Below are 1,128,969 nucleotides of genomic sequence, written 5' to 3' on the forward strand. Positions count from 1 at the left end.
TTACCCCCACTACTATTCTTCTATATAGCTAGCCTTAAAACCCCTATAAACATTTTTCGTTAACGCTCAGAATATGTGAATAGGGATAGATTTGTATATAGGCCAATAGGGGGTGGCAAATTTTGGGCGAAAGAAATTGAAAAGGGTTGAAGCACAGAGGCTTGAGACAACTTTAAAAACAATTCACTTTTTTATTCATCTAGAAAATTAGCAATAACTCATACGCGAGTTGCCATATTGAATGAATTTTAAAATTGTCTCGATTCGTTTAAATTAAAATATTTGATAGTATTTTACGGAAAGGGTGGCACACGCTTGTTAACCTAGGGGCGCCAAATCTCCAAATCCCCCCCTGATTAGGAAGAACAGACAACAATATTGGAGCAAGTGTGTTTTAACCACAGTGTTTATTTATTAATTAATTAAAATGTTTTTCCAGTAAAGGGGATGTGGTTTCTGGTGGAGATGTCGATCTTCTTACTCCCTTCTGTTTTACCAATTTTCCAATAAATGAACGACAGTTCCCGTCAGAATCGAAGCTCGCGAATATCTGTCCAGCAGATTGCAAAGAAGACTTCCACTCGAACCGGAGATCCCGCGCTCTCAGAGGCAGCGGGGGTGTCTCAGAACGCAATTTAGCAAAGAATTCTAAGTAACTTAAAGATAAGAATTCCCCTTCAACTAATATTATTCCAGATCTTCGCACTCCGCGGTGGAGCGTTTCCGCAACTCGGCAAACTTTTCACAAATATTAAGCGAGCCCCGACTGCCTGCGGAAGTCAGCATCTTCGTTAGGCTGTTAGCAAGTTTTCGCGCGCTAGTCTCGGTTATCGCTTCTGGAAATTAAAAATCTCAAATAGTCCTTACTATACAGAGTGCTTTTAAAATAGGATTCAGGGTTTAGAGGGTAGATACCGCGTAATAAAAGGGAATCAAAAAGGCTTAATCAAGATGGGTTGAAAAATCAACCCCTGTCAGAGCTTGATTCTTGGTTTTGGTAATGCAAGTGATTTGCTGACATCTATATTAATATTAGTACGGACGTATTTCTGTATTAACAATTGTATTTCATTCCTATCATAATTATGATTAGGTACTGTTGCAATTAATTTTTTTTATTCTTGGAAGGACCAATGCTGAGAACTTATTTTCAGTAAGTAGAAAATGCTTCTGAAGGACTAGGAATTGGTAAAGGATTTAGAGAGATGGTTATTCGAAAACATATTTTCTGGCATGTTAATTTTTAGTATATTGTTTAAACAAATGATTTTTTCTGGAAGCTATTAACGGGGATAAATTCCTCTTCAAAAAACCCACAATTAAAATTTTTTTTTTTCCTAAGTCTAATAGTTCCCGAGATATACCGAAAAATATGTTTCCGTGCCCCAACTTTGTTGGCTGTTTTCACCCCTTCAACATGGACGATTGCGGATAAAGAAAATTTATGCGTGGAATATTTTTTGCTACTCTACAAACCTGGAGATTTACATAAAAATCGGCGTGTACCTACATTCAAAATATATTTACTTGTAAGTCAAGAGGCGCCACGTAAAATCCAAGATTTCACTGAATGAAATGAATATCTCCAAATAGAATTTCTCTTTAAAAAACGATAAGCAGAAGGAAATAGTAAAGCAGTCCTCACGTTGACATTTCCATTCAAAGATTGGAGCCCTGCAACGTTAAATCATAATTCCTATGCAAGGATTCTGTTACACTTTAAACATTTCGATCTCTTGGGTGCTTAAATTCCCTTCACACTCCGTCGCGTTTATTTCAGTCTGGACACCTCGGGTTCTCGAATAAACGCGAGAAATTTACGACGTCGACCCATCGAGCGCCCAGGATTCCATCCATCGTCGCGATTTCGATGGTAGGAAGGGAAAAAACCTTCGCGCGGAATCTCTATAAATCTAGCGACTCGCGACCTCCAGTGTTTTCCTTTCGTCGATCCTAGTGCTTATCAAAAGAGTGGCAGGGATCCACGTTTCGAAAGGAGCCACTCTCATCGGGCAGTTATCCATTCAAAAATCCCTCTAACGATGCCGATAATCTCGTTAGCAGTTCCCATGAATTTCGAAGCCCGCGATTTTCTGGCTTTTAAGGTCCACGCATATCAGTTCCGTCACGGTTTCCCTGTTTTTAAATGGAGCAGATTATACTCGTCTGTGACAGTTGCTCCCCCTGAAACTAAGGGGTCATCCACACTGACGGCGCTGAACCGTCACGGAAATGATACGTGGGGGTTGACCTATAATGCGTAAATGTTCGAACGTGTGGTTGAAAACGTGAAGATTTTAAGGCAGGCGTTTCCCAATTGGTGGTCCGTGATATGAAGTAGAGGTTTCCGCGAAAAGTTATCTTATAATAAAATTTAAATATTGAAAAAATTTGTAAATTATTCAGCGAGAGACATACAGATAACTGCAAATTTGTAAACGGCGCGGCTTCCTCGGCGCGCTGTGTACAAAAAAAGCTGTTGAGTTTAGAGGTTTCGCCAAATTTTAGTGATTTTTGAAGGGTTCCGTCTAATTTTAGTAATCTTAGGAGGGTTCCGCTAAATTTTAGTAATTTTAGGAGGGTTCCGCTAAATTTTAGTAATTTTAGGAGGGTTCCGCTAAATTTTAGTAATTTTAGGAGGGTGCTGCTAAATTTTAGTAATTTTTGGAGGGTTCCGCTAAATTTTAGTAATTTTTGGAGGGTTCCGCCAAATTTTTAGTAATTTTAGGAGGGTTCCGCTAAATTTTAGTAATTTTAGGAGGGTTCCGCTAAATTTTAGTAATTTTAGGAGGGTGCTGCTAAATTTTAGTAATTTTTGGAGGGTTCCGCTAAATTTTTAGTAATTTTCGGAGGGTTCCGCTAAATTTTAGTAATTTTAGGAGGGTTCCGCTAAATTTTAGTAATTTTTGGAGGGTTCCGCTAAATTTTTAGTAATTTTCGGAGGGTTCCGCTAAATTTTAATAATTTCAGGAGGGTTCCGCTAAATTTTAGTGAGTTTGGATATGCTGCTCCGCTAAATTTTAGTAATTGTGGAAAGGCTGCACCAAATTGTAGTGATTCGGAAGGGTTCCGTGGTGAAATTTAATTCGGAAACGTTTCGGAGTGTACACTCTACTCTGATTTTTGGACGAAAAATCAACTCTCACGATTCGCGTCATGCGATAGGTTCGATCGTGTCGCCAAGCTGCAGAATTCGGTTCTGCCACCCGATACTGGAGATACAACCACTAGGCCATACCGGCGCAAATGCTGATCGATTGTTTATAATTAATGGGGCGGTTGACTAATCCCTGTAATCGAGCATTACGCCGATTATTAATGCACTATGTGAGCAGCTACAATCGGCATCTCGATTTGCTAACGGGGCGGATATTACGGTAATAAATCTGTCGTATATCTGTTTTATAATGGTTTGCGTGCGGCGGTGGCCTTGTATAGCTTCGGTAAGATATCTTGTCGATAAACAATCGATGCCGCTGGTTATTTTGCACTCCATTCCGGCGGTCCCTTTGCTCATCGCGTTTATGGTAATTTATCGGATCCTCTATGAGCACGTTTGCGAGGACAATATTGGTCCGGGCATTTCGACTGGCTTCACTGAAAATCAGGCTTAAAGTCTGGCCTAACCTAATTACTTTACCCCTGGCAACTGAAATCAAATGTAAACACTGTGCAAATGGGGAGTGCGACGAAATGGTAATTTCCATTCTCTTGAAGAACTGTTTCCAACCATTCTCGTTCCACCATTTTCTCTCAAAATGATGTTTAAAGGTATTAATAAACATAGGACACTCTACATTGTAGCTGTAAATCAATAGAAAATAAATACGTCTCGATAATCGGTAGCAGCCTGAACCTAACCTAAAACCTAGAATTTGTATTGAGCAGAACTCGAACTGCTCGAGTATTCACACGAACTTAGATGGGAAATCACATTAAAAAAACAAAAACCTATAGGTAGATCTATTCTTCATCAGAATACCACCTCGAATTAGTAAACAATCGGATTAACCAGTTTTACTCCAAAATTTAATTCATGCACACCTCGGGATAATTTTCCACTACGGATTCTGATTTGAAATTGTTATCTTGGAGAAATAATTTTATTAATGAGTGGCACTTATAGCTTAATATTTAAGATGGGTAAAATGGCACCGGTGTTACGTCACGCGAGGGTTAATCCCGCGCGAGAGGATCGAAGTTGGTTTTTAAGCCGCCAGGTTGGGCGCGTTCGCGCGTGGATTTCGTGCATTTGCGTGGACGGGCACGCTAAAGCGCATCGCTAAATCTCTGTTCCAGTCTATGACCCTTGGCCGGCTGCCTCAATGGTGTTGATTGCTTATCTGAATATGCATAATCGCGGCGATAATGACAGCGCTCGGGCAAACTTCGGATGCGTCGCGCATATGTAACTAGAGAGCAATTCCCTTATGCCGTATCCACCGGATCTGATCGCGGACAATGAAACGTTTCCGGCACCGTTGCCGCTGTTACGGGCCGTTTAATCGTTTCGAATAAGGCAGCCGCTCCATATCGTCCCGTTTCGTCCTGAATTTCGCGCAGCCAGGAATCACGAGCCCCGCTTCCATACGTTCCGGCTCTAGTTCATTTGAATAATTTACATGCTACGCTAATGGGCTTCGATGATATTTTGAATTTCGCGCTGTTCAAAGTCGGCGCAGTGTTCAAACTGATAGAGATACATAAGTGTTCGGATAAAGGTATTTTCGGATAATAGTATTATTTACAAGATGGAGGTGTAAAGTTTGTCAAAAATTAATAGTCTGGGAATTTTAATGAAATTGGCAGTGAGAGTGCAGGCAGATTCACAGATGTCACTGTCAGTGGCCTTCTTGATATTTTTTACCACTCACATTGGTATCACTGAACCCCATGGGCGTCCGCAGGGGGGAGGGGGCAAAAGGGGCAGTTGTCCCCCTCCCTGGCTTTTGAGAAAAAATCGCTTATTTTTCAAAACTGATCTTTATTAAGTTTATACTAAAAAGGGGAATATTTTAAAATTTAGGTTTTAAATTTTTAATTAAATTAGCACTATAAAATGGGTTAAAAAGCAAGAGGGGTATATTTTCCTTTACCATCATCCCAAAGTTGCCCCCCCCCCCCGGAAAAAAGTCTCCGAACGCCCCTGCTGAACCCTCATGGATTTGGCGATTGTAGTGCCAATTTGTAATATTTGTTTAGTTGAAATAAACTCGATTATTATATTTTAAATTAATATTATTTATTAAATACAGAACCCCTAGGAAATCGTGTGCAAACTTAAATCACACTTCTTCGAATAAACTACTTCTTGACAACTAATTACTAATTTATAAAAAGGGTAACGTTGATTAACAACAATCTAGTCTAGGGGAAAAATTCTGGAAAGTACTAACACTTAAAAACGAGTTTATTTTTTATTTTGTTATATTACTCACATATAAGTTCCTACAGATAGCGTTTTAAGAAATTTCTTATATTGCCCAACGAACTCTAGTCAATCTGAGACGCTGCATGGATCTGATATGTGTGATTCCGCCTTAAGTTCCTCTAAAATGTACCTATCGTATATATGGTGTTAACAGTGTTAGGGTTTCGAGGGTTTAACTAGGGTGGAGTGAGACTGTGGTGTTCGATAGTCACTGAAAATAAACAATGACAGAACTCAATTTATTGGGTTTGCTTAATAAATTATTGTTGTGCAATGTGATATTATTAGGAATCCACTATATATATATTGAAATGTTCTATTTTATGGTAAAAGCATGGAATGTCCGCTTCCTGGTTTTGAAGTGAAAGTATGGCAGAAATCCACGGGAAATTATGAGGTTGAATGGCGCTTCCGTCGTCGTTATTATTAAATTTAAAAGATTTATTGTATTTGTTCCAATCCCTTTATTTCGCGTGATTCTCTGCCGCACTTCCGGTTCAGATACACACGGGACGTTGCACGCTCGACGCACCGTGTTGTTACCGTAAAATAAGAGCACTAAGAGCGGGCAATATCCGCTGGTACATTGTCAATTTAAACGTGACAGTGCACTAAATTGTAAGCGTAACGAACCTGGCACTCTAAAAATGTTTCAGTATTTTGTTTTGCACTAACTTCCATAAAATTCGCGCTTGTGGACCGTCTGAAACAATTATTAATCGATTGCCAGCGGAATAATCAATTCAAATAGAATTTCGCGTTATTCGAGTGTTTAAACACGTTAGCAAATTGCTAGGGAAAATTTCACCCTGTTTACCAACAGTAAAGTAACACTTGCTACCATGGGGGATTTTGGACGACGCTGTTGCGACTTTTATTCCAAATTTCTATGTACATAATTTGAATTTCATCAGGTTTTGAATATTCTACTTCTATAATTTTCTGTACTTTCTCACCTTACAATTATACATATACATGTTAGAAGGTGGATTAGCCACCAGCATTTTTTGTTCGATTTTGGGTTGCGAGTTAAATCTTTGTTCGATAGCTTGGTGCAATATTTAAGGAGTGTGATGTTGAAGTGGATATATCATCGGTGAAGTGTGGAGAGGATATATTATGATTTATGATGTTGGGTCCTCGGTTGATGCGGTATATTATGTGGGTGTGTTGTTGTTTGTTAGGTATCCTTCAACTGTCTAGATATGTAAATTATTTCAGGTGGGGTGTATCCCGACATTTTGGCTTTATCAAAATATAGTGGTTGAGGGTAGAAGGGGCTGGGAGAGATTAGACCCATTGCTGGTGTTTTTTTATTCGTTTGAGAAGTTCTCCTGCATAGTTATTATTATTTGGGATTCTTATTCTGGAGATTTTTGCTGTATTTAGGATTATTTCGCTTCTGTAAGGTTCTTTGTAGTTGGATTGTCTGGACGGAGCTTACCCCAGACGCGTGGGGACCGAGAGGAATGAACTTGGAACTTGTATATATACGAACGAGCCTGGTAGCTGCCACTTGCGAGAAAGTGATTGCAATATTAGACCTCTAGTGGCGCTTTCAAGCACTAAAAGTCGCGTAGACACTACGAACCGCTATAAAATCAGCAGCAACTTGCCATCACATTATCAACGTCTACTTAATCAATTCTTACAAATCTTTTCTCAAAAATTCCAAACGCTCCTCTCCAAAGGAAATAAAACCAGATCATAATTCCGCTGAGAAAAGAGTTAGATATTTCAAGGACGAAAAAAATCGCATCTCAGAAACTCTCCAAGATCGAAGGGGTAATTCTCGTTCAGCCCTCGAGCAGGAATCTACGACGCCGGAATTCTCGATTTCTAGCACCGTTGCCACTCCACGATTTTAGGAGAATGGAATCTATAAGGTCCTCGTTTTAAGTGGGATTCTCATACAGCCCGAGATTTAACGTTCGCGAGTCAAGGGAAAGAGTATTACCAGTTACAACCTAGCCACCCCCGTTGCAGGCTTCAAGTAGAATTCTTATCACCTAACTTGCTACACGGTGATTTAATATGATAGTTTACCTCGGACAAGGGTCTGGAAATTTGCGAAGCGCGAATTGCTACTCTACGCCGAGGGTCGCACGTTGTCGCGTTAGCATTTAACGTTACATCGTTCTACCATCGAAGTTTAGAAAACATCGTCGGTAGACTGGCTGCTGCTTGAAATTTAAATTGCTCCATTGGCCACCGAGTTCCGCTTCCGGTTCGACGTTCGCAGGATGGAGAAACCGTGTGGTTGCCGGCTACACAGTCAAGTTTTCCAATTTTTATGAAAATATTGTGCACCGAGCGACCCCTCCAATTTAAATTTGCTTTATTCCCGCCATTTTGACGCGATGTGTCCGCCGCGACGGAATTAAAAGTTTGCACAGCAATTTCGTTGAAATCTCGATGGGGCAAGCGACATCAAATGTCTCGAGCACGGGTGGAAATCAATTTTGGGAAATAATTGGCGTACCGTTGTTGTGTAAATAACGCTACTGTGGTAAGAAGAATAAGCGTTATTTAAATACTCGGATTACATATCAGGTAAGCGGTTTTTTTTTAATTTTTTCCTTTAAGTTTACATCAAGACTTTTGTAATATTGCACGGTTTGGTAACACCATTTAAAGTAATTAGTCAGTAAATGGGCCAAAGCTTATAGGGGTGGCTCACAGAGGGCGCAAATTAGCCCCCCCCCTCCACTCACAAGGGAATATCTCCAAACCCAGAAATTCAAAAAATTCTGAAACTATGTGAATATGTAGGGGATTTCCTTCTGATTACAACGCAATTTTTGTTTGCTGCCCTAAGTGGGGGAAATTAACCCTTGAAAAAAAATATATATATATATATATATGGTCTTGATTACTACATGTATATATATATATTGTAATTTACACCTCAAATTTAAGTCTCAATTGATTACTATATGTGTGTGTGTGTATGTATATATATATATATATATATATAGACTTAAATTTGAGGTGTAAATTACAATATATATATATACATGTAGTAATCAATTGAGACTTAAATTTGAGGTGTAAATTACAATTTATAGATTAGAGCACCATATTTACTTACTTTTCCAAGATCACATTTTAATGATCCAAATTGAAAATTTTGCTCGAAATTTCGGTTCATTATGATGATTGGGTCATACCGAAATTCAGCCCTTCCTTTCACATCCAACGCCAGGTATAACTCAATTGCAGCAAATTACGGCGCTGCCTGATTTTTGCAGCAGAGCCTTCAGTTATTAATCCGGATGAATACAGGGCGATTGGAATCGACAATTAACCGATTTAGCATTCGTCAATAGCCAGCATTGTTCGTTCACAGCTCGCGCAAATGTCGCTGAATGCCCAAACACCGTGATTAAAGGGGAATTGCTGTTTAACCAAGGAGTTTGATGGATCGCGGGCAGGGACAGACAATAGGGTCGAACCGAATGGCTGATGCCTTATCGCCCGGGTACTTTTGCAATCGTAAGAGGATAACGAATTGGATTTCAGTTAGTTGGAGGCTGGTAGACGTCGCCGCGTCATTCGGACCGGCATCCTTGCGGACGAACTTATAATAAATTCAAAGCGAACGAGGACACGAGACGCCGAGCACCTCCGCGATTTTGCATGGAATATTCCACGTACAAATTCAGAGCAGTGCATTCAGCGAACCTTAATACGCGTGTACGCCGTACACTGTACGGGGCGAAACGTAAAAACCAACCGTTACGAGACGGATTGCATCGTAGGTACTTACATTGCTATAGTTCCTCTTTGAGATATCTGTAGTGACTTTGTAAAGGCAGGAGGGGTCGTGTAGGTTCTTAAAATGCCTCTGGTTGCGAGTGTTTGGTGGCAAGTCAAACGCCCAGGGACGTGTTTCATGTTTCAATGTAGTGAAAACATGTAAGGTCATGGCTCTCAGGGATGAGGTACCTGGAAGAGGTATAGCGAGGTCCTAAAAGCTGTGGGAGTCTCAAAGTTTACACTTTACAACGTTGAGGTTTTGAAATAAGAGACTTGGCATTTTCGGGGGGGAGGTAAGGTATCCCAAAGTTCCAAAGTTGACAGCTTTGAGGTTTTGGAATAAAAGGTTTGATATTTTTAGGGGAGGTAAGGTTTCCAGACCTCCTATTCTAAAACTCAACGTTATCAATTTTAGGACTCTAGTAGCTTTTTTCATCTCGACGTTACTCAACTCTAGCTGCTATAAACAGAATTAGTTCTTGAGGAATCGGCCTCGCAGGGGTTCAAGATCATATGTAACAAAAAGTTTTCAAAAACTGGTCAACAGGAACTTTAGGAAGGACATGCTTCGTATATGTATTCATCCCTGAACAAGGTTTCCGTCACTTCTTCCCAGATTTTCAGTTTCAACCACTTACCTCAATAATAGAACACTGCTTCCATTTATGGCCCTTTCAGCTTTACGACCCCGTCGACTATACCTTTTGGGTATTACTTGCTTGAGGTTCCAGAGAAAGCAAAGCTGACACTTTTTATCTTCTTAAATATTTTTACATTACATATAAAAAAAAATTCAAATACATATGAAGAGTATAAAAGAAAGTGCATGTGACCAAATAAGCACAGCCCTGTACAAGTAGATATACATATAACAGAGGGCACATTTGGTGGCTAGCACTCTCACTGGTATACATTGCAAACCACTTGAGTGGGTCTCGGTTTAGTCACTCTTTCTCATCGAGCTACTGTAACTAAAAATGATGTGGGGTATTCCAATTGCCGGATAGGACGTTTTAATAAGTACACAAGGAAGATACGTCTTGTTTGACTTGAGTCAGAACTGGTAATAACAAAAATCAATGTACTTACAATTGGAGGGCTCAGAAGCCAATCAGTGTAAGTCCATTAGCATTAAAACCGAGATTTCTACTGTGTGCCCTACAAATAATTTTGCCTAGTGATTCTGTGGTCAATATTAGTACCATCATTTATTGTTTGCATATGAAAGTAGTGACAATTGATTTATAAACAGAAAGTTTTAACAATAAAGAGGTTTTTCAACTACGTAACTGATTTTCAGGGAGTGATGGACTTACATTAAGCCCCCCAATTAATGAGCATAAAATTATGGTAACATATAAATATTTATACCTAATAAAGGAACGTTCAAATCAAATTGAGGAATTGAGAGCAAAAACTGACTGACCCACATTTCTTGCGAAATTGAGTTAGTAGCAATAATGTACTCCAATAGTCTATACTAATCATATAAAATAGGAAAAATTATTTGTTTTTCAATATGGGTTACTCCGTGTTTGCTCTCAATGCCTCAATTACTCTCACAACCAAATGCACACATTCCTTAATTCAAATAAGCGCTCACAACTCAAACCACGCAGGGCTATTACCATAATACTACAACCACTACAAGTCCTGCCCCCTAAACGAAGAGGATAGATGGCCTTTTTTCCTCGCACCAGGGTATGTACCAACGCAGAGGAGCAGAGCTCTTAAGCTACCACACGTTGGTCGTCCAGAGAACGACCTTCTCCTCATCGTCACCTCGCGAATTGGAATCGCCTGTGTTTCGTTCCGCTGACTATATTTTCGACCTTTGGACGAGTGACAGTAAATTTGCATATTCACGAGGCGCTCTTTGCCGAAACCGTGCGTCTTACGTCTAAGACGTGGCCGTCCATCTTGGGGGCCGTGCGACAGTAAATAAAGAGGCCGGACGGGTACAGGTGGCAAACGTTCAGACGATAAAGCATATTTCCAGCGACGATATTTGGCCGCTCGCGAGGCAGAATCCGCGATTAATTATCCGCCGAAACGGCAGAGATAATTTTCCAAAGTAATTGCTGGAAAAGTAAGAAGATGGATCGCTATCTTCGCGGGGATAATTAATTACGCCCCGAGACGTCAAGAATATTTAAAGATTTAAAGGGTCGATTTTAATTTACTGCGATCTTTACGGGTGGAATCCTGTTTTTTGGTCTAAAAACAGCGAAATTTGGAATTTTTTTTTAAAGAAACTACCGATTCGATTCGTCTGAAATTTGGACCATATTTGAATACATCTTTGAAGAAGTTGCAATTTTTATTTTATTCATTTTTAATAATAAAGATAGGAGTTATGCACGATCCACTAATACCCCGCCAGCCGGAGAAGATTATGGATGTGAATGATACATCGATATGTGAAATTGATCTATAAAATGAAGAAATATATCGAAATTTCTGTATCGATATTTCGAAAAGCATCTCGAATAGATATATCGATATATTCTAAAAATATCGAATAAATTTCCTTTTGTATACCAACCTTATAAACGTAGTTTCTTATTCTGCCAATCAAACATAGTTGAAAACATGACCATATATTTATGTCTTCGCATTCGTTGTGTTGAAGGAATTCTTTTTTTAATAAAATTTACTTACTTTTTGTGGAAATTTCAATTAATTTATTTGAAATAAGTGCAAAATAAAGTGGAGATATATGAAAATTAATAAATCCAGACAGTAAACAATCTAATTTTTTATTATAGAAGTTAATAAACAATATTACAGAATTAATATTATCTTTTTTTTTAGTCAAACGAAAAATATGGACATTCTCGATATATCGATACCACTATGCATCAACATGTACGTATCGATATATCGTATGATCAATATATCGTATGATCGATATATCGTATAATCGATATATCGTATAATCGATATATCGTATAATCGATATATCGTATAATCGATATATCGTATAATCGATATATCGATATATAGGCAAATTTTGGCAATCCTAGGGAAGATTAGTTTGCCCGTCATTTCCGTTACAAAAACGGGTGCACGAATCGGTATTGATTCAGACACCGTGGCTCGGGGTCAGTGTGCATTAACGACAACTAATTAGCTTAATTAGGTTGCTCGTGTGTCAGAAAGTCTGCCTTGTTAATGGTAAGCAGCCTCCACTCCAACAGTGTTGCTGGAATCGCGACGGGTCTTGTAAACTTAATTGCCCCGGGAGATCGGGCGTATGAAAATTATTCAGTGTTTCCCGTAATACGCTCGAGAAACGCGCAGAATGTGGACTTTGATCGGGCGACTTGCTTCTAATCGTGCGCTAAAGCAAACGAATTGCATCGGCAAATAATCCGCTGAAAAATAATCGCCTGCTGTAAATCTAAGAGCTTCATCTCTCCTCTAACATCGCAAAACAACTATCGCTTCTTAGAACTGTATTGAGAGAATGTGCTGCCAAGCTTATGAGAATCGTTTAAACTTTTTTAGCAGCGCACCGTCAGCCTTTATGCGGTCCTTAAAACCGTTATGTAATGAATTAGTATTTAATTCCACTCGCCTTGCTCTTTTATTTTAAATAAAAGAATAGGAATAAAAGAGACCTTTTTTCTTTACCTTACTACTTACACACTATTGTAAACCGAGGGTTATATCGAGTCATTAATAAATGAATAATGTTTTCGTCGGAGAATGTCGTTCTTCACTGAATCTACCGATTCTGAAGTACAGGTCGTTTCAAAATATGAACGCGATGTAACTAGGGGAGTGATTCTTTCAGACAAAGTAATTCGAAAGTGGAGAACTATATTTACTTATGCGATTTTGGGCTCCACCATATTTGTTTTGGAGAAAATCTTTGTACTTTAAAAATGTGACTTCGAAATTTCACTTTCAAATTTCAAAGACAACAAGTGTTTCATTGGGTTCCTTATGCCCATTTAATTAAGTGCGTGTGCAGTTTTCTTACCCACGAAGTGCTGGTAGGAATATAATTTATTATGCATTTTCAATTTCTTGAAACGTCCTGTACAGCTTTGCATCGCAATTGCGGTATCTTCGACCTGTTTGCCAGTAACGCGATAGTATCAAGCTTCGCGGTGGTGATTACCCGGGAGGAGACAACGAACTACCAAGTGCCATTTATATATTACCTTCGCGTTCTCAAAATTCTAATCCAATGCAAATTCAGGTCTCTTTGTGCGTCCACGTTGCCAGGCCTCTTCAAAAACTCGTTCCAAATCGTAGTAACCTTTCGCTCCACTTACCGGTATCTTGTATCCTCCGTGTGGACGCGAAACATTGTCCTTTTTTGTTGATACAGCATAATGACACGTTTGGGAGTGCCTTTTTTTCTGGGGATCTTTAAAATGTATGCGTTTCGCGTGCGTGTCTCATGCGCGCAGACATTTTATAAATATTCCACTCACGAAAGGCCTTCGTACGTCTGTTTTTGAACGCTTAATAAAACAAGGAGTCCTGCTCAGCGACAAACTATTTTTGTCTTCCCCCGCCCCTTGCCGCGCGATTGTTTAGAAAAAGCAGTATTTTAGTTTTAACGCCCTTTTGCAAAGCAACGTCCCGCGTGTGCCATTTCTTTTTAGCTTCAAATATTAATGCCACTATTATGCAAACAAGAATGTAACATTGGTATCACTTTACAGCCTACCCGCATAATTATTTCGGTCGATTAATTAGCGAACCTGACGCGGGGATCTCTTTTGTATCGCTAATGTTTTCATCAGGAACTATTGCGCGTGATACCATATAATAGTAATTGTTATTGTGCGAAAGTACGTGTTTATTATGGTAACGTCGATACTGCAACCACGAGCACGGTTGAGTCTCTGTTTTCACACGTAGCAATAGCCAGTATAACACTCTGCGTTTTGATTTGAAGAAGCATCGACATCTCGATGTCTCCAATCGCGGAACATTGAAGAATTAATTTATTCTCCCAGTCCTAAACCCCTCGGCCGCCTGTTTTCGTCATAAGTTCCGTCCGTTTCGTAACATAACCTCCGGAGAAATCCATAATTCCCTCCTCAAAGAATTGCCGACCTACCTGTATACATATGTACAAACGATTGACGACATTCGTCGATCTTCCGCGGCGATTATTAGCACCGGCACAATATTTACTTGTCCAGTGCTGCCACTCATCCGTTGCATCATGCAACAGAGGCAGGGTAGCCTGCCACACGGAATATCCTATCAACTCAATTGTTGCTCCGCGTGTTTTCTTACCCACAGTAACTGCATACAACCGTTCGATTCATCGCGACTAACCTAGAACCCTCTCCAACGCAATAAAGCACACTAAAATTTATCGACACTCCACGTCCAAACCCTGAACAACTCAAAACGGAATACCCTCCCATTGACCGCGGAGGTATCACAATGCACGCGCGTGCTAAATATCAGCAGGAAAAATAGAAAGACAAGGGGTGATGGACGAATCGAAGCATAAACCAAACCACTGCATTTCCCCATATCCTTCTATCACGGCGGCCAACTTTACGAGCGCTCGCTGAATGGGGCGCGCGCGCGCGCGCGCGCACACGCGCGATCGCCGAGAGCATTAATTTCCCTAGAAAAAAAAGGCACTCGACGCACCCGGATTGTCTCTTAACGGGCACGTGTCATCGTAATTCTTAGAAGGTGTGGACTGCGTTTACCTTTCGTGGTAACCCCCTCTCGTTCTCCACCATCGTGGTGCCCCGACGCGGGGCGGGGCGCGAGGAAGAGGAACGGAGTCGGGAGCCGACGAATTCGGAGGCTGGGCAAACGGTCGGGTATAAAACAGTTGATCGGGGCCGAAGCCAGCATCAGTCACGCTTAACTTCGCTTTCCTGCTCGACACAAGCTGCCAACATGAAGGTAAGCGCCACTTTTTCCCCGTCCTTTCTCTTCCCCTTCCGTCCCCTCTTCGCCGATCCGATATCTTTTCCCCACCCCTGCTTTTTTCCTCGTCCATTTTTTTTACCCGCCGTCGTCAACTACCTTCTACACCTTTTCTGCCCCGTGGACCGACTTTTGCGACGATATTTACTGCGTTGTTTCGGACTCCGGTGTACAGGGCGTTTCAAATCTGCGTGGTCGGCGAGAGTCGTGAGAAGGGACGAGGGGGTTTTGATGATAATTGGTCTTTGGAATATGAGGTTCTTTAGTAAACAGAGCAAGGGAGGCGAGGAAGTTTCTGTTTCATGTGTGCTGTGGGTGCAGAATGAAAAATACTTCTCTTCTTGATCGTTTAGACTGTTCAGAGTCCCTTACAACTTACGTCACTGTTGATGCATGTACCTTCTGGCTGCGAGCGATTTCGAGTCGCTTCTGTTCCGCCCGGTTCGTTAGGCGCGTGCAAAAATCTAATGGGATATTCAGGGACGCGTGATATTGTAATTCGGGCGTCGTCGGGGATGGTCGGAACCGATTAACGCCGCGCAACGCCGTTTAACACTATAACTGGAAGGAGGCTGCAACGTCTTTCGCGGCTCATTAAATTTCCACGCGTGCGTCTATTCGAGTTATCGCGCCCGGTAGGGAAGATTACCCGTGCATGCTGCGCGCGCCACCGTCGAACGTCCTTCCGTAAAATACGCCACAGGTACATCTAATTCGAGAAAACACGCTCGCTTACATTCACGACACGTTCCAGCATCCGGCGAACCTTTCCACCGTTTCGTCCCGCGCCGAAAACCACCGACGTGTCCCACCACACGTAAAGAGAAGGCGAGCCGGGTGGTAGCCCCGTTCTTGCGTCCAAGACCGCTGGAATTATCGTTGAAGCCAGGGGGAACCTTTTTAACAGTCTCACTGTCGGTGCGCCATCTGCGAGTCACGCTTGGGTCACGCGACACGCTTAAATGACCACATGTGGTACACTCTGTGATACCTTCAAGAGAAATCGGTATTTTTTGCCACTTTCGACATTACTGTCTTCTGGCTCTCCACCCTCTTTTTGGACATTTTGATGTCGTGAAGTTAATAATAAATATTATAGCAGTATTTGGTACAAGAAAGTTCCAACTGTGATGGGAAGAAGATAGTTTTGTTAGAAGGAATTGTATCTTACATATTTTTATCCCATAAATTCTTTCAACCACTACTGTACGTAGAAAACTTTTTTTAAGGTTATAGTTAACTTATAGAATAACGTATATCTTTAATAAGGCGGCAGTGACATTAATTTTCCGTTGGAGAAGACTTATTATTTAGAATTTTTAATGCTTGAAGCGGGACGTGCGAGTGTCACTCTAAATAAAATCGCCCAGACAGTGAAACGATTAAGGCGGATTCACACATATCAGTTTTGTGACGGTTTTATGTCAGGGACTGTTTGCATCAGTGTCACACGGGCAAGTGTGAACTGCTTCATGCCCAAACAGGGAACGATATTGTTTAACACTCGCACTACCGAAGCCTCGCGGAAACGGGTGTGTGCGAATTCGCCTTTAAACTGGCATTACCAAACTTGTTCGCTTATGAGAGAGCTTTAAGGCGCACTTAGAGGTACACTTGCTAGCAGCCTCTTCGCAGGAAGATTGGCGAATTCGAATCCAAGGGACTTGAGGAACAGCGAGAATTAAGCGAAGAACGGCCCAGTACGTAAATTCTCGTGGGAAATTGTTTATTAAATAGAATTTTACTACTTATTCTTCAAAACGTCGCCACATGGAAACGTGGACTTTATTTATCCACCCGATTACGAAATACAGTAGGTACTGGAAATATTTATTACATGACTCTAAAATTTACGTAGCAATGTGATCGTTGACATGATTCCTATCCAACTTATTTTGGCCAAGTGAGCTACACATTTTTGTAATAATATTTTCCTATTACTGATAATAAGAGATGTGTAACTAACAACGTGTTTACTCGAGTGATGCAACAAATATACCCAGTATGTAATCCGACGTCAGGATTTAGAAATTCATCGCAAGCTGGCGTCGTTTAAAATCCAATGCACACAGTTCGTGTACTGCTTCGTCACTGTGTAGGAATGTCCGAGTAGTTGGGGTTTAAAAAGTGTACTTTTAGTAAAGATTGTCTTTCGTAGCTCGCTACCTTTCAAGTATACCTGTGGTGTGTTTGAGGGGAATTAACCGGGGTCACAGATAGCCATATACCGGGTAAGATTTAATTTACGTTAACAAGTGCGTTCTACCTTTATTCTCAAACTCCTTTATTCTCAAACTCCCCCCTGTTTACTTTGCTCTCCGTGAAGTTTGTCTAGGCGTTAACACATCAGGTTCTCGATCCCATAGCTCTGATTTGCATGGTGAAAAACGTTCTCTGTTGACGTTCATCGAGGTCGAGTTATCGTGCCACTTAAAATTTTTTCGTCTCACGTAAAATTGGCCCGTTCCACTTACGTTTCGTGATCGATAGTGGAGCTCCATTTTGAAGTTAATATCGTGGAATGGGCACGAATTGAAGCAGAAGTGAAATTTTGAAAAATATCTTCCACGGAGGTTATTGGTAAAACATTTTAGTCACCGCTAGTGCTACCCGCTTAAGAGCCCTTGGAAATTTTGAATACTCGTATAAACCGTATCAAAATCGTTTGTTTTTTTGTGGATTGTATGTATCGGTGGTTTCAAGTCTGATGGACTTTAAATAATTTCCAAGAAACGTCGCGCTGCCGCGGATACCAAAGTTCGGCTTCGTATGCGAGGACATGGCAACGCTGTATGTTTCGAGCCGAAAGTTTTGCTGGACGGGAGTTGACGACACGATCAGCGTGGATAAGGAACTGAATTCGAGCCGAACCCGCGGGTTCACGCGGCATTTTCGTCACATACTGTTTGCTCGGATTCTGATAGCCGCTGCGCGCAATTAGAGGCTTTACACGTGACTCGTTAATCGTTTGGAATTAGTATCGATCATCGCGATAAGTACATGGTTGCGGCATTGGCTGTTTTTCGACAAGATGGCGTCTGTGTTGACGCATTAATAAAGGAAAGGATTAATTAATAGAAGATCGGTTAGGAAAATTAGATTGGGTATTTCTGAGTCATCGATCAAATGGAACAGAGTAAAAATGGAAAAGGTACTTGACTAATTGTAGGAACCAGTAGGCGCTGGGATTTCCAAAATCTTAAAAACTTAAATCATATTTTCAAACTCTATTTTATCATAAAAGAACACTTGTAGGGAAAAACTTTATCCCACATTTTCGATTGAATTTTTTATAACAAAATCACCCCTTACAAAGTACATATTTATTTATTTATTTATATATTCTATTTTCTCAGGTTTGTGCAGCGAATCAATCCTATTCAACACTACAGTAGCGTGCAAAAGTTTCCGGCCAGATGATTTTTTCAATTTTTCTTTTAAAGGTTTTTTCCTAAAGACTTTACTTTTGGAGGAAAAATTGGAAACACCATCTAGCCGGAAACGTTTGCACGCCACTGTATATAGTTTATTTGTAGTTGTCCATATATCGAATTAAGTTTTGAGATTCATATTTTTTTGAGTACCTACAGTGTCTTCGAATGTATCGATAACAATCCCGACAGCCTCATTCCCCCACCCTCATTTCAGCCACCCAATTATAGAGCGCGTCTGCGACGCCGGAACGTTCCCGCAACGGGACATTGTCCGCCGCTTGCGAAAAATGAGGAAAAAAGCCGAGGTGAAATTTGTTTGCGAGAGTGAAAGGCGTCGGGGAGCATTCCCCGATGGCAACGGTCGCTATTGCGTCACAAGATTTACGTACGTGTACACCGCATACGCCGGCGTTGACACCGATTCTGTAATTATCGACGTGTTACGGTCTTTAAAAGTGACTCGTGCGCGCGCGCAGTCGATGAGCATTCGCAATCAGACGACTATTAATCGCGCGGGAATTATCGTGGAAAGGGCTGGCAGTTCGATGACTCGTTACCCTTTGCCTTCCACGATGGCGGTTCCAAAATCCATGGAATTGTAAAACGGTCGATGGAACTGGAAGGGGTAGATTTCAATAATAATTGCAGTCCCATTTTTGACAGTTTTCGAGTTGTGACGTTTAATATACGTAACATAAATTCTACATCGGTTGGAGCATGTTTGTTAAAATCCGATAACAAATGACCGATTTCTTGCAAATAAATAAATAAATATTAGTATTAATATTTTTATTAATAAAAATTTATTTAAATATTTTTTTGGCCAGAAATATAAATAAAAACATGTCAACCTAATAACTACTACTTATTGTGTGAAAATATATATTTTTCAATTAGTACTCTCTTTTTAATGAAGTTGGTAAAGATGGAGCTGTCCCCTCTTGCTGCAAGGTCCTCACTTAGAGTATTGTTTTTGTGACATCGTGGTCACCTGTCCTTAATCAGGGTAATATAAAATGTAAAAAATCGAGAATCTGGGATAATGATGCTGTGCTAGATTGTTAACTCCATATTTGTAATTCTGGGACACCTTTTGTGTGACTGGATCATTTATCAAGGTGACTATAGGAAGTGCCATTTTGTTGTCTAGTAATTAGAGTAGGCCTAAAAGAATGGGTAAAATTAAAATTTGATTTCTCAGGTAATTTTTCAGTGGTATATAGGTACCTTTTTAGGAGATGTTAGGTGACATTTTAACTTTGTTTTTATACATTATTTATTGCTTAAAGTTTTAAAATAGCGGAGTTATACATCATTGTTTATCTCGTGTTTGGCAGGACCTTGCTAGTACCCAGCACCCAAAGCGACTGGAACATAAAAAATAAGAAATTCTTATGTCAATTTAAAGAAAAATGGATTTTCTTCAGCGTAACTTAAGGGGTTATGCCTAGTCAGGCGGTCGAAAAGAGGCGAATATTTGTGAATTTTTTTTGAAGAAGCGAAAGCGTATAATTTTACAAAACTTTTTGCGTTTAAAAGAGCAACATTTAAAGAACATTTGGTAATTTTTTCGTAGAAAAATATTTACGTTTATAATAAAATAAGTAGCGACATCCAAGAAGCATTTTTAAAAATTTGGTTTTGCGGTGAGCATTGCCATTCGGAACCAGATTATCTAAAATAAAAAAACAAAAAAGATTTCGTTAGTATATTAATGTATCCTCAGGTTGACGGAGAGAATTTTCCGAAATATTAAGTTGAAACAAAATGGCAGCTATTTAAAGTTGAAATCCTGATTTTTTTCTGTAAAAATCACGCGAGAAAATCAGGATTTCAACTTCAAATAGCCGCCATTTTGTTTTAACTTAATATTTCGGAAAATTCCCTCCGTCAACCTGAGGATACATTAATATACCAACGAAATCTTTTTTGTTTTTTGATTTTAGATAATCTGGTTCCGAATGGCAATGCTCACCGCAAAACCAAATTTTTAAAAATGCTTCTTGGATGTCGCTTGTTATTTTATTATAAACTTAAATATTTTTCTACGAAAAAATTACCAAATGTTCTTTAAATGTTGCTCTTTGAAACGGAAAAAGTTTTGTAAAATTATACGCTTCCGCTTCTTCAAAAAAAATTCACAAATATTCGCCTCTTTTCGACCGCCTGACTAGGTATAACCCCTTACGAAAGTCTCATTTCTTCTGAGAAACTTCCATAAATCAAGCATTAGGGGCGTCATCCAACGCACCTTCAATTTTCGAAATTTGAGAATCTCGTATACGACTGCAAAGTAGCAGAAAAATAAATGTCCCCTTTGTAGCAATGAGTAAGGAACTGTCCAAGGCGAGATAAGTTCAGAACTAACATAGGGGACAAAAGTCGCTAGGGGTCGTTTATCATCTTTGTGCCATTGAAAACGTGGCATTGTCGTGCTTCGAGGTCGCGCAGTTTGCAAATCTCTGAGCCAGGGACGAATCATAATGGACGCTCGAGTGTTCGGGTACACATAATCGCTCCTGCGCGATTAAAGCGCTCTCTCATCCCTTTGGCCTTGGACCACTGCAAAGAAGACGGGGGGCCATTTACCGGTGGGAAGTCGGTAAACCGGTCAAATCGATGCAATCGCGTTGCGTGTAGTCACTTTTATGGGATAGGCGAAAGTGTGAAAGATGGGCGTTTCGTGAGGAACCAGTTTCTCCCGCGTCGATGGGACTTTCATCTTCTCTTGTTGGGATTCTGGTCGCAACGAACTTATCCGCTGCTGCGCGGCAACTTTGCAACTCCGGGAGGGGCAAAATACTTAGCCTAATTGAAACTAAAAGTGGGAAGCATGTCAAGAAATTTTTGTGCATTTTTTTTCTAATTGAAGAGCGGGGGTTTTTTAGGGAAAAGAAAGATGTTGTAATTTAAATATTTGTAGTAACTATTTCTGGGTTAATTTAGACCCATAGTAGCTATCCCCATTGTACTTTAGATTACGTTTTTTTTGTTGTTGTAATTTCTCTATTACTGTTGCGCTATTTAATATTATGCTTGGGTCCAAAAAGACTGAGCCACAGTTGAAGACATCGCTGTAAAATCGAGGCAGCCCCAAATTTGGAAATTAGTTAGTAATAACTTAGTAATAATGCTAAATGCTGTGTTAACATATACATACATTTGAAGAGGGTAAAATATATTGAACATACATATTTCCACAAATATTTTGTTAACACAATTTCCAGTAGTTTTTCAAAAATTAATACATTTGGAGCCATGGTCGTCCGCAGACCTTTTTCCAGGGCGGGGGGCAACTTTGAAGAACAGTGACAGCAAAGGAAACTGTCGGTTGCTTGCTTGTTTGAGCCTATATTGTAGCGTCAATTTAATTCAAAATTTAAAATTGAAATTTAACAATAGTAATTGTTTTAGTATAAACTTAACCCTTTAGCGTCGGACGTGCCCTATGTGATACATTCCCTTTGAAACTGTTTGAAAATGAAACAAATACGCCGTTTGCACCAGATTGGAAGAAAGATGGACCTAACTGAACTCTGCATTCATTTGTTTCATGCATTTTTACCTCTGAAAAAATAAAAAATAAAAATATCAAAATATCAAAATATCAAAATTCAGACCATTGTTAACGACGAAAAAAATGGGATATTTTTCCTTCAACGGGATATAGTTGCCGGGGTTGCTAAAGGATTAATAAGGATTAGTTTTTAAAAATAAACGATTTCTTTTTCATACCAGCAGTGCCGCCTCTCTGCGGGTGCTCATGTTTGGAGCTGTCCCCTTGCGGCGAAGTCTTCAATTATTCGTGCATCCACTTGCTATGTTCCAACAATTCTAAGTGATAGATCAAAGTCTAGCCTGCCCTTTGTTAGACCAAAATTAGGTTAGGTTGGAAAAGAGCTTAGGTGAGGTTAGAAAACAGTCTTTAGACTGCACCTCACCTTTGCGATAGTCTTGTTCATCTTTTCTCCTCCCGCTTATTTTGTTCGCGTAATAAAGGCGCTTAAGCCGCAGAGTCATGGGCCATGAACAGTTACGCTAAGACATGGGCATTTTTTTCGTAATTTTAGAAGGCCACAATAGGCATTTAATGTATCTTTTGAATGAATAATTTTCTATTCGTAAGGGTATATAGTCAGACTGAAATTTTTTTTTCAAGTAAACAAAATAATAATAATAAAAAAATAAAATTCTATTCTGTCAGTATCAATTGGCAGAGAATCGGGACATAAGGTAAATGACCATTACGTAAAGAAAGATCATCAAGATGGAAAGTATCCGAGTTTTTCGACGCAGTGGCGTATGGAGTACGCCGCCCGTGTCCCTGCGAGGTACTAATAATAGTATTCCAATTAGCTTTTCTAAATAATAGAACCATTCTAAGCAAAACATGATAACTACTGTTGCGTCTGTGGTACACGACCACTTCCCTACATCTTTCGCAAAATACGAGTCGAAGCAAGTTCGAACGAGGACAACATCTTCCCCCACCACTCTCTGGCGTCCCTCATCTGTACCTCATTATCCCCTCTCCGAGACCGCTGAAAGCGACCAGCTTGCTCGCACAAGTACGATTTAACATCGAGTCGTCGTCCTCTAATCCGTTTACGCGTCGATTAAGTGTGTAGAACAGGATCAGTTAAACAGAGGCTGCCACCTAAGTCCAGCTCTGCCTTCCTCCTTACGCGCGAGCACCGCGGCCATTGTTGAAGTTTACATTAAATTGAGGTTAAAGCTAAACCAGATACTGGTTGAATCAGTGCGATATTAAATTTCGATATGAACTCGGGGACCCGAGAAGCGGAAGCAGACTCTGGGTCGGGTCTATCAGTTCCGAGGGCCACTTAACTCGCATCGCGTTGCTAATTGCGTGCTATTAACTGTCCACAATCAGGCCTGTTGCACCATAAACTGCTCGACTTATCCAACGAACGATGATGTAATCCATTCCACCGTTTGAGCAGGTTGTGATCCCATACGATTGATACGAGCCAGTGACTTTCTATTTTTTCCCATTTTTTCCGCCCGTCAACGCTCGGTCGCGCGGGCAGCATATTTTCGAAACTCCGCGCCAGGTACCCCGCTCGACCCTGTTTCAATAAACGCGAATCCATCGCTCGTATCTTTCCCGCGCCCGCTCCCTACCGCTCGAATAATTTCTCCGCGGAATAAAGGACGTTTCTGCTCTGCAAGTGACAAGCTCGCAAAATTATTCTTTCTGGGTTACCGGCGATTCATCGGTATTCGTATTTCTTAGCACTAACGCAAACGGAGGGATCGATACATGGACTATTGACTCGCTACAAGCAAAACCTTGGTTTACAATGCTTCATGTGTGGATCTGAAGATCCGATGGAACTTGGGAGCCGATTCGAGGCTCGGTTGCCTCATAGCTGCGTGATAGGTATTTCTATTTATTAAGGGGACTTTTCACTGCAACGTCCTAAAAAATTACCATTCTGTCGAACTTTTTTTGTCACAAAAGGAATGTGTTTACTAAATTGATTTTTTTTCTATTTGTTAATACGTTTTGTGAGAATGCAATTTTTTTTTAATAATAAATATTATTGTTTGTATTATTATTGGAATAATAAATATTTAACAAAAAACATTAAAATCCGTACAATAGTTCCAGAAAAAATTCATAAAAAAATCTTTGTTCGACCGGTAAAGTAGAATGGTCCCTTAAACCTTGAAACTAGTCAACGCCATCCCTGTAAAATCGTCGCTGTGGAGTGGAGGGGATCGCAGACTCCACCCACTTTGGAGCATGCGCAGCGAACGCTTCTATATTGCTGGAAATGACTATACAGTGTTTGGACGATGCAAAAATCGAGAAGTATAAGAAAAACTTTGTGAAATATCACACTTTGTCTACCCAGCACAAAATTTCGAGACAGTGTAACAGAATTCATAGATCTCTAGAATTTCAAAATACCACAGCAAGCAAAGATCACTAGAATTTCAAAATACCTCAGAAGGCACTGATCTCTAGAATTTCAAAATACCTCAGGAAGCATAGACCTCTAGAATTTCAAAATACCTCAGAAAGCAAAGATCACTAGAATTTCAAAATACCTCAGAAAGCAAAGATCACTAGAATTTCAAAATACCTCAGAAAGCATAGACCTCTGAAATTTCAAAATACCTCAGAAAGCAAAGATCTCTAGAATTTCAAAATACCTCAGAGAGCAAAGATCTCTAGAATTTCAAAATACCTCAGAAAGCATAGATCTCTAGAATTTCAAAATACCTCAGAAAGCAAAGATCACTAGAATTTCAAAACACCTTAGAAAGCATAGATTTCTAAAATTTTAAAATACCTCAGGAAGCATAGATTTTTAGGATTGCGAAATACCCCAGAAAGCATAAATCTCTAGAATTTTAAAATACCTGAGAAATCATAGATCTCTAGAATTTTAAAATACCCCAGAAAGCATAGATCTCTAAATCACCCGCCGATCAGTTTGCAAACCTCTGTCATCAGTTTACAACTCGTTACTTTTTCTTTTAATGGCTCTAATCAGCCCCTGAAATCTGCACTTTTGAAGCACGTAGTACATTATTACCGAGAGTAAATGCAAATTCGGTAAACGCCATCGATTTAAGAGCTCGTGTGTGCAGCATTCGGATAGCGATCGCGAAACAGTCTCAAAGCCTTTCAGCTCGAAATTTTGAGGAGTATCGGGGAATTACCTCCCAAGCGGGAAGCTTGGAGCTTTATTATGCAGAAGCCGTTTGATCTCTGGGGTAAAGATAACGCTGTGGCTCTCGGGTCGCGTGACTTTTCGGATATCCTGTTGCACACCGCACACAACAGTCACGCGAGCGGCGAGGAAAAGTGTTGCTTTGCGTCGAGCAAACTTCCAACCGTCGCACCTGCCGTTGCTCCTTTCTTGCTGTTGTGTTTCAGTACCTTGTTTATCGCTCCTTACATAGTGAGGGTGTAAGACTGTTTTTTTTTTTGAACATTTGTATGCCACATTTGCTTGGCTCTGTCTGTGAGGACTTTCAAATTTGCTCCATGGGTCCTGAGCATATCAGAGGCTCAGTGGAAAAGGGGCACATGCTACATATATATAGATCTTCTGTTTTTGTAACAGTAAGATTTCTGAGAAATTTATTTTCCTTAAAATTTGCTTTTATAGTATTATGACATGAGCCTGTTTTCCATTGGGCCCCTCATATTTGACCCTTTGCCTCTTCACGAAATGAGTAACATATTCTTTTTCCTCAGTTTTTATAAATTCACTGTATATATAGAAATAGTAGGAAATAGTCAAAATTATTTTCTATTTGAAGCTACTGAGCAAGACTAGCCCCACCACTTCTTTTGTTGATATGAATCCTGTTCTTATAACGGACACTACGTCTCACATAAATATCATACAGATTATTATACATACAATAAGGGACAAAAAATTACCACTTTTTTCCATCCACTGTACTTCGATTATTTTTTTAACATCAACTCAAAATTGCAGCATGTGCCTGATATAGGGATCCTGACAGAGAGGTAAAAGCTGTATAAAACTCAGTTAAAGTTGAATGTATTTAACTAAAAAACAAAAACCCTACATAACAAACAAGACAATAGACGTTTAAAGCCGACAAAAAGTTGTCACTTTTGAAAAGTAATAAAAAATCAAATTTTTTGTCAAGGGACCTGTTGCGTTTAGGACGACTTAAAAAGTTACCAGAAGTGGTAACTCCGTTGTCGGCACCAAAAATGCATGGTCCCGTTCAACGGCGTATAAAACTTTTGTTCGTTAGTTAAATAAATTCAACTTTAACTAGGTTTCATACAGCTTTAAATTTTCTATCAGAATATGTATATTAAACACACAACACAGTTCCAAGTTGACGCTAAAAAATGACAGAAATAAAACAAATTGAAAAAATTGTAAATTTTTTGTTCCCTACTGTATATGTAGTGTGGACCCCAATGTAGCTCCTATGTTGGCGAAATATCGCAAACCTTTAGTAACACAGAGGGCTCCACCTCCGAGTGGCTCTTTGCACACCTCTGCCCTAATACTTCAAGAAACGGTAGTGGTGGGGATAGCCCCGCCCACTGTCCTTCAGCAATCAAAGCTTCCAGTACCTCTACTTCTCACGATATCAAACTACCGCGAGATAATTCTTGAGAAAATGCTACTGCCCTTAACACACGGGGCAAGAATAACGTAATCCCCCGTCCTTTGCCATCCCCTCCCCTAACAACACATCACGATAACGTTTTCCCAAAGATCCTCGGTCTTCGTTATTAGTTTCCCCCCATCGTGGGAGGGAGAAGATTTGTTCGGTATTACCGCGTCGCGCCGCTTTATGTCGATGGGTTACACTTTATAAAGGACTTCCGTTTTTCTACCCCTGATTAATCTAGGTCGCGGTTGTTTTCCTCGCCGTGGTGGTCTGCGCCCTGGCAAACGAGAAGTACACGACCAGGTACGACAACATCGACCTGGATCAGATTCTCAGGAGCGAACGTCTGCTCAACAACTACGTAAACTGCCTGCTGGAGAAGGGTAGCTGCACCCCCGACGGCAAGGAGCTTAAAAGTAAGTCGACCTTCTCCACTGCGAGGTTAATGCGAACACGTATCTTCCCCGCCCCTTTTTCCCACCAATTACCCGACAGATCACGGGAAACGCTCCCGGCGACCTTCTTCTACTTTTGCTTCTCGGTGTCGTTCCCTGGTCCTGTTGGTCCTTTTCCGTGCGCTGAAACTTTCCCTGTAAAACCACCGGGCATGCCTCGCGGTGGGCAGCCACCATTTTTCTTCCTCGGACGCGGGATACTGTTTTATGAGCGAAGTTCGCAGCAGCGAAGGTTCACTACTCTTACTGCTGGCTCTTGATTGCCCGTCTGTCAGTCGTCGTCAGCTGCTGGGAGGCTGTTCTCGATGAGTTCTGGACGGTGATGCTTAGGGCCGGCGTGCGTGAGTTTGTGTGTAATGTGGGTAGATGATTTTGTTCTTGAACGAGAAGCGATTCTTGTTGTGCCTACTATGCAAGGACAGGTGCATTGGCGTTTTAGGGATCAAGGGGAAAAGGAAGAGGTGCTGCTTTTGTCCATCTTGGGATGCGTCAAAGACCTCATCATCAGTATAGGGCTTACAGCTGATGGATGGACCTCTACCTTAGACCAGCGATGCCCCGATGGGCGATCCGAGGACGCGAGACTCCATAGTGTTTTCTATAAGTCAACGAAGCGACGGACATGCAACGGATAGGGGAAAACTAACTACTACTCTACTACTCTTCTCTAGAAGTGGTGTGCGGCGTGTAGGCTCGTACGATGATTGGTGGTAGTAGTAAACCGACAGGGAAAGTGTTGCGACCGACCCAATCGCGTGTGTAAGATCCGTGGAAGCTGCGCAGATCGGTCACAAAAATCGGTAGGTGGGCGTTGGTACGCTCTTATATGGAACGCAGTGTAGAGGGAGTTTTTCCCTATCGGTTGCATGCCCGCGCGGCTTCATTGGCTTCGAGAGAGCAACAACACACCCCCTTCCGCGCGGCTCGTAGAACACGCTATGGATGCTCCCGTCCTCGGACCGCCCATCGGGACATCGCTGCCTTAGACGCATGGGGACCGAGAGGAATAAACTTGGAACTTGTACATACAGTCCAGTGAAATTAGGATCTGTCGTCGGAATAAATCCCAGCAAGCTGAATTTTGGTATGGGACATTATTTGGTCGTTTTAAACAATATGTTAAAAGTCCCCATCGATCAGACTGTTGCTAAAAATTTTACAAAGGATTGAAAAAAAAACAGTTTTTCGCGAATATCTCGTTATCTATCAGTTTTGCGACAAAAATAGTTATTATACAAATTATAGCCCAGGAAATTCTGTACAAAAAAGGTTCTACGAGTTTTTTTCGTAGGAGTAACCATTTTCATGTACGTCAGGTTACTAAGTTTCAACCCCCATACTTGTGACAAGGGAAGAAGATCTCGAACCCGGAAATTAAAAAAATTATGAAACTCTGTAAATATGTAGGGGAAGTCCTCCTGCGTATAACGCAATTTCGTTTGCTGCCCAAATTTACTCCAAGAGGGTGCAATTGACCCTTGAAAATTTTTTTATTTTGTATTATTACTCGCGAACTGTAAGAGATAGAAAAAAAGTGTTTAGGAAAAAGTTACTTCTTTTAATTAGAACTATCATGTGGTGAGTTATAGTTCTTACAGTTCTTACGGTTCGCGAGTTATAACACAAAATCGAGAAAAACGGATTTTCAGGGGTCAATTTCACCTCCTTAGAGTGAATTTGGGCAGCAAACCAAAAAATTATGTAATAAGGGTGTATAAGGTCTGTGACAAGGGAAGATCTCGAACCCGGAAATTCAAAAAATTATGAAACCTGCCAGAATATACAAAAAAGGAGAAGTTTCGAAACTGGTGTAAAGTTGCAATGAAAAGCGGGATACAAAAGTTCTGCCGTATCAATTACGCTTTGTTTCCAATTTAATTATTCGTATACCCACTATTTCTGCATAAAATTCGTGCAATATTTCCACGCACCACGATGGCGCGTCGCATTAAACAAATTATCTAGCCGTTCACCGTACCCCAAAATAAAACTAAGAAGGGCCATCCCTTACCAAAGTCACGGTGGAAAAAGGCAGCGTGCAAAGCAGCTATAACTCAGAGTTCCGTTCGAACGGCGGGAACGATCGGTGTACGAGCGGAATGGAGGATTGCCGGGGCATCAGCTGCGCGTAAATCGCAGCCGGAACTAGCAGGCAAATTTGCTCGCTTGTATTTTTCTATTCCGCAGATCTCGGCTTTAATCTGCCCACCCTTTCCCCGGGCCGAGGGGGCTTGCTTTATTGTGCAGACTCCTAACGCTCCCAGTTGCTCGGTCTTGAGGGACCTCCAGATCCAATAAGCAATGGGTCTTTCTCTTTCCTATACTGACTTTCTCCTTTTCCTCTGTTTCTCTGTTACCTCGTGGACGTGCAGAGGAAGGGCGCAGGTGGTGGTTAGAAACACTTGTCTATATGTATACTGGATATGGGCTTAACCCTTTAGCTTATTTTGAAATGGAAAATATCGACTTTTTTAATTTAAGAAAAACCTTGGTGCCACTGACCCCATCCCGATGGCGAATGTGGTTTGTTCTCAAAGATGGCGTAGTTCAAATCGTCACAGAGACACCCTACGCTCAGAATCCGCTTACTCTATCCAGTATACTGCAGAGATAAGTGGCTAGAGCACATGCTTCCCGCTTCTCAGGCTTCCTTGGAGGAACGTTGATTGTCATTGATGAAAAGTTTGCGGGTTCGGCCGCGGTGTAACGCTGTCAAATATTGGACGAGGGTCGCGGTCAAAGTCGTGGAAGTGGGCCGAAGAAAGAGGCGGATCGCGAGACCGCAAGCTTCCCTTCCCCCGACCAGAACATCCGCGCCACCCTTGTCCGACCTCGTTCGACCTTCATCCCCTTGGGATCTCTGCGTCTCGCGTCTTCGCGTGTTTCATTTATTTATTTATGCAGGGTGAACCGCATATTGCCACCTCAAATTATTCTATTCTTAGTGGACCCGTGGAAATTTTTTATCTGCCGCATAATACTTTTTATCAGTTGCTTTTTTCTCTAAATTTTCAAGGTCACCTGTACTTTTTTTTGTGCATAACTCTACAGTTTATTTGTCTATGAATTAGCGGGCATTGAGACAAATTGAACGACCACAGAGATATTTTTTCTATCTCAATAAATGATGCAGCGACTCAGTGGCGGATTTAACCTTTAGAGGGCCTGGATTTTTTCATTGAAATTGTAAATTTTATTTACTTAAAATTTATTAATATATATATACCAAAATGACCGGCAAAGTATCCAAATTCTTAGGTAGCCACTGTAGCGGCCAGTCCGGCCCTCTAAATGTTAAGGAGAAAGGCACAGGTGGCGAACATTCTGAGCGGCCCATTTGTTTCGAGAAAATGAAGAGGTAGTTCACTACAAACGGGCTCAGTGTAGTAGTACAGAAAATGAATATAGTTTAGATAAAATCATAATTGTTCTTTTTAAAGGTAGGGCCCCAGGCGGTAACTGTCCGTTAATTCCGCCACTGCAGCGACTTCAAGTAGGATTTGAACGTTGCTGTACTCAATCAGAGAGTTAACAGCAATCAATTGCCACCTGAATTCGCGTTCCTCGCTGAATATACCGTCGTTCACGCATCCTCCTCGTCGATTTGCAAGACAAACACTAAAGTGATCGATACCGCGAGCATCCCCGCGGACGAGATCGGTGAAACCGAGGGGAAGAGCTTACCGTTCCACGGAATCAATTTTACGAATCGCCGTGCGCGTCTTTAATCCCGCGTCTTAATCCGATCTCGATCGACTGGGGGAGCCCGGCGGACGCGGCTCGAAAATTATATTCGAATTAGTCCCGTATTAGAGAGTCGGGGAATCGAATAGTCCCGCGGTCATCCCCCGGGCGAAATTTCGCTACGGGGGATTAAATTCGACCGCGGTTCGACGTTCACCCGTCGCCTCTCCCTCGAAATAACATCCGTCGCCTGGGCGTCGGACTCGGTCGCCGTGATCGCTCGTTGAATATTTCCATCGCGAATCGAGTTTAAAGCCCTCCTCGAGAGCTTAATCCCCCGCGGGGCGGCGAGAGGCGTCGTCGCGCTCCGCCGCGGGAACGCTCCGTCGGATAATCCGAAAGAATAATCGCGGCCGCGATAAATATTCCGTATAGACACGCGAGCCGTTCCCGCGGCAATTCGTTAGCGTTCACCAGCGGTGAAATAATTCTCGATTGGATTAAGATACCCAGCGGACGAGCTACCGCGATAATCGCCACATCTAAGGAAAACGGAACCGCTGGCCATCTTCTTAACGGGTCAGCGTTGGGGGATTGACGTGGGTGGGTTGAAAGGGTGACGGTGAAGGGTTAAGAGCTGCTTTTTAGTGGAGGCACGTAAGAGCTGTTCCACGTCAAAACGGATAGGTGAAAAATTTAGTTTCACCGATTCTCTTCAAAATTACAGCATTTGTCGATAACCTTGCAAAAACAAAGTATACCAAATTTCAACGGCCTATGTCAAGTAGTTTCCGAAATATTTGATCTTAAAGTTTCGAAAATTCAAACAAAATATGCTGACGCGATATCACTTAAACTGTCATATCTCGGTCATTTTTAAAGATAATGCCACCGTCTTGGGTTCGTTTTAAAGCTGAAGGAACGCTTTCTCAAAACGTATATAGAATATTTTGTTTATTGTTAATAATCTTAACAGTAATCGATGTCAAAGTTTCAAATCGTGATTTGACGTCGTTATCGAATAGCTCGTAAGGGTGCAGAGGTGTGGGAAACTGGGAGCGTTTTTTTCATTATTATTATTAACCCTTAACCGGTGACGTCCCACTTTGTGACAAAAACGGTGACGTGGAGTCTCACAGACTCATCTTAAAAATTTGACAGTGTCAAGCCTGAATTCATTTTTACCAAATACTGGAGTTATTAGTGACATTATTACCGCCAGTCATCTTGACTGTTTCTTCAAGTTGCTTCCTCTCCCCCCGGAAAAAAGTCCGCGTACCCCCTTGCCTTGTGGCGAACGTGTGAAAACTTCACGAGAACCTCTACGAACCAGGTTAAAACTGTAGAACTGTTAAAACCAGATTGAAACTGTCTTTATATTTTTTAAATAAATGTACTAGAAGTAGTGATCACAGATTCCACAGTTGAACATTGCAAGTATTCGAAAAGAACCATCTGCGGCGAATGAATCGCTTTGCTATAAAGGACAATCAAAGTTTTGACTAATCGGATGGCGCAGAGACGCCCCCGAAGGCGGAGTCTTCCCCCACTCCGTCTCTCGTCCGGTAGAGGGACGCTAAGCCGCGCGACTATTGGCCAAAACTTCAACAGTCTTTTATAAAGAAAGTATTCGTTTGCGAGGTGTGATTCCTCTTGACAATTTTATCTTTTCATAACATAGAGTACATAGAACACAAAATAAAATATGTCCTCACCACCTGCATACGAACCAAAGAAACGCTGCCTCTACTTCCACTGCCTTCGCCTCCAATTTCTACATCAGCAACAAATGGCACTATTGACGCTCGTTAAATTCGCCATCGGGGGTTCAGCCAGCGACAGAGCAGGGAAGAGTCGCAGTCGCGGGGCAGCCCGTCGATGGACTGAACAGAACGTTGGAGAATGAAGTGGAACGCAGAGAAAAGGGGGCTGGGGGCCATTATAATTTTTTCCATATGGCGTCCTCGATGGATACGCGGATCGTGCCAGATCTCCCACGGGAGGGTGAGCTTCATAACGTACAGTTATGCCTGCGAATATAAAGCTGGGAGGGAGGAGACGAGAGCCCCCGAAGTCTTTTCATGTCCCCATGTCTGCCGGACGTTTTTTGGCCCGTGTCATTTGCACCAGCTGCTCTGGCCAGCGTAGCCAGAGCACATCGTCCACGGATCCACCGTGGCAAGAACTGTATTTCCCTGATAAAGTATCCGCCGTCCGTCACACGTTTCGCCACGGTCAACAGAAGGATAGGTGAAAGAGAAGCAGCCAAGGAAATCTGCCCCCGCCCCCCGTGGGGTGACGTTTACAAGAGGATCGCAGTCGATACGAAAGTCCAATGGGGGAGTCCGTGAAATATGCTCGGCACTGATCTTGTAACCGTCGCGGGGACACCTGACAGCAGAACTGTCAAGGCATGGTCCCTTCTGCAATCACAAATTTTTTTAATTTTTTTCAGGAAAGAATTATTATCATTTATCTATTTATTATCCTTGCCTTTGGCTTTGGATGGCTCCCGCTTAAATTTTCACTTACATCTACATACACTTACGGTGACGGTACCTAATATCGCGTAGCGAAAGTTAAATAGCTGTTAATTGAATAATAATTGATATTTTTGTATGCAATTTGTTTCATAGTAAAGAGAAATTATTCATGTTTCATGTAGCATAAATTAGAATCGTTGAAACCTACAAAATTTTAATTAGGCTAAAAGAATGTAAGATATACAAAAATCGAGTGCTGAAAAAAGGGTACCTAATACCGGCTACGCAAGAAATATTGATTAATTCATGTATATGTGAGTTTTTAAAGTTATTTTCGCATGTGTTTTAATTATTTCTTGCTATATAAATGCTTTTTGAGGAATTTTTTGTATTAGGATTAGGTTTAAGAAAACCTAACATAACCTAACTTTGTTACCACCAAGCGACGTGACTCGGCGGTATTGAGAACACTCGCATATTGTTGCAAGTAAAACGCTATTTAATTACGAAAAATATTTTAATCCATTACATTCCTTAAGTACATCTTAATTAGGTATTTCTAGTAGATATCCTTGCAATCACAGAATTATTAGATTCACCTTCTCCGAATGTGACGTAAAACTTTTCCAGTCCAATAAATTTTTACACTATTAAAATTCACTAAAATACTTCCCATTCTGTAATTGAAGAGTCATTGTAGAAAAAACTATAAGTGCCAAAAATTAAATTCTATACTATAGTATTACCACTGGCACGTAGAACATTTTCCGATAAAAAAAATTTTTAATTTTGGGCCTGCAATATTTTCTACATGAACTCTTCAATTGATCACATGGCGCAGCAATTGCAGTATGTCTTCATACATATGTTTTGGTACTAATTCAGTTCAGGACAAATTTTAGTGCTTGCTTTGGGAGATATAACGTGTGGCGATATTAGGAACATGGGTGGTAATTAGGTACATTCACCCTACATTTACATTTACATTTCCACTTACATGTTACCTTTACATTTACATTACCCTTTTGCCTTTCCACACACCTGTCTTTGATTATTCTATCAGTCCTGCATAACCTATATCTACTGAACTGTAATGGTATCGGCGCACTGGATCGGTCAGATTATTAAGTAAGAATATTTTTCTATTACTTATCTTGACGAGGTTGGATCTACTGGTTGATAAATCTTTGGGTATTCTTAAGGCTTCAGGTCCGTACAATCTTGTTATAGACGAGAAAAAACTTTCCTTAATTGTAGATGTATTTGTTTCGCCATTCATTTTAAAGAATTATAAATAAATCCAGTGCGCCGATACCATTGTAGTTAAGTTTTACGGTCGAAATTTATTTTATTTATAATTCTCTATATCTACTGTCTTTGCACTCTTTATTTGGCATTTGTTTTCCTATTAGCCCCCGCAAGCAGAGATGGTCAAAACTTTTAACTAAATAAACATTTTGAATAACGAATAAAAGTTAAGAAAATTATTCGTTATTTAAATATTTTTTTATTTAGTTAACGTCCAACCCTCTCTACAATCCCCTACTCGCCCTTTCCCGAATTACCTTCTTCACCCCCTCCAGCCCTTCACCCGTATCGTCCACGAAGTCCTTGATTCTTCTCACCCCCTTCCTCCCTTCGCATCCTCTTCTCAAGTGCTCTATCGCTTCTTCTCCTGTTTCACATATTCCGCACACCTAAAATGAATAAAATCCGCTGCTGATCACCCCGGATTTTATTCCCAAACGCAATGTTCCGCAGGGTCGCTAATTTATTTAGAAATTTCGCTGCTGTCCCGTCTTTCGATTCAAGAGAGTTGCTGGTTGAGTAAGTTTTAACAGGAGCCGTGTTACTCTTGATCCCATTACGCCGACTGTTTGGACGCGATTAAAGCGCCCGCTCGTAATTAGCACAGTTTCCCCGTAATTCACTCAAAGTTCGCATCGCGGCCGTAGTCACTTTGGAAAATTCTTTATCTCGTTTTCAAGACGTTTTCTTCGCCCACCCTCACCTCTCTCCGAGCGTCGAGTCCCTGAGGTACTGTTGATTACGCGGAGGAGAGGGCTCGCTGGAGAGGATAGCTCCAGCTGGAATAAACAAGAAGACTTACGACCGCTCGAGTAACCTATTTAAAAGCGCTTCGTCATATTTCCGTGTCTTCTCGCTGCTATGATTAACGACGAAGCGGCGACGACTGTTTTAAAGTGCTCCGGGCGGGCAACTTAAGGGATGCTTCAAAATTTTCAGAGAGTGAAACTTCTTTTCAGATACCACATTGCTGCTTGCTTCCAGATTCAATTTTTGAATCCTCTCAGAAATTAGATCTTTGCTACTATTTCACCCTTCTGGCTCTAAGATTTTTGTTTATTGTTTTCATTAACTTCCCAGGTGAAATTAATCTGGTAAATTTAGCGAATATTTCAAAATTTTGAGACAGTCAAATTTCTTTACTTCTTTTTAGATTCTACGTTTCTAGCACTGCCTGGTTTCAGATTCAATTTTGCAACCCTCTTAGAAATTAGATCTTTGCTAAGTGTTCGACCTTTCTGGTTCTCATTCATAATTTTTTTTTTTTTGAAGTGATACATATTTGTAATGTTTTGACCCTGTTTGTAGTTTCTTTAGTTCCTTTTTCGTCATACATAAGAATTTTTTAGGCCGTTGTAATTAATTGCTTCTTGGTTTTATCACCCTGCAATAGACGCATGTTTAAAAATCACGTCTCGCTGGCCCAGATGATTGGAGCTCCCAGGGTGGACAAAAACAAAAAAATCAAGAAGATTCTTAATCAGTATGTTTATCGTTATCGTCTGAACTAAAATAAACAATTTCTGTTGAAAATTGTCGAAATTCCGAAATTTCATTCTTCTTACAGTCATTCTTCAATAAAAAAAGTATGATAAATTCGATATAAAAATATAATTTTGATTCTCAAATATATATATATCTTAGAAAAATGACAAAAATCGTGATTTTCAAGGTGCCACAGAGGAATGCCACCATTAATTTTCCAGGTGAAATTGAAATGGTAAATCCAGCGAATTCTTCAAAATTTTGAAACAGCAACGCTTCTATTTAGTTTCACATTCCGGTCACTGCCTGTTGCTGAATTCAGTCCTGTAATTCCCTCAGAAATAAGAATGGCCATTAGTCATTGACTCCACCCCATTCCAAATAAAACTAAAACAGTGCATTAAATATATTCTTCAAAATTTTTCCAGAACAACGTCCCCGATTCGGATGGTCACGTTTCTACCACAGCTTCTCTTCAATGCCCAATTCTATAATCTCCACAGGCCCTCGAAATTTTCTATATATTTTCTGCATCCCTTTCTCTCTCAGCTTATCGATCACGATCTCGCTCAACGCCTCACGCGAAACTAAATCAACAAATTGAATAAAAACTTCCCCCAAAATACCCCAGAAAAATCCCAACAAAGTAGCCATCCCCTTTAGATTCCCCATTTCTGACCCTCCTGCGTTGGACACGACTGCGCAGGCCTCCCCGGACCAAGCTAGCAAAAAGATCATATAATTCTGCGATGCTTTGCGACTCTCCCTAGTCTTGCTCGTTGCGCCCATTAGCGAGAAATTGAATTTCACGTGAAATGAATGGACAGCCCCAGCCCGAGCCGCGGACCTGCTGTTTGCCCGTGCAGCGATCGGAACGTGACTCTCCACGTCGAATAAATACGTAATTGCGCGACGATAAATCATTAAAAGAGCGATGGTGTATCGGTACGGTCAGCGAAACATTTTCCAATCGGGAATTTTACGTAGCATTAAACAAATACGGACATAATTGCGTGCCGTGGCGAAGTCGTTAGGGATTCACGGCGCGCAATCCGGACGTTTCGCCGTTGAAATTTCACTGGGCGTAGAAGGCGCGAGACTATACGTTACCGCGGGTTTACGCGCGATTATCCGTCGCCCGGTAGAGTGCGCTGCCCTTCATTTTAATTCGACCTCGAGCGCACGTGACACTGCGCGAGAACGCCATTCGTAGGTACCTTAAGGTGGGATCCCACTGAGGCAACTTTTTGGCAACCGACCACCTCGTTGTATCTTTTTCTTTTAGCTAGCAACGCGTGCAATCATTCTCGCACGCATCGCGCGCGACATGTTGCCTTGTGTTGCCTCAGAGGAACCCCACGTAACTGTTTTAGTTTTAAGCATGCAGAAAATAAAACTTTCTGCTTTTTCGTTCTACATCAAAGGGTATAGCGGTGAGGTTAAACACAGTGGAAAACGTTGTTAGGTAAATGTTGCGTATCACGGTTCTACAAATAGAAAAAAATACTACTTTTTTCGTCGAGAGTTGTACAGTAGCAGGCTCCAAATTGAATTTTCTATTTATTTCATTTTCTCTCTCAAAGAAAATCGCTGAAAATTACTATAACTCTGCTTCGTCCAAGGTGGCTTAAGTTCTTAAATAAAAAAAAGCCACTACATTTTATACCTATTCTTTATGAAATTACACGTACGTCGCACAGTGGGGACATATTGCGATTTTATGGTCGAAACTACAGAAATGAAATTTTTTAATTTTACAAATTTAAAACAAATGTCAATTGAAGAACTATATCCATTTTCGTGGTCAAAACCTTAAAATTTATTTTTAATATATAAAATTCGGCACTTTTACGTTCTAATATATGAGAAACGAAATTATCCGAAAAACAGCACTTACAAAAATTACGAAGGATAAAGATTTTTTTATTAACTTACTCCCATCACTTCAGACTCCTATAAATCCATTACTGGACCTCGAGCGACAAAATAGCGCTAAACAAAAAGTGTTTATTTTAACGTCCTCTACGAACCCCCGAGCTCGCAACACGGAATTCTAAACCACCCCGCATTCAGAGCCTCTTTTCGCGCTGAATTCTCTCCTTGCGCCTCTGTTGCCGGGATCACGTGCCCCCAGCATACAGTGTGTATCTATACGATCGATCTGATTCCAGAATCCCTGCCAGACGCGCTGGAGAACAAATGCGGCAAATGCAGCGAGAAGCAGAAGGCAGGCAGCGAGAAGGTGATCCGGTATCTGATCGACGAGGTACGTTCATTGACGGTCACCGTCACTTTTCAGCGGGTTATTAGACGCGACGCGGTAGCCACGAGTCGTTACACGCAGGGTTGCCGGATCTAGGGGCAACGGGGACGGGTTATGACGTAATAGGGAGTAGTAGTGGGGAAACAACTATTGTTGGGAGTGTTGGAACTCGGTGACGTAGTAGGGAGTGGTAGAGGGGATGCAGCGATCCTTGCATGGTGTGCACAAGTAGGGTTGCCACCTTTTGGGCGGAGGGAAGGGAAATATAGTATTTTTGTGGAATCGTAAAAGAATATAGTATTTGCAGGGAAATTTAGGAAAATAAAAAGTACAGATTTATTTTTTACTTTACTTATTTTTCCAAGTATATTTGTTGTGATTTTGAGCTTTTACTATGAAGGAATTATTTTTTACAAAACAACTATAAGAGCTCCGGTATTCTATGTTTATATTAATATAAATTAATAGCTCATTTTTTTATTAATTCAATTTTAGTTTTATTTCGTTCTTCTCGTCATTTAGTATTCAGAATTGAAAAGATTCTTTCAGTAACGGCTATGGTAGCTGGTATTGATAGGAAAAAAGAAACAATTTTAAGGATGTGATATGCAAAAATCTTTGTTTGCTCTTATTTTTTCAAGAATTTCGTTCGGCAATATAAGTTCAGAAAATAAGTTGTTAACATTAATTTTTAATTTATCTACTAGATTTAAAGATTTTTGTGTTCAAATTTAGGAACTGAATTTGGGGAAGAAAATTTTTTGAGTCAAAGTCAATCCAGTTATTCAGAGAAGTTATACAATTATCTATAAATAATGCATAGTGTCGCGTGAAGTTAATAACTAAGGGTGCGTTCTGAGTACTGAGACTCCTTGCAATTAGGTTTGTTTAATTAGGTTGATAATTTTTTTTTTAATTAACTCTGAAGTGAAAATGTAGTATTTTGCGAACTATATTTTGTTTCAACAGTATATACTACAATTTACCGAAATATAGTACAATACTATATAATATTGTAAGGGTGGCAACCCTATATACAAATCACATAATTGTATACATATATATATATATATATATATATATATTGTTGCTAGAAATAGAGATCAACATGGACGACTTATAATGTGACGCGTCCCTGTTTGCGTTCCTACTTCTGGCAACCCTGCGTACACGTCGTGGGACCGTTTCGAATATCATTGGACGTGACCAGTTTCAGACTTTCACGAGCGTGGATCTGACCCTCGCGCACGGGCAAACTTTCCTCCAAATAATTCCACACGGATCATCCTTGCCGAGTAATTTCTCTCCCACGTTGTAGCGGCCTCGCTCCTCTCTACGGGCATCCCCGAGTTCCTCCTCGCTTAATAATCGTTAACCTATGCCCTGGGAGGGCTGCTTAATCCCTCCAGCGGCCAACTCGCACGCCTCCCGTTCAGCAAACTTCTCTGGCGTTATCTGCCGCTGTTCTTTGGTCCCTCCTTCGTTCTTTTCTAGCTGCTTCGGCTCTACGCTGCGCCCAAGTTGTCCGTGCGAACAGGGGCGTTTTGGGGTGTTTGGTAGGGATGAAAGGGTATTTGAGTTGCTTGTGAATTTGGAAGAATTTGAATGTGGTAGTTGATGGGTACTGATGGATTGTCTTTGTGTACTTTTTTTGGCAGTATTTCGTTGATTTGTACGGAATTGTACGGAAATTTGGCCATTTTTACCCAAAAGCGAGTTAGAAATCGTCATACCTCCTTTATCAATGTGTTATTTGGACTGAAACTCCTTCGTATCTTTAAATATCTACAAAACCGTCAATAATAAATAATAATTATATTTTTAATTTAATTTTTTTAGTTTTTTTTTAGTTTTTTTTTTCATTGTAGAAGTTTAATAAATAATAATTAAATGAACCGAGTTTTATGTTTTAGTAAATATTTGATATTGGGTCAATTTGATCAAAATTTTCTTATCCCGGTAACTTTACAAATTCCTTATAAGGATTAAACTTAAAATGGGAAAGTAAATAATAGTTCTTGATCTAAAGGCCATCAGTGTACGATAATAGTAATAATTCTTTTAGTAACCCATTAGCATTGAAAAATTCCAAGTAAACACTCACCACTGTTTTAGACTGCTCACTTTCGCTGACCAAAGAAGTTTTATCTAGTGACATCAAAATAGAGATATAGAAATACCATAATGAATTCATGGCAGAAGTGGAACGAACGAACTGTGGCAAAGTATCCATCAAAGTGTGAAAATAATCCGATTACCTGTTGGTCGCCATTTTCACAGGGTAATGCAGCTTCGGCGTGACGAAGTTCACAGGTGCATTCTACACACGAAAATCGAGAAAAGTGTCCCAACAAACGTGCCCAGCCCCCAAACACTCTCGAGGCACTGCCACTTTGTAGCACCGTGGTTACCGCAGTAATTTTCAACAGCTGTTATGAAGTGGCGCTGTAACTACCGCTGGCCCGGCACTACTTCATGGTAGCTACTCAAAACGGCCCCCATTACTGGTCCTATACGCGCCAATGGGCTGCAACATTGAGAAGGTTGATTTACAATTACGCGCTCGTTGATCCAGAAGATTTCGCGCCGGAATCGATTACGATAGCCATAAACCTGCTCTCAAAATTCCCCAATTTTCGGGTTTGCGAAGTGGCTGCGCCTCGAAAAAATGAAGACTTTCCTCATAATACTGGGTTGCTTGGAAAATTTGCAATGAAATTGCAGGAAAATTCGTGTCGACAGAAGTTTATGGAAAGCTTACAGAGCGTTTGGCAGAAGTTTATAACAAACAATCCTCTTCATATTCCAGCGAATGCAGAGTAGAACCTTGTTCGGATGCAATCCCACATCTGTCGAAAACGCTACGAACTTTCCGAACAACCTAACAATTATGTATACGTCACAGTCAAAACGTTAATTCAGCGAATGTATGCATTCACTAGCCAATGTGTGATAGGGTGATCTGCATACACTGATTTAATTAGGCAAAGTATTCACAAGAAATGAAATTTATACTTTTACTAGTGGAAGTATTCATTTTCATCTAGAATTGAAAATATTCGAATAATTTTAATAATTTCGAATAATTCGAACAATTTCGAACAATTCCGAATCATCGATCAATTTTGAATAATTCGAATATCAATAGCTTCTTCGAATAATTCGAATATCAATAGCTTCTTCGAATAATTCGAATATCAATAGCTTCTTCGAATAATTCGAATATTCAAATAATTAGGAGTATTCGAATATTCGAATCTCGAATTTAAATCCTCTAGTATTTTCACCCTAACTTCGGGAAAGTATTTGAATGAATACTATTTCCAACTAATACTGTAGAGATTTGGAGGCCTCCTTCCTCCATGGTCCGTAGGTATATTCACAAAGTGCACAGAGCATTTTGACAAAAATTCATGACAGTTTCAAATCCCAAAGTTCACAGACTAAACCACACTTCCTCATTACCACGATTACTCACTTGTCTTCAAGACCAACACGGTGGAAATTCAAAATCCCGAGGGCCTGGTATCTAAGCACCATTAATACCTACACGGTGTATATAAATCCCTAATGAAAGGAGCGCCAAGTTGTGCGACGTTTCCCTTCTAACCGAAACATCGTCAGGGTTGAAACGGAGCCGTCGCCGAGGCCTTTGCCGAGGGAAATCAGTTTTTCCTGTTAAACGTCTCTATTTGAAGTTTCAAAGGCTGGCCCAGGGCGCGGCATTTAATTTGCCGGCGAAATGATGTTCCCATCTGCGTTTCAGCGGCCGCAAGTCTGGGAGAGGCTGTCCAAGAAATACGACCCGACCGGAGAGTACACCACCAAGTTCCAGGCTGAGGCGAAGGCGCGCGGCATCCAGATCTAAACAGGCGAAGCGAGCCGAGGAGTCTCCCAGGTGGCGCCCGAGTCGCCGCGCCTAGCCGGCCTTAATCGACGAAGCAGTCCATTTCTTAAAATTTTGTACACACTCGAGATATCTGGAAATAAACGTTGAATCCTGTAGACCCTAGAAAGCGGAGAGCAAGAAACCGATTTCCTTCGTCGCGAGAAAATAACTGAGGGGGTCTATATAATTCCCCGCTTTCGACGGCGGCCGAAGTGCCGGCGAGGTGAGGCGGAGGGGAATCCTCCGACGGTTCGTTCGTTTCGTCGCGCTGAGAGGACGGCCGTCTGGGAAACAAAGGGGAATCCAGCCGTCGCGTTACATCACGTAGTACTCCTTTGGCTCCGCCCCGCCCCCTTTTGTCCCGGTAGTTCTATTACCAGCGATTGTTTCGCTTTCGAAGTAATCGAGCGCCGTTTTCACGGTCGGCGGTGGAGCGAACGCTCGATCCTGGGTAGATTTAATATGAAATTGGAAAAATCCCTGCACCGAGCAAATCTGGGGATTTGTATGCGCTCTGCACGGTTCTCCCCTTTCCTCTTCCTGGTTCGGAGAAAATTTAAGGCGGACTGTCGCCGCGTGGTCGTCTTGTTACCGCGTCATTGTTCGCGAGCATCTGCAGTGCCACGATCGGTATTGCCTTCGGTCATGAACTGGCGAGAAATCTTCGCGGCTGGCTGTAAGTCGATGAGACGATGTCGGGTACGCAAAATATGGGGCACTCCGGGCTCGATCGTGGAATTTGAAGCATGGTGTACGTGAGACGAGGGTTAGAGATGCTACCGCATTGCTATAGTCTCGTTGCTGTTGCGTTGTATACGTTTCTAGTGGAGTGATTTTATTGAGGTTAGGGTCGGTGGCGGATTTAAGAAAAAAACGCCAGGTGGCGCTGGGACAGCCTATATATAACAGAATTATAAATCAATTTACACGCGTTTGGGGTGAAAATTGTGGGAAACAAAAGAAATATATTTTTTGGGTAGAGTCATAATTTTTTCGGAAAATGGGGCCCTGTCTGGGCAGGCAAATGGTCATCAGCTGAGTGAGGAGATAGGTTTCAGTGGATAATCTTTAATAATATTGATTAGCTGCGCTTTATTTCACAATTTTTAAAGTCTCGGACTCCTCTTTCTTATAATCAACTGTTCAATGACTTCAGACCCGGCTCGAGCCTTTTTTGGGCCCTACGCGAACTTGCCAAATTTCGAGCTTTTCTGATGACCTTACTCTGAATTTTTCTTCGTAGCTTCAAACACTTACACTACCTACAACTTGTAATATTTCATTAAAAACTTTATTTTAAAAAATGACTACCATGAAAAGACCATTTTACGCTTTACGCAGCTGCCTAATTTTGCCTACAGGGACCAGCCGGGCCTGAACGGCTTCAACAACAATACTTAGTTGATTATTTACAAACAACTCTGTGGCTTCACGAGGAAATCTTGACCCCATGACCACTTTAATACTGAGCAAATGTAGCGTGCGGATATCCTTCAGTCGCATTTGGTAACCGTACTCGCTGAACGCCTATGGGCGGTTGCCGCACAGGTTAGGCATTACCCGAAGGCATCATCGCGTCCATAGTACTTACAATTAGATTCTGACTTCTGGCGTTCCTACGTCAAAATTGTGTTACTCGCGGAGCCATCTCGCGTCTTCTCCTCCCAAGTCCAAAAGCTCGTTTGATATTTAAAATAAAGTTTTTTATTTAATTAAAGCACGATTGTTTTACCCACATCGCAATAACGGAGCGCAGTCGGACAGAAGGAATCGGTCGACAGGGTTTATCGAGCTATCGAGATCCGAGTTGAGATTGTTCCAGGCTGATGGAGGTGGATAATTATAATATTCACTGTTTTTGTTCCCCCGTCGAGGCTTCAAAGAGAATAATACTTTACTTATTAGCATCTGGTTCCGTTTCGGGATCGAACTTTCCCTTTGAACTCACACCTCCACCCGGACCGGTCTATCTATTTCGTTATTTGATTACAGCTGTGTTTACGGGACGCTTCTGCTTGCTTCTGGGTGCCTTCGTTTTAATTTTAATTAGACACTTGTCAAGCGTCGCGTTTCCTTCTGTTGCGTTGTCTGTTGAAATTCGAATGTTTGACAAATTTGCGACCATCTTGGGAAACCGCCAAACATACTGTGCCACCGTACAACATGCTGCATTTTAAGCATAAGGGTAGTTATATTCGATACAGTTCACTGTGCCTTACAGAGATAGGTATTGTGACTAAATTGACAAGGAAAAATTCCCAACCCGCAAATTCGAAAAATTATGAAACTTTGGGGATACCTAGATGATATATAGGTATGTATTGCGCAATTCTTTTTGCTGTCTAAATTCACTCTAAGGAGGTGAAATTGACCCCTGAAAAACAAAAGTTAGATCTTTTAATACTATTATGAAGCGCATGGTTATTCTTAATATTATTAAGAAGTGTTTATTCTTAATACTATTACAATTCTCCTACTACTGAGCAGAAGATAAGCTTAGCCTACAAGGCGAGGCCAGCGAAGGCGACAAGGACGTGTCGCCACAACCGGGAATCTCACCTGTAGGTAGTGGTAGGTATCCCAACGCCGTCGCCCATTGAAAATCGCGCATCGGTCTGCAGTTGGCGGCGCGAAGGCCGTCAGAGCGAGGACACGTGACCATTCCAGTAAAAGGGATGGTAATCCTTCAACGGAGCAACGGGGATGAATGTTTAACGGAATTCCAGCTGATATCCAACGGGAGCGGAGGAGAAACAAAGACTGCTGGTACGAGTAATCGCGAGGGACGCTCGGGCAATAATTCCTGCGCGCGCGATTTATCAAACGGTGCTCGTAAAAAATTCAGTGCCTCCGGCTGGGGGTTGGGACGCGAATTCTTTGAAACAACCGGGGAAGAACGCCGAGGGAGAGGGCTTGTTGCGAGCGGGAAATTGTTTTTGAAGTCCCGCAAGAATTATGGGCCCGCGCATATATTCGCGGATAGACAGCGCGAGGAAATTAAGCGAGCGGTCTCAAGGGCGGCGTTCCGACTTCGAACTTGGTCCGTTCAACTTTTCCCCGACGCTCCATACGGATTTATCACTCGCCAAGTATCCAACCGCCCCGTCCCGTTCGGCGGGCTGCGGCTACAAATAAATTATTGCCCGCCGTGACTGTCGTACAAACGTCGCTCGGGCACATACGCGCGTGCACGCCATCCGCGAACAATCCCCTCGGCGACCCACGCGCTTTTCTTTAAATATTCACCGGGCGCCGTGTCGCGGACCGGTTCGATCGGCCCCCAAGCTCCCCGGATCGACCGGCTCCGACTACTTCGCTAAGTAGCCGGAGCACTTACGCCAACTTGGGGAAAAATTCAGCTGGATAGCGGGACCTCTGTCTTCCCGGGTAACTCGATTCCAGAAGCAGAGGGACGGGCGAGGTTTATGACTACCAAGCTGGTCGAACGTTCTTTCTAAATGGCGGCAGGGGAAGAAAGTTTTGCCCTGTTGCTCCTTAATTTCCGCTAACGCGAGTTTCAACGAAGAGTTCGGTGGGAATTAAATGCCCGATTGTCTGCTCTGCTGCTGGGGAAAGATGGTCGAAGGTATATACAGTGTACAGGTTTAATCTGAGAGAGGGGTGCTTCTTCAAGATTCCGTCAAACTACACACTTCGACAGCTATCTAGACTTGTAACATGCAATAGCCGTTTCTCATAGGTTTTCGTGCCTTGAAAATGAATCCGCAAACCGTTTGTCGCCATCACTCTCAGTTTTTGAGAAATTCGATTTTGAAGAAAAAACTGCAAATTTTCAACTTTGAACATCTTTTGTGTCGAAACGGTAATACTTATTCGGTTGCTCGTTGCACGAAATTATTCTATGAACCCTCCCGAATACAACGATATAAGTTATTATTGCATTCTGAACATTTAAATATGTTTAAACATCGATCAAAGGGAAAAGGACACCCGAAATGCAACCATTTTTGAAGATATCTTTCAATTTATTTCCAAAACTAAGGGTCTATGGATACGAGGTTCCTATAAGCCGGCCGTATAGCGGTTGAAGCGAATTGAAGGTGATTTTAGATGCTAGCGCCTCCACCGTTCGACCGATGTATTAAAGGAAATAGCGGGAAGTTTGAAAAATGTGGCTTATAACAGACTAAAAGAATAATGTAATATAATGTAGGTATTATTATATTATGTACATAATGTAGTATATGATTATAATACGAATTGCTTGTATGATGGTTGAAATTCAAAAAAGTTAATCAGAGCAAATGAAATTCATGAAAATAGTGAAATAAATATATAAATGTAATATAAAACCAACTGAAGTAATGATTAATGAAGTTCGCAAAACGTGAATTTAATATATTTGTAAACAGTTTTGTCGTTTGCTTTATTGTTATGAATAAAGGAGATGTAGGTATGCATTTCTCATTAAATGAAATTGAATTCATAATAATACTAAAATAAATTTATTAATATTACAATACATATAAATATATCTCACTCTTAGAGACGTTACCTTGGGAATCCACCTAAGTCCAAGTCAGTTGTATTTACCCAAAATTCATGAATATTAGGTCACACTCGCATCATCATTAGTAAGAGATTGTAGGAAAGAAATCTATCAAATAAGAAATCTTAATTTTTGTTGAATCTTTAATAAATCTATATAAACCATGTTTCATTGCATTTGCCCATTTTGAAAATTTACTTGCATAACCACTATACACTGCACAATTTAGTTACTTTTGCCAATAAACACTTTTTATATACTCGCGTCAGCGGCAGTTGGCGTCGGTTGGTATCCAGTTGGCGTCGGTTGGCGTGGCAAAGTGAGGCAAAGTGTGGAGCACCGCGGGTGATCGCGGGGCGAAGGGAAGTATAGTACATCGGTCGAACGATAGTGGCGCATCATGTCAAAAATCCTTCAAATCGCTTCAAGCATCTCCAATCCATAGTATATACTGATATATATATATATATATATATATATATATATATATATATATATTAGTGGGCTCAGGGAATTCGGTGTACACCCTCACCCTGAGTCCAACGCCTCCATTACCCTCACATCACACGACCATTGCCAGGTGGCAGCACTAGTCCTTCTCGAGCCTTCCCGCGACGAAAGCTCCCGTCACGAAGACCTGCTACCCCACAGCAGATAAACACAAGGGACGGAACGAATTGTCAGTAGTAATAGATACTAATGCCAATTACGTCAAGAAAAGTGATAGCACTAATAAATAATACTACGCACGAAGCGTTACAAACAGTTGAAAAATGGGAAAGAGAGGAGAAGCATAATCCAAGTCAGTTCCTTTTCTACCAAGAGAATTAAGGTCTGGGCACACTTATCAGTTTCGTGACGGGTCAGTGCCCGCGCCAGTGGTAAGAGAAAGGTGTGGACTGTAGAAGTGTAGAGGATCTCTTCTTACCATTGGCACGCCGATACTGAACCGTCACGAAACTGATATGCTTGGCCAGGCCATTGAGGACACCATTCCATGTGAAAAACCCCGACATCCCGTTTTCGAATCCAAACATCGACGTCACAGATCGAGACTGTGTCACACGACGCTAGCCAAGCGTTCCAGCCAATTGCTGGAGTGTTTAGCCGGGTGGGCTCGTTGTTTATGACAAACACCGGCACGTTAACGTCTAAATATAGCGGGCGTTCCGATATGGTGGGCAGGGCCGTGGTACGGCGATCGATTCCCGGGGCGTATTGTCGCGAGTTAACGCAGGGTAATAGCCGGAAGATAAAATGTTTGACGGCCACGGGAATGGGATTCCCGTGTCGGGGCGGCCTCCGACTATTACGGCGCGAATAAATCCTGTAAATAGACTTACCTCTCCGTCTTGTCCGACCGGGGGAGGGACACGACTTTTATTTTGGCCGCGGACCCGCTCGAATTTTCTTATCCCTCCTCGGTGAAACATCGCTCCAAGGGGCAAACTTTACTTGCGGCCGCCTTTGTTAGTACGCCGAAACTTTGGGAGTTTCGTGATAAATTAACCACTCTCCTTTTCTGCACGCCTCCATATCGTCCTCCCTCTTACGCGCTCGTCCCTTGCGCTCTTCCACGGCCGGCTCTAATACAGGCCACCCCTTGCCAAAATGGCAACGCTGTCATCAGTCCTATTTGAATTTTTCTGAAGCTTTTCCCGCTGTATGTCACTGTCAGTCACTGCCGTCGTGGTTATGTGTTCCTAATATGAACAATGTTTCGTTTTTCCAAATTTCGAAGATTTAGAAGCTGCACCTTTAAAAGCATCATTCAACGATATTAGAAATTTTTATACAGCAAAATGTGAAAATTGTATACTGAACACTGGTTTTAAACTTAATTATAAAATAATATACCCTGATAATATCGAAAGACAAAAAGTTAGTCTAGTATGCAATCTTTTTCATGAGTCAACTTGTAGTGCTATACAATGTGAATATGAAAGTGAATGAGAAATCGTTAATTACTGTGGTACACACAAATTTTTGCAAATTATTTGGCGTTGGTGGTCGATTGTACATACGAAATCTAAATATAAAAGTGTTATAAAGAGAAATGATTTCTCAAAGCCATTTTACTCACTAGATAACTAAAGATTTATCTTTCTACACCGATTTTTAAAATGTTTTTTTAAAAAAAAATTAATTTCAGATAAGTTTGAAACACTTTTTATATCTATAACAAACCAAAGAAACGTATTAATAAGTTTAGGATATAGTAGCATTTTGCAAGATTGTGATATAACATATGTTATTAAAGAACAATGTGGCTGTGGAATGCTAACTGAGAAAACAATAAAACGTATTTTGCAGCATTTCTCTAATATATTACTTAATAATTATGTTAAATTAAAAAATAATATAAATTGTAGTTCCTCGATGAAGCAAAGAAAACTTCAGACGTTAAAAAACTAATTAGATTGTTTGTTTAAATATATGTATACCTATGTGTATGTCAAATTTATGAAACTGTTATATTTTAAACTACTAAATACAGTGCATAGTTACAAAATATGTCTACTCAATGAATGTTGAATAGGTAAATATTGATCGGTTTGTAAAACTGGCTCGGTTCATCCAATAACATATGCAGTATGTCTCATGCACTAGTTTGATCGGACCACGGCACGGCCACGGCCGTCTGTGTACGGCCGTCTGGTACCGGTCTGAACGTAGTCATCGGACTGATGGCTGTTCGAAATGCGGTGTTGCAACATCGTAGGTGGTGGCCTGTATTAGAGCCGGCCGTGGCTCTTCCCATACTTTGTCCCCTTGTCCATCTATCCCCGCCCCCCTCACATTTCATAGTTTCTTTCCTTCTACCATCCTCCCTCTGTCGCGCTTTCTACTTTCTCCCCGTATCATCTACTCCTCTCTCCTTTCCCTCTGTCGCGACTGTCCATGGCGACCCGTTTGCATGGGGATGGAGCTTGGATGCTTCGAATCATTTTAAGGCAAGCAGGTAAAGTTGCTCGTCAGTTGGAACGTTTTTCGAGGATTAGGAGTATAATGGCTGGAAGAAGTGCAGGGTGGGATAGGGTCTTTAAGGCGACCCATTTGAGAATGTAGGTCGCCAAATGGGGCTTCCGTTAGTTGATGCGTGGTGGATGGGTGTTATTAAAATGTTGCCAACAAAGATGGGTCTGCGAAGAAGACTTTAAGGTCTTAAGGTGAGTGTAGAGGGTAATGGTGAGGTGTCCATTGCGTATGTGCAAGCAAGAGATGTACAGGTGTGTGGAGCTTAGACATTTTATAGAAATAGCGATTAGGTGTAACCCTAGGCGTCATCCTAGGAATAACCCTACCCCCTGCCGATTTTACCAATCAACAGTATAGTCGTAGGCAGTTAAGTGGGGAGTCGGACGTTGCAACGCCTCCTCAGAGTCATCTCTGCGCGGAACGAGGTTACTCTTAGGATGAAGGAAGTACAGATTAGAGGTTAGGTAGGTGGTAGGGTTGCCAGGCGAAGGCTTCAAAGTAAACGCCATGTGACGTCAGATACGTCATACATTACGTAAATAAAGTACACGGCTATACTAATGCGACTTGTGCATACCATACTATGCTGCTATGGTGTGTTCCCCTCCGCTACTCCCTACTACGTCACTGAGTTCCAGCTTCCAATAGCTGTGGATAGCTGTTCCACTTCTACTACTCTAGTGGTCTAGTGGTCTAGTGTCGAGGCATTACTATTCCTTCGTGTTCCACAAACCTCACTATCGCTGGATACCTACACCTATATAACTAACTTAAGTTGACAGAGTTTGATCTTATGCAGAGTTGGGGCTGAATTAGTATCCTCCACCTTATGTTCCTGTAACGTCAATCGAGCGAGACGTTCCACAGGAGTGCGATTAACCGTCTCCACGTGAGCACTCTTCGCTTCCACGTTAATAACGGAATTCGACTGGAACTTACAGGGACGAGGAACGTCCCGCTCTGAAACGCCTTATCGCTGATGAACTCGGGGAGTGTTATTAAATATCGCATAGTCACGAGCAAGTTTCCCCTCCGTTCAGTACTTTATAATGGTACTTATACTTCATCGCTAGCAAACTTCTATCACCGCGTGCAGCGATTTCCTTATTGTTCCTCCGTGGTCGCATGGCCATCTTGTTGCATCTGGGTAGCGAAGAAATCATACCTTGCGAATTGTAGTTGCTCGAATCTTACCTTTCCTACATTTTGCAGCGGTAAATTTATTGCTGGCACTATCTATTATTTATTTATAGCTGCTGCTATAGTAAATCGCTGCACAAGTAATGGGGTTTCTTTGAGAAATGTTCGCGGTGGAAGCAAAGAACTAATTGTTTTGGTCGACATTTAATCAAGTGTGCAGCTTTCTTCTTCTAAAACTTTCGATCACATTATATAGATTTCTGTATATTTAACATTTTTAGTTGCTTGTTCTTTAGGGATTACACTACCTTTAAAGAAACATTAATCCAAATTCCAAAGCAAAGCATCTCCTCGTGGTAAGCTAACCTCAAATCTAGCGTCACGTCCCAGCCCCACCGTGGGATCGCGACTGTTAGTGCCGACCAGCGCCACCAGAGGTCTAATCTTCTAACTCTTTTCCGCAAGTATTAAGTCTCAGTCTCGTTCGTATATATGCAAGTTCCAAGTTTATTCCTCTCAGTCCCTATGCGTCTAGGGCAGAGTCCGTCGGTTATAGCCGTACTGATGAATCCACAGAAAAGGAGAGAACTAAAGGGGGTGCTCAGTGGGGAGGATAATAATTCATCCGTAAACGCCCATTACCTAGCCAGACCCTGCCTTAGACACGGGAATATTAGAAGGCAAAGTCGAAACAAGTATAATATATATAGGAATCCCCCGGTAGTTGAGGGGGAAAAGCACTTGCGCGAGGATCCTGGGGGGGGGGGGGTGTATATCATATTTACAATGCCATCTCGCGGCGAGTAGAAGGGAGAGGTACCCGCTACAAAGTGGAAGAATGGTATAAACTCTTCCTACTTTTTTCATACACCTTTCACTCCACCAATAATGAATTTCACTGCGTAAACAAACCAGGTAACGAGCCCAGCTGCAATTCTCGCAAACCGTAGGATTTATAGTCCATCAGGACATGTATAGCTCACGTCTAAAAGCATCTCGATGTGCCTGAAATCAACCCACACAATAACAACTTCCCCTTACCAATAATCAACCCTCTCACAGACGAAGGTCGAGCAACTGCTCGAATCGTCTTCGATACGACCCCGCATATTCTCCTCGCACCTGGGGGGGACTAGGCGAAGCTGAATCCTACCCAAGAAAATTATGCCCGCGGTGCGTCTAATCGGCTTCGGATCGGCCTGTAATTCACGCAGATAATACAGGTGTCTCGCGGAAGTTAGCGGAACTCGGGGAAATGAAAGGACAGGTACCACGCAGGGAGACGCAGCTCACCCTCCCGTTCGAGAAACCACCCCCTCCGATTCAAGTTCCACGCGAAAATGAAGTAGCAATTACCGCGTATAACTAGTTGTTTTACAAACTTCGTTAATCCGCGAAAGTTTTGAAACTAATTCCCCTGACGCGCTTTGACTCGCTTATTCGATTACGAGAAACGACCGTGCTTCGGCAACTGAAATCCTTGTTCGAATTGCTTTCGCCTGCTATTCGAATAAACAAAATAACGAACCACCGACTTCTCGTGCATAGACGCGGCTTCCTCTTCCGCTCGCCCATTTCCGCTCCTTCCCTCGTGCTTTATTCCTTCCAGCCCTTCCCCCCCTCAATATATATACGCGCGATATTAAAACTTTTCAATTCGACTGACCGCCGGGTCTCGCTTTATTGTAATTCGTTTTCCCCGCTGTCTCTGTTCTGGGGTATCGACCAAAGAATTGCGTTTTTCGTTATCCGCGCGTTGGTTTTTCCTGCCCCAAAAAGTTGCGAGTTCCAGCGCGCATGTTTCCGTTTGAAAGGCCGCCCGGTGACCGAAATTTTTCCCATCATTCGTTTACGGGCCCGTTCACAGAAGCGAAACGCATGAACCGTCGCGGCGGAAAACTCGAAAATTGCTCGATTTCGGGATTTCTCGCGGTTTTCCGCTGTAACATAGGATCCTCTTTGACCTGGGACACTCTTCTCTCATTAAATAATATTCAATTGATTTTGGTTTTTATTCCTGATTTTGTTTAAATTCTGGGGAGAATTTTTTGCGAAGAAATGATTCAATAGATCCTTCTGAAATTTTTGGGATATTTAATTGGAAATCATAGGAAGTCGACAAAATTTTGTTTTCTGCAAAATAATTCGTTTATTGTGAACTGTGGAATTCGGCGCCGAATTAGTGAATCGGCGTGCAGTATACCGTCGGTTGAACTCGTCTACAACAAAAAATCCAGTACATTTAATGTTACTGAATAAATTGATATTGATATTGAACATATTTAATGACATCTTTAATTTTTATAGATAAAAGTTGAATTATCATTTAAAATACTTTGATGTGGCTTTTTTTTGCAACATACTTTTTTATTGATAACATTAAAATTTATATGCTTAGATAAGGATAAATGTATTTTTTTATACAAATGCATGATTTGTTCAACCCAAAAGATGCCATCATTCAAGGTGCAAAATAAATACCTTTTTTGAAAACTCCAATATAGATCTTTGTTTATATTAAAGTAGCATATCTCCACAGTATAACCATACATTTTTAGCTAAAAGCATTAAAAATTAAGAAAGTTATGATTTTTTAAGCAAAAACAACTTTCTCGGAACTTTTTTGCGGTCATAATTTTTTTTAAACATGATGATGCTTTAAATCTTCACTTCCATCGATGGGCATATATTCTACAATGTTCAAGTTTCATTTCACAATTTTCGCGACTTAATTTAACAAATAGTTTTTAAACAGCAACTGATTAAATATTGACTTCGTCAAAAGTGTGACAACCGAGGTTTATATAAATAAATAAAAAAAGTAAAAAAAAAGCTTATTGGAGCATTGAGCTTAAAAAGTTCTAATACGTCACGGAAGTGATTGAAATTATTTTAGATTTAAAAGCGAAAATTTTTCGGTCCTCAAAGTTGTTCCTACTATTATTACACCCGGTAGCTTTACGCGTGGGTCCAAAAAGACCCGGCACAAGTTGAGGGTGGAGGACAGAGCTGGTAACAGAGTGATAAGTAAGAAGGTGGCTGGGAATGGTGTTTGAAACTCGAATGACGTCGATTAAACGAATTTGACTGTGAAAGGGGCTGCAAGTGGAACAAGTGCGGTTCGAGTCAGACGTCGAGCTCGTTTCAGCTTTATGTAGGCGGAGATCGACCAGTGTTTGGCTGAGCGGATTGTTTAGTGTCGAATTTAGACGTAAAAGGGACTAGACGCTTATGAATAGCCTGCTTGAGTCTATAGACATAGGTATATGCACGCGTTTTTTACTTGCGTTGCGAGTAATTGGCGCGTTCCTCGCATGAACTGATTTACTTCTGTCTGCTATTTCGTTTATATTATTAGTCAATACAAATACAATTATCAATGCTGATTTATATCGACAACTTGAAAGAGTGCAGCGACGACTGCGAATTAGCAGACCACCCCTTGTGAATCGAAAGGGTGTACCTCCTCGGCAAGGTGAGACCACACGTTGCGACAGCAACGCAAAAAAAGAAATATCAAAAGTGCTACGGGAATGTATTCCGTATCTACAATATTTCCAGAACCGGACACCAACACATTCTCACTTTTCTCGATCACTATAGAATAGTTCTGAAGAGACAATCAATAATAATAATTTCGAGGCCACGAAAAGTGTGACAAGTTTCTTTTTTAACGAGAAATCAGAAAAAATTTATGAAAGAAGCATAACATAATTTTCGTGTACATGGGAAAGCGTCAGATATAATTGATGAATCCTCGTAGAAAACATTGTATGTGGCAAAAATGAAATTTGTCAGGAGAGAGAAAAAGCTTCCCCGATTTTGAATCATTTACGAGATTTGATTTGTTTTGATGCATCAATGTGTATCATTTGGCTTGGATTGAAATTTTTTGTACGAACTTCCATTTTCGAGAAAATGGATTTTTTAAATGTGTGAGGTACATGCAAAATCACTAGAATTTGTCCTCACTAAAAATATATCCTCGTGCAGAAATATAGTCGAAATTATAGAAAAATTTTTGCTCAAATTTTCTAGAAAAATGTGCATACACTTGGCTAAAAATGAAGCTCCACTGTTTAATCAATTTTCCTCGGGAACAAAACTTCATGCGATGAAAGTTATTGCACCATTTCTCTCGAAACTTCATTTCACTCATAGTGGTACCATAATTACCGATAAATTCAGCTGATTCTTGGCCGGGCACCTCGCGAATTCACAAACTCGGAATTTCTCGAAAACAGAAATCTACATTTCGATTTATTTTCGTCCAAGGGATTACCATATGCCCGATTGTGTCTCCCATCCTGACCCACCCTGTGTAAAACAGAAAGAACATGCAGAAGGGCTTGCAGGTGGCGTGGGAAATAAATTGGACTGAGATTAAATAATAACTAATCATTGATCGGTTTGCATTTTTGAACTCGTACTAGTGATAATAATAAGGGAAAAATAATTAAAAAAAAAGTTTTTACCATTACGATTACAATTATTCAAAAACCACGGAATTTCAACGTTCAACCGGATCTATGTAAATTTTTAGACCCCAGGATATGTATCATTCATGATAAATTACTTACATCACCCTACATGCTAGTTATAACAAACAAATTAAAAAGAAAAAATATGTTGCATATTTGTAACAGTAAGCAACGAAGAGTTAATAAACAAGTGCTTCTAAAGTGACGCTCTGGGACAGACAGAATGTTCTGAAAAAACATCTCTGTCCTTCTACACAAAAGCGTGTGTGTCCTCAAAGGATACGTGCATAAAGCACGTATCGGCAATTAATTAAGGTCGGCCTTGTTCACCGGAAAATATACAAATACCAGACGTCCAGGTCATGTCGTAAAAAGGGCAAACGTCCAAGGGCCATAAAGCCTTAAAACTAACTCTGTTACCTACAAACATAAAGAGTGACAGGGCAGAACAAGGAATTATTCTCCGGCGCCTAAATCCAGCGATAAATTGAAAAGTAGCCAAACAGCTAGGGCAACATAGTGCTCCTCCCAACTCCTATTTAAACAAAATTAGATAAGCCCGCATGGATTGGAAATATTTAGCCAGAGGAAGGGTATTGGTAGCTCGCGCTCCGCCATCCAGGGACACTGCAGTAGAGCCGCAAACGGGAAAACAAAAGGCCTCCCCCCCGTAACGAAGAAACATCATTTCCCGATGGTGGAGGAGCAACAGACGACAAAGAACCGTGGGGACACTAATTTTCCGGGATTTACTTCTCCCGCCCCTGGTAAATCCGTCTACGCCCGTCGTTCCAGCCCCATTTCCGATACTCTCTCTCTGCGGAGAGTCCCTCTGTTCTCGCCGGGACAAAAAGAGCCCCACCGCGGTCGTCGTCGCCCTCCAACGTCGCCTCCTCGATCGCCCTGCTTCCGCGGACAAGCGCGCGGCACGAACAGAGGAAGGGACCGTCCAAGGACGTGTCCATCGACAAACCTCGAGGAATCGGTATCCAGGTCACACCTTGGCTTCGAGCTCCGAAGAGAAGGGGAGCACAAGGATTTCGCGACGGTGACAGCAGAAGGAATCAGACGAGACAGTCGACTGTCCTGATGTCTAATTTCCAGAGAGGATCCTCCGCCAGGCGACACGACTAACGATAAGCCTTCAATCTAGCGACCTGGCCATAGGCGATCCGACGCTCAGCTCCCAGGGACATCGGCGCATGGAGGATCCAGCTCCATCGATTCCACGCGACCAGCACGGACACTTTCCATCGTTATCGCTGATGAAAGGGATCCCGCCGATCCTGGCCAAGCCAGCTGTTTGCCATTCTCACGATCCGTATCGCTGCATTCCAAGGAGATGCTCGGTGGCGTTCGGGGAGCTTGGACGGGATAAACGTTTGGGGGAAAGTTGGGGAATTTGGTCAACTTTCCTGTTTGGCTATCCTTTCTGCGGCTTCGATCTTGGTTTGAGTTTTTGGAGCGGTGTTGCGTTGAAGGCAAGAAACATTGAGAAGGAACTGGAACGCGCGTCTTGGAAAGTTCTAAGCGGAGCGGAAGGTGGACAGTACGGCAAAGCGCTGTAAAATGGCAATCGAATTTGGTAAACATGTTTCCAAAAGTGACATTTTTAAAAATCACAAATTTACTTAAACTTGACCCCACAATTTAAAATAAACCTTAACTGTCACTCATTATTTAAACTACTAATCTCTAATAATTTTTAATAACTACTTTTAATAGGAATTATATACTATATATGTTCATTTTTGGGGAATTATGAGATTTCCACAGATTGTACTGCGTGTAATAGAATATCATATAAATTTCTCGTCAGATTAATCGAAACGGAAATATCATAATAAACTTTTAAAAAAAGTGAAAAATTATTAATTTTTAGTTATCTTTGTTTGAAGTCGATTAAAAAACATTTATTATGGTACCAATTGGGGAACATACTCCATATGATAACGAAAGAATCATCCAAATTGGTCCACGCGTTACAAAGTTATGCGCGAACATATGTACATACATAATGAAATATAGTTGACGAATTGAGTACCTCCTAATTTTGGAGTCTGTTAAAAACTATCGATAGTCATAATAAATATCCATAGTTTTCGATAATAGAAACTATCGATAATTCTCCACCTCTAAAGGTACATTTTTTTATATGCGACTGGACGCAACGTGAAGAATTTTAAAGTCGATTTTCTCGACAAGGAAGCGCAATATAAAGAAAAGTTACTTTTCTTTTCCACGAATACAATTTTTTGATATTGCGCTTCATTTTCGAGAAAATCGACTTTGAAATTCTTCATGTTGCGTCCAGTCACGTATAGGAAAATCTACCTTAAGTCCCAGATCAATTCGCGTGATACATTGTGAATTAAACTTTCTGGTTGAGTTCATTCGTAAATCGATGTCGTTATCATCCTCGCGTCTCCCACCCCAGACCTATATGCTGCTGATTAACCGTTTTCTTGTAAGACATGGTGTTTCGAGTGCCTACCTTCGTTGTGCTCAGCATAATTGCCTATATAGCTATTCTGACGCAGAGGGGTGCGTGGCGACGCGTATTTGTTTGCCGTGGTCCCCGGGGTGAATACTCCATGACTATGAAAGACACCCCTGACGCGCTGTCGCTCGCCTGACTTTGTGACAGCGTGCTGTGACACGGAATCCGGCGCAGGGGATGGCAACTCGCTTTGCATTTCCATTTAACAGGTGCCACTTATCCAGTGACTGTTCGATAATCAAGTTACCCTATTTTTACACTTCCTGCATAAGCTTGAAATTTACATACGTACCTAGCTAAATGAGATCAGCATCTTCCCAATTTCCACTTCAAGTAGCTTTCTTTCCTCTAACCAGGTCTGCGCGGGGTGGAGCTTCACGCACCGGCGGCGTCGAATCTGGAGGAAATAGCTGCGGTGTTTATTTCCACGGAATCCGAGACTCTCTTCCAAGGCCAAGTATCGCTGACGCCTGGGGAGCAGCGTTTCTGCCAGAACAAGCACGCTAAGGGCGGACCTACACGTACCAGTTCCGTGGCGTCAGTGTTAGTGTCTGCGATTTTGCTCAAAGTAGTTTACGCGAAATTAGGGGGGGAGGTAGCTTTAATTAATCATTTTGCTGATTTCGAAATTGTTTAAAAAATACAGGTCATTGAATGTTGCGATTTTCCCTAAAATAGGTTGTATTCATGAATTTTTATCTCGGAAATATAGGGGATTTATCCTATTGATTTAATCCTTTTTATTTCAGTCCTGAAGAAACGGCCTTCCCAAATATATTTTTTCAAGTTGGAACATTATTTTTGTATCTATCAAAGGTCTCTTTGTTTCACTCGGCACTCCCAGTCAACTCGCGGTCACGTGTGAACCCGCCTTAAATCTCCGCGTGGCTTGCCGCTGGAGCGAGGCCGGCTGGAATCAATCGGCTCAATGCGCGACGTTAAATATCCAATTAGCGAAATTAGGGTGGCGGTGATCGTGCCCACGAGGAGCGTTCCTCTAAGTACTCAGTTATGCGCAGGGAGCGGCTGGCTCCAGCTACGCTGATGGAGGGGGAATTATTTACAGGAGCGGTGGTAATGTGTGCGTGAACTGACGCCAGCGCGAAGCCAACCAAGTGGCGACAACGCGAAGCGAATGTGACGTCACATGCTTTTACGTCACTAAGCAGGGTCAGCTCGCAGCCAGCGTAGCTGCGACGGGCTTGAGCTACGTAGCAGGAGCCCACGGTGAGCCACCGAAGTTATTGGAGGGGGAAACACCTACAGGGAACGGTGGTAATATGTGCGTGAACCGCCACGATAGGAGACGAACCGACACTACGGCCAACCAGCATCACCGGGAAATATGTTGTCGACGCTGGTTGGCCGCGGCGTCACTCGCTTGGCGCTGGCGTCGGTTCGTCTCCAATCGTGGCGTCTCACGCACACATTACCACCGCTTCTCTAGGTGTTCCCCCTCCATCACTGTGGCTGGACTGCGATGAATTATGGCGGTAATATTCAAGAATATAAGGTCCTTTACGTCCCTGTTTCTAATAAAATGAATTGAAATATACGTAAGACTGGTGGCAGGTAACAGAAAACACAAAATCATAATGAAAACCTTATGTATTTATGCACTAATAACGGTAAATTGAAGGAATGTATCCTGTTATAATGTACTATACGTGTAAGGTGATAAAACGTATTTTTGTATTTCGTATATAGAAAATATATATAAGTAAAGTATACATAAATTATGTTACAAAATATATACATATAATATAAAACTTAAAGTGCCAATTGCGTCATTTGGCTTGACCTGGCGCTGGCGTCGGTACACCCGTGACGTCACATTCGCTTCGCGTTGTCGCCACTTGGCTGGCTACGCGCTGGCTTCAGTTCACGCACACATTGCCACCGCTCCTGTAGGTGTTTCCCCCTCCATCAGCGTAGCTGCAGCCCGCCGCTCCCTGGTTATGCGTCCGTAACGAGGACACGTCAGGACACGTGCGAGCAAACGCGTTAGGCCGCCGCCTCTGTGTACCTACGTACTTAAGCATGCATATGTAGGTACGACTGGCGGAATAGATATGGCGGCGTACAGCCGGCGTAATAAAGTCACGTAGGGTTTCGAAAGTGAGGGGCACAGGGGAACGGGAACTCGAATTTTATTTATCACGCGAGTAAACTCTGAGTCAGCTGGATATAGGATCGTGACGCGTAAATTGTTATAGGGACACGGGAGGGAATTCCAAATAGTGTAAACAATTATTAGAATTTGCTGTCTTGCACTAGTAAGTGAACTTCCCACATTTCAACTACAGTGAGGTACCCTATAACGAATTGATTAGTACATATGTGCATTCTTAATACGAAATATGTTAGGTTAGGTTTTTATTTTCTCTTAGTACACAATTTATCGTAAACCTAAAAGATGGCACATCAAGATATTGTCGTATATAGGCCAACAAACACCACTCTACGAAATATGTAAAATAAGAACATACAAATGCGACTAACCCACATTTTTGCGAAATTGCGTTAGTTGTAGAGTAAAGGACCCAATTACTATCACCCTAAGCTGTTTTACTTAAAATAACCAATAAACCTTGTGAAATGATACATAAAAAAATTAGCATTCAATTGAAACTGCTATTTACACGATAAAAAAGCAGCATTTAATTTTTCCTTCGTTAATTTGGATAAGACGACCAAAAATTTTAAGCGGATATTAGAAGAGTGAAAACGATGACTTCTTTACTACTGAAAGAGAAAACAAGGCGTTAAAAAATGCTGTAATTGTATTATTTAAGCTATTAACATAACAAAATATAATGTTTTAGATAATATAAGCATCACAGAAAATAATAACGATCGGAATTTAACGATTCATTAAGTTTTTTTATTTAATAATTAGGTGACAGTGATTGTTACAAGCGTTTCAAGCATTTTGGTATTACTGTCATAGCAGTAGTTCATGTACATGAAACGACATAACCTTAAAATAAGATAAACAGTATTTGGTTAGGTGGCAATAATTGAGGTGTCAGTAATTCCATCGACTGCGTTTTAAGAGTGACAGTTAATAGTTCCTGACATATATTTTTTAAATCGATAAATTTATAAATAAAAATAGAGTGTTTGAGAGTCGCAAACATTTTTTTCTTCAACTAAACATATTAAATAATAATAAATAAATAGAAAAACTTATACTTTTGGCCAATAAATACAAAAACTATGCAATAATAATGTCAGAGTGAATAATAATTCTTAAGGTGACAGTAATTGGGTGCTTTACTCTAAGCGTTTCGATCTAATGAGAAAAACTGTTCGTTATAGCATTTATTCGTTATAAGGTCGTTCATTATAGTAAACCCCACAGTACAATAATTCTTTTTGTGATTCCAATCACAGCAAAATAGAAGCCCTCCACTACCAATCGAACCTGCACCCCTTTAACGGTGCGCACCTCCTCCACCCCTTTTTCGAAAAGCACAATAATGTCGACGTAATTCGAGCTGGTAATTCCAAGCATCTCGCCCCTCGCAGCGCCAACCCCGTAGCAACACGAGCCGCCTCTCGCAGCCCGTGGTTTTTGTTCCTTTCCGCGCGTTAAAGGGTAGGAAAGACAATACCGTAATTTTCGCGGAGTAGTTCTGTGCTCGACACGCGAACCACGCATCCGTCAACAGCCCGTAGACGTGCCCGTAAACCTTGCCCTCGTTTAGGGACCATAAATCTTCCTCGAAGAGACACGCCGCCTCTCCGCTCTCCCAATTTCCTACACATTATCGACGAGGCATCATAGATTTATTGAAACGGTATCGATGGCCCAGCCGGCGGCTTAATAGAAATCCTTGGGAGGCGCTGGCCGCCAGCTTTGACGCGAGTTAAGCCCGCCTCGATCGGTTTGGCTGGCGGAGGAACAGCTTCCCTCTCGCGACACCTCTTCGCTTCTGCTTCCACTGTGTTGGACTGTTGGTCGTGCACACGCATACCGAGGCTGTGTTATAGCGAGGGAAATGCATAGCTACGCGGAGAGAAATGGAAACGTGGCCGACGTAAGCCGGGAGGAACGAGGGGTGAACGAACGAGACGGGGCTGGAGGGAGAACACGGAGTTCAGGCCGATCGAAGGGAAGGAAATGGATCAGACACGAAAGTGTACGGCGGAGGGGACTTATTCGGTGGAATTCTTCGATCTCCTCTATCACCGCGTCGGGGCTATCGAGATGGATTCATCGGTGCTCTTTGTGCGCTATGATAGAAGATTAACTGCCTTCCCCTACCGCTCCGCTTCACTGCTCGGGGTCTGTGATTGTGTGTTAGTTAAGGGTGGCTGATCGATTGACGCGCTTGTAATGCTTTTAATCAGATCGGTCATTTTTCTCTGTTTCGATCGCTTGGAATGTTGTTGGTGAATCCTTTTTTGAATATTACTGAAAGTCTTTCATGAGATGATATTTTTAGGCACACAACGAGTTAACAAAAAATATCATCTCATGAAAGACTTTCAGTAATATTAAAAAAATTAACGATACCACTCCTAATTAGGCGTGGTATCGTTAATTTTTTTACATAGGCGAAAAAGAAACCGCGTACTTTTGGCCATAAAATCGCAAAATTTCCCCACTGTGCGACGTACGATTTAGGAGACCAGTTGCCTAAATCGTACCTTTTCCAGTATGTCGCAAAAATATTAATAACAAATTAATTAGTTCCGAACAAAAGTTTAAATACCTAATAGTAGGTGCCAAAAAGATCAAGCTACAATATTCAATATTAACTTTCCTTCAAATTAGTACCAACTACAAAATATAACGTAAATTATCTTAAGCGGTGCGATATAGGCAACCCTCTCCTACATCTTTTTCTAACAGTACATAGTACACTAGACAAAAATATAGTACAATACTATATATTATAGCTTGCTTAGCAACCCTAGTGCCAATAGCACCATAGGCCGTTCCCAAGCGCCAAATATCTGCAGTCTACAGCCACCAACCCCAGCCCCGGAGCCCTAAAGTATAATACAAATAATATTTAATCACCAAGCCTCCTCATATTCCAATCGAATAATCGCGTCACACGGGCCGGGTATCACAGAAACGTCTTCCTCCAATCGCAGGACGTTAAAGCGCGCACCTGTTATCCGCCATTACGGTCCCGGGTTCCCATTCCCCGTTGGTGGTTTTAAAGGCCGCCGTTAAAGGGGTCGCTTAAATCCGAATTAGATAGGAGAACTCGGTCTGGTTCGAGTCGCGAAATCCACTCTCTAATTTCGTTAGAGAGTACCATTCCTTCAGCACCACCCTCTGGAATCGACGCGCCTCTAATGCCGCCCGCGATCCTCCGGCGTATTCGTTTACGTTCGTCGTCGTGGCGTCGTCAAAGGGACGCCTGCAGCAGAAGACGGTCGCGCCGACGAATTCGCAACCTGTTGAAAACGAGCGGGCTAAATAATCGCAGGACGCACTGCTAAAGACTCCTGAGGGAGGAGATCCAGGAGTAATCCATTTTCTATGAACAAACGAACGAACGGAATCGCCGTTTCACTCCTTCCTGCTTGGCCCCATCCTCTGGAGACGCTCCGCGCAAACCCTAGGAAAAGTAGACGGATCGAATGGGAGAAAAGGTGGTGGATGGGAGGAAGGAAGCTGGATTGAATTCGACTTCTGCTCGATTCAAGTTTCCTCGCTTTATTTGCCTTCGCCGGTCCCGAATGGACGGACGCCTATGAGGAGGCCGCGATTACCTGGACGGGGGCTGGAAAGTTGGGGGGAGGATAGGGAGTAGGTGGGAGAGACAAGCAGAAAGGGAAGGACGTGTGCGTTTCGCCCTGAGGCTTGCAAGTGGATTCGTTAAGTAAAGCTTTACGTACAATGCGAACAGGGTTGCCTTAGATGCAGGGATGTTATGAGGCAGGATGAAATATATGTATATGTTATCGTGAAAGTTCGAAGATGGGGAAATCTTCGAATTTACCGGTAAATCCTAGGAAATGTCCCAGGAAACTTTGTTCAACGTGAGATTATAAATGTCCTAAGAAGGATCAACCTATTATTATTATTATGCGAGCGGGTGAGGTGGTGTGGCCGGTGTCAGGGACCGCAAAGGCCGACACAGGGCCTGTCGGCCCCGCTTGAAACAAAGTTATCCACATTACTCGTTTGGAATCATCCCTGCTTTCGGAAAGTTCTTCAACTATTTTAGGCCCTTACTCATCAGGGTTGCAGGTTCACTGAGATCGTGCCATTTCTAATTCTAACTTCGAATGTGGTATTAGCGTTGGGCACGTCTCTGGGGTGCTACAGTCTCTCATTGTGAGCTAGTTTTTCTTTAGCTTCAAAGTAAACAATCTCAATGGTGACTGGCGCGGCGGTTACTAGGGACCGAAATATCCGTCGACTTTAATCTAAAATGTCAACCTAACCTAGATTTAAGCCCGAAGAGTTCAATTATTTTATAAGTCATTTCGAACTTTCACTGTCCCGCAGCGTTAAGTGCTAGGATTTACCGGTAAATTCTAAGATTCATCTTCGTACTGTGACCATAACCTATAAACAGGAATCGGTAGTTTAGTGAAAACTTGTGAGAACGCCATCTTCTGGCGAGTACAGAAGTATAGCCACAGTAGCTACTAACTGAGTCAAATGAATCCAAGGTCGACCACCGCTTCACGCCCCCGCTAGTCGACGAATTAATCCGACTGCTCGAGTCTACGCCACGCTAAATAATTTTGTGATTCATTTCCTGGGTGAACGCGGGCGACTGAGTGACGGTGAATAGAAGAAGAAAGAAGAGAGCAACAGGGACTGGGAGGGTTTTCTTTGGGAGAGTGGCAGGAAACGCGACAGTGTATGTGCAGACTGAAATCCTAGTCCAGCCAGGGTATATCCAGTGGAGGCGACTATAAATAAATTAAGCGATCTCGCGAGCTTATGGAAACAATTCTTGCGGATCGGGGCCGAGCTCCTTGGTGTACGCGCGATACTGTAATGTTTATGGACGACGTATAGCGCGGGGCGACGTGATTCACGGGTCCAAACGGGTCTACAATTTAAAGGATAGAAGGAGTCGTAGCATAGATATCAACCAATTTTCAGAGTTGCGATAAACAGGACGCATAGAACAATAGTTCTGGCTTTCAGAAATGATTTAGCGGGAATTTATAATAAGTCTTCCAAATCAGGTTGAAATATTTTAATAGAAAGCCAAAGTTTCAGCCAATTGTATCGCGCAAGACTCTCTCTATGGGCGAAGCGATCCCCCCACCCGCCGCTCATTACGCAAGAAGTTAATACTCGTGGTGGGGCGAAGGCACGCTCGTTATTGGCCAAAGCATCGCCAGTCTTTTACGAGAGAACGGTTCGTTTGCGATGCGCAGTTCTCTTTAAACTTTTTCTCCTCTCCTCAAGCAGAACACATTTCTCGCTTCAAGGTCCACTTGCCGAACAATCATCAAGGGTGGCACAAAAAAGCGAGCAACGTTTGCTTTAAAATTTTCGCCCACACTCGCGGCCCGAAGAGGGAAACTGCATGGAAAACACGCAGGAAAATATGATATCCCGCGGCGCGAGACGGCTTTTCGGAAGGGACAAAGACGATGGAGAGGAGAAAGGGTTAAAAAAAGGGGTCGACGTTCGCTAGGGGGCGGCGGAGGCTGGTGACGAGTGTGGCGCGGTCGCTTAATTTAACGACAATGAAAGTTCGTTGTCTCGCCGCGAATTTCTCCGCGTGCGAGAGAACACGCGGAAGGGGATGAAGTCGAGTTTCGTTCCGGCTCCGTAAACCGCCGCCGTCCCGCGGACTTTTCCTTCATAATCGCATCGCTCGCCAGAGGAGGGACGTTCGCATGCACCACTCACACCAAAAGTAAACCGCGACGCGCATGGAAACGCTGCCCAAAACACGCGTCTCATCGCCAAGAGACTGAAGCGTAGGCATATCTATCGGAGCATTAGCTCGGGGTTAAGATTCGCGGTAAGGGGGGTGTACGGGTAAATCAGGTAAATCTGTTGTCTCGGTGCTATTCGGATGTATACCTAATTTTTTTATATGTCTATGAGAGATAATCAAAAAAGATATACATTAAAAATTCCATATATCATGTAGTTTATACGAGGTGTTTATAAAAATGTGGGACATTTCTTCAGGATCGGTTCTACTCGCCAAAATAATAAAAAAAACGTTGGTGAACCCATATGTCCAATAATGCTTAATTTTGCAGGTATAAGCATTTCTATATTTCGTAAAACACGGGCCCAAAGCGCCTACAAAGTGGTATTTAACAAATACAGCCCACAAAGTTGGTTTATAATGACCTATTTTTGAAGTGATTTGATGGGAGGATACCCTTAAAAGGCATTCCGAGCAGGTGTTTCACGGAATATAAAGATGGTTATAACTACAAAAATGAATCGAACCGGTCCTGCAAAAACGTCCCATATTTTTATAAACACCCTGCTTATATTTAACAAAATTAGTAAATAGTAATAACCTTTTTTTAAAATTAAAATCGTACATGTAGATATTACGTTCGATTATGCACAAAGCAGCAACAGTGGTTATGTCTGAACACAGCCATTAGCCGATACGAGCCGAATGCGTCCGAAGCTAACCGACGTGCCTCTATTGAACCTCTGCCTTTCCCCCTCCAATCCTACAGTCCCCACGCCTAAATTGGCAGCTTCCCAAAGCTAATTAGAGAATAACGAGGACTTATTCTACTTTTTCAGTGGGGATTTAACAAAAGTCACCATTTTTTTTATTGAATCTGGCTTCTTTTAAAAAACCATGCCGATATTCTTTTGTTTCTCTTGCAGTTAAGTTCATTTGTAGGTTATGTTACAATAAAAATCGTATTTCGCATCTTCACTAGCATTGCCATTTCTTTGCAACTAATTAGTTGCTACGTATTTGTAAAAACATCATTTATCTCGGTTTTAATGCTAACAGACTTACGCTGATTGGCTTCCGAACCCGCTATACGGCTATAAGCTCAAGTAATCCAGCTGCTGGGGGCCATTTTTATTACTCGGCCGCCTCGACCCTACCGCCCGTCAATTTGCATCCTCGATTATATAGTCTGTACCCGCTTTTCAACTGGCTACCGTAAACATTGTCAGCGTAGCTGAGCTAGTCAGTTTCTCGATATCTTCCCGTTGATACTGTGAATCACTGTGCGGGGGGACGGTGTTTCGGGGCAGTCGAGGAAAGGCACCCTCCCAGGGAAAGGAATAACGAAATTTGAGAAAAGCACTCTCGGTAATTGACGTCCTGACCGTGCGCGCGTGGTAGTGGGTGACTTGTGGTTCGTCGTTGATCGATGAAAGGCGGCCCAAATGCACCCGTGGACTCGTGTAATTAAGGATAGACGAGGGGTAAATAGCTTCCCGTTACCTCTGCACAATGTTCCGGAGCTGGTGATCGATAATTCTGCACGTTTGTTGCACTTCTCCTATTTTTTTTTTTTTGCAATTTATGCCGAGCCCCGGGCGGTTCGGTAAATGCGAATTAGGAAGGCTGTCTATGAGGTTTTTCCCCATACTACATCGTGCCCGAGCATCCTTCGACCCTCGTCAACTCTTGCTACTGGACCTCCTTTTCAGGACGGGAGCCTTTCATGTCCACGTCAACGAGCGCGATATTTGTCAGGCTTGCCGCGTTTCGCGGGCACTGGTATGTGTATGCGCATGCACGCTGTTCCGGGGGCACCGGTATGCGTATGTGCATGCACGTTGCTCGCGAGTGTATCTTCATAAAAATCTGCGAGCAATTTTTTTCGAGTACGAATTCTTTTTGCGGCGCGCGGAGGGGGGCCATTTTGCATCGCGCTTCGAATGGAAATTTCTGCGGCAGGAATTGTGCATGTTTTTTCACCCGGATGGCACGGAGCGGCACGACATCGTTGCTGAAGCGCATTCGCGGAGGAAGACCGTGTGTTGACGTGTCACAAACATGGAACTTCATTTTGCCGATGAGCAAACTGTTGGCTGGAGTAATAATCTGCTCTTAATTAGAATTGCAACCTCATTAATATTATTGCTGGAATCAATTGCAGTTATAGACAGATCAGTGTGTGAATAATTATCTGCGCTGCTTTCGGCGGGTGGCACCGAGAGAACGATAAACTTCAGATTTTGGCTTTGTTGTTGGCTATTGAGGTTAAGGAGGCAGGGAGTAGCAGATGTGAGTTGAAAGTAGGAGGGAAAAGGAGAGTAGAAGCAAAGGAAATAAGCGTGCGTTTCGTCCTGGACTTACTGGTGGAATCATCAATAAGACTTTACCTATTAGCAAATGAAAACTAACCTCAAAGTCAATTAAGTACTCCCACTTTTTCGCGTATAACTCCTAAAGTACAAGACACAGAAAAAAAGGTTTCAAACAAAAGTTTAATGGTGCACCAAGCACTACAAATTTGCGTTGACAAAATTTTGAAAACAGTTTTCGTTCGTCAGGGTATTTTTATTTTAAACTCTCTTCAAAATTTTGTCAACGTAAGTTTGCCGAACCCATTGTACTATTAAACTTTTGTTTGATATATTTTTTTGTCTCTTGTTCTTTAGGAGTTATATGCGAAAAAGTGGAAGTGCCTGTTTGATTTTGAGGTTAGTTGTTACAGCCTTAAAGTGGCGATCTCACTCACAAAGTTACGTTCCAATCGGTGAGTAAGTGTTCGCGGGGATGTTAGAAGGTATTTTTTTTAATTTCTTGAGCTTCATGTTTTGTCTGTACACGAAGACACACTCCCCAGGAATCTATGTGTTTTATTGGTTTCACCTCAGGAGGTAGCGTTATGTAAATTCTTGAAGTTTACTGTTCGAAGATAAAATTTGCAAAAAGTCCATACCCGATGGCAGTTGCCATGCATGAGTTTAGAGTTGAGATAGCAGAGGTACCTAGAAAGATTTGTAGAGGCTGGATTATTAGGGGATAGAACAAACAGGCGCATATTTAGGAATCGGTAGTTGAGGGAGAACTTGCCATTGGAGTGCCATCTTGTGGTGGAGTCAGAGGTATCGCTATAAGCTCATCAATTTTTCTTAAATACTAGGAAAATAGGGAAAATGGGACGGAATTGCACAGAATCCAAAGTCTTATAGACAAATCCGATCTAATCTTCACGATAAAAAAAAGGTGTCATCTCCACATTACACAAAAGCATTGCTGTTACAATTAAAGTAGGAAGCCTCAGTGGTGACTCACACACATGGAAGCTAATGAAGAGCTTCGTACCCCACCACAGTTCACAAGATCTCATTTCTAAACACATCCAATCCAACTGCGTTTCCCAAGCAACGGTGCCTTCAAAACACAATTTTTGTTAAACCAGCCACAGCACTGGGTCGCTCCAGAAACGCCCTTCCACAAATCGGAGCAGAAACGGGAGAGGTTGGGTCGAGACGGTAGCGAGGAAGCAGGCGACGAGTGTCAGCGGTGAATTAGAAACCGAATCCTCGTACCGTGGACGTGAAACGGGAAGAAAGGTACCGACCAACCCGATACAGGGGAAATTATCCCAGGGCCCAGCTCATCTTCCCGGAATATTTCTCGTTCAGACGCGACCAGAATTTCCAGCTCGCGGCATCAGCCAGAATTTCCTGCGTACGTACTTAGCGTATGGGGGCGAGGGTTGGGGCATGTAAGTGGTGTGCGCCCGAAGGGATTAATATTAAAGGCACATTTCGACGTGCCTTAGCTGCTGGTCCAACCCCATCGACGCTGCCGCCCGGCTCTGACCTGATTTCACCCCCCGATAACAGCTCCTCTGCACCGACGCCTCTACATAATTCACGCGTCGAATGAAGCCGCCCCGTCGTTTTCGGCCAATACAATCCGGCTTGACACTTTAATCCACCGCGATCCTACGAATGCACTTCGTATATATTTGACTTGGTAATTCGCGAGCCAACCTTCCTGAGCCCAGGGAGCGACTCGTGTCCCCTCCTAAAATGCAGTACAGGCTGTTTTTTGATACGCGGCCAGCTAGGGCAACTACCAGATCTGCGAGTGAAGACAAATTTGGGAAAGCTTGTGGTCGAAGTAGTAGTGTTTGATGGTACACGTTTGGTTGGAATTGTTGATGTGTAGAGTTCAGGGATATTATTTTATTTATTATATTTGTAACGTCCGGATCCGTCCATTTTCCAGACCAGAAAAGGGATCTCCCCCCATTTTCTTCTTTCTTGTCTCATCGCTCCTGGGGTGTAACCATTATCCCTATAAAGGATGGTTACGCGCAATGGAATACCATGTAGGACATGGTGGATTGGCGCGTTTTAAGGATCGAGCGGGTGCTTGTCATCTTGGGACTGTCAGCGAGGCTCATCAATAGGACTACAGCCAACGGATCTTGCCCGAGAGGAATGAACTAGGAGCTTGTATATATATGCGCGAGGCTGGTGTTTAGGACTTGCGAGATAGAGCTGGAAACATTAGACCTCTGGTGGCGTTGGCCAGCACTAACAGTCTCGATCTCATGGTAGAGTGATATATTATTATTCTGAAGTTTTTCACGAGTTTCAGCTTGGTGTTTTGAAGATATAGAGCAGACTTATTGACCAAATTGTAATCTTGGAATATTATCCATCGTTGGGGGTGGAGTCGCTGAGAAATTTTCTTATTAGTGAGAAAGTGTCTATGATAACTGATTTTTGCAATGGTATGCGTGTGTTATGTGGGTCTAATAGTTTTATGCTCATGTGGTATGACTCCAATGGTTGAGAGTATGATTATTATTATTATTATTATTATTATTATTATTATTATTATTATTATTATTATTATTATTATTATTATTATTATTATTATTATTATTATTATTATTATTATTATTATTATTATTATCATCATCATCATCATCATCATTATTATTATTATTGTTATTAAACAGGTGGTCACCTTTTGATTACATACAGGGTGTACCACCTAAGACTGGACAGCGCGATATCTCCTAAAGTATTGGAGATAAAAAATTTAAAAAAATATGTAATTTAATGGTTCGAGAGGGCCAATTTATTAGCCGAGACGATTTTTTTTATTATTATTATTTTAAAAGATACGATGGTCAAGTTCGGTTTTTCAAATGGAACTATTTTTTTTGAACACCTGAGTTGATAGTGCGTTCCAAGACAAATTGAATAAGCTTTAATGTATACACTTTATTTTCACTAGTTTTTAAAATATTGCGCTTGCAAAATTACTGATTTTCACTGGAAGAAAACCCTCTGGAATAGCAAGGAGCGGGGTCGGTCTTACTGGCGCCACGGGTGGCATTGTCTGTTGAAACTGATACCTACCTGCCAAAGGTCTGCGACAGGGTTCGCAGGCCCAAAAGCTGGACAATTCTTTTCCGTCAGAAATGCTACTTAGGTAGGTACATCTGCGGTATCGAGAAGCGCACCGTTACTTTTATTTCGCACTTGCATCTACGCTCGGATGGCCGGTTCTTTTTCATTTTTAGGCGACAGACAAACCCAGAAACATAAACTTTCTGCTTGATGATAGAATTAGATACAAACTATACAATATTGTTGAGTTGTAGTTGGACTGTAGTGTTTATTCCTCTGCCTTACTGCAGTAATTCCCACTCAAATCGAACCTAACAACGCTAACCACTCCTTAATCTTCCACCTACCTCTTCTAAAGACTTTGCTAAATCCAGAGGTAGATGGAATTTCGGAGAGTGATCAGTGTTGTTTAATAGGTCTGCTTTAGGTGGGAATTATTGCAGTATCTCTGATGCATCGGGCAATGATATTATGATTGATATTAATTTAATTGCTATTTTGTTTGTACTTGATCGTGTTTTGATGAGGGAAGTGGTGGAACAACGTTGCATTGTTTCCTGTTGGGAAGTCATGCGAGATATTGGCTTAAGCCACATAATCCCGCGCTGCGGGTTTATGAGTGATGTCGTTTAAAATCCATCATTTACGCATTATACGCTGAGTATACAGAATTATTATATGATTGGGTGGGGTACAGTGGATACGAATAAAATCTGGGTTACCGTATTGACAGGTGGGCAGGGTGTGGTTCCCTAGTGATGTTTAACATCCTATGACAATCTTACTGTAACTAATTTGAAATTAAAAAAAATAGAAAAGGTAAGGCTGCTAGTGTGTTGACTTAGACTGTATACACTCGTAATGAAGGCGTTTTATTATTATTATTCGTTTGACGTTACACGCTAACTCTGACGAGGTGTGCTCAAGCTCCTGCCGACGTTACAAACGAAGCAAACAGTTTCACCAATTTGCTTCGTTTTCGCAACGAACAGCGAACGTCACCTGCGAAACGGATTTAAGTGAAATATATTTGGTTGTCAGCTGGATTTAATGCTTTTTAAAAACCAACACGCCAACAATTATTTAGAATAGTTCAGTCGAACGCGAGTGACGAACATGTAAGTCTATAATCCATCCAAAAACAAGAATGTATATGAAATATGTATTACATGAGAATATTGACCTCTTTAGTCTTCAAAAATTAAGTGGCTTCATAAGTATTAAATAAGATAAGTTCCTATGGGTATGCCAAGCAGTGTGGAATTTGTAGGAAAAATTAATAAGAGGCAGACCCGACGTGAACGTTTGCGGGGTGGTTTACAAAATGGTGAGGGGCTCTCCAAAAAACGCATTTATTTTTTACTTTAAATTTTATAGTGATAAATATCTATGCATAGGGCCCCTCAAAATTTGCGACTAGCTTTTCGTGGACCGCGGGGTATTTTAAAGAAATTTTATAATAATAAATATCTATACATAGGGCCTCGCAAAATTTACGATGAGCTTTCCGTGGACCGCAGGCCTTCTAAACCGCAGGCCGAGTTCCGGGGAAGGCGCTGAACCCGCCTCGCAGCGAGTCTAATACGGGGTGGTAGGAAAGAAAGGATTTCTCATGGTAATGCTACGCCACTAGATTAGCTGTCACATCTCCACTCTAGTCACAGTTAGAGGTGGGCAGTATCCGAATAAATTTTTATTCGAATATATTTGTATTCAAATAATTTCGAATAAGAGTTGCGAATAAAACAAAGTTATTCGAAAATACCGAAAAAAATTAATTTCGAATAATTTTTCACTCGTTATTCAAAGGACTAAAAAATTATTTGTTATTCTCGAATACTTCATTTAAGGCACACAGTTTTATTCGAAGATTATCCGAATAAAAATTTATTCGAAGATTATCCGAATAAACATTTATTCGAAGATTATTCGAATAAAAATTTATTTGGGTAGGGTGGATGCACCATTTGTGGCCACTTTAAGATATTGTACCAGTTTTGGCCATTTCTCAAAAAATATAATATTTTTCCGTGTAAGCAATAAATGTAACCTTATATTTCTGGTGGTATACTAAACAAAATATTTACGATGTGAAATTCTCCACACAATAATGATCTGTAAGCAATTTAAAAATGAGATAATTAAGCACAATGCCAAAAACAGTGCAATGGCCACAAAGGTTACATTTACTCTAGTACCCAACTCTGGTCACAGCCACCACCACGGAATTGGCGCTGCGTACTGAAGGGGGTCGACGGCTACGCCCTCTGTGCAGTCTTCTACCTGCGCATGCGCATTAGGGACCTCACTATTCCAACTCTTAATTCCAACTCATAGGTACCCTTTCTGTTTAATTCTATCCCTTATTCGCCACCCATTCATTTTTAATGGAAAGATGATGGCAAATGTTACCTAAAAGGGACATTCACCTTATTAGGCGTGCGAAATTGAACCTCGAGCCTCGTCTTTCGTCTTAATCCGCGTGGATCTAGCGTTCAAGAGAAGGACGATGATCCAGCGTGCACGTAGCGCCCGCCACGAGCGGAGGATAAATATAAAAACGATCGAGAAAGCCTGTATCCACAGGATATTCACCTAAACCGTACCCTTACTTCGTTGTCGTGGTCGTCTGCTTATTTGTAATCCACTCGCACGCTGGCCGCACCTTCGTGGAATTAATATTTTTTTATTTTAAGCGGATCCCCATTGTTAAAGCCGTTCTGCGCCCGTGATCGCGCTTTTTATTGGGTCGTTAGAAAAGTTTTCCTAGATCGGGGACCGTAGCGTCGCGAGCCTGCATATTTCTTGGCGAGCAATATTTTTTATACGGAATTAGTCCCCCGTCGTTTCAATCTTGGCTTTTGCCTACGAATTACGACTGCACCTGGGCCATTTTTTGTCCTTTTCTTATTCGTTTCTATTTCTCTTTTTTTTTGGGGGTGGGAGAAACTTCTTTGCGAGCGAGACTTTATTTGAGTTCTAAAGCACTTGCAGCCACGGAATGATTCCACGCGTTTGGAGAAGCGATAATCGATCGGAGCTGCTGGTGAGTTGGGCCTGCAAGGGAATCGAGTTCTATTTAATTTTAAGTACCGTTGCCTCGTGCGCACCTTAGCTGTAATTTTCAATCGAAATGAAGGCGACAGAGGGCACTCCGAGAGACGTATCAACGTCGAGAGTCATGGGATAAATAGGTTCGAAAATTAGACTGGCGAAAACGGCACCGGAACTTCTGTAATGCTCCAAGAGTTCTCCTGACCCAGCGGCAACGGAAGCGGGTCTCATTAACTCTAATGAAACGAGCTTCTTTTCTATGTGCATGCGCAACGATTATCGAACACCATTCCTACCCGCGTAACGCTAAACGTTAAAGACGCGGTTAATGGGTTTTTGTAAACTTGAGAAACATTTCGGATCCCCCTTTAATCCCGCCGCCATTCGAAACGATTTCTGTGCCAATAAATGGTGAACTACTGTGCATGGTACGAGTTCCTTATAAATGTGGGGGAAGAGTCCTCAATTTTAGCGCGACACTTGCTTTTCGAAAATAAACAATCTTACGTGGAAGAATTATTTTTGTAACTTTTTGGCATATAGAAGAATGTTATAGTTAAAAGGACATACACAGTTTTGGGTCCAAATTAAGCTGTATTCTTTTAAACAAGACATCTGATATCTTAAGAAATGTCCTCTATCCCATTTTGAAATTTGAATCGGGGTTCATTATCCGCGTAATTTCCCACGAAACAAATCGTTTCGATTTTTGCACAGCAACTTTCGAAACGGCCAGCCTGAAAATTCTATAAATATTTCTGATAATTAATATTTCTGTTTGCTAACTAACGGTTTCTTCTTTTGTTCATAAGTATAAAAAGATACCTTCAAATTTTGAAATAGCTCCTCTGCTTAGTTTCCAAAAAAACGCTTACCAATTTTCATACGAGTTTGCGTTAGTTGATTGGGGTTGTCCCCTTAAGGGGTGTTGCCTATTTGGCAGGCGAAGAAGAACGTGATTTGCGGGAATTTTTTGCGGAAAATCTAATGTATATTTTTTACAACTATTTCCTTATTTTAAAAGTTCATACATTCAATAACTCTCGGTAATTTTGTTATAGAAAAATATTAAACTCTCCCGGATGCTATTTTTTAGGCAGAAAATCCATAACTTTTTCTTTACAAGGCCGCCATTTTGTAACCGTTGTGGATAAATCAATAATTCCAGTCCACTTTATAAAAAATATTTTCCATACAAGAAATCACTAAAATCGTATTTTTCAACATAAAAATTGTATTATTTTTTTTCTCGAAAATCTACTTCCAACACATCTTAGGGGATGGTTTTCTGCATGTCTAATTAAATTTTTATCCAAATCATTGGAGCGGTTTTCGAGATTTTATGTACACCATCAAACGGTGCACCGCGTACATGCCATTACGTTTTTACTCACAACTTTTATGTACATAGAGATATTTAGACTTTTCTTTTTTTGTGTTAAAGCTCATAGAACAACGAATAAAACTAGAAAAAGAACGTTGTCTCTATTGCTCTTTATCACCTTACAATTTGTGTTTGAAAAAAGGCCTGTTTTAAGGCTAGCGAGGGTGACCTACCCCCTTAAAGCAAACGTGTTTTCTTCAGTCCAAAAGTTTCCCCTGCTTTTCCTTCCGTCATCCGGCGCCCCTTGACAAGAAGGCGCACCCTTTTAACTCAACTAAAACAATGTGTCCAATTTCAATCTCTCATTGCTCCCCAGAGAAGGCATCACGCATTCTAATACAAATAGAGCACGTAAGTTCACCGCTTTGCTTTTTCCCCTCACTTCGAAGTTCGAGGTCGACCGCCTCAGGGTCGATATTACGTTCGACCGAAAGTTCGAAGTTCTTCGGCGCAGCTTTTCAATCTCGACCCGTTCCTACTACTGAAATGCAATTTCACGTGCATGCGCGCAATAATTCATTTGAACGCAAAGGGCCAATAAGACCGTGCGCCTTGGGTTTTCCTTTCTCCCCGAGGTCGAACACGTAAATACCCTTCCGCCGGTGTGCCCTGCTTCTTTTTTCGTGGCTAGCCATAATGAGATCCCGAATTACTTCCGTGATCAGTCAGAATTTTCGTGGGCAATTTTTCTGCCTCGTTAAGAATTTAATTACGTGGCGGGGCGAGCTGCACTTTCTCCGCGGCGAAATATGCGGGAGGATGTAAGAAGGGGGCTTGTTTTCCCCTCTTTGGAAGATCACGCGACCGAGCACAACAAACACGCGAGCAGGCAGGTTAATTAAGCGACTTATCACCGCTTCCGTCTCGCTTAAACCCTTTTTCATCCGGTGAACACCGAGTGGATTCTTCTTTGATCGTTTTGGGGAAAAGTTTGATACCTTTTGGTTTAATGGGGCGCGTAAATCCCCCTGGGTAATATTATCAGGAGGGTGGAAGGAAATACAGTAAATGAAAGAATCAGTTATACGTTTCTCCAAATTCCTGCTATCAGATTACTATTATTATTAAGCCTCTCTATTGCACAGAAATACAAAACTAAGGGATGAAGATGGAGAACGAAGAAAAAAATGAAGTAAAGGCCCTTTATTACTCCCAGTGTAATCATGGTCATTTGAAACACTTAATCAGAATTCTTAAATTATCCAGAATGGTATACCTCAACGTAAGCTTGCTAAATCTGAAAGTCGATAAATTAATAAACAAAATCTGAAAAGGAAATTCACACGTGCCGAGGTAAATGCATCTCTCAAGGGTGGCTGAAAGTGACCAATGCACGGAGATCAAAGTGTCAATTCTCTAAATGGCCCTGTTTAGTCATGCAGGCAGAAGGAAACGCGCATTTTCTTCTGACATCGAGGGATGGCTATGTAAAGCGGCAATCTTTTATGAAACGCGGTTTCGCAGGTGCCATTGGCGTTTAGCATTCCGCCCCAAACACCGTTTCCTTGAGGACTGGTTTCAGAGAGAAGTCTGTCCACCCTTTTTTTCCGTGCTTTATACCACAATGACGATAGAGAGGGAAGAGAAGGGCCAGGGGTCGAAGCCAGTCCGTGCGATGGGGTTGAAATATGGTCGGCAAAGGCTCGCCACGTGGCGCGTTTTCCGCCGGCGAGGAATCTTATCGGGACTTTCAGGGCAGATAGAAGTTGCCATTAAAGCCTTACCAGCCGCCCTTAACGAACTTTATCGCGATCAAGTTGTTCCTTCTTCCTAACGCGATGTAATTTATGTTACAGAGTTTCGTCTTAATTAATAGTTCTGGTACGGGGCGCTCTATAATGCATCACGAAGCACCGTGTCCCTGGCTTCTGCTGGCTGAACAGAAACATCTCTAATCAGATTCAAAACTTTCCCTGGGCCATTCGAACTCTGCGCGTTGTTACATTTTCTTCGAGCTTTCTCTGCCCTGTCACCAGCGCCAGTGGATCCAATGGATCCTTTAAAATATTCTGGCTACGCTCCGTAGCGAGAGTTCGGTTCACTCTAGCCTTCGCAGTGTGTTTTGCTGTGTAGTAGGGGAAGGTGGGGCAAGACTAGGGGTAGTTAAGGTTTGATGATTAATAAGACACAGATTTTCATAATCAACTAATCAATTTTATGTCTGAACCTTTCTTTGGTAATAAGTCTTTCAGTTTAACTGTGAATCAACCTAAGTTTTACAGGTTTAAATGGAATAAATGCAAAAATTCAGAAAAAGTCGTTTCTCCACATCTTGTCCCACGGGTGGGGTAAGATGGGGTACCAATTAAAAAACAATATAAATAAAGTGTGCGTGTGTATATATATATACAGTAATTATTTATTGGGTTGACAAAGGAGGCACACATGTATGACTTCGTCGTCCTCATCTCCTACATCAACACAGGAGAAATGAGCCCATTTGTCACATATTTGGCAGCTTATCCACCTTTCCACAAGGGAATCAGTTCATTTGGACTAATTAATAGAAAAGAAGTATTTTACAATTTTACCATTTTACCATTTTACCATTTTACCATTTTACCATTTTACCATTTTACCATATTGCCATATTACCATTTTACCATTTTATCATTTTATCATTTTATCATTTTACCATTTTACCATTTTACCATTTTACCATTTTACCATTTTACCATTTTACCATTTTACCATTTTACCATTTTACCATATTACCATTTTACCATTTTATCATTTTACCATTTTACCATTTTACCATTTTACCATTTTATCATTTTATCATTTTATAATTTTACCATTTTACCATTTTACCATTTGACAATCACTTCATGATCGCAGACCAGTGTCGGAGCACCGGCGTGGACAATTATAACAAAAACAGATCGAAGGGGTGCAGGAGGAAAGAACGAGCATGTGCAGCTCGCGATGCGCGCTGGGAGGTGTGTGAGCTCAGCGACTCGCCAAGACAAACGTTTTTATTACGAAAAATCAGAAGGCAAGACGAAATCTAGGACCGCACGCAGGCGCGCGCCCACTCTGCGAAGGCGCTGGCTACCGTGCGACGTGCTCGCGAAGAGGGAGCGAGCCCTACGTGAGCGCAGGGGAGTCTGGGAAGGGAGAACGCATTTACCACGGTCTGAAAGGCGGAATTTCGTTAAATCGACACGAAAGTAACTGTGTAACTGCGTCGGTTACGCATCCACCGTCAATTTGCCGCACTGTGTAAAATTCTGCGCAAATCATACAGAAATTCATTTACCCCTCAGTTTCATTATAACCTACGACATGCTCGTAACAGCGCACCTCCTTAGCAGTTCTGAGTTTCTACTGTGGTACAAAGAAGATGCGCGTCATTGTTTCATGCCGAGGCAACAGTTCCACGCAACAAGACAGAAAAGAAAAGCAGAAACTACAACAGACACTCAAGAGTTCGTTAAATCAAGAACACTAATTTTTATTTCACTATTCGATCGTACACGCGAAAAATAAAAAGCCTTCGATTTCCATCGTATTGCTCTCTCGTTACAGTTATCCGCACCGTTATTATTTTTTCATCCTGGTGACTATACATAACGTCGTTCCGCGTTGCCAATAAAAACACGTCAAACATCAATCAGCCGCGGGAATAAAAGAAAACAAAGCACCCGACGAGGAGTACGCGTTTCGTTAAATCGACGCGCTCCTAATTACGTAACGCCATTGTCACCGCCCTACCGGTTCCTGTTAAATTCAATTTCCATCGATTCTCTTACGCTAATAAAGAAAACCAGAGAAAAAGGTAAGAAACAAAGCAGTCGCCAGCGAGCTCGCGCGTCTGAAACAGAATGTAGAGAGAGAAAGAGAGAGAGGGGGAGAGGAGCGCACACGGGGGTGACTATGCTAAGGGGGTGAGACTGTGGCGGTTTCCCTCCCTTCGCCCTCTAGATCTCTCCTACAGCCTAGTCACAGTAGGGTGGCTCTCCTGCCAACCAGCCAGCCAATCCCCACCCTCTGCCGCGTCCCGCCGCTAGCGCCGCCAGTGGCAGCTCTCTCAATCGCTCCGCGCGGCGCGGTCAGTCCGTCTCTCTCTGTCGCGCGCGCTCGCTGGTGGTCGGGGTGTTGTCGGAAGGGTGGAGGTGTCGGGCGCCAGTCGCTACGCGGACGTTGAGCTCGGGATTTCCGTCGTCCGATCGGGGACTTCTTTTCGCCGCCGCGAGCTCCTTTACCTCGCGTACGATCGCACTTCTGTTCGCGTGACCCGTGCGGTTTTTCCCGTCTACGCTCCTCACCACCCTATTTTAATTCTTCGTCCCTCGTGATCCTGGTCTCCGGTCGAAGAGTTCGCGCGAGATCCAGCGACGAACTCGCCCGCCCTTGGATCGCCCCGCGTCCGTGTGCCCGAGGCTCGCGCCTCCCTGTGACGGTTCAAACCAGTGTCGTTACGTGAAACACCGAGGATCCAGAGTTTTCATCGTGACCACCGCTCCTGTGTGCTTCCCTTACCGGGACGGATGCTTACGTCACTGCGTGCACCCTGAAAAGGGGACACCCTCGCAAGGATACCGCTGCACCCCGATCTGGACCTAGCCATGAGGGAGCCGCGGTGATCTCCGAGGTAAGTGGATCAACTTAGGGGTCGCTGGCCCCCTGGATCCTCACCTTGGACCCTATTGCTTCCTTCTACGCGACGCTAGCTGTTATGTAGTCTAACTCTCGTGTCGGATCGTTCTCCAGTCTTCGCGCGAGTTACGTGGGGTTGGCAAGTGAGTTCGGTGTAGACACTCCAGTGGTGAATTGTACTCCGAAGGACCTCGGACGTCGCTTTAGCGATATAAGTGAGACGGAACGTGGATAGGAATGTTCGGATGATAGGGAGGCTAGGTGAAGTGGTCCCTGTTTGATGGTTAATCGCCGAGCGCTTCTGGTGAGTAATTTTAATCAATTCTGGGGTCCGTGGCGGATGATTTGTAGGTTTCGTTGGTTGTTCCGGGGTTGGTTTGCTTGTACCAGGCATTACTCGCGGGGAAACCTTGCGCTAGGGAAGGGAAAAGTTTGGCACTGTGAATGATGGATAACTAGTGGGACTGAATGCAGGGAATATGTTTTGATATTGAAAGCTGTTGATTATAGTAGCGGGTTTTAAAACGAAATTCCCTGTTTCGCTAACCCGCAATCTATTTTACTGATTAATTATATCAGTAAAATTGCATTATTTGCATTACTCGTGATTTCTGTTTTATCGAATACCAGAAACAGTTACATTTCACTGAATTTACGCGAACTGCCAAGCGAGTCGAATTCTCAACAACTCGACAGCTCTTCAATCGGGAAATACTCCAATTCTTCATTTAACTTTTGCATCGCAACTTCAGTGAACAGCAAATGGAAAATTCGATTGATTCGTCGCATTGCAATCGCGCATTTCCTGTCAAGATTCCCCGCGTCCATTTAATTTGGCCATTTATACACGATTTCACATGGGATCATCGAACTTAACCCAAGCTTGGTCTCAGCCGCATCGCGACCCTCGTTTCACCCTTCCGTCCTGCCGTCGGGTGCTCGAACATTCTTCTTCCGCCGAATTAGAACAGAATCAAGGGACTAGGGTACATTACATTTGACTTCTCTAGCGTCAGATCTCAAGCTAGACCAATTCCCAGCGTAGAGATTCTAGACTTCTCTCAAATAATCCTCCACATCCAACTGAATCCAAATTCTCGTGGAAACCTAATTATTTACCAGCTTAATGTTCCCGGGGTTTCCCGGATCATATATCTTTTTTTCGGTTGAGTGGGAGTTTTTAGAAAGATTTCTTAGCGAGCATCTAAGAGCTAAGAGGAAACTACCCACCAAATGTCCTGGTTCTCTAGGATCAGTGGTTCCAGAGAAATCGTGATGCGACAGTGAATCAGTCAGTCAGTGGAATTTGGATTTTATATAGGTATATAGATTAGTATTTCGAAAGCCTGTCGAGGTCGCGTGCTCGACCAAGCACTGCTCGACTCTCAATTTTTGAATAGTGATTCTCACTAGTTCCATTTTGCACAAATACGAAAAGTGTTGCGAAACGTGAACTGTAAGTAGATTTTCGCGGAATCTGTCTCCGTGGACTCCAGGGTATTTCGTTGGTTCGGGAATCATCGACGAGCCGCAAACGAAGGGCTCGAACCCTCCCGGCGCAGAACCAGGAGGGTAGTCGATTAAACGAAATTAATGGCCCAGCTACGTCGAAGGCTGGATCCTTACCGAGCGATCAGGCGAAGGGGAAGAGAATCCCGATGGTCGGGCGCGTAAACGTGGCGAACCCTGGCCTCACCACCGACGCTCTCGATTACGCCGCTTCGCTCGGCCAAACACACGTTCTCCAGGCGACGTCCTCTTTTTTCTCCCCCGGCCCTGTCCACGCACGGGAGTCTCCACTCTCCCGGTGCGGGAACGTGACATTTACCTCGGGGTCGGGTCTGTTTTTCTTTCACCCTTTTTTTCTTCCACGATCCGTGGAAGAAGGTGTGCTTCTGAAACTAGATTGAACGTTCAACTTAGGGCCCCTTCGCGGGGGACACCTTTGCCCGTACACACGCTTTGTGTTCACACGATTTTGGTCTGCTTTTGCCTTCTTTTAAAGCAGTGTAGGTATCCAAAGCGCTAGTCGCGAATTGCTGAAGGGTTGTGCGGGGAAAGGTGGTTGAGCTTGTTGAGAGAAGTCTTGGTGCTTGGAGACACTTGGATGGGAATGACACGATTGCGGAAGGAATGTGAGTCTTGCAGTGACGTTTGGATCAAAGGAGTGGGCAGGTTGTGGTGTGATAGGGAAAGGTAGGTTGTTTGGGAAAATAAGGCGAAAGGGTGGGATATAGTTTTTGGGATATTGTTGTTGTTGTAAGTGGACTAAGTGACAAATCTAAAAAATGGAATTTATTTCTAATTCTGTATTACAACGATTATATAAACAATGTAGTCTAAATATCGCGAAATGAAAAAAGTGACTTACAAGGGAATATATCGAACCCGCACACGTCGATTTTGATGAGACTCTGCAGATTTGCAGAATAGTGAAAAATATTTAACATGTATTTTTTGTTGTCGGCAATCATACACGTTGTAGAGGTGAAAAGAGCCCCTAAAGTTGGGGGTGGAAAATATATTTTCTGGAATATCTCGAGAACTATTAAGCCGGGAATCCACCGGGAAGCTAAGCCAAACTAAGCTAAGCTATGCTATGCGATGTTATGTTTTAATGTAGCTTTTGGTGGAAACGGTTCCATAAGAATGTATTCAAGCTAATTTTTTTAAAACGTAGCATGGCATAGCATACCACAGCTTAGCTTCCCGGTGGATTCCCGGCTTTAGGGGTGAAACAAATTTATTGTTTTTTTTTAAGTGTGAGCTTTTTAATAACAAATCCAGCCACTGCACAGTTTTTAGAAAATTTCATAAAATATGTTTTCGACCTCAACTTTGAGAGCTCTTTTCACCCCTTCAACATGGACGATTGCCGGTAACAAAAAATAAGTGCCAAATTTTGTCATAATTCTGTAAATCTTCAAAGACGGTTTGATTTGTTCTCTTGTAAGTGAAAAATCTAAAAAAAAATAAAAATTTATCTGTTATTTTGTAGTCTAAATATCGCAAAATGAAAAAAATGACAGACCACTTTCATAATCACCAACGTAATTGAATCTGGCAGGCGTGGGAGTTTTTAAGAACGTCAATGCTTTTCGTTCACTAGTGTTTAGTCAAGTATGTGTTATTAAAATTGAGAATATTTTTGCATAAAAATGAGAATATTTTTCGTGGATTAATTATATATATATTTAATACATTGTATAATAAAAAAGTACCATGTGATGATTTTATACCTGGTTCATCTCTGAACTTTGCTTTTTTCTTGGTCTTTCTCTGGTCTGCTGTTAGTTCAACAGACCAAGCACTCCTCGACTGTTTTTACAGATTCTCCATCCCGGAACAACTCACTTCATAAAAGTATCTCCTATCGCAATTCGAGTGAGATTTTCTCCACTACCCCATTTACGCGGAATATCCTGAACAAACTGAGAATCATTCTCGAAACCTAATGCACACGTGCTGCGAGAAGCTATTTCTTCTATAACAACGTGCAATTAAAGATTCCCATGCAGAATATTACATATCTACTTTGAACACAAACTGTAAACCCCTTTCCCTACGATTTTTCTAAAGATTCCAAGCTTTGGAACGAACTTTAATGAAATGATATAAATAAATACCGATTGCTTGAGAGTGTTGTTTTTTAATAGTGTCTTTATTTGTTTAATTGAAGAAAGTATCGACGTCCATCCCAGTGTAGGGAATTTATTATAACTGGGGCCGCAAGTGTCACTAGCGCACTTTAACTGCGACTAGTTGTCAGTTAAGGAGTTGAGCTTGTGTCATCCCTGAAATCGAATATACAGAGTGTTTCACCTACCCTTGCCACCTGAAATATTTCCGCTACATTTAAAATTGCATAAAAATATTGAGCCTAATAAGATTAAAAAGCATGAACGAGATACGAAGGTCAACTTTGTTTTTATTTAAATAAACATGCTATATTTTATTTGTCACCTAATAGCCACTTTAAAGACGATTTCAACGACCTACAATAATAAGTCCTTCAACATTACTAAAGGTTCTCTAAAAAGCTTAAAAAAAAGCAGAGTTTTATTTCATAAAGCCTTCCAACAGAATAAATCTATTACTACTATACGCCAGTCCCCACAAAACTATGCAACTTTATACAAAACATTTTTACTAAATTTTAGGTGAAACACCCTGGAATGCTACAAGGTGAAAGTTAGGTGAAACACCCTGTACAGTTACACCCCACTCTCGTAGCCATACGACAAAAACCCTGAATATCGTTTACTCCACAACACCATACCGCGAAATTCAAATCTCCAACTTCCCAAGCCCCCAAGATTCCACCTTGGGATCTTCTTTTTCTTATAATCCACATTCTCCAAGGCTCTTGCTCTGAAAATCGTTTAAAAGGACTTCGGTTTGAGTTGGTAATGGGCGAGGGCTCCTTGCTCGAATAAAATGAAAAGGTTACCCAGAGGAGAATGCCCCTCCTCCCCCCGCCCCTCTGTCTGATGAACATCGATAATCGGGAATCGGATAAACCGTCCAACCCTGTTTGCGTGCCTTTCGAAACGTATCCGTTCCGCGTCTGCGAAGTTTCAGCGTCTCGAAAGTTGGAAAAAAACGAGGGATGACAAGGCGACGCCGGGGGATGGGTAAATAAACGAGGACGACAACGGGCGGATTTGTCATAAAAGTCGAAACGGGTTATCGACCGCGTCCTATGGCTCTGACTTTTCGGGGACGATGCTTATGGGTACCCACGCGCGCGCACGTACAGGCTCTTTCACATAACTTTGTCACTTGACATATTTCCTGCGCTCCGGTGGTTTCAGAAAAGTTTCTCCGCGAAAGCAGTGTGATTTCGCGAGGGAAATTGCTTCGGGAAGAGTAGGTATTTCTAGGTGGGGGCATTAGGGAGAAATTAGTCCTCTGACGATATTCATGCTGGCCACCTTAAATGAAACTCGTTATATTAATTTTTTCAACACTGGCAAAGATGCAATATTGTCATGTTTACTGTAAGGGGATGCAAAAAGTAATGGCTACTTCTTTGAGGGGTTAAATAACTTGCCGCATAATAAATTGAAAATTAGTGTTAGATTTTTTTATATTAATGTGTCCTGCTAAATTTGAAGAAAAAAAAGTTTAAAAGAAACTTTGTGTCGCAAACGCACCGTTTCCACGCAAGAAGTGGTTAAAGTTTATTAAAAATTTAGAGTGACCATTTCTTTTTGTGCATCCTGTATACAGTTATTGTGCTCGGCGGAAGGAATACAGGTTGATTGAAGAATTAAGCTACCGGAGGGAGCTTGACCATTTCGCGGAGGAATAGGAGAAATATCGTCTTCCTAGAATGTCCATCTGGAAACCACGCAACTTTTCCAGAAAATATTTCATCCTTCAAGTCTGTTGAAAGTAGAGGAAGTGCTACGCGTTGCAGAGATATAGAGATGTCGTAAAAGCAGCAGGAAGCAAAGCCTGCCCGTTCTGAGTGTCTTCCCCCGAGTCTGTACCCCAGAGAATTTATTCGGTATACTATGTAGACATTAGTGCTTTCGCATAATACGTCCCTCGGGTCATTTTTGACCCAATCGAGTTTCCATTTCTTTAACCCCGAGGTGGCCCTCGAGTCATTCTTAGCTTAATTGTGTTTTCTTTTCTCTGGAAACTCTTGGCGACTGAGCGTCAGGTATGCCTGGGCCATCTTAAACCCAGTGGTCACCTTTATTTCTTTTTCAATCGTTTAGAAACGTGATTCCTTTCTTATAATGATTGCTATTTCGAGTTTTGCAGATCGATTTATAAAACTGAATGTGTTAGGTCAGTGTAAAAAAGAAGAAAACATTGCTTCGAGGCAACCCGATCGCTTATCGCCTCTAAGTCTCGTTCTCATTAGACAAGTTTGTGTTCAGTAGTGTCAGTGGCCTTCAAGTTACTTTTAAGAATGCTTGAAGCAAGTAGATATATAAAATGGCCTCAAGAGAAGTGGTCTCCTTCGTTTTCCCATAAAATATCATATTTCTCATAGATTTCTAAGAATTTAGAAATCTTTGGCATTACTCCAGCTATGCTTAGTCATTGTTTTATGATCATAACCTCACTTTTCTAAAATAATAGGCAGTCAACTTCACACTTGTACGCACGTTCACACTATTCATGCTGTACATAATTCAGGGCAAGTAAAAATTGAAAGACTCTACTTCGCTTGGAACTTGAAAGAAACTTGAAAGGATATTTCAAGTCAAGTGTCACCATAGTGTCAATTCTTAACATTTATTTAGTTACTATAAACTCAATTACCATACTTAAAGTTAACATTATTTATTAAATAAAGAATTGATATGAAACCGTGTACAAACTATTAAATACACTTCCTTTTTAATTAATCCTTCCTTGCTTACCAATTATTATTTTATAAAAAGTGTAACGCTGCTTAGCAACATATAGTATAGGGGAAAGACTTTAGGAAACTATATTAACGATTAACACCAGACGCTACAATTTACTGTCACGTGAAAACGGACCTTTAATCCGAGCAACTGCCGACTTAATTCAGTGAATATAACCTCAAAAGTTCCGTGAGTCTTTCAAGAGCGTGGGTCAAAATGGACCCAGACATATTCATCTCGGGTTTAAGGCTCTGTGTACAAGTCCGACCAAATAGCTGCACCACTAATTACACCCTATTAAGATGACGAAGAACACATTTGCTGGCTCGCAGCCTCAAGTGTATCACTTTGCGCAGCACTCGAGTGGATCTCAGGTTACTGTATCCCCGCGCGGCGTAATAACTGGCTTACTTGTAAAGGAAAAACTCGAGGCGATAAACTTAACCGGCGCACCCCCTTACGCCCCTCACAAACTAACCCTTCCAGCTTTCCCTTTCGTTTCTCCGTTTGCACGCCGCCGCGCCACGGGACTCCCGCGATCGACGCGATAGCGCGGCGGGTCGAAGAGGTTCGTTGCCGATTTAATTCCGTGTAAAGTCGCGCTTAACGCGAGCGTCGTCGCGCTTTTATCGGCCCATATATTTTTACGATACGTTCCACTCGCGTTCAAGCGATACCACCGATTACCCGCGACGCTGGGAACAACACAGCAACCAAAAAAAAAAAAAAGAAAAAAGAAAAAGAAAGTAGAAAAGTGGAAACGAGAGGAGTAAAAAAGGAGGGAAGCCGTATCGCGTGTTTCCGCTTTGTCGAGTCGTTGGCGGGTATCTCTAGCGGAACGCGCGGATTCTGGCGTCGCGCTCAAGAGGAGTGGCGAAAACGGGGCGAGAATCGAACGGGAACGCGTGCCTCGTCGATAACTTGATACCTCCACGGCTCGTCGTGATCGCATCGATTCCTGCCTTCTAATAACGCTTGCTTACCCCCGATTTCGCTCTGGTTTGAAAATTTTTCTCACGCGGTTGGCACACCTGCGGGACATAAGGCCGATCGGCTCGTTGACCTCCTTTGTTGTAGTCTGCCGCTTACAGCGCCCTCTATGTTTATTGTCAACTACGCTACTGCAGAACCTCGATAACCTGCGCGGGAACCTCGTCTGTTGCATTCCAGACACATGGTAGGGACGGTCGCTGAGTTGCGAATAACAAAATGGAAAGTGATAGTGGAAGACAGGTCCGCGTTTACCACAAGGCAGTGTTTCCCAACCTTTTTTTGAGCCGCGATCCCTTTTTATGATATTGAAATAACCTAAATAGATTTAATAAGGTAAAGAAAACACATTAAAAATAGGTATTTCCGAATATAATTCTAACTCAATGACAATAAAAAAAAAAGAGATCCGTGACGACCCCCTAGAAAACACACGCGATTCATAGGTTGGGAATCACTGCTCTGTGGGGTCACATCTTAAGGGGTTATACTTGTGAGGTCTCTGAACACATGTATTTTCAGAATTTTTTTTGGAAAAATTTGAAGACTTTTAAATAAACGGTTGTGTATTCGAAAGTATATTTTAAAGTTCTTTGAGTATTTTTTGCAATGCAATATATAAATAAATAAAGGAATTATGTGCGATCTCCCGGCAACGCTTTTTTTAAGCACCTTGCGGTGACTACTGTAGCTTCGACCTGTTTCATCTAAAAAAAATTCTACATTTTCAAGTCGTGAAAGTGTGCGTGTCAGGGCTGTCACTGTTTTGGGCGATACATTTTCCTTTCTTCTTTCAACAGCAATCTGTAATAAGAATGTATCCTTGACGAGTCCAATGCCAGCGATTTTGAAGTAAAAGAATAAAAAGCTCGAGTGCTTTTGTGTAAGAAGGTAGAATAACTCTGATACAAGTCTAAAAAAGTGGGAGTAGTAAATTTGGAATTTATATCAAGCTACGATCCAGCAGTCGGTTTCAATTCATACTACGCATATTCCACTCCAAGTCCATGTCATTCGAGTGCTTCTGCATGCTGTTCCCAAAATACAGCTTCCTGTTAATTACGTCCACCGAGTCTAACACACGCGCCTCCAGTTTGTAGCCCACAGCGTAGCCTTCGACTCCTTATTAGATAAACATTTCGCCCAGCCGGAATATTGGAAAACAACTGCCGCCGCTTCGAATGAAGTCGTCTCGGGGACATTAATCTGGAACGGTGGACGCGATATTTCATCCACAGTGCGGCAAAAAAACGCGACGCGTTTCGGTGTAAATATCTATTGTCGTCAGACAGCGTCGCCCGTGCCCCTTTTCATGTAAATGCGCTAGGCCGCATATAAATTGAGTTGCTAAGCGCGTGCCCGGATTACCTTCGGCCAGAGCGATCCTCTACTGTACCTTCAGCGCAAAGAAATAATTCTTTCCTGCGCGACCTTTGTTGGTGTCGTTATTGCTCGTTCTGGGGAAATATTTCCGCGACGATAAAGGGCAAGTCACTGGCACAAAACGTGACGTTACACCTGGAGATCGTATCGTTCGTTTTAAGGGGTTATACCTAGTCAGGCGGTCGAAAAGAGGCGAATAATTGTGAATTTTTTTTTGAAGAAGCGGAAGCGTATATTTTTACAGAACTTTTTGCGTTTCAAAGAGCAACATTTGAAGAACATTTGGTAATTTTTTCGTAGAAAAATATTTAGGTTTATAATAAAATAACAGGCGACATCCAAGAAGCATTTTTAAAAATTTGGTTTTGCGGTGAGCATTGCCATTCGGAACCAGATTATCTAAAATCAAAAAATAAAAAAGATTTCGTTAGTATATTAATGTATCCTCAGGTTGACGGAGAGAATTTTCCGAAATATTAAGTTAAAACAAAATGGCAGCTATTTAAAGTTGAAATCCCGATTTTCTCGCGTGATTTTTGCAGGAAAAAATCAAGATTTCAACTTTAAATAGCCGCCATTTTGTTTTAACTTAATATTTTGGAAAATTCTCTCCGTGAACCTGAGGATACATTAATATACTAACGAAATCTGTTTTGTTTTTTGATTTTAGATAATCTAATTCCGAATGGCAATGCTCATCGCAAAACCAAATTTTTAAAAATGCTTTTTGGATGTCGCTTGTTATTTTATTATAAACGTAAATATTTTTCTACGAAAAAATTACCAAATGTTCTTTAAATGTTGCTCTTTGAAACGCAAAAAGTTCTGTAAAAATATACGCTTCCGCTTCTTCAAAAAAAATTCACAAATATTCGCTTCTTTTCGACCGCCTGACTAGGCATAACCCCTTAAACTCGCCTCTCGGTGTAAAGTGTATTTAGGTATACGGTATTTCTGTTGTTCCTTCCAAAGCAAGGTTAGATGGCGGCAAGGGTAGCGCGGGAGTTTCGTGGTTTCGATGTGGAGCGATTATACTGGACCGATGCAATACGCAGAGTGAACTGTGATGCTCAGGGACGATAATTATTTCCGGAACTGTGGGGAGCAGAGTGAATTTCAATGGCAGAAGGTGCACGTGATGATATTTTATATATCTTGGTGATTTCTTTAAAGTGAAAGGTGTGAAGTACCTTGTACTTGATGTGATATATTCACGTCTAGCCTGAAAGTGGGTTCATAGAGGTTGCTGAATTGCGTTTCCAATGGAAATATACAAAAATGATAGGAACACGACAAGACTTACAGTGGATAAAGGAAGTATTTGCACATCTCGTTTTTTGTCATAACTGTTTATAAAATAGAAGAATATTGTTAACATACATTTTCTTTGATAGCTTATTAAGAACAAAACAATGTATGTGAATATAAATCTAGAAAACAAAATATAAACAGAAAATTAAATTTCATACTCAAATAAGTATTTGCGCACGAATGATCTCATCAGCAGTTTATATTAGTAGCTTCGCAAGTATATTTAATAAATTCCAGTGGTCGACTAGCTCGACAGAATTTGTAATCGGAGCAGAATTGACATCCAATGGAGATAGAACTCGAATAGAACATTCCAGTGAGTTTTCATGTTCTCCCAGAAAGTTGCAATTTGGGGTTCAGAACACCGTAAACACACCAAAACACTTGTCACTTTCGTTCACACGTCATTTCCATCATCCCCACCCCAAAAAGCTCGATAAATTCCAGAATCCCCCGAAACTCAAGTAGACCCCCTCCCCAAATCGTCCATATCTGTAATTATTTCCTTCAGCTCGTCGTTTGAACTTCCCCCAGGTCCCTCACGCGGTTGGAGTGTTTCCCCAACGAACATGCGCCGATTGTTTGACGGGCTCCAGTACGTGTGATCACGCGATGCGTAAAAAAGATCAGAAAATTGGCCGGAAAGCCGGTTGGCGTTGAAGGGAGCTGGTCGGGGGGGAGTAGAGGGCGAGAAGGAGGGTTAGGGCAGTGGCAGGGAACGGCAGGTGACGGGGTAACGCAGTTTGTTTCCTGTATCGAACAATCGAAGCGACGCGCAACGCGCGTGACGACTGCTACAAAGGCAGATGCAATTTGATGCATTGTGAGCGGCGCGGCGCGCGCGCTCGGGCCACGGATACGGCCGTGCATTTGGAGCTGTCCCCGTGCAGGATGCGCCGCGTAGCCTGGGACGTGACAAAGCGTGCTCGCGTGACCGCGAGCGCACGCTTCCATTTCCTTTCCCGTATCGCGGGTAGAAGGGCCCTCGTCTCGATGCTCATGATCGGTGAAATCAGTCGGCGGGGTTACGCTCGCGATTTTCCCGTCTAGTCGGCGCCCTCCAGCCGCCGCACCGGTTCGTTTCCGCGCGCGCTAACGAATGCTAACGAACGGGCCAGGAACCTGGGACCTCGTCGTTGTCCGTGCTCGGTCGACTCGAAATGCACGCTTCCTCGACGAGGGCGGCTCGTGCGCGCGATGAACTTCCTGGCGAGGCTGCGTCAACAAGCACGGCTCGATGGTGACCTTTTTTTCCCTCGCTGATAACGCGGAGGGTCGCCGGCGAGATCGATCGCAGGTTGGAATAGTGTGGATGTATCGGCGTTCGGGATTATGTGATATTCCCTTCCTATATTGTTGGTGAAAAGGAGAACCTCGGGCGATGGGATTCGAACCCAAGATCTTCGGGGATCTTCTGCGTCACTGACCAGCCGCGTTACCGATTTCCTCAACGCCGACTCTCCGATGTTACCAGAGCTGCCAAACAATTCCCTACGCGCAGAGAAGGCATGATGTCACATAGACATGGTAGAAACGACTAAGGGCGGTAAAAGAAGCTCGCTCTAGGACAGTTCTGGGGTAAGTGCCGTGTGGTTCATCACAGTCCTCTTACCGAAAGGCGTAGCCTTTCCCACTCCGTGGTCGGATGCGCCAGGAACAGAGTCCCTATTCTTTAGCAATACGGCCTCGGGCCGCTTGCCATTATATATGTTCTCTATCTCACTGTAAACAATCAAACCGTCAACACAGTTTCTTGACGCGTTTTTCTTAGGTTTAATGTTATTATAATTAAGCTTCTTTATTGCATAAGGATGCAAAAATGAGGAATAAAGAAAGGAAAAGAAAAGAAAAAATAGCGCAAAGGCGAGGTTCAGTAGTAAAACCTAACCTCACATACTTAAAACTAAGACTAAACCTAGGCCTAAATTTAATACTAACGCTAGAATGTACAGCCCAGTCGCGCACTCAGGATTTAATCTTGAGGGGAGCCGAGTTGAATGGATGAAAATATTTTTAACCCAAATTCAATCAAATTCATTAGGTGATTATAAAAATTTATTTAAAGGATAAAATCTAGTTTGCTTTTCTTTTTACAAAGCTCTTGAATTGCTTAAATCGCGGTTACATTGGTCTCCTTTTTCCTTCTTCTTGGGGGAATGCCAGGGCCCCTTGGCGCCCATCCTCCTAGGTGGCGCCACTGGTACAGACCTATCATATGACAAAAAGGAGAAGAGAAACAAAAAAATTGAAAACTAAACTGGAAGGAATGTGTCTAACAAGGAGAGTATTTTAGGTGTCCACCTCCGATCATTTTGATTTTTGAATATGTTATAGAGGACCGAAAAATAAGAAATACGTGTTTTTTTAATTTTCCCCCGTTTTCATATTTGGGGGGTGAAAACTGCGTTCAAAGTTAGGGATGAAAAATCATTTTTGTGGAATATCTCGAGAACTATTAGAGATAGGGGAATAGTGTCAATGGACGAATTTTGTGTCTTTGAATGCGAAATACGACTGACTCACCAGATTTTCAAAAATCCACAAAAATGATTTTTCAACCCTAACTTTGAACGCAGTTTTCACCCCCCAAATATGAAAACGGGGAAAAATAAAAAAACACGTATTTCTTATTTTTCGGTCCTCTATAACATATCCAAAACTCAAAATGATCGGAGGCGGACACCTAAAATACTCTCCTTGTAAGTAATAAAAGAACAATACTTGTTCGTCACAGTTCGTGCAATAGAACTGCACCTAGCGCTCGCTAATTCATATTTCTGATACTTCCCCTAGGAATATTTCCCTTCTGCCCATGAATCGCGTTCGTCTAACTTAAATTCAAATCCATTAACGTCCTTGTTTCCATCAACGCTCCATATCAGCATCCACTCCGCCGTTTGTTGTTACTCCATCGCGGAATTGCGTTCTGCGAACCTGAAATTATTTCCACTGTCCATCCGCTGGGTCCTTAGCACTCGGAACGGCAGATTGAACGTAGGTACTCGGGAGCACCGAGCGCGGAGACAAGCAGGATTTCCGTGTAACGAGATATCAGAAGGCTGCCGCGTAAACGACGCATCCAGCCTTATTCAGAGGCGTCTGGGGCGAGAACGCGCTAAGGGAAGTTTTCGGGGTAATGGAAAAGCGAGTCCCGGGGAACGGATTCTCCCCTTTCAACGACTTAATTCCCTCAAAATTAACCGGAGTAATGAGGTATCCGGCGCGGCGAGAACAGCGAGAGCCGTGCTGCACCGTGGAAACACGGGTTCCGAGCCCGTGAAAGAGCCGGCCCCGGTGCTCGCGGCACGTGCAGCGTTCGTCATTATCGATTCCCCGCGGAGGGTTAGGTTTTACGGCGGCAAATATCGACTGCACCGGCGCCTGCCTCTTATTACATTCCTACCTGGCACGGCTCGTTGTGCCTGCGCGAACCAGATAGCACGACAAACGATCTTCTTCACTCCTGTAACGCGATATCACTGCCGATGCATTCTGATGTATCCACGTTGCCACGATGTAGGGAAACACGAGTGTCTTAACTGAGTGATGAACTTTATTTTAAGGGGTTATGCCTACCTGCAAGGTCTGAAAACGCAAGTATTTTCGAGATTTTTTTTTTAAATATTTGAAGACTTTTTTCAAATAAACGCTTGTATATTCCAAAGTGTATATTTTAAAGTCATTGTAGTTTTTTTTTGCAATGCGATATGAAAATAAATAAAGGAATTATAAGCGATCTTCCGACAGCATTTTTTTTTATTATGGTGACCACTGTAGATTTGACCTGGTTCATCAGAAATAAAAAATTCGACTAAATTTAGTTAGTATATTTGATTATCTTGTCCTTAATCGTGGTTGTTTCATTTCCGTTGCGTAGTTTTTATTTTACAAATGAAAAAATGATGAAACATGAGCGCGATTCTGTGGTGAAAATCGATACTTTTGCTATGAGAAGCCGACATTTTGTAGCAAATTAATATTTTAGGATAATGAACGATTAGGAGTTATACGCGAAAAAGTGGGAGTGTCTATGAGTGTCTATCGACTTTGAGGTTAGTTTTCACACTCTTAAAGGGCAATTGAGCACCAATGAAATATAACGTTGTTCTTGTCTTGAGTCACTTTACAAACCCACGAAGTCGCGTTCCAATCAATGAGTGCGAGTTTGTGGTGTTCCCTTGTTAGTCAAGGAGGCACCGCTCGGGGGTTCTCAACCCTTTTTGAGGTAACGCCAGTGAAGAAGACACATCCTTGTTAGCACAAGTGAGGTTCCTGCCGACAGGTAGTGGTGGGCTTCCTAACAAACACGTAGGTGAATCGAGGCTCGAAAATTCTATAGAAGTTCATCCCTAAATCCTTGATAACGAATTTAACACGTTGACAGCCACTGTCTCCTCCCTGGGACCATGGTGGTCATCTATATTCCACACCTAGCGTTACTACATATCATCGAATAATTATTATAAGATAAATATCATCCATCAAACAATTTTAAACCACCTAAATAACTAGAAAATATTATGAAATAAAAAATTCTATACCGACCCCCCAGGCACAACACACAAAACATTAGTGTTCTTTTCCAAGGAATCTTCCCATTTCATTTTGCTTCGTTTCACTATTAACTTGCAAGCTGCAGCAGAGGTACACAGTAGCTCCTAACAAATGCAAAGTGTATATACCGAATAACACCGAGACTCGGTTTAATTCCAGCGAATATGGTTGAGAAGGTGTCCACCCGCCCTGCTCTTAGAAATTTAGCTGAAATACCGCCGCGCTGCTAGTCATGCTCCGCTGAAAGTCGGTGCCAGCGACTTCTGGGACAATGAATCAGCCTAAAGGACGTTCGACTTTCCAGCGCGTATCGACCGTCCTGAGTCGACAGATACTCGATACATCCTCGGTATTAGTCATTACCATTGCGCCCAGACCCACCGAGGAGGGGAGCGAAAGGGTTGATCGAACTGTACAGCCGGACGGATGTATCAAATATCGAGAGAGGGGGGCAACAAAAGCGTGGCGAGGCCGGTTCATTTTGCCGGGTTGCTCGTGAAAGAGTTAAATCCACATTTATTCCCGCCCCGTTATCGCCCCGCTGGATGCTCGCTGCGAAAGGTCCCTATATCGTTTGATTTATGTACCGACACGCTCCGCCACCTGACACCTCGTCTATGACGCGCTGATGCACCAAGGTGCACCGATAATGGCTGACTGTAATGGGGAAAGGATCGCCGGGTGCATTATCCGTCTCCAAGCCCACTATTCGCGCGACTATCGGAACGCAATAATCGCCGGGGGTAGCAGCTATCGACCTGGCTTGACGAACGCGATCGAAGAACCGTGAATTCAATCGGGATCCCGCCCGTGATCTCCTTCGTCGATTCTGCGATTCTATGGTGTTGTTAGCCTGTACCGTGCGCGAGGTTTATCGCTTTACGATGCACGTGTGTTGATGGGGGGTTTTATTTGAGACATTGCGAGGCTTCTATTGGTATTGAGCTTTTGTGGGAGATCGTATTGTCATTTCTGTGTAAAGCGAATGTGGCGCAGAGTTGTTATTATTAATCGTGTTTATTATTCTGCACTGTATCCAGATTACATATCATACAGATAATTGTTTGTAATGAGGTATGTTGATAATTGATTTATCGGGAAGAAGGTTTCTGTTGTACAAAACTGAATGTTAATTAGACTTCATTTAAATGATTTTCTTCTTTCTGTTAATGCTCTCTATGGGGTAAATTAATTGTCAGTTTCGTCATGCATGGGGCATCCTTAAGGAGTTACGTAGACCCAGAATGGTCGAAAAAATCAATTTTTCCAATAACGAATTCGCAGAAGCTATATCAGAGGATGGTCAATTCTATGGCTTAGGGATCGACGATTTTCTGTAAGTTCAAAAAAAAAATTATCTCACTTTAATCTGTACGTTAAACGCTGTTTTCTCGAAAGTATGCTTTTCAAATCGGGGCCAATGATATTTCAAAAACTACTGAACCTATTAAAAAACTTGGCACGATTATTCCTCACATCAATATCTAGTTTCTATCATAGCGATTTTTTCTTAAAAGCCACAGTTTGTTTTTAATCATTAAAAACTAATCATTGAAAAATAATCATTAAATTATTCATTAAAAAAGTAAATGGGGCTCCTTTGTGCCTCCTATGGCTGTACAGTATCGCTAATATAAAAACCTAATATAAAAATCTGAACGACTATTAAAATACCAAAAGCCAAATAAAATCGCTACCTTTCACACCCTCTCCGAGAAAACCTTGTTAACATCCCAATAACAAATTCTTGAACCAATCGTGGAGTCCCCATACGTTAGAACGCTGAGTGTTACGGAACCTGGGGAACAGAATAGGAACCCAAGGATAGTAGACGTCACACATATCAGGAATATTCGATCTCAGACCCGTTAAATTCAAACATTCGTTCGTAAGACGCTTCCACCTCGAATCAAGCACGTCCCTCCAAGTGGTCGCAGATTTATTCATTGTCGGACGGGGCCGAAGTTCGTAAAAGTCACGGTCGAATTTACCGCTGGATCTCCTTTCGCGCGATCCTCGATATGTAGCCTGTGTCGCACGTCGCTGGGGATACATTTTAAACGCGGGCGGAGGGATCGAAGGGTCGATAGAGCGGAGGGCGGTAGAGGGTGGCGTGTGAGGATCCTGGAAGAAGAATGGCACTCTCGTAGCGCGATTATCGACTCGCCACTTGAAATTCGCGCGAGAAGCCGTCGCCGAGCCTTCTTACTTAAAATTTAAGTAGGATTTAACTTCGAAATCCTGGCGCTTGATTGGGTGATTGACGGCCTAAGTAGAGCTTAAAGTTTCGCCGAAGTGCTGGCAACGGGGCGCTCTTCAACTCTCCATCCATCCCTTGGATATGCATACATCTACGCTCGACTTTAATCACGTCGCTGGATTGCTCGATTTTTCTCTGCTTCCATCGCCAGGTCGAAATTAAGATCGCTTGGCACTGAAATATGGGCTGCTTCTGCCGTCTGAAGTGCAGTCTGGTTTACAATGCAACCGAGCACATCGAGCAACAGTGAGGTTAGGTCTTCAGTGCGCATGCGCGAAGCGAAGATGGAAAAGTGGGCGGAGTCTTGGGCTCGCTCCGCCCCAGCAGTCACTGCTCGGTACCTGGGAGTGAAATTCATATCATACATACGTATTCTGCAGTTACAAAGAATTTACGTTCACGTATCTCTCGTCTACATTAAAAAAAAAGAGAAGAACAAAGTCACTGCTTGATCACCCATAGCCACTGTTACACGTTCCGTGTTAATATTGCAATTGCCCCGAATACGATGAAAAACGTGTGGCAAAATTTTGCAGCGGGACGTTTGCCGCGGAAAAAGATATAACTGTCGCATGGCAATGTCCGCGATAAAACGGCAATGTCCCGCGTCGCCTCGCTTCCCGCCGGAAATTGGGGCGCGACGGGACATCCGGGAGATCCGATTAATTTCATAAATACCGTTCTCTGCACGTCGTGTGGCTGGTGGCCACCAACACCGAGCCACCTCGCGATTCCACGCCGTCGCGAATGCTTTCATAGGCAACGGTATCCAAAAAGGGTTAGCGGCGGTTGAATGCCGAAGAAAAGGGGAAGCTTTTCCCCTGGCAGTAATCCCTTTCCCTTTTCGAACCACTCTCGTCGCGCATAACCTCTACTTCAACGATGTCTCCGCGCCGCGAGGACGCCAGCGCACCCTGGCGACTTTTTCTCGCGGCGCACTGAAAATAATTAACGAAAATTAATGTCTCGTAAATGGAGGCGCGATGGTGAATAAATATGGGAATGGCGGGGGAACGGGCAGCCGATATTGTCAGGAAAATCCACGAGTGTATCGCTTTCCATTTGTAGACGGAAATTTATCCGTTTTAAGGGGAGGGCTAATCCTGTCGCGGTTAATTCTTTAAACGCAATCGTTAGTGGTTGCTCGGGCATATTATCCACTTCTGATAATAATAAATGGGGAAGCTTAATAATTGAGAAATATTGGGATGGATGTGGTGAAAGTTGGGTAGAAATGATGGGGGATATGTAGATCGAGTTATCTTGATTTTCGAACATCAGCTTCACTCACACATTGAATGCACTAGCCTTAAGCGCCATCTACATGTCCCCTGGGAATCAAGGAAACAGGATGTCCCTAAGGCCGGTATTTATTGTCGCTACTTATTCTTAAGCAAAAGCTTAAGCATTCGGCATCCTTTACTAGCTGTTAGGTTAGTAGAGGATGCCGCATGCTTAAGCATTTGCTTAAGAATAAGTAGCGACTATGAGTACCGGCCCAAGTGTGCAAATATGCAAGGAAGAAGGAAGAAGGTGGACAGATGGCAACTTAAGTGTTTCAAACAATAAGTGCCATCGATAGAGAGTGAGTTTCCAGTAACTATTAACGGTATTAAACCTTGCAGCGGTCCTCATTAATACCCTATATAAAAGTGGCAGGTATAGCCGCTTGGCCGCTGCGAGTACCGCACGGCCCGAGCGACCAGTCGAGCCGGTGTGATTTGACGCAGCGTTACATTCAATTAATTTTCATTTGGCCAATTTTAAAACGTCCACGTTTTTCAAAACATGTCCATAAAGAGGAAAAACAGGACTTTATCCTCCTATTTTTTTCAAAATTTTTAAAAAGTTGCCTTCAACTATAAAATTGCATTTGTTTAGAAGAATTACTAAATAAATGGTCAAATATTCGTTTTTATTAAGTGAAATAATTTTTATTAGGTACTCTTATATCTGCACTGTAAGCACCCAAGAGGTCATTTTTATCAGTTTATTAGTTCAACAGTTATAATTTTTGGAAAAATAGCAAACACTATATTTCAAACAGCTGTAACATCCACAATTTTTGACATTTCGAAAAATCCTTCGAGATATGTTTATATGCCCCTAAAGACTACAACATATCCAAGTTGCGCCAAAATCCGAAATCTTACTCCGAAAAGTGTCCGACTTCGCGTGGAATGACCCAGAGGTCCCACAGATCTCGGGTTCGAGTCCCGTCGCCCGAGATTCTATTTTTCTCCCACAATTTTATTCACACGAAACTGTTACAAGCATCTATCTACAAACTCCAATGAGCAATTCAGAATTTTCAAAAAGATCAGATTCATAAATTTCTGAAACGCCGCCATTCATATCGTTAACTGCAATTCTTCCAACTGCAACGCTTGGGGAGAAGAACTCTTCCACCCTCCTAATATATGCTCGATTCTCCCTCTACCACCTACAGCAAGTAAAAAGCCTGAGTGCCCAACAAAAGGGGAACTAAGCTTTCGCAATCTTGTCACCTCGTATCGCGATCCATCTCCAAATTCCTTAGCAGTAGATTTGCATGAGAAACGCGAGCCTGACCCAGGTCCGCGATTCATCCCCCGTGAAAGGACGCCTTGACAAAGAAAAAGGGGTGTTTCACAGTTCGACGGGGAGAAGCGTCGATGCTGACGCGCCAGTATCGTTAAGAACCGAGGACACCGCGCCCCCGTTGCTGCGCGCGAGTTTCTTTGAGAGGATTTCGGCTTGAGCGACGTCCATCGCCGCGGACCTGCTTTGCAATTTAGAGGAGGTTCGAGCGTGGCGATTTTCATACCGCTGCATGCAGTCATTTGGCGAGAAGCTTTGAGATGGCCGGCCGTTAGGGAGCTTCAGAGGACTAGGGCGAAGATGCAGAAAGACACGCTCGCGTTAGGGGTGGCTGCACCCTTGCGCGACGACAGGGGAGTGAAGGGACGGTGGACGGGTCGTCGAGTACGGAATATGCATATGCAAATTATTTTTCATCTACGATCCCCGAAGTCGATCCTCCACTTGAGTGTTTTCAGCAAACACTCGCCAAAGTAAAACCGGCCGGGGGGAGAGCGGTCTTTGGATTAACTTCTTTGTCATTCTCGGCGCGTTAATCTGGAGTGGAGGTTAATTCGGGAAATAATTCTAGAGGGTGTGGGAAAGGTAGTGGTTCAGAGTTTTGAAAAAAATATTGCCTGGGGTGCGATGCATACCGTGCGACGGCGCAGGGTTAACGAAAGAGTAAGCTATTTGTCGAGAGACAGAAATAAGTGGATGCATAACAAAATTAATACTTGTTACTTAAGTGCCTATATAACTTTTGTATCTTTACTACGAACTGCAGGGAAATTACTAGACTCGCACGATATGTGGTTACGACAGTTTATTGCGAGCAGTTGCGAGTGTGTTTTCAGGAGCGCACACAAGATGAAAAACTGCGTGCTCAGTAGGCGACTCCTACCGGCACACCGCGGAACCTCAAAAACAGTGTTGCCACCAGTACGTTAAGAACATACCCAACAATAACACTGGTACCTAGTGCTATATTCTAGCAGCTGTCCTTTTATTTGTTTACCCCTTTTTAAGGCCTCTCGAGGCGTTCGCAGTTTCCTCTCGAAACTCCAAACGTGTAATTGTACACAGTGACACGTTTCCCAAAATTCTATCCCAATACCGGAACAAAATTCGAGCAGCTGGCCATTTCGCGCAGGGCCGAATTAATTTCGGCCAGGAACGGTGTCAGCGAACGTTCCTCTCGTTTCGAAGTTGCCGGGTAGGCTCTCGCTTATTTACGCGCGTCCGTTTTACGCGAGGCAGCTATCGCTTCGTGAAACGTAATTTAATCCGGCACAGCTGTTGGATTAAATTAAGTGGGCCCTCTGAGGAGCGTGGCCGGTCGCCCTGTTTACAGGGGGGCGGCGGAAAAAATATGATATTTATAAAATCCTACTTCACCCAGTTGCCCGCGCGCTGCCACCTTAGCCGAGTTTCCTTTAATAACACTTAGAGCGATAAACACGGGGATTAAGCGGTTCGCGGTGTAAATAGCCGACAGAAATAAGAGACAGACGCTCGACAATCCAGGAATTAATAGTTAGCGCGTTTCTGTCGGTTCGCGAAAATACGATATCGGATTTTCTCTCGCGGAATAAGCATCCGTGAGTACACTTTCGCGTCAATGCGCGAACGAGCCTCGGCGCCTGGCAACCTCCGCCTCCCTCCTGCGCTCTTGCCCCGCGAGTTTCCCTTTATTTATTATTTCCAGCATTTTGTCCTGCCACCGCGGCGAAAGCAATCCTCTTTTCTCGCCCGTCGTTCCCTGCAAACGGCCGTCACAGTAAATTGTGGCGGTGCCTAAAACCCCCGGGGCCACCTCTGTCCGTAGGTGTTAACTAAAGTGGACTTGCTACCCCGCGATAACGCCCCCTCGTAGTGTCTGGCGACTTTTTACCCTCGTTCTCGCGTCAGCCCAGGCTGGTCTGATTCTTACGGGCGCCGTATATCTTCCGCTTTGTTTTGACTGAGATTCTTTCGGCGGGAAAGGATCTTGGTTTGTGTGAGGGATCAGTGAGTTGACTTTGGCTGGGGAATATTTAGTGTGTTTTAGATTTAACGGATAGCGCGCTGATTTAATTTTTATTGGGGACTTGGGGCCATTTTTTTTTTAATTTTGATAATAATGTTTATTAACGGGAATAAAGTGTAGAAATAAGAAATACTTAATATAGAATTATATTATAATTGGGAGTTCATATGATGGATCTAACAAGGGAAGATATCGAACTCGGACATTCAACAAAAATAATGAAACTTTGTGAACATGTAGGAGATTATTTTGCTGCCCAAATTCACTCTATGGAGTGAAATTTACCCTTGAAAATTTTGCCATTTTTCCATTTTATTTTATAACTCGCAATCTGTAAAATACAGAGAAAAGTTTCAAGACAGAAGTTATTTCTTTTAATTAGATCTATCAAATGGTAAAATTTTTACCGTCGCGTTGTTAGTTTTATGAATTAAAACAAAAAGGAAAAATGGCCAAATTTTCAAGGGTTAATTTCACCCTTTTAGAGTGAATTTGGGTAGCAAACAAAAGTTGCATTGTAATCAGGAGGAAATCCCCTACATATTCACAAAGTTTCAGAATTTATTGAAATTCCGAGTTCGAGATCTTCCCTTGTTAGATCTATCATATGAACTTCCCATCTTAATATAATTCTATATTAAGCATTTCTTACTTCTACACTTTATACCGTTCATTATATATATCCGTACCAAAGAGTGGTTCCTGTTAATAAACACTATTATTAAATTATATATACTGTGACATAAGTCTTAAAACAATTACGGCTACAATAATGTTAATACTTCCTTAAAAAAAATCCTAAAAAATGTCAGTGTTTAAGCTTCTCTAGGTGTATGTCCTCCGTTAAGTTAAAGTATTTACCAATTGGATTGTAGGACGATGCTTCCTACCCCTATTTATTGTGAGTGTTTATTTAAGAAGACAGTAATTTAATATTAATAAAATTTGATATTGGCGAGAGTGACCTCCTGAACCCAGGGTTTTGCAAGTACTGTTACTCTAGGAAACCACAGTAGAAACGGCCCCCTTTGGCGGAGTATTCTATGTACACCTTTCCCAATCGATACCGTATCAGTATCAGTTCCAAATTACCGACGAAGCCAATTGTAGTTCTAGCTGAACACTGAAATTCAATCCCAAAATAGTAGAAATCCACTCTGGGCAATCCCCAACTGTGGCCCCATATCAAATAACTTTCACAAATCTGATGCATGCTTACCATTTAATTTAATCTATACACATAAAAAAAGAAGAATTTCCCACCTACCTCCACTAATCTACCTCGCACAAATACCATTCATCCCCATTGCTCGATCAATTCTTCTCTCTGTACCTCAAGAAGAAATGCTTTTGTGCCCTCAATTCACTTGCGAATGTTCTTCCTGCATAATTTTTAGGGGCGAGGGTGTATTAGTCCTTAATTGCATGGCGTTCGAACGTGTCTATCGACGAGGCTAAAATTACTGCTAGTGTCTCTGGGGGAACTCGAATCGCACCTCTAATTTCCCCTCGAGCGAGACGAAATAATTGGGCACCGTCATCGGGCGGCTTGTTTACGCAGGCCCCGATTTATTTACCGATTCGTTGACCTTTGCTCGAATCAATTCGCGACAGCGACGTCCACGGGGGGTCGCGGAAGCACGAGGGCGACAACTGCGTGGCCCGACCCCTAACGAACCTGCACCGCGCTCCAGTTATTCCTCGCGGTGTTGTCCTCCTGTTTTGTTCCATTTAAATTTATTTGCCACTCGTTTCCTGTCGTTCCAAGCGTTTTAATGATGGGTAGATGTTAAGGGTAGCGTGTCTCTTGTTGGACAGGCGTTCAGGTTGCTGGTTGCAATCTTGCTTAGGGGGATGGAAATGGAAAAGGGTGGATGTTAGGTTATGGGTCTCTGTGAGTTTTAGAATTAATTCATAACATGCACTAAATAATTAAAAAATGACGTATAAATTTGTGACAATTATTTCAATTTTAAATCAATTTTTAAGAATTATTTGAGGTAGGAATTAAACAAATAGAAAAATCTTCATTAATATTCATTACCATTTAATAATAACGGCTTAATATAAATACTGGGGAAAGTACAGTAGAATGGGACACGGGAGAAAGTACAGTAGACCGGGTGACCAGGGATAGTTTGGACAATATTAATTAACAATATTATTACTATTATTTCTCCTTCCATTTTAAGTAAGTTCGTTACTTGTAAATAAAAAGTTTTGAAGTAAATAGGTTTTGAGATTTTTTATAAAATAGTAATACTTACTTATAGTGTTTACTTACTTATTTATAAAAATAATTACTATTTTTTAAATAAAATTCTATTCAAATTCGTAAACTGAGTAAAATTATTAATTCTACAACTTTTAAGCCATCCTATAATCTATTACACGTGCTATATAAAGATTTAAATTAAAAAAACAATTAAAAATAAATCGTCGATTCCTATCGGTATTAACTCGGCCGCTAGCCAAATTTCACGGAGCTGGCGACGTGTTTAATATTATAATTTCTTTTTAATATTTTACATGAAAGAATGATATTTACTCTTATTTATCTACAAAATTAAATATTCGTATGTATTGAACAAATTTTTGCAATTCCTAATAATCCGTAAAACTACATTAAAGTTACATTGTTGATGAAACTGTTCCATAAAATGGACAATGTTTCATAATAGGTACTTTTACCTCAGCTTTGTCTCGAAAAATGGTGAAGATCAGCTTCACTTAAATTTATGTTAAAAAAATGTCACAACTTTGGGAGTTTATTTATTTCACTCCGAATACAGCAAATTCTCGTTATAGGCTGCGCGCTCGGGCCCAGCGGCGAGCTTACAACGCATAGTGGATATGAGCTTACAACGAAAATTTACTGTACGTTCTACATCCACACGAAGTTGCCCTAAGATCAGTACTTTTCGATTGGCAACGTTGCCTTGTGACCATTTTAAGACACTCAACGAAAACTTGAGGAAAACAGCGTGCCCTTGATACATGATTTACTCCACGATCACTACCACGACTATGGCAAACATGTCCATTTATCAGTTCTCGTACCACGAGTCTAGAACGATGACTGCGCCTGATATTTGTCGACCATATTCAATTCCACCGTAATGGGGAACATTTCACTCGTCGTTCATGCCGATCGAGTATCGCTCGATACGTAGCAGCCCTGCGGACTGTCCAATCCTTCGGGTCTCGGGGTCCATTCGTCGAACTCGTCGCTTCCTTTCGAGAACGGGAAACCAATTCCCGTCGTTTATCGACTGTGAGCCGATCTGTGTATTAATATCGCCGGGGATTTCGGGATTTCGGTGGAGGGAGAGGGGTTGGAGGAAGAGGGGGGCTTTCGAACGTCACGGAGAGAGCGGCGAACCGCGGCCATTTCATTCTTCTTTGGAAAGCCGATAATCGGCTACTGTCCGAATTGACGCTGGCAAAAAGTAGATGCGGTCGGCTTTGTTCCGCCCTGCGGCAACCGTTGGAGCTTTTCCCTCCTACTACCCCCGCGCTGATCGTGATTGGTAGTTTAGAAAACTCGAGGCGATGCACGACGGGGTATTTTTCAAACGTCCGAGCTTTGGGAAGCCCCCCTCGCGCCCCCCCCCCCCGCGCTGATGGAGTGACTTTCTGCGATCAGGCAGCTTAATTTTTTTGCGCCAGCTCATGGCTCGCATGCGCGCGATTTTATGGCGCCGTACCTTTTGGTACGAGGTGGACGCAGGAATGATGGTGTAGATATTGCGCATAACGGGGTTTGGAATTTTGTTGGATTCTTTTCTTCAGGTGATCTTGAAGTTGCTTCGGAATTGCCTTGCAGCGATCTTGAAGCTATTTTAAAGCTACCATGAAGCTACTTTAATATACCTCGAAGGTACTGCGATGCTTTCTTGATATTTTCCTGAAGCTGCCTTGCAGCTACCTCAAGAAGCTATGCTGAAACTACCTTCAAGCTACTTTCAAGCTACCTGGAATCTACCTTAAACCTACCTCGACTTATTTCAGATTTACCTTATATTTACCTTGGCATTACCTTGAATTCACCTGAAAATTACCTTCAATTCACCACGTAATTACGTTGACCTGCTCTTCAAATGAACCCGAAATACTCCTGAAGTTAGGTACAGGGCTTGAAAACTGTTATAATATCGATTTCGGTTCTCCAAACGGTTATGAAGAACGTTTATTCTGAATAACAGTTATGAAGAACCGAAATTTCCAACTGTTATTTGTTTCAGTTACGGTTCCTATTTCCCTCTTCATATCAATTCCATAGCCGTTATTTTTTCGGTTCTATATCGCTTCCGAAACGGTTCCAGAATCAATTCTTGTAACGACCTTTCCCTAATTGATATCATTAATTATTTTAGCTGCGGATTAATGTATATGTGCATACTCTGTACAAAATCCTTATAGAAAAAGAAGAAACATTTATACATATCATATATAATAAAGCGTTGAAATAAATAAATCAGCTACATATTTTTTACACTCACACACACTATATCGTTCAGAATAGGAAGTTAAAAGTTTCTCCTGATTCTATAAGGATTTTGTAATAAAGATGAACGTCTACAGCAATCTACAGCTACGATAATGAGTGATATCAATTAGGGAAAAGTCGATATAAGAATTGATTCTGGAACCGTTTCGGAACCGATATAGAACCGAAAAAATAACCGAAACAGATAATAGTTGGAAATTTCGGTTCTTCATAACTGTTATTCAGAATAAAGGTTCTTCATAACCGTATGGAGAACCGAAATCGATACTGTAACAGTTTCCAAGCCCTGCACCTAACTTTAGGAGTATTTCGGGTTCATTTGAAAAGCAGGTCAAGGTAATTGCATGGTGAATTGAAGGCAATTTTCAGGTGAATTCAAGGTAATTCCAAGGTAAATATAAGGTAAATCTGAAATAAGTCAAGGTAGGTTTAAGGTAGATTCCAGGTAGCTTCAAAGTAGCTTGAAGGTAGTTCCAGGATAGCTTCTTGAGGTAGCTTCATTTCGGTTCTTCATAACAGTTATTTGGAATAAAATTTATCCATGACTGTTTTAATCAGAACCTTTATACAACAGTTTTAAACAGTTATTTTTAGAACCGTTTCAAGCCCTGGTTAGGTACCTCCAAACATTCTAAAAGTTCCCATGAAATAACCTTGCAATACCTCCGTAACATTCTTAATTGGTTAACGCCCTCAAAAGTCCTCCTCAAATTTCCAACAAGAATCTACCAAAGGCATACTCGAATGTAATTACAAGAACCTGTCCAGCAGCAGTAACCACATTCGATCACCTCCATCCCACGCCACACGATAACGCATTGCAAACGAGAAAAAGCTGCGTGACACTAGTCACTATGCTCGCAGCCCTGTTTGACCTTTACTCGAATTCCATCAATTCCCTGATTACACCAGATACATCCTTATCGGGCTCCAGCGCAGCCAATAAGTCGATCGGATCGACGGCCCGTGTAAAATAGACCAGCGCCAATACGAGAGCAGGACAGGACTGTAGCTGCGCGGTTGTTTGTTCCACACACCATATTTCCCTGGCTCTTTTATACGGTTACGAGCCCATTTTGACTGCTCCCCGCTTGTCGATATGAGAAACTTCGTCCCTCTGTCGTAAACAGGCCGAAAGTTTACTTCGAATATACGACTGCTTTATTTTAGCGGAAAGTAATCACACGTCGAGAGTGCGATGCACCTTTTTTTGTATAAAAAGTTTATTTAGAAAATAATTTTGAGAAAGGCTCCTAGACATTCAGGATACATAGTATATAGCCTAGTGTAGTAGGCTAAACAATTGACCAATGAGTTGTGCGGAATAAAGGGTGTAGCCATTTTTTTGTTCTACGGGCTATTAAGGGGTTACGCCACCCTGAGGCGCTCGAAACAGCACTAAACTAGACTAATTTTTTTACCGATACTATGAGGTTGAAAATTATTTATTTTCTTCTTATGGGTAGAGCATGTATTAGCGCATATATTGTATAAATACTGTACAAAAATATTAAAAAATGACCGAGTTATTTGTTGTCCCGCGAAGCTCGTCCGCCGTTACACGCGTGACTAACCTAACAAATTATAACGAACATGTTCGTCTGAAATAAAAAACCCGATGATTTTCGTGTTCCTTAATAAAATACCTACGATGTAGCATAGGGATTTGAGAAAAAAAAATTTATTGCACAAATGAGAGCAAAGTGAAAAATTATTAAATTATTATTAATTATAAAATTATATATAAATTTCACATGAAAAAACGAATTTAAACCGTTAATTGTATACGAATGGGGTATAGGATGAAAAAACTGATATGCTACATCGTAGATAATACCATTAAGAATATGCGTGCCAAGTTCAAATATTAACGAGTTTGCAAAGTACTTTTATAGGAGGCCAATAAACATGCTTCCTATTAATGGATTAATGTGCTTGTCTTTTAAAAATACCACCTCTCCGCTACTCAGTAACAAGCTCATTGTTAGTGAAAAGTAAAAAATGCTTACTTCAGGTGTGTTAAAAAATCATCCCCATCAATATTTATTGCACCTGAAGATTAAGGAAAATAACAATACTACCCCAGCAATTCTATGTCATTCACATCATAACTAATAGTTACTCAGGTGTACAATTTTGTAATATTATACTACACACAGTGCTAAAAGTTCCCCTCGTTAAGTAGAAAATAGTCAGACCAGGAGTGCTCGAAAGAGTTCGTCGTTCCCCCTTTGCTTTCAGTCGTTTTCACACCGAAATTTGCTTTCAACTCTGACCACGTTGACTTTTTGACCCACGTTAATTACTCGGTTTTTTACTCGATTTAGCGACTACTGTGTACCCTGTCCGTCCCAGATCCTATTTTAAAAAAATACCCGTCACATGTGGTCCAGGAGCATGTCCCTTTGAAATAGGTTTTTTTAATCCGAAAAGAGCTCGAGGAGCATTTATCGGCTGCCGGTACTCGCAAAGCGGCGCGCACGGTTATGGAATATCGGTATCCCGATTTTTATTGGTAGCCAATGAAATCCGCGGCGAGTATTAACGCGTTGCGCCAGGTTATCTCTGTTTTGTCGTTACGCCTCGCAGATTACGGCAATTGCTGCGTTTTTTTTTATTTCGCGTCCGCTGATTGTTTCGCCGGCGCCGGTAATTAATCTCGCGCGGCTGCGTAGCTATCGCTGATGTAAACAAAAGGGGTAACAGCTTTCAGCCCTAGGCGCTGTTTCTGCTCGATGGGGGATGCTCGATCGTCTCCGCGCCCTCCCGCCTCGCGATTATTAATTGGCGGAAGCTGGACTTTATTTCCGGTCAAAAGGTGCGCATCAGATCGTGAATTAGCATGGATATTGAAATCTGCCGGGGACAGGAGAATTTTCGGGCAAATTGCCGTTCATCCTTGGAGCGTGAGCAACGTGACTCCGTTGGAAGTCAAAATGGCGTTAAATAACGGAATTTTCATTTCGATTGGTATCTGAAAATAAATTCACACGTTTCAACTTTGTGTATCCTCTTCTATTTCCCGCGGATGCTGGGTCAATTTGGAGTTTGGACCCGTTCAACCCTAGCTACTTTATAATAATAGAATTTTTACATTATAATAAGTTCAATATTTACTGTAAAAATTGATTCCAAGAATTCTGTGAAGCAAACCTATTACGGATCAAAACTTTCGCTTCTTCTAGTTCCCGCGGACGCTGGGTCAACTTGGACCCACTCGACACTAGCCACTTTAGAAAAATAGAATTTTTACAGTATTTCGGTTAACTCATTCCAAATTTTTTTGTACAGACAATTAGACTGTCATCTCTGTACATAGTACTATTATAATTATTACTGTAGTGTGCTATTTAATTTAATTTTAACCACAATGTGTTCTGTGTACTAAAGGGTTTCATCCGGTGATTTTAATAATAATAATTATAATAATAATGTGGCATCAAGAACCTCTATAAGAGGGAGCCCGGAATAAGAGGACCCGGGGGTTCGAATCCCATCACCTGAGGTCCTTTTTTCCGTGGCTCCCGAACACATAGAAATTTGAAACCTATTTCCTACAGTAATAATTATAATAATAGTAAAAATATACTAAACTGTACCGATGCCGAGTAATAATTACCGACAAAACAATACCACACAATGGCCCAGATATCACAATTATACACCAGTGGCAAAATACACAAAATTCATCGAGATATATCCACACCAAACAGCACAAATGTACAAAAGAAGTACAGTGAAAAAATACAGAAATATATCCCACTAGCAGAGGAAATAAAGAAACAGTTGCAAGCAACAAAAAAAAGGTAACAATAGTACCTATCATTCTCTCAGCCACTGGAACTATACCACATTCACTACATAAAAGCCTAAAATTAATATACCTACATAACATATACATACCACTGCGAAAATCAGTCATCATAGACATTTGCTCACTGACCAGAAAATATCTTGTTGACACCACTCCTAATGATGGGTAATAGTCGAAGATCGCAGCTTGATCAATAAGTCCAGTGTATATCTTCAAAACACCGAGCTGAGCTCGTGAAATATTACTACTAATAATAATAATAATATCTACTGTAAAATCTGATTCTGAGGATTCTGTTATCTAAGCAAAGTCGATCATGGGTCAAAATGGACCCGATGTACAGGGCTTGAACTAGCATTATCTCCGCCAAGTGACCATACCCGACGTGTCAGTCTCACACCGCGCAAGTTTCTCGCGCGAGAGCGCCTTCGCGATCACCCCTACGTTCCCGTCGTGTCTCGCGGAACGAAAACGCCCACTTTCGCCCCGAAACTCAGCGACGATGAAAATTCTTGGCATAATCGAGGGGCGAAATCGAATCACGCGGTCTGATTAGTTTACGAATTAAACGAAACCGAGGGTAGCTTGCCAGGGGATGGAAGGGGGGTGTGGCGGAGTTGCTGCAGGAAGGGGCTTTTAATTACGTAATACCGCGGGGATCGCGTAATTTCGATCTAAACGGGTAATGCGTTTTCTTTGGCAACTCGCTGGCACTAATTGTCCAATCAGATTCGTGCGTGGCGCCGGTCGTAGGGATCCGGATCAAACTGTTTAGGCATCGAGTCGTTACAGCGCGCGGGAATTCCATTTCGACAGATAAGAGAGAAAGGCGATGGATGAGTAATTAGCACGGGGAATCCGAGATAATTGCGAGGCGAGATCCAATCACGGGGTGTTCTTGAACATCCGACGAGTAATCCCGACGGTTATCAATAAAATAATTGCAGGGGCACCATCGTAGTCACGAATTTCGTCCTGTTTTCGGGTGCGATGAGTGCCGATTCGTGTCTCGTGGATGACTATGCAGGTACGGAGGGATCAGAGGTTTTTGGGGAGCGATGTTGTTGCGTGGATTGACAGCTGGGGGGTGGTGGAAAAAAATTGGGGTTGGTTGGAGGAGGGCAAACTTAGCTGAACTATCAAGGAGAGGTTCTCAGCTGTCCGCCTCCAATGGCTTTGGTTTTCGGATATGTTTTAGAGGAACAAAAAATAACAATTACGTGCTCTTTATTTTGGTCTGTTTGCAAATTTAGGGTGTAATCGGGAGGAAATTCCCTACATATCCACAAAGTTTCAGAATTTTTTGAATTTTCGGGTTCGGGATCTTCCCTTGTGAGTTAAAGTCTACACACATATCAGTTCCGTGACGGTTAGATGCCGTTGCCGTTAATGGTTCACGCGAAAAAATCAGGATTTCAACTTTAAATAGCTGCCATGTTGTTTTAACTTAATATTTCGGAAAATTCTCTCCGTCAACCTGAGGATACATTAATATACTAACGAAATCTTTTTTGTTCTTTGATTTTAAATAATCTGGTTCCGAATGGCAATGCTCACCGCGAAAGCAAATTTTTAAAAATGCTTCTTGGATGTCGCTTGTTATTTTATTATAAACGTAAATATTTTTCTACGAAAAAATTACCAAATGTTCTTTAAATGTTGCTCTTTGAAACGCAAAAAGTTTTGTAAAAATATATGCTTGTGCTTCTTCAGAAAAAATTCACAAACATTCGCCTCTTTTTTGTCGCCTGACTAGGTATAACCCCTTAACTCGACTTGGAATCTCTTACCCAAGCCATCACCACAAATACAATCATCGTTCACCTTTAATCGACCTATCCAAAAAATCATTACAAACTGGACCAAGTCGTCCCCAACTCGTAACCACCGCTACACGATCCCACCTCAATACCATTTTCATAAACATACTCAGGAATCCCAATGAATGAAGTGGCGGTGCAAAGGTAGCCAACGATCAAGTTACGCTCCCGAACCAATCCTCAGCAGCGGTACCTCCGATTCCACTAGGCACTCGAGCAGCGAAACAATCGTCCTTGCTGGGGATCGTCGATTAAAAGCGATTCGGTCGGAATTCCGTGGCGCCCGACGCAGTTGGATCGATAGCCAGCGCCGGGGATTCTCGTCGGATTCCTCTGCAGATTCTGTATAAATTGCGCCGAAGGGCGCTAGGGTAATAATTATTCAATCAGATTCCTAATAAACCGCTCCGGGGGGCCGCGGGTGCGCGGATACGCGGAAGAACATCGAAACATCTCCTGGCACGATGCAATCGGGGATTCCATTTGGTGTACCAGCCGGGATAGTTGGGAGCGTCGAGCGGCCCCCTTCCTCGAGATAAGGGCCAAACGGAGAAGCGAAGCGAACACAGCTGCCCGGCTATCCGATAGACGAACGGAACTCCGTGGCCGTTTATCAATTCGATATACATATCTTGACCCGTTCGTTGTCTCGCGGCGGCATAACGCGCGCGGATACCTTCGCTGAGGATCGATCGCTGGGAGGCTTCCTAACGCATCCTCCGACTTTTACCTCGGCCATTTTCTTTTACGACGTATGGCGCGCGTCGCGTCGCTGCCTGTCGGGGAACTAAATACCTGGGAGCACCGCGGAATAGTTTCCCCTAACTCGCGAAAACAGTTGGCCAGGCAACTTCGTGTTGGGGTACCCCAGATCTCCTGACTGGGTAGGAATGTTCATCTAACTTCGTCCAAACGGCCAGGCGATCCGCGTTGCTGTTGACTAATTTTCGGATGGGCGTCCGGGGAGTGAAAAATAGAGGTTGCTTCGTTGGGGATAATGGGGGTGGACGCGTAGTGGAGTTTGGGGAGTTGGTGGGTTTGCTGATGGGTGATTTGATTTGCTTTGTGGATCGGGGAGGGCAGTTTTGGATTTTGACGAGGTATTAGGGAATGAACTGACGTGAGTTTGGATTTTGGGGTGGGTATTTGTAAGCGGTGTTTCTTTTGCGGCGGTGCTCAACTATGATTGAAAATGAAGGGTAAGGGGAAAATCCGGGAAAGTCCACTTTTCGTGATTTTGCGATTTATAGTATATTTTGTTGGTAGCACCTGGGACTACAGAACTGTCGAATCACAAGGGGTTATAAAGTTCAAATACCCCTGTAAGATAACGTTCAAGATTTGGTACACTGGTTAAAAACAGAATATGTCCACTCTGCACTGGAACAAAATACGGAATGTCAAAAATTACGCGAAAAAATCAGGATTTCAACTTTAAATAGCTGCCATGTTGTTTTAACTTAATATTTCGGAAAATTCTCTCCGTCAACCTGAGGATACATTAATATACTAACGAAATCTTTTTTGTTTTTTGATTTTAGATAATCAGGTTACGAATGGCAGTGCTCACCGCGAAAGCAAATTTTTAAAAATGCTTCTTGGATGTCGCTTGTTATTTTATTATAAACTTAAATATTTTTCTACGAAAAAATTACCAAATGTTCTTTAAATGTTGCTCTTTTAAACGCAAAAAGTTTTGTAAAATTATACGCTTTCGCTTCTTCAAAAAAAAATCACAAATATTCGCCTCTTTTCGACCGCCTGACTAGGTATAACCCTTTAAACCGTTATTACTGAATAAACTTTTGTTATTGAATTATTTAAAACAATCACCATACCTATGCGTCTCGCCCAGACACATCATAAATCAATTTGTAAGCCCATCCCCCATTAACAAGTCGAGGCTCGCCATTTTATTGCTGAATATTAAAAGAACAGTATGTGCCGCGAGGAATAGCCGCGCAAAGCTTATTCCTAATGGTTCGCACCGCAGCATTTATGTCCCGAGCAAATAAAGGCAGTTGGGTCAGAGCGCTTAAAATCGCCGGTGAATTTCGATGGTTTGGAGGGCGATTGTTTCGGAGTAACTACAAACAATGGTAACGCACGCGTTCCGAAGTGATCCGCGGCGTGTTGCGTCGTATTGAGATTGCAACTGCATAGACGCTGGCATTTATTATTGATCGGCTATCGGGTGTCAACGTTTCACCAATATTTACACGGCATCTAGTAAACATTGATTAATCACTGCTGCATCTGACCAGTAATTGAGCAGCCAGGTCCAGGAGCGAAGGGGTGGAGAATTCACGGTCGCTCCGCTCGGATAAATTTTATATTTGCAACATCAGTGATCACTATAGCGTCGGTCGTTGCGTCGATGAAATATCGCTAGCAAATCGGGGACGTCTGTCTTCTTTATTGAAGCTTTAAGCATCATTAACTCGAATATCGATGCTACACGCTGATCGTTTTTAGTTTGAAGGGCGGGGCTTATCTGTGACGGGGGTGTTCGATGAAGATGAGACCTGGAAATTGCCTAATAAATAATTGAACGGTGAACAGACGCAGGCGACCATCGAGAGTGGTAATAAAAAGATTAAAAACAATTTGAGATTAAAAAAGCTATCAAAAAGAATTGGGTACCAGCTATTGTTAGTGCATACTACCGATATCGATATCGTTAAATTAAAAACATATTGCTGAACTTCTTCTTACGACGAATCTGTGCAAAAACAAAAAGTTCTGACACTTACAATTAGTAGCTTCAGAATTAATGTAAGGGATGTGAATCAACGCTTTCGCTGACAAAAATTGGTCATTCTCAGTTGGGGATACATAGTGACCGAGGCACCTAAGGATACGAGGAAGGAAGCTGGTGTTCGGTTAAACACAGGACAGTGCACGTCGTAGAGCTCACATAGGAGAACTAATGGTTGACAGGAGCTTCTTAAAGGAGCCCCGAATGGGCCGCAAAGCGGATTATTCGCGTCATCTATAACGGCCTTAGAGGGCAGTGAGGGGACGCGCGTGAATAGGGCGCGATAGACGCGTATAATCCGCGTCCGCTGTGTGCTATTTAATTGTCTCGGTTTATTTACTTGCCCAGGCCCTGTGTTGCGTCAATATCGCCGTGCAATCGAGTTCGATCGAACTGGCTCGCCGCAACGTTGTTCCCCGGTGTCTGGGGACGTTTGCGCTTTGGCAACTGTGAGCGTCAATCCTTTACGCTCGGGGAGCGCTATTCAGAGTGGCGGTTGTCCTGAAAGGGCGGAGGTTTTGTGCTTCGAGGTGGGAGTTTCCTTGGGAAATGAAAAGAAATGCCATCGCACTGTTGGGAATGGTTGCTGGAGTCCATGGAGATGGAGTACCAGACTACAGAGGCTTTGGAGTCCTAAACCTTTGGGCTTATGGAGCTCTATCTCGGGGTTACTGCAGTTCTAGATCTCTGGGATCCCATGGCTCCATATCTCTGAGCTTATAGAGCTCTAGATCTCTGCGATCCTAAAGGCCCATGTGTCTGAGCTCCTAGTGTACCATATCTCTGAGTTGTTGGGAGCCTAGATTTTTGGGGGTCTAGAGTTTCATATTTCTGATCTCCTACGGTTCCATTTTGTGAGCTTCTAGGATCTCATACCTCTGAGTTCCTATAACCCTAGATTTCTGGGCACCTACAGTTCTCTATCTCTGTGCTCCCAGCGCTCTATATTTTTAGGCTCTACACCTGCTATATCTCCGGGTTTCCGGAGTTCTAAACCCCTGACCTCCTAGTTTCCTAAACCCTCCGCGTTTAGAGTCCGAGATCTCTAAACCTCTACCCTCATCGAGCCTCAGAGCCCCCGAAAGTGTCAATGAAAAAGTACAGCGATAAACAGCACACCCATACCTACAATTCCAAACTACACTCGTGCTCCTCCTTATCGCCTGCCTGTTCCACAGAACCTACACTCCATGTGTCTCAAAAGATAGAAAGTTATTTGGTCCCAGTACCCAGCAGAGGGTTTCCCACTCGCAGAGTAGCCGGAACTACATTTAATATCCCACCCAGTCGCGTTCCCATTCATGAACGAGTGTGTACCCCGGCGAACAGTGGGCGAAAAGAACGAGGATGCGCTACAAATAGCGCAAGTTCGCAACTGCGATGTATGTTCGACTGTCTCGTTACGGTAGGAGCACGAGCGAACTTACTACACGTGTTACTGGCTGAACCAAGTTTCCACTTTTATTATGAGTAATCGCGGTGAAGTTCTGTCCGCGCTGGGTCACCAGATACCCCGCAACCTCCTTCTATCTCCTTCACTTGCCGAGCGACCGCCTTCGCCGACAATTTCTTTACGAATCGATTATTAACACTCCCTTTCTTCCGCGAGGAATGCTCAACGTCTACTAAGGCTGCTCGGCCACTGTAACCGCACCCATTCTTCTCCAGAGCCACGAAACGAATCTTTATCAGGCAAGCTAGTATCCCTCCAAGTCTCTCAGCTGGGTGCTCGACGGTTCTTTCCTTGCTCGAGCTGCGGCCTCGAAATAATGGAGTCGCAGCCATGACTGATGGAACGCAGCTCAGTTCACTGCTCTTTCCTAGAATTCCCAGAACTCCTCGAATTTTTTATTCGTCCAGGGGCAGAAGATTTCCACATAAGTCACTCGTCGCGTTAAAGGGACCGTTAACGCACTCCTCGCTATTAATGCTAGGGAATTGAGTAATTTTATCGGGGGATGAGTTACGTGGTTGTTAACAGTACTGTAGCTACTCCTCCGGGGAGAAGAGCTGTTCTGGGTGGAACACAGTGTATAAATATTGGAGGACGTTGGCCTAATATTGACAATCGCTGGCTGCTGCACAAAATTGTAAATGTTTAACCAAGTGGGTGTGACAATAACCCCTACAGAAGCGCGATGGTGTTTTTTGAATTTTAGACGAAGGATGTAGTATCGAAGGTTTAAAGGGGGAAATATTGCGAATGGTAATATTTGTTATGGCTCTACTTAAAAGAATCTGTAGAGAATTCATTTAATGTACGGGCCTTTCCACGATTTTCATGATATTGAAATATATTGCAGTTCATATGAAATTAGGGGGGGTTTAAGTAATCACTTTTCTATTTTCGAAATTGTTTAAAAGATACAAGCCCTCAAAGTTTACAGTTTCTGCCGATTTCTACGGAAACTGCCTTCGCAAATGAATTTTTATCTCCGAAACTATTGATCATACGGATTGCATTTTTCATTTGTTTTAATTGGAAAGGACTGCCCCTCCTCGCTGAATTTTTGTTTCGTTCCGAAAATCATTTTTACAACACAAAAAAAATAAAATAGTTGTATTTTCAATATTACTCTTACAATCATGCTTTTAAATGTTTGACAGAATTCGGGAAAAACTGAGTAAAACTGAGTGGAAAATATTCAGTGAATACAGGTCGAGGGACGAACAGTGTCGAAGTTTGCAGCTGCAGAAGGTTTTGGTGACGCAGAAGTTTGCTTTCTCTTCTTTATCGTATGTAGCGTGTAAACGAATGAATACCTTCCGATATTCTTACTTTGATGTGTGGAAAAAGTATTCTAAGTATGCCCCTTGAATTTCCATACGCGGTTCACACCTTCGTACCACAGGCTCTGAAGTCTTTCAGATGCTCCGGGTCTGTGTTCGATAGGCATATTCTCCTTGCTGCAGTGAAAAACTATTATTTCGTACATGAGGATTATTCGGTGTAATATTATTAAATACGATTGTTGATTATATTTCTTTGATGCAGAATATTGAAATATTTCTGTCATTGGTAAAAAAAAGTAAGTCACTGACGTTTCTAGAAATAGAAATAGCTTCCAATTCTGACAATTTTAATTTTTCTATCAATTTTCAGAGAGGTTGACTTACGTTCATATAGTTTAGGTTTAGAGATTGCTGTCTACCTTGTGAGCTCTGTAACAAATTTCTTTAACACCACCTGTATTGAATACAAAGTGATGATAGTAAAAGTTAAAACGTCTAATGTTACTATAAGAGAAATGTTTAAAAATTCGCTGTGGAATAGTTAAACTCTAATTAAAGATTAACTAAATAAATGGAAGACCAATAGAGTCATCCTCATCTGAAGCCTCTTACTAAACAATTTACTCACTCAAATTCTTCTAGCCTCAGAATACACTAATGCATGGATCATTTTTCTTATAGCCACAATTTTTGAATACCCAAGGTCGCCAATTTTCTTTTGCATGTCGTAAATCTCTATTAATGTGAATCTAAAGTAATGAATCCTTGCATAATATTTAGTTTCCAAGCAACCTTTCACCCTTAATTTCCGACTTGGAAACCTCCCTTCCTTACTCGTCGGACTTTCCTTTCCCCGATCGGAGTCAGTGGACCCACTCGCTGGGAAATCCTAAACTGCACGTTGCCTCGCGCGCCTCTGCTTCCCGGGACCATTAGCAGCTTCTTAAATTGGAAATCTCTTTGTGTTTGTGAAGCGCTAACCATCGTAGGAGGCCAAATATTTGCGAACGACTTGACGCTTAGCCCCCGTGCGGAATATCGCGAGTAAAGTGACGAAACAGGGAATTATCGATCAAAGTGGGCGTTTTTCATCCCTACGTAAATATTAGGGGAGCGTTATCGGCAAACTTGCAGTTCTGCTTTGGCGTTGTAGATGGGTCCGCCATTGTTGTAATTATCGGGAAAAGTTGCGTGCCCCCGCTTCCGCTTCTCTCCCGATTTTCATCAAATAACCCGGTTAATCATCCGGGGGCTTTACAGCTCCCGCGAACAAACTCGAAATGTTTCGCAACAATTTTTTAAATCGAATTCGCGAGAATAACTGCGCCAATCCACTGCCATAATCGCATTCCCCTGGCGTTGATGGGTCTAAATGTTATTCAACTTGTCGCTTTCTAATCCACGTTACCCAACACATGTTCGTAACGTTGTTTCCGGGAACGTTATTCGGTACGCATAATCTCGGCAATACCTCTGTAACCGAAGCTACAAGGGTTTGGATATGACTCGAAACATTCCACTCGTATTCCATGTAGATGGAAACAGCTATTTACTGCAAACCCATATCACTTCTCGATAGGGGCTATTCCCAATTCATGAAGATTGCATTTGAGGTGGAAGCGGTGTAGGAGATGTGGAATTGAAGGAGAGACTGAAAAGGGGAAAAGCAGAAAAGGAAAGAAGTGTGCGTCTCGTTTTGGGGGTGCTACTGGACTCAGTAGGCTTTACATAGCAGACTCTGCCTTAGACAGGGGGATGTATAAAAGTTTGAAGACCGGTGAATCTTGGAATTTACCGGTACTTAAACCTTAGCTTCTACCGCTAGGCGGCGGTAAAATTCCGAAATACCCCAAAAAATGTCCCAAGACCTAACTCAAATCTATTATTATTATAAATATTATTATTAATCAGTGCAACGTGTTTCGGACTTTCCCCGCTTCGTAGAGGTAAATACGAGGATTTAATGGTCTTCGATCTTTCACCGTAACTTAGATACAGAAATCGGTAGGTGAGGGAGCACTTGCGAGAGAGCGCTACGTTTGAAAAGCCCTCTTGCGGCGATTAGGGTAAAGGACCCAATTACTGCCACGTTTTACTTAAAATAACGAATAAATCTTGTGAAATGATACTTAAAAAAAAATGTAGCATAGAATTGAAACTGTTATTGATACGATACAAAAAACAGCACTTAATTTTTTCTTCGTAATTTGAATAAAACGATCCAAAATTTGAAGCGGATATTAGGAGAGTGGAAACGGTGCCTTCCTTACTAGCGAAAGAGAAAACAAGGCGTTAAAGAACATGCTGTAATTGTAATAATTAAGTTATTAATATAACAAAATATAATGTTTTAGATAATATAAGCATCGTAGAAAGTAATAACGATCGGAATTCAAGATTCATTAAGTCTTCTTATTTATTAATTGGGTGACAGTGATTGATACAAGCGTTTCAAGCATTTTGGTATAACTGTCATAGCAGTAGTTGCTCATGTACACGAGACGACATAACCTTAAAATGAGATAAACAGTATTAGGTTAGCTGGCAGTAATTGGGGTGTCTGTAATTCAGTCAAATACATTTTAAGGGTGTCAGTAATAGATCTCGAAATATATTTTTGAAATTGATGAATTTATAAATAAAAATAGAGTGTTTGAGAGTCGCAAACAGTTTTTTCTTCAACTAAATATATTAAACAATAATAAATAACAAGAACAACATATCCTTTTAGTCTATAAGTACAAAACTATAAAATAATGTCAGTAATATGGTCCTTTACCCTACAGAGGTACCGCTCCCCACTCAACAGTCCACCAAAGCTGCAGAACCTACCTCAAAATCATCCCCGTAAAGCACACTAACACGACCAGCACGCGGCACCCCTAACACGTCATCCCTTACAACCAAAAGCCACAATCAACCCGCCAACTAATCCAAAATCAGAACCTTTCTCTCGCGACTGGACACTTCCCCTGAGGCACGGTGTCCCAGGACCACCCGCGGTTAAACGCGCGGTGGAAATCGAAGGTGGTCGGGAAGCGAGAAGGAGCCACGAGTGTAAGCTATCTGCGATCGTTCACAGGCGGACGTAAATTCCCCCGCGAAGTATTCCCGACGAGGTGGCTCGGAAAGAGTTACTTCAGCGTGTCCCGTCGGATGTCCCGGCGTCATTGTTGAGATAAGCCGAGCAACGCCGGCCCCCAGGGGATGTCGGGCGCGCAGGAAGCGCGGCCTTAGCCGATCGCGTCCCGCGGGGATCGCGGCAGAAGGGATACGGTTTCCTGGAGCCAGCAGCCGCGATGAAGGTGGCTGAAAATGGACCAGTTTCTTCCTCGAGGTCGCTTGAACTTGGCCCCGCGTGAGCTTCCATCAGGAGGACGGCCCTCCCCAGCGACCCACCCCTATCGGCCTTCTTACCGGGATTCCCTGCTATTTGTAACGGCGGGCATTCACCCCCAACTCCTTTCTTCTTATTCTCTGCTTGCACACTCGCCGGATCTCGCTCGCACGCGACTCTCAGCTCTCCGGCGATTTAAGGCACGAACCCTGGGACGGGCGGGAATATTATTCGGATCGGGAGTGCTCGAGGAAAAATCGTGGCAGGACTTAACGGCCGCTCGGAGTTCCAGGGCATCGCGGAAGTTTCGAAGGAGGAATGGGTTCGAAGGGGTAGCTTGGCAGCTTGGTTGGACGATTTGTACGAGGGATCAGGGGGTGCATCGATTTTGGGTAGGGGGTGGGAGGAATTCAATTTTCGGGTTTGTTAACGGGAATGTTTTATGGTTGCTTGGGGGTGGAGAGGGTTAATGGTGGGGAGATAGAGGGGAAAATGGGAAGTGCGTTTCGATCTGGGCCTGCTGGTGGAGTCGGCAATATGGCGTACCAGGGAGAGCCTGATTTAGATGTTGGGGACGTTTGAGGAAGGGCGGAAGTGGTATAAAAATCAACAGGGAAGAGAGAACTTACGACAATGATACCAAACACTGTTGTTTAATTCACGGATTTTCAAGCTTTCTTTACCGGATCCCTTTTGAGTTTAATATTCTTTTGTGACCTCTATCTATAATAGTTGCTTGGGAAGAGAGTAATGCAAAAATAAACATTAAAACAAACAGTGCAATTTTTAATGTTTATTTTATAATTTTATTTTCATTTTATATTTTCCATCTTATAATTTTAAAATAAACAGTGCAATTTTTAAAATTATGAAATGGATTTTTAATAAAAATAATTATAACATTTCTTATGGACTACATACGTACTTATATATATATATATGTCTAAGTACAGTAAACGTCGATTTATTACATATTTTGTTTTTAAAAGCGAATCTATATATATATTCGACGTCACAAAATTGAACATTTCCTTATCAAATTTAATTTGTATTTTATTTAAATATAATATTTTTATGAATTTATATTTCTGTAATTAAATTAAATTTTAATCGTAAATTTTAATTTCATTGAACTTTGTTCAGCAAGTTATCCGATCAGGTATCGTTGCACGCTCGAACCCATCGCTAACCACTTAGCAGCACGCTCGCTCTAATGCATCGCTTAGTTTTCCGGTCGCGTACCGTCGATACGAAGAAATATGGATGGGCGCATAATTGCGCGTGATTTATGAACGCAATTTCCCGGCCGTATCGCTCGGGACCGTTTTTAAATACGCGTTTCGCTGCGTCTTTAGCGTGTTTCGTTTAATTGCTTCCGGGCGGCGGATGTCCTGCCTCTCGTTCCCCATTTTGGGAACATGAACGAAATTAATGAAATTAATAAACGTTATTCGGATAAATTTGCCTGTCGACTCGAAAGTTTCGGGATCTACCAGAGGGTGAGCACGATGAAGGATACTTTAAAGTTTAAAATATCAGCTTTTTATTAAAGGTCCAACTGAGCCCACAAATGAGAGGTGGGAATGGGTTAAAGCGAGAGTACATACCTAGGAGGGTAGACAAATGTGGGGGCGAGGTTGAGGGAAAGGGGTAAAGAAAGCATGAGGAATAGAATAAAGGGAAAATAAGTGGAGGGGCTATAACGAAGGGCAGGTTCTAAGAAAGAGGACATGAAGATGAAGAACTTAGGCCACAAGGATTAGGAAACTAGCTAGGGGATGCGTTGAAACAAAAATGGAGAAGGGAGAAGAGAACCATAATGGGCAATGAGATAATATGGTGAAAATGAACAATAGTGAGAGAGAGATAGTGAGGTTGTTAGACAAACGGAAGACATTTTTGGGGGTACGCTGTGAGAGCTCAGAAGTCGCTAGATCTAGTAACTAGAATTTTCTACAACACCGAGGTTCCTATATACATAGCAGTGTTTCTCAACCTTTTATGCATACGGTACCCCCTGAAAATGTATATGTAGATGGATAAAACTATAGTTGTAGTAAAATAATGAGAATATATATATACACATAGGGTAAACTAACCAGTGAATGACCGAATTTTTGAATCTATGGACCTTTGAGATTAATACTTGAATATATTTATGTATAACAACAAAACAACTGTTGAAATTACATTTAAATTTATTTTTCTTAAAATTTCTATAAAAATAATTACTTATTCTTATCGTAATTTATAAAAAAAAAATTATAAAATGCAAAACCTATAGAAGCCCAGTAAATGACCGCATACTATTAATAAGAATTGTACTTATTAATGTTTGCTTAATATGCGTAACTAAAAATATAGAATATTAAAAGTGCAACTACACTCCATTTATAAACATATAGTAATGTTTAAATTTATAATTGGCATTTCTTTGCCTAATAGTCATTCACTGGTATGCGGTCAATTACTGGTTGATTTACCCTATATAACTATCTGCATTTCCAGGGGGTACATGAAGCATAAAAGGTTGAGAAACACTGCTATATAGGAACCTCGGTGCTGTAGAAAATTCAGGAAGAACATGAATGTAGGAAAATTGATTCCTGGGTCTGCAGAGATCCGCCATTAAAGTTATTAGTAGACCAATTACCATTATCAGCCCACTACATTCACCGTCGTCAAACACCTACGTGATATCAAAAGCTGACTTTCACAGACATGGAAACGCATCACCCCGTGCATCGTCCAGAAACGTTTATACGAGTCGCCAATGGCGGTGATCGTGGAATTTCCATAGCGCACTGAAATGGATGGCAAGTTGTTAGGTGAAATGTTGGTCTAATTCGTCGAAACGACGCGTGTTCCGCGCACGTGGCGCGACGACATATCCGGTTATCGTCGGCGCGCTAATCAATTAGGAGAACGTTATCCAGCGACGGCCACAGAGAGGCAAGTGTTCGTGTTTCTGGACAAGTGCTCGAACGCTGTTCCGGATACAGCAAGAATGGACAATTTCTACTGACGATAGTTGTTATACAGTCAGACCCCAGTTCCAGGAATAGCGTCCTTCATCATTGGCTAGGCGACCTTTTGTTTGGTACATAATTCGATCGAAAAGGACCTCGTCCTTCTTGAGTTTCTGGGATTCTGGTTCGTGGTTTTCAGGAGGCAGGATAGTGAAGGAGAAAATGAAGAAAGTGTGCGATTAGTCTCGACGAAAAACTTTAGCTAGACCCTGCATTAGACGTGGGAATGCTAAGGGTTCTAGTGTGACGCGTTGACAGCAAATTTTCGGGAATTTTTTAAAAGAAGAGTATCGATTATTATAATTCCAAACTTTGTACGTTTATTAATTAATATTCGAAGAATGTCCTCAATTTTTTTTATGCAATAATACTAATTTACGTTAAAGTTACAGTGGTAGTAGTAATAGGGGTTTGAAAAACAAGTTTCTAGCTGGCGGACATGATTCTGGCTGTCGCAGTTATCCGAAACAAAAACGCAAAATTTTTCTTAATCTATTCGAGCGTGGTTATCATATCAACTAGCTTAGGCACCCTGCATTTTGGAATCGGTGGGTGAGTGAGAACTTGGGACAGAGCAGGATCGGTTGAAAGGCCACCTTGTGGTGAGTGCATACAGGACCGCATTTAGCACAAAGCGCAAGTTGGGGCCTGACTGTCTGTGAAGCCATATTTTAAAAATATGTATGAATTTGATTAACTGGAAGAGACTTGTACGTTTTAGGCCTCACAATGATGTTACGCCAAGGGCCTCCAACACTATAAAGCCGGCCCTGAGTGCCCGGGTGTCGCTACAATTTAATGAAATCTGTGCTAGAAATACTAGAGAATACTTTCTCCACCCGAAGACTCCTCCAATTTAGAATCCGACCAAACCTCCCTCGTGCCCCAGAAAATTGCAAAGCGTTTGCCCAATTATAAAAACGAAACAAGTTCCTTTCCACGGTCCCTGATCCGTTACTTTCATTCCCCAACTGAATCACTCCCTCTCGCGGTTCAATTTAACGACTGTGGCACTTTGTGTGTAGCCCGGAGTCAGGATTCTGCGAGAGCAAGCGTGCACGTAAACGATCGCCCCCCTCCCCTCGCTGTTCCAGTTGCTCCCTTTCCGCGGAACGAGTCGGTTATAGGGCCGAGTCAACAATCTTTCCCCGGCCCGGGCGATGTTTTACTTCTGGGTCAAGGGGAATTCTCCGTTTAAAGCGCGGAATCAAAACGTTGAGGGTCGGGAGCACAGCTCCTTCAGCTTTGGTAATACCTAATAAAACGAGAGCCCGCTGGGCCCTCTCCCTCCCCTCCTTCAACTTCCAGTCGGTGGATAGTAAATTTCGAAAGTTTTTTAACACTTTAAATACCGCCCGTGGACGGTAATACCGGCGTGTCGTTGGGGGAAACGGGAAACTCGAAACGCGAATAACGGCCATTACCATTGCGAAGTTCGGGGATCGTGGTAATAAAAGGGACCAACTGCATTTATCGGCGTCGATTTTTCATTGTTCGACGGAACGGAGAGTTGCCCGCCTGGTTCTCCAGCGATATTCACCGTTCCACTATTCCCGGCTGAAAAGGGATGAACGGAGGCGCAGAAGCTTGTTGGCGGTTCCATCCCAGCCACGAGCAGTGTAATTTCCTCAGGGTCAGAGATCGAACGCATCCTCCGCCGTGAGAGGTATCCTCGGGGTGGGTGGATGTCTCGATGAGTAGTCGTTCGAGGAGCAAAGTGTTCCTGGCTCCTATTTCCGCTCCCGCTGGCAACTCGAGCTGTCTTTCCGAGTGCTTCTCCTTCGAGTCCCCGGGCGCGTGACGAATTTATCTGGAAAATGCCACTGCATCGTGTAAGGCGATGGGATTTGCGAGGATTTAATGTGTGGGAGATACCCAGCTGATATTTTCCTATTGAACGGTATCACTTGTTCGGAATGCACTTTGCAGTTTGCGGCTTGATTTCATGGAGCTGAATCTTTTGTGTTGGATCACTCCCCTGTTCTTCTATTTTTCCTACTGAATCACCTGCAAATAGTATTTCTCTTAGTGTGATCGCCAGAATAGAAGGCGATATTGGGGATTATTTTTAAGAGAAAATAATAAATTATATTAATCAAAAACTTTGTGCTTATATTTGTACGTATTTAGACAACATTTAAAATAAACTTTTTTTTAAAAAATAAAAAACCGACTTCAAAGGTGCGCTAAAAAGGATTTTTTGTTTTAAATTTTTACGCGCTCTAATTCCCGGGCGCTAGTGCTAATAGACTATAATTGATAAAGCTTTAGAAATTTATTTAATTCTGTTTCTATTTTGGCACCGATTTAAAAAAATATATTTTATGCTTTTTAGCGCACCGTTGAAGACGGTTTTTTACTTCTTTTTTTATAAAAAGTATATTATTTTATTATTTTTTTGTGACCTTTGTTTGAAGTCGGTTAAAAAACATACATTAAAACTGGAATTCTTGATAATTCTAGCGTCTCCAGATAATAATAAAAAAGCATGGTATCACCGGCTCTTCATACTCTTTCAAATAAAAGAAGAATCATCAAAATCGGTGCACCTATACGGAAGTTATGAGTGAACATACAGGGTCATCCCTTAAAACTGCAACCTACGCGCGCGAACAGACGAAATGGCAACACCGCCTCAAGGATGCATTCCACTGCAACCATTCGCTGGCCCGGCGTTGGGAGGGCTGCCAGCGACCGCTGGACAGCAGTGACGCCCGAACTTCGAAAATTTTAGGATGGTCTCTTTCAAATTAACGTCGCAAACGGCTATTCGGAATTTCCCGGCCCGCGTTGAAGAATTTGGGGCCTTTTTCGTATAACTTTTGAACTATAAAAGATATCGGAATGCAATTTGCGCCGAAAAATGAGGAAAAATTATCCCCTCTTAATGATGGATAATTTAAAATATTTTATATAATTTAAGTTTTTATTTTTTAATAATAATTTATAATTTATTAATAATTTAAGTTTTTATTTTAGATAATTTAAAATATTTTAAATTATCTGCTCGCGTAGGTTGCAGTTTTAACAGAGGACCCTGTATACGTGACGAATTGAGTAACCTCCTTCTTGAAGTCGGTTAAAAACAGTACTTAAAACTTTAAACGCGTTTTTCTCAAACCTGTATATTTAAAACTGGCGACCATGATTTCTAAAAAACGCACGGACCAATTCACTTGAGATTGGGAGATCATGTTTGTGGGATATCTTATTTTCGTTTGATCCACAAACAAGTCAATATCTGCAAAAATAAACTTTTGTCACCAGGAGATGGTAGTTTATTTCCAATGAAGGAACAAGCTTAAACCACCGCGCAATTGAGAAATAGAATTTAACCTGTAAACCAAACAAGAGAACTTACCTCGTGGCGAATATTTAGTAATTCTACTCGAACGTACAAAGGTGTCGCAGTGGGACACGGTTTATAGCATACCGAACATAAAGGAATTAGCTTGTAGTAATTGAGGATTAAGCGCGGAAACATTCCTCCAGCTTCTACGAATTAACAACCGGATAATTGTTTAATTAGTTTACAACGCGTATGGGATAAAGTAATTTTGGAAGTGTCCCCGCAATAAACTCCGGCTGGCGAACAAGTTGCGAGGGCCCCACGTAGTCGGCGAAGCCGCGGAACTCGCGTTTACGGAAGCCCTTGAAAATATACATTTCCAAGGCGCGTTTCCACTTCTCTACCAAAGAAGTACGGAGTTCATCGCGACCAATAACGTTTTAGGTAGAAATCCAGCACTCCACCTCTGGAAGGTAACACCCTTCAAAAAAATATATAAAATCCGCATGTAGGGCATCTCAGGTAGCAGTCTAAAGGAACACAATACCAGCTTCCTCCTAACCTGTACACTCTTTGAAAATAAATTCCTTCCACTCTAGTAAGTTTCACATAAAAAGCAAAGCAGGTGTGTAAAGCATAGAATCTCTGTACCCTTAACCCTCGGTTGTTACATCTATTCCTTCGAAAGTACTTAGATGTCACACTACGTCGATTCGATTCAAGCCAATTTTCATTCAGCAGCTAAACAACGTTTTTTAAACAAAAAGGTTTTAAACGAAAACTGACTGTTTAAGTGAGTCACAAAAATTCTGAGATAAAGTTCCAACATTGTAGAATAGGTTAGGTTAGGTTTACTTTTCTTTGGTATACATTTCTCACATATATGTTCCCATAGATGGCGTTGCATGAAACTTCTTACAGTGCCCAACTCTAGTCAATCCTTTCTTACTCTTTGTATGCCTTCCATTGTAGAATATATGCTCATCGTTGAAAATTAACATTTAACGTATCATCATGTTTGAACAGTAGTAACATTTAAACTGATGCCTCGAAGATATTTTACCACAAAGGGAATTGTGGGTGATTTTGGTGTTTGGAAGCGGCCTATAGGTAGCGCTCCGTTACTTTGGGTATTTGTAGAGTTCGGAGAATAGTCACGTTGGAAACTCGGCGTTGGGGGAGCGGTAACGCGGCTGGCCAGTAAGCAGAGGATCTGGAGTTTGAGTCCCACCACCCCGAGGATCCGTTTTTCACCCACAAATATAAATATTAAAAACACCTGGGTTACTTCCTGACCTAATTCAATACTCAAACCCAAATTCCACCGCATCTTCCCCGAAATAAAAAAATCAACAACTTCTCCACTACCCCTAAAAGACAAAGCAAGCCAAAAACGAAAAACCCAAAGCCAAAGCAAACCCGATCGATCACCCTCGAAAATTCCCCGTATTTACGCGGCAGGAAGTCGCAGTGGGGGAAAAAATGGGTCATACTCCCGCTCGTTCGCTTGGCCGGGGGGTTGGAAACGGTGCAAGTAAATGTAGGAAAAAGAATACCGGTCGACAAATCATCCGGGCTGATAAATTTATAGCGGTCGGCCACGCTGGAGGGGGCGAAATTGTCCGTATCAAGTGAATGAGGTGGAAGTTTCTGCGAATAAGGGCGGAAAGGGGGGGGGTGGACGTTGCCCCCCGGCGCCAGCCTCCGTTGACTCCAGCGCGAAATCCATTACGCAATTGGACGCATGAGAAATTATGAGATAAGTAGAACGTATTAGGTCGCACGAGGAAAAAAAGGTTCGGAGAATAGATAAGGTGGCCGGGGTGGGGGGAGATGTGAAGAAGAAAGCGAGGGAATAATCGGAGTCGATTTGCTGGTCGCTGCTCTTACGGTTCTTTCGCCGATGTAATCCGATTACCGGTTGATTTATTGCGATTGAGCTGCCGCTCGTTAAATTTTATGCCAGCCCCCCCCCCCTCCGTGCCCCGTCGCACGGCTGTTGTTAACGAAAGGACCTCGGCGATCGATGCGCATACATACGCGTGCCCCCCCTCTTCGTCCCGTTATTTATAATTATTTATCGCCAGGCCGAATTATTGCAAATAACTCGAGGTACCTATATGCCTGTCGCTGCAGTTGCACGCACAGAGGGGCCATCCTTTGTGCGGCGATAATTATGGCGCGCGTTGTTTGTCTTATTTAACGGGAGGGGAGGGACGGAGCTGGAGCTAACTCGAACGTATCGGAAAACTGCTTTGCGCAGGGATACCGAGGCCGGATCGCTGGATAGGACGTATTAATCACGCGAACCGCGCACCACGGGCCATTTTTCTTCTAAATTCAATGGGAGAGAAGGAAACACATAAATTGGGAGCCCGTACAGGCTGGCTCGGCCCCGGGATAAAAGGAGGGACGTTTACTTTCGGACGAGCACCGAGCGACCGAGTTCGGGGTTAACGAACTCTCATGGAATGTGGAAGAGGGGTTACGTAAGAAACGGTCCGACTCTCGGTGATGGGTTCGGTGCAATTTTGGGGAAGTGATTGAGCATGGGTGCTGTGGATGCGGGAGCTGTTGCTTTCAATTTTGAAAGGAGGGGAGAGGAGGTGTTCTGCACTGATACGTACAGTGCGAGTGGCTTGGAACATTGGATCTTCCAGTCCTAGATTCATATAAGTTCGTATTTGGAAAAGTGTTCGATTCGGTACGGACAAGTTACAGTTTTATTAGATCCCATATGGTTCGTATGCTGGTGAAAGGTACTAACAAGGAGACGTTTTCAGGAGTCCGCCTCAGATTGCTTTGGTTTTCTAATATGTTTTAGAGGACCGAAAAATAACAAGTACGTGTTTTTTTTTTATTTTGGCCCGTTTGCATATTTAGGGGTTGAAAGTTCATAAGAACAGGTACAAAAGTTCCTGTTGTTAGTTTAAAGAATATTACAATATTATGTGGCATAAATCTTGATATAAATTTTGATATACATAATGTTGGGGTCGTTTGCCTTATTTTAAACATAAATTGTTGGATTGAACAAGCTGGCTTCCAAAAAACAGCAACAAACGGAATGGCTATTTAAGATCAGTGAGTCAGCGAGGATACTAACGGTACCTAGGTATTAATTATTTCCGTGAAAACTTCGCTATGTGGACGAAACAGCTGGTTCCTGGATAAACAACAGAGTCGATTTAAGTTCAGGCTGGGCGAGAGCCGAGAAGGGATGAAACTATCAAAGACGCGGTCGCGACTTCTCGACCCGTGACTGCTGACTCCAGTCCCTTGCAGAATTTCGAGGTACGATTTGCTGTCGCGGCAGCTTCCGTAGTGGCGGCCGCGATATCGATTATTACGTGGGACCATAGGCTGCAGATTTCGCAGCTCGACGTCTTTTTCTTCGTCGAATATACCCTCGAAGCTTTGGCGCCAAGTAGAAGCAATTAAAAATTTTAGAAACAATAGAGAATTAGGTATAAGCCTACTGAGCAATAGTGGTGTTTATTAGAGTTAAGGGGGAAAACACAGTGACGATTTGAAAAGGGTATTTTCGGGAATTTTTTTCGACCAAACAACGCAAGTATATCAATGTATTGCTTAGTATAGTTAATAGTACATATTGAAGGGTAAAAAAAAAAAATTAAAAAATAAATGTTTAGGCACAGACGAGGTATAGAATAGACCTATCAAGCAATGTATTTTTGTGTCGCCGGTTTAGGGGTTCCTAGGACCCCCTTGCCATTTTAGTGTCGCATGCAACGTTACCGGTGAAGTCTCAAAACAGATTGTAACGCTACGCGTGGTAGGAACTAGAATTAAGCACGAGTAAAACTAGTTTATGTTTTGAGAGTCAATGCCCGCGATTTACAAATGTTTCTGTTAGAGTAACAATTTAAAAATCGTCTTGTGAACATATTTCGTTCAACGGAAAAGAACGGAGGAAGAAAATAAAACGATATCACATTCGTCTTTTAACCTTGCTGTCTTATTCCGGTTTATTTAACGCAAAACAAATTTATTTAACATACAAATTTATATAAACAACAACATTATTTGTGGAAGACATGCTTTCACGATGTAACGTGGAATACCTCGCAAAGGAATTGTAACTTTGTATATTTCAATAAAATGCTGAAGCAGAGAGGGCTTTAAAAATTGTGAAAAACTCAACAGTTCCAGTATCTCGCTGAAATATTCCAACTTGCGCTTATTCTTCCATCTTAACACTATATTCGTGTCCTGGGGTTCGGTAGGAACAATCGAGCAACATTTTAAGTTACATAGTATTGCAAGTTAAAGAAATTCTTATATACGACTAGAATATTTGACAATCGCAGCCATCGGCTCGGTTCTCACCGATTACCAGGTCTCACCGCGAGGAGGTTGCTGCGCTTGGAGACCCGTAGAGAGATAGATGGAATCAAAGTTCCATCGATCTCCCTGTACATGAAGCTTACTAAACCAAAGAGATGGATGGAAACAAAGTTCCATCGATCCCTTCGGTTTAGATATAGAATCTAGGGAACTGCCAAGCAATCACTCGATTAAAAGAAATTCAGGAAAGAAGGAAAGGCGAAGGGTAAGCATGAAACAAGTATTGGACGGCGCAGTTTCTACCACCCTGCTGTCCAAGTCGAAAGGGAAAAGCGCTCGGCGCCTCCCAGACGATTCCTGTTGCTCCGATGCGACTCGTCAGGAGCAAACACTTGACCTGACTCAAGCCGTCTAACACGGAGATTGGGTAATCGAACCGGGTGACTTACGCAGGCAGTGTACCAAAAGGTGCACCCCCTACGCCCGAAACTTTTCCCTTTGGACAAGAACACCAAGGGATGAAACTGATCCACCCATACCGATTCCATGCTCAGTCACTTGCTTCCGCAAACGGAAGCAGCGGTAACCTCCTCATCACAGATGAGGAGCCAATAAACGAACAACAAAGTTAATGATTTAGTGACTGCTTGGCAATTTTACATGGGACCTTAAATACTTCATACTATAATAAATTAGCCTAGGCTTCCTTAGATGTCTTCTTTCACTGTCACTTTGCACGATCACTTTTCACTATCACTTTTCACTATCACTTTTCACTATCACTTTTCACTATCACTTTTGTGTTATTAACTCCATTCCCCGAGTAACGGTGAACCTGAAAAGCTGAAACAATCAACTACTATATGTTAGTAACGGTGTGGTCGGCCTGGAAAGAAATTAAGGAAAAGCTTATTGAGTTGGAGACGATCGAGATAATTTCGACCAACAGCAGAGCACGCACGAGCATGCAAAACCACCGCAGAGATAAGTACTTGAAGGAAAGAGCAGAGAATGTAGACCCATCGATGAGATGCATGACAGAGTGACAGAAGTCACAAAAAACCATCGAAGACATCGACGAGATGATATGAATCAGGGAAAACCATCGAAGGCATGAAATGAATCAGGGAAAACCATCGAAGACATCGAAGAGATGAAATGAATCAGAGAAAACCATCGAAGAAATTCACGAAAATGAAATAAATCATTTAAACCCATCGAATAAATGCATCAAATAAAATAAATCATGCAAACCCATCGAAGAAATACACAAAATAGAACGACTCGCGCAAAATTCTCGAAAGTATGCATGGAAATAGAACAGATGATGGAAAACGACCGAAGAAATCAGATTTGACATTCGCAAAACAATAAAATTTTAAATGACTTACCGAACCCCAAAATTTCATCGGCACCAAGCGAATAAACGAACCCAGGCCAGAGGGGCGAGAGGCTGGCGGAAGAACCAGGGTTGAAATCCTGACCAGGTCCTCAGCAAGTTCAGCAGCTCCGGGGGGAGGGGGAGGAAGAACCAGGTCCCCAGGAAGTCCAGTGGATCCAGGTAGCTCGGCAGCTCCAGGGGGGAGGGGGAGGAAGAACCAGGTCCCCAGGAAGTCCAGTGGATCCAGGTAGCTCGGCAGCTCCAGGGGGGAGGAGGAGGAAGAACCAGGTCCCCAGGAAGTCCAGTGGATCCACGTGGCTCGGCAGCTCCAGGGTTCCCGGAGGTCCTTCAAGTCCGGAGGACCGACGACGACTGAGTACATGAAGATCTGTGAGCTCCTTATGTAGTCTTCGAGGAATGATGTCCCCCGATCAAAACAAGGTCGACGGTTAGTTACAATTGCGAAATCCAGCGAATTCTTCGGCAAAAATGGATTTTCGGCTAAAATATCCATTCCAGTGGCTATTGCTGTGACAAATAATGTTAACAACATTTACACTAACCGCCCAGTATAAATTATTATTAACTATAATCGATAGAACTCGAGATATCAAGCAATTTGTAACATTTGGCCTTGGATTTGCAAATGATTTTCTGCGCCGACTGAATTCTCTTTTATTCTCAATGTTTAATCGTTCGATACATTAATGTTAATGCTTATACATATCACGTAGTATTATTTGCAGGAATATTTGGAGAAATATGAGTGAGATACTTGTTAACATCGGCGAAGTATAGTCTAAAACGATAGACCTATCACCTTATGGGAATTCGCGTTCACATCACGAACACGTAGAGGCACGGTACTCTATGAAACACTTTTTGGCAGGCACAGGCACTGACTCTACAATCGCGTTGCACACGATTACAAAATCATTTTCTGTTTTTAAACATCTTTCAGTTTCTGAAAAAGTCTTCTAAGTAACGGGTATATCTAAATGGAATCCTGTTAAATTAAAAGGCCTCCCACATGGTCCAGTAATCGATGAAATTGATGCGCGAATTGAGAAATCACGAGATAATATGCACTATGCCATGCACACACTTCACTGAACCGATGAATTTCTCAGGGCTAGACAAACTTTTATTTCACAATGCGGGTTTCAAAAGTAACTCGATTTGCAGTTGCATCCATGCACCACAAGACACTCATGCATCATGCAACTTTCTGCGAGACTTTTAAAATTAGATTTTAGGTCGCTAAATTCAGTCCTGAAATTATGGGTCGGTAACACAGATTGGGTGGCGACACGAAGTCCCATAAGGTGATGGGTCTATTCTATACCTCGTCTGTGGTTTAGGCGTTGGTTTGGGAAACGGTCTATGGTGCGATTTGATCCATAGGTGGCGCTCCGTTAAGTAGGGTTAGGAAGAAAGCAATCTTGGTAGTCGGAGTTGGGTGAGGTGGCCAGCGTGCAACGAATCTGAGGATCGTGGGTTCGAGTCCGATCGCCCGAGGCTACTTTTTCTTGGCCTACAATAAAAATGGCCTTACTCATGTCAATTGGATGTATAGTTTATATACTGTCAACGCGGTTGAAAAATGTCAATCTGAGAAAAACGTGTTCAAAGAGCTATGTTGCTCGCTTCACAGAAAGTGTGTCTCCGTCAATTTTACGAATTTCTTCATAAAATTTGGCGAGAGCATTGAAACGCATGTCTTCCAGAAAATATAAAAATTTGATTTTTCCGATTACTTATACTGTTTTGCCCTCTTAAGAGACGAAGAGTTACTCAACAGTAGTGCCTCGATACTAGATCACTAGCGAAGCCTCGATTCTAGTCCCACCATCTCAACGGCTTGACACTGCAGAGTAGAGGGGGTCGAAGGCTCCTACCACTTTCCCATCGTCTGCGATTTACTCGCTATAACTATAGCTACCGAAGACTGACAATAACTGGAAGCTTGAACTTCTCAATTTATCCCCCCACTGCACAAATGTTTCTCAACTGTGATGAATCAAGGAAGACGTCTGCTTTCTATTCACAGTGAAGGAATTGCGTCTGAAAACAGGACAAACGTGTACAGCCAATTCCATCACGCTGTTGCGATTCGTTAACGATGAAATTCGTCTTGGAAATCGTAACGAGGGAAAAGCAAGAACGTCGGAATCCTTCGTGAAAATTCTCCATGCGAAATCCTCGAAGAAGAGCTATTAATTTTGAATTACCCGCGCGACCTCCCCCCACTCCCATGTGGGAACATTATTTAAAGGGATGTTCCGGTCTAAAACTAGATATTTTTATTACATTTTGCGATATTTCTATAATTTAAGACATCCTTAACACAACGCAGTAAGTCCCATTAAATTATATGTAGTAGTTTTCCTTTAATTAATTCCTAAAGATTAATTATTTTTATGAGCTCTAGACCGGAACATCACCTTCACGCCTTCTTATTGGTGGATCAAGGTGGGTAGGGAAGTAGTAGGAGAGGGGGAAAGGAAGTGAGAGCCAAAGGGAAGAGAAAATGGAAAATCTTATTTCCCTCGTCTTTATTGCGCTGCATTATTTCCACATTATACAGAACATTTATATTGTTTTGTTAAAAGGCGAGGTGCAGGCATACCCGGCCATAATAATAACTTTCTTCCACGGGAGAAGAAAGAGAGGGAATAGTGGAGGTGGATTAAAATCTCCCTCGATCTAATTGCGTGGATAATGAGCGAGGACAATTAAAGCTGTTAAACAAATAGGCATCGTCGTCGCGTTGTTCGCTCCGCGATCACGGCGTGGTGGAACGGCGAACGAGCCTCCAGCAAATGAAATTCCGTCACGGCGTGTTAGTCCTGAAAGGTGTTAGTCGCGAGGGGGCAGCCGTTGAATTTATTGTTAAAACTTTACGCTTTACGAGGTGCATGCGCGCCGGGGCTTTGAAATTTTAACGTTGCCGCGCGAGAAGTTTTTCCGTAGCGTCGCCTGCCCCGAATTCCCTGTAATAAAAGCGAAATCGACGAAACGGCCGCGCTGGGAACGTTATCGAGCCGGATTGAGAAACTGGTGCGAGTTATTGGTACGTACAGTTGATAAAACGGTGGAACTTGAAGTGGAGGAACAACAGGGCGGAATGCGATACATAAAGTGAGGTTATGAAACGTGTGATGTAATTGCTGGCACATGCGAGTCTAACCTCAAAGTCAAATTGGCACTTCCACTTTTTCGCGTATAACTCTCAAAGTACAACAGACAGAAAAAAATGTTTCAAACAAAAGTTTTATGGTGCAATAAGCGCTACAAATTTCCGTTAACAAAATGTTGAAAAGAGTTAAAAAAAAATGTATAACTGACGAAAAAAACTGTTTTCAAAATTTTGTTAACGCAAGTTTGTAGCGCTTATTGCACCATTAAACTTTTGTTTGAAACATTTTTTTCTGTCTGTTGTGCTTTGAGAGTTATTCGCGAAAAAGTGGAAGTGCCAATTTGACTTTGAGGTTAGTTTTTACCCCCTTAAAGGGCGATAGGGCCCAAATGAAAGACACTGTTGTTCTTGTTTTGAATCACTCTAAAAACCCACAAAGTTGCGTTCCAATCGGTGAGTCCGGGTTCGCGGTGTTCCCTTGTAAGTCGAGAAGCGGGGTCTCTAGCTTACAGGGTCATCATTTAATCTTACAACCCACGCTCGCGCGAACAGGTAAAATGGCAACAGCGAAATGGAAACTTTCGCCATCTATGAGCTGATGATGACAGTGTACTGTCTCTTAGATGCCAGTAGAGAGCGCAGGGTGCTTTTGGCTTTCGCCAGAGGATTTGACGTAGCAGACGGGAAAGAAAGCGGTTGCCATTTTAAGAGTGCGATCGCACCGCTACCGTTCCGCGTGGAAATATCTACCTTCGCGACGGTCCAGCTGCGGTATTAGACCACGCTGACGCGTTAATGGCCCGGATTGAAGAATTTGGGGTCTTTTTCGTATAACATTTGATCTATAAAAAATATCGGAATGCAATTTGCACCGAAAAATGGGGAAAAATTAGCCCCTCTTAATGATGGATAATTTAACATATTTTTCGTTTACTTAATTTTTCTTTTATTAATATTTTAACCATATTGCTGTGAAAAGCATTTGCAAACTGTTTATTTGATACTTTATTTAATGCTGTTTATAAAATGCAAGGTGTTGATAAACAATAGGCTGGTTATTTCTGTATCATTTCTTTCATAAATTGAGAAATTAAATTTTTATTCAATTACATATTAGTTCTGCAGGACTCAGAATCTAATGTTCTGTTTTTTTTTTTATGATTTTATCTTTAAGGAGAGATTTTCGTCTAACAGCCTGAAAAGTAACTTATATTTAAGAATTTTGTTTGAAAAACTGTTCGTCATATTGGATTAAACTCGTTTCGGATATAAGAAGGCATCTTTAAACTTGCAGAAAATATTTTTTTTATGTCGATCCTTCTTATTCAAGGTATCTACTTCAAGGTATGTACAGTAAAGCCCTTCAAACAGAATGTGTATTCCATTCACTATATTCGCATAAATAAATTCTCAAAACCAGGCTGTCTTTCCGAGCTCTACTGTGCCATTACCCCTTAAAATTAAATGGAAAATTAATCATGTCTTCGTTAGGAGGCATTTCGAATAGTATCAGGAGCTAAAAGTTATGACTGCACTGGCAACAACGCCTGCAAAACAAAATGCTGTTAAAACCGCATTTTTTAGATCGCCTGTTTGAAAAATCTCATGGTTCCACTTAAAAAACTCAAAACGACCTTAATTTTGCCATGAAAAAGGGTAGGCGCTGTCATTTTACATTGCCCATGCAACACAGATAAATTTCACTTAACAACACTTGTTACCATTATGTTAAACGCCTAACAAATTATGTAGCCCGTTAAAGTGAACACCTTGTATACCAAGCCCCACCGAGGATCTTCCCCGAAGAACAATGCCCGTAACGTTCAAGTTGAACTCGAAGTTCGAAGCCACATGTTTCCATGATTCCCATTGCAACCCTCCTCACTGCTCTCCTCGAATCCGCGAACAAGGTCGGCCGGATTCCCTCGCAGGCAATTCGGCGTCGTATTTCGCGGTGTTTGTGGATCGTTCGATCGACATCAGTGCAAAGAATACAACAGGACAATATCCCCAGCAACGTGGAGCCGGCTGGCGAAAGAAGTGGCCAGATTACTTTGCTCCATCATGCAAATGACGCAGCCAGAGGTTAGTTAGGCACGCGCGCGCGCCTTCTGCGAGCCGACTCGCTTATGATCAGTGGGATTGCAACGGTCGATGCGCGTAGTCCTCATTACCGTGATCTATCGGGTTCACGGTGATCTTCTAATAGCCCGTTGCTCCGCCGGCGACTCGACAAAGGGCCGCTTTTCATTAGTCGGAGCGACGAGTCTCGGTTACACGGGCCCGGTCCATCCCATTCGCCTGTCGCCAGGGCTCGGATCATTTCTGTAATTGGCAGGCGTGGGAATGCTACGCGAAAATAATCGAAAGTTGATTTATTCGCCAGTGGATGATGCATTCTGCCTAGGCTGCTCTGCCCAGGGCTTCTGGGGCGGGTGATTTCGACGTGGAGATGGGTATTAAACAATGGGGGTGATTAATGCGATGGGAAGCTAAAGGGTAGCTAGTGTTTTAACTAAGGGGACCATTCATCCCCGATTCTGAACTTTTTCTATAAAGTTACAAAGCCTAATCGATATGAAAGCGAAGCCGCGAGTTTCCTATTAAAATTCTACTGATTTGGCAACAGTTATTATTATTAATTTATTATTATTATTATTATTATTATTAACAGTCTATCCAAGTCCACGAGGAGTAGAGGTGGTCCCTAAAAAAAATATTTCATGTCCCCAGAAACTCCAAGAAAAAAATGGTCACCTTAGTACTATACATATATTTACTTTTGGAAGCCTCTCAGAGAATGACTGAATTTGAGGTTAGGAGGAAGTGGTGCAACAGCAGCGGAAGACTAGGGAGGTTTTAGTAGAAAAAAGAGACTTTTACTTTGACTGCAAATACAAAGCCATCTGCCCGAATAATCGAATTGAAATATAATTCGAAATAGGAGCGAAGCCCTCTAGAAACAGAGCAAACGAAAAATGCACGTATTTCGCAGGCGAGGTTTCAGCTTCTGCTTCCCAGAAGAATATTCTATACGTTTACCTTTTATTCCACTGCAAACTCTAGATGTTCGCAGCGCGGAGCGCCGGTACGCCGGAATCACTCGGTCAGAATCGATAACCGAGCATACAAGAATATCGACGGGATAAGTAAATATCCCAGATCAAACTGTACAACCCGCTATCTTCATCGAATAATGTAGATTGCCAGCATTCCCAGCGAGACTGACTTTTCATCCATCACTCCTCTGTTCTCCCTTTCGAGCCGCCAATTGACCAACGGGGCCATCTCTATTTACGGCTGCTTGTCCCGAAACTCCTCGATCGCATTCCTAGGCGACCCTGCACATTGCAGCGTTGTAGCATAAAATAATCTCAGTGAGGGGAATATTCGAGTTCCTAGGATATCGGTATCCCACAGGACGGTCGAGTCCATTGGGAACGGGATACGCTTGGGTACACGGTCGCGCTCGCTGCAAGACAGATATCCAATTAAAGGTTACCTTATCAAATCCATACGTTTCCTCCCGCTTTGATACAGCATCGATATTCTATTAGCGTGCTCGTAACGCGGGCCGTGCTGCATCGAGATCGGACCGTCCAATGGATGAAACTTCTTCGAGGAAAATGGGGTGGTGCAAGGGAGTGGTCAGGGGGGAAGTAGGGGTGATTTCTGTTGGAAAGATATATGGAAATTTTGGAGTATATTTTTTCTTTACCGCCTTCGCTTTATTTTCTCCAGAAAAATGATCTTCGAGTTTTATAGGTTATGCGTTCTGTTAGATCTACCGACAATAGTACGCGAGCCTCGTGTGTGGCGGCGCTGCGCACGGTGATGTGTCAGATTCTAACCAGTCAGCGTTAAGGGGTTAGGCTACCATGGACGGAGCAAAATTGCAGTCATTTTCGGCATTTTTTTTTAGGAAGATAATGAAATAAGCAGAAAATTTAATATGAAGCCTGTTATTGTACAACTCTCGCCGGAAAAAATCGTATTTTTTCCCTACAAAATGGCGGCGGTAGAGCCGTGATACGCAAGATCTTGAAGAGCGACGTTTTTTACAATGTTCAATCTCACGGCTATACCGTTTGACCTAGAACAAAAAATCAAAAAGTTTTATTTTCTGAATGCCTAAAACTAGAGAAGTACGTAGGGAAATCCAGAAACATTAATCCGTCTCGAAATGGTGACCATGGGGAGAAAAAGTGCATATTTTTTTTTATAAAAGTGTCAATAGCAAAGAATATATTCAAGATATCGCAAAACCGCTACGTACTTCTCTAGATTTAGTTTGGGGAAAAAAATTATATTTCCAGGCGAGAGTTGTACAATAACAGGCTTCATCTTAAATTTTCTGTTTATTTCATTATCTTCCTAAAAAAAAATTCCGAAAATGACTACACTTTTGCTCCGTCCAAGTTGGCCTAACCCCTTAAGGGGCGGTGTCACCTTGGACGCATGAAAATTATAGGTTTATTTAGTAATTATTTTCTTTTAACGAATTACCTCAATAGAAAAACTGATTAATGGCATTTATGTTACATCTCTTGAAGATTAAGAAAAAACTCCAACTTGGAAGGATAATTTCACCCCCTACACACGAATTTCCGTTACTAAAAAAAATATGTGCCTAATATTTTATATAGCTACTGTAGTTTCATAAAAATTGACGTGCAATAGGTGGTTGATGTTCCTCGCACTTAAGTGCACACTGGATAAAATATCACATTATTTCTCGAATTATTCCAACAGAGGAAACCCTCGCAAAATTTTCAGCAGTTGTTCCACATGTCCTCGCGGCACAAATTCCACCTCGCCCTGTACAAATTTTCGACAACTAGGGCCGTCGGCGAAGCGTAATGACGGGCGAAGGATGAATTTAACTGTTGCTCCCGTTTCGAGTGACCCCTCGAAACGAAAGCCATTTTCCCAATGGAACGGAGTCGCGGCGAAAGAGGCCGACCGCGGGCTGAAATGGCCCCGCGGGACGTCGATTCATCATACTCTGCGATTTAGTTCAACCCGATCGTTGAAACAATAATCTTGTCGACCCAACTTCCAGGACAGTGGAAGCTGGGAAACGCGGAACGCGTGTAACCGTAGGGGGTGACACGCGGTGGTTGGTCGCGCAAACGAACGAACAACAGTTTCCATGGTCGTTTTTGCAGGAAAGCTGCCACGTTTCTATTTTCTTTAAGGGGGTTTTCTACTTTAGACGGCACAAAAAATCCTTTTTTGCTTTACTTTATCCTTATGATCCTAGAAATGTCTCACCGAAGTCTTTTTGGTGGAAACCTGAAATTACCTGAGTTACAGATCAGTGGTAGGTACAGGGTTATCTAATCGGCTCAAGCAAACTTTGAACCCGTTTTTCTTAAAACGTTGTTTTCGTAAACTGCTGCCACAGTTTAGAAAGAAGTAACTACGCGATTGCCTAGAAACTGGGGACATATAGGTAAAAGACATAGTTTTCGTCTGAACTACGACTACTCACCTTCAATGACATTTTCTATTTTTCTTGAGGAGTTGAGAGGGTAAAAATTTGGCAAAATTCGCATTACTTTGCTTTAAACCACCGCCATTTTGAAATTTATTCTTCAAACTCAATATTCGTAGTTTAGGCGGTTTATTACAAACCAAAAAAGTTCAATAAATGTACTTTAATATCGTACACGTTTGAATGGCAAACAATATATCTTTTCTAGAAAAGCATTATTAAAAAACCCCCTTAACCTTTAACCATCAGTGCTGGATCTTTCTGGACCCAAGTTACCAAGTACAATAAAAGCAGAAAAAACCTGAGAAATTAAAAAAAAATACTACTGCTCTAAGAAAAACAACGTCGTTTAAATCCCTTATAGTAGTATAGTAAATCCGAACTCATCACCTAACCTTCCCCCATCCTAGGGTTAATGGAGAGTGGGGGAGTAATCTTAAGGAAGCGATTGAGGGCCCAAAGCTCCATCATTAACCCCCTCGAACTTCCTTCATTTCAACCCCCAAATCCGAACACTCTCGTCTTCGTCATCGCCCCTTCAAATGCCCCACAGTTCCTATATAATCCAGCTATTCATTCTCTAAAGATCCCAGCACATTCTTAGGGGAGAGATGGCGCTTCTATCGCGGCAGATAAAGCCAGTCACCGCTGAAGAGCGATGATCTAGAGTCGGACGCCTCTTGTCGCGTCGTGAGAAACATGGTCCCCGAGATAAACGAGCCCGGGCAGTGGGAAAATAATTTTTCCATCGCGAGTTGCGGCGCGTATCACGATTTTTGGCAAGTCGGTTGGTCTCGCTGGAACTTGCCACGCATCGGGGCGGAGGCTCTTGGACTGCTTTCGATGGCCTGGCTTCCGGCCAGCCAAGTTGATGCCAGTCTCCCGAGGCGGGCCCGAGATTACGCAGTCTAATTCAATTGTTCGGATATTATTCGTTTGTTATGCGTTCGTTGCCTTGTCTCTGCGTTAGGGTCAATATTCCGGGATACTAGTGCCGGGATAACGCTGGTACTTGGAGTTTCGATCACCTAACTGCTATCTGCAGAGGGTCTTCCATAGTTTGGAATGTTATCCTGGGATTTAATAGGAAATGGAATTCTGGGGAAAGGGTTCCGAGGAAAGTGAGCTTGAAAGTAAATAGTGCTTTCAAGGGAGGATTTCTGTTCAATTATCTCCCTACCTGTTTTTAAAATTTCTCAAAATGATCCGTGTTTGGCGAATCGTCACGTTAGTTGCAAATAGTCACTGGGTGTATAGCTGCTCAGATTGAAGTCGTTAGAGCGTAGCGGTAAATGGCGTTCTGTGTGAAAAAGTATGTTTGAAAGTAGATAAAGTAAGTAGCTTTACCAAGGGAGGATTTTTCTTTAATTATAATCTTCCCTGAACTGAATTTTTTTCAAAATCCTCTGCGTTTGACGATTGGTGTTGTGAGTTGCAAATGGCCACTGAGTACGTAGCTGCTCAGATTGAGGTGGCCACAGTCTTACGATAAATCTTTTCCCGAACTTATTAGACCACGAGCAGCCGTGCTCGAGGCATTAAAGAATCGTCCGTCCTCATTTCCGGCTGTCCCTGGCTCTGCTGAGATTGCTCGGTGATGTATTCCCCCGGGTGCCTAGCTTGCTCTTTCGTCGCGTACCCCGCTGGCGTTTTTTTCCTGATCGCCCCGTCGAACCGCTATCATCCGACTACTTTGTCCCCCGACTTCGCTCCCGCCTCTTTCATCGCCTCTTTTCTTCGGCGCGACTCGCGCGTCTCTTCGCCTCTCATTCTTTGGCCCCTCCACTCGAACACGAACAGTCTGCGTCAGGGGGAGCGCTGGGACTGATTGGTAGCGTATTCGTGGATTTTCGGGGTGATTATTGGAGAAATAGCGGCGGGATGTTCTTGGGTTTTGGGGGGTGGCTACTTTGAAAATAATGGTAGGGAGTTCTTAGAGTTTGAGGGTGACGGTTTCACCCCTAGAAATGGTGGTAGGAAGTTCATAGATTTTGCGAAGCGACTGTTTTAAAAATAGGGGTACGATGTTTTTGGATTTTGGGGGTGACTATCTGAGAAATAGTGGTGGGATGTTGCTGGATTTTGGGGGTGACTATTTCAGAAATATGTGGTGACAGAATGTTTCTGGATTGTGAGGATGACTGTTCCACAAATTTCGAGACACCCCGCTATCAATACAGAGCAACGACACGGCACCCCAGCGCACGGCACGAAGGGTGGTGAAATGGGGTTAAAAAAGATAATGAGGACAAATGAAAGGATTACTGGGCCAAATTCATCTCCCCGAGATTACCTGAATACTCGAAATGAGGTGGAACGACGTTGGAAGCGAGGAAGCTTTGGTTACTGTCCTCAGGCTACTACTGAACTAGTCGCTGTGTCTATATGGGGCGCTAGAAATATAGCCCTAGCAAAGAAACTTGTCCCTCGCAATCTTCTCACCAAAAGACATTGTCCTCTTCCCCATTTTTTGGTCAGGTATATACCACATCCTCGTTTCAAGGTTTAGGTCGAGTCTTTAGATCAGCACAAATTACACCTCTTACTTCAACTACTACTCACTTCTAACAAAACAAGCTTCAAAATTATTACCCTGAACTGCACTTTCAACTGGATTGGTCGACATTAAACTCACCGCTTCGCAAACCCAGAGCGCCCTGAAACCGCCTTAAAAGTTTTCTAAAGGTGCGATCCCACGGCGCGTGGCTCTGCAAGTTTCAGGCCGTACTCCCCGAGCCACGCGGCGCACAGTGGTTCATTTCAGTATTCCAGGTGGAATTAATTATAAAGACTTGAAGAATTTTTATTCACGTGTATGTATTATATTAATAATTATTTCATACAAGTGGATACCCACCTTTAGGCGTCGCCAAAACGTCCATGGCGTTGGTGTCGGTTGGCATGACGTCACCACCACAAATATACCGTTGTTGCTGTAGGTGTCCCCTTCTCCTACTGTAGGCCTGCCCTTTAGGGTGCAAATACCTTCTCAAGTCCTGGTTCCCGTTGTCCAATCACTTTGAAACTTTACACTTATCATTTCCCCACCAAACCTCATATTTTAGGCGGGTAAGATAAAAAAACTCTCAAAATTTTTTTTACCCTAATAGCTAAGGACCACCCTAACGCACACACAGTCTTGCAGTTCTCCCGCAGCCGATGCTGTGGTTAGCAACGTAACGGTCCCACGCTCGGCTGTTGCCCGGGTCCCATAACTTGAGGAGGTATTTGCACCCTAAAGAGCAGGCCTGTCCTACTGCTTATTAAGTCATGTAGCTCTACGCCGCCATTAAACCTCTACTTATGGCAACCCTGCCTACGAACCTCGTCGAGCCATGCAATCGCGCCTTAACGCTAACAGACAGACCTATGCCTCAAACTTACTGCCCTTCGGGCCTGCAGAAGCACTTTGCTCGATGGGGTCGAGGGTCAGCATCAGAATACTGCGGTTGTCAGGAATTCTTCGGTGGCGGCTGCGGTAGTCGTTCGGTTTAACGTAGTATTCCATGGCAGGAGATTCTTAGTGGCACGGTGTATGTACGTATCGCGCATACCGCATCGATGCACGGTCCAAAAGGTTCGCAGCGATCAAAGAGCGCTCGGAACTGAATCGAGTTTCTTTCCGCGAAGGCAACCTCCGTCGCGGCTATTAAGAGAAGTTACAGATAGCCGCGGGAATCGCGAGGCTCGAGTTATTACGGTCGAGGGGATCGCGTCCGGTCGAAGACGAGCTTCCTGCGGCGGTTCGGGGCCCGCAAAAGTATCGAGCCATGGGGGGATCCCTTGCAGCAGAGGTGCGGTACTTGGAAAGGTTTATTGCGTTACTCGAATAAACACGATATCACTTGTAGCTCTCTTATCATTAGTAACAGGGAAATATGCAAAAGTTTGTAGCTCGGTATCTTGGCTAAAGAAGTTAATACGAATCATTTTATCAAGCATATTGCTATGGAAGTTGTGGGTACTACGTGTATTTGAGAGTGATGCAGTAAATATTTCCAGTGCTGTATTAAAGCCGAAAACGCGAACTTCCGTCCGCAGGGTCGCGTGACTGGCGTAGCTCCGCGGTCTTGGATATAATTGTCTGGCGGTCACGTAATTATTTAGCGCGATTAGTCTAGTTGCGGACGTTATCGCGCGGTCTTCGAAGACTTGCGTTAATTTCCTGCCTGGCTTTCGTCTGCGCACCAATTACCGAGTGAATTTACTGGCAAACTTGATCTTTGGGTAATAGTTAAGGGATGGTTTTGATGAAAAGGGTTAAATGTTAACGCGCGGTTTTTCATGAAAAGGTTTGAACGTTAAAGGGTGGTTTAATATCAATAGGTGGTTTTCACGAAAGGATTAAATGTTGAAAGGTGGTTTTACGAAAAGGATTAAATGTTGAATGGTGGTTTTCATGAAAAGGATTAAACATTGAATGGTGTTTTTCACGAGACGGATTAAGTATTCAAGGGGCGGTTTTCATGAAAAGGATTAAATGTTGAATGAATGGTTTTCATGAGAAGGATTAAATGTTGATTGGTGGTTTTCATGAAAAAGATACATATATTAAGGGGTTATGCCTAGTCAGGCGGTCGAAAAGAGGCGAATACTTGTGAATTTTTTTTGAAGAAGCGGAAGCGTATATTTTTACAGAACTTTTTGCGCTTAAAAGAGCAACATTTAAAGAATATTTGGTAATTTTTTCGTAGAAAAATATTTAAGTTTATAATAAAATAACAAGCGACATCCGAGAAGCATTTTTAAAAAATTGGTTTTGCGGTGAGCATTGCCATTCGGAACCAGATTATCTAAAATCAAAGAACAAAAAAGATTTCGTTAGTATATTAATGTATCCTCAGGTTGACGGAGAGAATTTCCCGAAATATTAAGTTAAAACAACATGGCAGCTATTTAAATTTGAAATCCTGATTTTTTCGCGTGTTTTTTTCGTGCAAAAATCAGGATTTCAACTTTAGGCATAACCTCTTAACTACCCAATAGTAACTTTAGAATATTACTTATACAGACTCTGGAAACTAGGTGTACCATTCTTCGTTCAACACTCTTTAACAATTAACTGAAAATATAATATTACCACATATTAGGCATTTCTAATTACCCCCACACACTGACAATTGCCTCTCAACCATCCAAACTCCTCAATGACGCTCATTTTCTCGAAGCTTCCACAGCCATGACACAAGTAGCAGAGTAGATCTTGGAAATATTATAAATCTTTCAGCTTTGCATGTCGGTTTCCAAGCGCCATCTTGTCACAGCTATGTAAGAACATAGTGAGCAGCTTCGTTCGTTATCCACATTCTTAAATACTGTACAATTTCTCGTGCATCGCTGGGTGTATTCCTCAAATAAGTAAATAGACGAGTTTTGAAGCGCGATAGGCGCAACCGGAAACCTATTCACGTCGATACTCATTCGCGATTTCATTCATTCTCGCCAGACGTAATCGATGAAGTATCCCCCCCGGAGGTCTGCTTCATTATTTCTAAATTCACGAGGTAAGCTAAAGTGAGACTAACGATGGCCGATGAAGTAAACTGATTGATCCAACGCGAAGATAAATGCAACGATGTCTCGATCGTCTGACCTGAATTATCGTGGCGGATTGCCTGATAAATGAAAGTGTTCCGCGATATGAAGGAGTGGAAGAGAATGAACGAAACAGATAGCAGAAATGGTGACAGTCTAATGGGAACATGAAAACTGAATTATTAACGCGTTAAATAGCGCCACGGAATATCTCAGTTCCGGCAGAAGTTTAAAAACCAACTCAAAAGTTAATTCCCAGCATTTAATTACGGAGGCACATTAGCTTTATTAAATTACTCGTATCACTTTTATTCCCCCTCCACGAAACCTTCTCACGAACTCGAAAGAAATCTCCCTAAAAACTCACGAGTTGAAATGGTAAACACTGGGAGTGCCAGAATAATTCATTTCAGTTTCAAGAGCCGCCGCAAGATAGAGCTGAGGTCGCCAATACCAACGTTACTATGGTCGAAAATAAAAATACTAGAAAATTTCACTTTTGGCACTCACATCGTTTATCATTTAACTCCCCAATTAATGTCACGTCTATCGGCTGTCAATCAACCCCTTCACTTCACCCAATTCTTACCTAAGACCTTAAAGACTGCCTAAAAGGAAGATCGCAGCATGTTTCAACCATCCAAGGCAATAAACCTCAACAGAGCCTGAAAATAGCAGAAGTTACCTAGCTATACTGCACTATTTTGCATATCAAAAACACACTTCACCCATCGCGCCATTATGGCCCTCAACGAGCGCCCTCTGTTTCTACTGTGGCGTCCCATAAGAGCGCAACGGTGCTCGATAAGACTGCGCGTACCCATTTCCGTCGTTGCAAAAAAAAAAAAAAAAGAAGAAGGAAGGTGGAGGAGCAGCTAAAGAGGAAAGTTTGTAATAAAAATGGCGCTAACGACGCGCAGCGGGTATCCCGGGGATGCGGAAAAAATTCCGCTGTGCTTTCTTTCGAAGATACAGCGGCCGCAAACGTGCTTTCCGATGCCGCGCTGCTTCGAATTGCGTTGCCGCTTATCGCTTCGCAAGCTGCGGCTCCCGGAAGAAAAAGGGCCGATTAAGGGCGCCAGGGGTGTAAGCGTGGCCGTAAACCTTTGGCAATGTTGCATCGCGTGGTTTTTTAACGGCGAGGGGCAACGGTGGCAGCTCTGAATTAAGCTCGATAAGAGATTCGAATTAGCCTCTGGGGCCTGCGATTCTCGTCACAAGCTTGCGACAGCTTATCGCCGAACGGGGGAGAAAAATGTCCGCGAAAGCTCATTTCGGATTCCACGGGCGTGTAAAACGTGCATCTGCTTTTCGAGTTCCTTTCCCTTCGTCCTCGGTCTTCCCTATTTCTGGTAGAGGTGGGTAAATGGGATCGAGTAGGGGTGCCATTTGATGATGCTGGGTGGAAGGGACGAGAATTGATTGCTGATTGAAGGAATGTAATTGGGTATGCCACCTTTTTGGGGGGATATATAGTATTTTTGTGAAACCTTGAGAAAAATATAAGATTTTCAGAGAAATTTAGAAAAATAAAAAGTTCAGATTTATTTTTTTATTTTACTTAGTTTTCCAAGTATATTTGTTGTTAGTTTGTGCTTTTAGTAGCGAGGAATTATATTTACAAGGTAACTATATAGGGCCTGGGATTCTATGCTCATATTAATTTAAATTTATAGCTCATTTCTTAGTAATTTAATTGCAGCTGCATTTCTTTCTTCTCGCCATTTAATATTCATGTAAGATTAACTTAGACATTGAGCTTTCATAGTAAGTCAAAACACTTGTTATTATCACGAAACGTCCCTTTACCCTGGCAGAATTGCCCTCCTCTTTCGTCACCAGGTTCAGTTATCAAAAATATCGTAGATTAGAGAGTTCCTGACTGTTCGAAATAATTATAAGTGAATTTGATACACCGAAAATAGTTAAGAGACAGAACTGAGGATCAATTCAACCATTCTCCTATTCGCATCACGGAAATTACAAGTCAAAATGGCACCCTGGATATTGCGTCCAAACCCCTTTAATACTGGCAAACCAAGGAACAATTCATTGGTTCCTAACCTAAGCAGCGATTTGGGGGACCAAGAAACTTTGGTTATATCTGACGTTAGCCTTTAATGCAAACAAACTGTGAATGGGGCCAGGTCAACGCAAAATCACGCGGAAAAGCTCGCACCGTTAATTACTCGAAGCTAAGAGGAAAAGTTGCACGATAGTCAAATTGGTCGTGGGTTAGCGTGATAACTCGTGATAGCAACTATCGACCGGAGGGAATTTCTGGCAAGTAGAAGTTTCAGACACAGTCGGAATTCATAAACATTTGTATGCTCATAATTGGGGAATTATTAACGGAAATTTTGCACTGTTTGCTCATTATAGTGGTCTATCTACTTTCGTATATAATATTTCCAACAATATTCTGTTTACTAGAACGCAGGAACCCTTTGCTGAAAAAGATATAACGCAAGTGGCAGATGGGAAGATGAATATACCAGGGCAGAATGCAAGTCAGCATTTGTTTAATTGTGTAGGCAGTTTGGGAATAGCTTATGGTGCGATTGGCAAATAGGTGGCGTCCCGGTAAGCAGAGTTCGGGAAAGAGTTAGCTCGGGAGTTGGCGTTGGGGGAATCGGTAACGCGGCTGGCCAGTAATGCGGAGGATCCCCGAAGATCTTGGGTTCGAATCCCATCGCCCAAGAAAAGATCTTTTTTCGCCTACAAATTTAATATAAAGCAGTATTTCGTGCGTTCCGATGCATGAAGTTTAGATACTGCTAAAGCTTCCACGTGTTTACTACACTCTGGTAAACCTGAGATATCGAACCTCCCTTTTCTGCAACGTCAAAGACCCTTTGAGGTTAATATAACACAGAAGATATGTTTAGTAGTATTACAACCAAAGGGTCTTGCATAAGGGCTGTAGAAGCATAAGCTGCCTGCAAAATAAGACAGTAACAATTCTACACACTGCTCTATTACCACACACGTTCGCCAAATTCTCTAAAACTTCACAATCCTTCATCCATACATTATCTCCCTCCTAAACGATTCAACCTTACCACCCTTATCCAACCCACCACCCTTTTACAATCCCGAAACCCCCATTCTCCTCAACAGAAAATTACAGGTGATGTTAAACCAACAAAAGCTTCATTTCTTCCCCTCGTTCATGTAACGTATCTCACCCAGGTATCCTCAGTACACTTGCCCCCAGATCCGGGGTGATATAGAAATCGCCCCAGCCGCCCCTTTCGAAGAGTTTACGACCGGGGGACACGAGGAAACGAGAGGTTCGTTAATTTTATCAGCTGTCGTGGATTCGAGGCTCTTTACCTCAACGTTGCTCGCGTTTCATTCGTGCCGAGGTCTCGCAACGGGGCGTTCCGACGGTATCGATATACCTGCCACACTCGACGAGGAGATTATTTCTAACCCGGTTTACCGTAAATAACGGGCTTTTAATATGGCGACTCGGCTGGCTCGCAGCCCCGTTTTTCTTGTCGGTCGTTCCGCGGCGCTAGTCGTCGCTGGATACACGGTATGAAATACGCGAGACGCCACCTAGGAACTTTCTTTTACGAGGCCATGTCAGGGAAAAGTTGCGGATAGGGGGGAACGTACTCGGGAGGGTGGTAATAATTACACGGGCTTCTCGATTACCGTCGAACGAGATTAATGCCTTGCGATCGTTCAACGTGTAATTGCCCAACAGTAGGAATTTTTATCAAATGCTCGGTGAATTATTGCGTTGCAGTTTGGAGGTTAGGTTCGCCAAGCAGCGCTGTGATTTGTGGGAGGAGTTAATAGGTTAGGGCGGGGAGGACGGGAGTCCCTGATTGGTCATTGGTTGCTTGCTATTCAGTAATACCGCCTTGATAGTAGATCGCCTGCCAAACTTCGAATCTAGTCATCGTTAAACGCGGGGCTAAGGTGATGCAGTGCTTAGATAATTCGGGGAGTCAGGACGTAACCTAATCTTGCGATATAGGAGACTAGGAAATTGTATACAGTGTGTGGACTATGCGGGATTAGAATGATGCAGTCTTCTTTTCATTTCTTACACTGCTCGTTGAAGAACCAGTCCCTTAAAAGTTACTGAAAGTTTACAAATAAACAGCGCAGATATTCCTCCAAAACCAAGAAGAATTATAAAAATCAATTTGCACGTAACACCTCGACGTTATATTAACCCCAAACGCCTTTACGATTCAAATAAGAATTTTCTCCGACTCAGAACCCATCCACGGTCATCCACTGCCCCACAGAGACCATGTTCCACATCCCGGATACAATTCCCTGCCCCCTGCACACGTAGAAAGGAAACGAGTGGACCGTGGCGGATTATTGGATCGAGGACAGCGACCAGCCACCTCCTGCTCGCCAGATAACTACCCCACGAATCGAGGTACGGTAGATCGTATGCGGATACCCTGGATCGAAAGCCTAACATGAGCACGGCCACGAGCGTCCAAATACCTTGTGCTCGTCGTTAACGATGTTTCGAAAGGACCAGAGGGAGAGAGGACGCTGGGTCGAGGCCTCTCTCTCTCCCCTGAAATCGCTCTCGTAAAGTTGGTCACCTACCACGCGGGAATCCAGCAGGCGTTTTGGTCGGTTCTCCCGGGCCAGCACAGCCTAGTATGCCAACACACAAATCTTCCTCTGGCCTGGGGGCAACTATTTGAACGAATCGGTTCGTTTCCGGGGTCAACGGTGCGCCTCGTAAATCCCCCGAGTTCGGACACCCACCTGAGGAGGGAAAGAGGACAGAGGGGCGTGGCCCGAGGAATATCCGTAACAGCATCCCCTGTCCTCGATGGTAGCCGTGAGCATCACTCGCCAAGGTGTCTGGAGCATCGATCGGCTATTCCTGGTGAATAGTCATTTTTGCTGTCTTTTTCGACTTGATAGCCTTAAGTTACTAGTACTGCAGTGTCTTGAAAGGAGGAAGGAGTTTCTGTTTCGAAATAAGCTGAGCGCTATCCCCTCCACTGCCTCTTTTTGCCGCCTCTGACACATTGAGCTTGTGACCTTGCTTTTTAGGTTGGGTTGTATAGTTGCTGGAATAGATATAGCCAAGTTTTGAAGGGCTCTTTTAAGGTGTAAAATTCGCAACTCACTACAGAGTCACCCATATCATTCATCTACGTAGGCATAGCTGGAGTCGTCACTAGGCTAGGATACACTCAGCTGACAATGAGTATTCGCTTCGTTATTACAAGATCGCAGAATCAACGCCGCTATCAACCCTCAGAAGCGATTTTCCCAGCGCTAAAACCACTTTCATCCTACATTGAATCACATTTATTGCCACGAGAATAGCTTATACTCGTCGACATGAAACGAAATATCCCGAATTCTCGATGGAATATTGCGCGACATGTAAATTTCCGCTTCTTCCCCCTCGATGACCCACGATGACGCGCGGCCCGATCATCTGCAATCTCATCAACCGCGCGGCAAAAAAGCGTCGCGCGGCAGTCGCCAGCGAAATTCCAGCTTTGTTAACCAGCCGTCATTTAATCGATATATCGCGACCATTCGACCAACTGTTGTCGGCTTTTACAGTGAAATCTCCGAATGCCCATGCCCCCGTCCTTTAACGCGATTGCGACTCGCGTTCCGGGTCCCCTGTCGCGACCACGTGCTTTTTGAGCTTCGGCACTCGGAATCCAGCACGGATACGCGATCGCGTTGCAACCCCCTGACTGGATGAGCGGCACGCTCCCCGTGCCGCGACAAGATCAGTTTTGATCCATTGTTTACGCTGAATAACTTTACACGTTCACAGCTCGGTGAATCCGCCGTGGGAGGGGGAGCAGGTTGTTTTCGATTGGGGAACCTGCAGGAAGCACCAGGAATGTCACCTATAACACATTCTATTGAAGTTATGATTGATTGGTGAACCTAGGGAATCGTATAAAATAAAGCGAACAGGGTGGGGTACAGGTGTCATGAGTGAAGGGAAATGGGAAGATCCTGGAGTTCAGTGGACACCTTGTAGCTCAAAGGCTTATAACTCAGTGACGTAGTAGGCAGTAGTAGAGCGAGAATCCTCATATAGACCTTGCACAAGTCGCATTAGTGTATATAGGTCTTGTGGCGTCACCTTATCCCGCTATGGCAACCATGGACAAGAGCGATAGCCGTAAAAAAGTGGGGATAATGGCGTAGTGTGAGTGACTACGGTTGGAAGGGATTGTTCCAGTCTCTACACAAAGCACGACTACATTCACGATATTTCCCCACCATTTTTGCTCTTCGGGCCGTTTGTAGCCTGGCTCGGTGACTTCAAGAACGAAGAGCAAGTCGCGGCTGCTCATGGGAGCAAATGCTTGGACAGGTCTCCTCTGAACCTTCAGCAACGAAGACCTTCACATGGCACCGATATTCGTACAGACTTCAGTAGCCTGGGTTGAAGATTGGGAGGGAACCGAGCTGACACCTGGATGTCAGGTGTTGTGACCAGGGGTGTAAAACAGTTATGATATCGGTTTCGGTTCTTGAGACAGTTATGAATAACCGATATTCTGGATAACTGTTATAAGGAACCGAAATTTCTGAGTATATCGATTTCGATGGACGACCTAGGAACACCGCGAGATTCTCAGGGAGAATCTCGATCCAGGCACCTTCCACAACACAGGGTATCGTTATGAGTTCGCGGTTTTGATAAGAAGGGTTTCTACAACGCGCCTAACGAAAGGGAAGCTTAGCGTCTAATAGCACGCTACTTTAGGCCTTGCATTACTATTTAATATGGGCACGAATTTAGTTAGGCACAGGTTTGCTTGACCAACTGGACAAACGAGAATTTGGCGATACGCTTAATCTTTCTTTACCGATGATCTAGGATCTAAAAACAATCTTACATTACAGTTCTCGTTGCTTTATTATTAATTCAAATACAGAAATTTAAAAATGACACTATACCTATGCTGAAAAGGCTATCCTTCGTAGACCATAATTAACACACCACGAGTCAGACACGTCTTTCTTATGTTTGCTCCGTAATCTGTACCACCAGTCACGCTCGATATTATAAGGGAACGGGTTAATAGTATGCATCCTCGTTTCAACTCGAAGTAATGCCACCTCGCGGTTTCATTGTTCCCTACCGCGGCGTTACTCGATGCGCATTTCCATGCGTTTCGCCCCTTTCTTTCCATTCTTCAACGTGGAAAGCTGGTCGACGCAACGCGCGAGCTAATTCCGAAAGCTGCACTCCCTGGCGACGCGTCTCAAATACACGCTTCCTCCTCCCTCGTATTTAGTTTTTATTTCCCCGCCTGTTTCCTTTCGTTAGCTTTCCTTTGCCGTCTTCCACCGCCTGGCTCCGCGTTCAATTAAAAGTTTATGCCACTATTTGCCACCACGGTTGCATTCCACCTTTAACGACGCGTTATGCAATCGTTCGGATCGCAGCGCCAACCGAGGGGGAAAGTATGGCACGGGTTCAACGAACCCGGAGTGCGTTGGGCGCGGAACTGGAGTGTTTAGCAAGGGACATTGAGTGCGTCCAGGGCCGACCACAGGGAGGTAGGTGCAGTGGGTGCAAGGTTTTCGGGCTCCGGGGTATACAGGAGCCCCAGAAAAAGGAAAATGAAGAAAAGAGAAAATAAAAAATGAGAACGAAATTTTGTTATTTGGTTAAAATTAAGAAAATAAGAAATTAGAACATAATTTCTAATCTAATATTATTAATGATATGACAATAAAAAAGTCATATATTTAAATATGTTAATGTTTATTTGTTTATTTATTTTCTTTATTAATTTATTATTATCCGTTTTTTAGTGATTTCCTTTTGTAGAAAGATGTTATGCTTTTTTACCGTTGGGAAATTATTTGGGGGCCCAATATATTTCCTTCACCCGGGCCCCATTGCAGGGAAGGCCGGCCCTGTAATGGGTCTCAGCTTTTGCTGCATTCTGGGATTGTGGCTGCGGATGGCAACGCGTTGGAGGGTCTGGGTTTCGGGATTTTTATTCAGGAAAGTGTGAACTGGGGTTCTTGGAAGAAGGGTAGTGGAAAATTTGGAAAGTCGAGGTAATGTGTTGTTCATGGAAGGATGTTTTTGGGAAGTCCAAGGAGACCAGGGGAAATAGCTTTGGGAAAGGTAACTCTCAATCATGTTTTGATGTTTATATAAAAGATGAGCAAGTTAAAGATTAATGAGTTACATTTCTATTCGTTTAAGTATGGAATTATTTAAGATGAAATTCAGGGCGATTATAAAGGGTTCTCCTTTACCCCAACGAGGCTTTGCAGCATTTTTTTTCAATAATTTACTTAGGGGAGAAGTTGTAAATGTGGATCGGAGTTGTAATACGGACTAGGTACTTATTTCTCTGGTAAGTGCTGCGATATGTCAAGACCTGAAATAAACGCAACAATTACTGTCCTCTGGCACCACCAGGCGAAACTGGTGTAGGTGGCACCTTTGTTTTAGCTAAAAATTGAAAATGTCTGTTATTGTTCGGGAAAAAGTTTTTCACTTTTAATATGTATTTTCCTTGACAAAAAAAAAGCGTAGTCCATATTTACAGCTTCTCCTCTACATTCAGTTTCCAACCAGAATCCTGTAATACGAGAGACCTATATAGAATACAACTCAACATCGTCTATTTACGAAACAACGAAACTACAATTTTGAGCTTTCCATTAGAGTTCTCTGTCGCAGTTCTGTAATATCGTGCAACAAGAGAACTACTGCTTTTGACAATCTCGTGAGTTTCAATACAACTGAAATGTACCCTCACCCTACCCCGAAAAGTCGTAAATTCTCCGCACAACAAAGCAATAGTCTTGAGCAGCAATTAGCCCGCTTCTAACTTCCGAATTTGCCTGAGCCGCGACTGGAAAAATTCTCAATTAGTTTGCACTAGGCAGTGAGTTTCGATCGCGCAGTGGCAAGTAGGTTAACGTGTTGCAGCACGCGGTACAGTGCCCCGAGTCGATCCTCCAGCAAGCCGATTCCTCTCCGGCGTGCGCGCAGCCCCCGAGCGAAATTGCCGCCGCCGTTCTCCCGAAAAATGCTGCGAGGAATGTCTATTGGAACGATCGCGTTTGGTTTACCATCCCTCTCCCCCAATGGGGTGTATATCACCCTTTTTTCGCCTGTTACCGTTTCATATTTCTTTTTCCCTCGACGAAGATTTTTTCTCTCATTCTCGTGCGGGGAACTCGATATTCCAGGCCAGCTCAATTTTTGGATGGGAAGCAGTTACCTTATGATTTAGGACCCGTAACTGATATTTCGTTGAGAATGCGCGTGAATTTAACGAGGTTTAATTGCTTGCGTAGGAATGAAGTTTTTGATACTGGTTTCATTCCAGCTGAATTGTACTTCTGAATGTTTTTCTTGATGAAGAGGGATGCTCTGATAGGAGAATATGGGTGTGAATTGATTAGAGGTTAAAGTTTATTTCTGTATATAAATGGAAGCGGTATAATTAATACATAAGGACCTCTTTATATGGGATACTTTTGTAGCTCGAGATATAATCAGGGGTTTTGAACCTTTTTTCTTCACCTTGTGACTCTTTGGGTATTATGCAAACAGAGGTTAGGTGCCCGTATAGGTGTTCCGTAAGTACAGTTACCAAACGCGGCTGATTTACTTCCCCACAGTGTTGAGCCACACTCGACTTTTATAACTCGCGTTTAATATACTGAAACATTAACAAATTTCTTACCTTTCTGCATATAATACCAATCTATTACTATACTTTCACTACCGCTATATCTGCCAACCGAATACTTTCCGAAACCCAATTCACATCACCACAGAAGAGACCTTTCATCTGAACAACAACCGACCGAACCTAGCGCCATCTATTGCGAGAGAACATATATTATCTAAAATACCAATCAGGAGTTACAGAAGTGGTACTCGAGCCAGGAGTGGTATGTACAAAAGGCAACAGAGGAGCCACCACACCCTCGACTCGTTCCGCGACAATCAGCTCGATCTGATGTCGCGTACGCGCAGCTCCGTGAAACGGAGAGATCGCTCGAGCGTTTAATAGCGCGCTACCGCGGATCCTTGTTCCGGTTACGGCGGTTTCCATTGTTTTGCTTCGCCACTCTGCGCCGCCCCCGCGTTGATACGCACGGGCACAGGTGCACGTGCAAGTTCCCCAACCGATCCGTCGTCGGAGCACGCGCGCGATACTTCAAACCGCGCACTGTGCGGCCAGCCAGTCAGCCAGCCAGCGTAAACCCTATGAAAACCGGCTTAAGCTAATTTGCAATTTACGCGGTGTATACAGGCCCGGCTGACCGACACCGTTAGAGTTTCATCCGGTTATCGGGTGCACTCGCCCTCCTTCGGCCAGCTCCTGGGAAAATTGAAATAGCTGCGGAGGCCATCGCCGCGGGCCCTAAGAAGATTCCGCCAATTAGAACGGGCGAGTAATCTTGTAATTGAGTCGGGGGGCGAACTGCTCCTCCACAGCACTTTTTCCTCTAACGGGATTTAGCGGACCTCCTTCAGGTCACCCGTGTGGAATTTTGATTTCGATCTCGAAGCTCTGTTGCGGATGTTGTGTCATTAACAAATATGGTGGGTGTGAGTGTTATGGGAAGATAGGTGTGGGAGGGATTTTGTAAAGTAGACTGTTGATGCCCCTCTACCGGAGGAAAGTGTTCTTTTAGGTTAGGAGTCGTTAGATTGAAGCTGTGGAGGGACGTAGAGAAAGGGAAGTGGAAAATGAGGTATGTGTCGTATCAGTGGCTGCTGTAGACTTTAAACACAGGGATATTGGAAGTATGTGGGAATGAGTTGATAGGTTAGAATCTTTGTGATCGGATTAAAACGCCCTCTAGTGGCGACTACGAAAACTACTGCCACACTGTGTTCGAAAGTGCATGAGATGAATAGTGACTTTACATTTCAGTGACAAACTGCAGCTTATTATTACTAGTACACCTCTATTTTGGAACATAACGTGGTTATTAATGTAAATACCTTGATGTGGATATTTTATAATATAAAATAACAGAAGAGAATACGATATTCGCAATGTGGACGCGCACGAGACGACCAGGAACAACGCGGAATCAAGAAGGCACACATGTGACCGCTCGTGATGTTCCGATGTTTGATTAACGCGCAGTGAGGAAAGCGCGCCAACCTTGAAACCTAACCTCTAACTACCATAACACATAACACTGAGCTCCAAATGATGATACAAAGTAGCAAGGAGTTGATCACTGTTTCTCGCATAAAATCAGTAAACGAGTTTTCCATTTCGGAATGACACACTCTATCATGCACGATGCGTGGATCGCGGTGGAATGTTTAATAAATCATGGCGAACAGATGAGGACCGGCTCAGAGCTTTTACCCTGCACTTTACGATGTGTACCGGTTGGCCGGTAATCAGCTCAAGCTAACCGATAAGAGGATGAAATTCATCATTTTACAGTGTCCACCCATTGGACACGGCTGCTAGGAAATTGAAAGCGTAGACTGCGTCGAATAAGGGGATTTACGCCGCTCGTAATGACTGTGTAATTTATTAAGGTATGCCCATGGATCTTGAAGCCAAATACTGGTATCGAATAGTCGCTAATGCGGTGGGAGCTGTAACTCGCGTGGAATCAAGAGAGATTTCCATGGCAAGATAGCAAGAGCAACGCACAGGATGTATAAGATTGGGTTGGAAGTAAAGTTTGTAGCGTTTTTCAATAGATGGCGCTGGGACATATAGCGCCACCTATTGAAAATGAAATTAATGTCATATGTACATATTCAGAAAGGTGGAACAAAAACGCGCATATGTGGGTGAATAAATCTATAGGGTAAATCCGGGATAGTTGGACCACTGGGAGAGACCAGCCTGTTGCAATGTCAATGTTTTTCTTTGAAAATGAAAATAAATATTTTATTTTGTCGCAAAGTATAATTTATATATACTCTAAATTACTTGGGCATTGCTTTAATTTGCCCAAAACAACTAACAGCTGAAAAACAACAATCCTACGATTTCTTCTCCAAAAAGTGGTCGAACTATCCCGGACTTACCCTATACAAATATCTAAACATTGGCTTTGAATTTCACTTAGAAAATGCTATGAATATTTTTTACGCCATCGCGTCAAGAAGCATGCGATGAATTTTGAAATATTATTTAAGTTGCAATGCACGCGAAATTGATTTGGTAGGCCATGACATTAAGGTTGGATTTATTCCTCTGTTTCTCTGAATACACATATTTTTTTATCTCTCGTTTGATTCTCCCCTGTACAGCCGCGGAAGTTTCGAGCACGCGCGCACGGACGGGAAGCCCACAAAGTTTTTATTCGGTCTGGCTGTTTGCCGCCGTGTCCTCATCGTTACAAACACGGTTGGATTTGAACGTTTACGCGCGCACCTCTGACGATCCAAATTAAATACGATGCGAAAATATTATTGGACGCCGCTCGCCCTCGCGATTTGTCGAACGCGTGTTTTATGCGTCGCTTTGGCAAGCGTTGTGCTCGTTACGCGTGAAAACTTCGCCGACGAAAAACATTGAATACTGAACAGGCTTTATGGGGACATTTCTGCCATTTTGACCCCTCGAATGAAGCTGTATTTCATATATAGGGTGTTTCAGATGTATGCATGCGAGTAGTGGCAATGATAGTAATAATATTAAAGTTTTCAATATTCGAGCCATGCAAAAAAATGAAGATATTGCAAATGAATCTAGGTGTGTGCCTCAATTATTATGAATCTATGTGTGTGCCTCGATTATTTATTGTTTGTACACTACTAGTAGGACCTAGTGCAGTACTTTAAAAGGACTTGTATTAACGTTTCAGTGAATACTAAAGATAGTAGTAATAGAGTATGTAGGAGACTTCAACGACATTTCTGTCATGTGCCTTCTGAGTTCGCAAGATGTACTATTTTCGGTACATACTTGCTGTACAGGTTATTTTTCTTATATTAAGGTGCCCATATTGCGCGTTCCCAGCGCCTCTGTTGGCGCTACCGAAGAAACGAAAGATAACGCCGCGCCGGTGGATGTCTTAAGCACTGTATTTCGCGCATTAAACGGATAAAGAAAAGAATAAAAAAAGAAAATTAAAATTAAAAGAATAAAGAACCCATTTTATGACTTATGAAGGTCAAAGTGTGTTTATTCGAGAAACCATACTAACTCAAGTTGCGCCAGAAAAGGGGGTTATTCACGGTTATTCCGATAGTGGAGCCCGCCTCTCCCTCCCTTTTTCTGAATACTTGCACTTGAGAGAAACTTGGGCATCGTAATACAAACTTTATTATACCTTTCAATCTTCTTCCTTCCTAGTTCCTTCAATCTCCAACGAACCAGGTGTACTCAGTAGTAGTTAGATTTCCTAACCGCATGCTCAAGCAGAAGATGGAAAAGTGGGTGGGCATATCGGCCCATCCATTGCACTATTGCACAGCCAACATCCTACGAGGATAGCTGTAACTAGATTCGGTGTTTGACAAGTGATCTAGTATCGAAGCATTACTATTGGGTGCTTTCTTTCCCACTCCTTCCTCTTAATTCCTCTTACAAATTTCACTGTTACTCAGTAAAGTATTTATTCGCTAAGAGCTTCCGGCTTCGGACCAGCAGTGAGCATTTAACGTAGAGGGGGCACGATTTCGAGCGATCGTTCCTCGCTCGCTTCTAGTCCCTCTGACTCGGTCTCGTTCCATCTCGCTCTCGCCTTCCCAGCTCATGAATGAACTAGAAATGGTGGAGATAGCGCCGAGCTCTTAACGTGTAGGCCAAACCGAGCTCTTAGCGAATAAATCCTGACACCTATTTCTCCTTTCTTTCTCTTTTGCTTCCACACTTAACATTCCCAACAACTTTTCCATATCTACTCAATTACGTTCAACAACATTACCCAAATACTTGACGCTCAGGAGAATTTAGCGAGGAATCGGTAGCGTAGGCATTTCTAGTGGGCGTGGATCCGTTGCCGCGATTCCGGCGCGCGTACGAAGCCAGGAAATTCCGTCGATTCGACTCGGAGGCCACTATTTCATTCGGCCTCTCGTACGTGTTAACGGTGAGGCCGAGGCAGCCGTCGTTAATTCTCGGCCGGGCGCGGCGGTCCACGTATCGCGGGATATTTCAGCGTTTCGCTTTGCGGTCGCTCGTCGAAATACTCGGGTCGGGCTGCTTTTTACCCGCGGGATCGTTAATTAACTCCTATCGTTCTGACTGGAACAGATGCTACCGTGTAAAATGCGATCTCCTGCCGGATGTATATCTCCTCGCCTCTGCAACTCACGAAAACACTTTTACGGCCCCGTGGCTTGAATGGCTAATCAAGCGGCATCTATCCTCTTCATTTTTATGCCCCGCTTATACCACGCGCCACTGTATCTCAATTCCTGCTCCCGAAACTGATCTACCTGTCACTTACTGTCGCAATTGAATGGATAATTTCGAAAGGGTTTGTCAAAAACTAATTTTACAGGAAGTGAAATACATGTTTAACCTCCAAACAATAAATGTTAGAACAATCAAACTCAGCTGTATTATTCATCGATTGAGTAGCTTGTGTTCAGTGGAATTTCATTGATTTTAAAAATTGTTAAGGTCGTGAAATTCTTGTTTTTATTTCGACTTGTCCCCTTTTCAAAATTATCGATTCAATTGGGGGTGGCTTCCTAGATTGTAGAGTTTCGCTGTGTCTGGGGTTGGATATCTTTAAGAAAACACAAAAATTGATTAACTGAGAAAATAATCTATTCAAGAGTTGGTTAAGAGAGTTCCCTGACTCTTTCCTCCCGAGGAAGCTGATGCAAAGCTCAACGCAGAGGGCGCCACTAGCGCATGTATCTATGTTGACTGCTGATTTAAAAATTAAAATGTCCAACAAATAGAGAAAATTATAAAATATAAAATATTTGAAAATTTTTACCGCTAAAGTTGACTTCGAATATCATTTTTTTTCTTTTACCAGATTTGACGGCTTTATAACCTAAAAGATGCAAATTTATTTTTAATATCTACATAATTAATAATAGCTAATAACAATAATAATTACAGATACATGCGCTTATGATAGAAATAGAAATTACGAAGTAAAATAAGATAATTTAACTACATCTAAAACACCGATGACAGGTGGTACATGCACTGGTGGCGCCATGGGTGGGAAAAAGTTGAATCAACTTCCCCATTGAATCACCATTATAAGTCAAATGGTTGAAATTTACTTGATCATAACTGTCACTGAAGACATCTGCCTATAAATATGATAAAAGAACTTTTATCATAATTCTTAATCCTTAATAATTCTTATGAATAACTCTTAACCGATCTTTAATCTTAAACAATCTCTCGACCTTTTCCACGTTACGCACCTTCAAAAGCTTCTTTATCCCTACGCTACTCTCGGAAACACTTATTCCTTGATCATACAGATGCTCTGTGTTGGTAAACGCATGCGATGGGTACATGATATTCCTTTAACCTGACTCTTTTGCGCGCTGCGAATGGGGATGCAGTAAGGGAAACTTGAAAAGCTGCCGCTGCACAAATGTACAGTGAATCCGAAGTTATCGGCGCAGCCAGAAACTTGATCACCGAGTTTCAGGCACAAAGAACTGCGTGCCAAAACCCATCTGACACCCGGTGCAATATTATACTTTACAATCGTGCCAATTATTTTCCACCTGTTAGCCATCAATTGAACGTATCTGGAAAACGGGTGTTCATTCCTACCATCGTTGAATTTCAAAAGGACAAGCAATAGAGTCGGAAATTAAGGGGTATTCCGGTTTGCGCGCCGAGAAATTAAGCGATTTTCGGGAATTTAATGGGAAGAAATGAAATATAGTAATGTTATAAAACTTTTTGCTATTTATTAAACTACATTTCAACAATGAGTAGAAAATCTGAAAGTAATAAAATTAATGTTTTTAAAATGCTTTCAAAAGCGATCTTCAAGACATATTTGAAAAGTGATGCGTCGCTGGCGTAGGTGATCCCAGGTGTTAGACTTATCAGAATCAAAAATCGAAACGGATTCTTGATCTATATGACGTCTTGATCGTCCGGACTACAATTAATGATTTATCTTCAAAATTAACAAGATGGCGGATGAAAATGTTGCCCGGTTTGTTTGTTTTTGCTATTTTTGTCTGCCATCTTGTTAATTAAAATGTTTATTCATTAAAATTTATAAAAAATTCCGTTACTTCATCCAGCGTTGTTCCCAGTCGCCCTGAGTAATGATCGTTGCTAAAACAATCGTGAGATATTTTATGCATCCCGCAGCGAGTCGCCTCTGTGGAAACTATCGTCGAACTTGTAGCCCTGTATGACACAAACGAAGTGAATTCGAACGCTCGTCGTTGCGCCAACAGATCCCTGTCTATTTGCCGAGGTAGCGGCCGGCGAGGATATTGAGCGTTCCAGGCTGACAAGATTAAACGTTATAATTCAAATGCGCAGTTCAGCTATAGTCGATTGTCTTCCGCCGTGCTTCATCTTCCACACCCCACGCATTGTCTTCGTCATTTTTTCCCACTTCGTGCTGTCGCGAGGAGCTCCCTTCGGTCTTTAAAGAACATATCCAGCTCCGCAGGCCCGTGCGTCACTCGCGCGCATTGTGCTCAGAGCCCTCTGGAAGGTTAACGTACGTCCGTCGTTTGTCCCGAGCCTTTGGCGCACTATTTCACAGACGAGCTGCCGCAGACATTGTAGACATCGTAGACGTTCCAACGACGCGCAATTATTATCCTCAAAGTCGACGACGGGGCTGTATATGTTCGGTGGACGGCGTGAAAGTAAGTTGTTGTTAGTCGCGGTTGTTTGATGTCGTTGTTTCGTTTGGAAAAGCTTGGTGTCATGTTCCAGCCCCACCATGGCATCGGGAGACTGTTTGTTAGTGCTCGGCGGCGCGACTAGAGGGATTTAATCTTCCAAACTCCTTCTCGCAAAGTCCTATGTCCAGTCTCGTTCGTGTATATACAAAAAGTTCCAAAGTTTACTCATCTCCCTCTCGGTGTCCATGCGTCAAGGACAGGATTCGTCGGCTGTAGCCCTACTGATGAGTCTGGTTGACGCTTCCAAGACTAAGCGCACGGGGACCGAGAGGAATAAACTTGGCACTTGTATATATATACGAACGAGACTGGAACTGATGACTTGCGAGAAGGATTTTGGAAGATTAGACCTCTGGTGGCGCTAGCGGACACTAACAAGGAGAGTATTTTAGGTGTCCGCCTCCGATCATTTTGATTTTTGGATATGTTATAGAGGACCGAAAAATAAGAAATACGTGTTTTTTTATTTTTCCCCGTTTTCATATTTGGGGGTGAAAACTGCGTTCAAAGTTAGGGTTGAAAAATCATTTTTGTGGATTTTTGAAAATCTGGTGAGTCAGTCATATTTCGCATTCAAAGACACAAAATTCGTCCATTGACACTATTCCCCTATCTCTAATAGTTCTCGAGATATTTCACAAAAATGATTTTTCAACCCTAACTTTGAACGCAGTTTTCACCCCCCAAATATGAAAACGGGGAAAAATAAAAAACACGTATTTCTTACTTTTCGGTCCTCTATAACATATCCAAAAATCAAAATGATCGGAGGCGGACACCTACAATATTCTCCTTGTAAGAGTCGCGATCCCATGGTGGAACTGGGACACATAACCCTAAGAAATATTTGGTATTGGTACCTAGCAGTGATATTCTGAATCGAATAAAGATTTTTGCAGAGATAAGGGACACTAGGATAACGAAGATAAGCAAGAATGAAAGATTACTGAAGTTTTTGCGCGAAGTAGTGTACCGAGTGGTACTGGTGTCTCTGGTGCGCATGCCCAAGCGCGGGGCGGTATATTTGACTAAAGATATCCCTGTCTGTGAAGCAATGAAGCGATGTTTAAGGCTGGGTGTGCTTTGAAATCGTGAGTTTGTCATGCGGGGATCGGATTTCAGGCAAAATTTGCGCAATGTCGTGTTTTAGTTTCGAACGATGGAAGATAGAAAGCGTGCGAACCGGAGTGGTATAAAGTGAAAACAGTTCAACCTGGTGGCGATGAAATGTTCTTCGACTATGTAAGCGCGAGGAGGAAGCGTCTGGCGTGGAAAAATACTCGGGAAAATTGAAAGGAGGTCGGAGGTGGCTAGGCGGTGCTTCGAATTCTGATATGTTCCAAGTATTTCTGGATAAGTTATTTTTTATAACGTTATGTCACTAGATCCCCTGGTACCCTAGATTCTAACAGCTTCGAATATTAATCTTGTCATTTCTACTTTGCCGGTCCGAAAAGAGGCCTATTTTCATGAATTTTTTTCAGAAACTATTGTACGGATTTTAATATATTTTTTTTTGATAAATATTTATTATTCCTAGCTGTGTAGAATAGTATTTTTGATATTTCCAAAATATAATTACAAATGGGTGGATTTAAATCACAATGTTTGTGTCTCAGTGAGAACTATCGTTTCCTATCCTTTCCAAATAGCATCCACAATTTCATTTTCATTTTGAAGCCCATCCACCCATCGCATGCAAGAGGCCATGTCTTCACATATTCCAAACTTGTGTTCGAGCCGTTTCTGATGCCAAGGGACAAGTCTGCTTCCCGTCTTAATGAACTACTTTCCCTAGTCTAATCAAGCACAGTCCTTACCCCGAACGAGTCTAGTTCGTAGTCGACTCCATCATACTTCGAATCCAGCCAAACCTTAGGACTCCGACAGAAGTCACTTCAGACTCTTGGAGACGCTCCAGTCTCCAAGTCTTGGAAGTTCAGTGGTCGAGACAAAGATACAGAATAATACAAACTCTTCTGCGAAGTATAACAGTAACAGATTTTGCCACAAAAATAATAGATTCGCTGACACTACATTAGACGCATTGTGCTATTTAAAAATAAATTTTAAAACCAAAAAGTAATGTTTCGCTTTGTACAAATGTTGTATTAAATAAATAAATTTACCAATTATATTTAATATCTATTTTTTCATTTACACAAGTTTTGTATAAATTAGACAAGAATAATCATTTAGTTAAAGTTTTCTTGTGTTTTTGATCAATATTATTAACAATATTCCAAAAATATAATTTTTGCAAATTTTTTTTTCAATTTCGCAAGAATTCTCGAGATTTCTCAAGAAATATGATCTCATTTCTGATTTCACGAGAAACAAAAAATATCGAGAAATCAGGAACACTAGTTGCAAAATGATTAAAAAATTTAGCTAATTTCGATATTTCAACTTTTGACGTGGGCCATTTTGTTAATTCTTCATCAATCCAATTAAATCTAGTTCGGAATATAGCGACAGCCATACTGGTTACAAATCTTTTTGGTTTCTCTGTTTCGGATACATGGTTCCTCCAAAATCGAACGCGTGGTGTCCTTTTTTTGCAGCGCATATTACACCCAGCTATTTCTGTGAAAGCAGGCATTAGAAAAATATGTATTTTTTTTTTAATAAATAAAAAAAACTTCAATTTAGTAAACACATTTTTTTTGTGATCAAAAAAGGTCCAAACAACGGTAATTTTTTTTTAGGGCATTACAATAGAAAGGCCCCTTCAAATAAACTTGATTATATTGGAAGAATAAATAGCAAGGAAGCTTACTTGCTGACTTCCCTTCGTATATCGTGCGGTTGGATATTCGCAAATTTCGTAAACTGCGACTGGGTTTCTTCGTCTCCATTCATTGCCACCGTGGAAGCATCCACTCGTTGTTCAGACTCCAGGGGATTAAGTAATCAGAGTGAGTTGACGCCTGACTACTGGCTGCAAGTAGTAGCGGCTAAGTTTAGTCAGACCACGCGACGCAGTGGAGCCAAGTAGTACGAGCTCGCTATTCTCCGCCCCCATCAGTGGTACTAGCCACTTTTCGTCAGCCAGTAGTACAAACCTGAGCTGGTACCACAAAGAATCAACCATCCTCGTCTAATTGTAGTTGTGCAAGGTTTTTAAATGTTTCTTTACAGAACTCTAATGCCCATCTCGTTCGAAATTTTTACTTCGTGACGTATTTGCAAACAGATTAATTTTATTAAGAACATGCCCTCCACAATTCCCTGCCTTCGTTAAATCTCTCTATATGTAGATTAACCTAAAGCAATCAAAGTCCACAGTAATCTGCCATGCAAGTATGAAACGACAAAAAGTGTTTCGAATATCCTCAAATTCTTCGATGAAATTGTACTTCTAAATCAACTGGAGCTAATAATGGTTCATTCCAAATGGTGTTTCCAGCACGCGGTCCCGGCCTTATTTTGAGGATCAGCAGTTTGGGGGAAGAGTGAAAAGCCCAGTTTATCCGGGAGTCCGAGTTTTATTCCCGGCCGTTTAGTTGTTTGCGCCTACGAGGAGCGCCGTGCCCCCTAAAAAATTCATCGGCAAACATCATGAATTGTTGAAAAAGCAAGTGCAACCGTGGACGCTGCCACTCCGCCACGCATATAGATATTTTTCAAAGGGATAGACGCGGGAGGTAGCGCTAGTAAATCAGCCGGAGTTTGAAAACAAAAGCTGCTTCGCCAGCTTTTCCCCTCTCGCGAACGGAATATCAAACAGCTGGATACTCGTCGGCAAATATTTCACATCGTTTCCTCCGGAGTTATAGCATCCTAGCGTGCAGTAAAGCGCTATTTCCCAAGAAGGGTCGCACGCATGCTTGCTACAAAAAAGGATATGTTTAATCCCAAGCTTTCTGTGCTCTGAAGCTGCTGTGCCCCCGGGCGGAATAATCGTTGACGGTTTATGTTGCCAGGCATCTGTCCAAGGGAATTAAAATTTGTATTTTGTTGGTGTAAAGTTTATTTACGAAGTAATGAGTGGGTTTTGGGGAGTGTTGATGGAATTTTGGGGGATTTTTTAAAAGAAAAGTCGAATTCGAATTTTGCAAATAATGGCTCCATTCTAGTTCATAGGAGAATCACGTTCGTATAGATTATGAAGAATTTTGCGGATTTTGTTTCGGATAACTACGACAGCCAGAATCATGTCCGTCAGCAAGGAACGTTTTCTCAAACCTCTATTACTACTATCACTGTAACTTTGAGCAGAATTATTATTATTATTATTATTAATGCATAAAAAGTTTGAGCACGTTCGTCGAATGTTAATTAATAAACGTACAAAGTTTGAAATTATAGTACTGAACACTTTTCATTTAAAAAAATTCCCCCAAATTTGCCTTATTTTCAGAGCGTCAAACTGGGGAGGCTCCTTAAGGGGTTATACCTAGTCAGGCGGCCGAAAAGAGGCGAATATTTGTGAATTTTTTTTGAAGAAGCGGAGGCGTATATTTTTACAGAACTTTTTGCGTTTAACAGAGCAACATTTAAAGAACATTTGGTAATTTTCTCGTAGAAAAATATTTACGTTTATAATAAAATAACAGGCGACATCCAAGAAGCATTTTTAAAAATTTGCTTTCGCGGTGAGCACTGCCATTCGTAACCAGATTATCTAAAATCAAAGAACAAAAAAGATTTCGTTGGTATATTAATGTATCCTCAGGTTGACGGAGCGGATTTTCCGAAATATTAATTTAAAACAAAATGGCGGCTATTTAAAGTTGAAATCCTGATTTTTTCCTGCAAAAATTACGCGAAAAAATCAGGATTTCAACTTTAAATAGCTGCCATGTTGTTTTAACTTAATATTTCGGAAAATTCTCTCCGTCAACCTGAGGATACATTGATATACTAACGAAATCTTTTTTGTTTTTTGATTTTAGATAATCTGGTTACGAATGGCAGTGCTCACCGCGAAAGCAAATTTTTAAAAATGCTTCTTGGATGTCGCTTGTTATTTTATTATAAACTTAAATATTTTTCTACGAAAAAATTACCAAATGTTCTTTAAATGTTGCTCTTTTAAACGCAAAAAGTTCTGTAAAAATATACGCTTCCGCTTCTTCAAAAAAAATTCACAAATATTCGCCTCTTTTCGACCGCCTGACTAGGCATAACCCCTTAAATCAGTGTTAACTTTCAAGCTCTTTCGTATTTACCAAAAGAGCATATGCGTATCAATTGCCAATAAGATGTGTAACTTTGTCGACATTATTTATTACACACTAGATATATTTAAAAAATTAGTTATGGAAACTTTGTAATCTCGCGATAGGTAATGTGAACTATTTCGGACTATCGCGTTAATCATCCCCTTGCCATTTGTATAAATTTGTTTCTTCGCTAAAGGGTATTGCCAGTTACTAAACTAAAAGTAATAATAATGATAGAAGTTTCCCTATCTGTGATTACGGTCCCACAAAATTTCCACAATAATAAAAAACTCAACCACGCCATTATGCTGCACCTAAGAGCATCATCCAAAACTGCAACAGAACTACAAACTACTTAACAGAGCAAAATAGTGCCCATAGCCTTAGCCAGGCTTAAAAGGATGCCTCCACCCTTACAGAATAGCTTCAAAGCTGCAACGAAGCTCGCGGCAACTTTGCAGTTCGAAAGTTTCATTTTCTCCCCCACCCGCCGCGCCCCTTTCAACCAGACAAACACCATACAAGAAAATTCCACAGCTGGAGCGATATTTTTCTGAGCGAACATCCGCAGAACAACAACGGCCATCATTCAAAGGGGGATCATCTCCAGCAAGAGTCGTCCGCCGTAAGAAGCACTTATTAGCGGCCGCTAATGGCAAAGAAAAAGCAGGCGGAGGAGGCTCACGAGTCAAGGAACAAGTGTGCCGGGGGAATGAAACGTCCCCTTGCCGGAGAAACGGGGATCTCATGCGTGGATGCATGAGAACGCTTGCGAGCAACTAATCCCCCGGTGGTCGTGGCTTCTTCGGCTGTTAGTTCCCCGGAAGAAGGAACACGGGAGTCAGCAACGCGCGTTAACCCCCGTCGACGCGGTGGGATCGATTGCGTCGCGCACGAACAGACTGTGCGGACGAAGTAAAGACCGCGTGCAGGCTCTGCGAGCTGGGTTGCGTTCATAAGGCGTACGCACCGTTACTGGTCCAGGCATCTGCTTCGTTAGATGTACATTTCTATCCCCACTGCCCCTTTTGTAGTCGTTGCGGCGAGTCAGAGGGACTGAGAATGAGCGACGGATGATAAATTAGTGAAAGAAGACAGCGAAGAACAAAGGCGAGCTGAATATTAAATCGTGTAAAAATATCACTTTTTCGGAGAATTAATTACAAGGAAATGAATAGAAATTGTAACTTTGGGGAGAATTAATTACAAGCGAATGAATACAAATTGTGACTAGTACTTTTGGGTAATGTTTAAATAATATAAACTGTATCTTTTTTTTATTTTTATAATATATACATATATGTAACGGCGCTATAGTCGTCTGATGTGTGGGCGTTTTTTTTGTGGTTATGCAGCGATTGCAAAAAAAAAACGGAGTTTCGGATCGACTTGAAATTTTTACAGCATGTTCAGAATATATTCCTTTCTGTATTGAATCTCGTCATTAAAGTGTAAAAATTCTAGTTTCTGAGATAAAAAATGAAACAGCCATATGTGTACCCCGAAAATCGACATTTATTGTAATAACCCTGTTCTAGTCGTTATTTTAATAATTTCAGTTCAACTTCATTTTTCCAAGTTCAGACCGAAATTATATATTCTAAGAGAAACACATCCGAAGGAAACCGTTGTATCTTTATTTTTAAGCTCAATATCAGGTCAAAATCAGACACTTTTTTCTAAAATACTGCATAATCCGCCTCGTGTGGCGCCATTTGTAAAATAGCTATGTTTGACAAAAAAATATTTATTAACTCTACATGATAGTAATAAACATTTTATAAAAGGAGAAGTCTCTGCTTGCACTCGTCTCCTTGTAATTAATTCGAAAAAAATACTTGATTTTTGAGCGATCCGACTGCTTGGTTCTCTTAATGAATAATTTCCCTTTCCAGAAGCAACGATGTCATTCAATTATCGTTGCAATTCGAACAAATCGAAATGGTCGAAAGCTGTCATTAGTAGGTCGCATCTGTTTTGAATGCCCGCGGTCGCGCGGTGGCCGCGAAAGTTTCCATTTAGAGGCACGCGCGCGTGCGGCACGCTCGGTAAATATCACGGATTGTTTGTAAATCGGGGCATATTGGAGCGTTTCCCTCGAATCCAATGGCACTTAATTGAAGCTGGGCAAACGGAAATATTAAACTACGTTCGCCAGATATTACATCCAGCGAATTCATCGCGGTTTTGTCCTCCGCAGAGACCTCCTTTCTTCGTTCTCCATGCTTCAACGAACGCATTTTCATTTGTTGCAGATGATTCGGCGAGCAGGAGGAGCATAGGGATCCTGAGTCACGTGGAGTTATGCCAAGATTTCAGCTTAGGGACCACTTGGCGCAACCCATCGGTGAGTAAACATTCCTCTGATCGTTGCAATGTTATATAATATTTCTTAAAAATTAGTCCTCTTTGGGGCGGGATATTACCCTCTTAGCAATTTTCTCAACTCCCTTTCATTTGGCCATTTTTATGTCCCGAGTTGCCGAACCCTGGCCTATAGATAGCCATCGTGTTTGCAATACATTAGTCCAGAGGTGACTAACTGGTGGCTCCCGGAGCCACCGGGGGCTCTCAGCTTTGCTGCTACGCTGAACGGCTCCCCTCCATACCTACCAGACTCTGACCATCGCAGTAGATTCCTCCTTCTTTCCTTCTCTTTCGACTGCGATCGTCAGAGTCTGGTAGGTATGGAGGGGGCCGTTCAGCGTGGCAACAAGGCGGAGGTGCCTCCGGTGGCCCACGAGTCAACCCTGCATTAGTCCACTAACTCTTAAGTACCTTACGAGTCAGTACACAATGTCCTTCTTTATCGCAAGGTTCGTCACCTTCCATAGAGCTTACCTTGAACAGTTTTCTCTCAAATCGTCTGGGCTTCTTCAGTTATTGATATCTAGTAACTCACAATTAATTGTCTCAAGTGAGCCAAGTGAAAATATCATTTCATGCTTGAAGCAATATTACGAGAAAATGTCCTTTGTCCTGTAAATGTAAAAATTAAAAATCCCACTGAAACTCAACAGTTTGGCAGCCAAGGATCTCCCACAAACTTCACACCCGCGCACTTTTACGTGGCGTAGTTAACAGCTCTGAAAGCAAGGTCAATAAAGTCGGTTTTATGTTGATTGCGAAGCAGCAGAAACGTACCTCGTTCACCGTGGCAATAAAGCGCGAGCGAGACTGCCTTGGCGATAAATTAATCGCCGGCTGGGTATCTGCGTTTCGACCTTTGACCGTAAATCGCGAAGAAATCAAAGCCACCCAAGCCAGTGCACGCGTGTTGCATCGGTTTACACGTTTCCTCGCTTTTTAATCGCCACTGCGAATTACCAGCTTGACAGGTGTCTTCCACCGCGGAGGGCAAAGAGGAACGCGCTCGTATTGAAATTAATTGCGTCCCCACGGCGAATTATTTATTGTGCGTCGATGAAATTGCTCGGGGAGGCCGCTTTCCCTCAGACACGTTGCTTTTTAACGAAAAAATAACTCAGCTTTCAAAACTTTTTCTTAATCCCTTATAATAACGCACTATAATCGATTCATATAGCAGCTTATCCTTCAAACACTAATTATTATGTCGTTAAATTTAACGAAGAGGAAGTTGAGAAGGGAAAGAGATTTTTTTATTTGCCAATTAGCGCACCATTGGCTTATTAAGAGATTTGAGGAATTCTCCAAGACTGATGTCAGCATCATTTCGTTTCCACGATTTCCGCGATTTTTTTATTAAAATTCACCGAGTTATTAAATTTTAATATTAAGGTCTAAAAATTTACAGAAATATTGAACAGGAAAAAATTGCCTGTCGTGTGATACACCTCGTGTGACCACGAAGGGTTAAAGGTACTCGTGTTTTTATCACAGAGCTGTAGCTTTTTATTCAAGACTAGCTGTACCCGGCCACGCGTTGCGGTGGCTCTGTTTTTCAAAAAATCATGTTTTTACCTGTCACAGGTGTGACATCCATATAATAGTAGGTATATAAAAACACGCGCGTGTTCGAATGCAACGTTGTGTAAAAATTTCAAAGCAATCGGTGAAGAACTTGCGGAGATTTAAGATTTTGAACAAACATTTGAACATTTACATTTTTATTTGTATAGATTACATCTAAAAAAACAATAAATTTATTTATCATCTTAAAATATGTACAAATCCATACCAAAAAGACTATTTACCCTATTACAGTGTTACAGTTTTCTTTAAAAAAAATCTTAAATTTTTTAAGCGATTAATTAGTACTTTCTTACCTCGTTTCTCCTTTCCGTAATAATTTAAAATCGAATCATCATCGGGCGTTTACTTTTGGCGAATGGAAAGAAAAAGCAGCGTCACGTTCGCCCAAGTAATTAACACGAAAGAACTATGTTCTGAAAAAGTCACGCCGATTATGACCGAGGAAGAAGTGATACGCGTAGATCCCCATCGCGCAGGAATTATAAAAACGAAATGTAGTTATTCATGAGGATTCTAGTGATTTGCATATAAATTCGCGGTTTAAATTTAAGATCAGCTGCGCGGCGAATTACTGCGCGCGCACACGTGTCGCGGAGATTATCAGCAATCAAGGGGCACGGCGAGGAAAGGAGAAAAACGTTCGTCACTGGTACTAACGCCATCATGATCGCGAGGAAGTGAGGAAGAGTAATTGGAGTAGATTTCTCAGGTGAGAGGGGGATTACACCCTCCCGTATATCGAGTTATACCTTCCACGCGATAAGACACTTTACGCCACCCTTATTATGACGCCATTCAATGAATTTAAATAACACTTCTTACTTAGATGCATTTACCTTCTTACTTACAATCTCAACGAGGATTAATCTGCAGAAAGAAAGTGTTCACTTGTTAAAGACAGCTTGGTTCATCCGTAAAACTATAGGCAGGTACCGAAAGTTGCTAGACTCGTCGAGTTTAATAATTTATTATGGATCGGCGGGTGAACTTATGTCTTAAAGAAAACGGTGGACACTTTCCACTGTCTTCCATTCCACCACAACAAATTATTATTAAACTCCGAGTCCGGGAACTTCTGATATACGCTGTAGATCCCCATAGCGACACTAGCAACAGCACTATTTATTTTCTGCCGCAGCTCCCTTTCATCCCGATGCTTTCTGCACGGAACAGCGGCCATGCGTCTCGGGCCAGGGGTTCGTTCGGAATTTGATCCGCGTGGACGGTTAAAGTATTCGCGATGGCGCCGGTCGGCCGTAATCGCGCAAATGAACGAAACGACCGCGCGAATTCAATCATGAAATCGTAAATGTTTGAATAGAGGAGCGGAGGATCGATCCTGGCGGCGGTGTGACTCCGATGCCGCCGTATCGCATGATTATCGCGGCACCAAAACCCTCCGATGTCGGGGATCGATCGAATAAATTATTTCGTTCTGTTTGCTCCGTCCCTTCGCCCGCTCCCCCCTGCCGCCCGTCATACCGCCATTCGGAGCAATAAATTCCGGCGCTAATTACCCCGATCGGGCGTCGTTCTTCTGCCCGTTCTGAACGTCGATGCCGCGTCCCATAAAACTGAACACCCTAATTTATCGTTTCGACGCTCGTTAGTCCCTCTCGCGTTTTTATTCCTCCGCGTCGCGATGATTAGTGTCCCGGGATGCGCAGGATCTGACCTGGTTATAGCTGTGCCGAGCGCTAGTGAGCCTTGTGGGAGGAGTCAAGAGGAGAGGTGGAAAGAAGGGAGTGGCTTTTTTCGTTAGGTCAATGGTAATGAATCGGTAATTCCTCGAATTAGGAATTTACGCTGTGGAGTGGAGGGGACAGCGTCTCCCTCACTTTTGTGTCTCGCGCTGGGGCATGCGCAGTGGAGCCCTCGCTGTTACTTGGGGTCCAGTGTTGCCAGTAGTAGGGACCTCATGCCGTAGTAGGTAATAGTGGTGGAGGAATCCTCGAATGTACAGAGCTGTATATACCAATACAACTTGTGCACACTGTGCGAGGATTCCCCCTCTACTACTCCCTACTACGTCACTGAGTCGTATTAGTATACAGGGTGAGGTCACCTAGCACTTAAACCTAAAATATTTCCATTGTTTTTAACGATACGAGATGCTTCAGAGGGGCAATTTTTACGATGGGGAAGATTTTTTTCTCAAGGTCATACTTCTAAAATTTCAAGTACATCGACGTTTTTCTTAAATGGAAGGGCGTATTTTCATTAGTGTACCGTTATAGGCAATAGAATGACAAATTCAACCATGTGCCTATAATATGTTGAGTTTCAAATGACCATGAGATGCGAGGATTCCCCCTCCACTACTTCCTACGACGTCATGTGATCCTTACTCCTGGCAACTCTGTTTGGTAAACCTACTGAATACCACCTTGTAGCTTGCACCTTTGTATTACAGCTGCAGTGTGCTTCCGATCGCCTAAAGCATCTCCAATCCTTTCTCAGAGAGACTAGCTATCATCTTCTAACATCTTCTCTGTATCGCAACTCCCATTGACGATTAGGGCTTCAGTAGTGGCTCAGGAGATCCATCCGAGTTGGCCTTTGACGCGCGACACGCCATCATTGAGTCGGCATAATTAATTTAAGGCGGAAAACAGCCGTATTGACAGGAGAAGCATATGGGGTAGGTGGTAACGCGCACCGACAACCCGCTTACACTGAATTAATTACGGTCGTGCATAATTTCAGATCTTCGCACCCTCGGCTCTCCCTCTCCTTCGGCGTGCGTGTTCGCATCAGCAATTGCAATTGCAGGGCTGTCCAGCGGTTTGCAATTGCGTTCTGATCGGGACGGTCTAACCTAACCTAATTCAGCATCTCGAATTAAATAATCCAACAAACATAACCTCACATAACCTTAAAGAATCGAAATGAATTAAGCACAAGTTACATATTACCTTCACGCATTTCCTTGGTATTTTCGACTCCTTCCGCAGGAGACAGTCTACCCTAACCTCACTATCTCCGATTAAATAATCCAGCAACATAATCTCACATAACCTTAAAAACAAAATAAATCTAACGCAAGTTATACATTCACGCATTCCCTTGGTATTTTCGACGCCTCCCGCGAGGGACAATCTAACCTAACCTCGCCATAATCCCCTCACCATCCGGCAACATAACCACACATTACTTTAAAGAAACAAAATAACTTAAACACAAGTTACACATTATCCTCGCGCATTCCCTCGTTATTTTTGACGCCTCCAGCGTCGAAAACTCGATACCCGATCCCCTTTACCTCGAAGCACGAGCTCCAGAGGCGAAGGCGATTTTCGTATTCCACGACGGTCTCCAGTTCCCAGAAAGTTACACCACCGCCGATAAATTCTTACCAGACGTTCCAGGAAGCTTTCAAATGTATCGATTACACACAAACCGTGCCGATATCGACGTAGTCGTCCCATTCACCGGGGGCTTCCTGGTGGTACCGTGAATTCGTTAGCGCGACAGAACGACGGACGCGATGGATGTGCTGCTGCGAGGTCGGGGGCTCCCGGAATTTACGAAACCCCCTCCCGTTAAATTGCACTTGCCTAGGTGTCGTTCACATCTCCGGCGGTGGGGGAGAGGCGCTAAATTCTGGTCGTTGGCGTTACAAATGGAGCATAGTCGCGCCCGAGCGTTGCACGAGATTTCGCTAAATACGTGTGCCTATTATACGAAATACAGGCTGGCAGCATATGGCACCGGTATGGTAGGCCTCCGCACAGTTAACCCGTCTGGGCATCGTTCATTCTGCCAGCCGGCCTGGCGTTTGCTATGCCGCACTATCTGCAAATATTTAAATCTTCGATCAATCATGGCGGCGAGATGCGCGCCAGGCTACCCGAAAAGCGTACCGCTTGTGATAGGTACATCTGCATGGTTGAAAAAGGGAGTAAAGGTACTTAGAATTTCTTGGTTTGTTGGTAAATTAGCTCCTCTGGTTGGTGATAGAAGATACTGTTGATGCGGTGTAGTTTGGTGCTGAGGGTGTTTGGTGAATTGTCAGGCTTGATATGGAGATGGTATTGATACAGTGTATTTAGTATAATTGTTTGTGTTAAGGAAAGTTTTTTTACTTAAGTACTATGGAGCTGTTTTACTTAACTATGGAACATAAAAAACTATTAAATTTGTATTGAAACAAGTTTTTAACATCTACAGGAAAATGGGACAGCACGTGGTAACATAAAAGTGGTGTTTACACCCTGAAGAACAGAAAAGTAGCAGAAAATGATAATAACCTCAATATTTGTATTGAGGTTTCTTACAGATCTGCAAAGTTCCAAGAAAATCAGAATTTTTCAATTACCGAAATTCCCCAGTTAATGACAAGAATACATGCAGTCATGCACACGCACTAGTTTACATTACAGCAATCTGGAATTCTCAAAATTTCGAATAACGAATAAAAATTAAAAAAATTATTCGTCATTCGTTCGTTAACCCGAGTTAACTTTATTCAAAGCATGGCGAATAATTTATTGAATTTTTATTCGTTATTTGAAATTTCATTTAAATAAAAATTTTGCCCATCTCTGCTGCAGAATCTGGTGCTGAATAGGTTGCAACGATTGCAGAGCCTCCTAATTAAACTACGCTACTTGTTACAAATATAAGTTTTTTTTTATATACGAAACGTGTAAAAAGGTAATCCAGTTTCTCCCAACACAGATTATATACAGTGGATACATTCCCAGTGAGAAAAATGGAGAGGTGGAGGAAAAGAAAGCGATAGAAAGAACTTCTCAATGAGGTCTACAAACAGTGTGACGACAGAGACCGGAGATGTTCGATTTATTTTCTTAACCGTAACCACAAGGGGATACAAAGTAACTTCCTCTATGCTTTCTTTACTCCAGTTACCGCTGTTTTGTTTCGAGCCGGGTAATTCAACGTGGAGCTTCAGCGGCAGAAAATCCCAGTAATGGAATATGAAGCTGTTATGGTAGCACGAATCCTTACGAGGACGAGAAATCGCAGAAGCTCGTCCCATCCCCCGTATCGGGTTCCATTTCTCTGCTCGATTTTACGGGGGTGCAATGGGACTCCGCTTAACCCACTCGGGGCTCTTTTTCACAGAGAGAAAAATGAATTTCGTTAATCCTCCAGAGGTGTACAAAGGAGTTTCATTACGGCAGTCTCTGGAACAATTAGATAGCCAGAGATTCGTTTCCTGTTCCACGGATTTAGGTTTCGTTGTTTATCCATCCAGGTGGCTTTCGACCCTGGGCTTTGTTTGCGTGACGCTTCGTAAATCGCACGATAAAATTGCGAGTGTTAAATATTTTGGGTGATGGAATTTCAGCGATTTTTCCTTCCTAGAATAAAAAGTTGTAATATTTTCTATAAACAGTCAAGGAGACGAAATAACATATCGAAAATCATCAAGATCGCTTAAACTCCTAAAACTTCTTTATACGCTATACTAAATTCGAGAATTGCAATCACAATGAGTGAGCAAGAAGGATCCGCCTACTGCGCATGGTCAGCCAGGAGCCGGAGAAGTGGGCGGAGCCACCGACCGCTCCGCCCCATCAACAATTCAATAGCTATATACATCCATAACTTACTCCACTTTCATCTGTCTTCCGTAGGACACCTCCATCACTCAACCACCACTCCATTGACGGAACAAGAAGATTCCTCCCCTAAAAACTTTTTCTCCTAGCCCTCGCCCTCTACTAGTCAACTGAAACAAAAGGGAAACGTGCCCGTTCCCCGCTTTCCAACTTAAACACTCTCCTACGTCACTGTTCAGTGTTCACGCGCCATAGACCTAATCCACCAGAGATTTCCGCGAGCTGGTGGGACAATTTCCCTGACACTGGCGAAAGCCAGCAGCGACGAACAACGTCGCGCACGCTGATAGCAGGCGTAGGCGGTTTTTTTGCCGCATTAGCCGTTGCACACTCCAAAGGAGGGACTAAACGGCGTGGCCCTCTCCCCCAAATTACAATGCGGCCACGTCGTATCGCCGTGAGGGTTTAACGGGGCGTAACGACGTCGACTGCACGATTCAGCCGCGAAAACCGCACGAACACTCGGCACGCGCCGCCAATGATTACGGTGGAGGGACCGTTGGACGAGCAGAAAACGGACAGCGGAAAATATAAGGCTGTAAGTGACGGGCGTTTAACCAGTGGCCCTCTGAGTCCACGCCCCCCCTCCATGTACCGCGCACTTCCCGACGAACGTAAGAAACAACGTTCCGCTTTGTGGAGCGACATGATCAACTTTGCAACGAACCACCCGTCCACTGGAACTAACGCTTTTGTGACGCTGTTCTTTTTAGATATTGCGTCTGTCACTTGCGCTATTCGGTCGGTGGTAAGGTGGCAACGATTCACTGGACAGGTAGATTTCGTGGAAAGAGAACGTTTGAGATGGAGGTCTCTGAGCTCGAGTACTGGGTGGTTTTTCGCAGTGGGTTTAGCAGGAGCTATCTTCGACTTTCTTTTGGGAATAAAGCTACCACCCTTCAGAAGTCTTATTGTTCTAAATAGTATGATATGGCGACCGATGTGTATAGGTGTACCGAGCGATAGGGAGCTTTGTGGGTGGAGCTACGTAAAGTGGGCGGAGCTATCGTCGCCTTTCTCTTGGGAACAAAGTTACCACCCTTCTGGAGTCTTGTGGATCTAAATAACATGATATAACAACCGTTTTTTAGGGGGAGCTAACAGGTCTTTAAAGAGAAGTGGGCGGAGTTATCGACTCCCTGTACTCCGCAGTAAGAATCTTGTGGTGATCGGGATGGGTGTTCAGTTGGTAGAGAGCAGAAACCTTCTACCCTTTCTACATCCTTCTTTTAACTCTTACAAACTGCACTATTGCTTGGTAAACCTACAATCCTATAATATGTATAATATAAAGAAGATTTTTCTTAGGACTTAAAAACTGTATACCTCAAAGAGCGACTAGAATAGTTTCTATGAGCTTTATTAACCAGTTGAGTTTACGCGCGACCTATACTTTTGAAACATCCTGTACAATAACTTCCCACCAAGTATGTACACGCGGCGTGTCTGGTAATCGAAATGAAGGAATAGCACACTAGTAAGGACGTATACAGCGGATGTTTGATAATCAATATCGCCCGGTATAATTGTTGTAGCGGCGAGGGTTGGAAATTAGGCACTAAATGGCAAGGTACACGAGCGTGATGTTCGACGAGATAACAAGACCCTCGATCACAGCACGCATTTGACAACAACGATAACGCCCCGCGCGTAAATTCATAGCGCGTTAACGACGTTCGGACACCCCTCGAAACAACATCCGAGCGATTTCCAAGCTCTATCGGTGTCGAAGGCGTTGTTGTTCTACGCACACCCGTTGCTAGAACCAACACCTATATAGAACTAATCGAACTGTGCCGTACATTAACCTCCAAAGAGTTTCACGAGCCAATTACTTTGAAAACGCAAACTTCCTTTTACTCCCACTGAGATAGTTGTAACACATACAGTCACCGAGTAGCCACTGAGAAACAGAAGAAAAAGAGTATAGCTAACCGCCGATTAGCGGGAGATCCGACGGTGAGACGAGGGCGGAACACTGCAATGAATAAATTATTCCCAACACTACATAGAAGGTTGAAAAATATCAAACTAGTCCCATGAAAACCCTCGTCACGAGCAACACCTGCCCACGACCACCACCAACATCACCTTCAGCGCGCATAATTACTCCCGAATTAAAAGAGGAACAGAATCCAGTTACCAATTAGTCGGCAGAAGCTGGTCGGCGCGGTTGGAATTCTATCGGCCACCACGAATCGCTGCCTCTCAACCAGCCAGCTCGTCCAGATCCGCGATTGAGCGCGGATCCTGGCTTGTTCCGCGCGTTCGATTGCAGGTTGAAACGCGGCGTGCTCGCTCCACAATTGCTTGGAAGGTACACGCGGACGCAACGAACCCAGCCAGGGAACTTCGCTGGGGAAACCGCAAACACGGGACGCGGATTCTGTTAACGTTGCGGATCCACGGACACCCGGGCACGGACAGGGTAAAATATACAGAGCCTGTCAGTGGCAACGGTTTAAGCCGTCTCGCGCGAGCAGAACGTGATCTTGCTACTACGGAGACGCGTTAACCGCGCGAAATTTTCGCTAATATCGCGTAACTCATTCCGAGCAGTGGTTTTCGCGGCGCGAATTTATGCCCGGGTACTGTCACTTATTTGGAAATACACCTCGCCACTCTGCGTCGCTGGGACCGCGGTTGTAGCGGGCAGAAACGCGGGTACGACCTGTGCTGGTGGATCGCGCAAAATCACGTTACCACTGGGGCGTTGGCTCGTTAAGACTTTATTTCGCAGACGTGTCTCGCGTGGAATTGACGGGCGGTTGGTGTTGCGTAAAATTTGCACCTCGAAGCGTGGAAGGGGCACGGAGATGTGGGTTTTTAGGGGATTTTGTTGTTTGTTTTTATTGTTTTCCTGTGTTTTAAGCAGGATGGCGTTTCAAGCTTATTTTTGCTTATATTGCCCAACGAACTATAGTCCCATTTTTTTATCCCTCCTCTCTCCTTCGGGTCCCAGCAGCAGCAGCGCACCGAGAGAAAGGTGGTCTCCCATCTTTCCCCAGTACACCGCCCCATGATGCTTAACTTCGGTGATCTAACGAGAACCGGTGTTTTCCGTCACGGCTACAGCCGCTGTTTTTTTTAGGAGATTTTACCCGCAAAGTATGGATACCCACCTTAACGATATGCATAACAATCGTCGTCGCCGGCAGGGGCGCATGGGACGTAGTCCCGTACACATTTGACCGAATATCGGCCGGTGGTGTCGATTTGTATGTACCAACACTTAGAATGCCTTTTGAAAATGCAACTAGATACTGGAAGTTTTTAAACTGCAGTTGCTTTTAATTCAATTACAATTGTTCTCAAGCTTCAGCCACCTTGGCTACCTCACGCTTCTAACCTAAAAATTCTGTAACTGACCGTTGATAGGTATATTTAAAATCCGTCAATGTCTACGTCGATTATTCTGCAACTTGCAATAGAAGCTTGCACCCCATCACCCCCTAACAGTAATCTGGATCAAAATTGCAGGAAAGTACTTAAGAACTTCACTTTTGAGGGATTCGATAAATATCTGACGAATCCGAAAATTCCATCAAAGACTCGTCATTTTCCACCACTTCAGCGAAACCCCAGAGGATGCTTAATTCTGAAACTGCTCTAGTAGAACACGATGCAGAACGGACCGTTTTTCACCGAGCGCCAGACGAGCGCGCAAACGCGTCCCCTCTGCTCAATTTTTGCTCGCTTAATCCGACTGAAATAGATGAAGGTAATATTCCCCGGGGTGAGCATAACTCTGAAACGCGCGTCCTCCCCCCCGCGTGGTAGATTATCTTATAATTAGAAATAAATCCCCGTGTTCGAGTTGTGTGGGGCGTTTCAAAAAATTCACAGCCTGAATAAAAGTGCTTCGCTTAATGCACATCATTTTCATTTTATTCCCTGCTACGTGGATCGTTTCGCTATATTCGGAGGTCCTTTCGATAGAAGCAGCCTTGTTGCACACGGAGAAATACGCGCGCTTTCGACTCCTGCGTGCAGTAATTTTATGTAAATCTTTTAATTAATATTTATTGTAGCCGAAGTCCGCGACGAACTTATTTAATTTAATTCGGGAGTGGACCGGCGGCACGTACGCGCGGAAATAATTTGAATCGCTGCGAGAACGCAGCTCGTTAGGTTCGAGCACCTGGCGATGTACACTTGCTTTATGCAACTTTCAAGTGGCACGTGATTTTAAATTGCACCGGTTCGCAGAAATTCAAAAAAAAAAAAAAATGAAATACTCTGACGCGCGTCTGCGACTTTTTTATTCGCGATGATGAGAGTTTTGGTGCTTTATGTGCTCCTAGGAAAAGCGTTTCTTCTTCTGATTGGGATTAAATTGTTTTTAAAATTTTTTAGTGGTGGGTTTAACTCGTGGAAGTAGGAGCTTCTTATTTGTATATGCTTGTGACTGGTTTATCAAGGTGTTAAATATAAATTCGAATATAGGTGGCCTGTGATTTATTTGAGAGACCAAAGAAAAATTGATTGCGCTGAAGTCGACGCTGATGATTTCACATGGAAATGCAATTCGAGATAATCTCGCGATTCTTTCGGCTCATTCGATTGTGGTCGCATGGCTTCGATTAGTAGTCGACTTTACATGAGTGGCCTTTTCCTTCACAAATGTTTCGATTGAGGTTATGGATCGAAAGAGATTGCGGCTTATGAATATAACGGAAAGACAACAAAGTTTAGTATAATGTATGATGTATGTATAATAATAAAGTTACACAGCTTAACACAAGGTCTTGTTTATCAAACTGAATTTTAAAAGGAAATAAACCTATTCTGTATCTCGAAAGTCGTACGTGGAGATTCCACCATTAGCCTTCTTAACCTAGAAGCGGTCAGTCGAATACTCCAGGTGTTTTTGCCCGCCAAGTAAACAACATCGAACGCTCTCGACTCGATCCTTCTGGAGTATCTAGCAAACAAAATATCGATACGTCCAGAAAGACAGTCGACCATTCGCGAACACTATTCGCGAACCAGCTAACGAGCCTACCGCTTCTTACAAGTAAGGTACAATATTAAGCATAGTTCTAAGTTAGTGTAGGGACTAAGTTACATTTAATCAATAGATTTAATTGGCTGTAGAATCAGTGCATCATTATTTCTGTGGTGCACTATTCTGCCAAGGAAGTTAATTTATTTAAATCTTAATATATCTTAAAAAAATAATTCATAAATTAAGTCCTTTCGTACAAAGATTTATTAAATAAATATAGATAGAAACCAATCTGGCTCACGCCGATTTGAACTCAAATCATGTAAGATTTTAAAAGTCGAACAGACTTAAAATTTAAACTCCTCGACGTTCCTTAGAACCTTTTAGAGAGAGAACAAAAGAACATGGGCGCGATAGATCTAACCTCCGTCAATTATTCACCGAATGTTGTTAAAGGAAAAAGAATATAAATTTGGTAATTCAGTTTAACAATTTCTACAGTATTTCGTGAACTGTAGATATATTTCCAACCATGTGAAGCCATCCACTATCGACCGTCAGCGGCCACAATTGTTTGACTTATTTACACTGTCACGGTGTTACGCGGGAACACGTGAACATAGCTTTAGGTTAGATGATTTCCCATAACAAAGGTTCAGACGCGCCAGATTCGAATTGTCAAGTGAAGTATCGAAAGAACGAGCAACATATTTCCAATGACTACTACTTACAATTAGAGACGCTCATTAAATAAATATTGATTCTGTTTGCTTCGCTATTAAAACAGCGCTACCATGTAAAACGCTCGTTCTTAATGAGGAACCAATTAAATGATTTATTACATTATAAGTGGAGAAGCTGTTTATATAATCGGATAATTTTAATAACAAAAACATGCTGCATTAAATCGTGAATAACGGCGTCGTTGTACATCGTCCCTCGTTCATTAGCATCCAAAGTAATCAGTCGTGTTATCTGTAAAATTCTAATTAGTAAAAGAACAGTAAACCCAATTATATAACAGGAATTAAGTTTCCATTTACTCATTCAACTTTCCTTCAAATTATAACACAAGGGAGTTTAAAACAGATATGTATCTTGATCGAACTTCGAGCAGAGCGGATCAGCATCCTTCTTCGTAAAATCCCTGCTACATCAAGTAGCAGTACATAGATATTTTTTATACCAATTACAAATAACAAACTTCAATGCACATAACCCAAACCTGCCCCATTCACCTTCTACCCCTCCAAAGCCGCAGCCTACCCTAACCCTACAAATCAAGCCCCCCAAAAGAATGAAATTGCCGGAACTATAAATTAGCAAACGCAACGGTACCCGAGCATCAGGTCTCCGGAACGTGAAACACTGTTAAACCGTCGTTGAACGATCGACGCACCCCAGACGCTTAACAAAATAATGGACCCGTCCCGCGGTCGGCTATATCATTTCGCAATAAAGCAATATAATTGGAACGCGATTCGTCATCATAAAATTAGTTCGGTCCGGCGAGAAAGCCGCGCGAGCATGAAATCAATGATACCGGGGGAGGATCGTTGATGTGACGTGAACGCCCGGAATTATCGTCATCGTCATCGTCGCGAATAATACGGGGATCGATCCACTCCCGTGGCAAGGATGACCTAGCCGTGGGGGTCGCCCTTTGACACGATGCTTATCGCGTCCCGCACGTGATTGACGCGTCAGGTCAACCGATTCTACTTCGATTTCGTGTTACCACTCTATCACTCCTGGCCAATACGCTTTGTCACCGACACACCTGCCTCCGCGCCGCGATGTTAACGCCCCCTGCGCGCCGCGCGGCGCCACCGTCGCTGAGCCTTTTAATTCCCCTCGTGGCGACATTTTTATGGCACACCTGTATCTCCCGCTGCGCGTGACGTTTTACTTCGCGAGGGAATGCTTCGTTGGAACGTTATGTGTGAATTTTGTGGTGCGAAATTCATTATTTTGTTTTAGCTGAATTATGTTATCCTTGTACTCAGTCGGGGAGTATATGGGTGCTTGGAAAATAGTGGAGTATTGCGTTCAAATTTCAAGTGACAAGTTCTGCTTTTGTAGTTTGTCCTAAAGTTTGTCCAGGACTTGGAGTATTGGTTGGTGGTCATTTAGGGCAGCGTTTTCTAATTAAATTTTGCTACGAAACGCTTCGAAGGTCACTAAAATTTGGAGGAACCCCCGAACTTTTTTCTTGAAGGGGGTACTCTAATGTAACTGCTCGTTTTTCAACGGCATTTTCGGAAACTTATTTAACAAAAATTATAAGCTTATACTATCTGGCGTTTTGCCTGCATATTAAAGTACGTTTGAAGTAATACTCAGAATTTTTTGACATTTTTCTTCTGACAAAGGATGTTCGGTTACCCGAACCCTCAGATTTTTTTGAAACTCTGCAGGTTTGTAGAGGACCTCAATAGAAGTATCAGGAAATATTTCGTTTGTGGCCATTTTCGGTTCTTCGGAGTGAACCCCCCCGCACAGGATATTGAGTGTTTTCCTATTTTCAAATATATCTTGAAAACTATAGTAGATATAAAAAAATTGTTGTAAAGAAATTTTAATGCTTTTTTATGCTGTATAAGACTACGTAACGGAATTGTTTAAAATTTATGGTGGGGGAACATTTTTCTGTTTAAGTTACAAATTTTAAATAATTTGATTACCCAGTTTTATAGAGTTCAGAAATCCGTTAAGCTTTCATTGCAATAATTTTTTTACATCTACTACAGTTTTCAAGATACAGGCATCCCTTATCAGAAGAAAAGATCTTCAGGTCAGCTAAACTCGTTCAAAGCCACTTTAAACGCATCCAAGATTACCCAAGCTCATTCAAAGTTATGCAAAATGAGTGAACCTCTTTTAGTCAACTAACATTCAAAGAATTTCATTTATTTATTACCTCCCAACCTTCAAACTTACACCACCACAAAAATGGCAATTAGATTATCTTAATTGCAACCCCAAAAACGACTACCGCAAAAAGTCCCGTCACCCAAAACAACGATGGCTGACTGGAAAGCGTCGAGCACTTCGCCCAAATCTAATTCCTGACCCACGAACGCTATAAAAGCAGTGTGTGCCTCGACAACAATTTCAGCAAACTCCGACATGTGTAAACAAGAATCGCTGGCGACGTGTGTTTCCATCTAAAATCGCACGAGTTACTGGCGCCTGGCTTTTCTTGAAATAAATTCAGGTCTGCGCGTAGCGGTGTATTGAACGCCAGTCAGGAATCGGATGATGTTTACAGCGGTGCCCAGGTTTCCCTCGGCACTGGAGACGCAGAATGTCGGAGAAACGGCTCACAAACGAAAGAATTTAGGTTAAACGGGAAAAGTCGGACTGGGACTGTGCCGGGATCGGACATCGAATTTTGGTCCGCGCGAACCAGTTTCGCTGTAAGATACGACGCGAAATCGACCTGGCCAGAACGAATCCTTGGGAGGTTTACTGCCGCTGGATAGAGAAAGAGGACGGGAGAGCGGAAGGGCAGTCGTGGAAAGTCCAACGGCAAAAATTTCGAGAGAATTTAGGGAAGCGAAGAGGTTAGGGACAGGTGCGTCGTATCTCTTTTTCTGTTTCCATGACAGCGACGAACGCTGGGATCACGGCTACGGTCGACATCCTCTTCAGCAACGAGTGCATTTGTATATTTTCATTATAAATTGGAGTATGTGTACTGGTCTACGCTATTTTTTTGCCGGATATATAATTAAAGAGGCCTTGAAGAAAACACTGTACCTAAGTGCCAAAGATTAAGTTTTTTAGGAAAGAGAAAAAACGTCCGTGACTTTAAATTAGTTACGAAACTAGAAATTTTTTTTTTTTTTAATTTTGGTACTTAATATATTTTGTAATTAATATTGAAAAATAAGTGCCTAAGAAAAGGCATATGCAATCTACTTAAAAATCATGCAGGAAATAAATAAGACAAAGGAAACAATTTGAATACACAACATTTTTCATACAACTTTTAACGACGGCTAATTTACAGTGATATATTTTATTCACAATAAAGTTTATCGCTCCGATTAGTCACTTGTTGACTGATTCTTTAATTTCAAACAATACGCCATCTTCTTGTAACTAATAACTGATGATTTACAAGAGTGCCACCTATGTATCAGATGACACACTATATACTTTACACGAATTTCGTTTATCTACTAATTTACTCGCGATTTGGTGTACTGGTAATACACTTTTTTTAAGGTTTCATTAACCCATTTGGGTGATTAGCAACCACGTTAATTTACCTAAAAATGAAGGTACGCAACACATTAGCTGTGCAAAGTTGTGAGATTATTCATTGCCACGATTGATTTGCAGCCTTTTAGATTTCTGATATATAACTGCGTCAGAAGTGTAATAGGTTATGTGGTCGTCTACTGAGATTAATAAAATCAAAGATATCAAACAATCTGTAATAACTCCACTTGTCGGATGCATGCACTTTTGCACCCAATTCCATTGCGCATAATTTTATTGAGAATTAATATTTTCAAACTCCTGTTACTGTGTCAACATTTTATACACTAATGGAATCTCTGTTAACAATAATAAAATTAATTAAGTTCGGAGACCAAAAGGACCAAATCCCTTTAAAAAAAAAACAGTTCCCACACAGCTACATACATATGCATATTCTTCCACGCCCAGCATCCCCCCACAATGCACCATTTCAAAAACCAACACGCAGATGGAAGTATCATTAGCGAGGGGGTTGCGAACGATTCACCGATATCCGAAAAGCGTCGACGAGGTCGGACTACCGTCCGCGCGGTTGCTTCTGATCGAAAAATTTATCATTCACCGATATTATTTTCGAAAGGGTAAAGGGGAGGAGGGAAATGTTTGGTTCTCGACGAAGCCGGAGATAAATGGTGCTCGCCGCTTGATGCAGCTACACCAATTGGTAGATACGCGTTTTATACACATACGCATTTTTTTTTTTAACGCGCCAATCTGTTGGAAACCTCTGGAGCTTTTATTCGCGACATTGCAGATCGAAAAGATTAATGCAGCCGGCCGGATTTAAATATTTTATACGTATAACTCATAGGGCCGCGACAAACTGTCGCGATCCACGCGCGCGCGCAAAAAAAAAAAAAAAATAAAAACATCCTCAACGAGCCGGCAACCCCCTAAATCGTATCGGCCTCGAATAGCTATCTCGGAACTGTGTTCAGACCCCTTTGAGACCTAAGCCCTTGATCGGCGCACGGTTTTTAGACACGCGAGAATACTCGACGCATCGGAATATCGACTTTTATAGCCGCGCTTAATCGCCTCTGCCATGGAATATCGGTTACACGCCGCGCGGTGGATATTGTTTCGCATTGGGGGGATGTTTTGGATACCGTTGTGCTTGCTTATCTGCCCATGTCTCTTTCTGTTCCTGGACTTCGATGCTCGCCTGATTTTCTAGATAGAACGTTACATGGCTGTTTACAGCAGTGTATTTATTGCGTAGAACGGATAGGGTTGCGAAGAGTCGATTACAAAGTGCCTTTGTGTACTTGAAAACTGGGGATTGTAATCGTAACTCGAACTAGATTCGGTTTCTAATCCTCTGGAGACGATGAACCCTGTGCGTTTAGTTAGAGGAGGCAGCCGGTGCGGGTGACGCCGATAGGCGTTCAATGTGTAGTGCGAGTAAATGCGGGTGAAGGTTTTCCGCATGTGGTAGATGGTTACGTGTTTCGATCTCCCTATTGGAAGGGTTACAGGTGGATAGTAATCTAACATTTTTGTGTTTAAATTACAAATTTTAAACAATCCTCTAAACAAATTCTCATCGTATAAAAAATTAACTTTATTCGTCGAATAATCTAAAGTTAAAGTAACCTCCATTCAATCTGTTTATTTAAATAATTCTTTATGTAGTTAATGCCCAACTCTGTCGAGCCCCTCTAAGATAGTTCTATCGGTAACCATAAGTCGAAAATTAAAAACTTTTTCTATTCTTCTAAAATTAACACGTTTGAAGTATCGTCCAAAAATTTAAATACGCAGGGAGAGGGTTAAACATACATGTGGATGGCAGAGGTAATCGGCTTATCTAGTCTATCTCCAGAACCATCTCCCGCGCCTCTAATATCTCACTGCCCCATTACCACCTATTATTCCATTTATCATCCCCGATTTCCAAAGCCCCCAGCAACACGTGCCGCGGGGGCGCGCGCCCCAAGCGGGGTGGAGAGTGGTACAATCAAGCGCGGAGGCGGCAAGGAAAGCAGCACGAAAAATGGCGAAATCTTATTGCCGGCCGGTAATTCGCGGCACGCGCGTCCCATTTGTCCGTCACGGGAAGAGGGGGAGAAGCTGTGCGAGGATCGGAGGGGATCTCGCGGAAATAAACGCGTACCCGGGGGGCAGGAAGTCATTAGAGCGGTACGTGATGCAGTTGGCTCGCGGCAGGGGGATGGTCCAACGAATTAAGATGGCATTTCTTTCTTTTTGCTTCCTTTTTCTCCCCGAACGCTTCCCGAAAACCCAAATTGTCCTTTCGGCGGGGACGATTGGGGGATGGGGTCCACGAAGATTCGTGGGATTCGCGAGAAGTAATTGGGAGCCGCCTGGGCACACATAGCCCGTTTTCCCTCTAATGGCCAAGGAACGAGGCATGACTTGTCTGGGACACGGACCGTTTCGCGCCGAGTTAATGTTTGCAGAGCAAGACGGAAGGAATGACGACCGCAGGGGCACGTAATGAGACGAGGGAATGTATGGGCAGTGTGGGAAAGAGGGGCATAGGGGGATGTACTTAGATGGGGATGGTTGCATGGCGGTGTACGCACTCTTGCGTCTAGAAAAGATGGGGAAAGGAGATTTGTGGAGGAAGAGATTTCGGAAGGCAAGGGTTAGGGTAATTAGGGGCTTGGGGAAGGGGGATTTATGAAAGGACGTTGGTGAAATTGGAGAATTAAAGGGGAAGTGGCTTGCAGGGGCGTAGCGACGAATCTGATTGTGGCAGTTCTTTAGACACGTGTTGTTACACAGTTTCTGCGCAATTGGAAATATCTACTCAAGAATTTCATCCCCAGATAGCACACGACGTCTTAAAGACGTCCATTTTACGTCTGGTTTCGGTCTAAACAACTGAATGTCCTGATTGGTAACAAAGACGTCGTGTTCTATCGACGTCCCGTTTATTCACAAATGGACGTCTTTAAGATGTCTGTGTGCTATCTGGGCCAGCACCTGCTTTCAAACAAGTCACTTACATCCACAGAAGACTGGTATTCATTGGGCTGTATAAGAAATAATCTTGAAGTGCCATCTGTTGGGTTTATGTTTACTGTATACCAAGAGAAAATAAAAACCTTAACCTTAGCATCCACAGAATAACCCACGGGTGACCTGTTCAATGAATCAACACAGGGTGACCTGTCCAGTGGATGAAATTTGCCCATATCAGTCAAAAATTAATTCCTATCACGCTCTCTTCACGTTGAAATTTACACAGTAGTTCTTTATTCAACAGTTGTCCTTATGACGTCCCGCAAATCTAAGGTTAGTCTTGTTGTGGAAGCCACGTTTATGTTCATGTCATATGCCTATAGTCTTACTAGACGGTGTCGCCGTCGAGTCTTAAGTTTTTAGTTTCGTGGCGTAACACGTGCGTGGCGCTGTTGCTTGCCGGTGACCAGTAGTTGGTAATTAGTGTAACAACAGTCATAGTATTTTGTAAGAACAAGTCTAACCTATATGTGGTGTAAACGCGTTATAATCATTTGTGCAGTTAAGCTCAGTCAATCAAATGATATTTTTGTTTGTTACCTTTTTCTTGGTACTAAATAAACTATTGTGTTTAAAAATACAATCGTTCTTCCTACGAAACACTTGCTGATTTTGATAGGTGTTCATTCATTGGTAATGCAACTTAAGTGTTCGTTCACTAAACAGGCCACGCTATCGTTAATACAACTGAATCGAGTAAAACCTTTGTATCTCCACCGAGCACGAAACATCCGAATTAGTCAGAGCACCCTCGAAACGCTCGTATTTACCCAGGAGCCAGAAAAGAGGCTCGGCAGAAGCATGCGCGTGTACAAATTCAATCGAGTCCCCATCCCATGCACTTCGTCCCGCACAGTTTCTCGCCCATAGGCTTTATTGAATTTCCCCAGCAGCCCTTGGCGCGCCACGGAACTCCGACAATTAAATATTCGAGGGACCGCGCGGGGGAAGGTGCGGGAATATAAATTCCGCGAGGCGGTGGAGCTCGTCGGAGAGCTGGCCCCCCCCCCCCCCGTTTCTAAGCGCGAGTAACGCGATTACGCGAATCGGTGATAAGTATCCATGACCCGCGGGCGTCATCCATCGCGGAATCGCTCGCGCAAACCTCCGAAGTCTTCTTCCCGGGTCTCTCCTGGAAGCTCCTAGGCCGTGATTAATTCGTCAAAGACGTGGGCGTGACGGAGAACCCCAGACACCTCAGACACCAGGAACAGCTTTATAAACGAGTTCCCTCCGAGTTCAACGTTCACGGTTCCGCGCTGTCGCGATGCTTCTTCTTCCTTGTTCGTTCTCCAATTACACGGCGGCGCGTGAGCTCGGTTGTTGCGCCAATTAAGCAATAGGGGCAAATGTCGCTGGCAAAAACAATGCTACCTGCGCGACACTGCGTCCTACATTCCACCAACCGACTTCTTCATTCTTGCTTGCCTCCCCTTTGCCTGTGCCGCGCTTTCTCCACTTTTTGCGGGCACCTCGCCGTCGATGTGAAGTGTACATTGCGCATACTGGGTTTGTAACTCCTTCTGCGCGCAGGGTGCCTTTTGATATTTTGGAAGGGCGAGATTCGCTTTGGAACATACCGTTGGGCGTATGCTAGTGACGAAATGAGTAATGTGAGGTTGAGTATACAGGGTGTCTCATTTGAAGTGAACCACGCAATTATTTACTAACCTATTCCTTATTGAAAAAATGTTCAAAGCAAAACTCACTTCGTCTTCAGGCATCATGGGGTGGTCAGAAATCTTATCTAGGTGGGCGGACCTTCGAAATTTCAAGGTCATTCCAAGAATTCGAGTGAGCGATTGAGAAACATTAGCCGGCTTTAGACGGACAGTTTTTCTCACAGTTTTGGAGCGTACACTCCAGGCGTGCGCTTCGAAACTGTACGTGTAAAGTCTCCAACGTGATAAAGGACGATCGCGCGCTTCTGGAGTGCAGATCTGAACTTGTCCTTTACAAGTTCCGATGTGATTGACGTGCCACACGCCAGATCGCGCTTTCGGTTAAAGTGTGATCCAAAGACAGTTTGGAACAATTTGTCGCAATTTACAGAAGTTTCCCCTGCCTGTGGAAACTAAATCCGTGGCGATCTCTGTCTCCACGCCACCTCTTGACCCATATTCTTGTTTTATGTTGTTGCCCTTTCGCTTCAAAATAAACATGCAATACAATGCAAGCGATCGCGCGAGTTTTTTTTCTCGCTTTTTTAGCAACGACATTTTACTTGCACGATGTCGGCGATTCCGTTGGCGTAACGTGGCGCGTCTCACTGAACTGTCGTAGTAGAACTGAAGTAGGGGATAGCAACGATCAGCTCACGAGGCACTAAAGTAGTATTTGCCTACAACCAACCACCTCCTTTCCAGAAAAATGTCCTTACACCACCAACAAATCAAACTCGGAGTTTGTCAAACGAGCAAGCTCCAAAATGCATCCTCCTCCTCCACAGACGTTTCCTTACTTCCTGCTCCCCACACCCACAATGTCACCCTTATCGGACGACCCCGTCTACCCTTCCCGATTATCCAGTGCCAGGGAAATCAGGAATCGACGCAGACACCGATGGAGCCCGATAAAAGTAATAACGCGGTGGTTGAAGCGGTTTTCAAGGTCCTCCTCTGCGGGGGATCGATCGGTTGTCGTCGTTGATCGACGGAAGAGGGGGTGGTCTGAAATTCGTGGAACAAGTCGAGCAGCTCGTTTAACGACCCCCTGCCATACCCCTCGGTGCTGGTTGGCATGCGGCGCTTATTATCTCCCTGGCGAAGAGGCTCCGCGAGAGATGCTCTCTCCAGCGTGAAAGTGGATGAAGAAGACGTCTCGCCGGCAGCCCCTCGCCCGAGGATTGGACCATTCGTTTTTATCGCCCAATCGAGTACACCTGTCGACCTTCGCGGGCGGGGCTATTACGCCGCCTCTATTGTTATTGCCGGGCCGTCGGGACGTTAACCTTTTTATCGGGTCGCGATGCATAAATGCGTCGTTAGCCGCGGCAACACGGCGGGCAAGTCGCCTCGATAAGTAGGAGCGGACCGGGGGAGGGGACGTTCTTTCGCGTCACGCGAGAAAGATCGACGATAAATTGCCGTTGTCGTTTCCACACTCCCCTTTCTTCGCCCCCTTGTCGCGTTTCGACGTGTTAATTGAGTTGTTAATGACTAAGAGTGGCCGATTTGCGTGGCACGTGGAAAGGGAGGAGTGAATTGAGGGCAATGAGGAGTGGAACTTTGATCGGGGAAGGGAAGAGTATGGTATGAGAGAAGCGGAGTATCTAAGTGGATGATCCGCAAACGGTTTATGAATTTCTAAGGTGGGTAGGAGATATCTACTGTGCGTTCCTGAGAAGATGTCCATCGGGATGACATACGGAGAAGCGCTGAATCAGCTGACTCGGCTTTAAACCGCGCGTCCCGGAACGTGGACCGCTAATATTCAACTGATGATATCTCGAGAACGAAGCCTCGGATCGCAAAACGATAAAGGACTTTTCGATGTCTTTTTGCACCAGGATATTGCCTGTGCCGGGAAGACCCGCAATTTTGGGACTCCTTGGCGGAATGAATAGTCTTTGGTCGATTCAGATGAAGAATTGCTCGATGCTTTGTTCCACAATATTTATAATTGTAATATTAATAATTGTAAGTGACCTAAATACATTCTAGCGCACTAGCAGAAGAAGTAGATTTTGCATAGTAATATTTCTATGAATCCTGAGCCTGGATTCCAACCACCTGACTTGGGATCCACTGCAAATGAACGGGAGCAAAGTAGTTAAACGCGTTTCATAGCATCGCAATGCATGCGGGCTCGTTTCTTGTCGTTCTCCTGCTCGTTAGCGCTGTTCAGAAAGGGGATAATGAAAAATCTTGATGAAGTGGAAACGCACGTCGCAGTTACAGTGCGGTGGATGGGTCATTCGCGGTGTCAGGCGGCCAGGAAACTTGGCGTATCGCGATCGACTTTGGTGACAGCATATCTGGAGAGTAGTTATTGTTCCTGGCAACTCGAGCGTGCCGGTCGAAGGGAACTGCGAAATGAACTTTACAGTGCCCAGTAGTGCGCCATTATTCCATCCTGCAATTTGGAATCGATTTGAGGTGAATTGGATTGGACTCGGAGCAATTCCACGGGAAGACTGCTTCCACATGTATTTTTAACTCACGTCTTCGCGATATTATTCACGATGCTTGGAATATTAGAATTTTAGGTAAATAATCATAGAAAAAAAGCCTCCGCTGCTCACAGAAGACAATATCCGCTTATGCTGAAATTTTTCCCTCGTTTTATTAGCCTCAGTACGCAACTTTTCCACACTATTAAAATCCAATCCTCGAAAAATTTATTTTTTTCGTTCCACTCTAATATAAAATTATTTAATTAGATTTCTTAGGGGGAACATTTTTATTCTATTAGTCACTCAAGTAATTGAAAGTAAATAAAATATTTGCTTAGGTTTAAAGTGTTAGATTTCACACGATCTACAAAATTTTCAAGCGCGAAACGCTACTTGCGCTTAGAAGAATCCAAACGAGTCGAATGAATTCTAGTTACGAACCAATTAAGTCGCCTCGTTGAAATCAGGCTACTACACGTAGACAAACTCAGCACCAAATAACCAGCCCTCCCACCCCAAAGCGAGCACCGTAATCCATTTCTTTCATCCCACCTCCAGCTGAAACTTTAAACCAACCCGAAATTACCAGTTGCATAACAATGTACTTCCCCTTGCGCGGGCAAAGATGGAAATATCCCCTCTGTGTCTCATAATCCTCGCATTACCATATTAAATACATCGTATTCCTTTCGTCCCTCGCGGAGCGGATTACTCCTCGAGGCGGGTTTACTCTACCAGCGGGCCAAGCCCGTTCGACCGGATCTCGGATGTGATCTCGAGGAAAAACGTTTTCGGTAACGCTGTGCAAATTGTAGCGGCGATTGCTTAGCGCCCGGATGATACTTAAAACACGGGCCAAGGGCCGGTGTTTGCGCCTGCGAAATACGCCGTACGGTATTCGCGTTGCCGGAATGAAATTTTTAATGAATACGGCGCGGGGGCGGCGCGAAGTTGCACGGCCGCGACGTACGAGGGATCGATAAGGCTCTGCTTCGCTTATTTATACATTATTTAGCCGGGCGAAGCGCAAAGTTGCTCGCCGCGCCACGCCGAACTTTTTAATCATCTCCAACCGAGCGCTCCAGATACCCTCTGAATAGTTTATTAATTCCCGTCGAACTGCTCCGAGAGCATCAATATTATTATAAAGCATTCTCCATAAAGAATTCACGTGAACTCCCCCTCGAACCAATCACCCAATCGCTTTACATCAATCACTCCCCCTCCACCGTGGGGGGGATTAATTTTTATGAAACGAGGAGAACGTTTCCTACGGTCTGCCACTTTTCAACCAGCTTCTCTCTGACCGTTTCGTATTTCATCGTGATCGGTTATTTGGATGCGCTTTCCTGCGGATGCTGCTTTCACGTTCATTCCCTGAATGCCAGATATTTCCGATCGCCGATCGTTGGCCGGGATGCGCTTAACTCTTTGCATATTGAATTAATGCTTTGAGGATGGGGTTTGTGGAGGGTATTGTTTGAATGCAGTGTGGGGGCTTCTTGGCCAGTTGCTTTGAATGTTTATCGAATGGCACGGAGTTGGAGATGCTTTAAGCGGGTATTCTACTTTAAAAATCGATTTCTTTTTTTTTTACACGTTCTTAAAGAATATTGTTCCAAAAATGTATATGTATAGCCCTGATACTATATCTGAACTCTTATAAAGTATGTCAATACTTATAAAGTATGTCAATAGCTGTCGTCCAACGGGGCCGATTTTGAAAATTTTGAAAATTAAAGAAATGGTGAAAGATCAAAGGTAAAGTTGCATTTTTCTAAGAGAAAAGACCACCTTTTTTCTTTCTAAATAATAAACGGGGAATTGGAATAAAAAAAATACTAGTTGGACGATGTGGAATCTTATTACGATCCTGCATGCAAAATTGGAAGTGAATTGGTTGAACGTAGCGCGACTTTTTAGGCCCACCGTTTAGCCGCCTAAAATCGCGAGACTTTCGGATATGTATGCATATCTTCCGAAAAACAATAGTTTTTTAACTGAAACTTTTTTTTTAAGTAGTTCATAATACTATGTAAAGATAGTTTTAAAAACGTGAAATCTTCATCAAGCCGTTGTCTTGTAAAAAAATCCACAAAATGTACACATTTTCCAATGTTCAAACGGGTATACCCCCTTAATGGTGAAAGGATGACAGTGTGTTTAATGTGGGTTCATGATAAAGAAGATAGAATACCATAAGGGCTGACTTTTTGAACATCACAAATTCGAATTATGTTTCTGCAAATATAATAATAATAATAATAATAATACCGTAGCGAAACTATAATCCCGAACTAATACACTAGTTTAGAACAAATCAATTATTACATTTATAGTTAAGAGAGAAGTATTCTCTCTTAGGCACCAGCTGTCCCCACTTGCCCTCTCCCCCGGCTTGTGAAGAAATCGGTTATTTTTAAAAACCAATTTTTATTAAGTTAATACCAAAAAAGTGAATATTTTAAAATTTCAATTTTAAAAGTTTTAATTAAATTGGCGCTACAATCGTCGCTTGTTGTCAACTTGACTGTTTATATCTTTACCGTACGAATAACACAGGGAAGTAAATAAGTACAGAGTAACCCCATTACGCTACGAAAGTGGAGAGTGAACGGTGAAAGCTTTATGCCGCTGTTAAAGTTAAGAATGATTTTCATGTGCAATATATCAGTGACTGGCCCATTCGTTAAAAAGTGAGGTGGATCGAGGCAGCAGGGTTTACATTTCAAGTAGGGGTGAATAATTCAATCGCGACTGGCTGGGTGGCGAAGGGGTGGCTGGTGGCAGTAACTCGCAGAGGGTGTAATTTTAATTCGACAGCGATTATGGCCGACAAAAGCTCGGAGACCATTCTCGTAACTATTACACGGTGACGGAGGCCGCCTGTACCCTTTCCACGCAAATAAGGGTTGCTAAGAGCAACGGCGGGGCGGAAAAGTGCGCCAACGGTAATAAACGCCTTAAACTCGATGCCGTTCGTCCTTTAGACACGAACCAAACCCAGACCACCCTTTCTCCTGTTTCTTAGCAATATGTCCATGGGGTAACTTCCATTAGAGGAAGGATGATTGTAACATTTTGATACCAATCATCTCATTATTTATGTGGAGAAGCGACATTGATAACATCTTCTGGTCACATCTTTGCTCACGCTTCTACTTGATTACGGCATTCAAAGGCTCTGCCGTTAAGACCTTTTTTGCGGTGTTGCCAGATGTAAAATGTGTAGTTCAACTACTGGAATTTGCAATGTTGTAGTGAAAGAAGAATAAGAAATTGTAAAAAAGTAAGCTTCCTAAGCTCGTATTTATTAATATTTGGCTTTTTTTATCAGGAATGCCAAGGATTATTGCAATTTACCCTACTTTAAAAAAAAATACAGTTGCTGAATGGTTTGAGCACCAACGGAACTAATAGTTGGAGCACTGAACGTTAACGTTACCTCGAACTTTGATTACTTTAGAATTGATTAAAATTTAAAAAAAAAAATAAAAAACAACTTTCGTTGTTGGGTGTCTCCTGCCAATTTCCTTAATTAAACAGAGATGGCAATAAAAGTAAAGACGGATAGGACTTTCCCGTCTCCCATCCCCAAGTAGCCAGACCCTATACCAATTATAATAATAGTTCACTAGAAATTCAAGCAACAGTCGCGTCACAGAAGCCCTCGCGGTTCCTGCTCGCTATTTATTCCCCCGTGGAAGCGGAGGAGGAAGAAGAAGATTGAAGAATCTTGTCGATACTCCGCTAGGCGGAAATGGAGACTGTTTGCTAACGATTCGAGTTAACGGGATTGGACAGGGTGTCCTCCTGTAGGACGTCGTACGATCGTCTCCCCATTAAATACAAGCTCGACGAGTGGAGGATCGAGCTGTTGATCCTCGAGGGCCATCAGCTCGCGGGAAAATAAGGAGATCCACGCGCTCCTCCATTCACCGAGGACTGAGGAATCCCAGAAAACGGAGATTATCCCTGCTGGCTGGCCATCGTCAGGGTTTTACTTATCGTTAACCCTGCGGAGTCTCCAAGACGATGATCAAAGAAACGACGACTTCCCGCCACTCTTTCCAGCGGTCACCCCTTGTATATTACTTCCGTTCTCACCCTCTTCACCCTCGCCAAGAGCCACGGCGGGGAATACGAATTACTTCTGATTCTGGGATGTATATCTGTGCAATTCTTTGTTTAGCGAATGATTTGGAGATGGCCCAAAGGGTATAGCCGGGTAAACATAGGGGGAACGGCCTAAGCACCAACTTTAGTGTTTATATGTTTGTAATTCCTTTATTTCCACCCTTAATGATTGATCTGCAATTTCTGAAAAAATATATGTAGCAGAGCTAAAAAGTACCTACTACGTGCATTTCGATACATTCAAATATTTTAAGGAGTTTTTGAGAAAACAAAATGGTAAAGTTTAGGGTTGTCATCCCTCTAAAGAGAGGGGATAGAGATCTGAAATTTCGTTCAGTGTATATACAATGTACGTAAAAACTAAAATTTATGCTGGGGCCTTTTTCCCTATGCTTACACGGCTATACCCTTTCAGGGCATCATTCCTCCTTCCAACAACGCTTAGCAGTCGTAGCAGGATTTTTGTTCGAATAATGCATCCAGAGATCCGGAGGCTTGACATTGTTCATTGGACACTGAAATGCGAAGTGGGCTCGATGACGAATAACGTGTTTCCAGAGTAGCCACTAGATCCCATAGCGACTCAAGGCTGGCACAAGGCTGGCCATCCAGCGCTGCAAGTGCCAGCACGTAGCTCGAGTAAGGGAAGGCTCTCTGGATGTGGGTCAAGTCCCTTTGATCACTGAATCGTATTTATCGCGAAACTTCGCAGCAATCGTCGTCCTCTGGTTCGCCTGCGCGTGATTTCCAGACGAGTATCAGCCAGGAGCCTGCTGGTTATTAATCGCGAAGAGAGAATTAAATGTAGAACAAAGGGAAGGAAGTCGATGTGTTCGGTCACCGAATCGAGTCCTGTTGTGAGCTGATGCGCCGCCTGTTTTTGGAGGGCGTAAATTTCTGACGGCGCAGCGTCACGTTCTCTGTGGTGTTTTACCACCACAAGAATTCAGATGAATTTATAGAATGGATACTTAGGTTGTAATGAACTAATAGTCACACAACTTATAACAACAATAACGTGAAATGTATTTTGCTGATTGATAATGCGTGTACGAGGTGTAGAATGAGTCTTTCTGTTACCCGTATGAGGCTTGGTTTTTGACTGACTGGTCTTTTCCTGGTCGCGTCTATTCCGGAATATTTCCTATAGGGGTGGAGTTACATTAAGGTAGTGGTAATCGGGTCTCTTATTGGTTACAAACAGTTAGGGAGTGGGTGAAGGAACTCTATGAGAAAGGGAAAATCCTGGTCAGGGTGTTGGTGTGTGGGTGAGCTGGCGGTCGCGAAGCTATCTGTTTATTTGCCTGACGATTTTCAGACCCGGAGTCTTCACTTGGGCTAATCGACTGCGTTTACGGTTTTACAACTAAATTTATGGGACTCAATTTATGGGCCTCCAACAGTCCCAGGTCAAGAGCGGCGCGGATTGACAAACTGCGTATCCGCTAGAAGAAAGTTTGAGGCACCCTGGTGCGTCCTTGATGGTGTCAAGTCCGCTGCTTCAAGGAATCCTCTGACCATTGAAATCTTTATCAATCATTAAATTAATAAGGGAAGTACACGAGTGATACTCACGTATCACATTTACCAAATGATGGTCCTGATTAGAAGAAGTAACTTTTACCCAAAAACTTTTTTTTATCTCGAACAGTTTGGGAGTTATAACAGAAAATCGGAAAATAGCCGGATTTTCGGAGGTCAATTTCATCCCCTGAAAGTAAATTTTGGGAGCAAAAAAGATTGCGTGACAGGTACCTATATATCCTCTACATATCCCCAAAGTTTCATAATTTTTTGAATTTCCGGGCTGCGCATCTTCCCTTGTTAGTGCTCACCATGTATAAGTTTATATCAATATCATAAGCTTGACTGTTTAAAATTCCGCGGGAAGATGAAGTTTAATATTTCATCCTTCCCAGTTACTGTGTCACCAAGTAATCACGAGTTTCGTTTAAATAACTAATGATAGATACGTTAATGAAGTCAGGTGGACACCTATCTAGTGATTCAGAGCTAGTAGGAGGTTGTCCATTGAAAACCACCCATTCTTCGTCTACGGCCAGCGTCGCGTTAAACATCCGCTTCGATTTACCCTGGAATCGTGTTGGAGCGCGACGCAGCGCCACTATAAAGGGGGATTTTACGAGAACAGCGTATGCTCGAGGTAGAAGTCGTTACCCCTGGGCTACATTATCGCTAGCCGCGGTTTCTGGATACTCTCCCGGGCCGCGTTAATTCGGATTTATCCATCCCCTTCGAAAGCCAGCCCCGAGGTTAACCTCTTTCGCATTCCCTCGCTATAATTCCATGCCTCGAATCATTCGCTGGACCCGTAAATCGACGGATTAGTGGCACGGCTTCTTATTCTTGCCCTGGGGTCATTTTGCTCGCTGGAGTGTTCCGTCATTATTGTGCGTGATTTCTTGGTGTACAACCAGCAGTTACTTTGGTACATATTCTACTTGTATGTCGAGCAACTGCGAGGTGACCAATGCGCATGCGTAAACAAGGTAGGCAACCCAATCACGCACAGGCTTTCTTTGAACTCCGCCTACCTAACCTCACTATTGCTCGGTATATTACAGGTTAGGTGTCTTCTCGAAAAATTACCATTCTGTGTACTTCTGCTCTCCTATGTACTATATAGGACAGAAAAAGGAACTTCGTCATTTCAGAAACTAGCTCTATAAATAGTACTAACCTCCAAATTGATCTGCCAGATATTAATTTGCTTCGAATTAAAACGCTCCCGTGATAAGCACCTCTGATTGGATAACAGTAACAGATTCTCACTGTCTACTTATAAAATTCTTCTTCAATCACTAAACCAAAGCAGTAGTCACTTATCTCTCAAACAGTTGACTCGTTACTTCCGCAAGCAAAGGCTGGGACCGCTAAAGGACGCCGCGTGTGATGGCACGCGATCGCTTTCGAGCAGATTTTAAATGGACGTGGCGCGACTGGCAGAGCTTCCTCGCTGCTTGACGCCCGGCCGTTGCATCTATATTGACAATCCGTCAGGGAAGAACATCGGGGATCCTCGATCGCGCTCTCGCGGCCCATCCACTCGAATCCACTTTGATCGGCCGCTTCCAGCGAAGAGCTTTCCATCGTGGACGCACGCCCACCCACGCGCTTTACCGATCTACTCTTTCATTCGCTCCGTCAGCGGGGAGCATGGCCGCGCGGCGACGTCCCGGAAGACGAATCGATCCTTCAGCAACTGCCAAATGACTTTACGATCGCCCTGCTAGTTTGATCGATCGCCCTGCCATCTCGCGAGACGACGAGGTAGATCGAACTTCGTTGCATGCTGTTGGCTTCTTGCTGGATCCGAGCGCGGCACGCCTCGCTTTATTGCAGTATTATCGGGGCCGGGAAGGGTTCTTCTGTGCCACATTGATTCTTAATGAATCAATCGTTTGATGCCTTTGTTATCGCGAACTTTGTGTTTCAGAGTTGCTAGGATGTGATGTTTGAGCATTGAGCTCAAAAGACACCTGGAGAGTGAACAGCAGTGAGAAGAAGTAGAGGCGACAGCGGTCCGAGGGAAATAGAAGATAAGCGGTGAACCCATCCTTCTTCCTATTATCCCTCTCACTCTGTACTATCTGTGTTACGTATTTATGTTGTGCGCGGGTAACTTCACTCACATGCACTATACATCCATAGCCTGTTGTAAGACAGGTTCACTCGTTATTATCCCTCTTTCTTGGACCGGCCGCCATTGCTCTGTTCACTCTCCAAGTATGTTTAGAGCTCAATGTGTTTGAGTTTCCAAGTGGGGGGAAATGGCAATTGTTGGCTTGCGCGTGGATGGGGTTTTTAGTATGAAAGGAAAGTCTTCGTTTGAGGTTAGTGGTTAGTAATGCGATTTTATGCGGCGTTATAATACTACAATGAAGAAACGAGGCATAAAGGGTTTACTAGGAATGTACAAGTGCAGTGACACGCTGTGGTTTCCGTCGCTGTGTTTAAAACAGATTGCAGAGAGTGGGGATATTTTGTGGAGGTGTTCTCTCCAATAGATCAGATGTTTGTTTGCCATTTTCGCGTTGGAACAGTGAACAGTGTACTGCTTTCGTTATATGTTGTTAGTTTACTAACAAGATTACGCCATATAGATTGGCAATATTAAACGTGCAAGGTAGAAGTTTAGTCTACCCACGCCATTTTCTAGTTTCTAAATCAGTAATGTGGGATCAAGAATCTCCATGGCCATAAGAGGAGTCCGGAAAATAGAGGTAACAGAAGTGTGACGGTGGTCAAGGTGGTTAAAGCGCGGCCAGGTGCACCGGGGGATTCTGAAGATCCCGAGATCGAGTCCCTCCTCCCTCCATTACTCCGAGGTCTTTTTTTCGCGTTTACTACAATTAATATCCACAGATGAGGCTCCCCTGAATATACTACTTACTACTATATCCATATGCATGACAGCGAGTACATAGTGGGGAAAATATACCAAAAACCCTAGAAAATTAAATTTGGTCATTCCTGTTCTACACGATTGGTAGTCCCAAAACAAAACGAATTAACTAATCATCTTCTGCCTTCATTCGTGAGTATTATGGGCCCAAAATTCTTCAACCACTCTTCCGCACTCTCTGTACCTAAAATCGGATGAATCTACAAACAAGAAGCAATCCCACTACAAAACCAAAAAGCATATAAAAACACCTCCAGTACCCTCTTCAGCTCCTTCCAAGACACCGATTAATTCGCCCCCTAACGTCACCTGCTCTGACCCCAAATCTAGGCGATCTCGAACGCGCATCTCCACTTCACAAGCGACACCCGTAATCCCGTTCCATCGAGAACATCGGACGCTCACGTGAACTCGGAGTGGGGTGACGGGCTCTAGGCCGACGGGAGTGCCCTTACGGACGGTATGCAGGCTTTATTTGCCCCTGATAGAGGAGTTCCATAAGGCGAAGACGAGCACGGGCCGAGGGTGGAAGATGGGGAAGGAGAAGCTTTCCAAGCCGAGGAACGAGGAGGGTTAGGTCGAGTCGGTCGTTGACGGTTGGGGGATGATGCCGTGGTCCCTGGATCGATCTCAGCCCACCATCCTCTGCAACCACCAAGCACCAGCTAACTACCCTCGCAGACACGCGCGCTCATGTGCACACACGGGCCCGCTCCAACGGCTCTCCCTAACCATACCCTCTTGCGTCCCTCGTTCTGGCATACGGTACCGTAGGCCTCCGCCCTCGCCATCCCGCCGGCCAACATGCTCGTCCAAGGAGCAGATTAAGCACGAGCTGTCATCTTGTCTACAGGAACACGGTGGAGGCGCAGGATCCACCAGCCAACATGATTTTCTTCGGATAGTGGCGCACCGTGCCACGTACGATATTGTTTCTTATAAATTAGTATTAAATTAAATTCCATTGAGCACTGCAGTCGAGTATGTTGAAGGGTGGATCACTCGCTCTGTGGTGCGCTTTAAAGCGTCGATACTCTGATATACTCGAGGTACCTACAAGTGCTTCGAGCATTAACTGTGCACCGTGCAGATGGCGCATGTATGGTAGGAGTGTGAAGTCGTAGCGATGTATTCAAAGCAGTAGAGGGACTGTAAGGATAGCACGCACGCGATGAGCATCTTGTTTCCAATCTTCTTGGATCATGCACGTATATTAGAATCCGGAAGGGATCGAAGGAGCCGCGTCGAAGGGTCGAGAGGGAAAAATTAGCTCACTCTTCCTCTCGAGCACGGATCTAATTTACACGGGAGCAGAAGGGGATGGAGAAAGGCCTGCTCACCCTGCCTCGCTCAGGAATTCACGCACTTTGACGCACGGTTTGTGCCTCGCACTCGTGAATAATCACAGTGTCGGTGCTACGAGGCAGCCTTCCTCCGTTGCTGCTCGGCCTCGCAATTTTCCGCAGTCCGTGGACCGTGCTCTCGAAGCCCTGCTGCTGCTCGATCGTCAGGAAACGTATCTTTCCTTTCGAGCGAGCGCCGATCCTTGAAGCTCGTCCCACTTCCGCGTCGTCTGCCTTTCGTAATTCTTCGAACTCGTTCTCGCGCGAGAATTAACCGGCTGCGAACGACGAGCGAGCTAATAGCGCGTCGTCTCGGCTCAGCCTGAACAGGATCCTCCATTTTGTTCACGCTGGGATCCTGTATTTTCCTCTCCACTACTTATTTCGGAGTAATCCCGCACTTTGGTCGACGCGGCGTAAAGTATCGCTGTTATATTTTGAATTAACTGGCGCAACCGCTCTTACGCGGACACTTTTATGGTGGGAATCTAATTTTAGTTCGTATATACAGATAAATTGGTAAATCATTGTAGAAATAAAACAATTCACAACTATGCTATATACCTAACTTATTTCTGGACCTAGAAGCACCCACGCTGGTAAAGCGAGAAAGATACATAACCTAAAAGCTTCTGCCTAACCGCATAACCTAAAAGTTACTTAACCTATTAGTTTCTGTATTATAAGATAACTGATGGACAAATGGTCACTCTATCTTTACTAATATATTATTGTAAAGACAGTACCTAAGATTGTTTGTTTTTATTGTCGCGGTAATCTCGAAATCTACTTCACCGATTTTGTTCAGGATTTTTATAGATGTGTTCCCTATAATCTAGCGAGGAACACAGGCTTTGTTTTAGTACTCTATCACTTCAGGAAGCTCATTGAAGAAAAAAATGTCAATTAATTCCGTTGTCTCCGTTGTCAGAGCGTGGAGCAGGTACATCGCGGTAGTTGTAATAGTTCAGCACTGTAGTAGTGGGGGTGGTAGCCATGGTATAAGTATTATTAAGTACCTGCACTATAGAAAAGTATAAAAAGATACGAAACGGGATCATTTATATATATAGAAGGGAAGATGCAAATCGTGATTCTTTTTGTATTTGGGTCAGAACCATTTCTCGATAGAAGGGAGCTTATATTTGGAATCCTTTCGGTAATAGTTTTTACTATGGGAACTTGGATAATTGGAAACGAAGGTCCCTTTTTTAAGGAGGATTTGACTTTTATTGAAATTACAATTATGGTATTAAAAGAGTTGCCGCGATTTCCTTCTCCAGCCGTCGACTTTCTTGTAATTCAGTTGAATGGAAGTAGTCCTGAATTCTGAAGTCACATTCAAGTGGTACGTAGATACCTTCCTCAATATAGAGAGCCAAATGAGTTTCTTTTCGTATATCTAGACCCTTAGTATATCCTAGACCGAATAGAATCAATTTGCTATCAAGAGTGAGTTTCTTAAGAATCTCTACTTTTCCTGAACGTTAGCTTGGTTCTCATTTTGCGAGTTAAAGAACAAGTGATGGTAATTTCTGGCCAAGGAATTCTAACTAGAATAGAATAATAGCCAGATGGTAGTGGTGAGGACAGTTACTGACAAGGGAAGATCCCGAACCCGAAAATTAAAAAAATTCTGAAACTTTGTGGATATGTAGGGAATTTCCTTCTGATTACAAAGCACTTTTTTTTGCTGCCCAAAATCACACTAAGGGGGTGAAATTAACCACTGAAGATTCGGCTATTTTTCGATTTCATTTTCTAACTCGCAATCTGTAAGATATAGAAAAGAAATTTCAAGACAAAAGTTACTTCTTTTAATTAGATCTATCAAATGGTAAAAGTTTTAAAATTGTTTAAAAAATTAGAAAAAAGTTTTAAACAAAAATATTAATAATGTTTTCTAAAATTCGTTGTTTCACGTGAAATCTGAACTGGATGTTTAAATAATTATGAAACAGCATAATTCATATTTTTTCCCATACAATTTCAACTTTCGTTGTATTGGGGAAATATGCTCCTCGACAATCTTCCCTTGTGAGTGGCTTTGAGCAGCCATTTAACTTAGTTCCTACTATAGTAGAGTTTCCCAACCTTTTTTGCGTCGCGATTAGCGTCGCCTGGAGAAATTCCCTCCGGGGGAAATACTATGACGTAACATTACCCCCACTACCAATCTACACCAATCACTTACCTCACTTGCATCTCGTGACTTGAGTAGCGTCCCCCTGTACCATCCGTTTTTTCTAATATTCAAATAACCTGCGATCCCCCCTCCCGCATATAAGGTTAAGTAAATATTTCCTTCCATTAATTTCTGAAAAATCAGTGTTACATTATTAACAAACAATGGCAATGTAACCATATTAAAATAAATAAGTGCCAAAAATCGTCAAGTAAAAATAACAGTGACTGCCCCCCAGAAAACACTTCGCGGCCCACAGCTTGGACATCGCTGTACTATAGATTGAAAAGCCTGGGCCCTTAAAGGTCCACGCACACATATCAGTTCCGCGATGTTTCAGTGCCGTCAGTGTAAATGACAAAAAATATCCTTTCCCTATATCTGAGTGGAGCAGCTCACGGTTCTCTGTGCCAGTTACTCACACCGATACAAACGGACCGTTCACACAGACGGCGCTCAACCGTCACGGAACTGATGTGCGCGCGTGGACCTTTAAAGGGGCATTTTTCAATGCTTGCACCACTCAAGTGTGTTAAGCCCCGAGAAACGATCGCCGTAAGACTGACCAGCCCCAATGGTCCATAAACGCCGGTGAAGAAACGCTCCTCTCCTGGAGAACAGGTGCACGCGAATGCCCGTTCGCTCTGCTCGTAAATAACCGAACGTAAGAGAGCAGGGCGAAAATCGGGCCGGATATTATGCTTCCTCCAGCCGCTGTACGCGCTAGGAAAAATTTATTTACGGACGGTACCGGCAGAGATACGTTCCCTTGAATCTCGACCGGCGCTAACGGGCGGTTTCAATCTCCGCGATGCCGCCGGAAGCGAGGAGCACCGCTCCCGGTGCGTTTGCCAATCTCGCGGCGGAGACTCGTCTCTGTGGGAGCTGACACTTTAAAAATTCACGTCTCTGGGATAGGGCCGGGGAGACGCGACCGAGGAACCGGCGAGCAAACGGAAGAACGTGGTGGGGAGCAGCCGGCAGGGTGGGGCGGAGATGTATCGAGCAGAGCGGAAGGGAAGTGAATGGAGGGGGGTTCGAAGTCGAAGTAATGTTTCAATAGGCCTGGAAAGTGTGGGGTTTTCGAAGAAGGTAGACGAATTTAATGATAAATAAGGGATATCTTAGGGTATGTGGGACTTATACTTGAAGAGTGGATGGGTGCACTTGAGAATAATGAAGGATATTTTCGGTAAAATTATGTCCATTTGATTTTCATTAGGGGTTGTATCGAATCTTCTGTTCGGACTACCTGCAGGTATTTGATTACTTTTGCAACTAATGGTCCAAATCAGCTCCTTGATATTTCTAGGTGTCACTTGGGTTTGCTAGAAAGCTTGTTCAATTTTCTAGCAAAGGGTTTCAACATTTTTAATTGATATTTTGTGAATACTGAATTTTAAGTGACCCTGGCAGTGAAAATTGACTGGATTTTGGCAATAGTTAGTTTGTACATTTAAAAGCGAGGATTACTTCGTGACAATATTTGAAACTGCCGTAGACAGATCCGTAGGCCCCAACACTTTCAATCTGTAATGTTGCTCCAAGAGCTGCTTTAACCAAGCTCGCGTCTATCGCGTAATCTTGAAGCATCCTTTGCGCGGAGCACTTCGCAAACAGCGACAACGCTCGGCGGAAAAATCTCCATCGACAGAATTTCCATAATTTTCATTCCGTCGTCGCGGACTCGTCTGGCGCGAACAAGAGGGCTGCAATTTTCAAGCAGCCCGTCGCGAGCCGCGTCTCGGAATAAAGCGAGCGAAAGAAACGCCAAGGGGCTGGGGGTGTTCCGGTGGATGCACGAGAGGAGAACGAAAGGGACGAGGTCACAACGTATCTCTTTCTTTTTTCCACCAAACGACGTTTGTCCACTTCAGTTACTTTCACTCGGGCCCTTGGAACGATGCAATGCGTTTGAAAAATCGAGGGGCATGTCGACGTAAAGGTGTAAGAAGAATGGCGTCCTGTCAGCATTCTGTTAGTTAATGTTGGATCCTGCAGATGGCTTTGCCGCAAAAAGCAGGCAGCTGAAAATTTTAAAAATTCACCCTGCTACAGAGAAAATATATTTTTGCTTAGTAATAGTGACAAATGCTTGAATTCAGTGAATTTCGAAACTAAAATTTAATATTTAAAATATACAGAACGTATATATACGTCGCCCGGATTCATGCAAAATATACAGAACGTATATATACGTCATCCGGATTCATTAAAAATATACAAAACGTATATATACGTCGCTCAGATTCAAAGGGTGAAGTGGGTAAAATACTTTGAGCATGTGTCTAAGAATGTTTCGCTAACACTGTTTTTATTAGTTTTCCAAAGGTGTCGTTCAAAATCGTAACTTTTCCATTCCAGTGTTCAAATTCGTGTACATTTATTCACCAAACACTTCTGCATATACGAGGCATTGAGAGCAACAACGGACTAACCCACATTGCAAAAAAAGGTTGTTTCCTATTTTATATGATTAGTAGAGCCGATTGAAGTACATTATTGCTACTAACTCAATATCGAAACAACTTGAGTTAGTCCGTTGTTGCTCCCAATGCCTCATATGTACATTGCAATACTAGAAGTCATGAATCAGAGGAGTCACAGTCACTGGACGCACAGTCAATCCAGAGTAAAAGCTGAAATCAAGCTAAAGTTATCGACTATAACAGTGCAAATTTTCAATACAAACGCTCAAAAGAATTTTGAATTTCACTTCAAACATACCTTAATATGAAGGCAAAACGTTATACAATATAAACTTATAGTTTTCGTTAAATAAATTCCCGAAAATAGCGTTGAAAACGGGCTGTCAAATTAGAGTACCCAAGTTGTACAGGTACATAAGCCGAACAACGGTGAGATTCGTAAACTTTAAAGAAAGAAAAAGTCCTCGGGCGGTCCTTTGTTCCCAGCCTCCCCACAGTAATGCTTCGATACTAGATCGTCCATCAAACGTCAAATCTCGAATCTAGCATCGATCTGCCCCCAGGACGTCCACTACAGAATGGAGGACGCCAACATCTTGACGTGCATATACAAATGTCCATATTTTCCACAATTATTGAGTTCACGTTCCGTCATTTCAATTTAGCCACAAAATTATCATCTGCACCCCGTGATGCACATGAAAATTCTTACTGACACTGAAGCATATCGCAGCATTAAGTAGAACGGGTGTGCACGTCTCTCAGCCAGGGTTCCGAAGTCTCGGCCTCTTTAGGAAGCCCCTAATTCCCCGTACGGACAATAACAGTTTTTCTTCGGGAACGGGCACAAAGTCCTTGACCGTCTGGAGATTTCGGTGGGCCAGGAGCTGCTTATTTATGGGAGCGATCGGGGCGGGTACGTGGTCCAGGGCTCGTTAACACTCTCGGCATGGGAGTTGCGCGGGCAACACACGCTCCCTGGGAACTTCTTACGCGACTCGAATCCCGATTCCACGGGCGTCCTCCCGGGAGAGGATCCTGTTGACTTTTATCGCGGAGGGTCCGACAGTTTTGCGGCTCGATGTATTTTCTCTGCCGCGTGTTGGGCAAATATTGCTCTTCTTCCCTGCCACCCTTTGTTTCCACGGGCGCGCAGCCGGGGATGTTACACGTTAATGCCTTTAAAAGATCTACAAGGGATAGATGTGCTTATTCGGATTAGGTACAGAAGGGCGGGTTTAACATGAAGATTTTTTAGTAAGCGAGTTTATAAGGCGCTGTAACCTTATTAGCTTTGTAACATTCAAGGGTTACTATTTTAATTAACGTGAAACTTATCAAGGTGGAAGGAATTTATTTTCAAAGAGTATATAGGGTAGGAGTTTGAAGTTAGGACTTCATTTTTCTGAAGAGCGTTAATCTGTTAGAAGGGGAGTGTTGGATTTTAACTTAAGCGTTACTGGTCGCGATGAACTCCCCACTTCTTTGGCAAAGAGGTGGAAATGCGCTTTAGAAATTTATGTTTTCAAGGGCTTCCGCAGGCGTGAGTACCGCGGCTTCACTTCTAAAATTACTTCTTCCATACGCGTTGTAAACAAATTAAACCATCGTCCGGTTGTTAACTTTTAGAAACTGCAGGGAAGATTTTACGCTTTATCCTCAATTACTACAAGCTACTTTCTTTATGGATTGACTAGAGTTCGTTGAGCAATATAAGAAGTTTTTTGAAACGCCATCTTTGGGAACTTATATGTAAGAATGTAAACTGAAGAAAAAAAAGTAAACCTAACCTAACCTCCTTTCTTTATGTTCGGTTGCTATTGTAGCGATACCTCCGAATCCGCCGCAAGAGGGCCTTTGGGCTGATCCGGGTTTCTCGCAAGTGCTCCCTCATCTACAGATATATGTATATATCAGTTTCGTCCTACAAACCATTAAACAATTCTCCTAAAATTGCATTTGGTTCTTCGAAGGATCCTTCTCCTTCTATTATAACCACAAGTTTCCAATCTCATTCGACATTGCTAAATCACAGAAACCAAAATCATCGACCACAGATTTCACATCTCACCCCACATCATCGCATCTACGCCACCCATCGGTACAAACCCTCTTGTATAAATATAAAGCACAGCAGCATCCCGAAATTAAAAAAACAACTGCTATTAAACGTCGTTGCCGTGAGAACCTCGGAGCAAACCCACGGATAAACGAAGCGAAGCGAGCATACGAGTATATCGAGTATCGGAGGGATGCAATCAGCAGTGCAGGCGAGCCTGTTAAGGCAGATGGGAGGAAAGCAAAGTGGAGAACGAAAGAAAGATGGTGGAGCGGAAGCGGTAGTAGGATTCATGGGAAAAGGCCGAAGTCAAAGGTCTCGATTGATACTTTGGGCTGGCGCGGATAAACGGCCGGGCCGCTGGCTCATCGAAGATGAAAGGGCACGTTCGTTAAATTGTTTAGTGGCTCCCGCGAGGGCACTTGTGGCGCATCCGCGAGCCCACTCGATTCTTTATCGCTCGAGCGCCCCGAAGAGGAGGGTAATTTGAATCATATCTGATAAAGAGAACAACCACCAGCCATATAGATCCACTTCTGTGTCGGCGAAGACGAACCCCCCCGCGTTTGGATAATGATCGTCGATGCGGATAAAAAGACGAGGCGTATAATTAACTTCTTTCTACTTTTGCTTACGTTTGCATGAACAGCTTGCGGCTTTGCCGTTGAGGGTTGGGTTAGAAGTAGTGTTACTCAAACTTTCTAGGCCACTGCTCCCTTAGTTTTATCACATTCTTCCAACCGCCCCCTGCTATGCACCGGGTGTCCCATTTTAATCTTTCCACGCGATTAACTCGTAAAATTTGGGATCCTATCGCCCGCAATGCAATATTGCGTGTCACGACAAGCAAATCGGACTAACGCAAATTGCAAAAAAAATAATTTCTTCTATTTTATATGATTAATATATTATTGCTGCTGACTCAATTTCGCAAAAAAAAAAAATGTGGTTTAGTCCGTTTTCGCTCTCAATACCTCAAATATGCTATAAACCACAAAATTGCGAAAAATGAACGTTCCTCGGTTTCGCCTTTCGCAATTTCCTTCTACTGTTTAGAACACCACAGATGTTTGAAACAACAGAGCCAGCGGCAAGGTGTTTACTAATTCGCAGTGAAAATCCTCGGTGGATTCGGTGGAGTGATCATTAAAGGTGATAGGAAGGTCTACTCGATGACGCGACCTGGGTCGAGGCAGGGAGGAAATTGCGAGGCAATTTCGCCTCAGATATATTGGGGAATGATTTTCACGGCGATGCGTCGATTCGACGTTCCAGGGCGCCTGTTTTGGTACGAACGTTATCATTACACGAGACGAAGCTTGTACAGTTGATAACGTGGTTGATATTGCTCGGGGACCCTTATCACCGGCCACCTGCCACGTGCAGCTCGACGTAAGCAGTCTGCATCAGCGATAGGGGATGCTATTATGCGTTACACGTTTGCGCGTACGGGTCACTCGACGACGTAATCACCACCGGCCGACAGGTTTCTTTTAGGGAGCTGCCAATCAAGGCTGCACTGTCACGTGCTCACCCATTACAAGCGACAAGTTCTATGTGAAGCCTCCATTATGGAAAAAGTGTAATAGTGTCGGGAAAAGAGGGATCAGAGATGATGAATGCTTGAGGAATAGTGTTTCACTTCTTTTTTGTCTTCGAGTTGATCAGTGGTGTGACTAGATGTCCTCAGCTTTTAGAGTTAATTTATTTGTATGCCCCTACTAAATCCCCTAGGGTACGGCAGCCTCTTTACTTTTTATCCATCTCTGTAGACATCTACTCTTGGGTTCTCTGACCCCGTAAATGGCACTTGCAACACTGAGAATGTTTATCTCGATCCGAAAAATAACCTCAAAGTCAAATAGGCACTCCCACTTTTTCGCGCATAGCTTCTAAAAGCCAAGAAACAATTTTTCGAACAAAAGCTTGGCACAATAAACGCTACAAACTTGCGTTAATAAAATTTTTAAAAGGATTTGAAAAAAAAATAAATGTCCTATTCGGCTACTTTATCCTACCCAATGGAAAAGTCACAAAGGAGACCTCGAGAAATATGTTGAAAATGAGACTTCAAACCGAACTTGAACGAATCTACTTTCTACCGTCCCCTAGTTGGATTGCAAGCTTCAAAGATTACCACGAAGCTGCACTTTTAATTAATGAAGGATGAAGGACCTGGAAATCCGAGCCGGGTCTCGAAGTACGACTGGGCTTTACGAAGAGCGCTAATGAAGTCGAAAATTGAATTACCTACTTCCTCGGGCTCACTTCGAGGGCCTTTTGTAGATCGTGTCTGAAAAGTGTCAGGATTTCTGAAAAGTTGATCGGTTCCTTTCAAGACCATTTCCCGAGCAACCAGATAATTTCTATGCATTTCTATCCCAATGCGCCATAATAATAATTTTCTTCTCTCTTAATTTTTCTCTTAATTTTTCTGTTCTTACTTTTCTTTTGTTGTTTTATTTTTATTCTTAGTCATTTATTACGGTTAGGCGTCTAACAGTATTGTACTACAGCCTCGCCTTTTACTTCGCTATTCTTTGTACCTATGTTCCAAATAATAAAAACGAATAATAATAATAATAATAACCCGAAGGCCCCCTCCAAAGCCTGTAGCAATAGAACAGCGTCCAGTATTTTTTCTGAACACGTACAAAATGTATGTAATTACTAATTGTAAGTATTTGAGAATAGTTGAAGTTGAATTTGAGGTTGAAGTTGAAGTTGAAGTTGAAGTTGGAGTTGGAGTTGGAGGTGAAGTTGAAGTTGAAGTTGAAGTTGAAAATTTATTCGCAGCTGAAGTTGAAACGCTCGACAAATAAAATAATAAACTTTATACGCCAAATAATCTAAAGTTAAAAGAAACTTCACTGGATCCGTTATTTAAATATTTTTTTATTTAGTTAATGCCCAACTCTGCTCCCCACATCCCTTATCATTTAAATTTCAGCATCCGGTCTGTTTTCCAATTTAATTCATTATTTTCACCTTTAATGGCGTTGATTATACGCCCCAAGTGCTTCGTGTGAAGCCCGATGATCCTCTCGCGCTAATTCCACGCCACGAGCGCTTTTCGCGCGCACGCTTCTTTCTCCGCGATGGCAGGCGTAAAAGAAAGAGGAGAGATGCTTGAGGGGTGACTGGATAGAGCAGGCAGCCATCGCAGCGTCTGTTAAAGGATCTTCTTATCGACGGGCCCTGTATACTGGCGCTCGTAAACGCTCGGCATAATACACACGCTCGACACACGAGTAAAAAGGAGCTATCGCGATATTGGCGGGGCGAAATAAAAGAACGGGAGGCTGCAGGGATGACTATGAAGTTTCAGATGTTTATCGGGGCATACCGGCCAGAATGAAGGGGAACGAAAGGCGGGAAAAAGGACTAGTAAAATTTTGTTGCCTTTGAACCTGCATCGCTCCTCCTTCGACATCATATGTCAGCCATTTTAATACTCCTTTACGGTATACTCGAACCGTGAGTCCTTTAGCGTTCTAAGGTCGATGATCGCGATATTCTCCAAGAAGCAGTGACTTCGGTGTGGCTGCTTGATCTTAGTTGGCGACCTTTTCCATAATAATAACAGTATAGAGTATAGAGTAATTGAGAGAAGATGAAATTGGCGTTTCGCGGATGCTGTATTACATATATAGTGTTATCTGTATAAAGAATAGTTGAAGAGGTGAGCTGTGAGGAAAATAGAGACGTTTGATGAGATAAAACCTTCTCGTTTTGGGCTACATGGGGAAGAGTGAATTCTCTAGGAAAGGCAGTAATGCGGAGCATTAGGAGTAAGGTGAAGCTGAGAAGTTAAAAATTAAATATTTTTTTATAAGTCGTACCACCCTGATTTATTCCTTTAGATATAAAAACTTTGGACAGACATTCTTATGTTTAGGGGTAGCCTAAGTGAGTCAAAGATTATAGAAATTACGAAAATTCAACATATCATGGCCATATTTTAATTTATACATTTATATTACATTACATTTACATTTATATTTGATAATTTGTTAATTTTATTGTTCACAGAGGCTTAGACATCGGACAGTGTCTGTTTCTTACTGTCAGGGTACAATCTACTAATTGTTTTACTTAATTACACGTCAGATGGAACACAATGATACCTTTTCTCAATTTTCTTAACGAACAAATGAATGCATTTGAAAAATGTTCTAGTGTTCCACGCCCTTCCATATTATTACCCTGTATATTAGAAATTTTGCCATCACTGAGCTACCCCTAAATATAGGTCAATTGTATCTACTCATATTCTGCTCGATTTTATTTTTTATAAAAAGGAACAAATTGATACGGTAAGAAGGTCATAGTTTCATAGCTAAGAAAGAAGTTTCACTCTAATATAATAGATAGATGATGCAACAAAAAGGTCCAAAAGAAATATACCTTCTACAGAGTAGTAGATGGAAAGGGTCCCCTTCTTTCGACTACTCATGTAATTTATCAATCAGGACAGCAATTAACAGTAACAGATACACCCCAAATTAAATTGTTCCCGTTATACGGTTACCAACGTGTGCCAACCACTCACCTGGAAGATCAGCAAAAATAAGTAAAAAAAATCCAAGAAAACACAAATTATTTTATTCATATTAAGTTGTACGTACCTATACTATTCCTTACAATACATACCATACATACATTATTTATCAGAAAATAAAATGTTTATTTTCTAAAATTGTATTTTTATCTGTTTTTGCTGTGTCCAATATTTGTTTCTATTCAGGTAGCTAAATAAACACGCCAGCTAAATGAAAATAAAAACTTTCGCAATCCATATAAAAATTAATTCGAATGGCTAACTCTGCTTTAAGGAGTTCCACTGGCATTCTATTTCTATCCTTCCTCCAAGTTGATTCCATTATAGAAAAAAGCTTTATTACGCATGATTTCATGCTGCAGAATAAATAACAGCCCTTAAAGATCAAAGGGTAATATTTACGACATTCCTGGAGAAATTTCACCAAACCCGGAGTCTCAAGGCAAAAATAGTATTATTAGCAACCCTGTGCCTTTACTATATACCCAACAGTTTCTCGTTTAAACAACGCAGCGTTCCCCGTGGACATCGATGATTCGTCAGAGGGCAGAAGGAACGGAGGAAGACGGTAGAATAATCAAGTAATCAACCGAGTGAAACGGAATCTACCTTGCTCGCGGGTATGCAACGAATTCCGTCCTCCCGGCGAATTTTCCAAGAAATTCTTCTAGGGAGAATGCCCGGGCGTTTGTGAGCAAGGATGCGTCGAGAATATTTCAGTTATTTCCAAACAGCCTCGGACGAGGACTTGGGGGCTCTATTACATGTCAGCCTGATGGACTGGAATATCTCGATAGCTGCCATTGCCGGATGCAATCTCGTCGCAATTAGCTTCGAGGAAAATTGCAACCCCTAGAATAAATTGAATAAATTGCTAAAAGAACTTGTATACCTACTGTGCTGCCACCTAGCTCTGTGCCCTTTGCTGTGACGCTATGGAATTCGATGCTAGCCTTTGGAAATCACGGAGGACGCGATGGGAGCACGAAAATTCGGGGAAAAGTGCGCGGAGTTTGTTAAATAAAAAGGATATTGGAGGTCAGGGAGAAAGGTAGTCAGGTATCATTAGACGCACGTCCGTGTATCGATTGCAAGCGAGACTTCCGCTGGCAACACAAGCATCAACGCGTCCTCAGAGTCAGGGTGAAGTTAACTCAGACAGCAGACAGGGTGCTGGCGCACGCATCCACGATAAAACGAACAAAAATATAGAGAGCGACGGTGGCTCGATTGAAAAATGGCACGAGCGATGCTCCTGCTGAATATTTACTCCCGATCGCCGGTCACGTACACAGAATTCGTGAAAAGTGCTCCCTACTGTGCGTGGAAAGGGACGGAGAATTGAAACAACTTCACTTGGTTCCGGGTGAATCGTGCTTTTAATTGAATACCGTCCAAAAATCCTGTCTATTGATTTCGTTGGATACACAGGCTGCTTGTTAGCTTTCGGATACATTCTCAAGTTCTGGTGTTATATTCGACGTTAGGTCAGCGATTAAAATTCTAGTTGTTTGGATACTAATTAACTTCGTTTCATCTGCGATTAAAATATCTCCTCTGGTATCCATTTCGAGGAATTTTAATTTCTGCATACCATCCCTGTACCTACTGGTTAAAGAATTCGAAGTGGGTACTTTCAATTATCAAAATCTAAAAGAATAAAGTTTCAAGAAATATTGAGCACAGGGTATTCCCTGTCAATATATCGAAGTGAAATATCTCAGTTTTATCAGCGATTAGAATATCTTTTCTCGTATCGAATTCGAGTGAATTTAATTTCTTCATGCCATCACTAATAGGTATATTGCTCGGAGAATTCGAAATCTGGAAAATAGAGTTTCAAGAAATATTGAGCACAGAGTATCGATATATCGTAGCGGAAGCAGGGGTGGATTTGGGTATAGGCTAAGTAGGCTGCAGCCTAGGTTAGCAAATTTTTGGAAGCGGCAAAGAGTGACCCAAAAATAACCCCTTTTTGCCCCCACGATTTTGGAACTGAATTTTATGCGAAACGATACCTCGTGAAACATCAATCACGCGAAATTTTCAAGTTGAAGTGACAATTAGTTTCTGAGATATGGGAGGTCAAAGAAGTGAAAATTCGTTAACGCATCAGCCTAGCCTGTATCATTTGGCACAAAATTCAGTTCCTAAATCGTGGGACTAAAAAGAGGCTAAAAAAGGCCTTATTTTTGGGTCACTCTTTGGGCGAGCGGCAAATTTTGGGGATCAACAAATTTTGGGACCGATAAATTGTGGGTAGCGGCAAATTTTGGGGAGCGATAAATTTCGGGAAGCGGCAAATTTTGGGGGAAAGAAATTGGAAAAGGTTTACCTACACACAGAAGCTTGAGACAACTATAAAAACCATACTGTTGTCATACTGAATTAATTTTGAAATTGTCTCGACTCTTTTTAAACGATTTTTAAATTAAAATATTTGATGACATTTTCTGCGAAATGGGCGGCAGACGCTTGCCAGCCTAAAGGCGCCAAATCTTCAAATCCACCCCTAATTGTAAGTGAAAGCATGAATATCTGCTGTAATATTCTCCATGAGATTATAATTTCTGGATATCATCGCTTAATAACCCAAACAATTCCAAATCTAGAAGAATAAAGTTCCAAGAAATATCGAGTACCTACCGTCAATATATCAACATGAAAGCATCAATGCCTGCATGTATCGGCTTTCGTAGACCCGAGCTTCTAACGAAGCGAACCCGTGTCACTTCCCCCACTCGAAGAGCGAAGAGCAAGCCCACTTTCACGCGGAAAATTGACTGACAGGCGAGGAAGGCTCGTATAAACGGTGTTCCAACCCTTTCGCTGGGAACAGGGCGCATATACGCGGTATGTACACCGAGAAGATGACGTCTCCCATTTACGAGGAGCATGTACGTGTATACAGGGCCAAGGAAGCATAAGCAAGCGTTGTCATGCAACGACGCCGACGAGTTTTGCATTTGACGCGCGACCCCGGCGAGCAAGTTAATTCTGGGCGCTCCGGTGTACGCGCGAGTCCCTGGATTACGAGAAAACGTATCCGGCTCTCAACTATTCGTCGAGTTTCAGACGTCTGCGAGAGACCGAGGACACCTCGCGCTGTTTTCGCCGTCTTCGATTCTCTGGCTGGATTAGTAGTCGCAGCGGAGGACGAAAACACGGGCGCACCCCTCGCAAAATTCTCGCCCGAGTTTCTGTTTTCGAGTTGCCTGAGTGAATTAAGGTCGTTAGACGCTCTCGTTTAGATTTATTCCGGGACTTACTCGAATTCAGAGCGGGCAACGCAGCTGGTAATTGCAAATTCGAGCTTCAGATTTTAGGCACAGCTTGGATGGTCTCTGTTAGCTAGCAGTGAAGAGCTAAGCTGTTGTGAGCACAGCGTCGATTTTTAGGAGGTCATAAATCTTCGTCACACAATGTCACTCTCTATCTGTGGTGTTTTAAAATCATAAGAGTTCACTGAATTGGAAGATAATGGGATACGGAGGTTGCTGTGATGTACCTAGCGAACTGAGGCATCGCACGTATAACAGTAACACTTGTATTTAACTATTCACATGAGCAACTGATATGCAACCATGTACAAGCTGATAAAATACATTGTCTTCTTAGTCAATTCTCCCTTGCCAACCAACTATTATTTTATAAAAAGGGTAATGCTTCTTAATAACCTATGGATCAGGGGGAATACTCTAGGAAGCTCTAGTAACTATTTAGGCGCTACATTGCCTTGGGTTATCGAGTCCCAGGATTTTAGGCAAGGATCGGCGGACAGGTGTTTGCCAGGTGTGAGGAGACGAAACACAGGACACTTCTAGGGGTTCTGGAGTTAGGTTAGGTTAGGTTGAGGGAACTATCTCTGCTCAACGCAACGAACGTTTCATTATCTTACGATCCCTGCCTAAAATTCTATAAGATTTAAGGGGAACACAATTCCTCCTGCTGAACATCACCCCCAATTTATTGACACAACACAAACACCGGTAGATACCGGCTGAAGGTACCACGTCGTTATTCCTTCTTCCCTACATTCTTCCCGCACATCCTCAGGACCTACCTGGGGGTACGCTGGGGCGACGAGCCAATCAGAATTCAGGAAATAAAGTTAGCCACAAACCCTCGCCCGCGCCCCCACATCGACAAATTCCATATCCACAACATTCTGTGCGAGGCTCATTTCACCGTTGACGCTCGATTCAACGCCCGCTCGTTAGCATAACGAGCGACGCACAAAATGGCGTGTGTGCACACTGTCGCTTGGCCAGTTGCACCGAAACAGCAAAATATTATCCAATTCCGGAGGAAGCTGGCACTTTATTCCTCCCGCGGCCGCAGGCCCTGTTTTCTCTCTCCCGATCCGCCGATATGGCATCGAGGTTTTAATAGCAACGTCCCCGAGTGGGCGACGCATCGACAACCCACCGCGTTCGAGGGAGCGAGAGGCGGGTGTGGAGTTTGAAAAATGGCGCGCGAAATAACCCCCCGGCGGGAATCGAGAGTGGGTATTTACTTGGACGGCGGCCGCTCTTTTTTACGCACCCTCGTCAGTGGCCTCGCATCAATCACTCGATAATGGCGGACTACGTTTTTACTCCGACTGCATCTAGAGGGAAACACGCAGCTTCGGACGCCATATTGGTTCCCGGAGACCGAGGACGGAAATGACTTCTCCTTGACGCGTATCTTGCTAGGGATGCGCTTTCGGGAGCGAGTTAATTTAGTCCAGCAGGGGAAGAGAAGTTTTTCCGCGCTTTAGTTCAAATTGAAAAGAGTTTTATCGGTCTAAGTGATCTTCTGAGTGTGTAGGGGTTGCTGGAGCTTCTAGGAATATTCGAGTAGCTTAAATTAGATGGGGAAGTGTAAAGTATTTGGATAAAGGAATGTTGTCTTCCATGGAGCGAGTGGAATGGTAGCAACTATTTGCTGCTTTGGAGATTTTAATGTTATTATTATTATTATTGCGTCTTTATTACTCGGAGAAAATGAATGATTTGCTTTGGTTTGGTTTGGTTTTTAACCGACTTCAAAAGGAGGAGGTTCTCAATTACGTATATTTCATTATGTACGTATGTTCGCGCATAACTTTGTAACGCGTGGACCGATTTGGATGATTCTTTCGTTGTTATATGGAGTATGTTCCCCAATTTGTACCACGATGAATGTTTTTTAACGGAAAGGTAACTAAAAATTAAAAAATAATAAACTTTCTAAAAAAAAAGTAAAAAACCGACTTCAAAGGTGCGTGAAAAAGTATAAAATATAGTAAAATATAGTTCAAATTCAAGCAAAAAAGAATTGTATTTATAGAAAACACTGTATGGTTGTAGATTAGTATTAGCATTGGCACGTAGAACATTTTCCAATAAAAAGAAATGTAATTTTGGCACGTACAGTGTTTTCTGCAACGACTACTTAGTTACCTATCGAGTTCGTATAAGTTTTCAATCCCCCGAAATCGCGTTCCAACGCGCAAATTCGATTTTCCTATTTTTCTAACGCCCGCAACCTTGCAAGGTTCATTGAACGAGGAAACACGCCTCGGTTCTTCGGTAGTTCAACGTTTCCCCCGACTTTTCACCGCGCAGCGGAGGGAACAATTGGAGCTTGAGCGGTTTTAACGTTCCCTTTCACGGACGATGTACCACGAATTAATAGCTTCTTTCGGCCGCGTAAATTACCTTCTCAAGAGTTTCTCAACGCAGAAACCAACGTCGCGCTCCGTGAATGTATCGTTTCGGTTCATTTTGATAGCGTGCTCGCGATAATTAAGTCGCGCGGCCCGAAGAGTCGACGATTTTGAATGAGTCTGCCGCGACCAGCCTCGGAAGCGCGGCTAATTGGAACGCAAACGCGATTATGAGAAAATTACCGAGCTAGTTCCCCCCCCCCCCCACCTTTTTTCTACCCCTCTCTCGACGTCGCGGCGCGAAAGAACCCTTGAATTCCGTCGCGACGCCATCTAGTGCGATGCCGTCCACCCTTTACCGTTTTTAACACCGATTTGTCCTTTTTTCGCAACGCTCCATACACTTTTCGGAGCGCTGTTTTTAAGTGTCGCTTGCCAGTAAATTCCTGAAGCGTGAAATATATGTTTCCCTTTGGTCTCGAGTTTCCATGAAAATAATTAAAAAATGCGAAACATCTATCGGAATTAATTTCCAATATAATTCCCCAAACCTTCGACTCACTTGTCAATGTACATACACTGCACGCTGACGAAATTCATTTAACGAGCTAACGAAATTCATTTACCACAACCTGACAACATAGGTACTCTTGTCTCGCTGCAACGCATGCGCGGAATTTACTATGGAATTCTCTATTGCGAAGGGTTGTTCAAACGTTCCCGATAGATTGATGATTTTGGGGAGAGGTGGAGAATGGTATTTGACGAGGAATATTCGTGTTGCACCTTTTTGGAGCTGGAATACGTGGCGAGCGTTGCCACTCGTCGGTGTAAATTTCTCGTCGATTTCGATCGCGATCGAGAGCGGCGCTCGTCGAGGCGCGTTGCTATTTTTTTTTTTTCATTTTATACCCTGCACTTCCCGCGTTAATACTTTCGCCGCATCGAACGTTTATAAGGGCGTTAAACATGCAGACCGACGGGAACTTTCACTGATGGTTTTTTCCAAATTCTGTACCCGGCTCGGGAACAGGGTCCAAAATCCAGCGCTCGGTTTTCATCGTCGGATCGCCTCTGACGCGTTCAGTATTCCCCGCCGGGCGTCCAGGAATTTATTTCGCACGTCGATTTCGAATTCTCTGATCCTCCACTGTATTTCCTTTCGCTTACAAAGCGCCGTTCCCGCGCGTGTAACGTAATCTGAACTGGAATTTTTAATTTGACTGGTTCGAGGGGGTGGAGGAGTTTCGTCGGCGAATATTTCATACAAATGTAATATTGTATAATAGTCGATGGGATTTATAGATACTGTTTCCTTAATACACTCGAATGAAGGACAGGAGTTGGAGAATTTGATATCACATTGCCTGGGCGAAGGTAATAATATGTATTAACGGATAATACCCTTTGATACAGATATGGATAATTAATGGTACAAAGTGCAGGTATGTACAATTAAGAAATACAGTATTCGAAATATTTATTGCGTCACTCGAATAAACACTTTATTAATTATGCCTCCATTAGGTATTATTCGTATTGGGAAAATATTATTGCAAAAATGTGTACTGTGTAGCTTTCTATCTTGGCTAAAATAAGTTACATAGGGATAAAAGTTCTGCGTACTACGGAAATTTGAGAGTGATGTAATGAATATTTCTAGTACTGTAGAATTAAAATTGAGGGTTCATAGAATAAGTATAAAGCCACCTATAAAGTTTTCTGTTGAGTGCTGGAACGTGAATGAGGACCATTGAAAGAAGCCAACAAGTTCACTTTGTTACCAGACTTACATAATCTATTATTATTATTGATAATAATAACAACAATAATAACAACAACAACAATAATAATAATAATAATAATAATAATAAAATAATAATAATGATAATAATAATAATTCTTTATTGTAACAAGTAGAGATTAAGAATGAGAACAAAATGCTGTATTATAGGAATTTAAATGGAAGACATGTATTCTTCTCAGTGTTCTAGGTTGTACGTCCAATTTAAGTAGTTTTAAGATCTCGGTATACAGTAAATTCTCGTTATAGGCACCATGCCCGGGGCTGGCGGCGAGCTTACAACGCATATCGTCGACTGTTTCGAGCCGCCAATGAGAGTGTTGACGAAAGAGTCTCCTTTCGTTCACTCTTGACTGAACGTTTCCAAGAAATGGTAGGGATGACGACCCAGCAAACAACGCATAATCGAAATGAGCTTAAAACGACAATTTACTGTAATTTACCTACATATTTGTTTAAAACCTAATAAATGAATATTGCAACAAGCTTCAAAATGAGTTCATAGCCATGACCAGATATTTAATACAGTGTTGTTCCGTTATAAGTTCAGCCCCCTGTTTCGTTAGAAGTACATGTTTATCTCCACTACTTATTTCGTAGTCGCCGCGGTGAGTGCTAGAGACTGATAATGAGCGGTGGGGCACGCGACAGCGACAAGCCATACATTTCATTCGAGATAGCAGTAACATTGTCTTATTAAAAGAAGATGGTAGGAAAGAGAAATGTGCCGCATAGCTTACCGTTTCGTTAAAGGTTCGACCTGTCCCCCGAGGGTCATCCCTAGAACGAGATAAAACTGTACTACCTAATTTCCAAAAGCATGGATAGCACTGAGTAATCTTCTACGCATATAAAAAATTACTTCCTGTTCAGGTGTAATTGCCTTGCATACTACCGCGCAGGGATCATTTCTAAAAGAACAGCTACAGTGGCGCACTATTTTCACGTTGCTGGGGCCAGTAAAAATTACCTTGTCCCATCCCCGCTTATCAGCACTTGGTACGGAAGCTTGCGCTGCGTGGAGTGTGCACAATCGATCGGTTGTCCCGTTTGTTGAGGGAAAAAACGGCTGTGGGCTCGTTAGAATATTCCCCGAGGATGCTCCTCGTCGCCCGGAGCGGGTCGTCCGTATTTACGACAGACGAAAGTTGCCGGGCGGGCGCTTAAAATTCCAGGATCGATCCTAGCCGCAACGAGCGCGCCGTCGAAACGTCGCCGCATCCTGGATTCCAGCGTTAATAAGCCAAGCGATACGGGGCGGACTTATTAGGCGATGTTTATTCACCATCGCCCGTTGCATTATTCAGGGGCCCCGGCTCTATCCCCTCGCTGCTTTTCTTTCGCTGCTTTTCCGCCTTTCCATTCACTTTACGACGAACTAGCTGGAGAAACACTTGGCCCGTTCCTTCGTACGGATTATGGCTCCTCCTTTGCTTTTTACGCTGCTTCTTCTGCGCACTGGAGCTGCTGCAGGGTTACTATGCTGTGAGGAATATGCACGGGAATAGTAGTCTGTACTGGGTGATATAGAAGCTGGTAGACAGGAACAGAAGGGATTCTGGCCTCCTCCCGAGCGTTTGATTAAGAATTGGAGATTAGTTTCCACGACGAGTAAGTGATTTGATTATTCTTTGATTGCTTAGAGAGTTAATGTGTGATGTGTTTGTTGGTTAGGTGAGAGTGATTGTAATCTCATGCATAGCGCTTATTGTTAGTAAGAATTGATACTGGTGTAGGCATTCAGCGTTTGAGAACGGCTTATAGTGCGATCAGCACATAGGTGGCACCCCATTAGTAACCACCTCATAAACGAGGTGGTTACTTGTTAATTATGGTACGTGGAAGTGTGTGTTGAGGGTGTTTGACAATGCCCTTTACCTTCCATGTGATGGCCGATTGCAAAATGACCATTTCTGATATACTATCTCAAGATTTCCACACACTAAAGTCCGTTCGAGTCACCAGTTAGAAACAAATATGTATGCGAGAGAGGCAGTTTTTGTTAATATCTGGTGACTGGACTTGTTGAACGGGCTATAGATTGTAACTCAGATGACCTGATTGATTGGAAGCTATCATGTGGTATCTCTCGTGGTGTGCAAACCGATATCCTTGAGCGAAGAAACCACCAATTGACTTCCTCGCCACTTAATACATGCCTGCCTATGTTGGCCACACTTCAACACACCCCAGGACCGTAAGATCCTAATATCCAATCATTATTCCGAATGCATCTGTGTGCACTGGGCTCACCGAAACACTAGAATACGCTACCAACTGTACGCACCTAACCCAGTTCCGCCATCCCGGCAGGGCACTACACCACTGTCCAAAAATTCGAGGCAAACTATATCAAAGTACATACAACTGTTCGCGCCGTAAGGGCCTTGCCTCTTTAGCTACACGCAAAACTCTTCAGAAAAGTCAGAGCATCCGCGCCAGAAGCAGTAATTAAAAGACCACAGAGTGCCCTGCGCCCACGGTGACACCGAAAGACAACTTTCCGTCGGGGTAGCGTCAGCCAACTTGTTCTCCGCCGGTCCGCCGCAGAGAGCCCACGGAGGAATTTCAGCAGGAGACCCGCGGTCGAGGAATTACGGGCATAATAACTGCGTCGCGAACCGGAAACGTGCCACGCCAGCAGGAATTCGCGAGCACGCAACGGGATAAAGGAAACCCCCCTTTGGCTACGGTTTGACAGTCGACCCGTGAAACCCGCGATATGCGGCCCGTATTACGGGGCTCCGTCCATTGGCGCGCACCCCCCGCGTCGTCGTCGGAGGCTCCGGCAAATCCTGACACTGAACGCATCGCAACTCCGCTCGTAATCCGATGTACCTACACGGGCAAACGACGTCCGCGCCCGCCCGGGGCCAGCTACACGCGGCTTTGCGACCTAACGTCCCTATGTCGGGTGCAATCGAGAGAGGGGGTTCTGGCAACGGTGTCACCCTTTCCTCGGGGTCAGCCGTGGGATTACGATCTGTCTTGTTCGAATTAAGTCCCTCTGTGGCTGGGTTAGTTCTGGGTAACCTGATTAATTCCTTTTAATTTCTCATCAAATCTTTACAAAAACGACGCCAATTGATTCCTTACGTTTCTCCGATGAAAATACCGATTTCGAAAAATTTCGGAAACAAGAAATATGAAAAATTCTTTCCTTCACTGCTCAAGTCTTTGTCACTTGGCGATGGAAGCAAATGCATGGTTCCCATGAAAGCTCTCGGGAGGATATTGGAAGGTGGTCGCAGCGGCAGGACGGGCTGCGTGTTCCACGGTTGCAGCGCTCGCTTATGTTCATACGCGGAACAGGTGTATAAACTGAAATCCCGCGTAAAACGAAAATCTTTTTCCCTAGTCCGTTGATGTTTGTCCCAGTAACGCTGACAGCGATCGCGACGAAATTGAATTCGACTCATTCTACTATCCACCTAAAACGTGTTGCAAAGCTTTGCAGTGTACCAACGACAGTGGCGGATTTAAAGGGCACCCGATGAGCAGTGGCCACTTGGGCCCCTACCCACAACTTCTGGGTCAGAAGGTCCTCCCCGGGGCCTCATCTTCTAAAACAATGGATTTTATCCAAGCATTAGGTGTTTTTTTATCTAAATATTATATTTATTTCTAATTCTCTTATGTATGCAGGGTGCCCCAGAGAGTTTGACACCTGGGTCATTTTCCTTAAATCCGCCACATGGGACAACCTAATACTTGCAGTCTAACCAACACGTCTGAGCCTCCACCTGAATCTTCAAACGAATCAATCCTACTTTACGATCCATTCCCTGTTTCGCGACCATAAAGGCGTGCAAAAGGAAATCTCGAGCAGCACAGGTACCTGTATCTAAGAGCGGGCGCCTCCACGGGACTATCGTTCCCGTGGCCGATAAAACAAGGCGAATTATCGCGCGGAGGGGTCACGGGGGCTTGGAAAACAGTGCGATGCTTTCGTGGCCGATTCCCGTTTCGCGTCACGTACCGTTATCCCCTCGTAAAGTTCCGTGAACGGAGCCGGGCGCCCCTCGCGACGGCGGATTTAAATTGCGCGCCGGACGAACGTATCGGTGAAATTACGAGCGCCCCGTGTCGACGTGCCCACGGCGGCTCTTCGACCCTGCAACAAGCCCCGGAGCCCACGGCTGCCGAGGGACCCAACAGATTTACTGGCTGCGACATGGCGGGTTATGGAAACTCCGAAACTGGCTAAAATCGACTGGTAACTTAATTGGCGGCCGCCCACCCCGTTCCCTTTACTTCGTCAACGGCCATTGCCACCCCGAAACCGCTGACTTCAGATCGCCCTGACGTAAATTCGTCTGAAAGTCTGTGAGTGTGAAACCCTCGTGAACCCCTCGTCCTCTTCGGCTTTTATCCGTGCCCCGAAGAAAATAGCTTTGCGATCAAAAACCTCGAGCCGCTTTTAGACGCGAACGCTTCACCATGCGCCGTTTGTGTCCGAGGGTCGGCTGACTTTTCAGCCTTGCTGTTGGCTCGACCGCCTGCTCGGCGCTTGTAGCACGAGATAGACACGCGGACGAGCTTATCGAGTGGCTGTTGATGAGATGGAGCTTCTTTTGCATCTTTATAGGGATTCTTGTGATCTCTATATCGAGATTTGTGTTGTAGCTTGTATTTTATCAAGGACTTGTTTATTTATCTTTACTATTATTAAGTGTCTTTATTGCACAAGCAAAATAGGGAAGAGAAAAGAAAAGAGGAACAGGACTATCCGCAAAGGTTCAGTCGATAGACTGTTCCGCAACGTAGCCTATCCTTACATTGTAAGAAGACTTAACCTAGGATTAAAAATACTAACACTAGCGCCCGAGTGTACATAGCACTTGGCGAAACTAAACTGAAACGGCAAAATTCTTTACTGTATAAGTACGAGCGAGTTGGACTCTTCTATTCCTTATCCTCCCCAGGGAGCTCCTATAAACCATCATTGTTATTACCAAACTCACACTCTGTGCCGGATTAGGACCTTTGAAGGCCCTAAGCACTTAAAAGATGTTGAGGCCCCCTTATACAGGGTGGTCTCTCTCTCTCTCTCTCTCTCTCTCTCTCTCTCTCTCTCTCTCTCTCTCTCTCTCTCTCTCTCTCTCTCTCTCTCGTTCTTATCCACTCGCCACATATTCTCATCTTTCCACTGCTTTCTTTCTTTCCTTTGGCACACACATGCACATAAACACTCAGCAATATTATTATTATGTAAACGATTTTAAAATTGTAAGCATTTGGCGTTTGGGAAACGGCCTATGGTGTGATATTGGCACATAGGTGGCGCCCCGCTAAGTTTGGTCCCCTTGAAGAGTCGGCGTTGGGGGAATCTGTTAAGGCGGCTGACCAGCGCGCAGCGGATCCGTAGATCGGGGTCTCGAATCCCATCACCCGAGGTTCTTTCTTTCCGCCTACAAAATTCAGAAAATTTCTATGGTTTTCTTTCTCCTGGTGCCCTAAGCACGTGCTTATTGTGTTTATAGGTTAATCCAGCACTGACCAAACTATAAATCCTCTTAAATCCTCCAATGCCAAAATACCCGACAGTGAGGGTCACATTCACTATTATTCACGATCGAAACAGTGGCCTTACTAGCTGCTCTTCACGCAACTAAACTCTCAATCCTTCGATACAGCCGGCTCCGCGTTGAAATTAGGAGCAGATCGAACGAGTTCGCAATGAGATCCCAGATCTCCTTTGTACAGCCGTGTATCATTCCCAGTTCACAGTTTCCACAGGACGAGACACTGTACACGGGCAGAGATTATGCGGGCAATTTAAATTCCGCTCGCTCAATCGACGCGGCTGATGGGACGGCGATGAGCTCGGCGGAGCGAAGATGAAAGGATGAATTAGTGACGGAGCGGTGAAGTAGAAGCCAGCCGGCGCGTAGGGAAGTTAAATATGGACCATTTTAAACCGATTAGTCGGAAACCACGAATTAGGCACAAAACACTGTGCATTAACGCGCGACTCGGTCCTGTCCACGTCCGCGCGGAAAAGGGAGCAGCGAACAGGGAAATTCAGCCGCGATCGTCCAATTCCGCGGCCGGCTTTACAGTTTTACATTACAGATCCGTCGGCCGACACGCTGCTGAATGTTCCGCACCGCGTTACGCAAACACCCTTGTATTTACAGTCGCTATTATTTGTCGTCACTTAAACGGCACAGTCGCGATTCTCGACAGTCCTACATTGGCAGCAAACAGCCCCAGGGCCGCATTCACCACAAGGCGCATTAGGAACAAGCTGGGGCCCCATTTTAAAACCTTACTCCTCAAGAACAACAATATAAAAAACAGCCTAGTTACAGTTGTAAAAGAAAATACCGCAAACTGGGAGAATATTTTTATGTATAATATAAAAATGGACATTTTTACATTTTTACATTCAATTTTTATCCTTTTCCTTCTTTAATATGTTATGTAGCTGCCAATGTTCCCCTAGTTTACGGTAGTGCCTTTTTAATATTAAATTCATAATATAATAACCAGCGGCAGCTAAAAAAATTGTGCGGTCCCATAATGATGTTGTGCTTAGAGCCTCCAAAAGCATAAACGCGGCCCTGAGCATCTAATTACAGACACTGTATTCGGATTTTGCAAAATAAATATTCTGCCGTGCGACTTAACCGCAGAGCAGCTCTGTCGTTTCCACATCGTCCGAGACGAGATACGACAAATTGGATTGGTTTTAATTTCCAATATTTCCCAGCATTCTTTATTGTCGTCTCCGCGTTGCTTCTGGCCAATGATATCCGCGCGGTCCCAAAGCATCCGTGTCACGAGCTATCGACAGCTTCAAAGGGGACGTTGAAAAATATTCCGCGTAATCGGTATGAAGGGAACTCATCAGCGGGGAAAGGGACCGGGAAAATAAGCAGGCCGAGTTAACTGAAATTCAACTGATTAACATCGGCCGGGGTAAATAACGGCGCCGAACGATCTTAATGAAGATTGAATGGCTGCCGGCGAAGCGTACGCCACTGGCTCAAAGGGGATCCCCTGAAAGGGCCGATCGGGATCGGGGCTGCGAGAACACGGGACATTAATGAAATTAAAACGGCTCTGGGAATCGCGCTTGCCCCGATGCGGATGGAAATTTACGGATTCTAATGTCGGCCGATGCATCTCCGCCAGCGAAAGAAGATTAAAGGGCTGGGATGGGGTGCACGCGACCGTTTCGAAAAGGGTCGTTTAGCCCAAACTCCGAGTATTTGGGAGCTGTGTTACAAAGTCTGCCTCGATGCTCCTGTTTCTCGAATAGTGTTTGCCAATTTTTAAAACGCTTTTGCTCTGATTTTGGACGATACTATAGGGAATGAGATATACTTCCGGGAATTTCGGGGGGGGGGGGGTCATGTCTTTGAACAGATGAAGATTATCCATGCATCAGCTTATAGAGGCTGGTGAATTATTATTATATTTTTTTTGTATTTGTATTATATTTTAATTTGTAATTATTAGTATTACATTTTTTTGTATATGTATTGTATTTATTTTTGTAATTATTAGTATTTATATTCTTTTTCTATTGAAATTAGTATTTCGGTATTATTCTCTGAGTTAGATTTAAGACCAACAAATTGCTGAATCTCGCCCATTACTTCTCTTCGTGCAAATAGGCTCATATTAGTTTAGCGTGGTTTATTTTTTCTTAATTGAATGCAAATAGGGAAATGCTTCGGGTAATCAATTTGCCACGAATTGTTATATTTATTCTCTTACAGAGAGAGTAACGAAGAATTCAAGTATGAATTTGAATTTCGCGGGTGAGGATCAAGCGAGTGAATCGAGGGACTGCACTAGCGGCAAGTGGGGGGGAACGCTCCGCCTCCCGAAGCACTTTCACCCGCTCTAATTGGTCGAAACTTGAATGACCTTTTATGACAGAACGATTCGTTTCCGAGCCATGGTTCTTTTTCAACTTTTCATCGTCCAGTCGAGTAGAATACGTAGAAATAGGCGATTTTTATTTTAAATTTCAGCATCAAAGTAAGTTACCTTTTCACAAACCTCTGTCACCAATTTCAAAACTACTGTAGCTCCACTGCATACACCCAAATCAAAATTGGCAGCCATAGGAGCTTGTTTATTGTAGCAAATCTCGATGAAACAGTTCGTCAAGGTTTGCAAAGGTAAACGTGGTATTTCGAGGAGGTTGTTTTCGCGTTCGTAATTTCCTGTTCGGCGACCGTTTGCGAAAAATTAATCAAGCCTGTCCGAGCGTACACGCAAAAAACGACGTTCCAGGAAAAAAGTAATGCCGGTTGTTAAACGAATGTAATAAACGGGCAAATACGCGTTTGTTTACGAATACCTCGCGCGGAGAAAACAAGGTTTTTGCGCGTGCCCCATTCTCCGCCCGCCTGGAAAATTCAGCGAAAATTCGCCCTCGTTTCCACACAAGGAAAATCAAAATTTGACGTCGAAAACGACGCAGTCACGTTAACGTTAACTAACTTCCTCCGGAACCGCTGTTTTCGCGATCTGTCTTTTCTAAATAAATCTTTAACCCTTTAACAGTCTGGGTGTGAGCCCCACCCATAAGCTGATTTTGACGCTCTGTACCTTCTATATGCAAAATAAATACCTTTTCTCCAAAGCCGACTTACAAACTATTTTTTTTCTCAAAATATTATCTCTGAACAACGACTCGCTAGATTTTTACCTTCTAATATCGAAATTTGTAGAAATTACAATTTTTTAAAGCTTTTCTTCGTTTTTTCTTGACGATATTACCTTGATATGGTAATATACAATTTTTTTTACAAAAACTGTGATAAAATTCCAATAAAAAAACTATTGGAATATATTCTAGAGATCTTGAAACTGACCCATGATTTTTTTATGGCGATTGGATTCTTTAGACGAGAATGGGAACCGTTCCAAAATTGCTCTGGGTATGAGCCACCATGTCAAAGTTGATCGAAAAAAGAGGTTTGTCAGCGAAGGGTTAAAACGCTTTCCACTTTTCATAAAACGCATGCGCGGAAAATTGTCTCTCGCTAGACGAGCCGTCTCTGATTTCTTCTCTGTCGTGGATATTTATGGAAAAGAACGCGGCCACGTCGCGGTAAATTGAAACGGAGTTCGAAATAATGCAATTTCTTGGGCGAGGCTAACAAATTTCTTGCACTCCGCGCTCAGACGCGATGCTCGAGCTCGCCTCGCGCTTTTCGCTGTATTTCAAAGTACTTTTTGTTGTAGATCTCCTTATTATCGTGCCTCTGTGGGGATTCAGCAGTTTGTTGATAGATTTCCGTGGCGCTCGTTACTCATCGTTTAGCGATGGAGTCTATTATACTCGCGGATAAACAGCCACCCAGCTTTTCAACTGTGGCGCGTTCAGTCTCAAGTACCTCACGCTTTATTTTTAACCCTTTCGCTACTACGGGTGACTATAGTCGCCCTCCACAAAACGCCATGTACATACGGCGGGCGGCTATAGTCGCTCGCTACAAGACCCATGTACGTATACCGGGCGACTGTAGTCGCTCGCTACAAGACCCATGTACGTATACCGGGCGACTATAGTCGCTCTCGACAAAACTCTTTTATTTTCTCAATATCTTCAACACTCAATGACGTTCCGCGATCCTTTTATAAAAACAGAAATGCACTTTTTCTCCGCATGTTCACTATTTCGACAGAAACGAATGTTCATGGTTATCCATATGTACTTCTTCAATTTTAGACATGTAGAAAATAAAACTTCTTAGTTTTTGCTATCCGTTGTGAGTTGTATAATAATAGGCTTCACATTGAATTTCCCATTTATATCTTTATCTCTCTAAAAAAATTGCCGAAAATGACTATAACTTTGCTTCGTTCAAGGTGCAAGGTGCCTAATCCCTAAGGGTTAACGACAAGTAAATCGATGGAATCCAATTTACTACAATTCAGTTTACACTTCATTGCATTCTCCCCACAGTGCTCAGCATCCTCTTTCTCCCCGTTTGCATCGCGGAACTCTTCGCTGATCGTGCAGAACGTTGGAATTCTAATTTGCTTAAGAGTGGCGAGTGCAAGCGAGCACCTACGGCCAGAGGATCGCGTAAATAGTAATTGCTATTCCGAAGCCAAGTGGCCTGGCCTCTTATGGCTGGAGCACAGCAGCCGTTTCCACTATCGTTTTCCGTCCACCCTACCCATCGTGTCGATATATCATCCACCATCGCTGAACCAGCGTTGACCCGCTGATGGCAGAGGGCCAGCGATAAGGGCCGTTGCCTATCGGCCATAAGAGCGCATCCTTTTGTATTAATGACGCTGTCCCCGAGTGTAATGGACACCTTTCCCCACTAGGATTATTAAATCCCACGATACATAAAGTTGCTTAATATTCTCCGCGCTTTGCTAGCCAGCTTTCTTTGTTTGGACGAAAATGGAACTCCACATGGAGCAAAGTGAATTTTATCAAAAAACGAAGCGCGATATCGAGAACTTTTATTCTACATCTTGACTTATTTTTTCATATAGAATCACCACCGCAGCCAAGCCTTGGACCACCAATTATGGGACACTCTGTATAAATCTCGAGTTTTCATTGGTTTATTAACGTTACTAACAATAGCTGATGTCATAGCTTCAGTCATTACGTGATTCTGAGGAATAGTGAAATGTCCATTTTTGCACGACCTAGTAAAAAGTGGACAAAGTGGGCGGAGCATGAAGTAATTACTATTGAGCTGGCAACTTCGTTTCCTGGACTAGTCTCTTTCCTACCTTGATGTTGTTGTTAATATAAGCTCAGTTTGTCTTATCTGCGAAACTATGACCATGGCACCAGAATGAAAGTGTACATACCCAACAGCTTGAACTTTGGTCACATCCCTGTTTCACTGTGTTTAACGAATTTACGTCCGAATTCTTCGCAGTTAAATGTCGTTTAAAAGCACAGCGAGGTCGGGCTGCCCCGAATGAAATTCAAATTTGCTGGGAAATCTTATTTAAAGACACGAACGAACAGGACGGGAACAATGCCTTGGCTACGCTTTGAGAGCTCCCAACCGGCGGCTGCTGGCCTATTTATCGAGCGTAATGACCGTCCGGCGGACGTCACCAGCAAAGACAAAGTTCACCGTTGCAAACAGTTATCCGTGGACAGAAAAACACGGCCGAACTTCCCGGAAAAGTTGGCCTATTTTTTGCCAGCCCGCCGAGGAGAAGTCGTTAAGCCGTCAGATGCACTTTTCCGATCCGCCTCGCTAGCCGGGATACTGTTTCCGAGCAAACTTCAGCGGCTGTTTGAGGCGCGCTCATATGTCTGGGCGACGTTGCATCAGCTCTCAAGTGGACGGGCGAAATAAAAAGGAACAAATACAAATTGCCGCGTACTGGGTCAGCGCCATAAGTGACGCGGTTATTCTGAGAGGTCTGTTGATGAGAATGTAACTCGACGTTGGTGTTATTTACCTGTTGGGTGTGAATTTTGTGTAAAAATTTGACGGGATTAAGTAAAATATTCCAAGAATGCTTTTTCAAGTGAAATCAAAATAATTTTATAGAAAGAAAATGTGAACCTTATTATTAGTAAAAGAATGTGGAAGAATTGGAGAGTCCTTGTAGAAAACACTGTAAATGCCAATAATCAAATTCTATACATAGTTATCAGTGGCACGTAGAACATTTTGTATTAATTTTTTTTTTTCATTTCGGCACTTACAGTGTTTTCTACAAGGAGTCTTCAAATATAGAAAATTGGAGAAAGTGGAATACAGATATGTGGGATCAGGAACAAGAGAACTCGCAGTGCGGCTTTGGTGGAGTTCGTTAGGCGGCTGCCTATTACGCAGAGGGCCCCGCGCGGATCACGGGTTCGAGTCCCGTTGCTCCGAGATCCTTTTTTTCCGTGACTGAATTGCAAAACCTATTTCTACATATATATTGATTATTAATTGATGAAAATCGCATTCCTCAATAATCATCCCAATATTTATAAAACCCAAATCAAGGTATCAGGATTCTCACAAAGAATACACCGCCCAGGGAGCCCAAATGAGATCTCTCGAGCTCCCCCCAAGACCCGAGTTATCCCGACTAAAGCTATTCGAATACTTGTAGTAGAATCTCCACCCTTTACGCGACGCCCCAACTATTCCTCAGAGGTTTAAGATCACACTGCTACTAATTCCCCAGTGCGACAACAAGTACCAGAACACAGATTCACCTTCACAGCACAAAGCAAGCGGCAAGATACAATTGCGTTACCTTCGACAAGCAAATAAACGTTCCCAAACACCCGGCAAGAAACCAGGTTACGATACAAGGCAGCGTTCGTTTCGAGGATAACGACGGCGATAACGACGCCCCAGCAACGAATCTGGGGCTTGGAGGTTTCGTTTTTCCGAGGGCAACACCGGCCACGGTCGAAAACCATTCACTTTTTCCAGGACAGCTGTCCAGGACTCGGTATCGGACTCGTAATCGTTCGTAATCTTTTTATTTTCTCTGGCAACTGGCTACGGGAGAAATAATAGCGATCGGGATTGTGTGCTCGTAACTCTGCTGGCGACGCAAGCAGACGTTTCATTAAGCTTTTGTTGTTAGGATTTTCACGAATCTGGAAAATAAAGTGTATCATCGCGAATCCCCTACGAAAGTGTTTTATGCTTCTCGATGCACAGGCGTATTTTCGGGCGACGGAGCGCAAACACTCCGATAACTAATTGGTCTCCTTTGTCGATTCTATGCCGTTGTGTCAGGCTTTCGTTATAGCTCGCTGGTGTTTCGATGGACGAGTCTGTTTTCGGTAGCCTGCTGGAATTTTCCTCGTAATGCTTTTTAACAGGCTTTTTTTCAGACTTCTTATAATCACTGGTATTCTCGTATTTTCTTGTCTCTGCTTGTATTGTTTTTTTTTTTTTGCAAGTCCTTCAGTTATCAGGTTTCTCTACGCTTTATAGTTGTGGTTTACTGTTGAGTGTTCGGAACAATCTGTTTTAATGTTTGATGAGGATTTGCGAGCCGCATTATTCTACGAGTTCAGCCCCAATAAGTGCCTTTAAGTTAGGCGCGGTTTAAAAGCGCTAACTTTATACATGTTGGTTTATGTGCTATTTATTTAATCTAACGTAATTTTTCTCTGAATTCGGTAAAAATTGCTCGCGGCCAACCGTGAATGTACGCGCGAAACGTGGCGAAAATACTGATAAAATGCTTCATTAATGTTTGGGATCTGCAACGTGGAATCAGAGAGGAGAATTTTTAACTTTCTGCTTTAAAAGGGTGCAATCATTTCTGCATTGCCTTTGGCTCTGAGCATACGTAGCAGTGATTTCTGTCTGAATTTCCGCGTTGAATAATAATACAAATTCTTCCTCCCTAAGTTTAGGGGAAATTCTGTTCGACCAATCTGCACATCCAAACTACCGCCACTTACCTGAAGCTTCAATTTATATATCACCTGAGACTATGTACACTCCGTGCTTCAATCTGTACAGTAGTGCCTTGACCTAAGCTCGGGGTTTCTGTCTCTACCTGGGGTGAGCGCTGTCCCCTCAACTTTTGTTGGAGCGAAAGATGAGAGAATGAAGACAATCCTAAAGAACTCTCTGTACTAAAAAAAACACACAACTTGGTCGAAGCATGCGCACAGAAAGCGTTACCAAGAATCAGTCGAAAATAAAAACAAAACTATTTGAAAGTTGATAAAGGGCCTGGAGTAGCAAAAACCAAAGGAAGGGACAGGGCAAACTACACAACGCTAAATCAGTCTAGAGAAAGCAATCTCCCTGAAATACTGCATTAACTCCAGTTTCACGATGCCTCTTTCGGCCCAACAATTCACTTAATATTGGAGCAGTGTCAATTAAAAGCCACTTCTCGTAATTCACTGTTAATCCGTCTGGCTGCCACGGCACGTTTAATTATCGCGAGACTAAAGGGAGCTGGTGATCTTGCCCCGAAAGTATCACGGAAAAGGACGGAAGAGGGTCGACTGGGAGGGGTAGGCAGGGAAGAAGAACGGTCGTTCCCAGGGCGACATTAATTAATTGTTTATTGCGAGAATGAATCACTGACTGAGACGGGAGTCTGGGACTTTCAGACCCTTAACGATCGCACTGGCGAATTCATCGATGCAATTAAGGGTGGATTTCCGTCCTCTGTTTTACTCTGGCGATTATGCACAGTCTTCTTCTTTTTCTGACGCTCTTCTTCGCGTAGCTTTCTGTGTGTTCCTCTTTTTTATCCCGTCTTCTCCTTTCGCTTCTTCATATTTAGTATCCTTTTTGTGTTTTTTCCTTTTCTATGTTAATTGCAAGAGTTCCCTTTGCCTTCTTGGTTACTCTACTTTGCTTCTCCATCATGTATGTTTGTTTCCGTAACTCTCGTTGTTACCGGTTTCAGTCTGGCTTTCTTATTCGTCGTAGGGTACCTCACTCTTGGAATATGCAGTGCTCTTCCTCCTTCTCTTTCTGCATTCTCCCGCGTTACTTTCTCTTACTATTTCTTGCTCCTGCAGTCTTTCCCCTGTAACGTCTAGCTAGAATTGTCGTTGCTGGATGAGTAAAGGATGGATCATCATATCTTTACCCCTTCGTCTTCGTAATCCCTAATTGGCATTTTAATTACCGACTAGACTCATCAGTAGGGCTACAGTCAGTGGACCCTGCCTTACACGCATGGAGACCGAGAGGAATAAACTTGGAACTTGCATATATATGGACGACACTGGGACCTGGCACTTGCGGGAAAGAGTTTGAACGATTAGACCTCTGGTGGCGCTGCTGAGTACTAACAGTCGCGATTCCATGGTGGGACTACGATGTGACATACCCTTGACTTCTTTCTTATTTGATGGTCGGAATACTCTACTTTTAAGCTATCACGCGACAAATTAATCGTCCGTAACTAGTAAGTTACGAGGTTGCTTCACGTGGTGCAGTGTTCTCCTTTTAAGAGGCAACATACACCTAGGAGACGAAAAAGTAGGATGGATTTGAAGAATCTTTTTTCGTTGGAGAAATGCTTTTATCAAAGAAACATTACAAACATTAGAAAAGGTCTTGAAAATCTGAAATTTTCTTTAAAATAATCGGCGAACAAGCTACGTGGTAGCTGCATCCATACAACAGTTTTTTCAGAAAATACGTCTGCGGTAACCATCATATCCCCGCTATTGTTCATCTGAATCAAAAAAGGGAAAATTATTCTTAAAGTAGACAAAGAAAACTAGTACTCGTGGTAGCAGAGTTGTGTCTTTTCCATCTTTCGCGAAAGGGCAGGCATTTGAACATAGAAGTCGACTTTATGACCTTTCGCATTTTCAGTCATAATATTTTATAGACAAAAGTATGACTTTTCTAATGAATATAATGTTTCTTTATCTAAATCCATCCTACTTTTTCGCCTCCTAGGTGTATGCTGACTCTTAACCCTTCTACCAAAACTACCACAGACTCCATAGTAATAAAATTCTGTACGAGACAGTCGTTGTGCTTTCTCATATTTGATCGAGTAATTTGTTACGCCCCCCCCTCCTTCCTTCGACATCGTCTGGGGGATGACGAACGCGGCCGAGTTCAGGGGACATTTGCTTGGCCGCGAAGTTTCGACAGATAAAGTCCGACACTTTGGCCGAAGTTTCACGACGAAAGGAGGGCTGCTCGTGACACGGAGAGCTGTCGCTTTCGCTCTCGCGCTGGCTCTGCCCCTTCACTTTTTCCCAACCGCGCGCGATGTTTGCAGGAGCTCGACAAGGGGAAAATTCGTGCGAGCCCCGAGATCCTTAATTAACATTTGGTTTTAATTAAATTTTTACGCGCAACGCAAACTCCACTCCCGCAACTATGTTTTGAATACCGAAGTACACTGTACCAGTCGCATTCTTTATTTCCAAGTTGTCCACCCACCGACAAAATATTAGCATTCTGATTTTCCTCGACTCTTGCAATTCCATTTCGAGATTAAAGACGCAGAAGTATGGAATTACAGAATGGAACACGTGATGCCAATACCATTTACAATTATTCTAAAGGGTCCTTCAATAGGGGCGCTTGATCTTTAAAATTAAATAAAAAGTGGTGTATGTGAGGTATGCCGGAAATCTTTATTGCGGATTAAAGTACACTCAATGCCATTATGTTTTAAAAATAACGACGTTCAAACGGCCTCCATAGTTTCGATTGCAGGAGGCGATCCGAGAGACCCAATTTTGATGATTCTTTCATCGAGCCTAAATCGAACTGGATATCAGCAATGGCTTGAATGACGTTGTTCTCCAGGTTCTGAATTTTTGCTGGATTATTGTCATAAGCCAGAGACTTAACGTAGCCACAAAGAAAAAAGTATTGGGTTTTAAATCGCCATTCAAGGCATTTCTGAAATCCATCCCGATTTATGTGAGAGTCATCAAAATTGGGTCCCTCGAATCGCCTCCTGCAATCGGTGTTATTTTTAAAACATAATGGCATTGAATGTACATTAATCAGCAATAAATATTTCCGGCTTACCTCACCCACACCTCATTTTATTTAAGTTTAAATATCGAGGGCCCTTATCAAAACACCCTTTATAAAAACTAATTTTTCTACCCCTACATGCTTCTTATCCTACGTGGTTCATTAAATACCCGCGTTCGTCGAGCAATGATTCCCATTTTATACAATATGCAGCGTCCAATTCCCCAGCGAGCGCTAACAAAGTACCACGAGAATCTCGTACTCTGTCTCCATCCCCTTCCTCGCCCTATCGCGATCTCTATCTCGCTGCTTTTCTTATCGCGACTGCGATCTTCTCTCCGGAGTCCCCTCTCCTTTCCCTCCCGCCTTTCAAGCCTCTCCTTTTCACCGCGCCCGTTTTCCGCGGCGTCTCATCTTCTTTTTCAAAACGCCTTCCCCGGCGGTCTGTTGTCTCGCAGTAGTTAAGTCGCGCTGTGGTCCGAAGTCGCGGCGCGAGAACGAGACTCCGCCATTCATCGAACCGCGTCGCTCGCCCTTCTCCCTCCGTGCCCTTTTCTTCGTGGTTCCATGGTGGGTTCTCCTTTAAACGTCGCCACGAGGCCCTTGCAAGTCCAGGACCTTCTCTTTTTTTTTTTTGTTCTTTCGGCGCGGGGAAGAAACACGTAGAAATAATCGCGGCTGGCACGATTCTCCGGCGATCGCGGCGAAACGAGCGGGCCATTGTCTCGGAACGGAGTCGCTGATCAAGCTGGAGGAAACGGTCGAACAAAAATCCTGATTAATGTCGCTGCTGCAGCCAGCCGCCAATGAATATCAATCGTGCTTTGGGCACGGTTCGCTTGCAAGTGGGACGTGGCCGTCTTTTGTGCGAAATTTTCGCCTGCTGGTATCGACGGTTCTTATTTGGGGATCCTAGGTGCACGTAACTGCCAGGCGTTGGTGGAGATAGGCGGGAGGGAAGAGGAGATTGACAAATTGACAAATTGACACATTGAAAAATTGACAAATTGAAACATTGACACTTGGAGGAGTAATAATTGAGTTAGATGTGACAATTAGTGAGGTTTGATGCAATCTTCTATGGCATCTGTGAGTGGGATATAAGTGATGAAGAATTGTTTTTAACTCGCCACGAGGAATCACGAGGTAAGGTAAATGTCCCAGTACCTGGACATTTAAGTTACGGCGTACACACATTTGAGAATTTTTCAGTTATACATATCGATTTATATAAAAACGATTTTGCAATTACATGGGGCATCGTGTGTACTTTATCATTTAAAAAAAAAAACATATATTGTAGGAGTGAATAATTTTGTGAAATATTGAAAATTCATAGACCTTACAATGGCCCAATACTTGGACAGCTTAACTAGTATGTCCCGGCGTCCCGATTTTACTGTCCCATTACATGGACAAAGTGTGCCGGCAGACGGCAAACAAACGTGTTTCTCTCTCTTTCTCGTCTCCGCGTTTTCGTTTTCTTTCGTGCTTGTTCTCTAGGTGTAGATGCGCCTTAATGAAACGTAAGTAGTTCGGATAGTTTTAGGTGAATTAAATAAAACAACATACAATAGTTATTTGAGAAATTATAAATAAATTACATTCATATATGTATTATATTTATATATACTTAATATATGTATATTATATCTGTATATTTATATCCGTAAAATACTGTATTTATATATAATAAATATAACATGAGTATAAAAGCTATAATTTTCAAGTATCACAAAACTTATCAAACTTATAATTAAACATAAGTAATAATATAAAATAACTGCTTCAATTTAATTGGAATTATTATTTCTTCGAAAGTCATTTTTTAGATGTTAACACCTTTTTTTCTTCTGCTATAGCTTTTTTTAATTCTTTTTCTTTAGCTTTTTTTAATTGAGCTTGTTTTTGTTTTTTTTTTTCGGTTTTGCACTTCTTCTTATTTTAAACGTCTACTTACTTGTGCTATAAAATTCTTTAATTCCTTCTCTTCAGCTTTTTTTAATTGAGCTTCTTTTCGTTTCTTTTTCCGATCTTCGATTTGTTCTCGTTTTAAGCGTTTACATAATTCCTTCTGTAAGTGGTACCTTTCCCATTCTTAGGAGGTTCCCACAGATGGAATATTTTCTTTTGATTTTTTATTTTTTATGTCGCGTACCTTATCAGGGAACACAAAATGCTTTTCGAATGGGGATTTAAATATTTCTAACTGATTCTCATTACTGCTCTCTATAATTTACAATTAAAAAGGTCTTATGTAAACACCATTGAACATTTTATTTTAATGTACACTTACGTTAGATCCTTGAGTTTCATCAACTGGAAGTTTATCAATTTTTTTAAGAACAAAACAGTTTTGTATAGTGAATACAAACCTTGTAGAATGTTGTTTGTTTGTATTTCTGTTACATGCAATTCATTAGAAGTATCATGCACGTTACAACATTCTATTTGTACATTTCCTAATTCTAAAGCATTTAATTTCTCTGTGGTATGAACTTCATGCACATTTACAATGCCTAATAAGGGATCTTCAACGACATGCATCTCTAAGTCCCTTGTCAAATTTTGATTTTGTGTTGTTCCTGTACAATTTCCAGAAACTGGAGCATTATAACGTTACAAAATTATTACATATTTATAGTATTAATTTAATTAATTAAATCCCACATGTTGCCTTTAATTTCATCCTGAATTGAAAAACACCATCATATTGTTCTTCAATATCTTTTGAGTTACCGCTTGTTTCAGCATTTTTAAAATGATCCAACACATTAACAGGTAACGAACTTTCAAAATCGAGTAACAGATTTGCATTAATATTATCGTTGGTATTGGTAATATTCAGTGGGTTATCTTGTTGCTTTTCCTTTTTTCTATATATGTGATTCAAAATGGTGTAATTAATTGCATCACGATCAAACGGCATTAATCTTGCAGCTCTGAATCCTCCTTGTACAATACTAAGAAAATTGACATTTTGCATTGCCTTCTCTAATATTGAACAAAAATTTTCGTTCTTCACCCTCTGTAAATGGTTTGCCAGTCTCCATTCTTCAAGTGCTTTTTTGTAAGCACACTTTAGTGGGTGAAACACGGTTATGTCCAATGGTTGGAGAATATGGGTTGAATTTGGATGTAGAGCTATCAGCTCAATTTTGTGTGCTTTACAAAATTGGCATAATGGATATGTAATATGAGATACATGGCCGTCAACATACAAAATCACTGGAAATTCAATATTGTGATTCTTTAACCATGGATAAAAGCAATTGGTGATGTACTCGTAGAATGCCTCTGACGTCAACCATCCCTTTCCAAATATACCGGTAAACCAATGTTTAAGTACAGATTGACTAACAGTATATGGCATTCTCTCATATTGATACATAACCATTTTAGGAATCACAATGCCATCTCCTCTTACCATGAATAACACAGTTACATTTTGTCTTTCATTTCCATTCACCACTGTATAAACTGATCAGAGGCCTCGCTTCACAATTATCTGATTTGCTTTAGGGCAAAAAAAGAAAGCGGTCTCATGACACTTAAAAATATGTGATGCATCAATTGTGAGAAGATCTTGTTTTTCCAAATGATTTTTAACTTCTTGAAACCATTGGCGTAAAACTGCCTCAGTAACGGATGCTCGCTTCAATGTTAAATTTTGTGCTAATCTTATTGATAGTTCTGTGTGTCTGCGTTTAAAGCCTTCGAACCAGTGCCTTCCTGGCCTCCCATCTCTAAATGTAACGTCTCTGTTACTATCTGTAATAAATTTCTGTACGGTATCAAATAATTGTTCCTTCAACACAGGAAACCCTCTTGCACTGCACTTGAATATCCAGTTACAAATACATTTTTCTTCATTTTCACTTTGGATAGTCGAAGGACCTTTTACAGATTTTATTGAACATTTATTACTTCTTATTGCATGCAGTGTACTCTTTGGAATACCAAACCTGTTTGCTGCCCTGCGTAATGGCATTCCATCTTCTACTGCATTCAATGCTTTGATAATAGATTCTTCATTGTACTGTTTCTTTTTGCGAATCTTCTGTTTTCTTCCTTTTGGCACATTTCCACTTTAATAATATTTTTAAGGTTATGCTCACATGTAGTTTTATAACACACGAATTTTAGACATAAATTGAAAGTTAACATTAAAACAAGATCAAAGAATGAAGTATACATAGAGATGCGCATGCACAATATAAAATAATAATTATTAATGAGTGTGAGTCGATTCACGTGATGGATACGTGGACACGTTGTCGGAGCGAGCGAACGTGGTCAACTTTTCGGCCGTACTGAGATTTCACTGTACCAATAGATGGACATGTAAATAAAAAATATTTGCTTAAGAAGAAGTCGAAACTACTTAGCAAATCAGATAAATATACCAAATATATATATTTGGTATATTTGTAATAGTTTCGTAAAAAACAATTTATTCTCTTGAACTGTCCGGTTTACACCATTTTAGTATTGGATTTATCTGATTTGCTAATCAGTCTCGACTTCTTCTTAAGCAAATATTATTAATAATCTTTAGTATTTTGATACAATTAATACATTTTTAGAAACGTAATACGTTGTAATATTATTTTTTAAGTGAACAATATATATAATATATTTTACTAAATATTTGAATAATTAAATAAAATAGTTCTTTTTTGGATAAAGCGAATATTAAATGTACTAATCAGTATTATTTGCACCAGTGTCTAGCTACTAGGACGTGTTCACATATTGGGTTTTTACCTTATGCAGTTGAAGTAAATTTGATGGGCATTTAAAGTCAGCGAAGATAATCTTCATTGCTTATGTGTTAAGATTTAATTGAAGGTTTAAAAATTAATTAATTTAACGTTAAAAATTGAAAAATAAAGACTAAGTAATTCTTATGATACAAATTATATTAAAATTTAATTGTAGATTAAAAAGTTAAATAATTTTATGTAAAATCTAATTGAAGATTAAAGACTAAACAGGTAATTTAATTTAGTTAAGATCGAATTGGGGGTTTAAAAATTACACACACATAAAACAGTCCAATTCCGTAAAACGACCTTAGTATCCACCCTGCAGCTAGAAACGTCCTCGAATCGTCGCCACCTCAAAAACTGCGTTCACCACGTCGCCATTCCAGCCGAGGAGAAATTTTTAAGCGCTACCGTAACCGTGCGCAGTTCCCGACGATCACAGAGATCGCGCCATCCCCTAACCCGATCAAAGACAAAGGAGGGGGAGCGCGGAGGGTCGGTCCGCCGGGTCGAGGAGCAGGGCCATAAATCCCGGCCCGCTTTCGGCTCGCAATTATTTTCAACCGGTGTAGTATAAATGGAGGTCGCGACCGAACGAAAGGGTAGGGTGGAATCGTTGAAATCCGCGGCGGTACGGGGGTGGACGGCAGAGGAACAAAAGGATCGCCGCGGTGCTCTTTATTTCCGGCGACGGAGCCGCGCGGGGGTTGTTATCAGGTGGCGAGCAGCGGGCCTGCTGGATTGACGCTGGTCGAACCGACCGGAGGGAACGTCGGCGGAGGGTTTAACCGGGCGAGAAGTGAATCGGGGGCAGCGACGGGGGAGAGGACCGAGGGTGGGGCGGAAAAAGTAGAGGGTAGCGGACGGAGGCCAAAGAACAGAGGAGGCCCGATTAAATAACAGAGCGTGACAAGCGAGGAATAAAAGGAAGAATCAGGAAGTTGAAATAGAGGTAGAGGGTGGCCGGAATGGGTGGGATGAAGGAACAAATAGGGTGCGGAAGAATGGGTCGTGGGCGGCGGAGGTTACCGGGAGGGTTGTTGGAGGAAAAGTACGAAAAAGGGCGCGCGCGATACAATGAATACTACGTCGGCAATGAGCGACTGAATCGGGCGTGGGGGATGGAATTATAGAATTGCACCGCGGCGGTGGGGAGGCGGAAGCTTCCTTATCGCGTGTGTGCGCGGACTTTATTCAAACGACCGATTCACTTTTAATTGTTCCCCCATATGACCGACGTTATTTGCATAGTTGCTTTTGTTCCGCGCGAGAGCTAGGGGTTGGAGGGTGGAACGTTCGCCGGGGTCGATATGCACGCGGTTTAACGCGTTATAACGTAATCTTCTGGCAGTCTGAAGGCGACCGAAATATTAGCGGTTAGCTAATCGTTAATTCTGTTAGTAGGTCTCCGAAAGAGGAAGGACTGCCGTCGAAGGGGATGGAGAACGACCGCGGCAAAAATTGGCGAAATTTTCATACGCCCCGTTAAAGTCTACGCGAAGTTTCGCGGATACTGTAACTAGGGGAATAGGTAGGTTAAGGGGGAAACCGTTAGTCACTGGCGAATATTGTTAACTGGGGGAAGGGTTGAACCTACCCGCAAGTTACAATGGAACTTTGGTTACCCGAAAATTTAGATTACTTTTTATTCTTGCAGGTTTGTTGGATAAAAGTATGCAATTGAATTGTTTAAAACTTGTGCTGAATAACGGTTTTTGGTTTAAAGGATTGTTGAAGAATTTCATTGCATAATTGAGGAACCCAGTGAAAAACAGGCATATGCCATCGTTTTATGATATTTTTCCACTCCATTGCAGGAACGAATTAATGGTACAAAGAAATGAAATGAAATTGTTAAATGAAATTTTTAACAAAAGGAAAAGTATACTTCGAAACTTGCTACAGTGAAAGTGCCAAAGCGTGGTTTGCATATGAATATCTAAATCGGCGTCAAATAGTAACAATCAACCGTTGCAGATGCAATCACTACAATCTGTCGGCATCATTGGCAAGGGTAGGGATCGTCAAAGATCCAAAATGTTCCTGTGGCAATTACGATCAGGACTTAAATCACGTGATATGGCAATGCCCGTTATATGAGCTGAGAGAGTGGAACTGATTGCTAACCTACGACGAATCCGATTGCAATTACCTCTTAACACAGAAATGATAATTGCTAAACCGAACATACGAGCTTGTACATACTTATGTAACTATTTGGAAAAATGTAAATTACGTGTATGAATCCGCTGTTCATTATGTATAAATCTCTGTACAGCTTCAATAAAAAAAAAAATTTAAGTCAGCGAAATTTCTTATTAAAAACTTATATTTACCTTAATCATAAATAAACTTAATCCAACATTGGGAGAGAAATACAAAAATAGAATATCCCGTTTAAAAAGGACATAAAATTGACTTTGCTATCTATCCAACTAACTACACACTCAAACTGATCACCGCCAGTATACCCCCAACCCTCTGCCACAACTTGCGACATAGTTTCCTCAAACTGCAACAGTTTCAGCGATAACTAAAGCGTTAACAACTTCGAAGCACCCTGTACCCTACAGAATAACAAAGCACCCTAATCACCTTTTTCCCCAGTGCCAATAATTTCGCAACCCCACAAGCACTCAGCCCTCGCACCCGCACCCAACTTCCCCTAAAGCAAGTAAAACCTTTCCACCCCAATTAAATTCTCTCTGATATTCCCAATTTTTCCAGCTGCTCTCTTAAATCCCACCGTTGCCCCTTTTTAATCACGAGGACCCGCTGGAACGTGCGCTCAACCTCTAAAGCCCCGCGTTTCGAAGCATCGCGAGCGATTTCCCTCGGCGGGCAGTGCCAGCCGCGGATCGCCGCGTCGATGGCCGATAGTGCCGATGCTATAGGCGTTTGCAGGTATCGATTCTCGAATTTCCATGCGGGAATAAGACGGGCAGGCGGGAGGCGAGGGACGAAACGGGGGATGAAAGGGAGAGAAGAACGATTCTGTCTCGCATGGACGCATCGGTTGGTTCCAATTGGACGCAGCCGTACCGGCTTCATTAAAGGCTTCTCGCTGGCGCGTGCAACTTTTTTCCCGTAGTTTTTCAGCGGCGCCGCGCGCGGGGACATTGTTAATTAGGGGCGGAGAGCGGTCGGCGAAAACGCAGGCGGCTAAGGGGTCGTGAGCTTTTTAAAAAGGCCACGCTCGAGCGCACGCACCGCGAGCCGGCGATAAACCTCGGATCGCGGTAAATCATTTCGAGCGCGAAGGTGCGGGGCGGGGGTGAGATCGGGCGGCACTATCCGCGAGTTCCATTCTACGACCGATGGAAAACGTTTCCAAGTGGAGAGTAGCTCGCAGTCGACATGCATTCGCGATTACCCCCGGAGTGGGAACGCGGGTGAAACGCGACCCGACCGAGCCAACCCTTCCTTCCTTTCGCCCCAACCCCCACCCCTTCGTCGCCTGGCAGCTTCGCGTCAAATCCTTGGTTCGATTCATCGTCGAAACGCCTCGATTACTCCTAACTACCCCGGTCCGGTCGTAATCTACGGAGATAACTAGCCCGACTCTAATTGGGCGCCAGTAATATTCCGCGTCGACGACAACTTATCCCCAGCATCGATCTGCTTTCCAGTGTCCTCGTCCCGCCGAACTTACCTCCTGCCACCGTGATTTTCTATGGCACGATATCCGAGATATTGAATGGGGCAGCGCGAGCTCGCGACGCGGCAGTAGGGCTCATTCGCCGCTTTTGGGATGACATGAATATCCTGCGATCGAAACGATCGATTTATAGCCCTGCTCGAGTCCGGACATTGCTTGGGAGACTTTGGGTGATGATTGGTACTATTTAACAACCGTTTTAGTGCCCTTACAGGGGAGGATTACGTCGTTTCAGGAAACAGTGTTTCCCAACCTTTTTTGTGTCATGATCCCCTTTTATAATACTCAAATAACGTACGACCCTCCGTGTATCGTATGGTAAATTTAATAAGGTAAAGAAAACATTAAAAATAGGTTTTTTGGGATATATTTCTAACTCAATAATTAAAATACATATATACACAGTTTTGAATCACTGGCCTGATAGTTCGGACTTCAATCGAGTGCTTTTCATCATTCCTTTTAAGCGAAAGATCTATCCTTACGATATTAAACATATTAATTACTGCGGTATCTTTGATCTTAATGCTTGCCTTTGGTTTATTGAGAACGATAGTAGGGTTGGTCAATTTTTAAAAACCGTTTTGTGGAATAAATTTGTAAAATTCGAAAACCGGTGTTAGATAGGTACTAGAATTAACATGTAAAATTTAATTAATTATTTAATATTAATACTAACGTTTTAACTTGAAATCGCCTGGGCCACAAACACATTGTCGTAAACTTTACTGCAAAACTAATTTTCCTGAGTTCGTATTTGCTTAAGAAAAATACTAAATGAAATAAAGATTTATAACCGATTTTGTACGGATTTTAGTTACTTTAATTTTTAATTATTTGGTTTTGTATAGATAGACTATATTTTACTTTGTTATATTTTTGTAATTCCATAAATATTAATAACAAGGAAAGATTTTGAAATAAATATAAATATATTTTTACTGTTTTAATTATATATTTTTTTGTAAAAATTCGAAAACCGGCTAAACCGATTTTTCCAGAATACTGGAATTCGCAAACCGGTTAAACCGGTTTTTGGGGGAATACTGGAATTCGAAAACCGGTTAAACGGGTTTTTCTGAGGGAATACTGGAATTCGAAAACCAGTCAAATCGGTTTTTTGGAATATAGAAATTGGAAAACCGGTCAAATCGGTTTTTTGGAATATTGAAATTCGAAATCCGTTTTTTTTTTTTCAAAAATCGTTTTTTTTACATAAACCCTAAACTATAGTGTTTACTTTTGCTACCTTCATTTCACGCGTTACTCCCTATTTTTGTCTGCGTTTACAGAATATTGATTGCTGACGAGGGCTGATTTACGAGGAGGGAAGTGGTTCCTTTCCCCTTCGTTTCCCTTCCTCTCCCTTTTCAACCCCCGTGCTCGTGACTTTTGAATACCCCTGATATCATGCAACGACGAAGTCGTATCAGCTAAGACAGTTTCCACGAATGGACTGAATGAATTCAGGGGTTGGAGGGTACTCATGAAATTAAGGCATCATTCCCCCTCTTTACAAGAGCTTGAATTATGCTCTGATAGCAATGATTATTACAAATAATTTGGCCAGCGTGGAGGAGAAGGTGCACCCGAAAATACAAAGCATTCCATCTTTGGGTCTTCAGTTTCAGTTCTAATTGGAAAACTTTCGAGAATTCTGCAGCAGGTGTATTCGCAAGGAACGCCGGCGTATACATTTATTTATGAACTTTACCTGAGGGAGCATCGCTCACCCGCGGAAATGCATCAGTCTCCCTATCGCTGCACTCGGGGAGGGAACTTTTGTCTCGCCGCGCTCCGCCGCATCCGTTGACGCGTATAGATTGCACTGGATTTGAAAAATCGCGTCGCGTAAGCTGACTGTATAATCGGGGGGAGTCAATTGCTGCGCGTCGGATCGATCTCGAAAACAGAGAAATAAAGGGCGGCTGATTTATGGCGTGCACTGCAAATCCGCGCCCTCCGACATCCTAATTCTGATGAAACCTTCATGGAACCGTGCACCCTCGGCCGAAAATAAATTTCTCACTGTTTCTCAAAATCAGAATTCGCGAACCGAACTGCACCCCCCATTTTCCAGAACAAAATCGCAGGTAGAACCTCCGTTGTGCCGATAAATGCGACGCGGTGGAAACGTCACGTCTACCCCTATTAATCTTCCAAATTCTGGAAAAATATTCTGAATATATTTGGTAATAATGCAGTACTTTTTTTTACTACAGTTAACTCTTCGTGGTCACACTTTTTTCTAATCACAAATTGGTCACATGGGGTTCACTGCACCCCACCACCACTTTCGAGTTACCATCTTTGTATTGAATCTTTCTCATACAATCAGGCACTAATAGTCTTTTTCTGAATTTGTAGTTGACAAAATAGTTGTGAGAAAAAGTGATCTTTTGTTAAAATTCACGAAATTTTTAAATTCTAATATTAAAGTCTAAAAATTGGCAGAAATATTGGCAATGACAAAGAGCTGTAACATCCACAATTTTTGACATTTCGAAAAATTCCCCGAGATATGTTTATATACCCCTAAAGACTACAACATATCCAAGTTGCACCAAAATCCGAAATGTTACTCCGAAAAGTGTCCGTCTTCGCGTGGAATGACCCTTAAATGTTACACCTTCATCCACCCTGTACCATCTAAACACAATGCCCACCATAATACGCGGCACCATTCGATCCCTAAAAGCAACCACCCTTCGAACAGTATCGACCGGGCCCCGTCATCGCGAAAGAACATTCTGCGCCAGCGTTCTCTCACCCCGCGGTTCTCGACGAATGTACCTACATAGGTACCATGCGAATTGGAAAACGACGATGCACAACAAGTCGTGACAAACGAGGTCTCGTCTCTGCCCTCTGCCTGGTTAGAGGGATGAGCCCCATACTGTGTGCCTGTGCAGGGAACGGGGGTGCAAGGGAGAACGAAGGGTCGGGAATAGATTCCTCAGGGGAGGGGGTGCGCAAATGAGGGTAGACCGCGATATAATATTACGGATCTCTCGTGAGATATCCCCGGCTAAATTCAATAGGAAATCCGACTTGAGGTGGCGGAACCTTACCCTCCTCCTCTATGCCCGTGCTTTCTGTCGCGACTTCCGTTTCGGCCTCAGCGCACGTACACAAACACGCGGCAACCACGACAGACATGATCGTATCGCGTCTAATTGCATCCGTTGCCGTTTTTGTTCCAGGACCTCTCGACGGATGAGTAACGAAGCGTGGCCAGCTCTCAAGGTACGACGGATCCTCCACTTTTTCTTCCCTCTAACGAACCGTTGCAGAATTTGTATTCCAGTTTAACGGGCCCGCCCCTCGTTTCCGCCCGCGGAAAATCTTCCCCTTGCGACCGAGTTCGACGTAATCGAATCCACCTGCAAAGTGGGTTAGGATCCTCGCCGCGCGGGGGAGCACTGGCTGTGCCGCGCACGGGTGTCTATGGTTCGACATTTTTGGGCATTTTGTGGGATTAATTGTGCGATGGACGTGGAGAGTTTACCGAGCTTGTGATTTCATAAGGCGCGGGGTGGGACGCACTTAAAGAATTTCGCAAATTTCCTTACCGCATTTAGAATTACTTTTTAATACATTATTTGCATTAATTACTAATAGAATATTATTTTTAGCGTAAAAGACTAGTTTTTAATTTGAAAAAAACGATGTTTGGCTACTTTCCTTTACTATTCGACTTTTCCTTATAACTTCGAAACGAAAAGTTTCCTCAACATGCTTAAACCACTGAAAAGGGCATTAAATAAAGTACCAAATGAACAGTTTTCAATTGTTTTTTTTTTAGGTAAAAAAGTTGAAAAATAAATAACTAAATAAATGTGAAAAATATGAAATTATAGATCATTAGATTAAATGGTAAAGGAGTTCAAATCTTCTGTGGGGGATGATGTCGTTTGCACCCTGCATATAACGTTAGCTTAAATATTACAATTTTCAATTCAATATTCTAATAGAAAAGGAATCTGATTCGGAAGTTGACAGAACAGTATCTTTCCTTCCGCTTCACGCGAAATTACTCAAAATTCTCAAGAGTCCTAATAATAAATGTCACTGTCTGAAAAACATAAAATCCAACGAAACTCATCAGGTGACCAGGGAATTTAATATTCCAAGCCCTTTTTAAAACAAAATATCCCCGCACTCCTCGGGGCTCATCCTCTTCTACATTTTAATCTCGATTCCACGAAAGAAATTCATCCCCGTCGCAGTTTGCCCTCTAAAACGCAAGTTCTCGCGTAATTCCTCCGCCTCGCGGCCCCCCTCGATTTTTTACACCCCTTAATTATCCGTCGAATGTTCATTACCACCGTCTGGAATATCCCCCGTGTAAGGGAGCGCCTCGCCGAGGAGCACTGCGCCTCCGGTTGTTTCTTCATCGACTCGCGCGATCGTAATTACTTTCATTCCCGTCTGTCGCGTCTGCAATTACTACAGATAGGATAATTACTCTGAAACTTAACGTTGCATCACATTTACGTGACGTTTCCCGTCTGCCGGATTATCCGGCGAAGGGTGCTCGCGCGGCTGCCGCGAAATTAAATAAATCATCGCTCTAGCAGCCCCGAACGCGTTAGACACATACAGTACTCTGCGCTAGTTCGCTTATCCTGGTGATATTTCTTGAGGCACACCAGACATCCCCGCGAAAGAAAAATCTCTGCAAATTAAGGGGGGATTGTCCCTTCGTGGGCCGAAAAATAGGTATCTCTTCGTGAATTTTTTGTACAGAAATGGCACGAGAAATTAATTTGAGGTTTGGCAGGCTGTTTTACTGTATCTTGAGCTATTGTTCTGAATTTTTGTGACTTGAGCTTCCTTTGTTCGCCCGCGGCACCGCCGTTTCGTTCTAAAGAAAAATTTAAAAAAAATTGTGATCATACTTCAAAGTATGTACAATAAAGGCCTTGAAACAGATTTTGAATTCCATTCACGATACTCGTATAAAAAAGTCTCAAAATCAGACTGTTTTGGTATTCCCCCTTAAGTCATGCTCAGTCAGGAGGCCGAAAAAAGGGTGGTCTTTGGAAATTTTTTACTCAGAAGCTGTAACACATTTCTGAAAAAATCTTTTTTCCTTTTAAGGATTGCATCTGGTACCGTGCATCGTAATTTTTTTATTTAAAAATATTTAGCAATAACTAAGTTATAGTCCATCTCACTCGAAGGTTCTCTAAAAGAAATTACGATGCACGGTACTAGATGCAATCCTTAAAAGGAAAAATGATTTTCTGAGAAATGTGTTATAGCTTTTGACTAAAAAATTTCCAAAGACCACCCTTTTTTCGGCCTCCTGACTGAGCATGACCCCTTAAGCTCCTACGCCACTGCAACTTCCCTTTCCCCTTCACTTTGATTTATCTGTTTTCCACCATAGAAATTCTATGTTCTATGGACGCGTTGAATTTCGGATTTTGGCGCCCGCGGAATTTGAATTGGAATATTTACGAAGCGCGTCAGGCGTTGCTGGGTAATCGTTGCGCAGCGTTCGGTCCAGTATCGCGATCGGTGGAGATCGCGGGGTCGGTGAATTTTATTTCGAACGGTGCGCGGTCACCGTGGAAATGTAATCGACGCTAAACAATTACGGCGGACGGGCGCGCTCGAATTAAATTCTTCGACACCGCTCATTAATCGGCGGCTGCAGATTTCCATTTAATTTGCCGTGATTCCAGCGGGCACCGCACTCATTCAGACGCGCGACGGGAAATTGGAAGAATGTGTCGAGTGCGACGGGGGATGTTTCGCTCGAATTAACGTTTTACCGACCCCACCTCTCCGCAGAGTGCGTTCCCAATGTAATAAATACCTTCAGTTCGTTTCGGTAAAATTGTTCCCTTCGCGCCTGTGGATCGGCGTGTCTGTCGGCAGATTAATTCGAAATGGCACGCGAGGATTCACATATGAAATACGCTGGAACGGAACTAAAGTGTCTAACCACAGAAATCTGCGATGATTGCATTCAGAGCGATGGTTATTTGAATTCTACTGCAGGCAAGCGGTGTGCTTTTGTTTAAAATAGCAGAGGTGATCCTCAGACACAATGGCACATTCAGGAGTTAATCTTGGGAGAAACCAAGTTGAAGGGATAATAATATTTTTGCTGCAAATTCAATAAAGTTGATTAGGCGATTATACAAATTTATTTAAAGAATAAAATACATTTATTTTTTTTTACAAAGCACCTACTTTGGGGGTGCGGAGCCCCTTGGGTGCGCCACTGTCCAGATTTCCAAAATGAAAGTTTCATCCAACTATCCACTTCAATTCACTTTTTCTTTTCGGAATGTAACGATATTGGTATAAACCCGGGTGGTATATACTTTTCAGTGCCCCAGCTTGTGCTAAGGGTGATATATAACACGATTCTTCGCTTAGCTTGGAGCTGAATTAATAAACGCAAGTGTACTTGAAACGGTTGGAAGTGATTTACGATCATAAGTTTGAGTACCCTGAGAGCTTCCATGTTCCTCCACCGCGCAGCAAGTTTCCCACTAAACCACCGCGAGTTTATCTTCGATATAAGTGCCACGACAGGAGTATCGGCGAATTTTTCAAGCAGTAGGTACTGATTGCTTGGATAAGTATGAACAAGAGCTGGGAAATAGATATAGTGGAAGATTTCCCTTAGACTCCGAGGACTGGCCCCCTCTCACTGGAGTTACAGTGATAGATGTCTCTAGTGTAGCTACGCTGCTCAGCAGGGTTGCCAGAGAGCGATAAGGTGACGTAGCAGAGAGTAGTAGAGGGGGAATCCCTGCATGGACTGTGCACCACACGTCATAACTGCTATAACACAAATTTTAAAAATTATGGTGTAAGAGTTAATATCTTTAATTAAATGATTTTGCTTACGAATAACCACTATATATGTTTACAAAAATTGGATTACCCAATATCGACGTCAATTTTTGAGGGGTGTACATTCGATGATTGTCAATTATTGTTATTAACAGTACTCTTACTTAGTGTTCACTGACATCATGAAAAAAATATTTATAACACTTATATATTTTATTAAGCAAAAAAAAAACGGTATGGAAATATATGTAATAAAGGATGGGATAAAAGATATTATAGTACAATTTATCGTTTTTTGCTAATAAAATATATAAGTATTATAATTCATTTTTGTCCATATTGTCAGTGAATACTAATTACCAATAATGTTAATAATAATAATTGACAATCATCGAATATAACCAGAAGAATATTTTGCCGACGATATTGGTTATCGGTAACCAAAATAAAATTTCCGTCATTGAGAATGGTTACTGGTAGCCAATTTTTTTTTAATCATTCATAATGGTTAATCGTAATCAGAACAATTAAAAATTAATATTTTTTAATCATTTTATTTTTTCAGAAATTTCTTTGAGATTTAATGATAACCGGCTTCCATTTAAATAAAAATCAATTTTTACTTAGTGACTTTTTTCCAAATAATTTTTCTTTTGGATCTCTACTGTGCACAAGTCGTATTAGTGTATATAGGTCTATGTGCGTCACCTTATCCTGCTCTAGCAACCCTGCTAAATCAGTATTGCTATACGCAACCGAATAGTGACCGAAGTCGAGTGACCGGAAAACTTCTTATTACACAATCTTCTCGTTACACGAAAACCCACAGACCGCGATTTTATTAAGTGTGTATTAAGTTCCAGTCCCAGTAATATTTCCCCCATCAATACCGAAATTTCAGTAATCGAAAATCAATGGCTCGGCATCCTTAACGCCCTTTTAACGTGCCCCGTTTTTGTTCGTTAACGGGGGAACACGATTGACCCTATCCGGGCGGCTCGTCCGCGCGATAATTAACGAAGTTTAATCTGAGATCGTAACGATCGCAATCAGTAGATGAGTGTGTTCCCGGTCGAACAATCGAGTGAAACACTCGCCGGGGCCATTCCACGTCCAAACCCGGGCGACTTTAGTTTTCAATTCCCATCGAAGTTCACGATATTTATTGGCCGTTCCGCGGAACTATCGCGATTCCCGCAGAATACACGGCGTTCCAGCTCCAACGCTCGCCGAATATATTCGCGCGGCCGTTTCTGTCCGCGGGAATCCGACCGCGCAATTACGGAGATCTCGTTGAGCGCGCTTCGAGGAAATTTCACCCGCGGAAGGGGAACTCGTTTGTCGTTCATCCGTTAGGAGGATGATTCATCTTCTCGTTGCAGTGGATGTCCAAGGTGTGCTCCCGGATTACGTTCCGTGCACTTTTACGGTCGCCATGCTAATTTTTAATCGTTCGGGGCTATCGGCCATGTTTGAACCTCGTATATATTGAGGCATGGAAGCTCTGTAAATAAAAGGAGCGTTGAAAACGTGTTGGCAGATGGAAACGGGGTAGACGATTCAGATGACGATGTTATTTTTGTAAAAGAGTGAAATTTGAAAGCGTATATGGAAACTGAGATAAAAAATTTACAAGACTATAATAATAATTCTTCATTGCACCAGTTGGCATTAAGAATAAGAAGATAACAAAACATAAATGCAAATAACAAAATAGGAAAGAGAAAAATAGTAGAGCTAGAAATTATATAATATATGTAATAATAATGTATAATAATAACAAGAAGATAAAAGATAACACAAATACAAATAAGAAGACAAGAAAGAGAAAATTAGTAGAGTTATAAATTACATAATATATGGAAAAGTAGAAGTAGAGTGCAAAAGGCGACTTCCGAGGGGATACTGAAGTGTAGCGGTACCTCACCTCCGCCGCTAGATGGCATTCCGACCGATGCCGCTCTCTCGCAAGTGCTCCCTCAACTACCGGTGTATATATATACCAGGTCTATCCTCTCTTTCCGTCCTACCTTTCAAACGTTCAACAACCCGCGCCACCGAAGTAAATGTCAAAGTTGGACAGTGATTTAGCAAAAATCGCGAGTGTATAGGGTGACTCTAGAAAGTAGGAGGAGGTCGAACTTGCAAGCAATATTCCACACGGAGGTACAAAAAAACAGAAGACATGTCGCGTTTCATCAAGTTCCCCTACCTCCTCCCAGTGACCACACTTCTTTCCAAAGGCTCATCGATGCAAACGCAAGACCGCGCGCGCGAGACTCGGGTGAGATACTGGACGGGCTCGAGCGCGGTAGGCCACGAAAATGGAGACGCGGATTAGCGATCGAGCACGCGAGAGGGAGCCTGAATCGATGACGACTCGGCTAAAGAAGTTCCCACATAGTTGTGGTGGCCTCGATACGAATCGTAGCGATGAAAACTGGGACGCGAGTCGTTGAGTGTCTGATCGAATAAATACAGCGAGCTTCCTCTAACGAAGAGGAGGACGCGGGGATGGGTTTTTCTGGATTCTTGCGAGAGCATCGTCGAGGAAAGTCTGGGGTGGATGCATGTTTCAAAACGACGCGAATTTGGCGCACCGATGAGCGAGTCTTTTAAGAAATTGAGTTCTAAGGGGGATCTCCTCTAGTAGAATCTAGAATCTACTTGCTACTTGTGCTCGAACGCAAAATTATTCCAAATAAGGTACATAGATGAAAATTGTGAGAGTGATAGCTTCTGCAGTCGCAATTATTTATTTATTAGGTCTGTAGGAAAGTTCTGCCTCGCGGTTAGCCAAGTTCTTTTTGCTCAGGATCTGCGGTACCCATCTTCTATACTTTGAAACAAGGTTAAGCTTATGGATGTAGTTTAATACAGTTGGACGTGAAACATTGAACTTTTTAGCAATGTCAGGTGATCTTCAACAGGGATTGTCTTGCAGTAATGCCTGCAGATGTTGTTATCAATCTTCGGCGGCCTTCCAGAACGAGGTTCATCTTGAAAGTTCAGTCTCCCAGCTTTAAACTTTGCAAACCGGCTCTGTACTGTTCTAAGGCTTACAATAATGTCTCCAAAACGGTACACAAGTACAATACTGTCTCCAAAAACAGTACAAAAATACAATACTGTCTCCAAAAATGGTACACAAGTACAATACTGTTTCCAAAAACGGTACCACACCCATACCCGGATTAGTTTAATATGGATTTCAGTCCATGGTAATAAAAGTCAGGTCAATTGGGGATTATAAAAAAAGATTTCAAACAGTTTTAACGGACAGGATAAAACTAATAATTCTCAAAGCATTAATGACACAGACGGATTGGAAGGATTGTCCAAGCTAACACGTTTCATCCTACGTGGGTGACCAGTAGCCTGCGAGATTCTGCAACTGAAATCTTCATTTAAAGAAAAATGGCAATTCTCAATTCAGTGTTCAAATCAAAATAGATAAAAAAAGAAGTTGTTGTTATGAAGAATACATAGAACTACTATTTTTCTGTAACTGATTATTTCAATCCACTGTTCTCATCACTTATATATATACGTATATGAATTTCCATCGTTACACGGAACATGAATAAGAAATCTTTTACCATTTTTAAGCAAAGAATTTCCTTCGTAGGGCAACTATTTACTTCGAGAAGTCTTGTGCCGTTGAAGATTTATTTTTCACAGAAACTGTTGGCAGTGTCAATGAATGAGGCGCGACGGGGCAGGAATTTTGGAAACGCCGCAGCAGTTGGTTCCTCTTAAACATAATCGGGGAACGTTAACGTCGCTAATTACTTTAATTCCCTCTCGTCTGTTTAACTGTCGACTAAGTAGCTCAGGGATGCAGACGCCGCATTCAAAATTCAAAACACCCGCTTATATTCGTTAATCTTTTAAATCTCATTGCGCCGACGCCGCCACGTTTTTCCGAGCTACTCTGTAATTACGCTCGGCGAGAACGTTATTCTGCAATAAGAGGAATTAACACGCGATGCTGAGCGTTTGACGAATTAGCGTGTGCATTATGTCTGCGCATAAATACTCGGCCATCCTCTGCACGCGTCATTTACCTGTTTGCTCTGACTCTGCGTGAAATAATAGGTCACAACATTGGGAGCGGGAGTAAAAGTCACTAAACTTGTCACAGCGATGACCAGGTACGACCATTTCAGTCCAGGAAACTTTTCACTAACCTGGGTGTGTGGGGACCGCAAGAAAACGTTCGAATTCCGAAGCGTTCGGTATCAGTCAAATTCAGAAGCACCCGATTCGGTAACGATTGAATTCGGAAGCGTTCAATTCGGTAACTATTGAATTCGGAAGCGTTCAATTCGGTAACTATTGAATTCGGAAGCATTCGATTTGGTAATTGTCGAATTTTGAAGCACCTGATTCGGTAACAATTGAATTCGGAAGCGTTCGATTCGGTAACGATCGAATTCGGAAGCATTCCGCTTAATAATTGTCGAATTTTGGAGCACTCGATTCGGTAACGATTGAATTCGGAAGCGTTCGATTCGGTAACGATCGAATTCGAAAGCATTCGATTTGGTAATTGTCAAATTTTTAAGCACTCGATTTGGTAACACTCAAATACGGGAGCTTTGAATACAATACCGTTCAAATTCGGAAGCATCCGAGTTGAAAGCATCCGATTCATTAGCGATCGAATTCAGAAGCGTTTGATTCGGTAACGATCAAATTCCGAAAGTTCGATTCGATAACGTTCAAATTCTAATGCACTCGACTCGGTAACGCTCGAATACGAAGCCATTCAATTCAGTACCGTTCAATTGTGAATGCTCCATTTCAGAACACGGAAACGATTTTTTTTCCACTCACACTGACGGCCCCAAACTCTCACGAAACTGACGTGCATGCGTAGCCCTTTAACGAATACCGAATTCACGCCGGAAGGCAGAGCAAGCGCAGGATAGCGTCCGCCTCGGACAGAGGTGGCGTTATCAGTATCTGGCGAGCGGGTTTGTTGGAAACGGGGATAGCATTATCAGACTTTCTGCGAACTCCACTAATTTTAACTAACGGTAGAAATATCGCGAAACTTTTGAGCGGCGGGTCCCGCGCCAGCCAATTTATCTTACCATCTCTTGCTAGGGGGACAGTGGGGGAGGTGGAAGACGGGGAACATCGAGGGAAAGAGGGAAATGGCAATGATGGTAGGGAGAAAAGTGGAAGGAGGGGGAAGGAAAACAGAAGTGGGCTGAGGGCTTTTACCGTCTTACTTATCTACTTGCTTCGCGGTTGGGGAGGCTTTAGTACCCTCCAAGCCATCGTACCGCCTTAAAAATTGTAGAACGATCCTCGCGCAGCGTGCAGCTTGCTCGATGAAGGCAACCTAATAAACTGATTGCATCACACCCGTGCAGATATCAAACTTGGGGTTTGTGTACCGAGCGTTTTAGCGATGTTTGATCAGCGATAGACTGATTATTCGTTGTCGAATGAGTGGGTGCTGCTCGTCCTGAGTATTATTTCTTGAATCGAACGCTTCCAAATTGTAACGTTACCGAATCGAGTGCTGTCGAATTTGCACGTTACCGAATTGAATGCTTCAGAATTCGAACGTCACCGAATTCAACGCTTCTAAATTCGATCCTTACCGAATCGGACGCTTTCAAATTGGAGGCGTCACCAAATCGTCCGATAAGTCCCCAACACGAACGTTTTACGAATATTCATCCTCGCGTATTCAAAGCTCTGTACCTCGTTTAATCGAGATTTCGCGTAACAATAGATTAGGCCACAATTATTGCGTAATTTCCAGGAGATTTGACGTTTGTTAATTACTCAGCGGCACATCGATTTCCACCATCACTCCTCAGGCTGTTCGACCCGTTTATCGAATCGATTTCAGATCGGTCATCGGTACCTATCGGTCAGCTGTGCGCTAACCACGCTAACGCCGAGTTTCAATTAACGCGACAACGCGGTTCAAAGCTGTGTAAACGTCGCAATTATTAATTAACCGCACGCGCGTATATTGGCGGTTAATTACATCACCGTCAGTTAACCGAACGATCGGCCGACGATTCGTTAGCCGGAACTTTCTGCTGTCCCAAAATCGATTTACTAATTAACAGTTTTTAACGCGATTTATCCAGTAAAAGTGCGTCTCCTAAAGCGATTCATCCATTAAAACTTTCAATAGCCTCTAAACGAAGTTTGAAAGCGATGATGCTCGTCATCTGATGCTACCTCCACTCGTTGCGCGTGAATATTTCCCCACACCGAGATACTCCGTCTGAATCCCACGCGTCCAAAATCGTCACAAGCCAATTTACATACAGTGGTGGTGAAACAAATTTGAAACCCATCTTTTAAATTTTACAAGTTAATACTAGGCTTTGCGTATTATCCCGGTATCACCAGTCTATTTTACAAACCCTCAATAATTTATTGAATACAAATCTTAGATATGCTCCTACTGTTCGCAGTTGAAAACTTCCTTTTCGACATTAGTGCAAAATACAATAAACGAAATCGACATAAATAATAATAATAATTTACGTCTTTACCACACCATTTCAATTATAAATTGCAATGGAGAATTGTAACTCTATACTACCTAAGCCAATGAGATATTTGAGACAATAGAGAAGGTAGAAAGGCAGGAAAAAGGAGAAGTATTGGAAAGATTAAGAAAGCTTAAGGAAACCGTGAGAGGATAAAAGACTGAGCACTATGATTAAAGGAAGTAAACGCCGACAGAGACGTACTTGTATTAGAAGGAACAGAGTTGTAATAATAGAAGGATACATAGGAAAAGGCCGCAGTGAATTTACCATCATGGATTGCAGTGATTTACTGAGATCTATCAATTTATGTGCGTTGTCACGTAACACGCGTCATACGTCCTACTTTCGGATCAGCTGCCCCAAGCCTTATTACGGTGCTCGTGAGCCCACATAGACGCTGCAAAACGGCACACTCTTCTTTTCTCTGTTCAGACCTTTTTAATGGGTGGCTCAACGACTCAAGACACAAGTTATTATTAAGCTGGAGGATAATACACCATAGCGTTACTTTTGTTTTTATTTTTGCTGTTATTTCTCCTTCCTCTTTTCTGAATTCTTTTAATACGAACACATGCCACATGTGTATATCTCTTTTAGGTGTATATTTTTCTCCTCCGTCACATAGGTTAATTATTACAGACTGTCTCTTACTTAGCTCCATGTTTCGTTCTAACTAAATGGTACTTCCCATTAAATGAAACAAAATAAAATAAATAAATCACGAGGTGGAGGCCCGCATAAATCTACACAGCATCTCGTACTCGCAGACCTGTTAGAATGCACAGACAGGTTACTGTGAAGTAGATCACACACTTACCTCAGCGTTCCAAAATCCTCGACGATTCTCGAATAAACCAGCTGAAAAGTTACACCCTTGGCAAAATTTCCGTAGCAACGATTCCGTCTCCTCGCGTGCTTCAGAAGGCGAGGAACAATGATAATTAGGAACGCTGGCTGTTAATCCCCAGGCAGTCCTCTTTGTGAAAGCGATCAGACGTGTAATCGTGCGTCGCTGGACCGAGCAACAGCCCCGTGTTACGGTATAAATGAGACATAAATTTATAAGGAGATAGGAATCGTTAGTCCCGCGAAATGCATGTGTGTGGGGGTCGCGCGCATAATAGAGAGCCTTGGAGGAGTTTGCTGCTCCAGCGCGCGTGCATATCGCACGGCATAACTACTTAGTAGATAAGGCAGCGCTATGACCTGCCCACTCGTGTTACCTATGCACCGTAAGAAGGATGTTACACGCGCATAAACCCCGCTGCGGCGAAACTTTTTCAGAATCTCCACCGCCGAGGGGGTGTATCCTCGTGCTACCCTTCTCGAGCTTTCATACAACTCCTCCCGGGAATGTAGAACGCGCAGGTATCGCGTGCTTCCGTCGAACATAAGGGACAGCTTTAATAAGTTAACCGCGTTGCGCATGCGCGTTGAATGGGATATGCCTGTATTAATGGGATTGAGGGGTAACGTTTTTGGATGGACTGACGGATAAAATGTCTTCTTGGGGGTTTAATATAATGTACCATAGCAAATTGTCACTTTTCTGATGATGGAACTGGTGATGATTTTTTGCTCTACTTGCTTCGAGCTTCTGTGAATTTAGGGTGTTGTCATTGCTGGTTTGGTGGAGTAGAATCTTTGATATTCTATGTTAATACATTCTCTGTTTCCTTGATCACTTATTTCTCTATTCGAAGATCAATGATGACTGAAAGGAAGCTTGAAGTGTGACACGGTCTGACGAGAATTGGCAATGTCCCAGTGCCTACATATGTACCACAAAACGAGCTGATTACACAGATTGCACCTCGACCTCCTACCACTTTCGTTCAAATCAATTCAAGAAATTTTCAACTCCGTTCCTCTTCAGACCACACCTTCAAAAGAGAGGCACTAAAAGTCACCAAATTAAACATACCTACACTGCCCGAAATTTCCATAAAGCCACCACGCTTGTTGGTAGAATCTTATATTTTTGAAAATTAAAAAAAAGCATATAGATCGATTGCAATAATAGAGCTAACATTCATTTAAAAATCACCGTAAGAATAGAATTCAACAAGAAACAAACTGTGACGTTTCTATAAAATCACACCCTTATTAGATAAATAAAATCAAAATTAACAACAGTTTCTTCTCTATTTCTATATTAACAATTAGTGTACTTAATTGCCATTTTTTCTAATAACACAAAAAATCCGATTCGGCATTGCCAAAATCAAAGCTTGAAGTGTTTCTTTTTCTGTAGAGTAAAATAATAATTGAATAATTAACTCCACGTGAAACCCAAGTACCTAATCCACTTTTTCACGGCGAAGCGAAAGGTTCCCTGGACGAGTGAAGCATCAGCGACAGCGTTTCCTCCCAAGACCCGTTCCACCCAGGGAAGGCTAAATCGGGCGAGGATCGTAATTGCGCCGACCCGTGTTGCGTGTCCATTGTGCAGGAAGTAAAGGCGTAGGTAGCTGTTCCGGCACGTGCGTGTCGCTAGGTGTATACCCGCAGTTAGATAAGCCCCGTATCTCGACAGGCCAATAACATTAGCCATGCACCGAACCCAGGACGCCTCTAACACGGAAATATTTCAACGCGAGCCATTAACCGTCTTGCCCCCGGGGCTGACCCACCGACCCACCCTCCCCCCTCTGCTCCCTATCCGCCGTTCTTTTTCAAGCATTTAAACCATCGACTCGTTCGACCTCCTCGATTTCGCGAATAATTCCCGGGACAATCGTCCTTTGATTATCTACTCCGCTACTGGGTCGCTTTATTGCCTCCAGCCGGAATGGTATATATCAGGCTTCGGGCATTGATAACGGTGGCCCGGGACAGCGCGGAATTTATGCAGCTGCGCCATTTTTTAAGGGAATTCTTGCTGCAAAGCTGTTCCTGGTTCTTTGTAGGATCAAAGTGGCGGAGCAGCTTCCTTGCATAGGTGTTCATTGGTCCGCGGCGCTGGGACGTGTCTTAAAATGACTGGTGCGGGGTGTTTCGGTGCTAGATCGGGTGTCTGACTGGGATTTTGTAATAGATTTAATAGCAAGGAGGTTATATTTCGGAGGAATTTATTTTATATGCGAGACGAGGATACTTTTTCTTCGTGATACTACGATGTTAGAGATCGTCGACAGGAATACAGGTTAGGGTGGTCCATTTTTTCAAATATAAAAAATGTAGGTTTTCCACAGGGTTGCTTTTGTTCGAAACGTGTTAACTAACACCTGTGCAAAAATTGAGCCTAGTCGGACGATATTTGGAGGTCGCTAGGATTAATCGTTTTCAGGGGCGTGGGAAAGGGATTCTGTCTGCTTTCCAATTAACGACTCTCCAGCTGACGTTCTTGGAGATTTGGGGGTGCCAGTGGAAGTCATTTTTAATATTCCGGGCTGTGGGCACAATTGTCACAATCAAAGGTTGAGACATCTAATATCCAACACAGAGCTTCAGAAGAGAGTGAAATCAATCTCACTAATCCCAAATACACTAATCTGTGGCCACCTACTTTTCTAGATGAGCTGAATTCGTAAGCGATTGTCACACTTAAAGGTTGAGACATCTAATATCCAACGCAGAGCTCCAGAACAAAAAGAAACATAGATCTCTCTCTAATTCCAAATACACTGGTCTGTGGGCAACGAATTTTCTAGATCATCCGAGTTCGTAATATATTAATATATTATGTATCCAACATGGAGCTTCAGCGCAAATTGAAACATATCTCTAATCCCAAACACACTTGCCTGGAAAAGGGGGGTTCCTCCGTCCTCTCCATCGACGAAACGACCCCGTTACCCTCTATCTGATAATTGAGTCAATTACCGCAGTAGAGGCTCTAATAGGAGCCACTGGTGGCGTTCGAGCCACGCAAGAACTTCTTTCGCGGGGCACGAGGCGGATTGCCGCGCTCCAAATTGAATTTTGCCCAGTCACGGAACTGGCCGCCCGTTTAATACCTCGCTGGGCCGAGTGTCCAGCTTAATCGATACCGTAAAGGCTTGAACAGCGACATGCAGAATGCATGCACCGTTTATGCGCCCGCATAAACGTCGAATAGATACGCCTGCTGGCATTAATCGCGCCCTGGTAAGGAGGTGACTGCTACCGGCACGTTTTAACACGAGCTTATCTCGGCAACCAACGTAACTGGACCAGGTTTACACCGATGATAAGTCCAGCTTCGTCACTCTTCGTGGTTATCTTCATGCGAACGCGGATTACGAGTGGCCCAGCTGGGTCGTTCATCTTGTGGGCTGTTGACGAATCAGAAATCACTTGTTTATTCTGCGGGAATATGAGAGCGGTGAAGCGGGAACGTAGCCACTTGGCTTTGGCTTGGTTTGGAGCTGAGTTTGAGTTAAATTCAATTGAATCAACGAAGAGAATTGTGGACTTAATTGGAAATAGCAATTATATTGGGGAGGGGCAATGTGATGGGCTTATGGATATTTGAGGCATTGGGAACAAAAACGGACTAACGCACATTTTTTCGAAATTAAATAATTGGTAGGAATAGTGTATGCCAATTAGCTGTGCTATTCATTTTCGCTTTTGTTCTTACTGCATCAATTTTGAAGTAGGAATGTGGGGTGATGTTAGCAAACTTTCGCGGGAATTCCACGCGCGGAATTTCATTTCTTGAGTAAATAGTTCTTGAAAAAGTTTATTGCAATCAGAAAACAGGAATTGGTGTCGACCAGGCCATAAAGTTTAGAATTCATCAATGGTTTGGATTTACAGAATTTCTAAAAAAAATGGTAAGCACTATCGAAATTTTGTTCAAATAACATTAAAAGAGCATTTAATTTTCTACAATTGCTGTATATGTAATTTTGTCGTGCTTCCAACAATTTTTTTTCGATAATAGCGTTTGAATATAAAGAAGTCCGCACTACGCGCGCATAGGCAATATGCCACGCCGTAAAGGTGGCGCATATGAACTTCAGGGACTATTTTTTTAGGAAATGGAAGCATAATAGGGGTTGAGACCAAAGATAATCGCATACTGAATTAGGGCCACGGTAATGCTACATTAACAATTACACTGTATCCATAATACCTATTATTCCATCACTACCATAGGAATCTCCGTCTCAATAATTAAAATCTCGTTATAAGCTCATTTCGACTATGCGTTGTATGCTCAGGCGCTATCCCCACCATTTCTTGGAATTCTTCGGCCGAGAGTGAGAGAACCCGAGCTTTGCTTCTCTCACTGGCGCAACACTCTTATTGGCGGCTCAGAATAGTCGGAATAGACGCTACGCGTCGTAAGCTCATCGTCAGCCCCGAGCCTATAACGAGAATTTACTGTAATTCGACGGGGACAAGAAGCGAAACTCCGAAAGACCTTTCGAGAACTCGCAAGCATCGATAGGGCGATGGATTTAATTACACCCGTTTGGACGTAGTGTTGATTTCAAAAGACACGATCTCCCGCGTCCCTTTTCGCTGCTCGTTAAAGTTTCAACTTTTTCAATCGCGCTAAAATGTTTACCTCCCTCCGTCGCTCTCCCTCCCCTACCCCTGTCGAATCTAACCTCCGCGCACGGAACTTTGTTCGCGGAAGCGAACGCGCTCATTTGCGCGTCGCCGCGCGACAAGAAAAAAGGAGAAGAGGAAGCCTGCCGTGTTGACTCGTCCCGGTTGTTTTAATGACGTCGAACGCCCGCCCCAGGGGTCGTTACGGCGAGCACAACGACGCGGGGTTATCGAACAGCCGAAAAACGAGCCGCGCGCTTTGAATCCACGGTTTATTTGCAGCATCTGGGTAATCCGTTTCTAGCTTCTGACCAGTGGCGGGTGTTTCGGGGAGGTGGAGAGGGTACGAGCACGAACTTCCTTTATAGAACGTGGAAGAGGTGTTCGCCAGAAGGATGAACCTTAATTTCCTTCATTAAGCGGTTTTAAATTAATTGGAGGACGGCGTTTGTCAATAGTCTTACTGCTAGGCTTTGAGTATGAAAGCAAAAGTGTAGGTCGTCTAGATAAACCTAGAAGTAGTGATTCCTGTAACTGCGCATGTCCGAACACAAGAGAGCACCAGTGCCATCTAGCGGCAAGGTATTACTATTAGCTGGCTGAGGGCCAAAAGCACTTTACGAATCTCGATATTTCCAAATCCTTTTCATCACTTTTAACAGAACCTTTTTAATGGAAAATGCACGATTTATTTTAATCACTTTTAGTAGATTGCATGCTCTGAGTAAACCCGCGTACGTACCGAAGTATGCAAGTTAAACTTTCAAGCCGGGTTCAGTTTGTTCGAACTTACACCGAACCAACTGTTATAATTGCCCCGATTTTTGAAACTATTTTTTCTTTGTAATTTATCCAGCAACGCAGGAATATGTAACGTAATGTACTGGCTTAATCCGTACCGAACAAGAAAGCTTTAATGACCGCGTTAATATACCAAAGAAGTCAGGCAGAGGTACTTTATAGCAGGGGTTTTAATTACTGGATCTTCATTACGGGATAACTCGAAGGGGTCGGATAGCGAAAGAGCTGTAAAACCGTTATTAGCAGTTATCGCTTTAATAATTACTCTCCGTTAGATGGGGTAGCTAATTTATCTGTGTACGGAATCTTTAATGCAATTAACTCGCTGCCCTGTGCCGACACTTTTATCCTCCACTCCGTTCTCATCCTCGGCGCGTAATTCTAAGAGACACGACCACTTTGCTTCGAAAACTTCGATGCCCGACGCTTGTACGCGCGATAAAACTTCTAACGAGAACGAAGAAAGTTGATTTCTATCGCTGCGAGTGGAGGGAAAAATTCTAGTTCCTCTGAATCCGACCTGCGCCGGCTTAAGTAGAGCCCCGCCTCAGCCTCCGTGAAATTTATATAAATCCATTCATTTTAATCCCACTGCACATCCGCCAGGCAAAGAGGGCTCGCACTAAAATTGTCAATCCCATTTTAGAGCAGAAGTTTTCTCGTTACTTAGACATAATTCTGACTTTATTTCCGCGGGGGAGTGGGACACAATTTTAAAACTAAGCCTGGGGTCTATGTTGCGAGTTTTTCTTGCGGAACTTCTGCATTTAACTTGGGCGAGTTCAATTATAGCTCTATGAAGGTAATGCTAGTTACAGCTTGCATATTTTGGGAAGAATGTTATTTCGATACCACTTCCGAGTCGATGGTTTTTAATTTGAATGCTTTTTAACCGACTTCAAATAGAGGAGGTTACTCAATTCGTCAGGTATATTTCATTATTTTTGTATGTTCGCGCATAACTTCCGCATAGGTGCACCGATTTCGATGATTTTTTTTTATTTGAAGGAATCTGAATAGCCGGTGAAACCATGATAAATGTTTTTTTATTTATTATTATCTAGATAGTCTAGAATTGTCTAAAATTCCAGTTTTAATGTATGTTCGCGCATAACTTTGTAACGCGTGGACCGATTTGGATGATTCTTTCGTTGTTACATGGAGTATGTTCTCCAATTGGTACAATGATAAATGTTTTTTAACCTACTTCAAAGAAATGTCACTACAAATTATAAAATAATAAACTTTTTTAAAAAAAAGTAAAAAACCGACTTCACAGGCGCGCTAAAAAGGATAAAATAATTTTTTCTTTAAATCGGTGCCAAAATAAAAACGAAATTAAATCGGCTCGACGCGTGATGTCCCATTAAATTTTTGCGCGCTCTAATTCCCGAGCGTTAGTGTGCTAATGGACTATAATTGATAAAGGTTTAAAAATTGATTTAATTTTGTTTCTATTTTGGCACCGATTTAAAAAATTTATGTTATCCTTTTTAGCGCACCTTTGAAGTCGTTTTTTAAACTTTTTTTACAAAAGTTTATTATTAGTTCAAATTTTCTTGAATCGAATACTTTCTAATTGGAATTTCTTTCAGTCGAATGATTGTTAATTTACGTGAATCCGAACTTGAGCGTTATCGAATTGAACGCTTTTTAATTGCAGCGTTACCAAATTGCATGTTTCCGGGTTTGAACCTTGCTGAATTGAATGCCCTTGTATTCGAGCGTTAACGAATCAAATGCTTCCGAATTTGAACGTTACCGATTCAAACGCTTCCAAATCTGATCGTTACCGGATCGAACGCTTTCGAATTGTAGCGTTACCGAATCGAAAGCTGTCGAATTTGAATGTTACCGAATCGAACGCTTTCAAATTTCAGTGTTACAGAATCGAACGCTTCCGAATTCGAACGTTACCGAACCGAACGCTTCGGTATTCGAACGTTACCGAATCGAACGCTTCGGTATTCGAACGTTACCGAATCGAACGCTTCGGTATTCGAACGTTACCGAGTCGAACATTTTGAAATTGGAGCGTTACCGATACGAATTGATTGAAATTGGAGTGTTACGAATTCGAATCCTTCCAAATTTGAATATCACCAAATCGAACACCCTCAAATTCTAACATTACCGAATCGAACACAGCCTTTACTACTGTGCTTTACCCGGAATTTAGATTCTGCTTTACACATTTTTTTTAAATAATCACATTCATCTGGATTAGACAGGCATAATGAGCTGAGGTACATTTCATGACCTCAAAGTTTACCGTTTGAAAGTTTTTAGGCGACAGACAAACACACAAACATATAAACTTTCTGCTTTATAGTATAAGACCACCGAATCAAGCGCTGTTGAATTCGAACCACCCCGATTCCGCTGCCCCGAAAACCAATCCCTATTAAAAAAAATGGCTACATACCCCAAAAAGACTGAATCCTTCTTCATTGAACTACTGATTCGACCGCCGGAAATCTGTTTGAAGCGTCGATCAAACGAAATTGATTTGCCGGCATGGGAGCCTCAGCCTTCTCCGTTCGCCGCTATATTAATCTCCATTAGAAGAGGGTTCGTGTTTTGTTCCGAGTAAGCCTGGGGCTTTGCTTACGTGAGAGGAAGTAGGTTACACGGTTGCTCTCCACGGAAATGGAATTTCGCGTTTGTTGCGGCGCCGCTGGTGACTTTACCGGATAAAGCTATCGATTTGCCTGCACCCGGAGAAAAATGAGAGGCAGCCACTGTCAGATCTCCGGAGATTGATTCGGAATTGCTTGTTCCGCTGTCAGTGCCCCGATAGGTGATTAGTTCTACGACTAATATGATCGATTCACCGTGGTCTAGTTACCCTATATCCCCGCCTATCGGGTGCCCTAACCTATACTCGTATCATGCCATTTATTAACATCGCGTCTTGAAAAAGATAAGGAAGTTAGATCATAACATGATTAAAATTTAATATAAAAGCTTAAACTAGAATATGTGTAAGTAAAATTATTTTATAGGTTAGAATGGATTCTGTATCCACCATGTTGGTAACTTGTTAGCCATTCGTCATTTAAGGGTTAACTACTGTTACGATATTCACAGTACGACATCTTTAAACTAGTCTACTAGCTTTAAAATTGGATTTTCTAGTTTTCTAGTTTGTCGATTCTGTCTTGGATAGTTGTGCCTCTAAGATTTACCATTATCCTACCTTTTCCTTCTTATTACGTATTTGATGTACTTTCTAGTAACACATACGTTGCATGTCGACACGATCTGAAGTGACTGTAGAAGATACACAGTGTTCGAATATTCATAGAACACATTTTGATGGATGTTAATAGATAGCATCACCTTCTTGTAATATTCTATATTCATTTTTAGGTACGTGGTCATTCTGACATCTTTCTGCAATCATAATTACGTACTACGGTTTTTTTCTTAAATCCTCCACTGCCTCTTGTATCAACGAACTATGCTAAACTACAACAAATGTGTAAAATGAGGATACAAAACTGTTCTTGTCTACGTTATTTGCAGTAGGATATAACCAATTACGTATTGTTTCCTACAAAAGGAAAATTCGGAGCTTTTCGAACCGGCCCACGCGCATAAGATCAAACCAAACAAATAAGCCATTGTGCGATTTAATTTCACTACGGAACCTTGTATGCAATTCCTCCAAACTCCATTACAATTGCAACAGTACTTTGCAGTATAAAATACAATACTATAACAATATTTCACCCATCAGAACCAAAAGGTTAATCCACATAATTAATTAGCTAATTAACTTTCCATTCAACCGACTCTGGGTAACACAATATCTCGGAGTAAAATATGAAAACACATCCACCCGTGCCTACCCCTAACTCCACCCGCATGCACATACGTACACTCACAAAATAAACAACGACGACTCAACAACACCGATTCCGCAAAAACGGATAATGTTCTCTGTCGAAAGAGGAGCAACGTAGGAACAGAAGGAAAGAAGATGGTGCAAAAAAGAATGTAGAGGTTGGGGGTGCAGGTTCGCGTGGCATTCTCCTTATTACCCTATCGGGTAATCCTCTTATCGGCGAGCAGGCGGCTGCTTTCGCTCAGCGGGGCTGACTCGAAACTAATCTAAAATGCAGAGAACCGTGAGGGCTGTCGGGCAAGGTGTACGAACCCGGGGAGGGGGTGTGAGAAGCGGCGGTTGCCAGAGGTCAGCGCACCGCTCCGCCACAGTAATTGCCCCTATAACGAACCTTTTCATCCGGATGAATGGACACGTGTATATTTTATCTCTGGCCACCCTTCCCGCCTCCTTCACCCCCCCGGCCAGTGTTTTTCCATTCACGCGCGTTAAAAACACGAGGCGTGCTTCTCCTTTGACTTCTGCGCTGCTTTCGATAGCCGGGGCAGCGAGGCAGTTGGCAGGCCTGCCTGCGATCGCTGCACCCTTTGCTCTAAGTTTCTGCTCCCTGGCGCGGTGAAGGAGTAAAGGAAGTCAGAGATATTCAGGTGGAACTTTCTCAAGTCTGGCGACTCAAGCTGGCGCGAAACGAGCGCCGGGTATTTTTACGGCCCTCGAAGATGGAAGCTTTTGATTAAATCTCTAGAGAGTAATTTATTAGGGGTTGCATCGCAGGGAGTTGGAAATTTTATAGTCAAAGGGTCTAGTTACGGGTTAGGGAAAATAACCCCAGCACCAATTTCAGTATTTATGTATACCAAATAGTGCTCTTTGCCTAAAAAATCAGTGAGATATGGGGATAACAACCCTAAACTTTACCATTTTTTCCCTCAAAAACTACTTAAGATATTTGAATGCTTCAAAGTGCACGTGATAGGTAGTCTCTTAGCTGACCTAAATATATTTTTTGGAAATTGTAGATCAATCATTAAGGATGGAAATAAAGGAATTCATTTTTTTGGGGTTGTTTTTGCAAATAATCCTATGAGTGACACGTACGAAAAAAAAGCAGGAGTAAAGTTTTCCGCGGAAGTTCTGCTTGTTATGCGGGGTAGGAAGGGTGGTGCAACTGCAGAGGATGTGTCTACGTGTAAAATTAAACAGAAAATATAGAATAAAAGTTTTTCATAAGAAACTTAGTTTTCGGGGAAATTGAATTTAAAGATTCGTCGGGTATTTCTGACCTATGACGTTCCTCCTCTCCTTGTGCTCTGTCACTGGTCTCTGTAGCACTGCAACGAAAGAGATCAATCATACTTGTAACAGTCTATTGCATCTGGCTTTTAATAAATGCACTGTTTCGAAATTTCTTCGCAGTAGATTTTGTTTAGACTAATAAAACATTGCAGGGGTGGACAAAAGTGTGTATAATTTTGTGATTAATAAGCACCGTTAAAAATAGTTTGAAATTTTATTTTTCATGTAAAACATTTATGAAACATCTATCAAAAGCGCAGAACCATTCTGTTCGTCATATTAACCCTTTGACAGTTTAATAAAATTTCAAGTTCCGGTTCAAAAAGTGTATATCCTTTTATGTTCTAAAATATTTTCGTTTCTAAAAAAAAAGGGTAAAAAGCATGTTTTACAATTACCTTTTTAATAACTGCGCTGCGTGTGATAGGTTTTGAAGCACGGGTTACACAAACCTCCTGGATATTCCTAACAATAGTATCTCATTTATTTATTTACTTTTTTCATATTTTCTTTTTCATTTCATTTTCTAAACTATCAAAGGGTTAACTTAGTCTTCTTCAACACGTAAAATCATAAGTGCATAAAATTAATAGAATAATCCTACAATAAATTGTCATTAATTGTTGATACGAGATTGTCACGCGGGCGAATTCATATACCGCGCCCAAGTATGCGCTGGACGACCACGGCGTCTGTACCGTCTTTTGTGTGCTTTATTCCTATATCGCTACGCTGACTTCAAGTGAGTTCTTTTCTTCTCCCGTTCACGAGACATGTAAGCTGTGTAAGCTACGACTGAATAAATATTAATTTTATACATTTCAACCAACAATTGTGCTCTATTGTTCTGTGCAAAAATGTTCAAACTTCAAAGTTATCAACTGCCCACTTTGAATTTTTCATTTTCACGTGAATCATTTATCAAACATCTGTCACACGTTCAGAACCATTCTCTTCGCCAAATTAATTATCTTCTTCGACACGTGAGATCATATTAATTTTTTCCTTTCCTTCTTTGCAAAAATTTGTATGCTTCAAAGTTACTGTTCACTTGCCACGAGATTCGCCCAGCACTTCAGCGACAATATCGAATATATTTTGCACATCCACTATCCCGAAAGCAAATCCCGATATTAGCCCTCGGGACGAGGCGTTTAAGAATACCTTTGATTATCAAGCCGCGTTTCTTCTTCCTTCTGCTCGACCGTGTCCGCGAGGCGGCTTTGCGAGGAGTTCGACCCCGCGGAAGATTCCACGGTTGCCGGCGCCACGAAATAATAATTATTCATCTCGGTCGCCGAGGAAAAAAAGCTACTGCGAGATATTCCCTGGGGATCATTTTAATCGCGGAAAGTAAGCGACGCCCGTCGTCGCTTGCCCCCTCCTTCGTCCAGGGAACTTCTTCGCGCGATCGATCGCCCGAAGGAAGGAAAAGTATCCGGTAAAGTTTCCCCGCCAGGACCCCCGGTACCTTGAGCGTTTCAATTATCGTGGAGGCAAGAGTAACGGGCTTCAACGAATTCGCGGCGTGGCAGACACGAAGCCAGGAATTTCTTGCTGCTACGTTAATAAAATTCATCCATTTCCCGTCCTCGAGATTTGCAATAACTACGCTGCGCTTTCGCCACCTTTGGCGGCTGCATCGATGAAACTTCCATCGCGGAATTCCTTTCTAGCAATTACCTCCTGCATTGAAGAAATGGAATCGAAGAAATTAATAATAATTAATTAATTGTCGCTGCGCATCGGTCATCAATTGTTTCTAAACTTTTCTCTTCGTATCGCCACGCGTCGCAAAAATGCGCGACGGCCTTTAGGTGTCACGTCACCATGGGGTCGCGACCGTTAGTGCTCGAAAGCGCCACCAGAGGTCTAACCTTTCAAACTCTTTCTCGCAGGTGACAGGTGCCGGTCTCGTTCGTATATATACAAGTTCCAAGTTTATTCGTTGGGTCCCCATGAATGTAGGGCAGGGTCCGTCGGCTGTAACCTGCCGTTTTAGGGACTACGGGATATCCGGATCGACGGACCGGGCCAAAGATCCTCCTTTCTCGTCCAGGAACGGCGATTCCAGACGGTTACCATCCATCGGTGGTGGTGTGCTGTGATATATCTCTCGCCGATACACACTCGTCGTCCGTTCATCTTAAGAGTATCCCTACGCCCCTACCGATTTTCGATCGATCTGCACGGCACCCACTACTATTAATACGGACCCAGGGATGTATGCCTTGAAGTAGGGGGGACTAACAGCGCCGACGGGTTATATTTACAGTAGAAAGTAGAGTAGTAGAGGGAGAGAGGAATAAATCCCCTTACAAAGTTTGCGCACAAGTGATATAGTATATGTTACCTACAGCTGCCAGAAGTCCGGGACCAACAGGGTTATTATGAGATGAATCGCGTCCCCCTACTTCTGCCAACCCTGTGTACGGACCTGATGTATGTGATTGCTCGTAGCGCTAATCTCCCCTGTATGCCGGTTTCCTACCAAAATCTTCTGGGTTATAACCGTACGTTGTTAAATTGGGGAGTCCAACGATGCAACACGTCCTCAGAGAGAGAGAGTCCATCATTCCTGCGTGGAACGAGGATGAATTCAGTATAATTTGAAGATTCTGTTGCTGTGTCCAACTTTTTCCTGCTCCTATTTCGTTCCTACACTGGGCAAGATTTCTCAGAGTAGACTTAATCTGTGCCAGTGTGCTTTTATTCTTAACAGCCAACTACTGTTTACCGATGTTCTTCGAGGTTCAGAGCTGAATTTCTTCGAAGTCCAGCCACCACTGAATGTCTGCCCAAGAGGAGCCCACTTGTGTGACCTAACAAAGTACACCTGACCAAAATATTTAGACCCCCAAACTGCTTTGAGCACTGTTACCTTCCACGATCATCGCGGGAAGGAAGCATAATGGCGGCCGGACAAACAAACACGGAGTACCGGGGCGAAGGAATTCCTTTTTTTGTTCCCGCTTAATAAACTAAGGCAGGAAAAGAGGACAGCTTCTCGTACATTACCCCATGGTAACTCCGGTTGCACGATGATGCTTGAAATAGCTGAATGCGAATTACCAAGAAAAGAGGCGCGCATAAAGCGGAAACGCACTTCTAATTTCCGACGACTCGTTCTTCCTTCGTATCATTACGCGGCTGATCCTTTTGAGGATGGAATCTGAAGCGATAAAGCGGCCTGGGTCGTTCCACGTGCCCGGGGATATTGTTGCCAGCGCGATTACGCGAGCGTTCCGCGAAGGATTAATAATGCACGAGGGGCTGACCTATCCCGTGGCACGCAAGCGATCCTGCAATCTGGCGGGGTTTCGCCTGCACGCGTTTCCATGGATATCCGTAGCCGGCTTCTTTGGGGGGAGCGGCGCTAAAAGAGGAAGAATCGGGAAACTGGCTGGGGATTCCTTTATCAACGCGATAGAGGGATCGAGGGTGGTGTCCGGATCCAGGAGCGCACCGGATGCTACTCGACGGTGTCGCGACTGATGATGACGCGGTATTATGCGCTTTACTTGGCGAAAGTTCGGAGCTATTGACTTAATACGGTGTCTCGTTAGGGGCTAAAGCTGGGAGAAGTCGAGGAACGACGCCGGGACTCTTGATAACGTAAAGCCAGGCTGAGTTTAATGGAGTATTTTGCCCTTTGTTGCAGCTTAGCTCGCAAAGGAACTTCGGTCACCCGAAAGTTACCATTTTTCGGGAAACTTGTGGACCTGTAGGAATTTAGTGAAAGTATCGTTTTTTTGGGCTGAAAGTGCGGATTAAAGGGTTATGTGTTTTGTATTTGTCTGTATATTTTGAGAACTGTAAAGGATATAGGAGAATTGAGACGTTTCATTAGGATATGAAATTTTTTAAGTTTTACTTGTTTTATCAGCTTACTGAAATATTCAAAGTGCTAATGTCTTAGTGAGTTATTGCAATTTCTATCTGATGTGAAATTGAGATAGAATAAGTAAAAATGAGAATATTTCTTGGGTATATATGAATACATGGAACTTTGAATATTTTAAGGTGTGGGGACGTGTGGAAGGTAGAACGTTTAAGTAAGATGCTGGAATAGATGGAACTACTTAGGACAGTTTTTTTAGGACTACTTGTTCTATAATGTTAATGAAATATTCTATGTTCTATCTATACTCATATATTGAAGAAACGTTTCAAGAATCATCCATGCTCTTTTGATACAATCTATGTTCCTTATATTCTATGCTGTAAAAACCAAATGGAACGTGGAACACCTCAATAAGAGAGAAATCATTAAATCATAAGAATTAAACATTAAAACAGATGTATCGAATGAAAGGTTTTGAATATGTCTCTAGAGTATTAGCAGCAATTATTCATTTGTTTGATTACAAGTCCTCGTCGATTTGGATAAACTTTTCTTATAACAATTCTTAAAATAACTCTGCTCTACAACGATACAGGGAAATATAGCTGCAGTCAGATTGGTCCATGTAGCGCGTCTGACCAATGACGCTCCTCTTCTCCTTACACCGCTTCTCTGTTCGCTGTAGCACTGCAGTGATACAGGTCAATCACACTTGCAACATCTTTAATACATGCACTATTTCGAAACTTATTCATAGTGGATATTATTTAAACATCAAACCTTTGAAGGGGGAAAAAATCTGTCAGCAATTTTGTGATTAATAAGCACCCTTAAAAATAGTTCGAACTTTTCTCGTTCACGTGAAAAATTTATCAAGCCTCTGTCCCACCTTCAATGCCACTCTGTTCGTTACCAAGATCATCAGTGGATAAAACTGATAAAATTATCTTCATATTTTATTCATTCATATCTTTCATATCTTTATATCATAATTATGTACATCTGAAAATTAGCTTCATTTTTCCGAGCGATCGAGTTACCTCGCGTTCCAACGTTAGAACTTGTAATTTGAAAAATTTCCCTGGGATTAACTTTATTTGCTGTTAATCGACGTAATTAACGAGCGACCCAATTTTCTTTCGCCAGAGAAATCTTGTAAAGGGTGATCACCCGTAGAATTTTCCCTTCGTTACTTCCACAGGCTGCTGTCTATATCTGTCTACGCTGATATCGGTAGACGCGATATTATTTATAGCTGACGGGGCAAGCTCTCGAACCCTTTCTAAGAATATTTTAGTAGGCCAAGAAGTATCCCCGGTAAATGGATTAATTCTTGACCGTCTGGTCCGAGTCGAGCGCACTTCTTCCTCGGAATTTTCATTACAGATGAAAGCAAAAGACGCGGGTACGCGACGACCCAGTTTGGGCGGAACGTTTAGCTAGAAATTTAGTTACAGCATTGCAATTAGTATAGTGCCTCTTTCATCCAATCGTCGATAATTTCTGCTAAATCGGTTTAATTAAACTCGACCGCTTCAATTCCCAAGAGCTAGGCAGTTCAGAGGTCCACAATAAATTGTAACTACTCTATAAGTGATGGTATTTTAAATATTTAAAAGTAACAAGAACCTCACTCACAATTCCTATTAAAACAAAAAGAAAAGAAGGATAATCTTGAGGTATTCAAAAATTCATTCTTCAACTATTATATCCTACTTCAAATTTCCATTTTCACCTACTGGGATCAAAATAAATCACAGTCGCGACGATTCAAAAGTCAAACTCGAGATCTGAATTTTTTGTCATTACCCGGATTCTCACGAAAAACAAAACACTTTGTACATCTTCACATTGTCCCACTCGGTCCCTGAAAAATTTCAAAAACCAGTTGCAGTGTAAGACAACAATACACCCTCCACTCAGCTTATTCTCCCTCAGCACAATGCGTAACGGAGTTGCCCGCTCGCGAGTACGAAAGACAACGGTTGCTCGCGCCGCGAACTCAACGACAGTGGCGCACAAAACGGTCCGAGGTTGAGTGGAAGAGGAGCCACCCGTTTGATGGGCGACAATGGAAACGTGATTGTACACCATCACCATGAATTAGTAATGCGAGAGTGCGACCGCACCGACACAGCGGATCGCGTACCGCATTAGTCATGCTCGTTGAAGTTTGAATGAAAGCGCGACTCGCCTACCCAGAAGCCCGAGCGCGCATGCGCGCGCCGAGAGTAGGTCCGTTAATGCGACCAAGACGTGACGCGACGCGTTTCCGACCAGCCGCAACTTCGACAATGTTGTTCGAATCTGACAGGTGTCCATTTTTTGGACGCGGTCCAAGTTGGTCTGTGTTCCACGGACCGGGTGTGCGAGAGAGGGGAAACCACGGGGAAAAAATGGACCGTTGGTCCGTTGAGTTGATGGTCGAATCGAGTGGCTCGAGATTGTCGCTGGGTTTTTAGTTCTGTGGTGTGGAGATGAGTGCGTCAGTGGTGAAGGAAGTGGACGGGTATTGTAGGTTATGTTAGGTGTGACAGTGTATGTAGTTTTGTTGGAATTCAACGATATTTACGCAGGTAGCAGTTCGGAGAGCGATGCGCCTTTTAACCCGTGGTGTTCTTCCACGACTCTTTGTCTTGTTTTAGGGACAGAGGGAACTCAGGGAAGGATGCGGAAGTGATTGTTTTCCTTTAGGGTGCGCAGAACCTCCATGGGGCAGAGACATGCCACGCAAAAGTTTATAGCCTACAGAGTTGTTTTCCTCCCGCTGTATTCAATATCACTTATTGTTAATAAACGTTATTCTATAGGTACTATACTAAGAATCTAACAATTTCCTTTTAATTTCTCGTGTAGTACCTATTTTACTCTTTCGCTAAAGATTTCGGGATTATAGATTGAGTCAAGACAAGAACAACGGTGTTTCTTTTCTGCCCAGTTGTCCTTCAAGGTTGTGGAAACTAACCTCAAAGTCAAATAGGCACTCCCACTTTTTTGCGTATAACTTTTAAAGTACAGGAGATAGGAAAAAATATTTCAAACAAAAGTTTAATGGTGCACTAAATGCTGCAAACTTGCGTTAACAAAATTTTCAAAAAAAGTTTTTTTCCGTCAGGTATTTATTTTTTAAACACTTTTCAAAGTTTTGTTAACGCAAGTTTGTAGCGCTTATTGCACAATTCGACTTTTATTTGAAACATTTTCTCTGTCTCTTGTACTTTAGCAGTTATACGCGAAAAAGTGGGAGTATCTACACTTTGAGGTTAGTTTTCACAACTTTAAGGGTGGTTTGTAACGTGAGTGGACCTAAGTACTCTAGGTTAGTGTTGAAGGAGTGATGAAACTGGTAATATTACGTAAATTCATAGATTAATATCCTCGGTAGAAGAAACCTCCAACGGGTATTTGAAATCCAAGAGCGTACGTGCCACGTATTTCGTTCAGTGCGTTCCAGCAGATCGAGAATTAATCAAGGAGCGTTTCCACTTTCAACTTCAACGGAAGGGTCATCGAATGGTCGCGGACGTGCTCGGAGAGTTAGTCCGCGGCGGAAGAAGAGTAAAGGCGAGTTCACACGCCTCAGTTCCTTTGCAGCGATCGCTACATGAGAAGGCCCCTAGAAGATTAATGGCAGCGAGATGAGAGATTAGAATAGAAGGCTTGGTGGACAGCGGACGTTACGTGTTTGATTTAAGAAACGCGAACCTTTGTGCCGTTGTTGATTATTATAATATACATTTTGTTTACTAACCTGCTGAGTTGTTTCTTTGTGCGCTTAGGTTTTCCTGGAAGGAGGAACCAAACGCACTAACTACCCCCACACCTTCAAGGTCCAGTAAATAATTCAATCAAGATCAAGAATTACGATCACAGTAAACAATTCACTCAAGTTAAAAAAATCACAATCACGACCGTGATGGTGATTATGCGATCACTGTCATAAATCACTGTTAGTGATTTTGCACTCAATCCCTAGTCTTGTGCTAATAGTTCCTAGAGTTTCCTAGAGTTTTTCCCCTACACTATATCTTGTTAAGCAGCGTTACTCTTTTTATAAAATAATAATTGGTTGGCAAGGAAATATTATTAAAAAGGAAGTGTATTTATCAGTTTGTATTTATTTAATAAATAATTAATTAAATAATTGGAAGCATGGTAATTGAGTTTATTGTAACTAAATAAATATTGAAAATTGGCACTATAACGGCCAAGCACAACTGACACGTGTGAATCTGCCTTAAGTGGGCGCACCGAAGCTGGCGCCACAGTTGTGCATCCAAGTGGCAACGTTGTTGCGAATTATGATGTAACCGCAATAACAACGGGGCCACGGTATCTCTGGAGGATTAATAATGCAAGGAGCCGCATTTACAACAGCGGCTGGGCTGCTCGCGTCGCCTTACACGGACGGATGGCCACGGCGTACTCGTGTGCGAGGGGGGAAACTTGAAAAGTACTTTAGCATGCATCTTGCGCCGTGAATGCAACCGTGCGCTAAGCTGTGGGTACGTGCACGCGCGCGCCCTACTGGCGAAAAGTTTCACCCCCGGATCAACCGTCGCTCCCAGTAACTTGCAACGATGCACGGGGTTGTATTAACGACCTGATTACCCGCCAGCGCTACCCCCCTCCGCCGTGACCTGCGAATCCAGATCACTGGAGGAAATCAGACTCTAACAGTGCGAGAATGGCGATTAGAAATGGGTTGCTTTAGAAGCATGGGATGTAGTAAAATATTGGGTTTGGTTCTCGCAGAAGAATTTATGTAAGCAGATTGGTGGAGGTTCTTTGCGGGATTACATTGGAGTCGGTGCGTGGGTCCCGTAGTATTATTGTTAGAAAGATTTTGTCCAATAAATCACTCCCTTCGTCTTTTTCAATTCTAGTCTATAAACGGTTAGAGATTTGCGACGTTTACACCACAGCGCTCAAGCCACGACTGCTCGCGATCGGTTACGTTACCGATTAGGGACAATACCTTGGAGCACCTTAATAAAAAAAATCCAGCTACGCAGTGGACTAAATATATTTTTGCAATAATTATATAGTCCCACTATACGCATTTTAGATGTCCTTTTTTGGCAAAAGCAATTTATATTATCTATAATTGAAATTTTCTGTATTACTATTCTTAGTAACTATTTATTACTCGCACTTGGGTCAACAGAGACCCAGATGCTCCTGTCTGAGGGTTAAAAGGGGTAGCATAAGTTCGTTCTATTATTTACATATTTGCGTAACTGGAGGATAAGGGATTGAAGGAGAACCATTTTTCTGGATGAACTGTTTCGTTATAAGGAACTGTTGTAGTTTTAGCTAATTAGGCTGCGCGTTGAATTTACTTGAAAATTAGAGATTAGGTAATTATTTTTATATAAATTATATTAACATTTAATTGGAGGTTAAACAAATGATTTTGTGTTAAATTTAATTACAGCGTGTGGAGGGGAACTAATTTAGTCCTCTCCTTTTGGAATCCTTTGAACTCTTCGCCGAATTCACTTTGGCAGATGTGATGCACAGATAGGAAAAGGGTTTATTGAAAAGAAACACAAAACTGAAAATAGTACGTTCAATGTCAATAGAGAAGTAGGTTATTCGAGGTCCACAGTAATTAGTAACGAAATAACTTCTTCAAGGCAATCAGGTTTCGTGGTTCACCCCGTATACGAATTACCGACTAAATATCGGTCAATCGATAGGGGTTAACAGTGGCACGAAATTGTTCTCGCAGTGGCGCGACAGTTGCTGGAGGTAGTTAAATTTTTGAGCATGCGCCCGCGCCATTTGTATCGGTTATTAGCTTCCGTTCGCGTCAAGTGGAATATCAATTTGCCCCCTAACGGCGCAACAATTGCACGTAGGACGAATAGAGAGCGTTCCAAGAGGAATACAAATTTTAATTCCTCACGATATTACCGGCAATAAATTCAACGGTGCTTAATGCGACTTCTACGACACTTTAATTTATTGAAGGGACATTTGCCACTAGTTTAAACTACAACGCCATTAAGGGGTTAAAATCAGCGCGAATTTTGAAAAAAAGTATTTTTTTGGAAAGTAGTAGGTACTCAAACTTTAAAAACAAAATGAGGTACTAATCGAAAAATCGTTTCGACAGGTACTAGATTATAATCTGAAGAATATTCCTGCAAAATTTTATTCAAATCGGTCCACTAATCACTTTTGGCACCGCAAATGCTGCAACTATGAACAGGCCTTGAGGGAAGGGCCTGCTATGGCACCATTTCTGAAGATACCAAATTTATTTTTGAAGAGAATACAGTTTAATTCTTACACAGCAAGGTATATAGCTTGATTTTGAAATATGAGGTTTCTTTATATGAAAACAAATCACAAAAATAACCTTATTTTCCAACCTATCAAGGGTATATAACCCTATAAGTACTTCAAGTATACACCAAAACGACAATTCTTCTCCCACAACAAATCAAAGTAGAAACTACATGCCAACAACTGTAGTGAAACAAATTAGAATTAAACGAAAAAACATGCTTCGATTATGTTGGGTTTTGTTCTTTTTGGACGGAAATAAATGATGGAAACTGTACTGGCAGACACGTGTCTTTACTCTTTAATATTAAACATAACCTGACTGTGATTACTCGCTTCTGCGTTCATACTGTTACTGCCCAAACGCACCACGAATCACTATTACGATATTTCCACAGATTACTCACAATGAGAATAACTCTCCGTTCCTCAAACTGGAGTTCTAAAGAGGTGAGTACACGCATGCGCCATATTTGGTCTTCTGGAGAGAGGAGTATTGAGTATCCGCCTTTTTAAGTATGACGCCGGTCGCCGCATGCTGTAGAGTTAGAGGTTAGTCTACTAGCCTAAGAGGTTAGTGCTGTAGCCACGATAGAGTAGTAAAATCCGTGTGAAAAATATTCATTAATGCGTCATAATCAAAAAGGTGGATACTCAACACTCCTCTCTCATAACCCAGACCAAATATGGCGGATGCGTGTACTCCATGGACCTAAGAATTAAATGAACGGAGCACAAAGCTGAGGGGCCTAAGCTCGTATAAGTAAGGGGGGTGCATGATACTGGGCATGCGGTGGTGGACGATTGGTGATTGGTTAATGAAAGTGACATATCATTGATAAGAGGCATTGCATCTTTTATATTATTTTACGGTTAAGTTTTAAATGTTATACGTAATTGCAACATTATACTTTGATGTCTTAAGACTTGGTAAAACTTATGCCACTCGTCAATTGAGGGGCTCATATGTAAATACATATATATATAAGTAATATATAAATATACATATATAAGTAATATATAAATATACATATATAAGTAATATATAAATATACATATATATGTATAGTTTTATACATATAAGAATTATTTTAATATACCCCATATAAGCATTCCGTTTCAAATAAAGCGCGACGCATGCGCACTACTCCGCCAATCACAAGTCGTCCACCACTTCTCTCCTCCCGATCGACTGGCTTGACCCCCTCGTCCATGTTGGGACTTTGTGCTCCGTCCATTTAATTCTTAGGTCCATGTTATACCCACCTCTTTACTGCTCTACACACACCTGATTTACAGCGCTCTCTTTATCGCTACAAAACCCAAAGCCCAGTCGTCCAGCTCGCTTTTCCGTTGCTAAGAAAATGCTCGCGGGACCGCACGAGCTGCATACGTGGCAGGGAGGGCCAGCGTGCTGTCGTTTCATCGGCGCGATACCATCGGAGGAATAAAGCCACCGTCACTGGGACACCGTAACGATCCACTTGACCGAGAACGGAATGACTTGGACCTTCTGTCGGGGACAGGGATCTTTTACGACCGGGCCGGCGGGTGCCGAGGCGGCAGCCCTAAAAATAAATTTTGGAGGACTGTGCCGCGACGCGTGGCGGGGATGGCGCGAAGGCGGGGGTATGCGGAGAGCGGCTCAACTGGAAGGGGAAAAAAGAAGTCACCGAAGCGCCGGGGCCGGGGTAAATGTCGATGCAACTCGAGACACGGCGGGAACAAAAGAGTGGAGGGGGAAATCAGAGCTCTACCGTCTCTGGGAGCGATTGCAGGCATCAAACGGTACGGAAAATAAAAACCGTGGGACCGCAGCCGAGCGAGGGAGAATGGTCCGCCAGTCGTTCGAGTAAAACGAAAACAATCCACGGCTCGCTAGAAAAACTCGATCGACACACGGTGAATTCGCGAGGTTGGAGGGTGGAGAAGCCCGTGGCGACTCTGGGAGCGTGGAAAAATGAAACTGCGCGGAATAAAATGTATAAGGACCGGTGGAACGGTCGGTTACATAAAAATCAAATCGTACCGGGTGGGCTGTAAAAATCGAGGGAAACCGGGTCTAACGTTCTGGTGGCCTCGCGACGGGACTGCTTAAGCGGGGGACTATAAAAGCGGGGAATCACTTTGCTCCTGGCGAGTCGTGACTGGTGGCGTTGATGGCGCTGCCTGGGACACTTGGTGCGAGAAATAGAGTCTATCCGCTCGTTCTGGATACTTCGCACTATAGTCCAGTCAAATTAGGATTTGTCTGGTAATAATTCCTAGCAAGGGTCTTTATTTCGTCGATTTAAACGATATGTCAAAAGTTCCTATCGATCTGACATCTGCTAAATATTTTAGAGGGTTGAAGGTCAAGAAATGGCTTTTCGCGAATATCTCGTTGTCTATCAGCTTTAGGACAAAAATAGTTATTACAATATTTGTAGCTTAGGAAATTCTCCACGAAAAAGTTGTATGTACTTTTTTCGTAGGATTAACCATTTTCATGTATGACGACTTACAATGCTTCAACCCTCATTCTTTTGATAAGGGTAGATCTCGAATCCGGAATTTCAAAAAATTATGAAACTTTATGGATATGTGGGGGACGTCCTCCTGAATACAACGCAATTTTGTTTGCTGCCTAAATTCACTCCAAGAGGGTGAAATTGAAGCCAGAAAATATTTCGATTTTGTGTTATTACTCGCGAACTGTAGCAGATAGAAAAAAAGTTTTCAGGAAAAAGTTACGTCTTTTAATTAGAGCTATCATTTGGTAACTTACAGATTCCACAGTTCTTATAGTTCGCGAGGTATAACACAAAATCAGAAAATTTGAAGGTTGCAGCTTTGTAAGCCGGCATACATGAAAATGGTTACTCCTACGAAGAAAACACATAGAACGTTTTTTGTACACGAGTTCCTAAGCTACAAATTTGATAATAACTATTTTTGCCCAAGAACTGATAGATAACGAGATACTCGCGAAAAGCCGTTTTTTATGTTCAACCCTCTAAAATTTTTAGCAGATGTCGGATCGATGGGGACTTTTATTATTTAAAGCGACGAAATAAAGGCCCATGGCAAAATGTAACTTGCTGGGGAGTACTCATCGTTACTCGCCAGCCGGCTGGTTTCCACCGAAAAGGCACGCGCAGGTGGAATTGTTTTTTCGGTGGGCACGGGGTGCTTCTGAATTATCGACACGGTGGTAGCTGGGTGACGAGACTCGTAAAGGGGACTGAATGGTCTTGATAAATGTAGGTCCGCGTGGCGCGGAATCGTTTCCCAGGTATCCAGGTCGCTTCAAGCTTCCGCGCGTGAAATTGGTGTCAGGTTTGAAGAAGCGTGATGAGTTAGTTTAAAAGTTTAAAGTGATACGGTATTCAGTCTTTTAGGAACGGCGTTAAAGTAATTGATATAAAAGGGGCAGGGTACAGGTCCATTCGGTGGAATAATGTTTTCTGAGTATTGAAACGGCAGCGTTGAACGTGTTTTCTAGTTTCACTGTGGATTCACTTCTTTGTTAGACCGATTTATCATTCTTTTTAAAAATTTCGACATTTCTTCGGGAATTGTATGCAAAGGGAAATACGTATAAATTGTTCGTTAAAAATATCGACAGTTTAGTAGAAAGTGATATTATTACTTTTTTTCGTTGGAAAGACTATACCCCCATCAGATATATTCGTTTACTAATGATCACTCGATACTTTTTGATGATACACAATTTTTTTTTGTAATACCTTTAAATGGGTCACCCTGTATATTTCCAGCATTTCCTCCGCGTCCATAAATGTTTCACCTCTACTTAAATAAGTACCAGCGACCTTTTGGCGCCCTTGGCGCTTAAGCCACCTTCAACACCACCCATTCAATTTCTCCAACTCCGAATATTTCATAACTACACGATCATGCACACACTGGAATCTGACACCCCGTGCGTTTATAGTGGAAAACGCTTCCCTGAAATCAGGAATTCTCACTGCCTTCTCGGAATGATAGAGCGTGTAATTCACCTTCAATCCGAATGAGAAAGAGGACCAGCATGCCGACGCAATGTGTTAAAACTATCTGGGAAGATGTGCGAAGAAATGAGCCACCCTTTCCCCATTTATTTACAGGGGCATTTTACACCCCCGGACAAGTGTCGTTATTCACGTCAGCGGAGCACTCCGCCTTCGAAAGAAAAGGACTCACCGTGAAAAAAGCTCGGCAGAAGAGTTCGGTGTTTATCCTCGTAAACTGGTCGCGAGGGTTGATGAGGGTTCCTAGAATTTTTTGTTCGAATCTACCCCTCCTTACAGGGAAAATTGCCTGGCTGCGAAGGCACCTGAAACTCACTTAAAGCTACATCTCTGTAGATCTAGGATTTCCCAAATTTTCTGCAACATTCCATTGATTATTACAGGGTGACCTAAAATAAATGATCTTTATAATGAAGAAATCATCTCTGAAATACGTTGTCACATTTTTCTTTTAGGACAATTTAAATTTTAATGCATTTATTTTTCGCGACCCTGTAGAAGTAAAATGCAACTACCAGTTTGTTATAATACAGCGTGAATTTCTGCTATTAATAAGTAGGGAGGATAGTGTGTTTACGCTGGTGGCTGCTATGAAAATTAATTTAACACTAGGGAAAAATGGTAATAATGGCCACAAACGCAGTAGGTCCATATACTTCGGAAATCTGCCGCTCATGCGCTGCAGCTGGAACGCTTTATAACGGAAGCACAATTTTCTGCCCCAGAAGTTTTCCCTGGAGCCACCCTCCGACCGTGAATATTCCAATATATCGCAGGTATAGCAGCAGCTACATTCCAGACCTAGCATACTTTAAAATTTCTTCACCTAGGCGGCCAGGGGTTCTTCCTTGCTCAGCATCGGTTATACGCGCGACACCTAACCTCACTAAGGAGCTGGTATAAGCTGGAAATTATCTAAAATGGTGCATAAGAATTCTGCAAGAGCAGGCTTCCAGTTAATATACATTTAGATAAACTTTCTTCTTCAAGACTGGTCAAGTTTTACTTTAGTATTGGTAAAATAACAAACGAGGATCAGGTGTGTTCCGCAATTCAGTTAGGGGCCACGTGGTTTTCTAACCTTTTTATAAAAATATATTTTGAATAATATGAATACACACTACAACAAAGAATTTGCAAAACGTGAAAGTAAACAATGAATTTTTCTGAACACGATTGAACAACGAAAAGAAAATAATATTCGAGTTCAATCTCAATTTGTTATTCTGTTATTCCAGAAGAAGAAGGAAACGGGGGAATCGTGCGCGCTTGCTTCCACCTTCAAAAATACAATTGAGCGCGCAATTTAACTCGGCGGGAGGCGCTACTGGGTAAAATTTACCACAGAGGCGCTAGTTGAAAAAATATGAAGGCTGTTTGAGTTTTTGTTACAATTTTTTAAAGAACTTTAATAAAGATTCTAAGATATTTCATAAATTTTATTTGATTCTTAAAACACTGTACTTTAATATAAAAATTACAAAGTTAAAAAAAAAATATTCTGAAACCGTGGTTTTTTAGGTTTCAATTTGGACTATTTTTGACCCGGTAGCGACAACCTGTGTTACAATATGGGGTGCGCCTCCCGCCGGGTTAAACAATATAGAAAACCTATCAGGTAGAACTGACCAGAATCAGAATTCCTTTTCTTTTATTTTCTTAACAAATATCACATTAATCACTGGAGCTTGTTCTTCAAGAGCACACGCACCCGGTGCAAATTGAAGTAGACAGGATCTTCAGAGGAAAATCTTTTGACTATGCATTCAGGAATTGTGCAAACGAGGACTCAGAAAAATGTACAGGAGGGCGAAGGATAGCAGAACCAAAGGGCGATTTATAGAAAGTTATAATTCGTCCGCGGCATGGAAAGCGTATATTGCGCGCGAGCGTGGCGTCGCGCAGTTGGACAGGTGTCGTTACTCTCAACGGTCAGAACTTTCGTAGAGGAAGATATTCGCGTTCGAGTGGAAAAGACAGATAGCGACCAGTAGAGCCGAGGGTGGAACGGCGCGGCGGTTGAAGAGCAGGAGGACGGAAATAAAAATGAGAATTCCCGTTTGACTTATAAGGAAACATCGCGAAACCGTACTCACTGATTGGTACGCAACTTTGTGGGTTTATAGGGTGTCCAAAGACAAGAACAGCGGTATGTTTCATTCGTGCTCAATCGCCCTTTAAGGATGTGAAAACTAACCTCAAAGTCAAATAGGCACCCCCACTTTTTCGCGTATAACATCTAAAGTACATGAGACTGAACATTTTTTTTTAAACAAAAGTTTGATGGCATAATAAGCGCTACAAACTTGCGTTAACAAAATTTTGAAAAAAGGTTTTTTTCCGTCAAGTATTTTTTTTTAAAAATCTTTTCAAAGTTTTGTTAACGCAAGTTTGCAGCACTTAGTGCATCATTAAACTTTTGTTTGAACCATTTTTTCCTGTCTCTTGTACCTCAGGAGTTATACACGAAAATGTGGGAGTGCCTATTTGACTTTGAGGTTAGTTTTCATAACCTTAAAGGGCGATTGGGCACGAATGAAACATACCGTTGTTTTTGTCTCGAGTCACTCTACAAACCCGCAAAGTTGGGTTCCAATCGGGGAGTAAGGGTTCGCGGTGTTGTATGTACAAATATGGAAGTTAGGAACGCAGGGAGAGAAAAGAATAGAAGAAGAACACGATGGCAGAGACGTAGCTGCCACGAGCATCCCCTTTTCTAAATAGAATAAATGGCCGGTAAACACAAGAATTTCACGTGGGAAAAATTCATAATTGAATTAGTTCTCCTTCTAAAACTTACCACTCCTCTTACTTCCCACTGTCCCACTCTTATTGAACTCGCCCCAAGCACGAATCCTCAGAAACACCTTGTAATGTTGAACCTGATATGCTTTATTAATAAATAACTACAGCAAGTCCACATAATCTTTGGGTCCGGGTAGTCGTTCTAAGCCCAGCACTCCTAGTAACGACTAGCGAAAGCACATTCAGCGACTCATATCCACTCGGGCATCTTAGAGACCACTCGGGCTTGCCGAAACGCATTGAAATTGAAATTCCAAACGGCCGGGTTAAAACGTTAACCGTGAATTATCGTTTTTGTTTGTCAAGGCGACTAGAAACGCCGCAGAACCTCGAGCTTCCTCGGAACGCTCCCCAGAGGATTAAACTGTCGTTCCTGAAGTCTTTGTCGCGGGCTCTGGCTTATGTTAATTCGACGCGGGGGGAGGGGAAGTTTGCCGTGACGGTCGGGCCAAGTTCCGTCGGCTCTTTCATATCCAAAACCCGGATAAAACCAGCTGGATGTCTTCGAACGTCGATACCCAGTCGCAGAAGGCCGGCGGTTCCGCGAGCGGCAATCGCCACTTTGCGGGCGGGTCGCTTAAAAACTGATATCGCCCGGCCATTTTACCCGGCCCGGGCGTTATCGAACCCTTGCAGCGGCGCACAGAGAAAGGATATTGGAATTTTTATGTAATACACGCGGCGGAATTGGAGTACGCCTCGCAATGAAGGACAAACAGAAGCTTTCGAATGAGAAACACTTCTTCCCGTATCGCTTCGGTGATTCGGGCGATGGAGATGTTCCGAGTTAAGACACTGAGCGCCCTAAGTAACTTCTGTACCCATGGCTTTAGGGAAACAGTTTTAGAGAAAGTGGCAAAAGAGCTAGTAGCTCGGTTGGTTAGACTTTTGGCCATTTTTCTCTCAAAACGTGTTGGAATAATTGTATCTATATAGTCCGTGTGTGATGTGTTTCTTTTTGTTTTTTATTTCTCGCGCTCCTGCGTTTAGTTGATTATTCCGCGCGTGGCGCTGTTGCTAGTGTCCTGTTCGTTCTTATGCTCGCAAGTACTGTGCCTCACTTCACTTCATAGCCTTCGCGTTGTGTGTTGCGATCGTCATTGCTTGCGAAGTCGTGTTCGCCACGTGCAGCTTTCGATTTATATCATAGTCTTAGTTTGGCTTTTCGTCCTTTTCTTTATATGTACCTTTATGAACAATTACATCGCGTAAAGTATATGTATACTCTGCAGTGGTAGTGGTTCCCAATAAAAGCTCTACAGATTAGATCCTAGAACATTGTTTTCTAACCTTTTTTGAGTCGCGATCCCCTTTTATAATATTCAAATAATTTGCTACCCCCCTATAAGGTAAGGTATATATGGTAAAGAAAACATATTAAACGTAGGTATTGCGGAATATAATTCTAACTTAATAATATTAAAAAAAATAAAAAAAACTGTGGCGACCTCCCAGAAAACACTTCGCGACCCACAGGTTGGGAATCACTGTCTTAGAAGTTCCTTTCAAGCTCAATACACCAGTGCCTAGATTAATCTGACGAAGACTCGATACCATAACCTAGAATTATTTATCAGTGCACCCATACTTCGGTACTTTAACCCTTTTTCGTAACACAGTGCATAGTATTTTTCCCATTTTTTGGCGCCCATTGAATTTGCTACCACACTATAAGGTAAGGTATATAAGGTAAAGAAAACATATTAAAAGTAAGTAATGCAGAATATAATTCTAACTTAATAATATTAAAAAAAATAAAAAAAACTGTGGCGACCTCCCAGAAAACACTTTGCGACCCACAGGTTGGGAATCACTGTCTCAGAAGTTTCTTTCAAGCTCAATACACCAGTGCGTAGATTAATCTGACGAAGACTCGATACCATAACCTAGAATTATATATCAGTGCACCCATACTTCGGTACTTTAACCCTTTTTCGTAACACAGTACATAGTATTTTTCCCATTTTTTGGCGCCCATTGAATTTGCTACCACACTATAAGGTAAGGTAAATAAGGTAAAGAAAACATATTAAAAGTAAGTATTGCAGAATATAATTCTAACTTAATAATATTTAAAAAAAAAATTGTGGCGACCCCCCAGAAAACACTTTGCGACCCACAGGTTGGGAATCACTGTCTCAGAAGTTCCTTTCAAGCTCAATGCACCAGTGCCTAGATTAATCTGACGAAGACTCGATACCATAACCTAGAATTATTTATCAGTGCACCCATACTTCGGTACTTTAACCCTTTTTCGTAATACAGTACTTAGTATTTTTCCCCATTTTTTTGGCGCCCATTGACAAGCAACGTCCGCCAATCCACCTTTCCGAAATTATGGAGCTGTTTTCCCTCGCGCTTCGTTAAACGCGCGACTTTACCGCCGGAATTCCTTCCATGTGCCCAATAACCGACCGCTATCCGCGAAGCGTTGTCGAACATCGCCAGGCGCGTCACGTACGCAGGGATTAAGAAACGTTTTCCCGGCGAGTTTGTTACGGTAAAGTTTAGGGTGGCGTGGAACCGGGGACACGCGCGGCACCCTGCGTTTCGCAATCGGAGCAACTCGGTATCCTCGGAGTATAATGTTGTAAAAATACAGCGACAAGTGGCGACGAACTGGTCATGAATTATTCAAACGAATGCTGGAGAAATGAGTAACACCGAGGGACTTTGGGTGCGCTACGAGGGGTTGCTTGACTGCTAAGGGCCCGGGATACGATCCTCGGAATATCGAGGAAGAAGGGATTCCTATTTTTGTCGCCTGCTTGAAGGGAGCGACAGGGACTAGCGATAATGTACCGCTTATGGCACATGGGTGGAAGAATAATAGCTAACGTTAGTGTGGTTGTCACTGTGGTATTTCGTAGGGGTGGTAGAAGAGTCTGGTGGATGGCAAGAGTGACCCAAGAAATTGTCCGTTTTTGATTCCACGATTCTGGAACTGATTTTTGTGCTATATGATATGGTATGACGAGACATCAATTACAAGAAAGAGTCGACAATTAGTTTCAGACATAGGGGAGGTCAAAGAAGTCAAAATTCATTAACGCTTCGATGAACGGACTTCTATGTCAGTCCGATAATTTAAGAATAGTTCCCAAAAGTTTCCAAATTCATAATGGCTCATTCAATATAGCAGACGATATATTTAAAAAGCACATACTACATCGAATTTTTTTTCTTTTTATTTCGATTTTTGGATATGGTGATGGATATCTTAATATATATATGGCAGAAAGTGTTTGTGTGTTTGCCTGTTGCCTAAAAACTTTCGAACGGTAAACTCTGGGGTCCCGAAATGTGTCCCAGCTCATTATGCCTAGCTAATCCAGATGAATGTGATTATTTTCACAAAAAAAAAATAAAAGTTTTTTTTAAATCAGAATTTAAATTTCTGTTTCAAAATCGTGGCACCAACGGGCAAAAAATCCCCCTAATTATGGGGTCACTCTTTAAATACACTTTTAAAATAAACTTCTCAGTCGTAGTACTCGCTAAAACTCTAACAATGCTCTCAGCCGGAACACTTCCGTTCTAAAAACTCTCTAGGAACTTGCTATAAACTCGCTGTGCTCCCTATAGCTCCGCAACTACTCTTGAAAAACTCTGTTGAAATTCCCCAAACACTTATTTTCACCAGTAAGCCGTAAAAATATTCAAAATAGGGTAGCGGATCTATAGCACTGCTCCCTTTCGGAACATTCATTGGACAAGACCTGGAAGGCAATCTGTGTTGGCCTTTGCACATGGGGTGAGGCTGGAGAGACAGGAACTTTGAACAGTGAGGAGTTTGAACTCAAGGGAAGACATGGTGGAGCAGTTGATGGAATGTGAATGGAAACACCCATATTCTATCAGCACGTTCCTAAAGGGACCAAAGATTACAAAACAAGGCTTGCGCTAGGCCTGACATGTTTAAAAGGAAAAAGCGAACAGTGAGGAAGTAAAGTCATGTTCGGGTAAAGGCGAACTTAAACTTTTCACTTTGGATGTGCAGCCCGGATGCTTCATCCACAGTGAAAGGTGTAAAGATTGTTCTCCTCTGCAGTTCATCCAAAGTGACTAGGGAGCAAAGTAGCGTCAGCCTCTACTTTCGACGAATGGAATGGATGATTCGTCCGTAGTTAAGCGGCAGTGAGAGCCTCAACATCTCAAGAAGGTGTCGGTCTTTTGTATCAAAGACTAACTTTCTGTAAGAGAAAATCAAACTGAGCTTCACTCGTTCTTAAGGGGGTACAGAACTATTCAAATCTTGCAAAATCATTTTTTTTTATTATTATTAATTCTGAAAGTGCCATGCTTTGTGAACATTTACAACAATGTTTCGCGAAGAAATTCGAATAATTACGGAAATTATAGCACTGAACGTAATTCAGTGCACCGTCGAGTAACGGCTTCGCAGAGCGGTATTGGCGTAAGGGACTATACTTTCAATAACTTTTGAAAAAATGAATATTTTCACTTCAAATTTTAACTGAAGCTGTAGAATTCCTTTCTCTATCGTGTGGAATTTCCGCATCCACATTGAATGCTTGTAAAACATTTTATAACTGATTAAAGACAACTTTTTCCCCTAAAAATGTGGCGGGAAAATTGACTCGCGTGTAACTTTGCAATTTTTGTTTAAATTCTCCCAGCAAAATTTCACACGATAACTATTAGTGTAGAAACTACTCACCCCCAAAGCATTCTGCTTTTAGATGATTGGTTCTTTAGCTTCAAATAACTTGAATAATTTTCAACATTCTGACAATTTTTTATTTTGCATTACCTGTAAAAGCGTACATAAAAAACTGTGATAAATGTCCTACACCCCCTTAAACGATTCCTGTATCTATCGGGATCTTCTACAGCAAGTTCCACTAATAGTGGCATTGATGCTCCATTTTTTCTCTCCGTCGAATCCAAGGTTTTATCCACCACGGACAGGATCGGTCTTTTCTCGTTTCCAATATTTTACGACATTCTTCTGCTAGGACTAGACTTACTAACTCGATCCCCACACTAACTATTTCACTCGCTGAGAGTTTGAGAACTAGTGAATTGAATTCAAACACTGAACGAGTATAAATACTCCAGCCTTCGTCTTCCACATTCACTGTGAGAAAGTGTAAATTCGCCTTAATTCTGTCCTTTTCTGAAGCCCTGAAATGTGCTGGTTACTTCTTCCTGCAGCACTCGCGTGTATTTACATCTGTTTCGCCGTGCGAATTTATTGCGACAATGAATGCTTCACCTTCGCTAAAATAATATCGCCATCGCGGCACTCTTATTCTACCGAGGACACTCGCAGAGAGGAACTCCCCTTTCCATACATTTTTCCGACACCCCCTGCCTTTCAGCCACCCGTCCTTTTTCCCTTCCGCAGCTTCCACTCTCCGCGCCCCCGTCGGTCGGGACTTTCCACCAGCGTTCCTTTCATCGAGTGACGGACAGAGTTGTCCGCGCTCATTGTGCCTGGCCCTTTCAGAAGCGCTGTCGCGTTGACAAAAAAACAGGACGTCGCCCGGAGAAAGGGGGGCGAGCGAAAATTCTGAGACAAGAGACGGTTCTCCCTTCACCCACACCGTCGAAAATAAGCAGCGCGTTCAACGAAACCGACGACGAGCCGTTAACGCGGTTATCGACGTGCCTGCTGGCGATTCGTCTTTGTTCCAGGGCGAGGCTGTCGCCATGTTGATATTTCCGACACTTCCTACCCCCTTCCTCGAACCCGGCGCGACGTCCAGCGGAACGTAATCTTTTCCATGTGCGCGCTACAGAGTGTATCGAGACGCTTTTGGATGCTTCATCGCCCAACGGCTTCTTTATTTATGCTTCCACCTCGTCCGAACCAGAGACATATACTATAGACCAGGGCTGAGCAACTTGTTCGCCGCCGCGGGCCGCACGGTCCCCGCTACCAGTCAGCCGGTTCCCCCACCATCAGCAGATTAGTCGCCACTCCATGTCCCTTCCTTTTACTCCGACGAGTGCGGTCATATATAGGTACGGCCAAAGAGGATAAGATAGAGTAGAAGCAGAAATATGCGATGCTAGCGACACCTGTCTGTTCAGGCTCAATATTATTCAGTTTGCGGGTAGCAGAGTGGGAGGTAAAGAAGCCAAGCCAAGCCAAACTTTGACACCTGTTTGTAGCCATTGGTAGCCATTTGTAGCTGTTTGTAGTGGGCTTGGGATGTTCGTTGATTTAAAGGTGAAGAAAGTGTAAAAAATGGTTCGTTAAAGGAGGCCATAGATCACAAGCCAAAGACAAAAATCACCATTTTATCTCAGAACCTGTAAATTTAATGATGTACGTGTAATGATTTCAAGCAATAACCTAACTTTCAATGTTATTAGATAATGAAGTTTATGAAATTAGTATCAATAAAGAAATCTTTTTTCACCTTCAATTATTTCCTTATAATTATGCTTTATGTATAATTTTAAAAATTAATTAACTTTATTGTGTTTCATTTATATATGTATATGTAATGTAATGTATGTACTATGTCTGTAATATTCATAATATAATTCATCATTAATAAATTTTAACATAATATCAAATTTACAGTTTTTTTCGTTATTTCTCCTTTAATTAATATTTTAATTCATTCATTTCTAACCTTAAAATTTTTAATTTTTAATTTTCGCCTGAAGCACCAGAGGGCGCTGAATCTCGTATATTACTTTTTAACACGGGCTCTTATGGGATGCTTCCACTCTATCTTATCCTCTTTGGGTACGGCGTACACTGTAGCAGTTAAAACAGTATGGTGGGGGTCGTTCTCCTGCGGCCCAGCAGAGTAGGCAAATCGGGGAACGGGCCGCATGCGGCCCATGTGCCGCGGGTTGCTCAGCCTTGCTATAGACGCAGCGTAAGCTGAGGACGGTGGTAAGGTTCGCGGTAAGCGAGCGATGCAGGAGAATCGGGTAACTCCGTTCCTCTTTGGTATTATTCGGATATACAATCGCGTATATCATCGATTAATTGTTTCTCAACACTGACAGAGCTTAGCGCGATAATCAAACATGTGTAATTAAGGAATTTCTTTGGCTTTTTGATTTTTGACGATTCTGCCTGGAGTTATAATGGCGATAGTCCAGGCCTTTTCTTTTTACAAGGATGCAACATGCGACGCGTATCAGAGGCAGGAATGGGCAGAAATTAAGTAATTTTATTTTATGCTTTACACAGATTCTGCTACATTTGTAGCAGAATAAAGTGCGGAAACTTTTAGACCCTTGCATTGTATACTTTTTTGTAGAAAAATCATAAAATTCACCTACGCTTTCGCGAGATTTAACCGGGAAGTCCCCTTAACATCTCGGGGTCAATTCTCATTGAGTTCGTGTCTCACTTTAATAGTGTTTAGTATTGGATTTAGTTATAGATATAACGGTTAAGCTTATTAACAGCTTGTACATTGCGGCCTAGCCTTTTACTCTAATTCAGTGACTCTCAACCTGGGGCGCAAAGTGATTTCTGGGCAGTCCTCACGGGTATTTTTTGTTGACAATTTTTAGTACTTATTTATTTGCATATGGTTAGATTGCCATATTCTATTAATTATGTAACGCTGATTTTTTATAAATAGAAATAAGGTAACATTTACCCTACCTTATATGGTAGGGAGAGGGACGGGTTAGGTTATTCGAATATTCTAATAGGCGATCGCGATTCAAAAGGTTGGGAAAGACTGCTCTAATTGTTATACCACGCTGCTAGAAATTATTTATTGCACCACTCGAATATTTAGCGCGCACTCTTCTCCACCTCATTTAGTATTAGTATCCAGGAAGTAGGTATATATTTCTGCGCCATTGTTGGCTAGGCATATAGTGCTTGAAATGTTGGTTAAAATAAGTTGAATACGCGCTAATTTAGCAATCATGGAGTTATGAAGATTGTTTCATAGGACGTGGATTTGGAGGTGATGCAATAAATATTTCCAGTACTGTAAATTATTGAATTCACATTAATTTTCCTGTAATGAATAATGCAGGCGAATACTACTACCACTAATATTAATAATGCTGGCCTGTTTTAATGACTGGAGGCATGGAAGCGTGGAGACCTTCTTAAGGCTCTCTTTAGCTTTTATAATATTAGCGGGAAATTTGAATTATTTAGGGAGTAATTGATCGGTACGGCGGATATTTGATATTCTTGCTGATAGCTCCAGTGGATAAATTTCTCTGGTGTTGAAGGAAGCGGAGTGACATTTTGGTGTCACATTTTGCTACGGAGCTTTCAAATTTTTGACAGAATGGTCCTTAAAGCGATACCTTCTGATGATCGGTATTGACTAGAATTTTGCCACGGTTCTGCTAAACTAATAATACTGATCGCTATAAAAGGCGTTCTTTATGATCTTGAACGTTTTCAGCGATTAAATTTTGCACCTAAGTGTTTAACGGATCGAAATAAAGAGGACGCGGACCTCCGCGATATTTCATTAAAGCGCGAGCGACGTGATTAAAAAAATTCGTGTTAATTTCACGCGGGGTGAATTGAAGCTGCTCCACCGCGCTTCCAGGGAACTCGATTTGAATTTTACACCGAAAACTCCACCCCCCCCCCCCCCGCCACGGCCACGTTTCCAGAGGAATTAACAATTTCGTTTTTCGCGCCCTCCTTGGAATATTGCGTACGCACCGCCCCGATATTAAACCGCTCGAACGCAAGCCCGCGTTATTAGCATCAGAATAGCATTACTTTAATTTCCTCCGCGGAGCTAATTAACAAAATCGAGTCGCATTAATTCCAAACGGGATTAAAATTTCGACTGTGTCGACCGAATTGAATAATAAATTCGCTGCATCGCGGTGTACTTAACTGGTCCACTTAAAATTCTCGAGGAATACTCACGTTTCGAGGCATTCTGTTCAGACCAGTTTCCTCCAAATATTACAGTCCTTCGGAATAAAAAAAGTTCTTCAGAACAGAGAAGCTGAAGTTTAAGCGATCGCTATCTTGTAGCCTCCATTTAGGAGAACGCTATAGTCGGAACGAAAGCAAATGACTGCCCGGGGCCATTGAGGGACAACCCCTACCGCTACATTTCCTGTTTCTTCGCGCAGATCTGCGGGCACGTGTCCTCTATCCCTCGAGTAGAGGTGAAGTGCCCCGAGGGTAGACGAAATTGTCGCAGTGAGGAAGTGGTCTTGGGTGGCCACTTAATTCTCCTGTGATCATAATCAACGTCCCTCTAGAAAAGTGATAGAAAGAGCCCCTTAATTAGATAAGTATACAAACTACGTTCCACGAACTTCCGTGAATATTGCGTTGGGGAACAACGAGGAGTTTCATTGTCCCACTTCCTATGCTTTTAGGGGGGCCGAAGCTCCCGAAGTATGTAATAATATATAAATTTCCGCTTCCCGAGGGCAAAGTAGTTAGCGATGCCCTGGTGTTGTAATTAAATTGTGTCGTTTAAATGCAAGACGTCGGAGGACGTTGGTTAACCAGGGTAATAGAGGGATACAGTTAGATAAATCGGTTACTACCGATGCCTGTTCGATAGTCCAGGCAAACTGGCTCGTAAATCTCGAAGTAAGAAGCTCTGATTGTAACGTTCGTGTAATCAGAACTACTGCAGTGTATTACTTCTTCCTTCGAAGTGGATAATAGCACGGAACGCTGCCAAACTTGGTATCTGTATAGTCGTGTAAGAAACTATTGCGTGCAGTTAACCGGGGTTCAAATATTTGTGCTTATTCAGGCGGGAGAGCCTTCTCGCTTGCAGGGATAACAAGTAACCAAACGACCCGCCTAGTTAATCCTATTGTTAGCTGAATATTTTAAGTGTGTACTGTGTGTATTAGTGGCTTGTTGGCAGCAAACTGAATTCTTTGCAGAAGCTCTACTCTACTGTATCCTACGCTACACTACTCTACTCTACTCTAATTGTCCTTACTCTAAGGTACGCTACGCTACACTACTCTATCCTACTCTATCCTACTCTATTCTACTCTATTCTACTCTACCCTACTCTACGCTACACTACTCTAATCTACTCTAATTGTCCTTACTCTAAGCTACGCTACGCTACACTACTCTATCCTACTCTATTCTACTCTATCCTACTCTATCCTACTCTATCCTACTCTACGCTACACTACTCAACTCTACTCTAATTGTCCTTACTCTAAGCTACGCTACGCTACACTACTCTATCCTACTCTACTTTACTCTATCCTACACTACTCCATCCTACTCTACCCTACTCTACTCCACTCATCTCTACTCTAATTTTCTCTACCCGACCCTCTGCTACTCTACTCTCATTTACTCTACTCAACTCTACACTAATTTTCTTTACTCTACCCTACGCTATGCTATACTACTCTACCCTAATCTACGCTACTCTATCGTACACTATTCTACTCTACTCTACCCTATCCTACACTCCTCTTATTACTCCCCTCGGAGAGAACTATAAGTCCCTAAACTCTTAAACCTCTTTTCTAACATCCTGCATACAGACATCTTCAGGGTCGCGAGAAGTTGCGAGAACGGAATCAATTACGATTCCCTCCAGTGGCGTGTCTGGAGGGACCCTACAATCCCATCGCAAACGAATCCATTAAACCAAACCGTGCATCCCCGTGAGCTGACGAATTCATTGAAAGACTGATCGATTAACACTCCTCGTGACGAGCGGCGATAAGTATTCCAAAGGTGTTTCGCCGTAGCATCCGTCGAATTTTCCAGCAGGGGGATCTCGCGAGGGGTGGCTGGCGGAAGTGTCGCGGGCGTCGTCGACGTTTCCCCTCCGGATGAAATTTTCTGGATCGGCTTTCATTGTCTGGGAGGGAACAAATACGTCGGCAGCGTAACGCGAACTCGCTGGGAACTTTCGAGATTGCACTGGCTGAACTTGCTGGCCGGATCAAAGGACGACGCCCCGCCCGAAGAAATTGAATTAAATCGCTGATTCCTTGATTCTCCACGCACGCACGCTCTAATTTAATTAGTCCGGGGCACGAGGAGCCTGATGCGTTTAACGAACACCCAGTATGTGTCGTCACGTCTGCGTTGTTCAGTCCTCAGCATATTTTCCTTCAATTTTTCTTCTCACCTCTGTCTTTGGTGCCTCTGGATTATTCTGTGCTTTCAATTGCCATGAATGTACTTAAAGAAGTTCATTTTACCAGTGAAACATCGTTAGTACGCAAATGATGAATGAAGGGAGAAAGAGGAATTGGATTCTGCTCTCCCAAGTTCTCATACCGTCTCCAATTTTTAAAAAACACCTATTTCATCCCACCTACATATGTCCCTTCAATCTAAGGTAGGGTCAAGCCTAGGGCAAGACTCCTTCATTTCCTTCCTTTCTGTCCCACAATTTACCTACCAGCTTCCACCTCCAACTCCCTAGAACCAGTGCTACTAGACTCCTCACGAATCTTCGAATCAAATCAAAGAGCAGACCAGTTCCCGAAAACTCCCTCCTACCCGAACCTATTCACAAGCACAATACCCCGCCATCCCGAGCAAACTTGCCGCGACGTGGCAAACAGAAACTGCATCAATCGCTGCCTGACAAAGGACCTCCGACAAGTCGAGTGTCCTTTGTCTGAAGCTCGTCTTCAGGACACGCGACAAAAGCGAACGAGCGGCGTGTCAAAGATTTTCAGGCTTCCGGTTATGAAGAGACGCCGCACTGAGCTGACGATCCGCGATCTATTCGGGCCTAGACTCTCGCGACGTCAGCGATCGCGAGGGGGGTAGCGAAGAAAATGGGTTGACAATTAATTCCAGCCGGGGTCGGATCGACGAGCTGCATTGTCGAGCGGGAACAAATACGCCGTGGAAGTGTCGTGGCGCAAACTTTCTGAGAGATCCTGGGCGTCGAAGGGGAAGGAATTGAATTAAAGGAGCGCCCCTCGATCCCCCTTTAGTCCCCCGGTCGACGGTCGTCTTATTCGACGCCACCTCACGATCTCGGCGTGTTTAGTTAATGTAGAAAACGTGCTTCATTTACTCTGTCTTTAGAGCCGACAATTCCGCCTTGTTTAATATGCAAACCGATCCATGCCTCGAACTCGGGGACGATTCGATGAGATTATTCGGCTCGTTTCGCCGGCCCACGTCCCCTTTAGCTTCGCCTCATTTTCACACTTCCTTACTCCCTCCTGCTCCTTTTCGCTGGATGCTTTCTTTCTGATCTCCGGCTCTCTTTCGAGAGGAAGGTATCTCTCTGTTTACGAGCGCCCGTATTACCTTCCTTTATCGAGTGTTCCACGAGCCTCCTCTGGTTCTGGGTAATATAGGGTGTTTTGAAATTCGCGATGTGCTAGGCAGGAGGGTGGTTTATAACGTTGCAAAGAACTTGGCATGGCAAGATCCTGTTTTAGTATTGTTGGTGAGGGATGATGATTAAGTGAGTGTAGGCAACGGCAACGAGAACTATATTTTTGTGAGATACAAGCATTTCTAGTTATATTTTACGTTCCTGTGGAAAAAACCTTAGAGATCTGTTTATGCTACGTGACAAATCAGTTGCTGTCTTTTATTAAATACTTTGAGCGGCTCACATTGCCATTAACATTTACAAAATTCATCCTTGCCAACCTATTAAATATCCTAAAATTTTCAAAAAGATCCATTGAACCATTTCCTTGAAAAAATCCTCCTCCCTTAAGGGCTGTTTTCAACGTTTAAAAAAAAATCGAAGTTTCCTTGTTAGTTAAAATTTGTAAAATACTTCTGCCAATTTTGTGACCCCCTCCCTTAATTCTGTATATAGGCAAACACGTTACTGGCTATAGCTAATGCACGTATCTCACCGCCGAATTCTCCCTCAGCGTCGATCGATCCTGCCCTAAGATCGAGTGTCTCGATTACTCTGCCGTCCCGCCCCGCAACGTCGACGGCCGCACCCTGTTTTTCACCGCTAATTGATTCGGAAGTTATCTCGGCGAGTCGAGGGTTTTGTATCGGCGAAAGGTGAAGGGTATCGCCGTTTGGAAACTGTAGTGGCGGGATTAAAGGTTTCGATCGGCGCAATCGGGAATAATGAAACGACCGTATGGCTTCTAATGGAAAAAAGAGTCACCTCCCACCCCTGGACCCATTGAGACTCGAGGGGGGGACAAGGAATCGATACAGATTTCCATGCCGGGACGTCGGGCTCGCGTGTGTGGATTTAATTAAGAAAGGCCGCTTCTATCCAGCCCTTTATCGAGGCCCTAACGTATTCGAATAGAGCGAAAGTGCGCCGAGGATATGCAAAAATTTTAATATTCCTTTAATAAGTCTATTACCTTCATTTGCCACGCAATTTGCATTGGAAATTCTTTTAATTCGCCTCCGCCGTCGCCGCTGCATTCCATTATATAATCCGCCCTTTTTGCAGCGAAAAATTCGGGCGGCCGTGGAGGTACGCTGGCCGTCATTGTGCGGCAATTTAATAACAAATGAAACAGACTTCGCCAAATGAAATATGCAATATATTCAATTTCAACGCGATGCCCAAAATGCGCAATATGTACAGTGAAAATTCATTTGCAGTGTTAGCGAGTTGTAAGGGAGGACTTTCAGCTTTGCGAGCTCGACCTTTCTACTGTTTTTCCATCAAATGAAATATCTGGTATAAACACCTGCTTTAATTTATAACCTTAGGGATGTTCTTGCCTTCTTTCATTGCGATAATTCGTGTTCAGATGCGCCGTACTCGTAAATACTCTGGACCTCGCTTTGTCTGACCACTGCTGTCTGAATCTCCTTTAAAGCTTTAACTCATTATCAGCAGACTCAATCAAGCGTATGTATCCACATTCTTCGTGAACTTTTGTTCTCTCGAAGCATTCCTTCACTTTTAAACAGGTGTGCACTGATGAAAGGAAGTATTTGGATTGTATATAATTAAGAATCACTTATCTGCTGGAGGTAATCGTTTCGAAGCTATTGGGCAATTTTTTCTCCCATCGGGACGCGAATTATTATAAACTTTTTGCTTGGTATTAGCGGGATTTGAATCGATTATGCCCACCTAGAGGAAACCGCATTCCACGGGAGGCTGCGACAGCAGGTTCTTATAACACACGAGGCAGGCACGCGAAGGAATAGCAATTTCAAAGGCCCAGGCGCCTGCTATATTTAATTACAGCGCGGGCATTCTTTGCGAATTTAATCAGCGCGAAGATGCGCGCGTCGAATACACGCGGGCATTCCCGACGCGTTTCAGAAGAAACCCACTCGACGAATATCTGGTGCCCCCCATCTAAATCGCCGCGATCAGCTTTGCTGCGTGCAGGCTGACGAACGACAGAAGGTCAGGCGATAACTTTTATGCGTCGACGATCGCTGCAGCCCTGGAGCGACCTCGATTGCGTTGAATTAAACTCATTAAGCGGGATATCGCGCGACATACCCCGTCCGCCTGGTATTTCATCCCGTGTCCGTACTTCTGGATATATTACCATGTCACGTGAATTATGCGCGGGTCCCTTCTGTAAACCTGCTCGATATCGCTGCTGAATGAGCCTGGCAACGCCAACCCGTTGCGATCTTTCTACTTTGTTCAAGTTGTTAAAGACTTGGTTGAATGTGGATATGTTAGAGATTCAGATGTGAGGTTTGTGATGTGAGTCACAGAGAGTTTTTTCACAGAGAAGACATTTTTTTTTTTAGGGGTTTTGTCTATAGGGTTTATCGAATTTTATGGGGTTATGGAGATCTCTGGAGGTTAGGAAAGATAATGTAGAAGAAAAAGGGTGGGCCGATCGAATGCCCGGGCCGGGAATCGAACCCGCGATCTTCCGCATGTCGGGCGAGTGATTTAACCACTACGCTACTGAGAGTCAGCGGCGATGATTCTTCTGCAAGTGAACATACTTTAAACACAACTAACGGAGCGCCACCTATCTGTCCAAACCCTGCACGTTAGGACGTTTCCCAACTAAACGCCGATCGCCTGCAAATAAATTATAGTTTAATAAAGGTTTTGGTCAAAGCGAAAGAACTTTTGCACCGACCTAGTATTTATGGTTAACCTGGAATTGACGCAGCTGAATATTAATATAATCGAGACTTAACTGAGAACTATTTAATTTAAACCTAACTCATACCAAAGTTGTTGTATATATGAGGAGACGTGCTTGCTGTTATAAAAGTAGTCTTTTTAATACGAAAGTTTTTAATACTAAAACTCTATCGCTAGAGCAACACAACGCTTCTCATTTATATAGAGCACTAGAGAGGTGAGTATGCCCATCCGCCATATTGGGTCCTCTGGAGAGAGAAGAATATTGAGTACCCGCCTTTTTAGTATTGTCAAATTCGCTTCATAAACCAAATATAAACTTAAATGTAATAAAATATTCTAATAATGTGTCGCACTACCAAGCATCAATATCAACAACACATATTCTGTTTATAAAGTGAATTTGATAATACTCAAAAAGGCGGATACTCAATACTCACCTCTTTAGTGCTTTAGCTCCTACATGTAATAGCACCATCTAGCGTTACTAGCCATAAATTAACATCTTGAATTTTTACTAGAGCACTAAAGTTAAGGCGTTTATTTTCTTTCAGGTTACATTCCCTACTAGATGGCACTTCAAGTTGTACATGCACTTATATAGCCCAAGGAACAATAATCTCTTTACTAGAGCACTAAAGATGTGAGTATACGCATCCGCCATATTGGGTTCTCTGGAGAGAGAAGATTATTGAGTACCCGCCTTTTTGAGTATTGTCAGATTCACTTTATGAACAAAATATGTGTTGTTGATATTGATGCATGGTACCACGACACATTATTAGAATATTTTATTACATTTAAGTATACATTTGGTTTATACAGCGAATTTGACAATACTAAAAAGGCGGGTACTCAATAATCTTCTCTCTCCAGAGGACCCAATATGGCGGATGCGCACACTAACCTCTTTAGTGCTCTATCTTTACCTAAAAAAAGTGAAACCTAACCTCTAATTCATGCCTAACTGACACGTAAATACCTCGAATCGTGGTCAACGGAAGTGCAAGCCAGAGGTATTCACACGGCTACTCCCCAATTCCGAGGACTCATCCTCTTCCCACAATCAAATCTCACGGCTCGAGTCACTCTAATCCTTGCCCCGAGGGGCGAGAAGCATTCGACAGAAGTAGGACGCGACTCGAGGCCCCCGAAACAGCGGCGGCAGTCGCTAAATCGGCGAGAGCCAAGCGGCCGACATTTTTTTCTCTCTCCTCCTTAAAACAACGAACGCGCCGGGGAGAGCGGGAAGCTGCTGACGCCGCGCTGCTCCAGGAAATTCAGCGGGGAACTGGTCGGTTATTAGATTTGCGACTTCGGGACCCGGGTCGTATGCTTATGAGCCCCCGAGGGGATCCCGGGAAATCCAATTTTGGGCGAGGGGATCATGGGGATTTCTTAGATAGCTGATCGATCGGCCTTAATTGCGGATACAACGTCCCGTGAAAATTGACCGCGTAGATTAATAGAGCCTTCGGCCAGAATGCCCGGACGTTACGCTCTGCCAATGAACGTAATTCGTTTAACAATGCAGCGACTGTGAATTAGGTTAAATTTGGCGTTTCGGGGCTGGTCGCCATGGCGACCACGCTGATCCTCTGCGCCTCGAGACGTGGGACTTAGCGGTAGGCGATATTGGCTAATGGAAATTGTACTTTACATCAGTATGTTAAGATTTGTAACCGCTTATTTTAAATCTATAAATAAATATAACAGCTATAGAGGGAGTAGTGAAGATTTGAAAAGTGTATTGTGAGTAGTAGTGACACATAACCTCAAAGTTAACTGCGACACTCCAGAAATCAGTTTCCAAGCACTTTATTAACGTAATATGCCTGTGTGTGTCGCAGTCTTTTTTCAATACCCTTCGTCTTTCTTGTTGGTTACGCTGTTTTATTGTTTTCCGTCGAGAGGCGATCGCCACCGCAGGCAGTGGAGAAATAACAGTCGATATTGGACCCACAGTGTGCGGTTATATTGATCCTCTTAAGTCGATGTTCTCGAAAATCCTCTCCTTCGTGGATGAGTTAAGCAAGTTTGAAACCTGTTCAAGTGTCCACTTCTAATATTCTTTCTCCTTCTCTTCTCAGACTCCTTCCGTTGACCAATATGTTACTGCCACTTGCAATGCTCAGCGTTACGTGGCAGTAAGTCCTCTGAAATGGAAACTGAAGTGATTGAAATTGAATCTCGTCCGAGTGATGTAATCATCGTAAACTGTGACTGACTATAATTGTACATATGTATCATCTATTCAAGGAACCTACTGGGTGGAGCAAGTGTCACACTACCATTTTGATTGCTATTAACTTTCTATAGAAATAAAATATAATTGATATGCATAATATATTTATTTCGTCGTTTAAATTTGTAATTTTCATTGGCGCCAAAATAAAATGCTAGCTTTGAATGCGATTGGCAATTGACAAAAGAAATATTCATCTCGGAATCGTTGTTCATTTAAGGACCAAAATAGTGTTCGCGTTGAGCCTCGTAAAAGTGTTCCTATTGATCACTTGAATATTTAAAGTTTCCAAGAAATATTATTATTATTGCATCTTTATTATTCATAGAAAATAAATGATATAATACATATAAGATAAGTAGTAGTAAAATTAGATAACTAGAGTAAACCGAGACTGGAGTAGCAATACTGTTGATAAGTAATCAAATATCCATATAAAGACAAAAAGGTGATCGCGATGTTAGCCGCGTGGTGTCCATGGTTAACGGTTTATGTACATGCGTAGATATATCAGATATTTGCTGATGGTTCTCCAATATTTCCCACCTCGGCGTTAGCCAATTGCAGAACTGAAACACCAATATCCGAAACAGTAGACACCACCCGACATAGCGACTCTTCCGTCCTCTAGAAGCAAAGCAAACACCACTCGGATAGAAGATTACATCATTCGAAACGTGAACGCTTACGCTTCATAATTCCAGCCCAGAGAAGCGGAGAAAAAACGAAGGCCGCGCAGACGCTAGGGTAACGTTTCCATCAACGCGATTCAGGGTCCTCAAAGAAATCCGACCGCCCGGCGACGCCGCGCCCTCGAGCGGTCGCCCGAAACGCGACTCGCCGCGGCAACAACCGGAAGCTAAAAGAGAAAATGCTGGAAAAAGAAATGCGCCTGCTCTAGTGTACGTATGCGCGCGCGCATACATACACACACACACACACACAAGTACCGTAAGATCCCCACGCAAGGAAGAAGCACATCGTCGAGTGGCGCTCGAGCCGCACTAGAGCCGTTCATTTTTTGATGCCCATTATTTCCGTAATTAGTCTCGAGCGCGAGACTCTCCTTAAAACTGCCGACGGAACGAGATCCCGGCGCAGCCGGATGGAAAACCTGAAGCGGGCCGTAGCCGCGTACGAATGTGCGACTGTGGGGGCCGCGAGGGTCGACGGGGCGACGGGAGGAACGGCGGAATGGCGGCCAGAAAAATCTCTCGCAATCATGTATTTAAATGGAACGAAGCGGCCGCTGGTTACCGCGTGCTCGGTCAAATAATCATATAAAACTTGTGCTGCAGCTACACGTTTTCGTGGCTCGGCTTTGTGCCAGCTTCCAACCCCACCTCTCTGCATAGGAGGACGCGGAGCGCCACGCTCGATCCCACCTATGCCGCTTCCGCCCGCGACGGTGGCGCTGCCAATGGTCCCTTGGTACCTTCAATGATAGAGAAGCGAATCGTTGTCCGTACTTTGCGGCTCTCCGTGTCATGAGGGTTCAAATAATTGTTATTGCTGCTGTCATTTGGTTGGATGGTTTCAGGTGTATGGGACTCGTTAACTGGTATATACTGTAGATGTGGCTGCCTCTAGGAATTAAGAAGAATTGATCTAGGATATAATTTGGGTAGTTGCAAGGGAGCTATGTGGGGAATGCAATATTTTAGTATTTTGTTTTGCAAGTCTCCAACCTGTGGTAGGCGAACCCTATACCGATCTTTGGCCAGGTCAGTATAGCCTCGAGATTTTAATCGAAGCTTTCTTCGAAGCATATTCTTGCAGGTTAGGTTAGGTTTATTTTTTCTTTCGTTTACATTTCTCACATATAAGTTCCCAAACATGGCATTTCAAAAAACTTCTTTGTTAGCGTCACCGAATTTAAGGGTGAGGTCGAGACCGGGTGGCCTCATGCTGTCCCGCCTTCGAGGATTTCATGGCAGGGACTTATCCTGTGCGCGGTCCTGATAGAGAGTGCATGAGACTTAACAGTCCTGGCGACGGACGATGGCTGGTGACCACGTTGGGTCTCCCAGGTATCGAGTGTTGATTGTTTAGACTGAGATAGAGAATATGGGAACTGCAAGCGGCCCGACGTCGTATTGCTAGAAAATAGGGACTCTGTTCCTTGAGGATCTGGCGTGGGGAAGGCCAAGCCTTTTGGTAAGAGAACTGTGAAGAACTACACGGCACTTACCCGAGAACTGTCCTGGAGCGAGCTTCTTACAACCCTTTATAAAGTCGTTTATAACTTCTAACTACGAACTCTAGTCAACCGCAGATTCTTGTAGGCATTTGGCGTTTGGGAACGGTGTATGTTGCGATAGGCACATAGGTGGCGCCCCTTTACGTTCAGTATATGTCAGTATGCGCGTCAGTTTCCATTTGTATAATCTTTGTATTTATGCTCCATTTTCGACGATATGTGTGATCAGGAGATCCCAGGCACGGCCACAACCACCAGATGCAGTTTATGAAAACAGATACACGTGAAACTTCAGCGCGGAATAGCTCTACTAATATTTGCAACTCTGTTTGGTCGACCCTCTAGCAATATCAATATGAAGACGCTAATATCGGTATCGATTATAACGACTGTAGTAAACAAACTCGTACCATAAAGCGCTCACAACGCTTCCATGGCTTTGCTGGCAGGAATTTCGAATCGAATGCACTCGGAAGCGGATCATTGATCCAGCCACTCGCAAGGAAACGAGCATTGTCCCCATCGCTGACGAAGTTTGCATTTTTACCAGTTCCGTCTGCATCTGTCCCTTGATCCCGGCAGCTTTTTCGAAGCAGATTTCATCCCTACAGGGGTGGATGGACGAAAATCCTGCTGATTGCCCGCTGCAATCCCCCCTGTCGAAATTACTCGATTATCCAGCGGCTTATTAACCTCGGGAGAAAGTATCGCTCCTCGCAGTTCCCACGCTTTCCGCCCAGCTCGTCCCTTTCCCAGACCCCTTCGCCGCGGCGGTGGCGTTTAATTGAAAAAGTTGCTGGAAAAGGCCGACGAGGAATCGACGCTCGCGATTAATCGCCCGTGGATCCTGGTCAGACAACCATTTACTCGTCGAAGAACGAAACGGAACGAAATTATCGAGCAATCTCGAGTAACCCTGAAATTCATGCAACACTGTGGCGCTGGCGAGAACTGATTGCCTTTGAATATTCAAGATGGAGGCCGAATCGTGACATAGTTTTGGAGGTTATATTTGTGATGTATCGTAAGGTAGATTTGGAGGTTATGTTTGTGATGTATTCTAAGCTAGTTTTTGAGGTTATGTTTGTGATGTATCGTAAAATAGTTTTGGGTGTTATGTTTATAATGTATCTTAAGATAGTTTTGGAGGTTATATTTGTGGTGTATTGATTACGGAGAACTATTATACTTTGTTGAGCATCAACTTGATTAAAGTGAAACTTGAATCTGTTAGGTTCGAATTATCTATATTTGGCGCAACGACAGATTATACAGAAATAATACCCACTTCGCTTTATTGGTCTGGCAATGCTCGTAGTTATCTACAGTAACGTGCATACCTGGAAGTAGGAAGCAACGTATGTAGAAACGCATGTTCTTATAACGGAAACTTATACACTAGCGCCAGAACCCGATAGCAGAGGCAAATTCAAAATGAAGAAATAACAGTAAATACACACATAACCTATAAACATAAAAGAACAATCGCGGACAAAATGAACCAAAGCTAAATATATCGCGACACAGATTTTTACTGGAGTCAATTTATTTAGAGCGAAAATAAATATTCCTTTTTTATTACAATTTTCTGTTCCTGCACTTCAGCAAATGGAATTCTTCTGCGCTCGTTCTTTATTCCTCTCTTCTTCCTTGGCCTGGAAATTTTTGTTCTGCTCGTCTTCTTTAAATTTATGGTATATTTACTAGTCCTCAGAGGATAAACCTTTTCTTAATAATAACAGGGAACGTGTCAGATGATTACATTCAGAATAAATGCGGCACCCTCAAACCATCAACTTGCACAGCCCACTCCCCTCCAATTGTCAAGCCGACCCTTTCCTTAGAGAACTTGTTTCCTTACCCCCCTGGGGAAGCAGAAGAAGGAGCTGAGCTTCCTTCGAATTTTCAATCTCGTTTTCGAGTAATAAACCCGGGGTGAATCGGTCGAATCGCGATTGTTCCGTGAGACAATGGGCCCGGCTAAATGAGTTACAAATCGCCCTAGGGGCACATCGCAAATTCGTGATTCCACGAATCGAGCATTCGCTCCCTGGTAAAGTATTTCAGAATCTATTGAGAGGCCGCTGTCGACGGGGTTCAAATAATATTGAAATTATAAACTATCGCGCCACTGACCCCGTTCATTCTATCAATACCCGATGTACACCGTTAAGCAATGAACAATCGATTGCATTGCCAACGGACTCGCATTATTACTCCGCTGTTTGTTTCGGCGAGCATTTCGCCCGGGTATTATGAAACGCGGTGGGCACATTAGCGTATTAATACCTGCAACCACTGTAACTGGTTAATTCATCGCGTTACACGTGTTTCCTCACGGAAAATCCAATTATTAGAAACAAGCATATTTTACCTTCAACTCAGTTTCCAAACCCAAATTCCTCAAAAATCAGACTGTTCACGAGAATTTCGTGCTTCACAGTTTCTACATATTTTCAGGCGAAAGGTCATCCACTATTAACCTTCCGGTGCTCGCGCGTGTGCACGGGGTGCACGGACGCCAGTTTTTGGCTTAAAAAACCGTTTTACCTTGATCTATTCTACCCAGCATCCTTATGTATTCTTCCAGCGGACAATTTTGCATAATGCTGCGTACTTGTCAGGTTCAAACTCAGTTTGGAAGTGTCTCTGATTGAATGAAAATGAAAGTATGCCGCGTATACTGTCATCAAGCGCGCCCGTGTACTTACAAGATTCCCAGGTGTCCGCCTCCGATTGCATTGGTTTTGATATGTTTTAGAGGACAGAAAAATAAGAAACAGGTGTCTTTTATTTTGGCCTGTTTGCATGTTTAGGGGGTGAAACCACCCCTCAAATGTCATAAGAATTTGATCATCTTTCTTAATAATACGTCACCGTGCACTCAGTGCACGACGCGAGTGTTCGCGAGACCGAAATAGACGCGAGTACCGAAAGGTTAAATTCTACCCCCAATTGCGTCCCTCACTTTGTGGTTTTTGTTTATTTCTAAATGCAAGGAAGACAACTCCCTGCAGCGATAAATTAACGTTTAGTTTCGATGCGGAGGGATGCGGGACACGAAGCAGTTTATCGCCAAGTGCTTCCAGTTCAATTCAAGTTCCTCGTCGCCTCTGAATCGCGTTCTGTGGGGAGCTGCGGCTAGACCGGGGCTATACGCAAACGCAAACGTCACCGTAACTCCGTAAGAGTGGCCGAGACGGAGTGAACCGGATGTCGAACGTAATCCCGTGCTTCAGCCGGTTACGATCAGCCGGTCCCCTCGCGGAATTGTTTTTTCTTCGGTTTACATCACGGTTTATTGCGCAATAAAGGCAGCCCTGGGCACTCCGACAGGGAAGAGAAGGGAAGATCTGGTCCCGTGGGTAACCGAGTTCCATCGGCCAGGTGCAAATGGACGATATCGCGTGCCTGCAGCTTTATGGCGTTCCTCTCGAGGAAGGTATCCCTCTTCCTACCAGTGGAGGAGCGATTCCCAAACTTTTCCACGCCCCGACCTAGGGCCACGCTCGTATTTTCCGTGGCGAAGAATTTTATCTTCCCAGGGATGAGCTAGCTTGTAAAAGATTACTCTCTCAGTGTTCACTGCGAAGAAAATGGAATAAAATGGAAGAAGATGTACCTCGAATAATTTTCATGGAATTTCGAGGACTATGTTAGACAGCAGATCAAATCTATATCGATGAAGAAGGAACCCTAATCGATGAAGAAGGACAATCTTATTCCTGTTCTGGCAGAAGATACCGTGATGGCTGATTTACAATGGAATAGTTAGCGAAGTTTTAATTGCTACAGCGCTGGTTAGTCGAAGCAGGTATCGCAAGCTAGCTTGTTCCAGCTGGTATATGGAAGTTGGTAACTGAAATGTTTCGCCAGCACGCGTACTAGCCGCGTGCAAACCGACCATTACATTGTTCGGTTCGAACAGTTACTTCGGAACTCTCTTCCTAACGCCGTGCAGCGTTTGAGGATCACTCTTCCGCCGGAACACATGACTCATCCCGTTAATGCATGTAACGCTCAGTAGATGGCGCAGGCTTCGACGTGACTTGCAGCTTTCCCGGAGGGAGAGTTACAAGTTGGGGCTTGTAGTTCACTGCTGGAGGGCCTGACTAGTTTGGAAAGCCAAAAACATTAGATATATGTCTGTTAAACTGTATAGCGCGTTTCTTTCTCCGCTTTGAGCAACGTAGAACGCGGGATATTGACAAAACGAAATTAAATAAGGACCTTCCAGACATGTAATTGTCGAGGCACAGATTCTTTATGTTGAACAAACTTTCCTAAATCTCTGTTTCATAGGAAGAACGAGTGTATTTTTACACACAATAGTTTATTTAGAACAAATAAAAAATAAAAAAAATAGAATGAAATATCATTCGGTAACTTTCATTCCATCAAAATTCATTCCACCAAACTTTGGACGCATGCTTTACACCTTGTTATTGTTGAAGCAATAGTGTTTCATTTCATTAAAAACAAACCACACAAGGTAAAGTCGTCGCGTGAGTACGCCCGAGTTTCCGCCAGCAATGTTTCAAGAGTATCCGTACGCGATCTTCCTATACTGAGACCTGCCTACACCCAACTACCGTCACCTACAACACTCCGCTGCCGCAAAGTCACAAGGAACAGTGCAGTAAACACCGCTAAGCTCTCCGGCGAACGCAGCGAGGCTTGCCAACGCGCCTCGAACATCCTCCTTACCACTCGTGACGCGTTCGACGGATGTCGCATCCATTCGTGGATGTCGCCGCATCCCCGCGACGAGGTTAGAAGCCAGCGCTCGGCGGCGCGGGGGGAGGTGGGTGCCGCGAACGAACGCGAGCTAACGAATCGTTAAAGAGGGTAGCATCCGGCTCGTCAAAGGAATTAGCCGAAAGCAATTAGCGTTTAGAGGGGGCCCCGTGGCGGGTAAGCAGAGGCCGGGGTGATCCTTTCAACCGCGCCGCAGAGGCGAGGATTCTCGAGAGTTTCCGCGAGTTCTGCGGCGAGAAGCGGGAGCCGTTGGCGTCTTAACAAGCGCTGCCAGCTACTCAGCGAAATTAGAATCCCAGCGATCGCTCGAACTTGCCTCTGTTCGGTCTCGTTTACGAGGAGCGCGCGCGGGGGTTTGCGGGGGCGCGGACGCCCACGACCTCCGCGGGATTCGTTAGCTCGAAAACGAATGCGAGGCGGAGCGCGTTTGAATGCGGCTCGTTTCCATGGCGGGCCCCCCCGCGAGCCGGCTTTCCACCGTTGCCTGCCTGCTCCTCGTCAGCCCTCACAAACAGCCTGCGATACGAAGAAGCTGCCTCTCCCAGAGGAAAGACGCCGTCCGTCGGCAGCGAGAGAGGGATCATTGGGTAGGTAGGTATATACCAAGTGGGGCTTTGAAATGGGAAGCTGGGCGCTACAAGGGGGTCGAGGAGCGGCGGAGTGTAATGGGAGGAACTGCTGCTAGACCTAGTGTGTCGACGCAGAGAACCTCTGTTCATTAAGGAAGATGTTGCGTGGCGGCGCTAGTGTCTTGGTTTTCGTGTTTGCGCGGGGGCTTAAGGGCCGTGGTAGAGGTGTAGCGGAGTCATGGAATTAGAGGTGCAAGTAAACATGTTTTTGGTTCCAAGCTAAGTGCGTGGACTCTGATTGAAAGTCTTGCGGGGCCTTTTTTAGTCGGTGATATCATTTTACTCTTTTGAGAATTAATGCGGATGTGTTCCCTATGGTGCGGAGAATTATAATTGCAGAGATATAGATATATGAAGGAAGCAGGAAGTCTATGGCACCCTTCAAGTGTTCTGACAATTGTAACGTTCGAAACTTGTATATATAGGAACGAGACTAAGTTCCAACTTAGGACTTGTGAGAAAGAGCTCGACAGATTAGACCTCTGGTGGCGCTGACCAGCACTAACAGTTGCGATTCCATAGTCGAGCTGTAACGTAACACAGTTCAAGGTATTAGGGATATTAGTGTAACATGTGACACCCAGTCAACGCTGGACGCTGGATACAAAAAAGGTTATATAAACGCGTGTTCTATTTGACCTTGCTATTCCAAAGTTATAACCATTTTTATACTTCAATAATTCTTAATGGCAAACAGAAATAGTATAACTGATTCTACTAAACGTTTGTATAACTCTTTGCAATTTACCTTGTTTTTCAAAATGGGAAATTAACAGGTTAATTTTATGTAAATTTTTTAAACAATTAATTCAACATGTAGTTTATGAAAATTTGCAATGCGTCGACTGCAAGCTTGCACTCAGGTCGAAGGTGGCCATTTCGAACACTTCTTATAAAACTAGGAGTTGCACAGTTCTGGAGTACAAAAGTAGTTAGAACTCAAGAAAAAGGTCCAATAGGACACATGTTTATACGAAATTTTTCCATTGTTTTTGTGTACCTCGTCCACCGTTGAAGAGGATCCCACGTGTTAAGATACACCGCAGGGTATACAAATACAATACAGGGTCAGCGTTTTATCCTGCATCCCGCGCTCGCGCGAACAGGTAAAATGGCAACAGCGCCTCACGGACGCATTCCACTTCAACCATGCACCGTCCCGGCGTTCGGAGAGCTGCCAGCGACCGCTGGACAGCAATGATGCCCGAGCTTCGAGAATTTTGGGATGGTCTCTTTCAAATTAACATCGCAAATAGCTATTCAGACTTTCCCGGCCCGGATTGAAAAATTTGGGGCCTTTTTCGTATAACTTTTGTAATCTAAAAGATATTGGAATGCGAATGGTAAACCGATCATAAAAGCGGAGCGCGCGGCTTGATTACCTGGGCCGGGAAATTCCCAATAGCTCTTTGCGACGTTAATTTGAAAGAGACCATCCTAAAATTTTCGGAGCTCGGGCACCACTGCTGTTCAGCGGTCGTTGGCAGCTCTCCGCTGGGCCGGTGCATGGTGGGGGTACTGGAATGCGTCCGTGAGGCGCTGTTGCCATTTTACTAGTTCGCGCGAACTCGGGTTGCGGTCTAAAACGCTGACCCTGTACTTAAGAGGTTGGAATATATGGAACCATGAGCAAAATAAGAGCATCTTCTGTAAACACTCCACCATTTTTAAATTAGCGTATTGCCATATTGTTGTACTATTATACTACCATTATATGTTACGATATGGAAGATGAATATGCAGCCCCTTGCTTCGAATGGATTGTGTTCAAACACTGGAAAAATAGCTACTACAGAAAGGGCTGGGAAAGGCCGAGGACCAGTCTCTTTTGTAGACAAAATACCACACGCTTCAGAGACCGTAAAAGAAACAGTTCCTTTCATTCTCGAACGCGCTTTCGATCAGAACACGGGCAAAGAAACTCTGTACACCCTCTCTAACAAGTGTGCATTGTAATATTTTAACATAAGCTGGGATACGATCTCGACGAGGTGCGTCAGCCTTGCAGAAGTCAGAACTATCTCCTCTGGCAAGGCTATTCACCCTTATGGCGCGTCCACACTTGTAAAAACACCTTTCAATAAAGGAGATAATTTATTCGTTGGGCGATTGACTAGAGTTCATTAGGCAATATAAGAAGTTTCTTAAAACGCCATCTTTGGGAATTTATATGTGAAAAATGTAAACCAAAGAAAAAGATAAACCTAACCTAACCTGACTCGTTGGGCAATATAAGATTTTTCTTGAAGCTCCTTCTTTTGGAAATAACATGAACTGTAAATTCTGAAAGAAAAGAAGAAACTTATACCTACTTTTCAATGAAATATCGAGGCACTAATCACTAATCACCAAAATATTCTCACTACTCACTTCTCAATAAAGAGTATAAAGCATTACTTTACGATTTTACTTCTTTATCTTAAAATAACAACCATGTTTCACGGTTTAATAGCGCACTTGTTACTTTTCATTACCCCTAGTGATTGCAATTACAGTCCAGAAGTTTGCAAATCTGAGGGAGTATTTATTGTAAACATTCCATACAAAAAATTACAACTTCTAGGCAGTCAGCGCGTTAAACTTTACGAACTTAGAGTTTGCAACGCGACATGGTTAAATCTCGATGAAATTCTCCTACTCGTTCGATACGCTCCAAAGTAATTTTTCTCTCAATATTGTTTCAAGTGCACACCCGGCTTAATATTCCAGCCGTGGCGCGCGTTTCAAACCGCGCGAACGAAACGGAGCCCCGCTCCGAGCGGTGCTAACGCACGCTTACGCGACGGGGGCATCCCCGCGCACGTATTCATTTGCATAGTAGTTATTCATTTGCATAATGCACGCGTAGGTACGTAGACGCGTGCGCGTGCCGCTCCTTTATTCGTTCACGCGCGCCGCGCACCGCCCCCGCGATGCTGAAAGGATTCGGGAAATAAACGGGCTAATGCACGCGAGCGTGGGCACGAGTAACGCTGCAAATAATTACCGATGTTAATAATAAACCAGCGATATTACAAAGCGTTGAGTGCGCGCTATCCCTTAGGGTGCCCGCGCAATATTGAAATAAATTAGACGGCAAATTGTTTACTGGGCCAAAAAGGTTAATTGTTCTATTTTCGTCTATGAATAATTGCTCCCAGCGATTCGGGAAGTACGCTTCAGGCAGCGTCCAATCGTGGCGCAGCTATGTTTACTTATACAGTACCGAGGTGTGCCATGTTGTGAATAAAGATTGGGGGAAATGCAAATGGGTTGTTTCTGTTTATGGATAGGTGGCTGTGGGAGTGGAGAAACTGGGAGCAGGAAGGAAATTTGTGCACCGAATTGGTGGGAATTCTTAGCTAGGAGAACACATTGAGATTTAAATGTTCCTCAAAATAATTTTACAAGATTGTGGCTAAATAAGGTAAAAGTACCTATTATGGAACGAAATTTCGGAAAGATTAGAATTTTCATCAAATTCGAGTTAATAAATTTACAAAATGTTAAAAAGTCTTTTAACTATATAAAAGGCCAGTGATTTTAGATATAAAAATGACTTTTTATAACTTAATCTAATGTATAAAATTAATTTTATTAACAAAATACTAATAGGACTCGTATGTACCTATTATGAAACAGTATTTCCGCACCTGTACCGCTGTTCCATAAATTATGTCTCCGTTATGAAACAGGGGAAAAGGAGGAAATCAGGAAAAACAGGAAATATACAGTTTTTAAATTTACTTTGTTATTCGATTCTAGTTTCTAAGGATTTTAATTATATAAAGACGGAAAGAACAAAGGGAAATTAATTCATAACATGCACCAAATAATTGCATCGAACCCCATAATATTACGCAGGTGGAATTTTGAGACTATTCGCAAGAAACGTAATGCTACAGGGTTAATATTCTTCAGAATGATTTTCTTTAATTTCTATAATTCGGGATAGGTGTTATTCAGAAGCCCCTGCTGTCTGAACATAAACGGGTTACCTGTTTACTCGAAAATAAATTCCTCCACGACTGTGTAAACTTCAGCTTTGCACACAATTAGTAGTTTCCGGTAATCCAGTTTATTCCGTTAATCTTCCCAACATGCTTAAACCCCTGCTCATTCTGATTTGTACAGAAACTCATAAGTAGTCCTTCCTCCAGTGCCCATTTCCATCCCAAATAAAACTAGCACGCTCGAAAGCCCTCTACCCGGAGCCGACGCCCGAAACCACTGCAAAGATCTGCCGCGCAGGCCACGAGCGTCGCTGCGAATGCGCTGACTCCCTAAATAATTTCGTACTACGCGTTGGAATTTTCGGCGACGCGGCAACGTCGCATCAGAGTGCTCGGGGTCCACGCGAAAACGAGGAGGCACGGTCGAGTGGGCAAAGATATCGCCCCGGCGCGGCGTCGCGGAGCCGAAACGAGCAGCGGGCCGTGGACATCTCTGTCAGAGGCCAGGGGGCTCTGTGAGTTACCGCGGCCGCTTATTGGCCCGAAACTGTGTCGTCGCTCCAATTTTTTCTCCACCGAGCCACGTTTTTATCAGCCGCGATATATCTTGCGGGCCGCGGGTCCCGGCAATCCGCGGACCGTTGTCCTTCCTCGGGCACAATTGCCTTCCCGTGGCGGTAAATAAATGGCCGCGGGACAAACGACGCTGCTTCCAGCTACTGCTAATACCCGCGCCTCCCGTAGCTTTTCTTAATTCGCGGAGGACAGGCCAGTAACGAGCGCTTGATTTTCTGCGGAGTCGTTCGTTATAATCAAAGGGCCGTTTCAGTGCGTACACCGAGAGGCCGCTTACGCGAGAGCACGGGTAAAGGCGGGTTCACACGCATCAGTTTCGAGAGGGTTCAGTGGAGTCAGCGATGCCATACGTACTTATTAAATGGCGGTGTACTGACGCTTATGACGTTAATGGGTACTGGTGGAATTAAGAAAAAAGGCCCAGGTGGCAAACGTTGTGAAGGGCCGATTTTTTCGGGGAAATGAAAGGGTAGTTTGCTAAAAATGGGCTAACAATAAGTGTAGTAATACAGGAAAATATAGTGTTTGGATACGATCATAATTTTTTTTGGAAATGGGCCCCTAGGGGCCTTCTGGCTTGGGGCCCAGACGGCAACTGCTCATCGACCGCCAGTTAAATCCGCCACTGTCTACGGAGCAATGACGGTATATTTGTGGTGGTGACGTTGTGATGTCATGGTAAAGATGATAACGCCAGTGTGAACTGCTCCATTCCAGAACAGGGAAACCATATTTTTTTACCACTTTACAGTGATGCCACTGAACCCTCGCGGAACTGACATGTGTGAATCCGCCTTAATCATGCAAATGCTGCTGCAAGTAATGGGTGTTCCTGGTGAATGGACGACGTGTAAGGCGTTTCTGGTACATGGGTTGAATCAGGTGGGCTAGCGTGTTGTGCTGATGGTAGTCTCAGCTTCCAGAGGTAGCTTGTTGCGTGGTCACCTGGGATTTAACGGTTAAACCCAAGGGCGTCGAAGCGGTTGCTCCTACGAGTAGCCGCGAGCTGATCTTGCTCTGGGACAGCATTGCCAGAAGAAGAGAGAACATGACTGCGTAGGGAGCTCAGTGACGACGTAGTAGAGAGTAGTAAAGGGGGAACAACTATCGGAAGCTGGCAGAGTTGCAACTCAGTGACGTAGTAAGGTGTAGTACAGGGGGAATCCTCGCATGGTGTCTACAAGTGGTATCAATGTATAGGTCTGTGTGACGTCAGCTTGTCCCTACGCTAGGGAATTCTCCCGACAATCCTACTCTTGGAGCAACCAAGTAAGGCGACCCGCCTTGCCAAGAACAAGAGGCTGATGATGGAGGAATCTGTGAATATAGAGACCAGGTATCCATTCTAGCCCAAGTCACTCACACTGGGCTACTATTCCCACTCTTCTACGGCTGCTGCTCTTGCCGTTGCTCTCACCTTTGTTCGCAAGCACCAACGGCTATTCTTCCTTGCTAGAGCTGAGGTTTGCCGTGCATGGATTAACCCTCCAATGGCGGAGCACTTCTATGAACGCACAGTGTCCGGAAGGAGCTTTAGGCTTGAAATTATTTTAAAATTTCCCGTCGTAGATTTCGAACAGGGAAGACTTAAGTGAAATGAGAACCGTTCCTGTAGAAAGCTTGCTGTCTCTATGTAGTTTAAGGGGTCCCCCTAAGTACTTTGACGCTCTGAAAGTAAGGCAAATTTAGAGGAATTTTTTAAAAGAAAAGTATTGAATATTATAATTCCAAACTTTGTATGTTTATTAGTGGATATTTGAAGAATGTACTCAAATTTTTGTATGCAATAATATTAATTTTCTTCAAATTTACAGTGATAGTAGTAAAAGGGGTTTGAAAAAAAATGTTTGTTACTGGCGAACATGATTCTGGCTGCCATAGTTATCTGTACCAAAAAACGGAAAATTCTTTATAATCTATACGAACGTGGTTCTCGTGTGAACTAGAATGAATAAAAAATATTGAAAAACCTAAAAAAAATGTTAGCATTTCATATGAAAGTTTTCATTTTTCGGAGAACAATTTGTTAGGTTTCGTTGTTGCAAAACTTTTCATTCGTATTATGTTACAGTAAAAATTCGAAGACCGGTGAATCCTAAAATTTTTACGGCGTGGTAAAGGTCCGAAATATCCCTCAAAACATTGAAATTTCCAGCTTCCACCAACAGATCCTGGTATGTGTCAGGATTTACCTATCAGCCCTGTTGACGAAACCTCGAAGTTCAAATATTTTATAAGATATTTCGAACTTGCGCCGTCCCAGAACGGCAAACGCTAGGATTCACCGATAAATCCTCAGACTCACCGATTTCCAAACTTTTACAGTAACTCCCTTCCCTATCATCTTCACTGAGCTGAACCAATGTTCCAGTGATACCCAACGTTCCACTGTCGCGCAAAATTCAACACTGCCCTTTAATATCCTGAAATCAGGTCCCTCCCATTTGAAATTGCACAGAAATTCACAGCATCCAATATCAAGCACAGAACCGTCTGCTTCTCCGTTCGAAACGCTTCATCCCGCGGACGATCGTACTTGGGCGCCGACCTGGAACAAAGCTGAAATAGTTACAAAAGTTGCGTGGAGCCCCGCGTCGCTGGTCGAAGATACCCCGACGAAGAAAAACTTGTTCCCTGATAGGGGCGATCCCTTTTAAATAGCTAGACGGCAGTCGTTCCCATCTCGCGGTGCATCGAGCGCCACTCCCTCGTCTTTATGTTGCCCCCAGCTAGTAAATCGTGTCTCGAAACGCTCTTTGTGCGCATCCACGAATCAATTTTGCAACGACGGAAGTCCTGGCGCTGGCAAAAGCCAGCACTCGAGGAAACGAGACCCGTCGTTCAAGGGATTCCCTTCGTATTCGCTTTGACGGCAACTACCATTCTGCTCCGTTCCGCGTTAAACGGAACACGGTATTATGGTAATTTTAAATTAGCCCCGAGTTCGTGGATCCAGGCGGCGATTAACCCGTCCTTCGCTCAGCTCAAGAGGTCCTCGAGGATTGTTTCAATGCCGTCGAGAACACCAATTTGATTTCTTTTAATCATGGCTAGGTGGAAGATGACTCGAGCTACCGATATATTGCAATTCAGTTTTCCAAGGGACAAGTGTTAAGGGTTGGCAAAGATATTGGGTTTGTTATAGGGACGTTTCTTTTCCCCCAGTTCTGAGATCGTATTAGAATTCCTGTACAGAAGAGTGTAAGATTCTAAGTAACCGGTAATGTTCCGATTTGGGACATAAACGGTGTCGTGGGGTTCACAGACTTCTCTTTAATAATTTCAACATCGTCCAGCGAGGGCTTTTTTTATTCAGATTCCCTATTTATTATTTGTGAAGAAAAAAGGTGGTATTTTCTCTTAGAAAAATGTAACTTTACCTTTAATCTCTCACCATTTCTTTATTTTTCAAATTTTTCAAAATCAGCCCCGTTGGACGATAGCTATTGACATACTTTATAAGAAGATTTTATTGTTTTTGATTTCAGACACGACATGCAGCTGTTTTCAGGCCCGCCGTTTAGCCGTCTAAAATCGAGAGACTTTCGGATATGTATGCATAACTTCCAAAAAACAATAGTTTTTTAACTGAAACTTTTTTTTTAAGTAGTTCATAATACTATGTAAAGATAGTAAAAAAACGGGAAATCTTCATCCAGCCGTTGATATGTAAAAAAATCTACAAAATGTACACATTTTATGAGGGTTCAAACGGGGATACCCCTTTAAGGGTCCATTTTACTTTGTGGGTCGAAGAAGAAGCCTATTTTCATGATATTTTTTTCAGGAACTATTGTACCGATTTTAATGTGCTTTTTAACCAAAAAAACATTCAAATCCGTACATTAGTTGTTGAAAAAAAAAATCTTGAAAATAGGCACCTTCTTCCACCGGCAAAGTAGAATGGACCCTTAAGGGTTAAGTTTGAATTGGATTTCTTCTATGTCTCTCAAAAGTGGTTGACGTGTAATACCAGAAGAAGACCCCACAAAGTGTCCTTATACTGGAAAACCAACTCTTAAAGCTAAGCTTTCTATTTGCTGCATGTAGTCTTGCGGTGCATCGGTTGCTGCTGAGATTGGTTGAAAGTTTAAGTTTCCCTCGCGAGGTTGGTGACAGCCACCCGAAATACCCTAGTCACCGAGAAATGTCTACAAACTGTGGATGTTCTCCTGGCTTTCTTGAAAACGATATTGTCCCCTTTCAACCGCAGGGTAAATATAGTCACGTGCACTTGGCAACCTCAATTTCGCTGTAGATAGTCACTATCGGTCTTCCAGATCCACGACGACCTGAAAAACTTGATCGAAATCTAACCTCAAATCACCACTATGGTATCAACGTAAAAAAAACCGAACATGAACCCACACAGCTAACAAAGAAGATTTTGCTTCACTGAGAAATGCTAGAGCAGTGATTCCCAACCTGTGGGTCTCGCTGTGCTTTCGGGGGGATCACAAGGGTTATTTTTAGTTGACGATTTTTGGCACTTATTTATTTTAATATGGTCACATTGCTGTATTCTATCAATGTGAAACAGATTATTGGAAAATGAAAGGAAGGAAACATTTAACTTACCTTATATAGGGGCAGGGGGGTAGCAGGTTATTCGAATATTATAAAAGGGGATTGCGAGTAAAAAAAAATTGGGGAACACAGCTAGGGTTCAGCGAAAAGGATAAGAACTCTTTATACAACAGCGCTGTGGGATTCACCTGCCTGCAAACGTGCCAGAAAATCCTTCCTATTCAACCGTCCCGCTGTACTTTAACCTCTATGATAGACATAACAACCGATTCTCAAATCTTCAGAATGCTTACTATACTTGCACTATCTCCTCTCACTTCGTTGTCGCTTTTCCTTTTCGTCTTTGTCAAGGCACACCTGGGCACTTTTTAAATGACATTATTTGAAATAATATTTCAAATAATAGGTTATGTCTTTTATTTCAATTTTTTATTTTAATAGGATATTTCAAACGATATTTCAAATGATAGATTATTTTATTTCATAATTATTTCGTTTCTGAAATACAATTGTGTTATTTTATTTTAAAAAAATAATTTTGTAATAATTATCTTGTATCTGAAATAATAAAATAATTCAATATTTCAATCGTATCGTGATTACTTTTCTGAGTATCCGATAATAAGAGACGTTTCTCTGAAGAATAATATACCTCACGATCTTCCCCACAAGTAAAACGATTATTTTCTTTCGCAACTGCGTTACGTAGATGATCAAAAACAAAATTAGTATAGTAGCACTGCGAAAGTGGCAGACTTTATAACAGCCCTTTACATAAGCTAGCGTTCTGGGATCAGTAGTATAAGTCAGTTCTCAGTCAGCCATCCCCAAATCAGTTACATCGTACATATCTGCTTCAGCCAGCGCCTGAAATCCACCACCGTGCTATCGACACAAAAAAACAAAACAGTCCTCGAAGCAGCCCGATCGGGGGCGTCGCGACGCCGCTTTTGTCCCCCGGCCGCAATGTCGAAAACTCTCAGACACTCTGGCCGGATGGCTGTGCACAAAGGGCGCGCGGAACATCCCCCCGTTTGAAGGAAAGGGCCGGCAGAATGGCGGGGCTGCGGCGTTTGTCGCGCGCGCTAGCAATACGTCGCTGACGTTGTAAGCAGTCGCCGGCGGGGGAGAGAGCGAGGGAGGCCAAGTGGAGGCGTCGCGTCGCTGGAACGGCAGCTGGAAAAAAACGCCGGGGAATCTCGTCGAAGGGGTTTCGCGGAGCGGTGGAAAAGCATCGAACTACCGCGGCAAATGTACCGTGCACTCTGGAAAGAAACGGAATCCGCTGTTCCTTAAATTTATATTATCCGCGATAAAAACCAGGCAGTAATTGTTATTCCCTCCCTCGCCACCTTTTGCCAGGGATTATTGATCTCCAGGAGGCGAACGGCGTGCACGCGTTTTTCCACGCCAATTTCCTACGACGCGCAACACCGCCGCGGATTTATTTGCGGCAACGGCCCCGAGTTCTTACAGCGTCTAAACAAAACGTGGCGGCGCTGTGAAAGCCGCGCTCGCCCGGGCTTGAATAAGTGATTTGCTGGAATTTCCAGCGGACGTCGCGCTAACGGGAAATATGGGTCGACTGGCCGATGAAAAAGTAATCCGTTCGCGGTGTATGGGACGCGTGCTCGTTGAATTTACCGAGCGTTATTCTCCAGTCTTTCGAAATTTATGGAGAGCGCAGGAGCTTGTCACGCGCGCTCCAACGGTGCGAGAGTAGTATAGCAAGACGATTTTTAAATCATAATCGAGTTTTGGGGAGGGGGAAATCCATATTTGAGTTTGGTTCGAAGTGGATTGATAGACGTTCGGAACGATTCGATAGACGTTCAGAGTGGCTCGATAGACGTTCAGAGTGGTTCGATAGACGTTCAGAGTGGTTCGATACACGTTCACAGTGGTACGATACACGTTCACAGTGGTACGTCTGTCGAATCACTCTGAACTAGAGCTGTAAGTATTCGAATAATTGGAATAATTTCGAATACGAATAATTTTTTCGAATATTCGAATAATTAGGCGGATTCGAATGATTAGGAATATTCGAATATTCTAATAATTAGGAGTATTTGAATTTTCGAATAATTAGGTGTATTTGAATATTAAAATAATTAGGAATGGTCCTAGAGGAGCAGGACCCTGGCCGACTCAGTGGGGGTAGTCCACTCATTATTATTAGTATAGTAATATTAACTGATGGTTATTTTCGTTTCAAAACGTATAAATTTACCAAAGATTAATAAGGTTCCAAATTTACCGTTTGAAAAATAAATAATTCTAAAGACCAATATGAAAAGAATTTCACCATTATGCGTGAAAAAGTATTTCATGTTCAGAGTCCTATTCAGTGCCTACAACACGAAATTTGATCACTCCGAATCTTCGAATCTCAAATTTCATTTCCCCTTCCCCGAAACTCAAATTCGATGTGGAAATCGTCTTGCTATACTATGATACTAAAGCCAGGAAAGTCACCTCGCGGGGAAAGCTTTGGTGTTTGCTGGGCAGAAAGGCGGCCGAGGCTATTTGCATTGGAAAAATAGAAAATCCTGGAGATTAGGTCCGACTTGCACGCAAATTTTACGCCGTATTTAAAGCCGAATTATCATCCAGAGCGGCTGGCTGCAAGGAGTGCCGACCGTTTGGTCAGCAATGCGTTAATTACGCAAACACCGCGAACTAATTAGCGGCCCCCAGAATCCCGTACTGCTAACAAATAAATTAATAAATTCTGTGCACCAGAACAGAGTCGGTTAATACCCTTGCCTAGGCAGTTGCTTTAATGGCGATTCTCTGCTTACTGCAAATAATAGACCTGCAATGGTGGATAGTAGTGCAGTGTGTTCTATTTTAACATACTGTGTGCAGCAGAACTATTATGTATTAAAATACACAGAGACTCAGCTGTTTAATCTTCCTCCTTTTCTTCTGCGATAAACTTTGAATTCCTAAAATACACAATGCCAAGCAAGAACGATCTATCAACCAGATAGCTCTATTCGAAATAGTAATTAACTCTCACAGTGTTGCAATAAATATTTCTTTAAAAAACCTTACACTTCTCATCTTCCGAAATTTGAAATTTTCACGCGATATAATCAAGGGGGTTGATTGGTAATTTACGAATATTAGATTTTCTATAAAACAGAACGCTTTTATTATTCAACAAATAGCTACAAAAAATTCATTCACTGCCAAAAATTATATTTTTTAAAATAGTTATTTATAATTAAATATAAAGGCTAAATCGGGCCCTAATAATCGATCTATTTGCCAATAATTTCTTCAGCTGCACAGTGAAGTTATTCGCCGGAAACGTTTTTATCTCCCTCGAATTAATCGGAACAAATGTAATCTCACGAGACAAGATTCGCTCGGACAACGGAAACAGAGCCCCCTTTTTCCTCCGCGGGGATTAAACTCGCGCAGCGGCGAGGTGAATAAAATTTCATCGTTTGCAAAACTTCGCCGTGCAACTTTCTTAATCCGGGGCTTTAACAAAGGGCGAGCCCGCTTTCCCGCGGAACAAGGAATCGCGCTATCTGATAAGAAGTTTGCCCGCCGCGACAGTTTCACTGGGCTGGAAGTTCCGTTCTGTGAAGTCCAGGCGACGCCCTCCGTCGAAGATAGTTACGCCGTATCAAGCAGATAAACATTTATGACGGACTTGAGGGATCTGTAACAGTTTTCCCTAATCGTCATATCATTCTGCTATATTAAAAGAGAACGCGGATAGATTTGTGAAAGAATCCTTCTGCAGGTGTTAACCCTTATTTTACAAAACTTGTAGAATAAGATAATAAAAGTTATTAACTAAAATTTTATTAATATTTGTGGTTATCTCTGATATTAAAGCACGCATTGAGTTAACAGTGGGTATATATTTGGTTTCCGATAGTGGAAACATAATTGGCGCCAAAATTCGAGTAATTCCAACAAATTTATCTGTGTTGAATGGACAAGAAACATTTCTGAAATACTTCTCTTCATTGCAAAATCAAGATCACCCTGAGTTTTTTTTTTAAATTTAATATGATTTTCCATTCGTAATAGTTGTAATTAAAGTAGCTTTTACGGGAACGCTGATTAAGAACTATTTTAGTAGTTCGGCAAGTAGTTAGTTTAGTAGTGTGGGAAGTAAAATAATTCAAGCTGCCTGCATACCGGCAAACACTGCGCTTAAAATAGATTTTTGGAATAGATAAATGGAAATAAATATTTTTATTTCTTCGAGTGATACAGGATTTGCCGAATAAACTTTCCTCTGAAATAGTAGTTACACAAAGAAATATTATTTCAAATATATACTTTAATACTAATTCATACAAATACCTACAATTGTGAAATGAGTACTTCATTGAAATATAAGAGAATAGTATTTCCAATAGTACTTGGTTTAAACATTAAATGAAATAGTATTTTCAAATACTGTTCCATTTAGGCATTAAATTAATGAAATAGTATTTCCAAACAGTATTTTATTTAAGCATTAAATTGATGACATAGTATTTGCTTAGGGAAATATATCAGTTTTTAATTTCGTCTCAAACTATTTCAAATATTCCCTAGCCCCTCCACCCTCTACATTAAAATATACCAAATAATGTCCTCCACCATTACCTCTTCTTCTACTTCCATGCAGCCCTGAAGCTCTCGCGAACCAGCCCCTTATGCTTCACCTCCAATTCGATAAAAGTTGACTTCCTCGCTTCCTCAACTCAATCGACCACTGTTCGGGAACTTTTTTCCAACGAAGCACCTGTTTAATGAGACAGTTGCGTTACGCAATGCCCCCCTCGGCGTATCCCTCAAACTTGCGACATTCCCGCAGAAGGGCCCCCTTAGCCCTCGCCGGATTGTTAAAAAGTCTCCTGACCCAGAAACGCTGGAGAACCCCTGGCTCGGATAATGGGAGGAATACATTACGAAGACAAATGCGCCTACCGACGCGACGCAATTTAAGACGCATTTAACGTTTCTGGGCCGTGTAATTTGCGTGGAGCCCGAGAAAACGTCGTTCCTTTCGTTATTACCCTCCTCCAGCGCGGGGGAATCCCGCCGCGGAGATAAGTCTGCGAAACCTGCTCGAAATGACTCGCACGGAGATAAGCAACGGGGGAACCTGCGACGGATGATTCCCGACTACCCCCCCCCCTCCTCCACGCTCCTGAAACTTGAAAAAATAACAAGGAAACTTCTGCGCCCCGACTTTGCCCGAAGTCACGTCGTAAATTGTGCCGTTTCCTTTTCTGCCCGGGTACAACGCGCCACTTCGATTTCGTGCACGCCCCCGAGGCTCCAGTCGAAAGGACTTTCTGTCTTCTCGAACATCCGTGGAAGTTTAGAGGCTCCTGGTGGTTCCGGTTGAATGATAGATAAATGTGTGCCTCGATCGGGAAGTTTCTTTGTAAGAATGAAATCTGGGGAATAATAGGTTTGTGGAAATATAGAATTTTAAGCGAGATTTAGTGTTTGGAAATGAGAAACGATTGGGTCGGTCACAGTGTTTGCCAACGTGGGCGCTGGGGAGATCTGAGGGGCGCCTAAATAGCTTTTAGATAAATACTTACAATTTAATAAACAGCTTTGAAATTTCAGTTTTTACTTATTTTATTTTTTTTTATTTTCAATTGAGCTTTTTAAGATTCAAAAATTACGTGCACAGCTATATTTATAAATTGTAATAACAGAGATGGCTTCTCCGAAGGGGGCGCTGAGGAAAGAAAACTTTGAAAAGGAGGCGGTGAGCTAAAATAGATTGACAAACTCTGGTAGTGGATAATATCTTCGCTAAAAATACATTTAACCAGGAAAATTTCGAAGCCCTGCGGCCGAATTTCCTTACTTGAGAAGTGGGAAAGGTGAACGAAAGGGATAAGAACAGTTTATAAGCTGGCGTTCTGGGATCAGTAGTACAGGTCAGTGGTGACACAGACACCTCAATTCGGATTCATAGAATCACTTACGTTGGGTATAGGTAGGGTTATCATATTTCTTCACCAGCAAACCGGGACAGGAGTAAAAAGAAAAAATGGGATAGAAGGAAATTTTTTTGAGAAAGAGTACTTTCATTGTAGTGGTTAAAAGATGAAAAACACGATAGTAATTACAAGTACGGCAAGAATCTATTTAGGAGCCAAATCATATTTTTCTGTATATAAAACTTTTTTCAGAAATGTTTCATTACTCTTACTTTCTTCGTAGAATTCCGTGGAAAATCGAGAAATAAGAAAACCGGGACGGAGTTGCAAACCGACCTCGACAAGGGTTGAAAACCGAGACTGTCCCGGTCAAATCGGGACGTATGGTCGTATCACTTCAAATTTACCAGCACCGTGATATCAGCATGAGAAACTAGCACTAATATACCCAGTAGCACCCTCAGGATTTATTTTTATGATTTTTTTTCAACAACTAATGTACGAATTTTAATGTTCTTTTATGTTAAGTATTTATTATTCCTTGCTGTATAGAATTGTACTTTACACATTTCCAAAATATAAATACAGTTTGAGGCACGAACATTGTAACTTAAATCCACACATTTCTAATTATATTTTGGAAATATGAAAAATACATTTCTATACAGCGAGGAAAACGAAATATTTAACAAATATGGAAAAAAACATTAAAATCCGTACAACAGTTGATAAAATTTTTTTCATGAAAATAAGCCTCTTGTTAGACAGGCAAAATAGAATGAACCCATGGGGGGGGGGTAGCTCAGTTGAACAGATAAAAATATTTTTAATACGAATTCAACAAAATTCCTTAGGTATTTATAAAAAGTTATTTAAAGAATAAACTCCAGTTTCCTTTTCTTTTTACAAAGCTCTCGAATTACTTCAGTCGTAGATTAATTAATCCCCTATTTCCTTTTTCTATAGGAGTTGCTAGGACCCCTTGCTTCCCCCTTTGGGTGCACCACTTAATCTACCACCTCGCGAAACCCTAAACGTAACAAAAACCCTTTGTGGTGACAAAGTCATCGACGAACCTCCCACTTCGATATTTTTTTCAACGTCATTGGACCAATCTGGTTTCCTTAAGAACTAGTAAAACCCAAGAAAACAACCCCTTGGTTGAATCAGCCAGCGCCAATTCAGCTTCAAAGAACCAGTTACACCACCTACACCCCAGCTACCCCCATTTGTATCACCATTCTCACATTCCTTTCCTCTATACCCTTAACAACGAAGCTCTTCATCTACCCCCAAGCTTCCCCTCCCCCGCTACGCATCGCGTCAATTGAGCACAGAGAATCGCCCAATTTTCCCCGCAAAAAAATGCAAGCGCCAGAGGATCGAAAGTTCGACGAAGCCCGTGGATGGGAACATGTCACCGGGGTGAAGTATATTCGCGCGCCCTCGTGCGTCCCAGTAATTTCGTTGGACGGCGTTGAAGGGGGGGGGGTGGCGTGCGGACAAGCAATCGCGCGGCTACGAAATCAAGATCGAAAATAACCGTCGTAGAACCGGCACGGCCGTCGATACCGTCCGAACAATTCAATCCGAAGATTAAACAGTCGATTACAGTTCGGAGCGGGGGCTCGTTGGAAATTAATTTGGCAGCGGCCCAAAATCCTTCCTCTGGTAAACATATTAGGTCGCGTCTGGTGAGTAACGGTGCCGCGCGACGCTCTCCTCGGGAATAAAAGAACGATGCGCCGGCAATTTCCATTATGAGTTCCACGTGCCGTCGACGGAAGTTCATTAAAGCGGAGGTTACGGCCGCGCGACCGAAACCGTGGCCAGCTTCCTGCAGATTATGAAACGGAGTAATCAAAATATTCCGCTTCGGGATGCTCCGCCGCACTCGTGCGTCCTCTGTTAATTAATCTTGCCATGCGGGGCAAGTCACTTTGGGGATTAGCGTGTTTCGTTCGATTTATCAAACGGGGGCAGGTTTTGTGGCACGTTTCAGGTCTGGATTAGGTTTCTAGAAGAAGTAGAAGGCACCACGGTCAGAGGACGCTTGAGGGTGGTCAGGGAAAGGAGGTAAGTAGTGCGATTCGTCGTGGTCCTGCTAGGGAATTAAACCTATTTAATGACATCAACCCTGCAATGGATGCGTTAGCTTTGCGATCATAAATGCATAGGTACATGGGGTTGTTACTAGTGTTAACTGATTTCTCGATATTTTTTGTTTCTCGAGAAATCAGAAATGAGATCATATTTTTTGAGAATTCTCGAGAAATTGAGAAAAATATTGCAAAAATTGTATTTTTGGAATAATGTTGATAATATTTATCAAAAAAAAAAGAAAACTTTAACTAAATGATTATTCCTCTCTAATTTATACAAAACTTGTGTAAATGAAAAAATAGATATTAAATATAATTGGTAAATTTTTGTTTAAATGAAAAAATTGTGTAAATAAAAAAATAGATATTAAATATAATTGGTAAATTTTTGTTTAAATGAAAAAATTGTGTAAATGAAAAAATAGATATTAAATATAATTGGTAGGTCTTTTGACCCTTTTGGAAGAAATTCTGGATCATGCAAAAATTTCATACGGGATACAATAGTCTTATCTCCTCTTTTCTATATTTCTTCTATAACAGCCACAAGAAACTCATTAGGTACTTTATTCAGTATACAATTTTTCTAAATTTTAAAGGACATCGACACAGTACCTACCATTATTTTCTTCGTTCCATGCCTTTAATCTTAACACATTCACCGCCACCCCATCTTTCTTTGCATCTTACACATACTACCCCCTGCTTCCCGCGGTGCAGCGTAGCTTTCGCCCCCAGTAATACCAAGAACCAAGTTCATCACGGCACCCACCCTGTCGCCCAAAATTCTTCCACAAACTACATCCCACAAAGCTTTCCCAGCGGACACTTGTCCCGGAATTCCACGCGCGTCAAAACAGCCCTCCACCTCACGCGCAATTAATAACGCAAGCAGACACCAAGTATCCCCACCCAAGATTCCTGCACCCTTCATGCTACAATCAACCCCCTCAGCAGGGAGCACCGCAATCGAGCCGCAATCGCTCGGTCGATCGCATTACACGGAATTAAGACGTCGAAGGGTGGCCACCCCGTCGGGCCGCTTTGCCGCGCCGACTTCAGCCCCGTGTCACGGCCGATAGCCGGTCAACGCGATTATCTCGGGGCACAGATCGCGCGGAACGCGCCCTTAACACCCCTCCGGCCGCCGAGCCTGTCGAACGTCGAGCCGCAGGGTCTGCAGCGAACCGATAACACGCGGCCGACTGCATTCGAGCGGACGCCGGCCCCGCCTTTATCGGGACGTTGCTCAGACATTTTTCCTTGTTTTCTTTGTGAGCTGGAATCGAAACCGCGTCGATACCCCGGCCACTGCCTTTGTCTCCGCCGTCCTCTATCCCCCCAACAACCCCAGGCTGCTCCGCGGCAACCTTCCGACCACCGAGCGTTCCATTTAAATTCACTTTGCTGTAACGTGTATTTACGCGGGGGATTAGTTGCTCCGATATTGAAAGGACCGGGAGGGCGTGGCGATTACACGGCGTAACGAATGCCCGAGCTTCCGGACCTCGAAACTATTGCGCTGCTTCGACAAACGCCGCACGAAAGGCATCCTAGGATGGGAAATTGATTAGCGGGGCTTGAGGGGAAATAGAGGAAATCTGTTTGCACCCGCGGGAATGTCGGAGGAATACCCCCTTGTGATGCTAACGCAATCTAGGGGCCCGGCAAGGATCCGTGCCGGAACGACGGACCAATGTGACTGAGTTCGCCGGAGCAATGTGACCTGGTCGTTGTTTCGAACGTTTTGTGGGAATTGGGTGGTGATTTGTTGTTTCACTGCTGCACGTGTGGTTTCCGTAGAGTGTTTAATGTGGTTAAGTGGACATTTTGAGGGAATGCTATTTTTGAACGTAGATATAGCTTCTCAGGTTTTCAGTTTTTCAATTTTTCAGGTTATCAGGTTTTCAGATTTTCAGCTTCTCCGTTTTTTAGTTTTCCTGGTTTTCAGATTTTCAGCTTCTCCGTTTTTTAGTTTTCCTGGTTTTCAGTTTCTCAGCTATGCAGTCTTTCAGGTTTTCAGCTTTTCAATTTTTCAGCTTTTCAGTCTTTCCGTTTTCCAGTTTTTTACTTTTTCACTTTTTCAGTTATTTGTTATTCTTCTTCTTTTTGTCAGCTTTTGAGTTATTCAATTTCCAGTTCCTTGTCTCTCTTCTTCTATTTGTCCGCTTTCCAATTATTCCCGTTTCCAGTTTTTGGTTTCTCTTCTTCTACTTGACAGCTCTTCAATTTTTAGTTTATCATCATGAGATGATGTCTGTACATTCGAGCGCTAGAGGTAGTATTCAATTTATCACCACATTGTAGGATATTGAAAGCCATAAAACTTTGAATTTAACTTCTTTTTGATATCTTATACAGTTTCGCAGATATTCACGACAATCTGAAAACTACCCACTTTTTCGAAGGGTGTTTCCATCCTTAGGAGCGCTTTATTACCGACTCAAAAAGTATCGATACAATTACGTCACTCGGCTACGTTTCTGCAAAGTTTTAGATTTTCTCGAATTTCAGAGTTGCCGAGCTTCCCTTGTTACTTTCAAAAATGTACGATTATATTGCAAAACAATTTTACGACTGAACTGCGCCATTTTTTCCCCCGTTCTTTATTCCGTACTTTTGTATCTTTGTGCAATAAATACGCTTAATAAAATTGATAATAATATTACCGAATAGGATTCTCGTTTAATGTTGTATTATTATCTGCGGGTAATGTGATATTTCGACTCCCAATTAATTATCAAGCTAACGGCACATACTCTTGCAAAATATCTGAACAAAAGCGTACAACGAGCCCCCATATCGATAACAGGATACTACCCAGAAGTCAAATTTCCCTACGTGAAAGTAGAAATTTAATCACGCTAATTCCAAATTCAACATACTCTTTCCTCCAGCGTCGTAACTATTTGTTAGCGGCCAACGGAACGCCAGAAAGTTACACGATCCCCGGAGTTTCCGTGTCGTTGATGGACGCTACACGCGCGGACATGCCCTTCCGCTGTTTTTTCAGCTTTTCTTCTCGCAGAGACCTTGTTAGCGCCTGTCCCACATCAAATTTTTCAAAAACCCATTCTCGTAGCGCACATACGAAAAACTTTAACCAAAAGTCGACACTCCATCCAATCCGGTTAATTCGGTGGTATATTTGCGTTTAAAAACGTCTCAGAGTGTTCAGAGTGCTCAGAGTGTTCAGAGCGCGAATTTACCGCCTCTCTACTGGTTGGTGTCTAAACAGATGGGAATTTTTAGTTTATTTTTTGCTTATTTTCTTTGTTAATAGGTATGCCTTATGAGATTTATACAGTTTACACGTGCAAATTGCATACATTGCGAATGGTACATCGTTTTGAGAATTTCATCCATATTCCAGCCGCTGGATTACTTAACATACTATCGGGGAAGTTTTATAAAAGAAATAGGAATTGCACAGTGTAATTTGTGTATATATAGTTAATCACTGAGAGTGCTAGTCCAGGATTTATTGGAGACGTAGGTGGGGATTGACACATGCCTTCTTCCTCTTCCATGCAATAAATAGAACGAAACGAAAACGCGTTGATTAATGCAAATAAATAAAAATATTTCAATATTCTATAATAATAATAAAAATATTCTATAACAAAAATATTAATATTTTGATATTTTGATATTTTGATATTTTGATATTTTGATATTTTGATATTTTGATATTTTGATATTTTGATATTTTGATATTTTGATATTTTGATATTTTGATATTTTGATATTTTGATATTTTGATATTTTGATATTTTGATATTTTGATATTTTGATATTTTGATATTTTGATATTTTGATATTTTGATATTTTGATATTTTGATATTTTGATATTTTGATATTTTGATATTTTGATATTTTGATATTTTGATATTTTGATATTTTGGTATTTTGGTATTTTGATATTTAGATATTTTGATATTTTGATATTTTGATATTTTGATATTTTGATATTTTGATATTTTGATATTTTGATATTTTGATATTTTGATATTTTGATATTTTGATATTTTGATATTTTGCTATTTTGATATTTTGATATCTTGATATCTTGATATTTTGATATCTTGATATCTTGATATTTTGATATTTTGACATTTTGATATTTTTATTATAGAATTTTTTGCCAAAAATAGAAATAAAAACTTATCTACTCAATACCTACTCACTTAACTACTATTGTATGGAAATATATATTTTTCAATTAGTGTTATCTCTTCAATGCAACAATTTTATAAACAGTTTTTTCTAATTCACTCGAAGGTAGTAAAGATGAAGCTACACCTCTATTCCTACATACCCTCAATTTAAGGACGACCCCCAGTGAGGCACTTTTCCGCGTTTCGCGTGGACCGAAAACCGTCGAAACCCCTCTGAACGGAGGAACACTTTTGAATTTTCGAGCGACTGTATAGGAGGACGTGCCCGAGAAAGTAGGTATATATCGAGGAACGACGCCGTTTCCGGGCACGGCATGATTCATAACCCTCCGCGAGAGTAAAGAGCCAAAATAAAAGCCATTGTTCTTGGCTTCCTTCGGAGTCACGTCGTAAATCCCGGCTTTCGCAGAGTTCACCCATTAGACGCAGGCCGTGTCTTGAGCTCGGCGGGCCCCGTTTTCGCGGCAGTCTCGTGCAATCCCGATACGTATCGCGGCTAGCTGAAGCAATAATTTCATTCGCCTCGAACCGAGCGACTCTACAGATATACATATGTAGGTACCTATGTGTGTATACGAGCGGAAGGCCTCGATATTCCGAGTGCAGTAATTCCATGGTGCTGGGGGTCGATCGCGAGCTTGGTTCTAGCAATTTTCGATCTGGGAGCTACGGAGGTTCCCGAACGCTATTTCAAAGCGATTCCTTTCTTCCCTTTAGGTTCAGAGTCAATTTCGACGCGTTCACGGATGGTTGCAGAACTTACGCGCTTAATATTGCTCGGGGGAACCTGTCAACAATTTCTTCGATGAATTACCGAGAAGACGAGGAATACCTTTACTGTTCCGGTAGGGGTCAGATTAAAATTTAAACTGTGAACGATGATAAAAGTAAGATAGTTTTATTAAAAGAATTATACCTGAGAATTTATATCCCATAGATTGGGGGTTATGACAAAATTAAAATTCTGTGACTCTTTTCTAATCGTGAAAACAACTTGCATTTAATGATTCAGATTGAACCCGCAGAAGCTAGATTCTGTCGAAAAAAAATTGAGGTGCCGCAAGGAACATTGAAGCATTAGGAAAATTTTTATTTTTTCAAACATGTGTTTAAAGTTTTGTACATGCTAATTTTTTTTATAGTCTTAACACCTTCACTGCCCAGACCTCTGGCTTACCTAATCCTCTCTCATACGTCCAACAAAGCAAAATAATGTTTCCATTAGTTTAAACATTTGCGTTTTCATTTGTATATACTATATATAATATATCGTTACTCCTTCATCGTAGCAGCTTTATTCAGTTGGATACACGGTTAGGAAATGTAACGAGTACCTAAGTTTCTTTTAACAAGAATTGCCATCGTATGATGAAATAAAATTCATAAGATCAAAAAAAAATTTTTAAATGACTTTCAGTACCTTAAAACATTTATTGATGAAGCTCAGATTTCGATAGCTTAAATACATATTATAAAAGGCAACTTTTGCCAACTGTTAGACGTCATGAATAATAAGAAAAATTGTTGTCCAGTGGTCGCTTGCAGCTCTCCGCTGGGCCGGTGCGTGGTTGTAGTGGAATGCGTCCGTGAGGCGCTGTTGCCATTTTACAAGTTCGCGCGAGCGCGGGTTGCAGGATAAAACGCTGACCCTGTATTTCGTTCCACCTTATTGGGGCATGCTAGAATATAGTAAAACCTAGTATTAAGTTAGTTACGCAGACATCTAAGAATAGTTGTGCTTAAACTTTCTATTGGTCACCCTTTATACCACCATATTGCTACAAGTAATTTGTTAAATTTTCCCTCAGATGTGTATCCCTCCAGTGTTCTCGGTAAGAGCACCGTGCTTGTTGTTTTAAAATTAATTAAGTTAACAACAGCTGGTAGCTGGACCTCTACTTTTGCAGTCTACTTCAACTTTTAAATATACTATACAATTTCTAATTCTACTATTTTTCTCTTCCTTATTTTCTTATATAAATTCCTTATTTCTTTATCTCCTTCTTATTTTTATAACATCTACTAGTGCATTAAAAAGTTATTATTATATTGAAGCTTACAGGATCATTCCAAATATTTCTCCATAAAATCCTATTCTTTAATTCCTCCCTTAACTTCGATAATCATTTCTACACCTTCCAAAAAAAAAACCCTCACTAATTTACCACCCGCCTTTTGAAAAACATCACATCGCTCTCTCGATATCTATAACAACAATCTGGAAACCGAGCATTCCTTCAGACTCGTTAACACGAAACAAGGTACACAGGAATTACCCTGCAGCTCGTCCTTATTAATCAAAGTTCACCGCTCGGTGGTTGCAGGATATAGGGGCGCGATATCGAGGTCGTAAAGCAGCGGGGGCGGGATCGCCCACTTCGTCTTAATTCCAGGCCAGGCGATCGACGCCACGATCGCGAGATAATTGTCCCATTTAACCGTCGTAATTCTGGCGACGTCGCTGAAGGGGTGGGCGGAGGGACGAGGTTCCCGCACGGAACGCCTCCGACGTCGAACGCGTCCAGAATTTCTCTTTCAGGGTTATCGGGGTTATCGCGACAGGCCTGATATAGCCGCTCGTGCATGTTTGAAGGCTCTAATCCCGCACGGCCGGACCGAACCGTTCGGTTCGCCGTCCGTGCACGCGACCGGCCCGACGCCATCACGGTTTCGATTATCGGGGGAGGCTGGCTCGCTCGCGGGGAGGCATCTCGCGCGGAATGCTCGCGATTTTCCGCTACGGATGTCGAATAAATAAAATTCCGCGGATACGTGTGCCGTCGAACGTGCGCGGAATACTCGTCCGCGGCGGTCGAGCTGCAGACTTTCTTAAAAATTGAACGCGGCGCGCAGGATTAGGTTGCCCGCCGGGCACGTCGCGGGACTCGAACCTTGTGTCTTGGTTGACAGATTAATATGAAGCGGGGGCGTTGGAGTTAATGGGCAACGGAGCTGTGAAGCATTTCTCTTTCTTTTCTGGGATTGTATGTGACGACTTCGGGTCGACTTTGGAAGACTTCCCGGGCATATTTATTTTATGAAATGTTTGTTTAGCTTAGTTGCAATTGGGCCGGTGATTATGAAATTGGCGTAAGTCTTATATTTTTTGCTTCGAGATTTTTAGACTGTTACGTTCGGGCGTATTAAAATATATCTTGCAATTTTTCGACGAAATGTTTCTCAATATGTATTTTCAAATGTTGCTCTTCTAATGTCAAACTTATCTGTCGTTGTAAAATTTTATGAGTGACTTGCACGAAAATGTGTTTTTTTAGACCTTGCATTGTCTCCGAAATGCAAAAACTGCTGAAACGTAGTTTATTGGTCTTGAGAAATTTATAAAGTCAAACGTTTTTTCGAACAACAGGAATTTTTATTTTCAAATACTTTGCGGGTAATAACTGCACCGTTTTTGGGAATGTATTTTTTACTACTATTTCTCCTAATTTTTCTCATTTTTTCAGAGTAATTTATCACAGTTTTCTTTTTCTTTTCTTTTCTGTTCCCACATCTGGGCTAATAGGTATATAATAAATTATTTATATTCAAATAAGTTACACCACTATCGAAATGAACGTGAAACTGTCGCTGGTCATTATGAAAGTGACAGTATCATGTCATTGCTTACTTGATGGCTATTTTGCAACAATTCCTTCATAACATTGAAATATAAATCAATATAGCATAAAATAAGAGAAATCTCGATTTTTTGGGTTGATCGACTTACACCACTTTCATAATCACCGGCACAATAATTATAATCATAATACAAAGGAGCAGTGCGTACAAAAAAAAAGAAAAATAAAGGAAATCGGTTAACAAATCCGCAAAATAAACGAAGTACACTTCCGTTGAAAAGTATTGGAACACCTACATTGTGTGAAATAATAATTGAAGGGTCCTTGTACAGAACACTGTGCCAAAATTTAAAATAAAATTATCAGAAAATATTCGACGTGCAAATGGGGATGCTATAGAACAGAAATTGATTTATAGCACACAATGTTTTGTACAAGAGCCCTTCAATTACTGTGAAAACGTTGCAAATTTATTGAAGAACTCTAACAAATTTTACTGTATTTACTATTTCGAATAAAAACTAGAAAATAAAAGCAGTGAAAAGTATTGAATCCCTAAATCTTGGGGGGAGCCGAGTTGAACGGAGAAAAATATTTTTAACGCAAATTTAATAAAATCCATTAGGTGATTATTAAAATTTATTTAAAAAAGAAAATTGGCTTTTATTTTTTAAATAAATTTTAATAATCAGTAATTGATTACTTCACTCGTGGTTATATTAATCTCCTCTTTTCTTGTTTTTTGGGGGTGCCTTGCCCCCCCTCTGGGTGCGCTACTGATTGGAGCTATGAGCTACCAAATTTTAATAAATTCATACTTAATTTACGTTCTAAGCCCTGGGAGGGATACACTAAACATTTTTTTTTAATCCAGAAGTGCGCAGCATCTCTGTATAAAGTTCTCGAATGTCAAAGTACAACTTCATACGTCCACTTCTAAAATAGTGGATTATTATTGTTATTATTATTAGCCATTATTAATTATGTATATATAAAAAATAAATTTGCATCGTTTAGGTTATAACCGTCGTTATATAACGACGTGAAACCTGGTAAAAAAAAATAGAAGTCAGCTTTAGCATAAAACATTTTTAAACATTTTATAATATTATATAATTTTCTCCTTTTGATGTCATTTTAATTCTCAAATTAACAGTCAGGAAAGGTACATGCGCTAGTGGCGCCCTCTGCGCTGTGCTTTGTGCCAGCTTCTCCATTACGCTTACAGAAGTACCTCCTACAGATATTTTGATTGTTTATAATACTCTACAGCTTTGAAATCATTTCACCTCGGTGCTTAAAGTCTGCGACACATATTATAAACGCGAAATCCTCTATAATACAGCAACGTCCCCCATGCCGGGGCAATTGGTTTAATCGTTTAAAATGCTAATTTTTGGCCGCAATATGCTCCGGGGGCGACTGTGTTTTTCCAATGAATTTGATATCGCGACGTTTCGTATCTAACCGAATCGAACGGCATGGCAGCCGGGGGTATAAACTGGTTATCCGAAGCGCGTGAGCCGGCGTTAGCCGGTTTAATTCGGGCTTCATATTTTTCAGAGCGGATATATTATTCCGAGCACTCGTGAACACGTTTTAATGCGCTGGAAATCGGGCGCGTTTCGGCGCGGCGGCGCGTACTCGCAGTTATTAAACGCAAAAATCCAGTAACGCCCAGTGACAAGCCGGAGCAGTTTTTATCGCCAGCTTTTGACGCGTTCGAAGCGATTCGTTTCGAAACTTTTCTGTGTGGCTGGCTGCAGCGAGCGTGGCTCACAAACGGGACAGGAGTCTGAAACAGGGCGCAGTCAACGTTCCGCGTTCGCTTTCCATTCGAACCCAGAGAACTACCGAAGTGCGATTACAGTTTTAGAATATCGTGTTCGACGATGGTGTCGAGTAGGCGGTGATTAAAAGGGGTCCACCCTCAAGTCTCCTGCGTGCGTTTCAAATGCATTAAGGGGTTAGGTTGGACGAAGCAAAGTTACAGTCATTTTCGGCAATTTTTTTAGGGAGATAATGAAATAAATGGAAAATTCAATATTAAGCCTGTTATTGTACAACTTTTCACGGAAAAAGTTGTATTTTTTTTTCATAAAAAATAGCGGCGGTAGAGCGGTTTCCCACGGTGTTTAACCTCAAAGCTATACCCTTTGACCTAGAACAAACAACCTACAGTTTTATTTTCTACATGCCTAAAACTAAAGAACTTTGCTTCATCCGACGTGGCCTAACCTAACCTCTCAAGGGGTCACGCCTACCTATGAGATCCGAGGTTTTTTCCAGATTTTTTTTTTGGAAAATCTTGAAGACTTTTTTTAAATAAATGGTTGTGTATTCGAAAATGTATATTTTAATTTTCTTGTAGTATTTTTTGCAATGAAATATGTATGTAAATAAATGAATTGTGGGCGATGTCCCGGTGACGTTTTTTTAAGCCCCTGCGCGATCACTTCGACATGGTTCGCCTGAAATAAAAAATTTGGCCAAATTTAGTTAGTATATTAGATTATCTGGTGTCCGATCCTTCATTATCCCGAAAAATTAATTTGCTACGAAATGGCGGCTGTTCATAGCAAAAGTATTGATTTTGGCCATAGAATCGCACACATTTTCATCATTTTTCATCTGTAAAATAAAAAATACGCAACGAAAATAAAATCCAGGATCGGGCAGTAGATAATCTAATATAGGTACTAACTAAATTTGGTTGAATTTTGTATTGCTTATGAACCAGGTTGAAGCTACAGTGGTCACCGAAAAGTGTTTAAATAAAAAAACGCCCCCGGGAGATCGCCCGTAATTTCTTTATTTATTTATATATTGCATTGCAAAAAAACTACAAGAATATTAAAATATATACTTTCGAATACACAGACGCTTGTTTAAAAAAGTCCAAGTTTTTCAACAAAAAATCCCGAAAATACATGTGTTTTCAGGCCTCACAGGTAGGCATGGCTCTTTAAAACCTTGGCCAAACGGACCGCCCAGTAGCGTCCCTGTGGGCGGAGCGTTTCCCCCACTCTGTCTCCCATTACCGCCCATAAAGGCCTATACTTATAAACAGAATCTGTTACTGCTCAGAACTTTAATAATTTATGGCAAAGAGACTATTTGTTTACGATTGGAAACAGAGATTAATCAAATAATCAAAAGAATATTTATTTGTTTACTTATTCTTTTATTTAGTTAAACGGAAACCCTTTGATAAATACAGGGAAAAAATAAGGTATGCACTGAGCAATGAAGCGCAGATTAGTGAAAGAATTATAATACTACGTAAATAAAATAGAGCAAAAAACACACAAAGGTACAGACACAAAATCAAAATAAAGACAAAGAAAAATATGACTCTGTATATTTTTTTCTTCTCTTCCGTTATACAGGTGAATTATTATAGACTTACTTCTTACTTACAATTAGCTATATGCTTCGTTGCAACTAAAGGTTAGTTCCCGTTAAATAAATAAATAAATAAAATATCAGTTAGTTACAAATATGATTGCCAATTTTAGATCTAAATATTCTTTCACAGAACTCTAATTAAATCTTCAGAACATAGCTCCCCAAAAATGGTCCTGGAAAAGGAATTTTCATTAAATAGCATTCGATGACCACGCGTGGACCACGAACCAGTATCTCAAAGGCGTAGCAGCAGTATAGAAGAGCTGGTTTCTCCTGTATTGCCGCGAAGTTATACTTCCCACGTCCGTAGTGTTCTAGCTTATTATCAGAAAGGCTCCAGTCAACACGGCTAAGCTCTCTTTTATCGAGCACGCTGGGGTCAAAATAACCGGTCTCGGGCCAAATGGAACGTTAACGTGTTCGATGGAATCACAACCAGCGCGGAAGCGTTTCTTTTTGCCAGACGGAACGTTCTCGAGGTTTTTCCCCGCCTCCCTCGCGAAGACCCTGTGGAATTTGGATCTCGGATCTCCGCCCAGAAAGGCGACCGCACCCATCGCGCTTGCGCGCGGCCCTGTCGCGATCCTTTGGTCCCTCGGATATTTCAGAATTTTCTTAAACGAAATATTAGAGGTGAATGTTGGGAACGATTCGGAAGAATGCCACAGCGCAAGGTGCACAGTGGGAGAAACTGCTCTCCTTTGTGTAAAAATCGCAGAACTTTTGGTCGAAGGAAGATAGCGGTATGAATCCTTTTGGAAGTTAAAGCTAAGATATTGCAGAATAAGGGAAAAATATTGAAAAAGTATGACGAAAAAGTATTGACCTGGAAAATCTATGTCAAATTTTACATTTTCGAGAAAAAAAATTGTGAATTCAAATCTTGCCGCAAAATTTGCCTTACATTTCAGGATACTTTGACATAGATTTTGAATATCAAAACCTGTTTGTCATTCTTTTTCAATATTTCCCCCTTATTCTGCAACATGTTAGCTTTAACCTCCAAAAAGATTCATCCTTCTATCACATTTTTCTCAGCAGTTCCAGAAATTTGTCACTGTGCGGCGCAGCACGCCCTCTGCTTTTCTCATCGGGGCAACATTTCTGTGGAAACGGAACGGAGGGGCCTGTTAGGGGAGGGGCAATCCCCTTACACTTCACATTCGAGAAATTCAAGCGGTCCGCGTGCGCCACGATTGATTCGACGGAGCGCGTAGTTGTCTTATGGACTGTGGAGTTCGTATGAAGGATCAAGAATCATCTCGAGCTGGAGCTTCTTTCCTTTTTACTGCCGCGGGCACGAGGAACCGAATAATTCCTGCGTTTCCACGTAGACTGGCTGGGAGGGATCTCGGTTTTTTACAGCGCTTGGAAATCCTTGTGTAAACCTCGTGAAAGGGGATGGAAGCCTTTCGGGAGTGGAGCCCCTATCATTTTTGTGAAAAGGAAGAACGGTTTCCGGTGCGCCGTCGATGCCTGTCGATGTCAGCAACTTTTCCCGGCTACATCTTTTGCCCGGTCCCGCTGGATCCCGGGAGTTTCTTGCCAGACCCATGTTTCCTCGATTTATTAGACTCGAGGGATTATCAAATGTCGCGGACGTATTCTGTAAATATCGTGGAGAAAGGGAAGAGGAATATTTGCGAGCATGCCCCAATATGTCAGTATGTAAATAGTAGTTGAATTTACTTATGTAAATAGACCTTGCTTTGCCGTCCTGAAGTAAAATAAAATAATAATAGTAATAAATAATAAATCGTCTTTATTCCACACAAGATGCAGAAGCAATAACAATTAGTATAGCATATAATTAATGGAATTTGCGAGGCTCAGCGTAGTTGCTATTATGCCTGACCCGAAATAGAATATAAAAAAGAAAAGAACAAGAATGAGAGGGGGGTAGAGTATAAAAATAAGTCCTAGGTTATGTGTGGGTGATTGAGAAGAAATAATTTGGTGGGGTTTTTGAAAGAGTGTAGGGTGGGAAGTGAACAGATAGCATCGGGAAGAAGATTATAGAAATGAGATGCAACATAGGAAAATGTAGCATAAAGTAAGTAACTTTACACCAGATGTAAAGTTTAGTAGAAAACATATTTGGGATCATGTCATCTCGGTCTTATAGTCCACAACGTCTGTTAAATCTTTTCAAATTCAATTTCGATAACAACTTTTATTAATGACCAGTTCGTTCCTTCCTCCCGGCCACCATAAATGGTACGACCTGTACACGCCGAAACGCGGGGGATGGCATCCCGCCATGTGCCAGCCCATGAACCGTGGAATTTCACTGGACACCGCAATATCATCCCCCAAAAGCGTCCAATTGCTGTTTACCGCGCGGTAACGATGTTACGCGCTTCTCCTTTGCCGCGTTCCGCGGACCTAAACAATAATTATTAGGTCAATAGCCGGGATAATTGCCGGGTATTAATGGCGACGATTAAAGTAGCGGCAACGCGTGCTCCCAATGCCAATAACGACTGCGGTCGGTTATGCTTTCAGCCTGGATTAAGACCCTAATTTCGTTAATGTCCCCTGCCTTGGGCAACTGAAGTATTTTCGCTGAACCGCGATGCCACGCAAAGCGCTTCGAATTTCCGCGATATGCCCGCGAGGAAGATGAATCGGAGGCAGTTCATGCGTTCTTAGGTGTAGCGAGCAATAGTGGGGTTTGTGGAAGGAGTCAAAAAAAGGGGCGGGGCATATGTCGTTACCGCCCATTCAATTGTTATGCTTTTATAGTAGATGGTCTAGTAATTTTCGAAAGTATATATACTACTTGACAATAATTTTTACCGATCGGTCACCCGAAAAGCTAAACGGAATTTATGTAAAGTGTATCATCTGCTACATAAATGGTAGTGTTTTAAATTATCCATACTACTTAGAAGAAGATGGTGTATTGTTTCAAAATTAAGATTTAGTAAATAAGTGACAAACTTTATCGTCAAAAAACATCGGGAACACTGCGTTAGCTCATTGCACTGTAAATATCGTCATTTTACAATATCTGTAGGACTACATACAACACCACTGTTTGAATCTCTCCGCGCGTACACGGAAATGTGCCTCCAATCTCGTGATGTTATTACCAAACGTGTTACAGAAGGGTTTTGTCTCGGCAAGGAAGCGTGTCTCGACAATATTCCAGGAATGACTTACTCAATTATAACTTTGCTCAACGAAATACGGATTGCAGACTGTGGAGATACGCATTAGTACCTTACAGGGAGGAGCGTATCCCAGAAATTCACATGAATAAGAAAAGGCTCTGCGCAAATTGCGTGGAAACAGTGATGACTATATTCAAGTATTGGCAGTCGACATGGTTTCTTAGCACTACGCTTCCGTGGTTGACAATTAAGGACCGCCCACTGACACTTGTGCGCCACGCCCACTTCTCTTAGCTCCTCCCACAACGCCCACCATTGCTCGGTGTACCTCTAACGCGACACTTCTTTCCCCGCGAATGAATCGTGGAATTACAATCCCATCGTAGGGGAATCTATATCTCACGAATATAGATGACCTCGCGTCGTTTATTCGGCTCGACTCGACGAACGTTAGCGCACACGCTTCTCAGAGGGAAAGATAAGAAGAAGGAGGCGGTATCCTCCCCAAAATGCAGATCTCCTTTCACCGCGCACTTACGTCCCCGTGCAAAGGAGAGCTTACCTCGTCGATAAGGGAAGAAAAATGTTTATCGGCGAATAAGTGGTCACGAGAATAAATGCTGAAGATTGTAACGCTACCGAAGAAAGGAAAGACGTACGTTTGCGCATAAATGTGTTTCACAGGCCTGGGTGGGCTAAGTGTTACGAATCTAGTTTTATGGCTGCAATATCCCTTGAAGTCTCAGAGCAATGGATCTCTTCTTTGCTGCTAGATAAAAGAATGGGGTCGATCCCTGCTTCTCCTCAACACCTAAAAGGTTAAGCAATTAAGAACTCAATCAACAGCATGCTTGTACAAGGGACATCTGTATTATTTCTGATGAAGTAAGTGAATCCAGGTCCAAAGAAAGCTCTCCATCACCCTTGCTGTTATTTATAATACCTTGGCTACCCCTGTAGACAAAGAGCTCCATCAACAAATGCTCCGCACAAAAGTGCCCGAGAAAAAAAGCGTCTCGACGGTAGCGAGTGAATACTTCGCCTCTAACAACGATCGTCCCAGAAAAAGCTAATCCAGTACAAGTGTAATTTTGTTTTTACTGGCGCTGAAGCTTCTTGATGAGGGCCACGTGTTTTTGCGGCGCAGTTCCAGCATTCTAACGATATCGAGTTTCGGTGTCGTCCAAATCCGGAGAAAGCTCGCTGTAACTCTCCACAAAAAGGCACCCCTCACTTTTAATACCTTCAACCCTCTCGCAATCAGACCCCAGTGGTGAAAGATTTAACCACGCGAAATTTACATTCAATAACAAAGACCACCTCTTTTGAACGGCGGCTAGATTGCGACGGGGTAGCGTGCAATTCGTTGCGCGCCCCTTTTTGCCTAGCACAGCGGACTCGCCGGAGATTCGTGCTGGTGTAAGCATAAACGAGCGCGAACATTAAAAGTAATATCCCCGGGCAGGTATGCGTAATTGCGGCCGCGATGAGAATCACTGTGGCACGTCGAACGATAGCGAAGCCAGCGCGATAGCGAGACTTAATGCACTGGAGATAACCGTAATAGCGAGAGGTTTACTGCGCGGGGAGGGCCGGTGGCCGAAAATAATGGGGGTGGCTTACCGCGACAACGCGTTTTGCAGTTCATCCATTTTTGCCGCGTCTCGACGCCTCCTGCCGTTCCCGCTGAAATTGGATGCTTGAATATTAATCGTTAGGGCATTCTGATAAACGGGCCTGCGATGAGATTTCCTTGGGATACAGGTATTTTTTAGTGCTATCTGCTGGAGGATTACATGGACGCTTTAGGGAGTAACAGATGTGGTTGAAGGGAAGGAAGGTTTGGTTAAAATATTCTAGATTTGAGAGTTAGTATTAGCGACGGCTTTTTGGATTTTACTTACAAGGGAAGATCCCGAACCCGAAAATTCAAAAAATTCTGAAACTTTGTGGATATGTAGTGAATTTTCTCCTGATTACAATGCATTTTTTGCTGCCCAAAATCACACTAAGGGGGTGAAATTAACCCCTCAAGATTCGCCTATTTTTCGATTTTATTTTCTAACTCGCAATCTGTAGGAGACAGAAAAGAAATTTGAAGACAAAAGTTACTTCTTTTAAGTAGATCTATTAAATGGTAAATGTTTTATCAATTGTTTAAACAATTAGAAAAAAGTTATAAACAAAAATATTAACAATGTTTTCCAAAATTCGTGGTTTCACGTGAAATCTGAACTGGATGTTTTAATAATTATGAAACAGCATAATCCATATTTTTTCCATACAATTTCCCCTAGAGTCAGGGTTTTTCAAAAGACCCGTCAAAACGTGAAAAAAATTCTGCGTTTGTGCCCGGTGACTGGGGTGCCATACACATAAGCACCCAACACTACTGATATGACTCATGTTGGTTATAAAAAATATATCTCGATTTCTCCAATAAAAACCACTTAATCAAAATTTAAAAAAAATTGCCTTTTGCATTCCAGGTGCCATTGGTGTCCTTTGCATTAAGTGCCCCTATGCTTCGCATAGGTTGCTTAGTGCGTTCAGCCGGCCCTGAGCCGAACCGTTCCCTTTTTCTGCCGCGATCCATGCTTTTCACTCATGCGGAGTGAAAATCCTCTACCTCCTTCGCAACTCGTCTCGCATCAACCCTCCTCTGATCGCCAGCGAATGCCAGAAGGGGGCATCGAAGTAGGGTCAGAATACGGAACTAGGGATTTCGGCCGCGCAAATCCTTTCTGCACTTCGCTACCATCTCATAATCATTCATAAATCGTCAAGTATATCGTAAATCGGTTCTAAAATCACCTTCTTCCCACCCAAAATTGAACCTCCCAAACTGACTCCACTGTCAAAGCTCGGAGAGCCGCGTAGTACATGACGCCACCGAGTGGGGGCGCGTCGTTAGCGCCGCAGCATTGTCGCGACGTTCCGCGACGCACGGAAGCGAGTCGTTAAAACGGCGGACGGTTTATCGCGGGCCAGTTAACGAGGGACCAAAGTTGCCGTTAGTCGTTGGCCGCAACACCGAAACGGGGATGAGACGCCCCCGGGGGATTATGGGACGCGGTCGTAAAGCGACGACGATGGCCGCTCAGTCCGCCAGACGATGCTCCGCGCCGCCTCCCCGTATCGCGGGAGGGCGGACGCGGAGAGAAAAAAATGGGGGGGGAATGGTATACAAAGGAGCCGTTTCCGCGTCGCGACGCTTCTGCCAGAAACTGCCGTGGGTCGGGGCCTCGGAGCAAGGGGGCAGAACGTCGTAACGATACGCGCCAAGTGTCAAGCGTCCGTTCCAGGACAATCGGGAGGGCGTCGCCTGAGGAATTCCTGCTGGGTCGATTCTCTTGCGTCGCGACGCCGCTGGACCCGGTTCTCAGCGTCTGGCCATTCTGACACGCCGGGGTTGATTGTCTTTTGGGAAGGTACAGTGGTACGTGCGCATACTATTGTGGTGCTGATGAGTTTTACGTATTTTCTTCCTCGCTGGGCATGCAATTAGATTGTATGGGTTAAGAGTGAAATGTGGCGTAAAGGAGAGACAAAGGCTTTGTTGGGAAGTCCGCGAGGGAGTATACACTTGGATAGCACTGATGGGGATGAGTGGTGGGAGTTTCCATCTATGGAGGAGACCATTTATGGGGGTCTATGCTTGAAGATTCAAGTGTTTGTGGAAGTATCTTATCAGTCTTCAATTGGGAATAACTAGACAGTTCTAGGTAGTCGATGATGATGGTGTTTTTATATCGGTTCCTAGGAACCACATTTGCAGTATATGGGCTTAGACCAGGGGTCGGCAACATGTGGTTCTTTGGGTATCTAAATATAGCCGTTTTGATACTTACAGAAATGGAAGACTTTGCAAAGTTACCCCCAACTAAATTTGAATTAATATACTCTAAATTTGTAGTCACAAGAGTCTTGGCATACGGCTTGGTGCGTGTTTGGTTAACCTACGCCTGAAGACAGCCAAGTCTTTATCCCCACCAAAGAGTTTGTATTGTTGTGTTACTAAATATCTACGGCTCTTCTAAAAGTAAAGAATGTGTATCTTACGACCTTTTGTCCCGGGTTCCCGGCCTCTGGATTCGATTTTAGGCATAAAACCTTCTCAATTATGTAACGTATTTGTGGTTAGAAGTGTACTATCTAGAAACAGTAACCACCATGAACAGCACAGTTTCCAAAAAGTGCCCATTGTATTTAGAGTAAGCATGTGCTGTTAATTAGTACCTAGGCTCTATTTATCCATTGAAATCGCTCTGTTCTATCAGAATTGCAAAATAATGGAATCTATTCTTACCATAAAATATCTGAAACTCCCATCAATGCACAGAATCTCTAACAATGAATCAATCTTCATACGATCAGCGCACAGCGCCTTTCCTTAGGCATCTTTTTGCAGCTAAAATATGCAAACGACATTCGTTTTCACCATGAAATTCCCTCCGATTTCCTCTCCGCTTCTAATGAATTGCAGATGTTATGCAATCCCTTCAGACAACCTGATATTCGGCTCGCACTCGACTGGATGCTCGCGGAAACTAGTGGAAGCTTCTGGTCACCTTGGGTAACACGTATACTGGACAGGAAGCAAATTAATCTCGTCCCAGTCGGGGACGTTGGCGGCAGCTGGAGGATGTTCGACGTTTCGACAGCTACACGATCGTAATAAAATTACTGTAACGAGGGGATCGAGGAGCTGCCCGCGATCTTTTCGACAATCGTCGCGTCTTTGGAGATTTCGCTGACGCTCCGCAAACATCGCAGCGTGCTTCCACGGAATTCGAAATCTCGGGATCCTTTCGAGAATAAAAGAAGAGCCACCTTCTATCTCCTGCTGGTCGTTAAAAAAGATTGTTTGATTTCCTTCAACTATCGGGCAACACTCGGAATCGTGCTTATCTTTTTCCTTCCTGCTCCTAATAACTTTGGATGACCCGCTATTACACGGGTCGCCCTGTTTATCTCGGGAGCAGCCATCATGGCTGGTCGAGAAAAAGTATAGCGATCCATTGAAGGGACACTGAGGAGACCTTCAGGTCTCTTAACAGTATCTTCCCCTATAAAAACGCCATTATTTTCACATAACGCTCCCCTCTGCGCCTCTTGTTAGGCAAATGTCTACTCGGATGATAGAGAAAATGGGGATGCTTGCCACAAATTCTTCGAGCAAAGTGCAAAACTTTAATCAGAGCATTTTCTTCCGCAAATATTTTATTGTAATGCTTATAAAATTTACTAGGGCACGAGGTGATATATCCACTTTCTAAGTTCTGCTCAATACCTACCCCAACAGTGTTTCCCGCCGAGGGAATGGCAACCTGTGCATGGTATTGCCCTGTTTTCACGTTCTTATATTCTTGTAAGTATAGTTAAGGGGCTACATACATTTAGGACTAAAAAAGCCATGTTTTCAACAAAATTTACACCAGTGTTGCCAACTGAATTTTCAGTTTTTCATCCAAAAAAGACATAGAAAAAATCTAAAAGCTCTAGATTTTCCAGACATACATCTAAATAATATATTACTAATCCTCCAGCACAGTTTATTGAAATATAAATAATAACACTTTAATTAAATGAAACAAGCATGAAACAAGCATTTTTAAATATGCTTCTTGGATGTCGCTTGTTATTTTATTATAAACTTAAATATTTTTCTACGAAAAAATTACCAAATGTTCTATAAATGTTGCTCTTTTAAGCGCAAAATGTTCTGTGAAAATATACGCTTCCGCTTCTTCAAAAAAAATTCACAAATATTCGCCTCTTTTCGACCGCCTGACTAGGCATAACCCCTTAAGCTTCCTCCCACTTTCATCTACAAAAATCCTATAAGAATCTAAAGAAGGGCCGTCAATGTGACCGCGTGGACGCAAAGTCTCCACGTTTTTTCCCAATTACTGAGCCGAAGCTGAGCAAACAGTGTCCCAGCGTGAAGCATCGACTCGAAGCGACGCCATCAGAGCTGCTTGGTAATTCAGCAAGCAAAAGGGTCGCGCTCGTGACAGGGCGATGCCTCACCGAGGCTTCCAGGCCCTTTCCGCGGTCGAGCAGGACGAGTACTTGGTCCTGCGAGGATGGCAATCGATCGGCGCCGGTATTCGGTAATTTTATGGTTCGACGGAGCGAGGGTTATGTTAAAAGATTGCAGGGCCACGAAGCCCGCGTGAGACACGAGCCTCCATACTGCTGGCGTCCGCCCTTAGCTCCGGCAGAGTTACTTCCTCCCTATTTGTCTTATCTGGCGGGACGATCATCGCGTTTTTCTCATTTAAACGGCGGCGAGGCTGAGTCGGCGGCCCGCTATCTCAGTCGGGATTAGCGTTCGTTCCTCGTGGAAACGGCCTGATGTAATTGAAGCCTCCCTTCCGAACCGTGAAATTGACTTCACGCTAAACGGCGAGCCGTTATTTGCTATATGCGACTGGTAGCCCCAGTGAGAAGTCAGGGGAAGGGTTCTGTCGAATTCTGAGGGCGGAAGGGAAGCTGGAGAGAAATTATTTGAAAAGGCTTTTAAGTGGAATCATTCTGTCAAGTGTGCTTTAAACTTAGTATTTGAGTATTTCGCTTATCCACTTGGAGATGTCGAATTTGATAATTTTGTGGTAACTATAATGGTTCCCATACTACTTCTCCATCTAAATTTCAACTTGGCAGTGTTCAGTTTTAGAAAAGGGGCTTAGTTTTTGTTCACGAGGTACTTGGGTCGTGATAACTGCTCCAAAGGCGGTGTACATGCTGGATCTTCTAGTCTGCTCTTCCCTTCTCTTTTCTACATAAATAGAATAGAGCGTCTGTCATTGTATCTGTTACCTTGTAACAGATATAACTAATAAATCAATTTCCAATGCAGATATGGCTTTCTTATTTAATATACATATACATAAACTATTTTTGTGCTACTTAGCAGCAATAACTTGATTTAAGCGAAAGTTGCAGATAGGCCTTTTCGAATTAAGGGTACTCTTCCATCAAATCACTCCAAAAATAGGCCATTTTTAGGATTTTATTTAAAACCAGTAAACGTCATAAACAGCAGTATCAGACAAAATATGCAAAAAAAAATAATTATCTGCAATGATGTCCAAATACAGCCCAAAAAGTTTTTTAACACTATGACGTTTACCTTTTTTAAAATAAAATCCTAAAAATGGCCTATTTTTTAAGTGATTCGATGGGAGATTAGCCTCAATACAGCAGAATTCGCGGGGAAGGTTTCAGGCTATTTAACTTTCTCACTTTTCTAACGGGGGTGCTCGTTGTGCCAAAATCAAAGGATCGAAAATGATCCTTGACTGTGTGTATAACTGTCAACTGTTTTACTTCTACAACCAGTGCTGGATTAACCAATAAGCAAAATAAGCACGTGCTTAGAGCTTCCGGAGAAAGGGGGACACCATGGAAATTTTCTGAATTTTAAAATCTAATTTTTGTTAGAAACACTGCTTACTCAAATTATCGAATGTGCCCAAGAAATCGTACATTGTGCTGAAGTGATCACCGTGTATAAGGAGGGCTCAAAATCTTGTAACTGCTTAGGGCCTCTAAAGGTCTTAATCCAGCCCTGTCTACAACTGTACTCGAGTTACAGCTTTGTCTCTCTATACTTGTTACCCAACCCACAACCCTAAGCTGCTTACTAATCCACGATACACCATAACCTCCATTTATGTACCAACTAAAATTAAAGTAATTATTAAAGTAAAAATTAAAAAAGGAAAACGTTACCTCCGAGAGCGCGCGCCTGAGCTAGCAATTCATAAAGCAGTTTAGCCAGGAATACAGGGTCATCCGTTAAAACTGCAACCTACGCGCGCGCGAACAGACGAAGTGGCAACGCTGCATCACGGACGCCTTCCACTACAACCATTCACGGCCCGGCGTTCGGAGGGCTGCCAGCGACCGCTGGACAGCAGTGATGCCCGAGCTTCGAAAATTTTAGGATGGTCTCTTTCAAATTAACGTCGCAAAGAGCTATTTGAAATTTCCCGGCCTGGGCTGAAAAATTTGGGCCCTTTTTCGTATAACTTTTGAACTATAAAAGATACTGGAATGCAATTTGCGCCGAAAAATGAGAAACAATTATTCCCTCTTAATGGTGGATAATTTAAAATATTTTACGTTTACTTAATTTTTCTTTTATCAATTTTTTAACCATAATTATTGTGAAAAGCTTTTGCAACCCGTTTATTTGATACTGTATTTAATGCTCTTTTAAAATCCATGGTGTTAATAAACAATAGGCTAGTTGCTTCTGTATCATTACTTTCAGAAATTGAGAAATTAAATTTTTATTCAATTATTCAATTCTGCAAACCTCAGAATCTACTGTTCTGCTTTTCTTTTTTTATAATTTTATCCTTAATGCAGTGCATACCTCGATCAGACGTAAGGGGTAACTAATAGCACATGTCTTTGATTGTAGCGGTGTTTGAATTTTTTACAATTTTTGAGTCTGACTGTTTTAACCTCTAAGCTACTCATCGCCACGCCTATACCGGCTTCGGTTAATGTCATTTTTTGAAGCGACGTGCCATTATTGTGGGTTTTACACGCAGGTGGCGAAAAATCTCTCCGTACAGGGGTATAGCGCCGCGGTCAACCCTGTCGTAGTTAAAAAAATTTTAAATTAAGACGGGTACGAAACCAGTCGACAGACATTGTTTTCAAACCTCATTACTGTGATCTGGGGTGCGAGTGGTAAACCGATCATAAAAGCGGAGCGCGCGGCTCGCTTACCTGGGCCGGGAAATTCCGCACAGCTCTTTGCGACGTTAATTTGAAAAAGACCATCCAAAAATTTTCGAAGCTCGGGCATTACCGCTGTCCAATGGTCGCTGGCAGCCCTCCGAACGTCTGACCGGTGAATGGTTGTAGTGGAATGCGTCCGTGAGGCAGCGTTGCCACTTCGTCTGTTCGCGCGCGCGCGCGTAGGTTGCAGTTTTAACGGATAACCCTGTACAGTGTTCCACGAAGACGCCGATAGGACGCTAAATAACGTCACAAAGGAACTAAACTATACAACGAATTCAATAACCCCGCCCAACTAAATGACAAAGGGTCACGTCGGTAACAAGGCACCGAAGGGTCGCGATATTAAACGTTCCAAGGAATTAAAGCGATACTAACAGTTTACAAAGAAGCATTAAACGTAACAATCTCAAAGTAGCCAAGCCGGGCGGATCGGCGTAGCGGGACGGCGAATTCCGTAAGTTACTTGACGGGGGGCTGAGTCATCCGAAAGAAACGAACGGGTTCCGGAAGTTATTCTCGCGAAATCGGATTTGCCGGGGTCACAGGGGGCGGGGGTCTCGAAACTTCATCGAAAAATCGAGAGCCAAACGATCGTCAAAGGAGCGAGGTCGTCGAAGGGATTAAATTTTTACCGGCGATCAGTTTGTCGTTCACTGTTCCAACTTCCTCTCCGTTCATCCCCTCCCTCCTCCCTTCCCCTTTCTCCCTTTCTTCTTTTGCGAAAAAATGAATCGTCATTATCGCTGTTCCTTTCGCAGAATCGACAATCCCGCATCAGTGTCCGATAAGAAAAAAAGCCCGGTCCCCCGGTCCCTTCTTTTTTTTTTTAAATACAATCCGCTCCATCGGAGCGCAAAATTGCCGAATTCCCCGGATCGATCCGTCATGAGTCGAACGAGGACTTTGATCTTTAACTCTATCCCGCTGGCCCCTTTCTGCCCTGCCCCGCACCCCACCCCGCCGATTCCCATTCTATCCTGTTATCCCATTTTCCTACTTTTCACGGACCCTCGCCGCTCGACTAGAAATTCTGCGCGGGTGGAGGGGCGGACGCGCGCGGACCGACGCGATGGGAAAAAATTGATCACGTTAGGTAAACTCACCCTCCTCGACCCCTTTTTCGTATGAAAAGCGGGAATCCGAGGTTTACGAGGCTCGCCACGAGCACCCGTTGAAATTTACTTTTTACCGGGGATTCGTAACCTGCTTATCCATCGACCGCTTCCCTTCTATATTTATAACCTAAAAACTCCGTATACTGTTTTCCTACCCGTAGACGCTGCGCTCCCGGTGCCTTGGAAAGAGGAACGTTGTCACAATTTCTCTATAAATTCTTAAATAATGGCGCTCGAGACGAAGCTTCCTAGTTGGACCTAGTTATGCAAGGGTATATTTGGATATTGGCTCTTGGGTATACTTTATTTCTTTTTACTGTTTTACAGTGTTTTTTTAATGGGTCATTTTTGCCGGTGATAATGAAAGTGATGTAAGAAAAAAATTTAAAGAAATTGAATTTGTCACTAATTCTGTAATGTAAGGTGGTCGAACACAAAGTAAGTGAAGAATTGAATTTTTTTTAGATCTTTGACATATGTACACCACTTTCATCATCACCGGCACATTTAATGATGAGTACTATGGTTAATATTATTTCAAATTTTCTGTAGCTTTGGTCAGTTAAACCTAAAATGGAACTATGGCTTGGTAGCTTTAATAATTGGATAATGTAAGAGCTGTTCTGTGACTTGGTAATTTTTGCAAAATAAATATCAAATTATGAAATCCATACTACGTTTAACTAATTTTTTTGCCATTTTTAGGGTTGACAGCTTTCTGCACAACTAGGCTCGATTTCATTTACTTATTTATTTATTTAAACGGAAGCCCTTTGATCGATCAATTTTACAGCAGTGTATACACTGAGAGACTTTATGGCACGGTACCAGTCAGTGGGAACGGAAGGGATGTCAGTTTCCTGGTCGAGATTAGTAGCCCAGGCTTTGGGCATCAGCGTCGAAGTGATTTCAGCCCGCCATCATCGCTGTTTACGCTTCTGGGCTCGACGGACAAAACGAATCCGAACAAACCCGTGGAGGAACGTAGAGGGAGGAAGAGATTGAAAAGGTGGAAGATTTGGACGGAAGGGCGGAAAGGCTGATAGGACGGGGGTCAAAGACTGGGGAGGGTTCTCAAACTATCTGCCACGGAAGGCCCCAATTTCCTCTACCCTTGACCGCAGTAAAAATTCCAAAATCCTGCTTCGAAATTATACAAGGGATGCTTCGATTTAATACCAATTAACTTTTATTCCACTAATTACCCTTGGAATATTTAATTCCCTGCCTCGTCTGGGATTCACGTGGAAGAAGGCGCGGACAGAGGGGCGAAGGTACGGCTGAAAAATCGGGGGAACGGGCATTCGGGGGGTGCTTGGGAACCGCTGTCGCTGGAATGGAGTGGGAATAGGGGGTGGATCTGGTCCACTCCGTCGGATCGATGAGAGGCCTCGTAGGTTGTCCTCTTGTTCCTCTAGGGCATTGTAAGTCGAGGACGAAGACTTCGATGGCCTTTATCTCGGTAGAAGGGCCACGAACAACAGCTTCGTTCGGATTCAAGCGACTTTAACGAAGATCCCGGCCGTTTCTCTCGAACCTTTGTCGCCGATCCCCTTTTGTTCCACGACGCACAACGTGGCCAATGGCAAGGCGATGTTAATTGCGTTCGTTCGCTACCGTGTTTATTGGCTCGTTTCTCGTCCGAACGGCTGACTTCCCGCCCCCGACTGCCTTCAAATGCATTCCACCGGCGACGCTGGAAATAATTGAGGCGTTCCTTGTAATTATTATCGGAGACCCCTGGACGGCGCTTTGTTCCCTCCTTGTAGACTCTGAGGCGCAAATCGGGTGCCGATTGCGTTGTGCTGGCGCTCGAGTAGGGGTTTCGACGATATTCATTGGTAATGGACATAAACAGTGTCTGGGAAAGTGGTGGTCATGAATAATAGCGGGAGGGTTCGGAGGCCAGGGGTGTGGGCCCGTCACTGCGCAGACAAATCAGGTTTCTTCCTGTAATGGTACTTTCAAGTATGTAAGACGATGTTTAAGATTTGGTGTATTGGTTTAAAAAAAGGGGGGAATGTCCTACAATGGAACAAAACAAGGAATGTCCCCAGTCTTCCTACTCGCACTATGCATTTCTGGACATTTGTGGGCATTTATTTTGTTACAGTATTCTGCAGGGTTCCTGTTGAAGTATTATAGTATATTTAGTATGTGTATAGTTTTCGTGTGATTTGTATTGAAGTTTCTTGTATTGTTTTCAGTTTTCCCGCGATTGTTATGTTGAGGAGCTTGCGCGCTCTCACGCGGCGGTTGGGAGCATTACTTTTGGTAGCGCTGTGCGTCGAGCGAGTTTGTGTTTTCGTTTCTGTTACACCGTACTTCGTGGTCTTCTACGTTCCGTTTGGTTGCTCCACCATGTTAGTTTTCTGGAGACGCACGTGCGAGTGTGTTCGCCACGTGAAATCAGTTGTCGCACTTTAGCCGACCGGTACAGAAACAAGGTTCCATGAACTTAACTGTATTATTCATAGTACTAATTAGGCATCAGAAATGAACTGACCTAAAAGATAATTGTTTTACATTAGTTTTATATCTTTCAAGTGGAACTGTTGAGATTTAATGAAAAACACTGATTTTCAAATGTTTCAATTTAAGAATGTATATATATATATATATATATATATATATATATATATATATATATATATATGTATACATTCTTTAAGTATTATTAAAGACTTTTATTGAAACATTTGAAAAGCAGTGTTTTTCATTAAATCTCAACAGTTCCACTAGAAAGATATAAAACTATTTTAAAACAATTATCTTTTTGGTGAGTTCATTTCTGATGCCTAATTAGTACTATGAATAATACAGTTAAGTTCATGGAACCTTGTTTCTGTACCGATCGGCTAAAGTATTAAAACTTACAGTAAGAAAATAAAACACTGTATGTCAAACATGGCAGACCTCAGAGTTCCATACCACTGGATAAAAATTCTTCCTAAAATAGTGAATCACTGAAACTATTATATTAGCATCACAAAAATTCTAGGTATATTTTTTTAAAATTCACAGAACACTGTACCTACAAGAAAATTCCCAACATCCAGCATAAACCCTTGTCGCCCTTGCAACCCTCTCTTCAGTACCAAAAAGAATCCCCCAAGAAACGCGATTCGCAGCTGGAAAGTCAAAAGCAGTACAAAATTCATCCAAAATCGTTATCCTCCAAATTGTTAATATTTTCTGTCGCTCGTTTGATAATCCCGGGGCCTGCCGTGGCCATTATGCTCCGCGAGGGGCAGGGTGCTCTCGGTGCCCGGATTCCTCGAGACACGGCTGTTGGGAGTTTATCATCGACGCTATCGAAAATACATCGAATTCCCATTTTTAGTTCCCCACCCCTTTCATTTTCGCGCTACATTCTCGTCGGTCGCAACTGGGTGCGGCGACAGAGAGGGTCGCGGGGGTGGCGCAGAAGGGAAAGAGTAGTCGCTTCACGTTTTATATTTGCCGTGGCGCGCGGCCCCGCAATTTCTTCCACGTTTTTTAAGAGTAGTCATTTAACCGAGGAAATCGCGGCGTAGCGGCGAAAGTAATTTACAGGATGCGCCGCGGCCGCCATTTGAAAAGCGGGAATTCCAAGGCGGAGCGCCGGGGATCTCCTGCTTTTAATGAAAACGCCGAGTAAAAGTCCACGGAATTTCAGCTCGCGTGCTCGTAAATCGCTGAATGGGGCGATCCCAACGCCGCGATGGACAGTCACGAGGTCGATTCCGGCGTTCCCCTTTGCCTCGTTTAATTCGCGGGCGTCTTTTCTGCCTCGTCGTTCAATTTTTCCGCGGTGAGGGTGTCCGAGTTGCGAAAACTCAAGCCTACGCAAGTCTAGGCAGAGGCTATTCAGAGCGACGTTCCCTGACGTTCTTCGAAGGCTAGGATTTATTTATGGCGGTCGCTGCCTCACGACTCCGTGAAATGGAGAAAGGGTGCCGGATTTGTTTGAATGGGGGGAAGGGGAGATAGTGGAGGGTAAGATGGAACTCGAGGAAATCGGGGATACAGGCGGAGATCTCTGTGCCCAGAACACTTGTGTCTGAAGGAGGAGACTAGGTTCGAATCACAGCGGAAGTAGGCCTCTTCGTTCCCACAAATCTTGCAATGCCGAGGTGTCTCTCTAGCGCACCCCATTTGTTTATTCAATCTCAGATATGCGTGGGGTAGAGTTAGTCCTGCCAGGAATTTATTGCTCGACAGGTCTCTAATTCCTTATCAGGCAACTCTGGGATAGGTCTGCGTGTGTTTATTCCTTTGGCTACACCCCCAGACCATGCCAATATTAATTAGGGGCCATTCTAATTTGCCGGTCGAAAAAGAAGCCTATTTTCATGATTTTTTTTCAAAAACTAGTGTAGGGATTTTAATGTTTTTATTAAATGTTTATTATTCCATGTAACAAATGTGTGGATTAAAATCGCAATATGTGTGACACAACGAGGACCCTTAAGAAGTCGTTCTTCTGTGAACGCTGCAAAATTTATCAATTTTAATAATTCTTTTTGTAGTTTATTTAGTTACTTTTTCGTCGTGGATAAATATTTTTTGTTCAATTGTAAATCAATTATTTGTTGTATTTATTTCGCCCGCAATAAACGTATGTTTAAGCATCATGTCCCGCTGGCGGAGATGATTGGAGCTTTCAGTGTGGACTAAACCGAGACAATCGAGAAGATTCTTAAGGGGTTATACCTAGTCAGGCGGCCGAAAAGAGGCGAATATTTGTGAATTTTTTTTGAAGAAGCGGAAGCGTATATTTTTACAGAACTTTTTGCGCTTAAAAGAGCAACATTTAAAGAACATTTGGTAATTTTTTCGTAGAAAAATATTTACGTTTATAATAAAATAACAAGCGACATCCAAGAAGCATTTTTAAAAATTTGGTTTTGCGGTGAGCACTGCCATTTGGAACCAGATTATCTAAAATCAAAAAACAAAAAAGATTTCGTTAGTATATTAATGTATCCTCTGATTAACGGAGGGAATTTCAGAAAGATTAATTTAAAATAAAATGGCGGCTATTTAAAGTTGAAATCCTAATTTTTTCGCGTGATTCTTACATCATCTAAAGAATGCTGATTTAAAATTTGACGTCAAAATTCTTAGAGATATTAGAATTTTTGTTCATTATCTTTAAAAATGTAGAAATACAGCGTAGAAAGTTTTTTGACCCCGCGACGTTTACTCTTTTTTAAATAAAATCCTAAAAATGACCAATTTCTGGAGTGATATGATGAGAAGGTACCCTTAAAAAGACTCGTACCCCCAATTCGTCGCAATCTAGGGAAATCGCAGTAACGTAACCCATCGCGTAGCTCTCGATTCCCTAAAGGCAGGTTTAAGTTGGACCTGCGATAAACGATCAGAGCGGCCATGAGAGCGAAGCGTAGAAATACATTCTATAGTTTTATCACGGAAGTGTTTACGTTGAAGCAGCAAGCAGAGCTACGTCTACTAAGAGCTGACCAACGACACAAGTGTCCAAGCGACGCTCTTATAGTTTCTACCGCAGCTCCAACATACTCTAAGTCAGACGCAGCTTTAGCGCGTTAAAAGGAGCACGGGCGGAGACGCCGGCGGGAGGGAAAAAGTGGCCGATAGTAGATATTGGATTCGAAATGTCGAGCAGGCAATATCCTCGAGGCCTCCCTTTGCGCTGCCGCCGCTGGGAAACCTCGTTGAACGGGCATGCTGGAATAAAGCCATGAAAAACCGTGGGGTTTGCATGCCGAACCGCATGCGCTCGATATTCCGATATCCTGATATCGGCTGATGCTATGCCGCGAGGAGTGTTTCTTCTCGAGCCGACGTCTTCGCCTTCGGGATGCACACACCCCTGTCTCTCCACGGAATTTATTATCCCCTTTCGATCTCTTTCTGCCACACCCCCTCAGCCGCCTTCAACTTCTTCCCGGGGATAGCGCTGCTCCTCGTCAGCTTCTCCACACTTTCGTCCAGGCTCCCCATTCCGGTGTTTCCACGCGTTTCCTCCCGTTATCCAATATCTTCCAGAGCCTCTTTTTTTACCGGATCGCTGAATCGCCGAGGTTTCTGCCGGGCCTCTCTTCCCAGCCAGCCACCCCCTCTTCAAACTTGCACGCGAATCTTTCTGCTGTCTGCCCGCGATTAGCCACCAACGCAGTAGCCTCGCGACTTGAGAGACCAGTCGTCAGGATATTGGCGAATTCTCTTCTTCGCGAGGCTTCTCTCGCGTGCTTCTGGGTTACGAATAGGGACTGGGGGAGGATGAGGCCTTGGCGGAGGGGTGTAACGAATATTCGAATACCAGAGAATCCGAATTTGAGATTCGAATACTCCTGATTATTTGAATATTCGAATATTTGAAGAAATTATTCGTATTCGAAATTATTCGAAGAAAATATTCGTATTCGAAATTATTCGAAGAAATTATTCGTATTCGAAATTATTCGAAGAAATTATTCGTATTCGAAATTATTCGAAGAAATTATTCGTACTCGAAATTATTCGAAAAATTATTCGTATTTGAAATTATGCGAAGAAATTATTCGTATTCGAAATTATTCGAAGAAATTATTCGTATTCGAAATTATTCGAAGAAATTATTCGTATTTGAAATTATTCGAAGAAATTATTCGTATTCGAAATTATTCGAAGAAGTTATTCGTATTCGAAATTATTCGAAGAAATTATTCGTATTCGAAATTATTCGAAGAAATTATTCGTATTCGAAATTATTCGAAGAAATTATTCGTATTCGAATAATTACAGCTCTACCTCGGAGACTTTTTAAAAGTTTCATATCAATATTTTACAAAGCTGATAATTGTTAGAAACATGGAGATCTTTGATAGATGCGAGGGCCATATTGTGATACAGATTTTACTCGCCTTCTCGAGCCAAGGAACAACGCAGAGATTACTGGCGATTCAGGAAGAAGGATGTACAGTACTCGCGGGGAACTGTCAAAGATCGAGAGCATTTCCTGAAAGGATTAACTTCACGGTTACGCCAGCAACTTTTCCCGCAACGATACAGATTCACTCCACCCCTTTCTGCTTCCTCTCTGCGTCCCCGCCGCGACTACCACTTCCAAAGTCCCCTGGCTACACACTTTCCTACTTTCGCCGACCGAGCCTCTCCACCCCTGAACCATCTCGCCAAGATTTCCAAAGTTTTCCGCCGGCAATGCGGGTCAGATTTTTCCATAAAATGCGCCGGGAGTAAAGCTGCTATTCGGTCCTGCTCGTAGATTCTTGATTTCGTTCTAGCGGCAAAAAAGGAGGAGCAGAGTCGCGGGGGAGTTGTGCAGTCGTCCTCGTCAGGTACTCGTGTTTTTACTTGGTCACCCTTTGGCGTTAATGGGAGGGAGGGAAGCAGATGCGTTTTGGGAGTAATAACGCAGGAAGTGGTAGAGGAACGTAGGCCGAGGAAAATGGGGTAAGAGTAGGGAACTTCCTGTTTAAGGACCTAAAGCACAATTGAGCAGTTGAAATGGTAAATGATATAAGTTCCAGAAGGGAAAGTTTTTAGTATTTTCTTTTCAAACACAGCAACGCTGGTACTTGCGATCTTAGTCCTATCTTATGAAAAGGATTTCCACTAACAAACTCATTTTTTAGTTTCTTGCCATTTACACCGTTCACCATTTCAACTCCTCAATTTTCTTACACATCTCAGAAGCTATGCCAAGAAAATCCACCAGGTATATAAATGTCATTCCAAGTTAATTCTGACTCCAAGACTTTCACGTATTTGAACTAATCACCCCCCTGAAATTTTCCTCTGGTAAAGAAAAAAATTACATTAAAATTCACCTGTATCTTTAAAAGGGGCATTCCTTTGTGACATCTTTAAAAAATCAATTCAACCTTTTCATTTTTCAAAAATATTTGTGAGTCAGAAGCGACCAAAAAATCCCCATGTATGTCAAAAAAGTAACTAACAAGGAAACATCCCGAACCCGGAAATTCGAAAAATTCTGAAACTTTGTGAATATGTAGGGAATTTCCACCTGATTACAACGCAATTTTTGTTTGTTGCCCAAGTTCACTCTAAGGGGGTGTAATTGTCCGCTGAAAATCCGGTTACTTTCCGATTTTGTGTTATAACTCGTGAACTGTAAAATAATTTTTGCTCCAAATGATAGATCTAATTAAAAGAAGTAACTTTTGTCTGGAAACTTTTTCCCTATCTCTTACAGTTTGCGAGTTACAAAATAAAATCGGAAAATAGCGGAATATTCAGGGGTTAATTCCACCCGCTTAGATTGAATTTGGGCAGCAAACAAAAATTGCGTTGCAATCAGGAGGAAGTCCCCTACATATTCACAAAGTTTCAGAATTTTTTGAATTTACGGGTTCCGGATCTTCCCTTGTAAGTAAATTACAAAAATAGTCATAACGTTAGACATACCTATCACTTGAAAAAATTTCATAAAAATTGATAAATTTTGCAGTGTTAAAAAAAAAAATATCCCAACCCACAGTGCAATGTCCATTATCACTGACGATTATCTCGACTGAAAGTAAGAAAGGCTACGGGCGCAGGCTACTGCAAGTGGCAAACTATGGTGACGTGGGTGAAAGCCACCCCAATGAGCACTCACGATGCACCGATTACAACGTTCGTCCCCTGTAAAGTTTATACGACGCTCCTTTACGATCGACGGGGCTTCCTTCGGAGGATCCTACTTGCCTCGTCGTCTCAGAATTAATGACGCAGCCGCGGAGTAATTTAGCAGTTGTGTGTGTCGCGATATGAACCGCGATGCGGGGCGCTGGATCCACTCGCGGCGACGTGTCCCTCGGTTTAACCGTGGCTCAGCGATTAATATGCGGTTCGATGGATCGCTTAAAATGTATCGCGCGATCGGGACGATTAATTATTAATCCGCAGTACGTCAATTCAGGAACAGTATCAACGCCGCGGCGCGCACGGAAACGTCAACGGCCCCCTGTTTTACGACCGTCGCGAGCCGGGAATTCGTAACTAGCCGTGGCTGCCCCAGCTGAATTCAATGTTTCGCGCTCTTTGCCCTGATTCATGACCCTGGGCCACTATTTCAGCGATTATCAAGCGAAAGCATTGGATTGATTCTCGGGTTTCTCTTAAATCGTGGTAGGGTGGTGGGTTGGGCTGAGCGTGGTTTAATTTCGTTTCTGTAGAGTAGATTGCAAGTTACAGCGCAGTTGAAGGAACACATGTAGTGTTTGTATACCGATGGCTTTAGCGAGCAGAAAAATGGCCGTTTGAAAACTTTTGGAAGAAATAGGTACCTACGTATATCTCAACATTCAGAAATTACAATTAATTTTTAACAAACGATACCAATTTTTTACTTTTATTTTTAAGAAATTACAATTTATTTTCAACAAATAATTGATTTTTATTTTTAACAAATTACAATTCACTTTTAACAAACAATTCATTTTTATTCTTAACAAATTACAATTCATTTTTATCAAGTTTCAAGTCGATTGCTTTGGTGGAAATGAGTTAAAATTGTAGGGGATGCAATTTTTTCCAGAAATTATTTGCTCTTGTGTATCCATTTTCTGTGTGATAAAGACGTAAAAAGAAAAATTCAAGGGTGCGAAAAACTTGAATAATTTCAATGCCAAAAAAGTGCAATAAGTTCCTTTTTTAATGCTAAATCCGAAGATTATTCTGAAAGAGGCATAACGCAACTTCCACATACACGGAAAATGATCATAGATACTAGTAAAAAACGCATACTTCGAAATAAATACTTATAAGTAGTTTTCAAAAGTCAAATTTATAGAAGATGTTCTTTAGCGAACAACTCTCGTGCAACAACCTAACATTTTAATTGTCACTTAAACGGAACTATGGAGCAATATATGGAGCAGCGTTAATTATACAGAGTGTCAGGACACTCGTGCACTTATAATCGCTATACGAAACAACGATCCGAGGGCTGATGGCTGTTCCGCACACGCGAAGCAAATAGCGAGGAGAGTTTCGGAAGACAGGCGAACCCCCTGCAATTTACTGGCTCGATAAACTTATAATGCGATCCTTTGACCTGTTTTTGAGGCTTTCGTCGAGGCCCCATGAATTTTGCACGGTGATGAACGTGCTAACTCCATCGTTCTGCAGAGGACGCGTATATACATGCGCGCCTCAAGAATATGAACGTTCATTTGCGAGGAGCATGTGCATACAGAGCGAGCTGCCTAAAAGGGAACGCCTCCGGCGTTATGAGGACATGAAAATTTTGTCATGAACAAAGTCGCGCGGCTCAAAGGATCCCCGACGATGCGATGGCAAAAAAAGGGTTGCAGTTTCCCAGCCAGTGTCTTCAGATCTCTCCAAATTGCACGGATATCTCTTTTTTCGGCATCGGGAGAGGCTGGCCGGATATTGTGTTTAATGGCGTCACTAATGAATTATGCTGTATACGCAGCATAATTCTCAGGAATTTTGTTCATTTCGCATGTTTCTACGGGCAATGTGCTTAATTAAAAAAATAAGGGATGCAGCAAATGAGGAAACTGGAAACAATTATAATTATACTTAATTGGGAATATACATATACCACGATAATGACCCACGTGTAACTGTGATTTTTTATTGAAAAGCAACTTGAATGCGATTTCAAATTGGGGACATTAAATGGTAAACGATGTAAGTGCCAAAGAAATCAGGAATTATTTTTTCAATGGAGAAGGATATAAATTCCATACTGAATATGGTGGTAAACGCTATATGTAAATGCTAGAATAATTTATTTTAATTCCTAGGACCGTCGCAAGATAGAACTGAGATCAGAAGTAGGTAGATATTATTTCCAACGTCGCTATGGTTGAAAATAAAATACCGAAAGTATTCACTTGTGGCATTTGCAACATTTACCATTTCAAATATTATTAATATGTAGTTTTTTCTGGTCAAACTGGAACTACACTTCCATTAGAGACAAGCTAAACACTTCATAGCGTGCGTGCGAGGTTAGGTATTCCCAGAAACGTGCAGCCTCTCACTCGCCCCATTAGCGCCATTCGATTCGATATCCCAAAGCAGCTCCCTACTTACCCCTCTTCGCTTCTCCAAAAACAAGAATCGAATAACAGGAAAGGCCACCATTAACAGCATTCTTCCGACGGTTGTTGTTTCAGGGTGTGAGCTGTAGCTCGGTGGCCCCGGCTTGATGACCTCACGAGAACCCATCTCCCGTGCGAACCTCGGCATGTCCACGGAGGAAGGTGGACCAGGGGGAGCGTAGAGACAAAAAGAAACGGCAGCAGGGGTGACCGGGTAAAATGAGATAGAAGGAAGGAAGGGAGCAGATCGACGGGAAACGAGACACCATGTGCTCGAGCGTGCGAGCCTGGTGGTGGAGGGGTGCGCTTCTCGGCACGATGATGCTGTTATCGTGGACGTCCACGGTGGAGGGCTGCCCTAGCATGTGCACGTGCAAATGGAAGAGCGGCAAGGAGTGGGTGGAGTGCGCAAATCGGGACCTCAAGGGTCTCCCTCAGGGCGCCCGCGAGGAGACCCAGGTGCTGGATCTGTCCAACAATCACCTGGTCAGCCTTCCGCCGGAGTGCTTCCATGCGCTGGGCCTGATGAACCTTCAGCGCCTGTACCTGGGCAGGTCGCACATCAGCCGCATAGCCTCGAGGGCGTTCGTGGGCCTGGTGGGCCTGGTGGAGCTGGATCTGTCCGAGAACCTGATCGAGGAGGTGCCCACAGAGACGTTTCCCTTCTACTCGAACCTGATGAAGCTGTTGCTGAACGGGAACCCGATCCGGGAGGTGCGTCGCGGGGCGTTCCAGCATCTGCCCCACCTGACGAATCTGGAGCTCAGCCAGTGTCGGCTGGAGAACGTGGAACAGGGTTCATTCGAAGGCCTCCACCAGCTCGAGTGGCTCCGGCTAGACGGCAATCGGCTGACCCGCGTGCCAGACCTCACGCTGCCACTCGGTGGCAATCTCCGGGGCCTGACCCTCCACAACAATCCCTGGCTCTGCGACTGCCGCCTGCGCGCCACCCAGGCCTGGCTCAAGGAGTCCGCTCCCGCTGCTCCCCAGGAATCCGAACCCGTCTGCGACGCTCCCCCCAGGCTCCGCGACAAGCAGATCAAGGCTGTGAAGCAGAACGAGCTAGCCTGCCTGCCGCAGATCGAGCTGCAGGAGAGGATAGAGGCCTTCGAGGGCGAGAACGTCACGCTCAAGTGCGACGTCTACGCTGTGCCCGCCGCTAAGCTCACCTGGTGGTTCAACGGGGAACCCTGCGAACTGCAGAACGAGAACGACTCAGTGTCGGCCATCTCTGCCACCTTCCCTCGGTGAGTGTGAGCGTTACATGGACTTCCTCTTGCATCAGGGCATCGTAAACATCTCCTCCATTGCTGATGAGTTCAGAAAGTGTTTTCTAAACTTATTCTTCTACTCGGGGTAAAATTCAGGGAGGGGTGAATTCGATCAAACAAATGCGCGCACAAATCGACGCGTTCTCATCGCGAGGGGAGAAATTTGATCGTTTTATTACCCCAGGACAGGCGACAGCCGTCGAATCGTCGAGAAATACGAAAATACTCCGAGGAAAACAATTCCCACCGCTGTTCGCGGGCTATCGGCAAAGTGGGCCGATAGGATCGTCGCGGAACACGGTCGTTCCCAATCGAAATAAAGTTCCTATAACATTTAAATATTTGCCGCGCGCAGAGCTGCCAGCCGCTCGCGATAACGCGATATTTCTTGGCGCGTGTTTCGCGTAATTTGAAAGGAAAACGAAGCCCTCCTGCTCCACCGTTATCGCTCCGTCGCCATTCGCGGAAATTGCGTGTCGAACGGTCTCGCGATCCATAGAACCGACGCGCTCCCTCTCGCTCTGCGCCGATGTGTCGCTCTGACAGCGCGCGCTTTTTTTTTTTTCGAAAGGCTCTCGTCACGGTCGTTAATCACGAAAGTAATTAACGACGCCTGGGCAGCGCGGCCGTTTCGCGATTTTTAACACCGTCTCCGTGAAATTCTAAAGGTTTCCCCGAGTGAATTGTTCAGCAGCCATTACACCCGTCCGTCCCGCTGTACCGAACGGCCAGCGATTCTCCGAAGACCGTTAACGGAACTTCTGCCTCGTTAATAATCCAGATTCCCCGGGCTTCTCGATCAAATATGCAGTCGAGCCGTTGTTAGACTGTTATTCTCGTTAAAGTGTCGACGCTTCGATGGCGTGGGAGCCTCGACTCGGTGTCGTCGCCGCGTTTTGATAGCGGATATTTAAAACGGATTCGCTTTGATCCGGAGTTTCTAAGCCCGGGCTTTGCGGGACCTCAAGGGTGCGTCAACGCGGTGAATTGTGGCGTTGAAGGCGAACAGAAATTCTGGTTGACAGTGCTCGCTGATTACTTCTTTGTGCGGCGATAGCGACGACGCACAGTGGTCCGAAATCGCCAAAACGCCAACTAAATTAATAGCACTTTTATTTCTACGCTTTTCATTATAAAAATAACGGTTTTGGGGGGGGGGGGTTGGCTTGTAGATTCAGATTCTGATAAAGATTTCGATGTAAAAAGTTCATTTTTAATTATAATTTCTTTCGAAATGGTCATGCTCCTCAAATATCATGAAATAAAGTTTATTATTGTAAGTGTACAAATGTGTACAATACTGATCTTATCATTGGGGCTCTTAAAGTGACACGTAAAAATGATCGATCATTCAAATATTATTCGTGCATTCTTAATACTAACAAAGTAATTATAAACTGCATTACATCACCCCACACTTCAGCATCTGATGATACGCCAATTTCAGAGTCGGTTTCACTGTCTGCCTCACTCATATCTGCTGGTAAAATTATCAGGCTTACTAAATCTTTATCCATTTCCTTCTTTTTGTGCGTTTTATGCGTGTATGAACTTAGACATGGATCCGAACTTAAAATTAATCGTTGCAATAAATCTTTGTTAGCCTTCACTGGTGATATCTTTTGTGTACGATGCTCTCTGTAGTATTTAATGTTTTTTATTGTTTGCTTCTTCGGCTTCTTCGGAAAGTTCTCCAATGGGTATAATAGAATCTTGGATAACATTCTGTCCATGAATAAGAACTTTATGGATAGAAACAGGCATGTGATACCAATTATACAAGTGTACATATTTTTCTGCAGCTGGTAAGCAGTATCTTCCAAATTCTTTTGTGTTTATCTCATATTTACTATTGATCGCACGTAGAATGACACTGAATCTTTTAATGAGATCCTCGTCTATATCTGTTATTTTTTATGACAGCTCTGAATTTGCGAAAAATTTCCTGCCAGTGTTACCGTCATTTGTTGTCCCGTACCCCAGCTTTGGAATATCGACTAATAGACCCATGTGTGGTCGAAATCTTTCCTGAATAACCTTCTTCCTTTCTTCCAAAATTGATTTTTTATTTTTTGGTACTTTCCGCGTTTTTATGTTTAACCTATAAGAAATATGGAGTAGACATTCGAAAAACGATATATATGCATGAAGGCCTGATAATCCGAATTGGTACATATCCAACTGAACGGGCTTCTCCTGAGCGGTCTGAACTAAATTCATTTGTGAAACCGTGGCTTCGCAGATATAGCACCGCATACCAGATGCCCCAGCTAATGAATTACAAACTTTCCCACCAATCATTGTTAAATGTAAGGAAAACTGTATTTTTCCCACTTTCGAGGAATAAGGCTGTAACTTTTGAATTTGATCGGTAATGTGTACCTGTTCTTTTCTTGATATTTCGTCTGTTTCGTGTAACCACTGGATTCGAATCGGTCTACAGAAACGTGTGGAGGAGGGTGCACAATTCTTCCATGTAATTTCATTCGTGTTGTTATCTACCATCCGAAGTGGAGCAAGAGAGGCAACAAAAACACTTGCATCATTAAATTCATTTGCTTCTACTTTTTGCTTATAATTGGAAAAGCCGGAGCTGCCATCAAAACCCCATTTGCAAACTAGAGTTAAAACCATTTCATTTTCGTTATTCGGTAATGATCATATTCGCTATACTTTCACAAGTTTTATTTAATAAATTTTGCAAGGGCACTTCACACTTTTGCTCAGTTATTGCAATTCCTTCTGGATAAAATCGCGCTTTCTCGTTTAGTATTTTATAATATGATGGATATAGTCGATGACTGTGAATATTGGCCGATGAACGTAGAGTTTTGTATACATTTTTGGATAAATTTAGGCTTATTATTAGACAGTGCCTCCTCGGGTGACATTTCCGATTGAGAAGCTTCAGATTTTTTTCCATTTCTGAAGAATTTTCGAAGATGTATTGGGCGAAGACGCAGACGTACTTTTTATTAATAATTTTGCTGTAGATTTGCCACCTTTTTCTCGCAGTTTAAGTGTCTCTGCGTACATGATCTCTGTTGAAGAGTGAAGTCCTCTCAGTTCTTCGGTTTTTCTGCGTTTCACAGTTTCGCAGCAGCCCTCGAAGCTTTTCGATGGACGTCCTATTCTTGACGAAGTCCCAGGGAAATATTGCACCACTTCCCCAGGCATAGGTTCTAACGAATACATTCATACAACATTTGTCGTAACCTCGCGTGACCTCCGTTTTGTAAGCGTCACTGAACAAAAAAGACCGAGCAAAAACAGGCCTTCACGGAACAGTATTTTTGAAAAGATTAAAATGTGCATGACCCGTTTAATGTACATATTCTTATAGCTGGAAGAATATTTTTTAGCACTATGTAGATAGATTTATCTCTATTCTTATCCATACAGAAATATGATGAGACAAAGTGTAGCAATTTCAGCGCAAAGTATGATCGTCCTAAAACATGCATCTCCAAAGCTTTCTTATAAAATTTTGGGTGGCCTATAGCAATTAGTTTTTATACCAAAGTATAGACCATAGATATAAGAATATATGGCTACAATTTCATTGATTTTTGACGAGGTTGAAAATTTGAGTTTAGTTCGCGTTTTGGCGACTTCGGACCACTGTGCGACGGTAAAAAGAAATGAAACGTGCACACGCTGTACACTGCTCGCGCTTGCTTGAAGGCTATTAATTCATGGGTCGCTATTTACATGATAGTCTGTTATGGGATTGATTAATGGTCCTTAAAGCGCGACTTTGCGACGAGCACCAAACATGTAGGCTTTAATAACTTTATACTGATATAACTTTGATTAATTTCAACATAGGTATATCTGTGTCCCAGAGTACTCGAATTACCACAAATACCCCTCAGCTCGATCACAATTTGGACGTGGCCACGCACTCTGTTCCAGATACGTCTACAGACAGCGTGGGGGTACCAACATGAGCAGCACCCTGCTGCTCTACACCCTGGAGTCCCTAAACGAGGGGACGTACACCTGCATAGCTGAGAACGGGGCGGGTTCCGCGGAAGCCAACCTCTCCCTGCGCGTGCTCTTCCAAGAGAAAGTGACTGTGGAGCCTCCCAACGACCACTCCAGATCAGGCTACATCATGGCGATAGCCGCTGGCGCTCTAGTTGGCACACTATTCGCCCTAGGCTCTCTGATAGGCAGCATAGTGTTCTGCGTGAGAAAGCGCCGCCGCGACCGCAAAAGGAACTCCAAGGCGCTGGTCTCGCAGAACAAGTCGGTGATGCCCATCACCAAGGACACCACGACTAGCCTGCCCTGCAGAAAGGGCAACGGGAGTCTAATAGGCCTGGAACACCAACAGGTCATCTCCTACACCGAGAGGGAGCTGAACAGAGCGGCAACGCTGGAGCGCAGAGAGCACAGGAACATGAACGAGCCCTACTGCAGTCCCGTCTCCAAGTACTTGACAGAGCCAGACTTGATAAACGAAGTGCCGGAGACCACGGACGTCGGCTACGGTCAGCTCTACCGCCATCAGGTCGGTGAGAGGCAAATCCTCGAGTACGACTCGGGATATCCGCTGCAGCCAGACCTGCGCCCGTCTAATATCCCACAGCTCAGCTACCTGGACCAAGATGGCTACCCACTTAACTTCGGCCTGCCCAAGATACCGTTCAGCGCCGCCAGTACCCTGCCCCGCCTGCGGCACAGGATGACAGAGGGCACCGCCGCAGCACCGCCCGCCAGGTACTCGAGGGAGGCCGAGTTCCTCGCCAGATCGCCAGGATACGACCCAATCCTGCCCAGGACCGCCGCCAGGTACACCGCTGAGGGCTACCCTTATCCTGTCCAGCAACAGCAGCCGCAGATCCAGCCCGTGGAGCAGCCCCTTCAGCAGCAGCTGCCCCTTTCCCCTGTCTCACCTGCCGCCGTGTTCCCAGAGGTGCCCTTCATTCCCTCACCGCCAGCCGCCTATAGAGGCGAGACTACACCACTGTCGCCCAGGTCGTTGCTCAGCAAAACGGCCCGCGAGGCTGCTGCAGCGGCCGCCGCCAGAGCTGAGGACCTGCAGCCTCCTCATCACCCCGAGAGCCCCGACGAGGGGTACGTGGGAGACGCTATGGACGTCTAAAACGCGGCCTAGGACCCCACGCGAGCGTTTCCGAGTCCCTGGTGCACGGTACCGTGACGACTAGGTACCTGGCGCGTGAACCAGTTCGACGAGCGACCCAGTCGAGTTTCTTGATACCCGGAGTGTTTCGGTTTCGCGGTTATTCGTAGTCTCTACCTGGGAGAAAGAGGCGGACCGGTATGTGCTACGAGTTACGGGGCCGGAAAGGAGACGATCGAACGCGCGTGCACCGAAACGAGAGGCTGTCGGACAAATTAATCCAAGGGAAACAAGTCCGGGGGACGCGATCCGCCGAACAAGAAGCCACGGCGGGGCAGATGGAAGTTGTCGTCGTGGATGGCATCCGGCAGAATGGATATCAGACGTCGTACGACTAGAGTGCACGGTTGGGCAGGGACAAAAGGAGTGGACGCGCTGTTACGGAGGGACGTAATGGATTAATCCAGGTGCAAGGCTCCACCGGAAGTCCCGAACCGCGTGTCTAAGGATAATAATTTCCTGTCAGAGCCAGGCCAGCGTGTTCGAAGGACGGTCGGCAGGGCCACTAATCAAATCCCGGACCTGGATAAGGGAAAGGAGGAACGCGAAGACGCTCTGCTCTCCTCCTGTTTCGATCGTCCTCTTGATCCGAGGATTGCGCAGCAATCGGGGGTAGGTCGTTCGAGGAGCGAGGTTAATGTCCCCATCAGCGGTCTCGTGGCAGCGATCTCTCAATCGACCATGCACGCTTTTGATTTCAATTAAAAGCGGGGAACGCAAGAGTTTGTCGGGATAAAGGGGCAGATCGAAGTTTGGGATGCTTTGACTGTTTGATCAATTGATTGAGTTCTGATTTGCGGTGCTCTTCGGTTCGTTAGCTGACTAATGGATTTGAAGGTAATAAAGAAAATGGGAACTTGATAGAAATTGTTTTAAAAAGAGGGCAAAATATTTAACACTTGAGTAGATTATTTCTTAATTACGATATACAAATAACAGGAGTTTCATTTTACCATTTCACTTCATGAAAGACGGATGGAGGTAGGATGCATGCATTTCGATACATTTTCATTGCGATCATTCCAATACACTTTTACGATCAATTCAATCAGAAGGCTGCCAACTCCAATATTCTACGCAAACAAAAGAAAAAATGCTGTTCTTCAACAAGTACATGCTTGCACCAAATGATGGGGCCATTTGCCTCAAAATTCGCGGTACTCGAAGTGACTCGCGAGTCGCAGAGTTTCACAAACACGAAGTAGCACAGGCAGTCGCGCAACAAATTCAGAAAGCTGCGCGAAATCAGCAAACTGCAAGCACAGCGGCCTGTTTTTCCACGCTGTCGAGGTTGAAACGAGCTTGGGGTAGGGACGACCGAGGGACCCCACCGTTCGATCGCAACCGGAGGAGAATTTTCAAATGCCCGTTGCTCCGCTATGTTCCTCCAAGGGCGTTCTGGCTCGGAATGGAATTTCCCCGAGCGTGGAATACGTTAACGGCCACGAGAATCGAAGTTTCAGAGAGCTTACGAAACGCAAACAACTCGGCCCGCGGATGGAGGAGGAATTTCGAAATGTGTCCCAGGAGCTGAAGTCGCTGCGGCACCGATCGAAAGCAATTCGCTGATCTTGGGAAAGATGTTCGTCCTTTGCGCTCGTAGAATCTTAATTCGGCAACCTGGTCCATTCAGAGTCAATCTTGTGAATTCTTGCAACCACGTGGTACGTCCAAATCCTCCAAAATCATCTTCAGTGGAACGTTTGAACAAAAAATGTTGAGTACTATCTTAATTACTAGGTCGGTGTAAAACCTCGTTCGCTTTATTAAACCAAAGTCTTCATTAAAAGCAAAACTATATTAAATGTTTTTCTTATCAAACTATTTTCCTTGACTATATTACCTATTACCATTTTTCCTAGTAAAAGTGCAAATATGTGTAGCCAGGTCCTGCTCGTGGTGTTTTTCTTGACTTCGTGATAAATTTAGCACTTCAAAATTTTTTTTCTCGAATTAATTGCGAATAAAAAGAACACGAAATGAAAATCAAATGAGAACTTCTGTACACTATCATCTTATGCCCTAGCTCTGGTTATGCAATTTTGGGTTGCTTAAAAATTTATCTCATATTTTTGGGTGTACTAAACACAGATATTTCCGTACACCTTACATAACCTAAAAGTGAACTAGCGAATTTTTGCACTGGCCTAATATTTGAGAGACCTAATCCCTCTTGTACAATTTCCTTTCCTAGCCAACCCCAATGGATATCAGAAGAAATTTTTCTGCATTATCAAAACCAATAAACTTCCACTTAAAAACGTACACCCATCCAACTGATGTCCCCACAGCGAGCAAGAGCAACCGTACGAGCGCAAAGGGTCGAAGTATAAACAGAAGTGTGGACGAAACAGAAAAAGGAACAAGGATACACACCGTTTACCGTTTACGAGTCGCCAAAGGACTCGCTCGAATATCTGCTCAAGCTCATAAGCATCCCTCGACCCACCCTTCACGCCCAACCCCACCTCTCCCATCCTCTCAAACCCCACCCTTCCACACACGGTCCTCATGATCACGTACTTTTTAGGCTAACTAATTACATTGTTATTAAAGTTTACTGGTCGTCGGTTGCAGGAGAAACGGACTCTGTGCCCGCGTCTGGAAAGTTCCGACGGGATGTCGTAGCAATTCTGCCGTAGCGATAATAACGTTAACTCGGTGTTTAAGACTGGTGAACTGTGCGAGATTACGAGCCAGCCGAGGGTGGTACTTAACCTGATGTACAGAGAACTGTTGAATATACATACTATACATATATATTATATACATAATATATAATATGCGATACACGAATTGGTAAACAGAGGCACGAGGATGGTATAGCGTGCACGCACGCGCATGGATAAACGAGGACCGATCGAAACACGTGGAAACGGTGAAAGTAGATATTTTTTAAGAGTGTCTTCGAGGCTGGGTCGCGCTCCGATAGGATATCGAGCCGCCCGGTCGCTGTAATCCGTTATCGAGTGTGCGAAATCGTCGCGTAATTGAGTTTTAAGCGTTCAACGGTGCCAGCTGCCTCGCGAGACTGGATCCAGGACTCGGTGGATCATTGGAGACTGTACATGCGCGGGATGATCCCGACGAGATTAACGGTGTCCCTCAGGTTTAAGAGGATCTTAATGCAGAAAGGTTTTTAACTCACGTGTGTGAATACAAATGTGCGTCTCCGTGGCAGCGACTGTTTGAAGCTTTCCGAATTCAGTCCCAAAAGTCTCCTCTTTGGTCAGAGTCTCGCGAGGTAACATGCACGCTGAGTGGCCAACCATGGAGGCCGATTCAAGTACGTAAGTACTAATATTCAGGGTCAAAGGAGGAATCAGCTTGGCATTAATGCCCGCTAGTTACACCTAACTATATACTTTGAGAGAGGTTTTGGAAGCACTTCGCGGTCAAAAACATTCTTCTGCGCATAATGAACACCTGGGAAAACGTTCCCTCACCTCCATAAGCTTCCGAAGTTTAGACCCTCATTTCAAGGGTACCCTGGACATCTTCATCTCTCCAAAGATTACCCTCCTATTCTACTTACCAACACCAGGGCCGGCCTTCTTCTGTAAAGGGGCCCCGAGGCAAGAAATATTTTGGGACTCCAAAGAATTTCTCAGCAATAAAAAATCGTAACATCTGATCACGGAAAAACAGATATTAATAACAATAATAGAGAAAAGAAAATAAACAATTAAAGAACGAGACAAATAAATTTTAACATATTTCAATATATATTTTCATTGCCATATCATTAATGATATTAGATCATTATATTATTATATTGGAGATTATATTTTAATTTCTTTTTTTACAGTTTTCACATACCTCGTGAAATTCAAGTGGGTTTTTAAAATTAAATTATTTTTAATCAAACAGTCGCATTTTTGCTTCTTTATTATTTTATTTCTTCATTTTTTCTTTTAGGTGTTACAAAAATGATGATCACTGCTTTCTGGGGTGAATCCACACCTCTGCATCAGTGCAGATTTGCAAAAAAATCTGGCTGCAAAATAGTTTATAACATTCAAAATTAATGTTAATTTTGTTTGCATCAACATATTCTGCTCGCTGAAAGAAGAACAATTCTAAAAGGAACCATATCGTGCAAACCCACCGTTTCCTAAAAAAAAAAATTGATGAAGTTTTGGCATTTTTGAAGTGATCTATGACAGAGTTCCAGTTTTTGAGAAAACATTACGTTTGCAACATATAGTTCCTTTTAAACTTTTTCCCCCTTCAGCGAGCAGAAAATATTGATATAAAAGAAATAACATTAATTTTCAATATTATAAACAATTTTGCAGCAACTTTTACATACAGATGTCCCCTGAATGACCCCTGAAAGCAGTAACCATCACTTTTTAAACACCCTGCTCAGTCCGGGGCCCGGGTGCCTTGCACCTCCCTGTGGCCGGCCCTGAACAACACTTCCTCCAGTGCTGTCCCACTTAAACCCCGCATAAACACATTTATCACCTTCATATAACAGCTGAACGCTCCCCAACATAAAAAGGTACTTCCTCCCACTCGATCCTCGAGCCATACATCATAAAGCAGAGATCTACCTCGCCCTGAGAGGATTGAAATCCAGCAGTACGCGTAAAAACAGGAACACTATCCATAGCATCAATACAATAGCTACGACCCTCTGCATCCAAAGCTTCGACCAAAGCAATGAATAAAGGGCAGAAACGTTAGTCTTCATCTTTGGAGGTGTTCCAAGCTGATTCTTCCATCGATCCCGGGGATGCATAGATCGATCGTGTCCCGTGGACGCAGGAGGACATCCTCCTCCACCCCGCGACGGAGGTTCCGCGCGCGCGCAATAACTTAACGTTAATAAAGGAGCCGTTAATCTAGCGTTAGGATAACGAGTTACGGTAAGTGGATGGAAGTACCGGATGCGGCGGAAGGGTGCAGCTAGGCGGCGTCACTGCTAGGGGGCGTTTCAGAGGAGATCGCGGACGGCTGGGGGCACCCTTTCTGACGTCGCAATCACCAGCCGATTGATGAGCGGGCAGTGTTTGCCTTACGGTCTGCTGGGGATGGAAGCCTCGACCGTGTCCATTAGAGGTTATCCGAGATCGCCCGAAGCGCGAGCTTCGACGCTTCGATTCACCGCTGTGAAAATTGACCGGCTTCCGCCGGCGGTTCCCGGGTTATTAAACCGACCGACATTAAGGGAACCCGGCCGTCGTCGTTCGCGAGAGAGTGCTCCCGGCGCAGTTATCGTGGGAAAGAAATTCAGTGATATTCGCTGAACGTGTGGTCTGCAATTTGCCACTCGGTGAAGAGCAAAATGGCTGACGCGTGGGCGGCGATTCCGCTTCGTTGGTACTGTTGTGTCAAGTGTGGCGAGGGTGCGGGTGATCCGAGGCGGGCTTCCCGCGCGACTGTGTACACGTGTGTAATTTGAGTGTCGCGGAGGGAATTAGGGCAGTTGCTGGGTTTATCTGTTTTTACACGCTGCGGTAGAGTGGGAATTAACTTTGGCCACTTTAAGTTCATTTCCGTGGGATGTGAGTGGCAAATTGTTGCAAGTATTTTCGGTAAATATCACGTAATTTCTATCGTCAACTGTTTGGGGAGCTAGCGAGGAGCGCGAGTGTAGGGGTATGGTTAGTTCTGCACCCTTCCGAGTTCGGAACGGCAAATCGTGTGGTCCTTCATGTTTCCCCCATGCCCGATTCGCGGGACACCATAAATCGTCCATGAATCCACACGTACACATGTACACGACACATAGGTACATCATAGAGGTACACGTAGGCTCGAATCGGTCGTTTTGACTGGTGTTTTACAGGGTATCTGGCTGATTCGCGATGCTCGGCGAGGTGAGGTGGTTTTTTTTTTATCAAATCCGATAGAATAACAGAAACTCTAGCATGGTCACTTCCATTCAAATCGTTATATTTAAATGTCCCCAGTCTCTAACTCGCAGAGAAGCATCCCCAATAGGGGTGGGCATATCAAATAAATATTTGTATTGTTTAAAACCGTAGATAATGGCACAATTATATATAGATTATTAGCTGCTAATGGATTATGCAACGCGAGAAAGTAGGATGCAAAGATAGCGTGTTGTTATTAATAATAAAGGAATCATGTCATCACTCAATATCACAACGCATTTTTAATAATTGTATAGAAAGAACACGTGATCTTTCTAGCCTATTTTCTGGCATTGTATAATCTAATATATAATTTAATAATCTATATATAATTGGAAACATTTATTGCACCACCCCCAAATCCACGTCCTATGAAACAATCTTCATAACCCCATGATTGATAAAGTAGTTGGTATCCAACTTATTTTAACCAAGATATAGGGCACTGTATGCCTCGTCAACAGTCGCGCAAAAGTACTTTCCGAATACTAAGACTAAACGAGGTGGAAGTGAGTACACACTAAATGTCCAAGTAGTGCAATAAATATTTCCAGTACAGCATTAAAAATTCTAAAGCTTCGAACAGTATCAATATTTACTTGACATAGCGACTATCTATTCCTTAAAACCTACTTTGATTATCAGACCGACTATTCCCCTATCATCGAAGCTAAATAATATCGATCATAACCTAAAACCCACCTCGACGCCCAACGTGAGTCAGTCGACGAAAAATGCAGCATTGAGAATCACGCGTGACATTCTCATTGACTTCCTCCTCGCGCGGATCCGCATCTTCCCCGTTCCCTTCCCAAACGCACAGCGCCCGATTCAGAGGACGAGAAATCTTGGTTCCGTTCGACGTGATTGCTCCAGTGAGCGAAGCGACAGTGGCGCCATCTACGAAAGTCCCGACACCGAATCGCTGGTACGCATCATAACTCGCAAACGTGTAATCCAGTGCCGAGCAGCTGCCCATCCATAGGCGATACACGCACGACTGCGATACAATTTTCAGGGGGGAAAAACGCGCCACACCCTCATCCGGGGCGGCAGCGTAACTCAAAGCGAGGAACGCGGGGCTTTGAGTTACGACGCGGTCCAGATTATTTGGCACGCCTCGCGTGGAATTAGTTTTGCGATCTTCCCTCGATTTCCTCTCGCTCTGCACGCATCGCGGTTCTTCCCCCCACCCCCCGCCTGCGCCCCTCTACGCCAGCGTCGATATTCGAACTGGAGATGTTCCGTCGGAGAGCGATTTTTAGTACACGCGTGGGCCCTCGCCAAAGCGTCGCACGACGAATTTGTTGTACTTTCCCTGGATTAATTTGGCACTCCGGCTGCGAGCAACGACGCGTGACTGATTGACGCTTCGACAATTTTTCCCGTTTCAATCTCGCCCGTCGAGGCCGCTGTCCCGTTAACCTGAATCCGCGTCCGAATATTGTCGCTCGTTGTTATCCCCCGATAATGGATAATAAATATATCGCGCGGGACGTGCACCGTGGGAGAAGGTAGAATCGGGCGGAAATAGAACGGTTTAATTTTGAGTGGCGTGGGATTTCGTTTGTTGGAGATTGATCGGCAATGGAGGCTCGCTGGGAAGTACCTTCATTCTTTCGAAATTTATATCTCATCAGGATTATATTCAGGTTTATACTTGTTTATACTTGTCCCGTAAAATTGTAAGTCCGACACTTTACTAACGCAATTACGCAGGTATCGGAGATGGAAAAGTGGGTAAGAGTGGCACTTCCTCCACTCGATAGATATTCATGAATTTCCACGAAATCCCTTTGCTTCCTACGCCCTTCCCATGACTCCTGAAAATCTCACTATTGCTCAGTACACTTATACACAATTTGAGAATAACAACGCCAACGAGAAAAATACAGAGAACGATGCGTCGAGCATCACAGGTATTTATTTCTTCATGAAGCATAAACACTCGCAATCAGTATAACCTCACTATGTACCTAATTAGTTATTATGGAACGGATTCCGTTCTTTCAGGTAGCAAGCTTGAATATTGACAAACTGTATTCGCCAAATCTCTCTCATTTACTATTCTAACCTCGAAAAGTAGCTGCGTTCACCCCATTTCGCCCGCGGCTCGGGTTTACCGATTTACGAGCCCGAACTGTGCCATTTTTTTCGTCACGTAGCGGCCCTCGGAGCGGGTTAATTTGCTTGGCGGCGCACAGTTACCCCTAATTAAGCCCTCAGTTGGCAACGCGTTCTGGATTGAGCGTTCAAACAAAGTTTCTCGAGCATAAAGTAACATGTCCCTTAATTACCCCGAACAAGAAACTTGCTTCGAGAATAATCCTATTTTCCTGACGCATTCCTTCAGCTTTCCGAGTCCCGTTCAATTCACTGGCTCCGCTATTTCACAGACAGTCGGTCGTTCGAGTCGAAGAGCACACGTATTTACCCAGGGATCCGTTCCTCGCGGTTTCACAGCGCCGGCTGTCGAACTTCGTCGAGAGAAGGTTAGGGCAGTGTTGCGCGCGCAGCAGAGGCGTGCTCCCGTGCAATTATGCGAACGCATCTGTTCTTTGGTGACAACACTTTCGATCATTCTTCCTCTTTTTTTCCTCAGCCGCAAGGTTACTTCTTTCCCGTCAAATGGTCCCTCGCACACCTGTTGATACCGGCGGGATCAGTGTCTACTGCAACGGAATTACCCAACCGACTATGCAGACACGTTCATCCGAAACGTTCGGCCGCAGGAACGCCCGCGACAGCGCGCTTACTCATTCCCACGATTCGCGATCACGCTCGCGTGCACTCCGCTGCGCGATCCTGCGTAAACACATTTAAAGAAGCGGTCATGCGTGCACTATTGTGTGTCGCAGATTCGTTTCGTTCTGTCGGAAAAATGTGACTGGGAATTTTATAAAATTCAATCATAGCTTCATGGAGCTTTCATCTTCTCCCAACCGTGGCATGGAGGCAATTGTTGTAGGCATTTGGCGTTTGGGCAGTATTTGTAGAGTTCGGAAAGGAGTAACATCGCAGAGTCGGCGTTGGAGGAATTGGTAACGCGGCAGGCCAGTACGCAGAGGACCCGCAGATCTTGGGATCGAGTCCCATCGCTCGAGGCATTTTTCGGCTACAGTATTGCCTTGGGATATTGAGAACTGATAGCTCTTATTGGTGAATTAGGAAAAACACGGTCTATGGTGTTAGAAAAATCTGTTGAATACACTTACGAGGTAAGTCTGAGAAGGGTGAAGGTGAGGTAGAGAAGTATAAAGAACAGTGTTATTTGAAACCTCGATAATTGTACCAAAAAGACCTGAATCTTCATATATATACTCATCATTTATTTCAATTGTCAACAAAATGCAATGAACAATATTCCCACTTAATTTTTATTCCACAATATTAACTCAACTATACCTCCACATTGCTACGCGCTCTCCCCATGTTCAGCAATTTAAGCTCTCGTCACTACTTTGATCGGAGTCGCTAGAGCAGGCAGTCCAAGTGACAGAACACCGTCATTGGACGGAATGATGTTCGATGACGGGAAAGCATCCCCTCGAATTCCCCGAATCCCGTGAATCCTCGCAGCAATTGGTTCACGAGCCGTCCATGTCCCGATTCGAGCGCGTGTGCCACGAAATCGCATCAACCGCTGGAAGCTTTCTTCCCGGCTATCGGCTGGTAACGAGCCGCGGCGAACGCTTCGGTGAACGCGTCGACACGCTGAAAGAGCTCGTTGTCGCGGCTACAACAGGGATGATCACTATTCGTAGGACACAATCGAGCCGTCTCTCCTCGACAGCGACTCGACAACGCCCAGCGCTGGTGAAACAGCGATTGTCGCTGTAAAAACGGCCGTCGTGATCGTCAGTCGAGCCCTTTTTCCCCGCCGTTTGTTCAGGACACTTTGGGCAGTGTTCGACATGGCTGGGCGCTTTGGGGTGTCGCTGTTGTTTTTACATCCATTTTCCACGCAGTGTGTAATGGAGTCTGTGTTGTGTGCTGTCGCCTTGTAACCTGTAGGCTTGGAGGTAGTTGCGTAATGCTGAGGGTGAAGCTTCATCACCTTGATTATCTTCAGTATTAGTCTGCTGATTTGGATTAGTTTTGCCTTGGGTAACTGGGTTAACTAGGGCCCACGAGATGGTAAATTAAAATTTGTTTACTCCACCTTCAGTTTTGACACACTATATTGCTTAATTATAAAACCACTCTGAATTTTCTGTGTTCTACATATTACAATCAATATGCCTGTGCAATGCTTCCTCTAATTTATGTTTTTTCGCTACGCTCTGGGCCCCTGGCGGCGCCCTACTCAATTACAGCTCTGTTTCCGCTATGTGCCGCTAGGCGACACTTGTGCGCCACTTCAGTTCAGTTCGGTATACTTGTCAGTTGCTTTCACGCTGTATTGTAACATAACTTCTTTTTCCTGCTATGAAATAAAGTTTGTATAAACTATACCGCTCTGCTCATTAATCATCCTTCGATATGCACTCACGCATGTTATAATTGGAAATTTTCTGACCGCTTTTATAATCATATAACGCAGTGTAGTGGAAGCATATTGTAACCCAAATTCCCATTAACATTGCGCATAGCCAAACCTATAAATTTACCATCTCCTCACACTAAAATCAATCACTCTTCTTCATTCCAAGCCCCCAATCAAGATCCCCATGCATTCCCCAGCCATCGATTTCCGCGTCCCTGGTTCTCCGCATATAATCAGCCAATTAGGAGGGCAAATACTCGGAGGCCGCGGGGAATAGTGGAGGCCTAGCTCCCGAAGCCTCGAAAAATCCACTTGTTTATTAACGAGTACCGCTGATTACCACCCCGCTTAATGCAGCGGATAACGAACGACGTGGCACAGGAAGTGCACTTTCATACATTATCGCCCGGCCAGCCTTCGAATTCGTGAACGGATGATTCATGATTTTTTTAACAATGCACTCTTCAGCGGCCCAGTTAAAAGTTATAACGCGGGCCAGCCGACGACAAAGGGACTCGGGGCAACGATTAACGATAAGTTATGTACGCGGCAACGGACCGTGATAATTATTGGCCCGGTATAAGCGATGGTTATTGGCGCGCGACGATTAAATTATTTGAAGCTAATGTGGCTTGGCCGTTTCAGCAGCGCACACCGCTCCTCCGATTGTTCGCCTTTGTTTGCCCAAAATCATTAATCGAAGTCGCTGGCCCATCACGCAGTCGCGTCTGCCTCGTTGAACCAACTCCGATTCGTTCATCGTCAATTTCTTTTCCAGGAGTAGTTGCGTCCGTTTGCCGTTCAATTAGAATTGGTACGCTTCTCCAGCTCCTATTTCGTACATGGGGCGTGCGACACGGATGAGATAGGGAATTGTTGCCGATGGAAATGGAATTAGTGGAAGAGCACGCGGTGAGTGACAGAGGATATGAAGATCTGGCGAGGCAGGCGTTGGGAAGAGAAGTGTATAGTGTTCCGGAGTTGCTCGTGGAGTCGTTAGAGCAGGTACTTAGCGAACTCGGGCTTGCAATGTGGGCTTTGTGGAGGAATCGATGATTATGGTGGAAGCAATTGATTTTGAGTGCTATGCCATTGCTGATGGATTTCCTCCAATACACTTTGTGTGTCCTGTCGATTTTTCCTTCATCTGTTGGTTATGGAAGCTAAGGTGTATACACAGTAAAATCTGAAAAGTGGAGATGACGCATTAGGTTCATTATAACATGGGAAACAGGGACTTTGAATGGCCACGTGCGGATGGAAACTAAAAGGGAACATAATCTTCTCAATTTTTTCCTAGATCATCTTTTACACCAATTTCTTCAAATTCTCATCTTTGATCTTCAAGTCAAATACCCTTAAAGTAAATCTACTTTGAGGATCCAAATTTTCTTCAAGAGCACCGCATAGTTGTACCTTGAGAAAGTATAATTTCACCGATTCAGCCTCTTATCAGCCAGGTTTGCACAAATTGAAAGAACCTTTCATCTTACATATTCATACCTCCCTTCGTCCCTTTTACCTTCCCTTCTATAAAGTGTTATGATTCCGAGATAGACTGCGAACCCCCGACTTCAAAGGGAAAAAAGGACTGTCGGAATTAAAAGGGGCGAGCATTCGCGATAAAAATGGCAAAGTGACCGCGGCGAATTACGTTCGGACGCTGCTGGCTGGCCTCGTTGCGCGGGCAAATCTATTTCCTCGCCTTTACTTTCTTCCATCTCGACTGGCCACCACCTCCTATCTACCGTCCAGCCGCTAATTACCATCTGGCCACCGCACCTGAGCACCCGAGAGCGTCAGATTTACGTTTCTTCCGCGGGACCGCCACCGCGCCGCCATTTTGACAAAGAATCGCCGGCCATGTTGATGGAGCCTTAGCTTAACTCGCATCGAACGGCGCGAGCTAATTGAAAGGTAGTTTCAATTAAAGCGCCGGCCTGACAACTTTGAATTACGTCTACGGATATAGAAATCGAATTAACAGGAACTTTGTAACGTGTTCAAAGAGAGGCTCCCGCGGTCGACTCTTCCAACTCTTTTCATTCGCTCAGGGGCTGGCTGGTCCGGACAGTTTCATTGAAGAACATAATTACAATAATTGGAATTTAATCGACGGTTCGTGTCGCTGACGTCTTTCGAGGCGGTAGATCTTGATGACCCAGCGTTTACCTATTCGCCTTGGAATATCGAGTTTTCAGGGTTGGATAGTGTGGATGGAATCTTTGTAGAAGCCTGGGCCATGCAGAGGCTACCGGTAGATCCCTCTGATCGACCCTGGCCATTTAAATAGACCGCATCGGGGGGCCCATCGCGATAGTAATGAGAACGTAGAATCCACAGTAGCAGATCTTGTTTCAAGCTTGTTGGGGTAGCAGTATCCACCCTGGCTTTCAGTAATTTTGGTCGCGCTCGGTATCAGAATTGGTTAACAGTTTAGGACGTTACAGACCCCGGTATTACTGCTCTCGTTTTTGGAGTCACTAACGTGAGCTTCGCTACCCCCAACGAATCTCTGCCACAGGGAATACTGTTGCAGTTTTCTGCGGCATTACGGTTAATACTGTTCTACCATATAGCTATCCTCATTACAAGTTTACCTATTTTACGAAATGATCACTGGGCTGGCGATCGCAGCCCCGCCGCGTAGACTCCCGCAATTACCACAAACAACTCTGCTGCGCCACTGTCCCCGTGGCAGGCACTTGAGTTTCGTTACGGCTCGTCACTTCGGTATTTATTGGCGAATTCGAGGCCCGGCAAAAATTCATTTCCAGCCGCGAATGTCCCAGCGATATTGTCCTGGTCGTTTGATCACCGTCACAGCGGGCTCGAGTGCAATCCCGAGGCTCGATCATCGCGGCGAAATATCATCCCGTTCGATCGCAGCCATCCGCGATACGACCCACCGAAACATTCGGCATAATTCTTTCGAAAAACACGAATTCCCCTCGGCGGAGTGGATTTCTCGGGCGCATCGAAAGAATGAAGGAAGAAATTGATAAGGGGAGCTCGTCTGGAGCGTGTAACAGGAAACTCGAGAATCCCCAGGCTGACGCGCCGGTATGAATATATGTATGAAATACAACCCAATGCTTTTTTCACCCATCGATCGTTCCCGCCGATCAACACCGTCAAAAGGGAATTTATATCGAAATTTCCGCGGCGGGCGACGACTGCCGCGGCGACGGAACGCGATCTTCCGCGACGAAATCTTTCTCGCCGATTGTTGCCGCATACTATTTCAGCGGAGCTGGGATACTCCGTTCATCCTTGGAAACCGAATTTCCACCAGCGGATAATTAATTATTTACGTTTACGTGCTCCAAAGCAACATCGAAACTGTAGCCTTCGGCGGTTGAGACCGGCCTACGGTGCGATGGCCACGTAGGTGGCGCCCTGTTAAGGGGTTATGCCTAGTCAGGCGGTCAAAAAGAGGCGAATATTTGTGAATTTTTTTTGAAGAAGCGGAAGCGTATATTTTTACAGAACTTTTTGCGCTTAAAAGAGCAACATTTAAAGATCATTTGGTAATTTTTTCGTAGAAAAATATTTAAGTTTATAATAAAATAACAAGCGACATCCAAGAAGCATTTTTAAACATTTGCTCTCGCGGTGAGCACTGCCATTCGTAACCAGATTATCTAAAATCAAAAAACAAAAAAGATTTCGTTAGTATATTAATGTATCCTCAGGTTGACGGAGAGAATTTTCCGAAATATTAAGTTAAAACAACATGGCAGCTATTTAAAGTTGAAATCCTGATTTTTTCGCGTAATTTTTGCATTATTTTATTATAAACTTAAATATTATTTTATTATAAACTTAAATATAAAAAATTACCAAATGTTCCTTAAATGTTGCTCTTTTAAGCGCAAAAAGTTCTGTAAAAATATACACTTCCGCTTCTTCAAAACAAATTCACAAATATTCGCTTCTTTTCGACCGTCTGACCAGGCATAATCCCTTAAGTAGAGTTCGGAATAGAGTAACCTCGGGAGTCGGCATTGGGAGAATCGGTAACGCGGCAGGCCAGTACGCGGCGGAACCGTAGATCTTGGGTTCGAGTCCCACCACATGAGATTCTCTTTTTCATCTACAAAATCATCGAAGTCGGGCGTAAAGGAGATTTTGGGGGAACTACCATTACGAACTTATATTTTAAAACACTTGGAAAAAACAAGACAAATTTTCAATCATTTCGAATACTATTCTCGGTCAGTTTTTTATTTGGGTCAAGACGAAGCCACTGCAAGCCAAAGCTGAACCGTCATCGGCGTCCGCGAGTAAATTACTCGAGAACCCGAGGTCTCTCGACGTCTTCGAGCTTCTCCGAATATTATGGATTTCGGTGGAAAGTCGAAACAGAATTCCAGCGGATTGCGGCAGGCGAGGGTTGAGGAATGGGAAGGGTGGGAAAAAGGGGATATCGACGGAACCGCGACAGGCGCGTTAGTTTCTCCACCCGAGGCCACCCGCGGCTCATAATCGGCCAAAAAAGAGGGAAAACAGCGGGGAGAGGGCGGGAAAAAAACTGAAAGTGGGAGGGTGAAGGAGAGGTGGGGAATCGAGGGCAGACGTATCGATCTCGTTCGACCCTCCCTACATGATTGTGTAAAACTCGTTGCAGAGAGAGAGTTACGAATCCAACCCAACACTCGCACGCACGTCTATATCATTTATACGCGCGCACACACACACACACACACGGACGTACGTTCGCATTTCGACATCCCTCGACTCACACACACGAACACAGGCAGCCCCGTGAGAACCACCTCTATATAAATATATAAATATATAAATATATGAATATACGTACATGTAATACGTACACAGGCGCTCATGTACACACGATGTTCCGAACGATTGAGCAATACGATTGGTATTACCGTGTATAACGTAATGTATTCGATTCTGCACATGTCGTACGTACTTTGGATGTAGCGAAGGATTTTTCACGACTGATATGAGATTAAAGAATAAAAATAGCTTTTGTATTAACCGAGGTCTTTGTTTTACTCCCTGCACTCCTGCTCCTAAAGGGGACGACTGGTCGTTGAGATATGAAATTTCCCTCGCAAGTGGAGCACAATCACTCGTCGCACCTCTCACGACTCGCTGGGGAATCTTCGAGGGAATGCTGCAAAGTTCCTAACAGTTCTCGATTTTCATATCGTGCGTTTGACTTCCGAGGTAAGTAGATAGTAAGTATTAGTGGCGGACCGGCCAGGGTAAAGTCAGGGCAAGGGGCCCCTGATGAAGTGGGACATCAGACAATATGGTAAAAATTTGAATGTAGCTTGAAAATATAATAGAAGTTCCAATATTATTACTGTGACATCTAAGAACTAAAATTTACGTTGCATAACTATTTTAAAATATCTAAAGTTATTTAAAAACATGTACCATTTAAGTATTAAAAATTAAAAAAAGTTTAAAAATTCAAATATAACAATCTGTATTTACATTTACTATCTACTAACTACTGTATACTGCCAGTAATATGTACAATATATTTACACTGTAGTTACTAAAAAATATACATTTATTTGTTAAAAAATTTAATTCTACTTTTTTGCCACTTATGTAGATATTTTTTGAAAATTTGACCTAACCCTATCTGTAATAATAATAGTAATAATAGCAATAATAGCAATAATAGCAATAATAGCAATAATAGCAATAATAGCAATAATAGCAATAATAGCAATGATAGCAATGATAGCAATGATAGCAATGATAGCAATGATAGTAATGATAGCAGTGACAGCAATGATAGGAATGATAGCAATGATAGCAATGATAGCAATGACAGTAATAACATTAATAACAACAATAACAATAATAAAAATAATAACAATAATTTTTTTTAATTCATTTCTTATCAAAAATATATGATAACCTTATAGTTGTGAATGCGCCCCCTTTGTCTCTCGGCACCCAATATTTTTAGACCGAACCCGCCACTTAAGTATGCAGTATTCATTTAAGGACGCTGGTCCTCCAAACTCGCTCTGGTTCCGTTCAAATAATTTCGCCTACAGTTTCTTTAATTCCGTAACTCTTTCACTCCGCTGAAACCCCGACGAAAACAACCCGCAACTGCAACTGCATTTCTCCGTTTCCTCCGCTGCAACGCGCTAGTAACTCGACCCTCGAAACAAAGAATCGCCGATGCCCTTCCGTCGCGTTACTTCTAGTTTAGCAGCGAAAGCACGTCCGTAATTCGCGAGATAGCAGTCGGTTGTTACGTTAATCCAGCGATTAGCATCTGCCCGACCGTGAACCGTGTTTAAGGACGCTTTGCATTCGACCGACATCTTGGATCCTTCCATTCGATTGCCCCGTTAGCGTTCCCCCGGCGCGAACGTTCGCGATGGAAACTCGCCTTCATCGCGCATTTTGGCGAAGCGCGACTATACGAAGAGGAAGATTTATAAAAAATTGCGCAGCGACAGTTAATTAATTATCACGGGCGAATTCCACTTACGCCCAAATCGCCCGCGATTTCCATTAAGGTGTGTTCTCATACACGCGACTGGATGCAACGCCAACAATTTCAAAACCGATTTTCTCTGAAACGAAGCTCGATACAGAAAAAAGTTACTCTTTCTTTTCGACTTACAACAAGTAAATAAGTCGAGAAAAAGGAACAAAATTTTTCGATATTGCGCTTCATTTTCGAGAAAATCGACTTTGAAGTTCCTATGAAAACCTGCCTTAATGAAAATCACGGGCGTTGCGGGTGATTTGGGCATAAGTGGAATTCTCCCTATTAATTTCTTCGATTCCTCAAAATACGCCCTTTATTCGCTTCCCAGCGTCTTCCATTTACCATCTCCCATCATCCTCAATTTCCCCCAGAATTATAACGTCTCACAAAACAACAGCCCAACAGCTCACCGAGCCAGAATAAAATCCCGGGAAAGTTCAGCTTTTAAGGTTGGATTGCTCGCAGCATGAATGTCCAACGGGAAATACTATCGCCGGCGCAGCGGTGGGCAATTTTTCGGAAAATTGCAAAGCAGCTTTACTTCCCGCTCGTTAGCTTTACGCGGGCTGAAATACGCGGCGGTAAACTGACGGGACACGCTAGCGTTTGACACGCGACTCACGTAGTCGCGCGCGCGCGCTTATTCAAACACTGACTCCGACGTCCCTCGTACAATGTCCCCTCGCTTTTGGCTGGACATCCGTGGAGCTATTTCGAGGCTGAAGGAAACAATTCCGAGGTACGAGCGCGGATCCGAAGACGCCTGGCTGCGTCGCGGGTGCATCGAGCTGCACGGGACTCGTGTACGTTGCTTTAAATGCACCGTGAAAATAATTGGCCCCGCGCACCGACCTTCGAGCGCGCGCGATACAGAGGGACTTCTATCGGGGACGACGCTCGGCGGGGAGTTTTACATGCGACTCGAGAGGAGGATTGATAAAATCGCGACGATAAAAGTCCCGGCCCGAGGAAGAGGGTTCTCGATATCCCGTAGCAAGATGACGTACACGTATTCCACGAGGGGCGAACAATCCGGGGGAAGTAGCTCGCTCTTGGCAAATGTAGAAATCTTTCGGAAAGGATGAAAGCAATAATCTTGAAAAGTGGCATGCCGTCGGTGCTCCCCCTTCAATTTCCATTCTTCCAGGGACTTCCTTTGGGGGAACGACCCGCGAGAGGGATCCTGGCGAAGCTGCTGGTGCTTGGGACGTTGAAACGACTTTCTGTAAATAAATCAAAGGACTTTCTTATTAATAATAATAGTAATAATAAGCTCAGTGAGAAGATTTCTCAGTAACACCACCCCTAACGTTGGATAATAACTGAAGATCACAGCTTGACCTAATAAGTCTGCTTTACATTCTCAAAACACCGAGCTGAAGCTCGTGAAACTCTTCAATAATAATAATAATAATAATAATTATTATTATTATTATAATTATAATTATTATTATTATTATTATTATTATTATTATTATTATTATTATTATTATTATTATTATTATTATTATTATTATTATTATTATTATTATTATTATTATTATTATTATTAACGGGAAACCCTTTAGTGTACAGAGATACAAAATTATTACCATTACTACATAGAAAGATAAAAATAAGAGAAAGAAATAAAATATATATATATATAACATAATAACATAAAATAAAATAATATAATATAAAATAAAATAAAATAAAATAAATGTAGGGCTTGCGGAAATGGTCGGAGGATAGTTTAACGCGTGAACTGCAACAAAGTCAAGATATTAGATCTTATTGCACACGCGAGTACTTCGAAACCGTATTCGGGAAAAGTTAGGCATACCTCACACGTCGACTGAAGGGGTTATACCGAAGTAGTCAGGAGGCCGAAAAAGGGCGAATGTTTGTAAATATTTGTTTGACGAAGCGGAAGCATATATTTTTACAGAATTTTTTGCACTTAAAAGAGCAACATTTAAAGAACATTCAGTAATTTTTTGTAGAAAAATATTGTGTTTATAATAATATTACAACTGACATCCGAGAAACGTTTTTAAAAAGTTGTTTGAGCTGAGCACTGCCATTCGATTATCTAAAATCAAAGAAAAAAAAAACAATTCGTTGGTACATTAATGTATCCTCTGATTCACAGAGGGAATATATCCATATTTTCTCATTTCTATAAAAAATGTTTAGACCAGGAATTTTTTCGTACAGGTCAACGTAACACTTAAAGTCCAATATTAAGTTAATTATGCAGCCAGAGCCACACGGCCGTGGGAATGTAAATTTTCGGTCTATCGACTCGTTTTGCGTTCACGACCATGCGATCGGATGATCGATGTAAATACGCGGAATAACATTCGCTAATTGTAATTGGATCTAGTCGCATTTGCCGCGACTATAACGAGGAAATTAGCGAGTACTATGTAACACAACGGTTGGCCTGCATGCGCTCGAATTGACTCCGGTAATATTAAATCCCGTATAACCGGTCGTGCGTAATTTATCAGCTGCCCAGGCGGTCTAAATCTTCAGAATGCTAGTCAAGGGGAAAGCTAAATGTTTCGTGAAACTAAGTGCCCGGCAGAAAAATTTATCGACCGCGTTTGCGCGGATTCTGTGCCTGCCATGGGAAGCAAAGTGTATTAAACGGACGGTCGACTGATAATTAATGAGAACCGCTTCCGAGGAAGCTCGCGTGCCCGGGGATGAAATAAATAAATGGGAAGCTCGCCGTTAATTTCCTGTTTATAATTCCGCCCGCCGACTTAATATCTCCCCCGCGTAGAAGCACCCCGATCGCGGCAAAGGAATCGAATCAACGCGGAGGAACTCGACCACCCTTTTTCGTCCGCCTGGTAAACTCCGCGAAGCGGTCCCGTTTCCTGCTTCGCTTCGTAATCTCGAGTATTTTACTTCGCCGCGGGATCGTCTTTCAATCGTGGCGCGAGGCGCACAACGGGATGGTGCCGCGTGGGTAATACAATCACCTGTAACTTTAAAGGTAGGATTCCCTAGACGCGATTCGCCGCGGCAGCCAAATCCTAAGCACCGCTCTTACGGAGAAGCATGCATCTGTTTTCCTAGACGCGTTTTCCGACCGCTCAGAACACAATGCGACGAGTGTCTGTTTTCCGCGGCGGTCAAAAGCTTCACTCCTCCAAACTGTGGGACAGAGTCCCAAGAAATAGAGTCAATTCGTCAATAATTCCAATAAAACTAAAAGAATTTCATAAATATACAATGGAAATAAACCCTACTTTTTCGCTATTTTTATTAATAATTCGATTCTGGAGGGTGGACAAACGAAAACTTTGGGTGAACAAATGTGAACTAATCGTGGACAATAATGAACCATTTAAAAAGAGGTGGAAAATGTTCATAGTTCGTGGGTGTGCTGATGACGAATTTTCTTAATTTGGTCGGAACTTTTTTTTGAAGGGTGGATAAACGGGAACTTTGGATGGACAAACGTGGACAGATCGTGGGCAATCATTTCCCACTGATAAATCATTAAAAAGTTTTCATGGGGGGTGCTGGTGATTTTTTTTTATTTCTTTTTTTTGAAGAGTGGACGAACCAAAAATTTTGTTGAACAAACGATGGACAAACGAATGCCATCGATTTTTTCCAAAAATTCGCATTTGAGGGGTGCCAACTGCACAAACCTGATGCCGCCTGGTACCCCGTGGCGAAGGTAGAACCCCGCGGAACCTCACCGAGTGTTTATGGCTTTCGACCCTCGAAGCGGTTGGACATCATTATAATTCCTAGGAAGAAGTGAGAAATGCTCAAGTTCCACATTTCTCATCAGATCTTTGCAAAAACGGCGACAATCAATTCCTTGTGTTTCTCTGATAAAGAAAATACCAAGAATGACGCAATTCGGACCATAATAAAGAAAATTAAATAAAAAAATGATTTACATGATTTCAAACTAACTTTGTTAAAAATAGTCCGATTTACATGATATTTGGTATGATTTTCATTGGAAAAACGTAAGGAAGCCATCTGTGTTACTTCCATATCGTTACGATAATGAATAAACAATCTGCTTTTTCTGAAACAGGTATTAGACCTTCCGGTCTAGAGCCCCAAAAAATAGCTGATATTTAGGAATTTATTAAAGGAAAACTACTAAATATAATTTAATGGAACTTATTGCATTGTATTAAGGATATATTAAGTTACAGAAATATATATTTTTGTTTTATAATCCATCATTGCAGACGGCACTGGGAAGTCGTTAAAGTCAAGGCGTCAAAAAATTGATCCAAATCGGTGGGACCTGTATCTCCAAAAGTTATTATCCGATTCGACTGAAACTTTTTTTATTTTGAAGAATATACTTCTGGCTAGGGAGACAACCAGAAAAAAATAAAAAATGACACTTTTTTAGAAAATAACGACACCTGAAGTTTGAAATCACTTTTTCCCTATAGTTTTCATCCTTTCAACGCCTTTGAAAATTATAAATGTTCAATTTTTTGTATTTTCTTCTGGTATCCCCTAACCAGAAGTATATTCTTCAAAATAAAAAAAGTTTCAGTTGAATCGGATAATAACTTTTGGAAATACAGGTCCCACCGTTTTGCCGGGTGTTTCCCATGCATTGTCGATACCCAAATGCCTATAACTTCGGGAATTTTACGAATTTCAAAAAATCCTTTTAAATACGTATTCCTAAAAAGTTAAATATTCGAAATATGAAATAAAAAAATCGACTTTTAGACCGGAAGGTCCCCTTAACGCGGTACTTGAAGTCTGCTCGCCTCAGCGGCTGGCCACGATTCAACGCCGAGATGCGCCGCCGCGGCGGATCGCGTCTAGGAAGTCCTGCCTTAACTTTCGTCGCGCAGCGAACAGCTCTGAAGTTCGCGGTGACAGCAATTAGTTGAATACAAGGTTTCACATAAACATTAAAATAGTCGCTCCCTTTTGCATTCTCGTGACACGGGGCTACCAGAGAACACATTTGTACTTTGCCTGAAGTATTTGGCTGAAGTTATTCCACACCGAGAAATCTGTTCGAATGCTCGCATTCTTCGCATTACTTCGAACCAGAAATTATCAGGAAGCTGGGGTTCCATTCTGCTGCGCGCACGTGGGGATTAACCCTTGCGACTCGACTTTTTTCTATTCGGATTTTATTATATTTTCTTGTAGCAATCGATTGTACTAAGTTGGCTAAGATAGGCACAGATCAAATTCGAATGCTGTATACCAACTTTCAAAATTGCTTAAATTTTTTTCATAGGTTAAACTGTACGTAAAATAGAATATTTCTAATGAGTGCAATATATGTACGTTTATATTATAACATTAGTTCCTACGTCCTCTCATGTCACTTTTATTAAAAAAAAAATTCCCCAACTTTTGGCAAGCTTTTGAAATCCGGTGTTCCATATTATATTCGTTTACCCTACATAGGTGTGTCCCAACTGTGTTTGGGGTGGGACATATGTGTCCCGAACACGCATAGACACTTCTCTATGTTCACTAAGATAAATAAAAACAATAATTAAAAAAAAATTAAGCAAAACAGTTATAGGTGTCATGCTATAAGGTGAAAGGCTATGACAAAAAATGTCAGAGAGTTGTTCACGTTGTTCAAGTTCGTTTCCTGATTTTAAATGTAAAGCTCGGCGATATATAAGGTTACATTATGCGTCACAATAACTTTCTAGTTTCTTAATGTTAGTTAGTTTTTAGTCATTTAGTTAGTTACTTAGTTATGGTTAGGCTTCTAACAGTATTGTACTGCAGCCTCGCCATTTACTTCGCTTGTCTTTATGCATTATTTTCTTCTCTGGATGTGTCAAGTAATAAAGACGAATAATAATAATAATAATAATAATAATAATAATAATCTAAAAAACTAAAAAAGAATAAAGGCAAACGCACATATGTGGCACGTATCGTTCCACAGATGATCACCACAATTCACTGGACATTATCTCCGAACAGGGTCGAAAGGATTAAGGGAGCCGTGTACCCGAGTGTCGTGGAAGATCCAAGGATCAGCGTTTAATTTCCCGCTATTGAATCCTGGCAGAACAGCCCCCAGACACGGCAGATTAAACGGCATTGTCGCGATCGCCCGAGAACCTAACCCTTTTCTTGCTTCCTTTCCTCCTCGACGGAGTTCTCCGCGGAAGCGACTTGCGAGCTCAGGCATGCAGCCCTGTCGAATCGAACGATTAAATGCGCGTCGGGGATTCGAACGCGGATAGATTTTTAACCGAACCTCTGCCTGGTCAGAGCGGTTAGGTGGATGAATATCGGTGTGTAATTCCCTGTTGCTCGACAACGCGGGACTCGTTGGTCGACGAATGGTGGACAGCTGAAAAAACACGCCGGTGTTTCGTATCGATTCTTCGGTTTACGGGACACCGAGCGTTGCGCGTGCTCGATTTCCGAGTCGGGGATAAAACGCTGGAGGAAATTAGGCGCAAAATGGCCACGGTCGGGCATAATCGGGCCTCCCCCTGCCGCCCCACCGTTTGGAAACAAAGTTTCCCGACGAAACGAGATTCATGGGCGAACGTTGCCCGATTCCCGCAACTACGGCGGTCCGGATTATGGCAATTTTCTGCGTAAAAGTCCGATGGGATGCCAAGTTCGATGTGTGCTCGCGAGTGTTGGGTTTGGAATCCCCTGGCAGTGCAGATAGGTTTTGGTTATTTAAACACTGAATGGCAGGAGGGTTGATGGTGAGACGAGGGAAGGGACTGACCCACAATGAAATTAGTTTATCTGGATATTAGAAAATTAAATTTCTCAGATTTTTAACTTAATGTAGCATAGTGCCTACAAGTATTTATGAAGTAAATATTCTTCACAATCAGTTAGTCTTCCATGTACGAACCGGTGAATAATGCAATCTACTTAGTAATGTTTCTCGTTTTCTACGTCGGTTCTAATCTTATTAGTGTAATTCGTATTTTATTAATATTGTTTGTCCACTTTTTGTGACATTTTCGTTTTCACATGCAACAAATAGTTGTTGAGTGTTTCTTTATGCTGTATAAAAACCAAATTTATACGTACTTCATAGATTCGTCAATAATAATATTTTTCTTCATTGATGTCCCTGAATCTTATGTATGTACCATTGCACGTTCAAATCTGTTTTTCTCGAATACACTAAAAATGGTCATGCAATATTTGTGCACTAAGCCATCGATATTTTTGTGTATTTGTCTGCCGCCTAAAAACTTTCGAACGGTAAACTCTGCGATCACGAAATGTGCCTCAGCTCGTTATGCCTGGCTAATCCAGATGAATGTGACTATTTTCACAAAAAATAAAAAAATAAAAATAAAATGTGAAAAAATATTTTTTATAAAATCAGAATCTAAATTCCGGGCGAAGCCGGGTAGTAAAGTTACTTTCTTCTCGTCCTCCTCTCTTATACTTGTATTCATACGGTAAATATTACCTATACTATACAAACACAGCTCCTTCAAACCAGGCAAAACTTAAGTTCACAGAAGCCATCCTAGTACTAGCAGACTATTTTTCCCACACTAAGTAATTCTAATTAAAAGCTTAATAAATAATTTCAATCTCCTAGTTGCCTTCTATCCCTCTCCCTATAACAATCCCCCACCCCCGAATCAACAACAAATCTCCATCAAAGTATTCCCTTCAAACCCCAGCAGCTGTCATAGAAGACCCTTTCGAGGAGCTTAAGAAGCGCGGGGCAGTTTACTACGAAGAACTATCCCGCGACTGGAACTCGATCCAAAGGGGACAATAACTTTTTACCCGGGCCGTTTCTCCTACTCGCGCTACACCCAACTCCCCACCCCCAATCCACGTCGATTCGCCGCGAAAATAATTCGAGAATTTTTGGTCGTTATACGGGCGATTCGAGGGGCAAACTTCTCCGCGAAAATACCGTATTCAGGGAATCTTTTTATTCGCTCCTCCGTACCGGCCATCACGATATCGTCCGACGGTTTCCACAAAGTGACTTCCCTCCCGCTTCTTTCACCCTTCGGTTTGCTGCCCTCGCCATGTCCCGCGACTCGCGGCGCTCGTCGGAATTTTTCCTTCGCCTTCGCCGCTCCGCGATCCACTCCCGACATTGCCCTTTTCATACACTCGACGCTCGATTCGTACAGGATTTTACGAGTCGGCGTGCCTCGCAGCCGTAAAGAAACTTTTCAGATTCAGCCCCGCCCGACCCACCTTATCGCCGCTGTGTTTCCCACCCTCCTCGAGCACCTCGGGTCCCCCGAGGGGATTCCCCTTTTCTCTTTGGCCGCAGCTTTCTCGGTCCTTTCTTATCGCTCGTTCCGCGCCGCTATTTCGACCAGCTACATCCACCACCACCCCCTGCGACTCCCTTCCATTCGCGCGCTGAATCCCGCCGAAGTATTTCCCGCAGTCGCGACGTTCTTCTTTAATTTCCGTGCCATTATCGGGCTTAATGGTCCTCTTGCTTTTTTAACGCTCCACCTTGCTCCTTTTACGGGTTTTTGCTGTTCGGGCTGCGCTCGTGGTGTCGCGCTGTTTCTGTTGCTCGCAGCATCGATCCTGGCTGAGAAAAGGTCATGCATCGGGGACTCCTCTCGGCCCTTTTGCGCCCTTAATCGCTCACAATTGTCTTGCCACTGTTGGAGAGAAGAGGGTGTTTGCGGACTTAAGGGGGAGCATGGTGTAGTGGGTCGAAAATTTGTTTTTTTTTTGCATAAATCAATAGTTGGATATCACCGAGATATGCTCCTAAATCCGCAGAAAGAAATTCGGAAAATTGAAGCGGCTATAGCTGGTTTTCATACGGAGCACCAGATGGCGCAGGTTTACCAGAAAACTTTAAACGTGTTTTTTTCTAAGCGATAGTTTCACAATTGGCGGGCAATGTAACTCAAAAAATATTATAGCGATCATCTTGGCTTTGTGCATAGATATTTGGGAACATTTTCTTCATAAAAGCCAGCTGCTTATATAATAATAATAAAAAATAAAAATTATATAATAAAAAACAAATATATATATATAAGACAACAATAAAGAGAAGAATGGTATATTATTGTTATTGTTATTATTGGACGGGTATAGTATTATTTAGTTTACAATGATAAAAGAAAATGAAAGATTACGCATAAACTACAACTAAAACTAAAATTAAAATTAAAATTAACTACTTAGGAGTAACGTATAACACGCTTGAAAGAATAAATACTTATTTAGAGGCCATGCAAGTCAGCATTTCCACGCATCAGACCGCGCAGGTGATTTTTAAATGTAGCTAGTGTGCCGCAGGAGGAATGAACCAACTAACATATACATACATGTCACACAAACTTTAACACTGATTTTTACTTTCCTCTGTAAAAATGTGAACCCTTTAACTCCCAGTATTGCATCGGCGCAACACTCATTTTAAAAGCGCGTAAAATTCTATCGCCTGTAAAGAAGATTTTAATGTTATCTGTTTAAAAGATCAAATATTCTGTTTAAAAATTTATTGTGGATTATTATGGAAAAAAAATCTTAAACTTTCCATTTCAAAATACGAGAAGCGGTGTTCCCAAAACTCCCGATGCACTCCAACTACCCCCGGTCTCCCCTACGAACGCAAACCACCCCTCACCGTCAATTCGAAGGGCAGACGTGCCATCACGCTGGTGGTCAAGCCCTCCCCGTATTCGACAGAGCACCGTCAGACCTGCTTCCTACCCACAATTAACCCACTCCTGCTCGCTACACACAGGCAGGAACGGCCAAATGAGCCAGCATCGCGATCCCAGAGCTCGGAGCGTTTTGACACTCGTGCGCGCGATCAAAGCGGAATCGTGCATCGGAGAGCTCAGCTGGAGTGCTGACCGGTTCCTCGGCGGCGACCTGCTTGTCTATCCAACCCCGGAGTAATTTTTCCCAGGGACGCTCCGCCGCGAAGTACGCATTCGGCGACGGGCAGGCGATCCGAGGACGTAGCGACAGGAAAGGGCGGGCGATCACAGGCGAACAGTCATTTATGTGTGGACGAGGCCCTTGAAAAATGTAACGGGGCACTCATTGACTTTACGATGGCCAATGACTACCGTTGCAGGCAGCCTGGTAGCGTGGCGGTCGGGAGACACAGGAAGGAAACGCGATTCAATGCGCCCGGCCACCCGCTACCGAGCACTTTCTTAAATTAGTTACAACCCGGCGCGCTTCTTCTCTATCTTTGTTACGGCACCCCGTGCACGCTCGATTCGCCACGGACCCACTCCCGGAAGACATCTATCGAGATGCCATTTTCTAGCTGGGCTATTCTAGGCAACCTTTCGGAGAGCCATCCAGAACGCGCGCTCCAATCGGCTCTCCTAGGCAACCTTTCGGAGAGCCATCTCAGAACGCGCGCTCGAATCCTTGTGTTTCTGACGTTCTTCAGGTTGGGCGCGGAGTCCCGGGCTCAGTGTAGCCTTCCGACCGGTTACCCTGGTTAAATAGGTGTTTTGAATGGGAATCTTTGGACTATGGGACCCGGGAACCCTGGGGCGAGGTATGTCTGAAGCACCGATGCTGATTTGTTTACGGTTCAACGCAGATTTTTTACTGTTTATCGGTGATAATGGGATATAATTTTAAGATAACCCCATCATTAAATGTCTGTCCTATGTCGATTCTGAATACTTCCACTTCTACCAAACAATTTTCTACATTGTTCAGCGTTAATTGAGTGTACCCGGCTATCAAGGAGTATTGATTATTGTTATTCAAATTAGAAATACACGGTTGGGACCGGTCAGCCAGACACACATCAGTAGGAAACTACACAGCCGATGGATCCTGCCCTAGGACCAGTGATGAGCAACCTTTGGCCCGTAGTGAGCCAGAAATGGAAATCTAATACTCTGTGCAAGCAGCAATATTTTTTTTTATAAAACTTAGAACTTGTATATATATGAACGAGACCGGGACTTAGGACTTGCGAGAAAGGGTTTGAAAGAGTAGACCTCTGGTGGCGCGGGCGAGTACTAACAGTCGCGATCCCACGGTGGGGCCGAGACGTGACAACACCAAGCGGTAGTAAAGCCTCCACTGCACGTGCGTGAGCAGAAGCTGAATTTGAAGGGGGATGTCGATGAACTAGTTTCGGGGTTTAGCAAGCCAAAATCCTCGCACATTTGCTATTTACCACCTCTCTACACTTATCTCATAAACATCATTTAGTGATACACCAGTAAAGCTTCTCGCCACTCATTATGAAAACCTCACGTGCAAAGTTCCTGTGCAGAATGAGATTATCAAGCCTCCACCACCAACACTTAACCCCCATTTTCTTGTCAGATTAAGTCTCCTTTTACCAAAACCCAGCTGCCACGCAGCTTAGAATAAACAGTTACCTCTGGAAGTGATTAAAAACCACTATTATGGATGTTGTGGCGCCTGACGGGTCGATTACCCCAAGGGGGCGCAGAGGCGGTGGTTTGTCGCGATGAATCCGACCACGGGGGGCGGAAATTGCAAGTTAATAAGCACCTTCGTGATTGACCATTTGTACTCAGAGTGACAATTTGCTTGGGTTCGCCGGTTCTTACTTGCGAGGAGCTGGCCACCATAATGGACCAGCTCCAATTAACCTACTTCTTCGGTCGCCGAATTCGTGTCGTTGAATTGCGAGACTATACCAGGGGATTGGAAAGTGATTGGATTCCCTGGCCAAATTCTTCTTGGTAAAAGCAAGCGTGTTGAAACTTGAAACTAATATTGGGACAGCACCCATTGTGTCCCAGCGACTCAACTACCGCTATTCGAAGGTTCTGGGGCTATTTATGTTAGATCACAGTTGAAGAATGCTTGATGAGCTCTTGATTTCATGGAAATGTAGCAGAAATAGAAATTTTCATTGTCATTATTCCTAGGGTCCTTTGAGGTAAAGGAAGTAAATCTTGGATCAAGGAATATTCAAATTGGAGCTTTTTATATCCCAAGTATTTCGAGGAAAACCTCTCTATTTATATATCTAATTGTGAATCTCAAAGTAGACTCGGTTTAATAGAGACGTCAATTCAATGAAAACGTCGCATTTTCAAGAGTTTGAATATTTTTACGCTTCTATTTGGAATCCACTCAGAGTATTACTCCGAATTTGGATTTTGGCCTGGATACGTTGCGATAAATTTGGGATATTATTGGAACAGTACGTGTGACGTAGGGTGGCAAGCTTCGATAGACTATAGCGGGGACGTTAGCCCTAGAAGCTTTAGGACTTTAGCTCCTTTCTTTGGATGCGCCATGAATGAAACATTTATGTACCTTCTTGTTGCACTTTGAACACGACACCCTTAGAGCACAGGTGGAATTTCTTTCTTCTGCGTACTCGATATTACTTGCATATAAGGGCTTAACACATGCCTTGCTCGAGACACTTGCCGCGTCTCGTTCTTACGTTCCCTGCGAAATTTGCAATTCTATGCGCGAAACAAACGAGGACGTATAAATGAAGAAAAAGCTGGGCTCTTTGTTACAACCGCTCGAGATTTAATCGACGAACGTTATACTCTTTGTGCTCCCAAACGAAGGCCACTCTTCTCAAAATATTCTTGCCTTTCAAATTATTCTTCAAAGGGAACAGGTCGAATCCGCACACGCCGATCTTGACGAGACTCTGCAGATTTGCAGAATAGTGAAAAATACTTTTTTAAGATGAAAACACCCCTTGTTTAGTTTTTAGAAAGTTTCAGAAAATATGTTTTCGACCGTCAACTTTAAGGGTTCTTTTCACCCCTTCAACATGGAAGATCGCTGATAACAAAAAATAAGTGTCAAATATTTTTTAATATTTTCCAAAACTTCAGTCCCACAAAAATCGGCGTGTGAGGGTTCGATATGTTCCCTTGGTAGTTCAGAAATTTCTCGGAGACAAGTTTCCAATTGCTGTAATAAGTAGAAGAGGCAGCAATTTATTATCATTAACCCTTTTACTATTACAGTAATACTACTACTACTAAACCCTATTCCTATTAAGCTTCCTACTGCAATCAGTTAACAACCAAACGCTGTCAATTAATATATAAATGCACCAAACAGTGGTGAGATCCGCAGAAGGAGTTAAGAGAATAGGACTCGGGCTGTGATTGGCGGGCATCGATGGCTCCACCCACTTCCCCCACCTTTCGCTCGGTCATGCGCACTGTGCGCCTCAGCACTGCGCGGCGCACCTGCAGCAAGCATAATAAACATCTTCTCACACACCATCAACTGAGACCAGAAGTTTGTTAACACGTCGAGTGGATGCTGCCACAGTTACCGGACACAGACGTGACTCGTGTTTCCCACTACCCTATGCAAATTCACACTCGTAAGAGTACCAACAGAGTAATAGTAACCTTTTTCCATGCGCAGGCAGCTCCGTTGGTCGCGAACCAAGGTCGAAATGTACCGGTGGCGGGCGACGAAGAGGGTCGGTGCAATTCCCTGGGGCGTAAGTGGACGGCGGGATGTTGAGAGGGGCTGGGACTCGTAGGAACAAGGGTTCAGGGCGTCTGGAAAACGCTGAACGCGACCAACGGCGAATGGGAATTTCTGCTTCGCGCAGCACAGGGGCTTTGAATGTAAATGGCGTTTCAAACAACGTTACTTACGTTTCACCCCCCACCCCCCACCCCCTCCCCCTTCTGGCGAGTCGATACCCGTTAAATGCGTAACGAGTTCACCGCGGAATATTTTCGCGGCCTAGCGACAGTTCGCCTCTGGAATTCCAATGGGATTCGAACCCTCCGTTAGTCTTTCGCGTCTGTGTTATCGGGAGGTTCAAACGGTGCGCTAAATCTACTCACAAGGAACATAACCTAGAGCATGTGAAAATATTCGACCAGTACACTTTCGTAGCAAATAAGCTGCAGCGCGCCGTCTTTGATTTTTTTAGATTCTGTTTGCGCCATATGGTGAGAATGTAGAAAAAATATGGGACTCCATTTTAAAAAATACGGATGACCTTGAAATCTCTTAAAAATTACCGCGAGAGGAATTTCTTTTATATCATTTTCATTTTTTTTGTCAACAGAGATGCAGCAGGTGCAACGTGAAAAGATAAAAAATATAAAAAATGAGAACGAATTTTTTTTATTTGAACAAAATTAATTTCATTTCATAAACCGATTTGAATCTCACGCTCTAAGCACCGAGCTGGCAACATTGCGGACACACCACAATTGTAGTTATAGCGACCATACCGTGGTATGCCAGGACTGTCAAAGAAGAAATTAGAATTGAATTTCTGATATAATAAAGTAATATTTTAATGTTATTAATGATATGGTAATAAAGAAATCATATGTTGAAATATGTTAGTAAGTTTAATAAACTTAAATAAGTTTATTTGTTTCCATCTTTAATTTTTTTTATTACATTTTCTTTATAAGTGTAATTATTATCCGTTTTTCTGCGAATAGATATGACTTTTTACCGCTGAGAAATTCTTTGGGGCCCCAAAATGTTTCTTGGCTCCGAGCTCCTTTACAGAAGAAGGCCGGTCCTGATGTTGGTAAGTATAATAGGAGGGTGATCTTTAATTTACTTAAAAAAATTCTAATTTTCTTAATGTTATTTTTTTTCCCCGGAAAATATTTCTTACCCCCGGGTGCCTTTGTAAGGAAGTTTTTAAAACTTTATAAACAGTTTAATATGCTCTAAACAGTTTTCTTATATACCTACCTAGAGAAGCCGAAGTTGTTTAAATGGTCCCATTTAATTGCGTTGTTCCGTATTTTCAATCTTCAGACTTGGATCTCACGTGTAGATAGAATGTTTTGCCTCTCCAAATTGATCTAAAGCCCCCACTCAAGAACCCCCCAATTCCGTCCCAAGAGATGCATCCTAATCAGCGTGCTGGAAGCTCAGAAATCGAAGCGCACCGAAACGTCCGTAGAAAATCGAGGCTACGAGTCCACGGGCTGACTGGAAACAGGCTTGAAGGGGTCGGAGCGGGACGCGCGAGCAGGGAAGCGAGAAAGGGTAAGAGGACGTGAGCTAGGGACTTGCCAGGAAGGGGAGAGGACGGAGGAAATGCGTATTGCCGTGGCCGTATTGCGAGGGGGGCGAAATGAACGAGCGCGACGGTGACGGCCGAGGGAGAAGAGCGAAGGAAGGAAGAAACAGCGTACAAGCGGACACAATGCGACTCGCTCCAGACTGTACGTGCCTAATGGACCAAGCATGGAACCGTCGTCGCGCGATTTCTTCGTGTATCCTTCTTTTTTTCGCTCCGCTGCCGCCGTGCCTCCGCGCTGGCCCGTTTCCTCCTTCCTCGTCCCAGGGGCGACATCCGTGCGAGGATTCCTCCGAGCCGGCACCAAGCAGTTCGCGGAACGAGGGAGGCAGGACGGTCGCGCTGGGTGGCTAGAAGCCCCCCACGCCGCAGGCAAGGCTTCCCTCGAATACCGCTCATAAATACAGGCGCGAGTAAATACAGAGGCGGATGTCAAAGTTTATTTCCCGAGCAGCTCGCTTCACCAGCGCTGTGCCGAGTTTCGAAGCACCCCGGGAAAGGGACATTCGCGTTCTTTTTATCTGCCAGGGTGCTTCGCGGTCCTGGGAACTCCGAGGGACAGCCGCGCGCTCCCGATGTCGGTAGTTTCGGGGCGGACGTTTCACTTGGAAATCGCCGAGAATCGAGGCGGGTTTCCCCTGCCCGGCGCTCACTCCTCGGAATGGGAGCACTAGCCTGTGCTTGCTGAGAAACTTGTTTCGAACGTCCGAACGCATCAACCGAATTTATCTTCGAAAAGGCGAACTTCAACTTTTTATCGCCACCTCGTTGCCGACTTCATGCCGATATTACGCGCGCTGTAACAACCGCTGCGTTCCGCGGGGCTTGCTTGAAGTGGAGGGCAGGGATGCCAGGCATGACGTCACTTGGCTTCGATTGGCTTGGTGTCGGCATGACGTCACTTGGCTTCGATTGGCTTGGTGTCCGCATGACGTCACGGCGCACAGTGGTTCCAAAGTGCCTTTTTGTGGACAAAATTCCGTATCTCCGTCAATTCTCAACCGATTTTTGATTTTTTTTTGCTCGTTTTGCCGGGGATTAAATTTGCTACAATATCAAATACCTGAATTGCGGCCAAAACATGTTTTTTTTTCTATCTTTTTTCTGACAAAGTTGGATGAAAACTTAGTAGAACAATCTTTGGGGCTAATTTGATAAGATTTTGCTTATCTAAGTAGTTTTTTTTACGTAAAATCTTTTTTTAATTGGTACTTGGCAATAGCGGAAACGTAAAACAGGCGATTTGTTGACACGTCAGAATGTTTGAAATACAACTTTACAATGGCTGAAAATTTGGAATGTCTACCGAGTTTACTACAACCAGAACCGTCTAAAATATCAATTTAATGTATGATTATAGAACCTAATAGCGTTCAGAAATATTGCAGATTGTCAAAATCGTGATTTATTTTTTTACGTTTTTATTATTGTTTATTAGTAAAACAAAGTTTTCGTAAGAAAACTAAAAAAAGAATTCAGTTAATGTTTAAACGAAAGAAACGTAAGAAAAATTTAATTTCGATTTTGAGGTCCCAATGGCCAACTCCCTCTGTTGCACTTGAAAAAGACGCAAAATATCTTTTGTCTAATTATAAAGAAGATGTAGAACATATGGAAGAAGACTAACTAAATGAAAAAAACTGGTTAATAAACTCGTTTCGGAACCAAGAGTTCAGAATTTTTTTTATTTAATCCCTAAAGAAAATTTAGAAAAACTACTGTTTAACAATTTAGCAAATTTAATCCCCGACAAAACGAGCAAAAAAAATCAAAAATCGGTTGAGAATTGACGGAGATACGGAATTTTATCCACAAAAAGGCACTTTGGAACCACTGTGCGGCGCACGAACACAAATATACCGTTATTGCTGTAGGTGTTCCCCTTCTCCTACACCGTACGACGTCATATGGGCCAGTACTCCGCCATTTATCCAGCACGGGAACCCTGGTGGTGGGAGAGTCCGTTCCCCTGGGCGCCTGTCGATGTCTGGTGATCCCTCGCCGACAGGTTTAACTCGATGGCTCGTGGAAAATCTTGGGCCGCTCGATCGCCGGTTGCCCTTGTCGACGGATTGAAAAGTCGACGGCTATCGGTCTCGGTCGTGCTCACAGCGCAGGCTGATCCCTGTCACAGAAGCCTCGGCGCCCTGCTCCACGGTATAGAGACGGAAACGGTGTTCTGGGGGATTAGAGCCGCGGTTTCGCGAGCCAGGCCCTCGAGCGAGCTTCTCACTTACTCGCTCCACCCCCAGCTGGCGCTGTCTCTCGCGTGTTACACTCGGTGAACCGTAACTTACAGGATTTCTGCTCGTGGCGTTTCCATGCGTGTCTTCCGTGCAACCTTCCGCGTGCTCGTTGCTGCTACCCTCCACGTTACTCTAAGCGGTTTTCTAGCCTGGCCGTCGAAGTGGGGAAAGTGTTGTAAAGTGGAGCGATTTTGTTTGTTTCTTGCAAAGGGGTGGTTGTTTCTATTCGATGTGGCATGGATGGATGGTGTGGGATTGTTTGGTATGGGTTGACAGGTATGAATCGAACTTATGTTTATTATTACTATTGTTTATTTAAACGGGAGTGGCCCTTGGTATACAAATTGTACAGTTATAATTATTATATGAGGCATTATTTATATACCTACAAAGTTTCACCGATATAATAGCTCTCGGTTAATCATTAAGAGCAATTTTATGTATCACAGTTTGAAAGCACGCTAGTTTGAAGTGACTTATTAATGGAACAACCTGGTTCAGGACCCTGAAAAAAGAGGATTTACGAGAATTTCCTTAACACAGAAAAATAAAGTCGATCTTCCCCAAAACTTTAGGGGTATTTTAATATATATTTATACAATCAAATGAAAAGTTAATGGACAAATTTAAAGTTCATCGCTGGCGAAAATGATTAATCATTGATGCGCCTCGCCACTGAAATTGTGAAATGGTGGGAAAAATGGAGCCTTTAATTGCTGCCCAAATTAATATGCTTGTCGATGAACTACAAAAATAAGAAGAAAGTCTAATTATTGGCAAAATTGTGAGACTCTAAAGAAAAAGTTACGATTTTAAGGGGAAAAAATATGGTTTAATATACTTTCTTCGTAATTGTTTTTAGTTCATCCACGATGGTTGATCATTATTGAACTAAAAAGTCCCGGGAAAAGTCTATCGGTCAAATAGTTTTTCCGTTCTGGCTCATTTGCGCAAATTTTGCTGAGGCTATCAGGACAACAGATATAGCCGTTTAAAAATTCGATTATTACAAAATTTAGCGGACAAGTTTCATATATGTCATTACTATATGAAAATTCTGGGGTCCAACTTCTTAAAAATTTCCTTTTGATACGTAATTCATGCATTTTCCATTCACACTCTGCCTCAAAAAACGTCCCCCTGTAAAATTGATTTAGCGAACGCGTTTCAAAGCACCCGATACGGATGATCTGCGAACACTTGTGCAAACAGATAAAAAAAGGATAAAATGAAATTCTAGTTGGCCGTCGGGCGGTGTTCAAATTGCATTATTTATGTGGCGTATTTGCTTTGTAAATTCCACTGCGGCGACATATGCACGGGCGTATGGTGCGTTTTATGAAAACTCGCCGCGTTTATCTGGTAAAATTACCGTAATTTGTCATTAAATGCTTGCGCGATAACCGTTGATGAGTAGCCACTCGTCGCTCATAAATCATTCCCGATAAACCGGCGATTCTTGAAAGATATAAACGTCAACGATCAAAATTCCCCGCTACGCGCTCGCTTCCCGATTCCGCCCGTTTGCTCAAATTCTTTCGTCCCCCCTTTCCGAGCAACATTTCGCGTGCCACGTATTCGGATGCTTGCGCAAACACCCGCGGGCCAGCATCGTCCCACGTCGTACGCACTGTGCATTGTAAATATATTTCAGGATGAACAGTTAGGAATCTACATTTATAAATAATGGCTCGAATTCGTAACGATATTGCGATTCTGAAAACATAATTCTCCCGTGGAATATAGGAACAAATATAAAAATGGTATATTCCACCGGCCCTGTACCGATTAAAATTGTGTTTTAAAATATTCATCGCGAACAGGCGTTTTTAAATAATAACGCCATGGCAAAGCGCATCGCGACCCTGTTAATATTTGAAAACACGCTGTCGGCACGGTTTCGAGTTGCCATTTTTATGGATCGATCGTGTTGATGTTGTTTGAAAAATTTTTCAAGCAAAATCTAATCATTTCCGATGAAATAAAGTGCCGTGTAGCTAGAATATCTCTTGGTAATGATTTTCGACTTCATATCGAGCACTTGAGAATTAGGTTAGGTTGGAAAACAGTTAGGTTAGGTTGGAAAACAGTTAGGTTAGGTTAGAAAACAGTCTTTAGACTGAATCTCGTCTTTACGTTTATCTAGTTCTTCTTTTCCTTCATCCTGCTCATTTTGTTTGTGCAATAAAGACGCTTAATAATAATAATAATAATAATAAGAAGAAGAAGAAGAAGAAGAAGAAGAAGAAGAATTTTTTAAATGTAACCTCCAGACCTCCACCACTTATCAAAATTTCGGTGTTCATTTAAATACACGACCACACATGATTACAACTTATTGCCAGAGCAATTCGCTGCGTCCTACATAATGAATGTCAACCTATAGTTTATAGTTTAATTTAGGGTAAGATTTTAAGAAATACTGAATCTCGTCCATTATGCCACAAAAAAAGAAAAATAACTAAGTAAAGTAACAGAAACTGATGGTATAATAAAGACGTATTATTATTATTATTATTATTATTATTATTAATGTTGCAACCTTCACTTTCTTTCAATTTCTTCTTCAACCACCATCCTTCTATTTCTTCCTACTTCTTTATCTCCATTATTCTTCTTTTTGGGTTTACACCCTCCGCCATCGATCTTCACTGCTCCTCTGTTCTCTAGACCGAACATGAAAAACACAGGATTAAATCACTTTCTTACCCCCAATCCCGAAAATACAAGCTTAATCCAAGAATTCTTCTAATTCCTCCCTCCACTGACCGCTACCAGCACTTCCCCCACCACAGCTCCAAGTGGCACGAAAGTTTGAACCCCCTCGCAGCGTGTTCTCAAAGTAAACTTAGTAAACAGTGAACCCTGGACCCTTTGGTCTCTAGCGTCGCGAGACTGACAAATAAAAAAGGGAAAACCGGTCCTGGAGCGATTCTAGATACAGGGAATGCAGGAAAGAAGAAAAGAATGGCGTGCAAAGTTTCGTTCCGAAAAGGGATACTAGGGGGCGCTTGATCCAGAAGGAAGGTGGCCAGCGATCGCGCGAATTAAGCGACGAGGTTAAAAGGTGGAAACGATCGTGGAAAGGGGAAAAGAAGCGGGTGAAAGCATTAAGCGGGGGGCCGGCCGCGTTCTCGTACCGGCGAGCAGAGCGGCCGAGCGGCCGAGAAACTTTTCACAAAGCGTTTTCGAGGTAGTTCCGCGATACTTTGGCTGAAGGAGCAACGGGCGGAGGAGAAAGAAGCTCGTGGGAAATACACGGGCACGGGCTACCGACGTGTCCTTATGCTTTTGCTCGAGGCCGTTCCTTCTTATCATTGTTCCCAGCCAAGTTCCCGGAGCGGAATCTTTCAACTTCTTACGATGCTCGACCTTCTCTCTCTGCATGAATGGGCGCGCGCGCGCGCCGCTGCCTTCTTCTCTCAACTGGGTCAACCTCGCCCCCGCCCCCGGTGGGATCCTTCTGTTGTAGTCGCCAACTACTCTTTTTTCCTTCCACGGGTCTGCGATCCTCTTGAACGGGCCATCGGGCGGAAATGGAAGTCGAGAGGGCGCCGATGTGCGTGCCGCTGGCATCACCTTCGAAACCCTTTCGGATCGTTCTTCCACACGTGAAAAAAAAAACTGAGAACGGGGCGATTCCACGGGCTGAAATAAATCAAAGTCTACTCGTGTCATAATGGTTTGTAAAGATCAGGTAACGAGGAGAATAGACTTGGAACTTGTATTTGTATATACGAACGAGACTGGGACCTGGCACTTGCGAGAAAGATGTTAAGAGATTAGACCTCTGGTGGCGCTGACGCGCACTAACTGTCGCGATCCCATGGTGGGGCTGGGACGTGACAATCGACATGAGTAAAACGGAACAGAATAAGGCGTGTATTTAGAGCTACTGGATATACTCGGTTTGTTTGCATAAAAATGGCTCAAGATGTGACACCGAAAGGCAATAATATTCTTATATGAGGCTTTACTTTTAAGCAAATCGAGTTTGAAGACTTCTCAGGTATGCCGAGAGGCTCTGCCAGTCTTTGGTGTGTAATAGGACCTCCCGATAAGAAATTCAATAACCACGAGGCCCGTGAAACTTCGGCTCCATAAACGTCCACATAAGAGATTTCGAAATGTTAATCGTGAGTGTTGCAGGAAGCAGCGGCGCGAGCCGATAATTGCCGGCAGAGGTTTTCTCAGCGCGGCGCGCCTGGCCGCGACATAAATCACCGGTGATCCATGCGTTGCACGCTTGAAAAATATATCGCGGGCGCACGCGTTTATCGCGAAAACGTCAGCCGGTAGTATTACATTTTCAAAAGTTATAACACGCCTCCGCTATTTATCGTCGCCACCGGGACCGCCTTGCCTGCTTTTTCCCACACACCTTTCTCTCCCGCCGCTAACCCGCCGTGGTTTTCCCAGCTTTCGTAATCCTTTTCCTAGCGTCTGACGTCCGTCGATAGTGAGACGATGTCGTCGACACTAGTCCCCCCTGCGTCGGCCTCAAGTTCCTGTCACCTCAAATATTTCGCTTTAATGCACCGAGGGCGTCGTTCCTCGAGACCGCTAACTTTCTCGTGTACTTTAGCGATTTTCCTCGGTGGACCACGATGAAGAGCGGGGCTCGCGCAACGACGATCCCCGCGCCGAGAATCCCCATTGGCTTCCCGCTTCAGCCGGGAGACCGCTGAGCAAACACACCGCGGATAGGAGGCGCTGGCGTCGTCTCCTGCTCCAAACTACACTCCTAAATTTCGAATTCTCATTTTTCGATTAGCAGATTTAAAATTCTTAAAATTTCAAATTTCAAATCTTGGATTTTAATTTCCTAAATTTTTAATTTTGAATTCTCAGATTTTCAAAGCGTAAATTCGAAATTTATAAATTTTAAGTTCGCAGATTTTAAATTCCTTAATTACGAAATTTAAATTTTCAAATCCTCAAATATCAGAATCCGAAATTTCGAATTCTCAGGTATCAAATTCGTAAATTTCAAATTCTCGGATTTCAAATTCCTAAATCTTGATTTCTCAGATTTCAAATTCGTAAATTTCGAATTCTCAAATTTCAAATTCTTTAATTTCGAATTCTCAGATTTCAAATTCCTAAAATTCGAATTCTCAGATTTCAAATTCCTAAAATTCGAATTCTCAGATTTCAAATTCCTATAATTCGAATTCTCAGATTTCAAATTCCTAAAATTCGAATTCTCAGGTTACAAAATTCCTAAAATTCGAATTCTCAGATTTCAAATTCCTACATTTCGAATTCTAGAAAGTACTCGTGCAACGCTGGGTCTAAGGTCGTTCTGGAGAGACTTACGACCCCTTTACGCGGAGAAGACTGGGTCCTGAAAGAAGGAAGGCGTAATTATCGGGTACAGAGGCAACCGGCTAGATAAATGATATTCTGGATTAGTCGCAGAGGCTGAGTCGCCTATGGCTGCTCTGGAAGAGTCGAAAGCAGAGGAATAAAAGATTGGGGCGTTCTCGAGTGATGCATAGAGCGATATTTCCGAGGGTACGGAGTACTTTCTACATACTCCAGAGCTTTAACGTACTAGTGTTTAAAAGGATGCTGAATACAACCCTCGGCTCTTGTTGGCAATGAGGAGAAGGAGTGGGTGCGGAGAGGTGAAGGGAGGATGGAAAAGGAGGAAGTGAAGGGCTGTGCGTTTGGTCATGTGCCTGCTAGTGAACGCTAGGTACGCAGGCCCGGCTCGTCCCTATGTCAAAAGTAGGCAGCTGCCTAGGGTGTAATGTGGACCAGGGGCGCAAAATGGTCTATTCTTAGCATTTTTTAAAATAACGGTTTAAACGAAATATTACAAGTTATACTATAAATGTTCTAAGCTACGAATAAAAAGTCATCAAAAAGCTCAAATAAATGTATACTAACTAAAGCGCACATTTTGGCAAGTTCGCCTAGGACGCAAATGAGTAACAACTTGCGCGAGATCAAGATCGGTTGAAATGCGCTTTTATAGCGAGTGTAGAGGTATCGCTAAAATACTTGTGAAGGGTGTAAAGATCAGGAAAGTGGTTGGCAGATAAGGGTACATTATTAACTAAGGCATTGAGAGTAAAAACAGACCAGTCCTCATTGAAAAAAAATTAATTTTTTCTATTTTATATGATTAGTGCAGCCTTTTAGAATACATTATTGCTATAACTCAATTTCGCAAAAAAATATGGGTTAGTTCCTTTTTGCTCGTAATGCCTCAGTTGTGATACGAGACAGGAGTCAGTAGCAATGGATATTAGAAAGGAATAAAAATAAGTAGGTTGTCGACCAGACTGACGGATATCTTTGACGAGGTCTTTAGGAGCACAGGTTACTAAACTACGCGAAGACATTAATTAAGCAAGGACACAACACTTCATCGAGAGAGATTTTAGTGGGGATGAGAACAATGGCGTTAGGCTCAGCCCTAGAGACGTGAAGGACTCAGAAGTACGACAACCACGCGTCAGAAGGCGTACTGAGAACAAGATGGTGCTCTTCAAGATCCTATACTCAAAGCTCTGATAGTCTTTTCGAAGTTTTCCACATTCGAGTTTGGAAATATAAAATCCTTGCCTTCTAATGGACCTAAGAAAAAGAACCTCTACCAGTCCGATAGCAAAACGTTTACTCAGAATTTCAATGAATAGCAGCGTGACCCATAATCCTGAGCTTGTCGGTGAATTTGGAACTGAACTAGAATCTGGCTGAGATTGAAGTGACCTGGTACTGAAGTTGCCTGAAAATCGGAACTGCGTTTGCTAGGAAATTTCAGAGAGTTTCGCAGGGTTTTGGAGTGGGAAGGCAGATAATAAACCAAGCAAGCAAGGTATGCAGAATACCTTGAATTGGTACACTTCGTCGTACGAGTGAAGAACTCTTGGAGTAGAAATAATTGCTTCGAAGGAAATATTTACTACAGTACACCCCGGAATAACTGACCTGATCAAGAATCGTGTAGAGTGTTGTTACACAGTTACTCCCCCAAAGTTACCAAAGTCTTAGTGCCTGCAATCCCTTTCGCTCCACAAGAGTTTACCTGAACCGATATAATATGCCAATTTTCCCTTCCTAGCAAGCTATCGATTTCTGGTCCAAGTCCTTTTAAACGTTTCACGAGTGGCAGAGGCCTTCGCAAAGTACCTATAACTGACAAACCGGTGACGTTTTCAAACCGTCGATGAGAAAGTCCAGAGAAGGCCCACCGTCGATCGACACATTTCGAAAACCCCTCTTAACCCTATTTTTTCTCCACATTTTGATCTCTCCGCCGAACAGCTTAAACTACCTGGACCTTTCAATTCTCTCCCCCTCCCTCCAACGGAGGATCGAGAAGTTTGACAGTGACGAAGGTCAACGGGACACTCGAGGGTTGCAGGGGCCCGATTAAAGTCGACTATCTTCCGCGATTATCCGGTGCTCGGGCTCCGCGCCTCCCTGCCCGGCCCCGCTCTAGATGGATCGCCGAAATGGTAGTCAAAAGAGTCGTTTAGATAAAAAATGTTGCCCGCTATTCAGCAAATTTATCGGACGATTCCATCTCGCCTGGGTTTCTCGAATTTCAGCCCGCGCGTCATAAATTCTCCGCCCCGCAAAAACTGCAATTTACCACGGGGGATTCAGGGGACGTCAATGTGACGTTCATTGCCCGAGAAAGGGCAGCGAAATGACTGATAATTCCTCGCCGCAGTGTAAAAAGGCTTCCCGGCAACTTCGGCTTGCTGGGAGCCGGGCCGGCGAGTAATTCTGCGTGCAAATTAATTTGCACTGATGCCACGCGCGAGGCCTTTGCGAAGTGCCACATTTGCAACGGCGTGCCAATCGTGCCGAGTAATTGGAGATGCAGAAAGGTGGAGACGTTCGTTGTCAATTGCCGAAACCAGTTGCGAGCTGGTAATGAGAACTGAGAGCAAGTAAACGTGTGCCTCACGAGTAAATAATATAATTAGATTCGCTTGCAGTTAATTACCCTCATTATTCTCCATTTCCACGTAAACGCAACACTTTCTACTCCGTTTTCTTGGACATCAAAGTTCAGGCAACTCCGCGAAGAGAAGCACCACCAAATAGTATGTTTCCCGTAGGTTCTTGTTGTAAAATAAAAATTGTGGCTGCTATTTTAACCACCAGGTCCAGATTAATTGTTGAGGAGCCCCTGGATCAGCCGAGACAACATCTCCCGTGCGCAGGACGTCCCAGTAGGGAGGAAATCGCAGGGATCGGGTGTCGCTGTACCGCGGCCAGCTGAAACTCGGATGACTTGAAAATTCGAGGCAGGTAATGCCTGGCGTTCTGATGGAGTGGCCCGATAAATCGTTCCAGGATTGGTGGAGTTGCAGCGTCTATGACGAGGAGTCTGAGATGTCTTGTTTCCCTGCCGAGACGGGTATCAGGCCGCGTCAGGACAGACAATGATAAGGAAGAATGGCCCCGGGTAAGCGCGAGGACACAACGCGACCGTAAATTCCCTAGACGGATCGCTTGCTTCTCTATCTTTCCTCCCTGTTTCTCCTCCCCCTCAAGGTGAATCGGTTTCCGTCATTCCCTTCCTGTCTGTCCTTTGAACTCCCCTTCCTAAGCGTAGATCGCTCAAATGTGTGGACGTCAACTTAATGAAGCGTACCCAGATTTTTCTAAAATTGAGATCTGTCCCTTGAACTCTTGTTGGCGTCGGGAAGGATATGGTTCTCTTCACGACGCTCCTATTCCGCTATAAATGCATATTTTTACTTGCAATTTTTTTTATTGGCTTAAAAGGTGATGGAATAAAGGTACAAACATGCAAAATGATACGTGTAATACTTGCTTCTTTTTTTAATTCGTGGAAAATAAAGTTTTTTTCAGCAGTCACAGTAGGCAGACCCCTTAAGTATTGCTCGCTCAAATGTCTTGACGTCAACTTAACGATACCCAGATTTGTTAAAGTAAAGATATGCCTCGCAGGCATACTCGGATAACAAAGCGTGGTTTCGTGGCATTTGTGTATTCTAGAATGTAATTCTAAGTTAATAATTATAAATAAAATCCCAAAAACCGTGGCGACCACCCAGAAAACACTTCGCGACCCACAGGTTGGGAATCACTGATAAGGGAAGATCCCGAACCCGAAAATTCAAAAAATTCTGAAACTTTGTGGATATGTAGAGAATTTTCTCCTGATTACAACGCAATTTTTTTTGCTGCCCAAAATCACACTAAGGGGGTGAAATTAACCCCTGAAGATTCGGCTGTTTTTCGATTTTATTTTCTAACTCGCAATCTGTAAGACTAATAACTTCAAGACAAAAGTTAGTTCTTTTAATTAGATCTATCAAATGATAAAATTTTTATCAATTGTTTAAACAATTAGAAAAAAGTTATAAACAAAAATATTAACAATGTTTTCTAAAATTCGTTGTTTCACGTGAAATCTGAACTGGATGTTTAAATAATTATGAAACAGCGTAATCCATATTTTTTTCCAAACAATTTCAACTTTTGTTGTATTGCGGAAATATGCTCTTTGAAATTTTTTGAATTTTCGGGTTCGGGATCTTCCCTTGTGAGCTACAATCTTTCTCACTTGGGCCTGATGGCAGTGGCTTCTTACATTAACTGATTCAAAATCTAGAATCCATAAGTACCAGCTGACCTACATGATACATATGTCTCCTGAACATAACCTCAACTTAACCTCTAAAAAAGCCCACAAAGCAAAGGCGAATACACGTTCCTTCTGCATCGATGAAGCTTCATTGCATCCCAGGTCTCCTGTAACGCAAAGTTAATTCGTTAATTCGGAGGGAGATGCGCATTTCGGCCCTTAACAAGTGTTTCGAGACGCCGAGGGCGGTTGGTTTTCTATTTACGGGGAAATGTGGGGCTGGGAACGCGTCTCGCGACGTATCGCGGGAGATTTATCGAAGTCGATGTATCACGGGCCCCGTGCTCGTCGCTGCGATGCACGCGTTGTTTCGAACGCAGTGGAATGGCCGCATTCGTCAACGGGGTGACTCGCTCATGGTGTTCGGGCAGCTGGAGTGGCAGTTTAAACGCCGGACTCGCGGGGCTTCCGATACGCGTTTTGCTTCGTATACAGGGCGAGTAATTTGATGCTGGCTTTGCTTGGGTAGACCCCACATTTTTCCAGCTGGAGAACGTGTCGATGTCCATTACTATTTGCTGTCGAAGAGGATGTGCGGTGACGAGTGTGAGCGAATAGAGCGAAGTATGGTGGGTTTCGTAACAACAGCACTTCATCACTTTCTCAACTTTTTTATTATTATTATTAAGCGCCGTTATTGCATACAGAAACAAAAGAAAAAGAAAGAACAAAACTATCGCAAAGGGAAGGTTCAGTCGTAAGACTACTTTATAACCTAACCTTATGTTTAATTTGGATTTTCTATTTTCCGCGAGTTTACGGAATCAATTTTATTTCATACTAGCTTAAAGTACCCGGCGGTGCCCGGGTTATATATCTTTTTTTCGGTGAAAGGGAGGGAGTTTTTAAAAAGATTTCTTAGCGAGCACCTAGCGAGGGGCTAAGATGAACCTACATATATATATATACCTATAAAAGATTTGTAACCAAGAAAAATATAGCATTCCAAGATTATATCTAATTTACGATATGCTGTTTTGATGGTTTCAGAAAATCAATGAATGTTTGAGAAATTTTAAAATATATAGGGTTAATATTGTATTTGTGATGTAATAAAGTTGTTATTATTATAAGCGCAGTATTTCAACGGCACGATCATTTTCTAATTGTAAGAGAAATTCACATGACTCGTGGTCACTTGAGGTGACATGTAAGAATGTTCGAACTGGTATAAGTTTATTCAACGGCAATGACAATTAAGGTCGACCAAGGTTATTAAGGTTTTCTCTTCTCGAAGAATGGTCAAAGTGGGTGAATAGTTGAATAAGAACAGACGTATAAATGCCTTAATGATCGTAATTGTCCCCGTGTATCTACTTCAGGGTAAATACATCCTTGAGACGCCCCTTCCTCCATCCCCTCTTCCAACCCCTTTTCATCCTCGCGCCCCATTCGTCGCAAATATTCTGCCGAACAAATAATCCTACCCTTTCTTCCCTCCCTTATTTCACTTCCTGCTCGCCACCCCCCTTTTCCTCTTCCTCCATTTCCTTCCTGATAAACGCCTGCCACCCCGCCGCCACTCCTCCTTCTTCCGGGTCCCCTTCGACGTTTGACAAATGTTCGTCGCCGACGGGACATCGAGTTCGCGCGAGGAAACTGTGCACCAGCGCGTGCTCGATCCTAGCTTCGGATCGATATCGATCTGCGGTCCCACGATCTTGACCGACCACCTTCAGAGGATTCCAAACCCGCGCGGGTTTGCACGCGCGAGCGCCGCTGACGGCTGTAAACGCGCCCGATGAATCGGTGGCCGCGTTATGGAACGTGGCGCTCTGCTTCGATTCATCGAGCTTCCTCGGTGCCCCGCCAAGCAGAGATGGTCATTATTTAAGTAACAAATTATTTAAATAACAAATTATTTGAATAACAAATTATTTGAATAACAAATTATTTGAATAACAAATTATTTGAATAAAAAATTATTCGAATAACAAATTATTTGAATAACAAATTATTCGAATAACAAATTATTTGAATAACAAATTATTTAAATAACAAATTATTTAAGTAACAAATTATTTAAGTAACAATTTATTTAAGTAACAAATTATTTAAGTAACAAATTATTGAAGTAACAAATTATTTAAGTAACAAATTATTTAAGTAATAAATTATTTAAGTAACAAATTATTTAAGTAACAAATTATTTAAGTAACAAATTATCTAAGTAACAAATTATCTAAGTAACAAATTATTTAAATAACAAATTATTTAAATAACGTATCAAATAAAAGAGACTATTTTTCTCCGTCTTCGAATAAAAATCACCCGAGTTATACTATTATTGTTTAGTCTTGTTTCGTCCACTGCTGCTTACACATGAATTAAGTTGTCTAAATATCCGACAGCTTATTTCTAAGCTCCCTGTTACCAGTATTTTTAAAATACTTGTATATTTAAGAGCATGATCACATATTCTTGAATCTCAGCTTGTATCAGCTCTCCCGGACATTAAGGGAGAGAACGACACTTTTTTTTTCATTTGCGAAATTTGTGTATTAAATAATAATTTTTCGTTTATTGATATTAACCGATATGTAGACAAACGATTGAAGTTTTGTTCTACATCATTTTCGTTGCTTTATTTCAAACAGGTTGGCTGTAGGAGGCTCCAAACGAAAATATGACCATCTCACCCGGACTTACCCTACAACGGTGCGCTGACGACACCACGCCATTTCCAATATTGCCGTTAATCTTACAAATTCTATTAATATTTACATTTTATTACTGGATAACATTTCCCGGAACACCAATTGGGAAACGCTGATCTAAGGAAGGAACTTGAGGGACTACTGGAACAAGACGCTATCATCAAATACAGCATGGATACCTGCCACGCGGAACAATTTGATTTATCGGCCACCTGCGATTGTTCTCCGTGTAAGTTAGTCGAGCGCGTACCATTCTATTTTGTGAGAAAATATATACATATCGAGTGACGTGGAACGCAGCATAATACCCAGTGTTTGCAAAATTACCAAGCAAACGAAAGGTATATTGTTGCAACGACCTGGTCACGTTGTACTCTTGAGTATATATACTGGCTAGTCGACTGTCCTCGGCATGTTTTTGAAGAAGCTTGCATCGACGAAACATAATCATCCCGAAGATGAAGTTCGTGCTCTCAATGGTACTCGTTGCCTGCGTGGCGACTGCAGTAGAATCCACCTTTTTGAAGGTAAGTCTGACTTTGCCGTACAAACTCTCTCTGCATAATCGATCGTACTGACTTTGAGTCAGATATTACAGTCGTCGTTACGATTTGGATGAAGGGAAGGTAACTCCAGGTCGGTTTCTTATTTACTGCAACAAGATCAATCACAAGATAGACACTATTTGATTTAAAAGATATCGGAATGAATTTTGCGTAAAAAAATAGGATAAAATTATTCCTTTCTAATGTTGTATAATTTTATATTTTTTTTACGTTTATTTATTTTTTTTTCACTTCTGTTAACTTAATTTGATTCATCCTGTGCTTATATTTCGGCTCATTACTATAATTCCCTCCCACCTGATATTCGAGGTTTAAATTCGTTTCCTGATTATAAATGTAAAGCTCGGCGATATATATGGTTACATTATGCGTCACAATAACTTTCTAGTTTCTTAATGTTAGTTAGATTTTAGTCATTTAGTTAGTTATTTAGTTATGGTTAGGCTTCTAACAGTATTGTACTGCAGCCTCGTCATTTACTTCGCTTGTCTTTATGTATTATTTTCTTCTCTGGATGTGTCGAGTAATAAAGACGAATAATAATAATAATAATAATAATAATAATAATAATGATAATAATAATAATAATAATTATGATAAAAAAATTTGAAAACTGTTTATTTGGTACCTTATTTAATGCCCTTTTAAGTGGTTTCTAAACAATTGTTTAATCGTTCATCATAGAGTCAATTACGACGATCATTTTTTAAAATTATCATATATATACCTGTTTATATTATAACATGTAGGTATATATTACTGTGTATACATTACTAATAAACAGAACATCAAAATTAAAAAAAAAATGTTTTATTGTAAATCAATGTCAGGAATAACAAATTCAGCCCATAAATTAAAATTCTTGGATTAGTTATATTTATGTATTTAATATTGCGGCCCGCGTAGTGCAGTAGGTTTCCACTTGCGGCCCACTTCGGACAATAGGTTGCTCAGCACTGGCTTAGAGCTTGTTGAGTCGCTGCTTAATTTGATTAAACATTTTTCCCGACGTAAAATCGGTAACAACTACTAGGTCCACCAATCCGTTTGGATAAGATGACTGCGGCAGATGAAGTGTTAAGAAGTACACAGTAACAGACCGTGACAACAGGTCTGCTAGGAAGTTGGTCGTTACGTTACCTCCTCGTTCTGTTTACAGGAAGCTATGGATTCGGTGAAGAAACTTTCGTCGTCAGATTCGTACTCTTCACCTTCGTACTCTGCACCTTCGTACTCTGCACCTTCGTACTCGGCTCCAAGCTCGTACAATGCACCTGTATACCAGGAAGTGCGACCTGTTTACGTAGTCGAACCTGAACGCAGGGAATATGTAACCGAAGTCCATGAGGTTCAACATGTAACACACAATTCGTGCTAGCTGAAGCGTCGCGTCTGAAAGAAACTGTTGAAACATTTTGTTTCTTGCATTTCCAGGTGCCAGTGTACCCGGTTAAGAAGTATAAGACAAAACACGTTTACTCCACGGTAAGACACATTTTTTTTCTTAAGTCCAATATCACGCTACAAAGAATAAGAGACTTACGGGTTTTGTTGCATTCGCAGGGATACGGCTCCGGTGAATCCTACTCACGCGAGTCAAACGAATATGGCACGTACAACAGCGGCGGAAATGTAAAACACATTTTATATCAGTCGAGGCGTGGTGTGTAAAAGAACCTGCCTTCTCACGTTGGTTTTTGCATTTTGCAGGTGATTTACCGTCGTTAAGCATCGGGACCTTCGCCAGCTGAAGAGTTAATGCAGGTTCGACACATTTCCTTTGAATACCAATGCCGACGGTGAGCTGGCAAGGAACAATCGTTTCACGTTGCTTGTTTCCATTGCAGAAGCTGAGTGAGATACAGTACCAAGTAGGCCTGGGCGTGTAAAACACGAGTTATCTTAGTGTAAACGCTACGTTTAGGAGGAACAACCAGTTCATATTGGCTATTACATTTAGAGCAGAGATGGGTATTAATTAGATAAAAAATTATTTAAATAATATATCAAATAAAAGAGACTTTATCTTTCTCCGTCGTGGAATAAATTTAACCCGAGTTATCTTCATTTGAAGCGCCACGATTGAAGCAGTTTATTCGACGGGAATTCATCCGACGCGACGGCCAAAGATACTTCGTTTATTCGAAGGCCTTTCATCTTGGACTTCGCATCATTTTTCATCTTTTATTGTATCTTTATTCTAGAACCACTTGATGCTCAAATAACAGCGAGAACCTTTGTGGTCCGAGCCGTTGCTTGACGATGTTTCATCGATTATACACTATAGAAAAAAATTGAATTTGTTTATTTTTCATCGTATGAACATGAATGTGACACCAACGGATTCCTGGCATTCTCCCGATTAAATTGACAGAAAATAATTTAAATTGGACTATTTTTAAGAAACCTAATTTTACATTATGCAAATCAATTTTTCATTTAATTTCCTTAATTATGGTCCGAATTATATCAATTTTCGGGGCAATCTGATCGAGAAAACGCGAGGAATCGCTTGACGTCACTTTCCCAAAGATCTGATTAAAAATGCAAAACTTCAAATTCGTCAATATCGCTATCGCCCGTAACTGAATTAACAATATTCTTAAAAAAATAACAAAATGGCCCCGGTTTGAAAAAACTTTGAATACACCCCCCTTCTCTGTTATTTTTCTGTTATTATTGAACTGTAAAAAGTCTTTAAAAATAGCAAATATCAAAGTAGAATGGTCCCTTAAACAACAGCACCCACTTGTTCCTGCATATTATCACTGAAACCGAATTGAAACGCATGGGTTACAATCCCGTTCATGCGAGAGTTCTTTTGTGTCGTGGAAATTACATCCAAAATGGTCCCTCCTCGCTAAAATGAACATCAAATACTGTTGAGTCCATGAAAACAAATTGCGCAGATTTCTCCAGCGTTATTCAGAAATACCGCGTTGTTATGTTGCTCTGGTTCGATGCTGCACACGCTGCAGCAACAACGTGGCAGGGAAACAGATTCTTATTCGAGGGAAGGTTGACGCGGTACCACATACTGGTTAAGCGATCACCCGCACGGAAAATCCATCGAAACGCAGCGTCCGCGGGGCGTGATTGATTTCCTCGGGACTCGATACTTTTCCCGGGAATCCAGTTATTTCGTTCCCTTCGACCAGTGACCGGGATCAGAGACAGAGAAGGATTCGAAATTGATTTCGTTCGAGTCCCTCGACGAACTTGTCCCCGGGATACTTTCATCCCGTTAGGACTGGAAATCACGCAATAAAGAACGCTTCTTGGCGCGGCGGGGATGCGGCGAGGATCAAAGGGCAAGATTCTGATGACGGGATGAAAATTACGACTGGGTTGGGAATATTAAGTTATCAGACTCTAGTCGATGGTGATGAGCTTGGAACGGTCTGCGAGCTGACACGATACTGAAACGAAAGAAATGGTGAAGTGTCTTTTGCAGCAGACTTTGTATATTTAAAGTGGGATTCAGTGGAGGAAAGAGGAAAGTTTTTCTTTACTGTTTAAGATAATAGTGATGTGAAGATCGTCGAGACTCCAGTTATAAATTTATTTTTAGTTAGATTCTTATTGTATAGATCAGCAGTTCTTAACCTGTGGTCCGCGATGTATGTAATATTATTACTTTAAATTCGTATGATACCATTTCAATAAAAATATTATCTATACTATTATATAAAGAGAGAGAGCCGTTTTTTATGTTCGCGTAAAACTCAAGACCTACTGAACCGATCTTCCTCAAATTTTAACACGTTATTCATGCATACTCTAGGATGGATATAGGTTATGTAGCATGTCTCAGAAACGCGTTATTAACGTGTAATTTATGTGTAAACATTTCATGTGTATGGCTGTTTTGCAGACCACGTGACCCGTGTATACGACAGTCTACTCCGATACCTCGCCCGCAACAGTACCGTGATGTCACCACCAGATGGCAAAGCTTGCGCGCGCTTTCTCGCTGGAGAAGTGGATTACCGCGGACATATATGTTAGAATGGTCGCATAGTTACAAATTGCTGTCACAGATTTATGTGTATTCCGCGTGGATGTTACTTATTATGCTCCGGGTGCGATCAAATTTGTCAAGATCATCCACCCACTCCTGCTCGACGACGTATGCAATACGAGCTTTGCTACTCAGTTTCACCCGAAATTTAGATTCGGATTTTATAAAAAAAATTTTTATTTATTTATCTTTTTGTGAAAATAGCCGCGTTCATCTGGATTAGGTAAGTATAATGAGCGAGCTGGGACAAATTTCGTGACACCTCCATGAGTTTACCGTTCGAATGTTTTAGGCGACAGACAAACACACAAACACTTTCTGCTTTATATATTAAGATACACTGGTAAATCCTGGACTTATAAGAGTGAATGTTACCGGAAGGTTTGCATTGAAGAATTTTGATCTAGGAATTAACTAGGTATGTTGACTTAGGAGAAGTTCAAACAGGAGCGATGGATAAAAAATTGATTGATGTCTTATCATCAGGTATCGTTTCACGTAAAATTCAGTTCCAAAATCGTGGGACCAAAAAGAGGCTATTTTTTGGGTCACTCTTAATAAAACAAATGACCATTTTCTATACATTTTCTAAAATTTTATTAGACTGCGACGTGGTTAATCCCGCCCCATCGTATTCCTGTTCCTAAAGCATAACCTACTAAAGCACAACCCCCCATTATCATTGTCCCGATATCATTCCAGGCCAATAAATCAACCCACTTCTCCATCGCCTAGCGAAACTCGAGCTGCACCACAATCAAGCTTGCGAGAGAAACCTTAGCGAAGCCAAAAGTTCCCGACCAGTCATCCCCTTCCCAATCCCTTATCCCGCAGGAAACATCGGTATCGCGGGGATTCGGAATGCCGAGGGGATCGCCAGTGCTCGATAATATCGGCAGCGCATAGCCCTCGCTGTTCCCGCGAAGGCACGCCGCTGAGAAATGCGCGCGGGATGCAAACGTGCCACGAGGGAAGGGCGAGCAGAGGCGGAGGGGATGAGAAAAAGAGGAAAATCGAACGAAGCAAGGGGGTGGAAGTACGTTGCAACGCGCTTTCCCAATTTCCGAAGCTTTCAAAACCGACGTGGATTTATGGGTGTTCGGAAGTAACGAGATTCCTCTTGGACGAGTTCCGCGGGGGCTGCCGGAGGGCCGTGCGTTGCAAGAGAATGCCCGCGGAGTAAGTTTAATAACCGAAGGCCAGACGCCGGGTATCCAGGGCGGCCCCCACGGCCATCGTTCGAGGGCGTTAAGTATCTTTTAAGTAGGTCGAAGCTCGTTTCCGCAACAGAGTCTACCGGTGGCGTGGCCCCGAGCAACTGCCGTGCGGTCTGGCTGATTTTATGCGTTATTAACCCTCCAGCCTGTCTTCTGTCCCGTTTATTAGGGGGCGCGCGGCCGCCTCAGCGACCAGCTTTAAGCCGCAAGGGGAAGGGACGCCGACTGGAGTGCATTCCGTGCCCCAATCTCGTTAATTCTCGCGAAATGCTCGCGCGTCCCTGCAGCCACTGCGACGCTGGGTGCGAAACGGCCCCTCGGTGGTATTATTCCCTTCATCCGTCGGGGGGAGAGGGACGCGGAATACGGATAGAGGAGCGAGGATTCCTTTTCTGATGGAAGCGTGAAGTCGTTGATCTGTTGTAGGTCCCATGTAATGTCATGGGTAGTTGAATTCCACAACGGCAAGGAGGAGAGTAGAGAATCACAGTTAGTATGGCTCGAGTTACCGTTTTTTGATGAAAGTTTTTGGGACAGGGGCAAGAATCTCATCTCTTCTGTGGAACAGTAGGGGTGGTAGGCCAGTTTTCCAGTGTTTGTTTTTTAATAAATTATGTGGACGAAATAGCATTACACCGGTTAGTATATGTCAGGATTGACTAACTGGTGGCTCGCGAGCCACCGGAGGCTCCTCCGCTTTGCTGCTACGCTGAACAGCCCCCCTCCATACCTACCAGACTCTGACGATCACAGTGGATTTCTCCTTCTTTCCTTCTCTTTTCGACTGCGATCGTCAGAGTCTGGTAGGTATGGAGGGGGCCGTTCAGGGTAGCAGCAAGGCGGAGGTGCTCCCGGTGGCCCGCGAGCCACCAGTTAGTCAACCCTGATATATGTGGTAAGCCATACATTTGGCTATCTGATTATATTATTATAGTTGACTTAATGTGAAAACAATTAAGGTATTTTAATGTTTTTCTAACGCCTCCCATGATGGTCAACCAGCCCCATGATCGAGGTTGGTAGACTTACAGTATGAGGTAGTTTGACTATTGGTACTATTAGTCAATTTTTCGATAAACGCTGGTAACTATCGAAAAATGTGCGATCGCTGGGTCGGACATAAATGCATGGCATAATAGAAGTGACTTCTTTTACAGTAAATATTTCCACATTAGAGCATATGTCGGTGCAAAGTTATTAACAATTAGTCAACCTACTCATTGCGACAACCAGCCCCGGCTTCTCCTACCTAAGCGCTGGACCGTTAAAGTACGAACAGTTTAAAATTTATCCGCTTTAAGTTGACGGCGTGTAATAGCTTACAATGATTAGCGATCAAGCCCGATAGCAACTAATAATTAACAAAGTTTTAACAAACTTCCGTTAATCGCGCGGCGACCGCGATGGAAACGAGCGTGGTAACTGGCAGTGTAATCGACGCGTTCCTGCGGAAGCGGAATGGAACGCTGGATCGTATCGCCGAATCCATCAAACTCGAACTAGAGGACCGTTGGGGATACCAAGGATCCCGAATGTTATTCAGGAGATGGAGTACCGTAAGCTGGGGCAGTATTGGCAGGTTTCTCGAACATTTTGTTATGGAATATAAAAGTTACCATTTTTACATTTGCTTTAAGTATCCTATTATAACATTGCATCTTTTGTCATTCTGCTACAAGTGTGAAAATGCATACAATTTTTGTCCTTTTCCTTCTTTAAGAGGGTAGTCTGGTTTAACGCGCTAGTTTCATTGCAATATTTCAAAATCTGTCATGGGCAAATCAAAGTAAGTGTAGTACACACCGTTTTTCCTAAAATCTTAATCGTCCTTTTAACTATATTTACAAATTCTTTGTCGCGAAAATATTAGTATTTATGAAGACACGAAGATTATGCTTTTTTTGCGGGGACGTCCAAATGGCTACCACGCTTCTGTTCATCGTAGAGATCTAAAACAAATGATTAATGAAAAATTGTATTCAGTTTAAATATTGCTATCATCCGGATCGGGATTATTTATTAAAATTAATTTTCACAAAATTGCACCATATTAATCAGAAAGGGAAGGAAAAGAGGTAAACGATGTGTACTACACCTACTTTGATTGTACATAAAAAATTCTGAAAAATGGTAATGAAACTCACGCGTTTGACCAGAGTACTCCCTTAAGGGGAGGTTCCGGTATAAAAAACGATTTTTTTTATTTGATTTTTCGAATGTTCAACCTTTTAGGAATACGCGTTTAAAAGGATTTGTTGGAATTCGTAAAATTCCGGAAGCCATGGGTATTTGAGTAGCGACAAACTTTAAACGCGTTTTTTTCGAAACAGTGTTCCCAAAATCGGCGGAACCTGTATCTCCAAAAGTTATGCGATTCGACTGAAATTTTTTTATTTTGAAGAATATACTTCTGGCTCGTAGATAGACCATAAAAATTAAAACAAAAAATAAAAAAATTTAATTTTTAAAGGCGTTGTAAGGACGAACAATATGGGGAAAAAGTGATTTCAAACTTCAGGTGTCGTTATTTTCTCAAAAAATATCATTTTTGTATTTTTTTCTGGCCTATACTCCCTGTTATTTAAGAAGGAACCTGCCGACCGACGAGTTTAGACCGGTTCTGCGCAGGTTGACGCTCATTGGTGCCGGGAGCAGCCACTATTGGCTGTACCCCCACCAACGCTTCTTTGGAGCCAATGAGCTCATTCTACATGCGCGAAACGGGTTCCTTCTTAAATGACTGGGAGTATAGTCGACGAGCGAGTTTCATATGCTTTAATAATCTGGCATTTTTTTTTATTTCAGATCAATGGTTTAGGTGCTACAGGTTCCACCGATTTGGGTGAATGTTTTGACGCCTCGAATTTAACGACTCCCCAGTGCCGTAGGCAATGATGAATTATAAAACAAAAAATATATTTCCATAGTTTAAGACATCCTTAATACAATCCATAAACTCCCATTAAATTATATTTAGTAGTTTCCCTTTAATTAATTCCCAAAATCACTTATTTTTATGAGCTTTAGACCGGAACAGCCGCTTAAAGAAGAAAAAGGACAAAAAGGGAAGGGAAGAAAACAGACTTTTGTACGCTGCATATCGTTGACGCACAGGATGACGAGTTAACTAACATGTATGCAGTATCAAAATCCAATATTAACAAATACTCACAAATTTGACATATTCTTGGAATATTAAAGACAAAGGTGGCTACGCAAAAATATACCAAGTAGCATTGAAGTCCCCAACGGGCATGCTAAAGGAACAATCACAAAATTTACTGAGGCCATTGCTCCCCCGATTGGTAGTTAGATTCAAGATTTGGCAGACGATTTAGTATCAAAGCATTACCATAAGCTAGTTACCAACCAGCCACCCCTTCGCTCCTCTCTTTCCCATCTCCCTATTCTTACCTCCGGCCAAGAAACCTCACTACGAGGTTTCGCAGCCGAGGAGGCCTGCAGGGGCTCAAGTTCTTCCGGCCGAACATCCAAGTCCTCCAAGTACTAATTAGAATTCCGCAGTTGCTGCGGGCCTGCAAACGGAATTAATACAGAAAAGAAGCGCCACCTACAAAACGTCCCGAAGAAAGGGTATTCAAATGATAAACTCAGCCACTGTGGCCTGCCTGACACAGGACCAAAAAAAAAGGCACCGGTGAGTGAAAAAGAAATCCCCGCGCCCCTGGTTAGCCCGGTGGAAATATTTGCTCGTCCCTCGCCGCGCTGAATGCGTAATAAATCCATCGGGCGCGTTCGCTTCTTCGCCGCCTCCGTGCAGTGAAAACGGTCCACGAGGTTCCGAGGGCTCTGAAAATCTCTGTCGCGCTTGTCCATCCGCTGTGTCGCACCCCCCCGCCCCTCCCGGCGGGGGTGGGGACGAAAGGGAACGGGTCGGAATGGAATCATTTTATTGCCGGCCGAGGATCAAAGATTCCGAGAAACAACGAAACAATACAGTCGTTTCTGGCCGAATTGAAATTCCAGAGGGCACGGGCAGGGGGAGGAGAGGGTGAGAGTGGGAGGGAATCCTGTTACTGGTGCTGGGTTGCGAGTAGAATGAAAAAAAAAATGGGGACGAAAGAGGGACGCACGGAGGACGGACTGGGGTGTATGGAGCATAAAGTTGAAAGCGATAAAGTCATATCGTTCAGGCTTTAATCAAGATCTTGGCAAGCCACTGGGGTAGTGGGATGATACGTAATTCGGGCGTAATCCGGGGAAAGGAAGTTTCGAGGGGAGTGGACGCATTTATTGTGCGGGCATGCATATATGAATCCTTAAAGGTGCCTCTGCTAGCTGTACGGTAATATTGCTGGTTGCTTGGAAGGACTCGCTCGTGGGCACCAGAATGAATGGGGCACCAGAGGGACCGCTTAAAGATCGCAGAATAAAATCGCGAAATTCCCGAAATCGCTGATTTTCGACCTTATTCTGCGATCTTTACGCGTTTATAGCTCAGAGCAACGTTGATCGATTTCGATGAAATTTTAGGCATGAATACAGCTTACTTGAATCTACAAACGGTTTTTTTGAATTTTCATTAAAGGCTCACAACAGAAAAGTTTAAAAAACGACATTTACTATTTTTTATGCAATTCCGATCAATCGCATTTTTTCAAAACGACTAAACACGTCAGTTAGCAAACTAATCCTTCTAGCTTCTCAAAAAAATTCATGTCGTTTGGACCAATTCTAAAAAAGTTATGCGATTTTAAAAATTGTAAACTTTCTTTCGTCCGCCACTCTGCGTATTTTATTTTGTTTCGTTATCGTTTTTTTATGAATCTTAAATTTCTTAGAAAACAGTGGCTTTCCTTATTCAAGAAATATCTATACAAAATTTCACTCACTGTCAAAAATCATATTTTAAAATAATCATTTATAATTAAATATAAACGGCAGCAACATTCGTTTTTGCCCAGAGGCGGAAGAGCTAGATGGGGCCCTGAATATTGGACAGCGCTATAGGGGGCTCCTTAACATATGGGCATAAGTGTAAGGGTGAACTTGGCACGCAGAAATAAAGAACTTTTATTCTACTTAATCTTTTCTCCAGTCACTAGTGTCTTTGCGGTATAATCATTCGCATCTGAAGCAAGGTTAGGTTTGCCTCCTCGTAGAGGGCGCTGGACGTCGCCAGCGGTTGCAACGCAGGCCCAATCAGTGAGCAGGTAATCAGTTATTGGTTCTCAGTATATGTAACCACTTACGCCGAGCAAATGTTTAATTTGTACCTTCCTAAATATTGATTGCCCTGTCAAAATTCGGCGCACTGTAAATTTGTATAATAACGTAACATTTACAAACCCTACATACTAATCGTTCTCTTGCAATATTTGATTGGAAGAAACAGCCGAACTATATTTCAGAAATTTTCTCTCAAAGCTGCACGGCTATTTAATCCATTAAGGAATAAAAGTGGAATCATACGAGCAATATGACTGACCCCGCTCGCCGTTTTACCCCGGCGAGTGCAGAAACGCATGACGCGGTAATTAAAAAGCGTACTAGCTAACTCCTGGAGAGCGTGGCGCGAGTGTATCTGGACCGTGCCCGCCGACAAAAATACGCGATGCAAATATCCGATTATCGTGGCGCGATCCGCGCGAAACTTGAAATTGACGAGTGAAGAATGGTTGATCGATGCGCGAGCTGCATCGGCCGGGAATCCGGTTACGTTTAATCGAAGGTGATGGCGAGCGGTCCGCGCAACATGGAAAAACACGCGTACTTGGAGGGAAATAAAGTTGTGCTGCCGAAGACCTCCGGCGACCTCGCTGTGTGCACGGTAATCTCATTACACGTTTGTACGCCGTGTTTGTCCGCCTCGAATGTGTGACCTCGATAGGACAATGTTGATGAGTTTACGCGCGATCCGGTTTATTTGAGTTGAACAAGTCGGCGGAGGCTAAACACGGCGGAAAAGCTGATTCAACGGGAAATATGGCAGCAGCAGCACGGGAATCAACAGTTACATTCGAGATATTTAATTGACACTGTTTTTTAAATATCACATTATGTGAAATGGCACTTTTGTTTTACAGTGGATCAGTGATGGTAAACGGAAAGATTGGGACTCATATTTTTAGGGATTTTGTTAAAGAAGTAACAGAAAATTCTTATTATAGATGAGTTATTAGTCCATGAAGTGCAAGAAAAAAATTATTTACAATAATAATAGCAAAATTATTTTACAAAAATCTCATTTTATTTTTTAGATCCATTCATGTTTAAAGGAGATATTATGGCGACTGTGAAGTGACAAATTTTATGCACTTGTCTAAAGAACCTTGAAATTCATAAATAATTTAATACAGAAATTATTGTAAATACATTTTTTCTTGCACTTTATGGTGAAATTCATAAATAATTTAATACAGAAATTATTGTAAATACATTTTTTCTTGCACTTTATGGGCTAATAAATTACGTGTAATAAGTATTTTGGTTTATTTATCTTAATAAAACCCCTAAAAAAATCCAAATTCATTATTTTTTTTTTAATACTAGGCTTTAAGTATTGTTAGTCTCACAGGCCTATTTTGAGAACCCCAACTCTATGAAATATAATTTTAAACCTCCTATTACCTAGAATGAATGTGGAGAAGAGAATTGAGTTACCCTTAATGGCGTGAAAAAGAAAGAATAGTTTTGGAACGTTAGTTTAAAAAGATTGGTTGATCTCAGCATAGATTCCTGGACAATATTTAGAAATAGTTTGCGTAGTAAGATATCAGGAGGCACGATCGATCTGAAAGGCTGCAGCGTGAGGATGGGACGAAGCTTAAGAAAGCAAGTGGAAGAGGTCCGCCTGTGGTCAGACTCGACTCGCCAACTGATGCAACTGAAACTGTACGTCTCTGTAACTTTCGACACGTGCGCTCTGTTGAAAGTTGTTTCAGGTAAAAGTTATCCACATTGATGGGAACTTTCAAAATATGCAAAAAGAATACCCCTGTTCCCTCTTTTTATGAGAAGTGTAGAGTCTACTCTTCTATGTAATGTAAAAGGCCTCTTCATACTATGACACTCAATAAAAAATTGTATCAAATTCAGGACTGATCTCAGGAACAGCTGGCAACCATTGACCTCGCAAAGTCAGCTGCACCTACAATCAGCCCACGTGCATTCGAGTAATAATCTAATTCACATTTGGGCCAAGTTGAAGAGTCCTTGTAGAAAACACTATACGTGCCAAAAACCAAATTGTATACTATAGCATTACCGTTGGCATGTAGAATATTTTCTGTTTAATTCTGGTACTTACAAAGCTTTCTACAAGGACCTTTCAGTTATGCAGGAATTTACCAACCCTCAAAATGACAAAAAATTAGTTAAACACAGACGGATCCCATAATTCTGTGATCTTTATTTGGCCAAAAATTTCCAGCCCATAGAACAACCCTTATAGTATACAATTATTAAAACTATCCAGCCATAGTTTCATTTTAGGCTTAAAAAACAAAAAATACAGAAAATTTAAAATAATAAAATAATAAAATTATATTATTCTCTATCAAGATAATTATATTAAGTACTCACTAATCATATTAATAACCTGTTAAAAAACATGATAAAACAATAACAAGAAATAAAATATACCCAATAGAAACAAAGCTACTTTCCTTTAACGATAAAACACTCCAAAATAAATTTACTCAATTTCAGATCATTGAGGGTTAATAACTTTCTGCCTAACTTGGCCTAGTTAGCGATTTCTTCCGTTCCAGAACACTTCAATTTCAATGATTTATTTACACAGCATATTTCATCATTTACCACTCACCACTTTCATTTTCCATTTAACGAGGCCACCAACCAGATACACTTAGCCACAAGCAACTATGCTGCTAGTACAATGCCTCCAAATACAGTTCCCAGTCGTTAACGATATTTTAAACTAGCAAGCCATTAGAGCAACAAAGTGAGGTTCACGCTTCTCGAATATTTCATCCCCATCCCGCGGAAGCGCCAATAAGATACCACCAAAGTAACACAGCGAAACGCCCCTCCATTCCCTTAACAGGAACAACGCGAATGTCCCGCAAAGGCCGCGGCACCCCAGGGGTCACAGCATATCAGGAAATTCTGTTTCCCGTCCCCGGGATTTCTCAAACAAATCGCCGCCGAGTGTCCACTCCGTTCCAAATTCAATCCGAGCCCCGTCGAAGGGGTCGATTCCTTTCAGCGGCTGGCTGCGCGATCCTCGCATCCCCCGGGGTGGCTTTGAGATCGCCAAACCGGGCTCCAAAAACATTTAATTGCGACGAGTTGAGGAACAGTTAATTGCCGTGTATGCGAATACCTTCCGGTCAGATTTCGAGAGAGACGACGTTCGTTTGGCATTCTCCCGTTTGCCTTTCGCCCCGGCGAGCCTGGCGCTGCTTCAAACCGGCCGAAACCGAAGGAAGAGGGCGACAAACGAGGGCGCCACGCTGTGCGCCATACCGGGCCGCCGAAGGGAAGACGCGGTCGGTCGCATCCGGTCGCCCAGCCAGCATTTTCCTCGATATTTCAATGCGCCGCGGCGAAACGATTTATATACACTTGTTAATCGTCAGAAACATTTTTCCCATTTATCTGTTGTGTATTTTTCCATTCAATCCCGCGCAAGTTCGTGCGTTTCGATTGCCGGGGATCGTTTAATCCAGCACGAGTGATTGGCAGGTAATTTGGAATTTAATCGGTACGATGCAGGGCTTCGTGTAAACTGTTGTCGCTTTGAGAAGGATTGTAATTTACGGGGGGCATTTGCGTATTGCTTTTAACCTGCTAACCGGGGTGGACGAGTTAACTCGTCGTTAGAAAATTGCTGCGCACTGGATGAGAGATCAATTGAATCGTCACATAAATTTCGAAGCGTCACTTGTACAGAGAGGGTAGTAATATTATGTTCGAGGTTGTGCGTCACATTTACTGCGGCCGAAATGAGTTAATTAGCTCGTAACGAGTATTCAATATATCTACAATTTTTAATACACCAGAGATGTTTCTGATCGGGAAATAACCTAATTAATGGGTCACTTCTGGTTTGCGTGCTGATGATGTTCAGGAATTCATTGCGAAGAACAGAAATGGTAGTTATTTACAAAAGGGCAGTCCTCACCGATTTCGATGACAAACATTTCGATATGTTGTCGAAGGCATGATTCGGAATAACTTCTTCCTAAAGAGGTTGCCCTCGCACGACTTCAGTTTTCGAGATATCTGTTCGAGGAAAACTAGGATCGGTAGTTGGTGTGGGCCAGATGGTGGACACCAACTTTTGGGAGATTTACACATGTTTTTATCTTAAGGGGAGGTTCTGGTCTAGAGCCCAAAAAAATAGGTGATATTTAGGAATTAATTAAAGGGAAACTAGTATATATAATTTAATGGGACTTGTTTTGAATTTTTTATTTTAGATGATCGACTTTCGAGCAGCAGTGGTCACCGCAGTAGCCCCTTTTTTTAGAGAACCTTCGAGTGATGGACAATAACTTAGTTAATGATAAATATTTTTAAATAAAAAAAATACGATGCACGATACTAGATGCAATCCTTCAAAGGAAAAAAGATTTTTTGAGAAATGTGTTATAGCTTTTGAGTAAAAAATTTCCAAAGACCATCCTTTTTTCGGCCTCCTGACTGAGCAGGACCCCTTAAGTAACTGTGCACGATTTCTTGCACACAGTTGTCTAACGTATCGCCCATGACATTCACTACACCTCTGCGTTCTTTCACAACATCCTTTCGCCTTTCAAGCGTGCTGAAACCTTTATTTTTTACCACCTTCACACCTCTTAGTCTCCATCTGCTAATCTGCTTTTCTGTTTTATGTAAATATTTTAGTACCTTGGCTTTAGCTCTAGCTCCTCAGCTAGCCTTAGTTTTAGTATTAGTTTTTAAGGTTAGGTATAAAGCAGCGCTTTCGCTGGACCCCGCCATTTGCACATATTACGCAATTACACCCTCCTTTACCTCCGTTAAACTTATATTTAAGCCACTCCCTTAGTGCAATAAAGACGTTAATAATAATAATCCTCTGTCGCACCAGTGGACATTAAGAATATTAACGAAAAGATAAAAGAAACATTTAATACATAGGTATAAGAAAGCAAGAAAGAAAAGATTGCGGAGATAGAAATAAAATTGCATCAGATATGTAAAAGTAGAGTGGAAAAGGCGAGATCCAGCTGTCAGCTATTATTAACCTAATCACTCTAATTACAGGGATGAAGGCATAGAATCTTAAAATCCGAAAATGACTTTGCAATCATTCCACATATAAATTGGCATATATTGAAATTTCAAGTCGCATGCACACGCAGGATTTGGCTAGCTGTTGTTGGGATGCGCGTTGCTCGAAGGACGCCCTCGGTGGATCGAGCGCTCACGGGTCGCGGAAAGTGTGGCAGTTAGCGCTTCACCAAGCACGAAACCAATTTTCGAAAAGGGGGTTATTTAATTAAAGCAATTTATTCGAGTTTCACCGGGTACACCGGACAGCGCACCTTCCGTTACCTTGCCCCTCCAGCTTTTCAACCCACCGGCCAACACCCTCGCCCGCGCCACGGGCCAGATCTGCAATATCCACGACCGCTGGCGGCCGGCCAATTTTCGCGATAAGCTTTTAATTATTATCTCGGAACTAGGTAAGCTCCTACGCTGACCGAATACACGCCGCAGCCCGTGCAAGCGCCGAAAGGCTTTTCATTCACCCCGACTGTCGCCCTTTCATCGAAATTGTTCGACCCTTTGTCGCTGGCGGCAGGCTGATCCCCCCGCCACGAATGAGCCGGAACATTTCGCGCTGGCGCCCCCGACGTCGCGGATAATTTCACGCGAATTCATCCACAGCTTAGAGGATGAAGTGGAGACAGAAAGTTTCGAAAATTCAAACAAAATCGGCTGACGCGTCATCACTTAAACTGTAATATCTCGGTCATTTTGAAAGATAATGCCACCGTCTTGGGTTCATTTTAAAGCCGAAGGAATGCTTTCTCATAACGTGTATAGATTATTTTGTTTATTGTTAATAAACTTAACAGTAATCGATGTCAAAAATAGTAGGAATATCTGCTACCTACTATTGTTAATCTTTTATATGGTGAGCAGATATTCCTACTATTTTTCTCGAGAATACCGAAAACACTGAAAGAAAAATTTGTTTTAGCCCATCGTATATAAATACTTTCCTACGCTAGGCTACTGTTTTGAAAACGCGTGCGTGCGGACTGACCATGGGAACCGTGCAGTTCCAAACGGTGTGCACTATCGTAAGTTATATTTTTTTATTAACTGTTCCCAAAATTTCTCCACTTTTTTGAAAAAGGCATATATTAGTTGAAGACATAACGAATCGAATGATATTTTTTTTCAAGCCGGACTGTGGGTGGGAACGACGTCACATCACGATTTAAAACTTTGACATCGATTACTGTTAAGTTTATTAACAATAAACAAAATAATCTATATACGTTGTGAGAAAGCATTCCTTCAGCTTTAAAATGAACCCAAGACGGTGGCATTATCTTTAAAAATGATCGAGATATTACAGTTTAAGTGATGACGCGTCAGTCGATTTTGTTTGAATTTTCGAAACTTTGATATTAAATATTTCGGAAACTATTTGACATAGGCCGTTGAAATTTAGTATACTTTGTTTTTGCAAGGTTATCGACAAATGCTGTAATTTTGAACAGAATCGGTGAACTCAATTTTTCACCTATCCGTTTTGACGTGGAATAGCTCTTAAGGGACAACGTTCGCTAAACGAGTGAAATGTGACACGTCGAATAAGCGACATATTTTAATGCAGCGTGGCAGTAGAGCAGAAATCCTGCGCTCCCCCGCAGTTTCTTTTCCTCCGAGGGTTGTTCGCTGGCTCGCAAATATACCGCGCCCTCGTTCTTGACAGGCTGCCCGAAACTTTCGGATACGACGACGACGTATTCCTGTTCGCGGCGAGAAACACCGCCGCAGGCAACGAAGGGGTTCGCGAGCCCATCTTCCAACTTCCCACTCGGCCTTGCTCGCGTGCTCGCTCAGGGGCTGCCACCCCCGATTGACGGCCGCCTCGTGATTCGAAAGTAAGACGAACTAATCAAATCCCCCCGGCCAACTAATTATGAACCAATCCCGCGAATTAAATCTGAGTCATCGCGAGGAATCTTCATGGTAATTAATCTCTCGCGGCTCGAGGGCTGATAAAGCCGAACAACCAGTCGTACACCGTCATCACAATCTCAAAGATTATTTTAAAATATCGTACAATTTCCGGGGTGGCTCCCTTTGCTGAAGGAACTCGATTAAAGAACGCCTTTTAGCGAGCAACTTCCGCGGAATACAACTCACTGCTGGGCTCCGTGCTCGTTCATCCCAGCGCTGCTTCTTCAAATTAAAAATACAGACCCGAGAAATGGGAATGTTTCGATTTAAAACTATTCGCCCGGGGTGGTTTCAAGCTCCTCCTCTGTCTGCGGCTGCTTATGGCGCGGAAACTTTTTTAGATGCCCAAGCAGAAGGGAACGCTGGAGCGCGCGGCTACGGAGGCGGCTACTGCTCGTGTTGCTGAAGGTACAGAGTCTTCACGGTTGAAAATGGGTGCTTCTTTCAACGCGGATCACGTTATGCAAACTCAGACGCGGATTATATTTTTGGGAGTGTGTTTAACAGTACTAAATTGCGGTTCTCTGTAATTGAGAGACCAGTGGAAAAAGAGGCACATGCCACAGTTTTATGATTTTAATGCGGTACGAAATTGTAATTATTTTAAACAGTAGGTATTTGAATTAGATGGTGAATGACAGCAGTAATCGAATTTTAACTGAAAAATGACCCATTTTGTACCTATTTTCACTGGGCCCTCTAGATTCAAATATATTCTTGATTTCAACAGAAATTCAACAGCTCCCAGTGGATTTTGAGCGAAGCTTGGCACGGTTTTCGGTAATTTATAGTACGACTTCGTGACTGTGAGCTCGCAATTCAAAACGCGACTGCAAGTCCACCAACAGTCTTATCCTATCGCTTTTCTCATTAATACAGTGTCGAGAAGGGGGTCCTGTTATCTGATTCACGGAGGCAAGTACAAATTGCCGGCTTGCTCGATAGCCGTGGCCATCCAATGCAAAAGATCGCATCGCGACGCCAGTCGCGAAAAATACTAGGAAACACTGTCCGACATCTGATACCCAGCAATCAATCCAGACAATGGGGAAACAAGATGTTGGAGGATTTCCATCTGTGACAATCGATGTGCCTGTACTCCCTGCAACTGCTGATGCATGGGGTGCATCACGCTTTAAATGAGAAACTTGCGATCGTTCGCACCGGGACCTATACAATTTTCGAGGTTAGAATGGGTTAGGAAGTTCACGCGATGGAGATACAGTACATTAACCTCACTAATACTAATTTTAATCTAAGTACACTGACTTATGAAACTACTATACAACTTGTACGTGCGTGAGCGGTCTCGTGGAAAAAGCCACGCTTCCCGAAGCCTCTTTTTCTCGGGCGCGAAGAAGGTTGCTGATTCGCGCCGCGAGGTGTCGCGCGATGCGGATCCTCCTAGAGCACTCACCTCATTATGCAGCAGTAATTTCTTGAACGCTCCTTCAAATTGTCCTGCTGTTGGGTTATTATTTGTCCTACCAAAGCTCAAACTGGGCTATAGAGTGCGCTACTAGTATATCATAACAAGATGGCTGACACAGGCGATGACCCTTCCGTCTTTCGAGTAAACCCCCCGCAACTATGCACTGTCCTTCAGGTTCATGGCGTGCTGTAGCGTTAGTAAACCTAACCTAAAACACATAAATTCATTATCGCATTTATTTTGACTAGAATAACAAATAATTAGTGAATATTTTTCACGCGAATTTTACTACCAGATCTACCGTAACTACAGTATTTCAATATGTTTTAGCGGACTCTTCATATTGTTTTCTCTTCAGTGCTCTAATCCGCCCAGCGCTGCTTGCGCCTCTAGCGGCTAAAGCTACTCTTCGTGCGGTGAGCCGCCACAAAATAAAGAGGGCACTCTGTGGGAACGCAGACATAGCATGGCTTAATTTTTATAATAGCCAGATGTAGTTATTTTTAACATTACTTCAATAAATCAAAGAGCAGTAAATTATTTGATTTGAAGAGTGAAAATTTTAGCATTCGTTAACTGAAGAAATATATTTCACTTTGAAATTACGCCACAAGGATAATATGTGTTTCCCCTGTCAGAGTTCGCAAACGGTCTTCACTTTTAAGAATAACTCGAATGAATATCCACCTAATTTGCCAGAACTTATACCTTGCATACGGCAGTCACCCCCCTAGCCTGGAAATCAGCGACTGCCGGCCTCTTCATCAAAAGTCTATCGATCGAACCTTTCAATAGCAACGACGCTATCAACACCGCGTCGAGGGAACAACGCGAGAACTTTATCCTCGGAACGGGTCTCGTTATTCCGCCGCGGCAAGAAAGAGCCGCCGCGTGATGGCAAGGGGAAACCATCCAACTTAAGACTTAATGAACTCGCAAAAAGAAGTACGCGAATGGGACCGCGCATCACTGGCTATATAGCCGACTTAAATAAGCAAGAAAATTTTAACGAGCTGCTCCAGAGGTGGGGAACGAAGATTCCGCGATTCTTCGAAGCACCTAGAAGTTCTCCGTTCAATTACCGATGAAAACACCTTTTCCCCGGGAATTTTCCAGCTCGCCTTTGGCCATTCTTGAAGGGAACGCCGTCTCTGTCGGCGCTCGCCGCCATTTTCACAAAGCGCCTGGCATGTTTGCCTCGCGACATCGACGGTCCTAGACGTCTGCCTTTCATAAAGATCGCCCACCTTCCCCTCCCCCGTGGAGGTCTAGCCGTGAAAGGCTGGACGGGAAGAAAAACGTTTCCTCGTGCAAACAGTCTTGACTCGCGACACCACGCAATTACGCCCCGTGGTGGGGCCACCCGACGGCGGCGGGTTAATTATGCGGCTGCGCCTTTATGTTTTTTTCGACGGCGATCGAACCAGCCGGATTTTTTCGTGTGGCCGCTTTATACCCTGAAACGTCTAGGAGCCAGCCGGATAAAGACCGTCTCGGGCTCCTTCCAGCTGCATTCAAGTGTTCCTCGAAGCGCGCGAGACGCATTCTTGAGGTCAAAGATGCAGGAGAACCGCTTAGCCAACAAACGCGGCCGCTTCTGTGGCTACTCCGGTTCACGTTCGACTTCTTCTCGCTTATTCTATTGCGTTCGCTCTGTGTTGTTGTTGGGATTCCTCGCTGGGGAATGTTTGACACTTTTGGGGCGGGCAGGGTTTCGATACTGGTGGGACGATGGAATCGGGTTCTGAAACTTTGCGGGATGGGTTGGGTGGAATTGAATAGTTGCAAGGGATAGACACAGTGTGGGGACAGATTAGAAATAAGAAATTTGATTTAGGTGTAAGTGGTTAATGAAGCTTGTACAGGGATGAAAAAGGTGTCTTGTTCTTTCGTAGTGCCTTGGTAGATAACTTGACATGATCTTCAGGAGCTTGTTTCAATACAGATATGGTGGACATTAATCTTCACATCTGATATCGATTTCAGTTGCTATTTAGTTCACCACAGTGAACAAATGCCTTTTTAGTTCAGTTTCAGTTCAGTACTAAGTCAGTACCAAATTACACACGATTCAGTACTAGGGGAGTACATGATCAAATTCTTTGTAACTTGTTGGGTTGTTAGTATTAAGGTAGCCTGTTTATTATTTGAATTAAGGAATGTGCGAATTTGCTTGTGAGAGTTATTTGATTTGTTCTTTTATTATGAATATTGTTGTTACCATAGTTTTGTGTCTATTAATTGAGGCATTGAGAACAAAAACGGACTAACCCACATTGAAAAAAAATTAATCTTTCCTATTTTACACGATTAGTACAGCCTACTTGAATACATTACTGCTACTAACTCAAGTTCGCAAACAATGTGGGTTAGTCCGTTTTTGTTCTCAATGCCTTAATTGTACATTGACTTTTGTTGTTACAAATTCTCACTGTTATAAAAAAACATGCTTTTCCTTGTGTAATTATTAAAACAACTTATTCAGCAATTAAAGGTAAAAGTATTCAGAGTCAGAATATGAAACAAAAAGTTTCCAGATCGCATCTTATTTTGTGAGTGCTACATACATTTAAAGGAATCAGGTAAGTACGATTACTGTAACTTTTGACTAGTTTATTTTAGCTGATAATCCTCTAACAAATATAACAAAATATACCTAACTTAAAATATCTTAAGTGGACATTAGCAACTCTCCCCTGCTTCCAACCCTTCCAACTTTTTACTGCACTGTTCAATCCACCCGAAACTGGCGATCCCAACCTCGCACGTGCTTCCCTCAATTTGTCCATCAAACGTATTGATATATTTGTCACACGAATGGGTAGTTCCATCATCCTCCATCTCCGCTATAGAGTCGACGAACAAAAAGCTACCGCTTCACGGGTGCTCCGCGGCAACGTTCCGACGCGGACTCCGGAACCCGAGAATTCAAAGCAGCGAAATTTCGAAGCTACGTTTCCATGTAAAGCGTCAAATGTCGATCCCGCTTCCAGCGGGTTACTGCAGCTACCGTAAACCGATTAGCACGACATTCGCGGCGGCGGGCGGTCAGAATGCTCGTTACGCTCGCGGCGTTATCGTTTACGTTCGAGGTGGGGGGCGTGCAAAGCGGCGTCTGAAGCTTGATCTCGCGAGCGCGTGCGTGCACCGACAGGAGCGCCAGGGCACGCAAAGACGGTCGACGGGATTGCAGAACGTCGAATCTACGCGCGGCTAATCGAATTAGCCGCAATTAACCGATCGTCGAGTGCCGAACCGTGTTCCGTCCTCCAACTTCCGGCAAATGGCTTGAAAATTAAACACGCGTCCGGCTTCTCCAACTCCTCCTCTTGCCCCTGTCAACGTGCTTTCTCTTCTGCAGCTAGGACGAAGCGCGCCGCGAATAAATCGCGCCGGACGCGCGGTAACCGTGCGAGCTGCGCTGATTTACGACACTACTCCCTATAATTTCGACTGCTCAAACATCCTGCCGCCGCTCCACTGGCTAGTTTCGCGTCCACGGACATCTCTGCTCGCGTGATGTCCCCCTCTTGCTTTGGAAGCTTCCACGATTGTTTCGCGGTGGGAGCTGATGCGTTAGTAAAGTGATCGGACGTCTTTGGGTCTACACCTTTGGTGTCCTTAACCCAGTGGAGTAATGCAAAGAGGTTGGGCTGTGGAGATCAATGCGAGGTAGGGGGTGGTTTGATGAGGGGGATTTAGGTAGAGGAAGTTTGGAGAGTGTCTCTGCAGCTTGGTCGAAGAAGAGTTAGTAACATCCATGTGCAGAAAGACAGCTTGGACAGGTGAAGGCGTGGTTGATTTGTGGGAGAGGGTTAGTCAGGTGTCTACTTGGGGTACACTTGAGTGGTGTGTGAAGGTTTGAAGGCTTTCTTGAGGATATTAGTTGCTAGGTATGTTTTCTGTCATTTACCGTAGTGTACTATAGATGTACCCAGCAATTGTGGGGTCCCCAATGCACATGTCCAAACTAAAAGCACATCCACTTTTGTGTCTAGATCAAGTGTATACGACACTAACAAAAAATGTCCGGAAGATTGGACACTGCCTAGAGCAGTCCGCGACACTGAATTCGACCTATCCTCGCGGGAGTTGCAGCTAGAGCTACACTGAGGACACCGTAACTAGCTCTAGCTAGACACAAAAGACGCTTGATATAGACACAAAGTGTCGTCATGTAAACGTTTGGACATGTGCATTGGGGACCTGCGTTGCAGAACCTAAGTTCTGTGACAATAACTATCACTGGACTCTGTTCCACGAGAGAACAGACTCGTTTTGGGCTTTGCGCCCGCTTTCATTAGTCATTGGCTCTGTCTCCACTCATACGCTTGGCACTTGACCTAGTCACCAATCGCGGTTGGACCAATGGGGAAAAGCTGTGCGGAAGAGGCCCATTTTCTTGTGGAACTGAGTATAGATTCGAAGTAAGTACACAGGTGGCCTAGTATCGAGGTGTTTCTGTTGTGGAGATTGTCCACCAAAGACCTTACATAAATCTTTTTACTTCCCACTCCCTTAACTTCCTCTAAAAATGTCCTTACTGCTCGGTATACCTATACACATCTGTCCCTCTTGTATCTGGAACCTTCGCGTGCTTATGCCAAAAAGTTATAGACACAAACCCTGCGCGACAAAAGTAAAGAGGGAAGTAAAATATGGAATTTTACCAACCACGCATATTTCTGGATACTACTCGCGTTATGGGAGTCAGCACGTTGTCATCAGAATCTTTATGCTGCACTTTACGAGAGTATTTCCTAAAAAAAATTTCCTCAGAAATTCTTCAAATTACGGCCACTCGCCTCGAAACTTTACGTTCGGCATTCACGTTAGGTATATCGAGTTCTAAGTTTTACGCGTGTGGAGTTATGTTTGTTAAGGTAGCTAAGCTTTAGCCTAACCCAGCAGGGATCTGTCGATGGGTTACGTAGTCAAAATCCGGAGTACCTATAACTTCCAAATTACACATTGATCCCTTCGAATAGATCGTTCCTTCTAACATTGTACCCCCTGCCTCTAACGTTCTAACCTGTTAGATAGTCTTACTGACGAGTCCATTAACGGAATCTGAATGGCTCAATTACAAACATACATCCATGGTCGTTCAAACTGAATATTGAAGACCCATCGTTTATCACTTCTCAAATTATCTTGATACGTATAAATTTATGCCTTGAAGTTTCCATCGTTTGATCCTACGTTTCCCTGTTAACAGTCATTAGAATTAGGGAGTCATAAACTAAATAGTCTAATCATCAGATTATGTATCCCATCGCGGGTAGAAGACCACGCATAACCTTGATAATCCAAAAGAAGCTGATCCTGGTAGAAAAAGTTATATTCCCTACGTCCCTCGAAATCACCTGAGTTCTCTACCACGCCTTCTTCCCTACCCTGCAATCCACCAGAGACATTCAGGTGTTCGTCTCGCGCCAGCGATACGTGAATGCTTAACGAGACACATTATCATCGTTCCACCATTCGCGGTCCAATTTAGTTCTTCCACTCCGCGCCCGATTAAATTAATTCCCGAGATTAATCCCCATTAAATTTAATCCCCGCCTCGTTCACAGCGCGACGCGATAAATGTTGAGAAGCACTGCTGGGGTCAGGTGGAATAACTCTTTAGTCGTTGCCCGCGCAATCGAATTCCTGGAATAAATTGTCGCTGCGGGGGAAGCATTGTTCCAGCGACGTCCGATCGAGCCCTTACAATTTCCCCGAGATCCCGCTTAAATTCCCTAGGAGCGGGCCGCGTCCCGCAGCGCCCCATTGTTTCGCCAACAGAGGATCGAAAGTTAATGCGAAAGGGGCTTCGGTCGGGGCGAGAATTCCGCCGAATATTCCCCTGTTGCGAGGATTTTTGAAAGCGACCGGGCAAAGTCCCAGCGACACGGGGAACTCCCGAATTACCGGCTCCGTCCAGCTTTATTTCGCTCCGCCGGGAAGCTCGCGCGCGTGGCCGACAGGTGGTGCGCTCGAGCGCTGTGTTTTTCGCGCTATGAGGACGCACCGAAAACGGATCCAAGCGGAATAATTCCCCGCCCCGTGGCCCCGCTCGTCCCGCCCATAAATAATTCGGAGCTGCGGCGAACCGAACGCGAATAAACTCGTCCCGGTCGCAGCCGAGGGACGAGGACTGTTGTGTTGCGCCGCGAATCGGGGATCGCGAAGCCAAAACGACTGCAGCGGTTTACTTTCTGGGAATTAGTTCCTTTGACAATTTGCGGCCCCTCTGCTGTTCGGGGAATCCTCCGGCTGGTAGCGTTCAAGCTCTGATTACGTTTAGAATCTCTTGGACGTAGAATTGAAAATGTGATTGTACGCTTTCTTTCTTGAATCTCCATAAACTTCGATTTAATGGGCGGACGCGGAGACACGAGAACTCTGAATATTTCTTTCGCGCGACTTTCTTCCTTCCTTCCGCCCTTTTTTCACTCCCACCGCAGCATTGTTCTCGCGCGACAGTAACTACCGCCCGCGACTTCCTCTTTTTTAATGAAAACGGGCATATTTCGCTCGCAAAGCACCTGTGAACTGTAGAGGTCCGCGAGGCGTCTGGGAATTTCGACCAGTAGGTATATTGAGGTTAGAAATCGAAGCTGCGAGACGACACGCGTAAACAATACCGGCACCTGTGACTAGGGGTGTTCGATCCCGATTCGATTTTGGTTAAAAGATCGATTTTTTTAATCGACTCTTTGGTGTCCGATTTTTCCCACAATTGATTCTTTGATTTACGAATCGAAAATCCTTTTTTTGCTCTTTGGGGGAATTAATTGTCACCAGTGAAAGGACCAATCAAACTCGGTATGAAAAATAATTATTGAACTTTATTATACGTTGTAATTTGAAAATTATTTGCTTGAATTGTCTTGAACGAAAATAGGTGACGAGAAAACAAAGAAGAATTGATCTCCAAGCGGCGGATGTTGTTGTTTTCAGTAAGTTCATGTGGGACCCATTTGTCCAGCTTTTTTACTTTCCCCATGGCCTGTAGATGTCGAGAAACAGTTGAATAGTGAATATTTGTTCTCCCTGCGATTTCCCGAACAGTTAGGCGTGAATCCCTTTCAACCATGTCTTTCAAAAATAATATTTCCGATAACTGTTGGCTTATGGCCGCGAGGCATATTTTCGCGGTCTGTATCACCAGAACGAAATTTTCTCGAACCAACGCCTAGTGGTGCGATTACTTGCAGCTCCATTGCCGAAAGCAGTCTTTATATTCCGCGTTGCCTCAGCCACACTGTGCCCAAGTTTGAACTCATACAAATAAATTATTCGAATTTCCTTCTTTTCCATGATCAGTTAAAGCGGTTCTTAATTACGTATACTGCACAATATAACAGAAATTATACACGCCAAATCACGTCTGAGATATGTACTTTTCAAGTGATACAAATACAACGCCATCTGCACGGAGAAGAGCTAAACTACAAAACCGAGAAGATTAAACTGTAGGAAACGGCCAGTTCATTTGCGACAACCTAATACTTCCCGATTCAATATTCGTCACAGATTACCATATTTATTAAGCGTAGCCATTAAGCGTTAATTTAAGCTAGTGCGTAACTGTGGCGTGTAAGTTAGCGCGGCAAATAGTTTGTAAGATCCACAGCAGTGGTCTCGCCTAACCTACAAAACGAAGTAAAAACTTCCGCGTCGTGATTATGCTCCTTCCTACCCACAAGTCGCTTAGTTGGCCGGCGAAACGAATTAGCTCGATACCCGGCACTCGTTCACGCGATTGATTCTAGTGTCAGGCCCGGGAAGAGCGCGGAGCGGGCGGAATTGTTTCAACGTAGCACAGAGATCGTGAAATAGAACTGAATTCGGAACTAACTTGGTCGCCCATCAATTTAACTGAACTGAACCGAAATGCCTCCAAAATTGGTCCCAGGCCCGACTCGGTATTAATATTGAACTACTCGGAGAATCGCTGCTAAATTGCCCGATCCTTTTCAGGGATCCCAGCGCTCGGGACAATAAAACGAAAGCGGTGCAACGGCAAGGATAACGCCTGGCTTGAAATGACGTACTGCTCAGCTGACGAAGGATCCGCGCAATGTACCGCTCCGAGTTTAACGGGAAATATTTGCCTCCAGCCAGCAGACATCGGTACAATGCAACAGCCAATCCTTGGCGAAGGTAAGCAACTCGAACGGCAGCGGTCTGACGGTCGCGTGGGGGGGGATTTTCTAGCTCATTCGTTCGCCATCTACTCGAAAATATAGCCGGATACGTTCGTTTATTCCGCAGACAAAAATCAATGAGCCGAGCGGAGGGGCGCGGGGTAGGGAGGGGGAAGAGGGACGAAGCGACGGCCACTGAGGAAAAGACAAAGAGGGGCGGGAGATTTTCAGAGCGCGCGGACCGTGTCACAGATTTACGATCCTGTGCTTTCGACACGGGTAATGAATAGATATGTCCAAATTAGGCAAGCGGGGGAGGCGGGTTCCGCCTAGAAAATAATTTGCGCCGAATTGGAACAGGAATTTCCAAGGATGTTACCGAGCAGCGCGGTTAATCGGGCAAATTACTCGCGGATGCTTTACGGCGCCGTTCTGTTGGCCAATAGGAAGACAGGGAGCTCGTCCCGGTCCCATTTTCACGCGATTACCTCGAACGCTCCGCGAATCGACCGAAATCGCGCCGCTCAGCCGCGCGGAACTGCGAGCGTATCGACGGTGACGTTTTTCACGTCGCGTGGGAAAAGGCTGCAGACAGAATGGCGTCGTTTGCGTGAGAGAACCGAGAGGAGGCGCTGGGAATTGAATAAGGACGATATTTCGCGACGCGTTTAACGCCGCTTCAAGTGGATCGTGACTTCGCAAGGGCGCGGGAATCCCGTTGCACCGCGTTGTCGGCGATTGCGATTGGGAGACGGCTCGGGATAATCGATTTCATGTGTTTTTGAACGGCGAACAACGTTGCTGGAACGACGTTGCATTTTAAAAGGGCGGCGAAAAATGACGCGGAACACTCGCCGAAATCGGTTAACACATGTTTTATAAAATGTTGCGATGTTTGCGCGGGGATAACAGTTGGTTCTGCGTTGCACTTTTACCCGCGTTGGTGGGATTTGGGGAATATACAAATATTTGCGTTTAGAATGTTTGTTCTAAGTTTCGACTACCAAACACATCACATAGCTTTATACATATTCTCATCGAACACACTCACCCATCTAGGTTTAAATTTTTTCTATGACCAAATGGTCGCTTTTAAACTTTTCAGCCCCTTGTTACTGCGTAGAGTTTATTGTGGGCCATTGTGGCTAAGGTAAGTGGGGACAGCAGGCTGACCTGACATAACATGGCTATTAAAACTAATACTGATATTACTTATTTTATCAGAATGAAGCTAATATGTTCAGAGTTTTATGCTGATTCAGATAGTCTGGTCGATATTTGCTGAAAATCGGGTTTGGAATCTGAGGTTGTGGCATCTGATCATCTCTCCGGAGGTGCTAGCAGAGATTAAAGCAAAATTATTCACAACTACAGATTTATTGAAATTTTATTTGTTTACGTTAAACAAGTGAAGAATACATCAAACAAAAACTGAACTACCTACCGGCGATTAGCAAAGTAAATGAATACAAAAGTGACCGAATAAAATAAATAAGCGAAAACTTTATTTTAATATTTGTAAAGAATAAACAGTCAAACACTTACTTTTTTAAGGTTGTGAAAACTCACCTCAAAGTCAAATAGGCAGCAGAAAAAAAGGGAGCAGAAAAAAATCAGACCAAAGTTTAATGGTAGATACAATAAGCGCTGCAAGCTTGCGTCGACAAAATTTTGAAGAGCTTAAAAAAGAAAATCTGACGAAAAAAACGTTTTTCAAATTTTTGCTAACGCAGGTTTGCAGCAAATGCGCAATTAAACTTGCTCATAAATTCCAAGTTTAAACAAATACAACCCCAAGGCTTTCCAAATATATTTACCAAACTTCCCAACCCTGTGCACCTCCCCCAAAAAAGAAATTTAATTCTGGCCCACTGGCAAAATTTAAAAATCAATACCAGTGTGAATAGTTCAGCAATGTGAGCTGCTCCAATTCCAAAACAGGGAGACGATATTTTTTACCACTGAGCCCTCAAAGCACTGACTCGTGTACGTAGACTTTTCGCGGGCGCAATTCAATGCCGCGAACAGAGGGGTCAGAAGATCCGGACCGCGATCACGGCCCCTGAAGAGCGTTTCAGGCCGATGTAATCCATTTTGCGCCGGTCTGCGGCTCTTTGTCGCGTCAGTCGCGTCACGCGTTCCACGTCCCTTTGGAAAAATATCGGGACGCTGGTTCCCGCTCCAGCAGCCGTGGCGAACGAGCTCGTTGATGGCCTCAAACGATTAATCGTCCCCCGGAAAGCTAATGAACGACATATATACGTCCCGACTGAAAGTGGTTGCACCCAATCATGCGGCTGGTTGCTCGGCCGACCGAGCCGTCGATCACCCATGTGTTTTCATTATATGTATTTTATCGGCTGCAATTCTTCTTCCCGCGACACCCAACGGCGACGGCGACTCGGGTCCCTCCCCGGTCGCGGGCGAATTCGATCGGCGGGCAGCGATGACGCGTCTCCGTGCCGGTGCTGTCCACCCGTTTCACGAGTGATCATTCGCCCCGCGGGAGGGAAACTGGGTCGAGATTTCAAGGGATATGATGGTCGACGGGGAAATTGATTTCTGCGATCGTGATCGAGCGGACTCGGTGTAGTTTGCAACGAGGTCCGCGATTCGTGCAATGGAATGTGACTGATGTTTGGTTACTGACAGTGTTTTGCAGAGGCTGGAACGCTAGAGGGTACTCTGGGTGCTTATGTCGACAGCTTCTTGCAGTGGTATTTTTTATGTACAGGTAATTTTAAATAGAGCTTGGGCTAGGAGCTTGAGAAGCTTCGAGATGGATTGGCTTAGTGTTTGATGGCTCCTAAATGTGGGATTTTGCTATTTCGATGAGTTAGTTTTTCGTGAGTCTAAGAATTTAAGTTTATTTTATGTTTAAGCAATTTGTATTGCTTATGTAAAAGTAGTCCGATTTGCATGACATTTGGTACGATTTTAATCGGGAGAACGCCAGGAAGCCATTGGTGTCACTTCCATATCGATACGATAAAGAATAAAGAATTTCTTAATACGCTGCAATGAATATTTCACATTTTCAACCTGGACTGCGGGCCGCCGACCTCAATTTGCTGCGGTCGGCCGAGGATTCATACCTGTTTCAGAAATAAAATAATTCTTTATTCTTTATCGTATCGATATGGAAGTGACACCAATGGCTTCCTGGCGTTCTCCCGATTAAAATCATACCAAATGTGATGTAAATCGGACTATTTTCAACGAAGTTAGCTTGAAATTATGCAAATCAATTTTTCATGTAATTTCCTTCATTATGCTCCGAATTGCGTCGTTCTTGGTGTTAGTTTCATCGGCGGAACATAAGGAATCGATTGGCACCGGTTTCGCAGAGATCTGATGAGAAATGCGGAAACGGGACATTTCACACTTCTTAATAGGTACTCCAACCCCTTCGAGGATCAAAATCCATAAATTAGGAGAGGCACTAGGGGGGGTTGACCTCGTTACGGTTGACCAGGCGGCATCTCTTTGATCAGGCGCACCGAGAGAATCACCCTGTATAAGTACTGTTTTGATGATTTTCAAAAATCAATGAATAGGTATTTGAAAAAGTTGAAATAGATAGGCAGTAAGTTGCTTTGAAAATGTGCGGACGTCAAAGTGTTTAGTAAATCCACATAATCTCCTTTACAGGAAATTTCATTTTCCCCGCAACTGTTTCAAGTATTTGAGGCACTGACAACAAAAGCGGACTAACCCACAATGAAGCAAAATTATTTCTCCCTATTATATATGATTAGTGGAATATATGACTATTGGAATACATTATTGCTACTAACTCAATTTCGTATGAAATGCAGACCTAAAATGCCTCATGCTAAATGCTAACATTTACCTCCAAAAATCGTACTCAGCATCAGGTAGAGAATTGCCGTAATAATTGTCCACAGACAATTTGGCATCCGTTGAAATATAAATCCCCGTTCGAGCAAAAACGAACAATTTCCACCTGCGGTTACACTGCTTCCGCCCTGCCCGCCACCCCCCACCTTCCGCAACCCCCCCGGCTCATGCTTTTCACGGGCTGCTCGCCGATCGAATCACATTTATTTGCGCCTTCCGCGATCCCATCCGACACCAGCGTAATTCGGACGGATGTTTGATTTCGGTATAAATCGCCCGTGAATTGTCCACACGCTGAAACCACCCCCAGTTGGATTTCGTTCCTCCGTTTCCCCACACGTTCGATCCACCTCGTTCCTTCATTGGCGAGCCGATTTTCCGCGAGCCCACGTTGATACACGGAATTGAATTTCGAAAGAACCGCCCTTTCCCTCGAGGGGATGTTCCCGCGAGGTCGCGGAGCGATTCCTTAAATTCGTAGAGCCTGTACGAATCGAAGAGGCGTTTCGCGTGTCACGTGGGAAGGAGGGATCCTTTCCTGAATTCCGTTCGCTTCTTCGTGGCCAGTGGATTTTTTCCGCAATCAGCGGTCGACGGGGAGATTAATCGACAGGTGGAACGTTAAATGAACAATGCCTCTCGGGCAAAAGTAGCCATCTCGATGGAGACCGATGGCGTCCATTTATTTCGTCCAACCCTTTTCTCGCTCTTTCCCCTTTCTTTCCCGTTTTTTTCCCCGCCTGCCGACTGCTTCATTGTTCGACCATCTTACCCTCGATTCCTCGTTAGTCTTCATCTTCTGCTTGCGTGCCCACCCCACTATCGTAGCTGCACGCTTTTCCCTCATGCGAGCATTTCCATTCGACCTAAATCTCTGAACCCTGCGACGCTGCCTCTGATTCGTACACCGAAAACAACTTCGTAAACCTCGCTCTGTCTTATCATCCTCGTTTCTGCTGCGAGGCTCGTAAACAACAACTGCGACGCTTTTTTCCAGGTCAGATGCAAAGCAGTAGTGGTGCATTCCTTTGCTAATTTAGTCTGAACAGTCTGAGGAATTTTAAGCAAATTTTATTAAGGGGTTACGTACTTTCGGGAGGGCGAAGAATAGGGTTATATTTAGGAATTTTTATTTCATATAAGAAAACGTTATGTTTGAAGATCTAGATATAAACCTTTTCGGGTATAAATTAAGCTGTACGATCTTCAAAAATAAATTTGTTATCTTTAGAAATGACGCCACAGCAGCTGTTCATAGTTACAGCATTTCGGTGCCCAGAATATCTCAGAGATTACTGGATCGATTGAGTAAAAATGTTCACGAATATTCTAAAGACTATACTCTAGTATTTGTCGAAGCCGATATTGGAAGAATCCATTTTTTAAAAAAATGGCAGCTACTCGAAGTCAAACATGTGATTTTCGACCTAGGTTTTTACCTTCTTTTGTTAATAGAAAAAAAAACAAGGGACGAATCGAAAAATTGGCTGGGACAAGTACTAGATTATAGTCTTAAGAATATTCGTACAAAATTTTATTCAAATCGGTTCAGTAATCTCTGAGATATTTTTTTTTATACCGCGAATATGAACATCACTTCTTGAGATATCAAATTTCTTTTTAATTTAAGCACAACAAGGTATACATCTCGATTTTTAAATATAACTTTTTTATATGAAAAATAAATTCTTAAAAGTAACCCTGTCAGAGGTATGTAACCCCTCAAAAGATTGATCGTTCTTCTTTTACTTGCATCCATCACTACCTAGTTTCCCCCACTACCCGTTTCTTCACTCTCATTTGAGGGATTGTGGTGTTTGCGAGCATTATGAACATTTGTCGCGTTCGCCGATCCCATATCAGCCGACCGTTGTCACGTCAAAACGTTTGCCTGGCACCGACCAGCTTGCGCTATCGATTTTCGATGCTTGCTCAGCGACTGGCTCTGTTGCGGTTGATTGACTCAAGTAGCTCGCCAGCCGTCCATCGCTGACTTTTAATGCCGACGCTTTTCAGCGATACCTTGATTGGCTCTTTCACGGCCTTTCTGTTTCTTCCATCGCCATTACGGCTCGCAGTTATCCCATCTGCCCAGGCGGAACTTTTCAGTCAAGGACTTGACGCTTCAACGGAGACTTGAGAAGATGAACATCCGTAAAAATAGTAGGAACACTTGGGTTATTTTCACGCGAACACTTCTATGCTTTAAGATCGAAAGCTCATCTGTTAGGTTAAACGTTCATTACTGTCTATTTGTTCTACCAAACCGGAGTCGAAACTCGATTTTTTGTGTTGGAAATTTGAAGCTACTGTTCTTATCAATCACCAACTTCTGAGCTATTGTAGTGCCAGTCTCAATTAATTCCACGTGACAACTGGGGTTTTCTTATGTTTTAGTACAGTGTTGTAAAGAAAGAAGGACGGGGTTTCTGCCTCGAACTAACTGGAAGGTTAGCGCTATCCCCTCCACTTTTCCTGTTGTTGGAGCGAGACACAGGGCCGAATGAAGATTTTCGAGGGCCCGATTGGTTGAAAAGCGGAGATGGAGGGGATGTAAAATTGTTTGTAATAAATCATAATAAAATATGTAAATCTTGAAAAATTGACAATACAATTTTTGTATACCAGCGGCCGTAGCCGTGATGGAAAACACCGGTTCTCGTTAGATCACCGAAGTTAAGCATTATGGGGCGGTGTACTGGGGAAAGATGGGAGACCACCTTTCTCCCGGTGCGCTGCTGCTGCTGGGACCCGAAGGAGAGAGGAGGGATAAAAAAATGGGACTATAGTTCGCTGGGCAATATAAGCAAAAATAAGCTTGAAACGCCATTCTGCTTAAAACTCAGGAAAACAATAGAAACGAACAACAAACAAACAATTTTTGTATGAAAATTGTAAAATAATTCCTGAAAAATTCTTAAAAATGGCTTATTTTTCCGGCCAGCATAGTGGTGGCCCCCCTTAAGGTACGTTACAATAGCATCCAAAATTTATTCCATTGTCGAGGAGCATATTTCCGCAACACAACAAAAGTTGAAATTGTATGGAAAAAAGTATGAATTATGCTGTTTCATAATTATTTAAACATCCAGTTCAGATTTCACGTGAAACAATGAATTTTAGAAAACATTATTAATATTTTTGTTTATAACTTCATTCTAATTGTTTAAACAATTGATAAAACTTTTACCATTTGATAGATCTAATTAAAAGAAGTAACTTTTGTCGTGAAATTTCTTTTCTATATCTTACAGATTGCGAGGTAGAAAATAAAAACGAAAAATAGCCGAATCTGCAGGGGTTAATTTCACCCCGTTATTGTGATTTTGGGCAGTAGAAAATTTCATTGTATTCAGGAGGAAATTCCCTACATATCCACAAAGTTTCAGAATTTTTTTAATTTCCTGGTTCGGGATCTTCCTTGTCAGTTGCCGCTGGTCGCCGCTCGGATGCAAGGTTATATTGCGCGATCTGGAAGTGAAATTAAGTATAGAAAGAGTGTCAACCATTCGCAAATACCAGTGGCGAACCAGCCAACGAGCGCCACCGCTTCCTACCGCGAAAACCGATATGAGTTTCCGAACACGTTCTCGCGTTTAGGTTAAGTAACTGCAGCATACAATATTAAGCGCAATTCTCAGTATTACTCTAAGTTACTGCATGGACTGAGTTCGTATTTAATAAACATATTAATTATCAGTAAAATCATTGCATCATCATTTCCGTGATATCACCATGACGTCCCTTACACAACAAACACTAGAATACTCGAAGACTACAGTCCCAGTGAAACTCAGCAACTGTTTAGCACGAGCTCCCGTGGCACGCAAACCGTCCATAAGGCGACGTTCCGTTCAGAAGTGTGCAATCTATTCTCCGAGCAGACTTTCCGCATCAGTCTAACGTAAACTGCGATTTTTCAAAGCCGTTATGAATTTCACTCGGCCGCGGTTCGTCAGAGTAATTTCAGCGATAAATATTCGCGGGCGGGCGATGGAGGTTGCGGAAGCGTTGAACGAAAGCGTGCGTGTAGTAAGAGCGTGCCATAACCTCCAAGAACGCGCTGCTCCTTGAGAAGAATTATTACCGACCGAGTCGAAGGGGCGTGGGGGACTTTCAATCGCAGGCTCGTTTCGTAGATAGTCGCGTAACGAGTGACGCGCGCTTAACGAGAGGGGGCCAAGTGAATTTTCCGCCGACCATAATCCGGCTTAATTTGATCCACGATCAGGCGACGCGACGGGCCCGCGGACGTCGGGAAGAAAAATTATTTCGTTGACAAAGGCGCTCCGAGCGAAAACAGATTAAGCGGCTTAGCGCGGCGGCGGGTAGTTTTTCAGCAACTTAAATTACGAAGTTCCTCGTGCCTTCTCTCGCCCACCTCCAGAGTTACTCCAGTTACTCGCCTTCCTTTCGAATTACTTTGATAATTGCTTATTGTCGTCCCATTAATTCTGCCTCGTTGATTGTATTCTCCCTTTGAGATTGTCCTCGCCTCCTTCGTCCACGGTCTTCGTATTCTTTGTCACTTATTTCCTCGTTTTACCTGCCCGCTGTGTATTATGCAGCCTTCCTCGCGGAAGGATGAATCTACAATAGGTGGTTAAACTTTCAGGGACTGTTCTACCACTTGTCTCGGAGATCGGATAGAAGCTTCCCTTCTTCGACTCGAACAGACTTTTTGCTTGTAAGGGAGCTTCAGCGCGGTGCCTAAAGGCCGGGTGGATAGGAGCACCTCTCGTGGAGAATTGTCTGACATTTGCCAGGCATATCCGAGTCGGCGAGAACGAAGGTATGTGACTCGGGATGTGAGATCTGGAATCTCAAAGTAGCGGGGCACTTTGACGTCCACGCTGCGTGAACGCGGGTAGTGTTGCGAGCTGACAAAATTGAATCCGAGGTAAATGGGACGTTTCTAGACTCTGCCTGTAGAATGTAGTATGGAACTACAGAACACATCCTTATTAATTAATAATAATCTTAGGTTTAAAAAGATGTGCCGTGTTTAGGTTATGTAAGCTGGCAAATTCGATTAATCACCGCGTACATCTCTTCTATGGATCACTTAACAGTTTTAACAGATCCTTTACAAAGTAAACCCCTGTCACTAAATTCTGCGATCATGATTGCACTCTAGCTCTCGCGAATAAAATTGGAGCATTGCCCGTTAATTATAAATAAATACAAATAAATTAATCAGTCAACTATTAATTCAACCGTTCCAAATAAATTCTTCTTTAAATCCGCAATCTAGTCGAATTCAGAGGGTCTAGTCGGGGAAGCAAAGGGGAGACGGCTCCAGCATCAATTTTAGTATTTATGGGGGTATTTATTTAGGTTTCATATTCCTTTTATTCTTTTTAATATGTTCCACTAATCCTACTTTCCGCAATTTATATAGATAATAGCTAAGTAGTGAGGCTTAACTCCTGATTTTTTCCGTAGATATCACTCTAAGGGTTTTTTGCAAAAACAACCCTCAAAAAGTTAATTCCTCGTTTTCCACCATTAATGATTGACCTGTAATTTAGAAAAAATATATGTATTAAACCTAAAAAGTACCTACTACGTACATTTCGAAGCATTCAAATATCTTAAGTAGTTGTTGAGAAAAGAACCTCCAAAGTTTAGGGTTGTTACCCCCATTTCACCCTAACGAGAGGGAGTAGAGATCCGAAATTTCTCTCAGTAGTTTTTTAGGCAAAGAGTACTATTTGATATACATAAATACTGAAATTGGTGCTGGAGCCGTTTTCCCTACTCGTAACTAGACATATTCGCTATAAAAGTTCCTATAAAATTTCCTATTCCCCGCGATGCAACCCCTAATAAATTACTCCTTAGAGATTTAATCAGAAGCTGCCATCTTCGGGGGCCGTAGAAATACCCGGCGCTCGTTTCGCGCCAGTTTTGACCGATCGCCAGCTTGGCCGCGGAGGGGTAGAAAAAATAGGGGGTTGGTCGAGGCCGCTCGTCCTTTAAAAACAGCAGAACCGTGCTCGATGCCGCGATAACCGGATAATACGTATGGCCAACTGTTACTCGCCGACAGGCGTATCGCTCGCGCGTTCCCGCGCCGCTGAATAAATCGGTGTCCATTAGTTTGCCACCGTTGAAAAATACGCGGCGCCGCGACGGAACGAGGACGGCTGCCTTCCGAAAAAATGAATATCGCGCGGATTTATGCGCCGGGTTGGGCGAGCAGAGAGCGGGAGGGGGGTTGTGGAGCGGCGAAATAAAGGAGAAACAGGTCTGGAGAGGGAGGGGGAAAAGCGCCCTCGCGCGATCGTGTCGACTGAACTAAGGCTAGGGGAGGGTCGGGGGTGGAAGCGTACCCCACCGTGCCAGGTGTTAATGTTCCCTTTTTTTTCGCCCTCCTACCTCCGACAGACATTTCCATTTCACGGAAATCGAACAGGCGTGAAACTCGTGGCCATCGGCCTGTGAAATCTCGAAATTTCCTGACGGCCACGCGATCCCGAAACGCCTGGCGTCGTTACGTTGGACCTTTCTGGACGTAAAACGACCAGAGGATAGCGGGTTACGAGCGTGATTCGGCCAACGGCCGGATATGTTGGTATTTAACCCAGTCGTTCACGAATTCGAGCAGCCCTTGGTCGGCTCGCGGTGTGTATGCTTTAGTTTGGTGCTATGGACCACCACCTCTGTGTTTGATAACAAGAGAACTGTTGAGGGAGGCAGATTTTGTTGGTAGATGCTGGTGTGTTGTCTTGTTGGACTTTTTCTTGTGGAAATTTTGGCATTCAGGGGTGTGTGTTTTGAGTGTGTAGAGCTGCAAGGCTTTAAAGTTCATCCCTGGATGGGCACGATCAATATCGAGGAGTATTTTTTTTTAGTTTGGCATCCCATAGATATTCTTCCCAAGTTCTCTTGAAAAGCAGCCTTTTCTGACTACTTTTCTTCCTATTCTGAGGTTTATCTTATGTATTTCAGCTATTGGGACGCAAATACACAATTTTGGATAATCTAACACAGAGGAGTAAAAGTCGGCGAGAAGGAAAGGTAGATGGAGTTCAGGTTTATTTTTCTGTGGATTACGTTTCTCACATATAAGTTCCCAAAGTGCCCCAGACGCGGGTGTATTATGTGGTGGGACAAACCAGGTATATATAGGAGTCGGTAGTTGAGGGAGCGCTTGCGAGAAAGCGGCATCGGTTAAAATGCCATCTGGCGGCGAGCAGCGGAGGTGTCGCTGCAGCGGTTTAATATATTTCAGTGCCGTCACTGTCAGTAGTGAAAAATATCGTTTCCCTGCTATGCAATGAAATAGTTCACACATGTCCGTGTCAGTTATTGGTACTGAAACAAACGGACCACTGACATCGACGTCATAGAATTGATATGTGCAAGCGCGCCTTAAGTCTGCCACCCAAGTTTCCGTGGCCACTTTCCGTTTCATCTCTCGCTCCACATTTACCTCGAATTGTACCTAAACTTCTCGTCGCAAACAAGAACCACCTCTACCAGCGAAACTGTATGACTTTTCACATTTTCAGCTACAAAGTCAACTTCTATCCTCAAATGCCCGCCCTTTTGCGAAGAAGTGAAAAAAAGACAATATCGGCCACGACAATTACTAGTTTCTTTAATCTTCTTTAAGAATAATTTTTTCTTTCAAATGAAAAACAGTGAGGATGTGATGGCTACCGCAGACGCCTTGTCTAAAAAAAAACATTTTGCGGAAACAGCTACCACGCAGCTTCATCTCCGAATTTTTTAATGAAAATTTCACATTTTATAGGCGAAAGTATGATCTTTCTAATGTATATAATGTTTCCTTGATGAAAACATTTCTTCACCAAAAAAGAAATCTTCAAATATGTACACCCTACTTTTTCGCCTACCTACATGTATGTTGTCCCTTAAGCGTCGCAGAATATCATGACAGCTCGGATGTTACACCCCCAAAACGATTCGATTTTCCCTGTAACCAGAGCCTTGCTAAAATCAATGTTTACAAAATTACCGCGTCCCATCCACGCGAATCCGGGCCGCTAGTAAATCTCATCGAAAGATTGCACGGCCATATCAAATGCGATCAGGTTAACGGGATACACGCGAGGCGAGTCGAGCGAATTTATTAGAATCCGTTAAATCGGGAATTGCTTTATTCCGACCCCCTTTCCCCTCCGTTCTCCTTGCCCACACCCTCCCCCCCCTCCCTTTCTACCAACAGCCCGGTCGCGAGAACGCAACCATGGCTCACTGATTATCTATTCCATTTCCTCGTGTAGCCGGCCAAATTTCAATTACCGAATCGAACCGCCGGTTTTTGTAAACAGACCCAGCCGGAAGGGGGGCTAACCGGGGGAGTGGTCAGGCTTTTGTCCACTGCACGTTTACGACGAGTTGCCAGCGTCCTCGTCCTGCCTCGCTGCGACTCGTTTCTGTTTAACTTTTACGCTAATCTACTTACAATTACAGGGGGCAGAGTTCGCGGTGCAACGATGTCGTCCCTATGACGGCGGCGCGTGCACGGTTGATAGGAGCGTGTGTATTTTGCGATCGACCAGAGAGAAATTTTGGATACTTGTGTCAGGGGGCTGGCAGAGCTTGTAACAGGGTTGTGGGTCTTTGCTGTTTTCGAACAAATGGTTTTAAATTTTATTAACATCGAGTGGTAGGGGAATTACACTGAAGGGGTAGTTATTAATAATATTAACGACTTTGCTGTAGGGGGAGTTTCCCTAGTGCCGGACGCTAGAGGGTTACACCACTTTGAAAATGGGAAAAAGAAGTTCTTGATAGTTTATAGTCGCAAAAATATTTTAAACGCGTTTTTCTCGAAATGATTTCATAATCGGAGTTTAATCGGATTTCATGATTCTACAATTTTTATTTTATTCGCTTGAAAATTTGAGAGGATCTTTTCAATTTAACGATCTAAAGGAGTATGTAGCAGTTTTGCGGTATAGTAAAAAGTGACCTTGCTACGGACATTTTTATACTCAATTCTTAGGTAAAAAGCGACATCTATTTTTCAAATGTTCCCCATTTTCACAAAAACCATACTTAAAAAAAATTTCCTCATATTTCTTTAGTAAATATGATGCAGAAAATTTTTTTGCAGGAAGTTTTTATACCTAACCTTATGTACAAACAGAAAAAAATATTCAAATAGTAATAAAAAAAGGAAAAATGGTAAAAACTCGTAGTCTGTAATATGGCACGTTATATTAAACTGTCATCGTTCTGAGACTGATGCTTTCGCCTCTCTAGTCTCCAAGGACGAGTATGTCTCATAAACTCCAGGTAACCGAAGCGCAGGGTCGAAATTAGTCGTAACGTTTCTGGTGGATCTAGGTGCCAGACGAAGTCGGGGCTGGTGGGAAATTCCGTCTGGGGAACATGTGTCAGTATTCTCGCACCACGTCTTCAAGCAGAGTGTACAAAGGACGCGAAGGAAGAGAAGTGGCGATGTAGTACATAGCAATAAACTAGCACAAATCAGTCGTCAGATAAAGGAAAGAGAATTTGTGAAGTCGAGTTGAAGTTGAGTTTGTATATGCAACAAATAGTTCTTCACCGTTTCTTTATGCTGTATAAAAATCACATTTATATCTATTTCATAAATTTGTCAGAAATAATATTTTTGTTCATTGAATGTCCCTGAAGCTTAGGTACGATTGCATATTTAAACCTATTTTTCTTGAAAACACTAAAAATGGACATAGAATATTTCTACACTAAGCCATCGAAGTTAACTGTTCGTCAATCCACAAATTATTTAATTTCGACATTATTCCACATTTATAGAGAATTTTCGATGCGATTCACTTTCTCTTAGTAAAGAGTAGTCATTGTCAGTGGCGGGCTAGCCAGGGTGTTAGCTTACTCGATGGCAAGTGGGCCTTACGGGCTCCGTTAAACACTGTAGTTACTAAAAAATACACATTTATTTCATAAAAAGTTTAATGGCTTTTTTGTCACTTATATATTTTTTGAAAGTTTTATTTATTTTTTATAAATATTAAATGATATCCTTATAGTTGTGGCTGGGCCCCCTGTATCTCCTGGCAACAAATATTTTTAGACCAGACTAGTCAACGCACAATCAACGCATCGCACTCAGTACCATTTTGTAGTCGTATAGAATTACTCGGACTGATTCTTCGGAGGTGGAAATTACGCGATCGCAGTGTTTAGAGAACGCGCATATATATCTTCTCACAGGCTGAAGCCCCCTCGTGTCACAGGCGTGGGCTCGAGAGTAAATGATCCGTTATTATTGCAATTTGTCGGCTGTTTCCTCAATACACGCAATTTCCGCGATCCGAGTCTGTCGTTATTAGTGAAAACATTTGCACGGACTCGCGAGAAAGCTACAGCCACCGGGTTGCTTTATAAACAGCCCTACCGAGGCCGCGCTCCGATCGCTATTTAAATGTTGCCCTTCGGATCGCTTCGTTTTTCCACTCAACCCTTCCTCCTCTTTGTAACTTTGCAGACAGCCGGGTAATTAATTCATTTTCAGCGAACCAACTAAGAATACACAGTCGCTTTTTCTGCAGGCTCCTTCGAGTTACGAGTCGTGGAAGAGCTCTGATTTTTAGAGTGCCAGCAAAAGCTGGAGTTATCACAGTTTCGTTGTTGACTAATAATAATAATAATAATAATAATAATAATAATAACAATAATAATAATAATAAAAATAATAATAATAATAATAATAATAATAATAATAATAATAATAATAATAATAATAATAATAATAAATAAGAAAGAGAAAACTAGCAGTGTTAGAAATTATGTAGAAATTAAATACCTATAGATTTATACAGAAATTATATGTTATAAAGGTGAATATTTGAGTTTTGTACAGGGTGCCCCAAGAAATTCGAGAATACCGTGCTAGGGAAACGATAGGAATCAAGAGAAGGCACAAATATACTGGGAGTATTTATTCACCACTCAAATAAACACATTATCATTTATAGGTACCTCTTTATTATTTATTGCAAAAATGTATAGCTCACTATCTTGTCAAAAATAAGTTAAATACGAATCATTTTAATTTTGTAGAGCGAATCTATGAGCGAGGCAATAAATATTTCCTGCACCTACTGTAGAAATTCAAATTAAAATACTTCCACTCTGAGAATAAAAAGCTGCACGAAACAGTATAGTAAACACGTTATTCCATTTGCCCCAAAAATGGCAAATTTGCCACCAACACGTGTACAAATGCGAAACAACAAAAGCCTATTGTGTTTGAAATGATATAACTTTGCTTCACACATTCTTTAATCCCTCAAGTGTCATCAACAATGCCGTTACTTTCCGCTTCACCCGTATAAACTATTTAACCCCCCTCGCTAATTGTAAATTTACCCCAAGTTCGCCAGTATTTAACGTCACCGCCGGTCGCCCATAGCATCGCCCGAGGAAACGGGAAGTCGACGATTCCGTATTCCGGTTGCGCGCAACAGTGTTCTTTAGTCAATTTCGCTCGCTGTCATACTTAAGTTCCCGAAGCCGAAAGGATAACAGAAGTTCTCCTCATATCTCTTAATTCGATTCAACGTACGAGCTCCGCGGCGCGACTACGTGGCGAGGATACCAGAACCTCCCCCCTGCACCCTCCCCACAATACCGCGTCCCAGTAGCCAACCCGGAGGATCCTAAACTTTTGCTCCGCGCAACAAACACCCTCGCCCCCGAGGAAGCCCGTTTCCGTTTCCCATTACCGCCATTTCCGTTCACCATTACCCTCGAAAATATTCTGCAACGAGGGGGGAGGACCAAGGGTAGGTACGCGTAGGAATAAGGCGGCGAGGTCTCGAGTTGAAAAATTTGAGAAACAAAGTTTCACGACTCGATGCCTTCCGCTCGTTGCTCCCCCAGCCTGTCTGGCGTAGAAAAAATGAAGTAGAGGCTTCCTCGAGGCCCCCTCTGCTCCCCAGCATGCCAAGATTAATCGTCGGGGCAGAATCAAGCGGAAATTGCCTTCGTTGCTTCGCAGGAAAGTAGCGGGAGATTTCCAAAGCAAATCGTGAAACGGGGAAGCCGTCGCTCGCGTTTCGACAGGGCCGTTCTCCGTAGATGTCGCGAGGGACGTCGTCGAGGGGTCATTCCACGCGAAGTCGCACACTTTTCAGAGTAAGATTTCGGATTTCGGTGCAACTTGGATATGTTGTAGTCTTTAGGGGTATATAAACATATCTCGAAGGATTTTTCGAAATGTAAAAAATTGTGGATGTTACAGCTCTTTGAAATACAGTGTTTACTATTTTTCCAAAAATTATAACTGTTGAACCAATAAACTGATAAAAATGACCTTTTGGATGCTTACAGTGCAGATATAAGAGTGCCTAATAAAAATTATTTCACTTAATAGAAATGAATATTTGACCATTTATTTAATAATTCTTCTAAACAAATGCAATTTTATAGTTTATCCTCCTATTCTTTCCAAATTTTTAAAAAGGTCTAACATCCACAATTGACATTTCGAAAAATCCTTCGAGATATGTTTATATACCCCTAAAGACTACAACATATCCAAGTTGCACCAAAATCCGAAATGTTACTCCGAAAAGTGTCCGACTTCGCGTGGAATGACCCCGTGGCAAGTGGAATTACGTTAACGTCCGAGACAGCACGCGTCGAAACCCGTTTGGGCATGTTGCTCGCGGTTGCTCATCCTGATTAATCGACGCGGAGGAAGCTTCGGCGAGTGGATTAAATAGAACAGTGGGGGGCCATTCTTCTTCATCTGTTACAGGAGGCTGATTGGGAGGGAACCTGCGGGGAGAAATCTTCAAACTTACCTGCTTAACCAGCGTCCAGGACATGGTCTTTGTAAAACTTTGCCAAGAAACGGAATAGACGATGGAGCTTCTAAGTTACTTTTCTGAGTACTTATCTGGGCACTATCTTATTCATTCAAACGATTAACCGTTTTGATATGTGAAGGTAGGGTCCCTAGAAAGCTTCAGACATCAGTCCTTTGCAACTGGGAGTAGCTAAAGATAGCAAATGCAAGTACTTAACTTCACAGTTGCTCTCAGGCAATTGGTGTCCAAGCTCACGAAGCTAATCAACCCAGTTTACCGTGTGGCATTCTCCCCAAAATACCCACGAAATAATGGTGTTCGATTGGCTACGGGATGGAGAATCGTCCCCGCGGAAATTTCGCAATGCATTTCTTACCAGTCAGCCGCGGGTAGAATTTTTCGTCTATCTGGAGGGTGGCGGCCTAGGGGCCGAGGCGGGGGTGTGTGCAGAAAGGGGGAGTGCTGGATCAATAGTCCCGTTGCCGCCTCACTCAATTTGCTCTCCCTTCCTTCTCCCGAATTTGTGCGAGTTCACTCGGCAATGTTCATTAACCGTGAGACCCTCGCGATGTCGTTGCTTCACTCTTTCCTCGTAGCCAGCTGACTTTTCACTCCCTTCGCTCGACTCCCTGGCCCACCGTTCTGGTCACCCTGCCTCCCCCTGGTCGATTCCTTGGTGAATGTTGCGCTGAGAATTCCACGCTGTTGCTAGCACTGCTACTGGGGAGGTTATGTATGTGTTTTCGAGTTATCTGGTTCTTAAGTTATGGGACAGGGGATGAAGGAGAATTGTTTACTGTGGGCTGCAGCTGGATCCTCGGACTTCATCTCTAGGAGAATGGTAAGCTGAGAGTTTTCACTTGTGACTGAGTTGGGACAGTGATAAGCTTGTGTTGTAAAAATTTTCTCAGTTGTGACTTCTATCGAGGTTAACCTGAATTCAGTGGCTGCAGTATACATATAGGTATACACCTAAGCTTTTGCCTTTTATTTAAGAGTTTAGTTTAGCAGAGAATCATTCAATTGAATTTGGTGGATCAGTTCAGACCCATCTTATATTTCAAGCTAAATCTCTTAATTATTACTTAGGGTACTTATGCGCCACCACTCCCGGAAGTGAGACGTCTCTCCCCCCAAAATGGTGTTTTTAGATCCAATTTTTTAAAGGTGGAAAATGTTAAAATTTTATTTATTTTAATGCAAGTAGTAACACAAGATGATCAACTAATAATATCTATCCTTAGAAAAAATTTCATTGCAAAATTCTGACACCGTAACAATTTTGCCTAAAGTGAAGCATCTATCCTTTAATTACTCCACTGGTGGCACCTCTAATGAAAGTAGAAATTTTAGAATCAAATTGTATTATAAAAGTAAATTACGTTACGGGTCAAAATGGACCCCGTGCTCGCCACGCAGTAGACTGGTATCCGGGATATAAGGGTTAAAACGGTGAGTGCAATTGCAGACATCCGGACGCATCGGTGGAGTGAAACGAGAGGTGACAAGCGACGTCGTGTCTGTCACAGCGCATAACTTTCAGCTCGAGTAATTCGTTTCTTCCGTAGAAAAGTGAGACGGTGTTGCCGCGCCTTTTTCCCCTTATCTCGTGATATCGCGTGCCACTACGTGCCAAGAGTTTTTGCGCTGTTACTACCGAGGAGCACTTTGTTTCCGAGTCCGAATGAAACGAGGGTCTGGGATCTTGAACGTTGCTGTGCTCACTACGTGTCTACGCAGAAATAGTCAAACACTTGTGCAGATGACACACAGAACAAAATGGTATGGGTGTGGTAAATCCGACATAAGACTTGATGCTTCCTTCAGTTTTTTGTATATTGAAGAAATTTTCTAATGACTACTGTAGGTCCTAAAGCCTAAAGCGTATCTACAATACTTCTTTCACTACTACTAATTTCACTTTCGAGCTCTGTGATCGTGCCTGGAATCAAGACAGCAGGTGAGAGAAACGTCGTAACCGCGGAGTACAATAAACTCTCGCTATGGGCTCATCTCAACTATGCGTTAAGCGCTCGTTGCAATCCCCACCACTCCTTGGAATTCTTCGGTTCAGAGTGGGGGAACCCGAGAGCGAGCGAGAGTGGACGAATGAGTTGACGACGTTACTGTCAAGCGTTCGCCTATAGCGAGAGTACACTGTACAGTAGTGCCTGGCTAACTCGCTGGGGTCTGGGACCTTTTGTGACAATTTATCCGGGCAGGTAGAGTTCCAAGGATTCGAGTGAGCGATTGAGAAGCTTTCAGTGCCAGTGTAATACCGATACCTGCCACGAGATAGTGAGGTCTTAAGTCGGTAAATTGTTAAAATAAACATGATTGGGTGTAGAGACAAGCTAACTCCGTGAAGCTGGTTCCAAGACCTGGTGTGGATAGCGTGGGTCAACTAACGAGGCAGAAATGTGGCCAGCTGATGAGGCACGACTGTAATTATTCCAGTGATCTGTTCAAGCTGAGACGTAGACAGTGTAGGTTAAGATTCTTCAGGCTGCAGTACCTGATGGTCTTCAGTCCTTCAGAAATTGTGTACTTGGTTCAGTTCTACTAGCACTTCCCCCATTTATAATACTTATTAAATACTCGCAGCAAGTTAACTCTTGAGCATTACCCATAACGGAGACATTCCGAAACGACGAATTAACTCTCCAGACCCCGCGGACAGGTTCAACAAATCACCGTTCCTCCACTTCCAATCAACGCGACAAAATGCTGACGACTTTTCCGCACTCGATCGTGGTAGCTGCGCCAACACGAGAACGAGCGTCCCATCTCCGCCTGGAACGGAGGAATGATTCCCCGGATCCGGAAGTAATAAGGCGGTCAACAGCTGGGAGTGCCCTTATTATCAGGAAAGGGCGTCGCCATTTTTCTCCCGAAAGACAAATACCCTGCAATTTCACTCTTCCTGTCCCCCGTTCAACCTGCCCCGTTGCAGAATTCGCGCGGCATTACAAGTAAAATGTTCGATCGACTCTGTTAATTGCGAGATTAAGCGGGGAGCGTGGAACTGCAGGTTGCAAGTTGAGCGGCGGAACCGTGTGGCGCGAGTTCGAAAGCTGCGTATACGAGATTAAGCGAGAGAAGGTTAAACTGCGCGCTGCGAGTTACGTGTTGATCGTCGGGCAAACTAGTTTTCGCTCTGTAATTCCGTGCCGCGGCTGTTGGGGCATGTGCTCGCCATGGAATTAAAAAGTTTCGCCGTCGAGGACGATAATCGGTCGGATCTTCGGTTTAAAAAAGCCTCTGAACGAAACGGCGTGTGCTATTACGTTCGTTAAATCGACCGCGCTATAAGCTGACGCGGCGTGTCGCTCCTGGCGACCAAAGTAATTCCGATTAGGGGCCATTTAATTCGGTGTCGCTGTTTATGTAGAATTTTATCTACGCTATTAGAGGCGTTCGAGTTGGCTGAGAATGCTAACAGTTTGCAACGGATGGTGGCGAGATATTTGAACTTGGATGTGACCGAAACTGTTTCATTTATTCTAAATGCGACCTCAGCGTTATTTTTGAGTTAGCATTTTCTTATTTTTGAATTTTTTAATTTCTGAGTGGTAAATGTACATTCGTAAGGCTTTAATAGCGTTTTCTTGAAATGTTAATTTTGATATGTTGAAATTTGTATTTAAAAAAATAGTTGAAAACAATTTTTTTTGTTAAAATTCACCAAATTTCTAAATTAAATTATTAAGATCTAAAAATTTACCGTTTATTTTATTAGAGTACAGAATTCTGCGGGCATCATACAATAGAGACACGGATATCCCATTTCGTATTACGCGCCGCGGGAATGCCATGAGGGCGCTCAGAGCGATCGATATGCGGATCGATCGTCAACTACAGTCTCGTTGCATTTCCCTTCCTTCTTCTTTACCGGCACGTCGAAGAGCAAGTATCGATTCGTGACAGAGCGAGTATTGTGCCAAGTATTTGCTTTCCGTATGGTCTCTTTTAGTTTAATGAGTCCGCATTGTGTATAAATAAACAGTGTATTCGTGTGTTTACATTAACCACACTTTCCTTCGCGTGTTCTGTTCCGCGCGTGAGAACGAAGAAGATCCTAACCTCAACAGTGACTTGCAGGAGAAGAATTCGCACGAGGGAGAACAGGATTTAATTGTGAATGGGAAGAAAACTAATTGTGTTTTACAGTGTTCATTGTTTCATTCTAAACGCGATTGGTTCAATCTCAATTTAGTGGTTATGTCACGTTATGTCTATAGCAGTGATTCCCAAACTGTGGATCGCGAAGTGTTTTCTGGGGGGTCGCCACAATTATCTTTAGTTGGTGATTTTTCGCACTTATTTATTTTAATTATTAAGTTAGAATTATATTCAGTTACCTATTTTTAATGTGCTTTCTTTACCTTATTAAATTCACCTTACCTTATGTGGGGAGGTTTCAGGTTATTTGAGTATTATAAAAGGGGATCGGGACTCAAAAAAGGTTGGGAAAGCCTGATATATAGAATTAGCTTTCAAAACAGCAGGAATACTGAACGTCCATTCATCACTTAATTGCTTGTCAATTTGTGCTGTAATAAAGTCGTTATTATTATATACTCAAAGCACGCGATTCCATCGATTAAAACTCAAGATTAATAATACCGATGATTGCGAAAAAACGGAACCCTCTGTTTCGTACCTCCAAATTCAAGGAATGCGCTGACTTGCTGTGCCCCACACATCGTTCAACTACGTAATCTCACCACACAGCTATCAACATCGCTAGGAAGAAACTATCGCGTAAGCAGGAAGCTGAACCAAAGGCAGGCAGCGTCGCGACGTGGGAGATCGTCTACGGGAAGCAGGAAAATCGACGACGAAGGCAATAAGTAGCGATTGTATACAAAGCATTATCGTTACCGGGCAGATAGAACTTTGGTCCTTTCACGGCGAAAGATAAAACGTCCGTCCTTTTAGGGGACCTTCCACCAGGCCGTCTCTGATAATTCCCCGAGACTGGTCCCCGTCATTGTCCTCGATAATGGTCGCCGCGTTCGACGTCGCCCGCCGGCTTTACGATCGATCGAAATAACACAGAACCTGGAATTGTTTCGGCACAGCGAGGTGTTCCTCGAGTTATTGCCGTTCCATCGTTCGCGCCAACCATCGAACACGTTCCCCGTGTCCCTGCAACGAGATTTTTATCAGGCAGCCGGGGCTTTCATGGCCGATAAACATATTGGCTGCCCCCACAGCCCTCCGCGTAGCTGAATACATCCGATTCGAGGGCTGTATTATCGACCGACACTGCCTGTAAAACTGTGCTCCCGAATCGACCTATCGCTGCCGACGCGAAGCGATAGCCGAGCGTCGAGTAGCCTTCGAGTCGATTCTCTTCTGATCGGATCAAGGCTACGCTACTTGACGAGGCTCATCGTAAGGCTCAACCGTAGTAATGTTTCCTCACAAAATGGAAGTGTTCTGTACAGGAACCTATGGCGTGGCAATGCCCTAAGCCATGTCCACGAAATATGTTATGAATCATCGCGAAGAAAAAGGCCAACCAACTGAAGGCGGCTACTAATCGAAGGCACCATGCCACAGCCGAATGAGCCAATTGTACAACTCACTCGTAAGTTGTAAGAGCATTCTGATTGTGAGGGACATTTCAGGCCACCAAATGTGTGGGATTTGTCTAGAGGGTATTTGAGCAGTAAAGAAGAACTCAGTCGAACTTGAATGAATATATTAAAAACATGGACGCTACTTTGCAATTCGCATGGCAAGAAGAACGCATCGCTGCCGGGCGCAGTTTATAGTGTTGGAGGCACTAGGCGCATCATAAGTATGAGACCTCAAAAGAACCAGTCTATTTCAGTTAATCAAATTCATACACATTTTTAAAATGTCACTCCATAGAGAATGAGGCCCCTAGTGGTAAATGCGGTCCTCCCTCTGCTGCTTTTACGGAATCAGTATCACTCTGCTATACACAGTACAGTTTCCCACGTCCCACAGTGGAGTATTTGGCCTGAAAAGCTGGCCAAAATTCTAGATGCTTTAGAATTTGTTCAAACTTGGTATATAGGGGTTTTGGGGGTCGCTTTTTTTTTTAATCTGATGTCACAACATCAAAATTCAAAATGACAGCTCCAATATGGCGTCAATAATTTCAGAAATATGCCAAAATTATTTTTCGTTGTTTAATGAAAAACAGAAATACTTTATTGATCTCAAAAAATTTTCAGTTTGGACAACATTTTTCGAATCGACTTTTGGCCAGCTTTTAGGGCCAAATACTCCACTGTGCGTCCTTCATGAACCCAATCCTCAAACGTCACGAAGGTCACCTAAGCACTCTGAGAAACGACAAAAGTCCACGCAAACAGTTAGAAGTCGTCGACCAGCAAACTTCTCCGCGAGGCGATCGATGCGGGGCAATCCAGACGAAGCCGCGTCAATACGTCTCGCCCGCGAAAGTGACTGAACAAACCACGTCCCGGAAATTATCGTGGCTAATTACCAGCGCGCTGTCACCGACGGCTGCCGTCCGCTAATTGCAAAGTGATCACCGCTGGAAAGGTGACGAGCGTGGGTAGATAAAGAATTCACGAGCGACGTTCCAGCCGAAGATGGATTTCGCGTCGGAGGACAGGTATCGATCGACTGGCGGGCGACGAGGGGGCGTTCGTCCGGAGGGTAAAGAAGCGATCGGAGGGGAATCAAACTCGAGTAACCGCAAATTACAGGTGGCAAGTAAAGAACGACGACGGATACGGTCGACGACGTGGAAAAGGCTCATCGAAAGAGCCGTGGAGCGAGCGACGGTAGGCGTCGCGGGGGCGGTAAAACTGATCGAGAGAAAAAGCACCCCACCTTCCTCAGCCAAGGTCGAGAGGAGGGCGGCTGGAGAAGGAGCCGCCGCCCTTGCACGCTTCATCAATCTTCCCTGCGCTCGCGAGAGGACTAACGACGTCGCGGCCGCGAGATAAACGGACTAGCTGCCAGGGTAATCTCGGTATTCTAGACTGGCTTCGGTTATTGTCGCGGAAACGGCAGAAAGAAAGCCATCTGTTTGGGCCGCGCTGTCGCCGGGATGTTGATCGATCTTTTATTGCTAACAAGAGTGAACGGGGCCCGAGTCTCTGATACGGCTGAAATTATTATGGGTATAGTATTAGGCGAGATTTATGGCAGAAATTAAGAAGAGGGAAGAAAGTCACTGAGAGGCTTTTGATTGCCTACCACCTAATACTAATCTCTCGATGGTAGATCGTTTGTCGAACCTCTAATCTGGATCGTCGCCATCCCACCTTTGTGCTTAGCGTTTGCTTATCTCGTAACTGCGCGGTATACTTGTGGTTGCCTATTTGGTGTGCACAGTTCCAAAGTTTTGAAGAAAATCGAGTTGAATTTTTATGATTTTAATGATATTTGTTCTTCTGAAAGAGAAGTTCTGGAAGCTAGAGGAATGTTTCCAGGAGCCTGACTGGAGTTTCAGGTTTCATAGTAAGGTAAACTTGGGCAGTGGAGTGTGGACGGAACTATACACACGAACTTTTGCAGTTAAGTTTCATTAGGTCACTCTTCGGATGAAGTTGATGAGTAGTTAACAGTCGCTGAGAGGTGAAACCTCTGAATGGACACTTGAAGGGCACACAACGCTGTAAATCCTAGTATCGGTCATACCACTTGAGGACCAAAGTTCTGGGGTTTGTTGAGTTAGACACCTTATAGCCGAACTTTCTTACTCGTTACCCCAGTACACGTGTGATAAACCACCTTACGGCGCTAAAGTTAATTACATCTATTGCTGCATCCTCAAATGAGCTCACCCTATCGCAATGAACGTCTATGGTAAACAAAGGTGGTTGCTATAATAGCTTATAGAGGTTACTGTAATAACCTTAAAAGTCCTATCAGATATTTCACAAACTAGAGCATGTTCAGAATTTCTTACTACAGTAATATCTCAAAAGAAGGATGAGATTTCTGTTCCGAAATAAGGTGATCCATATCCCCTCAACTTGATCTCTTCTTGTCCCGATGAGTGAGCGCGAGCCAGCTTTAAACGTGCCCGAGCCAACTTTAAACGTGCATAACATTGTTATTTCAATGCTGCAAATTTTGTTTTTTCGTATAACTGAGTTTATGGCCGGGATTCATAGTCGCTACTTATTCTTAAGCAAATGCTTAAGCATGCGGCACTATCTACTAACCTAGTAGCTAGTAAAGGGTGCTGAATGCTTAAGCATTTGCTTAAGAATAAGTAGCGACTATGAGTACCGGCCTATGTGTGCATTCTAGTGGAATAAAATTAAAAATAAAAATAAGGATAATATAGATTACAGGTGTTTTTCATATAGGGTCTGAAAAACCCCACGTGACCGACCATGCGATTCTAAGACACGTGACCAGTGAAAGGTTAAAGACAAGCCGAAAAGACTCAAATCTTTACCTGCAAAGGGTGTTGAAGCCGGGAATCTACCTGGAAGCTAAGCTATGCTTTAAAGTTTTTAACTAAGTTATAAAAAATTAGCTTTAATACATCCAAATGTACCCGGTTGCATCAAAAGCTAAGCTAAGCTGTGCTGTCGAGGTAACTTAGCATCCGACAAAAACATAACACAGCTTAGCTTAGTACGTATTGAAGCTAATTTTTTCAAACTTAGCATAGCATAGCTTAGCTTAGCTTAGGTGGATTCGCGGCTTTAACCTGCAAACAATTAAAGCTCAACAAGAACCTCCGCAACCCCCAGAAACTACACTGTTTATCCAACTTCTCCCCGTTTCCGTGTTCCTCGGACTCGTGGAAACCCCGCGGTAATCTTCCTTCGCCGAAGCAAGACGGGGTTCCCCGGCGCGCGGCGGCATACCGAATGCAAGCCGCGGAGAGAGATTGCGTTGCGTCGATCCGTCGGTCCGTTATCTAGCCCCGGTGACGGCATATAAAATATCCCATTTCCCCGAAAGCGGTGAGCGCGTCCGCGATACCGCGGGGAAAATATTCAAAACGGCCCCGTAATCGAATTCGGATAAAGAGGGGGGCCGCCGTTACACGGGCTAACGCCGACAATAGACGGCTCTGAGGGGCACTCCGCGTTCCGGGTAATCGAATTCCGTGTTATAACCGGGAGAGGCCAACTGTGCCCGCCGATGGAGGAGGCGGTCGAGGGAAAGTATCGGGCGGTGGTCCATGTATCGGCAATAAATCGGTCGACAGGAGCGTCTATCGCGCGTCGTAATGGCACATGTAACGCACGTACCATAATAAATTCCGGGCCACCTGATTATACGTGACTACGTCAAGCTAGCGCGTGCGCGCGCGCACACGTGCCACCGGGTATACCAGTGCCAGCCGTCGTCGCACCGGCAGCGCCAAGTAAATTTGAAATCTGTCACGTGGCTGAATAAGCGTAATCAGGCCGACCGAAAATCACTCACCACGTGACCGTATTATACGATTCGATTTTGCCCGCGTTTACGTTCACATGCACAGCACACGCGCAGACGTCGGGGCTGTGGTGGCTGCGGTCGGGTGTGTACACGAGCCAGAAGGGCCGAGATAGATGGGCAAACGAGAAGCTTGTCGGTGTAAAAGCGTTATCCGTACGAGTGCCAGGGATTGGCAACGCGATATTCCTGCTCGAGCCCTTAAGGCGTATACCGTTTCCTCTCTATCTCTCGCAATTCGGGGCCTCTGACCTAATTCGGCTGCGAGACGAACCACGATTAGTGATGGACGTTCTATCCGTGCTCTTGGAAATGCTATATTCAATTCAACGTTACTCTGCTTCATACCGCCATGGATACTGATTGGACGTAGAATGAATCATTATAAGAAATGGCTGGTGATTCGTTATACAGTTATGGCTCGTTATAAGTTCAACGCTTGGGGGACAGGCTGGACTTCTAAACCAGTGGTTCTTAACACGTGTTTCACGAAGCACTAGTCTTCCGCGGAATTATGAAAAGAAAAATGGTAATTATTTACAATAGGGCTGTCCTCACCGATTTCGATGGCCTTGGAATATGCTGTCGGGGCCATGATTCTAAACTACTTTCTCTTACACATGTTACCATCGCGCGACTTTAGTTTTCGAGATATTCGACAAAAAAAACTGTGATCCACAGTTGGTGTGGGTTAGATGATTTTTCTAAATCAGTCTTTCTATTGAGTTGATTATTGAAAATAAAAAAATTGTTAAGCAAATCCTATGATATCCACGCGTCCAAGGTTGCAGCTCCCCTTAACATCGCCCTTTTAAAAGTCTTGCTGCGTCTGCACAGTCTCGACTAGACTTTCGTTTCTCACTCAGTCTACCACAACAAAAAATATTCATATCATTGAGCAAGAAAGAAGAGGCTCTGTAAATCAAAACCGAGAGCCCACCGAGGCTTTCAAAATCTTTGAAATTCTAGTAACGTTTGAAGTGATTCAAGTTTTTTGTCACACGTTCGAAGCGACTCGGGACGTCTCAAAGCCCGTCACAATCCACAATCCATTCGACCGAGCTTTCGAATAGAAGGGTCGACGGCAGACCTCTTCTGAACCACCCCTCGAGGACGCGTACTTTGCGATCTCCTCGCCCCTGAACGCCACCGCGTCTTCGCCCATTGTTAATTCGAAATGGCGGGAAAGAAAGCGGCTTTCGCGCGCGACGAGTCCGCACAACTGTGTCAAAAGCTCGAACCCGCTACTCCGCGCGTAATTTTACGATGGAGGGGCTTTTTCCGCGCCACCGAATCCGCGACGCGGCGATCTTCTGCTTCGAATTGCCTAAACGATCTCTCGACCGTCGACGCTTATTCGCACGCTAACGACGCGATAGAAATGCTTTTCAGAAATCTGCTACTCTTTGGCGATGAACGTTACAATTTAATCAGATTTTCAGAGAAATTGTACAGCAGCTTTAAATAAGGACAGAAGAATAAATTTTAGCGCAAATCGACCCAAATGCGTTACAACAAAGGACACACAGAACGAGCGAATTCAATTATAAAATTCTATTTGCGCCAAAAGATTTTTGTAAAACGATTTTTTGATGTATAAAAATTCCCAGATGCAGCCTTTGGCGCAGTTTTTCGTCCCGTGAATATTTAATTTCCACGAAACTGCAGTAGTAAAACCGTTTTGTCATTTGGGAAAGATATAAAGAATCACAGACGAATTATTCTGATTCGATACAGGAGGCTGTAGAGCGCGCCTTTCAAGTTTGATTGAAAAATAATACAATGGTTTATGCGCATCAACCTAATAGTGTTCAGGGAACAACGAAAATCACCAGAGTTTGGTAACTGTTACACTAGAGGGACGTCCTGCATAAAGTCATTTAAACTTGCACGAGATGTCTCTTGGCATAGCCTCATCCAGCTTCTTCCTGAATAATTTCCATCGTCTTTGATGCGCGAGGCAGGGAGGCGTAACGCGTTAAGCCTGAAAGCTGCGGAAAGAGTGGAGTCACTGGGTAGGTCGTTCAATCTGTAAACATTCGGGAGGAAATTATTCTTTGAACCAAGCTAACTCGTTAACCGGAGAAGACGAGTTTACATTTCACTTGAAAATGTCTTCCTGTTAGAGAAGGCGAGTTCATCCATGCGTGAAGTTTAATAATTACACTAGGGTGGAACATATTACATCATATGTATGCAGAATCTCCTGCGAGCAGACCGAGCCAACGTGCTTTTAATGATTTTTAAGCACACAGAGGCCATTTCCTGGAAACATCACCTAGTTAAGATATTCAAGAATAATTTGCCACAGCCAGAATTTTCACTTTTTAATTCTCTTTTCCTCTCCACTACTACTCACTACCAACTAACTTAACGATCCACTTTCCTCGCAAGAAAAGCTGTCGCGCAAGGGTCCTCTAAACGAAGAAATCATTCCGCTCACTTGGTCTCGCGGCCCGCAAGACGCAGCGCGCATGCGCGCCCGCGAGCGCGGCGTCCTCCGCCAGGTGGCGCAGCGGCGCCAGCCCGAACGAAATGTACGGTGCGGAAGGAATTATCATCGTTCGAATTGCGACCCACTCGCGGCGGGCTGCATCCGTCCCGAGCGTATTACCCGACCACGAGACTCCGGGCGAGTGTTCCTGGCGAGCTTCGCGAAGAACAAAGTTCTCGGGGAAACTTAGCGAGTCCCCGTGGGCGATACCGCGCGCCTCTGAGCTGTCACCGTCGGAGAGGTTCGTCGCGAAACTGCTGGTTACATTCTGTCTGTCTCGCGCGACGCCTCGCATTGTCCCGAGCTCCGTGTGCGTCGGGTTTCACGGGCAGAGTTTCGAAGCCGCGCTCAGGAATTCCGGATCCCTCCCACCACCGTGTATATTAATTACTCTCGACATCAACTCTATCCCCATCTCCGCGAACCTCCATTAGGGTCGCGTTTGAACGAGTGCCTTGGTCTTTTCACCCTCTGCCATCGATCCACGTATCACTGCACTCGCTTGCTTTTCCATACTTTTGCGTTTCGCGTCGGGCTAATACAGTTTGTGCGTGAAGCGTTTGAGGACTTCATGGCGTGAGATGTTACTGGCTGTCATTGGTGTCCTAGTATAGAATTTGATTTTTGATTATATCAACCATTAAAGGAATTTTAATAAATGAAAAAATGCAATGTAAAAAATATTACGTTAGGAAGGAGGGGGTGGAATATAAAATCTTACGAATTCTTATACTAGGGGTGGGACTGTCCGCCACTTTGTTTATATTATGAGCTCGTCAATACACATACATACAACTGTCAATGCTGATTTATATTGTCAAAAACTTGAAAGAATGCAGCAAGAACTGCATATTAAAAGAACATCCCTTGTGAATCCAAAGCAAAAAGAAAATATCAGAACTGCAGTGGGAACTTTTCACCCTTTTCAATCACTACAAAATAGTTTAGGCGGGAAAATTTAAAAAAGAGCAAAGAGTTCTTTTTTTAATGATAAATCTGAAGATTTTTATAAAAGGGACGTGATGTCACTTCCACATAAATGGGAAAATGTCATAAATAATGACGAAAAAGAAAATAAAAAATCGAATTTGTAAAAGTCGTACTCTTGCGGGCAGAACTTATGCAGTAACTTAATACGCTCAGCTTTACAAATACAGAAACAAAATTGTACAATCGTAATTGAATATCCTAACCTAAAAAATTCCAAATTTTTATCGGAGCACTTTTACCTCGATTTCGAGTCACTCGTATATTTCCCAAGTGCCAGCAGCACAGGCCACAATCATTTTCCTCCTGACTTACCGAAAATACCATCTGCGGTACATATTACGAAATAAATCTCTCTTTGCCTCGCAGAAAATGTGCCCTCAAAAGCAACGTAGGTACCCGCGTTTCCAAGATTCCTGTTTACCATTCCCAGAATTTTGAATCATATGTCACGGAGCTCGCGTCTCGACGCGTGCTTGGAGGCACGCCAGGAAATTCGTAAGTCAGAAAATTATGCTGCTCCGATGCGCCGCGCAATCTCCCGCGCTCTTTAAGCGCGCGGTATCAATATCGAGAACAGATCGATTCCCCGATTCCCGCCGGTATATTCTCCACTCGAAGGATGCATCAGCCACTCTGAGGTACGGAGATCCTCGTGGCGACGCGCACGGCCTTGATCCAAAAAAGATCTTATTTCAGATGGGGCCACAGTGGATGGTTGCCGTCGCGCGGGTTCGCGCTCGGCTCGGTCTGATGGATCGTCGTGGCTGCGTATCGCGGCAAAAGGACGAGATAAACCTGCGATACGGTCGCGTGGTTTCTTCGATAGATGAACCGGCTCCTTGCTAGTCGACTTCGGATTGCGGGAATGGCGCAGGGAACAGGGGGGGACGAGGAGGCTGCCTTTGCAGTCGTTTATCGCGTCGTCAGAAACTCGTTTAGCAGCTACCTGACGATTTCTGACAGTTTCCGCGCTCCTGGCGGCTACATTTATCTGACATTAGCGCGATGATTCAGTTTCGCGAGTTCCATCCAAGTTTCATGCACTCCGAGCATTGAATTCTGTGTTGGAATTGTCCACTTTGGTTGCGTTCGGCAGACTCAACCGTGGAGCAATTGTTCTCAATACGTTTAGTGATAGGTCGCCCTGTTTTGTAGCGGAAATACATAACGGTACTTTTGCTCAACACGCTGGGATCAGGTGGGGTACAAAATGTCGGAACCGACTACACCAAATGTCGTTCAGCAGAACAGGAGATTGAACACAGTTGACTTCACAACGGTTATCTCCACGGTTCAGTCTGCTGAACGCAGCCAAACAGGGTTGCCATACGTATTGGATAAATGGCGGCGTGCTGGCCCATATGACGTCGTACAGTGTAGGAGAAGGGGAACACTTATGTTTGGTTAGTGACGCCACGACGTCATGCCAACACCAAGCCAAGCCAATCCAAGCCAAGTGACGTCATATGTGCCACTACGCGTACTGGATTACCTGGCAGCACTGCAACCAATGTCGGGCCACCACTAGTGTTGCCAGAAGAAATTACCTCCGAGGGAAATACTATAACGTCACATTACCTCCAACTACCACCCTACCCCCATCACCTACCTCACTTGCATCACGTGACTTGAGTGTCATTTACTGTCTCCCACTCTCTCACTCTCTCCGCAGTCTCCATCTCTCCACCTCCACTTCTCTACAGTACCTATGTGCCATTACGTCACTAGTTTGCTAACAAGGGAACATCCCGAACCCGGAAATTCAAAAAATTCTGAAATTTTGTGAGTATGTAGAAAATTTTCTCTTAATTACAACGCAATTTTTGTTCGATGCCCAAATTGACTCTAAGGGAGTGTAATTGACCCCCGAAAATTCGGTTATTTTCCAATTTTGTGATATAACATGTGAATTGTCAAATATTTGTTTACCAAATGATAGATCTAATTAAAAGAAGTAACTTTTGTCTTGAAACTTTTTTTCTATGTCCTACTGTTGGCGAGTTATAACACAAAATCGGAAAACACCTGAATCTTCAGGGGTTAATTTCACCCGCTTCGAACGAATTTGGGCAGCAAAAAAAATTGCATGTTAATCAGAAGGAAATCCCCTACGCATACACAAAGTTTTAGAATTTTTTTAAATTTGGGCTTCGGGATCATCCCTTGTAAGTATACTACTTTTCCCTTTTTCCCTCAAACCTGGCAACGTCGCTCCTCGACGACAGTTCAATGAATACTTGGCAACACATCCAGAGGCAGTCGAAGTTCCATATTCCTTACACCTATTTAAATAGCCACTCAATAGTGATATCTCCGTACTAACTCGCTCTCCAAACATCCAATCTACATCATCCCTCTATGCTCGGAGAATTCGCGCTACGAAGTAGATAATAAGACCAGCACGCGCCAGTCGATTCACAAGCATTCGTCGCAATCAGCTAGCAGTACAAATGAAACTCTTCAGTCCCGAACATAACCTCAAAACTCGACGATCTTGCGTATCATAACGGGCGCTGGAATGATTGCAGAGTAACTACAATTGTAAAACCCCTTACAAAGCAGCCCTCGAATCGCAATCTGCATCCCCCCCCCCCCTCCCGAAGCGATTCTATGGCTCTTCGGGGACGACGCGGCATTATCCCTGTTGTTATCTCTCGCTCGCCCCAGTAATAACGGGAGAAGATTGAAAGTGGACGAAATTACGGCCCGGCCGGCGAGAAGTTGGCCGCATTGAAATTCTTTTCGCTTGCAACGGGGGCGTTATCCCCGATCGAGCGGATTATGTTGCCCCGCGTCCGATGCTGGGACAAAAACTGCAGCTGGGCGCGCGGGCAGAGGCGGGCGAAACGGTCGGATAACTGTTGAACCGAGGACTGAGATCGCCGATAGATAAATCAGAGTAGTTTTTCGCCGAGGCAATTTCTCAATTCCCCGCAAGACTCGATATAACCGTATCTCGCTTGATTTTCGGTGCCACTGCCGCGCCGCCACCGACGGAGGAAAAACGAACAGGAGCTGGAATTTCGTGGCGGAACCATCTCGAGATTACAGAGGACCGTCGAGTCGATACGTATATCCGATAATACACGAGAAAGAAAGTTTTTTTTTACGCTCGTCTTTCCCCACACTTCAAATGTCAGAATTGCGGACGTCGATCCGTGCTTCGAGGACACTTTGATAATTTTGCGATTGTTAATTTACACACCACTGTGTCAGGCAGCACGTGCGCAACGTAAATACTGTAGGACAGACTATAGACAATGGTATAACAGTGACTGAGAAATAAAGTTCGGCAACTGGAAAATTAAAAAAAAATCTGAAACTTTGCAGAAGTGTAGCTCAAGTGATGCTAATGATATAACTATTTTTCGATTCGGCAGTAAAGCGGCCCTAGGGCTGAATACACGCCCTCGAAACAATGGAAAGTTTTCAAATTATCGCGAATGTCTACGAAACTGTAAAAGCTAGCAAGAAGAAGTTAAATTCAAAGTTCTATGGTTTTGTACACCCTATAAAGCGGCTGTAGAGAATTTGCGAAAAATATTATTTTTTTCAAAATTTATCCCCACCACCCTCTTCTTCGTCAATTATTTATCACCATATTCTAGGATATTAAAATCCATGAAACTTTGAATAAAACTTCTCTTTTTATATCTTTAACAGTTTCGTAGATATTTGCGATAATATGAAAATTCGCAACTTTTTCGAGGGAGGTGTTTTCACCTTTAGGACCGTTTTATTGCCCAACCAAAATAGTTACGTTATTAGCATCCTTTGGGCTAAATTTTTGCAAAGTTTCAGAGTTTTTTAAGTTTTCGAGTTGCCGAACTTCTCTTGTGAGTGGCAATTTCGTGGAAATAAGGAAATTTAATTATCCTCTTGGACTACGAAAAGAACTTGGAGAAGCTTTGTTCACATATACATACGCTCCTGATTTCACAAGCTTCTCTTAACCAACAATTTCCCGCCTCCGCTTCGCGAAAGCGCCCGGCTGTTTGCTGGCGGACTGAGAGGTCAGACGTCTCCACGCCGCGAACAGTCAGCAGAGAATGAAAATTCAAGAGAGAGAATCGGGTTTGTTTTTTTGTGCCAGACCGTGCTTTCTTCGGACGGGGGCAACATGTTCTCGTCAGGGAGCGGTGTTTAGTAGGTTCCCGAGTAGAAGCTCGCCGCAAACCAAGGCCCAGGTGTGAGGGAACGGGGGTTGAGTCTTTGGAGGACCGTCGGAAATTATTCATTCACCGCTTCTACCGTGCGAGCTTCCCCGTCGAGCAATTTATAGAAGATGGAAGACAACAGGGCAGCCTGATCCCCCTGCAACCGCGATGCATCTCGCTTGGGATGTGGATCTGCACGGTTCCCTATGGTTTAGGAGAGTGGAACAGGAAGAAAGGCTAGGCAGATCAGCGAGGTAACATCGAGTGAACGGAGACTTGTTAATTAATGAGATATAATTTCATTCGTTCACGTAAAGGGAACATTGAAGGTGAGAAGAAACTGTTGCTAGAGCTCCTGGTGTCAAGTTCTGATTGCACTGATCTTGATGACTTCATAAGTAGGAAGAATAATTGGCAACCCCACAGGCAGAGGATGAAGAAGGTTTAATTTGTTTAAGTATTTTCGTCAAGTTCTAATTGACTACTACTACTTGATGCATGTTTTTCTTTTTGAAGGGGGAATCCTATTTTTGGGCTAAAAACATAGTAAAATTTGGGGATTTCTTTGAAGAAGTTGTAGGTTCTTTTCATTCATTTTTAATAGGAACTATAGGAGTTTAAATATAGGATTATGGGAGGAAATACAGAAATTGGCGCAAAATTGGATAGCAAAAATTAAAGGTTCAGACCTTTCAGATTGAAAACTTACCGCTCATCAATAAATTTTTTTATTTTATTCTGGTTCACTAAACTTGAGCTACATACGTGTAAAGTAAAACGCCGTTACATTTTTCTGTTTTAGATTACCTGGAAGATAAATATCATGCACACCAGCGGATATATTTCCTCATATAATCCTATATTTATTATTAAAAATTAATAAAAAATAACTGCAACTTCTTTAAAAATGCACAAAAACATCGTCCAAATTTCAGATGAATCGAATCGTTAGTTTCTTAATAAAATTTCAAACTTTGCTGTGTTTTTAGCCCAAAAAAATAGGATTCCCTCTTAAACCAAAAACACTTGTTTTTAAGGTTGGCGAAGGATCTGCTTGAGAGATTATTAGCCGATGCTCCGGTAGGTACTCTCATTTCTATAATAAAATAAAGTTTTGTGTAACAGTACACCACAGAGTTCCACCCTCCCGAGTCCACAAATCCCTTAAAATCTAACCGCAGACACCTCGGGGTGCATCTGCCCCAGGTCGAAGACCCCTGCGCTACTCTTTCCTGAAACTAAAGGAATTTTGTATCGAGGCACTCCTCGAAACACACTTCCCTTCAACCAGGGATGCACGCCTCGGGATTCCACACAAATCGATTTAAGAATCTCTAAAGACGCTTTCACGTCTCACATCCGAAAGTTTCCTCCTTCTCGTGCCCGAGCACGGCAGGTAACGCCGACGATCCAAAACGTGGTCTCTGAAATGCTTTTCAGAAAAGAAGATTGGCCGCTTCTGCTATTACGACGTTAAAATGTCTCGCGCAACGACGAGTTTGACGTCGCGCCGCTTCTTCCGTGGCAATATCCTCTTCCCGGTGTTCCAGCGACGTCAAAGTCCGCGGCCGAAACGCGCCCCGCGCATTCTCCTTCGCTATAAGCCATCTTGGTTATTCACTGACGAACGGTTAACGAACAGCTGAACTTTCGAAACGCTGCGGATCTATTGAGCAGATGAATGAGAATTCCTGCTGTATCAGAAGACAATTCAGAAGCTTTCCTCTGGTCAAACCTAAACTATATACTTCCTCTTTTGATCACACCAATCCGGTTACTAGTGTCTGCAATTTAGCCAATACATGCTGACAGACCCAACTTTTTTGGAATTCTACTAAGTTCCTTCAAAGTACAAGCGCGTCGAGTCATGACTACCAACACAGCGTCTGAATAACTTCCCATTAATTTCCTGACAATAATTTGGAAACCTTTGCACATAAAAGGAGTATAATAAAGTAAAGTAAAATAATTGAAGAGTCCTTGTAGAAAATATACTATAGTAGGTACCTACCTATTACCGTTTGCACGCAGAACATTTTCGGATAAAATTCTGTTTTCGATTTTGGCAGGTGGCAGTGTTTTCGACATGGACTTTTCATTTAGCAGAATTAATATGGGGGCAATCATTGTACTTGTAAACAATATACGGAGGTATTAAAATCACGCCAGTTAATTAATTTTGAAGCTATTTCAGCTGCCTCTGTGTGAACAAGGTTTAATTAAAGTGAATATAAAATCCACTGAAACGCATGTGTAATAAAAGGATAAAAACCAAACAAAACGTTGATGAAGTTTAACATTCGCGTAAAGTATGCCAATATTTCCAGCATTGTCGATTCTTTCACAACACTAATTAATATCCCATGATCCTCCCCCTGCCGCTCAGTACCGCTGGAATTTTTAATAATTAATTTACGAGTCGTTTCACAAAAGAACCGTCGATTCGAGCTGGTTCTGTGCAGCTGCAGCACCACAGGCAGCCTTTAAACGAGCCAGAGCTCTGTTCGTTGCGGTGTTATACGGAAAGCTGGCTTCCTTTCCTATAACCAGGTTGGCGTTCGGCTGGAGAAAACGCGGCACGATGCGTTAGTCTTTTTTGAATATCGAAAACTCTCCCAGCGGGATTCCATCGATATCTAGCTACCGCGAACGTTTCCCTTTGTCCCTTTCTATGTCCTCGAGTCAACAATCAGAATTTTCAATCGGCCACGAAAAACCAAGCCCTCCCCTCGGCGATCTTTGTTCATTTATAATGCGGTGATCCTCCCTCGCAAAACTGGCTTCGCGATTCGCGATTCGATTTACATTACCGCGGAAACAGTGTTATAGGGTTCCTGTTCGAAGTTCGTATAAAATTGATAAGCGTTCCTAAAATTGCCTCCTGATTTAATCGTTTAAACTTCGAACTGACGGCTAGACATGTAGAATCAGCAATTTGTTATTCATCGGTTTGCGGAGGATTCAGAGACGTCTAGAGATTCATTGGGACGAGAATAACTAATTGATCGATTTTCTGACTGCCATTTCGCAAGCAGTTCTAGGGTAGGTTCGTTTGAAAGATGCAGAATGAAGATCTTTAAGTATTTACATTTTTAGTTAAATTTAATTAATAGTTACATATTTTAGGGGTTTTAATAAAATAAAGTGAAATAAAGTAGTTTTTACAAATGATTTATTAGTCCATAAAGTGCATGAAAAAATTGATTTAGTTTTATAGTGCCATAAATTGTTTATTTCTTTGAAATTGGAAAAATTGGCCTGTTAACCCATAATGGAAACATTATTTTACAAGAATATCATTTTATTTTTCAGATCCATCGATGTTTACAGGAGATATCAGGCTGACCATTTTTTCTGAAATAATCTCAAGAACCTAAAAAATCACGAATAATTTAATAAAAAAATTATTGTAAATCAATTTTTTCGTGCACTCTATGGATTAATAAATCATGCGTAATAAGTATTTTTTTTTATTTTTTTTTAAATAAAATCGCTTAAAAAGAAATCTAAAATCACTCATTTTCGTCGGAGCTAAACGTATGTAGTCCCCTTAACGAGGAATGAGACATTTTATAAAAGAGCGAGCCAAGAAAGCGTTTCTCGAGACACTGGACACTATTTCTATTTTCTTGCACAGCCAATAATATGAATAAACTGCTTGCCTTTACCTTGCTCGTTAATTTCCCTCTCTGCCTAAGTTTATATTTATGTCCCCTGGGGCGTTAAAGGGACAATGCTGCGTAAATGAATTTTTCAGTAGCTTGATCCAGAAAAAGCATTTCGCTTCACCCTGGGACGGGAATACGAAATAAAAGGGACTTGAACGTCGAAGGATTCGCGGATCGCGGCGATTCGGAAGCCCTGGGCGGCTTAATGTTTCCGGGACGACGCTCTAAAATTCTGATTTTACCGTAAACAAAACTCCGGTGCGCATACTCCCGCGGAAGCCCCACGCGGAAACTTTCGTTCGCGTGCGTTTTCCAGAGTATAAAACGAAACATATTCCCAGCTTGTCCGTAATACGATGGCAAACTCGCTGGTGACGAAGCTGGCTATGTTCGCCCTAACGTTAAATGTTCAACCCTGTAAAAGTAGCTGAAACCTGTAGCAGCTGTTCCGTCATTTAAATAGGTACGTCGCCGACTTTAGTTTCCGACGAACGCGGGTCATTTTTTAGTTTGAAAACACGTAAGGGAGGAGGCTTACCTAGAACGGTTAAAACAACATGCTTCTTTGGGAATATTTTCTAGAAAAACCGATAAATTTTTATTATTAAATATTAGTCTAATGGAAAGAGTACATCTTACGGATATTTCACTTTCAGGGAATATTATCAAGATGTTGTACTTTAAGAAAATATAAAAATCGAGAAATCGATTTTTCGAAAATTTCTAGGTAGGCCTCCTTTCTTAATGAGTTACTACAGGGTGATTTTTTCGGTGCGCCTGATCAAAGAAATGCCGCCTGGTCAATCGTGACGAGGTCTACCCCCCGTGGTGTCTCTCATAATTTGTTTGGAGTACCTATTCAGAAGTGCGAAATGTCCCGTTTCCGCATTTCTCATCAGATCTCTGCGAAAACGGTGCCAATCGATTCCTTATGTTTCACCGATGAAACTAACATCAAGAACGACGCAATTCGGAGTATAATGAAGGAAATTACAGGAAAAATTGATTTGCATAATTTCAAGCTGACTTCGTTGAAAATAGTCCGATTTACATGACATTTCGTATGCTTTTCATCGGAAAAATACAAGGAATCCATCGCTGTCACTTTGATATCGATACGATAAAGAATAAAAAATTATTTTATTTCTGAGGGTGAAAATGTGAAATATTCATTTCAGCGTATTAAGAAATTCTTTATTCTTTATCGTATCGATATGGAAGTGACACCAATGGCTTCCTGGAGTTCTCCCGATTAAAATCATACCAAATGTCACGTAAATCGGACTTTTCGTCGAAAACGAATTTTCAATGAAATTAGTTTGAAATTACGCAAATCAATTTTTCATGTAATTTCCTTCATTATGCTCCGAATTACGTCATTCTTGGCGTTAATTTCATCGGCGGAACATAAGGAATCGATTGGCACCGGTTTCGCAGAGATCTGATGAGAAATGCGGAAACGGGACATTTCGCACTTCTTAATAGGTACTCTAACCCCATCGAGGGTCGAAATCCATAAATTAGGAGAGGCACCACGAGGGTTGACCTCGCCACGGTTGACCAGGCGGCATCTCTTTGATCAAGCGCACCGAGAGAATTACCCTGTAAATGCTCAAGGTACTAATCAAAATTGTTGGCAAAGTTTTCAGTGGCGTAAGGTTTTAAAAGTGCAATTTGAAGTCATGAAAGGTCTTTTTGAGCGATTGCTTTTGCTGGAAAAATTGATAGGGACAATAGTTTCAGTGCTTTCCAAAAAGTATCGGTCGTGAAAACAAGCCAAAGCCGTCAAAATGTTAAAAGGGGATATTACCGTCTAGAGAGACGAGATCCTCCATCCTCTTTAGGGATGACACACAAAAAACAGACACTTTTAACCGTCTGAGCGACAGAATTTGGGTATCGCATATCAAAGAAAAACCCGAAGAAGCCGAACTTTTGATTATTTTGTATGAATCTGCTACGAACTATAGCTGTGCTCTTATTGATTAAGAATCATTTTGGTTTTTTGTTTGAAATCAACGGAACAGCCGGAATCGTGCACACCTTGAGGCAACTTTTTTTGCACACGTTTTACGAGATGGACCACATCTCCATTAATTATTATTCTATACGGCTGAAATTTTTTGCAACTTACTGAAATGTTAATAAATACGTGCGGGTAATGCTTATTGATAAAAACGGTGTAGTTTCTTTGTGCGTCGTCCCTAAAAAAAATGCAAAAATTGGCCTTCTAGACCTGAACACCCCCTTTATTTCCGCTGTTCATTGGGGTGGATTAAAATGAAATATCTCCATATATTACACAGGGTGCTGTATCACAGAAATTCTTCAACGCGGTACCTACAAATGGTAGTGACCCACTGTATAAAAAATTGTAGCATCGCTTCCGAAATACCAGAGATTAAAATGGGGGTTGCAACTTCCAACGCCAGCTATTTAAATCTGAGCACATGCTGGCGAATAAAAAGCACGCGCTGTTGAAACTCTGTTTTTCCATCCCCCATTGTCATTAATACACAGTCGCACGGATACGCGAAGCCCTTTAATTAAAACTTGCATCGCTTCCGTTGCCGGACTTGAATCCCCTTAGCAAGCCACCCCGCATTACGATATATTAATCCTGCGGCTTCGAATAACGTGTGATGTGCAAATCCAATTAACAAAATCGCATCGTTTTCATTCGCGCGTCTAAGCTCTCGCTTTGAGTCCACGACACAAATCTCATTAGCCGTACACGAAAGTTCGCGCCACTTACTCGCGATAATAAAAACCCAATTACACGGGATGTGCGCCGCGCGCGCGCGTTAGAGGATCCTCGAATCTCATCGCTGCGACTCTACGGCCGCGTATTGGATCATTCCATTGGATCTCATTATTTGCATTCCCGTAAAATTTCCGGGGACATAATGAGCGTCAAATTAGATTCGCCGCGGTTATTCTTCGGTAGGTACAAAGGGCCCGAGGACTATTTCTGGGATACGGGTTTTCAATGAAACAGTTGTGCTACAAGGGTCCTAGAGGCATTGTTAACGAGACGCATTTTCGTCTCTGTGCGTTATGGGAATTGCACAGAGTTAGGTCGAATATAAGAATTTCTACGAGATTCTTATGAGCATATAAATTATGATTCACGAATGAAATCCTGTATCCTTATTTGAAGAGAGTTGTATCCACATGACAAATTCGAACAAGTTTATATCAGACCTGCTGATGTTCCCTGTTGGAGGAAGTGTATATATACAGTGGGGTATCCTATAATAAACAACCTTATAACGTTAACCTTATAACGTTATGGACGACCTTATAACGAACACTATACCAAATCACAATAGACCACAATTGCTGACGTTACAAGGAATGACCTTCTAACGAACACTATACCAGATCATAACAGACCACAATTGCTGACGTTACAAGGAATGACCTTCTAACGAACACTATACCAGATCATAATAGACCACAATTGCTGACGTTACAAGGAATGACCTTCTAACGAACACTATACCAGATTGCAATATACCCAGAACTGCTGACGTTCCCTTTTCGAGGAAGCAGGTATACAGTGGGGTATCCCATAACGAACAACCTTATGACGAACACTATACCAGATCACAATAGACCACAATTGCTGACGTTATAAGGAATGACCTTCTAACGAACACTATACCAGATTACAATATACCCAGAACTGCTGACGTTCCCTGTTCGAGGACGCATGTATACAGTGGGGCATCCTATAAAAAACAACCTTATAACGAACACTTTTTTCTCATGAAATCAAAACGCTTACAAGGAACGAATATGTCAGAACGAATGTGAAAAATATAATGATTCACATACAATACACGCATGTGCAATGTGTACAATTTAAATATAATAAATTAAATTTTAATACGTATATTTGTCTGTTCTTATCCGGGTATTTAATTAGGGTAAGATTTTAAATCAGCATTTTGCTGAATCTCGCTCATTACACCATAGAAAACTACCAGTATCTGTGTATTATTATTATTATTATTATTATTATTATTATTATTATTATTATTATTATTATTTTACCTGTATTGTATTAAAGATGTATACAAAGATCTACTATCCTTAAATACGTATAGGTACGTATATGCATATGTATCCTATAACGAACAAGAACAGAACGAATCATTTCGTTATAGGTTACTTTCCCATTCGCGCATATGCACTAAGCATTTCGCTCTTGCTCGTTATACCTGCACTTCTGTATCGATCGCCATCTATATTAATATTCGTTCAGTGAATTATTTCCTTCGAGGACCACGCTTCATTCGTGCGAAACCTTCGTGAAACGGCCAGTACTCGGTCCGTTTACGGAACCACGCTGATAATTACACTGCACAGAGGCGGACGGAGGGACAGCCGCACTCTGACGATCCGTCGGGCGCGAACTATGCGCGACAGCCTTCTATCTCGCGAAAAGGGCACGTGGGCGTAGACGCGATCGTGTTTGTTTCTCGGTCTAGTGCCGGCCGGGTGAAATACTTGTCCCACAGGGGACGCAATGCACCGTGGTGGCTGGCTGGTGGTCGAGGAAGAGTGTATTTACCCGGTTTTCGGTCGATATTGGCGACCAGGCGGGGAAGCACTCACGGCCGTCGTGTCGCACCGTTGGAATTACTCCGTCGGAGGACACCAGAAAGAATCGAGCTCGTTCATCTCCTCTCGTCTCACTGACGGACGGGGGAAGATTCGAGGGCGGAGGAGGACGCCCCGAGGGGTCGAAAGGAACCACCGACGACGGGGCGCGGGAAATCAGATGCCGCGAGACACCGGGACGCTGCGATTGGAAACCTTTATTGGTCCCTTCGTCGGCTAGTCGGGACTTTGTGGGGGCGAAATGGTACCGTGTGAATTCCGGGCCTCTGGTGAATACCAAATCGAGAGAGGTGGTGAAGAATTTAAGGATCGAGGAGAAACTTAATGTTGGGAATTAAAACAGGGACAATGGTAACCCTAGAAAATTTTAATATTTTAGAATATCAAGCTCTCACCCCCAAATTTCGATTTTCTTACTGTAAACGAAAACTATATGTTATGTTGCAAATGTCTTCTCTAAAGATACCTAAAGAGATATGCAAAAGATTTTTTGGAAACATTTCATCTGCAAGTTTGTTTTCTCCAGTGTCTTCCCGAATTTGCTACCTGTTTCTTATATTCGAAAACTCAAAATCACAAACTTCAAATCATCTTCTAAGCTAAGGTAATCTAATTTTGAAACTAAAAATAATAGGAGAGAGGTGGGATGAAAGGAACATTTTTATTTAGAAACAAATAGTAAAAAAACTAAATACTAAATACTATTAATTGGTAACATTAGGAAGGTCAGTTATCTGACTATAACATCACATGATCATATTAACCTCTCTCTATATTTACCTGTCTTATTTTTCGTTTTTAAAAAGTGTATTTTGCCCCTTTCATAAATTGAAAGCTATATTCAATGGGACATGAGCAAAAATACCAAAAATTTTACTTTGAACCGCGAAAAAATTCAACCGCTTATCACCGCTATCTTTGAAATGGCAGCGACTTGCAGTTAGACGTGGTTGGGCCTGCATTAGTGTTGCTACAAAACAAAAATACTTTCGTCGTGGGAAGATCCTTTATCTTTCAGATATTTGCAATGTCCCTTTCATCCCAGCTCTCCCCTACCACTCGATTCATCTTGGCAAGCTCTTTCCAACCGCATACATAAATACACAAGTACACAAACCTAGCATTTTAATACGACTTCAACTTCGCTACCCCGGTACAGGGTACTGCAGACCTCGAAACCATGGCGCTAGAACCAAATAGATTCAAACACCGAGCTAGGAAACGCCCGCGCCCCAACAGTTTTCAATAAAATATCCACGCGCGGGCCGCGGTGAAACTGAGGCCTCCCAGAAAGATTGCAGTACACGACCCAGCGTTGTTGATTAAATCAGGAGGATGCGGCAATAATTATTGCCCAGCGATCGACGCGGTCGCGCGAGGTTGCTTAATGAGATTAATCACTACTCAGCTTGCCGCGTCCACTCGAAAGATTCATTAAGAACGAATAAAATTACCGGTCGGCCCTCTCGTCCGCGTTAATTAAGGTCCCGGGGACGCGGCAATAATTATCGCGCCCGCCGATAAAGCTAATCGGACCGCCTGCGCCGCCCGGGGAAAAAGTGGACGCCGGATGCCAATTAGAACGAAAGGGAACGCCGGTCGAACGCGACACGCTTTCGACGAAGACAAATCGATCCTAGCGAGACATTCAATTTGCCGAAAGGTGGCGAGAGGCGCGCGAACGATGGCATTCGACACGCCTGGCCACATTCTCGCCTCCGAGCGGACTTCCACCGGCGAGGAATAAGCAGGGAAATGAACGAGCCGGTATATTAGACATGTCTGGGACGGGTGCTTCAAGAGGCGACGAGGGAAGTAAATGGGGGAGCTTGGGAAAGGGAATTTTTAACGTGCAGGATGGGGATGTGGGAATTGTTTGGAGTTTAGTGGTTAGGCTGTGAAGATCGGTATCATAATAGGGGAGATAGTATTGCGTTTTTATATTTAATAATAATAATAATAATAAAACGTCTTTATTACACCATAAATATAAATGGCGGAATAGGCGGGGCTCAGCGTGGCTGCTATTATGCCCCTCCTGATCTATTTAATCGTTCAGAGGATTTTAAAGTTATGGGGAACTGTATTTAGTTGACATGCGTACCTGATGTTTGCGGGACATGGGAATAGTGTTGTGACCCACGCAAGACGGTTGTACTAAATGCAGGTACAGAATTTATTCTGGCAGCGTTCTATCTACAACTTTCGGTTACAAACAATGGTAGGTCGGTAGATATTCGTACTCAGGCTCGGATCGTCGCTATAAGCAAAATTAAGGAGTGGCCTAAGTAGGGCGTAAATCTCAAAGGGCCGCAAAATGGTTTCATTGTTGGTATTTTTTAAAATAAAGTTTTAAATGAATTATTACAAGTGGTACCATAAATGTTTTAGGCTACGGCAGTTGGAGTTGCCGGGCCCCCATAGATGGTGGGGTAACGGGAACGCTGCTCGGCTCCGCCTGAATGAAACCGTATGGCTGTTGTTTATTCTTATCGAGAAAGATTTATTCTATCGAGAAAGAATCAATGTTCTGAGCAATAAAGCGCCTGAATTTTTTCGGAGCTAACCCAGACCTGTTCTGATGTATGTACTTCTACGCTAAGAACTCGGTTTGGTCTACACGTCAGGAGCTTGGCGCTATCCCCACCACTTCGGACTCGCTCTTGTTCTGCGAAGACGAGAACGAGATGGAACGAGAGCAAGAAAGAAACGAAAAAGTGGTGGGGATGCTTCGCTGCGTGCTACGTACCTCACGGGCACCGAATCCCCACCGCGCGACGAGTAGGCCTAGCCAGCGAGAGAGTGAGAACGTAGAGAAAAGGAGCACCGAGGCAGGCAAGCGGTGCACAGTGGTTCCAAAGTGCCTTTTTATGGACAAAATTCCGTATCTCCGTCAATTCTCAACCGATTTTTGATTTTTTTTGCTCGTTTTGTCGGGGATTATATTTGCTACAATATCAAATGCCTGAATTGCGACCAGAACATGTTTTTTCTATCTTTTTTCTGACAAAGTTGGATGAACACTTTAGTAGAACAATCTTTGGGGCTAATTTGATAAGATTTTGCTTATCTAAGTAGTTTTTTTTACGTCTTGTGGGCCCTACTCCTGCAGTCCTGGTCATCACTATCCCCACGGAACACGCATTACGCATTGTGAACTTGTGCGGAGTGAAGGCCTACTTTCCTACCTTCTGCTTGGGCATGCGCACGAGAGACTTCGCTGTAACTCTGTATACGACTCCACACCGTCACATCATCATTGCTACCTCACTATTTAACCTAATTTCTTTTCAGTAAATCCAGCTTTTGCTACCCTGACTCAAGAATTTCCTGTTTCCGTTTCCACAAGCGCAGACTATTCCACTTATACCCCATCAAGGCTACCTTTCGCACAAGCTACAACCCAACAGCTGAAGCTGACCCAGTCCAGAGTCCACAGCCCACGCCGCGTTCCCTCGAATTTTCATAATCCTTGGAGGCGCCGGGAGGAAGCGCGGTGGTGGGATTAAAGAAAATAATCTGCATGCTACAGTCGAAACACCGAGGCGTAATTCCCGTCAAAGGCAGCCCCGCCTGTCCCAGATGAGACTCGTCGTCTACCCCTGTCATCGACACCTCCCGAGGACGAAGGGGGCTGGCGAAGCCGCGGACGCGTTACACCGTTGGAATATTACGACGGCCGCCGCGTCGCGGAGGAGCAAATAGAATCGATACGGGGGATGGGAAGAGGGGAGTATCGGGAAACCAAATACCCGCTGAAACCTCGCGAATAATCGTCGTTTCGTAACCGTTGTTGAAAGGAAAATATCGAGCGCCTAACGAGCGGCTTTCTGAGGTTTTCCCGCTGCTCGTTCGCGCTTTCAACGAGGAACGTATTCAAGCTGTGCTAAAATTCTCATGTTTCTTTGGTTCAGACGGAATTCAACGGGCGACGAATCAGTGGCGGGCGATTCCTATACTGGTGTCAGATTCGGACACCTCAAATCGTTAAAAACGATACTATTGTTGGATGACTAGCTTTCCGTTAGCACTTTATATTCGGATGTCTATTCCACAAGGAGTTCCTACTTAAATACTTGTCCAAAATCTGTTATTCGCAGTGATGCTTATTATTTCAAGGAGTTTGAAGCTCTACGCAATTCGACTTATTGTTACTGTAATCAATCATATTACTAACTGGGAGAGGTTTTCAGGTATCCGCCTCCGATTGCTATGGTTTTTGGATATGTTTTAGAGAATAGAAAAATAATAAATCCGTGTTTTTTTATTTTGACCAATTTACAAATTTAGGGGGTTAAATCACCCCTCAAGGTTACTCAATTTTCTGGTGCTGCCTCAGATTGCTTTGGTTTTTTTTATATGCTTTAGTGAAGCGAAAAATAACAAATAAGTGCATTTTTATTTTGGCTCGTTTGCATATTTAAGGGGTGAAACTACCCCTCAAAATTTATAAAAAGAAGTGGTGACCGCCTCCGATTGCTATGGTTTTTGGATATGTTTTAGAGAATCGAAAAATAACAAATCCCTGTTTTTTTTATTTTGACCAATTTGCATGTTTAGGGGGTTAAATCACCCCTCAAGGTTATTCAATTTTCTGGTGCTGCCTCAGATTGCTTTGTTTTTTTTATATGCTTTAGTGAAACGAAAAATAACATATAAGTGCTATTTTATTTTGGCTCGTTTCCATATTTAAGGGGTGAAACTACCCCTCAAAATTTATAAAAAAAGTTGTGTCCGCCTCCGATTGCTTTGGTTCTTGGATATGTTTTAGGGAACCGCAAAATAAGAAATACGTGTCCTTTTATTTTGCCCAATTTCATATTTGGGGGTAAAACCACCCCTCAACGTTAAGTTGCTATGCTCACCCTCTCCACGAAAACCCCTACTCCATATAATTTCTGAGTCAGATCTCCACCGATCCACCCTGTACAGTTAGCGTGCGAATGACGAGAATTAGATTGTTCCGACGACTCGTGAGCCGAGCACTGGCGTGTCTCTCGACAGGAATCTCGCAGACGAGGCGCGTCCGAGGGAATAACAAAGAGTTCGCGGGCCGCGTAACGAACCGACGAGAAACGGAAGCAGTTATCCCCGATCGATAGTGAAATTCAAGCTCGACGGGCTCGCTGGATCTTAATCGTGACCAGCTCCGCGCTATTAATCGTATCCGGTTCCCCCTTCTCGAAAGCCGTTTAAGTGAGGACGAGATTGCCGTCTCTACGAGCGGCCATTCGCTCTAAGGACGACGATGATTTCGTGAAACACTCCACGTTCCTTTACGTTCCCCTTTTTTTTCTTACGATCGACTCGATCGGGGACGGAATTAAATCGAGGGCAGCTCCACGCTCATGGGAAACACGGTTTTTTTTCTTTCAGATCTTTGTGTTTAATGTACGTCCTTAGTTTTGAATTGAAAGCTGCAGCGGTGTAAATGGCAGTTTAACGTCGTTTCAGTTTATTGAATTTCTAGCGAGTTCTAATATTCGAGGTTAGAGAAATTGAACGAGATTCAACAGAATAGGTCGCAAAAATATGTGGGGAGATTCTGATCCACTGTTGAAAATTTTAAATTTCTAATTTATTTATAATAATACGAGTTATTAAATACAGTACAACACTATCTAGTTTGGAAATAAATAAACACACATCGCTGTACACAGTGGCACATCCAGAGCGCGGAGGGGGTGGTTAAGGACCCAGTCACACCTCATAGAAAAAGGAAAGGGGAGAGGATTAGATAAATAGAAAAGAAAACTAAATTTTATTCTTTAAATAAATTTTTATAGTCACCTAATGAATTTTATTGAATTTGCATTAAAATCAATTTGGCTCCCCCTAAGATTAAATCCTGAGTGCGCTACTGGTTGTACATTTTCAACAGTTCAACATTGAACAAGTTAAATATTCCGATTTTGTTTAGATTTCGGAGGAAATAATGGATTTCATACGTTCACAATAAAATTAGATAACTCCGTTCTGGAAATTTACTCTCGTCGCAAGCAGAATCGAAGAGACGCCTGTCGTCTTGGGCAAGTACGTGACATTGTCTCTTTCCGTTGCTCGCGACATTCGTCAGAGATGAACGTCGAAGTTGACATAGAATACGTAGCGGACCATCCCTCTAGCAACGCAGCACTTTTTTCCACTTTTGTGTTCCTCCAAAATTTAGGCTTTATTCAGGCTTTGCCCATTTAGAATAGATCCACAGGTTTCCCAGACCAATCCATCTTTTCTTAAACTACCCTTTTATTAAGCGAGTGACCTTCATACTAAAAATGAAACATATCGAAACCGCACACACCGATTTTGATAAGACTCCGCAGATTTGCAGAATAGTGAAAAATATTTTACACGTATTTTTTTATATCGGCAATCGTCCATTTTAAAGGGGTGAAAAGAGCCCCTAAAGTTGGGGCTGAAAACATATTTTCTGGAATATCTTCAGAACTATTAGTGGTGGGATAATTTTTTTTCAGTATGAGCTTTTTAAGAACGAATCCCGCCCCCTGCTCAGTTTTTAGACAATTTCAGAAAATATATTTTGAATTTGGGGACTTTTTTCATCCCATGAACACGGATGATTGCCGATAGCAAAAAATACGTGTCAAATAATTTTCACTATTCTGCAATTCTGCAGAGTCTCATAAAAATCCGAGAACATCTGGGAATGCTTTTCCCCGGTATTTTATTTAGGTCACATCAACCACTTATGTGGATTAATAGTGGAAGAAGAATAACTGAATTCATAACTTATTATACAATTTGATAGACTTTAGAAATTCCAAGAGTTGTTCCATTGAATTGATATCCTTCGTGGGGATGAGAATGTTTTTCCACTTTAAATCCTTAAATTAAATAAAACCCTCGACTTTCGCCGATCGAGCCCGGATGCAAAACTGAAAGGAAATCTCCATCGCCTAGTAGCTCCGAGTAGATAGGTGTACATTCCGTTCCGTTTTATTGTTCTGTTGCGCAATCCCGGGAAAAACTGCATTATCCGTGGGATAAAGTGACGCGTTCTCCGCGCGAAGCAGACGCGATCGCGACGATTGAATTTTCCAGGTCGTTGCCTGGGATATTTCTCAAAGTTCTGAAATCCGTCGAGGAAGGAGGCTTGCAATGGAACAAAGGCTGGAACAAAGGCGACTTCCGCGGCTTCTGGAACTTAAAACTCCGAGAGTTTCGACGAGCAGCCACGTCGAATATGATTGTTAGCCGAACGTCTTACATTTTAAGTACCGAATCTCGCGTCGAGTACCCTGCGAACCACAAAGACGCGTGTTCAGACCCTCCGCGCCGAGAGTGTGCAAGGCTGCCTGCACATGGGGAGTCTGTAGCATCTTCTTTCGAAGCGAATACTTCGTTCCAACGAATCAGTTTTGATTATAGTCAGGTAGTGGTGGTATTATTACAAAAAGCCGAGTGGTAAGTGTCCCTAGGGTACACGAGGCATCAATCTAAGAGAACGTGATAAGATAAATCCTTGATCCCTTCTTCCATTCATCTCCACAACCGACTAGAGCCTCTAAATATTCATCGATAGGGGAGAAGCTGTCTCGTACAACGAAGGAATTCATATTCAGCGAGAAAATACTCCCAAGTAATAAAAATTCAAACAAGTACATCGTTCCGAGGAACCTCGCACCTCCATTGTTAAATCAGCGCTGCCCTCTAGGCGCTGTGGCCCTTCACGAACTACCTAGAAGAGAATTAATCTTCTTCCAAGCGAAAACTGGTGGATAATTAGAAGCCTAACTTCAAGAACCCCAAGATTTTACAACAAAAAAATCCTACCAATCACCTGCAAAATAGAAAAGCAACCACCAGTTAACCAAAGCGCAATAAGAAAGCAGTCCTACTCCCTACGATCCCCAAATAAAAATTCATGGCGCTGATACTGCTTCTTCGATGCCTCTGCTCACCGGCTACCGCGCGCGCAAACCTACCGACGATTTCCTCGAGGCCTGTATTCCGTATCAATACGTCGAGAAACGAGAGGACGCGCGAATCGGTTCGCCCGAAGAAGCACGTGAAGCATAGCCCGCTTTGGTACGTGCAGCATTTTATATTTAAGGCGGTTCTGGCGTCTCGTATCGATAGCCGGGACGTAATATCGGTACGCGCTCGTCGGCGACGTGCAAATTGAGAGTTATGCGCTCCCCCGAGCGTGCGCGCATGCGCCAGCGTAGGTTACTAGGCCGGTGCGCGCGCGCGCGCGCGTGCAATACACGTCGCCTGATCCGGAAAGTCGTACGTCTTGCAAACAACGAGCAAGATATTGCGTTTCAAGGAGATTTACCTGCAACAAATCGCGACCCACGCCTTTTAAACTGCCAATGCCTTTAGTAAAACCTTTTTCAGCAATTTCTGCTCCACAGATGGGGCTAGGAAATTTTTTGCCATTCCTAGGGAAACCCAAGACGGGTGGCTGGCTGGCTCTGCTTGAATGTAAAGGCTGTAAACTGTTAATTTTTGTTAAATGGTACCTTGGAGCGCAGTTTGTGGTTGTTTTCTTGTGGACTGTGGCCAGTGGTATGGTTAGTTACATAACCTACACCTAAGTAAAATGTTCTCGAGATTGAAGTAGACTTAGTATAGACTTGATGGAGGATTAATACAGACCTTCGTTCAAGTTATTTTCACAAGAGTGAAAATATGGAAAAGTTTATTTCAAAATGGAAATATTTCACATGTGCTACGGCCATTATCGACTTTCGATAGACTATTCCCAGAAAATTCAGACTAACCAGAGTGAATTTCGCGTTAATATTTACTCGGGGAGCCGGAAACATTGTCTGGTCCGTAGTTATTGGATGAACGTTACCAGAAAAGTGTTCCGCTGGAACTTGGAGCCGCGCAAATGTAGAAACTGTGTTACAATGGCCCTCCGACTTTTATCCCGCGTAACGAAATATAAAAAGTAGAGGATGTTTGACGACTGGAAATCGAGGCAGCGTTGCAGGCAAACGGAGTGGCAAAGAAACTTCGCGGAGCCGGAAAAGGAGAGGCTGTCTGCTCGAATCGGCGCTCGTTCCGTTCTGACAGGCCCGCGGAAGAAACTCCGGGATGATAAAGAAACCATACGCTGCCGGTTGCTACCGCGGTCCCGCAATTTTCAAATCGAACCGAGAGTTTATCGACGTCGGGACGGAGGGCCGTTGAATGCGGTGACATTCGTAGTAAGGCGTTTCCTGGCTCGGAGTCAAGAGCCCCGGATCCTCGGAAGGACAACACCGGAGCGCAAACGTATAAGATTCGTTTCATTTGGCGCCTGCTCCGTCTGCATTTCAAACTCCAACGGCATAAGAATCGAGGGGAACGGATCTCGATCTTCCAACACAGTTGGCCTTCAAGGTCGAAGAGTCGGGATATTGGAAAACGTAGCTAGGATGTAGGAAGACACGTGTTCTAACTAACAAGGGACGTTCGGCGACTCGAAAATTCAAAAGAATTTGAAACTTTCAGAGATTCTGAGATTTCAGTTCGTGGGGATGATTAAGGTAGGGGAGACCGGGGTAAAGTGAACCTCGGGGTAAAATGAGCTTCCTTAATTTAACAATAGAATATATTTACAAATTTTGGTGGCGTAATAAATGTATGTAATATAAGAATGATAATTATACACATTCAGATATCGGAAAATGTAAATTCATTTAAAAAATTAGAAATTAATTTTTGGAGACTTCCGATTGGTTTTCTTTGCCATTTAGATTTTCGGATAAATGAGTCATAAATGTGTTATTTTAACTCCAATTTTTTTCTGCGTGTTTAAAACAAGCTTATAAACATACACGTACACGCGTTTGCAAAACATTAATCCTAACATTATTAAATAATTAATTTTCCACTGAGTACATATTCGGGGTAAAGTGACCGCGGTAAATTGAGCTGCAAATGGCTGCTAAGAACCGATGCGCAAGTGATGTGCGCAATATCCTAACCTGTCAGCTGGCTAGAAAACCACACGGCGTGGTGAAACAGAAACTAACCTCAAAAAAATGAAAAATCTGTCACAGTTTTTGACAACCACGATGCAAAAAAGCCAGAAGCTGCCGTGCTAAATATGTCATTCCAGCGCAAGTGGTTAATATTTACCTATATCCTTAATTAAAGTTCTTATTTGCATCATTTCTTTCAAGTTGAATTTTAAACTACTCTAAGTTTTTTTTAAGTATTGCTATTCGTCATTTATCAACAGTAATGCTGAAATTATATTATAAATCTATTTCCACGCATTTTTATTGAAAGGGAATAATTTTATTCGACTTCAAACTTTTTCGGGCTGAGTTTACCCCGGTCTCCCCTACGTAAAAGGTAAATATGTCTCTAACCTAATAGAGATCATCTTGCGAGCTGACAACTTCAGAGGTGGGAGTAATAAATAATAAATAGCAAGAAAAATTATTTCAATGGCGCTATCTTCCCCACATCTGGAAGCATATAGTTTTAATTTTCCAGCGTTGTCCATACTGAGCGAACGACCGTCTCGCATTCGGGAAGTTTAAATCTGTTTGGCGAAGAAATCCGCATAAAGCGCGCCGCGCTGGTGAATGCGGTTTTGATTGTTAGAGAAAGGTGACCTGAGGGGAACGGAAGCTGCTGTGCGTCGTACGTCAATGCGGCCGCCTCCAATTTTCTGACGAGATCGAACTTCAAGGGCCGCGCTTCGAGCAGATATCCGCCGTGCTCCGCGCCGCCCCTGGATGTTTCCAATTTTTCCAGAGAAAAGAACTTTAAAGTCACTTGGAAGAGATCCAATACGAGTACCACCCTGCCCCATTTCGGCATTACCGACAAAGCGGCGGGGCAAACGATACTTCTTCCCCATCATGGCTCCCCAGCACGCCCCGCCGCCGTCCTTCCTCTCTATAAAATAAACAGACGAAGAACAATCGCGCTGCCAGCGAAAGAACAGATTAAATTTATCGCGAAGGAAGGTGGGAGCTACTGTTGAGTATCGACTTCCTAACCTCCTCAAGGAAAGGGTATTGTTAGTAGTAAACAATGGCAGGGGTATGAATTAAAAGTCACCTTACAATTAGCAAGAAATTGTCTGAGGAAGAATACCAATTCTAAGTTTAAAGGATATTGAAAGACACATGTTTGTACGCTAAGCCTAGGGACTTATAACATAACCTATGCATGCGCGTAGCGTAATCTGACGATTGAGAAACTGAAGCTTTCTATGAAGGTTTGGGTTAGGTAATAGTCGTATTTTGGACGTGAGCATTGCCGAATTCATGAATTGCGATATCGAAAGGAACATGAGCTCGATGAAGGAAAAAGAAATGGGTTTGGATGACCAGTGAGGGAGGAGAGGGAACATCCATTCGCGTGATATTGGACCGATACCGAGGAATAACTTCCTCCAGACGACCCGGATAATCGTGTTGTCGTGGAGAACGAGAAGCAAAGATACCATCGCGAGGACCCTTATCGGGAGTAATACGAACGATGCTCCCCTTCGCTCCGCGACCGAGGAGGAGCAGGCTTTTACCGTCTTCCCTGAATTGCCGTGGAAGAGCAGGATTTAGATAATCGCGCAGTCGGAAGTCACCGCTCTCGTAATACTCCTTACATGAATATTGAAAGGTGCGAATAATCCGATGGGGTGACCTTGCAGCGCCGTCAACCTTGAAAGCAACCTTCCCTCGGCCTATAACGTCCTAAAGATGGGCAACTCCGTTAAATTTCTTTTCCACCAAGAAGGAGCGACCCAACTCGATCAGTACACAATTAACCTCACGAGGAGCAATCATACTCCTTCGAGTCCCACTCCTCTACCTAAAACAGATTCGATGTCAAGCCCAATACAGCATGCCCAACTCTGTAAAAACAGGGAACATGGAACACCTAATACAGAAAGGTAGAAAAGAACTCCGCCTCGAAGTACATAGTAGCAGTCAGCGATAACGCAGAAGAGCTTCAGGATGGTCTACGAGTTGAATCCCAGTTGATGCGAGCTCCTCGGTCAAGATAAAAGTGTCAGTCACGCGGACAGGCTGATCCACGCGGCGTTGGAACGCACTATCGCGGGTGTACGCGCCGGTGCCAGCCGGCGGAAGCTGTTTGCAACTGCAACGAGGTGGTGAAGAGACCCAATGGGCCGTATTCTCAATCTCTACTTATTCTTAAGCAAATGCTTAAGCATGCGGCACCCTCTACTAACCTAGTAGCTATTAAAGGATGCCGAATGCTTAAGCATTTGCTTAAGAACAAGTGGCGACTGAGAATACCGCCCAAAGTCGACTGCGAGAAGCCTTTTCCCGGCGTGCATCCTGCCCGCGCTACGCGGACGGAAATAAGGAGAAGCTTAAGCATGCACGTCGCGCGTGAAACGCGGGGTCACGGCGAGAGGAGGGTGGAGAGGGGTTGGGAGTAAGCAGAAAAACCGATCGTTGTCAGGGAAACGAAGGAAATCTGCATTTTGTCAAACTGTCGCTGGAAAGTTGGCGGCTGCGTCTGGAAAGGCGGCTGACGAGGGTGAAAGGTGAGGACGGGGCGAGGCCAGAGGGGCGAGAAGAGCAGGGGATTGTCGAGATGAGGATGGAAAAGGGTAGGAGAAAGAGCCACGGAGGCCGACTCTGGAAGGAGGTGGGAAAGTTTGGAGTAACTCTCGGGCGTGCTGTTATCTAAACCCTTCACGTACCTCTTGAGTAGTTCGGGGATGAAGGGGGATGCTTTCTTCCCCGCGCTGCGACGGGAATATCCGTCGAATTACTTTCGATAACGATCCCTGTGACGGTATTTTTGCTCCCCCTCCGCCTCGCGGCGAGAACTCTTAAGGTGCGATCCCACGGCGCGTGGCAGGGCGAGTATTCGCGTCGTGGGAACGCGCCTTTAAAGGTCTATGCACATGTATCAATTCCGCGACGGGTTAGTGCGAATGGTCTCTTTGTTTCAGCGTGAGTAACTGACACGTACAAGTGTAAACTGCTCCATTGCAAAATAGGGGAATCGTCGCGGAACTGATATGTGTGCGTAGATCTTAAATAATCCGCTGACTCGGGGTCACGTGTCGCGAATTATCGTGGGATTGGACCACGCGGTAATAGGCAGGTGTTTCGCGTGTGCTAGCACGCGAGCGGCACGCTGCGCGACACGCAGCGGCGTGTTGAGACGATTACTTGGTAGTTCCTCTGGCCGCCGCGAGAGGCGTTGTTGTCACATAGGCATTAGGGATCCTCTAGAGCGGCATTCTCAGTCACTACTTATTCTTAAGCAAATGCTTAAGCATGCGGCATCCTCTACTAACGTAGTAGCTAGTAAAGGATGCCGAATGCTTAAGCATTTGCTTAAGAATAAGTAGCGACTGAGAATACCGGGCCTAGTAAGGGATCGGACAATGGCCGCCATGTTTGGGAATATAGGAAACCGATTTTTAGAAGGCGGGATGATTCGAATTCAACTATGTTCATCCACTTGGCCGGATTAATTCCTTTAGATAAGATTATCCACAATTAAACAGAAGTTTTAAACAGAGTGTTTTATAACGATACATGAATAAAGGCAGGAGCGATTCTTTATCAAAATTCATACCGATTTAGTCTAACTTGCTCGAATAAAATGTTTACTATTTTCAAGATATAAGCTTTTACAGCCGAAAAATTTGAATTTCATTTTCTATATTTCTAAGAAATTATTAACGTTGTAGGATTGGAAATTTCCGAATGCATGACATAAATGTGAAGTATAAAGATCTGTATTTATAGTTACAATTTTGTCATTGATGCCACTGCATCAAGATATATACAACTGTAAAAAATTGAATGAGATATATTATTTACAGTTGAAATAAATTTATAAATAATTCCTGCCAAATTAAATTTTGGTATGGGCCTTTATTTGGTCGTTTTAAACAATATGTAAAAAGTCCTCATCGATCCGACTGTAGCTAAAAATTTTACAGAGGTTTGAAAAAAAACAACTGTTTTTCGCGAATATCTCGTTATCTAGCAGTTAAGGAAGTGTTACTTTATGTTAAGCAGGGGAAAATCGAGCCGATGCAGAAGGAATTAGTTGCCTTTTACTTTATGTTCATTTAAACTTTGCCTAACCTTCTGGTGTTAATATCTGGAAGCATTACCTCGTGTTCCAGCCAACTTTTGCAAGCTTATTGTTAGCTGATTTTCCTTTGAAATGATAATGAAGGGAACGTGAAAAATTGAAGCTGACAGAGAAAAAGTGGATTATCTCTGAAATTCCCTTACTGCGTACTTATTCTACGTATCTGCGATTTACTTAAAAACTATCTCCCATATTCAAAGCGAATGCCACGCGACGCACCAACATTCAAAAGAAACCTTTCACAAGCCCCCTTTTGCCTCGGGTAAGCTTAAAGCCTCCCAAAAAGAAATCAGCACCGATTCGAAAGCTAGACTCGAGGCTCAAGTAAAAGTAAGTCAGTATCGGTGGAGGAATAAATTAGAGAGGAAGCAGGATTGATCGTGCCTGAAAGATCAAGCACGAAACATTACGATGCTTCCGCTGATGTCACAGAAGCTTCTCCTGGGAGGGACGCCTGAATGGAAGTTTAGGTTAAGCCCCAGCTGATGGTTTTAAAGCCAGCTGAAAAAAGATGCCTCTGCGGAGTATCTCCCTTTCACGTTGGATAAATCTCGCACGCGCGACAACCCGCCTGAAGAGATAAGCGTTCGCGGGAAGGGGCTTTTTTCTTTCTTTCGATCACAGCCCCTTCTTTACCCGTGCTTAACCCTTCTTCACAGTCGCGGTTCATAAATAGTAAACGGCTAAACGTTTATCTGTCAGACAGAAGCGCAATATTCCTACAATATGTATATACGAATAAAATTTTTGAGGTTAGGGTAGCATGTTGTCAATCACCAAGCCTCTAGTAATCTTGTAATAAAAAATAAGGTACATTTCATTCCAAGGGTCAAGTTTGTGGAATTCAACTTACTTCTGTTACTCGTTCTATATTCAGGGCCGGAATTAGCATATTGGCATCCCGGGCCAGATTATCGTGGCTCCCCTCCAAGGGCACGGGAATCAATTAGCAGCTTTCTGCTTAACGAATCCAAACGGATATAAATGAATGAACGCATGTAACGGCGTCCCTACAGATTTGGCGCCCCGGGCGGTCGTCCTACCTTAAAACCGGCCCTGCCTGTATTCACCTTTCCTTTATTCTTTCCTGTATAACTACTGTAGTGACATCTGCCAGGCAAAGACATTATCATGAGGGAAGCACTAAGTTCCCCATCGTGGTAAGGAGTGATAGAACAACGTTATACAGTATGCATAAAAAATCCCCGGACTCTGAGTTTAATAATTTATTGCGGGGTAATGGAACATGAAAGACAGTAAAAAGGAAACTATGATACCTACCTAAGTATACCTGATAATCTTGGCTCCTGGGCTCTTTCCCAGTAGATGCCGAAAGTGTCCACTATTTTCTTGAATGCATTAATTCAACCGCCGAATCACAATAAATTATAAAACTCAGAGTTCAAGGACTTCTGATACCTACTGTATATATTATCAATATTCTTATATGTATAAAACTTTATTCATTAGAACAGTGTAGGTGGTTAAAAAGAGTAGGACAAAAATCACACAGCCTTAGATTTATCCAGCACGTTATGACAATTGACAATTCTTAATCCAGTGCACTACTACCTAAGTGCAAAAAAAATCTACGAACAATTTCAATGAGAATAACCATGGTTATCTTCAGTGACAAACATGTCTTTGACGCATTAAGTTTTCTACACCCATTCACATGCATACACTCGTGCCTACAAACATTTGTCAGTGACGATTGAAGCGAATGGAGTTTACATGGATAAACGGTGCTTCCGCGCGTTTACATATTCTAGTAGGCGTCGCTGTACAACGATTACCGATAACTATCGACGACGGTGTTTCGCGGCGCGATTACCGTCTATCCGGTAGGGAGCTCCTATTTGCAGTAAAAAAAAGCGTGATTGTTACGCGAAATCGATGCGGCTCCCCCCATCTTCTTTCCCTCTTTCGACTCCGCCGATAAATTGTGGATAACGGTAATCGCGATTCCGCGGAGTGGCCGTTAAAAATCCGGCACTGCGCGTCGGTTAGCTCAGTATCTGTTGAAATTCGATTTCACGGGAGTGTAATTCACTAAAATCGGGCTCCTCCTCGATCTCGGTTTTACAGGGCCGTAATCCTGAATGGCCGCCGCGCGGAACGTCGGTGGCACCGCCAGGCGGCTTCCGGTACGCGCCGCCGTCACGGTGGACGCGCAGCGCGCGCGAACGTAGGAAAACAGGACCACCATCAGGTAATAAATCAGCTCGAACATGCTGAGTAACGAGCCCCCGAGAAATAAGCCGATTATGCCGCCGAAAGACACTGCAAAAGAGATTCCCCGTGCTCAGCCGTGTTCGCTGCCCAACTTCCTACGCTCGTTAATACGTTAATCCAATAAAAATATGCGCGGACCCGTGTGCGAATTCACTAGACGGGGATAACGGGAAAACGATGGAATTCCCCGATTAGCCGATCTTAAGTGGAGCTGGACTCCTCGTGGTGTCGATTAAGATTTAGTTGCGAGTTTCAAGGATGCTCGATTTACTTTCTTTCTTCTCCTTCTTCTACTGGAACTCGCTATATAGGTTAGGGTATCTTTCTGGTACTGTTGGGATGTGGGAGTTACCTAGAAGCTAGGGTGGATCAAAGATAGGGGATCCTCCCTTCTAAGCCTGCCATTAATGTAAAAAAATAATTGAATGAAATTTTATTTACTGCTTCCGTTTTGAAATAAATAGAATTCGCACTACAAATTTATTTCAAAATATCTTTTGGATGTTTGTCCTTTAAAATTATTTATTTGTAAATGAATTGTAAATTATTTATTTGTAAATGAATTGTAAATTATTTATTTGTAAATGAATTGTAAATTATTTTTTTAAATTATTTGTAAATTATTTATTTTAAATTATTTGTAAATTATTTATTTTAAATTATTTGTAAAATATTTATTTGTAATAATAATAATAATAATAAAAATATTATAATTCGTTATAATATTATTTAATTTTATTCAGAATAAGTTTCAATTTTTGAAGATTTACATATTTTATTGTATATTTTAGTACAAAAAACTTTTACATCCCTCCCTCCCCTCTTTTCAACCAATGCGGTCCCCGAAGGATAGATAGCCCCGGGCCCCAAAATATCTTAATTCGGCCCTGCTTAAGAGTGAAATAGGCAAACTAATTATATGTATAGTATGTGTTACGCGCATTATTCCACATTGTAAAGAGTTAAGTTCGCGTTTAATTTGACAGATGATAGTGAAAGTAAAGGTATACCGAGCAATAGTGAGAATTGTGGCAGGAGTCAAGAGGAAGGGATGAGGAGAAAGGCCCAGCAGCCAACTAGATGTCCCGCTAAATTTATAATCTACTCGTTCCTAATCCCACAGAATTCACACTGTGGAACTTTTTCCGTGCACTAATGCCATTTATTTGCTTCAATTCAATTATTTACCTAGATAATTCAGGTGCGTGAAGACCAGATCCGTTTTGAAGCGGAAGTTGGTCCGGCTGGAAAAATGTACGTCCAACGTGATGTCCTGAGATTGGTAAGTCCGTACCGCGGCCAAGTGCGGCATATAGAAGTGGTAGTCGCATTCTGGCGGGCAGTCGCATATCATGGCGTCCTTGTCGATCGGTTCTTTCTCACCAGTGATCACGTTCTCCTTATACAGATCTGACATTTGTCGCGAGGTTATTAAAGCTTCATAATAATTGTCACAAGATTCGCAAACACGATGAAGCTTCAGCATTCATACCGTTGTGATCAATGAGGCAGAGGAAATCGCTGAGGTTGCAGTTACGATGGGAATCTGAACAAAAGAACCAAATTATTACTCATCATCTGTTTCCATGTCAGGAATAGATGTAGAAGTAAACATGCATTAAGAATCTTAGAAGCCACGTCTACTACGGAATAGCTAGTTAATTTATGTAACTACAGAATGCAGGCATGTCAAAGAAAAAGCCAAACTTGTTCTGAATAAGGGATCCCAAGACTAATTGAATCTCCGAGTATACGTTAAAATCGTTGTCGCTGAATGTACCACCCACCCTCATGACGTAATACACCCGACATGTTGCGATTTCACTGAATAGACAATGAGCTCTCTTCAGTCCCATACGATTAACCTCAAAGGTTTCAAGCTGCCTTAACAATATGCCCGCAGATATCGTACTCGAAGGGAATAGGAACGAAGGATTGCAGCCGCAGTGTTTGATGACATATTCCCTTTTGCAGAGTGATATGCATGTCTCTTGAGTATACGTCCTGCCGGCGCTGTGCCTGCAAGGCGCTCTCTCCGCATCCAGATCGAGAATGGATTGCGTGGCGAATCCGGAGATGCACTCAAAGGACACCGTGGTCAGCGAATTCGTCGGTATCACGCGCCCGTTCTTCGGCCAGACCCGTGGATCCTCCACCATGAACAGGACACCGTCTGTTTCTTCTGAAAAATCTCAGAGAAAAACAACGTAATGTGCCTCCCACAGCCAAATCTCTTAAATAAATAATTTACTTCTCTGTAGTACAGTTAGAGAAGAGTTATGGGCCTTCTAGAGAACCTATTATATTACGCGAACACTTGTTAAATCGCTAGTTCCGAGGAATCCAATATAATGAGACGCATAAGGTAGCTATTCCTTTAAAAACTAACCTCAAAGTCAAATAGGCACTCCCACTTTTTCGCGTATAACTCCTAAAGTACAAGAGACAAAGAAACAAATTTTAATCAAAAGTTTAACGGTACAATAAGTGCGGCAACCTTGCGTTGAGAAATTTTTTTGAAAAAAAATAAAAAAAATAAATAACGAAAAAAACTTTTCCCAAAATGTTGTTAACGCAAGTTTGCAGCACATGGTGCATCATTAAACTTTTGTTTGAAATTTTTTTTCTGTCTCTTACACTTTAGGAGTTACACGCGAAAAAGTGGGAGTGCCTATTTGACTTTGAGGTTAGCTTTTACACCCTTAATGGACGATTGGGGACTAATGGATACGGTTCTTCTTGTCTTGAGTCACTCTATAAACCCACAAAGTTGCGTTCCAATCAGTGAATACAGGTTCGCGGTGTTCCCTTGTTGGACAAAGAAACTAAATTCGAAAATTCCATGTTTTGGTTCTCATCGCCCAGAAATGATCTGTTTATAATTTTACTGGGATAGGAAGTGTTCACTGCAAATTGGAAAATCGATTGACCCCGATTTGCAGGTACACGCATATTGCCCCATAAGCTGGAGCAACGAAAGCTGTTACCGAAACATGCTCGAAAGGACTCGCGTCCCGTGGATCCTGCGACGGTAGCAGGAGTTCCGAGACGGTCGCTCGAATTTCCCGGCGAGCAGGCAGTTAAATTGCTCGGAATTTGCTGCGGCGGGTCACGTGACCCCGAAGTTACCGCTTTGATGACTGAATGGTTATCGACTCGGCCAAGTATAGCCATCGTTTCCGCTCAACTCCCGTAAAACTACCTTCGAATCCCGACAATTTCCTTCGCACGGGGGATCGTCGTGTTCTCTCGCGATTCCTTCCCCCGAACTTACGATCCCCGCTAAAAAGCCGGGCTCCCTTATCGATCTATCAGTTGAGAGGCTGATGTCCTCCTCCGCGGAGTCGCGATAACGTCGATTGGATTCGTGATTTTACGATCTGACGACCGTTTTGGGGTCGTTTATGCCGTTCAGCTCTGTTGTGGAATCTGATTACCACGATCGGCAGCCAAAACATCGATCACTGAGTCACTGTGCAATTTATTCGGAGTCTCTTTAGCACTTTCCCAAAGATTATTCTCACAATCCGAATTTCAAATGATCTGCCAAATGGTAAATTTGTGCCTTCGCGGGTGGTAAAAATGGTAATGCCCACGATTTCAAGAGGCCCCCTTTTTGTCTACGTGTTACACTTAAGGAGGGGGAAGGCACCTTGGACGCATGAAAATCATAGCGATTTGATTCTGTTAAATAATGAACTCAATTGAAAATCTGATTATTGTCATTTATTTTAGGAATGAGTGTGTTCTAAGAGAGTTCAAAAGTCGCGCGCTCAGGCTGGCAACCGGCACGTACGCCGAACTGGCCCAAACCGACGCAAACCGGTGCGAACCGTGGCAGTTCTGCGAGAACAACCGTTGAAGACAGTCGTTAAGAATCCTAGTGAAAATCGTGCATATTGTGAAAAGAGTGAATTGGATAGAGCGTGGCTTACGACTTAAAGTTCTGTACATCAAACCAATATTCCTTATATACCTATATTTTTTGCAATTATAATTTAATAAATTCTCTTTAAATGAGATGATTAAAATCTTACATTATTATACACGTCTTGAAGATTATAAAAAAATTTCTTTATTTTTTTTAAAAAAAATGGAGGTGCTAGAACCGCTGCACGGTGCTCCGTAACTGGAGTATGAAAATGCAAAAGGAACTATGTATCGACGACAACTAGTCTTCGAGTAATTAAAGATTGGAGTCTAGCCCAATACTAAGCGCTGCTTAGTCCCCCCTACGTAACCAGAGTCATAGTGGGGGCAGCGCTACGCCCACAGGAGCCTCTCCGCGCGACCTAACTGGCCAGAACTTTAACACGCTTCTACAGGAAAACGGTTCACTTCCAACATCTACTTCCTTTTCAACTTTTCATCTGCTAATTGAACAGAATCCTCTCCGAGCCACTCCCACTGCAGACTCGTGGATTCATCCACGAAACCCGTAACCATTACTGTTTTTATACCCCGCACACGCTCCGCCGCCGGACATCCCCCGATTACCGGAGCCCCGATCGAGCCGTGGACAATTCCCCGGCTAATTTTAATCGCGCTAGAACGACAGGAAGAGGGCACCGGGCGTTTTCCACTTTTCTATCGGCCCCGGCCGCCCCGATTCACGTGGCTTTAATGCCTTGATCAATTCCATTCGCGCGTTATGACGCGCGCGCGGCGAACGCATCCGCCGGATTAAATTCTGCCCTGTATTCGAGAATTGTTTTTCGGCTTACTTGCTTAATTGGATTTCCGTATTTTCCATGCTTCGTATCTTCCGGCGGGGAGGGCGCCGGTGGGGGAGGAGCGTCGGCGGGAGGGGCAGCTGCAGCGATGCAACAAAATCGCAATTTTTATCACGTTCGTGCACAATTTGGATATTGTTTCCGGGAGGGGCGGGGGAAGGGTCGCGCGTTATCGCCGAAAAATGGAATTTTGTCGGAGGAATTGGGAGCAACCGGCGCGATATCGCGCGACGGTTACGGGCGCGGTGTTTACAGCGGGCGTACCATTTTTCGAAATTATTTCTCGCCCCGTGTTATCGCGTTTCATTTCGCGCATTCCCGCCTCCGCAGGCTTCTGCTCTCGATTTGAAATTTAATTAGGACGTTTCTGGCATTAGAGGTAACGAGATACGCGGAATTGTGTACGTGGGGTAGACGGCGCGTGAAACGCGAGTAGAAGGTAAAGCGGGAAGGAGGAGGACAGGTTATTTACAGGCGGGTAAATCTGCGTTAAACAACGTCGCTTCCGCGGGACGCTATTCGTCCAGAGAACACGGTTCGTTTGTCAGCGTTGTTCCCCCCGGTGCGCGCGGTCCCGCGTCGCCGGGAATTTTTCAAGGGCCTCAAATAACCGCCAAGATGCGAGGCGGAGAGTCACTTCGCAGGCCCGTGGACATAAAATTAAATGGCCCCGCGCGGCTATATTATCGCGGCTTCCCTCGCGCTGCTCCCCAAGCCTTCACCGACATTTCTTTTGGCCGGGGAGATATGTATTTTGATGAACTTCTTCTCAACCAATAATAGACGGGCTCTGCACCTGGGCAAATGGAACTCTGTAGTCTTATGGTTATTGTTGTAATTTAACTTTGAACATTGACGTGCCAGTGGTATTTATGTTAACGACATGGTAGTTTACAGTGTCCGGAAACCGTATGCACTGCGTTCCACATTAGAGCGTACTCGTTTCGCGCAGGGATGCACTGTTGATTGGTGGTAAACCGGTAGGGAAAGTGCTACGACCAATCGCGAAAGTGCTACGACCAATCGCGTGTGTCAGATCCGTGGGAGCTGCGCAGACGGGTCGCAAATCGGTAGGGCCGTTGGTACGCTCTTATATGGAACGCAGTGTAGTTTCAAACATCGCCAAATAAGAATAACAAAGTAAGAATAATTGCAGACTCTGCTGCAAAAAGGTGGCAGCTCTATGCTTTGCTCGAATTGGGTTATGGGTAGCATTGAATGTAACAAAAAAAAGTAACTGAATGTGAAAAATCAATGCCTTGAGACTATTTCATGATTTAGTATACATATTTCACTATAATTCTTCTAAAATTGCGTCGATTGATGTTTTCTCATATGCCTCCATGTACTAATACCGAGATAAGTGCATTTTTATACAATTTCGCGCAAAAAGGAGGCAGCTCCAAATTCTAAAAATTTACCCTGCCATAGAGAAAGTATATTTTTGCTTAATAACACAGTACAACAGCCATCTGGACTTGTAACATTCAATAGATGTTTCTTATAAGTTTTCGGGCCCTAAAAACGAATCCGCAACCCATTTGTCGCCATCACCCTCAGTTTTTGAGAAAATCGATTTTGAAAAAAAAAACTAAATTTTCAACTTTGAGCATCTTTGGTGTCGAAACGGTAATAGTTATTCGATTGTTAGTTACGTTCAAATTATTCTATGAACCCTCCGAATACAACGGTATAAGTTATTATTGCATTATAAACATTTAAATATGTTTAAACAACGATTAAAGGGAAAATGACACCCGAAATGCAGCAATTTTTGCAGATGTCTTTCAATTTATTTCCAAAACTAAGAGTCTGGAACAAAATCTGACCATCCCGCACGATGCAGCAGACATTTTTCCTCCGGAAAGCATCAACAGAAGTGGTAAGTTACGCTTTGTTTTCAATACAGAAACGAAACAGTTTGGCAAAACGTGCGGCGCCGATTGTTACGCTGAGCGCCAGTGGATCGCGCGCCGCCGTTGACTATCCCTGTCGCCGCCGTTGACTATCCCTGTCGCCGCCGCACGTTTTACCAAACTCTTTCGCTTCTGTATTGAAAACAAAATGTGATTTACCACTTCCGTTGATGCTTTCCGAAGGAAAAATGTCTGCTGCATCGCATGGAGTAGTCAGATTTTCTCCTAGACCCTTAATTTTATAAATAATTTTAAAGATATCTGCAAAAATGTGTGCATTTCGGGTGTTCTTTTCCCTTTGATCGTTGTTTAAACATATTTAAATGTTGATAATGCACTAATAACTTATATCGTTGTATTCAAGAGGGTTCATAGAATAATATGACGTAACAAGCAACCGAATAACTATTATTTTTTCGACACAAAAGATGCTCAAAGTTGAAAATTTGCAGTTTTTTTTTCAAAATTGATTTTCTCAATAACTGAGGGTGATTTTTCAGGGCCCGAAAACTTCTAAGAAACGGCTATTGAATGTTACAAGTCCGGAAAAAAGTCCAAATTTGTTGCACGGTGTAATAGGGCTAAATGCTGTATTAATACCTAGATTTTAAGTGGTTAAAATACTTTAAATATATATCCAAAAAAAATTAAATATGTCATCACTATTTTTATTAATTTCCCAAAAGTTAATACCCCCGTCTTGCAAAGTCTTCGACTATAAAACAAAGAAAAATCATAGGTAGGTACACACCTTTCAAAAGCTGACTTAAGAGCCTAACACCACAACCACCACGAATCAAGATTACCGACCAGATACCACTCCACTCACCGGAATATGGCGGCTTAGTGACATTCGACAGTCTCGCGGTGACCCTGACGCCGCTCCAGGCGCCATAGCTGGTGGCTCTGCGGGGTCGTTTCTCGCTGTGCCTGCGATACTTCCGGCGGGCGGCCGCCTCCGCCATCTGAGAGTTGAAGGAGTAACAGAAGCCGTACTCCGTCTTGTGCAGCTCGAATATCTCGCAGCAATCGCGCCTCATGCTCCGCCACCAGCAATCGGATAGCAGTTGCTCGCAGCTGGGCGTGACGCGCAGCAGCGCGTCCGTCACGTTCAAGTCTGCCAGCAGCGAGAGACAGGATGAGATCCCGCGGGAGCTCCTCGAACGATACGCCGCGGAAAGACGCGCCGGAATCTGGTTATGGAAATGGGGGAGCAGCCGACGTTCGACGAGGATTTTTATTATTCCCGCGGTGGAGCGACGCGATCGCGGCCACCCCGTCTCGCTTTTCAATCGCTGCAGCCCCCACAATTCGTCGAACGAACGTGAAATTTTAATTCTCCCGCGCACGGAGGGGAGGGGACACGGCAGTTTCAGCAACGATTACGCGTCGACGGCTGAAAAACGTTTAATAAGGGCTCCAGGGTTGGCTGGCTGGGCGCGTTTTATGCAAATGCGCGGGGCGCAAATAAAAACCCTCGAGGAACCGTCCCTTGCCTCTCGGAGCAGTAATGCTTAGAGCGGGACCTTTTAATTTCGCTGAATTACGGGGTCACCGCGCGAAATCGTTAAGCCCGCTTTAAAGTTCGCAACAAGTTTAAACGCGAGCGACCTCTATAGCCGTCCATCGCGCCGGGTCGAGGATCGCGAGAGGATCCTGGCCTTCTCCTTAAGCTTCTAACAGTTGGTGGACTGTTCGGTGACTTCTGGTGAGAAGAATCGCTATTTGGGATCGGCTGTTGGATCGATGGTCAGGGAAGGAGAGTGGTGTTTTCCTAGGAACGATGTATCCAGGCGGTAAAATATGAATTGGTACCTAGACATTAGAATATAAGAATTGAGAGTGTTCTTGGGGCCTTCTTGGGGTGTTCTATATGAATTATATTACATTACATTGCAATACATTACGTTACATTATATAAATCACTACATAAAAAATAATTCATGTTTAACTCTTTTAATTTCGAGATTAATATAATCTGTATTATTTATTTAATAAACTCTGATACAAAAGGTTAAAGAATAATTTACTTGATGATATCAAAAATGAATTTTTCACAGTACCATTAATATAAAAATATAAATTTATTCTAAATAAATACTAAAACAAATTTAATTTAAATTATTTTTAATACAATAATTGAAATCCAAACATTTGCAATATAAGTATTAAATTAAAATTTTCGAAATTAATTTAATTATTTTAGTGTCAAAGAAAAGTTATATGTAGGTAATGCTTTGTGTAGTTCCATGAGGAAACAGGAGGTCTAAAGACAAAGTAGCTACATGTATAATAATAATAATAATAATAATAATAATAATAATAATAATATTGTTTTCGACAGATGAGGGATTGCAACTGAAGAAGGTTCTACAACGTATTTGCTGGGATCCGAAGTCGACTGTTTACTATGAACTTCTGACAAACAGTGACTCATTAAATAAAGTGCTACTTCTGTACGAAAATATGACCTTTGAAGTTTCCTCCAATTTCGTTACGAACTTTCCACATAAAGTGGTAATAATAACAATATAATTACATCACAAATTAACGAGTAATTAAATAAGGGATGAATGGACGAGGTTTAACATTTCGGCAGGTTTGAAACATAACCCTATAGAGGATAGACTGAAAACTAAAGGGTATACGGAAGAATCTACGACAAAATGAATAAAAAAAAGTATAAAAAGTATAAAACCTATAAAAAGTATAAGAAGTCTAAGAAGTATAAAAAGTGTAAGGGGTATAAAAAGTTAAGGAAAGTGACCCAGAATGAAGGAGCAGGCAGCACGTTTGACAGTCGAGGTAGGGTGACCAGAGGAGGGTAGAGAGTGAACGAATTTCCAGGGGAATAGAATTATAATAGGAAGACACACAAATAAGAAAAACCCTCTGTAAATCAAATCACGACAACGCCTAGTGGACGTTCCTTCACTAGCACTTAGAGAAGTGTTTCTACAAGGACAGTTCCCTCAGACAATATACTCACCCATCAGGCCATCCAGTCGACGGTGCTTCAAGAAATCCAGCCGATGGAACTCGCCGAAGCTGAGAACCGAGAGTTTCGTAAGGACATCGCGAAAGGTGTCGAGCGTCCGCTGATCGGTGGAATTGGGAAAAATCCGCTTCTCTAATTCGACAGCCTTGTCCCAGTCGACCCGATCGTTCGGGCAGATGGTGACGCTCGGGAAGGGTACGCCGGAAATTCGGTAATTCATCGAGTCGATGCCGATGGACGTCGGAGCTTCCTGAAAGCGAATCAACGAGCGCGTATCGAGCATTAGTTAACCGGATTTCGATCCCTGAATATTCAAATCTTCCATTATTCCGCGCTCCCCGTCGCCTCCCCCAGCAAATGAATATTCTAAATAAATAATCCACCGCTGGAACCTGTAATTGAATAACAAATCGTGTTTGCGCGCGGAAATGGCCACCCGCGCACGCTCAACCCGCGCGGCGCGGCTTTTTATTCTTTAATGGTCCATTCGGCGATTCGTCAATTAACGCTATGTCGAGACACCAGATTGCCCGGTGGCTAACGAATCACCGCGATCGATCTGCCGTGCTCGATTTTTCTGCCGGTGCTCCCTAATTTTCGTGCCGCGAACCTCGAGCGACAGGCGACGCTCCGCGAATTTCTTCGAGTGCGGTAAGTAGTAACGTATTTAGCCACCTACATTTCAGTAGAGAAAAGGGGATTATCCGGAGAACATAATAGAATTCAACATCCCGCGGGGACTATTGTCTATCCACCCATGCAACAAAGGAGTGTCGCGCACTGTCTGCTTGAAATTCCATAATTTCACCGACTATGTAGATTTCAGCGTAATACTCTGCGAACATGTTCTCGAGCTCCTAACAGCGGAAACCCTTGCTCATTAGGAGAGAAGTAATTCTTCGATTCCTACAGCTTTCCTCGCTATTATTACACTCGGCGAGGCTACGGTTGGGTTCAAAAAGACCCGGCAGCTCCGGCTGAGGGTTAAGCAAAGCTTTCGCACGGTGCACGTGAGGAGGAGCAAATAGGTTACCTGCAGGTTGATGGTGAGGTAGACGATGACACGGACCGCGACGACGAAATGGACGACGAAGACCAGCAACCAGAGGCACCTCTCGATCGGGTGCAAGCGCGGGTCCGCGGCGTATCTGAGCCCGTGCAAAGTGGCGTCGGTGCAGTAGCGTTGGACGATTGCGACCAGCGTCTCGAATCGCTGGATCTTCCGGTTCCTCGAGGGATTCCGCTTGATTCCCGCGAGCATCTTCCCGCTGAGCGGTCTCTTCGCAAGCATCCTCGTGAACTTTGGTAAAGACGGCACGCCCGCGGTCCTCTATCTTCCCCTTTTATCATTCAAATTTCCAGCCCGCTTCGGCGAACTTCAGGGATTCCTCTGCCGCGTCCGTGGCTCGAACCGGCGGCGGCAGCTTTGTTCACCGGACGCGCAGAGCGGATAGGTGCCTCGGCTTTTTTTCTGAGAACTCGGTGGATAATTATTATCGAACTTGCGCTCGGAGCCCTTGACTTCTGAAGCGAAGAGGATGTCTCTCTTTTCCGCTGTCCACCGACGACTTTTGCTGGAACACGCAGGGTAGCGCTCGAGTGGAGTTCAAGCCGCCATTGTGGCAGCGGATACGGCTTTTCGGGACCAGCTCGTGATTGTGCTGCGCGGAAAGGAGCTTTCGGCTGATGTCCGCGAGCGTTGGTGTGACTGGTAAAGAGAGATCAGCAAATGGAATTCTTGTATTTTAAAGGGAAAGAGTATAGTCATAGGGTTTGAGATAATATAAAGGTGGTATTCTGTTTTGAGCAGTGTGAAAGTTTGTGGAGTTGCGGGAGCTAATGTAGAATTCAAATTATAGGCATTCATCTTCGGTATTCCAAGTAGATACATGTGGGTATACCAAGCAATAGGCAGGTCTCCAATGCGCATGCCCAAAGAGAAACAATGATACAAATGAAGGGGATGATAATGAACTAGACTGGAGGTATAACAGAACACGTAGCATCAAAGCATTAAGCCTCGTTCTCATTAGTCAAGTTGCTCGACTTCAAGTTTGTGTTCAGTAGTGTTAGTTGCATTCATGTTACTTTTAAGACTACTTGAAGCAAGCAGATATCCAAAATGGCGTCAAAGTGACTTCAGTTTCACACTTGTACATACGTTCACACTATTCAAGCTGTATTTCAAGGCAAGTAAAAGTTGAAGGACTCTTTACTTCACTTGGAACTTAAAAAAAATACTTAAAAGGATATTTCAAGTCAAATGAATTACAGGTTCGCATCGGTAAAGTAGTTTCAAGTTACTTAATGGTCCAGTAACTTGACATCTGAACGAGGCTTAAAGGTTCAAGGTAGAAACAAAGCTAGGAGGTTTAAATCGCGGTGTAGCAGACTATTCAGCTGACTGACAATGACAGAACAAAGCAAGTACAACAAGTGCGACATCACACAGAGAAGCAGCTGACTAATCAGGCTATTATAGTCAGCTACAGCGCGATCTAACCCCGCTGGCTATGTTTTTACCCTTACAATTTGGTACGTGCTACTATTATTCCGTCCCTCCATTTACTTTCCACTCCCCAGAAACAAACAGTCCGTAACCGACAGAGAGCAGAAATAATCCCGCATTCGCCACCCGCGCAAGCATCACCTTCCTTCCAAACAATTCCATCACTGCCACCACCTCCGCTCCCACGCAATGTCCTCCAATCAAACACCATCGGCCATCTACAAACAAAACAGTTCCTCGTTTTATGAAACGCGAGACGCGGTCTGGCCGAGGATCACGATTGTTATTCGACGCCTCTTGGAGCGGTGATCGAAACAGGAGCCGACAGTAAACACAGGCATTCGTCGGCGCAGCACCCATCGTGTCCGAGTGAAAAATCGTGCCGCCGGTGTCTCCGGATTCATCGATCCTCCGCGGGCTCTCGAATTTGCCAGCGTCCGGGCGATTAATCCGTCGCCGCCGCGCGTTAATTCGTTCCCGGTGGAAGATCGATGTCGACCTCGTCGGAGCAGCCCGCGGCGGGCTTTGTCGCCCCGCGAAGAAGCTCTAGCCGTTTCGCTCGCGGGTCGAAATCAAAGCGGAGACGATGACGTCCCGTCGCGGTTACGGGCATTAGTATGCGGGAACGGGTCGGCTCACTTGCCCCGGGCTTGTTATTGATGATGAACGTGCCAGCCCGTTAACGCACCGGCCCAGGCGGAGACGCCCGGCTAGGATGCGTTTATTCCGCGCCACGGGCTACCTATCACCGGCCGGCGCGATTGTTTTCCGAAACTCGAGATCGGAGGTCACTGCAACGCTGTCTGCTCCCCGGTGTGCGCTCACTCTTTGAACGATCGCGCGGAGGATCAGTTACAAATGGTGAAATGCTGAATAGGTACGGGGAGAAGCTACTTTTTAAGCATTATGCAAGAATCATGAGGCAGTGGAAGAGAGATTTAAATTGTAAAATATGTAAGGGATAGGGAGAAACTGAGAGTTAAGGGAGGCACTTGAGGTACAGACATTTATTTCTCTATTGTAGAGTAGATCACACAAATGATATGTATTTTAGTGTGCCAATTGTGACTTGTGAATGTGTTATTTATAATTATTCCTATATGTTGGATATTTTCGTTTGATTTGTGAGATATGAATTATAGTAATGTAATGTATTCTTTATTATTATGTACGGGGTGTTTATTTAGGGGAGACAGGGGCTGGTTGTCGCAAGGGGTAGGTTGACTAATTGTTAATAACTTTTCCACCGACATATGCTTTACTGCGGAACGATTTACTGTAGAAAAAAATCACTTCTACTGTGCCATGCATTTATGTCCGACACAGCGATCGCACATTTTTTAAGAGTTATCAGCGTTTGTCGAAATTTGACTACGTAAGTAAATATTTTTTCTTAAAGATGTTATGTTTTCAAGCTCTATATAGTTACAGTAGAACAAATGTTAAGTGACTATTTTAAAGTTTGTTTAGTAGGCGATCTATTGACATAGTATTTTTATTTATACATAAATAATTGAAGGTTATATAGATTATTGAAGTCAAAATGATCGGCCGGGGCTGGTTGACTAATAACGTTAATAAGGTTTAAATTGTTATTTTGTTATTCAGAAAGCGATTTTTATTTTTTGTTTAAATTTCACTATGTTATAAATGCATTAAAATTAATGTTTAAGTTGACAAAATTTTCAGTTTATTATTAAAATATGAAGGAAGGATAATTAATATTTTATAATGAAACAACTCTTGTGTATTGGCAAAGGAATCTACCGTCGCGGGAACGGTGGCGCTAGTGTAGCATAACAAATATGAACGACGCAAGTATACCTTTTACTATATGTTTATATGGATCCAGTAGTATAAAAGTTTATTTCAAAGTTATTTTTTACAGTAAATATGTTGACAATACATTTAGACACAATTTTGGAATATGTAAGAGTATGTAATGTGAACAATCTTAGTTGCTCCACTTTTTGGCACTTTTATTAAAACTTAAATCGAGATCATTGTTCATTGTAGCGTTACAATTTATTACACAACATTTATTTCTGCATACAGTTCGTCGATACTGTGAAAATTGGTAGACCGCAATAAATTGTATACTTGCGTCGGCCATTACTACTAGTTCGCGTACCGACCGCTAGTGTCGCATACTAATGCTCTACTCCCAATAGTCACCTACCCCATACTGTAAGTCTACAAATCCCGATCATGGGGCTGTTTGGCCAACATGGAAGGTATTAGAAAAACAGTACAATACCTTAATTGTTATCACATTGAGTCAACCTTAATAATTGAATCACATAGCCAAATGTATGCCCTATCAAATATACTAACCGGTTTAATGATATTTCGTCCACATAATTTATTAAAAACCAAACACTGAAAAACTGGCCAACCAGCCCTGGTCTCCCCTATTTATTGTGACTATGCATAAATGTATATTAGTAAATCAACCCTTTATTTATTATTTCCATCCGCGAATTTGCAAATGTTAAAAGTGGTACGATTTTGGGTAGTGATAGGTACGATTTAGACAAAGCGGTTTTCAGCATCCAACTAAAAACTAAAAAATAATTATTTTCTTGTACCACAATAATTACAATGGTGTCTCTTCGCATTAAATAAAATCGTGAGATAGGATACTTCACAACAATTCATTTCGACAAACGGTCAGAGGTGTGAAGCTACACAAAACCTTTTAAAAAACATAAAACCTTCTACTCTCTTAAACCAGAACATGTAACTTAAACCAGAGAAAGTACTGTAATAAATGCAAGGAATCAAAATTAACTGCAGTACTAAATGAAATTAACTGCAATACTAATCAATACCGCAACGAAGCACGGGAATTTTCCAAGTATCCCATAAAATATTTTAAGTGATAGAATTTAAGCTACTCATCCAGGTGCGTGTGTCGAGGCAACGATGCGCGCGCGCCCTGTATTGTCGCGGCGATCCGGCCCGCGGTGTTTATTCGCGATAATGCCGCGATAGCGTATAATTAGCGGCCGCTTGAAGCGATTATTGTTATCGCTGGACGAGGGAAAAAAGCGACGGGGGCCCCGTAATTTATGGCGATATTAATTCCCGCCCGCGCACGGGCAACGCTGTTATTTAAGCGGATTAAATTGTCTTCCGCAGAGATTCGAAATTGCCCGCGCTAGCTGACTTCGCGGTGGCAGCCAATCCGCGATCGCCGATGAAACTCGATTCGGAGACAATTAACTGGCGACAGAGCCGCGATTTACGGGTGTCCGCGGGAAGGCGCGGCGCGGCGCGACCGTCGCGAAATGAAAACGTCCAACCAGGACGGCCACGGCGGAGCAATGATTTATTTAGAACTAACGCGCGCCGAGAAGTATCGAAAATTGTTCCGCGCATCACGCTGCTGAAACGAATGGGAATTTTCCTCCCTTATCGAGTCTATCGCGGCGTTATCGACTACGCGTTATTACCATAAGTTTGGCCCGCGGCATTTATTAACGTTGCGGAATAACGAGCTCCGCTGGAATCGATTTCGCGCTTCGGTGGACTCGGAATGGACGTGGCGATTTTTTAGCCTGCTTCGGGAGGAGCTGCTGGGCATCCGTCTTCTTTGAAATTCAGCGGCTCGGTGGAAAAAAGGCACATGCCACGAATGCTTAAGATTTTGTTTCTTCGTAAGGTAAGTGTGGGTAACAAGGTCGACTTTGAGGAGTTTTTATTTCATAGAAATTTATGGACGTTAGAGTGTAAACTGTGATATTTTGAGTAATACATGAACCCAAGAAACACGAAAATTTTTAGGGGGATTATTTAAGAAATGGCCCCACCGATTTCGATGACCTTGAATTATGCTGTCAAAGTTAACATTCTGAACCGATTTTTCCTATACATGTTACCGTCGCTCGGCTTTAGTTTTCGAGGTACTTGGAAAAATCGGTAATTGGTTTGGGGTAGATGATTTAACTGCCAACTCTTAGGAAATTTACACATTTCTTTTTATCTTAAATCTCCCCAATGTTAGCGGCTAAGTCGTCTAATCCAAACCAACTACCGATCACAGTTTTTTGCGAATATCTGGGAAACTAAAGCCGAACGGCGGTAACGTGTATAAGAGAAAGTTGTTCAGAATCTTGCCCCCGACAACATATTTCAAGGTCATCGAAATCGGCGAGGATTGCCTTTTTGGAAATAATTACCATTTTTAGGTAAAAGAATCATGAAACGGTGGCATGTGCCTCTTTTTCAGTGGGTTCCTCAATTCTCGGTGGTGGGGTAGGGAAGTTGTAGTAAAAGTGTTACTAAAAGTACCATATACGATTTTTACCTTAAATTTTTCAGAAGTAAGGATTTTCACTATTTTCAAGAATAGACGAGTTACTTGCATTCAGACGTATTTGGTTAATTCGTTGTTCACTGTTTTTCTCGTTTTATGCCTCTGGTTAGTTTTCCGCAATGTTTCGATTCAAGAGTTTCGTAATTTTCGTGCGTATATCTGTGCTTGCATTAAATGCATTCGGAATGGTGCCATTTTCCCTTGACTTTCTTCCATAAACCACCAAAATGCAACAGAATTTAAATTAAATTCAGAATGGGACGGGCATAAATCTCGAGCGTGGGAAGGAGGACGCCTCAGTTCCTCGTCACGAGGTGAAATTTTCCATCGAACAGCGTCGTTCCAATAGGATCGGGGTACCAGCGGCTGGATAGGATTGGCCATAACTGTGAACGCTCTCGTTTTCCGTCCGCGGTAACTTTTACGCCTCCTCCACCGTTTTCGAGTCTCTTTCCAGCACTCTACTTCCTTCTGTTTAAACTAGAACACGCTATTGGGAGCAATGAATGTTCATGGCAGAGTGAAACTGCCAAATTACTTGAAAATCATTTGTCAAACATCTCGGTGCCTTTCCTAGATTTGAATGTAGGGTAAGCTGTAGCCATTGACCTGAGTTATATTTTCCCCCAATTCTTAAGGGCGGAATGCTATTTTGGGGGGCTAAAAACATAGCAAAATTTGGGCACTTTACAGAAAGTCAAGAAAGAAAGTGCCAGAAACCAGAAAAAATAAAAAAAAAAAATGGTTGTGGAGAGTGGTGTGTTTGAAACTGAAAGTTCCAAACCTTTATTTTTTTGCTATCGAATTTTGCGCCAATTTTCTTATGTAACAAAAGGAATATATAACTTGTATCGGTATTCTGGCCCATCAAACTGAAGCAACGTATGTATAAAGTAAAACGTCATTTCATTTTTCTGTTTCAGATTACCTGGAAGATAAATATCACGCACGCCTCCTATATTTATTACTAAAAATTACTAGAAAAAACCTGCAACTTTATCAAAGATGCTTAAAAACATGATCCAAATTTCAGCTGAATCGAATCGCTAGTTTCTTCGAAAAAAATTCCCAACTTCTGCCACGTTTTTAGCCCCAAAAATAGCATGCCCTCTAAATCGCAGGGGATGATAAATCCTCTTGCATATAACTCTACTCCACCACGTTAGCAATGAACTTGTGTAATAAGTGTTATTCAAAGTTTCGCGATCATATATTACAGACGCTACGTGTAAACCACATATCGCTATGTTTACGGCAATCAAGATAATGCGAAACTATCATCTGAAAATATGGGGCTCGTGGGAGGCATGAAAGTCGACAAGTGGATACTGTACTCACATATGCCGCGTTGTCCCGAGTGGTGCTGCCGCTACAAGTGTGCTTCGACAGCTAAAGCGTTGAAAAATAATATCGTGAAAACGTTCGTACATAATGAGGCTCGAAGCAGAGGAGCAAATAGTTCTACTCAGCATAAACAGTTTTCCGGGAGTTTTTAAACTCGACGCGGCGGGAAGATCGGTTCAACGTCCCGTCGCTGTCGGCATAGTGCTCCATTACTGACGGGCATGATTACACGAATAAGTGATTCGCGTCGATCAAACGTCGCATACGTTCCAACGGATTACACCCTTTAATTATTTGAACTCCACGAGGGGATGTTTCCGTGACTGTCGATGGTGGAACTTACGCGAGCAGTACTTACACGATGTAGGTACACGGGGTGTAAAGAAGACATGGCCAGGTTCTACCAAATAAGTTTACGAGAAATTCAAGGATAACACAGTTCGACAACCATCTGGACTTGTAACATTTAATAGCCGTTTCTTATAGGTTTTCGTGCGCTAAAAATGAAACCACAAACCGTTTGTCGCCATCACCCTCACTTTTTGAGAAATTTGATTTTGAAGAAAACTGCAAATTTTCAACTTTGAACATCTTTTGTGTCGAAACAGTAATAGTTATTCGGTTGCTTTTCCCGTCAAATTATTCTATGAACCCTCCTGAATACAACGATATAAGTTATTAGTGCATTATGAACATTTAAATATGTTTAAACAACGATCAAAGGGAAAAGAACACCCGAAATGCACACATTTTTGCAGATATCTTTTAAATTATTTACAAAACTAAGGGTCTAGGAGAAAATCTGACTACTCCATGCGATGCAGCAGACATTTTTCCTTCGGAAAGCATCAACGGAAGTGGTAAATCACATTTTGTTTTCAATACAGAAGCGAAATAGTTTGGTAAAACGTGCGGCGGCGACAGGGATAGTCAACGGCGGCGCGCGATCCACTGGCTCAATCTTTACCCGTATGAAATTTTAGAATAAGATAATTTTCATATTCATATGCTTGTATATTTTTATTACATACTATGAAACATCCAGAAAATATTATTAATAATGCATTAAACTTCTTTTTTTTAATATCGCAATACTTAATACATGTTTAAAAACGCATATTTTCCGGATGTTTCATAGTATTTAATAAAAATATACAAGCATATGGATATGAAAATCATCTTATTCTAAAGTTTCATATAGGTAAAGATTTTGTACATGCTTTTCGAGTACTCGGTTGTTTAAAAAAGCTGAATACGTATATGAACTTATCAAGCACCGCATTACCCGAAATAATCGGCTACCCGATACAATCGCGCTACCCGAAGTAATCGGGCTACACGACACAGTCGAAATACCCGTAGGCCCGTCTGTCCCGGGCCCCCGTCCGAGCCCGCCGACTTTACCCGACCCGACCCGACCGCTCGGGTACCCGACACATTCGATTACCCGCACATCCCTACTCCTTTGGCGCTGGGACTCGAACCCAAGCTGTCCGCGTGCTGATCAGTTGCGTTATCCACCACAGCTGGCGCCGACTCTCCGAGGTCTCTTAGTCCAGGCTCCCTCGTATTCTTATGGTATGGGGATTCCTGATCTTACAGTATGTACCTTCTATAATAGATTATCTACAGAAGTACACACGGATTTTTACAATTCATTAAAAACTTTTTTTGCTACAGGCAATTTTAGACTTAAAATTTGTATAACTTAATAACCGTAAAACAGTTCATCTCCCATTCAGACCGCCTAGTGAACAATAGCCAGCGGTAGTGGTCAACGCGAGAAGAGGATTAAGCGACAATGGACCAGCCGTTCCCAAATCAACTGGATCAACTAGCGCTTGGAAAAAATTACAATACTATCTCGCCCCATCACAAATCGACACGATCGCTATTATCCGGCATAGATACGTCGCCATTATCCTGCAATGCCACAAAGGACATCGATTCAGCAAATTGATCTCCCATTATCTCGCAACTCTGTTGAATACGACCGGCGACGCGTAACGTGCCACCAATTACCGCAACAATTACATTTCGATCGGATCGCGGATTTTAAGCTGGCCCAACGACGGATCGCTAATGGATCAAGAACGTCAATAACGCCACAGAGCGCTCGTCGACTCTGCCCGGCCCCTCCTGCACGCTTGCAATCGTAACGTTCCGCGCAGCTCGCTGGCGCGCTCACGGGAATCAATTACTTTAATGAAAATATTTGAACTGGCGCGACCGTGAACGGGGTCGACGAAATGGGGGATGGGGGGTGGGGGGGTTGATATTTAAAGCGACCCGTTCTTCTCGATGACTCTGCACTTTGGGTCGGGAGGATCGCTAATGGAACGGGAATATTAATAACACAGCGTCGCTGTAATTCTTACGGTGCGAGCCAATTAATTCATTGCCAACAACCGAATCGACTACCGCTCGGCTCGTTTGCTCCCCCCCTACCCAACGATATCTCGCGCGGCGCCCCACTGATTAAACTGCGATCGATGCGCTAAGCGGCGCTGCTACACCTCCGTTCTGACTTAAATTTAGCTACGTGCTATGTTTAATCGAGCCAGCGCGACGTATTCGCCGAGACGGTTCGGCGACCCATGACCCGGCGGGCTTGGAGGGACCAATGGAGATGCGGCGGCCGCGCAAAAAGAAAATCCCTAGGCAACGTAACGCTTCGTTTCGTGTACCAACGCGTATCAACGGTGGGACAGCAGCTCTGCCCGCTGGGGGCCATTCTTTTTTCTTGGATTTTTTTGCCGGCAAATTCCTCTCGCTACCGGCAGCATACCACCCAGTTCATGGTAATTCGCGGTCCAATATTTGTCCGGCTGGTATTCAAAATGGCGCGCCACCGGAAAGATTCCCCGCTGGCCGCGGACCACCACGTACAACAAGGCAAATTGACGGATTGCGTCGCTCGTTCGTCACGAGGCGCTCTACCGGTTTAATACATTCTAATTCGACGCGAAATTAAATACAGATTCCAGTAGAATGAACCCGGATTTCACCTCTGTCCTCCCGTCGCGATCCCGCGTGTTTTTCAGCGAAAGAAGTGACTCGTTAAAGTTTCACCCATTTATTGGCGGAATTTATAATAAATCCTATTTTCTTCGATTGAAGTTGCGACGCGTTAAAGGTCTTTTTAAAGTTAATTGTTATTATTAAATAAACGGGATATAGTCCCATTAGTGTATGTACGTGGAACAGAAACGAAAAATGAACTTACACGCCGATTACAGTTCCCGAAAAAATATTGGACACGTATATTTTTTTTATTGACAAACGTCCATATCTAGTGGGTGAAATCAGCCCTCAAAGTTGGGGCGTGGAAATCACGTTTACCCTAATATCTCGGAAACTGTGCACTATAGAGGAAAATCTTTTAGACGAAAACATGTATTTTTTTATAACAAATTCAGCCACGTAATCAAATTTATATTACGTCAATTCGTTTAAACAATATACTATGAAGTACTAATTGTTCATTGAATCTGATTAGGTGGCTGAAATCGTTATAAAAAATACATCATTTTCGTCTAAAAGATTTTTCTCTTTAGTGCATATTTCCCGAGATATTGGGGCAAACATGTTATGCACGCCTCCACTTTGAGGACCGATTTCAGCCGCTAGTTCTGGACCTTTGCCAATAAAAAAAAACGTATCAAATATTTTTTCGAGACTTATAATTTACGTAAACTTCGTCAGAATCGGCGTGTAACTGTTGGGTGATGTCCTTTGTTAGTTACCTACACGCAAACTCCAGAGGTGGTCTTACAAAGACACAATAAAGCGATTTTAGAAGTTTGCAGCGCAACGTTTTACAGATCCTAAAGTATTCATAGCGTCACTAGCGATGCGCTATAGTCTGGAGAAAAGTTTACGAGTGTGGTAGCGCAAACTCCCACGTCACAAATTTCCTCAACCGGAGCCAGGATCGCGTCGCAAAGTTTACACACTGGTTCTTAACCCAGACCTAGCGTCCACCTTGTTTTTCCACCATATTGATCCAGGATCGTTTAATTAAAGACCGCCGAAGCTGTCTCCCCACCCGTGAACAAAAGGTTCGACGGAAACTCGCAGCTCGCGGAAAGAAACATGCAGGTGAAAGTCCGTGAATCGCGTCGTCGCGCATTCAAGAGATCGTCGCCGCGTATTTCGCGAAACAATCGCCCGCGTTAATAATAAATCTGTTCGGTCGGGCGACGGATATTTCACATGGGAAACTGTCGAGCAGAAGGAGCGCTGGAAATACGGTTGCATATCGTTCCGCGTGAAACTTTCGCATGGCAACATTCGCGTTCCTCGGCTCGCGTTTTTTAATATTACAGCCCCCACCCCCTCCCGTACCCCCACTACGATTGTCTCGTGCATTATTCCGCGACGGAAATCCTTCGCCCGCTTAATCGTCGGGCGTTTCGCGCTCAGAAACTCGAGGCGTCTCGTTAAAGTAATTAACCTTGCCTCGACGGTAGAGCGTTTGTAATTTCGACCTTGAACCGTCGCCAGGCGACGAGCGCTGCGCCGTAATTAAAATACAGAGGCGGGAGGTCTTTCTCTAGCCGCTCCGCGGCTGTATTTCGAGGTTAAGTCAGCGAGGTCGACCGAAATCGGCGGTCGGCAGCTATATTCCCGCATCGAGAGGATGCAATGTTTTCTCCCGCTGAACGAGCAACTCTTTCAAGCCCCCTTTATTTGCCAGCGATTCCCACGATCGCTCCGATACTTACCCACTGAGCAAAAACGAGACTGCACAATGGCCGTTTCCCTGCCTCTCGTTCGTTAACGGCCGAAATGAAACTGAACCGTTCTCGACTCGTTGGAAGAACGGGAAGCGCGATGGCTCGTGGAACGCCTATCGTCCCCCCGTCCATTCCTCGCCGTATCGAGGGATCTGTGCAAATAAAATCCAATCAATTACCCCCGCGGACGAGGAGGTCGAAGTAAGCGGCGCATGTTCCAGCGTACGGCCCGATGTGATCAAGATAACTCGTTTAGAGCGATTGTTGGACAAACAGACTCGCGAGACGCCGGCTCTGGGAATAATGAAGGACTACGAGGAGGCGGCGAGAAGTGCCTCGCAACTCCATAACCCGAAGAATACCTTCCTAACCTGTTAATGCCAGGCATTCGGCGTCTGAGAACGGCCTGTGGTGCGGTTGGCGCATAGGTGGCGCCCCGTTGGTTCGGTATTTGTAAGTTCGGAATAGAGTAACTTCGGAGAGTCGGCGCTGGGGCAATTGGGAGACGATTCCCAGGTGAGCTCTCAGCGACATAATGACGGCGGCTGCTCATTCAAGTGCTCCAAGGGGCTACTGACTAAGCGCTCGACGAGTCAAAAACCGCGCGCCTATAACGAGAGGATACTGTAGTGCATCTCTAAATTAAAGTGACTAAGGGGAGACACGCTTAAGTGGTGTGCAATGGATACCGTTGAGGCTATAAGCCGCAAAACTCTATGCTGCACATAATTTACTAAGAGTCACTGGAGATCGCGATCGTCTTTTGTTTTCCTCCCCAGATTTGTTGAACGAGACGCGTGTAGTTAGTTGCATTGCAGTGTATCTCAGTCGTTCTTGCTTTTATATAATCAGTCATCTCTATAACAAACATCTGTTCTACTAATAAGTATTCCTGGACCTATTTTAATAACCCATCAACAGTTACATGTGCTTTCTTGTACTGATCTCAAACATCAGTACCCAAACAGTACACTGAACACGTTCCTGGGCGTTTGACTTGCTACCGAAACACTCGGAGGCGTTAAGGACCCGAGCCCCTACTCCACGCACTATACTTTCCGATGCTGGATGAAAGAGAGGGCTCGGTAAGTCGAAGCTGAAGGTAAAAAGCGTTGCTGGGGATCCAGTATGAAAAAGTGTGTCCAGGCGGATGCTCATGGATGAAATCCCTGGCAAATGGAAATAGAGGGTAAACGAGGCATTCGTAGTCTCCATCGCACAGGTTGACGCGTACTGTAGCAACCTGTAGAGGCTGGAACGCTTGTACGTATAAATATAAAAGAGGCTGCTCCTCCTCGCATTGCAATGTACGTGCTATAGCAATATGGAGGACAAGAGACGCTTATAGAGATAGATATGGCGGAGAAGAACCACTTCGTCACGGAACGTCATACGTGCTGCTGCGATAGGGAAAAAGGGACGAATCGAACCAATGCTAGCCAATATGAAGGTGGGAGGAGTTCTCTCCATAAAGTGTCGTAGGTACAATAACGATAAGAGGAACAGGGGCACGTTCTGGTGGAAGTGCACATGCTGCAGCGCGGGGGGCGCTCGCGACGGTGAATGAGAGACGTCGCTATAGTCACGGAAGACGGGCACGCATATAGCGGCCAATGTCGAGAAGAAAATACGTATTCCTTGGAGGAATACTGTAATGTCTTGATAAAAGGACGCGGTTTCTGTCTCGAAAAAAAGGTGGTTCCCTCCACTTCCTCTATTGATGGCGTGGCGAATAAGGCTTAACCCTTCGTAGTCACACCTTCTTATAATCACAAGTTGGTCACACGGGGTTCACTGTACCCCAGCGTCATTTTTTGTTACCATTTTCGTATTTTTTAATCTTTTAACTTTTCAGTGATAATTGTACTTTCGTAATACTTGTATAATCATGGTCTAATAGTCTTTTTCTAGAAATGTAAATTTTGATATCATAAAATTTGTAGTTGAAAATGAGTCCGATTTCTCTGGAACCACTGATCTTATGACCACGAACTTTGGTATGTAGGTTCCTCTTAGTCCCTAGGTGCTCGCTAAGAAATCTTTTTACAAACTTCCCCTTCACCGAAAAAAGGTTAAGCTAGTCAGAAATCAGAATATATCAACAATAGGTGTCTATTTAGTTCTCTCTCTTCACATCACTACCGTGACAGTCAACAACACCCCAAGCTTCCACTCTCTACATTCTTGCATTCAATCTGTTCCCTCTTAACTAGTTCCATTCCCCTCCCTAACCACACAATATAAGCAGCGCCTCTAGCGGGCGACCGACTGAACCGTCGCGCCAACGCATAAAACGAAGTCAATGCCCTCTATAAGAACCATTCTCGCATCGACGAGGAGGGGACCGCGGCGAAACAGTCGTAGTTTTTCTTGGCGACGAGAAAAACGCAGCCGTTAAATATTCATCGCGCATCCGAATCCATTTCGCCCGGCCCCGTAGCCGTCCACGTTTCATTTCCCTGTTCTTGCCGCGAAACGAAACGACTTTCCCCGGATCGGCCCCAAGCCTCTCCCCCGCGAAGCGAGAAATCAATTCGATTGAAACACAAGTGGTGGCTCTCGAGTAATGTTTCGAGTAGCGCCGGTTCCGATCGCTCGGCTCAAGGGAAACCGTTACGAATGAATAAACGGACCTCGCTTGCCCCGAACTTTCCCTCTCTCGCGGATCACCGTTCGAAAAAGTTTCCCTCGTTGCCCCGTTTAACCAGCCTTTTTTCTCCGCCCGACCCCAACCCCCGGGCCGGGCTCTGAGATATTACCGAACTCCGTTCCCATCGACCCCAGCCGAAGACGGTCGCTACTGTATCCCAGGTTCGCCTCCAGAGTGTTTAAATTCGTCGTAGATACCCATGGAAGTTCAGACGATCGATCCTCGCCCTTCAAGCTCTTAAATTCCTTCTCAGCTAGACTGCTAAACGGCCGAGTTCCTTGATTCGATTCACTCCTGGCGCATCAACTACTCGTTTCGAGTCGTTAAAACTTGATCTCGGTAGTCGAACGTTCAAGCACGGGAAACACGTATCTCTTTTGTCGCTATTTACACTCTGAGCAAGTAGGTGATGTCGTCAAAGTATCAATCGAGTGTGTTTAATACCACGGGATTATGAAATCTCCGAAATTATTTTTATTATTATTATTATTACAGAAGTTAAACGAGCAGAGCTCAATACAAAAAACCATGCTTATCAACCCTTAATTAGTCGCACCTTCTTGTGTTACGTAATTAGTCGCATGGGGTCTATTTGACCCGAAGCTTAAACTTGTGTTATTCCTTTAAGTTGTCATTATTTCTGACGAAATATTTAAATTCATTATAAGAGGGATTATGACGAGTAAAATGAAATAAACAAATCATTACTGCTCCTTTATTTTTATATTAATTATTAACATTTATTAACTTTTTTCGAAATCGCGACAAAAATCCGTCATTGGTTTTGTCAGAAATCGAACTTGAATGGCGGCTGGGGTCACATAGACCCCATGCGACTAATTAAGGGTTAACCATTTGTTAATAACGATTACGTGATAGGGCTTTCCTGACGTAATAATCAGCATAGAAGTCTGTTTTGAACGAAGAACTCCTACCAGAAAAGAAATCAACGTCGTCTACTTATAATTATGCGATTAATTCGGTTCAGTGATCTACATTTCGAATTAAAGTAGCGGGATAAGAAAGGTGGCCTTTTTCTAACACATCTGAGTGAAGGAAAATTATGATGAAAAAAATATCTTCCTGCGCGCTAACTAATTTACAGGTGCCACATTTTTGCCGATTTCTAAATATTTGTTCAGGCAGCGCTCTCTAATTATCCGCACCCCGATAAGCACGCGGTTATTACATGTTCGCGCTAACGTGTCACATGATCGATCATCCTGCCGTTCGAACGGCTCGATAAGCGATCGAGGCACCGTGCAGATCGCGATTAGCCGTCTTTGAAGGGTTAATGTAGTGGCAGAGTTTAGACCGATTTGCTGGTCCGACCCGACTGATTTCCCTTCGGTTCGGAATAGAAGAGCGGAACAGATCAGCGTGGGACTACCGCCAAAACAAATTGGACACATCGATCGTTGCATCCAATTAACAGCGGTGAAAGGGATTTCGTTCCACCGTGCTCCGCGATTTGCTTAAAAAAGCCTGATACTTTTAACGAGGACGCGTCCCAGCGACGCCGTTGATTGGTTATACCTGAAATGACGATAATTTTTAGAGGGCTGTTTAGCTGGTCGGGTCGCCGGGACAGTAGATGTGGGTTAGGTTTGCTGGCGCCCAGATTGGAAAGGGAGACAATCGTCATTTCGACGAAACGTTACAGAGCACTGTGCGTTTCTGTTGTAATTATCGTTGGATTACTATATTGGAATAATAAAATTATTATTATTATTGAACGGGTATGTTACCCTTCAGTTTACAATGACAAGAAATATAAAGAAAGGGTTACATATTAATTAAAATTAAAACAGAATAACTACTTCTTTAGAGGCCATGAGGGTCTAAATTCCTACGCATCAAGTCGCGCAAGTGATTTTTAACCGCAGCGAATGTGCCGCAAACGAAATTAATGCTTCTGTTATGGGCACTAGCTAGCCCGCGTAATTTGTTAATTATTATATAATGAAAGCACACGCGGACGCCAGTAAACGCATTGAAAATTTGAAGGTAATTGTTGACAAAAGAGTAACGCTTGTGACGATACCGCAAAGCGCCATAACCTCTTTGTGTACACGCGCGGGAGGTTACGAACCACGCAGTTTCGTGTGGTGGCCCGAGAAATCGGAAGTGCATCGAAGAAAAATCGCGTCGCGGCTCGTCGGTGCGTGTGAAAGCAAGCTCGACTCTAATCAGTTTCCCTTCACCGTTCCTGATGCATCATAGTTCACACTTAGTCATATCTCCACGCCGTCTAACAATAACCCATAGTTCCACGCCAACGCCATATTCCGAAACCGATAAATAGCCAGGAATACCAAAACCCAGCTCAGTTCTTGTATACAGAACCGCCTATGTCACTGTACTCAAATATATAGCATATTATAAAATCAAAAAGTGCCATTTGCCATATTCAATCCAGCATCTCAAACAGTACATTCTTGTGACGGTGGGAAATTGTGATTTCCAAAGGGATCTATCCCGCGGAATACACCTTTAGAATTCTCCAACCGTCGTGAGGAGTCACCGACAAGGAATACAGGCGCGGCAAACAAAAGAAAGACACGCGATATCTCGTCACAATGGCACACAGAGTGGATCGACGAACCCAGCATGTAAATAGGCATAATCGATCATCCGCTGGTCAGAATACACATTACGCTGCGCTGATTGACGATAGGGATAATTTATTGACCCATAATCGTTGCCTTCATCGCATCCTCGCGCCGCTGTTGATTTTATTAGCGCAGGATCGATGTACGGGCATGCGAATTTACCCAGCAGCTGCAATCAGCGACGCTGCATCTCGTTCGGGCTGATTGGGCCCGCCTGAATGCCAGGCAATTAAGGGCGTGTCTTTTCGTTCCCCATTCTAGAACCTCCACTGTTTTATTAATATTGCAACGCACATATTCTGGTGGCATTCTTCTCGGCTTTCTGTGAAAACGAATTTTATTTAAATTTACCGCCTAAGCATGGCGTCGCTCTGGCAGCGATTCCCAACCTGTGGGTTGCGAAGTGTTTTCTGGAGGGTCGGTTTTTTATTTATTTTTTTAATATTAAGTTAGAATTATATTCCGAAATATCTATTTTTAATGTGTTTTCTTTACCTTATTAAATTTACCTTACCTTACAGGAGGGAACGCAGGTTATTTGAATATTATAAAAGGGGATAGCAACTCAGAAAAGGGTGGGAGACACTGCATCTGGCTCTTGGTTCATCGATTTCGATTCGTACTGCACTGGCTGCAACATCCTATTCGAGATCGGTTCTATAGTTCATTACTAATTCACTACCGAAAGCAGAGCGTATCGAGTGCCAGTGTCAAATTCTAGTTTGTCGAGTCACACTGTACTTTTGCGCGAATCTTTGCAAGTTTTTGGAATCGAAAGCTATCACGATTATTAAATTTTGCATGATTAAATTCGTTACAGTATTCACTTTCGTGGTTTGCGTAGATAAAAAAGGGAACTTGAGCAGGGAAACACGAACTCCAATAGAGTGTACAGGAAATTGACCACCCAACAGTTCCTCTAGTTGCAGCGTGTCTAGTATTCTAATTTAATTTTCATTATATGTATGTTCCTTCATCGTTACTTTTGGGACACTCCGTACACGAACAGAAGCCTCAAGTGTGGATTTGTATATAGGCTAAGTAGGCTGGAGCCTAGGCTAGCAAATTTTTGGGGTCGGACCTATATGCCTATTTGGTTAATATGCGAATAAGATATTAAACACAATTTAATAGAAAGGACCACTTTTATATTTTCGCTGTTTTGCCCGGGTGATCTTTAAACACAGAGGCTTGAGACAATTTGAAAAACAATTCACTTTTTTTATGTAGCAAATTAGCAATAATTCATATGTGAGTTGTCATATTGAATTAATTGTAATATCGTCCCAACTCTTTAGCATTAAAATATTTGATTTTCACAGAAATGGGGGACCCTAAATCTCCAAATCTGCCCCTGACAAGTCTACAAAAAGACTAAGGTGGAGGTCAGATATATTGATGTGTCTGAAGTTGCTTCGCGAACAGCGATCGAGGAGAAATCGGCCCCCTCCAGTGACCTACATGGCGTTAAGAAAAGGAGGGGGCCGATTTCCCCTTGATCGCTGTTCGCGCGACAACTTCAGACCGGCCAATATATCTGACCTCTACCTTACCATCTCGCTTAAAACTCGCTAACGGTTTCCCATAACCACTTTCCATCTCCTCAACAGAGTCTCTTCCAAAAAACATCCTGCAGGTACAAAATTCCCCTGAAAACTGCGAAGGCAGGACAAAGCTTTCATCGCCGCACTTGCAGAGGAAGGAAACTTAACGGGTGGCAAATATCCAAATTCCGCGAGCTCTTATTTGCGTGTCCCGCTCGTTCCTACTCTATACACACTTTTAATTGTCCACGTCTCCTTCTTCGTACGTCAGCGCGATTGTTCAAGTGCCGCGAGTCCGTGAAATACCCGACCAGTCAGGAGGGGTGGATTACCATCTCAACCCCCTTCGTTGCAGACGAGGAAGCTGAAAGTCGAGCCGAGACACGAAACAGAGTGAAGAGCGGCGGCCGGGTTCGTTTCAAGGTCGCCTTAATGAGGTAGGCCATTTGAATATCGAGTCGGGCAAATGCTCGCGGCGTGCTTAGAAACGTCGATTCCCGGCCAATGATAACGAGCGGCTTATTAACGGATCCTTTCGGCCCCGTTCAGAGGCCGTAGCATTCGTTTCGTCCGTTGCCAGCGATCTATTAATCAGTCCATTAATTCACACCGACCCCGGGGGTTAATTGACTCGAGCCAATAAAGTGATTATCGCCCAGATGTCTGTGTGCATTTCGCCCCATTTTTCGAGGCTCTCCGGGCGTGTCCTTTGATCGGCGACCCCGTTAATGAACACGAAATCACACGAAAAAATAACCGGCCCGATTAGCTGGGCGTTAATTAAACGGGGACGCAAGCAATTGTCGGCTGTGTTGATTAAGCCCTTTAGTCGCGCTATTCTTTAGGAATTATTCCCCTTTGTGATGACCGACGCATTGATTCAACCGTGGCACGCGTTTTTCACGCTATTCCCCTGTGTTGCTGGTGTTTGGAAACAGGGGACGGATACAGAGACTATCGACACGTTCAATTTTTTATTAGTAACACTGTATCGCTGAGCTGCCTGACGAAGCTTGAATCTGCAGTTGTGAGCGGACTAGAGTGGACCTGAGCGGCGTAACGGTACCTCTGCACTCGCCGCAAGAGGGCGCTGCAACCTATCGGGTCTAGGGACTTTAAACCGCACGCATCGACGTGGACATTTTAGTCCGTAAGTACCCTAGCTAAGTGGCGCACTCTGGATTGAATCTTGGAGGGTGCCGAGTTGAACGGATAAAAATATTTTTAATGCAATTTCAATCAAATTCATTAGGTGATTATAAAAATTTATTTCAAGAATAAAATCCAGTTTTCATTGCTTTTTACAAAGCTGTTGAATTACTTCAGACGTGGTTACACTAATCTCTTTTTTCCCTTTTCTTTGTGGGCCCCTTGGCCAGTAGCTTGCATATTCCTCAGTGATAGCGTCGCGACTCAGGACACATCCTCCCAATGAGTGCTAAAATATATCTTTATTCTTGTGCAACCCAAGCAAAAAAAAAAAGAATTTATATTGTGCTTTTAAATTTTATAATAATAAATTTCTATACCCCGCAAGATTTACGATGAGCTTCTCGTGGACCGCGGAACCTTTTAAAGCGCGGGGCTGGGTCCCGGGAACCGCGCTGAACCCGCCTCGCGCCGGGTCTCCCGACGCGCATATCCTTCGCGAGACACGGTGCGCAACGGTCCGCGATCGCTTAACGGAGAGAAAAAACGGTCGTAAAATGGGCGTCGACGCAAGACGCTTGAGAGGCGTATGGCGATCATCGATCGCGTGGAACGCCGCGGAAACAAGATCGATGGCTGGTCCTTTGTTGCGGAAATGCGGCTTGTCGGAAGCTTGTCAGGTTCGAGACCCAACCTGGATCGCGGAGAAAAGACTTCTGAGGGACGTTTAAGTCTTTCAGACCAAAGATTCCGCTAGTAGTTAAGCAGGACCCCTAACTGACATTACCACAGAGCTTCCTCAGCTCACACGCATTACATTCCGAAATATTCTGTTCTTCACAAAGCTCTGCAAGGTCCTCGCCGAAGGAACCCTGGAATATAGCCATTAAAGTGGTGCAGCAGGGGTTTAAATAACAGCTTGAACGATCGACACTCAGCATCATCCTTCTAGAACACCTGCGCCCCCATTCGCGACGTCGCACGATATAAACACGTTCGTTCGCCAATATAATCGCCAATCGAGCGCCAATGTATCCCCTCGACGACACGATCCGACGTAAAACGCCACACACAAGTAGAATTATCCTCCCCCCGTGGCCCTCCAGACAAGTGGAGGCTGAGTGCAGTATCTGGAGAAAAAGAGGTGCACTCAGAGAGTCGCTCAAGACTGGAAGCTCGGCGCACTTCGTTACAGGTAAAAGCGCTGTGCCATCGAGGTCCTTGCCAGTGTCTTTTGACTTTCCCAGCTATTTTCTGGCCGGGGATACACCGGCTCGCGAAGAGAAGCCGCGAAGCGACACGAGCGAACGCCATTTCTGCTGCCTGCAGACATTGCCCACTCTGCTAATACCTCCCTCGACCTCTGCTCCGCCGATAGCCGAGCTTTCGATAAAACATTCCTTACTTGCCGTTTCGTAGTCGGGTCTCGTGAAAGGGGTCATTCTGGTTTGAAGGATGCTGTTTCGGATAGAAGCTCTCTCCGCGATGTCTCAGCAGGAATCACTTTTGTATATTTATAGGTACTTCATTACCTGCTCGAACTCTTTTATATGGTAGTCAGTGTAAAATGAACAGTTACAAGAATTTTATTTGTAAAGTTCTTCTGGGAGCAACTCCTAATGCTCTCCCTTCAAAGAAAGACTCAAAGTGTCTGGACATTACCTACTCACAAGCACTCGAAGCTCCCTCAAGGTTGGTTACGAAGTTGAAAGTTGAAGGATCGAGTTGATGAGATTTAATCAGTTCTAAGTAAAGATAAAAAATTGCAAAATTTAGGGACATCATGTCTATTACCGGAAACATCCAGGAAGGTTCCTTTGAATCTACCAGAGTCTATAGACTGTATACACATTGAGAAAGGGAAAGAAACCTCAGATTTTGCGTCACATGTGGCCTAAACTACTGCTATCGAAGTCCTAATTGGGATTCAGGAGCTTCTCGCCTGTAAACAACAAACTCGACAAGGAAAACAAGCATCGAAGCTTGAGAGGCACGTGAACGCAGTGCCGCGCAGAAACAGCAATTAAGATGCGGCTAACGAACTTTTTCCGCCGGCGCGACGCTGAAGAATTTGTACGCGAAGTAATTCGTTCTTGGTGGCCAGCGATCCGGCGCTGCCGCGGCTGGAAATGAGAAAAGCTGGATATCGTCGACCGCGCTTTCTCGCTCTCGACTTGAAACGTCGGAAATGTAGCCGACGGTTTCAACGAGCGCGCGGCTCGGTAATTGCGGGCCCATAATTAACGCGGTATAATAAGTGTGTTAATGAGGCGACGTGCGCGGTCGAAAGAACGAAGGAAGCCCCGAGGACTCGCTCCTCGCAGCTGAATTGTCTGGAAGCTGGTCACTCCCGTGTCTAGGCGATGAGAAATACGTTCTTCGACCTGTTCATTCTAGAATCTAGAGGGTTTCGGTTAGCCCTTATTTATGCTGGAATTAACCTGCTGGAACCAGTTAACGCGATGGTACACCTTGCTTATATAAACGGGATAGAAGGTTTCTATTCCGCAAAGTCATCCTCCCACCTTAAGTATAGGTATGTACAGTTTTGTTTCGTTATAAGTTCGACATAAGCCTCGTTATAAGTTCTCCCATTCCCGTCCGCGTCGTCAGGGATACCGCGCGACGTTCTTTCCATAAAACGATGGCCACTCTCTGGACCGAAATTTATGGCTTATCGTTGTCATATATCCTCTCGCTCGTTCAAGTACAAAAGGAGTAGTGGGAATAGAAATGTACTGCTAAAGAAACTGGGGATCCGTGCTTATAACGGAACAACACTGTATGCAGAGCGAATTGCGAGATATCACAGCGCATGCTTGAGGAGAAAAGTGGGGAAATGAAGGATGTTGGAAAGGCCTCTCTATTGGGCTATAGGAACCTTTTCAGTCTTCTCGATTTCTGTTTAAGGTGTCATATTTAAAGGTGCGTTCAGAATTGAATGCATATGCGTATTTACACCAAGCGAAGGTTAACCCAGACCAAGCGAACGGTCTAGCTATCCAGTTTTCATTTGAAAGTTGACAGTCCCACTATTCCTCGCCTGCTCGGCCTACACGTGTCCGTGTGCAAACGCTTTGTGTTTTCCACACCCTGGCCACGGGCAATAGGGGGATAGCAACGAAATCGAATTGGATAGCTGGCAACCAAACATATTCCAGGATTTCTTTCTCTCCAATCCCTTTTTTCGACCTCACCTAAGCGGCCCGCATCTCGCTCTGTATACCTTTACAGTGTTGCCTCCTACACTTCGGTGATTTCACCGCGAAGCAACCCGAATATTTTATTCTAAACCATTTTGGGAGACCTGACTGAATATATTACATCCCATTCGTTTTTTATTTGGAAAAATATTACCATTTTTATCGAAGCATTGACTTGTGAGTTTCACCATGACGAATTTCGAACACCTCGACGCCGCCCTGTTGACGAAAGCCCGCGTCGAATTCCACTTAACGGGTCCATCGAGCAAACAGGACAGAACCGCCGTATGTAAAGCAGATTTTCGAAGGAAGGCAGCAGCCTCGCCGCCGGACGAAGGAAAGGGGATGCAGAACAGGCGGTGCCGTTCCGTTGCGGAGGTAGTTTGATGTATTCTGCCTCCCTTACGGCCCAAGTGCCCAACTTCCCAGATAGAAGAGAAACTTCGATAATGAAATTACGGTTATCGACGTTCATATTGGAACTTACACCGCGCCGAGAACTTTCCTTCCCTCGGAAAAACCGTCTCGGATAAGGTAAGACCCCTGCATTGATCAGCAGGCGGAATCAATCGGCGCCCTCCACCCCGACCGTCCCTCTGGCTACCCAGAAAATTCCCCAAGTGGAAGAAGAACTAAGTATGGGAAGATTCGTAGACGGAATTCCTGGAATTAGCTTGAAATGATATCGTGACCATCTACTCAAAAAATATGTGTTTCACTTGTATCCCTGCATTTAGACCTATTGTTGCGTCTCAGCAGTGAGAACCCCAATGCGCTCGCTGAGTTGAGTACCGCGATGTCTCGGCATAGCTACGTCACAGATATTTTTGTATTTCCTGGAAACAATGCCCGAAAGGAATCCACTGTTTCGTAGCAACGCTTCGTGCTGACGACCGAGTGGGTACGATCACAAACGAGATATAGGATAGACCTATCACCTTATGGATGTTCGTGTCGCCACCCAAACTGTATTACAGACCCATAATTTCAGGTCTGAATGTAGTGGCATCTGCCCATAAACAGCGTCCAACCTAGGAACTACTCTGAAATCTGTTGAAATGCTGAAAGGTGTATGCGCTCTTGCATCGTGTGCTTTGTTCAGAGTGAGAGTTTGACATAGTGGGTAGGCTTTTGCTACGCTATGGCTGGTATTCATAGTCGCTACTTATTCTTAAGCAAATGTATAAGCATTCGGCATCCTTTACTAGCTACTAGGCTCTCTGCTTCAGCACCTTATTGAAATATACCAAGTTACAATTCCTTGGTGAGGTTTTCCACGTTACATCATGAAAGCATGTCTTCCACAAATAATGTTGTTTATGTAAATTTTTGTGTTAAATAAACGCGAATAGGACAGCAAGATTAAAAGGCGTATGTGTTCTTGTTTTGTTGTGATCCTTCTTTCTCGGTCGTTGCACGGAATACGTTTATAAAACGATCTTTAAATTGTTACTCTAAAAGAATCATTTGTAAATCGCGGGTTTTGAATGACCTCGTTTCACTCGTGTTTAATTCTAATTCCTACCACGCGTGGCGTTACAATCTGTTTCGAGACTTCGCCGGTAACGTTGCATGCGACACTAAAATGGTAAGAGGATCCCACGAACCTCCAAACCTGTGACAGAAAAATGCATTGGTTGATAGGTCTCTTCTATACTTCGTCTGTGGTACGACGCTACACGATCCGGCAGCGCTGCGCGATTGGGCTCGTCAGACCAGGGTCGCCGGAGAATTCGGTACGCGTACAGCGTATACTTGGCAGTATACTTGGCTTGGCGTCGGTTGACATGACGTCACGGCGCCACCAACACAAATATACCGTTGTTGCTGTAGGTGTTCCACTTCTCCTACTCCGTACAACGTCATATGGTCTGTACGCCGCCATTTAATCTGTACATATGGCATCCCTGCTCGGCACGCCGGCTCTGTTGCTCGAGCGAGACGCACGTTCGAATTATAATAAAGAAATTTTTACCAGTTACACATTCTCTTGTGTTCATAGACTCAAGAACCAGTTCAACGCGGCTCAATCGCATTAATTTGTGACTGAGAAATATTTGTAGGTTAAACAGGCTTTTCGTTTTCAGTCTCGCCTCTTTTCTTTGTTCCTTTTGGCGGGTCCTGAATTACTACATCGGGCACGAAATCGACATTTAGTATCGATCTTATCGACACATCATATTTAGTTATCGACCCACACGATACAGTTTCTTTTTAGTACTCAGTCTGTATAGCAACGCATGTAACGACGAACAAAATTAAAGATTCACACGTCAAAATCCTAACACATCCTCAGATCCGTCACCCAGTGTGAAAATATTCAACACCTAAAATTATTCCACGTCTCCTCGTTCACCCCTCTCTCGAATCCCCAACATCATCGCACAGCGCCAGACCTAGAAAAGAAGCGCCTAAGATCGCGTCGCAGGGACAAGTTTCCTGGACGAATTCGTTTCTTCCGCTCGATCCTCTACCCTCGGAACAAAGCTCACGAATTCACGAGCTCCTGGCCCGAGTTCGGTCCCATCCCAGAGGAAACTTTGTCCGAGGATCAGTCGTCTGAGACCGTGGTTATCAACTGCAGAAACGTTCAGACGGGCCGTCCGATTCGGTGGCGGTGCGAGTAGGAAAATTGCCCGCGTTAAGATTAATAGGGAAACGCGCGACGTCAGCTGCGCCTGACGTTCCGTTTTCGACGGGGGCAAGTCGGTTATTACACGCACCATACCAACGGAAAGAACAATGATTCCCTGCGCTCTGACAGCTCGGATTTATAGCGTTACACGGGGAGATAATACCGTCTTGTCCAGCCCGCTCTTGAGCAGGGCGGAGAGAATTTTCAGTTTTCGCTTTCTTTAAATTCCTGCCACGCCGGGGCTCCAGCCTCCATATTTCATGCCGCGCGGCAGAACAAACATCTTCTTGCCTTTTATTACGGACTATCGGTGCCGGCGCGTAACTGAAATGGTGGGTGCAAGGGCGGCGCGAAGGGAGGAGGAAAGTTTCTTGGGTTATTCGAGGCGCAGGAAAGGGAGGCTTAAGTACAACACGCTCGAGCGTATTTAACATCGCCCTCGATGGGAAGTTACAGGTTTCTAATTGTATATTAAAAGCTGACAAAGCTGGGTCGGAATATTAAATTTCGCCGTGAGAAAGTGGCAGTTTGTGGGAAATTCTTCAGTGTCTCAAGTTCACTCGCCCCTCTCCCGCTTTATTTAATATTGAGTTGAAGGACGAATATGGTAGAATACCAGGAACTCAGATAGTACAAAACCTGTTATCCTAATTAACCTAAATTATCATCCGTGTACTTAAATTATTTTTAAAAGAATTTGCAAAGTTTTTCTTGACTACGCTTGTGCAATATTAATGGAGCTGAAGAAGGATGGAAGAGTTATTCAATTGCACTTCATCTTTAAATCCTTGGGAGGAGAGTAATGGGAATAACGATAAAACGGAGTAGGAAATGTGCTGTTCCCCGCTAGTTTGTGCGGTTAGATAAAATTCCTGAAAAACTGCTCGCTCCAGTCGAGTTTTTCCTGTTACTCCCTTCGTGGCCGTTGACGAGGGCAATGCTCGAGGTGCGCAGACCTATCATTCTTACTTCGCCGTTGATAAATCGCCTGCTGCGAAGTATAAATCGATAAGGAAACATTCCGTCGGCCTTATGGATGCATTAAACGCGAAGACATCCATTCAGCCGGGTACACGTTTATGTACTCTATTTCGATAGGGAGTAGACAAATGAGTCAAACATTTGCACCTATCAGAAGCTTTCTCAAGGTAGCGCGCTGCGCGTTCATGCTCCTCCGCGCATCAGTGGCAATCGATCGGTCGTCTTGCAAGTTTACCACCCATTAAATAACTCTTAAAATCAGAGTCGAACACAATCTTTCACTTAAACAAGAAGAAAACACGTAGGAAGTTTCAGTGGCGGACTGATCGTGAGTCTAAAGGTATTGATTGCCAGGAGACACCCACTCACAACTATAAGGCTATCATTTAATTTTTATAAGGAATAAAAAAAAATTCACAAGTGGCAAAAAAGTGCAATAAAATTTTTGTGGAATAAATGCATATTTTTTAGTAATTAGGTGTCACCTAGAGAAGGTAAAGGTAGGTAGCGAGATGTGGAATGAAGGTTGGACAGAAAAGAAGAGAAGGAAAGAGAGATGTGCAACGTTTCATCCTGAGACTTCTAGTAAAATCGTTAGTAAGCCTTGTAGGCGCGCGGATGTTAGGAGGTAGGGCGAAACAGGTACATATAGGAACCGGTAGTTGAGGGAGCACTTGCGAGAGAGTGCGCTCGGTAGAAATGCCATCTTGCGGCGCGTAGCAGAGGTATCGCAACAACCTCTTCCTTTGTATTATATTTTACACCCATGTGAATCAAACCTTCCATCACACAAACCTGATGTTTTCGACTTCAAAGCTTCCAGCTACCAACGAAAATATATCCATCAACGAAAGAAACACGTTTTACTATATATACCAAGCTGTCCAAGAAGAAACTTTTCAACTCTCAGCAAAACAGAAACCAACAACTATTCGCCAAAAGATATAAGTTAGCGGCCGAGGAATTTATCGGAAGCGCGCGGAGAGAAATGATTATTTACGAACCTGATTGTCCCATGAATTTTTTCACTTCACGAGCATCTCCTGGGCATCTGCGCGCAGAGATACCGATCTCCGTGGCGTTCCAAACTTGAAATACGAAGGCAGAAGTTCACCCTCCTGTTTTGCCCGGTATACTCGCGTGCGACACTGCAGCACAGATAATCCTGACGTACGCCAAGTTTCGAGGGCGGCAAAAACCGCCTTGACACGCGCATGACCCGAGCGCGATGCGAAGAAAAACGCTCGTCCATTTTTATCCCGGCCATTTTTACCGCGCTCCGGCCAGGGCGAACAAATTGTCCGCCCTTCAGCTTTATCCTGGCTCGCGTCGCTCGCGGCTCGCGGAAAAAAATTCCGCCTTTTGGCAAACAAGCTGAACGATGCGTGCGGTTAAGCGCGGGACGGATCCATTATTCAGCGTGCCGCGGCCCACTTGAACGTCCCGAGCGCACTCTTCCACCATCGTCGAAGGAAACTTCTCCCCCACACGTTAAGCAACTTGTAATCGCCGTTGTAACTTCGTTACGCCGCGCTGAGGCGAAGTAACGTCGCGCCGCTGTTGCCGCGACGTTGACATTTATCGCTACCAACTTCATTCCACCAAAATTGAATGGAAATTGGCATTTCACTAAGGTGGTATGATTCTTCCAAGGTAAATCTTCACTTCTACTTTCGATCGTTGTGATTTAATCTTGTTGTACACGTGTAAATACATTTTATATGATTTTGAGCAGCAGGGCTAGCAGATTGCACGAAGAAAGGGAAGAAAGTTTGCCCAGGGCAATACAATCGCACGGTTCACCAGAGGTGAAGCGAGCCAGCGGATCTTAATTCCTTGGGCCGTGCTCGATCATAGGCTGACGTTCGAGCGATCGTTTCTGTTTCATCCTTTCCCACTTGGGCGGACGCGGCGCTGCCTAGGAGCAACGTTCTGCCACTCGTTATGGATTCTCCGTTTGCGTGCAACCTGCAACCTCCATCCCTTCGTTCTTCGATTCCCGGGCGCCGTGCAATTTCGAGAGATCGATGGGGCAGGGAATGAAAACAATCGGCGGAAATTTCGAGTTCCCTTGCTGCTTCGTTTACAGCGATATTTGCGGCGGCTCGGAAATTACTCTTCGGGGGAGGTGTTCCGATGTGCCACGTTCCAGAGCAAAGGAAATCTGTGTCTTAGTGCCTCCGGAGACTTTAGTAGACGTTATACAGCTGATGAAGAGGGAATAATGTCTCCCTGATAAAGTTGTAATTATGGATCCATCAAGAGTTCTGTTGTTTTTGTTGATGCAGGACAAAGTCCTTTTAAGGGTGTTCGAGAAACTTGCAAGTGTAGAAGTCTGCTATCGGTGTATTTGAAACGAAAGTACATTTTGAGGCAGTTAAGGGGGGGAAAGAAGCGCGCGATAGAGCAACTAACAAGTGTTCCCTTAGAAAACTTCCAAAACTCTTTCGAAACTCGAAGAGCGAATAAGTGCGCGGAAGGCTCTCCCAGGGCCGGTAACTTTCGAATGCTTGAACTTGTCGGAAAGTTTTATGGGCTACTGACACTTTCCTTTACTGCTCCTGGTATATTAATCGACCATCACTTTGATCAGGTTTAGTTAAAATAGAAAAAGCCAGCTTCCTTGCTAGCAGTAGAAGTTGCTAAAACTTTGCCGTTGATATCCCGTTCTTTTTTATAAAATGAGACAAGAGCGGTACAGATGTGGTCGATCAAAATTAATAATCAAACCATTTTTAAGATCTATGACGTAGATAATAATATGTGGATCTCTTTGATCACTTACTTTGTTCCAAAATTGCGCTTGAAATAGAGCAGATTTGAATATATCTGCAATTTCACGAGCATTCAAAGAGTACGTGATAAATGTTACATTCTAGGTTATGAGGATGCGAGGCACATATCATTTTATCTTGTAGAGTAACCGCTGATCACGGAGCTTGGGCAGCGTTGCCAGTTTCGAGGGAAAAAGAAAAACTAGTATACTTACAATTAATGAACTAGTGACGTCAGTTGTGAGAGACAATAGACGTCACTCAAGTCACGTGATGTCAGTGAGCTAGGTGTAGAGTGGTAGTGGGGGTAATGTGACGTCATAATATTTCCCTCTGACGGAATTTCTCCTGGCAACGTTGGACGCTGGAACTAGAAGGTCCGGAATGTAAAGGAGAGCCGTTTAAAAACTCTAAACACTTCCAGACACCTTTCAAAACAGAAATTTGGAAACTGCACTCGTCATCTTTTACATATTAAAAGCTTAAAAGTTCTAAGTACATCCTACGGTTTATTTAATTAAGTTCTCCCAAACCATATAGCCAATGGTGCAAATGGAATATGTGATTCTACACGAGAAAAAGTTTTCGAGAAAAATAACTTCTAAATACTGGTTGTGCACGTGTGTACTTGATTGTATCTCGACGCAATGGATCCCGCTGCAATATTCATAAAAAACAAATCACGCTACCACGATGGCAATATTTTTGCACAGAATTGTAGCGAAATCTTTCACCGAGTACACGCGTTCTTGACAAATATTTAGTTATTTTTCTGGAAAACAAAGCCTCGTATGAACCAATTTCATTCTTTATTTTCCATTCATTTTCGCAGGCACAGTCACCCCTTTTCCGATTTGTGCTACCAGTTACATGATGCCCTGTATATCGTCTGTCACACGTGCCAATTAGCAATTGTTCATCGGCTTCGAAGTACATCGTGCTATTTATTACTATTATTACTATTCGAATTTGTTATTCATTATAAGAAAATACACGTATAAGATGAATAGTTTTATTTAATATTATTACGAATTACAAAGATCAGAATACACAAAGTCTACATAGAGGTTATGCACCGTGCCACGCTCTTACGATGTTGGTGACTGCATCTCGCTTGCCGCTCCCTCTGTCTCTCTCTCACTCGTCTCCTACCGCGTGACGCATCACCTCGATGGCAGCACACGCGCAATCCCATACACACGATGCAGTCATACTACGGGCCATCCGCTCCACATACATGTGAATTGAGTATTACAAGGCGAGGCTGCAATGTAAACACTGTTAGTATATAAGCCTAAATGTCATATACTTAACTAAATCAAAAACTAAATATAATTAAAGCGAGATACGAACTGAACAAGAATTGATCTCGACTACAACATGGATAAACAATAAGACAAGAAGAGTGTTTGAAGGGCGGATATGATTCTATTTAACGAATGCTTGATGGAAGAGTTGCAATACATAAAAACTTATAATAAAACAGTTAGTTACATTTGAGCCAAGTTGTACAAAAACCTACCAATACTGAAAATAACCTAAAATTAGTTAAACACAATACGGTTCTCATAATTTCGTGATCTTTATTTTGCAAAAAATTACCAACCCATAGAACAACTTATACAATTATCCAAACTATAAAATTTAAAATAATATTAATTTTACTACTCGGTATCAACTAACCCATTATAAAACATTGTAAAACAATAACAAGAAATAAAATATTCCCAATAGAAATAAACTGCCTTTCTTTAATAATTAAAATCTCCAAACTAAAATAAATCTTTAAACAAAATTTGCAGCGGTCTGTCGAACTGGAGAGAGATTTATTTTTCCAAGGTACTTACGTGCGTGCTGCGTGCGACGGAACCTGAGCATAGACAATAAATGTGATGATTGCCAGGGCCTCGGTATTACAGCCTTGGGAAGAGGGCTTTCCCTTGAAGCGGCCAGGATTATTTTTTCTGTCCTCCGCTTTCCGGACGACCATTGTGCGTCCTCGAAACCAGAAGACTCCTAACTGCCGAGCGAAACACATCGTTCAAACGGTCTCGTACAACGTATAGTGCGTAAAGTTTTTCCTTAATTAAGGTGAATGTCCCAATTTCTGCTCATTTAAGAGGTTACTCGTCATAAAGAAGGTGTACAAAATTTGTTTGTGATCAAAAGTTGCAGAGTAATTGATTAATTCTTTAATAATAAATCAACTAATTCGAAAACTATTTAAGAAAGATATTTCAAGATGTTTAACTATTAGTAATTTGTAATTAAATACAATGCTCCAAATGTTCGTATTTCTGCTCACGAAAAATAGCGATGTACGTATTTCTACTCACCATTTGTAGCAATTTCTGCTCACATAATATGTTGCTTTTTCTCGTTAAAATAAGTTATATTCTTTATGGAGAGGTTTTATAACACAACAGTAAAGCATAAAATAATGATAAACAAAAAATAAAATGCCTTCGAATAGAAATAAAGGTTACTGCGTACATTGAATTGCGAGGTTATGTTACTAAAATTTTGGTGAGTAGAAATGCGGACATGACGGTGATTCACTTGACCCTAAACCTGCTCACGTGTTTTCTACTTAAAAAGTTGTACATACATAACACAAGTTTTTATCCATCTCCCCATAGACTCACTTATTTCCCCATCGTAACGTCTCCAAAAGGCTTGCAGCGGCGTCAGGACACCCCAAGAAGCAACACGATCATCCCCATGTTCCAAACCTTCTTGCCAAAATGTCAAACAAACCACACTAACAATTCCTGCCTTACCCTTTAAACGCAATACCAAATCATCCCCTCTACGAGCTTTGATCCCTCACCCCGACGGAGAATTCAGCGAAGAACACCGTAAATGTTTCACACTGCTCGCTTTGTCGCAGCTTCGCAGGACCTCGGACTTCGCTAACGAAGCACGACTCCGCCAACCAAAGTCCGCGAGGAGGAATAACGATTAAATTCCGCCGTCACACAGATTTCTTTCGCGCGGAAGGGCAGCGCCGCAGACCCGGCTGAAAGAACTTTCGACCACGTTAATTTCCCCGACGAGGAATAAAGTTCTTAACGCGTTGCTCGGCCAAGAAGCTACTCGCTCGATTAACCCCCACGTGCCCCACCACTCCCCTCCCCTTACAATGGGGATCCGGATTAGAGGATTGAATAAATTGCCTTTTTGCGATGGACCCTGGAACATTTAACTCTCGTCGGCGCAGTGTCTCGTCTTACGGCGACGCCTGCACCTTCCCCCTGTAATCACGCAAGGCTTGCTGAACAAAGCGACACAACATTGTCGCCGCTGTTTACCGTTTTTATGCAACGACAGCTCCTAAGTTGGTCGATAAGCAACACCGTCCAATGTTGATGAAACTCGACATACAGGTAGACTACTCAAAAATATTAAACAAATATTTTTTTTAGCACCGAAAATTCATGTTTAGAGGGTGAAATTATCCTTCAAAGTTGCAGCGCGGAGAACTATTTAAACGAATAACTCGTAAACCAGTGGAGATAGAAAAAATGATAAAGGAGAAAATTGCATGGTTTTTTACGAACAACATCATGGTGTAAGCAAAAAACTATTTTTTTAATAAATATTTCTTAAATAATATATTTTTAGAAATGAATCAATTTTTTCAGATTGTTATTATATCACCCGTACTCTGTTGCATATCCACTGCTTACTAGTTACCCGCAGGCACCTCTCAGAAAAGTAACCAAATCCACGCTCATCGCTAACGTTGCTGTTATTTACACCGTTCCTCTGCTCCTCCGGTTCACATTCTCTATTCCCCTCGCGGCGAACTGCCCCCTTCCCACAAATCCGAGCAACAAGTGATTGGAGGCAGTGCGATGGCCGAATCGATTGAAAATTTACAAGAAATCGGGATCGAAGGTGCACAACTGGTCAGTGGAAAGCGATGTTTCCCGAAATGTTTCGTGTATCGTGTATGACGGAGTCGACGATTGCAGGCAAACTTGCCGTGTTTCCCAGCGATCGATCCAACACGGATTAATCAGTCAGCAGCTAGCGACGCGAACCTCGATGCGGCGCTACATCCGACCGCGACGCATCCATTATCGTTCCCATTGTAACGTTCCCGAATTTCCTTAGCGGCGGTGGCAGCCGTGTCTTCGTTACAAGGTACTCGCCCACGCCACGTCGCAGGGTCGCTGCGACGCTGTTCCTCCGTTCCGCCGAACATCACGTCGACGGTGTTTCGTAGGGACGAGCGATTTCATTAGGACGCCGTGGCATTGTAATTTCGGGGCCACTATTAATCCACCCTCCGCTGCTGGGGACGCTTATGAGCGCCTGGCGTACGTGTTCGTCGTGTTCTGCGATTTTAACGTGATCAAGATAATCGTTCGCGATGCTGTTGTGCTGGTACGTTGCGTTGGTTGGATGGATCGGGGGACGGGGGTGGCAGCACTTTCGCGAGGGTTCATTTGGAAAGTGCCATTCATACCAATCGTGAGGGTAAGTCGAGTTATGTACAGCGATATTTCTTGAGCCTCCTTTTATTCTTCTTCGGCACTCGAAGAGTAGGTGTTGGCGCTTTTTAAAACCCCGGTTTTTTATAAATTAATAAAATTCGAATACCGGTTTTTAAATTTAAGAAAAATTGGTTTTAGATGCTAGAATTAATGAGTGAGAATTAATTAATTATTTACTTAAAAACATTAACATTTTAACTTGATGTCGCCACGGAACAAGCATATTGTAATAAAAGTTTACGGATAAACTAATCTTCATGAGTTCATATTTCCTGCAGAAAAATACTAAATGAAACAAAGATTGATAACTTATATTTTGTACGGATTTTAGTCATTTTAGTTTGTTTTATTTGGTTTCGTTCGCAGTGTACTTTATTTTGTTATATTTTTGTAATTCCATAAATATTAAACAAACTGAAAAATTGTAAAAAATAAATATTTTTTACTGTTTTAATTATATTTTTTTTTCTTCAAATTTCGAAAACCGGTTTTTGGAATACTGGAATTCGAAAACCAGTTTTTTCAAAAGTCGATTTTTGTATAAACCCTATCGGCGAGAGTGGCAGTAAACAATTCTCGTTAATTTCTATGTATTTTCATTGCATTTTTTATGTTTCCAGTTTTTTCATTTTTGTGTTTTGCTTATATTTATTACTCTACTGGTTTTCTCTATTCTCTATGTACCAAACGGCTTTCCCGCATATAAATCAATAAATAAATAAAAATAGAATAAACAAATATATGTCGTCAAATTCTGGTTCCTCCCTTCGAAGCTCCTTCAACTCCATAAATTTCTTCTTCAATTTTGATCCAAGTCATTTTAAACTATTTAGCTAGATATTACACAATACATCACTTGCTCAGCTGCTCGAGGATATTTAGCAACGACGGAGAAAAGAGCGTTCACGGAACTGATATGTGAATCCGCGTGTAAACTTAGGGGCTCGTAGCTTCGTTGTCATTCCAAGAAATGAATCGGTTATCCAGGACAATAGCGAGCCTCACCTGCGCACGATTTCCAGTGCTGAAACGTAATCGCGTTGGGTCTCCTCGAGCACCGGGAACGGGGTCAATGAAATCAATCTCGGAAGGACGATGCTTCGGACAAAGCCTCCGGAAACGAGCTAATGTAAATTAATGACGGCGTTATTAGTGGATTTCTCTGGGAACTTACAATTCGAAACGCGAGTCCTCTCCATGTTTTCCCATCATCATTTAATTAGGTTAGATCAAGGACTCGTGGACATAACCTCTTAAAGAAATCAAATCACCAGAGGCCATTTTCTCAAAAGACTAATCGGCGATGTCCACGACATAACTTCCCACTTAATCGAACGTTATTAGCATGAGGAAATTGGCGTTATGGGAAGCTTGTGTCTTTGGGGGAATCGAACAGTTGATATTGGCAGAACGTGGGAGTGCTGAGCCTGTGGTACGAGAGCAACTGCTTTAATTATGGCGTAACAGTGTCTTTTAATATGTTATGTAAGTATACAAATTGAAAAGGAAATCGATGATAATTTGAAGTTAGTAATTGTGAAGTACTGGCCTAGTGCAACTGAAATGTAATTGCATTTGTACATAAGGTACATAAGAAGATACGAACTGGAAGTTGAGGATCTCTGCTCCTCAGTTGTTCTACCTGTTCACAGAGGGCTCCACTGCAGACCGTGCTCCTCGAGCCTCAAATTCCCTAGGGGCGACTTTGTGTCTCTAAATTAACCTTCAAAGTTAAAAGAAGCATACTACTCACTTGACGACGGGAAATTAAATGAATTCCTTCATAATAAACTTGATTACACCTCTCTGATCTGACTTAGAGGTTAGTATCGTTCAACATGTTGCATACATTGAACTACGTATTTTTTTTTAATATTACTATTATTAATTGTCTTTATTACCCTGCAATATTTCCAGATTATATATCGTATACAGAAAATTGTGATGGTTTACGTACAAAGCGAAGTGCAGCCATAAAGCTATTATACCCGACCTTAATATACGTTTCTCTGACCCAATCGCAGAACTGATAACGCTTAACGCGTCACGCGGCATTCGACGGCAATAAATCCACGACATAACGGGATTTAAACAATCGTAGATTCTCGAAATCTGTTACAAAACTGCTATCGCGTTAAAACAATTGCACGTTCCATGAAGATTTAGAGCTTCCACGATCGCAGTTGATACAAACGCCATCCTATGGCTTCTGTGAGGCAGCCGCGTCCAATAGCATTTGGACGTCAACGTTTCGCCAGCAGTGCAATCAGCTTCATCGGGATCAAATGAGACAGCGGTATTGAAACGTCTCGCCTTTAGCGTCCTTGTTTGCGTCTGTGCTAGCCATTCCGCCCGGTCAATCAGCAAAGATGGGACGCCTCGGTGTCAGTGTCTCATCCGACCTGATGAAGGCTTGCTAAGCCGATCGAACATTTGGTCGAATGCTGCTTGGCGTGGCTTAGGCCCAGACACGCCGCTTGTCGGCCTCGAATTAGCATCAGGGCCATTGTGATTACGCAATTTCCATCGATCCAACCTCTCGAAAGATAATACCCTTAGGGAAATTTAATAAAATTATCGATATGCCTCTGTACAGTGGTAGACGCAGAGGTTCTTGGATAGGTTGATTGTCGACGAGGGAGTAGAAAATTTCTAATACAGTGAATTCTAAAAATATATCGTAGAATCTAAGCTGCAGAGTCTGTAAGCATGATAAATAATAATTCTAATTATCTAGTACTACTCACGGGGATTTTGTGATAAAGATCTACTACTCATAGGGGATTTTGTGACAGAGATGTACTACTCATGGCGATTTTGTGATAAAGATCTACTACTCATAGGGGATTTTGTGATAGAGATGTACTACTCATGGCGATTTTGTGATAAAGATCTACTACTCATGGCGATTTTGTGATAAAGATCTACTACTCATAGGGGATTTTGTGATAGAGATGTACTGCGCATGGGAATTTTGTATGTAAATTACAAATGCAAGTCGTCAAATAAATGTGATCTTCACTTTGTCTTCGCTTGAAAAAAAAAGTTGTTTTTCAAGAAACCAGTTTCTCTTGAATACTTTGAAACATGTTGAAGGACAAAATACCATCTCACAGTGATTGAACTTGTCCCAGGAAGACAAGTAACCAAAAACTTGAAGGTGATCTTTATACCACCTCAAACTCCCACTCGAGGAACGTAGTTCACCCACGAAATCACTTCCACCTGAAGCTCCCTTCTCCCCTGCGAAACCCAGTGACCAACAAAACACTGTGTCTGGCATAATCTCGAAAGTGTCCAACTGCCTTAACTAAACTTGAACTTCCAACAGATGTTCGAAGTGAAACCCTCCTCGTGTGACTTTTCGAACCGTGTCGATATCGGTAGGTAAACAATGCGTCTTCACGACAGTGGCGATGCACGTATCGCGCCAGCATCGGTTTCCATCGATAGATCGGGCTGAGGGGTGGGTCGGGGCGAAGGGTTGTCCGCCATAACGCTCAAAATCAATATGCAATTCGCAAAACGTAGTTCGCGACCTCGAATACAATTGCATCCGCCTGGCCACCTGACCGCCCACGCCACCCTGCCTCACCCCCAGCCAGCCACCGGACAGACTCCCCTCTTGAATCGAGCCCAGACCGTATCCATCCCCCAGCGATCCTCCTTTTTTCACGAATATTGAATTCCGAGCCGGAATGGCCAATGCAATCCGATTTATCCCTGGTTCCCATGGTCTCCGGGCTCCTGCAGCCGTCTGGCCAGGCCGTAAGCTGCCATTCGGCAGGTATTGTGAAAATCGGAAATTATACGGTAACACGCGTGGCCTGCCCGGCTCGCTTCCCCCAACACGCTTTCGTTTCTTCGCGGTTTATCCGCGCCGGAACATCGCGATCGGCTTGAAGGTGGCGTTGCAGTCGAATTTGGTCGATGGCGATACTGATTTGCGACTCGATCGGGCTATCGATGCGCGGCTATGTTGTGGCTGATTCGGATTCGCGGGAGACTGCTTTGAAATGGAGAGTAGATAGTAGGTAGCGTTCCTTGGTTGAGTTTCTGGGTGCGCCGAGAGGTTTGTAGATTGCTGTTCTTATGGACGTGGTAGACACTCTGTTGTGGTCGAATATATTTTGATTTTGGGTAAGGATGCAGTTGTAAGGCATGGTGTTGGTGGGAGGACCGGCAGAATAAGGAACACTTTGGAGTTGTTGATGTAGTTAGGAGAATTTCTAGCTACGTTATTATACGCTACAGTAGTATCAAGTTCATACTTGGCTCATTCCACGCGAAGTCGGACACATTTAGGAGTAACATTTCGGATTTTGGTGCAACTTGGATATGTTGTAGTCTTTAGGGGTATATAAACATATCTCTAAGGATTTTTCAAAATGTCAAAAATTGTGGATGTTACAGCTCTTTGAAATATAGTGTTTACTATTTTTCCAAAAATTATAACTGTTGAACTAATAAACTGATAAAAATGACCTTTTGGGTGCTTACAGTGCAGATATAAGAGTACCTAATAAAAATTATTTCACTTAATAGAAACGAATATTTGACCATTTATTTAGTAATTCTTCCAAACAAATGCAATTTTATAGTTGAAGGCGCCTTTTTAAAAATTTGGAAAAATAGGAGGATAAAGCCCTGTTTTTCCTCTTTATGGACATGTTTTGAAAAATGTGGACGTTTTAAAATTGGCCAAATGAAAATTAATTGAATGTAACGCTGCGTCAAATCACACCGGCTCGACTGGTCGCTCGGGCCGTGCGGTACTCGCAGCGGCCAAGCGGCTATACCTGCCACTTTTATATAGGGTATTAATGAGGACCGCTGCAAGGTTTAATACCGTTAATAGTTACTGGAAACTCACTCTCTGTCGATGGCACTTATTGTTTGAAACATTTTATGACCTGTGTTCTGAGTCATCCTGCATTTCTTTTATTGGTCCTTAGACGTATTCAAACTTGCCAAGGGTGGGGTTTCTTGGTTTCTTAGTCTCTGTTTGTCAGTGCCGTACAAACTCTTTCCCGCAAGTCCTAAGCTCCAGTCTCGTTCGTATATATACAAGTTCCAAGTTTATTTCTCTCAGTCCCTATGCGTCTAAAACAATGTTCGCCGACTGTAGCCCTACTGATAAGAGTCTGATACAACGAGGTTCCTCTTCTTTTCCTCTTCGATCCTTAAAGCACCAATCCACCTGCGCTGCACAGTGCTCCAACACGCGTAACCAGCCTTGGGGATTACCTACTGTTACGCCCGAAGTCGGACGGGGTTAAAATCTCTTTCTCGGCCAGGAACAACACCAACCAGATGATGCCGCGGACGTTTACACGTTGTTGTCACTTGAGTTTAGTAAAATAAACTTTGGGACCAGTTAACAAGAGATCGTATTGCGAAAGAATAAGGACCAACATCGTTCCTCAAGGAGAATAAATCTGGTCGCAGAATGGGAAAGGCGCGCGGGTTGGTGCCTTCTGGTAACAAAGGACTGCGATGAAACCACACGGCGGGGGCACTCTTACCCTTAGAATCTTGAAATCGAAAACTAGTCTTGGCTTTGAAAATCCTGCTTACACAAAGCTTTCATTTTACCATATACCTCTGGAAAGCTCTCGTCAAAAACAATTCAGCGATGCTATGTGCGTCCTGGAAATCGGATGACAAGATCTCAACAAATAAACCAAAACCCATACTTATTGACAAAGGCAAGAATAGAAACCCATCGGATTTCCACAATAAAATCAACATTGCCCTTCCACTCAAACGTATCCTTCCCAAACCGCTTGCAAATTCCCTATGATCTGTTTACATTTACAAAACATACAAACAGAATCCAAGGGATTTGTCGCCGTTGCTAACAATAAGCGGCGATCGGTTTGGCCGGTGTTATTGCCGTCTAGGGAACAGTCTTCCTATATCGCCCTTCGAATGCGCAGTATATCAGGCGGGTTGTCCTGAAAGATCATTCTTGGGGGGTTTCCCTAGTGCAGAGGCTAAAGAATATACTTTTTTTTCGGAATTTTTGTCTAAAAAATTACTTTGTTTATCAGCTTAAAACTTCGTTTATTGCTTGTAGGTACTATATTTACAGAATATCGCCTATTTTTATTTTAATAAAATAGGTAATATTATCCAAATATAGTACAAGCAATCACCAAAGTCTTAAGCTGATAAACTAAGTAATTTTTTTAGAAGTAAATTCCTAAAAAATCCTATATTTTTAAACCACCATACTAGGGAAACTCCTTAATAAACCTACCCTTGCAACCTCTTTAAATTATTTCCACGCCTAGGATAGGTTTCGCCCTATCCTCCACCTACAAGAATAAATATAAAAATTCATGTACCCACATTGTTCAACCCTTCTTTCATCTGAACTGAAGCCACTTAACGAAGATCCATCGAAACCAATATCTCCCAAGAAATTCGTAAAAAAGTATCTCCAAACCAAGCACGAAAGAGCAGAAGCTTCATCTTTCTGTTTCGGTTTCCCCTGAATTTATTTCCACCGCGGGGAGTTTCTCTGTTCTCGCATGTAAACGAGTCGGAAGCAGCGTATATCTCGCGCGATCGGATTCGAGGGGCGCATCAGGCGCCAAGGGGCATTCGCGGGCCGGGAAATTCGATGATTAAGTAACACCCGGCGAAAGGCGCGGCGCGCACGCTAGTCCGCGGCAACTTGAGCGCGAGAATTTGTAGATGTCTGGGGGCGAAAGAACCGCGCTCCGGTCCCGCGGTGCGTTATACTCGAATCGATCCGAAGCCGGCGGTAAATTTCTGGGGAGGGGCAACGTTTGCCTCGCGACCCAATTTAATTATTTCGTTCTGATTTATTTTGTCCCCGGGCGACGGTGGCTACTGACGAACGGCGGTTGTTTTCCTCGGTTAACAAAGCGCGACAGCGATCCGCTGCGTCATTCAACGTGCCCCGGAACAAATTTCCCTGTCGATACGACGAAAAAAGGAAGGCACGGAGAGGCACTCTGTTAACGACCACGAAAATGATGTAAAACGAGGCGGGGTTCATACTCGATTGGCAAGCCTCGTTGTGATCGTTTTCTTTTCAGGTCTGAAGCGCCCAATTTATGTAGCGCAGTAAAATTCTTCGGGTAATGGATACTTTATTGAATGGTAGAGTTATTTCAGCGAGACCCCGGGGTTTTAGATTGCTTTCCGCTGGTTTGTGTCTCATTCGCTGACGACAATCCTCGCAAGCGGTAAGCAGAATTAGATCGGCCGGAAATTCGGTGTAAAAGGCTACTTGATTACCCTGTCCCATAATCTATTCAACGTAGTGTTTCAATCACTCGATGAAGCTCCCATATCACCTAGATGCTCTCTGCATTTGTACCTCGCCTCTGTATACATGCATATTCCTCGAGCGTTTTAATCCACGGACGGGGATCCGCTTCCAGGCTCGAAATAAAGCGCGCAATTTGGCCCCACGGTTACTCGTATAAGCTCGAGTTGATTATTCAACGAGCACCCCGACACCTGCGAGGCGCCTCTGACTCCATGCTGGAACAACGAACACGGGGAGCTGCTCTTTCGCGGAATATCGTGGGAATCGAAACGAATTCTCGGTACACCCGATAGAAACGCGTAATTCTATTAGCTACTTGCTATCGGCGCAATATACGATCTTGCAGCTAAATGTCCGCCATTTTGGGTACCTCAACTCGTGCCTTGCTAGTGTGCCCACTTGGATAATAAAGAAGTAATGAAATTAGTAAAATGTGCTTGTATGTAAGAAGAAATGAATTTTGCTAGGTTATGTGTTTCTATTTATTTCCAAGTAGGTTAAGTAGGTTAAGTTGAGAGTTGTAGTGTTGAGTATAGGTTACGTAACAGTTACTAGAATAATTACGGATAGGTTATGTGACAGTTACTAAGAGGTTATGTAACAGTTACTAATAGGTTATGTAACAGTTACTAATAGGTTATGTAACAGTTACTAATAGGTTATGTAACAGTCACTAATAGGTTATGTAACAGTTCTTAATAGGCTACGTAACAGTTACTAATATAGTTACGGATAGGTTATGCAACAGTCACTAATATCGTAATTAGCGGTTACCCTATAATTTTGCAGTGAGAAAGAGCTGGTATCGGCGCAGATTTGAATGCACGTGAGTGGCCCTGGCCTTCGCAGATTAAACGGCGAGTTAAGTGGTTAAGCAAACACGACCGCGGCGTAACGACGCGCGCTCTAATTCTGCGCGATCAGATACGAGGCGGAACGGTATTCGAACTTAATAAGAATTTTAATTGAATTAAATAATGTGCCGCGCGAACGGCTCTTGCCGCGAGGATTCGATGTTTGCCCTACCGAGCCATTTCGATTCATATCGACCCGCCAAGTTTCAGCGGAAATTACGTGTCCCAATGAAAAGGGTAATTGTTTCCATGGCTGAGCCGGGGCCGTGAAATCATTTCACCGCGGGTAAACAGGGGAAAGCATGAAGTTCAGTAAGACGCTTCAATTATTGCAGTCTGACCAAACGTTCCTTTCCTTCCTCTAGGTAACCACGGTGTTTATTAAGTGGTGGGCGCGCTTGGTAACACTTGCCAGGACCGTCGGAGTATTACCTTCTTTCCCAGGGAAGAAACAAGATTCTGCTGAAACGGGCCAGCAGAGGTTTTAATTTACGGGACGGTTGCCTACCTTCGCCGAGGCAGTTACTCGAAATTACTGCCCTCGCAATGGTAGACCGTGTGCAAGGGTTAACAGTTTTTGTAATTAGCTTGCATATTGTCCCGGGCAAACTCAACGGGCGAACAGCAGTTTTTAATATTTCAGATTGCATCGGTCCTGGCTGAGATAAGGCGGGCGGTGCCACTGGAAACCGGACTCTCTGTATATTAACGAGACAAGGCGCGCGATTGCCAAGTTTTCTAATTTCTGCCCCGTAACTTCACCCTTGTCGCATGGTTAAGCAGGGTATCCATCTTAGAGGGCGCTGTGATACGCACGGGCCACGTACAAGTAGTAACGCCCAAGTAGAAATGGTTAAACAATGGTCAGACGCGTTAAACAATTGCAGAATATTGGACCGCGGAGATGGAACAAACTTTATTCCACACATTTCACTCGTGTTTGCACGAAGAATCACCTCCTTTTTGTTTATACAGCGAGTGATGCACCATCGTGGAATATTTAATTAAAATAGCTCCTACCACCGCACCCATTCCACGTGGCGCAAATTTAAAACTGCTCATTACTGTCACTCATAAGCGTCATATTAAATAAAGTTAATTTATTACTGTAGAATGCATTGCGCTTTTACCTTTGTGCTTAATGTCAATCTTTCTCTCTAGTGAATAAGGAATTGCAGTTTCCCGGCGTTTAATTAATTATTAAAGGGTCCAGAGTTTCTGTCTACCTAAAAAGATAGCCCGGCTTGTCTTGGCTCGTGCGTGTTTTTGTCTAATTAAATGTTTTTCTTGTAAATAATAATAGGAAACTGTATTCTGTTGGGAACATTTTCCACAGAATGTTCTTTTACATATTTGATGTTTTGTAGCAGCCTTGTTATTAGAAGTAAACTGAACCTTCGCCTGTCTCCGCGCTACAGAGGATGCATAAGCATATTTGATATTTATACCCTAGAGTACAGGAATCAAAGAGAATAAAATCAAGGCTCAGAGGAACGGAAAATAAAACACGGAAAGTATTCACCTCTGTTTCTTCATACTTTTAATTACACTTTTATACTAAATTTAAAGAATTAGTCATCATATTAGTTAGGGCTACATACTAAATAATAGTAGCATAATGTTCACATTAGCTATTTTACCGAAGAAATGGGTGAAAAAGATATTATATCTATACTATTATATAAAATTGAAGTTGCATATTTTGAAACGCGGTTTCTCAGTAAATATGAACTGTACCCACAAGTGTGTTGCATCACTTTGTTCGTCTTGGCGAGAGGAAGGTTCTAACGTTTTTCTTTTTTTTAAATAATGATTTTTAAATAATAGTATATCGCGACGCGACCGCCAGGCGGCGACCGGGCGAGCGTTTCTCGCTTGCGACAGCACCGCGGCGGGAATAAGTGGCCGAGGGCTCTCGAGTTTACAGTTTGCAGATAACAGATTATGAATCAGTCACGCTAATATCTCGGGCGAAGCCGAGAGGAGAACGCTAATTACATTACATGTATGTTGGTCCATCTAGATTAGGATGGCCATCTGTTGGGGGGATATAGTACTTTTGTGGAATCTTGAGAAAAATATAGTACTTTCAGGGAAATTTAGGCAAATAAAAAGTACAGATTTATTTTTTATTTTAAATATTTTTTCCAAGTACATTTGTTGTTAATTTATGCTTTTAGTATCGAGGAAATTATTTTTTGCAAAATAAGTAACTGTAGGAGGTCCCGCATTCTATGTTCATATTAGTCTAAATTAATAGCTCATTTTTTATTAATTTAATTGTAGCCTTCTTTCTTTTTTCTCGTCATATCATATTAAAATAGCTAGGGATGCGTTCTGAGCACCGAGACTCGAAGTAATTAGGTTAGTTTAGTTAGGTTGATAATTAAATATTTTTTTAATTAATATGAAATGAAAATTTAGTTCCTATATTTTGTTCCAACTTGTTTATCAGGGGTGTATCGCATCCCAGGCATTTCTTCTCTTAGCGAATACCTATTTCTATACATTTCTAGACCTGATATTAGAATTTAAAAGTTTCGTGAATTTTAACAAAAAGAATTGCTTCTCTTCGCAGCAATTTAGAAGTTATTTCAACTACTAATTTCATCATATGAAAATTTACAAATCTAGAAAAAGACTATCAAAGTATTACGAATGTACATTTATCACTCAAAAGTTAAAAGACTCAAAAATACGAAAATGGTAACTCAAAATGACACTGGAGTGCAACGAACCCCACATGCCCAATTTGTGACTATAAAAAACTGTGATCTCAAGGGGTTAAAATCCAAGATGGGTCAAAGTGGACCCCGTATCCGCCAACGGAGAGTTAAACGATAACGCCGACCGCGGAGATGCTCCCGAAAAACAACGAACTAATTGTATCCGCCACGTCAATTATTCATCGGTCGTTACCATTATGTGACGAGCAATTTTTCTGCCGGCCGTAGGGTGTGCGGGCCGCTGGTGCATTCAGCGTGAGCCAGCGCGCCGATGATGGCGCGAATAATTTATAGCGTCGTTCCACATCCGGCCGGCACTCTTTAAAGAGCATAGAAAAGTTCGTCGAGCCGTACTCGTAACATCGATAACGGCGTCGTCGTCTGTCACACACGATGCCCGCCCTCGTTCGTTCGCCAGCTGTCCCGGAGAATATTCATAAATCACCGTCCCGAAGTGCCTCCATGGAGCCGATATCGTCATAATTATATCCACCAGCGCAGCCTTCCCGCCGCCTTCCTTTTGTCCCATTAATCGTACGCTTCGTTAATCACGGATATATCCCGAACCGAGTTTTATAATACGCGTACACACGATGGGAGAAAAATTGATGGTGCTGCTGGGAATGGGGCGAGGTAGGGGATCAGAAATGAACGGAGGGAGGGGAACGTTGAAGGAGGAGGGGGATAATGCAGGATAAGGGAGGGAAAGCAGAATTAGGGTGAAGAGGTAGTAGGAACTATGCTGTAATAGATTAGAAATAGGGTGAAGTAGAATCACTTATAAATATAATTAAGTAATTTTATTTATTAGTAAAAAACAGTCTTCTTTCAATTAACAAGCGAAGATGCCCAACCCGGAACTTCAAAAAATCATGAAACTTTGGGGATACGTAGAAGATATACAGATATCTATTACGCATTTTTTTTCGCTGCCTAAATTCACTTTAAGAGGGTGAAATTGAACCCTGAAAATCCGGCTATTTTCGGATCTTGTGTCATCACTCGCGTATAACTTTTACCAAATGATAGCCCTAATTAAAAGAAATAACTTTTATTTGAAAACTTTTTTTCTATTCCCGGATTCCCAGGGGTCAATTTCACCCCCTTAAAGTGAATTTGGGCAAGAAAAAAAAATGCATAATACATACCAACATCCCCAAAGTTTCATAACTTTTTGAATTCCCGGGTTGGGGATCTTTCCTTGTAAGAAGTCGATTATACTGTTCCTATATGACCGAGCGTGGCTCGCAGAAGGATCCAAGATGGCGACGCGACGTATAACGGTTCGCGGTAAAAAGGATTCGGTATTTACGGCCGACCTGATTCGTTCGCGATTCGTCCGCGAGCCTGTAATTTATCGCATCCCTCGAATCCCCAGGGGGGACGCGGAAGAGCAACCACGAGGGCGAAGAGGCGGAGGGGGGGGGCGTAGGGGTGGTACGGGGCGGGAGAGTCGGAGAAGTCATTTATTATTCCCGGGGATTAATTTTCCCGCAAGAGTAATTACAGAACAGCGGTTATTGAAGCGTAATAGCCGCTGCTATATAAGTATGCTAATTTTCCACGAGGCATGCGCGATGACAAATTGAAGTAAGTTAATTTTCGGCTTGTTCCCGGGCGGCGTTGATTGGGAATACAAAGGGGTTTATTGTGATGAAGTATACGCGTTCGGTGTCGCGTGAAATTTACTGCCACCCCCGCAGGACCTTAAAAGCAGCCGGCAACCTGTCACTGATAACGTTTGCTAATGCAAATGCATCGACCCCATTGTATCATTCCTGACCTTTGCTTTTTACTCCCGGTTACTATTTCAATTTTTCTTATTAATATCGAACAGATATACTCGTCGAGACGGACTTGTTTTCAATAACTATGGTGACTACTCCTGTTAATGAGAGTACCATCTGCGAGCAACAATCAATCAAACATCAAAACAATTATAAATTATTTCGCAGACAATGGTTCGGTTATAATTGAATCCACGGTGACAATATTTTTGAACAATTAACGAGGGAAATTGGTATTCATATTAGTTATATGTCATCGATCGATGGTAGTTTATATTATTTCACTGAAAATTTGGGGTATTGAAATCATGTTAGCTATAATGATGTGTAGGTAGAATGATTTATAAAAATTCCAGTCTCGTTTAGTGGTTTCGTTATCTTTAAACGTTTTCTCCACCCGTCAGGCACGTGGTTTCATTTACTTGCAACAAGCTAGAGCAATATAGGTGGTTCGGTCTCGACTGAGTAATTACACAGGAATCTCCTTTCAAATCTCCACCCGAAAATTTATTATTTTTTGCGAATTAATTACAGGGAGATGAAAGCAAGCACAGACTTTTCCCTTTAAGCAGTGTTTAGTACTATATTATTTTTTTGTCTATATATCTATTTTACAAATGGCGCCACACAAGGTTGTTTATGTAGTGGTTTAGAAAAACTGTATTTGGTTTTGCCCTACAATTGAGCTTAAAAATGAAGATACAACGGTCTCCTTGGAATCTGTTTCTCCTAGACCCCGCAATTTCGGCCTGAACCTAAGAAAAAAGAATTGAACCAAAATTATTAAAATACCGACTGAGAGGAGGCTATTTTTACAATAAATGTCGATTTTCGGAGTGCACAGATGGCTGTTTCCTTTTTTATCTTAGAAATTAGAGTTTTTACCACTTAATGGTCAGGTTCAGGGCAGAAAGGAATATATTTTGAAAATGGTGTAAAAATTTCAGGTCGATCCGGATCACCATTTTTTTGCAATCACTGCGAATCCACAGAAAAACGTCTACACATCAGACGCCAGTAGCGCCGTGATATGCATATGTATATTACCGAAAAAATTTTTTTTTTTACAGGATATAGTATGAATAAACTTTACTCAAAAATACTAGTTCCAATTTGTATTCATCCCCTTTTAATTAATTCGCAAAAAAATACTTGATCATCAAGCGACTTAACCTCCTAGTCCCGTTAAGTAGCCCAAGAAGATTCCAACCACAAAATCGAAACAAACACTGCTTCTACCCGAAAACCATACACAAAATTATAAACAATTTCATCGCAGAAAACCAACCTAAAGCCAACATTATCCTACTTCCTGTTTCCTCCTCGACAATATTTCCAATACGTATTCATCCTCTTGAAAAGCTCCGCTCACCAAACCGAAGCAATCTTGAAATAATATTTCCTCAGGATGCCGCTCGGGAATAGCGAAACGAATTCATTAAAAGCAACCCACCTGAATGTAGCTCGCGTTGAAGATAAGCAAGTTGGAGTTCAGCATGCCACCCGCACGCGGCTTCCAAGAATATCCTCCTCAGTGTTTACAGCTTTGAAAGGTGCTTTTAGGCCACGGTGTAAACGATACGTGTGGTTCCAGCGGGGGAATAGACAGTGAGGGCTGTCGCCACGGAGTCTGGACCTTGTTTAGGCTGTCTATACCTTTCGAAGCGTAAGATCGCCGAGATTGTGCGGTCGGCTAATGGCGAATGATCTGTCATCACTGACCAGCTCCTGAATACACCGCGATTCATTCAGCACTCAGCTCTGCAACACTCCTACGCGATTTGCCCATCGAGAGGATACTCTTCTGACAATAGTGCACAGTTCCCTTGCGAATCGATTGAAGCACTCGTTTCCGCTAATCAGGGATTCGGGTCGCCTCCTTAAGCGATCACGATGTATTTATGAATGAAGTTCGCCCTAAAGTTGCCCGTCCGATGGGACGGGGGCTGGTTTTATCAGAAGGGGATTAATGGTATTGTCTGCGAAGGAGGATCCAAGACGAATCGTTATTATCATTACTTCCAGCTGCTTTTCTTCGGCAACTTCCTCTTCCGTTGAATGCGCCAGCCATATCTGCCCCCGGGCACGTAATGATTCCCAGCAACGGAGTAATTGCGAGCGCACCGTCGCCGATTACTTCGGCGGACTACGGTGCCAGGAATTCCCTTCGAAGTAGTACAAGTTCGTAACTGTTCCGACGGCGGGAACGTTGCATTAGACACTGTTTAGCTGCGCGCCGGCTTACTAATTAGATAGTGCTGTTTGATGTTTACGTCTTAATCCTGGGTCGCCGTGGTAACATTTCGTTTCGCTTATTCGAGCATTTCGACGGAGAAACTGTGCGGGGGGATGATGTAGTGTTCTGTTGCAAGTCTGTAATACAGGGGAGCGTGATGAATCGCAAATTCGGGATAAAATTACGTGTCAATTAATTCTAGAAGGCGGAGTGTTAATAGGTTCAGGTGAAGGCAGGAGGTGGGTAAGACAGGAAACGGAGGAAGTTGAGGATGAGTGTTAAAGGGAAAACAGATATCTATAAGTATCAGTAGTAGCTAGGGAATACCAGCACCAAATTCTACACCACAGTATCCACTTCTTTCTATACCTAAAACTTATGTAAATAATTGACAGTAGCGTGGTAAACAGATGACCAAGGATTAACTTGAGCGTTGACCTTCAATACCAAGCAGTGCCAAGGTTCTCACGATTTCGTAGGGCTAATACGTCCTATAACACTTGTCCCTCGGCGTGGCCCCCTATGCCGAAATCTCCGCGTAATGCGAACTATAAACTCGCCTGTCCGAAAATATGGCGCCGCTAGGGAGAAGCCGCGGAGAAAGGGACCCACGAAGCTTGGGATCAGTGAAATGGCGGGGCATTGCTATTCCGCCCGCGTACGTCCGCTCTCTTCTTTCTCTCTGTTCTCCTTGCGCGTCGTACGTGGCAAGGGCGTCGACCAGTGGGATCAACTTTGGCGCCGCCACTTTGCAACATCTATAAATGAGAAGTTGTCGTTGACGGCTACTCGAGAGCGGTAGCAATCTCAGTTTACTTCGTTGCAACTGCAAACACGGACCACAATTTAGGTTCCCTTGTTAAGGGGCAGGTTAGAGCTCATGGACGGTTGCTCGAGTCTGCTTCGCTATTAGACTGGATAGATATAGAAGCTTGCACGAACACTTGTCTATTTTTGTTTTCTGAAATTGGGCGCCATCGATGCACTTGTCACTCGAGCTGGTAGAACGATGGAAACCCAGGGTTGTCAGGTGTAAGGACGCAAACACGGGTTACGTCATCACCCGCCCCTGTTGCCTCAACATCTGGCAACTCTGTAGAATCCTGTAGTAAAGGTCTATGGGAATTGCAAATAATAGGTATTCAATTCCAAGGTATTGCAGTTGGGCAACGTGTACTTGAAGGTTGCATGTTTCGGGGTCTAGGACGCGGTGTTTCATCGTCTACAGCAAACTGTCTCGAACTGCATTCGGAGCAATTCAATTCCGAGTACGCAACCTCTTTAGAACTAAGGGTTACGTGACAAAAGTCCCGTGTACTCCTCCCACGCTGCCCATTATTCCCGTTACTGGAATAGAGACGCTAGAAGCCTCTATGAGCCGACAGGCTCACACTAACTTCTAACTGTCGTTTAGAAGCGACTACTTCCAACAAATATTCTGCAAACTCGAATAATTCCGAAATCCAACCAACCAAGTAAAAATTTGTAGGTTAGGCCCACAGTGGATCATGACTCGCGGTTTATTCGCAGAAAATAAACCCCCAAGGTACCAAGATTCGACTCGAAGCTAAAACACGTTCGAGTCGAATACGGAGGAGCGCGTGAAGGGAGGGAAATTCGATGCAGTCGCGAGGAGGTATGAAAAATGGAAGAAGTGGGGATGGAACAGCGAGTCCAAGAACAATAATAGCCGAGACGAATAAAAACGAGACGCGGAGTAAGAGTCCGCCAGCTCTTTCGTGATATATGGTACGATATTTAGTTAAGCGTCCCGGGAAGTGTTCGCAATTACGACCCTCCTTTATCGTCGCGGTGGTATTAATTACAGGGAATGAACGGCTATTCCTCAGCCAGTGAATGCGGCAACTTTTTCGAAGGAGGAATGGAAAGCAAGTAAAGTCGTTTCATTGGACTCCTCCCGACGAGCGGCCAGCGCGAAGTTCTACGCCTATGGAGGCCGCGCGCATAAAGAGGGGCAAGCGTGTTCCGTGGAACGGGAAAAGGGAAACTAGGCGGACGTCGGTGGAAAACATCTTTGTTGGTACCGCGGACCAGCAGACAGCTTTTAATATATTTGACAAAGTTCGAGTTCTCAAGAGCGCGAGTAGGAGCGTCAGAGGCTCGTAAATCCTCTCGCCCTCCCCCCCCCCTTCAAGTATGCGCGGCTGTTTCCTTGCCTACGGGGATGCTCACCTTCGCACCACAGATAAGTCTTCGTTTTCGAAAGTTTCCCTCGCCTCCGCGCGTCATGATCGCGTCGGATACGCTTTTACGATCTCGTCCGGGACGCCCCATTATTCCTCCCATCCTGCGTTACAGGCCCGCTCCCTTGGCATCGCGGCAACTTTCCTAGGAAGAAAAACGAGCAACCGATGGCCAGCGCACGGCCGATTCCTTTTTTCCTTCCCCCCTGGCGGCGCTCAGGAACAGCGAGACGTTCGACTTTCTCGGATTACCATCGATGACGCGGCAATGTCAAACCCCGGCGGACGCCATTATTTCAGTGTTTGCTCCACCGAGTGGGAAGAAGCGCTTACTGAAGGACCTCCGTAATGGGAGTCCTATTACTGCTAGACCCCGTCCGTTCGAGGGAGCGTTGTCACTTAGACCAGGGTGAAATAGCTAGCTCCCTCTGAAGTAGGTTCCAGCATTATTGCAAGAAGACCTCTGGTTTTGACGTTCCCGCTGCGATTCTCGGACGTATTATACACTCCGGATCGGCTCGCAAGCTTCCTTTAATGCTTTAATGGCTCCCGGGATGCCTGGCATTCTTCGTCTACACGGAATCCGTTTGTTTCGTAGTAAACCCCGGGCTTTAATAGAATGTATCATCGGAAAACGTTTACCACGGGTACTGTGTCTTCTCTGGTGATTTTGTGAAATGCAGGAAGCCATGTTCTAACTTTGTATGCATGTATTTACTTAGAACCTTAATTATGGGACTTTGTTCTGTCTCTGATACTTCTCGCTAATTTAAAAAAACATCAACGAAATATTTTCTCGTGCTCCAAACAAAATTGAAGCGAGGACAAACTCGAATGCGACGTAGTTCCTTCGTACTTCATGTAAGAGAATATTTAGCTTTGAGCTTTCGCAGTGACTGAGGTGCTCCACGCTAGGTGGCGCCACCGTCCGTAAAAATCCCGAGACTTACCGAAAGATGACGTCGCTGTGTCGTTTGCGGTTGACGAGATAAAATAGGAACCGAGCAACTTACACTATTAACCACTTTCTAGCTACATTCTATGTCGATGAATGGAGACAGAGAATTTATCCCGTGAGTCCGCACATGCCGCCCGCGATCAATCCTCCGCGGTCCCGCCGCTCGACGCAAATTCTCCTCTAATTAATTATGATAATATTATTGATTTCGGGCTTCCGCGGCCGCATTGATATCGTTATTGTTGGCTTTCGGATCGCCGCGGCGCGCGATGAATTTCCGCCACCTGGAAACCAACGGCCACCGCAATGTTGCCCCATCGATCGCGCTTCGACCGTCGTTGCATCGCGAACGAGCGTCCCCCGCCCTTTTTCTCAGCGCCCTTGTCGCGACCGTCGAGAAGCTAATATAACGCGTCGACGGCTGGATTTATGTTTCTCGCACGCGTCGCACCGTTATCCGAGATTTTCATACCGGAGCGACAGCCTGCGCGCCGTTGCCTTAGCAAAAATTCCAACTGGCACCGTGACGTTTACGTGCAATTCATTCATCTGCTTTATTTCCCGTCTGCCTGGTAACGTTTCATTTACACTGGTACAACGTTCTGTTCGAGAACGGGCTTGAAATCTGTCAGTAGTATAACTTGGGTGTAGTCAAAGCGGGAAGCTTTGGAGCCTCAAGGCCAGAGAGGAGCCATCCCAACATAGATTCTAACTGACATGTAATCACAAACTACAGCATACATCCCTCATGTTAGACACAACTGCTCAATATAATACAAAACCATATCCTCCACTCTTTCCTTCCGCTGATGTAAAAACAATCGCTCGCAGATAGCCCACGTTGGCCTTCGGCTTTCACTTGGTGATCAGAGCTGCCAGGATTGTCCTCACGTATAGTAGAGGAAGAACACCTACAGCAGAAGACTATGCAGTAGTATATGTGTGTGCATGCCTTGGCGTTGGTTACGTCGTTACGGCGTTATGATGCACATGTACCGCCACTCGCTGCACATGCTCCGGTATACTACGCGTAGGGACAAGCCTGGCAACTCTGTTAATGACTCCCTCGATGACGTTTCTTAATGTGGGTCCTTGAAAGAGATACACAGTATGCTACACCTAGCTCTCACTTGGGAACATACCTTTACAATCCACTCTCAACCCTAAAACCCACCATACTTACAACCCCCGCCACAAATCCTCCGCCCACAGTGTCATCGGAGTACAACGATCATAATAAACACTAAAGCTGTTCGCGCGGCACGCGCGCAGCGTCGCAACAGTGTAAACGTGCCCTAACAGAACGCGTCAGGACTCTGTACACACGCGTCATCAATTTCATTGCGTCTAGTCGTCCCGTTGCTGGGGATCGGCTTGCGGATGCAATTCGCTCCGGGGTGCAATCAATGCGATGCCCCTGGAAATTCCGCGGCCGGGCGGGAACAGGGGTGGGATAGTGGACAGGACTGGTCGAGCAAGCTCCGGCACCAGCCTGTCGACACAGGGACAACTTGGATTTGTCCGCCTACGGAAGACAAAAGATCACCTTTACCTTATTCCTCGATTGTTTCTCCCCTGTCCTTCTCGCCCGACGCCTCGCCTGTCACTCGTCTCTCTCTCGAGTATCCCTTTTTGTCCCAGCGCCCGTGAACGCTCCCCCCTCCCCCTATTCTTCTCGGTGTATCGAACCGTGGTGTCTGTTTCGAACGACGATTCTATTTACAGCTCCCTCTACGCGCCTCTTCCTCACATATTTCCTTTTTTCATCGCTCTGTTGTCCCGTTTAATGCACCCCTATAGGAAATTACAAGTGAAAATGTTCCGTCGCTGGTTGTCTGCTCTTCTGACGTACCTCTGGCTCCGCTCTCTTTTTTCCTGTTCGCGGCGCGTGAATCGTTAGCGCGAGCTCGTTAACTTGGCGCGATATTTATCGACGGACCTCGTCGCCGGTTAATGGAGGGGCCATTGTCTACTTAGCTGCGCATTACGCCTGGCGATTGAGTCTCTTTGATAGCTTCTTTTGACCAATGGTGGCGGGGGAGTTGTCGCTCGACTGGTGTTTGCACTGACCCTTGGAAGCTTATAGTTCCTTTTGGAAGATGAAATGTCGAAAAGCCCCTTTTAGGGGTAAGATGCTATTAAAATCGAATTGCTTTAATAAAATGGTGAAGCGTTGATGATTAGGTCCTTTCGACGAAACAGATATTGGATTTGGGCCGTAGAAGGAGATATATCTCTTCAAAATTACAGCATTTGTCTTTAATCTTTAGACATCGATTACTGTTAAGTTTATTACCAATAAACAAAATATTCTATATACGTTTCGAGAAAGCTCTCCTTCAGCTTTAAAATGAACCCAAGACGGTGGCATTATCTTTAAAAATGACCGAGATATTACAGTTTAAGTGATGACACGTCAGCCGATTTTGTTTGAATTTTCGAAACTTTAAGATTAAATATTTCGGAAACTATTTGATATAGGCCGTTGAAATTTAGTATACTTTGTTCCTGCAAAGTTATCGACAAATGCTGTAAATTTGAAGAGAATCGGTGACACTAAATTTTTCACCTATTCGTTTTGACGTGGAATAGCTCGAATAGATACATATAACAAATATCAAAGTATTTTGAGATTGATTACCCTGTCAAAAGCAGATGGATTCCCTTGTACCACGCGGTTCGAATCCCCCTTTGGCAGAAGCGAATCACTTTGAACAATTACCACGTGACCCGAGTCGTACTAGTTAATATTTGCAAACGTTAATAGCCTTCGAATCTATATCGGAAAGAACTTTTATTATTGCGACACATGTTGCTACGTCGCCATTGGAGACGAATCTCTGAAGCTGTAGCTTTAATAAATCTGTTTACCTCTGAAATTGATTTTTCAGTTTTTTTTCACTTAATTGCTGGAATTTTTAACAAACTCGACGGGACCATGATATATATACACATATTTATGTATAATCTTCATGTTTTTGATATTTGAATCAACCTCTTCAAATTTAATCCCCTCGATATTGATTTCTGTGTTAACAGCGGCTTTCCCCTTCAATGAAACCTGTGTAGTATATTTGGCAATAAGCACAGGTATCACGGTGGACTTTCGAAATTCCAAAATGAATTAAAATCCCGGAGGATCTATTAAAGTTCTTGTTTACCGTACGCCTGGCGGCTCTGCTTTTTCCATTTACCCGCTCGATGACCCGCGAGCGAACACTCTAAATGATTTTGGCTTTTGATGTTCGTCGGGAGCGCGCAACCAATGAATGGGGACAAATAACATGAACCGCTACTATTTTCGAGTTTGTCGGAAATAGTAACACAACCGTTCAGTTTGATGTGAAGGAATATTCTTTTAAAACATCAATCTGAACGAGATGAAATAAATTAGCCGTAAAATGTTTGCTGTGTATCAATTATGTAACGTATTAGCATATAAAGTGTATTTTAATTCCATTTAATTTGTAATACAATATTAATGGGGCTTGGCGATTAATGGCTCTGATGGAGCTTGAAACGTTCTGAATGAAATTTGAATTATGAATGAAATATTAATGTATCCATAATATCGCCCGTATTCTCTTTGCATTTGGCTTCAATTGTTTATTAGAGAATAAAAACATGATCGGCTTGTGCAACACCCTCCAATAACCTGGATCATAGGAATTCTTTTCCCACTTATTTCCTTGACTACTTACTTGGGTACTCAGCGCTGAGCGTTATTTGGCGAAAGTAGTGATGGGTTCGAACGTACCGCGAGTATTTTTGTTTGACTAATTACTAATCAGTTTGAACAGAAATGAACTGAAATGAAATATAGGTACTGCATTGAGGTATCGAATTATTCACAATCAAAATTATTACCTATCCACTGTTTTTCGTTCGTACTAAAACACACCTAAGTCTGGGTAATGCTTTTTGACACAATGAGTCCAACGCGTCGCCTGAAAGGTATAATACGTTTATAATACTCTACTGAACTTCCCTTTCAGGAAAATCGATTCTTCCCCCAACAGAACGTGTTTACCCATTCGAAACGGACACAAGCTTCAATCGCGAGGTAACGTGCAAAAACAGTTCGAGTGGCATATTTAGGAGTGAAAATCGTAAATTCAGCGATTATCGTGTCGACGACGCGCGCTTAATACCGCGATAACTCATGGACAGCAATCGATGACGATTAACCCTGTAAAATGACGGTACGCTTTCGATCCAACGATTATAGTAATGAACGGTGCTGTAAATCTCGCGAGCGCACTCATAACGTTTCCGTCGTTCGTAAAAACGCGCGCTGGAAATAGGGAAGCGGAAGTGAGCGTTGACTACGGGTGGCGACGCGAGCCTCGCCAACTGCGGCAGCTACCCCCTCAGCCGACAAACACTAGAAAATAGGGAAAGATCGGATCGACTCGAAAACGGTGAAATCAGGTCGACGAGGGAGGCAAAGCGTCCGTTTCTTGGGAAGCCATCTGTGTAAATTCTCTTTAGTTTGAGCAGAAGTAAAAGGACCCTTTAACTCGGGGCTCGCTATCCGAGGAATCTGGATACGATATGTCTACTGCATTACTTTTTATTACCGGGAAACGAGTTTTTCCGAAGTTCCGGGACCAAGGAGTCGTAAAATTTATATCCAGGTTTAAAATACTGGGTAGAAAATTAATGCCAGTTGAATAGGCGAAAATGGGTTTAACATGAAGTCTTTATGAAGAGAGAAAACGAAGTATCGTTTAAAGTATCCGACGATTTTGTGAGGGACGTGGCTTTAGAGTTCCAGGAGTGGAGCAACTGTGCCTGCAATGAGGTTAAGGTAGGAAGAGAAATTTTCCTTCAAAACGTTTACCAATACTCTTGTAATGAATAGGCGAAACGAACTGCCAGTTTATTTGACGAAACATTTAGTTCAGTAACAGTAAGAGGTGCAATGTTGCTGGTGTACTTTACTATTTGTATTGCAAAATTGATTCTAGATGTCAAATCGATGTGGAACTGGTCGAGAACTCGTATGGTACTACTCACAAATTGAAACTGGACTGGCTAAAGGGATGTTCAGACTTTCCAAATATTTAAAAAAAAAAGGTGTGACTTGAGGATTTATTTTCGATGACGTGGAAGAACTAGGATACCACAGAACGAACTAGTGTTCAGATAATACCTGTATTAGAGATAGTATTTCCTGATTAATTACACATGATCAGGGAATTGGAGCAGACCACCTTTTTAATTGCTCCGACATCAAAATACTTGCTCCAGCTCCTCAGTAAGGTTAGCGCTAAAGCGTTAAGCGCCCGTGACCATGAGAACCCCTGCGGAGCAGGACTCCTCTCAACATGAGTGGAGGGGACGCTCCCCTTCTCCTTGCCTCGCTTGCGCAGGCGCGATGATCGCGTCAGGTTCGCGTAGCCTAGCTGAACGACAATGGGTCTGATGAATTGTAGTCGGACAGTTGGCCGCGTATTGCGTGGGCGTAACACAGTCGAAATCTGTTTTGATTCCAGCCTACCACGGACATCCTTGATAAATCGTTTCGGCCGTAACCAGGCCAATACCAGCTCGCAAAGGATTGCTGGCGGTTTTTCATTAGGCCGGCATTATATCGGTCAAAGGTCGCTGGTAGGTATCGACAGGAATTACAATGCGGTTTGTAGCGATGGCGGGTCCGCGAAATATCGACGCTGATAATGGAGCAGCCGGGAGATAGGGGGCGACTTAACATCACCAGTTGTCATTTGCGTGCGCGTATCGCAAACCGGCTGTGGAATATCGACGCGCGACACTCGACGCCGCGATTTCATGCAGCGCGATTGATCAGCGACTTCCGCCTCCGTTTTACTGCCTGTCGTGCTTTACGATCGCGTTTATTGCGGCGGAGGGTATTACGGGCCCGCTAAGATAGCAAACTCGGCACGAAATGGCCGAAAGAAACGGCTGAAGTTTCATCGCGTTTGAATAGTCAAGCGATGTCTTCGATATTTCAGTTTACCGGTAATCAGGGAGAAGTTCTTGCAAGCCTTCGACAGCGATGCACTTTTTAAGGATGATAAGAAGGATATTGGATGGTGAGGCATTTGCCAGCCTTGGGTACCTAAGTTTAATTTCTGCAGTTTCTTTGGACTCACACACGTTCAATTTTGCAACCTTAGACGCGCGAACATGTCTTTATAACATTCCCTCACATGGTACGTCACAGTTTCAGAGTTTCTTTTTGTACCTAGCGTCTTGCTATTGAAACTCTCTCCCATCAGATTTTGGCTGTGTTCCAAAATAGAAATTTTGTAGTTTAAATATAGTTAGCCGCAAGTTTTATTTTATTTGCTTTGAATTTTAATTTAGAGCGTAATCTATAAATAGTTGTAAGTTGTATATTTAAGTATATTTAATATATGTATTAAGATAATGAAATATTATTAAGTTATAATTATATTCTGAAATACTTATTTTCAATGTGTTTTCTTTACCTTATTAAATGTACCTTACCTTATATGGGGGGTTGCAGGTTATTTGAATATTATAAAAGGGGGTCGCGACTCAAAAAAGGTTGGGAGACACTGATATAATCTGAATAAAGTGCAGAATAATAAAGATCATTAATAATAATAATAACAACACACAAGCTACTACAAATAAATCAAAACAGGCTTACAGTTTTCGTGCGAGTAATCAGCACCCAACCCCTAGCTGGGGCAATCATGTGTCGCGATCGTCGAGTTCCAAACAGCCCTGTTTCTTCCTTTCTCAACCTCTTTCTTCCCCGTAAACATACTCATTTCCTTTTCCGTCCACCCTTTCCACCGCCCGCTGAGTCCAACCCTTGCAGGCAGCCTGGCGTGAGATTATTAATGTCCCACCGGTCTAGTCTACGGCACACTCGAAGGCGCTCGGTTGTAGCTCGGTCGCGGCCGGCGGTACGAGCATTGGCCGCCCGAGAAAAAGGCGCACAGACAAGATGGATGAGACGAGATAAGGGCGGCTAGGTCATCGGACCTCGCAACCAAACGGAATGGTCAACCAATGGTCCCCTTCCCCGGGCCACGGGGCGTCCTCGTCGAAACGTTCGCGCTTCCGACGGACGGGGCTGATGGTTTAATTAAAAGTAAAGCAGCTCGTTAAATTAACAACGGAGAGCGGCCTTATAGACGAAAATCTCGAGTGAGCCAAACGGTGATCCTCTTTGATAAAGGTGTTAGGAACGTAGCGCGTGACGTGTTGCCGAGATGCGACGGGGATTCCTCGCTGAAGGAACGTTTATCTTTTGTATAAAACGGCAATGAATTCCGAGCAGTTTCCCTAATCCGCCGAGACTCGCTGTTTCTCCCTTTTTTCCTGATATTCGACTCGCGCTCGGAGCGGGGCCATTCCCGCGGAATCGTCCAGCTAGGCTACCGCTCGTCAAGGGGCTGCTGGAAGTTACAGGCCCATAAAAGTCCATCGTTTAATAAAGAGAAGGATTTCGCTGCTGGTCGGCGACACAAGAGCCGGGCTGTACGCTTTGGGCCACGTGATGCTGAGAGGTTTCGTCAAAAGGTTGGTCGTAAAAAGAGTGAAGGAATATTAATTGTCGGTATAAAGTGAAAAACGTAAAAGAATGGCATATAATAAGGACATTACTGGATGTTATAGTTTGGCAATCCGACTTGATCAGGCCATCGCGCTTGCGCAAGCGGGAGCTAAGGGAATCGGTCTAATTCCGGACAGCAGGGGTTCTCATGATCATGAGTGCTTAACGCGCAATAGCTACTAGATTAAAATGTGAAAGATCTGATCAAGCTGAAGTTGTTTAGCTATACCTACACGGCAGAACCATTTTTCGTTATCTTAGAGCACATAAAAGTTCTTAATTCCAGCTGTCTTATTTCGTTTGACATGGAGCGCCATCTATGCCAACGTGTAAAGTAATTAAGGCGTTTCCAGATGACCGTTATTTCTGTCGGGTGGTTCCTCCGGCGCTCGCCGCACCGAACAATAAATTCACGTCCAGGGCCTGAAATTAAGTCCTTAAGACCCGTCTTACGGTGAAAAGATGACCTCACCTTCGTCCCTACTTTCCCCCTCGATCTCGCGTCCCCCGCTTTGTCCTCCCTTCGGTGCTCCTTTACGATCGCCAGTGGCCAGCCCACGGTACACGTCTAAGAAATAAGCAGCTTACCGTCCAGGGATAATCGGCCATTGCTTTCGGTTTTCTATTAGAGCCTGAAGTCGATCTGTAATCCACCAAAATCGGAGGACTCCAATTCCTGCCTCCCCTAAAGCTCACTCCTCCAGAATTCCAGAAGACCATTTTTGCATGTACCAGGTCCGAATCGATAGGGCGAAATAGGAATGGCGGGATATGAAGGACTGCGACTCCAGTGTCGCGTTTGCATACGCGCGGACAGGGACTCGGCGCAAGTGGGGCTTAACCCAATTACCAGAGAGCTTTTCGAATAAAATTTCACTCTTTCTGGCGGCGAATCGTTAACGAGCAGGAGGCCGATAGGGACACCGCAAACACGCCGACGGGCAACTTTCTGTCACCCCGTAATCGCTGGCGATACGACGCGCTCCGCCGACGAGCCAATTAACATTTCTCGTTGCAGTTGATCCTCGCTAATTCCATGTACCGCTCCGACTTTTCTCGCGATCGGACGTGGAACCGTCATAACGTGGCTGTAAACTGTAAACCCAATTCCAATTGCGGGCCGGGTGGCGCGCGCGCGTTCGCGGAAGATCAATCGTGGAATTTGCAAGTGAAATGAATGTAAGAGCATGCATGGGAAAACGTATTTTAAGCGCGCGCGCGCGTGCGAGTTTCATTTTCAACGGCTCGCCTCGCTCGCCATGTACATTATTGAACGCGTTATTACGTTCGCGGCACAATCGGAACATGCTGGAAACTCCGCTGCCTTTGCCAGGAATTTGTTCCCACCATCGTAGTACTATGATCTGTTTATTTATTTAGTCCCGGTAAACGAGGCTAGTTTTTTAAGTTTAAAGGACGTTATATGATTTGGGTATATTAAATAAATTGCTCATGTAAGAGAACACAGCTGCTACACTTTTTCAAGTGTAGTTTTTTATTATAATTTATTAACGGGGCAGAGCCCAGTATATACAAAAGAGTTACAATAATGTACAGATAGAGGAAAATAAATTATTATAATAATAGCTTATACAGATTTACAGATAAACGCTTACGAAGCGAGTCTTTTCGGCTTGCCTTTATTCAAGAGAGACTGAGTGCTTCCCCCTCTCTCGGTCATACACAGTCTCTCATTCGCCGCGGTAAGAACGGAATAAGTGGAGGGGATAGCGTTCACCTTAGTTCGAGACAATACTGTAATTACGCTGTAAAAATATTGAAGGGAAAGAAATGGTGAAAATAAAAAGACAGGGGATTATCCCATTTACAAACCCGGAAATAAAAAAGGCAATGGACATTATTAATCACCCATTGATGTACAAAAACAGAAGGAGCAGAAATTACTGCATGTGTTCTACAAATATCGTGCAGTGTAACTGAAGATAAATATGGTACTGTGTGTGTACATATCTCCAGAGTGACGTTCTACATATTAGCAAATACGTAGAGATCTGAATGAGTATAAGTGTCGCGATAGAGGTTTCATCCCGTTCGCGAAAAGTAACCAAAGTCGGGGACCGTGATAATCTTCGACTTTGCTTCCAATTAGTAGTTGGCGAGCTTAAAAGCAAACCTGCTCGGGGATTTACTCGCGAGACATATGGAAAGTTTTCCTCGGTAAGGGCACGAACGAAGACGGGAGCCGCGTCAAGAGAGCTCAAAGTCCAAATCGTGTGTCAACAATATTGTTCCTGGAAACTAAGTCGCACTGTCGAAACAGGCGCGTGTTGATAGAACGAAGTCACGGTGAATGTAGATTCCGGCAAGTTCGCGAAAGTACATGCAAACACTGGTGCATCGACTGGCAGTCGAAGCAACTAGGGATACCTGGACCTCGGAATTTTCCATGGACCTTGGAATTTTCCATGAATCTTGGAATTTTCCGCGGATAATTCTAAATCTTCACTTCGACCTGTCAAGCCTTCTTATTCTCTGTTATCTCTTTCACTCCTAATTCAAAGTACCTTATACCATTTCCCAGACAGCTTACTACAACACCAATTCCAATCCTCCATTCGATTCAATCTCAGTGTAATACTAGCTTAACTTATCGTTCCCTTATCATCCCGGTCCAAGTGAGTTCTAAGTAATTCATATTTGAGGATTTAAGGGCAAAAACGAACTAACAAGGGGAAGGCACGGATGCGGAAATCGTTTTTGGGACGACAGTATATGGGGGTCGTAGCACTCATGTAGTATGAAAATACCATTTCGGCTTTTTGTTGAATGGGCCTTCGTTTTCGAGATATTATGATTTAAAGTGTTTAATGTACGTAGTAATACAGTTATATACCATCTATAGTAATCTTTACTTAAGAAGGTTCCGTGGACGTAACGGTAGCGTGAAGATGGCGGCCGTTGGAGAATAGTCGTTGTATGTTCGCTCCTGAATCTGAAGAAAACCAACATCTCAGAAAGGGCTACAAAAATATGCCCCTTCCAAAGCTGCCAAACATGTGCGCTTTCGTTTTCGCCATGCGGGGCACGGAAACCCTGCGCGACGCCAGCAATATTGACAAACATCAAAGAACCTCAGAACAGGGACGACCGTGAGTCCGTGACGTAACCTTCGAATTCGGGGGCCACGCGGCGAACAACAGGGAGTACACAGTGCGCGCCAATTTCATTCGAGCCGGGACGAAAATGGCGTGGGTGGAGGACGGCAGGATAACAGAAGCCACGTCACAGCGCGTCGGTAATATTATACTGCGTCGCATGTCACGTTATCGAATCGCGTATATGTTATCGTAATAATGTCAGCCGGGTTAGAATGCTTTGTCGAGTGTTATATATACACACAGAGGCGGGCAGTGTACGCGCGTATGCATACCGTGCACCGCAATATTGATATCGCATCATTTCGCGGCGCCGGACGGAGACGCGCTCAAAGGCTGGCCCGGATTTGTAATTCATGAAACGGGAGCGAAACCCGCGCTCGGGACCACCATCTCCGTTGAAATTCAATTCTCGTTAACTTACTGCGCCCCAATCGGGACGTAATACGACCGTCAGCCCGATGAACACTGCCTGTCTCTTGCCACCATTGTCGACCAAACACCCCCGGATCCACCGCGAATTTCTGCTCGACGTGGCGCAGCACGAATTGGTTAAGACGGGACAACCGGGTAACTTCAATCACGTTTTCCACGCTGAGAACACATTACGTGCATTCACTGGGCTAACTAATGTCGGGGGTACAGGGTCAGCGTTTCATCCTGCAACTCGCGTACGCGCGAACTTGTAAAATGGCAACAGCGCCTCGCGGACGCATTCCATGCACCGTCCCGGCGTTCGGAGAGCTGCCAGCGACCGCTGAACAGCAGTGATGCCCTAGCTTCGAGAATTTTGGGATGGTCTCTTTCAAATTAACGTCGCAAAGAGCTATTCAGAATTTCCCGGCCAGGGTTGAAAAATTTTGGGCCTTTTTCGCATAACTTTTGAAATATAAAAGATATTGGAATGCAATTTGCGCCGACAAATGAGAAAAAAATATTCCCTGTGAATGATGGAGAATTTAACATATTTTACATTTACTTAATTTTTTTTATCAATTTTTTAACCATAATTGTTGTAAAAAGCTTTTGCAAACTGTTTATTTGATACTGTATTTAATGCTGCTTTTAAAAATCGTGGTGTTGATAAACAATAGGGTAGCTGTTTCTGTATCGTAACTTTCAGAAATTGAGAAACTCAATTTTTATTCCATTATGTGTTAGTTCTGCAGACCTCAGAATCTATTATTCTGGTTTTATTTTTTATGATTTTATCCTCAATGCAGTGCATACCTAGATCAGACGTAAGGGATAACTAATGGGACGTGTCTTTGATTGTAGCGGTGTTTGAATTTTTTTCTACAATTTTTGTGTCTGAATGTTTTAGCTAGTCAAGGCCACGCCTATGCCAGCTTCCGTTAATGTCATTTTTTGGAACGATGCGCCTTTATTGTGGCTTGTACACGCAGACGACGAAAAATCTGTCGATACAAGGGTATAGCGCCGCGGTCAACCCTGTCGTAGCTATAATTTTTGAAATTGACACAGGTACGAGGTCAGTCGACATTATTTTCAAACCTCATTACAGTAATCTGGGATGCGATTGGTAAACCGATCATAAAAGCGGAGCGCACGGCTCGATTACCTGGGCCGGGAAATTCCCAATAGCTCTTTGCGACGCTAATTTGAAAGAGACCATCCTAAATTTTCGGAGCTCGGGCATCACTGCTGTCCAGCGGTCGTTGGCAGCTCTCCGTTGGGCCGGTGCATGGTGGGGGTAGTGGAATGCGTCCGCGAGGCGCTGTTGCCATTTTACAGGTTCGCGCGAGCGCGGGTTGCAGGGTAAAACGCTGACCCTGTATTACAGGATAGTGACGCACCCAGACGGGGCGGGCCCTGACCCGCCCCCCCCTCCCCCCAAAGAAAAAGGAACAAGAGGTTAATTAAACCACAACTGAATTAATACAAGCTTTTATTCTTTAAATAAATTTTTATAATCATTTAATGAAGGGGAAGGCAAGCACCCCCCCCCCCCCCCGAAAAGAGATTAATTAAACCACAACTGAAGTAATTCAAGAGCTTTGTAAGAAGAAAAGAATGACCCGATAAATTTGCATTAAAAATACCTAGTTTTAGCCATTGAACTCGATTCCTCCCAAGATTAAATCCTAAATGTGCCACTGTTACAGGGAGATAAGAACATTCTTGTAGTGTGTTGAAAATTGAATTGGATGGTGAGTATGGACGGTGATATGTATTCATTTCTTTTTCTCTTAAATTACTGTATGGATGTTTCGATAAATATTTTAGAATTATAATAGTGCCTGCTATTATACTCTCTATATCTCCCTTGAGCAGCGCACGAAGGAGGAGGTGGCTCTTTCACTGTGTGAGTGCGGTTGGTCGCCGACATTCAAGGGAACTCGGTGTACCTGTGCGCAGCAGGTAGGAAATGCCCCAACTTTGGAAAGCTTGCAGTTTTATTACGTGATGGTATGAAACAAACTTTATGACACGGTGTTCTCGTTCACTCTGCACTTTCCCAATATACATACATACTCCTTTAACGGAACCTTCAGACCAGCGTTTCCCAACTAGTGTTCCGCGAAAATTAAAATCCTAGTATTACTGTTATATTTCTAAATGATTTATTTTAGAAAAAAAAAACTGTCGATGGCGTTCCGCCAAATTGTAGTGAATTTGGAAGGGCTGCGTGGCAAAATTTAATTGGGAAACACTGCTTTAGGCCAACTCTCTAATGAGGTATAAAATTCGAAGTTTCGAGTACTATAATAGAGCAGTCGAACATAATTACAACTCCAAGGATATACATTCTTAGACATAATAACAATTTATTGAACGCAGCGGGAAAAACAATAGCGATAACAATAAATAGGTGACGCTCACAGTTGGTAACAACGCAGAGTACAGAGCACAAAAGCCTAGGAAGTAGATGTCGTCAACTGCTCGATGATCACGCGGACACGTGTAATCCGACGAATGCAACGCGTCGTTGTCCTCCAGCCGCGGGTTTACAACAAAAACGCAGCCTCAATCTTTTAATTAGCGTGACCCTGTGCAAAGCGTTTCGAATCAAAGCGCTTTGTACAATGCCGGAGGTACATGCTGTTTCGAGTCCCGCGTATACACGGATACATAATTTTAACGTCGTGTTACATCTTTTAATTAACGCGAGCCGTGCACAGCGCCTCGAACGCGGCGGCGGCGGCGGCGTAACAACAAAGAACGCAATTTAAACGTAGAAAAAGTCACGTGCCGCTTTGTCGTTTTTCCGCGGGGACGTAATTTATCAGGGAATATTGCCAGTGTCAGCGAAACAACGCCGTGTCCTGTGATTTAATCCCGAGGATTCGAGAACGTCTCGTTAAATTTTGCGCTAAGTTTGCGCGATGATTTCGAGGGTGGGAGGGGCACGATTAAAACGTGAAATACGATTTTAGGTCTGCGACGGAAAATAAAGAGTAGATCCTGACCTCGGTCTTTCGCTGGAACTTTATGGCGACAAATTTCATCCCCGCTTTGACAGTTATACCTGGTATTCCGTTCCATATTCCTCTCGATTATCGAAGTGGGCTGTCCGCGCGTTGAAAGTAAATTGAGATACCAATTCACTGAACATTTAGCGCAACATATTAATTGCACAAAGCGTTGCCATTTCGATGCAGTCGCTATTGAGTGATGCTAGCCAATATCCAGGCGAGTAAATAAATCATCGTCTAATGAATGCTGAAATTGCGCCTGATAAACATCATTATAGCCGTCAATCCGTTTAGCGAAAATTTATCGCCGGATCGTCCCACTTGGTAGCGTTTCGAATCTATTGATAAATACCTTCAAGTAGCTTCCTAAATAATTGAAAAAGTAAATAGAGCTGGATGTTCAGTTGCCAAAAGTTAACGTGTTAGATTTCCTCGAGATTGTCGCATTCCAAGCAAACTGAGAACGCTTTTCTTTTAACTTAAGTGTGAGAGCTAGACCACACTTCAATGAAACGTAATTGATATGCAAGAGGAACTTTAACTAGCCAAATTAAAATATAAAACAGAATTCACAAATGAAACTTCATAAGTCACCGAGATGTTTATAGAAGATACTTTGCTATAGTTACATAGCAAGCGATTCAACGTAACTAAATGGTTCGATAAAAGTTCAATGAGCATTAATGCTTCTATTAATTCTTTCAATTATTTACGCAGTGAGGTAAAAGCTGATTCAGTGACTCGAAATTGTAATGCCTTAAAATGCATAATGTACAATATCGAATAAAGTTGGACACACTGTAGTAGAGCTACAGTATTTATTGTTTAGCTTCGAATCACTGATAACCTCTATTTATTTGAAATCGCAGCAGATGGTGGAATATGATGCAGAAAACGCCCCTATTTCTGCTTCAAATTTAAGAAATTTCGGGCATTTCAGTCTACAGCCAGTAGCGGGTTTAAGGAAAAAGGCCCAGGTGGTAAACGTTCTAAGACACCCTGCATACAATATAGAATTACCAATAACCCCACGTGGGTTATGAAAATGATGGGAAACGGGAAGAAAATTATGGGAAGATGGGGCCCTGGGGGACTTTCTGGACAGAGGTCTAGTCGGCTACTGCACATGAGCTGCCCGTTAACCTTCACTCTGTGCAGTGGGGTCAAATTGACCCCAGTCATTGTAATATGCGACGTAATAAGTTTTTGCACCAAATAAATATGCCAGGCAACTAGAATTGCCTCAACTAAGGTTTTACACACACATTACTAAAAAAAAAAATTGAAAACATATTATATATGACGTATCTACGATAGTTTTAATCCAAACAAGCATATTTTGGTGCATTGGGTTCAAACTGACCCCAAATTTTTTCTCATGCATTTTGTATCCAAATTTATATTTTATATTTTCTTTTGTGGGAATATCTGGGTTCAGATCCTTGTTGCGTCGAGTCGGGCATCCAGGCAGAGACACCTCGGGCCCTCCGCAATATGCGTTGCCGTCTTGTTGACGGCATTTGTTTGGAGAAGGACGCCCAGTCCTTAGCGCGTCGTCAGAGGTGGAGTGGGAACACCTACATAACCACCGCTCCTGTAGGTGTTCCCACTCCACTACGAGTAGGATTTCTTTAGGAATTCCAGACCACCTCTGCTCGCCGTGGACGGATCGAGAGGCAGTCCGACGACGCAGCGTAGCCGCGCAAGGTCGCTGATATATACAGAACTAAAAGATACTACTTTTGTACAAATAATTGTCTACAGTTTCGAAAAGATTCCCATTTTGTATTCAATATTGCTCATATTTTTCTTTTATATATTTCTATAAATATTAAGTTGGTGACAATTTTTATAAGGTGAGAATATTTTATATTATTGTGGTTGTTTTGTGTAATATAATTTTTTAGGTATATTTATATAATTTATTTGACAAAATAAACAGACAAAATAGCCAAGATATTCGAGATCTTTTTGAAAGCTGTACCGCTTCAGATGAGGAAGAACTAGTAAATGATAATTTTGATAGTGACTTTTCTGATTGGGATGATGATGAACAGGTGGAGCTGGATACTTATGAATTCGATATAGAAAGTGCTGAAGAACAAGAAGTAGAAAATATAGAAGTTGCTGACGAACCTGAAGTGGAGGAAGAAGGAATTTTGTATTACGCCCAAAATAAAAAGTACAAAAGGAAATGGAGCGTAAATCCGCCAAATGTAACTAGAGTTCGCGAATTTCAGATTTTGAGAGAAAGACAGGGAATTCCTGTTCAGATAGCTCAAAATATAAATACTCATCTGGCCGCGTTCAAAAAATTAATTCCTGAAACGTTAGTAAACGTAACAGTAGCCGAAACAAATAGGAAAGCTCGGAATTTTTACAAAATGAACAGTCACACTGCACGTATTTGGTATGATACAAATTCGGTTGAAATTTATGCTTTGATTGTTCATAAGAACTGGGACGAAAGATTGACGCGAATTCTTCAAAATTTTGCTTCAACAATCATCTCACTTTGGTAAGTTATGTTCCGAAACCAAACAAGAATGTACTGTTACTATCCATTCTACACAATGATGATACTGTTGACCTCGCTTCAAATAAACCCAACATCATATTGGACTATAATAAAACGAAGGGAGGGGTTGACATACTTGACAAATTAGTTCGAACATATACCTGCAAAAGAAAGACCAAGCAATGGCCAATGGTTTTATTTTTCAACATGATTGATATCACAGGTATAGTAGCTTATAACCTGTACAAATGTGCCAATCCACAACTATTCATTGAGCGGAAAAGCTCCGAACGTAAAATATTTTTGAAGGAGATGGCTATGCAATTGGTAAGAGATTATATAACAAACTGATTATCGAACCCACGGGCAATGAAAAAAAAAGGAAAAATCGCTATTCATCAAATAGGATATAATGTAAAAAACCTTAGCCAAATATCAACAGCCGAAGGAACAGCGGCGAATACATCTGTCATTAAGTGACCACGCTGCTACATTTGCCCACGATCCACTGATAAGAAAACAGGAACACGATGCTATATCTGTAATCAGCCATCTTGCGCAACACATATAAAAACCCTCTGCATGAGCTGTATCAACGAAGAAGTAATGGATTCGCTCGAAGAAGAAAGCAACGAAATTATGTCAGACGATGCTTCTGGTTAAATTGGTTTTATATGTATAACATAATTTAAATTATCTTGTACTTTTGAATAAAGTAAGCATTTCTTATGAATTAATAAAAATAAAATAAAAATAACTATTTTTTTTAAACAACTACAAAATATATGAAAATATATATGGGGTTAGCTTGACCCCGTGCACAGACCATGGAAAATTTACTATGCACAGGGTGAAGGTTAAATCCGCCACTGTCTACGACATATTCAATGTCTAACGCAGCGCTTGCCAAGGCAGGCAAGGCAGGTTACGCGTACCGTGTGAGGTTATCCCATTGCCATCCGCGTTGTCAGGGATACCACGCGACGCTACCCCCTCTTCTCTTACCAGTGGCACGCTCTGACGCAGAACTGATATGTGTGCAAAGACCTTCCAGAGGTGACTACTACAGGCTAGCGGCAGCACCGTCCAGCGCTAGGGCCCCTCACCCGCATGTTTCCCCTTCCAACCGCTACGTCCCCACAAATGTTCGCAAGCAATATGTAGCATTGGCTCGCCGTGGCGACGATGTGTGTCACTAATACACATGTGTATCATTCTTTCAACTTTACTTGCCTTAAAATGCAACGTGACTGAGGCTTCATTCACATTGGTCAAGATACTTGACTTCAAGTGCTTGAATTCCAGTAACTTGAAGCTACATTACTAAGTGAGCCTGTTATTTATTTGACTTGAAATATCCTTCCAGGCTTCTTTTATGTTTCAAGTGAAGCAGAGTTTTTCAACATTACCTACCTTGAAACCCAAATGACTAATGTTAAAGTAAAGGTACTAATTCTCTTTGTGGTTACATTGATCGCTGCCAAAAGATGGTCTGGGTTAGACTTCAAGTTATACAACTTACATAGCCCAACGAACTATAGTCTCATTAGTTGACTAATGTGAACGAGCCTTAACGTATAGACCTGGCATTAACCCAAGACCTGTCCCTAACCTGTACGTTCCGAATAGATTGAAAATATCGAGGACCCCAATGCACATCGTCGACCCAACATTCTGATTACCCGATCCCCAAATCGTCAAACACATTTAATCTCGATTTCATCCAACACTCGACCCATTAACATCCAGCATACGATCACTTTTACTGCACCGTTACGATTCCTTTTCTTCTATCGAACCAGCCCGTGGCATTCTCAGCTCGTATCTCATTTGCAAATTTCAGCACTTTCCGAAATCGAGTTTTTGGAAGAAGTAGGTCGGTACGTGACAGATGCTCAGAAAAACGGAGAATCGTGCCTGTTCTATCTGGAGTGCGCCTTTAAAGAGGTGGACAAAAATTTACGATCACCCCATTTGCAATAGTGGAGACTCATCCACGGGTAGTAAAAACCCATATTTAGCCAACAAACGCGATAAAACTCTTCTGCAGCCATGAGCAGTTGCAAATGGGTACTGCTGCACCTAGAAAACATTCTTAGAACGTCACCAAGATGATTCGCAATACGGAAGAATTTGTGATACGATCCTACTTACCGGAAGCCACCTGGCAACCATCTTGGCGAGTGTCTGGGAGAACAGTTGGTCTCACTCGATTCAAGGAAATTGTCGAAATACGCAGCTAAGCGATCAGATAAAATTTATTTTTGTCAAAATTGTATTTAAACGTTTTTTAAGATACAGTTAGAGTGATAATCGCCGAATGCTGATATTTTCGCAGTATCGACTTCCCATAGTTTATACTAGTTACAAGAATGGTGTATCATCTCAAGCTATTAACGTTTACATAACATAACATGCTAGTAGTAAAATCACGAATTACTCTGACGTTTTTGACGTTATTTCGAATTCTTTTCAAAACGAATAATAAAGCAATCGAATTATTCGAGTCACCTCCGAATTAGTACTAAACAATGATATGCATTGTTGTTAAATAAAGTGTCTTAACGCAATGGATCGCATGTAAAATAAGGTTTCAGAATGTGATATCGTACAAATATTACAGATGCTTCATGTCTCAGAAAATCATCTCTCCTTTTCTTCACACTGTGTGCACAATTCTGTTACATACTCGAAATGAATGCCATCCAATGTGGTAGGCGGTTTTCAATAAAAAGAAAAAGGAAAACGTAATTGTGTCTTATCAACAATCGTAGCTGGACCTTTTCCTTCTTCGTTCGATAGAAAATGACGGTGATAAAATACAAAGGGCGCGCAACAAATATTTGATTACGCAACAATGTTGAACAAGCAATTAACACTTAGGACATTCGAAACACTTGCCGTTTATTACGTATTTGAATAATTGTAATTACTTCGAGCGACTGATCTCGCTCATTAAATACACCCACGCAGTTTAAACCTAACTAGAAGTTAATTCATACCAACGTAAACGAGTAAAAGTGTCAACTATATAGACTCCGAATACACCAATCGTGAAGTCTGAGAAAAAGGTAGTTTCACGACAGCGTAAAAATATTTCATGCAACTTATACGATATAACACATTAATGCATTCGAAATTGCGGCCAATAAGAAGACTGCACACAGATAATGGCAGCCTTGCAAGTATTTTATTGACCTTTATTATCCAATGCATTTATCCACCGCAACTATTACAACAAAGGACTATCCAAACAGGGAGCACAAACTTCAGACATAATGTTCGTACATCTAAACAAATAAAAAACGCTTCAATTCGCACGCTTATTTGTTTGAATACGATGGACAATCATGATCAGTCGGTACGTCCAGTCTATGCGGTTAACGCTCATCGGCGTTCAGTGATTACTGTGACCGTATGAGACTGGAGGGTTTCCGCACACGGTGTACGCCACGCGTTTCAACTTTCGTGCACTAAAGGTTAAATAGTTGCAGACCTGGTCGAAATGAAAGTCCTATATCTGAACGACAACAGATACACTTGGATTTTCAACGATTATACTCCGAAGAACTTCTGAAGTATGAAATTTAAAAGAATGGTGAATATTCTATAAGTATTAAGCTTTATTTGTCCTAAACCTAATAATAACAAATATATGGAAGTCAACGAGCATCACTTTGAGCACCTACTGTAACTGACGTAAGTTGGGAGAGCATGAACAATGTTTTTCCTAATAACTCCTTAATTTTTAGGTTAGGAAAAAAAGCTTAAGAGTTTCTTACAGAAAATTCACTGCGTTCTTAAATTCTGTTACACAATGTACAGGTTCCATCTTATGTTCTCTTTGATACTATGCAATTCTTATGTAAAACACATTTTTTTAAACACGTACTTTAAGAAGTTTTTCGGGATGGACCAGTTATGTGCTATAGCTACAAGAGTTATAACGAGGTTGTAAGTTAAATCATCGAGCAGCAGCACCGACTGATGATAGTGGTTCTGAGGATTCGGGACGTTATCATCTCCTATGCTTCGTAACATGCTTAATTTAACGCTCAACCGATTTTACGACTTCACTAATTACGACTTCCTCTAGCTACTACAGTAACCTCCCGCTATGGACTCGCTTTGGCCGCTCCAGCTCCTTCACGTTTTCTCTCACTCACACCATCGACGCCTCGGAATCGTTTCCGCTACTCGTTAAGTGCTCGCCACCATCCCCGAGCCGCGAGACTATAGCGAGAGGATAATGTATACGTAAATGGTGATCGATACTCCCTTCAACCTGGAGATGCCTAGAATCAACGACTCAGCTCGCATTTCCGTCGACTCAACGGTGCTTAGTTTTCTTTTCTGTACAATCATACAATTCCTATCGTTGGGTGCAGCATTGTCACAGGGTAAGATTCCTGCAGACCGGTCAGGTTCCAGTGATATTTAACACTCCATGTATTCGAGCGTACGGCCAGGCTCTATCATTCGGGGATGCCGCTTTCTGACAACTGTTCAATTAAACATTCTCGCGAACGATTTAACTTTCAGCTTGCCAATATCCTCGTTTACGGCGACCACAGTCGATGGAGTGAAACTTACCGGTTGGATCATTAAAATAACTGAGTCTTGGGAAGTTGAGTCTTGGGAGGTCAAGTCTTGGGAGATCAAGTCTTGAGAGGTCAAGTCTTGAGAGGTCAGACTCTCTATTGAACGAGTAATAGTAGCATTCTTTTCCCAAATAATCTCTACGATGTCAGAATCGACTAAGACGGACGAGGAAGGCTGTTGGGTCATAGCTTGATAAGTAGGCGGATAGAGTGGGTGCGAAATTTGCATGTGTTCTTTCAGCTCCGATTCGTTGCAAAATGTGGAAGTGCAGTTCATACAGTTGACGATGTTCGGTTTGGGGACTTTTGGGGGAGCTGTTATCGTTCCAAGAATCATATTCCCGTGCGACACCGTAAAATGTGCCTGGAATTTTTTCAGCGTTGGATACTTTTGGCTACATACGGAGCAGGTATAATAAAGTGACTTCTCATCTAAGTTCTCCGAATCCCTTGTTTTTAGATTCGAAAACGATACCGTCTTCTCCGGAAGCGGTGCTTCTATTATCGCATCTAATGGCTCGATTACTGATGTCGGTTCGTTGCTTAACGAACTCGGATTATTCACCGACTTCGCTGAACTTTTTTCCGAATTCGAAAGTGCGATTGGCGGTATCGATGGTACCCTAACCGATTTCAATGAACTGATTACTGCATCGACAGTTTTGGTACCGCGCGCGGGGCTGTGGTCGATCTCCAAATCATCGTTAGTAAAAACCTGCTTCATGAGAGTACCGCTCACGCAGAGCGTCGAATATTCCAAGATATCATCACTAATCCCTGACCTGTTCGTGATAATGCATTTGCCTTTAAGCTTATCTTTCCCGTGAATATGAACGACGTGCGAATACACAGAAATGGCGGTTCGAAACTTCTCGCCGCAATGCGAGCACTCGTACTTCAAGAAACAAAGCTGAACATCCATAGAATGTTTAAGCACATGCGCGTTCAGCGTCTTGTACCTATCGAACTTGCGACCGCAATACTTACAGCTGTACTCCCCGCGATTGGTAAATCGCGACCTATGTTTCTTTAAAGTAGTGAGACTATTGAATACCAGCCCACACTCGGGGCATTTTGCTCCTTGTACTTGCGCTTGATTGGGGGAAGGTGAAACGGAATCATTGGGTGGCCTGGTAGAATCGGTTGGCACAGACGGAACGCTCGTTGATAGTTTGTCTATGCTATTCGATAACTGAAAATCAGCATTTACCCTTTCGCCATTTCCATTCGCCTGGTTGACCTTAGGTGAGCCGATCTCCTGATTGACGCGTTTACTCATTGCAGGAAACTGCTTGGCGATGGGTGGGGTGTAAGTTCGCTTGATAGCGACACTCGGGAACGTTTCGTAACCGTGCAAGTGTAGTACATGGGTTCGAACGTTTGCAGCGCTGGCGAATCCCTCGTGGCATATCGGGCAGTGGTGCTCATTTAAGATGTTGTTCAATCTCGAGTGTTTGATTCTGTGCACCTCCAATCGGTACACCTCCGCGAACTTCCTATGACAGACTTCACATTGGTAATCCCCTATATCGGAGTACTCCAGCAGGTGGTCCTTGAGCTTCATCTCGTTCTCGAATCTCATGCCACAGGTCAGGCACATGAGATTGCCACTTGCGTTGGCAGTCTGATCGATAGTAGTCCGACGAGTACCCTGATTCGCGTCCAATTGGACGGGCGCGTTGTACCTGTTTCTTCGATCAGCGTTGCTCGCTGTGTGGAAGTGTTTCTCGTGGCACACCATCGCAGTGTTTGTGGTCAGTACCTCGCCGCATGAACGACATTTGTAACAGTGGCTGATGTCATTTCCACTATGGTTCAAGCTGTGATGCTTGACGAGAACGGAGGCTGTCGGGCACCTTCTGTTGCATTTGCTGCACTGAAAGTCTCCTTCGTCGGAGTACTCCGTTTCGTGCGCGGACAGGTCCCTTTGGTTGGTAAAGCTCAGGCTGCAGACCTCGCAAGTGTACGCCATGATGGGCACCCGCACTGTGGTCGGGTCGGCTGATGTAACGTTATTGGCCGTCAATGCGTAGCTGTGGTCCTGGCAGGTTTGATCTTGTATGGTCCTGAGGCTGTCCTGCGCGGGACAGGTCTCGTGAAAATGGACGTGCAACTTGTGCGCGTGGAAATGGGACTCCTGATTGAATCCCTCGTTGCAGGTGTCGCAGGTGTAGGTGTACGCGTTACGCGTCCCCTCTGGATAATGCGTCAGCTTGTTGTGGTGGTGGAGCATGTACATGCCCTGAAACGATTGGCTGCAAAACGCACACGTGAAGATCTGGCCCTGGTAGTAGTACATGTTGTGCTCAATGAACCGCTCGTACGACTCGAACATCAGATTGCATACGGTGCAAACTGTGTTCACGTTGCGGGCACGTTCGTTGGGCGACCAGGAGTTGGGGTCCATGGAGCTCTGATTGGTGTGGAAGTGTCGCTCGTGGATCTGAAGATTAGTCCTCTTGATGAAGCCTTGGTTACAAAACTTGCAGAAGAATTTGTAGCCATCCTTGCACGTGGGCGTGTGAGTCGCCAGCATGTGCTGCTGCAACAGCCTCTTAGTGGTGAATGATGTACCACAGACGCTGCACAGGCTGTCGTTAGGCTTGCAGAAGGTGCGCTCGTGTATGCACAGGTTTTGAAACGATTGAAACTGTTTGCCGCAGATGGAGCAGGGGAATCTCTCTTTATCCGTGCCTGTCAGGTCGGTTTGGTAGCCTTTCACGCACGCCATTCCATTCACCAGCCTTCTGTGACTGACAACCTTTCGTGACTGTGCCGTCTTTCGTTGAGGTGTAGACGCTGAGCAACTGTCAAGACTCCTTGAATCTAGGTTCGTTTGAGAGTCCTGTTTATCCGCTGCACCTGGTATTTTCGTATTTTCGCATGTCTGCTTCGAACAGTCACTCGGCTGTTGCCCAGGCACCTCGAAATCGCGGCTAACATGCGCAGCACTGGACTTTGCAGTACCTGCTGCGTGTTTCTTCGAAGGAGAAGCAACATTCTTCTTGTCCTTCGATCGATGGCACACCTTCTGATGCTGCTGCAAGCACGACTGCAACCAAAACCGTTTGCTGCAACCTCTGCACTTGTGTTGCTTCTTGAACATGTTGCACCCTGTTTGGCTACCGATCGGCAGGTTGTCGTTCTTGGTCCGTATGACTTTGATGCAGTGGAGGGACATATGTTGCTTCACTTGCATGCGCTTCTCGAATTTCTCGTAGCACACGCAGCATTGCATCCGCCTGAAAACCGCGTGCTGACGTAAATAGTGGCTGAGTAATTTGCTGATGGTCGTGTAACGCGCGCTGCACACGCTCGATATGTACGCGACGTGAAACAGCTCCATGTGCTCACGTATGTTCTCCTTTGAAGAAAAGGACTTCTTGCAGACTTTGCATTGAAACGCCTTATGCTCATCTTCTTTGTCGCTGTCCTTCGACTCGTGCGTTATTTTTAGATTTACTTCAGGCTTCACTACAGTGTTCTTCGAGTCATTGTTCGTTTCAACCAGAGGCGCTGCTAGCTTCCTTACGGATAGGGTTCTTACACTCCTTCTGCGACCAATTTCAGAGTTTCCTTCGGCTTTTAGCGCGCTCACCTGCAGAGGAATAGTTTCAGGCTCATCAGCGGTCTTCTCAATTGTCGAGGACAGACAGCATTTCTCTATACGAACTACGCATTCTTTACAGCCGAACTTAGCCCTCATCTGTCGTTCCCAAGCCACTATATCTCTCTGATAACTTTGGGTGATTTTCCTTGACCTCCTCTGGAGATGAGAAGAGCCATGGTCATGCTCGAAGGATGACCGTGTAGAATCAGTTCTCGGCCGCCTAAGATTGTAAGACGTGTTGTGCGTCGTGGCGGGGGCGCAAACGTCCTCGGTTTCAGATTTTACCTTAGTGTTTAGCAACGACATCATCAGCTTCGTATCCACGTGGATTTGAACGAATGGTCGTTTGCTGGTGGGAGATTGATTGGGAGTAGGCGCAGCTGTGGCTGAGCTGTCGGTAGCCTTTGCCGTTGTTGCCGTGTCACAAGATAATGCATTTTTATGACTACGAAGTGTTAGGCCCTGATTAGTCGCTACACCACTCCGCTGAGGACTAACGCACCCTTGTTTCTGGTCTTTCTCGTTCTGCTTACCAAACAGCGAAAGAAACTCTGTAAGGGTAGTTTGTCTCATTTTCTTCACGGATGTGCTGCTTGGGCTGTCCATCAACTTCTCTGGCGTTTGTTCACGCGTAGTTGTACAAACGTCTGCTACGGGACTCTTAGTGGTTTGGGTTATATCCGTGTTGGGCTGTGTATTGTCAACGACGATTTTAGGGTGCAGTATTACGTCGTCGTGGAAGTGGAACAGATGTTGCTGCAGATATGTCTTCCCCCCGAAGTCTCGTTTGCAGAAGTTACAATAATATCTACTTCCTTTATTCGATTGCTGACTACGTGCACACAATTCTTTGTGTTTTAATAACGAGGAAGTCGAAGAATATACTGAGCCGCATAGGTCACAGCTGCATTTATCAAATTTGATGAGCGAAGCCTGGTGACGTCTCAACGTTCGTTGTGTGCGAAAGGTTATCCAGCACACGTCACATTGGTGTACGGAGACTGGTGGTCTCCTTTTCCGTTGGTAGTCTTTAGCACCCAGCCCCATCCGCGCGTGCGGTCTATGCTTCTTCGGGGGATGCGAATTCTCACCCCTCGTGTTTCTCGGCGACGAGCGTTTACGCTTTTTTCTATCGGGATTCGATCTGGTAGTTTCTGGATCTGCATGATGTTTGACTGGTATGCTTTCATTCTCTTTATTGTTCAAATTATTCGAAAGTTGATCTTCAAGTGGTGGTGATCTACGTTGATCCGCTGACGAAGGACCGTCGATGTCCGGATCCAATGGTTCTTCTTTAATCTTTATTCCATTTTGGGGCCGCTGAAAAAATATACAAACCTTATTTAAGATCCCATCATCCTCCTCAGCACCGCAGAGCTGTTAAACAAGCTGAATGTAATGGGTTAAATCCAACTATGAGTTAAGGCTGTTTGGGTCTTACTGACGAGACGCTATAAAAGCAATGACACTCCATTTTGTGACGATGTTCGCGGTATAGGGTAGCGTATAGAGCAGAGGTGTACAAAGAGCCGAATTGGTAGCCGGAGAACTCTGCGATTCTGGGCGCCGAATCAAAGCTGAGCACGGCGCAGTTACGTTGCTAACCACCGCATACGACCCGTACCATGCACACTACTGCAGTTCCCTCTGCCCATGTTATGGTTAGCAACGTAACAGCGCCGCATTCGGCTCTGACCAGGCGCCCAGAATCGCAAAGAGGTCTCCGGCTCCATGTGGCTCTTTATGCACTTCTGTTCTACAAACTAATATTGATTTGCCCAATCTGTATCAAATTATCAATTCAAGCCAGTATCCACGCGATCCGACTTTTGGTGTAATTCAGAATGAATGACGCCTAAAACGTCTCAGAATCTGAGCTATGTACTGGGCCATTGGATTTGGTGTCATCTTAGGGTCGGTATGTATCACAGTATACAGTTGTGACCAGTTGATAGGTTAGAAACAGGGCACAGAAGCTCTACATCACGCTGAAGTAGCAGCCCGCACCTCTATTGAGATTATAAGGGTCATTTTGCAGTATTTTATGAAAGGGTATCCTTTTCTCAGAATCAAAATTAGGGTTTAGTTTCAGAATTCTATTTTCTGTAGTATTTTGGGGTTCATAAATCATTCGATTATGTGTTTGGAAGAGTTTGACTTCATGATACGTGTATAAGTCAAAGGATAGCTCGACAAATTAGAAAAGAACCCCGAAGACAGCGATTGAGCGTAGTGAGGTGAATGGGGGGGGGGGGGGGGGATAGAAAAACCGAGTCCGCTCGATACCGCCCAAAACGATATTATCTTAGCCAATTCTACGCTTATACTTATGAATTTATATCTCGAAAACTATTTATTGTATTGAGTTCATTCTTTTCCTGTGTTATAACGGAAGAATAAATTTTTAAAAAGTCTGAAAATTGTAAACAAATTCTTATTTTGCAAATTTGTACTCTAAATAATACCTTCAAAAATCCCCCTAAAATAAGGTCGTATTTTCTGAAGTTCTTTTTGTGTAAGATAAGAGTACATAATACCCACATATTTTAGCAGTGTATTCTACATGTTTTACAAATTTTCTACAACTTCAATATTAAATTTCTTGAAAATATTTAAAATAGAAGGCTAATATTTTACAGAATTCGTTTTAGACATTAATATTAAACGACACAAATTTATTGAAAAACAAAAAAGAGGAAGGTACCAGGATTCGAACTGGGATAGTAGTGCTGTCATGAAAAGAATCCGCACCTCGGGACGTGGAGCGAGCTCTTTTTAAGATGGGTAGTCTATACTGAATTCTACTTAAGAGTAGACTCGTTCCGCGCAACGATGACTCTGAGGAGGTTGTTGATTGGTAGGAAACCGGCAGAGAAAGCTGCTGCAGATCGGTTTCAAAACGGTGGGGGCATAGGTCTACGCTTATATGGAACGGTATATAGCCGGGTTGCCTTTACTCTCTACCGCAGCGAATATGTAAGAGGGACTGAGAATGAGTGAAGGCGCGCGATAACGACAAGCCATAAATTACGGCCGGCACTGCCGCGGCGTCGTCTATTAGAAAAACACGCAATAGGTCTCTCTGGCACCTTTCACTCGCCGCAGCCACTAAAAAAGAAAAACGCGGATTTTTCGAGACCACGCTGTATGTTGTAAAAGTACTGAAGGAGAAGTCAAGCGTCGGAGGGCGCATGATGGAAGAAAAGACTGAGGCATCGTTCTCCCACTCCAAGGTGCGTTTCTAACTTATCACACTATCTCTAAAAGAGGTGAAAATGTTCTCAAAACAGGACGTGAAATGTTCGATAATATTGAGTTATTAATGACAGCTGTTGGGGTTAGCTTGCAGGACCAGGTAAGTTTTGAGGTTAGCTTAGGGTGGGATAGCGAATGGCCGACGTGGATAGGTTAAGCGGCTGCTCAGCATGGAAGATATCCGGATGAATCTCGGTCATGCCATCCCATCGATTAATATTCTTTTTTCTTACAGTATAAATATCGTCTATGCTAGCCAATAAGAGCTATATTTAGAGGTTTCGCCGATTTAAACACGAATAACAATATCGCACTGGTATCTTTGACAGATTATGAGTATGGACAAGATATATCGAATGAATTAGACAAGAAAGCAGCGTTACCGGGTAATATCTTACCGTGTGGGGTGGTATATGTGTGCGTGCCAGGGGCAGTGGAGGGGGGAACACGCCACGCATGCGCGTGATGACGCCGTGACATCAAACCAATCAACGCCAAGATGAGAGACAATGGGAAACGAACCGGCGCTAGTGCCAAGGCAAGCTAGCCAAGCCAAGTGAGGCCACGGCCAACCAGATAACCCATTCTTGGCGACGCTGGTCTGGGTTAGGTCGTCTCTCATTTTCGCGGTGATTGGTTTGACGTCACGGCGTCATCGCGCGCATGGCGTATTCCCCCTCCACTACCCCCGGCACACACATATACCGCCTCACACCGTAAGATATTTCTTGGTAACGCTGCAAGAAAGTGATAAATATAATGTAACGCAACATGGAGAATAGAAATATACCAGAACAATATCATTAATTATTCGAACAAACTAAATAATACCAAGAAAACTAACACCCTTCGCTCATTTTACCTAAACATTTATCGTGAACAACGCTGAGAAAACATAGCCTAAAGATAAGGACCTTACTGACCTTGGGTATACCAACGCAGGTGTCGATTATTGCAAACAAGGGACAGAACAAGTAGTGAATGCCTGATACCGCTGCTTTTACCACATCAGACACATAGAAACAAAATCAACCATGGTAGGGCGTGATTCGACCAGAGAAGGGATTAAAGAGCAACTGGATATTTAAATGATACAATACTACCCAAGTGTAGCATGGCAGAGTCGCCAGTTTTACCACATAGCGATACTATCCCTGTTGGTATGCGGCGACCATGAGAATAAGAACTGGATGGCTGGGAAAAAGAACTATACGTGGTGTGGCTGCTTCCGGACATAAATGCACGGTGCAAAAGGCGCCTTATAGCAAGCGATCGCTGTGCAATAACTTCAGCCAACACGATTCATTGCTGGCCACTGTACAGGGAGTGAATTTGAAAGAGGGAGATAGTGAGCGCCCCAGAACTGGGGTGCTCAACTGTCCTCTTAGTGGACATGGGCACTCCTGACCGTCCGAGGCCGATTGAGTTCGATAACGGAGTGGGAAGCAACTGGAATATTGAGAGTGGAGCGTTTGTGTGTGTTTGTAATACAGAGTTGTAACGGATGCAGAATCTCTAGATTAACACGGTACCCTACCACGAACCCGTTTACAGAGAAGTGGGAGTTTGTTGCCCGCGGGCGTGTCTGTTGAGCATGCTTAGCTAGCACGCTCAACGAATCCGATGTGCTCAGCGTCCCGATGACTCGGTCCGAGCGACCACATACCCACCCTGCAGCGGCATTCCTGGGATAACTGCCTACTGTAGGGAGACGGTGTCGTCAACGGAGAGCTATATATATATACTGTAAAAATGGCCGCGTAGTCTATATATATATATATATATATATATATATATATATATATATATATATATATATGTATATATATGTATATATATGTATGTATGTATATATAGACCAGGGTTGTACAACTGGTGGCTCGCGAGCCACCGGGGGCACCTCCGCGTTGCTGCTACGCTGAACGGCCCCCCTCCATACCTCCCAGAGTCTGACGATCGCAGTCAAAAAGAGAAGGAAAGAAGGAGGAATCCACTGCGATCGTCAGAGTCTGGTCGGTATGGAAGGGGGCCGTTCAGCGTGGCAGTAAGGCGCAGGTGCCCCCGGTGGCTCGCGAGCCACCAGTTGGGCAACCCTGATATACACTATAGTCTGATTTTCGAGACACTACGCCGCACGCAATCCGTAGCGTACCATTGGTTCCTCCTTAACCACGCTCCGTCCGAGAGACCCGCCTCAGGTCTCAACTCTTGAAAATCAGACTATAATACAACTTGTGCACACCATTCGAGAAGTCCCCCTCTACTACCCCCTACTACGCCACTGAGCTCCCTACGCGGCCATTTTCTGGCTACTTCTGGCAATGCAGCCCTGGAGAGGGTGCACCTTCTCAGGTGTCTTCTAACCAGAGGAAGGTGTTCCTCACCTAGGCCATATGGTTAGAAGACACCTAAGAATGAGTCTTCTCCAACATGAATGTGTGGTCAGCTGAAACGAATCATGGGACACAGTGTGTCAGTATACAAAAGAGTTGCAGTTCACACATGTGTTAATATTTTCCCATTGAACCGTCACCACAAACCTCTGCCCTTGGGCGTGGCTTACGTGACTTTATCAACTGAGAAACTTGGAACGGCAAGGATGAACCGTTACCACCGTAGCATGTAACTGTTATATCGGTGCAGCAAATTAAATAAAGTATGTCACACTAAATGTGGTTGAATTGTGCATACACCAGACAATAATAACAGAAATACATCCAAATTCTAATTCTGTGCCACACGTTGTAATATATATTACGAAGTTCCACAATTCGTTGCTCTAGATTTATCTCTGTACTCCAATAGCCCTCAAAAAATAATAAAAATAAAATTTAGTGACGACGCCAGCAAAAACATGAGTTTATGTAATGAAAATATAAAATTAAGTATCATATTCTAATAATAGAGTTCGTATAGTGAAACATTATAGCTACTAAAAGTATCAAATTTGTTGAACGTATACAGCAGCGCTTTAAATTGTTTTAGCTCCAGGAATCCATACTACAGTAAATTTTGAACAGTGATTGTATGTTATGCAAAATTTAATGTACTTTATGCAAATGTAGTAAACCAAAAAATCCATAGTGATGTTTCCCTATTTTCTAGCAAGTTGGTCAGAAAATTTGCTGCATTTTATTATCAAAGCAAATAAAATGTAACATGCGAACAATATTGCCACGTAATATAAAAAAACATACACGAACCGAAGCTATTGTTCATTGGAATAGCCTTATTTTGCACCCGTTATACATTAAAAGGTACTCACGTTCAATTTCTCGTAGAACGTCACATCGGTGAGGACGGCGTCAACTGCACGTTCATATACGACAACACGAGCCATGTTCTCCTTGAGAAATAATGTTCTTGATTAGTTAGCTCAATTATATCTGTTCGAAGAAAACTCATTCATCACAGAATAATGAATTTTTCAGATTTGAAAAATTTTCTTGGAGGAATACTTAGTCTGCACTTAAATTACTTTCATTGATTCATGAAATAAGATTGCATAAAAAATAACACGTTCTAGATCCAATTATATGTAATCCTGTGCAAAAATGTATGATGCATAGAGTATCAACTACCTTCTACTCAAATCAAGAGGTAGAAAACAACAGGGAAGTAGGTTAGTGTAGAATAAGTATCCTCCCGAATTCTCCGTAACAGCGAGCAATTTATGCTTTGTTCAGACAAATGCAGAGCGCGACTTTAGCATAAAACAGATTTCACAAATACGTACTACGCTGTATGACCCACCACTCAATCTTGCAGCCCACTCCACTGCGCTCTGAGAAATCAAAATGGCGTACACTCGTATTGCCGCGAAGCTTCGATCTTTGACTATGTTCAGGCGGTTCTCGAAGGTTCCATGCCGGCCGACTGTGACCTTGACAGACAGCACCTCTCAACGCGGGAGATTTAAATATGATAATTTAATTTCAATTATCTATTTGTGCAACTTTGTTACGTACGTCCTAATAAGCGTATATATTTCAACAAACATGAGAGATTTGATATATTGCATAACAAATTCGACTATAAAGTAGAAATTATTAATCCCTAGATCGGCGACCGGTAGTTAACATTTTTGAGGTGCCCTGCCTCATTTGGGTAATAAATTGTTTGCAATGGGAAATTTGTTAGTGCAATGTCTGAGATCTGTTATTCGTACTTGAACGGTTTCTGAAATGTATATTGGGTAATTATTATGAGCTGCTCAATTATGCAGAGAGTGAATTTGGAACTTTGCCACAGCTGTTCCGTAAATAAATAATTATGTAATATGTATTACCTTTACGCGGTGGTTGTTGTAAATGTATATTTGGTTTTATTGAATGGGAGATAAGATATTTTATGTGACCTTGGACACATTGCTTATCCTTGCTAATTTTAACGTTCATTAGACAAAGAAAGTACGTTACATCACGTGCCAATGTAGCTACTGACCATGCGCTGTTCCTATGCGCTGTTGCTATGCGCTAACTTCAGACCGTGCGGCATGCCCCCTTCCTTTTAGCAGCAAACAGAGGTTGTAGTTAAACGCGTCAACAGATTTATCATTGACGATAATAAGTAATTCAAGGAATCTATTTCGATAGTTGTGAAAAATGTATACAGTAGAATCAATTCGTATTTTTTTTTTTCGTTATTATAACTATACATATGCACGCTAGGAGACACTATTCAAGCAATACCGTTGCACGTGGCAACGTTGAACCGGGTACTGGTGTGGCCCAACAACATTTCATTGCTTCTACGGAGGTTGTAGAAATCCTATTGGCTGCTATAAATAAATCCATTCTCCGTCACAAGATGCTGCAATTCGTAGCTACAGTGCGCAATATTGCACAATAAAGTGGGGTTATGCTACAATGTAGGAACCGTTGAATGGGTAAGTTACCGACGGAACAGTGATATTACCTACCGCGCGACGTACACCTCCAGCTCACGAAATGGCTGATGTAAACACGTGGCATGATTTCACGACACACTTTCCATCGTGCTCATGAATGTTATCACTTTGTTAACGTTCTTGCACTTAAAATAAGGCAATCTTGGAATTTCACTCCAGTTTAAGATATTGTCACGATATAAACAAAATTCCTAGTGTAACCTACCGATTATATGAATTAGAGATCTGTAAACATTATTTTCTCGAATTTTGGAAAAATGTTGCCATCGCCCTTTTGCTGCTCATTTGCAAATAAGTTACCTCTATCAATAGATTCCACTGTAACAGAGTGGAAATTGTGTTTCTTCAATTATTTCCGTTCAAGGGGAAGACGTAACTAATTTCTCTAATCTTCTTACGCGTAATTTGATACAAGCGTGAGTAATCATTTGTGATAAGAGTATTAACAGATACATGGGTGCCTGTGAGAATCCAGGAAGGCGAAGTTTCCAGCAAGTACAAGTTGTAAGCAATGTAAAACACTATTCAAATATTCTCGTGAATTATGTATTTCGGACTGGCGAGAAAGGAGTGGGTGTTGAAAAGGGTTCGAAAACGAGCAGACGCGTTGGGATTCAGTTAGGCCACACCATTCTCCTCATGAAGCATTCAGGACCGCGCATTAGACGCAGTTTCGTTTGAAGCGAATAACAGTCATGTGCTTCAAAATCCATTTAGGACCTGCTTGCAAGAGATCCTTGATTAATTATATCCCACCTTTTAAAGTTCACATTGAGACGATCAGAAATCAACTGCAGCACATCTACACATTTCGAAGGAGCGATACGAGTGATGAATGTCCCCCAATGAAACAGATGCTTCATTAATTTCGTAAGCAGAACGGGACATTACCCGTATATTTCAACTTAGTAGACAGCATTCAGCAGGGACATAATGAAGATGGGACTACCCACCCATAAATGCAGAAGACATCGTTGAACTGCCAGCTGCCCTCATGAGATGATAATTTGGCTGACAGCGTGATGTCAAGCAAAAGAAAAACACAAAGGCTGTCTCTCTGCACCGTAGAACGACAAGTCGTAGCAGTGGCTCGCATTAGAAATGAATAATTTCACGCTATGAATTTTTTCCATGACGTAAGCGTGGCGGAGGACGTCTATCGCCATTTGCATCGGTGGATCCTGAAGCCTAGCTATACAGTGCAGACTCACAACGAGTTACGAACTCTTCGCCAGAGGGACTTCACGTCCAGCAAACGACCATCTTTAATTAAAATGGTCGGTATACTCCTGTTTCTCGCATATGAGATTGGCTATCCCAGGGCCAGGGGAGGAATCGAGTTGAAAAGCTTCCTTTCAATCGCCCTGACAAAGAAAACTCTTTTACTGCTAATTTTCTTAGTTGATACCCTGAGCGGGGGATTGTTTGGTGAAAGTAGTGATGGGTTTGAGCACATCGCGATCATTTTTGTTTGAACGAGTACTAATGAAAGGGTCGGAGAAAGTGGGAAGAACGTGGAGAACAGGGGGAATTACCGAATCAGGGTGGCATGAGGGGAATTACCGAATGAGGTTGGCGTGGGGGTAGTTACTGAATGTGGGTGAAGTAGGGAGAGTGAAAAGAATAGTAGGAATGATGAGCGTGGAGAGAGAGATGTGCTTATCCCCTATTTTATCAGGATCATTTTCCATTAATACCGTACTCACTTTGTCAAGTAAATATATATACAATTTCGCAAGTGTAAGGAATGTAGCTCTTTATTTGCATACCACTCGCGCATAAAGGACGAAAATATTGCAATCAAAAAGACCAGTCGGTCCCCGATATTGGAATTCCCATTGGAAAGAGGAATGGCGTAGATCAAATTACACGAAGTGAGTCCGAGGCATTAATGAAGCATCTTTCATTGCAGGAATCCTTGGATCGATTAGAAGGAGGAATAATTGGCTGTCCTGAAGATAAGAACCCTAGCCCAATGAAGGGGGCGGGGGTCTGGCGAGGGGACGGGGTTAGGGGATGGATGGAATGGCGACTGCGTTCTCGGGCGCATCCACTCTACCGTTGAGCGACGTGGAAACTTCCGGGGGCTGTCCAAGTTTTCTAAGTAATTAAAACCACTTAACACGATTTCGCCTAACTCTCTGATATCGCAGCGAGAAATCAGTTTTAAATTGTTCCCCGAAGGAAAGTGCCGCAATTACGGCGCAATCATGATCCCCCCGACAACTTTTAATTATGTCATTGGAATATTCTTTGCCGACTGTGTTGCGCTATGCATCCGTTATGAACCGACATCTTCTCCTATTCACCGGGCGTCCATTATTTCCTCAACAATAGATCCATCCTTCAACACGGACCACTCTTTCATCCGAGGGAACTCGTTAAAGCGATCCACGGCCTTACCGGTGCTAATTCTTGGGTTATCATTTCATCTCCCCGACAAAACTGTGCCGCGTCCCATTAACAATTGCGTAGTCATCGCAGTGTACCAAAGGAGTAGGTTAGCAACGTAGGAAAAGTGCGCAAGCAAAAGCACATCCTCCTTACGAGGATGTGACGCTCTCCGCTGTCAGTGCCACGAGGTTCGGATCAAGCGGCTGAAACCTATTTATGGTTACGATTCGTCCAGCTAATATCGCACACTTGAATCGCGGTAACACACCAATTTCGAGACTACTCTGGGATTTGATCTAATCCTTGGGGTACGTACTTGGTGGAAATCCTATTATCTCAGACCTCGTAGCAGGATGTTAGGCAGTAGTGGATGACTACTCGAACCGATTGTTGGAAGTAACATATAGATAACGCCCAAGACGATTACCCGCAACTATAACAAACCAGAGATTGGGGGGGGGGCTGGATTAACTCCTATTGCCTTTCATCGGATAGCGAACAGTGATAAGGGTGCTTCCCGCTGGCGCTGACATTTACACAGCCCCGTGGAACTTGTCGAACGCATCTGCTTCTGTATAATCAATTTATGAAAGTGTATAGATCCTCCCATCAATATTAATCTTGTTGTCAGCCGGGGATTTACTTCTCCATCGACAAGCCTCCTACTATTTCTCATCCACAGATGCACATGTCGAAAGATTCCAGCAACGAATTATCTTCTGGCTGTTCCTGCAAGGCACTAATGTGGAACGAAAATATGTATACACATATTGTAGCCAAGCTACGTGACAATGAAGTATCTCGATTCAAGTTCCGTTAGCAAGATTCATCTCAGTCTGTCCACAAGCAAATTTGTTTACCGACACCGTGTAATCGATTGCGATAGTGTACGGAGGTCGCAATAATGTAACGCCACTGCTGCTTCAATATTACCGAAGGTTCACGGCTAAGAGCGTGACGCCTTATTACCAAGGCACCACCTTCGATCCATAATACACCAGTGATCCCTTGGGCGTCAGATTAATGTAAAGAGCACATGAGTGGAGGGGCGTGGAGAGGAAAAGGGAGACGGAGAGAAGGGCATAAGATGGATGGAGGATAATAACGACACCGGTAAGGTGGTTATGTCACGGGTAAAGCGATATCCTTCCAGAAGGGTACCTATACCATTAAGATGGATTTGCGTGTTATGAGACGGTGAAACCTGTCTCCAGCATGACGTCCGCAGATTCCAATGTCGCGGCAAATGAATCGACAATCGACATACGTAAAATCGGCCCCTCTCCTTGTCCGAGAGGATTAATAACCCCATCCCTGAGAGTGCACGCGATATCCAATTGCGTCGAGCGGAAGGTAAGGGACTGCCTGCCGCTCTTCGATGCAGAAATACGATGAAATCGATGCTGTCGGCGCGTCGGGTTCGATCCTACGCCACTTTATGGGTAGTACCCCGAGCGCAATGGATAACTCCATTCTCTATTTATCGAGTCATTTTCGAGCGAAGCTTGGAGTACCTTCAAAGGGTGGTAGACGTTGCTAGATTGTTGATCTGCTGCGCTCCTTTTAGGTGGTAGGAGTGTTTGCGACTGTAGAAGGCAAGGTAAACTTTAATAATACGTATTGTAGTGCAGCACGGATTATTGCCTACGGAACGTAGAGACATTAGCGTGCAGCAATTGAGGATTATGTCTTGAAACTTTACTGCAGTCCTGCAAATTATTGGCCGGATATTTTCGAAATTACTTTGTAGCGCGTATGAAGCCAAATGTCCGCAGTCATAAACCTGCAGTAAACGCTGGCCCGCTAACAATCCAATTAAATAGGTTAGGGCATCATGTGGATGGCCACCGTATGGGACTCACACCTGGGGAAAATAATCAAAAGTCCCCTATGAATTTTGGGAAATATTTTTCCACCTCTTCGCGTAGAAGATACGAAGGAAAAGCTTTGTCGCAACCAATAATCTTTAGACTGGCGCATGAAATTGTACCTTTAAGGAATACATGTCCTTAGAAAAGCACTCTGATAGCAACCTGCCAGCAGATTGGCAGCAGATCCGCAGCAGTTCTGCTGTCCGTCTGACACATCCAACAGCGCCATCTGAAGGCCACAATTGCCAAACAATTTCCTACGCGTGTATTCCTACCCTTACATAACCAGCTAGCGCCAGCAGATTCTGCAGTTTAGTAAATAATTAATTCTACTCATTTCAAAAAGTATTTATTCTTTCTTTAATAATATACAGGATTGGTAATTACAATTGTTACAAAATAATATAAATAGCGCATGTAAATCCGAAGAGGAACTTTCAATATTTACATTTACAAATCCATATACTGTACGTCGTGTAACCAGTGGTACCTATCAGGGGCGATATTAGAAAATTTTATTCAATATTTTCGACTTCTTTTCTGTATAGAATCATCACATTCCCAGTTGTGTTAGCGCTGAAAACAAATATAATATTAGTATAAAATTAAATGTAACGTATGAATAAACAGGATACATGCGATACTTACTTCAGCTTCATGTCCACACAGTAGACACCCTAGGCGATCATGCATGCTCCTGCGGACATTAACATTTATAAGAAAACATGTGTTAAATTATTATATACGAAACAAGACGCTAAACATTCGCACTTCGCGCATAACCCTACTTTTCTGTCTTGCACATATTGTGCATCTCAATTACCGCCACGTAGATAATTGAAAATTATTCCGTTCCATAATTACGCTTTCTGGATACTTCGAGGTGATATGTCTGGATATTGATGTTTGAAATTACTTGGAATATTCTTCGGTTTTGCCAGCACTGACTGCCACTACCTGTGACTGCCACCTCAGACCAGGGATCGGCGGGCTTAAGCTACGCTGGATGGAGGGGGAAACACCTACAGGAGCGGTGGTAATGTGTGCATGAACTGCGCCTGCGTCAGTCACGCACACATTACCACCACTCCTGTAGGTGTTTCCCCCTCCATCCAGCGTAGCTTAAGCCCGCCGATCCCTGCCTCAGACCTCGAAAATGAACGCAAACTGGACGTAGAGTCATCGCTTTTAACCTGAGCGACCCATGGGTCTATTCAGAACCAGACACCGCCGCCACTGCGATTGTCGGAACTCTCAGCATTGCCAGGATTAAAAAAGTCAATCTAGACCAACTGATCAGAAAATCGTTTTCCTTATCGGTTTGGAACTCCATCTGAGAGGTCGAGAATGGCACATTAACAATTCTGTTGGAATCGATTCGGGCAAATCAATAATCAAATCCTCATAATCTGAATCACGTAGTGATGCCATTAAAGCGATTAGCCAATTTCAATCAGCTTCAGAATAGGTATCGTATTGATTCCACGAGGGAGCCGGGAATTCTTGCCGTTGAAGATACATAGGTACCTGTACCTACATAGTGAATGGGACACATAGGTACGCAGTAAGGAGACACATATGTCTCCCAATACTGAAGAAGTCCACAGGTAGTGAATAAATATTGAATACCTTCGCAGACGATGACAACTAAAGCCCGTCCCTCGTTATTCACGTTTACAGTGTTCCCATTTGGGGCGACCTCGATTCCCCGTTCTACAGTGTATTTCATCAGTATACAACTGTAAATTTAGTATTTTCAGCAAAATGTTCAGTTTAACACGACACATAAATTCAACTGAGGCATACAATTTTTATGCCTCCATAGGGCACTCAAAGAGAACTTGAAAGTCACGAACGCGGGCGGGCCGATCCAAAATGGTGGAGCGGAACGCGTTGCAATGAAATACATCCAGCCTATGCATAAATCAATGTTGAGCACGTTTTCACTATTTACGCGGTTGCCACTCTCTTGGGAATATTTATTCTACCTTCGCCTGTACCGCGTTTTATGAAACCGTTGAATTCGGACACTTTGGTTTTCAATGCCGAGCAAGCAATTCGTAATGCAAACCATTGCTAGGGAGGCTTTAGTTTATCGCAGGTCAGATAATGCTTTGATGGATAACAACTACACCGACAGTGACGTGAGAGGTCCGATAACATACTTTCCATGTCTCGCAATACTTTTCGACTGCGTCGCTATTTGTACGTTCCTTCAAGTGAAATATCCATGTTTTAAATTCAGCCACCCTTAACGCACTTACCTTCTGGTAGAGTCCGTCGAAAAGTTGAAAAGCAGATACTGTGAAGGAACGGTGAATGTAACATTTGCAATGCTTGCTGCACTCCTAGTCTCCAAGTGCTCTTGGAAACCTGAGGAGATTAAGCGCTTGCAAATTAGGGGCGTATCGTTGTTATTCTGTGCTACGTTCTATCAAAATATGGAAGTTTACTACGAAATTAGAAGCGGTTAGTCGCGATATATTTCAGAAATATACGTCACCCAGTATGCACCGCGTGCTAGATGGTCTTATCATAATTCCAGAGTACTTAATTAGTAAGCGATGGTTAAGTTGCAGATAGATTATGAATTTACTGTTCTCTGCGGGACGACTGCGCTAAAGTATTTAACGTCCATCGACTTTGATGTCTGAGTCGATATTTATAGTACTACGTCTAGTTTCCAAGGACATGCATTGAAATAAAATGAGTGAAAACACACATTTAATTAGCTGTACTTTATTTTCCAAAATATTTTTCACAATTAAGGCAGATTGGTTGTATAGATTCCTGCATTGTCGACCGCCGAATAGGTAGGTTTATCTGCTTGCAGCTGATGGTAACATACATTGCGTTGGAAATTCGTCTCTTTATCTTCTCAGGGTAATATATTCTTTAGTGAAGAACATATCGAATAATCTAGCTAGGAATTTTCTCTCGTTTTCATCACTAGCGGCGGTTCATACGAACCCCGCGAAGCCACGAAAGTAAGAAAACTAAATTATATGTCAGAGATACCTGGCTATATACTGCATTGAAGGAATTAAAGTTCGCATTAAGTGAAAGTGGATCTTAATATAATTCGGAATATTCATGCAGAAAATAATTGAGAAGGAAAGAATGGGATATCTATGAGGAACTTTAAAGAGGGAGAGTGATTTGGTGAGGAAAGTTTGAAATCGTGGGGAGATCGACGGATAAAGCGGAGAAACGACGATAGAAACACGATGCTACGTGAAAGTGCTTTATTCCTTTCGGAGATCGTTCATCGCAGACATCGGCGTCGGGAATGCCGCTCTCATTTTGTTGTTTTTTTCCCCATATATGTGTACATATATGTATAAATATACATACACTTGTGTATGTACGTATGTATCCATATCTGTACATATACATATATATATTCATAATATATATATATTCATGTACGTACGTATGTATGCGTATATACATACATATATACTCTAATAAGCGATCCTAATTATTCGAGTAAATTACCGTCTGATATTAAAAAATACGCATGTATATGTACATGTACAATTACAACACACGCCAGGACGGCAGGAATCCTGGTCCAGTGAGACCCTTAATAATGACATCTTTTTAAAACGAAGGTTGAATGTACAGTATACACATTTACACTTATCGTTTCAGCAACAACAATTTTATTGTACGTAGATTGCAAAAAATTAAATAAATAATGACAGTGGTACATCGCGTATTGGACGGAAAGGCCCAAAACACTGCGCAGGGATGTGAGAGGAAATTATAAGTTTTAAATTCGGTCGAGGTGCGATTGCTTCTTCGTCTCTCTCTTGTGTTCTCTGGCTTTCTCTCTCTCTCTTTCTCTCTGTTACTCTCATCCTCGCTCTCTCTATCTCTCTCCCTTTCTCCCTTTCCCTTTCACGCCACTTTTCGCACTCACCTATCATTCTCTCTCTTGCTCTCCAGCTCTACGGAATCATCACTCTATCCCCACTCTCATTCTCTCTCGCATCTTCACACCCAATCCCGCATTTTCTCCCACTCTCTCGCTCCTTCTACGCAGCCACACACTTCATTCTCTCTCGTTCACTCTCTCCCTCTCGTACTCTCGTTCGCTCAAGTAAAAGCGGTCCACGTTGCGAAAAACACAAACGGAGAGAGTCAAGTCTCGAGTATGAGAATATTCACTGAAAAAGGTCGGAAACAGATTTCGTCGGTTTATAAAAAATCTATTTTCTTTTTTCTCGTTTTTTTTTTCTCTTTTGTTCTCGAAGCACGCGTCCAGTAACACCGGGCGCAAAAGCAGTGTCGTTTATCCGTTGCCTCTGTTCACCCGTGAAGGTTATCGTCCGCCAGTTTAAACTCTCCTCCGAGATGCTCCTCGTGTAGCAACAATCGGTATTTCGGTTTTGCTCTCACCTTTTCCTCCCTTCCCGTCTCCCTCTTTATATTACAATAATTAACATCGTCACATACAGACTTATACACTAACGATATGACTACAGCTCCAAACCAGCAGAGCGTTCATCGATGAAGAAGTGAGAATAATTATTTACGCCACTCTCGTCTTCTCTCTCTTCTCCCTGCCCCTTTCTCACCGTTTCATTCTTTCTCCCACTCTCACTCACACTCTCTCTCTCTGTCTCTCTCTCCCTCGTTCTCCCTCTCTTTCGCTCCTGTCCCAACACGCGTTTTATTCCCGGAGGGAAGGTCTCTCTCGTCTTTCTCCCGATTGATAATGCTCGATATGCCAATTTATTTATAAAACGTTACAAAGTTATCCGCGTGGCGTTCGCGATACGCGCCTAGAAATTTCCGCCTTTTCATCATTTATACTCGTCGCCCTTTGCGCCCTTCCCCCTTCTCACAAACCTCGCTCTTCCCCTACCCACCGAGATCTCCGGATCTCTGGAATTCCCCACCTCACTTCCTACTCCCGACAACCCCATCGCCAATCTCCGCGTTATGAACGCCAGTCAACCCCTTTTTTCGAGAAGGGAACGTTCGCGTCGGTCCACTCGATCGCTATCGAGCCATCGACGGGCGCAGCGAGCTTAGTTAGGGATACCAATAAGTATCGATAAGGCGTGGGAAAGATCGCTGGAGTTCTGGCGAACGTCTCGGGAAAGGGGTGCCGAACCCTCTGCATTAAATTCTCGTTATAAGCTCCATGCTCGGGGCTAGCGGCGAGCTTATAACGCATAGTGACGACTTCTTCGAGCCGCTAATAAGAGTGTTGCTCGAGTGAGAGAAACTCTTTCGCCCACTCTCGATCACACGATTCCAAGAAATTGCAGCATACAACGCATAGGCGAAATGAGCTTATAGCGAGAATTCTCTGTAATTCGAACGCTGAGCCACCGTTTCGCTTCGGCAGCAAGCTTTAACCCGTTATCTGGAGAAGACGAGTCAACAGAATTAACTCGTCGCGTGAAGCTCGACAATTGCACTCGCGCTGAAGTAAACGCAACGTTCTCTACATAGGCGGAATCATTTTCGAAGGTGTCTTCGATGAAAGAGCGGGCCAGTTAACGGGTCAATCAAAGTGCCGTTATTGTAAGACAAGCAATCGAAATGGTCCGATCACCCGGAACCCAGAGGTTCACCACAACTCTCCGGCGTAGATGGCGCGCGCGATCGAGTGGGCCGCTAGCGTCGCCGCGCTATATTTTTACCCGAGGAATTTACCGAAGGTTTGAAAGATAGAATGTACGCCAATGGGAAAACGCATTTAGGGGATCTCGTTGGCAGGCGCGATACGGCTAGTATACATTGTGTACGTAACAAAATATCTCTCCTCCTTCCCCCTCGATCCGTTCCCCCGTTTCCCTCCCTCCGCAGTCCCCCAATTCCCCGTAGCGTGTTCGCGTGTGCGCGCGAACTGCCGACTCGATTGTACGAAGGCATCGTGTAGGGAACTATTCGGATATAATAATATAGTTACGCGTACGCTTAATATTCGTAGTTTAATGACGCTTTTCCCTTTTCACTTTCTGGCTCTATCTCTGTCCCTCTCCTTATCATTCAACGACCGATGTATTCCCGAGTGACGTTTAATTACGCCAGCTGACACGGGCGCAGCACTCGCTCGCAATTCCCCCTCGTTCTCCTCCCGTCACTCTCCGATTCCCCTCCAATCGCTCCTTCTATTTCCTTTTTCCTTCACTCTTTCTCTCTTTTTTTTTGGTTAGATTTTCGTTTAAAGACTAGGTTTTTGCGGGGATTCCGGCACAAACAAGGAATGTCGTAGTACATTATATCAACATTTAATAAAATATCTGAAACATTAACAAATAGACTATATGAGTACTACATGACTGCCCTTAATAATGTTTTACAGCTAATCGATAAGTAGTAATCATTCTCCTCTGTCCCTCGTCTTCCCTCTCGACTGATACAAGCGGATAGTAAATGTCTGCGCTTACCCGTCGAGCCTCCCGCGCTCCGTCGAGCATCTACAGTAATCTCTACTCGAGGATGATGAATAACGCGTGGTTCCCCGTTTCCCGGTCTCACCCTGAACCTCCCTTCCGTTTGAGCAACATCTAACAACGATTTACGTCCGTGCGTCGCGCGTTCTTATCGGCACCACGCGTCCCATTCCGCTTCTCTTTGTCGCGCACACCCTCCCTCCCCTCCGTTTCCTGCCCAACGTCTTCCCATGGCGATAAGAATCCAAATTGTAGTGCGTGTTGTTTCTCTTTTGACTTTTTTCTTTTTTACTTTCAACGACAAGCGGGCTCCCATTCATTAAGCATGTTAGAAACTCGTGTAACTCGCGCAACGACGACGGGCTGGCGCGTGGTCGCCATTACGAAGGGCGCAATGCTCGCGTCGCGGCCGTGTGGAATTTACGGAAAAGCAAAATTGGTGCGAGATCGATGGTGAACCGCGAGAAATTATTTAGCAAACAACGTCCCAGGCTGGGGAGTGTCGGATAGAAACTGAAAAGTGCCGCGAAATGGGCAAAAGTTTATTTAAACAAAAATTTCGAATAATTAAAAAAATCACTTATCATGCGTGGAATAAAGGTAATTTTTAAAAATTTTATTTAAATAAAATTTTTACCCATTTTTGGTGTGGAGGTGCGATTCCGCCTCAAAGTCTTACGCGAGACTTTAACCTCGTAAGACAATTATTTCACAAACTTTACCGTTATCTCTCATCAACTCGCGTGTCATGTGAGAGTTTTGTCTCGCGTGCTGTTGGTGAGTTGAATGCCTCTTGTTGCTGAGATTGTCGCCCCACGATAAAAAGTCTCACGTGAAGTCTCACCGTGGAATCGCACCTTAACGGTTGCGTTGCGTGTATAGTACACCCAGTGATCTCGACGTAACAGAATCGATCCAGCGCGATGTTTCGCGGCCTCGTGATCGCGCTCAAGCGACCAGCCGCGGGGAAACAAGTTTTCATCTCTTCACCTATGTACTCCGTAATCGCTATGTATGTATGTATGCATGTATGTATATATATATATATATAATTTTTCTTTAATATTCAAAATGTTATATCTCGTTTAGAGAAGGCGACGCGTGCCGCCCGATTTATTTACTTTGTTCTTTAATCCCTACAAATGCATCGTCTTCTTCTTCCTCTCTTTTTTTTTTCATTTTGCCCTTTTATATCTCTTCCGGCGTCATGGACATACAACGTAAATAGCCTAGATCGTCATACAAATAAGTTGATCGATATTTAATCGTTGCCCTGAGTGCCTTGGTACCCGGCTTGCGAACGGAACTCGATTTCCGTGCCTCGATATTATGTATAACGCTCGACCCTCCATCTTTCCCCAGCCCCGTCGTTAGAAACGCCCGTTTACTTTATGCAAACGCGCTTCAACTCCGTCTATCCCATCTCCTTCCCCTCGCACTCCCTGATCGCGTCGTTCCTTTCTTTTTACGCGCTTTCCCTTCACTTTAGAAGCAGCTAAAGGAAAATTTGAAGCGTCGCGACGCGACGGCCGACCGTCGCTCTCGCCCGATCTCGCGCTCTCTTCTGTATATTAACGAGTAGTCATCGAGGTTACGTTGAACGCGAAGGATCGCATAGCGACTGCCGAACCGAGGAGGCCTCGCGTCACGTTTCTCTTTCCATTTCCGACCGCCAGGCGGCGCGCGTGTTCCGCTGGTCAAGGACGAACGCGGCGATGAAACGAGGGAAAGCTTCAGCGAACGGTACAAAGAGGAAGCGGTACAAAGAAGTGTATATATATATCGTTGATCGACGTTTCTGCGTGAATGAACGCGCGATGCTTCGGCTCGACGGTCGCCACGCGTTCTTTCTTTCTTCCGGGGAAAGAATCGCAAGTGGTGGGGGGAAATGTGGCGGTTCGAATCGGCGCGAAAGTACTAAGTGAAATTTGGCAAAGTTTTGATGCACGTTCTCGATTCTTATCTTTTCCTTGTGTTCACAAGGAGCTTCGGCGCTCGGAAGCGCGAGGGCGCGCGAGTATCGGCGATCGACCGCGCAGCGTTGATATATCGGTGTATGTATTTTGATCCTTTCTCGCGGTCGCAACGGCGACACTTTTACAAAATCGCTTGAATATATAGAAATACGTGGCTTTACAAAACACTCATTGTCGCCGAGGGACGAAAAAAAGACGCGGTGCTTGCTGTCGCTTGTTTCGGCGATTCGCGTTAGAAAAATTAGCCATTCTTTCATTTCTCTTGCTCGATTAACGATACGGTTACGTTTATAGAATCACTTTGCACGGGCGAAAAATAGATTATTATGTGTTCTCTTATCTTTTTTTTCTCTTTAATCACTCTATGTCTTTCCATTCACCGTTCCGTGTGCACGTTTGTGTGTGTGTGTGTGTGTGTGTGTGTGTGTGTGTGTGTGTGTGTGTGTATGTGTACCTGTAGGTATTTATATGTACGCGTGTCGTCGTCTGTGTGCGTGTTACCGGCGTACGTGTATGTGTGTGTGTATGTGTTTGTGTGGGTATCCATGCTTTACATAGTATTTACGCGTTTAATCGTGTTTGGTTTTTTATTTTTTATACTCTTTTGTTTCTTATTATCTCGTCCCACTCTGTAAGGCGATCGGCTTAGCTTCTCTTAGTGCTTATTAAACGTAATATTTTTTTGTTTGAATGCGGGCCAGGTGGCTCATAGCGTAACCCGGGGCAACTCGGCAGGATGTTTATCTGAACTAGTACCGTTAAGAGTATAGTTAATTCTTCATTATTATTTTTTTCCCCCTCATTTATACACCCTTCCTACAACTCCTCCTCCTTCCACTCGCTCTCATTAAATATATCCTGTAGTAATTATTATTTTTTCCTCTTTTGTTAAAATGCGTACAAACGGAGATGCGGAATCATAATATGTATAACGTACCGAGGGAGATGTGGCGTTCATTACTTACCGATTATTATTATTATTATTAGTATTGTTTATTATTACTCATTAGTTAATTACACGTTAGTTATTACTATTATTAGCATTATTATTATTTTATATTATTACTAACGTTATTATTATTATTATTTCCCATTATTTATTATTTATTATTATTATTATTAAATCATGGTTTCGCCATTGCTGAATCCCCGTCTCTACGGGCATAGTGTTTACTCAGCGCTCGTCTAACATTTTACGCTTTTTATTAATCCTCGTTATTAAATATTACTACTATTATTATTATTTAGTTTTATTCCTCCTTGCGTCAGAAAAATTGTCGAGAGTGATTATGCAAAGCCAATACGATAATTACTTCATCATCATCGTCATCCTCTTCTATTCTTTTTTTTTTTCGACTTTAAGTTACGTTTAGTTGAAGCTTCACACAGCCAAAAAATGAAAAGCACTTAAAACAGTGCTCGACACTATATAAATGAGTTTCTCGATTAATTAATTAATTAATAAAACGGATCCCGACCGACTAGAGTGGCAGAGATGCCCGCCACCGCGTGCAGCCCTCGCTCGCGAATATCTGTTTCCGTTTCTGTCTCCTTTCCCGCCTCTCGTTTACGCCTGCCAGACAGCTTGATCGAAAAATTCATCCGTGTACATGTTCGCCTGTACGATAATCTCCGTGTACCTAAGTATGCCTCGTGTGTGTTGTGTCTGTATAGTAACATTGCTATTTACTTTCTACCCTCCCGTAATAAACGATCTTATTCCTCCTGATACCCTTACTGTTCCCTCCACAGAAACTCGCGCTTAAATGTACAGACAAGTACCTACACCCTTATTCTCCTCCCTCGTTTACGCGCGCACTATATTACACCTAATAATCAATTCGGTTGAAATCAATGGGAATCCCAATGACGACGAACTGCGACTCTTCATTAAATTACGATTAATAATTCAGCGATCGCGCCGCAATACCTAAGTGTATATCACCTGAATTCCGCCCGATCTACTTTCATCTTTCCCCCTTAACTACAGCGCCCCAATTTGCAATTCCGCGGGGCGCTCACTCGGCCACCTCCTGCCGCGCTCCTTCCTCCTCTCCCGCGCGATCAGATTTCAAATCTCTGAGGCGCTTCTGAATTTTATCAGATAGCTTCTTCGCGGAGAACCGAGCTCCGTTTTCGAATTTGGAAAGCAAAGCTTGCAGGCCGACTTGGAGGGACTCCAGGAGAGGGAGGAATAATTAATAACGTCACAGCAGGCGATGCTCGACGAGGGCGCCCAGCACTGAACGATGCTCTCCTACGCTTCGTTTCTTTCGAGCTACGCTCTAGCCAGCCTGCGTGATCACGAGATTTAAGCCTAGCCCCCCGTTGCTCCACGAAGGAGGAATCGACGGCGGGCCCTGGTTCTGCTCCCTAATTTATCGTTTCTCGCGCGAAGCAGCTTCAAGAGTAACAACTTGAGGATCGTTCTCTACAGCGACAGCGGAAATATGAGTACTCTAGCTTCGTAGCGGATTCTATCTTCATCTCATCCTCCTCCTCCCTCTAATTTAATCTCTATTTAATTACTTTGGAATGCATGCTCGACCCTTTCGTTTCGATCGTCCCATTCGCTCCTCTCACGCTTCCTTCCCCTTTCTTCCTCACAACTCACCATCACCCTCTCTCTCTCTCTCTCTCAATCTCTCCTTCTGACATCCATTTCCTTCATTTCACGAAGGGAGGGGGGGGGGGGGCACCTGGACGAGCGGCAATCAGCGATCGACGTTCGATCGATGTTGGCAGAGCGACAAGTTCGACAGGTTCGATATCTTTCCGCGAGCACGCAGGATCTAGCGCGAAGGAACGTCTCCTCTCTTATTCTTCCCCTTCGCTTTCCAAAGGTGGGACACGGGGCCGGCGACCACCGCCACTCGTTCACGCTGTCCGCCATCTTGTCATCGCTCTGGCGCGCGAAATGGAACCCCTTCTCGCGGTTGAAGGTTAACTGCGAACGGGCGCGTTGATTCGAAGAAATATCCTCCGAATTCCATTCGTTCGCTGGGACATTCCCTTGTCGTTGGAGATCGATCCTCGCCTTCTCGAGCCTCCTTATCGCGGACTCGCGGAGAGAGAATTCGTAAATACGTTGAGAATTGAATGAACGACCGTAGAAAGATGTTTGGGTGGGGAGGATCTCGGACGACAAGGGCCGGACCGAGGCGAAGCCACTACCCCATTTCGTTCACCCTCGAACGTCTGCCGATGGAAATCGAACGGAATAACGACGCATTTTCGAACGCGCGGCTTTTCTTCTGCTTCACTACGTCTTTTCTTGTGTGTGTGCATATGTATGTGTACGCACATGTCTGTTGTATGCGATATACAAAAAACCACCCTCTTCCGCGTATCGATCTAGAAAGAAATTGGGATCTCGTTACGGTTACTCGATAATTCCGTGTAGGTGGCGACACCGTACCCGCTACCTATCTACTTAACTATGCTCTATTATTTTTCGCATTCAATACCTCTAATAGCTACGACCGTCTAACAGAGTAGTTCCCCCGTTCTCGTTTACCTAAGTACTTTTGTTCACCGTGTAGCGTCGCTCTGTCCATCTCGCTTCAGCTCGGTTTAGTAACAGTAGTAGTCGTAGGTTGTATTTAGTATCAGTATTCGTAATAATAGTAGTAGTAATAGCGGTAGTAGTAACAGTAGTAGTAGCCGTAGCGATAGTAGTAGTAGTAGTAGTGGTAGTAGTAGTAGTAGTAGTAGTAGTAGTAGTAGTAGTGGTAGTAGTAGTGGTAGTAGTAGTAGTAATAGTAATAGTAGTAGTAGTAGTAATAGTAGTAGTAGTAGTAGTAGTAGTAGTAGTAGGAGTAGGAGTAGTAGTAGTAGTAGTAGTAGTATCAGCAGCAGCAGCAATAGTAGTAGTAGTAGACGAGTAGATAATAATAACAACGAAAGTAATGATCACGCACTACTATCGGTAGTGGTAATAATATACAATAGTAGTAGTAGAATAATATAGTAGTAGTAGTGATGGTGGTGGTAGAAGTTTCCCGTCGTTTTCCTGTCTTTCAGTGTGTCTATGTGTGGAGGTGTATGGGTGTGTCGCAAATTACTCGTGACGGTAGAAGTGTGATTTGCAGTAGTGATAGTAGTTCAGCGGTAGCGGTAGATAGTAGTATAGTAATAGTAGTAGTAGCAGTAGTAGTAGTAGTAGCAGTAGCAGTAGCAGTAGCAGTATTAGTGGTTACAGTAATAGTAGTGGTAGTAGTAGTAGTAGTTGGTAGTAATAGTAGTAGGTTTTAGTTAATAGACTTGTTCTTTTCTTTAACAGTAGTACTAACGTTTTTAATAGTAATAAATTTATCCTCTGCGGGAATTGTCTCGCGTTTCTTTCTGCCTTTCCTCGACCTCCTTGGAATTAGCTAGGCTGGTAAGTTTGATGCGCTTGGTAGAATTTCTTTATCCCCTTTCACTAACTAAAATAGCGAGGCGAAAAGTTCAAGTACTCGTAATAAAGGCGCGTAACATAAATCCTCTGTATAATTATTGTTTCGTTACCTGTCTCGCTCTCCCTTGCACCGCACTCGCGCAAACCTTTCATCCCCTTTCTTCCGCGCATACACCCACTCGCCCGTTTACTCCCACCACTCACTCCTCGCCCTGATCTCCTCTCATAAATACACACGCGCAATTACTCTGCCCACCCTCACGCGCACTCTGCACGCTCGCTCTCGTCCTTTCGTACTCCCGTCCTCTCTGCCACTTGCCGCGCGATATTCGAAGCCTGGCTTCGTCATCTCTCTCTTATCATATTTGCCATTGCTCGTTTCGTCTAATAAAAGGGTAGATGAGATTATCCCTCGGTAAAACTCGCGTCTAAGACCTAGTAGATTGAATAATGGAATCGCATTTTAAGTATTTTTTTCCTTTTTTGCTCGCTTGGCGTCTTATTAGGTTCTGTTCGTTTTGTTCTGGCTAGATCGCGCGTTACGTAAGATACTTTTATTATATTATATACTTTTTTTTTACTCGTTTTTCCAGTTAACCGCTAATGCTCGTCGATTATTATTTTTCTTTCGCTTCTCATCGTAATATCGTTTTCATATATTTTTTTTCCTCCCTTTCGTTATCTCTTTTAACGTCAGACTTCCTCCTTCATCGTAGTCGGTAATCCGTGGGGATGCGTGCGGGCGGTCGCGTTTCCGATATTCCCTCGAGAGAAACGTCTTTATTATTTTATCCTCCGGTCCTTTAGAATAGAAATCAGCATCGGCCCGCGGCCCGCGGCCTGGCGCGTACAACGGCGGCCGGAAGCTTCCGGCGGAGGGAACGTAACGAGTCGCGGATGACTCGTGAAAAAGAGACGCATCAAATCCAGAACTCTCCTTCCTCCTCGCTTCCAATAATCCAAAACGGCAACTCGTCATCCCAGAATATCCCCGAGTTCTGTTTCCTTCCGTTCCTTTTTTTGCTTTCTACTTTCTTTTTCATTGCTCTCGTCGCTTCTATGCGGGTAAAAATTGGCGCGATTTCGTGGCGACGTTTCAACGCGAACAAGGTGGCGGTAATCGTCGCCCGCTCGCCCGATGACAGCTTCGACGGCGCGTCGAGGCCCCATCGGGCCGTTCGATCGCGAGGAAACGGCCCGTTGTACGACGCTTCGTCCGCGACGGGGCCGATCTATATAATCGGAAAAAGGTGTCCGAGCACGGACGAGGTGTCCTCGAAATAATCGTGGATATATAGTACATATATATCGTTACGCGCGATGTTATGTCTTTCGCGAGTCGAATTTTTACGGAGAATGGTAAAATGGCAGTCTTTGCGATTTCTTTTTTTTTTTTTTTGGTTTGCGATGTGCTTCCTCCAGCGGGAAAGAGGCGAAGCGTCGAGAGGACAGCGAAGGGATAGGAGAAATGCTTGGTTTCCGCGTCGGGGATTCGATTGGCCTGCCAATTCATTTTCCTTCAACTCGAGACACGACGGACCCTTCTACTCAATCACTTCCTCGCGCCACTATCTTTCTCTCCCTCTCCTCCCATGCGCCCCCAGTCTCCTCGTTTCCAGATTCGTCGATCGCGACGTATTCGTAGAAAAAAGGAATGAAAAGAAAATCGAATGAAGAGATAACGGCACTAATTCGCGTACAGTAGTTCGCCAAGCAAGGCAAAGAATCGCGCGCTTCGCCGATCGTTCGACCCTTTCGGCGATTACTTTTTCTCTTAATAACGTTAAAAGTAGTCTGGTGTTTACGTAGGTAGTGCTTTAAAATACTGCTTCGCGTTGCCGCTTGCTCGAGGAGCCCTCGCCCACCACAGCGCTCAACGATACTGTAATTCGTTAAAGTTCAACGCGCGTAAGGCTAACTCTATAACTAGTAAATTCGCTTAGTCTACTGGACGCTTGGCCGAAAGGGTGCAAGTATTCGCTCCGTGTTGGCGCGTCGCGAGATCGTCCGATCGGTACGAAAGAAGCGTGCCCCGCGAGAGGAAGAGAAAAACTGTGCGATCCACACGCGGGATTTGTGAGAACGAAAAGTCCTACCATTCCGTTTCTGAACACAAATCCAACCGTTTTAGCCATTACGCCCCGCTTTTATCGTTCTAACCTTACTGCGCGGATTAGCCTCGCTAAATGGATCTCTGCGCGACACTGCTCTCGCTACTACTCGACTCCGTTCTTTGCGACCGGTCTAGCGCGGACAAGGGGACCGCAGGTCGCGATCAGACGTGAACGCGGTTGCACGCGCCATCGGCAGACACCTTCCCGACCATCGATCGCTTTTTCCTTCATCCTTCGATCATTTGCAACTTGTCGCGCCGCGCGCACCGACCTCCAGCGTCGCGATAGCACACCACGGATCTCTCGCGAAGCTTCGGAGCTCCAAGTTTCGCTCGACCTTGCCCCCTCGATCGTGCACAACGAACCTCCTCCTCGTTGCAAATCTTAGGGAACGTCGGTACACTGGCTTCTTCCTTACCGACGCACCGCTGACTACTCGCTTCCTATCCGCCGCGAACCAGATGGAGCTGCTGTCTATTCGATCCGTACATTGGAAACCAGTAGCACCGGAGTGGCTTAAAATTTGGAACGAGTCTCTCCGTTGCTCCGCAGATCGTGCACGATCGAGGATCGACGCGATTCGGGGCAGACCTGCTTATCGGGCGTGCAGCGACTGCGCCGGGCGCCATGAAACGAATTGCATTCCAATCGCCTGGCGCTCGAACAGATACGGATACCAGTGCCGGCTTACTTCGAACGTTCGCCCCACCAGTGAAAAGATAGAGCAGTCTCTCCGCTGCAAGACACACTTGTTCCCCGTAGCTGTTCCTCTTTGGCTCCGTAGCGCCGACTACGGGGGTCTTCGACGCGAGCACCATCGCCATTTTCCTTCCGTTCCGCTCTGCCTCTCCCCACCCTCTCTCCGTCCTCCGCTCGATCCTGGCTTCGTCCGTTCTCGCGCAGCGTTGTTGCTCCGATAATCATTAGTAGCGAATATCGTTTCAGCGCACCTTCGCCTACGTGTACTCGATTAATTACACCGATAATAATTAATTAGTATTATCTGGTACGATTCCCCTGGTTTCGTCGCCGGCCGGCTTGCGCGCCCTCCCCGGTTTCGTCATCCACGTTCGCCGACTTTGCGCGAACATCGTTTAGGGTTCGGGGAAGCGATTCGACGGCGCTTCTTCGTTATTCTCCTCGTCCTCGTTTCACTTCTCTCTCTCTTTTTTCCCCTCTCGTTCACCGCGAAGCCGCTGGCAATTCAACTCTCCTCCCTTCGTTTTCGTTTATAATCGTTTACTTGTTACTTTTTATTTATTTGTTATCGTTTGTAGTGAACACTGGAGTCGGTGGTGTGTTGGGGGGTGGACGCGCGAGAGGATTCGTCCTGCTCCATCCCCCTTGTTAGCACGTAGGTCCCTACGTGGGGTGCGTGTGTACCGTTGACACATCCGGAAGCGGAGTAACTCGCTTCTCCTCGGGGCTGCCGCCACCTATCACCTCCTTAATCCTTATCCCATACAATTATTGTTACGCGATAAACGTTCCGACGCCGCTTCCCTCGACGTCTCCCTTCTTCTTCGTCTTCCCCGGTTCCCCGTGCACTTCCGTCGACGGCTGCATCGCCTACCGCCACGTTGCTCGCGCATCGCGCACGTTGGAAGATATCACGCGGCGCTCGCGCGGCCAGCCGATCCTTGGTCGTTGGATTCCTCCGCTCCTAGCATCGCCCTCTCGCTCTCGTTGACGTGTAACAATGAGATTGGAAGCACCCCTCGTATTGACAGACTATGGACAGACGGCGCGTGCGCGCGCGCTTGCGCAGGCGCCCACGATCCAACGGCCAGCGCGCACGCGTGCGCGTGCCGCCGCTGGCGCTCGCGGCTAGCGCGACTACGACGACGTGTGAAGGAGGCCTACGTCAGGCACCGTAGGGAGCTGCAGCTGCTCTTCGACAGCCGTCCCAGCACTGACCACCACGCTGCCACCGTCTCCTTCACTGCAATTACAAATCAGAGCTTCAGATTTCGAGAAATAGGTAACAACGGAACAGGCTTTTATGGGAAGGAACTCTTCAGTCCAATACTGAACATAGAGCAGATGCCTAATAGACACATTGCGTAATTTTGAGGAAGACAAATGTTAGGTGGAAAGGATTGAATGGACTTTTCTAAAAGGAGACTATGTTTTCCTTAGAGCAGGATTGTAGTACCCGTTATTCCTGATACCACTATCTCAGCTTCCCATGATCTGGCTCCTGTGGTTGTTTGCAAAAAGAGATTTCATGTGCGCGGGTCACCGACCAATGGAAAACCACAGATATTTACCTAGTAGTCAGACGTCAGTCTCGATGCTCATACAGGCTGGATTAATATTGTTATTATGGCGGGGGTTGCAGTTGGGCTTTTTCGTAATCTCAGGATGAGTGAGCAGAATGCCCTCTTCCAGCTCCATTATATCCGACGACGATTCCGACATCGAGCTCTTCTTCAAATGTTGACCTGCCGAGCACAGAAAAAGCAAAACTTCGTCACGTTCCACCATCGAAGGACCTCCAACAGCTATGGCCCAACTTAAATCGCTGATGCTTGGCTTTCGTATCAATCCTTCCCGCCGCCCAAACCAAAAAACTGTCTTCCCAGCAAACCTGCTCGTCCAAAACTTTTCGCGGGCTATCGATCTCTGGCCTTATCGCGAATTAATTGACAGCCACGGTCGACAGCCCCCGTCGAAGGTCTGCGAATAGCCGCTCGTCAAGGAAGACATGAAAAATCGCAGTCAAGGGTGGCGCGCGTAAGCGGATTAGCGCTGCGGTAAACTACTGTGTCAGCAGGGGCGCAGACACGCGATATCGGTACATACTCGCGCCGAGATTTGTCAGCCAGCCGACAACTTGGGATCGTAACCTCGACCAGCACTTACGACACAAGTCGAGGACTACTGTCACGCGCAATCCTCTTCTTCCTCCTCATCGCATTCGTCGGCGAGAGACTTGTGGGACGTTCAGAGGGATTCATGACTTTACCCTGCGCATGCTCCACTTTCTTGGAAATTTAGAGATCCACATTTTTGGGATGTAGATTGATAAGGGAGCATGGTAGAACCTGCACTACTAGAGCTAATAGAGTTCTCTTTCATTTAGGCTGCTCTACTAATATGTATTACCTTACCCTTGTCGTTACCTACTTTCGATTCGTTGAACTATCTGGATAGCGAAACGTTCTTGCACGTACCGGACTCCCAAGTGTCAGAGATACCACTGTATTTGTTACCTTGCATAATCAAACTTTACCAGGTTGCTATCTCTATACTACTCATATTCGTTCTCTCTAAATGGAAACTACTAAACTACTAAAAAAAAGAAAAAGATTTCCCTCTTTCAAATTCAAGCACCTTTACATTAACCCTAGAACGACACTGTTAACTTCAAATTTGAATATTTCAAAATTCCCGTAACGTTTTCCAAATATTCTTTTGTATTTCTTTTTAAGTATTTTTTAGAGAAGGTATCTACAGTATCTGGCTTTCCTTTATAGTAAGAAAATTCCCTTGGGTGACCCAGGTTCCCACAGTGTCGTTCCAGGGTTACCACTGGCATTCGAATCTATCAAGATTTCCACCACCTAGACGTATATGTACACCCGATCTGCGTTCGATTCGAAAGCAGTTTTCGCCGGAGCACAGTAGTTCCAAAGTGCCTTTTTGTGGACAAAATTCCGTATCTCCGTCAATTCTCAACCGATTTTCTTTTTTTTTTTGCTCGTTTTGTCGGAGATTAAATTTGCTACAATATCAAATACCTGATTTGCGACTAAAAGGTACTTTGATCGCTATTGCCAATTAAACAACATCGGATTGACATCGCAGTGGCAAATAGTGGCAGCTAATTCTCTTCGGAATTTGTTTAATACATTGTTACCCACCTTCGAAATGCAAAATATGTGGTTCGGAAAGATTCGATAAAGTTTTGTTTACTAATAAACAATAACAAAAAACGTAAAAAAATAAATCACAGTTTTGACTTTCTGCAATATTTCTGAACGCTATTAGGTTCTATAATCATACATTAAATTGATATTTCAGACGATTCTGGTAGTAGTAAACTCAGTAGACATTCCAAATTTTCAGCCATTGTAAAGTTGTATTTCAAACATCCTGACGTGTCAACAAATCGCCTGTTATATGTTTCCGCTATTGCCAAGTACCAATTAAAAATTTTACGTAAAAAAAACTACTTAGACAAGCAAAATCTTATCAAATGAGCCGCCAAAGATTGTGCTACTAAAGTTTTCATTCAACTTTGTCAGAAAAAAAGGTAGAAAAAACATGTTTGGCCGCAATTCAGGTATTTGATAGTGTAGCAAATTTAATCCCCGACAAAACGAGCAAAAAAAAATCAAAAATCGGTTGAGAATTGACGGAGATTTGGAATTTTGTCCACAAAAAGGCACTTTGGGACCACTGTGCGGAGGAGCAGCGGACAAACGGTAGACCACTTCGGAAATCCCCAGCGGAAGCGGGCCGATGTGACAGCGGATTACCCGGCGGGGCTCGTACCTAAAGTGCCAGGGAGATACGGGCAGCTGATCACGTGATTGAAGTTCTGCGACTGCATCTCTTCCTGGTCAGTCTCACGGTGATAGAAGTAGTTGAAGTTGGAGACGATGACGGGGACGGGCAGGGCGATCGTCAGGACACCAGCGATCGCGCACAGGGAGCCCACGATCTTCCCCCAGACTCCCACGGGCCTGAAGCACAGCGAAAAGAGGGGAGCGGTTTCATTGGCTGCCGGCCGACGACCGTAGCGTGGAATAGCTTCGTTCCTCGCCTAGAAACTCGGTGCTAGGTGTGGTGTTTCTATCTTGTGTGAGTTTTGCCGTGTCGAGTCGAGTGTGGCGCTACTTATGCGGTATATACTGGAGGCTCCTACAGATACACACGGGCCATTCGCGTGCGTTCAACGCCTAGCAAACTTCCGGCCGGTCGTGGGCACGCTTAAGATGGCGAGTCCTGGGGTCGCACGGCGAACTCTTTCAAACACTGAAGTCCCCGCTGTCCAGCACGTTCCTCTCATCGACCAATTATTTCTACGTCTCTTTGGAAAGTGGCGCTAGAAGGTGCTCCGTAGTACGCTAGTGCATGAGCTTTGGGACAGCGATTTGGATCAAACTTTGTGTATAGATGGCGTGCACTGTGTGGGATAATATGATGAACGCATAGGGCAAAGAATTTCAAATTTCGGGAGAAAATCGAGCTTTGTTCAGACTCTTTTCCACGTCCTGTATATGGGGCTATGCTCAGGGGCGGATTTGTATATGGGTTAAGTAGGTTGCAGCTTAGGGCAGCAAATTTTGGGCGAAAGGAATTGAATAGAGTGTAAACACAGAGGCTGATATGACTTAAAAAATAATTCACTTTTAATTTTAAAATTGTCTACTATCCTTTAAATTAAAATATTTGATATTTTACGAAGGGGGCGGTAGGCGCTTCCCTTGTAGCATTTCTGTTTCGCCCATCGTATCCCTAAGTTGCGAATTAGTTGGCTATTAAAGTGGCAATAATAAATGCTACTAGGGTTGTTAGTGTAGGGACGCTAAATCTCCAAATGCGCCCCTGGTTATGCCTGAGAAGAAAATCGATTTGAAGGGGCGGGTACAGTTGAAAATGACTAAAAATTCAAAAGGAATTGTTTTCGCTAAAAAAACTGGAGCATATCCTGGACACTTTGAGCGGATCAGAATTTTTTGCGGGCACGTCTATGCGCATCAAAAATAAATTCAAACATAAGCCCCTCACGCGTGATGCGATGCAAATGAACTGGGAGAACAGCACTTTCCTGTAAAATCGTGATTTTTTGTCTTCGTGTACCTTTTCCTCGAAAATTCCTGCAGCGATTTTGATAAATATGAGAGTCAAAAAAATATGTACAAAAAATACAAAGGTTCGCTAAAACCAGTACTAAAACTCGCACAGTGTTTGGGCAGGGAAATTTTTTATTAAAATGTAGTCGAACATATCAGAGATATCTGAAAAAAGGAGTTATACACTTGTTTTGCCAACTGTACCGTCCCTCCTTCGATAGCCAGTGATGGAAATACAAATGAAAAATGGATGACCTACAGTTAGAAATAGACAATCCCTTGCAGTGATTATTCTACTTCGTCACTTTTAAGGGGGGAGTCTTGTGTAAAATAGCTGAAAATCGGGGCATTTTTGGGAATTTTTTTTAAAGAAATTATTTTATCTATCTTATTGAAACTATCAGAATATTATAACGTCATATTAAGGTAAATAGAAAACCTTTTTTTATGAAAACGAATGGCAAATAACAGAGTTATAATATTGTTATTATGTGAAACCAAAAATTCAACAAATTTTGCTTGCACAAAAGTAACCTATCCGTAAGTTAAAAGCTGCAAAATTGAACGAATGACGGCCTCTTGAAAAAGAGTTCACATTACCAACGAAATTTTACCATAAATGACCAAAAAAGCTATTTATTTAAATAATATCATTATACAGATAGCTGGTTTCAATGAAACAAATGTGCACAAATACCTATGCGCAAGACCAAGTCGATCGGTTGAATATTTTTTGAGTTTTATTGCCTGACAATTGTGAAACTGTCGTTTTGAGAAAAACGCGTTTAAAATTTCCCAGTTAAACCCGGGTCATCTGCTGCTCCGTAATAAAACCGGCTATAGCCGCTTTAATTTTCCGAATTTTGTTCGGCGGCTTTGGGAGCATATTTTCGCGATGTTCAAATATTGATTTATGCAAAAATAAAATATCGATTTATTCCATCCGCTATACCAGGCTCCCTCCTTAATATCAGACATCGAGACGTGGGAAAAGACAAATCTTCAACCACAATTTTCTCGCAAAACTTCCAATATCTCGCCTTATCCGCCGCATAACTTTTGCGCACTAACTGTATGCAAAATTTGAGACAAACAACTACAACCTCCAATCCGGTACCACACTCCTCCATCTCGGTTACGCTTACCCTGAAATCAGCTACTTGTTTCCAAGCAAACACACCGAAATCATCTCGAACTATCATTCGCCGAACGTTGCAACTTGCTCAGGCCCGTGTGTACTCATAGTGTTCTCGCGTGTCTAATAGAAGCGGACTCTCTAGCTAGACTAGGGGACTAACGTGACTCTCTAAGAAAAAAGGCTGCTCGTTCGTGTGTGCCGATGCACCGTTCCAAACAAGCGCGTGCCATTCCGTTGCTGAGATCCGACTGAGACCTTCTAAAGGTACGACATGCAAAATCCCTCGGATTCTATCGCTCTCCGATTCGCCAAGGGTCGTCGAATAGAGCCGTGCTAGTTCCCCTGAACTGGGCGACCGTTCTTTCTCGAAAAGGCGGACGCAACCGTATCGCAATCGTTTCCCGTCAATTAGAAGCGCGTCGTGTTGCGCCCGATCTCGAAAGTTGCTCGCCTTAATGAGCAATTAAAGGGGCGATAATATCCCAGAGGGGATCGGGAATTGCTGCGACTTTTTCGAGCGTGTCGAGTCGACGCGGAGGGCAGGCAGAGATGATTAGAGCGCGTTTCATCGAGCTGAAAAGCGCGGGGGGATGCACGCTTCGAACGCTGCGGATGCACGCGCTATATGCGGAGAAACTATATATTATTAAGCTTGACAATTAAGTTATGGGGAATTTTGATCTCCTTCAGACATGTGTTGAATAGGAATTTTTTTGAAATTGAACTCAATTTTGAATTTAAGAAAGCTATAGGGTTTTTTTTTTGTAAATTATATTATTTTGGTAAACTTTGAGTATATTATTCCAAAGTTCTAGAGATGAAATCCCCCCATGTGTGTCAACCGCGGAAAAAAAACAGGATGGGTTCATCGGGATTCGAACTCGCGACGTTCGGTAGTTCCGGCTCGCCAGTCCGCGCCTTAGCCAACTGCGCCAAACTTCACACCTCCTCTATTATGGTGTATGAAAGCCCCTATCTGCACTTTCACTTGACTATCCTTATTAGGTTCTCTCTCGTTTCCTAGAAAAATTGATTGTTTGAAAAAATGCTAGCAGACATGCTTGGTCACAAAGCCGATGTTCAGATTCATAGAATTCTGCAACTTAATTGTCAAACTGTGTATGATTCAATGGGTTGCTCATTGTTGCCCGTCGAACGAACATTATTCTCCTCCGAGTTCGTTTGCTTGAAAAAGGCCTCCCTTCTCCGCTCCCTCTCTCTCTCTCTCCCTGTTCCCCGATGAAAATGTGCGACGAAACGCCGATTAACCGTCTGAATTGCAGGTTGGTGAAAAGCTCGTCTCTCTCAGTCGCTGTATGCCGGATTAAAAAACGCAGCGGCGATTGTTTTAGGCAAATTGAAAGCTGCAAAGTGACGCGTTCGCCGGGGGGGGGTGGGGGGTGAGTCTAATTGAATAACTGTTGCCATACACGCGAACAATACCACTCGAGATCAAAGGTGGCAACGAAGAATTCCTCTCTCCCGTAACTCGCTCATTCGCGTCCGTTGAATGAGACTGTTGCAAATGGGCTTTAACGTTGCCTTTTTTGTCTTCCTTCCGTGCGGGGAATAAAGAGAAAAATCGACGCTCCTCGCCGTTGCTTCGTAAATAAGCGAAGATGAATTCTTCGTTCTCGCCACACGTTCGCAAAGAGTGCCGTGCTAGTCGATCTCGTCGCGCTCGTTGCGAAAATGTCCCGGCTAATGCGCGAGAGTGATCCTGGCTTGCGGGTCGAGTGTGAACTATTCGGTGAGTCGATGTATTGAGAATTAGTTGCAAAGGGGAGATCATTCCTGCAGGTGTCACTGTACTATGGGCCTTTGTGATCCATGACTGATGGTGGTAGCAGTGATGACAGCGTTGTGAGCAAAAGTACAGTGGCCTTCGAATGAGTAAGATTTTCAACAGACCGTTCGGGAAGCGGGTGTTAGTGGGAGAGAGAAAATTGAATCTGGAGCTGACTGGGTGAATCGTTTGATCGCGAAGAAACGCATGCATGTATGCAATAGATGCGGAAGTTTGAGGAATGGGACGTTGGGGATCTGTTGGGATTTTGTAGAAATTAACGGAAAGATGAACTCTGACCAGAAGAATCCTTAAACGTAGGATCCTCTGTTATTTATTTTTCCGAGATTGGTATTATAGAATTCGTGAAGGCTAAAGGGGTGCGAGATTTAACGCGCGCAAACTGCTGCGCCCTCTTCCTCCATTGATAGAACTTCCCCAAACCACCAGAATTCAAGTTTGAACCAAAATATCCTGCACACACGATCCACGACTGACCTACATTCTCCCTCGACTACCAGAACATCCCACAAAATACCGAAACCCGTGTTTGAACGTACCTAAGTCGAAACCCGAAAATCTTCTCGGTCACAAGAACTCCAAAGCAAGAAGCTACGGAAATCCCAAAAGTCAGCCGAACCCCATGCAACAACCACAAGAGTCGAGCATCGATCGGCAACTACGTGGAGAATGGAAATTCACAGAAATTTAGTTGCCTCGGTTAAGAAGTTTTCATAGTGTGACGGCTGATAGAAACTTAATTTTTGGGGAATTAAAAAAAGGATCAAGTATTGCACGTATCATTTTGCAACTTTGTAGCTTTATTCTATCACCTTTCGAGACTATAAAAAAAAATTGCAAGTAAAAATATCCATTTATACCGAAATAAGAAAAATATCCTTCCGGATGCCAGACTTGATTGCCAAAAACCCACAAGTCAGATTCACTTCAAATATAATCAGGCATACTCAGTATACGTTAGTTTATCCTTCGAACAAGAATTTTGCAAGAATTTGCAAAACTGAATTACTACGGTCAACAAAACCATATTTGTTTTGCTCAAATCGATACAATTTTTTTAAGACGTTACTATTTATTTGTTTCTAAATATTTTTTCATTATGCTGGTTCAAACGATAGCCACACATCTACAGATAATAAATCTTTTTGAATTTTATGTTTGAGATAATTACAATTGCTGATATCAGGTCTGCCATATGAAAGCATATATCTCAAGGCAATTCTCTTCGCGATGCTCCTATTTCGCCCTAAATGGATACTTTTTCCTACAATTTTTTTAACAATCTTATAAGGTAATAGAATAACGCTACAAACTTGCAAAGGGATAGTGCAATAATTGTTCCATCTTCTAATTCCCCAAACATTAATTTTTTATCATATATAACCCCTAGGAAGACCCCTAAAGGCGGATTTACCAGTGGTAAAAAAAACACCCCTCTTTCCCTATTTTGCAATGGGCCAGATCACTCTCATCCTTGTCAGTAACATACACTGACGCACACAAACCATTCACACTAACGACACCGAAACGTCGCGGAACTGATACGCGTGAATCCGCCTTTACGCTGCTGACGAGCGTGGTTTCCGGGGTATCGAGCTCCCTGGAAGCTCCATCGAGCTTGGATCCGAAAGGTGGGGCGTGGAGTCGCGCGCTCGACGAAAGGCTTCCGAAACTGCGATTAATCGCGGTAATGGGGAATCGAGAATTGACGTAACGAGACGCGACAGAGCTCCAGGGAGGTGCAGACTTTCAAAGCGGTCGCCCTGCCACCCCGCCGAAGGAGGTGGGGTAGGAGCCTGGTTACGCGAGAAGCTGGGCTTCGATAGAGGAAGCGGTCGACGCCGGTCTCTCGACAAAGGAGACCGAGCTGGATACGCGCGCGTGTATCGTAATGGGAAACTAGAACGGGCCTCTTGCCTGCGACAGCGCGGAGAATGAACGACGTTACACAGACACGCGTAGAATGCCCTGGCCAACGTCCACCGGTCTGAATATCGTTCCTGCGCCTTGTTCTGCAAGAAACAAGCTCCGTCGCGGCGCTCGCGAAGAACAGGGATGGCGATAATGTATTGTGGAAACGCGGCTTGCGGTGTGGCCCGTTTAGGCTGGTTTTGTACTTTCTTCAGTAAAGGGGAGAATCGTGACTGGCGGAACAGGTGGTTCAAAAGTTTGCTGGCAAGTTGTCAGTGTGCTGGTTACTCGTTTTAGAGCGAAGAGAGATTTTCTGTTTTGATGGGTGGATGGCAAGAATTTTTTAGAGATGGGAAATTTAATAAAAAAGATTCTTAGAAACATTCTTGTGATAAAGGGATAATTCTTTGTTATTCTAACGTGAACGATGAATAGCTCTGGAAAGCTGATGAAGGTAATAGTCGTTTATTCTGAAAGTGTACGCTTCGCTAAGCAGATTTTATACGAGGCTATATACTTTTGAACCACTCTTCCTCAACACCCTGTATATATTCAAACAAGAACAAGGGTAACCTCAGAGAAAACTGCAACTTATTGCAATGCACCTTCGATGGCAACCCACTTTGAATACAAAGTGGGCTACTTTGTCTCCTGGGTGATAGCTTCTAGCATCCTAGACAACAATTGTGTCCGTCACAGACGAAAGCCAACAGATGGAAGCTGTTCGAGTATGTTCCAAATAAGGGACGCAAGCCATCCAAGTATCTCGAGTGGCCCTGAAAAAGCCCTCGAACGAATGTTCAAGTTACCACGTACAATTCATCGACTTGTCGGTAAAACAATTCCCCTTTTTCTAAAAATAAGATTCCAGTCAAAAAGTTTTCTATAAAAAAAGCAACCGTCTTTTGTACACTTCACTGCAAGTCAGGGGATTTGGAAAATTCGCCAAACATAGAAATAAATATTTATCGACTCAAAGCAGTCAAAGCAATATTTTTATAAACAGTTTTTTTCTCTAATTTACTCGAAATCGGTAAAGAGCTGCTCCTCTTGCTGCGAGGTCCTCGTTTCTGCAAAAAGCTGGACTTGATCAGTTTTATGAAAAACCCATTGAATTTTATCCTTCACAAGCGAACGACCCAATTGAAACTACCCCTAGTAGGAAACTACCCTGTGTGCACTGATTCATAAGAAACAGTGTCGCGCAGTAGGAAGTAAACGATTCGACTAGTCAGCGTCTAGGCGTTAAAGTAGGGGCGTCTGACGATTTGCACATGAATCTCACGAGACAATGCCTACTGTGGAGCCTAAGGCAGAAGCATTTGTGTATGAACCCTACGTTGTATTTCTCGACTCGAATCGTCGCGATTTCTCGGCCCTTTCGGCTCGGGGGCGTTCCCAAGAAACGAGCCCACTGCCGGTTGCCCGAGGACACTTATTGATTTACGGGAGGCAATTGCTCAAGAAGCCCCTTCGGCTGTAACACCAGAGATTTCGAGCCTCTCTCCGCGGATGCTCTTGAATCTCGAGCACCCGCCGCGAACCACCAAACTACCCTGTCGATATTATAATGTCGCTACCGCGACAACATTGTTTGGGCAACCGCAAACACACAGTTGCAAACGGAAACGCGAGGTGACTTGAGGTAGGTGTTCCTATACGCGACTGGACGTATCGTTCAAAGTCAATTTTCTCGAAAATGAAGCGCAATTTCAAAAAATTTTATTCCTTTTTCGCGATTTATTTACTTATTATAAGTCGAAAAGAAAGAGTGAGTTTTTTTGATATCGCGCTCCATTTTCGAGAAAATCAACTTTGAAAATTTTGTTTTTGCGACCAGTCGCGTATTGAGAAACCCACCTTTAGGCGGGGCCTACATACACGCGAACCCTTACTCACCGATTGGAACGCAACTTTGTAGGTTCGTAGAGTGACTCCAGACAAGAACAACAGTATCTTTCATTCGTGCCCAAACGCCCTTTAAGGGGAAACACCACTGTGACGGCCGGAAAAGTAAATCATTCTTAAGAATTTTTTTTTTCAGGAATAATATACAGTTTTCATAGAAAATTTTGATTACCTACCTTTAGTACGCTGTCTTAAGAGACTATACAGAAAAAAATAAATACAAAAACATCCATAAATTTTAATATATTAATTAATCTTCTAGACCCCCCCACGCGAGCTGGTCGAAGGTGTAACTATGGAACAGCAGGTCCGAAATCAAATTTCTCTTTTTTTATAAACTATATGAGTGTAGTTTCCGTTGTACGTACCGGTTTCTTAAACAAATTATTTTTGTAAAAATGGTGCGCCATAGAAGAAAAGTTTCGAAAATCCGCGAATAAGATAGACAGCTCTTCGCGCGTATTTAAAAAAAATTGTTTTCAATCAAAGAATCCGTACGTACAACGGAAACTACACTTATATAGTTTATAAAAAAAAAAAGAAATTTAATTTCGGACCTGCTGTTCCATAGTTCCACCTTCGACCACCTCGCGTCGGGGTGTCTAGAAGATTAATTAATATATTAAAATTTATGGATGTTTTTGTATTTATTTTTTTTGTATAGTCTCTTAAGACAGCGCAGTAAAGGTAGGTAATAACAATTTTTTATGAAAAGTGTAAATTATTCCTGAAAAAATTCTTAAAAATGGCTTACTTTTCGGGCGTCACAGTGATGTTCCCCCTTAAGGATGTGAAAACTAACCTCAAAGTCAAATAGCCACTCCCACTTTTCGCGTGTAACTTCTAAAGTACAAAAGGCAGGGAAAAAAATTTGAAACAAAAGTTTACTAGTAAAATAAGCGCTGCAAGCTTGCGTTAACAAAATTTTTAAAAAATTAAAAAAGAAATATCTGACGAAAACAACTTTTTTTCAACATTTTGTTAAGGTACGTTTTCAGCGCTTAGTGCACCATTAATCTTTTGATTGAAACGTTTTTACAAAAAAAATCTCTTATACTTTAGAAGTTACACACGAAAAAGTGGGAGTGCCCATCTGACTTTGAGGTTAGTTTTCACAGCCTCAAAGGGATTGGGAAAGAATGAAACATACCGTTCGCCTTGGCTCAAGTGACTCTATAAACTCCCAAAGTTGCGTTCTAATCGATGAGTAAGGGTACACGGGTTTCCTTGTGAGCCATGACGAGTCTTCCTTCCATTTTGCGATTTACTTCGTGGCCAATAGTCGCGAGGACATTGAATCTACTTAACTACTGTCTACATCACCCCTGGGTTGCTTCTTTCAGCTTTGAGATATACTTTTGAACCTCCCTGCTTAACTGTGATTTTCTTGTGGTTCCAATTTTGAGGTTAGGCGTGCAATAGAGTGCAACAAGTGGACGTAAGTTTGAAGGTTATGGAAGGATCTAAATTCTCTCGTCTAACGCGTGGTGATAGTAACTTCTTCTCACATCAGCAGTTTCACCTGACAAGAGATTGTAAATTAATTGACAGCGTCCACTGTTCCGGCCTTCGGCTCTTCAGCTCGCCAGCTCGCAAGCTAATTAAACGTGTTGGACGGGGAAGTCGGTCGGAACAAGACGTTTCAATTCGCTTTCCCCCCGTGAGACTAAGTTCTTCCCGCGAGAAAGGGGGTTTCGAGATGCGAAGGGGCGACGAGCTTTAGGAACGCCCTCCCTTCGATCGAGCGATTCCTTCTAGGTGATAACGGAAAAAATTGACGAAGAGACGGCCGGGCGGAAGCGGAAAAGGCCAAAGGAGGGCGCGGGGGGTGAAAAGAAAATGAAAGGTACGGCTGAATCAGCACGGAAACGGAGGAGAGGAAAGTAATAAAACGGAGCCTGGGGCAAAATCTACGGGGTGTTGCTTAATACCTGGCGAAGTATTGCGGAGATCAGTTCAGAGATCGGAAATAACAAAAAGAAGATTCGTCTGAACGTAACGCCTCGCGAGTGAGCTTACGGAAACAGAACAACTTACTTTGAAAAATACTGTGTCGTGTTTGTTCTCTTATCCACGCCATCTATAGCCTCCATGTCTAATCGACGGCTAGTCTCTCTAATTTCAGAGTGGGAAACTAAACTACACGCATAATCTGGATCACTGAACGAGATATTTCTTCGATAATGAATTTGCCATTCACTTTGTATTCAGTAGGAACATTTTCTGAATTATCAGTCATCATGAATATGTACTTACACTGGCGTTCATATGTATCGGGACATCTCTGTGGAATAATTCTGAAAAACGTTGCAAATTTATTGAACAGGTCTGAGAAATTTTGCTGTTTTAAATTAAGAGCAGCGGAGAGTATCGAAAGCTGTACCGAATATCACGTTTTCTGCAAATACAGCGGGCGCTCTAATACTTATGAACAACAGTGTATATTTACAGGACGCGTTCTGAATGGCTACTGCACACGTGTTATTACAGACAACCGATGCCTTCAAAGAGTTATGTGTGTGTTTGAATGTATTGCCCACTTTGATCCGTAATTTATTAAAGTACTTTGACATTGGCAATGGGTCATGCACGAGCCACATTCGGCGATGTGACATCTAGAGAAACTTTACTTAAACCGTGCTAGTTATTATCTAAAAGTTACCAGTGGGGTGCTCCTATTAATTTTGCTTGAATCGAACCTTAGGAAATTTGAGAGAAAGAAGTTCCAGATAAGCTATACTGTCTCTACTTGCGGAGCAAACTATTGGAACCCAAAAAGGAATTTACAATTTGCCAAGAAAGTAATCCACCCCCATACTACTTCCCAGAAATGAAGAAACACCCCGTATAAGAGACGTCTAACCAGATGTCGATGATCGGATCGGAGCGTGTTAGAGTAACGTAGCGAGCAGCGCTGTAAGTATGCGATGTGCAAAAAGAGATGTATAAAAGAGTTGAAGAGAAATCATCGATCGAGGCAGTAAAGGTAAAGAGGAACGAAACATTCCAGATTCGACGAGCGTGGGGGTGGTGGTGATGGGGTGGTTTCGGGGGTGGGGGGTGGAGAACCAGATGCGTGGAAGTTCGAGAAGACTAAGAAAAACTAGCGTGCTCAACTCTATCAAGCACTAAAATCCGCATCAGCAAAAAAAGGAGCTCGGAACTAAAAAGCGATCAAACTGGGAGCGGAGGGGGGGATGAAGAGGGGGAATTCGTGCCTTCGGGGAGGAGAGAACTCGAAGACAGGTTCACAGAGGACGATATAGGGGGAAGTACTCGAGAGTGTCAAGTAAGTTGAGTGGTTCAAGTATCGGAGGAGAGAGTAAAAAACTTGGTGTGTGTTCGTTTAGTTGATTGGCGGGCATTAACTAGAGTCTTAAGTGAAAGTGAGTACATCATACGTCATGTCACCATAGCCCACGGTCGTCATCGTGACAACGGCCCACCAGAACGCGTCCGGAATGGACTTGAAGAACGAATTCTCGGAGCCGGCCTCCGCGAAGTATACCGCCGACGAGAATAGCACCACACCTGCAATGCAAGGAAGAAAACACCGGTTCAGTGGGTTTAACGCCCCCGGTGGCTCTGTACCTCATGTCCCCGTAGCCCACGGTCGTCATCGTGACCACCGCCCACCAGAACGCGTCCGGTATCGATTTGAAGAAGCTGTCCTGCGTGCCTGCCTCCGCGAAGTACACCGCCGACGAGAACAGCACCACACCTGCAACGCACACAAGAGGAAGGCACGGTTCAAGACACGGTATTTTAGTGTCCCCTAGCTCTAGCTTCCTCCTCCTGCACCTCCTGCGCCTCCATCTGGCCCCCTGTCCCTGCTCCGAGTGCCGTGGCGGCTCCTGCAACCACCACCCAGCTCCGATCTATCGATCGATCTCCCTGGCGTTAGGTCCAGGTCCGTTCTTCTGCTCCCCGCCAGAGGGCCGTCCGGGCGATCCAGCGAGATCGACGGTTTTACGGAGCACCTTCCATTAGGATGATTGGATCCGGCAGCCTTCCTCCGGGAGCGGATGATCCTTGGACCCACCGTCGTCGTCGTCGTCGTCGGCTCGGTTACCTACATCTTTCACGGCTCTGGGGCCATTGCAGCCAGACTCTTGTCAGTGGATTCCATCGGTCGATCCCTTCGTCCTTTCGGTAGCTTCCGTTTCTCCTACACTTTTACGGTACTTGCGTACCTGAGAGGGTGCATCGATATTTTCTATGCTGCTGTTGCGGGGGCATTGTTAAGGAAGGAGCTGTAGTGGTCCCGGCGGCCGAATATGGCGGTAGGGAAGGCAATTTGCTCGCGATGACGTTTCGGGGAGGTCGCTGTTGATGTTTCGTCGAATGGTATGGAGTGGTGTTTCGTGTTTATTCGTGTGGATCAACTGTGAATATGTATGCTCCCTTACACTACCGGCCGAAAGTATGAGGCCACCCCTTGGAAGAGCTGTAAAGCATTATTTTCTGTAATAGAGGAACACTTTATTGTTCGGTGTGTTTTATGACATAAGTAACCAGCACCACGTTACATGCAGGCGAGGAGTAAATCGTAGGATCAGTTCACACTGGCCGGCAGCATGGAAAGTAACGAGAAGCCAGGTGGTCCCATACTTTTGACCGATACTGTATCTGCATTACGGGAGATGTGGATAATGTTATTACAATCTGGAGGACGAGTGTGACAGTATCGTATTAACGCTGGGTGCCGCCATTTCGAACATCACATGATGGAGCGGAGCAGATTACATGATTCGTTTGAATAAAAAAAAACATCTTCTAACCCTGGGGATTAGAAAAATATGATCTCGAACAAACTTTCTTCCCTATTACCATATTCTGAGTTCACGGCAGCACGTGCCTGTACAACGTACATCGCCTTCTGTGCTACGACTACATATGTACCACCTGTGTATTTCGAATTCTCTGTATCACGTTCTACTGGTGTAATAAAGATTACAATAAACACGTACCGTTGTTCTCATTTGCCCGCTCGAACGATAAACACCCCCGTCTTAACAATCTTTCCGTGATCTTCAACAGCAACAGACCACCATTCAAGTGTACTCTGTCAGATACCTCGTGCTTTGCACCGGCAAGCATCCCAACCGCCGTAACGAGCGATCCAGCAGTGTGTTTGCCAACCTCTGCAGATCGCCAACAGCTTATTTTCGTATAGAGGGGAAGCTGGACAAGAACACCGCTGGAAACTTTACCAGGGCTTGAATTAAGGATCGATAGGCGAACGACGGTGTAAGTCTGTGGTGCCCTGGTGTATCTTCCGTGGGTTGTGCCACCCTCCGAAAATATTCCAGGAGGAACGTGACGTTTGTTTCAGAGGGCGGATGGTCCTCGATCTTCAGGACGTTTCCGAAACGTTTCCCATTTCGCTGTCCAACGTTCGCGCAATCATGCTGCGAGTATCCGGTGTCCTCGTTGGTCCTTCGATTCCTCTCCGTTGTGGTATTAAAATTCACCGGCAAACAAGCGCCTATCGTATCCAGACGCCAGACTCTGAAGTTTCTCCGCGGGTGTAAACAAGCCCGATGCACAAGCCACGCTATCGTACAAAACTTTGGACGGGGCGTGCGGCACGGAGCCGCGGCTTCCCTGGTTTTTCGGGGCGGCAGCGTGTGACCGCTAGCGCCGCGAGAAACGTCCGGGTAGCCGCGGGAGCGTGTGACACTTGTGTCGAAAGTTTTTAACGATAGCTTGGTCTCACCCATGTTCTTCGAATCCCAGGGAGAAAGGAGCCAGTCGGTGATCTCGGGCTGTGACCGCCCGTTTTGTCGCTCGATTGGGTCCGATCAATCGAGCCACCGGCGCCACCGACAGACTCCTTCCTCCGCGTTCAATGCTTTAAATGACCGCCACTTACAGGACCTCGGCAGAGAGGCTCGTCCAAGGATGAAAGAGAAAAGATGGAAGAGAGAGACAAGTGAGGCGTCGAGAACGCGGGAAAAGGTCGCAAGACGAGAGAAGGTGACTCACCGATGAAGAGGAAAAAGATGAGCAGGCCGAGCTCCCTCATGGAGGCCTTGAGCGTACGGCCAAGGATCTGAAGGCCTTTACTGTGCCTGGACAGCTTGAATATCCGGAACACCCTGACGAGCCTGATGACCCTGAGTATCGCCAGGGACATCGCCTGGTTGGTGCTCTTGTCCTGCGGGCTTACCGGCGCCTTGGGCAGATCGATCGTCTCCTCCTCCTCGGCTATCACGGTGGCGAGCGTGATGAAGTACGGAATGATCGCGATGATGTCGATGAAGTTCATTACGTCACGGAAGAAGTTCAGTTTGTTTGGACAGGCGAGGAAGCGCACCGATAACTCGAACGTGAACCAGATGATACAAATAGTCTCTATTAGGAAGAACGGGTCGGTGATGTCCGGCACTTCGTCCTCCTCGATCTTCGTGCCGTTCGTCGTCGTGTTGAACACCTTGTAGTGCTTGAACTCCGGCAACGTCTCCAGGCAGAATATCACGATCGACAGGAGGATCACGAACACGGATATTATCGCGACCACGCGTGCCCCCTGCGAGCTCTCCGGGTACTCGAACAACAGCCAGACCTTCCTTTGGAACTCGCGCGACGGCAGCGGCTTCTCCTCCTCCTTGATGAACCCTTCGTCCTCCCTGCGCACAGTCGGTACACGTTTTACGCTGTCCTCTGCTGCTCGTGCACGCTGCCCACCTCGCGCCCCTCACACACCGATCGAGAGTGGGCAGGGGGGAGCGATTCTTTTCTCTCTACACTCTACACAGTGGCTCAGGGTGATACAGGGTGGTACAGGTTGTAGCTACGCAGAATATGGTATCGTTGCGTTCAAGAGCAATCAACATCTGGAGGTGACGTTTTTACTTACAGCGGTGGACGAAAGAAAGTTTAATCTTTAAACTTGGAACGGTAACGAGAATGGGTTAATTCCATTGCGAACGATTCTGTCTTAACATTTATTTAGGTATATCCCATACATTGCGGGGCTGCCGGAATACATCAGTGATGCTAAGATAATAGGAACCAAGATGTGGGATATATGTACCGAGGAGGGAAAGGGAAAAGATAGTGTAGGTGACGAGAGCAATGGGACATTTTGGACGGAAAGGAGAAGGAATAAAATAGGAATAGGAAATAAGATAGGTTAAGAATGTATGATAATAAGTATAGCATAGAGTTGAAGTAAGGATAGCATTGAGGAGCGTATGTAGAGGGTGTCCCACCTAAGACTGGATAGCGCGATATCTCCTAAAGTATTGGAGATAAAAAATTTAAAAAAATATGTAATTGAATGGTTCGAGAGGGCCAATTTTTTAGCCGAGACGATTTTTTATTATTATTATTATTATTATTTTAAAAGATACGATGGTCAAGTTCGGTTTTTCAAATGGAACTATTTTTTTTGAACACCTGAGTTGATTGTGCGTTCCAAGCCAAATTGAATAAGCTTTAATGTATACACTTTATTTCCACTGGTTTTTAAGATATTGCGCTTGCAAAATTACTGATTTTCACTGGAAGAAAACCCTTTGGAATAGCAAGGAGCGGAGTCGGTCTTACTGGCGCCACGGGTGGCATTGCCTGTTGAAACTGATACCTATCTGCCAAAGGTCTACGACAGGGTTCGCAGGCCCAAAAGCTGGACAATTCTTTTCCATCAGAAATGCTACTTAGGTAGGTACATCTGCGGTATCGAGAAGCGCACCGTTACTTTTATTTCGCACTTGCATCTACGCTCGGATGGCCGGTACTTTTGGGAGGGATGTAAGTTGGATTGGTTAGGTTAGGAGGAGTGAAAGTTGCTAGACTAAATTTCAACCATAGGGAGCAGATTGTATCAGAACCAATCGGATTTGCATCCCTCACAAACGGCTGCTCTCTTGAAGAGGCTCGATGAGGAATACGATTTACTTTAATTACAGTACATGTGTGTTTTGTAATAAAGTGTTTCTATCGTCTCCTGAATTCAACAACTGGCATCCAGACATCTACGCTCCTGCAATCCACCGGCAATACTCCTCGTGGAGAGACACAGGAAGAAAAGAAGTATAAACATGAGCTTGGATATCAAAACAAAAGCATGCGTTGAGGTATTCCGTGCGAGAGAAGGTGGGCATTGGGGAGGAGGTATTGCTGTGAAGAGGGCCTCTTCAAGAGAGCAGCCGTTTGTGAGGGATGCAAATCCGATTGGTTCTGATGCAATCTGCTCCCTATGGTTGAAATTTAGTCTAGCAACTTTCACTCCTCCCAACCTAACCAATCCAACTTACATCCCTCCCAAAAGAACCGGCCATCCGAGCGTAGATGCAAGTGCGAAATAAAAGTGACGGTGCGCTTCTCGATACCGCAGAGGTACCTAACTAAGTAGCATTTCTGACGGAAAAGAATTGTCCAGCTTTTGGGCCTGCGAACCCTGTCGTAGATCTTTGGCAGGTAGGTATCAGTTTCAACAGGCAATGCCACCCGTGGCGCCAGCAAGACCGACCCCGCTCCTTGCTATTCCAGAGGGTTTTCTTCCAGTGAAAATTAGTAATTTTGCAAAAGCAATATCTTAAAAATCAGTGGAAATAAAGTGTATACATTAAAGCTTATTCAATTTGTCTTGGAATATCTAGAGTTGGAGTATCTTTTAAAATAATAATAAAAAAAATCGTCTCTGCTAATAAATTGGCCTTCTCGAACCATTCAATTACATATTTTTTTAAATTTTTAATCTCCAATACTTTAGGAGATATCGCGCTGTCCAGTCTTAGGTGGGACACCTTGTATGTACACCTGACAGAGAGATAGAAGATTGTAACACGCAAGGAACAATAAAGGTGTTTACATAATACCAACCTAATACTTAGCAGTGTCGTACTAAGTCAGTTGCGCAGGAATGTCGAGATATGAGTATTAAACTTTCTTTTGACCATCACTATATCTACACTAGTCTGTATTTTCAACCCACTTTCAGATTAAGAATCACTCCCCTTTCGATTGCATCGTGACTGATGAGACACCCTATATACATTACAGCGTAATTGGCGAATAGTGGGTTAAAGTCGAGAGACTCTTTGGTCAGAAATGAAATGACCAAAAGAAGCGCGCGTTCGCCCTTATAATCCTCGTTACCGTGGAGGGAGCAGGCATTGCCGCGACGGAGCGGCAAGTAGAGAGTTTTCCAACCCACGTCCCTCCTCCTTATTTCCGCGGTGACGAGAGTCATGAAACGGGATCGCGGGTCTGCCCAGGGGCAAGAGATTGAACAGCCCCCGAACAATGAGCTCGAGACTTTGACTTCCCGGGGATCCACAGCCTCCAACACATCTCGCGCGGCTCGTAAAACCGTCCTTTCTCATCGACACTAACTCTGTTCTAGAACTGTACAGGGTGATTCTGTAATACGGGGTCCGCACTTTAGCAGCGTGCTTCGCTGGCATGGGCGAAGTTAGGCGACGTACACGTTGGATACAGAAACGCGTCCCGCTCGAGCTACGATCACTTCGAATCACCCTGTATGATAATGAGTACATGTCTACGCTATAACAGATTCGGGTACATCTACAGTATCGGCAAAATTTGCTTAATTCCTCACGTACTGATTACAGCTTTGACTCGTGGTAAACTGGTGTATCCAAAGAATCTCATTGTGTGTCTGAATCGTGACAGTTAAACACAAATAGATATCAGTATAACAACGGTGTGGTTGATACATGAGTGCTAGAAACTAGTGATCATTACAGAGACAACTACATCAGGATTAACACCTTGACTGGCGTCGGCGTGTCTTCTATTTCCTGCAAACCGTCAAAAGTACTCTATCCAACCGTCCCTGAATCTTTGCGATAACTCAAAGGGGTACTATTCGCGCCACTCAAAGTGTTAATTCAATATTCAAAGGGTTAAGGTTCAAATCCACCTAATCAACGCGTCAGAGACAGTTGAGATCGTAAAAATTCTCAGTTTAACACAAAAGAACAAACTATACATACTATTGAGAACTGACAAGAAATCCCTATACCCACAAACTAAAATGTCAGAGGGGCAAGGGGAATCGTCCGCTGGCTCCATCCAATCCCCTCCAACAAAGTCCGCCGCGAATGCAAGAACGCAAACGAAACAAATCGCGAAAACCCACGAATGTGGACAGCGGCTAAGAACCTAATGGTAGGATTTCCCCTGGTCCCTCTGACATTTCAGCTTGCGGGTAGTGGGACTTTTCTCCAGCTCCCAATAGAGAGACAATAGAGCATCGTTTACTCTACGTTGAGAAAACTATAATTATATACCACTCATCGTCACTCTGACACGTTGGACACGACCGTTTAATGTACCTGTCGCGCCGAAGCAAAACTGTTACCACTGAAACTGGGGTTGGGGTGAGGAAGACAGAGAGGTGTCCCGTTTCACGGACACGTAGCGGGGTGCAGTACCTGAACTTGTTGGTGGCCAGCTCGCCCAGCTCATAGAACTTGATCTCCTCGGAGAAGACATCGAGAGGAACGTTGACAGGGCGGCGCAGCCTGCCGCCGCTCTGGTAGTAGTAGAGTATCGCGTCGAAGGAGGGCCGGTTCCGGTCGAAGAAGTACTCGTTGCGTAGCGGATCGAAGTATCGTAGCCGCCGTGACGGATCGCCAAGGAGCGTGTCCGGAAATTGGTTCAGCGTACGCAGCTGCGTCTCAAACCGTAACCCGCTCACCTGTCGAGATCCAGCGAACGATCGATTATTGCTGGTACACAAGCCGCAAGCCCGCTCCCTTCCTCTAACCCGTTAATCCCCCTTTTGTCAACCTGCGGCTGCCCCTGCCGATTGGGACGCCGGCCGGGTCAGCGCTTCTCAGACGGGCTCAAAGGGCTTTCTTGGCTGTGATACGCTAATTTGCGGGGCGAAACGAAGCGGCAACGCCTCGTTAACGTTCGGCGGGAGATTGCTTGCACCACTAGGCGGCGCTAGTGAGGCGTCGTGCCACTGGCACGCGCGCCACCTGCGCAACATAACCTCAACGAGCGCGCTACGTTTGCGCTGGGGAGGATCTTGTTTCGAATCTTGAAAGTAGTCTTTCGGTTCTCAATACAGTGATGCAGGATGAAATAACGATACAAAATATTCAGCTATCAAAGTCACTTTTTCTCCTATTTTTAATAATAATAATAATTTGCGAGTGGAATGTGGGAAGACTTCTGATCCGAGTTCTGGTCCTAAGTTAATGTATTTCTGTACTGTTGTGTTTGTGGGGAAGCTGCAGAGATTACAGAAGGGAGACTTAACCTAGAGTGAGGATAGATTCGGAGAAATTTCCCTTCGGAACTTCGGGACAGCATGCAATAGAGCGAAAGGATTCTGGCGACGCAGTATAGGACCCACTCGGCTGTTGTTCTAGAAGTAGGTGTGTACCTTGGACGTGAAAATTTGAGCGTTACAGGACTGTTAACAGTAACGGCACTCCACCCAGGATGGGTTGCTCCTTCTTTAGAGCTCGCAGCCATAACGACCGTCGTTATTGGCCGTTACGCTCGAGCGTAACGTCGATTTATCAGGAATAAACGGGAGCGCGGTCGCCGCTGATTTGTTTCGTCCCGAAAAGAAACGACTTTTCTCTCGAGCCCCCCTCGCCGGGGCGGAAAACTAATAAACGAATCTAGGGTAATTGCGTCGCGGCATTAGGGCGATTAAAAAGAAAAGGAGCGAGCATCGGTTATAACTGTCGCGACAGGGCCCCGTGGTTTATCGACGGTGGCGCTGAGAACGGCGCGGGACCAAGGGAATATAACTTCGCCCGCTCGCAAATCACATTTACTCGGACAGAATTAAAGTTAACCCTACGACCAAGGTGGAGCCTGCCTATAACTCGATAAACGATGATTCCCTTAACGTCACAAACAACCGAAATGTGAACCCTCCCCTTGTAAAAGAATCTGGGCGAAACTAGAGGCACGTGACATTTCGTTAATGGTCCAGGTGTTGCTGTTCGACAAAAACGCAAACTTAGCCTGTACATTTGAAATGAAGACCTTTTCAGCGCGATATAGCTTGTAAAGAGACTATCCTTTAAGGGGTCATGCTCAGTCAGGAGGCCGAAAAAAAGGTGGTCTTTGGAAATTTTTTACCCAAAAGCTATAACACATTTCTCAAAAAATCTTTTTTCCTTTCAAGTATTGCATCTAGTAGCGTGCATCGTAATTTTTTTATTTAAAAATATTTAGCAATAACTAAGTTATTGTCCATCACTCGAAGGTTCTCTAAAAAAAAGGCTTCTGCGGTGACCACTGCTGCTCGAAAGTCGATCATCTGAAATAAAAAATTCAAAAGAATTTACTTATTATATTATATTATCTAGTATTTGAACGAAGGATTTTTTTATCCGATGCTTAGTTTTCTTTTAATTTACGAAAATCAGGCATGTTTTATGATAAAAATTGAAACTTTTACTTTAAACATCAGCCATTTTTTCCCAAATCAATATTTCGAAAAATCCTTCGTTCAAATACTAGATAATATAATATAATAAATAAATTCTTTTGAATTTTTTATTTTAGATGATCGACTTTCGAGCAGCAGTGGTCACCGCAGAAGCCTTTATCTTTAGAGAACCTTCGAGTGATGGACAAGAACTTAGTTATTGCTAAATATTTTTAAATAAAAAAATTACGATGCACGGTACTAGATGCAATCCTTAAAAGGAAAAAAGATTTTTTGAGAAATGTTGTATAGCTTTTGAGTAAAAAATTTCCAAAGACCACCCTTTTCTTCGGCCTCCTGACTGAGCATGGCCCCTTAAACCACTAAGCGTCTCGTCCAAAATGGCCCAGAATCCGATGTTGATGATCCACAGTTCCGTTAACGTCAGTCCGTTTAATCGCTCTACTAGGCCGTTACCATTTCCCCTCGCGAGCCGTTGAAACGATTCGAGCACAAGGGCACGATAATCGCTGTTGTTGCCAAAATGCGACTCTATTTCCCTCAGTTTCTAAGGGCGGCCCAAGTTTTCGGCGATGACAGGTTGTTTGACACAGCTGTGTTGGGCAATGAGGAGGGGCGATGAAGGCGCGTCGGGAACAGAAATTGGATTGCGCCCGCGATGGCGTGGACAAACGCGTGTGCAATATGCTACCGGTCGATATTTAGCGCCGTTATCGAACGCCCCAGAGTGACCAGGATTTGTCGCGCAAATGGTCTCTCGATCAACCGCTGGAACTGTTTCATTTCTGTTTAGCACATCGTGCTCTTAAAAACGCGAACAAAGGCGTATGTTAGAAACATTAAATGGAGCCCCTGTGAAGTTCGTGAGCAGCTTTGAGGCTCTCATTAATTTAGACAAGTTTCACTGGAAAGAATTTTTAAAATAAAGCTCGTGCGCAGAGATACAGAGAGATATAGCTCCAGTCATATTGGTCCGGAGAGTGCGTCTGACTACTGACGATCCTCATTCCCTTGCCGCCGCACGCTTCGCGCTCTCTCCCGGCTCCGGCCGCACGGATCAATCCTATCCCCTGTATTTCGCTACATGCCTGGTACGCGCGCTGCCTCGAGAATTGTTTCCAGTAGAATTTATTCCAGCTAACAAAGACCTCCGCGAAGGTGTAAAAATAGAAGTCTAGTGGATTTAAACATTTCTAAGTACCACAACAAATCCTTCCAGCTGAACACGATCACGAGCGATCGAAGAATGAATCGGTCTGCAGAAATTTCACCGTCAATATTTGAAAGGGAGCCAAGCAATCTGCATAAAACTTTTCTTACCTCCAGCCCGAGAGATAACCGAGGGAATCATTCCTCGGTCCCGGAATAATATTTACACGAGCAATTTAAGTGCGCTAAAGAGAAAAACGGGGGAAAGATGAGCGCTGCCTCTCGAGATTCTCAAAAATAGTAGCCCGCACCCGAGGCTAACCTAGTTCCGAAGTTTCGACAAGGATCGAGAAGCGGAGCGGCACGCGGGGCGGTAACGATTGGTAGTCAGGAATTTTTCGGCGAACGATCGAACGGTTACTGTAATTGGCGCAATGCAGTCGTGTCATCCGCGAGGACAGATAATTCCGTTCACACAATACGACCTTGGTACTATATCGCCCCTGATTCCAAGACGAACTTGGACGGCCGCCAAAACACGGCCTGTAGGTCACTTCGTGTCTTGGGATAATCTTGCCCGGTCGAGGAAGAAAAGAAATACGAATACAGTCCTCGGCCAGTCGAGCCGCCGCGGAAAGCGTGCGTCCGCTTCGGCGAAGCCGCGCGGGGATCGATCCCAATGCGGAAGCGTGCGAGCAAACAACAGCGATCGGTAACGACGCTCTCGTATCGGTCGCGATCCTTCACAGAGACGATTCCACTTTTTGGTCCTTTCGCCCCTTTTCTCTCCTCCCTTCCCTAGTTACCCAACGTTCCACGCGACGACCGGCTTGCTTTCGTTCGTTCCGGGCGATCGCGATCCAGCACGAGTCGATCTCCCTCCTTCTTCTTCTTTTTTTTTTCGCACCGCGCAAATCGCCGAGTTTCGACTCCAATTACACAGGCCGTTTCGATAGCGCGGCGAGTGGAAGAGATATGAAACGTGTCCGCGCCCGCGATCCTGTATTTGAAACATGGCGACGGAATTCACGTCCGTCTGATCGATGGACCGCGTCACGTTCTGCTCTTGGAAATTATTCGGATCGGACTTTGATGACTGAGTTACTGTGGAGGCTTCACTGCTGTCGATAATAGGCGGACATCACCGGGGCGAGGGGATTTTTCGACTGTAGGATATTCCGGCTCTCTGGCGTTTATCGCTCTATTTCTGGGGGTGAAGTATTTCTGCAGTTTTTCCTCGAAATATGCTGTTAAGTACAAATATCTAAGACACGTATTTCTTTTTTTTTTTTTGGTTAATTTCAATTTTGAGGGATGAAACAGCTCTGAGAAGTTTGAAGACTTAATTTAATAAGAAAACCGCTAAGAAAGATTAATTTCAGTATTCTAAGGGTAACCTGGGATCAAAAGGCTTGGAAATACGTGATTTTCATGAATTAAAAAAAAAAACTGAACGAAATGTAGTAAAAAAGCTTTTTGGACTTTGTTACTTCATATTTGAAGAATAAGCTAAAAAAATATTGTTTGAATTTTATCAATTTTTGCATTAGATATACAGCATTCATTGTACCACTGTAGAAATTAGAGCCCTTGACGAGCGCCACTGTAAAAAGCTTAATTAATCATGGACCGATTTCAAAAACTCTTACGGCATTCAATTCATAATTAGACTCGCTATCGCCTTATCCGCAAAGAGTAATTTTGCATCACCCATTCTTTTTTATGGACAGAGTTATGCGTAGAAAAACTGTTTTTTCCACATTCTGTTCAAACAAGTGCTAAAAATCGCCGGATTGTTTGTCTGCAATGAAGACAAATAAGGCGATAACCGTTCACATATATTTTAAGAATATTTTTAGTTTCTTTTATTTCACACGATCCAGTCACCAGTTCCGATGACGCCCGCCAAGAGCTCTAATTTCTACAGGGGTACAATGAATGCTGCATATCTAATGCAAAAATTGATAAAATTCAAACAATAATTTTCTTGTTTGTTCTTCAAATGTGTAGTAATAATATCCAAAAAGCTTCTTTTACTGAGTGTTGTTCAGTTTCTTTTTTTTAATTCATGAAACTCGCGTAGTTTTCAAACGTTTTGACCGTAGGCTACCCTTAATAACATCAATAAAAATTATCCCACTAAATATTCTTCATTTAATAATTGAATTCAAATTATTTATATTATTTATTATTTTAACAAGAACAATTTTATCCCCTATTATATTAATTAATAATTTTTCAATAAAATTAATTTTAATATCCTCGTTGTAAGTGTATTTTAGAAACCATACATATAGTAATGGGATCTATATATTTCTATATATATTAGTGGGGACGAGAGGAGCCTGAAATCGAACCAGCTTTCGATTTCCTTGTGAATGAAATGGAGTGTTTGAACAATACACGGTGTTATCTAATTATAGTTGTTCTATTATGCAAGCTTTCTTTCTTAATTATTAATTATATAACCTTTTATCTAACATTATGTACAGATTTTCGAATTTTTCAAGCTGTTTCATCTCTTAAAATTGAAATGAAGCAAATATGAAAAAATAGGTGTCGCTAATTGTAAGATATCTGTGCTTAACCACATATTTCAAGGAGAATAAATTCGGTGCCAGACACTTCGATAGTGTCCCCAAGTAGGGATGTCAACACATTCCAATATATCGATGTACCGATACACACTATATATCAGAGATGAAGTATCGATATATCGAGTATGTAGATATTGTTCATTTTACTAAAAAAAAAACTAATATTAATTCTTTAATATTGTTTATTAACTTTAATAATAAAAACTGAGTTTCTTTACTGTCTGAATTTATTGATATTCATATATTTCCACTTTACTTTTCATTTACTTTAAGTAAATTGATTGAAATTTCCACGAAAGTAAGCAAATTTTATAAAAAAAAGATTTCCTTCAACACAGCGAACAGAGACAATGCGTCAAATATCAATTATGATTTCGACGATGTTTAAGGTTGGTATACAAAATCAAATTTGACCGATATTTTCAGAAGACATCGATATATCTATTCGATGCGCTTTTCAAAACTACCGATACAGAAATTTCGATATATTTCTTCATTTTATCGACCAATTTAATATATCGATATATCGTTGACATCCCTAGAGGCAAGGGCGTAGTATAAAGAGGTGAGTTACTTACTTACAGACTCGTGAAAGATTTAGACGCCATCGCATAATTACAGAAAAGTATTTAAACAGTAGAAGCTACATGGTCTAAATTTGAATAATAAAGTTTCCACCGGTTTCGACAGCTCGGATACTTTCTTTCCTCCTCGACTTGGGCAGACTCGGTAAATTGCCACGATCGTGTATAATTTTGCTAATTAATGAAAAATATTTTAATAAGAGGAGGGCGCGCGTTGCAGAGGCGCGCTTCGCCCGGATAAAAGAACACTCGTATAGCGGAGCGTTCGGATAACGAAACTCGGGATAATGGAGGAGGATCCGCTGCGTTTAATAGCTCAAGTAGCCTCCTCACTCCCGGAGCCAGGCAAAGTCAATAAGTTCGCTCGATCTTCGTTTCCTATTTTCACGGGGAGCGTCAGGCGCGCTCTGCGAGTGCCAGTAAGCAAGATTAACCAGCTGATCGAGTAATTGCGTTTGAAAGTTCGAGTTTGCCGATCGATCCACGCGCGGCCGCACTCAGTTAAATCGAGCTTCGCTTTCCAGAAATTTCACCATAACTCCCGGCGAGCTGATAAACTCATCACAGCGATCCTTGTTTTTCTCCCCTTCTTCCCACTGCAGCCCGCAACACCTGTGGTTAATCCTCCGATGACACTCGAGAGCCTATTTCAGACGAGAAGCGATTGGAGTGGAAGCTACCCCGAAACAAACACGCGAATACATCTGGGGATGCCAGCAGCCGGTGACAAAAGTGTCATATTTCCCTGCTTCCTCTAAACAACAAGCACGTACCATAGGCACCTATGGCAATTTCGGTGTCGCTGACGAACGACGAATGGCGAAATCCAGATGACGCGAGTCGATGCTCTCAACATTCAGCCCGAGGATTGTAAGAGAACTGTGGCTTACATTCTTGGGCACTGAGTCCTTCATTAGCTATGCTGCGTCACATATGTGTTTCCTATTTACTGTATACGTTACAGCCAAAGCGTTAATTCAGGGAATGCACATATTCGGTAGTCAATGTATGCACGCACTTATCCGGTTGGCTAAATTATTCGCGAGAAATGGAATTTATCCTTTTACTAGTGGATGTCCTTTTACACTGAGTTAGGCACTCAAAATAGGCACGAAGAAAAAATACTTGAATTTTAATGGATACATTTACCATCAGAATCTATAAAGCAAACGCATCAATTTGAATGGGCACTTTCAGTAGCAGTTGCGCACACCGCCACATAAAGCAAATGCATCTCATAGATAACATCCTCTTTAACCTGAAAATGTTATTTCGGGGAACGCAGGAACAGGGTGCGTTTTTAGCATCGGGGTGTGTGTGATTATAGCCACCAACGCGACCGCACCTAATAATTAAAAAAAAGTATCCATTCAAATTGAAGCATTTTTGTTTGTGCATATTTTCCCTGAGTTAGGATGAACATGTATAGATACATTCACTAGTAAAAGTATAAATTTAATTTCTGGTGAATAATTCAGCCAATCAGATCACTGTGTGCATACCAGGGTGGTCCTTATTTTTCAACGTCCGAATTATTTTACTCTCAGCCCCTAGTGTGGTTCCATTTCATAAAAAAATAATTCCTGATTAAGTTTATTGCAATCGGACAACAGGCAAGGGTGCTGATCGGGCTTCTAATTTAGAATTCATCAATGGTTTTGAATTTCGAAAATTTCTCAAAAACGGTAAGCCCTATCGAAATATTGTTCAAATAATATTAAAAGAGCATTCAATTTTCTACAAATACTGTATACATCATTTTTTCGTGTTTCCAACCATTTCTTAGATAATAGCGTCTGAATATAGAGCTCCGCGTTACGCGCCTAGGTATAGGCAATTCGCCGCGCGGTAGAGGAGCGCGTCGCGCGAACCTCTCTATTCAGACGCTATTATCTAAGAAATGGTTGGAAACACGAAAAAATGATATATACAGTATTTGTAGAAAATTGAATGCTCTTTTAATATTATTTGAACAATATTTCGATAGGACTTACCATTTTTGAGAAATTTTCGAAATTCAAAACCATTGATGAATTCTAAATTGGAAGCCCGATCAGCACCCTTTCCTTGTCCAATTGCACTAAACTGGAACCATTCTAAGGGTCGAGAGCAAGGCAATACGAAAAAATAAATTTGAGACGTATAAAAAATGGCCACTCCTACTGTAACACATACATGCCCTCGCGAAATTTAAATCCTTTCTATAACGTCATTGCCAAAGGGACATCCTCTATGGATCAACCAAGATTAAACGCCTCTCGCCTGAAAACGCCGGAAATGCCCCGGCAGATTACACGCGAAATAAACGCACAAGTAACGACTAGAAATGCTCACGTTGATGACGACCCTCTCGCAAAAGTCATGATCGTGCGGTATGGGCTCGAAGTGCGTGACGCCTGTGTATTGGGTGTGGGGGTTCGGCCCATCCTCGTCCTGGCTGCTGAGTTTTGGCAGCGATCTGCAAGAAGAAAGAGCAAATCAGTGGCGCGCAAAACGTCCCCCGCGCCGCTCGCGTCTAAGCTCGCGTGTACGTTATTACATATATATATATATATATACACAGGGCACAATAAGTACATATACAGACGGAGAAGAAGAAACAACACTGTACATCGTACATACATACGTGGAACGTAAGAAAACGGGAAACTAGGTTGCGCTACCTCTGTACTAGCAGTCCCTATACCAAGCTATTCTCTTAATGAGCTACTAGACGCGGCCAAGCCACTAGGTCGACAGCCCGGCAGAGCCGCGATGGCTTGATAGATCGCTTAAGTGACGGGGATCGATAAAGAATTAACCGAGACCTAGGCTACTCGATCGCCGGAGAACAGGAGGCCGCTAACGTTCCTACCGTGGAATGTTCGTTAATTATCGGGCTACTGGAGTGGAAAATCGCTACGCTGCTAGCTGATTCTACGGCGATTGGATTGTCGAGTGGAACGGGGAGGATTCGGGGGCTCCGCACGGAGGGGGTGGGCCGCGGATGGTGTGGGATCGAATCGCTACGATATTACTGTTCAGCGTGACGTTCCAGGGATGAGTCGGGGTGCGCTGGGGATGTTTTATAATACAATCCGAGGGATCGTCGGGCCGATCTGTTGCGCTTGGGTACGTACACCATCGGGAGACCTGCGTGACTCACGTCGACGAAGAAAGCTGCGGATCCATTTCGATCGGTTGCGCGCCGGCCGATTGCCGATCGACAGGCCGCCTGCCAAACGAGCAGCTGAATCGTAATTAACGCTCGTCCATGAGCAATCGAAATAACGAGCACCAGGCTCGTCGCCAACCAGCTGCGCGCCACGGGCCTCATTCTTTCTGCCCGCTTCTGGACGATACCGATGTCGCTCGATCTCCTCGAAAGAGATCGACAGGTTCATCGAGCGCTCGATCCTACGGCTTCAGTGCCCTCGAAATACGCCAGCTTTTGGCAATCATCATCCTTGGGAACAGTTTCTCAAAGCCTCGTGAAGTCTGGGCTTTTAATTGGGAACCGGGTTTTGGGGGAAGGATATTTTGAAGGGGGAAGGGTTGGGAATATCTTGTACTATTGAGCGTGAGTTTCTGGGCTTTTCTATTATTTTGACAGGATTTTAGACTTCAGAAACTTCGTACACCTTTGGTAGATACTGTTTTTAGGTTACGCTTGGAGTAGCTTTAGGTGAATTGGTGGTGTCGAGGGTGTTAGAGCAGTCGACAGTCATTTGTAACTATTGCTGCTAGCCAGTTGTGCAGCTATTCGCTATAGCCACACTGCGTGCTCGTAAGAGCGACTGTAACCTGCTGTTTATTTATAAGACAGTTAAAAGAACAGCGCACAGCATCAAGTTCAGTCGACTTCTCTGTTTCATTGAGGCCTCCTAGAGACACAAGTCGTTTGTACGATGCTGTGTACGTCACGTTTCCGATTTACTGCTTAAATATATCGCGTCTGTAGGGTGCTCGAGATGTTCAGACGTTTCATGAGCCGTGCTGTGCAAATTTATGTGCAAGCTGGTTGAAACATAAGTGTACATAAATTTGCAATACGTGCTCGAGTAAAACGGCACTCCGTTAACCGGGTAAATAAATTTACAAGGATCGCTCAGATGTTTCGATAGAAATACTCTCCCTTTCGTTCCCTCGTTCACAGAATTACAATACAAACGCCCCTGGACTAGAAGCAGTGGAAAGCATGTATTAAATAAAATCGAATGAAGTTCTCACTGATTCTAAATCGAAACTATGAAGCTGCGCGCGCAAAGGTGCTTGCTAAATGGAAAAGACACTTTTCAAGGAAAAGAGACGAAGATTTTGAAGCGGCCGGGAACCCCGAGGAACATTTCAGCGTCACTTTCGCTGGATCTCGTCCGAGCAGAATGAAAATCGTGGAGAGGTGGCTGCCGGGCGTTCCACTGGCAAAGCAGCAAGACGCGAGAAAGAAAAAGGAGAAGAGAAATGAAAAGTGGGAGCGAGAGGCGCCGCCAAAGAGCATCTCCACGCTCCACTTCGCGGGGCCGAGAGGGCCCCGGGTCGATTCCCTGCTTTCCTTCCACCATTCCAGTTCTGTGCCGCCAAAAAATCGCTCTGCAGCTTTGCGCGATCGAGCAACGCGTTGTTCTCTCGCCGACGTACCCCGATCTTCAATTACTGAATAGGTCCCTCGATTCCAAGCTTGCACCCCTTCAAGCTCGTCTAATGGCCCTCTCATTTATGCAAACAAAGAAACATATTCTCACAACTAGCCGAGTTGAACGGATAAAAATATTTTCAAAGCTAACTCAATAGAAGTCATTAGGTGGTTATAAAAAGTTATTTAAAGAATCAAATCAAAGCTGAAGAGCAAGGCTGCGAGGTGTGCCTGTTTTTCATATCGACTTGTTCAGGAGCAACCTTAAGGACAATGACCCTATAACTAGGGTGTGTAGTTTGGCTGACGGTGTTAGCCACTGCGTTGATTTTTTCTCTGGTTCTATAAACTAAATTAAACTTGCTATGTATAAGGCGATTCATTTGTGACGTTAGGCCTATTCTTGAACGTCTGTGACGATGTTGTGTTTTTACTAATTAAAGAATAATGGGCTACTGCCCGTATTGTATTAAATAAATAAATAAATGAAAACAGAAAATTTAGAAAATTGTTAGATACAAATATAGCTCCTATAACTAAGAAACCCGAAGAAGCTTTAGCATTTCTTTTGGACAACCGTATGTCAAAAAATGTGTACACCAATATGCGTTTAGAAGTAAAAGCATGTGGTGCGGATATTTGGCCATCTTGTAATAAAGTTCTTGAAGCCAAAGCCGAATGTCGGCCACCGAAAGAAGCAATTTCTATGAGGGAGATTGAAGTTGAAGTCTCAATGCAGGCATTATTGAACCACGCTTCAGAAAGGTTGATCAAATTGCAACGAGAAGTAATACTTCAAGTTATGAAAAGTAAAAACAGTAAAATAATTGAAACTGTGTTACTGTGTTCTTGGGGCTTCGATGGAAGTACAGGTCAGTCGGAGTACAAACAACGATATGAATCCGACGAACGTGATCCAAACCTAAGCGATGGCAACTTATTTGCCACAACGCTTATTCCTCTTCGTCTATTAGGTACAGATAATAGTATTTTATGGAATAACAAGACTCCGCAATCTGCTAGATTTTGTCGACCGATAAAACTCCAAACTATCAAAGAATCCAAAACTCTTATTCTCACTGAAAAATGTGAGAATGTAGAGGAAGAAATTAACCAGTTAGAAGCATTAGAAGTTGCATTAGATGATACACATCGTATTCAAATTCGTTGTTTACTATTCTTAACGACGGAAAGGTATTAAATATTATAACAGGAACGAAATCCATGCAGACATGTCCAATCTGCCAGGCAACACCTCGAACCTTTAATGATTTGTCGAATAAAACGAATGGCACTTTTTTTACCAAATAGCAACGCACTTATGCACGGGATAAGTCCATTACACGCATGGATAAGGATTTTCGAGTGTTGTCTTCATATTTCATATCGGATCCAGCTTAAAGTCTCGCAAGTTAAGAGTGAGAAAAATAAAAGTGAACTGCAAATAAGAAAACGAGAAGTGCAAAATATTTTGCGGGAAAAGCTGGGTCTCATAGTAGATAAGCCAAAACCAGGAGGCTCCGGCAATAGCAACGACGGCAATACAGCTCGAAGAGCTTTCGAAAATCCTGCAATTCTTGCTGAATATCTCGGATTAAATTGTCAACTACTACAGAATTTTAAAACCATTTTAATTGCTTTATCTATCCATCTTCCAATAAATTCGAATGAATTTGACAGATTATGCTCACGTACAGCTGAACTATATGTTGTACTCAATATGCGATTTTGAATTTTAGGTTTTTAACGTCGGATTAGTCATCAGCGACCTAGAAAACCCCTAATAAATAATAAGTTTCATAAATATCTGATGAAATCTTGAATTTTTGCCACTTTTTGGGTGCTCCTGGACCACTGTGGGGTCCAATAATATCGGAAGAAGCCAGAAACCCTTGAGTCTAAGCTTTTTTACCTGCCTTTTCTCTTTTTTCTTGTAGATCTAAAACTGTGGAATGCTAAGTTGACAAACACAACCCTAGTAGCATTTCTGGTTGGCCCACAGTATCCCCAAGTTGGGAATTAGTTGGCCATCAAAATGCCAACAATAAATGCTACTACGGAAGCAGCTGTACACATATGTGTTGTTTATGTAGAAGACTCCATCCCAGAGAGAACAGCTCTGAAATAGTGTGCATCCAACAGTAGTTTTAAAATCTCTGAACCATTCGCCTTCAATAAGCTCAAAGAGCTTCACTGCTCGCCACAGCAAACGCTCAATCATCTTCAAACAATGGGGAAGGTCCAAAGCTACTTTTATAATAGGTACTAATAGACGGCACGAACATATTGGTCAACCTGGCACAATGCACCAAACACCCCGGATAATAGCCAGGGGAGTGACAGGCGCCAGGAGGCGTGGAGGACCACAATTAACAGGAACAACCAGACAGTAATTCTCCCACAAACAGTATTCCCCTCACAAATAGGGAGATTAATTCGGGGTCCATGGAACTGAAGCAGCGTTTCGGGATCACCGATCGACGCGCCGTTCTCCAAGGTGGCGGATTTCTTATCGACCGACGCGCCCTCTGGGCATTGTGCGAGAGACAAATGCTTCTCGCCACCCGTCGGGGGTCGCAGGAGCGATTTCGCCGCGAGATAAAGGATAGATTAGCCCCGAAAACGCAGCGACTCCCGGGTTGTTGAATCGCCGCGCGCGCGACGCGGCGAACAAAAGCTCGCCAGACGAATTTTCCGGGCTTAAAAGCTCTTTGTTACCAGCGACTGTCGCTCGGCGCCGGATACCGCTGGAGAACCTTTCGCGCCAGCCGCAAATTCCGTCCTCAAAGGCGCCATTCGCCTCCCGCACTGGACACCATTTCGCCCCTGCCTGATGCTTCCTCCCGTGAGAGCAACAGAATCGGCCGGTTGCCGGAGCCAAGGGCCTATTTGCATGAATATCGAACGGCTGGTTCACGCGACTCCCAAGGAGGAGCAGTCTCGTCGGGGCAGGAGGCGTTTCAATTAAAATCTTGCGCGTTCCTATGCATGGAGGAGCGGCGTCGGTGTCGTTGTTAATCTGGGGTGAATTAAAAATACAACGGGGGAGGCGAGTACCCTATTAATTGGACCCTTCGTTTGCTGGACGACTGGGCTAATTAATTGGACGATGGGGGGAGCTTGGGCTAAACTGTGTATGATGCAGGTGATTTGGAAATCAGGTGGGTATACCTTGAAGAACAGATTCAATCGTAGAGAATGGAAATGGTAATCAAAATGGAACTCGTATCAAAATGGAGGAGTTTTGGGTACGAACCCTTCGAGGCTAAAGGCGGATTCACATGTATCAGTGTCTTTTTGTTTGAGGTTAGGTTAGGTTTATTTTTCTCTTTGGTTCACGTGTTCTTACATATAAATTCTCAAAGATGGCGTTTTTCTCCTTTTTGTTTCAGTTCACTCAGAGTGTGGATTCGCCTTAACCCTTTCACGGAATTTGTAAATTTCCAGGAATAAGTAAATTGGGATTAATTTACCTAATATCATATTGGCAAGAAACGAGCATACGAAAATAAAACTCAGTCCGTTTAATTATTGCGATTAATATTTTCAGAACTTATTAAATTTCTACAATAAAAAAATAATAAAAAAATATTATTATTTATTATTCACGGTTATTATTAGGTTGTTGCAAATGAAATGGCCGTTTTCTACAATTTAAACTTCTAAGCTTTGTAGTTCAGCTCTTTTCCGCGCAGATGGCGTTGTATTTGTATCGTTTGAAAAGTACATGTCTCACACGTGATTTGGCGTGTATAATTTCTGTTATATTGTGCAGTATACGTAATTAAGAACCGCTTTAACTGATCATGGAAAAGAAGGAAATTCGAATAATTTATTTGTATGAAACTTGGTCACAGTGCGGCTGAGGCAACGCGGAATATAAATACTGCTTTCGGCAATGGTACTGCAAGTGCATCTATCTTGTCTGTTAAATGAAAAAATACGTCTTTTGACCGTTTTTGAATAAATTTTGGATCATGCAAAAATTTTATACGGGATAGAATAGACTTATCTCCTCTTTTCTATATTTCTTCTTTAATAGCCACAAGAAACTCATTAGGTACTTAATTCGGTATATAATTTTTCTAAATTTTTAAATAAGAATTTAAGAGCACCTTGAGCAGTTAATAATATCGAATCTTCTGTACTGTGATTTTCTATTGGAATTCATATAGGTTCTAATGTTATTAATAAGATGTATTATAAATTGTAGAAGGTGTTTATACGTTCGCGATTAACTAGTAATACATTCATTTACGAAACTAAATGAGATTTATAATATTTTTCCTAGACTTAAGTTTCTCGAGAAATTACAGTATTTTTCGATAAATAAGAAATAAGCAATTACAAAATTTCTCGAGAAATTCTCGAGAAAGCATTCTCGAGAAGGAATACTAATAGTGACGTTTTAAGTTTATCAAATAAAAGTTTAAATTAAAAATTCAGAAACGGCCATTTCATTTGCAACAACCAAATAGTAACTTAAAAATATGAAAGAGTCCCAATCCAAAATTTGAGTCAAAATGACCCCCCGCGGGACTCATTGAAGAACGCTTCGACGAGTAAACGGATAATGAGGAATCCGCCTGAAGTCGTCGAACGCGTCTTTCCCTATTCATTCCAGAAAAACAGAAGCAGTCCCTCTCGAACCGTGACATTATCCTCTGTCGGAAGCGCCACCCCCTTTCTCTCGCGGACAATACTACGACCCCGGTAAAGCACTCGGGCGCACGGCAAGCAGTGCCGCGAATGCATGTTCGCGGGAATACAAAAATGATCTGGAATTTTCGTTAACACTTGGCCTGCAGCGCTCTGAATACATTAATTCAAACCCCCTCATTAATCTCGGCCGCGTGCTCGGCGCACAATGGCGGCAACGTGGTGTCCAGCAAAAAAAACAGTCGGTCATTGTTGGCTGGCGACAATGGCACCTCGCTCGAGCGGGATCGTCGATAGGAACGAATTAAGAAACACTCGAAGGAGCCGCGATTAATACACCCAACCTCGACGCCGTCTAATTGGCAGGGGGTCGTCGCCCGTCCCCTCCGCCCTGGCCGAGGATGCCGTTGAGATACGAGGAAACCGGACGGCTGAATGAAAGCCCGTTTCCATTGTTAGTGTCACGAGGGAGAAGTTTATTTCTAGTCGTCAATGGGGATGCCGGCGTGCAGGGAAAAAGGACTCGTTCCGGTGCCCACGTATCCGAAGAGCCGGTCTGAAAATAGCGGCGTCGTCTCACGGAAATAGCGAGCTCGTCGTCTTGTACTGTGACCCAGAAAGCACGTGCTCCGCCGTTGGCCAGCGGGAAGAATCACGCGCCCGACCGCATAACGAAACGCTAAGAGCACCGGGTCCCGAAGTGTACGCGCGCCGGTTATGGCTGCCACGTCAACTTAGTTGACATCAAGGGGATTCCGTACGTGCAGCTCCGCCGGCGCTAGCCACGAAATTGCGCGAGGAGCGGGGCTTTCTTCACCCGGGCATATCGGCCCGGGCGGTAAATTCACGGTTATGGCGAAGGTGACGGCACGGCGAATTAAATGGCGACAGAAACCATGCGCAGGTGTCGTTCTAGTCGTGGACTGCTGTGCAACTTCTGGGGGGAAAGTGAAATTCATTGGGTCGTCGCGTTAGCCTACGACTTGGATACATAGCTATGAGGAGGATGACAATGTGCTTCGCCAGGTCAGATGGAAATATTTCGGTAAGTATCGGTTGAGCCGCGGATTACTTTTCATCATCCCGGCATGTCAGTTCAAAACTCAGGATCACGGTTATGATAAAAATAACGGCGCGCTCCGTTAGGTGATGGTAGAAGCTACGCACAGACGCCACTTATGTGGGGATCGGTATAAAATGTTCCATGGAATATGAAATTAATTCTCCCGGCACATTGGTCCGGGAAGATTGACTGGGAATTATCGATCACCCCTGACAGATCCTCAACAGAGACTTCGAATCGATGAAAATGAACCTACACCGATAGCCAACATTCATTTGCTATTTCCTCGAGAATCTAGTGTCTAGTGGGACGTAAAGGAACCTCGTTCTACTATAATTAGAGCATCAGCTCGAAGCACTTTGCCTCAATGGTTAATGACACAGTTCGCCAAGTAATAGCTGCGGTTGCCGATCGGTTGTTCGCGGCGTAAGCAGAAAATAGATCACAACCTGAAAACACACGTCAATGTCAGTGGGCGAAGCATCTGGCGAAACGTTGGAGGAATATTTCAAGTGGACAAGGCCTGCAACCGAAGGCTTTGAACAACACTAATTGGAATCTCCTCTGCGGATACCCGAAACGCACGAAACGCAGCGCGATTCATCGTCCAGCGGAGCAGGTCTGCTTCCCGTTCTAGCATTCAGGATGCACAGTTGCCCGCTGGTCGCGACGTTTCGACCCGCGCGCGACTTCCTCTTCGTCCTTTATGCGCCCGTCTGTGAACATTGATCCACCCCGCCTAGACACACAAGCCGTTTCTTAAACGGCAGACGTTGCTCGCGCGGAACGATCGGCACAACAGAAATAGGACGATCTGTAACGAGCTTCACGTGTTTATTGACGCGTCATTTATGTTTTACAAGGAGGATACATACTATAACCGTTGATGCGCCATAAACGCTTCTGACTTCAGAACGAAAACAGAGCACTGCCCCGACGGCAGGCAATCTCGGAGGGTTACTATTTCCGGCCACTATGCCGAATCCGCGGAAAGGCTACTCCAAGGAGCTAGCAGCTATCGACACCCAGTTAGCCACCCGGTGTATGCATCCGCGAGAACCACTATGGCCACGACTCAACTTCCATCAGCGCGATAAGACTGTGGGAGTAAAAATTAGGTTAAAACCTCGGCCTTTTTAATCGTTTAATCGAGCCTCCGACGCGTCATTCGTCCCCTACCCCGTCACGTCCGCATTTCCATCTTCTCGATTCGTTATTCTAGTCACCAGCAGCGATCACTGTCCCACATCCACCCCGATGCTATAACTTTCCACTGTCAACTCGGCTGTCTATCATGAGACATTGTTAATCACGTCGATGCGAGGAGCTAGAACGATCCACGGGACGCGAGGCTAATTAATACGTCCGAGGAATCAGGCCAGCGTTTCGGCCGGTCGACCGCGAGCCCCGTCGAATTTCCGGCGCGCCCTTGATCCCCCCACGATATCCGGGGCAGTATTTCAAAATTACGAGCGCGGCATCCTCGAGAACACGTCGGCGCTCGGGGTGAGTAACGATCCGGTTCGTTAGACCAAGGGGAGCCTAGATGGAGGGGCGGCTAAGTCCGCGGGTGGTCTTGTGTCCGTTTACGACCTAGCCAGCTGCAATACGTTTACGTAGATCATCAGGCGCATACGATTCCGGTCGTATCGGTGCCCCTTTCCTCTATCTCCATGCGGCTTTACGGTGGACAGCCCAGGAGCCCGTGCCAAGTGCTATTTCACTCTTTGCCGCAGGTTTCACGGGCACATCAACCTGGAAGCTTGGCAGTTTCCAGGTCAGCCAAGTGTATAGAGGCTACGAAGAGAGCTCAGGCTCTGAGACACTAAGATTCCTGGCTTCGGTATTATGTGATAAGGAACTGGGAGGAACCTGGAGTTACCGATCTTGGGTAGCGTAAAAGCTTCTTTGTTTATTATGGGGATGCTATAAAAATTGCTAACGGTGGCGTGCGACGTGAGGAGTGTCACAGAGACTTGGAAGAATGAAAATAAAAAATAGATAGTTAGAAAGCAGAAGATATTTTTAGTTAATTTTTTTTCTACGCGAAACGGCAAATTCTCATTCGCAGAGACTCGGAAGAATAAAAGAAATTAAATAGTTGTATAGCTGAAAATATTTTTATTTAATTTATTTAATTTTTTAATTTTTTTCTACGCGAAACGGCAAATTCTCATTCAGAGAGACTCAGAAGAATAAAACAAATCAAATAGTTGGAAAGCAGAAAACGTTTGTATTTAATTTTTTTTTCTACGCAAAATGGCAAATTCTCATTCAGAGAGACTCAGAAGAATAAAATAAATTAAAATTAAATAGTTGGAAAGCAGAAAACGTTTGTATTTAATTTTTTTTATTTTTTTTCTACGCAAAATGGCAAATTCTCATTCAGAGAATCAGAAGAATAAAATAAATTAAAATTAAATAGTTGGAAAGCAGAAAATATTTTTATTTAATTTATTTCATTTTTGTAATTTTTTTTCTACGCGAAACCGCAAATTCTCATTCAGAGAGACTCGGAAGAATAAAATAAATTAAATATTTTGAAAGCAGAAAATATTTTTATTTAATTCGTTTTTTTTTTCATTTCATGTGTGCCAACTCATATTAAGGCTCAATCCCAGCGTGAATTATCTCACATTTAGAAATCGTTCTTTTGTTGCAAACAGGTGACCCTGACATGTGTTAAGCGTCACGCTGACAGGAGTTGCAATAATAAATAAATAATAGAATGATCGACATAAAAAAAACTTTTACAAGTTTAAAGAGACCTCCTTTTAACCCCAAAACATTTAATCCAATATTGAACATAGTTATTTTTGAAAAAAATTCATAAACATCGGATACTTTAGGGGCTGTTACACCCCCCTTAAGAACTCCCAGGTATCAATTTACAACGAAACGTAAGGGACAACCCAGCTCGATGTTCCTTCATTGGAGGAGCGTCCGTCGTCCGCGAAATCGACCTGGCACAGCCCCACCGGTTCGCGTTCCTCCGCATCGACGAGGACCCGTCGCTTCGGAATTCGGCCACGACTCGAAAGGCTAGCTCGAAAATCCTAAAAACCAGGCTCGATAACGATCGGCCTAGCTTCCGTCGGGTATCTATATCGGCGCACGGCATTGCAGACCGCAGGAATCGATTCCCAAAACTCGTCTCCCGCCAAAAGTGCCCCCCTACACCCTCGCGGCGACCCGGCCCCTGGATTTTCCCGGCAAATGGAATTAGTTCTCGGTCGAAGGTCTGTTCGCCAGGCCAGACTCGCGTTGCCAATTAGATGCTGACACCTTTCACGGCTCTCTCCTAGGCAACGGTAGTCCGCCTTAATAGGCGTCAACCGACCGATATATACGCCAGTTATATAATACCCGCGTGCAGGCATCGGCTGGATATACGGGGTGTCCCGGCCTGATCAATCCACGCGAGTATTCGCGAAATTGCTATTCTGGGAAGCACGTTTGCGGTGAAATGGAATAATATGATCGTGACCTAGACCAGAACCCAGACCTTAATCAATGGAACAAGTGCTAAGGCAAAGATGAATACGGAAACTAAGAAGAAGATAGTACAGTGTTTCCCAACCTTTTTTTAAATCGCCATCTCCTTTTGCAGTATTTAAATAACCTGTCAAATTAATAAGGTAAAGGAAACATTAAAAATAGGCATTTCGGAATGTAATTCTAACTGAATAATATTAATTAAAAACCAACCAAAATCCGTGGCGACCCATAGGTTGGGGATCACTGGGATAGTAGAAGAGATAGAGGAATTGAATTGATAAGGCAATGTCATTTAAAATCTTGACTCCTAATTCGGAAATACTATGGGGAAGAAATATAAAGAAATGGTACTAGGGCATCTGCTCACTTAAAAAAAAAATAGTAAAAGGATGCAGGTTTGGGGGCGTTCAAGGTCGATGAGCCACCCCTCCTTTTTCTTGTTAGATCATCCCCTCGAATGTTCTTAAGGTGTAGGGAATTGGATCAAATGTAAGTTCAGCACTTGATAATATAAATGAAGAGTCCTAGTAGAAAATAATGTAATTGGAAAAATTTTAATTTTTTTTATGGAGAAATGTTCTACGTGTCAATGGTAGTACTAGCGTATAGCATTTGAATACAATTTCTTTTCGTAAATAAGTTCCCAATAGTGCCAAAAGATGGGAAACAATGTAAAAGCATATTGAAAAAATATATTTTTGGTTTTCTATACAAGTTACCTAGGGACAAACAGAATTGGCACTCACAGTGCTGGCAAATTTAAATGAAAGGGACATTCAGTTTTTTCTACAAATACAACTTTCATTTTCATGAATTCAGATCAAATTAATGTAAAACATAGAAATTTTTGTGATGCATTTGGGTTATTGTAGGCTTGAGCATATTTAGCAATCAAAGTAAATGAAATTTCGTAAATAATTTAAAGTCAGGGACGTTTTTTCTCTCGCCCGAAAAGTTTGAATTTTGGCACTTACAGTGTTTTCCCCGTACAAGGACTCTTCAAATATGTATGAATACGTGAACGACAGCGTTTGCGTTCCAGCAATTGTTTCAGTATTTTTAAGAATTTTCTTTGATTATTCTCCGAGAAGTATTTTATAGCTTCCTATAGCGGTTTAATCGGTTTTTTGTTTGAAAGATTGCCCATCAAGCACCTATAATGGGCAAGGGAATAAAAGTTATTAGAAGCTAAAGTTCGTTATAACTTGAAATCAAGAGGAAACAGGACACACATTTATCAGAACTTGTAATATTAATTTAAGTCCTGAACCCATCCCTATAACTCCACAGTTTTTGTAACTTTCTTCCACGATATCACAAAGTACTCCCTGCACAGAAAAGTTTCTATTTCCTTCAAACAAATTTGGTACATAAGGTAGCATTATTGCTTGCATGAGACGAAGAAAGTTTCAATTCATTATTAAGAACAAAAAGAACATACTCTAGGAAATGCATCTTGATTGAGAGAAGCAGTGAGACGTGCTAGTAAATCAGAGAAAATTTCGGAGAAGAAGAACAGTGACCCTCGATGTATCTACAAAGCTGCTTCTTTATAAACTGGTATTATAAAAATCTTCAAATGGAAAATTGAAGCTATTCCAGAGAATATTCCCCAGTAGCTACAACTTCCTGTGTTAACAAAAATGGTAAAAATGCAGGTCTACAGAATTTTCTTCTTCCGAAACAAACACTCAAAACAGCTCCACTCATAAAGAAGCAACATCCCTCTCGAAACCCTTAAGGGGTACATCTTGTGGGCCTAAAAGAAAGGGTAAACTAAAAATTTGTTTTCTCAGGTAATTCTTCAATGAAATATTGGGACTTTTTTAGGAGATCTTAGGCAACATTTTACCTTTATTTTCATATATTATTTATTACTTAAAGTTTAAAAATGGCGAAGCTATACAACATTGTCTACCGTCATATCCTGTTAGCTGGCTCCCAGCACTAAAAGCGTTTGAAAAATAAAAAATTCTTACGTCAATTTAAACAGAACTAGATTATCTTCAGTGTAACGTTAGATTTTTTAATATGTAATTGTAAAAAAATAAGGAAAACACGGCTTCGTAAAGAATTTTTTTCCCTGGAAAAGGATAACTGTGGAGACTAGAAAAACCTCAACAAATTACAATATGATAAAAATCATATCTCAGATTGAAGAAAATCTATTTCTCTTTAAGTTAAAATAAGAATTTTTTATTTTTCACCACCCAACTACTTTTTGTTCCAGGGACCACGTGACAAGACATGCCGCTAGCCAATATCATATAACTCCGCCATTTTAAAACTTCAAGCAATAAATAATATATGAAAATAAAGCTAAAATGTTGCCTAACGTCTCCCAAAAAGATCCCAATATTTCACTAAAAAATTACTTGAGAAAAAATTAAATTTCCCCATTCTTTTGGGCCCACCACCCTTTTTGACACAATCCTAAACATCGCTAAAGCTCGCTTAAAACAGGCCACCCTGTATACAGCCGCGTGTGCAGGGAACATCCCCGACCCAGTATCAATGAACGTCGATAATTTGAACTCGTCATCGCAGGCGAGAAACGTCTTTGCTATAAAGCTCGACGTAACTCGCGTCAAGGGACGAATTACAAAAAGCCTCGGTAACCCTGATGACAAGGAAGATTAAGGGCAGCCTGGTTGCCCCGCTAAACGTATCCGACGGGGTTCGATACCCGTGCATGCGCGAAGTTTACGCTGCAACTTCCACGGCGGATTAAAAAGTTGCCGTTTTTTAACGTTCGGCTGACAGGTCGCAAGAAATCGAGCGAGGGGCGGATTTGGTCTGGACCGTTGCTCGCAACCAGGCTATCCAGGTCGCCGACGGATTCCTTCTCCCAAAGCCCATTATCCCAAATGGCCACCGCCTACAAACATTCATTATCTTCTTAGGCAGCTTTTGCATCGTTCTCCCAGCAAGCATCCACGTCGGAAAGAATTAATGAGCCATCGCGATTCGCGTTCGCATTAAAGCAGCTGCATTAATAGAAGGAAAACGGCACAAGAGGAGGATGATGCGCTGGGAAAGGACGTTTCCTTTAACGTCCCCGATGCGTGGAAAGGATAGAGGGCAAGGGGCTGGCAATTTTTCAACGAATCCACCGCCGCGCCGTGAATCTGGCGGCAATAAATTCCTCCAAGAAGGAAGTTAATAGGAAGCTTGCCGTTTATTCGCCGGACGGTAAACAGCGACCCTATCGCCGCGCAAAAATAGAATACAGGCGTCCCAGATATTAAATTGTTCGAGTATTCGCGTGCGCGGACCCCCGGTATGTCCGCGTACCCAAACAAAGGGGCTGCAGCGTTGGGGATGAATTTCAAAGCGAGAGGACTGCGAAGCGAAAGGCCCTCTTTTAGGTATATATTCTGCGAGATCAAAGACACGTGAAAGAAATTTCAAGTTGACGTTCGCTTCGAAGCTGACGCCAGACACATACTGGTCTAACCCAGATCTTGGGGTTTGAATGTCCGCGGTCAGGGAAGTTGTAGGTAGAGAATGATTGGCAGATAGCGCGGTTGGGTCTCGGTAGATGAACTCAATGCGGTGGCGAGAAAGAAGTGAGAGAAAAAAAAAGGGGGGTAATGTACGAGGTGGGACTTAATTTGCGGTGGGATCTGGACGGGGTGGTTCTTTGTATAAGAGTAAATAATAATTGTGGAACAGAATATTTAAGTGCGAGATTTTGTTTTCTATGAAATTGCTTTCAGAGATTCCGCGTGGGCTGAACGCGAGGTGGCTAGCGTGTCTGACTACAGCTCGCTGTTTCTACTCGTCCGCTGACGATCGTGACGTGAGCAGGGTAGAGTTTTAATAATACACGTGCTTGTCCTTTATTATGTAAAAACTGATGAAAATATCATCCCTGCTTTCTCGATTCGATATTATACCATGATGGAAAAGTTACCGATTTCTTTTCATAGGTCTATTTTTTAATCGACTCGACAATTTCGTACAACAAGGTATACCACGTTTTAGATTTATTTCTGCACTAAGAATTTCCCCATTTTATAACGAAACTTATAGCGATTACAACACAGCTAGGGATTGCAAAATTACCGACTTTTTCAATTACCGGTAATTCGGTAAAATTTGTAATCAAAACCGGTTTACTGATAATTTACCGGTATTTTTTAAGGTATTGAAAACATAAGAGTAAACATTACAAAAAAAACTTTTTTTTAACTCTAATCGAGCATTATAAAAAATACTTCGGTTTGCGTCTTTATTAGTAATTGAAGTGTTTTTTTACTGATAACGTAGTAGATGTCGATGGAATTAAGGGGTTATGCCTAGTCAGGCGGTCGAAAAGAGGCGAATATTTGTGAATTTTTTTTGAAGAAGCGAAAGCATATATTCTTGCAGAACTTTTTGCGTTTAAAAGAGCAACATTTAAAGAACATTTGGTAATTTTTTTGTAGAAAAATATTTAAGTTAATAATAAAATAACAAGCGACATCCAAGAAGCATTTTTAAAAATTTGGTTTTGCGGTGAGCAGTGCCATTCGGAACCAGATTATCTAAAATCAAAAAACAAAAAAGATTTCGTTAGTATATTAATATATCCTCAGGTTGACGGAGAGAATTTTCCGAAATATTAAGTTAAAACAAAATGGCAGCTATTTAATTTTTAAATCCTGATTTTCTCGCGTGATTTTTGCAGGAAAAAATCAGGATTTCAACTTTAAATAGCCGCCATTTTGTTTTAACTTAATATTTCGGAAAATTCTCTCCGTCAACCTGAGGATACATTAATATACTAACGAAATCTTTTTTGTTTTTTGATTTGAAATAATCTGGTTCCGAATGGCAATGCTCACCGCAAAACCAAATTTTTAAAAATGCTTCTTGGATGTCGCTTTTTATTTTATTATAAACGTAAATATTTTTCTACGAAAAAATTACCAAATGTTCTTTAAATGTTGCTCTTTTAAACGCAAAAAGTTTTGTAAAATTATACGCTTCCGCTTCTTCAAAAAAAATTCACAAATATTCGCAAATATTCAAATATAAAACCGGTTTACCGGTATTGCAATCCTTAACCACATCCTTGCCTTTTACTCTAATTTCTACTACATTACCGAATTTACATGTACTTTCCTATAATCCACTGAACTAACCAACAACGCTACCTACTTATTAAACCAGTGTCTGGAATTAATAGATAATCGTTGACAGAAGGCTGAATCTATCCAACCACCGGTAGATGGCCCGTCGTGGAATCCTGTGGCGACGAATACGTGGGGTGCCATTCGACTAATTCTATCAGTGAGCCATGGCGTTTAACCAGGCAGCCCCGCGGAAGGAGACAAGGGTAGTTTTACCGAAGCCCAAACAGAACCCCCAATCATCGAGCCCTTCGCCAGCCTCCCCCACTGCGCCAAAATTCCAAGTTCCTGGCGTGGCAGAAGAACGTATGCACTTGCTGCCTTTTTCCGTAGTCGCGGAGACCTCGTTTCGGGAATCGTGCGCGTGCATTCGCGCTCGAGCATAATCCAGTACGGAGTTGACCCACATTAGGAGAGACTAGCAAGAGAGAGAGAGAGAGAGAGCTGACGTTGCATGCACCCCCCTAGCCTGGGGAACGGCGGAATCCTATCGGGCGCCTTCGCCGAGGCCCCAGAACCCCCGGGGTTCTCGAGGAGCTGTCGTGTGACCAGCGGGTTCGTCATTAATTCAGACGTTCGAGGAGCCTCCCGTGACGCTGTTTCCGTCGACAGCACTAGCTTGTTCCATCGAGTGCCCCCCCGGGACCCTGGGAACCCTCGATCTTGCATATTTTTTGCTTGTCACGCGCCACTTCGCCGCGGATCCAACGTCCAACTGAGTTTCGGGGGACACGCGTGGTTCTCTTCGATTTATTATCGATCTACAAATCTATGTCGCAGAATTAATGGCCACAGTAGAACACAGGATCACGGTCGCGTTTTATGATTTTAGGGGAAAGCAAGTTGAAGGGAAAATGCGGTACGAAATGGTAATTATTTTAAACGGTAGATACTTGAATTAGGTGGTAAATGACAATTATCAAATTTTAGGTGGAAAATTAATTTTATTAGGTCACGTGTCTCCGAGGAGCTGAGTGGCATGGGCCCCGCTTTCACTGTTATATTGGAGGGGTGCATTACATGCTATTATACTCAGGGGTGGTAGAATTGCACTGGAATGTAGGAATGAATCACCACACAATTTACATTTGTGACACGAATTTTTTTTAACTTTTTTCAGGAATTTTTTTTATGGACTTAACGAAAGATTTTTATGCTGAATTTTTTGCTGTATATTTATTATATCGTAAGCTATGAATAAATTTTTTTGGGGGTTGAAATTATGAAATAAAAATGGCGCCACAGACCATGAAAAAACGAGAAAAATTGCTCGATTTGTTGTCATGATTCTGGTCGTTCTGTTCATCCCAAATAAAAAAGCCAAAAAGATTCTTAAATTATTCGGGCATGACTATCGTGGGTAGCAGATTTAAATTGAAAATCAAAAAATTCTTAAAATAGCTGCAATTCCAATATCAAGTGTCGAATTTCGCGATTTTTCAGATGTAGTGGCAACAATTTTCTAAGACAATGTATTGAGAAAATTGCGTTTAAAGTTTTGCAAACAATTCTAGTGAAGAAAATTCAGATACATCTAATCTGCCACGCCTGGTCCTAAATAAAAATCATCCATTACATCCACAAAAAAATCCCAAAAAGTTAAAAAAAAGTCACATGTCACAGTAAAATGCAATGGTACAAAGAAACGAAATTTTATACATATATGGCACGTGCTTGTTTTCCACTTGGCCCCATAATTTTTTCTCGCATTCCTATACATCTTCCTCCCCTTTCCGATAATGTCCCTACACCACCCAACAGATATATAATTATCCAGCTTGCGCTCTTTTAAATTAAAACGTCGTTCCTTCCACCGAAAGGACATTTGTTTCATTAATGTTGAACGGTGATCCGCGAAAAACATCGGTGGCTTCACGAATCCGTGGCGCGAGTAATGAATACCGTTCGTTGCACGAGTAATGGCCCCGTTAACGAGAAACGAAAGCCCTGTTAATTTCGCCCCCACCACCCCCCTCGATATAAATAACGAAAGAAAGGAATAGTAGAATCCCAGTCGGTGAAATCGATGCAGTCGCCAGCGGCCGGGATCAGGAAACGCGGAGAGGGTGGAGTCGAAGAGTGGCCGACAGGAAGGACTGTTTTGTTACAAGCGAAACAGGGACGGGGGTGCCGAGGGGGCACGGAATAATGGTGAATTATAACGAAGTTCATGAGGCAGCGGACGGCTGGTGGAAAACGAACAAGCGCGGACGATCGATCCGCGGATAGGATGGATTCTGCATGCGCAATATTTAAATTTCCGAACTCGCTCCGTTTCGAATCATTACCCCCCGGATGGATTTGTACGTGTCGCCGCGTTGCTGCCGTTTTTTAACCAAGATTATGTTTTCCCGATTATGTGTCCGGATAAATCCGGAATAAAAAAAGAACGGCGCTTGTAGCGTCGTTGGCATGTAAAGCCGCGTGGGTGAATAATCACAACATCCACTATTTTCATTGTAATACCCACAGTGGCTCATGAAAATATTCGCACACCCTTTAAAACAGTATAATTTTTTTAAAATTGGTCCAAACGTCTGGAGTATTTTTGAGAAGCTAGAAGGATTAGTTTACTAGGTGACGTGTCGTGGATTTAAAATGTTCTAGCTGAATTCTTTTCGCAAATAAACTCGCTATCGTATTACCAACTTTCATAAGTTTTGGTCAATGCAATTTGATTTTATTCAGCATAAAATATTACCGATTTCAGGGCCCTTTTACTATATACAGCATGTGCATACCCATCATAAATTTTTCATTATTCTGCAGTAACGATTGGCAGTACGATAACGATACTCCTATATTTTTAGAAAAACTTTCGATTTTTTACTTCAGATGAGCCTATCTTAAGGGGTTGTACCTAGTCAGGCGGCCGAAAAGAGGCGAATGTTTGTGAATTATTTTTTAATTAGCGGAAGCATATATTCTTGCAGAACTTTTTGCGCTTAAAAGAGCAACATTTAAAGAACATTTGGTAATTTTTTCGTAGAAAAATATTTAGGTTTATAACAAAATAACAAGCGACATCCAAGAAGCATTTTTAAAAATTTGGTTTTGCTGTGAGCGCTGGCATTCGGAACCAGATTATCTAAAATCAAAAAACAAAAAAAATTTCGTTAGTATATTAATGTATCCTCAGGTTGACGGAGAGAATTTTCCGAAATATTAAGTTAAAACAAAATTGTGGCTATATAAAGTTGAAGTCTTGATTTTTTTCGCGTGATTTTTGCACGAACAATCGGGGTTTCAACTTTAAATAGACGCGATTTTGTTTTAAATTAATATTTGGAAAAATTCTCTCCGTCAACCAGAAGATACATTAATATACTAACGAAATCTTTTTTGTTTTTTGATTTTGGATAATCTAGTTCCGAATGACAGTGCTCACCGCAAAACCAAATTTTTAAAAATGCTTCTTGGATGTCGCTTGTTATTTTATTATAAACTTAAATATTTTTCTACGAAAAAATTACCAAATGTTCTTTAAATGTTGCTCTTTTAAACGCAAAAAGTTTTGTAAAATTATACGCTTCCGCTTCTTCAAAAAAATTCACAAATATTCGGCTCTTTTCGGCCGCCAGACTTGGTATAACCCCTTAAAATATCAAGTACCTACACCGCGCTTTTATCACCGTTAACTACTTATTCAAGATCATATCGAAAAAAAATTTGTCATCTTAAAATACTATCACAATACGATCGACACTATTAACCGGGCTATGAGTGTTGCCAATCTACAATTCAACAGCATTGACCCTTTTAGAGGTTCACTAAACTCGATGCGTGCGATGTTACATAGGCAATTAGTTCAATAAATTTCAGACTCTATAAAGTGTATATACTTTCTGTAAGTTATTATTATTATTATTATTATTATTATTATTATTATTATTATTATTATTAAATGACTTTATTGCACCATTACAATTAATATGATAATGGCAAGTAGGCGAAGTTCAGCATTAACTGCTGCTTTACAACCTAACCTAAACTGACGTTAGGAGATAAGAAAAAGAAAGGAAGTAAATATTAAATAGGTAACTACAGAGGAAACCGTGAGAGAATGAAAGAACAAACACTCTGTGTATTCCCGTTTGCAATTAATAATAATATTAAAATACGTACAAATCAATACCAAAAAGGCCTTTTTACCCTACATCTTCCACTTTTCTTTTAAAAAAATCCTAAATTTTTTAAGGGACTACGCAAGAACGTGCCCTTAGCCTTTAGGTAGGTATGCCACGTCCCATTTGTGACCGAACACACTGAAATGTGCTCCACTTCAGCCACTTGTTCGGCCCAGAAACTAAAGACCCCGTGATTCGAGTGGCGGCGCACCGAAGCGTCCTCGGCGGGCCGGAAAACGCGCACGCACAAGGGGCATACGAACCGGCCACGCGCGCGGAAACGGCCCCGCGCGCGGATCGCTAGACTCGCGAGCCCAAAAAAGTGCCGTCACTCGACCAGGTGAGAGAACCTTCAGCGAGCACTTGCCGTCGACGCACCAGCCGTCGCGACGCTCTGCCGTTCCTTTCGAAAAACCAACCATCCAGCTGCTCGTGCCTTTTTCACTTTTTCTCTCGCACGAACCTCGTTCCCCTAAGTGGGCCGCTGCGTGTGGGCTCGCTCCGTTTCTTCCTCGCGACCACGATAACTGGATGATAAATTAGGAAACGCCGAGCTCCGCGCCGATTCTTCGGTGTTCCGTGGCCCGCTTCCGAGCGGGACGAATTACGATGGAGTTTGTTCGGGAATTTGGCAACGGAACGGCCCGATTCGTTCCACCGCGGATGGGGGCTTCAATCGTTTGGCCTGAAGCCATTCGGCAGGAAAGTTGCGCCATTAATTATTCCGGAAAGGTGCCGTTTGGGCGAAGTGGATTGAAAATGACTTCGTTGTGCTACAGTCTTCGTGTTTGTGGGGAGTTTTGTAAAAAATGAATCTACTTGCCAGGCGAGAAGCTTTCGGAGAGGGGAATCCCTCGGTAACGCGATTATCGAACAACTTCCGAGTGGCGCGAAGACAGGGTCATTTCCTGCTGGCGTGGAAAAAATTCTGGTTGGGCTGAAATTGCCACGAGAATTAATTCAACTCGTCCAGCTACTTATGAAAACCTCGGCGCCGCTTTAATCGATTCCTCTAATCCCATTAAACCCATCCATCGCAATTTTCGCTACCTTCGACCGATTCCTCTCCGCTCCGACGCGAAACTTCGATTGCAACGCCTGACTCGCGAGATTTCAGTGTACGGGGTGGCCCCTCGATGCTTTCAAATTTCAAGAGCTTCTACCTCCGTCGCTACTTTATTTTCGCAGAAAAGATTCGTTGCGACTCTTCTGAGCGATTGTTATTGTTAAAGGATAATGCATATTCGTGATTAAAATTTTCGAGGCTATTGAGTTCTGTTTGTTTTTTGCGTCATAACTGACGTCACACTGAAGTTTGGAAATACTTTATACTTATTATTATCCCAAAACTAAGGTGTGGGAATACTTTATATTATTATCCCAATACCAAGGTTTGAAAATACTTTAATATTATTATCCCACAGCTTAGTTTTGGAAATACTTTGTATTATTATCCCAAAACTAAGGTGTGGAAATACTTTTTATTATTTTTCCAAAACTAAGTTTTGAAAATACTTTATATTATTATCCCAATACCAAGGTTTGAAAATACTTTAATATTATTATCCCAAAACTAAGGTGTAGAAATACTTTATATTATTATCCCAAAACTAAGGTGTGGAAATACTTTATATTATTATCCCAATACCAAGGTTTGAAAATTCTTTAATATTATTATCCCAAAGCTAAGGTTTGAAAATACTTTAGTATTATTATCCCACAGCTAAGTTTTGGAAATATTTTAAAACTATTATCCCACAGCTAAGTTTTGGAAATACTTTATATTATTTATCCAAAACGAAGGTTTGGAAATACTTTATATTATTATAACAAATCTAAACTTTGGAATTTTTATATTATTATTAAAAAAAATAAGGTTGAGAAATATTTGCAGGATGAAGGTGCAAGTAAATTTCGTTACCCTCGACTTAGAATATTTTAATTTTAATAGACCCGCTGTACCTACACTACTCTTTAAACATCCCGCCAACAGATTTGTATTTCGTGCTTGTGTTTCGTTCACTGTAAAACTTTCCTTCTCCCGAGGCATTTAAAGCCACCGAAGACGTGAAAAGTGGTGTAACTGTTTCTATTCTGGGAAACAAAGAATATTTTAACAGAAGGATCGCAAGGCTCCTGAAAGTCGGGGCACAGTTGGCTCAAATTAAACTTGTTACATCCGTAAATATGTACCGAAGATAAGCCAACAAAATGGCACACGAGCCCCAGCTAATTGTTTCCGAGGAATCAACTAGCCTGGACAAAGCATTCTGTCAATTTCGCCCTAGAATATTGAAAAATCAGTGACTTTGAATGCTTCGTTCGCGGATCGTGCGGATTCCGCTCGAGCCACTGGGATATTACGACATTGTCGGGGAGCGGGCTGGCACGCGGGACACGGGGATCGCGAGAGAAAGAAATGCTCGCCATGGAATAATTCTTGGACCACTGTCAGGAATGGCCGGGTATTTTTAGAGCTTAGGGGACTTGATAATTCGTGGCACGACTATTAGCGTAATTGCTCTAGCACAGGTTCTGATGCCTGTGAGCTGATTCGACAGATGTCTGAGGCGGATGCACCCTCTGCCACGTGAAAGTGATTAGATATTAAAGAGAAGTGGGGAAGGTGTGAATAATATTTCAGGGAAGGCACAATATTGTGTATCCAATACCTCATATTTAATATTTAATATATTCTATCAAAACGCCAAAGAAGAACTCACAAGGGAAGTTCGGTTCCCCGAATATTCAGATCATTTTTTTAAACTATGCAGATTTATAGGGAACCTCGATAGAAGTATCAGGTAATTTTTCGTTTCTGGCCATTTTGGGTTCTTCGGGGTGAAAACACCCCTTAAAGGTTAATAAATGTTTTCCTACTTTGCTGTAAATCTTGAAAACTATAATGGATATAAAAAAGTGGTTATAAAGAAAATTTAATGGTTTTTTATGCTGTATAATACTGTATAATCGAATTGTTTAAAACTTGTGGTGGGGAACATTTTACAGTTTAAATTAGAAAATTTTAAACAAATTGGTTGCACAGTTTTATAGAGCATAAGTAGCCGTTAAGTTTTCATTGTAATAATTTTTTTATATCTACTACAGTTTTCAAGATACACAGGGAAGTAGGAAATCACACAAAAACGGCCCCGATTTCTAACGTTCGGATAACCGAACTTTGTAAGTGTTGAACTCGTATCAAGTAGTTCAACTCGTTGCAATTTTGCTTAATTTCCTTTCACAAATAATTATTGAACGCTACGCTACGAAGACTTTCTCCATACTCTTTTCCGAATATTCTCACAGAGCTTTTACGAATATCCCACGATCGTGCGCACCTTTAACGGCGCGCCCACTTCTGTGTAGACGCGAGAGCTATAAAAGCGTTTAGAGGAACGAGGAGCTGGACATGAATTGCTCATGAATTGTCGGCGTGAGAAAGTGTCGCTGCAAGCAGGTACGACGCGTTCACTAGGAATTCCTGGTGCTTGGAGCACTTTAAACTGCCGCATTAGACCGCGACAAATGTCGACGATGAATCGTTGAAAGTGAGTATTCGATTGAAGTTTTCGGTACCCTCCATATAAAAAAAAAAAAACGCCCAAGCAATTCCGGATGGGACGGAGTATCGACAGAGGCAGATGAAAGAGGAAGAACTTCTGAAGCTGGGAAGAATCTGAAGTGGAAGGTAGCCCCACCCCGTGTTTTACTTGTCCAGGACAAGTTCCCCTGACAAATCTAGATCCATAAACTTGCCGTAGAACTCGGAAAGTGGAACGAGCCTCTACGGCTTCTATCAGCGATAGACAGCGCGCGAGGCCCGGCTCGCGGAGATTCGCGGAACAACGGGCGAAGGATCGAAATTACTCGCGCGACTGCTCGATGGAGGGGGCAATGGGGCGTAAAAATCGGCCGGGCGGAATGGAGAATCAAGGAAATTCCGGGACGGAGCGGAAATGGAAAAAGGGCGGCAGGAGACAAAGGGCGGCTAGCAAATATCGAGGGTGCGTGGAATCGCGGGTTATAAAATCGCTGCGCCTGGTAGCTCTTCCGGATCGTTTGCCATTTATTCGCGCGGTCCTCCTTGCGCGCAACGGGGGGCCACAGGGAGAGTGTAAACGAGCCGTGGTACGTGGGCCGATCACGCGAATCGTGCCGCGGACCGTAAACAGAAATAGACGCAACGCTCATAGGGAAAAATGTTGCGAGCGAGATGGGAACGCGCTGCTCCTTCCCCTGGCCCCTGTGTTCATCTCCTCCTTCTCCGCCAATATCCTCAGCGCCCGTGCACTCCAGCGGGGCCGTAAACGTATTTTAGTGTTTCGGTTTAGTGTCACGCCGCGTTTCGGAAATCGAGATACCGCCGCGGCGAGCTTTCGGCTTCGATTCTTTCGCGACGACGTGTTCCTATTCTTGGAGCCGCGCGAGAGGCGCTCGCTGGACTTGCAGCCGCGCTTCCACGGCTGCGAAGCGCCAGCGAGCGTTAGGCTGGACTCCCGATGCGGGTTACGTTCTGGTTAGCTTCGTTTAGATGATGAGGAACGCATAGCGAGAGGAGGTCACGATCTGGATGAAACCGGGCTGAAAATACAGGGGTCGACGGGTGCGAGGAAATCCTAGAATGGCAGCCGCTGGCGAATCACCGTTGCTATAAGAAACAGCTTTGAACGTTACGGTTTCGCAGCGGCGTGGGGGTCGGGTTAGCTCCTCTTGCGACTGGTTGAGCTTCAAAGGAATGAAAGAGTGTTATACGATGTAATTACCTAGTCTAAGCATTCGTATCTACGCTGGAGCGACCACGATAAGACAGTCTAATGCAGCTGCGGACTAACCAGCTATCGCTACGAGGCTACGCGAGCGTTAATTAACTGAAAGTAATCACGTACAGTGACATTAAAACCGTGTTCGGTCTAAGACTCCACTACGCTAGATCAGGACCAACAGAGACGTGTCCACGGTGCCGGACGGTTGTCGCAGCTTGGTGGCAGTGGTAGCAGTGGTGGTGGTGGTAGTAGTAGTAGTAGTAGTAGAGGTAGTAGAGTAGTAGTAGTAGTAGTAGTAGTAGTAGTAGCAGTACTAGTAGTATTAGTAGTAGTAGCAGTAGTAGTAGTAGTAGTAATAGTAGTAGTAGTAGTAGTAGTAGTAATAGTAGTAACAATAGCAGTAGTAGAACAGTACAAAATGGTACAAATACAGTAAGATGAAAGTGGTTCTCCGAAGCGTAACGCAGGTCCGCATGCAAAAGGTAACCTCGTACGATTGACCGATCGAAAAGATAGAGAAGAGACAGAGACGTGTGGATGGTCTAGTAGCAGTCGTACCTCGTGTCGCCGTGTTCCTCCGCACCATTTCGGTGGGGGCGTAGGTCCTGCCTCGGTTTGAGGACAGGGGTCAGCCCCCATTTCTCGATGAACTCGGTGCGGGAAATCTTGGCGCTTCGCGGCGGTTACGAGAGGGGGCGGATCCCCCTCCCGAGCCCCATGCCCCCGGACGAGCGGTGCACCCCCGCACAACACGCACCCGACGATGCTTCCTCTCCTCTCCACTCCACTCTCCACTCCCGCTCTCCTTCCCTGCTTCTGCTCCTCCTTCTCCTTCTCCTCCTCCTTCTCCTTCCTCCCTTCACCCTTCGTCCACCTTCCTCCTTTCCACGCTCTTCACCACCCTCCTTTCAGAGACCCAACCCCGTGGCACGGTCGCTCGGTGCTCCGAGTTCTTGGCTCCTCTCGAGTCCTCCCTTGTCCCTTTCTCCTACCCCTCCGACTTTTCCTCCACGGTCTTCTTCCCTTCTCGGCCTCCTCTTTAACTCTCCCGGCTCTATCTCTCCCTTTCTCGCTGTCTAATGTCTCGCTTCACCGCACCAACACAGATGGACACAGACACCAGCCCGATACACCACGAGGAACCAGCACGAACACCACCGAGAACGATCACTGTGACGCGCGAACATCGAGTATCAGCGACGCCGAGAGGCAGCACCAGCAGCGCGGTTAGTAGCGGCACCGATGCACGACACACAGCCACCTATCAAAATGGCTGCTGTCTCCCTCTCTCTCTCTCGCATACTCTTTCTCTCTCTCTCACTCTCTCACCCTTTCTCTCTTTCTCTTCTCCTTTCCGCCCTCTCTCCCTCTTCTCTTCCTCTTCCTCAAACCGCCCCACAGCAGGTCTGTTTTCGTCCCTCCGCCATCCCTTTCCGTCCCTATTCCGGAGTTTGTCGTTTACACCTTCCACTCTTCGTTCATTCACTCTCTCCCTCTCGCGCTACCGCTCGTTTCACTCTCCTTGCACGCTCCCGACGCGCGTTCCACCGCTTATATGTATGTACCACCGTGGCTCGGTCTGCTGTTCGCCCTTAGTCGGGCCGAGGCCCGAGCGCAGCCCTCCCTCCCACCCTCGGAGGAAGAAAGGAAGAGACGAGACGGTGTGACGACGGGCAGAGAACGAGCAGCGAGCGGAAAGACGTACGGTTAGCGTTTAACTAATGCGGCGCGTTCCGTCACTCTGACGCATCGTCGTCGTTCACACTCCCGATCACTGGCGGTGTCGGTCGGCAGCGGCGGCGGCTGATGCGAGCGTCGCGGTTACGCAGTCCGCGAGACGGAGAGAGCAGCGCGCCGCGCGGGCCATCCGGCTCCGTTGGACGCGTAGCCGCGGCCAGGCCGAACGCGAGCGCGAACGCGGACACGAGCGTGCGGTGGCGGACGACAACGCCTTGGAGGGCTGGCAAGTAAGCGGCGCGACGCGTGCCCTCGCCGCAGCGGCGCGGAAAATCTCGATCAAACGAGTGGCGGCCGGCCGACTGGAGCGCCTCCACCGGGAGACAGCTATCATCTGAACGCACTGTACACACTGACACGCACTGCGATCCTCCTCGCGTCACAGCAGGATCACTAGCCTTCCCACTGTCCTTCCCTTATCCCTCTTTGCTCTTTGGTCCTGCTGGCGGTTCGATTCCGTAACGTAACCCGCGTCAGGCCGTGCACCCGTCGCGTCGCGCCGCGCCGCGCCCGCTCCGTTCTCGCTCGGTCGCGCGCGCACGCCTCACACCCGACCACGAGGACCACCGACCAGCCGACAAAGTAGTTTTCCGCTCCACCTTTGCGCTACGCCGACGAGCACTCGTCTGAGAAGGCTACCGCCGCTCTACGCTTCCGCGCGCGCTCTCTTTCTCGCTCTCTCTCTCTCTCTCTCTCTCCTCCTCTCTTCCCACTCAAGCTACCTCTCGCTCCCTCTCACACCATCTGTCCCACGAGAGCGCCGGTGGAGGTTACGGCGGCGGTGGTCGCACTGCTGCTGCTGCTGCTGCTGCTGCTGCTGGCGGAGCCAGAGAGGAGATCACGCTGCTGCTGGCGACTCCGGACACCGCAGGAAGAAATATCGCGAATAGGAAGGCGGTGTCGTAACAAAAGCTCGCTCCAGGCGCCAGCTACCTTCGTTACGCCTGTTTTTTACTTCCACCCCCGTCGTTCTCTGTCGTTCTTCCTGCACCTACTGTCCTCTCTCTCCCTACCCCTCTGCTCCTGCTCCTCCTCTTCTCGAGCCTACAAACCTGCGCTCTTCTACCCTCGCTGTCCCTCTCACTCCGTTTCCCACCGTTTTCCACCTGCCCGAGCGCTCTCCCTCCCTCCAGCCGTCGCACCCCACCACCGTCGCCACCCAACTTTCCTCTCGCTCGTTTCCACCCCTCCCGGCCTTTCGCCCCTCCCGTGCTCGTCGCTCCTCTTCGTTCCGCCGACTCCGCGTTCATACGCAGCTTTCTTCCACGGCTCCTCCAGCTCTCTCCGTCCCAACCGCCCCATCGGCATCTCCCACGCTGCTGTTGATACGCGTAGCTACGGCGTGGCACGCCACGCCGCGATTCTCCTTCGTCTCTGTGCCTCCTGTGCGTGGATGCGACGCTTCCCTCTCTTTCCACAGCCTCTCTCCGCTCGATGCTTCTCCGTCGCCCCTCTCTCGCTCCGGAACGTCGCGAGCGCGTGTACGACACGCATAGCCGTAACCGAAAACCCGCTTTTCCCCGAGGTGCACGGGTTACAGGCCGCGCCACTCCATCAGCGAGGGGCTGCTTATTAAAACTTGTGACAGAGTCAGGCGGAGGCCGCTCCTAACTAGCCCGGACGCACATTCCAACTGAACCGTGAGATGGAGAGAGAAAGGTGGACTTGTCCTGTAGAGGAAGTCCTGGACAGTAGACCGGGTCTGTATCAGGCAGGGAATGTTACACAGGAAATCCTGTGCACAAGCTGCTCCCTGTGTATTCCGAGTAGAAATGCTCGTTAGGTACTACCCTGCAAGGGAAAGTCGCGATCCAGGCGAAGGCTTTTCGAATTACAGCAAATTGTAGGGGATTAAGTGAACGGAGATATAAACGTTTGTGGGTAGATGACTCTTATAGTAGCGGTAAATGTTCACAGTTGTGGGATAGAGGGAGGAAAAGTATGGTGGATAGTGAAGGAACTTGGAGTGCTTAGGCCTTTAGGGTGTGTATGTTAATCCTTTGACTCAGGGAATTTTAAACATATTTTTTTCGCATCAATTTCTTCAGAACGTATCTATACGTCGACCGGGTTATGTGTTTAGGAAGAAGCATCGATTAGGAGTTCAGTGTCTAAATAGCTACAATTGATTCTAAGAGTCCAAGTGGATGCGCGAGATTTCAGGACAGTCGAGGGAGTCGATGAGTTCGAATCGTTAAGGGGGGTCACTCGGGTGAAAATGAATTACCAGTTATTTTACAGATAAAAATTTGACAATATGTATTCCCATATTATTTCTTGCGCTGAAAGGAATTATGTAAGAGTTAATACAGTGACAATTTTTTTCAAAATTTAAAAAAAAAGTTTCGAAAGATTATTCGATTGTAAAATATTATCTTATCTCTTGCAGTATTGTATATAAAGACTGCAAAAAAAATTCGGCTCGAAAACTTCATTTTTGTCCGAGTTATAAAATTTTTTGTTCTGACGTAGTAACTAAAACGCTCCTGCTCCGTACGTTGGACCTCCTTCTTGCAATGCCTGTTCTCTTCGTGATTGTGCAGTTCGTATCACATTTCTTGCAAGTTTGTATCTTGCTGAGGCTTTATCCTTATACCTGAGAACTCGTTTTTTGTGACGGTGTTGAACAATTTTACGATTAAAAAAAAAATCTGAACTCTTGGTTCCGAAACGAGTTTATTAACCAGTTTTTTTCATTTAGTTAGTCTTCTTCCATATATTCTACATCTTCTTTATAATTAAACAAAAGATATTTTGCGTCTTTTTCAAGTGCAACCGACGGAGTTGGCCATTGGGACCTCAAAATCGAAATTAAAGGATCCGATGATATTAATAAATTATGCATATATCTTTTGAACTGTAAAAGATATCGGAATGAATTTTGCGCCAAGAAATAGGATACAATTATCCCTTTCTAATGCTGCATATTTTTTTTTTCATTTCTGTTAACTTAATTATGATATAAAAAATTGAAAACTGTTTATTTGGTACATTATTTAATGCCCTTTTAAGTGGTTTCTAATACAATTGTTTAATCGTTCGACATCGAGTCGATTACGACGATCATTTTTAAAAATTGTCATACATATACCTGCTTATATTATAATATGTAGGTATATATTACTGTGTATATTTTACTAATAAACAGTACATCAAATTTTAAAACAAAGTTTTATTGTATATCAATGTCAGGAATAAGAAATTCAGCCCATAAATTAAAATTCTTGTATTAGTTATATTTATGTATTTAATATTGCGGCCCGCGTAGTGTAGTAGGCTTCCACTTGTGGCCCACTTTGGACAAAAGGTTGCTCACCACTGGTCCAACGTACGGAGCAGGAGCGTTTTAGTTACTACGTCAAAACAAAAAACTTTATAACTCGGACAAAAATGAAGTTTTCGAGCTGAATTTTTTTTTGCAGTATTTGTATACAATACTACAGAAATAAGGATATGGATTTTAAATCGAATAATTTTTTAGAATTTTTTTTTTTAAATTTTGAAAAAAATCGTCACTGTATTAACTCTTACATAATTCCTTTCAGCGTAAAAATAATACGGGAATACATATTTTCAAATTTTTATCTGTAAAATAGCTGGTAGTTCATTTTCACCTGAGTCATCACCCTTAAGCCCTTTTACTATTTGTTTTAGTTTCAAATGTATTATTTCAGCTGACGTAGCACAGTTCCTACAACATTCATCAGCTCCTCCATTTTAAGCCCATTCCATTCAAAGTGCCCGCCTAGGTCGCGCCTTCCCCTTGTAAGCTGCACTGTGAGTGGAAGAAGTAGGGTGGTAAGGCAGTAGCGCACTTGAGTGTCGAGAGTCAAGAGCCCAAGGATGCATTCTGTATGATTTTTCAAGACTAACACACGAGGAACTAGAGCACACCAGAACGCCCATGTTTTGGGCCCGCATAACTCTGTAATAACGACCTTAAAAGGATATTTAGGGGACTTGTAAAGAACATCCCCTCGCACGCCACTTAAGTGTGCTCCGAGTATAGTTCCTCGGGGAGATCTACTCAAGTATATACTTTAGACACTCCTTGAGAGTCTAAAGCGATATCCTTGAGACCACAACTCGCCCAATGCATCCTTCCTACCCTCGCACAGGCCCCAAACCACCCTTCCACCTTCCTGCACCCAGGACCTCGAAGCATTCGCACCTACCCAATTTCTAATTAGAAGAGATGATTTCGGCGCACTGGTTCGGGCAATTAAGTAATTAAATAAAAGCTATTGTGCAATTTTCAGAATTATCAAATTCCAACGTTTCGGTCAGTGGTTCTGACCATTTTCAAGGAAAGTTAGATAACGGAAGAACACTGCGTATGCTTTTATACAATGATCGCGTTTGCTAGAAACGTTCGACGTGCAAGTCGGTTGAACGGTGACTGAGGTAAACAGTAGACGCAAGGTAACAGCAACTAGAGGGTAAACCAGAGTGTGGCCAAAACCATGCCAAGAGCGGTAAATGTTAAAGATTTTGAAATAAATTGGAAGGACGAAACTCCAAACCTCGCAACCATACTGCCTTAATACCACCAATTATTGCTTTTGTGGTAAAAATTCATCACTCATAGGTGTCCAAAGATATATATATACATAACGTTGACAGTAATATGTAATATTGGTCAAACCATACAAAAGAAATATACATAGAAACGAAAATTCTAATAGAAAGACTACGTCATAAGGCATTACTCCTTCAATAAGGTATTACGCAACCTTATTATATATCTTTGGACACCTATGAGTGATGGATTTTTACCACAAAAGCAATAATTGGTGGTATTAAGGCAGTATGGTTGCGAGGTTTGGAGTTTCGTCCTTCCAATTTATTTCAAAATGGTTTTGGCCACCCTCTGGTTTACCCTCTAGTTTCTCTTGCCTTGTGCCTACTGTTTACCTCATTGTTAGTCACCGTTTGTATAAAAGCATACGCAGTGTTCTTCCGTTATCTAACTTTCCTTGAAAATGGTCACAACCACTGACCGAAAAGCTGGAATTAAATAATTCTCAAAATTGCACAATAGCTTTTATTTAATTCCTTAATTAACCGAACCAGTGCGCCGAAATCATCTCTTCTAATTAGAACAATTTTTACGGTGGAAATTCAAATTACATTATTTACCCAAATTCTGTGCCGAATGCTTCTTCACTCGCCTAACACCTTAGCCCCCTGCTGCATCAGTTCCAGCCACTACACCTCGCTAGAATCAGCCCCCGTACCAAAGCTTTCCCACCCACTTCAGGGTCACCCCGCGACAGGGGCCACCCTGTCCAGCGAGTGGCGTGAAATTTATGAAGCCGACCGTCGGTCCACCCCCGAGGGGACGCGACTTAATCCAGCGCCGTGGGGAACACGAGGTTTCGACTATCGGCACGGGAAGATCAATGGCTGTTGCGTAACCGTGCTGGGCAACGAGATGTGCCTCTCCCCCTCCTCCGTCGCAGACGTCCTCGCCCTGCAACCCCAGTTCACGGTCCTCTTTCTCCCCCCTCTGCGGATAAGGCAGACTGCTGGTCGCGCTCTGGGGGCGGGAGAGGGTCGGCACGGGCGCAAAAACTCGGGTCTAGGGCGAGGGGCTCCGTGGCGGCGATAAATCGGCCGCGGGGCGCCCGCATCGCTGGACGTGAAGTTGAACCGTTCACAACGGAAGAGACGCCGTCGTCGACGTCCACGGCGACGACAGCGAGGTAGAGTCCTCGTGAATCCTCGTATCCGTCCGCCGACCATGCGCCATTTGTTCCACGCGCGCGCTCCGACGCGACCGCGCGCGCATTCCGGCCGACTTGCTTCCCGACGATGTTCTTTTTCCCTTCCCCACTGACTCACTTTTCCTCCCCCAGCACCCCTACCTTTTGCGCCACTTAATCTTCCGACGGATCCTCTATCCTGCGGCGGCTGCGATCGCGGTTCCCTTCGGGGGAAACGCTTGCTGGTTCTTGATCGATAATAGTCGCGACCGTTCTGGGCGAGGTAACCGAATCCGACTTCCCCAACTTCGATGCAGGCTTTTTGAGGAACGTTCTTGCCGAGCCTGGAGTTTTGCACTTTGCGGCCACCGCTGGTTGGGGATCTTAAGATTACGCTCCGCTTGGTAGAGTAGGCGGATAGATTCGTTGATCTATGATGACATCGATCCTCCGCGATCGAAGTGTTTTTCTCTTAAGGTTGATGCGGTATTGCAACGCGTTTGCTCCGAGCTTTGTAGAAGCATAAGGTCTTCCTGATAGGATCGAGGTTTGTTTCTTTTAAAGAAGCTGGATAGAGTCCCGATGGGCGATCCAGCTGTCCTACAGTTCTTCTTCGTTTCATCTGACACTTGGGAATATTACTGTTCAAAGGTGTTTACAGTTTCTCAGACCGACAATCTGAAGCAGGTTACAACACAAACTCTATGCGCCCTTGCAGCAGCTAAATGTTACTTTATGATTTCAAGTGTGCCGTTGAGGATTAAAAATTAGTACATACACACTTGGAGATATCGCAAGATTCCGGATTTCTAAGCAACGTTCAGCTAAACATCGATATTCGATACATTATCGATATCTTATTCTCAATATTCGATATTATATATTCGATATATTATCGATATTTTACAATCGTAAATAACGAATGTAATATTATATATTCGATATATTATCGATATTTTATATTCGATATATTATCGATATTTTATATTCGATATATCATCGATATTCGAAATTCGATATATTATCGATATTCGAAATTCGATATATTGTCGATATTCGAAATTCGATATATTATCGATATTCGAAATTCGATATATTATCGATATTCGAAATTCGATATAATATCGCCATTCAAAATTCGATATCTTATTATCAATCGTTTCGATATCTTAAACGTACCTTAACCTATTTAGGATAATGAAAGCAGAGGAAAACGATACTATTCAGTTAGAAAGATGCATTAATGACTAATTAAATTCATCCTTTCGCGCTATCAACTCCCTTAATTCCAGCCTCAATTTACCAGAAAATATCGCAGAACGAGAAGCGTTTCTAGCTTCGCGGAAAATAGAAACACTCCAGCTCCCTCTGACCCAACAGTTCCGACAGTAACTCAAGCATCGGTCCGCCGTTGCGTGCCCGCCAACAATTTTTTTTTTCCACGAAAACTGTACAACGCTGACGTCAGCGCAGATGTAGAACGCGGGATATCCCCGCGTCGTAAGTTTTACAGCTTCCCGTTTCTTCAATTTCCTTTCGCCCGACGAACCCCGCTCGCGGTCCCGCGTAGAATTATGTGCGCCGCGATTGGGTTTCCCCCGTTTCCCTCCGAGCCGCGGCACTTGAAGCACCACAAAGCGCGGCGGCCAATCAAAGAATTCATCTCTGACTTTGTGCGAGCGCGGTTGCAGCTCCAGGGGACGCTATTCCCTGGAAATAAAACCGATGGGATCGCATCGAACCGTTCCATTCCCTGTCCAAGGCGAACCCGCTGGCGCGGAAAGGAAGGAGGTCCCTGCCGATCACCCGAATCGACCAGACGACAAATGAACCTCGACGGGCGTCGGCCTGAAAACACGCCGAGCTGCCTGCGCGTACTGGCTGCTAGCTTCTAGAAAGCATAGAAATACTTAGCCACCGCCTATTTATCAAAACTTCCGCCGCAGAAGCGATCGCTTGGAAGTCCTGATCGATTTGAAGAGGCACTTTACAACCCTCGTGCCACTCAAAGTGTGAACAACGCGACGGCCGATCAGCTAAGGCTGAGTATCCAAGTGTGCAGGTGGCCTGGCAAACTTCTATCCAAGTAATCTCTCCTACCTCGGGTCAACCCCAGTCCCTTTTTTTTTTCCTCGCTCGGAGTCTACCCTCGCATCGATTTACAAGATGGAGCGCGCCGTAGTGACAGCGGATAATGTTTGCCAGCGTACGGCGGCCGAGCCACGCGATATTTCGCAGCTCGCGTTCCCGACAGCAACGAGAGCAATAGATATCGGCGCTGCATATTCACGGCGGATTATGAATGAGCGGGGCCAGCTGCGCCGCTCCGCCGTCTATATTCCCGCGGCACGTCGGTTAAAAGTGGCCGCGAGGGTATTAATACCTGACGACAGTGTCCGCGGGACGCTCTGATTCACGTGAAATTCGACCGATTGAATAATTAACCGATCGATTTCACCCCGCCCCCCCCCCCCCTTCACACCGCTATTCTCGTCCACTCATCCCCCCCCCCCCTCTGCCGCGTTTGTACGCGATTCTTTGCGACCGATGAACGGGTTCGATCGATCCCTCAACGTCAGCTGAGCTGAGGGGTGAATGGCGGAAACTGTGGACACTGTTTTGCGCGCACGGTGCTTTTATCTTCTTGCAATTGTACAGAGTAGCGAATGCTACTCTTGCGCGTACTCCTGCCGATTGACGGGGGCGGTGGGTGGCGGGAAATTGATGGAGCGCGGAGTTGTTGGGATCTCCAATTGTCCGTCGAGTCAACGGCTGGGGTGAGTGGAACTTGCCGGTTCTGGGTGATCTGAGAAGCTAACGTGATTGCTGCTGACGTGAATGTAATTTCTTTTCGAAGGTTTAGTCTCTGTTCGGGGTAAAAAAGACGATGTACCTGCTTCAGATGGCGGGGAAGGTGACCAGCGGATACGATGAGTAGTTTTTTTTTATTTGGGGACGATCAAGAATGATCTATATCGAGGTAACGATTGTAGGTTATCGAAAACCATAAATTTTGTTTAGTTTCTTCCACAGTTTCCTACAGTAAACTCGCATTTTCTTTGAGGGATATTTTCACCTCTAGGTCAAAATAGTTGCCCAGTTAGCAGATTTCTGCGAACTTTCAAATTTGGGGGATTTTCAAGTTGCCAAACATCTAAATTTTCAAAAAATCGCTAAATTTTGGAGCGGGAAAATTGGTAGAAAAAGGAAATTGAAATCAATAAAAACCACTAAAGTAGTACAACTTTTCGAAAAACCGGTATGTAAAAAAGGTGATAAGTACATGCTTGATTTAGTATCAAACTTATAAATTACCCATCGCTAAATATTTTATTTTGTTTTCTTACTGTTTTGTTATGAATGTTAAATTTTGTATGAAACAGAAGGCTTGTGTTACCTGTTTAGCAAATCTCTACAAAAAATTTCACTCACTGTCAAAAACTATATTTGTAAAGAATTATTTATAATTAAATATAAAGGGCAGCAAAATTAATTTTTGCCTGGAGCGGCGGAAGAGCTAGATCGGACCCTGCTTGTAACTTGTCGCTGACAGATTTGATCCTTTCATAGACGTTAGTGTAGGAGTGGAGCACAGCTTCTTCATCAGCCTGTTCATTCCAAGTGGGACTCTCATCATCGTTCACGAGGGGGAGTTGACTAGAACACCCCTGAACGAGCGGCAGAAGATGATCAGGTAAAGGTCTACACTCTTCTAGGGTCTATCGTGCCTATAAACCTCCACCGCAATTGCGGTTGAAGACAACAGTAGCATCCGCAAGGGAAAGTGTCTGACTCTGACAGTCAAATATCACTGAACTCGAAGCATTCTCAAGAAAACCAGTAGCATAGCGAGTTATTCCATATGCGGATAGGTAAACCAACCAGTAATTGACCGCGTACCAGTGAATGACCATTAGGCAAAGCAATGTCAATTATAAATTTAAATATTATTGTGTGTTTATAAATGGAGCGTAGTTGCACTTTTAATATCCTATATTTTTAGTTACGCGTATTAAACAAACATTAATAAGTAGAATTATTATTAAAAGTATGCGGTCATTTACTGGGCTTCTACACGTTTTGCCTTTTGTAATTTTTTTTTTTAAATTAAGATAAGAATATGTAATTATTTTTATGGAAATTTCAAGTAAAATAAATTTAAATGCAATTTCAACAGTTTGCTTGTCGTTATGTATAAATATATTCAAGTATTAATCTCAAAGGTCCATATATTCAACAATTCGGCCATTCACTGGTTGGTTTACCCTAGTCAGTTGCGGACTGGGTCTAAAAATATTGGCTGCTAGGAGACAAAGGGACCCCACTACAAGGCTATCATTTAATTTTTATTAGATATAACGTATGCGTCGGCCTCGCAAAACCTGAAGCAGAATGATTCTTTCAAATTTATTTATTATATTCTTAAATGTAAAATACCCTCGAAAAATAAGTTTATTAAAATAGTAATACCACGTAAATTTTAGTTGCATATACCAATAATATTGTTTAACCCCTCGTGCCAATATTTCTGTAAATTTTCAGACCTTAATAATAGGATTAAAAAATTTGACGAATTTTAACCCCCAAAAAATCGATTTCATCTACAATTATTTTCTCAAATACAAATTTCAACGTATCAAAATATGCATTTCTAGAAAAAGACTATTAAAACATTAGGAATGTACAATTCTCACTTAAAAAGTTAAAAGATTAAAAAATACTGACTCAAAATGAGTTTGGGGTGCAGTGAACCCAATGTGACCATTTTGTAATTATCAGAAGTTGCGACCACGGAGGTTTAAGGGGTCGCACGTGCCACAGAGCAAGCTGACACCCCGGCCAAACCGCCGCTGCAGATAGTCCCTCAATTTCCTTCAAGCAATCACTAGAAAGTCACGCACAGCCCGACCTAACCTCGGATTCGATCGCCTGAACATTTGAGTAACAGGTTTCAACGGTCCCCGTCGGCCGCGTCGTCTCTCTCCGTTCCCTTGGAATTAGATCAAGAACAGCGTTCGCCGCGGAGATAAAACGAATCTCGAGGGAGCGAAGCAGTAAAGAGAGCATCAAGGAAGCAGAAAAGAGAAGCAGCATTTGGAGGAGCGGGCTGCTTGGCAGCCAGAGCTCTCCATTTCGAAGCGGCAGGGCCTGGCCGGAGCGCATCCAGGAATTTACTGCGCGCCGCCCTTATCGCCAGCCCCATTCCGTCCAGGGTTTTATGACGTTTCCCGCGTGCAAAGTAAAACGGATCCTTCTCGACGCTATCGAGATCGCCACGTGGGTGCGCGCCGGGGCTAAAAATAACGCGCACGCTAAACCTCTTTCCGCTCGTCGCGCTGTCCATGCACCATCAATCTCCTCCGGAGAGGTTGCTGCTGGTAGGAGCAGCGACTGTATTACAATCGACTACGTGCCAACCTACTCCACCACTTTCGTCCTGGCGGAGCGCTAGACGGCTAACCAAACGTGGCTATCAGCTAGCTAGAACAGCTCAGATGCACCGAATTAATAATCCACCCGCCATTTTGAATGCCGCTGCGTCGGCGGTAAGATCTCACGAAGGGCAAACAGAAATGGGAAGATCAATCGCGGTAGATGCGCCACGAGTAACACAGTGGTCCCCGTAATGAATTACTCTTTTCAATCGGAATCCCTCAGTGTAACCTGTCGGAAGCTGAAATCGTCACAAGGCTGCCCTCAAAGCGAAGATATCCCGGCGCACGGTAGAAGCTTGATATCCATGCCACCCTCTGTGCCTAAAGAGCGCCAGCCCTCCCACCCCAATTGTCGGCGTTCCGCGATCGATAATCGTTAGAGAAACAACGCTAACTCAGCTTAACGATCGGCGACGCTTAATTAATCACGGCGAAAACGCGCTCCCGGTGGCCGTCGCTCCCGCGTAACGAGTTCCAGGCCCGCGGTCCGCCTTCATTCATCGAGCGGGAAAGAAACACGGTGGCAGAGGAAGGAGAGGCGCGCAGCTGGTCGGGTGAACGGGAAGAAATCAATGTCCCGTTGGCCCATTGATCGAGAAGGGGGTTCTCGATCGCTGGGTCTGGCCAAGGAGGAATCCGCTCCCTTCGCGGCCTCCATGACAGCCAGGCGACCTAGATGCGGACCAGCCCTCCGCGGACGTTCCTTTCCCGCTCGGCCGGGGCGGAAGGAAACGGAATGGCATGTGGCTGGCCAGCATTGCAGTCCAACGGCATTGATCTTAGTGTCTTACTTCCTTACTTTCTCATTTCCCCGTTTACCCTCGCTCCTTCCTCGTCGTGCATCGCGAGGCCTCTTGCTTGACGCGCGCCACCGCTCGGAAACTGAATGGCACCGGGCTGCTCACCATCCGCGGCGAAGGAATTTAAGAAACCGGGCTCGGTAATAATAACCGAGTAATTAAAAGTGGGAAAGTTAACACGCGGGAAATTTAAACAGTGTCGGCATAAAAAAACTTTGAAGAAGTAAAAAAGTACGCCAAGTACATGAAATCAAATAAATCACAAAAAATAGAAGAGAATAATATTTAAAAAAAAAGAAAATAGATGTGAAATCAAAATGAGCTGCAAGTACATAAAGGTGCTTTCCAACTGCGCTTAAGATGACAGAAGTACATATACACAGCTAAAATGCTGTGTTCATACATTCCATTACCCATATCGCGGACATTTTAATAATGCGAAGATAAAATGCAACATTTAGACATTTGCCTAGATGTCCGCGGCCTGGAAGCCAAATACTTGGCGTGGCCAGGCAAGGTATTCTCAGATCATCAATACACATACCTTCTCTTTCCCAGGCTTTCACATAATTTGTTAATTTAAAACTCTGACAATATCAGTACATTTTCATTATATTGCGTTTTAAAATAATTCTAAGATTTTTCCTCTCACAAGCTTTTTGATAATTTGTCAATTTAAAACTCTGCGAATATGAATACACTTTCATTATTTTGCGTATTTAAATAATTCTTATTCATCGACACCTCGACCTTGCCTGGCCACGCCAAGTATTTGACTTCCAGGCCGCGGACATCTAGGCAAATAATACAGCTTATATGCGCTTTACATCAGAAAAATGCCTTTAAATTTAGAAAATATTGCAGGCGTGATGAGATATCAATGAAATAAGTTTCAGGTTAGGTTGGAATAATAGCCGTGCGACGAGTAAATGACAGCGGCAGCGACAGTCGACATATACAGGGTGTCTTACATGTACTTGGCGTCGAGACGCTATCGCGTCTCTAGATAAGCGAATGGGTGTGTTGAGAGTATTCTCCATTGTCAGATTTATCAAAGATCGAAAGGAATGGGTTTTCTAATTCCTATGGGTTTCCGGAGCCACGAAAAAAATGTTCCTCGGGCGACGGGATTCGAACCCACGATCTTGCGAATCCTCTGCGTACTGGTTAGCCGCCTAACCAACTGCGCCAAAGCCGACTCTCCGAGTTCTCTTATTCCGTGCTCCCTCTTATGCGGATTTCCGAACCCACAGTATTTGGTAAACCACTCGCAAATGCAGCTTCCAACTGTCAGTGTGTGATTATCGTTTAACTTTAAAGCCTCCTCTGTCCACCGTCGTGTATAATCCAGGTAGCGGACCTCTTCCGTTTTCGTTTATTTCCTCCCTCGCCGGCTATATATAGACCACCCTCTCCCGAGTCGTCTCGTGTCTCGCCTTCATTCCCGGTGTCCCGTCCACCTCCTTCCTCTCCTCCTTTTATCTCCGCCGGCGCGAGCTTCGCCTCTCCTTATCTCCGCGTGTTTCTTCTACTATAATTCAAGTCCCTCCGACCCCTATCTCGCTCCGCCCCTCCGCGCTCCCCTCGCACCTGTGCGATGCTACCCGTCGACCCTTGCCCCTCCACTCGCCCCCCGTCTCCCCGCCCCACCTGCGCTCTCTTTTCCCCACGCGGCGGGCGCTCCTCGTCGCACCAACCGCACGCAATCAATACATCCCTCTCCGCCGACCATAGCCCCCTCCACGCGAGAGGGGTGCCTCTCCCCGACGCCGCGACAGCTATTCTTGATCCTGGCCCTCCACCTGGAACTCCCCACCTCCGGTTATCCCTTCCAGTCCACCCCTACAACGTTCCTCTCTTCCTTTCTCTCTTCCGCGCTCACCGAGTTTCTTCGACTGCTCTCGAGCTTCGCATTCCCACCTTCCGCGACTACTGTACCTACTCCTCCTCTCTCCCAGCCGCCGTTTTGCTTCGTTGCCACCATACCCGAGTCAGCTGATCCACCCACCGCGGCAGCCTCGACCACCATAAAGCCAAGGTCAGTGCGTCTTCCGAGAGCGCATGTCGGACCATGGACGGGACGCTACCACTTACGCGCACCGCCTGCCTTTCGCTGTCGCGAAACGTCCACGTTTCCGGACACCACGTGCGTCTCTCGCGTCTTGGCTTTCCTTGCTAAGCGACCATCGACGTGGGTGCAAGCACAGCCGTGGAAAGATGCGGTGGGTGGTTGCAGATGCCAGACAAACCTTCGGTGTAATCGAATCAGGTGTTTCAGGGAATTTTGGCTCGCAATAAGTACTTGAAGTTAATAGCTGAGTGTGGTCTCTTCTATTATTTCTCAATGTAATATTCTGTTATTAATCGAGGCTTACAGGAGTGCTCCAATTATTTTTTATGAATATTCAAAAAGAGCAGAATTTAATAATTTACTACCCTATACATATATGAAATTCTGAAACTGCAGTCTGTATTTTTTTAGCTCGATAGACCAGCAGTCGTTAGATTAGTGCAACGTTGTAAAGTTGCTGGAAATATGGGTATCGTAAAAATTTTCGATAATTGGCGGCCTGAAGTGCGCAAGGAGCAGGCTCTTCTAAACAAGGAAGCATTGTAAGAAGCCGAGTTAAAAAGTTTATCGCTACCTTCGACTACCCCGTTACAAATTGGCAAAGTTTCCTTGAAATTCAGGTCGGCCACTTCCGTCGATCTCCTTGTTTCCCTATCGGGGTCGGACCATGGACGGGGACCTTACTACTTGCACCGCGCCTTTTATACATCTGTACTACTTGAATCCTTCTCAACGCAACACTTACATCACTTCTTATCGCGACGAACGCCTTAAGAGCACACAGACGCGTGTGCAATCACAATCAGGGGAAAAAACTGCTCCTCTATCAAATACACGTATTGTTAATAAAAATCAACTGTGAAAGAAGGAATAGTGTTCAAGATTTCTTAACTCAAAATGACGTGTTTTAAATTTGGTAATAAATTTACCACTTTTAAGTATGAGAAAAGTGTATTTCTAATTGGTATAAATATGTAGAATACTCTGTATATATTTTTTAAATATATAAATTAAAAAATATTTTCCTTGCCTAACGTATTTTATAAATGACCTGTCATTTTGACTGGTCTGGTAGAAATAGATGCACATTAATTATCGGTAGTTCTAGTGTTAACAGGATTTGTTCAATAGACCACTCTACAGAAGTACTGCTGTGCAAAAATTTAATTTTAGGAGCTCAAGTCGATTTTTCTAAGCTTCCACGAATTTTCTTTATTTCTTGTGCTCCCCTACTCTCTTTATATTTAGAGTGACTTAAAAATATCCCCACTTTGGTATTTTCTAAGCACTTCTAAATCTTCAGCCCTTTTTAACAAATTAGCACAGCGTTCCGAGGATTCGCTTCAATTTTTAACCGAAACATGTCACGGGGGAAGATCGCGAGAGCTGTCCGCAGTAGTTCTGCCAAGTTTCGTCGCGTGCTTTGCAACAATTTGTCAGGCTCCCGTACAGGTCAAAGTAATTCACGGTTCGCTCGGAAGTAAACGTTTTGCGTAACGACGAATAAATTAATTAGCGTCTTGCTTTTCGGAAATCACGGAATACTGTACCCATCCCCGCCATGGGGTTCAAGGGGAGTTCTGGAAGGATCATTGTTCTCCAACCGAGATTAGACACAATGGCGATGATAAAGGATTCGCTCTGATTCGCACTTCGGTGATAAAAGATCTCTGGGACTAACCATAAACTACACGAGCAAAGTATTTAGTATTAACTGCGCTCACTCTGCCTTTCAATTACTCATGGCTTAGTCGCATGAATGTTTCAGTGTCTAGAGTTAATTAGTCATAAATCAAGAAGAATACAATGAAGGAAACTCGATACCTAAGTAAAATAGCGTAAACGAATTAATCAACTAAATAATTTAGCACCCCCAACTATGATGGATAATTTCACCCCCTGATCGTTAATTTCCGTTGCTAAAATAAAATATGTACCTATCTAATAATTTTATCTCCAAAAACAGTTGCCCAATGTTCCTTGTTATTATTTTACAACCCCTCGAATCAACTACATATAATCGTTAAGATACAATTGAAGAGTCCTTGTAGAAAACATTATTAGTACCAAAATAAAAAACAAAATTTAATGAATACAATTTGATTTTTAGCAGTTACAGTGTTTTCTACAAAGGACTATTCGATTCTCCCTAATGAAGCTCCCTAGTTTAATTCCGTGTGCACAAGGATCACGTCCATCGGAGGGCAGTTGCTGACAGGAATTTCTTCGCGATAGCGGCCAGCGGCGGAACACCTTCCGAAGCATTTTCTCGGAGGGAGTTGCATCGGCAAGAGGCGGGGCGGGCCTCCCCCGCAGCTCCGCGGAATTCCGAGTCGAAAGTTGAGACACGCCAATAAATATCCGTGTATGTGGGCCACCGAAATACAATCCGCAACGCGACGTGGAGCTAAGCCAACGACGTGGCTCGCATCCGCAGCCCGGCCGCCCTATTTCAAATTACACCGCGGAAGTTTTGATATCGGGACCGTGGGACCGTTCTTTGTGCCATCCGAATAATTCGGCCAATTGATGCTCGTCTCTCCCATCGACGACACCGTTTCCCATTGTCCCCGATAACGGTGAACCGTGCCGTCCCGACGACGGATAGGTTTATCGACGCGGACGTGTGTCTGACTAAAAAAAAAAAAGGCTTCCACGACCTCCTTTAAGGCGAACGTCGATTCCTTTTTGGCGCCATTACAAAACCGCTTCCAGAATTGAACGGGTTATTGGCAAAACGTCTCGGATCCATACTTGTAAAAAGGGGTGAGCTCGCCCTGCTGGAGTTTGCTCGGTTCAACGCAGGACACAAATGAACCTGAATTTAGTCAAATATCCATTTCTCTATTAGATTTGCATTTTTTTATTTAATTTGTTTTTTTTTCTGTCTAAAAAATATCCCAATGGGGAAGCTGAATGTAACTTTTTCCCACCCGTGACGCCACCAGTACATGTGCCATTTGTTATCGATGCTTTAGTTGTATTTAAATTATCTTATTTTACTTCTTAATTTCTATTTCTATAATAATCGGATGCATCTATAATTATTATTGTTATTAAGTATGTGGATACAAAAAATAAATATGTAGCTTTTAGGTTATAAAGACGTCAAATCGGGTAAAAGAGGAAAAGATATTAGAAGTCTTTTGTAGCATTTTAATTTGGAAATCAACAGTCGGGAAAGGTATATGCGCTAGCAGCGCCCTCTGCGCTGAGCTTTGCGTCAGCTTCTCCATTGGTGCAGTGCAAAATCAGGAATTTAAGATAAAAGGATTTTATCAATGAGATCTTTCACTTTGAATGGGACAACGCACCAGCCCGTACCGAGGGGTCATCTCGCAATTCTTGGCCATGGAACAAGTGCCTGCGCTTTGTCATCCCCCGTATTCATGAAATCTGGCCACGGCAGATTTCTTTTTATTCTGAAAATTAATGTTGGCCTTGAAAGGAAAGCGGCCATGACTGCGTGAAAGAAATTCAAAGGAGTGTTGGAAGGGAGCTCAGCACAATCTTAGAAACTGAAACTTTCGGAATGAGCTCAAAAGCCTGCGGAAATTATACTGAAAGATTTCGTTAATAAAATTGTTTTATCTTAAGTTTTTGATTTATATTCCTGCATCACTCCGGGAACTTTTTAGACAGACGGTGCATTTAGCTTACAAGGGAAAACCGCGAACCCGTACTCACCGATTGCAACGCAACTTTGTGGGTTTATAACCCCAAATCCCTATAACCTTAAAACTAACCTCAAAGTCAAATTGGCACTCTCACCTTTTCGCGTATAACTCCTAAAGTACAAGAGACAGAAAAAAATGTTTCAAACAAAAGTGTAATAGTGCATCAAGCGCTGCAAACTTGCGTTAACAAAATTTTGAAAAAAAATTTTTTTCGTCGGATATTTTTTTTTCTAAACACTTTTTAAAATTTTGTTAACGCAAGTTTGCAGCGCTTATTGTACCATTAAACTTTTGCTCGAAACATATTTTTCTGTCTCTAGTACTTTAGGAGTTATACGCGAGAAAGTGGAAGTGCCTATTTGACTTTGAGGTTAGTTTTCACAGTCTTAAAAAGTGATTTGGCACCAATGAAACACCCCATTGTTCCTATCTTGAGACACTCTATAAACCCCCAAAGTTGCGTTCCAAACGGTGAGTAAGGGTTTGCAGTGTTCCCTTGTTAGGTTAACAGCCTGCACACAAGTCTATAAATCCCTGGCAGCCTAAAAGGTATTTAAACGCAGAAACATCCCACCTCGAGTTCTCTTCGCGGAGCATCGAGGGGTGCCCTGATGGGGTAGTAAAGTGGCAAGGAGCGGCGAGGAATCGCGTGCGAAGGAATGACGAAGGGCAGAGTAACGAGGGGCCAGGAACATGTTCCCTGGCATACCAAAGTTCCGCGTAACAAGTGCACGCGGGAGCGTATGATTCGAGGTGACAGTAATGACCCTAGCGATCACCGCGGGGCTGAACAAATGTGTCCTGACGGGTCCAGGGAAATCGGACTCGGCCTGAACGGGCGGACAAAAGCGACCGGAAAAGTTTGCGCACCCCCTGTCAACGACGCTATACACGCCTGCTACGGCCACTCGAGGGCCTTGGAAGCGAGGTATTAAACTCATCGTGACAAAGCGTCACCATCAAGGAGAGGCCGCGTCAAAGAAGACAATAGAAGGCGTGCCCGCCGGGTGTACTCTCGATGATTGATCTTACCAAGTGCTTCTTTTCACCGAGAGGGACGCGAGCAAGATCCGCGTTCGGAGCAACAAGAGATTAAATGAGTCGAGATATCGGGTGCAACCTGTTAAAAGCTATCCCCTGCGACCCCAGTCTCCTTCCTCTGGCCACCACTGGCTTGGGTTTCTACTTGCTCCGCGCTGGACATCATCGACCAGCATCCCCGTGCGGGACTATCTTCTCGCGATCGGGAGATTTGTAATCGGGAAAGCACGATATTTCGTGGCAAGGTGCTAGCGCTGAGAATTGGTGTATTTGGTAGGGTAAAGTAGCCAAACATGACGACCTCTCCTAATATGAAACCCTAGCTTATCTTTGCTACAAAACTTTTGAATGTCATAGGGATGCTATTTCTTTACTAACTAACCGTGTATTAGTTGTTCTGTCCGCACAGTGGTATTGTAATCGATTAAGGGGTTATACCTAGTCAGGCGGCCGAAAAGAGGCGAATATTTGTGATTTTTTTTTGAAGAAGCGGAAGCGTATAATTTTACAAAACTTTTTGCGTTTAAAAGAGCAATGTTTAAAGAACATTTGGTAATTTTTTCGTAGAAAAATATTTAAGTTTATAATAAAATAAAAAGCGACATCCAAGAAGCATTTTTAAAAATTTGGTTTTGCGGTGAGCATTGCCATTCGGAACCAGATTATCTAAAATAAAAAAACAAAAGAGATTTCGTTAGTATATTAATGTATCCTCAGGTTGACGGAGAGAATTTTCCGAAATATTAAGTTAAAACAACATGGCGGCTATTTAAAGTTGAAATCCTGGTTTTTCCTGCAAAAATCACGCGAAACAATCAGGATTTCAACTTTAAATAGCCGCCATTTTGTTTTAACTTAATATTTCGGAAAATTCTCTCCGTCAACCTGAGGATACATTAATATACTAACGAAATCTTTTTTGTTTTTTGATTTTAGATAATCTGGTTCCGAATGGCAATGCTCACCGCAAAACCAAATTTTTAAAAATGCTTCTTGGATGTCGCTTGTTATTTTATTATAAACGTAAATATTTTTCTACGAAAATATTACCAAATATTCTTTAAATGTTGCTCTTTTAAGCGCAAAAAGTTTTGTAAAAATATACGCTTCCGCTTTTCCAAAAAAAATTCACAAATAATCGGCTCTGTTCGGCCGCCTGACTAGGCATAACCCCTTAAGCGTCTTGAGCAAGCACATATTTCTGAAATACGTTGCAGAAAGTTTTTGAAGTGGTTCGATTGAATTACAAATACCTGTAAAGTGGTAAGCGTATAATGATTTTCACAAGTACTGTTGTATAATGGAGTTTAAGGCTTACTAGTTGTATATGGTTAAATGATGAAGACTTAACTTCGAAGCTACTTAGTAGCTATCATGTTATTGTTTCCGAATATGAGACCCGTGAAAGTTCAACTGATGAGAGTGAAGAAGAAACTGTTTTGAATGATGAAAGTAATTATGAAAGAAAATTATGATACAGAATGCTTGTTTTGCACAGGTCTTTATTCTTCAGATGTGCTGGGTGAACAATGCGTTAAGTGTACGTATAAAGTGTTACGATGGGCGTGCTGGGCCCACGAAGACTGCGGTAGTGAAGAAATAGATTTCACATGCCGACTTTATAAAAAAGGAAAGAAAAAATAAGTTTCAGGAAAAAACAAACTGGGTCTCCTATTAGGAACCCCTTTTTATGTCTATTTGAATGATTTTTTATTTTATTATGAAGAAACTGAATTTTTATTATAGTACTTTCCAGCAGGTTGCTAAAGAATACATTTTCTACTTTTAAAACCTGTATCGAATTTTAATAAAAGTGTTCTTAGTCAAAAGTTATGATGTTTTTAAGAAATGGGTCTCATATTCGGCTACTTTACCTTACATTTCGCGATTTGGAGATTCGAGATCCCGGGAAGGGGTGCTTGATAAGGGGACAGATGTTGTGACTTTGGAGCTTTCTATTACGTGGGTGTAGGGTGAAGTAAAAGAAGGAGTTAGAAGCGGAAGTGCTGTAGGTACACAAAGGGAAACGTAATCTGGAAACTGAATATTGTCAGTACGTTGCTTACATCAATTATTCAACCCCCTACCATTTCCTCCTTACGTTTATTTTGATATATCGCAGAACAGCTTAACCAGACTTCCTTTCGCTTCACTGATCCTCCGAATTTCGCACTCGGAATGCAGGTTTCTCAGATAAAAATCGTCACTAGTGAGGTGGCTTCGTGTAAAAATGGTGAGACAACTGCGAATTTATTTAAGAACAAACCATATTCGCCACCTGTGTGGGATCATTAGTACTACATATCTGGATTCACATGTATACTTATTCCTCATATAGCTCGTAGAGTAATAAAAAATAGATGACATCTACCATTTCGCCACACAAAGTTAGCTCCGCTCTGACTAATATTGCTGCCACCAAGTAATGGCTAAATAAGCACGCATGTGAATCGTGAAGCTTTAGTACCAACGTCTCCATTCAGATGACGAGTACGAGTTATTCCCAAAGATGGCGCGCTTCAAATCGTCACAGAGCCTTCCCACACTCGCAAGCGTATATAGATACAGATCAGTGCCGAAAGCATATAGAAAGTTTGAGGAGAGAGGAAACTGTTCCCAAGCTCGCAAGGGCCTGCCCGCCAAATGTTCCTGACGATGACCAGACCTGTGCGAACCCTTGAAACGAGATAGAAATAGAAAAGGCAGGAAGTCGTAAATAGGTATGTGCGAGTAGAAACGTGATAGTTAGAAATACCTTCGGAAAAGATAAACAATACGGTGGTAATTTTTTCCCAATAAAATTGCTGACGAATTTTCCAAATAAAGAGTAAGGAGAAAAACAGGAAATATCATAAACCAGCTTTGTCGATAAAAATTAAGTTTTAATACTTTAGTCCACCGGAAAAGAGCAAGATCCAATGAATTTAATTTTCTTATATAATTTTCTTGAGAGTGGAGACATTTCGTATTTTTTTTTCCAGCGCAGAGTGGGCATTTCTCGTTTTTAACCAGTACCCATACAAAATATTCAATGTTTTCTTACAGGGGTATTTCAACTTTATAACCCTTTGTGCTTCGACAGTTCTGCAGCCCCAGTTGCCTCCAACAAAATATGCCATAAATCGCAAGATCTGGAAAAATGGACATTCCTCGTTTTTTCCCCTTACCCTTCAAATACATTAATGCCCAGTTCCGTTGAACCCCTCGCAGAATACCTGCGGGTCTAAAAAGGGTCGATCGACAGAGCGACGAAAATAGCTTTGTTTGTGAATTTAGAACAGTATCAGACTGCGCTAGGTATTCTTTCGACGCCATTTATTCGGCGAATTAACGTCGAAATGGCCCGACTCGGGTACGCGGTCTAATGGAAAGCTGCCGTCCGAGCGAATTGGAAATCTATTATTGGCCGCGTCTCGCAAATTACATTTGTCGATAATCATGCGTTAGCCCGCGAATTGACTTTCGCAAATCCTATTCAACGTTTCCTATTGCTCCTCGGAGAGCCAGCCATGCATTCATAATGCGGTGGCGGGTGCTTCTATTATCGACCATCCCGAAACCTCGTGATTAGGATCCCGTTTCAAAAATACGACCACGCAGGTGAAACGAGGGAGATCCAGGCACGTGAGGATATTTTAAATCAGGCAACCTTCTTCCGGATCTTCGATCGAGGGGACAACTTCACGCAGATGAGGAACGACGAATTAAAAATGTGAAACAGTAAGAAAGAAGAAGACACCTTTGGTTTATTAGGGTTGAGGGTTGAAATATTGAAAACAGTCATACATGAAAATGGTTACTCCTACGGAAAAAACTCATATAACCTTTTTTGTAGAGAATTTCCTGAGCTACAAATTTTATAATAACTATTTTTCTCTTAAAAGTGACAGATAATGAGATATTCGCGAAAAACTGCTGTTTTACATTGGCCCTCTATAAATTTTGTATCAGTAGTCACGTCGATGGAGACTTTTGACATATTGTTTAAAACTATGAAATAAAGGCCCGCGCAAGAATTTAGCTTGCTGCGAATTATTGCGCAGAATGGCTATATGTCCGTTTAATGTCACTGGACTAACAGATGGGAACCGATTCGGAGCAATGTCGTTATTAGGGAGTTGGCGGCTGCCAATAGTGAAGCAGGAACTTCTGTTGCGGTTAGGAAGCTCGTTGGCAGAGGAAAGAGCGTAACCGTGGTTGCCGCGAGGATAAAATGAATAATTGCTTCTCAGCTGAAGATTTGTCGTTGTTTGGGCGAAGCTTTCCGCGGGCTCCTCCGCTGCAGTTTTATTAGGTACAATAGAATTTTACGAGAAAGCCGTCGGAAGAGTGTAAAGCTTCTATCTATGCGCTCGCGCGCGCGGGTGAACGTAAATTTAAACGGGGGAAATGTTTGAGCAGCGCCGCGATGCTGCTCCAGCGAACCAAAGTTACAGTATCTGTCAAGCGGACGGGCTCCAAAAATAAGCTCGCGCCGTGGCCGTCGGAAAACACTCCGTCAAGGACGGAACAATTGTCGTTGGCCGAAAACGCTGGTCCAGCTGTGCGATTCGGATGAAAATAAATCGTCGGGGAAGCGGAGAATCCGTGGAAACGGATTTCGGAGAGCCTCTGGCTTTACATCTGTTGACTTTCAACTATTACGAACACCGGATGACTCAGGACTGTTCGGGAGATTATGGAATGCGCGTGAACAACAGCGAGGTGGTAACTCGCAACACGACCTAACCTACAAATTCACTTGTTTCGAGAAAACAGTTCCTGACACGTGAAATGAGCGACTTGCCACGGGCCACCCCGGCGCAAAGTGTGCCAATGAAACTTCCTGCAAAGATTCTTACCCGCGCCCCTAACTTTCCAAACTGTTGCCTTGTAAACGTTACAGCCCTTTCAACTTGGACGCACAAAAGAAGGCACGTGGCGCGCTCCTACCCGGCGCTCCAGCCGGAAAACTTTCAATCCCCTCTTCGGGTCCTCCCCTCACGCTTTTGCGCCACCCTGAGCACCCTCGACCACCCCTCATCCGTTAACCTGCCAATGCTGCCCACGCATAATTGCGCGCAGACCCGTGTCGCGCGGATACACCGTACAGGCGTAATGCATGCGTGATTGGTGGGGCTGTAGATCGCAGAGGGTACGAGTCGGGCGAGGGTAGGCCGAGGGGCTCCTCTCTGGATGCTCTTACGTGAGTCCTGACCGTTACGTAAAGGAAATAAGGTTATGGATCGAGAGGAGGCCGAAGCAAAAGAGAGAGAGAGGGGTGGTTTGGGGGTTGCGAAGGGCCGAGTGGGGAGGGGTAGCATGGTGTATACGTCATGTCGGATCCATTCACCGGCTTCGGTGAAAATGGGGCAAATCGGGTCGTGGGCATAGTTATCTAGGTCAGCTTCCCTGCTTCTCATGGCCTCGATGGGAGTGGTTAACTCTGGTTACCCCCGTGAATGTAGCGAGAGGCATCAATGAAACGTCCAGGATGACCCTGATCCGACGAATTGCCAGCGACGAGCCCGCAACGCGTGTCGATTACGCCACGGCAAATTCGCTGCGGCCACCTGGCGATTTTCTCTGCTCTCTGCCGACACTCGAAGCCTGCATCCTCCATCCTCGCAGCCTGTGCTGAGGAGGGTTTAGCGCTGGGCCACCGGAGGCAGGTACGAGGCACGTGGGGCGTGGTGAATCGGGTGGGATTTAATTCCAGAAGCTGGATGTACAGGGTGAGTCGGTGTGCTTATTTCTAGCGTAATTATGTATTTCGGTATCGGTAGCGATCGAACGGCGCTCGGCCAATCAAAATTTCACTGTCGGAGAAGAGGTGAATGGACAGGGTTGGTGAGTTATTAGCAGAGCTGGATTTGCAACTGGGATTTGGAGGTTCTTGTTACCTACTATTATTAGATCATTGATATCCTGAGTGAATATTAAAAGGTAACTCTCCACTTGAACGAGCGCGAGCGAGTTTCAAATGTCGAGAGCGCTTCCACGGCTCTACTTTCGAGCCACAAACGGCACAGAGGCCCGCAAGGCTTCCCCGTCGCGAGTAATCCTAACCGTGTTACGATTAAGCCGCTTAATCCAGCCGGTTAATCGAATTGTCAATCATGCGAACAAATTACGCGTCAAAACGTCCCAGCTGGTTCGATCCGTCGCGATATCCCTGGAAGGCCCGCTAGAAGGCGGAGTAGCCGACGTGGAACACCGAAACGGAATGGGCGAGGGCTAGGATTATCGGCGATCTTTCGTGTAACGCGGTTATTACACGCGGTGCGACTCGTTTCCGCCGACGTTCAGGAGCCGCGGTCGCGTGGACGTGAAAACCACCGACACGGACCTTTTGCATCGAATTACCCGTCCCTCCCACGAGAGCCCGCGTCGGTTAACGGCTCTAACAAGTCCGCAAAGTGGTCTGGAATGTTTCGTCCAATGAGATGCACGGGGACCTCTCACAGCCAAATTAGTAGCTCCCTGATATTCCATTGTCTTTAAAGAATACCCGTTCTGGTATTGCAACCGTCGTTTGTGACTGTGGAAATTCATTTTTGAAGAGGTGGATATTGATTTTTGAAGCGGTGGAAGTTAATCTTTAAAGAAGTGGAAATTATTTTTTAAAAGGGTGGAAAATAATTTTTAAGGGGTTGGAAATTAATTTTTGGAATGGGTGGAAATTAATTTTTGGAAATGGTGGAATTTAATTTTTAAAAGGGTGAAAATTAATTTGCAAAGGAGTGGAAATTAATTTTTAAACAGGTGAGAATTAATTGTTGAAAGTGTGGAAATTCATTTTTGGAGGGGTGCAAATTGATTTTGGAAGGATTGGAAATTCATTTTTGGAATGGGTGGAAATTAATTTTTGGAAATGGTGGAATTTAATTTTTAAACGGGTGAAAATTAATTTGCAAAGGAGTGGAAATTAATTTTTAAACAGGTGAGAATTAATTTTTGAAAGTGCGGAAATTCATTTTTGGAGGGGTACAAATTGATTTTGGAAGGATTGGAAATTAATTTTTGGAATGGGTGGAAATTAATGTTTGGAAATGGTGGAATTTTATTTTTAAACGGATGAAAATTAATTTGCAAAGGAGTGGAAATTAATTTTTAAACAGGTGAGAATTAATTTTTGAAAGTGCGGAAATTCATTTTTGGTAGGGTGCAAATTGATTTTGGAAGGATTGGAAATTAATTTTCGAATGGGTGGAAATTAATTTTTGCACGGTTGGAAATTAATTTTTAAAGGAGTGGGAGTATCGTAAAGTTTCTGAAAGTGAGATTTATCGAAACGCTCAAGGTTAGTAGAACAGGAGGATGTTTGAAGGAATTCGTGGCATTAAATGAAAAGGCTAGGTGGTTGGAGATATGAGAACGCATTTGCACGCAGCAGTCAAGTGCGAGGAACCTTAACGCGATTCCTCAGCCAAAAATACGGAGCAGACACATTTCGAAGAAAATCGTTTCTTCAAACTACTTTGGCTATTTCTGCCCATTTATGCGCGTATCAATTAACAGGAAAAATGAAATGAATGAGCATCGGTGCAGCTGAGACAGTGTGCCATTGTTCGAAAATCCTCGACATTTAAGCTTCACGGGACTCTATATTGTGAATCGGAGACTTGTAATGCTGGGGTGTTTTATATAGAGAGTGCTAAGTAATTCTCATTGTCAGCCATTTTATCTGTTCAACCTTTTCTTCGTTCTCACCTGGGAATAATAGGCTCCGCATTAGAATTGCGAAGGAGTTAAGCCTCTGCGATTCGTACCAGTTATTTTATCTAAGAAATGGGAGTATCAGGGTTAGAAAAAGTATTACGTATCCCTGTCAGATCGAATACTAAAAGATCTATTACAAATTTCACAAATTGCAACCCTACACTTCAGTTTCAAAAACACGAGGAGAGAAATGGTGTTTAGAGAAATGATTCTCAAATTTCACCTATTTCGCGCAAATCCCTGTCATGTATTAAGTTATTCAGACTCTAACCCAGTGACCCAGCCACTGCCCAGGCTTCCACGATCAAGATCAAGAGAGCTGATCGCGTGCCCAGTGAGCAGCGCGATAAAATTGCAATAAATATCCAACGACCGCATCCAATCGCGAATTCTCTTTTTTTTTTTCGTTTCGACAGAGGAGCAGCCAGCCACTCGAAAAGCTCATTGCACCGTCGAGCTTCGATCTCTATGCCGGGGCTCAAAAACGTTCCACCCGGAAAAGCGCCGGCCCACCGAACTTCTCCGCGAGCCAGGCATCGGAATTGATGAAATCGGAACAACTGTTCCAGCCGAACTATTTACCTCGGGCCCCTGGACGCCCGGAGAAAAGATATTCGAGTCGAAATTCGAAGCGCAGCTCAACGTTCTATTGTTCCGGAGCTGAGCTAGGGCTCCCGCGGCTCCGGAATCGATCCGTATTCGAAATCCGTTCAAACAAACTGGCAAAGCTTCTCCACACGTCCACTAATTATAGCAGGGCCACGTCCCCCGCGTGTAAACGGCCGTTTTCGTTTCCATCCTCTGAGAATAACCAGCTCGTGAGAACTGCGTCGATGAGAACGCGCCCAGCTTCCGCGAAACGCTCGCGATTCGGAATGCAAGCTTGCGTGCGAAGGCTCCGAGTGTCGCCTGATTTCTGCATGATTTGGAAGATGTAGACGGTTGGTAATCTTAAAAGTACCATCCACTGTTTCAGCGGTAGCTATTGGGAAGCTCGAGATGACGAAGTGGTCTTTGGCAGAGTGAGAACACTTGGGATATGAGAATATTAGAATATTTTGGGGAATAAGAACGCTTAGAACATAACGACAATTAGAAGGGATGAGAAAACTCATCTTTGGACGTGGAAGATGTTAATGGCTCATTTTGGACTCTTCACTGCGGTGACTTTGAGGAAGAAAAGCTGAATCAGTAAGATAGGGTGTACAATGAAGAGCGTTAGAAGATAATAGCTTTTCAACTAAGGAAGATGTGTCATTTCTGATTTTAGGGGCACTTGGTCTCGAAAAGCGTCCTATAGGCACGTTTTATTTTGAACGAAGCTACCAAGGCCAGCCTGATTTTTTTTAATGGCACAATATGGTATTAAATACCTACGTTCGTCAGGCCTAGATGGCCGATGCCGGAGGTATTTAGAAACAGACATGACCATTCAAAGAAATCAAGATACCTTAGTTTGCTTCCACTTGAAAGGATTGAGCAATCCCTGAGAAAGAAACTCTGTACTATCAAGCTTAGTTTTAGGAATATTATTTTCACACCCTCCGTACCTAGACACTTTAAAATTATTGAACGAGTCTACACGCGACATATTACGCATAGCTTAATTCCGACGGGAGATATTTCGAAACTCTGTTCTCTGAACCCCGCAAAACTCTCCCAACGTCCCCTTCGAGCAAAATATGCCCAAACACGTGACTAATCTGATTTCACTTCCCCAGTTCTCCCTTCATCAGCGCAAACGTCCCACGAAGTAGCGTAAGAACTCGCAGACTTCATCTCCTCCGTAAACCCAACAAAACTCACCCTGCGTCCCTTTACGTCCTCCAGATCCCGCGATACCCCGAAATAAAGCATGATTATGATCGCGGGGCGTTACGCAACGACCGGGCTCCTAATGACGCGTTTTCGTAAGAGACACTTGGAAAAGCAAGCACGAGGACACTCCGCAACGATCACAGGAGAACCGCCGTCGCGTAACACCGCTCTGCCCCTCGTGTTTAGTTAGCGGGCATTCTAATCGCATCCCGAGGACCACTGAAGCACTGAGATGACAGGATGACAAGCGTGCGGGGCCCTGCACCTAGGCCGAGCCTTTCAATCGCGTTCTATCACAGATTTTCTTTAACCAGGCTGGCTGGTTCTATCTACTTGGTCGTTTCTCACCGCATCTTCTACTTCCCGGCCAGGCGACACCGGTGCACCGTCAGCAACTCCGCATGGTCCTTTCGTGGGGCATTGGAGCCGAGCCGCGTGGCCGTGGGGCGAGCGCGAGCGCGCAACGTGCCAGGCGGAATGGTAGCCGGCAGCCCGGGGGTCCGCGTGACGGACGGCCCGTGTTCACTGGCGTAAACAATGCCAGCGCACCCTGCATAGCCCTACGAGCTTCCGTCGGGGGATGATAACGCTAGGCCGGATTATTAGATGGCGCCAGCCACCGGGATCCTCGCTACCCTTATCGACTCCATTGCGCCAAGTGCCTTTACCCCCCGCGACAGGCACACGCGGGCGGGCGGGGCGCTGTGCGGAGACCCCGAAAAATATTTCAAAGCGCTGGCCTGCCAAACGGGTCGAGCAGTCATCGGGGTCGATTTTCGCCGGGCCGGAAACCGTTTCAGGGTCAAGTTAAAATGCGAGGAAATACAATGCGCAAACAGCCCCGCTGCATTCCCCACCCTAACGGCAGATCGATTCCGCACCCCCGCCCCCTTCTCTAGCGATTCCCTGTAACCTGTTAACTAGGGGGGACGAGTTGACTCGCCGTTCGAGGATCGTTTGGGACACGTGGATGAATGAGCTTGCGTGGAAAGGGGGCTGTAGCTAGGAAACTTTACAGACGACTGGTGCGCATCAGGGTCTCGGAGACTTGGATATGGACGGCGATGGCATAGGGGTGCGAAGTTCCCTTTTTGTCGCGACAGGGTCTTGCATGCGGTATTAGGCTTCGAGGGAAATTGTTTCCATTTTTGATAAGCAACTTTTCTTTTCACAGGCACGGATGATGGTAGGCTTTGCGGGATACTTAGATGAAAGGGTTCCTGGGTGTCCGCCCACGATTTCTTTGGTTTTTGGATATGATTTAGAAGATCGAAATATAAGATATACCTACGTGTCTCTTTATTTTGGCCAGTTTGCATGTTTAGGGGGTGGAAGCATACCTCAAAGTTCATGAGAAGAGGTACGAAACTGACTGACGACGAGAACATCATCTGTGTGTACAGCAAGTTATGACGGAAATGAAATTTATATCAAGTTTTATTCAACAGAATTTTGTACCCCTTATGAACTTTGAGGGGTAGTTTCCACCCCTAAACATACAAATCAGCCAATATAAAAAGACACGTATTTCTCATTTTTTAGTTCTTTAAAACATATCCAAAAACCAAAGCAATTGGAGGCGGACGTCTAAAAACCTCTCCTTGTTAGTATTTTCGTTTATGAAGGAGTAAACGTTAGTAGCTCAATTTGGCAAAAGTAAGTGAAACATAGAAATGATAAACACTGGAGTTGATGAGTATTAGGACACCTACTCTGTATGCGATAATTGCAAACTTAAATTTTACTTTATTTTCAATTTAAATAAAAACCAGTTCCGTGCGAAAAACACATTTTGTGCAAATATAGCAGGTGTTCTAATACCTACGAATATCAGTGTAACTTGCAAAGAGCATAAGAAAAATGTTACATAAACTTCTCCAACGTTTGTAGAGCTGAATCTAAGCCCAAATAGACCCTACCCGCTAGAGAAGCACTCCGTAAATCAGTGTCACATTATCTCCGGTGCCATCACCCCTATCCCCCCGAAAATGTATTCGGACATCTCCAATCGAGAGTTCGGATCGTGGAGAAAGAAAGAGGGAGCTGCTCTGCTCCATAAGCCCAGTTGGCGATTTGGCGAGGCGCGGGTGTGCACTGCGCTCGACTTGAATTAATGCCAATCGAAAGTCGCCGCCGAATTTCTGCCGGCGTAAAAAATTGATCAGACTTAGCAGAGTTTTAAGCGTGGCCACCGCGTTAATATCGCGTCCGACGTTGCCGCGCAAGTAGGTTAAACAAAAAGTTGGAAGGTTACCTCGCTAAAATGTCGAAACCGCGAGCAAGCTCGACCCTATAAAAATGTCCGCGATCTATAGTTGCCCCTTTCGCTATAACTCACTGTCCCGCTAAAGTCGTTTGTCCGCGGCACCTGGCAACCTCTGAACCTACAGCGCGATAAACAGAATTGCTCTACGTGGCCACAAATGCCGTTAGACCCTCCATTTAAGAAAAATATCAGCGCGCTACGTAATAATGGAACTATCCCTCACAGTCGCGGGCTCGTCTTCGTGTTATCAACGCTAGACACGAACGCCCCGGAGAAATATCGCCGCTAGAAGTTGAACGAGGATGGAGCAGCGCGGAGGAGACGAGGAAGAGGCAAATCGAAGAGGCAGGCGGAAGACAAAGAGGGATCGACAGCGGGGGAAGGGGGAGCAGTCGACCTTCCGTGCGACTACTCGACTCTAGAGACTCTAGGGGAAGTGCTCAACTTTCCCGGTTTACTTATTCGAAAAGTTACCCTCTCGCGGCCCTCCCTTTAAGCGTTCTATAGCCTATACACTCGCTTCGGGGATAAACCAGCAGACGAGGAGTATAGTATTATACTCGCCGACTGACAGTTTCGCTTCGAATATAACATTTAAAGCAGAGATGACATCATGCTTTGTTTGCTCTAAGTTTTAACACTCTTAGTGTAATATATTAAGGGGTTATGCCTAGTCAGGCGGCCGAAAAGAGGCGAATATTTGTGAATTTTTTTTGAAGAAGCGGACGCGTATATTTTTACAAAACTTTTTGCGTTTAAAAGAGGAACATTTAGAGAACATTTGGTAATTTTTTCGTGGAAAAATATTTACGTTTATAATAAAATAACAAGCGACATCCAAGAAGCATTTTTAAAAAATTGGTTTTGCGGTGAGCATTGCCTTTCGGAACCAGATTATCTAAAATCAAAAAACAAAAAAGATTTCGTTAGTATATTAATGTATCCTCAGGTTGACGGAGAGAATTTTCCGAAATATTAAGTTAAAACAACATGGCGGCTATTTAAAGTTGAAATCCTGATTTTTCCTGCAAAAATCACGCGAAACAATCAGGATTTCAACTTTAAATAGCCGCCATTTTGTTTTAACTTAATATTTCGGAAAATTCTCTCCGTCAACCTGAGGATACATTAATATACTAACGAAATCTTTTTTGTTTTTTGATTTTAGATAATCTGGTTCCGAATGGCAATGCTCACCGCAAAACCAAATTTTTAAAAATGCTTCTTGGATGTCGCATTTTATTTTATTATAAACGTAAGTATTTTTCTACGAAAAAATTACCAAATGTTCTTTAAATGTTCCTCTTTAAAACGCAAAAAGTTTTGTAAAATTATACGCTTCCGCTTCTTCAAAAAAAATCACAAATATGCCCTCTTGCGGCAAACACACAAGTTTCGCTACACTTAGGTACATTGGGCCCAGTCTCACCCAGTTCCCTAATGCAGGAAGCAATTTACATCATCCAAAGAATTCCCAAACCCCAAAATCCTCGAATCCAACCAACTACCCGCCATAAAATCTCCATAAACAGACAGACGTATCACCTCAACGAATATATAACCCCACTGACATATGAGGCATTGAGAACAAAAACGGACTAACCCAAACTGGAAAAAAATTATTTTTTCCTACTTGATATAATTAAAACAGCCCATTGGAATACATTATTGCTACTAACACAATTGCGCAAAAAATGTGGGTTAGTCCGTTTTCGCTGTATGCCTCATATAATACGTGGTAGCTCGACTCGCGACAAGTGCGAATATCGAGCAACGACGACTCGCTAAGGGGGGCAAACAAGCGGACGTGATCTCGTGGACAACGGAAACGAAACGCCAGCAGCGGTTCCAGCCGCGACTGAATCGATAGAGAGGGGGCTAATAATCGCCCGTAGCTATTCCCAAGGAACTCGTGGGGCTCGAAAGGGGTTGGAATGGATAAGGGAGCATTTCATCTTCCCTTTGTTCGCCTATGACGACGGAGTTCGCGAGATTCGGCGACGCGATACCTTGCAATCTCGACGCGTTCACGCGATGCGCGTACTCAGCTCGGAAATTGGGACTTCCTGTTCTGCGTTGTTGCGCTCCTTGCGCCATGGAGAGGGATCGATAGCTGGCCTTTGACGCAGTCTGCGTGCTCTTGGATCAAGAAAATTGCTGGCGAGAGGGGACATTTCTTGGCTGCGTTGTGGAATCTGAAAGTTTTCCGCACCCGGGGTGTAGATAGGGCTAGCAACAGAATCTGCACAGCGAGGAGCTGACTGATAGCCGCGTTTTACGAGGGAAGGTTAAATTAATATCGCTTTATGTCTTCGGGCTTTACGGCGGTAACGCGTGGCTCTCCTTTTACGACGGCCTCCGAAATAAATCGCCCCCGTAAATAACGTTCCCCGTTTCTTGCCACCTTTTTTTCGCTGGGGACGCTGCGGGGCTTATTGTTGTAGAACCGGGAGATCAATGAAACGACAAATCACTGGGATTTGGAATATATCATATCTGCAGATTGGATGCAGAGATATTCTACTGGCGACGGTAAGCTTCGAATTCTCAAAGAGGCACGTAATTACTCGCGAAAGATCCGCCCACCTCATACGTATAACACGCTTTAATTGTTTATTTAAGTAATGCTATATTCAGAATTATTCAATATAAATTATGTTGATTTGAAGCTTGGTTAATGTATTTGTAGTAAGTACCATTTACCAGAGAAATGGTGAAAGAAATTTTGCTGGAAGAATGGAACAAGATGAGCCCGAATTTCGCAGAAAATTAGTGGAGTCTGCGCATAATAGATTAAAGCTTATAATAAGAATATTAACTCATTGCAATTTACTACTGTGTAAATTAAATACCAAATTTGGGCGGACAACTTTTTGGACGATCTTTGTTACTTCCAAGGATAATAATAGTTTCTTTAAATAAACTGCAATTTTTCAATTGCATTCACCCAAAACAAAAGTATATTAATCAAGGCTCGTATTAATGTGAATTTAAATTGTCAATGCTTACGATTTTTTCGCGGGATTTTTGCACGGAAAAATCAGGATTTCAACTTTAAATAGCTGCCATGTTGTTTTAACTTAATATTTCGGAAAATTCTCTCCGTCAACCTGAGGATACATTAATATACTAACGAAATCTTTTTTGTTTTTTGATTTTATATAATCTGGTTCCGAATGGCAGTGCTCACCGCGAAAGCAAATTTTTAAAAATGCTTCTTGGATGTCGCTTGTTATTTTATTATAAACGTAAATATTTTTCTACGACAAAATTACCAAATGTTCTTTAAATGTTGCTCTTTGAAACGCAATTAGTTTTGTAAAAATATATGCTTCCGTTTCTTCAAAAAAAATTCACAAATATTCGCCTCTTTTCGGCCGCCTGACTAGGCATAACCCCTTAAGCTACCTATTTACCGAGCAGTAGCGATATCTGCATCGCCCATGCCTCAACTCAGCTCGTGCCAAACGTGACTATTGTTTGATACATGTGTAACCCGTAAAGAATTCAATTTGGACTATTCTCGATAAACGATGAAGCATTATAATCCTTCATGGTCACACCTTATAATCACAAATTGGTCACGTAGGGTTCGCTGCTCCACAGGGTCATTTTTCTGTTACCATTTTCATATTTTTAAGCGATAATTGTACATTAGTAATGCCCTAATAGTCTTTATTTCTAGAAATGTAAATTTTGATACGATGAAATTTGTAGCTGAAAAAATAGTCGCGGAAAAAAGTGACCTATTTATTAAAATTCACTAAATTTGATTACATTAATTTACAGAAATATATTGCCGAAGAAAGAAAAATGCTTGGGGTGCAATACACTCCGTGTGACCACGAAGGGTTAATTACACTTAAACGTCCCTCAAATTACACTTCCAGACGCATACGACCGCGCAAAAGCAGAAGACCTACGGCAAAAGCCAATACCTTTACGATGTGAGCCATTATTTCCCAGGAAAACCTTTTGCCAACTAACAGTATCGAAAAGACTCGAGACCCTGACGAGTTCACTCGTCAAGTAACAAAAGGGAACTGGATGCCCCTTTTCCAGCGCCCGAGCCATCGGCATTCCGTGAATTAACACACTTCCAAGCGTTCCATCAGCAGAACGACTCGCAGGCTGCGTGGAAGATCGCTAACAGTTGCTCGGGAGCAGGGACGAGTTTATTAGCCGCGCGTTTCCGGCGGGTCCCTCCACCCTTTGTTTCTATTTTCGCAGCGCAGCGCTGGCCGCGTGCTCGCCTCGTGCACGCCTCGGCGGGTTAACGATGCACGCATTCATACGTGACGCGTATTCATTCGCGAGGCGACAGGAAGGCGGGAAAGCCCGTGGGAAAAACGGAGGGATGCACGCGCGCGAGCGCGCACCAGCAGAGTGTGTCGCAGGTTGCGGCTCGCGGCTCGGATCGATCAGCGCTCCGCTCGCGCTGACTCCACGCGGGTGGAACGATGTTCGCCATGCGAACCATGCCCGCCGATTACATGCTGCAATCTACGCTAGCATTTTATAATCTGGGAAATTTTTATGTCCCTTCTTTGCGAAGGGAAATATATAGGTGGAACCGAGCGACGGTGACGTTTGTGGAAGTTGAGAGGAGGAAGTGGCGTGGGATTATTATGAATTTAAAAGAAGACACTTCCCTTTGGAATTTTATAGTAAATCATGGCTGATTATACTCTGAGACCTATTGGATAGATTTAGTATATTACTAGGGAACGATGCGTACCTATATTAACCCTTCGTGGTCGCAAGGGGTAGCGCACCCCAAGCAACTTTTTTTTTCTTTGCTAATATTTATATAAATTAATATTGTTAGGACCTTAATAATAAAATTTAAATATTTGATGAATTTTAACCCCCCAAAAATCGCCACTTTTTACAACTATTTTTGTAACTACGAATTTCAACATATTAGAATTTACATTTCTAGGAAAAAGCTATTAGAGCATTACGAGTGTAAAATTATCACTCAAAAGTTAAAAGATTCAAGAATACAAGAATGTTAACTAAAATATGAGGCTGGAAGGTTTAAAAATATGAAAATGGTAAGTCAAAAATGTCGGAAGATTCGAAAATGGTAACTTTGTAAGAAGCCTTTTTTTTAGAGATCCTTCGAGTGACGGACCATAACTTAGTTATTGATAAATATTTTTAAATAAAAAAATTACGATGCACGGCACTAGATGTAATCCTTAAAAGGAAAAAAGATTTTCTGAGAAATGTGTTATAGCTTTTGAGTAAAAAATTTCCAAAGACCGCCCTTTTTTCGGCCTCCTGACTGTGCATGACCCCTTAAACATGGAGCAAAACCCCATGTGACCAATTTGTGATTACAAGAAAATGTGACCAAGAAGGGTCAAAGAACTTTGCTTTTGCTAGTCAACAAATACCTACAACAAATTTAACTCGCTGTCAACAATTATGTTTGAACATAATTACTTATAATTAAATATAAAGGCCCGCAGAGATAATTTTTTCCCAGAGTGGCGGAAGAGCTAGAGGGCCCTGGTGAAACCTCCAATCTACATAGTTCATAGCTAATCCCATAGAATTATAGTGGTATGTTGTGAAGTAGGAAGTTGCTTTTCCATCTTTCGCCTGTACATGCGCTTTGGAGATCACACTATTACACTATTTATCTATAATATACTCGTATTTTAATGTGGCATTACAATTGAAACTAGAGATTAGAAGCTGTTACAGGTTAGAAGTGAAACTGGAAACTGATTTCGCTTCATGCTTCTCGAAGAATACTTCTCCATCTCTTGGCACATTTCTGAAGCTCGTTAATGCAAATCCACTCTTTACAGACGAGTTTCAATGACAATCTTAGCCCAAAGTATATCAATTTCCAAGATATTAACAAGGCTTTTTCCTATGAAAAACCAGTCAAAAGTGGCAATGGTGTATTTTTATCGCAAATTCAGTTGCATTTATTGAATATTCGATCTATTATCCTAAACTTATTTGTTTGTTTGTTTGGTTTATTATTTCGCTCGTAATTTTGTAGTAATATTTCTCAATATTGCATTTTCCCATAAGAATACATGTTAAATTGAAAGTTAAATAATTTAAAAGCTACCGAATCAATTTTTCTAAAATTTAGCAGGCTCCTTTACTATTACATAAGGATTTTCGCTTATTTTTAATGTTACTGAAGTTCCTCCTTAAATCAGAAGAACGATCAAAGAAACCTACTCTCCTTCTCCCTCCACTCTAATCAGCTTGAAAGTCATTCTGAAGCACTATCACCAACAACAGGCCTTCCTCCAATAAACCAACTTCAATTTGAATAAAGAAAAATCACCTCGATCGCGTCCCAAACCAAGAGCATTCGAGCAAACCCAATCGATAACCCCGCCGCCTTTAATTTGCACGGAAAATTCGAGTAAAACCCTGGCCCTCCATCTTTTAAGGTGTCGAGGGCTTTCCTCGGCACTTTCTTCCTCACAATTTACACTGCTCCAGATGCAATCCTGCCGATGCATCGGGACGAATGCATTTTACACGGGCTTTCCAAATAATCCACGCCGATGAATATTTATTGTTTTGAATTATCGATTGCGCGAACGAGTCGGAAGAGGACTGGCCGACATTTCGCTGGATCTCCTGCGCAGGATTACACGTTTAATCGGCTTCGCTGAGAGCTCCCTTGCAAAACGTTAAACTTACACTCGCTTTGTTCCCAATTTCCTCCTCTGAAAGCAAGAAACTTTTATCTCCTGCGCGTTCAATTGTTGCAGGATATTGCCCTTTACTAAGGGCCATTCTTCCCCGCGCGACGACACCGTTGTTTCCATTATTACCATTCCTTTAAATCCGCTAAAGGTAGGTTGTCTTATCCTGGACTGGACTTAACATGAAGAAATTCAAAATCAATTTTCTCGAAAACAAAGCGCAATATCAAAAAATTGTATTCATTCTTCTCGACTTATTTACTTGTTATAAGTAAAAAAGAAACAGTAACTTTTTTTGATATCGCGCTTCATTTTCGTGAAAATCCCCTTCGAATTTGTTACCGCTGCGTCCAGAGTAGGCGGCCGAAAAGAGGTGAATATTTGTGAATTTTTTTTGAAGAAGCGGAAGCGTGTATTTTTACAGAACTTTTTGCGTTTAAAAGAGCAACATTTTAAGAACATTTGGTAATTTTTTCGTAGAAAAATATTTACGTTTATAATAAAATAACAAGCGACATCCAAGAAGCATTTTTAAAAATTTGGTTTTGCGGTGAGCACTGCCATTCGGAACCAGATTATCGAAAATCAAAAAACAAAAAAGATTTCGTTAGTATATTAATGTATCCTCAGGTTGGCGGAGAGAATTTTCCGAAATATTAAGTTAAAACAACATGGCGGCTATTTAAAGTTGAAATCCTGATTTTTTCGCATGATTTTTGCAGGAATATTTTTAAATAAAAAAATTACGATGCACAGTACTAGATGCAATCCTTAAAAGGAAAAAAGATTAAGATACAACTCGCAAACTGTAAGAGATAGAAAACAACTTTAAAGACAAAAGTTACTTCTTTTAATTAGATCTAACATTTGGTAAAAAAATTATTTAGCAGTTCACGAGTTATAACACAAAGTCGGAAAGTATCCTGATTTTCAGGGGTCAAATATACCCCCTTAGAGTGAATTTGGGCAGCAAACAAAAATTGGGTTGTAATCACGAGGAAATTCCCAACATATTCACAAAGTTTCAGAATTTTTTGAATTTCCGGGTTCGGGATCTTCCCTTGTAAGTGCCACAAATACACTAGCAAGAAGTCACATCCCAGGGAGCCTCTCGGATTTACCCACAATCGCGTTGGGGCTAAAATTTAAATTTTGCAAACTGTTGGAATGCTCAACGAATACGCGAAGACTAGGTATATCGAAGCACATACAATGAACTTCTGCGCAGCCCCCAGAGCGACCTCTGCAGTTGATGCAGCTCCGAAGCTCGCCCGAAATGGGAAAAGAGCAATATATGAAATCACGGTGAGTCAATAAAATTCGTCAGAGTCAAAGAGCGAGCGCCACTATCTTCATAGTCACTGCGTCGATCGGCGTGCGTGTTCCGCTGAAGACCATCGATGAGTTTCCGAAAGATTGGGCTTTAAATAGGGGATGGCTGTCGGGGTTATAAAAACGAAGGGGGGAGAGGTCGATAACAGCGGAGGAACGATAAGCGTGCAATATTTTCAGCGAGCTGAAAATCCTCGCAGGTATAGGTCACTCGCCTATTTCTGAGCCGGATCGATAAACGCCCAGTCACATGGGAATCACCATGAATCGCGCGCGTACACGTTGCCAGGCTGTCTACAACCGCTCGTCGTATTTTACCATTTACGCGCGCCTCTACGCGGGCCGGCACGCGTGTCGGAGGCGCGCGACAGTGATGGTAACGACTCCCTCGCGAGCGACGATTTGTTTGAAGAAGGAATCCCCTTGGACCGCTTCCCCGTGTCTTTCTGATGAAGATTTCTGCGGGAACGGCCCACGAGGACCGCGAAATATACGGACGAGATTTTGAGAAGCTTTTTAAGGGGGGAAAAGGGGCCTTTTTAATAAAGAATTTTTTTCAGGAATAATTTACAGCTCTCGTATAAAATTTGTATCGCCTACTTTTAGCACAGTGTCTTAAGAGGTTATAAAACAAAATGAATAGAAAAATAGCGCATAAATTTTAATATATTAATTAATCTTCTAGATCCCACAGAAAAATATAGATTGCTGGGGGATGGTGTAAGTTTGGAACGACAGCTACGAAAGCAAATTGAAATCTTTTCTTAAAAACAATTTAAGCGTAGCTTCCGTCGCACGTACCGATTTTCTAAACAAATTGTTTTTGTAAAAATTGTGCGCTTTAGAAGAAAAAGTTACGAAAATCCGTTAATAAGATGGACAGTTTTTTGTGCGTATTTCAACAATTTTGTTTTCCATCAAAAAATCCGTACGTGCACCAGAAACTAAACCCGTATAGTTTATGAAAAAAAAATTAAATTTGATTTCAGAGCTGCTGTCTCATAGTTATACATCCTGCCAGCGACCTATGTTTTTATGATAGATCCAGAAGATTAATTAATATATTAAAATTTATGCATGTTTCTTAATTAATTTTTTTTCATAGTCTCTTATAACATTGAACTAAGGGTAGGTAATAAAAATTTAAAAATTAAAAAAAAATTCTCGAAAAATGCTTACTTATTCTGTCGTCAAAGTGGTGTTCCCCCTTAAATGATTTCAAAGAACGTCACTATGGCATTTGGTTCCTAAGCTTTTGATGGTATTATGGTAGAAATTCTGTTTCATCGCGAGCAGATTCTACAGGTTGGAAGAGAAATTGAGAAAAGAAGAGTTCGGTAGGTGTACGTCACTTGTGATTAAGACGATTGATTCGGGTACCAGCTGGTATCGCAATCACTGAAGCATTCTTTCTCAGCAGAATTAGCACGATAAAGGATTCAGGAACAAGAGAGTTTCACGAAGGAGACAGTCAACGTAATTAGAAGCTGCAAAGCAAAGTTTCCCGATGAGCTATCGCAGAAGTTGATTCCGAGCGACCTCCTGGGATGCCATTGTCTCGTCTTCTTTACACGCGTCTGATAAGCCCCAGCGTCCATAGAATTTCAGACGCGAGTCCTACATGAATGGTACAGCAATATCGAAGGAAAAGGCGCGCATGGATATGGCACAATGCGCTGCTTCCGAAGTACAACAGAAGATACGAGCGAAATTACGCTAAATTGCACGGCTACTTGAGCCCCCTCTGCCTCCCGATAAGACAGTCGCGTTATCAGGTGAGAAGTTCCGCTGGCTGCCAAAGGAGAAAAGGAGCCCCCTCCCATCGCCCAGGGGATGCCAACTGATAATAACAAGGTCGCGGTTTAATTGGCATCTCCAGCCAGCACGAAAGTGCTAATTGCCAATTTGTCCTAGGACGGCCCCTTCGGTTGGCCGTTTCCAAAGAAAAGGAACGAATTCGAGAAGTCCTGAAAATCTCGTCGACCATGCTAATTAATGGCACCACAGGTACACCGCATTGTTCGATTAAACGCGTTGCCTCCGCGCTGATAAGAGCAAAATCCGAGCCTCCATCCTTCCTCGGTACCTGTGTTCCTGGATGCAAGCTAGTCATCTTCAATGGAAGACGGAATGTCTCGTTTGAAAGGGGGATATTGCCAGTGGCGGAAAGGTCGCTGGTTCCGTAGAATTTCCAGCGAGCGGCTGCATTTAATCGCGAGCATCTCTGTCGTGTCCTTGTATCAAAGGCGGATATCGAGGCGGTCGGTAAGGTTGATCTCGTGCCGCGTTGCTACGGCGTAATCAGAGATGCCGCCCCGACGATGTCGAGCGTCGCGGGGCCCGCCCCCATCGGCCGTTTTACATGGAAAACCGTTCGCGTATCTGTCGGATCAGCGCGCGATCGGAGGAACTTGTTTTGTACGGATTTGCAGCGTTCGACAGCGACGACGGCTTGCGTGTCGCGACATCCACTATTCCCTGACAACTTTGCCTTGGGAAATCCAGTGTTTTCCGTCCTATACGATGCACTGCTGGATAAACTTGTCCGCTCGTCGATAAAACTGTGACGAAAGGAAGCTATTGGGTCCCTATTGGTGCTTCTTGCTCCCTGGAGTACTAGATAGCTTTGTAACGTACCGAGGCTTGATGTTTTTGGGGGTCAATGTTCTCAGAGCTTGAAATTATTGGGATTCAGGGCTCGATATTACTTGGGGTCTAATTTTTTAACGTTGAACGACCTCGGATCTCGCAAGTATTAGGAACTAAGGACTTGAAAATAACCTGGGTTAGGTCATTAGGCATCTAATGATGCATCCCCTCATTTATGAAGGTTCAAAGTTCCCAAGGCTCCAAGTTCTTAAGTTTGGAAATTATCAAGGTTCAGAGTTCTCCAAGCTCTCAATCTTTCAAGCTCTTAATCTTCCAAGCTCTCGACTCTCAAGCTTCCAAGCTCTCAAGCTTCCAAGCTCTCAAGCCTCCAATCTCTCAATCTTCCAAGCTCTTAATCTTCCAAGCTCTCGACTCCCAAACTTGCAAGCTCTCAAGCCTCCATGCTCTCAAGCTTCCGAGCTCTCAAACCTCCAAGCTCTCAAGGCTCCAAGCTCTCAAGCTTCCAAGCTCTCAAGCTTTCAAGCTTTCAAGCTCTCAATCTTCCAAGCTCTCGACTCTCAAGCTTCCGAGCTCTCAAACCTCCAAACTCTCAAGGCTCCAAGCTCTCAAGCTTCCAAGCTCTCAAGCTTTCAAGCTTTCAAGCTCTCAATCTTCCAAGCTCTCGACTCTCAAGATTCCAAGCTCTCAAGCTTCCAAGCTCTCAAGCTTCCAAGCTCTCAAGCTTCCAAGCTCTCAAGCTTCCAAGCTCTCAAACCTCCAAGCTCTCAAGGCTCCAAGCTCTCAAACCTCCAAGCTCTCAAGGCTCCAAGCTCTCAAGCTTCCAAGCTCTCAAGCTTTCAAGCTCTCAAGCTTTCAAGCTCTCAATCTTCCAAGCTCTTAATCTTCCAAGCTCTCGACTCTCAAGATTCCAAGCTCTCAAGCTTCCAAGCTCTCAAGCTTCCAAGCTCTCAAGCTTCCAAGCTCTCAAGCTTCCAAGCTCTCAAGCTTCCAAGCTCTCAAACCTCCAAGCTCTCAAGGCTCCAAGCTCTCAAACCTCCAAGCTCTCAAGGCTCCAAGCTCTCAAGCTTCCAAGCTCTCAAGCTTTCAAGCTCTCAATCTTCCAAGCTCTTAATCTTCCAAGCTCTCGACTCTCAAGATTCCAAGCTCTCAAGCTTCCAAGCTCTCAAGCTTCCAAGCTCTCAAGCTTCCAAGCTCTCAAGCTTCCAAGCTCTCAAGCTTCCAAGCTCTCAAGCTTCCAAGCTCTCAAGCTTCCAAGCTCTCAAGCTTCCAAGCTCTCAAGCCTCCAAGCTCTCAAGGCTCCAAGCTCTCAAGCTTGCCAGCTCTCAAGCCTCCAAGCTCTCAAGCCTCCAAGCTCTCAAGCTTCCAAGCTCTCAAACGTCCAAGCTCTCAAGCTTCCAAGCTCTCAAGCTTCCAAGCTCTCAAGACTCGAAGCTCTCAAGCTTCCAAGCTCTCAAGACTCGAAGCTCTCAAGCTTCCAAGCTCTCAAACCTCCACGCTCTATAGCTTCCGAATTTTCAGGACTTTAAGTCCTACTGCCTATTATCATTGACGGAACTATTCTAATCACATTACAAACCCCTCCATTCGGTTACCATTTTGGGGCCAAAGACGAGGTTCCAAAAATGTACAAAAACCCCCAAACTCTCAAACACATCCGAAATAAATTGCCTCCTGATATCTATTCCAAATATTCCTACACAAAAAGTACAAATAAATAAACAGTTATAAACCAAATATGCCGCATTCCGTCCCTCCCGTCCGCAAATACAGCTGGCTCCGAAGCGTTAATTACCCATTTGCCCCCACCCCCCTCCCCCCTGTCACAGCTGCCATTACGGGGGCCTCTTATCGTTTATCAATCTTCGGCGCGGATCGTGGACGCATTAATAACGAATCGAGCTGGTGGCCCCGACGCCGTGACGCGGCGACAGACAGACATTGAACTCTCAGCCGCGGCCAAAAAGACAATAACTAACGAGCTCCGACGGCAGCCTGATAATTAATACGTCAAAATCGCGGAGCGAACAAACGAGCAGTCGTTCGGAGCAGAACGCGCCTAATTGATATCGATACGCGCTCGCGTGCGCGCCCTATCCGTACCGTTATACTTCCAGCCTGACAAATTTCAAACCGGGATATGCAGCTGCGACTGGCAGCTCCGCCATTTCGCCATTTTTAATCGATCTCCCGGCGGCCCAACCCGCCCCAACCCCCGCGTCGAATCGTTTTCCCGTCGAATCAAATTGGACGGGGAGGGGGGAGGGGGCGAAAAAACGGTCGCAATCAAGCGGGGACGAAGAATTTTTAGGGGGACGAGCAATCTTCGAAGTTCCCGAACAGCGTGCCAAGCGACGTTGTTGCGAGGAAGTTTTATCCGAAAAGTATCTTTGGCGTTTGTCGCAGTTTGCTGAGATTGCTTGAAGAAACTGATGTGGGTACCTTTACGAGGATTTTGGAAAACGATGGGGCGATGATTGCGTAACGATTATAGGAGGGACACTTAGTATTCTAATACTTGAACTGTAAACAATTAAATATTTAGGATATCTCGAGGAAATTTGTCAGATTTTTTCTTAAGAGTTTACCGAGAAAGAAGCTGCGTTGGCGAGAAATTAACCCCTGCGAGTGATCCACGCCATTGCGTGCAATCGTTTTTTGGTCAGATTGTATTGTTGGATGCAAGAATGGCCTTAGGAAACTCAGGGCCTTTTTGCATAAAACGCATAATTAGATTCCTCATTCCTTTCTACATATGGCATCTAAATTTCAGTGCTGTATCTCTAAGCTGGACCGAGCTATGGCAGATTTTGTGAATCGATGTAGACCGACTGACCCTGACTCGTATCTAACAAAGCCAAACATACATCAACCTTAACGTAACACGATCTGTAATTAAAATTAATTTCACTGATTAATTTATTACCCAATTCCGATTGGAATAATGCAACTGCAAAGGAGATAGGGTAAAATAGCCGAATATGAGACCCATTTCTTAAAAACATCATAACTCTTGAGTGAGAACACTTTTATTAAAATTCGATACACGTTTTAAAAGTAGAATATGTATTCTTTACCAACCTACTGGAAAGTACTGTAACAAAAATTCGGTTTCTTTATAATAAAATAAAAACGAAAGTCATTCAAATAAGCAGATAAAAAAATGAGTTTCTAATATGAGACCCAGTTTGTTTTTACCTGAAAATTTATTTTCTTTCGTTTTTTGTAAAGTCGGCATGTGAAATTTATTTCTTTATTACCGAAGTCTTCATGGGCCCACCACACCCATTGTAACACTTTATACGTACACTTAACCCATTGTTCACCTAGCACATCTGAAGAATAAAGACCTCTGCAAAACAAGCATTCTGTATCATAATTTTCTTTCTTAATCACTTTCATCATTCAGAACGATTTCTTCTTCACCCTCATCAGTAGAACTTTCACGGTTCTCATATTTGGAAACAATAACATGATAACTACTAAGTAGCTTCGAAGTTAAGTCTTCATCATTTAATGGCATACAACTAGTAAGTCTTAAACTCCATTGCAAGCACTATACAACAGTATTTGCGAAAATCATTATACACTTACCACTTTAGAGGTATTTGTAATTTAATCGAACCAGTTCAAAAATTTTCTGCAACGTATTTCGGAAATATGTGCTTGCTCAAGACGCTCAATTGATTGCAATGCCACTGTGAGGACAAAACAACTAATACACGGTTAGTTAGTAAAGAAATAGATAATCGGGGGTCTCATATTAGAAGAGGTCGTCATATTCGGCTACTTTACCCTATATCAAAATTTTTAAGTATTAGTAGTATAGCAAGGCGGTTTCTACCTCAAATTTGAGTTTGCAAATTCAAATTTGAGTTTTGGGGGAGGGACATCCAAATTTGAGTTTTGCGGAAGAGGAAAAACTAAATTTTTACTTCAACTTCTTCAAAACTCAAATTAGAATTTTCCCATCCCTCAAAACTCAAATCTGCATTTCCCTCTCACTCCACACACAAATTAGAATTTTCCCACCCCTCAAAACTCAAATTTGCATTTCCCTCTCTCTCAAAACACAGCTTTGGATTTCACCCTCCCACAAAACTCAAATTTGAGATAGAAACCGCTTTCCTATAACTCTAGTATTATAGACAGTTGTGCAACAACTTCACTATGTATAAAAAGAATTGACTTCGTAATATTAAAAGCTATTCTTCTCGAAGCTGACTGGTGACACTGAGGCCTTTCCTGCATCCAACAGTACAACTGCAGTTGCGTTGCAGCGGTGGCCGAACGTTCATACCCTTACACCATTAACACTTAATTCTCAACCCCCGGGCTCCCGCGACCCAAATATCCGCCCCAAAGCTCCGCCCCAAAGTCGACCATTTAACCCCGAAAAGTCTGCTTCGACCCACAGACAAACGAATATTGAATTCAACCTCGAAACCTTCGCCCAGCTACCGAATTCCTATCGTCAACCCTTAGCTATGCAGCTCGACCATCGAATTCGCGCATCAACCCTTAAATCTATTCTTCCATTACCGAATTCCCAGCTCGACCGTCAACTTCATTATCCTTTCACGAGGCAATCAAGCGTGCTCACCGTCACGCGCACACACACAACCCACACTCGCGCGTGGGAGGGTGCCGGGAGAGGGGGGAGGGAAGTCTTGCATGGCAGGGGTGGAATAAAAGCCACGTCGACGGCGAGGTTGCAGCGTTCAACGGCGGGGGATGCTCGTAAACAAAAGAGAGAGCGCGCGTCGGTGTTCCAGGATCCAATTAACTCGCACCGCGGCGCGATACAGGCCTATGAATTCTCTATTACCGTTTAATGTACAGTGTGTTCCGCAGTTAGCATACCGCCGGCTCATTGTGTGAGGACACGGCCGGCGGATACACGGCTCACTTCTACGTTGGGTCCGAAGGCCGGTCAGCAGGCTATTGGAAATCAATTAGCCCGCGACCGTGGAGCGTCTCAACCCCCTTCACTGGCCACCCTTCGCACACACGTGCGCCGAGTGTGTACCGACGTTATCGATATACGAGGGCGCCGAAGGCGGAGGAGAAACCCCCCGAGAACCGATTAAAGAGAGCCGTGATTTTTATCCCGCCATCTTCATAGAGTTCCTCCCTTCGCTCTAAGCGCAGCGTCCAGCGGGATAAAAAGGGATTTCTAGATTAACAAGGGAAGTTAGGCAATGTGGAAATTCAGAAAATTATGTATGCAACTTTGTGCGCAAGTAGAGTAGTCAATGCGTTAGACAGACCTGTTTTTTGTTGGTGCCATAGTGCGGTTTTGGGGGATGAAAACACCCCTTAAAGAAATTTGGAATTTTCGCTCTTGGGGAATATCTCGAGAACGGTGAGAGATATTGGAAAAAAGTTCAAAGAAAAGTTGCATGTTTTTTTATATCTACAAAACTGCGTAAAAGTATTTATCGAAAAATTCATGATTTTCAAGTTACCTCCAACACCAACCCTTAATTCAATAATTACTTTTGCGCGTCGCCACAGCGTTCTAACACCTACAACTTGATTAATTATAAGATTTCATATCCAGGGCTGTGCACAAACATTTTTGAAAAAAATATTCTTTAAGAAAACTTTTAAAAAATCGATTTTTAAGTTAGACTAACCCCTTAAATGAAAATCGAATTTATTTCAGGGGGAAAGGTGTTATATGAGATTTTGTTAATCTCTAAGAAAATCGTGGCTCGAGAAAGCGCGATAAAGTGAGTCGCGCGTGCCTGGGCGTCGAGAAGCGAATTGTAAAACGCGAACAATTCCCATCGTGGCAAAAAAAGTTTGAAACGGGATCGGTGATTGTTCGTGCCGCCAGTCACGACAAAGTTGCTCTTATTTCCGCGAAAGTGGAGCGGGGAGGGGCAAAAGAGCTAGATTTATGCTCGAGGATTGCGGCTCCTTCGAGTTCCCCTTGCGTTAGGCAATAAAACACGAGGCTCGTGAAGCTTACACCCCAGCCAAATCGACTGTATTCTTACCGGCCTGCTTCGACAGTTGCAAGTCCCGCGAATAATAGCCGCCCCTGTATATCGTGCCACTTTAGGGGAAGCAAAAGGACGCTTGGATAATGCCAGACAAGATAACCAGCCACACAGGGGACATTAGACTCTCCCTCTTGATTATTGAGCCAAGAAACTAGGCGCGTATCTAGAACGAGCCTACGCGCCTGGATCTCGACTCGAAGATCGATACCAACGCAAGGCAAGAAAAGTTCACTTCTAGTTCAGAGGTTCGAATGTAAAGCAGGAGGGTCCAAGAGTCACGTGTCCCTCAGCGTGAAGTAGGCGTGCATTATTGACTCGCCAACTTCGTGGCGAGTGTCGCGATGGGAACTCGACTTGAAACAGCGAGTTTCAAATCGTCAGCGGAGGATTCCTTCCTCCGCCAAGCGTCCTCCTGGCGAGTCATTTAACCCCATTCATGTCACTTGCTGAACAGCATCACGCTCAGCTGCTATCCGGCTGAGGATCTGACCAGCTCTCTTCAGCCGCTTATGTCGAAATTAAATCGGCAGATGTCCGCGACCCAGTTTCGCGCGCAATTAAAACAGAAGCGTCGAGGTTCGCGGCTTTTATCCGCGCCAGGATTCTTCCGCCACGCTAATAAGCTCGACGTCTGCGCCCCAACTCTGAAGTTCCGCGAACCGTGGCAACTTTCACCAAACTCCCGCCGAGTTTCGATCTAGCGGGCAAGTTCGATATGACGAGACGTCGGGCAATACGCGTTCACCTCCAGGGAGGCGCCATTCTTTGGTGGATAAACGACTCCAAGTTTCACCGGGGGGATATATCCAGGGGAGCACAGCATGCAATGCAACCCGCATTCGAGTGAATCATAGCTACGGGAAGTGGGTGCATAGGTATGAGGACGTTTTCGGGAAATGGCTCTTCTCTCGCGCCTCTTCTGTGGGGACTGTTGGTGGAATAATGCAAGTGACTACAGAGTTGTGTATGAACTAAATAAAAAATTATTTAAATTACGGAGCGAATAAAAGTTACTTTAACTTTAGATTATTTGATGAATAAAGTCAATTCTTTTATTAAAAAATAAAGTTAATGTTTCCTTTCTTTTCTTTCTTATCTTTAATTTTTATAGACCAAATTTTAATGACGAATCATTTTTTAACTTGAATCCGTTATTCGAAATTTTATTTAAATAAAAGTTTTGCCCGTATCTGAGTGACCTGCGTGTGAAGACCACGGAGGAAATTATGGTAAGTCTGTATTTGTTGATTCTCTGACTTCGATGCCATCTGGTGGCTAACAGGGAGTGACATAGTTGAATGTGACATAGTTGAAAAGAGGAACAACCTTTCAAGGCTAAAGACATACATATCTATTTAATTGTGAGTCTTTTAAAAATAGGTGTACAGGGAAATGACATGACAAGCCCTAGTGATGCAGGGGAATAATTTGATAAGTCCACAGAGAACTCAATATTAATTATTGACCCATTGCTCAGGAGTGAATTGATTAAAAAATTAAATAACAATTTAAGGGTAACCTAAGAAGTGATTTTCGGAAAAGGCCCGAAGTTTTCTAAAAAAAAATTATGGGCATAGGTATCTAAATAATGTCATCACAATCAATATTTTAGAACTGTTCAAGAGGGTGACAAAAATACATATTCAACCCCAAAGCAAGTGAAAACAGTTTCAGTAATAGGGGATGGCTGAGAGCGTTTTGAACTTTAAAATTTTGTTTCCCCTGTGGTCTTCATATCGATGGCTCAGTGCACAAATAATGTACGCCCACTTTTTGTAAAATTTGAGTTTTTATATGCAACAAAATATTATTAAGCGTCTTTATTGCGCAAACAAAATAAGCAAGAGAAAATAAAAGACGAACAGGACTATCGCAAAGGCGAGGTTCTGACTGTTTTCCAACCTAACCAAACATTTCCGACCTAACCTAATAGTTCTTGACTGTTTCTTTATGCTGTATAAAAATCACATTTATATCTACTTCATAAATTTGTCAAAAATAATATTTTTCTTCACTGTAGCATTGCATGTTTAACCCAGTTTTTATCGAAAACGCTAAAAGTGGACATACAGTACCTACTTATACACTAAGTCACCGATACGAGAATCTTTACCAGAAATAAAGTAATTTCTCCAGGAAGAATCGCGCAGCAAGTTCACTCTGATTACTTTCGCCAAAGTCCTGCACCCTGTCAGCGGGCAACAACAAAAGTACCCAGAGCGAACGAGTTACGTGCTCCGACCCTACAATCCCCAAATCTTTCTCGCCCAATGAAAGGGCCCCGCGTGCCCCCACCACGTCGCCGAAAGTCTCCGCCCACAGCCGTGACCGGCTGCGGCCCGTTTTATCTGGTAGCTGAGGTAAGCGGGAAGAACGGTCAAGCAAAAGTACTGTGGCATCACGGATGAGGGGTGGTGGTGAAGGGTTGTGGGTGGTGAGGCGGGTGGGTGGTATCGATTCGGGTCGTCTTTCACGTGAAACTCACGGATGCTGCCGATGCTCGGAATATCTGGCGTGTCGTTCCTCTGAGAAGCCATAGATGCCGGCTACCGCGGCCATACCTCAATCTCCACGGGCAACAGGGAACTCGATGGCCACTCCAGCTGGTTCATAATACCTCGTCGAAGCTAGAGGAGCGGGCCCGTTTCCGTGTCCGTTGTCATCTCGTGTCGGCGTGGACCATGGCCGTCCCTATTCCCAGCACGGCTGTCCGATCGACCGTCTGCCCGTTTCGTTCTCGGCCACAGGAACCGAGCTAGCCGCTCCATAAGCAGCCTTGCCCCTCTTTTAAAATAACCACCGAGACCAGCTACGACCAAGGTCGAGCATCCCCTTCGAACCTCCCATCGGCTCGCGTCTCCTCACCGAGGGGCCACGTTCAGACAGGTGGACAGACGGACGAGCTGGACTCCACTGTACACCGCGCATTCATTTCACACTGACTACCACTGTCCCTCTACGTGCCGTACGCTCCGACACCGGCGATCGGGTGCACCTTACTCCTTCACTCGGTCGAAGGGAGACTGCCAACTACTCGAATGGTACGAAGTGGAAGTACTCGCGATGGGGAAGAACCTGGGCGACGCTACTCAATGAGCCTAATGAATGAAGTGTAAGCAATTGCTTGTCCTTAATATTTTACTAGGAATCGCTTCAGGGGTCATGCTCAGTCAGGAGGCCGAAAAAAAGGGTGGTCTTTGGAAATTTTTTACTCAAAAGCTATAATACGTTTCTCAAAAAATCTTTTTTCCTTTTAAGGACTGCATCTAGTACCGTGCATCGTATTTTTTTTATTTAAAAATATTTATCAATAACTGAGTTATTGTCTATCACTCGAAGGTTCTCTAAAAAAAGGATTCTGCGGTGACCACTGGTGCTCGAAAGTCGATCATCTAAAATGAGAAATTCAAAAGAATTTACTTATTATATTATATTATCTAGTATCTGAACGAAGGTTTCTTCGAAATATTGATTTGGGGAAAAATGGCTGATGTTTAAAGTAAAAGTTTCAATTTTTATCATAAATCTTGCTTGATTTTCGTCAATTAAAAGAAAACTAAGCATGGGATAAAAAAAATCCTTCGTTCAAATACTAGATAATATAATATAATAAGTAAATTCTTTTGAATTTTTTATTTTAGATGATCGACTTTCGAGCAGCAGTGGTCACCGCAGAAGCCTTTTTTTAGAGAACCTTCGAGTGATGGACAATAACTTAGTTATTGTTAAATATTTTTAAATAAAAAAAATACGATGCACGGTACTAGATGCAATCCTTAAAAGGAAAAAAGATTTTTTGAGAAATGTGTTATAGCTTTTGAGTAAAAAATTTCCAAAGACCACCCTCTTTTCAGCCTCCTGACTGAGCATGCCCCCTTAAATTCATGCGAATAAAAACTCAGGCATTTGCTTTATCTTGCAGGAATTCCTAAACTGCCTTGGAATTGCTTAAAGGAATCGCTTCTCCTTAATTTTTTAAGGAATTGCTTACAATCGAATGAGTAAAAGAAGCAATTGATTTTGCTAAAAAGGAATTGCTTGTAGGAATTGCTTAGATTTTATTCATCAGGCCCAATGTCCAGAAAATGGCACTCTTATGGTTAGACGTTTCATTGGTCGAGCAGAGATCGATTTATCTGGATGCAGTGGGGGATTTAACGGACGGCCGATGAGCAGTTGCTTGGGCCCCTGCCCAGAAAGGCCCCCAGGGCCCCATTTTCCAAAATCAAAATTATGATTTCATCCAAACACTTTATTTGTTTTCCTACCCTACTACATTAAGTCTGTTTTTATTAAATTACGTCTTTAGTTTTCCGATAAATTGGGCCCCTCAGAGCGTTTACCACTTGGGCCTTTTTCCTTAAATCCGCCACTGTCTGGAGGGCGGGGTTTTGGGGGACTTTATGTAGTCGAATTCGGGGGTGGTTTTCGTAGTGCTTCTGAGGCTGCAGGCGATGATGGGACTTTTTCGAATTCCAGGGGCATTTCTGAATTTCTGGTTGATTTGGGTTTTAGCGAGTGGTTTGTTGATTTTGGGTTTCCTAGTCTCGGGGAGAACTGGTGTCGCGATTCTCGGCGTTGGTGAACGCGTGTTTTCTCTTTGTAGGGGTGTCGGGACTGAAGGAATATACTGAAGTGGTTAATGTGACTCTTAAAAGGGAACAAAAAGGGTTGTTAAACGTAGGTCCTTGAATTAATCGCTCTTGAGGTAAGGCAAGCCATTGTCGCCATTAGTGTGTAATGTGAGATGATACAATAAGTGGCTATCGTTTAGCTTGTAACTTCTTTCGTTCCTTTCACCAGTTTAGTTTATACCTACAGTCCCAAAACATTGTACAAAAAGAGAAATTTAAAAAACGAGCGTCTACATTCTCACAAGGGATATCACCCAACTCTTACACGCCGACTTTGATGAGATTTAGGTAGATTATAGTTCTCGAAAAAACATTTCACACATATTTCTTTTATCGACAAACATCTACATCTAGGGGTGAAATCAGCCCTCAGAATTGGGGCGTGCAAAACACGTTTGCCCCAATATCTCGGAAACTATGCACTGTACAGAAAAATCTTTTAGACAAAAATAGCGTATTTTTTATAACAAATTCAGCCACCTAATCAAATTCGTGTCACGTCAATTTGTATAAACAACATACAAGAAAATAGTAAGTTTCACTGAATTTGATTACGTAGCTGAATTTGTTATAAAAAAAAATAAATCATTTTCATATAAAAGGTTTTTCTCTGTAGTGTATAGTTTTCGAGATATTGTGGCAAACGTGTTTTTCACGCTCCATGTTTGAGGGCTGATATCACCCCCTAGATATGGACGTTTGTCGATAAAAAAAATGCGTGTCAAATATTTTTTCGAGAACTATACTCCGCGTAAACCTCACCAAAATCGGAGTGTAATAGTCGGGTGATGTCCCTTGTCAGATAAGCTTGTCAATTGCTAAACTCGCTATATACACGCGCCACGTTTGGGCCATTTTACTCGAACGAGTGTCTCGGATGCTTCTACAGTCACTCGCATTAATATTCGGACACTTGTTTAAAATCGCATAACTTTTTTAGAATTGGTCCAAACGACTTGAGTTTTTTTGTTGAGAAGCTAGAAGGATTAGTTTGCTAAATGACGTATTTGGTCGTTTTGAAAAAAAATATATTTGGTCGGAATAGCGAAAAAAATAGTAAAGGTCGATTTTTAAACTTTTTTTTGTGAGCTTGTAATGAAAAGTTAAAAAAATCGTTTGTAGATTATTAATGCGAGTCACTGTATTTAAAATCACACCTGCATTTTGACAACGGACTCCATGTTTTGTACCTACAGCAGCTGTATATACAATAAAATATTCCTGCCATTATTTTGCGAACAAGGAACACATTTCATAGCTTAGTTGTAAAGTGTCACAGCACAGCACAGGAAGCCTTTTGCAGCTTTGTACCTGACGCTACAGTGGAACACACCATAGACTACGATAAAAAAATTCATCACCCTCCCTGGCATCCCGAAGAAACCAGCTTCGACCACTTAGCGCGAGAATGCCCCGCATATTTCAGGATCGCACTCACAATAAAACCGTCGCAATAATCGTAATAGCCATTCCACGAAACCGGAACTCCCGCCAATCGCTATTTTCCTTTCGTTCAATCGTCGCGACGTATTTGGCTCGCGACCCCGTCGCCACTGGGGGACACGAATTTAAATGAAAAACATCGCGGTCGATCGGACCCGGTAATTCGTGTTCCCGGCTTTGTACGCGTGATTTCGAAGCGGGAACACACATCAGTTCCGTGACGGTGTTATGATGTAGGAAAACTTTCGTATTTTAAGTAATTGGTAGTAATAAATGTTATTTTAAATATGGGACACGCTTTACACTTGGCAAGATAATTATGATGTAGTGGCGCCGAAAGTCTAAATCTAAGTTTCCAATGGGGGCCTTATTTATATGCCCAAATGAGGGTTTCTTGTGTACTAGGAATTTCTAAAAGTAAGGGCCTCGTGGACTCTAGGAATATTCTAAAAGTAAGTGCCCCGTGTGCATTAGGAATTCCTAAAACTAATGGGCCCGTGGGCCCCAGAAATTTCTAAAAGTAAGGGCCATGTGGGTCCCACGAATTTCTAAATATAAAGGCCCCGTGTGCACCAGGAATTTCTAAAAGTAAAGCTATCGTGTGCCCCAGAAATTACTAACAGTAAGGGCCCTGTGGGCCCTAGGAATTTCTAAAAGTCCGATTGAACCAGGAATTTCTAAAAGTACAGTTTCTATCTGCACCAGAAATTAAAAAAAGTAAGGGCCCCGTGGGCCGCAGAAATTTAAAAAAGGGCCCGTGGGGCCCAGAAATTTCTAAAACTAGGGGCCTCGTGTATCCCAGGAATTTCTAAACCTAAATCCTCCGTGTGCACTAGAAATTTCTATATAAAAATAATGCCTCCACATCCACAGCAAGTTTCTCCAAGTATTGGATCTGGCAGCTCCGACTGCACTTATCCTTAATATTATCATAATCCTCCCACATTGGCCAGCAAATAACCTTAGTCGAGGCGGAAACAGTTGGATGTTCAACCCTTTTTGGGGTCGCGCCAGTGAAGACGACACATCCTTAACACAGCTGAGAATCCTGTCCATAGAGACACTCCCTAACAACGGCTCCCTGCCATCAGTGTGAAAGAGCTCTCCGCCTCAGTCTGACTAACCTACAAGTATGACCGGCTCCCTTCCAAAACAGAGAAACAACATTTTCCATCCCGCCTCACGGAGTCGACACGTGTGTGTGGGCCTTTATAGGGCGGCAGAAATGAATTCTTGGAATCCATTTGTCATACTGTACGCGATCTTCGGTCGAGCGATTCGATATGCATTGCGTGGCGCAGCGTTGCAGGTTCAACTTTACAACGGCCTGGTTGCGGTGCGTGACAAACGCAGCCTTTCGCCCATCGATTTCAGTCACGCGACTGTCGTTCGATGAAACGTTACCCCGTTCGTCAACGTTCCTGATGAACCGTGCCACCGACGCTACTTTCAATTTCAATGTCGTTCCCTCCTCAGTCCTTCGCTTCCTTCAGAAACACTATTTCGGTCAGGGGTTGAAAACGGTTATAATATCGGTTTCTTTTCGCATTATTTTCGGAACTGTTTCAACCCCCGACGGGACGATAAGGTCAGCTCGCGAAACAGTCCCACGACTGAGCCTCGCCTTCGCGCTATTTCCTATCTATCTCCTGTGCAATAAGCACGTTTAATGATACAGAGATCTCTTTTCACAAGTCGACTCGAATTGCCAGCTCACCCCCGCACAGTGGGCGACTAGGTCATTTCGGGGGTTGCATTGAAGTCACCGATAAAGCCGCGGAGACTTTAATCGATATACACACTCGCTGACCTGTGTCATTTCGGTGCAATGTGCGTTTCAGTGGTGCATACAGGGCTGGTTAAATTCTTTCAGTAATGAAACTGCCAGTTGCGGTGGTAATTAGAAAGAAAATCGTTTAAAAAGATTGTTCTCGAGAATATGTTGATGCATAGGTGTGCATATACAGCGGCGAGTGATTATGTCGGTCGAGGAAACGGGGTCAATGACATCTTTGTTGGTGACTTCAGTGTGAGCCTAGTTTGAGTCCTCAGTAACAGCTGCTTGGTTTGATTGTTCGCTCTAGAATGCCTATATTAGTGAGTGTTTATGTTGCGATGTGGAGAAACAAATTTGCCCTAGAAATTGTTATCTTCGAAAGGAATTATATATCAAATTCTCTATCAACAATAGCAGTACCTTTATTTTTAAATTTTAACTCAAATCATCAATTATGTCAATTTTAATATTAAGGTATAAAAGTTTCAGAAATATTAGTAAAAAAAAATACCTGGGGTGCGATACACCCCGAAGGTGGCATTTTTTTCTTTACCAATATTTCTGAAATTTTTAGACCTTAATGTTAAAATTTAAAAATTAGGGGATTATTGACAACAAATAGCTGTTTTCCACAACTATTTTTTCAAGTACAAATTCCATCATAGCAAAATTTACATTTCTAGAAAAAGACTATTAGAGAAAACTACGAAAATGTTAACCCTGAAATGACGCTGGGGTGCAGTGAACCCCATGTGACCAATTTGTAATTATAATGTGTGACCATGAAGTGTTAAGAACACAATTAGACGCAATTTTGCTGCAAAATTTTGAACACCGCCCCTATAGGGTTAATCCGGGTGAAACGGCCCATGGAGATGGCGCAACAATCCCTTCAGTACAAGCTAAATAGTTCAGTGAATAGTTTAGTTAGTTAATGTCTCAAAGAAAATATTCCCTTTTTCTGTATCAGCATACATTTTTAAACAAATCAGGTTTGTTCCAATAAAATACATAATATCAGTACATATTAGGTTTAATAGCCATTTTACGTTAGATGGGCCAACTGTCCCGGAGTTCCCCTACGTTCAACAAGCTAGCAAACCCTATGTCCACTAACTTTTGACACATTAGACAGGAATCGACCAGCAGAGGTCCCGTTCATACCCCTCGACTTTGAAACTAACAAAACCAACACCTTCCTCCACGATCAACCCCCTATCAACTTCTACCAAAGCTTCCCAGAAACCGAAACCTCGCAGAAGCAAAGTTCCCGCATCCCCAATAGCGACCCACGCGTCACCCTCTGCGTGGTCACCGAAAATGGTCCGAAGGTTAACCGTGAGGTTACCGAATTGCATGGAGCCATTTCTAGACCAATCTGAAGCGTGTGCCCCGTCGCTCTTCCTTTGAGACGCGCTCGGAACGTGCCTGATCGCGCGGATTTCAGGAAAAATATTACCCCCGACTCGTCCCGTCGTCAAAGAGGCCACTCGACCGCCGCGACCTCGTTACCACCACCAACAATGTAATTAATGGCCCGGCGATCGCGGCCGAGCAACCCGGTCAGCCTAAAAGGCAACGCTGCCCGCGGAGGGCGCGAGCATAATTCAGCGGCACCAGGGAAACAACGCGAGGCGGTGGACCGCGACGGGACCGTAAATAGCAGGCCCATCTTCAGCGAACGTTTGCGTTACTTCGCTTCCATTAATCTAATTGGCCCCGGAAAATTAAAATGTCCTAGCTGGTACTTCGAAGCTTCCAACGAAACTGAAGTTTTATTTTGTGTCGTCCTTGTTTCTCTTTATTCAATTTACAAAAATGTGGCCATTATTCCGTAACAGCCTGATATAACTTTTTATCAGAGGTGTACCGGTAGATTAACGTAGTAATTAATTAAATGCTCCAGGTAGGAAATAAATTACACATGTGTTTCCCAACCATTTTTGAGTCGCGATCCCCTTTTATAATTTCGTATAAGGTAAGGTAGCTATAATAAGGTAAAGTAAACAGATTAAAAATAGGTGTTTCAGAATATAATTCTAACTTAATAATATTAAAAAAAAAATCCCCGAAACCGTGGCGATCCCCAAAAAAACACTTCGACACCACAGCATGGGAATCACTGAATTAGACTGTTTCTAAATCTCTACGAAGCACATAGGGTTTTCTAAGTTTACTTAGAAGGTAATGGATGTGTGGAACTTCAAATATTTCAGTATAAGTATCTTGAAAAATAAACAATGCTCGGTGGGACATTTTAACTAACAAGGAGAGTATTTTAGGTGTCCCCCTCCGATCATTTTGATTTTTGGATATGTTATAGAGAACCGAAAAATAAGAAATACGTGTTTTTTTATTTTTCCCCGTTTTCATATTTGGGGGGTGAAAACTGCGTTCAAAGTTAAGGTTGAAAAATCATTTTTGTGGAATATCTCGAGAACTATTAGAGATAGGGGAATAGTGTGAATGGACGAATTTTGTGTCTTTGAATGCGAAATATGACTGACTCACCAGATTTTCAAAAATCCACGAAAATGATTTTTCAACCCTAACTTTGAACGCAGTTTTCATCCCCCAAATATGAAAACGGGGAAAAATAAAAAACACGTATTTCTTATTTTTCCGTTCTCTATAACATATCCAAAAATCAAAATAATCGGAGGCGGACACCTAAAATAATATCCTTGTAAGAGGGGCAGAAATGAACCCACGAAATTCACAGGACACGTTCGCGTACAGTACTTTTTACGAGACGTCGTGGGTATTTTGATGGCATGGTGAAAGGGCACGATGAAACAGAGACGGGGAAGCATCGCGAGAGGCAACGTTAAATTGATATTTATGCCTGCAGCCTCACAGCAGGTCCAGGTGTGGCAATGAAGACGACCATTTTCAACCCCCCATGAAAAATATTTCGAGTTGCTTTTTCTTTGAAATGGGGTGTCACTTTTAAGGGCAGTACTTAAGCAGTCGTTTTTGTCGCAAAGGAAGCATTTCCTTTTCAATTAATTACAAAGAAATACATTGAAGCTGAGACTTGTTCTTTGACTTAATACTTATTAACATCATAAGCTTTAAAAAAAAAACGTGTGTTTAGTCAAAAATATGTATTACATGTGACGCTACAGAAAGGGGCTTTTTAAAAAAGTTTCTTTTCTTTGGCACTGATAATTCAAAAACGGAGGTTGCAATCGATTCAAATTAAATTCGAACATGTTCAGAAAGTGTGTAGTTTCGGCCTAAACTTAAATTGAAGTTAAAAAAACTCTTATTTTTTATGAAAAGGAACTTAAACCATCATCTTGATCTACCGAAAAGGCATTTTTTAAAAATCGCTATTTCATAGCTGTTATTTTCATAATTTTGCTTCTCTTACAGGCTGAGTGCAGAACCAGAGGTATTCTCAAGTAGAATTTACAAGCAGATTGCTGAATGTCGTTTCGTTCCGTCAAAATCGGTGCGAAACAAAAGTACCTTTTTTAAAAAGCCTCTTTAACAATCCATTTGCATTGTTTTTTTTTTAAAGCTTATAATGTTAATAAACATTGTGAAACAGAACAAGTCTCAGCCTCAATATATTCCTTTGTAATTAATTAAAAAAGAAATGCTTCATTTTAAGGTGACCATCTCTGACGTTGACATTACCCAATCAATTTTTTTAAAGCTTTGTACATTACGATTGACAGGAGGTTCCCTTCACAAATGTCATAAAGGTCCTCGAATCTCCAAAGCGTGGCCTTCAAGAGAATTTTGTGCGAAACATGTTTGTCCCTTTGAAGCAAACACTGTCTCGTTTCACGAAGAATAACTCGGACTTCGGTACTGCCAGTTTCAAAGCGACGGTTTATGAAGGGTCTCCTGCTACTAATGGGTGAAACATTTCTAATGCAAGAAAACAGTAACCTCCGACGAAGTGGAACCGAACCAAGCACGCAAATTTCAACTTCCAAGGTCCCACGGTCTCAAATCATTCTCCACTAATCTGGAAAATAGCTACGGGCATCAGAAACTCAATCATCCCTTCGACGCGAGCCACCCTAATCGCCAGCTACCCTCATCGCGCGATCTTTATACATTCCACTATCTCCGTGGAAGCTTCCTCCCTGCACTTGTAAAACAGACACTGGGTCACCATTTTCCAGACACAAATGCACACACTTCTACCACCAGATTAATCCCAACTCGACGTTTACGGGCACTCGAAGGCACTCGCGCGTTTGCGACCGCGACGCGTTGTCAGTGGCGCGTGAAGTGCGACTTTCATGGAGCGACGGTCGCGGACAGACTGAAAGAAGTCTATTGTTGACAGGTCGAAAAGTGACTGCGGCAGGCCAAGTTGTCCGAGGCAGCGTTCCACGCGCGCCACGTGCTCGCCTAGCTTGGCTCCGCCTACTAGCCACTCTCGCGGCTAAAGAAAATTCTGTAAATCCATAACTGGGGGAGAAGAGGGGGGGGGGCACTCGAGCTTTCCCCCGCGCAACCTTTCATGGCCAAGTGCCGAGGAAGGAAATAATTATAAAAACGAAATCTTCGTAAGTGTACACCCTTGCTGATTTCTTATTTTGATCGACGAAACTGACTTGGCGAAAGTTTTTCTAACGTTTAAGTCGATCTATATTAAGGTGCTGCTTAAAATTCAACTTCGGAAAAACGGGCCTCGTTAAAATTTTATTACATTTCATAATGTTTTAGGGGTTCCTACCCGCTTACTAATATTTTAAATAAAATTGCACTTTTCAGTTAACAGGAATTCATACACCCTCTATAAACCTGAGAGTCGGAATGCCAGGCGTCATTATATCAAGCATTTCCCCTCCAGAGTATTTGCCTACCACCCACTCTGGCTAGTAAACATTGCTACTAGACTTTTATAAATATAAACTGGCTATTTTAAAAAGTTTTTGGTTCGCAAGCTTACTTGGTAATAATATACCAATGTTAAGCAAATGTGTTTATAAAATATAATACGTCGGAAAGAAATTTGCTTTTTTATTCTTAGAAAGCACAAAATTCAATGCCTGATTGCATCCCCTAATATGTAACTGAAAAAAAAATAAAATTAGTAGCACATTAGTTACTCTTGAGGGTGAATACATTGCAAGGGTGGCCAGTGGAAAATAAAAAATAATTTTTTGTCAATTTCAATCAATATTTTGCTTAACAAATGAACGACGTGTGTTAACAGAAGCTTAATAAATTTCTGAAGATCAGTAGATGGCATAGTAATGCGTACGAAGTGTGTTACAAAATAATAATTTCTACCTAACCATTTTCGACTTTCTATAATAATAATTTTAATTAATATTGCTAAACACTTATGCATTATGATACTAATTTTTGCGTTCAATTACATTAAGAATTAAGCTTAAAAATAAATCCAATTCGCGTTACTGTTCAGGTACAGACATGGCCGGGCACTGGTACATTTACCTTATATTCTGGAAGCAGAAAGATCTCAAGAAATGCCTCGGAACAAGCTCGAAAGCAAATCCATACTCTCCCCCGAAGAAAGCAGCAGATTTACCAGCAGGCACGTATAATTCTTTCCTCGCCAAGGCCCCAATTACCCCTTAATCGCGCACGCCACCTTAAAAAGGCTGGACGTGACGCGTAACATATGTTGGCCAGTAATTGCAGTCACGGTTTGACGCTTCGGTCGAAATAATCGCGCCGCGAGTGAAAAACGCGCCTTCAACCCCCTGAGTAATAATAAAATCTAACTTAATAAAAATTCATCGATAAAAGCCTGAAGGACCTGGAGCTCCACTTTCGAAAAACCCTGTTGCATCTAGGTGGTGCTACATTCTGAAATTTGCCGAAAGAACGATAAGGTAACCCGAGTGAACGCGTTTCGTTAAAGCGAACCCTTATCGAGCGTCGTCCACGCGAACAACGGAGGTAACGGCTGCAATTTTGCATGCCTCGCTTATCGACGAGATTTTTAGCGTGTCGCGTACAGCGGCGGCCGTGCCCTGTGACCGAGCTGCTTTATAGCTTTCCTCGCTCGGAACGCTCTGTTAAAGATCTGGACGTGGTATCGACACGAGTGTCGACGTTGATCTCGTTTACAGTGAATTCTGTCGCGACACGGTGCTGCCATGGGGGCTTCAATTTTGGGTGCATGGGTGATTCCTGATTCGACTTGGAACAGGGTAGGGTTTCCATGACCCGACGGTGTTGAGGGAATTGTTTTTGATGAGAAACTGTTGAACTTGAATTTTTTTAGAATTCAATGATATCTAGGAACATGTAGAAAGGAAGATAGCAGTTGGAGGGACTTTTTCCAAGACCCTTTTGTTTGTTCTAGGGACAGAGGAGACTCGGAGAAGGATACGGAGGCGACAGTTTGCTTTTAACCTGCACAAAACCGCCATGGTGCAGAGACATACAGTAAGTTCTCGTTATAAGCTCGGCGCTAGAGGCGAACTTACAACGTATAGCGTCGACTATTCCGGGCCGCCAATGAGAGTATACTCTCACTCTCGACCGTAGGTTTCCGAGAAATGGTAGGGATAGCGACCGAGCATAAAACGCATAGTCGAAATGAGCTTATAACGAGAATTTACTGCACCACGTATACATTTAAATCCTGCAGAGTTGTTTTTACGTTTGTATTCACTATTACTTATTGCTAATAAACATTATTCTATATTACACCAAGAATTCTAACGAATTTTAATTTGATGCCGAAGGGAATTTAATCTGGTGACCTGAAAGTATTAGAGGAAGTTGTGTGCAGATACCTATTGCAAGATTGACGAGGAGATTCTATGACGTTATGGATCGTGGTGCGAGCCACGATAGGCTAATATTATGCTGCAGCTACGCTTAAGGTAGCATCTTTATTTAGACTCGAGAAAGTTGACTACTATATAAGAAGGATAGGTATTACCTACTGCTTGTCCATCGTAAAGTGGCGTATGTGTTAGATAAAAGTTGTAAAGTTTGCAAACTTTTATGCAACTTTTCTGATACGGTTTCTGCTGCGGGATTGCATTATCGTCGAGCTGTTGCTCTGCGCTGTCGGATTCTTTCTTTGTTTAAGCCTCCGTGGTTACACATTCTTATAGGATTCAGAAATTGGTCACATGGGGTCATTGCACCCCAGTGTCATTTTTAAATTACCATTTTGGTATTTTTGATTCTTTTGAGGCACGAAGATATTTACGTTCAACCACAAATATGCGTAGCCATTTTACTTACAAGGGAAGATCTCCAACTCTGAAATTCAAAAAATGTTTAAACTATGGGAATATGTAGAGAGTACATAGATATTTTTTTTGTTGACCAAATTCACTCTAAGGGGGTGAAATGCGCCCCGAAAACCCCACTACTTTCCGATTTTGTGTTGTAACTCGCAAACTGTAAGTTACCAAATGATAGTTCTAATTAAAATAAGTCATTTTTGCCTGAAAACTTTTTGTCTATTTCTTACAGTTCGCAAGTTGTAACACCGCCGCATTTTCAGGCGTCAATTTCACCCCTTTAGAGTGAATTTGGTTAGCAAACAAAATATATATACATATCACAAAAGTTTCATAATTTTTTAAATTTCCACGTTGGGAATCTTCCCCCGTTCAATAATAGAGACCATGGGCGTCCGGAGTAGCAGTTGCCCCCCTGGTTTTTGAGAAAAAAAATGGTTTATTTTTAAAAAATGGTCTTTATCAAATTTATACCAAAATAGTGAATATTTTTAAATTTCGATTTTAAATTTTTAATTAAATTGGCATTTGTTTTTTCATTACTATATTTTTCGTTACCGTCACCCCAAAGTTGCCCTCTCCCCCTGGAAAAAAAAGTCTGCGGACACCGTTGATAGAGACCTAATTATTTCAAGACTCGTTCCGTGCATCGAATATAATGAAATTCAAACAGAGAGGCGAGAAGAATGTGGCCAAGTGTTCATTACACCCGTTCCCTATTTGCAGCACAGATATTTCGACCGTATCGCCGATAAATCGTACAACAATCGGCATTTAATCGACAGCGGCCATTCGGACCGGCTTGAACCGAGCCAAGTGAATTCCATCGGAGCGTTTCGAGAGAATGTGCCTATTACCGAAGCGCCATAACTTTCGCGAGTGATCCCAGGAAGTGGCCGCTGGCGGAACTTTATTTTCCTATCGGGCAGTCGTAAACGCGAGAATCCGCGAAAAATTGGGGTAAGTACGGAGCATAAAGGGGTATAATTCGGTCAGCCATACTCGCGCGACCGCATTATGGAAATTTACGATCGGTCCCTTCCCTCAGCTCGACACCACTTACATTTTGGTTCGATTTGAAAATTCGAATCAGGGACCAGTAAAGTTCCAAGCACACTTGTCTCGCTTCTTTTGCAACAAAACTGCTTCCAATATTACTCCATTGAACTTGGTGTATAGTAATCGATAGGTTCCTCAAAGAAAACTATTTCTAGCAAGTATCATCCCGACACTCCCACTGCTAGGGTAGTTACGGGGTGAAACGTATTTTGCAGTTTAAGCTCCATTACTTCTCCTCTATCGAATAGAATATTATGAAAAAAATCAGGGACGTTGTACCCATTGGTGTACACATCTGTGAATTTTTTCAAAATTTTCCGCTGCAAAACCGAATTTTAAAAAATTCAAAACGATTAAAAATACCGATTTCATATTCGAATTATCGAGGCACCGCATCTATATTTATACAGTTTTAGCGTATTTGCGTAGTTATTAATGTAAAGTAATTTTTTCAGGTTTTTTGAAATGGTAGAACGTAGTTACAAAAATTAAAAACATACGACAGATATGTTTTTTGTTCGTTAAATGATTTTTATATGGAATTCTAAATATTTTCACGTGTGTTAAATGAGTCAATGCAATTAATTCGAGAATTGCTTAACCGGCTAGAGCCTTTCCGAATTTTCCTACAACAGCCAACAGCTTTGCTCCCGCGGGCGCGCTAAATATTGATGTCGTCGTACAGACGTGGAGCTGTACTGCCGAACGTCGAGTTCGAAAGTTCTGGTTATAACGCGGGAGCTTTATGTGCAGAGGAATTGAAGGTGGTGGAAATGAAAAAATTTCCTTTTCAGGTCATGAAGGGGCTGGAAAAGTTTCCCCCCCTCCCCGTCTATGGAATTCCGTCGATGCGCCGTCGCGCTAAACAATTGGTGCCGATAAATTTCGCGGATTAACGCGTCTACGGAATACGTGCACGCGCCGCGAAGCCTATTGTCGCGCGTGCGCCCGCGCTCATTCGAATTAATCCGCGCTCCCGCATTCCAGCTGCACCCGATTGCAAGGTGTAATTATCTTCGGCCTCGTTGATTCCCCGATTCTGTCGCAACAGACGAATCTCACTCGTTATCGCTATTATTATGTCACTTAAAGGCACGCGCCGGTCAAATCGTGCGAAGACATGGGTGACATTTATGATTTTATTTAGAAAAAAGTTTACTACGCAAGGGCTAAAAATTTTGTGCATTTTATGCTGCTATAAATGCAGATTATAAAAGCAAAATTTATTTCATTTCTGCTGACTCCACGATAGAAAATAGAATTCTGAATTTCAATTTTTCCGATTTGTTTTGTTTGATTTCAGAAAAATAGTAAAAGAAGAATGCGACAATTGAGCAAACATAACGCACATGTGTTGTTTGGCTTTTTTTGTGCAAGGTAAATGTTGGTACTGAAATGTATTTAGTTTAGTAAAGAAGTATTTCAAGTGTACGGAAATATCATGAGAAACTTCTGAAATCAAAAGTGTACCTGCGTTCCTTTTGGGGTCAAAATGACCATCTTGATATATGTAGGTATTCCACGTATAAATTTTACAGAAAAAAACAAACCAAGAAGAAAAATATTTTACAGCATTAATTATTATATATTTCAATAAACGTCACACAAAAATTTGAGAAAATAAGATATACTGAAAATGAGTAATGATTGTAAGAAATGACAAAACAAATCATTTTCACCCCCTTAGTAGGTCCAGTGTTAATTACACATGTGTGGTTATCGCGCTACGCTTTCTCTTTGTTATTTAAAACAAAAAATGATTCTTTTTTAGTCGAATAAATGCATTATTAATTAAAGGAAAAATAAGATTTCTATTTATTATACCTGCGCCACAATTAAAAAACACACCAATTTTTAAGGCCGTCGCACTGTTGGCCCCCCTCAATTGCCTATAAAATCTGTACCCTTAGCAATTTGGGTCTAGAATTTTACCTGGCCATTCCTGAAATGTTAAAGGGTGAAAATATGCAAAAAAAATTTGTTCACATTTTAACTCGGCGAGCACCACCTATAGTATTTGCCAAATTCCATTAGAACTAATTTCTTCGGACAATTTAGTACGTCATCCTGTTCATGGGTAAAGGGTGGCCTCGAGTCAGTGGCGCACTCAGGATTTAATAAAAATAAAATAAAAAAATATAAAATTCAAGTAAAATCCAGCTTTGTTCTTTTTACAAAAACCCCTCCTTTGAGGGGTGCCAGGACCTCTTGCCCCCTTCCTCTAGGTGCGTCACTGCCTTAAGTGGACCCACCCCTCTCAAAGATTAGATTTCATCGAATTAATTAATTTCTAAAAATTTAGAAAAATTTCATTATTTTCTCTAAGGGAACATTGCTCAAGACCCTCATACCCCGGATAAATTATGTGCCAGAAACTACAGAGGTGAAGTAGTTACGGAATAATTAATAAAATTTCCTACCCCTATTTCCCTAGATTATTACCTACCACCCCATCTCCCCGTTCAAAACCACTCCCTCGTCCTGCAGTAGCAACGACTTAATCCCCAGTTCAACACCCAGCACACTCGAAGGGAGTTGAAGCAATGCTAGATGAGGATGTATAGATCCGAAGGGTAAATCCATCGTCCCTTGCCCTCGGTCACCGCGTCAGACGTCAAACATTCAGGGACACGAGTTACACAAGAACGGCTCCGGCCGTTTCTAACGAGGAAGCGGAGCCTGCGGGCCTGGATATTCCGGTGGAAAGTCCTCGCGGATAATCTATGTGGTCGCACGTCCTCTAATTCGCTGCGGAAAGATCGGGGATTAATGCGCGGCCACGTATCTCGGTTGCGCCCCCGCTGAGGATGTAATTAAATTTCGACTGCAGGAATCGCCGCTCCCGCGGCGGTTCCTAATGATGCGTATCAACTCTTTGAGGACCCGCCAACGGGATTCCCAAAAGTCTTGCAGGGTGCCTATCTCGAAGTCATTACAACGGGCCTGCAAAGTGGCTGAAAGGAAACCTTGCCAAGCCGAAAATTCTAATTTTAATGAAACCTCGTGTGGATGCAGAGCATATCGAAGTATGCAAGAAGCAATTTTTTTTTTTAGGAAATTCACTCTGGAGGGTGAAATCAACCCCCTAAAGTTATCGAGTTTTTTTTTAATATTACTTCGTAATGGTGAGAGATAGGAGGAAACTTTGAGTATAAAAATTGTTCAGTTTTACATGAATTATCACGCTGCTAATAGAATATTTAATGAAGTTACACTTCCCGGTATTTTTTCTTCGGCGAGTAAATGGACGCCGCGGTGGAATTGCGCGCTGATTTTAATTTAGAATTTTATTGTCATTTAAGAATCAATACGATTCAGAATTAATAAAAATAAAAATTAATAAGAATTAGAATTAATAAGAATACGAATTAATAAGAAATGAAAGTAGTACAGGTAATATGAAATGATGTTAGTTGATGTTAGAGACGTAACACGAGGGGTTTAGGATTTTCAGGTTCCACAGGAATTCGAAATCTTTTGTCTACTCCATCGATGTTAGCAAGTGCCCTGAAAATGGCACGAAAAGTCGCCTCTGCGGCAGGGAAACCTCGAGCCATCGAACGGACACCCACGATCGAATCCTCATTCTCCCTTTAATAATAGTTACCTTGGTACGCGGCACGAATATTTAAGGAGGCACGCGGGAATATTTCGAGGGATCTCGAGGAGCAGTTGGCAGTCGTCCCAGATCGATGAGGGGTCGGCATTTAATTCAATCGGAAAATGAAAAAAAATATCGAGAAGCATTACCGTGGACGCGTCCTTATCAGACATCGCTAGGCACCGTCTCCAATAATTTCAACGTCCGATCACGTCCGTACCGAGCAATCGAATTTCAAGTACAATCCCACAATCTTCTGCCTCTGACTCTCCCAAAACTCCACGTCGATCCCTTCCTCCCTCTTACACAGCCATTACCTACAACTCCCTCCACCAACCGATGCGTCGCACTCAGAAACACCACTCACAATTTCCACTCCAGTGCAACCAAAACCTGACGATTACCGGTTTTATCACAAGATACTCCGCGTCTCACGGTGTCCAGCCGTCACTAATTTTATTCCGCTTTAAAAAGGGAACCTCGACGTTAACAAAAGTACTCCACCGGCCAACAATTTATCTGCGACTTTTAGGGACCCAGAGAAAATGCCAGAGGGCGAGGACCTGGTGGACCAATTCACCTCGTCACTGTCACCAGGCTGACGGTTACGACGACACTGGTCGGCTAGTCCGGGCGCGGAATTCACGGCCGCGAGCGCGAAAAACGCGGAAGGGGCGATCGGTGAGCCGGAAGTCGGGCAGATCGCGAGGGGAATGGTGCTCGTCAGGGTTGAACGGCGTGTACCGCGTACGTGACTGGCGTTCACTGGTTTCGTCCGCTGCTGCGGATATATCATCCTGCACCGAGGTCCGCCCCCAAACTGAGCCACCATTCTCGTCACCGTGCATGTCACGCTGCTGCACGGCCACACCACTAACGATTGTTCCTTCGAGAAACGATTCCGCCGAAAATAGGCCGCAAATGGTACAGTGCCCCGCCGAGGAATAGTGACTGAACCAACCCAACTGGGGTGGATATCATTGGGTGGTTCAAGCCTAGAAGAGTGTTCTTTGGTACTTCTCACAGCGCTGCACTTATTTGGTGACCAGTGCTTACTTTTGCCACGTTTGGTGGTCATTTGAATTTCTTTCGAAAAGGGGAGGTTTTTATTTTTATTTGAAATATGTTGCGGCGATTTTCGCGCGAGTTGGGACCGAAGCGGTTCAGATTCCCTTGCGAGACAGGGGAAGGAGATACATTGGAAGCTGTGAATACATTCAGATTTATTTAGGGAAGAATCGATCCCCGAGTTGCAGATACCTAACCATGAGTTTTGAGGAAAAATTGCTTATTTTTAAAAACTCGTCTTTATTAAGTTTGTATTAAAAAATTAGCTTAGGAGATTTCACCCTCACGAACTAACGAACTCACAAGTGAAGTTAAATAAAAGCTTACAAAAAAATGAATATTTCTAATTATCTTAGTTTTAAATTTTTAATTAAATTGGTAATTCATGATTCGATTCGTTGGTATTATCACCAGGGTTAGTTTTTCATTACTATATTTAACCTTAGCGTCACCCCAAAGATGCCCCCCGCCCCCTGGAAAAAAGTCTGCGGATGACCTGCACCTAACTGGGGTTATTTAATTTTCTGTGCTGTTTAGATTTTGAATTATTGTCCCTCGTTGCGTGGAACTCGAAATTTCGAAAGAACATCACATCCTTTTATATAATTCGACACATCCACTCGTCGCAGCATCCCCCAGAAGTTGAAGGAACCGCAGTTCGACTGTGTCCACCCGGCAAATAAAACCTCCCCATTAGTTTCATCCCTCGAAAAAATGCCACCCACGGTCCAACTTTTGGCTCGCGGAGCTCCGTTCACTCCACTTTCGGTGCAGTGAAAGCTCGCGATTAATTACTCGAAGTTCTCGATCGAGTTGAAGCGTATCTCGCCACGATGTCGAGGGCTTTCCACTGATCAGACAGCTATTACAATATTCAATTAGTGAGCGATGGATTAAATTGTAACAGGCGGCAATTTTCAAAGAGGAACAGTGTAAGCCAACGTTTCGCGCGAACATAAGTAAAGGGTGGACCATGTGCTCCTTAAAATATTAACCCTCCGTGGTCACACCTTCTTATAATCACAAATTGGTCACACGGAGTTCACTGTACCTCAGCGTCATTTTTTGTTACCATTTTCGTATTTTTCAATCTTCCAACTTTTCAGTGATAATTGTACACTTTTAATGCTCCAATAGTCCTTTTCTAGAAATGTAAATTCTGATCTGATGAAATTTGTAGTTCAAGAAGAGCGATTTTCCACGGTCGTGGAAAAAACTGAAATTTTTTTATGCGATAAATACCCTTTGGAAGTCGTCAAGGAGCGACATTTGAACTCGAAACTTGGTCTTGGGGTGCGATACACCCCGTGGGATCACGCAGGGTCAAGGGCTGCGGTAGCGACAAGGCAGAATTGTATGGCAATATGGAAAAGAAAATTTGAAAGTTTGTGCAGCTAATTTACATTTTAGTGTGGTATTAATTTTAAGCCTACAGGTAAGTATTATTAGTTTGAAGTATGTAAGGTTAAGTTGCAAAACAGTTTTCCAACCGAACCTCGTCTTTACGGTATTTTTTTTATTTTTATTCCTTTCTCTTTCCTGCTTATTCCTATTTTCGTAATGGGCAATAAAGACGCTTAATAATAATAATAGTAATATTGTAGCAGATGTTGATTTTAACTTGTAACCAATTGGGTGTTTGAGGGCGCAGCTCCATCTTTACAAACTTAGAATTAGAAACAACTGGTTATAAAATTATTGCTTTGAAAAGAGAACACTAATTGAGAAATATATATTTCCACATAAAAAGCAGTAGTTATTGAGTTGATAAGTTTTTATTCCTATTTTTGGAGAAAAAATATTCTATAATAAAAATATTAATATTTTTATTTTTTAATATTAATATTTTTATTGTTTAATATTAATATTTCTATTTTTTAATATTAATATTTCTATTTTTTAATATTAATATTTCTATTTTTTAATATTAATATTTCTATTTTTTTAATATTAATATTTCTATTTTTTAATATTAATATTTCTATTTTTTAATATTAATATTTCTATTTTTTAATATTAATATTCCTATTTTCGTCACTGAAAAACTTGACGCGCGCAAAAACACCCCCACTGAGCGGGTAACTTTGCCCACCGTGTTTTTGGCATTTTAAAATCGTACGTTTAAGTAAAGAATTCTGTTTAAAAGTCTACTTAAATCTACACGCCATCTACCGTAAATAGTATATTTCGAAAAAAAAATTGAATGCTCCAGGATTGCTAAAAAAGTTTTTCGAAGTTCAAAAGTGGGCAAAGTCACCCCAGTTTACGGTGCTAAAAATCAAACGCAACGTAGCCATTTCCCGTTTCCCTGTGAACACCTGAAGGACATCTGGTGTCCGAAATACACCAGCGTTCCGCTTCGTTACGCCTAATTCATTCGCCGCTGGCGAGACGATAAATATGGCCGCCGCGGGTGGGCAGCGCGCGCGACCAGGGAATTATAAATTCACCGAGGAGGGGAGATTTATGCGCTGGATTCGCGGTGACAAAGTGGCGGGATGATCGAGGCAGCGTCGACCACGCGGCAAGCAAAACCGCGTCTGACCATGAGCCCTCCAAGGACAACAGGAAGCCGACGTCTAACGGCTTCGCCATAAATACGCGACATCTGGGTCCTGCCCCAGACTACACTATCTTCCGATGTATTCCTTAGCCAGCGCGAAGCCCTGGGACGTTCGCCGCGGAAAATAAGAGAAAAATTGGCCCGAGAAGCTCGCAGACCGCGTGTCTGCCGCGTGGAGGGCTGCGAGGGAGGATTTTCGGTTTAGAAGCGCGTGGGCGCGCGTAGCTGCATCGAGGAGACGAGCAGGGAGGTAGAATTTTACGCATTCAGTGCGCATATCGATTTGAAGGGGCGGGACGGTGGACAATAATTCGAAAGGAGGTTACCCCGACTTGGATTCAGTAAACGGCAACTACCAAATGCCAAGGTCAACCGGAATGATCCCTTTCTGCGAAAGTACTTTGGATATTAAGGGTTCGCCTCGAAGACGAGGGGGTGGAGGGTGGTGCGAGGGAGGGTAGGAGGATTTAGGGCGTACGGTAGTGTATAGGATGAAGTGATGTGCCATTTTCTGCTTGGGTAATGTGGTTATTCAGTAATTGGAATGAGTAAATATCAGAGATTGTCAGCAGCTGCCTGCTAACAGTACTATTAAGTGATAGTAGTGAGGAAAAACGGGAGATGCAAATAGAATTGCGAAGACAGGAGGAAGTAGCGTTAATCTTCCTCGCCGACAAGTAAGGACGAACGCGGCGCCTGCATTTATAGTTCCCCGCATCGCTGGGACAGAAAGCTGCAGGAGAACCATTACGAGGGTGGAAGGGAGGAATGAAGATCGTTTTTATTAGAGATGCCCCGAAAAAGACGACTGCTTGGTCCTTCGTTTTCGGTAGTTATTAGTTAGTTGGCTTCAATGAGTAATAATATTTTGTGTAATAATTATGCTACATGTAAATATATATAAGGGTAGGTACTACGTATGAAGGGTAGGGGGAAAAACAGGAAAGGTCACAAAACAGCTTTATCGAGAAAATTAAGTTTTAACAGGTACTTTAGCCCTCGGCAAAGAAACAGGATTCAATGAATTTAATTTTCCGTTAACAACGACAGGAACTTGTGCATAGGCAAATAGTGATGACATTCCGTATTTTATTGCAGTGCAGAGTGGACATTTCCTGTTTTTAACCAGTATACCTACCAAATCTTTATTTTACGGGGGTATTTGAGCTTTATACCCCTTTCTGATTCGTCAGTTCGGTAGTCCCAATTGTCACCAAGGAAATCTTAATATATAAAGCGGAAAGCTTCTGTATGTTTGTGTGTTTGTCTGTCGCCTAAAGACTTTTGAACGATAATTTCTGGGATCATGAAATGTGTCTCAGCTCATTATGCCCGACTAATCCAGACGAATGTGACTATTTTCAACAACAAAAAAAATCTAACAAAATTTTTTTTTCTTCTAAAATCAAAATCTAAATTTCGAGCGAAGCCGAGTAGTAAAGCTGGTATACTATAAATCGCAAAATTCCTAGTTTCTCCCCTTACCCTTCATACATTACAAAATATTAAAATTATACTAAAGCCAGTGAAGAGAAAGTTTGTATTTTTATTTCCACGCCTTGTCGAGTTATCAGTAATACTAAAAATTCAAGGCGGACCAATTAAACTATGGATGGTATGTCTCTACTTTTTATTCACCAATGAAAACCAAAACGCACCCTCCTCGCGCGCCACAACTCCGGATTCATTAATCGAAATTATGTACCTGGAAATTTGACACCCCTTTTTGGATCTCCTTTCATACACGAGGATGCGAGGAGCACACGCACATGCGCGATATTCAAATCCCAGGGGCGTGTCACTGCAGATTTATTTACAAACAACCAGGTATATCCTCATCAGCGGCGTTCGTGTACACCACTTCCCTCTCAGCGCGGCTCTACTCGAGTGGCAAACACTCGATATTATGCAAGCAGCGGGGGCAAAGAGGAGAGGACAATAATTCCGCGAGATATCCGCCGTGGCACCTTTCAGCCGCGAGGGAAGGAGTATCACTATGAATCGAGTCCCTTTTCCTATCCCTTCGCCTTGGACCAACCGTGAATGGTCAATAACGATCCCATCCCCCTTTTTCTGTTCCTCGTTCGCGGCCCCCTCCCCTGCGAAGATTCAATTAATCGGAGGGTGGGGCAAGAGCGACGCCTGCTCCGCGAAAATTTCGCCCGGAAGCGGGGAAAGCGGTCTGGCTTCCGGCACGGCCGCGATTGTTCTCGCGATCAATTGTTCTCGGTAAAGAGTACGCGACACACTTTGTCGCGACGTCACAACGTCGCTCGACGATATTCGTGACTCGTGTAGGAAGGACGAGCCCCCGCGACTTCTCTGACGAATGAGGGTAGAAGAAGAGTTCTGTCGCTTTGGTGGATGCAGGCATGAATTGGTAATATACAAGCGGGGGTTGAAACTTTCAACCCTCCAACTGACTGACCACCGTTGCCTTTCCTATTTTTGTGATTCAGTTGCGGGCCTATTCCTCCCCTTTTCTCGGTCTAACAATATTTGTAGTACAAATTCGATATAATTCATTAGGTGATTATAAAAATTTGTTTAACCCTTAACCGGGGACGTGGAGTCTGGAAGATTCCTGCAGAATTATTTTCCTATATTTTCCTTTTTTTCATTCGACCATGTTTTACAATATGATTGTACAATATGATATATATATGCTTTACAATTTGAACAAAACATGCAAACGTATCTCTTCAAGTATATAATAAAGTCACTAATGACTCCAGTACCTATATGTTAAAAATAAATTTAGGGTTGACCATCTGAAATTATTAAAGAGGAGTCGGTTAGACTCCACGTCACCGTTTATGTCACAAAGTTACATAAGTGGTTAAGGTTTAAACAATAAAATCGAGTTTTCTTTCCTTTTTCCCTTTTCCTTTTTCCTTTTTCCTTTTCCTTTTCCTTTTTTCTTTTTCTTTTTCCTTTTTCCTTTTCCTTTTTCCTTTTTCCTTTTTTCCTTTTTCCTTTTCCTTTTTCCTTTTTCCTTTTCCTTTTTTCCTTTTTCCTTTTTCCTTTTTCCTTTTTCCTTTTTCCTTTTTCCTTTTTCCTTTTTCCTTTTTCCTTTTCCTTTTTCCTTTTTCCTTTTTCTTTTTCCTTTTTCCTTTTTCCTTTTTCCTTTTTCCTTTTTCCTTTTTCCTTTTTCCTTTTTCTTTTTCCTTTTTCCTTTTTCCTTTTTCCTTTTTCCTTTTTCCTTTTTCCGTTTTCCTTTGTAGGGTACAAACGCCCCTTGGGTGCGCCACTAGTACCAACTACCACGTAACCGCAGAGAGGACCCACGAAAAGATTCGCAGCCGTCGGGAGGAAAATCTCGAGACCCGGAAGACGAACGTTGACGTCATAGTGGTGGAAAGTAATCGTATGGATAGAAATCTGTGTTGGACGGATTCGTTTGTCGTTCCCATTGATTGTTGGGTCGAGGAGTACTATTTTTAAGCGGAAGCGTGGTTCAAAGGGACGTTGCAGGTCCCAAGTCGCGGGGAACACCGTTTCAAAGTAGGAGAATAAACTCGGCTGACCGTGAAACGGAACGTTGTGAAACGAAGCTTCCCCAGAGGGGTGGGAGTCGCCCGAGGACGTTGCACAGGTAAATCGCAACAGCGGGGGAGAGTTTGAAATATTTATGATCCGTCGTGACATAGAAATACAGCGGCCATGGAGGAAGCGTGGGTTCGAGGCGACTTTCGTTCGAGCATCCTGGCGAAATTAACGTAGGAGGGTGGCGGCGTTCTCGTGCATAATTAAATGAGTATCGTTCAGGCGAAGTTTGGGGAGAAACAACCCTTGATTAATTTTCGGGAATTTTGAGGCCATTATGATTTATAGAATGGATGGCCGTCGGTTGGAAATCAGATTCTGAAATAGTGAATATTTATTTATTTAATATATATGGAGAGCTCAGAAGCCAATTAGTGTAAGTCCATCGGCATTAAAACTAAGATTTGCATGGTTTGCATTCTAAATAATTTAGTATGGAAGTAGTGACTTAATTGATTTATGAGCTGAAAGTTTTAACAATAAAGTGGTTTTTTGACTACGTAACTCATTTTCAGGGAAAGTTGGACTTGGCAGAGAGGAAATTATTAGGAATTAATAACGAATTAGGAAATACAAATGGAAAACGAGAACAAAAAAGGTGAAGATAGAAGTGGCAACCAACGCAAACTATCGTGTACTAAAAGTATCAGTTTCGCAAATTGCAGCATGTGCACTGGTTTTCAATCTGAAGATGGAACAAGAAAAAAGTCAATAAAGTCACGGTAGGTGTTAGCTAAGTTGCATATTCTATACATAGGATCTGTGACATTGAATCGCGAGAAGTACCCACACGGTCTAAATAAACTATTCAAAATAAATAAACTATTCTTGGAAATTGAAATTCGTTAGGGGTGAGACACTATCTGCAGTTCTCTGCCATTGTGAAACCTCTACATAATCAGCAATTAGCAGTGGATTGAAAATTGAAAACTTCGCGGCCTGAAGGGGTCTTTCCAGTGAAACGTCCTAAAAAATTACCGTTGTTCGCAACTTTCTTTTGTCAGAAAAGGAATCTTTTTTCAAATAAATGTTTATAATTAATGAATTTTATTGAATTGCATTAAAAATGTTTTTATCTATTCAACTCGGCTCCCTCCTAGATTAAATCCCAAGTGCGCCACTGAAGGGGACTGTGTTGAAAATAGAGTAAAAGAATTCATTCCCTCATTCCTTCTCCCTCAAAATTCTCAGTCACCCTGATGAGCATCGACAAGCCAAACCGACTGTTCGGCTATTAAATATTGATTTTCCGGGCGCTCGGAGAAAATTGTGTCCTTGGCTCGAATTCAAAAGCGCGCATGTTTTCCGAGCGCTGTCGCGTTTGCGAATAATCCTCGGAAGGGATGCAAAGCAACGCGCCCGGAGGGGGTTGCAACAAAATGATTAATTATTAGCTCGACGATACTACGGCAACGATTACGATCGATCCGCGGAAGGTCGGGGCTCGAGGCCCGGGCCACCGTCGGCGATACTGACACGATTATCACCGCGATGTATCGCTTCGATATCGATGATTACCGGGTGACAGAGTGGAGCGCCGAGCGCAATGAATTCGAGGCATCATTGCCCGCGACGTTGACGAGCCACCGGAAGATGTCGTTGCGACACGTTGCTGCGATCACCCCTGTTCGATCTATGGATCGTCTTGGGCAGATTTCCTTTCACCAGCGTGCGGGGTATAAGCTTTATGATCAAATAGAATATATAACTTCCGTAGCTGTTCGTTTTGATTTAGTCTGAGGAAACTGTAATGGTCTCGAGCTTGGATTAACCTTTCGAGTTCAAGCGACGTAAATATACGTTCGGTATATTTCGATTGAATCAGGATGACGTATATATACGTTCTGTATATTTTCATGGAATCCGGGCAAAGAATATATACGTTCTGTATACTTTCATGGAATCCAGGCGACGTATATACACGTTGTGTATACTTTCATGGAATCTGGACGACGTATATATACGTTCTGTATATTTTCATTGAATCCGCGCGACGTATATATACGTTCTGTATATTTTCATTGAATCCGCGCGACGTATATATACGTTCTGTATACTTTCATAGAATCTGGACGACGTATATATACGTTCTGTATATTTTCATTGAATCCGCGCGACGTATATATACGTTCTGTATATTTTCATTGAATCCGCGCGACGTATATATACGTTCTGTATACTTTCATAGAATCCGGGCGACATATATACACGTTGTGTATACTTCCATGGAATCCGGGCGACGTATATACACGTTCTGTATACTTTCATGGAATCCGGACGACGTATATCCACGTTCTGTATACTTTCATGGAATCCGGGCGACGTATATATACGTTCTGTATATTTTCATGGAATCCGGGCGACGTATATACACGTTCTGTATACTTTCATGGAATCCGGGCGACGTACATACACGTTCTGTATACTTTCATTGAATCCGGGCGACGTGTATATACGTTCTGTATACTTTCATGGAATCCGGGCGTCGTATATATACGTTCTGTATATTCTGTTTGAATCGGAGAAAAAAAGTGTATTTTTGCTTTGAAATTTCCCGCATTCAAAGGGTTAAGGCATTGTTGGTGAAATTACTGATATAAGGTGTGGGAAATCACTCATCTTTACACGGTTAGAAATAGTGTGAATGGAGTCTGTTGGTACGAAAAATTCGTATGTAAGAAAAAGTTATAGGAGGGAGAAGTACACGACGAATCTCGAATTTCCTGTCCATTCAAATGATAATATTTATTTACGAGATTCGAGACTTGAAAGTTACCATTTAGTTTATTATCAATGACGCAAACGCCACCCCCTTGAAGAACAGACGTTTTAAGGTTTCCCTCCATTAATCCGCTAACAACAGCTCCAACCAGTTCTACGAAATTTTAGTTAAAAATACCGAGAAGTAATTCAATTTTAAGGGAACTAGGCATTTATTTTTCTCGACGTAGCTTTTTATCGCAGCTCCCGGAAGCGAAGCCCGAATTTTGCTAATTCTGCGAAATGAGGGGCAGTATGAAATCCCCTCCATCAGGATCCAAGGAAACGTACGTTTGACCCAGATCCAGAGGAGCGACGTTCGAGACAGACACATTTACTAAACACCTTTCTTTGAACTTCGGAAATTTATTTCTACTGGATAACCTAGTCTACTCGAGGCAACCAGTTTCCCGCGTGGCACATCGATCGCCATGAATCGTTTATCGCGTCGATTCGTATCCGAAGCACTCGAGCAGTTTTTCAGCCCCGCCGAGATCCGCCAAGCATGCACGGGCATGTTTCTTTTAAACAGCGGCGGAACAGCGCCGGCATGTTTCTTTCAAGCGACGAAACACCGTTGCGGGGCATAGAATCTGGATAATGTAGCAGACTTCGGAACACTCGCGGAACCAGCGACCGAACGCGATTTCTTTGGCTCGCGAGCCGATGCTCCGAAGGTCGATTAATTACCGCGATGTTTTAATGAACGCGAACGAAAGGAGCGCGCCGAAGAATGAGAGCTGCCGGTGGAAGGAATACAGTGAGGTTGGAAGAGTACCGGGGATGAAGGTGACTATGTACTTCAGCTCTGGGAGTCGAGTGGCCAGGCCTCCAGTTTGTATGGTTTTTAGACACTGGCGCATCTTCAGGACAGGAGAGCGATACTCGTGTCTCTGCTCAGCCATTGGTCAACCAACAAACTCGTGTATACGCATTCTGACGCAGTGCAAAGTTGACACCTCGTAGGGAACATAACTTTTGGAAAGTACACCGAACGAGGACATTGTAATGCTTATGGCGAAGGACCCTGCATAGACAAGCGATCTGACATAATATAAATGGTACTTCGTAACAGCACCGTCGACCATAGTAGTTCATACATACGTACATACTCGTACCAGCTGATTCCTACTCAACGCACACCTGTCACTGCATACTATTCACCTACCAAGACGCTTCAAAACGGCAAAGTGTCCATTCGTCAGCCTAACATACCCCTTCACAGACACCACTGCAGCCTGCCCCGAGTACCTCCCTAGGTTCCCTCCACACGTACCTCTCGTACACCGGCAGAAAGGACGAAGACAACATTAGACCAGCACTCGCGAGCCTCGGTGGGGCCCGCCGTACCTAGTGACGGGCCACGAAGGGTAAGAAGGGAGAGACTGGTAGGGAAATCGGGGGTGGCACGAGGAAGAGTAAACGCGGAGCACTCGCGAACGCGGCACGCCGTCGACGAAGCTGGAGGCGAGCTTGAGCTCGTCGCGCGTCCGCGGCAGCGGAACGAAAAAGAGCGGGAGCCAGAGGATCCTCCGAGCGGGGTAGAGCGTAGACAAGCGGACGACAGCGTGGCGGCTAGCTTGCGAGGCCGCGTGGCGTTCCATCCTTCCAACGTTCCAACCTTCCAACCTCCGCTCGCTTTCCACCACCGCGCGGAGCACAGCTGCCCACCCACCCCGCCTACGGACTTTCTGCTCCTTTGCCCCTTCTTCCCACCCTCCGACTATCCCTATTCCTTTTGCTCTCTCTCTCTCTCTCGCTCTCGCTCTCTCGCTCTCTTCCACCCCCTCCCCCCGCACGCTCCAGACCCCAGCGAGCTCCAGCAGCTCGATATTCTTTCCGCGCTTCTGCACGGAACACGATCAACCGCACCGGTGCACGCCACCCGCTTCGACAGGGGACCTCCTCGTCATCCTACCGCTCGTTGTCGCTCGTTGTTAAACTTAACCTACGTAAGCGGGATTATCTTCACCATGCTCACGGTAATGCACCGGCGAGCCCCAGGACCCTCTCCTTTGTTTCCCTTTCTTTCTTTGGTCTCCCTGTTCCGGATCCCTTCATGGATGGTTCGACTTCCTGAGGTAGGGGTGGATTCGATCAGACGGATCCTGCACTGTCTGGGAGACGTTCGGCGTGACATGTAGATGTTAACTTAGAGGAAGAGGATTGGCCAGGTGGCTTTCGATTGATCAGGATGCTGCGGAGGGTGGTTTCCGTTAAGGTTACGTTCTCGTGTAATACCATGAAGAAGTTAGGATTTTTTTTTTAAAGGAAACTGTAATAGAGAAGGGAAAAGGTATTGGCTTTCATTTATACAGATTTTAAACATATTTATTGTATATATTTTAGTTATAATTATATACGAATGCCATCAGTTGCGACGAAAAAGCGGTGTCTTTGAGGAACCACGCAGCGATGGAGACGCCTTTGAAGCTTCCCGGCTCGTATATCAAAGCCGAGGAAGATCACACGCGAAGCATCAGCCACCATGGGCTTTCTAAACTGAAATTTATATTTCCACTTAAACGGAGAGTGTACCGCGTCGATAAAGCCTCATAAAGGCCACCGTAACGATGCAGTTTGTCGCGAGTTACGATATCAAAAATGGCGCGCGCGCCGGAGCAGCGAGCCCCGAGCGAGCCGCTCACGTGACGGGGGGGAAAAAAACGCGGGAAAGAAAGCGGATGCGATCGTTTAGCAAATTGGATTCGAATCGGCGCAGGCACACCACGGACTTGGCAAGAATTCGAGGCTTATCGATGTCTTTTTTGCCTGGCCGCGGAGCTTCAATGACGCGATAAGCCGCGGATAAAAACCTCCGCTCGCGGTGAATAAATAAACCCGCTGATCGACTCGACCGATGGGTTAATTATTTCGCGCGTCGTTCGGTTCATTGACGCGGCCGTACATTACGCAATAATGACGACGCGCAACCGTGAAACGGGAAACAAAAGCACGCTTTGCGACGATCAATGTTGCAACGACCATTAACGTAATGGAGTATTATTGTTTGATAATATTGATTGACAAAGTTCAGTAATCGAAGTCTGTACAGTAAGATAAAGCAAGATGCGGGAGATGGAGACTAAGAAAGGTTGTTTCGCATACTCAATAGAAGTATCAGACCATTTTTCGTCGGGGTGAAAACATCCCTTAAAGATTAATGCGTGATTTCCTACTTTCCTGTATATCTTGAAAACTGTAGTAGATATAAAAAAAATATTCAAATGAAAACTTGGCGGCTTTTTATGCTCTATAAAACTGTGTAATCAGATTGTTTAAAATTTGTAATTTAAATAGGAAAAGCTTCCCCACCACAAATTTTAATTTCGATTCGATTACATAGCTTTATACAGCCAAAAAGACATTAAATTTTCTTTGTAACAATTTTTTTATGCGGGAAGCGTGACCTTTGCACCTCCATAACTCTGATAATTTTACTCTGCAGATACAGTTTTGGGATTAAAAACTAAAAAAAAGGGCAAAGAAAATCGATTTCTTTTGACCCATCAAATTAAAGTACCACCTTAACCCTAGTATTAAAATTTTTAGAACTCATTCTCACTGTAGCTGATTATTTCAGCCTAATAAATAAATCAGAATACCAAAAATAGAACCAAAATTGAGAAAATGTATACTCATTTATTTACAAAATTTTCTTTCATTGTAATTCAGACTTCTGAAATACAAAGTCATAAATTAAAAAGAAATGCACATTTACTTGTTTCAGAATATTTCCCCCATTATACATTTATTATACAATAAGTATACGTTCTTTTGGTTAACGTGTTATTATTCTGCATATACATTAATAACTGCTATTACTAAAATTCTAATATTTCGAACATAAAAAAATAAATTTTCCCAGTTAAACCTCAGCTGGTCTCCCAGACCGAAACACCCAATATTTACCAAATCAAGAGGTGCCCCCTCTGGGGTTGAAATTAACAAGCTTCGTGTTATTTTCAATTTCCATTTGCTAGATTTTCTTCGCACACATTTACACAGAAACAGATTCCCAGATCAAGTTTCAATTATCCAAAGCGTTCAAGCACGCTGTCCTTGAACACCGACAGGAGTTCTCGTTCCTTCTATCTTTTGAATTATCGCGACAACCGCCGCCTTTATAGCCCAGAAAGCACTTTCGGGTAACCGTGAGGGAATTGGGCGACATAGATTCGAGAAGCGACAAGAAAGAGTACGCAATGCCGTCGCGTGAAATACGTTTCTGGCCGATAAATTGATTCCCCCGTCCCCGCTATTTATCGAAATCGGGACCGATAAGGGACGGCCCGCGCCCGATTCTCGCGAATCCGCCGGAGGGTCCGACGCGAACGTTGGGTGAAACACGGCCGAGGTTCCGCGCGTAAATCAAACTTCCGCTCTGCCTATAGACACGAATTCCTTACGCTCGGGGTGCAGCAATCCGCGCGAGCGAATTTCGAAATTTGTTAGGAAAGTGGACGGGCAAGGGCGCTCCCATTCGCCCTCTGAATTATCGAGAAATTGATCGGCCAAGGCCGGCGGCTGTCGACTGGTGTCCCGTGAAAAATTCAAAAGCGCCCGATTGGGGAAAAATAACGCGCGATGCCATTTCGCCGAGCGAATTCGCCAGGAAATCTGCGACGCGACTGCGGGGCGGTCGGGAGAGCTGGAAACAATTGCCCCGAGCAGCAACGTGTAATAGCGGTCGGCGAAACGATTTTCGGGGGAAAATCGGCCGAAAGGGTTGCGGCGCGCTGGGAGAGTCGCACAGCGGCGGGTGGGAATTTTCCCGCGAATTGTAGGGACAATTTTGGGCAAGTGAAATATTACTTCCCAGACATACAATTCTTTGGGAATATAATTCTGGATAAATGGAGCGGTGCCGGTTGCGGACGTGTGAATTGTGGCCGCGGGAAAATTATTGCGGCTCGCGGTCAAACGAATGCACTTTGGAAAAGTGTACCTCGGGACGCTTTGTCGTTTCGACGCGGGTAGCGAGGTATTACACTAATTTCCCTGCCTCTGGAAGCGTGGCGAAAATATTCGCAGTTTTGTTGGATCGCTCTCCCTTTTTTTTTCTGCGTGGGGGAAATATCTGGAAACGTGAAAAAATGGCACTCTTGTCCCGCGGTATTCCAGCTTGATTTATGCTGAATTTCAAATACAATGACACTTCGCTTTACGTTGTTGGAAGCTGTGGTCGTGGAACGTGGCTACGGCCCTCCAAAAATGTAACGCGCGAATTGTAGGAAAGGGATGATGATGTGGAGGGAAGTAGAAGTTGTCGAGGGTTTGTCACAGATTCAGTGGCAATGTGGTCGGGATGAATTCTTATCGCGTGTACTTTAACTGTGTATGGGTTAGTCTAGTTCGTTTTATTTGTGTTAGTTTGAGGTTGGCTCTTAGTTCTGTGTACTTAATCGTTAAGTACCTTTTTGAGTATCCTTTTATCACTGTGTCATTTTATTTTTGTCCTTTAATCTCCCTGATGTGGCTCGAAAATTTTAAACGAATTCAATAAATAGTTACCGACAAGGAACACTATTCAATTGATGATAGAATGATTTTTTTATATAGATCGAAAGATTTTTTTATATAGATCGAAAGTATCTGTCCCAAAGGTCAGAAAAATTTTAACTAAAGGTGCTCCCAAAAGCTGGTCTGACCTTGAAAAATCGACAAATGTGAAACCGGGGATAGAAGAAAAATGAGGGAAAGGGAATGACAGATCCGTGTGTTCAAATTTAATTATCTCTATTATATGAAAATACATTATAGTAAATCATTGATAATAGATTAATGATAGATAGTCGTTAGAAAAAATTAATGATAATAAATGATAATGCTAATGAAATCACAACAGTGGGTAATATTAACCATTACATTTATGATAATCTTGTCGACAAGAAGGTTTAACAAAGTGATTGAAGCAATAATAAATTTCACAATGACTGCAACGAGCGAACATTGTTTCTTTCATACCTTGATCAAAGAGAGTCTAAACATGTCACTGACATCATTAGTATTGTCATTTATTATCATTAATTTTTTCTAATTATTATCTATCATTAATGAATTATCATTCATTTACTATAATGTATTTTCATATAACAGAGACATTTAAATTTGAACACACAGATTTGTCATTCTCTTTCCCTCATTTTTCTTTTTCCCCTGTTCCAACTTTGTTGATTTTTCAAGGTCAGACCAGCTGTTGGGAGCTTCTTTAATTTACATTTTTGTGACCTTTGTGACAAATACTTTCGATCTACATAAAGAAATCTGCGTGATTCCATCATCAATTGAATAGTGTTCCTTGTGAGCTATAACGATTTTAATTTTCACTGATCTTACACGCACTCTTGTGGAAAGAGACGATCGTGACAGATAGAACATCTGAAAAAATGTTGAAGAAATGGTACCAATGTTTTCAAAATTTTTACCCGTGTATGGATAGATGAAACCATCTGCCGAGCTTCAATTGCTTCCACTACACCCTTTTAAATAAATAAATTATAACTTGAGAGAATTATGAATTTAGGGGATTTTCACTGCCAAAAGTTTAGCAAATAATGCTTAAAGAAGCATTTGTAAAGTGAAAAATACCTTTCTGGGAGTAAAAATAAGACTCCAACTGACGTTCCAGTTCTTTACATCTAGATTTACTATGCGTCAGACGTAGATATTCCAGTATTTCAAATTTCATATATTTTTGTCTAATATTGTACGTCCGATTCATCCTTAATAATTAGGCTTATTATCACTGCAGCTTCGCCTTCACTATATATTTATTAATATTACTCATCTATGTGTATATATCTATTAGTTTTCACTCTGAACAACCGAAAATAACCACAAACGAAAAAGTCCCTGATACTTCTATCGACGCCCCCTACAAATCTACACGGTTACAAAAAAATCAGAGTGTTTGGGTAACCGAACGTCCTTTGTCAGTGATGTTCATATTTCCGCCCCTTTTACTGCAACACTGATTCAAGCCCGACACTGAATACCCCGGGTCGCCAGCGACCCACGTGACTTATTATCACGTTCTTGATATTTCCCGCGAGAAATACGAAAATGTGATGCGTGGAGTGAAAGAAGATGGCCCCGGGAGAATAAACTCTCCATACGTTGAGAACAAACGATAAATGTTCCCTCATTCCCACGACACCTCCCTTACAGCAAAACGGTGTCAACTTTCCATCCATTTCTGACATATTCCGTAACCAATTCGAGCTTGGACCTCCACCTCACACCACCTCCATTGCGCTATCTACAGTCAACCCTCCGTGGTCGCACCTTATAATCATAAATCAGTCATTTCTGAGTTAAAATTTTCGTATTTTCTAATCTCTTAACTATCGAGTGAGTCTTCTTCTAGAAAAGTAAATTCTGATACGTTGAAATTTGTGCTTGAAAAAATAGTTGCGGAAAAAGTCATATTTTTGCCAAAATCCAGCAGGCTTTTAAATTTCATTAGCGAAGTCGAAAAATTTACAGAAGTATTGGCAAATACATGTCCCGGGGGTGTGACACACCCCGCGTGACCGCGAAGGGCTAGCTATCGCCATGAAAACCACGAATCTGCTATTGAACCAAATTACACGACCTTGGAATCCCATCGACACCAGAAAATAAAGAACTGGAAAGCCAGTGACGTTGCCAGAACTCGTATTACGCATTCTGTGGTCGCTCAGTGATACAGCTGTTCGAAGTGGCAGCGCCAAGTGGTTGAAGCATCGCTAATGAGCGCTATCGACTCCGCGCCCCCACCCCTGAAGAGCAGCCGGCATTATCCAGCAAATTCGTCGCGACATCCGCATCGTCGGTGGCGGCTCGGTTACCAATATTACCGTTATCCACTCCCAATAAGACTCGGTTACCATTATATCCCGAGGAGGTCGGGGGCGCAGGCAGAGCGCGACCGCGCGCGAACCGGCGCACCCTCGAGCTTCCGTGACGGGATCTTCTTTCGCGTGATCGTCGATAATGCAGTTACCCGCTGGATCGCCCATCGATCGGGCCTCTCCTTCTCGGCTGACCCATATTCGACCTCCGCTCGAGAACCCTTCGCCAGCGGTACCGTAGCCCTCCCCTCCCGTTCGCTCCGCCGTGTTCCAGACGCTACCGGACGCTACCGGACGCGGAGCACCGCCGCGTCCACGCGAAACGCGCCATCGACCATCCGGACGGCGGCGTCAAACAGCGGCGCCTCCTCCGTGCCCTTTAGACAGCACTGTCAAGGATAACGCGACCCGAGCCATCCGCCAAGATTTCGAAACAGTAGGGGGTTTCTTTTTGCGATACCAGCGGAATGGCCTTTCCCGTCTCATTGGGAGCTGTGTTCCTTCGCCACGCCTTCGTCGTTAAGAGAATTTATCTTTCGAAGTTCGGATATCTGTTGGTCAACTTCCGTGTTTTATGATAGGAACGTGGTTTCGAGGTTGATGCTTGGTGGTGGTGGATGATTCTGTAATGGGTAGAGTGGTGCTTATTTGACCCCTAAATTTTTTTGTTTTTTTTCTCACCATGTCAATGTGGTTGGTGTTCCTGATTTCTCGATATTTTTTGTTTCTCGAGAAATCAGAAATGAGATCATATTTCTTGAGAATTCTCGAGAAATTGAAAAAATATTGCAAAAATTATATTTTTGGAGTAATGTTGATAATATTTATCAAAAACACAAGAAAACTTTAACTAAATGATTATTCCTCTCTAATTTATACAAAACTTGTGTAAATGAAAAAATAGATATTAAATATAATTGGTAAATTTATTTATTTAATACAAAATATTAATAAGAGGGTAGCAACCTCCGAATCGTCACGATATGTAATAAAATTTCAATCAAGCTTGTGTTTCAGTATAGAGAACAAAATGTTGGAGTATCCAAGCAATATTTCAAAAACCGAAATTTAAGCCCCACCCTAGTAATGGGGGTGAGTCTTATTTTAATCTGGTTCTGAAGACTGAGTTTCTTGGCTGAGGCCTGGCGATGGTCTATAAGTGGCGAGTGTATTTTAATTTGATGAATTTTGAGGGAGCTTCACATTTTATTTATGAAAATAAGATCAACATTTGCAATAATATGAAAAAGTAGGAAAAGTGAAGACAAACAAAGGCAGCGCACAAATAACTCAGAATGTGTATAATTTAGGTGAAACAAATTACTCTTTTATCATCCTGACCCAACCCCCTGAAGCACAGATTGAAAAAAAAATCCCCCGCAAAAATATTCCTTTAAACTTCGCGTTGATTACATAACGCACACGATGGGAGGAGGGAAAAATCAGGACGAGCGTGTTCGCTGATTTCGCGGGCCGCGTCGCGCTGCCTCCCTCGCTTTCAAAGGGACCAGAGGGGGTTGGAGTTATCGAGCGGCGCCCTGGGACGAAATTCAGAGAAATTCGTGGATCCGCCCCGCGCGTCGCGGAAAATTACGGTGGAGCTTTATGAAGTTAGTTCTTTTGCAGCGCGATTATCGGATTGACTAGGGGGCGCAGCGTGAAACTTCTATCGGAGGCCGGGGCGAAACGATCCGCCCTGATTACAGGGGCTGCTCGTTAACCTTGCAGGCCTCGTAAAATTGCGCACGATTTATTGTTTCATTTCGAGGCAATTAATGGACCGGCGGAACGTCCAGGAATTTTAGAATTAATTAATTCCCACGTACCCCCACCAGCGACCGCCTTGGGACTGCGCCCGTTTCTTAGGGTGCACTGCATCAACCCTATGACAATTTAGTCCGCGCAATGTACTGGTAATATGGAAACAGCTCTACGGCAAAATGGTACTAAAGGTAACACGAGAAGTCATCTTTAATTCTGTCATTTCATTGAACCATGAGGAAGGTTAGTCCAATTACGGAAATAGATGTCCCATTAAGGGGTTGTACCTAGTCAGGCGGCCGAAAAGAGGCGAATATTTGTGATTTTTTTTTTGAAGAAGCGGAAGCGTATAATTTTACAAAACTTTTTGCGTTTAAAAGAGCAACATTTAAAGAACATTTGGTAATTTTTTCGTAGAAAAATATTTAAGTTTATAATAAAATAACAAGCGACATCCAAGAAGCATTTTTAAAAATTTGGTTTTGCGGTGAGCATTGCCATTCGGAACCAGATTATCTAAAATCAAAAAACAAAAAAGATTTCGTTAGTATATTAATGTATCCTCAGGTTGACGGAGAGAATTTTCCGAAATATTAACTTAAAACAAAATGGCGGCTATTTAAAGTTGAAATCCTGATTTTTTCTTGCAAAAATCTTTAAATAGCCGCCATTTTGTTTTAAGTTAATATTTCGGAAAATTCTCTCCGTCAACCTGAGGATACATTAATATACTAACGAAATCTTTTTTGTTTTTTGATTTTAGATAATCTGGTTCCGAATGGCAATGGTCACCGCAAAACCAAATTTTTAAAAATGCTTCTTGGATGTCGCTTGTTATTTTATTATAAACGTAAATATTTTTCTACGAAAAAATTACCAAATGTTCTTTAAATGTTTATCTTTTAAGCCCAGAACGTTTTGTAAAAATATATGCTTGCGCTTCTTCAAAAAAAAAATCACAAATATTCGCCTCTTTTCGACCGCCTGACTAGGTACAACCCCTTAATGGACCCACTCGAGAGGCTGCACCCACGATCCCTTGACAGACCACTGAATCTCAAGAAAATTCAGTATATCGTAACAGAAATTTACTTAGCCCTCAATTTGTACGCGAAAAACGAACTCGATAAGGAGACGCCGAAGCAAGGATAATTGGACAGCCGAGTGAAATGAGAGAAGTAGGTAGACGTGGGAGAAATAGATACGATCCTTTCCGTCGTATTTATATCCAAAATGAAGCAAGTATAGGTGGTGGATTTCTATGTAGGATAAGTAGGCTGCAAATTGTGAACAAAAGAGATTGAAAAAAGTGAAACATAGAAGCTTGAGACATTTTTAAAAACAATTTACTTTTTTCAAGCAAATTAGCAATAACTCCTGTGTGAGTTGTAATATTAAATTAATTTTAAAAATGGTCCCAACCCTTTTACATTAAAATATTTCACGCTTGTTAGCCTAGGGGCGCCAAATCTCCAAATCCACCCCTGCAAGTATACACGCTAAGGACTGTTACCGAACAGAGATCCTTCTTAAACAGATTAAGGGGACATTATTATTTATTTGTTTGAAATTTGATGAAAACGTCCCCTTAAGTCACTGCAAACCTCCAAGCTCAACACAGTTCTCCCAAGCAGTATTCAAGTTTCTACCCAAAAGAAGGTGCGACCATCTCATCTCACATTTAATCCTTTCCCTGAAGCTCAGGCCATTTGCGTAAAAAACGAAGAAGATTTTTCCAATCGAGCTTCCGGTTGGCGCGACTCCGCAAGACGCGACGGAAGCGAATGCGTCACTCGCCTTGACCGTCGTCAGGGCTCGGCGTGTAACGACGTCGAAATAACTCGCGGTGAAATGGGAAAAGGAGTCTCACGGTCGCGAGACACGGGCAGCAGTCGAAAGTAATGAGAATGGAAGGGACGTTGGCCAGCCATTAGAGCTGCATGAAAAATTACGCTGCCCCGATGCTTTCGCAAATTCACCGTCGACCACCTCGGAGTATTATTCCAGCGGTAGCCACGCAGACGTCGCGGCGTGGCTATTAGTCTCGCGGGGGCCAAGGAGAGACGCAACCACGTCGATCCTCCTACCATCGAGAAATTTCGGCGACCTTCGGATCCCGTTTCCTCCAATCACTCGAAAGGGACAGAAACTGCTGACCTCCTTACCCCACCCTCGGCTCAAAGAAGGGGTTCAGTCGAACTCGAACGAAAGGGAGCAAGGGAAATTACTCGTCGGAGCTTCGAACCAGGCGCGCAAGATAAGGGAAACTTTTCCTTTTTAACGGCGCTCTCGAGCACCTCTCTTCGACCTTGAAATCGAGGAAAGATCAACAGGGCTGTGGAGCTCGGGAATAGGTACCACCGGAATAGATACCGCGAGAAGTGTCGTGAGCGGAAGAGAGATTGCACAAGTTTAGACCGTTCCGCCAGACAGCGGTGTGTATCGAGTTTATTTCGACTTGGTTACTTATCGAGATTCGTCGCTTCTCCCCGTGCGTGCCGCGGCAGCCAACTTCGAGACCGCATTTGTGGGAGTAAGTTCTCTTAATTTGGCGCTGAGTAAATTTCAGCTTGGAACCAGTTTCCAGGCAGCTGTCGTAGAGATATATATATTCCTGACAGGGCTGCGTGTAATCCACGCGTCGTGGCTGCTCATTCGGAACGCTCCACTTGCGGAGTCCCAGTGACAACGATAATATTTTCAGTAGCGTCGCGAGTAATTGATTCGTTCCTGGCTGCCAACTCGCGAGGACTTCGACCTGCTGGGAAGGCGACGGACGGACGACGTCTTTCGTCGTTTCTTTATCAGTGACAACTTTGACGTGCACTTAGTAAAGAGAGACTACTCTGATGTCATGTTACCTACAGAAGAAGGTAGTGACACACAATTGGTCGAGATTCAGTAGTTTGTCTTTTTCTCGAAGACGAAGCTCATAATAGTAATTGGAAGAATAACAACACACTATCACCACCAACTGTAGCGATACTTCCTGTTCTCGCCGCAAGAGGGCACTCATAATTCCAATGTGTGAAAACCTCGGAAAAAAAACTTTGGGGGCGATGGGACTCGAACTCGCGATCTCTGGATCCTCAGCGAACTTACTGGGCAGCCGCCTAACCAACTGCGCTAAACTGACACTCCGAGATCTGTATATTACATTTCGGACTCCATCCTATGGGGGTTCCTGATCCCACATAATTGTTCGAAACGTTCCAAATTTATTGAAGATTACTTTATTTGGTATATTAAATTAAACGCAGCACCAAATTTGTGTGAAAATTCAGCATGTATCCTAACTCCTAATGCAGCCGCGTCTAATGCAGAGTCTGCTAGGTACAGAGTTGGGCATTACGCGAATAAATTTTTGTATAAAGAAAATTGTATAATTAAAAATTTATTCGGATAATGCCCGACTCTTGCCAGTTAAAGCTTTATTGAATCTACGAGCAGACCCAGAACACAGGGCACGCTTCTTTCCTTCCCTCCTACCTTCAATTCACATCTTCCACTCTTCTTCACCCTCAAGCACCAGCCTTTGACAAATTTAGACGAGTGGAGAAGCTTGAGCTTCAGATCCCAGCAAGACGTCACATTTATAGCTCAGGAATTTGTCCCATTTCCATCACTCTTCCACTCGATGCGCGACATGCCTACCTCCTTCTGTCCCCAACAATTTGGGGAATAATTATGCGTGCACGCTTAAACTGGTGTCCACGACATCGTCTCGCAACACTGAAATAACGGCGGCTCCACAGAGGAACGATTTATCGCGCCGTTTCCCGCTAACGACAGGAGATAACGTGATGACACACATTCCGGCGCGCTCTTGGCAAAAGGCGGATGAGCCGGGCGAGCGTTCCGCATCATTTCGCGCGAGAAGATTGGACTTCTTGGACTGGAGATTGGACCGGGAGAGGATTGCTCTTTTAAGTTTCCGAAGACGATGGACGCACGACGACTTCCAAAGACGTCTCGTCGCCCTTCAACGTCCCCGAGCGAAACGGTCCCCTGCCGGCGAGACAGCTCTCCATCTCTCCTGAGAAGCTCATGAGCCACGGGCTCTGTGTGTCGTTTCGAAGCTGAATAAACGGGATTACTACGATTTAACAGCGTTCTTTTATTATCTCTCAAGTTTACCACTGCACATGTATTGTCCCTTTATTGGATGGTAGCTACGCATCGCGCTGATTTTTCGTGGGGAGGATTTTGAACGCGGACAGTTAAGGGGAATCCTATTTCTTTGGGCTAAAAACATAGCAGAATTTGGGATATTTTTTTTTTAGAAAGAAGCGACTCGATTCCGCTGAAATTTGCACCATGTTCTTATGCATCTTTGAAGAAGTTGCAGCTTTTTTTATTAATTTTTATGTTAGAGTTATGCAGGATCGACCATCACGCCGCGAAATATTCATCGTCTCCTGGGGTGCGTGATATTCATCTTTCTAGTAATTTAATAAAAACTTTAATAATAAACTTTATACATATGTGGCTTCAGTGTGCATAACTTCTATATTTATTATTAAAAATTAATACAAAAAACACTGTAAATTCTTCAAAGATGCATACAAATATGGTCTAAAATACAGATGAATTTAATCGCTAGTTTCTTTTAAAAAAATTCCCCAATTTTGCCATGTCGTTAGCCCAAAAAATAGGAGTCTCGCTTAAGGGAGTAGGTTACCCACAAAAATTTCGAAAATTGGTTTTTAGGTTTTTTGCATATTATTCGAATATCCGAGTATTCGAATACTATTCGAATTCTTAAATATTCGAATAGTATTCGAATACTCGGATATTCGAATAATATGCAAAAAACCTAAAAACCAATTTCCGAAATTTTTGTGGGTAACCTACTTGTATTCGCCAAATAATTGAGCAACTGAAGTATTCGAATATTCGAATACCGAAATATTCGACGAATAGTCCCAGCCCTACTTCAGAGTGCAATCGCGAAGAGACATAATCCCCAACAACGTTTGAATAATTTCCAACTTATTTCTCAACAATCTGAATAATATAATAGAATAAAAATATTCAAGCAAACCCTACCCTTCCTCCTCCCTGCTTCTACTCGGAGCAATTATTTTCATAAATCGCGAGCATCGAATTCGGTCCAGTTTTGTGACCGACGCGGGAGTTTCGCGGAAACTGGCGATACACCGTTTACGAGCCACGGAACGAGGGGGACAGGTGACGGTCGTCTCTCGCGAAATGTTTCAGGCATCCCTGTTCCTGCGCTCCGCGCTTAACCTGCCTGCTAAACCAACCGGAAGGGACTATTGTCTCCAAGTGGCGGTCCGCAAGGACAATCGAGAGCGAAGGAGGGAAGCACTTTCGCTGGGAGCTTTCGAAACAATGACGCGCTTGCGGTAGGACATGGACGAGAACGACCGTTGAAATATCCACCGAAAGACAGCCGATATTTCAGCGGGGAAACGCCTGCTCTTGTTTGCCAGAGCAAACCGTCAATGGTGGGAACACCTACGTCGAAGTTTACCCAAAAATGTCTCTTTGTTAATAAACACCCTTTAAAACAAAATAACATTTTAAAATTTTCATTTTAAATTATGTGCTCAAATTTATTACTTTGTACTTCAGAAATATTTTCATGATTTTTATTGCAATATCTAAAGAATTATATTTGTCAATTTGTCTTTCCCTCTCCCCCACCCTTTTCGAAGTTACATATATACTTTACCTAGATATACCGAAACTAGTCAATTTGACATTTTTTTTTGCCAGATAGAATGTCGGCAAATACGAAACAAAATTCGTATAACCGAAAATGGTGTCAAATTGAATATTCCAGAAATAATAAAAGAATAATACCTGCGATATATGCAAGAAATGTAATAAATTTATCATTTTTAAGTATGGAAAGAGTGTATTTCTAAGTAGCATAAATATGTATGATATTATGTACATATTTTCTAACAATATAAAAATGAAAAAATATGAATAAATGTTTATTTTCCTTGCATAACGTATTTTATATTAAATAACCACTCAAATAAGTCTACATTAGTTGTCGGTAGTTCTAGTGTTAAAATTGGACCAAACGACTTGAGTTTTTTTGAGAAGCTAGAAGGATTAGTTCTCTATGCGACGCGTTTTCGTCGTTTTGAAAAAAATGCAATTGATCGGAACAGCGAAGAAAATAGTGAAAGTCACTTTATACAAATTTTTTATCTGAGCCTGTAATGAAAATTCCAAAAGTACCTTTTGTAGATTTAAGAGAGTCGTATACATGCTGAAAATCTCACCGAAATCAGTTAATGCAGAAACAAGCGACAGGCATCGAAATATGTAAGAATCTTTAGTTTTTCCTTAGAATTTCCACCACTTTTAACTGTTTATAGCTCAGAGCTAAGTTAACCAATTTCGCTGAAATCTTCAGCATGCATACAACTTACGTAAATCTACAAAAGGGACTTTTTAAATTTTCATCACAGGCTCAGATTAAAAAAAAATGGTAAAAAGCGACCATCACTATTTTCTTCGCTATTCCGACCAATTCCCATTTTTCCAAAACGACGAAAACACGTCATTTAGTAAACTAATCCTCCTAGCTTCTAAAAAAAACTCAAGTCATTTGGTTCAATTCTAAAAAAGTTATTCAGTTTTAAACGAATATACACTGTACTTGTTTCTACGTCGTACAAATTTCAGGGATGACCATTTGAAACACGAACGCACAAATGATTTTAAATTAATTTCTAAAGAAGCTGAAATAACGAAACCTTTCCCTCATTCTGTGCCATTAATTTGGCTTGTAAAATGGGTCCCACTAGCAAAAACTCTGCCTTGTGTGCCGCCAGAAAGTAAGCAATGGGTATTCACGGTTCGAAGGAACTCGAGCACCGTCACCATAACACCAGAGACACTTCTGTTGGCCCGCGGTGGCTGAATAATGGATGGAAATTTAAGAGTTTCGTTTTTAAGGGATGCCTTGGGAACTCGAAGACCTCGGTAAAACGGAATAGCTAATGCATCAAAGGTGCCCTTTTCGTACCAATTACCGCGTAACCTGGCCAGCGGCCATTTTCGAATCACAAAGCCACCCCTCCCCAGACGCCCGACGATTCGCGCAACCACCACAATTACCTCGACGTTTCTGCAAATAACTGCATTTCTTGCGCGTTTCATTTCGCCGAGGCGTGACGAAGCACGGTTACAGAGCGACTGGATTGCAGCACTTCTTTCGAACGACGCTTTTTACCGTCACGAATCGACACGATGGCAACGAATCGAAGATGTCTATGTCGAGTTTACCGATTTCCAATGATTCGTTGCTTATCGATTTATATATTTTTCTACGACGTCGCGGGTGCCCTTTTTTCAGGCACGCGTGCTACTAATACGCGAAAATTGAATTCTTTTCGCTGGAAGGACGGTTCCAGTAATCAATTTCCGTGGCATTGTGGGAGGATGCAGGCGATATGTTACCTAAGGGTATTACGTAACCGTGAATCTCTTCGCAGGGGATTGATATGTTCTTATGTAAGCCTGCTAGTTTTCGACGACTGCGGCTTGGAATTAGTCTTATTCGTATCTTTTTCTACCCGCCGCTATTCTTCGATTCCCTTTACCGGCCGCCTTTGTGGTAACGTTGCTCCGATGGGCTTCATTCATCGATTTCACTTTACATTTCACGTGAGTTCTTCTCGATGTCTCCCCTTTGACTGCTTGATTGTCCAAATTCCACAATTTAGAGAAATGAATAATGGAAGTCGCTTCTGGAGTGAAAGCCCGCGAAAAGTAGGAACATCTGACTTCCCGCTTTTATGTTTCAATCAGTCTAAGAGAAAACGCGAAAAGTATTTAATAAAATTCTGCGAAAGTAAATTCAAATAATAAACTCCTTTCTGTAAATTTATCTACGAAAAAGAATACCTTTTCTATTAAACAACCTTTATACAGTTACTCATAAAAGTATTAAATAAGTATTTGATACTAATAAAAATAAGTATTAAAATAGGTATTTAATACTAATAATAGTAAGTATTTAAATAGGTATATAATACTAATAATACTAAATATTTAAATAGGTATTTAATATTAATAATACTAAGTATTTAAATAGGTATTTAATACTAATAATAGTAAGTATTCAAATAGGTATTTAATACTAATAATACTAAATATTTAAATAGGTATTTAATGTTAATAATACTAGGTATTTAAATAGGTATTTAATACTAATAATAGTAAGTATTCAAATAGGTATTTAATACTAATAATACTAAATATTCAAATAGCTATTTAATATTAATAATACTAAGTATTTAAATAGGTATTTAATATTAATAATACTAAGTATTTAAATAGATATTTAATATTAATAATAGTAAGTATTTAAATAGGTATTTAATACTAATAATACTAAATATTCAAATAGCTATTTAATATTAATAATACTAAGTATTTAAATAGGTATTTAATATTAATAATACTAAGTATTTAAATAGGTATTTAATATTAATAATACTAAGTATTTAAATAGGTATTTAATATTAATAATAGTAAGTATTCAAATAGGTATTTAATACTAATAATACTAAATATTTAAATAGGTATTTAATACTAATAATACTAAGTATTTAAATAGGTATTTAATACTAATAATAATAAGTATTTAAATAGGATTTAATACTAATAACAATAAGTATTTAAATAAGTATTTAATACTAATAATATGTATTTAATACTTCTATTTATTTAAGTAATATTAAATTCTGAATTACCTATTACAGTTCCCACTATTATAAACCTTGGTGAATATATTTTTAGTTAGTACCTACCATTTACCAAAGAAATGCTCAAAGAAAATTGGAAAAATATCAAGAACATTCGTGTTCCCACAGAAAATTGGTTGAATTTGGAATCTTCCACGGGTAATAATACTTTCTTTCAAATAAAATGTATACCATTTTTCAATTAAATTCACCCACAAGAAAATTCAATTAATCAACATTTGCACTAATATGAATTACATAGAATTGCAAGTTCTCACATTGAAGTCAATTTAATACTTATGTAAAACATATTACATATAGGGTGGGCCGATCCTTCCGTGAGTAACTGCAAATAGACACAGCCCAAGTTACGGAGGCAATCACCCAAATTTCAATATCCTATCGCTTTCGAATTTGCAACTCCCCAGACTCCCCTCGCTGGAAATACGATACCCGGTGTTCGAAGTGGAACAGGAAAAAATCCAGAGAAGGAGAAATCGCGCGCAGTCAAACATTCGTAGGCGATCAAAAACGCTCTATTGGAGATATGAATACGCGCTCATCGTGATTTTTCGTCGCCGCCACGCTCGTCGAAACGTGGCCGAGCAATCGAGCGATTCTGCACGGTCACTTGTTAAAAGTTTCGCAGAGAGCGCCGCGCGCAAACTGGCTTCACTCGTCCCGGCCGCGGAGTAATTCCAATTATCGTAATAATCCACGGCCTGTTCGGGAGTTTTCCGGATAATTATAACTTCTCGCGGACGGCTGTAATGAAACTCGTCGAAATTGAAGCCACGAGCCGCGCATGAATCAGACGTTCGGCGCGACGTCCCCCGGGACCACGAAACCGCCGAACGCGGAAGGATCATTTCACCAGCGATCGATCATTTCGATGCGGAAACGCTGCGTCGTTGGGAACTCTGGACTGTTAAAAGAAAACGAGCCAACTGGAGATCCATCAAACATGGGAGCTTATCGTGGATGGTTCCTGAGATGCCTACAGCGCTGATTATTCAGAGACAATATTTGAGGAGCGATTTTTCAAAAGGACGTATTTCCCTATTTAACCTTGAAATAAAAAATGACCCAAAAATAGCCTCTTTTTGGTCCCACGATTTTGGAACTGAATTTTATGCCAAACGATACCTTATGATGAGACATCAAACAAACGAAATTTTCAAGTTCAGGTGATAATTAGTTTCGGAGATATGGGAGGTCAAAGAAGTGAAAATTCGTTAAGGGGTTATACCTAGTTAGACGACCGAAAGAGGCGGATGTTAGTGAATTTTTTTTAAAAAGCGGAAGCATATATTCTTACAGAACTTTTTGCGCTTAAAAGTACAACATTTAAAGAACACTATTTTGATTTTTTCGCGTGATGTTTGCACGAAAAAATCAGGATTTCTACTTTAAATAGCCGCCATTTTGTTTTAAATTAATATTTCGGAACAATCTCTCCGTCAACCTGAGGATATATTAATAAACTAACGAAATTTTTCTTGTTTTTTGATTTTAGATAATGTGGTTCCGAATGGCAATGCTCACCGCAAAACCAAATTTTTAAAAATGCTTCTTGGATGTCGCTTTTTATTTTATTTTAAACGTAAATATTTTTCTACGAAAAAATTACCAAATGTTCTTTAATTGTTGCTCTTTTAAACGCAGAAAGTTCTGTAAAAATATACGCTTCCGCTTCTTCAAAAAAAATTCACAAATGTTCGCCTCTTTTCGGCCACCTGACTAACAAGGGAAGATCCCGAACCCGAAAATTCAAAAAATTCTGAAACTTTGTGGATATGTAGGGAATTTCCTCCTGATTACAACGCATTTTTTTTGCTGCCAAAAATCACACTAACGGGGTGAATTTAACCCATGTAGATTCGGCTATTTTTCGATTTTATTTTCTAACTCGCAATCTGTAAGTTCAAATTCTGTGTTAACAGTCAGCGAAACCCCTGGAAATAATTCTTTAAATTACCTTTAAATTATTAACTTTCACTTCTTTGACGTTCCATATCTCAGAAACTAATTGTCACCTCAACTCGAAAATTTGTTGTGATTGATGTCTCATCATAAGGTATCATTTGGCACAAAATTCCGTTCAAAAATCGTGGGACCAAAAAGAGACTAAAAATGGCTTCATTTTTGGGTCACTCTTTGGATGGCGTCGCATTATTAATGTTCCCGGGATTTGAACTTCGAAGTGCTCTGACACATCGCTTTAGAAACTGATAAGTTATTCCTAACATTTACTCTTCAAAGTTTGGACTTATGCCACTTCTCGACTGAGTAGCTTCCTTCGCCAGCTTCTTTGAGGATTTCTCCTCTTTATTTAATTTCTCTGCATTTGCTCGCTTCATCTTTTTCTTGTCTTTTTCGGCTTGTATGAAATGGTTGCTGTTAATGAATTCATTAATATTAATGAAGAAGGAACTGAACACGAGTTGTTTCTATTTACGTTTAATTTTTCATCCCACTCGGATCTTGAATCAGCATCCGAGAATCAGAGAAAGCAGTTGCAGAGGCAAGGTTCCGGGTAAAGGCGGTAAATCGCGTAGTTGCAGCATAAAGTAGAAGCGTACACGGTGCAATGTCAATTCGACTGTCGAGCTGGTGAGCTAAATGAGTTCTCAATTCGATGGGCCGTACGCGCGCCGTGCAAACGTAATTAAGTCGACCGTTAATTTAATACACATCGATCGCGCCGAGTGCCAAGTGAACCGTGATGCGCAAGTAGTTATCCGAACAAGTGTTTTATTTTGTCGCATGTTAAAAAGCCATTAATCAATCTCGGCTGCTCCACGCTCATCAACACCAGCCGCCGATGAATATTTTTATGAAAATGGGTGCCTCGCGAGATGGTTGACAAGAAGATTCTATTTCATCGAACTTTTCTTTTTCGAACAACTTGGCAATCTCGTGAAACACGTTCGATCTTTTTTTATGACCCAATCTTCGTATAATTTTCTGGGTGGCTCGGTTTTACGATCGGGAAAGTGAATATTTTGTTAACTTTTACCTCTAGAGGGACTTTCAACTTTCAAAACAGGTGAACAAGCATGGTGTTTACGAACCCTTTCGAAAATTATAATAATCTGTTCTCCTGACACTATCTAAGTCCTCGAATCTCTGTGTTCTCCACTTGTCAAGTAACTAATTTCTTAGATCGTAATTAGGTACAAGCTCGAAGAAGTTTAGGTCCACGTATTTAGAAGGATCAAAATACAGACTTGTGTCGAAAGAAAGATCAGTCCCTAACCGAGGAAAGTGTTTTCAGTTTGCCGTTATTGAATTATTGCATTTGCTTTTGTAATTTATTTTATTTTTTTAATTATTAGTTTTTATATTCTTTTTCTATAATTATTAGCATTTCTGGTATTAGTCTCAGGGTTAGACTTAAGAGCAGCAAATCGCTGAATCTCGCCCATTACGTACATCATTCGTACAAATAGGCTCATATTATTTTAGCATGATTTATTTATTTATTTTCGTTAATTGCATGAAGATGGGAATGCAATAAAGTATGGACGTAGCCAAGGAGGGGCAGGATTGGAGGCTTACCCCCTTCCCTGTCACAGGAAGAAGATAATAAATTAGTTGTTCATTCAACAATAAATTAATTTATTGCCAAATGAAAATAAATTAAATTGTGAAGTAACTCCGCATTACACGACCCCGGTTATACTGATTCCTAATTACGTACATAAATTCAAAATTCGGTTTCACTATTTATTGCCCCTCCCTGAATTAAATCCTGGCTGCGCCTCTGTAACAAAGACGTATTATTATTATTAACGCGAGACACCGACTGTCTCTCCCGCTCCAAGAACAGAACAGTCTTCTTTGGAGACACTACTGTAAATCTATTTTTATTAACCAAAACTATAAGTTCACTCCTTGATTAATCACTATTAGGGTCAACGATCAATCCAGCTGAGATCCTTCAGGTTCATCTGCTAGACGTCACTATTGCCCAACAGACCTATGTATCCAGTAAAATCATTGTTATTCTAATCACAAAGGTGCCTAGCTTGAGGAACCCCGTACAAAAGAGTTCTTCCTCGAATACTCTCTTTTCAGAGTATGCCTGCATTGGGCCAGTTGTGCCAGACCAATCGACCTAATTCACACATAGTCCCTAGTAATTTAGTCTTCCTTCAGCAGCGCACGAAGCTATCAAGATAAAGATGAACATACGACACGTGAGTATCAAGATTCGACCCGTGGGACACGAGCTACCAGGAAGCCCAGATACCGCGGTTTGGTCGATCGTTGGAAACAATCGACCCGAGGCTCTCGTCAGGCTCGAGGCTCTTGACGAGCAGGGCCGAGGATCGGCCATCCTCGACGCTGCAACTCGAGATACGGTTTCTGAAACGATTATACTATGCTCTAAGTCCCCTTGCTGTGATTCCCGTAATTACGTGGGCACCCATCGAATTTTTCCCTTTGAAGAGGATTAAGTTGGCAGGGGAGTTGCCTCGCGATTCCGAAACATGGAACGAGGCATTGGGGACGTAAGTACCCTTCTGAACTAAATTTATCGTACTGTTTTGTTGGAGTAAAGCTCTCGTTTTGAGAGTTTAGAGGTTTGTGAAGGAATACTGTGACTTAGAAATTTTGGATGGAGGGCTATCACTGATGTTAGAATCACAGGAACTATCGATATAGAAACTGCAGACGATATTAATAAATTAGGCATTCTTCGGAGTTTATGTGAATTAACTTGTGAGTTAGTGTACACTCGTAATTTAAATGGCACGATTTGTACTGTATTTTTAAGCATTCATTGAAGAGTCATTTTTTTGGAGTATCTTTGGATTTTACTGGAACTTGGGTATGTCTTATGTCTCCACTGTAACCACCAAACATCTCATTTGCATCAGTTTGTTAGTTCGACAGGTATAATTGATTAAAAAAAAGGTCATCGCGACATTTCAAAGCGCTGTAAGATCGCCAATTTTTTAAATTTTGAAAAATCCTTTGAAACGTGTTTATATGTAACTAAAGACTGCAACATATCCAAGTATCAGCAACATCCGAAATGTCACTCCAAAAATGTCCCCTTTCGGGTGGAATGGTCCTGCAGTGGAAGTCAAGAGTTGCTATTAAAATGTTTAAATTTCGAGCAGAATTATATTTCACCAGTGTATTGAGTTAGAAATAGAGAATATTAGATTAGGTAATCGTTAAAGGGGCAATCAAAAACAGTTTAACAAGGAGTCGCTCCAAAGACCATCAATTATAAAGACGTATCGCACGATCTGAGAACTAACGCTAGCAAGCTATACAAGTTCCTAATTCAGTTTTCGTGATATCACGGCGAAACCGTAACGACATTAGCATCTCGGATTGTGCTCCGAGATAAGTTCGCCACACGCACGTAACTCTCTCCTTTCAAAAACACGTACACTTGTCATCTTTTCGAATACTATAGGTGGAAGGAATACAGTAAGGCTAACGAAGATGGAGCACGTAAGTACTACCACAATTTTGTACACACCAGTAGATCAAGGATCTGATGAACTTTAAGGACCTATAATATCTAACAATAAGTACATACTAAAAAACTTTTCAAGGTACTCTAAGATACTACCACTGTAAAAACCGCACGTGCCCCAACCACCTCGCTCTTCGACGACAATCAGTGTTTTCGTTGCGACACAGCATGCTGAACCAGTGCATGTACATACAATCCGAAGGATGAACAAAGCCTCTCACCTGGCGAGCAACGAGTACTCTCGGGCGTACGAATCCTTTCTCCGAATCTAAACAATGTCTCAGATAAAACAACAAAGTGTAGCACCAGGCCAACAAGGCAGCCCAACGTACAGCCGAGACGTGACACAACGAAGATGCGCGAGAGGTAGCCAGGCTCCATGCAGGTTTGCAGGCCAGGGACAGAGTTGGGAATTGACTAAATAAGAAATTGTTTAAATAACAGATCGAATGAAAGTTATCTTTCACTTTAGATTATTCGACGAATAAAGTTAATTTTTTGTTTGTTGAATAAAGTTGATTTTTTCTTCGTCGACCGTTTCAACTTCAGCTTCGAATAAATTTTTCAACTTTAACTTTAACTTTAACTCTGACTTTGAATTTAACTTTAACTTTAACTTTAACTTTAACTTTAACTTTAACTTTAACTTTAACATTAACATTAACTTTAAATTTAACTTTAACTTTAACTTTAACTTTAACTTTAACTTTAACTTTAACTTTAACTTTAACTTTAACTTTAACATTAACATTAACATTAACATTAACTTTAACTTTAACTTTAACTTTAACTTTAACTTTAACTTTAACTTTAACTTTAACTTTAACTTTAACTTTAACTTTAACTTTAACTTTAACTTTAACTTTAACTTTAACTTTAACTTTAACTTTAACTTTAACATTAACATTAACTTTAAATTTAACTTTAACTTTAACTTTAACTTTAACTTTAACTTTAACTTTAACTTTAACTTTAACATTAACATTAACATTAACATTAACATTAACATTAACATTAACATTAACATTAACATTAACATTAACATTAACATTAACATTAACATTAACATTAACATTAACTTTAACTTTAACTTTAACTTTAACTTTAACTTTAACTTTAACTTTAACTTTAACTTTAACTTTAACTTTAACTTTAACTTTAACTTTAACTTTAACTTTAACTTTAACTTTAACTTTAACTTTAACTTTAACTTTAACTTTAACTTTAACTTTAATTTTAACTTTATTCGACGTCGAATATATATTAATATATATATAATATATATATAATATTTATATTAATATATTATAAAATCGAGAGGTACTACAAATTATTTATAATATTCTCATGATCCTTTAAAAACAATTTTCCATCACAAAACAGCAAGCTCTCTTCAAAACCAATACACCGCCTCAACTAAAACAAAAGCTTCAAAGTTCAATTGTAGAAAACAAAAATAGAAACTCTGTCAACTTCCTTCAACGTTCAATTTGTTTGAGCGCTCATTCAACGCTGATTCCCACTGTTCCAATTTTGTCGAATCACCCGCATTATTGAGCCAAAGTGAGCCGTGTAAATTCGCCTAAAGCGCGGGAACGGTATGGCTGGCTGAGGTCGCGCGGCCCCTGAAGCGTGCCGCGTAAACAAGTTGCTTGGAAGGAAATCGAGCCATGTTGGGAGTGCACCGCGCGCGCGGGACTGCAGCTGCACCGCGCGCGCGACCATCTAGGCATGCGAGACCAAGGCGGAAACAAGGCGGAAAGCAACTGCACGCGATCGATAAGGGTTAGACCTCGATGCCTCGCGCGAAAAAACGCCCTTCGGCCGACCCGCTTCGTGTTGCGCATCGCGCCTTCGTTACTTCGAGCAGGGGTGCTTTTTTAATTCATCGTGTTCTTTCACCCCTTGCATTTGTTATTTAAAACATTCCGTTCACGGAACAATAAAGTCCCTCACGTTCTCGGCCAACGTTTCGTGAATTCTCCAAGTCACTTTCGCGGGGATCCGAGCTCTGAATGGTCCCAGCGGTTGACCTAGTCTCCAGTAGTCTTGTGAGTGAAACATTCTTTCGAAGATATTGATTAGAGATGTATAACAGTCTCGAAGTTGCTATAGTAAGCTTGCACAATGTTCACGTCCGGTATCACGGTTTCTCTGTGACTCGAACGGCTCCTGCGGTAAGCTTATTCTGTATCACCTCGTTTACATCGATAATCTAAATATGCAATGCGCTGCGACGTCCAGCCGCAGCTGACAAATCGGCCAATGTCACCGACCAATTCACTGTACCTGGATCACTTGTAAATTATTACTTATTCCGTGATGTAGGTTGTTCAACGTGTTATTCTATATCCAGTGATATTGGCACGATGGAGTCAGCTTCTCCGTGCAAATCGAGCAACGAATCAAAGAGAGTGGACTGTTGGGTTATCGTGGAGCGATTGTATTTTAAATGATTTATATTAAAAATAATTTTTCTGAAAATGCGGTTTTATTAAAATACACTAAAAGGAAATAAATAATTTCGATACCGGCGTAAATGAAGAATTCCCTCGTATGACTAAAAGCGTTATTAATAATAAACTGTCTACGTATTCTGTAAAAGATGAATAAATAATTGTTGAAACGTCTTCTGAGTACTGTTTGCCTTGCGAATTATTCCACCCTTAACACGTAAAAGAGCTGAAGATGAAGCTTCTCAAATATGACAGAAATTACTGTGAAATTTAAACAATTGAGAAAAATAATAATAATTTCTCGAAACTTATATATCTTTTCTATTAACGCTAGGAAAGAGTTAAAATTCGATGCATCGTCGTTTACAGAGAGAGAATTGGTATTACTGGTACAAGTGGTCTTCCTAATCTAGCTGGTCTTCCTGGTCTCTATGATCCTCCGAACAGGGTTTCAGACCCTCATTCAAAGGAATTTCAAAGAATTTCTTATTCTGTTTCTGGGGTTCTAAACTCCAAGAGATCTATGGTAACCTCATTCCTTAGACCCCCACGCTCTTCGACCTATTACGAACAACATTTACTCTCAAGAAAAAAAGATTTAAAGATGACTTTCGAAAAGGACATGGACCAAGACCATCGTCATGATCAAGGGATTCATCGCTTAATCGTAAGAAAAGATGCAAAGCTGCCAAGCATTCACTGAACTTTAGCTTACTTCGCTCACACCCAGCTCCTCATCCCCGATGAGGAGGTCTCCTGTTTCTCTCCTAGAAACAAGTGACCGGCCTTGGAATCGGTATCGATCCGTCAGCTCCATCCCTAGGCTACTGATCCAAGACGAAAAGTTTCGGGCGTAGGGGGTGTACGGAAAGGTGCACCGTCTGCGAAAGCCACCCAGGCTGATTGCCCCATCTCTGCGTTAGCCGGCCTGAGTCAGGTCACACCTACTGTGCCCCTGACAGAGTCGCTCGGAGCAACAAGAATCGCCTCGGGCGCCGAAAGCTCTTCTTCTTCGACTGGGACACCTGGGTGGTAGGAGTTGCACCATCGAATACCGATTCCAGGGTACGCCCGCGCTCCCTTTTGCCTGAACTTCGCGTAATATGCTGAATGCTTGGCAGCTCCCTAAGTCTAAACTAAAGAGAGCGATGGGACTTTCTTTCCTTCTACCTCTTCGGTTTAGTCTAACGATTTTGTAAAGGCAGATCGATGGAACTTTGATTCCAGCTATCTCTCTACGGGTCTCCAATCGCAGCAACCTCCCCGTGGTGAGACCTGGGAATCGGTGAAAACCGAATTCGATGGCTGCGAACTTTGATATTTTCTAAAAATATGTAATTGATGAGTGGAACTTTGAAAATTTTGTGAGAGTGTATGGAACTTGGAATAATTATTTTAACATCGTCTCAGAATGATTGTAATAAGAAAGTGTTTCAATAAATTTATTTTAATAATATGAAGATGATAATTTGGCAATTTATTTACTTTCTAAGCTCTCCATTCTCGAATTTAGAGTTAAGATAGGTAAATAGGGGAACTTGGAATATTTCAGTAAAGTGTTGGAACTGATGGAACTTTGAAAATTTTCTAATTTCATCTGTTTCAACATTTTACTGAAATTTTTCAAGTTCCAATGCCTTATTGAGGATATTCCAAGTTCGATCTAGTCTTACTTCAAGATAATAATATTACTGTAACCCTGAAAAGTTTTGCTCGAAGATAAGACTAGATTGGATTTGGAATATTTTAGTGAGATACAAGGATAGATGTGACTTAGAATATTTCAGGGAAATGTTGAAACACAATTTTTCAAAGTCCTCTCTGCTTCACCAACTTGCTGGAATATTATTAGTTCTAAATCTTGACGAGGTATTCCAAGTTCCCTCTGGTCTCAATAAAAAGTATCAAAATGAGTACAACTTAGAAAATTTTGTAATGGTATAAGACCAGATAGGACTTGGAATATTTCAATAAGAAAGAAGGACAGGTAGAACTTGGAATCTTTCAATAAGATAGGGGGTTGATGGAATTTCGAAATTTTTCTCAGTCCCATCTGTTTCATCACCATATAAAATATTCCAAGTTCCAATGTCCTCCCTCTTACTGAGCTATTCCAAGCTCCATTTGGTCTCAGAACGTATAAAAGGAATTTAGTATGTTCCCTTGGAACATAAGGCTCGATGAAGCTTGGAATATTTCAAGACGTAAGAATAGCTGGAACTTAAAATATTTCAGTGAAATTATAAAACAGGTAGTGCCGAAAAAATTATCCAATCTGTTTCAACACTTCACTTAAATACTCTCCAATCAACACACCCTTTCCCCTTAACAAAATATTCCAAATCCCACTTAATACTAAACTTCAACGAAGTACTCTGAATTTCACTTATCACCTAAAGCTTCTTTCACTCCAAAGAACCATCAAATTACCCCACACTTCTGTCAACTCCCACAGCCCCATAAAAATCAAAACTGCGAGGCACGAAAAACCCTATCGATCATTAACAAAAAAAACTAATCATCCCCCAGTATTTCTTTTGCAACCCCAACGAATCCCACCGCCACGTTGTATGGAACAAACGGCACTTTTTTGTGACGAAATCGTAGGACTTTTGATAGAAATAGGATAGCTAATTAAGGGATGAAAGCTACGAGGTTAAAGCTACGACTTTGCAGAACGAGGGAAAAATATTTTGAAAGTATAACAAACAAGTTTTGACCCTGAAAATCTATATGAAATTTGACATTTTCGAGGAAAATTACGGTTTTCCGTTGTAATGTACCTATAATTAATAAATTCCCCTAGACTTGTTATACATTATTTCTTACAGCTTCTGAAGCGCTGAATTCAAATCTGGTCGCAGAATTTGTCTCGCCCTAGATTCTTCCGACATGGATTTTCGATGTCATATTTTTTCAATATTTTTCCCTTATTCTGCAACCCCTCGAAAAAGTTTCACCCCTCCGCCTTATTTCTATCAAAATTCCTGCGCTTTCGTCCCAAAACGGTGCCGTTCGTCTCACTGTGCACCGGTTTCCCCCTCATCGATGCTGCGAAGGAAAATTTCGTTCGCAAGACGGACGCAGCCGCGTACGCCGCGATCGATGCGCCGTGCGATTTTTCCGAGTGGCCCAGGACCGGGACCAGAATACGAATAAACCTCTTTCCCGCGTCACGAGCCACGACGATTGCGAGGGAATATCGTTTCCGCGGCGTCCCTAACGAGCGGCGATAAAAATCGGACGATTTCGACGGGGAGCGGCGTGGTGGTGAGCACGGCCCCGAAGAGACGTGCAGATTCGCAGGGTGAGTTCAGTAGCCGCGCTGAAATATTCAGCCTCCTCGTTAAACGTCGTTGACAAGTCGAATTACGAGATAGTCTGGCTGATAAAAATTTCACGGTTTGCCCAGCGTGCCTTTCAATATTTCAATGCGACTGGAACTTTTAGCGGGGCGACTTCTTAAACGGCCCATCTGCGTGGCACGAATGCACGTCAGTCTCAGCGCGGGCCGAATCGTTAGCGATCGCCTTAACACAGTGGATTGTGCTCCTTCTGTCAGACTTGGGCACTATTGAAATTACATTATTTGAAATATCATTTCAAATTAAGAGAAATAAGAAATATTATTTATCACTCAAATTAGAAATATTATTTATCACTCAAATTAGAAATATTATTTATCACTCAAATTAGAAATATTATTTATCACTCAAATTAGAAATATTATTTATCACTCAAATTAGAAATATTATTTATCACTCAAATTAGAAATATTATTTCATATTATTTGAAATATTATTTTATTGCTTAATTATTTCGTCTTCGATTTTTGAGAGAATATCTTTGTTCCATTTTTCCTGCCATTTTTGCTTGACGAGACTATATTTCAGGTGTTTCAAAAAATCATAGTACACAGCTGAAATTAATTCGGTGGGTTGCATGGTAGAAATGTTTGTTTGGTACTTCTAATTAAATTTGTCACTGTCTGCTACTCCGTGGTCTTAGGAACAGAACCGAAGAATTTTATTAGAAGAATTTTTGTAGCAAGAGGGCATGTTTCGCGAAATTATGTACAGCGCAAAGGCTGTTTGTATAATTTGACAGCTCGAGTGCTCCTGTATCAACAGTATTACATTATGCAGTTGTGTAATCTAGTAGACCGGGGAAATATTGCGTGAATCGGTTGCTGGGTGTAGTTCCTTTTTTGCCAGGACATGTTACGCTCCACTCCACTTTGTTCCCCGGCGACAGCCATTTTTGTGCACCAGCTTATCTGGGAAGTGCTTATCTGGACATGGGTCGTTTTCGCCACGTGACGCTCGCCAAATTTACACATCGGATGCGTATCTGGCGTTTCTCCACTCGAATACGACGCCATTATCGTCACGAATGTGGGGACTACGGCGACAAGTCTCCACTTTTTTGAAAACGGAAGACCTTCGGTATTTCGTGGGTGGTGAGCACCATTTCCATGGCCCAGTTCCGAGAGGAATTGGTTGATGAATTGGTTATTTACTGGTTTATTAAAAATGTTTTTAATTGTTGAATTACTGCAGGGTAATTGAATTTATTAAAATGTAGTTAATATACATCTGATTATCAATATAAATTGATTATTTAATGGTTTATGAAGAATATTTTGATTGAATTTGTAAAAAGGTTTTTAATATGAATTGATTATTTAAGAGTTGGTTAAATATATTTGGATTTATTGAATTATTGGAGGGCGGCAAGAAGCGCTAAGAGCAATCACATCTGGGCTTGAATACATTACTCTTAATAACTGAACTTACGACGTGAATCATGAATCACTAGCAGTACCGCCCTTAGTGTCGGGCAGGCGGGGCACTTGCCCTGGGCCCCGCGCTTAGGAGCTTCATTTTATAAAAACGAAATTAATTAAGGAGGGACTATAATTTACGCAAAGCTGGGACAGACCAATTTTGGGGAATTTCTTCAGGACAAATTATGAAGCAAATCATTTTGCATCTTTTTAAGGGTTTATCAGAGTTTTTTTGTGAATATCTCGAAAACTAAAGCCGAGCGGCGGTTATACGTATAGAGCAACGTTGCTTAGAATCACATCCCCGACAACACACTCAGAAATCATTGAAATCGCTGCTGAAACACCTTTTCCGTATAATTACCCAAATAAATTTCATTTATTAGTCGCAAATTTTCATGTTTTAAAGCCGCTTCAAACTGTGCCAAATTTATGAAATAATTATACTTCACTGTAAATTTGGAGATAATAAACGTACATTGTTGTAATTATTGTTATCCGCATCTGAAAAAATTTTGCTTTATAGTTCTAGCAGAATAAGTGACGCATGAAGTAGAAACGTAAGATATCTGTTTCCAATTAGATGTTAATAATAACGACTTTTGCCCCGGGGCTCCGCAAACTCTAGGAGCGGCTCTGATCGCTAGGCAACTATACTTTGAAAGTGAGCTCAGATAGAACGGATATTTGTGTCTTCCTGCTATTATAATTCAATTCTTCTGAAAATTTATTCATTATCATTCATCTCCTCTCTCAAACGCGCTGCTCGCTCCTTTATCCTGCTCCACTTTCCTTAACTTTTTATACTTAGTCTTCTTGTCCTAGATTCTCCTGTGTATCCTTCAGCTTTAAGTCTATCGTTTTGCCTATAGGTTGGGTTTCAAAACAGCAGAAACGCTGAACCCCACCCTCTTACTTAATTGCCTCTGAGTTTGTGATGTAATAAAGTCGTTATTATTATTATTGTTTATTTAAACTTCCCTTTGTAATTCACCTCTGAACGTATACCCAACTATTTCAAGCCACACTGTATATCGCACTGGGAATATTTATTGCGCCGTTATTACTTATACTTAATAATATTATTTATATAAATATTAATTTTATTTTTAAAATTGCATCAACCAATTTGGGTCATCAGCAGCCACGTTAATTTAGAGAAATATGAAAGTAGACGTAGATATTAGATTCGGTTAAATTTAAATTAAATTCAATTGAAAATTTTAGCATGTTTCAAGAATTTCAATACTCTTGAGCACGAATTTGCAGTTCGAGTCACTTCTGTAGGATTTACGTCCAGTTTGTATAACCTTCTTTCCAGAGGTCACACGAAACTGTTTAAATTTTTAATTAATGCTGAAATAACTGCAATTTTATCTTTTCTGTCCCGATTAACTGAACCTTTTATTCCATACCTTTTTCTGTAAATAAGAAACATATTTTTCTTGAAAGTAGAAAAAGGTTCTAGTTAATCAGGAACATTTATTCTGCTCTTAAAAAGTTAAAGTTGTGACAATCAGATTGCCTGAAAATGTGGGGTAGATAGATCTGAAGTTGAAACCTTAAATCGCTCGGAGAAAATAATGTAAAAATTACACTGCGCTTTCTCTTCTACATTTATCCTGCTTCCACTTCTTTAAATAATACTAATTAAAAGAATATTCCCAACTTTTATATTTCACCATCTGTTCAAAACTATACAATCCACTTTTATTAATACCGAACATAAAATAATTATTAAAACTGAACTCTTACAACATAGTTAAAGTATTAATAGACAAAGTTAACATAAAGTCGCAAAGAGATTATTTAAAAGTTAAACGTTCGATAACTAACTTTTATAAATAAAAGTTAACAATTCTGCTTCTGTCACGTTGATATTTCGGACAAGATACGACGATGTTTTCAATTGAATTTATTGTATCGCATCTGTTACACATTGGCTGACATTCCTTCGGCAGGTGTTTTGTGAAAATGTTGCAAAAATGTGTATCTCACTTGGTCAAAAAAAAAGCTGCACACGAATGATTGTATCAACTACATTGCAGTACTATGTTACAGTGACAGTAAATTTCCAAAATGCCTGCCACAAATCACTCGAGACGCAAGCAGTCACCTTACATACAGTTGCCTGCTTCGCAGTCAATTAATTATTCCCGTCGCGAACAAAGGTCGCCGAAAAAGCCGCGTAAAAAGGATGAAGAGGGTGGAGAAACAGCCCGATACGTCCGTTCATTAGGAGATTTCGCGCGGTTCCGTGGCACAGTGGGTTGGCGGATGAGCGAAGCGACGCGCGCGCCCCGTCCGGGGGACAATGCGTCTCCAGCATAAAGATGATCCGCGGTAGGAGCAGAATTCAGCGACAGGCTTTTCATGCGGCCGAAGGAAGGAACGGCGACGAGGCTGATGAACGGAGGCTTCCTCCCCAGGCCTCATCTCCCCCTTTTCCGCTATCCAGCGGCGTGCGTCACGATACACAACCCACCCCTAATTGTACTCTCGTTCGTGGTATGCCGGATGAGTGTACTAAGCCGTTCGCCATATCCACGGATAATTCTATGAATTCCCATCAGACGTGTTTGTCACGCGATCCCGACACGCTAACGCGCGTTCCGCCTCTGAATAACCGACGCGAATTACACGCCTCCGTGCTGTTCTCCGGCCCCTCACCCCCGCGACCGGCTAAAACTGTTCCCGATTACGCTAACATTGGCTGTCGGGAGTCAGTTAGCCATAAACGTCGATCTAGTAGATCTAGGGATTTCTTTCGCAACGAGACTGCCAGCAGGTTTGAAGGCACTAAGGGTGAACGTTAGGGTGGATCGTGGTCGGGCGCGGTTTGCAACAGTAGATGGCGTGGCACGAGCCATCGCTGCTCTTGTTGGGTTTGGAAGTCGTACGGTGCACTTGTTTGACACGTTCATCGGTATTCTTATTAATCTACATTAAGCACAATACGCGTGAGTATGAATTGTGTACAGGATTGGCTTGCTAGGTTATTCTGTGTGCGCGTTATTCCTCGGTCTGTCGGGAAGCGAGCGTCGGAAGACAAAATTCGGCCATTGCGAACCGCGCAACTTCAAATGCCTTCGACTCAACAGCTATATTTGCGAACGCATTATGGCGGCCGCTCGTTAAAATGTAATTAATTCTTATGAATCCCGCTGGATGCAGCCTTAGCTGTTGGAAGTGGACCGCGGGGTGGGAATGGGGGTAGTAATTTGAAGACATTGTCCGGGTCGGGGCTGATGTTGGGTGGGTTTTGATTGAAGGAATCTGTTGTGAGAGGTTATGCCCCTAGTAGCATTTATTGTTGGCATTTTGGTGGCCAACTAATCCCCAACTTGGGGATACTGTGGGCCAACCAGAAATGCTGCTAGGGGCTCCTCTATGCGAAGGTGTGCTGCCACTCTTTTGTGGCAGGAGCGAGGGAAATTGCATGGTTTTGTTAAAGTGATGTTCTAGGTCGTGGAAGGGTTAGAGTAACGGGAGTTTGAGTTGTGGCCCAGTTTTTAGAACTTTCAAAGAACGGTGTTGATGATATGAGTGATCGCGGTAGGGATCTAGGTGAATACTAATTCCTGACTGCATTTATTAAGGGTTGCAGACTTGAGTACATGGAATTTTGGGAACAAAAGTGGTGATAGAAATTCAGGCTTTCTCAAGAAATTTCTTGGGAGCAATCAAAGGCCATTTGAAAGGCCCATTGCATTCGATGTTCCATTACTAGGGATGGAGTGCAAAAGTACTAACAGTGATTTGAAGTTAATGAAGTTAAATCACGACCGTGATCGTGATTTTTTTAACTTGAGTGAATTGTTTACAGTGATCGTAATTCTTGACCTCGATTGAATTATATTTTATAAAATACTTCAATATAGCTTGTGTTGCAGTCAAAGCGTGCTAATTCACCGAATATATACTTAGTATACACATTCATAAATAGTCAATGTGTGCACGCACTGATGTGATTGGCTAAAGTATTCACATATACACTATACTTTTTAACTAAAGTGAATAAATATTTAATTTAAATAGATCAAGAACGATTACATTGGGTCAAAATATACAACTGAGATTCTATAAGCACAGTGAGGCCTTGAGAATGTTTCAAGAGAAATTAGAAATTGAGGTTATGTGGCGCGTGCAAAGAGCAGTCATGCTTTCCACCAATCAGATCACGAAAATCGTGAATCACTGTTCTGCCTGCACCAATCAGAAGCGATCACGAAAATCACGGATCACTGTGAAAAATCACCGTGATTGGGAATGAACGTGACCGTATCACTCGTGATTCACAAATCACGGTTCTAGCCAACACTATCCATTACACTGTAAGCTTTCAGGATGGGTAAATTAGTAAATTAATAGGCATAGACTTTACTGGTGACTTTCCTTTACAGCGTGCGGACAATGACTCTTTTCCTTCGCGCAGTCCTCGAATAGCCTTCGACTAATTGTCAGAAGGAACCACGCGAAATTTATCCCCGCTCTCGAACAGTTAATAAACACAAGAATTTTGTATCACACCGCCCCAGAATGGAGCATGCACCAAGGAGCTATCCTACAAACCCCTTAATCGCAATAATCGGCATGCTGATAAGCATTCCCCGGCGCATGTCCGCGACGCGTGCAACTGGACGTGACAAATTCCTCCGCGCATTACCCTCTGCCGTCCGAGGCGATATTTCACTGGGTTCTGATCGTCTGCCAAGAGCACAGCTGCGAAACGGGCAGAGGGGATAAAACAAAGCTGCCCGAAGAAAACGAGAACCGATCGACGATCCGCGGATAAATAATGACGCTCTGTGCGCATACCCTCGAATCGTATTCATCGAACACTGGCCGCACTGTTTTTGGCAGAGGGAAAACAAGCGATTCATCGCTGGACAAACACGTGTCGCACGAGAACCAGCTGTATTCCCTTGTAAATCGATGCTAAATCGAAAGCTGGCGAGCGCCGACCTCACCTTTTCGGAGATTTATAAACCACCGTGCGAGTAGGTGTCACGAAATCGCGGAAGGAAACGCGTTTACCGGTGTTCGGGGAAAAAGAGAGACGGATCCGTGACCGGGAGACGCAAATAACCTCCTTTTTGCAACGTAACTTGTGCCACTGGTTTTGTTGTTGAATAAGCACACCTTTGACTCTTTGAAGTCGCACAATGTCGTTGTTTTATTGTTCCTTTGGAATATCTATTCAGCGACGAACTTGCAACGCGTGCTGTAGCGGCTTCTCAATGCTGCTATGGCGAGAGTGACGACTCGCGATCGCAAGCGGCGTCCGTTGTTTTTTACTTGATCGGTAGCGCCAACAGAGGCGCTGGGTGCGAGCAGCACTAGCGATCCTCTAGGGAGTAATCGTAACAACGTGTATCGTCGCTGATTGGTTGTCGCGATTTGGAACAAAAGCGGAAGTAGACAGAGAAAGAAACTGTAAAAAAGGGAGAGACAGAAATACTGATAGAAAGAGACAGAAATACTGAGAGAAATAGAGAGAAATACAGATTGAAAGAGTTAGATAAACGTTTAGGTTATGTTATTTCCGGTTTTGCTCCAAAATGGCTGCGGTAATACCGATCACTCCCTAGAAAATCACTAAGCAACACGAGCAACATCGTGTAACATAAAAATAATCTGTAGAACTGTAAAGAAGTGCGTTTATTGATTTATTTCGCCACTTCTGTAATTGACGACGACACAGGGAGATTTTCTTCCTAAGAAAACTCTTCCGTTCCTTTCCAAGAAGAATCCAGAAATAGGAAAAGTTTTTAGTTAAATAACATTTCGAATAACGAATAAAAGTATTAAAAAAAGTATTCGCCATTCGTTCGTTAATCCAAGTTAACTTTATTCGACACATGATGAATAATTTCTTAAATTTTTATTCATTATTTGAAATTTTATTTAAATACAAATTTTGCCCAACACCTGAATTCGAGTAGTCTCGGGTTTTGGGGCGCTTGAAAAGTGACGAACAGCGACGATTATGTGGATTTAGTCGCGAATCAAAGAAACTTTGTTTTCGCGGTATGTTGCTTCGCAAATAAATTAGCTGCCGCTTTTCCTGCCAGAATAGAGCAGAATTTTCGCGAAATCCGAGGAACGTTGGAGGATTTATCGGTCTAATTCGCGCACGAGCGTATCTGCGAAGCGGGTGGAGGCAAAGGAGGAATCGGATTTTGAGAACACTTGAAGGTTTCTTGTGCTGCACCGGGTGGCTTAAAGGGATATCGAAAGTTCGATCGTGCTGTATACATACTGCATGGTTTTATTGAAAAATTTGAATCAACGGGAGTTTTATACGAGTTCTATTGTGAATGCAGATGTAGTGCGCAGTTCACTCCCGTTTCCAATCGCAAATGAAATATACATGAACGCAACACTGCGACGGTGTCATTATTTTTAACATGAAATCGGTCGGGTGATGGTAACGTTTTTATCTAGATAGATAGACAGCTATTCAGACCTGCGAAACGAATAACTGTTGCCAATAAATAATCCACGAGCTCCACAATATAGAGGTGTTTACAAATTCAATTTACAAATTTTGGATTACATGAGTAAATAGAGTTATTTGGCAATATAAGGGCGGTATTCTCAGTCGCTACTTATTCTTAAGCAAATGCTTAAGCATTCGGCATTCTTTTCTAGCTGCTAGGTTAGTAGAGGTTGCCGCATGCTTAAGCATTTGCTTAAGAATAAGTAGCGACTGAGAACACCGCCCTAAAAATCTTCTTGAAGCGCCATCTTTGGGAATATATGAAAGTACATGCAACCACAGAAAAAGAATAAACCTAGACCTAAATCTTGGATTATAAGTTAGTGTCCATAGAGGGCAGTATAGATCTAGACGGAAGTTTGAACGATCTCACGCTTTGTAAGATCTATGGTGTGTTATGGCTGTCGTACTAAACGAATATAATAGGTAAGTGTATGACTAGAAATATATATATTACGATAATTATAATCTCGGAGAATTATTGTCTTTTAGCAAACTGAAACTACGCTCCGCTAAATAATCTCCACAATAAATTCAACTAAACCGCCATATTACTTTAACCTTGCATAGTAATAGAACAGTTCAGTTGTGTTTACCTATTAGGTCAGTGCAAAAATTCCTTCGCTCACTTTTAGGCTATGTAAGATGTATGGAAGTAGTATAGTGAAGAGAGTTCTAACCCAAATTTGAGTTTTGCGTTCAATAGACGTTCAGAGTGGTACGATAGACGTTCAATACACTTTCAGAGTGGTACGATAGACGTTCAATACACTTTCAGAGTGGTACGATAGACGTTCAATACACTTTCAGAGTGGTACGATAGACGTTCAATACACTTTCAGAGTGGTACGATAGACGTTCAATACACGTTCAGAGTTCAGAGTGGTACGATAGACGTTCAATACACCTATGGCGCTAGTCAAAAGTAGTATGGTGTATTGAACGTCTATCGTACCATTCTGAACTCTGAACGTGTATTGAACGTCTATCTACCACTCTGAACGTGTATTGAACGTCCATTATACCACTCTGAACGTATATTGAACGTCTATCGTACCACTCTGAACTCTGAACGTGTATTGAACGTCTATCGTACCACTCTGAACGTGTATTGAACGTCCATTGTACCACTCTGAACGTATATTGAACGTCTATCGTACCACTCTGAACTCTGAACGTGTATTGAACGTCTATCGTACCACCGTGAACTTGTATTGAATGCAAAACTCAAATTTGGGTTAGAACTCTCTTTACTATACTACTTATGGAAGTGTCTTTCTTACTACGCCTATGTGTAGGAACTTTCACCAGAAGAGTGGCAAAAGTTGGCAGATAAAATTGATTAAAAAATCATGTAACCTAATTTTACTTTGATGAAAGATTTCAGCTCGAACAGTTCACGTATTCTGTCTTTGTTAATAAGTATATTTTCGAAAGGACATGGCACACCCAGATGTCAGCCAAATCGTAAAAGCAAAACATGAATCTTAAAGAGGAAAGACTGATGTTTCTAATGCTATTTTACGAACGTTCTACAATAATTCCTTCGCTTTCTAGAAGCGATCAAAGTCAAAATTTCGATTTCGGCTTCAAAGTTGAATAATTCGCCGAAAAAAAATCGCCCAACAACCACTGAACACTGATTTTACACATTATGCCTAAATCGTAAAAACACAGAATAAGTACATAGTACTGCTTTATTCCACTTATATATATTTTTATAAATAAATACCCTAAGTTTGTGAATATTTGAAGTAAAAGTCTGTGCCTTATTGTACCAAGAAGAAGATTAGAGAAGGTTCGTTCCCTGACACCCAGACAACGAAATTTCATTGTGGGTCAGTAGCGACCCGATTCCCCCCGCCACGTCGGACCTTCCGCCAAGCGACGGTTACAACGAAACGGGAATCTCGTAAACGTCTCACGACGCGATGTTATTTGCTCGTACGGCAGTGCATTTGAAATTCAAATGGCCAAAGTTAAGGGACACCGTCGGGGCGCACGGGGAAAACAATTTTCCCAGACGTTACGCAACATTAATTGCGGGAGCGTTGAAGAGGGGTGGCGCGGCTTAACCCTAAATTTCGCGAGGGGTCGCCAGCGAGAGAGGACGCTGCTCCGCGCCGTTGTTTCTCGACCGCAACACGTACATATGTACGCCGTAGGGGCGTTACGTAACCCCTCCCCGGACGACAGACTGCGACAGCAGCCCCCAGGCATCGATTTCGAATAAAAAATTACGGTCACCGTGAATCCCGATTCTCTCCACGCCAACCTCCCAGCTTTCCACCGTTTTCCCTTGCGCGAGGCTGCCAAAGGTACATCAGGGAAAGCTCGCCCTGAAATAGGACCTTATTCTACCTCGTACAGTGACTTTCCTAGCATACTTTCGCTTAGTTCGCGGCTGGAATTAGATTCGCGGCTAGTCCGTTCTGAGATACAGCCTTAAAAGGGTCTGCTAGACCCTTTGTCACGTCCACCATATTCTGGGAGCTACGTTTCTCCGCCACTTGTGTCTCAGAAACAGCGGACATGGGGCGAAGGTACACAGACAGGACGCGGACAGAAAAGAAAACAAACAGACAAACAATCGGCGGGGACGCGCAGAGGCAAGCCTGGCGGGAACTGGGCTGCTCCCGACTCGCATCCGGCGAGAGTGACGGTTGCAGCGGTTTTTGGCGACAGAGACAGAGGCATGGGTGGTGACGGGCGGTAAGGACTAGGGGGAGAAGAATGGCAGAGAAATAACAGGTGCGTACAGACAGTGCGCTCACGATTTTGGGAGACTATGTGGTGGACTCACCCGCCAGCAACCAGGATCATCTGCATGTTGCATGGAGGCGGCCTCTTTGTCGCTTTTTCGCAGAGGGGGCAGTCCGGAGCGGTGAGTCCTCTAGTTTCGCATGCGGTGACAGAACATAGCTATAGAGTGGTAACTAGAGACAGACAGACGGAACGGAGAAAAAGAAAGGCTGGCCCCGCTTAAAATATCTGCTCCCGATCAACCAGCGATCCCGCGTGCGATCCATCAGCCGCGGAATGTCATTCACGGTTGGGCAAGCTCAACTTCTAGCTACCGACGAGAAATCGCGCGTCACGCGGCCACGGTTTTTTGGATAAATATGGAGGGCGCTGTCGCTCGATGTGCTCGTTTTGTCCGCTCCACGCGGTACATTGTTCGGCGTGATAGCACCGGGAGCGCGGCGAGCCGTCGCGTCGGATCGCTGGTATATTTTAAGCGGAGCGGAAGAGGAGAGAAAGATAGATAAGTAGTGAGAGAAAAAGGTCTAAAGATACTTGCTAAAGATACGGTTCTAAGATATATATATATGTATATATATATATATATGCATATATATATATATATATATAGTGACGAGAAAAAAGAGAATGTCAGAGAAGTCGAAAACGGAAAGAAGTGGAAGTAGAAGAGACTCTACGTGGAGTATATAATTACGTGTGCGATGGGTCGGGACGTGTCGGTCGTTCCGTAACAGATCGACCTTGAACATCGGCGGCCCTCGAGGGTTCGATCTCGTCCTCGCGAGGCAACGAGGCGCTCGTTTAGGAATTTTGCCAGGAAACTTCCGCGGACGGGATCGACCGCTCGCGGGGGTAACTGTGCCGCGAAACTTTCGCCATTTTTCGTGCAACGGAGCTAGTTCCGGGGGTCAGCTACGTAACGCGGAAAGTCTCTCGATAAAACGCTATTTATAGGAAGATGGAGCCTCTGTTAGCCGAGCTCATAGAGACACAGGACCCTCTGGACGCAGCAACGGTGTCTCGTAGCTTTTTTGCGCTAGCGGATGTATATTTAACCTTAGAGCGACGCTGTGATATTTTTAGAACGCATCTGATATTTTGGTCGCGGGCGATCCGAAATTGAAATTTCAATATCTCAATTCAGTTAACGCTTCTGACAATGTTTATGTGTACTTTCCTTTGGGTATCTTTAAAGAAGATATTTGCGGTATAGCGTTTTTGTTTACAGTAAGGAAATCGAGATTTGATAGTGAAAGCATTAAATTTGTAGAAATTATTAAAATGCTCCGGTGTCGCTAGTGATCCCATAGCAGGGCCGGAATGAGACCCCTATAGGCCCTAAGCACTTGAAAGATTTTGGGCCAACTTCAGTTAATAATTTGACTAAAAATGTTTGCAACAAAAGTTGGATTTTAAAATTCAGAAAAATTTCTATGGTGCTCCCCTTCTCCTGATGCCCCAAGCACGTGCTTCTTTTGCTTATTGGTTAATCTACCGCGGCCCTGTACTGTCGTTTTGAGGTTAAGCTATTGCGCGAGAAAGACGAAAACGTCACAAGTTGGAAACCACTTTACGTGTTCTTTGCCACGGATGATTGTAACGAAGGTATATTTCGCGCGTTACATAGAAAATGGGTTACGTGCTTGCCGAAACTGTGGAGTGAAAAGCGAAAAGCTTGCACGGGAAGGCCGATAACGGAAGAAACAGTCGTCAGTGAAACAATAGAACGTTCGGGGCAGGGTTCGGCTGACAGAGGCTCTATTCGTAACGCCAGAAACGGAAATAGAATCGTCGATTATCGGGAATGTCGCGTATCAGTTATTAAAAGAGGGTGGAGCGGGGTTGAAGGAAACGGCCGAGCGAACTTTCGCGCGGGTGCTCGCTCTCGCGTTAAACTTTTTGCAGCGTGAGAAACGCGACGGCAGAAAAATGTGGAGGATAGGAGCTGAGAGTGGGATCCGCGGATGCGGAGCGCAGTTGCGTTTAAAGGAGCTTATATCGAATGGACGGGAGCGGAAATAGTCGCCGTGATCGCGGAAAGTGGAAACCCGAAGGGGCAATGGAACGTTCGATCGTCCAAGACACAAGCAAATCTCGCATCAGTCGCAGAAATAAGAAAATCGAGAAGAAGGAGACCTACGAGAGATCCGTTCCGTGAAAGCAGCGGGAAGAAACTTTCCGTTACAAGGAAACTATATTTCCCTGGGCTCAGGCTTTTAAAAACGACAAAGCAAATATATTGCGACTTAACGGAAAATCGTTGCACCGCAACGGGCAATTATGCAACCGCTGCAAGTCTAAAACACTTGCCGTGCTCGCGGGAAGCAACTGAGAGCGGAAGGAACACTTGCCAGTGGAACAATAGAACGTTCGATCGTCCTTAAAAGGGGGCTGTTGTGTAGCGAAATTGTGAATTAGCGAGCAAACGCGACGACGAGTACCGAGAAGGTGGGAAGAAGGTGTTTCGGTGGAGGTTTTCGTGAAAGGAACACGAGGGAATCGTTGTCGCACTCGCGAGGAACGAGGGACTCGACTTGACGCGGAACGACCTGAGTGGGTATGACGGTTCCTGTACGTGTGGTGTGTGGCGCGCGCGCGCGCTCGGGTACGCGTGTGTGTGTGTGCGTGTCGGTTGTGATAGAGAGAGATAAATGAGACTATAAAGACAGAGAGAGAGAGAGATAGAGAGAGAGAGAGAGAGAGACGGAGAAATAGAGAGTGTCTGGGCGCGCGCGCGCGCGCTTGTGTGAGCGCAAAGTAGACAGTAGAGAGAGAATAGAAAAGTACAGTGGCTAACTGGCGATGGCCCAGCGGATCGCCGTGGCGGCCCGCACTATTGTACCTTCCCGCATGTTGCGTTTACTACCACGATCCCCGTGTGTCCCGCGCACGTCCTAGGACAGCCGGCGGTGTGTGTGAGTTATGTGTGTGCCACTTACGAATATTCTTCAGCCACTAGCGCGGCGGTCTCGGGCCGCACAGTATCGCGCGCGCACAGAACGGTCTCACACTAAAGCACAGCGGTGAGCGGAGGAGCGGTGCCCTGGTGGTGTTCGATAACGCGCCACGGCGAACCACCGCCGTGCCGCGAGAGGGTTCATTTCGTCGTGATGCCAGGCGAGTCCACGCGAGATCCTCGAGAGTTCTACGCCTCGCCTGCGAGCAGTCCGACTGATTCCGTCGGCTCGTCAACCACTCAGCACTGCCACTCTCAGTCGATCCCGTCGCACCAGCCGTATCACGGATCTCCGACGGCCACCACCGCGAGGCACACACACTGGTCCGTCCCGTTCCGTTCCGCGCGCGTATCGAGCCGCGCAATCACTGCTCCCCGTCAGCTGATCGCTCGGCCAGCACCCCGACCGCGTTTGCCGAGCGGATCGTTCCGAGGCCGCGTGTCGCGTGCGCTCGGGACCCCGATTCGCTCGATGGGCCGAACCGGTTCGAGCAATTTCACGGGAATCACAGCGACCAGACACCCGCGTCGGCTGCCAGGCGGCGAGAGAGAGTAGGACCGCCTATCACGGCGATATCGAACCGCGGCATCGGCCGGTACGCTCGCTTCATCGCGATAGACGAGTCCACCTGAAACAACCACGGTCCCGAGCGGGTTTCGTACGCGACCGTCGAACAGCGGGGTTCCTCAAGGACGAGCGAAGGCTTCAACGACGGCCACGACGAAGGGTGGTCGGGCGGTCGGGCGGCCGCGAGTCGCGCGAGAGCAGGGATTCAGCTGGTGGGGGTGATAAGCGAGGAGGAAGGATGGCACGAGACCGAGAGGAGGGAGCTGGAAAACACCGATAAAGCGCACCGTCACGCAATCATTTAATTTCATCGCGGTCAGGACATGAGTTCGCCTCGTGCAGCCCCGCGCTCACTCTCGACCACGACCCCGATCTCGCTGACCCCGCGGATACTGGCAGGTTAACGAACACCGCGTGGAAAGCCTCGCTTCTGTTCCTACGCAGAACGTCACCAAACGAGATCCCGATCGAATTGAGCGCGCGGCGAGAGGAGAGGCGACGAGGAGCAAAAACATCGTTTGGCAAGGGTCGGTCACATTTTCCAGCCACTGGAACAGCCACCGCCACGCGGTCGGTCGATTCGATTAGCAGCGCTGGCCAGCCCACGTAAAGTCACGTTTTTCTCGTCACCGTCCCGCTAATCGCGTTTCCTTTCTCCCTGCCTCTGCTGGTCCTCCTCTTTCTCCCTGTCCACGGAGGACGCTCGCGATCGAATCGGTTCGGCGGGTGAAAAGCGTCTCCTCGACTCCTCCGTGGACAGTAAGACGGGTCCACTCTGGCGCGGAAACCCCGCGAAAATCGGTGCACACGGTTTGGGGGGTCGTCGCGTCGGAGGGTGACAAGGGTGAGCGCAGGGAAAGGAAAACGTGGGTGCGCGACGTGGAAAACGGGGGAACAGCGAAACGGGAGGGTGATGGAGGCTAGGGGAGCGTAAGAGCACCACTGTCACCGGCACAGACGCGACAACGGACGACCGATTAATTCGATCACCGAGAACCGGTAAAGCGGATTCACCTCGTACGACCACGTTTCCCCGCGTTTCGTGAGTTTCTGAATCGCCGAGCCGGACGTGCGTGTTGCGGGACTCTCCTGGATACCAGAAAAGGACGAAGCGACGCACAGGAAGGGGTGAGGGGGCTGGAGTAGGGGTAGGACGAAGGGTGACAGGGGCGGTGGTGAGAGGAGACGGGCGTTGGAGAGGGAGGAAGTCGAGGGATACGAAAGGAACAACGGGAGAGGGACGAGGGCGACCGAATGACAGGTTACGGCGGGACAGGAGAGGGGTGAGATGAGTGGTAGCGAGTAAATGGAAGGAGGAAGCGAAGAAAGCTAGGAAGCGTAAGACGAGAAGGCAGAGCCCGACTAAATGACCGTTTAGATGGCAACCTGAGGTCTTGCGTAAGAGAGCCGACTGGTTCTGCTAAAGTGGCGAGTGTTTGTGCGTTTCCGATTGCGGACGGATAGAACAGAGACACGGTGGGTCAGATATGGTGGGACAGGGCGTTAAAGGACAGCAGAGGTGCCAGGTTTGCCGCTTGGAACCGCCACGGCGTTGCGCGGTGGCGCCAGCGTCGACGCGAAATCTCCCTCTCCCTCTCGTTTCACCCCGCTCCCGACTCCCGGCTCATCTACCCTTTCACTCTCTCGCGCCCAAACCCTCCACTCCCTCTTTCCGCTCGCCCGCTCTCGCTCTCCTCCGCTCGATTCGTAGCGTTCGATCCTCGTTCAGCGAAGGCAAGAGCTCCGTCCCGCCAGGCGGCTCGGTCAGCCTCCGAGGAAGGGTGGACGAGCGAGGGTGGGGCATTGAGCTCTATCCTAACTGGAGTGTGAACATCAGTGGGAAGAAGTAGAGGCGACAGCGGTCAGAGAGAAATGGAAAAATAGTGTGTGAACGTATCCTTCTTCTTCCTACTAGCCCTCTCTATCTCTACTATCCTGTAGTAAATTTGCGTGTGGTGGAGGTACAGGCGCCACGCCACGCCATGATCGTTGTTATTTTACTTATCAGTTAGCATTGGTTAGCATCATTTTGGCGTTTTGGTAGTTCGGAAAAATGGTCCGTTCGTGCTGCATTAAGAATTGCAAAAGTGAGCGGAAGATAAGTCAGGGTGTTACTTTTCATAGGTAAGTGAGAATGAAACTGAAATTGCATATTTTTAGTAAGGGAAAAGTAGGTATCTTTGATTACTACCTTTAAGAAATGTAATTTCGTACAGCTTCCCGTTAAAAGTGGAGGTAAATGAAAGATTTGCTGCGACAATTCCTGCGAGTTCCTACCAAAAGCAAGCAAATATAGTAAAATATGTAGTGGACATTTTACTATCGACTGCTTCCAATCCGGAACATCTGCAAGTGTGCGGCGTACACTCAAGCGGCATGCATTACCAACATTACTCAACCACCATTTTCATTATAATCACACAAATGACGCACGCAAATATCCATATAGAAAGAAGAAAGATGTCATGAAGTGTAGCCATAGATAAAGTTGGTAAAGTAGAAACATTTTACAGGCACTCAATTATGGGCCTTCGACTTCCAATACCAATGTGGTATTTGGTGAAGAGGAGCCGCCAGGGAAGACACAGGAACAATGCAATGGCACAGGACTAAAGGATATAGGCGTTCAAACAATGATACAAGTTTCTCACGATGTTTACATAATTGTATGCATGAAATCTGAATTGAAACCTATAGTTAAATTTTATTGTTACATGCACAGCGCGGGAGCATAGCAAAAAAGGACGTTGGTGTTCAACTAACAGAGAAGTGTTTGCCTCCGACGCAGACAGTGCTAGAATTGCGGCATAAAGTACAAATATTACAAAAGCAGTTACAACGACGGGATGCTCGCTTGAATGCAATGACCGACGTCATTCAAAATTTAAAAGAGAATGGTATATCCACCCAGTTAGTAGAAGAGGTATTGCAGAAAAGTTTTAGTTGCATGGAGGTTCGTGCTTTTTTGTGGTTTATAATATTAATTTATAATAAATACTTTAACAATGCATTTATATTAATCCATTTCAGATCAACAATTAAATAATTGTATTACTTATAGTTCTTAAGTTCCAGGCATTCAGATTGCAGGTCTCCCTTCCCATTAGGATTGGACAACATACTTACAGTGTACATTAATGTTTACCATGTATTGAATTGTATAAATATATGTATATATGAAATTAATTGACATGAGTATACTCCGGATATTTATACATTTATGACAATTGTAAATATGCCAAAATAAACAAAATTGCGTACAAATGTAAAAATATATATATAATATGTTTAAAAAGGGGTTCCCTTCCTTAGCAAAAACACCAGGTTGATTCGTCTAAAAATATGGATTTTATTAGTATTTACATAAGTAATTATTGTATCCATCCCACGTGCTACACTAACCTAAAAATAGGGAATCAACAATTAGATGTTCGTGCTTCCGTACATTATCTTAATACAGATTCCTACAGAAGATCTGCACTTGCAGATTTTATATCTAAAGATCCCCAATTAGTAGTCCACTCACGAACCGTTAGTGCAGTCAATTATATATTTATGAGTCCAACTGTCTCTCCGTATAACTATATGGGTATCCCATGCAACTTGTCAAGTCCCGACCTCTGTCGAGCATCTCCGACCCACCGAAATATACACAAAGCTTGCATATATAATTTAAAAAAATTACGTACATTTTACAATGTTTATTATTTGCATCTGTAAAGATACGAACTTTGTTTCATTCTTGTATCATGATTAAGGGGCTGTTCCGGTTTAGATCCGATAAAAATAGATGATCTTTAGGAATTAATTAAAGAAAAACTACTATGTACATATAATTTAATGCGACTTTTTGCATTATAAGTCTTAAATTATAGAAATAAATTTTTTGTTTTATAATTAATCATTGCAGACGGCACTGGGGAGTCGTTAAAGTCGAAGGGTAAAAAAATTCATCTAAATCGGTGGAACCTATAGCATCTAAACCATTGGACTGAAATAAAAAACAATTTCAGAGCATTAAAGGGCATGAAACTCGCTCGTAGACTGACCAGAAATAATTACAAAAAATGACATTATTCAAAAAATAACGACACTTGAAGTTTGAAATCACTGTTTCCCTATAATTTTCGTCCTTTCGACGCATTTAAAAATTACAAATTTTCATTTTTTTTAAATTTGACTGGTCTGTCCACGAGCCAGAAGTATATTCTTCAAACTAAAAGAAGTTTCAGTCGAATCGTATAATAACTTTTAGAGATACAGGTTCCACCGATTTTGAGAGCACTGTTTTAGAAAAACGCGTTTAAAGATTTACGTGAGTGCCGAGTGGCCGGGTGTTGCCCATGCATTTGCCGCAACGTAAATGCCTATAAATTCGTGAATTTTACGAATTTTAAACACGTATTCCTACAAGGTTGAGCATTCGAAAAATGAAATAAAAATAACATCGATTTTTAGACCGGAACCGCCCCTTAATATCACTAAAACATGTATTATGACTCTCAAAATAATAATCACGAGTAATTTTAACCTATTTGACTCCTTTTTTTATTTTGCGATCATTATTCGTAAGAATATTCTTCTTCGGATATGTTTTGCAATTTTTACATTCGTGTTCGCGCGGCTAAGTTCACTGACATGCACTATACATAAGACAGAGAAAGCAATCCCTACTAATTTGTGTTCCTTGTCTAACCGGCCGCCATTGCTCTGTTCACTCTCCACTTAGTATAGAGCTGAATGGGGTGGGGTTTCGGTTGAGCGGACAACGCGTGCCTGCTCGCTCGCTCGCTTCCACGCCAGCTAGCGGCGCGCTCGCGCTCGCTCGTTCGGCCTGGCCATGCTCGAGAGCGGCTTTAGAGCGCGCTCGTATGCGCGAGCGCGATCCCCGCGGATGTATGAACGGCGTCCGCCGCTGCTTCCCTCTCGGTCACCCACACCCCCACGCGCCTCCCTATGGCCCCCCTCCGCCTTTAGCCCCCGCCAGCGACGCCTCCGCGGTGCTGCTCGTGCGTGGGGTTTCGAAGTCGATATCTAGCCACCACCGGCTAGATTCGACTCGAGTATTATCCTCGAACACCTTCGAACCTCCTTTCGGGATATCCGCGTGTCCTGCCGCGATTTATTCCGTCGCGATGGCCCGACCTCCCTCTCCCCCCGGCCTCGGCTGTTCGATCAACCGTGGAGAGGTGGCCGTGATTGCCGGAGGGCGAGAAGGGTGGGAATCGAGAAGGTCGCGAGGGGGTAGCCGGAATGAATGGAAGGGGCGAAGAAGCGGTACCAGAATGGGGCTGAGCCAAAATGGTTCCTCCTTCGAATCCGGTCGGGACGATACGGATAAGCGAGTTAGAATGATCTTCTCCCAGGAGGTGGTCCAGGGAAGAGGCAGTCTTCGTAAATCCTGCTTCCCTTACGAGCGTGGACATTGATCGGCGAAAGGGGTGGGGGGCGGAAATCGGTCGAAAAGGATGTTAGGTGCTTGGCTACTCGAGGCAGTGAAAGGTTGCGTGCCAGTCGAATAGTGTAGTCCTCTTTTGAGTAGCATAGTATCGATTGTTGTATTCTAGCCTCTACTTTGGGGGAATGCTTCGAAGGAAGATTATTTTTTACTGGTAAAGTTGATGGATGTTTGAAGGAAATATAGGGTTGCTGCTTGCATCCTTCAGGAGTAATCCAAAGAGGGTGGCGCAAAGTTCGTTTGAATGAACCGAATGGTCTTCAAAATCTGGAGGAAGGATTTAACTGTAATTAGCTTGAATGCTCGATTCGCAGACGGTTCCAATCACTAAACGCTCCTAATGCCCACGGAATACACACCAGTACCAGAATTTCAAAGAAGCCATAAAGGACAAGAAGGGAGGAGAAAGAACCTCTTACTAAAATCCAAGATTCTGCAACTCTACTGAATCCACACATGCACCGCATCAGCTAAGTGCACGCGCGCTTTTTCCTTAAAAGCACCCACATGATTTTTCTATGAGGGATCGAAGAGACATGTACTAGGCTACTCTCCATCGTCATCTTCCCTTTATTCGCGTTCAGAGAGCCGGCCGTATAAATAGCACTGCGGTGTATGAAAGTTACAAGCACGCGTTTCTAGACACGAAGCCCCAAAAGGGTTCGCTTCGAAATAACTCGATAGGTGATCGAACGATCGTGGACCCCCCTCTGGCGTATTAATACAACGACCCCTGTTTATTTCGCTGGAAGAATTCGGTCAGCTCGTTCACCAATCCGTCGAGACGCCGCCCCTGTGAGCTTGCCAGAGCGCATTAAACGTTGACGCTGCCACACTCGAGGGAAAGTTGCGATGGCATTTGTTAGGATTCGCGAGCCAAGTGTCCCTGAAAATCGCGGACGAAATTGACAAGCGTCGATAACCTCGAACCAGGAGGATCAGCCTGGCGTAGTCGTCATTAATTCGATCTCTTCGGACCTCGTTTCACGCGGAACGCCGCGATAACGTGTGGCGACGTCGCGATTACTATACATACGCGCCTCGAATGGCACGGTCGTTCGATATTACTTCCTCGATTGAGCATTAAACGAGGGTTGGCTCGCGATGGCTCCTCGCGGATGCGATCGCACGATACGTACACGAGCATAGCAATTTTTTTTTCTCGAATAAACTCTGGTCGATAGCAACGGCCCGGACCCTGAAGGATCATCGTGCCGCCGATAGCGCGACTCTCTATCGAGCCACACAGCTCGTTTCCTTTCATTTTATTAGGGTATCCCCCTAAGTGACGCGATTCTCTCCCGATGAGTCGATAACGGCCTGGCGATCAAGTATGAGAACCAACAGCGGAGTTACATCACGAAACAAGGGAGACCTCGAGGAAGGTAGGAAGTTAATATAAAGTGTACTACTACTACTACGGGATATGGAGGACTCTTGTCGAGTTCCTCTTTAAGCTCTTCAATTTTTATTGTATAACCTTCGTCGTCTATGATGTGCTGAGACACTCGTTCGTATGTACGACTTTGTAGGCGAAAAATGGAACACACACACCCTCGGGCGGTGGGACTCGAACCCACGATCCTCTGCGCACTGGTCAGCCGCGTTGCCGATTCCCCCAACACCGTCTCCGCGAGGTTTCTATGTTCCGGACTCTACTTAACGGAGCGCCACCTATGTGCCAATCGCACCGTAGGTCGTTTTTAACGCCGAATGCTTACAACTAGAAACGCTCCAAATTGTTAATATTATTAGTATTAATATTAATATTAATAGTAGTAATATTATTAATATTAATAGTAGTAATATTATTAATATTAATAGTAGTAATATTATTAATATTAATAGTAATAGTAGAAATATTAATAGTAATAGTAGTAATATTATTAATATTAATAGTAATAGTAGAAATATTAATAGTAATAGTAGTAATATTATTAATATTAATAGTAATAGTAGAAATATTAATAGTAATAGTAGTAATATTATTAATATTAATAGTAATAATATTAATAGTTAATATTAATAGTAGTAATATTAATAGTTAATATTAATAGTAGTAATATTAATATTAATATTATATATATATTAATATATATTATAATCGAAGCGTAAAATGATGCTGAGCATTTTAACTGTGTATATGTAGTTGTGTCAACTTAAGCGCAGTTGGAAAGCACCTTTATGTACTTGCAGCTCATTTTGATTTCACATCTTTTTTTTACATTCTAATTATTATTATCTTCTATTCTTTTGTGATTTATTTGATTTCATGTACTTGGCGAAATTTTTTAACTTTTTTTAAGTTTTTTATGGGGATCCAATATACAAGATACATGAAACAAAAGATTCTCTGTGCTTAACTAGTGATCACAGACTGGAGCCCTAGGTAAAGCCATCATTTATTTTCTCGTAACATATTTCCAAAGGAAAGCTTGAATGCTTTCTACCAGCAATTCATACGTATCCAAATTCTGGAAAGGGAGAGTAATCGATGCATCCTCCTCAGACATCGGATCGAAATTGGCGGAAATTAGCATTTTTATTTGCCCCGGTATTTATATGGAACGAGTGGCTGCGCGTACGTGCTACATCGCACGGTCCTCGAAGAAGCCACATCGCGGAACGAGCCAGACCCTCCGCCCCAATCATCATCGAGCGCTTCGGAGCGATTCAGACGACCACCGAGGCGAAAGATCGCGTTATCAATCGGGCTCGCCAGAGCCGGCAGTTTATCGCGCGCAAAATTGGCTGGTTTAAGAGATCGACACACACTCTCCGAAAAAGCCCACCGATATTTGCCCAACTTCTTTCATAAACGGCCGCCGCGCGTCGAGATGCCCGATATATCGATGATAACGGTTCCGCGGCGGCGCGAATCTAGGACACGTGAAAATCTTTTATCTGCACTGACCCAGACCTAATTCAGGATCGTCGGTAATCAGAGCCCAGCGGGCACACGCCGCGGCGGCGGTTCGATGGCGTGGTTTAACGCTAACAGCCTTGCCTCTCGCCTGGCTCCGCGGCAGCGATCGATACTTGGCTAATCGACGGGCCACGAAATCGTTTCGATCAACCTGGCCGATGGACGAGCAGTAATTTTCAGCCGCCCCCCTACTACCGCCCTCGCAGCTGCACCCACCGCCCGATCTATAGGCTAAACGCTCCTCGTAATTCCCAACGCAACTGACCGTAATATCGTTTGACTTAATCGAGTGATCTCGACGCGCGTCGGCCGTGCCTTAGTCAGCGGGGTGATTAATGGCGCCCTGCAAGAAGCTCAACCCTTTGAGGGGCCAGAAATCTCGTCAGAGCTGGAGGGGTGAGCTTTCTTCCTCGAATTACCGGGCCACCCGACAGTGATTAACGAATACTAAGTCTCGTTGCCGTTGGAACGAGTTTCTGCGGATCTTCCACGGAAGATTAAAAGTCTCCCTGCGCTTGCAATCGGCGGGGAAAAGAAGGGAAGATTGGATATCCCCGAGTGGCCGAGGAAATGCAGGGTAAGGGTTGGTCTGGGAGAAACAGCGTTATCGAGGGTGGAAATTGCTGAAAACGCCGCCTAGCGGGAAGCTCGCGAACCTCCGCAAATGGGGATACCACGAGCTTCCAACCGGCCTCGAGGATCCAGCTCGAGGGAGCTTGAGCGAGGTTGTCGGTGCCTGCTTTACCGACGTGTCCACGATTTCGAGAAGCTTCCGGGGAAACGCGTCACGCGCTTCTGACGCACCATTTGGCGGGGTAGTTTGAATTTTCTCGTGGAACGTGCTTTTTCGAAGTAGCTCCTTGTGTCACTGGAAGTATTCGTGTGTGGTTGCAAGAGGTAGGTAAATCTACAGATGCAAAGTACAATTTTAACTGGAGGTCGTAAATTTTCGAATATTTCTTTTTCAGTTAATAACATTGATAACACCTTCAACGAAATTTCTTAATAAAAACAGAATTTTTCCTATCATCCTCAACTTATCTGAAGTAAAACAGTTTTACACGAACTCACGTAAGAATGTTTGCTTCAATTTAACCATGAGTTATATAAACGAGACTATAGTGGGTCCAAAAAGTCGTTGGATGGATATCATTCGTTACACTTATAATTATACGACACCTGTCTCTCTAACTACGTCTTCCTTACTTCCTTCTAATGATGAAGTTTCTACCTGAAATCGCTTACGCCTCAACAAGTACCAGGCTGAGAAGCTACATACAATCGGCGCTTAATTACACATACACTTCTAAATACCAACGAGTAGCTAATGAAACAACGCAACGATTGAATGATCGCCGCTGGAAGGGAGGAGCTTTCCTCAGCCCTCTTACTGCATCGAAGCGAATCAAGTACCACGCGATAAAATTCCTGTGTCGTCTGAAGCAGAAAGGCGCGAACGATTGAGACTAAAGGCGGGTTCACACTTATCAGTTCCGTGACGGTTCAGTGGCGTCAGTTTGAATAGTCCCTTTGTGTCAGTGTGATTAACTGACTCGGACAAGTGCGAGCTAAGCATGAAGGTATTTTTTGCCATTCGTGCTGATGCCGCTGAGCTGTGAATCCGCCTTAATACGTAAGCTCTAAGGGGAGCACAAAGACAAGGAAAAAGAAGCTTGAGCAGCTTTGCGTTACAAGTCACCGCTTCTTGCGCCGTGGCAACTGATTACGGTGGTCGCCCTGTCCGCCCGGTAGTATCACCAACAAGAACAACAATTTCTCGATCCAGTTCGTCATCTTCTCTGGCTCATTCGAACCGGCCCGGTAGCTGGTGCTAGGCAAGACATCGCGTAAAAGGCTTTCGTGATAGCGGCATCTCGCTTCGTAGCCTGAATCAAGAGAGGAATCCTTACAGACCTACAGACATAAAGGCTTTCTCGTTCGCTGGGACGAATGTGCAAGGATAATTTCGTCCCCGTTGATTAACCCTTCGCGGTTCGACACGCATTATAATGAGAGGCATTATAACACAAGGAAGCACAACTGTCTGACGTTTTCGTGATTTATTAGAACCACCTCCTACTTTAACGTTTCATGCTCCAAATATTTTGTATTGCAGGGAATACCTCGCGGAGGTGAAAATTGTACAAAGCTAGACGAGGGAAATGGAAAAATTTCATTCAAACCCTCTACCTTTGCGAGTATTGCTTAACACTTCGATGGCCACTGTCACGTATGCGAGGTATCAGGATTTCGGTCTGTCACTTTCCGCGAGTCGAAGAATTCAACTATATGCGTTAGATATAGTTTTGTATATAAAGTATATTAGTCCATTTATTACTATCTCATTCAAAGATTTATGTTGTATTTGCAATGTGCTGTTTTGATACCTTTCGATAACCAATGAATTTGAAAAAGATCGACAGTGGGCGTAAGTTTATTGGCAAAGGTGCGGCTGTCAAAGTGTTAACAATTTAAAACTGAAAAATTAAAAAATTTAAAACTGAAAAATTAAAAAATTTAAAACTGGAAAATTAAAAAAATTAAAACTGAAAAATTAAAAAATTTAAAACTGAATCTTGTGCGTCTCTGAATTTAAATAGAATTTACACCTTTCGTTTCAAAATTTGTAACTTTACCAAGGATTAATACAGTCTCAAATTTAACACTTGAAAAACAAATAATTTTGAAGTTCAATATCAAAAGAATAGCGCAATAAAGTGGGAACAAATATTTCACGTTTCGGTTCGTATTCGGTACAATCCGTAATTCGAACACTTTGAATTCTTCGAATACTTCGAGTTCTTCGAATACTTCGAATTATTCGAATACTCAGATTTATTCGAATACATACCCAGAATTACTCGAATACTCCGTACTATTCGAATAAATTATTCGTATTCGAACATTATTCGAATAAATTATTCGTATTCGAACATTATTCGAATAAATTATTCGTATTCGAACATTATTCGAATAAATTATTCGTATTCGAACATTATTCGAATAAATTATTCGTATTCGAACATTATTCGAATAAATTATTCGTATTCGAACATTATTCGAATAAATTATTCGTATTCGAACATTATTCGAATAAATTATTCGTAGTCGAACATTATTCGAATAAATTATTCGTATTCGAAATTATTCGAATAATTCGACTATTCGAATATTTTCAGCTATACTCCAAACTTCCACCGACTAAAAGTAGTCATGGCCGTATATAGTCAGAACACGTGCGACAGCGAACATTCAAACTCACGCGAAAAGGAAGTGGTATGTTTAAAATGCTCCGCTTCTTACCCCCTTGCCTCACAACACCCAGTGACACTCTCGCTACCGATGACATACTAAAACCGAAACCCACGAGTGCGTGCCGCACTGTTTGATCTGTGCAGTCGCTAAATGTGCGCACATAATTTAGGTCATTCCCGTTTCTCCTCTAGTTGCGTATTATTCTTTTTTTAATTGACGTACTTGGAAGACGCTTATCCAGAGGGCACTAGCGCGCATTCTCCCAACGCGGAAATTAAATAGTCAACTCCAGCGCGTGCAATGACATAAAAAATCGTAAGGCGAGGGGTTAATCCTCTCATTTCGCGCATACCCCTCGGCAGAAAGAAACAGAAGATGATTTTAATTAGAAAAAGGACAATCGAGAAGTGCAGAAATCGAAGAAGCTGGTCAGACCGTAAAGGGTTAATCTACTCGGATAACGAGACGCCTACCCGAGGCTCATTTCGATGGGGGGAAAAGCAACTCTATTTATCTCGGGACACGTAATTCGACGAGGCCCAGCGGGACTGTATCGGCTTGCCTTCTCGGTTTTTAATCGCGCGAAACTCGATCGTCGCCCGTCGCTAATAACGACAACCGTGTGGTCCTTCCTCGCGCTCGCTACGCAAACAAAAATGCTACGTCCCCGTCTAATCCTCGTCTCCGTTCTCTATTCTTTGCTTCTGTTTTCCACGTGCGTAGTTAAAGCGTGACCGATAGAATAGGATCCTGCGGCTTCTTCTTTCGTCGTCGAAGGTCTGCGAACACTCATCGCAGATCTAAGATCCTGTATACTTGGTGGTAGAGCTACAGTTACTCACAAAACTATCCGCCACACGTATAACATATTTTACTCATTCGAGTAATGTTAAATTCAAAATTACCCGTTATAATTCGCATTGGTATATTTTAATAAATATTGAATTCTGACGAATATTTTTTTGCACGATCTTTACTACTTCCACGACCAATAATACATTTTTAAATAGACTGTACAATTTTGCAATTGTGTGCACCCAAAAGAAAAGTAACCTATATTAATGAAGGTTTATATTAATGTGGATTAGAATGTTACATGTAAGGTGGACGGTACTTTTGGGAGTTACTGTATATCAAAGTAGAGAATTTGGAAGTTGGTAGCACTGTTTGAAATAGAAAAACCTACGGTCGCATATCGAACTGAACCGAAGGAAGCGAAATTATTCTAAACACCTCTGAATAAAGTCCAAGTTTCCTTATATTCCTTCAAACCGACTAACCTCAAACCTATCTACTTTGACCAATGGCGGACTGACCAGGGTATCAGCTTACCCGATGGCAAGTAGGCCCCCTTAACCACTGTGATTACTAAAAAATCTACATTTATTTCACAAAAATTTTAATTCTATATTTTTGCCACATATGTATTCTTAGAAAAATTTTATTTATTTCTCGTACGAATTAAATAATAGCCTTACAGTTGTGAATGAGCTTGCTTCGTCTCCAGGCAACCAATATTTTTAAACCCAGTCCGCCACTGACATTCACCTCTAGATGATTCCACGAGTTCCCTACAGCTCCACCACCAAACATAACCTCGCCAATCCTTCCGAACCTAACCGCACTATCGTCACTTGCCGATTCAAGAGATCGCTTGGAGCTTGACGGGCCCCCAGGAGACGTTAAAACTCGCGAAGAGCGTGGAAAGTCTGCTCCTCTGCAGAGTAGCTACGTGGCTGACACGTAACCGAATCACAGGGATCCGGGGGACACTAGCTTTACCTCTCGCCAAGTAGTGCGTGGACGGTACTTACAAGTAGATAGCGCTGGCGACGAACACCGTGAGAACCAGGGAGTAGGGCAGGCAGACGCGGCAGATGTCTAGGGAGCGGAGAACGATGTTGCTGACGACGAGCAGGATCACAGAGTCCAGGACCAGGGCTCCGAAACCCATATCACTCTACCAGGGCATCGTAGCTGCTCTGGCGCAAAAGTCACCACCACACTGATCCAGGGCTCTCCACAGAGCCAGGCTATCAGCCGACCACTCCTCGCAGCTTCATGCTCGCGGGCGTGAATTAGAACCGCGAACCAAGGCACGAGGTAACGACAAGAAGGCAACGCACCTGGCTACTCCTAGCTAACCAGGCAACTATGAACCCACACGCCGCGAAGATTTAATAATTACAGCGCCACAATGGGGTCACATTGCCGCTGGTCGCGGGCACAAATAGCTAACCTTTAATCGCTCCTAAATAGAAGGATGTGGCCGACTCGGGAACGACCCCATTAACAGGTTAATTTCTCGATGCATCCGCGGGGATTAAGCGCGCTGCAGGGGCGGGGGTCACTTTAAACGAATCGAAGCTGTTTTCCACGCGAAACCGGCTTATAGTTCCAACTGAAAATCACTAAAAACGCTGCGGACACGAACGGGCTAACGAGACGCGGGTACCGTGGGCCGGTTAAGCAATTAACGTAGGGCGATCGGACCGGGCCTCGCGGGCTATAAAGCTGCGAGACGTACACGCGCGCAACGGACACGCTACGAAAACGTGAGGAAACGGTCATCGATGCGCGACCCGGGACAGATCTTCGCCAACAACGGACTGAAGCCGTGCATACGAGCGACCGCTAACTATTGTGTCTGCGATGGCCCGAGGACAGACGTATTGGTCTGACCAATGCTACGTCGGGGTATCTTCAGTGACGTATCGATAACACTGACGAGCTTCTGTTCCTGGAGCTAGCGGGCCTGAATTTAATGGCGGATTGGGGTTTTTTTTATCAAGGACAGTTCGCTGATGAAACTTTCGCGTTGAGTAGTTGAGTGGAATTTGATGAGGGTTGTGGGGGTGAAATTGGAGGGTGGAGAAGAGGCGGATGGTTGAGGGAAGGGGTTTAGAGATGGTGAGAGAATGTTTGGGGGAAAGCGGTCGGGGATTTTGGATGCGGTCTGTGGGACATTTGTGGAGAGAAAAGAGAGAAAGGGGCCAATAGTTGACAACGACGTGGCTGGCGCGAAGGTTTACAATACAAACGCTTAAAAGGCTTCAGAAAGCTTGTAACCACTGAGAAGAAATATCACGGCTGAATGAAGGATCGCGTTAAAAGTGGGCTTGTGGGAAATATGCTTAGGTAACAGTGAATTAGGGTTTCGCTATCGTTCATGTCTCGCCTTGACTCGAAATTAGCACCTACCGGCGACCAATTACGACAGCTGATATGTGTGCCAACTTGTAGGAAAGAGACAGATTTAAGGGGAAGACGTATAGAATGTACCATCTTCATTAACCCAGTAAAGTGTCCTCAATGTCAACGTGGATTCCTTTTGTCAGATCTCTGTTGGGGTCGGAAAGAGAACGATGTCGACGAAATGATTTCGTTCTGGATCAAAAATGGATTAATGTTTTCAAGTTGAATTTACTTGTTTGCCTGAGACCATGGATTTTTTTTTTAAATTTCAGAGTATTTGTGAATTTATCGTGCAAAGGTTGTAGAGGTATTCGTGAAATTAGGAATTAGGTAACAAAGTGTTGGTGAACATGAGAGGCATTCATTTTCAAGTTGCAAAACTAAAGAGAAACAATTGATAGTAGCGATCACTTCACTTTTTTTATGAAAGGAACTAAGGAGGCTTTTCGTCAAATCACTCAAAAAATACGTGACCTTAAGGATTTTTTTTCCAAAAAGTTTACGATGTTTACGAAGTTTAAGAAAGTCTGTGCCCGTATTTGTACGTTATTCAAGGATATGAAAATATATTTTTTCATTTGTAGCCATCCTGACACAACGTGGGATTGCCTGGAATCACGAAGTCAGAAAATCCTTAAGTATTATATGTATTAAAATGGCGATGTTTGGTACACGTTTGAACCAAGAAGTGCTAAAAGGAGGGTAATTTTACGCATAAAAATGTTAATAACAAAACAATATGTAGTCTAAAATTTGATCGACATTTGAGATTTTTTTTGGTTTTCTGATTTCAGACAATTCTACGTCGAGTTATGATGGCTTCAGTCTTTTTGTTGTAGCAGTGCACTGAACGTCACGTAGAAATCGAACCACCACAGGAAAATGAAAGAAATTTGTGTTCATATCCTTGAACAACGTATGAATAAAAACCATAAAGTTGTTCTACTGCAAGTTGTATACTTTTCTCAACAACAAAAAAATCCTAAGGGTCGCCTATTTTTTAAGCGATTTAATGAGAAAGTCCCTTTACAACAGATTCAAGATTGCTTGATTAGAAATAAAAGGAAAACTTAGTGCTTCTAACAAGGTAAGAGCCCCGATAAATTTATTTTATTTAATAACTTGAACGGATACTCTTGAAATCCATATTTAGTGATTGTTTTCTATTTAGTTTCACAAATACTCCATGTACTATGAGGAAAATTTGAATACCCTATGTGCATTGTATCTCCAGGCAGTTCATGAGTGTCAGACCAGTTTCACTGTCAGCTAATACTGTAAGATTTGCATAATAGATGGCGTGTATAATGCGGAAATCTGTTACGAGGTGCGCCCATCTAGAGACTTCGACATAAGCGGGGCGAGAGAGAGAGAGCGTCTCGACTCGCGGCGTTGATTCGTGTTTTCGGCATTCGTCTTTCGTCATTCGTCATTCGACATTCACTCGAGATTCGTCTTTCGAGCGTTGAGCGAGAAACCACGTGCGAGAATTATTACCAATAGTGAGATATAGTGAGAGTGGCGTTATTTCGTCTAAAGCGAATGGTTACCGAGATTCCGTTAATCTTCCATATAATCCTTTTCTGTCTTTTGCGAATCGAGGCATCATAAATTACCACATACGGGTCAATTTATGTACTCGCAGCACGTGCTCAAACGTATTCCAATCGCCGATTATTTGAAGGCGTACAGGTTATCTGCAATTTGTGTTCAATATTCTGCTGCGTGTCTCGCGACGATATAATCTTTAATAAAAATCTTGAAGTGCTGAACCTAAACATCCTGATAAAATACTTTAATACCTTACGATACAATCCATAAGTGATTATCGGCACTGCTCAATTTAGTGTTACTGAATGTAAGTGGAATGCCCAAGCAAGGCCTTTAAGGTCTTCCCAGTTAGGTGACCATCGTAAAAAGAGACGGTTGCGCACAGTAATCCTACTTGGCTCCTCGTGTCACAATAGTCAACTAGATATTCAAAGCAAAATTCTATATTCAAGTCGCCAAACACAGTTTATTTTCCACGCTGGATTACCGTCAATTTTTTGCCAAGCTTGTTGGACCTCATTTCACATTGATCGAGACAGTACGAAGAAAAAACCACGGAGCGCGAAATAAAGAGCTTTGGCCATAAAAATAATGTCCTTGAACGATCTAAAACTCCATCAAATGCGAGCAAAATGGTGTGTTATTGTAACCCCCAGATGTAAACACTAACAGTAGAATAAGTCGTTAATGTATTCTGCCCTCTTTATTTAAAATTTTAATCTTCCAATCAAAAAAAAAAAAATACTACGAGGTACCATTTTTCTAAATATGTAATAGTTGTACCAATATACTAAACATTATTAATAATATTCGCTTAAGAAAAAGTAGAGGCTGTTTAGCAAATCAGATAAGAGCAATACTAAAATGGTGTAAACTGGAGAGTTCAAGAAAATTTATTTTTATTACGAGTGTTACGAGTTTACTAAAAATATATGTACATGAATATATTTTCTTAAATATCTGAATAATTGAATAAAATAGTTCTTTTATGGATAAAGCGAATATTAAATGTAATAATCAGTATTATTTACACTAGTGTCCAGGTACTGGGACGTGTCCAGGTATTAGGACATTTACCTTATCTAGCATTTTAGAAGTTTTATCATTTTTTCTGTCGTCCTTGAAAAAAAATTATATTCTTCTAAGGTTTTCTAACTTTTCTTAAAGGTAAAGCACGTGTAGAACTTCAAATATTTCAACATTTCTTGAAACAAGGTAAAATGCTAGATGGGACATTTTAACTAAGGAGGGCAGTATTAACTTCGAACATTTAGGAAGTAAGACTCGACAAAACGCGATCGAATAGTGAAATAAGTGGCAATCGGTAACCAAGGAAGCTCCTTTTCCCCCTGCTAACGCGTTAACTAGATACATCAACGGAAACGTTCCATTTTCCAGCCGGATCTAGAATTTTTCCCTCGCTTTCAACCCCCTGCTACGCCACCCTCATCCCTTCCGTTTCTGCCCGAACCGGGGCGACATTGCCGTCGTAAATTGAATCCCAGGCAGAAAGGGTAAATTATCCCACGGAGGGCAGCTACATACCTTTCCACTTTCTTATTATATGAAAAGTCGGCCACACAACGTGTTGATTAACCGTGAATCCTGTGCAACCGTCGCGACAAGGGCAACTATAGAACATTAAACACCCCATTCTACTTTGCTGCTCGTGTATGTGCGTTATTAATCCCCAGCAAGCTTAAGTTATTTTCTATTGTCTTCTCAATACTACTTGTAGCGATACCTCCGCTTTCCGTCACCAGATGGCATTTCAACCAATCCCGCTCTCTCGCAAGTTCTCCCTCAATTACCGATTCCTATATATACAGTACCTAGAAGGAGTGTAATGAGGTGGTAAAAGCTGTGGCAGCCTCAAAGTTTACAGCTTTGAGGTCTTGCAGGAAGCGGTTGGCCATTTTGTGGGAGGTTAAGTTTCCGGGCCTCTCGTTTCGAAACATCAAAGTTTGTAAACTTGGGGAAATCCTATTTCCCCTAAAAAATACCAAACCTCTCGTTCTGAAATCTCAAAGCTGTAAGCTTCAGGACTTTGAGAAACCTTGTTTCGCTCAAACATGCGATAGCTCAAAGCTGTAAACTTTGGAACTATGGAAAACCTTCGCTCCCTCTCCCAGCAATGCCAAACCTCTTCTTCCGAAACCTTAAAACTGTAAACTTGGGGACTCTCGCAGCTTCTACGACCTTGGTATATTCCTTGAAGCTGCAGTACCTGTTTCGTCCTACCTACTAACCTCCAAATTCTCGAGACTTTGGGGATAACAATGTAGGTACTGGATATAACCTAAAAGTAGGTCCCCAAGTCCTTAAAATTTAAGAAGTGTACAGAAATAAATAATTAATAGCACGCGATCTAGTTATAAACGCAGTGAAACCGTGTAGATGAATGTTGGGAAAGTTTCCGACGAGCGGCCTGCGGCTCATTCATATTTATCGAGCGGCTCCGGGCTTCCAATTACCAAACACTGTAACTGACTGAGAATACTTGATCGACCGTGCAATCGGAGACTCTTCAGCGCGAGCACCGTCATCCTATTCTCATCTGGCGCGTGTGTTGGCGGGTGCACGTACGAGTGAACCGCAGCATGGAGTGGTGCACTCGATGCACCACGTACGATATTTAATCTCCATCGATTACAACCCCACCTCGAAAGGAAGCTGCTTGCAGTAGTGCAATCGACGTCGCGCAAACATCTGTCGCGATGGAAATTCGATGGATCTTTCGCCCCGAATTATGGGCCAGAGTAACGTAAATCAACAGCGATAAAATTGCAGCAAGAAATCGATATATTTTCGCCACGATTATCATCCTGCTAACGGTGTACAATTTCCGCGACGTTCCAATGAAAAGTGTATACTTTCTCACAGCGCAGCTTTCGCATTTCTCGGCATGTAGCTGTGCAAATTCATTTTGCAAATTCGAAATAAGTTGAAGCATATATTGCGAATTAAAAGTTCTCATATTCCTTGCCCACACGTGTAAGTAGTTGAGGGTAGGTTTTGCGGGTTTTTAAAAATCGTTTTTTTTTTATATAAATTTGTAAAATTCAAAATCCGGTTATTAAATTTAAAAAACCTAACATTTTGACTTTAAATCATGAGTTCATATTTTCAGAAGAAAAATACCAAATGAAATAAAGATTTATAATTTCCATTTTGTACAGGTTTTAGTTATTTTAGGTTTTGTTTAACTGCTTTCGTATGGAGCATATTTTATTTTTTTATATATTTGTTGTTCCATAAGTATTTAATGGGCTGAATTTTTTTAAAATAAGTATAAATATTTTTTTACTGTTTTAATTATTTTTTTTGTAAAAATTCGAAAATCGGTTTAACCGGTTTTTCGGAATACCGAAATTCGAAAACCGTTTTTTTTCAACTCGTTAACCTCTCTATGCGCTTCCATTATATTTCTTCTTTGCTTATTCTTTCTATTTCCTGCTTATGTATTAGTCATCTACTTTCTTTGTACCAAAGGGTTCAGCCGTGAATAAATAACAGCACTGCCCTTTGCCTCTAAGAAAAAAAAACCTTCTAAAAACACTACATAACCCTTTCATCTTCACATGAATTTCCTCTGCTACTTTGGCCTGCTCCACCTTTTAATTCACACCGGCAACGAAACGCTTCCGCCTTGGTCCCCATCTCCCAATCCCCTAATCGCCCATTCCAGAGACAAAACTAATTGCCATAAGCGATTGCTCCCACTTTTATCGGCAGAGTTTGCGAACAATCGCGATATGATCTAGGGAATTTCGAAGGGGGAGCTCGACCGCTTCTCTCAACTCAGGCTAACCACGTGGTGAAGAGGTTCTGCTTCCAGTGATGGCTAGAACTATTATTTGTAAATCACGAGTGATTCGCTTACGTTCGTTCTCAATCACGGTGATTCGTGATCTTTCGTGATCGCTTCTGATTGGTGGGGAGCATAACTGTCCTCTGCACGCGTCACATAACCCCAATATCTGTCAAAACCTTCTCAATTGTTTCTTCACTGTTCTCCTAGAACCTCAAGTTGGATATTTTGACCGAATGTAATTGTTCTTGATCTATTTAAATGTAACAAATATCTCTTCACTTCGATTAGAAAATATAATGTAAATGTGATTACTTTAGTGAATCAAATCAGTGTGTGCATACCTACATTGACTAAACATTGAATGTATACATTCGCTAAATAAACGCTTCGGCTGTAACACAAGCTACGCCGAAGTATATTTGATGAAAAATGATTTAATCAAGATCAAGAATTACAATCACAGTAGGCAGATTCACTCAAAATAAACAAATCGCGATCACGGTCGTGAATGAGGTTAAGTCACGACCGTGATCGTGATTCTGCGATCACTGTGATAAATCACTGAAGTAGTGATACCCTAGGGAGTGATCGGTATAACTGCAGCCATCTTGGAGCAAAACGTGAAATAAACATATCTATCTCTATCTATCAGTATTTCTCTCTTTCTGTCAGTATTTCTCTCTTTCTGTCAGTATTTCTGTCTCTTTCTGTCAGTATTCCTGCCTCTTTCTATCAGTATTTCTGTCCCTTTCTATTTTACAGTTTCTTTCTCTGTCTGCTTTCCGCTTTAGCTCCAAAATCGCGGCAACCAATCAGCGACGATACACGTTGTTCCGATCACTCCCTAGGGGATTACTAGTTTGAAGTGACGTTGCACGCCATCTCTTGGTTCCCGAGCAATTCGATTCCGATTTCCTGCGCCTCCTCGCACGCTCCTCGTGGCGGTACCTTTCGGGTCGACACATCGAACAAAGCATACCAGGTGTTTCGCCGCGATGGAGAAGAGGACGGTGGCTACGTCCCTTCTCCTGTCCAGGGCTGGTAATCGAGCGGGAGTGTGCAAGCCTCCTCATTCCGTTTCATTCAATTCCATTGCATCGCATTCCAAGCTTCGATCGAAAGCATATCGGGTAAGCGGTCGAGACCGAGCATTCCGGTCGCGCTCGGTGACGCGCTCATCGCCAACCAACCGAGGAGTAGGGGGAGGTTATACATCGACATAGAAAGTGAACGCTATCCCCGTTCGACAATTTTATTCTCCCGAATAACGCAGAGCATTTAATTCTATAATAAGTAGACGGATCGCCGTACGGTTTTATTTAGCGTTTTCACTCGATCCGGTCTAGCGTTCGTTCGACCATCAAACGCATTCCCGTGACGAGGGCACAACCAGTAAGCGGTCCAACATCGAACATCGCAAGCTTGTGTGTGTTTTTAATGCCTCGTGCTGATGGATATATGTCGCGGGATGTCGGGGAGGTCTGTGTCCGGCGCCCAACGCCACGGTGTGGAACATACAAAGCCTCTGTGAACATTGTGCATTCGCTGTCAGTGGAAGCGGCGTGAAATATAAGGCTGGGTCAGCGTCTTTCGAAGATGGGAGTCTGGGGAGGGGTCATGCTTCGCGGAGATTCGTCGCAAGGGTCCGCTCGACGCCCTCGGGAGAATCCTTAAGCCTCGTTCACAGTAGTCAAGTTCTATTTCAGGGAAAAGGGACTAGAGTTCGTTGGGCTACGTGAGAAGTTTTCTTGAAATGCCGCTTTGGTATGGGGAGTATAATTTTTTGTAACTGTACCAAAGGAAAAATAAACCTAACCTAAACCTAACCTATTTCAGGGAAAGCTAAAGGTGAACGAATCTCTACTTCGCTTGAAAGTTAAAAGGATATTTTGAATCAAGTGAGTAACAGGTTCGCAAGTAGTTGCAAGCCGTTTTAATTCAAGTAATGTAGCGTCCCGTGCTAATATTTCCTACAGTTTTCCTAGGGTTTTCCCCTAGACTATGTTGCTAAGCAACTTTACTCTTTTTATAAAGTAATAATTTGTTGGCATGGAGGAGTTACTAATAAGAAGTGTAATTTTCAGTTTGTACACGGTTACATATCTGTTCTTTATTTAATTACAGTTTATTGCGACTAAATAAATATTATAAATTGGCACTACAATCGCCAAAGTAACTTGATTATTGAGAACGAGACTTTAGGGTGGGCCCAAACTAGAGCCCCGAGCCGTGCACGCCAATAAATTTAAATATAATAAATATTAATGAAATCAGAAATCGTATAAGAATACTTCGTAAATATTCAGCTATAAAAATCAAAGTAAATGTTTTTCCACGCCACGGGACTCTGCCGATATGTGCGCTTCATGCGTGAGAAAGTGACATTACGAGGTCGGAACTGCGCTCGGCTCTAGTTGGGGATTCACCATTACCGAGCTTTTCAACTCGAAGGAGTTTCAAGTGGGTCCACGTGGTTTACACGGGGAGTCGATTCTTAGAAAATTGGAGAACGTTCAAGCTGCTGTAAGAAACGTGCACGGAATGTTTTGGGAAACGAAGAGTATCGCGTTCGACTATATTCCATGACACACAGAGAACACAGGAAACTGTGTGCGAATAAAAAGAGTAGAATAAATTGTACAGAGTGTAAAACAATTATGTGCCATGGTTAGGGTTGCCAACCGTACTATCATATATAGTATTGTAATATATTTTTGTCTAGTGTACTATATACTGATAGAAAAAGATATATGTAGTACGTAAGAATACTATATTTCCAACACATTGATCAAATTTTTACTTATTTCTTTTTACTGTAATTAGCGAATTTAAATTTTAACAGAGAGAATTTTTTCTATGATGAATATGAAGTTCCGGGAAGATTTGGGAGAGGAACAGAGCCAGTCTATCTCTCATAAAAATAAGCCCCGCCTAAATGTTAATTTGGACTTCCAGTGGAATTAGATTTATGACTGAATTAATTAATAATGCAAAATGCACAAAAAATATACGTTTAAATTTAATTTAGTTTTATTTGGCACCACTCTTTTCTGAAAGGTACTATATTTTGTATCACAATTGACCATAAAGCATTATATTTCCCCGGAAAAAGTTGGCAACCCTAGTCATGGCTCCTCAGGTGGTGCAAGTGTACCGCAAAATTGCCCTTGACCTTCAAACTCCCGTAGAAATTTATTTTATCGTAAAGTGTTTGAATCATTAAAACGAGAAAAAGTATCAAAGAATTATTCAAAGAATGACCGCCGAAAGTGGTTCCTTTGATACTTTTCACCCCTCCAGTGAGTACAACACATTAAAATAAAAAAAAAAACAAACAGTTAGTATTAAATTTCGAGGTTAAGGTCAATTTCGCTGCACATTGTTTTACCGCATCTCCACTAACCCAGAGGTGTAGAATAGTCGTGTGATGTTTTACACCCTGTACAAAAATCCCCTTCCTCATATAGCAAACAACACCGCGCCTTTGGTTCTTCAATCGCATTACAAAACTTTACATAAGCCTCTTACTAAAGAAACCGACTATCCGAGGAATAATTTTGCGGTGCCGTTCAATAAAACTTCTCCCTTTCATCAGTTCCTTTACCCCACTTTGCCTGTACAGATCTATAGCACCTTACATAACTCGCGGTAAACCACCCCTCGACGGATAGACACCTTCCAGCACGCGTCTCCATTAAAAGCCACCCCAGAGTCTCCAGCGCAGCCAGCAGCATGAACGTTCCTCAGAGGAACTCGCTTCGCAGCCCGAAAGCTCGCGAAATTTTCACCGGGCGAGGAGGATACGTAATCACGTCGAAGGTGGTCGCGTTATAACCAGCTGTGCAATACGAATCGATAGGAGATTCCTAGGGGTGGGTGCACGGCACGGGGAAATACATAAGTGACTCGAGTGGAGGGCACGTCAACGTATTTCCCCGCTGCATTTTCTCTGAATAGTAATTATTGGATTACAGGTGCTCGCGGGTCAGTGGTATTTCCACGTACGTCCACTGCCCTTCACAAGTATTACGACACAAGTATCGCGGAAAATGTGACATTTGGTGCAGCTTGAGTACCTTCCACTGCTTTTAACTGGGAGACTCCTGCAGAATTATTTTTTTTTTGTTTTCAAGTAGCTTCCTAAAGTTAGTTAAAGTTGATTTACTTCTTACGGGTGGTAGTGTTCGAGCAATAGTTTTTGTGTTAATAACGTGGCGGAGTCTGTGAGGCTCCACGTCACTGTTTATGCCACAAAATGGAACGTCAGCGGTTAAGGGTGAAAATAGCGGATAAAGTAAAATTTTATAGAGCTCTTGAATAAATTTGCAACGTTTTCAGAATAATTATTATTCCACACAGAGTGGCTCTGGGTTAATACTTGTGAGCGGCAGTGCAGGTAGGGTTCTCGAGGCCGGAAGCTCGAGCTGGCAGCGACGAATCTCCGTCCTTGGGACCGAATCGGCAGGGAAACCCGTCGATTAGACGCGAGCAGAGCCGTTTAAATCATTCAATGGCGTCGTTCGTAGAGACAGAGTCGCGTCTGGCGACGGTCAACGACCGAGGCCGACGGGATCGGATCCCCATCTCCCGTTGAAACGCTCTACTCGCGGAGGAATCGGGGGTTGCAGCGGTGGATAACGAGGCAGAACATGAAAACAAGGTATAGGCGGGTGGAAGATAGGCGAAGGCCGAGTCACGCAGTTGGGACAGGTCGTGTCCCCTTCGTTCTCTGCAAGAACGAATAGCAGAGGGAAATGTTGAAGGGTTCGAGCCCTGTGCGAGCTTGTAAATGCCCTAATTTAGTGTACTTTAATACCTACACAATTTTGGAATTTGTTTGCTGTGTTAGAGTTGTGAATATTTTTGCAAAGCCAAAGATACACGCTTCTTGCATTTATTTTTCAATTAATTACAAATAAATAAATTGAAGCAGACACATGTTTTTCGGAACAATGTTGACTAACATGATAAGCTTTAATAAAACATGTTTCTTTACCTGAAATTATGAATTGTAGATGACGCTACATACGGATGATTAAGGGGTTATACCTAGTCAGGTGGCCGAAAAGAGGCGAATATTTGTGATTTTTTTTTAAGAAGCGGAAGCATATATTTTTACAAAGCTAATTCCGTTTCAAAGAGCAAGATTTAAAGAACATTTGGTAATTTTTTCGTAGAAAAATATTTATGTGTATAATAAAATAACAAGCGACATCCAAGAAGCATTTTTAAAAATTTGGTTTTGCGGTGAGCATTGCCATTCGGAACCAGATTATCTAAAATCAAAAAACAAAACAGATTTCGTTAGTATATTAATGTATCCTCAGGTTGACGGAGAGAATTTTCCAAAATATTAATTTAAAACAAAATGGCGGCTATTTAAATTTGAAATCCTGATTTTTTCCTGCAAAAATCACGCGAAAAAATCAGGATTTCAAATTTAAATAGCCGCCATTTTGTTTTAAATTAATATTTTGGAAAATTCTCTCCGTCAACCTGAGGATACATTAATATACTAACGAAATCTGTTTTGTTTTTTGATTTTAGATAATCTGGTTCCGAATGGCAATGCTCACCGCAAAACCAAATTTTTAAAAATGCTTCTTGGATGTCGCTTGTTATTTTATTATACACATAAATATTTTTCTACGAAAAAATTACCAAATGTTCTTTAAATGTTGCTCTTTTAAGCGCAAAAAGTTTTGTAAAATTATACGCTTCCGTTTCTTCAAAAGAAATTCACAAATATTCGCCTCTTTTCGGCCGCCTGACTTGGTATAACCCCTCAAGGAGGCTTTATAAAATAGGTAGTTTTATTTTGCAGCGATTTTGACGAAACGTAAGGAACTTCAGTGATCTGCTTGTAAACTCTATTTCAGAATATCTCTGGTTCTGCACGGAAAGTATAAAAGTATGAAAATTATGAAAATGACAGCTACGAAATGGCGATTTTCAAAAAAAAGTGCCGCTTACGTTAAACAAAAATGAGGTTTTAGTTTATTTTCACAAAGAATAAGAGTTTTTATTAACTTCAATTTAGGTTCAGGCCGAAACTACACATTTTGTGAACATGCTCGAATTTGATTTGAATCGATTGGAATCTCCGTTTTTGAGTTATCATTGCAAAAAAAAAGAAACTTTTTTAAAAAGCCTCTTTAATGAGTCATGTGTAGCGTCATCTATAATGCATATTTTTAACTAAACAAACATGTTTTTTTAAAAGCTTATGATGTTAACAAACATTGTGTCAAAGTACAAGTCCCAGGTTCAATTTAGTTACCCTTAAGAAAAATTGATGTGAGAACGTGAAATAGAGAAGAGCTTTGATGTTCTGAAATATGGCGTCTGAGCTTCTGTGTGTGATGATACAATTACTGTCTAAGAAAACTATCGCACTTTTTCCTGTTATATGTGTAATCAAGAATAGTCTATCAGCAAGACTTTTTAACAGAAATATATTTCCCAATAATGAATCTCGATCAAGCAGATTTAATTTACAGAGAAAACTACTGCATCATATTCAGGGAATTGGAGCAGTTGGTATTACAAATTGTTCTATTAAACTGTTAGAAGTACATAAAATACCGTGGCGACCGTCGAAAGAACTACTCTTCACGATGCAATCAGAATTTTAATTCAATAGAGAGCTTTTCGATATCGAATCCCCTTCAGCAGGAATTGCGACTACGGGATAGTGTTCATCCTTTGAGTACCTTACTCTAACACTATTGCGAGCGGGATAATATGCATGACGCGGTGCAGAGTCGCGCGAATGGATGCTGGTCGATCCTTTATCGCGCTGCACCGATGCTCTTACGATAAATTGATATGGGAAGGCCCGGCAGAAGTAGCGCGTTATAGTTTCCGATAGCAACACGAGCTCTGTCAAATTTACTAGCAACAGCAATGACTATAAACGTTACAGCTCAAGTACGGTATTATTTGCCTAAATATCGCCCACTCTAATTCACTCCCATCCCTATAACTCCTATAACAAAATCCTTCCTCGTCGATGGTATTTCACAAAGTGTAGCTGGAGTGTACCTATCTCTAAAGTGTACATTACGTAAAACAAGTGTGTATCTCCGTGAGAGAGGTAAGCCTGATTGCACGCGAGAATCCAAGTCCCATCGACCCTACGGCAACATTTCCCCCTGCGTTCACTTTCAATCAAGAAAGAGACGTTCGAGGGGCCATTGGCCAGTGGTCGCGTGACTCGTCCGTGCACAGATCAGCCGGTGTAGAACGGCAGGGTGAAGTGGGTGGACTTCGATCAGACGGACAAGATAAGAAGAAGAAGAGCGTGTAGAGAGATGGGAGAGGACTCACCGTCTCGTCTTAACGCGACGATAACGGCGATAGTCGTTGGCGTTTACGTCGTTGGGGTCGAAGCCCCTTCGGTGCTTGGGCGGCGAGGACATGGCCGCAGCAGCCTTGGTGCCGTCCGAGAGGGGGTTTGGCGTGCTGCCGCTGTTGTTGTTGTTGTTGCCAATGGGCGAGCAGCTGCTGTTGTAGCCGGCGATGTGCAGGGAGGCGAGAGGCGGCGGCGAAGGCGGCAGATGGACGGAGACAAGGCCGGAGATCGCCCGTTGGCACCGGCAGCCCTCTGGTGCTGGTGGTGCTGGTGGTGCTGGCTCGCCGATTACGAGGGCCCGATCCCCGTGACCGACGTGGCTCTTTGGCACCGCGTTCAGCTCGTGCCTGCTAACCCTACCGGCTCCCGGCCCACCCATTCAAATCCTCGATTATCGCCCGTTCACTCCACCTCTCCCGCTCTTCCTCCGTGGCTGCTCCTGCCGCTCCTGCCTCTCCTCTCGCGCGCGCCTAAGCCGCGCTCTGTCCCGCGATCTAGCTTCCTCGCCGGATAGATTCCTTCCGTCTGCTCGCGCGTGACCACCCACCTAGCAAACCCCGATTTCCTTCGATCAGCCTTCCTTCCTTCGTCTTCTCCACCGACCAAATCCCAACAGCGCTGTTCTCGCTCCTACGGACGCGGTACACTCGATTAAAGAGCCGACAAGCCGGCCCCCAACCCGCTTTCCTTAGCTCATCCCGACCTCGTGCACACGCGCCACCGATTCCCTAGCCAGCTTTCCACCTTCCGACACACCTACGCCGCCGACGGCCACCGGCCAACCGTTCGCGAGCAACTCACGCACGTGCGACCCCATTCGCAACCGAATTCCAGGAATCCGCCGCGACGCGAGGGGGCTAGACTACCGGGAGACGGAGGGCGAGAGGTTAAAGGAGCCCGGAGGCGAGGCGGGAACCAGAGGACCGTAGCAACGTGTACGGTAGCGTGTCTACGCCGATGTCCAAACACCATCTCTTCCTTCCGCTCCGCGATCACGCCGACTCACACCGCGCACCGCCACGGATACTCTCGCCCTGCGTCTCGCTTCCCAGGGATTCCGCGCGGTGGCAGCACCGCAGGACGCGACGCGAGAACCAGTTGCAAAGTCACCTTGTATCTTGACAACTACGACAGGACAACCGAAACAAGCACCTGCAGCTTGACTACCTCGCTTCTCAGGATGCAAGTATCCTGGAACACTGCTGTGGCAGGCGCGACCTGAATCGCCAGCTGAGGATGGGCATTATTTAGAGACACCCGAAAAACCCTAGTTACTCAACCAATGGATGAACGACACACTATACGCCCTTTGCGAAGTAGAGTCACCTTGAAAGGGACTTAATGAAGCAGTTATGAAAATCGTTTTGAAGTTTCTGGACCTAAAATTGCGCGGTAAGATGGGTGCTTTAATGGACAACTGAACTCGCGAAAGGAACGGAAAGAGCCTTAATAGACTAATAGTTCTTGAAACGATTAGTCTGCATTTCAATAAGCGCATGGAGCCATTTTAAAATGACACAGGGGCTGTGGGAGCTGAAGAAAATGGCTGCCAGTAAGAGAAATGATAAGATGTATGGATTCGTGGTGGCCTAGAAAGACTAGAATAAACGTCAATGCTACTGAGCGTGTAGACGAAACCCATTTAGAATAGGATATACTTTTCATAAATCTCTTTCTTCCATTTCAAGAATTCTATAGCAAGTTCTGCGCTCTATATCTGCATCGAAATTAGTCTAAAGCCTCCAATCACGAGGAACTGAACGGAGGAAGAGGATCGACGAAAGCAAAACCAGCTCCACGCAGACAATATTCCGCGAGGGAATAGATGAAGTTAAAGGCGCATTTGCACGCGCGCGCACCGGATCAAGCGATCGCTCGATGCCGCGTGTCACGTGTCCCTAACGAGGCTCGAGCCGATGCTTCAGGAAACGTGGAGGGAATCCTAATAAGGATTGCGGGAGCTCGCAAGCGGCAGTCGCACACTCGTGAATCCGTGAAAGCTCGATTAGTTATCCGCTAATTCGACATCCTTCTTCTCGATTACCAGAGGTTCTCAACACAGTTGCTAGCAACGATCGGGATCTGTCGCTTCGCCTGAGGGAGAGAGAATGTTTTGTATTTCAAAATACAAAAACACCAGGTACGGGAACTTTATTAAATTCGATATTGAAAAAAAAATTATTGGTCCCGCAAGAGTGTCGATAAACAAGAGGGTTGGAAAGTTTTATCTCATCCATGGCTGGCGAAAAGTAAAGTCGCCGGTTACACTGAAAAGTAGGTCACCATCGACGCGACCTTGAAATCTCCAACGTGGACAGCAAGATGTTTAGAGGCGAGTGTTTGCAAACGCTAAAGGGGAAAACAGAGGGGGATTCAAGTTCCGCTTTGCTTTCCTCTCCACCGGAAGCGACTGAAATATTTAATCGTTAAACACGCGAACAAGAGGGTGGCCCGAACATCCATTTACACCTATCCTCACGCAGTCACAGGGTGAAGCGATTAACCGCCATCCACGCCCTCCGCCACCCCAAAACGAAAATAGACCTAGTTCGGCGAGACGCCACGTGGCGGCGGTACTGGGAGGAGGACACGAGACGGTTCCGTATAGAGGATACCAATACACCTTTCCCTCCACCATCCTATCACCTGCTCAGGTAGATCGGGGCTTGCAAACCTTGCCCAACTAAATAACTCTTTCATGTTTCCAACGAACCTAGGTTCCATAGCCTGATCGCGATAGAGTGAATCGCGTGGTCAGTAATTTTCATTCAGAAAAACGAGATAGGAGGAGGTTTACGTTCATAACCTTAATTCAGTGCAGTCAGAATAGTGCGAAAGTCAGGCTCCGTGTCGAGAATGGTGGTAGCATTGCTTTAGTGGCAGATGATAGTTTACTTAAAGAGGACTATATCGTCGAAGTACAAATAGCGAGGAATGAAGAAGCTTTTTATGATAGGGGTTAACAGATCAAGACTGATTCACTGTATATCCAGCACCATCGCGGTAAGAGGCTCGATAAAAGTAACAACTAGCAGGTCGACACCCGAACACAGTCGAAGACCCGTATATAGTACCGCTTGGTATCATTCTACATAACTCGAGAAGTTCACTACATCCGTTCCACCGACAATACCACTACATGCTTCCCGTGCATTCGACAACGTCCCAAGCGATGCCCTGGTTAAACGGATGCATAACAGTGGCGTCCAACTAGTAACCGGGCGGCATTACGCCTCCGAACGATGTACGTACAAAGGAGTCCTGCGGAGTGGGGTGCTCAATCCCCTAATAGACCCGAGACGGAAGAATGAAGCGCGCGGGAAGATAGCACGGGGAAACGGGTCGGCGAGAGTGGTCGTGGTTGGCACCGTCAGAGGGTGCGATTACGAAACGGGCCAACGGTTGCACACACGTGCTCGAGCCGTGTTGATCGACCTGGCGACCGTCCAGCCTCGTCCGTCCAAGTTCACGTATGTACGATTCTCTTCACGCGGAAGACAAATGGGCCACCAGCCGAGTTCGCGACCACCTTCGGTGTTTACGTCTGTGCAGACCGTTCACCCACCCGGGACCGACTGTTTCCCTCGTGCCACGCGCCTCGAATTATCTGTACGAGGACACGCGGCATGACCCGCCGCGAAATCTCCACGCACTCGAACTTGGTTTCTTGTGTACACACGAGTCCCCGTAGCGAGGATAAACGCACGGCCCAGATCGCACGATCGGGCTCGCCTCGTCGGTCACACCTCCCTCCCGCCGAAAACTTATTTTCCTCGAGACGGTTGAGGCGGTCGCCCGGAAGATGGCAGCGGCGTAGCGCGCCACGAGCGCCTGGTCAATACCAGAAAACGAAGAAAGGGTCCAGCTTCGTCGGCACGCTAACCTCGATTTCGAGTGCGCCGCTGCTCTGCGACCCTTCTTATTGCCGCGTTCCCTTGCGCCCGATCCACGAAATTTACAGGTCGATAGGCGACGCGCGCCCTTGAACCGCGGTTTCAGACTTTCGCAGACGGTTCGGCGTTCATGTACAGGGCGTTTCAAAATTTGGAAAATCGCCAGAGGGGGTACAGTGATCGAAATATTTGCTGCATCACTTAGAAATTTACAGAGTACGCAGAATTTTTATGAAACTATTCGTACACAGCTTATTTTGCTCAAGATAGCGAACTCCACATTTTTGCAATAATATTTTCCTGGCACTAATAATAAGCTGTTGGAAAATTATTGCAACAAGTCTCCGTTTTCTGAATCGAAGCACAACAATTTGAGCTCATAGCTTGAGAACACCCTGTACATGCAGAGATGCGTTTAACAGTTGCAATTTCCTGTGGACCCGATGTTGGGATAGATAGTGAAACTAGCACTGTAACTGTAATTAGAATCTGTAATCGTTATTCGACGAAATAGCTTCTGAAACCGTATTCGCTGTTATCTTAACTATTTATTCAAAGTTTGCCCCGACTAGAGTAAAGTAAAACTAAAATAAAAATAGATGGCGCATCGCTTAGGGACGTTTATCAAGTGGCCACCGCGATGCAAATTCCCGTTGACGAAGGTGTACAGAAGAATATTGACGCCGATTATTTTTGGATATCGAGCGAGAGTGACGGTCTTTCGTGGGGACGCCGGTCCATCCGCATTTAAATCTCATGTCGCACAGGTCACCGGTTCCTAATGACAAGCGTGATCGAATCACCAATTCACCTCGGTCGCATTATTCGCTCGTGCATTTAAACGAAAGCCCTCCGCGCGACCGATTTAACGAGGGAAAGGCCAGACAAGAAAGAGCAATTAACGCGATGCATTAATATCTCGTTTAGCAGCGGACGGGTACGAGAAGAAACCGGCGGATCGATCCGCGATCGCGATAACTCGATTCCCGAAGCCGCGCCGAGGAAATAAGTTCGTATTTTAGTTTTCGCGAGTTCCCAACAGACGGAGCAACCCACTTTCCGAACGAGTTCCATTCGGACCGCTTGGTACGCTCGAAAACCAAACTTCTAGCCTCGCGCAACTTCCCGTTCAAATCAATTTATACGTACGCGCTAAGCGCCCCTTCGAGTTTCAGAAACGCGCCAATCGATCGCTGGGAAACTGTGGCCGAGGTTTTAACAATCTCTACGTGCTCCCAATGTAGGAAATGCAACGGGGTAAATTGCGAAGAAAATCGTTTGACTGAGAATGCGTCCAAAAGGTACGTCGAAGTTTCCAACATCTAGGATTTACAGTCTTCAAAGTTACCCAGCAGACAACGTACTAAACGACGCAACAACCGAGAGAAACCCTGAAGATTAACCCGTATAAATGCAGGTAGAATGTCCCAAAAGGAATTGCAAATTTCACAGCACCCTCCAAGAAGACTCAAACACCCTTAACTCTTAACACCAACGCAGTACCTCGAGCAAACACCCTTGAGTAATTCAATCCTAGAAAGTATAAATCCAATAACAAGAGACGTATCTTCCACAAACACTCCTGCTTCTAAAACACCTCTAAATAATAAGAGTCCTAACAACTAGAATAAATTCTTGAAGCTTGCGAACTAGCAACACTCTGCATGAGGAAGGAGGTCCTACTCGTTGGAAGCAAAGGAACCGCCGCAGCAGGCACTCTCTAATTACAAACCCCTAGGAGACACGTACAAGGACGACAAGTTTCACCGAACCCCTAAGTATCACCCGATACGCCCTGCTCGATGGAAAAACGGTGGATAAGCTGTTGGGGCCAACACTCACACCAACAACAGTGAAAACTCTCGCAGAACACAGGCCTCTGTCCCGACGTCGGCGTTCTCTGCCCAGCCGTGGTCACGTGACGAAGAAATCGGCGCGTGGATCAAGGATGCGTGGGTATCATCGACGGCGGCGACGATCGGCGCAGGATTCCCGAGGAGCAGACAGGCTGCTCTCGCTTGGTCGATTACCGTAGGTCAGGCCGCGTGCCCTCGCGGAGAAAGCTGTCGTCGGGGATTCGGTGAATCGTGTGACGCGAATGGTAGCACGGCGTCGGTATGACTGACTCTCTCCCCTGACCCACCGTACACGACCTGGCTTGTGGCTAGCAAGCGAGCAGCAGGCGTATCCGTGGTTGGTCAGCCGGTCGACCGTTTGCGAGCGATGGACTTGATCCGATTCCCGACTTTTCCCTCTCGATCGATCCTGCCGCCCGCCTGCCTCCCGTTCGCCGCTGGAAACGGGAATCCCCGAGAATATCGGTCGATTCGATCCAAGGGGGAGACAGCACGGCCGTCGAAACGGGGCAATAACAGCGCGCGGGTGATGTCGAGGTTTCGTGGTACCTTCGGAGGCGATATATCTTCATGACTACCTTTTTGTGGCTGGTGCTGATGCACCAATGGGAGGAATAATAATAAGTCTGCTGCAGCCGGCTTGTGCGCGTAGGCCACGAACCAGGCGATCTATACGCTATTGTAAAGCTAGGTTATTGGTACGTTCGTTTGATGTATCTTGCAGTTGCGAGTACCCCTGTTTTCTCCTTTTTTTCTCATTGCAGGGATATGAAACTGTGGGTTATAGGTGTATTGATATTTCAAGGTAGGTGGAGAAAGTATTTAATCTCTGAAATACTTATTGATTTTAGTTTTGGCGGGGGTTGTGGAACGATTGAAGGTAGAGTGGAAGCTTGCGTTTCGTCCTGGGCCTGCTAGTGGATTAGTCTTAAGGCTTACGTAGCAGGCCCTGTCTTAGACACGGGGATATTAGGAGCTTGGACGAAACAGGTATAGGGTGAACCAACCAGTAATTGACCGCATACCAGTGAATGACCATTAGGCACAGAAGTGTCAATTATAAATTTAAACATTATTATATGTTTATAAATTGAGTGTAGTTGCACTTTTAATATCCTATATTTTTAGTCACGCGTGTTAAGCAAACATTAATATGTACAATTCTTATTAAAAGTATGCAGTTATTTACTGGGCTTCTACACGTTTTGCATTTTATAATTGTTTTCTGTTTAAATTACGATAAGAATAAGTAATTATTTTTATAGAAATTTCAAGAAAAATAAATTTAAATGCTATTTCAACAGTTGTTTTGTTGTTACATATAAATACATTCAAGTATTAATCTCAAAGGTCCATAGATTCAACAATTCAATCATTCACTGGTTGGTTTACCCTATATACAAACAAGTAGATGAGGAACCACTTGCGAGAGAGCGGGATCGGTTGAAACACCACCTGGTGGCAAGTAGCGGAGGTATCGCTACATATTTATTTGCGAGATGATCCATTATTTTATTTATTTACGGATTAATCTAACCTCTTAACGACACACTAAATTTTAGAAAAACGTTGAAAAATTACATCATTTTTTATATTTCTATTTTACTATGTACATAAAGCCTTAAGAGGTTACGAATTAAAAAAATATATCGCAGGATAGTAAACTATGCTTCACTTTCCTAAAGATACTTTCCTAAAACTCTTCTTCCACTTTTCAGAGTAAATCGCAGACCAGCATCGCGAAAGGTGTCAATGGCGTTAGCCCTCCAGTAGGACCCACCGCCATTCCTCCTCTTCTCCTACCCCCCGCTTGTTGCACAGCCAGTTACTCGCGTGCAGTGCGTGCGCCCGCGCAGCGAACCCTCGCAACAGCGTCGCGCTGGCTCTCGTCGTCATTAAGAATTTGTTTTTGTCGCTTATATACCCACGGGTTGCGTGTTACTCTGGTATCCGTGAAATTGGGTCGGCTGCTCCTAACAGGGCCGACATCGATTCCCGAAGAAGGTCGCCAGGAAGGCTCTCGAGGAGCTCGTTCGAATTAGCGTGCCCCCCTTCGCGCGGAGATAGCCCCGCTTCAAGTTCATTCTTTCTACCCGCAGCGGAGATCCAGCAGACTGATGGAAATCCAAGGAACTATTCTCAGGCTGGTCGGCCAGAATCGCCGTTAGGGTTAATGAAAAGTGTTCCTTAAACCTTTCTGTGAAAAGCAGCCCCCCTTCCGTGGAAGCTTTCAGATTTCTCGACAAAGGACCGCGGAGGGTAGCTCATCAAGGACTACTTTACACGTGACTTTGCCTTCTCTATCGTATCCAATTAAAGTGAAAATTCCTCTGAAGGGAGGTGGAAGGGAGGGATCTAGGGGCGTCCCTAGTGTTCCTGATTTCTTCATATTTTTTGTTTCTCGAGAAATCAGAAATGAGATCATATTTCTTGAGAATTCTCGAGAATTCTCGAGAAATTTAAAAAAATATTGCAAAAATTATATTTTTGGAATAACGTTGATAATATTTATCAAAAACACAAGAAAACTTTAACTAAATGATTATTCCTGTCTAATTTATACTAAACTTGTGTAAATTAAAAAATAGATATTAAATATAATTGGTAAATTTATTTATTTAATATAAAATTTGTACAAAGCGAAACATTACTTTTTGATTTTAAAATTTATTTTTAAATAGCACAACGTGTCTAATGTAGTGTCAGTGAATCTGTTTCTTTTTTGTGGCAAAATCTGTTACTGTTATATTTTGGCGTTTTATATATAGCTATCTCGGCTGTTAAATGAAAAAAATGCGTCTTTTGACCATTTTGGAAAAAAGTCTGGATCATGCAAAAATTTTATACGAGATACAATAATCTTATCTCCTCTTTTCTATATTTCTTCTTTAATAGCCACAAGAAACTCATTAGATACATAATTCAGTATACAATTTTTCTAAATTTTTAAATGAGAATTTAAAAGCACCTTCAGCAGTTAATAATATCGAATCTTCTGTACTGTGATTTTCTATTGGAATTCATATAGGTTCTAATGTTATTAGTAAGATGTATTATAAATTGTACATGTGGTTATACGTTCGCGATTAACCAGTAACACATTAATGTACGAAAATAAATGAGATTTATAATATTTTTCCTGGACTCAAGTTCCTTGAGAAGAATAGTATTTCTCTAGAAATAAGAAATTAGCAATTATAAAATTTCTCGAGAAATTCTCGAGAAATCGTTCTCGAGAAGGAACACTAGGCGCCCCCTTAACCCTTGGCCCCTAGCCGACGCTCTTCAAGCCGGGGCGCTCGAGGAACTCGAAATTTCTGGGCTCCCAGCGCCTTTTAATGGGCCTCCGAGAAATCTGGGCCGCCGTAATCTACGCCATTGAATTTCAGGCGGCGGCAAAGGCTCGCAGGGGGGCGAGTGACACGGTATAGCCCCCAGCGTCGGCACGTAACGGAAAGTTTACCCTGGGGGTGGCGGTTTGTGGAACGGCCGGCTGCAGGGCATCGTGACCGTCCGTGCACGCCGCGTGTCGCCGACCCGGCGCTCACCTGTTTCATGACCCGTGCCCCACTAGTCGACTTTGCCGCGGACATGCACCGCGCGCCGCTCTGTGCGTCGATGGTGACACAATCGCGGGAGATGGGGCCGATTAAACTAAAGCCTAGCTCGCCCCTAACTGGCCAGCAATTATGCACTAGCCCGATGAATACCAGATCACCGGCAACTGGGGCATTTCAGCTATTCCTTTTCGAAATGATACATGGGGGACCATTTTGCGAGTTGCATGGGGATGTAGCTTTTTGCAGTGTTATAGAGAGAACTGATGAAAGGGTGGGTTCAATTTGAGGAAGAAGGAGGTGTGAGTCGAAGGTAGCACTGAATAGAAGACAAGGAAACAAGTCTCGGGCTGATTAGTAAGGCTTTACTATATACAGGGTGTCCCGTAACCATTAGCACAAACGGAAGGGTGGTAGTGACTCTACATGAAAAAATAAGTGGAAAGTGTAAAGGGAATTTTGTTTATATCGCGCTTGGTTTTCGAGAAAATTGACTTTGAATTTTAGACGAGTACGAGTGCACTGAAGTACAGCAAGGGGAGAAGCGTTCCCCTTACCTCAGCGTGACCCTCAGGCAGCGTTGCCAGAAGAAATTCCCTCTCAGGGAAATACTATGACGTCACATTACCCCCACTACACCTATCACCTACCCCACTTGCATTACATGACTTACGTCCCCCACTACCACCCGCCTTTTCCCTCCTTTTTCCCTCGAACCTGGTAACGGTGCCCTCGGGCGCCGAAAGCTATATTTCAGTGCACGCGTACTCGGCTAAATTTCAAAGTCAATTTTCTAGAAAACTAAAGGAGTTATGATCAAGTTTTATTCTATATTTTGGACTTACTTTTTCTAATAGAATTGCCATCTCTCTACTTGGACCACCGGTTATGGGACACTCTGTATATAGGAATCGGTAGTTGAGGGGGAACTAGCGAGAGAGCCGGATCGGTTACAATGCCATCTCGCGGTGAGTAAAGAAGTATCGCTATAAATTCTTTAGAGAGGTCTATTTAGATTTCCATATACTTTTTTCAAAGAGACGTATTGATGTGACTGCAGTTGCAGCATTTTTAGATATCCCCCCATTCTGCACACGTGGCGACAGGCCAGTGTCTGGCGACACACTTTCGCCTGTACGGGGTGGAAAAATAGTAGTGGTTTCCGGAGGTTTGTTGAATAAATATTATCGAACGATTTATTAAATTTGGGGAGAAAAGGTTGACCTAGAATTTTAAGGTTAAAACGAATTCTGCGACGAATGTTTTTCATTAAAGTTTTTAGTGATACAGGTGTATAGATTCTCAGCCTTTAGGTTTAATTGATAATCTGATACCAGCAGGAATTTTGAACCCTGTCCATACATCAGTTAATTAATTGTAATTGGTGATTAATGAAGTCCTTATTATTATTATTATTCGCGATAATTATAACCGTTCCTCTTTCCACACCCCACACACGACTCCGCGTTTCTCAACCTATTAAACCACGCACCTAGTTGACACAGGCCTTTCAAGTAGTAAAGGTCGATCACACGCGAGGCGAAAAATATGTTACAAAGACAAAGAGAAGTCGAGTGAACCTTTAAAAATAACGACTATAGAGCCATTAGAAATTAATGTTTTACCACCCATCCTGACAAATTCTAAATCGTATTAAATAAATAAATATCAATGCGAAAGAATTATTTTTGAAAATTTTTGTTTTGAAATTTCACGGATTCAGAGGGTCAAAGAAATCAGATTTCTTAGTGATAATCAGATTTAATGGTAAACAGGGATGGAATATTCACTCCGTTTCTAAAGTATTAAAAGAAAATATTATGATCAAACGAAGGTTCCAAATCTTTTTAACGCACCAGCTTAAGGAGGGACACTGTGTCGGCCGGAAAAGTAAGCCATTTTTACGAATTTTTTTCAGGAATAATTTACAGTGTTCATAGAAAATTAGTATTACCTACCTTTAGTACGCTGTCTTAAGAGACTATACAAGAAAAAATAAATAGAAAAACATCCATAAATTTTAATATATTAATTAATCTTTTAGACCCCCCACGCGAGCTGGTCGAGTCTGTAACTATGGAACAGCAGGTCCGAAATCAAATTTCATTTTTTTTTTATTAACTATATGAGTGTAGTTTCCGTTGTACGTACCGATTTCTTAAACAAATTATTTTTGTAAAAATGGTGCGCATTAAAAGAAAAGTTTCGAAAATCCGCGAATAAGATTGATTTTTTCGAGCGTATTTCCAAAAATTTGTTTTCAATCAAAGAATCCGTACGTACAGCGGAAACTACACTAATATAGTTTATAAAAAAAAAATGAAATTTGATTTCGGACCTGCTGTTCCATAGTTACACGTTCAACCAGCTTGCGTGGAGGGTTTAGAAGATTAATTAATATATAAAAATTTATGCATGTTTTTTGTATTTATTTTTTTGTATAGTCTCTTAAGACAGCGTACTAAAGGCAGGTAATAAAATTTTTCTATGAAAACTGTAAATTATTCCCGAAAAAAATTCGTAAAAATGGCTTACTTTTCCGGCCGTCACAGTGGTGTTCCCCCTTAAATATGTGTTGGTCCCACGGCAACGCGCCGCTTCAAAGCCGCCGTCGAAGATATTTTCCCGGCGCCGATAAATATAATGAACAGCGAAAGGGCGCATAGCATGCGTAGGTAGAGTAAATGCACCGGATCGTTCGCTGCACGGTGCACGAGAGGCGAAATATCGCGATTACCTGCAGGCAATCTCCGACCTGGGTCAATACTGCGCAGTTCAGTTGCCCCTTTTTTTTCTTTCTTAAACGTCCCTCGTTAAGCTCTCGCTCGCGACTCTCTTTGTAGGGGCCGCCGACGAAAAGGGCGCGAGGCGTTCCTGGAAGAAATCTTCGCGAATCCCTCGGAACGAGAGCGACTCTTCAGGGACGAGGGTACAGGAAATTGCATCGAAACCGGGCGGTCGTGGGTAACGCGAGCAGGGTCTCGAAATATTCCGAGAATAATTTTAGGGAGTTACGAGCAGTTTATAACAGAAAGGCCACTTCAGAGCGCGCGAAGCGGTTTTCGTGGAAGCTGTGTTCGAGGAAGCGATCCACTAAGAATCGCTGCCGCGTAACGGTGGCCGTTAATGGCCGCCGTGACGTTGGGGCGTCTGACGGGCGCAGGTAATTCCGCGAAACGGCCCGGGCGATCAAAGGGATGCTACACACGGGGGGGATTGTGCTCGAGAGGCTGGCTAGGACAGCTGCCAGAACGCGACAGTCACTTGCCAAATTCCCGACGAAGCTGAATGAAACCTCGCAGAACGTCTGAATTCGAGCTGGTCAACCAGAAGAGCCCCTCTCGGCACCCCGCGAGCAGCTTGTACACGGGATTGAATTGGCCGCAAACTAGCCGATCAGTTTCAGCGTGCACGTCCGCTGGATTGCGTCGTGCTCGAATGCTGGGTAAAAGGGGTATTCTAGTTTAGAAGTTTCTAAAATTATTTCTTTTGTATCCTCTTAAAGGGTGTGTACGAAAACATGTCTGCCAAAGAATTCGTTTGGACTCGTAAAATTAATTTATAAGGGATCGCCGCGAACCCATGCTCCACGATTGCAACGCAAGTTTGTGGGTTTATAGAGTAAGTCGAGAGAAGTTCAGCGGTATGCTTTATTCCTGCCCAATCGCACTTTAAAGCTGTGAAAACTAACCTCAAAATCAAATAGGCACTCCACTTTTTCGCGCATAACTCCGAAAGTTCAAGAGACAGAGAAAAATGTTTCGAACAAAAGTTTAATGGTGCAATAAGCGCTACAAACTTGCGTTAACAAAATTTTGAAAAAAACTTTTTTCTATTTATTTAATACTAGTAGTGGTAAAAAGTCTTCACTTCCCGAGCTGTACAATTAAACTTATTATTTCAATTATAACTATTCTAGAACTATTAACTAAATGATTTTTTTTTAAATAAATATTAATAACGTGTAGAGAAGAAAATATTGTATAAAATATACAATAACACCCCGAAATTATACGTATTTCTCCTCACCCTTATTTTAAAATAATAATATAAACAATTAATAAACCAAGCTCAAAAAATATGGAAAATTTTAACGAGGAAAAAGTTGAAAATAACACACTCGTTAATAATAAATTAAATTAGTACAAAAAACTTCACTTCCATCAATAATTTTTAAAATTAATTTAAAGAAATCGGAGAAGCCATAATAAATGGACATATAAAAAAATCTTATCATGGATATAGAAGGTGTAAAAATTAATATACCTTTATTATCCAATATTATTCGACTATTAGTACCATTATAAAAAATATTAACGAAATAAAATAAACTCTATGAACATAAACAATCGGAAATTATAATAATATTCTGTAAAAGTTCAAAATTCAGTGAAAGTCTGAAGCCCTACTAATCATTCTTCAGAAATTAACGTACCAGTAGTAGGCAGGTTGGACATCACTTCTTCATCACGAAGATCTTAATTGAGGATGTCTGATTATCATTCGTACGTCATTCTTCAATGTTATTAGTAATGTAAAGAGTTCAGGGAATGTTTTCCAGATTATTTTTAAAACATCGGTCGACAAGATTACTATCCGCAGTTGCATTGGCGTCGACAAGGTCGGGAGCATCCTTTATCTGTTTCCTGGAGCCTGCGGCAGATGGCAGAAGCTTCCCAATGGCCGAGTTCTCCAAATCCTTGCTTCTCTAATATTCTACATCTGCTTTAATTTTAAGATTTTCTCGCAACGCAGTCCCATGTATTTGCCCTATCCTCTCTAAAGCAACTCACCAACGATAATGTATTCACTTGGGGTGATTTTCAATCCCAATCACAAAAGTTAACTTCTAATGTTGCCCCTTTGTGACCAAAAATGTGCACCAAAAAAAAGATGGTGTCAGAATCAGCAAGTAACTAAGTAGTCAGGAAATCTCTTAATTTTCCTCTACATTCCTTTAAGTTTCCTTCAATTTGTCTTTAATTTCCCTTACATTTTCCTTTAATTTCTCTTTAATTTTCTTTTTGTTTCCCGCTAATTTCCCTTTGATTTTCCCCTAATTTTCCATTCATTTTTCATTAATTCTCATTTAAGTTCCCTTTAATTTTCCTTTCACTCTGTTTAGCATCACATTATAACTCAAACTGAACGAACGTAGAAACATAAAGCTTCACTATATAACCAGAGACACTACCAAGACGTTCAGCTCCGATTTTTTTCTCCTTGAAATATATTCTGCGGCTGTCTCTCGCCTCAAAATTGAAATTGGGCAATAATAAAAAAAAGTGTCTCCTAAATATTTGTGCTGAACAACATATTTCAAGGATAAAAAAAGTCTGCCGCGGGACACCTCGATGGCGTGCCCTGTAAGAGCCCATAAAGTTTGGCAAGCCATGAAGTATGCACGCGGCAACGAGCGTGTCGAAGATTCTCGAGCGATGTAAGGTTGACGCGGCAGCTTGTGAGGAAGCGTTATCACAGAGTGGGCAGCGAGAGAAGGACGCCACTCGAAAGCAAAAACCGGTCGTTACCTTTTCTTACACTCAGGAGACCTCCGTCGACGTCGCGGTAACATCCTCATGCCGAAGAGAGCGCCCCTCATTCCAGCGTGCATCGTGATTAATCATTTAGCGCGGCGCTAGTTGCCGAGAAGAAGGCGAGACGCGGAACGGAAGCTCCGAGGTAGGATCCGCCTTTCCGCAAGGACGCTTCAAAGACAAAGCGACCTGGATGGAACGCCATCAAAAATGCCCCGGCAATACGCGGAAGAAATGGAACCCCGGGTGGCGAAACGTTTCTTCTTGCCCCAGGAACGCGACTCGTGGAAACTGATCGAGCAAAAACCTACGATCCCCATTTCGAACGCTTCGACGTCACCTGTGCAAAACACGAAACTGCCCGCGAGGTCGTGAAAAATCGAGCACGTCTGCACCGTTCACACGTTCTCCGATCATTCGAAAACGGAACCGTTATGCCGCGCACTCGCATGCCGCTTCTGCTCCAGAACGATACGTTCCGCGGCGAAGGTATCAATTCTCGCGCGTGTAAATAGGTACACAGTAGCGCTTCGCTGCTGTTGGCAGCGTTCAGTCATCGCGAAGCCGGGACAGTAACCGATTCGAGCTGTATCGCTCATCGGTTCCCCCAACTTCGCCACCTCTCTTCAGAGTCTATCTATATCCCGCACTTAAATTCGCCGCCAGTGACACTGCGGGGCGCTCAGGTGAACCGCGTCACTTTTTCCAGACGCACTTGAACAGTGCGTTCTTCTCGAGCGGAAGGTCCGAAGTCCGTGTGCGATAGTTCGGTGGCCAGTGCGCGTGGAGAAGGTGGGGAAGGAGCAACAAGGTCTCGAAAGTGCCACATGTCCGACGCGAGAAATGGTGGTACTGGGTATACATGTATAGTGGTCAGTGATATGAGAGTTTGAGTGGTGTAGTGATTGATTAGAAGGTATGTGGATAATTGTGGGAGGTGAAGGAGGCATTATTAAGTGGGAGTGATTGGAATATTTGTAATGTTATAGCGGAGTCTATGTAATGTACTTAACCTTATTTATTCATGACTCGCGCGTAAACTAATATTGTATAGTTCCAATTTTCTCCGCAAGCATGCATCAACTACCAAAAGGCAACACCACGAACCCTTACTCACCGATTGGAACGGAACTTTATGGGTTCATAGAGTGACTCCAGGCAAGAACAACGGTATATTTTATTCGTGCCCTATCGCCCTTTAAGGGTGAGGAAACTAACCTCAAAGTCAAATAGGCACTCCAGTTTTTTGCATATAACTCCTAAAGTACTTGGGACAGAAAAAAAAGTTCCAAACAAAAGTTTAGTGGTACAATAAGCACTGCAAACTTGCGTTGACAAAATTTTGAAAAGTATAAAAAAAAAAAATTTTTTACGAGAAAAAACTTTTTTCAAAAATTTTTTTCACGGAAACTTGCAACGCTTAGTGCGCCATTAAAGTTTTGTTCGAAACATTTTTTTCCGTCTCTTGTAGTTTGGGAGTAATACGCGAAAAAGTGGGAGTGTCTATTTGACTTTGAGGTTAGTTTTCGTGGCGTGTTCTCCATCCACTCCGTGCAGGATTTTCCTGGCAACCCTGTTCTGCCCTATTCCATCGACCCCACTTTTACTTTCTGAGACCCGTAAAAACCCATTACATTTCCTCAGTCTTGGCTATTACTGTTCCAAAAGCTACCAGACACGGTCAGAGAAATTCAAATTCAACGTTGTAGAACTCTTTACTTAGCATAATAAATATATTGCTAAAACGGTAGTTCGTTTCATCCTCGTCTCCATTACACCTACATACAATTTTGCATTGGAATATTGAAGCTTCAATGCAGTAATGATACATGTTTAAGGTTAGGATGATATTTCTTTCGGAACCAATTCGGATATTTATCAATCAAATCGAAAGCAATTTCTCCGCGCGTCATGCGCTGGGAACGCACTTCCGTATCGGCAACAGCCATCGCTTTATGCTAACGAGCAAGAAAAGCAACGTGACTTAGCCAAACGTTAACCTGCAAACAGAACGGTGAATATTTTCGCGGGTGAACGAGCTCGGTTCAACCACCGATCGGCAAATATTTATTCCCGTTGATTATTCGTTTTCAATAGGAGACTTGCGCAGAATAAACGATCGTTGAATTACACTAGCTGATGAGTTTGCGGAGTTCCTTCGAAGTGGAATGGAGGAATTCGAGCCGCGAGAAACTTTTGTTAAAATCTCCGCGACGAGTTTTTTCTGGGAATTAATCATTCGTTCCTTCTTCGATGCTGGGGAACCTCGTTTAGCCCGATTCGCTCGGTTCTCAAGGACCGCGGCGTTACAATGCAATTACACTGTGTACGTTATAAGGCGGTTAAGATTTTAATGGGCAGATAACGATCTTAATGGGCTCCGCTAATCTTCCGCTCGGGGAACATTGAAGTTTAGCATCGCCGGTATCTTGTAGAGGCCGGCGACGATGGCCTATAAATTCCAACCCCCGTAAACCGTAACGCTCGACCGTCACGGAACAATTCGAAGGATCCGATCGCACGAGTGCTTCCGCGGAAACCGGCGAATCGATGCTCAGAAAGAGGAGGATTCTTTCGCCGTCGACAACAATAATTAAAATTCATCCCGCGCCGCGGACAATATTCTCCGTCCACGATACCATCTATCGATTTGTACATCGACACTCTGGTGACAATTGGACGGCAAAGTGCCTCGAGTTCACCCAAACTGCTGGTACTCTTCGTTAAATAGGGAAACGTTTGATAAAATCTTGGGACTGCCGGGTGAATCTGTAAGTGTTTGAAGGTGAAGCTGCTTTTAAGGGCTGCAACAGGGTGCAGCAAGGACTGACAAGGGGAGGATTAAAGGTGTATTTCGAACAATTTTTGGGGGTGACAGAGCTTCACCAGTGAAGGCTTTTGGCATTTATGTTAGACGCAGAAGGCCACTCGGTTTTGAAAAATTAGAATATTGGATATTTAATATAGAAATATAATATATATAAAATATTATATATTATATTATTATAGACATAATAATATATACTAATAATTTTACGATTGCAGTAATATATATTTGATACGTATAGTTTAAAAAAACATAAAAATGGATATTTCAGTATATAGTTATGCACGACTTCATTGGTAAAAATCTACCACCCTCCAAATGTAGTTAAAATTCTCGTGCCACAGTTCTAGATCTCCCCTTGTGAGAAAGTTGGGGCAGTAACGAGGAAGCTTAACCCCCTAACGACTCCCTAAATTTTAAAAAACCTTAAAAAATTACAACCTTTATTTATGTTTTTATTTCGCTATACTATAAATGCTTATAAAGTGGGATGAAACACTGTTTTAAAAACTTTTATTTTTGCATATATATAATAAGAAATTATAAGTGTTAAATACAGCTAAGTAATATTACGTTCGTACTAGGGACTGTAAATTTACCGATTTTTCCAATTACCGGTAATTCGGTAAAATTTTCCATCCAAACCGATTTACTCATTTTTTTTAAGGTATTAAATATATAAGTGTAAATGTTACAAAAAAATTCAATCTAATCGAGCATTATAAGAAATATATATGCAAATAAAACTATTCTAAACATAAAGTATAAAATAATATGACAGAAAGTACATATATTAGCGAAGTATTCACACAACTTATTAAATATGCATCTTCACGACGAAAACATTGAAAAGAATCTTAATCTATGTACATAATTAAATATTTATCAACTTTTTTTAACAAATAAGCACGCAAAAAAAACATAATTTATCTAAACTTTGGTCTCCTAATTGCGACTTAATTTTTGTACCAAATTATCCAGCCGCGGAAAAATCTTTCTCACATTCTGCTCTGATTATTAAGAAATCATATTCCAGTTGTATATATTTCCCCCTACTTTTTCTTCATGAAAATACCTCTATTCCTTTTCGATGACCTGATTCAGATTTTTAGTTTCCTTTTCGACCAGAGTTGGTTCTTCATGAGACAGACACTTCGGTGTTCGTCTTTATTAGAAAGTTTTCTTTCATTGATAACGCAGTATCACATATCTATGTACACCTACAATCTCCAGTTCGTATGTACACGGTAGAAGAAAAAAAATGAAAATTCTAATAAACCAATACAAGTGCAATGAATAATGTAAAACATAAATTGCCTTTCGAAAACTGGGTGTCATAAAAGTTAGATATTCTTCAAAGTGTGTCACCAACCATACAGTTACGATTCTATCGAACGTAACATTACTGCGGTGGAATTTCGAGACCGTTCGCAAGAAGCGTGATATTACGGAGGTGGGTCTTAAGGGGTTGAAAAGCTCGGGGAATATTGTGACGGGTGTTTTTACCCCGAGGAAATGGCGGAGGGTTTCGCGACGTCATCGACACGGCCCTGAGATATTTGAATATCTGACAGTGCATGGGCGGAGTGAGAGCCAGTATATTTTGGAAACGAAGGTAATGCTTGGCCTGGGAACGTCGAGGCGAAACGGGCACGGGCGAAACGCCAGAAACTACATTTCCCGTGGTAAATAGGGTAGAGGCGGCCATGCCCGCTACCGCCATTGATAAACGGATGCGATTCGGGCGGGTTTCAAGGTTTTGCGATTCATAAGGGTCGCCGGTGAATGGTGTGGGTCCCGAGCTGTTAAGCTGTTAGAGACCAGGGAACCTCCTGAATCGGGAGGCCATTTCTATCGGGAATTAAAAGTGGCCGGTGAATGATGCCACTTCGACACGCTGCAGAGAAGATCGGAGCTGGTTGTCTCAAGGGGTAGGTTGACTAACTGTTAATAACTTTGATTTAGAATTTTTTTTTTTAAATAAAACTGTCTTAACGAGACGTAGGAACTAATGCACAATCCTATTTCCATAGTCAATTGTAAAAAAAATCAACTGTTTTGAAATTATACTAAAAAAACTAAAAGGAGTAAAAATCGACAGTTCGAAAAAATGGTACCTAACATGGAACACCTAGGAAATTTGTAAAGAAGATTGCAAAAATTTTACTTTTCTTACTAAAAATGAAGATTTATTAAATACAAGATATAAATACAGAAACATATCATTTTTAATTTATTGTTGCTTTCTACTCCTCCGACAAGTTGGGCACGTGAATAATAGGTATGAAGCCTCACATTCTTCGGGTGCCCACTGAAAACAACGAACACATTGTGTCCACTTTAAAAAAAAAAAAGTAATATGTTTGTAACTTAATATTATAATGCAATCGTATTATGTAACACGCATGCAATATGAAACATGTTCCACATATTATTCCACTTAATTTTTTTTTCTTGAGCAAAGAATCTCCGGTGAATTGACAAGCGAAAAAATTAAAGTACAAAAATTTACTATATTCCATTTTTGTCTCGCCAGCGCGTTAATCTAATTAATCTTCACCGTTCAACGTGTGATGCAGCAAATATATATTTATGCCAACATCGCGCGGGATGATTTCCCAAAATTCGACGTTTGATTAAAACCTCAATGTATATTTATAAGGGGAGCGTGAAAACGCGCGAACACGATCTCATATACTTATCCAGTACAAAGTGCATGTACCGATTATAATTTATGGAATTGCGTTCCGCGCAACGACCCGCAGTATAAAATAGCCACGTTATCAAACGGCGCTGGTACTCGCAATTAAACCTACGCAAACGCACGATTTTGCCCCGGGTTTAATTTAAAGCAACCGTCCGCTCGCTCGCGGAGTTCGCGGCTAGGAAAATAATGCGGAGGATGCTCTCAACTACGTTGCTGAACAGCGCATACAAAACACAGTCTGTTAGTGGTGAGAATGGAAAACAATGGGAAGTGAAGGAAGAAGGGGCAAAATAGAATAAAAACACTAACCCGTACATCGGACGAGAAATTTCCACCAATGCGAAAGACGAGCTTTAATTAAGAATCCTGGGTATCAAACTACATACAGTTAACCTGATTTCAGAATCAACCCCTTGGACACTGACAAAATGACTCGTAGAAGTTTCTGGTGTTTAGTATATTTGCCACAACTGTAACTAGAAGCTGACAAGGGAAACCAAAAAATTATGAAACTGAGGGTAAGGAGAGAATATATATCTATATATCCTCTGTTTAGTAACTATAAGTTACCAAATGGTAGTCCTACTTAAAAGAAGCAACTTTTGTCCGAAATTTTTTTTTATCTCTCACAGTTTGATAACAGAAAATCGGAAAATAGCCGGATTTTCACGGTTCGATTTCGCCTCCTCAGAGTGAATTTGGGCAGCAAAAGAAATTGCATGATAAATATCTATATATCCTCTACATACCTCTAAAATTTCATCATTTTTTAAATTTCCGAATTGGGGATCCTCCTTTGCGAGTTAAAAGGAATTATATTATCAGTGCTAGAAATTGGGAATTCCTCTGCAGACGTATAGAGATAAAGAGTACGAGGTAGAAAAGGTATTCATAAGAAATCTCTAGTCACTGTAGAGTAATGCTTCGATACTAGATCGCCTACCAAACCCCGCAACAAGTTATCGCTATCCCCACCGAATTCACGTTACGCAGTGGATGGGGCTGACAGCTCCACCCACTTTGCCGTCTTCTGTTCGCGCATGCGCGTCGGGGACCTCGCTTTTACTCGACCACATCTATGTATAATAAAATGCAAAGGGTTTCAGATATGAAAAACCTGAAAAGAAAAAATGGCGCATTCAGAACAGTAGCCAATAACAGATATTCCTCAGCTGTTCTCAGTAAAGCACACTGAAAGGAAACTACTCCAAATAGAAATATGAGAAAGTGTGACTGCGCACATATGTACTGACGCTACCAGTCGGTAAAATGAAGTACTTTTCTACTCCCTGCGATCTGGAACAGGAATCGAACCGTTCGTTCGTGATATGATAATCGTTAACGACGCGACTCTAATTAACTCGGCCATAGAGACACGCCACGAAGCAGGGTCTGGAGCACGTTCCATTCTGCGCATTCCCTGCGTGCCGAATTCCAAGCTAATTCCCATTCTCTGACGCGTCCTGACCCGCGCCCCGACCAGCTTGCGAGATCGCGGTGAACGTTGTCGCGAACTAGATTCGTCAAGGTTTTTGTCACTGTGTCAAACCTAGGCTACTTGGAACTCGTAGAATCACCACCACGAAGAAATGAAAGGGTGTTTTCATGTTTAATTAACATCTTCAGTCACACCTTATAATCGCAAATTGGTCACATGGGGTTCAGTGCACCCAAACGTCATTTTTGAGTTACCATCTTAGTATTTTCGAATCCTTCACCTTTTCAGTGATAATTGTACATTCGTATTGCTCTAATAATATTTTTCTACAGATGTAAATTTTGATATAAAAGGGAAAAGGGTTTTTTTGGTTAAAATTCACCAGATTTTTAAATTGTCTTATTAAGGTCTAAAAATTCACAGAAATATTGACAAAGAAAAAAAAATTGCTTGGGGTGCGATACACCCCGTGTAATCACGAAGGGTTAACGCTGGATTGTAATTCCAAAAATCGAATTTAAATTGTGAATACACATATACTTGAAAACCCTTGCCACCAGCCTTCCAGCCAACTTTGAATAAGTACCTTCCCAAGTTTCACTCAAAATTCCCATTACCTGCATTTCCTGTAGACGCTTGAAAAGACGCGAGAGCCTCGTGAGAATGAAACCAGGAAACCACCGAGAGTTCTAGAAACCCTCTGCAAATTCCGCGTAACACGATAACAACTGTCTCAGATTCGGTGACAGTATTTGCTGCAAGCTCTTAGCTATTTTAACATCTATCAGCAATGTTCCACAGTCCAAGTCCCTAAGCCTGTCTGGTATTGGCTAACCAGAAAATTATTGCTTTTCGAATGCTACGTCATTTACAATTCAATGCGCTCTGAAGGGTCAAGCACGCTTGGGGTCGTTCAAGGGCCAGCTGAATGGCATTGCGTCCGAACGTTGGCCCGTTAAGGCGACGGGGTCCGAAATTTCGTCAGGTGCGCGCAATGACGTTAACCGCATGCAGTCGTTGCACGATCGATCACGCAGCCCGCACTGCGAAAACCCGACGCTGCCTCGAAACCTTTTCGTTTGTTTTGGAAACGTCCGCATCCAGCGAACAATGCCCGCCCATTCTCGCGGGGAATCCCTCGGACAATTGGCGCGCGCCACTCGCAGCCCGTAATTGTACACCGAGAAGAGTCGAGGGCTGTAAGTGCCAGTTTCTAAAAAATCGCGATTACAATCAGAAGCTGCTCTAAGCACCATTGCTAACAGCGTGTACAAAGTACTAAGCTCCATTCGTATAATAAATCACTTGCAATAAATTCTAAAGATGTCGCCGCGTTAAGAGGCTCCAAGCGTTTGCAAGATATTTGCGAATGCCTTGTTAAACCGAATTACCAAAGCTTTTAGTTTATTATCCGTCGCGCATCGCGTTCTAGATACTTTTGTTTTTATGAAAGGACACCATGACTGATCTTGATTTTCGATCACGACGACTGAGGTCAGGTCCGTCGCGCTCGTGTTTCTTTGTTCAGTGTTCACTCGCAAAGAGGCTAACGGTGACATCCGCACGTGCAACTCTCGCGAGATACAGGGATATTTATTTCTCCTTTTTCGGATTCAATTTTGGTAAAGAGGACTTTGTGTCGAGCTGGGCAATTATAGTATTATATACATTACAGATTGTATTAAACGTTTTCGTGTTTCCGTTGTATAAAGCGCGATTTCTTTCGATCCATAACCTCATTTCTATTAGCATTTGAAGGATAAGGGGAGAATCAGGGAATGTCACTGTGACGTCCCGGCCCCACCGCATGGGTCACGCCGGTTAGTCTCCGCCGGCGCCGCTAGAGGTCTACTCTTCTCGCAAGTCCTATCGTCCACTCTCGTTCCTATATATACAAGTTCCAAGTTTATTTTCTCTTAGTCCCCGTGTGTCTAGGGCAGGGGCCGTCAGCTATAGTCCTACTTGATACTGAGTCTGGCTGACGGGGGGGGTCATATTTTCTCTTTTCCTCCTCGATCTTTAATGCCAATCCACCTGCCCCGCAGCACAGTATTCCAAAAAGCGTGACCGGCCCCCGAGGGATTACGGTTCTGCCGGAGGCGACGGGGCAAGATAATCCACATCTCTCCCCCTTTCTTTATGTTCCGAAATCAATCACCAAACACCATCTCGGTTTCGGACGTATTAGTCACAAAACAGCTTTATCGAGAAAATTAAGTATTTCAGTGCAAGTGGGACTGTGCATTACCTTTTTTTAACCAGTATACTAAATACTTAACGTTATCTTACGGGGCCATTTGAACTTTATAACTCTTTGTAATTACATTTTATTGTAATTTATTATAATTTACATTTTATTTTAATTACAAATCTCGACAGTTCTTATAGTCCCAGTCGCCGCCAACAAAATATGCTATACATAAATCGCAAAATTACGAAAAATGGACATTCCTCATTGCATTACATTTACCTTATCCTCCTCGGCACTTATAATTAGAGCGTTTTACAAATTTTGACAGTAATTTTTTACTGTTATTTTATTTTGTCATGAGAAGCAGTTTTTACAAGTGTAAACTCACAATTAAAATATCAAATGCATCAGTCAAAAAATTAACTGTATATATATATATGTATTCGTTTACATCTCTTCATTTAAAAAATCTGTGTTTTGGCACACAGAGTCTTAATTACGTTCGGTCTGCAGTTATTCGAACGATCGACCGAAATAAAATTTAAAGTTAATTGGATAACGCCTACTTCTCAGCAACGAACACGAGGTAAATGTCCCCATTAACGCTCACGCCACCTCTAGTTGCGTTTTTTTACTGCTTTCAAGCAACAAACACATTAATGTAAACGTGGCCTCAGCCAAATGGCTAAAAATTCAAATTCAAAACATTTGACTTGGTAATTTGTTCGTGGTTTAATGTGAACAACCTTAATGAGCATAAACGCGAAGTGATTCATTGACGCATTAAGGAAGCACGGAAATGTATTATTCAAGTTTATTAAATTACAACAAAGAAGCTAGATAATGAGCGCCAAGATATTCAGGACTGAACACAACGCTGGGTGTAATTTTTAATTTAATTTCTTTCAAAATAACAATTCACGTGCCACGCATACCTGAATTTAATTCGTAGTCAGTCTCCTCGATAATGGAACTCCTAAACATTCGTACTGTTTTTTAAATAATTATTCTCGCGCGTCTCTCAAAATTTACACTAAAAAAGGGAACAACGAGCTTAGAACACTCGCTGAGGCTTAGCTATATATAGAATTCAGGAGCCCAGTGGAAAAAAGGCACATGTTTTCATAGGAAATGGGTTGCAAAATTGTACTTATTTTAAACAGTACTAGAATTAGATGATAAATGCTTATTATCGAATTTTCGCTGAAACATTCTTTTTTTTTATTTCGCCGTATATATTGTTTATTACTATTCCTTAACATTTTTCTTTCGTAACACGTTTTTCCCCGCTTATTTCTGTATTTGCTTCGTATAAGTGATTAATTTCTCTACATATCTGTTATTTTCATCTTGAAAACAATGTAAGATCTGTCACATGATTCCAAGGAGCCGAGTGGCATGGCCCCTTTCCCACCACGCACTTGTTTTTCTCAGCATGAAGAAAATTCAAGGGTACCCTCTTATAAATAGGTCATTTTGGGACTTTATTTTTAAAAAAAAAAGTAAACGTCACAGCGTTAAAAACCTTTTTAGGCTATATTTGTACATGATTGAAAATAATACAATTTTTCTTGCATATTTTATTTAATACCGCTGTCTGTTGATGGCTCTAACAATCTTGGTTAATTATCAGTGGTACAAAGAAACGTAAACTGCTGCATATGTGGCGTGTGGATTTTTGCCACAGGGCCCCTCAAGTCCAACCAAAAAGCTATTGATTCTCTCCGCTTCCGCAGCCTCCACCAGTGCCGGCAAAGCGAAGGTGTCCACCTTTCCTGGAGCATCAATTTACCAATTCCCTTTTCGAGGAAGGGGTGAAGAGGGGCGCGTAGAGTGGCGCAGTGTTTTTTTAAACCCAAGACTCTTCGAAGCGCAAAGCAGGCGCTTTTGTTATGTAATCGGTCATAATTGCCGCGTCGCAACGGCCGCTGAGACAAAGCGATCCCTCGCAAGGCGATGCTGCCCTTAACGACCGCTTTCCCGCGCGCGTTTCGCGCCCCCGCTAACGACCGACTACCACCAACAATCACTCTGCCCAACCAATCTTCCGTGTACAGCTCCCAGCAGCTTTATCAGACAGTTGTACAATTAGCTTCGCAGTCGCTCCTCGCGCAGATTCCTCTTAAATCTTCAGATTAAATTCATTCTCGGGCGGGCCCCACTCCACCACCCCGCGCCGTTTTGGTTAATGGTCAAGGAAAGTTACTCGGGCGAGTTGGTCCCGTCCACCGCAGGCTCCTGTTACTCTCGTCAACGTTAGGATAAAATGCGCCTGCAGCTTCAATGAGTAATGGTCCCACAATGGTTCCTATTATCTCCTGCAGGTCCAAGTTTTATCACCCTTTCATGGGCACTTTGCTCGTCACTTTAACGCAGCTCTAAGCATCCTCCTGTCCATTCACAAGGGGACCAAGATATTCTATAGTCACCCGCAGTGCCCATAAATACCATCCGCGCGTAAGTGTTGCCACTCAAATCAAAGCTTGAACTGGGGAAACTGTTCCAGGGAGAAGCTCCATTAAATCCGCCCGCTATCGCGGCAAGGGGGCCTGCTTAAAATCCGCGGCAACCCGCCACAAACGAGCGCGAGTTCTCGACGCGAAGGGTTAACGCGTAAATATGCATGGCAGCCTGTAGTATCGCACCCCTCTGGAAAAAGGGCATTAGAGCCGCGGTACATTGAAGGGGGAGCCTTAGTACGCGGCGGAAAATAGGAATGCTAGGGGAGAGAACGCGCTCGTTGTCGAGCGAGCCCATTCGAAAGGCGGCTCCAGTTACCTAGTTTCTTTCACGGATCTTCTCCTTTGCCGCAACCCCTCTTTCAGCGTAACCGACCCACGTTTTCGGCAACAACCAAGAATGAAGCTGCGCTACCTCTGCGCGCACTTGAAGCTAACAAACCAATTGGATGGAGAGTTGGGGCGCCTCATCGGTTTTTGTGGCACAGTGGCCGTGGCAAATGGAATAGTGCCACAATTTGGACAGTCAGTGTTTCGATGGGTTTAGGAAGACCTGCCTTCGGATATGCCTTGGATTTGCAGCAAGTGGATTGCTGCGGGAGTATCTTCGACTTATAGCATTGGCGAATATGTAAAGCTAGAAGGAATTATGAATCTCCGCGATAAGGAAGTGATTTCTACCCCTGGGGTTAAGAATGTCAAGGGAGGGTGGTACCACAGTTCATAGCCGCCGCTGTACACTCGGCGTTTGTCAATACATACCTACGTTCTACGAGTAGAGACGCTGCTATTGATTACCAACAAATACTGCGACGGTACAGTAATGAAATTGTAACAAACGCGCAGCTGCACATAGCGGGCATTTTAGCGATCTCTCCGGCCGAAAGTCGATTACGAAAATCTTCAGCGCAGATAAAAATGCAAGGTCGCTGAATAAAACTGATTCGTGTGTTAGTGGCGTACAACACTATCCCCCGCACAACCCTACACATACGTCTGAACGTCATTATTTTTTTTTTATGTAGCTTGAACAAATGCAATCCGTGGATTTTGATGAAAGAGGTCGGTGTGTCTACTTTTCATGGCTTTTTGCTGCGATAGCTCTCATATTAACTAAAAAATAGCATTTCGAATAAATGCGATTTTATAGTACTTTTTCGTATTCGTTTTTCAAATTTGAGCCCAATAGTTGTACTTCCCGAAGTTTCCCGGCACTGAATTTGAATTCAATAGACAGCTAAGGTTTTATTCTTTGAAAATACTTGAAAAGTTGTTTGCCGAATTTTGCGATTTTTCAGGATAAGATGAGTATAGATAAAAACGAAGATATAACTAGGTGGTTGTTTTGTTTTTGTTGAATTTATGGAAAAATTCCTACTACAATTGGATGATTTCTCTGACGAGCACACAAAGGAAATAAAACATAATTTTTTCACGTTTCAAGTCCAAAAGGAATCGAAGATAAAGTGAAAAAAAGTATTTTGTATCCCCTGTAATACTGTTTTCTACGTCTTATATTAATTGGTTTAGCCTAGGAGCATCCTTGCAACCGATTGAAGAGGAAAAATAATTTTGCCGGCCCAGATCGGCAAAACACCCCTGTGTGCGCTGTATGTACCTACAAGGTTGCGAATGCAGGTTGCCGAAGCTGAAGCACACGTCCCTAGGATCTACATATGTAACAAGACCTCATTTCCATACGAACGTAAAGCAGAATTCAAGTGTGCCTTACTTTCACTTATCAGCTCAACACCTCCGCCTCGCGTCCCCTTATTACCCTCTTCGGCAAGACAGCAGATAAACATCCCCCAAGTTTCGAGCACCCCACGCTCGGATCTGGACGGCACCCACCGTGGACGGTGAAAGGTGTCGCGATCCATCGATTCGCTAGCAGCGAGCAACGAACGAACGGGGGTGCTCGACCATTCGAAATGCAAAGGTGGAACGGGACCGGGGGAAAAAGCAGCGTGGCGATTGTTTAGCGGCGGCGCGCGTGAAGCGAAGCGAGGCGAGTGCGAGAGGCGAGTGTAGGCCAGGAGGGCAGAAAGCGGGGCAGAGGGATATGTCGCAATGCGTCTTGACGTCACCGGCGGGACGTCGTTGGTGGGATTCGCTGGTGGATCGGCCAGCGAAGGGATGGCGCAGGACGAGGGAGGGAGGAACGGAATGCACGTGCACCTGGTGCATCTACGGCCGCCAACGACTGCCATCTGTCGTGGACTGGCGGAAAACGGGCATCAAGGGTTCGTTCGCTGATAAGACCGATTTCCCTTATCGATTCCAAGCGACCCCCGTGAACGCGCTCCCTTTCGTTCGGCGCAGCAGGGAGGATGAACGAGATTGCCAACGTCATCGCGCATTCAGCCTACTCGCACGGGACGCCTCTGTGCCGAGGCACTGGTATTTTCGGCACGTTCGCGAATTCGGGTGTCGAGATTCTGGGGGAGGAATCAATTTTTCGAGTGACGAGTTCGCTCGTTTTTATCAGGGTTGAAGGAGGATGGAGAAGCACATTCGCGAATTGGAGTGCCGAAATTTTTGGGGATGAAACAATTTTTTAATGACGAGTTAACTCGTCAGCTTCCATTCACGAATTGAAGGAAGACAGAAAAGCATGCTCACGAAATTGAAGTTTCAACATTTTTTGTGATGAATCAGCTTTAAAATGACGAGTTAACTCGTGCTCCTCAGTTGAAGAGTTGGAAGAGGAAGGAAGAGTATACTCGCGGATTAAAGTTTCGAAATTTTTAGGAACTAATCAATTTTTGAATGACGAGTTAACTCGTCTTCCTGAATTCCCGAGTTGAGAGAGAAAAGAAAAGCGTATTCACAAGTTTGAAGTTTCGAAATTTTTCCTGACGAATTAACTTTCAAATGACGAATTAACTCGTCTTCCTCAATTAACAGATTAAAAGAGGTCAGAAAAGTATATTCACGAAAATTCCTCCTTTAATTCGTTATCTGAGGAAGACGAGTTAACTCGTCCTTCGAAATTTGATTCGTTACGAAAATTTCGAAACCTCACTCGTACAAGAGAAGTAAATTATATCTTAGGTTATACTACTAAATATACAATTTTTAATATAGACGTTTGTTGCAAATAATAATAATAATAATACGTCTTTATTACACTCCCATCTGCATAAAATTAGCAAAAAATTGACCAGGCTAATATAATATGAGCCTATTTGCACGAAGAGATGTAATACGCGAGATTCAGCAATTAGCTGCTCCCGAGTCTGACCCTGAGAATCATAACAAAATACTAATAATATTAAAAAAATAATATAAATACTAATAATTACAAAATAAAATAAAATACAAAACCAAACAGAAAAACAAAGACAAACGTAATACAGCAGGCACGTCCAACCTTACTACGAGGTTAATAGCACTGACCAATGCTGAGAATCGCGTGTATGCATATTTAAGTAAAATATTTGCCAGACCTAAGCAAAAAATCGAGAGGATTACAGGGGTCGCTCAGACGTGGCAACTTACGTCGCGAAACTTTCAATTGTTTTTCTTCTTTTGGTGATCTAGGAAGAAGAAAAATATCCCCTTTGGAATGCCCATCTGAAGCCCAACAAGCACAGTCCAAAGCAGAGGGAACTGAAGGATGCTCGTTAAGATTGGGGGCTTAAGTCGGATTACTGCGCGCCAGGTGCATGATGTTATGATATAGGAGACGAAGAAACGCAAAGTTTGAGGGAAAAAGTTTAGAGTGATTTATAAAAGTACTTGGCCCCGAGTATTTGCAGGCTGCCTCTGTATTAACGTAGTTTTAAGTTTCGCCGAAAGGTGCGCGCGGAGCTAACCGCGGGGGGGATCTTGCTGAGATGATCATGAGTATTATGAAGAGATACGAGACACCTCCAGAAATATTTATCTCCGCGCTCTAAATTTACCTAGCCGCTTCAAGCAGGCCAATAAAGCTGCTAGCTTAATAATTAAACGCGATCCTAAAATATAATACACCCCTCAGACACTATCTCCTCATACTGCGCCAATCTGAATCTTTAAGCTGCTGTACTCTACGCATTTCGTAATCAGCCTACTAATAATACTTCGATGTACAGATATACGTACAGGGTGTTAAAAAAGTGATGGTCACTGCCTTCAGGGGGAATCTATACCCCTGGATTGGGGGACATTTGTAAAAACTATTGCCCCAAAATTGTTTATAACATTGCAAATTAATTTAGGGGTAGTTCTCCTAGTGCCGATAGATCTATGATAGATCTAATTAAAAGAAGTAACTATTCTCTATCTCTTACACATTTCGAATTACAAAATAAAATAAAAAAATAGTCGCATTTTCAGGGGTTAATTTTAACCCCTCAGAGTGAACTTGCGTAGCAACCAAAAATTGTGCTGTAATCAGGAGAAAATCCCCTACATATTCCCAAAGTTTCATAATTTTTTTAATTTCCGGGTTCGGGGTCTTCCCTAAGTAGAGGTTCAGGGCTTGTCCCCTAAATGGCCTTATAACGAGACAAAGCTGTATCTATGTATGTGACGGAATTAAAAACTCTTCTGAATCCTCGCGCTCAGCCGTCGCACAACTCCAAACATTACAGTGCACTTCTCTACACCATTGCACCAAGTGACGTCCGTGATAGTCGCTGCCCTTTCGCGCTGCCCATGCACAGCGCACAGAAACGCCCCCGCGCGGATGTATGTAAAAGGCACGTGAACCGGTCCGTCGACCTATAAGTCGCAGCAAAGCGATAGAAACGGCCGAAGCGTGTACCGATAACGGATAAATATAAGTTTCAGAGGGCCTGCCGTGGACGTGGCGGCCAGGTCCGCCCCTCACCGGCGAACGATTTCGAATTACGACCTATATTTAGTTAGCCTTTGACACACAAGACCCGCAGAGACAATCCGCGCGTTCAGCATTAATTTGACGGCTTTGGAGCCTTCCGCCTGAATATTTCAAAGCGCTCCCCGCCGATGAATTCTTCGGCGGGCCCGCGTACAGAGATTGCGATCAAACGATCCGCAGCCCCCTCCTGCGACGCTCGCGAAACTTTAACGAAGTTACGAACTTGGCCGGCGACTTCAAACGCGACCGGTGCAAGTAATTTCACTGGGAATCAGCGGCCAACGAATTGCAACGGCCTCCGCGGAGCGCTTTAATCCTCTGAAGACGGACAGCTCAAGCGACCGCAGAGGAGCCGGTGCGGTTGGGGAACCTGGGTCCGTTTAGACCCGCCGTACCTATTTCCGATCGCGTTATTTTTCTCAATTCGTTATTCTCTAATTTTCGCAATTTATTTTCGTGACGCTTCAGACTTTCTGTAGCACTATTTACTAAGGCACTCGACGATGTTACCGCTTGGGAAAGAAAAGACACGGGTACCGCCTGCCGAGAGTTAAGAGGCACGATAAACATTTGATATATCTTGCTCGACCTAGTGGCTCGAGGGAGCTTATGGCTCGTTTACGTTGCTGCAGCCCCAGCTCTGCGTACGCCGAGGATTCCCAGGCATTTAAAGTGGGGAGATGAACACATCAGCCTTCAGGTATGGCAAGATACAGTCAGTGTGCTCTGATTTTCATTCGGGAATGCGGCGTCGGAGGCACAGAGCGATCTGAGGAGAGTTCAGCTGCGACCTTTTGAAGCATGCTCTGGGGGGATGTTTTTAGAAGCCTGATGGTAGGAGCATTGGCGGTGAGAAATTAGGGGCAGATTAATTTTTATTGTGATTATATTATGCTTTTGTAATAAGGGTCCGGTATAATAACAGTCTTGGGGCTACACCTCTTTTTCTACGTAAACCTTCACAATTTTCTGTATATGGTATAAAATCTGAAAATAGGGCAGAGTGATAAAGACCATTACTAATTGCTACTACTAATGATAATAATAAAAAGTAATAAACCTGTCAGTTTCAGAAATAACTGTAGGTACGCAGTGGCGGATTTAACGGACGGCTGATGAGCAGATGCCGCTTGGGCCCCTACCTAGAAGATCCCCAGGGCCCAAATTAAAAAAAAAAAATGATTTTGTCCAAACACTAGGTGTATTTTATTTTTCTACACTACTACACTTAACCCGTTTTTAGTAAACTACCACTTAATTTTCCCGAAAAGTAGGCTCCTGCTCAGAAGGTCCCCTAGGGCCCTATCTTCCAAAGAGAACAAATTATAATTTCATCCAAACCCCATTTTTTCTGTACTACTACACTTTGCCCGTTTTTAGTGAACTACCACTTATTTCCCCCCAAAACGGACCCCTGCTCGGAAATCCGTCTAGGGCCCTATCTTCAAAAAAAGATTATGATCTTATCCAACGTTTTTTGTACAGTTATACCGTGTTTAGTAAACCACCTTTTTCATTTTCCCGAAAAATTGGGCCCCCCAGAACGTTTGCCACCTGGGCCTTTTTCCTTAAATCCGCCACTGTAGGTATACCTGGGATACAGTTTCAAGATTGAAGATAGACCTCGAAATGGAAGTAGAGATCTAACTTTGAAGAAAATATCGAAATACCCAGCCACATAATCAACACCCACGGCAAAGGGAACGCGTCCTATTAAAGTGGAGTACGTTCGTGAATTTCCCGTCTATTCCTCGTCGTGAGTGTCGCAGCAGTGTAAACGCGCTCCAACGTTCGCGCTAATCTCATCCCGGGCTTAATATCCTGAAGGTAGGCGGGCGTGCGCGTCGAAAAACCGATCTGAATGAATTATTATCATCCTATATGAGAGCTGGAGACGATCTTGCGTCTCTGGAATTACGTCTCTCGAACCTCCCCCTCCCCTCTCCCCGCCATCTGCCCCTGTTCCCTTTCTCCAGTTGCCCGTTTCTGCAGGGGGAAGATCGATGATCTCGCCGCGCTCTCGTCACTTAGAAACTCCCGTAGAAGGGAATTTAAGCCAGCGAGGAGGTCGTTCATCGCGACCTTAAAAGACGAGGCTATTTCAGTCCCGTCCTTTCTGCCTGGCATAAACGTCCGAGATGAGAAGTTTACGAACTTTCCGCGGCCAACCCGCTTCCGACCGCCTTACTTTTCATCGCGGCAAACTTCCGTCCAGCCGCTCGATCGAACGTCATCGAGAATCCTCCCGAACGACGCGACGACACACATCGCTGGGCCGTAGAGTTGTCAGGGACGCTACGGAATAACTATCTTGTCGCCGATGCAACCTTAAACTCTGGACGAGTCTCTCGGTGGCCAAGTTTATATACGGGAATTGCACTTTGCAATTTCTATTTCTCCAAATTTTCCTCAATGTGTTATGCAATCCAGCGGCTGGAATATTGGCAAAATTTGTATAGCGATGTATAATTAGTATTGTGTGCCATTCGCACGTGTAAGCTGTAAAAATACCTTAATCGCTGCGTCTAGCGGGTCTACATGATTTTCGCGAGTTTCATTGAAATTAGAATTTTCGGAGCGGGTAGGTTTTCCTTGTTAGTTAAGAGACGAGTGTTATTCCAGTGGAGATAATCGAGAAATTCACGTCCGAATAGGGACAGGCAGGCCATTCCCGGCGCAAATTGTCTATGTCCCTTTTAAAGGCCTTTACGTCATTGTCCTCTGGTAATTGGCCTCTCGCCGGGCATGTCAATTGCCACTCGTGTTCCGGTCTAATTTTAGGAAAGAAAAGCGCGTGTACACCGCTGCCAATTAAAGGGAACGAAACGACGGTTACGCGGACGTAATCAGGCCTCCCGCGAGCGTACGCCTGACCTTTATCGAAACTGAACGGATCGGGTCAAAGGACCACCGACCTTTGTTTCCGCCATGTCAGCCCGCCGTTCCAAGTAGTCTTTCCATTGTCAGCACAGTAACGTGCAAGTCGCGTCAAGTTGAATGTGTTCCGAGCTACAACACACTTCTTCTTAGATCTTCAACTGCCTGTGCCTCTTCGCGCTATTCTGATCTCTGGACAAAAGTCTACGAAGTATGAAAGCTAGGCACGTACGTACGAATCGTCAACTCTGCACGTAGGTAGGTACAGTTGGAAATCTAGGAACTCTCGTTTCTTCATCGTTAATTAAAACAGTGGAACCAATGTCCCTATGACTTTGCTCGAACTATTTCAATAAAAGATAAATTACGCAACGGATTTGAGCCGTTATGGAAAGGATTTAGATCGTTTCTGTTTTGGGCTACTCAGATGCTACTCGAGGACTACTCAGCGACTACTCAGCGACTACTCAAAAGAATACTCAGAGACTGCAGAAGGATTACAGAGGGATTGCAAAAAGACTACTCAGATAATACTCAGAGGCTACTTAGGAACTATTTAGGGACTACTCAGATAATACTCAAAGGCTAATTAGGGACTACTCAGATAATACTCAGAGGCTACTTCGGGACTACTCAGATAATACTCAGAGGCTACATAGGGACTACTCAGGGACTACTCAGATAATACTCAGAGGCTACTTAGGGACTACTTAGAGACTACTCAGATAATACTCAGAGGCTACTTAGGGACTACTCAGATAATACTCAGAGGTTACTTAGGGACTACTCAGATAATACTCAGAGGCTACTTAGGGACTACTTAGGGATTACTCAGATAATACTCAGAGGCTACTTAGGGACTACTTAGGGACTACTCAGATAATACTCAGAGGCTACTTAGGGACTACTTAGGGATTAATCAGGGACTAAAGAGGGACAGCGGATCCTCCACAGCTCGCGACTATCGACGGTCTCCATGTCTATAGCCCGCGACAAGTACCAACGACCGCTCGCGTTTCACACGGCTTTAAAAACGTCCCCGTTCCGTGGCAGCGAATGCCTCCGTATACCCGTGTTATGACACGTTCGCGGTGCAAAAATAACCGCCGGCGTGGATAGACGCGGCTGGATGATACTTAAAAACCGATGCCGCTCATTTAGAAGATCCCCGTCGGCTCGTAAATAAATAACGCGGTATCGATCGACTCTAATGCTCGTGTCCCGTGGTCGGCGGCAAAACAGGCGGAATGCATCAAAGTGTATCAAAGTGGACGGACGATGCAGCAGGCTAAAACTTGCAGTGTCGGTTTGCGCGATCGTGTTCGTCTTCGAGGCTCCCGGTCGAAATAGTAATATCGGGAAATACGAGGAGGAGCCTCTTTTGTAAGGTGAAACGGGCGAGCGAGACTCAAAGGAAGAGCAGGAAGAAAAGAGGCGATGGTGCAACGCGCGAATAATAGGAAATCACGGACGACAATTTACGGAACGCGAACGAGGCTGGCACGCTGGCGTTTGTTTCGTATCGGGGCAAGTAGATGGCTGCACTGAGGCCAGCCACGCTGACTCGTTGCACACGTGTGTCCCGCAACCATAGTGCCGTGCACTAGACCGACTCATACTACTGCGGCTGCTTCGCGTCGAACCTCTTCCCTTGACACTTCCCATTCCTTCGCTATAGTACGTACAGATTTGTCTCGGAAGAAGGTGACCTTCGGTACTGAGCTTCTGTGCAATAAGAAAGTTTAATAATAATAATAATAATAATAATAATAATAATAATAATAATAATAATAATAATAATAATAATAATAATAATAATAATAATAATAATAATAATAATAATAATAATAATAATAATAATAATAATAATAATAATAATAATAATAATAATAATAATAATAACCGTGAGAGGCTGAACAACAGAAGAAGTGGAGGGCATAGCGCTCTCTTTATTTCGAGACACTACTGTATTTCCTTGTGTTCCGAAATCATTTTATTTTGTACTCAATAAACAAACGACCCCACGACAGTACTGGTGAAAAGAAAATTTAAAAATTATATTTTTCTTATTATAATTAAATCTGACCCCCCATCTATTGCACACAAATGTTAATCTATAATTATTTCTAATAAAGCTCCCTTATTTTTATTACCGAGCATAATTTAAACTCTCTATTGAACGCTACTGTATATTTAAAAATCATTGTTCTTTTAATATGATCCATTTCGCAATTATATCTGGTTTTATTATATTTACCAGTTTATCATAGTTTGGTTACATAGTAGACAATCTGAGACCTTTGTACCACCCTGTATAATGTACTTTGTATACAATGTAATAAGGTCGTTATTATTCTTGTTATTAAAGGCAAATGAACACGGTTTGCTCAAAGGAAGTGTTACATGTGGCGTAAAGCTATATTTAGCCATTTTGGAGGAGTGCAATTATTAAACTTTGCGAGCAGTTAGCTCTTCCTGCTCGATATGGTGTCGTCGTCAAAGAGCGAGCTAATTTGTCTTCCCCAGCCGACGGAATAATCTTCCTTTTCTCGCTCCTGACAGTCTTCGTGCGCCGTTAGCAGGAACGTTTGTAGGAAGATTGTGAGAACGTTGACTTGGAAATTTTCTCTTTACGACTTAATTGAAGGTTCATGCATGGCGTCCTTGTTGCAGCCATGAACTGAGATAGCGGATAACTGGTTCTTTTGACCTAGCAGTTCATCCGTGAAGACAACGAACGGTGCAGCGTGCTTTCATATTCCATTAATACTCAATTCAAACTTCCCATTCACGCAACGCTCCAATTCTCCAACTTTTCGCAGCTTTTTAATTCAATATTCCATAATTGACTAATACGAGTATTATGAAAGCTCTTTCTAAGATTCAATTCTGAAGGTTCAAATGAGGTTTAAAATTTTCATTGATCTGAAATTCGAGAGTGGAGGGGGATTTCACTTCTAAATGGATCAGTTTCGACGGGAAATTCCGGAACACCCCGCCTGAGGTCCGCATACGTGCGCGCGCTCTCCCACTCCCCCCACCCCCCCTACCTACACTTGAACCTTACCGCCCACAGCGCACGTTCCATCGATTCATCGCGAAAATCATGAATGAACGTAATCCCTTCGATGCGGCGCATTCAGTTCTGTTTCTCCCCCGGCAACAGTGCCGAGCTTTCAGCATTTTTAAAGGACTTTAAAAATTTCTGGAAATATCAATGATTGGTGCAATAATTTTTATTTATTTATTCGATTTATACGGGTATGACCCATTTGAAATGCAAATGTAAGAAAAAAAAGAAAAATAATATAAATATAGAATTAACTAAAGTGGAGGGACATAATGAGTAGAAATGATAAATAAAGAAAACTATTAGAACATAGAAGAAATAGAAGAAATATTTATGATAATGGAAAATAAATTGAAGAATAACAGAAAACAAAAAATTTTTTTATTCTTGCGTAAAACTAATGTTTTAAGTAATAAGAGCTATTTAGACCTACAGTAGTGAGATACGGTATTAGGAAATTGGAAGAAATATCGTTGCACGATAAAATGATTGCGAAAGTCATGCAGGCGTTCGCCGAGAAGGTCAGAGATGTGGCGATGTTTCTGGGACACGTCGAGCTTAATCTATTCAGCACTGATTTAAATGACCTTCGATTGTGGACGGCAATGAGTTAAATTTAGGTAGCCCTTTGGGATTCTAGCTCACACCCTCGCATGCCTCTTGTCCCATCGCTACCTTTATTCTTTGCACTTTTTTAGCGACACGCTTGCCGAACCAAATCTGCGCAGTGACCGATAAATGTCCCTTCAAGTATAAATCAAGTCTGAGTAGAAAATTGTCAATAACGTTTAGACCTAAATATTTCAAGATTCAATTAGAATATCACTTGTAACTTAATGTTTAGATTTCATTTTAATTGTTTAATAAAAATGCAGTTAATTTAAAAATGAATATGAATGATAGCTTCCAGTGAATATTCTTCCCATTTTTGCTTTCTTCTCTGCAAATTATGATTTTTAAAGAAAATTGAACTTTGGCACATCTTCTATATGTTGTGAAAAATTATCATTTTACGATTTTGCAATTTTACGATTTTACGATTTTACGATTTTACGATTTTACGATTTTACGATTTTACGATTTTACGATTTTACGATTTTACGATTTTACGATTTTACGATTTTACGATTTTACGATTTTACGATTTTACGATTTTACGATTTTACGATTTTACGATTTTACGATTTTATGATTTTACGATTTTACGATTTTACGATTTTACGATTTTACGATTTTACGATTTTACGATTTTACGATTTTACGATTTTACGATTTTACGATTTTACGATTTTACGATTTTACGATTTTACGATTTTACGATTTTACGATTTTACGATTTTACGATTTTACGATTTTACGATTTTACGATTTTACGATTTTACGATTTTACGATTTTACGATTTTACGATTTTACGATTTTACGATTTTACGATTTTACGATTTTACGATTTTACGATTTTACGATTTTACGATTTTACGATTTTACGATTTTACGATTTTACGATTTTACGATTTTACGATTTTACGATTTTACGATTTTACGATTTTACGATTTTACGATTTTACGATTTTACGATTTTACGATTTTACGATTTTACGATTTTACGATTTTACGATTTTACGATTTTACGATTTTACGATTTTACGATTTTACGATTTTACGATTTTACGATTTTACAAGTAAAAGTCACTCGTCGACAGAGTCATCTCGAAGCCCTCTAATGTAAAATGGTAAAGTGAAGCGAATAGATGTTTAAGCTTTGTCAATGGAAAACCAGTATCCCTGACACTGGGCTCTCCGGCAACCCCTTTAAACAGAATATTTGCTCCGCGACCGCAGTTAAGCCCGGACGAAACGCGGCAGAGGAACAGGAGACGCATCGATACTTGTACCTAGGCGAGCCGGAAGTAGATGTTCATCCAATTATCGGGCCCGACAAGCTCGATACCAATTTCCGTAACGATATTTCCAAGATTAAGTGGGCGCAGATCAGCGACGTGGACGCCTATGCAGCTACCAACACCGCTCGCACGGCCACCTCTCAAACTTTACGCCGCCATTTTCTTTGCTTCCCATTTTACGCTAACGAGCTGCCGCACTAGCGACTAAAGATCGAGAGGAGCTCGAGAAGCGCGAAACCGAAGATTAAACGACGATAAAGAGTGTCCAGATGCGATTGGAATTCTGGAGGAACGTGCCATTTTCAACCGAGCAGGGAACATCAAGGAAAAGAGCGCTATAAAAATACAGTGGAATTGAATTTCTGTATTACGCTACTATAAATTACGGGCGGAGGTATATTTATACGATACGACGCCGTCGGCGCCGTGGCCGTAACAGCGGAAGTTGCCTTAAGGCGAAGCCGTCGTCAAGATATATCTTATTTTAGATGTTCAACTGCGATCTTGAAAAATCCCTCTGTTAGCGAAGAGATCAAAGCCGCGAGCGGCTGAATACCGCCCGGCTCCTCGGGGAATCTCCCGTGTAGCGCACAGGTCGCAGGGAAAAAGGAAACGGCAGATAACGAGAAACGAGATTTCAACTCGAAACGTGTCCCCTCTGCCCGACCTACCCTCGCCGTTACATTATGTAATTGCTGCAGCGGCATGTAACAGGGACAACCGATTTTAATGAGAAGGAAACACAATGCCCCCTGGTAGACTGTGACTACGAAACAAATATCCCAGCTATTGTTCTCGGCAGATCATTCCTGTTGACATATTTTGGATTTTAGATGTGTGATGACAGTAGAAGAAATGTTTAGAAATATTGCTACATTGAGAATTTAGGAATTTTTTTTGAGAATTTTATTTTAGAGTTCAAGGGAAAACGTATGTTAAAATGTACCTCTGTCAATGCTTAATCAAATATATTTATGGACCTTTGGTTCTGCAGGCGAAAAACAGAACCTAGGGCAACGGGATTTGAACCCAAGACCTGTGGGATCTCTGAATTACTAGCCAGCCGCGTTACCGATTCCCCCAACGCCGCTCCCCGAAGTTAATCTTTTCTGAACTGTACATAAAGTAGTTCCTGGGTAATTTACTAAATTCAAGAATTCTTTCAAATTTCGTTCAAAAGTAATTCGGAATACATGAAACCCTTGTACAAAGTTTAAAATCGATTTACCATATATTTATCGAGAAATTGTTAATTAAAGTCGATGCATTTTACCACAGTGGCATATGGCAGAGTCGAAACGAAGAGAGTTATAGTTTCAGTTTTTCTTCTGAAACAGGAACACTGTATTCAAGAAGTGTACCAAAATTGGCACAAAAGTACATCGAAGTGTCAGGAAATGAATTTATTAATTTCTGCAAAACTGACCACATCGTTTCTTCGTAAATGCCCATCAAAAATAGGTTTACGTGCAAATTTTTCAGAAACTACGTAGAGCAGTTAAATAGCGAACGATAATTCAAATTCATATGAACATTTTTCCCGACATTTTGGTTATAAAAGACGCTCCAAATGAATGCGACGTTGCCAGATCTGCTGCTCCAATTCACTACGCTAACCAATTTAATATTCTATTTTCGTATTACAATTATTTATATTAACATTTAATTTATTCAAATATATATGCGTGATGTTAAAAATTATTATTATGATTTCTATAGTATCATACTACTTTATATTTATCGTTTATTACTCAACTCTAATTTGACTAACATAGTTGGTTAGGAGCTACCTTAAGGGGTTATACCTAGTCAGGCAGCCGAAAAGAGACGAATATTTGTGATTTTTTTTTTTGAAGAAGCGGAAGCGTATAATTTTACAAAACTTTTTGCGTTTAAAAGAGCAACATTTAAAGAACATTTGGTAATTTTTTCGTAGAAAAATATTTAAGTTTATAATAAAATAACAAGCGACATCCAAGAAGCATTTTTAAAAATTTGGTTTGCGGTGAGCATTGCCATTCGGAACAAGATTATCTAAAATCAAAAAACAAAAAAGATTTCGTTAGTATATTAATGTATCCTCAGGTTGACGGAGAGAATTTTCTGAAATATTAAGTTAAAACAACATGGCGGCTATTTAAAGTTGAAATCCTGATTTTTCCCGCAAAAATCCCGCGAAAAAATCAGGATTTCAAATTTAAATAGCCGCCATGTTGTTTTAACTTAATATTTCAGAAAATTCTCTCCGTCAACCTGAGGATACATTAATATACTAACTAAATCTTTTTTGTTTTTTGATTTTAGATAATCTGGTTTCGAATATAGGCCTTTATTTCGTCGTTTTGAATAAAATGTCAAAAGTCCCGATCGATTTGATGTCTGTTAAATTTTTACAGAGCAAAATAGTTATCATAACATTTGTAGCTTAGGAAGTTGTCTACAAAAAATGTTGTATATGTTCTTGTCGTAGGAGTAACCATTTTCATGTATGGCGGCTTACAATGTTTTAACTCTCATACTTTTGACAAGGGAAGATGCCGAACCCGGTAAATCAAAAAATTATGTTAATTTCGTGAATATGTAGGAGATGTCCTCCTGAGTACAACGCAATTGTTTTTACTGCCCCCATTCACTCTGAATGTTGTTTCGACGAAATAAAGGCCCATAGAAAAATGTAGCTTGCTCGGACTTTTTTCCCAGATCGGCCATATTTCCGTATAATTCCACTGGACTATAAGCTGATTTCCCCGGATGTGAGTTCAAATTTACTAAGGAATGTGGCAGAATAACTAATTCGCGCGAAGATACCACAAGTATCCAAAACTAACACCTTCCATAATAGCAACTATGCAGCATACTACTTTGAAAGTCAATGTTTTCCCAGCAAGCTACGCTACAATTACCAAATTTCGTCAGCGCAAACAAAAGAGGAGTATCTTGCCCTTCCGTTGAGAGCTGAAAATTCATTTTCCCCGATGGAAATTTCGCGGCAAGCAGGCGTGCCCGATTCTCGAAGAAGCTGTTGCTGCGTTGCGGTGTAGCAATATCCCTCTCGTTTTGGGAGCGCGTAACAGTGTCGGGGAATGGCACGGGGCGTTATAAGCGCGGAACGTTACCGCGTTGCCGGTGAACGGACTCGGGCGCTGCGTCAGAGTGCATCGCGCGGCGCATCTGCATGTCGCATGTGGCCCGCAAACGCGAAATCGAGTTAATAGCGGGTAAACCTCCCCTGGGTACTTCTTGCGACGGCGCCGACTACCGGGACAAAGGGACGATAACGGCGGACTGTTGGCGCATGATTAAGCGGGGATCAGATCCCTTCAATTTTACATCGCCCCCATTCACCTGAGTTTACGCCACTGGGGCGTGCAGGGACGGCGTTATTCTTCAGCACGGTGCTCTTCAATTTGTGGATATAGAATGGAGAGCTTAGTATAACGGGATGATGCCACTCTTTTAATGAATAATAGTAGCTATACTAAAAATAAAAGAATAATAAAGAAAATAAAGGAGCGCTGAATACTTTATGCGTCAGAGAGGTAGGTATATCTGTTGATTGAACCAGAGCGGTTGTAATTCACAGAAAACGCACAGTTATTATTATTATTATAGCGAAGTTGATAGTGGTTAACTAGGGAATATTTAATGAATAATATTATATTGAAAATAAAAGAAAAATAAAGAAAATTAGATGTACCTTCCGATTGAACCAAAGCAGCTGTAATTCCCAGAAAACACATAGTTATTATTATTATTATTATAGCGAAGGTGAAAGTGAATAACTGGAGTAAGGCAAGACTGCAGTGGCAATAGGTACTGTTGATAAGCCTAACCATTCCATAACTAACTCTAAAAGTCAAAACTAATAAAAGTTCGTTTACCCTTTGGTATCTACATTTGTAACTACGACGTGATGTCCAAGGCAGGAGAATGTCCCTCTACAATTCCCCGAGTGGATTGACGCATCCTAAATTCGTATAAACTATAAACACAAGGCTCGGCTTGAGCTAAGCTGAATACAAGATTTACAGGACAACTTCCCCAAAATTAGAGACGATTGTACCATTCCCTAATTCTCTTGAAGGAACTCAGAGATTGGAGACTTACTCGCTGGCTACCTTCTGCCCTCAAAATACTCGCAGCTCCCCCAACATGCTTCTGGACGGCGAATCAGAACCTACATCTGCAGAAGGAGTAGTTTTAGAGGCACGACTCGTCGAGATTTCTACATGCAACGTCGATGACCCTTCGGGCCAAGAACTCGTAGGACTTTAACCATGTGCTGCTTGAACTTCGAACTAGAGGCTGAACTCTTGAACTTTGTACTCGCAGGTCACTCGCAGAAAGCTAGGAAAATGTGAATTCGAGGGATTGCTTCGTCGATTGTGTCGAGACCTCCAATTTCTGTGCTTACATCGAGCTCTGGAGTACCGCAAGGTATACGCGCCTAATTGTGTGGCAAATCTCTCCAGAAACGTCGCGTTCAAGATCAAGATACAACTGCGGAACGTGAACTAACCGAGCATAGTCGGCAATGAAGCACGAAAGTGCCTGGTCATTTGCATAATCGTCGCATTGTTGTTTCGTTAATGTCAACAGAGACTGTGCAGATTAACCGGATTCAGGCGAGCTGGCCTGAAAGGGGGATTAAAATCCTCTCCGGCCGGGCGAGCCTACGAATGGAAGGACTGGGCCGTTCCCATAATTCACGGACAACGATCTCAGGTTTCACAGATTCGCAAAACCTGCTAACTGCAAAACTGCTGTCGAGTCGATCTTCCGATCTGAATCCGCAGCATTTGGACCTACAACTTTCACGTGCTCGATTCGATATTCTCTCTGACAACGATGTTAACTGTGTAACTTGCGCGCTCGCCACAAGAGGGCGGTTCAATCGATCCTGCCTCTCTCGCGAGGTCTCGCTCAACCACCGGCTTCAATTGTACAATGGGATTCGCCTAACCTGACGAATTGAAACTACTCGTAAACTATTGGCTGTACGAAAAAGTGTATAAAGGAAGGGTTGCATGATTTCAAGGGGGACGTTATGCTTCATGCTCTTAACCCTTCGTGGTCACGCGGGGTGTATCGCGCCCCAAGCAATTTTATTTTCTTTGACAATGCGTCTGTGAATTTTTAGACCTTAATAGTAAAATTTACAAATTTGGCGAATTTTAACAAAAAATCGTTTTTTTTTCAACTACAAATTTCATCATATCAAAATTTATATTTCTAGGAGAAAAACTGTTAGAGCATTGCGAATGTAGAATTATCACTCAAAAGTTAAAAAATTAAGAAATTTGAAAATGGTAACTTAAAAATGACGCTGTGTACAGTGGACTCCATGTGAACAATTTCTGATTATAAGAGGTGTGCCCACGAGGGGGTATTTGTAGCCCTAACTTGATTAATAGACCTACTTTGCGAGTGATTTCAAGTCGTCGAGTTAGTTGAATCATCCCAGTGGCGCACCTAGAAGGGAGGCCAAGGGGCCCTGGCACCTCCCAAGGAAAATGGAAAAAGAAGATTAATATAACCACGACTGAAGTAATTCAAGAGATTTGTAAAAAGATCAGAAAACTCGATTTTATTATTTATATAAATTTTTATAATCACCTAAAGAATTTTATTGAATTCGCATTCAAAATATTTGTATCCCTTCAACTCTGCTCCCCCAAGATTAAATCCTGACAAGGAACACTATACAACTGATGCTGGAATCACACAGATTTTTTTATATAAATCGAAAGTATATGTCACAAAGGTCACAAAAATGTAAATTAAAGATGCTACCAAATTCTGATCTTACCTTGAGAGATCAAGAAAGCCGGAGCAGAGGAAAGAAGAAAAGTGAGGAAAAGAGAATGTCAAAACTGTCTGTTCAAAATTAATTAACTTTATTACATAAGAATACATTATAATATACGAATGATAATAAATGATAATGTTAATGAAATCATGACACCTCCTAACTCCTAACGTTACTGCCACACTTCCTCCATTTTCTCCTTCTCCGTCCCTTCTTCCGCCTTCAACTCTAGAAACTCTACTTCTTTCCCCTCCACTTCCATTATATGAAGAACCTTATATAAAGCCCTTTCACGTGGTATAACCGCTTTACTGTGCCACGCGGTGTGCAAAGAAAGAATGTTAGCGCAGAATTAAAAAGGAACCCACGATCGGATACGACAAACAAAAATTGTTAAGACTTTAAGTTTATAACCAGATTAAACTGATACAAAACGCTCGTCTTTAAGGGGTTATGCCTAGTCAGGCGACCGAAAAGAGGCGAATATTTGTAATTTTTTTTTGAAGAAGCGGAAGCCTATAATTTTACAAAACTTTTTGCGATTAAAAGAGCAACATTTAAAGAAAATTTGGTATTTTTTTCGTAGAAAAATATTTACGTTTATAATAAAATAACAAGCGACATCCAAGAAGCATTTTTAAAAATTTGGTTTTGCGGTGAGCATTGCCATTCGGAACCAGATTATCTAAAATCAAAAAACAAAAAAGATTTCGTTAGTATATTAATGTATCCTCAGGTTGACGGAGAGAATTTTCCGAAATATTAAGTTAAAACAACATGGCGGCTATTTAAAGTGCTTATTCGCGTAATTTTTGCAGGAAAAAATGAGGATTTCAACTTTAAATAGCCGTCATTTTGTTTTAACTTAATATTTCGGAAAATTCTCTCCGTCAACCTGAGGATACATTAATATACTAACGAAATCTTTTTTGTTTTTTGATTTTAGATAATCTGGTTCCGAATGGCAGTGCTCACCGCAAAACCAAATTTTTAAAAATGCTTCTTGGATGTCGCTTGTTATTTTATTATAAACGTAAATATTTTTCTACAAAAAAATTACCAAATGTTCTTTAAATGTTGCTCTTTTAAACGCAAAAAGTTTTGTAAAATTATACGCTTCCGCTTCTTCAAAAAAAATCACAAATATTCGCCTCTTTTCGGCCGCCTGACTAGGCATAACCCCTTAAGCTTGCACGTGAACCTCATACCAAATTTAAAATGGCAGAAACAAGATGGACTTGAACACTCCTTGCACGTGTGCCAACATAACCTAAACTGTCGTTGCCAACTTAACCTAAAATTGCACCAGTTCATTAATCTCGTTGCAATCCATCGCAGTAAAAATAGAATTTACTTGTTCGTCAAGAAAAATACGTGCCTTTTATAAAATATGTCAGAACCCAACGTAAATCGATACTGATCGATCGCGTTATAAGTCCAGGCATCCCTGCAATAACAAAATGGCGCTGGCAAAGTGAAAAATTTCATCAAGAGCCAAGAGGAACTCCGACTGAAACTTTGAAACTCTGCAAGCTCGTCGATCAACGACGTAGCGCGAGAAAATGGGAAACTGAGAAAATGAAAAAAAACGTGTACAATATTGGATTAAAATCTCGTCGACACGATAAACGAAGATAGGTAGACGACAACTGACCTGTGCCCCGCGTGTGTAACACAGCAGCTATTGCTGTCAAAAGTTTGCTCGACTGGCAGCCTGCTAGCCCCTGGAGATCTGGAGAAGCGGTTCCAAGGATCGAAACGACTCGCAGCTCTCTCCACTGACAATGAACAAGGAAACGTGTTTTTCCCACTAGTCAGACCAGTGCTGCTGGCCAGTGGACAGCTTCAGAAAAGTTATTGAAACAATGGAGGAACAGCGGAAATGTTTGCGAAGATTAGAATGTATATAGCAAATAATCGTTATATGTTCACCACTCGGGACGAACATATAACGTGTAGGAGGCCACGAATTTCAGCTCGAGCTGGCTTGTTCATAGTTAATTTTCGTTATAGGTTCCTTGCTCGGGGCTGGCGGCGAGCTTACAACGCATAACGTCGACTATTCTGAGCCGCCAATGAGATTGTTGCGCGAGTGAGAGATCTCGATTCCAAAAAATGGTGAGGATAGCGACTGAGCATACAACGCATACTGAAAATGAGCTTATACTGAGAATTTACTCTATTCAAGCGATAATGTCGAGCCTGCGGCTCACTTATATGTTTTGCCGACCACGGTAATCGACAGTCGAAGGAAAGGACACCGATTGGGAGGAGTGAGAACAAATGAGAACGAATGAACGACAGTCGAATATGAAAATGACTAAATGACTCAATATGATCCAAATCACATCGTGTTTGGTCTTATTTTCATCAGAAAAATCTCAATAATAAATATGTTAAATTTATTTTCATAAGAATAAAACCAAAAACTTAAATATTCAATTTGTCATTAAGGCTGTGGTCTTTAAATGCCAGGTCGCGTCGGCACGAGCGCTCGTGTCTTATCTCAGTTGCCTTGTTTTGATTCGTGCCGCCTTTCACGCTTGACTGGTTCCGAGGGAGATCCTCCCCCAGTTGGTGAGGCGAGGCGACGAGCATATAACGACTATTTCTAGCGAGCATATAACGAATATTTACTGTTGATGCTTCTTGGCACCTATGGATTCTCAGCTGTTTATATAATCAATCTTTTAGAAAGTAGCAAATTGATAATCCCACACCAGTGGAGCCCAACCCCAGGATCCCCCAAAGTACAATTTCAACCCCTCTCACGTTCCACAAAAACCCCACTTCTTACGAGTTCTGTCACAGTCCCACTTTAGTTCCAAATTCATTGCTCCTCCGACCCCAGTACTGATTTCAATTCCTACTGCAGCAGCCCCAAATCAAACTTCACTCAGTTGCAACCCTCTGCTCCAGGAATGTGGGGCACGATCGCAAGAAATGGCAATGAAGGCACCACTGACTACAACTGCGTGTATAAACGACGTTGCTCACGGAGCGACGCGACAGAAGATCGAGGCTAGAGGGCTCGATTGGCCGATTTATGGGGCGACTATACGGCCACGGGGTAGCGTGCCGCGGTCGAATTTGGCAAGAGTGTCGGTCTCGGTCGTCCCGCGGGCGAACTCGATTTGGCAGCGTTTCAGCGCGCGCAATTTGCGTCCCACGGCCTGCAGCCGAGGCAAAGGGACGTGCACGCGCGTACATAAACAGAAATCTCGATGGGCTAGGGTCCCTAGAGGGGAACCTCTTATTTCTGCGTCAACGATGAAAGCCGCCTTATCGGCCCATCCCCCTCTCCGCCTCCGACGTTATCGACCTTTCGCGGATTTCCTTCCCGTTCACGAGACAGCCCCGGTTTGCCTTCGATTAAGGGGGTCGCTGCTCGCCCCCGCGTGCACACGGAATTTCTAGCAGCCCCCAGGAGCCTGCGCTTCGACTTTGTCACGTTTGAAGCGCGAGTCAGTAGGCATTTAGAGCAGTGTTACTCAGACTTTTTCAGGCCACCGCCACCCTTGGTTCTATCAAATTATTCCGAACGCCCTCTGCCGTGTACAGGGTGTTCCATTTTAATCTTCCCACGCGGGTGTCTCCTAAAGTTTAGGATGAGTTGTTGCGACAGTTGTCGGTATTTATTCTGAGAGTTCTAAAGCTACAGTTGCACAATTATTCTTGTTGGATAATCTTGCGCTACCTCGTGATGTTAGAATCTTAATGGCCCTCATTTCCTCACCCTTAATGCCTGATGCCGCGCTAGATAATTCCAGCGCCCCCCGCTTTGAGAAACGCTGAGTTAGAGTAACTGAGGATTTCTCGTTTCTCTTTCGATATTGGATAAGGGGTGAGATGAATGTCAAGTGGTGCCTATTTTTGAATATCTTTGCTTGCCGAGGGTGGAATTAAAGGGCAAAGGAGGTCAGTGCAGGCGTGCAAGTGTTCGCGGTACTCGCTTGGAAGTCTTGAGTGAAATTGACTTTGGGGAAGTGAGGAAGGAAGGCTTCGAAGGTCTCACAAGTCTGCGCTTCTTTGGTAAACAGTTTCACTTTTACTGGTGAACACGGCGAAACGGGGATACCTTTTAAGCGCTTCTTGAAACTTGTTTTAATGTTGCAATACAAAATCTTACGTGCTCTTTATGTTTGCAACTTTGGTACATGTTAAATTTTGTAGAAACGAAAATAATTACAGCTTGAAAATAATTTGGTTTGTGGTATTGATACATTACCTCAGATCTATCGAGCTACCATTTCCACCTTTTGTTTAATAGAATTTACACACCTGCACATATTAAACTCGAATGATATTTTTTATTTGCTTACTCGATTCTACCAGCAATCCCAAATAAATATGAAGAGGTAATTGGATTAATTATATCAATTTCCATAACTTTACCTTTCACCAAAATTTATTACGTAATATCAAGAAAATTTTACCCAACAAATCAAATCATATTCTGATCACTTACATCATTATTTATTTGATTAACTTGATCTGGGGGAAAACATATTGAACACCCTTACAAAGAATTAAGACAAATTTTTACAATCTTATATTTTCATATTTCTTAATTAATTCAAATCCAGAGATAACCTAGTTTTGATAATAATTTATGGTTATACACTTTTAATGTGTTTTCCTAGAAACAGAAAGAGTGGTCCATATTTACACCTCGTCCGGCAGTGTTTAATTCGAATGTTTAATTTACTACCTGTATATTATTGTAAACCAAAGGCAATATGGCGTATGGAGTACAAATTTGAACTGTTCATATCCAAGAAGTTAATAAAACTTTTGAAATAGTGTAGTATCAATTTTCCTTTGTCAGGCGACAAAGTATGCACCCCGTTAAGCGACGCTAATTACTGGACAGAATTGAGCAACGTAGCTGAATCAGAGCCCAGCTGTGCGCCCCGTTTTTATGAGCGTCAAGTTAACTTCGGTTTCGAAGGGTACTAGCAATTCACGTTCCACGTTGCGCGACGATTGTTCGTTTTATTGCCCTCGTTACTCCGCTCGGCCAGAAAGCTGTTAAAACGATCTAAAACAGTGTTTAATGCGTGCGCGGCTCGGTTTTTACGTGACCAGAAGGGCCAGTTCCGCGTTGCAGTTTTGGAAAACGTCCAGCAAAAAATTGAAACGCCGTTACGCTCCCAGCTACCGCCAATCGGCGCTGGCGGGCGCACTTTATATTCCCTTTTCGAAACCAGGCAACATCAGCCTCGCGACAGCGCTCGTAAAACCGCCGCTACTTTACGAGCGACAAGTCGCTGCGCTCTCTCGGTATTTATGTTCCTCTTTACCAGAATCTTTGCGCCAGTTGTTGCTTCTTTGTCACGACGACTATTATGGTAATTAGCGTTTCGTATAATTGTGACCAATTATATGTTTCCATGTCGCTTTTAATTATGATGCAACGTCAGTGAACGATCACTTTTACTGGATTGCCTTGCTCTTTCCTCACTCACCGATTGGAACGCAAATCTGTGGGTTTGCACAGTGGCTCAAGACAAGAGCAGACTGTGAAAACTAACCTCAAAGTCAAATAGGCTCTCCCACTTTTTCGCGTGTAACTCCTAAAGTACAAGAGATAGAACAAAATGTTTCAAACAAAAGTTTAGTGGTGCATTGAGCACTATAAAATTGCATTAAAAAAATTTTGAAAAAAAAAAATTTTTTGTCAGGTATTTTTTTTTTTAACTCTTTTCAAAATTTTATCAACGCAAGTTTACGGGGCTTATTGTGCCATTCAACTTTTGTTTGAAACATTTTTTTCTATCTCTTGTACTTTAGGAGTTATATGCGAAAAAGTAGGAGGACCTATTTGAATTTGAGGTTAGTTTTCACAGCCTTGAAGGGCGATGGGGCAGGAATGAAATAGACCGTTGTTCCTGTCTTGGATCACTCTATAAACCACAGAGTTGCGTTCCAATCGGCTTAGTTCCTCATATTCTGGCTGGTTGACAGAGATTCTTTAAAGCTATATTATTTTAGGTCCAATTCTGTGTATAGTATTTAAGACATGCTATTGGAGTAACGTAAACCTGGTCATGGGAAGCCTGAGCAAGTTTAAGGAACTCATTGATTTAAGGGGTTACATACCCTTGACTGGTCGGAAAATAGGGTAACTTTTATGATTTCTTTTCTTATATGAAGAAACGTCATATTTAAAAATCAAGAGATGTGTATAAATGTGGTTTATAAATTGTTGTGTATAAATTAATCTATAGTCTCTTCTAAAATAAATTGTATACCTTAAGAAATGGTGCCACAGCAGAACCTTCTCCCAAGGCCTCTACAATTTGCGGTATACAAAAATATCTCACAGATTAGTGGACCGATTTGAATAAAATTTTGCTCGAATAATCTTCAAACTATAATCAAATAGCTGTCGAGACAATTCTTCAATTAATGTCTTGTTTTGTTTTTTATTAACAAAAGAAGATGAAAACTTAGGTCGAAAATCACATACTTGACCTTGAGCAGTTGGCATTTTTTAAAAATAACTTTTTTGCAAAATCGGCCCCGGCATTACAGTTCAGAGGAAATAACCATTTGTGTGTAGAGCGTTATACTCGTTTTCAGTGTCGGCATTCGGCATTTAAGAACGGCCTATGGTGCGATTGGCCCATAGGTGGCGCCCCGGTAAGTATAGTCCAAAACATAAAGACCTCGGGGAGTCTTGGGTTCGAGTCCCACCGCCCTCGGTTCTTTTTTTCTTACATCAGTTTAATCGAACTTAACTAATTTCAATTTAACCCCCGTTCCCCGGTTTCCTCCGATACCTCACGCCACCATTCGTACAAGAAAGTGTCCACGTAAAACTCCTCCAGTCGTCAGAGAATAGTACGTACGTACCTATCTCCATAAAAGTCGAAGAAGCTCTACCGGTTTTCGGTCATAAATCAGAGTCGAAGAAGCCGCGGCTCGCGAGCAGGGCTTAATTCTAGAAGCCTCGAGTCCCAGGCGGGCCGTGAGAGCAGTAGAACCGTATCTGGGAGGTTGGTCGGGTTAATCCAATTACCCAGCGCCCCCCCTTTCATCCATTCTTCGGCCTTAACCCCCCTCGGAGCGTGGATCGTCCGGCGCGAGCGTCGCCAGCGCTCGCCAGACGTCGAAGGAGCTTGCCAAATCACTCCTCCGACCCAAACCCTTGCAGACATTATAATCTGCCACGTGTTGCTGGCCCCGAGTTTACTGCACTCGCGTGTACGCTCCCTCTCGCGCCCACCCTCGCACGCATCTTATTGTTATCGGGCTTTTTCCTCGCGTCGATCACGCCTCCCGGAGAAATAAACCGTCCTTTCGACGGACCAGTCAACCTCAACCCCTCGGCCGACCTCGCACACGAAACCCTCCATTCTTCCTTCCCTCGACAATCATTTCCATCGTAATCGCTCACTGGGTTATCTCGATCTCTGCTCCCTTTGTTGCTTTGTTAGTAAATACAGTGGCTCAATCTGCGAGAACGATAAGGGCGTTTGGATGATCATTTTTTGATAAAATTAACGGAGCTTGATGGAAGGTTGCCATGATAAGGGTGGGGTAGAGTAATAGTGAGGTTTGTGGCAGGGAAAGTCTGCTTGCTGTCTGAGAGACAGCGATGCCTCGATACTAGTTCGTACACCAAACTCCGAAGCTAGTCATCGCGATACCAGAGCAAAAATGATTCTGGCTACACTTTATATTTAACCATTCAGCGCCGGACGTACTTACCATATATATGACACATTCCCGGTATGAGGGAATTTTCCCTCTGAAAGTGGAACAAATTGAAGGAAGGTGGTCTTACCTGAACCCTGTATTCATTTGTTTTATACATTTTTGCACCTCCGAAAAGAAAATATAATATAAAAATTCAGATTTTTTTAACCATAAAAACGGGATATTTTTCCATCAGCGAGATCTAGGCGCCGGTGCTAAAGGATTAATTATAAATAATTGTTTTAAAACAGAATTCTTGACAGCGAGTGAAATTGTTTTTAGGTATTTGTTGAATAACAAAAGCTTACGTTCCACGAAACCGCTCGCGCCCAACACATATAAATAATAGTTCTTAAGTTAGTGTAGTTATAGTTAGAATAAAATTAGTGTTAGTTAGATTAAGGGGTTATACCTAGTCAGGCGGCCGAACAGAGGCGAGTATTTGTGAATTTTTTTTGGAAAAGCGGAAGCATATAATTTTACAAAACTTCTTGCGTTTCAAAGAGCAACATTTAAAGAACATTTGGTAATTTTTTCGTAGAAAAATATTTACGTTTATAATAAAATAACAAGCGACATCCAAGAAGCATTTTTAAAAATTTGGTTTTGCGGTGAGCATTGCCATTCGGAACCAGATTATCTAGAATCAAAAAACAAAAATGATTTCGTTAGTATATTAATGTATCCTCAGGTTGACGGAGAGAATTTTCCGAAATATTAATTTAAAACAAAATGGCGGCTATTTAAAGATTTTTGCAAGAAAAAATCAGGATTTCAACTTTAAATAGCCGCCATTTTGTTTCAAATTAATATTTCGGCAAATTCTCTCCGTCAACCCGAGGATACATTAATATACTAACGAAATCTTTTTTGTTTTTTGATTTTAGATAATCTGGTTCCGAATGGCAGTGTTCACCGCAAAATCAAATTTTTAAAAATGCTTCTTGGATGTCGCTTGTTATTTTATTATAAACGTAAATATTTTTCTACGAAAAAATTACCAAATGTTCTTTAAATCTTGCTCTTTTAAGCGCAAAAAGTTTTGTAAAAATATATGCTTCCGCTTTTCCAAAAAAAAATTCACAAGTACTCGCCTCTGTTCGGCCGCCTGACTAGGCATAACCCCCCATTAATATCTGTGTTTTATTGCGAATCCTCTTCCTAACCCATCCTAACCTCCAAAACACCAGGATGAGGACCCAATTTAAAAATTCATCCCGTGGTATATCCAAATTAAATTACTCAGCCAAAATGCCAAGTGTCGAACTACCGCCCTTCAAGGGTTAACTCAAGCAGAATAAGAACGAAATATTCAGGTACAACGAAACGAAAGAGCATCGTAATATCCAGGAGCGTGCTCGAACACGTAACTATGTCAAACAAATCGATATTTTTATATCACCACCCAGCCGCCGAAAAGTGTAGCCACTCGAGCGCCGATCGGTAAAGCGCCCGCGTAACAGAGAACGCGCGCAATTACTGGCAATCAATTGGCACGTTATAGGACATCACTCCCGCATCGCTGGATCCGATTTTCTCCGGGGGACAAAGAGCATTAGCGCGACCGAGGGGCCGATTATTACTTGTACACTTGTAATTCGAGGATTCTCCCAGTAACAGCCGCCCAGCCGGATATTAGTTCCGCGCTAGCGGATTATCAAGCCCCTTTGGTTGCCGGGGTGCCTTTTTTCCAGAGTTTCCAGCGGCTCCAGGGAGGGATCGACAAAAGTGTTCCGTGCGACGGGAGATCGCGGTCGAGTGTTCTCCTGCGAACAATATCCCGCCGTTCGATTTCCAGCGATGATTTGTAGGAGCCACGCGACCCGTCATAAATTCCACTTCCTTTCCGGCGTTCGAGCAACTCGAATGGACAGCCGCGTTTAAATTCATTATAGGGGGCGGCCCGGTCGCGCGATCGAGCCTCGTTAAATCGAGTAGAATAAGAAGGGTTGCGAAACGAAGTGGTTCTGGTCGCGCTTAGACACCGCGGGGGTGGGGTGGGGGGAGGGGAGAGCTGGGTTTAAGACGTCGCTGAAGAGAACGACGCTCTTGGTGTTTGTCAAACCCATCTACGTGTCCGACGGCTTGAATGGATGTCGGCATTCAAATCCATTTAAGAGTACTTTGTCGCCCCTTCCTCGATAGCCAACAAATCGGATGCCCCGGAGACGTCTTAATCCGGGCTCGAAGGCGCGTCGCGTGACACTCCGGCCCCTCTACTGCCAACCTCTTACCCTCCATTTGTTTCGGCTCCTCGTTCAGTCCACTTCGAATCCACCATCGCAGAGAATTTTCGGTGGGACACTCCACTGCCACTGGGCTCCGACTTATCTCGGGATTAGTTTGGAAATTAGGATACAAAATAGGGTGGGCTCAATTTCGACTACACAAATTCAAGGGGTTCTCAATTGAAGGGTAATTTATAGTTTTGTATTATATGGATTGCGGATTCTTTTTTTTTTTGCTGCACAAATTTATTCTCAGGGGGTGAATTTCAGCCCTGAAAAATTTAGCCCAGATTATTTTCCGAATTTCTGGAAATTCAAAGGGTTCTCAATGGAAGGATAATTTATATTTTTGTATTATACGTATGTATTACGGAATTTTTTGTTGCCCAAATTCACTGTAAGAAGGTGTAATTGATGTCTGGAAATTTTCACCCCCACTGCTATTTTCCGATTTTGTGGTATAACTCGCGAACATTAGGTAGTTTGGAAAGAACGATCCAAACTGGAGCTGACTACACATATTTGAAGGGTAATTTATATTTCATGAGATATTTCAAGCGGTGATATCACGTGCTATGCGATTAAATACACTTTACAATTCTTAACCCCTCGTCCTGCTCTAATCCAGGGAATACTCGAGGCGCTTTTGAAGCGCAAGTTCATGGCAGAAAAATGGGGAGAAAATGGCTCCGGCGAGATGATGGATCGGCTGTGAAAAGCGAACTATTTCCAAGTTTCTTGAAGCGGCTTCGAGGTGGAGAGCGATTGGATCGAGCGAGCGAATGGGAGAAGCGGAGCGCAATCCATAAAAGGAAACCCTCTTTAATTTCTGCAGATTGAATTTCTCCGTACGCAGACAATAAGAATTCGCAACGCAGCGGTCGCATTCTTTCAATGAACATTTATATTCGCGTGGAATATAGCGGAGTGAAGCGCGAGTAACGCAGGCAATATTTCCCAAGCGGGACGCGTCCTTCTCTATATCCCGATACGCCTCAAAAATTCTCTAGATTACGATATACAGAGCGCTGGCCGCGGATCGATACGCGGGAGGAGCGGACCAGGTAGGAGGCTGGAAAATTTTTCGAGAATTCCGTGACTTAAATGTAGACTCGGGGCAGGAGCGTATATATGCAAGACTCGGAGGACAGCCTTCGAAGAATGCATGCACATGTCTCCTTGGGGTTTAAAGTAGAGTTGTATTCGAATAATTTCCTGTAATTCAAATCCTTTCGAATAATTTCGAATACGAATAGTTTCTTCGAATGATTCGAATAATTTCGAATACGAATAGTTTCTTCGAATAATTCTAATAATTTCGAATACGAATAGTTTCTTCGAATAAATTTAAAAATTTCGAATACGAATAGTTTCTTCGAATAATTCGAATAATTTCGAATACGAATAGTTTCTTCGAATAATTCGAATAATTTCGAACACGAATACTTTCTTCGAATAATTCAAAGAATTTCGAATACGAATAGTTTCTTCGAATAATTCAAATAATTTCGAATGCGAATAGTTTCTTCGAATCATTCGAACATTCGAACATATCAAACTTTTTGCAGGAAGCTAAAATTTACCAAAGATTAATAAAATTCCAAATTTATCAATAATGTTCGAATCTTCGAATACTCCTAATTATTATTCGAATATTCTAATATCCGAATCTCAATTTCAAGTTCTCAGTTTCGAATTCTCTGGTATTCGAATATCTAGATGATTCGAATACTCGTTACAGCCCTATTTTAGAGTTACGCGTTCAGAGAATCGTTCGACATTCGAATGAATAATGAAGCACGAAAACATAAAGTATCAATATTGCTGAATATCTATGAGGACTGCTGCGCAGGTATTACAGTTTCCATGAAACCTTAGTGCGATGGAGGACTACCACCCGATGCATTGAAAATGACACATTTACGTCCACTTTGAACACTCCCTCGTGCAACTTTAAAGGGTTACAGCTGAAACGGTAAGTATTCGCTGGCATCACTGTATTCAGTACCTGATAAAGTTTGCTCGAGCAATTTGAAGGGTGCATAAGTGTTTTCATCCCTCCACTTTTCAAGCGAACTTACCGATCTTGAAACACAGCTCCCGACTCGCTCTTCCCCCCGACAGCTGCACCTTACGTCGTTATTGCATCGTAAATAAATGAACGACCGCGGGAGAATTTCCCAACAGCTTGATAGCCGCTCGGCTCGCCACGCAATATCGCTGCTCGTTGCGGCAACGCACTGCCGTCTGTGGCTGCGGGATGTGTCTGCCCCGATGGCTTTTATACTCTTTCCCGCGGGAGTCAATTGTCGGCGCAAAGTGGCCGTATCGCTCCGACAAATGTTGACGCATCGCTACGTATATCTTAGTTACGTGACGCGAGCTGTTTAAGCGCCCCGTGCACACCTGAACGCCCCGGAATCTCGCTCTGCTCTCGCTATAAGCCGCCTCTTACCCTGCCGGTACCTCAATAGGTAATACGGAGCAGCAGCTGCTGCCAGCATTTGCTCGTCCAGGCAGATTTCTCTCATCTAATAGCGTTGCAAGTGAGAAAATTATTTTAACGAGGGAATCCAACGCCAGTTATGACCTGTTATTTATACACTTGCAAGAGTTATCGCCAGTCACGCTTTCTGTTTAAGGAAGTGTGTAACACAGTGGTCTACAGTGAATCTCGAGTAGATGGGATAGGACGGCACGAGGGCCACGCTTGCCAAAAGACATTTCGATCGACAGGTTGCTTCTTCAGGTTTATTAAAGTACGACTCTAAAGCTGGTTGCAGGGACGCTGATAGTGCAATATCATCGAAGCTAAGTGAAGAGCTTCCGTTCCCTGCCTCGAATGAACATGGGTTTTTGAACATTGAGAGAAACTGGAGCGAGTGCATCTGCCTGTATTAGGGACGAGGTAGCCTCTCCCCGGGGGCTTATAATAATACAATGGAGTAATGCGAAAACTCAACAGATAATTTCTTTGAGGGGATGCTTCCATAATTGGGACCGTTTCAGTACCGAGACAAGGAATGGTGGCGTTATTAGCATCACTTTATTATTATTATATAAACGGGACTAGCCGTGGATATACAAATTTTATAGTTATAATTATTATACGAGGCATTATTTATACACAAAGTTGCAATTTTATGCACAGAAGTTTGAAAGAACGGTAGTGACTTATTAAGGAGGGACATACACCTAGAAGGGCTTGAAAATTGACGTTCTTTTAGATTTTTTTTAAGGAAGTATTAACATTATTTCAACCGTAGTTTTTTTTATTAATTACGTCACATCTTTGGCTGTAATATTGTGAAAAACAGCATTTGTTAATACATTTTAAGACACTAATTTGCGTTTTGCTTTCGGGTAAAATCTGCTTAATTGGGAGTGGGTATAATATTTTAATAATATTATTCAATGATGTGACATAATTTATAAAAAAAAACTAGGTGTGCTATAATGTTAATACTTTCTTAAAAAAAATTCTAATAGAACGTCAGACTTAGGTCACACCTTAAGGAAATCTAATTCGGACTATATTTGAGCTATATTTGTTCGCTAGGTTGGATATCCTGCTTATAGGATCAGCATGTGCTGCACTTGGTGTTAAGAGCGTGGGTTCAAATAAAGGAAAAGATCTTATTTCTCGTTCTGGCGCATTTAGACAAATATTGCTGAGGATATCAGGAAAACAGATGTGACCATTTAAAATTTTCAGTCTCTTGAACTAAGTTTCTGCGAAGTTTCATATTTTTTTTTAATTTTCCACTTACCGAATACCAGAATACCAATAATTTATATATTCCTTTTTTACATAAGAAAATTGGCGCAAAATTGGATAGCAAAAAATAACGGTTCTGACCCTTCACTTTGAAAACTCATCACTCTGCTAAATAATTCTTTTTACTTTATTCTGGTTCACCAAAGTAAATAATAACCACCAAATTATAAAATGCTGTTTTATTTTTCTGTTTCAGATTACCTGGAAGATAAATACCATGCACACCGGTGGACAACGAAATTTGCGAGGCGTGATCGCACATAATTCCTATATTTATTATAAAAAATTAACAAAAAAACTGCAGCTTCTTCAAAAATGCATAAAAGCATGGTCCAAACTTCAGATGAATTGAATCGTTAGTTTCTTTAAAAAAAAGCTAGGATTACTTAGGCAGACATTTTTCTTGAAAAAAAAATACTTTCTTTTTAATGTATTTATAAAAAAAAAAATGAAAGCAAACCCAGCTGTATCCTTTTACCCAATGTTTATTACTATCAAACAGATTGAAAAAGAAATGGGTGTGAAATATATATATTCTTTAAAAATGGCGATACAGACTGATAAACATTTTAACGTTCTTCTATGGTTTTGCCTTAATATCGGCCTTAAAAAGTGACGTAATCCAATTTTACACGTGTGATTCCTGTATCTTAGATCTATAGTTTCCAGCGGAACCTATTAAAACTAAAATCACAACAAAATCTTTAAACTGGTGGCCGAAAAACTACCATTTTTCGTTCTTGTTTGTGAGCTACTAAAAATCCGTTACTATTTAATTTTTGGGTGACAATCTCGAATTTTTACGGACTAAACCAATGGTTCCGCGGGAAATGGCACATGTTTTACACATCCTGTAATTTTTCCAAGTCCATCCGAACCTCCGTTGTTTCGCAATCACTGCAAAACGGCGAGAAAAAACAACTACACATCAGAATATTATAAAAAAAAAATTAATTTGCATAATAAACATTACCCAAAATTACCAGACACAATTTGTATTAATCTCCTTGCAATTAACTCTCAAAAACTACTTGATTTTCGAGTGATTCGATTGCTTAGTCCCCTTAAATGAGCACAGCAAGTTGCAAAAGCAGTCAACTAAATGCGCAGTAGAATTCCAAGATCTACGATTCGCGAGTAAAAAGCCGCGCCCATATCGGCCCCGAAAGATCCTTGTCTATCCGTGGTCGATAATCGACCACATCTGTCGAAGAGTCCGGCGATATCGTCTCCCTATACGGTCCAGCGCATTTCTCAAATATATTCATTAAACGAACCACTTCCAAGCGGTTCGATCGCATTAGCGTAAAATGTGGCCCTCCTCGAGTTAACGACCCGTTCACTTCGGCCTGCAATCGCATCCGCCGAAACTCGACCGTCGGAACGAGACTCCCATTCGATCCCCGAGAAATTCTACCAACCCCTTCGTACTGGCTGAATTTTCCTCGAGACTGACAGCCTCCCTGCACAGAATCCCTTTTCCCCAGCATCTCGCACTGGGAATCGCGCTAGTGTCCATGCAAACACGGAATTATTTACGAGGGAGGCTACTCGAGGACGTGACGAGCGCAACTATGCTTGCAGCGAGCCGGCAAGGAATTCGAGGATGCCATTCCCCCTTCGCGAGCCTCGGAACCAGCAAAACTTGTTACCGGAGCGCACGCGACGGCGACCGAGCCGCAGAGCACTAAATGCGCGCACGCTCCTTTATTATTCATAACCTCTGCGGCAAGAGATGCAGCGCTCTCGCCTTCGGGAGGTCCGCAGGCGGGAGCTTGCATCTTTCCCCTCGCCGTGACGTTTGCCTCCTTCCGGTGGCTCCGGGTACTTGTCCGAGTGCAAGGAAGCCTTCGCTCTGGTAGGGGCAGGCCCGGTGCGTGGCGCTCTTTTGTGTGGGCGACAAATGTTTGGCGCCTTTTCGGAAAATATTTCTTCCCAGAAAATAAGAGTTAGGCGCGACAGAAAATCGAATAGCCGGATTTTCATCGGCCACTTTCACACCCTTAGAGTGAATTTGGGCGGCAAAAAAAATGCGTAATAGATACCTATATTATATACTCTACATACGGTATTTCCTCGTTAGCGGCTCGCTGGTCGGGACCGGCGTTGAGCCCATATCGTGAAGAGAGCCCTAATTCCGAGTGTTCGTTTCTCGCTTCTTTCTGGGCGAAGGGGAGAGCGAGATGGAACACTGTGTGCGCGGCGAGCGTGCGCGATGGTCGCAAGCGCTTACCGTGAGGACGACAACCGCTTCGCAATATCTTGGCGCAGGCCCGGCTCACGGTAAAGGACAGAGTGTCAGGCGTCCGAAAAGCAGAGCGAGACAAAACATCAACGCGTCGTCTGCCTCGTACCGTCCTCGCTCTCTTTTAGTGCCTCTCGCTCGCTCTCGTTCCATCTCGCTCTCGCCTTCGCCGGACAAGAGTGAGACAGAAGTGGTGGGGATAGCGAAAAGTCCGTATCGTGTACACCAAACCGAGCCTGTAACGAGGAAATACTGTATCCCCAAATTTTCATAATTTATTTAAGTAAGTAGATATCTTATTTTCATTTTCATTCGCATTCTCATTTTCATTCTCATCTTCATTTCTATTTTCATTGTACATTTTTCACTTCTCATTACTCATTCTTCACCTCTATTTTTTTTTCATTTTTCTCTCCATTGTTAGGTATAATTTGATATAGTATGCATATATTTAGATTTATTTTTATTCAACACGCATAATGTCATGTATCCTTGCTATATAATGGGTTCTAACCCGCTTATGATTAATAAATAAATAAATAAATATATACTTTGTTGTAGTTGAAATTATGGCCGCCAACGGAGGAGTGGAACCACTCCCCCGGATTGAGAAAAATCGCTTATTTTTAAACAGTAAACTTTATTAAGTTTATACTAAAACAGTGAATATTTTAAATTTTTTAATTAAATTCGCGCAGCAAATACAATAGTAAAGAGATTAATTTATTTTGTTTTTCTATTACTATATTTTTTCCTTTACCGTCACTGTTTCTCAAAGTTGCCACACCCCCCTCTGGAAAAAAGTCTGTAAACGCCCTTCGTTAAAATGAGAGTAGTTTATTTTAATATCATAAACGAACAAAGCGAAGTCGACGTGTGAGACACGCTTAAGTCTTCCCGATTACGGTGTTGAGGAACTCGCGTGCGCAACAATCAGTTTCCGCGAGGCTTCGACTCGAGCGGCTGATCGCGGGTGTCTGACGCGTGACGGATTATACTACTGGGAAGGTTACTTTTGTTCCTGTCGGCGGCAGGGCAGTGCTTGAAATATTGAATTTGTTGTGGATGAAGGGAGTTTGATTGCGGAAATGTATTTCTGGGATGTTTTCGGTGCGCGTGTGCTGGACTCTGACGATTAGTGATGGAGACAGCGTAGTTTCTTCGTTGGAGAGATAAATGTAACTCGAAAAATAGATTTCGCATTAACTAAATAAAAAATTAGTTGAATAACCATTTTCAATTGTTCGCTGCAGCTGGAATAGTGGCACAAACATTAAGTTTTTGTTGTATGAATTCATTTTCGTCAATAATATTGTAATGTGCCAGAATTTCTATAGTTTCCTTTACTAGACAATACTTTATTGGAAATAAATTTTAGGTTTTATTTTATTTCAACATGGATTACTACTCTAAAAGTTGGAATTACATTGTCTTGAACAACGGCGCAACTCCAATGAGGGTATAAAATAGGAGTTGATTATAGATTGAATCGAGAAGCTGCGAAAGAAAAGTAAGGAAACTACAGAAAAAAAACTGAGGGGATAAAAAGACCAAAGAGAGTTTTAACGAACAGAAAAGGGTGCAATGAGTAGGGTAAATAGTTAGTAGGGGGAAATGGAGTGTGATTGTCCGATTCTTGGCTGTGAGGCTGAATAAAACATAATTATATATATATATATATATATATATAATATATATATAATAAGACATAAAGAAATAAAAAAAAGAGGGGATGAAAAGATATAATATAATATATAAATATATTATATTATATCCATATATATTCCAGCTTTACATTTGACTAATATTGGATACTGATCATTTTATTTATTTAAATTCAGTCTATTTTTGCAGCTATCCAGATTAAGCATCGCATATCCACTAAAAACCCTATATTATATTATATATATATATATTATATTACATTATTATACATACATTAGGGTTGATAAAAGGGATAATAATAATACAACATAATATGATTTGATATTCAATCGAATTTTTTAGTGAACATGCGATCCTTAATCCAGATAGCTGCAAAATAGACTCAATTCAAACAAATTAAACGATCAGTATCCAATACTACTTAAACGCAAATTTAAAACTACTTTCCCTCTAAACTATCAATTATTTCAGTTACGCCCTTATCAACACCAAAACAGTGATAGTCCCGAACTTATTTTGCATTCCTGTCGTTCTACCGCATCAAACAGTCGACCTTGCGTAATCTAATTAATCCCTGAACCCGAACGATCCCACGTGTAACAATGTATTTATCCGCGGCCGCAAATTCGCGCACGCGGGCGCGCCAACAGTGGCGCGCCCGTCGATCGTCTCACGCTATCGTTGCGCGTACACCGTACGCCGTTGAACGCGATCAAAGAGCTCTCAGACCTCGGACAGCGTTTCAAAGCTAGCATCCCGATACGTCCATTTCCTCGAAAGCACGACAGCCGACAGAGGGCGCACGCGTTCAACGGCCTCGGCCGTTCGTTGTGCCCGCCAACGGGGGGCGATAAGCCAGGCGAAGAAGAGGGGTCGTTTAAAGATAAAGCGCCAGATTAAAAGGAGCGGGTGGGGTGGGAAAGGAGGGAGGCCGGGGGACATTAGAGCGAATCGGTTAAAAATAACGATTCGTTAAGGGGCTAACAAGACGATAGCCGAGCAATCGATTCGCCGGAGGCATTTCGGAGCGACGAGCGCAGTCGGATAACGTTCTTACGAGTTCATCCCCCGTAGAAAGAGGGGGGACCCTACAGGGGCGGCACGCTCCAACGGTCGACAACGTGCTGCTACCGCCGCCTATGCAGTCTATTAAACATAGATAGGAGTACCGCATTGCCGTGAATCGGCGTGGGGAAGTGTTAGGGGTTGCTGCGCCGTGCTCGCCCTCCCCTCCCCGCCCTCCCTTTCTCTGTCTTCCCCTCCCACTCGCCGCCTCTCCGCCGACGCGTGGCAACCCACGGACACCGCCGCGCGCGAGACACTACGGAACCGGTATAGTCACTCGCCGAGATATAGTCACTCCGTAAAAGAAGCGGGGGCTCAGGTCCTTAAGGGGTTATGCCTAGTCAGGCGGTCGAAAAGAGGCGAATGTTTGTGAATTTTTTTTGAAGAAGCGGAAGCGTATATTTTTACAGAACTTTTTGCGCTTAAAAGAGCAACATTTAAAGAACATTTGGTATTTTTTTCGTAGAAAAATATTTACGTTTGTAATAAAATAACAAGCGACATCCAAGAAGCATTTTTAAAAATTTGCTTTTGCGGTGAGCATTGCCATTCGGAACCAGATTATCTAAAAGCAAAAAACAAAAAAGATTTCGTTAGTATATTAATGTATCCGCAGGTTGACGGAGAGAATTTTCCGAAATATTAAGTTAAAACAAAATGGCGGCTATTTAAAGTTGAAATCCTGATTTTTTCCTGCAAAAATTACGCGAAAAAATCAGGATTTCAACTTTAAATAGCTGCTATGTTTACACTATATATATAAGTGAGGTTACATCTTTTACTGTGAATAACTTTTGAATAATTGTTAATAATCGTTCACACATGTTGTATATAGATTTGCAAAGATTGTATTACAAAATTTATCAACAGCTGATAATAGAGTAAGAAGTGAATTTATCAAAACTTGTGACGCATGTGACGTCACGCAGATGATTTTCTCTTTGCATCAAGGCATTTATCTGATGACGTGTCTATAAGTATATATCAGTGATTCCCAACCTGTGGGCCGCGAAGTGTTTTCTAGGGGGCGCCACGGTTTATAGATTTTTTAAAAATATTATTAAGTTAGAATTATATTCCGAAATACTTATTTTTAATGTGTAAATTCACCTCGTATGGTGGGTGGGGGGTCGCAGGTTATTTGAATATTATAAAAGGAGATCGAGACTCAAAAAGGTTGGGAAACACTGGCATACATGTTCCAAGCTCCTGACCGCATGCCTCTGCGGAACGAGCACGATTCGGTGCTCCATTCCGCAACGGAACCACGAGAATTCGATATACACGTTCGAGACCGAACCCGCACAGAATGAGAGCCACTGCATGTGAACGCCAACAGGCAAAGTGGAGGGGATAGCGATCACCTTGTTTCCAGCCAGAAACCCTATCCTTCTTTCGAGGCAAGCGCGTCCGCAGAATTTTTGTCAGGCGGGGGGCAATTTTAGGGCGACGAGAAAAAAATATAGTAGTGAAAAAACAACCCTGGCGATGACATCGACGAATCAGATTTAATTAAATCGCAATCCAATTAAACATTCAAAACCGAGAGTTAAAAATATTCACTTTTTTAGTATAAACTGAATAGAGTTCAGTTTTTAAAAAATAAGCTAGTTTTTCTCAAAAGCCAAGGGGAGGCAACTGCAACTTTTACCGCCCCCCACGGTCGGACGTCCATGTTTCGAGACAATACTGTATCTGACTCACTGTACCGGCTTGCCGAGGTACAGTAGGGAAATATCGATATTACTCTGTGTTCGATATACATATAACACTTTGTGGATATCAGTAAGGTGCTTAGAGATGTGATCGAATAAGTGCAGCTCTGTTACAGATAAGGAAGCCCACCTTTGACGCTCCCTACCCTCAGGGATATCGTTTCGCACTCCACTTGAGTGTGCTCCAGGCTAGTCACTGATATATAGTTGTGAGCCGCGGTGGCTGTTTGGATCGCGAACAATTTCGTGGGAATGTGTTTCGTGTCAGTTACAGGCATCGCCGCTGTGACGACCCTAATTTGGATCATTCATGAGGCGACCACCTCTCATTTGTCAGTCACGGGACTCGCTAATACAGTTTGCAGTCGGGCCGCCCTGCGGCTTGCGAATCGAACGATGGACACTGAATACCGAACACCGCCGGCACGTTGGTCCGAACCAGAGCTTTTAAGAGTCCTCCTTGCGGTTACCAGCGGCAACAGAGCAGGCTTCCGAGCACCGCGTTACGTCCGGGCACGTGTAAACCCCCTTAAATTCCAACTCCACCGCCGGAATAACATAAGTTGAGCGATATTTGAGCGCCGATTGTTACGCATCGTCGCACACCGTACAACTTCCCCGGCGCGTGCGCATTAGTTGCCCAAGCCTCCCGGGTCGGTTCCCAACTCGCGGGTGTTCCCGAAATCCCTGTAAATCCCGGATCCCGATGGGGCAGAGTGAACTATAAAATAGCAAACAGGCACGCCTGCAGACTATCGCGCGACGGCCGACTATCTGTGCGGACGGGGCGGCTGAAATCTGCAAAGCAAATGGAAAATATCGATTGCAGGGGAAAGGGCAGCGTTTCGTTAACGCAAGTATTTACACGCGTCGCGGGGGTTTTCCGCGCTTAATCCTCAATTTTCAAACGGTGCGCGACGTGATTTATTTTCAGCCCCGAAACGTGTTCCTAACCTTCCGCCGTGTATTCCTGCGCCCGGCGCACCGTTAAACGAATCAGTTACGAGAGCCCGATCTATAATTGTTTATCTGGCCGCCCGCGTTCGTGCCATATCGCCGCATTAATGTTTCATTACGCGGCTATTTCTGCCGCCCCGCGGCGGCCATGGTCGGCAAACTTTTCTTTTCCCTCCGTTTATAGAAACAAATTTTCATTTGCATTTATTTATTCCTCTGCGTACGTTCCGCCCCGTCCCACCTGCTCGCGCTCACCCTCTGTTAAATAATTCAATGATTAGTTTTTAAGTGAAACATGCAGCGTATTTTATAACCGTGGACAGAGAGGACGTTCGTTTAAATGAAATGCTACATTTTATTCACCGTTGCCTGATTTAAAGGACATTCGCCAGTTCGACGTATAAAAATGTTTTCGAGGAGATTTTTCGGATTTTATTAATGTTTACGCTGTAATTTCTCATTTTTATATTAGCGTGGAAAATATTATTCCATTTATTATTTCGTCGGAAATGGAAAGATCGGTTTGGTAATGTTCAGTAAAAAATCTAGTGGACCTCCTAAGGATGTTAAGAAGAAAATGAGAAAACACAAAACTGACAAGTGTTTGAGTAAAAAGTTACCATTTTCGTCTAATTTTGGCGCCTATTTTCTTCAGTTATAAACAAAATATCGGTAAATATTAAGTATTTGTGAGAGGTTCACTAGATCGAAGTCGTGCAAAGATAACGCAAAAGAATATTGGACGAAATGACGTCCAGTTTTCTTTCAATCGTGCATGCCAGCTTGAGAAACTGTTCCGAGAGAAACGCGTTGAAAGTATTGTACTTCCCCTGAATACCGAGCGTAGATCGCATGACCTGCTTTGCTTCTCGACGATATAACTTCGAAAATATTTCGAATTTCTTTGTGAAATTTTAACTGCACATTCTTAAGATTACACTGTCGATTTATATATAAAAGATTTTTTGAAACCTTAAGTCTGCAAATACCCCTTCACCTAAAGGTCGTGCAAATAGAATTTGCTGTCGCATTTTCGGTACCACTGCGAAATAACGATGTGCCTGTGTTCACCTTCGCCACTTGCTGCGAGCTAAAATCTAAATACAGCGAAAATTTTTCAGATGATTGAATTAGGTGAAATACCCTGTATAATAAAGTGTTCATTTCCAGCTTCTACAATCCTTTTCGCAGACTCTGTAAGGCAGTGATTCCCAATCTGTGGGGCAGAAAATGTTTTCTGGGGGTCTCCACATTTTTAATTTTTTTTTTAATATCATTACATTAGAATTATATTTTGAAATACTTATTTTTAATGTGTTTTCTTTACCTTATTAAATTTAAAGGGAGGGGGGTCGCAGGTTATTTGAAACACCCTGTATAATACATGAAGGGTTCATTTCCAGCTTCTACAATCCTTTTCGCAGACTCTGTAAGGCAGTGATTCCCAACCTGTGGGGTAGAAAATGTTTTCTGGGGGTCTCCACATTTTTTTTATTATTTTTTTTAATATCATTACGTTAAAATTATATTTTTAAATACTTATTTTTAATGTGTTTTCTTTACCTTATTAAATTTAAAGGGAGGGGGGTCGCAGGTTATTTGAAACACCCTGTATAATACATGAAGGGTTCATTTCCAGCTTCTACAATCCTTTTCGCAGACTCTGTAAGGCAGTGATTCCCAATCTGTGGGGCAGAAAATGTTTTCTGGGGGCCTCCACATTTTTTTTATTTTTTTTTTTTAATATCATTACGTTAGAATTATATTTTGAAATACTTATTTTTCATGTGTTTTCTTTACCTTATTAAATTTAAAGGGAGAGGGGTCGCAGGTTATTTGAAACACCCTGTATAATACATGAAGGGTTCATTTCCAGCTTCTACAATCCTTTTCGCAGACTCTGTAAGGCAGTGATTCTCAATCTGTGGGGCAGAAAATGTTTTCTGGGGGCCTCCACATTTTTTTTATTATTTTTTTTAATATCATTACGTTAAAATTATATTTTTAAATACTTATTTTTAATGTGTTTTCTTTACCTTATTAAATTTAAAGGGAGGGGGGTCGCAGGTTATTTGAATATAAGAAAAGGGGATCGCGACTCAAAAAAGGTTGGGAAATACTGCTGCAAGGGGCTATCCTTAAATCAAGTAAAAGATTCTTAATAACTGAAACAATGCATGTAAAAAATATTACGTAAGCAGTGGGGTTTTAGAAATGGCCAAAATTACCCTTACGTGATTTAAGGATGGCCCCTAAACTGGTTAAGATTGAACCGAAGGTTCTGGAACAGCCTGTACAATGGATTGATCGCCCGCCGTTAACGTGTTTCGGCGTATCACACGTGTCAACGCACAATGGCTCTCTCACCTCCCATTGTGCGTCATAATAATCGTGTTTTCAACAATTACCGAGCCGACGGCACGAGATCTCGCGCGAATGGAACGATTACCACACTCGTGTTCCCCAGAAAGCCGGAAATGTAATCGGAACTGTCGCTAGAATTACAAACGCGATACGTTTGTGTCCATTGTGTGTGCCAATGAAGACATGCCCTCTGTTAGGCTTCGCGGTAAACCGAACGCAAGTCGTACTTTGCTCAACAAATTCTCTGGGAAGATTGCAACGAAGTTGCTAATTGTACTGTTGTATGCAAAAACGGCCTCAGGACATTAAGGTCCTTCTTGCGTAGGACGCATAATTAGATTCCGCGTTATTTTCTGCATGTGCTCTCTAAATTTCATTGACGTATCTTCAAAGTTGACAGAGCTACGGTAAATTTTGTGAATCGATATTGACCAACTCACCCTAACTCGTACCTAAGCCAAACTACACCAACCTGAAGATGAAACGACCTATCAATATTTTTATGACAGCTATTATGATATCTATATTTTTTCAATATTCTATATTTTTCCAAACATAAAATAAATAAAAAAAATATTGCTAAAAAACAGCATTTGTTTCTATATATTTCGCTTTTATGCAAAAGAGGCCTGAAAGAGATATAATTAAAATTAATTTCGCTCATTAATTTATTACATAATTCCGATTATAATAATGCAACTGCAAAGAAAATATATGAAATTTTTAAATATCATACACAGTTTTACAACTTCACTATGTATAAAGAATATCTAACTTCGTGATCTTTATAGATACTTTTCTCAAAACTGGCTTTTGGCACTGAGGCAATTATTCCAGCAGGTAAAAAGTCATTGGGTCATTTTCGCGTGTAAAACGTCGAGAATATTAAGTTTGTTGAAGTCAACGTCCCCATCACTGACTTTGGCTTCTTTATCGATGAATTCTATCTACTTTTTCGATAAACGGGACGTAAAAGTAACACATGGTGGGAAGTATTCGACTGTGTAGGTGGTAATTACTGTACTTATCTAGTCATTCATTATTGCCATGGTATCGCTCTCACTGATGAGTGTAATTAATGTAAATGCCTGAGATTGCTCGTTAATCTACTGCCTGCCACGTCTCCTGCTGGTGAGGCGTGGTTTCTTCTGTCTAGCAGTTGGTAGCAGCGGCTGTATGGTTGCATCTGACAGCATAGTATAAGTAACCACACTTCAATGAAATATGTTCATGACATTCCAAATTTCGAATTACAAGCTCCTGGGTTTGATGCTCACCTAACTTTTCGTAGACACCGAACACTGTGTAGTATGTACCCTGCTTGCTATCACGGGTCTGACTGAATTGTCATAACTCACATCGAACTACTATCAAATACAAGAAAAATGTTTCTTTCACAGTTACACCTGAAATTGAAGACTACTGCAAAAAGTAAGCAGCTCCATAATTTTTGAAATTGAGTTACACAGTACTGGGAATATTTATTGCATTTAAATAGTACGCAGAATTTTATTTCGAATTTTAAACTTATTTTGGCCATGATAGTGAGCACATTTTTTGCAATAACATTTTCCTAGTAGCAATAATAAAAGAGGTGCAAGTGATAACGTGTTTAGTGGAGTGATGCAATAAATATTTCCACTACTAAATATGTACTAAATGTAAGAAAATCTGAATAGATTGGTGCGAGAAAGAGGCAGATCCAATAATCCACCCCCAAGATATAGGGATGCTAGTAAAGAAAGAAGGGAGGATATTTCACTGCAATATTTCTAAAATTGTCTAGATTAATATTTTCTCATATGTTTCCCTGTACTAACTACACAGTTGCATAACACAATAATAGTGTTTAATGTAATTATTTACCCCAGATAATTGGATTTTTATACAATTCTGTGGAAAATGGGGCCAGCCCAATATTTGAAAATTCATCCTGCCATAGAGACAATATATTTTTCCAAATTAATAATGCTAAATCCTGTGTTAATACTTATATATACAGGCCCATCATTTAATCTTGCAACCCGCGCTCGCGCGAACAGGTAAAGTGGCAACAGCGCCTCACGGACGCGTCTCACTACAACCATACACCGTCCCGGCGTTCTGAGAGCTGCCAGCGACCGCTGGGCAGCAGTGATGCCCGTGCTTCGAAAATTTTGGGATGATCTCTTTCAAATTAACGTCGCAAAGAGCTATTCCGAATTTCCCGGCCATTTTACCTGTTCGCGCGAGCGCAGGTTGCAAGATTAAATGATGATCCTGTATAAATGAATATATACAGGACGAGGCATTTAACTGGAGACACATTAATGCCGCCTAAACGAAGCATTTTAGAGAAAAATGTTTTAGAGAAAAGTTGTTCTTTTCTTAGGGGCAACTATTAAAGTCATATGCGTTTTATAATTCAAAACCGTTCTGAAGATCGTTTCAAGGTGAACTTCATTTTTTTTTAAATGGGAACCAACTTTCTTATTGCATCGCTGCATTCTGCATAAAAAATGGAGTATCTTTTGCCCGAAACATTTTTTTCTACCACTTCAACTTCTCAGCTTCAACTTTTACTATATGCACTATAATTCTATGTATAATACTTTATATACTAAAGTATATAAAAACTACTTTAAACATACGTCCAAGAATATTTCGTTAGCAGTGTTTTCATTAATTTTTCAAAAGTGAATAAATCTGAAGCCACCCCCTTGCCGCAAACGCTTCAATTTCAGCCGAGCCCGTGCATGCGATTACAATTGTGGCCCAGCAGAAATTCCGCGAGCAAAAATACGTGGTCAGAGAGGCGGGGAATAGTTTAAAGTCACGCTGCAGGGCAATTCTGCAGACCCCGTGATTCTTGCCCCAGTGGTAGTGGCGCGGTGAAACGTTTGGCCCTTCGAGGGAGAAAGTCAAACAAGCCCGGCCTACACCACGGAGATACGGACGATAATGACGAAGCGGCAAGGGAAGCCGGTGCGGGTTACAACCTTCCTCTTGTCCTCGTCCTCGTTCGTTATTCTTAACGTCACCGCGGCCGAATCTATGCGTACCACCACTCCCTAGCCCCTTCACCCCCCACTGCCGCTGCTTTTGCATCGCGCCAAGCGCTCGTCGCTTCATCTTCCCTCGCTATTCATTTCTTTCCCTTTCCACCAAGATAAAGCCTCCTTCCCGCGACTTAGCGTTTTCAGAACGCCTTTCACCAACCTTTCTAAACTCTCACTCCCCCCTCTCCCTCACCCCCGCGTTCGACTGATCTCCCTTTCGCAATCCATCCTGTTTATTTAACTTTGCAATTTCCAACCGAGCCCGCGACGCGATTACTCGGCGTCTACGTGACACCGCAACCTCCTATAGAAATCTCTGCAGCGAACCACCGCTGCACGCTGCGCGAACTTGTGTATGGGAATTCACTGCCTTGCTCGCGATTTCACGCCTTCAAGTGACACCTTTTACACTGCTGCGACGTCCCTAACATGGGATCGCGCTGCTTAGTGTTCATCTGCGCCGCTAGAGGTCTAATCTTCCTAACTCTTTCTCGCAAGTTCTTAGTTGCAGTCTGGTTCGTATATATACAAGTTCCGAGTTATTTCTCTGTGTCCTCTTGTGTGTCTGGGGCAGAGTCCGGCCCAGGCACTGTATACTTTAAGATTAACGACAGGGTTACACATCACAAGAATTATATTCCCATATTTGGACAGTGAAAGATACACATATATCATCATCGGACCATCCAAATAATATATAATAACCATAATTTATCATATCGATCCGGGACCTTCTCCAAAACCCATCCATGACCTTCTTATCCCCCCTCGAAACTCCGAAATATTCACTAGAACCACCCAACTCAAATACTACACCAGTTTACCGGATAAGGACCTAATTACGAGAGCCCAAAGTTCAACCAAAAATATATATATAGTGGTGCTTGGTGTTCGACCCTCCTCAGAAATAAAAGAAAGATTATTAATAAATAAAACAGACACTAACCAAGGAAAATTACAGATTAAACACCGTACTTTATCGCTGTAGGTATATATATTGTATATATTTCAACTAAAAAAAATAACATAAACCCCTCCCCCATGCCCACTAGAGTAATAACTTAGAATAACTTAGCCTAACCTAGAATAATATAGATTTAAGTTAGCTTTTTACCTAGAATAATATTGTATTTACAGTTATTTATAAACTAACGAAGCGCCGTTTGCCAAAATGATCAAAACAAACACTCACGTAGGAAACTACAATTAAAAAAACAAGAAGAAAGGAATAACTCCAAAGTCAACTAGCGGGCAAATCGTCTCCCTCTGCAAGAGCCAACCGGCCATAACAGATCCAAATAATATTGAAATGTACATTTTTGTTATCGTTTTACAATATGTAAGAAACATTTCTGGCTTTAATAAAATCACTTTTGGGCAGCGTCCGTCGACTGTAGCCCTACTGATGAGTCTAGCTGACTCGATCGGTAAACAGCAATCCACCTGCCCCGCACAGTACTCCGAAAAGCGTGTGACCGGCCTTAGAGCGGCAAGTCAGGACGTTAGAATGAATCAGACGAAATTTTACGAGATCCATAATCGAACGATGCATGATTCACCATAAGAGTTATCACAGATAAGAGCTATCAAGAAACAAGGGAAGAAAAGTCTAACTCGTGCGCAGAGAGTGTATTCGGAATACGGCGCTCGAGGTTCCTCATGATCCGAGGAGCGCTGCAGCGTGCGCATCTGAATCGAACAGCGCCCGCGATGGGGATATTTGGGAAAAGAAATGACCCCGAGGCCGCATCGATCTGTGCGTTATTGAACTTGCTGGCGGCAGGCGTTCGCATTTGTCGCGTCGCCCTGACACCGAATCGGCTTCTGGAGTGGCGTCGTCCCGACCTTCGCGGACAGCGCGTAGGATACGCCAGCTCCGCCGCGAAGTCTGAACCCTTCCTCGCGAGGGGGAGGCCTTAAGGGTCCATTCTACTTTGCCGGTCGAACAAGAGGCCTTCCTGAATTTTTTTCAGGAACTATTGTACGGATTTAAATGTTTTTTTTTGTTAAATATTTATTACTTACTTGCAGTAAAATATAATTACAAACGTGTGGATTTAAGTCACAACGTTTGTGCCTCTGTGAGAAGAAGAAATGATCGAGGGAAAACTATTAAAGATATCGCTTTGAAATTTTAACACAACGTAGAGGAGACTCATCTCCACAAAGTGGTCTACGATCATCCAGATATTAAAAATAGTTTTTATTCAAGTCGCAAAGGAAGACCGAAAAATAAGTCAGAAAAAAGCTATTTTGGGGAATTTTTGCGTCTACCATGGCTTAAATTATTCTGAAAACTTTAAGTAATAAGAAAGTGTAAAGAAAAAAAAATCGTTTTTTCAAAACTTTCAGGGTGGCGTAACCCCTTAAATGCACAGATTTATAATTCTAATACTAGCTTCACTACTCGGCGTGGCCCGAATTTTGATTCTGATTTTACAAAAAAAAATTTTTTAGTTTTTTTTCAAAACATAGTCACATTCATCTGGATTAGTCAGGCATAATGAGCTGAGGCACATTTCGTGATCCCAGAGTTTACCGTTCGAAAGTTTTTAGGCGACAGACAAACACACAAACATATAGAAGCTTTCTGCTTTATATATTAAGATTTTGGAAATATGAAAAATACAATTCTACACAGCAAGGAATCATAAACATTTACCAAAAAAAAACATTACAATCCGTACATTAGTTCTTTAAAAAAAAAATCCTGAAAAATGGGCCGCTTTTACAACCGGCAGGGTAAATGGATCCTTAAGGTGGGTTCTCACTACTCCTCGGCTCATTTTATTCTTCCGATGCTTTTCTTACACAATTCGACAATTTGGCACACTAGGTCTCGCCTCGCATATTTCTCCTCGAGAAAAAGCGAGGAAAGAAGTGGCACCGAGGCGAGGCGTAGTGAGGACCCGCCTTTATGCTTCACGCGCTTCATTATTTTTGGCGCGGAGCGTGGCGAGGACTTCGCTCTACGAGCTTGCTTAGCGTGCTGATGTATTTAAATGAAAGAAGTTTGCATTTGCACGTAGCCGCGGAACGTGCACCGATCACTATAAATAGAGCGGAGAGGTGTATCCGTTTTAAATGGACCGTGTAAACGTGACGAGGTTGTAGATGATCGGCCGATACGATTGCGCGGCGGAGACCGCGGCTCGTTACGAATAATTACGCGTGCGACGGGCTAAAAAAAGAAGGGAACGCGAACGCATATTCCATTTAGAAGGCATTACCGCCTGATTCATCGGAAGGAGAGTTAAAGGAACGTTTGCGCCGCAGCAGTGGCGCTGGAATTCAGGAAGACGTCTCGGCGCCCCGGAGCAACCGCACGGATGCCGAGGCGAGTGACACCTCCTTGCACACTGCTCCTGCACGCTTTTTTCTGCATGGAAGGCTCCTGCCAACCGAGTCGCAACAGGTGCTCGGACAAAGGACAGTGTCTAATGGCGTGCTGGGAGCCTTTCGCGGAGATCTCTGCCTCTCTCGCTTCGCTGACTGGTGTAACGAGGATCCGTCCTGGCTCCGGTCTACTGTAAACCTACTTGCCACCAATTTTCTATTAAGGGGACTAGGCAGTCAGATCGCTCGAAAATCAAGTATTTTTTTGCGAATTAATTACAAGGAGATGAATACAAATTGTGACTAGTACTTTTGGGTAATGTTAGTTAATACTATAAACAGTAAAAAAATAATTATTTGAATAATATATACATATGTATGACAGCGCTACAGTTGCCTGATATATAGGTGTTTTTTCTGGAGCTGCTCTAATTTTGCAGTGATTCTGGCCGTAAGAAATTGAATTGTGAAATATTCTCTGAAATTGATACTTTGCTCTGAACCTATTGAAAAAGAGAAAAAATCAAAATTATAAAAATGGCGGGTGTAAAACGGCAAATTTTAAAGAAACTTGATTTTTCGCCAGGGAAAAGAGTCATTTTATTATTTTTTTTTTGTCAAAACAGAAGTTTTCACAGACTTACGCGTAGGTTCAGGTCGTAGCTAGACATGTTTCACATATGCTGATTTTTTTTCAAATCGACTTGTACCTCCGTTTTTTCGCAATCACTGCAAAACGAAGAGGAAATATGATTCCGAGAAAATTGCGTTTATAGTTTCGAAAGAGGAATTAGTCTACCTGCGTGCGGTCAGAAACGGTTTGTGACGCGCTCGACCTTTTCGGCTGTAAAATCCTGAATTTTGCGAATTTTAACATAAACCAAACGGCATTTTACTCGGGATGGGTGGTACTTTCGAAAAATACAGCAAAAGAAATCGAATTTCTGACTGCCTAGTCCCCTTAAGGGAATTGATAATTTCATCTTCGGGAACTTATTTTACAAAAACTATACGTTTATACGTTTATAATTTTGTTCTCCCTAAATTGGTAACACCCCTTCAAGCAAATATCGACCAGTTATTCTGAATCAGCATAAACTTCTGAGCATGGTAGGTTTATTCTGATAAAATAAATAACACCAATATTAGTTTTAATAGCCGCTTTATGCTTTATGTTACCTTATAACAAAGTTCTTTTATATCCCGTCTCGTTTTCAAGAAAATTGACTTTGAATTTTTGCCAACTACGCGTGCATCCAGAGAGCAGTTTTTGGCGCCCGAGAGGCACTTGTGGTTGGCAAAAATTCAAAATCAATCTTCTCGAAAATGGAGCGCAGTATTTAATACTTTTATTCTACATATATTTCCAATTTATTCCTGCATGTAGAATCACCACCCTTCTGTTTGCACTTGCACCACCCTGCATAATCAAAGAATTTTAATAACCCCAACATCCTTTCACTCCATCCTTTTATTACAGCATTTTATTGAGAAAAGATAGTACTTTCGGAAAATGCATTTAAAAAAAATCGATTTTTCGACTGCCTAGTCCCCTTCAGCAAATTTTGAAGCATTCGGCATCTTTTACTAGCTACTAGGTTAGTAGAGGATGCCGTATACTTAAGCATTTGCTTAAGGGGTTATGCCTAGTCAGGCGGTCGAAAAGAAGCGAATATTTGTGAATTTTGTTTGAAGAAGCGGAAGCGTATATTTTTACAGAACTTTTTGCGCTTAAAAGAGCAACATTTAAAGAACATTTGGTAATTTTTTCGTAGAAAAATATTTACGTTTATAATAAAATAACAAGCGACATCCAAGAAGCATTTTTAAAAATTTGGTTTTGCGGTGAGCACTGCCATTCGGAGCCAGATTATCTAAAATCAAAAAACAAAAAAGATTTCGTTAGTATATTAATGTATCCTCGGGTTGACGGAGAGAATTTTCCGAAATATTAAGTTAAAACAACATGGCGGCTATTAAAAGTTGAAATCCTGATTTTTTCCTGCAAAAATTACGCGAAAAAATCAGGATTTAAAAATTAAATAGCTGCCATTTTGTTTTAAATTAATATTTCGGAAAATTCTCTCCGTCAACTTGAGGATACATTAATATACTAACGAAATCTTGTTTGTTTTTTGATTTTAGATAATCTGGTTCCGAATGGCAGTGCTCACCGCGAAAGCAAATTTTTAAAAATGCTTCTTGGATGTCGCTTGTTATTTTATTATAAACGTAAATATTTTTCTACGAAAAAATTACCAAATGTTCTTTAAATGTTGCTCTTTTAAGCGCAAAAAGTTCTGTGAAAATATACGCTTCCACTTCTTCAAAAAAAAATCACAAATATTCGCCTCTTTTCGACCGCCTGACTAGGCATAACCCCTTAAGAATAAGTAGCGACTATGAGTACCGGCCTAAGCATTGGCTGCATGTCGCGACTGCCCATCGAAAGTCTGACCGTTTCCCCTCGCAAGTAGTAAGAGCATTAAAACTCCCGAAGCGAGCCCGTCCGCGGAGACACGCACCCGGCACGCACGCGTACATCCGCGGCGCGCACACGTCCAGAATTAAACGCAAAGTGGGACGCGCGATTGATGCCCGATTAATAATAGCGCTAGGAACGAACGGGAGCCGCGTGGGCTACTATTAATCGGCCTATTATTACGATCAATACGTCACACAGCAGCCGGGACGCCGGCCGTCCAATAAATACGGGGGACGCGCTTATTGGGGATGAAACCGTGTCCGCGATCCACAAATCCTCGCCCCCACATCTCACACAGCTCCCTCGAAAATTGCTCAGATATTAATCGCGCGAGATTGCGCGTCGCCCGCTGATGAATCGCAGGTGAAATCTGACGCGGAGTCTCGGGTCCCTCCTGTCACTAACTAGAATACAAAAAAAAAAAACAGAATGCTCAAGATTTTAAAAGAAAATTCCTCTACAAATCCGGGTAATCTTTCGCGACTCTCCAAGCACAATTATGCCTGCAGTATTTTTTCTCAGTTCCCTGATAATGTAAACGCTCCAAGGACGATCGAGTGGCTCTCAGGCCCAAAGGGGTCTGTAGGACGATTGCCAGGACACCGGGCTCTTTGTCCAAGATTTGAAATTGAAATTGAATTCATGAATCCCCGGCGAAGATTACTTAACGTTTCCGGGCCTCCTCTTTTTATTCCTCTGCGAGGGAGTCTGGCGAGGGTAACGAGCCCCTCGAGTAACTTAGTTACCGAACCCTGTGTTTATGGCGGTAATTACAGTGCCCCCCGGGGGCACTTGAATTACTCGATTACTTAATTAGAGAAAAAGGGGTGGCGGGAAAGGAATTTTAGGCGCGAGTGTCTTGTTACTCGGAGCCGGGAGAATCCGATGGTAGTCGAAAATCGCGGCGCGGCTGGGAATAGCCGCTTCGGCCGGTTCCGGGGCGAAGTTTCCACTTGTTTCGCGTGATTTCAATCGGGGAGCCGTTTCAGGTGGGAAGGGAAAGAAACCGGTGGTGGGTAACGAGGAAGTTATCGAATTCGCGTTACGAAGCCTTCGCGGGAAGGATCTTGGGTCAGCCGGTTTATCGCGCGAATCCGCAGGAACGGCTGCTTGTGTTTCCACGGCCAACGAATGGCGCTTGTCAGCTCGCTGATAAATGCGTCGGCGGAGTGCTTCGACGCTGGTGAAAAATCGCAGGGAACAGGGGTGGCTGGCGTGCGCGGCGCCGAGGGGGCAATGGAAACGCAACAGTCGCGATATTTTGCGCGCTACGATGTCTATCGCGGTAATATTCACCTCTTGTTTGCTTTCGAAAGAGTATGGAACGTGATGGAACTGGGGGATTTGGAGATCTCGAGGGGGAAATATTCGTATTCATACTTTGCGTGCGATTTATTGATGTCGGAGACTGCGAACTTGTTTCAAAAGAATTGAAGACTTTGTGGGGAGAAGGGGGTAGCTACAATTGCATTAACTTTTAGGAAGCTAGTAAAAATAGCTTAAAAAAATATTTTAGACATATCTTCAAAGTATTTTGCCCACTAGTTTAAGTCTATTGAGGGGACTAGGCAGTCAGGAACTCGATTTTCTTTTTGTTGTATTTTTCGAAAGTACCACCCTTCCCGAGTAAAATGCCGTTTGGTTTATGTTAAATTTGGCAAAATTCAGGATTTTACAGCCGAAAAAGTCGAGCGCGTCACAAACCGTTTCTGACCGCACGCAGGTAGACTAATTCCTCTTTCGAAACTATAAACGCGTTTTTCTCGGAATCATATTTCCTCTTCGTTTTGCAGTGATTGCGACAAAACGGAGGTACAAGTCGATTTGAAAAAAATTCAGTATATGTGAAACATGTCTAGTTACGACCTGAACCTACGCGTCAGTCTGTGAAAACTATTCAAAACTATGTACAGGTTGTTTCACACACGATGTACACAAAATTTTATTCAAGCACACCTCAGAATATGCTTTCACTTCAGATTCTGATCTTGTTCCGATTTAAAATTCTCATCTTCAAGAAACAATGCTAATTATAAATGACACTTATAGTTTGATATTTAAGATGGGTCAAAGTGGACCCAGTATCCGCGATTGGAGAGTTAATATTTGAATATTGTGTGATTTAAGAAGATTCGAGCATCCCCAACAAACTAACATTCTAATTATATCCCTACCCTGTTATTCGTTTAATTATTATTATCATTATTATCATTATTATCCCTATTATTATTACTGAAATCAACGGGTGAAACCCTTTAGTACACAGAATACATTGTGGTGAATATTATGTTAAATATTCGGATATGGTCACCTAATTGTCTGCATTGAGAATTTTGGAAACAGTTAATCGATCCAGAGAAAAGGTCACTTTGCCCAGAGCACGCACTGCCGTTATTATTGCCAAAAATTTAACCGAACGCTTCCCCTCGCCAGCAAGGTGAACACCCAATTGCACTGTTCTACAAAATCACTCGCAAGTGCTCCATCTCACTTGAATAAGTGAACGCGGCCTACCTGCTTGCTCGGAAGCCTGCATTGAAGTTAGAGGTGGCCATTGTGAGCACTTCTTTTAAAGATAAGCAAACAGCTGGTGACACAGAAACAGCTATAACTCGAAAACAAGGCCATACCGGACAATGCTGGTCGGACAAAAGTTTCGAATGATATTTTTACGTGTATATATATAAGCAACTTTGGTACCAGGTACAGAATTGTAGTTCCTTTTTATCAAATTACAATTCACCATACCCTTCACCTTTGAACTACCTGTCCACCAGTGCTCTACAGCTGCCTGACTCAATTCTGTTTTTTTTTAAACCCTGATTCCATTTCTATAACACTTTCAACACATTTCAAGGAAGCCACAGAGCAAAAATCAACTTTTGGAGAGCCAGAGCAAACTCTAGGAGCACCAGAGTCAGGGTAAAATGTTAAAATTATACGAAAACGATTAAAATTCAATAAGTAAATTATTATATACAGAAATATAAGTTCATAAAAATATTATATTTAAATAAAATACAAAAGTAGATTTGATAAGGATATTTCCAATTTAGTGACTAACTAAAGTAAACGTCACTTTATTACATATTTTGCTTTCGAAAACGAATATACACAAGTACATATGTAGTTCGTAAGAAATAAATTATAATTACTTTGTTTAAAAATCCAGTTTATAATTTTAGAAATAAACGGTGCAATTTTTAAAGGTCATTTTTTCACTTCCCTTTTCTCCGAGAAATGATTATGGGTGGGGGTCACAGAAAAATATTAACCACGACACATTAAATTTTAGAATAACGTCACAAATTACAAACGTTTTTGTAGTATTTTACTATATAGGAGATATTTATAAACTCAGTTGAAACACTTAAAAAGAGCGTTTATTTTTTATTCTATCGAACTCCGTAATATTACTCAGGTGAAATTTTCAGACTGTTGGCAAGAAACGTAATATTACGGAACATGATGTTAAGGGGTCGTTCCGGTTTGCGCGCCGATAAATGAGTCGATTTTCAGGAATTTATTTCGAAGAAAAGAAATATAGTAAGGGTATAAAACCTTTTCTATTTATTGAACTACATTTCTACAGTAAATAAAACATATAAAAGTAATAAAACTAATGTTTTTAAATGTACTTCAATAAATAGAGAAAAGTTTTATATCCTTACTATATTTCGTTTCTTCGCAATAAATTCCCGAGAATCACTTAATTTATCGGCGCGGAAACCGGAATGGCCCCTTTAGGGGTCACGCTCAGTCAGGAGGCCGAAAAAAGGGTGGTCCTTGGAAATTTTTTACTCAAAAGCTATAACACATTTCTCAAAAAATCTTTTTTCCTTTTAAGTATTGCATCTAGTGCCGTACATCGTAATTTTTTTATTTAAAAATATTTAGCAATAACTAAGTTATTGTCCATCACTCGAAGCTTCTCTAAAAATAAAAAGGCTTCTGCGGTGACCACTGCTGCGCGAAAGTCGATCTTCTAAAATAAAAAATTCAAAAGAATTTACTTAGTATATTATATTATCTAGTATTCGAACGAAGGATTTTTTTATCCTATGCTTAGTTTTTTTTTAATTGACGAAAATCAGGCAAGATTTATGATAAAAATTGAAACTTTTACTTTAAGCATCAGCCATTTTTTCCCAAATCAATATTTCGAAAAAAACTTCGTTCGAATACTAGACAATACAATATAATAAGTAAATTCTTTTGAATTTTTTATTTTAGAAGATCGACTTTCGAGCAGCAGTGGTCACCGCAGAAGCCTATATTTTTAGAGAACCTTCGAGTGATGGACAATAACTTAGTTATTGCTAAATATTTTTAAATAAAAAAATTACGATGCACGGTACTAGACGCAATGCTTAAAAGGAAAAAAGATTTTTTGAGAAATGTGTTATAGCTTTTGAGTAAAAAATTTCCAAAGACCACCCTTTTTCGGCCTCCTGACTGAGCATGACACCTTAAGGGGTTAAACTCAAAAGGAGGCCACTGTTCAAGAAAAGCCTGAGAATCTACTTATTACGAGACACCCCGTAGATCTGACCACGAGCACTTAGATCCAATGACGGCTGCAATCTTCAGAACGAATGAGTCTGAGTGGAAATCTCACAGCGATACCTCAAAAGTCCCCAGCACGATCGATCAATCCGTCCTTAATTCGTCGTCGCATCGTTGCGTCAATTACACCGTCGCGTCATAATCATCGCGAGCGCACACCAATGCTCGCGTAATTGCATCGGCGAGGCCGTAAATCAAAATCTCGCGCGCTCCGTCGAACGAACCGTATTTCAAAGTGACCGCTCAACGAATCCCGTAACTCATCGCGGCGACGAAGATATCCGCGTCGAGCCAGGCGCGTGTAAAATTAGGAAAAGCTGGGAAAGGGTAGGTGAAATATTCAACGAGCTCCCGCGGACGCTCTCGATCGAATACTTCGAGCTGAACTCCCATGGATTGGATAAACACTTGGGCGATAAACTCGAAGGTTTAACCCCGATCTAACGACCGTGATTGATTGCCCCCGAATGCCAGCTTGAACGCGCAACGTCTTCGGTGAAATTAAGCGTGCCCCTCCCCAGTGGCGGGTTCAAAGAAAACGTCCCCGGTGGCAAACGATCTGGGACACCCTGTATACATGACAGAGTTACAAATAAATCTGGTAATTATTTACAAAAAAAAAACCCTTACCGATTTCGACGAGCTTGAAATATGTGGTCGGGGGCGTGATTCTGAACAACTTTTTCCTATACATGTTAGCTCGCTCGGTTTTAGTTCTCGAGATATTTGGAAAAAACTTTGATCGGCACTGATAGGGGTTAGGTCGGTTTAAGCCGCGTCCCCACTGCTCGGCAGTGCCGAACAAGTGTAGACGTGTTTGTCGGCTTGAGTCGCTTGGCTTGATAATCCGAACGAGATGCCGATCGGTAAACATCAACAGAAGGGTGCCGAAACCAGCAGTGGGGATGCGGCTTAAACCGATCTAAGCCCTATCAGTGCCGATCAAAGTTTTTTTCAAATATCTCGAAAACTAAAGCCGAGCGAGGTAACATGTATAGGAAAAAGTTGTTCGGAATCACACCCCCGAACACATATTTCAAGCTCGTCGAAATCGATAAGGGCTTCCTTTTTGTAAATAATTACCGGATTTATTTGTAATTCTGTCATGTATACAGGGTGTCCCAGATGGTTTGGTTCCTCATCGTCACCGAACATTTTGTCGCACTGACGAGGTAGATGTTCACTACGATCCCGATGAAATAGGGGCGTGCCCCAAATATTGACGAAGCCGATCGGTTAAATTGTTCGGCAGTGCCGATCAGTGCCGATTGGCAAATACCGATGCAGTGGGAACGCGGCTTAAGAGCCTCCTAAAAAGGAGGGGGGGTGCCGCTAAACTGATTTAACCCCTAACAACTACCGATCACAGTTATTTGCGAATATATAAGCAGTTCAGAATGATGACCTTAACAACATATTTCAAGGTCATCGAAATTGGTGAGGACTGCCATTCTGTAAATAATTAATATAAATTTACGCACGTGTGGTGAACAAATTTTGGGAAACTAAAAAAAATAGTGTTTGTACGAAATCATAATTTTTTTTTTTTTTTGAAGATTGGGTGCTGAGGTGCCTTCAGATGCCATTCGGTCAGTGGCCCTCCCCTTCCCACTTGGTCGATTTTATCGACACTTTTTCTGCGCAGAGGTTTCTGTTTAGAGAGCTGCCTAAACGCGGAGCGTGAAGCTCGTCACTTGTAATCGAATTCCTTCGACCAGCGAAGTCGACGATTTGGGAGCACAGCTCGCCACTGTAACCTCCCTTTCATAATTATGCATTAGCGCTGCTACTAACCAGCGTAACTAAATAGCTCCAACAATCGTTAATAATATAATATTATTATAGTTCTAATTACTTTCGCTACCGTTGCGCGAGCTTCGCTTTGCGTACCGAGCACGTGCCAAAATTATGAGCAGACGAATGCCCGTACCTGTTGCAAAATTCGGGGACAGCGGACCGTTTTGGATTGCAGAAATATTTTTAATGTGTTCAAGCAGCAGCGATCGAAAGCGAATCTGCACAGAGTGGTTGGGAACGTATTCTACTTGACAAGGAGGTAAAAAGTTGAGAAAGAAGGTTGCGTGGGAAATCACCCGTTTTCTGGCAAAAGGCTGTTGAAGTTTCGACCAGTTGGATCGCGTGGCGTTGCTTCCGGGGGCGGAGCATTCTCCCCACTATGTTTTACGGGCGATAGCGCCGGATGCCCATTTACGAGGGGCGCCGCAATAAAACGAATATATAAATAAAAAATTGTAAGTTAAATGATTTTATTTAATTTGATCATATCTGTACTACAAACGAAAAATTATGCTTTTTCACTTTACATAAAATCGTGACGGCAGGATATTCCACAACAAACTCATTTCAACATTTGATTCTGTATTACGGGGACTAGGCAGTCAGAAACTCGATTTTTTGTTGTTGTATTTTTCGAAAGTACCACCCTTCCCGAGTAAAAGCCGTTTGCTTTATGTTAAAATTCGTAGAATTAAGGATGTTACATGTGTATTTAAAAATGTTTACCACCTTTTGTTCGAGAACCGTTCATTCAGCATTTCACCTTGAACTTCAAAAATTCAATAAATTCTGCGAAAAAGTTATTTTGATTATTCCCCAGCCATACAAATACCCAAAATTTCATTTGCGAGGACCGTGACCGCGACTGTTTTTACACCCGCTGTGCAAATTGTCGTTTTCAGGTCCTTAACTCCCCCTCCCCCGAAACTATCAATCGATTATGAACCGCGCGGCGAGCACGATACCAATTTTCCCGACGAGGCCGAAACGTAATTAGCTCGCCGGTGATTTACGAAACCGCATACGACGCAGGCACGCGCGAGCATCCGGTATTTCCGCTTCTGCGACCGGTATTAATTCGCCGCGACCGCTGTCGGCGTTATTGGGGCAAAAATCAACAGGCTGGAGAAAAAAGATTTTCATTTCACGCGGAATCCCTGTTTGTTCACCCGCGCGGCGTACTATAAACTCAAGTGAGCATTGTAACCGTGAACGAGCAGCCCATCCTTCCGCTGTGACCATTTCCCAAGCAGCGCCCGCTTAGTTGGCCCAGGTCCGGGTCCGTTTCCAGCCATCTACCTGGGCAGGTGAAGTTTCTAGAACTTGACTGAGCGATTGAGAAACATTGAGCGCAAGTTAGGTACCGATACCAATGGAATGGCCACGGTTAACTAATTGGGCAGAAATTTGGCCAACTAAGCGGACACTACTGTACTTCCGAGAGCTTTCATGGAAACCGTGCATTTGCTTCCATTCCATTGCTGGGGATTATGAAAGTGATATAAGTCGAAAATTTAAGAAAATTGAATTTATCACTTATTTTGGTAAGGTAAGGTGATGTAATGCAATTACGTAAGCAGAGATGGGCAAAATTTGTATTTAAATAAAATTTCGAATAACGAATAAAAGTTAAAAAATATATTCGCCATGTGTTAAATAAAGTTAACTCGGATTAACGAACGAATGACAAACAATTTTTTTAAACTTTTATTCGTTATTCGAAGTTTTATTTAAATAAAAATTTTAGTTTATTGTTAAATTTTACTTTTAGTTTATAAGTACAAAACTACAAGATAATGTCAGAGTCGACGCTTAAAGTGTCAGTAATTGGGTCCTTTACCCTATATGCCTAATATAGATGTTCTGAAAGAGAACTAAAAGCTGTATAAAACCCAGTTACAGTTGAATTTATTTAACTAACAAACAAAAACCCTGCATAACATTAAACAGGACAGCACACTTTCAAAGCCAACAAAACGTCACCACTTTTGAACATTAATAAAAAAAGTCTAATATTTTGTCGGGGCACCTTTTGCTTTTAGGACAACCTAGAAAGGTACTAAACGTGGTAACTTCTTTGTCGGCCCGAAAGATGTGTTACCCCGTTCAATATCATATAACACTTTTGTTAGTCAGTTAAATAAATTCAACTTTAACTAGGTTTTATACAGATTTAAATTCTCCATCAAAATATGCATATTAAATATACCAGAGTCCCAAATGTACGCTAAAAAAAAAAAATAACAAAAGTAGAACAAATCGAAAAAGTGGTATTTTTTTGTTCCCTGCTGTATGTAGACTTCGGAAGAGCAACGTCGTAGAGTCAACATTGGGGGAATCGGTAACGCGACTGACCAGCGCGCAGTGGATCCGAAGATCGTGGGTTCGAGTCCCATCGCCCGGAGTTCTGTTTTTTTCCGCCTAAATGCCAAATGCATTGTTTGCTCTACAAAAATACATCGTTCCTCTGATCCCCCATGTGAAACAAGCAACAGTTGTTGTTGCATTCCACTGAAATCTAGTTCCGACAGTGTTTGGCCAAAATGGAAATTTTCGGCGCCTAATCTGCTGTGCGTGCTTCATCAGGATTTGCGAATGCAGATATCCCGCAGCGTATTTGTTTAAGGGCCCCGCATTTTCCATATGCTTGTCGCGACCCGAGCGCTTTCCTGTCGGACAACCGAAGTGTGGCGCATCGCAACAATTTTCCCTCGCTCTCGCATCGGCGTTGAAATTCACACCCTCTTGAGCGCCCCTCGACGCAGCGGCGAGCCGCGAAGAGCTGTGCCGCATCGTGCGCTTAAAAATCTCCTCGCGTCGTTCAACCCCCTCTCCTCGCGTGATTAAAATATATAAGCGGTGTGTAGTTTCCGCCATTTTTTAATATGCACCTTGTCCCTTTATTTCCCCCCCCCCCCCCCCGCGCCGCTGTCCACGGAGACCCTTTCTTTCCAGCGCGATCGAAGAAATATACAGCGGGCCATAAATCACGGTCACTTTTGGCACCGACAACTATTCATAGTTGATCCGAACGTATGCACGCCCATGCAGCTGCGCCTCCGCTCGCGTGAGCTATAAATACGGCGCATACGGGCACGACACGGCGAAAAAAGCTCGCATTTCCGAACGGGCCGCGTGCAACGCTCGCGGATTTAACGGCCTTTCCCTCGCAGGGGCATCGTACACTACTCGACGCGGCTCAAGGAAAACGAGAGTATCAGGGTGAACCGGGAGGAATGCTTGTTTGCTCGAGCTTGAAATATCAAACGGAACGCGTTTTTTTCTTATTTCTACTTATTTAGGGGATGAGAGGGTATGTGTAACCCTTTCATAGAAATTGGGTCATTTTGATCCAAAATCGAGTCACAAATCAACGTTCCTACTTTACTAATGTTTTGCATGGACTGAAACTCTTTTATGTCCTTAAATAAATAATAACTGTCAATAATAAATAATAATACTTTTTAAAATTTGTTTTTATTTTTTTTAATGTAGAAAATTGTCAAGCTCTTAAAATATTAAACCATAATAATTAAATGAAGGGAGTTTTATTTTTGTATGCTCGGTACGTGTAAATATAACTCGAATATATTCGAGTAACTCGAGTAATTCGAATATTTACGAATAACTCGAATATATACGAGTAACTCGAGTAATTCGAATATTTACGAATAACTCGAATATATACGAGTAACTCGAGTAATTCGAATATTTACGAATAACTCGAATATATTCGAGTAACTCGAGTAATTCGAATATTTACAAATAACTCAAATATATTCAAGTAACTCGAGTAATTCGAATATTTACGAATAACTCGAAAATATTCGAGTAACTCGAGTAATTCGAATATTTACGAATAACTCGAATACATTCGAGTAACTCTAGTAATTCGAATATTTACGAATAACTCGAATATATACGAGTAACTCGAGTATTTCGAATATTTACGAATAACTCGAATATATTCGAGTAACTCGAGTAATTCGAATATTTACGAATAACTCGAATATATTCGAGTAACTCGAAAGTGGGAGATCTATTTGAATATATTCGAGTAATTCGAAAATTCTCGGACTGAAAAATTATCTCCAAGTAACGAAGTCTTTCGAGGTTTGAATTTTTCAAATAGATCGCATTTTTTTCTCACGCAGCTCAGAAAATTCAAACGCTCGACTCGGCTCGGGAAATTCCAGCGCTCGACACGGCTCGAGCAATCGAACCGAGTTCAGCTCAGCCCCTAAATTCCGGGTACTCGCACACCCCTACTCAACACATTACCAAATCTGATCAATTTCGTCTTGACTACAATGTTATTATTATTATTATTTCGACGGGAGAACCCTTTAGTATACAAAGCTTGAACAATTCAGTACAATAAATATATATAAAATAACGTAACATAAACAGAAAAAAATAAAATAAAACGGAAAATATAAAGTAACGAGAAAAACATAACAACATAAACGACGACATCGCCAAACAACTGAGCGCAAATTAAGGAGATGGTAGTCTCCTAAGTACCAGAGTCCTAAACGAGGCGAAGGAGGTTAAGAAAATATCTAATTCAGCAGGGCACTGGTTTAGCTCCGCCATAGCACGATTAATGGGATCGGCAGAGTAATAATGATATTTTCGGACTCGGGATACAAAAAGCTCCTAAGCTTTTGAAAAGATTTATGAATAATTTTAATTAACCACAATAGATCCACATTTTCCCTTTGGCCTACAGCTTTTGCGGCACGTCCTTGCGAGTAGACAGAGGATATCCCGGAACATTTGGCACGCGGAACGAGAAAACACTGGAATCAATGCAGGCTCGGCCTTGCCCATTATTATTTATTTTCCTTAACGCCAATATAGCGGACGCGTTCGATCAAATTGACCGCAAGCCATTGATTCCAACCCCCTCCATCGATCCGCCCGCCGTGCCCACGTATCGCGGCCGAGACTGCAGGGGAAGATAATATCGAGAGGCCTCGTTGATCAAAGTTTCGCGAGAACGAGGAGTCGCGGCTGAACGACGGGACGTAAACTGAAAAACACGGTTAGCTGGAAGCTACGAACGGCGGATAAGAATCAAACGAGATACAGGGTGGGGCAAAGAACGTCGCGGGGGAAAGGAAAAAAGAGCAAGAGACACTGCATTCGTTTAAAGTAGCTTCCATTTTTAAAGCCCCGATAAGAATGAAGCACGGTTGAGAACGACTCGGTGCTTAAGATCATCTTCGAATGCGGGGACGCTTCCCCAAGAACAAAAGACGAAAATAGAGGATTTAAGATCCCTTCTTGTCAGCTCTGGCCATTTTCAGAAAAATCTCTTCCTCCTCAGACACTGGAAATCGATTCGGCGGATAAGGAGACGAAAGATACAGTCGGAATTAAATCAACTATCCAAAGCCACGACTGTGAATCACTTCTGCTCTCGCCAACTTGTTCTAGTTACTTTCCCATTGCTACTTCGTTTCAGGTAGCCTCGCGCGTGGAGTAAATCTCTGGCGGGCGGGCAAACGAGTATAAATCAGAATTTTTAGTTTTGCAAGAAGACACTTGGAACATTTAAATTGTCATGCAAAATCAGGTGGTAAATTTTGGGCATGAATGTTGGTAACATGTCTGGTCCCATTTAACTTTCAAAATATACTCCATATTTAGTTATTTTATTTTATTGTATTTAATGTTAGTCTACTTGTTTTCTTTCCTTTTCTTTTATCTCCCAACAACTTCTTAGGTTGGGTTGTAGAGCAGCAGTTAATGCTGTACCTCGCCTACTCGTCATTGTAATTTTAATTGTAATGGTGCAATAAAGTCATTTATTATTATATTATATTACTATTATATTCGGAAAGAAAAAAATTACAAATTTGAATTAAATTACAGATCGAGCAAGGGAAATGTAATTTTTAACTTCGATTCGCAAAAAAGGGCAAAAGAGAAACTGTTTAGCTTGAGGTGAGATATTATTTTATTATATTAACTTATACTGTTTCCCCGCCGTTATATTCGAAAAGAAAAAAATTACAAAATTTGAATTAAATTACAGATCGAGCAAAGGAAATGTAATTTTTAACTTCGATTCGCAAAAATGGACAAAAGAGAAACTGTTTAGCTTGAGGTGAGATATTATTTTATTATATTAACTTATACTGTTTTCCCGCCGTTATATTCGAAAAGAAAAAAATTACAAAATTTGAATTAAATTACAGATCGAGCAAGGGAAGTGTAATTTTTAACTTCGATTCGCAAAAAAGGACAAAAGAGAAACTGTTTAGCTTGAGGTGAGCTATTATTTTATTATATTAACTTATACTGTTTCCCCGCCGTTATACTGTATTTTTTTACATATAGGAACCATTACGATTTCTGGTAAAAAAAAATGGGAAAAAAGTGATACTGACTGGTGCTACTGGATCCACAAGCAATGGACAGCAATGTAGAAAATGCTAGCGTACTTATCGCGTTTTGATAAAAATTTCAATTATACTCGTTTTTCCGCCCGCCAGAGAAGTGGGCCACAACTTTCAGCTTTCTCTTAAAATAAGCGAATAATTGTGAAAAAATATACAGTAGATATTCCACAAAAAATTCCCTAAAATCGCGTTCTTTTCCGAAAGCTGACTAGGCATCCCTTAATCCAGCACTGTTCTAAGTTGATATTCCAGCGACCAAACTAGTTGCGCTGTACAGATATCCTTGTTACTATTACAGGGACCAAAGGAAGAAAGGTTCGGGCAAAGTATTTAAGGAAACACCCCCCTCGTTTTCTTCCCCAAATAAATTCCGCGGCTTTTAAACGCTCCCCCTATTTGCGCCCGCTGAAACACGTATTCGCGCACTGTGCACCCGTTCCCCCGCATTCGTTAGAGTGGAAAGAAGTTCGGGCGTGAATGCAGAGACAGAAAATGCACGGAGGAGTCCCGTTCTATTATTTAAATCGCTACAAAACAGGCGCGCGAGGATCCCCGAGATAAGGAAAAGTCCTCCACGATCCTTTCGCGGACGTATAAATTCCAGCGGCGGAATAAAAGCGGTCTCCTCTCGACTGGAAATGCTCCGTTCCGAACCCGTTTATTCGCCGGTGTAACCAACTACAGAGGCACATCCAGAGCAGAACTGCGGTTTTACTACCGATCTCCGGAGAATTATTTAAGATAATCGAACGGCGTATCCTTCGACTGGCGCTCGTGGCGAGGATAAACTTTTCCTCCGAGCCAGAGAGAACCGTGCTTTCTTTACGTCCCATATTGCGCAAGCCAGTGGATGGAAAGTCAGGCGAGACCGGAACGGGGAAATAATATTTCAAACTGATGTTATAGAGACTGGACCCTTTTGTATAGTTGGATATGAGGCATTCAGAGCAAAAACGGACTAACATCTTTGCGAAATTGAGTTAGAAGTAATAAGGTATTCTCCAATAGGCTGTACTGATCAATTAATTTTAATTCAATTTGGGTTAATCCGTTTTTCAATCCCTCAGTAGGGCGGCTCTTATTTTCAACTTCTGAATTTTCTTCGCGGCACCGCCCAAAATAGTTCCAATTAATAGAGAAGAAAAATCTAATGTCTATATCTTCTAATATTGCAGAGAATTTTAGTCCCAAATTTTGGGAAAACATTCTTACGATATCAAACACTAAAAATATGTAAAATAAAAATCGACATTTTTTACATATCTAGGTGTACGCCCCCCTTATATTTGTAAAAAATAGTCCTTGAAAATAAAAAATACAATTTTCTTAACCTTTTGACAATTAGAAAAAAACGTTCGCTTTTTCCAGTTCTTCGGCCTTTTTTTCGAAAACCGTTTGTCGCGCGAGAAAAATTAATAGAATGTAAAAGATGCTCCTTGCCTGGGTCTGCAACTTTTGTTTGACATGTTTGTTTATATAATCAATGACTTAGAGGATAATTAAATGAAATCGACTTTGCGCGCTTTTAAGTAATTATATAAATGTTGAAGAGGCCAGGGGCTCCTTTTCCCGTGACCCAATCGGATTCAAGCTTTACACAGATTTTCTTTTATTAACTGTAACTATTCCGGGGTCTGGATTAATATTCATCGAGACTAAATCAGACCCACCCTAATGCTTCATATATCGAACCCTTGAAAGATTCCGTGAGCTTTTTAAACGTCGTTATTTGAAGGCAGATAAAAGCGCTGGTGTCAGTCGAGATCGAAGAAGACCGCCAATTGGACGTAATAATCTCGAACGAGCGCAGGTACATACGTACGCTGGGCACCGAGTGGAGTTTCGAACTGCCGACCACCACACTACCGCCAAGTAGTATCAGTCAACGATGCGCGACCCTCTTCCTGGACAGACGAGTCACGGAAGATGGAAAAGTGGGCGGAGCTGCCCTCTCCACTTCGCGCCTCGTGTTCCGGGGATAGCAATGTCTACATTGGAGGTGTAACAGGCGATCTATTACCGAAGCATTACTGCTTGATAGCTAGCAATCAAAGAACCTCAGCTTTCCAGAGTCCTTTCTCCCCGACGTTTTACTCCTAACTCCTACGATAATCGCACACTGTGCAAAGCCGTGGATTAGTGGATTCCGTCGGAGGAAGTAGCTCGATGAGCCGGAAAAATTGGTCGTATCATCGGTAGCGGGGCCATCCAATTACCAGTGTTTGTACGAGCAGCCCGTTCGCGATACCAGAAATGGACGAGCTGCTCGCTGTAATCGCAAGGCAAGCGAGTTAATTCGGTTAATTCAAGGAGGATTTATGAGAGGCACGGTTGCGCGCGGGAAACACAAGGTCGATGTCCGGTTCCGGTGGTAACGAATGGCCGGGTCGTTAACGACCCGGCTGAATGGAGGCTAGGCCGACCTAGGGCCAATGACAAAAGCTGCAAGAGACTTTTTTCACGCGAACCGTGCGGAATATTTGGGATAGACGAGACACTTGTGGCGCCACTGTCGCGTAAATACATGGTCGAGACGCCTGGTAAGTTGTAAGAGTCGAGGTGGTTAAATGCAGCGGAGGAATTTTTCACCTCCCTTGGGGTGGGTATATGCATACAAGACCTTGGGTGCTCGTTCTCCTTTCTACTTCCGGAATCCGCTCCTCAACGGTGCTTTCTAGGAGTCCAGAACGACACTGTGGGGTTGCTGGCGACCACAGAGAATTTTAATGTTCCCTACAAATATGCCGATAGACCCTGGAATTAGGGATTGCAAAGTTACCGACTTTTTCAATTACCGGTAATTAGAAAAAATCACGCGAAAATATCAGGATTTCAACTTTAAATAGCCGCCATTTTATTTTAAATTAATCTTTCGGAAATTCCCTCCGTTAATCAGAGGATACATTAATATACTAACGAAATCTTTTTTGTTTTTTGATTTTAGATAATCTGGCTCCGAATGGCAGTGCTCACCGCAAAACCAAATTTTTAAAAAGGCTTCTTGGATGTCGCTTTTTATTTTATTATAAACGTAAATATTTTTCCACGAAAAAATTACCAAATGTTCTTTAAATGTTGCTCTTTGAAACGCAAAAAGTTTTGTAAAAATATATGCTTCCGCTTCTTCTAAAAAAATTCACAAATATTCGCTTCTTTGCGGCCGCCTGACTAGGTATAACTTCTTAATCCTTAACGACACTGGGGGAGTACCAACGTACGCACAATATTTAAATTTCATTTCAGTGAAAACTCTTATCAAAATTTAGGGTACTAAACTACCTCGCGGGAGTAGTTGTGTAGATCAGATTTGGACAGTGTAATTAAGGGTTGAAGAGAAATACCAACGAATTTTTCAGAAACTTTAAGCGAATACAGAAATATCCAAATTTCAATTTTGGAACGCTTGCGACCCTACAGTGTTTGATACACTCTAAAAGTGTGACAGTGTCGTACCCTAGGGTAGTGGTTCTTTACATATATCCCACGAACTTATTATGTACCTACAAGTGTTCCGCGAAATTATAAAAAAAAATCTCTTTTTACTGTTATGTAATCTGTAATTTAGAATTTTTAATGAAAGGTATCTTCATGCATATTTTTGGCGTTAGCTTCATGACCTCGGTGATATTGGTGTTTCCAAAATTTTCCTTATAATCAAAAGTGTTCCGTGACTTCGAAAATGTTAAGAACCACTGTTCTAGGGCTACTAATGCGCAGCCTATCTGTTTGCAACCGAGTTTATCAGCTGCCCCACACTCTTTCGTTTCCAATTTGTCAGCAACAAATACACCTACAGAGGCGATTTCTCTAACACCCTCTATATGAAACATCCATTTCTTGGACATGGAATCTTGCCTCTTTATGCAATAAAAGAGAAACTATGAATCAAATAAAAAATCCGCCCCGGCAAACACAGCATTTGTTAAAATATCTTAAGAAACTAATTTGCTTTTTGCTTTCAGGTAAAATCTGTTTAATTGGGAATGGGTACCGCAAATCACTGCAGCGAATGACGTATTTGAATCTAGCCCCTGTAACTGTATTATGCAACTAATATATTTACATACGAAAATTGCGTATTATAGTCGACAATGTGACATAATTAATAACAAAAATTACGGCTGCAATAACGTTAATACTTTCTTAAAAGAAAATTCTAAAAGCACATCAGTATTTAGGCTTCTCTAGGTGTATATTGCACTCCCAACACCCACAACTTCCCCATTCCTCTATTTCTCTGAATTACGCAAAGTTCGTGTTGCAAACCCTGCGCAAGAGGATCCCGAAACTACCCTCGTTCAAAGAACAATATACCACCAATTAAAAATCCGATTCTACTCGTTGCGACCAGAAATAATTCATCCCCAAAAATTCGGAGCAACCAGGTCAGACAAGTAGAATACATTCAGCTGGCACGAGTAATTCCGAACCCCTTTCTTTCACCAGTACGATACATCGCGAGTTACGAAAACTTGGCCACCTTTCTGGGTGAAGGTCATAAATATGCAAATCGAAGGGGGAAACGCGACCATAACCGATCGCGGCGACTGGAGAGTGAGAAAGAAGCTGCGTTTGAACCGCGACTAATGGCGAGCTCGAGCGAGCGCGGGAATACACAAGGCGATATAGGGGTAATAAAAGGATCCGCTGGCACGGAGGGACGAGTTGAATCCTAATCAGGATGCTGGGGAACAGATTCAGCTGGCACGCGCGATCCCATGCAGAGCCTGGCCGCGACTTCCCCGACGGCCGCGAAGCAACCCCACGCCAGCAAACTTTGCTCGTTTGTCTCCCTCGCTAGGCCACCCCGTCGACGTGAAAAATCCTGAAAATTGAATGTCCGTTTGCTCGTCTAACGAGCGTGTACGCCGGCCGATCCGCTCGTTAATTAATATTCCATCGTGCAAGGACCAGCCGAAGGATTACATCGTGGCACAATCGGCACGTTCGATCAGGGGCGAATTTTGTACAGAGGCTAGCGAGGACAGATCGCCAACTGGGATTTAATTCTAAAAACTATGAAACTTTGGGGACACGTAGAGAATATATAAATCTGAGTTATGCAATTTTTTTTGCTGCCCAAATTCAATCTAAGAGGGTGAAATTAACCCCCTGCAAAATTCAGATATTTTCCGATTTTCTGTTATAACTCGCGAACTGTTTTTAGTTTAGTTTCAGCTTACAAGGGAAGATCCCGAACCCGAAAATTCAAAAAATTCTGAAGCTTTGTGAGTATGTAGAGGATTTCCTACTGATTACAACGCAATTTTTGTTTCCTGCCCAAATTCGCTCGAGAGGGGTGAAATTAATCCCCGAAAATTCGACTATTTTGCGATTTTGTGTTATAACTCGAGAAATATAAGGGATAGAAAAAAAGTTTCCAGACAAAAGTTACTTCTTTTAATTATATCTATCATTTCGTAAAAAAATATTTTACAGTTCACGAGTTATAACACAAAATCGGAAAATGACCGGATTTTCAGGGGTCAATTACACCCCTTAGAGTGAATTTGGGCAACAAACAAAAATTGCATTGTAATCAAGAGGAAATTTCCTACATATTCACAAAGTTTCAGAATTTTTGGAATTTCCGGGTTCGGGATGTTCCCTTGTTATTTTTATTTTTTTTATGATCGCAGTTACACTTATAAGTACAGAGGTTAGGCCTAATAGCAGCTTCAGCTGGGCCCAGGGTTGCCACCTCTCAGGTTTTTGCTCCGGCTTGTAGAAAAAGATAACATAATAAGAAAATGTGGAATTACATATGGAACGAATTTTATATACAATAAAAGATATTAATTAATAAAAACTGTTATTCCAAAATTCTCAATTGTTTATGCTTAAGAGAACTGCATATTTGTTTTCCGGATTGGAATATTTGACATTCCGGAATTCATATGGTGCTAAGGTGACAACCCTGACTGGGCTTCGCCTTTATCATTAAAATGTACTAAAATTGATAAAATAAAAACAGAAAATAAAAATAAAAAGTAAATAGAGACTCAACAGTCCGTAACAAATCAACGCTGAAATATACGCTGCTACTGAATGAATAAACTGTATCTATTGCTATAGAGCCCCAGGATTCTTTGAAGAGCTCAGATTCACTGAAATTCATGAAGAGATTTCGGCTGTTTATGGTTCGCGTGCTTCTGTTTGGCGTGCGCGAGTTAAAGCAGCTGGCGAAAGCTTTGACGACGAAACCCGTGAGGAGAGATTGACCTCTGCGCTTCACTACAGGATATCATTTCTCCCTCGGAGGTCTGCTTCTCCCGGTTCTTCCGAAAAACACAGACCGACTGGTTTACAATTCTTGTTTATCGACTACCTACAGCGTCGTCCACAGTGGTGGTAGAAATGGTAAAATCTGGAAAGTACTCACAGTACACAGTTGTATATGTACCTACACCTAAGAATAGTGAAGGTTGCAGAAGGATCGAAGACTATCCTCCGATCGAATCACTAAAAAAATAAGACATTTGTAGGATTTTATTTTTAAAAAAGTAGACGTTCTAGAGATAAAAACCGTAGATAAAATAGGCAAAAAAAAATTTATTATCTTCATGAACGTCCAAATATAGCCTGAAAAAAATTGTTCACTGTACGACGTTCACTTTTTTTTTAAATAAAATGCTTAGTATGACCTATATTTGAAGTGATTTGATGGAAGGCTACCCTTAAGGGGGCCATTCTACTTTGATCGGCCGAAATTTAAGCTAAATAGTTTGAAAGAATTTTCTCAGTGAATACAATATATAATGCAATAAATATTTTTGGAATTTATTAAGCTATTATATTATACAAAAAAAACTAAAGAAGACTTTTTTTAATTTCTTTTAAATGTTTTTTTAAAGCGTCAATATGACACCTCAAAAAGTAACCAAGAAAAAGTGTGGTTTGTTAACATTTTTTCAAAGCGACGATATTTTTGTTATTTTTCAACAAAAATCGTTAATTGAGCTACGCGCGATAGGGACACTCGTGCAGATTAAGAATCTCTTCGAATTTTTTGTTTCAAATACGCCTGAGTGGGGAAATCACGTGCGCCACGGACATACCTCTTTTTGAGATGCTATATTGACGGTATAATATAACATTTAAAAGAAATTTAGAAAATTCTCTTCAATTTTTTGGTGTAATATAAGAGTAACTTGATAATATCAAAAATATTTATTTCAGTATATATTAAAAAACACAAAGATTTAGTTAGTATATTAATATATCCTCAGGTTGACGGAGAGAATTTTCCGAAATATTAATTTAAAACAAAATGGCGGTTATTTAAAGTTGAAATCCTGATTTTTCCTGCAAAAATCCCGCGAAAAAATCAGGATTTCAACTTTAAATAACCGCCATTTTGTTTTAAATTAATATTTCGGAAAATTCTCTCCGTCAACCTGAGGATACATTAATATATTAACTAACTCTTTTTTGTTTTTTGATTTTAGATAATCTGGTTCCGAATGGCAGTGCTCACCGCAAAACCAAATTTTTAAAAATGCTTCTTGGATGTCGCTTGTTATTTTATTATAAACGTAAATATTTTTCTACGAAAAAATTACCAAATGTTCTTTAAATGTTGCTCTTTTAAGCGCAAAAAGTTCTGTAAAAATATACGCTTCCGCTTCTTCAAAAAAAATTCTCAAATATTCGCCTCTTTTCGACCGCCTGACTAGGCATAACCCCTTAAGAGAAGGAGGTAGAAACGAAACGAATCCATAGTGACGAATCCAACAGCCACACCTCGATAGTAGATCGCCTTCCAAACCCCGAATTTAGTAACCGCTTCCCCCACTTCACTTGCAATCGCCAGAAATATATCTTGATTCAAGGAATCACGAGTACCTACATCGGGGCCAAGTGCACGTAGCCAGGCTCCCCAGAAATATTCAAAATTATTCCACCGATTTTTCCCAGAGGAAGCCCAGAATTTGAATTCCCCTCGACCTCGAGCCACTTTCGCGACGAGATGACACCTCTCGCGCGGTAACTCGCCCAGCGGGCTTAACAAGCGGATCAGGTATCCTTCTTTCCCCTGAAAGTACAACACTCGTCCGCCGGTGCTCGTCACCACGTATCCTCCGCCTCGACCCCCTCGTGCCTCCCACTCAAACGCCTTCCGCGCGAGCGTGGAATCATTAAACGAGACGATTCGCGTTCTGAACCGTCGAGCATCAATGCCCCCGTAATTAGTAACCGCGGCCGCGCATAATTAACACAAGCGAGAGAAGGGGCGGGCCTTTCGTCGCGTTTGTGTGTCACGAGCCCCCGAGTTACCGTGCGCGTCGAAATTCCGTCTCGTTTGCAAGACAAATGTTGCCCAGGCAGCTTTTCAACGAGATTCGACGAAATTACGTCGCGTACCCAACGGCGGCCCTTCTTTGTGCCCCGCATGGTCCCCTCTGAATTGAAAGTGACTCGACTGATATAATAGTTTGGCTCGGGGGAGGTTAAAGGTCCATTCACACATGCCACTTCCGTGACGAATTGGGGGTAAAAAGTATCGCTTCCGTTTTGGAATGGAGCAGTTTGCACTCGTCCCTGTTCCCCGGCCCTTGCTAAGAAATTTTTATTCGAAGCTTATTCGAATAATTTTCGAATTACAATTTCGAGTAATCTTGGGATACAAAGTTTGAATAATCTTTTAATCAAAATTTCGAATTATCTTCGAATAAAAGTTTTGAGTAAAATACAGTTGTTCGAGAATACCGAATAATTTTTTATTCGAGATAAATATTTATTCGAGATAAAAAAGTCAGGCGGTCGAAAAGAGGCGAATATTTGAGAATTTTTTTTGAAGAAGCGGAAGCGTATATTTTTACAAAACTTTTTGCGTTTCAGAGAGCAATATTTAAGGAACATTTGGTATTTTTTTCGTAGAAAAATATTTAAGCTTATAATTAAGTAACAAGCGACATCCAAGAAGCATTTTTAAAAATTTGATTTTGCGGTGAGCACTGCCATTCGGAACCAGATTATCTAAAATCAAAAAACAAAAAAGATTTAGTTAGTATATTAATGTATCCTCAGGTTGACGGAGAGAATTTTCCGAAATATTAAGTTAAAACAAAATGGCGGCTATTTAAAGTTGAAATCCTGATATTTTCGCGTGATTTTTTCATGTAAAAATCAGGACTTCAACTTTAAATAGCCGCCATTTTATTTTAAATTAATCTTTCGGAAATTCCCTCCGTTAATCAGAGGATACATTAATATACTAACGAAATCTTTTTTGTTTTTTGGTTTTAGATAATCTGGTTCCAAATGGCAGTGCTCACTGCAAAACCAAATTTTTAAAAAGGCTTCTTGGATGTCGCTTGTTATTTTATTATAAACGCAAATATTTTTCTACGAAAAAATTACCAAATATTCTTTAAATGATGCTCTTTTAATCGCAAAAGTTCTGTAAAAATATACGCTTCCGCTTCTTCAAAAAAAAATCACAAATATTCGCCTCTTTTCGACCGCCTGACTAGGCATAACCCCTTAAGGCGGCTGACCTGCGCACAGTGGATCCGAAGATCGCGGGTTCGAGTCCTGCCGCCGGAGCTTTCCCTTTTTCTTCTCTATATCGTCGGTGATACTGCAACACCGCGTATGAGCAGTTTGTAAATACCGCGTATCTGCAAAAGTAGCAAAATTGAGATTTCGTGCCCACGGTTGTCAAGCGCTGTTTCGCTTTTTTAAAAAGTCACGCCACGTGAAATAGCCAATAGGAAGCTGCTTTTTTACCAACGGAACCAGCAGGTTCAAGGATACCGCGAATCTGTCTCTCTTAGCAAGTTGGCGACAAAACCGCGCATTTACAGAGAAATCAGGTGAAGTGACGGCACGTTTGGTGCGCGAAAGTGACTTTACACAGCGATTAAGCATTTTTTAGATGAATTGATGTTACTATTTATTACAAGGCGTGCTAAAACTGACCCAAAAAAGTTCAGTCAAAGAAATCCCTTAAAATGGCTGAAATATTAAGTTTTTTCTTCCTCCTGTAAAATCGGTAAAATGCAGAACCGCGGTATTTACAAACTGCTCATAGGCGGTGTTGCAGTATCACCGACGATATGTGTGCCCGGACCTTTACCGCGGATAACCATCGACTCTCAGCGAAATTTCTGGGAAGTTGGTGGCGAATCAGGGCCATCCTTATCCAGTTCGACGGGCAATAATTCCGAGGGACAGTTTCCCGCGACGTTCCCACGGCGCGATATCGAAACCCGCGGCGTATAATTGATCGAGTGGAACGGCAAACCCGAGTTTATCCAAGTATTTACCCGCGCCACTTTGCGCACACGTTCCATCGCGAACATTGTGAAATTCGCTCACACCGCGCCGCCGCCTCTATCCCCATCTCGAATGTACACTTTTGTAAACAAAATCGGCCAGTCGATATCGAATTCCGATAAGGCGCATCGCATCACGCCTATATAATTAATGGACGGTTCAGAATAACGCTCGGAGCCGCGGAAAAAAGCGGCCCGCCCCTCGTCTAATCCTTTAATTAAAGTGATCGAGCGCGATAAAGCTGACTGCACGGTTAATAAAGTGAACGATGGGCTCGCAGCGCTGATTCCCAGCCGTAGGCTTATCGCTCGCGTAATGCACCGTTAGAGACTTACGGAATTATCAGTCATAATTCCGCGGATGTGAATCGTGATTGTAAAAGTGGTTGTTTCAAGCGCGATAAAATTGACGCGCATCGGCCGATACAGCGTTTTCATGAATACACACTGGCTCGAGAAAGTATCCGGCCACCCTATATGTAACATATTTTACACACTATTATTACACTTCGAAATATGAATTCGCAATTCTAAATTATATTGATGAATTAAGGGTGTATACCCGTTTGAACCCTCGGAAAATGTGTACGTTTTGGGGATTTTTTTACAAGTCAACGGCTTGATGAAGATTTCCTGTTTTTTTACTATGTTTACGTAGTATTATGAACTACTTAAAAAAAAAGTTTCAGTTAGAAATCTATTGTTTTTCGAAAGTTATGCATACATATCCGAGAGTCTCTCGATTTCGCATGATTTTTGCAGGAAAAAATCAGGATTTCAACTTTAAATAACCGCCATTTTGTTTTAACTTAATATTTCGGAAAATTCTCTCCGTCAACCTGAGGATACATTAATATACTAACGAAATCTTTTTTGTTTTTTGCTTTTAGATAATCTGGTTCCGAATGGCAGTGCTCACCGCAAAAACAAATTTTTAAAAATGCTTCTTGGATGTCGCTTGTTATTTTATTATAAACGTAAATATTTTTCTACGAAAAAATTACCAAATGAATAGCAAAATATTTCTTCTATTCAATACAATGCCCTTCAACAACTATCCCAAATTGTTCCTTGTAAAAGTATTTTTTATATCGATTCTTTCAAAAGTATTCAAATCCGACTTCTATGTATATGTACTGATTTTGGAAAAAAAAAGTTTTACGGCGATTCTTTTCATCTCGATTCTTCCAGAATCGATTCTTTGGTTCGGATTTTTTAGAAGGACCGATTCTTATAATTCGATTTTGAATCGATCCAAGAATCGATTCTTTGAAGTGAATCGAACATCCCTAATGTGCATAGAATAAAAGTTTGAGGTTCATGAAACTTGCTGCAAGGAAGTAATATAATTGTGATGAACAGTCTAGGTCAGTTTTCCACAAAACGTTTGAGAACAAGTCCGTTTACTTTTTCAGTGAATTTTAATAGGCTCCATCGTTTATCGATGCAACTAGTGGAAGTTGAATAGAGTAAACAAGAAAGCCTGTTAACTCTGGGATTCAGGGATTGGAGATCTTTGCAAAACTAATGTTGTAGCATATTCTGTCAAGCACTAAACTTTCTATCATATTTTATTTACACCGCGTATATGGAAGACCAGTATATCTGATAATTCCACTAGAAACAAACAAGTGCAATTGTAGAATCCAATTGAAACTGAAAAGGGAAGCTCGGCAACTCGAAAATTCAAAAAAAAATCTGCAACTTTGCAGAAATGTAGCTCAAGTGATGCTGATAAGGTAACAATTTTTTTATTCGGGACTAAATCGATCGTAAGGGTGAAAACACCCCTTCGAAGAAATTGTGAGTTTTCAGATGATCCTGAATATCTACGAAACTGTAAAAGATATCGAAAAGAAGTTCGATACAAAGTTCTATAGTTTTTTATGTTCTATAAAGTTGTGATAAAGAATTTTCGAAAATCATTATTTTTTTCAAAATTTACCCCCTCCACCCTTTTCTTCGACAAATATTTATCACCACAATGTAGGACATCGGAAGCCAAGCAACTTCGAATTGAACTTTTTTTCGATGTCTTTTACTATTTCACAGATATTTCCGATAATATGAAAACTCACTATTTCGTTGAGGGGGTGTTTTCACCCTCAGGGCTGTTTTACTACTGAATCAAAAAATAGTTACATTATTAGCATCGCTTGAGCTGCGTTTCTGCAAAGTTTCAGATTTTGTTGAATTTTCTTGTTACCCAACTTCCCTTGTGAAATTGAAACCTATTCGTCTCGAAGGAAACTTTACATAAAGTCCCTTTTTATCGATAACGTAGCAAATATACCAGGCGCTTGTTTTCGCGGCGAATCACCGCAAGGTCCCCCCCAGTTTCAAAGACAAAGAGCGCACTTTTGTCCTGGAACGAGGTCGAAAAGTCAACTTTCCATGCCCGCACGAATCCACGTAGAAAATTGGCCACAATTGCGCCGACTGGCTAACGATCCTGGCGGGGTGAGGAGGGGGAGGGAAAGTCGTGCAGAAGCAGGAAAGGATCGGGGGTCGCGAAGGTAGCCGTGGATGCGAATGGGATGACGGCAATTCGACGGGGAACTCTCGAAACCGTACTCGATGCCCCTAACAAGGTAACGAGCCTCCGCTGCTCCCGCTACGTTGCAATTAAGCGTCGACAATTGACGAATACTTCCACTACGAGGGAGAGAAAAATGCCCGGGAACCACTCGGCAAATAATTCTGACAAGAGGGGTCGTCTAAACGCGGTGCCGGGAGACGGGGATTAATATCCCGCGGACGCGTGACGTTTCTAGGCCGGGGGATGTAAAAATTAAAAGGCACTCGGCCGCTAAGCTTGCAACGAATATCTGGAATTAGCTGTCCAGCGGAGGGCCGACAGTTGGGAATGGGATTTCCATAGGGGGCGCAGCTTAGACTCCGTGCAAATTCAAAAAGGGAAATCAGGTACCCTCTCCTAGCCCGCTTCTAATGAGTTCACGCCGAGGATCATCCCGGGGGAGGGCTAAGTGAAAACAGTCAGGGCACTTGTGTCGCGATAGTGGGACTGAAACGCGAACGGGTTAGCAGTGGCTATCGTCAGAATTATCTTTCATTTCGCACTGTGTGCTGAGAAAATGGCAACTCGCGTAGTAAAACAGTTAGCTAAATAGTTGATTGTTAGGATGAGGGGGGGAGGTATGGGGTCGTCCTTAAGGGGTTATACCTGGCTAGTCAGGCGGCCGAAGAGAGGCGAATTTGTGATTTTTTTTTGGTGAAACGGAAGCGTATATTTTTACAAAACTTTTTGCGTTTCAGAGAGCAATATTTAAGGAACATTTGGTAATTTTTTCGTGAAAAAATATTTAGGTTTATAATTAAGTAACAAGCGACATCCAAGAAGCATTTTTAAAAATTTGATTTTGCGGTGAGCACTGCCATTCGGAACCAGATTATCTAAAAACAAAAAAACCAAAAAGATTTCGTTAGTACTTAACTTCCAGGCCCGGCCATCTTTTTTGTCCTTTATTGTGTTACACAGTGTCGCCTTTGCACGCTGCGGGAAAGCACCTTTATGTACTTGCAGTTCATTTTGATTTCACATTTTTTTTTATATTCTAATTATTATTATCTTCTATTCTTTTGTGATTTATTTGATTTCATGTACTTGGCGTAATTTTTTTACTTTTTTTAAGTTTTTTGAGGGGAGCTCACTTCTTTTTACAAAGATAATTTGCATAGGAAATGACTTCTGATAATTTTTAATATTATATTTATTATTCTCTTCTATTTTTTGTGATTAATTTGATAATACTCTTTTTCGTCCTCGACTTTTTTATGTATGTACTTGGCTTATTTTTTTTACTTTTTTCAAGTTTTTTATGGGAATCTCACTTCTTTTTACAAATATAATTTGCATAGGGAATGATTTCAGATAATTTTTAATATTATAAATTACAAATTATCACGGGACAGTATTAAGGATAAATCCAGTCACTTGGCGTGTACTTGGCGTCGAGACGCTGCCGCGTCTCTAGACATACATAGCGCATAAAAGCCAATCGAATAATATTTTACTCAAGGAATATACATTCTACGAGAACATTTAATAAAAGTCAATAAATTTCTTGCGAATCGAATCATCGACTGAAAAGTTGTTAAACGTTGAATTTCCGTTTCGGGCCAATATGACCCGAACGTTGCAGAAGGGCTAGGATCCCTTGAAAGGAGCATCGCGCTTACAAGCCCCGACATTTGTCAGCCAACAAGTAAGTCTCCCGGAATAGGGTCAGCCGAAAGGCGAGGGCATTGTCAGCGGTTGAAGAACGATACCCATCTCCCCTTGCGCCTTGTTTGCTCGCGCCCCGTCGCAACCTATATCCTTCGACGACGCGGGACCAGGAGCAGAGGGAGAGGACGGTTTTTAATTGCGACGGCGACACGCCGAGTGGCCCGCGCTTGTGCGCGCCGCGATCGCGCGCCAGTGTTGGGGGTGGCAAGCGACCAACTATTGTTAGACCGATGCTGTGGAAAAACGGGCGGCAGCGGCTCGTTGGAAACGAGGCGAAGGGGGACAAAGGGCCCCGCGGAGGTTTCGGGATCGACAATGGCCGGATGTGCAGCGCGGGCGAGGGTTCCGCGGGCGCCGCGCCGCCGGAAAGAGAGACTTGTGGCGGAACGTTCCCCGCGAGGCGGAACAAAGCCCCCGGGCACCGCGCGCGATTATCAGTCGAGGAGCCGTCCGATATTGATAACCACCTATTTTCGCGAGACTCGTCCGGCCCGATATCGGGCGATAAATAATTCTGCAAAATTGACGCGGCCCGCTTATATCGAGGCACGCGCGAACCCTTCCCCGTCGAGGAAAAATGGGGAGGGTTTTGGAGAGAATACTTTGGGGCCTCGGGTGCTCTTCGACCGAGTTTATTACGCGATGGACCTCTTTGGTCGCGAGCACCCTGCCCGTGGGACGATCGATGTCCAGTTATAAGGAAAGGGGTTCGTTTCGCGCTATTAGGGGTGGGTTTCCAGCGGCACGCGGAGGCTGCTCGCGACCGGCGCACAGTGGGACAAAACGACCTGCTCCCATATCTCAGAAACTAATTGTCAGCTCAACTTGAAAATTTGTTGTGATTGATGGCTCATCAAATGGTATCATTTGGCAGAAAATTCAGTTAAAAAATCATGGGATCAAAAACGGGCCATTTCTTGGATCACTCTTTAAAGATCACTCAGAATAAATGAGGTTATAATTAAAAGCTGTTGCATAATATATAAGTTTCTGCTTATATGGACTTTTATTAACCTATTATTATAAAACAGATAAAGAGTAATTTTTTCTATTTAATCCATAAGGATTGTATGCTAATAATCCAACTATATGCAGTACCTATATCGCAACGAGTAGTATACCCGAGAAAATGGTTCCACATAGAAGGCAAATGGAAAATATGTCGGTGATCATGGAAATGGTGAAAGTCAAAAATTAAGAAAATTCAATTCATCGCTTACTTTGTGTCCCCTCGCCTTACGTTACAAAATAAGTGAAAAATTCAATTTCTATAAAAATTTTTACTTACACCACTTCCATAATCACCGACGCGATATTCCTTTCTCCTGCTAAAATGAAATTTCTGCCCCTATTTGTAATTTCTAAACATTAAGGTCACCCCTCTCTCCGTGCCCTGCGTGCCACCCAACAAGGTCAATAAGCCTCGTTACGCGTAAGATCGAAGCTTCGGTGCACGCGTACTAGCAGAATCTCGAAGCTCGTTCCCCTCGAAAGCGGTGTGTCGCGCGGAAAAAATCTTACCCTCCTCGCCTGTGTGCGTGGAATCATTTCCTGCTCGGATGTACCACTCGTCGCGGGACATCCAGTAGATTAAAGGGTTAAAGACGCTCCGGCCGGCTTGTGTATCCGCCTCGTGTATTATATCTCGCAGATACGTGTACGTGCGTGTATGTAGGCCGGCAGCTGGAGAAGCTTGATCTCGTTGCGGATCCTGATGCTGTAATTGCACGTAATTTATCGCGTTACCGCGTCAGACTGCGGAGGCCCCGCGAGAAAAGATGGGTGGAAAAACGCGAGAGCAGAAAAATACGGTTAAATTTAGCACGAGCCACGGCAAACGTGCAGGTATTGTAATAACGTTTAACGGAATATCAGACGTGAATGCGAATTTCCGCGGTACCAGTTTCACCCTCGATTAAGCGCTCCCTGACGGGAGCTGTCGTCGTTCAACGTGTACGGTATGTCTGAAAAATAACGCCACCGGCGATGTATTAATACAAAGTTTGCAATACAGTATCGATACACCCTTGTATCGATATTTATAGTATTAAATATCGATATTTTGTCTGGACATTTGGGGTGTTAAATATCGATATTTGGTGTCGATATTTATTGTATTAAATATCGATATTTTGTATCGATATTTATCGTATTAAATATCGATATATTGTATCGATATTTTGTATCGATATTTATCGTATTAAATATCGATATATTGTATCGATATTTTGTATCGATATTTATCGTATTAAATATCGATATATTGTATCGATATTTTGTATCGATATTTATCGTATTAAATATCGATATATTGTATCGATATTTTGTATCGATATTTATCGTATCGATATTTCGTATCTTTCCGATACTTTTTTGTATGGATATTTTAAATCAATATTGGGATATTCGATATTTAACATAACGAATCGATACATAACCTACCAGTATCGAATTTCGATATGTAGGCACTTAAATGATTATGCAATTCCATTTATCTACAAAATTTCAATTGATTAAAACAAACGAATATTTTAAGATTTAAATTATAAATTGTTTATAAATAAAAAGTTTACAATAAAGTACAGCGTATGTGTATATAAATGTAAATATATGATGATATGTACAAAGTATACCTAGGTATGTAAATTTTTCGTTTTCTCAATTTTTTCAAAACCCGGACTTACACTACTTTCAAATTAAACCGTCCATACTGTAAAATGAAACTACTCGTATAATAAATGTACATGTATAATAAAACAATCTAGTTTTAATTAACTCTTCGTTGGCGCACCACTTTTTTCGATCAACTTCGACATACCTGGGTGGCTCACACACAGAGCAATTTCTGAACGACTGCCATTCTCATCTAAAGAATCCAATCGTTATGAAAAAAAATCATGGGTTAATTTCGAGGTGTCAGGAATGTATTCCAATTGTATTTTGATTGAAATTTTATCACAGTTTTTGTAAAAAAAATTCTAGATTACCATGCGTCGAGAAAAAACGAAGGAGATATCCAAAAAATTGTAACTTTTACAAATTTCAATATTAGAAGCTAAACATTTACAGAGTTGTTATTCAGATATAATATTTTCAGAGAAAAAAGAGTCTGTAAGACAGCTTTGGAAAAAGATATTTATTTCGCATATATAAGGAGAGCGTCAAAATCAACTTATGGGTGGCTCACACCCAAAGTATCAACGAAGTGTTAAACTGTAATTAATTCAACCTTGAGTTCGTTACTGTCTTTCATTTTACGTACCGGAATATATCGGTACTAGGTGCATCGATATTTTTTCCAATCCTTAATTCAAACACAGATAATATGCGTGAAAGACGTTCGTTTTATGCAAAGTGTGTTCCTTCGGCATTAATGCAACGCTGGGCACGGTGAACCAATGTACGGGTAGATTTCTGGAGATCTGCTTTCGGAATCGACTTGGGTATCCTTGTCACGACTGCTTGTATGGTTGGAATGCGATCGTAGCGTGTCCCTTTCACTGGAATTTTCAGGCTTGGAAATAGGAAGTAATCACAGGGAGCCAAATCAGGCGAAAACGGCGGATGGTCAAGCACTGTTATTTGCTTCCTGGGCAAAAATTCACGTATCACCGCTGTACGAGGAACAGGTGCATTACTTCCAACCACTTCCAATACTCAAGCTGATTCCGAAAGCGGAACCCCAGAAATCTAGCCATACATTGGTTGAACGTTAGAGTGCAACGAAATATAGCGGCATTATTTTTTTTTTTATTATTCATGACTTCTAATAGTTGGCAAAAGTTGCCTTTTATAATGGTATTTAAGGTACCGCAAGTTACTTCAAAATCATTATTTTTATTGATTTTATGAATTTTATTTTAAAGGAAGATATCATACTTTTTACAAATACGCTTAGTGTTTGAATTATTTATAGTTATTTTTCGGACACACTGTGTAAATATATACCCCCCAAGTGTGTCGTCATTTTTCCTAACGTCACTGTGAATCGAAGCTTCTTAGAAGTGACTTAGCGAGACTTTCAATTAATTTGCGTAAAAATCGTGATCACGGGGAAGATGGAAAAGAAATGCAAAATTTTCATGGATGTACTTAGGCCTTTCGCTGCGAGGGTATTTAAATTTTCAGATGATCCTTGAAAAGTGTCGATTTTAGACGAATGAAAAAGGTTTTTAATTTTCAACTTGTGTTTGCCGATAGAACTGTCTCAGAGGGGCTCAAAAATGGAATCCAAAAAATAAACAGTCGACCAGATATATCGGAGAACGTTACTGAGTATTACAGAGAATACATTTCTCAATGCGTGGACAAAAATTCAAATCCGCAGCGAAAGGATTAAGCTTTATTCGGTAAATGGTCCTTCGCTAGATACACAGCAGAGAATTTCAAATTTTTCGAAAAGAGTAAATTCAGTAAAAATTGTGGTATGCAAACTGAGAATTCTAAATGGAGCTGCTCATCAGTTGGTACATTTATCAAAAACTTTAGCTGGAAATACATACGAGCAAAGTTCTGTGAAAGATAGCGCTAAGGGGAAACGGACCGTTTGTGGTCAGACACATTCTGAAGCCTCTGTAACAGTAGATCCATTTCTCTGTAGCTTATAATTAGTTGAAACCAGAGACCATAACAGTTTAAAAAGTTATAGTGAATGAATTAATACTTTTGTTACGAATAACCAGAACAGTTAAAAATTAATATTTCTTTAAACATTGCAATTTCGAAAAATTTCTATAAACTTCAGTGACGATTGCCTACATTCAAATAAAAATTAACATTTCCTCGTTGACCTTTTCCGAAGAAATTTTTAAAATAATTTACTTTTGGCCTCTGGTAGAAACCAACAACCTTAGATTCTCTTTTTATACAATTTCCTTATTAAGAAGTGCTGTCACATAACGAAACGACAACTGGGGGACACACAGGTACTTAAGGGGTTATACCTAGTCAGGCGGCCGAAAAGAGGCGAATATTTGTGAATTTTTTGTTGAAGAAACGGAAGCATATATTTTTACAAAACTAATTGCGTTTCAAAGAGCAACATGTAAAGAACATTTGGTAATTTTTTCGTAGAAAAATATTTACGTTTATAATAAAATAACAAGCGACATCCAAGAAGCATTTTTAAAAATTTGCTTTCGCGGTGAGCACTGTCATTCGGAACCAGATTATCTAAAATCAAAAAACAAAAAAGATTTCGTTAGTATATTAATGTATCCTCTTGTTGACGAAGAGAATTTTCCGAAATGTTAATTTAAAACAAAATGACGGCTATTTTAAGTTGAAATCCTGATTTCTTTCGCGTGATTTTGCACGAAAAAATCAGGATTTCAACTTTAAATAGCCGCCATTTTATTTTAAAGTAATCTTTCGGAAATTCCCTCCGTTAATCAGAGGATACATTAATATACTAACGAAATCTTTTTTGTTTTTTGATTTTAGATAATCTGGTTCCGAATGGTAATGCTCACCGCAAAACCAAATTTTTAAAAATGCTTCTTGGATGTCGCTTGTTATTTTATTATAAACGTAAATATTTTTCCACGAAAAAATTACCAAATGTTCTTTAAATGTTGCTCTTTTAAACGCAAGAAGTTTTGTAAAAATATATGCTTCCGTTTCTTCAAAAAAAAATCACAAATATTCGCCTCTTTTCGGCCGCCTGACTAGGTATAACCCCTTAAAAGAGTTTATATTGATCTGCATACAATGCACGCAGCTGATAGAAGAGAGGAAGAATATCAGGCACGTATGGAGACTGTAGAAACACGTAGGTACGAATTCAGTAGCCATTCCATGTAGGACTCTCAAGTTACACCTTCTTTGGCCCTTTTACAACAGCAGAATGTCTCGTTCCTTATATACTACGAAGACGTCGCTCGTAAGCTCCAATTAAGGCATTACGTCGATATTGTCAGCAGATCGGTTCGACATTTTAAATTCAATGCCTGAGGAAATATGAAACTCTCCTTCACCACCCCTATTTCACGATCACGTATTGCCGTTTTGAAGCCATTAGCCCCACTTCACCGTGCCTGCACGCCACTCATAAAAATACCCTTCAACTTGGAGGCCCAGAATTTGATGAAAGAATATCCAGCATACTCGAGCAGTGCTCTATAGTTGGAAAAGGGAAGTTCGATTCTTCCTGAATACAAACTACCCCCGGGGCGAACAGCCCTGTTCGCCTGGTCAGAGACCAGGGATGGGCACGTTTCATTTGAAATTAAAATAGGACATATCGATTGGCCCTAACGTCCCAGTCTACCGTTTGCAATAGTGCCATTTTATATATCAAACATTTTTCAAAGGAAATCGCTGTTAGAACTATCAATTCAGTCTCGCATTTAGGACGTTATTTAAAATCGAGTGAAGTGTCGATTTGCTGGGAGCAACGAATTCATTGCCAACCCCTTTTAACAGTCAGAAACCACTTTAAGTCAAAGATGAATGGATGGGAACCTCAGGGCGGTCGTAAGGGAGCGAGGGTTAAGCGTAAACGTTGCGACGCCTTAAGAATATCACTCTGCGAGCGAAGTAGGGTCATTTAATTAATTATTTCGTTAATTCCTTATCTTAGAAGCAAATATTCTCCTCTGTCTTCAAGTGCTACCCCTTCGGGAGCAGGAAAAATCGCGGGAAAGTATCCCCTGTCCCAAAATAAGAATTCAAAGAACAGCAGCTCAAAACTACTTGTATTATCATCCCTTAAGTAATGCGGGTTTCCTGAGGATTGAGTTTTAAGTATTAGAACTCGTCGCGATAGGCACTTATCTGTTTGATATATATTATTGTGAATGTGAAAGACCAGTGAATCTTGGGATTTAACGTAATTCCTAAGGGTAGGTTTTCCTACACGCGACTGGACGCAACGTCAAGAATTGCAGAGTCTATTTTCTCGAAAACGAAGCGCAATATTAAATAAGTGTTATATATATATAAAATATTTTCCTATTACAAAGTCAGGAGTCGGAGTCGGGAATTTTGACTGCCGATCCCGCAGCCCCGGGCAAAAGTCCGAAATATCCCACAAAACATTCAAACCTCGAACTCCCAACAGATGCTGGTAAATATTAGGATTTACCTATCAACCTTGTTGGTAGAAACTCGAAGTTCAAATATTTTATAAAACATTTCGGAATTTTACCGCCCCGCAGCGGTGAATCTTACCGTTCGCCGGTAAATTCCAAGATTCACTGGACCTCGAACTTTTATAGCAACATGTACGTGCCACCATCGTAAATAGGAAGCTTCAAACAATGTTCTACGAAAAGTTCGCGAGTGTAAATCGAATATTGCGGTTATTGTAAACTTTTGAAATGGATGTGATAAAAGAATGTGTTCAGCGTGTAATATTGTATGGATTTAACAAAAAGAAATTCTAATTTTCTAAATTTCCTAAAAAGGCTTCTAAAAATATTCGAACTGGGAACTACAGCCTTTGAGGATGAATAGTAGCTACTGAAAAATTAGCCCAGAAGTTGAATTCGACTTATTACGCGATATTTATTTATTTCCTCCTAATAACTGTATTTGCAGAAAATGTGGTATTCGGTGCAGATTGAATAGGTACTCACTGCTTTTAACCCCTTCAGACCTACCAGTGGCGCACTCTGAATTTAATCTTGGAGGATGCGAATTGAACGTACAAAAATATTTTTAATGCAAATTCAATACAATTCTTTAGGTGATTATAAAAATTTATTTAAAGAATAAAACCCAGTTATCTTTTCTTCTTACAAACCCCCTCTTTGGGGGTGCCAGGGGCCCTTGCTCCATTCTGGGTGCGCCAATCAGGCCCACCTCCGTAATATTACGTTCGATAGGCTAAAAAAAAACTTTTTCCAAAAACACTGCTTCACCCCAGTTTACAAACTAACACAGAAATCCCCAAAAAAGTTACAATTCTTAAACATTGTTCTAAAATTCAGTCTGTCATTAAGGGGTTAAAAGCTACCGAATAAAAAAAATTCTTAAAATTCTTCACTAAATTTCCAACAATTCCCACAATTACCCCGCACAGCATGAGTGACCCAATACTCACAAACCCGCATCACTTACAAGAGGACCTACTAAGTCTACAGGAGATCTCCAAAGATCCGAGGCGCGTGGACTAAAGAGTTGCCTACAACCTAGAATCTAAAGAACATAGTTGGTGTCGTGACTCACTGATTGAGGGTCCGGTCGTTGCTGCCAGTGGTCGCAGATCCCTGGACACCGGAGGCGGCGGCAGCGGCTGACCCCGAGTCGTGATGCCTTCTCTCCTTGTGGACAATGCCCATTAACTTCATCCATGGATTGTTGGCCGCATGGGCGCCCATGCCGCCGCTCTGCCACATTGCGCTCGCCAGTCTCGCACCTTTCGCAGGAGCCCTTCCCGGGCTCTGACGTTTCCTCTAGCCTGGCCGGAAGCGCGTCGCTCCCGTCCACCACTGTTTCCCACTTGTCCCACACCACCACCACCTTCTGCTTCACCCTCTGCTCGACAGTCTCCTCGCTGTCGCTCAGCTTCCCGCGATCACCGCTCTCCAAGAGTCGCGCGCTGTCGCTCAGCTTCCCGCGATCGCCGCTCTCCAAGAGTCGCGCGCTGTCGCTCAGCTTCCCGCGATCGCCGCTCTCCAAGAGTCGCGCGCTGTGGTCGCGACCGGTAAGCAAGTCCCCGCAAACGGGACGCCGTTGATGTTCCCTCTCCTCTCCGAATGCGACGCGCCGAGGAACAGCGATCTCCGCGGCCCCGAACGTGACTCGCGCGCGAGCAATGTCTTTGACACGTAGCCGGTCGGAATCGGTACCGGCGATCGGTAAGCGTTGTCCCCCGTGGACGACGGCCGCGTGCGAATTGGCAAGACAGAGCAGCCCCGAGGCTAAGAGGTCATGTTCGCGATGAGAGCGCAGCAGGCCCACGCGATCGGCAGGCCTGGCCGGCCCTGCGTAGCTGCGAGCTGCCTCGATCGGCCCCGTAGGCTCCCTAGCCCGCCCTTCGAGCACCTCCACCATCTAATCCTCCGTTTCTTCACTAGCCCTTGCCGGCCCCTCGCACCCACTTTTCACACGTACACTGGTCCCCTCTGATACGCTGCCGCTACGCCCCGACGGTCCCCTTTGTCCTGCCTTCCGCCGATTCGATCGATCCTTCCCGCCGGGACACGGGCCGCGTACCAACACCCTTCTTAGCAGTCACGCTCTTCCTCCTCTTCCACTTGCTGCCTCTCAGCTTCGGCTACTCCTCCTCCCACCTTCCTCCTGTCCACCTTCGGCGACTCCTCGCTGGTCCCTGGCTCCGTGTCGCCTCGAGCTCCCTTCCTCCGCGACTATACCTGAACACACAGACGGACGTTTTAGTTTTTACCATTTCCTTTTCGGGTCAACTGCACGCTCCACCGCCTCAACCTCCTCCCACTCCCGACCGCCGTTCGATTTGTCCGTAACACTGGAAAAACTTGGGACATTGCTTCACGCTCGGAAGCTAGCTGCAGCGGGCTCCAGCTTTAACTTCGCGGCGCTCGACAGGCTTGAAAGCTCCCCGAAACCCGGCACTTCCGAAGTCCGTTCGACCTACCCTCCTGCCGGTCGCTCGCGGAGCCCCTCGAACCTCCCAGCGGCTGACAATTAAATTCTACCGCCCCCTCTATCGCCCTGGGATCGGGAGTGGACGAAATTGCTTTTCAATCTCGCGAACGCTCGCGGAGAACACGGAGATCGAGATGAACGAGATGCTGGCAACCTTGCGACTGCGAGATCGTAGATCAATCTTCGATCTTCCGTAAGGTAAGCCGAGGTGAGTCCGCCCGGTAGGAGAGTCGGACGTGTCGATATATTTTGGACTCTGTACGTGAAATGATTCGACCGACTTCAAAAACAAAAGATACAAATATTTTTTAAGTCCAAATGACTTCACGTAGCTGCCAAATGACTTCACACAGCCGCTTTAGCTAGATAGCTAAACCGCACTGAAAAACAAAAAATAAAAATATTTTTGAAGTTGGCGCCAAATTGTTAAAAACTGACATACAAATTCATACTTAAACTACGATTTTTTATTTGGTCAGTTTTTAATAATTTGGCGCCAACTTCAAAAATATTTTTATTTTTTATTTCTTCAATGCGGATTTTGGAAGTCGGCTAAATTTTTCTGTTTTAAATTGTTTATTTTACATTCTTCAGTTGTTCGTAAATGTTTGGTGTTTTCTCTTAATTAACGTTTATTCTGTAGCAAACAGATTAAATAGTTAAAAGTTTTTTTAATAGTTTTTTGGAGAAATTTTTCTTAAAGTTGGGAACAGTTTTTTTTCTAAAAAAATCATAAATATCAGTTGGGCACTATCAGTGAGGACACCTTAAGGGAGGTCACTCATATTATTCTTCACTTCATATTATTCTTTATATCGACGAAAATAATACTATAAATAAAAACTAAAATTAAAATTTTAGGTCCAGTCCCAGTGTAAATTATTCAACATTAAGAAAATTTTCTTCTTTTTGCAATCAGATGACTGTGCCAGGTGCTACACCTAATGCAAACATCGTTGAACAGGTTGATACGATTCCACAGTAATTAATAAATAATAAGAAGGATAAAAAAAGATTCTACAAGTTTAAAGATGCCTCCTTATATCCCAAAAGAGTTCAATGCAATATTAACAATACTTTTTCCCCAAAAAATCATAAATTTCGGTGTCTGTTACACTAGAATCCCCCTTTAAGGAGGGTCCTAACGTCGCCACTCGTTATATCTCGCAAAGTAAGCTCTAAAATTTAAACTTATGCTACATGAAACATGAATAATTTCTCTATACATTCAGTCAAATTAAATATAAAAATATCAATTATTATTCAAGTAACTTCCATTCAGCTTTTGCCAGGCGATATTAGGTACCACCATTGGCGCACCCAGAGGAGGGGCCAAGGGGTCCTAACATTCCCAAAGAAAAAGGAAAAACGACATTAATATATCACTTCAGTCAGAAGTGATTCAAGAGCTTCGTAACAAAAAAAAAACAAAACTCGATTTTATTCCGTAAATAAATTTTCATAATCACCTAACGAATTTTATTAAATTTGCATTGAAAATATCTCGGCTCCCGCCAAGATTAAACCCTAAGTGCACCACTGTGCACCACCACCCTAATATATACCCGCGTCCCGACTCTGCATCGGTACACAAGAGAAGCTCAAGTTCGAGCCCGCGAAGGAAAAGTGGCTACACTTATTCAGGTGGGATGGCTCGTTACAAGGTGGAGCCCTCGAGGCACAAAGAAGGTATTGGCCTCTCGTAAAGAGTATCCACAAGCTCTTGGCACGAAGAGACTCCCTCGATCAACCCTCGCGCCGTAACCGCCTCTAATTATATTCCCAGGGCTCGAATCACAGACGCAACTATTCTCCAAACTTTCCGCCAAATCTCATTAAGGCTGTAATTAAAAATTACTCGAAGCCCGATACCTCCCATCCACCAGGGATCACCGTATCGAGACTCCGGCCGAGTCCCAAGAAAAAACTCGATCGAAGAGGCGACTTTGTGCCAGCACGCTCGAGTGCGCGAAATTATGCGACGCGGGGGTGGGAACCTTGAAGCACGTCCAGCGAAAGGCTCCCGGAAGGATATGCACGTGAAATAAGCCCGCGCGTGCATTCGGGCGATTCAGGAGCGCCGCGAGACACCAGCTATTGATCCCCCTTTAAAAATATATCTGGAAATCGGCGCAATAATAGCCGCGGCATTCCGCTAAAGATAAAGTGGAACTCTTTCGGGCCGTTTCGCTCGGCCTTGTTGTCCTAGCTGCCGCTGCGAAAACATCACGCGACCGTGGCACAAATTACTCCCCAAACTTCCGACAGTCTCGCCCGTCGAATCCCCCCCGCCCGCGATCTTAAACCGGGGGGGGGGCATTTAACGGCAACCCCCAGCATCGTGTCCAGGGTTTGTGGCCGTTTTATACGCGAACCGTCTCACCCCGCCCGCGTCGATAATTATCTGTATCGCGCGGCGCGAAATTGTCGAGAAACTTCGCCGGATTATTAACTACCGTAATCAGCCCGCTTGAAAATTCAGCCCCGGTCGACTGAGCGGCTACGTCCAGTGACGTGAGATATTGGTCTCAACTATCGATAACGCTTATCGATATATATTTTTTTCGTTCAATATCGATGCGCTAAATATATTATCCGAAAAGTATTGATAGTGACAATATCGATGCGAAGATACCGTGTGAATTTACCAATTAAAAAATAAGTTACATATATTTAACGGAATATCATTTGGAGTAAAAAGAATTTGCTAAGATGAAATTTTCTACGTAGCATTAAGAAATTATTTTATTTAAATTAACTTAAATTTACTTTTCAAATCATATTTATAAAGCACACTAGAATTTATATTTTAATAAGATACATTATGGGCATTCTTCAACATGAGAGTACGAAAAAGAAATGCTGAATTTTGTTTACACGTTTTATTTCGAAAATTATTGGCTTAAAGGTGCAGTAGAAATTATCGATATTTTCACGCAAATTATCGATACCTGTAAATTAGTGTTTAAAATGTAAAATATCGATAAAAAAAATATCAAAATTTGGATAAAAAATATCGATATATCGACAGGAAAATATCGAGAAAAAAAATTTCGATATATCGCCAGGAAAATATCGATAACAATATCGATATATCGATAGGCAAATATTGATAAGAATATCGATATATCGATAGGCAAATATTGATAAAAAATATCGATATATCGACAGCCAAATATCAATATATACAATTATCGATAAATATCGCGCATCACTACCCGCGTCGCGCGTCTCTTCCGCGTTGGATCCTCTCGATTAAAACCCGACATCGACGCGAGCCAAAGCGAGCGATTGTCCTGCGACGTGAATGGCAACAGAGTTTCGGAAGGGGGTGGAATTAATTCGTTTCTACTTGGAATTAATGTCATCTCTCGCGGCCGTAATTCACCGGGGCAACAACCGGGAACGATGGGGCGGGGGGGTGGAAATTTACGAGCCACCCCGGGCGGGCTTCTCAGGAGCAGGAAAAATCTAATAGCGCCGAAACCGCACTCGTTACGAGAAGCTTTCCCCGCTGAACGGAAAAAGAGAACCACGACTGGGAAGAAAGGGAGAGCCATCAATTCGTGGACACAAAGGAATGGGCGCAACGAATCGCGCGGAACGGGACCGGAGTTCCAATTCTGGGTTACCGCGTGCAAATTCAATATTTGGTGGGTCACGCGTGTCTTGAAGGCGGTTTATTGCTTGGAGGGGTGGAGGCTGTAGCGTGGATAATGGTATTCTGGAGTGCAATATGTTTGGGCACTGTAAACGGGGGAAAAGTAATTGGTCAAGGCCAGTTGTCCTGCTGTGTATCGCGGAAGACGTAATCCCCACGTCTAAACTAGTGTTGTATGACTTTGAAAGAGAGGGAGCCTTTTACTCGGATGAGGAATGAAATTTTGGTCGCCACGAACGGGTGAGTTTTTAGTCGAATAAGAATTTGTCTAGGAAACATTAATAATTTTTATTCGGATAATTATTTACTCGTTGCAAGGGTCGTATGAAAACAATTTTAGAAAACTAACAAGGGAAGTGAGACAACCGGAAAATTTAGAAAATTATGCAACTTTGTGTGCAAGCAGGGTTTTAGGGGGTGGAATCACCCCTTGAAAAAGTGGCAAATTTTTTTTTTTTTATATCTACAAAACTGTGTAAAAATAATTATCGAATTAAGGACTGGTAGTGGAGGTAACTTGAAAATTATGGAAAAGTATTTACCTTCGCCCTGTTTTCGATAATTATTTTATGCAGTTTCGTAGATATAAAAAAAAGCACGCAACTTTTGTTTAAACTCTATTTCGATATCTCTCACGGTTTTCGAGATAGTCCTCGAAAAAGAAACTTCTGCATTTTTTCAGGGGGTGGTTTCACCCCCTAAAACCGCACTATGACACCAACAAGAAGTAAGTATGCGTTCCGGATGAACTACTACAATTGCGCAGAAAGTTGAATAATTTTCTGATTTTTCGGGTTGCCTAACTTCGTTTGTAAAATGAAATTAAAACAATGGAGAGTTATTCGTGCCATTAATTTAATAATTCTGTAATAGGTATTCGAATAAATTATTCGATTATTACCCAGATAAAACATTCGACTGAATTGAATTGAGGACCTTGCAGCAAGAGGGGTGGAGATCCATTTTTGACAGCTTTTGAATTATGACGTATAATATACATAAAAAAATCTAAGTTTCTAAAATTAAAATTCTAAAATTATAACTAAGTTTATAGTAGTAGTGAATGAAATAGTCTGCTTAAACTTCGTCGTTAATGCCTATTTTTGTTTTTCATTGAATATTTTTAAAATGAAACAAAATTAAGCCCATACAAGAACCTCACAAAAGAATATAGTCGTTCCAAATATGATGTCCGCTTAGAGCGCCAATCATTCTACAATTTAGTGCCAAACTCCGCTCTCGAAGCGCAGTGGGCGGAGCGAAGCAACGCAACCTAGAGTGGGGGTTACGTAGCCGGCAGAGTGGGGATGGCTCTCCGCCAGCCTCGCAGGACCATTTGACTTTGTCCCGACTGTACTCTAGTCACACTGTGATGGGCAAACGTTTTGGGGTCTGCGCAGCCCTGTAATGAACGTTTGATAGCCCGAAACCTCAAGGGTATCGATTTACACACCACTCGAGTGCGCCTCGAGTGCCTAACTGTATTCCTCCTATCCACAATACACATCACTCGAGTCAACCGCACGCCGCAGACATCCCGTCACTCATCTCGGCGATGGAATTACCTTATACAGTAGCACGTGCCCGAAATAAATATCCTGAAAGATCGACGAATCCTCCGATTCCATCGACAGACTTATTTATCGACCGGCGAAGGACAAAGCGAGACGGCAGGCAACGCCTGGCAAATTCTCTCCTCTCGTTCCAGCGGAGTAGTCCGCGATCGATGGGATCGGGCACCGAATGAATTCCCGTCTCGGCGATTAGGTGTACGCGCAACCGTCCCCGAACAGCTTCGGGCTCGCCTCGGGAGGGCAAAATCATTTTACATCGCGACCTACTCCAACGGCAACTTCTCGAAGCACCGAGCTTCCCACCAGCCACCCTCGGAAGACGATACATTTTTCCAGCGCAACACGGAACACGCGACTCGCAGCTGTTACCCCGGCGAGGCTCGTGCTCCGGCAAGCTTTCATGCTGCGAGCGGCGGGGACGCTCGCTGGAATCGAGAGCCGTGAGCAGTTGGAGGAACTTCGTCGAAACAGGGGTGCGAGAGTATCGAGTCCTTTTTATCTACCTTCGCCCGTATAAATCTGTCTTGTTTGTTCGAGAAACTCCGCTACTCTCTGGAGTGTGACCCGGCCAGATTGCCTTACGGTTCGGCTGTTATTCTGTGCTCACGGTGCGTTCTGTTTCAGCGGGAATCTTTACGAATAAACAGTAAGGGAAGCTTGTTTATGCCGCTGCATTCTGCGGCGAATTTAATCCCTCGCGGACCCGCGTCGACGCTGTATTTCATTTCGCCCGTTACGGCGCTGAGTCTAGGTCGACATTGGATTTTACGACAATTGCTACGTGGCCCGCATAGGTCTGCGGTTCCGGTGATCCGAGGCATTTCCGCCGAAAATATAACCGTCGTTGATAAGAAATATGGATTCATACTGTTTCGGAAAACCGCGATTAATACCACTAGGAATACAGACAAGGGTGATTTGTAAGAAGACATATTTGGTCCCGGAGGAACAATTGTTATTGTCAATTTTTCGAAACAGCTGTCACCAGTGCAAGGTCTGGGTAGGGTTCCTCCTATTCCACTGTTTCAAAATTTCTACCCTTCTGGGTTTTATTTTCTGAAACAACAACTGTGTGCTCAGGATTTAATCTTGGTCCTATAACACAGTTCGACAAAATTTGACTTTTCTACGGACTTGTAACATTTAATAGCCGTTTCTTATAGGTTCTGGTGCGCTGAAAACGAATCCGCAAACCGTTTGTCGCTATTACCCTCAGTTTTTGAGAAATTCGATTTTTAAAAAAAATGCAAATTTTCAACTTTGAACATCTTTTCTGTCGAAACTGTAATAGTTACTCGGTTGCTTGTTGCGTCAAATTATTCTATGAACCCTCCCGAATACAAGGATATAAGTTATTAGTGCATTATGAACATTTAAATATGATTAAAGGGAATGATCAAAGGGAAATATCCGAAATGCACTCATTTTTGCAGATATCTTTCAATTTATTTCCAAAACTAAGGGTCTAGGAGAAAATCTGACTGCTCCACGCGACGCAGCAGACATTTTCCCTTCGGAAATCATCAACAGAAGTGGTATGTCACGTTTTGTTTTCAATACAGAAGCGAAATAGTTTGGCAAAACGTGCGGCGCCAACGGTTATGCCTAGTCAGGCGGTCGAAAAGAGGCGAATATTTGTGAATTTTTTTTTTTGAAGAAGCGGAAGCGTATATTTTTACAGAACTTTTTGCGCTTAAAAGAGCAACATTTAAAGAACATTTGGTAATTTTTTCGTAGAAAAATATTTACGTTTATAATAAAATAACAAGCGACATCCAAGAAGCATTTTTAAAAATTTGGTTGTGCGGTGAGCATTACATTCGGAACCAGATTATCTAAAATCAAAAAACAAAAAAGATTTCGTTAGTATATTAATGTATCCTCAGGTTGACGGAGAGAATTTTCCGAAATATTAAGTTAAAACAAAATGGCGGCTATTTAAAATTGAAATCCTGATGTTTTCGCGTAATTTTGGCAGGAAAAAATCAGGATTTCAACTTTAAATAGCCGCCATGTTGTTTTAACTTAATATTTCGGAAAATTCTCTCCGTCAACCTGAGGATACATTAATATACTAACGAAATCTTTTTTGATTTTTGATTTTAATGCACTAATAACTTATATCCTTGTGTTCGGGAGGGTTCATAGAATAATTTGACGCAACAAGCAACCGAGTAACTATTACTGTTTCGACACAAAAAATGTTTCAAGTTGAAAATATGTATTTTTTTTTTCAAAATGGAATTTCTCGAAAACTGAGGGTGATATCGACAAACGATTTTCGGATTCGTTTTCAGCGCACGAAAACCTATAAGAAACGGCTATTGAATGTTACAAGTCCGAAAAAAAGTCAAAACTAGTCGAACTGTGTAATTCATGAATAATAGTACCGTATCTCCTTCCGTACCGTACAAAAACGTCAAAAATAATAAAGAAGGAAAAGAAAGATCTTTAAACAACAGACCACCCCGCCTTTCAGTGGGGACGCTTCTCACCCTTCTATCCTCCTCTGGTTCTTCTCACCTGTTTCGCGTGGCAGCCGACCGCAGCCGATGAGATAAGCGACGAAGCGGCGAAGAGTGCTCGACGCCGCACTCGTTACTCGTTTCTCTCGGTTTAGACGAGAAGAAAATGTAGAGCTGGCGGAATCGAGGGCCGTGCGAGCCACTCGTGGTCTTCGTCCTTCAGCCGCCGTCACGGCGTCGCGAGCGCATCTTGCACCGCACACAAGACAATAATCAACCACGGAAACGAGGATTCCACCGCGGAACGTCTTCGTCACCCGCGCTACTCTTGCCACCCTTCCTTCCTTCCTGGCTCCCTTTCTCGGTCCACCCCCACTATCCACCTTGGCTCCCGCGTTCACCCTTCAACCGGATCTGTATTGGCCAGGAGCCAGCCACGCGGTCGTTGTTCTCCAGGATGACGGCGCGTAGCCACGCACGAGCTCGGTTTCAGCCTTCCTCCGCCTCACAGCGCCGATCGACATCTCCGCGGGAGAGCTTAATGCCAATTAATCGCGACGGTGGCTCTTGCTCGTTTTTTCCATCTGCGGGACCGTGGAACCAGTTAGAAGCCACCCCTTCGCGCGGCCAAACTAATCTAACGCGTCCCCTTTGTATTCAACTTCTCGTCGCCAACGTCCCCGTTACTTCGCCAACGGCGAAGTAAACGCGAGGAGATCGTCGCGCGGAACGAATGGCGCCGCGATCATGGGGGTTGTCGAAGGAGAGAGAGAGGATCTGCTCGAAGTGACGTTCGCACGTGCTGTGCCAATATTTCCGCGGACCTTTGGCGATTGTAACGAGAGGGGAGGCTCCGAGGGAAGAGGCGGGATTCTTTGTGCGGCTGAACTCAAGGTCAATTATCCCACGCTCCTCGAGCAATTCTCGCCCTTATGAACGAGGCCAGGCAGCGTGGCTGGCATCGCTGATAGAAACGCTACAGGTCGTCTTCTAATGTCGTCCAGAGGGCGAGACAGAGAGAGAAATGTGAAGGGATGGCGCAGCGGTAGCTGGAGGAAGACGAGAGGCTGCCAAATGAAAAACCACCGGTTACCAGTGATACCACGTGCTGAAATCGGGCGCGGCTTCCTTTCGAATCTCCACGCCTACTGCTGCAGCGACAATTCGGAAAGAAAGGGAATTCAAGCTCCTGGTTTCTTTAAATTAATAAATACCGATCAATCGCTAATAATTGGAAACGAACCTAACAACCTCCGCCCGTAAGTAAATAAATAAAAATGCAGAGAAACTGGCTTTAGGGATATTCCATGCGAACTCGGACAGATTTCGGAGTAAGTTTTCGTAGATTGCTGAAATTTGAATATGTTGTAGGCTTTAGTGATATTTAAACGTACCTCAAAGGATTTTTCAAAATTTTGAAAAATGACGATTTTACAGCTGTTTGAAGTTAAGTGCTAACTTTTTTTCTATACATTATAGCTATGGAAGTAGTAAACGGATGGAGATGAGCTTTACGGTGCTTATAGAGAAGATATTAAAGTTTTAAGAAAAAATTGTATCAGTTTAAAAAAAAAATTGACCCATTTTTTGCAATTATTTTAAACAAATGCAGGTTTTTAACATCGGGTGCGATTTTAAAAATCTAAAAAAGAAGGAGTATATAGTTCTATCCTTTCCCTTGATGGACAAATTTTCAAAAATATGGACATTTTAAAATTGGCCCTGTAAAAATTGTCGAAAGTTGACGCTGCGTCGCCCAGCCTCGCGGTACTATACCGGCTATACCTGATATTTTTATACAGGACTCTCGAAAATGGTAAGTATTTGAAAAAAACTGAAGGAGGAAAAGTCTTACTGTTTTTTATATCCAACATAATACGGTATCTTAATTTTTGGTGTTCGCAATATTTTCCTTGAAACGAGGGTGACTTTTTAGTTTTTTAAATGGAATGCTATATATTTGATTACCCAATATGAAAGCGACTGTCAAGACAAATTCAACCATATAGTATACTATGACATTCAAGGCCACTCAAGGTTAGGAATGAAACAAAGAAACTCAATCTACTACATAGATAGTTCAATATATTTACTTCATTCGTAACCTTGTGTGACCTTGAAGGTCATAGTATACCATATGGTTGAATTTGTCTTGACAGTCGCTTTCATATTTGGTAATCAAATATATAGCATTCCATTTAAAAAACTAAAAGTCACCCTCGTTTCAAGGAAAATATTGCGAACACCAAAAATTGAGATACCGTATTATGTTGGATATAAAAAACAGTAAGACTTTTCCTCCTTCAGCTTATTTAAATACTTACCATTTTCGAGAATCCTGTATAAGAATATCAGGTATAGCCGGTATAGTACCGCGGTGCTGGACGACGCAGCGTCAACTTTCGACAACTTTTACAGGGCCAATTTTAAAATATCCATATTTTTTAAAATTTGTCCATCAAGGGAAAGGATAGATCTACATTCTCCTTTTTTTAGATTTTTAAAATCGCGTCCGATGTTAAAAACCTGCATTTGTTTAAAACAATTGCACAAAAATGGTTCAATTTTTTTTTAAACTGAAATATTTTTTGCTCAAAACTTCAATGTCTCCTCTATAAGCACCGTAAATCTCATCTCCACCCGTTTACTACTTCCATAGCTATAATGTATAGAAAAAAAGTTAGCACTGAACTTCAAACAGCCGTAAAATCGTCACTTTTCAAAATTTTGAAAAATCCTTTGAGGTACGTTTAAATATCACTAAAGCCTACAACATATTCAAATTTCAGCAATCCACGAAAACTTACTCCGAAGTCTGTCCGAGTTCGCATGGAATGTCCCTTTAAAGGTTGATTAACAAAGTTGAACCGAGACCAATGTTTATTCACCTTTTAAGAAAAGTATCTGAACGCACTGTGCACACTCGTTTCTAAAAGGCGCGGCACATTCAAGACAGCCGCGCGGAAGCGTGCGGACTTATACGCCTCAAAGCCTCCATCTTCCCCTGAATAATACGACATTTTAGGATTCACTGCGGGCGTATTGCAGTAAACGGACTGCTAGCGCTATCTCGTTCATTAGCGAATTAAAAGCCGCCGGTTGGTGGAGGCAGAAGAATTCCCAGCGCCTATCTCTCGGCGGAACGAGCTACTTTGTGTAATTTAAGAATCCCGGGGCGAAGAGAACGGAAGAGAGGCCGCGGAAAGTAAGCGGCGAGGAGAGCCGGGCGAAAAGAGACGCGAAGAAAATGATACACCGCCCGCATAGAATCTCATTCAAGATTATAGACGCGGGGTAGTAGAGGCTGCGCGAGAACTTCATTCACTGCGTCCGCGGCGAGAAGTCCGCTCGTCCCGTGAGGCTGGACAGGAAGCGCAGTCCGCTGGCACGGTAAATAAAGGGAAACGGGCACGAGCAGGAGGAAACGGCGCGCGAAACGACACACGACGCGTTCTAACGGCGGTTAATAAATAGCCATCGCGGGCGTATCGATTGCGGAAAAGGGATATACACGTGTACAAGCCACCCGGAATCGCGGCTCGCGTGGAAATTGTCGGAAGGGAGGCATCGGCTCGCGTGGCACGAGAAGCCGCCGTTGCACCGAAACCAACCAGTCGCGTGAAGGCAGGCCGGAATCAACGACCTTGATTGTGCCCTCGCCGATCGTTCGCCGCTCGTACGGCCCTGCCGGGGCCTAATCGCCGTGCGCGACCGCCTTTTTGCCCGTACACTTTCGCCCGGCAAGTGCCGGGAACCGTCGACGAACTCGCCACCCGCGGTAGGCTCTAAGCGGCTCTACGCGCCGAGCAAAAGTGTCGCCTCGGTTTTCAGCGCTCGATAGTCGGGGTCGGTGATTCGAGCCGTTCGATGGTGGTGACGAGCGACAACAATCCTCCCCGCAGGTCACTTTCTCGCGCGGTGACGCTCACGCTCGGACTGGCTATCTCGGAGCGGCGTTGCTCGGCTCGCCGAGGAACGCTCGCCCTGTAGAGCCCGGCCCCCGTCGCGTATCCGCGATCACTATCGGGGAAACGATTTGCAACGAGAAGTCCATTCCCGTTCACGCAATCGTGCGATACGAGACGCACGCGATCAGAATTCCGCGCTCGCAGGTGCACACGAGCCACGGCGGTCGAATGATTGCCGCACGTCGGTTCGGTGGAGCGGATAGTCGCTGCGGGTGAGGAAGACGCGCGGACACACGCGAGGGAGCTTGGGGAAGCTCGCGGAGGAGGAACGAGACTGGAGGAGGACGGCAGCGTGACAGGGAAAATGCCACCTTGGTCAAACACGAGCGTCGAACTTGGACGTACCCGTCGCCGACACCACGGCACGATTGCAGCCAATGAGATCGCGCGATCTCAGCCGCATTGGCGGTGCGTGAGAGAGGTCGCGGGGCAGGAGAAGCACACGCGGCACCTAGGCTTCTCTCCTCCGCGGAAATCCAATCTCTCGCCGTCCGCGTCGATCCTCCTCCCTTGATCAGAGACCAAGTCCTTTTCAGTGGACAACGATTCAACCGGGCTACTTCCTCCTCGCGATCTTTAACCACCTCCTCTCTTTCTCTCCCTAGCTCACTGTGTCTCACCACTCTGCTCCGCGACAGATCCGAGAGCACACAAGGATGGTAAATATACGAGCGGTGTCACCGTGACCGTCTTCCAGCCGCGGTTAACATTGACATTGGCATTGCCGTCCCGAATCCCATTCCTCTTCCCGTTCCACCATCCGCAACGGGCGCCGGGCAGCCGCGAGCCAAAGGTCGATTGTCTTGTCGCACAGGGTCCGAGTCGTCGAACAGCACCCGGAACGACGCCGAGGAGTCACTGGGGCAACGCGTGGACCTCGAGCGAGAAAGGGCCGTGACACGATCGTGCACGCACCGGACACGGTGTCATGTGGTCAGAGCCAGAGGTCACGCACCGGTGTTCCACGATCCTCCAGCCGCACCGCAGCGAACCCGCGTCCGTCTGCGTCTTCGTGCACCGTCCCGTCCACAAAATCTATCCCCTACTCCGCTCTCTCTCTCTCTCTCCTTTCAACCCCCCCAGTGCTCGCGATACCACCACCCGAGAGATCGCCTGCTGGCCATCCTCGCCGAAACCGTGCACGCCGACCGGAAAGGGGCGAGCACGGTGACGAACCGTGACCATGGATCCCGACGCGTGAACGACAATCGCCAGGTAGCGTTCGCGTTATCGCGACGAGGTCTGTGAAGCGTGCCTTTTGGAAAGAGACCGACGTAGACCGGACCATAGAACCGCGAGCGCTACGAAAAGAGGGGCGCGGGTGGGTTTAAGGGAAAAAAGCACCCCGACTTAAAAGAAAAGGCGGGCGGCCACGAGACTCCCGCGCGGAGCCCAACGTTTCGCCTCACTGCCGGGCTCACTGCAGGCTCTGACGCACCAGCCTGCCGCCCCCTGTACGCCGCCACCTCCGGCATCCCCTTCCGAACCACCCCCGACTCCCCTTACTATCCGTTACTACCCCTTCGACCGCCCACCTTGCTGCCTACCGTCGCCATCTGGCTCGCTGCCTGCATCGCTGCCTGCATGCCTGGACTGTGCATGTCCGCCTGCCTACCTGTCCGTCCACTGCATGCCTATTTACCTGCCTGCATGCCCTCGTCACATCCCTACCCTTTCGCTGCCTCGACATCCTCGGCCCACACGGCCCAAACTCTCTCCGTCACGGCTGCTCTCCACCCTTTAACAGCTTAGCCCCCCGGTTCCTCGAACCGAACCCTCTCTCTCTAGCGTGCCTGCGCTAGCGGCGCACTGTGGAGCGCGTAACATAGGATTCGCGGGAAAAATCTCATCACTTCGGTGTTTCACAAATTTTAGAGTACTTTCTTTCATATGATTTGTTAATAGCCAACGGATATATGGACAGGGACATTAATAAAATTGAAGCATTTTTGACAAATGAAATAGTAATAAACCCCGTAAACATTGTGCTTCATAATTATTTAAACATCCAGTTCAGATTTCACGTGAAACAACGAATTTTAGAAAATATTATTAATATTTTTGTATATAACTTTTTCTAATTGTTTAAACAATTGATAAAACTTTTACCATTTGATAGATCTAATTTAAAAAAGTAACTTTTGTCTCGAAATTTCTTTTCTATCTCTTACAGATTGCGAGTTAGAAAATAAAATCGAAAAATAGCCGAATCTCCAGGGGTTAATTTCACCCCTTTATTGCGATTTTGCGCTGCAAAAAAATTACGTTGTAATCAGGAGGAAATTCCCTACATATCCACAAAGTTTCAGAATTTTTTGAATTCTCGGGTTTGGGATCTTCCCTTGTGACTACCAAACCGGGTACGGGTGAGGGTTCCTATCCCTGGTTATAAGCCTTAAAATCTTAAAATCTTAAAATATTAATTCATAATGAAACAAGGAATGTCATATAAGTATTAGTAAATAATTATGAAATATGTTTTCTCTGTATCGATTACGGTAACAATACTTTATTATAATTTTTATTGTTATTTTATTGTTTTTTTAATGTTGTTAATATTACTGCCCATCCACACTAAAACTATCATAGAGTAATATGAAATAGAAACTATGCAAAAATAGCGAGAAATGCTGATGTGATTATTTTCTGCAAAATCGCATGCACAGCGCACCCCTGTGATTAAGTATGTATCATTAACAGCCAAAGTCGCAAATAAACGCAGCCAATTTTTGGAGGGCTGTTAGTAGATGGTATCTGCTTTCAATTAATATTATCTAGAGCCCGTAGGAAGGCGGAGCTTTTTTTATAAACCTAAAAGAGTTAATGAAAACTTGAAATACTAGGTAGCTTCATTTGAAGTTGTACAGTGGGATTACGGTGAAGAGTTTTCGAAAAGTATTTATGTCACAAATAAGCTGAGACTATACACATTCGAAATACATGAGGTACGAAAATAAGAATATCTAGGGGAATTCAGAAAAAAATCGACAATCTGGTACGAATATTGACACGTTTCCCGTTAGAATACGAAAGGTCAACTTCAGCTCAATTCTTCTTTGCAATTAACATGAATATGACGTATCTGTCATATAGGTTCGATACGTTGGTCGATTGGCTATCAGGATACAGTGATGAATATATAAAAATACAACTTTCATTTTAAGACTTTTTTCCTCTCCAGCCCCACTGTGCGCCGCTCCATCGCTATCAAACTGTAGAGCAGCGCAGAGGATAGGTACTCCTGGCTGTGTTCGCCCTCACACACGCCCGACATCACTGTCGCGCTTTCGGCGCACACGCGCACCTAAGGCGTGCGGAACACCATGCCAGCGGCCGGGCTACCGACGCACACCTGCGCCCTGCTCTCTCTCCCCCTCCAATGCCGAAAAGCTTCTGACCACTATACGTGTTCTTGCCCCCTCCAACCCGTCGCATCGCCCCTCGTTCGGTGTAATTCTTTTTACCTGCTCTCCCTTGCTTCCGTCGCATGCACCGCTTTCTCTGCTCGGCCCTTCGCGACGAATCAGCGGCTCCACTGGGATCACCCTTGGTCTTCTTTCTGTCCTCTGCTCGCGCGCGGCGTCTGCCTTCGAGTTTCACACACAGTAAGCATGTATCGATGGTTTAATCTATCTGTATGCATTGTGGGCTTAAAGGATTAGACTACCTTCGGCAGGTCAAGAAACACTTTGGGGATTTATTTCAGAGTGACGCAAATACCTTTTTTTATTCAAGTTTTACGGTAGAGATAGGGATATCTTCGAACACGGGACCAGTAACTTAGCGCTGCAAAAAATTTCCGCTGAAATGGTTCTTCTGAAATCAAAAAACCGAAAAGTCTTAGAAACTATATACAAACGGCTATGGCACGGTGGGTTCGATTTTGAAATTTTTGAAAAATGACAAAATGGCGAACCTCTGAAAAAATGTGAAATTTGGTTCTAGTAAATTAACCTCTTTCGTTGGGAAAGAAATAGAGGGAAACGACCAATCAAAAAAATCTCCCGCCATCCTCATGTAGTATCCAAAACATTTTACTCTTTTGATTTTAGAAGCACCGTTTCGTCAGAAATGTGTCAACCTGATTTTTTGCAGCGCAAAGCTATTGATCCTGTACAGCTTTTAAATCTGCTTTAAATAAATTTAAAAAAAAACGTTTCGTGTAACTGAAATATTGAATAAAAAGTCCTGAATGTTTCAGAAAGATTCGCTAAGTAGTTTGTTTGTAATAAATTTCCAAAGATACCTTTAATTTTCGAGAAATTACCCTGTTGTCCCCCTTTAAGTGCACAGAACTTGAGCGCTCTAACCACTACTTTTTAGCAAGCCTTGATAAAACTGACGCTTTTAAATGGAATTGAAATTTATTTTGAGTAGCCAAAGAAAATGTCTGTTATATTCCCGGAGACCGTATGGTATCTCAGAATCGGGGTAAGTAAAATAACATTCAATCTTCTCTTTCATCTTTCCGCGTTTGTCTTTGCTAATGTACCCGGCTCTCGTCATCCAGCCCCCTCACCGGCGCTCACCCTCCCCCGCAATCTTCGCTACTCTTCGGTAACTCGTTCCTTCTTCCTCCCCTTTCCATTCGTTGATTCCTCCTTTCCCCTTATTCGCCCTTTATACCGATTCGCATGAAACTCTTCCATTCCTCCGCGCTGCTTTCAACGCGAAAGTAACGGGCGCCACTTACCCCGCGTAGCCTACAAAAAGTATCTCGTTACATTCTCTCGCTGCGACTATCGCGAATAATGAAAATTTATGCAATCAAGGAATTGCTCTTAATTGCCTCCATAATGCACGGCGGGGCATTGTCGTGGACGTCTTCTCGCGACGGTAACGTTATTACCATTTTCGCCACTCGACATTTTTCCCTCGGCTCCGCCCGCGGTTCAACGGGAATTTCAGAACGCCCGTCCGGATGCTGAGAGCAGGCGGATGGCTCGTACACGCGGATAATTAATCGTCGCGCAAACAATGATCAAAGACGCGGCGAGATGTTCGAGCGCGGTATCGATTGCAGCTCCCGTAGCCAGCAATTCGCAGGGCTGCTCGATTGAATGGAACTCGCTGACGCCCTCCACTTCTCGCTGTTTTGGTTAACGAACTGGCTGAAGAAGCGTCCTCGGGTAGCCTTGGCGTGTGTAGATGTGCTCGAGTGCCTTGGACTTCGAGGGAAGCTCTGTTCTGGGAAAAGTGTATACATGTCATTTTCAGCTCGTCCGTGAGGACCGATGTTCTGCAAGCGTTATTAAAAGGGAACAGTGGGAAGGAGGCTAGTATTTATGCTGGCAAGGGAACACCGAGAATCCTTAAGGGGTTATGCCTAGTCAGGCGGTCGAAAAGAGGCGAATATTTGTGAATTTTTTTTGAAGAAGCGGAAGCGTATAATTTTACAAAACTTTTTGCGTTTAAAAGAGCAACATTTAAAGAACATTTGGTAATTTTTTCATAGAAAAATATTTAAGTTTATAATAAAATAACAAGCGACATCCAAGAAGCATTTTTAAAAATTTGGTTTTGCGGTGAGCATTGTCATTCGAAACCAGATTATCTAAAATCAAAAAACAAAAAAGATTTCGTTAGTATATTAATGTATCCTCAGGTTGACGGAGAGAATTTTCCGAAATATTAAGTTAAAACAACATGGCAGCTATTTAAAGTTGAAATCCTGATTTTTTCCTGCAAAAATTACGCGAAAACATCAGGATTTCAATTTTAAATAGCCGCCATTTTGTTTTAACTTAATATTTCGGAAAATTCTCTCCGTCAACCTGAGGATACATTAATATACTAACGAAATCTTTTTTGTTTTTTGATTTTAGATAATCTGGTTACGAATGGCAGTGCTCACCGCGAAAGCAAATTTTTAAAAATACTTCTTGGATGTCGCTTTTTATTTTATTATAAACTTAAATATTATTCTACGAAAAAATTACCAAATGTTCTTTAAATGTTGCTCTTTTAAACGCAAAAAGTTTTGTAAAAATATACGCTTCCGGTTCTTCAAAAAAAAATCACAAATATTCGCCTCTTTTCAGCCGCCTGACTAGGTATAACCCCTTAAACCGCGGATCCACCTGGAAGCTAAGCTAAGCTGTGCTATGCTATGCTACGCGATGTTCTAAAAAATTATCTTCAATAAATACATCCTCATGGAACCATTTCCATCAAAAACTGTGCTAGGTTGTTTTCAGAAGCTAAGTTAGCTCGACGTAGTTATGTTTCCGAAAAATCGCGAGGGGGGGAGTGTCGTACTACAACGAGCTAACTTAGCTTCTCAAAAGAACACAGCTGACCTTTTGGTGGAAACAGTTCCTTAAGGATGTATTGAAGCTAATTTTTTGATAGGATAGCTTAGCTTAGCTTTCAAGTGGATTCCCGGCTTTAGGTACATACTCACCGATTTCAACGCAACTATGTGAATTTATAGAGTGGCCCAAGACGAGAATAAAGGTAAGTCTCATTCATGCCTATCGCCCATTAAGGGTGCGAGAACTAACCTCAAAGTCAAATAGGCCCTCCCACTTTTTCGCGTATAACTCCTAAATTAAAAGTGACAGGAAAAAATATTTCAAACAAAAGTTTAATGGTATAATAAGGACTACAATCTTGCGTTAGCAAAGTTATAAAAAAAAAATTTTGCCCGACAAAAAAAACTTTTTTAAAAATTTTGTTCACGCAAGTTTGCAGCGCTTATTATACCATTACACTTTCGTTTGGAACATTTTTTTCTGTCGCTTATATGTTAGGAGTTATACGCGAAAAAGTGAGAGTGCCTATTTGACTTTGAGGTTAGATTTCACACGCTTAAAAGGGGACTGAGCTCGAATGAGACATACCGTTATTCTTGTCTTGGGTCACTCTATAAACCGACAAAGCTGCGTTTCGATCAGTGAGCAAGGGTCCGCGGTGCTCCCTTGTGAGTAGGCAACTCCCCTTTACTAAGATTAATCGCCATTCTCTCGAGCGCCTGGATTCAAAGAGTAATCCAAAAAGCTGGTGGAATCGAATCCATTTTGAACTCGTACGAAATGGAATTTCCATAACACTCGAGTTGGATTGCAACGCTGTATTGCGTGAATGACAGATGCGAGCAACGCCGCCGAGGTGTGTCTCGCTTCGCTGCCTGCTCTTAAGGGGCATAGAAAAAGTTACTCGGATTTAACCGAGATCAAAACTCCTCCCATGCGACGGTAAGAATGCGCGGAGGAAATGAAAACACTCGACGACCTCAAACGAAAGCGGGGAACGCGGACGATAATTATAATTCAACGACTGTGGTTTAACGTATACAGAAGAAGTTAAGCCGCTTACCGAACGGTTGCAAAGCGCACATAACTCCCAGCAACCATTGTTAATCTAATTGTAAGCTGCGATCGCGGTGACCTGAAAAATTATTCAATTCTACGTATCGAAATCAGAATTTCGGGATGTAAAGAACGTTCCATTTAGCAGTGGTCGATATATCGAAAACGAAAGTGGAAAGAATCCCGTGAAAAAGCCAGTAGCAAATCAGTGATAAGTGGTATTCTATTTTTGTACCTGAAAAAAAAAGGAGAAATACTCTGCGAGCATTTGCGGTTGCACTTGACCGCAGATATTCCATCGTTAGGATGCTGCTATCAAATTACGAATGGAACAGCAGTTCCGGTGTAAGAGTGGCATTCGCCAGCGGCGTTATCGCCGACAAGCAACTGATCCGAACTCGTAACCACTAATAATTAAGCGCTGCACAAGGGAAGGTAAGAGGTAGCGAGTTGCGAAGCCAGGCGAGCCGCTAGTTAAGTTCCTTACAATGAATACGGCTGCTGTTTTTCAGTTTACCGGGCCGCAGGAAATATTCGCTTAATTTAACCAACCAGCGAGTTTAAGGGAAAAAGCCCAGGTGGCAAACGTTCTGGGACACCCTGTATACATAACAGAATTACAAAGAAATTCGTGGAAAACAAAAAGTATAGTGTTTGGATAAGATCGTAAGTTTTTAAAACTTAAAACTAAATGTTATCGGCGCACCGGTTCGGTCTATTTTTAACAGATTAAATAAAAGCTATTGTGCAAATTTTAAGATTAAATTTCCAACATTTCGGTCAATATTGCGACCATTATCAAGGAAAGAATTAAATCAGGAAGAAAACTGCGTCTGCTTTTATATAAGTTTGGCTCGTGTTAAACGTGCGAACGTACGAGGCGGTTGGAGAGTGACTGAAGTAAACACCCAACGGTAGGCAAGAACAACCAGAGGGCAAAACCGAATGCGTTCCAAACGATGACAACAGCGGAAACCGTTAACCGTTATGAAATAATTGAAAGGGCCAGACTCGAGAACCTCAACAAAAAACTGCCAAAATACCACTAGTTATTGCTGTGTGGTAAAAATCACTCTCAAGTGTCCGAAAATATAAGTTCATACCGTAGCTTGTAGTATGTAATAATGGTCAAGTCATAGAACAGGGGAACCAAGAACGAAAACTCTAATAGAGAGACAACATCTTTATTAGTGTTGGCTAGAACCGTGATTGGTGAATCACGAGTGATCCGATCACGTTCGTTCCCCATCACGGTGATTTTTCACAGTGATCCGTGATTTTAGTGATCGCTTCTGATTGGTGGAGAGCATAACTGCTCTTTTGTGCTCTTTGCACGCGCCACATACCTAACCCCAATTTCTACTTTCTCTCGAAACATTCTCAAGTCCTCACTGTTCCTATAGAATCTCAGTTGTATATTTTGAATCAATGTAATCGTTTTTGATCTATTTAAATTAACGAATATTTCTTCACTTTGCTTAAAAAGTATAATGTATATATGAATACTTTAGCCAATCAAATCAGTGCGTGCATACATTGACTATTTATGATGTATATTCTATATATTCGCCGAATTAGCACGCTTTGACTGCAACACAAGCTATATTGCAGTATTTTATAAAAAATAATTCAATCAAGATCAAGAATTACGATCACTGTGATAAATCACTGTTAGTGATTTTGCACTCCATCCCTAATCATCATACCTTACTTCTTCAATAAGGTTGCGTAATAGTCCTGTATTTTAGGTGCTTCATAGCTAAGATTTACGCTTGGTTGTTTAATCATATGTAATGTCTCTAGCAGAATTCTCTGATTCAAGTTGGTCTCCCTATCGACAACTTTGACGTTGTCAAAGTCAAATCTATCAGATCATAAGTTTGTTTGGAAAATGGGGCCCTGGGCCCTACCAAAATCGGCCGCCAGTTAAATCCGCCACTGTCAGTTATTTCTGCTTAAATATATTAACTATGCTGCATCGATTATTTTCCAAGCGCACGATTATTCCACAATCCACACCTATATAATATTATTTACGCTTTCCTCGAGCACGTCTCGCCGTTTATAAATAGGTATTCCTTCATATTACTGCGAAGAGTTGATTGGTTTTGCAATTTTTGTGCAGAGAAATCCCAGCGGCAGCAGCGAGAAATCAAGCTAAATTCTCCTTAGGGCTTCTACAGGTGCTCGATTATCGGCGCACTCGAGGAAATATCGAGAAAAGTCGGGTGGCCGTTGGTACAGAATGGGCCGCGGTGTCGGCGCAATTTGCTGGGCTGGAATTTTAGACTGGTGAAGGTTAGGTTGCACGACGACAGTCAAATCGGGAGCAATTCGAAGTTATTGCAGAGGGATTGTAATTTCCGGCGAACTGAGCGTTTAACGCGACAGGGCTAGTTGGCATCGGGCGCGACATCGCGCAAATAGGATAAGGAACTTCCCACTCGTCCGCTCGTCAGGTGTCTGTTGCTTTCAAACAACTTCTGATCGATCTTCAGCTCGACGAGGCGCTCTTATACTCGCACCTATCGCGACTCCTTCAGTTTCGAATCAACGGGTTGGTTGGTATCCATACGACAGCGATTCCATTTTCCTGAGAAAGATATGCTAGAAGTTTTACACCGTCTGTGCGGAAACCGTTCACCACCTAGCGTTAAACACGCTCAATGAACGCCAATAGGCGTTCAACGCACGCACGACAGTGGCTACGTTGTGAACGCTCGCAGCGCCGTGAGGGCTAATGCGTCTCACTTGAATGTTACAGCAAATTGTTCTGACGAAACTTTTATTGGCTGAATTTTATCCAGCAACAAGAGTCTGTAACATTGTGGACTATATTCTGCTAAGGTAAGAATAACAATTAAGGGGGAGGACTAAAATTCATTGAGAATAAATGATTACGAGTGTTCTGCCTTCTCTATTTGAGGTGGAATTCTCATGAGATTACGAAATAGGTTATATACCTCCTTTACTTGGTAAACTTAAATAATTAGGACGTTCTGTGCATTTATCTGAACCACCTTAGGCTGGAGGCTGTTTTCTCTAATAAAATCAAAAGAGTAACACATTCGGCGCCCTGATCTACAACTTTCGTACTCTGGACTTTGGCGCCAATTACGAAAGCATACAGGATCATGAATCACGTGGTAATACACTGACCATGGGTACTTCTCTAGTCACGTGTTATTCCGTAATAATCGACAACGTGAACGCAAAGATTTTATCCGAATCAGATTACCTCTACTCCGTTCTCAATAATAAAATAAAGTAATAGCAATTGCAATAAATAAAATACGACAGAAAAATTGAAAAACAAAAGCTTCCTCTTTTAAATACACTTTTTCCAATTGCTCAATTTAAAGGTAACGTAATAGTACACCTGAAACACGATCTCAGTCCCGTAAAAAAATACTATCTACAGCACCAACAAGTAATTCAAGTCCATTCGCGATCAATTTCACTTCGCACATATCGTATTTCCACGAAAACAATTTGAGTAGGTATATCCTTGGGCGCCACTTTCAAAACTAGCGACAAGAAAATCTTTTTTAAAAATTTATTAAACAATTGGGATATATTTGTAGAATAACTCCTAGCCTAATCGATTGATTTCCTCAAATTCAATTAATGTACAGTGACTTTATCGTTGCGACGGATTTTCTTGAAAGTTCCCACTGTTTTTACGCCTCGCGTGGGCATCCCGTAGCACAGGTAAGAGACCGGAATGATTTGGTTCAGTTAATACGCACCGAGCCGGCCATTCACGGTGAAGATAAAAAAAGATAACTCTCGCTCGATACCGCAGCGCCCGGTACATACGCGTAGGTGCATTAACACGAACAGCAGGAATATTAAAGCGATTCGGAGCAACTTCGTTAACCGTTGGATTAAGCGAAGTATAAATCACCGAGTATAACGAGCATCGTAAAAACTCGCACGCGTTTGTGACTCGAGCGGGGAATATTTTAATAGGGGGTGTAAAAAGCACTGCAACAGAGTACCTAACAAATTAATTGTGTGGTTTATTTTATTTGTATATATAAATATACATGCAGCAGCCACGAGAGAATTGATTGGTGTGATACGGTTTTATATACTTATGTACACAAACGGTGTTGAAATTATAGCGTGGACAATAAAGTTCGAACGTCCATATGGACCTGATCGGGTTCCATACTGCGGAGGTTTTACAATAGACTGCTACAATATAACTGCAATTTACGGGTGTATTTCTAATAATATTCAAAGCGTCTAAATTCATTTTTTTTTTACACGGATCGTACCAACCAAAAATATACAAAATTTTGAATTAACCGGATAGGAAGAACTACTTACATTACAAACGAGTAGCCCAGACCTGCTTACCTTGCAATATCCTTATTGAATATCTGGTCACTGCGAATTATATAAAAACTAGATACTCGATACACGGTCGATTCGGTATTACGCTTAATAACCATAGGAAATACAATGCGTCATTGACAACTGCGTTAATTCATCGTGCGCGGTAACGAAAAAAAATAAAGAGAACGTTTATATGAAATATTATCGAGATCAATAATCCTGTACGGAGTCGTAATTGTTGTAGGGAGGGGGATCTGGACGACCTTCTGGAATTCTATATTTCTCTTCGACTTCTTGCTCGTTGTCGTCTTCATATTTTACAGCCGTGAAGTATGATCCAGACGTTGAGAAGGTATTACTGTAGTCAGGATAATCTGAAAAATTTCGTCCCGGCGATTAATAACACCTACGAACTTGGAGAGTTCGAAGCAAAGGAGGGATGCCAAAAAAAAGACGTACCGTCCAGTGGTTCTTCTTTGATTCGTATTTCTTTCGTGTCTTCGTCCTGACGATCGCCTCGATCTTTCCTGTCTCTGCGTTCACGGTCGCGATCACGTTTATCTCTTTTGCGATCCCGGTCACGATCGCGATCGTTGCTCCTGGAACGCCTCCTCTTACGATCCCGTTCCCGGTCCCGCTCGCGATCGCGCTCTCTCCTGTCGCGAGGTCGCTCGTCTCTCTGTATCTCTTCGATATCGGGATCAGGCAAACGCTCGCGGCTTCGCCTGCGTTTCCGATCGCGGGACCTGCTCCTGGTCCTTCGCTTACGGTCGCGCGACCTTCTGCGCTCTCTATCCAAACGATCGCGATCTCTGAAAAGGAAACAGAAGTTTCAATTCTAATTCGCTGGAAATTTGACAAAAATAATTTGGCGAAAAATAGATAAAATATTGAAAGCGGACCACGAGTCAAGAACGAACCATAACCTCACAAAACCTTGCTAATATTACGGCCAATTAGATTATTTAGATTTACTTCGGGGGGCGGGGCATATCCCCCACTCCCGCAAAGAGGAGGCAAAGTGGGGGGCACGCTCCGCCCTCAGAAGCAATTCCGCGCTACTCAATTGGACAAAGCTTTACCATTCTTTTACAAGAGAACGGTTAGTTCGAGACACCTGGTTTCTCTTGAATTTTCCATCTGCTCGTCCAGTGCAAGAGGTAGAAACAGACGAGACTTTATTCGGTGAGGATTATTACTTCCGTTTTGAAATTAGTAATACAATTTCTGAAGGTGACTCACCTATCTCTGTCAAGGCGTCCAGAATTCTCCCTCTCCCGTTCTAAACGGTACCGTTCCCGTTCTCTTTCGTTATCCTCTCGGCCCGAATGCTTAATGTTCACGTCAGGCCCACCTCTTCGAGTTCCACCGAGTCCACCGCCGAGCCTCCGCGGGAGCCATCCCTTCACGGTCCTAGCCCGTTCCACGTCGACCAACACTCTGCGACCATCTATTTTCTTACCATCCGCATGCTTATAAGCAGCTAAAAGTATCGATTGAAAATTACCATGTGCCCGCGTTCCCATGCTCACTATTTAATACGCTATGGGACTTCTACATCCCAGGGAAATAAATCTGAGGTGGCAGAAAAGACTTCTCTGGACGGATCTCAATCTTTACTTTTTTTTTTTTTTGTCTCTTTTCATAAATATTCTCGAGCGAACGTCGCGGCTATGAGAGGCAGACGCCTTTTCAAAATGAGAACCGACATTGCGATCGATTGAATTTTCTTTCTCTTCTGCAAGCTGCGAAATTTTGACAACGCAGTGTAAAAACGAAAAAGCACCGCGAGAATTCGGCCGCGAAAAGCACAAACGAGACAAGTAATCGAGCAAGGACCGTGTTACTCGCGCGCTAAATACCTACGTGCAAATTGTGTCTTTTTCTTTTCATTTGGACGATATTGCTCTCTATTACCATTAGGCTTCTTGCTACGTACCGATGATATTGCCCAAAACTTATGATCGTTATGATTCTCGCAGAGATGATTAGGGTCGTTAAGGTATCGGCACACGTTATTCCTGATTAAGTCCGTGCCGACTGCAACGCGCGTTACTTTATAAAGCAAAATGCGACAGTACATACCGTGACGGGACGGTACCCTTTTTTTTTTCTCTCTCTCTCTCTCTCTCTCGCGCGTTCGGGGCCAATCGTGTGAAACGACGAGGCTACGTTCTCGCGCGAAGCTGAGGCGTACAAGGCGTAGAAATGAATCGGGATCGCGCGCAATAAAAGGGCCGATGGTGTCGCGTGCAGTGCTGATCATTTCACCGTATAAAATCACGAAGCTACGTTACACTCGCAGCCCATCAATCAGTAATAAGATGTACGGAATTTTCTCAATACCTTAAATCTACGTTTGTAAAGTTCAAAAAGTATTAGCAGATACAAAAATACCTACCGCGGCTACTTACGTACGGAAGTTAACACAAATCTTAGAAGTACTTTTAATCGTGAAATGAACTTGTAAGAGACTCGCGAGCATAGAGTAGGCCAGCGCGTATGCTATTCATTGGGAAGGTGCCCAGTCTTCATATGTTCGTTCAATCTCCGAAGAAGTTTACTTTGCATTTACCTGGTGCGCTTTTTCTTTTTACTTACGACCAAACCGTGCGCAAGTATCGTATACATTCATGTACTTGTACATTAAATTGTTCTCTAGCTTGTAGAATAAATTCTCATTGTAACGCTCAAGACGAATTTCTTTCTCTAACAGCATTCTCTCCTTACTTTCATTCTCATCTTACAAGGGGAACCTCGTTTCCACGGCGAGCAGATATCGCCGCGTACGAACTTACACGCGTCACTTTCGTTTTATCTCCGCGCGAGCTTCCCAACAAACCGACTGGATCCAACACGAGGAATTAGAATAAATTAGTATTCTATATCGAAATTGATATGTTCAAGGACTTAAATGTAAATAATATCGGCTGAAGTAGAATGATCCGATGACCCTCCGAGTAAGATGATGGCTAGCTAGCTTTAGTGAAACGGAGACAGTCGGCGAGACAAGATGTTCGAGAAAAGAATAATCGATTAGTCTGGAAGCATGCACTTTGGTACTAGACCTAACGAGAGAAAACGTTTCTTTTCGGAGCCCATACGGTACCCGACTATTCGCTTGGTACGCGTTTCGCACGAGTAGATTATCTCGAACGAGTGAAGTTTAACCTATGAGCAGACAATAATCACATTGTAAAAAAAAATCAAAAAAAAAAAAAGAAAACAAGAAACAGTAGTGCACAGGTGCTACAACCAAGGCGTGACAGATTATGCTCTATTGCCCAGTGATGCGTAATTGTTAATGTAGTATTGACAAGATGCGGTTAAATTTTGCTCGACATGATATTCGGAAAAGTTTCCTACATGTAGCTGGATTACGATGCTCGCAGTCTACCTTTACGTGTAGGCGGAAATATTCTAACTGCTCGCACTGCGTGTCCCTGAACCTTTCTCCTAGAAAGCCCACCAATCAATTTCAATGTAGAATGCTAACTTTTGCGAACCGCGCTCGTTAAAAACCAAAAAGGAACCTCGGCCCAGACTATGGAAATCGGAGCGGCTCCAGCTCGCGGCAGTTTAAGAGTGCGGGGGCCTACGTCTCTCCCCTGGAGGGGCGTACTCGAACCGCAAGTTTCAACAAAATCAGACGAGATAAGTAGGGTAAGCATAGACGCTAACAAAACGTTGTTGTATGTTGGATCTTACCACACATACAAACCTATCATATCAGGCAGGTTCAGGGATTTTGCATGGAATAGTGAACGGCACTAGTTGCCGGCAGCGGCCACCACGCTGTACCAAGAACAAGATAAAAACTGCATTAATCAGGACAGCCAATAATTCTCTTTTCAGTTGATTCGTTTACCATATATGCATTTACAGAATGGTAATCCTGCATGGATGTATGGCGGGAACCCCCCGTACCGTCTGGTTTAGTACCAATGAAAATGGGTAGCCTAACTATAGCCCTGCCCCACTATATCTAGCTGGAAGTGACGCTAAGTAAGGTGAAACTCCAGACTATGGACTCACTGAGGTTCTCAAGAGGGGATTACGGTTTCTCGGGCTTTACTTACAGTGCATGTCTCTTTCGTGCTCATACTCAATGAAAGCATATCCTCTAGGCTTGCCATTTATAGTATTGTGAATTACCACTATCTGGAAAGTTCAAGCGACCAGGTGATACATACAGGTAAGATGTTTAAGCGACAGGGCTGTATCATAGAAAGGGACGCTTACCTTTTTTACCGGACCGTATACTTCGAATTCCCTCCTAAGTTTCGACTCAGACGTATCGTAGTTCTAAAAACAAATATATTTACCAATCTCTCCGTTAGACAGTGCTCTCGCTGTTGCTACTATGTGGCAGAATGTTCAACAAAAGTTTTACCAACGTATTTTATTAATCGCGATTCACGGGCCGTGGCTTTCGCGCGTAAACCATACTCACTATTCGAGCTACAAAAAGGGTCTTGAAAGGATCCGCAGTTACGTTAGGGATACCAGCTGGGTCCCACACAGCAATTTCTTGCTCTAGTTTGTACGCCACTTGCTCCGCGCGCTCTCTTCTTCTGCGCTCGAGCCGCTCTTCCCTGGTTTCGACGCGTATCGGCGGCGGGGTGTCTTTCGGGTCCTGTAGCAAATAAAGGAGTTATTTTTTTAGGGGACTGTGCGCGACGGGTGATGGAAACGGCGGAGGTTTCGGTTCCGTAGTGTTTAGGCATCGAGTGAATTTCTATGAAGAAACGTGTTGGAGGAATTGAGTTCGCATTTTTGTTACCTCGAAATATTTGAGGAAGGTTCCAACGCCGATATAGCCTCCATTCTTCTTTTCGTGCGGTAGCTTGTTGACGGGTGGTAAATATGGTATGGGATCCCGCGGAGCGAAGAGTGCTAATAAGTTTGGCGGTAGGAACTGCGTCATTTTATCGAGCGCGGGGCGAACACGGCACGTAAAATTCTCAGTTCACGAAAAACATCGATGCAAGCAGCATCTTCGTGCCTCGGACACCATACAAAATGGCGACGACGTTGCTACCAACGTAACAGCGTTTGGGAAACTCACGTCCAGTCGGTAAAGTTTTGCTGAACGGCGAGATGCCTCCCTCGTGAACGGAGTAGCGCGCATGCGCTCACTAACCTAATCTAACGTGCCACGTGCTGTCAGTTTTTATACTCTGTCATATAAGAAAGAACCTGCGCATAGACCTGTTCTGCGCTACTATTGGCTGTACCCAAACCTACGCTCCCTCGGAGCCAATGAGCTCACTCTACACGCGTGAAACGGGTTCCTTCTGATATGATAAGGAGACTATTGTGACCGCGGTGTTTTTCATTTGAACGAGAAAATTCTGACGGGTTTAAGAACACTAAAAAAAACAGAACCTTTAATATATGAAAGATTCTAAAATATTGGGTCTCTTAATCTATATATATAAAAGACGCAACGGTACATTGTTTTCATGCATAGGCACCCACTAAGGAAGGTTTTTTGGAAATTCCATCCCCAAGGGAGTGAAAAGCGGTGAAATGTATTTTCTCGGACTCCCTAATATCTCTTAGGCCCGATTAGATATCAACTTAGTTCTTACTCGCAAAGATTACCCACACAAATTCCTAAAACCCAATTTTAGGATTTTTCCCTAATCAACCCCTAAAGAGGTGGTGAAAAGGGGTGAAATGGGATATTTTGCTAGTAGAGAATAAAGCTATTGGACGAGGTTCTAAAAATGAATTGTTTTCATGAATATTGAAGTTATCATCTGTAGATAATTTTAAAGTTTAAACATAAAATCTCCTTTTACGTTTTCTAAGTTTATACGAAAATTTAAGTACACTTTACTTTTAAAGTCGTTGCACCTAACGTGATACTTTATTCAAAATAAATCAGGATTCAATTGATACTTAAGTACACAAGTGTTTGCAAGATAGCGCTAGTTGTACATAAATTGAGCATGCAGTCTATAATTGCAATAGTCAGCTTATAATTACCAATCATTTTAACTTGCAACCATATACGATTTAAAAATATTTCAAAACTGTATACTTCTAACCAGAAATGGCACAATTAAATTACATTTTTCCATGAATACTTCTAAAGCCACCTTCGCTAATGCTTTTTACGACTTTGAGAGGTCACTAGATGGCGCCAGTTGTGCATTAAACGGTTCTGCGTAGTGGTAGAGCAGTTGTGACGCTGCGACTAACGTTGCATTTGTTTTCGGGAGTCAGTTAGCTACTATTGATAATTTCTAGCCCAAATCATCGTTTCCAGCTCGCAAACACAGTGTGTATTCCAGGATGGATGGAAGGATCCATAAACCGCTTCAAAACCGGTGAGTAAAATTATGAAACTCAGTCAGTCGTTCTGCATTTTGTGTGACGTAGTGACGAGTAACAGTAAATTCGATCGTATGACAGCCATGACGTCACATCCGTTTATTTAGGGTTAATATACATACACGTTGCGTTCAATTTGACTTATTCTTTAAAGAGGCACAAGCCGCCTCATTTTTTAACCGCTTTCTAACTCGGGAAATCAGTAGGTAGGTAGTCGTGCTTTGAAAAGTTATATCCAACAGCGTTGCGTTAAAGGCACATTTCCAATGCAGAACGAACTTTCTTGCAATGTGGATACCATTGCATCTATGGTTTATGCAGTTCTAGATCGTTGCAAATGAAACTTCACAGCTCGTTGTATTTCTACTCGAAGTCCAACAGTTTTTACTGCCGCGCAAAGCGTGAAACCAGGCAGGAACTCTGAAATAGACGTTAATTTAACGGCAAACAGAATTTCCCCGATAAGATACGCGCGTTACATCATCGTAATTGCACCGCAACTACGATCTACACTCTGTCTCTGTAATATACGAGCATAGGACAGACTTTGTACCTCACGTGCATTAATTGCAGAACTCTTTATCACTCCCGCTACGCGAATCGGTGCACGGCTCGAGCAGAATCCTTTTCTCGCTCGCGTCCGCGATTCCTCGCCCGATCGCAGGGCCGCGAAAAGAGAGGAAAGGTGCTCGGCGCGGCTGGGGAAGGGGGAAAGGAAAATTTCGCGCGTTGAAATGGGCTTACGTCAGGGTAATTAAAATGCAGGCACAAGCGGCTCGGGCGCGTATTTCTGTAATACGCCAGCCAACCGCGGACGCTAAAATAATGCAAGATGGATTTGACTTTCGTCCAATACGAAGCCGTGCCGTATGCGTGCTCACGTTCACGCGTTCACGCGTTCCGAATAAAGAACGCGCGTATAGGATGGCTCGATGCGCACACGCTGCATCCGTGCACAACCGTGTAAGTACGTACACACGCTCAGCACAGTGGCGCGCGCGCGCGCGCGCGTGCATCTGCTGCGTAAAACCGCGTGGCCCCGCAGTTGGGCCATTTTTATTTCGCGTAACCAAATATTTGTTTGTAAATAACAAATACGATTTTGCTTGCAGAGTGACGAGTAAGGTATTCTTCGGCCACGAATTGTCATTGAAACGAAAAAAAAATTGAAGGGAGATGTTTCAAGAATTATCTCGATTTTATTCGATCGATATCTTTCCTCAAGCGTGTCTATCGATATAAAACGACTGATCCGAGGCCCACGTGATCCTGATACGTTCGTAATCGTCGGACACTCGCGTTTACAATTACAATTGCCTCGCAACTGCATTTTTGTTTACCCACGATTGTATAACACGCAATCGCGAAGCAATTAGGCGTCAAGTGCGCGGCGCGCTCGCGCAAATGGCGATTGCTCGGCCCCGCCGATACTGGCTCTATAATTGCGCCGGCCTTTTTTTTTTCTCCCACCAGCGATTTCAACGACTCGTGGCTGCGACATGCACGGCAGTGGGTCAAAAGGAAGTCTAAAATCGAGAGAGTCACGGTTCAACGTACAGAGATTCCAGAAGAAAGAGTAGCACTCCAATGTTTACACGGCGCGGAACGAGGGAACTCCTCAGAATAGTCCGGTGGTATCAACGCAGTACGCAAAGTGCCCTATTAAAATTGTTGCGCTGCCTCTTGACCACCACTGTTGCAATCATTGTCCACGCTTATCGGGTCGAAAGCGCACAGTAGAAAATTCTATACCAGATCTTCTTTCAGTTCGAGGACCCTTGGGAAGCAAACACTTGATCGTGCTTCTGCCATCGAGCAGTCGAGTATTAGGTTGATGCATGCCGCTTTTCCTTGCAGTTAAATTTATCTTCGCCCAACGTATTTGCCTTTCAAAAGTGCAGCTTTGCTGTAGAATGTTTTCTATATTTCTATAATATTTCCGCAGATACGCGTACAGTGGCTCTCATTAATATTCGGACACTTTTTAAAATCGCATAACTTTTTTAGAATTGGTCCAAACAACTGGAGTTTTTTTCAGAAGCTAGAAGGATTAGTTTGCTAACTGACGCGTTTCGTCGTTTTGAAAAAAAATGTATTTGGTTGGAATAGCGAAATAAATAGTAAAGGTCGATTTTTAAACTTTTTTTTGTGAGCTTGTAATGAAAATTAAAAAAAAAAAGTTTGTAGATTGCAGTAAGTTGACCGATTTTCATGAAATTTTGGGCACGTGTACAACTTACTTCTACTCATAACTTGTATCGAAAGAAAGTATCGATATCCACTCAGTATCGAATTAAAAATTATCGATGCTTACTTGTATCGAACGAAAATTAATACAGATTGTTTTTATTAATATATTTTATTAACGAAGACGTATTTTATTTTACTATTATTTAACGGGGAGTAGCCTTTAGTTACAACGAAGTATATACGTAAGTACGAACCAGTCTATAATAATTAATCTATATAACGGAAGAGAAAAAAAATATTCAGTAGTTTTGCGGCGTGGAAACAAGAGAAGTATAACAGATAATACGATAAATACATAAATGATCTAATGATATATACAAATGTGTTATGTTTAACATACTAAAAGAATGCAGAAAAGAGAAAGGAAAAATAGTATTTTATTAACAAACATTTATTTGACATATAAATCGATCAAAAAATAAGTCTTTTGATACGAGTACCTTTTTCCGATACCAAGTGCGTATCGCAACCGTAGGTATCGAAACAAAAGTATCGAGTATTTACTCGTATTTATTTGGATTGGTTCATCCCCACGTATGATGTCTTAAATGAGTATTCGCTCGAAAAATCCATTTTTTTTATATATATTTTCTATCGGTATGAAGGTTCTCGAGTATTCTGTTGATTTTTTTTTGGAGAAATTCGAAATATTAAGGAAGTTACACAGTTTTGTAGTTAACCACTCGTTGACACTCCGGGTGGGAGCCACCCATAAGCTGATTTTGATGCTCTGCACCTTCTACATATATGCAAATTAAATACCTTTCTTCCAAAGCCGACCTACAAACCATTTTTCCCCTCAAAATATTATATCTGAACAATTACTGTGTACATTTTTAGCTTCTAATATTGAAATTTGTAAAACTTTCAATTTTTGGCAGATTTTCTTCGTTTTTACTGGATATATGATAATCTAGATTTTTTTTACAAAAACTGTGATAAAATTTCAATAAAAAAAACTATTGGAAAACATTCTAGAGACCTCGAATTTGACACAGGATTTTTCTGATTACAATTGGATTCTTCAGATGAGAATGGCAGTCGTTCAAAAGTTGCTCTGGGTGTGAGCCATCCAGGTGTGTCAAAGTTGATTAAAAAAAAAAGGTGTGTCAAAGAAAGGGTTAAACGTATGGGTAGCGGATTGACTTGACGATTAACTTTAAACGCGCTTTTTCCGAAACTACATTTTCCAAACTGGTCAGCATGATTTCTCAGAAACTAACGAATCCATTAACTTCCAATTGCAATATATACCTCTCTCTATTGCCCCTAGCAAAATTATAAAACTATCAGCAGTATTCCCACATTTTATAACCCATAAAAACAAACAAATTTTCTCCATCATTGGGTCGCCACTATTTTCTATTTCCCAGACCCGAGGATTTTTGAGCTGTGATTTTGCAGATGTAAGAATTTTTAAGCAAGAAAATCGGCTCCCATAATTTCGGGTACCCCCACAAATTTACTGATTTAATAAGTTTGTAAGAGACTGATATCGTTATTTCAGTTTCATAAGAATTTGTTCTCTCGGAAAAGGTCCAAGCAATTAATGGAACGAAAATCCCAAAAATCCAAGGAATCTGCGTGTTCCAAGTTAGGCACCAAGTTTTCCTGCCAGCATCCTTGATACACGAGGCCCTGCGTTATCACGCAACTAGGCTATAAGTACCAGTAAATAAACACGTGCCAGTGAATGGACATTTTAATTAAAATGAATAAAATAATTTAATAAAATAAGGAACTAATTAATTACAGACTTTTAATTTCTTGCTTCATATCCAAACAATTTTCGCAGCACGCAGAATGAATCGCGCTGCAAATCTAATTTTATAAAAGCGTTCATTCATTAGCCTCAAGTGTTCATTTACTGGTGCGTTTACCCTAGATCAGCTCCCAGCCATTCACTCTCCCCTGACGCAGCTCGTTTCTCTGTTAACAGCCAAGCGATTTACTTCGCCTACAATAATTCCCATACATCGCCACTCGAACAATGGCCATTATTCTTTTCGGTGGAAGCGTCGGTTTCAACGCGTGTCGTGGCTGTCCGTTCCTCCCTCGCCGCTGCGATCAGCAGCCGCGCGATGCGAAATCCATTTCTCATCGCGCGCGTCGGCTGGCTTCGAATATGGATTTTGTTTGCTCCTCCAGCAATCTCCGCTGGCGCGAGCTTTTAGCGTCCCGCGGCGCCCGCTTTATCCATTTTCATTGCTCCACTGATCTTCGCCAGCTGAATAATTAAGCCATTTCCCCTTTCCAACCGCCTGCAAATTACCCAGACACTCCCTCGAATAGGCACCGCTCCATCCCGCCACTCGGCCCGGCATTTTCCGTATCCCAGAAAATAGTGCGCCCAGAAGAAAGGGTCCTCGAGAAGGAAGCGCCCTCTCTCCACCAAAGCGGGCACTCCAAGTCGTCGCATGTTTGTCCACGTGTTTCTGGGCCACCCTGTATCGAGAGCTTGACACGATTATACGGCCCTGGAGAGGCGCGCTCCGTAAGGGCGTGCTGCATTCGGATAACAAAGCGTGCTAGAGTAACGCTGACTCTCTCGCCGGGAGGAGATGGTGGAAGGGAAGGTTCGATCGGCGGCAGGTTGCCCCGTAGATGGTGGGATCGGCGAGTAGGGCAAGTTGGGAAACGCTGGCGCGAATCAAGTCGGCAGCTGCGCCGAATCCACGCGTCCCGATGCCCACCGCCAGCGGATTGGCACGCATCTCGGCGTCCTTATCGAGCGCGAGCAATGCCGGTGTGCACGGGGACGCACGCACCCTCCGCTCGGGGGAGGGAAGGATGAGGGAGAGAGAGAAAGGGCAGGCGATAGCACGGGCGTCGTCGCGTCTCCTCCGTGGAGCGGTGCCCGTACACTCGCGCGAGCATACACTTCGTACACTTGTGAGAAACGTGCCCGTTTCCCCGGCCGCCATCTTGCCTTTTGCGTGATGTCACGGCGTGGCCTACTTCCGAGCACTCCACGTGCAAGGGTCGTCGACCCTGTTCTCCTCTAGCCCCCTTTTGCCTAGCCCCGCTGGCTCGAGTCGCGGCAGCTAGAAACGCGCTAGGCTCTAGCGCCGCTAGCCCACCCGCGAGCGGGGCCAACCAGGGGCCGGGATTCCGACGCGCGCCGGCTCCCTATTCGCTCTCGACCGTTCCCTTTTCCTTTTCCACTTCCTCTTCCTTTTCCTCCGAGCTCCTTCTTTCCATAGACATATATAGACGGAGCAGAAGCTGGGACTATCGGCGAGGGGAACGGTTGGCTTGGAGGGGAAAGGGCAGAGGTTCGGATACAGGCACCTCGGTTAGCTTCGGATGCATTCGGCATGTGTAACCACTGCGTTGCCCGATTTACTCGCATCGCTCCCCTTACCGCGAACCTTGCCACCCCCCTCGGCTTACGCTCCGTCTATATACGTCTGTGCTTCTTTCCGAAGTTTCGTCCTCCGCGAGCCTTTCGTCCAGTTCCTCGGAAGCGGCCTCTCTTGGCTGCTCTCGTCCAGAACCCCCGGGCCATTTATTCTCCTGGTAAATGTCTCGTTATTGCTGGAGGATATTCTTGGTACGTAGTTTCTTGCTGGATGGGGATGCGAGAGTACGGGTAGGAGGATATTGAAGTTAGTTGAAGTTTTGTTATTATTCATTTTTGCTGTGTACCCCATTCAGTGGCGCACTCAGGATTTAATCTTGGGGGAGCCGAGTGGAAGGGGTGGGAATAGTTTTAAAGTAATTTTAATAAAATTCTTTAGGGGAGTATGAAGAGTTATTTTGGGAATAAAATCCAGTTTTCTTTTCTGCTTGTAAAGTCCCTTTCGGGGGTGCTAGGACATCTTGGGTTTCCTGTACTCTGGGGGCGCCACTGACCCCATTGCACAGTTTTAAATTAGGGCACGGTAGTTTGGTTGATAACTACAATTTTAGAATTCATATGTACGAGGAATTTATTATCACTCTTTCAAATCAACCCCTGTATGAATTTACAGGTGTAATCATTATATTAATGTCAATAGCGACAGGGACATATTTTTGAAAATTTGTCCATGAAGGAAAAGGATAGATCTATATTCTCCTTTTTTTTTAGATTTGTAAAATCGCACCCGATGTTAAACACTGCATTTGTTTAAAATAATTGCACAAAAATGGTTCAATTTTTTTTATATGCTATACTCGCAAAATCATCAGAAATGGACATTCCCAATTTTTTCCTCTTACTCTTCATTTATTTTATTTACATTTAAAAGGATCTAATAATCCTCTAGGTTACAAACAGAAATAAATATAAAATTCCTTTCCACTTATATTTTACAATTAAAGATATTTTTGGTTTCGGCGCCTTAGGGACACGTGACTTAATAAAATTAATCTTTCTGATAAAATTCAATAATAGTTGTCATTTACCATCTAATTCAATTACCATTCAAAATAATTACTATTTCGTATCGCATTTCCTATGAACATAATTTTTCAGCTAAAATTTGAAAAAAGTTGTCATTTACCATCGCATTCATGTCCCGTTTAAAATAACTACAACTTCGTGCCACATTTTCTGTGAAAAAAATGTTTCCTTCAACTTGCTTTGCACTGAAATCATAAACCAGTGGCGTGTGCCTTTCTTCCCCTCAATTGTCAAATGGACAGCACGTGTGAGAGTACTTTTACTGAGGAGTTTTTTTTTTTTTTACTGAGAACATTGTTATGGGATCAACGTTAATTAAATCGGTTTTACGTGGTCGAGGGGAGGGCGGCGTGCTACGTAACAGCCATGGACAAACATCACAGCCTATTAATCCCAGGAGCTGTTGATAAGGCCATTAATAGCTTTCAAGAGGAAAGCTGTATCAGCTGGAATCGAACGATCGCGGAGGGCCGGTAGATTAAGGCGATTTAACCTGTTCGTGGGAGGAAACGACTTAAATTATTGCGCGAAAACTATTAATAAAAACCGAGTAAATATAATAGGTACCAATTTGGGAAACACATACCAATTCGTTTCTAATTATTCCTGAACACAGTAGAGTGATTTCTAACCGACGATTTCCCAGTGCACGGGTTAAAGTAGGATTGAATCGGCCCTCGCAACTAGTGTTCCTGATTTCTGGGGAAATCAGAAATCAGATCATATTTTTTAAATTTTAAGTCTGTTCGACTTTTAAAATCTTACATGATTTAAGTTCAAATCGGCGTGAGCCAGATTGGTTCCTATCTATATTTATTTAATAATTTTTTGTACCAAAGGACTTAATTTATGAATTATTTTTTAAAGTTATATTTTCATACTTCTCGAGAATTCTCGAGAACATGGATTCATACTTTTATATAAAGAATATCGAGTTGCATTGAATAGTGTATTAAAAAATATATGTTTCTATTTCTTACTTAGGTCAAATAATGTGCCCTCTGAAACCATTTCACTTTTGTCCGACACATTTTTTAGTATCATCAACAGTTCCGAAGATATTCGAGTGGATCGGTTTAAATGGATCACCCTGTATATCTACGATTTATATCGAAACCACCAAGTATCGAGAATCCTGGAGGATTTAACCCTCGGTTGCCACAATTTATTTTTTCGAATGTAGTTGTCACACTGGATCAGCCAATTTTCAATCAGCTGCTATTTAAAAACTATCTGTTAAATCAAGTCACAAAAATTCAGAGATAAAGTTTGAACACTGTAGAATATATGCTTCTCGTCGAAAATTACCATTTAATCCTCCGTCGTCACAGCTTCTTATAATCACCAATTGGTCCGATGGGGTTCACTGCACTGCGTCAACTTTTAGTTACCATTTTCGTATTCTTGAATCTTTTGACTCTTAAGTGATAATTCTACATCCGCAGTGCTCTGATAATCTTTTTCTCGGGACGTAAATTTCGTTACGACGAAATTTGTAGTTAAAAAAAAAGTTGTGAAAAAAATCAATTTTTTTGTTAAAATTCACCAAATTCTTAAATTTCAATATCGAGCTCTAAATTCATTTTGACTTCATAAACGCGCGACAATTGAGCTCGAAAATTGCCTGGGGTGCGATAAACCCCGTGCGACCGCGAAGGGTTAAAGTATAAAGGGTGCCATTTTCAATGATGCCTCAAGGCCATTCTCCCTCATCATTTCTAAACAATCCCAAGGAATTTTGGAAATGCCCCTAATGGACAGCTGGCGCTCGTCGCAGCTAGGATCACGTACGTAGCAGCCGATTGATCGTCTGCCGTGCGAGCACACGCTAGCCAAACTTTCGTTTCTCGAAATTATTCTCGTATTGGCCCCCCTCGTTACCTCGTTCCATACGGCTCCATTGTGTACGCGGCCCGCGTTCTAATGAGGCCAGATAGGACCATTTTCTATATAGGAAAGTGTAACGCTGCCCAGTCATACCTGCTGCATTGTTACCGTGATTTACGATGCGAATCCGAGACAGTTTCTCGATGGAGGAGAAGAAACGGCTCGTGGGTTAAGGGGTCGGAGCAGGAGACGTTGCCCGCTTGCGGAGCAGCTTCGCTTCACGAAAAAGTTTCCTCGTTCGGCGGGACGCACGCTGCTCATGTGGGTGGATAGGGGCCGCGCGAACAATGTTACGCACGCACCTGCCGCTCTTCCTATCTGCTAGAGCTCCTTACATAACCAAAGCATCGATCAACACAGAACATGGTCACCTAAACCGTGTCCATTATTCGCTCTTTGGGTCATCGCGCCCCCGGTGTTTTAAACCCCAACCGCCTCGCCAACTCTTTTCTGGCAACTACCTCCTTCAGCTGGAATTGCGTAAGACTCGCGCGACGTGGCGGTAGGTAATAGTATTTAAATCGGCGTAGAAGCAATGGGGTGCTCGGATGCCACTGCTGAAAGGAGGAAACTGATAAGGGTAGTTTGCAACTCGAAATTTAAAAAAAAAATTGAAACTTTGTAGAAACGTAGCTCAAGTGACGCTAATAACGTGACTATTTTTTTATTCAGCGATAAAACGGTCCTGAGGGTGAAATCACCCCCTTAAAGAAATTGTGGGTCTTCGTATTATCGGAAGTTTAACAAAAATAAATCGCTACTTCGTTGAACTACCATCGCAGCAAAATTGATATTTCTGGGAAAAGACTATTGGAGCATTAGGAATGTACAATTATTACTCAAAAGTAGGATTCAAAAATACGAAAATGGTGACTCAAAAATGTCACTGTGGTGCAGTGAATCCCATGCGACTAATTTGTGATCGTAAGAAGCTGCGAAGGCCACGAAGGGTTAAAGCCGTACGTGACCAAAAAAAATTTCCTCTATTTTCAAACTCGTCGGGCAAAAATATATTAAAATTGCCAAAACATTAAAAAAAAGGCTTTGTCATCCCTGTAGTTACTATTCCCTGGAATATCCACAGAACTCCCAACCAAAATTCCGATATCCGTTGGTTCATAACCGCGTGTTTGGAAAGAGGGGGCCAACCGGAGTGTCAAAGCCTGTCCGTACCTACACGCTGCCCGACTGCTTGCTTCGATTCAGAATCCCCGGTCGCTTTTGTGAGAGCGCGTGAAGGTACGCGAAGGTACTCGAGAGAAAAAGGTCGAGACTCCCAAAGATTCATGAGGACTTATCCCCAACAGGCGGCGGGTTGGGAAACTCGACGAGTCGCGACGCGGCGCCCTACCTTGGCATTAACGTGTGCGTGAGCGCGCGCGCCCGCGCGCGCGTGCACACGCCGCGCCGCTTTCCTGACGCGACAACTTTCCCGGCCGAGCGGAAGAATCCCAAAAAGGGTCAATGCTTGATTTATGACGCTACTTTCAATCTTACTCCGCGTCCCCGCGCGGTACCACTACCCCTCTCGGCCAGCGCGACGCGTTTCTTAATCGGCGGCGAGTTCCCTCCGTGCCCCAAGTTCGTAATCAACTTCAATCACGCGCTCGCGCCTTTTTCGCCGGGGGCCCGGGCGTTACACGTGTACCTCGCGTTGGCATTGTGAAACAACTTAATCGTGAAGAGGCGCACGGAAAAAGATGGCTATCGATCGGCTACGTGGCCATCGACCACGGCCGGATTTCGCCGAGTCACGTTCCGTGATCGTCTTAGAAATTCACGATAACCTTCCTGTTATGAAAAATGCCCTGTGTGTTTGTTGTTATCGTGGCTCTTACAAATCCTGTTTTGCATTTTTCCACGATTGATGGAGGGGATAGCACGTAAGTGAAAGAATAAGGGGCGAGCCTAAAGCCGGGAATCCACCGGGAAGCTAAGCTATGGTATGCGATGCTATGCCATGCTAAGTTTTAAGAAAATTTGTTTCGATACATTCTTATGGAACCGTTTCCAGCAAAGGCTACGTTCAAACATAGCATCGCAAAGCATAGCTTAGCTTAGATAATTGTATATATCGATATTTGATTATCGATATATCAATATATTTAATTGATGTTTGCCTGTCGATTTATCGATATTTGCTTGTCGATATATCGATATTTTTATCGATATTTTCATGTCGATATATCGATATTTTTATCGATATTTTCATGTCGATATATCGATATTTTTATCAATATTTGCACGTCGGTATATCGACACTTGCCAGTCGATATATCTTATCGATATTTTTTATCGATATTTGAAACACTAAAAACCGATATCGATAATTTTGGTCGAAGTATCGATAATTTTTACTGCACCTTCTTTCGTTCAAGCAAATTCAATATAATAATTTTCGAATTACTACGTGTAACTAAACTTCAGTATTGTTTTGTTCATATTTTTCCATACCATCTTATTAAATTATAAATTCCAGTTTCCTTTATAAATGTCCTTTGTAAATTAATTGTTTTCATTTTAATACTTTGCATCTTAATTTAAATAAAATAATTTCTCAATACTATATACAAATTTTTATCTGAGAAAATTCTTTTTAATCCACAATGATATACTTCAATATACGTAGCTTATTTTTTAATTGGTGAATTGATACAATCTTCGTATCGATATTATCAATATCAATTCTTTTAGAATAATATGTATATTTCATGTATCGATATTGAACAAAAAAATTATATATCGATAAGCATTGCCTATTTTAGTTGGGGCCAATATCGCAAATCACTAGCTTTGGAAATCACGTTCTTTGAGCACAGTTCTGTTATGAAGTTTACAGCATTTAAATAGTTGTTTTTGTTTCTGAATTAGCAATTCAATGGAGACGAGCTAACTTTGCCTTGTATTCTTCGTTACGTTGAGAAACAGTTCCATCCCCGTGATCGAGAGAATGTTTCTGTGGATGGGTGCAGACTGCTGGTCTGCCGGGCCGGAATTGCTAAAAATAATTCGCGATTATCCAGCTTTATAAATGGCACCGATAATGACCAATTCATCAGAATTATCGAGGGCCCCGCGTCACAAACGAAATTGGCATCTCGAGCACCTGAAGTCCGTTTCGCTCTATCTTATCATCGTCGCAGGCACGTGCCTCTCAGGTATCGATCCTATAAACTGTAAAACCCGATTAAGGGAAGACAAAGAGTGTCACGTGCTTTTACTAAAAACTTTCTAGCCCTCATCAGGAAGTGGAGCGAGCTGTATACTTTAGAAATTATATGCCCCTCGTGGTGGGTGGTTTTGGATTTTAATTCAAATCGTTTTAAATCCACGAGATTCTTGGGAATACAGTTTAAAACTCGCGCAATTGCTCTGAGACGACCTAATCGCTCTGCTTTTCAGTCTACTCTGTTAAAAAGTATGAAAATTGTGTTGTCATGAATGTAATATGTGTAACTTTAACTCCGAGCTTTACTTATCACGTTGATATCGCTGGCGTGCTCGGAGAAATCTGATTACTGAAATAAATTAATGCTCTGCGCGACACAGATGGAGATAACATACTTAGCCGGGCATAAAAAACATTGAAACAAAGAAACGACTTCCTTAAATAGGTAGCTAACACATTCATCTACACGAAATCACATTTTTCTTCTGGCACGAAGCATGACAACATGCACCCCGCTTCTGTCGTCACGAATACCTAATGCGGGGATTCTCAAGGAAACCACTTCTCGTACTACAGAGTAACCATCAGCTTGTCAATGCCCCGCGAATTTCGCATACACTCAGAAGCTTCACAATTACCTCCGACGATTGCAAGAAGCTGCTGCAAACGGAGAAAGGATGTCCGACAACAACGCGCTCTATTTGGAGAACAAAGGGTCCGAATAGCTGGGAAGTATTTAAGTAACAAAGGTCCCAATCTATTATTTATATTATTACGTACTCGATTTATACTATTTGAACAGCAGAACTTTCAGTAATAGAAGGTCTAACATAACCATACAAGCATCCTTGCAAAAACACCCCAAACAGAATATTTGAAGTAGCAAAAGTTTCAATAGTTTAAAATCTACCACAATAATGCTTCTTTTCAGAAGAAGTATAGTCATGTATTCGAATAGTGACAGTCATACCAGCATATTTCCAAAAAAGACCCCAATAGAATAGGTATTGACAGTGGCGGATTTAACAGGGCGGCGGATGAGCAGTTGCCGCCTGGGCCCTTGCCCAGAAGGCCTTCCCAGGGCCCCATTTCCAAAAAAAATTATGATTAGGTATAGGTATCCGAACGCTATATTTTTTTTCTTTACTACTACACTTTGCCTGTTTTTAGTAAACTACCTTTTCATTTTCCACAAAAAAATGGGCCCCTCAGAACTTTTGCCACCTGGGCCTTTTTTCTTAAATTCGCCACTGGGTGCTTATAACCGGTATAATATCGGTTCTAGAACCGGTATAACCGGTATAATATCGGTTCTAGAACCGGTATAACCGGTATAATATCGGTTCTAGAACCGGTATAACCGGTATAATATCGGTTCTAGAACCGGTATAACCGGTATAACCGGTATAATATCGGTTCTAGAACCGTAATCGAAATCGATATAGTCAGAAATTTCGGTTCCTTATAACAGTTATCCAGAATATCGGTTCTTCGTAACTGTTTCAAGAACAGAAACCGATATCATAACTGTTTTAAACCCCTGGTTCCAATAGCAATAGCTCCACCATGATCATACAATCATCCTTCCAAAAAAAGTCCCAACGCAGTATCAAACTAGCAAAAGTTACAATATTAAAAACTCTACCAAGAATCGTTCCAAAAGAAAGCCCGTGGCGTGTTGGGGCAGACACGAAGGTGGCCCCTCGATAAAAGTTCGTGGGAGAGGACTGCAAATAGCCAGCCAAATTTGACCGGAGACCGGGCACGGAAATATCCGTAATCTCCAAGGGAGAGTGGGTCGGGTTGCCCGTGGCGGTGGACTTGTAAATAATTGGTATCGGCCAGCTAGATGCAAAAGAGGCGAGGAGAGACGGTACGTAGGTGTGACCAAAAACCGCCGAATATATACGACGTGGCGCGGCGAGCTTCCACAGCGGCGAAGAGGACGAGCGGCACTCGGGGCAACTGAATTTTCAATAGTGGGGTCGGATCGATGGAAGGGTTGACCCACTGACCTGGAACCCGGTGCACCGGTTAGTTTACCAACTGCAGCCTCGATCAATGCGGACGTGCTGGATATCCAATCGCAATTACATTTCCACCACTTCTTTCATCCAACGGGGGTAGCAGCAGTTTACTTTCGTTCGCCACGCGCTGCTCCTAATGGAGGCCAGCGGCGGGCTAATTCAATTAGCGCTCGAATGCACTTAATCGGCGGAGCAACAAGAATTGTCTGCCCCAAGGAAACGGGCGGGCTGCCTTCCTCACCACGATGCATCCTGACAACCACGGGGTAAGGGAATATATTGAGCAGTCGGTATATTTAGAGGGCCATTCTAGCTTGCCTGAACAAGGGGCCTATTTTCGGGAATTATTTTCTGGGACCATTGTGCGGTTTTGAATGTTTTTTTTATTTTTGTAAATATTTATTATTCCTTGCTGTGTAGAATTGTATTTTTCATATTTACAAAGTGTAACTGCGAAATTGTAATAACACAAAATCGGAAAATAATCAGATTTTCAGGCGTCAAGTACACCCCCTTTGAATGGATTTGGGCACCAAACAATCAGGAGGAAATTCCCTACATATTCACAGAGTTTCAGAATTTTTTGAATTTCCAAGTTCGGGATGTTCCCTTGTTAGAAGACGGCGGACGCCCTCCTTGGCGTCAAAGTGGTTCTAAAACGATGAAAATAGAATAATTGTGTCCTGTAGGGGTGTACGTATAAGGTGGAATAGAATTGTTTATTTATCAACAGTGGTTACAAAATAGCGGCTTTGTAAAGAAAAAGTTCTGGATTTTCTGACTATTTTTCCCTGTTTTTTTGTGGATGGAAGGAAAACTATTTTTGATACCTGCATGATTCGACGCCACTTTATGCGCACGGCCCTGTAGGACATAATCATTCTGTGTTTATCATTTTGGGACCACTTTAAGGCCGAGGAGGACTTCCGCAGAGAGCCTGTGTTCTCACTGAAGCACAGACATTGCGAATTAAATCCACACATTTGTAATTATATTTTGGAAACATGAAAAATACGATTCTATACAGCAAGGAATAATAAACATTTCAATCGAGAGACTTTCGGATATGTATGCATAACTTCGGAAAAACAATAGTTTTTTAACTGAAACTTTTTTTTTAAGTAGTTCATAATACTACGTAAAGATAGTAAAAAAACTGGAAATCTTCATCAAGCCGTTGACTTGTAAAAAAATCCACAAAATGTACACATTTTCCGAGGGTTCAAACGTAAAATATTAGACAAACGTATATGAAATTTTAAATACTTGAATATCTACGTCTTACGCATAGTGAATCTAGATGTAAGCAACTCGAACGTCAGTTGGAGCCTTATTTTTACTCCTAGAAAGGTATTTTTCACTTTACAAATGTTTCTTCAAGCATTATTTTCTTCGCAATTGAATTCACAATTTTCTCAAGTTATAATTTATTTCTTTAAAACGGTGTAGTGAAAACAATTGAAACTCGGCAGATATTTTCATCCATCCATATACTACATGTACAAAAAAAATGAAATCATTGGTACCATTTCTTCAACATTTTTTCAACCGTTTTATCTGCCAAGATCGTCTCTTTCCACAAGAGTACGTGTAAAATTAGTGAAAATTAAAATCGTTATAACTCAGCAACCGTTTAGTGAATTCGTTTAAAATTTTTGGAGCACATCAGGAAGATGATAAAGAACAATCTCACAAATTTTCATCAACTTGGTACCACTTTGAAGACAGATACATCCGATACATCCTTAACACAGCACTATTTTACGAAAAAGCAGTTTGCCTTGAAGCTTCAATTCGTCGAAACTGTAGGAAATATATGAAGACCGAGTTACACTTGTGATATTTAAAATTTTCAAAATCACTGAATGGAACTTACACACCACAGGCAACCACTATTCTTCATTTAACATTATCTTCCCGTCTGTCGATAACATCCACGCTATTGACAGACCAAGCAGCTGCAATTGGAAGCTTCCCCCAAGTTAAAAATCGAAGACTGGATTCCAATAGTGAAAAACGGATGAGACTTATTTCGAAAACGTCGTTCCTACCGTTAATTAACGGACAGCAGTGCACCACTCTTGCTTTAGCAAAAGTTTCTGGATAGAAATACCCTTGAAGCACTCTTGAAACATTTATATTAAAGCAGTCCGAAACGAACGTTAATCCTTCACCGTTCTACTTTCTTTACTTCAGTTTGATTTTCTTTCACTGAACCCTGAAGCACGCAGACGTCGAATACTCGTTGCTTATTCCGGCAGGAAAATTCGCTGGGTACATAGCTCGTTGCATTTTGCATGGCGTCTGCAACTTTGCGTTCCCCTGAACCTCGGGCTACTCCAGCCGGCTAGGTATAATGACACACGGAAAGGCAGGCATCGATTGTAAAATTGACGTGGCGAAATGTCAAGATCGAGGCTTCATCCAACGAGCGAGTCGTTCTTGGAAGTTCACCGGTGGCCGTTGACAAGTGGAAGTTTGTCTTGAGCAGGAAACGACGGGCCTGAATGTTCAGCTAAAAATAGCGAAACTGCAAAGACGCCTGCCCGTCCGTGTTATGTAATTGCATAAAAGACCAGATAAACTGGAAACGATGACCGAATGATTTCGGATCCTGCTGGCCTTGCGTAACGATTTTACATAATCGCAGCTTCAAATTTAACCTGCTAACCAGCTCGGACGAGTTAACTCGTCAATCGAAAATGGGCAGGACGAGTTAACTCGTCAATCGAAAATGGGCAGGACGAGTTAACTCGTCAATCGAAAATGGGCAGGACGAATTAACTCGTCAAACGAAAATGGGCAGGACGAGTTAACTCCTCAATCGAAAATGGGCAGGACGAGTTAACTCGTCAATCGAAAATTGGCAGGACGAGTTAACTCGTCAAACGAAAATGGGCAAGACGAGTTAACTCGTCAAACGAAAATGGACAGGACGAGTTAACTCGTCAATCGAAAATGGGCAGGACGAGTTAACTCGTCAGTGGTATTAAAAAATTACACGCACTTGCGAAAGAATGCAAATATCGTTTGTTTCTACTCCTGATTTTTCGTTTATTTTTATTTTGGCCATTTTTAACACATGGTTGGGGAATTAACATAAAAATTCATCTGTTTCCCGATAATATGCTTTGATATTTTTCGGTGAATTCTTCGGACCTCAGTTTCATCAGTATATTTATATCAGAAATAATATTAAGATATCGATGGCTTAGTGCAGAAATATTGCACGTTCATTTTTAGCGTTTTCAAGAGAAACAGATTTAAACATGCAATGACACATAAGATTCAGGGACGTTCAATGAAGAAAAATACAATATTTCACAAATTTATGAAATAGGTATATATAAATGTGATTTTTATACAGCATAAAGAAACAGCCAAGAATTTGTTGCATATAAATACTCAAATTTCATAAAAACTAGGCATACAATAATTCTGCTACTAACTTCATACCTATGGAGAGGGCGAGTAAATTCCTTTTTTTGTCGTTCATCACTATGAATTTGCCAACTATTCACGAATGCGGCTAGAAGGAAATTGGGGCACGATTGCAACGATTAATAAATAAATTCGAAGCGTTTCAACCTTCTCTCAGAGGCATTAGCTACATATTTAATTGCGCCTGGATATCCGGTACCGCCATGCATTTCTCTGCGTGATTTGTTTAAATTTTTAATCCTACCAGCGAACCGTTGGGAACGGAAATCTGCATATACAGGTCGTTTCAAAAGCAGGCGTCACTGCTCGCACCGTTAAATCAGTGCGAAAATGCTAAGAAAGTGCGAAAACTCGAAGTGCAACAGATTTGAAACCTGCTGTACATTTTTCTGACATTTGAAACGCGGAGGTTTTCCCATCTCTCAACGGTAATTCTGGCACGATCGTGCGCCCTGTTCATCAGCGTGGCTACACGCGCTGGCCCCCATTTTTGAGCCACTCTGTAGACGGAATGGAACACAGAGAAACGTTAGAAAGGTATTACGGAAGCGCTGTGCGAACAGAATTTCGCTCGAAAGCATGCGCGCTCGGTTGGGGTGAATCCGGGGCTCGATTCCCTTAGCCCCATTGAAATGTTGCTCCCTTTGCCTCCTCGTCTCCTCTATTCAGCCTCCGCCCTGCGCTATTTGTCCCCTTCCGGGAGGCAGATCGCATCGGGGGATAGGACGGAGTACCGAGGGGGACGCTCTGAAAACAGTGGGAAGAGCGGGGACGGGGGGTCGAATAAATAGAAAATTGTTATTTTGGTAAACAAAACTTGGCCAGCCTCGTAACGAAGCAAAACAACCACCTATATGTACATAATATATTTAATGGAACCCCTACAGACGATCCGACGTCTAGAAGATCACCACCCAAATTATGCGATAAACATTTACCTCCGTGCACCCTTCGAAGATCGAATGGAGCCCCCGCCGCGAAGCTGGCACGTCAGAGGAGGCGGCCGTGGCACCGCTGAACGAAAAATCAATGATAGCTCCCTCGATTATCCCCCATAATTTCTCCTTGACGACAGTGGGCGGCAATTAAAGAGACGTCGCGGAGGCTGCACTCCGCAGAAAAGCGAGAGACGAAACGTTCCGCAAAGATGCTTGGCAACAAGGGTCGCGAGGAGGGGGGGGGGGACGAGAGGGGCGGGTAGGCGGCAGAAGGGCGTACGAACCGAGGATCGATGATAAGGGTGAGAAAGAGGGGCGAGGGAGGGGAGCCGGACAGAGGGAGGGTGGAGTGGAGAGTAGGACGGAGAGGAGAGGAGAAACCAGGGCGCAAGTATTGATCCCACACCGGGTGGTTGACACATTTACCAAAAGCTTCGCGTGGTCTAGTTTCTGTTTGAGGTCGCGAAAGGAAATAACTGCGCGTCTTTTTCCCTCGTCGGACTCTCGGCCAGCACCGGCGACCTATAATCCAATTCATTAAATTCATTTCGATTGCTTCAATTACTCATCGATTGGCACATTATCGCCCTCGTGCATGCGCCACGTCTGTCCGCAATATTCTGCTGAAACAGAGATGAACGGGAGACGAAAGTAGGGCGAGAGGAATGAGATTTACCGGCCACCACGGCGACCGCATAGTCGTGCCGCGTTTAATTTGACGAATGTTAGAAAGAATTTTTCAAGCTGTTCATTAAAATTCCACGAAGGGTGGTCTTGATGATCTGCTCTCATCTAGAAAAAATGCTTCGCTGGAATTTCAATATTATCGTAATTCCCTCTGCGACTGGGAATTGGAACGGGGCCCTCCAGTCGATTCCTGACACCGGAGAGCAGAGAATCAACCGCGATAAAATGTCTCCGCGCGCTCCGAGCGGAGGCTTAACGCGATAGCGCCGCGGCAATAAATGTACAGCGGGCATAATATCTACTACCGCCCAATTTAACCGATTCGCTATCTAGTCGCGCGAGCGTCCCGCGTGCTTGCGCAATCCCTTCTTCGCGCTTCTGCTATCGGAAGGCGGAGGGCGTCCCAAAAAAGCCCGACCCAATTTCCCGGGGAGAAGCCGCGGCCCGCCGGCGAGGATCCCCCTGAAACGCCGCAACCGGCGCACAGTGGTCCGATGCACAGAGGAGAAAGTGGGAAAAAACTCATAACTTCGGCATTTCTCAATATTTTTCAATTGTTTTTCTTTCGTATCACTTCTTACTTAAACACCAAACTTAATATATTATTAAAGAAATAATTTAATATGACTTTTTCACGCATAAAATGGGTGATTTTATTAAATTTTATAAAATGGGTAATCAGGCGTTATAAACTAACATTTTAACATACGTAAATTATACATTACTTTATATGCAACACTTATGTTTATTTAAAGAGATTTACAAAACCTATACGTACATAACTATTTTATTAACGATTGTGCTTCTTCGCTAAGTGGAAGTGACTTGATCTTTAGTTCTGGTCTTAAGTGACTAATATCAGGATCCGAAGTTGCCAGAAAAGTGTTGCACATATCCTGATTCGTTGCCAAATGAGAGCATTTCCTGGTGTGATGTCTATAATATCTACAGTCTTTATTTCTGCTTTCCTGAGCCTCTTCTGAGAGTGAATCCACAGGCAAAACAGCACATTCAATAATGGCCTTGCTGTGCATTAAAATTTTATGCACAGTTGCCGGCATGAAATACCAGGGGTACAATGATATTGCTAGTCTAGCTGTTTCTTGGGAAAAGCTATTGAATTTATCTGCGTCGATAGCAAAATTGCTGCAAATCAGTTCCAACACAAGAGCCAGTCTTTTTATTAATGTTTCGTCAACATGTGTTATTATATACTCGGATTTGCAAAAAACCTTCTGGAAGTGTTCCCATTATTTGTGGTACCCACTCCTTGCTTAACCAACTTAATCAACTATTATTCCCACTCTGTCTTTAAATTCAGTTTGAATACGTCTTTTCGTTTCTTCTTTGATGGCTAGGGTTGCCTCTTTTTTTGTCCTCCACGACTTAAAACTTAAATTACAAGCTATACGTAAATTGTGCTCCATAAATCTGATGCGTGCATGCAATGGAGACAATCCAAGCTTAAGAGCTTCGTCATTTAATGACTGCCGCCTATTTACAAGTCGCAACATATCGCTCATCCGCGATGGTGTGGCTCGACAAATAACGCAGTTGCTGGATGATGCTGTATTAGTTACACGTTCAGCGACTTTCCCATGTATCATCGTAAAGCACAGTGTATGCTCCACGTTAAAAATGCGCCCACGCGCATGTACTTCCGTTTTATGTAGCCCTACGGTTTCACTGTCCCCGCGAATTTTCTCTTCTTATTATTATTAACAAGATGTATTATAAATTGTAGATGTGTCTATACGTTCGTGATTAACTAGTAATGCATTAATTTACGAAAATAAATGAGATTTATAGTATTTTTCCCAGACTTAAGTTTCTCGAGAAATTATAGTATTTCTCGAGAAATAAGAAACAAGCAATTATAAAATTTCTCGAGAAGGAACACTAGTTACAACCTCAAATTATACACACCTTTCTTTAAGGCTCGAAAACATGATTTCGTTTATGTATTTTGAAAACTATTTACGTCATACATAAGCTGAGACTATACCCGTTTATAATACATAATTCATTGGATTATAAATGTCCCCAACAGTAAAAGGAAAATGTCGAAACTTTGGTTAGAATGCTGTCAGAATCTCGCTAGAATGTGAAAGGTCTACTTCAGATGCGTTTTACTTCCGTATTAAAGAGAAAAACATATATCCCTTTTAATAGCAGGATAGATTGGTTCATTGTCTTCCAGAAAATAATAATCGATACCTAAAAGAACCCGACTTTCATAATTTAGGGTTTTTTCCAGGTTGGAACCACTGTGCGGCGATGCCGGACTCGGCCCCCCCACTCCGCTGCTCTTCCACCGATTCGCCCGTGCGGAACTTCGGGCCGCTCCGTGCCCGCGAGCGCCTGGAAACCTTGGACGTGACGGTCTTAATGGATTTCAAAAAGTTAAGAGCTCCACGAAAGGCCCGCGTAGCCTCAGAAACTTTGCTGGGGAATGCTCGGCGACAGAGATCCTAGCCGCGTTAAGATTATTCCGCTAAGCCACCTTGTAATTGCGTTACTTTTCCTCGCTGGTTGGGGCGTTTCTGGATTTCGAGGAGCTCCGAGGTAATTCAGGCCCGCCGGTGGCGACCTCGCGATAACGACGGCTGAAATCGCTTTCCCACGGGGGCTACGCTGTGCCTGATTTATGGGGGGGGGGAGTCGACTGGGTGTGGCGGCGGGGAGAGGAAAAAGGAAAAATTAAATTGGTGATCTCACACGGGGAAATCCCGCGGCCTGAACTCGGGAACGCTGCCAAATGGGTCAGAGCTCGTATAGATCTGGTACAGCAGCCACAGCGTTGTACCGCTGACCTCAGCTCCTCCTTGCCTTCCCTCGCGCCCCGCGCTCCCTGCTCCGCCTAACCCTAGATGGCGATCTAGAGCGATTCTAGAGCGAGGCCACCGCCGGAGACCGACTACTCTGCCCGTGCTGCTCGTCTTATGTCACCCACCTTCTATTGTTTCGCGAGTAATGCTGGCGCATCGAGACCGCTTGGCTGAAAAGTAATTGAACGAAGATTAATCCCGGACGGGAAGGAACTGGAGAAATGGGGATTGAGCGTATCGGCCACCTCGAGCGATCCGGGCCCCTCCTGGCGGATTCTGCTGCGGCACTTTTCGCATCGGTCGCCTCTCGGGCTCTGGCAGCGCCTCGAGTCGCAACATTCTGTGGAAATTAGAGGATTTGCTTCTCACGGTGCTGGTGGAGTGACGTAACTGCGAGAGAGCCGCACGCAGTGTTGCATAGAGTCATTACGCAGCGATGTCCTTGCTCGCGCACGATCGTACAGTGGAGTAAATGGCAATTATCGGGCACACACGCACTCGCCATTATGCAAACATAACCTCTGAAACTCCAACGACGGTTATTCAGCCGATGAATCGTCTTCCTTTTTTTTAGCATGTCAGTTGTTTTCTAAAAGCTACTTTAACCGAACGAAATGCTTGGGGATAGTATGGCAGAAAGGGGATAATAATGTCGCGGAAAAATTCATCTTCGCGGTTAACTTATAAGCGACAAGCGCGTAATTGCACGGCTTTGGCTGCAGAGGGTACGAAGTAATGTAGGTCACGGTGTTATTCTGCGTAACGTCTGCAGCCTTTTTTGCACGCATAGTCCAGGAATAATTTTAGTCCACGACGAATTTCAGAGTGAATTTAATGGAACCTCGTTCCCTCGTCTTGGCCGCTCAGGTGCAGAAACAATATTGCTGCCCTTATTAATTCAATATTCTTTAATTAAGAATTTAATATGCAGTGTTTACTTTTATATCTATGCAAACATAATTTTAAACAGTTATCATGGAAAAGAGTTTCGACTATTGTTCTTATTAATCACAATTTTACATATAATAAACGGCCTGCGAGGCACCTTCCGCACCCCCGCCAGGAACGGCCCTGTTTATAACTTTAAACCACACGCGAGGGTACTTTACAAGAAATAGAAACTTCAAACATAACCTTTCTCCAAGTTACATTTTTAATTTTACCGATTAATAGTTCCTCGATAGTCGGCTACTGTAATTATACAATCTTCATAATTGTTTACACGCCTTATTGTATCATGACATCGGGAAGTGAGCTGTTATCTTCCACGCGACGCCCATGTAATCCATCAACAAATAAAGATAGCAGCGCGGATTTTATTCGTCATTAGGGTAGAAGCAGCATAAATTCATATTTCAATATAAAAGGACCTTTACTATTAGCGCCCATTAGCTTTTCAATTTGAGAACCACTGGTAACCTGTAGACATATGACTAGCTAATCACACAAGAACGTTAAACAGTTTTAGGTAACGTAGTCTACTAACAGCAGCAAAGTTCCAATGCACTCTAAATTGACTCGCTGCTAACTCGAAAAGCTAACTGTCAAAGGATATTGAATTGGACGAAACACGTGGCGTAAATAACGTTATATGACTAGCCTACTGTTAGCACTGAATCAGTAGAGCGTCAGCCGATAACTGCTGTTAGCCGGTATTTTCCATAAATAAGTTCATCATCTCGCTTTCCATCCCAAAGTCCGATTTTCATGTAGAGTCATCTTGTTTCGTACAATCCTAACCTAAAATAGCAGACTCTGCGAGACGTTCAGTCTAAAAGCACAGTGCATACATTAACCTACATTGGACCTCCTATTAAACCGTGCAGTAGTAAAATAAACAAATATTTCGGTACATCCACCGAAATATACTGCCTTATTATTACACAGAATCGACGTCTGCTGCTCGGTCGGTTTCCAACAATAAAGCAGACCCACTTCGCTCGCGGCAGCCCAGCCTAACTAATTTCTCTAATGCACATATGACGAATGAACAGCTGAGCACTCTCCTGACAAGCGGACGCGAACCAGGCGCGTGTTTACTATGGCCGGTTCGCGTGAAATAATTGCAGGATCGTATACACGTGCGATTATCTATATCCCTTTATGGATCGCCCAGGGTACCGTTACAACCTCCGCCTGTCTCGCTTTCATTGCCTTTCTCTCTGCCGTAATTCAGCGGCCGTGCGGTTTCCACGAGAATAAAACTAGTAGCGCCATAGAAGTTCACTCTCTACGAGCACGGCACATATTTAGTAAATACTATTTACAGACCCCGGCCGCCAGTCAACTTCTCCCGTCGATACAGACAGCGCCATAAACAGCGGACCCTAGCGCCCGGGGCCGGTCCCTATTTCGCATTACCGCAGCGTACGTGCGCGGTCGATAAAAAGAAATCACGGCTAGACGGACGACAGCCGCGCCCGGGATGAGAATTCTTAGGCGGAACGAGGTGAAAACAGAAGGGAGAGATAACAGAGGGAAAAGGGCCATTCGACAGTTTCTCGAATGCAGCACGTGGCACGAAGACACGTGCCTAAGGTCGATGCCCGCCTATACCGGATTTTGTTTTATCTGCCCCCCTCCACGCACCCCCCTTCCACGTCACCCTTCCCCTCTTTTCCTAAGTCTAGGCCGGCGGACTAATGGAATGTAAACGGAATACATATCGATTAAAGATTTATCGGGAAATCGTGGCCCGCTGTGTGCTCGAGATTCTCTCTGTCTCGCTATCTGCCAGTCCCTTTCTCCACGCACGAGGAATCCCGAAGTCATTACTACGAACGGAAGCTTGATAAAGAAACGTCAGCGTTTCGAGGTATTTTATTTCAGAATACGTAGTTTGCATTTGTTGCGTCGAACGGATGTTAATGAACCTTACGTAACGGCGAGGGAAGCCAAGAGAGACGGACTTGGGGTAATAAAAAACAGGTATTTAGGGACGAAATAGGTTTAGAATGTTAACGAGGTTCAATGGTCTTCGAGGCAATCCCACCGTCATAAATTACAGTTTCGAAATGACACCCGTGGCAGTCGACACGGGCGCTCGCCGTTTTCCCCTAGCGGTGCGGCCGATCGGGCCGCGTAGTTGCCGCATCTAGTGACATTCTAAAGTTTCGGGTGCCCCTCGCGATTCGGCGGTCGCCGTTGCGTAGTCAGTAGCAATTTACGGCGCGGAGTAATTTCTTGACGCAACGCGAACCGCTGGCTAGTTACGCCGGGCCTGGAACGCTGCAATCCCACGTAAACCGACCGCTATTAATAGGAACCAGCCGCACCTATTTGTCTTGCATAGGAGAGTCAAGTGCAGCTGGCTAACTAGCTACTACGACCGACCAACAACGACCCTCCCGATTAACCATTCAACGCGCTCGCGCTCCTGTGATCCGTGTTCCCTCTATTTTTTCCTTACAGCTCTTTCGAGCCTCCCGTTTCCTACGGCGCGCGTGTGGCTTCCCTTTCGTGATTCCTTTCCTCGCTGTGGAAGTTTAAGGTTAGGTTCCCGACTCACTTTATTAGTCGAATCACGCACAGCGTTATTAGACTTGAATTAAGTATTATACATGTATCATTTTTGGAGGAATTGTGGGTGCGTTTTGTGCAGGAGAACCTGCCTTCTTTGGTCCCTTCGAGTTCAGGAACAAGTTTTATTGGTTACACAGGGTGACCCAAAATGCGTGGTCCGAGTCATAAAGCGCTGGAGGATCGAATAAAAAAATTTTATTGGACGTCCCCGATTTAAGGGGAGCACCTCCCCTTGGGAGCATGAAAATCATAGGTTTATTTAACTTTTTTTTTTCTTTCAAATAATTAACTCAATAGGAAATCTGATTAATGGCGGTTGTTATACATCTCTTGAGGATTCAAAAAGAATGTTTTCAACAAAATGACGGCGCTAAAGCCGCAAGGTGGTCAAAGACTATTCATCTGATTGACTTGAAATTTTGGGAGAATCTTTCTTTTTTGTTAATCTAAAGTAGTACATACGGATTTTACGATTGCTTGAAATTATTTTTAGCTACAGACATTTTGTAACCAACTTTCTGCTGAAATGTCACAACTTTTCTTCAACCACTCATCATTTTCACAAAATTGTTAATTTTGAAATATCCGTATATATTTCTTTAGTTCGTGTCACGTAGAGAACATTTTTGGGTTTGTATTCAAGAAAATACCATATTAAAGAGCCCATCGCTGTAGCGGCTCTAGCACCGCCATTTTGTTAAAAAAAAAATAAACAAAAATTCTTTTTAAATCTTCAAGAGATGCATAATAATTGCCATTAATCAGATTTTCTATCGAGTTCACTGTTTGAATGAAAAAAATTGCTAAATAGACCTATGATTTTCATGCATCCAAGGTGGCACCTCCCCTTTAATTCACGTTTGATTGTGGTTACGTGTTTTGAGGCATTTCAAATCATGTATTGAATATTATTAACCATTTCTGCTACTTTATAACAGCAAAACGAACCTGCGGATGGGGTGGTTAATTAATTTAATATTTATCCAGCAGTGATGATGTAAATTAATTAACATTCCTATTATTAGCCGAGGGAAACACGTATGTCTCATCTGCGCTGGATTTTCCAGCCCGTGATCGGAACAGGAAGCAACGAAAGCGATAATAACCACGACAGGGTTGATTCTGTGGCTGACACGTGCGTGAACCTCTCGCGCGCTCGAATTTCTGTACTTCCATACAGCTTTCGCTTTTACATCCATACACGTGTTCCAAGTGATAAGATAAAAGGTGACACATATCTTGAGAGCGAAAGCGATTTATTCCACGCGGTATATACGTCCATTGAAAAATCCGTGACGCCCGCGGTTACGTCCGAAGCCACTGAACGATTGTTTCTGATATCGTTTCTGGACTTAAGTTAAGCTCGGACTTGCTCGTGCAACGGTCAACCACGTTGCATTTAATCCGCTGGGTAAGCCTTACTGGCAAGCCTGACATATCAGGCTAGGTATATGTATACACTCATCGATGGACGGAACATGAAAAGTGTAGACACCGATACGTCTACAGTTAGTGGAACAGATATAGCGAGTTCGTAATAACAGTAGGGCGCGAAGACAGTGGGAGCTCTCGAGTGTCGATAGATCAGGGACACAATGAGAGTGGGTTTTGAATATCAGTACTTAAGTCCCTGGGCTGGCCAAGGCGGATAAACAATTTGGGCCTGTGGGGCCTTATAGTGAGTGACGAAAGGCACATCTGGCGGGTTGTACCCTCAAGGGTATCGCCTTACATACTACTTGAGTGTGCCACAAATATAGGTCTACCAAGCAGTAGTGAGGTTTGCAAATGGGAGAGTGGAAGGGAAAAAATAGAGCACGTAAGAAGGCTTTGGATATCAGTCAGCTGATGATAATTATTATCATTATTATTATTATTCATAAACGAGTTTAAACTCGTTACGTAACAAGAGTACGTGACAGTTTGTGTATGCATAGATTGCATAGATTGAATAAGAAAAGAAATATACATAAATATGTAACTTATCAAAAATATACCTATCTATAAAAGAAAAGTGAAGAATGAAGAGTGAAGAGTGAAGAATGGAGAATGAAGAATGAAGAATGAAGAGTGAAGAGTGAAGAGTGAAGAGTGAAGAATAAAAATGAAAATGAAAATAAAAATGAAAATAAAAATGAAAATAAAAATGAAAATGAAAATTGAATAAAAATGAAAATTGAATAAAAATGAAAATAAAAATGAAAATAAAAATGAAAATAAAAATGAAAATAAAAATGAAAATAAAAATGAAAATAAAAATGTAAATGAAAATTGAATAAAAATAAAAGTAAAAATATATCATTTAGTTTTAGATAATGCCTCTATACGCAGATTAACTGCCAAAGACTTCACCTACTTTCCCCGCATCACTATTTCTCGGTAGACTTACACCTCGCTGTGTCTCCACTAGCCCTACCTACCCCTCGCGACATATCTGCAAATGAACTCTGCCAGAATCATGGTAGCAATTAATCAGTCCTCCGAACCTCAAAAAGATTACGAACTCGGCCGCATTAGCTTCCGCGTAGTGAGCTGGCGTGTTAAACCGGCCGCGGTCCCGAGAGAAAACGCGCTTCCACGCCTATGCATCCGGACATACATACGTATACATGCACACCACGTGTCCTACCCTCGCGTGACTAGGTACTGGGAGCACGTGGCCCCCCACCATCAGTCCCTAAGGTCCGTCTGCCTCTGGCGAGGGAGAAGGACAGCCGCGGATACGTGCCGAGGGGAATGGAGATATTAGAGATTGCTTTGGAGGGGAAGGCACGAAGGAAGTTTGACGAGGAACACGGTAGCAACTTCGCGGAAGCGAGATGAAGAGACCGTCGCAAGGGGTGCCGTCGATGGAGACGGACAACGGAGCTCGAGTCGCGGAAGATGCAGAGGGGCGCCGCGAAAAGGGGAGTCCGAACAACGAGGAACGTCGGAACCGCTGAAAATGAATGGGGAAGATGGAAGGAAGTGGCTTCGAGCTGGCTCGGATAGCTTTCGGGGAAAGCAACATCGTCGTCGGCAAGCAAGTGCATTGTAAACAGGAAGAAACTAGCTCCAGTGGGGAAATACACACAATGAAACGCTTTAGTTTTCGTCAGCGGCGGATTTAACGTAAATGGCCCAGGTGGTAAACGATCTGAGGGGCCCATTTTTCGGGGAAATGAAGAGGCAGTTTACTAAAAACTGGCTAATTGTAAGTGTAGTAGTACAGAAAAATAAATATAGTGTTTGGATAAAATCGTAATTTTTTTATGAATATGGGGCCTTGTGGGGCCGTGTGGGGCCTTTTGGGGCCTTTTGGGGCCTTTTGGGCAGGACCCAGGCGACAACTGCTCATCGGCCGCCCGTTAAATCCGCCACTGACTTTCGTATGTTACGTTACAATGACTCATCCATCGATACTTTGTTATTTAGCCACATTAATTGAATTGTAATTTCGCTGGGCGTTTGAGAAATCGTTACGCCGTTTGGTAACATTAACCCCTATCCCCACGGTACTACACGCCGCTACAAATTGTGCTGCCGGTTGTAGAAGCCCGAAGATAAATGGATCCCCATCCCCCGCCTCGGAATCTTCCACTTATCGTAGCAAATGGCGCAACCAGACAGAAAAATATCGTGCCCCGCGTCACTGTCCAGCCGTGTAACAAATACGTACACCGTTAACCGAGATAACAGATAGTCGAATAATTGAACAATCGAGCGCTCGTGTCTCATCTTGATACTCCCACTTGCCTTATTGAAATATTCCCTGCTAAGAGAAATTCTATATCCCACAGAAACTGTGCAGTGCCCTTTTCTAGGCCACAAATGGATATATCAAGGAGACTATAAAGTAAACATCGTTTACGCAAATGGAATTGTGTGTCTTCGTACAACAATGGGCTACGTCCAAACTGACGCGATAAACATAATTAGCGAAGGTCACACAAGGACATTTTCTCTCCAACGAGCTCGAAGCACCTTGGCCGTTTTGATCGTCCGACCACTCGCAGGGATATTAATTTAAAAGTAGATAGATCGACTGTGTACAAATAAAGTTGACCTTGAAGTCTCCTTCGCTATCGCCGAAAAAGAAGACTCCGTGTATACACGACTTTCATTGACTAGCGCGGATTCTTTACCATCGATCGTTTCGCATACCAGCGACGATCGACCGAGGGCGCCAATGTAGACAGAGCGAGAGAAGAGTCTCCGTCCGATGATGGTTATTTCGATTGATGCTCGCAGCGAGTAGGTGAACACGGAGGGGTAGGACTCGAGGAGAAAGGACTGGAAGGAGAAAAGAGCGGAGGACGGTTGTTGTCGGAAGAGAAAGGAAGGAATAGAGATGGTATTGGAATAAAGGAGAGCGTGGGGAGGACGAAGGAGAGTGAGCCCGGAAGGGGGAGCGAGAGAAGACGGAAGGAAAGGGGGCCGGAGCGAGAGCAAAGTTGGTGGGGTCGATAGTTGACCGAGTTGGCGAGAGAGCCGGTTGTGTAACAAAGGAACGAACCGAGTAGGTGCGTTCTCTAACAAGAATCCCAAGGTGCATTCGTCGATTTACTCGTGGCTTCCTCGAACTCCGCGGCGCTCCGGCGAGGTAGGTCGGCAGGCGCAGACGAATTTCAAGCCTCGCCTCCAGCCCGACCGATAACCACGAGGGCGCGCGATGCTACCGACCGAGCCATCCGTCGCAGACCCATTTCGCAACCACGCGATTTTACGCGTAAGAGTATTGTAATTAGAACGGGTCAATCGATGTCATCCTCGATAACCGCGTACGTACGCGACATAACGCGCAGTGAAGACGCGTAGCGTCTTTTAAACATCGAGGAGCGGCGAAACTATTTACTTCAATAGGGAACAGATTTATTCTGTTCTCGCCACGGTTCGGCGCAAACTTACACCTGTCGTCTGTAGGGGAGACCGGGGCTAGTTGTTACAATTTTCAGTTTTTTATTTTTTATTTTTTTTTTTTGCATTCCATATTGAATAATATCAATGACTCTCGCTTAAAGTACGTTCTTCCTCTACCGATCACCGCTAGCGCATGTAATTAAACGAGAACCATGACTTTGAAACAAGCCATTTTGAAGGTCGAGACATATTGTATCAACGTGCCCCGAGTAGGGGCAAGTTGTTACAGAATTAAATTTTACGAAACGAGGCTTATTATGAGTAATATAATTATATTTTCTTGGACAAAAGTAAATTCATTAATGGCAAGAATCTATTACAATAAATATACAATAAAAAATCTATTTTAAAAATAATAAAAATAATAGGAATTTCCCTCCATATTCGCAGAGTTTCAGAATTTTTTGAACGTTCGGTTTCGGGATGTTCCCATGTTAGTGCTGCGAAGTAGGTGCATACTCCACGTGCCCTGCATCGACCTCGTACTTTACGATACACTGTGTATGTACAAGTGGATTATTATCGAAAAGAGATACTACTTAGAGTCTGTGATTTCAGTTAGATCAGAGTTTCCATATCTTTGGAGAGTTTCCTGACACGTGCCTCGTCCACGTGATTGAATCTCTTCACTCGGGATGCACCGATCTTCCGTTCCACGTTGTGGTTATCAGATATTAAAACAGGGGCGGCTTTGGTATAGGCTAAGTACGCTGCAGCCTAGGGTGGCAAATTTGGGGGAGTGGAATATTTTGGGGAACGGCAAATTTTGGGGAGCGACAAATTTTGGCGGGCATCAAATTTTGAGACGCGACAAATTTTGGAAAGTGATCAATTTTGAGCAGCAACAAATTTTGGGAAGCGACAAATTTTGATCGAAAAAAATTGGAAAAGGTTTTAAAAACACTTAGCTTGAGATAACTTCAGAAACAATTCCCTTTTCTTCCTTGCATCGAATTAGCAATGACTCACAAGGGAACATCCCGAATTCGGAAATTCCATAAATTCTGGAACTTCGTGAATATGTAGGGAATTTCCTCCTGATTACAACGGAATTTTTGTTCGCTCCCCAAATTCACTCTAAGGGGGTGTAATTTACCCCTGAAAATCCGGTTATTTTCCGATTTTGTGTTAAAACTCATGAAATATAAAATAATTTTGTTGCCAAATGATAGATCTAATTAAACGAAGTAACTTTTGTCGTAAAACTTTTTCCCTCTCTTTTACAGTTCGCGAGTTATAACACAAAATCAGAAAATAGCAAAATTTTCAGAGGTTAATTTCACCCCCTTCGAGTGAATTTGGGGAGCAAACAAAAATTGCGTCGTAATCAGCAAGAAATCCCCCACATACTCACAAAGTTTCAGATTTTTTTGAATTTTCTGGTTCGGGATCATCCCTTGTCAGCTGCGAATTGCCAAATTGAATTAATTTTGAAATCATCTCGCCTCTTTTAATTTAAAATATTTTATGATATTTCGCCCAAAAATTGCTACAGACGCGTGTCACCCTAGGGTCGCGAACTCTTCAAATCCGCCCCTGTATTAAAACCTTTCCGCGCGTGACCTAATCCCGCATTATCCATTTGTTCGTTACGTGAAAATACACATACGGCCTTTCCTCGATAAATGCCTCTGTTACGTATTATATTGCACAAACTATCGGGTTCCGAGGCGAGTCTTGAAAAAATCTTCTCGCAAGCTTATTCCGCGAACTGATAACAGCCCTCGAAGCCGAGTGGCGGGCGAGCGAAGGGGCGAGGGGCACCGAGCTAGATGAATTCAAAGGGAGTGGAATTAACGGAATCGCGGAGGCCGCTCTTCAGAGCGTAAGACGATTCTGAAGTCGAGCGGCAGGGGGGCGGGGGCGCGGAGGCAAAGGCGAGCTACGAAAAAGTGCAAACTAGGGGGAAAAACAAAGCGCAAGAAGGAAAGGAGGAGGGGGGGAAAGGGGAGCTGGGAGAGGACGGAAAAGGAAAAGGGGTGCGATGGCGGGTGAAGGCTTCACACGAGTCGTTGCTTACGTAAGTACGTACGCAGATAAGAACGTGCTTATCTGAGGAACGCCAGCATGCGAGCCACCTTGAGCGGCGTAAAAGTATGCGCGTGAAATCACAACGGTGCGACGCGACGCGCCGTTTCGACTTCGGCAAGCTTTATTGGCTGTCGTAAACGACGAATCGCTCTTTCCGTCTGCTTCGCGTTTGTAAGCAACGCTTCTTTTAAATGTCGCTGGCGGTGCTAGTAAATTTTGGGGGAGTGCAAAAAAAAAACAAGTCAACCCTTAACTGGTATACCGGGGTCGTGGCAGACCCCAAATAAAAAAGGGCACAGAAATTTGTAAAGTCGACACTAGAGCAACCACTACGAATATTTTCTTCTTAGGTAACGTAGAAAATAATAGAAGCGTAGAAGGTTAAAGTATTATTATAAAATTTATTAGAAATTCAGTTTAACAACTTAGGCAACCGAAAATTGTATATCGAACTTTGGGTGCTTGGGGTCACGAGCGACCCCAGGATAACAGTTAAGGGTTAAATTTTAACGGCCTGAAGAAACCAGTAGCAGTGGAGAAACATAAAAAAATGGTAAAATGCCTTCGAAATTCCCAAATGTGGAATTCCGCACATAGCAAAATCCGAAGCTGGGGTACGCCACATTCCACGCAACTCACGCCGGCCCTGCGCTAGTCGCTGCAACTGAAACAAAAGGCGAATTCGCACGGCTCACTTTGCTTAAAGCACTGCGGTTTGGTCAACAAAATCTACGTAAATAACTTGAGAAAAGTAAAGAAATTACGCAGAGTATATGAAAGCAAATAAATCACAAAAATAGAAGATAATAATAATTGTAAAATAAAAAAAGATGTGAAATCAAAATGAGCTGCACGTACATAAAGGTAATGGTAAATACAAATAAATATTTTAATGCGAATAAACATTTTATTCAAAATACTTGGCGCTGCGAAACAGAAAAAAATTTAATTGTCCTTGTATTAATAATTTACAATAACTCCCTTACAATCTAAAATACATAAACGTACACATTCGTGAACGCACACGCAAGAAAGAAAGAAAAAGATTAATTAATGCAATTTATACATATTTATTCAGTTTAGCGGCACCAATTCGGGACGCAGCGCCAACTATTTTGAATAAAATGTTTATTCGTATTAAAATATTTATTTGTATTTATCATTACCTTTATGCACGTGCAGCTCATTTTGATTTCACATCTTTTTTTATTTTATAATTATTATTACCTTCTATTTTCTGTGATTTATTTGCTTTCATGTACTTGGCGTAATTTTTTTACTTTTCTCAAGTTTTTTATGGAGATCTCACTTCTTTTTACAAAGATAATTTACATAGAGAACGACTTCAGATAATTTTCAATATTATAAATTATTATTATATTATTAATTGATGACTGGATAATTTGTTCATCCTCTCGGTTTTTTTTTTAAATATATTGTATTGTCATCCAAACTACGCACGCCTGCAAAGCTTCAGGACAATTGGATCGGTGGAATTGGTTTAAATTGGTTTTTATCATTTAAATTAAAAAGAAATTCATTTACGTATATATTTGTAAAAACACTAACTTTCTTAAAACACTGTACTTTAACATAAAAATTACAAAGTTAAAAATAAAATATTCTAAACCGTGGTTTTTTACGTTTCAATTTTGGGTTTTTTTTGACCCGGTAGCGACAACCTGTGTCACAATATGGGGTGCGCCTCCCGCCGGGTTAAAAACAATTTTCTGGCACAAAACTGTAAACGGTAGATCGACGCAACTGTAATAAAAGCTTTCAATGTTCAGGATGCATGTTCACACGAGTTCAATTAGGACGAATCCGCATTGTAGAAAAGTAGAATCTCTCTCAACTTCATTCAGTCCTCAATTTGGTTGAACGCTTTAAATGGTAATTTACAGCCTTTCAGTTTCATCGAATCAACCGCAACTAGTGTTCCTGATTTCTCGATATTTTTTGTTTCTCGAGAAATCAGAAAAAAATTGAAAAAATATTGCAAAAATTATATTTTTGGAATAACGTTAATAATATTTATCAAAAACACAAAAAAAAATCTTTAACTAAATGATTATTCCTGTCTAATTTATACAAAACTTGTGTCAATGAAAAAATAGATATTAAATATAATTGGTAAATTTATTTATTTAATACAAAATTTGTACAAAGCGAAACATTTCGTTTTGGTTTTAAAATTTATTTTTAAATAGCACAATGCGTCTAATGTAGCGTCAGCGAATATATTTTTTTTTTGTAGCAAAATCTGTTACTGCTATATTTTGACGTTTTAGAAATGTCTATCTTGGCTGTTAAATGAAAAAAATGCGTCTTTTGACCCTTTTGGAAAGAAATTCTGGATCATGCAAAAATTTGATCTCCTCTTTTCAATATTTCTCCTTTAATAGCCACAAGAAACTCATTAGGTACTAAATTCAGTATACAATTTTTCTAAATTTTTAAATAGGAATTTAAGAGCACCTTCAGCAGTTGATAATATCGAATCTTCTGTACTGTGCTTTTCTATTGGAATTCATATAGGTTCTAATGTTATTAATAATATGTATTATAAATCGTAGATGTGGTTATACGTTCGCGATAAACTAGTAATATTTATATTAAGATTTATAATATTTTTCCTAGACTTAAGTTTCTCGAGAAATAAGAAATAAGCAATTATAAGATTTCTCGAGAAATTCTCGAGAAGCAACACTAACCGCAACTATTCAAATTCGCCTTAACACTTTGCCAATTGCTGCAGCGCAGCTGTTTCAGCTACCTTTCCAAAGGGGAATTTAGACTTTACACTTTGGGTGTGCATCGCGGATGATTCATCCACAGTGAACGTAAACTCATCAAACGTAGAAACTGGCTGTACTTTTTTCGCGAGTCACTTCGGATGAAACGCAGATGAAAACAATCTTCCACCGCGAATATATCATCCCCGATGTGCAATTGTAAAATCTAAATCCTTAACCTTTCATTACACGCGCTGTAATAAAAAGTACAACAGCTATGAATTATTTTTTTCTCCCTAAAAGCAACCAATCGATTTTGGGACCTTCTCTAATCTTCAAGCTATGCGCTCTGCACTCTATGAAAAATACCCGCCCCTTTTACTCCAGTTCTCCAGTCTGCATGTGCAGGCGTTGAAAGGAAAAAGTTGCCATTTCTAAGGAAGTTCAATGCGCGTGTAAAAGTCGCGCAAATAAATGCGCGGGGTGAGGTTAAGAGAAGATGCAAGCGGGAGCCATTTCAAGCCGAAAGGCAAGGATGACAAATAATTAATAAATCCAAGGGGTATAAAAAAAATACTAAAGCTCCGTACTGAAAAATGGAACTAAAAATTGCAATGTACGTTGAGTTACAAATAAAGCACCTTTTTACACCTTTCTGATCTTCCCTGAACAGTTTGCCCTTCCAGGCCTGGCACTACAAGAGCCTCCCCCGCTTTACGCAAACAGGTACCCGTAGAATTCATTCGTGCACCGCCCATGCACATTTGTCAGTTAGTTAATCTGCAATTTTTTTTTCTCTCGTCGCATTTACTTCGTCACGGTTATTTCATTACGGAGACGACGCATTGTTGTCGAAGCAGCGCGTTACGCAACGGTCATGCACGATGCCCCTCGCAGGGTTAATTAACCAGCGCCGCATTGGGTTTGAAAAAATGTATTTCGCGTCTCTGCCTCAACATAGCAGCTGTCCCCTCAGCCATCTCCGCCCTTCTCGAAATCTAACGCACACGCGTCTCCAAACGCTCCCCCCATCCTGCCAGCAATCGTCAATCACGTATCGTTCACCTCGCAGTATCATCTGACTCACAAGGGAAGATCCCGAACCCGAAAATTCAAAAAAAAGTCTGAAAATTTGTGGATATGTAGGGAATGTCCTCCTGATTACAACGCAATTTTTTTTGCTGCCCAAAATTACGCTAAGGGGGTGAAATTAACCCCTGAAGATTCGGCTATTTTTCGATTTTATTTTCTAACTCGCAATCTGTAAGGTATAGAAAAGGAATTTCGAGACAAAAGTTACTTCTTTTAATTAGATCTATCAAATGGTAAAAGTTTTATCAACTGTTTAAGGAATTAGAAAAAAGTTATAAACAAAAATATTAATAGTGTTTTCTAACCCAGACCTAACCCAAACCCGAAGATTCAAAAAATTCTGAAACTTTGTGGATATGTAGGGAATGCCCTCCTGATTACAACGCAATTTTTTTTTGCTGCCCAAAATTACGCTAAGGGGGTGAATTTAACCCCTGAAGATTCGGCTATTTTTCGATTTTATTTTCTAACTCGCAATCTGTAAGGTATAGAAAAGGAATTTCGAGACAAAAGTTACTTCTTTTAATTAGATCTATCAAATGGTAAAAGTTTTATCAACTGTTTAAGGAATTAGAAAAAAGTTATAAACAAAAATATTAATAGTGTTTTCTAACCCAGACCTAACCCAAACCCGAAGATTCAAAAAATTCTGAAACTTTGTGGATATGTAGGGAATGCCCTCCTGATTACAACGCAATTTTTTTTTGCTGCCCAAAATTACGCTAAGGGGGTGAAATTAACCCCTGAAGATTCGGCTATTTTTCGATTTTATTTTCTAACTCGCAATCTGTAAGGTATAGAAAAGGAATTTCGAGACAAAAGTTACTTCTTTTAATTAGATCTATCAAATGGTAAAAGTTTTATCAACTGTTTAAGGAATTAGAAAAAAGTTATAAACAAAAATATTAATAGTGTTTTCTAACCCAGACCTAACCCAAACCCGAAGATTCAAAAAATTCTGAAACTTTGTGGATATGTAGGGAATGCCCTCCTGATTACAACGCAATTTTTTTTTTGCTGCCCAATATTACGCTAAGGGGGTGAAATTAACCCTTGAAGATTCGGCTATTTTTCGATTTTATTTTCTAATTCGCAATCTGTAAGGTATAGAAAAGGAATTTCAAGACAAAAGTTACTTCTTTTAATTAGATCTATCAAATGGTAAAAGTTTTATCAATTGTTTAAAGAATTAGAAAAAAGTTATAAACAAAAATATTAATAATGTTTTCTAACCCAGACCTAACCCAAACCCGAAGATTCAAAAAATTCTGAAACTTTGTGGATATGTAGGGAATTTCCTCCTGATTACAACGTGATTTTTTTGCAGCCCAAAATCGCAGTAAAGGGGTGAAATTAACCCCTGAAGATTCGGCTATTTTTCGATTTTATTTTCTAACTCGCAATCTGTAACAGATAGAAAAGAAATTTCGAGACAAACGTTACTTTTTCAAATTAGATCTATCAAATGGTAAAAGTTTTATCAATTGTTTAAACAATTAGAAAAAAGTTATAAACAAAAATATTAATAATAGTCCGGCCGAATGATAGAATTTTGGACAAAAATCTAAATTCAGTTATAAATGTCAAAATATTGGAATATATTTACGGAAAATAAAATTAGTAACTAAAATTGTACAATTTTTTTAAAAATTATTCACTACTTTACAATTCGCTTCATCTGATTTGCAAGTCAACGAAATTTATTGAATCGTTTGAGTCGTCCTGCTCAGCTGCAAGGTATTCTCTAATTTCTGCAAAATCTTCATCTCGCTTTTTTCAAGTAGCTTTTCGATGACTTGAAATCAAAGGATCAGACGTAAACAAGAGAACACTGAAAAGATCCGTATTTGTGTCTTTTGTACTTGTTTTTCGCGTGTGGCTTAGTCGATGTTTCCTTATTTCTTTATGCCTCGCTTCTAAAGCCTGTTCAGAAAGAACGCTGATTGGTAAATCAAAGAGCTCAATGACATCACAACCGTGTAACAAAACTTTATGTACTGTAGTACATTTTCGTGAAAATTCCCGAAATCAGTGATTCTCGACCTTATTCTGCGATCTTTAAACGTTTGTACCTCGGAGCAACGTTAACCGATTTTGATGAAATTTTAAGCACGTATACAACTTACTGCAATCTACAAAAGTTTTTTTTTTAATTTTCATTAGAAGCTCACAAAAAAAGTTTAAAAAAACGACCTTTACAATTTTTTTTTCTATTCCAACCAAACACACTTTTTTCAAAGCGACGAAACGCGTCAGTTAGCAAACTAATCCCTCCAGCTTCTCAAAAAAACTCAAGTCTTTTCGACCAATTCTAAAAAAGTTATGCGATTTTAAAAAGTGTCCGAATATTAATGCGAGTCACAGTAGGTGTAAAACAAATGCCAAAAAAACAATTCACCATGCACATAAATAGTTGATTTTCCTTTTCGACCCATAAACTCTGTAAAATGAGCTATCATTACTCGTAACAATAACTAAATAAATATAACAAAAAAAAAACACTGTACAACAATTCAATAAGCTCTTACAGTGTTATACAAATGAATATTTCGATTTGGTAATTCCGTCCATCTATGCCGCACTGCGCGACGTCCCGCGCGTCAAGTATTTCCACAGCGCAGTCAAACGCTCTGCCAGGAATTACATAACCTCCTCCACTTCGCGGGAAAATTTAGGACACCGCTATCGCGTCATCCGTTTCCCCGCTGAAAGGAATTAACTCGCCCAAGGTCCGCCTCGTGACTGACGGCAATCGTCGCCCTGAAATTCGCCATTTATTTCCCTCGCGTCCGAAAATACGACGGGCCAAAGTCACCGCGTTCTCTGCTCGAAGGAAAGCTAACGAGGACCCTATGGAAGTGTACATACACACACCGCGCGCGCGCGCCGGCTACACGTAAACGGTGAATCGAAAAACCGGGCGTTTCGTTGATGAGCCCCGATACGGGCAAGAAATAGGCCTCACGGTGGTGCCCCCCTCTCCTCCTCCTCCCCTCCGCCCCCCCCCCTCCCCCCCATTTCGCCCTTCCCCCTGTTCGTCGGCCACCGCGAGGTAGGTCGATCCAATTGGGGTTCGAATAGCCTAACGGGGTGGCCTCCCCTTTGAGTTCCCGTTGCGATCAATACTCGCGATGGCAAAGCCAACGCGGACTGCCGACTTGGCAGAGAGGTCTTCGTATGGAGCGTCGTGACTGTCCTTGAGCGTGTCGCGATTCACGCAGGACGAAAGCTCGCCCTCTCCCGTCCGCGCTCGACTATCTGCCGCAGAATGCGGTAGAATTCGCTACAATCGCTGCACGGTCATTCGGTTTCGGCGAAAAAACGGCGCACGGAACGCTACAATAACTCGCGGGACGCGTTCGTAACGCTCGTGCGACGGAACGCTGCTCGCGAGCCGCGCGGCTTTCTGCCGCGATGCTTCTGGGACGAGAGGCGGAGAATTTTCGGGTGAAATGGCCCTCGGTGGCTGTTTGGAGCAGAGTAGTAATTTTAATTCTCTGTTGAATAACATTCTGTGTTCATTGAAGGTTCTGGCAACCCTCTGGACTGCGGATGTTTAATTTGCTAAGATTAATTAACCGGTTCTGTGGAACACTGTGTCACCCCGCTGTATATAAAATGCAAGCAACTCCAATTACGGGCGAACGCGCGAATTCTATGTTGCAGAAAAAAGTGCGGCCCGCTGCCGCGCAGCACCGTGCTTCCGCCGGCATATCCAATACTTCGTCCCAGTACATGCACGTGCACGTACAGGGTGCCCCTAAAGCGCGGCGCGATCCAAAAGAAAGAAATTACGGAGCGAATAAGTCAGAGTAAAAGTTCTTCGTTGACTCAGAAAACGTCGCTGTAAATATCAGACCACAGCGATTTATAAGAAAAGCTTCAGTTTTCTAGAAATTAATTTCGTACCAGCGTTATGTAATTCCCGAAAGAATTTGTTTAAGAAGAAAGGCCCCTGCTGCGTTTTATTCCACATATTGTATACAATTTATATTATTTTATATTATATTATTTTATTTTATTTTATGTTATTATTTTATTTTATTTTATGTTATTATTTTATATATATATATATATATATTTTATTTATTTCTCTTATTTTTTTCTATGTAGTAATGGTAATAATTTTGTATCTCTGTACACTAAAGGGTTTCCCGTTAATAATAATAATAAAAAAAAATAATAAAAAACAATTTTTCAAAAACCCCTGTTTCGGGTTGCGCCGCGAATATTAAGAACACCCTGTATACTGTGTACACGCGTGCACATACAAGCGGCCGTCATCGGGGAATTCGTATGTACAGCTGCGCGTTGCGTCACTCTGCAATTTCGGATAACCGCTCACCTACTCGTAATCGCGACAAGGAAGAGGAAGCGACGCATCGCTCCCCGATGACCTTTCTCTTTCTGTCGATTATCATCGAGCGGCGCGCATATGCGCGTTCATCCACGGACGCACGCAGAAACGCACGACGGAACACGCGTGCGGCTCACTCTCCTTGGGAGTTGCACAACGCGGCTTCCCGTTTTCTCGACCTCGACGCCGCAGCCGCTGCTCCGTCCGCGCCACGAGGTCCCTCTCTGTACGGGCGCGTGTGTACGCGCGATGAAAGCGCCAGATTATTGGGACCTTAACCCTTCGAGCGCCTAAAAAGAGACCGTGCAGGCACGCAACTTTCCCACGAAGAGGAAGACGCACGGACCATTCGTACGTACGCCGGAAGCGAAATACTTGTCACGTTGTTACGTAAGGCGCATACTTAGGCGCGGGCGAGGCCGAAGCGAATAAATTAAAAAATGCTCGATTCCTGTCGGTATTGAAGAGTGACGGGCGCTGCTCGCGAAAGAAGCGAGCCCACGCGAGGGAATAGTTGGTCCGCGTGGACAAAGACAGAGACGTTAGGCGCGATAGATTACGCTGCCGCCGGCTCGTTTCGCAGAGTGCACGGAGATGTGCGTGCAAGCGATAGTCACGCACACTGTGCCCGCCGAGAGCCGGGCCGTGCGCGCGCCCGCGCCGTGTCGCACACACACGCGCGAGGAGAGGAAACAAAGAAAAAGCCCTAGCGACCAGCAATGCGGCAACGGTGAGCGCCTGCGCGCCACGCTATGTGAGTCAAGGACGACACGTGCGGCTCCGAACGACCTACTTATATCCCCGTTGCTTCGTGCGCGATCGGCCCGCCGCCCGAGCGTTCCCGAGCGTAGAAATAGGACGATCGGAGTCCCAATGTTCCGCCGAGCCTATCCCCTTTCCCTCCGCCGTTCGCGAGCTTCGTTAATCGACTAACCGCTATACGCGCAGCACCGTTCTTTCGCGTTTAATTCCTGCACCGCGACGATCCTTTCGATCCCGACACTTTTCTCGATCCCGCGGTTCCGTTTCAGCGGAACGTCGATCGATCGGCCGATCCGCGCGCGCGCGCGCGCGCGCTCCCGTGCCACGCGTGCACTGTTCTCGCGATCTTCCATTGTTCTCGAGACAATAGGCAAATATCCGAGGATCTCCGAACTCTCGAGTTTCGAAGGTAGGAGGAAGAATACTGCGCGACGAGTACTGCTGGATGAATTTCGAGGAACGTCACGGCCGTTACGTAACGCCGATAGTCAGGCGAGCGTCCAGCCGTCGCGTAGATCCGCGGACGTGGTCTACGAGTGGCACGTCTACCGCCGACCGATCGATACCGATTTTGGCGGGAAAGTGGGAGGATCGGGAACGTACGTGACGCGGGGAATCGAATGCGCTGCTTCGATGCCAAGTCGCCGCGGAGACTCGAATATCCGGAGTGGAGGATCTCGATGGCCGGAGGCTACCGCCTGCAGCCTGTGTGCGCGAATTGTGGAAGATCGATAGAAAAATGGGTCAAAGGTTCGACGCCGGTCTTAGCGTAAGTAGTAGCGACAGCAGTAGCCTGATTACCTTCGCCGCCATTGTCTAGCGGCGACTGGTACCAGAGAAACAGATAAACCCGTATCCAGGTTATACAGGGTGATTCTTATACAGCGATCGATACGATTATACACAAAATTCAGGGACATGGAAATAATTACTGTCGATTGAAAAAATGCTCGATCCATAGCGGGGTATTTTATATCGAACGAAATCATTTTTTAGAGGAAAATGTCAAGGGCGTTTCAAGGTCAACATTTGTTTCTCAATAAATCAAGTACTTTTCTTTTAATCTATTCGCGGAACGCGATGACGCAAGTCTCAGCGTGTTGTGTGTTGTATAATTTTTTTAGAAAAATTTATGTTTACGAGGGCATCTTCGCGGGATTTTTCGGTAAACAGGTTTTTCTCTGCGCCTGAGACGACAACTTGATCGATCACTTTGCAAGAATCACCCTACATGGCGCATATTTATCATGGTTATGCGCATAGCGGCAAGAGGGCTGATTGGTCGGTACTCATCCCCCGTGCTAGCGTGTGGTGGTAGTCGCACACACGGCCAGAGGACGGCCCTTTGGATCCGCATAGCATCGAATCCAAAAGCGGCGGGTATAAAGTCTGTCTTGATTCGTCGGTTTTCTTCTCACCGGGCAGCATAAGTAGCGCGTTTCCGCGCGGGTTGCGGCCAGTTCCTGTTCGACCGTCATACGACCGTAGCGAGAGGCGCGGGCGTGTGGAATCTCCCGACTCACACACGGGGAGCTGCGCGGAGTATTCTCGCGGAGATGGCGTGCGTGAACGCGTGAACAAAACCTCGCGAGTACCCGTGGGCCGTGCACGCGTGTGTACGTGCATGCGCCTGCTCGCGTGTTTCTCCGTGTCTGTGCGCGGTGTCCTCGGCTGAATATATCGTTTATGTGTGTAAGATCGAGAGTGGCCTCGTGTGCTCGCTACGTAAGCGCGTGTGCGCGCGTGTATGCCCCGTGGATACCGAACGTCGCGGGAACCCGTGTGGCGGGGAGCCGGCCAATGGTGGGCCGAGTAGCAACCGCCGCGCGCCAATCGGCGGGCAGGAGCGGTCGCGAATGCGCGCCACTGTTACCACCGGATGTACGATCGCGACGAGTAGTGGGGATGGACTGAGAGTGCGGCACAGGCTACGCGCTCGAGCTCATCCTCGTTCGTCACTGCTCGCCTTCGGAGTCGGTCGTGTTACACGCTCCAGAGTCACCTTCTCTCTCTCTCTCTCTCTCTCTCTCTCTCTCTCTCTCCCCGGCAGTTCCTCGAAGCCGAGGAGAGAGGCTCGCTTTGCCAGCTTGCAGTTTACTCTCGACGGTTCCACCGAGTCCTCTCCGAATTCGTTCAGTTCCGATCCAGCCGCGTTCTGTGCCGCCTATCTGGGAAGCAACCTCTGAGACGCAACGCGCCGATATACCATCGTGCATAACCGCGAGATAGTAACGACTCGCGTCGCGTAACAGTCCTTCTCGATTCCTCGCTGTGACCATCGTCGCCGCAATTGCGTACGTGGCGTGGCTCCGGGGACCGGGCGCAACCGGAAACGAGCACCGGACTCTCCCTATCGTCGACCATGGGACCACGCGGTTACCTTGGATTACCACTCATCGTTGCGTCTCGCGCTTTTCATTTCGCTGCAATCCATCTTTCGCACGAGTGAGACCGCATTCTACCCGGGACGAGTCCTTATCGTGCACGCCTCCTCGAGGCACTTGTTTCGGGGGAGAAAAAATTATCTAGGTCATCGCTCGACCTGCATTTCTGCCAGCTCTCTGGCGGAATTCTATTATCTTCGATTTATCCAACGTTCGTGGTCACGTCGATAACGCGAGAATTATAGTTTCCGTCACGATTACCGCGCAAAAGTCTCGTATCTGTTCGTGCGCAATCGCCCCTCGGCTCGTGGCGCGTGCAGCGAGTTCGCGATAAGTGATCGCGCGGCGTGCAAAAATCTAAATTGTCCTACCACGTCGTATAAGGAGAGACGCGCACTTTGGGCCGGATATCGGGCCCCGCGAGGTCCATTCTTTCTGCAAGCTGAACAAAAAAAAAAAAAAAAAAACGAAATAAAAAGAGATCGTTGCTCGTCCGTCGGGGTGTTCGTGTCCCGTGTTCCTCTTGGTGTCTCAGTGGGTAAAAGATGGCGGTCCCGTCGGTTCGGTTGGTTCGTCGGTTGAGTGGTGAGAGGGGCAACTGTGACGCAACCCATCGTCACGTGATCGAACCGTGGCTCCGCTCTCGCTGGGCCAGTGTGTGATCTAACGTTTATTACGGCAGTTGGTGGAGAATACGCAACAAAGGCTGGAGTGCAGAAGAGACAGGAAGAATATAGCTCTTCTATTTCTTACGCTGGTGCGCCGCAGCCGACGTCTCTGTCCATCACGCTGACGTGTGACGACGCCTCGATCTTTTTCTCGGTCGCTAGGTCAGTAGGGGTGAGAAACGGGCTTGGCTCTGTGAAACGACAGTCAGTCTTTTCTCTCTCCTTATTGGCCCCGCGGCACATCCATTGACACCGATCGAACACAGCCCGCTTGTCCAGAAGAATCCACGTCTGTTTTTTCAAACACCTCTACCGTTCGGAAACCGGGGAGAAGCCTGCGCGCGTGAAACTTACTGCTACCTGGTGTGATATTCCTACTTAGAAGCACGGGCTCAGCAGTGAAAACCGTGTTCCCCTAGCTGTAATATACCATGTTAAAAAGGCTCTGGGATCACGGAGAACACTGCGCGAGTACTGATCGTTCTTCGAGCACCGTCATCGTTCTCCATCGTCGCTCTCCTTTTTCCTTCGCTCGCGCACGGTCACGCGCAGCCGTACGTAAATTACTTTTCCGCTCGTTTCAAGCGTAAATTACTGTGCGCGCGCGCGCGGTCTCCGTACACCGGGAAATCCTCGTTCCCGAAATAAATCGCGTTTCTCTAGGCTCAACCGGGACCGTTAAATTCGGGGACATTCGGTTCTTTTTGTTTCACGCGTCCGTTCGCGTTGTTCCACGCCTGTCCGCCGAAGGTTGCTAAACAGATAAACCCGCATCGTTATTCCGCTCGTGCGTTCTCGTTTTCGCAGCCGAGCCGAGTGTCGTAAATCGAGCAAACCGTGTACACCTGCCGAGCAGCAGCAGGCCTGGTTTGCGCGCGGCGCGCTCGATCGTGAACGTGGTTGCAAAGCCACTTTGTAATTGCCGTGCAAGAATCCCCCGCCGTTAGAGCGCACCGTTCACCTCTCGACAGCCTTCTATACTTTCTAAAGCCGCTTACTTTCGTAACTTGGCAAATACCGTCGGCCTCGTACCGGATCGTTGCCGCGATTACGGGCCTACATTTTTTTTTTCCCTTCTTAATAAAGCAGTCCGTTGTCACTTTCCATGTAACAAGTGACTAGAAGCTGTACGGATTCATTTATCCGGGTAACGCGACCCGAGCATCTCGCTGTCACGTATCCGCCCTACGTTCACCATTTTCTCAGATAACGTCACTCATATTATGTATTCCACGTTCGAACATTTTTTTAATAACTGTTTCATACCTAACAGTTATGATTGCAGGGACCAGGCGATGGCACCTTACAAACAGCATGGTTTGCAATTCAATCTTTTCGCAGGTACTGCTTAATTGGTGGTAAAAATTTTTCTAACGCGCGTCGAGTTTGTTTTCTGTGATCAAGAACGGTTTCTTTTCTCTGAAATTCTCGAAAGTCGACTTTCTACGCTCGTCACTTCCACCGCACGCGTAGTCAACTATATAAACATCATGACAACGTTGAATCACCTTACCGCAAAACGGTCCTTTAACGGCCCGCGCAACAAGGGTACGTTCAATGAACGCCTGGAGTATCGGAAACGACGGAAACAGGTTCGAAGATTGTCGTCGGTCGTTCCTGTAAATAGAACGTGTTTGTTTGCGCCGTGTAACTTCTGTCAGCGGCGAGGGTGAGAGGCGGGGCCACGAGGATTGAGTAAGACGTTTGTTTTGTGACCATTATTCCTGCGCGTTGTTGTTGGAGGTCGTAAATTGACATGTTGGGAAGAGTGATGCGACGGGGAAAAAAGTCCAAGCCCTGCGGTTCTCGGGTGACGTATTTTCGGAACGCCTCGGGTTTGGTTGGGGAAGAGGTTAATATTTCGCGTATGGGTTTCGTCGGTGAATGTACCGCTGCGTGGAAGATCGCTGAACGGGAAAAGAGACATATAAGTTTGGAAAGTCACCACTCCTTGGTAAGAATGGAGAGGCAGGAGGCGCGATGATGGAATGAGATATACCGTGTGCGCACGTACGTGCACGCAAGTAGGAAAGGGAAGTGGGACTGGCTTGCCTTGTGCCACTTCGTACGTACGCACCGCTATCGAGATTGTAGTCTCGATACTTTGCACCGATCATAGAATATTCCCAGATTTGCCACTTTGCTGCCATTCGCTGACATCGTTACCTTGATCCAACCGGGATTGCTTCGCGCTCTTAGACCGTCGCGAGTCTTCCATCAAATCCTTGGAAAACCAACATGCCGTTGTGACATTTTTAAATCTCTTAAAGAAGTTTAAACTCACGGTAAGATTAAAGTTCATCAAATTTCCTGCGAACCGTAGAAAGAGACAAATGCAGCTTAAGGCTTAACTGCTCGATTCCGAGGGGTCATTTATGGGAGTTGCGAAGGGCAGTGAGCTTGACGGAAAGGAGTGCTAGGGGCGTTGGGTAAAATCCGTGAAAACGGACAGCCAGCGGCGGATGGTCAACAACCGCCATTTTATAAATGGCGTCGCATTGCGGCCATCTTTCGTATAGAAATCGAAGCTTTCCATTTCCATTTGGGGTTGCTCGATTGGCTCGGATTCCATCCACGCGCTGTCTAATTTTACTCGTTGGCCTCGAATCCGTTCGCCATGGCTCATCGCGTGGCGGTACCTGTGAGCCCGGCGAGAGAATAGCTTCCGATCGAATTCGCTGGAACCAGTGAAATATTCACCAATTCCTGCCCGTGCATATTCGGGGTGACCATTTTGAAAATGGCCCCTCGTCGTTTTTCTTTATATGATGGATATTTTTTATTACGTTTCAATGTTGTTCTTCATTCTAGTGAAACTATTTAATATGTATGTACGATGGCGATGTTGCAAAAAGTTTCCACACTTTTTCCTCTACTTTTCTAATTTATATTATAATGATAGGGGAACATAGAATAAGATATCTTGTATGCATGCGCGCCCAAGATGACTGATGTACAATAAACCTTGCTGATACTGTGTGTCAGAAGTTTCATTAAAATTCTAATCGTGTTTGACCATTTTTCCCATCCCCCTACGTGACAGAGTTAATTTCACAGTTCGAAATTAAAAATAAACACGTATCAGTCTCGAGCGGAACGATCGTAAGTTCCTACCACGCCTTCGTGTCGCGAGTGGTCATGCGACGGTTAGCGTTCCAGAAACTAAGGCTCCCGCTTACCCGCGTTCAATCTATCAGCGCCGCGAGACACCTCGGGAATCTTTTCGCTCCCGTTAAAAGGACCCTCGTCTCCTTAATCTCGTTAGCTACCTCGAGGGACAAACCTCTTTTGGAGGTATTGAATAATCGGAAACTTCGAACCACGCGGTGCGAACCTCGACCTCTGGCTTTCGATTCAATTACTTGACATTTCTGAATTAAGGAAATCCATACTATCGTGTAAAATACCAAAGTAGCACACTCCAATTTTCCTCCGACGCGATTCGAAAATTTTCCGGCGTCTGCGCCAATGGCGTGGATGACATCATTGCGAAACGGCCGAGCGTTGGGACGGAAGGGGTATCCGTAAAGATCGTGGATCACGGCGCGAGGAGGAGTGAAGCGGCCAGCGCTGGTACGCGATGAGGAGAGGAGCCGAGGGCGAAGAGGAAGAGACGCGCATAGCGATGGGTTCGAGGCGCGTCGAGCGTGAACAAGTAAGTTTCAAACGAGGTTAGAACTTGTCAAATATTTTTGAAATTCGGGACGATCTAAGCCCAACTCAGTTCGTGACAATTGAAAATACTTGTTTTGCACTCGTAAAATAAAAATAACCAATGCGTTAAAAACGTAATTCCTTCGTCATTTTTAACTACACAGAGGACATTTGAGGCATTGCGAAGAAAATCGAACTAACCCACATTTCTTGCGAAATTATTATTATTAATCGTCTTTAATACCCTAACAGAAGAAACCTGAATACTTATAGAAGGCATAGACAACAAACTAAACGTTACAAATTTTTAAGACTAATTTTTTCCAATGTGGGTTAGTGCGTTTTTCTTCCGAATGCCTCATTTCTAAACACTTGACACCCGAGTTACCAGGTCTTTCAGCCAAGATCAATTGAGCAACGCTAGTAGAACCAGTTAGCAGGTTAGAAACCTACGTTCGGGAGGTTCAAATTGATATCGCCGCACGCGCGCATGAACGCGTTGGTTGCTATCGCTGGGTCTATTCTCCTCGATCCTGCCGCCCCGTACATACACAGAGCTATGGTACACCTTTGTTTCCCCCGACCATCGCTAACATAAACAAGAGTAATCGCTCGTGAGATGAATGGTTCCGTCGCAGCGCAAGAAACTTAATCACAATGATTCCGAGACGATAACACAGAGCGGAGCAGGTCCTTAATCCCACACAATAATGGTCCTTGAATGCCTCGTTGCGTAATGCACGGGGGAATATTCTAGGTTTCTGGTGTTTGGGTAGAGGCTCGCGACGTTCGAGGCGATTCGAGCCTTCGCACGTACGACCAAATTACTCGAAAGACGCTCTGAACGGGGGGGGAGTGGGGCGGGGAGCGGAATGGCCATCGCTAGACACAGGTCAGGGGGAGCCTGAGGAGCGAGCGGAGGAGACGGAGAGCGGAAGAAAGGCGGAGAGAGAACGGTCGAGGTCTAGGCGCAGAAAACTCGGGTAGGGGGGCGGCGCGGGGCAGGGAGAATGGAACCGTGATGTGATATAAGCACGAGAATCCAGCGGTGGGGCGGACCAGGCCTTGAACAAGCGAAAGAGAAGAAAAAGCGACGGGGGCTTCGACTATGCTATTCGTACTGCCGCGCGTCATAAAGTTTCACGAAAATCGGCCGAGACCTCCTCGCGAAATTTTCTGCTCCTACCGATGGATACCGATCCCGACCATTCGCCCGATCCACGGCGATAGGCTTCCTTCGTTCAATCTCGAACTGTCGGTGTATGGAGATTAGACGCGAAGAAGAAAACGCCTGGAGGCGTTTATGTATTTTTTGTGATTCCGATTATACGAGAATACGTGCGCGTTGTGGTTAGATGCAATCGGGCGTGAATTTCCATAGCTCTGCGGTCGTGTCGGTCGACACATCGAACTCTCAATGTCACGGGAAAAATATCGCCAGATGTGGCGGAGAATTTTCCCCGGAAATACAGGCGCGTCTCAGGGTACGTGAAAGGAGAGGCACTGAGGAAAGCTGGTGACGAATAACTGTCGCCAAAGACGCTCGCGCGTTTGACCTTGCCTCTGCCCCTTATTGTTATTCTTTGTCCTTTATCGCAGAGGTGTCGGACAAAGGACATCGGGTCTTTATGAATCGAAATGCACGGTATGTATTACCTACGTTAGAAATCGCGAGGTGCTGATTCGCGACGTGAAGGGTTCCCGTGCCCCGCGAATCGATTGATCCTCCTGCTCGCGTGTATCGGTGCTCGCGCGGCGTCCGTTCACGCCGAAGCGCGCGCAGTTAAATTTTAAATGTCGCTGGTATTTTTCGGCCGGCCTACGGTTTTATTGGTAGTTTCGCGAACTCGGAAGGAATAAAGCCATTCCCCCGCAGTGTCCTCCGGGGACTTGGTACCGGTTTTATCGTCGGGCCACAGGTCGACGCGAAATAAAGCCCACGTGAATGACAGCTTTACACTCGCGAGTAAATCATCTTTCAATTACGGCCCTGCCGATGGTAACTCCTCTTTCGTTGAGAAAACGACGATGTATCTACCTAGAATTTAAATAGACAGGGTCCGATCTAACTCTTCCGCCGTTCTGGGGAAAAATAATTTTTATATTTAATATAAATAATTATATTTATAATTATATTATATTTTATATTTAATATAAATAATTATATTTATAATTATATTATATTTTATATTTAATAAAATAATTATATTTATATATATATTAATATAATATAATTATAAATATAATTATTTATATTAAATATAAAACTCAGTATATTTAATTATATTTAATACAAAAATCATTATATTTAATTATATTTAATATTATATTTGCAAATTAGCTTTTATTCTTTTAATTGACCGAAACTGCGCCAAAATCATGTTTTAATTTTTTTTTTAAATTTTACGGTCGAAATTCCAACTTCATTAATTATATTTAATATAATATATATTTATCATAAATAATAATTTTAAAATATACTTTTTGACGGTGAGTGAAATTTTGTTTATGTAATTGTTGAGTAACAAAAGCTCCACGTACCTTTTTACCGCCTATTCAAAATTTTTACTTCTATATTGATTTCTATTGATTTTAATTTTCTCTTTTTACCAATTCTGCCGCTCCCAAATTTGTCGTTTCGAGCAGTTGCCCTGCTTGCGAGGTAATCCTACCGAAATCTTTAGTTCTAAATACAGTAGAGCGTGAATTATCCGAACTACTTGGCACCGAGGTGGTTCGAAGATTGAAAATCCAAATTTGAGTCCGGTTCAGTGTGGTTGAAATTTCGATTTCTTCCCTCTGAAAACTCAAATTTCATTTAATTCATCATTAATAATAGAGAAATTGGTAAGATACGATTTAGGCGATCATCCCGATATCGGCAATTCTCTTACATATTTGTCCGTTTATTGCAAAGGCCCATTGTTCCAGGGAGCATCGCATAATACCGCCGAAGAAAGGGCAGTTGGCGTAGCGAGTGGCGACGGATAAAGGGTGATGGAAATGGAAAGTGAAGGCTTTCGGGTAGCAGGCGGCAGGGAAGAAAAGGAAATGTTTCGAGGCGTGGGTGAGGGCGTCTCCTTTGAAAGAGCGAGGCCACCGAGGGGGTTTTGTGCCGCGCGGCTATAGCTCCGTCCTCGCCGAAAACCCACCCCAACTTTCACCCTCGCACGCCCGGACGATCCGATGCTCAAAGATGGCCGCGTTGTTGGCTAGCAGGTCACCGGGTGCGCGCTAGACCACGCCCTACACTTGCCAAACCCGAGCTTTCCGCCGACCACCGCCGACGGCGTTTCAAGGACGGGCGCCGATGCTCCTCCAGGAGCACCCGCGGACGCCTGTCTCGATCGCTCCTTCCCGGAAATTGCGCAACCACTTCATGCGATCTTCCTTTTCATTCCCTTCCCTCGCCCTTCGCATAGGTATTCGTGCAAATACCACCACAGCCTCGGTGTTTTTTATTTTTTATTTTCCCTCTGCTTCTCTAATATGTACATACCCATGCGCCACCGATTTCCCAGCCCTCCGCTACTTTTCACCGTAATTCACGTGAAAATTCCTCGCGCACTATTTTTCCCTATTTTTTTCTGGTGTCCGGAAAACTACTTTTTGCCCGATATCATGAGTTATCAGCAATTTTGAACGCCAGAGAGCTTAATTTTGCTTTTTGTTTATTTCAGACAAAGTAGTGTCTATAGCTGACAGAGATGGGCAAAGTTTTTATTTAAGTCGAATTTTGCATAGCAAATAAAAGTTAGAAAAATTATGCGTCACTCGTTCGTTGGCCCGAGTTAGCTTCATTCGGCACGTGGCGAATAATTTTTCAACTTTTATTCATTATTCGAAAATTTATTTAAATACAAATTTTGCCAAAATCTATAGCAGTGGTTCTTAATTGTACAATGCACGCGTAGTGTTAAAAATATATTTGTTCAGTATTTTATGTTGTTATTAAAGATTGAGTGCAGTAGATTGCGTGTAGTCTAAATTTTTTTTTCTCAAAATATCCATGTATTTCTAAATTTGGAGATTTAAGCCTGCGAGGCCGAAAGTGTGCAATCGTGTAATTTTAATTTACGTGTGCACCCTAGGGTTAACTGGTGTGCCGCGAAATTATATATAAAAAAAACATATTTTTACTGCTATTTAATATATAAGTAATCGATAATTTTTAGTAAAAGGTATGCTCATTCATATTTTTGTTGTAAAGGCAAAATCTTTATCTAAATAAAAAATTCAAATAACGAATAAAAGACAGAAAAATGTATCCTTCATTCGAGGCTCCAATAATTCAAGACATCTTTTAACAAATAATTTTTTTATCTTTCATTTCTTATTTTAAATTTGTATTTAGATGAAGATTTCGCCCATCTCTGGTTTTATGATCTTGGTGATTTTGGTGTTCCGCAAATTTTCCTTATAATAAAAAATATCCCGTGACTTCGAAAAGATTGAGAACCACTGGTCTATAGTGTAGATTGTCTTAATTTTCTCGCGGAAGATTCCACAGAAACGTCCCCAAACTTTTTTCCCGGGGGAGGGGGAGGGGGATTTTCAGGAACGTTCAAATTGACAGGTGGTGGTTGGTTGCTAGTGCGAAGCCATTTTGTAGCAGCAATTTAATTAAAAATAAAAAAATATTAATTTTTTAGCATAAACTTAATAAATATTAGTTTTTAAAAATAAGCGATTTTTTCTCAAGCCGGGGAGGGGTGACGCGGGCGCTAAGGGTGGAGCAGTGATTAAAGAATTACGTACTGCGTTGCCAAGGGGTGAGTAAGTTCTGTGGCTATGATGAATAATCATGGAACGGAAACATAGGCGCCAAAATGCGTAAGAATACTACCGAGGGCCACGAGCTCCTTCCTACCAGGGCTGTAAATAGGTTTTTGGAGCACGAGCTTTTTCGGGACGCAATCGATCGACCCGTTTCAGTGACCTAATTACTGCCCGACCTGCCAGCTCTACTAGAGCTCTCGTCCTCCTAACCTCCACGCTTTTATGTATTCTAGTACGTGCGGAATATATCATAAGCGGTAGATGCAGCAAGATTCAAGCCCCCTACTCCGCGCACTCTTGCGCACGGAGATGGAACTTCAGATAATGTTAACGTTCGCGCGCGACGAAACGTACAAAAGCGCGTGGAATCGAAGCAACGCGGTACTGAGCCTCGGCTGGACGATACTATTTATCGCCACTTTGTGTTTCGAATATTCTTAAAAGTATACAGGGTGTTAGAAACCTTGAGGGGTTGTTCTGTATGAAAAATAAGTCGAAAATGTGGAATAAAAGTTCAGGCATTTTTCGTTTGTGAAAACACCTCTTAAAGGTTAATATGTGATTTTCTACTTTTCTGTATAATTATCTTGAAAAATATTAGAAATTATCAAAAAGAAAAGTTAACGACTTTTTATGCCATATAAAAACTATGTTATAGAATTGTTTAAAATTTGTAGTGGGGACCTTTTTTTATTTAAGCTACAAATTTTTAATAATTCCATCGCACAGTTTTATAGGGCATAAAAAAAGGTTAAGTTTTCATATTAAGAATTTTTTTATATCTACTATAGTTTTCAAGATATACGGGAAAGTAGGAAATCACACATTAACCGGATTAACCCTTTAAGGGGTGTTTCCCTGGAGAACTGAAAATGAGCACAAACGAAACATTCCATGATGCTTTTATCGAGGTCCTCTACAAACCTGTACAGTTTCAAAGAAAAACCTGCTAATTCGGGTAACCGAACTTCCCCTGTTATTTTGTTTTCGGCGCCCGAAAGTTATTGTAATTTTAGGCGCCCGGGGAGTAGTTTCTCCCGTACCTCAGCACGCGTACCTGGTGCGAACTCAATTTTCAAAAAAATTAAGCGAGTTATGACCATTTTATTCTGTATTTTCTTCGCGTGCGATCACCACATAATGCTGTTTTACGAGGGGTAGGTCAATAAATGCTGGCAAACTTGATTTTGTGGTGCACTGGGACAGTTCAGTTATCGCCACTAAAAAATTCACCGTCGCGCGTCAAGCAATCCCCTTTTTCGCATCGTGTCGCATTATGCTCCTGCATCGCAGCGTCGCCTGTCCTTTATTCCTTCAATAAATAATGCAATAAATGGCACGTACAGGGTGATTTAAACGTCCAGGGCGATCCGCGCCTTTCCTACGAATAAGCTAGTTCGATTAACAACAGCTGACAGCTGGACCTTGCCTTTTGCACTCTGCTTTTACATATACTATGTAATTTCTAACTCTACTATTTCTCTCTTTCTCCTCTTCTTATATTTATTTGCTTCTTTATCTTGTTACTTTTCCAAGGTCTACTGACTCCACAAAAAAAAAGAATCATTACATAAACAATTTCCTTCAAAGCTTAAGCGCCAGTTGCGTTTTAGTCCAACTTGTACTTCCCAGAACTGAAGGCACCAGAAACATGGCTGCCGCATAGAATACGCGGACTACCTAAATAATGGAAGACACGTGGTATATTCTATTCCACATTATTCGTCATTCTTAGCCGTTCAGGTGGTACGATATGCGTCCAGAGGAAGTCTGCCCGACTCCACCCGCTTTCCCACTTTTCTGCTGCCGAACCCCGTGAGTTTTGCTCGCAGGAACTGTACACAGCGCCTGCCACCACCGCGTCGCCGCCAACTGGCTCAGCTGACGTAATAATAACGCAGAAACGCTCGGCGGAGCATCCCTCTTCTCCAGCTTCTAAATTCGCGTCGTACACAGATTTCTCGGGGCCTGTTCCAGAAAAGAATTCCTACCGGACCGGCCAGCCCGGAAGGAGGAGCAGGAAAAGGAGGAAAGAAAGATGGCAGGGAAGAGGGCGCAGGCGGCGGAGGTGGAGCGATGGTATTTCCGTTGTTGCACAGTCCTATCCATTTGGCAGGTTTATCCGAGAGCGTGCGCTCGCGCGAGCCCCACACGCGCCCACCTCTACCTGCATCCTAGTTTGCCTACTCTCTTCTGGTTGCCAGCTCGGCCTGCCCGCCTGCCTGACTGCCTGCCTACCGGTTTGCCTTGATCCCTTGAATAGGCAGGAGGTGGGTTGGTAGGTACATTTTCTTACGTAAGCGCTCCACTAGAGAGCGAGTTATCGCGGCAGGGTCGAACGGACCAACCTAGAGAAAGAGAGAGCGAGAGAGATAGATGTCTCTCTCGAGAGATCCACCGATTCGTGGCGCAGCAGGAACCACGTTTTTAACGATATCGCGGAAGGCGGACGAGCGGCGTTGAATATGTGGGAACTGTGCTGCGACAGGCAGGTTTCTTCTGCGCAAAAAGACGAATAATACATTCAATTGAAATCAACAAGAAACCTGCTGTTCAACGGTCCACCAGAACGAACTTTGATCTGCGACGCCAACGACGAAACCACTAACTATTCGGCTGCGTTGTACGTCCACTGCGCTGCGAGTTTTACTTTACGCACTTAACCTCTGCTGTCGTCGTAACTTTTTATCTAAACATTCCTGGTATAAACTTCAGGGACATTGTGTCTAAGTGCTTCTTTAGAACCACTTCGATTCGCAGTCGAACCATAACCTAACGTAACGCGCGATTCCTTTTGTAAACTCTGGCTTGGAATATCTAGTTTAGTTAGTTGTGCCACGGGCGAGGCATAGGATAGAACGTAGTGTCTTATGGGAGTTCGCGTCACGCGACATTCGATGGTTCGGTCGCGCACTTACGCACGCTAAACGACGGCGAGTCTGGGAACTATTTTCGACTAAATTGTGTTTTTTTTCTGCCGTTCGAATATTTGTAGAATAGCCCAATAATACTCCCACGATACACCCATACAGTTTCCACTTGATCTCTATCAATGCTATTTCTATATTTTCTCTCGTGCTGTTTTTATTTTATGCTCGCACCATTCTTGCACTGCGCCTGGCGCCCACATCGCAGGTTAGAATTTATACTTCACAGCTTACACTTCGCCGCCTACATTCCACAGCCCACACTTCACAGTTCGGGCTTCGTGCTCCGTACTTCACGAGTCACATCTCATACCTCACACTTCATGCATCGCGCTTCACATTTGTCGCATTCAATTGTAAGAGTTCGTAATCAATGTGGAAAACAGAATAAGTTGAAAAACATATATTTTGACGAGTTCGGTGTGGGTTGGATAGAACGTGTCTCGAGTCGTGGTCTGTACAAGACTGGCTGTTCTTGAGCGGGAGATGCTTGCGTTGACGCCATTGACATCTCCTTAAGGCCCTATCTAATTTATGACGGGCCTGGCATCACGTTGTCCTGACTCGGCGTCGCCGTGCTCGCCTTTTGGATAAACAGTCGCATTCGGCTGCCATCGTTCGTCGAATAGTGTCGGATTTCCTAACACAATGCATCACTTCAGGCCCTCCCAGAATATAGAAAACTTGCAAACCGATATTCAGCAGTCCGCGGCAACGCAGCAGAGTCGCAAAGGGGCAATGTTTTCGCCGATGATGCAAACGAAATCTGGGCGCTCGTGGAATAAAGCCCCAGTTTGCAAGTTTGTTGCATTGTCGCGAGAACTAAGTAATATTGTGTAAAGCATGAAACGCGATGGTGCTGTGCCGTGAGACGTGGACAGTGAAGAGTGGAGTGGTGAAATGTGGAATGTGATGTAGGAGGAGCCAAGTATGAAATACGAAATGTGGAATGTGAGGTAGGCGGAGTGAAGTGCGAGGTGCGGAGCGTGAAATATAAACCATAAACTACAAACTGTGTCGTGTAAAGTGCAAAATGTGTTCTCTGACCTGTTGTATCTAGTGGCGCCCTCAAGATTTAATCTTTTGGGGAGCCGAGTTGAACACAAAAAATATTCTTAACGCAAAATTCAATAAAATTCATTACCTAAGTGATTACAAAAATTCCTTTAAAGGATAAAATTCATTTCTTTTTCTTTTTACAAAGCTCTTGAATCACTTCAGTCGTGGTTAATTAATCCTTTCTTTTTTCATTTTTCTTTGGGTGCGCCAGTGATTTTATCGAACAGAATAGTGTGGAAATGTTAGAGAAATACAGTAAAAACAGTATGGATATACTGTAGCAGCATAGTACAAGCAACGATGCGAAATAATGGGCGTCTCGTTTCGTTTAAGGTTAATCCGCTAGTGGCGTTGCGATGGAATTCTATTCCGACCCGATAACATTGCATGCGACACGGAAATGGTGCCTATATTGGCTCTATACTCCCGCAGCCAAATACATTGTATATTTCCTCTACCCTATACCTCGTCTGTGTCTATACCTGCCGCATCGAGGTCCCATCGATGCTTGGATTATCAAAGCATCAGTGTTCGCCGATGAAAGGCAGCTCGCGAGATTTACCACGTACTGCCAAGGCAGCGTACTTCCTCCTGTCATCTTTGCCCCCTCTCCGCCTGCTCGTGGCCGAGCGAGGACGGGGTGGTCGGGACGGACAGGTGGTATTTCGACGGACGAGCGTTCCGCGGATCGCCGCGGTCCGCAAGCGGGCCAAGAACACCTCTGCGAATCGTACGCTCGCTCGGAAACACCGCGCTTGTGCGGTGACACAGATATCACGCCCGCTCCCCTCCAACCCTCCACGGTTGCCGCGGCGGTCTCGTAGCTGGCGCAAACTGGGCCAGCGCATCTACGGAACGGACGCGCAAATTTACTGGATTAACTTCAGCGCTCGGCTCCGTGGGGTTGGAATATTAGGGTCGCGTTTCTCGAGGCGAGCCTCGTCGCTCGGTCTCTCCTTTTTCTCTTTCGGCCGAGTCTGGTGCGCTCTGCCACTACCAACTGTTGGAACTGTTCCTGCGGCATTTATTTATTTACGACCGCAGGGACCGTAGAGCATCACCGAAAGATACTTGCTGCAGCCGGCTTTCAGTAGAATTGCGGGGTACCTAGTCGGTGGTGCCACAAAATGGGATTGCGGCGAAAATAGGTCTACGTTTATTAGAAGTATTTAACCTTCCGCGAACCATGTGGCATGCAATAAAACACAACGGTCTTAAGATTGATGTATTTTTTTTTTTCAAAATATACGCAAGCGGTCCGGTTTTTCGAGTAGCTAGATTTGGAGTTGTTGGTTCTACTCAAATCATATATTTGTCGATGGATCATTTTCGGGGCAAAATGAATCGCGTATGGTTTAGGGCGTCACCAAAGAGGATAAGATAGAGTGGAAGCATCCCGTAAGAGCCCGTGTTAAAAAGTAATATACGAGATTCAGCGCCCTCTGGTGCTTCAGGCCCTTGAAATTTCGATAAGAGGCAATATTAAAAAATTTTAAGGTTAGAAATGAATGAATTAAAATATTAATTAAAGGAGAAATAACGAAAAGAACTGTAAATTTGATGTTATGTTAACATTTATTAATGATGAATTATATTATGAATATTACAGACATATTACATACATTACATTACATATACATATATAAATGAAACGCAATAAAGTTAATTAATTTTTTAAATTATACATAAAGCATAATTATAAGGAAATAATTGAAGGTGAAAAAAGATATTTTTGTTGATACTAATTTCATAAACTTCATTATTTAATAACATTGAAAGTTAGGTTATTGCTTGAAATCATTATACGTACATCATTAAATTTACAGGTTCTGAGATGAAATGGTGATTTTTGTCTTTGGCTTGTGATCTATGGCATCCTTTAACGAACCATTTTTTACACTTTCTTTACCTTTAAATCAACGAACATCCCAAGCCCACTACAAACAGCTACAAATGGCTACCAATGGCTACAAAGTGGTGTCAAAGTTTGGCTTGGCTTGGCTTCTTTACCCCCCACTCTGCTACCCGCAAACTGAATAATATTGAGCCTGAACAGACAGGTGTCGCTCGCATCGCATATTTCTGCTTCTGCTCTATCTTATCCTCTTTGGGCGTGACTATTATTCACCTGGTTCGCGGAGGGTCAATCTTCTTCAATGAGTTCTAAGAATGGGCGATACTCCTAACAATATACATACGTATCGACAGCTCTAATGTCGATACATTTAAAATATCGGATTAAAAATATCGATACCTTCATGAAATAAAAAGCATCAAACTCAAGGTTTAATTAATTACAGTTTAATTAAAAGTAAGTTGTTTTATTATACGTGTAGTTTTATTCTACAATGTGGGCCACTTATTTTGAAAGTGGTATAAGTTCATTCTTTGCAGAAATTGAGAAATCGAAAAATTTACATATACTTTAATGTGAACTTTTTATGTACAAACAATTTATAATTTAAATCTTAAAATATTCCTTTCTATTAACCGATTGAAATTTCGCAAATAAATGTAATTGCATAATCAGTTAACAATAATTATCGAGATTCGATACTGGTAGGTTATGTATCGATACATACAAATATTGGATCTCCAAATATTGATACAAACTATCGATACTTAACACCATAAATATCGATACTGTATCACCCATCCCTACTAAGTTCCATTACCACCTTCGCATGTTCTATTCTGCAACAGCCTGTACAATTCACCATTTAATCAATTACCTGGACAATTCGTCACCCAGAAACGCCTTCCGTGCATTTCAAAAGGCGCGTTTAAGTACGATTGATAGCTAAATTACTCGTTTCACCTACAGCAAGTACCACAACTACTTCTGCGACTTGCGCAGTAAATAAGTTCGTCCCTCCCCACTTAAAAAATTCAAGCTCCTCAAAAGCATAAATAAAAAAATTCATTCACTTCCGTACCCTATATTCGGATACCATCGAGTGCCGCGAGAGCTGATACATTTCCGAGCGCACCGCACTTTTGCCGATGCCCGTAAATTCGGGCAGCCACGTTGCCGCGTCCCCGCGCGGCGAGGAATCGGAGATGCAATTGCGGAGGCGAGGACCGCGCGTGCGCGGCCGCTAGCTCGCGTATCCGTAATTGCGTCGCTTCCTGCGCATGAATATACGGCTGTCCCACATTTCGGTGAGTACGCCTACCGCGTCGCGTTATTTTACGAGCTGCCTCTCGCGTGACTCGACCGTCATTCGGCGCGAGCCTAATCGCCCGCGGTCCGCGCAGTGCCCGAGCCTCTCTGCGCCGCCTTTTCGCCGATTGACCGCAGAACATTATCGCTGGTGCTCTTATCGCGGCGAGGAAACAACGCGCCTCTACCGGTATGCGTCGCGAATTGTAAACAGGATATGTACGCACTGATCTCGGACAAGCGGTTTACCGATGCACAGGGTGTAAAATCAAGAGTGCCACGTTGTAAGCTACCGTCTTCGTCCACCATGGGAAATTTCCTAACCTCGTTTCGGGACTTTTGGAAGCACCAATGGCAGCGAGGGCTGCATTGCGCATGGCAATGTGTTAATGTCTCCGACAGTCATGCTTTGATTAGCTTCAGAGAATTAGCTTATAAACGCTCCTAAGTTTAGTTTAACTACACCCTTTTTAAGCGTGGTGGCGCGGTTAGCCAACCTCGGTGGCACGGGAAACTGTTTTCTCTGCGTCCTTCAGTTCTTTTCCTTTTCTTTACGTAAATTGCGACTTTAGCCGTTAACGCGCCCTGGGAGGCGTAAAATAACAGCGCGCCGCTAATTGTACAGGGCGTTCCAGGCACGCGCGGCAATTATTAGGAAGGTTGATTTTGATCGCAAAAAATGGTATACATATTTATGTATAATTCGTTGTAGTGTGATAGTAAATCTTCAAATCTTCCAATATTTAGTAAATAAACTCTGCCTCGATCTTCTTAAATTTCGAAATATCCACGCGGAAAATTTATTCTATTTCGGGCCCGATTTAAGGGGTTATACCTAGTCAGGCGGCCGAAAAGAGGCGAATATTTGTGAATTTTTTTTGAAGAAGCGGAAGAGTATAATTTTACAAAACTTTTTGCGTTTAAAAGAGCAACATTTAAAGAACATTTGGTAATTTTTTCGTAGAAAAATATTTACGTTTATAATAAAATAACAAGCGACATCCAAGAAGCATTTTTAAAAATTTGCTTTCGCGGTGAGCACTGCCATTCGGAACCAGATTATCTAAAATAAAAAAACAAACAAGATTTCGTTAGTATATTAATGTATCCTCAAGTTGACGGAGAGAATTTTCCGAAATATTAATTTAAAACAAAATGGCAGCTATTTAATTTTTAAATCCTGATTTTCTCACGTGATTTTTGCAGGAAAAAATCAGGATTTCAACTTTAAATAGCCGCCATTTTGTTTTAACTTAATATTTCCGAAAATTCTCTCCGTCAACCTGAGGATACATTAATATACTAACAAAATCTTTTTTGTTTTTTGATTTTAGATAATCTAGTTCCGAAGGTCAGTGCTTACCGCGAAAGCAAATTTTTAAAAATGCTTCTTGGATGTCGCATGTTATTTTATTATAAACGTAAATATTTTTGTACGAAAAAATTACCAAATGTTCTTTAAATGTCGCTCTTTTAAGCGCAAAAAGTTCTATAAGAATACATGCTTCCGTTTTTTAAAAAAAAATTCACAAACATTCGCCTCATTTCGGCCGTCTGACTAGGTATAACCCCTTAACACGACGATTTTTCTGGAATATGTACTTGATAAACCGATTCGAGGCAATTACCCAAACGTCCTACGAAACTCTTTTAACACAATGAACGCACGGTAGGTAATTATGCTCCGCCACGCGGGGACTACGGAAAATTGTCGGTAGCTTGTTGAAACGACAAAGGCGTGCTCGCGAGGGGACGTCATGCTAATTTCTCGAAGAATAGCAAGGTGCAGGAGAGACAGACGTTGGAAGGGACCGCGTACATACTTGTCCTGCTCGTTCAAGGACGCGGCGAGCTCCGCAGGAATTTTAGTACACACCCTCTTGACACGATGCCTTCGAATTGTGGCGTAAAAAATCTCTGCGATCATTACTGTGCCCGGGCGTAATTACAGTTTGCTGCTAGCGAGCTTTCCCCCGAGTAAATACGAGAAACTCTTTTCATTTACGTCGTTACTAGCTTATGCCTCCCACCCTTCGTCGCTTTTTACGTTCCACAGGGTAACAAATTTTCCACGCCGCGCTACCTTTCCGTGTCAAAGGAATTGGCACCAATCTTGATTTAAACGCAACTGATAAAGAATCCGGAATATACCGTGTTACCGCGAAAATATATTCGTATAAAAATTGTCAGAAAATTCTAAAATCGTTCCAAGTCCACGCGAAATCGGTAAGAGAAGTCAGCAGGGGCAATATTTTACTCATAAGGGATGTTCGGCAATTTAAAAATTCAGAAAAATTTGAAACTTTGAAAAAATAAACTTCAAGGGATGCTTATAACGCTGCTATTTTTTGTTCGGTCATGGACGGTTCTAGGGGTGAAGTCACCCCCATAACTAAATTGTGAAATCATTTGTGTTGGGCATTTGTTTATTGTATACATCTGTATGCGTATAATAGATATAATAGGTAGAGTTAACTGTGAATGTGTACACAGGGTGACTCAACCTAACTCTACCACCTTAAACTACTTGTAAACTGTTTGTTATATGAAAAAATGTTTCGACCAAAAATTGTATGGTATCAAGGGAGGGAGGGTAGAATATAAAATTTAGTTTCTTCCTTGAATTTGGAATTCGAACCATTATTGCACCCGGTAATTTAATTTCACAAGTAATTTAAGGTGGTAGAGTTAGATGACTCACCCTGTATATGGAGGGCTGAGAATCATAGCAGCGTAAGTGCAAATTTTGTTAATTCGAGTCAAGGGCGGATCCAGAGGGGGGCGATAGGGGCGATCGCCCCCCCCCCAAGAGTAATAAAATTAAAAAAATTAAAAAAATATTATGACACTGTGTACTATTCGGTATAAATAATTATGTGAATTTAATTATTTAGGTTATAGTATCAGATAGAAATATTAAAATATAAATTACAAGAAAATTTTAAATCCTGTAAAAGAAAGTTCAAAAATGTACTTAGCTACTTTTACATATTTCGCCCCCTCCAAGAAAGGCTCCTGAATCCGCCACTGATTCGAGTTAATCACAGTTTTTAAGTCTTAAAGGTTCCGTCTGTTTACCTTCACAGTGAACTTGAAGAGTTACAACTCTTAATTTCGCCAGGGCCACTGAGAGTACCAGGTAAATCCTAATTTTTGTCTCGCAATTATTTCGGTTCTCCTACTTGAATAAATTTGATGTCGAACATAACAATGTACGTAACACTAAGAGTGTAACATTCTGCAAAACCGAGCATTGGCTTAACATCATAATATATAGGTAGCTTTATGCATGGTTCAACACTGGTCTTAAATCCATACGTCTTCATTTATATAAAAAATTGGTACACTAGGAATTTTTTGCTTATTTTTACAACGAAGTGCGGATAAAAACGCACTGGTAAGAATTTTTCTGGGTGAAATAAAAAAAATCACGATACTACCCTAGTAGCATTTCTGGTTGGCCCACAGTATCCCCAAGTTGGGAATTAGTTGGCCATCAAAATGCCAACAATAAATGCTACTAGGGTAAGGCTTAAACATCACCTACCTTAAAGAAAAGTCACAAACGCACATGTACACATGTAGTGGTTAAAGTAAGAAAATTATGAGGACCCAAAAACTAAAAGCGGTCAAAATGAATGCGCTTCTAAATAGTGTTAATCAACCGAGGACCAACCTCTCACCTAAGAAAAGACGAATCTACAAACAACAAATCTGCCCCGCCTCACGTGTTCCTCTATTTACGTCGGTTACTGGGGAAACAATTGGCAAGTAAGTTCGGTGTACCGCTGTATTGAGCTGGGACTCGCGCGCAACCGTCACGTGGTCCACCGTGCGAGATCACAGGTGTCCAGAGACGCGTGGATTTACGAGTAACGAGGCTGCGAAGGAGGAAGTCGATCGGTGTGCGCAAGCGCGCTCAGCGAGCCCTTCGGGAGTCGGGAGGAAGCGGACTTTCGCCCTACTGGCTCCGCGCCGGATCATCGTTAATTTTAGAGGGCAGCAGCGGCCTTCAGCGCGACGCGACGCGGCCCCGCTCCTCCGTGCCCCCGTCATTCTTAACGAGCACGCCGATCAGAACGAATTGCTCGAGCTGCCTACTCCCCATAATTATTCCACTTTTTAGTTTTCCGCCTGCCGTCCGCGACCTTCCTGCCCGATATTAAATGCGCGGCGGCTTCGTTAGCCTCCCCCATTACCGATGCCGCTGCTAAAACTGCTTACTTCTCGAAAACGCGAGACCCGAGTTCGCTGGCGTAGAACGCCGAGCGGTTCGCTACCGGGGAGAGCTCCCCGCTCAGCCCGCAGCCGTCTCGACAGGCTTGGACATGAATTTTTCTTCGCTTTCGGACGAAACGCTTCGTACACACGCGACCGTAGGCTCGTGTTGGTCGATCGTCGCGGATGGGGGCACCTAGATGTCGCTCTAACGAACGTAAATGGTTTCGGCTCGCTGGGAGAAAGGAGAGGGAGAGAAAAAAAGGGGGATAGTTGAGGTGAAACGTGACGAGATTCTCGTATATACGAACTGGCTACGAGCTGGACCTTTGGGACTAATTTTTCTCCTGTAACGCCGCTGCACACGCCCGTGCACGTACACGCATAGGCGTACGCGCGCGGTACGCGCCGGACGGTTCTTACGTAAGAACCAGATTGACTTAACGAGGTTTCGTTCTTTCTTTTTTTTTCTTTAACGCCGTTAAAGCCTCGGGCTGTCCTAGCGACGCGCGCAGGTGAATAATTCTTGAAACGTACCGTGCGAGAACACGTGTGCCGCGGAGGAAGGGACGGCAAGTCGTTCCCCGGCACCGTTGAATTGAGAATAACGATGGCCGTGCGTGGCAGTAACGCGACGTAACCGTTAAGATCTCGCGGACTGATTTTTCGGATGGGCGGAGCGGCGTAGGTTGGAATAGAAAGAAATGCACAGTTTGGTGTGGATAGAGGAGTGCTTGGGATTCTGGCTCGCGTAGGCTTTACCTTATAAGGGCAATTGGTTTCTGGGACTTTAAGAGAGGTTAGTTGGTTGGTCTTGTATCGGGTCTGGTGGACGTGTTTGGTAGTCTTACACAAATTATCGGCATCGTGTGGTCGGGAGAGAGATTGGACGTTAATCAAGGGGATTAGAGAAATTTGTCAAGCGCGATAAGTGGAGTGTACCCCTATCGTAGCGTTCCTTTTCTTTTCAACTTGTTTGAGCGTCAATTTCGGTCCCTTACTCGGGCAAACTTTTCGTTGGGACGTTATCAGTGAGTTAACACTTTATAAAGATAACTCCGTATTAAGCAGATCGAGTTAATTTATCTGTAGATCACTCTGAAACACACAGAGGGCGCTTGTGATCGAAGAATATCACAGCTGGAATAAGGATGAGTTGAGCCCTTTGTGGATAATTGTGGAGTGTAGGGATTAGTGAACGGCGTTCATGCAAATGGCCCAGTGTCTCCTGTATCAAGAGCATTTGAAATTCTGCTTCGTTCTAGCATGCGATGGTTATCTGAAAAGGGAGAAGGCGAACGAAACCGCAAAGATCATTGGTAGACACGCGACGGGAAAAGTCGGCTGGCCATGAAACGAAGGAAACTTCGATGGCTCGTTAAACACCGTTTTCAGAAAGGCACGCTTGCGTAGCGGTATATGTATATATGCCTGCAGTAATGCGGCTATTACGAGTACCTTGGAGCGGTGAGAGTGTATGCGATTACATTTACCGATCTGCGGTCATAAATTAATGCCGCACGATTCCAAGTAGGCGCAGTCACCACCACGTGCATTCGTATGCTCACGCGTATACGTCTGATTCGCGCGTGCGCGCTTGTAGAAGTGAGCTTAGAACAGTGGTACTTCTTTCCGTTCGCGAATTACCTGTTACTTTTGCGCGCTAATTTCCAGATGAAAATTCGGGTTTCGAAATTTCGCAGTTCTTGCATCGACTTCTTCGATCGTAAGACTGTGATATTTGATGAAAGTTCCAGAGCTTAGGCACCTTCCCCCACTCTGCTCTCATTGCCAAATGTAAGATGGATGGATATTCAGAGGAATAGTGAGGTTTGTATCGTCTAGTTACTAAATAGCCAGCAAAATCCTGATTCTAGTTCACCGGCATCCCCCCTACCGTTTTCTCCAGTGGTTTAAGCTTAACTAGAGTTGCGAGGCAATTCCCTGCGCGTGGTAGAAGGGGAACACCAAGCAATAACGGTATGTTTGTATTGGTGACGCACCACAATTCATCGCATGGCGTGATTGGCGGGCACAAGTCGTGTCAGTGTATATAGGTCTACGTGACGTCACGCGTAGGGAATTACCTGGCAACCCAGCGGTACCAGGTTAGGGAGAAAGAAAGGAAAAAGCAGATGGTAGTGGGGGACATAACTCAAGTCACGTGATGCAGTTGAGGTAGGTGATAGGTGTAGCGTGGTAGTGGGGGTAATGTGACGTTGTAGTGTTTACCCCAGAGGAAATATCTCCTGGCAACGCTGCTGGTAACTCTGAGCATAACCTCACTTATCCCACAGAAAGATCAGCTGGTATAAATTATATGTACTATAGCTTGGAAAAGGTATCGTTCTTCCAGCAACCTTCACTAGCAAACAATTCCATTTCCTGGCTATAGCATTCGCATACCTGGAAACAAAGGTGTTGAAGCTCCCTAGCTTAAGGTAGGTTCTCCTATACGCGACTGGATGTCCAGAATTTCAAAGTCGCGGTTGCCTCCTTCAAGTTAGGAGGAGGAGGTTTTTATTCTCTCTTAGCATACAACAATACTAACAGAAGGCATTTCAAGACACTGTCTTATTTAGCCCAACGAACACCAATCCTCTTCCTTCAAGTTAGCTCACCGTTAGTGAGAATTCTCCTTAAAGGGAATGAGTGGGGGATATGTCGAGTGAATGCTTTCGTCGCGCCTGCTGTAACAGAGTAGGACGGCCAAGGCAGAGGGTGATTTGGTGAGTACCACTGTTATAGAGCGATCATGCGCGCTCATCCACCTCTGCACTGGCCCCGCGGTCCCCGTCGCCCACCTACCCTCCCGCTAGTTGCGTAACGCTGCAGAGTCATGCGATGGGATAGCTCGGCCGCGGCGCGGCGCTGCGGTACGCGACCGCCGCGACCAGCTCGGACCAACGGGAACGAGAAGGAACGGGTGGAGAGGAAGCGTACCAAGCGAGACGGACGCTCCGACGGTGGGAGAACGAACGGGACGGAGAGAGACAGAAGGCGGAGGCCGGGAGAGGAAGGAGAAGATGGCTCGTGGGGCGAGGAGATCGGGAGAGACGAAGAGAGTGCAGAGAAGAGGCGGTTCAGCCTTGAAACGCGCCGCGAGCGCTTTCGTCACAAGTTCCGTGCACGAATGCCGATTCGCGGATTGCGTCGAATCCGTTTTTTCCGATCCTCTTCCCACGTTGACAGCGCCCTGCTGCTCCCAACAATACCGTTACTGTCTCACCCGTCGATTCACGGTTCCCTTTTCATCGACTCCAACCGCGCGTCGGATACGACCGCACTTTTAATTCTTATCATGAACACAAGCGTATTCAATACCGATCGAAGCCGTTGCTCGATTCGATTCACGGTAGCGCTGATTCTGCTCAATGACCAACTAAAGGAACTGACCGATAAGCGCCACTCAGATGTTACTCCCAAGTTCAAGTTAAGGCTCCATCCAAGCTCGAGTCATTAATATTTCCGTACTCGATGGTACTTATCCCGACGATTCATTCTCCGCGAGTGGCTCAACCTTCTGGCTACTGAACGCCATCTCTCGCTTCGATTCGAATTTAGGACCTTACCATATATGACGTATTTAGTGTATTCCCACGGTAGAGGTAGCTCTCGTCTCTACTAACCGAAGCTAGAGAAAAAGAGTGTATGGCTGAACGCGTCAGAACTAGCAGTCACCTCGAAAGTGTCTCGTTGAAAATGTTTTTAATTCCTGATCGAACCTCTCATCGCTGGAGCGAAAAAGGAGCTTCCCGGGGACGATAAACGCGGCCCATTGGCGTACGTGAAATAAAGCAATTTATTGTTCCGGACAGTTTTATCTGGCCCACCGTATCGGCGATTAATAGCTGGCCAGCTAATTTATTGAGGAAGCCTCGTATCAGACCGACGCGTATATCATCGATACGACGGGGATGCATCGGTTGAGGGTTCCACGGGAAGTTCCTTTGACTCGATCCCTACTGAATCGTGGCAGAGATACTCGCGGCAGCATTGCTTCCCTGTACACCGGCCGATGTGAAATTCTGAGAAGCTCAGCGATAGATAAAAATAGATAAAAGCTGATGGCACCGTGGGCTAGCCTGGCTTTCTGGGAACGCTTTCCTCGATCAGGGTCACCAGTGCACCGGTGCGCCTCGTTACGTTTAAAAGGAGTTTGGTATAACGTCAAGGAGGAAGCGGCGTGGTTATTTAATGAGCTGCGGAAGATTGCGGTCTCTGGGCTGATATCAGCAGCGATGTTTTAATAAAATTCCATTTATTCGCGGGAAACAGTTTTTCCATGGGGAACTACTTCTGGCAGTGTTCTGGACCAATGTAGCTTTCAGTGACAGCACGATTCCTTGCGGCATCTACAAATGTACAAGAGGAACTGTAAAATATAAGTAAAAGATAATTCATAGGATTTTTTCCAGCTATGTACTTCATTTAATTACTTGTATACTGTCGCAACTGTTCTTCAAACTCATTCTGTTTATTTGTATTGCAATATATGAGTATATCAAGCAGTAGCGCATGCTCACATCACATGGTGTGGGCCCTGTGGGCCCCCTTAACTCTTTAACGCCCAGACCCTTGAACCGTTATTTCAAAATTCCGAGACTGATATATATTTTGTGTCTTGTTATTTTGAAATGGAAAATATCGACTTTTTTATATTTTGGATTTTTTTTTAAATGAAAAATTAAGCACTTACCTCTATTTTACACTGGTTTACTTTAGGAACATAAGGAAACAGATAATGGGAGCCTGAAGTAATAATACACAATAAATTTTTGAAGAGCATGTTCGATTTTCTCAACCGAAAACATTGAAATCTACTTTAAATATAAACAGGAGCCAGTGTATTGGGATCTGGGGGCGGAGCCTAACCAAGATGGCGCCGATATGGATACAAGATACATGTGTTGTATATGCCGTAATGTATTTTTTTTGCGAAAATGTTCCTTTCTATGCAAAGTATTTGCGATTGGGCAGGTGTAAATCCTGCTCAGCGAAATTTTTGTAACGGCACGAGAACAGGCAGGGATTGATGTGTACCCATCGAGCGCTTCTACTTTCCGCCACCAGATGTCATGGTGACGATTGTCAGATCAAAGGGGAGATACAATAAGAGGCGTCACTCGACAAGGACAGACATAAACTAGGAAAATCACTAGACAACCAATTTAAATGCCCATTCGGCAATTATCGGTAAACCACGCTAAACTTCGACAATAATCAGCAAATTATTTTAAGGTACATTTAGTCGATTTGAATAGCCCGCTCGAATAGACAACCAATTTAAATGGCAAGGTCAAGTAAGGACTTCAAAGGTTCCGCCTGGAGTGACGCCTCTTATTATATCTCCTCTTTGGTCAGATCCCAATACCCAGGGCTTCCCCGGTGCACCACTGGGAATTAAAGGAAAAAACACTGTGATTGTATTTCACAAAAATTTGAATTGTGCTTTTTGCCACTTATGTATCCATCGAAAATTGTATTTATTTCTTATAAAAATTAAATGATAGCCTTATACAGGGGTCTTTGTCGGTGGGCCCCCTTTGTCCTCCTGGCAACTAATATTTTTAGACCCAGTCCGCCACTGGGTACAGCGGTGATCAGATTCAAGGTTTGCTAAATACACAATCTAACCCAGCGTTCCCCAATTGGCGTTCCTCGGAACCCCGGAGTTCCTCGATACGATGTTTAGGGATCCGCGAACAGTTACCTATGTCATAATAAAATTTAAATATTAAAAAAACCGTATGAATTATTCAACGAGAAACCTACACTTGACTGCAATATTTCAAACAGCACGGTGACGTCAGCGCACTACATATATACAAAAAGAAACTTTTAAGTTCGGGGGTCAAATTTTAGCGAGTTTTGAAGGGTTTCACCAAATTTCAATGAGTTTTGAAGGGGTCCGCCAAATTGTAGTGAGCTTGAAAGGTCTTCGCCAAATTTTATTGAGTTTCGAAAGGGTCCCGTCAAATTGCCCCGAGTTTGGAAGCGTCACGTGGCAAAATTTCATTGGGAAACGTCGATCTACCCAAAGATCTCTCGCAAACTTGCCGGGACTTTATCTCCCACTCCTTCCTCTCTCCTACAAACCTCAACATTCCTCAGCATACCCATACAGAATATTCCAATGTTTAACACAACCAGTCCCCGATACGCCTCGAGTCTGACTCTCTCTGAGCCCATCCGATTGGGCGCAATAAAAGGCTCCGATGACGGTTTGATCGAGGTGCACCGGGTCGCCATATAAAGTAAGTACCATCGGTATCTTATCAGAGCCGCGAGGAAAGCTTCTGCAAATACGCGTTTTGGTTGCCGCTCCACGTCCGCGGCTTTCGAAACGGTGCCCCGCGTGTCGCGTTTACGAAGCGATCCGCAAACGCCGGGCCTCGCTGTCCGCTGCATTTCGCCGGTGATTGAGTAAGCCCGGATATCTTGCGCAACGGTGACGAAAAGACAGAGAGAACCGAGGGAGACGCACGTCTCCGTTCCGTTGCTCGGAAGATAACGCTGCGAGCGAGAGAAAAAAACCGGGGAACAACGACGCGAAGCTCGGTCGATAATGGGGCAACGCCAGGCATTTTTCGCGAGAGTTGCGAGACCGCGCGATCTCGGTGACGCGTGCAAGGCGAGAGCAAAAACGTCTCTCGCGTGTCCCGTGCGAGGCGAGCCGAAAAGGCAGGGAAATCGATGCCGCGGATATCGCTGCTTTTTTTCGCGCTGGCATTCTTTCCCCCAGCGTCGAGCACGCTCGACATATTTCTTAATTCGACGAGCACGCTCGCCAGGCGACGGCAAATCCAGGCTATATTTGGATCGCCGCGGAGCCGCGGCGAGCACAGGCTGCATTTTTTCGATCGTTTTCGTTTCGCCGAGGCGGCGAAAAATTACGAGAACGATCGTCGAATTCCAGGGACTGCATTGCTTCGGGGTTCGCTGTCCTTGTTCGTACAGGTTAATCGAATTTGGTTTCACGTTGCTAGAAATAAGGTCGGTGCAAATGTTAGCTGGGTGTTAGGTTATGTTTGTTCACCTGCTTGTACTTTTAGCAGGAAAACCGGCAACGGGCAAGCAACACAGTTTGATCAAATAAACATGCAATATATTTTTACTTTAGGTAAACACTTTGGTTCAATGAAGGCGAACGTACATTCGAGCTAACCTAATGTTTCGTTGCGGGAACGTGCGCGAGATGTGCACACGTGAATACATCGTAACAGGCCAGCTGGATACTTGCAAAAAAGTCGAGCAAGAATTTGGATTCAGGTCGCCTTGAAGTTGAATTATTCTGGAGAATGGGAAGAGAGCAGTTCAATCTAGAGACGCGGTGGCGTCTCGACGCCAAGTACAGGAAAGAAAGTACGGGAAAGACACCCTGTATATGTCGACTGTCGGTACTGCTATCGTTTACTCATCGCCGGGCTATTCTAACCTAACCTGAAACTTATTTCATTAATATCTCATGACGCCTGCAATATTTCCTAAATTTAAAGGCAGTTTTCTTATGTAAACCGCATATAAGCTTTCGAATAAGACCAATTTCAATAACATCGGTCCGCGCATAACAGAGATATCGTAATATCGTCTCATGGATCAGTCGGAAATTTTAAGATTTTTCTTCTTCTCCATTTTTTCGTCAACATAATACGTATACGCGTTACACGCACACCTTCAGCCAAAACGGGACTAACGCACGTTTCGTTCGTCAATCGCTATCTTCACTATGCAATCTACTTAAAATTTTGACAGCTTACCGTCAAGTTATAACCAAGTTATAAACGTATTTTTAGAAATATATACATAAATGAATTTATTTTTAATTTAAATGATAAAAAACAATTTAAACCAATTCCACCGATCCAATTGTCTTGAAGCTTTGCAGGCGTGCGTTGTTTGGATGACAATACAATATATTTAAAAAACAAACCGAGGATGAAAAAATTATCCAGTCAGCAATTAATAATATAATAATAATTTATAATATTGAAAATTATCTGAAGTCATTCTCTATGCAAATTATCTTTGTAAAAAGAAGTGAGATCTCCATAAAGAACTTGAGAAAAGTAAAAAAATTACGCCAAGTACATGAAATCAAATAAATCACAAAAAACAGAAGATAATAATAATTGTAAAATAAAAAAAGATGTGAAATCAAAATGAGCTGCACGTACATAAAGGTAATGATAAATACGAATAAACATATGTTTATGTATTTCAGATTGTAAGGGAGTTATTGTAAATTATTAATACGAGGACAATTAACATTTTTCTTTTCCGCAGCGCCAAGTATTTTGAATAAAATGTTTATTCGCATTAAAATATTTATTTCTATTTATCATTACCTTTATGTACGTGCAGCTCATTTTGATTTCACATCTTTTTTTATTTTACAATTATTATTATCTTCCATTTTTTGCGATTTATTTGATTTCGTGTACTCGGCGTAATTTTTTTACTTTTCCGAAGTTTTTTATGGAGATAATTACTGACGTGCCTGCTTCGTTCGCACGTATTTTAACGACGCGAGATGGCGCGGCATATACTGTAAACAAGTGTCCTCGAATTTATATTCGTTGCTCGTTTAACGCGAATAAAGTCTCGCCTACAACTTTCCCCGTTGCGGCGCGCAGATGTTTATAAAATCCTGGGGACCGTCTCGGTGCACAGCCTGGATGAGCAGTGGCCGAGTAAGGCGGGCGACAGGGTAAAAGGGGGTTAGGTCGACGAAGAAGTCCGGGAAAGTGGAGCAGAGGGAAATTGGAGAGAATGCATCTGGAGGGGAGAGAGCGCGACGAAAAAGGGAGGAAAAATAGGGAAAAAGGATGAAACTAGAGGAGAATCGCGGGGGTTAGCGGAACGAGCGACAAAGTGGAGCGTAGCTGGGTCGGGGGACGGAGTGGTAGGGGGGGGAGGGGAGGGGAGGGGATGGGGAAGCGAAGAAAAGAAACGCGGACGCGGAGAAAAGGAGAAAGGAAAACGAGGGAAAGGGATAGAATGGGGTGTGCCGCGAGGAGGGTAGCTGGTTTCGACTTCGTAGTAGGCCTCGATCGATACTGTTACCATGGCTACGGGGGCAGTACCGCGGTGCTCCACTACTGATTATTTATGTCAAGGATCCCCCCTTGCTTCGAAGCTCGAAAGGCGAAGCCGGCCGACCCGGGGGCAGCAACGAGCATTCGGTTCCCCCTGGCGCGAGTTTAGCAACAATTTGCTCGTATGAAGGAGTTCCCCTCGGACGCTACCCGAATTTGGCCCCAGAAACCTGATTCCACTTCAGCCTGACCTTGTTTCGACCTCTGCAGGCCCTGGTATACACAATCACGTTACCGAGCATCGAGAGCTGATTTGTGGGATAGATATCGAAGGCACCATGGTCTCGTCAAGTTTCCAAATTAACAATTCTCCAAGACCTAGAAAATGTTACAATGTTTGGGTTGTTTCGGGTATCTTCAATTGTGTTAATTATTTGCTTGAACGTTGGTACAATTGGCAGTGTTACTATCCCAACGGTTTTAACGCTTTGAAATTATTGGGACTTATTAAAAACTATTAGGAAATTAGTGGGACTTATTAAACTGTTAACCAGGGAAAATAGATTGCCTTATTTGGAAACGCCTGTATAATGTACATGTCTCTCGTGGGTGAGGCTACATGGTTTTTAATTTATCGAGGTGGCAACAGGCAATTAAAACGTTCAACGATTTAGAAAATTTCGAGATATTGTAATGTTGAGCAGCATTCAAAGCATTTCGAGTCCCGACGCTACTTACGCACCGGCGAAAGAAACGAGAATCATAGAGCGAATGGTGAGATTAGATCGGCTTCTGAGACAGAAACGGGGCTCCTTTGAGCGCGCGACCGGCCACTGGAAACCAATGAAAGTTAATCGCTCGATTTAAGGGGGTAGACGCGGGTAATGCAGCGCTCTGTATACCGACATAATCTGGCCCGAAACATGGGTTTGCGCGCTGACGTTGTTTGTCCATATATGAGCAAATTTTTGGCTGGGCGAGGTCTCATTCGAAAGATGAAGGTTGAATGCAGCCCGCTCTGCTCATGGTTCAAAGAGATTGTGTTGATATGTAATAATATGAGTGTCCAAAGTAGAGAAAAAGTGGGCGAAATTCACTCGCAGGTTCCAAGTATTTGTACGTCGCTAAAAGAGTTTTGTGACTCAAACGATGAGCAGAGCGGGCTGTACTGAACCTTCCTCTTTCGAATGAGACCTCGCCCAGCTCAAAATTTGCTCATATACCGACAAACAACGTAAGCCCGTGATTGCATTCCCAAATACGAGTTCCGCCATATTGGCGATAATACAGAGCAAGTCACGTGACAAATTTAGTTCAGATAGCGAATACGAGATGGCGCCTACTCGGGAGGACTGCCAACGTGGAATCATAGCAAAACTGGAGCGTTAGGTGGATAAATATGCCACAGTAAAAGCGTGATGCAGTCAATGTATGCATTTTCGTACGATTAGAGGTTAGGTTATATGCATTTTAGGCATACATTGACATAGGAACTGCTGGGAATTGTATACATTTACTAAATTAATGCTTTTATCGTTACATATACATCACTTGAAATCGCTGCCGTATTTATGTATAGTAATTCAGGCAGTTAGAACAACAACGGACTAACCTACATTAAAAAAAATTTCCTATTGTACATCGATGGCTTACAATTAGTGCACACATATTGTATGTCCACTTTTAGCGTTTTTGAGAAAAACAGGTTCAAACATTCAATGGTACTTTATAATTACATAAATACTTTTTGCATTATTGTAATATAGGTATCACTGAAAGTATGTAATTAGTAGTATAAGTTAGAATCTGCAAAATTATAATAATAACTCGACAATAATGCTTGGAAGTTGGACATGCTATTGCAACCAAGTACAGAGGAGGACATACTATACTGAATGATATTATATAAAAATGAATGAAAGGAATAATACTGGAAATAATCTCACTTCAATATTATATTTATTTTTAAAGTAACAGGAATAAAAAAGTAATTCGCAGTAGATATAGGAAGACTTTAAATTTTGTTTATTTATTGTTACATTTTTCCAAGACTATTTTCATCCAGTAACGTCTCCGGAGAGCAAATCAAAGAGCGAGAAGTGGCGCAGATGTTTCGAGACAGTGACTGTTTAACGAAGAGACGCAGAATTTTCGAACGCCTCTTGAAAGGCCTGCGCCTCTTATTTGCAACTTTAAGGCGATGCCTTTGAAGCTGAAATAGCCACTAAACGTTTGTTGTCATATAGCATATATTTAGGTTATATTTTCTGTCACTTCGAGGAGCCGACCACATAGTAATCACGCGCATCCAGCCTGCGCATTTTCAGTAGCGGTTTTCATGAACGGATTTTCTGTCATCGAAGTGACAGAAAGTATAACCTATATGCTATACCCGATTTCCTACAGATACTGTTGGAGCGTAATAATAATGTTTTGAAAGGATGCTAAAAAGTTCACAAATGTTTCGTAAAAGAACGAAATAGCCACAAACATTTGTTGTCATATAGCATATATTTAGGTTATATTTTCTGTCACTTCGAGGAGCCGACCACATAATAATCACGCGCATCCAGTCTGCGCATTTTCACTAGCCCAATTCAACATTCAATACAATTTTGTATATATAATGTTTGTTGATAACTGCTTTCTGCAGAGGACGTGTAATAAGTGTATTTCATGTTCTGTTTCGGTGCTTTGCTAGTAAAAAAATGTCTAACCCAACAAATTTCATTTTCTGGGGACATTCCCTCATCTATTTTCCCTTTTCACTTAGTATTCCTTACTGCTAACGTAGAATATTGTAGCATAAGCACATTTCAAGTAATTAAAATGTACAATGAATTTTCTACGTTTACAGTACCAGCCGACTTTCCGTTTAAATTTTTATAAGTATAACGGAACAGCTGAGAATTTCTTTCCTTATTCAGAATAGAATACAGAAATAGCAAACAGCTCCCTCTCGCGTTCACCGGGTAATCGTCGATCTATCGGTATTACCATTTTTGTGCAGAAAAAAATGCTGTAATACTGACCTGCCGAATCTGCCAGGTCACGTGACGTGTCTACCCCCTTAAGTGGTTTCAGGGAACTTTTTTTGCAGGGGAACTCGAACGTGACTAGACCGACGCGTTGCACACGTCCCCGGGGAGCAGTCGTTTTGAATTACAGAGCAAAGTTTTATAGAAAATTTACTGACGCTGCTAACGGCTGCCTTTACAGAGCTGTTTAAAGCTACGTTCTCCTATACGCGCCTGGACGCAGCGTCAAGTAATTCAAAGTAGATTTTCTCGAAAATGAAGCGCGATATAAAAAAAAGTTACTGTTTCTTTTCGACTTACAACAAGTAAATAAGTAAATAAGAAGGAATACAATTTTTTGATATTGCGCTTCATTTTCGAGAAAATCCACTTTGAAATTCTTCACGCTGGGTCCAGTCGCGCATAGGAAGACTTACCTTAATGTATTTACAGAGTATCCCAAATTACCACTTCAAAAGATATACGATACCATTTTCCAACACGAGGCTTCTTTTTCAATAACAGCAACGTCAGAAGTGGTGAGCTTTGTAATATACAAAGTTGCACATAACCTCCAAATTCTTCCTACCTTATCTTCAAGCCCCACAAATCAAAATGAACGTTTAATATGCAATCTGTGAAATAGGTTATGTTCATTTGTTCGAAATTCAGGCGACGTTCAATAGCGAAGAGCGCGGAGAAGCAGAACGGATGAGTAAGGGTGGCTGTAACGAGAGTCAGCGCAGTGAGGCGGTGTTTTAGAGGGTCGTAAAGCAGAAATGAACGCAGCCCGTGCGAGTTATGATTTATAAGATGGATCAGGAGTTGGCATTTAAACGACGGGCATCGCCTAGTGACGAGCGACGGCTGAAGATGGAGCTCTAGTGGTCGTTTCAGAGCGAGCAGGATGGTGGCGAACTCGTGGAGGGAAGTGCTCCCGTTGGGAAAGATGCTTTCGTCCCAGTTTCACCCTCGCATGGTGGTGGCACCGCCTCGAGCAATCGATACCGCGCCTAAGGGCCACGGTGCCGTGCTCTATCACTACCGAAGCTATTACTCTAGCCTGCGCAGAAACGATAATTGGAGTTCAACGAAATGACGTCACATCTCCCTCAACTTCCACGCTTCCCTCCTTTTTCCCCCGTAAATTATACGCCCGCGAGAATGACCTAATTTTCGCGACGCGCTGCGCTCGCGAAAATGATCCACTTTCCACGAGATTCCACGTTCGTTAGAGCGGGCTAATGGTCGTGAAAATTCATCTTCGCGAGTTACATTATATTACACGCCCGTTAATGTGGGAGCTGTTCACTTGGTAATTGACGAACCCCGCTGACAGTCTGCTTTTACCTGTGGATAAATTATCGAAGATCAATAATTTTGGGACTGATGGACGAACTTTTTTTTATAGATATACCGAAAATAGCAATGTGCGGTAAATAAAACATGTAGATGTTAAGTTCGATTGCAAAATCGTAAAAATGGAAAATCAACCTCTTTACAAAATTTTCACCGCAATTAGATATTATGCCTGAGCCTAATTGAAGTAAAAACGTTTTATAAAAAATAAGGCTAGCCTTTTTAGTTATATAATTACTATTTTTTGTGAGTATAGGGAATGACTTTAGTATTTGGAAATGATTGAGAACCCCTGCGTGAAGCTATTGGTTATAATGGAAAAATTTTGTTGTTCCGGCCTCGTTGCTTCGCGGAGTTTTTTTTCTTTTTCTCCTTTGCCAAATCCACGAGTGTTTTTTCTTTAATGGACGCGATCGTCACGCATTATTTATAGTTGACGAACGTTACCGTACATTTGCATACGAGTTGATCGTGTTTTTATGTGGTGTGTTGCAGTCATCAAAGCGTTGAGTCACAACTTACGTGAAAAGGTCGAGAAACATTTGCAGGAAAAAACACCGACGATCAATGACAAAACGAATTGTTTTGCAACACCCATAGGCGTAAACCGTCCAAGTTGCACGCGCTCTTTGCTCCAACTTTATTTAGAAAAGTTCCATAAATATCGTTAACCTTATAGAACTTGAGGAATCTATAGCTAATAAAGGAAACCTGAATTCGTGATAATCGTTGTTCATGGAAATAGCCATCACCACCCGTTTGGGCAAAGTAACGATCAAGCTGTTTATTTTTGAACAAAATAAAACAGAAAGATTACAATTCCATTCGAAAACGACACAACAGTTCCTAGATTTCTTAGCGGTATTGCCAAAAATATTGTGCTCTTAGTCGCGAATCTTCACAAAAAAAAGCTATCATACTCGTCGCACAGAATCCAAGAATGTCCGCGAGACCTAAATAGCAACCGACTTCACAAGACTTCTCCCTACTTTAAATTTCGTTGAATTTACTCCGAATTTCTTGCGAACTTAAACGAACTTAAATCTGCCAAGAACGTGCCGCACATAAAAATTAAAGTTCAGCAGTCGAATTCGAATATTTACATTCGATTCTACATCGTTAAGAACATTAGCGCGATGCCCGAAATAAACGTTTCTTTTTAATGCTACTCTTACATCTGTATCTGCGACGTAAATTGTGCGTAATGGGACAGTTACTCGTTATCGAGAACGTGCAATGTTGATAATACACATAGTGGGCGGATGAGGTCACACGTACAGTAAATTGAATAGGACATTAACGCTGGCTTTACTCCGCTACAATTCCTTCGGTAGATACGAGGAAAACGTATTTATGAATTAAAAACGCATCTGTCTTCCCTTCCACCGCGAGCTTGCGTACAGAATAAACGAGAAGAAAGTGGCGGACAAAGATGTAGAAAGTCGAAGCGAGTTTTTTTTGTTGTCTAAAGCATTACCTGTATTTGTCTACTGAAAAACTTCGATCCTATACCAAAAGACAGAGTAATGGATCTTTCACAGAGAAATTGAACTTCACGAGTCCGCATACTCATCAAGAAGCATTCTCACAACACAACACGTCCGCATTCTTCCAACTACTTAATTCTAAATCCTTTTTTTTTTTATTCTATATAGACGTACATTTTTTTAGGAGTTCGCTACAGTCAACGTCTTTCTCTAGCTCACACGTTTCACGACTTAATTTACGTAATTCCATTATCGAACTAAAGTAATAACTAAACGATCACCTCTCTCGTTTTTTTGTTTAATATTTACACGTATATCATTAGTCGATTGTATATAATACATTTCTTTGTTGTCAGCTGATGCTAATCGTTAACATGTTGATGCGTATTAACCTATCCCGTTCTGACTCTTACCTTCCTTTCCGCGGCCAAGCTTCATTTACGATTCAATCGTAGTCGAAGCGAATAGGCGAACAATATACACCCGCGAACGCGACGGAGAGCGGTCAGAAAGAAGCATGTTCGTAGTTGCCTCGAGATCGTCCACGAGTCACGCGTCAAGGACTCCCGAAACCATGGAGAACTTATTTCCAATGGAAAACAGTAACGTCGCCTCTGCGTGCGTTGCAAATAATTAGCGACACGAACCTCGTCACTGTACGGTACACTTGTGCTGCTCTCAGATACAAAAAGAAAAATAACGTTAATGACTTACGTTTCTCAACCACCGCCTAATCGATCAGCGAAAAATATGAAATTACAGTCGACTCGATTCGTCGAGAAGGTTCTACGAAAAGTGTGATGTATATAAATAACAGGGTGAAAGACAGTGGTCGTGGCACCGGGGCAACGACCATAATTATCTCTTATGACTCGTGTAATATAACAACCCGTAATTTGTGTTTTCAAACGTCGCTCGGCATCCCCCTTATTTATAATCTAAAGCTCGATGGATTTGTCGTACAAAAACGGCGAGTGCCAGAGTGTACAGGATTTTCTTACGCGGGACTCGCAGCTTCGTGAAACGAATATCCTATCCATCATTCCCTTTTAAATGCTATGGTTCCGGAAAGCAGACGTTCGCGGAATTAAAGCTGTATAAATAAAACCATTGTCGCGGGGGACTGTCCTTAAGACGCAGCCGTCAATTTCTCTCTCTCGATCTTCTCCACGGCTGCCACGTGATCGGGCTTCTCGCCTCGCGCGTAACGCTCCCACATCTTCCTGTACAACTTCTCCATACCCAGCGCGTACAGTTTGCAGCTGAATAATGGGCTTTCGGAGCGCGCTTTCCATACCTTGGCTCGTGTCGCTTTCAAGCTGAATAAGGAAGAAATTCAATTAGGTAAAATGCAATTCCTAAAGGCCGCGCATTTTGGCGATGCGAAGAGGAAAAACAAAACCGAAGCGTAGCGGCGATTAATTATTATTCATTTCTTCGATCAGTTTCGCCGCGCTTCGCCAAAATGCGCGACGGCCTTAAAATGGAAAACGGGTGGTAGGAAGAAACATCGCGGCAGTGAGTTATTGTCGCACATTAAATTAAATAAGAAAAAGATGCTCCAACTCTGCGATCTCGCTGCCCGCAACCTTCCACTTCGATATTATTTAACAAATTACAAATTCGCTTTACTTACTATTCCCTGTCAGTGCCCAAACGTACAGCGATATCTTGATACTCCTGTCGTGTTCGCGCGACTAGATCAGGGCACCCCAAGGTGTTCAACTGACTAGCAGCGACGCGAGAAGCCAACGTCTCGCCTGGCAATGTGACCACTGGAGTTCCAGTCCACAAAACGTCCATACTGGTCGTGTGGCCATTGCAAAGCGGCGTGTCTAGGCAGACGTCCGCCAGCTGTCCGCGTCTCACGTGTTCTTCTTTAGCAGCAACGTTGCTGAATAAAATTCTACCGGGCGACAAGCCCAACTGCTGAGCCGTTGCTTGTAGATTCGGCTCGCCAACGGCTGGGAAACGCAGCAGCCACAGCACGGAGTTTGGCACATGTTTTAAAATCTGAAATTTCACATTACGATCTCTACCATGAAGATTTAATCAGCTAGTAGCAGTGCTAAGAAAACAGCGGACAGATTTCAAAAGCTTTACCATTGAATTCATCGGCAAGTCCAACTAAAGTTACTCGACCGCGAGAATTATAGTAAACTTACATGTGCCCACATGTGAAGCGTGAGCGGATCGATCTTGTAAAGCTGATTAAAATTGCAGTAAACAACCGCGTCCTCTGGCAAGCCGTACTGCTGTCTCGTCGTGATCACAATGTTTTGAGGCACTTCTTCGCCCGTCGCCGTCTTGTTGTTCACCTGCGTGGTAGCCATGCCGTTTTGAACCACGACGCCGTTCACGGACATCTGGCATTGCCCGGAAGCGATCATCGTCTCGATAGGAGTGGTGGTTGGCAGCTCCGCGACTTTCAGCGAGATCTCTACGGGCTTGTTCTTGGCATCGGGTACGACTACCTCGCGGATCTCCTTCACCAAGGTGTTCTCGATCATCGGGGAAAGATCGGTGGCGTTTATGACGGCTACGTTGTCCGCTACTTTGCCCTTCATGTTCAACTTGTCCGTTAGAATGAGGCGTTCCTTGAGATGCGGGAACATTTGCTTGTGGTCTCCTATGAAGTACGTGTTCGGCATGTACGCAAGTTTCTCGCTGTACTGACTAGCAAGCTCCAGCGGCGACGTCACCTCGTCCGTGATTAAATAGTCCATAAAACTCGCTCCAGACGTTCCCGGATAGCCGAGCCACATCACCTGGATCGGTGCCGGTCGCAAGGCAAATATTTCATTCCTAGCGCCCTTCGTGTAGCCGTTCATGTTCACCAGAATATGTATGCCGTCGGAGTTAATGCGATCGGCGGCTTTGCCGTTGCACGGGATCTGGGACAGATCGATGAAGTGCTCGGCCTCCCTGGCGATCTTCGCGCGGAAGGTGGTCCCGTCGTCGGAACTGAGAGCGTAACAGTAGATCTCGACCATCTGCCGATCGTGGAGCCCCGGGATCGACTGCATGAGATGGCTGGTGGGGTGGTTCCCGAAATCTGACGAGACGTAGCCGATCTTTAGGCGGGTGCCGATCTCGCGCGGATATTTGTACGGCTGCTTGTGCAAAACGTGAATCTGAAACGATAACGATTGATATTATCGGTTCTAAGAAATCTCGCAATGCCTATTGTGTATAGGGGTCCTTCAGAAACTATTAAAGTGTAACAAGGAAATGCGTTTACCTTTTCGATGCAGAGGTTCGCGTGCCTAGCAGCAATCGCTTTCCTGAACTCGTGAGACAGCGGATAAAGCATGGAATGGTGAGGATGTACGCTGGGCAACCGGTTCTTGTCCAGCTGCTCGGCTACGATCGAAACTAATTTCTTCATTCTGGCTTCGTAGTCGGTCCAGTCGCAGACGATCTGCAGACAATGCGCCAGGTTGCAATAGGCGTCCGGGAAGTCGGGCTTCAGCTTCAGCGCGGTTCTGTACGATTGGATCGCCTCGGGGATGTTCCCGGAATCTTTGTGAATCGAGGCTAGATTGGAATGAGCGTCGGCGAAAGCGGGATTGATCTGAATGGCCCTCGTATAACACTGAAGCGCTCCTTGGATATCTTGCATCTCTTTCAGGGTATTGCCCATGTTCGAGTAAGCGTCCGCGAATGTCGGCTGAATGCGAATAGCCTCTTTGTAATGCATCAGCGCCTCGTTCAGTTTCCCTTGCTGTTGTAATACGGAAGCGAGATTGCTATGAGCTGCCGCGAACTCGGGGAATACTTCAAGCGCTTTCAGATAAAGTCGTGTTGCTTCTTCGATGTAGCCTTGCTCCCGTTTTATGTTGGCCTACAATGAAAACATTCAACTCAGCTCGCTTTTACGTCACATAGGGTGTGCTTTAGACCTCTAAGTTTCCGTGAAGAATTAATAGCATTTAACGTGCAGCTCTACGTACCAGATTATTAAGGGAATCAGCGTGAGAGGGACAGAGGCGAAGGGCGGTATTGTAGCAGTCCTCAGCCTCCACCACTTGTCCCTTTTCTTTGAGCGCGTTCGCCAAATTGCAGTAAGCATCTGGGAAATTCGGTTGCAGTTCAATAGCGCGGCGGTACGTGTCGATCGCCAAGTCAATGAGCCTATGGAGCACACAAAGACCTACTGTTTTACATTCGTTCGAACGATTCAAATGACGAAACAATAACTAAGAAAATAGATTCTGCAACTTACCCTTGCTCGTAGTAGACGCACGCCAGATTTCCGTGCACGACCGCATTGTTGGGGCTGAGATTCAGTGCGCGCAGGTAAGCAGCTACAGCTCTGTTGCAAGAAGAGAAAATAATATTAAAAATATGAAGAATATCTACTTACAGCAACATTAAAACCGTGCTGTATTCTCCTTAAGACTACGTTATTTTCTAAATAGTAACTGCGGCCAATGCAAACCAACCCGAACGTAACAAATGAAACAGAAAATTCTCGGTCACTCTGAGAGCATTGTGTTCGGTTCGCGACACCACACCCGAGCCGAATCGAGACACGTGCGACGTAGTTATACGGCGACGTGTCACGAGGCCACGCCATCGCCGAGTAACGAGTAGCAGCGTGTTGGAATTAACCTTTTCAGGCTATATTTGAACCAAGAGATGCATCCAGGCGTGGAGGAACGCACGAGTGCCCGCTCCAATTGCACGCGTAACGAGGGTGCGATAGTGCTTGAGGGCGAGATCACCGTGTACACGACAACGCACTGGCAGTCCATTCCTCCTCCATTTCGGTGTCTCGACGATAGATCGATCGGTGTGTGTATAAAAAAAAAATAATACAAAGGAAAGGGATCGGCTATTCCGAAGGGAAAGAAAGGAACGGTGGAGGAGCGCGAGCACTGGGAGCCGGTCTCTGCCGCGAAACTCGCCACGAGCCACGGTTTTTGGCAATACCCGGTTAAGAATGGTACACCCTCCCCCCATGAGGAGGCAAAGGGTTCGCCCTCGTGGGGGGCGGAGCGAGTCTTGGAATCGATAGCTGTCGTCGAGTTTCTCTGGCTACGGTGCGTAACGGCGGAGATGCCTCCTCTCGGCTCCGCGGACACGCGTAAACAACGAATCCGGGAGGGACATTATCGGGGCCATTTTTCGCGTTGCCAAGGCGCCCCCTCGTTACCCACCCCCGCGTGGGAGGGCAATATGTGCGAGATCGGGGGCGAGTAACGTTGCGCATTAAGGACGCGTGTAAATTTATGTTGCTGATTATACAGGGTGTCCTGGAATGTGCGATACTGTTGACGGGAACGGGATGCCACTGGAACAATGATTAAATAACAAAATAAGACTCAGAATGGAAGGAAGGCGGCGGTTTTCAGGCACACGCGCCTGAATGTGCTCGGTGGCTCGCGCGGAAGAAAGTTGCACGCGGACGTCGCTCTGGAGAGACAAAGGACGATGAACTTGAAAGCGCGTCGTATGAATATCGATTCGGTGTTTACATGCCGGCTCATGCGCTTTGCCTCGCGGTTTCTCAGCGGACGCATTCAGAAACGAAACGCGTGGGACCGCGATGATCTCGGTATTCCCCGTATACAGTATGTAAAGGATCGTTTGTATTTCAGGCTCGTCCACATTAATATGCGGGGGTGTGTACGGGTATGCAGTGAAACTGTTATGGCCTGCAATGAATTTGGCCGCGTTGAAGTTGAATTGTATGGCTTCTTACTACCATTAACGTTGGCATGGAACATTAAAGGAATAACTATGAAGCCACTTTGCTCTAGCACAGACTTTAAAACCGACGCCAATGGGAAGATGAAGGCGACGATTGATCAAACTGTGCATTTGCGGGAACGGCTGCTATAAACGAAGAGTTAGCATCTCGCCAATGATTGCTCTGTTATTGTTATCGTTTGAACGCTGACAGGGCAACGCGAGCCAAAACGGAAGACAAACTGAAGAGTGTGTACTGGGATCCTAGGAAAAATCGATTTGGGAGACTTCCCACTCGTTTTCTTCATTGCTGACTTGGATATGCAGAATTGGATGTTATTCAGTGAAAGTAGTGATGGGTTCGAACGCATCGCGAGTATTTTTGTTTGTGCAACTCACTCTGTGTTACTGACCTGGATGCTCGAAATTGGGCAATATTTTGTAAAACTAGTGATGGGTTCGAACACATTTGCGAATACTTTTGTACAAGTCACTCTATGCTAATTATTTGGATGTTCAAATTTGGGCAATATTTGATCAAAGCAGTGATGGGTTTAAACGCACTCTTTGATAATAATTTGAATACTAAAAATCGGGCAATATTTGATCAAAGTAGTGATGGGTTGGAACGCACTCTTTGATAATAATTTGAATACTAAGAATCGGACAATATTTGATCAAAGTAGAAATGGGTTCGAACGCAATGCGAGCATCTCTTGTTCGTCAAGTACCTATTACTAAATACTCGCCAGATATCCTCCCTTAGAATAATATACACCCCTAAATATTCAAAACAGTCGATGCCCATTCATCATCTAAGGTGAATGTCCTGTTAATAGATGAATAATAACCTGTTAAAGTGTTCCTCATCTGAGTACAAAAACCTTTGCATACAAATATGCATGTACTTTCTGAAATAAATTCCCAAAGAATCGTTCTTTTTCTGACCTTACTGACTGCGGTAACCCCCTAAGAGGTAGCTCCTCATAAAGGTGTAAAAAATTTGTGATCAAAATTTGCAGAGTAATTGAATAATTCTTTAATAATAAATCAACCAATTTAAAAACTATTTAAGAAACATATTTCAAGATTTTTAACTATTAGTAAAAATACATGTTTAAATAATTTAGAATTATTTTCTTGCAACTATAGTACAAACGTAACTCATATAATAATAAGAAAAATACGAAATGATCAGAAACGGGGACATTCACCTTAATCCGTGTAACTTTCCCTCCCTCCCGAATCGATTGTTTCCTCACCGCTATTACAACATAGACCTATTCCTCACCTATCAAAGATTCTCGCCTCCTTGAGCACGTTGCCAAGATTGATGTACGCGTCCAAGAAGTTCGGGTCCAAAGCGACGGCTTTCTCAAAGTGATGGATCGCCAGCCATATCTCGCCCTGGGCGTTGAACACGCAGCCAAGGTTGCTCCAGGCGACGGCGAAGTCCGGGCGCGTTTCGATCGCCTTTAGATAGCAAGCCTAGAGGACAGAGAACGTGTTAGACGCGTGATGCTCGCGTCCTGTCAGGGACGCGCCGCGCGCACTGCCCGACCTCTCCTCGCCGCGCCGCAGCTTTTCACACACTTCACCATCCTCGAAAAACACCTCAGTCAGAAAACACATTTACTTCGTCGCCTTCGTCCTCTCTGACTCCCTTTCTCAGCTCTTATCCACTCGCCCCTTGCGCCCTCCGTTCCCTCTGACCGCGTTTACAGATAACATTGCAACGAGGCGAAACAAGACACGCGATGGGAACACGCTGGCAACGTCAATTAGGACTCTGTACTTGTAACGGACGCTTGCTTTCTACCGCAAGCTTTTCGCAATTTCTTAACAGCTGCCAGGCTTCGTTCACGGCAAGTTTCGCAAGAGTATCAACGCTGGCTCTAACAAGGAAAGTCTCCTGAAGCATCCTCCTTCGATCCATCACCTACTGTTAGAACATATGCTATGTGTAAAACATAAGCAGCGTATAAGAATACAAATCACAGAAGTTTCTCAAGCGTTGACTCTATCGCGTAGCACCCAGTATGTATCCCACAGAGGTAAATCGAAATTGGAACAAGGACACATTAGACCACCCCTTGTAAGCTCCATCGATACTCCATTAATGCAATTAAATGTAACTGAATTGCGAATGCAAATTGTAAATTCGCGGCTCGAAACATGCCAGAAGAGCACTGCCGACGAGAACGCAGACTATTAAATCCTCGAAGGGCGAACATCTCTAGTCCCGGCGGGGCTGCGTATCTTGCTCGGCTACCCCAAAGCTTCCCCGAACATTCCGGCTATCGTAGACGCTTCGGCTACGATCGCAAGGTCGAGTAGGTAGCGGAGAACTGGACGGAGGCAGAGAGAACGAGGCCCACACTGCGAAAATCATTTAACGTGTACATAGGGGGCAGGGATCTGATGAGAGATTAGGAAGAGGGGTTCTAAGGTGCGCGCTAGAAACGTCATCGTGGAAACATAAGCGGTACGGACGTTTCGTGTCGTGTCCATCGATTCTCCGAAATGCGTCCGGTGGACTCGACGGCACGCACTACGCCCCTTCGCCATTATCACCATCGTGTGTGTCATCGTGATCGTCACTCAGCCAATTCACCACGAAGCTTCCCCCGTCCACAGGTCGGTGTGCTTGAACAAACATGTTTAACGCACGATCACTCGTGCGCCTATCTAGCCTACGTGCGTGCGCCCAACACGCGCTACATCAAGGTTATAACGAAGATCGACGGTAACGTCCCTTGGTTACAGAAAATTTTCAAGTTCCCCTTTACGTGACGACGCTCCTATGGGTCAAGCAGGGACGTGCATCGCGCGTGCCGAGAGGGCGGGCTGCATCATATCAAAAAACAGAGTAATCCGTACCTAAACAATAAGTAAAAGGGCATTTACAGTCGGCCGATCTCTATATCGGGACACGGTGAAGCATGGATGGACGGCTGGTGGTCGAGAGGAGGCACTGGAAACGGTTAGAAACAAAGTTGGATGAGCTTTACAAGTATGCACCAGGAGCTGCTCGTCCTTTTTCCCGAGGCAGTCTCTTCTCCTCGATCCCGTATCCGAAGGGACGGAGAAGAACAGCGCAACGGCGACACAGAAGTTGGTACAATTCATATAGAAGTAATAAGGCATCGTGCGCCTTTCGGTCCAGAGGGGGTGAATGAAAACACCAGGAGAACATTGAAATCCAACTTTCAATCTCGTGGAACAACGGAGCCAATCGGCGACGGTCTGACGGAATTGTTCAGAGATCGGCCTTGGGAATTACATTACCTGCAGTGTACCCTTCGGTAGGTTGACGGTAGGTACGGCTCGCAAGCTCTCATAATAAACTTAGACCGAGAGACAGTGTGTTACTGAATAACCAGATTCAGATTCACCCTTTGACGAAGGAACCCATGGTAACCGAGACCAATCTCACATTGCTCCGCGACTTCCCTTCCTAGAGTTGACCATCCCATCCACAACAATAAGACAGCTGCGTTAATGTCTCTTCACTTGATACTTCTTCGCCTCAACTTTTGCCTCTCTTTTTTTACTTTCTTTTTTCTCAAATACGTATAGAGAGAGAGATACCTAATCAAGGCGTGCCGGTCAAAGGGGCGCGTTTCGCTAAGAACGTCTGCCACCATTGCTAGAACATCGCGCGCGCTTTGCCTTCTTTGTAGCATACAGTGCAGGCAGCTGTGACCGGCGGAAGAAAATAATTTTGGGTCCTACTGGGGACATTCCCGGAAGTCGCAGTGCCTCTTCTTCTCCATTGAAATGAACGCGGTACAGTAGAACCTCCACCATTCGAATATACTTTATTTAGTATTCCTATTCCTCATGGAACCAGTTGGTAACTATTGCAGCTAATTCCGAAAGTCGTGGGAAAGACTAGAAGCTGAAGCAGTGGCGCACCCAGAGAGGGAGCCAACGGGTCCCGGCACTCCCCAAAGAAAAAAAGAGATTAATATAAGCACGACTGAAGTGACTCAAGAGCTTTGCAAAAAGAAAACTGGATTTTAATCCTTAAATAAAATTTTATAATCACCTAATGAATTTTACTGATTTTACTGGGTTAAAAATATTTTTCTGCGGTCAACTCTGCTCCCTCCAATACTAAATCCTGAGTGCGCCACTGAGCTGAAGACGATCGATGCTTAAAACAGGGAATATCGATCCAGTGGCTAAAAATTAAATTTGAATTCTGATTAACTGACTTATAATCGTGTGTATAAAGTAAAAGTGTGTAAAACTAGAATTCTACTGTTCATGTATATTTTTTACTCAAAAAGTGAGCGTTCTCTTACCCAAAGTATCATATTTCTTCGTTAGATCGAGTAATGGATGTTCCACTGTACTTGAATTTAATTGGCAAGGGCTTCGGAATTTTCTTTACAACCCCGCGTGGCCAAATCTTAGTGGCAGACTTGAATTATTTTAATTTTCTTTTCGGAGCGCATGTGTGCATTGCTGGTGGCAGAGAGTACTGAGCGAAAGAGCGACCGAGCGGACTAGAGAGCGGTTAAGAGTGGCAGGAAATTCAACGGAAGGCCTTTCCCCTTGCTGCGTTTAGTTTCATCGATAAGCACCGGTCGCGGACAGCACCGTTTGAGAATTACGGCGGAAAAAAGAAACTAAGTAGTTCATACTGAATTCTCCATTGGCAAACATTTCGCGGGCTCGTACTGGCCGCGGTTACTCGCTTATCGACAATCGCCGCGCCGCGCTGCCGTGAGAGAAGCAGACCACTTGACTTCATTGCTCTATCACCACTGCAACCGAGCGAAACTCTTAGGAGTTCAAGAAATCCCGTGAGTTTCCACTTGCGGGGAAACATCTTTCAGGAACAATCCACGCGTCACGATTCCCAACAGCTCCACCGATCGCCTCCGTTCATTCTTAGCTTCTAAACAAAAGAGCGCCGCGCGATAAGGGTTCCGTCAAGTGATCTCGCGCAAACATCATCAACCGTACACACAAATTTCATTACTCTCAAGGTTGGAAAGAAAAGGTCGCATTTGTCCACGTATGTACGTAACGGATCGGTATACCTAAAGGCAAATACACATATTCAGAATGAGCTGAATCAAATGAGATGGTCTTAACCGCTATGGTCGCGCGCTGCAGGTTCTATCGTAGCTTGCTAAAACAAAGTAAACAAAAGCATCAATGTAAAACACTCTTCGTGTATCAGGAATTTGAAAACAGAAGAAAAAAATACAGCCCTCGCTGTGATAGAACCGACAAATTCTGGTTAAACTTTGCGATAACACCAAGAGAGAGACGCAGAAAGGTCCCATTGCTGTCTGCAGCGGTGTTATTGCAAACCGCGCCGTGCTCAGAGGGATTTCATACTGTTTCCAGCTGATGTTAGACTAAAAGCCCTCGTGCGCCGCGCTTGATGTCTAGTTACGCTCGCTAACCCTTAATCAAGAAGAGAAACCAGACAGGAGGAGAACACCAAGCGCGGCTGTTCAATTGGTTAGGTGAGGAGAGACGCGCGCGATGTACAGCCTGCCAGCGAAATTCTAGATCTCTGTGTATGCTCGCGAAAAACGATCGCATTCCGACAGCAGGACATCGCGCGCCGCGCGCACATTTTGCCGCGAAGAGCAAAGGCTTTCCGTTTGAATGTTGCGGATACTCTGCTGGTTCCTGGCCACTCCATGGACCTGCTAGCTAGCGCTTGTGCGCATCGTACGAGATGCATTTGTACCTTGCCGAAGGAGAGAGAGAAAATGGTCATTGAAGCTTCGCAGCAAGCGGCTAGTATCCTGAAGAGCGACTGCGGTACCAATGCATACGTACATGCGCGCCAGACGTTAGATTAATTTACAACAATGTGCAGTCGACTAGCAAACCTACCTTGGCTTCGTCAAGTCTTGCTAATGCTTTCAAAAGATTACCAAGATCGCTCCTCACGCAGTAAAGATCCTGTAACACGGAAAACAGTGCGATGTAGTTGGTTCGTAAGAGCACGGGCCGATAAACCTCTTGGAAATATTCCGAAGCAAGTGAGGAGTGATTTTCCAAAAGGGCACATTTCCATTTTGAAGCACATTTTGATAGCATCGTCTTAATAATGTTAAATTACATCCCGCAGTGGCGCAAAACGCTACGAAATAGGTTTAATTCCTTTCAGAAAAATTGAAGTGAAAATACGCGTAAAGAATAGAATGTACTAACAAAAACAGAATTTTTTTAATAAACATAGCTACCAGGTTTTGGTGGTTATTGAAAATTTCGTCTATATGGAAATGTGGCATTTCGAGGAATCACTCCTCGAGTATAGTTTAAGGTAAAGGAAGAAGCGATATGTAAACTTTTCCTCTGGGAAAGCATTTTTAGGGGTCGAAACTTCTATTTACGGAAAGTACTGTAGAGTTTGATGGTAGGTACCAATTTGGAATTTAGGAATAGGATTTTCGTTGAAGAGTTATGAGGCGAAAAAGCTTGCGAAATTTCGGCATATCTTCTACCCAATATGTTAACTTGAAAATTTCGTGTGATTGATGTCTCATCATAAGGTATCGTTTCGCATAAAATTCAGTTCCAAAATCGTGGGACCAAAAAGAGGCTATTTTTTGGGGTCACTCTTTGCAGTGAAAGAAAAATGTTGCTCAGAGGAAAATTTCACCCGAAGCTATGGCTTACTGGGTTGTATTGTAGCGCAGTCACGTATGCTTGAACCGCTTGTTCCATATCCCCAGCAGCCACTAGCGCTGCTGCGAGATTGATGTAACCGTCGATGAAATCTGGTTTCAGTCTAACGGCGTGCCGATAGTTTTCCAATGCTTCCTGCAGCTGACCACGTTCCTTGAAAACATTCCCCAGGTTGCTGTAAGCCTCCGCCAGCAAGGGGTTCTGCTTTATCGCCAAGCTACTGTAATGAGCGGACCTAAACGACATAAAGAAAAAATTGATTAGCGTATGAATGAAATCCGTGGTGACTCGACGAAAGAGAGATATTTACTTTTCCAGTCTTCGGCACTGGAAGTGAATCGAAGACAGCAGCAGTAGGACCCCCGTGTTATTGGTCTCCTGCCTCCAAAGCTGCATGCAGTGTCGCTCTGCATTCTCATAGTCCCCCGCTTGATACTCCCGATGAGCGAGTTCCAGCAACCCTGCAAACAAACAAAACCAAACGTCTTTAAAACTAAATTCTGTAGTATATCTCCCCTACAATCATTCACGCGAATTTCTCATTTATAATTTATTGCTTGGAATGGCTTCCGCAAATTCAAAGACTCTTTGAAGCCCGACCGGAAACACGTGTCATTTTTCGAGCCGCCGGCATATGGCGCCTAATCTCGTCCGCTTTCTCGCAACTATGCAAACGATTTACACGTAATTTTTTCGTGCGCGTACGCTTGCCTTTCGAAAACAACGAAAAACGCGCCATGCCGATGCGAGGCACTGCAATTCGCGGCACAATTGGAAATCAGTGAAATGCGTTGTGAATACGAAAATGGCCACTTCCGGTGTACTCAAACAAAAGACGCAAACGCGACACCTGGAAACCGCGATGAAACCAAAACCACGATATCAGAAGAATAACATTCGTTTAAAATTCTGAAACATAGAACAATATTTAGAAATGTAGCGCGAAATGGGAGACTAATATACGCGATGCCGAAGCACGTTGCGTATCTCGTGCCTAATCCAGTTTCCGGATACTACGTAGCTAGTATCCTAAACTCCTAAATGAGCCAGCAGGTTGATCAACGGTTATCGATTTTTTATTAACTCGAATCGCGAGAGACGGGATAGTGGGGAGGGTATTGCGATCGAAGTAAATTACGAACAGTAGGAATCAACTGCGACGTTGATGGTCTGATTGTCGGCAATAGCGATCAGCTCCTTGCCCTGGGTGTCCTGTGCCACGACCAGAACATTTTGCCCGTTTTGCCACTCGACGGTCCCATTGCAAACGTCATCCGAGCTGTTCACCACGTTGCCAATTATGGCGCTTGTGTTTTTCAGAACCGTCTCTTTCTTCTCGACAAGTCTCAGGCTCATTTTGCCCGCAGACGAATTTCGCCGAACGCGTTGGCTTCGATCTTTTCCCGGCACCGCACGCACACACGCCGTTTCCACGCAACAACTCTCGAGATCTCTCGACGCACGGGAATTGATTGTCTCGATTCTTCTTCCTCCTAACGCGCGTCTTCTTGATTATCCGGAGTCACTTTTATTCTTTGTGTTGTTGTCGCGTGTTGTTCGCGAAGTTTCTTTTGACCGCCACCGTACACAGTTTTACGCGACACTTATAATTCCTCGCTCCTATACACACTGCGTCGTTCGTGCTCCCCTGTCGGGTTACGCTTCGGCCAGGCTGTCCCCGCCAGATCGAGGAGCCAGCCGATTGGTCGATTCAACCGCCATGGCGGACTCCTGCGTTGCTGTGGCCAAGACAGAGGGCAGAAGGGGGGGGATGTAAGGAAGACCGACCGGCTTAGGAGCGTAGACGTTGAATCCGGCGCCCCACGTTTCCGCGACTTTCATCCCTTGTGAGGATTATAAACTTCGGGGCGGGTGTTTTTTTTAGGCTCAGTTAGAGTGGAATAACTTATGCAGCTGGGAGTGCTGGCTTTCTGCATGACACGAATTGTAACTCCAGCAAATTTTGTTCTCTGTACAATTTTGATAGCAAAAGGTCACGGTAACGTGTGGAATATAGAGTTTTTGGAATTTCAGCGCAGGTATTCGAAAATTACAAGCTTCCATGTCCATGTGACGGTGTAATTTCTGGACCAAGGAATGACTCAGGTAATTCTAGTCACCTGCACGTCCCTAATCTTCTGTTTTTCGTTGTCAGTGACGTTTTGCTGGGTCATTGATTTTAATATGTGGAGGCGATTCTGATAATAGTCGTCTAAAGAAATTTCACTTCTCAAAATGCTCTGTATTTTTATTGCTTGATGATGTTACGCGCATGATTTAATTACCAGTGAGCTCGTGGAAATAACGTCTCAAGTTTGTCAGGCCTTCTCGCGCGAACATTTCTGGGAAACTTTGCCTAGCTCTTAATTTACTAAATCTGATTATTAGGAATTTTTAAAAGCAACTGGCATTAAGTATTCAAAGTAGAAACATTAATTGCAGATAATTACTCGAAGTAGAGACCCACAGTTATCTAGTGTAAATAAAATAAATTTTACCATTCACGTGGCGCGTGTAACTTGGTCTACGTGATTGGGCGACTAAAGCTGCGCCAGTGGTTCTCAGGCACCCGTATAAGCACATTTTTAACCTAAAATCTGTACTGTCATGAAAAAACGAAACTCTTTACTCGATTGCAATTCCCACTTTACATACTGAACGTGTGACATTCGCTACACGATTGTAGCAACACATGCACTTTGGTGTGTGTAGTCCAAAGTGCCCGTAATCCTAAAAATTATTATCACGATATCCGATATATGCGATTTCACAACAGCAGTAATAATTGTTATAAGTACAGCAGGGATCAATGGATTAAATTTAAAATTTTGTTATTTCGTCGCAACCTTGAATAGGGGGGTTAAAAGTCCAAAAGATTCGAAGAACCACTGTCATACACGAAGGGACGGTTGGCCCCCACTCTTTCGCGCGGAAAGCAGATGGAATAGGTATATACCGAGTGGAATATTCCATCGCTTTGATGAAGCAGGGACGAACTTCGTGAGGGGAGAGGGAGTTAAGGGAGGGTGGGTTCTTGAAAAGGGGAAAGAAATATACAGGAAGCAACGCTAAACCTGGCAATACCCCATCCACAAAGCAACAAAATAAAATTCCCAATCGGCAAATAATCTCGAATCCGCCATTGAAACAATTGTGCGATTAACATTTGGAGCACGTAATTTCTCTCAGACCTATCGAATTACACGAGCGTTTGAATATTCACACGACTTTATTATCGCCCAATCGTTCAAGTATTAACCTCTTTTTCCATAAATAACACACGTGCATGGTACACGCATACATAACGCGACTTTCGACCACCAAGATGCCCCAACAAATTAGCAGCAATTCCTAAATCAATAAAGTATCCATAGAAACGCCGAACTGCACGGCCGCGTCTTGCTTCCATGCGGACGATTCGAATGAATCGTTGAAAAGGAATATTCGCAGACTCATCACCCATTCGATACTAACTTTCGTTAACGAGAGCGTTAGATCCTCGCGGTACGCAGTTGAGATTACTTCGCTACGTACCGACTGTCGAAAGCTGTTGTATCTCGTTCATCTTGAGAATCACGCTGGTGCCAGCGATCTGCTGATGGCTCGGCTGCTGTTGCTGCGGTGGCTGCTGCTGTGCCTGCATGATCACGGCCACCATAAGAAACGATACGCGGGCAACAGGGACGGTTCGAGGATTTTCCTGGTCGCCCGTACGGGAGTCCTCGGTCGAGACGCGGATATTGGTTATCCAGGAGCCGCGACGAGTCGGATCTGTGCGCGATTCTCTTGCCCCTCGAAGATCCGAAACAAAAACACAGGTCCGCGCAGCACTCACGTCCGCAGGCACTAGCGCGATCTCTCAGCGCGCGCCATCATGAATTTTCAAGCACTCTCGTCGAACTGGCCAGGAACGACGTCAAGCCGACGGGAAAGCGAGATTCAGCGGGGCCCACGGATACCACCCGACTCGCTCGAGATTCTATTCGAGACTCCGTGTCCCGATGGGTCAGTCTTTCGCGGACGACACCCTGTCAACGAGACGCGAAAGCCCGAGCATAACGTGGCCCACGAATACGTAACACTGACCGACGCGAAAACCCAATCGATGCACGTATTCCGGGTCGGAGACTCGTGCGGCTGCACGCGCGGGAAATACGTCACGGCCGTTGTAGACGATAATCGCGCTCTACAAGCTCGGCCATTGTATTTCCCGAGCCCCGCAGTTTCGCAACATTTCTCGCGAATTAATGCTAATTCGTTATATAATGCGTGCAGATAATTGCGCTCGGAAATAGATTAAAACATATGATTAGGTGCTATTTCGGTGGCCAGAGAAAAGTAGCCGTTGCCTATGGGCATGCAGAATATCGAGATAGAAAGAATTAAAGAAACAGCTGACAGGGTATTGTACAATTATATTCAGTGGGTACAGTAATGGGCGTAATTTCTGTAATTGTTAGGTATTTAAAATTCAGGATGATCTTCCATGCTTTTCGATTTAAAAGAACGAGATGGGTCGCGAAGCAGAAATGTGGCCATTCCTGGAGGTCATACGCGAGCGCCAAGACGGCGGAGAGGCCAAGAGCGAATTCCCCACCACGCTGAAAGAATGCGATAAGTGAAGACTCGATCCGCTTCTCCGTCCTCAACTCCTCACTCTTTCGCTGCTTGTGCCGGCGTTGCATGGTCTTGTGTTCGATTCTCACTTTATTACGTTTAGTTTGCAAATTAATCATGGCAGAAAACAAGGAGCGTACGTTCATCATGGTGAAGCCCGACGGCGTCCAGCGTGGCCTCGTCGGCAAGATAATTCAGCGTTTCGAGGATAAGGGCTTCAAACTCGTAGCGCTGAATATGGTGTGGGTAAGTTTCTCCACACGTCTTTCCGAAAAGCGTGCAGCCTTTAATTTTATGCGGCCACGTGGACGCCGCTTTCCTGCCGGCATTGTCATTTTCCGTGGCTTTTCACGCGGAGTATTTCTACACGCTTCCGTTGCAAAAACACCTGTCGTGTTTTCCTCGATCTGGGACTGAACAGACGTTACCGTGACCTTGCCGATTGAATTCCCTCGACATAATAATTTATTGCCTCGGGATAATATAGTTTAGATAATTAGAGTACGGAAATTTTGATGAGTGACTGAAAAAGAAGTTATTTTCGTTTGTTATTTGTTATAATAAACTGGGCTGTAGGAATTTGTACTTTGTAATTTCCATTTGGCACGTAGCCTGAGAACCACTGGCGTTATATGTTCATTGTGTTATTTAATAAGTAGTGCGATCTATGGCTTCGATATAACGCTAACTTGTAGTGGCATTTTACTTTCTCTGTACCAGCCAACCGAAGATCTGCTGAAACAACATTACGCAGATTTAGCGGCCAGACCGTTCTTCCCAGGCTTAGTTAAGTACATGAGTTCAGGACCAGTTGTACCAATGGTGAGTGATTCTTTATATCTAACTTGCAGATACGTTTCTCCTAATTTTGTGTTAATTTTGTAACTACTTTTTAGGTATGGGAAGGCTTGAACGCAGTAAAAACTGGCCGTGTGATGTTGGGTGAAACGAATCCGAAGGATTCTGCACCTGGAACGATTCGTGGTGATTTCTGTATACAAGTCGGACGCAATATTATCCACGGATCTGACTCTGTCGAGTCTGCTAATAAGGAGATTAAGTTATGGTTCGGAGAGGGGAAGAAGGATGTCGTTGACTGGGCATCTTGGGCAGAGAAATGGATATATGAATAAATTAATAAAAATCTGATAACAAGAACTGGTAAAGATCCACGATCTTGATGTGTATTTTTCAGCATACTGTATCTCGACCATGCATACTGCCATTTCAATAACATCATGGAATTCACTGTATATAAACCTGCTTGAGAAGTAATAAAAGAGATTCTTATATAAGTCGCTTTCAACGCGACTGTATCATTATTCTCTGTAGATTAGGGAAGTAACTAACCTAAATACAGGGTCAGCATTTTATCTTGCAACCCGCGCTCGTGCGAATAGGTAAAGTGGCAACAGCGCCTCACGCACGTATTCCACTACAACCATGGTCGATACTTCCGCCATCTATGAGCTGATGATGAAAGTATACGGTCTTTTAGATGCCAGTAGAGAGCGCAGGGTGCTTTTGGCTTTCGCCAGAGGATATTAAATTTGACGTAGCAGACGGGGAAGAAAACAGTAGCCATTTTAAGAGTGTGATCGCACCAGGGTGGGCAGGAAATCCCATACGCCTCATGATAATTAGCGGTGGGGGAACGCCACGCATCCGCGCGATGGCGCCGCGACGTCAACCAATCAACGCCAAGGTGGGAAACGAAACGGCACGCAGACCGTTCCGCGTGGAAATAGAGTAGATGTCCCAATTACCGTGCTTTGACGCTGACTTACTCGCGAAGGAATTAATTACTGACTTCTCTTACTTTAATTTTGCTCGGTGAAAATTTATATTGCTGTTTTGAACTTTTCTCTATATTAAGGCATTTTTTCGGGTTGAAAATGTTCATTTTTCATATTTTTTTAATTGAAATAAAAATACAGGTTTTTGTCCCAATTACCGTGCCCTGAAAAATGCGTTGTCCCTATGCCCGTGCCCTTTTTTGAATAGCGTTCTCGCGGTTAGGTTATGTCTTTGAACTTTGAACTGTTCGAAACATTTTTTTGCTCTGCGAGAGTGTTTTTTTTTATGTAATTTTAATATGACCTTTTCATTACAAAAGCAAAATATGCAAATATAAATTTCTGTTCACCCGTTCAGAGAAACGAAAGTAAGGTTAGATTTAGCAGTTACAGAGGGAGCAGTGATGCCAGAATCGTGGGACGTGGGACAAATGCTTACCCCCACTATGACCTACCGTCGTCTCCCACTTTCTTTCCATCGCACTGCACACAAGCATATCCTTACTCCTGTCTGCTGTGTGCTCGGCAGCTGTTGGCAGCCGAACAGACAGCTCACATGGACAGGAGTAGGGATATGCTTGTGTGCAGTGCGATGGAAAGAAAGTGGGAGACGACGGTAGGTCATAGTGGGGGTAAGCATTTGTCCCACGATTTTGGCATCACTGAGTGGCGTTGTGTGTGCGTGAAACGCCATAATGGGAAACGAGCCGACGCCAGCGCCAAGCCAAGCTAGTCAAGTCAAGTGAGGCTACGGCCAACCATCGTCGAGAACCTATTTCTTGGCGACGCTTTTTGTTCGCCAGTATTGTGCAGATTAGATTCTACTTGGAAGGTAAAGTTGACAGCCGCTGATGTATTGTATGGCGATCCAGTAAACGCGTGTACACTGCACACACACACACACACACACTAAGATCCCAAGAGTGTTTAACTAGAAAGATTAATTAACAGAAAAGACAGTTAGTCTATCTGCAACACTTGCTTCGAAAGATTAGAAGAAATTCAGAAAGAAACACACAGCAGCTAGCTCCTTAGGCCACAAACAACTGGTGCAGCGTATGAACAATACAAAACCGCTTAGAGTCATATATACAATTAAACTAAGGGTTCACTACTATCACAGTTAAAAGTTACAAAATCAGGAGCGACCGGTAACACGGTCTGTTCATTATGCGTCCTTCACTCCACGCATTTTGAGAGTTTCGAACTTTGAAAGTTTTGAGGTTCGAAAATCTTTAGAGTTTTGAATTTCGATAGTTTTCAGAGTTTTGAGCTTCGAAAGTTTTAAGAGTTTCGGGCATCGAAACTTTTGAGAGTTTTGAGCTTCAAAAGTTACGAGAGTATCGGCGCCTTACAAACTTTTGGTTTCGAGTTTCGAGAATCTAAAAATTTATCTTCGAACCCACCCCTAATATTTAACATTAAAGATTATTTCCACCAGGGTTAAGATAATTCAAAATTGCATTTACACTTTCTAGGAACATTGGGCGTGTTCAAATCATTCCTGAGGTTTAATGTACATACAAAATGATAGTACAATATTAACTGCAAACATTTTCCAGGATATGATACAAACGCATTAATAGCAATTTAATCTTATATTCTTACATTAAGTAGAGATAATGTTTCAGGAAATACGAATGAAACAGTAATTAATCTCATTGCGAGATTAATTGGACACTTGCACTTGGAGTGCAGTAAACTTGGACTTTGACAAATGCCTGTGATTGTGAAATATACAATTAAATTTATGCTTCCATCGTACACTGCCGTTACTCAAAGTCATTCTCTGTCTCGCTTTCTGACTTATGGTCGCGTATGGCATAGGCGTGGAATATGTATATACGCGTACAAAGCTCGTAGAATCATCTACATTTCCGATGTCATGTCTTGATTATACATGTATATAAAATATATGAACGCGATGGGCTGGGCAGTACTTGTTCATGCCTTGGCGTCCACTTAATTAGTCGATTCTCCTAAATATGCTTTACACGCGGGACAGTAATGTTTCTTCACTAAACAGCTGTCCATGCAGTAAGGGCAAGGTGCGCAACACCAACCTCTGAAAATTAACGTCAACGCAATTAGACACTTGTTAAAAGCGATGCACTCAAAACACAAAATGTACACAGGCTATTTCAAGCGCGCGTGTCAATGCTATAAATTGAATTCAGATCGTAGCAATGTAAAAGCTATGATAAGAAGGCTCAATGTTCGTGGCTTATGTTTCTTTCAAACATAAATAGATGCGACATTGACGCATGCCTTTGGTACAGTCTGTGCAATGAATACAATTGAAGAGTCCTTGCAGAAAACACTGTAAGTGCCAAAAATTAAATTCTATGCTACAGTATTACCATTCGCTCGTAGAATATTTTTCAATAAAATTTTTTTTTTCAATTTTGGGACTTACAGTGTTTTCTACAAAGACTTCAATTATGAGTGACGATTATTATGTAATTACCCCAAAACACAAATAAGTAGTGCAAACAGATGAGTTTTTGAGTTCGCCTCGGTTTGTACTGACGTAGTGATACTGGCATGGCAATGTGGGCAAGTTAAATGTTGCGATTCAGATCCGAATTGTAGGCTTGATACGTAAACGATATCTGGAAAATCATTTGTTGAGTCAGTAATGTGTATTCAACATTTCGTCACATGGAGTAATAGTTGCCTGATTTGGGAGGCGACTAATTTTCGGGAGCGACAAATTTTGAGGAGCAATAAATTTTGGGGAGCGACAAATTTTGACGGGCAACAGATTTTGAGCGAAAGAAATTGGAAAAGTTTTAAACACAGAAGCTTGAGACGACCTTAACCTCTTGCCGTATATACCAATAAGTTCGACAAAAAAGTGATGCGCGAGAACGCTTGCGACACGTGCTATTGTTTAGCTTTTATGCCAAATATATGGCCCGAAGTTGACACTGCGAGTATTACTTGCGATACTAATGTTTGGCCTGAACTTGACACCACGAGCCTCAGTAGCGACATTAATGTTTGACCCAAACTAAATTCCACGAGTATTATTCACTCGTGACGTTCATGTTTGGTCTGACATTGTTATCATGATTCTGACTTGTTATTTGGTCTGACATTGTTATTACGAGTCGACTCGTCAAAGTCCGACAAGGGGTTAAAAACAATTCACTTTTTTTCATGCAGCGAATGACTCATATGTGAGTTGCCGTATTGAATTAATTTTGAAATTGTCTCGACTCTTTTAAATTAAAGGAGCGCTAAATCTTCAAATCCGCCACCGAGTATGTAGAGTTCTAGTGTAGAATTGTCCGCGACTGAGAGCTCGAGCTGAGGGTCCACGGGATAAATGTTTTTGAATTTTAATCGTCGTTTCTCAGGTTTCATTAACTCGTTTTACGCGTGCTTGCACTTTGCCGACTTCCCGACTACTCGTATCTGGTAGCCAGCAACCAACGACGTTGCGATATTTTCGATTTCAATATTTCTCATACAGGGTTATTCATGAACTGTGAACCCCCGCGCGCGCGAGAACAGCTGAATGGTCAAGTAGTCCCTGTCCTAAAGAAGAAATTGTATTTTGTATGTACCAAAGCCTTGCTCAGGGTTTTTGCGTGGGGGTTTCCCCTGAGTCTGAGTCTCAGAATGATATAATTTCATTGGAATAAAAATTTATTTGTTATACTTGAATAACTTCACTTTATTCGAAATTTTTTATTCGAAGATTTAAATTTAAAATTTGAAATTAAAATTTATTCGAAAAACGTCGAACTCTGGCCCGATGACAAACGTCGAAGTGATTGCCTAAAAATGGCCGCGCAAGTGACGCAGGCCTTTGTTCTCGCGGTTCCTCAGTTAAATGGATCATCCTGTATATACATACTTGGTTGCCCTTCGGTATACATTGGCGGTGGTATGGGTGGTCCGCCGTAAGCCGGCCCTGGCGCGAAACCAGCTGGTGGTGGTGAACTTGGTGGCATACCTTTTTCCATTGCAACGTCTGTTGGGATGTCTGTAACATAAGAAGAAAAATTTCACTTCAGTCCCAAATATACTACTTTCTCACAAGTTGGAAATGAACATCACGTTCTGATTAAACAGGACCATAACTCAGACGAGCGATGCGGCGTCGTGCGATGTGACAAAACACTGCTGTAAAAATTAAGATAAGTGTAAATCTCTCTATATACATATATGTACAGGTGCGAGATCGGAACGACGCCGCATCGCACCTTATTCTGCTCTGAAAAAGTTAAAGTTGTGATGTGGAAACAGATCTGAGGTTGAAACCTGAAATCGTTCGGTGAAAACAGTATAAAAAACAATGCCCTTTCTCTTCTATATTTATCCTGCTTCCCAGGGCCGTCTTAACAAATTTGAGCGCCCTGGGCTAAAAAGATTTGGCGCCCTAACCCTTCACGTACCGACTCTGTACATCCATAGAGCATATAGTCATGGAGGTCTCATTTAGTTCTCGAAACTGTCGCCAACATCACGCGAGAGTGAGAGAAGTATAGAGTCCTAATCGACCGTCCTTCTCTCGCTAGCACGACGTCTTTCTCTCTCGCACGATATCGGCGCATGCGCATTGCGGTCGATTAGGACTCTATACTTGTCTCTCTCTCTCGCACCAGTCCGCACATGTCTTTCTCTCTCGCGTGATGTTGGTAACAGTTTCGAGAACAGGAAACATAAGGCAATGTAATATATGCTCTAAGCACAGGAGACATAGGCCATGAGACCTCCATGTATATATGCTCTAAGCCTTAGTTCAACTGTCCCATTAATTTATTCTTTGATATCGTCTTTCACAATTATGTATAAAAGGCAATGGACGTACGGACGAGAGAAAGGACCGCTGTTGCATGGGCTGAATTAAGGTCTAAACACACTTGTCAGTTCCGTGTCAGAACCGTTCCGTCGTGTCAGTGGTAAGAAGAAGAGGGGCGTAGAGGATGTCTTCTACTGACACGGAACTGATACGTGTGCGCAGACCTTTAAGCTGACTAGCTCGTCGTCCGAATACGGACGTATAACCGCAGCCTTACCGTTGATACGCAGATAGGATTCCACCGAAGAAGACAAACAAAATCGATTATCGATTTGTCACTTTCAGCGAGAGTTGAAAAAAAGGGGAAAGTAAACTTTTCACTTTAGATGTGCATCCCGGATGATTCATCGACAGTGAACGGTGTAAAAATTGTTTTCATCCGCATTTAGTAAAGTCAAGCTCTACTTTCGATGAAATGAATGTCCAGTGGGCAAGTCTAAACGTGTCCAATAACAAATGATGATGAACACTAAATCCAACATTTTCAGAACTAATGCATCGAATTCCACCATTGAACAATTATAAGTAGCTTACAGCAGCTTACACCTCCCACATTCACTACGGACGAATCAGGATGAATTATTCGCGATGCACACCCAAAGTGAAACAATTGTAAATTCGCCTTTAGGCCCAAGGTCAAGGAGGGCCTTGTAAAAGAGAAAGCGCAGATGACTTCACAGGGGTTTTATAGCAATTTTATATATTGCTATAACCCTCAAGTATACACCAATATGTAACTACAAGTACAATATAAACCAAGGGAGGCTTTCACAGACGGTGACCCGAGAGACCTTCGTGGAAATATCCGCGATGACGACGCCACGAAGCATCGTTTTTTCCTCGTCGAAATACTCAATTTAACGTTCCAAACGATATTATCGCATTTTATCCTTTTAATTAATTTTACACCACTTCGCGAAATTAATTCCAAGAACTAACCGCTACAACCAGATCGATAGTTCGTACAATTTTTCCAGCTTATCGCTACTCATCCTTATCGCATTAAGCGATAAGAAACTGATACGGGATTAGCTTGGAAACGGATGTATAACTGTGAACTCTCGATGTATCACGACAACGTACCGAGCTTGCACCAACGTATCGACCTTACGCTTAAAAATTGACGAAATCAGATGAATTTCTGTAGAGGGCACGACGTTATCGATCGATTGAAAGCAGACGCGCGATCGTGTTTACGAACGCGCTGAACGTAGAGTTCGCGTGTTTACAATTCACTGTTCGCGACTACGCGGGCAGGTAATGCACATTTTGAAAACTGACACCGTAGAAAAAAAGCGTGACGATGAGTAGCGGGCAGCTGGGATTACCCGTATCTACCGAGAATTTGTACACACGATTGTCTGCGCTTTGTTTTCTGTCGAACACGCACGAATCGTAAATGATGGGACGACAGTTTGGGAATAATAAAAATATATTGAGCGCCCGTACTCCGGACAGCTTGCAAGGCTCGGGTTTAGTACCTGGTTATATGTTTACGACACACTAAACGCGATGGAGGATAATTTTGCAGGAACTAGTCAGCAATATTTCCAGTCGCCCTTCTGGTTCTGTATTTCATAGGGATTAATACGCCTCGTGCCACGCCTCATATGAAATACGATTCTGCTGGCAACCGTAACACGAGTACGATATTTGAAAATGCTGGTAGCTGTCGTAGCTAGAAATCTGCGTGCGCGAATTTCATAAAATCGCATATGTAATTAATGTAGGTAGTTACACAATTGCAAAATGTTCCACTGGGAATATGAAACAATTCCTGTCCCCTCGATTGCGACAATTCGTTCTAACGCAATAATCCCGTTTTGGTTGTCACTCTCTATTATAAATGCAACGCGAGGCCGCACCGAGAAATTTCCATGCCGCGATTGCTTTGTTGGGACACTTTTTCCGCCTCGAGATGCGCGATATTTCACGTGGCACGCGGTACCATCTACTCGACTACAGCGCTCGCTTGCAGACACAAGTAAACTGTACCGGAAACATTTCTAAACGGTCGTTGATTCAAGTGAAAATAGAAGGGAATCCCCAAATGGTTAGTCACCCATTAAAAGCTTCGTTAAAGACATAAACACTTCACTAATTTGTCACGGCAGAAATCGCTCAAAGAAATCTGATATTCGTTCGTCGGTATCGAAAGTTGGGATTCGATTTTTTGATCAATAAGATTATTCATCGCGTAATTCACTTCGGTTTCGAGTACACGTACCTGTTGCGGTTAAGACGACTGTACACTATACGTAACTTGCAGCGACCGGCGTGGTGGTAGCACGGCGAAATCCAACTACTGACTTGCGTTCACGCCGCTTTCACACTCCTCAAATTTTCTAACCGTAGATGCATAACATACACCGAAGTGGGCTCGTTGCCTCGAAGGTGGGAGAGCAGTGACGTTAAACGGGGGACTTCTGAGAAGTGACATCGAACACGTAAGTAATCTGAACGCGATTATCGCACTGTTGTTCCGACAATTTTTTCCTTTATCACGATGTTCTGCAGAGAAATCGAGATGCTCGGATTACTCAGAAAAGTTTCCTCTTCGAAGGTAATCCGCGGCTGAAATCTTGAAAAAAATCACTTAGAAAGCGAAATTATTAATTATTTGAGATCTGTATCGGCTGTATGTACTACTTAGCACGCATATTCAAATGTATAAGACTGTATAGTTACATGGTACACTCCAGGAGAGGAGGGATGCCTCTTAAGGAAACTAGCCGAGACTGTAGAATAAAATGCGTCGCACGTGACCTTGCGTTCGAGGAAATTGATTTCGGAAAATAAACGGAATATGCGTTAAACTGGAATTTTCATATAAAAACATTCGTTCATATAAAAAATATAACGTTATTTTAAAAGCCTTTGCGTGTGTTTTTTTTTAACTTTATTACAAAAAGAAACAAATGACGAACTAAGTTTAATTATTAAGTTCCTTCATTTTCAATGACTTCTTGCCATCGATTTACTGGTCGGTGGCTCGCTCAAAAAATTAAATAGGTTTTGAGTTAAAAAATGTACTAGCTGCAGTTTCTATTATTATTATTAATATCTTCTATTGTACGTAAATAAGTCAGTGAAATTAAAAAATGAAACAAATAAATACTGTTTAGTAATATTAGCAGTCTGCGTAGCATTTACGGATTTGTTGCATCCATAAAGCATGCATTAGGATAAATTTCGTTCACTGTTGAAGATACTGACCTGATGCTTGAAAAATAAAGCAAATGATGGAAACACAACTGCGTTCTACGAAATTCTCAGGGCCGAATTTACCATATTGGCACCCCGGGCAAGATTATCATGCCTCCTCTCAAGGGCACGAAAATCAATTAGCAGTTTTCTACTTAACGAATCCAAACAGATATAAATGAATGAACGCATACAGCGGCGCCCCTACAGATTTGGCGCCCCGGGCGGTCGCCCCACCTGCCCTACCTTAAAGCCGGCCCTGGGAATACGCAGACTTTTGAGATAATCTGATAACTTCTACCTATAACAATTGAAAGATGGTGGCCAGAAGATGAAATTTAAATTCCTGAAGAATTAATTAATAAATGTAGACTGAATTATACGAATCTTTACGTTATAATGAACGGAACAAAAAATATCTTACAGCCTTTCACCGGAAATGTGATTAAGATAATGTCTTGTTGAAAATGTTATTTTTAAAACTCCGGTATATATACAGGGTGTTCATAAATATATGGGACATTTTTTTAGGATCTGTTCTACTCATCAAAATAATAAAAAAAAAGTTAGTAATAATGCTTAGTTTTGTAGTTTTAACTAAACTACTATTATTTATTAGTTTTATTTGTTGTATAAGCATTTTAATATTTCATTAAACACGGGTCCAAAACGTCTACTAAAGTGGTATTTAAAGGACATATCCGTATACCAACTCTTATTATTTTGATGAGTAGAACCAATTTCGAAAAAATGCCCCACTTTTTTATAAACACCCTATATACACTGGCGGACATATGTATTAAGTCCGGACTTTGTGCCGGCCATTTTAATACATGACCTTTTCTTCCACCTAAAAGTTGACAATTTTTGCTGTGCGCTTTGGTCGTTATCGGCTTAATCAATTCAGGTCTTTCAAACTTAATAGATGCCATCGAAATGCCGTGGACTGATCTAGCTAAGGCAATAATACTAAAAAGGAATATCAGTGAGTTAAGGCTGGAACAGACACATCTAGTAATTTAGTCGAGTAGCGAATAATTTAGTAATTTACCATTGTTTTACTAAACTGCTTGACTAAATTTTAGTGTCCACACACTACTCGGCGTGTCTGAATTAGCCTCTATATAGATATAAAGTAATAAAAGATGCACGATAATTCCTGTCAACCGATGTGTCCGTTTGATAAAATCTACGCACAGACTTGGCGCTGCAGTCAAACAAAATATTAACCTCACAATACTTCAAAAAAATGATTCGTCTAACATTCATTCTGAAAAATAGTAGGTACCAATACTTATATTGAAAAGACGTTGTTCATAAGTTTGTCTCCATAACAAAAAGAACTGAAGCTATTATTATTTTTGTTTTCATTTCTAACGTTCAAATTCCTTCAAAATTACTTTTTGCTTTTAAAATATATAAATACAAGTTAAAAAAATTCATCATGAAAATGGTAACTAGTCGTTGGGAGCACTGAGCTCGTCTAGACTCCGCGTTGCTTACACTCGTGATCGATAATGACACACCTACTAATGTCTCACCGAAATAAGGCACATGAAAGTTTTATATATCCCACTTTATAATTTCGAAATTCTCTTAATCGAATTACGGAGGTCCCCGCGATGAAAAATGGTATCAAGCACGATCATATTTGAATAATTCTGAGTCAGACTTGCAGTAACTCTGTCTCACTCGCTCTCAGTGTATCTGACTCTCGTCTTCGGCGAGCGAGTTGGAGAGTGATAAGCCCGGCAATTCCTGGAATACTTACCTCCCTCGATACTGCGCGCGATTAGGTCCAGGGCCTGCGCCAACTAACGGGGCTCAAGTGATGCATATCCGCCGCTGACTTTCCTCATAATGACACTGCAATGACGCATAAAAAGACTAGACTAGCGCATACCGAGTTTGGTGACATTGCCATGCTATGTGGTGCAATTAATGAAAACCTGAATGAACGTAAGTCTGATGATTCATCAGAGCTGAATGCCGAAATAAACGCGAAAGTGATTAATCGGACGAAAATACGATATCTACGATGTCTTGGCAAGACGAATGTAATCTTGAAATTGATAAGAATTTTTTGATGAGCGACAAGATACGATAATGATACGGCGTTGTATGTTCTTTTTCAGATGGCATATCAGTCGACTATTTTTCATATAGCTGCGCACAACTTTGCTTCACTGTTCAACGCGTAATCAATTTCAGTTAACAAATAACTTTATTTGTGGTGTGTAAAAATTTGAACACGTTCGAAATCTGTTGAAATCATTTCATCTTTAGTCGATGCAAAAGTTTCTGGAATTTCTGCAGCAAATCGAAGGATTCCAAAGAACACGAGATTAACGATAAATGGCGCTAGTATTTTTGTATATGATATCCCTGCTCGTACGATAGATATCACTGATCAACTAAGTAATACGCTTCTTCTACGCGTTTCTGCTTTGCCAAGAACTTCCATGATTTTTGCATTAACTTATACATCCAGGTAGTCGTTTCCTTTTATACAATCTGCTTCGTGAATTCGTAAAAACTATTATATGGAAATCATAAATAGAATATAAAAAATATATACAAAATATACTGTAACTTTTTACGGGTATAATTTATAAAGGAACCCAGCAAGCATTGCAACCGAAATATCCGTCTAATAACTAAAGCGATTGTAAAATTGGGGCTCCGAGACGGTGCGAAATTTATTATTACCCTGAATACGAAGTTGCCACGCGCCCGACAACTGTTTATTGGTCATACATTTAAATGCAGATTAGACGCACGTTAATATTTCTCCGTTACGCACTCCAATTCCTACATGCAACCTTTCGGTTTCCACTCTAACTTTTCCTATTACGCACGCGTTGCGTAACACAACAATGATTTTTTTTTTCAGATAAAAACTCGTCATCCTCGAGTTAATGCTATCTATTTGGTTTCAACGTACACGTATACCATCGTATACAAAAACACTGAAGTGCACGCGATGATACTGTGCCGCGGCAGAAGGTTCTCCAAGTTTATCTCGACGTCGGACAGAATTATCGGTTATCAACGTTCGTAGCTCTAAGGTCTATCTAAGAGGGATCAAATCGTAATCGATTACGTTGGAGCGCGTATATAATGTACTATATTCTTTGGCTAATGAGACAACAGTCACCCTAATAACAACAGCACAAAGACAACAACCTAAAACGCGACAGGAACAATAACGTCGTTTATATTGTTTATCCCGATTGGAAACGAATCGTTTAAAGTCTCTCGCAACAAACGTCGAAAATTCATCAACATATTTCGTCTTTTTCGCTTCAACTAACAATGTATCCGCCTAATTAAATTCGATTTACAGATTCAATTCCTACGTAACGTCGTCTGTCTTAACGGTAGACAGGGTTAGCCAAAGTGTATTACGTACGGGGAGGGGAAACAAACTACTAACTAAAAATGATCGCGGGGATCACCGTTTGCGAGGATAAGTTTCTATCGCTACAGCTCGAAACCTGTGGTCGTTAATACGGTTTTTAAGTGGACGCTATTATACTAGGAAGGTATGCAACGGCGTTGCGTTGGTATCAATACGGTGGCAGTATCGAATCGGTTTCTAACTCTCGACGATATAATTCTCGTGTGGAATGTTTGGCCGATCTCGGGGAGCCAACAACTTCGACGAATCAACGGCGAGGGCCAGATAAATGGGGCGGGGAGGGGAGGGGCACTAAATTTCACGGTGATTTCGCACTACGTGTTTCGTGCACAAATGCCTCGACTTTGCAACGCTTCTCAGTCTTCGTACGTTCACGAGGAACGATCTGGCGTGGATTTGTTTTTCGGCTTCCGTCCGAGCAGCTTGCGAAACGACGACGTCCACCTCGATCGAGTGAGGCCCGGCGCGCTCTGCTCGTCCGCCTCGCTGCAGCTCAGCGACTCGCTGATCTTCCTGCTCTTGCCGCTGCTGCTGCTGGTGCTGCTGCCCCCGTTCTCGTAACATCGCGATCTTCGGTCCCCGATTTCCGAAGAGAACCTGTTGGAATAGTGATTTTTAGTCAAGAAATATATGTATGGTACTGTTAGGGTCGGTGTGTACTTTGCGGGGAAGAAAAACCGCATTCTATATAAATATCTCTATGCATAGGGCCCCGCGAAATTTATAATTAGCTTTTCGTGGATCGCGGGGCCTTTTGAAGAAAGTTTATAATAATAAATATCTATGTATGGGGTCCTGAAAAATTTGTGATTAGCTTTTCGTGGACCCTGAGGCCTTTTAAAGTGCGGGACCTTTTGAAGAAATTTTATAATAATAAATATCTATGCATGGGGCCCCGAAAAATTTACACCGAGCTTTTCGTCGACCGCGGGGCCTTTTAAAGAAATATTATACTAATAAATATCTATGCACGGGGCCTTGAAACATTTACGCTGAGCTTTTCGTGGACCGCGGGGCCTTTTAAAGAAATTTTATAATAATAAATATCTATGTATAAGGCCCCGACAAATTTAGGATTAGCTTTCGTGGAACACGGGGCCCTGTGAAGAAATTTTGTAATAATAAATATCTATGTATGGGGTCCTGAAAAATTTGTGATTAGCTTTTCGTGGACCCTGAGGCCTTTTAAAGTGCGGGACCTTTTGAAGAAATTTTATAATAATAAATATCTATGCATAGGGCCCCGAAAAATTTACACTGAGCTTTTCGTCGACCGCGGGGCCTTTTAAAGAAATTTTATAATAATAAATATCTATGCATGGGGCCCCAAAAAATTTACACTGAGCTTTTCATGGACCTCGGGGCCTTTTAAAGCGCGGGGCCGGGGTACAGTTCATTTAGCTCTGCTACAGCAACGTATAAACTTGATGGATCAATAGGACTCGCGAGTTCCACGACTTTTATAAGTTCACTACTCAGCTGAGTTTGGATCTACAGTTGCAGAAGATTCTATAGTGTGTCGCGTTTCGCTTATAATGCTCCCAGCGACTGTTCTAAGCTACCAGAGGATTCGCACGGACCCTGAATCAGAAGAGAATGCTCTAGCCGTGGGCGGAGCGGTAGAGTTGGCCGACGAAAGCGAGATTTCAGCGACAGGGGTGCTCGGGTACGCCTCGTCGTCTGATGCGCTGTTGCTGCTAGTTGTACTGCTGCTGCTGCCGTTGCTCCCACCAGCGCTGCTGTCCACGCTGGAGTCGTCGATGTAACTGATCTCTCGGTCGGCTAAAGGCGAGTTGGTCCTCTGTCCACGCGAAGATGATGCTGCCGCGACTGTGCTGGGTCGCAGCCAGGTGCGCAGATCCTGCAGCGGTGCTTGAAGGCACTTGAAAAGATTGCCGCTGAAATGATTACAAACGAAACCGTTAAGAAAGCCCACAAAGTTCTCTAGAATGATGTTTCACATGAGCCTTTAATCTCACCAGACAATTATTTCATCATTTCGTTTATTAGTTTCCTGAAGTTAAACTCTCGTGAGACAAGTTTCAAAAACTTCAACCCCCGCGACTATTTCCATTATATTTCCATTTAGTTGTTCGGCTCGAGCCATTTTTGGGCCCTAGGCGAAATTACCAATGGCGCTCCAGTTGACCTTTTCGATGACCTTACTCTGAATGTTTATTCGTAGCTTGAAATATTTATACTACAACTTGTGATCTATCATTTGAAACTTTATTTTCAAAAATGCCAACAATGAAAACACCACTTTGCGCCCCTTCTCAACTTTACGACGCCCTAGGCAGTTGCCTAATTTTGCCTCTAGCGACGAGCAGGGCCTGGTTGCTGAGGTTCAGCAAGATTTTGCTAAACTTAAGTGGTGAACGATAGGGAAAGTAGCACAATCTGATAGGGAATATGTACATATATACCCGAATCGTACAAAGTCGGGGGATTTCTCAGATTAGATGAAAGATACCAACATGAAGAATTGTGTGTAATACTATCCCTGTATATACAAGAGAATATAATTCTTATTATTAGGCTTTTCGTTTATCACTCATGTAGGGTATTTAATTCCCAGTGCCGGTTTTAGCATGTCGACACCCCCGGGCAAGATTACCATGCCGCCCTTCCAAAGGCACGAAAATCAATTAGCATCTTTCTGCTTAACGAATCTCAACGCATATAAACGAATAAACGCATACAGCGGCGTCCCTACAGATCTGGTGCCCCGGGCGGTCGCCCTACCTGCCCTACCCTAAAGCCGGCTCTGTTAACTCCCTTTCCATATAAATCTCACTAAACTTTACAGGTTTATCTAAATAACGATTCATCCCATCATCCCCTATCAACAGATTAAGAATCTTATGTAGAACCTTTACGTAGCTGTAAACCGCGTCCTTTCCTGAAAACTATCCCAACGTTTCGCTGCCACTGACCCTGCTATTAGACCTCCCCCTGCACGGTGAAAGAAACGGTAAAAGTAAGGGTCCTGATTTACAGTCAAGAAAGTGTCATTCAAGAATCAGTATTTGTCCTCCGTGTACCCTGAATAATTTCTGAAAGCCGCTTTTCTCAAGCCTATGATGAATCGTTCCGAACCGTTGGAATAATGATGATAATTTTCTAGAAGGACACAATGCCAAACAGAGGAGCTGCCAAGTACGTATAATCGACCTACTCGTCGCGGTAATCGTCGATCTCCGCAAAGGTGCGTCTCGCGTACAAACAGACGGAACATCGTCGGCGTCGCCGGCAAGACGTGGCGTGAAGAGTCGCGGCGCGCAGATGTCTCGCGGCGTGTCTCAGCGTGATCGTTTCTCGTGTCAGGGCCGCGACGCCCTCCTCTCGTCTGCGCCTCTCTTCGCCTAGTTCTCCCTGCTCCACGCGTAGCTTCTCCTTCAAGACTTCGTTCTGAAAATAGTAGAGATCGATTAGATAATTATTCTAAATAAGATATTAATATAATCATAATTATTATTATTATTATATATGTTATTATTCTTATTATTATTATATATTATTATAATCATTATAAAGATATATTAAAAGATATATATATATATTTTCAATAACAATATCTAATATATATATATATATATATATATATATATATTTTTTTTTCAATGACAATATCTAATATATATATATATATATATATATATATATATATATATATATATATATATATATATATATATATATATTCGATATCTTATCAATAATAAGATATCTAATCTATATATATATATATATATATCTTATGTATTCTCTACTTTGACGTTTTGAGAAAAGAAGCATTTCTTTGAAAAGAAGGCAGAAGCATTCCCCTCACCTCCCTCTCAAGGGCATCCCGCTCGGCGCGAATTACAGTGGCCTGCCTGACGACGTCCTGCCGGGCTCGTTCAAGTGTTTGCCTCGTAATCTCGTTTTGCGCCAGTTGCATCTGCAGGCGGCGCAAAGCCACCTCGCGTTGCCTGTCCAGGCAATCCCGCGCCGCTATGCAGCTGTCCCGTTCGTTCTTCGCCCTCTCCGTCTCTTCCTCCAGCCGAAGACTTCGCTCCAATTGCAGAAACAGCTCGTCTTCCTTGCTGCGGAGTTCCGCCTCGCAACCCTCCAGTCGCCTCTCCAGGACACGTCGAGTCTCCTCCAATTTGTCTCTTTCGGCCTGAAAGGAAATAGAGAACGAGAAATGTAAATATCTTGGAACGCTGCCATAATGGGTCGAAGCTTCCTGTCGGAACTGTTACGAATATTCGAGTCTCAAATTCGGTTCGAATAATTCGAATAATTACGAGTATTTGAATATTCGAATATTTGGCGGGATCGAGTTTCGGATTCGAATACTCCTAAAATTATTCGAATATTTGAATAATGTTTGAATAATCCAATTATGAGTATTTAAAATTATTCGAATAATCGGGAGTATTCGTGTACCTAGTCGAATTGATCAGGGGTATTCGAATATTTAAATAATTATGAGCATTCGAATATTTGGATAATTATGAGTATTTGAATATTCGAATATTTGGCGTGATCGAATCTCGGATTCGAATACTCCTAAAATTATTCGAATATTTGAATGATGTTTGAATAATCCAATTAATCGTATTTAAAATTATTCGAATAATCGGGAGTATTCGAGTACCTAGTCGAATGATCAGGGGTATTCGAATATTTAAATAATTATGGGCATTCGAATATTTGGATAATTATGAGCGTTCGAATATTTGAATAATTATGAGTATTCGAATTATTCGAATATTTGGCGTGATCGAATTTTGGATTCGAATACTTCTAAAATTATTCGAATATTTGAATGATGTTTGAATAATCCAATTAATCGTATTTAAAATTATTCGAATAATCGGGAGTATTCGAGTACCTAGTCGAATGATCAGGGGTATTCGAATATGTAAATAATTATGGGCATTCGAATATTTGGATAATTATGAGCATTCGAATATTTGAATAATTATGAGTATTCGAATTATTCAAGTGATCGAATTACGGATTCGAATTAATTATTCGTATTAAAAATTATTCGAATTATTCGAATATTTACAGCTGTACTTCCTATCGTAAGAAATTTAAATTTCCCAAGGCGCGTTAACAAATAAAACACACAGAACTGATATCACCATAATTTGCAGTGGCGCACCCAGCATTTAATCTTGGAAGCAGAGTTGAACGGATAAAATTTTTTTTAACGCAAATTCAATAAAATTAGGTGATGATAAAAATTTAATTAAAGAATAAAAGCCAGTTTTCTTTTCTCTTTATAAAGCCCTTTCTTTGGGGGTGGGGGGCCTTAACCCCCCCCACTGGGTGCGCCACTGATACTTTGTGTAGTAAATTCCGTTGGATACTGCTCTCGACCCAACTCAAAACATTTTCCTATCTTTGGTATTTGGAGTACGTATCGACGGAGTGAAATTGAATCCAGTGGTTGTCAAACAGCAACACGAACCTCTGGCTAACATTAACCGAGATAATAGAGCCACTTAAAAAAGTGGATGGAACAGAATACTTCCAGTATTGCATCTAATTTCATGGCCATTGCGTCAAGATCCATGTACCATGCTTGTACCTCGCGGAGGATGCGTGGGCATTTGCATGTAGAAATGGTCCTCGCTATTAGTTTCGGAAGCAGTATTCTAATTCGGAACTGATCGAAAACAATGTAACAATGGCGGAAGTTTAAGCACGTATTTAAAGGTGTTTCTATTCAGTGAATCATCTGGATGCCTCACACGTAGAATCATGATTAAAATACAATCGTATCGGTCTTGCGTCATCCAGAGTGTACTATACGCTCTGTACACGGTGGTCCGTTCAGAACGGAATAGTTAATTGCTTCCGTTTCCCATTAAAGATACGAAAAAAAATTCATATTTGATGGAAAATTGAACTGTTTTGTTGATAAAATTTTTTTCAATTTAAGCGATTTTATTTAATTTGCTCAGAAGTGCACTAAAAACAAAAAGTAATTCTTCCCTTGCCTATAATTATAATGGCCATATGTCACTTGAAATAAAATCGTGGGGCAGGATATTTCGTAACAGGGGTGCTCATAAATGGCCAGGGGTGCTCATAAATGGCCAGGGGTGCTCAACCGGAAGTTGACGTAAGTGGAACATCATAAACTAGTGTATTTATTTTCTGTAGGGGGTTCAACTTTTCCAACCCCTCGGGGGTATTTTTTAAAAAAAAAATTTAAGTCTATTGAATTAATGGAAATGGTTGAGTTGCAAGATTTGAACCGAACAAACAAACGGACAGAGTAGTGGAGCTAAATAAAATCGTTTAAAAAACAAATGGGGACTTTAATTTAAAAAAAACCCTACGTGCTGTAATAGACGTAGCTTCCTAATTTCTAAATATTTTTCTCTTTTTTAATTAACCGTGTGGCTAAATCCCTGCCAACGCCAGAATATCCTGGAAACGGATTTATGAATTTGCTCGGAAAAATTATTTTTCTACCCTTCAATATGTACGTATTAAGCGATAGGGTAGGTGTACCGTTTGTGGTCATTGCACTGTTTTTGGCCATGTGTATAATCATCTTATTTTTAAACTGCTTGCAGATTATTATTATGTGGAGAATTTCACGTCATAAATATTTTGTTTAGTATACCGCCAGAAATATAAGGTTTATTTACTGCTTAGGCGGAAAAATATTATATATATTAAGAATTGGCCAAGACTGGTACAATAACTACCTTAAAGTGGCCACAAATGGTGCATCTACCCTACATTGATTTAAAAAAAATTTCAAAAATATCCTTAAATACATTCCAGATCGTTACAGTGATCCCCGCCCCTTAATCTTCACCTTGAAATTCGATACCAAATTTTCTCTACGTCTGCGGTTTAAGCAAAAGGAACTAAGTAACACAAACTGTTCCCTCATAAGAAACCCCCCACCCACTTAACTTATAATACAGTAACAGAAGGCAAACTGGAGAAAGTGTTCTACCCCACAACTCTTCGCAACTCAATTCGCCGGAGCTTTAGCAATTTTACTTTTCATTCCCTTATCTCAGTGACTCTCAATCCGTTTTTTGGATATTTTTTTAAATATTACTAAGTTAGAATTAAATTCTGAAATACCTATTTTTAATGTTTCCTTTACCTTATTAAGTTTACCTAACCTTATAAGGGAAGAGGGGTGGTCGCAGGCCGCAGGTTATTTGAATATTATAAAAGTTGATCGCGACTAAAAAAAGATTGAGAAACACTGCCTTATCTAAACAAAGACTGACTTCGAGCGTCACCTCCATTTGGTCCCTACTTTTTCTACGCTCTATAGTAGATAAAACCGTCGATGAAATCAACTCGTCTACAGTCGCGTCCTCGCCGTATATCCGATCCTAATCGTGCAGAACTTGTTTAGCCGATTGCGTAAGCGATTAATCATAAAATCACCGATCGGTCGCGTGTCGTCTCGCGCAAAACGGCCAGTTTGTCAGCGAGCATACCGGGCCCCCTCTGCCGGACGCCAGCGATCGTCATCGACAGTCGAACACATCTTCGCGCTCGAACGAAACGCAGTCGAACGACGCGCATGCTCCCCGCCGACCCCCGGCCCGGGCCCGTCTAGCATCGCGTCAGATGCGCCATTGTAGGTCAGGCTAGGTGGGCAAAGCCATCCACGGGAGGTTGTTGAACGCCATCGCGAGCTAGATAATCGGCGCACGGCGAGCCCTCGACGCGGGCGGAAAGGGAAGGAAGACCGAAGAAAGTCGCGGGGAAAAATAAAAAAGGGAGAAACGACGAGGGAAGTAAACGAGACGCGTCTCGAGAGACAAGACGCGACGCCGCAGAAGGAAAAGCGGAGTAACGAAACGTGGCCGTTTCTTCTACGTTTGCTTTTTTGTTCCTCTTCCTCGTGCACGGCTCCCCTCGGCTTCGCTTTTGCGGTCTGCTTCTGCCGCCGGATCGCGGCAAATCCTGCGGCGGCCAGCGAACAGCAGACGTACAAGTGGCCGCGCGGTCGCGGGAAGGCCAAGGGGAGACCGGTGTGCCCACGGGGGAAACTTTAGTAAGGCAAATGACTCGATATACGTGGACACGTCCCGGTACTTCGACACTAGTGCAACTAATACTGATTATTATATTTAATATTCGCTCTTTTCCATAAAAGAACTATTTTATACAAATATTCAACAAAATATGTTAATCTACAGTGAGTGAAAAATGTATTTGGACGGTTTTTAAAATCGCATAACTTTTTTAGAATTGGTCCAAACGACGTGAGTTTTTTTTAGAAGGTAGAAGGATTAGTTTGCTGAGTGACGTGTTTCGCCGTTTTGAAAAAAATGCATTTGGTCGGAATAGAAAAAAAAATTGTAAAGGTCGTTTTTTTAACTTTTTTTTGTGAGCCTGTAATGAAAATTCAAAAAACCCGTTTGTAGATTGAAGTAAGTTATATATGTATCTAAAATTGCATCAAAATCGGTTAACGTTGCTCTGAGCTATAAACGCTTAAAGATCGCAGAATAAGGTCGAAAATCGCGAAATTCCCAAAATTAGCGACCACTATATTTTAAAATTTCAAGCGGCATTTGTTGCACTGATATATATATATATATATATATATATATATATATATATATATATATATAATTACACATTTAATATATATATATATATAATTACACATTTAATATATATATATATATATATATTAAATGTGCCATACTACCAACAAGCTGCTATTCACTTCAGAAATTGACTTTGGCCAGCTTTTCGGGAAAAGGCACCACTGTGCGCCGCTGCATCTAGCTTATACAGGGTGTCCCATAACCGGTGGTACAAGCGGAAGGGTACTGATCAAGGCTGTGGATGGGGTTGCCACCCGTATTATATTATACAGTAGGTATTGTACTATATTTTGCTAAACTGTACGATATACTGTTTTAACAAAATATAGTACGCAGCATACTATATTTTCACTTCATAGTTAATTAAAAAAAATTAGATTACCTGTCTAACTAAACCTAATTGCAGCGAGCCTCATCGCGCAGAACGCACCCTTAGCTATTAACGTCACGCGACACTTTGCATTATTAGGAATCTTTTATTATTTATTGATAAAGGTGTAACTTATCTTAATAAATGGTTTGACTTTAACTTTTGAGTAAAAAAAATATATTTCGACATTACGACAAAATTCATTCTATATTTTCTAATTTTTTTTCACGTAGCGTAGAATCGCCACCTTTCCGCTTGTGCTTAGTACCGGTTCCGGGGCGCCCTGAACACGTGCCCTTTTCCCAGCCGCCTTGCCTTCTCTATAAGTAAAAGGCTTCGTGCCCCGGTGGCCGCAGCTTCGCCCTCCCTTTTAACTTTCCTCGGTCCTTTTACAGAGAGTTTTAACCCCGCAACCGCACGCGACCGGTCAATTCTCTTTAAGCTGCTTGCTGCCCCCCTTTCGCGATCCTTCGGCAAGGGTACGACGCCCCGAGGTGTGGGCCTCGTAGTAGGGAGAATTCGTAACGGGGTAGGTTACCCTAAAAATTTTCGAAAATTGCTTTTTAGGATGTTTGCATATTCCGCTATCTACATCTTTTCTACGTATTTTAAGCGCAGCCAGGCCCTGAAATTTAAAAAAATGAAGGAATTACAGTAAAAAATGTACGAGCCCGCACATGAGATCGGATAACGATGTCCAACTTTAAACGCGATTTCCCAGAAACTACGTTTCCCAAAACAGTGAATATAAAATCTCGAAAACCGCTCGAACGATTTGAATGAAAATTTACAACAAGTTGCAGGGAACTATTCTTCTCCATGTATTGGGAGCAGATTTTCAATATAAATTCTTAAAAAAAAGATAAATATTGTTCCTACAAAAAAGGAAAAATCAGAAATATCAACATAAAAATTGAATTAATCTGTTTAACAAAATTTTGCTTCCTGCACAAGATGGATACTGTCTTACAGATTTTAACAATGCCTTTACTTTGTGTTTTAGGTAATTCACCTGTCCGGAATCGTGTTCACCATCAAACGGTGCATCGGGTACACGCTCTCACATTTATATTTATAACTTTTTTTCCTATAAATATATTTAAAATTTTCTTTTTGCACATTAAAGTCAACGAAATGACGCTTAAAAAGTAAAATAAAAATTAGCTCTATATTAATTTATTACTTCAGAATGTGCGTTTGAAGAAGGGCCTGATTTTGGGCTGTTGAGGGTAACCTACCCCCTTAACGTTTAGCGGATAATTGTAGCCTCCTCTGCCAGCTGTTCGTCGGTTTACCATCGTCCAGGTACCTCTAGAAACTTTTATGGGGCCATTTGTGCAGATCTAGAGATTGCTCAAAGCTGTAACCTTCCTTTATGCCCTAGGATTAAACTTTCTCCACTGTTGTTCACGTTTATGTACTCGGGCCTCGCGCAGGAGAGTGGTAGAAATTGGCCATTTTTCTATCTCGCTGGCAACGAAAGTTTTTTGCAGTATATATTTCTACAGGTCTTAAGGAATCCGAAATGCATAATTGTTTACCCTGGAGGCGATGGGAAAGTTATAAATAATAAGCGAATATGAAGAAGAAATATTTTTTCGAAAATTCTTCGCGACAGATATAGAGACCTTCAGAAACGGTATAACATTTATTTAAATGTTTCTTCGATATCTTTTGTAATTCATGAGTTACAAGCCCATAAATAAAAGGGTACCTAAACAAGGGATGATCCGGAACCCGAAAATTCAAAAAATCCTGAAACTGTGTCAATATGTAGGGGATTTCCTCCTGATTACAACGCAAATTTTGTTTGCTGTCCAAATTCACTCGAAGGGGGTGAAATTAACCCCTGAAAATTCAGCTAGTTTCCGATTTTCTTTTATAACACGCGAACTGTAAGAGATAGAAAAAAAGTGTCAAGACAAAAGTTACTTCTTTTAATTAGATCTAGCATTTGGTAAAAACAATATTTTACAGTTCACGAGTTATCACAGAAAATTGGAAAATAACCAGATTTTCAGAAATAACCAGATTTTCTGCCCAAATTCACTCTAAAAGGGTGCAGTTGACCCCTGAAAATCTGGTTATTTTCCAAATTTGTGTGATAACTCGTGAACTGTAAAATATTTTTTTTACCAATTATATTATATTATATACATATATATACACACACAAAGGTTCAGACTTTTTTGAATTTCCGGGTTCAGGATCTTTCCTTGTAACAGAGAAAATGGTAACGCACCTCGAATCTCCACGCCGATGTACTCGGACATTCTGACATTACGGTGTTCCTTAATATTATTATTATTTTTCTGGCAAACATTCTCTGTTATTGGGGATATTTTTACTTGCTGCCATTCCGTAGACGAGAGACACGTAGACTTATTTAAAGGCAGACGTGCACGGAACAATCTTTCTTTGATCTACATTAAGTTAACCGTGTTAGGGGGAGTAAGGAACGAAACAGCGCCATTATCCGTTTCCGTGGAGCAGAGAGTTACCGTCGAATTTCTTTGTAAGGAGTGTGTGAAAGCACCAGGAAAACGTTGCGGACGTTTATCGCGGTATGGGAAACGTTCCCCGTAGGTCCACGGTACCTGAGTCGTGTAAACCGTTGGAGGAGAAGTAGGCGCGTGGTGACTGTGCAACGCTTGACTCACGATGACAGAAACTCGAGGAATCCTATTCTAGAGGCACAACGAAGGTTTCCAGAGTAGTGGAACAAACGTATCCTAGGAAAGGAGAAAATATCTTTCCTCTGCCATCGTTGAACCTATTGCTCTACAACTGTCCCATATAAACTCTAATATCTCTGACTTGGTCTTGTTTTTATCGTCGGGTTGTCGCCGATTGCGCGTATACAGGGTGCTCCGGAAATCGTCGAACAACCGGGAGGGAAGTGATTCCTCTTGGAACAAAGAGTCGGAAATACAGAATGAATTTTTTTAAAGGGTAATATACACCTTGTATTAGAAAAACTAGGGTGAACTTTGACCATCTTCTTTTGCATTGATAAATATCTTTTCAATCTCAGTTTTCGAATTAAATTTACACAGTTGTTATATTAAACTATGCATTCCAAGATGCATACGAAGATTTGTAAATTGAAAATATTTTCAATGCAAAAAAAATTGTCGAAGTTCACCCTGGTTTTTCTGGTACTTGATTTTTGCTGATTTTTAGCAAAAAAAGCTAGACTTATTTTGTATAAAAATTCACTTAATGAGTAAATTCTATTTGTCCCAAAATGGAATTTTATGCGAAAACACTTATTTCTACAGTAGGGACAAAAGTATTGGGACACCCTTTAAAAGAGAATAACTTTTTTAAAATTGATCCAAACGACTTGAGGTTTTTTGAGAAGCTAGGATTGTTTACAGTTGTTTTGAAAATATTTTGCAATTAGTCGGAATAGCAAAGGAAATAGTGAAAGTCGGTTTTTCAACTTTTTTTCGCTGATTGTGAGCCTGTAATGAGAATTTAACAGAATTTATGTAACAGGTTTACTTCTTTTTTTTTTTTAATTTTTCATGGACTAGTATAGGAGAAATTAGGAAAAAATCTGATTATCTATTTTTGCCCTTTACTACCTCCCAATTTGAGGTACAAAGTTGAAACTTGCCGCAAATGGTTATTTTTTTATAGTCCTATCGAATGACTCTTCGCGAATACAAAGGGCATTTTTTAAATTTTCATTACAGGCTCAGATAACAAAAGTAGCAAAAAAACGACCTTTTACTATTTTCTTCGCTATTCCGACCAATTGCATTTTGTCAAAACCACGAAACATGCCACTTTGCAAACTAATCCGTCTAGGTTTTCAAAAAAACTTAAAAGAAAGTTATTCCTTTTTAAGTATCTCAGTAGTTTTGTCCCTTACTATATCTTCGACTTCCGTTTTCTCCAGAGTCGGACCACGATTTCTGAGCCACCCTGTATTTGGGCCAATTGTAAAAAAGTTATTCCTTTTTAAGTATCTCAATACTTTTGTCCCTTACTATATCTTACTTTTTCTCGAGGAATCGCTTCCTCCAGACTCGTACCACAATTTCTGAGCCACCCTGTATTTGGGCCAATTGTAAAAAAGTTATTCCTTTTTAAGTATCTCAATACTTTTGTCCCTTACTATATCTTTGACTCACTTTTTCTCGAGAAATCGCTTCCTCCAGAGTCGTACCACAATTTCTGAGCCACCCTGTATTTGGGCCAATTGTAAAAAAGTTATTCCTTTTTAAGTATCTCAATACTTTTGTCTCTTACTATATCTTTGACTCACTTTTTCTCGAGGAATCGCTTCCTCCAGAGTCGTACCACGATTTCTGAGCCACCCTGTATTTGGGCCAATTTTAAAAAAATTATTCCTTTTTAAGTATCTCAATACTTTTGCCCCTTACTATATCTTACTTTTTCTCAAGGAATTGCTTCCTCCAGAGTCGTACCACGATTTCTGAGCCACCCTGTATTTGGGCCAATTTTAAAAAAATTATTCCTTTTTAAGTATCTCAATACTTTTGCCCCTTACTATATCTTACTTTTTCTCAAGGAATTGCTTCCTCCAGAGTCGTACCACAATTTCTGAGCCACCCTGTATTTGGGCCAATTGTAAAAAAGTTATTCCTTTTTAAGTATCTCAATACTTTTGCCCCTTACTATATCTTAACTTTTTCTCGAGGAATCGCTTCCTCCAGAGTCGTACCACGATTTCTGAGCCACCCTGTATTTGCAGCGCGAAACGACCAAAGACTAAACGGTGACAGCAATCGAAGTCGTCTCCTCTGTCCACCGGAAAAGTTTCTCCTCGGCTTCGACAATGGGAGTGGCATCCTATCGATACGTTTCTTTCTTTTTCTTTGCAGACGATCTCCCGCGGATAGCGCCCGCCCGTTTTCTCTCGCACATTTTTGCGGCTAATATCGCGCGAAAGGCGAGACTTGATTTCACTCCGGGCGCAAAAGCTCCCTCGGCCAGATAGCATCGGCCAGACTAACGAGATCGCGGAAGGACTCCGTCATCTCGGTTACAATCGTCTCGTGGATTAATCGCGCCGTTACGTAGCACTTGTACGAGTTTACGTACAGTATTTACGTCGGCGGTTCTCAAGCTCTGCTTCCCGATACACTCCCCGAGCCCACGCCTATGTATGTGCGCCGATGCCATCTTGCGTTTGCGTTTTATCGAGATCGGAATTAACGGTAACAAATTATCTGTGGCTGGCTTTACTTCTACTAGAGGTTATGCTTGTAGCTTATGCTTTTCAATCTGTCTTTGCAACCGTTTTTTAGTAGAATCTTATTGCTGACGGTTGGATCTAGCCTTGTGTACTCTCTGCTACTACTTTTACATGTATCTATATTATATAATTTCTAACTCTAGTATTTTGCTGTTCCTTGTGTTTTTGTATGTATTTATGGTTTCTTTATCCTCAGTAAAGAAGTAGTATTATTACTATTATTATTATGGTTTTCACCGTTTGTGTTAAAGAAATAGAGGAATAAAGAAATAAAGAACTAAAAAAATAAATAAATAGAGAAATAAGGAAATATGGAAATAAGGAAATATGGAAATAAGGAAATAAGGAAATAAGGAAATAAGGAAATAAGGAAATAAGGAAATAAGGAAATAAGGAAATAAGGAAATAAGAAAATAAGAAAATAGAGAAATAAAGAAATAAAGAAATGAAGAAACGAAGAGACATACAAATATAAAAATAAGGAATAAAGAAATCGAGAAATCAACAAATCAAGAATTATTCTTTACTCCTTATTTTTATATTTTTATATTTTTATATTTTTATATTTTTATATTTTTATATTTTTATATTTTTATATTTTTATATTTTTATATTTTTATATTTTTATATTTTTATATTTTTATATTTTTATATTTTTATATTTTTATATTTTTATATTTTTATATTCTTATATTCTTATATTTTTATATTTTTATATTTTTATATTTTTATATTTTTATATTTTTATATTTTTATATTCTTATATTTTTATATTTTTATATTTTTATATTTTTATATTTTTATATTTTTATATTTTTATATTCCTCTCTTTCCTTATTTCCTTATTTTCATATTTCCTTATTTCTCCATTTCCTTATTTCTCTATTTCTCTATTTTCTTATTTCTTGAGCCGTTTATTCTGAAAGTGACCTAAGTCCATTTATATTAAAAAACTTTTTATATATAAATTTTTACTACTAACTTCAAGTTGTACACATTACAACAGTCAACCAAAAACAATTGACAAATGGACTTAGGCGACTTTCAAAATAAACCCAATTAAAGAAATAATTACATTTAATTTACTAAAATTACGATCGCAAATTCTTATTAGTTTGCAATAAATAGGAATCTCCCCAAAATCTGCAGCTCCGACGTAGCAACGATCGCGAAATGCACCTGACCTGTACTGGGTCGCAGCTTGCTCTAGAGCTAAGCTGAAATTGGAATTCAGAATTGGATTTACAGTGAACCGAATTAGAATCGGATTAGGACTGAACTTGTACCCCGGTAACACGACACTGTATTGACCAAGGCAAAGGGTTCCGAGAAGCTTTAGAGCGAGATTGGCGGAGATAGATGAAGCCAAAGATTTGGGGAACTTGTTTTTTCAGTTGGCGAATCAAGTTCTGCAGCGACTACGATGATTCACGGGGCTATAATGACCGAGGGACTAAAATAACAATGTTCAGACGCGGACACAATTTTGTAGTTAAAATGAGACGTTTGGTCGAGAGATAATCGCACAGCTATCGTAAATGGGCGCGCTCCAAGAATTATCCGAGTTTACGAAATACAGCGAATTAAACGACGCGACTTTCTTGCGCGTGGTAGTTCACGCGGACGCCAGCAACGATCGTCGACGCTTTTTTGGCTTCGTCGCGTTTCAGCATTTACCAGCACGGTTTCGACATATCCAGTGTCTAATCTTGCAACACGCGCCGCTTTATCCGCCGGCTAGACGTAGTAATTGCGTGGAAATTCGGCGGGCGGTGCATTAATTTCTTCTGCACTGCCGTTCATAAATGTTAGGACACCTGCTGTATTTACAGAAAATGTGCTATTTGGTACGGATTGTAATTATTATTATTACGTATTTGTTACTCATAGAAAGCAAATGAAATGACGCATATAAAAGCAGAAAGATTATACGTAGACTGCGGATGTTTATGCACATTTTTATCGAATTTGTTAAGAGTAGAGCGACAGTTCCCAATTTCTTTCTTGTGGCTGAATTATAATTACAAATTGGTCACATGGGGTTCACTGCACCCTAGCGCAGGGGCGAAGTTAGGATTTTCAGGGGGGGGCAGGGGCAAATCCAAGATTTTCTTTAGGGGAGGCGTAATTTTGAGAAAAATAAACCAGGGACCTTCCCGATAATATTTTCCTGCTAAATGAAAAAGTGTTTTTTGTTTGTATCAATTTATCACATTTTCTCTCATATTGCTAAGTTAAAATAAGTATTTTGCAAATTAAAATAAGTATGTTTCCCTTGAGGGAGGGGCGCCCCCTTTGAATCCGCCATTGCCCCAGCGTAGTTTTTATCCACTTTTACCATTTTCGTATCCCTGAATCTTTTAACTTTTGAGTGATAATTGTACACTCGTAACACTCCAACAGTCTTTTTCTAAAAGTGAAAATTTTGATATATTGAGATTTGTGTTTGAAAAAAATAGTTGTGGATAAAATCGATTATTTTGTTAAAATTTATAAATTTAATTATTAAAGCCTAAAAATTTACAGACAATTGGCAGACATATTCGGGGGGGGGGGGGGTACACCTCGACAATAATTAAAGTAAATCTAAAAAGAGTTGATAAGCCTAACCATTAGATTGAATACACTCCACTGCTTTTATTTTAAAATACCAAATAAAATCAATTTTATCAGGGTTCTTCCATAAATTTGCAACGTTTTTCGTAATAATTGTTATTCCACAGAGGTGTCGTAATGCTCGCAAGCCGCAGTGTATGCTAGAGTTCAATTGTTTTAAAGCAGGAGATCCCCTGTTATCGCTCCGTTCACTTCCCAGAACCATCTCTGGCATTAGTGCAATCGCACCGATAACGCCGCGCTTTGCCGATTAGATTCGAGCACCTTTTGAGCGCCTGGCCTTTATTTGCAAGAACGGCTGGATCGAGCAACACCTGGGCGATGTTCACGTACCTTGACTTCGTGATAACGCTCCTCAAGGTAGTATGCGACGCCCTTGGCTTCCTCGTACTTGGCAGACAGGGCGACGTACTTGTCGTAGTGGCGCTTGAACAGCACGAACCTGTAAACAGAAAGTATTCGGATCGTATTTCATATCACGGATCGTATTTTTCACCCGAGATTCTTTAGGAACCTGGCGCGCACAGATCGGGTAAACAGAATCTGTGACTCTGCTAAACGTCTGAGTAATAAGACGAATAATAATAATAATAATAATAATTTCAAATGCGAAATTGCTCTTTTATTCTCCGTGAATTTAAATCTGCTATCGTGGCCATATTTGGGGAAAATTAATTTTTAATTTCTGTCTAGTTTTAATTGGTATTTTGATGACAATATTTATTTATGCAGTTCACAGAGGTTTTTATTTTGTGTAGGTTGGGTCTCGTTAAAATAATAATAATAATAATAATAATAATAATAATAATAATAATTTCAAATGCAAAATTGCTCTTTTATTCTCCGTGAATTTAAATCTGCTATCGTGGCCATATTTGGGGATAATTAATTTTTAATTTCTGTCTAGTTTAATTGGTATTTTGATGTCAACATTTATTTATGCAGTTCACAGGGGTTTTTATTTTGTGTAGGTTGGGTCTCGTTAAAATAATAATAATAATAATAATAATAATAATAATAATAATATTTATGCTGTGTGTATTAAATAATAATCGTATGCTTAGGAGCCATATAATGATAATGAGAGAGAAGTACGTTAAAATGTAATTCGAATTGTAATAAAAGTGTATAATTCTGGGAAAAGGAAATTTCGTGTTTTTTACTAGGTTCTTCTGTTTCAGTGTAGTTACCATTTTTCTGTAATTCATTATGCAGAGGTGGATCGATGCACAGAGACAACGAAACACTGAGCACGAATTAAAGGAGGCGTTGATTGGTAATGAGTGCAACGAGCTATGAGTCGGTAATGAGAGTTTAGAGTGGGCAGACGAGTGTGCTCCAAGAGCAAGCCGTATAATTTGGAGTAATTATTATTGACTCGTTCTTGTCACACTTGTTAATATAATTGCGTGTACTGTTAGTCATTGTGTCTCTCCCCTCTTGATCCCTCAACCATTACAAATCTCTATGTATTTACTTCTCAAAGTACTGGGAATAAAAAAAAAAGATGTTTAATACGGAGGGGGATATGAATCTGTCTCTGTGAGATCACTGATTGCAGAAATATCGGTGCAATTTCAGTTCTTCCAAAATTCAATATCTGTTGCTCAAACATACTACTCAGTAGAGGACAAAAAAGTGACCATTTTTCGATGTTTTATTTCTGCTATTTTTTAGGAACAAATTGGAACTTTGGTATGTGTTTAATATACATATTCTGATCGATAATTCAGAGGTGTATAAGACCTAATTAAAGCTGAATTTATTTAATTAACAAACAAACTTTTTATATGGCAATAAACGGGACAACACGTTTTTGGGACCGACAAAGGAGCACCTTTGGTAACTTCTTAGGCCGTCCTAAAAGTAAAGGGTGCCTCCACAAAATATTAGATTTTTTATAACCTTTTTGTCGGCTTTAAAAAGTGTGCTGCCTTGTTTAATTTTATGTACGATTTTTATTTGTTAGTTAAATAAATTGAACTTTAACTGGGCCTTATACAGCTTTTAATACTCTCTCAGAATATTTATATTAGGCACATGCTGCAGTTTTGAATTGATATTAAAAAATAATAGAATTGAGGGGTTATACCTAGACAGGCGGCCGAAAAGAGGCGAATGTTTGTGAATTTTTTTTGAAGAAGCGGAAGCGTATATTTTTACAGAACTTTTTGCGTTTAAAAGAGCAACATTTAAAGAACATTTGGTAATTTTTTTATACAAAAATATTTACGTTTCTAATAAAGTATCAACCGATATCCAATAAGCTTTTTTAAAAATTTGGTTTTGCGGTGAGCACTGCCATTCGGAACCAGATTATCTAAAAACAAAGAAGATTTCGTTAGTATATTAATGTATCCTCAGGTTACCGGAGAGAATTTTCCGAAATATTAACTTAAAACAAAATGGCGGCTATTTAAAGTTGAAATCCTGAGTTTTTCGCGTGATTTTTTTATTATATTATATTATCTAGTATTTGAACGAGGGATTTTTTTATCCCATGCTTAGTTTTCTTTTAATTGACGAAAATCAGGCACGATTTATGATAAAAATTGAAACTTTTACTTTAAACATCAGCCATTTTTTCCCAAATCAATATTTCGAAGAAAACTTTCGTTCAAATACTAAACAATACAATATAATAAGTAAATTCTTTTGAATTTTTTATTTTAGATGATCGACTTTCGAGCAGCAGTGGTCACCGCAGAAGCCTTGATTTTTAGAGAACCCTCGAGTAATAGACAATAACTCAGTTATTGATAAATATTTTTAAATAAAAAAATTACGATGCACGTTACTAGATGCAATCCATAAAAGGAAAAAAGATTTCTCGAGAAATATCTTATAGCTTTCGAGTAAAAAATTCCCAAAGACCACTCTTTTTTCGGTCTCCTAACTGAGCACGACCCCTTAAAGTCGCTCAAAAAAACAGTAACTTTTTCTCCGTTCCTGTACTATTATTACACTGATTTCACTGCTGCATTTTTTATTAATCTACAAAATTCCCAAGCTACATACCTGCGCTAAAAAAATAAACCCCTTCACAGAAACCAAAACGAAATCTCTAGATACCATTTCTCAAAACCACCACAGCATTACCTATATCTTCCTCTGCAGCAATTAATTACAAGCCTACAGTGTACCCCCAAACGTTGCATCTTCAACCCTTCGAAATTCCCCGAGTGACCCAATCAAAAACCCCGAAGAATACTCTCAAAACCACCTGGCGAACTCGAATCGCAATCGAGGCAGCGCGCCTCTACGCCCCATAATCTCGCCCCGTTCTCACTGTAACGCGACGAGTTCCCAATGCTCCCATATGAACCGTCGCAAGCGCGACTCTCTCGTTAGAGATCTACCGTTTGGGGACCGGAAACGCTCTCGAGTCCCACGCGATCCTCTCCGCGGCGGGCGACGCCGAAGCGGCTGGGAAGGAAGACGACCTTTCGGCCATGGCGCAGCTCGCTGGTCGCTGGCTGATCCTCGGGCCGCTCCTCAGGATTTCTCCGTGTTCCTTAACTTGCGCGCGTCTCCAAAGCTTCCTCTCTTCGGCTCTCTTCCTCTTCGACTGGCTCTCAGTCGCCGACACTCGCACGGGTTGTGCAGACGCTCGTCCATTCTCTCTGCCCGGAGACTTTCGCTTTCACGATTCCCCGAAGCGAGCTGCTGCTGCCGCTGCTCGCCACTCGAGATCCATCGATGATCTTCCGCGTCCCTTCCGGGTGACTGTGACGGCTCCGCGGGCCTCACGCAGCCTCTCCATTCGTCCGTCACACCTTCCTGGACCCGAGTCTCCTTCGCGCGGAGAAGGAGCAGGTTCCGTGTAATTCTATCGCTCTCGCGAAGGTGACGATCGACGCAATCGATAGCGGCCGACGCTGCGCGCACGGCGGAGTCGATCGACCGAATCTGGGCCTCTGCCCGCGGGGCTTTCGGATCCAGCCTGTCCCCGATAGGCGTGATTGGAAAGCGGACCGGAGCTGATTCACCCCGATCAACCGTGGACTACTAATTTCGACTAGCTGCAGCGGATCAATGTTTGGGCTGGACGAGCGCGAGGCTGATGGTAATCTTTCCCGGGTCGAAGGCTGCGTTAGGCAGAGTTGCCTGGCGTTGGTGACTTGTTAAGTGAAGTGGACCAGACGAGGGGCTTTTTCAGAGAAGATCGACGGATAGAGTTACCGCGGTGAAGCGATCTTCTTCTTAAGAACTGTGTGGTATTGGGTGGCGAATTTTTATTCCGCTTTACAGGTCGACTTTGGTGGTCGCAGATTTTAAGCAAACTTATTATTTTATATGTTGTAGCTTCACTGTCGATCTTTTTTAATTGAGGGCTCGGATGCAATAAGGGGACTAGCGCTCGAAAATGCGAAAAATTATTGTCCAAACGCTAAGAAATATTGGAAAATTAAATGTTGTTAAAGTGGATTTTAAAAAATATAGTGTTGTAAAGCTCGTCACGACACACATTTTTTCTTTTTACAGTTTTTTTTATACAATCATTATTATTCGAGATAAAAATTATAAATAAAGGAAATTTCTTCGACCAAAATCATTATTTCTTTAAACATACATTGCGATAACTTGAGTAAATATTGACGGATCGTTGTGAGACCTGAAACATAAAACTCAGAAAACTCTGGCGAAGCTGTGAAATGTATGCACAAATCTTTTTTGTTAAAAAATGTAGTAATATTTTATTTAAAAGTAATACTGGACATAACCCATGTCTTTCAACGTTCGCCGTTAAAAAGTATCGAGGGAATTTTGAGGTACATATAACTTGCAGCGACAAAGTTTTTTCTTAATGTACAAGGAAGTTTTTCACCAATTTTCACAGTGATTAATAAATAATTATAGAAGATATGACGATATATATAAATCCCGCGCGGCACCAACAGTCAGCAACTGCGTACAATCGCGTCACACTGCAAAGACATGACGTTCTCACTATTATATGATTATATATTACAAAAAAATATTGCGATATTATTTATAAACACTGCTAAATATGTGTGCAAAGCCCCTGCCCTGTAGGCGCGATAGGTTTTCCAGAATTAATTTCCAAATATCACCTTCAAAAACGTGTCTAGACTAGATACCCCCTTAATATGCCTAGTCAGCTTTCGAAAAAGAACCTGAGATTCGGGAATTTTTTGTGGAATATCTACTGTATATTTTTTTTACAACTATTCGCTTATTTTAAAAGTACATATATGCAGCAACTCTCAGTAATTTTGTTATAGAAAAACATTAAAAAATGAACAGCCATTCTCGCGGAAGCCGTTTTGATATCGGTGAGCAAGATATTTCGGAAACCGCTGTATCGATTGGTCTGAACGTTTGCAGACTTCTTTTATATACCAAAGACTAGTAGATGAACCAAGGATTGTTTATTTTAACAAAGAACTAAAAAATTACACGAAAAATCAGGATTTCAACTTTAAATAGCCGCCATGTTGTTTTAACTTAATATTTCGGAAAATTCTCTCCGTCAACCTGAGAATACATTAATATACTAACGAAATCTTTTTTGTTTTTTGATTTTAGATAATCTGCTTCCGAATGGCAATGCTCGCCGCAAAACCAAATTTTAAAAATGCTTCTTGGATGTCGCTTGTTATTTTATTATAAACGTAAATATTTTTCTGTGAAAAAATTACCAAATGTTCTTTAAATGTTGCTCTTTTAAGCGCAAAAAGTTCTGTAAAAATATACGCTTCCGCTTCTTCAAAAAAAATTCACAAATATTCGCCTCTTTTCGACCGCCTGACTAGGCACAACCCCTTAAAGGAACCGCGGAAAAAACGGCCTCGGGGTGATGGGGATTCATTCGAAGCCACGAATCTTGCGAATCAATCCTCCGGCGTACTGGGCAGCCGCCTAGCCAACTTCGCCGATGTCGAACCTCCGAAGTCTCTTATTCTGCACTCCCTCTTATGGGGATTCCCGATTCCAGATATACATTGGTTTTGGGAAACTATGAAAACGTCACATCGTGAGTAAGATGTAAATCTTTGAAGGGTATAGTTTTATCGGTGATAAATCTGAAATACAATTAATTCCCTATTAAGCTCGAATATTAGGTCGGTGCATATGTTTGTTCGATTTAGTTAACCAAAGTCCTTATTAAAAATAAATATATATTGCACGTCTTTAAACTTTTAAAAACTCGTCATTTTTTGACTGACAAAGCTTTTCACAGGGAGCACACAGCATTAATGTGTACCAATTGTCCCAAATAATATTTTATACCAACTAAAAATGAAATTTGCAATATTTTACCGTTAAAATAAAAATCTACAGAGTGATAAATTTTAGAAATGTGTGCGTTGGAAGAATATTATTAATACTTTATTTTCTAGGTTTAATCAAAGGATTTTCCTTGAGCCTTCGCCATTTTTCTGGTAAAATTACAAGTACATAGGTGTAGTAGGAAGAAACTTTTGCACAGACCTAGGTAATAGTTGATTAAAATCGAAAAAATCACCTATACGTAATATGCAGAAGTCACCAAAGTGTTAAAGTCGTATCATCATAAATTCGTGTTCCCTCCACTTTGGTATGGAGCTGTTGCGAGCAGGATATATTGACACCTGCCTACTGTAACCTGCCTACTCTATAAATCTTAAGAGCAAGTAGTAGATCATATTATATAAGAGCTCTACCTGACCTGTCCATGACAGGTGTCGACTTTAATTCTTCGAAACCGAGACCAGCTTTCTTTTAACTCTGTATGCACGTGGCATACCAAAAGGCACTGGCGCACTGTACGCTTCAACCGCTACAGTTGGAGCAAAATCAAGTGGCCACTCAAGGTTATTCATCTGAGAAGTATGCACTTAGATCGTTGAGGGTAGGTCCTCAGTGGTCTCGGAGCGGTTAGTTGATTTAGCGGCCACTTTTTAAGGAGGTTCGATACCGGGGCAAAAATAATGAGAAATCTTTGAAAAGTGTTTTGATCTAATGTCCAAAGTGTAGTCCGCATTGTGTTAAAATTTCAAGTCGATTGACAGCACGGTTTATGAAAAAATTTAAATCAAAGTTGCGCTCTTATACACAGGCTGTTACGGGAGACGCGATAAAATTTCTATAAAATGTTACACAGAGTCCTTAAAAACAGTGAGAAAGTCCTAAAAATGTTGCAATGAAAAGCTTAAGTATTCCTATGAAATTCTAAAAAAAAAAATTCGACATTTACCGTACGGTTTATTAGATAATTGAATAAATAGACAGCAATGTGCTCGTATTTTTGGAACTGCCTGAAGGAACTGTTTGAAACGTGGCAACGCTGTACGCCGGGTAGTCATCTATACAGTGTATACTTGTACAAAGGATACAGTAAAAATTTGTAAAAACTACCAAGCTGTAAACATGTATTTAGAAATTTATTTTTTACACAAATGTAAAGTGGAAAGAGAAAAAAAGATGGACGCAAAGCGACGTTGCCGCATTACGCTCGCATATTTTACGCTACTTTTAATGAAACTATTATATTTCTAACTGCAATAAAAATCCTTTTTGTTTAATTGAATTCCAAAACAAAATATGTAGTAATAATATTATTAGAAATAGACACGTAAATAACATTTTTGTCTACATCATTTTTTTTTATCTAAGATTGGTATCACTGCAGAGCTCCCATGTATAAGCATAGGCTTACCCCTCTCGCCGCCTGCCCCGCAAGTGAGCCATCGAACCTCCTTAAGTTCGCCAAGCAGCACTGCAGTCACCAACGCGCATGCCCAAAGGGAGGACATTCTGGGGGAATATCCATGACTAGATTCGAAGCGCGCGAACGTGTCTACTATCGGGGCATTACTCTCGAATAACTGGGATAACTCTTTGCTTCCCACTCCCTCTCGGTGCGCGTGTAATTATCTAAATTATCAGAACTGAAAAATTGAATTCAGTGCGAACAACGATAAGCACAGATTCGAATCGTGATACGCGATTCAGTATCTAGCCATTAGTATATCTGGCGCAAGGCACGGCTCTGTTTCTCGCAGAGAAAACAGAAAAAAATGCGCATAATTCTCGCCAGCAACTCTGGATTACATGGCGCGCGACCAGCGCGAGAAAAGTAAAATTGATGGGTGGCGATAAATATATCTGTCAACGATCGCCGTGGGATCGTACTCGTAAATCAGACTGTTCATCAGCAGAGAAACTGGAGCCGAGTCAGTTTCGCAATTCGTTTGTTCCCCACTCGGTACTCCCGGCAAGCGTCCGAGATTTTCACTAGGCGTTGCCTTAAATTGTCCCTCCATTATTCCGGTCCACTTTCCTTGACATTTTATACTTCTTAAGAGGAACATTTTGTCACCCGAAAATTCCGATTTGGAAAGTTTGCAGGTTCGCAGGGAAACTCAATAGAAGCTCATCTATATGTATTACATCATTCAATTTTCTATGAGTAATAAATAAGTAATAATAATAACAATATCAGGCAACTTTTATTTTCTGTTATTTTAAAGGATTTCCAGAGTTCAAACACCCCCTAAAAGTTAATGTCCACTTTCCTATTCTCCTGTTGTATATTTTGAAACCTACAGTAGGCATAAAGAAATTATTAAAATGAAAATTTAATATTTTTTATGCTATATAAAACTGTGCAAATATGAATCTTTAAGGGTCTTCTCACCCCAAAGCACTAAAAAGTCGCTAAAAAAAATCTGTGATACTTCTATTAAGGTTTCCCAAAAACTAGCAAAATTTCAAAGAAATCGAAATGTTCAGTTTACTTCTGTGTACCCTTTAACTTCAAGTGTATCATTACGCTCATAGGGATGTGATTGTAAACAGCAGGAACGCTGACCTCGCCCATTCATCACTCGTGTAATTGCTCGCGCATTTGAGATCTAATAAAGTCGTTACTGTCATTATTATCATTATTTGCAGGCAACTTTCTAACCCGAGTTCTCCCGGCGAAAGGGTCAACGACGGTCGAATAACCGCGGTCAAACATGGATGCGCCGGCCACAAAAGGGTCTGCCCCGCTTATCCCCGCTGCCCCGTCACTCCTGAACGCGCGTCCATTTCGTTGCAGAGAGAGATCGCGCGGCGGACGCGCGTAAAAGAAAGCGAAGACACGCGCTTCTGGTCACCTCTCGCGCGCGTGTTTTCGGTGTAAAGGTGAAACTTTTCCAGGCGTCTGTAACGAACTCCCCCATTAGCACGTTCAATAAACCGAGCCTCGGCGTTCTCTCGCCCGAGCCGCAGGAATTTAGCACGCGGATTAAATAAACAACCCACTGGAACCACCTAATAAAAACGGCGAACCGACAAATCAGAGATTAAACGGCAAGAAGCTATCGGTCTTACCGAATTCCCAACAAAATTAATGCTCTGCCTTCTACGTAAAATCCTCTCCGATTCCCTCGCGCACCGCTATCTCAAACTAACGAACGCGAAGCAGTCAAAACAAAGCCACGGAACGACGGTTGACTCGCTTGACCTCTACGCGACACGGCAGCGGGCGAGGCGTCCGCGTATGAGACGAGCAGTCCGGATTATTTCGAAAACACGCCGTCTAAATAAAGCCGCCCGAGGGCTTCCTTGCTTCGGGAGCGGAAAGGTTAAGGGAAACGGAGATGGGGACCGAGACCGACTGTCCATCGTGTATTTCGGTTGAGGTCGTGTACAATGGGTGGCATCGAATGAAAGGAGCGGAGCTGACGTACCAATTCCTTTGTCATATCGGCTATCTTTAGCTCTCTTTCTACGAGGGATAGACGACGGCCTATTCGTCCATCGAGGCGGCGGTAGTAGCTAGGAGGGGCGCGCCCGACACTGAGCGTACGAGTCAATGGTCACGCGTCGCGGAGCAATTTGATCGACGAGGCCGATTCGGTGGCCAGACCGACACGACGCGGGATCATAGCTATTAGGCTGCTCGAAACCGTCGTCGACGTCGCGCGACGGCCGCGAAACGATGCCGGGGGAACTGGGACGCGCGCTTTCCTCCGAGATTCCCGTTCACGAGCAAAAAAAATTTCACATCGATTCGCCGGAGAACCGATTCGCGCGGTAATTTCGAGTGGTCGTGGAGGGGAACGGGCGGACGCGGTCGAAATTGGTAATCGCGCATGCGCGCCGTTGAATGGTTAAATACCCTCGGGCCGAGCAGAGGCTTTTCTTCCTACCTGTGTGGACTGAGGGGTTAATAAGGCTGCCAATTATGCTTGCTCGACTAAATTTAGGGCGCACGTGGATTTAGAACGACTTTTGTGAATTAGTGATTTGTGTTTCACGTGTATTCTTAGAGTTGCGGCTTTTTTTTTTAGCCTGGGCTGTGTTGGTATGCGAATGTAGAGGATATGCCAGGTGTAAGGCAGAGAATTGTATCGTCTTTAGGAATAATATATCCACTAGTGTATTTTTAGTAATGTGCTGGATATATGAATAATCTGCTCTCTTCTCTTCTCTAAAAATTTGTCTTCTCTTCTCTTCTCTTCTCTTCCCTTTCCTTCTCTTCTCTTCTCTTCCCTTTCCTTCTCTTCTCTTCTCTTCCCTTTCCTTCTCTTCTCTTCCCTTTCCTTCTCTTCTCTTCCCTTTCCTTCTCTTCTCTTCTCTTCCCTTTCCTTCTCTTCTCTTCTCTTCTCTTCCCTTACCTTCTCTTCTCTTCCCTTCTCTTCTCTTCTCTTCCCTTTCCTTCTCTTCTCTTCTCTTCCCTTTCCTTCTCTTCTCTTCTCTTCCCTTTCCTTCTCTTCTCTTCCCTTTCCTTCTCTTTTCTTCTCTTCCCTTTCCTTCTCTTCTCTTCTCATCCCTTTCCTTCTCTTCTCTTCCCTTTCCTTCTCTTCTCTTCTCTTTCCTTCTCTTCTCTTCCCTTTCCTTCTCTTCTCTTCTCTTCTCTTCCCTTTCCTTCTCTTCTCTTCCCTTTCCTTCTCTTCTCTTCTCTGCCCTTTCCTTCTCTTCTCTTCTCTTCCCTTTCCTTCTCTTCTCTTCCCTTCCCTTTCCTTCTCTTCTCTTCTCTTCCCTTTCCTTCTCTTCTCTTCTCTTCCCTTTCCTTCTCTTCTCTTCTCTTCCCTTTCCTTCTCTTCTCTTCGCTTCTCTACTGTAAATCTCTACTCTTCTCTTCTCTAAATATATAAAATAAAGTCCACGTCTGCCTATTACCTTATAACTCAAGAACTAATAAATCAATTTTGATGCGTTTTTTTTTTACGTACAGCAGAATTCTCGGGGAAAGTTTTAGGCTATTTAACTTTCTCGCTTTACCAGCGGGGGTGCTCTCTAGGGCCAAAAACAAGGATCGAAGATGGACTGTGTCGAGTTATCAATTGTTTTTATTTCTATAACGATTGCTGTAATTGTGTCGTAGCTTTTACTGTCTCCAGTTCTAAATTGTTTTACCAATGCAAACCCCTATGCTGCTTATTTTTCCACAATATATTCTAACTATCAAAATTTGATTTACAACACAAAATGACCCCCGCGAACCTATATATCAGTTAGTAGTTCAGGCACTATTTGTTTTGTTGTGAAGTGAATGGTACTTCACCCGTGGAGTAATAATAATAATAATAATAATAATATTAAAACATGGTCTCCGTGGCAAAGTTTCGAAATATTATACAGGGTGTCCCATTTCGCCCAACCGAAAGATTCTTTGCAAGGTCAACCATGTTTTTTTTAAGCGGAACTCTGTATTCTAATCGGGGTGGCATCGTCACGTGGGCAAATTCAACGCCTTGCTGTAACAAGAGCTGCAGATGGTGCTGAGCAAGCAGCTATCATCTGACAACTACATACATACTTCTTCATTCTTCGAAATACTCAGACAAAAGTCGAAACGTATCCAGGCCCGGCTGGAGCTATTTTTGCGCCCTAGGCAAACTTCCCAAATTCCGCCCTTTATTTATAATACATTTATCTGAGGTTTATGATGGCCGTTTATTCGTAGCTTAAAACATTTACAGTACAACCTGTAATATTCCATTTAAAACTTAATTTTAAAAAAATGCCCACAACGAAAAGACCAATTTGAGCTTCCTTATCTACGCCCCAGGCAGCTGCCTAATTTTGCCAATAGGGACGCGAGCCGGGCCAGCACTTACCCCAATCTACAACGTACCTACTTGCTCCCATCGCTACCAATAGAAGGCCGAATCCCGAATGCCGTCTTGCCAAAAGCGAAAGCTATTTTTGGGTCACCGGTGAACTGTATTTTTACCGTTCAACGTGCACAGCAATTTTCTGTATTCGATGCGAGCCACACCACGTAAACGAGCCCCTTCTTCCCCGAAACGCGTAGAAAAGAAAAGAGAAGATGCCTCCAAGCGTCGATGGAAAATGGCACTCAACTCGCAAGGGACGTTTGGCGCGTCAAAAATTCAAGAACACTTGAAACTTTACAGAAATGTACTTCAAGCGACGCTAACAACATTCCGCTTTCTTATCTCGACAACGAAACCGCCCTGGGGGGTGGAGCAACCCCTCAAAAAAATTAAAAGTTTTCATCTTACCGCGAATATCTAAATCGTAAAAGATATCTAAAAATAGATTAATTCAAAACTCTACGGTTTCTTACGCTCCCCAATGTGGTGATAAAGAATTTTCGAAAAAAAAAACAGTGAAGGTAGATTTTCAAAAAATTAATTTTTTAACCTTTTAGTTGCCAAAGACTCCTCCTGTCATTTACAAAAATATTTCGGTTTAGCCGGGATTATCTTAACGCTGGGAGGAAGCGCGGTTATCTCTAATTACGAACAAAATAGCGGAGTTGCTGTAGCAAACGCGAGCTGATTAATTGCATCGATTAAATCGCGTTTCAGATGGACGAGGCGATGACCACGGAGTCGCCGGTAATTTCCTTCGGCCGCGGCCGTTTTCATTGAGAACACGCCGACCACGCTGCCGCGGAAGCCGCTCCTTCTTAATTAAAAAAATGAAACGCACGCTCTTCGCTTTCCGTTTTTAAACGCGCGCAAGAGCGCCGGCCTGCACGCGCACCAGTCGGAATAGTTTGTCAATGATTCAACGTCACTGACTAAATCAAACTGCACGCGAGAGGTGCACCGAACCGGAAACCACGCGTCCTCTCCTAACACCTCTATGGCACACCACGCGCCATCATTTCAGCGCTCAAAGCGTTTGGTGTCATGTTCCACGGTTTTGGTAACTACCGCAAGTTGTGCAAACATTTTGTCTTCTGCCTGGTCTATTTTGACTTCAGTGTGGAATTTGAAACGGGCGCTTGGTTATTCGAGGAAGGGATAATTATTAGGGATTTTTCTGGTTAGTTTCAAATTTGCAGTTGGCTCCACTTCTTTATTTTGCAATGGTGACGATTAGATCGTCGCGATGATAGGAAGAAAATGGTAGGATAACTTTAGAGGTGAATTTAATGAAATTTATGAACTTTATTAAAAATGTAATATAAGGTTCTAATGATGTGTATAAAAAAGAACAAATCAATTTTTTTCCAGATTTATTTCTAATAGAAAATAAGGACACAGCAGCGTTTTTTAAATAAACTAAATACTAGAGAAGTACCCAAGATTTCTAGAAAAATATTGATTTTTTAAGGAATGGCGAACGTTTGAAACCTATTCTTTTTTTTTTTCATTTTTCTGTTTTTATTATTTTGCAGAATTCAGGAGTAGGTGAGTACTTTTCTAGTATTTAGATTTTAGTCTCTACATGACATTTTTGTTTTTCTTTTTGTTCTAGGTCAAACGATGTGGACACGAAAAATTCCACTGCGGAATGACTCAACTGGAAAATCAGTATCGGCTGTGCGAGTATTATTTATTCAAAAAATCTGGGAAAAATTGTTCTTTTTTATACATATCATAAGAACCTTACGTTCTACTTTTAATGAAGTATATATATTAGTTTAAGATCACTTCCGAAGTTATCCTACCATTTTTAGGGGATTAAGAAAGATTTTGCGTTTTTCGTTTCAGACGACAACGACAATCAAAATCATCTTTGCTAGCATGAAACTTCTTTTCAAATCTCTCTTACTATTACCACTGTAACTCTGAACAAAAGTATTATTATTGCTTTAAAAAATTGAGAATATTCCTCGAATGTCGATTAATAAACGTACAAAGTTTGGAATTATAATACTTAAAAATATACTACTACTTTTCTTTTAAAAAATTTCCCTAAATTTGTCTCATGTTCAGAGCGTCAAATTAGGGAGGTATTTCTAATTTCTAATTTTCAGCGTTCGTAATCTACTTACATTTTCTCTCTACTTTATCACTGACCTAACTGTAATCTTATCACATTGTGCACTGTTCATTTTGTGACTCGTGGAATTCTAGCCCGTAAATAAATAAGTAAATAAGTAAATAAGTAAATAAGTAAATAAGTGAGTAAGAAAATAAGTAAATAAGTGAGTAAGAAAATAAGAAAATAAGTGAGTAAGAAAATAAGAAAATAAGAAAATAAGAAAATAAGAAAATAAGAAAATAAGAAAATAAGAAAATAAGAAAATAAGAAAATAAGAAAATAAGAAAATAAGAAAATAAGAAAATAAGAAAATAAGAAAATAAGAAAATAAGAAAATAAGAAAATAAGAAAATAAGAAAATAAGAAAATAAGAAAATAAGAAAATAAGAAAATAAGAAAATAAGAAAATAAGAAAATAAGAAAATAAGAAAATAAGAAAATAATAAAATAATAAAATAAGAATATAAGAAAATAAGTAAGTGAGTAAGTGAGTAAATGAGTAAATGAGTAAATAAGTAAATAAATAAATAATTTAAAACTTTTTCTATATTTTCTGTGTAATAGAGAGGAAGAAGAATATTACTTCTGACAACAAATAAAACGATACCATTTTTATCTCCCAAATCAAAATGAAAACTTAAAAAATGACCTTAAACTTAATGCTCTCAAGTCAGTGAACAAAAGAAACTGGTAGGAAATTCGCATCTGGCTAGAAGGACCTTGGTCACACACTGGAGGAAAAACGGAGCGGTGTAAGCGATACCCTTGCAAGTCAAGACGCCAAATGTGTCTCTCGTTCTTAATTACCCTGACTCATACCCTGGAGACAATTTTTTTAGATCCTGACCTGTCCCACTATTCTCGCCGCTGCTCCAAAAAAAACGCCCATTGGCAGCGTGGCATTCGAGCTCAGCTCCGGTCCCATACCAGTTTATTAGTACCCATTCTTACCAGTCCAGCCTCGAACCAGTTCTAGTTCAACATTGATTCAATATATCTCTGCACAGTTCCCCGCTAGAAACTAAAATACATACTTCCAAGCTGGGTTCGGTGGTCTGAGAAGCAGCTGAACCTGCGCGCGCTCGAGCTGGACGTAGGTACGTTGCATATGTATGCGCGCACTCGGGTGCGTTTCACGGCGGAGCGTAAAACGCAAAGAATCATCGTAAACCCACGACGCACGTCCGCATTTACGGTCGACGTATATGTTTCAAGTATCCCGGATCTTCAGTGGCACGACTTGCAAATATCGACTTGGAAAGGAGCTCTCGAGCATCGTAAATTATCGATAGAAATAGTACACGTGTCTGTATCTTGCTCGATCGCCACCCGCGGACGATTTCATCGAGGTTTTATCGCTGCGACCATTCACAGTCGAGTAGATTGCCTGTACAGGGTGTTCGCGAGATCGTCGTGCAATTTGCACCGTGTAAAGGACAAGTATGGTGGACTAAAAATATATTTTTTTTTAGATGCAATATTGATGTACAGGTAGTAAAAAAAGTATTTGGACGATTTTTAAAATATCATTACTTTTTTAGAAGCTGGAAGGATTAGCTGGCTAAGCGACGTGTTTCGTAGTTTCGAAAAAATAGTATAGGTCGATTTTTCAACTTTTTTATATGAACCTGTGATGAAAATTAAAAAAAAAAGTTTGTAGATGGAAGTAAGTTATATACATGCCTAAAATTTCATAAAAATCGGTTAACGTTATTCTGAGCCATGACCGCTTAAAAATCGCAGAATAAGGTCGAAAATCGCGAAATTCCCGAAATCAGCGATTTTCGACCTTATTCTGCAATTTTTAAGCGGTCATGGCTCAGAATAACGTTAACCGATTTTGATGAAATTTTAGGCATGTATATAACTTACTTCAATCTACAAAAACGTTTTTTTGAATTTTCATTATAGGCTCATATAAAAAAATTGAAAAATCGACCTTTACTATATTTTTCGCTATTTAGAACAGTTGCGATTTTTTTGAAAACGCCGAATCACGTCAGCTAGCAAACTAATCCTTCAGGGTTCTGAAAAAAACTCATGTCGCTTGGACCAATTCTAAAAAAGTTATGCGATTTCAAAAGCGTCCAAATACGTTTTTTTACTAACTGTAGGTGTCAAATGTTGCCCAAGGTGGTCTATAATCTGGGTTTGAAAGGATTTTTTCTCGGACCTTACTTTCAGCGCATCGGCACCAAAGTATACAATTTCTATGAAATTTTTCATTTTTTGTGAAAATTTGTATTCCCTGCCGATTTACTTCTAACCGCTTATAATGGGTATAATGATGATTCTCTGTGTTAAAAATATTTTTGCGCATTTCATTGAAATCCGTTGAGCCGTTTTGGCGTGAATGAAGGACAAACACACAAATAGATAACGTTTCATTTTTATATACTTATTAGTAGATTACTATTTGTTAGGAAGGTCTCGAGTCCAGGCGAATTAAATGATTATTGTGCTGGACAAAGAAATGCCCAGTTGGATCGAGTTATCAAGTTATCTTTCCCGAGTAGGTTACCTTTCCTACTGTGTAGTAATTGCAGCAGATGTGTGTTTTGAATTTACAACATTGTAAAAGCTAGACTGCTATTCTCTGGAATGAAGTTAACACTTATACGATTATATATAATATTAATTCTAATATTATTATTGACGTAATTAATATAATATTATTTGTAAAATTACAGGGATAAGTAAATTTGCAGCATATTGACCTAATATGTATTAAATATTTACAAGAAACGAGCGTGCAAAAATAAAACTCTGTTTACTTAATTATTACGGGTTAATATTTTGAGAGCTTATTAAATTTCTGCAATAAAATAAAATAACAGAAAAGAAAAGTCAAAAGTTAGAAAATATAAAACATCACAATTAGAAAATATAAAATTAAAAACTTAAAAAATTAAAAGTAAAAAATTATTATTTATTATTATTATCGACGGTTATGAGTTACTTAAAGATACGAAGGAGTTTCAGCGCAAAGAATACATTAGTAAAGGAGGAATGGGGATTTGCGTCTCGATATTGGGTCAAAATAACCTAATTTCCGTATAAGGGTTATGTCATGAAGCGTTGGAGGGTTACCAGTGACCTTGATTTAGGTCTGACTATAAGTAGTACAGTTTAGTTCAAGAAATAATGGTTTCCAAAGTATAGAACGCTTCTTTTGTGTCCTTCCTATTGTCCGTATCCATTATCTCTTCGCAAATCGCGGTAAGTGAAACAGCACAGACAAGACTGTTGTCGGGAAATAAAGGAAACACTTGTGTTTTTTTGAATCCGTGCCATCTGCTACGGAGAAACCTGCTGAACTATATGCGTTCGAATGGAAAACACATCGAACGCATTCAGCGGCGAATAAATACGTGTTTTTCATCTTTATGACTGCTACGTGTTTACACAGTCATACTGTACACTCGCGCATATGGCTAAGGTCAGGTACAGACGCCAGTAATGCAACACGCACTCTACATATAGCGAGCACGACTAACGTTATAAACACTGGTCAACGGTAAAGCTTAAACTGCAAACGGCAAGAAAAATAAAATAGATAAAATATTCATTGGAAATAATTCCACCTTAAAATTTACATCCCATAAAATGCGAGGCTGCTAAAATATGCCAGAGATACCAGCAGAATACTTAAAGCCAAGTATTAAGTTTGTTACGCAGCCATGCAAAAATACGAGTTTTAAAATCGCATTTCTACCACCACTGTACGTTGCAGTACGCCCACGTGTACCCGGCTTAACCGCTGAATAGCAGGCGTAACGTCGAGGAGACGCGAACCGACTCGAGGAAAAAAGATAAGAATTAGTATGGTGGACCCTGAGAACTCGGCATAATTTCCGTTCGACTCGGCATACATAGGCTGCGATAAAGATCGATAAAATTCGGTGATCTCAACGCAAATATGTACCTCGTTCGGTCACGTGGTGAAGTCGAAATATCGGGGTTCCAGGGAAAAAAGATACCGCCGGCCCGTGGATCAATAAAAAGCATTTACGTCTGCAAATAATCGGAAGAAGTGAGAAAAAACAGCCAGAGATTGTTACTTGGAAAACAGCGCCGGAGGAACTGTGAACTGCCAGTCAGCTTTTCTTTTACCGTTGCGCGAATAAAATAGTACCTAACAGTGAACAGTTCGCGATCGTAGGTGGAACTCCTGTTCCGTAGTTGGACATTATTCGAATGCCCACTCCGAGAAGTGTAGATTTGCCTGAATAAATTGTTCACAAAATTACGACTCTACTGAATATTATTCACGAATAACGATTAATTTCTCGCCCGACTTTGTACCATGAATAATTCTTAGTGGCAAAAAGAAGTAGCTGTCAGCGACGATATTTATTCCTCAATTTTTTGTAGCTATATAAACTACCTTTCAATAATAATACATATTCAACCGCGATTCAAACTGAGGTTTCTTCAACGCTACCTTCCCGTCTGTTCAAAAAGAAACCGTCAACTCCGAAGTAATGGTTCCCGGCTAGAATTGCCGGACAAGACAAAATAAACGAAAATGTAGAGTAATATGACTCTTCGATTTCTTCGGCCTGCTTTTACGACCACCGACAGCAGCGCCACGTATATCATTAAACAAATAACCCGGTAAAAGCAAAGACAACTATTTAACGACTCGAAATCGTTCAACCTTGACTCTACGCGCTCGCGCATGTTCGATCTTAACCTCAAAGATAAAGACTGAAAAAGCGTTCGAAAATTTTCTCCAGATACACTGTGAGTCACCTCGAATAACTTCTGCGTGTCCGCCACGAGAATATTCAAACAAAAACAACTCACTTCGCAGTCATAATAATACCCACATATACAGTCACTAAAAAAAAAACAGCGAGCGACAAAGGTGTAGGAAGGAAGAAAAATATAAATTGTTTTGCGAACCTGTATAAATCATTCTCGGTGACGATGTCCCGGATGGAATCCTCGGGATCGATGCGATCCGCCGGTACGCCCTGCGGTCCGGCAACCCTCGACGATAGCAAGGGACACGGCGGCGGTTTCGAGTCAGCGGCCTCGTGGAGGGCGCTGGCCGCGATCAGGTCGTCCTCGGATGCGGTGCTCGGCAGAGGCAGGACAGGGCTCGGGGACCGCGAGCTGGATATCACGCCGAGCAGATCCTCGCTCCTCGAGTGCCTCATCTCCATACCGCCTCCGTACCTCCCTGTGGTCGCCGCCATCGCTCCGCCGATCTCGCCGCAGCTCGCGATTCTTCCACGGCCCGGTTAAGGAGACGCACACAGCGCGTCGTCCTTTTTCCTCGCCTCGTTCTTGCCACCAGCGGATCGACGATCTAGCCGCCGCTGCTACTCCCATCCGGACTAGTCCTCTTCCACTTACTACCTCTCATTCGACTCACTCGACGCGCGATCCACCGATTTTCATCCCGAGGTATTTCTCTTCTCTCTCTCCTTCCTCCTCCCTTTTGCTTCCACTTCCACCGAAGACGCTCGGTGGTATTCTCCGTCACTTCGTTGATAAACTAGGATCCCTGACTGCCACGATTTGTTCCCAGTAGATTCGGCTTTATTCGTATTCGTATTCTGTTCGTTCGAGGTGACCGGTGCTCCAGCACGTTCGCCATTAAGCTTCTGAAATTCTGGATGGTTGAACCCATTCAAGCAGCGACCGACCTGTTCCACGCGCTACCCTAACCGCCACTTCTTACGTTTCCCCCCCCCCCGCTACTGGGGCCTAGGAGCGCGCGACACCACGCTCCTGCCTCGCGGCGATCGTAACACCGCGATCCACGGGCCTCGGTAATCGCCGCAATCGTTTAAGTAACACTCGATTATCGAGGGATCGCCGTTAAATCGTCGCCGCGCACTTTCTCGATTCCCGGGCGGGAGCACCGTGACGTCGCGCGGAGCACAGAGGGTAACGGACCTTTTTCGTTGGCTCGCGTGTCCGCACGCATTACCGTTCGGTATCGCGGATCTCCTCGGCTGTTCTCGGCTCCTTAAACGCTTCCCCGAAGCGGCTCAGGCGTGCGTGCACGGGTGCATCGGCGGATTCCCGGGCGAGCCGCGGCGTCAGGATCAACAGGACGTGCCCCGGTCGTGGGCGAATCCACGTTCCCATTCACAATCTGCCGCCACTGGATAGGGCCGCGCGAATCCGATCACCAACGGAGGATCCACACCGCCATTTTTGTCGGCTGATTCTGTGCGAATGCGGCGGCCTCGCACCTTCCGAGGAGCCCACGGGGCAAGGCACGCATGCACGTCGCCGCGGGCGCACCGTCTCCTCGCAATTAAAGTAATTAGGAGGAGCAGGGTGGCTCTTGCCGACCGACCATGCGCGGTGAACGACGGAGCACGGACACACGCGCGAGCTACGGCACAGTCGTCGACCCGGAATCGTCCACTATGCGCGACGAGAGCACGCGAGGGACTGGCGGTCCCCGTGATTTTGCCACTGTTCGCGGCAGATTTTTCTCCGACGCCGTTCCGCCTTTCTTTCGCGAGCCACAGCCGAAGTCTGCCGTAACGGGAACCAGCGGAGTCGATTCGTCCTTTCGCAAGGAAGGGGCACGCTAGAAAGGATACACGTATACCTGCGCGCTGCCGCGCGCTCCACGCAGGTATACGCCGGCATTGACCAATGAACGTCCCTTGGACGGAAACGGGTCACAGGTAGATCCTTCGGCCCTCCCCTTTCTGCCTTCTCCTGAATAAATGGATCGTACACCTCGGGCCACTGCTTACGAAAATAACACGGCGCACCTTTGATCTCATCGAAACGAACGCACCGGGAAGGGTACCTGCTTTGGGTCGATTTACAGACCGAAATCGTTCGCCTCTTCGTCGAGAGAGATATGCTTTCAGCGAAAGAGAGGTTAGTTGGAGATTAAGTGGAGCGAATACCTCGCAACGCTCGGTGGAACGTGGGACCGTGCACTACGACTGACGAGTAGGAGAATATGCGAGCGAATAATCGGCAGGGGAATACGGTTTAAGAGTGATAACGAAGTATCGTGATAGTAGAAACGTCATGTGCACGCCGGTTCCAAAGTTTATCGGGCGGAGACAGGAGAAGAGGAATCTAGGTAATGTATGAAATTTTGATCTACATTACCGACCGTCAGGATAGACAATGTTTTGCACGCAATTTCCCTATATTTCCTAGAATGTTGATCGTACAATGAAGTGTGTTATTAATGTTTTATATTTAGTTATTCTTTTTGTTGTAACTACGTATTGGTTGCTAAAGTTTTGTTAAATATTTGTAAAACATTTAAATTGTGTTATAACACAGACGAGGTATAGGATAGACCTATCACAAATTTCTATGTTAAATAAATTTGTTTTGCGTTACATAAACCCGAGTAGGACAGCAAGGTTAAAATGCGTATGTGCTCTTGTTTTGATGTGATCCTTCATTCTCTGTCGTTGAAAGGAATATGTTATAAAACGATGTTCAAATTGTTACTCTAACCTAGACCTACTTTACCCGTGGTGAATTCTAATTCCTACCACGCGTAGCGTTACAATCTGTTTCGAGACTTCACCGGTAACGTAGCACGTGACACGAAAATGGTAAGGGAGCTCGTGAGCCCCCTGAGCGTGTAACACAAAATTACATTGCGTGATAGGTCTATCCTATACCTGATCTGTGGGTCAATCCTAACCTATTATACTATATTGCGTCGGTAAGGTAGGGAATGACATCAAAATGGTAAAAAAAATTCTAGTCGCCAAAAATCCTTCTCACAAACATTATTTCTATGCCAATTATTCATTATTCATTATTTCTGTTTCCAAAATTTCAGCCAATTTGGAACATGGGAGTTTTTGGATAAGTTTAGCCGTGCGTTGTAATCAGAATGATATTCCTCGAATTTATTTACTCGTCTCTCTACATCTTTCTAACGGCATTTGGGTAGCCTATAGGGTTTCACGAATACAGGTTTATCACTATTTACGATGATACAGCGTGAATAATCGTCTTTAAGCGAGAATACACCAGAATATGAGAATATGATATTTTCGATCGAATCGCGTGCTCCAAGTGTTCCGTGCGTATGTTGTCGGTTAGGTAGTTGAAGAAGTCGATTCGCTATCGGTGTTGCCTCTTCCTCGAATACAATTTCGTGGGTTGGGATTCGTACGTCGGAATGAAGAGGATTGATAAAGAGAGTACGCGATGCGTGCCTGTTTCTGTCTCGATGGTGTCTGAGGCAGCTTATTTAGACGGTATTGCTAATTCGCTGATGTGTGGTATAGAAAGATCGCTTTAGGTTTTTACTGGTGGTTGTGAAATTATGAGCATCGAGGTACGGCAGTCCGATAATACTGTCTTCGAATGTAAAAAGTTGTCTGGGATTTGATAAAAATCGTGTGTCTGTCCGAGACTGGTTAATTGAATGCGCTGGGGGGAGGTATGCAAATCGCAACCCATGCAAAAGTCTTTTCTCTCGGCTGTATGTTCAACAGGCGGGTTGAGTAACGAGCAGTCGAGCCGACTCGCTGAGCCGCGCGCCGTGGAATTTCACCTTTAGGGCTTAAGGGCGCGCTACTACAGTTTTCCCCATCCGTTGCACGCCCGCCGCTTCATTGGCTTCGAGCACCCCCTTCCACGCGGCTCGTAGAAAACGCTATGGATGCTTGCGCCCTCGGACCGCCTATCGGGGCATCGATAAAGATAAAACGACTACAGAGGAAACCGTGAGAGGATGAAACGACGAGCACTGAGTTCAACCCTTCGTTGACACTCTGGGTGTGAACCACCCATTAGCTGATTTTGGTGCTCTGTACCTTCTATATGCAAAATAAATACCTTTTTTCCAAAGCCAACTTACAAACTATTTTTTCTCTCAAAATATCATATCTGAACAATAATTCTTTAAAGTTTTAGCTTCTAATATTGAAATTTGTAAAAGTTACAATTTTTTGAAGATTTTCTTCGTGTTTTCTCGATATATGGTAATCTAGATTTTTTTTTTACAAAAACTGTGATGAAATCTCAATAAAGAAACTATTGGAATACATTCTAGAGACCTTGAAATTGGCCCATGATTGTTTTCATAATGTTTGGATTCTTCGGATGGGAATGGCAGTCGTTCAAAAATTGTTTTTGGTATGAGTCACCAAGGTATGTGAAAGTTGCTCGAAAAAGAGGTGAGTCAACGAAGGGCTAAAGGAAGCAAACGACGACAGAGAACGTATATTAGAAGGAATGGAGTGTATCGGGTGGATCTAACGAGAAGTTACGTATTGGTGCTTTGTTCCAGGTTTGGGACAGTCCCGGATGACCTTTATCTGTTCCCGCCAAACTGGCTGGCCCCTTAGCAACGTCCGTATACTATATTATACTTAGATTAGGTAATACATATGTAAATGGATGTTTTTATAGGAATAAGATAAATAAGCGGGACTTGGGCAGAACTATGTTTCATCATTAAGAGCAGGGGCGGATTTAACAGGGCAGCCGATGAACAGTTGCTGCCTGGGCCCCCGGCCAGTAGGCCCTCCAGGGCTCCAACCTTAAAAAAATTAAGATTTTATCCAAACTATATTTTTTCTGTACAACTACACTAAGACCGTTTTTAGTAAACTACCTCTTCATTTTCCTGAAAAATGGGCCCCTCCAGGGGACCCCTAGGGGCCCTCCTTAACAATTTTTTTATTTTATTCAAACTATATTTTTTTTCAGTAGTACTAGCCTTTCCCTGCTTTTAGTGAACTACTTCTTCATTTTCCCGAAAAAATGGGCCCCTCAGAACATTTGCCACTTGGGCCTTTTTTCTGAAATCCGCCACTGATTAAGAGGATGTTAAAAATATATTTTTGATAATACACATTTTGCATATTCTGGATACACGTTGTACATTTTGCATACTTTTCATATTTTTTGCATATGCGGAATTTGTTTACAAATTAGCTTGCCGAGCCTCGCCTTTAAAATTGAATGGTTTCATATGTTAAAATGTTTAATAGTGTAATAGTTACATATATATTCAAAAGTTTAATAATTTAATAATAGGTACAACAGCTTGATGCGTATAATGTATAATTATTTCTTATAATAGTTTGTATAATGCAGATACAAACTTACAAGAGGTTACATTTAACCTCTTTTATAAAACTTTCGTTTAATGACAAAATGGGAGAGACGGCTCAGTTATAAAATGGGAAAGAAAAACAAATTAGGCTCAAGAAAATAAAAAAAAGCACGTGACTGTTTATTCATTTTATTTGTTCACATTTACAGTTCACTTTTTGTTGGATGTGTTCTTTACCTGTTTAGCCTAAACAAATTGAATTTCAATAAAGCAACGAAATGTATGCGACGTATATGGAGAATAAATACAGTAACTGATTAGCTTTTCTGAAGGGATTAGAAAATTCATATAATTTTGTTCCATCAATATATTTATCAACACATTCGCATGATATGTGCATTATACAAACATAATTCTATCAAAGTACTTCTTGTTTAAGCCAGGCTTGGGAATTAACTGCTCTTTTCGGCCGATTTTCAGAGGCAACGCCCCTTTTCTCCCGCCACGCGTCATTGGGCCCCGCGGCGGCCCTACTGCTCGAAACTCCTCAGGCGCGTACCATATGAACCGTCGCGTGGTTCATTAGGCCCATTAGGGCGACACTCGTATGAATAGGTTTCTACATACATCGTCCATGAGTACTATTATCGATGCGTTTTTTTTTGTCAATGATGTCCCGGAGGTGTACTGGAGGGCTACTATAGGGCCGTCGCAGTGTCCAAGACGCGCGGCACGGCGGGAGAAGGGGAACGTTGACTCGAAAAATCGGCCGAAAAGAGCAGTTAATTGCCGGGCCTGACGTAAGCGCCACCTAATACCCCTACTCCGTTTATGGTTCTGGGTATAAAAGTATACATTATTCTGCGGCCACTTCAGTGTCCCCGCAGTGTGCAGATCGCGCTGACACGAGAACCGTCATTTAAGCAGCTGTAGAACCGTGTGTTGTATTATATAGTAGGGAAGACCGGGGCTGATTGTCCCAAGGGGTAGGTTGACTAATTGTTAATAACTTTGCATCGACATATGCTCTACTGCGGAACGATTTACTGTAGAAAGAAGTCACTTCTACTATGGCCAGTGATGCCCCGATGGGCGGTCCCAGGATGCAAGCATCCATAGCGTTTTCTACGAGCCGCGCGGAAGGGGGTGCTTGAAGCCAATGGAGCGGCTGGCCTGCAACGGATTGGGAAAACTCTATATATATATATATATATATAGTAGTGGGCCTTTAGGCCCTAAAGGTGAAGTTCCACGGCGCGTGGCTCGCCGACTCGCCGAACCTGGACGACCCGAGTCGACTCGCCGAGCCGCGCAACGTGGAACTTCACCTTTAGGGCCTAAAGGCCCACTACTATATATACAGAGTTTTCCCAATCCGTTGCAGGCCAGCCGCTCCATTGGCTTCAAGCACCCCCTTCCGCGCGGCTCGTAGAATACGCTATGGATGCTTGCGCCCTCTGACCGCCCATCGGGGCCCCACTGGCCTAACGTCTGCCGCTTCGAAGCAACGCTCCTTCCGCTTTGGCATCACGAAGAGCACAGAGTCTGCCGCTTCTTTCGATTATACTGCCTGTTATTCCGTTACCACATTACATATTAACCTATTATTAAAGCTGATATTATACACGAATATTACTCACAATCAGATACTCCCATAAACTCGTAAGTGATTTGTCGAAATAAGTATTCCGTTACGAGATATTTACACTGATGCGTTTGGGCGTATTCAAAAATACTTTTCCATTATTCAACAAAATGTTTCTCAACATACCTACATCTACCTATGTAGGTATATTCCAGCAGTCCTCAAGCGTAGTATCTCCATCTTCGCAACTTAATAAATTCAAACATTTCGTCGAATAAGAGCAATTTTTATATAAATCAACGTAACATAAAGTAAGAGAAATCTCAATGTTTTGTCCTTTTTTTTACTTACGCCACATTCATAAACACCGGCACAATTAAAGTACGTCTGAAGTAGCTAAGCGGGAATGGAATTGCAATTAAAATTTAATTAGAATCTCATTTTCCGTGACTGAAAGCGCATACATACCTACAATAGCAATGTAGCTCGTAGTTCCTCGCGAATAAAACCTTTAAGTTTAAAGTAATCACTGTCCTCTGCATTATCCGATAAAGATAGAAAACCTCGTTGAAAATACACATTTTCGTATTTTAGCGTAGGTACCATGAGGCATGTTCTGGTTCGTGCAGTTGCGTTATTAATCGCGCATAGCGCTGTAAATGCTATTCCTGATACGCCACAATGTAGAGACGAAAATAATATGCCAGTTGATTGGTAAGTATTTGCACCGTTATCGTCCCCCGACGATCTTCAAATGCATCCATCGTGCTTCCTCTATTCACCATTGGCTTAGGCCACTTTCGGGGCTATTTGGAAGACATTAGCGCGGCGTGAATCATTCCATTGATATCCGAAGAAAGAACGACGAACTCGTTCCAGCTGTTTTCCTAAGAGATCGTTTATGTTAATTGGATTCTAAACTACCTACAAGTTTTCACAGCAACGCTATTTTAGGTACGGGGTTTATAAATTACCAAAGCTCACTGATAATCCGAATCCCCGGATTCGAACAGGGGAGGCTTATCTGTTCATGACGGATCAAACCGTTGATCAAGGTTGGCAACTGTCCAATAGGACCATCGGTGCCGCCGATTCAATCCTCGCAAAGACATTAGCACCTCTTTACAGTAACGTAAGATTTATAAGAATTATTAAATTGCAAGCTGCAGGATATTAACCCTTGGGCGGACGCGCCAATGAGAGGTACGCGAGCAGGCGCGTGGTGAACTCAGTTCAGCGGTTGAAAATAATCGTTTTAGCCCCCTTATATATTACACTTCAGAAACGGTTTCTGTGTTGACAGTGGTAACTTAAATTAAATGTGATGGGAAATTAGTAGCAATGTATCCAAAAATGCAGGAAATTTATTTAAAAACACAAAAATAGTATATGTAAAACGTTTTTAACATCAAAAATGAAAATCAACTGGCACAAGCATCATAGGGATCTTGAAACACCACGAACGCGCGGAGAGAATGTTTGTCTTATCGAGACCTAATGAAGGAAATACACAGATCGGTGAACGGAGTTCACAAAGCGCGCCCGCTCGAAGGTTAAGGGGTTATACCTAGTCAGGCGGCCCAAAAGAGGCGAATATTTGTGATTTTTTTTTGACGAAGTGGAAGCGTATAATTTTACAAAACTTTTTGCGTTTAAAAGAGCAACATTTAAAGAACATTTGGTAATTTTTTCGTGGAAAAATATTTACGTTTATAATAAAATAACAAGCGACATCCAAGAAGCATTTTTAAAAATTTCGTTTTGCGGTGAGCATTGCCATTCGTAGCCAGATTATCTAAAATCAAAAAACAAAAAAGAATTTTCCGAAATATTAAGTTAAATGTTCAACCTTTTAGGAATGCGTGTTTAAAAGGATTTGTTGAAATTCGTAAAATTCCCGAAGTTATAGGCATTTGAGTAGCGTCAAAGTGTTCTCAAAACGGTGGGACCTGTATCTCCAAAAGTTATTATCCGATTCGACTGACACTTTTTTTACTTTGAAGAATATACTTCTGGCTAGGAGGGACACCAGAAAAAAATACAAAAACTGAAAATTTATAATTTTAAAAGGCGTTGAAAGGACGAAAAATATAGGGGGAAAGTAATTTCAAACTTCAAGTGCCGTTATTTTCTTAAAAAATGTCGTTTTTCATTTTTTTCTGGTTTGCCCCCTAGCCAGAAGTATATTCTTCAAAATAAAAAAAGTTTCAGTCGAATCGGATAATAACTTTTGGTGATACAGGTCCCACCGATTTTGATGAAATTTTTGACGCCTTGACTTTCACGACTCCCCAGTGCCGTCTGCAATGATTAATTATAAAACAAAAAATATATTTCTATAATTTAAGACATCCTTAATACAACGCAAAAAGTCCCATTAAATTATATATAGTAGTTTTCCTTTAATTAATTCCTAAAGATCACCTATATTTTGGGGCTCTAGACCGGAACCTCCCCTAAATGAAGGAAGCTTGTAGACGTGCTTTTTCTAACGATTCGCTATATTTCGATAAAGTATCGTAAGATTCCATTGTAGGTGCAGGAGAATAACGCAGAGATTCTATGGGCGTTATACAACGACGATCCGCCAGTGAATCGCTCGCAATGGGCACCTGGGCACGCGAAGGGTGTAGTTATGGTTAACAATAATCGGGGCTTTTGGTTAATTCATAGTGTTCCTAAGTTCCCTTCATTCTCCGCCAGTGGCTACGATATACCATTTAGTTATCCGGAGAATGGACTGAAAAACGGACAGAGCTTTCTGTGCGTCTCCCTGGGCAGCAATCAATTGGACACCGTTGGCAAACAGCTATCGTACAATGAAATACGTACCTATGCGAAAAATATCCCGGGCACGATTGGCCCGCTGTATTTAGCACTAGTAGCTGCAACCGAGAACAGGCGAATTTACAATCCGCCGTTCACTAGTAAAGTTGTTATAAAATCTTTGAATTTAGCCGAGTTCACTTCGTTCGCCAAGGCCAAGAACTGGAACAACGGTACGCAACTGCGATTGAAAATGAACGATTCTCATCGATTGAATCGCGTTAACCGAAGTCGATTTTCAGATTTGTACGATAACTATGTCGCGCCAGAATTACAAACCAGCCTGTACGTGCAATCGTGGCTGAACACTGGGGACCCACTTAGGTCCAAATGCAATGGTTTCAAGTAATATCACCCCCTTCGGTATTCGGCATCTTGCTTTTCGTTCGGTTCACGAGCTCCTTGTTTTCACAGCGTCTACGACGTTCAAAATGGTACATACGCACGCGCTGATGTCTATTACCCGAGTACCAAAGATCATGCCAAGGTGGCTACGTCGGACAACAACAATCCGAATAAGCCGGGCAGCATAAATTGGATCTGCGTTGGCGACATTAACAGAACCGTAAATATACACACTTTCTTTCTAAACATTTATCTGCATTTTATGCTTCAAAATGTTGGACGTATATCTGCTTTTAGTACTCGCAGCGTGACAGAGGTGGCGGAACCCTGTGCTTCCAGCACCGCAAAGCCTGGGAAAATTATGGCCAACTTATATACGCAGTGGACCTTCGCTGTCCGTAATAAAGCCAGATATTTCTGTCTGCCACTGTATAACGACTCAAAGTGAGTCGCGATATATTCACAGGTGACGTTGGTAATGGTATTGTTTAAGCATGATTCGTTATGTTATCATCCAGTTTTAGTGCAATAAAATGTGTGCAATTAATCGCCGTAGCAACTTTATCTCCCATAGAATAAATAATAAGCTGCATAATAGGGAGAGAAATACGGGTACGTTGGACTCGCGTTTATAACAGGTACAGTATTTCCTCGTTAACGACTCGATTTTGTGTACACGATAGCGACTCTTCGCTATCCCCACCACTTTTGTCTCACTCTTGCCCGGCGAAAGCTGGAGCGAGATGGAACGAGAGCGAGCGAGAGGCACTGAAAGCGAGCGAGGACGGTACGAGACCGACGACGCGTTGATGTTTTGTCTCGCTCCGTCTTTCGGACGCCTGACATTCTGTCCTTTGCGCTTGCGACCATCGCGCACGCTCGCCGCGCACGCAGTGTTCCATCTCGCCCCCCCCCCCCACCGGCCAGAAAGAAGCGAGAAACGAACACTCGGAATTAGGGTTCTGTTCACGATACCGACTCAACGCCGGTCCCGACCAGGGGGGCCAAGCTTCCCTCTTACGAAAGTTGAAGCAGAGTTTGTAGCGCCTCCTACCAATGAGGTGCGTACTAAACTGTGAATGTGTGAATTGGTGTGAATCGGGACGTATGTGTATGTGTATACGTGTAACGCACCGTTTACTTTAAACCTGTCCACGGATTGTCGCGCCAGCGACACGTATGCAGCAAATAGAAGGATATACAAAGAAATTGAATGTATTTTCTTTTCCTAAGGAAAGAAGAAATATTCAATTTCAATGTTTATCCTTCTATCTGCTGCATACGCGTCACTGACGCGACAATCCATGGTCAGACGGCCTTAGAAAGGGTAAACCAGGGAAAGTGAGGACACTTCCTCGTGTCTGCGCCAAACATTTCTAAATGACGACGGTCGTCGTGGTAACATTTCACCAACGTCGAAAGGTTGTGTGTCGTGCTCACTGATATACACGTAGGTATGTGTGTGTGATGTACCTAGCGCCTCCTACCAATGCGGTGCTAACTAAACTGGAAAACTTCAGCCAAACAAAGACAGCTTGGTCCCCCTGGTCCCGACCAGCGAGTCGCTAACGAGACAATACTGTAGTTCTCTTTTAAGAGGACGCGTCATCGGGCACTGTGAATGTACATATTATTTTCAGTAAATTGTGAGGGGTGATTGCACGCCGCAGATACACATCTGGATGGAAATTTGGCATTTAATTTAACGCTAACTAAAGTGCTACTTGTAGTGCGCAGAGAGGAGGGTGTGAATGTATATTTATTGAAACTGTTCATAACGATCCTAAACTTGCGAGACTGCTCGAATATCGTGCGTAGTCTAATTCTAATCGCTAATGTGGTCACGAAGTGGAGACAATACGTTGTAATAGAACAGTAATAAATCTATCTAATCTGGTTCCGAATGGCAATGCTCACCGCAAAACCAAATTTTTAAAAATGATTCTTGGATGTCGCATGTTATTTTATTATAAACGTAAATATTTTTCTACGAAAAAATTACCAAATGTTCTTTAAATGTTGCTCTTTTGAGCGCAAAAAGTTCTGTAAAAATATACGCTTCCGCTTCTTCAAAAAAAATTCACAATTATGCGCCTCTTTTCGACCGCCTGACTGCGCATAACCCCTTACTGCGCGTGACTACCACTGTCGTCGCCACACGTTTTGCCAAACTATTTCGCTTCTGTATCGAAAACGAAACGTGACTTACTAGTCCCGTTGATGCTTTCCGAAGGGAAAATGTCTGCTGTGTCGCGTGTAGTAGTCAGATTTTCTCCTAGACCCTTAGTTTTGGAAATAAATTAAAAGATATCTGCAAAAGTGGGTGCATTTCGGGTGTTCTTTTCCCTTTGATCGTTCTTTAAACATATTTAAGTGTTCATAATGCACCAATAACTTATATCGCTGTTTTCAGGAGGGTTTATAGAATAATTTGACGCAACAAGCAATCGAATAACTATTACTGTTTCGACACAAAAAATGTTCAAAGTTGAAAATTTGCAGTTTTTTTCGAAATCGAATTTCTCAAAAACTAGGGGCGATGGCGTCAAACGGTTTGCGGATTCGTTTTCAGCGCATGAAAACCTATAAGAAACGGCTATTGAATGTTACAAGTCCGAAAAAAAGTCAAATGGCTGTTGGACAGTGTTATCAGTCTTTTTAGTACAAAAAATA

General features: G+C 42.9%; 13 protein-coding genes and 3 long non-coding RNA genes across 34 annotated transcripts; 6 read left to right on the plus strand and 10 right to left on the minus strand.

Annotated features, from left to right (window-relative positions):
• The first annotated feature begins 14,933 nt into the window (after positions 1 to 14,933).
• LOC143375656 (ejaculatory bulb-specific protein 3-like) lies at positions 14,934 to 42,385 on the plus strand. The gene is made up of 4 exons (XM_076825010.1): positions 14,934 to 15,088; positions 26,933 to 27,107; positions 38,278 to 38,372; positions 42,136 to 42,385. The coding sequence occupies exons 1-4, from the start codon at positions 15,083 to 15,085 to the stop codon at positions 42,235 to 42,237; spliced, it is 378 nt and encodes a 125-aa protein (XP_076681125.1). The 5' UTR covers positions 14,934 to 15,082; the 3' UTR covers positions 42,238 to 42,385.
• LOC143375669 (uncharacterized) lies at positions 35,905 to 36,700 on the minus strand. The gene is made up of 2 exons (XR_013086951.1): positions 36,073 to 36,700; positions 35,905 to 36,039 (listed from the first exon to the last, which is right to left on the minus strand). It is a non-coding gene; the product is annotated as an uncharacterized LOC143375669 (long non-coding RNA).
• Positions 42,386 to 79,707: 37,322 nt separating the features above from the next.
• LOC143375552 (uncharacterized) lies at positions 79,708 to 375,061 on the plus strand. Its single transcript, XM_076824783.1, has 5 exons — positions 79,708 to 80,173; positions 171,028 to 171,119; positions 251,252 to 251,294; positions 366,941 to 368,112; positions 372,052 to 375,061. The coding sequence occupies exons 4-5, from the start codon at positions 367,133 to 367,135 to the stop codon at positions 373,244 to 373,246; spliced, it is 2,175 nt and encodes a 724-aa protein (XP_076680898.1). The 5' UTR covers positions 79,708 to 80,173; positions 171,028 to 171,119; positions 251,252 to 251,294; positions 366,941 to 367,132; the 3' UTR covers positions 373,247 to 375,061.
• LOC143375522 (uncharacterized) lies at positions 135,968 to 600,173 on the minus strand. Of its 4 annotated transcripts, none has more exons than XR_013086925.1 (4): positions 600,027 to 600,173; positions 599,556 to 599,676; positions 586,907 to 594,355; positions 135,968 to 136,252 (listed from the first exon to the last, which is right to left on the minus strand). XR_013086925.1 is itself a non-coding variant. In XM_076824745.1 (4 exons), exons 2-4 carry the CDS (start codon positions 599,628 to 599,630, stop codon positions 589,331 to 589,333), a joined length of 5,070 nt encoding a protein of 1,689 aa, XP_076680860.1. In that variant the 5' UTR covers positions 599,631 to 599,676; positions 600,027 to 600,173; the 3' UTR covers positions 587,065 to 589,330. The 4 variants fall into 4 exon arrangements, 3 of the variants coding, with proteins under 3 accessions (XP_076680860.1, XP_076680841.1, XP_076680850.1); XM_076824745.1 differs by lacking the exon at positions 135,968 to 136,252 and having other exon boundaries at positions 587,065 to 589,466; positions 589,497 to 594,355; XM_076824726.1 differs by lacking the exon at positions 135,968 to 136,252 and having other exon boundaries at positions 587,065 to 594,355; positions 599,556 to 599,636; positions 600,027 to 600,141.
• Positions 241,289 to 243,746, minus strand: LOC143375132 (uncharacterized). 2 transcript variants are annotated; one of them, XR_013086816.1, is made up of 3 exons: positions 242,292 to 243,746; positions 241,997 to 242,224; positions 241,289 to 241,850 (listed from the first exon to the last, which is right to left on the minus strand). It is a non-coding gene; the product is annotated as an uncharacterized LOC143375132 (long non-coding RNA). The 2 variants fall into 2 exon arrangements; XR_013086815.1 differs by lacking the exon at positions 241,289 to 241,850 and having other exon boundaries at positions 241,875 to 242,224.
• Positions 420,065 to 422,005, plus strand: LOC143375645 (uncharacterized). Of its 2 annotated transcripts, XM_076824998.1 has the most exons (5): positions 420,065 to 420,202; positions 421,401 to 421,598; positions 421,676 to 421,726; positions 421,805 to 421,873; positions 421,952 to 422,005. In XM_076824998.1, the coding sequence occupies exons 1-5, from the start codon at positions 420,134 to 420,136 to the stop codon at positions 421,967 to 421,969; spliced, it is 405 nt and encodes a 134-aa protein (XP_076681113.1). In that variant the 5' UTR covers positions 420,065 to 420,133; the 3' UTR covers positions 421,970 to 422,005. The 2 variants fall into 2 exon arrangements, with proteins under 2 accessions (XP_076681113.1, XP_076681104.1); XM_076824989.1 differs by lacking the exon at positions 421,952 to 422,005 and having other exon boundaries at positions 421,805 to 421,940.
• On the minus strand, positions 504,685 to 517,215 carry LOC143375208 (pickpocket protein 19-like). The gene is made up of 7 exons (XM_076824099.1): positions 516,198 to 517,215; positions 515,156 to 515,414; positions 512,996 to 513,283; positions 507,430 to 507,699; positions 507,010 to 507,063; positions 506,706 to 506,927; positions 504,685 to 505,565 (listed from the first exon to the last, which is right to left on the minus strand). Exons 1-7 carry the CDS (start codon positions 516,453 to 516,455, stop codon positions 505,294 to 505,296), a joined length of 1,623 nt encoding a protein of 540 aa, XP_076680214.1. The 5' UTR covers positions 516,456 to 517,215; the 3' UTR covers positions 504,685 to 505,293.
• Positions 600,174 to 608,694: 8,521 nt separating the features above from the next.
• Shaker (potassium voltage-gated channel protein Shaker) lies at positions 608,695 to 950,787 on the minus strand. Of its 10 annotated transcripts, none has more exons than XM_076824806.1 (9): positions 949,629 to 950,787; positions 940,470 to 941,617; positions 651,999 to 652,122; positions 643,347 to 643,612; positions 638,926 to 639,569; positions 636,529 to 636,658; positions 624,870 to 625,060; positions 622,640 to 622,813; positions 608,695 to 622,311 (listed from the first exon to the last, which is right to left on the minus strand). In XM_076824806.1, the coding sequence occupies exons 2-8, from the start codon at positions 940,637 to 940,639 to the stop codon at positions 622,647 to 622,649; spliced, it is 1,692 nt and encodes a 563-aa protein (XP_076680921.1). In that variant the 5' UTR covers positions 940,640 to 941,617; positions 949,629 to 950,787; the 3' UTR covers positions 608,695 to 622,311; positions 622,640 to 622,646. The 10 variants fall into 10 exon arrangements, with proteins under 10 accessions (XP_076680921.1, XP_076680911.1, XP_076680930.1 ...); XM_076824796.1 differs by lacking the exon at positions 636,529 to 636,658 and adding an exon at positions 636,339 to 636,468 and having other exon boundaries at positions 949,629 to 950,786; XM_076824815.1 differs by lacking the exons at positions 636,529 to 636,658; positions 940,470 to 941,617; positions 949,629 to 950,787 and adding exons at positions 636,339 to 636,468; positions 809,998 to 810,184; positions 813,368 to 814,147.
• LOC143375642 (uncharacterized) lies at positions 821,352 to 831,220 on the minus strand. Its single transcript, XM_076824974.1, has 2 exons — positions 827,443 to 831,220; positions 821,352 to 821,638 (listed from the first exon to the last, which is right to left on the minus strand). Exons 1-2 carry the CDS (start codon positions 827,844 to 827,846, stop codon positions 821,548 to 821,550), a joined length of 495 nt encoding a protein of 164 aa, XP_076681089.1. The 5' UTR covers positions 827,847 to 831,220; the 3' UTR covers positions 821,352 to 821,547.
• A 14,059-nt stretch (positions 950,788 to 964,846) lies between the features above and the next one.
• On the minus strand, positions 964,847 to 970,268 carry Snrnp-u1-70k (small ribonucleoprotein particle U1 subunit 70K). The gene is given in 9 exon segments (XM_076824188.1): positions 964,847 to 965,566; positions 965,652 to 966,004; positions 966,435 to 966,675; positions 968,914 to 968,940; positions 968,943 to 968,987; positions 969,272 to 969,353; positions 969,435 to 969,497; positions 969,646 to 969,828; positions 969,976 to 970,268. Coding segments are annotated over 9 exon segments (1,302 nt in total). The 5' UTR covers positions 970,120 to 970,268; the 3' UTR covers positions 964,847 to 965,402.
• A 41,965-nt stretch (positions 970,269 to 1,012,233) lies between these two features.
• LOC143375516 (uncharacterized) lies at positions 1,012,234 to 1,018,597 on the plus strand. Its single transcript, XR_013086924.1, has 2 exons — positions 1,012,234 to 1,012,955; positions 1,013,004 to 1,018,597. It is a non-coding gene; the product is annotated as an uncharacterized LOC143375516 (long non-coding RNA).
• Positions 1,018,598 to 1,049,581: 30,984 nt separating this feature from the next.
• On the minus strand, positions 1,049,582 to 1,066,809 carry Sxc (O-linked N-acetylglucosamine (GlcNAc) transferase sxc). Of its 3 annotated transcripts, none has more exons than XM_076824764.1 (11): positions 1,066,194 to 1,066,809; positions 1,062,970 to 1,063,120; positions 1,062,651 to 1,062,894; positions 1,061,862 to 1,061,930; positions 1,057,285 to 1,057,481; positions 1,054,525 to 1,054,614; positions 1,054,253 to 1,054,433; positions 1,053,541 to 1,054,143; positions 1,052,465 to 1,053,433; positions 1,051,936 to 1,052,312; positions 1,049,582 to 1,051,618 (listed from the first exon to the last, which is right to left on the minus strand). In XM_076824764.1, the coding sequence occupies exons 1-11, from the start codon at positions 1,066,315 to 1,066,317 to the stop codon at positions 1,051,429 to 1,051,431; spliced, it is 3,195 nt and encodes a 1,064-aa protein (XP_076680879.1). In that variant the 5' UTR covers positions 1,066,318 to 1,066,809; the 3' UTR covers positions 1,049,582 to 1,051,428. The 3 variants fall into 3 exon arrangements, with proteins under 3 accessions (XP_076680879.1, XP_076680869.1, XP_076680887.1); XM_076824754.1 differs by lacking the exon at positions 1,066,194 to 1,066,809 and adding an exon at positions 1,063,802 to 1,064,306; XM_076824772.1 differs by lacking the exons at positions 1,061,862 to 1,061,930; positions 1,062,651 to 1,062,894; positions 1,062,970 to 1,063,120; positions 1,066,194 to 1,066,809 and adding an exon at positions 1,058,487 to 1,058,834.
• Positions 1,066,810 to 1,067,261: 452 nt separating this feature from the next.
• Awd (nucleoside diphosphate kinase) lies at positions 1,067,262 to 1,068,571 on the plus strand. Its single transcript, XM_076824960.1, has 3 exons — positions 1,067,262 to 1,067,522; positions 1,067,997 to 1,068,098; positions 1,068,173 to 1,068,571. Exons 1-3 carry the CDS (start codon positions 1,067,343 to 1,067,345, stop codon positions 1,068,407 to 1,068,409), a joined length of 519 nt encoding a protein of 172 aa, XP_076681075.1. The 5' UTR covers positions 1,067,262 to 1,067,342; the 3' UTR covers positions 1,068,410 to 1,068,571.
• Positions 1,068,572 to 1,070,564: 1,993 nt separating this feature from the next.
• Positions 1,070,565 to 1,076,253, minus strand: LOC143375665 (lipopolysaccharide-induced tumor necrosis factor-alpha factor homolog). Its single transcript, XM_076825022.1, has 4 exons — positions 1,076,113 to 1,076,253; positions 1,072,938 to 1,073,066; positions 1,071,540 to 1,071,684; positions 1,070,565 to 1,071,137 (listed from the first exon to the last, which is right to left on the minus strand). The coding sequence occupies exons 2-4, from the start codon at positions 1,073,044 to 1,073,046 to the stop codon at positions 1,071,035 to 1,071,037; spliced, it is 357 nt and encodes a 118-aa protein (XP_076681137.1). The 5' UTR covers positions 1,073,047 to 1,073,066; positions 1,076,113 to 1,076,253; the 3' UTR covers positions 1,070,565 to 1,071,034.
• Positions 1,076,254 to 1,079,294: 3,041 nt separating this feature from the next.
• LOC143375593 (uncharacterized) lies at positions 1,079,295 to 1,118,539 on the minus strand. 2 transcript variants are annotated; one of them, XM_076824894.1, is made up of 6 exons: positions 1,116,422 to 1,118,539; positions 1,097,663 to 1,097,771; positions 1,084,343 to 1,084,675; positions 1,083,689 to 1,083,921; positions 1,082,091 to 1,082,408; positions 1,079,295 to 1,081,107 (listed from the first exon to the last, which is right to left on the minus strand). In XM_076824894.1, the coding sequence occupies exons 1-6, from the start codon at positions 1,116,715 to 1,116,717 to the stop codon at positions 1,080,882 to 1,080,884; spliced, it is 1,515 nt and encodes a 504-aa protein (XP_076681009.1). In that variant the 5' UTR covers positions 1,116,718 to 1,118,539; the 3' UTR covers positions 1,079,295 to 1,080,881. The 2 variants fall into 2 exon arrangements, with proteins under 2 accessions (XP_076681009.1, XP_076681018.1); XM_076824903.1 differs by lacking the exon at positions 1,116,422 to 1,118,539 and adding an exon at positions 1,100,689 to 1,101,024.
• A 3,826-nt stretch (positions 1,118,540 to 1,122,365) lies between these two features.
• LOC143375624 (plancitoxin-1-like) lies at positions 1,122,366 to 1,126,916 on the plus strand. 2 transcript variants are annotated; one of them, XM_076824947.1, is made up of 7 exons: positions 1,122,366 to 1,122,389; positions 1,123,720 to 1,123,839; positions 1,124,080 to 1,124,257; positions 1,125,668 to 1,126,124; positions 1,126,194 to 1,126,296; positions 1,126,366 to 1,126,516; positions 1,126,594 to 1,126,916. In XM_076824947.1, the coding sequence occupies exons 2-7, from the start codon at positions 1,123,730 to 1,123,732 to the stop codon at positions 1,126,696 to 1,126,698; spliced, it is 1,104 nt and encodes a 367-aa protein (XP_076681062.1). In that variant the 5' UTR covers positions 1,122,366 to 1,122,389; positions 1,123,720 to 1,123,729; the 3' UTR covers positions 1,126,699 to 1,126,916. The 2 variants fall into 2 exon arrangements, with proteins under 2 accessions (XP_076681062.1, XP_076681054.1); XM_076824939.1 differs by having other exon boundaries at positions 1,122,369 to 1,122,389; positions 1,125,662 to 1,126,124; positions 1,126,594 to 1,126,843.
• Positions 1,126,917 to 1,128,969: the final 2,053 nt, after the last annotated feature.

The sequence above is a fragment of the Andrena cerasifolii genome, chromosome 1 (assembly GCF_050908995.1).
Source record: "Andrena cerasifolii isolate SP2316 chromosome 1, iyAndCera1_principal, whole genome shotgun sequence".
Lineage (NCBI taxonomy): Eukaryota > Metazoa > Arthropoda > Insecta > Hymenoptera > Andrenidae > Andrena > Andrena cerasifolii.

Excerpts from the sequence above, each read along its gene's own strand:
- LOC143375593 (XM_076824894.1), bottom strand. The coding sequence starts at position 1,116,717 with ATGGCGGCGACCACAGGGAGGTACGGAGGCGGTATGGAGATGAGGCAC. Across the intron at positions 1,083,922-1,084,342 it reads GGGATGCCCTTGAGAGGGAG|AACGAAGTCTTGAAGGAGAA; the intron begins GTGAGGGGAATG and ends TACTATTTTCAG. Across the intron at positions 1,082,409-1,083,688 it reads ATCGACGATTACCGCGACGA|CGGCAATCTTTTCAAGTGCC; the intron begins GTAGGTCGATTA and ends TAATCATTTCAG.
- LOC143375642 (XM_076824974.1), bottom strand. The coding sequence starts at position 827,846 with ATGGGTGGGCCGGGAGCCGGTAGGGTTAGCAGGCACGAGCTGAACGCG. Across the intron at positions 821,639-827,442 it reads CGTCGCGTTAAGACGAGACG|AGGCTTTGTATGTTCCACAC; the intron begins GTGAGTCCTCTC and ends CAATGTTCACAG.
- LOC143375624 (XM_076824939.1), top strand. The coding sequence starts at position 1,123,730 with ATGAGGCATGTTCTGGTTCGTGCAGTTGCGTTATTAATCGCGCATAGC. Across the intron at positions 1,126,125-1,126,193 it reads GGCCAAGAACTGGAACAACG|ATTTGTACGATAACTATGTC; the intron begins GTACGCAACTGC and ends GTCGATTTTCAG. Across the intron at positions 1,126,517-1,126,593 it reads TTGGCGACATTAACAGAACC|TACTCGCAGCGTGACAGAGG; the intron begins GTAAATATACAC and ends ATCTGCTTTTAG.
- LOC143375665 (XM_076825022.1), bottom strand. The coding sequence starts at position 1,073,046 with ATGGAAAAAGGTATGCCACCAAGTTCACCACCACCAGCTGGTTTCGCG. Across the intron at positions 1,071,685-1,072,937 it reads GTATACCGAAGGGCAACCAA|ATATCGTTTACGTATCAAGC; the intron begins GTATGTATATAC and ends ATGATTTTCCAG. Across the intron at positions 1,071,138-1,071,539 it reads CTACTTATTTGTGTTTTGGG|AGGTTGGTGTTGCGCACCTT; the intron begins GTAATTACATAA and ends GTTAATTTTCAG.
- LOC143375208 (XM_076824099.1), bottom strand. The coding sequence starts at position 516,455 with ATGCTTGCGAAGAGACCGCTCAGCGGGAAGATGCTCGCGGGAATCAAG. Across the intron at positions 515,415-516,197 it reads ACCTCACCATCAACCTGCAG|GAAGCTCCGACGTCCATCGG; the intron begins GTAACCTATTTG and ends ATTCGCTTTCAG. Across the intron at positions 505,566-506,705 it reads CACGCACCTGAATTATCTAG|TGTCTTTCGGCGGCATAATC; the intron begins GTAAATAATTGA and ends TCTCTTTTGCAG.
- LOC143375552 (XM_076824783.1), top strand. The coding sequence starts at position 367,133 with ATGTGCTCGAGCGTGCGAGCCTGGTGGTGGAGGGGTGCGCTTCTCGGC. Across the intron at positions 368,113-372,051 it reads ATCTCTGCCACCTTCCCTCG|ATACGTCTACAGACAGCGTG; the intron begins GTGAGTGTGAGC and ends ACTCTGTTCCAG.
- LOC143375656 (XM_076825010.1), top strand. Across the intron at positions 27,108-38,277 it reads CGACGGCAAGGAGCTTAAAA|AATCCCTGCCAGACGCGCTG; the intron begins GTAAGTCGACCT and ends ATCTGATTCCAG. Across the intron at positions 38,373-42,135 it reads TCCGGTATCTGATCGACGAG|CGGCCGCAAGTCTGGGAGAG; the intron begins GTACGTTCATTG and ends TCTGCGTTTCAG.
- LOC143375645 (XM_076824989.1), top strand. The coding sequence starts at position 420,134 with ATGAAGTTCGTGCTCTCAATGGTACTCGTTGCCTGCGTGGCGACTGCA. Across the intron at positions 421,599-421,675 it reads AAGTCCATGAGGTTCAACAT|GTGCCAGTGTACCCGGTTAA; the intron begins GTAACACACAAT and ends TTGCATTTCCAG. Across the intron at positions 421,727-421,804 it reads CAAAACACGTTTACTCCACG|GGATACGGCTCCGGTGAATC; the intron begins GTAAGACACATT and ends TTGCATTCGCAG.
- LOC143375522 (XM_076824726.1), bottom strand. The coding sequence starts at position 599,630 with ATGGCTCGTGTTGTCGTATATGAACGTGCAGTTGACGCCGTCCTCACC. Across the intron at positions 594,356-599,555 it reads CGTTCTACGAGAAATTGAAC|CGGCCCCAAAATGGAATAAA; the intron begins GTGAGTACCTTT and ends ATATTTTTTCAG.
- Awd (XM_076824960.1), top strand. The coding sequence starts at position 1,067,343 with ATGGTCTTGTGTTCGATTCTCACTTTATTACGTTTAGTTTGCAAATTA. Across the intron at positions 1,067,523-1,067,996 it reads TAGCGCTGAATATGGTGTGG|CCAACCGAAGATCTGCTGAA; the intron begins GTAAGTTTCTCC and ends TCTCTGTACCAG. Across the intron at positions 1,068,099-1,068,172 it reads CAGGACCAGTTGTACCAATG|GTATGGGAAGGCTTGAACGC; the intron begins GTGAGTGATTCT and ends ACTACTTTTTAG.
- Sxc (XM_076824754.1), bottom strand. The coding sequence starts at position 1,064,015 with ATGAGCCTGAGACTTGTCGAGAAGAAAGAGACGGTTCTGAAAAACACA. Across the intron at positions 1,061,931-1,062,650 it reads CTGCGCTACAATACAACCCA|GATCTTTACTGCGTGAGGAG; the intron begins GTAAGCCATAGC and ends TCCGTGTTACAG. Across the intron at positions 1,054,615-1,057,284 it reads GAGGCGAGAATCTTTGATAG|AGCTGTAGCTGCTTACCTGC; the intron begins GTGAGGAATAGG and ends TTCTTGCAACAG.
- Shaker (XM_076824806.1), bottom strand. The coding sequence starts at position 940,639 with ATGTGGCAGAGCGGCGGCATGGGCGCCCATGCGGCCAACAATCCATGG. Across the intron at positions 643,613-651,998 it reads GCGAGAGGGTCGTCATCAAC|GTGAGCGGGTTACGGTTTGA; the intron begins GTGAGCATTTCT and ends GGATCTCGACAG. Across the intron at positions 639,570-643,346 it reads CTGGCCACCAACAAGTTCAG|GGAGGACGAAGGGTTCATCA; the intron begins GTACTGCACCCC and ends GACTGTGCGCAG.